The following is a 1,153,433-nucleotide window of genomic DNA, read 5'->3' as shown; positions in this document are numbered from 1 at the left end:
TACCGATGAACATCTGGAAGCTTTCTGTAATCAGTGGACCTTCAAAGTGTTGATGTAACACAGAAATTGCATCGTGATTGAATACAGCAGTCACCATGCTTACTTGCCTCCATGGGAGTAATGTCTCAATCAGTCTACGCTTTGATCGTTCCCTGGAAGAGCAGTAGTAGTTCCCGATGCACATCTGGAGGCATTCTGTAATCTGTAAACTATCAGAGTGTTGTTCAAACACAGAAATTGCATCGGTATTGAATACAACAGTCACCATGCGCTCTTTCCTCCATGGGAGTAATGTCTCAAACAGTTTACGCTTTGATCGTTCCCTGGAAGACCAGTAGTAGTATCCGATGCACATCTGGGGTCATTCTGTAATGTGTGGACTATCAGAGTGTTGATGCAACACCGAAATTGCATCGGGATTGAATACAACAGTCACCATGCGCACTTTCCTCCATGGGAGTAATGTCTCAAACAGTCTACGTTTTGATCGTTCCCTGCAAGACGAGTAGTAGTTCCCGATGCACATCTGGAGGCTTTCTGTAATCTGTGGACCTTCATAGTGTTGATGAAACACAGAAATTGCCTCGGGATTGAATACAACATTCACCATGAGCACTTTACTCCGTGGGAGTAATATCTCAAACAGTCTACGCTTTGATCGTTCCCTGCAAGACCAGTAGTAGTTTCCGATGCACATCTGGAGGAATTCTGTAATCTGTGGACCTTCAAAGTGTGGATGAAACACAGAAATTGCCCCGGGATTGAATACAACAGTCACCATGCGCACTTTCCTCCATGGGAGTAATGTATCAAACAGTCTACACTTTGATCGTTTCCTGGAAGACCAGTAGTAGTTTCCGATGAACATCTGGGGCATTCTGTAATGTGTGGACTATCAGAGTGTTGATGAAACACAGAAATTGCATCGGGATTGAATACTACAGTCACCATGCGCACTTTCCTCCATGGTAGTAATGTCTGAAACAGTCTACGTTTTGATCGTTCCCTGCAAGACCAGTTGTAGTTTCCGCTGCACATCTGGAGGCATTCTGTAATCTGTGGACCCTCAAAGTGTTAATGAAACACAGAAATTGCATCGGGAATGAATACAACAGTCACTATGCGCCCTTTCCTCTATGGGAGTAATGTCTCAAACAGTCTACGCTTTGATCGTTCCCTGCAAGTCCAGTAGTAGTTTCCGATACACATCTGGAGGCATTCTGTAATCTGTGGACCTTCAAAGTGTTGATGAAGCACAGAAATTGCATCGGTATTGAATACAACAGTCACCGTGCGCACTTTCCTCCATGGCAGTAATGTCTCAAACAGTTTACGCTTTGATCGTACCCTGGAAGGCCACTAGTAGTTTCCGATGCACATCTGGAGGCATTCTGTAGTCTGTGGACCTTCAAAGTGTTGATGAAACACAGAAATTGCATCGGTATTGAATACAACAGTCACCATGCGCACTTTCCTCCATGAGTGTAATGTCTCAAACAGTCTACGCTTTGATCATTCCCTGGAAGACCAGTAGTAGTTTCCGATGCACATCTGTTGCCATTCTGTAATCTGTGGACTATAAGAGTGTTGATGTAACACAGAAATTGCATCGAGATTGAATACAACAGTCACCATGCGCACTTCCCTCCATGGGAGTAATGTCTCAAACAGTCTACGCTTTGATCGTTCCCTGCAAGACCAGTAGTAGTTCCCGATGCACATCTGGAGGCTTTCTGTAATCTGTGGACCTTCATAGTGTTGATGAAACACAGAAATTGCCTCGGGATTGAATACAACAGTCACCATGAGCACTTTACTCCGTGGGAGTAATATCTCAAACAGTCTACGCTTTGATCGTTCCCTGCAAGACCAGTTGTAGTTTCCGCTGCACATCTGGAGGCATTCTGTAATCTGTGGACCCTCTAAGTGTTAATGAAACACAGAAATTGCATCGGGATTGAATACAACAGTCACAATGCGCACTTTCCTCCATGGGAGTAATGTCTCAAACAGTCTACGCTTTGATCGTTCCCTGCAAGTCCAGTAGTAGTTTCCGATACACATCTGGAGGCATTCTGTAATCTGTGGACCTTCAAAGTGTTGATGAAGAACGGAAATTGCATCGGTATTGAATACAACAGTCACTGTGCGCACTTTCCTCCATGGCAGTAATGTCTCAAACAGTTTACGCTTTGATCGTACCCTGGAAGGCCACTAGTATTTTCCGATGCACATCTGGAGGCATTCTGTAGTCTGTGGACCTTCAAAGTTTTGATGAAACACAGAAATTGCATCGGTATTGAATACAACAGTCACCATGCGCACTTTCCTCCATGGGAGTAATGTCTCAAACAGTCTACGCTTTGATCGTTCCCTGGAATACCAGTAGTAGTTTCCGATGCACATCTGTTGCCATTCTGTAATCTGTGGACTATAAGAGTGTTGATAAAACAAAGAAATTACATCGAGATTGAATACAACAGTCACCATTCGCACTTACCTCCATGGGAGTAATGTCTCAAACAGTCTACGCTTTGATCGTTCCCTGCAAGACCAGTAGTAGTTTCCGATGCACATCTGGAGGCAATCTGTAATCTGTGGACGGTCAAAGTGTTGATGAAACGCAGAAATTGCCTCGGGATTGAATACAACAGTCAACATGCGCATTTTCCTACATGGGAGTAATGTCTCAATCAGTCTACGACTTGATCGTTCCCTGGAAGACCAGTAGTAGTTTCCGATGCACATCCGGAGGCATTCTGTAATCTGTGGACCTTCAAAGTGTTGATGAAACACAAAAATTGCCTTGGGATTGAATACAACAGTCATCATGCGCATTTTCCTACATGGGAGTAATGTCTCAAACAGTCTAAAATTTGATCGTTCCCTGGAAGACCAGTAGTAGTTTCCGATGCACATCTGGTGTCATTCTTTAATCTGTGGACTATAAGAGTGTTGATGAAACACAGAAATTATTTTGGGATTGAATACAACAGTCACCATGCGCATTTTCCTCCATGGGAGTAATATCTCAAACAGTTTACGATTTGATCGTTCCCTGAAAGACGAATAGTTGTTTTCGATGCACATCTTAGGGCATTCTGTAATGTTCGGACTGTCAGAGTGTTGATGAAACACAGAAATTGCTTCGGGATTGAATACAAGAGTCACCATGCGCCCTTTCCTCCATGGGAGTAATGTCTCAAATAGTCTACGTTTTGATCGTTCTCTGGAAGACCAGTAGTAGTTGCCGATGCACATCTGGAGGCATTCTTTAATCTGTGGCCTTCAAAGTGTTGATGAAACACAGAAAATGCATCGGTATTGAGTACAACAGTCACCATGCGCACTTTCCTATATGGGAGAAATGTCTCAAAGAGTTTACGCTTTGATCGTTACCTGGAAGAGCAGTAGTAGTTTCCGATGCACATCTGGAGGCATTCTGTAATCTGTGAACCCTCAAAGTGTTAATGAAACACAGAAATTGCATCGGGATTGAATACAACAGTCACTATGCGCACTTTCCTCCATGGGAGTAATGTCTCAAACAGTCTACGCATTGATCGTTCCCTGCAAGTCCAGTAGTAGTTTCCGATACACATCTGGAGGCATTCTGTAATCTGTGGACTATAAGAGTGTTGATGAAACACAGAAATTACATCGGGATTGAATACAACAGTCACCATGCGCACTTTCCTCCATGGGAGTAATATCTCAAACAGTTTACGCTTTGATCGTTCCCTGAAAGACCAATAGTTGTTTCCGATGCACATCTGGGGGCATTCTGTAATGTTCGGACTGTCAGAGTGTTGATGAAACACAGAAATTGCTTCGGGATTGAATACAAGAGTCACCATGAGCCCTTTCCTCCATGGGAGTAATGTCTCAAACAGTTTACGCTTTGATCGTTACCTGGAAGAGCAGTAGTAGTTTCCGATGCACATCTGGGGGCATTCTGTAATGTGTGGACTATCAGAGTGTTGATGAAACACAGAAATTGCATCGGGATTGAATGCAACAGACACCATTCGCACTTTCCTCCATGGGAGTAATGTCTCAAACAGTCTACGCTTTGATCGTTCCCTGCAAGACCAGTAGTGGTTTCCGATGCACATCTGGAGGCAATCTGTATTCTGTATACCTTTAAAGTGTTGATGAAACACAGAAATTGCCTCGGGATTGAATACAACAGTCATCATGCGCATTTTCCTACATGGGAGTAATGTATCAAACAGTCTACACTTTGATCGTTTCCTGGAAGACCAGTAGTAGTTTCCGATGATCATCTGTGGCATTCTGTAATGTGTGGACTATCAGAGTGTTGATGAAACAAAGAAATTGCATCGGGATTGAATACTACAGTCACCATGCGCACTTTCGTCCATGGTAGTAATGTCTGAAAGAGTCTACGATTTTATCGTTCCCTGCAAGACCAGTTGTAGTTTCCGCTGCACATCTGGAGGCATTCTATAATCTGTGGACCCTCAAAGTGTTAATGAAACACAGAAATTGCATCGGGATTGAATACAACAGTCACTATGCGCACTTTCTTCCATGGGAGTAATGTCTCAAACAGTCTACGCTTTGATCGTTCCCTGGAAGACCAGTAGTAGTTTCTGATGCACAACTGGAGGCATTCTGTAATCTGTAAACTATCACAGTGTTGTTCAAACACAGACATTGCATCGGGATTGAATACAACAGTCACCATGCGCACTTTCCTCCATGGGAGTAATGTCTCAAACAGTATACGCTTTGATTGTTCCCTGCAAGACCAGTAGTAGCTTCCGATGCACATCTGGAGGCTTTCTGTAATCTGTGGACCTTCCAAGTGTTGATGAAACACAGAAATTGCATCGGGATTGAATACTACAGTCACCATGCGCACTTTCCTCCATGGTAGTAATGTCTGAAACAGACTACGTTTTGATCGTTCCCTGCAAGACCAGTTTTAGTTTCCGCTGCACATCTGGAGGCATTCTGTAATCTGTGGACCCTCAAAGTGTTGATGAAGCACAGAAATTACATCGGTATTGAATACAACAGTCACCGTGCGCACTTTCCTCCATGGCAGTAATGTCTCAAACAGTTTACGCTTTGATCGTACTCTGGAAGGCCACTAGTAGTTTCCGATGCACATCTGGAGGCATTCTGTAGTCTGTGGACCTTCAAAGTGTTGATGAAACACAGAAATTGCATCGGTATTGAATACAACAGTCACCATGCGCACTTTCCTCCATGAGAGTAATGTCTCAAACAGTCTACGCTTTGATCGTTCAATGGAAGACCAGTAGTAGTTTCCGATGCACATCTGGTGTCATTCTGTAATCTGTGGACTATAAGAGTGTTGATGAAACACAGAAATTACATCGGGATTGAATACAACAGTCACCATGCGCACTTTCCTCCGTGGGAGTAATATCTCAAACAGTTTACGCTTTGATCGTTCCCTGAAAGACCAATAGTTGTTTCCGACGCACATCTGGGGGCATTCTGTAATGTTCGGACTGTCAGAGTGTTGATGAAACACAGAAATTGCTTCGGGATTGAATACAAGAGTCACCATGAGCCCTTTCCTCCATGGGAGTAATGTCTCAAATAGTCTACGTTTTGATCGTTCCCTGCAAGACCAGTTGTAGTTTCCGCTGCACATCTTTAGGCATTCTATAATCTGTGGACCCTCTAAGTGTTAATGAAACACAGAAATTGCATCGGGATTGAATACAACAGTCACTATGCGCACTTTCCTCCATGGGAGTAATGTCTCAAACAGTCTACGCTTTGATCGTTCCCTGCAAGTCCAGTAGTAGTTTCAGATACACATCTGGAGGCATTCTGTAATCTGTGGACCTTCAAAGTGTTGATGAAGCACAGATATTGCATCGGAATTGAATACAACAGTCACCGAGCGCACTTTCCTCCATGGCAGTAATGTCTCAAACAGTTTACGCTTTGATCGTACCCTGGAAGGCCACTAGTAGTTTCCGATGCACATCTGGGGGCATTCTATAATCTGTGGACCCTCAAAGTGTTAATGAAACACAGAAATTGCATCGGGATTGAATACAACAGTCACTATGCGCACTTTCCTCCATGGGAGTAATGTCTCAAACAGTCTACGCTTTGATCGTTCCCTGCAAGACCAGTAGTAGTTTCCGATGCACATCAGGAGGCAATCTGTAATCTGTGGACCTTCAAAGTGTTGATGAAACACAGATATTGCCTCGGGATTGAATACAACAGTCATCATGCGCATTTTCCTACATGGGAGTAATGTCTCAAACAGTCTACGCTTTGATCGTTCCCTGGAAGACCAGTAGTAGTTTCTGATGCACAACTGGAGGCATTCTGTAATCTGTAAATTATCACAGTGTTGTTCAAATACAGAAATTGCATCGGGATTGAATACAACAGTCACCATGCGCACTTTCCTCCATGGGAGTAATGTCTCAAACAGTATACGCTTTGATTGTTCCCTGCAAGACCAGTAGTAGCTTCCGATGCACATCTGGAGGCTTTCTGTAATCTGTGGACCTTCAAAGTGTTGATGAAACACAGAAATTGCATCGGGATTGAATACTACAGTCACCATGCGCACTTTCCTCCATGGTAGTAATGTCTGAAACAGACTACGTTTTGATCGTTCCCTGCAAGACCAGTTTTAGTTTCCGCTGCACATCTGGAGGCATTCTGTAATCTGTGGACCCTCAAAGTGTTGATGAAGCACAGAAATTACATCGGTATTGAATACAACAGTCACCGTGCGCACTTTCCTCCATGGCAGTAATGTCTCAAACAGTTTACGCTTTGATCGTACTCTGGAAGGCCACTAGTAGTTTCCGATGCACATCTGGAGGCATTCTGTAGTCTGTGGACCTTCAAAGTGTTGATGAAACACAGAAATTGCATCGGTATTGAATACAACAGTCACCATGCGCACTTTCCTCCATGAGAGTAATGTCTCAAACAGTCTACGCTTTGATCGTTCAATGGAAGACCAGTAGTAGTTTCCGATGCACATCTGGTGTCATTCTGTAATCTGTGGACTATAAGAGTGTTGATGAAACACAGAAATTACATCGGGATTGAATACAACAGTCACCATGCGCACTTTCCTCCGTGGGAGTAATATCTCAAACAGTTTACGCTTTGATCGTTCCCTGAAAGACCAATAGTTGTTTCCGACGCACATCTGGGGGCATTCTGTAATGTTCGGACTGTCAGAGTGTTGATGAAACACAGAAATTGCTTCGGGATTGAATACAAGAGTCACCATGAGCCCTTTCCTCCATGGGAGTAATGTCTCAAATAGTCTACGTTTTGATCGTTCCCTGCAAGACCAGTTGTAGTTTCCGCTGCACATCTGGAGGCATTCTATAATCTGTGGACCCTCAAAGTGTTAATGAAACACAGAAATTGCATCGGGATTGAATACAACAGTCACTATGCGCACTTTCCTCCATGGGAGTAATGTCTCAAACAGTCTACGCTTTGATCGTTCCCTGCAAGTCCAGTAGTAGTTTCAGATACACATCTGGAGGCATTCTGTAATCTGTGGACCTTCAAAGTGTTGATGAAGCACAGAAATTGCATCGGAATTGAATACAACAGTCACCGAGCGCACTTTCCTCCATGGCAGTAATGTCTCAAACAGTTTACGCTTTGATCGTACCCTGGAAGGCCACTAGTAGTTTCCGATGCACATCTGGAGGCATTCTGTAATCTGTGGACCTTCAAAGTGTTGATGAAACGCAGAAATTGCATCGGTATTGAATACAACAGTCACCACGCGCACTTCCCCCCTTGGGAGTAATGTCTCAAACAGTCTACGCTTTGATCGTTCCCTGCAAGACCAGTAGTAGTTTCCGATGCACATCAGGAGGCAATCTGTAATCTGTGGACCTTCAAAGTGTTGATGAAACACAGATATTGCCTCGGGATTGAATACAACAGTCATCATGCGCATTTTCCTACATGGGAGTAATGTCTCAAACAGTCTACGCTTTGATCGTTCCCTGGAAGACCAGTAGTAGTTTCTGATGCACAACTGGAGGCATTCTGTAATCTGTAAATTATCACAGTGTTGTTCAAATACAGAAATTGCATCGGGATTGAATACAACAGTCACCATGCGCACTTTCCTCCATGGGAGCAATGTCTCAAACAGTATACGCTTTGATTGTTCCCTGCAAGACCAGTAGTAGCTTCCGATGCACATCTGGAGGCTTTCTGTAATCTGTGGACCTTCAAAGTGTTGATGAAACACAGAAATTGCATCGGGATTGAATATTACTGTCACCATGCGCACTTTCCTCCATGGTAGTAATGTCTGAAACAGACTACGATTTGATCGTTCCCTGCAAGACAAGTTGTAGTTTCCGCTGCACATCGGGAGGCATTCTGTAATCTGTGGACCCTCAAAGTGTTAATGAAACACAGAAATTGCATCGGGATTGAATACAACAGTCACTATGCGCACTTTCCTCCATGGGAGTAATGTCTCAAACAGTCTACGTTTGATCGTTCCCTGCAAGTCCAGTAGTAGTTTCCGATACACATCTGGAGGCATTCTGTAATCTGTGGACCTTCAAAGTGTTGATGAAGCACAGAAATTGTATCGGTATTGAATACAACAGTCACCGTGCGCACTTTCCTCCATGGCAGTAATGTCTCAAACAGTTTACGCTTTGATCGTACCCTGGAAGGCCACTAGTAGTTTCCGATGCACATCTGGAGGCATTCTGTAGTCTGTGGACCTTCAAAGTGTTGATGAAACACAGAATTTGCATCGGTATTGAATACAACAGTCACCATGCGCACTTTCCTCCATGAGAGTAATGTCTCAAACAGTCTACGCTTTGATCGTTCAATGGAAGACCAGAAGTAGTTTCCCATGCACATCTGGTGTCATTCTGTAATCTGTGGACTATAAGAGTGTTGATGAAACACAGAAATTACATCGGGATTGAATACAACAGTCACCATGCGCACTTTCCTCCATGGGAGTAATATCTCAAACAGTTTACGCTTTGATCGCTCCCTGAAAGACCAATAGTTGTTTCCGACGCACATCTGGGGGCATTCTGTAATGTTCGGACTGTCAGAGTGTTGATGAAACACAGAAAATGCATCGGTATTGAGTACAACAGTCACCATGCGCACTTACCTCCATGGGAGTAATGTCTCAAACAGTCTGCGCTTTGATCGTTCCCTGCAAGACGAGTAGTAGTTCCCGATGCACATCTGGAGGCTTTCTGTAATCTGTGGACCTTTATAGTGTTGATGAAACACAGAAATTGCCTCGGGATTGAATACAACAGTCACCATGAGCACTTTACTCCGTGGGAGTAATATCTCAAAAAGTCTACGCTTTGATCGTTCCCTGCAAGACCAGTAGTGGTTTCCGATGCACATCTGGAGGAATTCTGTAATCTGTGGACCTTCAAAGTGTGGATGAAACACAGAAATTGCCTCGGGATTGAATACAACAGTCACCATGCGCACTTTCGTCCATGGTAGTAATGTCTGAAAGAGTCTACGTTTTGATCGTTCCCTGCAAGACCAGTTGTAGTTTCCGCTGCACATCTGGAGGCATTCTATAATCTGTGGACCCTCAAAGTGTTAATGAAACACAGAAATTGCATCGGGATTGAATACAACAGTCACTATGCGCACTTTCTTCCATGGGAGTAATGTCTCAAACAGTCTACGCTTTGATCGTTCCCTGCAAGTCCAGTAGTAGTTTCAGATACACATCTGGAGGCATTCTGTTTTCTGTGGACCTTCAAAGTGTTGATGAAGCACAGAAATTGCATCGGAATTGAATACAACAGTCACCGTGCGCACTTTCCTCCATGGCAGTAATGTCTCAAACAGTTTACGCTTTGATCGTACCCTGGAAGGCCACTAGTAGTTTCCGATGCACATCTGGAGGCATTCTGTAGTCTGTGGACCTTCAAAGTGTTGATTAAACGCAGAAATTGCCTCGGGATTGAATACAACAGTCATCATGCGCATTTTCCTACATGGGAGTAATGTCTCAAACAGTCTACGCTTTGATCGTTCCCTGGAAGACCAGTAGTAGTTTCTGATGCACAACTGGAGACATTCTGTAAGCTGTAAACTATCACAGTGTTGTTCAAACACAGAAATTGCATCGGGATTGAATACAACAGTCACCATGCGCACTTTCCTCCATGGGAGTAATGTCTCAAACAGTATACGCTTTGATTGTTCCCTGCAAGACCAGTAGTAGCTTCCGATGCACATCTGGAGGCTTTCTGTAATCTGTGGACCTTCAAAGTGTTGATGAAACACAGAAATTGCATCGGGATTGAATACTACAGTCACCATGCGCACTTTTCTCCATGGTAGTAATGTCTGAAACAGACTACGTTTTGATCGTTCCCTGCAAGACCAGTTTTAGTTTCCGCTGCACATCTGGAGGCATTCTGTAATCTGTGGACCCTCAAAGTGTTAATGAAACACAGAAATTGCATCGGGATTGAATACAACAGTCACTATGCGCACTTTCCTCCATGGGAGTAATGTCTCAAACAGTCTACGCTTTGATCGTTCCCTGCAAGTCCAGTAGTAGTTTCAGATACACATCTGGAGGCATTCTGTAATCTGTGGACCTTCAAAGTGTTGATGAAGCACAGAAATTGCATCGGAATTGAATACAACAGTCACCGTGCGCACTTTCCTCCATGGCAGTAATGTCTCAAACAGTTTACGCTTTGATCGTACCCTGGAAGGCCACTAGTAGTTTCCGATGCACATCTGGAGGCATTCTGTAGTCTGTGGACCTTCAAAGTGTTGATGAAACACAGAAATTGCATCGGTATTGAATACAACAGTCACCATGCGCACTTTCCTCCATGAGAGTAATGTCTCAAACAGTCTACGCTTTGATCGTTCAATGGAAGACCAGTAGTAGTTTCCGATGCACATCTGGTGTCATTCTGTAATCTGTGGACTATAAGAGTGTTGATGAAACTCAGAAATTACATCGGGATTGAATACAACAGTCACCATGCGCACTTTCCTCCATGGGAGTAATATCTCAAACAGTTTACGCTTTGATCGTTCCCTGAAAGACCAATAGTTGTTTCCGACGCACATCTGGGGGCATTCTGTAATGTTCGGACTGTCAGAGTGTTGATGAAACACAGAAATTGCTTCGGGATTGAATACAAGAGTCACCATGAGCCCCTCCCTCCATGGGAGTAATGCCTCAAATAGTCTACGTTTTGATCGTTCCCTGCAAGACCAGTTGTAGTTTCCGCTGCACATCTGGAGGCATTCTGTAATCTGTGGACCCTCAAAGTGTTAATGAAACACATAAATTGCATCGGGATTGAATACAACAGTCACTATGCGCACTTTCCTCCATGGGAGTAATGTCTCAAACAGTCTACGCTTTGATCGTTCCCTGCAAGTCCAGTAGTAGTTTCAGATACACATCTGGAGGCATTCTGTAATCTGTGGACCTTCAAAGTGTTGATGAAACACAGAAATTGCATCGGGATTGAATACTACAGTCACCATGCGCACTTTCCTCCATGGTAGTAATGTCTGAAACAGACTACGTTTTGATCGTTCCCTGCAAGACCAGTTTTAGTTTCCGCTGCACATCTGGAGGCATTCTGTAATCTGTGGACCCTCAATGTGTTAATGAAACACAGAAATTGCATCGGGATTGTATACAACAGTCACTATGCGCACTTTCCTCCATGGGAGTAATGTCTCAAACAGTCTACGCTTTGATCGTTCCCTGCAAGACCAGTAGTAGTTTCCGATGCACATCAGGAGGCAATCTGTAATCTGTGGACCTTCAAAGTGTTGATGAAACACAGATATTGCCTCGGGATTGAATACAACAGTCATCATGCGCATTTTCCTACATGGGAGTAATGTCTCAAACAGTCTACGCTTTGATCGTTCCCTGGATGACCAGTAGTAGTTTCTGATGCACAACTGGAGGCATTCTGTAATCTGTAAACTATCACAGTGTTGTTCAAACACAGAAATTGCATCGGGATTCAATACAACAGTCACCATACGCACTTTCCTCCATGGGAGTAATGTCTCAAACAGTATACGCTTTGATTGTTCCCTGCAAGACCAGTAGTAGCTTCCGATGCACATCTGGAGGCTTTCTGTAATCTGTGGACCTTCAAAGTGTTGATGAAACACAGAAATTGCATCGGGATTGAGTACTACAGTCACCATGCGCACTTTCCTCCATGGTAGTAATGTCTGAAACAGACTACGTTTTGATCGTTCCCTGCAAGACCAGTTTTAGTTTCCGCTGCACATCTGGAGGCATTCTGTAATCTGTGGACCCTCAAAGTGTTAATGAAACACAGAAATTGCATCGGGATTGAATACAACAGTCACTATGCGCACTTTCCTCCATGAGAGTAATGTCTCAAACAGTCTACGCTTTGATCGTTCAATGGAAGACCAGTAGTAGTTTCCGATGCACATCTGGTGTCATTCTGTAATCTGTGGACTATAAGAGTGTTGATGAAACACAGAAATTACATCGGGATTGAATACAACAGTCACCATGCGCACTTTCCTCCATGGGAGTAATATCTCAAACAGTTTACGCTTTGATCGTTCCCTGAAAGACCAATAGTTGTTTCCGACGCACATCTGGGGGCATTCTGTAATGTTCGGACTGTCAGAGTGTTGATGAAACACAGAAATTGCTTCGGGATTGAATACAAGAGTCACCATGAGCCCTTTCCTCCATGGGAGTAATGTCTCAAATAGTCTACGCTTTGATCGTTCCCTGCAAGTCCAGTAGTAGTTTCAGATACACATCTGGAGGCATTCTGTAATCTGTGGACCTTCAAAGTGTTGATGAAGCACAGAAATTGCATCGGTATTGAATACAACAGTCACCGTGCGCACTGTCCGCCATGGCAGTAATGTCTCAAACAGTTTACGCTTTGATCGTACCCTGGAAGGCCACTATTAGTTTCCGATGCACATCTGGAGGCATTCTGTAGTCTGTGGACCTTCAAAGTGTTGATGGAACACAGAAATTGCATCGGTATTGAATACAACAGTCACCATGCGCACTTTCCTCCATGAGAGTAATGTCTCAAACAGTCTACGCTTTGATCGTTCAATGGAAGACCAGTAGTAGTTTCCGATGCACATCTGGTGTCATTCTGTAATCTGTGGACTATAAGAGTGTTGATGAAACACAGAAATTACATCGGGATTGAATACAACAGTCACCATGCGCACTTTCCTCCATGGGAGTAATATCTCAAACAGTTTACGCTTTGATCGTTCCCTGAAAGACCAATAGTTGTTTCCGACGCACATCTGGGGGCATTCTGTAATGTTCGGACTGTCAGAGTGTTGATGAAACACAGAAAATGCATCGGTATTGAGTACAACAGTCACCATGCCCACTTTCCTCCATGGGAGTAATGTCTCAAACAGTTTACGCTTTGATCGTTACCTGGAAGAGCAGTAGTAGTTTCCGATGCACATCTGGGGGCATTCTGTAATGTGTGGACTATCAGAGTGTTGATGAAACACAGATATTGCATCGGGATTAAATGCAACAGACACCATGCGCACTTTCCTCCATGGGAGTAATGTCTCAAACAGTCTACGCTTTGATCGTTCCCTGCAAGACCAGTAGTAGTTTCCGATGCACATCTGGAGGCTTTCTGTAATCTGTGGACCTTCAAAGTGTTGATGAAACACAGATATTGCATCCTGATTGAATACAGCAGTCACCATGCTTACTTGCCTCCATGGGAGTAATGTCTCAATCAGTCTACGCTTTGATCGTTCCCTGCAAGACCAGTAGTAGATTCCGATGCACATCTGGAGGCAATCTGTAATCTGTGGACTTTCAAAGTGTTGATGAAACACAGAAATTGCCTCGGGATTGAATACAACAGTCATCATGCGCATTTTCCTACATGGGAGTAATGTCTCAAACAGTCTACGCTTTGATCGTTTCCTGGAAGACCAGTAGTATTTTCCGATGCACATCTGGAGGCATTCTGTAATCTGTAAACTATCAGAGTGTTGTTTAAACACAGAAATTGCATCGGTATTGAATACAACAGTCACTATGCGCTCTTTCCTCCATGGGAGTAATGTCTCAAACAGTTTACGCTTTGATCGTTCCCTGAAAGACCAGTAGTAGTTTTCGATGCACATCTGGGGGCATTCTGTAATGTGTGGACTATCAGAGTGTTGATACAACACCGAAATTGCATCGGGATTGCATACAACAGTCACCATGCGCACTTACCTCCATGGGAGTAATGTCTCAAACAGTCTACGCTTTGATCGTTCCCTGCAAGACGAGTAGTAGTTCCCGATGCACATCTGGAGGCTTTCTGTAATCTGTGGACCTTCATAGTGTTGATGAAACACAGAAATTGCCTCGGGATTGAATACAACAGTCACCATGAGCACTTTACTCCGTGGGAGTAATATCTCAAACAGTCTACGCTTTGATCGTTCCCTGCAAGACCAGTAGTAGTTTCCGATGCACATCTGGAGGAATTCTGTAATCTGTGGACCTTCAAAGTGTGGATGAAACACAGAAATTGCCTCGTGATTGAATACAACAGTCACCATGCGCACTTTCCTCCATGGGAGTAATGTATCAAACAGTCTACACTTTGATCGTATCCTGGAAGACCAGTAGTAGTTTCCGATGAACATCTGTGGCATTCTGTAATGTGTGGACTATCAGAGTGTTGATGAAACACAGAAATTGCATCGGGATTGAATACTACAGTCACCATGCGCACTTTCCTCCATGGTAGTAATGTCTGAAACAGTCTACGTTTTGATCGTTCCCTGCAAGTCCAGTAGTAGTTTCCGATACACATCTGGAGGCATTCTGTAATCAGTGGACCTTCAAAGTGTTGATGAAGCACAGAAATTGCATCGGTATTGAATACAACAGTCACCGTGCGCACTTTCCTCCATGGCAGTAATGTCTCAAACAGTTTACGCTTTGATCGTACCCTGGAAGGCCACTATTAGTTTCCGATGCACATCTGGAGGCATTCTGTAGTCTGTGGACCTTCAAAGTGTTGATGAAACACAGAAATTGCATCGGTATTGAATACAACAGTCACCATGCGCACTTTCCTCCATGAGAGTAATGTCTCAAACAGTCTACGCTTTGATCGTTCAATGGAAGACCAGTAGTAGTTTCCGATGCACATCTGGTGTCATTCTGTAATCTGTGGACTATAAGAGTGTTTATGAAACACAGAAATTACATCGGGATTGAATACAACAGTCACCATGCGCACTTTCCTCCATGGGAGTAATATCTCAAACAGTTTACGCTTTGATCGTTCCCTGAAAGACCAATAGTTGTTTCCGACGCACATCTGGGGGCATTCTGTAATGTTCTGACTGTCAGAGTGTTGATGAAACACAGAAAATGCATCGGTATTGAGTACAACAGTCACCATGCGCACTTTCCTCCATGGGAGTAATGTCTCAAACAGTTTACGCTTTGATCGTTACCTGGAAGAGCAGTAGTAGTTTCCGATGCACATCTGGGGGCATTCTGTAATGTGTGGACTATCAGAGTGTTGATGAAACACAGATATTGCATCGGGATTAAATGCAACAGACACCATGCGCACTTTCCTCCATGGGAGTAATGTCTCAAACAGTCTACGCTTTGATCGTTCCCTGCAAGACCAGTAGTAGTTTCCGATGCACATCTGGAGGCTTTCTGTAATCTGTGGACCTTCAAAGTGTTGATGAAACACAGATATTGCATCCTGATTGAATACAGCAGTCACCATGCTTACTTGCCTCCATGGGAGTAATGTCTCAATCAGTCTACGCTTTGATCGTTCCCTGCAAGACCAGTAGTAGATTCCGATGCACATCTGGAGGCAATCTGTAATCTGTGGACCTTCAAAGTGTTGATGAAACACAGAAATTGCCTCGGGATTGAATACAACAGTCATCATGCGCATTTTCCTACATGGGAGTAATGTCTCAAACAGTCTACGCTTTGATCGTTTCCTGGAAGACCAGTAGTATTTTCCGATGCACATCTGGAGGCATTCTGTAATCTGTAAACTATCAGAGTGTTGTTTAAACACAGAAATTGCATCGGTATTGAATACAACAGTCACTATGCGCTCTTTCCTCCATGGGAGTAATGTCTCAAACAGTTTACGCTTTGATCGTTCCCTGAAAGACCAGTAGTAGATTTCGATGCACATCTGGGGGCATTCTGTAATGTGTGGACTATCAGAGTGTTGATACAACACCGAAATTGCATCGGGATTGAATACAACAGTCACCATGCGCACTTACCTCCATGGGAGTAATGTCTCAAACAGTCTACGCTTTGATCGTTCCCTGCAAGACGAGTAGTAGTTCCCGATGCACATCTGGAGGCTTTCTGTAATCTGTGGACCTTCATAGTGTTGATGAAACACAGAAATTGCCTCGAGATTGAATACAACAGTCACTATGAGCACTTTACTCCGTGGGAGTAATATCTCAAACAGTCTACGCTTTGATCGTTCCCTGCAAGACCAGTAGTAGTTTCCGATGCACATCTGGAGGAATTCTGTAATCTGTGGACCTTCAAAGTGTGGATGAAACACAGAAATTGCCTCGTGATTGAATACAACAGTCACCATGCGCACTTTCCTCCATGGGAGTAATGTATCAAACAGTCTACACTTTGATCGTTTCCTGGAAGACCAGTAGTAGTTTCCGATGAACATCTGTGGCATTCTGTAATGTGTGGACTATCAGAGTGTTGATGAAACACAGAAATTGCATCGGGATTGAATACTACAGTCACCATGCGCACTTTCCTCCATGGTAGTAATGTCTGAAACAGTCTACGTTTTGATCGTTCCCTGCAAGACCAGTTGTAGTTTCCGCTGCACATCCGGAGGCATTCTGTAATCTGTGGACCCTCAAAGTGTTAATGAAACACAGAAATTGCATCGGGATTGAATACAACAGTCACTATGCGCACTTTCCTCCGTGGGAGTAATGTCTCAAACAGTCTACGCTTTGATCGTTCCCTGCAAGTCCAGTAGTAGTTTCCGATACACATCTGGAGGCATTCTGTAATCTGTGGACCTTCAAAGTGTTGATGAAGCACAGAAATTGCATCGGAATTGAATACAACAGTCACCGTGCGCACTTTCCTCCATGGCAGTAATGTCTCAAACAGTTTACGCTTTGATCGTACCCTGGAAGGCCACTAGTAGTTTCCGATGCACATCTGGAGGCATTCTGTAGTCTGTGGACCTTCAAAGTGTTGATGAAACACAGAAATTGCATCGGTATTGAATACAACAGTCACCATACGCACTTTCCTCCATGGGAGTAATGTCTCAAACAGTCTACGCTTTGATCGTTCCCTGAAAGACCAGTAGTAGTTTCCGATGCACATCTGTTGCCATTCTGTAATCTGTGGACTATAAGAGTGTTGATGAAACACAGAAATTGCATCGAGATTGAATACAACAGTCACCATGCGCACTTTCCTCCATGGGAGTAATGTCTCAAACAGTTTACGTTTTGATCGTTCCCTGCAAGACCAGTAGTAGCTTCCGATGCACATCTGGAGGCATTCTGTAATCTGTGGACCTTCAAAGTGTTGATGAAACACAGATATTGAATCGGGATTGAATACAACAGTCACCATGCTTACTTTCCTCCATGGGAGTAATGTCTCAATCAGTCTACGCTTTGATCGTTCCCTGGAAGACCAGTAGTAGTTTCCGATGCACATCTGGAGGCATTCTGTAATCTGTGGACCTTCAAAGTGTTGATGAAACACAGAAATTGCCTTGGGATTGAATACAACAGTCATCATGCGCATTTTCCTACAAGGGAGTAATGTCTCAAGCAGTCTAAAATTTAATCGTTCCCTGGAAGACCAGTAGTAGTTTCCGATGCACATGTGGAGGCATTCTGTAATCTGTGGACTACCAGAGTGTTATGAAACACAGATATTGCATCGGGATTGAATACAACTGTAACCATGCGCACGTTCCTCCATGGGAGTAATGTCTAAATCAGTCTACGCTTTGATCGTTCAATGGAAGACCAGTAGTAGTTTCCGATGCACATCTGGTGTCATTCTGTAGTCTGTGGACTATAAGAGTGTTGATGAAACACAGAAATTACATCGGGATTGAATACAACAGTCACCATGCGCACTTTCCTCCATGGGAGTAATATCTCAAACAGTTTACGCTTTGATCGTTCCCTGAAAGACCAATAGTTGTTTCCGATGCACATCTGGGGGCATTCTGTAATGTTCGGACTGACAGAGTGGTGATGAAACACAGAAATTTCTTCGGGATTGAATACAAGAGTCACCATGCGCCCTTTCCTCCATGGGAGTAATGTCTCAAATAGTCTACGTTTTGATCGTTCCCTGGAAGACCAGTAGTAGTTGCCGATGCACATCTGGGGGCATTCTGAAATGTGTGGACTATCAGAGTGTTGATGAAACACAGAAATTGCATCGGGATTGAATATTACTGTCACCATGCGCACTTTCCTCCATGGTAGTAATGTCTGAAACAGACTACGATTTGATCGTTCCCTGCAAGACAAGTTGTAGTTTCCGCTGCACATCGGGAGGCATTCTGTAATCTGTGGACCCTCAAAGTGTTAATGAAACACAGAAATTGCATCGGGATTGAATACAACAGTCACTATGCGCACTTTCCTCCATGGGAGTAATGTCTCAAACAGTCTACGTTTGATCGTTCCCTGCAAGTCCAGTAGTAGTTTCCGATACACATCTGGAGGCATTCTGTAATCTGTGGACCTTCAAAGTGTTGATGAAGCACAGAAATTGTATCGGTATTGAATACAACAGTCACCGTGCGCACTTTCCTCCATGGCAGTAATGTCTCAAACAGTTTACGCTTTGATCGTACCCTGGAAGGCCACTAGTAGTTTCCGATGCACATCTGGAGGCATTCTGTAGTCTGTGGACCTTCAAAGTGTTGATGAAACACAGAATTTGCATCGGTATTGAATACAACAGTCACCATGCGCACTTTCCTCCATGAGAGTAATGTCTCAAACAGTCTACGCTTTGATCGTTCAATGGAAGACCAGAAGTAGTTTCCCATGCACATCTGGTGTCATTCTGTAATCTGTGGACTATAAGAGTGTTGATGAAACACAGAAATTACATCGGGATTGAATACAACAGTCACCATGCGCACTTTCCTCCATGGGAGTAATATCTCAAACAGTTTACGCTTTGATCGCTCCCTGAAAGACCAATAGTTGTTTCCGACGCACATCTGGGGGCATTCTGTAATGTTCGGACTGTCAGAGTGTTGATGAAACACAGAAAATGCATCGGTATTGAGTACAACAGTCACCATGCGCACTTACCTCCATGGGAGTAATGTCTCAAACAGTCTGCGCTTTGATCGTTCCCTGCAAGACGAGTAGTAGTTCCCGATGCACATCTGGAGGCTTTCTGTAATCTGTGGACCTTTATAGTGTTGATGAAACACAGAAATTGCCTCGGGATTGAATACAACAGTCACCATGAGCACTTTACTCCGTGGGAGTAATATCTCAAAAAGTCTACGCTTTGATCGTTCCCTGCAAGACCAGTAGTGGTTTCCGATGCACATCTGGAGGAATTCTGTAATCTGTGGACCTTCAAAGTGTGGATGAAACACAGAAATTGCCTCGGGATTGAATACAACAGTCACCATGCGCACTTTCGTCCATGGTAGTAATGTCTGAAAGAGTCTACGTTTTGATCGTTCCCTGCAAGACCAGTTGTAGTTTCCGCTGCACATCTGGAGGCATTCTATAATCTGTGGACCCTCAAAGTGTTAATGAAACACAGAAATTGCATCGGGATTGAATACAACAGTCACTATGCGCACTTTCTTCCATGGGAGTAATGTCTCAAACAGTCTACGCTTTGATCGTTCCCTGCAAGTCCAGTAGTAGTTTCAGATACACATCTGGAGGCATTCTGTTTTCTGTGGACCTTCAAAGTGTTGATGAAGCACAGAAATTGCATCGGAATTGAATACAACAGTCACCGTGCGCACTTTCCTCCATGGCAGTAATGTCTCAAACAGTTTACGCTTTGATCGTACCCTGGAAGGCCACTAGTAGTTTCCGATGCACATCTGGAGGCATTCTGTAGTCTGTGGACCTTCAAAGTGTTGATTAAACGCAGAAATTGCCTCGGGATTGAATACAACAGTCATCATGCGCATTTTCCTACATGGGAGTAATGTCTCAAACAGTCTACGCTTTGATCGTTCCCTGGAAGACCAGTAGTAGTTTCTGATGCACAACTGGAGACATTCTGTAAGCTGTAAACTATCACAGTGTTGTTCAAACACAGAAATTGCATCGGGATTGAATACAACAGTCACCATGCGCACTTTCCTCCATGGGAGTAATGTCTCAAACAGTATACGCTTTGATTGTTCCCTGCAAGACCAGTAGTAGCTTCCGATGCACATCTGGAGGCTTTCTGTAATCTGTGGACCTTCAAAGTGTTGATGAAACACAGAAATTGCATCGGGATTGAATACTACAGTCACCATGCGCACTTTTCTCCATGGTAGTAATGTCTGAAACAGACTACGTTTTGATCGTTCCCTGCAAGACCAGTTTTAGTTTCCGCTGCACATCTGGAGGCATTCTGTAATCTGTGGACCCTCAAAGTGTTAATGAAACACAGAAATTGCATCGGGATTGAATACAACAGTCACTATGCGCACTTTCCTCCATGGGAGTAATGTCTCAAACAGTCTACGCTTTGATCGTTCCCTGCAAGTCCAGTAGTAGTTTCAGATACACATCTGGAGGCATTCTGTAATCTGTGGACCTTCAAAGTGTTGATGAAGCACAGAAATTGCATCGGAATTGAATACAACAGTCACCGTGCGCACTTTCCTCCATGGCAGTAATGTCTCAAACAGTTTACGCTTTGATCGTACCCTGGAAGGCCACTAGTAGTTTCCGATGCACATCTGGAGGCATTCTGTAGTCTGTGGACCTTCAAAGTGTTGATGAAACACAGAAATTGCATCGGTATTGAATACAACAGTCACCATGCGCACTTTCCTCCATGAGAGTAATGTCTCAAACAGTCTACGCTTTGATCGTTCAATGGAAGACCAGTAGTAGTTTCCGATGCACATCTGGTGTCATTCTGTAATCTGTGGACTATAAGAGTGTTGATGAAACTCAGAAATTACATCGGGATTGAATACAACAGTCACCATGCGCACTTTCCTCCATGGGAGTAATATCTCAAACAGTTTACGCTTTGATCGTTCCCTGAAAGACCAATAGTTGTTTCCGACGCACATCTGGGGGCATTCTGTAATGTTCGGACTGTCAGAGTGTTGATGAAACACAGAAATTGCTTCGGGATTGAATACAAGAGTCACCATGAGCCCCTCCCTCCATGGGAGTAATGCCTCAAATAGTCTACGTTTTGATCGTTCCCTGCAAGACCAGTTGTAGTTTCCGCTGCACATCTGGAGGCATTCTGTAATCTGTGGACCCTCAAAGTGTTAATGAAACACATAAATTGCATCGGGATTGAATACAACAGTCACTATGCGCACTTTCCTCCATGGGAGTAATGTCTCAAACAGTCTACGCTTTGATCGTTCCCTGCAAGTCCAGTAGTAGTTTCAGATACACATCTGGAGGCATTCTGTAATCTGTGGACCTTCAAAGTGTTGATGAAACACAGAAATTGCATCGGGATTGAATACTACAGTCACCATGCGCACTTTCCTCCATGGTAGTAATGTCTGAAACAGACTACGTTTTGATCGTTCCCTGCAAGACCAGTTTTAGTTTCCGCTGCACATCTGGAGGCATTCTGTAATCTGTGGACCCTCAATGTGTTAATGAAACACAGAAATTGCATCGGGATTGTATACAACAGTCACTATGCGCACTTTCCTCCATGGGAGTAATGTCTCAAACAGTCTACGCTTTGATCGTTCCCTGCAAGACCAGTAGTAGTTTCCGATGCACATCAGGAGGCAATCTGTAATCTGTGGACCTTCAAAGTGTTGATGAAACACAGATATTGCCTCGGGATTGAATACAACAGTCATCATGCGCATTTTCCTACATGGGAGTAATGTCTCAAACAGTCTACGCTTTGATCGTTCCCTGGATGACCAGTAGTAGTTTCTGATGCACAACTGGAGGCATTCTGTAATCTGTAAACTATCACAGTGTTGTTCAAACACAGAAATTGCATCGGGATTCAATACAACAGTCACCATACGCACTTTCCTCCATGGGAGTAATGTCTCAAACAGTATACGCTTTGATTGTTCCCTGCAAGACCAGTAGTAGCTTCCGATGCACATCTGGAGGCTTTCTGTAATCTGTGGACCTTCAAAGTGTTGATGAAACACAGAAATTGCATCGGGATTGAGTACTACAGTCACCATGCGCACTTTCCTCCATGGTAGTAATGTCTGAAACAGACTACGTTTTGATCGTTCCCTGCAAGACCAGTTTTAGTTTCCGCTGCACATCTGGAGGCATTCTGTAATCTGTGGACCCTCAAAGTGTTAATGAAACACAGAAATTGCATCGGGATTGAATACAACAGTCACTATGCGCACTTTCCTCCATGAGAGTAATGTCTCAAACAGTCTACGCTTTGATCGTTCAATGGAAGACCAGTAGTAGTTTCCGATGCACATCTGGTGTCATTCTGTAATCTGTGGACTATAAGAGTGTTGATGAAACACAGAAATTACATCGGGATTGAATACAACAGTCACCATGCGCACTTTCCTCCATGGGAGTAATATCTCAAACAGTTTACGCTTTGATCGTTCCCTGAAAGACCAATAGTTGTTTCCGACGCACATCTGGGGGCATTCTGTAATGTTCGGACTGTCAGAGTGTTGATGAAACACAGAAATTGCTTCGGGATTGAATACAAGAGTCACCATGAGCCCTTTCCTCCATGGGAGTAATGTCTCAAATAGTCTACGCTTTGATCGTTCCCTGCAAGTCCAGTAGTAGTTTCAGATACACATCTGGAGGCATTCTGTAATCTGTGGACCTTCAAAGTGTTGATGAAGCACAGAAATTGCATCGGTATTGAATACAACAGTCACCGTGCGCACTGTCCGCCATGGCAGTAATGTCTCAAACAGTTTACGCTTTGATCGTACCCTGGAAGGCCACTATTAGTTTCCGATGCACATCTGGAGGCATTCTGTAGTCTGTGGACCTTCAAAGTGTTGATGGAACACAGAAATTGCATCGGTATTGAATACAACAGTCACCATGCGCACTTTCCTCCATGAGAGTAATGTCTCAAACAGTCTACGCTTTGATCGTTCAATGGAAGACCAGTAGTAGTTTCCGATGCACATCTGGTGTCATTCTGTAATCTGTGGACTATAAGAGTGTTGATGAAACACAGAAATTACATCGGGATTGAATACAACAGTCACCATGCGCACTTTCCTCCATGGGAGTAATATCTCAAACAGTTTACGCTTTGATCGTTCCCTGAAAGACCAATAGTTGTTTCCGACGCACATCTGGGGGCATTCTGTAATGTTCGGACTGTCAGAGTGTTGATGAAACACAGAAAATGCATCGGTATTGAGTACAACAGTCACCATGCCCACTTTCCTCCATGGGAGTAATGTCTCAAACAGTTTACGCTTTGATCGTTACCTGGAAGAGCAGTAGTAGTTTCCGATGCACATCTGGGGGCATTCTGTAATGTGTGGACTATCAGAGTGTTGATGAAACACAGATATTGCATCGGGATTAAATGCAACAGACACCATGCGCACTTTCCTCCATGGGAGTAATGTCTCAAACAGTCTACGCTTTGATCGTTCCCTGCAAGACCAGTAGTAGTTTCCGATGCACATCTGGAGGCTTTCTGTAATCTGTGGACCTTCAAAGTGTTGATGAAACACAGATATTGCATCCTGATTGAATACAGCAGTCACCATGCTTACTTGCCTCCATGGGAGTAATGTCTCAATCAGTCTACGCTTTGATCGTTCCCTGCAAGACCAGTAGTAGATTCCGATGCACATCTGGAGGCAATCTGTAATCTGTGGACTTTCAAAGTGTTGATGAAACACAGAAATTGCCTCGGGATTGAATACAACAGTCATCATGCGCATTTTCCTACATGGGAGTAATGTCTCAAACAGTCTACGCTTTGATCGTTTCCTGGAAGACCAGTAGTATTTTCCGATGCACATCTGGAGGCATTCTGTAATCTGTAAACTATCAGAGTGTTGTTTAAACACAGAAATTGCATCGGTATTGAATACAACAGTCACTATGCGCTCTTTCCTCCATGGGAGTAATGTCTCAAACAGTTTACGCTTTGATCGTTCCCTGAAAGACCAGTAGTAGTTTTCGATGCACATCTGGGGGCATTCTGTAATGTGTGGACTATCAGAGTGTTGATACAACACCGAAATTGCATCGGGATTGCATACAACAGTCACCATGCGCACTTACCTCCATGGGAGTAATGTCTCAAACAGTCTACGCTTTGATCGTTCCCTGCAAGACGAGTAGTAGTTCCCGATGCACATCTGGAGGCTTTCTGTAATCTGTGGACCTTCATAGTGTTGATGAAACACAGAAATTGCCTCGGGATTGAATACAACAGTCACCATGAGCACTTTACTCCGTGGGAGTAATATCTCAAACAGTCTACGCTTTGATCGTTCCCTGCAAGACCAGTAGTAGTTTCCGATGCACATCTGGAGGAATTCTGTAATCTGTGGACCTTCAAAGTGTGGATGAAACACAGAAATTGCCTCGTGATTGAATACAACAGTCACCATGCGCACTTTCCTCCATGGGAGTAATGTATCAAACAGTCTACACTTTGATCGTATCCTGGAAGACCAGTAGTAGTTTCCGATGAACATCTGTGGCATTCTGTAATGTGTGGACTATCAGAGTGTTGATGAAACACAGAAATTGCATCGGGATTGAATACTACAGTCACCATGCGCACTTTCCTCCATGGTAGTAATGTCTGAAACAGTCTACGTTTTGATCGTTCCCTGCAAGTCCAGTAGTAGTTTCCGATACACATCTGGAGGCATTCTGTAATCAGTGGACCTTCAAAGTGTTGATGAAGCACAGAAATTGCATCGGTATTGAATACAACAGTCACCGTGCGCACTTTCCTCCATGGCAGTAATGTCTCAAACAGTTTACGCTTTGATCGTACCCTGGAAGGCCACTATTAGTTTCCGATGCACATCTGGAGGCATTCTGTAGTCTGTGGACCTTCAAAGTGTTGATGAAACACAGAAATTGCATCGGTATTGAATACAACAGTCACCATGCGCACTTTCCTCCATGAGAGTAATGTCTCAAACAGTCTACGCTTTGATCGTTCAATGGAAGACCAGTAGTAGTTTCCGATGCACATCTGGTGTCATTCTGTAATCTGTGGACTATAAGAGTGTTTATGAAACACAGAAATTACATCGGGATTGAATACAACAGTCACCATGCGCACTTTCCTCCATGGGAGTAATATCTCAAACAGTTTACGCTTTGATCGTTCCCTGAAAGACCAATAGTTGTTTCCGACGCACATCTGGGGGCATTCTGTAATGTTCTGACTGTCAGAGTGTTGATGAAACACAGAAAATGCATCGGTATTGAGTACAACAGTCACCATGCGCACTTTCCTCCATGGGAGTAATGTCTCAAACAGTTTACGCTTTGATCGTTACCTGGAAGAGCAGTAGTAGTTTCCGATGCACATCTGGGGGCATTCTGTAATGTGTGGACTATCAGAGTGTTGATGAAACACAGATATTGCATCGGGATTAAATGCAACAGACACCATGCGCACTTTCCTCCATGGGAGTAATGTCTCAAACAGTCTACGCTTTGATCGTTCCCTGCAAGACCAGTAGTAGTTTCCGATGCACATCTGGAGGCTTTCTGTAATCTGTGGACCTTCAAAGTGTTGATGAAACACAGATATTGCATCCTGATTGAATACAGCAGTCACCATGCTTACTTGCCTCCATGGGAGTAATGTCTCAATCAGTCTACGCTTTGATCGTTCCCTGCAAGACCAGTAGTAGATTCCGATGCACATCTGGAGGCAATCTGTAATCTGTGGACCTTCAAAGTGTTGATGAAACACAGAAATTGCCTCGGGATTGAATACAACAGTCATCATGCGCATTTTCCTACATGGGAGTAATGTCTCAAACAGTCTACGCTTTGATCGTTTCCTGGAAGACCAGTAGTATTTTCCGATGCACATCTGGAGGCATTCTGTAATCTGTAAACTATCAGAGTGTTGTTTAAACACAGAAATTGCATCGGTATTGAATACAACAGTCACTATGCGCTCTTTCCTCCATGGGAGTAATGTCTCAAACAGTTTACGCTTTGATCGTTCCCTGAAAGACCAGTAGTAGATTTCGATGCACATCTGGGGGCATTCTGTAATGTGTGGACTATCAGAGTGTTGATACAACACCGAAATTGCATCGGGATTGAATACAACAGTCACCATGCGCACTTACCTCCATGGGAGTAATGTCTCAAACAGTCTACGCTTTGATCGTTCCCTGCAAGACGAGTAGTAGTTCCCGATGCACATCTGGAGGCTTTCTGTAATCTGTGGACCTTCATAGTGTTGATGAAACACAGAAATTGCCTCGAGATTGAATACAACAGTCACTATGAGCACTTTACTCCGTGGGAGTAATATCTCAAACAGTCTACGCTTTGATCGTTCCCTGCAAGACCAGTAGTAGTTTCCGATGCACATCTGGAGGAATTCTGTAATCTGTGGACCTTCAAAGTGTGGATGAAACACAGAAATTGCCTCGTGATTGAATACAACAGTCACCATGCGCACTTTCCTCCATGGGAGTAATGTATCAAACAGTCTACACTTTGATCGTTTCCTGGAAGACCAGTAGTAGTTTCCGATGAACATCTGTGGCATTCTGTAATGTGTGGACTATCAGAGTGTTGATGAAACACAGAAATTGCATCGGGATTGAATACTACAGTCACCATGCGCACTTTCCTCCATGGTAGTAATGTCTGAAACAGTCTACGTTTTGATCGTTCCCTGCAAGACCAGTTGTAGTTTCCGCTGCACATCCGGAGGCATTCTGTAATCTGTGGACCCTCAAAGTGTTAATGAAACACAGAAATTGCATCGGGATTGAATACAACAGTCACTATGCGCACTTTCCTCCGTGGGAGTAATGTCTCAAACAGTCTACGCTTTGATCGTTCCCTGCAAGTCCAGTAGTAGTTTCCGATACACATCTGGAGGCATTCTGTAATCTGTGGACCTTCAAAGTGTTGATGAAGCACAGAAATTGCATCGGAATTGAATACAACAGTCACCGTGCGCACTTTCCTCCATGGCAGTAATGTCTCAAACAGTTTACGCTTTGATCGTACCCTGGAAGGCCACTAGTAGTTTCCGATGCACATCTGGAGGCATTCTGTAGTCTGTGGACCTTCAAAGTGTTGATGAAACACAGAAATTGCATCGGTATTGAATACAACAGTCACCATACGCACTTTCCTCCATGGGAGTAATGTCTCAAACAGTCTACGCTTTGATCGTTCCCTGAAAGACCAGTAGTAGTTTCCGATGCACATCTGTTGCCATTCTGTAATCTGTGGACTATAAGAGTGTTGATGAAACACAGAAATTGCATCGAGATTGAATACAACAGTCACCATGCGCACTTTCCTCCATGGGAGTAATGTCTCAAACAGTTTACGTTTTGATCGTTCCCTGCAAGACCAGTAGTAGCTTCCGATGCACATCTGGAGGCATTCTGTAATCTGTGGACCTTCAAAGTGTTGATGAAACACAGATATTGAATCGGGATTGAATACAACAGTCACCATGCTTACTTTCCTCCATGGGAGTAATGTCTCAATCAGTCTACGCTTTGATCGTTCCCTGGAAGACCAGTAGTAGTTTCCGATGCACATCTGGAGGCATTCTGTAATCTGTGGACCTTCAAAGTGTTGATGAAACACAGAAATTGCCTTGGGATTGAATACAACAGTCATCATGCGCATTTTCCTACAAGGGAGTAATGTCTCAAGCAGTCTAAAATTTAATCGTTCCCTGGAAGACCAGTAGTAGTTTCCGATGCACATGTGGAGGCATTCTGTAATCTGTGGACTACCAGAGTGTTATGAAACACAGATATTGCATCGGGATTGAATACAACTGTAACCATGCGCACGTTCCTCCATGGGAGTAATGTCTAAATCAGTCTACGCTTTGATCGTTCAATGGAAGACCAGTAGTAGTTTCCGATGCACATCTGGTGTCATTCTGTAGTCTGTGGACTATAAGAGTGTTGATGAAACACAGAAATTACATCGGGATTGAATACAACAGTCACCATGCGCACTTTCCTCCATGGGAGTAATATCTCAAACAGTTTACGCTTTGATCGTTCCCTGAAAGACCAATAGTTGTTTCCGATGCACATCTGGGGGCATTCTGTAATGTTCGGACTGACAGAGTGGTGATGAAACACAGAAATTTCTTCGGGATTGAATACAAGAGTCACCATGCGCCCTTTCCTCCATGGGAGTAATGTCTCAAATAGTCTACGTTTTGATCGTTCCCTGGAAGACCAGTAGTAGTTGCCGATGCACATCTGGGGGCATTCTGAAATGTGTGGACTATCAGAGTGTTGATGAAACACAGAAATTGCATCGGGATTGAATGCAACAGACACCATGCGCACTTTCCTCCATGGGAGTAATGTCTCAAACAGTCTACGCTTTGATCGTTCCCTGCAAGACCAGTTGTAGTTTCCGATGCACATCTGGAGGCTTTCTGTAATCTGTGGACCTTCAAAGTGTTGATGAAACACAGAAATTGCATCGAGATTGAATACAGCAGTCACCATGCTTACTTGCCTCCATAGGAGTAATGTCTCAATCAGTCTACGCTTTGATCGTTCCCTGCAAAACCAGTAGTAGTTTCCGATGCACATCTGGAGACAATCTGTAATCTGTGGACCCTCAAAGTGTTGATGAAACACAGAAATTGCCTCGGGATTGAATACAACAGTCATCATGCGCATTTTCCTACATGGGAGTAATGTCTCAAACAGTCTACGCTTTGATCGTTTCCTGGAAGACCAGTAGTATTTTCCGATGCACATCTGGAGGCATTCTGTAATCTGTAAACTATCAGAGTGTTGTTCAAACACAGAAATTGCATCGTAATTGAATACAACAGTAACCATGCGCAGTTTCCTCCATGGGAGTAATGTCTCAAACAGTTTACGCTTTGATCGTTACCTGGAAGAGCAGTAGTAGCTTCCGATGCGCATCTGGGGGCATTCTGCAATGTGTGGACTATCAGAGTGTTGACGAAACACAGAAATTGGATCAGGATTGAATACAACAGACACCATGCGTACTTTCCTCCATGGGAGTAATGTCTAAAACAGTCTACGCTTTGATCGTTCCCTGCTAGACCAGTAGTAGTTTCCGATGCACATCTGGAGGCTTTCTGTAATCTGTGGACCTTCAAAGTGTTGATGAAACACAGAAATTGCCTCGGGATTGAATACAACAGTCACAATGCGCACTTTCCTCCATGGGAGTAATGTCTCAAACAGTCTACGCTTTGATCGTTCCCTGGAAGAGCAGTAGTAGTTTCCGATGCACATCTGGCGGCATTCTGTAATCTGTAAACTATCAGAGTGTTGTTCAAACACAGAAATTGCATCGGTATTGAATACAACAGTCACCATGCGCACTTTCCTTCATGGCAGTAATGTCTCAAACAGTTTACGCTTTGATCGTACCCTGGAAGGCCACTAGTAGTTTTCGATGCACATCTGGAGGCATTCTGTAGTCTGTGGACCTTCAAAGTGTTGATGAAACACAGAAATTGCATCCGTATTGAATACAACAGTCACCATGCGCACTTTCCACCATGGGAGTAATGTCTTAAACAGTCTACGCTTTGATCGTTCCCTGGAAGACCAGTAGTAGTTTCCGATGCATATCTGTTGTCATTCTGTAATCTGTGGACTATAAGAGTGTTGATGAAACAGAGAAATCGCATCGAGATTGAATACAACAGTCACCATGCGCACTTTCCTCCATGGGAGTAATATCTCAAACAGTTTACGGTTTGATCGTTCCCTGAAAGACCAATAGTTGTTTCCGATGCACATCTGGGGGCATTCTGTAATGTTCGGACTGGCAGAGTGTTGATGAAACACAGAAATTGCTTCGGGATTGAATACAAGAGTCACCATGCGCCCTTCCCTCCATGTGAGTAATGTCTCAAACAGTGTACGCTTTGATCGTTCCCTGGAAGACCAGTAGTAGTTGCCGATGCACATCTGGAGGCATTCTGTAATCTGTGGCCTTCAAAGTGTTGATGAAACACAGAAAATGCATCGGTATTGAGTACAACAGTCACCATGCGCACTTTCCTCCATGGGAGTAATGTCTCAAACAGTTACGCATTGATCGTTACCTGGAAGAGCAGTAGTAGTTTCCGATGCACACCTGGGGGCATTCTGTAATCTGTGGACCTTCAAAGTGTTGATGAAACACAGAAATTGCATCGGGATTGAATGCAACAGACACCATGCGCTCTTTCCTCCATGGGAGTGATGTCTCAAACAGTCTACGCTTTGATCGTTCCCTGCAAGACCAGTAGTAGTTTCCGATGCACATCTGGAGGCTTTCTGTAATCTGTGGACCTTCAAAGTGTTGATGAAACACAGAAATTGCATCGGGATTGAATACAACATCACCATGCTTACTTGCCTCCATGGCAGTAATGTCTCAATCAGTCTACGCTTTGATCGTTCCCTGCAAGACCAGTAGTATTTTCCGATGCACATCTGGAGGCATTCAGTAATCTGTAAACTATCAGAGTGTTGTGAAAACACCGAAACTGCACTGGGATTGAATACAACAGTAACCATGCGCACTTTCCTCCATGGGAGTAATGTCTCAAACAGTTTACGCTTTGATCGTTACCTGGAAGAGCAGTAGTAATTTCCGATGCACATCTGGGGGCATTCTGCAATGTGTGGACTATCAGAGTGTTGACGAAAAACAGAAATAGGATCAGGATTGAATACAACAGACACCTCGCGCACTTTCCTGCATGGGAGTAATGTCTCAATCAGTCTGCGCTTTTGATCGTTCCCTGGAAGAGCAGTAGTAGTTTCCGATGCACTTCTGGAGGCATTCTGTAATCTGTAAACTATCAGAGTGTTGTGAAAACACAGAAATTGCATTGGGATTGAATACAACAGTAACCATGCGCACTTTCCCAAATGGGAGTAATGTCTCAAACAGTCTACGCTTTGATCGTTCCCTGGAAGACCAGTAGTAGTTGCCGATGCACATCTGGAGGCATTCTGTAATCTGTGGACCTTCAAAGTGTTGATGAAACACAGAAATTGAAACGGGATTGAATACAACAGTCACCATGCTTACTTTCCTCCATGGGAGTAATGTCTCAATCAGTCTACGCTTTGATCGTTCCCTGGAAGACCAGTAGTAGTTTCCGATGCACATCTGGAGGCATTCTGTAATCTGTGGACCTTCAAAGTGTTGATGAAACACAGAAATTGCCTTGGGATTGAATACAACAGTCATCATGCGCATTTTGCTACATGGGAGTAATGTCTCAAACAGTCTAAAATTTGATCGTTCCCTGGAAGACCAGTAGTAGTTTCCTATGCACATGTGGAGGCATTCTGTAATCTGTGGACTATCAGAGTGTTATGAAACACAGAAATTGCATCGGGATTGAATACAACAGTAACCATGCGCATGTACCCACATGGGAGTAATGTCTAAAACAGTCTACGCTTTGATCGTTCAATGGAAGACCAGTAGTAGTTTCCGATGCACATCTGGTGTCATTCTGTAATCTGTGGACTATCAGAGTGTTGATGAAACACAGAAATTACATCGGGAATGAAAACAACAGTCCCCATGCGCACTTTCCTCCATGGGAGTAATATCTCAAACAGTTTACGCTTTGATCGTTCCCTGAAAGACCAATAGTTGTTTCCGATGCACATCTGTTGACATTCTGTAATGTTCGGACTGTCAGAGTGTTGATGAAACACAGAAATTGCTTCGGTATTGAGTACAACAGTCACCATGCGCACTTTCCTCCATGGGAGTAATGTCTCAAACAGTTTACGCTTTGATCGTTACCTTGAAGAGCAGTAGTAGTTTCCGATGCACATCTGGGGTCATTCTGTAATGTGTGGACTATCAGAGTGTTGATGAAACACAGAAATTGCATCGGGATTGAATACAACAGTAACCATGCGCACTTTCCTCCATGAGAGTAATGTCTCAAGCAGTTTACGCTTTGATCGTTACCTGGAAACCCAGTAGTAGTTTGCGATGCACATCTGGAGGCATTCTGTAATCTGTGGACCTTCAAAGTGTTGATGAAACACAGAAATTGCCTCGGGAATGAATACAACAGTCACCATGCGCACTTTCCTCCATGGGAGTAACGTCTCAAACAGTCTACGCTTTGATCGGTCCCTGGAAGACCAGTAGTAGTTTCCGATGCACATCTGGAGGCATTCTGTAATGTGTAAACTATCAGAGTGTTGATGAAACACAGAAATTGCATCGGGATTGAATACAACAGATACCATTCGTACTTTCCTCCATGGGAGTAATGTCTCAAAGAGACTACGCTTTAATCGTTCCCTGCAAGTCCAGTAGTAGTTTCCGATGCACATCTCGAGGCATTCTTAGTCTGTGGACTATCAGAGTGTTGATGAAACAGAAATTGCATGGGGATTGAATACAACAGTCGACATGCGCACTTTCCTCCATGGGAGTAATGTCTCAAACAGTCTACGCTTTGATCGTTACCAGCAAGACCTGTAGTAGTTTCCGATGCACATCTGGAGGCATTCTAAAATCTGTGGACTTTCAAAGTGTTGATAAAAAACACAGAAATTGCCTCGGGATTGAATACAACAGTCACCGTGCTTACTTTCCTCCATGGGAGTAATGTCTCAATCATTCTACGCTTTGATCGTTCCCTGGAATACCAGTAGTAGTTTCAGATGCACATCTGGAGGCATTCTGTAATCTGTGGAGCTTCAAAGTGTTGATGAAACACAGAAATTGCCTCGGGATTGAATACAACAGTCATCATGCGCATTTTCCTACATGGGAGTAATGACTCAAACAGTCTACGCTTTGATCATTCCCTGGAAGACTACTAGTAGTTTCCGACGTACATCTGGAGGCATTCTGTAATCTGTGGACCTTCAATGTGTTGATGAAACACAGAAATTGCCTCGGGATTGAATACAACAGTCACCATGCGCACTTTCCTCCATGGGAGTAACGTCTCAAACAGTCTACGCTTTGATCGTTTCCTGCATGACCTGTAGTAGTTTCCGATGCACATCTGGAGGCATTCTGTAATCTGTGGACCTTCAAAGTGTTGATGAAAGACAGAAATTGCCTCGGGATTGAATTCAACAGTCACCATGCGCACTTTCCTCCATGGGAGTAACGTCTCAAACAGTCTACGCTTTGATCGGTCCCTGGAAGACCAGTAGTAGTTTCCGATGCACATCTGGAGGCATTCTGTAATGTGTAAACTATCAGAGTGTTGATGAAACACAGAAATTGCATCGGGATTGAATACGACAGATACCATTCGCACTTTCCTCCATGGGAGTAATGTCTCAAAGAGACTACGCTTTAATCGTTCCCTGCAAGTCCAGTAGTAGTTTCCGATGCACATCTCGAGGCATTCTTAGTCTGTGGACTATCAGAGTGTTGATGAAACAGAAATTGCATGGGTATTGAATACAACAGTCGACATGCGCACTTTCCTCCATGGGAGTAATGTCTCAAACAGTCTACGCTTTGATCGTTTCCAGCATGACCTGTAGTAGTTTACGATGGACATCTGGAGGAATTCTGTATTCTGTGGACCTTCAAAGTGTTGATGAAACACAGAAATTGCCTCGGGATTGAATACAACAGTCACCATGCGCACTTTCCTCCATGGGAGTAACGTCTCAAACAGTCTACGCTTTGATCGGTCCCTGGAACACCAGTTGTAGTTTCCGATGCACATCTGGAGGCATTCTGTAATCTGTAAACTATCACAGTGTTGTGAAAACACAGAAATTGCATCGGGATTGAATACAACAGTCACCATGAGAACTTTCCTCCATGGGAGTAGTGTCTCAAACAGTTTACGCTATGATCGTTCCCTGGAAGACCAGTAGTAGTTTCCGATGCACATCTGGGGGCATTCTGTAATGTGTGGACTATCAGAGTGTTGATGAAACACAGAAATTGCATCTGGATTGCACACAACAGACACCATGCGCACTTTCTCCCATGGGAGTATTGTCTCAAACAGTGTACGCGTTGATCATTCCCTGCAAGACCAGTAGTAGTTTCCGATGCACATCTGGGGGCATTCTGTAATCTCTGGACTGTAAGAGTGTTGATGAAACACAGAAATTGCATCAGGATTGAATACAACAGTCACCATGCGCACTTTCCTCCATGGGAGTAATGTCTCAAACAGTCTACGCTTTGATCGTTCCCTCGAAGACCAGCAGTAGTTTCAGATGCACATCTGGTCTCAATCTGTAATCTGTGGACTATCAGAGTGTTGATGAAACACAGAACTTGCATCGGGATTGAATACAACAGTCACCATGCGCACTTTCCTCCTTGGAGTAATGTCTCAAACATTTTACGCTTTGATCGTTCCCTAGAAGACCGGTAGTAGTTTCCGATGAACATCTGGGGACATTCTGTAATGTGTGGACTATCAGAGTGTTGATGAAACACAGAAATTGCATCGGGATTGAATACAACAGTCACCATGCGCACTTTCCTCCATGGGAGTAATGTCTCATATAGTTTACACTTTGATCGTACCCTGGAAGACCAGTAGTAGTTTCCGATGCACATCTGGAGCCATTCTGTAATCTGCGGACCTTCAAAGTGTTGATGAAACACAGAAATTGCCTCGGCATTGAAAACAACAGTCATCATGCGCTTTTTCCTACATGGGAGTAATGTCTCAAACAGTCTACGCTTTGATCGTTCCCTGGAAGACCAGTAGTAGTTTCCGATGCACATCTGATGTCATTCTGTAATCTGTGGACTATCAGAGTGTTGATGTAACACAGAAATTGCATCGAGATTGAATACAACAGTCACCATGTGCACTTTCCTCCATGGGAGTAATGTCTCAAACAGTTTACGCTTTGGTCGTTCCCTGGAAGACCAGTAGTAGTTTCCGATGCACGTCTGGGGCATTCTGTAATGTGTGGACTCTCAGGGTGTTGATGAAACACAGAAATTGCATCGGAATTAAATACAAGAGTCACCATGCGCACTTTCCTCCATGGGAGTAATGTCTCAAAAAGTCTACGCTTTGATCGTTCCCTGCAAGACCAGTAGTAGTTTCCGATGCACATCTGGAGGCATTCTGTAATCTGTGGACCTTCAAAGTGTTGATGAAACACAGAAATTGCATCGGGATTGAATACAACAGTCACCATGCTTACTTTCCTCCATGGGAGTAATGTCTCAATCAGTCTATGCTTTGATCGTTCCCTGGAAGACCAGTAGTAGTTTCCGATGCACATCTGGAGGCATTCTGTAATCTGTGGACCTTCAAAGTGTTGATGAAACACAGAAATTGCATAGGGATTGAATACATCAGTCACCATGCGCACTTTCCTAAATGGGAGTAATGTCTCAAGCAGTCTACGCTTTGATCGTTCAATGGAAGACCAGTAGTAGTTTCCGATGCACATCTGGTGTCATTCTGTAATCTGTGGACTATCAGAGTGTTGATGAAACAAAGAAATTACATCGGGATTAATTACAACAGTCACCATGCGCACTTTCCTTAATGGGAGTAATGTCTCAAACAGTCTACGCTTTGATCGTTCCCCTGAAGACCAGTAGTAGTTTCCGATGCACATCTGGTGTCATTCTGTAATCCGTGGACTATAAGAGTGTTGATGAAACACAGAAATTGCATCGAGATTGAATACAACAGTCACCAAGCGCACTTTCTTCCATGGGAGTAATGTCTCAAACAGTTTACGCTTTGATCGTTCCCTGGAAGACAAGTAGTAGTTTACGATGCACGTCTGGGGGCATTCTGTAATGTGTGGACTATCAGAGTGTTGATGAAACACAGAAATTGCATCGCGATTGAATACAAGAGTCACCTTGCGCACTTTCCTCCATGGGAGTAATGTCTCAAACAGTCTACGCTTTGATCGTTCCCTGGAAGTCCAGTAGTAGTTTCCGATGCACATCTGGAGGCATTCTGTAATCTGTGGACCTTCAAAGTGTTGATGAAACACAGAAATTGCCTCGGGATTGAATAGAACAGTCTTCTTGCGAATTTTCCTACATGGGAGTAGTGTCTCAAACAGTCTACGCTTTGATCGTTCCCTGGAAGACCAGTAGTAGTGTCCGATGCACATCTGGAGGCATTCTGTAATCTGTAAACTATCAGAGTGTTGTTGAAACACAGAAATTGCATCGGGATTGAATACAACACTCACCATGCGCACTTTCCTCCATGGGAGTAATGTCTCAAACAGTTTACGCTTTGATCGTTACCTGGAAGACCAGTAGTAGTTTCCGATGCACATCTGGGGGCATTCTGTAATGTGTGGACTATCAGAGTGTTGATGAAACACAGAAATAGCATCGGTATTGAATACAACAGACACCATGCGCACATTCCTCCATGGGACTAATGTCTCAAACAGTCTACGCTTTGATCGTTCCCTGCAAGACCAGTAGTAGTTTCCGATGCACATCTGTAGGCATTCTGTAATCTGTGGACCTTCAAAGTGTTGATGAAACACCGAAATTGCCTCGGGATTGAATACACTAATCATCATGCGTATTTTCCTACATTGGAGTAATGTCTCAAACAGTCTAACATTTGATCGTTCCCTGGGAGACCAGTAGTAGTTTCCGATGCACAAATGGAGGCATACTGTAATGTGTGGACTATCAGAGTGTTATGAAACACAGAAATTGCATCGGGATTGAATACAACAGTCACCATGCGCACGTTCATCCATGGGAGTAATATCTCAAACAGTCTACGTTTTGATCGTTCCCTGGAAGACCAGTAGTAGTTTCCGATGCACATCTGGAGGCATTCTGTAATCTATGGACCTTTAAAGTGTCAATGAAACACAGAAATTGCATCGGGATTGAATACTACAGTCACCATGCGCACTTTCCTCCATGGGAGTAATGTCTCAAACAGTCTAGGCTTTGATCGTTCCCTGCAAGACCAGTTGTAGTTTCCGCTGCACATCTGGAGGCATTCTGTAATCTGGTAACTATCAGAGTGTTGTCAAACACAGAAATTGCATCGGGATTGAATACAACAGTCACCATGCGCACTGTCCTCCATGGGAGTAATGTCTCAAACAGTTTAAGCTTTGATCGTTACCTGGAAGACCAGTAGTAGTTTCCGATGCACATCTGGGGGCATTCTGTAATGTGTGGACTATCAGAGAGTTGATGAAACACAGAAATTGCATCGGGATTGAATACAACAGTCACAATTCGCACTTTCCTCCATGGGAGTAATGTCTCAAACAGTCTACGCTTTGTCCTTCCCTGGAAGACCAGTATTAGTTTCCGATGCACAACTGGAGGCATTCTGTAATCTGTATACTATCAGAGTGCTGTTCAAACACATAAATTGCATCGTAATTGAATACAACAGTCACCATGCGCACTTTCCTCCATGGGAGTAATGTCGCAAACAGTTTACGCTTTGATCGTTACCTTGAAGACCAGTAGTAGTTTCCGATGCACATCTCGGGGCATTCTGTAATGTGTGGACTATCAGAGTGTTGATGGAACAAAGAAATAGCATCGGGATTGAATACAACAGTCACCATGCGCACTTTCCTCCATGGGAGTAATGTCTCAAACAGTCTACGCTTTGATCGTTCCCTCGAAGACCAGCAGTAGTTTCAGATGCACATCTGGTGTCAATCTGTAATCTGTGGACTATCAGAGTGTTGATGAAACACAGAACTTGCATCGGGATTGAATACAACAATCACCATGCGCACTTTCCTCCTTGGAGTAATGTCTCAAACAGTTTACGCTTTGATCGTTCCCTAGAAGACCGGTAGTAGTTTCCGATGAACATCTGGGGACATTCTGTAACGTGTGGACTATCAGAGTGTTGATGAAACACAGAAATTGCATCGGGATTGAATACAACAGTCACCATGCGCACTTTCCTCCATGGGAGTAATGTCTCACATAGTTTACACTTTGATCGTACCCTGGAAGACCAGTAGTAGTTTCCGATGCACATCTGGAGCAATTCTGTAATCTGCGGACCTTCAAAGTGTTGTTGAAACACAGAAATTGCCTCGGCATTGAAAACAACAGTCATCATGCGCTTTTTCCTACATGGGAGTAATGTCTCAAACAGTCTACGCTTTCATCGTTCCCCTAAAGACCAGTAGTAGTTTCCGATGCACATCTGGTGTCATTCTGTAATCCGTGGACTATAAGAGTGTTGATGAAACACAGAAATTGCATCGGGATTGAATACTACAGTCACCATGCGCACTTTCCTCCATGGGAGTAATGTCTTAAGCAGTCTACGCTTTGATCGTTCCCTGCAAGACCAGTTGTAGTTTCCGCTGCACATCTGGAGGCATTCTGTAATCTGTAAACCATCAGAGTGTTGTCAAACACAGATATTGCATCGGGATTGATTACAACAGTCACCATGCGCACTGTCCTCCATGTGAGTAATGTCTCAAACAGTTTAGGCTTTGATCAGTACCTGGAAGACCAGTAGTAGTTTCCGATGCACATCTGGGGGCATTCTGTAATGTGTGGACTATCAGAGTGTTGATGAAACACAGAAATTGCATCGGGATTGAATACAACAGTCACAATGCGCATTTCCCTTCTTGGGAGTAATGTCTCAAACAGTCTACGCTTTGATCCTTCCCTGGAAGACCAGTAGTAGTGTCCGATGCACATCTGGAGGCATTCTGTAATCTGTAAACTATCAGAGTGTTGTTCAAACACAGAAATTGCATCGTAATTGAATACAACAGTCACCATGCGCACTTTCCTCCATGGGAGTAATGTCGCAAACAGTTTACGCTTTGATCGTTACCTGGAAGACCAGTAGTAGTTTCCGATGCACATCTGGGGCATTCTGTAATGTGTGGACTATCAGAGTGTTGATGGAACACAGAAATTGCATCGGGATTGAATACAACAGACACCATGCGCACTCTCCTCCATGTGAGTAATGTCTCAAACAGTCTACGCCTTGATCATTCCCTGCAAGACCAGTATTCGTTTCCGATCCACATCTGGAGGCATTCTGGATTCTGTGGACCTTCAAAGTGTTGATGAAACATAGAAAATTCATCGGGATTGAATACAACAGTCACCATGCGCACTTTCCTCCATGGTAGTAATGTCTCAATCAGTCTACGCTTTGATCGTTCCCTGGAAGACCAGTAGTAGTTTCCGATGCACATCTGGTGTCATTCTGTAACCTGTGGACTATCAGAGTGTTGATGAAGCACAGAAATTGCATCGGGATGGAATACTACAGTCACCATGCGCACTTTCCTCCATGGTAGTAATGTCTGAAACAGACTACGTTTTGATCGTTCCCTGCAAGACCAGTTTTAGTTTCCGCTGCACATCTGGAGGCATTCTGTAATCTGTGGACCCTCAATGTGTTAATGAAACACAGAAATTGCATCGGGATTGTATACAACAGTCACTATGCGCACTTTCCTCCATGGGAGTAATGTCTCAAACAGTTTACGCTTTGGTCGTTCATTGGAAGACCAGTAGTAGTTTCCGATGCACGTCTGGGGCATTCTGTAATGTGTGGACTCTCAGGGTGTTGATGAAACACAGAAATTGCATCGGAATTAAATACAAGAGTCACCATACGCACTTTCCTCCATGGGAGTAATGTCTCAAAAAGTCTACGCTTTGATCGTTCCCTGCAAGACCAGTAGTAGTTTAATATGCACATCTGGAGGCATTCTGTAATCTGTGGACCTTCAAAGTGTTGATGAAACACAGAAATTGCATCGGGATTGAATACAATAGTCACCATGCTTACTTTCCTCCATGGGAGTAATGTCTCAATCAGTCTATGCTTTGATCGTTCCCTGGAAGACCAGTAGTAGTTTCCGATGCACATCTGGAGGCATTCTGTAATCTGTGGACCTTCAAAGTGTTGATGAAACACAGAAATTGCATAGGGATTGAATACAACAGTCACCATGCGCACTTTCCTAAATGATAGTAATGTCTCAAACAGTCTACGCTTTGATCGTTCAATGGAAGACCAGTAGTAGTTTCCGATGCACATCTGGTGTCATTCTGTAATCTGTGGACTATCAGAGTGTTGATGAAACAAAGAAATTACATCGGGATTGAATACAACAGTCACCATGCGCACTTTCCTTAATGGGAGTAATGTCTCAAACAGTCTACGCTTTGATCGTTCCCCTGAAGACCAGTAGTAGTTTCCGCGCACATCTGGTGTCATTCTGTAATCCGTGGACTATAAGAGTGTTGATGAAACACAGAAATTGCATCGAGATTGAATACAACAGTCACCAAGCGCACTTTCCTCCATGGGAGTAATGTCTCAAACAGTTTACGCTTTGATCGTTCCCTGGAAGACCAGTAGTAGTTTACGATGCACGTCTGGGGGCATTCTGTAATGTGTGGACTATCAGAGTGTTGATGAAACACAGAAATTGCATCGCGATTGAATACAAGAGTCACCTTGCGCACTTTCCTCCATGGGAGTAATGTCTCAAACAGTCTACGATTTGATCGTTCCCTGGAAGTCCAGTAGTAGTTTCCGATGCACATCTGGAGGCATTCTGTAATCTGTGGACCTTCAAAGTGTTGATGAAACACAGAAATTGCCTCGGGATTGAATAGAACAGTCTTCTTGTGAATTTTCCTACATGGGAGTAATGTCTCAAATAGTCTACGCTTTGATCGTTCCCTGGAAGACCAGTAGTAGTGTCCGATGCACATCTGGAGGCATTCTGTAATCTGTAAACTATCAGAGTGTTGTTCAAACACAGAAATTGCATCGGGATTGAATACAACACTCACCATGCGCACTTTCCTCCATGGGAGTAATGTCTCAAACAGTTTACGCTTTGATCGTTACCTGGAAGACCAGTAGTAGTTTCCGATGCACATCTGGGGGCATTCTGTAATGTGTGGACTATCAGAGTGTTGATGAAACACAGAAATTGCATCGGGATTAAATACAACAGACACCATGCGCACATTCCTCCATGGGACTAATGTCTCAAACAGTCTACGCTTTGATCGTTCCCTGCAAGACCAGTAGTAGTTTCCGATGCACATCTGGAGGCATTCTGTAATCTGTGGACCTTCAAAGTGCTGATGAAACACCGAAATTGCCTCGGGATTGAATACACTAATCATCATGCGCATTTTCCTACATGGGAGTAATGTCTCAAACAGTCTAACATTTGATCGTTCCCTGGAAGACCAGTAGTAGTTTCCGATGCACAAGTGGAGGCATACTGTAATGTGTGGACTATCAGAGTGTTATGAAACACAGAAATTGCATCGGGATTGAATACAACAGTCACCATGCGCACGTTCATCCATGGGAGTAATGTCTCAAACAGTCTAGGCTTTGATCGTTCCCTGGAAGACCAGTTGTAGTTTCCGCTGCACATCTGGAGGCATTCTGTAATCTGTAAACTATCAGAGTGTTGTCAAACACAGAAATTGCATCGGGATTGAATACAACAGTCACCATGCGCACTGTCCTCCATGGGAGTAATGTCTCAAACAGTTTAAGCTTTGATCGTTACCTGGAAGACCAGTAGTAGTTTCCGATGCACATCTGGGGGCATTCTGTAATGTGTGGACTATCAGAGAGTTGATGAAACACAGAAATTGCATCGGGATTGAATACAACAGTCACAATTCGCACTTTCCTCCATGGGAGTAACGTCTCAAACAGTCTACGCTTTGTCCTTCCCTGGAGGACCAGTATTAGTTTCCGATGCACATCTGGAGGCATTCTGTAATCTGTAAACTATCAGAGTGTTGTTCAAACACAGAAATTGCATCGTAATTGAATACAACAGTCACCATGCGCACTTTCCTCCATGGGAGTAATGTCGCAAACAGTTTACGCTTTGATCGTTACCTGGAAGACCAGTAGTAGTTTCCGATGCACATCTGGGGGCATTCTGTAATGTGTGGACTATCAGAGTGTTGATGGAACAAAGAAATAGCATCGGGATTGAATACAACAGTCACCATGCGCACTTTCCTCCATGGGAGTAATGTCTCAAACAGTCTACGCTTTGATCGTTCCCTCGAAGACCAGCAGTAGTTTCAGATGCACATCTGGTGTCAATCTGTAATCTGTGGACTATCAGAGTGTTGATGAAACACAGAACTTGCATCGGGATTGAATACAACAATCACCATGCGCACTTTCCTCCTTGGAGTAATGTCTCAAACAGTTTACGCTTTGATCGTTCCCTAGAAGACCGGTAGTAGTTTCCGATGAACATCTGGGGACATTCTGTAACGTGTGGACTATCAGAGTGTTGATGAAACACAGAAATTGCATCGGGATTGAATACTACAGTCACCATGCGCACTTTCCTCCATGGGAGTAATGTCTCACACAGTTTACACTTTGATCGTACCCTGGAAGACCAGTAGTAGTTTCCGATGCACATCTGGAGCAATTCTGTAATCTGCGGACCTTCAAAGTGTTGTTGAAACACAGAAATTGCCTCGGCATTGAAAACAACAGTCATCATGCGCTTTTTCCTACATGGGAGTAATGTCTCAAACAGTCTACGCTTTCATCGTTCCCCTGAAGACCAGTAGTAGTTTCCGATGCACATCTGGTGTCATTCTGTAATCCGTGGACTATAAGAGTGTTGATGAAACACAGAAATTGCATCGGGATTGAATACTACAGTCACCATGCGCACTTTCCTCCATGGGAGTAATGTCTTAAGCAGTCTAGGCTTTGATCGTTCCCTGCAAGACCAGTTGTAGTTTCCGCTGCACATCTGGAGGCATTCTGTAATCTGTAAACCATCAGAGTGTTGTCAAACACAGAAACTGCATCGGGATTGAATACAACAGTCACCATGCGCACTGTCCTTAATGGGAGTAATGTCTCAAACAGTTTAGGCTTTGATCAGTACCTGGAAGACCAGTAGTAGTTTCCGATGCACATCTGGGGGCATTCTGTAATGTGTGGACTATCAGAGTGTTGATGAAACACAGAAATTGCATCGGGATTGAATACAACAGTCACAATGCGCACTTCCCTTCATGGGAGTAATGTCTCAAACAGTCTACGCTTTGATCCTTCCCTGCAAGACCAGTTGTAGTTTCCGCTGCAGATCTGGAGGCATTCTGTAATCTGTAAACTATCATAGTGTTGTCAAACACAGAAATTGCATCGGGATTGAATACAACAGTCACCATGCGCACTTTCCTCCATGGGAGTAATGTCGCAAACAGTCTACGCTTTGATCCTTCCAAAGAAGACCAGTAGTAGTTTCCGATGCACATCTGTGGGCATTCTGTAATGTGTGGACTATCAGTGTGCTGATGAGACCCAGAAATTGCATCAGGATTGAATACAACAGTCACCATGCGCACTTTCCTCCATGGGAGTAATGTCTCAAACAGTCTACGCTTCGATCGATTCCTGGAAGACCAGTAGTAGTTTCTGATGCACATCTGGAGGCATTCTGTACTCTGTGTACCTTCAAAGTTTTGATGGAACACAGAAATTGCATCGGGAGTGAATACAACAGTCACCATGCGCACGTTCCTCCATGGGAGTAATGTCTCAAACAGTCTACGTTTTGATCGTTCCCTGGAAGACCAGTAGTAGTTTCCGATGCACATCTGGAGGCATTCTGTGATCTGTAAACTATCAGAGTGTTGTTCAAACACAGAAATTGCATCGTAATTGAATACAACAGTCACCATGCGCACTTTCCTCCATGGGAGTAATGTCGCAAACTGTTTAATCTTTGATCGTTACCTGGAAGACCAGTAGTAGTTTCCGATGCACATCTGGGGGCATTCTATAATGTGTGGACTATCAGAGGGTTGATGGAACACAGAAATTGTATCGGGATTGAATACAACAGACACCATGCGCCCTCTCCTCCATGTGAGTAATGTCTCAAACAGTCTACGCTTTGATCATTCCCTGCAAGACCAGTAGTCGTTTCCGAACCACATCTGGAGGCATTGTGTATTCTGTGGACCTTCAAAGTGTTGATGAAACACAGAAATTGCATCGGGATTGAATACAACATTCACCATGCGCACTTTCCTCCATGGTAGTAATGTCTCAATCAGTCTACGCTTTCATCGTTCCCTGGAAGACCAGTAGTAGTTTCCGATGCACATCTGGTGTCATTCTGTAACCTGTGGACTATCAGAGTGTTGTTCAAACACAGAAATTGCATCGGGATTGAATACAACAGTCACCATGCGCACTTTCCTCCATGGGAGTAATGTCTCAAACAGTTTACGCTTTGATCGTTACCTGGAAGACCAGTAGTAGTTTCCGATGCACATCTGGGGGCATTCTGTAATGTGTGGACTATCAGAGTGTTGATGAAACACAGATATTGCATCGGGATTGAATACAACAGACACCATGCGCACATTCCTCCATGGGACTAATGTCTCAAACAGTCTACGCTTTGATCGTTCCCTGCAAGACCAGTAGTAGTTTCCGATGCACATCTGGAGGCATTCTGTAATCTGTGGACCTTCAAAGTGTTGATGAAACACAGAAATTGCCTCGGGATTGAATACAACAGTCACCATGCGCACTGTCCTCCATGTGAGTAGTGTCTCAAACAGTTTAGGCTTTGATCAGTACCTGGAAGACCAGTAGTAGTTTCCGATGCACATCTGGGGGCATTCTGTAATGTGTGGACTATCAGAGTGTTGATGAAACACAGAAATTGCATCGGGATTGAATACAACAGTCACAATGCGCACTTCCCTTCATGGGAGTAATGTCTCAAACAGTCTACGCTTTGATCCTTCCCTGGAAGACCAGTAGTAGTGTCCGATGCACATCTGGAGGCATTCTGTAATCTGTAAACTATCAGAGTGTTGTTCAAACACAGAAATTGCATCGTAATTGAATACAACAGCCACCATGCGCACTTTCCTCCATGGGAGTAATGTCGCAAACAGTTTACGCTTTGATCGTTACCTGGAAGACCAGTAGTAGTTTCCGATGCACATCTGGTGTCATTCTGTAACCTGTGGACTATCAGAGTGTTGATGAAACACAGAAATTGCATCGGGATTGAATACAACAGTCACCATACGCACTTTCCTCCATGGGAGTAATATCTTAAACAGTTTGCGCTTTGATCATTCCCTGGAAGCCCAGTAGTAGTTTCCGATGCACATCTGTGGGCATTCTGTAATGTGTGGACTATCAGAGTGTTGATGAGACCCAGAAATTGTATCAGGATTGAATACAACAGTCACCATGCGCACTTTCCTCCATGGGAGTAATGTCTCAAACAGTCTACGCTTTGATCGATTCCTGGAAGACCAGTAGTAGTTTCTGATGCACATCTGGAGGCATTATGTACTCTGTGTACCTTCAAAGTTTTGATGGAACACAGAAATTGCATCGGGAGTGAATACAACAGTCACCATGCGCACGTTCCTCCATGGGAGTAATGTCTCAAACAGTCTACGTTTTGATCGTTCCCTGGAAGACCAGTAGTAGTTTCCGATGCACATCTGGTGTCATTCTGTAATCTGTGGACTATCAGAGTGTTGATGAAACAAAGAAATTACATCGGGATTGAATACAACAGTCACCATGCGCACTTTCCTCCATGGGAGTAATGTCTCAACCAGTTTACGCTTTGGTCGTTCCCTGGAAGACCAGTAGTAGTTTCCGTTGCACGTCTGGGGCATTCTGTAATGTGTGGACTGTCAGGGTGTTGATGAAACACAGAAATTGCATCGGAATTAAATACAAGAGTCACCATGCGCACTTTCCTCCATGGGAGTAATGTCTCAAAAAGTCTACGCTTTGATCGTTCCCTGCAAGACCAGTAGTAGTTTCCGATGCACATCTGGAGGCATTCTGTAATCTGTGGACCTTCAAAGTGTTGATGAAACACAGAAATTGCATCGGGATTGAATACAATAGTCACCATGCTTACTTTCCTCCATGGGATTAATGTCTCAATCAGTCTATGCTTTCATCGTTCCCTGGAAGACCAGTAGTAGTTTCCGATGCACATCTGGAGGCATTCTGTAATCTGTGGACCTTCAAAGTGTTGATGAAACACAGAAATTGCATAGGGATTGAATACAACAGTCACCATGTGCACTTTCCTAAATGGGAGTAATGTCTCAAACAGTCTACGCTTTGATCGTTCAATGGAAGACCAGTAGTAGTTTCCGATGCACATCTGGTGTCATTCTGTAATCTGTGGACTATCAGAGTGTTGATGAAACAAAGAAATTACATCGGGATTGAATACAACAGTCACCATGCGCACTTTCCTTAATGGGAGTAATGTCTCAAACAGTCTACGCTTTGATCGTTCCCCTGAAGACCAGTAGTAGTTTCCGATGCACATCTGGTGTCATTGTGTAATCCGTGGACTATAAGAGTGTTGATGAAACACAGAAATTGCATCGAGATTGAATACAACAGTCACCAAGCGCACTTTCTTCCATGGGAGTAATGTCTCAAACAGTTTACGCTTTGATCGTTCCCTGGAAGACCAGTAGTAGTTTACGATGCACGTCTGGGGGCATTCTGTAATGTGTGGACTATCAGAGTGTTGATGAAACACAGAAATTGCATCGCGATTGAATACAAGAGTCACCTTGCGCACTTTCCTCCATGGGAGTAATGTCTCAAACAGTCTACGCTTTGATCGTTCCCTGGAAGTCCAGTAGTAGTTTCCGAAGCACATCTGGAGGCATTCTGTAATCTGTGGACCTTCAAAGTGTTGATGAAACACAGAAATTGCCTCGGGGTTGAATAGAACAGTCTTCTTGCGAATTTTCCTACATGGGAGTAATGTCTCAAACAGTCTACGCTTTGATCGTTCCCTGGAAGACCAGTAGTAGTGTCCGATGCACATCTGGAGGCATTCTGTAATCTGTAAACTATCAGAGTGTTGTTCAAACACAGAAATTGCATCGGGATTGAATACAACACTCACCATGCGCACTTTCCTCCATGGGAGTAATGTCTCAAACAGTTTACGCATTGATCGTTACCTGGAAGACCAGTAGTAGTTTCCGATGCACATCTGGGGGCATTCTGTAATGTGTGGACTATCAGAGTGTTGATGAGACACAGAAATTGCATCGGGATTGAATACAACAGACACCATGCGCACATTCCTCCATGGGACTAATGTCTCAAACAGTCTACGCTTTGATCGTTCCCTGCAAGACAAGTAGTAGTTTCCGATGCACATCTGGAGGCATTCTGTAATCTGTGGACCTTCAAAGTGCTGATGAAACACCGAAATTGCCTCGGGATTGAATACACTAATCATCATGCGCATTTTCCTACATGGGAGTAATGTCTCAAACAGTCTAACATTTGATCGTTCCCTGGAAGACCAGTAGTAGTTTCCGATGCACAAGTGGAGTCTTACTGTAATGTGTGGACTATCAGAGTGTTATGAAACACAGAAATTGCATCGGGATTGAATACAACAGTCACCATGCGCACGTTCATCCATGGGAGTAATGTCTCAAACAGTCTAGGCTTTGATCGTTCCCTGCAAGACCAGTTGTAGTTTCCGCTGCACATCTGGAGGCATTCTGTAATCTGTAAACTATCAGAGTGTTGTCAAACACAGAAATTGCATCGGGATTGAATACAACAGTCACCATGCGCACTGTCCTCCATGGGAGTAATGTCTCAAACAGTTTAAGCTGTGATCGTTACCTGGAAGACCAGGAGTAGTTTCCGATGCACATCTGGGGGCATTCTGTAATGTGTGGACTATCAGAGAGTTGATGAAACACAGAAATTGCATCGGGATTGAATACAACAGTCACAATTCGCACTTTCCTCCATGGGAGTAATGTCTCAAACAGTCTACGCTTTGTCCTTCCCTGGAAGACCAGTATTAGTTTCCGATGCACATCTGGAGGCATTCTGTAATCTGTAAACTATCAGAGTGTTGTTCAAACACAGAAATTGCATCGTAATTGAATACAACAGTCACCATGCGCACTTTCCTCCATGGGAGTAATGTCGCAAACAGTTTACGCTTTGAACGTTACCTGGAAGACCAGTAGTAGTTTCCGATGCACATCTGGGGGCATTCTGTAATGTGTGGACTATCAGAGTGTTGATGGAACAAAGAAATAGCATCGGGATTGAATACAACAGTCACCATGCGCACTTTCCTCCATGGGAGTAATGTCTCAAACAGTCTACGCTTTGATCGTTCCCTCGAAGACCAGCAGTAGTTTCAGATGCACATCTGGTGTCAATCTGTAATCTGTGGACTATCAGAGTGTTGATGAAACACAGAACTTGCATCGGGATTGAATACAACAATCACCATGCGCACTTTCCTCCTTGGAGTAATGTCTCAAACAGTTTACGCTTTGATCGTTCCCTAGAAGACCGGTAGTAGTTTCCGATGAACATCTGGGGACATTCTGTAACGTGTGGACTATCAGAGTGTTGATGAAACACAGAAATTGCATCGGGATTGAATACTACAGTCACCATGCGCCCTTTCCTCCATGGGAGTAATGTCTCACACAGTTTACACTTTGATCGTACCCTGGAAGACCAGTAGTAGTTTCCGATGCACATCTGGAGCAATTCTGTAATCTGCGGACCTTCAAAGTGTTGTTGAAACACAGAAATTGCCTCGGCATTGAAAACAACAGTCATCATGCGCTTTTTCCTACATGGGAGTAATGTCTCAAACAGTCTACGCTTTCATCGTTCCCCTGAAGACCAGTAGTAGTTTCCGATGCACATCTGGTGTCATTCTGTAATCCGTGGACTATAAGAGTGTTGATGAAACACAGAAATTGCATCGGGATTGAATACTACAGTCACCATGCGCACTTTCCTCCATGGGAGTAATGTCTTAAGCAGTCTAGGCTTTGATCGTTCCCTGCAAGACCAGTTGAAGTTCCGCTGCACATCTGGAGGCATTCTGTAATCTGTAAACAATCAGAGTGTTGTCAAACACAGAAATTGCATCGGGATTGAATACAACAGTCACCATGCGCACTGTCCTCCATGGGAGTAATGTCTCAAACAGTTTAGGCTTTGATCAGTACCTGGAAGACCAGTAGTAGTTTCCGATGCACATCTGGGGGCATTCTGTAATGTGTGGACTATCAGAGTGTTGATGAGACCCAGAAATTGCATCAGGATTGAATACAACAGTCACCATGCGCACTTTCCTCCATGGGAGTAATGTCTCAAACAGTCTACGCTTCGATCGATTCCTGGAAGACCAGTAGTAGTTTCTGATGCACATCTGGAGGCATTCTGTACTCTGTGTACCTTCAAAGTTTTGATGGACCACAGAAATTGCATCGGGAGTGAATACAACAGTCACCATGCGCACGTTCCTCCATGGGAGTAATGTCTCAAACAGTCTACGTTTTGATCGTTCCCTGGAAGACCAGTAGTAGTTTCCGATGCACATCTGGAGGCATTCTGTGATCTGTAAACTATCAGAGTGTTGTTCAAACACAGAAATTGCATCGTAATTGAATACAACAGTCACCATGCGCACTTTCCTCCATGGGAGTAATGTCGCAAACTGTTTAATCTTTGATCGTTACCTGGAAGACCAGTAGTAGTTTCCTATGCACATCTGGGGGCATTCTGTAATGTGTGGACTATCAGAGGGTTGATGGAACACAGAAATTGTATCGGGATTGAATACAACAGACACCATGCGCCCTCTCCTCCATGTGAGTAATGTCTCAAACAGTCTACGCTTTGATCATTCCCTGCAAGACCAGTAGTCGTTTCCGAACCACATCTGGAGGCATTGTGTATTCTGTGGACCTTCAAAGTGATGATGAAACACAGAAATTGCTTCGGGATTGAATACAACATTCACCATGCGCACTTTCCTCCATGGTAGTAATGTCTCAATCAGTCTACGCTTTCATCGTTCCCTGGAAGACCAGTAGTAGTTTCCGATGCACATCTGGTGTCATTCTGTAACCTGTGGACTATCAGAGTGTTGTTCAAACACAGAAATTGCATCGGGATTGAATACAACAGTCACCATGCGCACTTTCCTCCATGGGAGTAATGTCTCAAACAGTTTACGCTTTGATCGTTACCTGGAAGACCAGTAGTAGTTTCCGATGCACATCTGGGGGCATTCTGTCATGTGTGGACTATCAGAGTGTTGATGAAACACAGAAATTGCATCGGGATTGAATACAACAGACACCATGCGCACATTCCTCCATGGGACTAATGTCTCAAACAGTCTACGCTTTGATCGTTCCCTGCAAGACCAGTAGTAATTTCCGATGCACATCCGGAGGCATTCTGAAATCTGTGGACCTTCAAAGTGTTGATGAAAAACAGAAATTGCCTCGGGATTGAATACAACAATCATCATGCGCATTTTCCTCCATGGGAGTAATGTCTCAAACAGTCTAACAATTGATCGTTCCCTGGAAGACCAGTAGTAGTTTCCGATGCACATCTGGTGTCATTCTGTAATCCGTGGACTATAAGAGTGTTGATGAAACACAGAAATTGCATCGGGATTGAATACTACAGTCACCATGCGCACTTTCCTCCATGGGGGTAATGTCTCAAACAGTCTAGGCTTTGATCGTTCCCTGCTAGACCAGTTGTAGTTTCCGCTGCACATCTGGAGGCATTCTGTAATCTGTAAACCATCAGAGTGTTGTCAAACACAGAAATTGCATCGGGATTGAATACAACAGTCACCATCCGCACTGTCCTCCATGGGAGTAATGTCTCAAACAGTTTAGGCTTTGATCGTTACCTGGAAGACCAGTAGTAGTTTCCGATGCACTTCTGGAGGCATTCTGTAATCTGTAAACTATCAGAGTGTTGTTCAAACACAGAAATTGCATCGTAATTGAATACAACAGTCACCATGCGCACTTTCCTCCATGGGAGTAATGTCGCAAACAGTTTACGCTTTGATCGTTACCTGGAAGACCAGTAGTAGTTTCCGATCCACATCTGGTGTCATTCTGTAACCTGTGGACTATCAGAGTGTTGATGAAACACAGAAATTGCATCGGGATTGAATACAACAGACACCATGCGCACTCTCCTCCATGTGAGTAATGTCTCAAACAGTCTACGCTTTGATCATTCCCTGCAAGACCAGTAGTCGTTTCTGAACCACATCTGGAGGCATTGTGTATTCTGTGGACCTTCAAAGTGTTGATGAAACACAGAAGTTGCATCGGGATTGAATACAACATTCACTATGCGCACTTTCCTCCATGGTAGTAATGTCTCAATCAGTCTACGCTTTCATCGTTCCCTGGAAGACCAGTAGTAGTTTCCGATGCACATCTGGTGTCATTCTGTAACCTGTGGACTATCAGAGTGTTGATGAAACACAGAAATTGCATCGGGATTGAATACAACAGTCACCATACGCACTTTCTTCCATGGGAGTAGTATCTTAAACAGTTTGCGCTTTGATCATTACCTGGAAGCCCAGTAGTAGTTTCCGATGCACATCTGTGGGCATTCTGTAATGTGTGGACTATCAGAGTGTTGATGAGACCCAGAAATTGTATCAGGATTGAATACAACAGTCACCATGCGCACTTTCCTCCATGGGAGTAATGTCTCAAACAGTCTACGCTTTGATCGATCCCTGGAAGACCAGTAGTAGTTTCTGATGCACATCTGGAGGCATTCTGTACTCTGTGTACCTTCAAAGTTTTGATGGAACACAGAAATTGCATCGGGAGTGAATACAACAGTCACCATGCGCACTTTCCTCCATGGGAGTAATGTCTCAAACAGTTTACGCTTTGATCGTTCCCTGGAAGACCAGTAGTACTTTCCGATGCACGTCTGGGGGCATTTTGTAATGTGTGGACTATCAGAGTGTTGATGAAACACAGAAATTGCATCGCGATTGAATACAAGAGTCACCTTGCGCACTTTCCTCCATGGGAGTAATGTTTCAAACAGTCTACGCTTTGATCGTTCCCTGGAAGACCAGTAGTAGTTTCCGATGCACATCTGGAGGCATTCTGTAATCTGTGGACCTTCAAAGTGTTGATGAAACACAGATATTGCCTCGGGATTGAATACAACAGTCTTCTTGCGAATTTTCCTACATGGGAGTAATGTCTCAAACCGTCTACGCTTTGATCGTTCCCTGGAAGACCAGTAGTAGTGTCCAATGCACATCTGGAGGCATTTTGTAATCTGTAAACTATCAGAGTGTTGTTCAAACACAGAAATTGCATCGGGATTGAATACAACAGTCACCATGCCCACCTTCCCCCATGGGAGTAATGTCTCAAACAGTTTACGCTTTGATCGTTACCTGGAAGACCAGTAGTAGTTTCCGATGCACATCTGGGGGCATTGTGCAATTTGTGGACTATCAGAGTGTTGATGAAACACAGAAATTGCATCGGGATTGAATACAACAGACACCATGCGCACATTCCTCCATGGGACTAATGTCTCAAACAGTCTACGCTTTGATCGTTCCCTGCAAGACCAGTAGTAGTTTCCGATGCACATCTGGAGGCATTCTGTAATCTGTGGACCTTCAAAGTGTTGATGAAACACAGAAATTGCCTCGGGATTAAATACAATAATCATCATTCGCATTTTCCTCCATGGGAGTAATGTCTCAAACAGTCTAACATTTGATCGTTCCCTGGAAGACCAGTAGTAGTTTCCGATGCACATCTGGTGTCATTCTGTAATCCGTGGACTATAAGAGTGTTGATGAAACACAGAAATTGCATCGGGATTGAATACTACAGTCACCATGCGCACTTTCCTCCATGGGAGTAATGTCTCAAACAGTGTAGGCTTTGATCGTTCCCTGCTAGACCAGTTGTAGTTTCCGCTGCACATCTGGAGGCATTCTGTAATCTGTAAACCATCAGAGTGTTGTCAAACACAGAAATTGCGTCGGGATTGAATACAACAGTCACCATCCGCACTGTCCTCCATGGGAGTAATGTCTCAAACAGTTTAGGCTTTGATCGTTACCTGGAAGACCAGTAGTAGTTTCCGATGCACATCTGGGGGCATTCTGTAATGTGTGGACTATCAGAGTGTTGATGAAACACAGAAATTGCATCGGGATTGAATACAACAGTCACAATGCGCACTTCCCTTCATGGGAGTAATGTCTCAAACAGTCTACGCTTTGATCCTTCCCTGGAAGACCAGTAGTAGTTTCTGATGCACTTCTGGAGGCATTCTGTAATCTGTAAACTATCAGAGTGTTGTTCAAACACAGACATTGCATCGTAATTGAATACAACAGTCACCATGCGCACTTTCCTCCATGGGAGTAATGTCGCAAACTGTTTACGCTTTGATCGTTACCTGGAAGACCAGTAGTAGTTTCCGATGCACATCTGGGGGCATTCTGTAATGTGTGGACTATCAGAGGGTTGATGGAACACAGACATTGTATCGGGATTGAGTACAACAGACACCATGCGCCCTCTCCTCCATGTGAGTAATGTCTCAAACAGTCTACGCTTTGATCATTCCCTGCAAGACCAGTAGTCGTTTCTGAACCACATCTGGAGGCATTGTGTATTCTGTGGACCTTCAAAGTGTTGATGAAACACAGAAGTTGCATCGGGATTGAATACAACATTCACTATGCGCACTTTCCTCCATGGTAGTAATGTCTCAATCAGTCTACGCTTTCATCGTTCCCTGGAAGACCAGTAGTAGTTTCCGATGCACATCTGGTGTCATTCTGTAACCTGTGGACTATCAGAGTGTTGATGAAACACAGAAATTGCATCGAGATTGAATACAACAGTCACCAAGAGCACTTTCCTCCATGGGAGTAATGTCTCAAACAGTTTACGCTTTGATCGTTCCCTGGAAGACCAGTAGTACTTTCCGATGCACGTCTGGGGGCATTTTGTAATGTGTGGACTATCAGAGTGTTGATGAAACACAGAAATTGCATCGCGATTGAATACAAGAGTCACCTTGCGCACTTTCCTCCATGGGAGTAATGTTTCAAACAGTCTACGCTTTGATCGTTCCCTGGAAGACCAGTAGTAGTTTCCGATGCACATCTGGAGGCATTCTGTAATCTGTGGACCTTCAAAGTGTTGATGAAACACAGATATTGCCTCGGGATTGAATACAACAGTCTTCTTGCGAATTTTCCTACATGGGAGTAATGTCTCAAACCGTCTACGCTTTGATCGTTCCCTGGAAGACCAGTAGTAGTGTCCAATGCACATCTGGAGGCATTTTGTAATCTGTAAACTATCAGAGTGTTGTTCAAACACAGAAATTGCATCGGGATTGAATACAACAGTCACCATGCCCACCTTCCTCCATGGGAGTAATGTCTCAAACAGTTTACGCTTTGATCGTTACCTGGAAGACCAGTAGTAGTTTCCGATGCACATCTGGGGGCATTGTGTAATTTGTGGACTATCAGAGTGTTGATGAAACACAGAAATTGCATCGGGATTGAATACAACAGACACCATGCGCACATTCCTCCATGGGACTAATGTCTCAAACAGTCTACGCTTTGATCGTTCCCTGCAAGACCAGTAGTAGTTTCCGATGCACATCTGGAGGCATTCTGTAATCTGTGGACCTTCAAAGTGTTGATGAAACACAGAAATTGCCTCGGGATTAAATACAATAATCATCATTCGCATTTTCCTCCATGGGAGTAATGTCTCAAACAGTCTAACATTTGATCGTTCCCTGGAAGACCAGTAGTAGTTTCCGATGCACATCTGGTGTCATTCTGTAATCCGTGGACTATAAGAGTGTTGATGAAACACAGAAATTGCATCGGGATTGAATACTACAGTCACCATGCGCACTTTCCTCCATGGGAGTAATGTCTCAAACAGTGTAGGCTTTGATCGTTCCCTGCTAGACCAGTTGTAGTTTCCGCTGCACATCTGGAGGCATTCTGTAATCTGTAAACCATCAGAGTGTTGTCAAACACAGAAATTGCGTCGGGATTGAATACAACAGTCACCATCCGCACTGTCCTCCATGGGAGTAATGTCTCAAACAGTTTAGGCTTTGATCGTTACCTGGAAGACCAGTAGTAGTTTCCGATGCACATCTGTGGGCATTCTGTAATGTGTGGACTATCAGAGTGTTGATGAGACCCAGAAATTGCATCAGGATTGAATACAACAGTCACCATGCGCACAGTCCTCCATGGGAGTAATGTCTCAAACAGTCTACGCTTTGATCGATTCCTGGAAGACCAGTACTAGTTTCTGATGCACATCTGGAGGCATTCTGTGCTCTGTGTACCTTCAAAGTGTTGATGGAACACAGAAATTGCATCGGGAGTGAATACAACAGTCACCATGCGCACGGTACCCCATGGGAGTAATGTCTCAAACAGTCTACGTTTTGATCGTTCCCTGGAAGACCAGTAGTAGTTTCCGATGCACATCTGAAGGCATTCTGTAATCTATGGACTTTAAAGTGTTAATGAAACACAGAAATTGCATCGGGATTGAATAGTACAGTCACCATGCGCACTTTCCTCCATGGGAGTAATGTCTCAAACAGTCTAGGCCTTGATCGTTCGCTGCAAGACCAGTTGTAGTTTCCGCTGCACATCTGGAGGCATTCTGTGATCTGTAAACTATCAGAGTGTTGTCATACACAGAAATTGCATCGGGATTGAATACAACAGTCACCATGCGCACGTTCCTCCATGGGAGTAATGTCTCAAACAGTCTACGTTTTGATCGTTCCCTGGAAGACCAGTAGTATTTTCCGATGCACATCTGGAGGCATTCTGTAATCTATGGACCTCTAAAGTGTTAATGAAACACAGAAATTGCATCGGGATTGAATAGTACAGTCACCATGCGCACTTTCCTCAGTGGGAGTAATGTCTCAAACAGTCTAGGCTTTGATCGTTACCTGGAAGACCAGTACTAGTTTCTGATGCACATCTGGAGGCATTCTGTGCTCTGTGTACCTTCAAAGTGTTGATGGAACACAGAAATTGCATCGGGAGTGAATACAACAGTCACCATGCGCACGGTACCCCATGGGAGTAATGTCTCAAACAGTCTACGTTTTGATCGTTCCCTGGAAGACCAGTAGTAGTTTCCGATGCACATCTGAAGGCATTCTGTAATCTATGGACCTCTAAAGTGTTAATGAAACACAGAAATTGCATCGGGATTGAATAGTACAGTCACCATGCGCACTTTCCTCAGTGGGAGTAATGTCTCAAACAGTCTACGCTTTGATCGATTCCTGGAAGACCAGTACTAGTTTCTGATGCACATCTGGAGGCATTCTGTGCTCTGTGTACCTTCAAAGTGTTGATGGAACACAGAAATTGCATCGGGAGTGAATACAACAGTCACCATGCGCACGGTACCCCATGGGAGTAATGTCTCAAACAGTCTACGTTTTGATCGTTCCCTGGAAGACCAGTAGTAGTTTCCGATGCACATCTGAAGGCATTCTGTAATCTATGGACTTTAAAGTGTTAATGAAACACAGAAATTGCATCGGGATTGAATAGTACAGTCACCATGCGCACTTTCCTCCATGGGAGTAATGTCTCAAACAGTCTAGGCCTTGATCGTTCGCTGCAAGACCAGTTGTAGTTTCCGCTGCACATCTGGAGGCATTCTGTGATCTGTAAACTATCAGAGTGTTGTCATACACAGAAATTGCATCGGGATTGAATACAACAGTCACCATGCGCACTTTCCTCCATGGGAGTAATGTCGCAAACAGTTTACGCTTTGATCGTTACCTGGAAGACCAGTAGTAGTTTCCGATGCACATCTGGGGGCATTCTGTATTGTGTGGACTATCAGAGTGTTGATGGAACACAGAAATTGTATCGGGATTGAATACAACAGACACCATGCGCCCTCTCCTCCATGTGAGTAATGTCTCAAACAGTCTACGCTTTGATCATTCCCTGCAAGACCAGTAGTCGTTTCCGAACCACATCTGGAGGCATTGTGTATTCTGTGGACCTTCAAAGCGTTGATGAAACACAGAAATTGCATCGGGATTGAATACAACATTCACCATGCGCACTTTCCTCCATGGTAGTAATGTCTCAATCAGTCTACGCTTTGATCGTTCCCTGGAAAACCAGTAGTAGTTACCGATGCACATCTGGTGTCATTCTGTAACCTGTGGACTATCAGAGTGTTGATGAAACACAGAAATTGCATTGGGATTGAATACAACAGTCACCATACGCACTTTCCTCCATTGGAGTAATGTCTCAAACAGTCTACGCTTTGATCATTCCCTGCAAGACCAGTAGTCGTTTCCGATCCACATCTGGAGGAATTCTGTATTCTGTGGACCTTCAAAGTGTTGATGGAACACAGAAATTGCATCGGGAGTGAATACAACAGTCACCATGCGCACGGTACCCCATGGGAGTAATGTCTCAAACAGTCTACGTTTTGATCGTTCCCTGGAAGACCAGTAGTAGTTTCCGATGCACATCTGAAGGCATTCTGTAATCTATGGACTTTAAAGTGTTAATGAAACACAGAAATTGCATCGGGATTGATTAGTACAGTCACCATGCGCACTTTCCTCCATGGGAGTAATGTCTCAAACAGTCTAGGCCTTGATCGTTCGCTGCAAGACCAGTTGTAGTTTCCGCTGCACATCTGGAGGCAATCTGTGATCTGTAAACTATCAGTGTGTTGTCAAACACAGAAATTGCATCGGGATTGAATACAACAGTCACCATGCGCACGTTCCTCCATGGGAGTAATGTCTCAAACAGTCTACGTTTTGATCGTTCCCTGGAAGACCAGTAGTATTTTCCGATGCACATCTGGAGGCATTCTGTAATCTATGGACCTCTAAAGTGTTAATGAAACACAGAAATTGCATCGGGATTGAATAGTACAGTCACCATGCGCACTTTCCTCCATGGGAGTAATGTCTCAAACAGTTTACGCTTTGATCGTTCCCTGCAAGACCAGTTGTAGTTTCCGCTGCACATCTGGAGGCATTCTGTAATCTGTAAACTATCAGAGTGTTGTCAAACACAGAAATTGCATCGGGATTGAATACAACAGTCACCATGCGCACTTTCCTCCATGGGAGTAATGTCGCACACAGTTTACGCTTTGATCGTTACCTGGAAGACCAGTAGTAGTTTCCGATGCACATCTGGGGGCATTCTGTATTGTGTGGACTATCAGAGTGTTGATGGAACACAGAAATTGTATCGGGATTGAATACAACAGACACCATGCGCCCTCTCCTCCATGTGAGTAATGTCTCAAACAGTCTACGCTTTGATCATTCCCTGCAAGACCAGTAGTCGTTTCCGAACCACATCTGGAGGCATTGTGTATTCTGTGGACCTTCAAAGCGTTGATGAAACACAGAAATTGCATCAGGATTGAATACAACATTCACCATGCGCACTTTCCTCCATGGTAGTAATGTCTCAATCAGTCTACGCTTTGATCGTTCCCTGGAAAACCAGTAGTAGTTACCGATGCACATCTGGTGTCATTCTGTAACCTGTGGACTATCAGAGTGTTGATGAAACACAGAAATTGCATTGGGATTGAATACAACAGTCACCATACGCACTCTCCTCCATTGGAGTAATGTCTCAAACAGTCTACGCTTTGATCGTTCCCTGGAAGACCAGTAGTAGTTTCCGATGCACATCTGGAGGCATTCTGTAATCTGTGGACCTTCAAAGTGTTGATGAAACACATAGATTGCCTCGGGATTGAATACAACAGTCTTCTTGCGGATTTTCCTACATGGGAGTAATGTCTCAAACAGTCTACGCTTTGATCGTTCCCTGGAAGACCAGTAGTAGTGTCCGATGCACATCTGGAGGCATTCTGTAATCTATGGACCTTTAAAGTGTTAATGAAACACAGATATTGCATCGAGATTGAATACAACAGTCACCAAGCGCACTTTCCTCCATGGGAGTAATGTCTCAAACAGTTTACGCTTTGATCGTTCCCTGGAAGACCAGTAGTAGTTTCCGATGCACGTCTGGGGGCATTCTGTAGTGTGTGGACTCTCAGAGTGTTGATGAAACACAGAAATTGCATCGCGATTGAATACAAGAGTCACCTTGCGCACTTTCCTCCATGGGAGTAATGTCTCAAACAGTCTACGCTTTGATCGTTCCCTGGAAGACCAGTAGTAGTTTCCGATGCACATCTGGAGGCATTCTGTAATCTGTGGACCTTCAAAGTGTTGATGAAACACAGAAATTGCCTCGGGATTGAATACAACAGTCTTCTTGCGAATTTTCCTACATGGGAGTAATGTCTCAAACCGTCTACGCTTTGATCGTTCCCTGGAAGACCAGTAGTAGTGTCCGATGCACATCTGGAGGCATTCTGTAATCTGTAAACTACCAGAGTGTTGTTCAAACACAGAAATTGCATCGGGATTGAATACAACAGTCACCATGCGCACTTTCCTCCATTGGAGTAGTGTCTCAAACAGTCTAGGCTTTGATCGTTCCCTGCCAGACCAGTTGTAGTTTCCGCTGCACATCTGGAGGCATTCTGTAATCTGTAAACCTTCAGACTGTTGTCAAACACAGAAATTGCATCGGGATGGAATACAACAGTCACCATGCGCACTGTCCTCCATGGGAGTAATGTCTCAAACAGTTTAGGCTTTGATCGGTACCTGGAAGACCAGTAGTAGTTTCCGATGCACATCTGGGGGCATTCTGTAATGTGTGGACTATCAGAGTGTTGATGAAACACAGAAATTGCATCGGGATTGAATACAACAGTCACAATGCGCACTTCCCTTCATGGGAGTAATGTCTCAAACAGTCTACGCTTTGATCCTTCCCTGGAAGACCAGTAGTAGTTTCCGATGCACATCTGGAGGCATTCTGTAATCTGTAAACTATCAGAGTGTTGTTCAAACACAGAAATTGCATCGTAATTGAATACAACAGTCACCATGCGCACTTTCCTCCACGGGAGTAATGTCGCAAACAGTTTACGTTTTGATCGTTACCTGGAAGACCAGTAGTAGTTTCCGATGCACATCTGGGGGCATTCTGTAATGTGTGGACTATCAGAGTGTTGATGGAACACAGAAATTGCATCGGGATTGAATACAACAGACACCATGCGCACTCTCCTCCATGTGAGTAATGTCTCAAACAGTCTACGCTTTGATCATCCAATGCAAGACCAGTAGTCGTTTCCGATCCACATCTGGAGGCATTCTGGATTCTGTGGACCTTCAAAGTGTTGATGAAACATAGAAAATTCATCGGGATTGAATACAACAGTCACCATGCGCACTTTCCTCCATGGTAGTAATGTCTCAATCAGTCTACGCTTTGATCGTTCCCTGGAAGACCAGTAGTAGTTTCCGATGCACATCTGGTGTCATTCTGTAACCTGTGGAATATCAGAGTGTTGATGAAACACAGAAATTGCATCGGGATTGAATACAACAGTCACCATACGCACTTTCCTCCATGGGAGTAGTATCTTAAACAGTTTGCGCTTTGATCATTACCTGGAAGCCCAGTAGTAGTTTCCGATGCACATCTGTGGGCATTCTGTAATGTGTGGACTATCAGAGTGTTGATGAGACCCAGAAATTGTATCAGGATTGAATACAACAGTCACCATGCGCACTTTCCTCCATGGGAGTAATGTCTCAAACAGTCTACGCTTTGATCGATTCCTGGAAGACCAGTAGTAGTTTCTGATGCACATCTGGAGGCATTCTGTACTCTGTGTACCTTCAAAGTTTTGATGGAACTCAGAAATAGCATCGGGAGTGAATACAACAGTCACCATGCGCACGTTCCTCCATGGGAGTAATGTCTCAAACAGTCTACGTTTTGATTGTTCCCTGGAAGACCAGTAGTAGTTTCCGATGCACATCTGGAGGCATTCTGTGATCTGTAAACTATCAGAGTGTTGTTCAAACACAGAAATTGCATCGTAATTGAATACAACAGTCACCATGCGCACTTTCCTCCATGGGAGTAATGTCGCAAACTGTTTACGCTTTGATCGTTACCTGGAAGACCAGTAGTAGTTTCCGATGCACATCTGGGGGCATTCTGTAATGTGTGGACTATCAGAGGGTTGATGGAACACAGAAATTGTATCGGGATTGAATACAACAGACACCATGCGCCCTCTCCTCCATGTGAGTAATGTCTCAAACAGTCTACGCTTTGATCGTTCCCTGGAAGACCAGTAGTCGTTTCTGAACCACATCTGGAGGCATTGTGTATTCTGTGGACCTTCAAAGTGTTGATGAAACACAGAAATTGCATCGGGATTGAATACAACATTCACCATGCGCACTTTCCTCCATGGTAGTAATGTCTCAATCAGTCTACGCTTTCATCGTTCCCTGGAAGACCAGTAGTAGTTTCCGATGCACATCTGGTGTCATTCTGTAACCTGTGGACTATCAGAGTGTTGATGAAACACAGAAATTGCATCGAGATTGAATACAACAGTCACCAAGAGCACTTTCCTCCATGGGAGTAATGTCTCAAACAGTTTACGCTTTGATCGTTCCCTGGAAGACCAGTAGTAGTTTCCGATGCACGTCTGGGGGCATTTTGTAATGTGTGGACTATCAGAGTGTTGATGAAACACAGAAATTGCATCGCGATTGAATACAACAGTCTTCTTGCGAATTTTCCTACATGGGAGTAATGTCTCAAACCGTCTACGCTTTGATCGTTCCCTGGAAGACTAGTAGTAGTGTCCGATGCACATCTGGAGGCATTTTGTAATCTGCAAACTATCAGAGTATTGTTCAAACACAGAAATTGCATCGGGATTGAATACAACAGTCACCATGCGCACCTTCCTCCATGGGAGAAATGTCTCAAACAGTTTACGCTTTGATCGTTACCTGGAAGACCAGTAGTAGTTTCCGATGCACATCTGGGGGCATTCTGTAATGTGTGGACTATCAGAGTGTTGATGAAACACAGAAATTGCATCGGGATTGAATACAACAGACACCATGCGCACATTCCTCCATGGGACTAATGTCTCAAACACTCTACGCTATGATCGTTCCCTGCAAGACCAGTAGTAGTTTCCGATGCACATCTGGAGGCATTCTGTAATCTGTGGACCTTCAAAGTGTTGATGAAACACAGAAATTGCCTCGGGATTGAATACAACAATCATCATGCGCATTTTCCTCCATGGGAGTAATGTCTCAAACAGTCTAACATTTGATCGTTCCCTGGAAGACCAGTAGTAGTTTCCGATGCACATCTGGTGTCATTCTGTAATCCGTGGACTATAAGAGTGTTGATGAAACACAGAAATTGCATCGGGATTGAATACTACAGTCACCATGCGCACTTTCCTTCATGGGAGTAATGTCTCAAACTGTGTAGGCTTTGATCGTTCCCTGCTAGACCAGTTGCAGTTTCCGCTGCACATCTGGAGGCATTCTGCAATCTGTAAACCATCAGAGTGTTGTCAAACACAGAAATTGAATCGGGATTGAATACAACAGTCACCATCCGCACTGTCCTCCATGGGAGTAATGTCTCAAACAGTTTAGGCTTTGATCGATTCCTGGAAGACCAGTAGTAGTTTCTGATGCACATCTGGAGGCATTCTGTACTCTGTGTACCTTCAAAGTGTTGATGGAACACAGAAATTGCATCGGGAGTGAATACAACAGTCACCATGCGCACGTTCCTCCATGGGAGTAATGTCTCAAACAGTCTACGATTTGATCGTTCCCTGGAAGACCAGTAGTAGTTTCCGATGCACATCTGAAGGCATTCTGTAATCTATGGACTTTAAAGTGTTAATGAAACATAGAAATTGCATCGGGATTGAATAGTACAGTCACCATGCGCACTTTCCTCCATGGGAGTAATGTCTCAAACAGTCTAGGCTTTGATCGTTCGCTGCAAGACCAGTTGTAGTTTCCGCTGCACATCTGGAGGCATTCTGTGATCTGTAAACTATCAGAGTGTTGTCAAACACAGAAATTGCATCGGGATTGAATACAACAGTCACCATGAGCACGTTCCTCCATGGGAGTAATGTCTCAAACAGTCTACGATTTGATCGTTCCCTGGAAGACCAGTAGTAGTTTCCGATGCACATCTGAAGGCATTCTGTAATCTATGGACTTTAAAGTGTTAATGAAACATAGAAATTGCATCGGGATTGAATAGTACAGTCACCATGCGCACTTTCCTCCATGGGAGTAATGTCTCAAACAGTCTAGGCTTTGATCGTTCGCTGCAAGACCAGTTGTAGTTTCCGCTGCACATCTGGAGGCATTCTGTGATCTGTAAACTATCAGAGTGTTGTCAAACACAGAAATTGCATCGGGATTGAATACAACAGTCACCATGCGCACGTTCCTCCATGGGAGTAATGTCTCAAACAGTCTACGTTTTGATCGTTCCCTGGAAGACCAGTAGTATTTTCCGTTGCACATCTGGAGGCATTCTGTAATCTATGGACCATTAAAGTGTTAATGAAACACAGAAATTGCATCGGGATTGAATAGTACAGTCACCATGCGCACTTTCCTCCATGGGAGTAATGTCTCAAACAGTCTAGGCTTTGATCGTTCGCTGCAAGACCAGTTGTAGTTTCCGCTGCACATCTGGAGGCATTCTGTGATCTGTAAACTATCAGAGTGTTGTCAAACACAGAAATTGCATCGGGATTGAATACAACAGTCACCATGCGCACTTTCCTCCATGGGAGTAATGTCGCAAACAGTCTACGCTTTGATCCTTCCAAAGAAGACCAGTAGTAGTTTCCGATGCACATCTGGAGGCATTCTGTAATCTGTAAACTATCAGAGTGTTGTTCAAACACAGAAATTGCATCTTAATTGAATACAACAGTCACCATGCGCACTTTCCTCCATGGGAGTAATGTCTCAAACAGTTTACGCTTTGATCGTTACCTGGAAGACCAGTAGTAGTTTCCGATGCACATCTGGAGGCATTCTGTAAAGTGTGGTCTATCAGAGTGTTGATGAAACACAGAAAGTGCATCGGGATTGAATACAACAGACACCATGCGCACATTCCTCCATGGGACTAATGTCTCAAACAGTCTACGCTTTGATCGTTCCCTGCAAGACCAGTAGTAGTTTCAGATGCACATCTGGAGGCATTCTGTAATCTGTGGACCTTCAAAGTGTTGATGAAACACAGAAATTGCCTCGGGATTGAATACAACAATCATCATGCGCATTTTCCTCCATGGGAGTAATGTCTCAAACAGTCTAACATTTGATCGTTCCCTGGAAGACCAGTAGTAGTTTCCGATGCACATCTGGTGTCATTCTGTAATCCGTGGACTATAAGAGTGTTGATGAAACACAGAAATTGCATCGGGATTGAATACTACAGTCACCATGCGCACTTTCCTCCATGGGAGTAATGTCGCAAACAGTTTACGCTTTGATCGTTACCTGGAAGACCAGTAGTAGTTTCCGATGCACATCTGGGGGCATTCTGTAATGTGTGGACTATCAGAGTGTTGATGGAACACAGAAATTGCATCGGGATTGAATACTACAGACACCATGCGCACTCTCCTCCATGTGAGTAATGTTTCAAACAGTCTACGCTTTGATCATTAACTGCAAGACCAGAAGTCGTTTCCGATCCACATCTGGAGGCATTCTGTATTCTGTGGACCTTCAAAGTGTTGATGAAACACAGAAAATTCATCGGGATTGAATACAACAGTCACCATGCGCACTTTCCTCCATGGTAGTAATGTCTCAATCAGTCTACGCTTTGATCGTTCCCTGGAAGACCAGTAGTAGTTTCCGATGCACATCTGTGGGCATTCTGTAATGTGTGGACTATCAGAGTGTTGATGAGACCCAGAAATTGCATCAGGATTTAATACAACAGTCACCATGCGCACTTTCCTCCATGGGAGTAATGTCTCAAACAGTCTACGCTTTGATCGATTCCTGGAAGACCAGTAGTAGTTTCTGATGCACATCTGGAGGCATTCTGTACTCTGTGTACCTTCAAAGTGTTGATGGAAAACAGAAATTGCATCGGGAGTGAATACAACAGCCACCATGCGCACGTTCCTCCATGGGAGTAATGTCTCAAACAGTCTACGTTTGATCGTTCCCTGGAAGACCAGTAGTAGTTTCCGATGCACATCTGGAGGCATTCTGTAATCTATGGACTTTAAAGTGTTAATGAAACACAGAAATTGCATCGGGATTGAATAGTACAGTCACCATGCGCACTTACCTCCATGGGAGTAATGTCTCAAACAGTCTAGGCTTTGATCGTTCGCTGCAAGACTAGTTGTAGTTTCCGCTGCACATCTGGAGGCATTCTGTGATCTGTAAACTATCAGAGTGTTGTCAAACACAGAAATTGCATCGGGATTGAATACAACAGTCACCATGCGCACGTTCCTCCATGGGAGTAATGTCTCAAACAGTCTACGTTTTGATCGTTCCCTGGAAGACCAGTAGTATTTTCCGATGAACATCTGGAGGCATTCTGTAATCTATGTACCTTTAAAGTGTTAATGAAACACAGAAATTGCATCGGGATTGAATAGTACAGTCACCATGCGCACTTTCCTCCATGGGAGTAATGTCTCAAACAGTCTAGGCTTTGATCGTTCCCTGCAAGACCAGTTGTAGTTTCGACTGCACATCTGGAGGCATTCTGTAATCTGTAAACAATCAGAGTGTTGTCAAACACAGAAATTGCATCGGGATTGAATACAACAGTCACCATGCGCACTTTCCTCCATGGGAGTAATGTCGCAAACAGTCTACGCTTTGATCCTTCCAAAGAAGACCAGTAGTAGTTTCCGATGCACATCTGGAGGCATTCTGCAATCTGTAAACTATCAGAGTGTTGTTCAAACACAGAAATTGCATCGTAATAGAATACAACAGTCACCATGCGCACTTTCCTCCATGGGAGTAATGTCGCAAACAGTTTACGCTTTGATCGTTACCTGGAAGACCAGTAGTAGTTTCCGATGCACATTTGGGGGCATTCTGTAATGTGTGGGCTATCAGAGTGTTGATGGAACACAGAAATTATATCGGGATTGAATACAACAGACACCATGCGCCCTCTCCTCCATGTGAGTAATGTCTCAAACAGTCTACGCTTTGATCGTTCCCTGGAAGACCAGTAGTAGTTTCCGATGCACATCTGGTGTCATTCTGTAGCCTGTGGACTATCAGAGTGTTGATGAAACACAGAAATTGCATTGGGATTGAATACAACAGTCACCATGCGCACTTTCCTCCATGGTAGTAATGTCTCAATCAGTCTACGCTTTGATCGTTCCCTGGAAGACCAGTAGTAGTTTCCGATGCACATCTGGTGTCATTCTGTAACCTGTGGACTATCAGAGTGTTGATGAAACACAGAAATTGCATCGGGATTGAATTCAACAGTCACCTTGCGCACGTTCCTCCATGGGTGTAATGTCTCAAACAGTCTACGTTTTGATCGTTCCCTGGAAGACCAATAGTAGTTTCCGATGCACATCTGGAGGCATTCTGTAATCTATGGACCTTTAAAGTGTTAATGAAACACAGAAATTGCATCGGGATTGAATACTACAGTCACCATGTGCACTTTCCTCCATGGGAGTAATGTCTCAAACAGTCTAGGCTTTGATCGTTCCCTGCAAGACCAGTTGTAGTTTCCGCTGCACATCTGGAGGCATTCTGTAATCTGTAATTTATCAGAGTGTTGTCAAACACAGAAATTGCATCGGGATTGAATACAACAGTCACCATGCGCACTGTCCTCCATGGGAGTAAGGTCTCACACAGTTTACGCTTTGATCGTTACCTGGAAGACCAGTAGTAGTTTCCGATGCACATCTGGGGGCATTCTGTAATGTGTGGACTATCAGTGTGTTGATGAAACACAGAAATTGCATCGGGATTGAATACAACAGTCACCATGCGCACTTTTCACCATGGGAGTAATGTCTCAAACAGTCTACGCTTTGATCCTTCCCTGGAAGACCAGTAGTAGTTTCCGTTGCACATCTGGAGGCATTCTGTAATCTGTAAACTATCAGAATGTTGTTCAAAAACAGAAATTGCGTCGTAATTGAATACAACAGTCACCATGCGCACTTTCCTCCATGGGAGTAATGTCGCAAACAGTCTACGCTTTGATCCTTCCAAGGAAGACCAGTAGAAGTTTCCGATGCACATCTGGAGGCATTCTGTAATCTGTAAACTATCAGAGTGTTGTTCAAACACAGAAATTGCATCGTAATTGAATACAACAGTCACCATGCGCACTTTCCTCCATGGGAGTAATGTCGCAAACAGTTTACGCTTTGATCGTTACCTGGAAGACCGGTAGTAGTTTCCGATGCACATCTGGGGGCATTCTGTAATGTGTGGACCTTCAAAGTGTTGATGAAACACAGAAATTGCCTCGGGATTGAATACAACAGTCTTCTTGCGAATTTTCCTACATGGGAGTAATGTCTCAAACAGTCTACGCTTTGATCGTTCCCTAGAAGACCAGTAGCAGTTTCCGATGCACATCTGGAGGCATTCTGTAATCTATGGACCTTTAAAGTGTTAATGAAACACAGAAATTGCATCGGGATTGAATACTACAGTCACCATGTGCACTTTCCTCCATGGGAGTAATGTCTCAAACAGTCTACGATTTGATCATTCCCTGCAAGACCAGTAGTCGTTTCCGATCCACATCTGGAGGCATTGTGTATTCTGTGGACCTTCAAAGTGTTGATGAAACAAAGAAATTGCATCGGGATTGAATACAACCGTAACCATGCGCACTTTCCTCCATGGTAGTAATGTCTCAATCAGTCTACGCTTTGATCGTTCCCTGGAAGACCAGTAGTAGTTTCCGATGCCCATCTGGTGTCATTCTGTAACCTGTGGACTATCAGAGTGTTGATGGAACCCAGAAATTGCATCGGGATTGAATACAACAGTCACCATACGCACTTTAATCCATGGGAGTAATGTCTCAAACAGTCTACGCTTTGATCGTTCCCTGAAAGACCAGTAGTAGTTTCCGATGCACATCTGGAGGCATTCTGTAATCTGTGGACCTTCAAAGTGTTGATGAATCACAGAAATTACCTCGGGATTGAATACAACAGTCTTCTTGCGAATTTTCCTACATGGGAGTAATGTCTCAAACAGTCTACGCTTTGATCGTTCCCTGGAAGACCTGTAGTAGTTTCCGATGCACATCTGGAGGCATTCTGTAATCTATGGACCTTTAAAGTGTTAATGAAACACAGAAATTGCATCGGGATTGAATACTACAGTTACCATGTGCACTTTCCTCCATGGGAGTAATGTCTCAAACAGTCTATTCTTTGATCGTTCCCTGCAAGACCAGTTGTAGTTTCCGCTGCACATCTGGAGGCATTCTGTAATCTGTAAACCATCAGAGTGTTGTCAAACACAGAAATTGCATCGGGATTGAATACAACAGTCACCATGCGCACTTTCCTCCATGGGAGTAATGTCGCAAACAGTCTACGCTTTGATCCTTCCAAAGAAGACCTGTAGTAGTTTCCGATGCACATCTGGAGGCATTCTGCAATCTGTAAACTATCAGAGTGTTGTTCAAACACAGAAATTGCATCGTAATTGAATACAACAGTCACCATGCGCACTCTCCTCCATGGGAGTAATGTCGCAAACAGTTTACGCTTTGATCGTTACCTGGAAGACCAGTAGTAGTTTCCGATGCACATCTGGGGGCATTCTGTAATGTGTGGACTATCAGAGTGTTGATGGAACACAGAAATTGTATCGGGATTCAATACAACAGACACCATGCGCCCTCTCCTCCATGTGTGTAATGTCTCAAACAGTCTACGCTTTGATCATTCCCTGCAAGACCAAAAGTCGTTTCCGAACCACATCTGGAGGCATTGTGTATTTTGTGGACCTTCAAAGTGTTGATGAAACACAGAAATTGCATCGGGATTGAATACAACATTCACCATGCGCACTTCCCTCCATGGTAGTAATGTCTCAATCAGTCTACGCTTTGATCGTTCCCTGGAAGACCAGTAGTAGTTTCCGATGCACATCTGGTGTCATTCTGTAGCCTGTGGACTATCAGAGTGTTGATGAAACACAGAAATTGCATTGGGATTGAATAGTACAGTCACCATGCGCACTTTCCTCCATGGGAGTAATGTCTCAAACAGTCTAGGCTTTGATCGATTCCTGGAAGACCAGTAGTAGTTTCTGATGCACATCTGGAGGCATTCTGTACTCTGTGTACCTTCAAAGTGTTGATGGAACACAGAAATTGCATCGGGAGTGAATACAACAGCCACCATGCGCACGTTCCTCTATAGGAGTAATGTCTCAAACAGTCTACGTTTGATCGTTCCCTGGAAGACCAGTAGTAGTTTCCGATGCACATCTGGAGGCATTCTGTAATCTATGGACTTTAAAGTGTTAATGAAACACAGAAATTGCATCGGGATTGAATAGTACAGTCACCATGCGCACTTTCCTCCATGGGAGTAATGTCTCAAACGGTCTAGGCTTTGATCGTTCGCTGCAAGACCAGTTGTAGTTTCCGCTGCACATCTGGAGGCATTCTGTGATCTGTAAACTATCAGAGTGTTGTCAAACACAGAAATTGCATCGGGATTGAATACAGCAGTCACCATGCGCCCTCTCCTCCATGTGTGTAATGTCTCAAACAGTCTACGCTTTGATCATTCCCTGCAAGACCAAAAGTCGTTTCCGAACCACATCTGGAGGCATTGTGTATTTTGTGGACCTTCAAAGTGTTGATGAAACACAGAAATTGCATCGGGATTGAATACAACATTCACCATGCGCACTTTCCTCCATGGTAGTAATGTCTCAATCAGTCTACGCTTTGATCGTTACCTGGAAGACCAGTAGTTGTTTCCGATGCACATCTGGGGGCATTCTGTAATGTGTGGACTATCAGAGTGTTGATGAAACACTGAAATTGCATCGGGATTGAATACAACAGACACCATGCGCACATTCCTCCATGTGAGTAATGTCTCAAACAGTCTACGCTTTGATCATTCCCTGCAAGACCAGTAGTCGTTTCCGATCCACATCTGGCGGCATTGTGTATTCTGTGGACCTTCAAAGTGTTGATGAAACACAGAAATTGCATCGGGATTGAATACAAGAGTCACCATGCGCACTTTCCTCCATGGTAGTAATGTGTCAATCAGTCTACGCTTTGATCGTTCCCTGGAAGACCAGTAGTAGTTTCCGATGCACATCTGGTGTCATTCTGTAACCTGTGGACTATCAGGGTGTTGATGAAACACAGAAATTGCATTGGGATTGAATACAACAGTCACCATACGCACTTTCCTCCATGGGAGTAATGTCTCAAACAGTCTACACTTTGATCGTTCCCTGGAAGACCAGTAGTAGTTTCCGATGCACAAGTGGAGGCATTCTGTAATGTGTAGACTATCAGAGTGTTATGAAACACAGAAATTGCATCGGGATTGAATTCAACAGTCACCTTGCGCACGTTCCTCCATGGGTGTAATGTCTCAAACAGTCTACGTTTTGATCGTTCCCTGGAAGACCAATAGTAGTTTCCGATGCACATCTGGAGGCATTCTGTAATCTATGGACCTTTAAAGTGTTAATGAAACACAGAAATTGCATCGGGATTGAATACTACAGTCACCATGTGCACTTTCCTCCATGGGAGTAATGTCTCAAACAGTCTAGGCTTTGATCGTTCCCTGCAAGACCAGTTGTAGTTTCCGCTGCACATCTGGAGGCATTCTGTAATCTGTAATTTATCAGAGTGTTGTCAAACACAGAAATTGCATCGGGATTGAATACAACAGTCACCATGCGCACTGTCCTCCATGGGAGTAAGGTCTCACACAGTTTACGCTTTGATCGTTACCTGGAAGACCAGTAGTAGTTTCCGATGCACATCTGTGGGCATTCTGTAATGTGTGGACTATCAGTGTGTTGATGAAACACAGAAATTGCATCGGGATTGAATACAACAGTCACCATGCGCACTTTTCTCCATGGGAGTAATGTCTCAAACAGTCTACGCTTTGATCCTTCCCTGGAAGACCAGTAGTAGTTTCCGTTGCACATCTGGAGGCATTCTGTAATCTGTAAACTATCAGAATGTTGTTCAAAAACAGAAATTGCGTCGTAATTGAATACAACAGTCACCATGCGCACTTTCCTCCATGGGAGTAATGTCGCAAACAGTCTACGCTTTGATCCTTCCAAGGAAGACCAGTAGAAGTTTCCGATGCACATCTGGAGGCATTCTGTAATCTGTAAAGTATCAGAGTGTTGTTCAAACACAGAAATTGCATCGTAATTGAATACAACAGTCACCATGCGCACTTTCCTCCATGGGAGTAATGTCGCAAACAGTTTACGCTTTGATCGTTACCTGGAAGACCGGTAGTAGTTTCCGATGCACATCTGGGGGCATTCTGTAATGTGTGGACCTTCAAAGTGTTGATGAAACACAGAAATTGCCTCGGGATTGAAAACAACAGTCCTCTTGCGAATTTTCCTACATGGGAGTAATGTCTCAAACAGTCTACGCTTTGATCGTTCCCTAGAAGACCAGTAGTAGTTTCCGATGCACATCTGGAGGCATTCTGTAATCTATGGACCTTTAAAGTGTTAATGAAACACAGAAATTGCATCGGGATTGAATACTACAGTCACCATGTGCACTTTCCTCCATGGGAGTAATGTCTAAAAACAGTCTACGATTTGATCATTCCCTGCAAGACCAGTAGTCGTTTCCGATCCACATCTGGAGGCATTGTGTATTCTGTGGACCTTCAAAGTGTTGATGAAACACAGAAATTGCATCGGGATTGAATACAACCGTAACCATGCGCACTTTCCTCCATGGTAGTAATGTCTCAATCAGTCTACGCTTTGATCGTTCCCTGGAAGACCAGTAGTAGTTTCCGATGCCCATCTGGTGTCATTCTGTAACCTGTGGACTATCAGAGTGTTGATGAAACCCAGAAATTGCATCGGGATTGAATACAACAGTCACCATACGCACTTTAATCCATGGGAGTAATGTCTCAAACAGTCTACGCTTTGATCGTTCCCTGAAAGACCAGTAGTAGTTTCCGATGCACATCTGGAGGCATTCTGTAATCTGTGGACCTTCAAAGTGTTGATGAATCACAGAAATTGCCTCGGGATTGAATACAACAGTCTTCTTGCGAATTTTCCTACATGGGAGTAATGTCTCAAACAGTCTACGCTTTGATCGTTCCCTGGAAGACCTGTAGTAGTTTCCGATGCACATCTGGAGGCATTCTGTAATCTATGGACCTTTAAAGTGTTAATGAAACACAGAAATTGCATCGGGATTGAATACTACAGTTACCATGTGCACTTTCCTCCATGGGAGTAATGTCTCAAACAGTCTATTCTTTGATCGTTCCCTGCAAGACCAGTTGTAGTTTCCGCTGCACATCTGGAGGCATTCTGTAATCTGTAAACTATCAGAGTGTTGTCAAACACAGAAATTGCATCGGGATTGAATACAACAGTCACCATGCGCACTGTCCTCCATGGGAGTAAGGTCTCACACAGTTTACGCTTTGATCGTTACCTGGAAGACCAGTAGTAGTTTCCGATGCACATCTGGGGGCATTCTGTAATGTGTGGACTATCAGTGTGTTGATGAAACATAGAAATAGCATCGAGATTGAATACAACAGTCACCATGCGCACTTTCCTCCATGGGAGTAATGTCTCAAACAGTCTACGCTTTGATCGTTCCCTGGAAGACCAGTAGTAGTTTCCGATGCCCATCTGGTGTCATTCTGTAACCTGTGGACTATCAGAGTGTTGATGAAACACAGAAATTGCATCGGGATTGAATACAACAGTCACCATGCGCACTTTCCTCCATGGGAGTAATGTCGCAAACAGTCTAGGCTTTGATCGTTCCCTGCAAGACCAGTAGTAGTTTCCGCTGCACATCTGGAGGCATTCTGTATTCTGTAAAATATCAGAGAGTTGTCAAACACAGAAATTGCATCGGGATTGAATACAACAGTCACCATGCGCACTTTCCTCCATGGGAGTAATGTCGCAAACAGTCTACGCTTTGATCCTTCCAAGGAAGACCAGTAGTACTTTCCGATGCACATCTGGAGGCATTCTGTAATCTGTAAACTATCAGAGTGTTGTTCAAACACAGAAATTGCATCGTAATTGAATACAACAGTCACCATGCGCACTTTCCTCCATGGGAGTAATGTCTCAAACAGTCTACTCTTTGATCTTTCCGAGCAAGACCAGTAGTCGTTTCCGATCCACATCTGGAGGCATTGTGTATTCTGTGGACCTTCAAGGTATTGATGAAACACAGAAATTGCATCGGGATTGAATACAACGGTCACCATGCGCACTTTCCTCCATGGTAGTAATGTCTCAATCAGTCTACGCTTTGATCGTTCCCTGGAAGACCAGTAGTAGTTTCCGATGCCCATCTGGTGTCATTCTGTAACCTGTGGACTATCAGAGTGTTGATGAAACACAGAAATTGCATCGGGATTGAATACAACAGTCACCATACGCACTTTCCTCCATGGGAGTAATGTCTCAAACAGTCTACGCTTTGATCTTTCCCTGGAAGACCAGTAGTAGTTTCCGATGCACATCTGGAGGCATTCTGTAATCTGTGCACCTTCAAACTGTTGATGAAACACAGAAATTGCCTCGGGATTGAATACAACAGTCTTCTTGCGAATTTTCGTACATGGGAGTAATGTCTCAAACAGTCTACGCTTTGATCGTTCCCTGGAAAACCAGTAGTAGTGTCCGATGCACATCTGGAGGCATTCTGTAATCTGTAAACTATCAGAGTGTTGTTCAAACACAGAAATTGCATCGGGATTGAATACAACAGTCACCATGCGCACTTTCCTCCATGGGAGTAATGTCTCAAACAGTTTACGCTTTGATCGTTACCTGGAAGACCAGTAGTTGTTTCCGATGCACATCTGGGGGCATTCTGTAATGTGTGGACTATCAGAGTGTTGATGAAACACTGAAATTGCATCGGGATTGAATACAACAGACACCATGCGCACATTCCTCCATGGGAGTTATGTCTCAAACTGTCTACGCTTTGATCGTTCCCTGCAAGACCAGTAGTAGTTTCCGATGCACATCTGGAGGCATTCTGTAATGTGTGGACTATCAGAGTGTTGATGAAACACAGAAATGGCATCGGGATTGAATACAACAGTCACCATGCGCACGTTCCTCCATGGGAGTAATGTCTCAAACTGTCTACGTTTTGATCGTTCCCTCGAAGACCAATAGTAGTTTCCGATGCACATCTGGAGGCATTCTGTAATCTACGGACCTTTAAAGTGTTAATGAAACACAGAAATTGCATCGGGATTGAATACTACAGTCACAATGCGCCCTTTCCTCCATGGCAGTAATGTCTCAAACAGTCTACGCTTTGATCCTTCCCTGGGAGACCAGTAGTAGTTTCCGATGCACATCTGGAGGCATTCTGTAATCTGTAAACTATCAGAGTGTTGTTCAAACACAGAAATTGCATCGTAATTGAATACAACAGTCACCATGCGCACTTTCCTCCATGGGAGTAATGTCGCAAACAGTTTACGCTTTGATCGTTACCTGGAAGACCAGTAGTAGTTTCCGATGCACATCTGGGGGCATTCTGTAATGTGTGTACTATCAGAGTGTTGATGGAACACAGAAATTGCATCGGGATTGAATACAACGGACACCATGCGCACTCTCCTCCATGTGAGTAATGTCTCAAACAGTCTACGCTTTGATCATTCCCTGCAAGACCAGTAGTCGTTTCCAATCCACATCTGGAGGCATTCTGTATTCTGTGGACCTTCAAAGTGTTGATGAAACACAGAAAATTCATCGGGATTGAATACAACAGTCACCATGCGAACTTTCCTCCATGGCAGTAGTGTCTCAATCAGTCTACGCTTTGATCGTTCCCTGGAAGACCAGTAGTAGTTTCCGATGCACATCTGGTGTTATTCTGTAACCTGTGGACTATCAGAGTGTTGATGAAACACAGATATTGCATCGGGATTGAATACAACAGTCACCATACGCACTTTCCTCCATGTGAGTAATATCTTAAACAGTTTGCGCTTTGATCGTTCCCTGGAAGACCAGTAGTAGTTTCCGATGCACATCTGTGGGCATTCTGTAATGTGTGGACTATCAGAGTGTTGATGAGACCCGGAAATTGCATCAGGATTGAATACAACAGTCACCATGCGCACTTTCCTCCATGGGAATAATGTCTCAAACAGTCTACGCTTTGATCGATTCCTGGAAGACCAGTAGTAGTTTCTGATGCACATCAGGAGGCATTCTGTATCTGTGGACCTTCAAAGTGTTGATGAAACACAGAAATTGCATTGGGATTGAATAGTACAGTCAACATGCGCACTTTCCTCCATGGGAGTAATGTCTCAAACAGTCTAGGCTTTGATCGCTCGCTGCAAGACCAGTTGTAGTTTCCGCTGCACATCGGGAGGCATTCTGTGATCTGTAAACTATCAGAGTGTTGTGAAACACAGAAATTGCATCGGGATTGAATACAACAGTCACCATGCGCACTGTCCTCCATGGGAGTAATGTCTCAAACAGTTTACTCTTTGATCGTTACCTGGAAGACCAGTAGAGGTATCCGATGCACATCTGGGGGGATTCTGTAATGTGTGGACTATCAGAGTGTTGATGAAACACAGATGTTGCATCGGGATTGAATACAACAGTCACCATGCGCACTTTCCTCCATAGGAGTAATGTCTCAAACAGTCTACGCTTTGATCCTTCCCTGGGAGACCAGTAGTAGTTTCCGATGCACATCTGGAGGCATCCTGTAATCTGTAAACTATCAGAGTGTTGTTCAAACACAGAAATTGCATCGTAATTGAATACAACAGTCACCATGCGCACTTTCCTCCATGGGAGTAATGTCGCAAACAGTCTACGCTTTGATCCTTCCCTGGAAGACCAGTAGTAGTTTCCGTTGCACATCTGGAGGCATTCTGTAATCTGTAAACTATCAGAATGTTGTTCAAAAACAGAAATTGCGTCGTAATTGAATACAACAGTCACCATGCGCACTTTCCTCCATGGGAGTAATGTCGCAAACAGTCTACGCTTTGATCCTTCCAAGGAAGACCAGTAGAAGTTTCCGATGCACATCTGGAGGCATTCTGTAATCTGTAAACTATCAGAGTGTTGTTCAAACACAGAAATTGCATCGTAATTGAATACAACAGTCACCATGCGCACTTTCCTCCATGGGAGTAATGTCGCAAACAGTTTACGCTTTGATCGTTACCTGGAAGACCGGTAGTAGTTTCCGATGCACATCTGGGGGCATTCTGTAATGTGTGGACCTTCAAAGTGTTGATGAAACACAGAAATTGCCTCGGGATTGAAAACAACAGTCCTCTTGCGAATTTTCCTACATGGGAGTAATGTCTCAAACAGTCTACGCTTTGATCGTTCCCTAGAAGACCAGTAGTAGTTTCCGATGCACATCTGGAGGCATTCTGTAATCTATGGACCTTTAAAGTGTTAATGAAACACAGAAATTGCATCGGGATTGAATACTACAGTCACCATGTGCACTTTCCTCCATGGGAGTAATGTCTAAAAACAGTCTACGATTTGATCATTCCCTGCAAGACCAGTAGTCGTTTCCGATCCACATCTGGAGGCATTGTGTATTCTGTGGACCTTCAAAGTGTTGATGAAACACAGAAATTGCATCGGGATTGAATACAACCGTAACCATGCGCACTTTCCTCCATGGTAGTAATGTCTCAATCAGTCTACGCTTTGATCGTTCCCTGGAAGACCAGTAGTAGTTTCCGATGCCCATCTGGTGTCATTCTGTAACCTGTGGACTATCAGAGTGTTGATGAAACCCAGAAATTGCATCGGGATTGAATACAACAGTCACCATACGCACTTTAATCCATGGGAGTAATGTCTCAAACAGTCTACGCTTTGATCGTTCCCTGAAAGACCAGTAGTAGTTTCCGATGCACATCTGGAGGCATTCTGTAATCTGTGGACCTTCAAAGTGTTGATGAATCACAGAAATTGCCTCGGGATTGAATACAACAGTCTTCTTGCGAATTTTCCTACATGGGAGTAATGTCTCAAACAGTCTACGCTTTGATCGTTCCCTGGAAGACCTGTAGTAGTTTCCGATGCACATCTGGAGGCATTCTGTAATCTATGGACCTTTAAAGTGTTAATGAAACACAGAAATTGCATCGGGATTGAATACTACAGTTACCATGTGCACTTTCCTCCATGGGAGTAATGTCTCAAACAGTCTATTCTTTGATCGTTCCCTGCAAGACCAGTTGTAGTTTCCGCTGCACATCTGGAGGCATTCTGTATTCTGTAAACTATCAGAGTGTTGTCAAACACAGAAATTGCATCGGGATTGAATACAACAGTCACCATGCGCACTGTCCTCCATGGGAGTAAGGTCTCACACAGTTTACGCTTTGATCGTTACCTGGAAGACCAGTAGTAGTTTCCGATGCACATCTGGGGGCATTCTGTAATGTGTGGACTATCAGTGTGTTGATGAAACATAGAAATAGCATCGAGATTGAATACAACAGTCACCATGCGCACTTTCCTCCATGGGAGTAATGTCTCAAACAGTCTACGCTTTGATCGTTCCCTGGAAGACCAGTAGTAGTTTCCGATGCCCATCTGGTGTCATTCTGTAACCTGTGGACTATCAGAGTGTTGATGAAACACAGAAATTGCATCGGGATTGAATACAACAGTCACCATGCGCACTTTCCTCCATGGGAGTAATGTCGCAAACAGTCTAGGCTTTTATCGTTCCCTGCAAGACCAGTAGTAGTTTCCGCTGCACATCTGGAGGCATTCTGTATTCTGTAAAATATCAGAGTGTTGTCAAACACAGAAATTGCATCGGGATTGAATACAACAGTCACCATGCGCACTTTCCTCCATGGGAGTAATGTCGCAAACAGTCTACGCTTTGATCCTTCCAAGGAAGACCAGTAGTACTTTCCGATGCACATCTGGAGGCATTCTGTAATCTGTAAACTATCAGAGTGTTGTTCAAACACAGAAATTGCATCGTAATTGAATACAACAGTCACCATGCGCACTTTCCTCCATGGGAGTAATGTCTCAAACAGTCTACTCTTTGATCTTTCCGAGCAAGACCAGTAGTCGTTTCCGATCCACATCTGGAGGCATTGTGTATTCTGTGGACCTTCAAGGTGTTGATGAAACACAGAAATTGCATCGGGATTGAATACAACGGTCACCATGCGCACTTTCCTCCATGGTAGTAATGTCTCAATCAGTCTACGCTTTGATCGTTCCCTGGAAGACCAGTAGTAGTTTCCGATGCCCATCTGGTGTCATTCTGTAACCTGTGGACTATCAGAGTGTTGATGAAACACAGAAATTGCATCGGGATTGAATACAACAGTCACCATACGCACTTTCCTCCATGGGAGTAATGTCTCAAACAGTCTACGCTTTGATCTTTCCCTGGAAGACCAGTAGTAGTTTCCGATGCACATCTGGAGGCATTCTGTAATCTGTGCACCTTCAAACTGTTGATGAAACACAGAAATTGCCTCGGGATTGAATACAACAGTCTTCTTGCGAATTTTCGTACATGGGAGTAATGTCTCAAACAGTCTACGCTTTGATCGTTCCCTGGAAGACCAGTAGTAGTGTCCGATGCACATCTGGAGGAATTCTGTAATCTGTAAACTATCAGAGTGTTGTTCAAACACAGAAATTGCATCGGGATTGAATACAACAGTCACCATGCGCACTTTCCTCCATGGGAGTAATGTCTCAAACAGTTTACGCTTTGATCGTTACCTGGAAGACCAGTAGTTGTTTCCGATGCACATCTGGGGGCATTCTGTAATGTGTGGACTATCAGAGTGTTGATGAAACACTGAAATTGCATCGGGATTGAATACAACAGACACCATGCGCACATTCCTCCATGGGAGTTATGTCTCAAACTGTCTACGCTTTGATCGTTCCCTGCAAGACCAGTAGTAGTTTCCGATGCACATCTGGAGGCATTCTGTAATGTGTGGACTATCAGAGTGTTTATGAAACACAGAAATGGCATCGGGATTGAATACAACAGTCACCATGCGCACGTTCCTCCATGGGAGTAATGTCTCAAACTGTCTACGTTTTGATCGTTCCCTCGAAGACCAATAGTAGTTTCCGATGCACATCTGGAGGCATTCTGTAATCTACGGACCTTTAAAGTGTTAATGAAACACAGAAATTGCATCGGGATTGAATACTACAGTCACCATGCGCCCTTTCCTCCATGGCAGTAATGTCTCAACAGTCTACGCTTTGATCCTTCCCTGGGAGACCAGTAGTAGTTTCCGATGCACATCTGGAGGCATTCTGTAATCTGTAAACTATCAGAGTGTTGTTCAAACACAGAAATTGCATCGTAATTGAATACAACAGTCACCATGCGCACTTTCCTCCATGGGAGTAATGTCGCAAACAGTTTACGCTTTGATCGTTACCTGGAAGACCAGTAGTAGTTTCCGATGCACATCTGGGGGCATTCTGTAATGTGTGTACTATCAGAGTGTTGATGGAACACAGAAATTGCATCGGGATTGAATACAACGGACACCATGCGCACTCTCCTCCATGTGAGTAATGTCTCAAACAGTCTACGCTTTGATCATTCCCTGCAAGACCAGTAGTCGTTTCCAATCCACATCTGGAGGCATTCTGTATTCTGTGGACCTTCAAAGTGTTGATGAAACACAGAAAATTCATCGGGATTGAATACAACAGTCACCATGCGAACTTTCCTCCATGGCAGTAGTGTCTCAATCAGTCTACGCTTTGATCGTTCCCTGGAAGACCAGTAGTAGTTTCCGATGCACATCTGGTGTTATTCTGTAACCTGTGGACTATCAGAGTGTTGATGAAACACAGATATTGCATCGGGATTGAATACAACAGTCACCATACGCACTTTCCTCCATGTGAGTAATATCTTAAACAGTTTGCGCTTTGATCGTTCCCTGGAAGACCAGTAGTAGTTTCCGATGCACATCTGTGGGCATTCTGTAATGTGTGGACTATCAGAGTGTTGATGAGACCCGGAAATTGCATCAGGATTGAATACAACAGTCACCATGCGCACTTTCCTCCATGGGAATAATGTCTCAAACAGTCTACGCTTTAATCGATTCCTGGAAGACCAGTAGTAGTTTCTGATGCACATCAGGAGGCATTCTGTAATCTGTGGACCTTCAAAGTGTTGATGAAACACAGAAATTGCATTGGGATTGAATAGTACAGTCAACATGCGCACTTTCCTCCATGGGAGTAATGTCTCAAACAGTCTAGGCTTTGATCGCTCGCTGCAAGACCAGTTGTAGTTTCCGCTGCACATCGGGAGGCATTCTGTGATCTGTAAACTATCAGAGTGTTGTGAAACACAGAAATTGCATCGGGATTGAATACAACAGTCACCATGCGCACTGTCCTCCATGGGAGTAATGTCTCAAACAGTTTACTCTTTGATCGTTACCTGGAAGACCAGTAGAGGTATCCGATGCACATCTGGGGGGATTCTGTAATGTGTGGACTATCAGAGTGTTGATGAAACACAGATGTTGCATCGGGATTGAATACAACAGTCACCATGCGCACTTTCCTCCATAGGAGTAATGTCTCAAACAGTCTACGCTTTGATCCTTCCCTGGGAGACCAGTAGTAGCTTCCGATGCACATCTGGAGGCATTCTGTAATCTGTAAACTATCAGAGTGTTGTTCAAACACAGAAATTGCATCGTAATTGAATACAACAGTCACCATGCGCACTTTCCTCCATGGGAGTAATGTCGCAAACAGTTTACGCTTTGATCGTTACCTGGAAGACCAGTAGTAGTTTCCGATGCACATCTGGGGGCATTCTGTAATGTGTGTACTATCAGAGTGTTGATGGAACACAGAAATTGCATCGGGATTGAATACAACGGACACCATGCGCACTCTCCTCCATGTGAGTAATGTCTCAAACAGTCTACGCTTTGATCATTCCCTGCAAGACCAGTAGTCGTTTCCAATCCACATCTGGAGGCATTCTGTATTCTGTGGACCTTCAAAGTGTTGATGAAACACTGAAAATTCATCGGGATTGAATACAACAGTCACCATGCGAACTTTCCTCCATGGCAGTAGTGTCTCAATCAGTCTACGCTTTGATCGTTCCCTGGAAGACCAGTAGTAGTTTCCGATGCACATCTGGTGTTATTCTGTAACCTGTGGACTATCAGAGTGTTGATGAAACACAGATATTGCATCGGGATTGAATACAACAGTCACCATACGCACTTTCCTCCATGTGAGTAATATCTTAAACAGTTTGCGCTTTGATCGTTCCCTGGAAGACCAGTAGTAGTTTCCGATGCACATCTGTGGGCATTCTGTAATGTGTGGACTATCAGAGTGTTGATGAGACCCGGAAATTGCATCAGGATTGAATACAACAGTCACCATGCGCACTTTCCTCCATGGGAATAATGTCTCAAACAGTCTACGCTTTGATCGATTCCTGGAAGACCAGTAGTAGTTTCTGATGCACATCAGGAGGCATTCTGTAATCTGTGGACCTTCAAAGTGTTGATGAAACACAGAAATTGCATCGGGATTGAATAGTACAGTCAACATGCGCACTTTCCTCCATGGGAGTAATGTCTCAAACAGTCTACGCTTTGATCGCTCGCTGCAAGACCAGTTGTAGTTTCCGCTGCACATCTGGAGGCATTCTGTGATCTGTAAACTATCAGAGTGTTGTGAAACACAGAAATTGCATCGGGATTGAATACAACAGTCACCATGCGCACTGTCCTCCATGGGAGTAATGTCTCAAACAGTTTACTCTTTGATCGTTACCTGGAAGACCAGTAGAGGTATCCGATGCACATCTGGGGGGATTCTGTAATGTGTGGACTATCAGAGTGTTGATGAAACACAGATGTTGCATCGGGATTGAATACAACAGTCACCATGCGCACTTTCCTCCATAGGAGTAATGTCTCAAACAGTCTACGCTTTGATCCTTCCCTGGAAGACCAGTAGTAGTTTCCGATGCACATCTGGAGGCATTCTGTAATGTGTGGACTATCAGAGTGTTGATGGAACACAGAAATTGCATCGGGATTGAATACAACAGACACCATGCGCCCTCTCCTCCATGTGAGTAATGTCTCAAACAGTCTACGCTTTGATCTGTCCCTGCAAGACCAGTAGTAGTTTCCGATGCACATCTGGAGGCATTCTTTAATCTGTGGACCTTCAAAGTGTTGATGAAACACAGAAATTGAATCGGGATTGAATACAACAGTCACCATGCGCACTTTCCTCCATGGGAGTAATGTCTCAAACAGTCTACGCTTTGATCCTTCCCTGGGAGACCAGTAGTAGTTTCCGATGCACATCTGGAGGCATTCTGTAATCTGTAAACTATCAGAGTGTTGTTCAAACACAGAAATTGCATCGTAATTGAATACAACAGTCACCATGCGCACTTTCCTGCATGGGAGTAATGTCGCAAACAGTTTACGCTTTGATCATTACCTGGAAGACCAGTAGTAGTTTCCGATGCACATCTGGGGGCATTCTGTAATGTGTGGACTATCAGAGTGTTGATGGAACACAGAAATTGCATCGGGATTGAATACAACAGACATCATGCGCCCTCTCCTCCATGTGAGTAATGTCTCAAACAGTCTACGCTTTGATCTGTCCCTGCAAGACCAGTAGTAGTTTCCGATGCACATCTGGAGGCATTCTTTAATCTGTGGACCTTCAAAGTGTTGATGAAACACAGAAATTGAATCGGGATTGAATACAACAGTCACCATGCGCACTTTCCTCCATGGGAGTAATGTCTCAAACAGTCTACGCTTTGATCCTTCCCTGGGAGACCAGTAGTAGTTTCCGATGCACATCTGGAGGCATTCTGTAATCTGTAAACTATCAGAGTGTTGTTCAAACACAGAAATTGCATCGTAATTGAATACAACAGTCACCATGCGCACTTTCCTCCATGGGAGTAATGTCGCAAACAGTTTACGCTTTGATCGTTCCCTGGAAGACCAGTAGTAGTTTCCGATGCACATCTGGTGTTATTCTGTAACCTGTGGACTATCAGAGTGTTGATGAAACACAGATATTGCATCGGGATTGAATACAACAGTCACCATGCGCACTTTCCTCCATGGGAGTAATATCTTAAACAGTTTGCGCTTTGATCGTTCGCTGGAAGACCAGTAGTAGTTTCCGATGGACATCTGTGGGCATTCTGTAATGTGTGGACTATCAGAGTGTTGATGAGACCCGGAAATTGCATCAGGATTGAAAACAACAGTCACCATGCGCACTTTCCTCCATGGGAATAATGTCTCAAACAGTCTACGCTTTGATCGATTCCTGGAAGACCAGTAGTAGTTTCTGATGCACATCAGGAGGCATTCTGTAATCTGTGGACCTTCAAAGTGTTGATGAAACACAGAAATTGCATCGGGATTGAACAGTACAGTCACCATGCGCACTTTCCTCCATGGGAGTAATGTCTCAAACAGTCTAGGCTTTGATCGCTCGCTGCAAGACCAGTTGTAGTTTCCGCTGCACATCTGGAGGCACTCTGTGATCTGTAAACTATCAGAGTGTTGTCAAACACAGAAATTGCATCGGGATTGAATACAACAGTCACCATGTACACTTTCCTGCATGGGAGTAATGTCGCAAACAGTTTACGCTTTGATCGTTTCCTGGAAGACCAGTAGTAGTTTCCGATGCACATCTGGGGGCATTCTGTAATGTGTGGACTATCAGAGTGTTGATGGAACACAGAAATTGCATCGGGATTGAATACAACAGACACCATGCGCCCTCTCCTCCATGTGAGTAATGTCTCAAACAGTCTACGCTTTGATCACTCCCTGCAAGACCAGTAGTAGTTTCCGATGCACATCTGGAGGCATTCTGTAATCTGTGGACCTTCAAAGTGTTGATGAAACACACAAATTGCATCGGGATTGAATACAACAGTCACCATGCGCACTTTCCTCCATGGTAGTAATGTCTCAATCAGTCTACGTTTTTGATCGATCCCTGGAAGACCAGTAGTAGTTTCCGATGCACATGTGGTGTTATTCTGTAACCTGTGGACTATCAGAGTGTTGATGAAACACAGAAATTGCATCGGGATTGAATACAACAGTCACAATGCGCACTTCCCTTCATGGGAGTAATGTCTCAAACAGTCTACGCTTTGATCCTTCCCTGGAAGACCAGTAGTAGTGTCCGATGCACATCTGGAGGCATTCTGTAATCTGTAAACTATCAGAGTGTTGTTCAAACACAGAAATTGCATCGTAATTGAATACAACAGTCACCATGTACACTTTCCTGCATGGGAGTAATGTCGCAAACAGTTTACGCTTTGATCGTTTCCTGGAAGACCAGTAGTAGTTTCCGATGCACATCTGGGGGCATTCTGTAATGTGTGGACTATCAGAGTGTTGATGAAACACACAAATTGCATCGGGATTGAATACAACAGTCACCATGCGCACTTTCCTCCATGGTAGTAATGTCTCAATCAGTCTACGTTTTTGATCGATCCCTGGAAGACCAGTAGTAGTTTCCGATGCACATGTGGTGTTATTCTGTAACCTGTGGACTATCAGAGTGTTGATGAAACACAGAAATTGCATCGGGATTGAATACAACAGTCACCATACGCACTTTCCTCCATGGGAGTAATATCTTAAACAGTTTGCGCTTTGATCGTTCCCTGGAAGACCAGTAGTAGTTTCCGATGCACAAGTGGAGGCATTCTGTAATGTGTGGACTATCAGGGTGTTATGAAATACAGAAATTGCATCGGGATTGAATACAACAGTCACCATGCGCACTTTCCTCCATGGGAGTAATGTTTCAAACAGTTTACGCTTTGATCGTTACCTGGAAGACCAGTAGTTGTTTCCGATGCACTTCTGGGGGTATTCTGTAATGTGTGGACTATCAGAGTGTTGATGAAACACAGAAATTGCATCGGGATTGAATACAACGGACACCATGCGCAGATTCCTCCATGGGAGTAATGTCTCAAACAGTCTACGCTTTGATCGTTCCCTGCAAGACCAGTAGTAGTTTCCGATGCACATCTGGAGGCATTCTGTAATCTGTGGACCTTTAAAGTGTTCATGAAACACAGAAATTGCCTCGGGATTGAATACAACAATCATCAAGCGCATTTTCCTACATGGGAGTAATGTCTCAAACAGTCTAACATTTGATCGTTCCCTGGAAGACCAGTAGTAGTTTCCGATGCACAAGTGGAGGCATTCTGTAATGTGTGGACTATCAGAGTGTTATGAAACACAGACATTGCCTCGGGATTGAATACAACAGTCACCATGCGATCGTTCCTTCATGGGAGTAATGGCTCAAACAGTCTACGTTTTGATCGTTCCCTCGAAGACCAGTAGTAGTTTCCGATGCACATCAGGAGGCATTCTGTAATCTATGGACCTTTAAAGTGTTAATGAAACACAGAAATTGCATCGGGATTGAATACTACAGTCACCATGCGCACTTTCCTCCATGGGAGTAATGTCTCAAACAGTCTACGTTTGATCATTCAATGCAAGACCAGTAGTACTTTCCGATGCACATCTGGGGGCAATCTGTAATCTGTAAACTATCAGAGTGTTGTTCAAACACAGAAATTGCATCGTAATTGAATACAACAGTCACCATGCGCACTTTCCTCCATGGGAGTAATGTCGCAAATAGTTTACGCTTTGATCGTTACCTGGAAGACCAGTAGTAGTTTCCGATGCACATCTGGGGGCATTCTGTAATGTGTGGACTATCAGAGTGTTGATGGAACACAGAAATTGCATCGGGATTGAATACAACCGTCACCATGCGCACTCTCCTCCATGTGAGTAATGTCTCAAACAGTCTACGCTTTGATCCTTCCCTGCAAGACCAGTAGTCGTTTCCGATGCACATCTGGTGTCATTCTGTAACCTGTGGACTATCAGAGTGTTGATGAAACACAGAAATTGCATCGGGATTGAATACAACAGTCACCATACGCACTTTCCTCCATGGGAGTAACATCTTAAACAGTTTGCGCTTTGATCGTTCCCTGGAAGACCAGTAGTAGTTTCCGATGCACAAGTGGAGGCATTCTGTAATGTGTGGACTATCAGAGTGTTATGAAACACAGAAATTGCATCGGGATTGAATACAACAGTCACCATGCGCACGTTCCTCCATGGGAGTAATGTCACAAATAGTCTACGTTTTGATCGTTCCCTGGAAGACCAGTAGTAGTTTCCGATGCACATCTGGAGGCATTCTGTAATCTGTGGACCTTCAAAGTGTTGATTAAACACACAAATTGCATCGGGATTGAATACAACAGTCACCATGCGCACTTTCCTCCATGGTAGTAATGTCTCAATCAGTCTACGTTTTTGATCGATCCCTGGAAGACCAGTAGTAGTTTCCGATGCACATGTGGTGTTATTCTGTAACCTGTGGACTATCAGAGTGTTGATGAAACACAGAAATTGCATCGGGATTGAATACAACAGTCACCATACGCACTTTCCTCCATGGGAGTAATATCTTAAACAGTTTGCGCTTTGATCGTTCCCTGGAAGACCAGTAGTAGTTTCCGATGCACAAGTGGAGGCATTCTGTAATGTGTGGACTATCAGGGTGTTATGAAATACAGAAATTGCATCGGGATTGAATACAACAGTCACCATGCGCACTTTCCTCCATGGGAGTAATGTTTCAAACAGTTTACGCTTTGATCGTTACCTGGAAGACCAGTAGTTGTTTCCGATGCACTTCTGGGGGTATTCTGTAATGTGTGGACTATCAGAGTGTTGATGAAACACAGAAATTGCATCGGGATTGAATACAACGGACACCATGCGCAGATTCCTCCATGGGAGTAATGTCTCAAACAGTCTACGCTTTGATCGTTCCCTGCAAGACCAGTAGTAGTTTCCGATGCACATCTGGAGGCATTCTGTAATCTGTGGGCCTTTAAAGTGTTCATGAAACACAGAAATTGCATCGGGATTGAATACAACAGTCACCATGTGCACTTTCCTCCATGGGAGTAATGTTTCAAACAGTTTACGCTTTGATCGTTACCTGGAAGACCAGTAGTTGTTTCCGATGCACTTCTGGGGGTATTCTGTAATGTGTGGACTATCAGAGTGTTGATGAAACACAGAAATGGCATCGGGATTGAATACAACAGTCACCATGCGCACGTTCCTCCATGGGAGTAATGTCTCAAACTGTCTACGTTTTGATCGTTCCCTCGAAGACCAATAGTAGTTTCCGATGCACATCTGGAGGCATTCTGTAATCTACGGACCTTTAAAGTGTTAATGAAACACAGAAATTGCATCGGGATTGAATACTACAGTCACCATGCGCCCTTTCCTCCATGGCAGTAATGTCTCAAACAGTCTACGCTTTGATCCTTCCCTGGGAGACCAGTAGTAGTTTCCGATGCACATCTGGAGGCATTCTGTAATCTGTAAACTATCAGAGTGTTGTTCAAACACAGAAATTGCATCGTAATTGAATACAACAGTCACCATGCGCACTTTCCTCCATGGGAGTAATGTCGCAAACAGTTTACGCTTTGATCGTTACCTGGAAGACCAGTAGTAGTTTCCGATGCACATCTGGGGGCATTCTGTAATGTGTGTACTATCAGAGTGTTGATGGAACACAGAAATTGCATCGGGATTGAATACAACGGACACCATGCGCACTCTCCTCCATGTGAGTAATGTCTCAAACTGTCTACGCTTTGATCATTCCCTGCAAGACCAGTAGTCGTTTCCAATCCACATCTGGAGGCATTCTGTATTCTGTGGACCTTCAAAGTGTTGATGAAACACAGAAAATTCATCGGGATTGAATACAACAGTCACCATGCGAACTTTCCTCCATGGCAGTAGTGTCTCAATCAGTCTACGCTTTGATCGTTCCCTGGAAGACCAGTAGTAGTTTCCGATGCACATCTGGTGTTATTCTGTAACCTGTGGACTATCAGAGTGTTGATGAAACACAGATATTGCATCGGGATTGAATACAACAGTCACCATACGCACTTTCCTCCATGTGAGTAATATCTTAAACAGTTTGCGCTTTGATCGTTCCCTGGAAGACCAGTAGTAGTTTCCGATGCACATCTGTGGGCATTCTGTAATGTGTGGACTATCAGAGTGTTGATGAGACCCGGAAATTGCATCAGGATTGAATACAACAGTCACCATGCGCACTTTCCTCCATGGGAATAATGTCTCAAACAGTCTACGCTTTGATCGATTCCTGGAAGACCAGTAGTAGTTTCTGATGCACATCAGGAGGCATTCTGTAATCTGTGGACCTTCAAAGTGTTGATGAAACACAGAAATTGCATTGGGATTGAATAGTACAGTCAACATGCGCACTTTCCTCCATGGGAGTAATGTCTCAAACAGTTTACTCTTTGATCGTTACCTGGAAGACCAGTAGAGGTATCCGATGCACATCTGGGGGGATTCTGTAATGTGTGGACTATCAGAGTGTTGATGAAACACAGATGTTGCATCGGGATTGAATACAACAGTCACCATGCGCACTTTCCTCCATAGGAGTAATGTCTCAAACAGTCTACGCTTTGATCCTTCCCTGGGAGACCAGTAGTAGTTTCCGATGCACATCTGGAGGCATTCTGTAATCTGTAAACTATCAGAGTGTTGTTCAAACACAGAAATTGCATCGTAATTGAATACAACAGTCACCATGCGCACTTTCCTCCATGGGAGTAATGTCGCAAACAGTTTACGCTTTGATCGTTACCGGGAAGACCAGTAGTAGTTTCCGATGCACATCTGGGGGCATTCTGTAATGTGTGGACTATCAGAGTGTTGATGGAACACAGAAATTGCATCGGGATTGAATACCACGGACACCATGCGCACTCTCCTCCATGTGAGTAATGTCTCAAACAGTCTACGCTTTGATCATTCCCTGCAAGACCAGTAGTCGTTTCCGATCCACATCTGGAGGCATTCTGTATTCTGTGGACCTTCAAAGTGTTGAAGAAACACAGAAAATTCATCGGGATTGAATACAACAGTCACCATGCGAAGTTTCCTCCATGGCAGTAATGTCTCAATCAGTCTACGGTTTGATCGTTCCCTGGAAGACCAGTAGTAGTTTCCGATGCACATCTGGTGTTATTCTGTAACCTGTGGACTATCAGAGTGTTGATGAAACACAGAAATTGCATCGGGATTGAATACAACAGTCACCATACGCACTTTCCTCCATGGGAGTAATATCTTAAACAGTTTGCGCTTTGATCGTTCGCTGGAAGACCAGTAGTAGTTTCCGATGGACATCTGTGGGCATTCTGTAATGTGTGGACTATCAGAGTGTTGATGAGACCCGGAAATTGCATCAGGATTGAATACAACAGTCACCATGCCCACTTTCCTCCATGGGAATAATGTCTCAAACAGTCTACGCTTTGATCGATTCCTGGAAGACCAGTAGTAGTTTCTGATGCACATCAGGAGGCATTCTGTAATCTGTGGACCTTCAAAGTGTTGATGAAACACAGAAATTGCATCGGGATTGAACAGTACAGTCACCATGCGCACTTTCCTCCATGGGAGTAATGTTTCAAACAGTCTAGGCTTTGATCGCTCGCTGCAAGACCAGTTGTAGTTTCCGCTGCACATCTGGAGGCACTCTGTGATCTGTAAACTATCAGAGTGTTGTCAAACACAGAAATTGCATCGGGATTGAATACAACAGTCACCATGTACACTTTCCTGCATGGGAGTAATGTCGCAAACAGTTTACGCTTTGATCGTTTCCTGGAAGACCAGTAGTAGTTTCCGATGCACATCTGGGGGCATTCTGTAATGTGTGGACTATCAGAGTGTTGATGGAACACAGAAATTGCATCGGGATTGAATACAACAGACACCATGCGCCCTCTCCTCCATGTGAGTAATGTCTCAAAGAGTCTACGCTTTGATCACTCCCTGCAAGACCAGTAGTAGTTTCCGATGCACATCTGGAGGCATTCTGTAATCTGTGGACCTTCAAAGTGTTGATGAAACACACAAATTGCATCGGGATTGAATACAACAGTCACCATGCGCACTTTCCTCCATGGTAGTAATGTCTCAATCAGTCTACGTTTTTGATCGATCCCTGGAAGACCAGTAGTAGTTTCCGATGCACATGTGGTGTTATTCTGTAACCTGTGGACTATCAGAGTGTTGATGAAACACAGAAATTGCATCGGGATTGAATACAACAGTCACAATGCGCACTTCCCTTCATGGGAGTAATGTCTCAAACAGTCTACGCTTTGATCCTTCCCTGGAAGACCAGTAGTAGTGTCCGATGCACATCTGGAGGCATTCTGTAATCTGTAAACTATCAGAGTGTTGTTCAAACACAGAAATTGCATCGTAATTGAATACAACAGTCACCATGTACACTTTCCTGCATGGGAGTAATGTCGCAAACAGTTTACGCTTTGATCGTTTCCTGGAAGACCAGTAGTAGTTTCCGATGCACATCTGGGGGCATTCTGTAATGTGTGGACTATCAGAGTGTTGATGGAACACAGAAATTGCATCGGGATTGAATACAACAGACACCATGCGCCCTCTCCTCCATGTGAGTAATGTCTCAAACAGTCTACGCTTTGATCACTCCCTGCAAGACCAGTAGTAGTTTCCGATGCACATCTGGAGGCATTCTGTAATCTGTGGACCTTCAAAGTGTTGATGAAACACACAAATTGCATCGGGATTGAATACAACAGTCACCATGCGCACTTTCCTCCATGGTAGTAATGTCTCAATCAGTCTACGTTTTTGATCGATCCCTGGAAGACCAGTAGTAGTTTCCGATGCACATGTGGTGTTATTCTGTAACCTGTGGACTATCAGAGTGTTGATGAAACACAGAAATTGCATCGGGATTGAATACAACAGTCACCATACGCACTTTCCTCCATGGGAGTAATATCTTAAACAGTTTGCGCTTTGATCGTTCCCTGGAAGACCAGTAGTAGTTTCCGATGCACAAGTGGAGGCATTCTGTAATGTGTGGACTATCAGGGTGTTATGAAATACAGAAATTGCATCGGGATTGAATACAACAGTCACCATGCGCACTTTCCTCCATGGGAGTAATGTTTCAAACAGTTTACGCTTTGATCGTTACCTGGAAGACCAGTAGTTGTTTCCGATGCACTTCTGGGGGTATTCTGTAATGTGTGGACTATCAGAGTGTTGATGAAACACAGAAATTGCATCGGGATTGAATACAACGGACACCATGCGCAGATTCCTCCATGGGAGTAATGTCTCAAACAGTCTACGCTTTGATCGTTCCCTGCAAGACCAGTAGTAGTTTCCGATGCACATCTGGAGGCATTCTGTAATCTGTGGACCTTTAAAGTGTTCATGAAACACAGAAATTGCCTCGGGATTGAATACAACAATCATCAAGCGCATTTTCCTACATGGGAGTAATGTCTCAAACAGTCTAACATTTGATCGTTCCCTGGAAGACCAGTAGTAGTTTCCGATGCACAAGTGGAGGCATTCTGTAATGTGTGGACTATCAGAGTGTTATGAAACACAGACATTGCCTCGGGATTGAATACAACAGTCACCATGCGATCGTTCCTCCATGGGAGTAATGGCTCAAACAGTCTACGTTTTGATCGTTCCCTCGAAGACCAGTAGTAGTTTCCGATGCACATCAGGAGGCATTCTGTAATCTATGGACCTTTAAAGTGTTAATGAAACACAGAAATTGCATCGGGATTGAATACTACAGTCACCATGCGCACTTTCCTCCATGGGAGTAATGTCTCAAACAGTCTACGTTTGATCATTCAATGCAAGACCAGTAGTACTTTCCGATGCACATCTGGGGGCAATCTGTAATCTGTAAACTATCAGAGTGTTGTTCAAACACAGAAATTGCATCGTAATTGAATACAACAGTCACCATGCGCACTTTCCTCCATGGGAGTAATGTCGCAAATAGTTTACGCTTTGATCGTTACCTGGAAGACCAGTAGTAGTTTCCGATGCACATCTGGGGGCATTCTGTAATGTGTGGACTATCAGAGTGTTGATGGAACACAGAAATTGCATCGGGATTGAATACAACCGTCACCATGCGCACTCTCCTCCATGTGAGTAATGTCTCAAACAGTCTACGCTTTGATCCTTCCCTGCAAGACCAGTAGTCGTTTCCGATGCACATCTGGTGTCATTCTGTAACCTGTGGACTATCAGAGTGTTGATGAAACACAGAAATTGCATCGGGATTGAATACAACAGTCACCATACGCACTTTCCTCCATGGGAGTAACATCTTAAACAGTTTGCGCTTTGATCGTTCCCTGGAAGACCAGTAGTAGTTTCCGATGCACAAGTGGAGGCATTCTGTAATGTGTGGACTATCAGAGTGTTATGAAACACAGAAATTGCATCGGGATTGAATACAACAGTCACCATGCGCACGTTCCTCCATGGGAGTAATGTCACAAATAGTCTACGTTTTGATCGTTCCCTGGAAGACCAGTAGTAGTTTCCGATGCACATCTGGAGGCATTCTGTAATCTGTGGACCTTCAAAGTGTTGATGAAACACACAAATTGCATCGGGATTGAATACAACAGTCACCATGCGCACTTTCCTCCATGGTAGTAATGTCTCAATCAGTCTACGTTTTTGATCGATCCCTGGAAGACCAGTAGTAGTTTCCGATGCACATGTGGTGTTATTCTGTAACCTGTGGACTATCAGAGTGTTGATGAAACACAGAAATTGCATCGGGATTGAATACAACAGTCACCATACGCACTTTCCTCCATGGGAGTAATATCTTAAACAGTTTGCGCTTTGATCGTTCCCTGGAAGACCAGTAGTAGTTTCCGATGCACAAGTGGAGGCATTCTGTAATGTGTGGACTATCAGGGTGTTATGAAATACAGAAATTGCATCGGGATTGAATACAACAGTCACCATGCGCACTTTCCTCCATGGGAGTAATGTTTCAAACAGTTTACGCTTTGATCGTTACCTGGAAGACCAGTAGTTGTTTCCGATGCACTTCTGGGGGTATTCTGTAATGTGTGGACTATCAGAGTGTTGATGAAACACAGAAATTGCATCGGGATTGAATACAACGGACACCATGCGCAGATTCCTCCATGGGAGTAATGTCTCAAACAGTCTACGCTTTGATCGTTCCCTGCAAGACCAGTAGTAGTTTCCGATGCACATCTGGAGGCATTCTGTAATCTGTGGACCTTTAAAGTGTACATGAAACACAGAAATTGCCTCGGGATTGAATACAACAATCATCAAGCGCATTTTCCTACATGGGAGTAATGTCTCAAACAGTCTAACATTTGATCGTTCCCTGGAAGACCAGTAGTAGTTTCCGATGCACAAGTGGAGGCATTCTGTAATGTGTGGACTATCAGAGTGTTATGAAACACAGACATTGCCTCGGGATTGAATACAACAGTCACCATGCGATCGTTCCTCCATGGGAGTAATGGCTCAAACAGTCTACGTTTTGATCGTTCCCTCGAAGACCAGTAGTAGTTTCCGATGCACATCAGGAGGCATTCTGTAATCTATGGACCTTTAAAGTGTTAATGAAACACAGAAATTGCATCGGGATTGAATACTACAGTCACCATGCGCACTTTCCTCCATGGGAGTAATGTCTCAAACAGTCTACGTTTGATCATTCAATGCAAGACCAGTAGTACTTTCCGATGCACATCTGGGGGCAATCTGTAATCTGTAAACTATCAGAGTGTTGTTCAAACACAGAAATTGCATCGTAATTGAATACAACAGTCACCATGCGCACTTTCCTCCATGGGAGTAATGTCGCAAATAGTTTACGCTTTGATCGTTACCTGGAAGACCAGTAGTAGTTTCCGATGCACATCTGGGGGCATTCTGTAATGTGTGGACTATCAGAGTGTTGATGAAACACAGAAATTGCATCGGGATTGAATACAACCGTCACCATGCGCACTCTCCTCCATGTGAGTAATGTCTCAAACAGTCTACGCTTTGATCCTTCCCTGCAAGACCAGTAGTCGTTTCCGATGCACATCTGGTGTCATTCTGTAACCTGTGGACTATCAGAGTGTTGATGAAACACAGAAATTGCATCGGGATTGAATACAACAGTCACCATACGCACTTTCCTCCATGGGAGTAACATCTTAAACAGTTTGCGCTTTGATCGTTCCCTGGAAGACCAGTAGTAGTTTCCGATGCACAAGTGGAGGCATTCTGTAATGTGTGGACTATCAGAGTGTTATGAAACACAGAAATTGCATCGGGATTGAATACAACAGTCACCATGCGCACGTTCCTCTATGGGAGTAATGTCACAAATAGTCTACGTTTTGATCGTTCCCTGGAAGACCAGTAGTAGTTTCCGATGCACATCTGGAGGCATTCTGTAATCTATGGACCTTTAAAATGTTAATGAAACACAGATATTGCATCTGGATTGAATACTACAGTCACCATGCGCACTTTCCTCCATGGGAGTAATGTCTCAAACAGTCTAGGCTTTGTTCGTTCCCTGCAAGACCAGTTGTAGTTTCTTCTGCACATCTGGAGGCATTCTGTAATCTGTAAACAATCAGAGTGTTGTCAAACACAGAAATTGCATCGGGATTGAATACAACAGTCACCATGCGCACTGTCCTCCATGGGAGTAATGTCTCACACAGTTTACGCTTTGATCGTAACCTGGAAGACCAGTAGTAGTTTCCGATGCTCATCTGGAGGCATTCTGTAATGTGTGGACTATCAGAGTGTTGATGAAACACAGAAATTGCATCGGGATTGAATACAACCGTCACCATGCGCACTTTCCTCCATGGGAGTAATGTCTCAAACAGTCTACGCTTTGATCCTTCCCTGGAAGACCAGTAGTAGTTTCCGATGCACATCTTGAGGCATTCTGTAATCTGTAAACTATCAGAGTGTTGTTCAAACACAGAAATTGCATCGTAATTGAATACAACAGTCACCATGCGCACTTTCCTCCATGGGAGTAATGTCGCAAACAGTTTACGCTTTGATAGTTAACTGGAAGACCAGTAGTAGTTTCCGATGCACATCTGGGGGCATTCTGTAATGTGTGGACTATCAGAGTGTTGATGTAACACAGAAATTGCATCGGGATTGAATACAACAGACACCATGCGCACTCTCCTCCATGTGAGTAATGTCTCAAACAGTCTACCCTTTGATCATTCCCTGCAAGACCAGTAGTCATTTCCGATCCACATCTGGAGGCATTCTGTATTCTGTGGACCTTCAAAGTGTTGATGAAACACAGAAAATTCATCGGGATTGAATACAACAGTCGCCATGCGCACTTCCCTCCATGGTAGTAATGTCTCAATCAGTCTACGCTTTGATCGCTCCCTGGAAGACCAGTAGTAGTTTCCGATGCACATCTGGTGTCATTCTGTAACCTGTGGACTATCAGAGTGTTGATGAAACACAGAAATAGCATCGGGATTGAATACAACAGTCACCATACGCACTTTCCTCCATGGGAGTAATGTCTCAAACAGTCTAGGCTTTGATCGTTCGCTGCAAGACAAGTTGTAGTTTCCGCTGCACATTTGGAGGCATTCTGTGATCTGTAAACAATCAGAGTGTTGTCAAACACAGAAATTGCATCGGGATGGAATACAACAGTCACCATGCGCACTTTCCTCCATGGGAGCAATGTCTCAAACAGTCTACGCTTTGATCGTTTCCTGGAAGACCAGTAGTAGTTTCTGATGCACATCTGGAGGCATTCTGTACTCTGTGTACCTTCAAAGTGTTGCTGAAACACAGAAATTGCATCGGGATGAATACAACAGTCACCATGCGCACATTCCTCCATGTGGGTAATGTCTCAAACAGTCTACTCTTTGATCGTTCCCTGGAAGACCAGTAGTAGTTTCCGATGCACATCTGGTGTCATTTTGTAATCTGTGGACAATCATAGTGTTGATGAAACACCGAAATTGCATCGGGATTGAATACAACAGTTATCATGCACACTTTCCTCCATGGGAGTAATGTCTCAAACTGTCTACGCTTTGATCGTTCCCTGCAAAACCAGTAGTACTTTATGATGCACATCTGGGGCATTTTGTAATGTGTGGACTATCAGAGTGTTATGAAACACAGAAATTGCATCGGGATTGAATACAACAGTAACCATGCGCACGTTCCTCCATGGGAGTAATGTCTCAAACAGTCTATGCTTTGATCGTTTCCTGGAAGAGCAGTAGCAGTTTCCGATGCACATCTGGAGGCATTCTGTAATCTGTGGACCTTCAAAGTGTTGATGAAACACAGAAATTGCATCGGGATTGAATACAACAGTCACCATGCGCACTTTCCTCCATGGGAGTAATGTCTAAAACAGTCTACGCTTTGATCGTTCAATGGAAGACCAGTAGTAGTTTCCGATGCACATCAGTTGTCATTCTGTAAACTGTGGACTATCAGAGTGTTGATGAAACACAGAAATTACATCGGGATTGAATACAACAGTCACCATGCGCACTTTCCTCCATGGGAGTAATATCTCAAACAGTTTACGCTTTGATCGTTCCCTGAAAGACCAATAGTTGTTTCCGATGCACATCTGGGGGCATTCTGTAATTTTCGGACTGTCAGAGTGTTGATGACACTCAGAAATTGCTTCGGTATTGAATACAACAGTCACCATGCGCACTTTCCACCATGGGAGTAATGTCTCAAACAGTTTACGCTTTGATCGTTACCTGGAAGACCAGTAGTAGTTTGCGATGCACATCTGGGGGCATTCTGTAATGTGTGGACTATCAGAGTGTTAATGAAACACAGAAATTGCATCGGGATTGAATACAACAGACACCATGCTTACTTGCCTCCATGGGAGTAATGTCTCAATGAGTCTACGCTTTGATCGTTCCCTGGAAGACCAGTAGTAGTTTCCCATGCTCATCTGGAGGCATTCTGTAATCTGTGGACCTTCAAAGTGTTGATGAAACACAGAAATTGCCTCGGGATTGAATACAACAGTCATCATGCGCATTTTCTTACATGGGAGTAGTGTCTCAAACAGTCTACGCTTTGATCCTTCCCTGGGAGACCAGTAGTAGTTTCCGATGCACATCTGGAGGCATTCTGTAATCTGTAAACTATCAGAGTGTTGTTCAAACACAGAAATTGCATCGTAATTGAATACAACAGTCACCATGCGCACTTTCCTCCATGGGAGTAATGTCGCAAACAGTTTACGCTTTGATCGTTACCGGGAAGACCAGTAGTATTTTCTGATGCACATCTGGGGGCATTCTGTAATGTGTGGACTATCAGAGTGTTGATGGAACACAGAAATTGCATCGGGATTGAATACCACGGACACCATGCGCACTCTCCTCCATGTGAGTAATGTCTCAAACAGTCTACGCTTTGATCATTCCCTGCAAGACCAGTAGTCGTTTCCGATCCACATCTGGAGGCATTCTGTATTCTGTGGACCTTCAAAGTGTTGAAGAAACACAGAAAATTCATCGGGATTGAATACAACAGTCACCATGCGAACTTTCCTCCATGGCAGTAATGTCTCAATCAGTCTACGGTTTGATCGTTCCCTGGAAGACCAGTAGTAGTTTCCGATGCACATCTGGTGTTATTCTGTAACCTGTGGACTATCAGAGTGTTGATGAAACACAGAAATTGCATCGGGATTGAATACAACAGTCACCATACGCACTTTCCTCCATGGGAGTAATATCTTAAACAGTTTGCGCTTTGATCGTTAGCTGGAAGACCAGTAGTAGTTTCCGATGGACATCTGTGGGCATTCTGTAATGTGTGGACTATCAGAGTGTTGATGAGACCCGGAAATTGCATCAGGATTGAATACAACAGTCACCATGCGCACTTTCCTCCATGGGAATAATGTCTCAAACAGTCTACGCTTTGATCGATTCCTGGAAGACCAGCAGTAGTTTCTGATGCACATCAGGAGGCATTCTGTAATCTGTGGACCTTCAAAGTGTTGATGAAACACAGAAATTGCATCGGGATTGAATAGTACAGTCACCATGCGCACTTTCCTCCATGGGAGTAATGTCTCAAACAGTCTAGGCTTTGATCGCTCGCTGCAAGACCAGTTGTAGTTTCCGCTGCACATCTGGATTCACTCTGTGATCTGTAAACTATCAGAGTGTTGTCAAACACAGAAATTGCATCGGGATTGAATACAACAGTCACCATGCGCACTGTCTTGCATGGGAGTAATGTCTCAAACAGTTTACGCTTTGATCCTTCCCTGGAAGACCAGTAGTAGTTTCCGATGCACATCTGGAGGCATTCTGTAATCTGCAAACTATCAGAGTGTTGTTCAAACACAGAAATTGCATCGTAATTGAATACAACAGTCACCATGTACACTTTCCTGCATGGGAGTAATGTCGCAAACAGTTTACGCTTTGATCGTTACCTGGAAGACCAGTAGTAGTTTCCGATGCACATCTGGGGGCATTCTGTAATGTGTGGACTATCAGAGTGTTGATGGAACACAGAAATTGCATCGGGATTGAATACAACAGACACCATGCGCCCTCTCCTCCATTTGAGTAATGTCTCAAACAGTCTACGCTTTGATCACTCCCTGCAAGACCAGTAGTAGTTTCCGATGCACATCTGGAGGCATTCTGTAATCTGTGGACCTTCAAAGTGTTGATGAAACACACAAATTGCATCGGGATTGAATACAACAGTCACCATGCGCACTTTCCTCCATGGTAGTAATGTCTCAATCAGTCTACGCTTTGATCGATCCCTGGAAGACCAGTAGTAGTTTCCGATGCACATGTGGTGTCATTCTGTAACCTGTGGACTATCAGAGTGTTGATGAAACACAGAAATTGCATCGGGATTGAATACAACAGTCACCATGTACACTTTCCTGCATGGGAGTAATGTCGCAAACAGTTTACGCTTTGATCGTTACCTGGAAGACCAGTAGTAGTTTCCGATGCACATCTGGAGGCATTCTGTAATCTATGGACCTTTAAAGTGTTAATCAAACACAGAAATTGCATCGGGATTGAATAGTACAGTCACCATGCGCACTTTCCTCCATGGAAGTAATGTTTCAAACAGTCTAGGCTTTGATCGTTCGCTGCAGGACCAGTTGTAGTTTCCGCTGCACATCTGGAGGCATTCTGTGATCAGTAAACTATCAGAGTGTTCTCAAACACAGAAATTGAATCGGGATTGAATACAACAGTCACCATGCGCACTGTCCTCCATGGGAGTAATGTCTCAAACAGTTTACGCTTTGATCGTCACCTGGAAGACCAGTAGTAGTTTCCGATGCACATCTGGGGGCATTCTGTAATGTGTGGACTATCAGAGTGTTGATGAAACACAGAAATTGCATCGGGATTGAATACAACAGTCACCATGCGCACTTTCCTCCATGGGAGTAATGTCTCAAACAGTCTACGCTTTGATCCTTCCCTGGAAGACCAGTAGTAGTTTCCGATGCACATCTGGAGGTATTCTGTAATCCGTAAACTATCAGAGTGTTGTTCAAACACAGAAATTGCATCGTAATTGAATACAACTGTCACCATGCGCACTTTCCTCCATGGTAGTAATGTCTCAATCAGTCTACGCTTTGATCGTTCCCTGGAAGACTAGTAGTAGTTTCCGATGCACATCTGGTGTCATTCTGTAACCTGTGGACTATCAGAGTGTTGATGAAACACAGAAATTGCATCGGGATTGAATACAACAGTCACCATACGCACTTTCCTCCATGGGAGTAACATCTTAAACAGTTTGCGCTTTGATCGTTCCCTGGAAGACCAGTAGAAGTTACCGATGCACATCTAAGGGCATTCTGTAATGTGTGGACTATCAGAGTGTTGATGAAACACAGAAATTGCATCGGGATTGAATACAACCGTCACCATGCGCACTTTCCTACATGGGAGTAATGTCTCAAACAGTCTACGCTTTGATCCTTCCCTGGAAGACCAGTAGTAGTTTCCGATGCACATCTGGAGGCATTCTGTAATCTGTAAACTATCAGAGTGTTGTTCAAACACAGAAATTGCATCGTAATTCAATACAACATTCACCATGCGCACTTTCCTCCATGGGAGTAATGTCGCAAACAGTTTACGCTTTGATCGTTAACTGGAAAACCAGTAGTAGTTTCCGATGCACATCTGGGGGCATTCTGTAATGTGTGGACTATCAGGGTGTTGATGGAACACAGAAATTGCATCGGGATTGAATACAACAGACACCATGCGCACTCTCCTCCATGAGAGTAATGTCTCAAACAGTCTACTCTTAGATCATTCCCTGCAAGACCAGTAGTCGTTTCCGATCCACATCTGGAGGCATTCTGTATTCTGTGGACCCTCAAAGTGTTGATGAAACACAGAAAATTCATCGGGATTGAATACAACAGTCGCCATGCGCACTTTCCTCCATGGTAGTAATGTCTCAATCAGTCTACGCTTTGATCGTTCCCTGGAAGACCAGTAGTAGTTTCCGATGCACATCTGGTGTCATTCTGTAACCTGTGGACTATCAGAGTGTTGATGAAACACAGAAATTGCATCGGGATTGAATACAAAAGTCACCAAACGCACTTTCCTCCATGGGAGTAACATCTTATCAGTTTGCGCTTTGATCGTTCCCTGGAAGACCTGTAGTAGTTTCCGATGCACAAGTGGAGGCATTCTGTAATGTGTGGACTATCAGAGTGTTATGAAACACAGAAATTGCATCGGGATTGAATACAACAGTCACCATGCGCACGTTCCTTCATGGGAGTAATGTCTCAAATAGTCTACGTTTTGATCGATCCCTGGAAGACCAGTAGTAGTTTCCGATGCACATCTGGAGGCATTCTGTAATATATGGACCTTTAAAGTGTTAATGAAACACAGAAATTGCATCGGGATTGAATACTACAGTCACCATGCGCACTTTCCTCCATGGGAGTAATGTCTCAAACAGTCTAGGCTTTGTTCGTACCCTGCAAGACCAGTTGTAGTTTCTTCTGTACATCTGGAGGCATTCTGTAATCTGTAAACTATCAGAGTGTTGTCAAACACAGAAATTGCATCGGGATTGAATACAACAGTCACCATGCGCACTGTCCTCCATGGGAGTAATGTCTCACACAGTTTACGCTTTGATCGTAACCTGGAAGACCAGTAGTAGTTTCCGATGCTCATCTGGGGGCATTCTGTAATGTGTGGACTATCAGAGTGTTGATGAAACACAGAAATTGCATCGGGATTGAATACAACCGTCACCATGCGCACTTTCCTCCATGGGAGTAATGTCTCAAACAGTCTACGCTTTGATCCTTCCCTGGAAGACCAGTAGTAGTTTCCGATGCACATCTTGAGGCATTCTGTAATCTGTAAACTATCAGAGTGTTGATGAAACACAGAATTTGCATCGGGATTGAATACAACAGTCAGCATGCGCACTTTCCTCCATGGGAGTAATGTCGCAAACAGTTTACGCTTTGATAGTTAACTGGAAGACCAGTAGTAGTTTCCGATGCACATCTGGGGGCATTCTGTAATGTGTGGACTATCAGAGTGTTGATGTAACACAGAAATTGCATCGGGATTGAATACAACAGACACCATGCGCACTCTCCTCCATGTGAGTAATGTCTCAAACAGTCTACCCTTTGATCATTCCCTGCAAGACCAGTAGTCATTTCCGATCCACATCTGGAGGCATTCTGTATTCTGTGGACCTTCGAAGTGTTGATGAAACACAGAAAATTCATCGGGATTGAATACAACAGTCGCCATGCGCACTTCCCTCCATGGTAGTAATGTCTCAATCAGTCTACGCTTTGATCGTTCCCTGGAAGACCAGTAGTAGTTTCCGATGCACATCTGGTGTCATTCTGTAACCTGTGGACTATCAGAGTGTTGATGAAACACAGAAATAGCATCGGGATTGAATACAACAGTCACCATACGCACTTTCCTCCATGGGAGTAAAGTCTCAAACAGTCTAGGCTTTGATCGTTCGCTGCAAGACAAGTTGTAGTTTCCGCTGCACATTTGGAGGCATTCTGTGATCTGTAAACAATCAGAGTGTTGTCAAACACAGAAATTGCATCGGGATGGAATACAACAGTCACCATGCGCACTTTCCTCCATGGGAGTAATGTCTCAAACAGTCTACGCTTTGATCGTTTCCTGGAAGACCAGTAGTAGTTTCTGATGCACATCTGGAGGCATTCTGTACTCTGTGTACCTTCAAAGTGTTGCTGAAACACAGAAATTGCATCGGGATGAATACAACAGTCACCATGCGCACATTCCTCCATGTGAGTAATGTCTCAAACAGTCTACTCTTTGATCGTTCCCTGGAAGACCAGTAGTAGTTTCCGATGCACATCTGGTGTCATTTTGTAATCTGTGGACTATCATAGTGTTGATGAAACACAGAAATTGCATCGGGATTGAATACAACAGTTATCATGCACACTTTCCTCCATGGGAGTAATGTCTCAAACTGTCTACGCTTTGATCGTTCCCTGCAAAACCAGTAGTACTTTATGATGCACATCTGGGGCATTTTGTAATGTGTGGACTATCAGAGTGTTATGAAACACAGAAATTGCATCGGGATTGAATACAACAGTAACCATGCGCACGTTCCTCCATGGGAGTAATGGCTCAAACAGTCTATGCTTTGATCGTTTCCTGGAAGAGCAGTAGCAGTTTCCGATGCACATCTGGAGGCATTCTGTAATCTGTGGACCTTCAAAGTGTTGATGAAACACAGAAATTGCATCGGGATTGAATACAACAGTCACCATGCGCACTTTCCTCCATGGGAGTAATGTCTAAAACAGTCTACGCTTTGATCGTTCAATGGAAGACCAGTAGTAGTTTCCGATGCACATCAGTTGTCATTCTGTAAACTGTGGACTATCAGAGTGTTGATGAAACACAGAAATTACATCGGGATTGAATACAACAGTCACCATGCGCACTTTCCTCCATGGAGTAATATCTGAAACAGTTTACGCTTTGATCGTTCCCTGAAAGACCAATAGTTGTTTCCGATGCACATCTGGGGGCATTCTGTAATTTTCGGACTGTCAGAGTGTTGATGACACTCAGAAATTGCTTCGGTATTGAATACAACAGTCACCATGCGCACTTTCCTCCATGGGAGTAATGTCTCAAACAGTTTACGCTTTGATCGTTACCTGGAAGACCAGTAGTAGTTTGCGATGCACATCTGGGGGCATTCTGTAATGTGTGGACTATCAGAGTGTTAATGAAACACAGAAATTGCATCGGTATTGAATACAACAGACACCATGCTTACTTGCCTCCATGGGAGTAATGTCTCAATGAGTCTACGCTTTGATCGTTCCCTGGAAGACCAGTAGTAGTTTCCCATGCTCATCTGGAGGCATTCTGTAATCTGTGGACCTTCAAAGTGTTGATGAAACACAGAAATTGCCTCGGGATTGAATACAACAGTCATCATGCGCATTTTCTTACATGGGAGTAGTGTCTCAAACAGGCTAACATTTGATCGTTCCCTGGAAGACCAGTAGTAGTTTCCGATGCACATGTGGAGGCATTCTGTAATCTGTGGACTATCAGAGTGTTATGAAACACAGAAATTGCATCGGGATTGAATACAACAGACACCATGCGCACTTTCCTCCATGGGATTAATGTCTAAAAAAGTCTACGCTTTGATCGTTCAATGGAAGACCAGTAGTAGTTTCCGATGCACATCTGGTGTCATTCTGTAATCTGTGGACTATCAGAGTGTTGATGAAGCACAGAAATTACAACGGGATTGAATACAACAGTCACCATGCGCACTTTCCTCCATGGGAGTAATATCACAAACAGTTTACGATTTGATCGTTACCTGAAAGACCAATAGTAGTTTCCGATGCACATCTGGGGGCATTCTGTAATGTGGTGACTGTCAGAGTGTTGGTGAAACAAAGAAATTGCTTCGGATTAAATACAAGAGGCACCATGCGCCCTTCCGTCATGGGAGTAATGTCTCAAACAGTCTACGCTTTCATCGTTCACTGCAAGACCAGTAGTAGTTTCCGATGCACATCTGGATTCATTCTGTAATCTGTGGAACTACAAAGTGTTGATGAAACACAGAAATTGTCTTGGGATTGAATACAACAGTCATCATGCGCATTTTCCTACATGGGAGTAATGTCTGAAACAGTCTACGCTTTGATCGTTCCCTGGAAGACCAGTAGTAGTTTCCGATGCACATCTGCAGTCATTCTGTAATCTGTAAACTATCAGAGTGTTGTCAAACACAGAAATTGCATCGGGATTGAATACAACAGTCACCATGCGCACTTTGCTCCATGGGAGTAATGTCCCAAACAGTTTACGCTTTGATCGTTAGCTGGAAGACCAGTAGTAATTTCGGATGCACATCTGGGGGCATTCTGTAATCTGTGGACTATCAGAGTGTTGATGAAACACAGAAATTGCATCGGGATTGAATACAACAGACACCATGCGGACATTCCTCCATGGGAGTAATGTCTCAAACAGTCTACGCTTTGATCGTTCCCTGGAAGACCCGTAGTAGTTTCCGATGCACATCTGGAGGCATTCCGTAATCTGTAAACTATCAGAGTGTTGTTCAAACACAGAAATTGCATCATAATTGAATACAACAGTCACCATGCGCACTTTCCTCCATGGGAGTAATGTCTCAAACAGTTTACGCTTTGATCGTTACCTGAAAGACCAGTAGTAGTTTCGGATGCACATCTGGGGGCATTCTGTAATGTGTGGACTATCAGAGTGTTGATGAAACACAGAAATTGCATCAGGATTGAATACAACAGTCACCATGCTCACTTTCCTCCATGGGAGTAATGTCTTAATCAGTCTATGCTTTGATCGTTCATTGGAAGACAAGTGGTAGTTTCCGATGCACATCTGGTGTCATTCTGTAAACTGTGGACTATCAGAGTGTTGATGAAACACAGAAATTGCATCGGGATTGAATACAATAGTCACCATACGCACTTTCCTCCATGGGAGTAATGTCGCAAACAGTTTACGCTTTGATCGTTAACTGGAAGACCAGTAGTAGTTTCCGATGCACATCTGGGGGCATTCTGTAATGTGTTGACTATCAGAGTGTTGATGGAACACAGAAATTGCATCGGGATTGATTACAACAGACACCATGCGCACTCTCCTCCATGTGAGTAATGTCTCAAACAGTCTACTCTTTGATCATTCCCTGCAAGACCAGTAGTCGTTTCCGATCCACATCTGGAGGCATTCTGTAATCTGTGGACCTTCAAAGTGTTGATGAAACACAGAAAATTCATCGGGATTGAATACAACAGTCGCCATGCGCACTTTCCTCCATGGTAGTAATGTCTCAATCAGTCTACGCTTTGATCGTTCCCTGGAAGACCAATAGTAGTTTCCGATGCACATCTGGTGTCATTCTGTAACCTGTGGACTATCAGAGTGTTGATGAAACACAGAAATTGCATCGGGATTGAATACAACAGTCACCATACGCACTTTCCTCCATGGGAGTAATATCTTAAACAGTTTGCGCTTTGATCGTTCCCTGGAAGACCAGTAGTAGTTTCTGATGCACATCTGGAGGCATTCTGTACTCTGTGTATCTTCAAAGTGTTGATGAAACACAGAAATTGCATCGGGAGTGAATACAACAGTCACCATGCGCACGTTCCTCCATGGGAGTAATGTCTCAAACAGTCTACGTTTTGATCGTTCGCTGCAAGACATGTTGTAGTTTCCGCTGCACATCTGGAGGCATTCTGTGATCTGTAAACTATCAGAGTGTTGTCAAACACAGAAATTGCATCGGGATTGAATACAACAGTCACCATGCGCACTTTCCTCCATGATAGTAATGTCTCAATCAGTCTACGCTCTGATCGTTCCCTGGAAGACCAGTAGTAGTTTCCGATGCACATCTGCGGGCACTCTGTAATGTGTGCTCTATCAGAGTGTTGATGAGACCCAGAAATTGCATCGGGATTGAATACAACAGTCACCATGCGCACTTTCCTCCATGGGAGTAATGTCTCAAACAGTCTACGCTTTGATCGTTTCCTGGAAGACCAGTAGTAGTTTCTGATGCACATCTGGAGGCATTCTGTACTCTGTGAACCTTCAGAGAGTTGATGAAACACAGAAATTGCATCGGGATGAATACACAGTCACCATGCGCACTTTCTTCCATGTGAGTAATGTCTCAAACAGTCTACGCTTTGATCGTTCCCTGGAAGACCAGTAGTAGTTTCCGATGCACATCTGGTGTCATTTTGTAATCTGTGGACTATCATAGTGTTGATGAAACACAGAAATTGCATCGGGATTGAATACAACAGTTATCATGCACACTTTCCTCCATGGGAGTAATGTCTCAAACTGTCTACGCTTTGATCGTTCCCTGCAAGACCAGTAGTACTTTCTGATGCACATCTGGGGGCATTTTGTAATGTGTGGACTATCAGAGTGTTATGAAACACAGAAATTGCATCGGGATTGAATACAACAGTAACCATGCGCACGTTCCTCCATGGGAGTAATGTCTCAAACAGTCTATGCTTTGATCGTTCCCTGGAAGACCAGTAGCAGTTTCCGATGCACATCTGGAGGCATTCTGTAATCTGTGGACCTTCAAAGTGTTGATGAAACACAGAAATCGCATCGGGATTGAATACAACAGTCACCATGCGCACTTTCCTCCATGGGAGTAATGTCTAAAACAGTCTACGCTTTGATCGTTCAATGGAAGACCAGTAGTAGTTTCCGATGCACATGAGTTGTCATTCTGTAAACTGTGGACTATCAGAGTGTTGATGAAACACAGAAATTGCATCGGGATTGAATACAACAGTCACCATGCGCACTTTCCTCCATGGGAGTAATGTCACAAACAGTCTACGCTTTGATCCTTCCCTGGAAGACCAGTAGTAGTTTCCGATGCACATCTGGAGGTATTCTGTAATCCGTAAACTATCAGAGTGTTGTTCAAACACAGAAATTGCATCGTAATTGAATACAACTGTCACCATGCGCACTTTCCTCCATGGTAGTAATGTCTCAATCAGTCTACGCTTTGATCGTTCCCTGGAAGACTAGTAGTAGTTTCCGATGCACATCTGGTGTCATTCTGTAACCTGTGGACTATCAGAGTGTTGATGAAACACAGAAATTGCATCGGGATTGAATACAACAGTCACCATACGCACTTTCCTCCATGGGAGTAACATCTTAAACAGTTTGCGCTTTGATCGTTCCCTGGAAGACCAGTAGAAGTTACCGATGCACATCTAAGGGCATTCTGTAATGTGTGGACTATCAGAGTGTTGATGAAACACAGAAATTGCATCGGGATTGAATACAACCGTCACCATGCGCACTTTCCTACATGGGAGTAATGTCTCAAACAGTCTACGCTTTGATCCTTCCCTGGAAGACCAGTAGTAGTTTCCGATGCACATCTGGAGGCATTCTGTAATCTGTAAACTATCAGAGTGTTGTTCTAACACAGAAATTGCATCGTAATTGAATACAACAGTCACCATGCGCACTTTCCTCCATGGGAGTAATGTCGCAAACAGTTTACGCTTTGATCGTTAACTGGAAAACCAGTAGTAGTTTCCGATGCACATCTGGGGGCATTTTTTAATGTGTGGACTATCAGAGTGTTGATGGAACACAGAAATTGCATCGGGATTGAATACAACAGACACCATGCGCACTCTCCTCCATGTGAGTAATGTCTCAAACAGTCTACTCTTTGATCATTCCCTGCAAGACCAGTAGTCGTTTCCGATCCACATCTGGAGGCATTCTGTATTCTGTGGACCTTCAAAGTGTTGATGAAACACAGAAAATTCATCGGGATTGAATACAACAGTCGCCATGCGCACTTTCCTCCATGGTAGTAATGTCTCAATCAGTCTACGCTTTGATCGTTCCCTGGAAGACCAGTAGTAGTTTCCGATGCACATCTGGTGTCATTCTGTAACCTGTGGACTATCAGAGTGTTGATGAAACTCACAAATTGCATCGGGATTGAATACAACAGTCACCATACGCACTTTCGTCCATGGGAGTAACATCTTATCAGTTTGCGCTTTGATCGTTCCCTGGAAGACCAGTAGTAGTTTCCGATGCACAAGTGGAGGCATTCTGTAATGTGTGGACTATCAGAGTGTTATGAAACACAGAAATTGCATCGGGATTGAATACAACAGTCACCATGCGCACGTTCCTTCATGGGAGTAATGTCTCAAATAGTCTACGTTTTGATCGATCCCTGGAAGACCAGTAGTAGTTTCCGATGCACATCTGGTGTCATTTTGTAATCTGCGGACTATCATAGTGTTGATGAAACACAGAAATTGCATCGGGATTGAATACTACAGTCACCATGCGCACTTTCCTCCATGGGAGTAATGTCTCAAACAGTCTAGGCTTTGATCGTTCGCTGCAAGACAAGTTGTAGTTTCCGCTGCACATTTGGAGGCATTCTGTGATCTGTAAACAATCAGAGTGTTGTCAAACACAGAAATTGCATCGGGATGGAATACAACAGTCACCATGCGCACTTTCCTCCATGGGAGTAATGTCTCAAACAGTCTACGCTTTGATCGTTTCCTGGAAGACCAGTAGTAGTTTCTGATGCACATCTGGAGGCATTCTGTACTCTGTGTACCTTCAAAGTGTTGCTGAAACACAGAAATTGCATCGGGATGAATACAACAGTCACCATGCGCACATTCCTCCATGTGAGTAATGTCTCAAACAGTCTACTCTTTGATCGTTCCCTGGAAGACCAGTAGTAGTTTCCGATGCACATCTGGTGTCATTTTGTAATCTGCGGACTATCATAGTGTTGATGAAACACAGAAATTGCATCGGGATTGAATACAACAGTTATCATGCACACTTTCCTCCATGGGACTAATGTCTCAAACTGTCTACGCTTTGATCGTTCCCTGCAAAACCAGTAGTACTTTATGATGCACATCTGGGGCATTTTGTAATGTGTGGACTATCAGAGTGTTATGAAACACAGAAATTGCATCGGGATTGAATACAACAGTAACCATGCGCACGTTCCTCCATGGGAGTAATGTCTCAAACAGTCTATGCTTTGATCGTTCCCTGGAAGAGCAGTAGCAGTTTCCGATGCACATCTGGAGGCATTCTGTAATCTGTGGACCTTCAAAGTGTTGATGAAACACAGAAATTGCATCGGGATTGAATACAACAGTCACCATGCGCACTTTCCTCCATGGGAGTAATGTCTAAAACAGTCTACGCTTTGATCGTTCAATGGAAGACCAGTAGTAGTTTCCGATGCACATCAGTTGTCATTCTGTAAACTGTGGACTATCAGAGTGTTGATGAAACACAGAAATTACATCGGGATTGAATACAACAGTCACCATGCGCACTTTCCTCCATGGGAGTAATATCTCAAACAGTTTACGCTTTGATCGTTCCCTGAAAGACCAATAGTTGTTTCCGATGCACATCTGGGGGCATTCTGTAATTTTCGGACTGTCAGAGTGTTGATGACACTCAGAAATTGCTTCGGTATTGAATACAACAGTCACCATGCGCACTTTCCTCCATGGGAGTAATGTCTCAAACAGTTTACGCTTTGATCGTTACCTGGAAGACCAGTAGTAGTTTGCGATGCACATCTGGGGGCATTCTGTAATGTGTGGACTATCAGAGTGTTAATGAAACACAGAAATTGCATCGGGATTGAATACAACAGACACCATTCGCACTTTCCTCCATGGGAGTATTGTCTCAAACAGTCTACGCTTTGATCGTTCCCTGCAAGACCAGTAGTAGTTTCCGATGCACATCTGGAGGCTTTCTGTAATCTGTGGACCTTCAAAGTGTTGATGGAACACAGAAATTGCATCGGGATTGAATACAACAGTCACCATGCTTACTTGCCTCCATGGGAGTAATGTCTCAATGAGTCTACGCTTTGATCGTTACCTGGAAGACCAGTAGTAGTTTCCCATGCTCATCTGGGGGCATTCTGTAATCTGTGGACCTTCAAAGTGTTGATGAAACACAGAAATTGCCTCGGGATTGAATACAACAGTCATCATGCGCATTTTCTTACATGGGAGTACTGTCTCAAACAGTCTAACATTTGATCGTTCCCTGGAAGACCAGTAGTAGTTTCCGATGCACATGTGGAGGCATTCTGTAATCTGTGGACTATCAGAGTGTTATGAAACACAGAAATTGCATCGGGATTGAATACAACAGACACCATTCGCACTTTCCTCCATGGGATTAATGTCTAAAACAGTCTACGCTTTGATCGTTCAATGGAAGACCAGTAGTAGTTTCCGATGCACATCTGGTGTCATTCTGTAATCTGTGGACTATCAGAGTGTTGATGAAACACAGAAATTACAACGGGATTGAATACAACAGTCACCGTGTGCACTTTCCTCCATGGGAGTAATATCACAAACAGTTTACGATTTGATCGTTACCTGAAAGACCAATAGTAGTTTCCGATACACATCTGGGGGCATTCTGTAATGTGGTGACTGTCAGAGTGTTGGTGAAACAAAGAAATTGCTTCGGAATTAAATACAAGTGGCACCATGCGCCCTTCCGTCATGGGAGTAATGTCTCAAACAGTCTACGCTTTCATCGTTCACTGCAAGACCAGTAGTAGTTTCCGATGCACATCTGGATTCATTCTGTAATCTGTGGAACTACAAAGTGTTGATGAAACACAGAAATTGCATCGGGATTGAATACAACAGTCACTATGCGCACTTTGCTCCATGGGAGTAATGTCCCAAACAGTTTACGCTTTGATCGTTAGCTGGAAGACCAGTAGTAGTTTCGGATGCACATCTGGGGGCATTCTGTAATCTGTGGACTATCAGAGTGTTGATGAAACACAGAAATTGCATCGGGATTGAATACAACAGACACCATGCGGACATTCCTCCATGGGAGTAATGTCTCAAACAGTCTACGCTTTGATCGTTCCCTGGAAGACCAGTAGTAGTTTCCGATGCACATCTGGAGGCATTCCGTAATCTGTAAACTATCAGAGTGTTGTTCAAACACAGAAATTGCATCGTAATTGAATACAACAGTCACCATGCGCACTTACCTCCATGGGAGTAATGTCTCAAACAGTTTACGCTTTGATCGTTACTTGAAAGACCAGTAGTAGTTTCGGATGCACATCTGGGGGCATTCTGTACTGTGTGGACTATCAGAGTGTTGATGAAACACAGAAATTGCATCGGGATTGAATACAACAGTCACCTTGCTCACTTTCCTCCATGGGAGTAATGTCTTAATCAGTCTATGCTTTGATCGTTCATTGGAAGACAAGTGGTAGTTTCCGATGCACATCTGGTGTCATTCTGTAAACTGTGGACTATCAGAGTGTTGATGAAACACAGAAATTGCATCGGGATTGAATACAATAGTCACCATACGCACTTTCCTCCATGGGAGTAATGTCGCAAACAGTTTACGCTTTGATCGTTAACTGGAAGACCAGTAGTAGTTTCCGATGCACATCTGGGGGCATTCTGTAATGTGTTGACTATCAGAGTGTTGATGGAACACAGAAATTGCATCGGGATTGATTACAACAGACACCATGCGCACTCTCCTCCATGTGAGTAATGTCTCAAACAGTCTACTCTTTGATCATTCCCTGCAAGACCAGTAGTCGTTTCCGATCCACATCTGGAGGCATTCTGTAATCTGTGGACCTTCAAAGTGTTGATGAAACACAGAAAATTCATCGGGATTGAATACAACAGTCGCCATGCGCACTTTCCTCCATGGTAGTAATGTCTCAATCAGTCTACGCTTTGATCGTTCCCTGGAAGACCAATAGTAGTTTCCGATGCACATCTGGTGTCATTCTGTAACCTGTGGACTATCAGAGAGTTGATGAAACACAGAAATTGCATCGGGATTGAATACAACAGTCACCATACGCACTTTCCTCCATGGGAGTAATGTCTCAAACTGTCTACGCTTTGATCGTTCCCTGCAAGACCAGTAGTACTTTCTGATGCACATCTGGGGGCATTTTGTAATGTGTGGACTATCAGAGTGTTATGAAACACAGAAATTGCATCGGGATTGAATACAACAATAACCATGCGCACGTTCCTCCATGGGAGTAATGTCTCAAACAGTCTATGCTTTGATTGTTCCCTGGAAGACCAGTAGCAGTTTACGATGCACATCTGGAGGCATTCTGTACTCTGTGTATCTTCAAAGTGTTGATGAAACACAGAAATTGCATCGGGAGTGAATACAACAGTCACCATGCGCACGTTATTCCATGGGAGTAATGTCTCAAACAGTCTACGTTTTGATCGTTCGCTGCAAGACAAGTTGTAGTTTCCGCTGCACATCTGGAGGCATTCTGTGATTTGTAAACTATCAGAGTGTTGTCAAACACAGAAATTGCATCGGGATTGAATACAACAGTCACCATGCGCACTTTCCTCCATGGTAGTAATGTCTCAATCAGTCTACGCTCTGATCGTTCCCTGGAAGACCAGTAGTAGTTTCCGATGCACATCTGCGGGCACTCTGTAATGTGTGCTCTATCAGAGTGTTGATGAGACCCAGAAATTGCATCGGGATTGAATACAACAGTCACCATGCGCACTTTCCTCCATGGGAGTAATTTCTCAAACAGTCTACGCTTTGATCGTTTCCTGGAAGACCAGTAGTAGTTTCTTGATGCACATCTGGAGGCATTCTGTACTCTGTGAACCTTCAAAGAGTTGATGAAACACAGAAATTGCATCGGGATGAATACACAGTCACCTTGCGCACTTTCCTCCATGTGAGTAATGTCTCAAACAGTCTACGCTTTGATCGTTCCCTGGAAGACCAGTAGTAGTTTCCGATGCACATCTGGTGTCATTTTGTAATCTGTGGACTATCATAGTGTTGATGAAACACAGAAATTGCATCGGGATTGAATACAACAGTTATCATGCACACTTTCCTCCATGGGAGTAATGTCTCAAACTGTCTACGCTTTGATCGTTCCCTGCAAGACCAGTAGTACTTTCTGATGCACATCTGGGGGCATTTTGTAATGTGTGGACTATCAGAGTGTTATGAAACACAGAAATTGCATCGGGATTGAATACAACAGTAACCATGCGCACGTTCCTCCATGGGAGTAATGTCTCAAACAGTCTATGCTTTGATTGTTCCCTGGAAGACCAGTAGCAGTTTCCGATGCACATCTGGAGGCATTCTGTAATCTGTGGACCTTCAAAGTGTTGATGAAACACAGAAATCGCATCGGGATTGAATACAACAGTCACCATGCGCACTTTCCTCCATGGGAGTAATGTCTAAAACAGTCTACGCTTTGATCGTTCAATGGAAGACCAGTAGTAGTTTCCGATGCACATGAGTTGTCATTCTGTAAACTGTGGACTATCAGAGTGTTGATGAAACACAGAAATTACATCGGGATTGAATACAACGGTCACCATGCGCACTTTCCTCCATGGGAGTAATATCTCAAACAGTTTACGCTTTGATCGTTCCCTGAAAGACCAATAGTTGTTTCCGATGCACATCTGGGGGCATTCTGTAATATTCGGACTGTCAGAGTGTTGATGACACTCAGATATTGCTTCGGGATTGAATACAAGATTCACCATGCGCCCTTTCCTCCATAGGAGTAATGTCTCAAACATTCTACGCTTTGATCGTTCCCTGGAAGACCAGTAGTAGTTGCCGTTGCATATCTGGAGGCATTCTGTCATCTGTGGACTATCAGAGTGTTGATGAAACACAGAAATTGCCTCGGGATTGAATACAACAGTCATCATGCGCATTTTCTTACATGGGAGTAGTGTCTCAATCAGTCTAACATTTGATCGTTCCCTGGAAGACCAGTTGTAGTATCCGATGCACATCTGCAGTCATTCTGTAATCTGTAAACTATCAGAGTGTTGTCAAACACAGAAATTGCATCGGGATTGAATACAACAGTCACCATGCGCACTTTGCTCCATGGGAGTAATGTCTCAAACAGTTTACGCTTTGATCGTTAGCTGGAAGTCCAGTAGTAGTTTCGGATGCACATCTGGGGGCATTCTGTAATGTGTGGTCTATCAGAGTGATGATGAAACACAGAAATTGCATCGGGATTGAATACAACAGACACCATGCGGACTTTCCTCCATGGAAGTAATGTGTCAAACAGTCTACGCTTTGATCGTTCCCTGGAAGACCAGTAGTAGTTTCCGATGCACATCTGCAGTCATTCAGTAATCTGTAAACTATCAGAGTGTTGTCAAACACAGAAATTGCATCGGGATTGAATTCAACTGTCACCATGCGCACTTTGCTCCATGGGAGTAATGTCTCAAACAGTTTACGCTTTGATCGTTAGCTGGAAGACCAGTAGTAGTTTCGGATGCACATCTGGGGGCATTCTGTAATGTGTGGTCTATCAGAGTGTTGATGAAACACAGAAATTGCATCGGGATTGAATACAACAGTCACCATACGCACTTTCCTCCATGGGAGTAATATCTTAAACAGTTTGCGCTTTGATCGTTCCCTGGAAGACCAGTAGTAGTTTCCGATGAACATCTGTGGGCATTCTATAATGTGTGGACTATCAGAGTGTTGATGAGACCCAGAAATTGCATCAGGATTGAATACAACAGTCACCATGCGCACTTTCCTCCATGGGAGTAATGTCTCAAACAGTCTACGCTTTGATCGATTCCTGGAAGACCAGTAGTAGTTTCTGATGCACATTTGGAGGCATTCTGTACTCTGTGTATCTTCAAAGTGTTTATGAAACACAGAAATTGCATCGGGAGTGAATACAACAGTCACCATGCGCACGTTCCTCCATGGGAGTAATGTGTCAAACAGTCTACGTTTTGATCGTTCCCTGGAAGACCAGTAGTAGTTTCCGATGCACATCTGGAGGCATTCTGTAATCTATGGACCTTTAAAGTGTTAATGAAACACAGACATTGCATCGGGATTGAATAGTACAGTCACCATGCGCACTTTCCTCCATGGGAGTAATGTCTCAAACAGTCTAGGCTTTGATCGTTCGCTGCAAGACAAGTTGTAGTTTCCGCTGCACATCTGGAGGCATTCTGTGATCAGTAAACTATCAGAGTGTTGTCAAACACAGAAATTGCATCGGGATTGAATACAACAGTCACCATGCGCACTGTCCTCCATGGGAGTAAAGTCTCAAACAGTTTACGCTTTGATCGTTACCTGGAAGACCAGTAGTAGTTTCCGATGCACATCTGGGGGCATTCTGTAATGTGTGGACTATCAGAGTGTTGATGAAACACAGAAATTGCATCGGGATTGAATACAACAGTCACCATGCGCACTTTCCTCCATGGGAATAATGTCTCAAACGGTTTACGCTTTGATCCTTCCCTGCAAGACCAGTAGTCGTTTCCGATCCACATCTGGAGGCATTGTGGATCCTGTATACCTTCAAAGTGTTGATGAAACACTGAAATTGCATCGGGATTGAATACAACAGTCACCATGCGCACTTTCCTCCATGGTAGTAATGTCTCAATCAGTCTACGCTTTGATCGTTCCCTGGAAGACCAGTAGTAGTTTCCGATGCACATCTGCGGGCACTCTGTAATGTGTGCTCTATCAGAGTGTTGATGAGACCCAGAAATTGCATCGGGATTGAATACAACAGTCACCATGCGCACTTTCCTCCATGGGAGTAATGTCTCAAACAGTCTACGCTTTGATCGTTTCCTGGAAGACCAGTAGTAGTTTCCGATGCACATCTGGTGTCATTTTGTAATCTGTGGACTATCATAGTGTTGATGAAACACAGAAATTGCATCGGGATTGAATACAACAGTTATCATGCACACTTTCCTCCATGGGAGTAATGTCTCAAACTGTCTACGCTTTGATCGTTCCCTGCAAGACCAGTAGTACTTTCTGATGCACATCTCGGGGCATTTTGTAATGTGTGGACTATCAGAGTGTTATGAAACACAGAAATTGCATCGGGATTGAATACAACAGTAACCATGCGCACGTTCCTCCATGGGAGTAATGTCTCAAACAGTCTATGCTTTGATCGTTCCCTGGAAGACCAGTAGCAGTTTCCGATGCACATCTGGAGGCATTCTGTAATCTGTGGACCTTCAAAGTGTTGATGAAACACAGAAATTGCATCGGGATTGGATACAACAGTCACCATGCGCACTTTCCTCCATGGGAGTAATGTCTAAAACAGTCTACGCTTTGACCGTTCAATGGAAGACCAGTAGTAGTTTCCGATGCACATCAGTTGTCATTCTGTAAACTGTGGACTATCAGAGTGTTGATGAAACACAGAAATTGCATCGGGATTGAATACAACAGTTATCATGCACACTTTCCTCCATGGGAGTAATATCTCAAACAGTTTACGCTTTGATCGTTCCCTGAAAGACCAATAGTTGTTTCCGATGCACATCTGGGGGCATTCTGTAATATTCGGACTGTCAGAGTGATGATGACACTCAGAAATTGCTTCGGGATTGAATACAAGTGTCACCATGCGCCCTTTCCTCCATGGGAGTAATGTCTCAAACATTCTAAGCTTTGATCGTTCCCTGGAAGACCAGTAGTAGTTTGCGATGCACATCTGGGGGCATTCTGTAATGTGTGGACTATCAGAGTGTTAATGAAGCACAGAAATTGCCTCGGGATTGAATAAAACAGTCATCATGCGCATTTTCTTACATGGGAGTAGTGTCTCAAACAGTCTAACATTTGATCGTTCCCTGGAAGACCAGTAGTAGTTTCCGATGCACATGTGGAGGCATTCTGTAATCTGTGGACTATCAGAGTGTTATGAAACACAGAAATTGCATCGGGATTGAATACAAGAGACACCATGCGCACTTTCCTCCATGGGATTAATGTCTAAAACAGTCTACGCTTTGATCGTTCAATGGAAGACCAGTAGTAGTTTCCGATGCACATCTGGTGTCATTCTGTAATCTGTGGACTATCGGAGTGTTGATGAAACACAGAAATTACAACGGGATTGAATACAACAGTCACCATGCGCACTTTCCTCCATGGGAGTAATATCACAAACAGTTTACGCTTTGATCGTTACCTGAAAGACCAATAGTAGTTTCCGATGCACATCTGGGGGCATTCTGTAATCTGTGGACTATCAGAGTGTTGATGAAACACAGAAATTACAACGGGATTAAATACAACAGTCACCATGCGCACTTTCCTCCATGGGAGTAATGTCTAAAACAGTCTTCGCTTTAATCGTTCCCTGGAAGACCAGTAGTAGTTTCCGATGCACATCTGGTGACATTTTGTAATCCGTGGACTATCAGAGTGTTGATGAAACACAGAAATTGCATCGGGATTGAATACAACAGTTATCATGCACACATTCCTCCATGGGAGTAATGTCTCAAACTGTCTATGCTTTGATCGTTCCCTGCAAGACCAGTAGAACTTTCTGATGCACATCTGGGGGCATTTTGTAATGTGTGGACTATCAGAGTGTTATGAAACACAGAAATTGCATCGGGATTGAATACAACAGTCACCATGCGCACTTTCCTCCATGTGAGTAATGTCTCAAACAGTCTACGCTTTGATCGTTCCCTGGAAGACAAGTAGTAGTTTCCGATGCACATCTGGTGTCATTCTATAATCTGTGGACTATCAGAGTGTTGATGAAACACAGAAATTGCATCGGGATTGAATACAACAGTAACCAAGCGCACTTTCCTCCATGGGAGTAACGTCTCAAACAGTCTACGCTTTGATCGCTCCGTGCAAGACCAGTAGTAGTTTCCGATGCACATCTGGAGGCATTCTGTACTCTGTAAAATATCAGAGTCTTGTTCAAACACAGAAATTGCATCGGTATTGAATACAACAGTCACCATGCACACTTTCCTCCATGGAAGTAATGAATCAAACTGTTTACGCTTTGATTGTTCCATGGAAGACCAGTAGTAGTTTCCGATGCACGTCTGCGGGCATTCTGTAATGTGTGGACTATCAGAGTGTTGATGAAACACAGAAATTGCATCGGGATTGAATACAACAGTCACCATGCGCACTTTCCTCCATGGTAGTAATGTCTCAATCAGTCTACGCTCTGATCGTTCCCTGGAAGACCAGTAGTAGTTTCCGATGCACATCTGCGTGCACTCTGTAATGTGTGCTCTATCGGAGTGTTGATGAGACCCAGAAATTGCATCGGGATTGAATACAACAGTCACCATGCGCACTTTCCTCCATGGGAGTAATGTCTCAAACAGTCTACGCTTTGATCGTTTCCTGGAAGACCAGTAGTAGTTTCTGATGCACATCTGGAGGCATTCTGTACTCTGTGAACCTTCAAAGAGTTGATGAAACACAGAAATTGCATCGGGATGAATACACAGTCACCTTGCGCACTTTCCTCCATGTGAGTAATGTCTCAAACAGTCTACGCTTTGATCGTTCCCTGGAAGACCAGTAGTAGTTTCCGATGCACATCTGGTGTCATTTTGTAATCTGTGGACTATCATAGTGTTGATGAAACACAGAAATTGCATCGGGATTGAATACAACAGTTATCATGCACACTTTCCTCCATGGGAGTAATGTCTCAAACTGTCTACGCTTTGATCGTTCCCTGCAAGACCAGTAGTACTTTCTGATGCACATCTGGGGGCATTTTGTAATGTGTGGACTATCAGTGTGTTATGAAACACAGAAATTGCATCGGGATTGAATACAACAGTAACCATGCGCACGTTCCTCCATGGGAGTAATGTCTCAAACAGTCTATGCTTTGATTGTTCCCTGGAAGACCAGTAGCAGTTTCCGATGCACATCTGGAGGCATTCTGTAATCTGTGGACCTTCAAAGTGTTAATGAAGCACAGAAATTGCCTCGGGATTGAATAAAACAGTCATCATGCGCATTTTCTTACATGGGAGTAGTGTCTCAAACAGTCTAACATTTGATCGTTCCCTGGAAGACCAGTAGTAGTTTCCGATGCACATGTGGAGGCATTGTGTAATCTGTGGACTATCAGAGTGTTATGAAACACAGAAATTGCATCGGGATTGAATACAAGAGACACCATGCGCACTTTCCTCCATGGGATTAATGTCTAAAACAGTCTACGCTTTGATCGTTCAATGGAAGACCAGTAGTAGTTTCCGATGCACATCTGGTGTCATTCTGTAATCTGTGGACTATCGGAGTGTTGATGAAACACAGAAATTACAACGGGATTGAATACAACAGTCACCATGCGCACTTTCCTCCATGGGAGTAATATCACAAACAGTTTACGCTTTGATCGTTACCTGAAAGACCAATAGTAGTTTCCGATGCACATCTGGGGGCATTCTGTAATGTGGTCACTGTCAGAGTGTTGGTGAAACAAAGAGATTGCTTCGGGATTGAATACAATAGGCACCATGCGCCCTTTCCGTCATGGGAGTAATGTCTCAAACAGTCTACGCTTTGATCGTTCACTGCAAGACCAGTAGTAGTTTCCGATGCACATCTGGAGGCATTCTGTAATCTGTGGAACTACAAAGTGTTGATGAAACACAGAAAATGTCTTGGGATTGAATACAACAGTCATCATGCGCATTTTCCTACATGGGAGTAATGTCTCAAACAGTCTACTCTTTGATCGTTCCCTGGAAGACCAGTAGTAGTTTCCGATGCACATCTGCAGTCATTCTGTTATCTGTAAACTATCAGAGTGTTGTCAAACACAGAAATTGCATCGGGATTGAATACAACAGTCACCATGCGCACTTTGCTCCATGGGAGTAATGTCTCAAACAGTTTACGCTCTGATCGTTAGCTGGAAGACCAGTAGTAGTTTCGGATGCACATCTGGGGGCATTCTGTAATGTGTGGTCTATCAGAGTGTTAATGAAACACAGAAATTGCATCGGGATTGAATACAACAGACACCATGCGGACTTTCCTCCATGGGAGTAATGTCTCAAACAGTCTACACTTTGATCGTTCCCTGGAAGACCAGTAGTAGTTTCCGATGCACATCTGGAGGCATTCCGTAATCTGTGGACTATCAGAGTGTTATGAAACACAGAAATTGCATCGGGATTGAATACAACAGACACCATGCGCACTTTCCTCCATGGGAGTAATGTCTAAAACAGTCTACGCTTTGATCGTTCAATGGAAGACCAGTAGTAGTTTCCGATGCACATCTGGTGTCATTCTGTAATCTGTGGACTATCAGAGTGTTGATGAAACACAGAAATTACAACGGGATTAAATACAACAGTCACCATGCGCACTTTCCTCCATGGGAGTAATGTCTAAAACAGTCTACGCTTTGATCGTTCCCTGGAAGACCAGTAGTAGTTTCCGATGCACATCTGGTGTCATTCTGTAATCTGTGGACTATCAGAGTGTTGATGAAACACAGAAATTACAACGGGATTAAATACAACAGTCACCATGCGCACTTTCCTCCATGGGAGTAATGTCTAAAACAGTCTTCGCTTTAATCGTTCCCTGGAAGACCAGTAGTAGTTTCCGATGCACATCTGGTGACATTTTGTAATCCGTGGACTATCAGAGTGTTGATGAAACACAGAAATTGCATCGGGATTGAATACAACAGTTATCATGCACACATTCCTCCATGTGAGTAATGTCTCAAACTGTCTATGCTTTGATCGTTCCCTGCAAGACCAGTAGAACTTTCTGATGCCCATCTGGGGGCATTTTGTAATGTGTGGACTATCAGAGTGTTATGAAACACAGAAATTGCATCGGGATTGAATACAACAGTCACCATGCGCACTTTCCTCCATGTGAGTAATGTCTCAAACAGTCTACGCTTTGATCGTTCCCTGGAAGACAAGTAGTAGTTTCCGATGCACATCTGGTGTCATTCTATAATCTGTGGACTATCAGAGTGTTGATGAAACACAGAAATTGCATCGGGATTGAATACAACAGTAACCAAGCGCACTTTCCTCCATGGGAGTAACGTCTCAAACAGTCTACGCTTTGATCGCTCCGTGCAAGACCAGTAGTAGTTTCCGATGCACATCTGGAGGCATTCTGTACTCTGTAAAATATCAGAGTCTTGTTCAAACACAGAAATTGCATCGGTATTGAATACAACAGTCACCATGCACACTTTCCTCCATGGAAGTAATGAATCAAACTGTTTGCGCTTTGATTGTTCCATGGAAGACCAGTAGTAGTTTCCGATGCACGTCTGCGGGCATTCTGTAATGTGTGGACTATCAGAGTGTTGATGAAACACAGAAATTGCATCGGGATTGAATACAACAGTCACCATGCGCACTTTCCTCCATGGTAGTAATGTCTCAATCAGTCTACGCTCTGATCGTTCCCTGGAAGACCAGTAGTAGTTTCCGATGCACATCTGCGGGCACTCTGTAATGTGTGCTCTATCAGAGTGTTGATGAGACCCAGAAATTGCATCGGGATTGAATACAACAGTCACCATGCGCACTTTCCTCCATGGGAGTAATGTCTCAAACAGTCTACGCTTTGATCGTTTCCTGGAAGACCAGTAGTAGTTTCTGATGCACATCTGGAGGCATTCTGTACTCTGTGAACCTTCAAAGAGTTGATGAAACACAGAAATTGCATCGGGATGAATACACAGTCACCTTGCGCACTTTCCTCCATGTGAGTAATGTCTCAAACAGTCTACGCTTTGATCGTTCCCTGGAAGACCAGTAGTAGTTCCCGATGCACATCTGGTGTCATTTTGTAATCTGTGGACTATCATAGTGTTGATGAAACACAGAAATTGCATCGGGATTGAATACTACAGTTATCATGCACACTTTCCTCCATGGGAGTAATGTCTCAAACTGTCTACGCTTTGATCGTTCCCTGCAAGACCAGTAGTACTTTCTGATGCACATCTGGGGGCATTTTGTAATGTGTGGACTATCAGTGTGTTATGAAACACAGAAATTGCATCGGGATTGAATACAACAGTAACCATGCGCACGTTCCTCCATGGGAGTAATGTCTCAAACAGTCTATGCTTTGATTGTTCCCTGGAAGACCAGTAGCAGTTTCCGATGCACATCTGGAGGCATTCTGTAATCTGTGGACCTTCAAAGTGTTGATGAAACACAGAAATCGCATCGGGATTGAATACAACAGTCACCATGCGCACTTTCCTCCATGGGAGTAACGTCTAAAACAGTCTACGCTTTGATCGTTCAATGGAAGACCAGTAGTAGTTTCCGATGCACATGAGTTGTCATTCTGTAAACTGTGGACTATCAGAGTGTTGATGAAACACAGAAATTACATCGGGATTGAATACAACGGTCACCATGCGCACTTTCCTCCATGGGAGTAATATCTCAAACAGTTTACGCTTTGATCGTTCCCTGAAAGACCAATAGTTGTTTCCGATGCACATCTGGGGGCATTCTGTAATATTCGGACTGTCAGAGTGTTGATGACACTCAGATATTGCTTCGGGATTGAATACAAGATTCACCATGCGCCCTTTCCTCCATGGGAGTAATGTCTCAAACATTCTACGCTTTGATCGTTCCCTGGAAGACCAGTAGTAGTTGCCGTTGCACATCTGGAGGCATTCTGTCATCTGTGGACTATCAGAGTGTTGATGAAACACAGAAATTGCCTCGGGATTGAATACAACAGTCATCATGCGCATTTTCTTACATGGGAGTAGTGTCTCAATCAGTCTAACATTTGATCGTTCCCTGGAAGACCAGTTGTAGTTTCCGATGCACATCTGCAGTCATTCTGTAATCTGTAAACTATCAGAGTGTTGTCAAACACAGAAATTGCTTCGGGATTGAATACAACAGTCACCATGCGCACTTTGCTCCATGGGAGTAATGTCTCAAACAGTTTACGCTTTGATCGTTAGCTGGAAGACCAGTAGTAGTTTCGGATGCACATCTGGGGGCATTCTGTAATGTGTGGTCTATCAGAGTGTTGATGAAACACAGAAATTGCATCGGGATTGAATACAACAGACACCATGCGGACTTTCCTCCATGGAAGTAATGTGTCAAACAGTCTACGCTTTGATCGTTCCCTGGAAGACCAGTAGTAGTTTCCGATGCACATCTGCAGTCATTCAGTAATCTGTAAACTATCAGAGTGTTGTCAAACACAGAAATTGCATCGGGATTGAATACAACTGTCACCATGCGCACTTTGCTCCATGGGAGTAATGTCTCAAACAGTTTACGCTTTGATCGTTAGCTGGAAGACCAGTAGTAGTTTCGGATGCACATCTGGGGGCATTCTGTAATGTGTGGTCTATCAGAGTGTTGATGAAACACAGAAATTGCATCGGGATTGAATACAACAGTCACCATACGCACTTTCCTCCATGGGAGTAATATCTTAAACAGTTTGCGCTTTGATCGTTCCCTGGAAGACCAGTAGTAGTTTCCGATGAACATCTGTGGGCATTCTATAATGTGTGGACTATCAGAGTGTTGATGAGACCCAGAAATTGCATCAGGATTGAATACAACAGTCACCATGCGCACTTTCCTCCATGGGAGTAATGTCTCAAACAGTCTACGCTTTGATCGATTCCTGGAAGACCAGTAGTAGTTTCTGATGCACATTTGGAGGCATTCTGTACTCTGTGTATCTTCAAAGTGTTGATGAAACACAGAAATTGCATCGGGAGTGAATACAACAGTCACCATGAGCACGTTCCTCCATGGGAGTAATGTGTCAAACAGTCTACGTTTTGATCGTTCCCTGGAAGACCAGTAGTAGTTTCCGATGCACATCTGGAGGCATTCTGTAATCTATGGACCTTTAAAGTGTTAATGAAACACAGAAATTGCATCGGGATTGAATAGTACAGTCACCATGCGCACTTTCCTCCATGGGAGTAATGTCTCAAACAGTCTAGGCTTTGATCGTTCGCTGCAAGACAAGTTGTAGTTTCCGCTGCACATCTGGAGGCATTCTGTGATCAGTAAACTATCAGAGTGTTGTCAAACACAGAAATTGCATCGGGATTGAATACAACAGTCACCATGCGCACTGTCCTCCATGGGAGTAAAGTCTCAAACAGTTTACGCTTTGATCGTTCCCTGCAAGACCAGTTGTAGTTTCCGATGCACATCTGGGGGCATTCTGTAATGTGTGGACTATCAGAGTGTTGATGGAACACAGAAATTGCATCGGGATTGAATACAACAGACACCATGCGCCCTCTCCTCCATGTGAGTAATGTCTCAAACAGTCTACGCTTTGATCATTCCCTGCAAGACCAGTAGTCGTTTCCGATCCACATCTGGAGGCATTGTGGATCCTGTATACCTTCAAAGTGTTGATGAAACACTGAAATTGCATCGGGATTGAATACAACAGTCACCATGCGCACTTTCCTCCATGGTAGTAATGTCTCAATCAGTCTACGCTTTGATCGTTCCCTGGAAGACCAGTAGTAGTTTCCGATGCACATCTGCGGGCACTCTGTAATGTGTGCTCTATCAGAGTGTTGATGAGACCCAGAAATTGCATCGGGATTGAATACAACAGTCACCATGCGCACTTTCCTCCATGGGAGTAATGTCTCAAACAGTCTACGCTTTGATCGTTTCCTGGAAGACCAGTAGTAGTTTCTGATGCACATCTGGAGGCATTCTGTACTCTGTGAACCTTCAAAGTGTTGATGAAACACAGAAATTGCATCGGGATGAATACACAGTCACCATGCGCACTTTCCTCCATGTGAGTAATGTCTCAAACAGTTTACGCTTTGATCGTTCCCTGGAAGACCAGTAGTAGTTTCCGATGCACATCTGGTGTCATTTTGTAATCTGTGGACTATCATAGTGTTGATGAAACACAGAAATTGCATCGGGATTGAATACAACAGTTATCATGCACACTTTCCTCCATGGGAGTAATGTCTCAAACTGTCTACGCTTTGATCGTTCCCTGCAAGACCAGTAGTACTTTCTGATGCACATCTCGGGGCATTTTGTAATGTGTGGACTATCAGAGTGTTATGAAACACAGAAATTGCATCGGGATTGAATACAACAGTAACCATGCGCACGTTCCTCCATGGGAGTAATGTCTCAAACAGTCTATGCTTTGATTGTTCCCTGGAAGACCAGTAGCAGTTTCCGATGCACATCTGGAGGCATTCTGTAATCTGTGGACCTTCAAAGTGTTGATGAAACACAGAAATGGCATCGGGATTGAATACAACAGTCACCATGCGCACTTTCCTCCATGGGAGTAATGTCTAAAACAGTCTACGCTTTGATCGTTCAATGGAAGACCAGTAGTAGTTTCCGATGCACATGAGTTGTCATTCTGTAATGTGTGGACTATCAGAGTGTTGATGAAACACAGAAATTACATCGGGATTGAATACAACGGTCACCATGCGCACTTTCCTCCATGGGAGTAATATCTCAAACAGTTTACGCTTTGATCGTTCCCTGAAAGACCAATAGTTGTTTCCGATGCACATCTGGGGGCATTCTGTAATATTCGGACTGTCAGAGTGTTGATGACACTCAGATATTGCTTCGGGATTGAATACAAGATTCACCATGCGCCCTTTCCTCCATGGGAGTAATGTCTCAAACATTCTACGCTTTGATCGTTCCCTGGAAGACCAGTAGTAGTTGCCGTTGCACATCTGGAGGCATTCTGTCATCTGTGGACTATCAGAGTGTTGATGAAACACAGAAATTGCCTCGGGATTGAATACAACAGTCATCATGCGCATTTTCTTACATGGGAGTAGTGTCTCAATCAGTCTAACATTTGATCGTTCCCTGGAAGACCAGTTGTAGTTTCCGATGCACATCTGCAGTCATTCTGTAATCTGTAAACTATCAGAGTGTTGTCAAACACAGAAATTGCTTCGGGATTGAATACAACAGTCACCATGCGCACTTTGCTCCATGGGAGTAATGTCTCAAACAGTTTACGCTTTGATCGTTAGCTGGAAGACCAGTAGTAGTTTCGGATGCACATCTGGGGGCATTCTGTAATGTGTGGTCTATCAGAGTGTTGATGAAACACAGAAATTGCATCGGGATTGAATACAACAGACACCATGCGGACTTTCCTCCATGGAAGTAATGTGTCAAACAGTCTACGCTTTGATCGTTCCCTGGAAGACCAGTAGTAGTTTCCGATGCACATCTGCAGTCATTCAGTAATCTGTAAACTATCAGAGTGTTGTCAAACACAGAAATTGCATCGGGATTGAATACAACTGTCACCATGCGCACTTTGCTCCATGGGAGTAATGTCTCAAACAGTTTACGCTTTGATCGTTAGCTGGAAGACCAGTAGTAGTTTCGGATGCACATCTGGGGGCATTCTGTAATGTGTGGTCTATCAGAGTGTTGATGAAACACAGAAATTGCATCGGGATTGAATACAACAGTCACCATGCGCACTTTCCTCCATGGGAGTAATGTCTCAAACAGTCTACGCTTTGATCGATTCCTGGAAGACCAGTAGTAGTTTCTGATGCACATTTGGAGGCATTCTGTACTCTGTGTATCTTCAAAGTGTTGATGAAACACAGAAATTGCATCGGGAGTGAATACAACAGTCACCATGCGCACGTTCCTCCATGGGAGTAATGTGTCAAACAGTCTACGTTTTGATCGTTCCCTGGAAGACCAGTAGTAGTTTCCGATGCACATCTGGAGGCATTCTGTAATCTATGTACCTTTAAAGTGTTAATGAAACACAGAAATTGCATCGGGATTGAATAGTACAGTCACCATGCGCACTTTCCTCCATGGGAGTAATGTCTCAAACAGTCTAGGCTTTGATCGTTCGCTGCAAGGCAAGTTGTAGTTTCCGCTGCACATCTGGAGGCATTCTGTGATCAGTAAACTATCAGAGTGTTGTCAAACACAGAAATTGCATCGGGATTGAATACAACAGTCACCATGCGCACTGTCCTCCATGGGAGTAAAGTCTCAAACAGTTTAAGCTTTGATCGTTACCTGGAAGACCAGTAGTAGTTTCCGATGCACATCTGGGGGCATTCTGTAATGTGTGGACTATCAGAGTGTTGATGGAACACAGAAATTGCATCGGGATTGAATACAACAGACACCATGCGCCCTCTCCTCCATGTGAGTAATGTCTCAAACAGTCTACGCTTTGATCATTCCCTGCAAGACCAGTAGTCGTTTCCGATCCACATCTGGAGGCATTGTGGATCCTGTATACCTTCAAAGTGTTGATGAAACACTGAAATTGCATCGGGATTGAATACAACAGTCACCATGCGCACTTTCCTCCATGGTAGTAATGTCTCAATCAGTCTACGCTTTGATCGTTCCCTGGAAGACCAGTAGTAGTTTCCGATGCACATCTGCGGGCACTCTGTAATGTGTGCTCTATCAGAGTGTTGATGAGACCCAGAAATTGCATCGGGATTGAATACAACAGTCACCATGCGCACTTTCCTCCATGGGAGTAATGTCTCAAACAGTCTACGCTTTGATCGTTTCCTGGAAGACCAGTAGTAGTTTCTGATGCACATCTGGAGGCATTCTGTACTCTGTGAACCTTCAAAGTGTTGATGAAACACAGAAATTGCATCGGGATGAATACACAGTCACCATGCGCACTTTCCTCCATGTGAGTAATGTCTCAAACAGTCTACGCTTTGATCGTTCCCTGGAAGACCAGTAGTAGTTTCCGATGCACATCTGGTGTCATTTTGTAATCTGTGGACTATCATAGTGTTGATGAAACACAGAAATTGCATCGGGATTGAATACAACAGTTATCATGCACACTTTCCTCCATGGGAGTAATGTCTCAAACTGTCTACGCTTTGATCGTTCCCTGCAAGACCAGTAGTACTTTCTGATGCACATCTCGGGGCATTTTGTAATGTGTGGACTATCAGAGTGTTATGAAACACAGAAATTGCATCGGGATTGAATACAACAGTAACCATGCGCACGTTCCTCCATGGGAGTAATGTCTCAAACAGTCTATGCTTTGATCGTTCCCTGGAAGACCAGTAGCAGTTTCCGATGCACATCTGGAGGCATTCTGTAATCTGTGGACCTTCAAAGTGTTGATGAAACACAGAAATTGCATCGGGATTGGATACAACAGTCACCATGCGCACTTTCCTCCATGGGAGTAATGTCTAAAACAGTCTACGCTTTGACCGTTCAATGGAAGACCAGTAGTAGTTTCCGATGCACATCAGTTGTCATTCTGTAAACTGTGGACTATCAGAGTGTTGATGAAACACAGAAATTGCATCGGGATTGAATACAACAGTTATCATGCACACTTTCCTCCATGGGAGTAATATCTCAAACAGTTTACGCTTTGATCGCTCCCTGAAAGACCAATAGTTGTTTCCGATGCACATCTGGGGGCATTCTGTAATATTCGGACTGTCAGAGTGTTGATGACACTCAGAAATTGCTTCGGGATTGAATACAAGAGTCACCATGCGCCCTTTCCTCCATGGGAGTAATGTCTCAAACATTCTAAGCTTTGATCGTTCCCTGGAAGACCAGTAGTAGTTTGCGATGCACATCTGGGGGCATTCTGTAATGTGTGGACTATCAGAGTGTTAATGAAGCACAGAAATTGCCTCGGGATTGAATAAAACAGTCATCATGCGCATTTTCTTACATGGGAGTAGTGTCTCAAACAGTCTAACATTTGATCGTTCCCTGGAAGACCAGTAGTAGTTTCCGATGCACATGTGGAGGCATTATGTAATCTGTGGACTATCAGAGTGTTATGAAACACAGAAATTGCATCGGGATTGAATACAAGAGACACCATGCGCACTTTCCTCCATGGGATTAATGTCTAAAACAGTCTACGCTTTGATCGTTCAATGGAAGACCAGTAGTAGTTTCCGATGCACATCTGGTGTCATTCTGTAATCTGTGGACTATCGGAGTGTTGATGAAACACAGAAATTACAACGGGATTGAATACAACAGTCACCATGCGCACTTTCCTCCATGGGAGTAATATCACAAACAGTTTACGCTTTGATCGTTACCTGAAAGACCAATAGTAGTTTCCGATGCACATCTGGGGGCATTCTGTAATGTGGTCACTGTCAGAGTGTTGGTGAAACAAAGAGATTGCTTCGGGATTGAATACAATAGGCACCATGCGCCCTTTCCGTCATGGGAGTAATGTCTCAAACAGTCTACGCTTTGATCGTTCACTGCAAGACCAGTAGTAGTTTCCGATGCACATCTGGAGGCATTCTGTAATCTGTGGAACTACAAAGTGTTGATGAAACACAGAAATTGTCTTGGGATTGAATACAACAGTCATCATGCGCATTTTCCTACATGGGAGTAATGTCTCAAACAGTCTACTCTTTGATCGTTCCCTGGAAGACCAGTAGTAGTTTCCGATGCACATCTGCAGTCATTCTGTTATCTGTAAACTATCAGAGTGTTGTCAAACACAGAAATTGCATCGGGATTGAATACAACAGTCACCATGCGCACTTTGCTCCATGGGAGTAATGTCTCAAACAGTTTACGCTCTGATCGTTAGCTGGAAGACCAGTAGTAGTTTCGGATGCACATCTGGGGGCATTCTGTACTCTGTGTACCTTCAAAGTGTTGATGAAACCCGGAAATTGCATCGGGATTGAATACAACAGTCACCATGCGCACTATCCTCCATGTGAGTAATGTCTCAAACAGTCTACGCTTCGATCGTTCCCTGGAAGACAAGTAGTAGTTTTCGATGAACATCTGGTGTCATTCTGTAATCTGTGGACTATCCGAGTGTTGATGAAACACAGAAATTGCATCCGGATTGAATACAACAGTCGCCATGAGCTCTTTCCTACTTGGGAGTAATGTCCCAAACAGTTTACGCTTTGATCTTTCCCTGGAAGACCAGTAGTAGTTTCCGATGCACATGTGGAGGCATTCTGTAATCTGTGGACTATCAGAGTGTTATGAAACACAGAAATTGCATCGGGATTGAATACAACAGACACCATGCGCACTTTCCTCCATGGGAGTAATGTCTCAAACAGTCTACGCTTTGATCGTTCCCTGCAAGACCTGTGGTCGTTTCCGATGCACATCTGGAGGCATTCTGTAATCTGTGGACCTTCAAAGTGTTGATGAAACACAGAAATTGCATCGGGATTGAATACAACAGTCACCATGCTCACTTTCCTCCATGGGAGTAATGTCTTAATCAGGCTATGCTTTGATCGTTCCCTGGAAGACCAGTAATAGTTTCCGAAGCACATCTGGTGTCATTCTGTAAACTGTGGACTATCAGAGTTTTGATGAAGCACAGATATTGCATCGGGATTAAATACAACAGTCACCATATGCACTTTCTTTCATGGGAGTAATATCTTAAACAGTTTGCGCTTTGATCGTTCCCTGGAAGACCAGTAGTAGTTTCCGATGCACATCTGGGGGCATTCTGTAATGTGTGGACTATCAGAGTGTCGATGAAACACAGAAATTACAACGGGATTGAATACAACAGTCACCATACGCACTTTCCTCCATGGGAGTAATATCACAAACAGATTACGCTTTGATCGTTACCTGAAAGACCAATAGTAGTTTCCGATGCACATCTGGGGGCATTCTGTAATGTGGTGACTGTCAGAGTGTTGGTGAAACAAAGAAATTGCTTCGGGATTGAATACAAGAGGCACCATGCGCCCTTTCCGTCATGGGAGTAATGTCTCAAACAGTCTACGCTTTGACCGTTCACTGCAAGACCAGTAGTAGTTTCCGATGCACATCTGGAGGCTTTCTGTAATCTGTGGAACTACAAAGAGTTGATGAAACACAGAAATTGTCTTGGGATTGAATACAACAGTCATCATGCTCATTTTCCTACATGGGAGTAATGTCTCAAACAGTCTACGCTTTGATCGTTCCCTGGAAGACCAGTAGTAGTTTCCGATGCACATCTGGAGGCATTCCGTAATCTGTAAACTATCAGAGTGTCGTTCAAACACAGAAATTGCATCGTAATTGAATACAACAGCCACCATGCGCACTTTCCTCCATGGGAGTAATGTCTCAAACAGTTTACGCTTTGATCGTTACCTGAAAGACCAGTAGTAGTTTCGGATGCACATCTGGGGGCATTCTGTAATGTGTGGACTATCAGAGTGTTGATGAAACACAGAAATTGCATCGGGATTGAATACAACAGTCACCATGCTCACTTTCCTCCATGGGAGTAATGTCTTAATCAGTCTATGCTTTGATCGTTCATTGGAAGACAAGTGGTAGTTTCCGATGCACATCTGGTGTCATTCTGTAAACTGTGGACCATCAGAGTGTTGATGAAACACAGAAATTGCATCAGGATTGAATACAACAGTCACCATACGCACTTTCCTCCATGGGAGTAATATCTTAAACAGTTTGCACTTTGATCGTTCCCTGGAAGACCAGTAGTAGTTTCAGATGCACATCTGGGGGCATTCTGTAATGTGTGGACTATCAGAGTGTTGATGAGACACAGAAATTGCATCGGGATTGAATACAACAGTCACCATGCGCACTGTCCATCATGGGAGTAATGTCTCACACAGTTTACGCTTTGATCGTTACCTGGAAGACCAGTAGTAGTTTCCGATGCACATCTGGGGGCATTCTGTAATGTGTGGACTATCAGAGTGTTGATGAAATACAGAAATTGCATCGGGATTGAATACAACCGTCACCATGCACACTTTCCTCCATGGGAGTAATGTCTCAAACAGTCTACGCTTTGATCCTTCCCTGGAAGACCAGTAGTAGTTTCCGATGCACATCTGGAGGCATTCTGTAATCTGTAAACTATCAGAGTGTTGTTCAAACACAGAAATTGCATCGTAATTGAATACAACAGTCACCATGCGCACTTTCCTCCATGGGAGTAATGTCGCAATCAGTTTACGCTTTGATCGTTAACTGGAAGACCAGTAGTAGTTTCCGATGCACATCTGGGGGCATTCTGTAATGTGTTGACTATCAAAGTGTTGATGGAACACAGAAATTGCATCGGGATTGAATACAACAGACACCATGCGCACTCTCCTCCATGTGAGTAATGTCTCAAACAGTCTACTCTTTGATCATTCCCTGCAAGACCAGTAGTCGTTTCCGATCCACATCTGGAGGCATTCTGTATTCTGTGGACCTTCAAAGTGTTGATGAAACACAGAAATTGCCTCGGGATTGAATACAACAGTCATCATGCGCATTTTCCTACATGGGAGTAGTGTCTCAAACAGTCTAACATTTGATCGTTCCCTGGAAGACCAGTAGTAGTTTCCGATGCACATGTGGAGGCATTCTGTAATCTGTGGACTATCAGAGTGTTATGAAACACAGAAATTGCATCGGGATTGAATACAACAGACACCATGCGCACTTTCCTCCATGAGATTAGTGTCTAAAACAGTCTACGCTTTGATCGTTCAATGGAAGACCAGTAGTAGTTTCCGATGCACATCTGGTGTCATTCTGTAATCTGTGGACTATCAGAGTGTTGATGAAACACAGAAATTACAACGGGATTGAATACAACAGTCACCATGCGCACTTTCCTCCATGGGAGTAATATCACAAACAGTTTACGCTTTGATCGTTACCTGAAAGACCAATAGTAGTTTCCGATGCACATCTGGGGGCATTCTGTAATGTGGTGACTGTCAGAGTGTTGGTGAAACAAAGAAATTGCTTCGGGATTGAATACAAGAGGCACCATGCGCCCTTTCCGTCATGGGAGTAATGTCTCAAACAGTCTACGCTTTGATCGTTCACTGCAAGACCAGTAGTAGTTTCCGATGCACATCTGGAGGCTTTCTGTAATCTGTGGAACTACAAAGTGTTGATGAAACACAGAAATTGTCTTGGGATTGAATACAACAGTCATCATGCGCATTTTCCTACATGGGAGTAATGTCTCAAACAGTCTACGCTTTGATCGTTCCCTGGAAGACCAGTAGTAGTTTCCGATGCACATCTGCAGTCATTCTGTAATCTGTAAACTATCAGAGTGTTGTCAAACACAGAAATTGCATCGGGATTGAATACAACAGTCACCATGCGTACTTTGCTCCATGGGAGTAATGTCCCAAACAGTTTACGCTTTGATCGTTAGCTGGAAGACCAGTAGTAGTTTCGGATGCACATCTGGGGGCATTCTGTAATGTGTGGACTATCAGAGTGTTGATGAAACACAGAAATTGCATCGGGATTGAATACAACAGACACCATGCGGACTTTCCTCCATGGTAGTAATGTCTCAAACAGTCTACGCTTTGATCTTTCCCTGGAAGACAAGTAGTAGTTTCCGATGCACATCTGGAGGCATTCCGTAATCTGTAAACTATCAGAGTGTCGTTCAAACACAGAAATTGCATCGTAATTGAATACAACAGTCACCATGCGCAATTTCCTCCATGGGAGTAATGTCTCAAACAGTTTACGCTTTGATCGTTACCTGAAAGACCAGTAGTAGTTTCGGATGCACATCTGGGGGCATTCTGTAATGTGTGGACTATCAGAGTGTTGATGAAACACAGAAATTGCATCGGGATTGAATACAACAGTCACCATGCTCACTTTCCTCCATGGGAGTAATGTCTTAATCAGTCTATGCTTTGATCGTTCATTGGAAGACAAGTGGTAGTTTCCGATGCACATCTGGTGTCATTCTGTAAACTGTGGACTATCAGAGTGTTGATGAAACACAGAAATTGTATCGGGATGGAATACAACAGTCACCATACGCACTTTCCTCCATGGGAGTAATATCTTAAACAGTTTGCACTTTGATCGTTCCCTGGAAGAAAAGTAGTAGTTTCAGATGCACATCTGGGGGCATTCTGTAATGTGTGGACTATCAGAGTGTTGATGAGACACAGAAATTGCATCGGGATTGAATACAACAGTCACCATGCGCACTGTCCTACATGGGAGTAATGTCTCACACAGTTTACGCTTTGATCGTTACCTGGAAGACCAGTAGTAGTTTCCGATGCACATCTGGGGGCATTCTGTAATGTGTGGACTATCAGAGTGTTGATGAAACACAGAAATTGCATCGGGATTGAATACAACCGTCACCATGCACACTTTCCTCCATGGGAGTAATGTCTCAAACAGTCTACGCTTTGATCCTTCCCTGGAAGACCAGTAGTAGTTTCAGATGCACATCTGGGGGCATTCTGTAATGTGTGCTCTATCAGAGTGTTGATGAGACCCAGAAATTGCATCAGGATTGAATACAACAGTCTCCATGCGCACTTTCCTGCATGGGAGTAATGTCGCAAACAGTTTACGCTTTGATCGTTACCTGGAAGACCAGTAGTAGTTTCCGATGCACATCTGGGGGCATTCTGTAATGTGTGGACTATCAGAGTGTTGATGGAACACAGAAATTGCATCGGGATTGAATACAACAGACACCATGCGCCCTCTCCTCCATGTGAGTAATGTCTCAAACAGTCTACGCTTTGATCATTCCTGCAAGACCAGTAGTCGTTTCCGAACCAAATCTGGAGGCATTGTGGATCCTGTGGACCTTCAAAGCGTTTATGAAACACAGAAATTGCATCGGGATTGAATACAACAGTCACCATGCGCACTTTCCTCCATGGTAGTAATGTCTCAATCAGTCTACGCTTTGATCGTTCCCTGGAAGACCAGTAGTAGTTTCCGATGCACATCTGCGGGCACTCTGTAATGTGTGCTCTATCAGAGTGTTGATGAGACCCAGAAATTGCATCGGGATTGAATACAACAGTCACCATGCGCACTTTCCTCCATGGGAGTAATGTCTCAAACAGTCTACGCTTTGATCGTTTCCTGGAAGACCAGTAGTAGTTTCTGATGCACATCTGGAGGCATTCTGTACTCTGTGTACCTTCAAAGTGTTGATGAAACACAGAAATTGCATCGGGATGAATACAACAGTCACCATGCGCACTTTCCTCCATGTGAGTAATGTCTCAAACAGTCTACGCTTTGATCGTTCCCTGGAAGACCAGTAGTAGTTTCCGATGCACATCTGGTGTCATTTTGTAATCTGTGGACTATCATAGTGTTGATGAAACACAGAAATTGCATCGGGATTGAATACAACAGTTATCATGCACACTTTCCTCCATTGGAGTAATGTCTCAAACTGTCTACGCTTTGATCGTTCCCTGCAAGACCAGTAGTACTTTCTGATGCACATCTGGGGGCATTTTGTAATGTGTGGACTATCAGAGTGTTATGAAACACAGAAATTGCATCGGGATTGAATACAACAGTAACCATGCGCACGTTCCTCCATGGGAGTAATGTCTCAAACAGTCTAAGATTTGATCGTTCCCTGGAAGACCAGTAGCAGTTTCCGATGCACATCTGGAGGCATTCTGTAATCTGTGGACCTTCAAAGTGTTGATGAAACTCAGAAATTGCATCGGGATTGAATACAACAGTCACCATGCGCACTTTCCTCCATGGGAGTAATGTCTCAAACAGTTTAAACTTTGATCGTTACCTGGAAGACCAGTAGTAGTTTGCGATGCACATCTGGGGGCATTCTGTAATGTGTGGACTATCAGAGTGTCAATGAAACACAGAAATTGCATCGGGATTGAATACAACAGACACCATTCGCACTTTCCTCCATGGGAGTAATGTCTCAAACAGTCTACGCTTTGATCGTTCCCTGCTAGACCAGTAGTAGTTTCCGATGCACATCTGGAGGCTTTCTGTAATCTGTGGACCTTCAAAGTGTTGATGAAACACAGAAATTGCATCGGGATTGAATACAACAGTCACCATGCTTACTTGCCTCCATGGGAGTAATGTCTCAATGAGTCTACGCTTTGATCGTTCCCTGGAAGACCAGTAGTAGTTTCCCATGCTCATCTGGAGGCATTCTGTAATCTGTGGACCTTCAAAGTGTTGATGAAACACAGAAATTGCCTCGGGATTGAATACAACAGTCATCATGCGCATTTTCTTACATGGGAGTAGTGTCTCAAACAGTCTAACATTTGATCGTTCCCTGGAAGACCAGTAGTAGTTTCCGATGCACATGTGGAGGCATTCTGTAATCTGTGGACTATCAGAGTGTGATGAAACACAGAAATTGCATCGGGATTGAATACAAGAGCCACCATGCGCACTTTCCTCCATGGGATTAATGTCTAAAACAGTATACGCTTTGATCGTTCAATGGAAGACCAGTAGTAGTTTCCGATGCACATCTGGTGTCATTCTGTAATCTGTGGACTATCAGAGTGTTGATGAAACACAGAAATTACAACGGGATTGAATACAACAGTCACCATGCGCACCTTCCTCCATGGGAGTAATATCACAAACAGTTAACGCTTTGATCGTTACCTGAAAGACTAATAGTAGTTTCCGATGCACTCTGGGGGCATTCTGTAATGTGGTGACTGTCAGAGTGTTGGTGAAACAAAGAAATTGCTTCTGGATTGAATACAACAGTCATCATGCGCATTTTCCTACATGGGAGTAATGTCTCAAACAGTCTACGCTTTGATCGTTCCCTGGAAGACCAGTAGTAGTTTCCGATGCACATCTGCAGTCATTCTGTAATCTGTAAACTATCAGAGTGTTGTCAAACACAGAAATTGCATCGGGATTGAATACAAGAGTCACCATGCGCACTTTGCTCCATGGGAGTAATATCTCAAACAGTTTACGCTTTGATCGATAGCTGGAAGACCAGTAGTAGTTTCGGATGCACATCTGGGGGCATTCTGTAATGTGTGGTCTATCAGAGTTTTGATGAAACACAGAAATTGCATCGGGATTGAATACAACAGACACCATGCGGACTTTCCTCCATGGGAGTAACGTCTCAAACAGTCTACGCTTTGATCGTTCCCTGGAAGACCAGTAGTAGTTTCCGATGCACATCTGGAGGCATTCCGTAATCTGTAAACTATCAGAGTGTTGTTCAAACACAGAAATTGCATCGTAATTGAATACAACAGTCACCATGCATACTTTCCTCCACAGGAGTAATGTCTCAAACAGTCTAACATTTGATCGTTCCCTGGAAGACCAGTAGTAGTTTCCGATGCACATGTGGAGGCATTCTGTAATCTATGGACTATCAGAGTGTTATGAAACACAGAAAGTGCATCGGGATTGATTACAACAGACACCATGCGCACTTTTCTCCATGGGAGTAATGTCTAAAACAGTCTACGCTTTGATCGTTCAATGGAAGACCAGTAGTAGTTTCCGATGCACATCTGGTGTCATTCTGTAATCTGTGGACTATCAGAGTGTTGATGAAACACAGAAATTACAACGGAATTAAATACAACAGTCACCATGCGCACTTTCCTCCATGGGAGTAATGTCTAAAACAGTCTACGCTTTAATCGTTCCCTGGAAGACCAGTAGTAGTTTCCGATGCACATCTGGTGACATTTTGTAATCTGTGGACTATCAGAGTGTTGATGAAACAGAGAAATTGCATCGGGATTGAATACAACAGTTATCATGCACACATTCCTCCATGGGAGTAATGTCTCAAACTGTCTATGCTTTGATCGATCCCTGCAAGACCAGTAGAACTTTCTGATGCACATCTGGGGGCATTTTGTAATGTGTGGACCATCAGAGTGTTATGAAACACAGAAATTGCATCGGGATTGAATACAACAGTAACCATGCGCACGTTCCTCTATGGGAGTAATGTCTCAAACAGTCTACGCTTTGATCGTTCCCTGGAAGACCAGTAGCAGTTTCCGATGCACATCTGGAGGCATTCTGTAATCTGTGGACCTTCAAAGTGTTGATGAAACACAGAAATTGAATCGGGATTGAATACAACAAACACCATGCGCACTTTCCTCCATGGGAGTAATGTCTAAAACAGTCTACGCTTTGATCGTTCAATGGAAGACCAGTAGTAGTTTCCGATGCACATCTGGTGTCATTCAGTAACCTGTGGACTATCAGAGTGTTAATGAAACACAGAATTTACATCGGGATTGAATACAAAAGTCACCATGCGCACTTTCCTCCATGGGAGTAATATCTCAAACAGATTACGCTCTGATCGTTCCCTGAAAGACCAATAGTTTTTTCCGATGCACATCTGGGGGCATTCTGTAATATTCGGACTGTCAGAGTGTTGATGAAACACAGAAATTGCTTCGGGATTGAATACAACAGTCACCATGCTTACTTGCGTCCATGGGAGTAATTTCTCAATCAGTCTACGCTTTGATCGTTTCCTGGAAGACCAGTAGTAGTTTCTGATGCACATCTGGAGGCATTCTGTACTCTGTGTACCTTCAAAGTGTTGATGAAACCGAGAAATTGCATCGGGATTGAATACAACAGTCACCATGCGCACTTTCCTCCATGTGAGTAATGTATCAAACAGTCTACGCTTTGATCGTTCCCTGGAAGACAAGTAGTAGTTTCCGATGCACATCTGGTGTCATTCTGTAATCTGTGGACTATCAGAGTGTTGATGAAACACAGAAATTGCATCGGGATTGAATACAACATACACCATGCGCACTTTCCTCCATGGGAGTAATGTCTCAAACAGTCTAAGCTTTGATCGTTCCCTGCAAGACCAGTAGTAGTTTCCGATGCACATCTGGAGGCTTTCTGTAATCTGTGGACCTTCAAAGTCTTGATGAAACACAGTAATTGCATCGGGATTGAATACAACAGTCACCATGCTTACTTGCCTCCATGGGAGTAATTCTTCAATCAGTCTACGCTTTGATCGTTCCCTGGAAGAATAGTAGTAGTTTCCGATGCACATCTGGAGGCATTCTGTAATCTGTGGACCTTCAAAGTGTTGATGAAACACAGAAATTGCCTCGGGATTGAATTCAACAGTCATCATGCGCATTTTCCTACATGTGAGTAGTGTCTCAAACAGTCAAACATTTGATCGTTCCCTGGAAGAACAGTGGTAGTTTCCGATGCACATGTGGAGGCATTCTGTAATCTGTGGACTATCAGAGTGTTATGAAACACAGAAATTGCATCGGGATTGAATACAACAGACACCATGCGCACTTTCCTCCATGGGAGTAATGTCTAAAACAGTCTACGCTTTGATCGTTCAATGGAAGACCAGTAGTAGTTTCCGATGCACATCTGGTGTCACTCTGTAATCTGTGGACTATCAGAGTGTCGATGAAACACAGAAATTACAACGGGATTAAATACAACAGTCACCATGCGCACTTTCCTCCATGGGAGTAATGTCTAAAACAGTCTACGCTTTGATCGTTCCCTGGAAGACCAGTAGTAGTTTCCGATGCACATCAGGTGTCATTTTGTAATCTGTGGACTATCAGAGTGTTGATGAAACACAGAAATTGCATCGGGATTGAATACAACAGTTATCATGCACACATTCCTCCATGGGACTAATGTCTCAAACTGTCTATGCTTTGATCGTTCCCTGGAAGACCAGTAGCAGTTTCCGATGCAAATCTGGGGCATTCTGTAATCTGTGGACCTTCAAAGTGTTGATGAAACACAGAAATTGCATCGGGATTAAATACAACAGTCACCATGCTCACTTTCCTCCATGGGAGTAATGTCTTAATCAGTCTATGCTTTGATCGTTCCCTGGAAGACCAGTAATAGTTTCCGAAGCACATCTGGTGTCATTCTGTAAACTGTGGACTATCAGAGTGTTGATGAAACACAGATATTGCATCGGGATTAAATACAACAGTCACCATATGCACTTTCTTTCATGGGAGTAATATCTTAAACAGTTTGCGATTTGATCGTTCCCTGGAAGACCAGTAGTAGTTTCCGATGCACATCTGTGGGCATTCTGTAATGTGTGGACTATCAGAGTGTTGATGAGACACAGAAATTGCATCAGGATTGAATACAACAGTCACCTTGCGCACTTTCCTCCATGGGAGTAATGTCTCAAACAGTCTACGCTTTGATCGTTCCCTGCAAGACCGGTAGTAGTTTCCGATGCACATCTGGAGGCATTCTGTAATCTGTGGACCTTCAAAGTGTTGATGAAACACAGAAATTGCCTCGGGATTGAATACAACAGTCATCATGCGCATTTTCCTACATGGGAGTAGTGTCTCAAACAGTCTAACATTTGATCGTTCCCTGGAAGACCAGTAGTACTTTCTGATGCACATCTGGGGGCATTTTGTAATGTGTGGACTATCAGAGTGTTGATGAAACACAGAAATTGCATCGCGATTGAATACAACTGACACCATGCGCACTTTCCTCAATGTGAGTAATGTCGCAAACAGTCTACGCTTTGATCGTTCCCTGCAAGACCTGTAGTCGTTTCCGATGCACATCTGGAGGCATTTTGTAATCTGTGGACCTTCGAAGTGTTGATGAAACACAGAAATTGCATCCGGATTCAATACAACAGTCATAATGCTGACTTTCCTCCATGGGAGTAATGTCTTAATCAGTCTATGCTTTGATCGTTCCCTGGCAGACCAGTAGTAGTTTCCGAAGCACATTTGGTGTTATTCTGTAAACTGTGGACTATCAGAGTGTTGATGAAACACAGAAATTGCATCGGGATTGAATACAACAGTCACCATACGCACTTTCCTCCATGGGAGTAATATCTTAAACAGTTTGCGCTTTGATCGTTCCCTGGAAGAACAGTAGTAGTTTCCGATGCACATCTGGAGGCATTCTGTAGTGTGTGGACTATCAGAGTGTTGATGAGACACAGAAATTGCATCGAGATTGAATACAACAGTCACCATGCGCACTTACCTCCATGGGAGTAATGTCTCAAACAGTCTACGCTTTGATCGTTTCCTGGAAGACCAGTAGTAGTTTCTGATGCACATCTGGAGGCATTCTGTACTCTGTGTACCTTCAAAGTGTTGATGAAACCCGGAAATTGCATCGGGATTGAATACAACAGTCACCATGCGCACTATCCTCCATGTGAGTAATGTCTCAAACAGTCTACGCTTCGATCGTTCCCTGGAAGACAAGTAGTAGTTTTCGATGAACATCTGGTGTCATTCTGTAATCTGTGGACTATCCGAGTGTTGATGAAACACAGAAATTGCATCCGGATTGAATACAAGAGTCACCATGCGCACTTTCCTCCATGGGAGTAATGTCTCAAAGAGTCTACGCTTTGATCGTTCCCTGCAAGACCAGTAGTAGTTTCCGATGCACATCTGGAGGCATTCTGTAATCTGTGGACCTTCAAAGTGTTGATGAAACACGGAAATTGTCTCGGGATTGAATACAACAGTCACCATGCTTACTTTCCTCCATGGGTGTAATGTCTCAATCATTCTACGCTTTGATCGTTCCCTGGAAGACCAGTAGTAGTTTCAGATGCACATCTGGAGGCATTCTGTAATCTGTGGACCTTCAAAGTGTTGATGAAACGCAGAAATTGACTCGGGATTGAATACAACAGTCATCATGCGCATTTTCCTACATGGGAGTAATGTCTCAAAGAGTCTACGCTATGATCGTTCCCTGGAAGAACAGTAGTAGTTTCCGATTCACATCTGGAGGCATTCTGTAAGCTGTGGACCTTCAAAGTGTTAATAAAACACAGTAATTGAATCGGGATTGAATACAACAGTCACCATGCGCACTTTCCTCCATGGGAGTAATGTCTCAAACAGTCTACGCTTTGATCGTTTCCTGGAAGACCAGTAGTAGTTTCTGATGCACATCTGGAGGCATTCTGTACTCTGTGTACCTTCAAAGTGTTGATGAAACCCGGAAATTGCATCGGGATTGAATACAACAGACACAATTCGCACTTTCCTCCATGGGAGTAATGTCTCAAAGAGACTAAGCTTTAATCGTTCCCTGCAAGTCCAGTAGTAGTTTCCGATACACATCTGGAGGCATTCTTAGTCTGTGGACTATCAGAGTGTTGATGAAACAGAAATTGCATCGGGATTGAATACAACAGTCGACATGCTCACTTTCCACCATGGGAGTAATGTCTCATACAGTCTACGCTTTGATCGTTTCCAGCATGACCTGTAGTAGTTTCCGATGCACATCTGGAGGCATTCTGTAATCTGTGTACCTTCAAAGTTTTGATGAAACACAGAAATTGCCTCGGGATTGAATATAACAGTCACCATGCGCACTTTCCTCCATGGGAGTAATGTCTCAAACAGTTTACGCTATGATCGTTCCCTCGAAGACCAGTAGTAGGTTCCGATGCACATCTGGGGGCATTCTGTAATGTGTTGACTATCAGAGTGTTGATGAAACACAGAAATCGCATCGGGATTGCATACAATAGACACCATGCGCACTTTCTCCCATGGGAGTATTGCCTCAAACAGTCTACGCGTTGATCATTCCCTGCAAGCCAGTAGTACTTACCAATGCACATCTGGAGGCATTCTGTAGTCTGTGGACTATCAGAGTGTTGATGAAACACAGAAATTGCATCGGGATTGAATACTACAGTAACCATGCGCACGTCCCTCCATGGCAGTTATGTCTCAAAAAGTGTACTCTTTGATCGTTCCCTGGAAGACCAGTTTTAGTTTCCAATGCACATCTGGAGGAATTATGTAATCTGTGGACCTTCAAAGTGTTGATGAAACACATAAATTGCATCGGGATTGAATACAACAGTCACCATGCGGACGTTCCTCCATGGGAGTAATGTCTCAAACAGTCTACGCTTTGATCGTTCCGTGGAAGACCAGTAGTAGTATCCGATGCACATCTGGAGGCATTCTGTAATCTGTGGAACATCAGAATGTTGATGAAACACAGAAGTTGCATCTGAATTGAATACAACAGTCACCATGCGCACTTTCCTCCATGGGAGTAGTGTCTCAAACAGTTTACGCTTTGATCGTTCCCTGGAAGACCAGTAGTAGTTTACGATGCACATCTGGGGGCATTCTGTAATGTGTAGAATATCAGAGTGTTGATGAAACACAGAAATTGCATCGGGATTGAATACAGCACTCACCATGCGCACTTTCCTCCATGGGAGTAATGTCTCAAATAGTCTACGTTTTGATCGTTCCCTGCAAGACCAGTAGTAGTTTCCGATGCACATCTTCAGGAATTCTGTAATCTGTGGACCTTCAAAGTGTGGATGAAACACAGAAATCGCCTCGGGATTGAATACAACAGTCATCATGGGCACTTTCCTCCATGGGAGTAATGTATCAAAAAGTCTACGCTTTGATCGTTTCCTGGATGACCAGTAGTAGTTTCCGTTGCACATCTGGAGGCATTCTGTAATCTGTGGACCTTCAAAGTGTTGATGAAACACAGAAATTGCATCGGGATTGAATACAACAGTCACCATGCGCACTTTCCTCCATGGGAGTAATGTCTCATACAGTCTACGCTTTGATCGTTCCCTCGAAGACCAGCAGTAGTTTCCGATGCACATCTGGTGTCAATCTGTAATCTGTGGACTATCAGAGTGTTGATGAAACACAGAAATTGCCTCATCATTGAATACAACAGTCACCATGCGCACTTTCCTCCATGGGAGTAATGTCTCAAACAGTCCACCCTTTCATCGTTCCCTGCTAGACCAGTAGTAGTTTCCGATGCACATCTGGAGGCATTCTGTAATCTGTGGACCTTCAAAGTGTTGATGAAACACAGAAATTGTCTCGGGATTGAATACAACAGTCATCATGCGCATTTTGCTACATGGGAGTAATGTCACAAACAGTCTACGCTTTGATCGTTCCCTGCAAGACCAGTAGTAGTTTCCGATGCACATCTGGATGCATTCTGTAATCTGTGGATCTTCATAGTGTTAATGAAAAACAGAAATTGCATCGGGATTGAATACAGCAGTCACCATGCTTACTTTCCTCCATGGGAGTAATGTCTCAATCATTCTACGCTTTGATCGTTCCCTGGAAGACCAGTAGTACTTTCAGATGCACATCTGGAGGCATTCAGTAATCTGTGGACCTTCAAAGTGTTGATGAAACGCAGAAACTGCCTCGGGTTTGAATACCACAGTCACCATGCGCACTTTCCTCCATGGGAGTAACGTCTCGAACAGTCTACGCTTTGATCGGTCCCTGGAAGACCAGTAGTAGTATCCGATGCACATCTGGGGGCATTCTGTAATGTGTAAACTATCAGAGTGTTGATGAAACACAGAAATTGCATCGGGATTGAATACAACAGACACCATTCGCACTTTCCTCCATGGGAGTAATGTCTCAAAGAGACTACGCTTTAATCGTTCCCTGCAAGTCCAGTAGTAGTTTCCGATGCACATCTGGAGGCATTCTTAGTCTGTGGACTATCAGAGTGTTGATGAAACAGAAATTGCGTCGGGATTGAATACAACAGTCGACATGCTCACTTTCCTCCATGGGAGTAATGTCTCAAACAGTCTACGCTTTGATCGTTTCCTGCAAGACCTGTAGTAGTTTCCGATGCACATCTGGAGGCATTCTGTAATCTGTAAACTATCAGAGTGTTGTGAAAATACAGAAATTGCATCGGGATTGAATACAACAGTCACCATGAGCACTTTCCTCCATGGGAGTAATGTCTCAAACAGTTTACGCTATGATCGCTCCCTGGAAGACCAGTAGTAGTTTCCGATGCACATCTGGATGCATTCTGTAATCTGTAAACTATCAGAGTGTTGTTCAAACACAGAAATTGCATCGGGATTGATACAACAGTCACCATGCGCACTTTCCTCCATGGGAGTAATGTCTCAAATAGTCTACGTTTTGATCGTTCCCTGCAAGACCAGTAGTAGTTTCCGATGCACATCTGGAGGCATTCTGTAATCTGTGGACCTTCAAAGTGTTGATGAAACACAGAAATTGCATCGGGATTGAATACAACAGTCACCATGCGCACTTTCCTCCATGGGAGTAATGTATCAAACAGTCTACGCTTTGATCGTTCCCTCGAAGACCAGCAGTAGTTTCCGATGCACATCTGGTGTCAATCTGTAATCTGTGGACTATCAGAGTGTTGATGAAACACAGAAATTGCCTCTGCATTGAATACAACAGTCACCATGCGCACTTTCCTCCATGGGAGTAATGTCTCAAACAGTCTACGCTTTGATCGTTCCCTCGAAGACCAGTAGTAGTTTCCGATGCACATCTGGATGCATTCTGTAATCTGTAAACTATCAGAGTGTTGTTCAAACACAGAAATTGCATCGGGATTGATACAACAGTCACCATGCGCACTTTCCTCCATGGGAGTAATGTCTCAAACAGTTTACGCTTTGATCGTTACCTGGAAGACCAGTAGTAGTTTCCGATGCACATCTGGGGGCATTCTGTAATGTGTGGACTATCAGAGTGTTGATGAAACACAGAAATTGCCTCGGGATTGAATACAACAGTGACCATGCGCACGTTCCTCCATGGGAGTAATGTCTCAAACAGTCTACGCTTTGATCGTTCCCTGGAAGACCAGTAGTAGTTTCGATGCACATCTGAAGCTTTCTGTAATGTGTGGACTATCAGAGTGTTGATGAAAGAAAGAAATTGCCTCCGGATTGAATATAACAGTTACCATGCGCACTTTCCTACATGGGAGTAACGTCTCAAACAGTTTACGATTTGTTCGTTACCTGGAAGACCAGTAGTAGTTTCCGATGCACATCTGGGGCATTCTGTAATGTGTGGACTATCAGAGTGTTGATGAAACACAGAAATTGCATCGGGATTGAATACAACAGACACCATGCGCTCTTTCCCCCATGGGAGTAATGTCTCAAGCAGTCTACGCTTTGATCGATCCCTGCAAGACCAGTAGTAGTTTCCGATGCACATCTGGATGCATTCTGAAATCTGTGGATCTTCAAAGTGTTAATGAAACACAGAAATTGCATCGGGATTGAATACAACAGTCACCATGCTTACTTTCCCCCATGGGAGTAATTTCTCTATCATTCTACGCTTTGATCGTTCCCTGGAAGACCAGTGGTAGTTTCAGATGCACATCTGGAGGCATTCTGTAATCTGTGGACCTTCAAAGTGTTGATGAAACGCAGAAACTGCGTCGGGATTGAATACAACAGTCATCATGCGCATTTTCCTACATGGGAGTAGTTTCTCAAACAGTCTACGCTTTGATCGTTTCCTGGAGGAACAGTAGTAGTTTCCGATGCACATCTGGAGGCATTCTATAAGCTGTGGACCTTCAAAGTGTTGATAAAACACAGTAATTGCATCGGGATTGAATACAACAGTCACCATGCGCACTTTCCTCCATGGGAGTAATGTCTCAAACAGTCTACGCTTTGATGGTTTCCTGCATGACGTGTAGTAGTTTCCGATGCACATCATGAGGCATTCTAAAATCTGTGGACCTTCAAAGTGTTGATGAAACACAGAAATTGCCTCGGGATTGAATACAACAGTCACCATGCGCACTTTCCTCCATGGGAGTAACGTCTCGAAGGGTCTACGCTTTGATCGGTCCCTGGAAGACCAGTAGTTGTTTCCGATGCACATCCGGAGGCATTCTGTAATGTGTAAACTATCAGAGTGTTGATGAAACACAGAAATTAGATAGGGATTGAATACAACACACACCATTCGCTCTTTCCTCCATGGGGGTAATGTCTCAAAAAGACTAGGCTTTAATCGTTCCCTGCAAGACCAGTTGTAGTTTCCGATGCACATCTGGAGGCATTCTTAGTCTGTGGACTATCAGAGTGTTGATGAAACAGAAATTGCATCGGGATTGAATACAACAGTCGACATGCGCACTTTCCTCCATGGGAGTAATGTCTCAAACAGTCTACGCTTTGATCGTTTCCAGCATGACCTGTAGTAGTTTCCGATGCACATCTGGAGGCATTCTGTTATCTGTGGACCTTCAAAGTTTTGATGAAACACAGAAATTGCCTCGGGATTGAATACAACAGTCACCATGCGCACTTTCCTCCATGGGAGTAACGTGTCAAACAGTCTACGCTTTGATCGGTCCCTGGAAGACCAGTAGTAGTTTCCGATGCACATCTGGAGGCATTCTGTAATGTGTAAACTATCAGAGTGTTGTTGAAACACTGAAATTAGATCGGGATTGAATACAACAGACACCTTTCGCACTTTCCTCCATGGGAGTAATGTCTCAAACAGACAAGGCTTTAATCGTTTCCTGCATGACCTGTAGTAGTTTCCGATGCACATCTGGAGGCATTCTGTAATCTGTAAACTATCAGAGTGTTGTGAAAACACAGAAATTTCATCGGGATTGAATACAACAGTCACCATGAGCACTTTCCTCCATGGGAGTAATGTCTCAAACAGTTTACGCTATGATCGTTCCCTGGAAGACCAGTAGTAGTTTCCGATGCACATCTGGGGGCATTCTGTAATGTGTGGACTATCAGTGTGTTGATGAAACACAGAACTCGCATCGGGATTGCATACAACAGACACGATGCGCACTTTCTCCCATTGGAGTATTGTCTCAAACAGTCTACGCAATGATCATTCCCTGCAAGACCAGTAGTAGCTTCCAATGCACATCTGGAGGCATTCTGTTGTCTGTGGACTATCAGAGTGTTGATGAAACACAGAAATTGCATCGGGATTGAATACAACAGTAACCATGCGCACGTTCCTCCATGGCAGTTATGTCTCAATAAGTCTACTCTTTGATCGTTCCCTGGAAGACCAGTTGTTGTTTCCAATGCACATCTGGAAGAATCATGTAATCTGTGGACCTTCAAAGTGTTGATGAAACACATAAATTGCATCGGGATTGAATACAACAGTCACCATGCGCACGTTCCTCCATGGGAGTAATGTCTCAAACAGTTTACGCTTTGATCTTTCCCTGGAAGACCAGTAGTAGTTTACGATGCACATCTGGGGGCATTCTGTAATGTGTGGAATATCAAAGTGTTGATGAAACACAGAAATTGCATCGGGATTGAATACAGCACTCACCATGCGCACTTAACTCCATGGGAGTAATGTCTCAAATAGTCTACGCTTTGATCGTTCCCTGCAAGACCAGTAGTAGTTTCCGATGCACATCTTCTGGAATTCTGTAATCTGTGGACCTTCAAAGTGTGGATGAAACACAGAAATTGCCTCGGGATTGAATACAACAGTCATCATGCGCACTTTCCTCCATGGGAGTAATGTCTCAAACAGTCTACGCTTTGAACCGTTCCCTCGAAGACCAGCAGTAGTTTCCGATGCACATCTGGTGTCAATCTGTAGTCTGTGGACTATCAGAGTGTTGATAAAACACAGAAATTGCCTCGGCATTGAAAACAACAGTCATCATGCGCTTTTTCCTTTATGGGAGTAATGTTTCAAACAGTCTACGCTTTGATCGTTACCTGGAAGAGCAGTAGTAGTTTCCGATGCACATCTGGTGTCATTCAGTAATCTGTGGACTATCAGAGTGTTGATGAAACACAGAAATTGCATCGAGATTGAATACAACAGTCACCATGCGCACTTTACTCCATGGGAGTAATGTCTCAAACAGTTTACGCTTTGGTCGTTCCCTGGAAGACCAGTAGCAGTTTCCGATGCACGTCTGGGGGCATTCCGTAATGTGTGGACTATCAGAGTGTTGATGAAACACTGAAATTGCATCGGGATTAAATACAAGAGTCACCATGCGCACTTCTCTCCATGGGAGTAATGTCTCAAACAGTTACGCTTTGATCGTTCCCTGCAAGACTAGTAGTAGTTTCCGATGCACATCTGGAGGCATTCTGTAATCTGTGGACCTTCAAAGTGTTGATGAAACACTGAAATTGCCTCGGGATTGAATACAACAGTCATCATGTGCATTTTCCTACATGGGAGTAATGTCTCAAACAGTCTAACATTTGATCGTTCCCTGGAAGACCAATAGTAGTTTCCGATGCACATGTGGAGGCATTCTGTAATGTGTGGACTATCAGAGTGTTGATGAAACACAGAAATTGCATCGGGATTGAATACAACTGACACCATGCGCACTTTCCTCCATGTGAGTAATGTCTCAAACAGTCTACGCTTTGATCGTTCCCTGCAAGACCTGTAGTCGTTTCCGATGCACATCTGGAGGCATTCTGTAATCTGTGGACCTTCGAAGTGTTGATGAAACACAGAAATTGCATCCGGATTCAATACAACAGTCATAATGCTGACTTTCCTCCATGGGAGTAATGTCTTAATCAGTCTATGCTTTGATCGTTCCCTGGCAGACCAGTAGTACTTTCCGAAGCACATTTGGTGTCATTCTGTAAACTGTGGACTATCAGAGTGTTGATGAAACACAGAAATTGCATCGGGATTGAATACAACAGTCACCATGCGCACTATCCTCCATGTGAGTAATGTCTCAAACAGTCTACGATTCGATCGTTCCCTGGAAGACAAGTAGTAGTTTTCGATGAACATCTGGTGTCATTCTGTAATCTGTGGACTATCCGAGTGTTGATGAAACACAGAAATTGCATCCGGATTGAATACAAGAGTCACCATGCGCACTTTCCTCCATGGGAGTAATGTCTCAAACAGTCTACGCTTTGATCGTTCCCTGCAAGACCAGTAGTAGTTTCCGATGCACATCTACAGGCATTCTGTAGTGTATGGACTATCAGAGTGTTGATGAGACACAGAAATTGCATCGGGATTGAATACAACAGTCACCATGCGCACTTTCCTCCATGGGAGTAATGTCTCAAACAGTCTACGCTTTGATCGTTTCCTGGAAGACCAGTAGTAGTTTCTGATGCACATCTGGAGGCATTCTGTACTCTGTGTACCTTCAAAGTGTTGATGAAACCCGGAAATTGCATCGGGATTGAATACAACAGTCACCATGCGCACTATCCTCCATGTGAGTAATGTCTCAAACAGTCTACGCTTCGATCGTTCCCTGGAAGACAAGTAGTAGTTTTCGATGAACATCCGGTGTCATTCTGTAATCTGTGGACTATCCGAGTGTTGATGAAACACAGAAATTGCATCCGGATTGAATACAAGAGTCACAATGCGCACTTTCCTCCATGGGAGTAATGTCTCAAACAGTCTGCGCTTTGATCGTTCCCTGCAAGACCAGTAGTAGTTTCCGATGCACATCTAGAGGCATTCTGTAATCTGTGGACCTTCAAAGTGTTGATGAAACACGGAAATTCTCTGGGGATTGAATACAACAGTCATCATGCGCATTTTCCTACATGGGAGTAATGTCTCAAACAGTCTACGATTTGATCGTTCCCAGGAAGACCAGTAGTAGTTTCCGATGCACATCTGGATGCATTCAGTAATCTGTAAACTATCAGAGTGTTGTTAAAACACAGAAATTGCATCGGGATTGAATACAACAGTAACGATGCGCACTTTCCTCCGTGGGAGTAATGTCTCAAACAGTTTACGCTTTGATCGTTACCTGGAAGACCAGTAGTAGTTTCCGATGCACATCTGGGGGCATTCTGTAATGTGTGGACTATCAGAGTGTTGATGAAACACAGAAATTGCCTCGGGATTGAATACAACAGTTACCATGCGCACTTTCCTGCATGGGAGTAACGTCTCAAACAGTTTACCATTTGTTCGTTACCTGGAAGACCAGTAGTAGTTTCCGATGCACATCTGGGGCATTCTGTAATGTGTGGTCAATCAGAGTGTTGATGAAACACAGAAATAACATCGGGATTGAATACAACAGTCACCTTGCTTACTTTCCTCCATGGGTGTAATGTCTCAATCATTCTACGCTTTGATCGTTCCCTGGAAGACCAGTAGTAGTTTCAGATGCACATCTGGAAGCATTCTGTAATGTGTAAACTATCAGAGTGTTGATGAAACACAGAAATTGCATCGGGATTGAATACAACAGACACAATTCGCACTTTCCTCCATGGGAGTAATGTCTCAAAGAGACTAAGCTTTAATCGTTCCCTGCAAGTCCAGTAGTAGTTTCCGATACACACCTGGAGGCATTCTTAGTCTGTGGACTATCAGAGTGTTGATGAAACAGAAATTGCATCGGGATTGAATACAACAGTCGACATGCTCACTTTCCATTATGGGAGTAATGTCTCAAACAGTCTACGCTTTGATCGTTTCCAGCATGACCAGTAGTAGTTTCCGATGCACATCTGGAGGCATTCTGTAATCTGTGTACCTTCAAAGTTTTGATGAAACACAGAAATTGCCTCGGGATTGAATATAACAGTCACCATGCGCACTTTCCTCCATGGGAGTAATGTCTCAAACAGTTTACGCTATGATCGTTCCCTGGAAGACCAGTAGTAGGTTCCGATGCACATCTGGGGGCATTCTGTAATGTGCAAACTATCAGAGTGTTGATGAAACACAGAAATTGCATCGGGATTGAATACAACAGACACCATTCGCACTTTCCTCCATGGGAGTAATGTTTCAAAGAGACTACGCTTTAATCGTTCCCTGCAAGTCCAGTAGTAGTTTCCGATGCACATCTGGAGGCATTCTTAGTCTGTGGACTATCAGAGTGTTGATGAAACAGAAATTGCGTCGGGATTGAATACAACAGTCGACATGCTCACTTTCCTCCATGGGAGTAATGTCTCAAACAGTCTACGCTTTGATCGTTTCCTGCAAGACCTGTAGTAGTTTCCGATGCACATCTGGAGGCATTCTGTAATCTGTAAACTATCAGAGTGTTGTGAAAACACAGAAATTGCATCGGGATTGAATACAACAGTCACCATGAGCACTTTCCTCCATGGGAGTAATGTCTCAAACAGTTTACGCTATGATCGTTCCCTGGAAGACCAGTAGTAGTTTCCGATGCACATCTGGGGGCATTCTGTAATGTGTGGACTATCAGAGTGTTGATGAAACACAGAAATCGCATCGGGATTGCATACAACAGACACCATGCGCACTTTCTCCCATGGGAGTATTGTCTCAAACAGTCTACGCGTTGATCATTCCCTGCAAGCCCGTAGTAGTTTCCAATGCACATCTGGAGGCATTCTGTAGTCTGTGGACTATCAGAGTGTTGATGAAACACAGAAATTGCATCGGGATTGAATACAACAGTAGTCATGCGCACGTTCCACCATGGCAGTTATGTCTCAAAAGGTCTAATCTTTGATCGTTCGCTGGAAGACCAGTTGTAGTTTCCAATGCACATCTGGAGGAATTATGTATTCTGTGGACCTTCAAATTGTTGATGAAACACATAAATTGCATCGGAATTGAATACAGCACTCACCATGCGCACTTTCCTCCATGGGAGTAATGTCTCAAATAGTCTACGTTTTGATCGTTCCCTGCAAGACCAGTAGTAGTTTCCGATGCACATCTGGAGGCATTCTGTAATCTGTGGACCTTCAAAGTGTTAATGAAACACAGAAATTGCATCGGGATTGAATACAACAGTCACCATGCGCACTTTCCTCCATGGGAGTAATGTATCAAACAGTCTACGCTTTGATCGTTCCCTCGAAGACCAGCAGTAGTTTCCGATGCACATCTGGTGTCAATCTGTAATCTGTGGACTATCAGAGTGTTGATGAAACACAGAAATTGCCTCGGCATTGAATACAACAGTCACCATGCGCACTTTCCTCCATGGGAGTAATGTCTCAAACAGTCTACGCTGTGAACGTTCCCTCGAAGACCAGTAGTAGTTTCCGATGCACATCTGGATGCATTCTGTAATCTGTAAACTATCAGAGTGTTGTTCAAACACAGAAATTGCATCGGGATTGATACAACAGTCACCATGCGCACTTTCCTCCATGGGAGTAATGTCTCAAACAGTTTACGCTTTGATCGTTACCTGGAAGACCAGTAGTAGTTTCCGATGCACATCTGGGGGCATTCTGTAATGTGTGGACTATCAGAGTGTTGATGAAACACAGAAATTGCCTCGGGATTGAATACAACAGTGACCATGCGCACGTTCCTCCATGGGAGTAATGTCTCAAACAGTCTACGCTTTGATCGTTCCCTGGAAGACCAGTAGTAGTTTCGATGCACATCTGAAGCTTTCTGTAATGTGTGGACTATCAGAGTGTTGATGAAAGAAAGAAATTGCCTCCGGATTGAATACAACAGTTACCATACGCACTTTCCTACATGGGAGTAACGTCTCAAACAGTTTACGATTTGTTCGTTACCTGGAAGACCAGTAGTAGTTTCCGATGCACATCTGGGGCATTCTGTAATGTGTGGACTATCAGAGTGTTGATGAAACACAGAAATTGCATCGGGATTGAATACAACAGACACCATGCGCTCTTTCCCCCATGGGAGTAATGTCTCAAGCAGTCTACGCTTTGATCGATCCCTGCTAAACCAGTAGTAGTTTCCGATGCACATCTGGATGCATTCTGAAATCTGTGGATCTTCAAAGTGTTAAAGAAACACAGAAATTGCATCGGGATTGAATACAACAGTCACCATGCTTACTTTCCCCCATGGGAGTAATTTCTCAATCATTCTACGCTTTGATCGTTCCCTGGAAGACCAGTGGTAGTTTCAGATGCACATCTGGAGGCATTCTGTAATCTGTGGACCTTCAAAGTGTTGATGAAACGCAGAAACTGCCTCGGGATTGAATACAACAGTCATCATGCGCATTTTCCTACATGTCAGTAGTTTCTCAAAGAGTCTACGCTTTGATCGTTCCCTGGAGGAACAGTAGTAGTTTCCGATTCACATCTGGAGGCATTCTATAAGCTGTGGACCTTCAAAGTGTTGATAAAACACAGTAATTGCATCGGGATTGAATACAACAGTCACCATGCGCACTTTCCTCCATGGGAGTAATGTCTCAAACAGTCTACGCTTTGATGGTTTCCTGCATGACGTGTAGTAGTTTCCGATGCACATCATGAGGCATTCTGTAATCTGTGGACCTTCAAAGTTTTGATGAAACACAGAAATTGCCTCGGGATTGAATACAACAGTCACCATGCGCACTTTCCTCCATGGGAGTAACGTCTCAAACAGTCTACGCTTTGATCGGTCCCTGGAAGACCAGTAGTAGTTTGCGATGCACATCCGGAGGCATTGTGTAATCTGTAAACTATCAGAGTGTTGATGAAACACAGAAATTAGATCGGGATTGAATACAACAGACACGTTTCGCACTTTCCTCCATGGGAGTAATGTCTCAAAGAGTTAAGGCTTTAATCGTTTCCTGCATGACCTGTAGTAGTTTCCGATGCACATCTGGAGGCATTCTGTAATCTGTAAACTATCAGAGTGTTGTGAAAACACAGAAATTGCATCGGAATTGAATACAACAGTCACCATGAGCACTTTCCTCCATGGGAGTAATGTCTCAAACAGTTTACGCTATGATCGTTCCCTGGAAGACCAGTAGTAGTTTCCGATGCACATCTGGGGGCATTCTGTAATGTGTGGACTATCAGTTTGTTGATGAAACACAGAACTCGCATCGGGATTGCATACAACAGACACGATGCGCACTTTCTCCCATGGGAGTATTGTCTCAAACAGTCTACGCGTTGATCATACCCTGCAAGACCAGTAGTAGCTTCCAATGCACATCTGGAGGCATTCTGTAGTCTGTGGACTATCAGAGTGTTGATGAAACACAGAAATTGCATCGGGATTGAATACAACAGTAGCCATGCGCACGTTCCTCCATGGCAGTTATGTCTCAATAAGTCTACTCTTTGATCGTTCCCTGGAAGACCAGTTGTTGTTTCCAATGCACATCTGGAAGAATTATGTAATCTGTGGACCTTCAAAGTGTTGATGAAACACATAAATTGCATCGGGATTGAATACAACAGTCACCATGCGCACGTTCCTCCATGGGAGTAATGTCTCAATCAGTTTACGCTTTGATCTTTAGCTGGAAGACCAGTAGTAGTTTACGATGCACTTCTGGGGGCATTCTGTAATGTGTGGAATATCAGAGTGTTGATGAAACACAGAAATTGCATCGGGATTGAATACAGCACTCACCATGCGCCCTTAACTCCATGGGAGTAATGTCTCAAATAGTCTACGCTTTGATCGTTCCCTGCAAGACCAGTAGTAGTTTCCGATGCACATCTTCAGGAATTCTGTAATCTGTGGACCTTCAAAGTGTGGATGAAACACAGAAATTGCCTCGGGATTGAATACAACAGTCATCATGCGCACGTTCCTCCATGGGAGTAATGTCTCAAACAGTCTACGCTTTGAACCGTTCCCTCGAAGACCAGCAGTAGTTTCCGATGCACATCTGGTGTCAATCTGTAGTCTGTGGACTATCAGTGTGTTGATGAAACACAGAACTCGCATCGGGATTGCATACAACAGACACGATGCGCACTTTCTCCCATGGGAGTATTGTCTCAAACAGTCTACGCGTTGATCATTCCCTGCAAGACCAGTAGTAGCTTCCAATGCACATCTGGAGGCATTCTGTAGTCTGTGGACTATCAGAGTGTTGATGAAACAGAGAAATTGCATCGAGATTGAATACAACAGTCACCATGCGCACTTTCCTTAATGGGAGTAATGTCTCAAACAGTTTACGCTTTGGTCGTTCCCTGGAAGACCAGTAGCAGTTTCCGATGCACGTCTGGGGGCATTCCGTAATGTGTGGACTATCAGAGTGTTGATGAAACACTGAAATTGCATCGGGATTGAATACAAGAGTCACCATGCGCACTTCTCTCCATGGGAGTAATGTCTCAAATAGTCTACGCTTTGATCGTTCCCTGCAAGACCAGTAGTAGTTTCCGATGCACATCTGGAGGCATTCTGTAATCTGTGGACCTTCAAAGTGTTGATGAAACACAGATATTGCCTCGGGATTGAATAGAACAGTCATCATGTGCATTTTCCTACATGGGAGTAATGTCTCAAACAGTCTAACATTTGATCGTTCCCTGGAAGACCAGTAGTAGTTTCCGATGCTCATGTGGAGGCATTCTTTAATGTGTGGACTATCAGAATGTTATGAAACACAGAAATTACATCGGGATTGAATACAACAGTCACCATGCGCACGTTCCTCCATGGGAGTAATAACTCAAACAGTCTGCGCTTTGATCGTTCCCTGGAAGACCAGTAGTAGTTTCCGATGCACATCTGGAGGCATTCTGTAATCTGTGGACCTTCAAAGTGTTGATGAAACACAGAAATTACATCGGGATTGAATACAACAATCACCATGCGCACTGTCCTACATGGGAGTAATGTCTCAAACAGTCTACGCTTTGATCGTTCGCTGGAAGACCAGTAGTAGTTGCCGATGCACATCTGGATGCATTCTGTAATCTGTAAACTATCAGAGTGTTGCTCAAACACAGAAATTGCATCGGGATTGAATACAACAGTCACCATGCGCACTGTCCTCCATGGGAGTAATGTCTCAAACAGTTTACGCTTTGATCGTTACCTGGAAGACCAGTAGTAGTATCCGATCCACATCTGGGGGCATTCTGTAATGTGTGGACTATCAGAGTGTTGATGAAACACAGAAATTGCATCGGGATTGAATACAACAGTCACCATGCGTACTTTTCTCCATGGGAGTAATGTCTCAAACAGTCTACGCTTTGATCCTTATCTGGAAGACCAGTAGTAGTTTCCGATGCACATCTGGATTCATTCTGTAGTCTGTACACTATCAGAGTGTTGTTCAAATACAGAAAATGCATCGTAATTGAATACAACAGTCACCATGCGCACTTTCCTCCGTGGGAGCAATGTCTCAAACAGTCTACGCTTTGATCTTTCCCTGGAAGACCATTAGTAGTTTACGATGCACGTCTGGAGGCATTCTGTAATCTGTGGACTATCAGAGTGTTGTTGAAACACTGAAATTGCATCGGGATTGAATACAACAGTCACCATGCGCATTTTCCTATATGGGAGTAATGTCTCAAACAGTCTACGCTTTGATCGTTTCCTGGAAGACCAGTAACAGTTTCCGATGCACATCTGGAGGCATTCTGTAATCTGATGACATTCAAAGTGTTGATGAAACACAGAAATTGCATCGGGATTGAATACAACAGTCACCATGCGCACTTTCCTCCATGGGAGTAATGTCTCAAACAGTTTAGGCTTTGATCGTTCCCTGGAAGACCAGTAGTAGTTTCCGATGCACATCTGGGGGCATTCTGTAATCTGTTGACTATCAGAGTATCGATGAAACACGGAAATTGCATCGGGATTGAATACAACAGTCACCATGCGCACTTTCCTCCATGGGAGTAATGTCTCAAACAGTTTACGCTTTGATCGTTACCTGGAAGACCAGTAGTAGTTTCCGATGCACATCTGAGGGCATTCTGTAATGTGTGGACTATCAGAGTGTTGATGAAACACAGAAATTGCATCGGGATTGAATACAACAGACACCATGCGCACTCTCCTCCATGTGAGTAATGTCTCAAACAGTCTACGCTTTGATCAATCCCTGCAAGACCAGTAGTCGTTTCCGATCCAAATCTGGAGGCATTCTGTAATCTGTGGACCTTCAAAGTGTTGATGAAACACAGAAATTGAAACGGGATTGAATACAACAGTCAGCATGCGCACTTTCCTCCATGGTACTATTGTCTCAATCAGTCTACGCTTTTATCGTTCCCTGGAAGACCAGTAGTAGTTTCGATGCACATCTGAAGCTTTCTGTAATGTGTGGACTATCAGAGTGTTGATGAAAGAAAGAAATTGCCTCCGGATTGAATACAACAGTTACCATACGCACTTTCCTACATGGGAGTAACGTCTCAAACAGTTTACGATTTGTTCGTTACCTGGAAGACCAGTAGTAGTTTCCGATGCACATCTGGATGCATTCTGAAATCTGTGGATCTTCAAAGTGTTAAAGAAACACAGAAATTGCATCGGGATTGAATACAACAGTCACCATGCTTACTTTCCCTCATGGGAGTAATTTCTCAATCATTCTACGCTTTGATCGTTCCCTGGAAGACCAGTGGTAGTTTCAGATGCACATCTGGAGGCATTCTGTAATCTGTGGACCTTCAAAGTGTTGATGAAACGCAGAAACTGCCTCGGGATTGAATACAACAGTCATCATGCGCATTTTCCTACATGTCAGTAGTTTCTCAAAGAGTCTACGCTTTGATCGTTCCCTGGAGGAACAGTAGGAGTTTCCGATGCACATCTGGAGGCATTCTATAAGCTGTGGACCTTCAAAGTGTTGATAAAACACAGTAATTGCATCGGGATTGAATACAACAGTCACCATGCGCACTTTCCTCCATGGGAGTAATGTCTCAAACAGTCTACGCTTTGATGGTTTCCTGCATGACGTGTAGTAGTTTCCGATGCACATCATGAGGCATTCTGTAATCTGTGGACCTTCAAAGTTTTGATGAAACACAGAAATTGCCTCGGGATTGAATACAACAGTCACCATGCGCACTTTCCTCCATGGGAGTAACGTCTCAAACAGTCTACGCTTTGATCGGTCCCTGGAAGACCAGTAGTAGTTTGCGATGCACATCCGGAGGCATTGTGTAATCTGTAAACTATCAGAGTGTTGATGAAACACAGAAATTAGATCGGGATTGAATACAACAGGCACCTTTCGCACTTTCCTCCATGGGAGTAATGTCTCAAAGAGACAAGGCTTTAATCGTTTCCTGCATGACCTGTAGTAGTTTCCGATGCACATCTGGAGGCATTCTGTAATCTGTAAACTATCAGAGTGTTGTGAAAACACAGAAATTGCATCGGAATTGAATACAACAGTCACCATGAGCACTTTCCTCCATGGGAGTAATGTCTCAAACAGTTTACGCTATGATCGTTCCCTGGAAGACCAGTAGTAGTTTCCGATGCACATCTGGGGGCATTCTGTAATGTGTGGACTATCAGTGTGTTGATGAAACACAGAACTCGCATCGGGATTGCATACAACAGACACGATGCGCACTTTCTCCCATGGGAGTATTGTCTCAAACAGTCTACGCGTTGATCATACCCTGCAAGACCAGTAGTAGCTTCCAATGCACATCTGGAGGCATTCTGTAGTCTGTGGACTATCAGAGTGTTGATGAAACACAGAAATTGCATCGGGATTGAATACAACAGTAGCCATGCGCACGTTCCTCCATGGCAGTTATGTCTCAATAAGTCTACTCTTTGATCGTTCCCTGGAAGACCAGTTGTTGTTTCCAATGCACATCTGGAAGAATTATGTAATCTGTGGACCTTCAAAGTGTTGATGAAACACATCAATTGCATCGGGATTGAATACAACAGTCACCATGCGCACGTTCCTCCATGGGAGTAATGTCTCAAACAGTTTACGCTTTGATCTTTAGCTGGAAGACCAGTAGTAGTTTACGATGCACTTCTGGGGGCATTCTGTAATGTGTGGAATATCAGAGTGTTGATGAAACACAGAAATTGCATCGGGATTGAATACAGCACTCACCATGCGCCCTTAACTCCATGGGAGTAATGTCTCAAATAGTCTACGCTTTGATCGTTCCCTGCAAGACCAGTAGTAGTTTCCGATGCACATCTTCAGGAATTCTGTAATCTGTGGACCTTCAAAGTGTGGATGAAACACAGAAATTGCCTCGGGATTGAATACAACAGTCATCATGCGCACTTTCCTCCATGGGAGTAATGTCTCAAACAGTCTACGCTTTGAACCGTTCCCTCGAAGACCAGCAGTAGTTTCCGATGCACATCTGGTGTCAATCTGTAGTCTGTGGACTATCAGTGTGTTGATGAAACACAGAACTCGCATCGGGATTGCATACAACAGACACGATGCGCACTTTCTCCCATGGGAGTATTGTCTCAAACAGTCTACGCGTTGATCATTCCCTGCAAGACCAGTAGTAGCTTCCAATGCACATCTGGAGGCATTCTGTAGTCTGTGGACTATCAGAGTGTTGATGAAACACAGAAATTGCATCGAGATTGAATACAACAGTCACCATGCGCACTTTCCTCCATGGGAGTAATGTCTCAAACAGTTTACGCTTTGGTCGTTCCCTGGAAGACCAGTAGCAGTTTCCGATGCACGTCTGGGGGCATTCCGTAATGTGTGGACTATCAGAGTGTTGATGAAACACTGAAATTGCATCGGGATTGAATACAACAGTCACCATTCGCACTTCTCTCCATGGGAGTAATGTCTCAAACAGTCTACGCTTTGATCGTTCGCTGGAAGACCAGTAGTAGTTGCCGATGCACATCTGGAGTCATTTTGTAATCTGTGGACTATCAGAGTGTTGCTCAAACACAGAAATTGCATCGGGATTGAATACAACAGTCACCATGCGCACTGTCCTCCATGGGAGTAATGTCTCAAACAGTTTACGCTTTGATCGTTACCTGGAAGACCAGTAGTAGTATCCGATCCACATCTGGGGGCATTCTGTAATGTGTGGACTATCAGAGTGTTGATGAAACACAGAAATTGCATCGGGATTGAATACAACAGTCACCATGCGTACTTTTCTCCATGGGAGTAATGTCTCAAACAGTCTACGCTTTGATCCTTATCTGGAAGACCAGTAGTAGTTTCCGATGCACATCTGGATTCATTCTGTAGTCTGTACACTATCAGAGTGTTGTTCAAATACAGAAAATGCATCGTAATTGAATACAACAGTCACCATGCGCACTTTCCTCCGTGGGAGCAATGTCTCAAACAGTCTACGCTTTGATCTTTCCCTGGAAGACCATTAGTAGTTTACGATGCACGTCTGGAGGCATTCTGTAATCTGTGGACTATCAGAGTGTTGTTGAAACACTGAAATTGCATCGGGATTGAATACAACAGTCACCATGCGCATTTTCCTATATGGGAGTAATGTCTCAAACAGTCTACGCTTTGATCGTTTCCTGGAAGACCAGTAACAGTTTCCGATGCACATCTGGAGGCATTCTGTAATCTGATGACATTCAAAGTGTTGATGAAACACAGAAATTGCATCGGGATTGAATACAACAGTCACCATGCGCACTTTCCTCCATGGGAGTAATGTCTCAAACAGTTTAGGCTTTGATCGTTCCCTGGAAGACCAGTAGTAGTTTCCGATGCACATCTGGGGGCATTCTGTAATCTGTTGACTATCAGAGTATCGATGAAACACGGAAATTGCATCGGGATTGAATATTACAGTCACCATGCGCACTTTCCTCCATGGGAGTAATGTCTCAAACAGTTTACGCTTTGATCGTTACCTGGAAGACCAGTAGTAGTTTCCGATGCACATCTGAGGGCATTCTGTAATGTGTGGACTATCAGAGTGTTGATGAAACACAGAAATTGCATCGGGATTGAATACAACAGACACCATGCGCACTCTCCTCCATGTGAGTAATGTCTCAAACAGTCTACGCTTTGATCAATCCCTGCAAGACCAGTAGTCGTTTCCGATCCAAATCTGGAGGCATTCTGTAATCTGTGGACCTTCAAAGTGTTGATGAAACACAGAAATTGAAACGGGATTGAATACAACAGTCAGCATGCGCACTTTCCTCCATGGTACTATTGTCTCAATCAGTCTACGCTTTTATCGTTCCCTGGAAGACCAGTAGTCGTTTCCGATGCACATCTGGTGTCATTCTGTAACCTGTGGACTATCAGTGTGTTGATGAAACACAGATATTGCATCGGGATTGAATAAAACAGTCACCATACGCACTTTCCTCCATGGGAGTACTATCTTAAACAGTTTGCGCTTTGATCGTTCCCTGGAAGACCAGTAGTAGTTTCCGATGCCGATCTGGGGGCATTCTGTAATGTGTGGACTATCAGAGTGTTGATGAGACACAGAAATTGCATCGGGATTGAATACAACAGTCGCCATGCGCACTTTCCTCCATGGGAGTAATGTCTCAAACAGTCTACGCTTTGATCGTTTCCTGGAAGACCAGTAGTAGTTTCCGATGCACATCTGAAGGCATTCTGTACTCTGTGTACCTTCAAAGTGTTGATGCAACACAGAAATTGCATCGGGAGTGAATACAACAGTCACCATGCGCACTTTCCTCCATGTGAGTAATGTCTCAAACAGTCTACGCTTTGATCGTTCCCTGGAAGACCAGTAGTAGTTTTCGATGCACATCTGGTGTCATTTTGTAATCTGTGGACTATCAGAGTGTTGATGAAACACAGAAATTGCATTGGGGATTGAATACAACAGTTATCATGCACACTTTCCTCCATGGGAGTAATGTCTCAAACTGTCTAGGATTGGATCGTTCCCTGGAAGACCAGTAATAGTTTCCGATGCACATCTGGTGTCATTCTGTAACCTGTGGACTATCAGAGCGTTGATGAAACACAGAAATTGCATAGGGATTGAATACATCAGTCACCATACGCACTTTCCTCCATGGGAGTAATATCTTAAACAGTTTGCGCTTTGATCGTTCCCTGGAAGACCAGTAGTAGTTTCCGATGCACATCTGGGGGCATTCTGTAATGTGTGGATTATCAGAGTGTTGATGAAACACAGAAATTGCTTCGGGATTGAATACAACAGACACCCCGCGCACTTTTCTGCATGGGAGTAATGTCTCAATCAGTCTGCGCTTTTGATCGTTCCCTGCAAGACCAGTAGTAGTTTCCGATGCACATCTAGAGGAATTCTGTAATCTGTGGACCTTCAAAGTGTTGATGAAACACAGAAATTGCAGCGGGATTGAATGCAAGAGTCACCATGCGCACTTTACACCATGGGAGTAATGTCTCAAACAGTCAACGATTAGATCGTTTCCTGGAAGACCAGTAAAAGTTTCCGATGCACATCTGGAGGCATTCTGTAATCTATTTACCTTCAAAGTGTTGATGAAACACGGAAATTGCATCGGGATTGAATACAACAGTCACCATGCGTACTTTTCTCCATGGGAGTAATGTCTCAAACAGTCTACGCTTTGATCCTTATTTGGAAGACGACCAGTAGTAGTTTCCGATGCACATCTGGATTCATTCTGTAGTCTGTACACTATCAGAGTGTTGTTCAAATACAGAAAATGCATCGTAATTGAATACAACAGTCACCATGCGCACTTTCCTCCATGGGAGCAATGTCTCAAACAGTCTACGCTTTGATCGTTCCCTTGGAAGACCATTAGTAGTTTACGATGCACGTCTGGAGGCATTCTGTAATCTGTGGACTATCAGAGTGTTGTTGAAACACTGAAATTGCATCGGGATTGAATACAACAGTCACCATGCGCATTTTCCTATATGGGAGTAATGTCTCAAACAGTCTACGCTTTGATCGTTTCCTGGAAGACCAGTAACAGTTTCCGATGCACATCTGGAGGCATTCTGTAATCTGATGACATTCAAAGTGTTGATGAAACACAGAAATTGCATCGGGATTGAATACAACAGTCACCATGCGCACTTTCCTCCATGGGAGTAATGTCTCAAACAGTTTAGGCTTTGATCGTTCCCTGGAAGACCAGTAGTAGTTTCCGATGCACATCTGGGGGCATTCTGTAATCTGTTGACTATCAGAGTATCGATGAAACACGGAAATTGCATCGGGATTGAATACAACAGTCACCATGCGCACTTTCCTCCATGGGAGTAATGTCTCAAACAGTTTACGCTTCGATCGTTACCTGGAAGACCAGTAGTAGTTTCCGATGCACATCTGAGGGCATTCTGTAATGTGTGGACTATCAGAGTGTTGATGAAACACAGAAATTGCATCGGGATTGAATACAACAGACACCATGCGCACTCTCCTCCATGTGAGTAATGTCTCAAACAGTCTACGCTTTGATCAATCCCTGCAAGACCAGTAGTCGTTTCCGATCCAAATCTGGAGGCATTCTGTAATCTGTGGACCTTCAAAGTGTTGATGAAACACAGAAATTGAAACGGGATTGAATACAACAGTCATCATGCGCACTTCCCTCCATGGTACTATTGTCTCAATCAGTCTACGCTTTTATCGTTCCCTGGAAGACCAGTAGTCGTTTCCGATGCACATCTGGTGTCATTCTGTAACCTGTGGACTATCAGTGTGTTGATGAAACACAGATATTGCATCGGGATTGAATAAAACAGTCACCATACGCACTTTCCTCCATGGGAGTACTATCTTAAACAGTTTGCGCTTTGATCGTTCCCTGGAAGACCAGTAGTAGTTTCCGATGCCGATCTGGGTGCATTCTGTAATGTGTGGACTATCAGAGTGTTGATGAGACACAGAAATTGCATCGGGATTGAATACAACAGTCGCCATGCGCACTTTCCTCCATGGGAGTAATGTCTCAAACAGTCTACGCTTTGATCGTTTCCTGGAAGACCAGTAGTAGTTTTCGATGCACATCTGGTGTCATTTTGTAATCTGTGGACTATCAGAGTGTTGATGAAACACAGAAATTGCATTGGGGATTGAATACAACAGTTATCATGCACACTTTCCTCCATGGGAGTAATGTCTCAAACTGTCTAGGCTTGGATCGTTCCCTGGAAGACCAGTAATAGTTTCCGATGCACATCTGGTGTCATTCTGTAACCTGTGGACTATCAGAGCGTTGATGAAACACAGAAATTGCATAGGGATTGAATACAACAGTCACCATACGCACTTTCCTCCATGGGAGTAATATCTTAAACAGTTTGCGCTTTGATCGTTCCCTGGAAGACCAGTAGTAGTTTCCGATGCACATCTGGGGGCATTCTGTAATGTGTGGATTATCAGAGTGTTGATGAAACACAGAAATTGCTTCGGGATTGAATACAACAGACACCCCGCGCACTTTTCTGCATGGGAGTAATGTCTCAATCAGTCTGCGCTTTTGATCGTTCCCTGCAAGACCAGTAGTAGTTTCCGATGCACATCTAGAGGAATTCTGTAATCTGTGGACCTTCAAAGTGTTGATGAAACACAGAAATTGCATCGGGATTGAATACAACAGTCACCATGCGCACTTTCCTCCATCGGAGTAGTGTCTCAATCAGTCTACGCTTTGATCGTTCCCTGGAAGACCAGTAGTAGTTTCCGATGCACATCTGGTGTCATTCTGTAACCTGTGGACTATCAGAGTGTTGATGAAACACAGAAATTGCATCGGGATTGAATACAACAGTCACCTTACGCACTTTCCTCCATGGGAGTAATATCTTAAATAGTTTGCGCTTTGATCGTTCCCTGGAAGACAAGTAGTACTTTCCGATGAACATCTGGGGGCATTGTGTAATGTGTGGACTATCAGAGTGTTGATGAAACACAGAAATTGCATCGCGATTGAATACAACAGTTGTCATGCACACTTTTCTCCATGGGAGTAATGTCTCAAACTGTCTACGCGTTGATCGTTCCCTGGAAGACCACTAGTAATTTTACGATGCACACCTGGAGGCATTCTGTAATCTGTGGACCTTCAAAGTGTTGATGAAACACAGAAATTGCAGCGGGATTGAATACAAGAGTCACCATGCGCACTTTACTCCATGGGAGTAATGTCTCAAACCGTCTACGCTTAGATCGTTCCCTGCAAGACCAGTAGTAGTTTCCGAAGCACATCTGGAGGCATCCTGTAATCTGTGGACCTTCAAAGTGTTGATGAAACACAGAAATTCCCTCGGGATTGAATACAACAGTCACCATGCGCACTTTCCTCCATGGGAGTAATGTCTCAAACAGTCAACGATTAGATCGTTTCCTGGAAGACCAGTAAAAGTTTCCGATGCACATCTGGAGGCATTCTGTAATCTGTTTACCTTCAAAGTGTTGATGAAACACGGAAATTGCATCGGGATTGAATACGACAGTCACCATGCGCACTTTCCTCCATGGGAGTAATGTCTCAAACAGTCTACGCTTTGATCGTTCCCTGGAAGACCAGTAGTACTTTCCGATGCACAACTGGGGGCATTCTGCAATGTGTGGACTATGAGAGTGTTGATGAAACACAGAAGTTGCATCGGAATTGAATACAATAGTCACCATGCGCACTTTCCTCCATGTGAGTAATGTCTCAAACAGTTTACGCTTTGATCGTTCCCTGGAAGACCACTAGTAGTTTCCGATGCACATCTGGAGGCATTCTGTAATCTGTGGACCTTCAAAGTGTTGATGAAACACAGAAACTGCACCGGGAGTGAATACAACAGTCACCATGCGCACTTTCCTCCATGGGAGTAATGTCCCAAACAGTCTACACTTTGATCGTTCCCTGGAAGACCAGTAGTAGTTTCCTTTGCACATCTGGTGTCAGACTGTAATCTGTGGACTATCAGAGTGTTGATGAAACACAGAAATTGCATCGAGATTGAATACAACAGTCACCATGCGCACATTCCTCCATGGGAGTAATGTCTCAAACAGACTACGCTTTGATCGTTCCCTGGAAGACCAGTAGTAGTTTCCGATGCACATCTGCAGGCATTCTGTTATCTGTAAACTATCAGAGTGTGGTTCAAACACAGAAATTGCATCGGGATTGAATAAAAGAGTAACCATGCGCACTTTCCTCAATGGGAGTAATGTCTCAAACAGTCTACGCTTTGATCGTTTCCTGGAAGACCAGTAACAGTTTCCGATGCACATCTGGAGGCATTCTGTAATCTGATGACATTCAAAGTGTTGATGAAACACAGAAATTGCATCGGGATTGAATACAACAGTCACCATGCGCACTTTCCTCCATGGGAGTAATGTCTCAAACAGTTTAGGCTTTGATCGTTCCCTGGAAGACCAGTAGTAGTTTCCGATGCACATCTGGGGGCATTCTGTAATCTGTTGACTATCAGAGTATCGATGAAACACGGAAATTGCATCGGGATTGAATACAACAGTCACCATGCGCACTTTCCTCCATGGGAGTAATGTCTCAAACAGTTTACGCTTTGATCGTTACCTGGGAGACCAGTAGTAGTTTCCGATGCACATCTGAGGGCATTCTGTAATGTGTGGACTATCAGAGTGTTGATGAAACACAGAAATTGCATCGGGATTGAATACAACAGACACCATGCGCACTCTCCTCCATGTGAGTAATGTCTCAAACAGTCTAAGCTTTGATCAATCCCTGCAAGACCAGTAGTCGTTTCCGATCCAAATCTGGAGGCATTCTGTAATCTGTGGACCTTCAAAGTGTTGATGAAACACAGAAATTGAAACGGGATTGAATACAACAGTCAGCATGCGCACTTTCCTCCATGGTACTATTGTCTCAATCAGTCTACGCTTTTATCGTTCCCTGGAAGACCAGTAGTCGTTTCCGATGCACATCTGGTGTCATTCTGTAACCTGTGGACTATCAGTGTGTTGATGAAACACAGATATTGCATCGGGATTGAATAAAACAGTCACCATACGCACTTTCCTCCATGGGAGTACTATCTTAAACAGTTTGCGCTTTGATCGTTCCCTGGAAGACCAGTAGTAGTTTCCGATGCCGATCTGGGGGCATTCTGTAATGTGTGGACTATCAGAGTGTTGATGAGACACAGAAATTGCATCGGGATTGAATACAACAGTCGCCATGCGCACTTTCTCCATGGGAGTAATGTCTCAAACAGTCTACGCTTTGATCGTTTCCTGGAAGACCAGTAGTAGTTTCCGATGCACATCTGAAGGCATTCTGTTCTCTGTGTACCTTCAAAGTGTTGATGCAACACAGAAATTGCATCGGGAGTGAATACAACAGTCACCATGCGCACTTTCCTCCATGTGAGTAATGTTTCAAACAGTCTACGCTTTGATCGTTCCCTGGAAGACCAGTAGTAGTTTTCGATGCACATCTGGTGTCATTTTGTAATCTGTGGACTATCAGAGTGTTGATGAAACACAGAAATTGCATTGGGGATTGAATACAACAGTTATCATGCACACTTTCCTCCATGGGAGTAATGTCTCAAACTGTCTAGGCTTGGATCGTTCCCTGGAAGACCAGTAATAGTTTCCGATGCACATCTGGTGTCATTCTGTAACCTGTGGACTATCAGAGCGTTGATGAAACACAGAAATTGCATAGGGATTGAATACAACAGTCACCATACGCACTTTCCTCCATGGGAGTAATATCTTAAACAGTTTGCGCTTTGATCGTTCCCTGGAAGACCAGTAGTAGTTTCCGATGCACATCTGGGGGCATTCTGTAATGTGTGGATTATCAGAGTGTTGATGAAACACAGAAATTGCTTCGGGATTGAATACAACAGACACCCCGCGCACTTTTCTGCATGGGAGTAATGTCTCAATCAGTCTGCGCTTTTGATCGTTCCCTGCAAGACCAGTAGTAGTTTCCGATGCACATCTAGAGGAATTCTGTAATCTGTGGACCTTCAAAGTGTTGATGAAACACAGAAATTGCATCGGGATTGAATACAACAGTCACCATGCGCACTTTCCTCCATCGGAGTAGTGTCTCAATCAGTCTACGCTTTGATCGTTCCCTGGAAGACCAGTAGTAGTTTCCGATGCACATCTGGTGTCATTCTGTAACCTGTGGACTATCAGAGTGTTGATGAAACACAGAAATTGCATCGGGATTGAATACAACAGTCACCATACGCACTTTCCTCCATGGGAGTAATATCTTAAACAGTTTGCGCTTTGATCGTTCCCTGGAAGACAAGTAGTAGTTTCCGATGCACATCTGGGGGCATTGTGTAATGTGTGGACTATCAGAGTGTTGATGAAACACAGAAATTGCATCGCGATTGAATACAACAGTTGTCATGCACACTTTTCTCCATGGGAGTAATGTCTCAAACTGTCTACGCGTTGATCGTTCCCTGGAAGACCACTAGTAATTTTACGATGCACACCTGGAGGCATTCTGTAATCTGTGGACCTTCAAAGTGTTGATGAAACACAGAAATTGCAGCGGGATTGAATACAAGAGTCACCATGCGCACTTTCCTCCATGGGAGTAATGTCTCAAACCGTCTACGCTTTGATCGTTCCCTGCAAGACCAGTAGTAATTTCCGAAGCACATCTGGAGGCATCCTGTAATCTGTGGACCTTCAAAGTGTTGATGAAACACAGAAATTCCCTCGGGATTGAATACAACAGTCACCATACGCACTTTCCTCCATGGGAGTAATGTCTCAAACAGTCAACGATTAGATCGTTTCCTGGAAGACCAGTAAAAGTTTCCGATGCACATCTGGAGGCATTCTGTAATCTGTTTACCTTCAAAGTGTTGATGAAACACGGAAATTGCATCGGGATTGAATACGACAGTCACCATGCGCACTTTCCTCCATGGGAGTAATGTCTCAAACAGTCAACGCTTTGATCGTTCCCTGGAAGACCAGTAGTAGTTTCCGATGCACATCTGGTGTCATTCAGTAATCTGTGGACTATCAGAGTGTTGATGAAACACAGAAATTGCATCGAGATTGAATACAACAGTCACCATGCACAATTTTCCTCCATGGGAGTGATGTCTCAAACAGTCTACGCTTTGATCGTTCCCTGCAAGACCAGTAGTACTTTCCGATGCATAACTGGGGGCATTCTGCAATGTGTGGACTATGAGAGTGTTGATGAAACACAGAAGTTGCATCGGAATTGAATACAATAGTCACCATACGCACTTTCCTCCATGGGAGTAATGTCTCAAACAGTTTACGCTTTGATCGTTCCCTGGAAGACCACTAGTAGTTTCCGATGCACATCTGGAGGCATTCTGTAATCTGTGGACCTTCAAAGTGTTGATGAAACACAGAAACTGCACCGGGAGTGAATACAACAGCCACCATGCGCACTTTCCTCCATGGGAGTAATGTCTCAAACAGTCTACACTTTGATCGTTCCCTGGAAGACCAGTAGTAGTTTCCTTTGCACATCTGGTGTCAGTCTGTAATCTGTGGACTATCAGAGTGTTGATGAAACACAGAAATTGCATCGAGATTGAATACAACAGTCACCATGCGCACATTCCTCCATGGGAGTAATGTCTCAAACAGACTACGCTTTGATCGTTCCCTGGAAGACCAGTAGTAGTTTCCGATGCACATCTGCAGGCATTCTGTTATCTGTAAACTATCAGAGTGTGGTTCAAACACAGAAATTGCATCGGGATTGAATAAAAGAGTAACCATGCGCACTTTCCTCAATGGGAGTAATGTCTCAAACAGTTAACGCTTTAATCGTTACCTGGAAGACCAGTAGTAGTTTCCGATGCACATCTGGAGGCATTCTGTAATGTGTGGACCATCAGAGTGTTGATGAAACACAGAAATTGGATCAGGATTCAATACAACAGACACCATGCGCACTTTCCTCCATGGGAGTAATGTCTCTAACACTCTACGCTTTGATCGTTCCTGGAAGACCAGTAGTAGTTTCCGAAGCACATCTGGGAGCATTCTGTAATGTGTGGACTATCAGAGTGTTGATGAAACACAGAAAATGCATCGGGATTGAATGCAACAGTCACCATGCGCACTTTCCTCCATGGGAATAATGTCTCAATCAGTCTACCCTTTGATCGTTCCCTGGAAGACCAGTAGTAGTTTCCGATGCACATCTGGGGTCATTCTGTAACCTGTGGACTATCAGAGTGTTGATGAAACACAGAAATTGCATCGGGATTGAATACAACAGTCACCATACGCACTTTCCTCCATGGGAGTAATATCTTAAACAGTTTGCGCTTTGATCGTTCCCTGGAAGACCAGTAGTAGTTTCCGATGCACATCTGGGGGCATTCTGTAATGTGTGGACTATCAGAGTGTTGATGAGACACAGAAATTGCATCGGGATTGAATACAACAATCACCATGCGCACTTTCCTCCATGGGAGTAATGTCTCAAACAGTCTACGCTTTCATCGTTTCCTGGAAGACCAGCAGTAGTTTCTGATGCACATCTGGAGGCATTCTGTACTCTGTGTACCTTCAAAGTGTTGATGAAACACAGAAGTTGAATCGGGAGTGAATACAACAGACACCATGCGCACTTTCCTCCATGGGAGTAATGTCTCAAACAGTCTACGCTTTGATGGTTCCCTGTTAGACCAGTAGTAGTTTCCACTGCACATCTGGTGTCATTTTGTAATCTGTGGACTATCAGAGTGTTTGATGAAACACAGTAATTGCATCGCGATTGAATACAACAGTTGTCATGCACACTTTTCTCCATGGGAGTAATGTCTCAAACAGTCTACGCGTTGATCGTTCCCTGGAAGACCACTAGTAATTTTACGATGCACACCTGGAGGCATTCTGTAATCTGTGGACCTTCAAAGTGTTGATGAAACACAGAAATTGCAGCGGGATTGAATACAAGAGTCACCATGCGCACTTTCCTCCATGGCAGTAATGTCTCAAACCGTCTACGCTTTGATCGTTCCCTGCAAGACCAGTAGTAGTTTCCGAAGCCTATCTGGAGGCATCCTGTAATCTGTGGACCTTCAAAGTGTTGATGAAACACAGAAATTCCCTCGGGATTGAATACAACAGTCACCATGCGCACTTTCCTCCATGGGAGTAATGTCTCTAACAGTCAACGATTAGATCGTTTCCTGGAAGACCAGTAAAAGTTTCCGATGCACATCTGGAGGCATTCTGTAATCTGTTTACCTTCAAAGTGTTGATGAAACACGGAAATTGCATCGGGATTGAATACGACAGTCACCATGCGCACTTTCCTCCATGGGAGTAATGTCTCAAACAGTCTACGCTTTGATCGTTCCCTGGAAGACCAGTAGTAGTTTCCGATGCACATCTGGTGTCATTCAGTAATCTGTGGACTATCAGAGTGTTGATGAAACACAGAAATTGCATCGGGATTGAATACAACAGTCACGATGCGCAATTTTCCTCCATGGGAGTAATGTCTCAAACAGTCTACACTTTGATCGTTCCCTGCAAGACTAGTAGTAGTTTCCTTTGCACATCTGGGGTCATTCTGTAACCTGTGGACTATCAGAGTGTTGATGAAACACAGAAATTGCATCGGGATTGAATACAACAGTCACCATACGCACTTTCCTCCATGGGAGTAATATCTTAAACAGTTTGCGCTTTGATCGTTCCCTGGAAGACCAGTAGTAGTTTCCGATGCACATCTGGGGGCATTCTGTGATCTGTTTACCTTCAAAGTGTTGATGAAACACGGAAATTGCATCGGGATTGAATACGACAGTCACCATGCGCACTTTCCTCCATGGGAGTAATGTCTCAAACAGTTTACGCTTTGATCGTTCCCTGGAAGACCACTAGTAGTTTCCGATGCACATCTGGAGGCATTCTGTAATCTGTGGACCTTCAAAGTGTTGATGAAACACAGAAACTCTACCGGGATTGAATACAACAGTCTCCATGCGCACTTTCCTCCATGGGAGTAATGTCTCAAACAGTCTACACTTTGATCGTTCCCTGGAAGACTAGTAGTAGTTTCCTTTGCACATCTGGTGTCAGTCTGTAATCTGTGGACTATCAGAGTGTTGATGAAACACGGAAATTGCATCGAGATTGAATACAACAGTCACCATGCGCACATTCCTCCATGGGAGTAATGGCTCAAACAGTCTACGCTTTGATCGTTCCCTGGAAGACCACTAGTAGTTTCCGAAGAACATGTGGAGGCACTCTGTAATGTGTGGACTATCAGAGTGTTATGAAACACAGAAATTGCATCGGGATTGAATACAACATTCACCATGCGCACGTTCCTCCATGGGAGTAATAACTCAAACAGTCTACGCTTTGATCGTTCCCTGGAAGACCAGTAGTAACTTCCGATGAACATCTGGAGGCATTCTGTAATCTGTGGACCTTCAAAGTGTTGATGAAACACAGAAATTGCATAGGGATTGAATACAATAATCACCATGAGCACTTTCCTCCATGGGAGTAATGTCTCAAACAGTCTACGCTTTGATCGTTCAATGGAAGACCAGTAGTAGTTTCCGATGCACATCTGGTGTCATTCTGTAATGTGTGGACTATCAGAGTGTTGATGAAACACAGAAATTGCATCGGGATTGAACACAACAGACACCATGCGCACATTCCTCCATGGGAGTAATGTCTCAAACAGTCTACGCTTTGATCGTTCCCTGCAAGACCAGTAGTAGTTTCCGATGCACATCTGGAGGCATTCTGTAATCTGTGGACCTTCAAAGTGTTGATGAAACATAGAAATTGCATCGGGATAGAATACAACAGTCACCATGATTACTTTCCTCCATGGGAGTAATGTCTCAATCAGTCTACGCTTGTATCATTCCCTGGAAGACCAGTAGTAGTCTCCGATGCACATCTGGAGGCATTCTGTAATCTGTGGACCTTCAAAGTGTTGATGAAACATAGAAAGTGCCTCGGGATTGAATACAACAGTCATCATGCGCATTTTCCTACATGGGAGTAATGTCTCAAACAGGCTAACATTTGATCGTTCCCTGGAAGACCTGTAGTAGTTTCCGATGCACAAGTGGAGGCATTCAGTAATGTGTGGACTATCAGAGTGTTATGAAACACAGAAATTGCATCGGGATTGAATACAATAGTCACCATGCGCACGTTCATCCATGGGAGTAATGTCTCAAACAGTCTATGTTTTGATCGTTCTCTGGAAAACCAGTAGTAGTTTCCGATGCACATCTGGAGGCATTCTGTAATCTATGGACCTTTAAAGTGTTAATGAAACAAAGAAATTGCATCGGGATTGAATACTACAGTCACCATGCGCACTTTCCTCCATGGGAGTAATGTCTCAAACAGTCTAGGCTTTGATCGTTCCCTGCAAGACCAGTTGTAGTTTCCGCTGCACATCTGGAGGCATTCTGTAATCTGTAAACTATGAAAGTGTTGTCAAACACAGAAATTGCATCGGGATTGAATACAACAGTCACCATGCGCACTGTCCTCCATGGGAGTAATGTCTCCAACAGTTTACGATTTGATCGTTACCTGGAAGACCAGTAGTAGTTTCCGATGCACATCTGGGGGCATTCTGTAATGTGTGGACTATCAGAGTGTTGATGAAACACAGAAATTGCATCGGGATTGAATACAACAGTCACCATGCGCACTTTTCTCCATGGGAGTAATGTCTCAAACAGTCTACGCTTTGATTCTTATCTGAAAGACCTGTAGTAGTTTCCGATGCACATCTGGATTCATTCTGTAATCTGTAAACTATCAGAGTGTTGTTCAAACACAGAAAATGCATCGTAATTGAATACAACAGTCACCATGCGCACTTTCCTCCATGGGAGTAATGTCGCAAACAGTTTACGCTTTGATCGTTACCTGGGAGACCAGTAGTAGTTTCCGATGCACATCTGGAGGCATTCTGTACTCTGTGTACCTTCAAAGTGTTGATGCAACACAGAAATTGCATCGGGAGTGAATACAACAGTTGTCATGCACACTTTTCTCCATGGGAGTAATGTCTCAAACAGTCTACGCGTTGATCGTTCCCTGGAAGACCACTAGTAATTTTACGATGCACACCTGGAGGCATTCTGTAATCTGAGGACCTTCAAAGTGTTGATGAGACACAGAAATTGCATCGGGAGTGAATACAACAGACACCCCGCGCACTTTTCTTCATGGGAGTAATGTCTCAATCAGTCTGCGCTTTTGATCGTTCCCTGCAAGACCAGTAATAGTTTCCGATGCACATCTGGAGGAATATTGTAATCTGTGGACCTTCAAAGTGTTGATGAGACACAGAAATTGCATCGGGAGTGAATACAACAGACACCATGCGCACTTTCCTCCATGGAAGTAATGTCTCAAACAGTTTACGCTTTGATCGTTACCTGGAAGACCAGTAGTAGTTTCCGATGCACATCTGGGGGCATTCTGTAATGTGTGGACTATCAGAGTGTTGATGAACCACAGAAATTGGATCAGGATTCAATACAACAGACAGCATGCGCACTTTCCTCCATGGGAGTAATGTCTCTAACACTCTACGCTTTGATCGTTCCCTGGAAGACCAATAGTAGTTTCCGATGCACATCTGGAGGCATTCTGTAATCTGTGGTCTATCTGAGTGTTTATGAATCACAGAAATTGCATCGGAATTGAATACAACAGTTACCATGCACACTTTCCTCCATGGGAGTAATGTCTCAAACAGTCTACGGTTTGACCGTTCCCTGGAAGACCAGTAGTAGTTTCCGTTGCACATCTGGAAGTATTCTGTAATCTGTGGACATTCAAAGTGTTGATGAAACACAGAAATTGCCTCGGGATTGAATACAACAGTCACCATGCGCACTTTCCTCCATGGGCGTAATGTCTCAAACGGTCTACGCTTTTAACGTTCCCAGGAAGACCAGTAGTAGTTTCCGAAGCACATCTGGGAGCATTCTGTAATGTGTGGACTATCAGAGTGTTGATGAAACACAGAAATTGCATCGGGATTGAATACAACAGTCATCTTGCGCATTTTCCTACATGGGAGTAATGTCTCAAACAGTCTACGCTTTGATCGTTCGCTGGAAAACCAGTAGTAGTTGCCGATAAACGTCTGGAGGCATTCTGTAATCTGTAAACTATCAGAGTGTTGTTCAAACACAGAAATTGCATCGGGATTGAATACAACAGTCACCATGCGCACTTTCCTCCATGGGAGTAATGTCTCAAACAGTTTACGCTTTGATCGTTCCCTGGAAGACCAGTAGTAGTTTCCGATGCACATCTGGGGGCATTCTGTGATGTGTGGACTATCAGAGTGTTGATGAAACACAGAAATTGCATCGGGATTGAATACAACAGACACCATGTGCACATTCCTCCATGGGAGTAATGTCTCAAACAGTCTACGCTTTGATAGTTCCCTGGAAGACCAGTAGTAGTTTCCGATGCACGTCTGGAGGCATTCTGTAATCTGTGGACCTTCAAAGTGTTAATGAAACATAGAAATTGCATCGTTATAGAATACAACAGTCACCATGATTACTTTCCTCCATGGGAGTAATGTCTCAATCAGTCTACGCTTGGATCATTCCCTGGAAGACCAGTAGTAGTTTCCGATGCACATCTGGAGGCATTCTGTAATCTGTGGACCTTCAAAGTGTTGATGAAACACAGAAATTGTCTCGGGATTGAATACAACAGTCATCATGCGCATTTTCCTACATGGGAGTAATGTCTCAAACAGTCTAACATTTGATCGTTCCCTGGAAGACCAGTAGTAGTTTCCGATGCACAAGTGGAGGCATTCTGTAATGTTTGGACTATCAGAGTGTTATGAAACACAGAAATTGTATCGGGATTGAATACAACAGTCACCATGCGCACGTTCATCCATAGGAGTAATGTCTCAAACAGTCTACGTTTTGATCGTTCCCTGGAAAACCAGTAGTAGTTTCCGATGCACATCTGGAGGCATTCTGTAATCTATGGACCTTTAAAGTGTTAATGAAAGAAAGAAATTGCATCGGGATTGAATACTACAGTCACCATGCGCACTTTCCTCCATGGGAGTAATGTCTCAAACACTTTACGCTTTGATCTTTACCTGGAAGACCAGTTGTAGTTTCCGATGCACATCTGGGGGCATTCTGTAATGTGTGGACTATCAGAGTGTTGATGAAACACAGAAATTGCTTCGGGATTGAATACAACAGTCACCATGCGCACTTTTCTCCATGGGAGTAATGTCTCAAACAGTCTACGCTTTGATCATTATCTGAAAGACCAGTAGTAGTTTCCGATGCACATCTGGAGGCATTCTGTAATGTGTGGACTATCAGAGTGTTGATGAAACACAGAAATTGCATCGGGGTTGAATACAACAGACACCATGCGCACTCTCCTCCATGTGAGTAATGTCTCAAACAGTCTACGATCTGATCATTCCCTGCAAGACCAGTTGTCGTTTCCGATCCAAATCTGGAGGCATTCTGTAATCTGTGGACCTTCAAAGTGTTGATGAAACACAGAAATTGCATCGGGATTGAATACAACAGTCATCATGCGCACTTTCCTCCATGGTAGTAATGTCTCAATCAGTCTACGCTTTTATCGTTCCCTGGAAGACCAGTAGTCGTTTCCGATGCACATCTGGTGTCATTCTGTAACCTGTGGACTATCAGTGTGTTGATGAAACACAGATATTGCATCGGGATTGAATACAACAGTCACCATGCGCACTTTCCTCCATGGGAGTAATATCTTAAACAGTTTGCGCTTTGATCGTTCCTTGGAAGACCAGTAGTAGCTTCCGATGCACATCTGGAGGCATTCTGTACTCTGTGTACCTTCAAAGTGTTGATGCAACACAGAAATTGCATCGGGAGTGAATACAACAGTCACCATGCGCACTTTCCTCCATGTGAGTAATGTCTAAAACAGTCTACGCTTTGATCGTTCAATGGAAGACCAGTAGTAGTTTCCGATGCACATCTGGTGACATTCTGTAACCTGTGGACTATCAGAGCGTTGATGAAAAACAGAAATTGCATCGGGATTGAATACAACAGTCACCATACGCACTTTTCTCCATGGGAGTAATATCTTAAACAGTTTGCGCTTTGATCGTTCCCTGGAAGACCAGTAGTAGATTCCGATGCACATCTGGGGGCATTCTGTAATGTGTGGACTATCAGAGTGTTGATGAAACACAGAAATTGCATCGGGATTGAATACAACAGACACCCCGCGCACTTTTCTGCATGGGAGTAATGTCTCAATCAGTCTGCGCTTTTGATCGTTCCCTGCAAGACCAGTAGTCGTTTCCATGCACATCTGGTGTCATTCTGTAACCTGTGGACTATCAGTGTGTTGATGAAACACAGATATTGCATCGGGATTGAATAAAACAGTCACCATACGCACTTTTCTCCATGGGAGTAATATCTTAAACAGTTTGCGCTTTGATCGTTCCCTGGAAGACCAGTAGTAGATTCCGATGCACATCTGGGGGCATTCTGTAATGTGTGGACTATCAGAGTGTTGATGAAACACAGAAATTGCATCGGGATTGAATACAACAGACACCCCGCGCACTTTTCTGCATGGGAGTAATGTCTCAATCAGTCTGCGCTTTTGATCGTTCCCTGCAAGACCAGTAGTAGTTTCCGATGCACACCTAGAGGAATATTGTAATCTGTGGACCTTCAAAGTGTTGATGAGACACAGAAATTGCATCGGGAGTGAATACAACAGACACCATGCGCACTTTCCTCCATGGGAGCAATGTCTCAAACAGGCTACGCTTTGATCGTTCCCTGTTAGACCAGTAGTAGTTTCCGATGCACATCTGGTGTCATTTTGTAATCTGTGGAGTATCAGGGTGTTTGATAAAACACAGAAATTGCATCGCGATTGAATACAACAGTTGTCATGCACACTTTTCTCCATGGGAGTAATGTCTCAAACAGTCTACGCGTTGATCGTTCCCTGGAAGACCACTAGTAATTTCACGATGCACACCTGGAGGCATTCTGTAATCTGCGGACCTTCAAAGTGTTGATGAAACACAGAAATTGCAGCGGGATTGAATACAAGAGTCACCATGCGCACTTTACTCCATGGGAGTAATGTCTCAAACCGTCTACGCTTTGATCGTTCCCTGCAAGACCAGTAGTAGTCTCCGAAGCACATCTGGAGGCATCCTGTAATCTGTGTACCTGCAAAGTGTTGATGAAACACAGAAATTCCCTCGGGATTGAATACAATAGTCACCATGCGCACTTTCCTCCATGGGAGTAATGTCTCAAACAGTCTACGCTTTGATCGTTCCCTGGAAGACCAGTAGTAGTTTCCGATGCACATCTGGAGGCATTCTGTACTCTGTGTACCTTCAAAGTGTTGATGCAACACAGAAATTGCATCGGGAGTGAATACAACAGTCACCATGCGCACTTTCCTCCACGTGAGTAATGTCTAAAACAGTCTACGCTTTGATCGTTCAATGGAAGACCAGTAGTAGTTTCCGATGCACATCTGGTGACATTCTGTAACCTGTGGACTATCAGGGCGTTGATGAAAAACAGAAATCATCGGGATTGAATACAACAGTCACCATACGCACTTTTCTCCATGGGAGTAATATCTTAAACAGTTTGCGCTTTGATCGTTCCCTGGAAGACCAGTAATAGATTCCGATGCACATCTGGGGGCATTCTGTAATGTGTGGACTATCAGAGTGTTGATGAAACACAGAAATTGCATCGGGATTGAATACAACAGACACCCCGCGCACTTTTCTGCATGGGAGTAATGTCTCAAACAGTCTACACTTTGATCGTTTCCTGGAAGACCAGTAGTAGTTTCCTTTGCACATCTGGTGTCAGTCTGTAATCTGTGGACTATCAGAGTGTTGATGAAACACAGAAATTGCATCGAGATTGAATACAACAGTCACCATGCGCACATTCCTCCATGGGAGTAATGTCTCAAGCAGACTACGCTTTGATCGTTCCCTGGAAGACCAGTAGTAGTTTCCGATGCACATCTGCAGGCATTCTGTTATCTGTAAACTATCAGAGTGTGGTTCAAACACAGAAATTGCATCGGGATTGAATAAAAGAGTAACCATGCGCACTTTCCTCAATGGGAGTAATGTCTCAAACAGTTAACGCTTTAATCGTTACCTGGAAGACCTGTAGTAGTTTCCGATGCACATCTGGAGGCATTCTGAAATGTGTGGACCATCAGAGTGTTGATGAAACACAGAAATTGGATCAGGATTCAATACAACAGACACCATGCGCACTTTCCTCCATGGGAGTAATGTCTCTAACACTCTACGCTTTGATCGTTCCTGGAAGACCAGTAGTAGTTTCCGAAGCACATCTGGGAGCATTCTTTAATGTGTGGACTATCAGAGTGTTGATGAAACACAGAAAATGCATCGGGATTGAATGCAACAGTCACCATGCCCACTTTCCTCCATGGGAATAATGTCTCAATCAGTCTACCCTTTGATCGTTCCCTGGAAGACCAGTAGTAGTTTCCGATGCACATCTGGGGTCATTCTGTAACCTGTGGACTATCAGAGTGTTGATGAAACACAGAAATTGCATCGGGATTGAATACAACAGTCACCATACGCACTTTCCTCCATGGGAGTAATATCTTAAACAGTTTGCGCTTTGATCGTTCCCTGGAAGACCAGTAGTAGTTTCCGATGCACATCTGGGGGCATTCTGTAATGTGTGGACTATCAGAGTGTTGATGAGACACAGAAATTGCATCGGGATTGAATACAACAATCACCATGCGCACTTTCCTCCATGGGAGTAATGTCTCAAACAGTCTACGCTTTCATCGTTTCCTGGAAGACCAGCAGTAGTTTCTGATGTACATCTGGAGGCATTCTGTACTCTGTGTACCTTCAAAGTGTTGATGAAACACAGAAGTTGAATCGGGAGTGAATACAACAGACACCATGCGCACTTTCCTCCATGGGAGTAATGTCTCAAACAGTCTACGCTTTGATCGTTCCCTGTTAGACCAGTAGTAGTTTCCACTGCACATCTGGTGTCATTTTGTAATCTGTGGACTATCAGAGTGTTTGATGAAACACAGTAATTGCATCGCGATTGAATACAACAGTTGTCATGCACACTTTTCTCCAAGGGAGTAATGTCTCAAACAGTCTACGCGTTGATCGTTCCCTGGAAGACCACTAGTAATTTTACGATGCACACCTGGAGGCATTCTGTAATCTGTGGACCTTCAAGTGTTGATGAAACACAGAAATTGCAGCGGGATTGAATACAAGAGTCACCATGCGCACTTTACTCCATGGGAGTAATGTCTCAAACCGTCTACGCTTTGATCGTTCCCTGCAAGACCAGTAGTAGTTTCCGAAGCCTATCTGGAGGCATCCTGTAATCTGTGGACCTTCAAAGTGTTGATGAAACACAGAAATTCCCTCGGGATTGAATACAACAGTCACCATGCGCACTTTCCTCCATGGGAGTAATGTCTCTAACAGTCAACGATTAGATCGTTTCCTGGAAGACCAGTAAAAGTTTCCGATGCACATCTGGAGGCATTCTGTAATCTGTTTACCTTCAAAGTGTTGATGAAACACGGAAATTGCATCGGGATTGAATACGACAGTCACCATGCGCACTTTCCTCCATGGGAGTAATGTCTCAAACAGTCTACGCTTTGATCGTTCCCTGGAAGACCAGTAGTAGTTTCCGATGCACATCTGGTGTCATTCAGTAATCTGTGGACTATCAGAGTGTTGATGAAACACAGAAATTGCATCGGGATTGAATACAACAGTCACGATGCGCAATTTTCCTCCATGGGAGTAATGTCTCAAACAGTCTACACTTTGATCGTTCCCTGCAAGACTAGTAGTAGTTTCCTTTGCACATCTGGGGTCATTCTGTAACCTGTGGACTATCAGAGTGTTGATGAAACACAGAAATTGTATCGGGATTGAATACAACAGTCACCATACGCACTTTCCTCCATGGGAGTAATATCTTAAACAGTTTGCGCTTTGATCGTTCCCTGGAAGACCAGTAGTAGTTTCCGATGCACATCTGGGGGCATTCTGTGATCTGTTTACCTTCAAAGTGTTGATGAAACACGGAAATTGCATCGGGATTGAATACGACAGTCACCATGCGCACTTTCCTCCATGGGAGTAATGTCTCAAACAGTTAACGCTTTGATCGTTCCCTGGAAGACCACTAGTAGTTTCCGATGCACATCTGGAGGCATTCTGTAATCTGTGGACCTTCAAAGTGTTGATGAAACACAGAAACTGTACCGGGATTGAATACAACAGTCTCCATGCGCACTTTCCTCCATGGGAGTAATGTCTCAAACAGTCTACACTTTGATCGTTCCCTGGAAGACTAGTAGTAGTTTCCTTTGCACATCTGGTGTCAGTCTGTAATCTGTGGACTATCAGAGTGTTGATGAAACACGGAAATTGCATCGAGATTGAATACAACAGTCACCATGCGCACATTCCTCCATGGGAGTAATGGCTCAAACAGTCTACGCTTTGATCGTTCCCTGGAAGACCACTAGTAGTTTCCGAAGAACATGTGGAGGCACTCTGTAATGTGTGGACTATCAGAGTGTTATGAAACACAGAAATTGCATCGGGATTGAATACAACAGTCACCATGCGCACGTTCCTCCATGGGAGTAATAACTCAAACAGTCTACGCTTTGATCGTTCCCTGGAAGACCAGTAGTAAGTTCCGATGAACATCTGGAGGCATTCTGTAATCTGTGGACCTTCAAAGTGTTGATGAAACACAGAAATTGCATAGGGATTGAATACAATAATCACCATGAGCACTTTCCTCCATGGGAGTAATGTCTCAAACAGTCTACGCTTTGATCGTTCAATGGAAGACCAGTAGTAGTTTCCGATGCACATCTGGTGTCATTCTGTAATGTGTGGACTATCAGAGTGTTGATGAAACACAGAAATTGCATCGGGATTGAACACAACAGACACCATGCGCACATTCCTCCATGGGAGTAATGTCTCAAACAGTCTACGCTTTGATCGTTCCCTGCAAGACCAGTAGTAGTTTCCGATGCACATCTGCAGGCATTCTGTAATCTGTGGACCTTCAAAGTGTTGATGAAACATAGAAATTGCATCGGGATAGAATACAACAGTCACCATGATTACTTTCCTCCATGGGAGTAATGTCTCAATCAGTCTACGCTTGTATCATTCCCTGGAAGACCAGTAGTAGTCTCCGATGCACATCTGGAGGCATTCTGTAATCTGTGGACCTTCAAAGTGTTGATGAAACACAGAGAGTGCCTCGGGATTGAATACAACAGTCATGATGCGCATTTTCCTACATGGGAGTAATGTCTCAAACAGGCTAACATTTGATCGTTCCCTGGAAGACCTGTAGTAGTTTCCGATGCACAAGTGGAGGCATTCTGTAATGTGTGGACTATCAGAGTGTTATGAAACACAGAAATTGCATCGGGATTGAATACAATAGTCACCATGCGCACGTTCATCCATGGGAGTAATGTCTCAAACAGTCTATGTTTTGATCGTTCCCTGGAAAACCAGTAGTAGTTTCCGATGCACATCTGGAGGCATTCTGTAATCTATGGACCTTTAAAGTGTTAATGAAACAAAGAAATTGCATCGGGATTGAATACTACAGTCACCATGCGCACTTTCCTCCATGGGAGTAATGTCTCAAACAGTCTAGGCTTTGATCGTTCCCTGCAAGACCAGTTGTAGTTTCCGCTGCACATCTGGAGGCATTCTGTAATCTGTAAACTATGAAAGTGTTGTCAAACACAGAAATTGCATCGGGATTGAATACAACAGTCTCCATGCGCACTGTCCTCCATGGGAGTAATGTCTCCAACAGTTTACGATTTGATCGTTACCTGGAAGACCAGTAGTAGTTTCCGATGCACATCTGGGGGCATTCTGTAATGTGTGGACTATCAGAGTGTTGATGAAACACAGAAATTGCATCGGGATTGAATACAACAGTCACCATGCGCACTTTTCTCCATGGGAGTAATGTCTCAAACAGTCTACGCTTTGATTCTTATCTGAAAGACCTGTAGTAGTTTCCGATGCACATCTGGATTCATTCTGTAATCTGTAAACTATCAGAGTGTTGTTCAAACACAGAAAATGCATCGTAATTGAATACAACAGTCACCATGCGCACTTTCCTCCATGGGAGTAATGTCGCAAACAGTTTACGCTTTGATCGTTACCTGGGAGACCAGTAGTAGTTTCCGATGCACATCTGGAGGCCTTCTGAACTCTGTGTACCTTCAAAGTGTTGATGCAACACAGAAATTGCATCGGGAGTGAATACAACAGTTGTCATGCACACTTTTCTCCATGGGAGTAATGTCTCAAACAGTCTACGCGTTGATCGTTCCCTGGAAGACCACTAGTAATTTTACGATGCACACCTGGAGGCATTCTGTAATCTGAGGACCTTCAAAGTGTTGATGAGACACAGAAATTGCATCGGGAGTGAATACAACAGACACCCCGCGCACTTTTCTTCATGGGAGTAATGTCTCAATCAGTCTGCGCTTTTGATCGTTCCCTGCAAGACCAGTAGTAGTTTCCGATGCACATCTGGAGGAATATTGTAATCTGTGGACCTTCAAAGTGTTGATGAGACACAGAAATTGCATCGGGAGTGAATACAACAGACACCATGCGCACTTTCCTCCATGGAAGTAATGTCTCAAACAGTTTACGCTTTGATCGTTACCTGGAAGACCAGTAGTTGTTTCCGATGCACATCTGGTGTCAGTTTGTAATCTGTGGACTATCAGAGTGTTGATGTAATACAGAAATTGCATCGAGATTGAATACAACAGTCACCATGCGCACATTCCTCCATGGGAGTAATGTCTCAAACAGTCTACGCTTTGATCGTTCCCTGGAAGACCAGTAGTAGCTTCCGATGCACATCTGCAGGCATTCTGTTATCTGTAAACTATCAGAGTGTGGTTCATCACAGAAATTGCATCGGGATTGAATAAAAGAGTAACCATGCGCACTTTCCTCAATGGGAGTAATGTCTCAAACAGTTAACGCTTTGATCGTTACCTGGAAGACCAGTAGTAGTTTCCGATGCACATCTGGGGGCATTCTGTAATGTGTGGACTATCAGAGTGTTGATGAACCACAGAAATTGGATCAGGATTCAATACAACAGACAGCATGCGCACTTTCCTCCATGGGAGTAATGTCTCTAACACTCTACGCTTTGATCGTTCCCTGGAAGACCAATAGTAGTTTCCGATGCACATCTGGAGGCATTCTGTAATCTATGGTCTATCTGAGTGTTTATGAATCACAGAAATTGCATCGGAATTGAATACAACAGTTACCATGCACACTTTCCTCCATGGGAGTAATGTCTCAAACTGTCTACGGTTTGACCGTTCCCTGGAAGACCAGTAGTAGTTTCCGTTGCACATCTGGAAGTATTCTGTAATCTGTGGACATTCAAAGTGTTGATGAAACACAGAAATTGCCTCGGGATTGAATACAACAGTCACCATGCGCACTTTCCTCCATGGGCGTAATGTCTCAAACGGTCTACGCTTTTAACGTTCCCAGGAAGACCAGTAGTAGTTTCCGAAGCACATCTGGGAGCATTCTTTAATGTGTGGACTATCAGAGTGTTGATGAAACACAGAAATTGCATCGGGATTGAATACAACAGTCATCTTGCGCATTTTCCTACATGGGAGTAATGTCTCAAACAGTCTACGCTTTGATCGTTCGCTGGAAAACCAGTAGTAGTTGCCGATAAACGTCTGGAGGCATTCTGTAATCTGTAAACTATCAGAGTGTTGTTCAAACACAGAAATTGCATCGGGATTGAATACAACAGTCACCATGCGCACTTTCCTCCATGGGAGTAATGTCTCAAACAGTTTACGCTTTGATCGTTCCCTGGAAGACCAGTAGTAGTTTCCGATGCACATCTGGGGGCATTCTGTAATGTGTGGACTATCAGAGTGTTGATGAAACACAGAAATTGCATCGGGATGGAATACAACAGACACCATGTGCACATTCCTCCATGGGAGTAATGTCTCAAACAGTCTATGCTTTGATCGTTCCCTGGAAGACCAGTAGTAGTTTCCGATGCACGTCTGGAGGCATTCTGTAATCTGTGGACCTTCAAAGTGTTAATGAAACATAGAAATTGCATCGTTATAGAATACAACAGTCACCATGATTACTTTCCTCCATGGGAGTAATGTCTCAATCAGTCTACGCTTGGATCATTCCCTGGAAGACCAGTAGTAGTTTCCGATGCACATGTGGAGGCATTCTGTAATCTGTGGACCTTCAAAGTGTTGATGAAACACAGAAATTGTCTCGGGATTGAATACAACAGTCATCATGCGCATTTTCCTACATGGGAGTAATGTCTCAAACAGTCTAACATTTGATCGTTCCCTGGAAGACCAGTAGTAGTTTCCGATGCACAAGTGGAGGCATTCTGTAATGTTTGGACTATCAGAGTGTTATGAAACACAGAAATTGTATCGGGATTGAATACAACAGTCACCATGCGCACGTTCATCCATAGGAGTAATGTCTCAAACAGTCTACGTTTTGATCGTTCCCTGGAAAACCAGTAGTAGTTTCCGATGCACATCTGGAGGCATTCTGTAATCTATGGACCTTTAAAGTGTTAATGAAAGAAAGAAATTGCATCGGGATTGAATACTACAGTCACCATGCGCACTTTCCTCCATGGGAGTAATGTCTCAAACACTTTACGCTTTGATCTTTACCTGGAAGACCAGTTGTAGTTTCCGATGCACATCTGGGGGCATTCTGTAATGTGTGGACTATCAGAGTGTTGATGAAACACAGAAATTGCTTCGGGATTGAATACAACAGTCACCATGCGCACTTTTCTCCATGGGAGTAATGTCTCAAACAGTCTACGCTTTGATCATGATCTGAAAGACCAGTAGTAGTTTCCGATGCACATCTGGATTCATTCTGTAATCTGTAAACTATCAGAGTGTTGTTCAAACACAGAAAATGCATCGGGATTGAATACAACAGTCACCATGCGCACTTTCCTCCATGGGAGTAATGTCTCAAACAGTTTACGCTTTGATCGTTCCCTGGAAGACCAGTAGTAGTTTCCGATGCACATCTGGGGGCATTCTGTAATGTGTGGACTATCAGAGTGTTGATGAAACACAGAAATTGCATCGGGATTGAATACAACAGACACCATGTGCACATTCCTCCATGGGAGTAATGTCTCAAACAGTCTATGCTTTGATCGTTCCCTGGAAGACCAGTAGTAGTTTCCGATGCACGTCTGGAGGCATTCTGTAATCTGTGGACCTTCAAAGTGTTAATGAAACATAGAAATTGCATCGTTATAGAATACAACAGTCACCATGATTACTTTCCTCCATGGGAGTAATGTCTCAATCAGTCTACGCTTGGATCATTCCCTGGAAGACCAGTAGTAGTTTCCGATGCACATGTGGAGGCATTCTGTAATCTGTGGACCTTCAAAGTGTTGATGAAACACAGAAATTGTCTCGGGATTGAATACAACAGTCATCATGCGCATTTTCCTACATGGGAGTAATGTCTCAAACAGTCTAACATTTGATCGTTCCCTGGAAGACCAGTAGTAGTTTCCGATGCACAAGTGGAGGCATTCTGTAATGTTTGGACTATCAGAGTGTTATGAAACACAGAAATTGTATCGGGATTGAATACAACAGTCACCATGCGCACGTTCATCCATAGGAGTAATGTCTCAAACAGTCTACGTTTTGATCGTTCCCTGGAAAACCAGTAGTAGTTTCCGATGCACATCTGGAGGCATTCTGTAATCTATGGACCTTTAAAGTGTTAATGAAAGAAAGAAATTGCATCGGGATTGAATACTACAGTCACCATGCGCACTTTCCTCCATGGGAGTAATGTCTCAAACACTTTACGCTTTGATCTTTACCTGGAAGACCAGTTGTAGTTTCCGATGCACATCTGGGGGCATTCTGTAATGTGTGGACTATCAGAGTGTTATGAAACACAGAAATTGTATCGGGATTGAATACAACAGTCACCATGCGCACTTTCCTATATGGGAGTAATGTCGCAAAAAGTTTACGCTTTGATCGTTACCTGGAAGACCAGTAGTAGTTTCCGATGCACATCTGGATTCATTCTGTAATCTGTAAACTATCAGAGTGTTGTTCAAACACAGAAAATGCATCGGGATTGAATACAACAGTCACCATGCGCACTTTCCTCCATGGGAGTAATGTCTCAAACAGTTTACGCTTTGATCGTTCCCTGGAAGACCAGTAGTAGTTTCCGATGCACATCTGGGGGCATTCTGTAATGTGTGGACTATCAGAGTGTTGATGAAACACAGAAATTGCATCGGGATTGAATACAACAGACACCATGTGCACATTCCTCCATGGGAGTAATGTCTCAAACAGTCTATGCTTTGATCGTTCCCTGGAAGACCAGTAGTAGTTTCCGATGCACGTCTGGAGGCATTCTGTAATCTGTGGACCTTCAAAGTGTTAATGAAACATAGAAATTGCATCGTTATAGAATACAACAGTCACCATGATTACTTTCCTCCATGGGAGTAATGTCTCAATCAGTCTACGCTTGGATCATTCCCTGGAAGACCAGTAGTAGTTTCCGATGCACATGTGGAGGCATTCTGTAATCTGTGGACCTTCAAAGTGTTGATGAAACACAGAAATTGTCTCGGGATTGAATACAACAGTCATCATGCGCATTTTCCTACATGGGAGTAATGTCTCAAACAGTCTAACATTTGATCGTTCCCTGGAAGACCAGTAGTAGTTTCCGATGCACAAGTGGAGGCATTCTGTAATGTTTGGACTATCAGAGTGTTATGAAACACAGAAATTGTATCGGGATTGAATACAACAGTCACCATGCGCACGTTCATCCATAGGAGTAATGTCTCAAACAGTCTACGTTTTGATCGTTCCCTGGAAAACCAGTAGTAGTTTCCGATGCACATCTGGAGGCATTCTGTAATCTATGGACCTTTAAAGTGTTAATGAAAGAAAGAAATTGCATCGGGATTGAATACTACAGTCACCATGCGCACTTTCCTCCATGGGAGTAATGTCTCAAACACTTTACGCTTTGATCTTTACCTGGAAGACCAGTTGTAGTTTCCGATGCACATCTGGGGGCATTCTGTAATGTGTGGACTATCAGAGTGTTATGAAACACAGAAATTGTATCGGGATTGAATACAACAGTCACCATGCGCACTTTCCTATATGGGAGTAATGTCGCAAAAAGTTTACGCTTTGATCGTTACCTGGAAGACCAGTAGTAGTTTCCGATGCAAATCTGGTGGCATTCTGTAATGTGTGGACTATCAGAGTGTTGATGAAACACAGAAATTGCATCGGGGTTGAATACAACAGACACCATGCGCACTCTCCTCCATGTGAGTAATGTCTCAAACAGTCTACGATTTGATCATTCCCTGCAAGACCAGTTGTCGTTTCCGATCCAAATCTGGAGGCATTCTGTAATCTGTGGACCTTCAAAGTGTTGATGAAACACAGAAATTGCATCGGGATTGAATACAACAGTCATCATGCGCACTTTCCTCCATGGTAGTAATGTCTCAATCAGTCTACGCTTTTATCGTTCCCTGGAAGACCAGTAGTCGTTTCCGATGCACATCTGGTGTCATTCTGTAACCTGTGGACTATCAGTGTGTTGATGAAACACAGATATTGCATCGGGATTGAATAAAACAGTCACCATGCGCACTTTCCTCCATGGGAGTAATATCTTAAACAGTTTGCGCTTTGATCGTTCCTTGGAAGACCAGTAGTAGTTTCCGATGCACATCTGGAGGCATTCTGTACTCTGTGTACCTTCAAAGTGTTGATGCAACACAGAAATTGCATCGGGAGTGAATACAACAGTCACCATGCGCACTTTCCTCCATGTGAGTAATGTCTAAAACAGTCTACGCTTTGATCGTTCAATGGAAGACCAGTAGTAGTTTCCGATGCACATCTGGTGACATTCTGTAACCTGTGGACTATCAGAGCGTTGATGAAAAACAGAAATTGCATCGGGATTGAATACAACAGTCACCATACGCACTTTTCTCCATGGGAGTAATATCTTAAACAGTTTGCGCTTTGATCGTTCCCTGGAAGACCAGTAGTAGATTCCGATGCACATCTGGGGGCATTCTGTAATGTGTGGACTATCAGAGTGTTGATGAAACACAGAAATTGCATCGGGATTGAATACAACAGACACCCCGCGCACTTTTCTGCATGGGAGTAATGTCTCAATCAGTCTGCGCTTTTGATCGTTCCCTGCAAGACCAGTAGTCGTTTCCATGCACATCTGGTGTCATTCTGTAACCTGTGGACTATCAGTGTGTTGATGAAACACAGATATTGCATCGGGATTGAATAAAACGGTCACCATACGCACTTTTCTCCATGGGAGTAATATCTTAAACAGTTTGCGCTTTGATCGTTCCCTGGAAGACCAGTAGTAGATTCCGATGCACATCTGGGGGCATTCTGTAATGTGTGGACTATCAGAGTGTTGATGAAACACAGAAATTGCATCGGGATTGAATACAACAGACACCCCGCGCACTTTTCTGCATGGGAGTAATGTCTCAATCAGTCTGCGCTTTTGATCGTTCCCTGCAAGACCAGTAGTAGTTTCCGATGCACACCTAGAGGAATATTGTAATCTGTGGACCTTCAAAGTGTTGATGAGACACAGAAATTGCATCGGGAGTGAATACAACAGACACCATGCGCACTTTCCTCCATGGGAGCAATGTCTCAAACAGGCTACGCTTTGATCGTTCCCTGTTAGACCAGTAGTAGTTTCCGATGCACATCTGGTGTCATTTTGTAATCTGTGGAGTATCAGGGTGTTTGATAAAACACAGAAATTGCATCGCGATTGAATACAACAATTGTCATGCACACTTTTCTCCATGGGAGTAATGTCTCAAACAGTCTACGCGTTGATCGTTCCCTGGAAGACCACTAGTAATTTCACGATGCACACCTGGAGGCATTCTGTAATCTGCGGACCTTCAAAGTGTTGATGAAACACAGAAATTGCAGCGGGATTGAATACAAGAGTCACCATGCGCACTTTACTCCATGGGAGTAATGTCTCAAACCGTCTACGCTTTGATCGTTCCCTGCAAGACCAGTAGTAGTCTCCGAAGCACATCTGGAGGCATCCTGTAATCTGTGTACCTGCAAAGTGTTGATGAAACACAGAAATTCCCTCGGGATTGAATACAATAGTCACCATGCGCACTTTCCTCCATGGGAGTAATGTCTCAAACAGTCTACGCTTTGATCGTTCCCTGGAAGACCAGTAGTAGTTTCCGATGCACATCTGGAGGCATTCTGTACTCTGTGTACCTTCAAAGTGTTGATGCAACACAGAAATTGCATCGGGAGTGAATACAACAGTCACCATGCGCACTTTCCTCCACGTGAGTAATGTCTAAAACAGTCTACGCTTTGATCGTTCAATGGAAGACCAGTAGTAGTTTCCGATGCACATCTGGTGACATTCTGTAACCTGTTGACTATCAGAGCGTTGATGAAAAACAGAAATTGCATCGGGATTGAATACAACAGTCACCATACGCACTTTTCTCCATGGGAGTAATATCTTAAACAGTTTGCGCTTTGATCGTTCCCTGGAAGACCAGTAGTAGATTCCGATGCACATCTGGGGGCATTCTGTAATGTGTGGACTATCAGAGTGTTGATGAAACACAGAAAATGCATCGGGATTGAATACAACAGACACCCCGCGCACTTTTCTGCATGGGAGTAATGTCTCAATCAGTCTGCGCTTTTGATCGTTCCCTGCAAGACCAGTAGTCGTTTCCATGCACATCTGGTGTCATTCTGTAACCTGTGGACTATCAGTGTGTTGATGAAACACAGATATTGCATCGGGATTGAATAAAACAGTCACCATACGCACTTTTCTAAATGGGAGTAATATCTTAAACAGTTTGCGCTTTGATCGTTCCCTGGAAGACCAGTAGTAGATTCCGATGCACATCTGGGGGCACTCTGTAATGTGTGGACTATCAGAGTGTTGATGAAACACAGAAATTGCATCGGGATTGAATACAACAGACACCCCGCGCACTTTTCTGCATGGGAGTAATGTCTCAATCAGTCTGCGCTTTTGATCGTTCCCTGCAAGACCAGTAGTAGTTTCCGATGCACACCTAGAGGAATATTGTAATCTGTGGACCTTCAAAGTGTTGATGAGACACAGAAATTGCATCGGGAGTGAATACAACAGACACCATGCGCACTTTCCTCCATGGGAGCAATGTCTCAAACAGGCTACGCTTTGATCGTTCCCTGTTAGACCAGTAGTAGTTTCCGATGCACATCTGGTGTCATTTTGTAATCTGTGGAGTATCAGGGTGTTTGATAAAACACAGAAATTGCATCGCGATTGAATACAACAGTTGTCATGCACACTTTTCTCCATGGGAGTAATGTCTCAAACAGTCTCCGCGTTGATCGTTCCCTGGAAGACCACTAGTAATTTCACGATGCACACCTGGAGGCATTCTGTAATCTGCGGACCTTCAAAGTGTTGATGAAACACAGAAATTGGAGCGGGATTGAATACAAGAGTCACCATGCGCACTTTACTCCATGGGAGTAATGTCTCAAACCGTCTACGCTTTGATCGTTCCCTGCAAGACCAATAGTAGTCTCCGAAGCACATCTGGAGGCATCCTGTAATCTGTGGACCTTCAAAGTTTTGATGAAACACAGAAATTCCCTCGGGATTGAATACAATAGTCACCATGCGCACTTTCCTCCATGGGAGTAATGTCTCAAACAGTCTACGCTTTGATCGTTCCCTGGAAGACCAGTAGTAGTTTCCGATGCACATCTGGTGTCATTCAGTAATCTGTGGACTATCAGAGTGTTGATGAAACACAGAAATTGCATCGGGATTGAATACAACAGTCACCATGCGCAATTTTACTCCATGGGAGTAATGTCTCTAACAGTCTACGCTTTGATCGTTCCCTGCAAGACCAGTAGTACTTTCCGATGCACATCTGGGGGCATTCTGCCATGTGTGGACTATCAGAGTGTTGATGAAACACAGAAGTTGCATCGGAATTGAATACAATAGTCACCATACGCACTTTCCTCCATGGGAGTAATGTCTCAAACAGTTTACGCTTTGATCGTTTCCCTGGAAGACCACTAGTAGTTTCCGATGCACATCTGGAGGCATTCTGTAATCTGTGGACCTTCAAAGTGTTGATGAAACACAGAAACTGCACCGGGATTGAATACAACAGTCACCATGCGCACTTTCCTCCATGGGAGAAATGTCTCAAACAGTCTACACTTTGATCGTTCCCTGGAAGACCAGTAGTAGTTTCCATTGCACATCTGCTGTCAGTCTGTAGTCTGTGGACTATCAGAGTGTTGATGAAACACAGAAATTGCATCGAGATTGAATACAACAGTCACCATGCGCACATTCCTCCATGGGAGTAATGTCTCAAACAGTCTACGCTTTGATCGTTCCCTGGAAGACCAGTAGTAGTTTCCGATGCACATCTGCAGGCATTCCGTTATCTGTAAACTATCAGAGTGTGGTTCATCACAGAAATTGCATCGGGATTGAATAAAAGAGTAACCATGCGCACTTTCCTCAATGGGAGTAATGTCTCAAACAGTTAACGCTTTGATCGTTCCCTGGAAGACCAGTAGTAGTTTACGATGCACGTCTGGGGGCATTCTGTAATGTGTGGACTATCAGAGTGTTGATGAAACACAGAAGTTGCATCGGAATTGAATACAATAGTCACCATACGCACTTTCCTCCATGGGAGTAATGTCTCAAACAGTTTACGCTTTGATCGTTTCCCTGGAAGACCACTAGTAGTTTCCGATGCACATCTGGAGGCATTCTGTAATCTGTGGACCTTCAAAGTGTTGATGAAACACAGAAACTGCACCGGGATTGAATACAACAGTCACCATGCGCACTTTCCTCCATGGGAGAAATGTCTCAAACAGTCTACACTTTGATCGTTCCCTGGAAGACCAGTAGTAGTTTCCATTGCACATCTGCTGTCAGTCTGTAGTCTGTGGACTATCAGAGTGTTGATGAAACACAGAAATTGCATCGAGATTGAATACAACAGTCACCATGCGCACATTCCTCCATGGGAGTAATGTCTCAAACAGTCTACGCTTTGATCGTTCCCTGGAAGACCAGTAGTAGTTTCCGATGCACATCTGCAGGCATTCCGTTATCTGTAAACTATCAGAGTGTGGTTCATCACAGAAATTGCATCGGGATTGAATAAAAGAGTAACCATGCGCACTTTCCTCAATGGGAGTAATGTCTCAAACAGTTAACGCTTTGATCGTTCCCTGGAAGACCAGTAGTAGTTTCCATTGCACATCTGCTGTCAGTCTGTAGTCTGTGCACTATCAGAGTGTTGTTGAAACACAGAAATTGCATCGGGATTGAATAAAACAGTCACCATGTGCACTTTCCTCCATGGGAGTAATGTCTCAAACAGTCAACGCTTTGATCGTTCCCTGCAAGACCAGTAGTAGTTTCCATTGCACATCTGGTGTCATTCTGTAATTTGTGGACTATCAGAGCGTTGATGAAACACAGAAATTGCCTCGGGATTGAATACAACAGTCACCATGCGCACTTTCCTCCATTGGAGTAATGTCTCAAACAGTCAACGCTTTGTTCGTTTCCTGGAAGACCAGTAAAAGTTTCCGATGCACATCTGGAGGCATTCTGTAACCTGTTTATCTTCAAAGTGTCGATGAAACACGGAAATTGCATCGGGATTGAATACGACAGTAGCCATTCGCACTTTCCTCCATGGGAGTAATGTCTCAAACAGTCTACGCTTTGATCGTTCCCTGGAGGACTTTTCTGCATGGGAGTAAAGTCTCAATCAGTCTGCGCTTTTGATCGTTCCCTGCAAGACCAGTAGTAGTTTCCGATGCACATCTGGAGGAATTCTGTAATCTGCGGACCTTCAAAGTGTTGATGAAACACAGAAATTGCATCGGGAGTGAATACAACAGACACCATGCGCACTTTCCTCAATGGGAGTAATGTCTCAAACAGTCTACGCTTTGATCGTCCCCTGTTAGACCAGTAGTAGTTTCCGATGCACATCTGGTGTCATTTTGTAATCTGTGGACTATCAGAGTGTTTGATGAAACACAGAAATTGCATCGCGATTGAATACAACAGTTGTCATGCACACTTTTCTCCATGGGAGTAATGCCTCAAACAGTCTACGCGTTGATCGTTCCCTGCAAGACCACTAGAAATTTTACGATGCACACCTGGAGGCATTCTGTAATCTGTGGACCTTCAAAGTGTTGATGAAACACAGAAATTGCAGCGGGATTGAATGCAAGAGTCACCATGCGCACTTTACACCAGGGGAGTAATGTCTCAAACAGTCAACGATTAGATCGTTTCCTGGAAGACCAGTAAAAGTTTCCGATGCACATCTGGAGGCATTCTGTAATCTGTTTACCTTCAAAGTGTTGATGAAACACGGAAATTGCATCGGGATTGAATACAACAGTCACCATGCGCACTTTCCTCCATGGGAGTAATGTCTCAAACAGTCTACGATTTGATCGTTCCCTGGAAGACCAGTAGTACTTTCCGATGCACATCTGGGGGCATTTTGCAATGTGTGGACTATCAGAGTGTTGATGAAACACAGAAATTGCATCGAGATTGAATACAACAGTCACCATGCGCAAATTCCTCCATGGGAGTAATGTCTCAAACAGTTAACGCTTTGATCGTTACCTGGAAGACCTGTAGTAGTTTCCGATGCACATCTGGGGGCATTCTGTAATGTGTGGACTATCAGAGTGTTGATGAAACACAGAAATTGGATCAGGATTCAATACAACAGACACCATGCGCACTTTCCTCCATGGGAGTAATGTCTCAAACAGTCTACGGTTTGACCGTCCCCTGGAAGACCAGTAGTAGTTTCCGTTGCGCATCTGGAAGTATTCTGTAATCTGTGGACATTCAAAGTGTTGATGAAACACAGAAATTGCCTCGGGATTGAATACAACAGTCACCATGCGCACTTTCCTCCATGGGAGTAATGTCTCAAACAGCCTACGCTTTTAACGTTCCCAGGAAGACCAGTAGTACTTTCCGATGCACATCTGGGGGCATTTTGCAATGTGTGGACTATCAGAGTGTTGATGAAACACAGAAATTGCATCGAGATTGAATACAACAGTCACCATGCGCAAATTCCTCCATGGGAGTAATGTCTCAAACAGTTAACGCTTTGATCGTTACCTGGAAGACCTGTAGTAGTTTCCGATGCACATCTGGGGGCATTCTGTAATGTGTGGACTATCAGAGTGTTGATGAAACACAGAAATTGGATCAGGATTCAATACAACAGACACCATGCGCACTTTCCTCCATGGGAGTAATGTCTCAAACAGTCAACGCTTTGTTCGTTTCCTGGAAGACCAGTAAAAGTTTCCGATGCACATCTGGAGGCATTCTGCAATCTGTTTATCTTTAAAGTGTCGGTGAAACACGGATATTGCATCGGGATTGTATACGACAGTAGCCATTCGCACTTTCCTCCATGGGAGTAATGTCTCAAACAGTCTACGCTTTGATCGTTCCCTGGAAGACAAGTAGTAGTTTCCGATGCACATCTGGTGTCATTCAGCAATCTGTGGACTATCAGAGTTTTGTCGAAACACAGATATTGCATCGGGATTGAATAAAACAGTCACCATGTGCACTTTCCTCCATGGGAGTAATGTCTCAAACAGTCTACGCTTTGATCGTTCCCTGCAAGACCAGTAGTAGTTTCCAATGCACATCTGGTGTCATTCTGTAATCTGTGGACTATCAGAGCGTTGATGAAACACAGAAATTGCCTCGGGATTGAATACAGCAGTCACCATGCGCACTTTCCTCCATGGGAGTAATGTCTCAAACAGTCAACGCTTTGTTCGTTTCCTGGAAGACCAGTAAAAGTTTCCGATGCACATCTGGAGGCATTCTGTAATCTGTTTATCTTCAAAGTGTCGATGAAACACGGATATTGCATCGGGATTGAATACGACAGTAGCCATTCGCACTTACCTCCATGGGAGTAATGTCTCAAACAGTCTACGCTTTGATCGTTCCCTGGAAGACAAGTAGTAGTTTCCGATGCACATCTGGTGTCATTCAGCAATCTGTGGACTATCAGAGTGTTGACGAAACACAAAAATTGCATCGGGATTGAATAAAACAATCACCATGCTCACTTTCCTCCTAGGGATTAATGTCTCAAAGAGTTTACGCTTTGATCGTTCCCTGGAAGACCAGTAGTAGTGTCCGATGCACTTCTGGGGGCATTCTGTAATGTGTGGACTATCAGAGTGTTGATGAAACACAGAAATTGTATGGGGATTGAATAGATCAGTCACCATGCGCACTTTCCTCGAATGGAGTAAAGTCTCGAACAGTCTACGGTTTGATCGTTCCCTGCAAGGATAGTAGTAGTTTCCGATGCACATCTGGCGGCATTCTGTAATCTGTGGACCTTCAAAGTGTTGATGAAACACAGAAATTGCCTCGGGATTGAATACAATAGTCACCATGCGCGCTTTCGTCAATGGGAGTAATGTCTCAAACAGTCTACGTTTTTATCTTTCCCAGGAAGACCAGTAGCAAATTCTGATGTACATCTGGGGGCATTCTATAATGTTTGGCCTATCAGAGAGTTGATGAAACACAGATATTGCCTCGGGATTGAATACAACAGTCACCATGCACAATTTCCTCCATGGGAGTAATGTCTCAACAGTCTACGCTTTGATCGTTTCCTGGAAGACAAGTAAAAGATTCCGATACACATCTGGAGGCATTGTGTAATCTGTGGACCTTCAAAATGTTGATGAAACACGGAAATTGCCTCGGGATTGAATACAACAGTCACCATGCGCACTTTTCTCCATGGGAATAATGTCTCAAACAGTCAACGATTTGATCGTTTCCTGGAAGACAAGTAAAAGTATCCGATGCACATCTGGATGCAAACTGTAATCTGTGGACTATCAGAGTGTTGTTGAAACACAGAAATTGCATCGGGATTGAGTACAACATCACCATGCCCACTTTCCTCCATGGGAGTCATGTCTCAAACAGTCTACGCTTTGATCGTTCCCTGGAAGACCAGAATTAGTTTCCGATGCACATCTGGAGGGATTGTGTAAACTGTGGACTATCAGAGTGGTATGAAACAATGAAATTGCATCGGGATTGAATACAACAGTCACCATGCACACGTTCCTCCATTTCAGTAATGTCTCAAAATGTCTACGCTTTGATCGTTCCCTAGAAGACCAGTTGTAGTTTCCGATGCACATCTGGAGGCATTCTGGAATCTGTGGACTTTCAAAGTGTTGATGAAACACAGAAATTGCATCGGGATTGAATACAACAGTCACCATGCGCAATTTTCCTCCATGGGAGTAATGTCTCAAACAGTCTACGTTTTAATCGTTCCCTTTAAGACCAGTAGTAGTTTCCGATTCACATCTGGAGGCATTCTGTAATCTGTGCACTATCAGTGTGTTGTTGAAACACAGAAATTGCATCGGGATTGAATACAACAGTCACCATGCGCGCTTTCGTCAATGGGAGTAATGTCTCAAACAGTCTACGCTTTGATCGTTCCCTGGAAGACCTGTAGTAGTTTCCGAAGCACATCTGGGTGCATTCTGTAATGTGTGGACTATCAGAGCGTTGATGAAACACAGATATTGCTTCGGGATTGAATACAAGAGTCACCATGCGCAATTTCCTCCATGGGAGTAATGTCTCAAACAGTCTACGCTTTGATCGTTCCCTGCAAGACCAGTAGTAGTTTCCAATGCACATCTGGTGTCATTCTGTAATCTGTGGACTATCAGAGCGTTGATGAAACACAGAAATTGCCTCGGGATTGAATACAACAGTCACCATGCGCACTTTCCTCCATGGGAGTAATGTCTCAAACAGTCAACGCTTTGTTCGTTTCCTGGAAGACCAGTAAAAGTTTCCGATGCACATCTGGAGGCATTCTGTAATCTGTTTATCTTCAAAGTGTCGATGAAACACGGATATTGCATCGGGATTGAATACGACAGTAGCCATTCGCACTTACCTCCATGGGAGTAATGTCTCAAACAGTCTACGCTTTGATCGTTCCCTGGAAGACAAGTAGTAGTTTTCGATGCACATCTGGTGTCATTCAGCAATCTGTGGACTATCAGAGTGTTGACGAAACACAAAAATTGCATCGGGATTGAATAAAACAATCACCATGCTCACTTTCCTCCTAGGGATTAATGTCTCAAAGATTTTACGCTTTGATCGTTCCCTGGAAGACCAGTAGTAGTGTCCGATGCACTTCTGGGGGCATTCTGTAATGTGTGGACTATCAGAGTGTTGATGAAACACAGAAATTGTATGGGGATTGAATAGATCAGTCACCATGCGCACTTTCCTCGAGGGGTAGTAAAGTCTCGAACAGTCTACGGTTTGATCGTTCCCTGCAAGGCCAGTAGTAGTTTCCGATGCACATCTGGCGGCATTCTGTAATCTGTGGACCTTCAAAGTGTTGATGAAAGACAGAAATTGCCTCGGGATTGAATACAACAGTCACCATGCGCGCTTTCGTCAATGGGAGTAATGTCTCAAACAGTCTACGTTTTTATCTTTCCCAGGAAGACCAATAGCAATTTCCGATGTACATCTGGGGGATTTTCTATAATGTTTGGCCTATCAGAGAGTTGATGAAACACAGATATTGCCTCGGGATTGAATACAACAGTCACCATGCACAATTTCCTCCATGGGAGTAATGTCTCAACAGTCTACGCTTTGATCGTTTCCTGGAAGACAAGTAAAAGTTTCCGATACACATCTGGAGGCATTGTGTAATCTGTGGACCTTCAAAATGTTGATGAAACACGGAAATTGCCTCGGGATTGAATACAACAGTCACCATGCGCACTTTTCTCCATGGGAATAATGTCTCAAACAGTCAACGCTTTGATCGTTTCCTGGAAGACAAGTAAAAGTATCCGATGCACATCTCGATGCAATCTGTAATCTGTGGACTATCAGAGTGTTGTTGAAACACAGAAATTGCATCGGGATTGAGTACAACATCACCATGCCCACTTTCCTCCATGGGAGTCATGTCTCAAACAGTCTACGCTTTGATCGTTCCCTGGAAGACCAGAATTAGTTTCCGATGCACATCTGGAGGGATTGTGTAAACTGTGGACTATCAGAGTGGTATGAAACAATGAAATTGCATCGGGATTGAATACAACAGTCACCATGCACACGTTCCTCCATTTCAGTAATGTCTCAAAATGTCTACGCTTTGATCGTTCCCTAGAAGACCAGTTGTAGTTTCCGATGCACATCTGGAGGCATTCTGGAATCTGTGGACTTTCAAAGTGTTGATGAAACACAGGAATTGCATCGGGATTGAATACAACAGTCACCATGCGCAATTTTACTCCATTCGAGTAATGTCTCAAACAGTCTACGTTTTAATCGTTCCCTTTAAGACCAGTAGTAGTTTCCGATTCACATCTGGAGGCATTCTGTAATCTGTGCACTATCAGTGTGTTGTTGAAACACAGAAATTGCATCGGGATTGAATAAAACAGTCACCATGCGCACATTCCTCCATCGGAGTAATGTCTCAAACAGTCTACGCTTTGATCGTTCCCTGTTAGTACATTAGTAGATTCCGATGCACATCTGGAGGCATTCTGTAATCTGTGGACTATCAGAGTGTTGTTGAAACTCTGAAATTGCATCGGGATTGAATACAACAGTCACCATGCGCGCTTTCGTCAATGGGAGTAATGTCTCAAACAGTCTACGCTTTGATCGTTCCCTGGAAGACCGGTAGTAGTTTCCGAAGCACATCTGGGTGCATTCTGTAATGTGTGGACTATCAGAGCGTTGATGAAACACAGATATTGCTTCGGGATTGAATACAAGAGTCACCATGCGCAATTTCCTCCATGGGAGTAATGTCTTAAACAGTCTATTCTTTGTCGTTCCCTGGAAGACCAGTAGTAGTTTCCGATGCACATCTGGAGGCATTCTGTAATCTGTGGACCTTCAAAGTGTTGACGAAACACAGAAAATGCATCGGGATTGAATACAACAGTCACCATTCCCACTTTCCTCCATGGGAGTCATGTCTCAATCTGTCTACGCTTTGATCGTTCCCTGGAAGACAAGTAGTAGTTTCTGATGCACATCTGAAAGGATTCTGTAATCTGTGGACTATCAGAGTGTTATGAAACACAGAAATTGCATCGGGATTGAATAGAACAGTCACCGTGCACACGTTCCTCCATGGGAGTAATGTCTCAATCAGTCTACGTTTTTATCGTTCCCAGGAAGACCAGTAGTAGTTTCCGATGCACATCTCGGGGCATTCTATAATGTGTGGCCTATTAGAGAGTTGATGAAACACAGATATTGCCTCGGGATTGAATACAACAGTCACCATGCACAATTTCCTCCATGGGAGTAATGTCTCAAACAGACAACGCTTTGATCGTTTCCTGGAAGACAAGTAAAAGTTTCCGATGCACATCTGGAGGCATTCTGTAATCTGTGGATCCTCAAAGTGTTGATGGAACACGGAAATTGCCTCGGGATTGAATACAACAGTCACCATGCACAATTTCCTCCATGGGAGTAATGCCTCAAACAGTCTACGCTTTCATCGTTTCCTGGAAGACAAGTAAAAGTTTCCGATGCACATCTGGAGGCATTCTGTAATCTGTGGACTATCAGAGTGTTGTTGAAACACAGAAATTGCATCGGGATTGAATACAACAGTCACCATGCACACGTACCTCCATGGGAGTAACGTCTCAAAATGTCTATGCTTTGATCGTTCCCTGGAAGACCAGTTGTAGTTTCTGATGCACATCCGGAGTCATTCTGGAAACTGTAGACCTTCAAAGTGTTGATGAAACACAGATATTGCATCGGGATTTAATACAACAGTCACCATTCGCTATTTTCCTCCATGGGAGTAATGTCTTAAACAGTCTACGCTTTGATCGTTCCCTGGAAGACCAGTAGCAGTTTCCGATGCACATCTGGAGGCATTCTGTAATCTGTGGTCCTTCAAAGTGTTGATGAAACACAGAAAATGCATCGGGATTGAATACAAGAGTCACCATGCGCACTTTCCCATATGGGAGTAATGTCTAAAATAGTCTTCGCCTTGATCGTTTCCTGGAAGACCAGTAGTAGTTTCCGATGCACATCTGGTGTCATTCTGTAATCTGTGGACTATCAAAGCGTTGATGAAACACAGAAACTGCATCGGTATTGAATACAACAGTCACCATGCGCACTTTCCTCCATGGGAGTAATGTCTCAAACAGTTTACGCTTTGATCGTTCCCTGGAAGACCAGTAGTAGTTTCCGATGCACATCTGGGGGCATTCTGCAATCTGTAGACTATCAGAGTGTCGATGAAGCACAGAAATTGCATCGGGATTGAATACAACAAACACCATGCGCACTTTCCTCCATGCGAGTAATATCTCAAACAGTCTACGCTTTGATCGATCCCTGCAAGACCAGTAGTAGTTTCCGATGCACATCTCGGGGCATTCTATAATGTGTGGCCTATTAGAGAGTTGATGAAACACAGATATTGCCTCGGGATTGAATACAACAGTCACCATGCACAATATCCTCCATGGGAGTAATGTCACAAACAGTCAACGCTTTGATCGTTTCCTGGAAGACAAGTAAAAGTTTCCGATGCACATCTGGAGGCATTCTGTAATCTGTGGACCTTCAAAGTGTTGATGGAACACGGAAATTGCCTCGGGATTGAATACAACAGTCACCATGCACAATTTCCTCCATGGGAGTAATGTCTCAAACAGTCTACGCTTTCATCGTTTCCTGGAAGACAAGTAAAAGTTTCCGATGCACATCTGGAGGCATTCTGTAATCTGTGGACAATCAGAGTGTTGTTGAAACACAGAAATTGCATCGGGATTGAATATAACAGTCACCATGCCCACTTTCTTTAATGGGAGTCATGTCTCAAACTGTCTACGCTTTGATCGTTCCCTGGAAGACCAGTATTAGTTTCCGATGCACATATGGAGGGATTGTGTAATCTGTGTACTATCAGAGTGGTATGAAACACAGAAATCTGCATCGGGATTGAATACAACAGTCACCATGCACACGTTCCTCCATGGGAGTAATGTCTCAAAAAGTCTACGATTTGATCGTTCCCTGCAAGACCAGTAGTAGTTTCCAATGCACATCTGGTGTCATTCTGTAATCTGTGGACTATCAGAGCGTTGATGAAACACAGATATTGCCTCGGGATTGAATACAACAGGCACCATGCGCACTTTCCTCCATGGGAGTAATGTCTCAAACAGTCAACGCTTTGTTCATTTCCTGGAAGACCAGTAAAAGTTTCCGATGCACATCTGGAGGCATTCTGTAATCTGTTTATCTTCAAAGTGTCGATGAAACACGGATATTGCATCGGGATTGAATACGACAGTAGCCATTCGCACTTACCTCCATGGGAGTAATGTCTCAAACATTCTACGCTTTGATCGTTCCCTGGAAGACAAGTAGTAGTTTCCGATGCACATCTGGTGTCATTCAGCAATCTGTGGACTATCAGAGTGTTGATGAAACGCAGAAATTGCCTCGGGATTGAATACAACAGTCACCATGCGCGCTTTCGTCAATGGGAGTAATGTCTCAAACAGTCTACGCTTTGATCGTTCCCTGGAAGACCAGTAGTAGTTTCCGAAGCACATCTGGGTGCATTCTGTAATGTGTGGACTATCAGAGTGTTGATGAAACACAGATATTGCTTCGGGATTGAATACAACAGTCAATATGCACAATTTCCTCCATGGGAGTAATGTCTTAAACAGTCTACGCTTTGTCGTTCCCTGGAAGACCAGTAGGAGTTTCCGATGCACATCTGGAGGCATTCTGTAATCTGTGGACCTTCAAAGTGTTGATGAAACACAGAAAATGCATCGGGATTGAATACAACAGTCACCATTCCCACTTTCCTCCATGGGAGTCATGTCTCAGACTGTCTACGCTTTGATCGTTCCCTGGAAGACAAGTAGTAGTTTCTGATGCACATCTGAAAGGATTCTGTAATCTGTGGACTATCAGAGTGTTATGAAACACAGAAATTGCATCGGGATTGAATAGAACAGTCACCGTGCACACGTTCCTCCATGGGAGTAATGTCTCCAACAGTCTACGTTTTTATCGTTCCCAGGAAGACCAGTAGTAGTTTCCGATGCACATCTCGGGGCATTCTATAATGTGTGGCCTATTAGAGAGTTGATGAAACACAGATATTGCCTCGGGATTGAATACAACAGTCACCATGCACAATTTCCTCCATGGGAGTCATGTCTCAAACAGTCAACGCTTTGATCGTTTCCTGGAAGACAAGTAAAAGTTTCCGATGCACATCTGGAGGCATTCTGTAATCTGTGGATCCTCAAAGTGTTGATGGAACACGGAAATTGCCTCGGGATTGAATACAACAGTCACCATGCACAATTTCCTCCATGGGAGTAATGTCTCAAACAGTCTACGCTTTCATCGTTTCCTGGAAGACAAGTAAAAGTTTCCGATGCACATCTGGAGGCATTCTGTAATCTGTGGACTATCAGAGTGTTGTTGAAACACAGAAATTGCATCGGGATTGAATACAACAGTCACCATGCACACGTACCTCCATGGGAGTAACGTCTCAAAATGTCTATGCTTTGATCGTTCCCTGGAAGACCAGTTGTAGTTTCTGATGCACATCCGGAGTCATTCTGGAAACTGTGGATCTTCAAAGTGTTGATGAAACACAGAAATTGCATCGGGATTTAATACAACAGTCACCATTCGCTATTTTCCTCCATGGGAGTAATGTCTTAAACAGTCTACGCTTTGATCGTTCCCTGGAAGACCAGTAGCAGTTTCCGATGCACATCTGGAGGTATTCTGTAATCTGTGGTCCTTCAAAGTGTTGATGAAACACAGAAAATGCATCGGGATTGAATACAAGAGTCACCATGCGCACTTTCCTATATGGGAGTAATGTCTAAAATAGTCTTCGCTTTGATCGTTCCCTGGAAGACCAGTAGTAGTTTCCGATGCACATCTGGGGGCATTCTGCAATCTGTAGACTATCAGAGTGTCGATGAAACACAGAAATTGCATCGGGATTGAATACAACAAACACCATGCGCACTTTCCTCCAAGGGAGTAATGTCTCAAACAGTCTACGCTTTGATCGTTCCCTGCAAGACCAGTAGTAGTTTCCGATGCACATCTCGGGGCATTCTATAATGTGTGGCCTATTAGAGAGTTGATGAAACACAGATATTGCCTCGGGATTGAATACAACAGTCACCATGCACAATTTCCTCCATGGGAGTAATGTCACAAACAGTCAACGCTTTGATCGTTTCCTGGAAGACAAGTAAAAGTTCCCGATGCACATCTGGAGGCATTCTGTAATCTGTGGACCTTCAAAGTGTTGATGGAACACGGAAATTGCCTCGGGATTGAATACAACAGTCACCATGCACAATTTCCTCCATGGGAGTAATGTCTCAAACAGTCTACGCTTTCATCGTTTCCTGGAAGACAAGTAAAAGTTTCCGACGCACATCTGGAGGCATTCTGTAATCTGTGGACAATCAGAGTGTTGTTGAAACACAGAAATTGCATCGGGATTGAATATAACAGTCACCATGCCCACTTTCTTTAATGGGAGTCATGTCTCAAACTGTCTACGCTTTGATCGTTCCCTGGAAGACCAGTATTAGTTTCCGATGCACATCTGGAGGGATTGTGTGACCTGTGTACTATCAGAGTGGTATGAAACACAGAAATTTGCATCGGGATTGAATACAACAGTCACCATGCACACGTTCCTCCATGGGAGTAATGTCTCAAAAAGTCTACGCTTTGATCGTTCCCTGCAAGACCAGTAGTAGTTTCCGATGCACATCTGGTGTCATTCTGTGATCTGTGGACTATCAGAGCGTTGATGAAACACAGAAATTGCCTCGGGATTGAATACAACAGTCACCATGCGCACTTTCCTCCATGGGAGTAATGTCTCAAACAGTCAACGATTTGTTCGTTTCCTGGAAGACCAGTAAAAGTTTCCGATGCACATCTGGAGGCATTCTGTAATCTGTTTATCTTCAAAGTGTCGATGAAACACGGATATTGCATCGGGATTGAATACGACAGTAGCCATTCGCACATTCCTCCATGGGAGTAATGTCTCAAACAGTTTACGCTTTGATCGTTCCCTGGAAGACAAGTAGTAGTTTCCGATGCACATCTGGTGTCATTCAGCAATCTGTGGACTATCAGAGTTTTGTCGAAACACAGAAATTGCATCGGGATTGAATAAAACAGTCACCATGTGCACTTTCCTCCATGGGAGTAATGTCTCAAACAGTCTACGATTTGATCGTTCCCTGCAAGACCAGTAGTAGTTTCCAATGCACATCTGGTGTCATTCTGTAATCTGTGGACTATCAGAGCGTTGATGAAACACAGAAATTGCCTCGTGATTGAATACAACAGGCACCATGCGCACTTTCCTCCATGGGAGTAATGTCTCAAACAGTCAACGCTTTGTTCGTTTCCTGGAAGACCAGTAAAAGTTTCCGATGCACATCTGGAGGCATTCTGTAATCTGTTTATCTTCAAAGTGTCGATGAAACACGGAAATTGCCTCGGGATTGAATACAACAGTCACCATGCGCACTTTTCTCCATGGGAATAATGTCTCAAACAGTCTACGCTTTCATCGTTTCCTGGAAGACAAGTAAAAGTTTCCGACGCACATCTGGAGGCATTCTGTAATCTGTGGACAATCAGAGTGTTGTTGAAACACAGAAATTGCATCGGGATTGAATATAACAGTCACCATGCCCACTTTCTTTAATGGGAGTCATGTCTCAAACTGTCTACGCTTTGATCGTTCCCTGGAAGACCAGTATTAGTTTCCGATGCACATCTGGAGGGATTGTGTAACCTGTGTACTATCAGAGTGGTATGAAACACAGAAATTTGCATCGGGATTGAATACAACAGTCACCATGCACACGTTCCTCCATGGGAGTAATGTCTCAAAAAGTCTACGCTTTGATCGTTCCCTGCAAGACTAGTAGTAGTTTCCGATGCACATCTGGTGTCATTCTGTGATCTGTGGACTATCAGAGCGTTGATGAAACACAGAAATTGCCTCGGGATTGAATACAACAGTCACCATGCGCACTTTCCTCCATGGGAGTAATGTCTCAAACAGTCAACGATTTGTTCGTTTCCTGGAAGACCAGTAAAAGTTTCCGATGCACATCTGGAGGCATTCTGTAATCTGTTTATCTTCAAAGTGTCGATGAAACACGGATATTGCATCGGGATTGAATACGACAGTAGCCATTCGCACTTTCCTCCATGGGAGTAATGTCTCAAACAGTCTACGCTTTGATCGTTCCCTGGAAGACACGTAGTAGTTTCCGATGCACATCTGGTGTCATTCAGCAATCTGTGGACTATCAGAGTTTTGTCGAAACACAGAAATTGCATCGGGATTGAATAAAACAGTCACCATGTGCACTTTCCTCCATGGGAGTAATGTCTCAAACAGTCTACGATTTGATCGTTCCCTGCAAGACCAGTAGTAGTTTCCAATGCACATCTGGTGTCATTCTGTAATCTGTGGACTATCAGAGCGTTGATGAAACACAGAAATTGCCTCGTGATTGAATACAACAGGCACCATGCGCACTTTCCTCCATGGGAGTAATGTCTCAAACAGTCAACGCTTTGTTCGTTTCCTGGAAGACCAGTAAAAGTTTCCGATGCACATCTGGAGGCATTCTGTAATCTGTTTATCTTCAAAGTGTCGATGAAACACGGAAATTGCCTCGGGATTGAATACAACAGTCACCATGCGCACTTTTCTCCATGGGAATAATGTCTCAAACAGTCAACGCTTTGATCGTTTCCTGGAAGACAAGTAAAAGTATCCGATGCACATCTGGATGCAATCTCTAATCTGTGGACTATCAGAGTGTTGTTGAAACACAGAAATTGCATCGGGATTGAGTACAACATCACCATGCCCACTTTCCTCCATGGGAGTCATGTCTCAAACAGTCTACGCTTTGATCGTTCCCTGGAAGACCAGTATTAGTTTCCGATGCACATCTGGAGGGATTGTGTAAACTGTGGACTATCAGAGTGGTATGAAACAATGAAATTGCATCGGGATTGAATACAACAGTCACCATGCACACGTTCCTCCATTTCAGTAATGTCTCAAAATGTCTACGCGTTGATCGTTCCCTAGAAGACCAGTTGTAGTTTCCGATGCACATCTGGAGGCATTCTGGAATCTGTGGACTTTCAAAGTGTTGATGAAACACAGAATTTGCATCGGGATTGAATACAACAGTCACCATGCGCAATTTTCCTCCATGGGAGTAATGTCTCAAACAGTCTACGTTTTGATCGTTCCCTTTAAGACCAGTAGTAGTTTCCGATGCACATCTGGAGGCATTCTGTAATCTGTGCACTATCAGTGTGTTGTTGAAACACAGAAACTGCATCGGGATTGAATAAAACAGTCACCATGCGCACTTTCCTCCATCGGAGTAATGTCTCAAACAGTCTACGCTTTGATCGTTCCCTGGTAGTACATTAGTAGATTCCGATGCACATCTGGAGGCATTCTGTAATCTGTGGACTATCAGAGTGTTGTTGAAACTCTGAGATTGCAATTGGATTGAATACAACAGTCACCATGCGCACTTTCCTATATGGGAGTAATGTCTCAAACAGTCTAAGCTTTGATCGTTTCCTGGAAGACCAGTAACAGTTTCCGATGCACATCTGGAGGCATTCTGTAATCTGTGGACCTTCAAAGTGTTGATGAAACGCAAAAATTGCATCGGGATTGAATACAACAGTCACCATGCGCGCTTTCGTCAATGGGAGTAATGTCTCAAACAGTCTACGCTTTGATCGTTCCCTGGAAGACCAGTAGTAGTTTCCGAAGCACATCTGGGTGCATTCTGTAGTGTGTGGACTATCAGAGTGTTGATGAAACACAGATATTGCTTCGGGATTGAATACAACAGTCACCATGCGCAATTTCCTCCATGGGAGTAATGTCTTAAACAGTCTACGCTTTGTCGTTCCCTGGAAGACCAGTAGTAGTTTCCGATGCACATCTGGAGGCATTCTGTAATCTGTGGACCTTCAAAGTGTTGATGAAACACAGAAAATGATTCGGGATTGAATACAACAGTCACCATTCCCACTTTCCTCCATGGGAGTCATTTCTTAAACTGTCTACGCTTTGATCGTTCCCTGGAAGACCAGTAGTAGTTTCTGATGCACATCTGAAATGATTCTGTAATCTGTGGACTATCAGAGTGTTATGAAACACAGAAATTGCATCGGGATTGAATAGAACAGTCACCGTGCACACGTTCCTCCAAGGGAGTAATGTCTCAAACAGTCTACGTTTTTATCGTTCCCAGGAAGACCAGTAGTAGTTTCCGATGCACATCTCGGGGCATTCTATAATGTGTGGCCTATTAGAGAGTTGATGAAACACAGATATTGCCTCGGGATTGAATACAACAGTCACCATGCACAATTTCCTCCATGGGAGTAATGTCTCAAACAGTCAACGCTTTGATCGTTTCCTGGAAGACAAGTAAAAGTTTCCGATGCACATCTGGAGGCATTCTGTAATCTGTGGATCCTCAAAGTGTTGATGGAACACGGAAATTGCCTCGGGATTGAATACAACAGTCACCATGCACAATTTCCTCCATGGGAGTAATGTCTCAAACAGTCTACGCTTTCATCGTTTCCTGGAAGACAAGTAAAAGTTTCCGATGCACATCTGGAGGCATTCTGTAATCTGTGGCCTATCAGAGTGTTGTTGAAACACAGAAATTGCATCGGGATTGAATACGACAGTCACCATGCACACGTACCTCCATGGGAGTAACGTCTCAAAATGTCTATGCTTTGATCGTTCCCTGGAAGACCAGTTGTAGTTTCTGATGCACATCCGGAGTCATTCTGGAAACTGTGGACCTTCAAAGTGTTGATGAAACACAGATATTGCATCGGGATTTAATACAACAGTCACCATTCGCTATTTTCCTCCATGGGAGTAATGTCTTAAACAGTCTACGCTTTGATCGTTCCCTGGAAGACCAGTAGCAGTTTCCGATGCACATCTGGAGGCATTCTGTAATCTGTGGTCCTTCAAAGTGTTGATGAAACACAGAAAATGCTTCGGGATTGAATACAAGAGTCACCATGCGCACTTTCCTATATGGGAGTAATGTCTAAAATAGTCTTCGCTTTGATCGTTTCCTGGAAGACCAGTAGTAGTTTCCGATGCACATCTGGTGTCATTCTGTAATCTGTGGACTATCAAAGCGTTGATGAAACACAGAAATTGCATCGGTATTGAATACAACAGTCACCATGCGCACTTTCCTCCATGGGAGTAATGTCTCAAACAGTTTACGCTTTGATCGTTCCCTGGAAGACCAGTAGTAGTTTCCGATGCACATCTGGGGGCATTCTGCAATCTGTAGACTATCAGAGTGTCGATGAAACACAGAAATTGCATCGGGATTGAATACAACAAACACCATGCGCACTTTCCTCCATGGGAGTAATGTCTCAAACAGTCTACGCTTTGATCGTTCCCTGCAAGACCAGTAGTAGTTTCCGATGCACATCTCGGGGCATTCTATAATGTGTGGCCTATCAGAGTGTCGATGAAACACAGAAATTGCATCGGGATTGAATACAACAAACACCATGCACAATTTCCTCCATGGGAGTAATGTCACAAACAGTCAACGCTTTGATCGTTTTCTGGAAGACAAGTAAAAGTTTCCGATGCACATCTGGAGGCATTCTGTAATCTGTGGACCTTCAAAGTGTTGATGGAACACGGAAATTGCCTCGGGATTGAATACAACAGTCACCATGCACAATTTCCTCCATGGGAGTAATGTCTCAAACAGTCTACGCTTTCATCGTTTCCTGGAAGACAAGTAAAAGTTTCCGACGCACATCTGGAGGCATTCTGTAATCTGTGGACAATCAGAGTGTTGTTGAAACACAGAAATTGCATCGGGATTGAATATAACAGTCACCATGCCCACTTTCTTTAATGGGAGTCATGTCTCAAACTGTCTACGCTTTGATCGTTCCCTGGAAGACCAGTATTAGATTCCGATGCACATCTGGAGGGATTGTGTAATCTGTGTACTATCAGAGTGGTATGAAACACAGAAATTTGCATCGGGATTGAATACAACAGTCACCATGCACACGTTCCTTCATGGGAGTAATGTCTCAAAAAGTCTACGCTTTGATCGTTCCCTGCAAGACCAGTAGTAGTTTCCGATGCACATCTGGTGTCATTCTGTGATATTTGGACTATCAGAGCGTTGATAAAACACAGAAATTGCCTCGGGATTCAATACAACAGTCACCATGCGCACTTTCCTCCATGGGAGTAATGTCTCAAACAGTCAACGCTTTGTTCGTTTCCTGGAAGACCAGTAAAAGTTTCCGATGCACATCTGGAGGCATTCTGTAATCTGTTTATCTTCAAAGTGTCGATGAAACACGGAAATTGCATCGGGATTGAATACGACAGTAGCCATTCGCACTTTCCTCCATGGGAGTAATGTCTCAAACAGTCTACGCTTTGATCGTTCCCTGGAAGACAAGTAGTAGTTTCCGATGCATATCTGGTGTCATTCAGTAATCTGTGGACTATCAGAGTGTTGATGAAACACAAAAATTGCATCGGGATTGAATAAAACAATCACCATGCTCACTTTCCTCCTTGGGATTAATGTCTCAAACAGTTTACGCTTTGATCGTTCCCTGGAAGACCAGTAGTACTTTCCGATGCACTTCTGGGGGCATTCTGTAATGTGTGGACTATCAGAGTGTTGATGAAACACAGAAATTGCATGGGGATTGTATAGAACAGTCACCATGCGCACTTTCCTCCAATGGAGTAAAGTCTCGAACAGTCTACGGTTTGATCGTTCCCTGCAAGACCAGTAGTAGTTTCCGATGCACATCTGGAGGCAATCTGTAATCTGTGGACCTTCAAAGTGTTGATGAAACACAGAAATTGCATCGGGATTGAATACAACAGTCACCATGCACAATTTCCTCCATGGGAGTAATGTCTCAAACAGTCAACGCTTTGATCGTTTCCTGGAAGACAAGTAAAAGTTTCCGATGCACATCTGGAGGCTTTCTGTAATCTGTGGACTATCAGAGTGTTGTTGAAACACAGAAATTGCATCGGGATTGAATACAACAGTCACCATGCACACGTACCTCGATGGGAGTAATGTCTCAAAATGTCTATGCTTTGATCGTTCCCTGGAAGACCAGTTGTAGTTTCCGATGCACATCCGGAGTCATTCTATAAACTGTGGACCTTCAAGGTGTTGATGAAACACCGAAATTGCATCGGGATTGAATACAACAGTCACCATTCGCTATTTTCCTCCATGGGAGTAATGTCTTAAACAGGCTACGCTTTGATCGTTCCCTGGAAGACCAGTAGCAGTTTCCGATGCACATCTGGAGGCATTCTGTAATCAGTGGTCCTTCAAAGTGTTGATGAAACACAGAAAATGCATCGGGATTGAATACAACAGTCACCATGCGCACTTTCCTATATGGGAGTAATGTCTAAAACAGTCTTCGCCTTGATCGTTTCCTGGAAGACCAGTAGTAGTTTCCGATGCACATCTGGTGTCATTCTGTAATCTGTGGACTATCAAAGCGTTGATGAAACACAGAAATTGCATCGGTATTGAATACAACAGTCACCATGCGCGCTTTCCTCCATGGGAGTAATGTCTCAAACAGTTTACGCTTTGATCGTTCCCTGGAAGACCAGTAGTAGTTTCCGATGCACATCTGGGGGCATTCTGCAATCTGTAGACTATCAGAGTGTCGATGAAACACAGAAATTGCATCGGGATTGAATACAACAAACACCATGCGCACTTTCCTCCATGGGAGTAATGTCTCAAACAGTCTACGCTTTGATCGTTCCCTGCAAGACCAGTAGTAGTTTCCGATGCACATCTCGGGGCATTCCATAATGTGTGGCCTATTAGAGAGTTAATGAAACACAGATATTGCCTCGGGATTGAATACAACAGTCACCATGCACAATTTCCTCCATGGGAGTAATGTCACAAACAGTCAACGCTTTGATCGTTTCCTGGAAGACAAGTAAAAGTTTCCGATGCACATCTGGAGGCATTCTGTAATCTGTTTACCTTCAAAGTGTTGATGGAACACGGAAATTGCCTCGGGATTGAATACAACAGTCACCATGCACAATTTCCTCCATGGGAGTAATGTCTCAAACAGTCTACGCTTTCATCGTTTCCTGGAAGACAAGTAAAAGTTTCCGATGCACATCTGGAGGCATTCTGTAATCTGTGGACTATCAGAGTGTTGTTGAAACACAGAAATTGCATCGGGATTGAATATAACAGTCACCATGCCCACTTCCTTTAATGGAAGTCATGTCTCAAACTGTCTACGCTTTGATCGTTCCCTGGAAGACCAGTATTAGTTTCCGATGCACATCTGGAGGGATTGTGTAATCTGTGTACTATCAGAGTGGTATGAAACACAGAAATTTGCATCGGGATTGAATACAACAGTCACCATGCACACGTTCCTCCATGGGAGTAATGTCTCAAAAAGTCTACGCTTTGATCGTTTCCTGCAAGACCAGTAGTAGTTTCCGATGCACATCTGGTGTCATTCTGTGATATTTGGACTATCAGAGCGTTGATGAAACACAGAAATTGCCTCGGGATTGAATACAACAGTCACCATGCGCACTTTCCTCCATGGGAGTAATGTCTCAAACAGTCAACGCTTTGTTCGTTTCCTGGAAAACCAGTAAAAGTTTCCGATGCACATCTGGAGGCTTTCTGTAATCTGTGGACTATCAGAGTGTTGTTGAAACACAGAAATTGCATCGGGATTGAATACAACAGTCACCATGCACACGTACCTCGATGGGAGTAATGTCTCAAAATGTCTATGCTTTGATCGTTCCCTGGAAGACCAGTTGTAGTTTCCGATGCACATCCGGAGTCATTCTGGAAACTGTGGACCTTCAAAGTGTTGATGAAACACAGATATTGCATCGGGATTTAATACAACAGTCACCATTCGCTATTTTCCTCCATGGGAGTAATGTCTTAAACAGTCTACGCTTTGATCGTTCCCTGGAAGACCAGTAGCAGTTTCCGATGCACATCTGGAGGCATTCTGTAACCTGTGGTCCTTCAAAGTGTTGATAAAACACAGAAAATGCATCGGGATTGAATACAACAGTCACCATGCGCACTTTCCTATATGGGAGTAATGTCTAAAACAGTCTTCGCCTTGATCGTTTCCTGGAAGACCAGTAGTAGTTTCCGATGCACATCTGGTGTCATTCTGTAATCTGTGGACTATCAAAGCGTTGATGAAACACAGAAATTGCATCGGTATTGAATACAACAGTCACCATGCGCGCTTTCCTCCATGGGAGTAATGTCTCAAACAGTTTACGCTTTGATCGTTCCCTGGAAGACCAGTAGTAGTTTCCGATGCACATCTGGGGGCATTCTGCAATCTGTAGACTATCAGAGTGTCGATGAAACACAGAAATTGCATCGGGATTGAATACAACAAACACCATGCGCACTTTCCTCCATGGGAGTAATGTCTCAAACAGTCTACGCTTTGATCGTTCCCTGCAAGACCAGTAGTAGTTTCCGATGCACATCTCGGGGCATTCCATAATGTGTGGCCTATTAGAGAGTTGATGAAACACAGATATTGCCTCGGGATTGAATACAACAGTCACCATGCACAATTTCCTCCATGGAAGTAATGTCACAAACAGTCAACGCTTTGATCGTTTCCTGGAAGACAAGTAAAAGTTTCCGATGCACATCTGGAGGCATTCTGTAATCTGTTTACCTTCAAAGTGTTGATGGAACACGGAAATTGCCTCGGGATTGAATACAACAGTCACCATGCACAATTTCCTCCATGGGAGTAATGTCTCAAACAGTCTACGCTTTCATCGTTTCCTGGAAGACAAGTAAAAGTTTCCGATGCACATCTGGAGGCATTCTGTAATCTGTGGACTATCAGAGTGTTGTTGAAACACAGAAATTGCATCGGGATTGAATATAACAGTCACCATGCCCACTTCCTTTAATGGGAGTCATGTCTCAAACTGTCTACGCTTTGATCGTTCCCTGGAAGACCAGTATTAGTTTCCGATGCACATCTGGAGGGATTGTGTAATCTGTGTACTATCAGAGTGGTATGAAACACAGAAATTTGCATCGGGATTGAATACAACAGTCACCATGCACACGTTCCTCCATGGGAGTAATGTCTCAAAAAGTCTACGCTTTGATCGTTTCCTGCAAGACCAGTAGTAGTTTCCGATGCACATCTGGTGTCATTCTGTGATATTTGGACTATCAGAGCGTTGATGAAACACAGAAATTGCCTCGGGATTGAATACAACAGTCACCATGCGCACTTTCCTCCATGGGAGTAATGTCTCAAACAGTCAACGCTTTGTTCGTTTCCTGGAAGACCAGTAAAAGTTTCCGATGCACATCTGGAGGCATTCTGTAATCTGTTTATCTTCAAAGTGTCGATGAAACACGGAAATTGCATCGGGATTGAATACGACAGTAGCCATTCGCACTTTCCTCCATGGGAGTAATGTCTCAAACAGTCTACGCTTTGATCGTTCCCTGGAAGACAAGTAGTAGTTTCCGATGCATATCTGGTGTCATTCAGTAATCTGTGGACTATCAGAGTGTTGATGAAACACAAAAATTGCATCGGGATTGAATAAAACAATCACCATGCTCACTTTCCTCCTTGGGATTAATGTCTCAAACAGTTTACGCTTTGATCGTTCCCTGGAAGACCAGTAGTAGTTTCCGATGCACTTCTGGGGGCATTCTGTAATGTGTGGACTATCAGAGTGTTGATGAAACACAGAAATTGCATGGGGATTGTATAGAACAGTCACCATGCGCACTTTCCTCCAATGGAGTAAAGTCTCGAACAGTCTACGGTTTGATCGTTCCCTGCAAGACCAGTAGTAGTTTCCGATGAACATCTGGAGGCTATCTGTAATCTGTGGACCTTCAAAGTGTTGATGAAACACAGAAATTGCATCGGGATTGAATACAACAGTCACCATGCACAATTTCCTCCATGGGAGTAATGTCTCAAACAGTCAACGCTTTGATCGTTTCCTGGAAGACAAGTAAAAGTTTCCGATGCACATCTGGAGGCTTTCTGTAATCTGTGGACTATCAGAGTGTTGTTGAAACACAGAAATTGCATCGGGATTGGATACAACAGTCACCATGCACACGTACCTCGATGGGAGTAATGTCTCAAAATGTCTATGCTTTGATCGTTCCCTGGAAGACCAGTAGTAGTTTCCGATGCACATCCGGAGTCATTCTATAAACTGTGGACCTTCAAAGTGTTGATGAAACACCGAAATTGCATCGGGATTGAATACAACAGTCACCATTCGCTATTTTCCTCCATGGGAGTAATGTCTTAAACAGTCTACGCTTTGATCGTTCCCTGGAAGACCAGTAGCAGTTTCCGACGCACATCTGGAAGCATTCTGTAATCTGTGGTCCTTCAAAGTGTTGATGAAACACAGAAAATGCATCGGGATTGAATACAACAGTCACCATGCGCACTTTCCTATATGGGAGTAATGTCTAAAACAGTCTTCGCCTTGATCGTTTCCTGGAAGACCAGTAGTAGTTTCCGATGCACATCTGGTGTCATTCTGTAATCTCTGGACTATCAAAGCGTTGATGAAACACAGAAATTGCATCGGTATTGAATACAACAGACACCATGCGCACTTTCCTCCATGGGAGTAATGTCTCAACCAGTTTACGCTTTGATCGTTTCCTGGAAGACCAGTAGTAGTTTCCGATGCACATCTGGGGGCATTCTGCAATCTGTAGACTATCAGAGTGTCGATGAAACACAGAAATTGCATCGGGATTGAATACAACAAACACCATGCGCACTTTCCTCCATGGGAGTAATGTCTCAAACAGTCTACGTTTTGATCGTTCCCTGCAAGACCAGTAGTAGTTTCCGATGCACATCTGGCGGCATTCTGTAATCTGTGGACCTTCAAAGTGTTGATGAAACACAGAAATTGCCTCGGGATTGAATACAACAGTCACCATGCGCGCTTTCGTCAATGGGAGTAATGTCTCAAACAGTCTACGCTTTTATCTTTCCCAGAAAGACCAGTAGTAGTTTCCGATGCACATCTGGGGGCATTCTGTAATCTGTAGACTATCAGAGTGTCGATGAAACACAGAAGTTGCATCGGGATTGAATACAACAGTCACCATGCCCACTTTCCTCCATGGGAGTCATGTCTCAAATAGTCTACGCTTTGATCGTTCCCTGGAAGACCAGTATTAGTTTCCGATGCACATCTGGAGGGATTGTGTAAACTGTGGACTATCAGAGTGGTATGAAACAATGAAATTGCATCGGGATTGAATACAACAGTCACCATGCACATGTTCCTCCATTTGAGTAACGTCTCAAAATGTCTACGCTTTGATCGTCCCCTGGAAGACCAGTTGTATTTTCCGATGCACGTCTGGAGGCATTCTGGAATCTGTGGACCTTCAAAGTGTTGATGAAACACAGAAATGGCATCGGGATTGAATACAACAATCACCATGCGCAATTTTCCTCCATGGGAGTAATGTCTCAAACAGTCTTCGTTTTGATCGTTCCCTTTAAGACCAGTAGTAGTTTCCGATGCACATCTGGAGGCATTCTGTAATCTGTGCACTATCAGAGTGTTGTTGAAACACAGAAATTGCATCGGGATTGAATAAAACAGTCACCATACGCACTTTCCTCCATGGGAGTAATGTCTCAAACAGTCTACGCATTGATCATTCCCTGGTAGTACATTAGTAGATTCCGATGCACATCTGGAGGCATTCTGTAATCTGTGGACTATCAGAGTGTTGTTGAAACACTGAAATTGCATCGGGATTGAATACAACAGTCACCATGCGCACTTTCCTATATGGGAGTAATGTCTCAAACAGTCTACGCTTTGATCGTTTCCTGGAAGACCAGTAACAGTTTCCGATGCACATCTGGAGGCAGTCTGTAATCTGTGGACCTTCAAAGTGTTGATGAAACGCAGAAATTGCATCGGGATTGAATACAACAGTCACCATGCGCGCTTTCGTCAATGGGAGTAATGTCTCAAACAGTCTACGCTTTGATCGTTCCCTGGAAGACCAGTAGTAGTTTCCGAAGCACATCTGGGTGCATTCTGTAATGTGTGGACTATCAGAGTGTTGATGAAACACAGATATTGCTTCGGGATTGAATACAACAGTCACCATGCGCAATTTCCTCCATGGGAGTAATGTCTTAAACAGTCTACGCTTTGTCATTACCTGGAAGACCAGTAGTAGTTTCCGATGCACATCTGGAGGCATTCTGTAATCTGTGGACCTTCAAAGTGTTGATGAAACACAGAAAATGCATCGGGACTGAATACAACAGTCACCATTCCCACTTTCCTACAACGGAGTCATGTCTCAAACTGTCTACGCTTTGATCGTTCCCTTAAAGACAAGTAGTAGTTTCCAATGCACATCTGAAAGGATTCTGTAATCTGTGGACTATCAGAGTGTTATGAAACACAGAAATTGCATCGGGATTGAATAGAACAGTCACCGTGCACACGTTCCTCCATGGGAGTAATGTCTCAAACAGTCTACGCTTTAATCGTTGCCTGGAAGACCAGTAGTAGTTTCCGATGCACATCTGGCGGCATTCTGTAATCTGTGGTCCTTCAAAGTGTTGATGAAACACAGAAATTGCCTCGCGATTGAATACAACAGTCACCATGCGCACTTTCCTCCATAGGAGTAATGTCTCAAACAGTTTACGCTTTTTTCGTTCCCTGGAAGACCAGTAGTAGTTTCCGATGCATATCTGGAGGCATTCTGTAATCTGTAAACTATCAGAGTGTTGTTCAAACACAGAAAATGCATCGGGATTGAATACAACAGTCACCATGCGCACTTTCCTCCATGGGAGTAATGTCTCTAACACTCTACGCTTTGATCGTTCCTTGGAAGACCAATAATAGTTTCCGATGCACATCTAGAAGCATTTTGTAATCTGTGGACTATCTGAGTGTTGATGAATCACAGAAATTGCATCGGAATTGAATACAACAGTCACCTTGTGCACTTTCCTCCATGGGAGTAATGTCTCAAACAGACTACGCTTTGATCGTTCCCTGGAAGACCAGTAGTAGTTTCCGATGCACATCTGGAAGTATTCTGTAATCTGTGGACCTTTAAAGTGTTGATGAAACACAGATATTGCCTCGGGATTGAATAGAACAGTCACCATGCGCAATTTTCCTCCATGGGAGTAATGTCTCTAACAGTGTACGGTTTGATCGTTCCCTGCAAGACCTGTAGTAGTTTCCGAAGCACATCTGGAGGCATCCTGTAATCTGTGGACCTTCAAAGTGTTGATGAAACACAGAAATTGCCTCGGGATGGAATACAACAGTTACCAGGCGCACTTTCCTCCAATGGAGTAAAGTCACAAACAGTCTACGCTTTCATCGTTCCCTGCAAGACCAGTATTAGTTTCCGATGCACATCTGGAGGCATTCTCTAATCTGTGGACCTTGAAAGTGTTGATGAAACACAGAAATTGCCTCGGGATTGTATACAACATTCATCATTCGCATTTTCCTCCATGGGAGTAATGTCTCAAACAGTCTACGCTTTGATCGTTCCCTGGAAGACCAGTAGTAGTTTCCGATGCACATCTGGAGGCATTCTGTAATCTCTAAACTATCGGAGTGTTGTTCAAACACAGAGATTGCTTCGAATTGAATACAAAAGTAACCATGCGAACTTTCCTCCATGGGAGTAATGTCTCAAACAGTCTACGCTTTGATCGTTTCCTGGAAGACCAGTAACAGTTTCCGATGAACATCTGGAGGCATTCTGTAATCTGATGACCTTCAAAGTGTTGATGAAACACAGAAATTGCATCGGGATTGAATACAACAGTCACCATGCGCACTTTCCTCCATGGGAGTAATGTCTCAAACAGTTTACGCTTTGATCGTTCCCTGGAAGACCAGTAGTAGTTTCCGATGCACATCTGGGGGCATTCTGTAATCTGTGGACTATCAGAGTGTCGATGAAACACGGAAATTGCATCGGGATTGAATACAACAGTCACCATGCGCACTTTCCTCCATGGGAGTAATGTCTCAAACAGTCTACGCTTTGATCGCTCCCTGGAAGACCAGTAGTAGTTTCCGAAGCACATCTGGGAGCATTCTGTAATGTGTGGACTATCAGAGTGTTGATGAAACACAGAAATTGCATCGGGATAGAGTAAAGCAGTCACCATGCGCAATTTTCCTCCATGGGAGTAATGTCTCAAACTGTCTACGTTTTGATCGTTCCCTGGAAGACCAGTAGTCGTTTCCGATGCACATTCAGAGGCTTTCTGTGATCTGTGGACCTTCAACGTGTTGATGAAACACAGAAATTGCCTCGGGATTGAATACAACAGTTACCAGGCGCACTTTTCTTAAATGGAGTAAAGTCTCAAACAGTCTACGCTTTCATCGTTCCCTGCAAGACCAGTAGTAGTTTCCGATGCACATCTGGAGGCATTCTGTAATCTGTGCACCTTCAAAGTGTTGATGAAACACAGAAATTTCCTCGGGATTGAATACAATAGTCATCATTCGCATTTTCCTCCATGGGAGTAATGTCTCAAACAGTCTACACTTTGATCGTTCCCTGAAAGACCAGTAGTAGTTTCCGATACACATCTGGAGGCATTCTGTAATCTGTCAACTATCAGAGTGTTGTTCAAACACAGAAATTGCATCGGCATTGAATACAACAGTCACCATGCGTACTTTCCTCCATGGGAGTAATGTCTCTAACACTCTACGCTTTGATCGTTCCCTGGAAGACCATTAGTAGCTTCCGATGCACATCTGGAGGCATTCTGTAATCTGTGGACTATCAGAGTGTTATTGAAACACTGAATTTGCATCGGGATTGAATACAACAGTCACCATGCGCACTTTCCTATATGGGAGTAATGTCTCAAACAGTCAACGCTTTGATCGTATCCTGGAAGACAACTAAAAGTTTCGGATGCACATCTAGAGGCATTCTGTAATCTGTAGACTCTCTGAGTGTTGATGAAACACAGAAATTGCATCGGAATTGAATACAACAGTAACCATGCGCACTTTCCTCCATGGGAGTAATGTCTCAAACAGTCTACGCTTTGATCGTTTCCTGGAAGACCAGTAGTAGTTTCCGAAGCACATCTGGAGGCTTTCTGTAATCTGTGGACTATCAGAGTGTTATGAAACACAGAAATTGCTTCGGGATTGAATACAACAGTCACCCTGCGCACTTTCCTCCATGGGAGTAATGTCTCAAACTGAATACTCTTTGATCGTTCCCTGGAAGACCAGTTTTAGTTTCCGTTGCACATCTGGAAGCATTCTGGAATCTGTGGACCTTCAGAGTGTTGATGAAACACAGAAATTGCATCGGGATTGAATACAACAGTTACCATGCGCAATTTTCCTCCATGGGAGTAATGTCTCAAACAGTCTACGCTTTCATCGTTCCCTGGAAGACCAGTAGTAGTTTCCGATTCACATCTGGAGGGATTCTGTAATCTGTGGACTATCAGAGTGTTATGAAACACAAAAATTGCATCGTGATTGAATACAACAGTCACCATGCACACGTTCCTACATGTTAGTAATGTCTCAAGCTGTCTACGCTTCGATCGTTCCCTGGAAGACCAGTTGTAGATTCCGATGCACATCTGGAGGCATTCTGGAATCTGTGGACCTTCAAAGTGTTGATGAAACACAGAAATTGCATCGGAATTGAATACAACAGTCACAATGCGCAATTTTCCTCCATGGGAGTAATGTCTCAAACAGTCTGCGCTTTGATCGTTCCCTGGAAGCCCATTAGTAGTTTCCGATACACATCTGGAGGCATTCTGTAATCTGTGGACTATCAGAGTGTTGTTGAAACACAGAAATTGCATCGGGACTGTATACAAAAGTCACCATTTGCACTTTCCTATATGGGAGTAATGTCTAAAACAGTCTACGCCTTAATCGTTTCCTGGAAGACCAGTAGTAGTTTCCGATGCACATCTGGTGTTATTCTGCAATCTGTGGAATATCAGAGCGCTGATGAAACACAGAAATTGCATCGGGATTATATACAACAGTCACCATGCGCACTTTCCTCCATGGGAGTAATGTCTCAAACAGTTTACGCTTTGATCGTTCCCTGGAAGACCAGTAGTAGCCTCCGATGCATATCTGGGGCATTCTGTAATCTGTGGACTATCAGAGTGTCGATGAAACACAGACATTGCATCGGGATTGAATACAACAGTCACCCTGCGCACTTTCCTCCATGGGAGTAATGTCTCAAACAGTCTACGCTTTGATCGTTCCCTGCAAGACCAGTAGTAGTTTCCGATGCACATCTGGCGGCATTCTGTAATCTGTGGACCTTCAAAGTGTTGATGGAACACAGAAATTGCCTCGGGATTGAATTCAACAGTCACCATGCGCACTTTCCTCCATGGGAGTAATGTCTCAAATAGTCTACGCTTTGATCGTTCCCTGCAAGACCAGTAGTAGTTTCCGATGCACATCTGGCGGCATTCTGTAATATGTGGACCTTCAAAGTGTTGATGAAACACAGAAATTGCCTCGGGGTTGAATACAACAGTCACCATGCGCACTTTCCTCCATGGGAGTAATGTCTCAAACACTCTAAGCTTTGATCGTTCCCTGGAAGACCAATAGCAGTTTCCGATGCACATCTGGAGGCATTCTGTAATCTGTGGACATTCAAATTGTTGATGAAACACGGAAATTGCATCGGTATTGAATACGACAGTCATGATGCGCACTTCCTCCATGGGAGTAATGTCTCAAACAGTCTACGCTTTGATCGTTCCCTGGAAGACCAGTAGTAGTTTCCGATTCACATCTGGAGGGATTCTGTAATCTGTGGACTATCAGAGTGTTATGAAACACAGAAATTGCATCGGGATTGAATACAACAGTCACCATGCACACGTTCCTCCATGTTAGTAATGTCTCAAACTGTCTACGCTTTGATCGTTCCCTGGAAGACCAGTAGTAGTTTCCGATGCACATCTGGTGTTATTCTGTAATCTGTGGACTATCAAGCGTTGATGAAACACAGAAATTGCATCGGGATTGAATACAACAGTCACCATGCGCACTTTCCTCCATGGGAGTAATGTCTCAAACAGTTTACGCTTTGATCGTTCCCTGGAAGACCAGTAGTAGCTTCCGATGCACATCTGGGGGCATTCTCTAATCTGTGGACTATCAGAGTGTTGTTGAAACACAGAAATTGCCTCGGGATTGAATACAACAGTCACCATGCGCATTTTCCTCCATGGGTGTAATGTCTCAAACAGTCTACGAGTTGATCGTTCCCTGGAAGACCAGTAGTAGTTTCCGATGCACATCTGGAGGCATTCTGTAATCTTTAAACTATCAGTGTGTTGTTCAAACACAGAAATTGCATCGTGATTGAATACAACAGTCACCATGCGCACTTTCCTCCATGGGAGTAATGTCTCTAACACTCTAAGCTTTGATCGTTCCCTGGAAGACCAATAGCAGTTTCCGATGCACATCTGGAGGCATTCTGTAATCTGTGAACTATCTGAGTGTTATGAAACACAGAAATTGCTTCGGGATTGAATACAACAGTAACCATGCGCACTTTTCTCCATGGGAGTAATGTCTCAAACAGTCTACGCTTTGATCGTCCCCTGGAAGACCAGTTGCAGTTTCCGATGCACATGTGGAGGCATTCTGGAATCTGTGCACTATCAGACTGTTGTTGAAACACAGAAATTGCATCGGGATTGAATAAAACAGTCACCATGCGCACTTTCCTCCATGGGAGTAATGTCTCAAACAGTCTACGCTTTGATCGTTCCCTGGAAGACCATTAGTAGTTTACGATGCACATCTGGAGGCATTCTGGAATCTGTGCACTATCAGACTGTTGATGAAACACAGAAATTGCATCGGGATTGAATACAACAGTCACCATGCGCGCTTTCGTCCATGAGAGTAATGTCTCAAACAGTCTACGCTTTGATCGTTTCCTGGAAGACAAGTAAAAGTTTCCGATGCACATCTGGAGGCATTCTGTAATCTGTGGACATTCAAATTGTTGATGAAACACGGAAATTGCATCGGTATTGAATACGACAGTCATGATGCGCACTTCCTCCATGGGAGTAATGTCTCAAACAGTCTACGTTTTGATCGTTCCCTGGAAGACCAGTAGTAGTTTCCGATTCACATCTGGAGGGATTCTGTAATCTGTGGACTATCAGAGTGTTATGAAACACAGAAATTGCATCGGGATTGAATACAACAGTCACCATGCACACGTTCCTCCATGTTAGTAATGTCTCAAACTGTCTACGCTTTGATCGTACCCTGGAAGACCAGTAGTAGTTTCCGATGCACATCTGGTGTTATTCTGTAATCTGTGGACTATCAAGCGTTGATGAAACACAAAAATTGCATCGGGATTGAATACGACAGTCATGATGCGCACTTCCTCCATGGGAGTAATATCTCAAACTGTCTACGCTTTGATCGTTTCCTGGAAGACCAGTAACAGTTTCCGATGCACATCTGGAGGCATTCTGTAATCTGATGACCTTCAAAGTGTTGATGAAACACAGAAATTGCATCGGGATTGAATACAACAGTCACCATGCGCGCTTTCGTCCATGGGAGTAATGTCTCAAACAGTCTACGCTTTGATCGTTTCCTGGAAGACAAGTAAAAGTTTCCGATGCACATCTGGAGGCATTCTGTAGTCTGTGGACATTCAAAGTGTTGATGAAACACGGAAATTGCATCGGTATTGAATACGACAGTCATGATGCGCACTTCCTCCATGGGAGTAATGTCTCAAACAGTCTACGCTTTGATCGTTCCCTGGAAGACCAGTAGTAGTTTCCGATTCACATCTGGAGGGATTCTGTAATCTGTGGACTATCAGAGTGTTATGAAACACAGAAATTGCATCGGGATTGAATACAACAGTCACCATGCACACGTTCCTCCATGTTAGTAATGTCTCAAACTGTCTACGCTTTGATCGTACCCTGGAAGACCAGTAGTAGTTTCCGATGCACATCTGGTGTTATTCTGTAATCTGTGGACTATCAGAGCGTTGATGAAACAATGAATTTGCATCGGGATTGAATACAACAGTCACCATGCGCACTTTCCTCGATGGGAGTAATGTCTCAAACAGTTTACGCTTTGATCGTTCCATGGAAGACCAGTAGTAGCTTCCGATGCACTTCTGGGGGCATTCTCTAATCTGTGGACTATCAGAATGTCGATGAAACACAGAAATTGCATCGGTATTGAGTACAACAGTCACCATGGGCACTTTCCTCCATGGGAGTAATGTCTCAAACAGTCTACGCTTTGATCGTTCCCTGCAAGACCAGTAGTAGTTTCCGATGCACATCTGGCGGCATTCTGTAATCTGAGGACCTTCAAAGTGTTGATGAAACACAGAAATTGCCTCGGGATTGAATACAACAGTCACCATGCGCATTTTCCTCCATGGGAGTAATGTCTCAAACAGTCTACGATTTGATCGTTCCCTGGAAGACCAGTAGTAGATTCCGATGCACATCTGGAGGCATTCTGTAATCTTTAAATTATCAGAGTGTTGTTCAAACACAGAAATTGCATCGTGATTGAATACAACAGTCACCATGCGCACTTTCCTCCATGGGAGTAATGTCTCTAACACGCTAAGTTTTGATCGTTCCCTGGAAGACCAATAGCAGTTTCCGATGCACATCTGGAGGCATTCTGTAATCTGTGAACTATCTGAGTGTTGATGGAACACAGAAATTGCATCGGAATTGAATACAACTGTCACCATGCGCACTTTCCTCCATGGGAGGAATGTCTCAAACAGCCTACGCTTTGATCGTTCCTTAAAAGACCAGTAGTAGTTTCCGATGCACATCTGGAAGTATTCTGTAATCTGTGAACCTTCAAAGTGTTGATGAAACCCAGAAATTGCCTTGGGATTGAATACAACAATCACCATGCGCACTTTCCTCCATGGGAGTAATGTCTCAAACAGTCTAAGCTTTGATCGTTCCCTGGAAGACCAGTAGTAGTTTCCGAAGCAGATCTGGGTTCATTCTGTAATGTGCGGACTATCAGAGTGTTGATGAGACACAGATATTGCATCGGGATTGAATACAACATTCACCATGCGCAATTTCCTCCATGGGGGTAATGTCTTATACAGTCTACGCTTTGATCGTTCCCTGGAAGAGCAGGAGTAGTTTCCGATGCACATCTGGAGGCATTCTGTGGTCTGATGACCTTCAAAGTGTTGATGAAACACAGAAAATGCATCGGGATTGAATACAACAGTCACCATGCGCACTTTCCTCCTTGGGAGTAATGTCTCAAACAGTCTACGCTTTGATCGTCCCCTGGAAGACCAGTAGTAGTTTCCGATTCATATCTGGAGGGATTCTGTAATCTGTGGACTATCAGAGTGTTATGAAACACAAAAATTGCATCGGGATTGAATACAACAGTCACCATGCACACGTTCCTACATGTTAGTAATGTCTCAAGCTGTCTACGCTTCGATCGTTCCCTGGAAGACCAGTTCTAGTTTCCGATGCACATCTGGAGGCATTCTGGAATCTGTGGACCTTCAAAGTGTTGATGAAACACAGAAATTGCAACGGAATTGAATACAACAGTCACCATGCGCAATTTTCCTCCATGTGAGTAATGTCTCAAACAGTCTGCGCTTTGATCGTTCCCTGGAAGAACATTAGTAGTTTCCGATACACATCTGGAGGCATTCTGTAATCTGTAGACTATCAGAGTGCTGTTGAAACACAGAAATTGCATCGGGACTGTATACAACAGTAACCATTCGCACTTTCCTATATGGGAGTAATGTCTAAAACAGTCTACGCCTTAATCGTTTCCTGGAAGACCAGTAGTAGTTTCCGATACACATCTGGTGTTATTCTGCAATCTGTGGACTATCAGAGCGTTGATGAAACACAGAAATTGCATCGGGATTGAATACAACAGTCACCATGCGCTCTTTCCTCCATGGGAGTAATGTCTCAAATAGTCTACGCTTTGATCGTTACCTGGAAGACCAGTAGTAGTTTCCGATGCACACCTGGAGGCATTCTGTAATCTTTAAACTATCAGAGTGTCGTTCAAACACAGAAATTGCATCGTGATTGAATACAACAGTCACCATGCGCACTTTCCTCCATGGGAGTAATGTCTCAAACAGTCTACGCTTTGATCGTTCCCTGGAAGACCATTAGTAGTTTACGATGCACATCTGGAGGCATTCTGTAATCTGTGGACTATCAGAGTGTTGTTGAAACACTGAAATTGCATCGGTATTGAATACGACAGTCATGATGCGCACTTCCTCCATGGGAGTAATGTCTCAAACAGTCTACGCTTTGATCGTTCCCTGGAAGACCAGTAGTAGTTTCCGATTCACATCTGGAGGGATTCTTTAATCTGTGGACTATCAAAGTGTTATGAAACACAGAAATTGCATCGGGATTGAATACAACAGTCACCATGCACACGTTCCTCCATGTTAATAATGTCTCAAACTGTCTACGCTTTGATCGTTCCCTGGAAGACCAGTAGTAGATTCCGATGCACATCTGGTGTTATTCTGTAATCTGTGGACTATCAGAGCGTTGATGAAACACAGAAATTGCATCGGGATTGAATACAACAGTCACCATGCGCACTTTCCTCCATGGGAGTAATGTCTCAAACAGTTTACTCTTTGATCGTTCCCTGGAAGACCAGTGGAAGCTTCCGATGCACATCTGGGGGCATTCTGTAATCTGTGGACTATCAGAGTGTCGATGAAACACAGAAATTGCATCGGTATTGAATACAACAGTCACCATGCGCACTTTCCTCCATGGGAGTAATGTCTCAAACAGTCTACGCTTTGATCGTTCCCTGCAAGACCAGTAGTAGTTTCCGATGCACATCTGGCGGCATTGTGTAATCTGTGGACCTTCAAAGTGTTGATGAAATACAGAAATTGCCTCTGGATTGAATACAACAGTCACCATGCGCACTTTCTCCCATGGGAGTAATGTCTCAAACAGCCTACGTTTTGATCGTTCCTTAAAAGACCAGTAATAGTTTCCGATGCACATCTGGAAGTATTCTGTAATCTGTGGACCTTCAAAGTGTTGATGAAACCCAGAAATTGCCTTGGGATTGAATACAACAATCACCATGCGGACTTTCCTCCATGGGAGTAATGTCTCAAACAGTCTACGCTTTGATCGTTCCCTGGAAGACCAGTACTAGTTTCCGAAGCAGATCTTGGTGCATTCTGTAATGTGCGGACTATCAGAGTGTTGATGAGACGCAGATATTGCATCGGGATTGAATACAACAGTCACCATGCGCGCTTTCGTCCATGGGAGTCATGTCTCAAACAGTCTACGCTTTGATCGTTTCCTGGAAGACAAGTAAAAGTTTCCGATGCACATCTGGAGGCATTCTGTAATCTGTGGACATTCAAAGTGTTGATGAAACACGGAAATTGCATCGGTATTGAATACGGCAGTCATGATACGCACTTCCTCCATGGGAGTAATGTCTCAAACAGTCTACGCTTTGATCGTTCCCTGGAAGACCAGTAGTAGTTTCCGATTCACATCTGGAGGGATTCTGTAATCTGTGGACTATCAGAGTGTTATGAAACACTGAAATTGCATCGGGATTGAATACAACAGTCACCATGCACACGTTCCTCCATGTTAGTAATGTCTCAAACTGTCTACGCTTTGATCGTTCCCTGGAAGACCAATAGTAGTTTCCGATGCACATCTGGTGTTATTCTGTAATCTGTGGACTATCAGAGCGTTGATGAAACACAGAAATTGCATCGGGATTGAATACAACACTCACCATGCACACTTTCCTCCATGGGAGTAATGTCTCAAACAGTTTACGCATTGATCGTTCCCTGGAAGACCAGTAGTAGCTTCCGATGCACATCTGGGGGCATTCTGTAATCTGTGGACTATCAGGGTGTCGATGAAACACAGAAATTGCATCGGTATTGAATACAACAGTCACCATGCGCACTTTCCTCCATGGGAGTAATGTCACAAACAGTCTACGCTTTGATCGTTCCCTGCAAGACCAGTAATAGTTTCCGATGCACATCTGGCGGCATTCTGTAATCTGTGGACCTTCAAAGTGTTGATGAAACACAGAAACTGCCTCGGGATTGAATACAACAGTCACCATGCGCATTTTCCTCCATGGGAGTTATGTCTCAAACAGTCTACGCTTTGATCGTTCCCTGGAAGACCAGTAGTAGTTTCCGAAGCAGATCTGGGTGCATTCTGTAATGTGCGGACTATCAGAGTGTTGATGAGACACAGATATTGCATCGGGATTGAATACAACAGTCACCATGCGCAATTTCCTCCACGGGGGTAATGTCTTAAACAGTCTACGCTTTGATCGTTCCCTGGAAGACCAGTAGTAGTTTCCGATGCACATCTGGCGGCATTCTGTAATCTGTGGACCTTCAAAGTGTTGATGAAACACAGAAACTGCCTCGGGATTGAATACAACAGTCACCATGCGCATTTTCCTCCATGGGAGTTATGTCTCAAACAGTCTACGCTTTGATCGATCCCTGGGAGACCAGTAGTAGTTTCCGAAGCACATCTAGGAGCATTCTGTAATGTGTGGACTATCAGAGTGTTGATGAAACACAGAAATTGCATCGGGATAGAATACAACAGTTACCAGGCGCACTTTTCTCCAATGGAGTAAAGTCTCAAACAGTCTACGTTTTCATCGTTCCCTGCAAGACCAGTAGTAGTTTCCGATGCACATCTGGAGGCATTCTGTAATCTGTGGACCTTCAAAGTGTTGATGAAACACAGAAATTTACTCGGGATTGAATACAATAGTCATCATTTGCATTTACCTCCATGGGAGTAATGTCTCAAACAGTCTACGCTTTGATCGTTCCCTCGAAGACCAGTAGAAGTTTCCGATGCACATCTGGAGGCATTCTGTAATCTGTCAACTATCAGAGTGTTGTTCAAACACAGAAATTGCATCGGGATTGAATACAACAGTCACCATGCGTACTTTCCTCCATGGGAGTAATGTCTCTAACACTCTACGCTTTGATCGTTCCCTGGAAGACCATTAGTAGTTTCCGATGCACATCTGGAGTCATTCTGTAATCTGTGGACTATCAGAGTGTTATTGAAACACTGAAATTGCATCGGGATTGAATACAACAGTCACCATGCGCACTTTCCTATATGGGAGTAATGTCTCAAACAGTCAACGCCTTGATCGTTTCCTGGAAGACAACTAAAAGTTTCCGATGCACATCTGGAGGCATTCTGTAATCTGTGGACTTTCTGAGTGTTGATGAAACACAGAAATTGCATCGGAATTGAATACAACAGTAACCATGCGCACTTTCCTCCATGGGAGTAATGTCTCAAACAGTCTACGCTTTGATCGTTCCTGGAAGACCAGTAGTAGTTTCCGAAGCACATCTGGAGGCCTTCTGTAATCTGTGGACAATCAGACTGTTATGAAACACAGAAATTGCTTCGGGATTGAATACAACAGTCACCATGTGCACTTTCCTCCATGGGAGTATTGTCTCAAACTGTCTACGCTTTGATCGTTCCCTGGAAGACCAGTTGTAGTTTCCGTTGCACATCTGTAAGCATTCTGGAATCTGTGGACCTTCAGAGTGTTGATGAAACACAGAAATTGCATCGGGATTGAATACAACAGTCACCATGCGCACTTCCCTCCATGGGAGTAATGTCTCTAACACTCTAAGCTTTGATCGTTCCCTGGAAGACCAATAGCAGTTTCCGATGCACATCAGGAGGCATTCTGTAATCTGTGAACTATCTGAGTGTTATGAAACACAGAAATTGCTTCGGGATTGAATACAACACTAACCATGCGCACTTTTCTCGATGGGAGTAATGTCTCAAACAGTCTACGCTTTGATCTTTCCCTGGAAGACCAGTAGTAGTTTCCGATGCACATCTGGAGGCATTCTGTAATCTGTGGACTATCAGAGTGTTGTGAAACACAGAAATTCCATCGGGATTGAATACGACAGTCACCATGCGCATTTTCCTCCATGGGAGTAATGTCTGAAACTGTCTACGCTTTGATCGTTCCCTGGAAGACCTGTAGTAGTTTCCGATGCACATCTGGAGGCATTCTGTAATCTGTAAACTATCAGAGTGTTGTTCAAACACAGAAATTGCATCGGAATTGAATACAACAGTCACCATGCGCACTTTCCTCCATGGGAGTAATGTCTCAAACAGTATACGCTTTGATCGTTCCCTGGAAGACCAGTAGTAGTTTCCGATGCACATGTGGAGGCATTCTGTAATCTGTGGACTATCTGAGTGTTGATGAAACACAGAAATTGCATCGGAATTGAAGACAACAGTCACCATGCGAACTTTCCTCCATGGGAGTAATGTCTCAAACAGTCTACACTTCGATCGTTCCCTGAGGGACCAGTAGTAGTTTCCGATGCACATCTGGAGGCGTTCTGTATTCTGTGGACTATCAGAGTGTTATGAAAGACAGAAATTGCATCGGAATTGAATACAACAGTCACCATGCGCACTTTCCTCCATGAGAGTAATGTCTCAAACATTCTACGATTTGATCGTTCCCAGGAAGACCAGTAATAGTTTGCGATGCACATCTGGGAGCATTCTATAATGTGTGGCCTATCAGAGTGTTGATGAAGCACAGATATTGCCTCGGGTTTGAATACAGCAAACACCACGCACAATTTCCTCCATGGGAGTAATGTCTCAAACAGTCTACGCTTTGATCGTTCTCTGGAACACCAGTATTAGTTTCCGATGCACATCTGGAGGCATTCTATAATCTGTAAACTATCAGAGTGTTGTTCAAACACAGAAATTGCATCGGGATTGAATACAACAGTCACCATGCGCACGTTCCTCCACGGGAGTAATGTCTCAAACTGTTTACGCTTTGATCGTTCCCTGGAAGACCAGTAAAAGTTTCCGATGCACATCTGGAGGCAATCTGTAATCTGTGTACCATCAAAGTGTTGACGAAACACGGAAATTGCATCGGGATTGAATACGACAGTCACCATGCGCACATTCCTCTATGGGAGTAATGTCTTAAACAGTCTACGCTTTGATCGTTCCCATTAAGACCAGTAGTAGTTTCCGATGCACATCTGGTGTCATTCAGTAATCTGTGGACTATCAGGGTGTTGATGAAACACAGAAATTGCATCGGGATTGAATACAACAGTCACCATGCGCACTTTCCTCCGATGGAGTAAAGTGTCAAAGAGTCTACGCTTTCATCGTTCAATGCAAGACCAATAGTAGTTTCCGATGCACATCTGGAGGCATTCTGTAATCTGTGGACCTTCAAAGTGTTGATGAAACACAGAAATTGCCTCGGGATTGAATACAACAGTCATCATTCGCATTTTCCTGCATGGGAGTAATGTCTCAAACAGTCTACGCTTTGATCGTTCAATGGAAGACCAGTATTAGTTTCCGATGCACATCTGGAGGCATTCTGTAATCTGTAAACTATCAGAGTGTTGTTCAAACACAGTAATTGCATCGGGATTGAATACGACAGTCACCATGCGCACTTTCCTCCATGGGAAAAATGTCTCTAACATTCTACGCTTTGATCGTACCCTGGAAGACCAGTAGTAGTTTCAGATGAACATCTGGTGGCATTCTGTAATCTGTGGACTATCTGAGTGTTGATGAAACACAGAAATTGCATCGGAATTGAATACAACAGTAACCACTCGCACTTTCCTCCATGGGAGTAATGTCTCAAACAGTCTACGTTTTGATCGTTTTCTGGAAGAGTAGTAGTAGTTTCCGAAGCACATCTGGAGGCATTCTGTATTCTGTGGACTATCAGAGTGTTATGAAAGACAGAAATTGCATCGGGATTGAATACAACAGTCACCATGCGCACTTTCCTCCATGGGAGTAATGTCTCTAGCACTCTCCGCTTTGATCGTTAGCTGGAAGACCAGTAGTAGTTTCCGATGCACATCTGGAGGCTTTTTGTAATCTGTGGGGCATTTTGTAATCTGTGGACCTTCAAAGTGTTGATGAAATACAGAAAATGCCTTGGGATTGAATACAATAGTCACCATACGCACTTTCCTTCATGGGAGTAATGTCTCAAACAGTCAACGCTTTGATCCTTTCCTGGAAGACCAGTAAAAGTTTCCGATGCACATCTGGAGGCATTCTGTAATCTGCTTACCTTCAAAGTGTTGATGAAACACGGAAATTGCATCGGGATTGAATACAACAGTCACCATGCGCACATTCATCCATGGGAGTAATGTCTCAAACATTCTACGCTTTGATCGTTCCCTGGAAGACCAGTAGTAGTTTCCGATGCACATCTGGTGTCATTCTGTAATCTGTGGACTATCAGAGTGTTGATGAAACACAGAAATTGCATCGGGATTGAATAAAACAATCACCATGCGAACTTTCCTCCTTGGGAATAATGTCTCAAAAAGTTTACGCTTTGATCGTTCCCTGGAAGACCAGTTATATTTTCCGATGCAGATCTGGGGCATTCTGTAATGTTTGGACTATCAGAGTGTCGATGAAACACATAAATTGCATCGGGATTTAATGCAACAGTCACCATGCGCACTTTCCTCCAATGGAGTAAAGTCTCAAACAGTCTACGATTTCATCGTTCCCTGGAAGACCAGTAGTAGTTTCCGATGCACATCTGGAGGCATTCTGTAATCTGTGGACCTTCAAAGTGTTGATAAAACACAGAAATTGCCTCGGGATTGAATACAACAGTCATCATTCGCTTTTTCCTCCATGGGAGTAATGTCTCAAACATTCTACTCTTTGACCGTTCCCTGGAAGACCAGTAGTTGTTTCCGATGAACATCTGGAGGCATTCTGTAGTGTGTAAACTATCAGAGTGTTGTTCAAACACAGAAATTGCATCGGGATTGAATACAACAGTCACCATGCGCACTTTCCTCCATGGGAGTAATGTCTCTAGCACTCTACGCTTTGATCGTTCCCTGGAAGACCAGTAGTAGTTTCCGAAGCACATCTGGGTGCATTCTGTAATGTGTGGACTATCAGAGTGTTGATAAAACACAGATACTGCATTGGGATTGAATACAACAGTCACGATGCGCAATTTCCTCCCTGGGAGTGATGTCTCAAACAGTCTACGCTTTGATCGTTCCCTGGAAGACAAGTAGTAGCTTCCGATGCACATCTGGAGGCATTTTGTAATCTGTGAACCTTCAAAGTGTTGATGAAACACAGAAAATGCATCGGGATTGAATACAACAGTCACCATGCGCACTTTCCTCCATGGGAGTAATGTCTCAAACAGTCTACGCTTTGATCGTTCCCTGGAAGATCATTAGTAGTTTCCGATACACATCTGGAGGCATTCTGTAATCTGTGGACTATGAGAGAGTTGTTGAAACTCAGAAATTGCATCGGGATTGAATACAACAGTCACCATGCGCACTTTAATCCATGGGAGTAATGTCTCAAACACTCTACGCTTTTATCGTTCCCTGGAAGACCAATAGTAGTTTCCGATGCACATCTGGAGGCATTCTGTAATCTGTGGACCATCTGAGAGTTGATGAAACACAGAAATTGCATCGGAATTGAATACAACAGTCACCATGCGCACTTTCCTCCATGGGAGTAATGTCTCAAACAGTCTACGCTTTGATTGTTCCCTGGAAGACCAGTAGTAGTTTCCGATGCACATTTGGAAGTATTCTGTAATCTGTGGACATTCAAAGTGTTGATGAAACACAGAAATTGCCTCGGGATTGAATACAACAGTCACCATGCGTACTTTCCTCCATGGGTGTAATGTCTCAAACAGTCTACGCTTTGATCGTTCCCTGGAAGACCAGTAGTAGTTTCCGAAGCACATCTGGGTGCAATCTGTAATGTGTGGACTATCAGAGTGTTGATGAAACACAGAAATTGCATCGGAATTGAAGAAAACAGTCACCATGCGCACTTTCCTCCATGGGAGTAATGTCTCAAACAGTCCACGCTTTGATCGTTCCCTGGAAGATCATTAGTAGTTTCCGATACACATCTGGAGGCAATCTGTAATCTGTGGACTATGAGAGAGTTGTTGAAACACAGAAATTGCATCGGGACTGAATACAACAGTCACCATGCGCACTTTCCTCCATGGGAGTAAGGTCTCAAACAGTCAACGCTTTGATCGTTTCCTGGAAGACCAGTAAAAGTTTCCGATCCACATCTGGAGGCATTCTGTAATATGTTTACCTTTAAAGTGTGTACGAAACACGGAAATTGCATCGGGATTGAATACGACAGTCAACATGCGCACTTTCCTCCATGGGAGTAATGTCTTAAACAGTCTACGCTTTGATCGTTCCCTGGAAGACCAGTAGTAGTTTCCGATGCACATCTGGTGTCATTCAGTAATCTGTGGACTATCAGAGTGTTGATGAAACACAGAAATTGCATCGTGATTGAATAAAACAAACTCCATGCGCACTTTCCTCCTTGGGATTAAAGTCTCAAACAGTTTACGCTTTGATCGTTCCCTGGAAGACTAGTAGTAGTTTCCGATGCACATCTGGGGGCATTCTGTAATGTGTGGACTTTCAGAGTGTCGATGAAACACAGAAATTGCATCGGGATTGAATACAACAGTCACCATGCGCACTTTCCTCCAATGGAGTAAAGTCTCAAACAGTCTACGCTTTCATCGTTCAATGCAAGACCAATAGTAGTTTCCGATGCACATCTGGAGGCATTCTGTAATCTGTGGACCTTCAAAGTGTTGATGAAACACAGAAATTGCCTCGGGATTGAATACAACAGTCATCATTCGCATTTTCCTCCATGGGAGTAATGTCTCAAACAGTCTACGCTTTGATCGTTCAATGGAAGACCAGTATTAGTTTCCGATGCACATCTGGAGGCATTCTGTAATCTGTAAACTATCAGAGTGTTGTTCAAACACAGTAATTGCATCGGGATTGAATACGACAGTCACCATGCGCACTTTCCTCCATGGGAAAAATGTCTCTAACATTCTACGCTTTGATCGTACCCTGGAAGACCAGTAGTAGTTTCCGATGAACATCTGGTGGCATTCTGTAATCTGTGGACTATCTGAGTGTTGATGAAACACAGAAATTGCATCGGAATTGAATACAACAGTAACCACTCGCACTTTCCTCCATGGGAGTAATGTCTGAAACAGTTTACGATTTGATCGTTTCCTGGAAGACCAGTAGTAGTTTCCGATGCACATCTGGAGGCATTCTGTAATCTGTGGACTATCAGTGTGTTATGAAACACAGGAATTGCTTCGGAATTGAATACAACAGTCACCATGCGCACGTTTCTCCATGGGAGTAATGTCTCAAATTTTCTACGCTTTAATCGTTCCCTCGAAGACCAGTTGTAGTTTCCGATGCACATCTGTAAGCATTCTGGAATCTGTGGACTTTCAAAGTGTTGATGAAACACAGAAATTGCATCGGAATTGAATACAACAGTCACCATGCGCACTTTCCTCCATGGGAGTAATGTCTGAAACAGTCTACGCTTTGATTGTTCCCTGGAAGACCAGTAGTAGTTTCCGATGCACATCTGGAAGTATTCTGTAATCTGTGGACATTCAAAGTGTTGATGAAACACAGAAATTGCCTCGGGATTGAATACAACAGTCACCATGCGTACTTTCCTCCATGGGTGTAATGTCTCAAACAGTCTACGCTTTGATCGTTCCCTGGAAGACCAGTAGTAGTTTCCGAAGCACATCTGGGTGCAATCTGTAATGTGTGCACTATCAGAGTGTTGATGAAACACAGAAATTGCATCGGAATTGAAGACAACAGTCACCATGCGCTCTTTCCTCCATGGGAGTAATGTCTCAAACAGTCTACGCTTTGATCGTTCCCTGCAAGACCTGTAGTAGTTTCCGATGCACATCTGGAGGCATTCTGTAATCTGTGGACCTTCAAAGTGTTGACGAAACACAGATATTGCCTCGGGATTGAATACAACAGTCACCATGCGCACTCTCCTCCATGGGAGTAATGTCTCTAACACTCTACGCTTTGATCGTTCCCTGGAAGACCAATAGTTGTTTCCGATGCACATCTGGAGGCATTCTGTAATCTGTGGACTATCTGAGTGTTGATGAAACACAGAAATTGCATCGGGATTGAATACAACAGTCACCATGCGCACTTTCCTCCATGGGAGTAAGGTCTCAAACAGTCAACGCTTTGATCGTTTCCTGGAAGACCAGTAAAAGTTTCCGATCCACATCTGGAGGCATTCTGTAATCTGTTTACCTTTAAAGTGTTGACGAAACACGGAAATTGCATCGGGATTGAATACGACAGTCACCATGCGCACTTTCCTCCATGGGAGTAATCTCTTAAACAGTCTACGCTTTGATCGTTCCCTGGAAGACCAGTAGTAGTTTCCGATGCACATCTGGTGTCATTCAGTAATCTGTGGACTATCAGTGTGTTGATGAAACACAGAAATTGCATCGTGATTGAATAAAACAAACTCCATGCGCACTTTCCTCCAATGGAGTAAAGTCTCAAACAGTCTACGCTTTCATCGTTCAATGCAAGACCAATAGTAGTTTCCGATGCACATCTGGAGGCATTCTGTAATCTGTGGACCTTCAAAGTGTTGATGAAACACAGAAATTGCCTCGGGATTGAATACAACAGTCATCATTCGCATTTTCCTGCATGGGAGTAATGTCTCAAACAGTCTACGCTTTGATCGTTCAATGGAAGACCAGTATTAGTTTCCGATGGACATCTGGAGGCATTCTGTAATCTGTAAACTATCAGAGTGTTGTTCAAACACAGTAATTGCATCGGGATTGAATACGACAGTCACCATGAGCACTTTCCTCCATGGGAAAAATGTCTCTAACATTCTACGCTTTGATCGTACCCTGGAAGACCAGAAGTAGTTTCCGATGAACATCTGGTGGCATTCTGTAATCTGTGGACTATCTGAGTGTTGATGAAACACAGAAATTGCATCGGAATTGAATACAACAGTAACCACTCGCACTTTCCTCCATGGGAGTAATGTCTGAAACAGTTTACGATTTGATCGTTTCCTGGAAGACCAGTAGTAGTTTCCGAAGCACATCTGGAGGTATTCTGTAATCTGTGGACTATCAGTGTGTTATGAAACACAGGAATTGCTTCGGAATTGAATACAACAGTCACCATGCGCACGTTTCTCCATGGGAGTAATGTCTCAAATTTTCTACGCTTTGATCGTTCCCTGGAAGACCAGTTGTAGTTTCCGATGCACATCTGTAAGCATTCTGGAATCTGTGGACTTTCAAAGTGTTGATGAAACACAGAAATTGCATCGGGATTGAATACAACAGTCACCATGCGCAATTTTCCTCCATGGGAGTAATGTCTCAAACAGTCTACGTTTTGATCGTTCCCTTTAAGACCAGTAGTAGTTTCAAATGCACATCTGGAGGCATTCTGTAATCTGTGGACTATCTGACTGTTGATGAAACACAGAAATTGCATCGGAATTGAATACAACAGTCACCATGCGCACTTTCCCCCATGGGAGTTATGTCTCAAACAGTCTACGCTTTGATCGTTCCCTGGAAGACCAGTAGTAGTTTCCGATGCACATCTGGAAGTATTCTGTAATCTGTGGACCTTCAAAGTGTTGATGAAACACAGAAATTGCCTCGGGATTGAATACAACAGTCACCATGCGTACTTTCCTCCATGGGTGTAATGTCTCAAACAGTCTACGCTTTGATCGTTCCCTGGAAGACCAGTAGTAGTTTCCGAAGCACATCTGGGTGCAATCTGTAATGTGTGGACTATCAGAGTGTTGATGAAACACAGAAATTGCATCGGAATTGAAGACAACAGTCACCATGCGCACTTTCCTCCATGGGAGTAATGTCTCAAACAGTCTACGCTTTGATCGTTCGCTGCAAGACCTGTAGTAGTTTCCGATGCACATCTGGAGGCATTCTGTAATCTGTGGACCTTCAAAGTGTTAATGAAACACAGAAATTGCCTCGGAATTGAATACAACAGTCACCATGCGCACTTTCCTCCATTGGAGTAAGGTCTCAAACAGTCAACGCATTGATCGTTTCCTCGAAGACCAGTAAAAGTTTCCGATGCACATCTGGAGGCATTCTGTAATCTGTTCACCTTCAAAGTGTTGACGAAACACGGAAATTGCATTGGGATTGAATACGACAGTCACCATGCGCACTTTCCTCCATGGGAGTAATGTCTTAAACAGTCTACGATTTGATTGTTCCCTGGAAGACAAGTAGTAGTTTCGGATGCACATCTGGTGTCATTCAGTAATCTGTGGACTATCAGATTGTTGATGAAACACAGAAATTGCATCGGGATTGAATAAAACAATCTCCGTGCGCACTTTCCTCCATGGGAGTAATGTCTTAAACAGTCTACGCTTTGATCGTTCCCTGGAAGACCAGTAGTAGTTTCCGATGCAATCTGGGGGCATTCTGTAATGTGTGGACTATCAGAGTGTCGATGAAACACAGAAATTGCATCGGGATTGAATACAACAGTCACCATGCGCACTTTCCTCCAATGGAGCAAAGTCTCAAACAGTCTACGCTTTCATCGGTCAATGCAAGACCAGTAGTAGTTTCCGATGCACATCTGGGGGCATTCTGTAATGTGTGGACTATCAGAGTGTTGATGAAACACAGAAATTGCATCGGGATTGAATAAAACAATCTCCGTGCGCACTTTCCTCCATGGGAGTAATGTCTTAAACAGTCTACGCTTTGATCGTTCCCTGGAAGACCAGTAGTAGTTTCCGATGCAATCTGGGGGCATTCTGTAATGTGTGGACTATCAGAGTGTCGATGAAACACAGAAATTGCATTGGGATTGAATACGACAGTCACCATGCGCACTTTCCTCCATGGGAGTAATGTCTTAAACAGTCTACGATTTGATTGTTCCCTGGAAGACAAGTAGTAGTTTCCGATGCACATCTGGTGTCATTCAGTAATCTGTGGACTATCAGAGTGTTGATGAAACACAGAAATTGCATCGGAATTGAAGACAACAGTCACCATGCGCACTTTCCTCCATGGGAGTAATGTCTCAAACAGTCTACGCTTTGATCGTTCGCTGCAAGACCTGTAGTAGTTTCCGATGCACATCTGGAGGCATTATGTAATCTGTGGACCTTCAAAGTGGTGATGAAACACAGAAATTGCCTCGGGATTGAATACAACAGTCATCATTCGCATTTTAATCCATGGGAGTAATGTCTCAAACAGTCTACGTTTTGATCGTTCCCTGAAAGCCCAGTATTAGTTTCCGATGCACATCTGGAGGCATTCTGTAATCTGTAATCTATCAGAGTGTTGTTCAAACACAGTAATTACATCGAGATTGAATACAACAGACACAATGCGCACTTTCCTTCATGCGAAAAATGTCTCTAACATTCTACGCTTTGATCGTACCCTGGAAGACCAGTAGTAGTTTCCGATGAACATCTGGTGGCATTCTGTAATCTGTGGGCTATCTGAGTGTTGATGAAAAACAGAAATTGCATCGGAATTGAATACAACGGTAACCACTCGCACTTTCCTCCATGGGAGTAATGTCTCAAACAGTCTACGCTTTTACCGTTTCCTGGAAGACCAGTAGTAGTTTCCGATGCACATCTGGAGGCATTATGTAATCTGTGGACCTTCAAAGTGTTGATGAAACACAGAAATTGCATCTGGATTGAATACAACAGTCACCATGCGCAATTTTCCTCCATGGGAGTAATGTCTCAAACAGTCTACGTTTTATCGTTCCCTTTAAGACCAGTAATAGTTTCCGATGCACATCTGGAGGCATTCTGTAATCTGTGCACTACCAGAGTTTTGTTGAAACACAGAAATTGCATCGGGATTGAATACAACAATCACCATGCCCACTTACCTCCATGGGAGTAATGTCTCAAACAGTCTCCGATTTGATCGTGCCCTGGAAGCCCAGTAGAAGTTTCCGACGCACATCTGGAGGGATTCTGTAATCTGTGGCCTATCAGAGTGTTATGAAACACAGAAATTGCATCGTGATTGAATACAACAGTCACCATGCACACGTTCGTCCGTGGGAGTAATGTCTCAAACTGTCTACGCTTTGATCGTTCCCTGGAAGACCAGTTGTAGTTTCCGATGCACATCTGGAGGCATTCTGTAATCTGTGGACTATCAGAGTGATGTTGAAACACAGAAATTGCATCGGGATTGAATACAACAGTCACCATGCTACTTTCCTCCATGTTAGTAATGTCTCAAACAGTTTACGCTTTGATCGTTCCCTGGAAGACCAGTTGTAGTTTCCGATGCACATCTGGAGGCATTCTGTAATCTGTGGACTATCCGAGTGATGTTGAAACACAGAAATTGCATCGGGATTGAATACAACAGTCACCATGCTACTTTCCTCCATGTTAGTAATGTCTCAAACAGTTTACGCTTTGATCGTTCCCTGGAAGACCAGTAGTAGTTTCCGATGCACATCTGGGGGCATTCTGTAATCTGTGGACTATCAGAGTGTCGATGAAACACTGAAATTGCATCGGGGTTGAATACAACGGTCACCATGCGCACTTTCCTCCATGGGAGTAATGTCTCAAACAGTCTACGTTTTGACCGTACCCTGCAAGACCAGTAAGAGTTTCCGATGCACATCTGGAGGCATTCTGTAATCTGTGGACCTTCAAACTGTTGATGAAACACAGAAATTGCCTCGGGATTGAATACAACAGTCATCATGCGCATTTTCCTCCATGGTAGTAATGTCTCAAACAGTGTACGCTCTGATCGTTCCCTGGAAGACCAGTAGTAGTTTCCGAAGCAGATCTGGGTGCATTCTGTAATGTGTGGACTATCAGAGGGTTGATGAAACACAGATATTGCATCGGATTTGAATACAACAGTCACCATGCGCAATTTCCTACATGCGAGTAATGTCTTAAACAGTCTACGCTTTGATCGTTCCCTGGAAGAGCAGTAGTAGTTTCCGATGCACATCTGGAGGGATTCTGTAATCTGTGGCCTATCAGAGTGTTATGAAACACAGAAATTGCATCGTGATTGAATACATCAGTCACCATGCACACGTTCGTCCGTGGGAGTAATGTCTCAAACTGTCTACGCTTTGATCGTTCCCTGGAAGACCAGTTGTAGTTTCCGATGCCCATCTGGAAGCATTCTGTAATCTGTGGACTATCAGAGTGTTGTTGAAACACAGAAATTGCATCGGGATTGAATACAACTGTCACCATGCTACTTTCCTCCATGGGAGTAATGTCTCAAACAGTTTACGCTTTGATCGTTCCCTGGAAATCAAGTAGTAGTTTCCGATGCACATCTGGGGGCATTCTGTAATCTTTAGACTATCAGAGTGTCGATGTAACACTGAAATTGCATCGGGGTTGAATACAACAGTCACCATGCTCACTTTCCTCCATGGGAGTAATGTCTCAAAAGTCTACGTTTTTATCGTTCCCAGGAAGACCAGTAATAGTTTGCGATGCACATCTGGCGGCATTCTGTAATCTGTGGACCTTCAAACTGTTGATGAAACACAGAAATTGCCTCGGGATTGAATACAACAGTCATCATGCGCATTTTCCTCCATGGTAGTAATGTCTCAAACAGTCTACGCTTTGATCGTTCCCTGGAAGACCAGTACTAGTTTCCGATGCACATCTGGAAGTATTCTGTAATCTGTGGACCTTCAAAGTGTTGATGAAACATAGAAATTGCCTCGGGATTGAATACAACAGTCACCATGCGCACTTTCCTCTATGGGAGTAATGTCTCAAACAGTGTACGCTCTGATCGTTCCCTGGAAGACCAGTAGTAGTTTCCGAAGCACATCTGGTGTCATTCTGTAATCTGTGGACTATCAGAGGGTTGATGAAACACACATATTGCATCGGGATTGAATACAACAGTCACCATGCTCAATTTCCTCCATGGGAGTAATGTCTTAAACAGTCTACGCTTTGTTCGTTCCCTGGAAGAGCAGTAGTAGTTTCCGATGCACATCTGGAGGCATTCTGTAATCTGTGGACTATCAGTGAGTTGTTGAAACACCGTAATTGCATCGGGATTGAATACAACAGTCACCATGCGCACTTTCCTTCATGGGAGTAATGTCTCAAAAGTCTACGTTTTTATCGTTCCCAGGAAGACCAGTAATAGTTTGCGATGCACATCTGGGGGCATTCTATAATGTGTGGCCTATCAGAGTGTTGATGAAACACAGATATTGCATCGGGATTGAATAAAACTATCACCATGCGAACTTTCCTCCTTGGGATTAATGTCTCAAACAGTTTACGCTTTGATCGTTCCCTGGAAGACCAGTTGTAGTTTCCGATGCACATCTGTAAGCATTCTGTAATCTGTGGACCTTCAAACTGTTGATGAAACACAGAAATTGCCTCGGGATTGAATACAACAGTCACCATGCGCATTTTCCTCCATGGGAGTAATGTCTCAAACAGTCTACGCATTGATCGTTCCCTGGAAGACCAGTACTAGTTTCTGATGCACATCTGGAGGCATTCTGTAATCTGTGCACTATCAGAGTGTTGTTGAAACACAGAAATTGCATCGGGATTGAATAAAACAGTCACCATGCGCACTTTCCTCCATGGGAGTAATGTCTCAAACAGTCTACGCCTTGATCGTTCCCTGGAAAACCATTAGTAGTTTCCGATTCACATCTGGAGGCCTTCTGTAATCTGTGGGCTATAAGAGTGTTGTTGAAACACTGAAATTGCATCGGGATTGAATACACCAGTCACCATGCGCCGTTTTCTACATGGGAGTAATGTCTCTAACACTCTGTGCTTTGATCGTTCCCTGTAAGACCAACAGTAGCTTCCGATGCACATCTGGAGGCATTCTGTAATCTGTGCACTATCAGAGTGTTGTTGAAACACAGAAATTGCATCGGGATTGAATATAACAGTCACCATGCGCACTTTCCTCCATGGGAGTAATGTCTTATACAGTCTACGCCTTGATCGTTCCCTGGAAGACCATTAGTAGTTTCCGATGCACATCTGGAGGCATTCTGTAATCTGTGGACTATCTGAGTGTTGATGAAACACAGAAATTGCATCGGAATTGAATACAACAGTCACCATGCGCACTTTCCTCCATGGGAGTAATGTCTCAAACAGTCTACGCTTTGATCGTTCCCTGGAAGACCAGTAGTAGCTTCCGATGCACATCTGGAAGTATTCTGTAATCTGTGGACCTTCAAAGTGTTGATGAAACACAGAAATTGCATCGGAATGGAAGACCACAGTCACCATTCGCACTTTCCTCCATGGGAGTAAGGTCTCAAACCGTCAACGTTTTGATCGTTTCCTGGAAGACCAGTAAAAGTTTCCGATGCACATCTGGAGGCATTCTGTAATCTGTTTACCTTCAAAGTGTTGACGAACCACGGAAATTGCATCGGGATTGGATACGATAGTCACCATGCGCACATTCCTCCATGGGAGTAATGTCTTAAACAGTCTACGCTTTGATCGTTCCCTGGAAGACCAGTAGTAGTTTCCGATGCACATCTGGTGTCATTCAGTAATCTGTGGACTATCAGAGTGTTGATGAAACACAGAAATTGCATCGGGATTTAATAAAACAATCTCCATGCGCACTTTCCTCCTTGGGAATAATATCTCAAACAGTTTAAGCTTCGATCGTTCCCTGGAAGACCAGTAGTAGTTTCCGATGCTCATCTGGGGGCATTCTGTAATGTGTGGAGTATCAGAGTGTCGATGAAACACAGAAATTGCATCGGGATTGAATACAACAGTCACCATGCGCACTTTCCTCCAATGGACTAAAGTCTAAAACAGTCTACGCTTTCATCGTTCAATGCAAGACCAGTAGTAGTTTCCGATGCACATCTGGAGGCATTCTGTAATCTGTGGACCTTCAAAGTGTTGATGAAACACAGAAATTGCCTCGGGATTGAATACAACAGTCATCATTCGCATCTTCCTCCATGGGAGTAATGTCTCAAACAGTCTACGTTTTGATCTTTCCCTGGAAGACCAGTATTAGTTTCCGATGCATCTCTGGAGGCATTCTGTATTCTGTAAACTATCAGAGTGTTGTTCAAACACAGTAATTGCATCGCGATTGAATACAACAGTCACCATGCGCACTTTCCTCCATGGGAAAATGTCTCTAACATTCTACGCTTTGATCGTACCCTGGAATACCAGTAGTAGTTTCCGAATGAACATCTGGTGGCATTCTGTAATCTGTTTACTATCTGAGTGTTGATGAAACACAGAAATTGCATCGGAATTGAATACAACAATAACCACTCGCACTTTCCTCCATGGTAGTAATGTCTCAAACAGTCTACGCTTTGATCGTTTCCTGGAAGACCAGTAGTAGTTTCCGAAGCACATCTGGAGGCATTCTGTAATCTGTGGACTATCAGAGTGTTATGTAACACAGAAATTGCTTCGGTACTGAATACAACAGTCACCACGCGCACGTTCCTCCATGGGAGTAGTGTCTCAAACTGTCTACGCTTTGATCGTTCCCTGGAAGACCTGTTGTAGTTTCCGATGCACATCTGTAAGCATTCTGGAATCTGTGGACCTTCAAAGTGTTGATGAAACACAGAAATTGCATCGGGATTGAATACAACAGTCACCATGCACAATTTTCCTCCATGGGAGTAATGTCTCAAACAGTCTACGCTTTGATCGTTCCTTGGAAGACCAGTAGTAGTTTCCGAAGCACATCTGGGTGCATTCTGTATTCTGTGGACTATCAGAGTGTTGATGAAACACAGATATTGCATCGGGATTGAATACAACAGTCACCATGCGCAATTTCCTCCATGGGAGTAATATCTTAAACAGTATACGCTTTGATCGTTCCCTGGAAGAGCTGTAGTAGTTTCCGATGCACATCTGGAGGCATTTTGTAATCTGTGGTCATTCAAAGTGTTGATGAAACACAGAAAATGCATCGGGATTGAATACAACAGTCCCCATGCGCACTTTCCTCCATGGGAGTAATGTCTCAAACAGTCTACGCTTTGATCGTTCCCTGGAAAACCAGTAGCAGTTTCCGATGCTCATCTGGAGGCATTCTGTAATCTGTGGACTATCAGAGTGTTATGAAACACAGAAATTGCTTCGGGATTGAATACAACAGTCACCATGCGCACGTTCCTCCATGGGAGTACTGTCTCAAACTGTCTACGCTTTGATCGTTCTCTGGAAGACCAGTATTAGTTTCCGATGCACATCTGGAGGCATTCTGTAATCTGTGGACTATCAGTGAGTTGTTGAAACACCGTAATTGCATTGGGATTGAATACAACAGTCACCATGCGCACTTTCCTTCATGGGAGTAATGTCTCAAAAGTCTACGTTTTTATCGTTCCCAGGAAGACCAGTAATAGTTTGCGATGCACATCTGGGGTTATTCTATAATGTGTGGCCTATCAGAGTGTTGATGAAACACAGATATTGCATCGGGATTGAATAAAACTATCACCATGCGAACTTTCCTCCTTGGGATTAATGTCTCAAACAGTTTACGCTTTGATCGTTCCCTGGAAGACCAGTTGTAGTTTCCGATGCACATCTGTAAGCATTCTGGAATCTGTGGACCTTCAAACTGTTGATGAAACACAGAAATTGCCTCGGGATTGAATACAACAGTCACCATGCGCATTTCCCTCCAAGGGAGTAATGTCTCAAACAGTCTACGCTTTGATCGTTCCCTGGAAGACCAGTACTAGTTTCTGATGCACATCTGGAGGCATTCTGTAATCTGTGCACTATCAGAGTGTTGTTGAAACACAGAAATTGCATCGGGATTGAATAAAACAGTCACCATGTTCACTTTCCTCCATGGGAGTAATGTCTCAAACAGTCTACGGCTTGATCGTTCCCTGGAAGACCATTAGTAGTTTCCGATGCACATCTGGAGGCCTTCTGTAATCTGTGCACTATCAGAGTGTTGTTGAAACACTGAAATTGCATCGGGATTGAATAAAACAGTCACTATGCGCACTTTCCTCCATGGGAGTAATGTCTCAAACAGTCTACGCCTTGATCGTTCCCTGGAAGACCATTAGTAGTTTCCGATGCACATCTGGAGGCATTCTGTAATCTGTGGACTATCTGAGTGTTGATGAAACACAGAAATTGCATCGGAATTTAATACAACAGTCACCATGCGCACTTTCCTCCATGGGAGTAATGTCTCAAACAGTCTACGCTTTGATCGTTCCCTGGAAGACCAGTAGTAGTTTCCGATGCACATCTGGAAGTATTCTGTAATCTGTGGACCTTCAAAGTGTTGATGAAACACAGAAATTGCATCGGAATGGAAGACCACAGTCACCATTCGCACTTTCCTCCATGGGAGTAAGGTCTCAAACAGTCAACGCTTTGATCGTTTCCTGGAAGACCAGTAAAAGTTTCCGATTCACATCTGGAGGCATTCTGTAATCTGTTTACCTTCAAAGTGTTGACGAACCACGGAAATTGCATCGGGATTGGATACGACAGTCACCATGCGCACATTCCTCCATGGGAGTAATGTCTTAAACAGTCTACGCTTTGATCGTTCCCTGGAAGACCAGTAGTAGTTTCCGATGCACATCTGGTGTCATTCAGTTATCTGTGGACTATCAGAGTGTTGATGAAACACAGAAATTGCATCGGGATTGAGTAAAACAATCTCCATGCGCACTTTCCTCCTTGGGATTAATATCTCAAACAGTTTACAATTCGATCGTTCCCTGGAAGACCAGTAGTAGTTTCTGATGCACATCTGGGGGCATTCTGTAATGTGTGGACTATCAGAGTGTCGATGAAACACAGAAATTGCATCGGGATTAAATACAACAGTCACCATGCGCACTTTCCTCCAATGGAGTAAAGTCTAAAAGAGTCTACGCTTTCATCGTTCAATGCAAGACCACTAGTAGTTTCCGATGCACATCTGGAGGCATTCTGTAATCTGTGGACCTTCAAAGTGTTGATGAAACACAGAAATTGCCTCGGGATTGAATACAACAGTCATCATTCGCATTTTCCTCCATGGGAGTAATGTCTCAAACAGTCTACGTTTTGATCTTTCCCTGCAAGACCGGTATTAGTTTCCGATGCACATCTGGAGGCATTCTGTATTCTTTAAACTATCAGAGTGTTGTTCAAACATAGTAATTGCATCGCGATTGAATACAACAGTCACCATGCGCACTTTAATCCATGGGAAAATGTCTCTAACATTCTACGCTTTGATCGTACCCTGGAATACCAGTAGTAGTTTCCGAATGAACATCTGGTGGCATTCTGTAATCTGTTTACTATCTGAGTGTTGATGAAACACAGAAATTGCATCGGAATTGAATACAACAGTAACCACTCGCACTTTCCTCCATGGTAGTAATGTCTCAAACAGTCTACGCTTTGATCGTTTCCTGGAAGACCAGTAGTAGTTTCCGAAGCACATCTGGAGGCATTCTGTAATCTGTGGACTATCAGAGTGTTATGAAACACAGAAATTGCTTCGGTACTGAATACAACAGTCACCACGCGCACGTTCCTCCATGGGAGTAATGTCTCAAACTGTCTACGCTTTGATCGTTCCCTGGAAGACCAGTTGTAGTTTCCGATGCACATCTGTAAGCATTCTGGAATCTGTGGACCTTCAAAGTGTTGATGAAACACAGAAATTGCATCGGGATTGAATACAACAGTCACCATGCGCAATTTTCCTCCATGGGAGTAATGTCTCAAACAGTCTACGCTTTGATCGTTCCTTGGAAGACCAGTAGTAGTTTCCGAAGCACATCTGGGTGCATTCTGTATTCTGTGGACTATCAGAGTGTTGATGAAACACAGATATTGCATCGGGATTGAATACAACAGTAACCATGCGCAATTTCCTCCATGGGAGTAATGTCTTTAACAGTCTACGCTTTGATCGTTCCCTGGAAGACCAGTAGTAGTTTCCGATGCACATCTGGCGTCATTCTGTAGTCTGTGGACCTTTAAAGTGTTGATGAAACACAGAAAATGCTTAGGGATGGAATACAACAGTCACCATGCGCACTTTCCTCCATGGGTGTAATATCTCAAACTGTCTACGCTCTGATCGTTCCCTGAAAGACCAGTAGTAGCTTCCGAAGCACATCTGGAGGCATTCTGTAATCTGTGGACTATCAGAGTGTTATGAAACACAGAAATTGCATCGGGATTGAATACAACAGTCACCATGCGCACGTTCCTCCATGGGAGTAATGTCTCAAACTGTCTACGCTTTGATCGTTCCCTGGAAGACCAGTTGTGGTTTCCGATGCACATCTGGAAGCATTCTGGTATCTGTGGACCTTCAAAGATTTGATGAAACACAGAAATTGCATAGGGATTGAATACAACAGTCACCATGAGCAATTTTCCTCCATGGGAGTATTGTCTCAAACAGTCTACGTTTTGATCGTTCCCTTATGACCAGTAGTAGTTTCCGATGCACATCTGGAGGCATTCTGTTATCTGTGAACTATCAGAGTGTTGTTGAAACACAGAAATTGCATCGGGATTGAATAAAACAGTCACCATGCGCACTTTCTTCCATGGGAGTAATGTCTCAAACAGTCTACGCTTTGATCGTTCCCTGGAAGACCATTAGTAGTTTCCGATGCACATCTGGAGGCATTCTGTAATCTGTGGACTATCAGAGAGTTGTTGAAACACAGAAATTTCATCGGGATTGAATACAACAGTCACCATGCGCACTTTCCCATATAAGTGTAATGTCTCAAACAGTCTGCGCATTGATCGTTTCCTGCAAGACCAGTAGTAGTTTCCGATGCACATCTGAAGGCATTCTGTAATCTGTAGACCTTCAAAGTGTTGATGAAACACAGAAATAGCCTCGGGATTGAATACAACAGTCACCATGCGCGCTTTCCTCCATGGGAGTAATGTCTCAAAGAGTCAACGCTTTGATCGTTTCCTGGAAGACCAGTAAAAGTTTCCGATGCACATCTGGAGGCATTCTGCAATCTGTGGACCTTCAAAGTGTTGAAGAAACACAGAAATTGCATCGCGTTTGAATACAACAATCACCATGCGCACTTTCCTCCATGGGAGTAATGTCTCAAACAGTCTACGCCTTGATCGTTCCCTGGAAGACCATTAGTAGTTTCCGATGCACATCTGGAGGCATTCTGTAATCTGTGGACTATCTGAGTGTTGATGAAACACAGAAATTGCATCGGAATTGAATACAACAGTCACCATGCGCACTTTCCTCCATGGGAGTAAAGTCTCAAACAGTCTACGCTTTGATCGTTCCCTGGAAGACCAGTAGTAGTTTCCGATGCACATCTGGAAGTATTCTGTAATCTGTGGACCTTCAAAGTGTTGATGAAACACAGAAATTGCATCGGAATGGAAGACCACAGTCACCATTCGCACTTTCCTCCATGGGAGTAAGGTCTCAAACAGTCAACGCTTTGATCGTTTCCTGGAAGACCAGTAAAAGTTTCCTATTCACATCTGGAGGCATTCTGTAATCTGTTTACCTTCAAAGTGTTGACGAACCACGGAAATTGCATCGGGATTGGATACGACAGTCACCATGCGCACATTCCTCCATGGGAGTAATGTCTTAAACAGTCTACGCTTTGATCGTTCCCTGGAAGACCAGTAGTAGTTTCCGATGCACATCTGGTGTCATTCAGTTATCTGTGGACTATCACAGTGTTGATGAAACACAGAAATTGCATCGGGATTGAGTAAAACAATCTCCATGCGCACTTTCCTCCTTGGGATTAATATCTCAAACAGTTTACACTTCGATCGTTCCCTGGATGACCAGTAGTAGCTTCTGATGCACATCTGGGGGCATTCTGTAATGTGTGGACTATCAGAGTGTCGATGAAACACAGAAATTGCATCGGGATTGAATACAACAGTCACCATGCTCACTTTCCTCCAATGGAGTAAAGTCTAAAAGAGTCTACGCTTTCATCGTTCAATGCAAGACCAGTAGTAGTTTCCGATGCACATCTGGAGGCATTCTGTAATCTGTGGACCTTCAAAGTGTTGATGAAACACAGAAATTGCCTCGGGATTGAATACAACAGTCATCATTCGCATTTTCCTCCATGGGAGTAATGTCTCAAACAGTCTACGTTTTGATCTTTCCCTGCAAGACCGGTATTAGTTTCCGATGCACATCTGGAGGCATTCTGTATTCTGTAAACTATCAGAGTGTTGTTCAAACACAGTAATTGCATCGCGATTGAATACAACAGTCACCATGCGCACTTTAATCCATGGGAAAATGTCTCTAACATTCTACGCTTTGATCGAACCCTGGAATACCAGTAGTAGTTTCCGAATGAACATCTGGTGGCATTCTGTAATCTGTTTACTATCTGAGTGTTGATGAAACACAGAAATTGCATCGGAATTGAATACAACAGTAACCACTCGCACTTTCCTCCATGGTAGTAATGTCTCAAACAGTCTACGCTTTGATCGTTTCCTGGAAGACCAGTAGTAGTTTCCGAAGCACATCTGGAAGCATTCTGGTATCTGTGGACCATCAAAGTGTTGATGAAACACAGAAATTGCATCGGGATTGAATACAACAGTCACCATGCGCAATTTTCCTCCATGGGAGTAATGTCTCAAACAGTCTACGCTTTGATCGTTCCCTGTAAGACCATTAGTAGTTTCCGATGCACATCTGGAGGCAATCTGTAATCTGTGGACCTTCAAAGTGTTGATGAAACACAGAAATTGCATCGGGATTGAATACAACAGTCACCATGCGCAATTTTCCTCCATGGGAGTAATGTCTCAAACAGTCCTCGCTTTGATCGTTCCCTGGAAGACCAGTAGTAGTTTCCGAAGCACATCTGGGTGCATTCTGTATTCTGTGGACTATCAGAGTGTTGATGAAACACAGATAGTGCATCGGGATTGAATACAACAGTCACCACGCGCACTTTCCTCCATGGGTGTAATATGTGAAACTGTCTACGCTCTGATCGTTCCCTGAAAGACCAGTAGTAGTTTCCGATGCACATCTGGAGGCATTCTGTAATCTGTGGACTACCAGAGAGTTGTTGAAACACAGAAATTGCATCGGGATTGAATACAACAGTCACCATGCGCACTTTCCTATATGGGAGTAATGTCTCAAACAGTCTGCGCTTTGATCGTTTCCTGCAAGACCAGTAGTAGTTTCCGATGCACATCTGAAGGCATTCTGTAATCTGTAGATCTTCAAAGTGTTGATGAAACACAGAAATTGCCTTGGGATTGAATACAACAATCATCACTCCATGGGAGTAATGTCTCAAACAGTATACGCTTTGATCGTTTCCTGGATGACCATTAGTAGTTTCCGAAGCACATCTGGGTGCATTCTGTATTCTGTGGACTATCAGAGTGTTGATGAAACACAGATATGGCATCGGGATTGAATACAACAGTCACCATGCGCCATTTCCTCCATGGGAGTAATGTCTCAAACAGTCTACGCTTTGATCGTTCCCTGGAAGACCAGTAGTAGTTTACGATGCACATCTGGAGGCATTTTGTAATCTGTGGACCTTCAAAGTGTTGATGAAACACAGAAAATGGATCGGGATTGAATACAACAGACACCATGCGCACTTTCCTCCATGGGAGTAATGTCTCAAACAGTCCTCGCTTTGATCGTTCCCTGGAAGACCAGTAGTAGTTTCCGAAGCACATCAGGGTGCATTCTGTATTCTGTGGACTATCAGAGTGTTGATGAAACACAGATATTGCATCGGGATTGAATACAACAGTCACCATGCGCAATTTCCTCCATGGGAGTAATGTCTTTAACGGTCTACGCTTTGATCGTTCCCTGGAAGACCAGTAGTAGTTTCCGATGCACATCTGGCGTCATTCTGTAATCTGTGGACCTTTAAAGTGTTGATGAAACACAGAAAATGCATAGGGATTGAATACAACAGTCACCACGCGCACTTTCCTCCATGGGTGTAATGTCTCAAACTGTCTACGCTTTGATCGTTCCCTGGAAGACCAGTTGTGGTTTCCGATGCACATCTGGAAGCATTCTGGTATCTGTGGACCATCAAAGTGTTGATGAAACACAGAAATTGCATCGGGATTGAATACAACAGTCACCATGCGCAATTTTCCTCCATGGGAGTAATGTCTCAAACAGTCTACGCTTTGATCGTTCCCTGTAAGACCATTAGTAGTTTCCTATGCACATCTGGAGGCAATCTGTAATCTGTGGACCTTCAAAGTGTTGATGAAACACAGAAATTGCATCGGGATTGAATACAACAGTCACCATGCGCAATTTTCCTCCATGGGAGTAATGTCTCAAACTGTCCTCGCTTTGATCGTTCCCTGGAAGACCAGTAGTAGTTTCCGAAGGACATCTGGGTGCATTCTGTATTCTGTGGACTATCAGAGTGTAGATGAAACACAGATATTGCATCGGGATTGAATACAACAGTCACCACGCGCACTTTCCTCCATGGGTGTAATATGTGAAACTGTCTACGCTCTGATCGTTCCCTGAAAGACCAGTAGTAGTTTCCGATGCACATCTGGAGGCATTCTGTAATCTGTGGACTACCAGAGAGTTGTTGAAACACAGAAATTGCATCGGGATTGAATACAACAGTCACCATTCGCACTTTCCTATATGGGAGTAATGTCTCAAACAGTCTGCGCTTTGATCGTTTCCTGCAAGACCAGTAGTAGTTTCCGATGCACATCTGGCGTCATTCTGTAATCTGTGGACAACAGTCACCATGCGCACTTTCCTCCATGGGTGTAATATCTCAAACTGTCTACGCTCTGATCGTTCCCTGAAAGACAAGTAGTAGTTTCCGATGCACATCTGGAGGCGTTCTGTAATCTGTGGACTATCAGAGTGTTATGAAACACAGAAATTGCATCGGGATTGAATACAACAGTCACCATGCGCACGTTCTTCCATGGGAGTAATGTCTCAAACTGTCTACGCTTTGATCGTTCCCTGGAAGACCAGTTGTGGTTTCCGATGCACATCTGGAAGCATTCTGGTATCTGTGAACCTTCAAAGTGTTGATGAAACACAGAAATTGCATCGGGATTGAATACAATAGTCACCATGTGATATTTTCGTTCATGGGAGTAATGTCTCAAACAGTCTACGTTTTGATCGTTGCCTTTAAGACCAGTAGTAGTTTCCGATCCATATCTGGAGGCATTCTGTTATCTGTGCACTATCAGAGTGTTGTTGAAACACAGAAATTGCATCGGGATTGAAGAAACAGTCACCATGCGCACTTTCTTCCATGGGAGTAATGTCTCAAACAGTCTACGCTTTGATCGTTCCCTGGAAGACTATTAGTAGTTTCCGATGCACATCTGGAGGCATTCTGTAATCTGTGGACTATCAGAGCGTTATGAAACACAGAAATTGCATCGGGATTGAATACAACAGTCACCATGCGCACTTTACTATATGGGAGTAATGTCTCAAACAGTCTGCGCTTTGATCGTTTCCTGCAAGACCAGTAGTAGTTTCCGATGCACATCTGAAGGCATTCTGTAATCTGTGGACCTTCAAACTGTTGATGAAACACAGAAATTGCCTCGGGATTGAATACAACAGTCACCATGCGCACTTTCCTCCATAGGAGTAATGTCTTAAACATGCTACGCTTTGATCGTTCCCTGGAAGAGCAGTAGTAGTTTCCGATGCACATCTGGAGGCATTCTGTAATCTGTGGACTATCAGAGTGTTATGAAACACAGAAATTACTTCGGGATTGAATACAACAGTCACCATGCGCACGTTCCTCCATGGGAGTAATGTCTCAAACTTTCTACGCTTTCATCGTTCAATGGAAGACCAGTTGTTGTTTAAGATGCACATCTGGTGGCATTCTGGAGTCTGTGGACCTTCAAAGTGTTGATGAAACACAGAAATTGCTTTGGGATTGAATACAATAATCACCATGCGCAATTTTCCTCCATGGGAGTAATGTCTCAAACAGTCTACGCTTTGATCGTTCCCTGGAAGACCAGTAGTAGTATCCGATGCACATCTGGTGTCATCCTGTAATCTGTGGACTATCAGAGTGTTGATGAAACACAGAAATGGCATCGGGATTGAATAAAACAATCACCAAGCGAACTTTCCTCCTTGGGATTAATGTCTCAAACAGTTTAAGCTTTGATCGTTCCCTGGAAGACCATTGGTAGTTTCCGATGCACATCTGGGGGCATTGTGTAATGTTTGGACTATCAGAGTCTCGATGAAACACAGTAATTGCATCGGGATTGAATGCAACTGTCACCATGCGCACTTTCCTCCAATGGAGTAAAGTCTCAAACAGTCTACGATTTCATCGTTCCCTGGAAGACCAGTAGTAGCTTCCGATGCACATCTGGAGGCATTCTGTAATCTGTGGACCTTCAAAGTGTTGATGAAACACAGAAATTGCCTCGGGATTGAATACAACAGTCATCATTCGCTTTTTCCTCCATGGGAGTAATGTCTCATACATTCTACACTATGACCGTTCCCTATAAGACCAGTAGTAGTTTCCGATGCACATCTGGAGGCATTCTGTAATGTGTAAACTATCAGAGTGTTGCTCAAACACAGAAATTGCATCGGGATTGAATACAACAGTCACCATGTGCACTTTCCTCCATGGGAGTAATGTCTCAAACAGTCTACGCTTTGATCGTTTCCTGGAAGACCAGTAGTAGTTTCCGAAGCACATCTGGGTGCATTCTGTAATGTGTGGACTATCAGAGTGTTGATGAAACACAGATATTGCATCGGGATTGAATACAACAATCACCATGCGCCATTTCCTCCATGGGAGTAATGTCTCAAACAGTCTACGCTTTGATCGTTCCCTGGAAGACCAGTAGTAGTTTCCGATGCACATCTGGAGGCATTTTGTAATCTGTGGACCTTCAAAGTGTTGATGAAACACAGAAAAAGTATCGGGATTGAATACAACAGTCACCATGCGCACTTTCTTCCATGGGAGTAATGTCTCAAACAGTCCTCGCTTTGATCGTTCCCTGGAAGACCAGTAGTAGTTTCCGATGCACATCTGGAGGCATTCTGTAATCTGTGGACCTTCAAAGTGTTGATGAAACACATAAATTGCATCGGGATTGAATACAACAGTCACCATGGGAGTAATGTCTCAAACAGTCTACGCTTTGATCGTTCCCTGTAACCAACCGTAGTAGTTTCCGAAGCACATCTGGGTGCATTCTGTAATGTGTGGACTACCAACGTGTTGATGAAACACAGAAATTGCATCGGGATTGAATACAACAAACACCATGCGCATTTTCCTCCATGGGAGTAATGTCTCAAACAGTTTACGCTTTAATCGTTCCCTGTAACCACCCGTAGTAGTTTCCGAAGCACATCTGGGTGCATTCTGTAATGTGTGGACTATCAACGTGTTGATGAAACACAGAAATTGCATCGGGAGTGAATACGACAGTCATCATGCGCATTTTCCTCCATGGGAGTAATGTCTCAAACAGTCTACGCTTTGATCGTTCCCTGGAAGACCAGTAGTAGTTTCCAAAGCACATCTGGGTGCATTCTGTAATGTGTGGACTATCAGAGTGTTGATGAAACACAGATACTGTATTGGGATTGAATACAACAGTCACGATGCTCAATTTCCTCCATGGGAGTAATGTCTCAAACAGTCTACGCTTTGATCGTTCCCTGGAAGACCAGTGGTAGTTTCCGATGCAAATCTGGAGGCATTTTGTAATCTGTGGACCTTCAAAGTGTTGATGAAACACAGAAAATGCATCGGGATTGAGTACAACGGTCACCATGCGCACTTTCCTACATGGTAGTAATGTCTCAAACAGTCTACGCTTTGATCGTTCCCTGGAAGACCAGTAGTAGTTTCCGATGCACATCTGGAGGCATTCTGTAATTTGTGGACTATTAGAGTGTTATGAAACACAGAAATTGCATCGGGAATGAATTCAACAGTCACCATGCGCACGTTCCTCCATGGGAGTAATGTCTCAAACTGTCTAGGCTTTGATCGTTCCCTGGAAGACCAGTTGTAGTTTCCGATGCACATCTGGGGGCATTCTGGAATCTGTGGACCTTCAAAGTGTTGATGAAACACAGAAATTGCATCGGGATTGAATACAACAGTCACCATGCGCAATTTTCTTCCATGGGAGTAATGTCTCAAACAGTCTACGTTTTGATCGTTCCCTGGAAGACAAGTAGTAGTTTCCGATGCACATCTGGAAGCATTCTGTAATCCGTGCTCTATTAGAGTGTTGTTGAAACACAGAAATTGCATCGGGATTGAATAAAACAGTCACCATGCGCACTTTCCTCCATGGGAGTAATGTCTCAAACAGTCTACGTTTTGATCGTTCCCTGGAAGACCAGTAGTAGTTTCCGATGCACATCTGGAGGCATTCTATAATGTGTAAACTATCAGAGTGTTGTTCAAACACAGAAATTGCATCGGGATTGAGTACAACAGTCACCATGTGCACTTTGCTCCATGGGAGTAATGTCTCAAACAGTCTACGCTTTGATTGTTTCCTGGAAGACCAGTAGTATTTTCCGAAGCACATCTGGGTGCAGTCTGTAATGTGTGGACTATCAGATTGTTGATGAAACACAGGTATTGCATCGGGATTGAATACAACAATCACCATGCGCCATTACCTCCATGTTATTAATGTCTCAAACAGTCTACGCTTTGATCGTTCCCTGGAAGACCAGTAGTAGTTTCCGATGCACATCTGGAGGCATTTTGTAATCTGTGGACCTTCAAAGTGTTGATGAAACACAGAAATCAAAAACAACAGTCACCATGCGCACTTTCCACCTTGTTAGTAGTGTCTCTAACACTCTACGATTTGATCGTTCCATGGAAGACCAGTAGCAGTTTCCGAAGCACATCTGGGTGCATTCTGTAATGTATGGAATATCAGAGTGTTGATGAAACACAGATACTTCATTGGGATTGAATACAACAGACACAATGAGCAATTTCCTCCACGGGAGTAATGTCTCAAACAGTCTACGTTTTGATCGTTCCTTGGAAGACCAGTGGTAGTCTCCGATGCACATCTTGAGGCATTTTGTAATCCGTGGACCTTCAAAGTGTTGATGAATCACAGAAAATGCATCGGGATTGAATACAACAGTCACAATGCGCACTTTCCTCCATGGGAGTAATGTCTCAAGCAGTCTACGCTTTGATCGTTCCCTGGAAGACCAGTAGTAGTTTCCGATGCACATCTGGAGGCATTCTGTAGTCTGTGGACTATCAGAGTGTTATGAAAAACAGAAATTGCATCGGGATTGAATACAACAGTCACCATGCGCACGTTCCTCCATGGGAGTAATGTCTCAAACTGTCTAGGCTTTGATCGTTCCCTGGCAGTCCAATTGTAGTTTCCGATGCACATCTGGAGGCATTCTGGAATCTGTGGACCTCCAAAGTGTTGATGAAAAACAGAAATTGCATCGGGATTGAATACAACAGTCACCATGCGCAATTTTCTTCCATGGGAGTAATGTCTCAAACAGTCTACGTTTTGATCGTTCCCTGGAAGACCAGTAGTAGTTTCAGATGAACATCTGGAGGCGTTCTGTACATTCTGTAATCTGTGGACTATCTGAGTGTTGATGAAACACAGAAATTGCATCGGAATTGAATACAACTGTCACCATGCGCACTTTCCTCCATGGGAGTAATGTCTCAAACAGTCCACGCTTTGATCGTTTCCTGGAAGACCAGTAGTAGTTTCCGAATCACACCTGGGTGCATTCTGTAATGTGTGGACTATCAGAGAGTTGATGAAACACAGATATTGCATCGGGATTGAATATAAGAGTCACCATGCGCAATTCCTCCATGGGAGTAATTTTTCAACCAGTCTACGCTTTGATCGTTCCCTGGAAGACCAGTAGTAGTATCCGATGCACATCTGGAGGCATTTTGTAATCTGTGGACCTTCAAAGTGTTGACGAAACACAGAAAATGCATCGGGATTGAATACATCAGTCACCGTGGGCACTTTCCTCCATGGGAGTAATGTCTCAAACAGTTTACGCTTTGATCGTTCTCTTGAAGACAAGTAGTAGTTTCCGATGCACATCCGAAAGGGATTCTGTAATCTGTGGAATATCAGAGTGTTATGAAACACAGAAATAGCTTCGGGATTGAATACAACAGTCGCCATGCGCACGTTCCTCCATGGGAGTAATGTCTCAAACTATCTACGCATTGATCGTTCCCTGGAAGATAGGTTGTAGTCTCCGATGCACATCTGGAGGCATTCTGGAATCTGTGGACCTTCAAAGTGTTGATGAAACACAGAAATTGCATCGGGATTGAATACAACAGTCACTATAAGCAATTCTCCTATATGGGAGTAATATCTCAAACAGTCTACGTTTTGATAATTCCCTGCAAGACCAGTAGTAGTTTCCGATGCATATCTGGAGGCATTCTGTAATCTGTGCACTATCAGAGTGTTGTTGAAACACAGAAATTGCTGCGGGATTGATTACAACAGACACCATGCGCACTTTCCTCCATGGGAGTAACGTCTCAAACAGTTACGCTTTGATCGTTCCCTGGAAGACCAGTAGTAGTTTCCGATGCACATCTGGAGGCATTCTGGAATCTGTGGACCTTCAAAGTGTTGATGAAACACAGAAATTGCATCGGGATTGAATACAACAGTCACCATGCGCAATTTTCCTAAATGGGAGTAATGTCTCAAACAGTCTACGTTTTGATCGTTCCCTGGAAGACCAGTAGTAGTTTCCGATGCACATCTGGAGTCATTCTGTAATCCGTGCTCTATCAGAGTGTTGTTGAAACACAGAAATTGCATCGGGATTGGGTAAAACAGTCACCATGGGCACTTTCCTCCATGGGAGTAATGTCTCAAACAGTCTACGCTTTGATCGTTCCCTGGAAGATCATTAGTAGTTTCCGATGCACATCTGGAGAAATTCTGTAATCTGTTGACTATCAGAGAGCTGTTGAAACACAGAAATTGCATCGGGATTGAATACAACAGTCGCCATGCGCACTTTCCTACATGGGAGTAATGTCTAAAACAGTATACGCTTTGATCGTTTCCTGCAAGACCAGTAGTAGTTTCCGATGCACATGTGAAGGCATTCTGTAATCTGTAGACCTTCAAAGTGTTGATGAAACACAGAAATTGCCTCGGGATTGAATACAACAGTCACCATGCGACCTTTCCTCCATGGCAGTAATGTCTCAAACAGACAACGCTTTGATCGTTTACTGGAAGACCAGTAAAAGTTTCCGATGCACATCTGGAGCCATTCTGCAATTTGTGGACCTTCAAAGTGTTGATGAAACACAGAAATTGCAACGGGATTGAATACAACAGTCACCATGCGCACTTTCCTCCATGGGAGTAATGTCTCAAACAGTCTACGCTTTGATCGTTCCCTGGAAGACCAGTAGTAGTTTCCGATGCACATCTGGAGGCATTCTGTAATCTGTAAACTATCAGAGTGTTATTCAAACACAGAAATTGCATCGGGACTGAATACAACAGTCACCATGCGCACTTTCCTCCAAGGGAGTAATGTCTCTAACACTCTACGCTTTGATCGTTCCCTGGAAGACCAATAGTAGTTTCCGATGAACATCTGGAGGCATTCTGTACATTCTGTAATCTGTGGACTATCTGAGTGTTGATGAAACACAGAAATTGCATCGGAATTGAATACAACAGTCAGCATGCGCACTTTCCTCCATGGGAGTAATGTCTCAAACAGTCTACGCTTTGATCGTTTCCTGGAAGACCAGTAGTAGTTTCCGAATCACATCTTGGTGCATTCAGTAATGTGTGGACTATCAGAGTGTTGATGAAACACAGATATGGCATCGGGACTGAATACAACAGTCACCATGCGCAATTTCCTCCATGGGAGTAATTCCTCAAACAGTCTACGCTTTGATCGTTCCCTGGTAGACCAATAGTAGTTTCCGATGAACATCTGGAGGCATTCTGTACATTCTGTAATCTGTGGACTATCTGAGTGTTGATGAAACACAGAAAATGCATCGGAATTGAATACAACAGTCACCATGCGCACTTTCCTATATGGGAGTAATGTCTCAAACAGTCTACGCTTTGATCGTTTCCTGGAAGACCAGTTGTAGTTTCCGATGCACATCTGGACGCATTCTGTAATCTGTGGACCTTCAAAGTGTTGATGAAACCCAGAAATTGCCTCGGGATTGAATACATCAGTCATCTTGCGCATTTTCCTCCATGGGAGTAATGTCTCAAACAGTCTACGCTTTGATCGTTCCTTGGAAGACCAGTAGTAGCTTCCGGTGAACATCTGGGGGCATTCTGTAATCTGTGGACTATCAGAGTGTTGATGAAACACAGAAATTGCATCGGGATTGAATACAACAGACACCATGCGAACTTTCCTACATGGGAGTAATTACTCAAACAGTCTACGTTTTTGATCGTTTCCTGGAAGACCAGTAGTAGTTTCCGATGCACATCTGGAGGCATTCTGTAATCTGTGGACTATCAGAGTGTTGATGAAACACAGAAATTGCCTCGGGATTGAATACAACAGTCACCATGCGCACTTTCCTATATGGGAGTAATGTCTCAAACAGTCTACGCTTTGATCTTTCCCTGAAAGACCAGTAGCAGTTTCCGATGCACATCTGGAGGCATTCTGAAATCTGTAAACTATCATAGTGTTGTTCAAACACAGAAATTACATTGCGATTGAATACAACAGTTACCATGCGCACTTTCCTCCATGGGAGTAATGTCTCTAACACTCTACGCTTTGATCGTTCCCTGGAAGACCGATAGTAGTTTCCGATGAACATCTGGGTGCATTCTGTAATGTGTGGACTATCAGAGTGTTGATGAAACACAGATACTGCATTGGGATTGAATACAACAGACACTATGAGCAATTTCCTCCAAGGGAGTAATGTCTCAAACAGTCTACGCTTTGATCGTTCCTTGGAAGACCAGTGGTAGTCTCCGATGCACATCTGGAGGCATTTTGTAATCTGTGGATCTTCAAAGTGTTGATGAAACACAGAAAATGCATCGGGATTGAATACAACAGTTACCATGCGCACTTTCCTCCATGGGAGTAATGTCTCAAAGAGTCTACGCTTTGATCGTTCCCTGGAAGACCAGTAGTAGTTTCCGATGCACATCTGGAGGCATTCTGTAATCTGTGGACTATCAGAGTGTTATAAAACACAGAAATTGCATCGGGATTGAATACAACAGTCACCATGCGCACGTTCCTCCATGGGAGTAATGTCTCAAACTGTCTAGGCTTTGATCGTACCCTGGAAGACCAATTGTAGTTTCCGATGCACATCTGGAGGCATTCTGGAATCTGTGGAACTCCAAAGTGTTGATGAAAAACAGAAATTGCATCTGGATTGAATACAACAGTCACCATGCGCAATTTTCTTCCATGGGAGTAATGTCTTAAACAGTCTACGTTTTGATCGTTCCCTGGAAGACCAGTAGTAGTTTCCGATGAACATCTGGAGGCGTTCTGTACATTCTGTAATCTGTGGACTATCTGAGTGTTTATGAAACACAGAAATTGCATCGGAATTGAATACAACAGTCACCATGCGCACTTTCCTCAATGGGAGTAATGCCTCAAACAGTCTACGCTTTGATCGTTTCCTGGAAGACCAATAGTAGTTTCCGAATCACACCTGGGTGCATTCTGTAATGTGTGGACTATCAGAGTGTTGATGAAACACAGATATTGCATCGGGATTGAATACAAGAGTCACAATGCGCAATTCCTCCATGGGAGTAATTTCTCAACCAGTCTACGCTTTGATCGTTCCCTGGAAGACCAGTAGTAGTATCCGATGCACATCTGGAGGCATTTTGTAATCTTTGGACCTTCAAAGTGTTGACGAAACACAGAAAATGCATCGGGATTGAATACATCAGTCACCGTGGGCACTTTCCTCCATGGGAGTAATGTCTCAAACAGTTTACGCTTTGATCGTTCCCTTGAAGACAAGGAATAGTTTCCGATGCACATCCGGAAGGGATTCTGTAATCTGTGGAATATCAGAGTGTTATGAAACACAGAAATAGCTTCGGGATTGAATACAACAGTCGCCATGCGCACGTTCCTCCATGGGAGTAATGTCTCAAACTATCTACGCTTTGATCGTTCCCTGGAAGACAGGTTGTAGTCTCCGATGCACGTCTGGAGGCATTCTGGAATCTGTGGACCTTCAAAGTGTTGATGAAACACAGAAATTGCATCGGGAATGAATACAACAGTCACCATACGCAATTCTCCTATACGGGAGTAATGTCTCAAACAGTCTACGTTTTGATCGTTCCCTGCAAGACGAGTAGTAGTTTCCGATGCACATCTGGAGGCATTCTGTAATCTGTGCACTATCAGAGTGTTGTTGAAACACAGAAATTGCATCGGGATTGAATACAACAGTCACCATGCGCACTTTCCTCCATGGGAGTAATGTCTCAACAGTTTACGCTTTGATCGTTCCCTCTAAGACCATTTGTAGTTTGCGACGCACATCTGGAGGCATTCTGTAATCTGTGGTCTATCAGAGTGTTGTTGAAACACAGAAATAGCATCGGGATTGAATACAACAGTCACCATGCGCACTCTCCTATATGTGAGTAATGTCTCAAACAGACTACGCTTTGATCGATGCTTGGAAGACAAGTAGTAGCTTCCGGTGCACATCTGGGTGCACTGTGTAATCTGTGGACTATCAGAGTGTTGATGAAACACAGAAATTGCTGCGGGATTGATTACAACAGACACCATGCGCACTTTCCTCCATGGGAGTAATGTCTCAAACAGTTACGCTTTGATCGTTCCCTGGAAGACCAGTAGTAGTTTCCGATGCAAATCTGGAGGCATTCTGTAGTCTGTGGACCTTCAAAGTGTTGATGAAACACAGAAATTGCCTCGGGATTGAATACAACAGTCACCATGCGCACTTTCCTCCATGGGAGTAACGTCTCAAACAGTCAACGCTTTGATCGTTTCCTGGACGACCAGTAAAAGTATCCGATGCACATCTGGAGGCATTCTGCAATCTGTGGACTATCAGAGTGTTATGAAACACAGAAATTGCATCGGGATTGAATACAACAGTCACCATGCGCACGTTCCTCCATGGGAGTAATGTCTCAAACTGTCTACGCTTTGATCGTTCCCTGGAAGACCAGTTGTAGTTTCCGATGCACATCTGGAGGCATTCTGGAATCTGTGGACCTTCAAAGTGTTGATGAATCACAGAAATTGCATCGGGATTGAATACAACAGTCACCATGCGCAATTTTCCTCCATGGGAGTAATGTCTCAAACAGTCTACGTTTTGATCGTTCCCTGGAAGACCAGCAGTAGTTTCCGATGCACATCTGGAGTCATTCTGTAATCCGTGCTCTGTCAGAGTGTTGTTGAAACACAGAAATTGCATCGGGATTGAGTAAAACAGTCACCATGGGCACTTTCCTCCATGGGAGTAACGTCTCAAACAGTCTACGTTTTGATCGTTCCCTGGAAGACCAGCAGTAGTTTCCGATGCACATCTGGAGAAATTCTGTAATCTGTGGACAATCAGAGAGCTGTTGAAACACAGAAATTGCATCGGGATTGAATACAACAGTCACCATGCGCACTTTGATACATGGCAAAAATGTCTCAAACAGTCAACGCTTTGATCGTTTCCTGGAAGACCAGTAAAAGTTTCCGATGCACATCTGGAGGCATTCTGCAATTTGTGGACCTTCAAAGTGTTGATGAAACACGGAAATTGCATCGGGATTGAATACGACAGTCACCATGCGCACTTTCCTCCATGGGAGTAATGTCTCAAACAGTCTACGCTTTGATCGTTCCCTGGAAGACCAATAGTAGATTCCGATGAACATCTGGAGGCATTCTGTACATTCTGTAATCTGTGGACTATCTGAGTGTTGATGAAACACAGAAATTGCATCAGAATTGAATACAACAGTCACCATGCGCACTTTCCTATATGGGAGTAATGTCTCAAACTGTCTACGCTTTTGATCGTTCCCTGGAAGACCAGTAGTAGTTTCCGATGCACATCTGGAGGCATTCTGTAATCTGTAAACTATCAGAGTGTTGTTCAAACACAGAAATTGCACCGGGACTGAATACAACAGTCACCATGCGTACTTTCCTCCAAGGGAGTAATGTCTCTAACACTCTACGCTTTGATCGTACCCTGGAAGACCAATAGTAGTTTCCGATGAACATCTGGAGGCATTCTGTACATTCTGTAATCTGTGGACTATCTGAGTGTTGATGAAACACAGAAATTGCATCGGGAATGAATACAACAGTCACCATGCGCACTTTCCTCCATGGGAGTAATGTCTCAAACAGTCTAAGCATTAATCGTTCCCTTGAAGACCAGTAGTAGTTTCCGATGCACATCTGGAGGCATTATGTAATCTGTGGAATATCAGAGTGTTATGAAACACAGAAATTGCATCGGGATTGAATACAACAGTCACCATGCGCACGTTCCTCCACGGGAGTAGTGTCTCAAACTGTCTACGCTTTGATCGTACCCTGGAAGACAGGTTGTAGTTTCCGACGCACATCTGTATGCATTCTGGAATCTGTGGACCTTCAAAGTGTTGATGATACACAGAAATTGCATCGGGATTAAATATAACAGTCACCATGCGCACTTTCCTCCATGGGAGTAATGTCTCAACAGTCTACGCTTTGATCGTTCCCTCTAAGACCATTTGTAGTTTCCGATGCACATCTGGAGGCATTCTGTAATCTGTGGACTATCAGAGTGTTGTTGAAACACAGAAATTGCATCGGGATTGAATACGACAGTCACCAAGCGCACTTTCCTATATGGGAGTAATGTCTCAAACTGTCTACGCTTTGATCGTTTCCTGGAAGACCAGTTGTAGCTTCCGATGCACATCTGGAGGCATTATGTAATCTGTGGAACTTCAAAGTGTTCATGAAACACAGAAATTGCTCCGGGATTGAATACAACAGTCGTCATGCGCATTTTCCTCCATGGGAGTAATGTCTCAAACAGTCTACGCTTTGATCGTTCATTGGAAGACCAGTAGTAGCTTCCAGTGAACATCTGGGGGCATTCTGTAATCTGTGGACTATCAGAGTGTTGATGAAACACAGAAGTTGCATTGGGATTGAATAAAACAGTCACCATGCGCACTTTCCTCCATGGGATTAATGTCTCAAACAGTTTACGCTTTGATTGTTCCCTGGAAGACCAGTAATAGTTTCCGATGCACATCTGGGGGCCTTCTGTAATGTGTGGACTATCAGAGTGTCGATGAAACACAGAAATTGCATCGGGATTGAATACAACAGTCACCATGCGCACTTTCCTCCAATGGAGTAAAGTCTCAAACAGTCTACGCTTTCATTGTTCAATGCAAGACCAGTAGTAGTTTCCGATGTACATCTGGGGGCATTCTGTAATATGTGGACTATTAGAGTGTCTATGAAACACTGAAAATGCATCGGGATTCAATACAACAGTCACCATGCGCACTTTCCTCCATGGGAGTAATGTCTCAAACAGTCTACGCTTTTATCGTTCCTTGGAAGACCAGTAGTAGTTTCCGATGCACATCTGGTGTCATTCTGTAATCTGTGGACTATCAGAGTGTTGACGAAGCACAGAAATTGCATCGGGATTGAATACAACAATCACCATGCGCACTTTCCTCCATGGGAGTAATGTCTCAAACACTTTACGCTTTGATCGTTCCCTGCAAGACCAGTAGTAGTTTCCGATTCACATCTGGAGGCATTCTGTAATCTGTGGACCTTCAAAGTGTTAATGAAACACAGAAATTCCTCGGGATTGAACACAACAGTCATCATTCGCATTTTCCTCCATTTGAGTAATGTCTCAAACAGTCTACGATTTGATCGTTCCCTGGAAGACTAGTAGTAGTTTCCGATGCACATCTGGAGGCATTCTGTAATCTGTAAACTATCATAGTGTTGTTCAAGCACAGAAATTATATCGGGATTGAATACAACAGTCACCATGCGCACTTTCCTCCATGGGGGTAATGTCTCTAACACCCTACGCTTTGATCGTTAACTGGAAGACCGATAGTAGTTTCCGATGAACATCTGGAGGCATTCTGTAATCTGTAAACTATCAGAGTGTTGTTAAAACACAGAAATTGCATCGGGATTGAATACAACAGTCACCATGCGCACTTTCCTGCATGGGAGAAATGTCTCAACAGTTTACGCTTAGATCGTTCCCTCTAAGACCATTTGTAGTTTGCGACGCACATCTGGAGGCATTCTGTAATCTGTGGACTATCAGAGTGTTGTTGAAACACAGAAATAGCATCGGGATTGAATACAACAGTCACCATGCGCACTCTCCTATATGTGAGTAATGTCTCAAACAGACTACGCTTTGATCGTTGCTTGGAAGACCAGTAGTAGCTTCCGGTGCACATCTGGGTGCACTCTGTAATCTGTGGACTATCAGAGTGTTGATGAAACACAGAAATTGCTGCGGGATTGATTACAACAGACACCATGCGCACTTTCCTCCATGGGAGTAATGTCTCAAACAGTTACGCTTTGATCGTTCCCTGGAAGACCAGTAGTAGTTTCCGATGCAAATCTGGAGGCATTCTGTAGTCTGTGGACCTTCAAAGTGTTGATGAAACACAGAAATTGCCTCGGGATTGAATACAACAGTCACCATGCGCACTTTCCTCCATGGGAGTAACGTCTCAAACAGTCAACGCTTTGATCGTTTCCTGGACGACCAGGAAAAGTATCCGATGCACATCTGGAGGCATTCTGCAATCTGTGGACTATCAGAGTGTTATGAAACACAGAAATTGCATCGGGATTGTATACAACAGTCACCATGCGCACGTTCCTCCATGGGAGTAATGTCTCAAACTGTCTACGCTTTGATCGTTCCCTGGAAGACCAGTTGTAGTTTCCGATGCACATTTGGAGGCATTCTGGAATCTGTGGACCTTCAAAGTGTTGATGAATCACAGAAATTGCATCGGGATTGAATACAACAGTCACCATGCGCAATTTTCCTCCATGGGAGTAATGTCTCAAACAGTCTACGTTTTGATCGTTCCCTGGAAGAGCAGCAGTAGTTTCCGATGCACATCTGGAGTCATTCTGTAATCCGTGCTCTGTCAGAGTGTTGTTGAAACACAGAAATTGCATCGGGATTGAGTAAAACAGTCACCATGGGCACTTTCCTCCATGGGAGTAATTTCTCAAACAGTCAACGCTTTGATCGTCTCCTGGAAGACCAGTAAAAGTTTCCGATGCACATCTGGAGGCATTCTGCAATTTGTGGACTTTCAAAGTGTTGATGAAACACGGAAATTGCATCGGGATTGAATACGACAGTCACCATGCGCACTTTCCTCCATGGGAGTAATGTCTCAAACAGTCTACGCTTTGATCGTTCCCTGGAAGACCAGTAGTCGTTTCCGATGCACATCTGGAGGCATTCTGTAATCTGTAAACTATCAGTGTGTTGTTCAAACACAGAAATTGCATCTGGACTGAAAACAACAGTCACCATGCGCACTTTCCTCCAAGGGAGTAATGTCTCTAACACTCTACGCTTTGATCGTTCCCTGGAAGACCAATAGTAGTTTCCGATGAACATCTGGAGGCATTCTGTACATTCTGTAATCTGTGGACTATCTGAGTGTTGATGAAACACAGAAATTGCATCGGAATTGAATACAACAGTCATCATGCGCACTTTCCTATATGGGAGTAATGTCTCAAACTGTCTACGCTTTGATCGTTCCTTGGAAGACCAGTAGTAGTTTCCGATGCACATCTGGAGGCATTCTGTAATCTGTAAACTATCAGAGTGTTGTTCAAACACAGAAATTGCACCGGGACTGTATACAACAGTCACCATGCGCACTTTCCTCCAAGGGAGTAATGTCTCTAACACTCTACGCTTTGATCGTACCCTGGAAGACCAATAGTAGTTTCCGATGAACATCTGGAGGCATTCTGTACATTCTGTAATCTGTGGACTATCTGAGTGTTGATGAAACACAGAAATTGCATCGGGATTGAATACAACAGTCACCATGCGCACTTTCCTCCATGGGAGTAATGTCTCAAACAGTCTAAGCTTTAATCGTTCCCTTGAAGACCAGTAGTAGTTTCCGATGCACATCTGGAGGCATTCTGTAACCTGTGGAATATCAGAGTGTTATGAAACACAGAAATTGCATCGGGATTGAATACAACAGTCACCATGCGCACGTTCCTCCACGGGAGTAGTGTCTCAAACTGTCTACGCTTTGACCGTACCCTGGAAGACAGGTTGTAGTTTCCGACGCACATCTGTAGGCATTCTGGAATCTGTGGACCTTCAAAGTGTTGATGAAACACAGAAATTGCATCGGGATTAAATATAACAGTCACCATGCGCACTTTCCTTAATTGGGAGTAATGTCTCAACAGTCTACGCTTTGATCGTTCCCTCTAAGACCATTTGTAGTTTCCGATGCACATCTGGAGGCATTCTGTAATCTGTGGACTATCAGAGTGTTGTTGAAACACAGAAAGTGCATCGGGATTGAATAAGACAGTCACCATGCGCACTTTCCTAAATGGGAGTAATGTCTCAAACAGTCTACGCTTTGATCGTTTCCTGGAAGACCAGTTGTAGCTTCCGATGCACATCTGGAGGCATTATGTAATCTGTGGACCTTCAAAGTGTTCATGAAACACAGAAATTGCCTCGGGATTGAATACAACAGTCGTCATGCGCATTTTCCTCCATGGGAGTAATGTCTCCCATCAATCTACGCTTTGATCGTTCATTGGAAGACCAGTAGTAGCTTCCGGTGAACATCTGGGGGCATTCTGTAATCTGTGGACTATCAGAGTGTTGATGAAACACAGAAATTGCATCGGGATTGAATAAAACAGTCACCATGCGCACTTTCCTCCATGGGATTAATGTCTCAAACAGTTTACGCTTTGATTGTTCCCTGGAAGACCACTAATAGTTTCCGATGCACATCTGGGGGCCTTCTGTAATGTGTGGACTATCAGAGTGTCGATGAAACACAGAAATTGCATCGGGATTGAATACAACAGTCACCATGCGCACTTTCCTCCAATGGAGTAAAGTCTCAAACAGTCTACGCTTTCATCGTTCAATGCAAGACCAGTAGTAGTTTCCGATGTACATCTGGGGGCATTCTGTAATATGTGGACTATTAGAGTGTCTATGAAACACTGAAAATGCATCGGGATTCAATACAACAGTCACCATGCGCACTTTCCTCCATGGGAGTAATGTGTCAAACAGTCTACGCTTTTATCGTTCCCTGGAAGACCAGTAGTAGTTTCCGATGCACATCTGGTGTCATTCTGTAATCTGTGGACTATCAGAGTGTTGATGAAACACAGAAATTGCATCGGGATTGAATAAAACAGTCACCATGCGCACTTTCCTCCATGGGATTAATGTGTCAAACAGTTTACGCTTTGATCGTTCCCTGGAAGACCAGTAGTACTTTCCGATGCACATCTGGAGGCCTTCTGTAATGTGTGGACTATCAGAGTGTAGACGAAGCACAGAAATTGCATCGGGATTGAATACAACAATCACCATGCGCACTTTCCTCCATGGGAGTAATGTCTCAAACACTTTACGCTTTGATCGTTCCCTGCAAGACCAGTAATAGTTTCCGATGCACATCTGGAGGCATTCTGTAATCTGTGGACCTTCAAAGTGTTGATGAAACACAGAAATTCCTCGGGATTGAATACAACAGTCATCATTCGCATTTTCCTCCATTTGAGTAATGTCTCAAACAGTCTACGATTTGATCGTTCCCTGGAAGACTAGTAGTAGTTTCCGATGCACATCTGGAGGCATTCTGTAATCTGTAAACTATTATAGTGTTGTTCAAGCACAGAAATTATATCGGGATTGAATACAACAGTCACCATGCGCACTTTCCTCCATGGGGGTAATGTCTCTAACACCCTACGCTTTGATCGTTAACTGGAAGACCGAAAGTAGTTTCCGATGAACATCTGGAGGCATTCTGTAATCTGTGGACTATCTGAGTCTTGATGAAACACAGAAATTGCATCGGAATTGAATACAACAGTCACCATGCGCACTTTCCTCCATGGGAGTAATGTCTCAATCAGTCTACGCTTTGATCGTTCCCTGGAAGACCAGTAGTAGTTTCCGATGCACATCTGGAGGTATTCTGTAATCTGTGGACAATCAGAGTGTTGACGAAGCACAGAAATTGCATCGGGATTGAATACAACAATCACCATGCGCACTTTCCTGCATGGGAGTAATGTCTCAAACAGTCTACAATTTGATCGTTACCTGCAAGAACAGTAGTAGTTTCTGATGCACATCTGTAGGAATTCTGTAAACTGTGGACCTTCAAAGTGTTGATGAAACACAAAAATTGCCACGGGATTGAATACAACAGTCATCATGCGCACTTTCCTCCATGGGAGTAATGTCTCAAACAGTCAACGCTTTGATCGTTCCCTGCTAGACCAGTAGTAGTTTCCGATGCAGATCTGGAGGCATTCTGCAATCTGTGGACCTTCAAAGTGTTGATGAAACACAGAAATTGCCTCGGGATTGAATACAACAGTCACCATGCGCATGTTCCTCCATGGGAGTAATGTCTCAAACTGTCTACGCTTTGATCGTTCCCTGGAAGACCAGTTGTAGTTTCCAAAGCACATCTGGAGGCATTCTGGAATTTGTGGACCTTCAAACTGTTGATGAAACACAGAAATTGCATCGGGATTGAATACAACAATCACCATGGGCTATTTTCCTCCATGGGAGTAATGTCTCAAACAGTCTACGCTTTGATCGTTCCCTGGAAGACCAGTTGTAGTTTCCGATGCACATTTGGAGGCATTCTGGAATCTGTGGACCTTCAAAGTGTTGATGAATCACAGAAATTGCATCGGGATTGAATACAACAGTCACCATGCGCAATTTTCCTCCATGGGAGTAATGTCTCAAACAGTCTACGTTTTGATCGTTCCCTGGAAGAGCAGCAGTAGTTTCCGATGCACATCTGGAGTCATTCTGTAATCCGTGCTCTGTCAGAGTGTTGTTGAAACACAGAAATTGCATCGGGATTGAGTAAAACAGTCACCATGGGCACTTTCCTCCATGGGAGTAATTTCTCAAACAGTCAACGCTTTGATCGTCTCCTGGAAGACCAGTAAAAGTTTCCGATGCACATCTGGAGGCATTCTGCAATTTGTGGACTTTCAAAGTGTTGAAGAAACACGGAAATTGCATCGGGATTGAATACGACAGTCACCATGCGCACTTTCCTCCATGGGAGTAATGTCTCAAACAGTCTACGCTTTGATCGTTCCCTGGAAGACCAGTAGTCGTTTCCGATGCACATCTGGAGGCATTCTGTAATCTGTAAACTATCAGTGTGTTGTTCAAACACAGAAATTGCATCTGGACTGAAAACAACAGTCACCATGCGCACTTTCCTCCAAGGGAGTAATGTCTCTAACACTCCACGCTTTGATCGTTCCCTGGAAGACCAATAGTAGTTTCCGATGAACATCTGGAGGCATTCTGTACATTCTGTAATCTGTGGACTATCTGAGTGTTGATGAAACACAGAAATTGCATCGGAATTGAATACAACAGTCATCATGCGCACTTTCCTATATGGGAGTAATGTCTTAAACTGTCTACGCTTTGATCGTTCCTTGGAAGACCAGTAGTAGTTTCCGATGCACATCTGGAGGCATTCTGTAATCTGTAAACTATCAGAGTGTTGTTCAAACACAGAAATTGCACCGGGACTGAATACAACAGTCACCATGCGCACTTTCCTCCAAGGGAGTAATGTCTCTAACACTCTACGCTTTGATCGTACCCTGGAAGACCAATAGTAGTTTCCGATGAACATCTGGAGGCATTCTGTACATTCTGTAATCTGTGGACTATCTGAGTGTTGATGAAACACAGAAATTGCATCGGGATTGAATACAACAGTCACCATGCGCACTTTCCTCCATGGGAGTAATGTCTCAAACCGTCTAAGCTTTAATCGTTCCCTTGAAGACCAGTAGTAGTTTCCGATGCACATCTGGAGGCATTCTGTAACCTGTGGAATATCAGAGTGTTATGAAACACAGAAATTGCATCGGGATTGAATACAACAGTCACCATGCGCACGTTCCTCCACGGGAGTAGTGTCTCAAACTGTCTACGCTTTGACCGTACCCTGGAAGACAGGTTGTAGTTTCCGACGCACATCTGTAGGCATTCTGGAATCTGTGGACCTTCAAAGTGTTGATGAAACACAGAAATTGCATCGGGATTAAATATAACAGTCACCATGCGCACTTTCCTTAATTGGGAGTAATGTCTCAACAGTCTACGCTTTGATCGTTCCCTCTAAGACCATTTGTAGTTTCCGATGCACATCTGGAGGCATTCTGTAATCTGTGGACTATCAGAGTGTTGTTGAAACACAGAAATTGCATCGGGATTGAATAAGACAGTCACCATGCGCACTTTCCTAAATGGGAGTAATGTCTCAAACAGTCTACGCTTTGATCGTTTCCTGGAAGACCAGTTGTAGCTTCCGATGCACATCTGGAGGCATTATGTAATCTGTGGACCTTCAAAGTGTTCATGAAACACAGAAATTGCCTCGGGATTGAATACAACAGTCGTCATGCGCATTTTCCTCCATGGGAGTAATGTCTCAAACAATCTACGCTTTGATCGTTCATTGGAAGACCAGTAGTAGCTTCCGGTGAACATCTGGGGGCATTCTGTAATCTGTGGACTATCAGAGTGTTGATGAAACACAGAAATTGCATCGGGATTGAATAAAACAGTCACCATGCGCACTTTCCTCCATGGGATTAATGTCTCAAACAGTTTACGCTTTGATTGTTCCCTGGAAGACCACTAATAGTTTCCGATGCACATCTGGGGGCCTTCTGTAATGTGTGGACTATCAGAGTGTCGATGAAACACAGAAATTGCATCGGGATTGAATACAACAGTCACCATGCGCACTTTCCTCCAATGGAGTAAAGTCTCAAACAGTCTACGCTTTCATCGTTCAATGCAAGACCAGTAGTAGTTTCCGATGTACATCTGGGGGCATTCTGTAATATGTGGACTATTAGAGTGTCTATGAAACACTGAAAATGCATCGGGATTCAATACAACAGTCACCATGCGCACTTTCCTCCATGGGAGTAATGTCTCAAACGGTCTACGCTTTTATCGTTCCCTGGAAGACCAGTAGTAGTTTCCGATGCACATCTGGTGTCATTCTGTAATCTGTGGACTATCAGAGTGTTGATGAAACACAGAAATTGCATCGGGATTGAATAAAACAGTCACCATGCGCACTTTCCTCCATGGGATTAATGTGTCAAACAGTTTACGCTTTGATCGTTCCCTGGAAGACCAGTAGTACTTTCCGATGCACATCTGGAGGCCTTCTGTAATGTGTGGACTATCAGAGTGTAGACGAAGCACAGAAATTGCATCGGGATTGAATACAACAATCACCATGCGCACTTTCCTCCATGGGAGTAATGTCTCAAACACTTTACGCTTTGATCGTTCCCTGCAAGACCAGTAATAGTTTCCGATGCACATCTGGAGGCATTCTGTAATCTGTGGACCTTCAAAGTGTTGATGAAACACAGAAATTCCTCGGGATTGAATACAACAGTCATCATTCGCATTTTCTTCCATTTGAGTAATGTCTCAAACAGTCTACGATTTGATCGTTCCCTGGAAGACTAGTAGTAGTTTCCGATGCACATCTGGAGGCATTCTGTAATCTGTAAACTATTATAGTGTTGTTCAAGCACAGAAATTATATCGGGATTGAATACAACAGTCACCATGCGCACTTTCCTCCATGGGGGTAATGTCTCTAACACCCTACGCTTTGATCGTTAACTGGAAGACCGAAAGTAGTTTCCGATGAACATCTGGAGGCATTCTGTAATCTGTGGACTATCTGAGTCTTGATGAAACACAGAAATTGCATCGGAATTGAATACAACAGTCACCATGCGCACTTTCCTCCATGGGAGTAATGTCTCAATCAGTCTACGCTTTGATCGTTCCCTGGAAGACCAGTAGTAGTTTCCGATGCACATCTGGAGGTATTCTGTAATCTGTGGACAATCAGAGTATTATGAAACACAGAAATTGCATCTGGATTGAATACAACAGTCACCATGCGTACGTTCCTCCATGGGAGAAATGTCTCAAAGTGTCTACGCTTTGATCGTTCCCTGGAAGACCAGTTGTAGTTTCCGATGCACATCTGGAGACATTCTGGAACCTGTGGACCTTCAAAGTGTTGATGAAACACAGTAATTGCATCGGGATTGAATACAACAACCACCATGGGCAATTATCCTCCATGGGAGTAATGTCTCAAACGTTTTGATCGTTCCCTGGAAGACCAGTAGTAGTTTCCGATGCACATCTGGAGGCATTCTGTAATCTGTGGACTATCAGAGTGTTGACGAAGCACAGAAATTGCATCGGGATTGAATACAACAATCACCATGCGCACTTTCCTGCATGGGAGTAATGTCTCAAACAGTCTACAATTTGATCGTTACCTGCAAGAACAGTAGTAGTTTCTGATGCACATCTGTAGGAATTCTGTAAACTGTGGACCTTCAAAGTGTTGATGAAACACAAAAATTGCCACGGGATTGAATACAACAGTCATCATGCGCACTTTCCTCCATGGGAGTAATGTCTCAAACAGTCAACGCTTTGATCGTTCCCTGCTAGACCAGTAGTAGTTTCCGATGCAGATCTGGAGGCATTCTGCAATCTGTGGACCTTCAAAGTGTTGATGAAACACAGAAATTGCCTCGGGATTGAATACAACAGTCACCATGCGCATGTTCCTCCATGGGAGTAATGTCTCAAACTGTCTACGCTTTGATCGTTCCCTGGAAGACCAGTTGTAGTTTCCAAAGCACATCTGGAGGCATTCTGGAATTTGTGGACCTTCAAACTGTTGATGAAACACAGAAATTGCATTGGGATTGAATACAACAATCACCATGGGCTATTTTCCTCCATGGGAGTAATGTCTCAAACAGTCTACGTTTTGATCGGTCCCTGGAAGAGCAGTAGTAGTTTCCGATGCACATCTGGAGGCATTCTGTAATCTGTGCACTATCAGAGTGTTGCTGAAACACCGAAATTGCATCGGGATTGAATACAAAAGTCACTATGGGAACTTTCCTCCATGTCAGAAATGTCTCAAACAGTCTACGCTTTGATAGTTCCCTGGAAGACCGGTAGTTGTTTCCGATGCACATCTGGTGTCATTCTGTAGTCTGTGGACTATCAGAGTGTTAATGAAACACAGAAATTGCATCGGGATTGAATACAACAGTCACCTGCGCACCTTCCACCATGGGAGTAATGTCTCAAACATTTTACGCCTTGATCGTTCCCTGGAAGAAAAGTAGTAGTTTCCGTTGCACATCTGCGGGCATTCTGCAATCTGTGGACTATCAGAGTGTTGATGAAACACAGAAATTGCATCGGTATTGAATACAACAGTCACCATGCGCACTTTCCTCCATGGGAGTAATGTCTCAAACAGTTTACGCTTTGATCGTTCCCTGGAAGGCCAGTAGTAGTTTCCGATGAACATCTGGGGGCATTTTATAATGTGTGCCCTATCAGAGTGTTGATGAAACTCAGAAATTGCATCGGGATTGAATACAACAGTCACCATGCGCACTTTCCTCCATGGGAGTAATGTCTCAAACAGTTTACACTTTGATCGTTCCCTGGAAGACCAGTAGTAGTTTCCGATGCACATCTGGGGGCATTCTGTAATGTGTGGACTATCAGAGTGTTGATGAAACACAGAAATTGCATCGGGATTGAATACAACAGTCACCATGCGCACTTTCCTAAATGGGAGTAATGTCTCAAACGTTTTGATCGTTCCCTGGAAGACCAGTAGTAGTTTCCGATGCACATCTAGAGGCATTCTGTAATCTGTGGACTATCAGAGTGTTGATGAAACACAGAAATTGTATCGGGATTGAATACAACAGTCACCATGCGCACTTTCCTCCATGGGAGTAATATCTCAAACAGTTTACGCTTTGATCTTTCCCTGGAAGACAAGTAGTAGTTTCCGATGCACATCTGGTGTCATTTTGTAATCTGTGGACTATCAGAGTGTTGATGAAACACAGAAATTGCATTGGGATTGAATACAACAGTCACCATGCGCACTTTCCTCCATGGGAGTAATGTCTCAAACAGTCTACGCTTTGATCGATCCCTGCAAGAACAGTAGTAGTTTCCGAAGCACATCTGGAGGCATTCTGTAATCTGTGGACTATCAGAGTGTTGACGAAGCACAGAAATTGCATCGGGATTGAATACAACAATCACCATGCGCACATTCCTGCATGGCAGTAATGTCTCAAACAGTCTACAATTTGATCGTTCCCTGCAAGAACAGTAGTAGTTTCTGATGCACATCTGGAGGAATTCTGTAAACTGTGGACCTTCAAAGTGTTGCTGAAACACAAAAATTGCCATGGGATTGAATACAACAGTCATCATGCCCACTTTCCTCCATGGGAGTAATGTCTCAAACAGTCAACGCTTTGATCGTTCGCTGCTAGACCAGTAGTAGTTTCCGATGCAGATCTGGAGGCATTCTGCAATCTGTGGACCTTCAAAGTGTTGATGAAACACAGAAATTGCCTCGGGATTGAATACAACAGTCACCATGCGCACGTTCCTCCATGGGAGTAATGTCTCAAACAGGTTACGCTTTGATCGTTCCCTGGAAGGCCAGTAGTAGTTTCCGATGAACATCTGGGGGCATTTTATAATGTGTGCCCTATCAGAGTGTTGATGAAACTCAGAAATTGCATCGGGATTGAATACAACAGTCACCATGCGCACTTTCCTCCATGGGAGTAATGTCTCAAACAGTTTACACTTTGATCGTTCTCTGGAAGACCAGTAGTAGTTTCCGATGCACATCTGGGGGCATTCTGCAATCTGTGGACTATCAGAGTGTTGATGAAACACAGAATTGCATCGGGATTGAATACAACAGTCACCATGCGCACTTTCCTAAATGGGAGTAATGTCTCAAACAGTCTACGCTTTGATCGTTCCCTGGAAGACCAGTAGTAGTTTCCGATGCACATCTGGAGGCATTCTGGAATCTGTGGACCTTCAAAGTGTTGATGAAACACAGAAATTGCAACGGGATTGAATACAACAGTCACCATGGGCAATTTTCCTCCATGGGAGTAATGTCTCAAACAGTTTACGCCTTGATCGTTTCCTGGAAGACCAGTTGTAGTTTCCGGTGCACATCTGCAGGCATTCTGCAATCTGTGGACTATCAGAGTGTTGATGAAACACAGAAATTGCATCGGTCTTGAATACAACAGTCACCATGTGCACCTTACTCCGTGGGAGTAATGTTTCAAACAGGTTACGATTTGATCGTTCCCTGAAGGACCAGTAGTAGTAGTTTGCGATGCACATCTAGGGGCATTTTATAATGTGTGGCCTATCGGAGTGTTGATGAAACACAGAAATTGCATCGGGATTGAATACAACAGTAATCATGCGCACGTTCCTCCATGGGAGAAATGTCTCAAAGTGTCTACGCTTTGATCGTTCCCTGGAAGACCAGTTGTAGTTTCCGATGCACATCTGGAGGCATTCTGGAATCTGTAGACCTTCAAAGTGTTGATGAAACACAGTAATTGCATCGGGATTGAATACAACAACCACCATGGGCAATTATCCTCCATGGGAGTAATGTCTCAAACGTTTTGATCGTTCCCTGGAAGACCAGTAGTAGTTTCCGATGCACATCTAGAGGCATTCTGTAATCAGTGCACTATCAGAGTGTTATTGAAACACAGAAATTGCATGGGGATTGAATACAACAGTCACCATGCGCACTTTTCTCCATGGGAGTAATGTCTCAAACAGTCTACGCTTTGATCGGTCGCTGGAGGACCAGTAGTAGTTTCCGATGCACATCAGGAGGCATTCTGTAATGTGTGGACTATCAGAGTGTTGATGAAACACAGACATTGCATCGGGATTGAATACAACAGTCAGCATGCGCACTTTCCTCCATGGGAGTAATGTCTCAAACAGTCTACGCTTTTGATCGTTTCCTGGAAGACCAGTAGTAGTTTCCGATGCACATCTGGAGGCATTCTGTAATCTGTGAACTATCAGAGTGTTGACGAAGCACAGAAATTGCATCGGGATTGAATACAACAATCACCATGCGCACTTTCCTGCATGGCAGTAATGTCTCAAACAGTCTACAATTTGATCGTTCCCTGCAAGAACAGTAGTAGTTTCCGATGCACATCTGGTGTCATTTTGTAATCTGTGGACTATCAGAGTGTTGATGAAACACAGAAATTGCATTGGGATTGAATACAACAGTCACCATGCGCACTTTCCTCCATGGGAGTAATGTCTCAAACAGTCTACGCTTTGATCGTTCGCTGCTAGACCAGTAGTAGTTTCCGATGCAGATCTGGAGGCATTCTGCAATCTGTGGACCTTCAAAGTGTTGATGAAACACAGAAATTGCCTCGGGATTGAATACAACAGTCACCATGCGCACTTTCCTCCATGGGAGTAATGTCTCAAACAGTTTACACTTTGATCGTTCCCTGGAAGACCAGTAGTAGTTTCCGATGCACATCTGGGGGCATTCTGCAATCTGTGGACTATCAGAGTGTTGATGAAACACAGATATTGCATCGGGATTGAATACAACAGTCACCATGCGCACTTTCCTAAATGGGAGTAATGTCTCAAACAGTCTACGCTTTGATCGTTCCCTGGAAGACCAGTAGTAGTTTCCGATGCACATCTGGAGGCATTCTGTAATCTGTGGACTATCAGAGTGTAATGACACACAGAAATTGCATCGGGATTAAATACAACAATCACCATGCGCACGTTCCTCCATGGGAGTAATGTCTCAAACTGTCTACGCTTTGATCGTTCCCTGAAAGACCAGTTGTAGTTTCCGATGCACATCTGGAGGCATTCTGCAATCTGTGGACCTTCAAAGTGTTGATGAAACACAGAAATTGCAACGGGACTGAATACAACAGTCACCATGGGAAATTTTCCTCCATAGGAGTTATGTCTCAAACTGTCTACGCTTCGATCGTTCCCTGGAAGACCAGTTGTACTTTCCGATGCACATCTGGAGGCATTCTGGAATCTGTGGACCTTCAAAGCGTTGATGAAACACAGAAATTGCAACGGGATTGAATACAACATTCACCATGGGCAATTTTCCTCCGTGGGAGTAATGTCTCAAACAGTTTACGCCTTGATCGTTTCCTGGAAGACCAGTTGTAGTTTCCGGTGCACATCTGCAGGCATTCTGCAATCTGTGGACTATCAGAGTGTTGATGAAACACAGAAATTGCATCGGTCTTGAATACAACAGTCACCATGTGCACCTTACTCCATGGGAGTAATGTTTCAAACAGGTTACGATTTGATCGTTCCCTGAAGGACCAGTAGTAGTAGTTTGCGATGCACATCTAGGGGCATTTTATAATGTGTGGCCTATCGGAGTGTTGATGAAACACAGAAATTGCATCGGGATTGAATACAACAGTAATCATGCGCACGTTCCTCCATGGGAGAAATGTCTCAAAGTGTCTACGCTTTGATCGTTCCCTGCAAGACCAGTTGTAGTTTCCGATGCACATCTGGTGTCATTTTGTAATCTGTGGACTATCAGACTGTTGATGAAACACAGAAATTGCATTGGGATTGAATACAACAGTCACCATGCGCACTTTCCTCCATGGGAGTAATGTCTCAAACAGTCTACGCTTTGATCGATCCCTGCAAGAACAGTAGTAGTTTCCGATGCACATCTGGAGGCATTCTGTAATCTGTGGACTATCAGAGTGTTGACGAAGCACAGAAATTGCATCGGGATTGAATACAACAATCACCATGCGCACTTTCATGCATGGCAGTAATGTCTCAAACAGTCTACAATTTGATCGTTCCCTGCAAGAACAGTAGTAGTTTCTGATGCACATCTGGAGGAATTCTGTAAACTGTGGACCTTCAAAGTGTTGCTCAAACACAAAAATTGCCATGGGATTGAATACAACAGTCATCATGCGCACTTTCCTCCATGGGAGTAATGTCTCAAACAGTCAACGCTTTGATCGTTCCCTGCTAGACCAGTAGTAGTTTCCGATGCAGATCTGGAGGCATTCTGCAATCTGTGGACCTTCAAAGTGTTGATGAAACACAGAAATTGCCTCGGGATTGAATACAACAGTCACCATGCGCACGTTCCTCCATGGGAGTAATGTCTCAAACTGTCTACGCTTTGATCGATGCCTGGAAGACCAGTTGTAGTTTCCGATGCACATCTGGAGGCATTCTGGAATTTGTGGACCTTCAAACTGTTGATGAAACACAGAAATTGCATCGGGATTGAATACAACAATCACCATGGGCTATTTTCCTCCATGGGAGTAATGTCTCAAACAGTCTACGTTTTGATCGTTCCCTGGAAGAGCAGTAGTAGTTTCCGATGCACATCTGGAGGCATTCTGTAATCTGTGCACTATCAGAGTGTTGATGAAACACAGAAATTGCATCGGTATTGGATACAACAGTCACCTGCGCACCTTCCACCATGGGAGTAATGTCTCAAACATTTTACGCCTTAATCGTTCCCTGGAAGAAAAGTAGTAGTTTCCGTTGCACATCTGCGGGCATTCTGCAATCTGTGGACTATCAGAGTGTTGATGAAACACAGAAATTGCATCGGTATTGAATACAACAGTCACCATGCGCACTTTCCTCCATGGGAGTAATGTCTCAAACAGGTTACGCTTTGATCGTTCCCTGGAAGGCCAGTAGTAGTTTCCGATGAACATCTGGGGGCATTTTATAATGTGTGCGCTATCAGAGTGTTGATGAAACTCAGAAATTGCATCGGGATTGAATACAACAGTCACCATGCGCACTCTCCTCCATAGGAGTAATGTCTCAAACAGTTTACACTTTGATCGTTCCCTGGAAGACCAGTAGTAGTTTCCGATGCACATCTGGGGGCATTCTGTAATGTGTGGACTATCAGAGTGTTGATGAAACACAGAAATTGCATCGGGATCGAATACAACAGTCACCATGCGCACTTTCCTCCATAAGAGTAATGTCTCAAACAGTCTACGCTTTGATCGTTCCCACGATGACCAGTAGTAGTTTCCGATGCACATCTGGAGGCATTCTGTAATCTGTGGACTATCAGAGTGTAATGACACACAGAAATTGCATCGGGATTAAATACAAAAATCACCATGCGCACGTTCCTCCATGGGAGTAATGTCTCAAACTGTCTACGCTTTGATCGTTCCCTGAAAGACCAGTTGTAGTTTCCGATGCACATCTGGAGGCATTCTATAATCTGTGGACCTTCAAAGTGTTGATGAAACACAGAAATTGCAACGGGATTGAATACAACAGTCACCATGGGCAATTTTCCTCCATAGGAGTAATGTCTCAAACTGTCTACGCTTTGATCGTTCCCTGGAAGACCAGTTGTAGTTTCCGATGCACATCTGGAGGCATTCTGGAATCTGTTGACCTTCAAAGTGTTGATGAAACACAGAAATTGCAACGGGATTGAATACAACAGTCACCATGGGCAATTTTCCTCCATGGGAGTAATGTCTCAAACAGTCTACGCTTTGATCGTTTCCTTGAAGACCAGTAGTAGTTTCCGATGAACATCTGGAGGTATTCTGTAATCTGTGGACGTTCAAAGTGTTGTTGAAACACATAAATTGCATCAGGATTGAATACAAGAGTCACCATGAGCACTTTCCTCCATGGGAGTAATATCTCATACAGTTTACGCTTTGATCGTTCCCCGGATAACCAGTAGTAGTTTCCGATGCACATCTGGTGTCATTCTGAAATCTGTGGACTATCAGTGTGTTGATGAAACACAGATATTGCATCGGGATTGAATACAAAAGTCACCATGGGCACTTTCCTCCATGGGAGAAATGTCTCAAACAGTCTACGCTTTGATCGTTCCCTGGAAGACCAGTAGTAGTTTCCGATGCACATCTGGTGTCATTCTGCAATCTGTGGACTATCAGAGTGTTGATGAAACACAGAAATTGCATCGGGATTGAATACAACAGTCACCATGCGCACTTTCCACCATGGAATTAATGTCTCAAACAGTTTACGCCTTGATCGTTTCCTGGAAGACCAGTTGTAGTTTCCGGTGCACATCTGCAGGCATTCTGCAATCTGTGGACTATCAGAGTGTTGATGAAACACAGAAATTGCATCGGTCTTGAATACAACAGTCACCATGTGCACCTTACTCCATGGGAGTTATGTTTCAAACTGGTTACGATTTGATCGTTCCCTGAAGGACCAGTAGTAGTAGTTTGCGATTGACATCTAGGGGCATTTTATAATGTGTGGCCTATCGGAGTGTTGATGAAACACAGAAATTGCATCGGGATTAAATACAACAATCACCATGCGCACGTTCCTCCATGGGAGTAATGTCTCAAACTGTCTACGCTTTGATCGTTCCCTGAAAGACCAGTTGTAGTTTCCGATGCACATCTGGAGGCATTCTGGAATCTGTGGACCTTCAAAGTGTTGATGAAACACAGAAATTGCAACGGGATTGAATACAACAGTCACCATGAGAACTTTCCTCCCTGGGAGTAATGTCTCAAACAGGCTACGCTTTGATCGTTCCCTGGAAGACCAGTAGTAGTTTCCGATGCACATCTGGTGTCATTCTGTAATCTGTGGACTATCAGAGTGTTGATGAAACACAGAAATTGCATCGGGATTGAATACAACAGTCACAATGCGCACTTTCTTCCATGGGAGTAATGTCTCAAAAAGTTTACGCATTGATCGTTCCCTGGAAGACCAATAGTAGTTTCCGATGCACATCTGGGGGCATTCTGTAGTGTGTGGAGTATCAGAGTGTTGATGAAACACAGAAATTGCATCGGGATTGAATACAACAGTCACCATGCGCACTTTCCTCCATGGGAGTAATGTTTGAAACAGTCTACGCTTTGATCGTTTCCTGGAAGACCAGTAGTAGTTTCCGATGCACATCTGGAAACATTCGTTAATCCGTGGACCTTCAAAGTGTTGATGAAAAACAGAAAATGCATCGGGATTGAATACAACAGTCACCATGCGCACTTTCCTCCATGGGAGTAATGTCTCAAACAGTCTACGCTTTGATCGTTCCCTGGAAGACCAGTAGTAGCTTCCGATGCACATCTGGAGGCATTCTGTAATCTGTGGACCTTCAAAGTGTTGATGAAGCACAGAAATTGCATCGGGATTGTATACAACAGGCACCATGGGCTATTTTCCTCCATGGAAGTAATGTCTCAAACAGTCTACGTTTTGATCGTTCCCTGAAAGAGCAGTAGTAGTTTCCGATGCACATCTGGAGGCATTCTGTAATCTGTGCACTATCAGAGTGTTGATGAAACACATAAATTGCATCGGGATTGAATACAAAAGTCACCATGGGCCCTTTCCTCCATGGGAGAAACGTCTCAAAATGTCTACGCTTTGATAGTTCCCTGGAAGATCGGTAGTAGTTTCCGATGCACATCTGGTGTCATTCTGTAATCTGTGGACTATCAGAGTGTTAATGAAACACAGAAATAGCATCGGGATTGAATACAACAGTCACCATGCGCACTTTCCTCCATGGGAGTTATGTCGCAAAGAGGTTACGCTTTGATCGTTCCCTGGAAGGCCAGTAGTAGTTTCCGATGAACATCTGGGGGCATTTTATAATGTGTGCAATATCAGAGTGTTGATGAAACACAGAAATTGCATCGGGATTGAATACAACAGTCACCATGCGCACTTTCCTCCATGGGAGTAATGTCTCAAACAGTCTACGCTTTGATCGTTCCCTGGAAGACCAGTAGTAGTTTCTGATGCACATCTGGAGGCATTCTGTAATCTGTGGACTATCAGAGTGTTATGACACACAGAAATTGCATCGGGATGAAATACAACAATCACCATGCGCACGTTCCTCCATGGGAGTAATGTCTCAAACTGTCTACGCTTTGATCGTTCCCTGGAAGACCAGTTGTAGTTTCCGATGCACATCTGGAGGCATTCTGGAATCTGTGGACCTTCAAAGTGTTGATGAAACACAGAAATTGCACCGGGATTGGTTACAACAGTCACCATGGGCAATTTTCCTCCATGGGTGTAATGTCTCAAACAGTCTACGTTGTGATCGTTCCCTGGAAGACCAGTAGTAGTTCCCGATGGACAACTGGAGGTATTCTGTAATCTGTGGACCTTCAAAGTGTTGATGAAACACATAAATTGCATCTGGATTGAATACAACAGTCACCATGTGCACTTTCCTCCATGGGAGTATATCTCAAACATTTACGCTTTGATAGTTCCCCGGAAGACCAGTAGTAGTTTCCGATGCACATCTGGTGTCATTCTGTAATCTGTGGACTGTCAGAGTGTTGATGAAACACAGATATTGCATCGGGATTGAATACAAAAGTCACCATGCGCACTTCAGTCCATTTCAGTAATGTCTCAAACAGTCTACGCTTTGATCGTTCCCTGCAAGAACAGTAGTAGTTTCCGATGCACATCTCTAGGCATTCCTTAATCTGTGGACTATCAGAGTGTTGACGAAGGACAGAAATTGCATCGTGATTGAATACAACAGTCACCATGCGTACTTTCCTCCATTTGAGTAATGTCTCAAACAGTCTACGGTTTGTTCGTTCCCTGGAAGACCAGTAGTAGTTTCCGATGCACATCTGGTGTCATTCTGTAATCTGTGGACTATCAGAGTGTTGATGAAACACAGAAATTGCATCGGGATTGAATACAACAGTCACCATGCGCACTTTCCTCCATGGGAGTAATGTCTCAAACAGTCTACGCTTTGATCGTTCCCTGCAAGAACAGTAGTAGTTTCCGATGCACATCTCTAGGCATTCCGTAATCTGCGGACCTTCCAAGTGTTGATGAAACACAGAAATTGGATCGGGATTTAATACAACTGTTACCATGCGCACATTCCTCCATGGGAGTAGTGTCTCAGTTTACGTTTTGATCGTTCCCTGGAAGACCAGTAGTAGTTTCCGATGCACATCTGGTGTCATTCTGTAATCTGTGGACTATCAGAGTGTTGATGAAACACAGAAATTGCATTGGGATTGAATACAACAGTCACCATGCGCACTTTCCTCTATGAGAGTAATGTCTCAAAGAGTTTCCGCTTTGATCGTTCCCTGGAATACGAGTAGTAGATTCCGATGCACATCTGGTGGCATTCTGTAATCTGTGGACCTTCAAAGTGTTGATGAAACACAAAAATTGCATCGGGAATGAATACAAAAGTTACCATGGGCACTTTCCTCCATGGGAGAAATGTCTCAATCATTCTACGCTTTGATCGTTCCCTGGAAGACCAGTAGTGGTTTCCGATGCACATCTGGTGTCATTCTGTAATCTGTGCACTATCAGAGTGTTGATGAAACACAGAAATTGCATCTGGATTGAATACAACAGTCACCACGCGCACTTTCCTCCATGGGAGTAATGTCTCAAACAGTCTACGTTTTGATCGTTCCCTGGAAGACCAGTAGTAGTTTCCGATGCACATCTGGAGGCATACTGTAATCTGTGGACCTTCTAAGTGTTGATGAAACACAGAAAGTGCCTCGGGACTGAATACAACAGTCACCACGCGCACTTTCCTCCATGGGAGTAATGTCTCAAACAGTCTACTCTTTGATCGTTCCCTGGAAGACCAGTAGTAGTTTCCGATGCACATCTGGTGTCATTCTGTAATCTGTGGACCATCAGAGTGTAGATGAAACACACAAATTGCATCGGGATTGAATACAACAGTCACCATGCGCACTTTCCTTCATGGGAGTAATGTCTCAACAGTTTACGCTTTGATTGTTCCCTGGAAGACCAGTAGTGGTTTCCGATGCACATCTGGGGGCATTCCGTAATGTGTGGACTATCAGAGTGTTGATGAAACACAGAAATTGCATCGGGATTGAATACAACAGTCACCATGCGCACTTTCCTCCATGGGAGTAATGTCTCAAACAGTCTACGCTTTGATCGTTCCCTGGAAGACCAGTAGTAGTTTCCGATGCACAACTGGAGGCATTCTGTAATCTGTGGACTATCAGAGTGTAATGACACACAGAAATTGCATCGGGATTAAATACAACAATCACCATGCGCACGTTCCTCCATGGGAGTAATGTCTCAAACAGTCGCCGCTTTGATCGTTCCCTGGATGACCATTACTAGTTTCCGATGCACATCTGTAGGCATTCTGTAATCTGTGGACTATCAGAGTGTTGATGAAACACAGAAATTGCATCGGGATTGAATACAACAGCCACCATGCGCACTTTCCACCATGGGAGTAATGTCTCAAACAGTTTACGCCTTGATCGTTTCCTGGAAGACCAGTTGTAGTTTCCGGTGCACATCTGCAGGCATTCTGCAATCTGTGGACTATCAGAGTGTTGATGAAACACAGAAATTGCATCGGTCTTGAATACAACAGTCACCATGTGCACCTTACTCCATGGGAGTTATGTTTCAAACAGGTTACGATTTGATCGTTCCCTGAAGGACCAGTAGTAGTAGTTTGCGATTCACATCTAGGGGCATTTTATAATGTGTGGCCTATCGGAGTGTTGATGAAACACAGAAATTGCATCGGGATTAAATACAACAATCACCATGCGCACGTTCCTCCATGGGAGTAATGTCTCAAACTGTCTACGCTTTGATCGTTCCCTGAAAGACCAGTTGTAGTTTCCGATGCACATCTGGAGGCATTCTGGAATCTGTGGACCTTCAAAGTGTTGATGAAACACAGAAATTGTAACGGGATTGAATACAACAGTCACCATGAGAACTTTCCTCCCTGGGAGTAATGTCTCAAACAGTCTACGCTTTGATCGTTCCCTGGAAGACCAGTAGTAGTTTCCGATGCACATCTGGTGTCATTCTGTAATCTGTGGACTATCAGAGTGTTGATGAAACACAGAAATTGCATCGGGATTGAATACAACAGTCACAATGCGCACTTTCTTCCATGGGAGTAATGTCTCAAAAAGTTTACGCATTGATCGTTCCCTGGAAGACCATTAGTAGTTTCCGATGCACATCTGGGGGCATTCTGTAGTGTGTGGAGTATCAGAGTGTTGATGAAACACAGAAATTGCATCGGGATTGAATACAACAGTCACCATGCGCACTTTCCACCATGGGAGTAATGTCTCAAACAGTCTACGCTTTGATCGTTCCCTGGAAGACCAGTAGTAGCTTCCGATGCACATCTGGAGGCATTCTGTAATCTGTGGACCTTCAAAGTGTTGATGAAGCACAGAAATTGCATTGAGATTGTATACAACAGGCACCATGGGCTATTTTCGTCCATGGGAGTAATGTCTCAAACAGTCTACGTTTTGATCGTTCCCTGGAAGACCAGTAGTAGTTTCCGATGCACATCTGGAGGCATTCTGTAATCTGTGGACTATCAGAGTGTTATGACACACAGAAATTGCATCGGGATGAAATACAACAATCACCATGCGCACGTTCCTCCATGGGAGTAATGTCTCAAACTGTCTACGCTTTGATCGTTCCCTGGAAGACCAGTTGTAGTTTCCGATGCACATCTGGAGGCATTCTGGAATCTGTGGACCTTCAAAGTGTTGAGGAAACACAGAAATTGCACCGGGATTGGTTACAACAGTCACCATGGGCAATTTTCCTCCATGGGTGTAATGTCTCAAACAGTCTACGTTGTGATCGTTCCCTGGAAGACCAGTAGTAGTTCCCGATGGACAACTGGAGGTATTCTGTAATCTGTGGACCTTCAAAGTGTTGATGAAACACATAAATTGCATCTGGATTGAATACAACAGTCACCATGTGCACTTTCCTCCACGGGAGTATATCTCAAACAGTTTACGCTTTGATAGTTCCCCGGAAGACCAGTAGTAGTTTCCGATGCACATCTGGTGTCATTCTGTAATCTGTGGACTATCAGAGTGTTGATGAAACACAGATATTGCATCGGGATTGAATACAACAGTCACCATGCGCACTTCAGTCCATTTCAGTAATGTCTCAAACAGTCTACGCTTTGATCGTTCCCTGCAAGAACAGTAGTAGTTTCCGATGCACATCTCTAGGCATTCCTTAATCTGTGGACTATCAGAGTGTTGACGAAGGACAGAAATTGCATCGTGATTGAATACAACAGTCACCATGCGTACTTTCCTCCATGGGAGTAATGTCTCAAACAGTCTACGCTTTGGTTGTTCCTGCAAGACCAGTAGTAGTTTCCAATGCACATCTGGAGGCATTCTGTAATCTGTGGACCTTCTAAGTGTTGATGAAACACAGAAAGTGCCTCGGGACTGAATACAACAGTCACCACGCGCACTTTCCTCCATGGGAGTAATGTCTCAAACAGTCTACTCTTTGATCGTTCCCTGGAAGACCAGTAGTAGTTTCCGATGCACATCTGGTGTCATTCTGTAATCTGTGGACCATCAGAGTGTAGATGAAACACACAAATTGCATCGGGATTGAATACAACAGTCACCATGCGCACTTCCCTCCATGGGAGTAATGTCTCAACAGTTTACGCTTTGATTGTTCCCTGGAAGACCAGTAGTAGTTTCCGATGCACATCTGGGGGCATTCTGTAATGTGTGGACTATCAGAGTGTTGATGAAACACAGAAATTGCATCGGGATTGAATACAACAGTCACCATGCGCACTTTCCTCCATGAGAGTAATGTATCAAACAGTATACGCTTTGATCGTTTCCTGGAAGACCAGTAGTAGTATCAGATGCACATCTGGAGGTATTCTTTAATCTGTGGACCTTCAAAGTGTTGATGAAACACTGAAAATGCATCGGGATTGAATACAACAGTAACATGCGCACTTTCCTCCATGGCAGTAATGTGTCAAACAGTCTACGCTTTGATCGTTCCCTGGAAGACCAGTAGTTGTTTCCGATGCACATCTGGAGGCATTCTGTAATCTGTGCACTATCATAGTGTTATTGAAACACAGAAATTGCATCGGGATTGAATACAACAGTCAACATGCGCACTTTCCTCCATGGGAATAATGTCTCAAACAGTCTACGCATTGATCGTTTCCTGCAAGACCAGTAGTAGTTTCCGATGCACATCTGGAGGCATTCTGTAATCTGTGGTCTCTCAGAGTTTTGTTTAAACACTGAAATTGCATCGGGATTGAATACAACAGTCACCATGCGCACTTTCCTCCATGGGAGTAATACCTCAAACAGTTTACGCATTGATCGTTCCCCGGAAGACCTGTAGTAGTTTCCGATGCACATCTGGGGGAATTCTGTAATGTGTGGACCATCAGAGTGTTGATGAAACACAGAATTTGCATCGGGATTGAATACAACAGTCACCATGCGCACTTTAGTCCATGGGAGTAATGTCTCAAACAGTCTACGCTTTGATCGTTCCCTGCAAGAACAGTAGTAGTTTCCGATACACATCTCTAGGCATTCCGTAATCTGTGGACTATCAGAGTGTTGACGAAGGACAGAAATTGCATCGTGATTGAATACAACAGTCACCATGCGTACTTTCATCCATGGGAGTAATGTTTCAAACAGTCTACGCTTTGATTGTTCCTGCAAGACCAGTAGTACTTTCCGATGCACATCTGGAGGCATTCTTTAAACTGTGGACCTTCAAAGTGTTGATGAAACACAGAAATTGCATCGGGATTTAATACAACTGTCACCATGTGCACTTTCCTCCATGGGAGTAGTGTCTCAAACAGTCTACGCTTTGTTCGTTCCCGGGAAGACCAGTAGTAGTTTCCGATGCACATCTGGTGTCATTCTGTAATCTGTGGACTATCAGAGTGTTGATGAAACACAGAAATTGCATCGCGATTGAATACAACAGTCACCATGCGCACTTTCCTCCATGGGAGTAATGTCTCAAACAGTCTACGCTTTGATCGTTCCCTGCAAGAACAGTAGTAGTTTCCGATGCACATCTCTAGGCATTCCGTAATCTGTGGACCTTCCAAGTGTTGATGAAAGACAGAAATTGCATCGGGAATTAATACAACTGTCACCATGCGCACTTTCCTCCATGGGAGTAGTGTCTCAGTCTACGTTTTGATCGTTCCCTGGAAGACCAGTAGTAGTTTCCGATGCACATCTGGTGTCATTCTGTAATCTGTGGACTATCAGAGTGTTGATGAAACACAGAAATTGCATCTGGATTGAATACAACAGTCACCACGCGCACTTTCCTCCATGGGAGTAATGTCTCAAACAGTCTACGTTTTGATCGTTCCCTGGAAGACCAGTAGTAGTTTCCGATGCACATCTGGAGGCATTCTGTAATCTGTGGACCTTCAAAGTGTTGATGAAACACAGAAATTGCCTCGGGACTGCATACAACTGTCACCACGCGCACTTTCCTCCATGGGAGTAATGTCTCAAACAGTCTACTCTTTGATCGTTCCCTGGAAGACCAGTAGTAGTTTCCGATGCACATCTGGGGGCATTCTGTAATGTGTGGACTATCAGAGTGTTGATGAAACACAGAAATTGCCTGGGGACTGATTACAACAGTCACCACGCGCACTTTCCTCCATGGGAGTAATGTCTCAAACAGTCTACTCTTTGATCGTTCCCTGGAAGACAAGTAGTAATTTCCGATGCACATCTGGTGTCATTCTGTAATCTATGGACTATCAGAGTGTTGATGAAACACACAAGTTGCATCGGGATTGAATACAACAGTCACCATGCGCACTTTCCTCCATGGGAGTAATGTCTCAAACAGTTTACGCTTTGATCGTTCCCTGGAAGACCAGTAGTAGTTTCCGATGCACATCTGGGGGAATTCTGTAATGTGTGGACTATCAGAGTGTTGATGAAGCACAGAAATTGCATCGGGATTGACTACAACAGTCACCATGCGCACTTTCCTCCAAGAGAGTAATGTATCAAACAGTCTACGATTTGATCTTTTCCTGGAAGACCAGTAGTAGTTTCCGATGCACATCTGGAGGTATTCTTTAATCTGTGGACCTTCAAAGTGTTGATGAAACACTGAAAATGCATCGGGTTTGAATACAACAGTAACATGCGCACTTTCCTCCATGGCAGTAATGTGTCAAACAGTCAACGCTTTGATTGTTCCCTGGAAGACCAGTATTAGTTTCCGATGCACATCTGGAGGCATTCTGCAATCTGTGCACTATCATAGTGTTATTGAAACACAGAAATTGCATCGGGATTGAATACAACAGTCACCATGCGCACTTTCCTCCATGGGAATAATGTCTCAAACAGTCTACGCTTTGATCGTTCCCTGGAAGACCATTAGTAGTTTCCGCTGGACATCTGGAGGCATTCTGTAATCTGTGGACTATCGGAGTTTTGTTGAAACACAGAAATTGCTTCGGGACAGAAAACAACAGTCACCATGCGCACTTTCCTATATGGGAGTAATGTCTCAAACAGTCTACACTTTGATCGTTTCCTGCAAGACCAGTAGTAGTTTCCGATGCACATCTGGAGGCATTCTGTAATCTGTGGACCTTCAAAGTGTTGATGAAACACAGAAATTGCCTGGGGACTGATTACAACAGTCACCACGCGCACATTCCTCCATGGGAGTAATGTCTCAAACAGTCTACTCTTTGATCGTTCCCTGGAAGACCAGTAGTAGTTTCCGAAGCACATCTGGTGTCATTCTGTAATCTGTGGACTATCAGAGTGTTGATGAAACACACAAATTGCATCGGGATTGAATACAACAGTCACCATGCGCACTTTCTTCCATGGGAGTAATGTCTCAAACAGTTTACGCTTTGTTCGTTCCCTGGAAGACCAGTAGTAGTTTCCGATGCACAACTGGGGGCATTCTGTAATGTGTGGACTATCAAAGTGTTGATGAAACACAGAAATTGCATCGGGATTGAATACAACAGTCACCATGCGCACTTTCCTCCATGGGAGTAATGTCTCAAACAGTTTACGCTTTGATCGTTCCCTGGAAGACCAGTAGTGGTTTCCGTTGCACATCTGCGGGCATTCTGTAATCTGTGGACTATCCGAGTGTTGATGAATCACAGAAATTGCATCGGTATTGAATACAACAGTCACCATGCCCACTTTCCTCCATGGTAGTAATGTCTCAAAGAGTTTACGCTTTGATCGTTCCCTGGAAGACCAGTAGTAGTTTCCGATGCACATCTGGAGGCATTCTGTAATCTGTGGACCTTCAAAGTGTTGATGAAACACAGAAATTGCCTGGGGACTGAATACAACAGTCACCACGCGCACTTTTCTCCATGGGAGATATGTCTCAAACAGTTTACGCTTTGATCGTTCCGTGGAAGACCAGTAGTAGTTTCCGATGCACATCTGGGGGAATTCTGTAATCTGTGGACTATCAGAGTGTTGATGAAACACAGAAATTGCATCGGAACTGAATACAACAGTCACCATGCGCACTTTCCTCCATGGGAGTAATGTCTCAAACAGTTTACGCTTTGATCGTTCCCTGGAAGACCAGTAGTAGTTTCCGATGCACATCTGGGGGCATTCTGTAATGTGTGGACAATCAGAGTGTTGATGAAACACAGAAATTGCATCGGGATTTAATACAACATTCACCATGCGCACTTTCCTCCATGGGAATAATGTCTCAAACAGTCTACGCTTTGATCGTTCCCTGGAAGACCATTAGTAGCTTCCGCTGCACATCTGGAGGCATTCTGTAATCTGTGGACTATCGGAGTTTTGTTGAAACAGAAATTGCTTCGGGATAGATTACAACAGTCACCATGCGCACTTTCCTATATGGGAGTAATGTCTCAAACAGTCTACACTTTGATCGTTTCCTGCAAGACCAGTAGTAGTTTCCGATGCACATCTGGAGGCATTCTGTAATCTGTGGACTATCAGAGTTTTGTTTAAACACAGAAATTGCATCGGGATTGAATACAACAGTCACCATGCGTACTTTCCTCCATGGGAGTAATACCTCAAACAGTTTACGCTTTGATCGTTTCCTGGAAGACCAGTAGTATTTTCCGATGCACATATGGAGGCATTCTGTAATCTGTGGACCTTCAAAGTGTTGATGGAACACAGAAATAGCATCGGGATTGAACACAACAGTCACCATGCGCACTTTCCTCCATGGGAGTAATGTGTCAAACAGTCTACGCTTTGATCGTTCCCTGCAAGAACAGTAGTAGTTTCCGATGCACATCTCTAGGCATTCCGTAATCTGTGGACTATAAGAGTGTTGACGAAGGACAGAAATTGCATCGTGATTGAATACAACAGTCACCATGCGTACTTTCCTCCATGGGAGTAATGTTTCAAACAGTCTACGCTTTGATTGTTCCTGCAAGACCAGTAGTAGTTTCCGATGCACATCTGGAGGCATTCTGTAAACTGTGGACCTTCAAAGTGTTGATGAAACACAGAAATTGCATCGGGATTTAATACAACTGTCACCATGCGCACTTTCCTCCATGGGAGTAGTGTCTCAAACAGTCTACGCTTGGTTCGTTCCCGGGAAGACCAGTAGTAGTTTCCGATGCACATCTGGTGTCATTCTGTAATCTGTGGACTATCAGAGTGTTGATGAAACACAGAAATTGCATCGCGATTGAATACAACAGTCACTATGCGCACTCTCCTCCATGGGAATAATGTCTCAAACAGTCTACGCTTTGATCGTTCCCTGGAAGACCATTAGTAGTTTCCGCTGCACATCTGGAGGCATTCTGTAATCTGTGGACTATCGGAGTTTGGTTGAAACAGAAATTGCTTCGGGATAGAATACAACAGTCACCATGCGCACTTTCCTATATGGGAGTAATGTCTCAAACAGTCTACACTTTGATCGTTTCCTGCAAGACCAGTAGTAGTTTCCGATGCACATCTGGAGGCATTCTGTAATCTGTGGACTATCAGAGTTTTGTTTAAACACAGAAATTGCATCGGATTGAATACAACAGTCACCATGCGCACTTTCCTCCATGGGAGTAATACCTCAAACAGTTTACGCTTTGATCGTTTCCTGGAAGACCAGTAGTAGTTTCCGATGCACATATGGAGGCATTCTGTAATCTGTGGACCTTCAAAGTGTTGATGGAACACAGAAATAGCATCGGGATTGAAAACAACAGTCACCATGCGCACTTTCCTCCATGGGAGTAATGTGTCAAACAGTCTACGCTTTGATCGTTCCCTGCAAGAACAGTAGTAGTTTCCGATGCACATCTCTAGGCATTCCGTAATCTGTGGACTATCAAAGTGTTGACGAAAAACAGAAATTGCATCGTGATTGAATACAACAGTCACCATGCGTACTTTCCTCCATGGGAGTAATGTTTCAAACAGTCTACGCTTTGATTGTTCCTGCAAGACCAGTAGTACTTTCCGATGCACATCTGGAGGCATTCTGTAAACTGTGGACCTTCAAAGTGTTGATGAAACACAGAAATTGCATCGGGATTGAATACAACAGTCACCATGCGCACTTTCCTTCATGGGAGTAATGTCTCAACAGTTTACGCTTTGATTGTTCCCTGGAAGACCAGTAGTGGTTTCCGATGCACATCTGGGGGCATTCCGTAATGTGTGGACTATCAGAGTGTTGATGAAACACAGAAATTGCATCGGGATTGAATACAACAGTCACCATGCGCACTTTCCTCCATGGGAGTAATGTCTCAAACAGTCTACGCTTTGATCGTTCCCTGGAAGACCAGTAGTAGTTTCCGATGCACATCTGGAGGCATTCTGTAATCTGTGGACTATCAGAGTGTAATGACACACAGAAATTGCATCGGGATTAAATACAACAATCACCATGCGCACGTTCCTCCATGGGAGTAATGTCTCAAACAGTCGCCGCTTTGATCGTTCCCTGGATGACCATTACTAGTTTCCGATGCACATCTGTAGGCATTCTGTAATCTGTGGACTATCAGAGTGTTGATGAAACACAGAAATTGCATCGGGATTGAATACAACAGCCACCATGCGCACTTTCCACCATGGGAGTAATGTCTCAAACAGTTTACGCCTTGATCGTTTCCTGGAAGACCAGTTGTAGTTTCCGGTGCACATCTGCAGGCATTCTGCAATCTGTGGACTATCAGAGTGTTGATGAAACACAGAAATTGCATCGGTCTTGAATACAACAGTCACCATGTGCACCTTACTCCATGGGAGTTATGTTTCAAACAGGTTACGATTTGATCGTTCCCTGAAGGACCAGTAGTAGTAGTTTGCGATTCACATCTAGGGGCATTTTATAATGTGTGGCCTATCGGAGTGTTGATGAAACACAGAAATTGCATCGGGATTAAATACAACAATCACCATGCGCACGTTCCTCCATGGGAGTAATGTCTCAAACTGTCTACGCTTTGATCGTTCCCTGAAAGACCAGTTGTAGTTTCCGATGCACATCTGGAGGCATTCTTGAATCTGTGGACCTTCAAAGTGTTGATGAAACACAGAAATTGTAACGGGATTGAATACAACAGTCACCATGAGAACTTTCCTCCCTGGGAGTAATGTCTCAAACAGTCTACGCTTTGATCGTTCCCTGGAAGACCAGTAGTAGTTTCCGATGCACATCTGGTGTCATTCTGTAATCTGTGGACTATCAGAGTGTTGATGAAACACAGAAATTGCATCGGGATTGAATACAACAGTCACAATGCGCACTTTCTTCCATGGGAGTAATGTCTCAAAAAGTTTACGCATTGATCGTTCCCTGGAAGGCCATTAGTAGTTTCCGATGCACATCTGGGGGCATTCTGTAGTGTGTGGAGTATCAGAGTGTTGATGAAACACAGAAATTGCATCGGGATTGAATACAACAGTCACCATGCGCACTTTCCACCATGGGAGTAATGTCTCAAACAGTCTACGCTTTGATCGTTTCCTGGAAGACCAGTAGTAGTTTCCGATGCACATCTGGAAACATTCGTTAATCTGTGGACCTTCAAAGTGTTGATGAAACACAGAAAATGCATCGGGATTGAATACAACAGTCACCATGCGCACTTTCCTCCATGGGAGTAATGTCTCAAACAGTCTACGCTTTGATCGTTCCCTGGAAGACCAGTAGTAGCTTCCGATGCACATCTGGAGGCATTCTGTAATCTGTGGACCTTCAAAGTGTTGATGAAGCACAGAAATTGCATCGAGATTGTATACAACAGGCACCATGGGCTATTTTCGTCCATGGGAGTAATGTCTCAAACAGTCTACGTTTTGATCGTTCCCTGGAAGACCAGTAGTAGTTTCCGATGCACATCTGGAGGCATTCTGTAATCTGTGGACTATCAGAGTGTTATGACACACAGAAATTGCATCGGGATGAAATACAACAATCACCATGCGCACGTTCCTCCATGGGAGTAATGTCTCAAACTGTCTACGCTTTGATCGTTCCCTGGAAGACCAGTTGTAGTTTCCGATGCACATCTGGAGGCATTCTGGAATCTGTGGACCTTCAAAGTGTTGAGGAAACACAGAAATTGCACCGGGATTGGTTACAACAGTCACCATGGGCAATTTTCCTCCATGGGTGTAATGTCTCAAACAGTCTACGTTGTGATCGTTCCCTGGAAGACCAGTAGTAGTTCCCGATGGACAACTGGAGGTATTCTGTAATCTGTGGACCTTCAAAGTGTTGATGAAACACATAAATTGCATCTGGATTGAATACAACAGTCACCATGTGCACTTTCCTCCACGGGAGTATATCTCAAACAGTTTACGCTTTGATAGTTCCCCGGAAGACCAGTAGTAGTTTCCGATGCACATCTGGTGTCATTCTGTAATCTGTGGACTATCAGAGTGTTGATGAAACACAGATATTGCATCGGGATTGAATACAACAGTCACCATGCGCACTTCAGTCCATTTCAGTAATGTCTCAAACAGTCTACGCTTTGATCGTTCCCTGCAAGAACAGTAGTAGTTTCCGATGCACATCTCTAGGCATTCCTTAATCTGTGGACTATCAGAGTGTTGACGAAGGACAGAAATTGCATCGTGATTGAATACAACAGTCACCATGCGTACTTTCCTCCATGGGAGTAATGTCTCAAACAGTCTACGCTTTGGTTGTTCCTGCAAGACCAGTAGTAGTTTCCAATGCACATCTGGAGGCATTCTGTAATCTGTGGACCTTCTAAGTGTTGATGAAACACAGAAAGTGCCTCGGGACTGAATACAACAGTCACCACGCGCACTTTCCTCCATGGGAGTAATGTCTCAAACAGTCTACTCTTTGATCGTTCCCTGGAAGACCAGTAGTAGTTTCCGATGCACATCTGGTGTCATTCTGTAATCTGTGGACCATCAGAGTGTAGATGAAACACACAAATTGCATCGGGATTGAATACAACAGTCACCATTCGCACTTCCCTCCATGGGAGTAATGTCTCAACAGTTTACGCTTTGATTGTTCCCTGGAAGACCAGTAGTAGTTTCCGATGCACATCTGGGGGCATTCTGTAATGTGTGGACTATCAGAGTGTTGATGAAACACAGAAATTGCATCGGGATTGAATACAACAGTCACCATGCGCACTTTCCTCCATGAGAGTAATGTATCAAACAGTCTACGCTTTGATCGTTTCCTGGAAGACCAGTAGTAGTATCAGATGCACATCTGGAGGTATTCTTTAATCTGTGGACCTTCAAAGTGTTGATGAAACACTGAAAATGCATCGGGATTGAATACAACAGTAACATGCGCACTTTCCTCCATGGCAGTAATGTGTCAAACAGTCTACGCTTTGATCGTTCCCTGGAAGACCAGTAGTTGTTTCCGATGCACATCTGGAGGCATTCTGTAATCTGTGCACTATCATAGTGTTATTGAAACACAGAAATTGCATCGGGATTGAATACAACAGTCAACATGCGCACTTTCCTCCATGGGAATAATGTCTCAAACAGTCTACGCATTGATCGTTTCCTGCAAGACCAGTAGTAGTTTCCGATGCACATCTGGAGGCATTCTGTAATCTGTGGTCTCTCAGAGTTTTGTTTAAACACTGAAATTGCATCGGGATTAAATACAACAGTCACCATGCGCACTTTCCTCCATGGGAGTAATACATCAAACAGTTTACGCATTGATCGTTCCCCGGAAGACCTGTAGTAGTTTCCGATGCACATCTGGGGGAATTCTGTAATGTGTGGACCATCAGAGTGTTGATGAAACACAGAAATTGCATCGGGATTGAATACAACAGTCACCATGCGCACTTTAGTCCATGGGAGTAATGTCTCAAACAGTCTACGCTTTGATCGTTCCCTGCAAGAACAGTAGTAGTTTCCGATACACATCTCTAGGCATTCCGTAATCTGTGGACTATCAGAGTGTTGACGAAGGACAGAAATTGCATCGTGATTGAATACAACAGTCACCATGCGTACTTTCATCCATGGGAGTAATGTTTCAAACAGTCTACGCTTTGATTGTTCCTGCAAGACCAGTAGTAGTTTCCGATGCACATCTGGAGGCATTCTTTAAACTGTGGACCTTCAAAGTGTTGATGAAACACAGAAATTGCATCGGGATTTAATACAACTGTCACCATGTGCACTTTCCTCCATGGGAGTAGTGTCTCAAACAGTCTACGCTTTGTTCGTTCCCGGGAAGACCAGTAGTAGTTTCCGATGCACATCTGGTGTCATTCTGTAATCTGTGGACTATCAGAGTGTTGATGAAACACAGAAATTGCATCGCGATTGAATACAACAGTCACCATGCGCACTTTCCTCCATGGGAGTAATGTCTCAAACAGTCTACGCTTTGATCGTTCCCTGCAAGAACAGTAGTAATTTCCGATGCACATCTCTAGGCATTCCGTAATCTGTGGACCTTCCAAGTGTTGATGAAAGACAGAAATTGCATCGGGAATTAATACAACTGTCACCATGCGCACTTTCCTCCATGGGAGTAGTGTCTCAGTCTACGTTTTGATCGTTCCCTGGAAGACCAGTAGTAGTTTCCGATGCACATCTGGTGTCATTCTGTAATCTGTGGACTATCAGAGTGTTGATGAAACACAGAAATTGCATCTGGATTGAATACAACAGTCACCACGCGCACTTTCCTCCATGGGAGTAATGTCTCAAACAGTCTACGTTTTGATCGTTCCCTGGAAGACCAGTAGTAGTTTCCGATGCACATCTGGAGGCATTCTGTAATCTGTGGACCTTCAAAGTGTTGATGAAACACAGAAATTGCCTCGGGACTGCATACAACTGTCACCACGCGCACTTTCCTCCATGGGAGTAATGTCTCAAACAGTCTACTCTTTGATCGTTCCCTGGAAGACCAGTAGTAGTTTCCGATGCACATCTGGGGGCATTCTGTAATGTGTGGACTATCAGAGTGTTGATGAAACACAGAAATTGCCTGGGGACTGATTACAACAGTCACCACGCGCACTTTCCTCCATGGGAGTAATGTCTCAAACAGTCTACTCTTTGATCGTTCCCTGGAAGACAAGTAGTAATTTCCGATGCACATCTGGTGTCATTCTGTAATCTATGGACTATCAGAGTGTTGATGAAACACACAAGTTGCATCGGGATTGAATACAACAGTCACCATGCGCACTTTCCTCCATGGGAGTAATGTCTCAAACAGTTTACGCTTTGATCGTTCCCTGGAAGACCAGTAGTAGTTTCCGATGCACATCTGGGGGAATTCTGTAATGTGTGGACTATCAGAGTGTTGATGAAGCACAGAAATTGCATCGGGATTGACTACAACAGTCACCATGCGCACTTTCCTCCAAGAGAGTAATGTATCAAACAGTCTACGATTTGATCGTTTCCTGGAAGACCAGTAGTAGTTTCCGATGCACATCTGGAGGTATTCTTTAATCTGTGGACCTTCAAAGTGTTGATGAAACACTGAAAATGCATCGGGTTTGAATACAACAGTAACATGCGCACTTTCCTCCATGGCAGTAATGTGTCAAACAGTCAACGCTTTGATTGTTCCCTGGAAGACCAGTATTAGTTTCCGATGCACATCTGGAGGCATTCTGTAATCTGTGCACTATCATAGTGTTATTGAAACACAGAAATTGCATCGGGATTGAATACAACAGTCACCATGCGCACTTTCCTCCATGGGAATAATGTCTCAAACAGTCTACGCTTTGATCGTTCCCTGGAAGACCATTAGTAGTTTCCGCTGGACATCTGGAGGCATTCTGTAATCTGTGGACTATCGGAGTTTTGTTGAAACACAGAAATTGCTTCGGGACAGAAAACAACAGTCACCATGCGCACTTTCCTATATGGGAGTAATGTCTCAAACAGTCTACACTTTGATCGTTTCCTGCAAGACCAGTAGTAGTTTCCGATGCACATCTGGAGGCATTCTGTAATCTGTGGACCTTCAAAGTGTTGATGAAACACAGAAATTGCCTGGGGACTGATTACAACAGTCACCACGCGCACATTCCTCCATGGGAGTAATGTCTCAAACAGTCTACTCTTTGATCGTTCCCTGGAAGACCAGTAGTAGTTTCCGAAGCACATCTGGTGTCATTCTGTAATCTGTGGACTATCAGAGTGTTGATGAAACACACAAATTGCATCGGGATTGAATACAACAGTCACCATGCGCACTTTCTTCCATGGGAGTAATGTCTCAAACAGTTTACGCTTTGTTCGTTCCCTGGAAGACCAGTAGTAGTTTCCGATGCACAACTGGGGGCATTCTGTAATGTGTGGACTATCAAAGTGTTGATGAAACACAGAAATTGCATCGGGATTGAATACAACAGTCACCATGCGCACTTTCCTCCATGGGAGTAATGTCTCAAACAGTTTACGCTTTGATCGTTCCCTGGAAGACCAGTAGTGGTTTCCGTTGCACATCTGCGGGCATTCTGTAATCTGTGGACTATCCGAGTGTTGATGAATCACAGAAATTGCATCGGTATTGAATACAACAGTCACCATGCCCACTTTCCTCCATGGTAGTAATGTCTCAAAGAGTTTACGCTTTGATCGTTCCCTGGAAGACCAGTAGTAGTTTCCGATGCACATCTGGAGGCATTCTGTAATCTGTGGACCTTCAAAGTGTTGATGAAACACAGAAATTGCCTGGGGACTGAATACAACAGTCACCACGCGCACTTTTCTCCATGGGAGATATGTCTCAAACAGTTTACGCTTTGATCGTTCCGTGGAAGACCAGTAGTAGTTTCCGATGCACATCTGGGGGAATTCTGTAATCTGTGGACTATCAGAGTGTTGATGAAACACAGAAATTGCATCGGAACTGAATACAACAGTCACCATGCGCACTTTCCTCCATGGGAGTAATGTCTCAAACAGTTTACGCTTTGATCGTTCCCTGGAAGACCAGTAGTAGTTTCCGATGCACATCTGGGGGCATTCTGTAATGTGTGGACAATCAGAGTGTTGATGAAACACAGAAATTGCATCGGGATTTAATACAACATTCACCATGCGCACTTTCCTCCATGGGAATAATGTCTCAAACAGTCTACGCTTTGATCGTTCCCTGGAAGACCATTAGTAGCTTCCGCTGCACATCTGGAGGCATTCTGTAATCTGTGGACTATCGGAGTTTTGTTGAAACAGAAATTGCTTCGGGATAGATTACAACAGTCACCATGCGCACTTTCCTATATGGGAGTAATGTCTCAAACAGTCTACACTTTGATCGTTTCCTGCAAGACCAGTAGTAGTTTCCGATGCACATCTGGAGGCATTCTGTAATCTGTGGACTATCAGAGTTTTGTTTAAACACAGAAATTGCATCGGGATTGAATACAACAGTCACCATGCGTACTTTCCTCCATGGGAGTAATACCTCAAACAGTTTACGCTTTGATCGTTTCCTGGAAGACCAGTAGTAGTTTCCGATGCACATATGGAGGCATTCTGTAATCTGTGGACCCTCAAAGTGTTGATGGAACACAGAAATAGCATCGGGATTGAACACAACAGTCACCATGCGCACTTTCCTCCATGGGAGTAATGTGTCAAACAGTCTACGCTTTGATCGTTCCCTGCAAGAACAGTAGTAGTTTCCGATGCACATCTCTAGGCATTCCGTAATCTGTGGACTATAAGAGTGTTGACGAAGGACAGAAATTGCATCGTGATTGAATACAACAGTCACCATGCGTACTTTCCTCCATGGGAGTAATGTTTCAAACAGTCTACGCTTTGATTGTTCCTGCAAGACCAGTAGTAGTTTCCGATGCACATCTGGAGGCATTCTGTAAACTGTGGACCTTCAAAGTGTTGATGAAACACAGAAATTGCATCGGGATTTAATACAACTGTCACCATGCGCACTTTCCTCCATGGGAGTAGTGTCTCAAACAGTCTACGCTTGGTTCGTTCCCGGGAAGACCAGTAGTAGTTTCCGATGCACATCTGGTGTCATTCTGTAATCTGTGGACTATCAGAGTGTTGATGAAACACAGAAATTGCATCGCGATTGAATACAACAGTCACTATGCGCACTCTCCTCCATGGGAATAATGTCTCAAACAGTCTACGCTTTGATCGTTCCCTGGAAGACCATTAGTAGTTTCCGCTGCACATCTGGAGGCATTCTGTAATCTGTGGACTATCGGAGTTTGGTTGAAACAGAAATTGCTTCGGGATAGAATACAACAGTCACCATGCGCACTTTCCTATATGGGAGTAATGTCTCAAACAGTCTACACTTTGATCGTTTCCTGCAAGACCAGTAGTAGTTTCCGATGCACATCTGGAGGCATTCTGTAATCTGTGGACTATCAGAGTTTTGTTTAAACACAGAAATTGCATCGGATTGAATACAACAGTCACCATGCGCACTTTCCTCCATGGGAGTAATACCTCAAACAGTTTACGCTTTGATCGTTTCCTGGAAGACCAGTAGTAGTTTCCGATGCACATATGGAGGCATTCTGTAATCTGTGGACCTTCAAAGTGTTGATGGAACACAGAAATAGCATCGGGATTGAAAACAACAGTCACCATGCGCACTTTCCTCCATGGGAGTAATGTGTCAAACAGTCTACGCTTTGATCGTTCCCTGCAAGAACAGTAGTAGTTTCCGATGCACATCTCTAGGCATTCCGTAATCTGTGGACTATCAAAGTGTTGACGAAAAACAGAAATTGCATCGTGATTGAATGCAACAGTCACCATGCGTACTTTCCTCCATGGGAGTAATGTTTCAAACAGTCTACGCTTTGATTGTTCCTGCAAGACCAGTAGTACTTTCCGATGCACATCTGGAGGCATTCTGTAAACTGTGGACCTTCAAAGTGTTGATGAAACACAGAAATTGCATCGGGATTTAATACAACTGTCACCATGCGCACTTTCCTCCATGGGAGTAGTGTCTCAAACAGTCTACGCTTTGTTCGTTCCCGGGAAGACCAGTAGTAGTTTCCGATGCACATCTGGAGGCATTCTGTAATCTGTGGTCTCTCAGAGTTTTGTTTAAACACTGAATTTGCATCGGGATTGAATACAACAGTCACCATGCGCACTTTCCTCCATGGGAGTAATACCTCAAACAGTTTACGCTTTGATCGTTCCCCGGAAGACCAGTAGTAGTTTCCGATGCACATCTGGGTTAATTCTGTAATGTTTGGACCATCAGAGTGTTGATGAAACACAGAAATTGCATCGGGATTGAATACAACAGTCACCATGCGCACTTTAGTCCATGGGAGTAATGTCTCAAACAGTCTACGCTTTGATCGTTCCCTGCAAGAACAGTAGTAGTTTCCGATGCACATCTGGTGTCATTCTGTAATCTGTGGACTATCAGAGTGTTGATGAAACACACAAATTGCATCGGGGTTGAATACAACAGTCACCATGAGCAGTTTCCTCCATGGGAGTAATGTCTCAAACAGTTTACGCTTTGATCGTTCCCTGGAAGACCAGTAGTAGTTTCCGATGCACATGTGAAGGCATTCTGTAATGTGTGGACTATCAGAGTGTTGATGAAACACAGAAGTTGCATCGGGATTGAATACAACAGTCACCATGCGCACTTTCCTCCATGGGAGTAATGTAACAAACAGTCTACGCTTTGACCGTTTCCTGGAAGACTAGTAGTAGTTTCAGATGCACATCTGGAGGTATTCTTTAATCTGTGGACCTTCAAAGTGTTGATGAAACACTGAAAATGCATCGGGATTGAATACAACAGTAACATGCGCACTTTCCTCCATGGCAGTAAAGTGTCAAACAGTCTACGCTTTGATCGTTCCCTGGAAGACCAGTAGTAGTTTCCGATGCACATCTGGAGGCATTCTGTAATCTGTGCACTATCATAGTGTTATTGATACACAGAAATTGCATCGGGATTGAACACAACAGTCACCATGCGAACTTTCCTCCATGAGAATAATGTCTCAAACAGTCTACGCTTTGATCGTTCCCTGGAAGACCATTAGTAATTTCCGCTGCACATCTGGAGGCATTCTGTAATCTGTGGACTATCGGAGTTTTGTTGAAACACAGAAATTGCTTCGGGATAGAATACAACAGTCACCATGCGCACATTCCTATATGGGAGTAATGTCTCAAACAGTCTACAATTTGATCGTTTCCTGCAAGACCAGTAGTAGTTTCCGATGCACATCTGGAGGCATTCTGTAATCTGTGGACTATCAGAGTTTTGTTTAAACACAGAAATTGCATCGGGATTGAATACAACAGTCACCATGCGCACTTTCCTCCATGGGAGTAATACCTCAAACAGTTTACGCTTTGATCGTTTCCTGGAAGACCAGTAGTAGTTTCCGATGCACATATGGAGGCATTCTGTAATCTGTGGACCTTCAACGTGTTGATGAAACACAGAAATAGCATCGGGATTGGACACAACAGTCACCATGCGCACTTTCCTCCATGGGAGTAATGTCTCAAACAGTCTACGCTTTGATCGTTCCCTGGAAGACCAGTAGTAGTTTCCGATGTATATCTGGTGTCATTCTGTAATCTGTGGACTATCAGAGTGTTGATGAAACACAGAAATTGCATTGGGATTGAATACAACAGTCACCATGCGCACTTTTCTCCATGGGAGATATGTCTCAAACAGTTTACGCTTTGATCGTTCCGTGGAAGACCAGTAGTAGTTTCCGATGCACATCTGGGGGAATTCTGTAATCTGTGGACTATCAGAGTGTTGATGAAACACAGAAATTGCATCGGAACTGAATACAACAGTCACCATGCGCACTTCCCTCCATGGGAGTAATGTCTCAAACAGTTTACGCTTTGATTGTTCCTGCAAGACCAGTAGTAGTTTCCGATGCACATCTGGAGGCATTCTGTAAACTGTGGACCTTCAAAGTGTTGATGAAACACAGAAATTGCATCGGGATTTAATACAACTGTCACCATGCGCACTTTCCTCCATGGGAGTAGTGTCTCAAACAGTCTACGCTTTGTTCGTTCCCGGGAAGGCCAGTAGTAGTTTCCGATGCACATCTGGTGTCATTCTGTAATCTGTGGACTATCAGAGTGTTGATGAAACACAGAAATTGCATCGCGATTGAATACAACAGTCACCATGCGCACTCTCCTCCATGGGAATAATGTCTCAAACAGTCTACGTTTTGATCGTTCCCTGGAAGACCATTAGTAGTTTCCGCTGCACATCTGGAGGCATTCTGTAATCTGTGGACTATCGGAGTTTTGTTGAAACAGAAATTGCTTCGGGATAGAATACAACAGTCACCATGCGCACTTTCCTATATGGGAGTAATGTCTCAAACATTCTTCACTTTGATCGTTTCCTGCAAGACCAGTAGTAGTTTCCGATGCACATCTGGAGGCATTCTGTAATCTGTGGACTATCAGAGTTTAGTTTAAACACAGAAATTGCATCGGATTGAATACAACAGTCACCATGCGCACTTTCCTCCATGGGAGTAATACCTCAAATAGTTTACGCTTTGATCGTTTCCTGGAAGACCAGTAGTAGTTTCCGATGCACATATGGAGGCATTCTGTAATCTGTGGACCTTCAAAGTGTTGATGGAACACAGAAATAGCATCGGGATTGAACACAACAGTCACCATGCGCACTTTCCTCCATGGGAGTAATGTGTCAAACAGTCTACGCTTTGATCGTTCCCTGCAAGAACAGTAGTAGTTTCCGATGCACATCTCTAGGCATTACGTAATCTGTGGACTATCAGAGTGTTGACGAAGGACAGAAATTGCATCGTGATTGAATACAACAGTCACCATGCGTACTTTCCTCCATGGGAGTAATGTTTCAAACAGTCTACGCTTTGATTGTTCCTGCAAGACCAGTAGTACTTTCCGATGCACATCTGGAGGCATTCTGTAAACTGTGGACCTTCAAAGTGTTGATGAAACACAGAAATTGCATCGGGATTTAATACAACTGTCACCATGCACACTTTTCTCCATGGGAGTAGTGTCTCAAACAGTCTACGCTTTGTTCGTTCCCAGGAAGACCAGTAGTAGTTTCCGATGCACATCTGGAGGCATTCTGTAATCTGTGGTCTCTCAGAGTTTTGTTTAAACACTGAAATTGCATCGGGATTGAATACAACAGTCACCATGCGCACTTTCCTCCATGGGAGTAATACCTCAAACAGTTTACGCTTTGATCGTTCCCCGGAAGACCAGTAGTAGTTTCCGATGCACATCTGGGGGAATTCTGTAATGTGTGGACCATCAGAGTGTTGATGAAACACAGAAATTGCATCGGGATTGAATACAACAGTCACCATGCGCACTTTAGTAAATGGGAGTAATGTCTCAAACAGTCTACGCTTTGATCGTTCCCTGCAAGAACAGTAGTAGTTTCCGATGCACATCTCTAGGCATTCCGTAATCTGTGGACTATCAGAGTGTTGACGAAGGACAGATAATGCATCGTGATTGAATACAACAGTCACCATGCGTACTTTCCTCCATGGGAGTAATGTTTCAAACAGTCTACGCTTTGATTATTCCTGCAAGACCAGTAGTAGTTTCCGATGCACATCTGGAGGCATTCTGTAAACTGTGGACCTTCAAAGTGTTGATTAAACACAGAAATTGCATCGGGAATTAATACAACTGTCACCATGCGCACTTTCCTCCATGGGAGTAGTGTCTCAAACAGTCTACGCTTTGTTCGTTCCCGGGAAGACCAGTAGTAGTTTCCGATGCATATCTGGTGTCATTCTGTAATCTGTGGACTATCAGAGTGTTGATGAAACACAGAAATTGCATCGCGATTGAATACAACAGGCACCATGCGCACTTTCCTCCATGGGAGTAATGTCTCAAACAGTCTACGCTCTGATCGTTCCCTGCAAGAACAGTAGTAGTTTCCGATGCACATCTCTAGGCATTCCGTAATCTGTGGACCTTCCAAGTGTTGATGAAACACAGAAATTTTATCGGGAGTTAATACAACTGTCACCATGCGCACTTTCCTCCATGGGAGTAGTGTCTCAGTCTACGTTTTGATCGTTCCCTGGAAGACCAGTAGTAGTTTCCGATGCACATCTGGTGTCATTCTGTAATCTGTGGACTATCAGAGTGTTGATGAAACACAGAAATTGCATCTGGATTGAATACAACAGTCACCACGCGCACTTTCCTCCATGGGAGTAATGTCTCAAACAGTCTACTCTTTGATCGTTCCCTGGAAGACCAGTAGTAGTTTCCGATGCACATCTGGGGGCATTCTGTAATGTGTGGACTATCACAGTGTTGATGAAGCACAGAAATTGCATCGGAATTGAATACAACAGTCACCATGCGCACTTTCCTCCATGAGAGTAATGTATCAACAGTCTACGCTTTGATCGTTTCCTGGAAGACCAGTAGCAGTTTCCGATGCACATCTTCAGGTATTCTTTAATCTGTGCTCCTTCAAAGTGTTGATGAAACACTGAACATGCATCGGGATTGAGTACAACAGTAACATGCGCACTTTCCTCCATGGCAGTAATGTGTCAAACAGTCAACGCTTTGATTGTTCCCTGGAAGACCAGTAGTAGTTTCCGATGCACATCTGGGGGCATTCTGTAATCTGTGCACTATCATAGTGTTATTGAAACACAGAAATTGTATCGGGATTGAATACAACAGTCACCATGCGCACTTCCCTCCATGGGAATAATGTCTCAAACAGTCTACGCTTTGATCGTTCCCTGGAAGACCATTAGTAGTTTCCGCTGGACATCTGGAGGCATTCTGTAATCTGTGGACTATCAGAGTGTTGTAGAAACACTGAAATTGCATCGGGATTGAATAAAACAGTCATCATGCGCACTTTGCCTAATGGGAGTAATGTCTCAAACGGTCTAAACTTTGAACGTTCTTTGGAAGACCAGTAGTAGTTTCCGATGCACATCTGGAGGTATTCTGTAATCTGTGGAACTTCAAAGTGTTGATGAAACACAGAATTTGCCTCGGGATTGAATACAACAGTCACCATGCGCACTTTCCTCCATGGGAGTAATGTCTCAAACAGTCTACGCTTTGATCGTTTCCTGGAAGACCAGTAAAAGTTTCCGATGCACATCTGGATTCATTCTGTAATCTGTGGACCTTCAAAGTGTTGATGAAACACATAAATTGCATCGGGATTGAATACAAGAGTCACCATGCGCACTTTCCTCCATAGGAGTAATGTCTCAAACAGTTTACGCTTTGATCGTTCCCTGGAAGGCCAGTAGTAGTTTCCGATGCACATCTGGAGGCATTCTGTAATCTGTGGACCTTCGAAGTGTTCATGAAACACAGAAATTGCCTCGGGATTGAATACAACAGTCTACATGCGCATTTTCCTCCATGGGAGTAATGTCTCAAACAGTCTACGCTTTGATCGTTGACTGGTAGACCAGTAGTAGTTTCCAATGCACATCTGGAGGCGTTCTGTAAGCTGTAAACTATCAGAGTGTTGTTCAAACACAGAAGTTGCATCGGGATTTAATACAACAGTCACCATGCGCACTTTCCTTAATGGGAGTAATGTCTCCAACGGTCTACGCTTTGATCGTTCCCTGCAGGAACAGTAGTAGTTTCCGATGCACATATCTATGCATTCTGTAATCTGTGGTATTCAAAGTGTTGACGAAACACAGAAATTGCCTCGGGATTGAATACAACAGTCCCCATGCGCACTTTCCTCCATGGGAGTAATGTCTCAAACAGTCTAAGCTTTGAACTTTCTTTGGAAGACCAGTAGTAGTTTCCGATGCACATCTGGAGGTATTCTGTAATCTGTGGAACTTCAAAGTGTTGATGAAACACAGAAATTGCCTCGGGATTGAATACAACAGTCACCATGCGCACTTACCTCCATAGGAGTAATGTCTCAAACAGTTTACGCTTTGATCGTTCCCTGGACGACCAGTAGTAGTTTCCGATACACATCTGGGGGCATTCTGTAATGTGTGGACTATAAGAGTGTTGATGATACACAGACTTTGCCTCGGGATTGAATACAACAGTCACCATTCACACTCTCCTCCATGGGAGTAATGTCTCAAACAGTTTACTCTTTAATCGTTCCCTGGAAGACCAGTTAGAGTTTCCGATGCACATCTGGAGGCATTCTGTAATGTGTGGACTATCAGAGTGTTGATGAAACACAGATATTCCATCGGGATTTAATACAACAGTCACCATGCGCACTTTCCTCCATGGAAGTAATGTCTCAAACAGTCTACGCTTTGATCGTTCCCTGGAAGACCAGTAGTAGTTTCCGATGCACATCTGGAGGCATTCTGTAATCTGTAAACTATCAGACTGTTGTTCAAACACAGAAGTTGCATCGGGATTGAATACAACGGTCACCATGCGCACTTTCCTCCATGGGAGTAATGTCTCAAACAGTTTACGCTATGATCGTTCCCTGGAAGGCCAGTAGTAGTTTCCGATGCACATCTGGGGGCATTCTGTAATGTGTGGACTATAAGAGTGTTGATGAAACACAGACATTGCCTCGGGATTGAATACAACAGTCACCATGCGAACTTTCCTCCATGGGAGTAATGTCTCAAACAGCCTATGCTTTGATCATTCCCTGCAAGACCAGTAGTAGTTTCCGATGCACATCTGGTGTCATTCTGTAATCTGTGGACTATCAGAGTGTTGATGAAACACAGAAATTGCATCGGGATTGAATACAACAGTCTCCATGCGCACTTTCCTCCATGGGAGTAATGGCTCAAACAGTTTACGATTTGATCGTTCCCTGGAAGACCAGTAGTAGTTTCCGGTGCACATCTGCGGGCATTTGTAATCTGTGGACTATCAGAGTTTTGTTGAAACACAGAAATTGCATCGGGGTAGAATACAACAGTCACCATGCGCACTTAGGTATATGGGAGTAATGTCTCAAACAGTCTACACTTTGATCGTTTCCTGCAAGACCAGTAGTAGTTTCTGATGCACATCTGGAGGCATTCTGTAATCTGTGGACCTTCAAAGTGTTGATGAAACACAGAAATTGCCTCGGGATTGAATACAACAGTCACCATGCGCACTTCCCTCCATGGGAGTAATGTCTCAAACAGTCTACGCTTTGATCGTTTCCTGGAAGACCAGTAAAAGTTTCCGATGCACATCTGGAGGCATTCTGTAATCTGTGGACCTTCAAAGTGTTGATGAAACACGCAAATTGCGTCGGGATTGAATACGACAGTCACCATGCGCACTTTCCTCCAGGGGAGTAATGTCTCAAACAGTCTACGCTTTGATCGTTCCCTGCAAGGCCAGTAGTAGTTTCCGATGCACATCTGGTGTCATTCTGTAATCTGTGGACCTCAGAGTGTTGATGAAACACAGAAATTGCATCGGGATTGAATACAACAGTCACCATGCGCACTTTCCTCCATGGGAGTAATGTCTCAAACAGTCTACGCTTTGATCGTTTCCTGGAAGACCAGTAAAAGTTTCCGATGCACATCTGGATTCATTCTGTAATCTGTGGACCTTCAAAGTGTTGATGAAACACATAAATTGCATCGGGATTGAATACAAGAGTCACCATGCGCACTTTCCTCCATAGGAGTAATGTCTCAAACAGTTTACGCTTTGATCGTTCCCTGGAAGGCCAGTAGTAGTTTCCGATGCACATCTGGGGGCATTCTGTAATGTGTGGACTATAAGAGTGTTGATGAAACACAGACATTGCCTCGGGATTGAATACAACAATCACCATGCGAACTTTCCTCCATGGGAGTAATGTCTCAAACAGCCTATGCTTTGATCATTCCCTGCAAGACTAGTAGTAGTTTCCGATGCACATCTGGTGTCATTCTGTAATCTGTGGACTATCAGAGTGTTGATGAAACACAGAAATTGCATCGGGATTGAATACAACAGTCTCCATGCGCACTTTCCTCCATGGGGGTAATGGCCCAAACAGTTTACGATTTGATCGTTCCCTGGAAGACCAGTAGTAGTTTCCGGTGCACATCTGAGGGCATTCTGTAATCTGTGGACTATCAGAGTGTTGACGAAACACAGAAATTGCATCGGTATTGAATACAACAGTCACCATGCGCACTTTCCTCCATGGGAGTAATGTGTCAAACAGTTTACGCTTTGATCGTTCCCTGGAAGACCAGTACTAGTTTCCGATGCACATCTGGGGGCATTTTATAATGTGTGGCCTATCAAAGTGTTGATGAAACAAAGAAATTGCATCGGGATTGAATACAACAGTCACCATGCGAACTTTCCTCCCTGGGAGTAATGTCTCAAAGAGTCTACGCTTTGATCGTTCCCTGCAAGACCAGTAGTAGTTTCCGATGCACTTCTGGAGGCATTCTGTAATCTGTGGACCTTCAAAGTGTTGATGAAACACAGAAATTGCATCGGAACTGAATACAACAGTCACCATGCGCACTTCCCTCTATGGGAGTAATGTCTCAAACAGTTTACTCTTTGATCGTTCCCTGGAAGACCAGTAGTAGTTTCCGATGCACATCTGGAGGCATTCTGTAATGTGTGGACTATCAGAGTGTTGATGAAACACAGATATTCCATCGGGATTTAATACAACAGTCACCATGCGCACTTTCCTCCATGGAAGTAATGTCTCAAACAGTCTACGCTTTGATCGTTCCCTGGAAGACCAGTAGTAGTTTCCGATGCACATCTGGAGGCATTCTGTAATCTGTAAACTATCAGACTGTTGTTCAAACACAGAAGTTGCATCGGGATTGAATACAACGGTCACCATGCGCACTTTCCTCCATGATAGTAATGTCTCAAACAGTCTAGGCTTTGATCGTTCCCTGGAAGACCATTAGTAGTTTCTGATGCACATCTGGAGGCATTCTGTAATCTGTGGACCTTCAAAGTGTTGATGAAACACATAAATTGCATCGGGATTGAATACAAGAGTCACCATGCGCACTTTCCTCCATGGGAGTAATGTCTCAAACAGTTTACGCTTTGATCGTTCCCTGGAAGGCCAGTAGTAGTTTCCGATGCACATCTGGGGGCATTCTGTAATGTGTGGACTATAAGAGTGTTGATGAAACACAGACATTGCCTCGGGATTGAATACAACAGTCACCATGCGAACTTTCCTCCATGGGAGTAATGTCTCAAACAGCCTATGATTTGATCATTCCCTGCAAGACCAGTAGTAGTTTCTGATGCACATCTGGAGGCATTCTGTAATCTGTGGACCTTCAAAGTGTTGATGAAACACAGACATTGCCTCGGGATTGAATACAACAGTCACCATGCGCACTTTCCTCCATGGGAGTAATGTCTCAAACAGTCTACGCTTTGATCGTTTCCTGGAAGACCAGTAAAAATTTCCGATGCACATCTGGAGGCATTCTGTAATCTGTGGACCTTCAAAGTGTTGATGAAACACGCAAATTGCGTCGGGATTGAATTCGACAGTCACCATGCGCACTTTCCTCTAGGGGAGTAATGTCTCAAACAGTCTACGCTTTGATCGTTCCCTGCAAGGCCAGTAGTAGTTTCCGATGCACATCTGGTGTCATTCTGTAATCTGTGGACTTCAGAGTGTTGATGAAACACAGAAATTGCATCGGGATTGAATACAACAGTCACCATGCGCACTTTCCTCCATGGGAGTAATGACTCAAACAGTTTACGATTTGATCGTTCCCTGGAACACCAGTAGTAGTTTCCGATGCACATCTGGGGGCATTCTGTAACGTGTGGACTATCAGAGTGTTGTTGAAACACAGAAATTGCAATTCGGATTGAATGCAACAGTCACCATGCGCACTTTCCTCCATGGGAGTAAAGTCTCAAAGAGTCTACGCTTTGATCGTTCCCTGGAAGACCAGTAGTAGTTTCCGATGCACATCTGGAGGCATTCAGTAATCTGTGGACCTTCAAAGTGTTGATGAAACACAGAAATTGCCTCGGTATTGAATACAACAGTCATCATGCGCACTTTCCTCCATGGGAGTAACGTCTCAAACAGTCTACGCTTTAATCGTTGCCTGGAAGACTACAAGTAGTTTCCCAAGCACATATGGAGGCATTCTGTAATCTGTAAACTATCAGAGTGTTGTTCAAACACAGAAATTGCATCGGGATTGAATACAACAGTCACTATGCGCACTTTCCTCCATGGGAGTAATGTCTCAAACAGTCTACGCTTTGATCGTTCCCTGCAAGACCAGTAGTAGTTTCCGATGCAGATCTGGAGCCATTCTGTAATCTGTGGACCTTCAAAGTGTTGATAAAACACAGATATTGCCTCGGGATTGAATACAACAGTCACCATGCGAACTTTCCTCCATGGGAGTAATGTCTCGAACAGTCTACGCTTTCATCGTTCCTTGCAAGACCAGTAGTAGTTTCCATTGCACATCTGTAGGCATTCTGTAATCTGTGGACCATCAAAGAGTTGATGAAACACAGAAATTGCCTCGGGATTGAATACAACTGTCACCATGCACACTTTCCTCCATGGGAGTAATGTCTCAAACAGTTTACGCTTTGATCGTTCCCTGGAAGACCAGTAGTAGTTTCCGATGCACATCTGGGGGCATTATGTAATCTGTGGACTATCATGTTGTTGTTGTTGTCTTCAGTCCTGAGACTGGTTTGATGCAGCTCTCCATGCTACTCTATCCTGTGCTAGCTGCTTCATCTCCCAGTACCTACTGCAACCTACGTCCTTCTGAATCTGGTTAGTGTACTCATCTCTCGGTCTCCCTCTACGATTTTTACCCTCCACGCTGCCCTCCAATGCTAAATTTGTGATCCCTTGATGCCTCAAAACATGTCCTACCAACCGATCCCTTCTTCTAGTCAAGTTGTGCCACAAACTTCTCTTCTCCCCAATCCTATTCAATACCTCCTCATTAGTTACGTGATCTATCCACCTTATCTTCAGTATTCTTCTGTAGCACCACATTTCGAAAGCTTCTATTCTCTTCTTGTCCAAACTATTTATTGTCCATGTTTCACTTCCATACATGGCTACACTCCATACAAATACTTTCAGAAACAACTTGCTGACACTTAAATCAATACTCGATGTTAACAAATTTTTCTTCTTCAGAAACGCTTTCCTTGCCATTGCCAGTCTACATTTCATATCCTCTCTACTTCGACCATCATCAGTTATTTTGCTACCCAAATAGCAAAACTCCTTTACTACTTTAAGTGTCTCATTTCCTAATCTAATTCCCTTAGCATCACCCGATTTAATTTGACTACATTCCATTATCCTCGTTTTGCTTTTGTTAATGTTCATCTTATATCCTCCTTTCAAGACACTGTCCATTCCGTTCAACTGCTCTTCCAAGTCCTTTGCCGTCTCTGACAGAATTACAATGTCATCGGCGAACCTCAAAGTTTTTACTTCGTCTCCATGAATTTTAATACCTACTCCGAATTTTTCTTTTGTTTCCTTTACTGCTTGCTCAATATACAGATTGAATAACATCGGGGAGAGGCTACAACCCTGTCTCACTCCTTTCCCAACCACTGCTTCCCTTTCATGCCCCTCGACTCTTATTACTGCCATCTGGTTTCTGTACAAATTATAAATAGCCTTTCGCTCCCTGTATTTTACCCCTGCCACCTTTAGAATTCGAAAAAGAGTATTCCAGTCAACATTGTCAAAAGCTTTCTCTAAGTCTACAAATGCTAGAAACGTAGGTTTGCCTTTTCTTAATCTTTCTTCTAAGATAAGTCGTAAGGTCAGTATTGCCTCACGTGTTCCAACATTTCGACGGAATCCAAACTGATCCTCCCCGAGGTCTGCATCTACCAGTTTTTCCATTCGTCTGTAAAGAATTCGCGTTAGTATTTTGCAGCCGTGGCTTATTAAACTGATAGTTCGGTAATTTTCACATCTGTCAGCACCTGCTTTCTTTGGGATTGGAATTATTATATTCTTCTTGAAGTCTGAGGGTATTTCGCCTGTCTCATACATCTTGCTCACCAGCTGGTAGAGTTTTGTCATGACTGGCTCTCCCAAGGCCGTCAGTAGTTCTAATGGAATGTTGTCTACTCCGGGGGCCTTGTTTTGACTCAGGTCTTTCAGTGCTCTGTCAAACTCTTCACTATCATAGTGTTGATGAAACACAAAAATTGCATCGGGATTCAATACAACAGTCACCATGCGCACTTTCCTCCATTAGAGTAATGTCTCAAACCGTTTACGCTTTGATCGTTCCCTGGAAGACCTGTAGTAGTTTCCGATGCACATCTGGAGGCATTCTGTAGTCTGTGGACCTTCAAAGTGTTCATGAAACACAGAAATTGCCTTGGGATTGAATACAACAGTCATCATGCGCATTTTCCTCAATGGGAGTAATGTCTCAAACAGTCCACGCTTTGATCGTTCCCTGGAAGACCAGTAGTAGTTTCCAATGCACATCTGGAGGCGTTCTGTAAGCTGTAAACTATCAGAGTGTTGTTCAAACACAGAAGTTGAATCGGGATTGAATACAACAGTCACCATGCGCACTTTCCTCCTTGATAGTATTGTCTCAAACAGTCTAGGCTTTGATCGTTCCCTGGAAGACCATTAGTAGTTTCCGATGCACATCTGGTGGCATTCTGTAATCTGTGGTCTATCAGAGTTTTGTTGAAACACAGAAATTGCATCGGGGTAGAATACAACAGTCACCATGCGCACTTCCCTATATGGGAGTAATGTCTCAAACAGTCTACACTTTGATCGTTTCCTGCAAGACCAGTAGTAGTTTCTGATGCACATCTGGAGGCATTCTGTAATCTGTGGACCTTCAAAGTGTTGATGAAACACAGACATTGCCTCGGGATTGAATACAACAGTCACCATGCGCACTTTCCTCCATGGGAGTAATGTCTCAAACAGTCTACGCTTTGATCGTTTCCTGGAAGACCAGTAAAAGTTTCCGATGCACATCTGGAGGCATTCTGTAATCTGTGGACCTTCAAAGTGTTGATGAAACACGCAAATTGCGTCGGGATTAAATACGACAGTCACCATGCGCACTTTCCTCCAGGGGAGTAATGTCTCAAACAGTCTACGCTTTGATCGTTCCCTGCAAGGCCAGTAGTAGTTTCCGATGCACATCTGGTGTCATTCTGTAATCTGTGGACTTCAGAGTGTTGATGAAACATAGAAATTGCATCGGGATTGAATACAACAGTCACCATGCGCACTTTCCTCCATGGGAGTAATGACTCAAACAGTTTACGATTTGATCGTTCCCTGGAACACCAGTAGTAGTTTCCGATGCACATCTGGAGGCATTCTGTAACGTGTGGACTATCAGAGTGTTGTTGAAACACAGAAATTGCAATTCGGATTGAATGCAACAGTCACCATGCGCACATTCCTCCATGGGAGTAAAGTCTCAAAGAGTCTACGCTTTGATCGTTCCCTGGAAGACCAGTAGTAGTTTCCGATGCACATCTGGAGGCATTCTGTAATCTGTGGACCTTCAAAGTGTTGATGAAACACAGAAATTGCCTCGGTATTGAATACAACAGTCATCATGCGCACTTTCCTCCATGGGAGTAATGTCTCAAACAGTCTACGCTTTAATCGTTGCCTGGAAGACTACAAGTAGTTTCCCAAGCACATATGGAGGCATTCTGTAATCTGTAAACTATCAGAGTGTTGTTCAAACACAGAAATTGCATCGGGATTGAATACAACAGTCACTATGCGCACTTTCCTCCATGGGAGTAATGTCTCAAACAGTCTACGCTTTGATCGTTCCCTGCAAGACCAGTAGTAGTTTCCGATGCAGATCTGGAGCCATTCTGTAATCTGTGGACCTTCAAAGTGTTGATAAAACACAGATATTGCCTCGGGATTGAATACAACAGTCACCATGCGAACTTTCCTCCATGGGAGTAATGTCTCAAACAGTCTACGCTTTCATCGTTCCTTGCAAGACCAGTAGTAGTTTCCATTGCACATCTGTAGGCATTCTGTAATCTGTGGACCATCAAAGAGTTGATGAAACACAGAAATTGCCTCGGGATTGAATACAACTGTCACCATGCACACTTTCCTCCATGGAAGTAATGTCTCAAACAGTTTACGCTTTGATCGTTCCCTGGAAGACCAGTAGTAGTTCCCGATGCACATCTGGTGTCATTCTGTAATATGTGGACTATCAGAGTGTTGATGAAACACAGAAATTGCATCGGGATTGAATACAACAGTCACCATGCTCACTTTCCTCCATAAGGGTAATGTATCAAACAGTTTACGCTTTGATCATTCCTTGGAAGACCAGTAGTAGTTTCCGATGCACATCTGGGTTTATTCTGTTATGTGTGGAGTATCAGAGTGTTGATGAAACACAGAAATTGCATCGGGATTAAATACAACAGTCACCATGCGCACTTACCTCCAACTGAGTAATGTCTCAAACAGTCTACGCTTTGATCGTTCCCTGGAAGACCAGTAGTAGTTTCCGATGCACATCTGGTGTCATTCTGTAATCTGTGGACTATCAGAGTGTTGATGAAACAGAAATTGCATCGGGATTGAATACAACAGTCACCATGCGCACTTTCCTCCATAGGAGTAATGTATCAAACAGTTTACGCTTTGATCGTTCCCTGGAAGACCAGTAGTTCTTTCCGATGCACATCTGTAGGCATTCTGTAATCTGTGGACCATCAAAGTGTTTATGAAACACAGAAATTGCCTCGGGATTGAATACAACAGTCACCATGCGCACTTTCCTCCATAGGAGTAATGTCTCAAACTGTCTACGCTTTGATCGTTGCCTGCACGACCAGTAGTAGTTTTCTATGCACATCTGGAGGCATTCTGTAATCTGTGGACCTTCAAAGTGTTGATGAAACACAGAAATTGCCTCGGAATTGAATACAACAGTCACCATGCGCACTTTCCTCCATGGGAGTAATGTGTCAAACAGTCTACGCTTTGATCGTTTCCTGGAAGACCAGTAGTAGTTTCCGATGCACATCTGGAGGCATTCTGTAATCTGTGGACCTTCAAAGTGTTGATGAAACACGGAAATTGCGTCGGGATTGAATACGACAGTCACCATGCGCACTTTCCTCCAGGGGAGTAATGTCTCAAACAGTCTACGCTTTGATCGTTCCCTGCAAGGCCAGTAGTAGTTTCCGATGCACATCTGGTGTCATTCTGTAATCTGTGGACTTCAGAGTGTTGATGAAACACAGAAATTGCATCGGGATTGAATACAACAGTCACCATGCGCACTTTCCTCCATGGGAGTAATGGCTCAAACAGTTTACGATTTGATCATTCCCTGGAAGACCAGTAGTAGTTTCCGATGCACATCTGGGGGCATTCTGTAATGTGTGGACTATCAGAGTGTTGATGAAACACAGAAATTGCATCGGGATTGAATACAACAGTCACCATGCGCACTTTGATCCATGGGAGTAATGTCTCAAAGAGTCTACGCTTTGATCGTTCTATGCAAGACCAGTAGTAGTTTCCGATGCACATCTGGAGGCATTCAGTAATCTGTGGACCTTCAAAGTGTTGATGAAACACAGAAATTGCCTCGGTATTGAATACAACAGTCATCATGCGCACTTACCTCCATGGGAGTAATGTCTCAAACAGTCTACGCTTTGATCGTTGCCTGGAAGACTACAAGTAGTTTCCCAAGCACATATGGAGGCATTCTGTAATCTGTAAACTATCAGAGTGTTGTTCAAACACAGAAATTGCATCGCGATTGAATACAACAGTCACTATGCGCACTTACCTCCGTGGGAGTAATGTCTCTAACACTCTACGCTTTGATCGTTCCCTGGAAGACCAGTAGTATTTCCGATGCACATCTGGAGGCATTCTGTAATCTGTGGACTATCTGAGTTTTGATGAATCACAGAAATTGCATCGGGATTGAATACAACAGTCACCATGCGCACTTTCCTCCATGGGAGTAATGTATCAAACAGTTTACGCTTTGATCGTTCCCAGGAAGACCAGTAGTAGTTTACCATGCACATCTTGGGTGATTCTGTAATGGGTGGATTATCAGAGTGTTGATGAAACACAGAAATTGCATCGGGATTAAATACGACAGTCACCATGCGCACTTACCTCCAAGGGAGTAATGTCTCAAACAGTCTACGCTTTGATCGTTCCCTGGAAGACCAGTAGTAGTTTCCGATGCACATCTGGTGTCATTCGGTAATCTGTGGACTATCAGGGTGTCGATGAAACACAGAAATTGCATCGGGATTGAATGCAACAGTCACCATGCGCACTTTCCTCCATAGGACTAATGTATCAAACAGTTTACGCTTTGATCGTTCCCTAGAAGACCAGTAGTAGTTTCCGAAGCACATCTGGGGGCATTCTGTAATCTGTGGACTATCAGAGTGTTATCAAACAAATAAATTGCATCGGGATTGAATACAACAGTCACCATCCGCACTTTCCTCCATGGGAGTAATGTCTCGAACAGTCTACGCTTTCATCGTTCCTTGCAAGACCAGTAGTAGTTTCCATTGCACATCTGTAGGCATTCTGTAATCTGTGGACCATCAAAGAGTTGATGAAACACAGAAATTGCCTCGGGATTGAATACAACTGTCACCATGCACACTTTCCTCCATGGGAGTAATGTCTCAAACAGTTTACGCTTTGATCGTTCCCTGGAAGACCAGTAGTAGTTTCCGATGCACATCTGGGGGCATTATGTAATCTGTGGACTATCATGTTGTTGTTGTTGTCTTCAGTCCTGAGACTGGTTTGATGCAGCTCTCCATGCTACTCTATCCTGTGCTAGCTGCTTCATCTCCCAGTACCTACTGCAACCTACGTCCTTCTGAATCTGGTTAGTGTACTCATCTCTCGGTCTCCCTCTACGATTTTTACCCTCCACGCTGCCCTCCAATGCTAAATTTGTGATCCCTTGATGCCTCAAAACATGTCCTACCAACCGATCCCTTCTTCTAGTCAAGTTGTGCCACAAACTTCTCTTCTCCCCAATCCTATTCAATACCTCCTCATTAGTTACGTGATCTATCCACCTTATCTTCAGTATTCTTCTGTAGCACCACATTTCGAAAGCTTCTATTCTCTTCTTGTCCAAACTATTTATTGTCCATGTTTCACTTCCATACATGGCTACACTCCATACAAATACTTTCAGAAACAACTTGCTGACACTTAAATCAATACTCGATGTTAACAAATTTTTCTTCTTCAGAAACGCTTTCCTTGCCATTGCCAGTCTACATTTCATATCCTCTCTACTTCGACCATCATCAGTTATTTTGCTACCCAAATAGCAAAACTCCTTTACTACTTTAAGTGTCTCATTTCCTAATCTAATTCCCTTAGCATCACCCGATTTAATTTGACTACATTCCATTATCCTCGTTTTGCTTTTGTTAATGTTCATCTTATATCCTCCTTTCAAGACACTGTCCATTCCGTTCAACTGCTCTTCCAAGTCCTTTGCCGTCTCTGACAGAATTACAATGTCATCGGCGAACCTCAAAGTTTTTACTTCGTCTCCATGAATTTTAATACCTACTCCGAATTTTTCTTTTGTTTCCTTTACTGCTTGCTCAATATACAGATTGAATAACATCGGGGAGAGGCTACAACCCTGTCTCACTCCTTTCCCAACCACTGCTTCCCTTTCATGCCCCTCGACTCTTATTACTGCCATCTGGTTTCTGTACAAATTATAAATAGCCTTTCGCTCCCTGTATTTTACCCCTGCCACCTTTAGAATTCGAAAAAGAGTATTCCAGTCAACATTGTCAAAAGCTTTCTCTAAGTCTACAAATGCTAGAAACGTAGGTTTGCCTTTTCTTAATCTTTCTTCTAAGATAAGTCGTAAGGTCAGTATTGCCTCACGTGTTCCAACATTTCGACGGAATCCAAACTGATCCTCCCCGAGGTCTGCATCTACCAGTTTTTCCATTCGTCTGTAAAGAATTCGCGTTAGTATTTTGCAGCCGTGGCTTATTAAACTGATAGTTCGGTAATTTTCACATCTGTCAGCACCTGCTTTCTTTGGGATTGGAATTATTATATTCTTCTTGAAGTCTGAGGGTATTTCGCCTGTCTCATACATCTTGCTCACCAGCTGGTAGAGTTTTGTCATGACTGGCTCTCCCAAGGCCGTCAGTAGTTCTAATGGAATGTTGTCTACTCCGGGGGCCTTGTTTTGACTCAGGTCTTTCAGTGCTCTGTCAAACTCTTCACTATCATAGTGTTGATGAAACACAAAAATTGCATCGGGATTCAATACAACAGTCACCATGCGCACTTTCCTCCATTAGAGTAATGTCTCAAACCGTTTACGCTTTGATCGTTCCCTGGAAGACCTGTAGTAGTTTCCAATGCACATCTGGAGGCGTTCTGTAAGCTGTAAACTATCAGAGTGTTGTTCAAACACAGAAGTTGAATCGGGATTGAATACAACAGTCACCATGCGCACTTTCCTCCATGATAGTATTGTCTCAAACAGTCTAGGCTTTGATCGTTCCCTGGAAGACCATTAGTAGTTTCCGATGCACATCTGGTGGCATTCTGTAATCTGTGGTCTATCAGAGTTTTGTTGAAACACAGAAATTGCATCGGGGTAGAATACAACAGTCACCATGCGCACTTCCCTATATGGGAGTAATGTCTCAAACAGTCTACACTTTGATCGTTTCCTGCAAGACCAGTAGTAGTTTCTGATGCACATCTGGAGGCATTCTGTAATCTGTGGACCTTCAAAGTGTTGATGAAACACAGACATTGCCTCGGGATTGAATACAACAGTCACCATGCGCACTTTCCTCCATGGGAGTAATGTCTCAAACAGTCTACGCTTTGATCGTTTCCTGGAAGACAAGTAAAAGTTTCCGATGCACATCTGGAGGCATTCTGTAATCTGTGGACCTTCAAAGTGTTGATGAAACACGCAAATTGCGTCGGGATTGAATACGACAGTCACCATGCGCACTTTCCTCCAGGGGAGTAATGTCTCAAACAGTCTACGCTTTGATCGTTCCCTGCAAGGCCAGTAGTAGTTTCCGATGCACATCTGGTGTCATTCTGTAATCTGTGGACTTCAGAGTGTTGATGAAACACAGAAATTGCATCGGGATTGAATACAACAGTCACCATGCGCACTTTCCTCCATGGGAGTAATGACTCAAACAGTTTACGATTTGATCGTTCCCTGGAACACCAGTAGTAGTTTCCGATGCACATCTGGAGGCATTCTGTAACGTGTGGACTATCAGAGTGTTGTTGAAACACAGAAATTGCAATTCGGATTGAATGCAACAGTCACCATGCGCACTTTCCTCCATGGGAGTAAAGTCTCAAAGAGTCTACGCTTTGATCGTTCCCTGGAAGACCAGTAGTAGTTTCCGATGCACATCTGGAGGCATTCAGTAATCTGTGGACCTTCAAAGTGTTGATGAAACACAGAAATTGCCTCGGTATTGAATACAACAGTCATCATGCGCACTTTCCTCCATGGGAGTAATGTCTCAAACAGTCTACGCTTTAATCGTTGCCTGGAAGACTACAAGTAGTTTCCCAAGCACATATGGAGGCATTCTGTAATCTGTAAACAATCAGAGTGTTGTTCAAACACAGAAATTGCATCGGGATTGAATACAACAGTCACTATGCGCACTTTCCTCCATGGGAGTAATGTCTCAAACAGTCTACGCTTTGATCGTTCCCTGCAAGACCAGTAGTAGTTTCCGATGCAGATCTGGAGCCATTCTGTAATCTGTGGACCTTCAAAGTGTTGATAAACCACAGATATTGCCTCGGGATTGAATACAACAGTCACCATGCGAACTTTCCTCCATGGGAGTAATGTCTCAAACAGTCTACGCTTTCATCGTTCCTTGCAAGACCAGTAGTAGTTTCCATTGCACATCTGTAGGCATTCTGTAATCTGTGGACCATCAAAGAGTTGATGAAACACAGAAATTGCCTCGGGATTGAATACAACTGTCACCATGCACACTTTCCTCCATGGAAGTAATGTCTCAAACAGTTTTCGCTTTGATCGTTCCCTGGAAGACCAGTAGTAGTTCCCGATGCACATCTGGTGTCATTCTGTAATATGTGGACTATCAGAGTGTTGATGAAACACAGAAATTGCATCGGGATTGAATACAACAGTCACCATGCTCACTTTCCTCCATAGGGGTAATGTATCAAACAGTTTACGCTTTGATCATTCCTTGGAAGACCAGTAGTAGTTTCCGATGCACATCTGGGTTTATTCTGTTATGTGTGGAGTATCAGAGTGTTGATGAAACACAGAAATTGCATCGGGATTAAATACAACAGTCACCATGCGCACTTACCTCCAACTGAGTAATGTCTCAAACAGTCTACGCTTTGATCGTTCCCTGGAAGACCAGTAGTAGTTTCCGATGCACATCTGGTGTCATTCTGTAATCTGTGGACTATCAGAGTGTTGATGAAACAGAAATTGCATCGGGATTGAATACAACAGTCACCATGCGCACTTTCCTCCATAGGAGTAATGTATCAAACAGTTTACGCTTTGATCGTTCCCTGGAAGACCAGTAGTTCTTTCCGATGCACATCTGTAGGCATTCTGTAATCTGTGGACCATCAAAGTGTTTATGAAACACAGAAATTGCCTCGGGATTGAATACAACAGTCACCATGCGCACTTTCCTCCATAGGAGTAATGTCTCAAACTGTCTACGCTTTGATCGTTGCCTGCACGACCAGTAGTAGTTTTCTATGCACATCTGGAGGCATTCTGTAATCTGTGGACCTTCAAAGTGTTGATGAAACACAGAAATTGCCTCGGAATTGAATACAACAGTCACCATGCGCACTTTCCTCCATGGGAGTAATGTGTCAAACAGTCTACGCTTTGATCGTTTCCTGGAAGACCAGTAGTAGTTTCCGATGCACATCTGGAGGCATTCTGTAATCTGTGGACCTTCAAAGTGTTGATGAAACACGGAAATTGCGTCGGGATTGAATACGACAGTCACCATGCGCACTTTCCTCCAGGGGAGTAATGTCTCAAACAGTCTACGCTTTGATCGTTCCCTGCAAGGCCAGTAGTAGTTTCCGATGCACATCTGGTGTCATTCTGTAATCTGTGGACTTCAGAGTGTTGATGAAACACAGAAATTGCATCGGGATTGAATACAACAGTCACCATGCGCACTTTCCTCCATGGGAGTAATGGCTCAAACAGTTTACGATTTGATCATTCCCTGGAAGACCAGTAGTAGTTTCCGATACACATCTGGGGGCATTCTGTAATGTGTGGACTATCAGAGTGTTGATGAAACACAGAAATTGCATCGGGATTGAATACAACAGTCACCATGCGCACTTTAATCCATGGGAGTAATGTCTCAAAGAGTCTACGCTTTGATCGTTCTATGCAAGACCAGTAGTAGTTTCCGATGCACATCTGGAGGCATTCAGTAATATGTGGACCTTCTAAGTGTTGATGAAACACAGAAATTGCCTCGGTATTGAATACAACAGTCATCATGCGCACTTACCTCCATGGGAGTAATGTCTCAAACAGTCTACGCTTTGATCGTTGCCTGGAAGACTACAAGTAGTTTCCCAAGCACATATGGAGGCATTCTGTAATCTGTAAACTATCAGAGTGTTGTTCAAACACAGAAATTGCATCGCGATTGAATACAACAGTCACTATGCGCACTTACCTCCGTGGGAGTAATGTCTCTAACACTCTACGCTTTGATCGTTCCCTGGAAGACCAGTAGTATTTCCGATGCACATCTGGAGGCATTCTGTAATCTGTGGACTATCTGAGTTTTGATGAATCACAGAAATTGCATCGGGATTGAATACAACAGTCACCATGCGCACTTTCCTCCATAGGAGTAATGTATCAAACAGTTTACGCTTTGATCGTTCCCAGGAAGACCAGTAGTAGTTTACCATGCACATCTTGGGGGATTCTGTAATGGGTGGATTATCAGAGTGTTGATGAAACACAGAAATTGCATCGGGATTAAATACGACAGTCACCATGCGCACTTACCTCCAAGGGAGTAATGTCTCAAACAGTCTACGCTTTGATCGTTCCCTGGAAGACCAGTAGTAGTTTCCGATGCACATCTGGTGTCATTCGGTAATCTGTGGACTATCAGGGTGTCGATGAAACACAGAAATTGCATCGGGATTGAATACAACAGTCACCATGCGCACTTTCCTCCATAGGACTAATGTATCAAACAGTTTACGCTTTGATCGTTCCCTAGAAGACCAGTAGTAGTTTCCGAAGCACATCTGGGGGCATTCTGTAATCTGTGGACTATCAGAGTGTTATCAAACAAATAAATTGCATCGGGATTGAATACAACAGTCACCATGCGCACTTTCCTCCATGGAAGTAATGTCGCTAAGAGTTTACGCTTTGATCGTTCCCAAGAAGGCCAGTAGTAGTTTCCGATGCACATCTGGGGGCATTCTGTAATCTGTGGACTACCAGTGTGTTATGAAACACAGAAATTGCCTCGGTATTGAATACAACAGTCATCATGCGCACTTACCTCCATGGGAGTAATGTCTCAAACAGTCTACGCTTTGATCGTTGCCTGGAAGACTACAAGTAGTTTCCCAAGCACATATGGAGGCATTCTGTAATCTGTAAACTATCAGAGTGTTGTTCAAACACAGAAATTGCATCGCGATTGAATACAACAGTCACTATGCGCACTTACCTCCGTGGGAGTAATGTCTCTAACACTCTACGCTTTGATCGTTCCCTGGAAGACCAGTAGTATTTCCGATGCACATCTGGAGGCATTCTGTAATCTGTGGACTATCTGAGTTTTGATGAATCACAGAAATTGCATCGGGATTGAATACAACAGTCACCATGCGCACTTTCCTCCATAGGAGTAATGTATCAAACAGTTTACGCTTTGATCGTTCCCAGGAAGACCAGTAGTAGTTTACCATGCACATCTTGGGGGATTCTGTAATGGGTGGATTATCAGAGTGTTGATGAAACACAGAAATTGCATCGGGATTAAATACGACAGTCACCATGCGCACTTACCTCCAAGGGAGTAATGTCTCAAACAGTCTACGCTTTGATCGTTCCCTGGAAGACCAGTAGTAGTTTCCGATGCACATCTGGTGTCATTCGGTAATCTGTGGACTATCAGGGTGTCGATGAAACACAGAAATTGCATCGGGATTGAATACAACAGTCACCATGCGCACTTTCCTCCATAGGACTAATGTATCAAACAGTTTACGCTTTGATCGTTCCCTAGAAGACCAGTAGTAGTTTCCGAAGCACATCTGGGGGCATTCTGTAATCTGTGGACTATCGAGTGTTATCAAACAAATAAATTGCATCGGGATTGAATACAACAGTCACCATCCGCACTTTCCTCCATGGGAGTAATGTCTATAACACTCTACGCTTTGATCGTTCCCTGGAAGACCAGTAGTAGTTTCCGATGCACATCTGGAGGCATTCTGTATTCTGTGGACTATCTGAGTGTTGATGAAACACAGAAATTGCATCGGTATTGAATAAAACAGTCACCATGCGCACTTTCCTCCATGGGAGTAATGTCTCAAACAGTCTACGCTTTGATCGTTCCCTGGAAGACCAGTAGTAGTTTCCGATGCAAATCTGGTGTCATTCAGTAATCTGTCGACTATCACAGTGTTGATGAAACACCGACATTGCATCGGGATTGAATACAACAGTCACCATGCGCACTTTCCTCCATGGAAGTAATGTCGCTAAGAGTTTACGCTTTGATCGTTCCCAAGAAGGCCAGTAGTAGTTTCCGATGCACATCTGGGGGCATTCTGTAATCTGTGGACTACCAGTGTGTTATGAAACACAGAAATTGCATCGGGATTGAATACGACAGTCACCATGCGCACTTTCCTCCAAGGGAGTAACGTCTCTAACACTCTACGCTTTGATCGCTCCCTGGAAGACCACTAGTAGTTTCCGATGCACATCTGGAGGCATTCTGTAATCTGTGGACTATCTGAGTGTTGATGATACACAGAAATTGCATCGGGATTGAATACAACAGTCACCTTGCGAACTTTCCTCCATGGGAGTAATGTCTCAAACAGTCTTCGCTTTCATCGTTCCTTGCAAGACCAGTAGTAGTTTCCGATGCACATCTGTAATCATTCTGTAATCTGAGGACCATCAAAGAGTTGATGAAACACAGATATTGCCTCGGGATTGATTACAACTGTCACCATGCACACTTTCCTCAATGGGAGTAATGTCTCAAACAGTTTACGCTTTGATCGTTCCCTGGAAGACCAGTAGTAGTTTCCGATGCACATCTGGAGGCATTCTGTAGTCTGTGGACCTTCAAAGTGTTCATGAAACACAGAAATTGCCTCGGGATTGAATACAACAGTCATCATGCGCATTTTCCTCAATGGGAGTAATGTCTCAAACAGTCCACGCTTTGATCGTTCCCTGGAAGACCAGTAGTAGTTTCCAATGCACATCTGGAGGCGTTCTGTAAGCTGTAAACTATCAGAGTGTTGTTCAAACACAGAAGTTGCATCGGGATTGAATACAACAGTCACCATGCGCACTTTCCTCCATGATAGTATTGTCTCAAACAGTCTAGGCTTTGATCGTTCCCTGGAAGACCATTAGTAGTTTCCGATGCACATCTGGTGGCATTCTGTAATCTGTGGACTATCAGAGTTTTGTTGAAACACAGAAATTGCATCGGGGTAGAATACAACAGTTACCATGCGCACTTCCCTATATAGGAGTAATGTCTCAAACAGTCTACACTTTGATCGTTTCCTGCAAGACCAGTAGTAGTTTCTGATGCACATCTGGAGGCATTCTGTAATCTGTGGACCTTCAAAGTGTTGATGAAACACAGACATTGCCTCGGGATTGAATACAACAGTCACCATGCGCACTTTCCTCCATGGGAGTAATGTCTCAAACAGTCTACGCTTTGATCGTTTCCTGGAAGACCATTAAAAGTTTCCGATGCACATCTGGAGGCATTCTGTAATCTGTGGACCTTCAAAGTGTTGATGAAACACGCAAATTGCGTCGGGATTGAATACGACAGTCACCATGCGCACTTTCCTCCAGGGGAGTAATGTCTCAAACAGTCTACGCTTTGATCGTTCCCTGCAAGGCCAGTAGTAGTTTCCAATGCACATCTGGTGTCATTCTGTAATCTGTGGACTTCAGAGTGTTGATGAAGCACAGAAATTGCATCGGGATTGAATACAACAGTCACCATGCGCACTTTCCTCCATGGGAGTAATGACTCAAACAGTTTACGATTTGATCGTTCCCTGGAACACCAGTAGTAGTTTCCGATGCACATCTGGGGGCATTCTGTAACGTGTGGACCATCAGAGTGTTGTTGAAACACAGAAATTGCAATTCGGATTGAATGCAACAGTCACCATGCGCACTTTCCTCCATGGGAGTAAAGTCTCAAAGAGTCTACGCTTTGATCGTTCCCTGGAAGACCAGTAGTAGTTTCCGATGCACATCTGGAGGCATTCAGTAATATGTGGACCTTCAAAGTGTTGATGAAACACAGAAATTGCCTCGGTATTGAATACAACAGTCATCATGCGCACTTTCCTCCATGGGAGTAATGTCTCAAACAGTCTACGCTTTAATCGTTGCCTGGAAGACTACAAGTAGTTTCCCAAGCACATATGGAGGCATTCTGTAATCTGTAAACTATCAGAGTGTTGTTCAAACACAGAAATTGCATCGGGATTGAATACAACAGTCACTATGCGCACTTTCCTCCATGGGAGTAATGTCTCAAACAGTCTACGCTTTGATCGTTCCCTGCAAGACCAGTAGTAGTTTCCGATGCAGATCTGGAGCCATTCTGTAATCTGTGGACCTTCAAAGTGTTGATAAAACACAGATATTGCCTCGGGATTGAATACAACAGTCACCATGCGAACTTTCCTCCATGGGAGTAATGTCTCAAACAGTCTACGCTTTCATCGTTCCTTGCAAGACCAGTAGTAGTTTCCATTGCACATCTGTAGGCATTCTGTAATCTGTGGACCATCAAAGAGTTGATGAAACACAGAAAATGCCTCGGGATTGAATACAACTGTCACCATGCACACTTTCCTCCATGGGAGTAATGTCTCAAACAGTTTACGCTTTGATCGTTCCCTGGAAGACCAGTAGTAGTTTCCGATGCACATCTGGGGGCATTATGTAATCTGTGGACTATCATAGTGTTGATGAAACACAAAAATTGCATCGGGATTCAATACAACAGTCACCATGCGCAGTTTCCTCCATGGGAGTAATGTCTAATACAGTCTACGCTTTGATCGTTTCCTGGAAGACCAGTAAAAGTTTCCGACGCACATCTGGACGGATTCTGTAATATGTGGACCTTCAAAGTGTTGATGAAACACGGAAATTGCCTCGGGATTAAATGCGACAGTCACCATGCGCACTTACCTCCAAGGGAGTAATGCCTCAAACAGTCTACGCTTTGATCGTTCCCTGGAAGACCAGTAGTAGTTCCCGATGCACATCTGGTGTCATTCTGTAATATGTGGACTATCAGAGTGTTGATGAAACACAGAAATTGCATCGGGATTGAATACAACAGTCACCATGCTCATTTTCCTCCATAGGGGTAATGTATCAAACAGTTTACGCTTTGATCATTCCCTGGAAGACCAGTAGTAGTTTCCCATGCACATCTGGGTTTATTCTGTTATGTGTGGAGTATCAGAGTGTTGATGAAACACAGAAATTGCATCGGGATTAAATACAACAGTCACCATGCGCACTTACCTCCAACTGAGTAATGTCTCAAACAGTCTACGCTTTGATCGTTCCCTGGAAGACCAGTAGTAGTTTCCGATGCACATCTGGTGTCATTCTGTAATCTGTGGACTATCAGAGTGTTGTTCAAACACAGAAATTGCATCGGGATTGAATACAACAGTCACCATGCGCACTTTCTTCCATAGGAGTAATGTATCAAACAGTTTACGCTTTGATCGTTCCCTGGAAGACCAGTAGTTGTTTCCGATGCACATCTGTAGGCATTCTGTAATCTGTGGACCATCAAAGTGTTTATGAAACACAGAAATTGCCTCGGGATTGAATACAACAGTCACCAAGCGCACTTTCCTCCATGGGAGTAATGTGTCAAACAGTCTACACTTTGTTCGTTTCCTGGAAGACCAGTAATAGTTTCCGATGCACATCTGGAGGCATTCTGTAATCTGTGGACCTTCAAAGTGTTGATGAAACACGGAAATTGCGTCGGGATTGAATACGACAGTCACCATGCGCACTTTCCTCCAGGGGAGTAATGTCTCAAACAGTCTACGTTTTGATCGTTCCCTGCAAGGCCAGTAGTAGTTTCCGATGCACATCTGGTGTCATTCTGTAATCTGTGGACTTCGGAGTGTTGATGAAACACAGAAATTGCATCGGGATTGAATACAACAGTCACCATGCGCACTTTCCTCCATGGGAGTAATGGCTCAAACAGTCTACGCTTTGATCGTTTCCTGGAAGACCAGTAAAAGTTTCCGATGCACATCTGGAGGCATTCTGTAATCTGTGGACCTTCAAAGTGTTGATGAAACACGCAAATTGCGTCGGGATTGAATACGACAGTCACCATGCGCACTTTCCTCCAGGGGAGTAATGTCTCAAACAGTCTACGCTTTGATCGTTCCCTGCAAGGCCAGTAGTAGTTTCCGATGCACATCTGGTGTCATTCTGTAATCTGTGGACTTCAGAGTGTTGATGAAACACAGAAATTGCATCGGGATTGAATACAACAGTCACCATGCGCACTTTCCTCCATGGGAGTAATGACTCAAACAGTTTACGATTTGATCGTTCCCTGGAACACCAGTAGTAGTTTCCGATGCACATCTGGGGGCATTCTGTAACGTGTGGACTATCAGAGTGTTGTTGAAACACAGAAATTGCAATTCGGATTGAATGCAACAGTCACCATGCGCACTTTCCTCCATAAGAGTAAAGTCTCAAAGAGTCTACGCTTTGATCGTTCCCTGGAAGACCAGTAGTAGTTTCCGATGCACATCTGGAGGCATTCAGTAATCTGTGGACCTTCAAAGTGTTGATGAAACACAGAAATTGCCTCGGTATTGAATACAAGAGTCATCATGCGCACTTTCCTCCATGGGAGTAATGTCTCAAACAGTCTACGCTTTAATCGTTGCCTGGAAGACTACAAGTAGTTTCCCAAGCACATATGGAAACATTCTGTAATCTGTAAACTATCAGAGTGTTGTTCAAACACAGAAATTGCATCGGGATTGAATACAACAGTCACTATGCGCACTTTCCTCCATGGGAGTAATGTCTCAAACAGTCTACGCTTTGATCGTTCCCTGCAAGACCAGTAGTAGTTTCCGATGCAGATCTGGAGCCATTCTGTAATCTGTGGACTATCAGAGTGTTGATGAAACAGAAATTGCATCGGGATTGAATACAACAGTCACCATGCGCACTTGCCTCCATAGGAGTAATGTCTCAAACAGTCTACGCTTTGATCGTTCCCTGGAAGACCAGTAGTAGTTTCCGATGCACATCTGGTGTCATTCTGTAATCTGTGGACTATCAGAGTGTTGATGAAACAGAAATTGCATCGGGATTGAATACAACAGTCACCATGCGCACTTTCCTCCATAGGAGTAATGTATCAAACAGTTTATGCTTTGTTCGTTTCCTGGAAGACCAGTAATAGTTTCCGATGCACATCTGGTGTCATTCTGTAATCCGTGGACTTCAGAGTGTTGATGAAACACAGAAATTGCATCGGGATTGAATACAACAGTCACCATGCGCACTTTCCTCCATGGGAGTAATGGCTCAAACAGTTTACGATTTGATCATTCCCTGGAAGACCAGTTGTAGTTTCCGATGCACATCTGGGGGCATTCTGTAATGTGTGGACTATCAGAGTGTTGATGAAACACGGAAATTGCATCGGGATTGAATACAACAGTCACCATGCGCACTTTAATCCATGGGGTAATGTCTCAAAGAGTCTACGCTTTGATCGTTCTATGCAAGACCAGTAGTAGTTTCCGATGCACATCTGGAGGCATTCAGTAATCTGTGGACCTTCAAAGTGTTGATGAAACACAGAAATTGCCTCGGTATTGAATACAACAGTCATCATGCGCACTTACCTCCATGGGAGTAATGTCTCAAACAGTCTACGCTTTGATCGTTGCCTGGAAGACTACAAGTAGTTTCCCAAGCACATATGGAGGCATTCTGTAATCTGTAAACTATCAGAGTGTTGTTCAAACACAGAAATTGCATCGCGATTGAATACAACAGTCACTATGCGCACTTACCTCCGTGGGAGTAATGTCTCAAACACTCTACGCTTTGATCGTTCCCTGGAAGACCAGTAGTATTTCCGATGCACATCTGGAGGCATTCTGTAATCTGTGGACTATCTGAGTTTTGATGAAACACAGAAATTGCATCGGGATTGAATACAACAGTCACCATGCGCACTTTCCTCCATAGGAGTAATGTATCAAACAGTTTACGCTTGATCGTTCCCAGGAAGACCAGTAGTAGTTTCCCATGCACATCTTGGGGGATTCTGTAATGGGTGGATTATCAGAGTGTTGATGAAACACAGAAATTGCATCGGGATTAAATACGACAGTCACCATGCGCACTTACCTCCAAGGGAGTAATGTCTCAAACAGTCTACGCTTTGATCGTTCCCTGGAAGACCAGTAGTAGTTTCCGATGCACATCTGGTGTCATTCGGTAATCTGTGGACTATCAGAGTGTCGATGAAACACAGAAATTGCATCGGGATTGAATACAACAGTCACCATGCGCACTTTCCTCCATAGGACTAATGTATCAAACAGTTTACGCTTTGATCGTTCCCTAGAAGACCAGTAGTAGTTTCCAAAGCACATCTGGGGGCATTCTGTAATGTGTGGACTATCAGAGTGTCGATGAAACACACAAATTGCATCGGGATAGATTACAACAGTCACCATGCGCCCATTCCTCCAAGGGAGTAATGTCTCAAACACTCTACGCATTGATCGTTCCCAGGAAGACCAGTAGCAGTTTCCGATGCACATCTGGAGGCATTCTGTAATCTGTGGACTATCAGAGTGTTAACAAACAAATAAATTGCATCGGGATTGAATACAACAGTCACCATCCGCACTTTCCTCCATGGGAGTAATGTCTCTAACACTCTACGCTTTGATCGTTCCCTGGAAGACCAGTAGTAGTTTCCGATGCACATCTGGAGGCATTCTGTAATCTGTGGACTATCTGAGTGTTGATGAAACACAGAAATTGCATCGGTATTGAATAAAACAGTCACCATGCGCACTTTCCTCCATGGGAGTAATGTCTCAAACAGTCTACGCTTTGATCGTTCCCTGGAAGACCAGTAGTAGTTTCCGATGCAAATCTGCTGTCATTCAGTAATCTGTCGACTATCACAGTGTTGATGAAACACCGACATTGCATCGGGATTGAATACAACAGTCACCATGCGCACTTTCCTCCATGGAAGTAATGTCGCTAAGAGTTTACGCTTTGATCGTTCCCAAGAAGGCCAGTAGTAGTTTCCGATGCACATCTGGGGGCATTCTGTAATCTGTGGACTACCAGTGTGTTATGAAACACAGAAATTGCATCGGGATTGAATACGACAGTCACCATGCGCACTTTCCTCCAAGGGAGTAACGTCTCTAACACTCTACGCTTTGATCGCTCCCTGGAAGACCACTAGTAGTTTTCGATGCACATCTGGAGGCATTCTGTAATCTGTGGACTATCTGAGTGTTGATGAAACACAGAAATTGCATCGGGATTGAATACAACAGTCACCATGCGCACTTCTCTACATGGGAGTAATGTCTCAAACAGTCTACGCTTTGATCGTTCGCTGGAAGACCACTAGTAGTTTCCGATGCACATCTGGAGGCATTCTGTAATCTGTGGACCATCCGAGTGTTGTTGAAACACAAAAATTGCATCGGGACTGAATACAACAGTCACCTTGCGCACTTTTCTCCATGGGAGTAATGTCTCAAGCAGTCTACGCTTTGATCGTTCCCTGGAAGACCAGTAGCAGTTTCCGATGCACATCTGGAGTCATTCTGTAATCTGTGGACTATCTGAGTGTTGATGAAACACAGAAATTGCATCGGGATTGAATACAACAGTAACCATGCGCACTTTCCTCCATGGGAGTAATGTCTCAAACAGTCTACGCTTTGATCGTTCCCTGGAAGACCAGTAGTAGTTCCGATGCACATCTGGGGGCATTCTGTAATCTGTAGACTATCAAAGTGTCGATGAAACACAGAAATTGCATCGGGATTGAATACAACAGTCACCATGCGCAATTTCCTCCATGGGTGTAATGTCTCAAACAGTTTACGCGTTGATCGTTCCCTGCAAGACCAGTAGTAGTTTCCGATGCACATCTGGCGGAATTCTGTAATCTGTGGACCTTCAAAGTGTTGATGAAACACAGAAATTGACTCGGGATTGAATACAACAGTCATCATGCGCATTTCCTCCATAGGAGTAATGCCTCAAACACTGTACGCTTTGATCGTTTCCTGGAAGACCAGTAACAGTTTCCGATGCACATCTGAAGGCATTCTGTAATCTGTGGACCTTCAAAGTGTTGATGAAACGCAGAAATTGAATCGGTATTGAATACAACAGTCACCATGCGCGCTTTCGTCCATGGGAGTAATGTCTCAATCAGTCTACGCTTTGATCGTTCCCTGGAAGTCCAGTAGTAGTTTCCGAAGCACATCTGGGTGCATTCTGTAATGTGTGGACTATCAGAGTGTTGATGAAACGCCGATATTGCATCGGGATTGAATACAACAGTCACCATGCGCAATTTCCTCCATGGGCGTAATGTCTCAAACAGTCTACGCTTTGATCGTTCCCTGGAAGACCAATAGTAGTTTCCGAAGAACATCTGGATGCATTCTGTAATCTGTGGTCCTTCAAAGTGTTGATGAAACACAGAAAATGCATCGGGATTGAATACAACAGTCAGCATGCCCACTTTCCTCCATGGGAGTTATGTCTCAAACTGTCTACGCTTTGATCGTTCCCTGGAAGACCAGTAGTAGTTTCCGATGCACATCTGAAAGGATTCTGTAAGCTGTTAACTATCAGAGTGTTATGATACACAGAAATTGCATCGGGATTGAATAGAACAGACACAGTCCACACGTTCCTCCATGGGAGTAATGTCTCAAACAGTCTACGTTTTTATCTTTCCCAGGAAGACCAGTAGTAGTTTCCGATACAGATCTGGGGGTATTCTATAATGTGTGGCCTATCAGAGAGTTGATGAAACACAGATATTGCCTCGGGATTGAATACAACAGTCACCATGCACAATTTCCTCCATGGGAGTAATGTCTCAAACAGTCTACGCTTTGATCATTTCCTGGAAGACAAGTAAAAGTTTCCGATACACATCTGGAAGCATTCTGTAATCTGTGGACCTTCAAAGTGTCGATGAAACATGGAAATTGCCTCGGGATTGAATACAACAGTCACCATGCACAATTTCCTCCATGGTAGTAATGTCTCAAACAGTCAACGCTTTGATCGTTTCCTGGAAGACAAGTAAAAGTATCCGATGCACATTTGGTTGCATTCTGTAATCTGTGGACTATCAGAGTGTTGTTGAAACACAGAAATTGCATCGGGATTGAGTACAACAGTCACCATGCACACGTTCCTCCATTTGAGTAATGTCTCAAAATGTCTACGCTTTGATCGTTCCCTGGAAGACCAGTTGTAGTTTCCGATGCACATCTGGAGGCATTCTGTAATCTGTGGACTATCAGAGTGCTGTTGAAAAACAGAAATTGCATCGGGATTGAATACAACAGTCACCATGCCCACTTTCCTCCATGGGAGTAATGTCTCAAACAGTCTACGATTTGATCGTTCCCTGGAAGATCAGTATTAGTTTCCGATGCACATCTGGATTGATTGTGTAATCTGTGGACTATCAGAGTGGAATGAAACACAGAAATTGCACCGGGAATGAATACAACAGTCACCATGCACACGTTCCTCCATGGGAGTAATGTCTCAAAATGTCTATGCTTTGATCGTTCTCTGGAAGACCAGTTGTAGTTTCCGATGCACATCTGGAGGCATTCTGGAAACTGTGGACCATCAAAGTGTTGATGAAACACAGATATTGCATCGGGATTGAATACAACAGTCACCATGCGCACATTCCTCCATGGGAGTAGTGTCTCAGTTTACGTTTTGATCGTTCCCTGGAAGACCAGTAATAGTTTCCGATGCACATCTGGAGGCATTCTGTAATCTGTGGACTATCAGAGTGTTGTTGAAACACAGAAATTGCATCGGGATTGAATACAACAGTCACCATTCGAACTTTCCTATATGGGAGTAATGTCTAAAGCAGTCTTCGCCTTGATCGTTTCCTGGAAGACCAGTAGTAGTTTCCGTTGCACATCTGGTGTCATTCTGTAATCTGTGGATTATCAGAGCGTTGATGATACACAGAAGTTGCATCGGTATTGAATACAACAGTCACCATGCGCACTTTCCTCCATGGGAGTAATGTCTCAAACAGTTTACGCTTTGATCGTTCCCTGGAAGACCAGTAGTAGTTTCCGATGCACATCTGGTGTCATTCGGTAATCTGTGGACTATCAGAGTGTCGATGAAACACAGAAATTGTATCGGGATTGAATACAACAGTCACCATGCGCACTTTCCTCCATAGGACTAATGTATCAAACAGTTTACGCTTTGATCGTTCCCTAGAAGACCAGTAGTAGTTTCCGAAGCACATCTGGGGGCATTCTGTAATGTGTGGACTATCAGAGTGTTATTGAAACACACAAATTGCATCGGGATAGATTACAACAGTCACCATGCGCCCATTCCTCCATGGGAGTAATGTCTCAAACACTCTACGCATTGATCGTTCCCAGGAAGACCAGTAGCAGTTTCCGATGCACATCTGGAGGCATTCTGTAATCTGTGGACTATCAGAGAGTTAACAAACAAATAAATTGCATCGGGATTGAATACAACAGTCACCATCCGCACTTTCCTCCATGGGAGTAATGTCTCTAACACTCTACGCTTTGATCGTTCCCTGGAAGACCAGTAGTAGTTTCCGATGCAAATCTGGTGTCATTCAGTAATCTGTCGACTATCACAGTGTTGATGAAACACCGACATTGCATCGGGATTGAATACAACAGTCACCATGCGCACTTTCCTCCATGGAAGTAATGTCGCTAAGAGTTTACGCTTTGATCGTTCCCAAGAAGGCCAGTAGTAGTTTCCGATGCACATCTGGGGGCATTCTGTAATCTGTGGACTACCAGTGTGTTATGAAACACAGAAATTGCATCGGGATTGAATACGACAGTCACCATGCGCACTTTCCTCCAAGGGAGTAACGTCTCTAACACTCTACGCTTTGATCGCTCCCTGGAAGACCACTAGTAGTTTCCGATGCACATCTGGAGGCATTCTGTGATCTGTGGACTATCTGAGTGTTGATGAAACACAGAAATTGCATCGGGATTGAATACAACAGTCACCATGCGCACTTTTCTCCATGGGAGTAATGTCTCAAGCAGTCTACGCTTTCATCGTTCCCTGGAAGACCAGTAGCAGTTTCCGATGCACATCTGGAGTCATTCTGTAATCTGTAAACTAACAGAGTGTTGTTCAAACACAGAAATTTCATCGGGATTGAATACAACAGTCACCATGCGCACTTTCCTCCATGGGAGTAATGTCTCTAACACTCTACGCTTTGATCGTTCCCTGGAAGACCAGTAGTAGTTTCCGATGCACATCTGGTGTCATTCTGTAATCTGTGGACTATCTGAGTGTTGATGAAACACAGAAATTGCATCGGGATTGAATACAACAGTCACCATGCGCACTTTCCTCCATGGGAGTAATGTCTCAAACAGTCTACGCTTTGATCGTTCCCTGGAAGACCAGTAGTAGTTCCGATGCACATCTGGAGGTATTCTGTAATATATGGACCATCAAAGTGTTGATGAAACACAGAAATTGCATCGGGATAGAATACAACAGTCACCATGCGCACTTTCCTCCATGGGAGTAAGGTCTCAAACAGTCTACGCTTTGATCGTTCCCTGGAAGACCAGTAGTTCTTTCCGAAGCACATCTGGAGGCATTCTGTAATCTGTGGACCTTCAAAGTGTTGATGAAACACAGAAATTGCCTCGGGATTGAATTCAACAGTCACCATGCGCACTTTCCTCCATGGGAGTAATGTCTCTAACAGTCTACGCTTTGATCGTTCCCTGGAAGACCAATAGTAGTTTCCGAAGAACATCTGGATGCATTCTGTAATCTGTGGTCCTTCAAAGTGTTGATGAAACACAGAAAATGCATCGGGATTGAATACAACAGTCAGCATGCCCACTTTCCTCCATGGGAGTTATGTCTCAAACTGTCTACGCTTTGATCGTTCCCTGGAAGACCAGTAGTAGTTTCCGATGCACATCTGAAAGGATTCTGTAAGCTGTTAACTATCAGAGTGTTATGATACACAGAAATTGCATCGGGATTGAATAGAACAGACACAGTCCACACGTTCCTCCATGGGAGTAATGTCTCAAACAGTCTACGTTTTTATCTTTCCCAGGAAGACCAGTAGTAGTTTCCGATACAGATCTGGGGGTATTCTATAATGTGTGGCCTATCAGAGAGTTGATGAAACACAGATATTGCCTCGGGATTGAATACAACAGTCACCATGCACAATTTCCTCCATGGGAGTAATGTCTCAAACAGTCTACGCTTTGATCATTTCCTGGAAGACAAGTAAAAGTTTCCGATACACATCTGGAAGCATTCTGTAATCTGTGGACCTTCAAAGTGTCGATGAAACATGGAAATTGCCTCGGGATTGAATACAACAGTCACCATGCACAATTTCCTCCATGGTAGTAATGTCTCAAACAGTCAACGCTTTGATCGTTTCCTGGAAGACAAGTAAAAGTATCCGATGCACATTTGGTTGCATTCTGTAATCTGTGGACTATCAGAGTGTTGTTGAAACACAGAAATTGCATCGGGATTGAGTACAACAGTCACCATGCACACGTTCCTCCATTTGAGTAATGTCTCAAAATGTCTACGCTTTGATCGTTCCCTGGAAGACCAGTTGTAGTTTCCGATGCACATCTGGAGGCATTCTGTAATCTGTGGACTATCAGAGTGCTGTTGAAAAACAGAAATTGCATCGGGATTGAATACAACAGTCACCATGCCCACTTTCCTCCATGGGAGTAATGTCTCAAACAGTCTACGATTTGATCGTTCCCTGGAAGATCAGTATTAGTTTCCGATGCACATCTGGATTGATTGTGTAATCTGTGGACTATCAGAGTGGAATGAAACACAGAAATTGCACCGGGAATGAATACAACAGTCACCATGCACACGTTCCTCCATGGGAGTAATGTCTCAAAATGTCTATGCTTTGATCGTTCTCTGGAAGACCAGTTGTAGTTTCCGATGCACATCTGGAGGCATTCTGGAAACTGTGGACCATCAAAGTGTTGATGAAACACAGATATTGCATCGGGATTGAATACAACAGTCACCATGCGCACATTCCTCCATGGGAGTAGTGTCTCAGTTTACGTTTTGATCGTTCCCTGGAAGACCAGTAATAGTTTCCGATGCACATCTGGAGGCATTCTGTAATCTGTGGACTATCAGAGTGTTGTTGAAACACAGAAATTGCATCGGGATTGAATACAACAGTCACCATTCGAACTTTCCTATATGGGAGTAATGTCTAAAGCAGTCTTCGCCTTGATCGTTTCCTGGAAGACCAGTAGTAGTTTCCGTTGCACATCTGGTGTCATTCTGTAATCTGTGGATTATCAGAGCGTTGATGATACACAGAAGTTGCATCGGTATTGAATACAACAGTCACCATGCGCACTTTCCTCCATGGGAGTAATGTCTCAAACAGTTTACGCTTTGATCGTTCCCTGGAAGACCAGTAGTAGTTTCCGATGCACATCTGGTGTCATTCGGTAATCTGTGGACTATCAGAGTGTCGATGAAACACAGAAATTGTATCGGGATTGAATACAACAGTCACCATGCGCACTTTCCTCCATAGGACTAATGTATCAAACAGTTTACGCTTTGATCGTTCCCTAGAAGACCAGTAGTAGTTTCCGAAGCACATCTGGGGGCATTCTGTAATGTGTGGACTATCAGAGTGTTATTGAAACACACAAATTGCATCGGGATAGATTACAACAGTCACCATGCGCCCATTCCTCCATGGGAGTAATGTCTCAAACACTCTACGCATTGATCGTTCCCAGGAAGACCAGTAGCAGTTTCCGATGCACATCTGGAGGCATTCTGTAATCTGTGGACTATCAGAGAGTTAACAAACAAATAAATTGCATCGGGATTGAATACAACAGTCACCATCCGCACTTTCCTCCATGGGAGTAATGTCTCTAACACTCTACGCTTTGATCGTTCCCTGGAAGACCAGTAGTAGTTTCCGATGCAAATCTGGTGTCATTCAGTAATCTGTCGACTATCACAGTGTTGATGAAACACCGACATTGCATCGGGATTGAATACAACAGTCACCATGCGCACTTTCCTCCATGGAAGTAATGTCGCTAAGAGTTTACGCTTTGATCGTTCCCAAGAAGGCCAGTAGTAGTTTCCGATGCACATCTGGGGGCATTCTGTAATCTGTGGACTACCAGTGTGTTATGAAACACAGAAATTGCATCGGGATTGAATACGACAGTCACCATGCGCACTTTCCTCCAAGGGAGTAACGTCTCTAACACTCTACGCTTTGATCGCTCCCTGGAAGACCACTAGTAGTTTCCGATGCACATCTGGAGGCATTCTGTGATCTGTGGACTATCTGAGTGTTGATGAAACACAGAAATTGCATCGGGATTGAATACAACAGTCACCATGCGCACTTTTCTCCATGGGAGTAATGTCTCAAGCAGTCTACGCTTTCATCGTTCCCTGGAAGACCAGTAGCAGTTTCCGATGCACATCTGGAGTCATTCTGTAATCTGTAAACTAACAGAGTGTTGTTCAAACACAGAAATTTCATCGGGATTGATTACAACAGTCACCATGCGCACTTTCCTCCATGGGAGTAATGTCTCTAACACTCTACGCTTTGATCGTTCCCTGGAAGACCAGTAGTAGTTTCCGATGCACATCTGGTGTCATTCTGTAATCTGTGGACTATCTGAGTGTTGATGAAACACAGAAATTGCATCGGGATTGAATACAACAGTCACCATGCGCACTTTCCTCCATGGGAGTAATGTCTCAAACAGTCTACGCTTTGATCGTTCCCTGGAAGACCAGTAGTAGTTCCGATGCACATCTGGAGGTATTCTGTAATATATGGACCATCAAAGTGTTGATGAAACACAGAAATTGCATCGGGATAGAATACAACAGTCACCATGCGCACTTTCCTCCATGGGAGTAAGGTCTCAAACAGTCTACGCTTTGATCGTTCCCTGGAAGACCAGTAGTTCTTTCCGAAGCACATCTGGAGGCATTCTGTAATCTGTGGACCTTCAAAGTGTTGATGAAACACAGAAATTGCCTCGGGATTGAATTCAACAGTCACCATGCGCACTTTCCTCCATGGGAGTAATGTCTCTAACAGTCTACGCTTTGAACGTTCCCTGGAAGACTAGTAGTAGTTTCCGAAGCACATCTGGAGGCATTTTGGAATCTGTGGAACTTCAAAGTGTTGATGAAACACAGAAATCGCATCGGGATTGAATTCAACAGTCACCATGCACAATTTCCTCCATGGGAGTAATGTATCAAACAGTCATCGCTTTGATCGTTTCCTGGAAGACAAGTAAAAGTTTCCGATGCACATCAGGAGGCATTCTGTAATCTGTGGACTATCAGAGTGTTGTTGAAAAACAGAAATTGCATCGGGATTGAATACAACAGTCACCATTCGAACTTACCTATATGGGAGTAATGTCTAAAGCAGTCTTCGCCTTGATCGTTTCCTGGAAGACCAGTAGTAGTTTCCGTTGCACATCTGGTGTCATTATGTAATCTGTGGATTATCAGAGCGTTGATGATACACAGAAGTTGCATCGGTATTGAATACAACAGTCACCATGCCCACTTTCCTCCATGGGAGTAATGTCTCAAACAGTCTACGCTTTGATCGTTCCCTGGAAGACCAGTATTAGTTTCCGATGCACATCTGGATTGATTGTGTAATCTGTGGACTATCAGTGTGGTATGAAACACAGAAATTGCATCGGGATTGAATACAACAGTCACCATGCACACGTTCCTCCATGGGAGTAATGTCTCAAAATGTCTATGCTTTGATCGTTCTCTGGAAGACCAGTTGTAGTTTCCGATGCACATCTGGAGGCATTCTGGAAACTGTGGACCATCAAAGTGTTGATGAAACACAGATATTGCATCGGGCTTGAATACAACAGTCACCATGCGCACATTCCTCCATGGGAGTAGTGTCTCAGTTTACGTTTTGATCGATCCCTGGAAGACCAGTAATAGTTTCCGATGCACATCTGGAGGCATTCTGTAATCTGTGGACTATCAGAGTGTTGTTGAAACACAGAAATTGCATCGAGATTGAATACAACAGTCACCATTCGAACTTACCTATATGGGAGTAATGTCCGAAGCAGTCTTCGCCTTGATCGTTTCCTGGAAGACCAGTAGTAGTTTCTGTTGCACATCTGGTGTCATTCTGTAATCTGTGGATTATTAGAGCGTTGATGATACACAGAAGTTGCATCGGTATTGAATACAACAGTCACCATGCGCACTTTCCTCCATGGGAGTAATGTCTCAAACAGTTTTCGCTTTGATCGTTCCCTGCAAGGCCAGTAGTAGTTTCCGATGCACATCTGGGGGCATTCTGTAATCTGTAGACTATCAAAGTGTCGATGAAACACAGAAATTGCATCGGGATTGAATACAACAGTCACCATGCGCAATTTCCTCCATGGGTGTAATGTCTCAAACAGTTTACGCGTTGATCGTTCCCTGCAAGACCAGTAGTAGTTTCCGATGCACATCTGGCCGAATTCTGTAATCTGTGGACCTTCAAAGTGTTGATGAAACACAGGAATTGACTCGGGACTGAATACAACAGTCATCATGCGCATTTCCTCCATAGGAGTAATGTCTCAAACACTGTACGCTTTGATCGTTCCCTATAAGACCAATAGTAGTTTCCGATGCACATCTGGATGCATTTTGTAATGTGTGGACTGTCAGAGTGTTGATGAAACACAGAAATTGCATCGGGATTGAATACTATAGACACCATGCGCAATTTTCCTCCATGGGAGTAATGTCTCAAACAGTCTACGATTTGATCGTTCCCTGGAAGACCAGTAGTAGTTTCCGATGCACATCTGGAGGCATTCTGTAATCTGTGCACTATCAGAGTGTTGTTGAATCACAGAAATTGCATCGGGATTGAATAAAACAGTCACCATGCGCACTTTCCTCCATGGGAGTAATGTCTCTAACACTCTACGCTTTGATCGTTCCCTGGAAGACCAGTAGCAGTTTCCGATGCACATCTGGTGTCATTCTGTAATCTGTGGACTATCTGAGTGTTGATGAAACACAGAAATTGCATCGGGATTGAATACAACAGTCACCATGCGCACTTTCCTCCATGGGAGTTATGTCTCAAACAGTCTACGCTTTGATCGTTCCCTGGAAGACCAGTAGTAGTTCCGATGCACATCTGGAGGTATTCTGTAATATATGGACCATCAAAGTGTTGATGAAACACAGAAATTGCATCGGGATAGAATACAACAGTCACCATGCGCACTTTCCTCCATGGGAGTAAGGTCTCAAACAGTCTACGCTTTGATCGTTCCCTGGAAGACCAGTAGTTCTTTCCGAAGCACATCTGGAGGCATTCTGTAATCTGTGGACCTTCAAAGTGTTGATGAAACACAGAAATTGCCTCGGGATCGAATTCAACAGTCACCATGCGCACTTTCCTCCATGGGAGTAATGTCTCTAACAGTCTACGCTTTGAACGTTCCCTGGAAGACTAGTAGTAGTTTCCGAAGCACATCTGGAGGCATTTTGGAATCTGTGGACCTTCAAAGTGTTGATGAAACACAGAAATTGCATCGGGATTGAATACAACAGACACCATGCACAATTTCCTCCATGGGAGTAATGTATCAAACAGTCATCGCTTTGATCGTTTCCTGGAAGACAAGTAAAAGTTTCCGATGCACATCTGGAGTTATTCTGTAATCTGTGGACTATCAGAGTGCTGTTGAAAAACAGAAATTGCATCGGGATTGAATACAACAGTCACCATGCCCACTTTCCTCCATGGGAGTAATGTCTCAAACAGTCTACGCTTTGATCGTTCCCTGGAAGATCAGTATTAGCTTCCGATGCACATCTGGATTGATTGTGTAATCTGTGGACTATCAGAGTGGTATGAAACACAGAAATTGCACCGGGAATGAATACAACAGTCACCATGCACACGTTCCTCCATGGGAGTAATGTCTCAAAATGTCTATGTTTTGATCGTTGTCTGGAAGACCAGTTGTAGTTTCCGATGCACATCTGGAGGCATTCTGGAAACTGTGGACCATCAAAGTGTTGATGAAACACAGATATTGCATCGGGATTGAATACAACAGTCACCATGCGCACATTCCTCCATGGGAGTAGTGTCTCAGTTTACGTTTTGATCGTTCCCTGGAAGACCAGTAATAGTTTCCGATGCACATCTGGAGGCATTCTGTAATCTGTGGACTATCAGAGTGTTGTTGAAACACAGAAATTGCATCGGGATTGAATACAACAGTCACCATTCGAACTTTCCTATATGGGAGTAATGTCTAAAGCAGTCTTCGCCTTGATCGTTTCCTGGAAGACCAGTAGTAGTTTCCGTTGCACATCTGGTGTCATTCTGTAATCTGTGGATTATCAGAGCGTTGATGATACACAGAAGTTGCATCGGTATTGAATACAACAGTCACCATGCGCACTTTCCTCCATGGGAGTAATGTCTCAAACAGTTTACGCTTTGATCGTTCCCTGGAAGACCAGTAGTAGTTTCCGATGCACATCTGGGGGCATTCTGTAATCTGTAGACTATCAAAGTGTCGATGAAACACAGAAATTGCATCGGGATTGAATACAACAGTCACCATGCGCAATTTCCTCCATGGGTGTAATGTCTCAAACAGTTTACGCGTTGATCGTTCCCTGCAAGACCAGTAGTAGTTTCCGATGCACATCTGGCGGAATTCTGTAATCTGTGGACCTTCAATGTGTTGATGAAACACAGAAATTGACTCGGGATTGAATACAACAGTCATCATGCGCATTTCCTCCATAGGAGTAATGCCTCAAACACTGTACGCTTTGATCGTTTCCTGGAAGACCAGTAACAGTTTCCGATGCACATCTGAAGGCATTCTGTAATCTGTGGAGCTTCAAAGTGTTGATGAAACGCAGAAATTGAATCGGTATTGAATACAACAGTCACCATGCGCGCTTTCGTCCATGGGAGTAATGTCTCAATCAGTCTACGCTTTGATCGTTCCCTGGAAGTCCAGTAGTAGTTTCCGAAGCACATCTGGGTGCATTCTGTAATGTGTGGACTATCAGAGTGTTGATGAAACGCCGATATTGCATCGGGATTGAATACAACAGTCACCATGCGCAATTTCCTCCATGGGCGTAATGTCTCAAACAGTCTACGCTTCGATCGTTCCCTGGAAGACCAATAGTAGTTTCCGAAGAACATCTGGATGCATTCTGTAATCTGTGGTCCTTCAAAGTGTTGATGAAACACAGAAAATGCATCGGGATTGAATACAACAGTCAGCATGCCCACTTTCCTCCATGGGAGTCATGTCTCAAACTGTCTACCCTTTGATCGTTCCCTGGAAGACCAGTAGTAGTTTCCGATGCACATCTGAAAGGATTCTGTAAGCTGTTTACTATCAGAGTGTTATGATACACAGAAATTGCATCGGGATTGAATAGAACAGACACAGTCCACACGTTCCTCCATGGGAGTAATGTCTCAAACAGTCTACGTTTTTATCTTTCCCAGGAAGACCAGTAGTACTTTCCGATGCAGATCTGGGGGTATTCTATAATGTGTGGCCTATCAGAGAGTTGATGAAACACAGATATTGCCTCGGGATTGAATACAACAGTCACCATGCACAATTTCCTCCATGGGAGTAATGTCTCAAACAGTCTACGCTTTGATCATTTCCTGGAAGACAAGTAAAAGTTTCCGATACACATCTGGAAGCATTCTGTAATCTGTGGACCTTCAAAGTGTCGATGAAACATGGAAATTGCCTCGGGATTGAATACAACAGTCACCATGCACAATTTCCTCCATGGTAGTAATGTCTCAAACAGTCAACGCTTTGATCGTTTCCTGGAAGACAAGTAAAAGTATCCGATGCACATTTGGTTGCATTCTGTAATCTGTGGACTATCAGAGTGTTGTTGAAACACAGAAATTGCATCGGGATTGAGTACAACAGTCACCATGCACACGTTCCTCCATTTGAGTAATGTCTCAAAATGTCTACGCTTTGATCGTTCCCTGGAAGACCAGTTGTAGTTTCCGATGCACATCTGGAGGCATTCTGTAATCTGTGCACTATCAGAGTGTTGTTGAAACACAGAAATTGCATCGGGATTGAATAAAACAGTCACCATGCGCACTTTCCTCCATGGGAGTAATGTCTCAAACAGTCTACGCTTTGATCGTTCCCTGGTAGTACATTAGTAGATTCCGATGCACATCTGGAGGCATTCTGTAATCTGTGGACTATCAGAGTGTTGTTGAAACACTGAAATTGCATCGGGATTGAATACAATAGACACCATGCGCAATTTTCCTCCATGGGAGTAATGTCTCAAACAGTCTACGATTTGATCGTTCCCTGGAAGACCAGTAGTAGTTTCCGATGCACATCTGGAGGCATTCTGTAATCTGTGCACTATCAGAGTGTTGTTGAATCACAGAAATTGCATCGGGATTGAATAAAACAGTCACCATGCGCACTTTCCTCCATGGGAGTAATGTCTCTAACACTCTACGCTTTGATCGTTCCCTGGAAGACCAGTAGTAGTTTCCGATGCACATCTGGTGTCATTCTGTAATCTGTGGACTATCTGAGTGTTGATGAAACACAGAAATTGCATCGGGATTGAATACAACAGTCACCATGCCCACTTTCCTCCATGGGAGTAATGTCTCAAACAGTCTACGCTTTGATCGTTCCCTGGAAGACCAGTAGTAGTTCCGATGCACATCTGGAGGTATTCTGTAATATATGGACCATCAAAGTGTTGATGAAACACAGAAATTGCATCGGGATAGAATACAACAGTCACCATGCGCACTTTCCTCCATGGGAGTAAGGTCTCAAACAGTCTACGCTTTGATCGTTCCCTGGAAGACCAGTAGTTCTTTCCGAAGCACATCTGGAGGCATTCTGTAATCTGTGGACCTTCAAAGTGTTGATGAAACACAGAAATTGCCTCGGGATTGAATTCAACAGTCACCATGCGCACTTTCCTCCATGGGAGTAATGTCTCTAACAGTCTACGCTTTGAACGTTCCCTGGAAGACTAGTAGTCGTTTCCGAAGCACATCTGGAGGCATTTTGGAATCTGTGGACCTTCAAAGTGTTGATGAAACACAGAAATTGCATCGGGATTGAATACAACAGACACCATGCACAATTTCCTCCATGGGAGTAATGTATCAAACAGTCATCGCTTTGATCGTTTCCTGGAAGACAAGTAAAAGTTTCCGATGCACATCTGGAGTTATTCTGTAATCTGTGGACTATCAGAGTGTTGTTGAAAAACAGAAATTGCATCGGGATTAAATACAACAGTCACGATGCCCACTTTCCTCCATGGGAGTAATGTCTCAAACAGTCTACGCTTTGATCGTTCCCTGGAAGATCAGTATTAGTTTCCGATGCACATCTGGATTGATTGTCTAATCTGTGGACTATCAGAGTGGTATGAAACACAGAAATTGCACCGGGAATGAATACAACAGTCACCATGCACACGTTCCTCCATGGGAGTAATGTCTCAAAATGTCTATGCTTTGATCGTTCTCTGGAAGACCAGTTGTAGTTTCCGATGCACATCTGGAGGCATTCTGGAAACTGTGGACCATCAAAGTGTTGATGAAACACAGATATTGCATCGGGATTGAATACAACAGTCACCATGCGCACATTCCTCCATGGGAGTAGTGTCTCAGTTTACGTTTTGATCGTTCCCTGGAAGACCAGTAATAGTTTCCGATGCACATCTGGAGGCATTCTGTTTTCTGTGGACTATCAGAGTGTTGTTGAAACACAGAAATTGCATCGGGATTGAATACAACAGTCACCATTCGAACTTTCCTATATGGGAGTAATGTCTAGAGCAGTCTTCGCCTTGATCGTTTCCTGGAAGACCAGTAGTAGTTTCCGTTGCACATCTGGTGTCATTCTGTAATCTGTGGATTATCAGAGCGTTGATGATACACAGAAGTTGCATCGGTATTGAATACAACAGTCACCATGCGCACTTTCCTCCATGGGAGTAATGTCTCAAACAGTTTACGCTTTGATCGTTCCCTGGAAGACCAGTAGTAGTTTCCGATGCACATCTGGGGGCATTCTGTAATCTGTAGACTATCAAAGTGTCGATGAAACACAGAAATTGCATCGGGATTGAATACAACAGTCACCATGCGCAATTTCCTCCATGGGTGTAATGTCTCAAACAGTTTACGCGTTGATCGTTCCCTGCAAGACCAGTAGTAGTTTACGATGCACATCTGGCGGAATTCTGTAATCTGTGGACCTTCAAAGTGTTGATGAAACACAGAAATTGACTCGGGATTGAATACAACAGTCATCATGCGCATTTCCTCCATAGGAGTAATGCCTCAAACACTGTACGCTTTGATCGTTTCCTGGAAGACCAGTAACAGTTTCCGATGCGCATCTGAAGGCATTCTGTAATCTGTGGACCTTCAAAGTGTTGATGAAACGCAGAAATTGAATCGGCATTGAATACAACAGTCACCATGCGCGCTTTCGTCCATGGGAGTAATGTCTCAAACAGTCTACGTTTTGATCGTTCCCTGGAAGTCCAGTAGTAGTTTCCGAAGCACATCTGGGTGCATTCTGTAATGTGTGGACTATCAGAGTGTTGATGAAACGCCGATATTGCATCGGGATTGAATACAACAGTCACCATGCGCAATTTCCTCCATGGGCGTAATGTCTCAAACAGTCTACGCTTTGATCGTTCCCTGGAAGACCAATAGTAGTTTCCGAAGAACATCTGGATGCATTCTGTAATCTGTGGTCCTTCAAAGTGTTGATGAAACACAGAAAATGCATCGGGATTGAATACAACAGTCAGCATGCCCACTTTCCTCCATGGGAGTCATGTCTCAAACTGTCTACGCTTTGATCGTTCCCTGGAAGACCAGTAGTAGTTTCCGATGCACATCTGAAAGGATTCTGTAAGCTGTTTACTATCAGAGTGTTATGATACACAGAAATTGCATCGGGATTGAATAGAACAGACACAGTCCACACGTTCCTCCATGGGAGTAATGTCTCAAACAGTCTACGTTTTTATCTTTCCCAGGAAGACCAGTAGTAGTTTCCGATGCAGATCTGGGGGCATTCTATAATGTGTGGCCTATCAGAGAGTTGATGAAACACAGATATTGCCTCGGGATTGAATACAACAGTCACCATGCACAATTTCCTCCATGGGAGTATGTCTCAAAAAGTCTACGCTTTGATCATTTCCTGGAAGACAAGTAAAAGTTTCCGATACACATCTGGAAGCATTCTGTAATCTGTGGACCTTCAAAGTGTCGATGAAACATGGAAATTGCCTCGGGATTGAATACAACAGTCACCATGCACAATTTCCTCCATGGTAGTAATGTCTCAAATAGTCAACGCTTTGATCGTTTCCTGGAAGACAAGTAAAAGTATCCGATGCACATTTGGTTGCATTCTGTAATCTGTGGACTATCAGAGTGTTGTTGAAACACAGAAATTGCATCGGGATTGAGTACAACAGTCACCATGCACACGTTCCTCCATTTGAGTAATGTCTCAAAATGTCTACGCTTTGATCGTTCCCTGGAAGACCAGTTGTAGTTTCCGATGCACATCTGGAGGCATTCTGTAATCTGTGCACTATCAGAGTGTTGTTGAAACACAGAAATTGCATCGGGATTGAATAAAACAGTCACCATGCGCACTTTCCTCCATGGGAGTAATGTCTCAAACAGTCTACGCTTTGATCGTTCCCTGGTAGTACATTAGTAGATTCCGATGCACATCTGGAGGCATTCTGTAATCTGTGGACTATCAGAGTGTTGTTGAAACACTGAAATTGCATCGGGATTGAATACAACAGTCACCATTCCCACTTTCCTCCATGGGAGTCATGTCTCAAACTGTCTACGCTTTGATCGCTCCCTGGAAGACCAGTAGTAGTTTCCGATGCACATCTGAAAGGATTCTGTAATCTGTGGACTATCAGAGTGTTATGAAACACAGAAATTGCATCGGGATTGAATAGAACAGTCACCGTGCACACCTTCCTCCATGGGAGTAATGTCTCAAACAGTCTACGTTTTTATCGTTCCCAGGAAGACCAGTAGTAGTTTCCAATGCACATCTCGGGGCATTCTATAATGTGTGGCCTATCCGAGAGTTGATGAAACACAGATATTGCCTCGGGATTGAATACAACAGTCACCATGCACAATTTCCTCCGTGGGAGTAATGTCTCAAACAGTCAACGCTTTGATCGTGTCCTGGAAGAGAAGTAACAGTTTCCGATGCACATCTGGAGGCATTCTGTAATCTGTGGACCTTCAAAGTGTTGATGAAACACGGAAATTGCCTCAGGATTGAATACAACAGTCACCATGCACAATTTCCTCCATGGGAGTAATGTCTAAAACAGTCAACGCTTTGATCGTTTCCTGGAAGACAAGTAAAAGTTTCCGATGCACATCTGGAGGCATTCTGTAATCTGTGGACTATCAGAGTGTTGTAGAAACACAGAAATTGTATCGGGAGTGAATACAACAGTCACCATGCCCCATTTCTTCCATGGGAGTCATGACTCAAACTGTCTACGCTTTGATCGTTCCCTGGAAGACCAGTATTAGTTTCCGATGCACATCTGGAGGGATTGTGTAATCTGTGGACTATCAGAGTGGTATGAAACACAGAAATTTGCATCGGGATTGAATACAACAGTCACCATGCACACGTTCCTCCATGGGAGTAATGTCTCAAAATGTCTACGCTTTGATCGTTCCCTGGAAGACCATTAGTAGTTTCCGATGCACATCTGGAGGCATTCTGGAATCTGTGGACCTTCAAAGTGTTGATGAAACACAGAAAATGCATCGGGATTGAATACAACAGTCAGCATGCCCACTTTCCTCCATGGGAGTCATGTCTCAAACTGTCTACGCTTTGATCGTTCCCTGGAAGACCAGTAGTAGTTTCCGATGCACATCTGAAAGGATTCTGTAAGCTGTTTACTATCAGAGTGTTATGATACACAGAAATTGCATCGGGATTGAATAGAACAGACACAGTCCACACGTTCCTCCATGGGAGTAATGTCTCAAACAGTCTACGTTTTTATCTTTCCCAGGAAGACCAGTAGTAGTTTCCGATGCAGATCTGGGGGCATTCTATAATGTGTGGCCTATCAGAGAGTTGATGAAACACAGATATTGCCTCGGGATTGAATACAACAGTCACCATGCACAATTTCCCCCATGGGAGTATGTCTCAAAAAGTCTACGCTTTGATCATTTCCTGGAAGACAAGTAAAAGTTTCCGATACACATCTGGAAGCATCCTGTAATCTGTGCACTATCAGAGTGATGTTGAAACACAGAAATTGCTTCGGGATGGAAAACAACAGTCACCATGCGCACTTTCCTCCAAGGGAGTAATGTCTCAAACAGTTTACGCTTTGATCGTTCCCTGGAAGACATGTAGTAGTTTCCAATGCACATCTGGAGGCATTGTGTAATCTGCGCACTATCAGAGTGTTGTTGAAACACAGAAATTGCATCGGGATTGAATAAAACAGTCACCTTGCGCACTTTCCCCCATGGGAGTAATGTCTCAAACAGTCTACGCTTTGATCGTTCCCTGCAAGACCTGTAGTAGTTTCCGAAGCACATCTGGAGGCATCCTGTAATCTGTGGACCTTCAAAGTGTTGATGAAACACAAAAATTGCCTCGGGATTGATTACAACAGTTACCAGTCGCACATTCCTCCAATGGAGTAAAGTCTCAAAGAGTCTACGCTTTAATCATTCCCTGCAAGACCAGTAGTAGTTTCCGATGCACATCTGGAGGCATTCTGTAATCTGTGGACTAACAGAGTGTTGTTGAAACACAGAAATTGCATCGGGATTGAATACAACAGTCACCATGCGCACTTTCCTATATGGGAGTAATGTCTCAAACAGTGAACGCTTTGATCGTTTCCCGGATGACAAGTAAAAGTTTCCGATGCACATCTGGAGGCATTCTGTAATCTGTGGACTATCTGAGTGTTGATGAAACACAAAAATTGCTTCGGAATTAAATACAACAGTAACCATGCGCACTTTCCTCCATGGGAGTAATGTCTCAAACAGTCTACGCTTTGATCGTTTCCTGGAAGACCAGTAGTAGTTTCCGAAGCACATCTGAAGGCTTTCTGTAATCTGTGGACTATCAGTGTGTTATGAAACACAGAAATTGCTTCAGGATGAATACAACAGACACCATGCGCACTTTCCTCCATGCGAGTAATGTCTCAAACTGTCTACGCTTTGATCGTTCCCTGGAAGACCAGTTGTAGTTTCCGATGCACATCTGTAAGCATTCTGGAATCTGTGGACCTTCCAAGTGTTGATGAAACACAGAAATTGCATCGGGATTGAATACAACAGTCACCATGCGCACTTTCCTCCATGGGAATAATGTCTCAAACAGTCTACGCTTTGATCGTTGCCTGGAAGACCAGTAGTAGTTTCCGATGCACTTCTGGCGGCATTCTGTAATCTGTATACCTTCAAAGTGTTGATGAAACACAGAAATTGCCTCGGGATTGAATACAACAGTCACCATGCGCACTTTCCTCCATACGAGTAATGTCTCAAACAGTCTACGCTTTATTCGTTCCCTGGAAGACCAGTAGTAGTTTCCGATGCACATCTGGAGGCATTCTGTAATCTGTAAACTATCAGAGTGTTGTTCAAACACAGAAAATGCATCGGGATTGAATACAAAAGTCACCATGCGCACTTTCCTCCATGGGAGTAATGTCTCTAACACTCTACGCTTTGATCGTTGCCTGGAAGACCAATAGTAGTTTCCGATGCACATCTAGAGGCATTCTGTAATCTGTGGACTATCTGAGTGTTGTTGAAACACTGAAATTGCATCGGGATAGAATAAAACAGTCACCATGCGTAATTTTCCCCCATGGGAGTAATGTCTCAAACAGTCTACGTTTTGATCGTTCCCTGGAAGACCAGTAGTAGTTTCCGATGCACATCTGGAGGCATTGTGTAATCTGCGCACTATCAGAGTGTTGTTGAAAAACAGAAATTGTATCGGGATTGAATAAAACAGTCACCATGCGCACTTTCCCCCATGGGAGTAATGTCTCAAACAGTCTACGCTTTGATCGTTCCCTGCAAGACCTGTAGTAGTTTCCGAAGCACATCTGGAGGCATCCTGTAATCTGTGGACCTTCAAAGTGTTGATGAAACACAAAAATTGCCTCGGGATTGAATACAACAGTCACCATGCGCACTTTCCTCCATACGAGTAATGTCTCAAACAGTCTACGCTTTATTCGTTCCCTGGAAGACCAGTAGTAGTTTCCCATGCACATCTGGAGGCATTCTGTAATCTGTAAACTATCAGAGTGTTGTTCAAACACAGAAAATGCATCGGGAATGAATACAAAAGTCACCATGCGCACTTTCCTCCATGGGAGTAATGTCTCTAACACTCTACGCTTTGATCGTTCCCTGCAAGACCAGTAGTAGTTTCCGATGAACATCTGGAGGCATTCTGTAATCTGTGGACTAACAGAGTGTTGTTGAAACACAGAAATTGCATCGGGATTGAATACAACAGTCACCATGCTTACTTTCCTCCATGGGAGTAATGTCTCTAACACTCTACGCTTTCATCGTTCCCTGGAAGACCATTAGTAGTTTGCGATGCACATCTGGAGGCATTCTGTAATCTGTGGACTATCAGAGAGTTGTTGAAACACTGAAATTGCATCGGGAGTGAATACAACAGTCACCATGCGCACTTTCCTATATGGGAGTAATGTCTCAAACAGTGAACGCTTTGATCGTTTCCCGGAAGACAAGTAAAAGTTTCCGATGCACATCTGGAGGCATTCTCTAATCTGTGGACTATCTGGGTGTTGATGAAACACAGAAATTGCTTCGAAATTAAATACAACAGTAACCAGGCGCACTTTCCTCCATGGGAATAATGTCTCAAACAGTCTACGCTTTGATCGTTTCCTGGAAGACCAGTAGTAGTTTCCGAAGCACATCTGGAGGCTTTCTGTAATCTGTGGACTATCAGTGTGTTATGAAACACAGAAATTGCTTCGGGATGAATACAACAGTCACCATGCGCACTTTCCTCCATGCGAGTAATGTCTCAAACTGTCTACGCTTTGATCGTTCCCTGGAAGACCAGTTGTAGTTTCCGATGCACATCTGTAAGCATTCTGGAATCTGTGGACCATCCAAGTGTTGATGAAACACAGAAATTGCATCGGGATTGAATACAACAGTCACCATGCGCAATTTTCCTCCATGGGAGTAATGTCTCAAACAGTCTACGTTTTGATCCTTCCCTTTAAGACCAGTAGTAGTTTCCGATGCACATGTGGGGGCCCTCTATAATGTGTGGCCTATCAGAGAGTTGATGAAACACCGATATTGCCTCGGGATTGAATAAAACAGGCACCATGCACAATTTCCACCATGGGAGTAATGTCTCAAACAGTAAACACTTTGATCGTTTCCTGGTAGACAAGTAAAAGTTTCCGATGCACATCTGGAGGCATTCTGTAATCTGTGGACCTTCAAAGTGCTGATGAAACACGGAAATTGCATCAGGATTGAATACAACAGACACCATGCGCACTTTCCTCCATGGGAGTAATGTCTCACACAGTCTACGCTTTGTTCGTTCCCTGGAAGACCAGTTGTAGTTTCCGATGCACATCTGGGGCATTCTGTAATCTGTGGACTATCAGAGTGTCGATGAAACACAGAAATTGCATCGGGATTGAATACAACAGTCACCATGCGCACTTTCCTCCATGGGAGTAATGTCTCAAAGAGTCTACGATTTTATCGTTCACTGCAAGACCAGTAGTAGTTTCCGATGCACATCTGGCGGCATTCTGTAATCTGTGGACCTTCAAAAGGTTGATGAAACACAGAAATTGCTTCGGGATTGAATAAAACAGTCACCATGCGCACTTTCCTCCATGGGAGTAATGTCTCAAACAGTCTACGCTTTGATCGTTCCCTGCAAGACCTGTAGTAGTTTCCGAAGCACATCTGGAGGCATCCTGTAATCTGTGGACCTTCAAAGTGTTGATGAAACACAGAAATTGCCTCGGGATTGAATACAACAGTTACCAGGCGCACTTTCCTCCAATGGAGTAAAGTCTCAAACAGTCTACGCTTTCATCGTTCCCTGCAAGACCAGTAGTAGTTTCCGATGCACATCTGGAGGCATTCTGTAATCTGTGGACCTTCAAAGTGTTGATGAAACACAGAAATTGCCTGGGGACTGAATACAACAGTCATCATTCGCATTTCCCTCCATGGAAGTAATGTCTCAAACAATCTACGCTTTGATCGTTCCCTGGAAGACCAGTAGTAGTTTCCGATGCACATCTGGAGGCATTCTGTAATCTGTAAACTATCAGAGTGTTGTTCAAACACAGAAATTGCATCAGGATTGAATACAACAGTCACCATGCGTAATTTCCTCCATGGGAGTAATGTCTCTAACACTCTACGCTTTGATCGTTCCCTGGAAGACCATTAGTAGTTTCCGATGCACATCTGGGGGCATTCTATAATGTGTGGCCTATCTGAGAGTTGATGAAACACAGATATTGCCACGGGATTGAATAAAACAGTCACCATGCACAATTTCCTCCATCTGAGTAATGTCTCAAACAGTCTACGCTTTTATCGTTCCATGCAAGACCAGTAGTAGTTTCCGATGCACATCTGGCGGCATTCTGTAATCTGTGGACCTTCAGAGTGTTGATGAATCACAGAAATTGCCTCGGGATTGAATACAACAGTCACCATGCGAATTTCCTCCATGGGAGTAATGTCTCAAACAGTCTACGTTTTGATCGATCCCTGGAAGACCAGTAGTAGTTTCCGATGCACATCTGGAGGCATTCTGTAATCTGTGCACTATCAGAGTGTTGTTGAAACACAGAAATTTCATCGGGATTGAATAAAACAGTCACCATGCGCACTTTCCTCCATGGGAGTAATGTCTCAAACAGTCTACGCTTTGATCGTTCCCTGCAAGACCTGTAGTAGTTTCCGAAGCACATCTGGAGGCAACCTGTAATCTGTGGACCTTAAAAGTGTTGATGTAACTCAGAAATTGCCTCGGGATTGAATACAACAGTTACCAGGCGAACTTTCCTCCAATGGAGTAAAGTCTCAAACAGTCTACGCTTTCATCGATCCCTGCAAGACCAGTAGTAGTTTCCGATGCACATCTGGAGGCATTCTGTAATCTGTGGACCTTCAAAGTGTTGATGAAACACAGAAATTGCCTCGGGATTGAATACAACAGTCATCATCCGCATTTTCCTCCATGGGAGTAATGTCTCAAACAGTTTACGCTTTGATCGTTTCCTGGAAGACCAGTAGTAGTTTCCGATGCACATATGGAGGCATTCTGTAATCTGAGGACCTTCAAAGTGTTGATGAAACACAGAAATTGCATCGGGATTGAATACAACAGTCACCATGCGTACTTTCCTCCATGGGAGTAATGTCTCTAACACTCTACGCTTTGATCGTTCCCTGGAAGACCATTAGTCGTTTCCGATGCACATCTGGAGGCATTCTGTAATCTGTGGACTATCAGAGTGTTGTTGAAACACTGAAATTTCATCGGGATGGAATACAACAGTCACCATGCGCACTTTCCTATATGGGAGTAACGTCTCAAACAGTCAACGCTTTGATCGTTTCCTGGAAGAGAAGTAAAAGTTTCCGAAGCACATCTGGAGGCATTCTGTAATCTGTGGACTATCTGAGTGTTGATGAAACACAGAAATTGCTTCGGGATTGAATACAACAGTCACCATGAGCGCTTTCGTCCATGGGAGTAATGTCTCTAACACTCTACGCTTTGATCGTTCCCTGGAAGATCAGTAGTAGTTTCTGAAGCACATCTGGGTGCATTCTGTAATGTGTGGACTATCAGAGTGTTGATGAAACACAGATATTGCATCGGGATTGAATACAACAGTCACCATGCACAATTTCCTCCATGGGAGTAATGTCTCAAACAGTCTACGCTTTGATCGTTTCCTGGAAGACAAGTAAAAGTTTCCGATGCACATCTGGAGGCATTCTGTAATCTGTGGACCTTCAAAGTGTTGATGAAACACGGAAATTACATCGGGATTGAATACGACAGTCATGATGCGCACTTCCTCCATGGGAGTAATGTCTCAAACAGTCAACGCTTTGAACGTTCTCTGGAAGACCAGTAGTAGTTTCCGATGCACATCTGGAGGGATTCTGTAATCTGTGGACTATCAGAGTGTTATGAAACACAGAAATTGCATCGGGATTGAATACAACAGTCACCATGCACACGTTCCTCCATGTTAGTAATGTCTCAAACTGTCTACGTTTTGATCGTTCCCTGGAAGACCAGTTGCAGTTTCCGATGCACATCTGGAGGCATTCTGGAATCTGTGGACCTTCAAAGTGTTGATGAAACACAGAAATTGCATCGGGATTGAATACAACAGTCACCATGCGCATTTTTCCTCCATATGAGTAGTGTCTCAAACAGTCTGCGCTTTGATCGTTCCCTGGAAGACCATTAGTAGTTTCCGATACACATCTGGAGGCATTCTGTAATCTGTGGACTATCAGAGTGTTGTTGAAACACAGAAATTGCATCGGGATTGAATATAACAGTCACCATGCGCACTTTCCTATATGGGAGTAATGTCTAAAACAGTCTACGCCTTAATCGTTTCCTGGAAGACCAGTAGCAATTTCCGATGCACATCTGGTGTTATTCTGTAATCTGTGGACATTCAAAGTGTTGATGAAACACAGAAATAGCCTCGGGATTGAATACAACAGTCACCATGCGCATTTTCCTCCATGGGAGTAGTATCTCAAACAGTCAACAGTTTGATCGTTTCCTGGAAGACTAGTAGTAGTTTCAGAGGCACATCTGGAGGCATTCTGTAATCTGTTTACCTTCAAAGTGTCGATGAAACACGGAAATTGCATCGGGATTGAATACGACAGTCACCATGCGCACTTTCCTCCTTGGGATTAATGTCTCAAACAGTTTACAGTTTGATCGTTCCCTGGAAGACCAGTATTAGTCTCCGATGCACATCTGGAGGCATTCTGTAATCTGTGGACTATCTGAGTGATGATGAAACACAGAAATTGCTTCGGAATTAAATACAACAGTAACCATGCGCACTTTCCTCCATGGGAATAATGTCTCAAACAGTCTACGCTTTGATCGTTTCCTGGAAGACCAGTAGTAGTTTCCGAAGCACATCTGGAGGCTTTCTGTGATCTGTGGACTATCAGAGTGTTATGAAACACAGAAATTGCATCGGGATTGAATACAACAGTCACCATGCGCATTATCCTATATGGGAGTAATGTCTCTAACAGTCTACGCTTTGATCGTTTCCTGGAAGACCAGTAACAGTTTCCGATGTACATCTGGAGGCATTCTGTAATCTGATGACCTTCAAAGTGTTGATAAAAGATAGAAATTGCATCGGGATTGAATACAACAGTCACCATGCGCGCTTTCTTCCATGGGAGTAATGTCTCAAACAGTCTACACTTCGATCGTTCCCTGGAAGACCAGTAGTAGTTTCTGAAGCACATGTGGGTGCATTCTGTAATGTGTGGACTATCAGAGTGTTGATGAAACACAGATATTGCATAGGGATTGAATTCAGCAGTCACCATGCGCAATTTCCTCCATGGGAGTAATGTCTTAAACAGTCTACGCTTTGATCGTTCCCTGGAAGACCAGTAGTAGTTTCCGATGCACATCTGGGGGCATTCTATAATGTGTGGCCTATCAGAGAGTTGATGAAACACAGATATTGCCTCGGGATTGAATAAAACAGTCACCATGCACAATTTCCTCCATGGGAGTAATGTCTCAAACAGTAAACACTTTGATCGTTTCCTGGTAGACAAGTAAAAGTTTCCGATGCACATCTGGAGGCATTCTGTAATCTGTGGACCTTCAAAGTGTTGATGAAACACGGAAATTGCATCGGGATTGAATACAACAGTCACCATGCGCACTTTCCTATATGGGAGTAATGTCTAAAACAGTCTACGCCTTGATCGTTTCCTGGAAGACCAGCAGTAGCTTCCGATGCACATCTGGAGGCATCCTGTAATCTGTGGACTATCAGAGCGTTGATGAAACACAGAAATTGCATCGGGATTGAATACAACAGTCACCATGCGCACTTTCCTCCATGGGAGTAATGTCTCACACAGTCTACGCTTTGTTCGTTCCCTGGAAGACCAGTTGTAGTTTCCGATGCACATCTGGGGCATTCTGTAATCTGTGGACTATCAGAGTGTCGATGAAACACAGAAATTGCATCGGGATTGAATACAACAGTCACCATGCGCACTTTCCTCCATGGGAGTAATGTCTCAAACAGTCTACGCTTTTATCGTTCCCTGCAAGACCAGTAGTAGTTTCCGATGCACATCTGGCGGCATTCTGTAATCTGTGGACCTTCAAAATGTTGTTGAAACACAGAAATTGCCTCGGGATTGAATAAAACAGTCACCATGCGCACTTTCCTCCATGGGAGTAATGTCTCAAACAGTCTACGCTTTGATCGTTCCCTGCAAGACCTGTAGTAGTTTCCGAAGCACATCTGGAGGCATCCTGTAATCTGTGGACCTTCAAAGTGTTGATGAAACACGGAAATTGCATCGGGATTGAATACGACAGTCATGATGCGCACTTCCTCCATGGGAGTAATGTCTCAAACAGTCAACGCTTTGAACGTTCTCTGGAAGACCAGTAGTAGTTTCCGATGCACATCTGGAGGGATTCTGTAATCCGTGGACTATCAGAGTGTAATGAAACACAGAAATTGCATCGGGATTGAATACAACAGTCACCATGCACACGTTCCTCCATGTTAGTAATGTCTCAAACTGTCTACGTTTTGATCGTTCCCTGGAAGACCAGTTGCAGTTTCCGATGCACATCTGAAGGCATTCTGGAATCTGTGGACCTTCAAAGTGTTGATGAAACACAGATATTGCATCGGGATTGAATACAACAGTCACCATGCGCATATTTCCTCCATATGAGTAATGTCTCAAACAGTCTGCGCTTTGATCGTTCCCTGGAAGACCATTAGTAGTTTCCGATACACATCTGGAGGCATTCTGTAATCTGTGGACTATCAGAGTGTTGTTGAAACACAGAAATTGCATCGGGATTGAATATAACAGTCACCATGCGCACTTTCCTATATGGGAGTAATGTCTAAAACAGTCTACGCCTTAATCGTTTCCTGGAAGACCAGTAGCAGTTTCCGATGCACATCTGGTGTTATTCTGTAATCTGTGGACATTCAAAGTGTTGATGAAACACAGAAATTGCCTCGGGATTGAATACAACAGTCACCATGCGCATTTTCCTCCATGGGAGTAGTATCTCAAACAGTCTACGAGTTGATCGTTCCCTGGAAGACCAGTAGTAGTTTCCGATGCACATCTCGAGGCATTCTGTAATCTTTAAACTATCAGAGTGTTGTTCAAACACAGAAATTACATCGTGATTGAATACAACAGTCACCATGCGCACTTTCCTCCATGGGAGTAATGTCTCAAACAGTCAACGCTTTGATCGTTTCCTGGAAGACCAGTAAAAGTTTCCGATGCACATCTGGAGGCATTCTGTAATCTGTTTACCTTCAAAGTGTTGATGAAACACGGAAATAGCATCGGGATTGAATACGACAGTCACCATGCGCACTTTCCTCCTTGGGATTAATGTCTCAAACAGTTTACAGTTTGATCGTTCCCTGGAAGACCAGTATTAGTTTCAGATGCACATCTGGAGGCATTCTGTAATCTGTAAACTATCAGAGTGTTGTTCAAACACAGAAATTGCATCGCGATTGAATACAACAGTCACCATGCGCACTTTCCTCCATGGGAAAAATGTCTCTAACATTCTACGCATTGATCGTTCCCTGGAAGACCAGTAGTAGTTTCCGATGAACATCTGGTGGCATTCTGTAATCTGTGGAATATCTGAGTGTTCATGAAACACAGAAATTGCATCGGAATTGAATACAACCGTAACCACTCGCACATTCCTCCATGGGAGTAATGTCTCAAACAGTCTACGCTTTGATCGTTTACTGGAAGACCAGTAGTAGTTTCCGAAGCACATCTGGAGGCATTCTGTAATCTGTGGACTATCAGAGTGTTATGAAACACAGAAATTGCTACGGTATTGAATAAAACAGTCACCATGCGCACTTTCCTCCATGGGAGTAATGTCTCAAACAGTCTAGGCTTTGATCGTTCCCTGGAAGTCCTTTAGCAGTTTCCGATGCACATCTGGTGGCCTTCTGTAATCTGTGGACTATCAGAGTGTTGTTGAAACACTGAAATTGCATCGGGATTGAATACAACAGTCACCATGCGCACTTTCCTATTTGGGAGTAATGTCTCAAACAGTCTACGATTTGACCGTTTCCTGGAAGACCAGTAACAGTTTCCGATGCACATATGGAGGAATTCTGTATTCTGTGGACTTTCAAAGTGTTGATGAAACACAGAAATTGCATCGGGATTGAATACAACAGTCACCATGCGCACTTTCCTCCATGGGAGTAATGTCTCAAACTGTCTACGCTTTGATCGTTCCCTGGAAGACCAGTAGTAGTTTCCGATGCATATCTGGAGGCATTCTGTAATCTGTGGACTATCAGAGTGTTATGAAACACAGAAATTGCATCGGGATTGAATACAACAGTCACCATGCGCACGTTCCTCCATGGGAGTAATGTCTCAAACTTTCTACGCTTTGATCGTTCCCTGGAAGACCAGTTATTGTTTCCGATGCACATCTGGAGCATTATGCAATCTGTGGACCTTCAAAGTGTTGATGAATCACAGAAATTGCATCGGGATTGAATACAACAGTCACCATGCGCAATTTTCCGCCATGGGAGTAATGTCTCAAACAGTCTACGTTTTGATCATTCACTTTAAGATGAGTAGTAGTTTCCGATGCACATCTGGAGGCATTCTGTTATCTGTGCACTATCAGAGTGTTGTTGAAACACAGAAATTGCATCGGGATTGAATAAAACAGTCACCATGCGCACTTTATTCCATGATAGTAATGTCTCAAACAGTCTACGCTTTGATCGTTCCCTGGAAGACCATTAGTAGTTTCCGATGCACATCTGGAGACATTCTGTAATCTGTGGACTATCAGCGAGTTGTTGAAACACAGAAATTGCATCGGGATTGAATACAACAGTCACCAAGCACACTTTCCTATATGGGAGTAATGTCTCAAACAGTCTGCGCTTTGATCGTTTAATGGAAGACCAGTAAATGTTTCTGATGCACATCTGGGTGCGTTCTGTTATCTGTGCACAATCAGAGTGTTGTTGAAACACAGAAATTGCATCGGGATTGAATAAAACAGTCACCATGCGCACTTTCTTCCATGGGAGTAATGTCTCAAACAGTCTACGCTTTGATCGTTCCCTGGAAGACCAGTAGTAGTTTCCGATGCACATCTGGAGGGATTCTGTAATCTGTGGACTATCAGAGTGTTATGAAACACAGAAATTGCATCGGGATTGAATAAAACAGTCACCATGCGCACTTTCTTCCATGGGAGTAATGTCTCAAACAGTCTACGCTTTGATCGTTCCCTGGAAGACCAGTAGTAGTTTCCGATGCACATCTGGAGGGATTCTGTAATCTGTGGACTATCAGCGAGTTGTTGAAACACAGAAATTGCATCGGGATTGAATACAACAGTCACCAAGCACACTTTCCTATATGGGAGTAATGTCTCAAACAGTCTGCGCTTTGATCGTTTAATGGAAGACCAGTAAATGTTTCTGATGCACATCTGGGTGCGTTCTGTTATCTGTGCACAATCAGAGTGTTGTTGAAACACAGAAAATTGCATCGCGATTGAATAAAACAGTCACCATGCGCACTTTCTTCCATGGGAGTAATGTCTCAAACAGTCTACGCTTTGATCGTTCCCTGGAAGACCAGTAGTAGTTTCCGATGCACATCTGGAGGGATTCTGTAATCTGTGGACTATCAGAGTGTTATGAAACACAGAAATTGCTTTGGGATTGAATACAACAGTCACCATGCACACGTTCCTCCATGGGAGTAATGTCTCAAACAGTCTACGTTTTTATCCTTCACAGGAAGACCAGTAATAGTTTGCGATGCACATCTGGGAGCATTCTATAATGTGTGACCTATCAGAGTGTTGATGAAACACAGATATTGCCTCGGGTTTGAATACAGCAAACACCATGCACAATTTCCTCCATGGGAGTAATGTCTCAAAGAGTCAACGCTTTGATCGTTTCCTGGAAGACAAGTAAAAGTTTCCGATACACATCTGGAGGCACTCTGTAATCTGTGGACCTTCAAAGTGTTGATGAAAAACGGAAATTGCATCGGGATTGAATACGACAGTCACCATGCGCACTTCCTCCATGGGAGTAATGTCTCAAACAGTCTACGTTTTGATCGTTCTCTGGAACACCAGTATTAGTTTCCGATGCACATCTGGAGGCATTCTGTAATCTGTGGACTATCAGAGTGGTGTTGAAACACAGAAATTGCATCGGGATTGAATACAACAGTCACCATGCGCAATTTTCCTCCATGGGAGTAATGTACCAAACAGTCTACGTTTTGATCGTTCCCTGGAAGACCAGTAGTAGTTTCCGATGCACATCTGGAGGCATTCTGTAATCTGTGCACTATCAGAGTGTTGTTGAAACACAGAAATTGCATCGGGATTGAACAAAACAGTCACCATGCGCACTTTCCGCCATGGGAGTAATGTCTCAAACTGTCTACGGTTTGATCGTTCCCTGCAAGACCAGTAGTAGTTTCCAATGAACATCTGGAGGCATTCTGTAATCTGCGCACTATCAGAGGGTCGTTGAAACACAGAAAATGCATCGGGATTGAATACAACAGTCCCCATGCGCACTTTCCTCCGTGGGAGTAATGTCTCAAACTGTTTACGCTTTGATCGTTCCCTGGAAGACCAGTTGTAGTTTCCGATGCACATCTGGTGTCATTCAGTAATCTGTAGACCTTCAAGGTGTTGATGAAACACAGATATTGCCTTGGGATTGAATACAAAAGTCACCATACGCACTTTCCTCCATGGGAGTAATGTCTCAAACAGTCAACGCTTTGATCATTCCCTGGAAGACCAGTAGTAGTTTCCGATGCACATCTGGAGGCATTCTATAATGTGTGGCCTATCAGGGTGTTGATGAAACACAGAAATTGCATCGGGATTGAATAAAACAGTCACCATGCGATCTTTCCTCCATGGGAGTAATGTCTCAAACAGTCTACGCTTTGATCGTTTCCTGCAAGACAAGTAAAAGTTTCCGATACACATCTGGAGGCACTCTGTAATCTGTGGACCTTCAAAGTGTTGATGAAAAACGGAAATTGCATCGGGATTGAATACGACAGTCACCATGCGCACTTCCTCCATGGGAGTAATGTCTCAAACAGTCTACGTTTTGATCGTTCTCTGGAACACCAGTATTAGTTTCCGATGCACATCTGGAGGCATTCTGTAATCTGTGGACTATCAGAGTGGTGTTGAAATACAGAAATTGCATCGGGATTGAATACAACAGTCACCATGCGCAATTTTCCTCCATGGGAGTAATGTACCAAACAGTCTACGTTTTGATCGTTCTCTGGAACACCAGTATTAGTTTCCGATGCACATCTGGAGGCATTCTGTAATCTGTGGACTATCAGAGTGGTGTTGAAACACAGAAATTGCATCGGGATTGAATAAAACAGTCACCATGCACAATTTCCTCCATGGGAGTAATGTCTCAAAGAGTCAACGCTTTGATCGTTTCCTGGAAGACAAGTAAAAGTTTCCGATACACATCTGGAGGCACTCTGTAATCTGTGGACCTTCAAAGTGTTGATGAAAAACGGAAATTGCATCGGGATTGAATACGACAGTCACCATGCGCACTTCCTCCATGGGAGTAATGTCTCAAACAGTCTACGTTTTGATCGTTCTCTGGAACACCAGTATTAGTTTCCGATGCACATCTGGAGGCATTCTGTAATCTGTGGACTATCAGAGTGGTGTTGAAACACAGAAATTGCATCGGGATTGAATACAACAGTCACCATGCGCAATTTTCCTCCATGGGAGTAATGTACCAAACAGTCTACGTTTTGATCGTTCCCTGGAAGACCAGTAGTAGTTTCCGATGCACATCTGGAGGCATTCTGTAATCTGTGCACTATCAGAGTGTTGTTGAAACACAGAAATTGCATCGGGATTGAACAAAACAGTCACCATGCGCACTTTCCGCCATGGGAGTAATGTCTCAAACTGTCTACGGTTTGATCGTTCCCTGCAAGACCAGTAGTAGTTTCCAATGAACATCTGGAGGCATTCTGTAATCTGCGCACTATCAGAGGGTCGTTGAAACACAGAAAATGCATCGGGATTGAATACAACAGTCCCCATGCGCACTTTCCTCCGTGGGAGTAATGTCTCAAACTGTTTACGCTTTGATCGTTCCCTGGAAGACCAGTTGTAGTTTCCGATGCACATCTGGTGTCATTCAGTAATCTGTAGACCTTCAAGGTGTTGATGAAACACAGATATTGCCTTGGGATTGAATACAAAAGTCACCATACGCACTTTCCTCCATGGGAGTAATGTCTCAAACAGTCAACGCTTTGATCATTCCCTGGAAGACCAGTAGTAGTTTCCGATGCACATCTGGAGGCATTCTATAATGTGTGGCCTATCAGGGTGTTGATGAAACACAGAAATTGCATCGGGATTGAATAAAACAGTCACCATGCGATCTTTCCTCCATGGGAGTAATGTCTCAAACAGTCTACGCTTTGATCGTTTCCTGGAAGACAAGTAAAAGTTTCCGATGCACATCTGGAGGCATTCTGTAATCTGTGGACCTTCAAAGTGTTGATGAAACACGGAAATTGCATCGGGATTGAATACGACAGTCACCATGCGCAATTTTCCTCCATGGGAGTAATGTCTCAAACAGTCAACGCTTTGAACGTTCTCTGGAAGACCAGTAGTAGTTTCCGATGCACATCTGGAGGGATTCTGTAATCCGTGGACTGTCAGAGTGTTATGAAACACAGAAATTGCATCGGGATTGAATACAACAATCACCATGCACACGTTCCTCCATGTTAGTAATGTCTCAAACTGTCTACGTTTTGATCGTTCCCTGGAAGACCAGTTGCAGTTTCCGATGCACATCTGAAGGCATTCTGGAATCTGTGGACCTTCAAAGTGTTGATGAAACACAGAAATTGCATCGGGATTGAATACAACAGTCACCATGCGCATATTTCCTCCGTATGAGTAATGTCTCAAAGAGTCTGCGCTTTGATCGTTCCCTGGAAGACCATTAGTAGTTTCCGATACACATCTGGAGGCATTCTGTAATCTGTGGACTATCAGAGTGTTGTTGAAACACAGAAATTGCATCGGGATTGAATATAACAGTCACCATGCGCACTTTCCTATATGGGAGTAATGTCTAAAACAGTCTACGACTTAATCGTTTCCTGGAAGACCAGTAGCAGTTTCCGATGCACATCTGGTGTTATTCTGTAATCTGTGGACATTCAAAGTGTTGATGAAACACAGAAATTGCCTCGGGATTGAATACAACAGTCACCATGCGCATTTTCCTCCATGGGAGTAGTATCTCAAACAGTCTACGAGTTGATCGTTCCCTGGAAGACCAGTAGTAGTTTCCGATGCACATCTGGAGGCATTCTGTAATCTTTAAACTATCAGAGTGTTGTTCAAACACAGAAATTACATCGTGATTGAATACAACAGTCACCATGCGCACTTTCCTCCATGGGAGTAATGTCTCAAACAGTCAACGCTTTGATCGTTTCCTGGAAGACCAGTAAAAGTTTCCGATGCACATCTGGAGGCATTCTGTAATCTGTTTACCTTCAAAGTGTTGATGAAACACGGAAATAGCATCGGGATTGAATACGACAGTCACCATGCGCACTTTCCTCCTTGGGATTAATGTCTCAAACAGTTTACAGTTTGATCGTTCCCTGGAAGACCAGTATTAGTTTCAGATGCACATCTGGAGGCATTCTGTAATCTGTAAACTATCAGAGTGTTGTTCAAACACAGAAATTGCATCGGGATTGAATACAACAGTCACCATGCGCACTTTCCTCCATGGGAAAAATGTCTCTAACATTCTACGCTTTGATCGTTCCCTGGAAGACCAGTAGTAGTTTCCGATGAACATCTGGTGGCATTCTGTAATCTGTGGAATATCTGAGTGTTCATGAAACACAGAAATTGCATCGGAATTGAATACAACCGTAACCACTCGCACATTCCTCCATGGGAGTAATGTCTCAAACAGTCTACGCTTTGATCGTTTACTGGAAGACCAGTAGTAGTTTCCGATGCATTCTGTAATCTGTGGACTATCAGAGTGTTATGAAACACAGAAATTGCTACGGTATTGAATAAAACAGTCACCATGCGCACTTTCCTCCATGGGAGTAATGTCTCAAACAGTCTAGGCTTTGATCGTTCCCTGGAAGTCCTTTAGCAGTTTCCGATGCACATCTGGAGGCCTTCTGTAATCTGTGGACTATCAGAGTGTTGTTGAAACACTGAAATTGCATCGGGATTGAATACAACAGTCACCATGCGCACTTTCCTATTTGGGAGTAATGTCTCAAACAGTCTACGATTTGACCGTTTCCTGGAAGACCAGTAACAGTTTCCGATGCACAAATCGAGGAATTCTGTATTCTGTGGACCTTCAAAGTGTTGATGAAACACAGAAATTGCATCGGGATTGAATACAACAGTCACCATGCGCACTTTCCTCCATGGGAGTAATGTCTCAAACTGTCTACGCTTTGATCGTTCCCTGGAAGACCAGTAGTAGTTTCCGATGCATATCTGGAGGCATTCTGTAATCTGTGGACTATCAGAGTGTTATGAAACACAGAAATTGCATCGGGATTGAATACAACAGTCACCATGCGCACGTTCCTCCATGGGAGTAATGTCTCAAACTTTCTACGCTTTGATCGTTCCCTGGAAGACCAGTTGTTGTTTCCGATGCACATCTGGAGCATTCTGCAATCTGTGGACCTTCAAAGTGTTGATGAATCACAGAAATTACATCGGGATTGAATACAACAGTCACCATGCGCAATTTACCTCCATGGGAGTAATGTCTCAAACAGTCTACGTTTTGATCATTCACTTTAAGATGAGTAGTAGTTTCCGATGCACATCTGGAGGCATTCTGTTATCTGTGCACTATCAGAGTGTTGTTGAAACACAGAAATTGCATCGGGATTGAATAAAACAGTCACCATGCGCACTTTATTCCATGATAGTAATGTCTCAAACTGTCTACGCTTTGATCGTTCCCTGGAAGACCATTAGTAGTTTCCGATGCACATCTGGAGACATTCTGTAATCTGTGGACTATCAGCGAGTTGTTGAAACACAGAAATTGCATCGGGATTGAATACAACAGTCACCATGCACACTTTCCTATATGGGAGTAATGTCTCAGACAGTCTGCGCTTTGATCGTTTAATGGAAGACCAGTAAATGTTTCTGATTCACATCTGGGTGCGTTCTGTTATCTGTGCACTATCAGAGTGTTGTTGAAACACAGAAATTGCATCGGGATTGAATAAAACAGTCACCATGCGCACTTTCTTCCATGGGAGTAATGTCTCAAACAGTCTACGCTTTGATCGTTCCCTGGAAGACCAGTAGTAGTTTCCGATGCACATCTGGAGGGATTCTGTAATCTGTGGACTATCTGAGTGTTATGAAACACAGGAATTGCTTCGGGATTGAATACAACAGTCACCATGCACACGTTCCTACATGGGAGTAATGTCTCAAACAGTCTACGTTTTTATCCTTCACAGGAAGACCAGTAATAGTTTGCGATGCACATCTGGGAGCATTCTATAATGTGTGGCCTATCAGAGTGTTGATGAAACACAGATATTGCCTCGGGTTTGAATACAGCAAACACCATGCACAATTTCCTCCATGGGAGTAATGTCTCAAACAGTCAACGCTTTGATCGTTTCCTGGAAGACAAGTAAAAGTTTCCGATACACATCTGGAGGCACTCTGTAATCTGTGGACCTTCAAAGTGTTGATGAAAAACGGAAATTGCATCGGGATTGAATACGACAGTCACCATGCGCACTTCCTCCATGGGAGTAATGTCTCAAACAGTCTACGTTTTGATCGTTCTCTGGAACACCAGTATTAGTTTCCGATGCACATCTGGAGGCATTCTGTAATCTGTGGACTATCAGAGTAGTGTTGAAACACAGAAATTGCATCGGGATTGAATACAACAGTCACCATGCGCAATTTTCCTCCATGGGAGTAATGTCTCAAACAGTCAGCGCTTTGATCGTTCCCTGGAAGACCATTAGTAGTTTCCGATACACATCTGGAGGCATTCTGTAATCAGTGGACAATCAGAGTGTCGATGAAACACATAAATTGCATCGGGATTGAATACAACAGTCACGATGCGCACTTTCCTCCATGGGAGTAATGTCTCAAACAGTCTACGCTTCCATCGTTCCCTGGAAGACCAGTAGTAGTTTCCGATGCACATCTGGAGGCATTCTATAATGTGTGGCCTATCAGGGTGTTGATGAAACACAGAAATTGCATCGGGATTGAATAAAACAGTCACCATGCGATCTTTCCTCCATGGGAGTAATGTCTCAAACAGTCTACGCTTTGATCGTTTCCTGGAAGACAAGTAAAAGTTTCCGATGCACATCTGGAGGCATTCTGTAATCTGTGGACCTTCAAAGTGTTGATGAAACACGGAAATTGCATCGGGATTGAATACGACAGTCATGATGCGCACTTCCTCCATGGGAGTAATGTCTCAAACAGTCAACGCTTTGAACGTTCTCTGGAAGACCAGTAGTAGTTTCCGATGCACATCTGGAGGGATTCTGTAATCCGTGGACTATCAGAGTGTTATGAAACACAGAAATTGCATCGGGATTGAATACAACAGTCACCATGCACACGTTCCTCCATGTTAGTAATGTCTCAAACTGTCTACGTTTTGATCGTTCCCTGGAAGACCAGTTGCAGTTTCCGATGCACATCTGAAGGCATTCTGGAATCTGTGGACCTTCAAAGTGTTGATGAAACACAGAAATTGCATCGGGATTGAATACAACAGTCACCATGCGCATATTTCCTCCATATGAGTAATGTCTCAAACAGTCTGCGCTTTGATCGTTCCCTGGAAGACCATTAGTAGTTTCCGATACACATCTGGAGGCATTCTGTAATCTGTGGACTATCAGAGTGTTGTTGAAACACAGAAATTGCATCGGGATTGAATATAACAGTCACCATGCGCACTTTCCTATATGGGAGTAATGTCTAAAACAGTCTACGCCTTAATCGTTTCCTGGAAGACCAGTAGCAGTTTCCGATGCACATCTGGTGTTATTCTGTAATCTGTGGACATTCAAAGTGTTGATGAAACACAGAAATTGCCTCGGGATTGAATACAACAGTCACCATGCGTATTTTCCCCCATGGGAGTAGTATCTCAAACAGTCTACGAGTTGATCGTTCGCTGGAAGACCAGTAGTAGTTTCCGATGCACATCTGGAGGCATTCTGTAATCTTTAAACTATCAGAGTGTTGTTCAAACTCAGAAATTACATCGTGATTGAATACAACAGTCACCATGCGCACTTTCCTCCATGGGAGTAATGTCTCAAACAGTCAACGCTTTGATCGTTTCCTGGAAGACCAGTAAAAGTTTCCGATGCACATCTGGAGGCATTCTGTAATCTGTTTACCTTCAAAGTGTTGATGAAACACGGAAATAGCATCGGGATTGAATACGACAGTCACCATGCGCACTTTCCTCCTTGGGATTAATGTCTCAAACAGTTTACAGTTTGATCGTTCCCTGGAAGACCAGTATTAGTTTCAGATGCACATCTGGAGGAATTCTGTAATCTGTAAACTATCAGTGTGTTGTTCAAACACAGAAATTGCATCGGGATTGAATACAACAGTCACCATGCGCACTTTCCTCCATGGGAAAAATGTCTCTAACATTCTACGCTTTGATCGTTCCCTGGAAGACCAGTAGTAGTTTCCGATGAACATCTGGTGGCATTCTGTAATCTGTGGAATATCTGAGTGTTCATGAAACACAGAAATTGCATCGGAATTGAATACAACCGTAACCACTCGCACATTCCTCCATGGGAGTAATGTCTCAAACAGTCTACGCTTTGATCGTTTACTGGAAGACCAGTAGTAGTTTCCGAAGCACATCTGGAGGCATTCTGTAATCTGTGGACTATCAGAGTGTTATGAAACACAGAAATTGCTACGGTATTGAATAAAACAGTCACCATGCGTACTTTCCTCCATGGGAGTAATGTCTCAAACAGTCTAGGCTTTGATCGTTCCCTGGAAGTCCTTTAGCAGTTTCCGATGCACATCTGGAGGCCTTCTGTAATCTGTGGACTATCAGAGTGTTGTTGAAACACTGAAATTGCATCGGGATTGAATACAACAGTCACCATGCGCACTTTCCTATTTGGGAGTAATGTCTCAAACAGTCTACGATTTGACCGTTTCCTGGAAGACCAGTAACAGTTTCCGATGCACATATGGAGGAATTCTGTATTCTGTGGACCTTCAAAGTGTTGATGAAACACAGAAATTGCATCGGGATTGAATACAACAGTCACCATGCGCACTTTCCTCCATGGGAGTAATGTCTCAAACTGTCTACGCTTTGATCGTTCCCTGGAAGACCAGTAGTAGTTTCCGATGCATATCTGGAGGCATTCTGTAATCTGTGGACTATCAGAGTGTTATGAAACACAGAAGATGGCATCGGGATTGAATACAACAGTCACCATGCGCACGTTCCTCCATGGGAGTAATGTCTCAAACTTTCTACGCTTTGATCGTTCCCTGGAAGACCAGTTGTTGTTTCCGATGCACATCTGGAGCATTCTGCAATCTGTGGACCTTCAAAGTGTTGATGAATCACAGAAATTACATCGGGATTGAATACAACAGTCACCATGCGCAATTTTCCTCCATGGGAGTAATGTCTCAAACAGTCTACGTTTTGATCATTCACTTTAAGATGAGTAGTAGTTTCCGATGCACATCTGGAGGCATTCTGTTATCTGTGCACTATCAGAGTGTTGTTGAAACACAGAAATTGCATCGGGATTGAATAAAACAGTCACCATGCGCACTTTATTCCATGATAGTAATGTCTCAAACTGTCTACGCTTTGATCGTTCCCTGGAAGACCATTAGTAGTTTCCGATGCACATCGGGAGACATTCTGTAATCTGTGGACTATCAGCGAGTTGTTGAAACACAGAAATTGCATCGGGATTGAATACAACAGTCACCATGCACACTTTCCTATATGGGAGTAATGTCTCAGACAGTCTGCGCTTTGATCGTTTAATGGAAGACCAGTAAATGTTTCTGATTCACATCTGGGTGCGTTCTGTTATCTGTGCACTATCAGAGTGTTGTTGAAACACAGAAATTGCATCGGGATTGAATAAAACAGTCACCATGCGCACTTTCTTCCATGGGAGTAATGTCTCAAACAGTCTACGCTTTGATCGTTCCCTGGAAGACCAGTAGTAGTTTCCGATGCACATCTGGAGGGATTCTGTAATCTGTGGACTATCAGAGTGTTATGAAACACAGGAATTGCTTCGGGATTGAATACAACAGTCACCATGCACACGTTCCTACATGGGAGTAATGTCTCAAACAGTCTACGTTTTTATCCTTCACAGGAAGACCAGTAATAGTTTGCGATGCACATCTGGGAGCATTCTATAATGTGTGGCCTATCAGAGTGTTGATGAAACACAGATATTGCCTCGGGTTTGAATACAGCAAACACCATGCACAATTTCCTCCATGGGAGTAATGTCTCAAACAGTCAACGCTTTGATCGTTTCCTGGAAGACAAGTAAAAGTTTCCGATACACATCTGGAGGCACTCTGTAATCTGTGGACCTTCAAAGTGTTGATGAAAAACGGAAATTGCATCGGGATTGAATACGACAGTCACCATGCGCACTTCCTCCATGGGAGTAATGTCTCAAACAGTCTACGTTTTGATCGTTCTCTGGAACACCAGTATTAGTTTCCGATGCACATCTGGAGGCATTCTGTAATCTGTGGACTATCAGAGTGGTGTTGAAACACAGAAATTGCATCGGGATTGAATACAACAGTCACCATGCGCAATTTTCCTCCATGGGAGTAATGTCTCAAACAGTCAGCGCTTTGATCGTTCCCTGGAAGACCATTAGTAGTTTCCGATACACATCTGGAGGCATTCTGTAATCAGTGGACAATCAGAGTGTCGATGAAACACATAAATTGCATCGGGATTGAATACAACAGTCACGATGCGCACTTTCCTCCATGGGAGTAATGTCTCAAACAGTCTACGCTTCCATCGTTCCCTGGAAGACCAGTAGTAGTTTCCGATGCACATCTGGAGGCATTCTATAATGTGTGGCCTATCAGGGTGTTGATGAAACACAGAAATTGCATCGGGATTGAATAAAACAGTCACCATGCGATCTTTCCTCCATGGGAGTAATGTCTCAAACAGTCTACGCTTTGATCGTTTCCTGGAAGACAAGTAAAAGTTTCCGATGCACATCTGGAGGCATTCTGTAATCTGTGGACCTTCAAAGTGTTGATGAAACACGGAAATTGCATCGGGATTGAATACGACAGTCATGATGCGCACTTCCTCCATGGGAGTAATGTCTCAAACAGTCAACGCTTTGAACGTTCTCTGGAAGACCAGTAGTAGTTTCCGATGCACATCTGGAGGGATTCTGTAATCCGTGGACTATCAGAGTGTTATGAAACACAGAAATTGCATCGGGATTGAATACAACAGTCACCATGCACACGTTCCTCCATGTTAGTAATGTCTCAAACTGTCTACGTTTTGATCGTTCCCTGGAAGACCAGTTGCAGTTTCCGATGCACATCTGAAGGCATTCTGGAATCTGTGGACCTTCAAAGTGTTGATGAAACACAGAAATTGCATCGGGATTGAATACAACAGTCACCATGCGCATATTTCCTCCATATGAGTAATGTCTCAAACAGTCTGCGCTTTGATCGTTCCCTGGAAGACCATTAGTAGTTTCCGATACACATCTGGAGGCATTCTGTAATCTGTGGACTATCAGAGTGTTGTTGAAACACAGAAATTGCATCGGGATTGAATATAACAGTCACCATGCGCACTTTCCTATATGGGAGTAATGTCTAAAACAGTCTACGCCTTAATCGTTTCCTGGAAGACCAGTAGCAGTTTCCGATGCACATCTGGTGTTATTCTGTAATCTGTGGACATTCAAAGTGTTGATGAAACACAGAAATTGCCTCGGGATTGAATACAACAGTCACCATGCGTATTTTCCTCCATGGGAGTAGTATCTCAAACAGTCTATGAGTTGATCGTTCGCTGGAAGACCAGTAGTAGTTTCCGATGCACATCTGGAGGCATTCTGTAATCTGTAAACTATCAGTGTGTTGTTCAAACACAGAAATTGCATCGGGATTGAATACAACAGTCACCATGCGCACTTTCCTCCATGGGAAAAATGTCTCTAACATTCTACGCTTTGATCGTTCCCTGGAAGACCAGTAGTAGTTTCCGATGAACATCTGGTGGCATTCTGTAATCTGTGGAATATCTGAGTGTTCATGAAACACAGAAATTGCATCGGAATTGAATACAACCGTAACCACTCGCACATTCCTCCATGGGAGTAATGTCTCAAACAGTCTACGCTTTGATCGTTTACTGGAAGACCAGTAGTAGTTTCCGAAGCACATCTGGAGGCATTCTGTAATCTGTGGACTATCAGAGTGTTATGAAACACAGAAATTGCTACGGTATTGAATAAAACAGTCACCATGCGCACTTTCCTCCATGGGAGTAATGTCTCAAACAGTCTAGGCTTTGATCGTTCCCTGGAAGTCCTTTAGAAGTTTCCGATGCACATCTGGAGGCCTTCTGTAATCTGTGGACTATCAGAGTGTTGTTGAAACACTGAAATTGCATCGGGATTGAATACAACAGTCACCATGCGCACTTTCCTATTTGGGAGTAATGTCTCAAACAGTCTACGATTTGACCGTTTCCTGGAAGACCAGTAACAGTTTCCGATGCACATATGGAGGAATTCTGTATTCTGTGGACCTTCAAAGTGTTGATGAAACACAGAAATTGCATCGGGATTGAATACAACAGTCACCATGCGCACTTTCCTCCATGGGAGTAATGTCTCAAACTGTCTACGCTTTGATCGTTCCCTGGAAGACCAGTAGTAGTTTCCGATGCATATCTGGAGGCATTCTGTAATCTGTGGACTATCAGAGTGTTATGAAACACAGAAGATGGCATCGGGATTGAATACAACAGTCACCATGCGCACGTTCCTCCATGGGAGTAATGTCTCAAACTTTCTACGCTTTGATCGTTCCCTGGAAGACCAGTTGTTGTTTCCGATGCACATCTGGAGCATTCTGCAATCCGTGGACCTTCAAAGTGTTGATGAATCACAGAAATTGCATCGGGATTGAATACAACAGTCACCATGCGCAATTTTCCTCCATGGGAGTAATGTCTCAAACAGTCTACGTTTTGATCATTCACTTTAAGATGAGTAGTAGTTTCCGATGCACATCTGGAGGCATTCTGTTATCTGTGCCCTATCAGAGTGTTGTTGAAACACAGAAATTGCATCGGGATTGAATAAAACAGTCACCATGCGCACTTTATTCCATGATAGTAATGTCTCAAACTGTCTACGCTTTGATCGTTCCCTGGAAGACCATTAGTAGTTTCCGATGCACATCTGGAGACATTCTGTAATATGTGGACTATCAGCGAGTTGTTGAAACACAGAAATTGCATCGGGATTGAATACAACAGTCACCATGCACACTTTCCTATATGGGAGTAATGTCTCAAACAGTCTGCGCTTTGATCGTTTAATGGAAGACCAGTAAATGTTTCCGATACAAATCTGGAGGCACTCTGTAATCTGTGGACCTTGAAAGTGTTGATGAAAAACGGAAATTGCATCGGGATTGAATACGACAGTCACCATGCGCACTTCCTCCATGGGAGTAATGTCTCAAACAGTCTACGTTTTGATCGTTCTCTGGAAAACCAGTATTAGTTTCCGATGCACATCTGGAGGCATTCTGTAATCTGTGGACTATCAGAGTGGTGTTGAAACACAGAAATTGCATCGGGATTGAATACAACAGTCACCATGCGCAATTTTCCTCCATGGGAGTAATGTCTCAAACAGTCAGCGCTTTGATCGTTCCCTGGAAGACCATTAGTAGTTTCCGATACACATCTGGAGGCATTCTGTAATCAGTGGACAATCAGAGTGTCGATGAAACACATAAATTGCATCGGGATTGAATACAACAGTCACGATGCGCACTTTCCTCCATGGGAGTAATGTCTCAAACAGTCTACGCTTCCATCGTTCCCTGGAAGACCAGTAGTAGTTTCCGATGCACATCTGGCAGCATTCTGTAATCTGTGGACCTTGAAACTGTTGATGAAACACAGAAATTGCCTCGGGATTGAATACAACAGTTATCATGCGCATTTTCCTCCATGGTAGTAAAGTCTCAAACAGTCTACGATTTGATCGTTCCCTAGAAGACCAGTACTAGTTTCCGATGCACATCTGGAGGTATTTTGTAATCTGTAAACTATCAGAGTGTTCTTCAAACACAGAAATTGCATCGGGATTTAATACAACAGTCACCATGCGCACTTTCTTCCATGGGAGTAATGTCTCTAACACTCTACGCTTTGATCGTCCCTTGGAAGACCAGTAGTAGTTTCCGGTGCACATCTGGAAGTATTCTGTAATCTGTGGACCTTCAAAGTGTTGATGAAACAAAGAAATTGCCTCGGGATTGAATACAACAGTCACCATGCGCACTTCCCTCCATGGGAGTAATGTCTCAAACAGTCTACGTTCTGATCGTTCCCTGGAAGACCAGTAGTAGTTTCCGAAGCAGATCTGGGTGCATTCAGTAATGTGTGGACTATCAGAGTGTTGATGAAACACAGATATTGCATCGGGATTGAATACAACAGTCAAATGCGCACGTTCCTCCATGGGAGTAATGTCTCAAACTGTTTACGCTTTGATCGTTCCCTGGAAGACCAGTTGTAGTTTCCGATGCACATCTGGAGTCATTCTGGAATCTGTGGACCTTCAAAGTGTTGATGAAACACTGAAAATGCATCGGGATTCAATACAACAGTCACCATGCGCACTTTCCTCCATGGGAGTAATGTCTCAAACAGTCTACGCTTTGATCGTTCCCTGGAAGACCAGTAGTAGTTTCCGATGCACATCTGGTGTCATTCTGTAATCTGTGGACTATCAGAGTGTTGATGAAACACAGAAATTGCATCGGGATTGAATAAAACAGTCACCATGCGCACTTTCCTCCATGGGATTAATGTGTCAAACAGTTTACGCTTTGATCGTTCCCTGGAAGATCAGTAGTACTTTCCGATGCACATCTGGAGGCCTTCTGTAATGTGTGGACTATCAGAGTGTTGACGAAGCACAGAAATTGCATCGGGATTGAATACAACAATCACCATGCGCACTTTCCTCCATGGGAGTAATATCTCAAACACTTTACGCTTTGATCGTTCCCTGCAAGACCAGTACAAGTTTCCGATGCACATCTGGAGACATTCTGTAATCTGTGGACCTTCAAAGTGTTAATGAAACACAGAAATTCCTCGGGATTGAATACAACAGTCATCATTCGCATTTTCCTCCATTTGAGTAATGTCTCAAACAGTCTACGATTTGATCGTTCCCTGGAAGACTAGTAGTAGTTTCCGATGCACATCTGGAGGCATTCTGTAATCTGTAAACTATCATAGTGTTGTTCAAGCACAGAAATTATATCGGGATTGAATACAACAGTCACCATGCGCACTTTCCTCCATGGGGGTAATGTCTCTAACACCCTACGCTTTGATCGTTAACTGGAAGACCGAAAGTAGTTTCTGATGAACATCTGGAGGCATTCTGTAATCTGTGGACAATCTGAGTCTTGATGAAACACAGAAATTGCATCGGAATTGAATACAACAGTCACCATGCGCACTTTCCTCCATGGGAGTAATGTCTCAAACAGTCTACGCTTTGATCGTTCCCTGGAAGACCAGTAGTAGTTTCCGATGCACATCTGGAGGTAATCTGTAATCTGTGGACAATCAGAGTATTATGAAACACAGAAATTGCATCGGGATTGAATACAACAGTAATCATGCGCAAGTTCCTCCATGGGAGAAATGTCTCAAAGTGTCTGCGCTTTGATCGTTCCCTGGAAGACCAGTTGTAGTTTCCGATGCACATCTGGAGGCATTCTCTAATCTGTGGACCTTCAAAGTGTTGATGAAACACAGTAATTGCATCGGGATTGAATACAACAACCACCATGGGCAATTATCCTCCATGGGAGTAATGTCTCAAACGTTTTGATCGTTCCCTGGAAGACCAGTAGTAGTTTCCGATGCACATCTAGAGGCATTCTGTAATCTGTGCACTATCAGAGTGTTATTGAAACACAGAAATTGCATGGGGATTGAATACAACAGTCACCATGCGCACTTTTCTCCATGGGAGTAATGTCTCAAACAGTCTACGTTTTTGATCGTTTCCTGGAAGACCAGTAGTAGTTTCCGATGCACATCTGGAGGCATTCTGTAATCTGTGGACTATCAGAGTGTTGATGAAACACAGAAATTGTATCGGGATTGAATACAACAGTCACCATGCGCACTTTCCTCCATGGGAGTAATATCTCAAACAGTTTACGCTTTGATCTTTCCCTGGAAGACAAGTAGTAGTTTCCGATGCACATCTGGTGTCGTTTTGTAATCTGTGGACTATCAGAGTGTTGATGAAACACAGAAATTGCATTGGGATTGAATTCAACAGTCACCATGCGCACTTTCCTCCATGGGAGTAATGTCTCAAACAGTCTACGCTTTGATCGATCCCTGCAAGAACAGTAGTAGTTTCCGATGCACATCTGGAGGCATTCTGTAATCTGTGGACTATCAGAGTGTTGACGAAGCACAGAAATTGCATTGGGATTGAATACAACAATCACCATGCGCACTTTCCTGCATGGGAGTAATGTCTCAAACAGTCTACAACTTGATCGTTCCCTGCTAGACCAGTAGTAGTTTCCGATGCAGATCTGGAGGCATTCTGCAATCTGTGGACCTTCAAAGTGTTGATGAAACACAGAAATTGCCTCGGGATTGAATACAACAGTCACCATGCGCACGTTCCTCCATGGGAGTAATGTCTCAAACTGTCTACGCTTTGATCGTTCCCTGGAAGACCAGTTGTAGTTTCCGATGCACATCTGGAGGCATTCTGGAATTTGTGGACCTTCAAACTGTTGATGAAACACAGAAATTGCATCGGGATTGAATACAACAATCGCCATGGGCTATTTTCCTCCATGGGAGTAATGTCTCAGACAGTCTACGTTTTGATCGTTCCCTGGAAGAGCAGTAGTAGTTTCCGATGCACATCTGGAGGCATTCTGTAATCTGTGCACTATCAGAGTGTTGATGAAACACAGAAATTGCATCGGGATTGAATACAAAAGTCACTATGGGAACATTCCTCCATGGGAGAAATGTCTCAAACTGTCTACGCTTTGATCGTTCCCTGGAAGACCAGTTGTAGTTTCCGATGCACATCTGGAGGCATTCTGGAATCTGTGGACCTTCAAAGTGTTGATGAAACACAGAAATTGCAACGGGATTGAATACAACAGTCACCATGGGCATTATTCCTCCATGGGAGTAATATCTTATACAGTTTACGCTTTGATCGTTCCCCGGAAGACCAGTAGTAGTTTCCGATGCACATCTGGTGTCATTCTGTAATCTGTGGACTATCAGAGTGTTGATGAAACACAGATATTGCATCGGGATTGAATACAAAAGTCACCATGGGCACTTTCCACCATGGGAGAAATGTCTCAAACAGTCTACGCTTTGATCGTTCCCTGGAAGACCAGTAGTAGTTTCCGATGCACATCTGGTGTCATTCTACAATCTGTGGATTATCAGAGTATTGATGAAACACAGAAATTGCATCGGTCTTGAATACAACAGTCACCATATGCACCTTACTCCATGGGAGTAATGTTTCAAACAGGTTACGATTTGATCGTTCTCTGAAGGAGCAGTAGTAGTAGTTTGCGATGCACATCTAGGGGCATTTTATAATGTGTGGCCTATCGGAGTGTTGATGAAACACAGAAATTGCATCGGGATTGAATACAACAGTTATTATGCGCACGTTCCTCCATTGGAGAAATGTCTCAAAGTGTCTACGCTTTGATCGGTCCCTGGAGGACCAGTAGTAGTTTCCGATGCACATCAGGAGGCATTCTGTAATGTGTGGACTATCAGAGTGTTGATGAAACACAGACATTGCATCGAGATTGAATACAACAGTCACCATGCGCACTTTCCTCCATGGGAGTAATGTCTCAAACAGTCTACGTTTTTGATCGTTTCCTGGAAGACCAGTAGTAGTTTCCGATGCACATCTGGAGGCATTCTGTAATCTGTGGACTATCAGAGTGTTGATGAAACACAGAAATTGTATCGGGATTGAATACAACAGTCACCATGCGCACTTTCCTCCATGGGAGTAATATCTCAAACAGTTTACGCTTTGATCTTTCCCTGGAAGACAAGTATTAGTTTCCGATGCACATCTGGTGTCATTTTGTAATCTGTGGACTATCAGAGTGTTGATGAAACACAGACATTGCATCGAGATTGAATACAACAGTCACCAGGCGCACTTTCCTCCATGGGAGTAATGTCTCAAACAGTCTACGTTTTTGATCGTTTCCTGGAAGACCAGTAGTAGTTTCCGATGCACATCTGGAGGCATTCTGTAATCTGTGGACTATCAGAGTGTTGACGAAGCACAGAAATTGCATCGGTATTGAATACAACAGTCACCATGCGCACTTTCCTCCATGGGAGTAATGTCTCAAACAGGTTACGCTTTGATCGTTCCCTGGAAGGCCAGTAGTAGTTTCCGATGAACATCTGGGGGCATTTTATAATGTGTGCCCTATCAGAGTGTTGATGAAACTCAGAAATTGCATCGGGATTGAATACAACAGTCACCATTCGCACTTTCCTCCATGGGAGTAATGTCTCAAACAGTTTACACTTTGATCGTTCCCTGGAAGACCAGTAGTAGTTTCCGATGCACATCTGGAGGCATTCTGTAATCTGTGGACCTTCAAACTGTTGATGAAACACAGAAATTGCATCGGGATTGAATACAAAAGTCACTATGGGAACATTCCTCCATGGGAGAATCGTCTCAAACATTCTACGCTTTGATAGTTCCCTGGAAGACCGGTAGTTGTTTCCGATGCACATCTGGTGTCATTCTGTAATCTGTGGACTATCAGAGTGTTAATGAAACACAGAAATTGCTTCGGGATTGAATACAACAGTCACTTGCGCACCTTCCACCATGGGAGTAATGTCTCAAACATTTTACGCCTTGATCGTTCCCTGGAAGAAAAGTAGTAGTTTCCGTTGCACATCTGCGGGCATTCTGCAATCTGTGGACTATCAGAGTGTTGATGAAACACAGAAATTGCATCGGTATTGAATACAACAGTCACCATGCGCACTTTCCTCCATGGGAGTAATGTCTCAAACAGGTTACGCTTTGATCGTTCCCTGGAAGGCCAGTAGTAGTTTCCGATGAACATCTGGGGGCATTTTATAATGTGTGCCCTATCAGAGTGTTGATGAAACTCATAAATTGCATCGGGATTGAATACAACAGTCACCATTCGCACTTTCCTCCATGGGAGTAATGTCTCAAACAGTTTACACTTTGATCGTTCCCTGGAAGACCAGTAGTAGTTTCCGATGCACATCTGGGGGCATTCTGTAATGTGTGGACTATCAGAGTGTTGATGAAACACAGAAATTGCATTGGGGTTGAATACAACAGTCACCATGCGCACGTTCCTCCATGGGAGTAATGTCTCAAACTGTCTACGCTTTGATCGTTCCCTGGAAGACCAGTTGTAGTTTCCGATGCACATCTGGAGGCATTCTGGAATTTGTGGACCTTCAAACTGTTGATGAAACACAGAAATTGCATCGGGATTGAATACAACAATCACCATGGGCTATTTTCCTCCATGGGAGTAATGTCTCAAACAGTCTACGTTTTGATCGTTCCCTGGAAGAGCAGTAATAGTTTCCGATGCACATCTGGAGGCATTCTGTAATCTGTGCACTATCAGAGTGTTGATGAAACACAGAAATTGCATCTGGATTGAATACAAAAGTCACTATGGGAACATACCTCCATGGGAGAAATGTCTCAAACAGTCTACGCTTTGATAGTTCCCTGGAAAACCGGTAGTTGTTTCCGATGCACATCTGGTGTCATTCTGTAATCTGTGGACTATCAGAGTGTTAATGAAACACAGAAATTGCATCGGGATTGAATACAACAGTCACCTGCGCACCTTCCACCATGGGAGTAATGTCTCAAACATTTTACGCCTTGATCGTTCCCTGGAAGAAAAGTAGTAGTTTCCGTTGCACATCTGCGGGCATTCTGCAATCTGTGGACTATCAGAGTGTTGATGAAACACAGAAATTGCATCGGTATTGAATACAACAGTCACCATGCGCACTTTCCTCCATGGGAGTAATGTCTCAAACAGGTTACGCTTTGATCGTTCCCTGGAAGGCCAGTAGTAGTTTCCGATGAACATCTGGGGGCATTTTATAATGTGTGCCCTATCAGAGTGTTGATGAAACTCAGAAATTGCATCATGATTGAATACAACAGTCACCATTCGCACTTTCCTCCATGGGAGTAATGTCTCAAACAGTTTACACTTTGATCGTTCCCTGGAAGACCAGTAGTAGTTTCCGATGCACATCTGGAGGCATTCTGTAATCTGTGGACCTTCAAAGTGTTGATGAAGCACAGAAATTGCATCGGGATTGTATACAAAAGGCACCATGGGCTATTTTCCTCCATGGGAGTAATGTCTCAAACAGTCTACGTTTTGATCGTTCCCTGAAAGAGCAGTAGTAGTTTCCGATGCACATCTGGAGGCATTCTGTAATCTGTGCACTATCAGAGTGTTGATGAAACACAGAAATTGCATCGGGATTAAATACAACAATCACCATGCGCACGTTCCTCCATGGGAGTAATGTCTCAAACTGTCTACGCTTTGATCGTTCCCTGAAATACCAGTTGTAGTTTCCGATGCACATCTGGAGGCATTCTGGAATCTGTGGACCTTCAAAGTGTTGATGAAACACAGAAATTGCAACGGGATTGAATACAACAGTCACCATGAGAACTTTCCTCCCTGGGAGTAATGTCTCAAACAGTCTACGCTTTGATCGTTCCCTGGAAGACCAGTAGTAGTTTCCGATGCACATCTGGTGTCATTCTGTAATCTGTGGACTATCAGAGTGTTGATGAAACACAGAAATTGCATCGGGATTGAATACAACAGTCACAATGCGCACTTTCTTCCATGGGAGTAATGTCTCAAAAAGTTTACGCATTGATCGTTCCCTGGAGGACCATTAGTAGTTTCCGATGCACATCTGGGGGCATTCTGTAGTGTGTGGAGTATCAGAGTGTTGATGAAACACAGAAATTGCATCGGGATTGAATACAACAGTCACCATGCGCACTTTCCTCCATGGGAGTAATGTCTCAAACAGTCTAAGCTTTGATCGTTTCCTGGAAGACCGGTAGTAGTTTCCGATGCACATCTGGAAACATTCGTTAATCTGTGGACCTTCAAAGTGTTGATGAAACACAGAAAATGCATCGGGATTGAATACAACAGTCACCATGCGCACTTTCCTCCATGGGAGTAATGTCTCAAACAGTCTACGTTTTTGATCGTTCCCTGGAAGACCAGTAGTAGCTTCCGATGCACATCTGGAGGCATTCTGTAATCTGTGGACCTTCAAAGTGTTGATGAAGCACAGAAATTGCATCGGGATTGTATACAACAGGCACCATGGGCTATTTTCCTCCATGGGAGTAATGTCTCAAACAGTCTACGTTTTGATCGTTCCCTGGAAGACTAGTAGTAGTTTCCGATGCACATCTGGAGGCATTCTGTAATCTGTAAACTATCATAGTGTTGTTCAAGCACAGAAATTATATCGGGATTGAATACAACAGTCACCATGCGCACTTTCCTCCATGGGGGTAATGTCTCTAACACCCTACGCTTTGATCGTTAACTGGAAGACCGAAAGTAGTTTCTGATGAACATCTGGAGGCATTCTGTAATCTGTGGACAATCTGAGTCTTGATGAAACACAGAAATTGCATCGGAATTGAATACAACAGTCACCATGCGCACTTTCCTCCATGGGAGTAATGTCTCAAACAGTCTACGCTTTGATCGTTCCCTGGAAGACCAGTAGTAGTTTCCGATGCACATCTGGAGGTAATCTGTAATCTGTGGACAATCAGAGTATTATGAAACACAGAAATTGCATCGGGATTGAATACAACAGTAATCATGCGCAAGTTCCTCCATGGGAGAAATGTCTCAAAGTGTCTGCGCTTTGATCGTTCCCTGGAAGACCAGTTGTAGTTTCCGATGCACATCTGGAGGCATTCTCTAATCTGTGGACCTTCAAAGTGTTGATGAAACACAGTAATTGCATCGGGATTGAATACAACAACCACCATGGGCAATTATCCTCCATGGGAGTAATGTCTCAAACGTTTTGATCGTTCCCTGGAAGACCAGTAGTAGTTTCCGATGCACATCTAGAGGCATTCTGTAATCTGTGCACTATCAGAGTGTTATTGAAACACAGAAATTGCATGGGGATTGAATACAACAGTCACCATGCGCACTTTTCTCCATGGGAGTAATGTCTCAAACAGTCTACGTTTTTGATCGTTTCCTGGAAGACCAGTAGTAGTTTCCGATGCACATCTGGAGGCATTCTGTAATCTGTGGACTATCAGAGTGTTGATGAAACACAGAAATTGTATCGGGATTGAATACAACAGTCACCATGCGCACTTTCCTCCATGGGAGTAATATCTCAAACAGTTTACGCTTTGATCTTTCCCTGGAAGACAAGTAGTAGTTTCCGATGCACATCTGGTGTCGTTTTGTAATCTGTGGACTATCAGAGTGTTGATGAAACACAGAAATTGCATTGGGATTGAATTCAACAGTCACCATGCGCACTTTCCTCCATGGGAGTAATGTCTCAAACAGTCTACGCTTTGATCGATCCCTGCAAGAACAGTAGTAGTTTCCGATGCACATCTGGAGGCATTCTGTAATCTGTGGACTATCAGAGTGTTGACGAAGCACAGAAATTGCATTGGGATTGAATACAACAATCACCATGCGCACTTTCCTGCATGGGAGTAATGTCTCAAACAGTCTACAACTTGATCGTTCCCTGCTAGACCAGTAGTAGTTTCCGATGCAGATCTGGAGGCATTCTGCAATCTGTGGACCTTCAAAGTGTTGATGAAACACAGAAATTGCCTCGGGATTGAATACAACAGTCACCATGCGCACGTTCCTCCATGGGAGTAATGTCTCAAACTGTCTACGCTTTGATCGTTCCCTGGAAGACCAGTTGTAGTTTCCGATGCACATCTGGAGGCATTCTGGAATTTGTGGACCTTCAAACTGTTGATGAAACACAGAAATTGCATCGGGATTGAATACAACAATCGCCATGGGCTATTTTCCTCCATGGGAGTAATGTCTCAGACAGTCTACGTTTTGATCGTTCCCTGGAAGAGCAGTAGTAGTTTCCGATGCACATCTGGAGGCATTCTGTAATCTGTGCACTATCAGAGTGTTGATGAAACACAGAAATTGCATCGGGATTGAATACAAAAGTCACTATGGGAACATTCCTCCATGGGAGAAATGTCTCAAACTGTCTACGCTTTGATCGTTCCCTGGAAGACCAGTTGTAGTTTCCGATGCACATCTGGAGGCATTCTGGAATCTGTGGACCTTCAAAGTGTTGATGAAACACAGAAATTGCAACGGGATTGAATACAACAGTCACCATGGGCATTATTCCTCCATGGGAGTAATATCTTATACAGTTTACGCTTTGATCGTTCCCCGGAAGACCAGTAGTAGTTTCCGATGCACATCTGGTGTCATTCTGTAATCTGTGGACTATCAGAGTGTTGATGAAACACAGATATTGCATCGGGATTGAATACAAAAGTCACCATGGGCACTTTCCACCATGGGAGAAATGTCTCAAACAGTCTACGCTTTGATCGTTCCCTGGAAGACCAGTAGTAGTTTCCGATGCACATCTGGTGTCATTCTACAATCTGTGGATTATCAGAGTATTGATGAAACACAGAAATTGCATCGGTCTTGAATACAACAGTCACCATATGCACCTTACTCCATGGGAGTAATGTTTCAAACAGGTTACGATTTGATCGTTCTCTGAAGGAGCAGTAGTAGTAGTTTGCGATGCACATCTAGGGGCATTTTATAATGTGTGGCCTATCGGAGTGTTGATGAAACACAGAAATTGCATCGGGATTGAATACAACAGTTATTATGCGCACGTTCCTCCATTGGAGAAATGTCTCAAAGTGTCTACGCTTTGATCGGTCCCTGGAGGACCAGTAGTAGTTTCCGATGCACATCAGGAGGCATTCTGTAATGTGTGGACTATCAGAGTGTTGATGAAACACAGACATTGCATCGAGATTGAATACAACAGTCACCATGCGCACTTTCCTCCATGGGAGTAATGTCTCAAACAGTCTACGTTTTTGATCGTTTCCTGGAAGACCAGTAGTAGTTTCCGATGCACATCTGGAGGCATTCTGTAATCTGTGGACTATCAGAGTGTTGATGAAACACAGAAATTGTATCGGGATTGAATACAACAGTCACCATGCGCACTTTCCTCCATGGGAGTAATATCTCAAACAGTTTACGCTTTGATCTTTCCCTGGAAGACAAGTATTAGTTTCCGATGCACATCTGGTGTCATTTTGTAATCTGTGGACTATCAGAGTGTTGATGAAACACAGACATTGCATCGAGATTGAATACAACAGTCACCAGGCGCACTTTCCTCCATGGGAGTAATGTCTCAAACAGTCTACGTTTTTGATCGTTTCCTGGAAGACCAGTAGTAGTTTCCGATGCACATCTGGAGGCATTCTGTAATCTGTGGACTATCAGAGTGTTGACGAAGCACAGAAATTGCATCGGTATTGAATACAACAGTCACCATGCGCACTTTCCTCCATGGGAGTAATGTCTCAAACAGGTTACGCTTTGATCGTTCCCTGGAAGGCCAGTAGTAGTTTCCGATGAACATCTGGGGGCATTTTATAATGTGTGCCCTATCAGAGTGTTGATGAAACTCAGAAATTGCATCGGGATTGAATACAACAGTCACCATTCGCACTTTCCTCCATGGGAGTAATGTCTCAAACAGTTTACACTTTGATCGTTCCCTGGAAGACCAGTAGTAGTTTCCGATGCACATCTGGAGGCATTCTGTAATCTGTGGACCTTCAAACTGTTGATGAAACACAGAAATTGCATCGGGATTGAATACAAAAGTCACTATGGGAACATTCCTCCATGGGAGAATCGTCTCAAACATTCTACGCTTTGATAGTTCCCTGGAAGACCGGTAGTTGTTTCCGATGCACATCTGGTGTCATTCTGTAATCTGTGGACTATCAGAGTGTTAATGAAACACAGAAATTGCTTCGGGATTGAATACAACAGTCACTTGCGCACCTTCCACCATGGGAGTAATGTCTCAAACATTTTACGCCTTGATCGTTCCCTGGAAGAAAAGTAGTAGTTTCCGTTGCACATCTGCGGGCATTCTGCAATCTGTGGACTATCAGAGTGTTGATGAAACACAGAAATTGCATCGGTATTGAATACAACAGTCACCATGCGCACTTTCCTCCATGGGAGTAATGTCTCAAACAGGTTACGCTTTGATCGTTCCCTGGAAGGCCAGTAGTAGTTTCCGATGAACATCTGGGGGCATTTTATAATGTGTGCCCTATCAGAGTGTTGATGAAACTCATAAATTGCATCGGGATTGAATACAACAGTCACCATTCGCACTTTCCTCCATGGGAGTAATGTCTCAAACAGTTTACACTTTGATCGTTCCCTGGAAGACCAGTAGTAGTTTCCGATGCACATCTGGGGGCATTCTGTAATGTGTGGACTATCAGAGTGTTGATGAAACACAGAAATTGCATTGGGGTTGAATACAACAGTCACCATGCGCACGTTCCTCCATGGGAGTAATGTCTCAAACTGTCTACGCTTTGATCGTTCCCTGGAAGACCAGTTGTAGTTTCCGATGCACATCTGGAGGCATTCTGGAATTTGTGGACCTTCAAACTGTTGATGAAACACAGAAATTGCATCGGGATTGAATACAACAATCACCATGGGCTATTTTCCTCCATGGGAGTAATGTCTCAAACAGTCTACGTTTTGATCGTTCCCTGGAAGAGCAGTAATAGTTTCCGATGCACATCTGGAGGCATTCTGTAATCTGTGCACTATCAGAGTGTTGATGAAACACAGAAATTGCATCTGGATTGAATACAAAAGTCACTATGGGAACATACCTCCATGGGAGAAATGTCTCAAACAGTCTACGCTTTGATAGTTCCCTGGAAAACCGGTAGTTGTTTCCGATGCACATCTGGTGTCATTCTGTAATCTGTGGACTATCAGAGTGTTAATGAAACACAGAAATTGCATCGGGATTGAATACAACAGTCACCTGCGCACCTTCCACCATGGGAGTAATGTCTCAAACATTTTACGCCTTGATCGTTCCCTGGAAGAAAAGTAGTAGTTTCCGTTGCACATCTGCGGGCATTCTGCAATCTGTGGACTATCAGAGTGTTGATGAAACACAGAAATTGCATCGGTATTGAATACAACAGTCACCATGCGCACTTTCCTCCATGGGAGTAATGTCTCAAACAGGTTACGCTTTGATCGTTCCCTGGAAGGCCAGTAGTAGTTTCCGATGAACATCTGGGGGCATTTTATAATGTGTGCCCTATCAGAGTGTTGATGAAACTCAGAAATTGCATCATGATTGAATACAACAGTCACCATTCGCACTTTCCTCCATGGGAGTAATGTCTCAAACAGTTTACACTTTGATCGTTCCCTGGAAGACCAGTAGTAGTTTCCGATGCACATCTGGAGGCATTCTGTAATCTGTGGACCTTCAAAGTGTTGATGAAGCACAGAAATTGCATCGGGATTGTATACAAAAGGCACCATGGGCTATTTTCCTCCATGGGAGTAATGTCTCAAACAGTCTACGTTTTGATCGTTCCCTGAAAGAGCAGTAGTAGTTTCCGATGCACATCTGGAGGCATTCTGTAATCTGTGCACTATCAGAGTGTTGATGAAACACAGAAATTGCATCGGGATTAAATACAACAATCACCATGCGCACGTTCCTCCATGGGAGTAATGTCTCAAACTGTCTACGCTTTGATCGTTCCCTGAAAGACCAGTTGTAGTTTCCGATGCACATCTGGAGGCATTCTGGAATCTGTGGACCTTCAAAGTGTTGATGAAACACAGAAATTGCAACGGGATTGAATACAACAGTCACCATGAGAACTTTCCTCCCTGGGAGTAATGTCTCAAACAGTCTACGCTTTGATCGTTCCCTGGAAGACCAGTAGTAGTTTCCGATGCACATCTGGTGTCATTCTGTAATCTGTGGACTATCAGAGTGTTGATGAAACACAGAAATTGCATCGGGATTGAATACAACAGTCACAATGCGCACTTTCTTCCATGGGAGTAATGTCTCAAAAAGTTTACGCATTGATCGTTCCCTGGAGGACCATTAGTAGTTTCCGATGCACATCTGGGGGCATTCTGTAGTGTGTGGAGTATCAGAGTGTTGATGAAACACAGAAATTGCATCGGGATTGAATACAACAGTCACCATGCGCACTTTCCTCCATGGGAGTAATGTCTCAAACAGTCTAAGCTTTGATCGTTTCCTGGAAGACCGGTAGTAGTTTCCGATGCACATCTGGAAACATTCGTTAATCTGTGGACCTTCAAAGTGTTGATGAAACACAGAAAATGCATCGGGATTGAATACAACAGTCACCATGCGCACTTTCCTCCATGGGAGTAATGTCTCAAACAGTCTACGTTTTTGATCGTTCCCTGGAAGACCAGTAGTAGCTTCCGATGCACATCTGGAGGCATTCTGTAATCTGTGGACCTTCAAAGTGTTGATGAAGCACAGAAATTGCATCGGGATTGTATACAACAGGCACCATGGGCTATTTTCCTCCATGGGAGTAATGTCTCAAACAGTCTACGTTTTGATCGTTCCCTGAAAGACCAGTAGTAGTTTCCGACGCACATCTGGAGGCATTCTGTAATCTGTGCACTATCAGAGTGTTGATGAAACACATAAATTGCATCGGGATTGAATACAACAGTCACCATGTGCACTTTCCTCCATGGGAGTATATCTCAAACAGTTTACGCTTTGATAGTTCCCCGGAAGACCAGTAGTAGTTTCCGATGCACATCTGGTGTCATTCTGTAATCTGTGGACTATCAGAGTGTTGATGAAACACAGATATTGCATCGGTATTGAATACAACAGTCACCATGCGCACTTCAGTCCATGGGAGTAATGTCTCAAACAGTCTACGCTTTGATCGTTCCCTGCAAGAACAGTAGTAGTTTCCTATGCACATCTCTAGGCATTCCTTAATCTGTGGACTATCAGAGTGTTGACGAAGGACAGAAATTGCATCGTGATTGAGTACAACAGTCACCATGCGTACTTTCCTCCATGGGAGTAATGTCTCAAACAGTCTACGCTTTGATTGTTCCTGCAAGACCAGTAGTAGTTTCCAATGCACATCTGGAGGCATTCTGTAAACTGTGGACCTTCAAAGTGTTGATGAAACACAGAAATTGCATCGGGATTTATTACAACTGTCACCATGCGCACTTTACTCCATGGGAGTAGTGTCTCAAACAGTCTACGCTTTGTTCTTTCCCTGGAAGACCAGTAGTAGTCTCCGATGCACATCTGGTGTCATTCTGTAATCTGTGGACTATCAGAGTGTTGATGAAACACAGAAATTGAATCGGGATTGAATACAACAGTCACCATGCGCACTTTCCTCCATGGGAGTAATGTCTCAAACAGTCTACGCTTTGATCGTTCCCTGCAAGAACAGTAGTAGTTTCCGATGCACATCTCTAGGCATTCCGTGATCTGTGGACCTTCCAAGTGTTGATGAAACACAGAAATTGCATCGGGATTTAATACAACTGTTACCATGCGCACATTCCTCCATGGGAGTAGTGTCTCAGTTTACGTTTTGATCGTTCCCTGGAAGACCAGTGGTAGTTTCCGATGCACATCTGGTGTCATTCTGTAATCTGTGGACTATCAGAGTGTTGATGAAACACAGAAATTGCATTGGGATTGAATACAACAGTCACCATGCGCACTTTCCTCTATGAGAGTAATGTCTCAAACAGTTTCCGCTTTGATCGTTCCCTGGAATACGAGTAGTAGATTCCGATGCACATCTGGAAACATTCTGTAATCTGTGGACCTTCAAAGTGTTGATGAAACACAGAAAGTGCATCGGGACTGAATACAACAGTCACCACGCGCACTTTCCTCCATGGGAGTAATGTCTCAAACAGTCTACTTTTTGATCGTTCCCTGGAAGACAAGTAGTAGTTTCCGATGCACATCTGGTGTCATTCTGTAATCTGTGGACCATCAGAGTGTAGATGAAACACACAAATTGCATCGGGATTGAGTACAACAGTCACCATGCGCACTTTCCTCCATCGGAGTAATGTCTCAAACAGTTTACGCTTTGATTGTTCCCTGGAAACCTGTAGTAGTTTCCGATGCACATCTGGGGGCATTCTGTAATGTGTGGACTATCAGAGTGTTGATGAAACACAGAAATTGCATCGGGATTGAATACAACAGTCACCATGCGCACTTTCCTCCATGAGAGTAATGTATCAAACAGTCTACTCTTTGATCGTTTCCTGGAAGACCAGTAGTAGTTTCAGATGCACATCTGGAGGTATTCTTTAATCTGTGGACCTTCAAAGTGTTGATGAAACACTGAAAATGCATCGGGATTGAATACAACAGTAACATGCGCACTTTCCTCCATGGCAGTAATGTGTCAAACAGTCGACGCTTTGATCGTTCCCTGGAAGACCAGTAGTTGTTTCCGATGCACATCTGGAGGCTTTCTGTAATCTGTGCACTATCATAGTGTTATTGAAACACAGAAATTGCATCGGGATTGAATACAACAGTCACCATGCGCACTTTCCTCCATGGGAATAATGTCTCAAACAGTCTACGCATTGATCGTTTCCTGCAAGACCAGTAGTAGTTTCCGATGCACATCTGGAGGCATTCTGTAATCTGTGGTCTCTCAGAGTTTTGTTTAAACACTGAAATTGCATCGGGATTGAATACAACAATCACCATGCGCACTTTCCTCCATGGGAGTATTACCTCAAACAGTTTACGCATTGATCGTTCCCCGGAAGACCTGTAGTAGTTTCCGATGCACATCTGGGGGAATTCTGTAATGTGTGGACCATCAGAGTGTTGATGAAACACAGAAATTGCATCGGGATTGAATACAACAGTCACCATGCGCACTTTAGTCCATGGGAGTAATGTCTCAAACAGTCTACGCTTTGATCGTTCCCTGCAAGAACAGTAGTAGTTTCCGATGCACATCTCTAGGCATTCCGTAATCTGTGGACTATCAGAGTGTTGACGAAGGACAGAAATTGCATCGTTAATGAATACAACAATCACCATGCGTACTTTCATCCATGGGAGTAATGTTTCAAACAGTCGACGCTTTGAATGTTCCTGAAAGACCAGTAGTCGTTTCCGATGCACATCTGGGGGCATTCTGTAAACTGTGGACCTTCAAAGTGTTGATGAAACACAGAAATTGCATCGGGATTTAATACAACTGTCACCATGCGCACTTTCCTCCATGGGAGTAGTGACTCAAACAGTCTACGCTTTGTTCGTTCCCGGGAAGACCAGTAGTAGTTTCCGATGCACATCTGGTGTCATTCTGTAATCTGTGGACTATCAGAGTGTTGATGAAACACAGAAATTGCATCTGGATTGAATACAACAGTCACCACGCGCACTTTCCTCCATGGGAGTAATGTCTCAAACAGTCTACGTTTTGATCGTTCCCTGGAGGACCAGTAGTAGTTTCCGATGCACATCTGGAGGCATTCTGTAATCTGTGGACCTTGAAAGTGTTGATGAAACACAGAAATTGCCTCGGGACTGCATACAACAGTCACCACGCGCACTTTCCTCCATGGGAGTAATGTCTCAAACAGTCTACTCTTTGATCGTTCCCTGGAAGACCAGTAGTAGTTTCCGATGCACATCTGGGGCATTCTGTAATGTGTGGACTATCAGAGTGTTGATGAAACACAGAAATTGCATCGGGATTGAATACAACAGTCACCATGCGCACTTTCCTCCATGAAAGTAATGTATCAAACAGTCTACGCTTTGATCGTTTCCTGGAAGACCAGTAGTAGTTTCCGATGCATATCTGGAGGTATTCTTTAATCTGTGCTCCTTCAAAGTGTTGATGAAACACTGAAAATGCATCGGGATTGAATACAACAGTAACATGCGCACTTTCCTCCATGGCAGTAATGTGTCAAACAGTCAACGCTTTGTTTGTTCCCTGGAAGACCAGTATTAGTTTCCGATGCACACCTGGAGGCATTCTGTAATCTGTGCACTATGATAGTGTTATTGAAACACAGAAATTGCCTCGGGACTGCATACAACAGTCACCACGCGCACTTTCCTCCATGGGAGTAATGTCTCAAACAGTCTACTCTTTGATCGTTCCCTGGAAGACCAGTAGTAGTTTCCGATGCACATCTGGGGCATTCTGTAATCTGTGGACTATCAGAGTGTTGATGAAACACAGAAATTGCATCTGGATTGAATACAACAGTCACCACGCGCACTTTCCTCCATGGGAGTAATGTCTCAAACAGTCTACGCTTTGATCGTTTCCTGCAAGACCTGTAGTAGTTTCCGATGCACATCTGGAGGCATTCTGTAATCTGTAAACTATCAGAGTGTTGTGAAAACACAGAAATTGCATCGTAATTGAATACAACAGTCACCATGCGCACTTTCCTCCATGGGAGTAATGTCTCAAACAGTTTACGCCTTGATCGTTAACTGGAAGACCAGTAGTGGTTTCCGTTGCACATCTGCGGGCATTCTGTAATGTGTGGACTATCAGAGTGTTGATGAAGCACAGAAATTGCATCGGGATTGACTACAACTGTCACCATGCGCACTTTCCTCCATGAGAGTAATGTATCAAACAGTCTACGCTTTGATTGTTTCCTGGAAGACCAGTAGTAGTTTCCGATGCACATCTGGAGGTATTCTTTAATCTGTGGACCTTCAAAGTGTTGATGAAACACTGAAAATGCATCGGGTTTGAATACAACAGTAACATGCGCACTTTCCTCCATGGCAGTAATGTGTCAAACAGTCAACGCTTTGTTTGTTCCCTGGAAGACCAGTATTAGTTTCCGATGCACACCTGGAGGCATTCTGTAATCTGTGCACTATCATAGTGTTATTGAAACACAGAAATTGCATCGGGATTGAATACAACAGTCACCATGCGCACTTTCCTCCATGGGAATAATGTCTCAAACAGTCTACGCTTTGATCGTTCCCTGGAAGACCATTAGTAGTTTCCGCTGGACATCTGGAGGCATTCTGTAATCTGTGGACTATCGGAGTTTTGTTGAAACACAGAAATTGCTTCGGGATAGAATACAACAGTCACCATGCGCACTTTCCTATATGGGAGTAATGTCTCAAACAGTCTACACTTTGATCGTTTCCTGCAAGACCAGTAGTAGTTTCCGATGCACATCTGGAGGCATTCTGTAATCTGTGGACCTTCAAAGTGTTGATGAAACACAGAAATTGCCTGGGGACTGATTACAACAGTCACCACGCGCACTTTCCCCAATGGGAGTAATGTCTCAAACAGTCTACTCTTTGATCGTTCCCTGGAAGACCAGTAGTAGTTTCCGATGCACAACTGGGGGCATTCTGTAATGTGTGGACTATCAGAGTGTTGATGAAACACAGAAATTGCATCGGGATTGAATACAACAGTCACCATGCGCACTTTCCTCCATGCGAGTAATGTCTCAAACAGTTTACGCTTTGATCGTTCCCTGGAAGACCAGTAGTGGTTTCCGTTGCACATCTGCGGGCATTCTGTAATCTGTGGACTATCCGAGTGTTGATGAAACACAGAAATTGCATCGGTATTGAATACAACAGTCACCATGCCCACTTTCCTCCATGGTAGTAATGTCTCAAAGAGTTTACGCTTTGATCGTTCCCTGGAAGACCAGTAGTAGTTTCCGATGCGCATCTGGAGGCATTCTGTAATCTGTGGACCTTCAAAGTGTTGATGAAACAAAGAAATTGCCTGGGGACTGAATACAACAGTCACCACGCGCACTTTCCTCCATGGGAGTAATGTCTCAAACAGTCTACTCTTTGATCGTTCCCTGGAAAACCAGTAGTAGTTTCCGATGCACATCTGGTGTCATTCTGTAATCTGTGGACTATCAGAGTGTTGATGAAACACACAAATTGCATCGGGATTGAATACAACAGTCACCATGCGCACTTTCTTCCATGGGAGTAATGTCTCAAACAGTTTACGTTTTGATCGTTCCCTGGAAGACCAGTAGTAGTTTCCGATGCACAACTGGGGGCATTCTGTAATGTGTGGACTATCAGAGTGTTGATGAAACACAGAAATTGCATCGGGATTGAATACAACAGTCACCATGCGCACTTTCCTCCATGCGAGTAATGTCTCAAACAGTTTACGCTTTGATCGTTCCCTGGAAGACCAGTAGTGGTTTCCGTTGCACATCTGCGGGCATTCTGTAATCTGTGGACTATCCGAGTGTTGATGAAACACAGAAATTGCATCGGTATTGAATACAACAGTCACCATGCCCACTTTCCTCCATGGTAGTAATGTCTCAAAGAGTTTACGCTTTGATCGTTCCCTGGAAGACCAGTAGTAGTTTCCGATGCGCATCTGGAGGCATTCTGTAATCTGTGGACCTTCAAAGTGTTGATGAAACAAAGAAATTGCCTGGGGACTGAATACAACAGTCACCACGCGCACTTTCCTCCATGGGAGTAATGTCTCAAACAGTCTACTCTTTGATCGTTCCCTGGAAAACCAGTAGTAGTTTCCGATGCACATCTGGTGTCATTCTGTAATCTGTGGACTATCAGAGTGTTGATGAAACACACAAATTGCATCGGGATTGAATACAACAGTCACCATGCGCACTTTCCTCCATGGGATTAATGTCTCAAACAGTTTACGCTTTGATCGTTCCCTGGAAGACCAGTAGTAGTTTCCGATGCACATCTGAAGGCATTCTGTAATGTGTGGACTATCAGAGTGTTGATGAAACACAGAAATTGCATCGGGATTGAATACAACAGTCAGCATAAGCACTTTCCTCCATGAGAGTAATGTATCAAACAGTCTACGCTTTGACCGTTTCCTGGAAGACCAGTAGTAGTTTCAGATGCACATCTGGAGGTATTCTTTAATCTCTGGACCTTCAAAGTGTTGATGAAACACTGAAAATGCATCGGGATTGAATACAACAGTAACATGCGCACTTTCCTCCATGGCGGTAATGTGTCAAACAGTCTACGCTTTGATCGTTCCCTGGAAGACCAGTAGTAGTTTCCGATGCACATCTGGAGGCATTCTGTAATCTGTGCACTATCATAGTGTTATTGAAACACAGAAATTGCATCGGGATTGAATACAACAGTCACCATGCGCACTTTCCTCCATGAGAATAATGTCTCAAACAGTCTACGCTTTGATCGTTCCCTGGAAGACCATTAGTAGTTTCCGCTGCACATCTGGAGGCATTCTGTAATCTGTGGACTATCGGAGTTTTGTTGAAAAACAGAAATTGCTTCGGGATAGAATACAACAGTCACCATGCGCACTTTCCTATATGGGAGTAATGTCTCAAACAGTCTACACTTTCATCGTTTCCTGCAAGACCAGTAGTAGTTTCCGATGCACATCTGGAGGCATTCTGTAATCTGTGGACTAGCAGAGTTTTGTTTAAACACAGAAATTGCATCGGTATTGAATACAACAGTCACCATGCGCACTTTCCTCCATGGGAGTAATACCTCAAACAGTTTACGCTTTGATCGTTTCCTGGAAGACCAGTAGTAGTTTCCGATGCACATATGGAGGCATTCTGTAATCTGTGGACCTTCAAAGTGTTGATGAAACACAGAAATAGCATCGGGATTAAACACAACAGTCACCATGCGCACTTTCCTCCATGGGAGTAATGTCTCAAACAGTCTACGCTTTGATCGTTCCCTGGAAGACCAGTAGTAGTTTCCGATGTATATCTGGTGTCATTCTGTAATGTGTGGACTATCACAGTGTTGATGAAACACAGATATTGCATTGGGATTGTATACAACAGTCACCATGCGCACTTTTCTCCATGGGAGATATGTCTCAAACAGTTTACGCTTTGATCGTTCCGTGGAAGACCAGTAGTAGTTTCCGATGCACATCTGGGGAAATTCTGTAATCTGTGGACTATCAGAGTGTTGATGAAACACAGAAATTGCATCGGAACTGAATACAACAGTCACCATGCGCACTTTCCTCCATGCCAGTAATGTCTCAAACAGTTTACGCTTTGATCGTTCCCTGGAAGACCAGTAGTAGTTTGCGATGCACATCTGGGGGCATTCTGTAATGTGTGGACTATCAGAGTGTTGATGAAACACAGAAATTGCATCGGGATTTAATACAACATTCACCATGCGCACTTTCCTCCATGGGAATAATGTCTCAAACAGTCTACGCTTTGATCGTTCCCTGGAAGATCATTAGTAGCTTCCGCTGCACATCTGGATGCATTCTGTAATCTGTGGACTATCGGAGTTTTGTTGAAACAGAAATTGCTTCGGGATAGATTACAACAGTCACCATGCGCACTTTCCTATATGGGAGTAATGTCTCAAAAAGTCTACACTTTGATCGTTTCCTGCAAGACCAGTAGTAGTTTCCGATGCACATCTGGAGGCATTCTGTAATCTGTGGACTATCAGAGTTTTGTTTAAACACAGAAATTGCATCGGGATTGAATACAACAGTCACCATGCGCACTTTCCTCCATGGGAGTAATACCTCAAACAGTTTACGCTTTGATCGTTTCCTGGAAGACCAGTAGTAGTTTCCGATGCACATATGGAGGCATTCTGTAATCTGTGGACCTTCAAAGTGTTGATGGAACACAGAAATAGCATCGGGATTGAACACAACAGTCACCATGCGCACTTTCCTCCATGGGAGTAATGTGTCAAACAGTCTACGCTTTGATCGTTCCCTGCAAGAACAGTAGTAGTTTCCGATGCACATCTCTAGGCATTCCGTAATCTGTGGACTATCAGAGTGTTGACGAAGGACAGAAATTGCATCGTGATTGAATACAACAGTCACAATGCGTACTTTCCTCCATGGGAGTAATGTTTCAAACAGTCTACGCTTTGATTGTTCCTGCAAGACCAGTAGTAGTTTCCGATGCACATCTGGAGGCATTCTGTAAACTGTGGACCTTCAAAGTGTTGATGAAACACAGAAATTGCATCGGGATTTAATTCCAACTGTCACCATGCGCACTTTCCTCCATGGGAGTAGTGTCTCAAACAGTCTACGCTTTGTTCGTTCCCGGGAAGACCAGTAGTAGTTTCCGATGCACATCTGGTGTCATTCTGTAATCTGTGGACTATCAGAGTGTTGATGAAACGCAGAAATTGCATCGCGATTGAATACAACAGTCACCATGCGCACTCTCCTCCATGGGAATAATGTCTCAAACAGTCTACGGTTTGATCGGTCCCTGGAGGACCATTAGTAGTTTCCGCTGCACATCTGGAGGCATTCTGTAATCTGTGGACTATCGGAGTTTTGTTGAAACAGAAATTGCTTCGGGATAGAATACAACAGTCACCATGCGCACTTTCCTATATGGGAGTAATGTCTCAAACAGTCTACACTTTGATCGTTTCCTGCAAGACCAGTAGTAGTTTCCGATGCACATCTGGAGGCATTCTGTAATCTGTGGACTATCAGAGTTTTGTTTAAACACAGAAATTGCATCGGATTGAATACGACAGTCACCATGCGCACTTTCCTCAATGGGAGTAATACCTCAAACAGTTTACGCTTTGATCGTTTCCTGGAAGACCAGTAGTAGTTTCCGATGCACATATGGAGGCATTCTGTAATCTGTGGACCTTCAAAGTGTTGATGGAACACAGAAATAGCATCGAGATTGAACACAACAGTCACCATGCGCACTTTCCTCCATGGGAGTAATGTGTCAAACAGTCTACGCTTTGATCGTTCCCTGCAAGAACAGTAGTAGTTTCCGATGATAATCTCTAGGCATTCCGTAATCTGTGGACTATCAGAGTGTTGACGAAGGACAAAAATTGCATCGTGATTGAATACAACAGTCACCATGCGTACTTTCCTCCATGGGAGTAATGTTTCAAACAGTCTACGCTTTGATTGTTCCTGCAAGACCAGTAGTAGTTTCCGATGCACATCTGGGGGCATTCTGTAATGTGTGGACTATCACAGTGTTGATGAAACACAGAAATTGCATCGGGATTGAACACAACAGTCACCATGCGCACTTTCCTCCATGGGAGTAATGTCTCAAACAGTTTACGCTTTGATCGTTCCCTGGAAGACCAGTAGTGGTTTCCGTTGCACATCTGCGGGCATTCTGTAATCTGTGGACTATCCGAGTGTTGATGAAACACAGAAATTGCATCGGGATTGAATACAACAGTCACCATGCGCACTTTCCTCCATGAGAGTAATGTATCAAACAGTCTACGCTTTGATCGTTTCCTGGAAGACCAGTAGTAGTTTCAGATGCACATCTGGAGGTATTCTTTAATCTGTGGACCTTCATAGTGTTGATGAAACACTGAAAATGCATCGGGATTGAATACAACAGTATCATGCGCACTTTCCTCCATGGCAGTAATGTGTCAAACAGTCTACGCTTTGATCGTTCCCTGGAAGACCAGTAGTAGTTTCCGATGCACATCTGGAGGCATTCTGTGATCTGTGCACTATCATAGTGTTATTGAAACACAGAAATTGTATCGGGATTGAATACAACAGTCACCATGCGCACTTTCCTCCATGGGAATAATGTCTCAAACAGTCTACGCTTTGATCGTTCCCTGGAAGACCATTAGTAGTTTCCGCTGCACATCTGGAGGCATTCTGTAATCTGTGGACTATCGGAGTTTTGTTGAAACACAGAAATTGCTTCAGAATAGAATACAACAATCACCATGCGCACTTTCCAATATGGGAGTAATGTCTCAAACAGTCTACATTTTGATCGTTTCCTGCAAGACCAGTAGTAGTTTCCGGTGCACATCTGGAGGCATTCTGTAATCTGTGGACTATCAGAGTTTTGTTTAAACACAGAAATTGCATCGGGATTGAATACAACAGTCACCATGCGCACTTTTCTCCATGGGAGATATGTCTCAAACATTTTACGCTTTGATCGTTCCGTGGAAGACCAGTAGTAGTTTCCGATGCACATCTGGTGTCATTCTGTAATCTGTGGACTATCAGAGAGTTGATGAAACACAGAAATTGCATTGGGATTGAATACAACAGTCACCATGCGCACTTTTCTCCATGAGAGATATGTCTCAAACAGTTTACACTTTGATCGTTCCGTGGAAGACCAGTGGTAGTTTCCGATGCACATCTGGGGGAATTCTGTAATGTGTGGACTATCAGAGTGTTGGTGAAACACACAAATTGCATCGTAATTGAATACAACAGACACCAAGCGCACTTTCCACCATGGGAGTAATGTCTCAAACAGTTTACGCCTTGATCGTTAACTGGAAGACCAGTAGTGGTTTCCGTTGCACATCTGCGGGCATTCTGTAATCTGTGGACTATCCGAGTGTTGATGAAACACAGAAATTGCATCGGTATTGAATACAACAGTCACCATGCCCACTTTCCTCCATGGAAGTAATGTCTCAAATAGTTTACGCTTTGATCGTTCCCTGGAAGACCAGTAGTAGCTTCCGATGCACATCTGGAGGCATTCTGTAATCTGTGGACCTTCAAAGTGTTGATGAAACACAGAAATTGCCTGGGGACTGAATACAACAGTCACCACGCGCACTTTCCTCCATGGGAGTAATGTCTCAAACAGTCTACTCTTTGATCGTTCCCTTTAAGACCAGTAGTAGTTTCCGATGCACACCTGGTGTCATTCTGTAATCTGTGGACTATCAGAGTGTTGATGAAACACACAAATTGCATCGGGATTGAATACAACAGTCACCATGCGCACTTTCCTCCATGGGAGTAATGTCTCAAACAGTTTACGCTTTGATCGTTCCCTGGAAGACCAGTAGTGGTTTCCGTTGCACATCTGCGGGCATTCTGTAATCTGTGGACTATCCGAGTGTTGATGAAACACAGAAATTGCATCGGGATTGAATACAACAGTCACCATGCGCACTTTCCTCCATGAGAGTAATGTATCAAACAGTCTACGCTTTGATCGTTTCCTGGAAGACCAGTAGTAGTTACAGATGCACATCTGGAGGTTTTCTTTAATCTGTGGACCTTCAAAGTGTTGATGAAACACTGAAAATGCATCGGGATTGAATACAACAGTAACATGCGCACTTTCCTCCATGGCAGTAATGTGTCAAACAGTCTACGCTTTGATCGTTCGATGGAAGACCAGTAGTAGTTTCCGATGCACATCTGGAGGCATTCTGTGATCTGTGCACTATCATAGTGTTATTGAAACACAGAAATTGTATCGGGATTGAATACAACAGTCACCATGCGCACTTTCCTCCATGGGAATAATGTCTCAAACAGTCTACGCTTTGATCGTTCCCTGGAAGACCATTAGTAGTTTCCGCTGCACATCTGGAGGCATTCTGTAATCTGTGCACTATCAGAGTGTTGATGAAACACATAAATTGCATCGGGATTGAATACAACAGTCACCATGCGCACTTTCCTCCATGGGAGTAATGTCTCAAACAGTCTAGCTTTGATTGTTCCTGCAAGACCAGTAGTAGTTTCCGATGCATATCTGGTGTCATTCTGTAATCTGTGGACTATCAGAGTGTTGATGAAACACAGAAATTGCATTGAGATTGAATACAACAGTCACCATGCGCACTTTTCTCCATGGGAGATATGTCTCAAACATTTTACGCTTTGATCGTTCCGTGGAAGACCAGTAGTAGTTTCCGATGCACATCTGGTGTCATTCTGTAATCTGTGGACTATCAGAGTGTTGATGAAACACAGAAATTGCATTGGGATTGAATACAACAGTCACCATGCGCACTTTTCTCCATGGGAGATATGTCTCAAACAGTTTACACTTTGATCGTTCCGTGGAAGACCAGTAGTAGTTTCCGATGCACATCTGGGGGAATTCTGTAATGTGTGGACTATCAGAGTGTTGATGAAACACACAAATTGCATCGTAATTGAATACATCAGACACCAAGCGCACTTTCCACCATGGGAGTAATGTCTCAAACAGTTTACGCCTTGATCGTTAACTGGAAGACCAGTAGTGGTTTCCTTTGCACATCTGCGGGCATTCTGTAATCTGTGGACTATCCGAGTGTTGATGAAACACAGAAATTGCATCGGTATTGAATACAACAGTCACCATGCACACTTTCCTCCATGGAAGTAATGTCTCAAATTGTTTACGCTTTGATCGTTCCCTGGAAGACCAGTAGTAGTTTCCGATGCACATCTGGAGGCATTCTGTAATCTGTGGACCTTCAAAGTGTTGATGAAACACAGAAATTGCCTGGGGACTGAATACAACAGTCACCACGCGCACTTTCCTCCATGTGAGTAATGTCTCAAACAGTCTACTCTTTGATCGTTCCCTGGAAGACCAGTAATAGTTTCCGATGCACACCTGGTGTCATTCTGTAATCTGTGGACTATCAGAGTGTTGATGAAACACACAAATTGCATCGGGATTGAATACAACAGTCACCATGCGCACTTTCCTCCATGGGAGTAATGTCTCAAACAGTTTACGCTTTGATCGTTCCCTGGAAGACCAGTAGTGGTTTCCGTTGCACATCTGCGGGCATTCTGTAATCTGTGGACTATCCGAGTGTTGATGAAACACAGAAATTGCATCGGGATTGAATACAACAGTCACCATGCGCACTTTCCTCCATGAGAGTAATGTATCAAACAGTCTACGCTTTGATCGTTTCCTGGAAGACCAGTAGTAGTTTCAGATGCACATCTGGAGGTTTTCTTTAATCTGTGGACCTTCAAAGTGTTGATGAAACACTGAAAATGCATCGGGATTGAATACAACAAGAACATGCGCACTTTCCTCCATGGCAGTAATGTGTCAAACAGTCTACGCTTTGATCGTTCGATGGAAGACCAGTAGTAGTTTCCGATGCACATCTGGAGGCATTCTGTGATCTGTGCACTATCATAGTGTTATTGAAACACAGAAATTGTATCGGGATTGAATACAACAGTCACCATGCGCACTTTCCTCCATGGGAATAATGTCTCAAACAGTCTACGCTTTGATCGTTCCCTGGAAGACCATTAGTAGTTTCCGCTGCACATCTGGAGGCATTCTGTAATCTGTGCACTATCAGAGTGTTGATGAAACACATAAATTGCATCGGGATTGAATACAACAGTCACCATGCGCACTTTCCTCCATGGGAGTAATGTCTCAAACAGTCTAGCTTTGATTGTTCCTGCAAGACCAGTAGTAGTTTCCGATGCATATCTGGTGTCATTCTGTAATCTGTGGACTATCAGAGTGTTGATGAAACACAGAAATTGCATTGAGATTGAATACAACAGTCACCATGCGCACTTTTCTCCATGGGAGATATGTCTCAAACATTTTACGCTTTGATCGTTCCGTGGAAGACCAGTAGTAGTTTCCGATGCACATCTGGTGTCATTCTGTAATCTGTGGACTATCAGAGTGTTGATGAAACACAGAAATTGCATTGGGATTGAATACAACAGTCACCATGCGCACTTTTCTCCATGGGAGATATGTCTCAAACAGTTTACACTTTGATCGTTCCGTGGAAGACCAGTAGTAGTTTCCGATGCACATCTGGGGGAATTCTGTAATGTGTGGACTATCAGAGTGTTGATGAAACACACAAATTGCATCGTAATTGAATACATCAGACACCAAGCGCACTTTCCACCATGGGAGTAATGTCTCAAACAGTTTACGCCTTGATCGTTAACTGGAAGACCAGTAGTGGTTTCCTTTGCACATCTGCGGGCATTCTGTAATCTGTGGACTATCCGAGTGTTGATGAAACACAGAAATTGCATCGGTATTGAATACAACAGTCACCATGCACACTTTCCTCCATGGAAGTAATGTCTCAAATTGTTTACGCTTTGATCGTTCCCTGGAAGACCAGTAGTAGTTTCCGATGCACATCTGGAGGCATTCTGTAATCTGTGGACCTTCAAAGTGTTGATGAAACACAGAAATTGCCTGGGGACTGAATACAACAGTCACCACGCGCACTTTCCTCCATGTGAGTAATGTCTCAAACAGTCTACTCTTTGATCGTTCCCTGGAAGACCAGTAATAGTTTCCGATGCACACCTGGTGTCATTCTGTAATCTGTGGACTATCAGAGTGTTGATGAAACACACAAATTGCATCGGGATTGAATACAACAGTCACCATGCGCACTTTCCTCCATGGGAGTAATGTCTCAAACAGTTTACGCTTTGATCGTTCCCTGGAAGACCAGTAGTGGTTTCCGTTGCACATCTGCGGGCATTCTGTAATCTGTGGACTATCCGAGTGTTGATGAAACACAGAAATTGCATCGGGATTGAATACAACAGTCACCATGCGCACTTTCCTCCATGAGAGTAATGTATCAAACAGTCTACGCTTTGATCGTTTCCTGGAAGACCAGTAGTAGTTTCAGATGCACATCTGGAGGTTTTCTTTAATCTGTGGACCTTCAAAGTGTTGATGAAACACTGAAAATGCATCGGGATTGAATACAACAAGAACATGCGCACTTTCCTCCATGGCAGTAATGTGTCAAACAATCTACGCTTTGATCGTTCCCTGGAAGACCAGTAGTAGTTTCCGATGCACATCTGGAGGCATTCTGTGATCTGTGCACTATCATAGTGTTATTGAAACACAGAAATTGTATCGGGATTGAATACAACAGTCACCATGCGCACTTTCCTCCATGGGAATAATGTCTCAAACAGTCTACGCTTTGATCGTTCCCTGGAAGACCATTAGTAGTTTCTGCTGCACATATGGAGGCATTCTGTAATCTGTGGACTATCGGAGTTTTGTTGAAACACAGAAATTGCTTAGGGATAGAATACAACAATCACCATGCGCACTTTCCTCCATGGGAGTAATGTCTCAAACAGTCTACGCTTTGATCGTTCCCTGGAAGACCGGTAGTAGTTTCCGATGCATATCTGGTGTCATTCTGTAATCTGTGGACTATCAGAGTGTTGATGAAACACAGAAATTGCATTGGGATTGAATACAACAGTCACCATGCGCACTTTTCTCCATGGGAGATATGTCTCAAACATTTTACGCTTTGATCGTTCCGTGGAAGACCAGTAGTAGTTTCCGATGCACATCTGGGGGAATTCTGTAATCTGTGGACTATCAGAGTGTTGATGAAACACAGAAATTGCATCGGATCTGAATACAACAGTCACCATGCGCACTTTCCTCCATGGGAGTAATGTCTCAACAGTCTACGCTTTGATCGTTCCCTGGAAGACCAGTAGTAGTTTCCGATGCACATCTGGTGTCATTCTGTAATCTGTGGACTATCAGAGTGTTGATGAAACACAGAAATTGCATTGGGATTGAATACAACAGTCACCATGCGCACTTTTCTCCATGGGAGATATGTCTCAAACAGTTTACACTTTGATCGTTCCGTGGAAGACCAGTAGTAGTTTCCGATGCACATCTGGGGGAATTCTGTAATGTGTGGACTATCAGAGTGTTGATGAAACACACAAATTGCATCGTAATTGAATACAACAGACACCAAGCGCACTTTCCACCATGGGAGTAATGTCTCAAACAGTTTACACTTTGATCGTTCCGTGGAAGACCAGTAGTAGTTTCCGATGCACATCTGGGGGAATTCTGTAATGTGTGGACTATCAGAGTGTTGATGAAACACACAAATTGCATCGTAATTGAATACAACAGACACCAAGCGCACTTTCCACCATGGGAGTAATGTCTCAAACAGTTTACGCCTTGATCGTTAACTGGAAGACCAGTAGTGGTTTCCATTGCACATCTGCGGGCATTCTGTAATCTGTGGACTATCCGAGTGTTGATGAAACACAGAAATTGCATCGGTATTGAATACAACAGTCACCATGCCCACTTTCCTCCATGGAAGTAATGTCTCAAATAGTTTACGCTTTGATCGTTCCCTGGAAGACCAGTAGTAGTTTCAGATGCACATCTGGAGGTTTTCTTTAATCTGTGGACCTTCAAAGTGTTGATGAAACACTGAAAATGCATCGGGATTGAATACAACAGTAACATGCGCACTTTCCTCCATGGCAGTAATGTGTCAAACAGTCTACGCTTTGATCGTTCCCTGGAAGACCAGTAGTAGTTTCCGATGCACATCTGGAGGCATTCTGTGATCTGTGCACTATCATAGTGTTATTGAAACACAGAAATTGTATCGGGATTGAATACAACAGTCACCATGTGCACTTTCCTCCATGGGAATAATGTCTCAAACAGTCTACGCTTTGATCGTTCCCTGGAAGACCATTAGTAGTTTCCGCTGCACATCTGGAGGCATTCTGTAATCTGTGGACTATCGGAGTTTTGTTGAAACACAGAAATTGCTTCGGGATAGAATACAACATTCACCATGCGCACTTTCCTATATGGGAGTAATGTCTCAAAAAGTCTACACTTTGATCGTTTCCTGCAAGACCAGTAGTAGTTTCCGATGGACATCTGGAGGCATTCTGTAATCTGTGGACTATCAGAGTTTTGTTTAAACACAGAAATTGCATCGGGATTGAATACAACAGTCATCATGCGCACTTTCCTCCATGTGAGTGATACCTCAAACAGTTTACGCTTTGATCGTTTCCTGGAAGACCAGTAGTAGTTTCCGATGCACATCTGGTGTCATTCTGTAATCTGTGGACTATCAGAGTGTTGATGAAACACAGAAATTGCATTGGGATTGAATACAACAGTCACCATGCGCACTTTTCTCCATGGAAGATATGTCTCAAACAGTTTACACTTTGATCGTTCCGTGGAAGACCAGTAGTAGTTTCCGATGCACATCTGGGGGAATTCAGTAATGTGTGGACTATCAGAGTGTTGATGAAACACACAAATTGCATCGTAATTGAATACAACAGACACCAAGCGCACTTTCCAACATGGGAGTAAAGTCTCAAACAGTTTACGACTTTATCGTTAACTTTAAGACCAGTAGTGGTTTCCGTTGCACATCTGCGGGCATTCTGTAATCTGTGGACTATCCGAGTGTTGATGAAACACAGAAATTGCATCGGTATTGAATACAACAGTCACCATGCCCACTTTCCACCATGGAAGTAATGTCTCAAAGAGTTTACGCTTTGATCGTTCCCTGGAAGACCAGTAGTAGTTTCCGATGCACATCTGGAGGCATTCTGTAATCTGTGGACCTTCATAGTGTTGATGAAACACAGAAATTGCCTGGGGACTGAATACAACAGTCACCATGCGCACTTTCCTCCATGGGAGTAATGTCTCAAACAGTCTACTCTTTGATCGTTCCCTGGAAGAAGAGGAGTAGTTTCCGATGCACATCTGGTGTCATTCTGTAATCTGTGGACTATCAGAGTGTTGATGAAACACACAAATTGCATCGGGATTGAATACAACAGTCACCATGCGCACTTTCCTCCATGGGAGTAATGTCTCAAACAGTTTACGTTTTGATCGTTCCCTGGAAGACCAGTAGTGGTTTCCGTTGCACATCTGCGGGCATTCTGTAATCTGTGGACTATCCGAGTGTTGATGAAACACAGAAATTGCATCGGTATTGAATACAACAGTCACCATGCCCACTTTCCTCCATGGTAGTAATGTCTCAAAGAGTTTACGCTTTCATCGTTCCCTGGAAGACCAGTAGTAGTTTCCGATGCACATCTGGAGGCATTCTGTAATCTGTGGACCTTCAAAGTGTTGATGAAACACATAAATTGCCTGGGGACTGAATACAACAGTCACCACGCGCACTTTCCTCCATGGGAGTAATGTCTCAAACAGTCTACTCTTTGATCGTTCCCTGGAAAACCAGTGGTAGTTTCGGATGCACATCTGGTGTCATTCTGTAATCTGTGGACTATCAGAATGTTGATGAAACACACAGATTGCATCGGGATTGAATACAACAGTCACCATGCGCACTTTCCTCCATGGGGGTTATGTCTCAAACAGTTTACGCTTTGATCGTTCCCTGGAAGACCAGTAGTAGTTTCCGATGCACATCTGGGGGCATTCTGTAATGTGTGGACTATCAGAGTGTTGATGAAGCACAGAAATTGCATCGGGATTGAATACAACAGTCACCATGCGCACTTTCCTCCATGAGAGTAATGTATCAAACAGTCTACGCTTTGATCGTTTCCTGGAAGACCAGTAGTAGTTTCAGATGCACATCTGGAGGTATTCTTTAATCTGTGGACCTTCAAAGTGTTGATGAAACACTGAAAATGCATCGGGATTGAATACAACAGTAACATGCGCACTTTCCTCCATGGCAGTAATGTGTCAAACAGTCTACGCTTTGATCGTTCCCTGGAAGACCAGTAGTAGTTTCCGATGCACATCTGGAGGCATTCTGTAATCTGTGCACTATCATAGTGTTATTGAAACACAGAAATTGCATCGGGATTGAATACAACAGTCACCATGCGCACTTTGGTCCATGGGAATAATGTCTCAAACAGTCTACGCTTTGATCGTTCCCTGGAAGACCATTAGTAGTTTCCGCTGCACATCTGGAGGCATTCTGTAATCTGTGGACTATCGGAGTTTTGTTGAAACACAGAAATTGCTTCGGGATAGAATACAAAAGTCACCATGCGCACTTTCCTATATGGGAGTAATGTCTCAAACAGTCTACACTTTGATCGTTTCCTGCAAGACCAGTAGTAGTTTCCGATGCACATCTGGAGCCATTCTGTAATCTGTGGACTATCAGAGTTTTGTTTAAACACAGAAATTGCTTCGGGATTGAATACAACAGTCACCATGGGCACTTTCCTCCATGGGAGTAATACCTCAAACAGTTTACGCTTTGATCGTTTCCTGGAAGACCAGTAGTAGTTTCCGATGCACATATGGAGGCATTCTGTAATCTGTGGACTTTCAAAGTGTTGATGAAACACAGAAATAGCATCGGGATTGAACACAACAGTCACCATGCGCACTTTCCTCCATGGGAGTAATGTCTCAAACAGTCTACGCTTTGATCGTTCCCTGGAAGACCGGTAGTAGTTTCCGATGCATATCGGGTGTCATTCTGTAATCTGTGGACTATCAGAGTGTTGATGAAACACAGAAATTGCATTGGGATTGAATACAACAGTCACCATGCGCACTTTTCTTCATGGGAGATATGTCTCAAACATCTTACGCTTTGATCGTTCCGTGGAAGACCAGTAGTAGTTTCCGATGCACATCTGAGGGAATTCTGTAATCTGTGGACTATCAGAGTGTTGATGAAACACAGAAATTGCATCGGAACTGAATACAACAGTCACCATGCGCACTTTCCTCCATGGGAGTAATGTCTCAACAGTCTACGCTTTGATCGTTCCCTGGAAGACCAGTAGTAGTTTCCGATGCACATCTGGTGTCATTCTGTAATCTGTGGACTATCAGAGTGTTGATGAAACACAGAAATTGCATTGGGATTGAATACAACAGTCACCATGCACACTTTTCTCCATGGGTGATATGTCTCAAACAGTTTACACTTTGATCGTTCCGTGGAAGACCAGTAGTAGTTTCCGATGCACATCTGGGGGAATTCTGTAATGTGTGGACTATCAGAGTGTTGATGAAACACACAAATTGCATCGTAATTGAATACAACAGACACCAAGCGCACTTTCCACCATGGGAGTAATGTCTCAAACAGTTTACGCCTTGATCGTTAACTGGAAGACCAGTAGTGGTTTCCGTTGCACATCTGCGGGCATTCTGTAATCTGTGGACTATCCGAGTGTTGATGAAACACAGAAATTGCATCGGTATTGAATACAACAGTCACCATGCCCACTTTCCTCCATGGTAGTAATGTCTCAAAGAGTTTACGCTTTGATCGTTTCCTGGAAGACCAGTAGTAGTTTCCGATGCACATCTGGAGGCATTCTGTAATCTGTGGACCTTCAAAGTGTTGATGAAACACGGAAATTGCCTGGGGACTGAATACAACAGTCACCACGCGCACTTTCCTCCATGGGAGTAATGTCTCAAAGAGTCTACTCTTTGATCGTTCCCTGGAAGACCAGTAGTAGTTTCCGATGCACATCTGGTGTCATTCTGTAATCTGTGGAATATCAGAGAGTTGATGAAACACACAAATTGCATCGGGATTGAATACAACAGTCACCATGCCCACTTTCCTCCATGGGAGTAATGTATCAAACAGTCTACGCTTTGATCGTTTCCTGGAAGACCAGTAGTAGTTTCAGATGCACATCTGGAGGTATTCTTTAATCTGTGGACCTTTAAAGTGTTGATGAAACACTGAAAATGCATTGGGATTGAATACAACAGTAACATGCGCACTTTCCTCCATGGCAGTAATGTGTCAAACAGTCTACGCTTTGATCGTTCCCTGGAAGACCAGTAGTAGTTTCCGATTCACATCTGGAGGCATTCTGTAATCTGTGCACTATCATAGTGTTATTGAAACACAGAAATTGCATCGGGATTGAATACAACAGTCACCATGCGCACTTTCCTCCATGGGAATAATGTCTCAAACAGTCTACGCTTTGATCGTTCCCTGGAAGACCATTAGTAGTTTCCGCTGCACATCTGGAGGCATTCTGTAATCTGTGGACTATCGGAGTTTTGTTGAAACACAGAAGTTGCTTCGGGATAGAATACAACAGTCACCATGCGCACTTGCCTATATGGGAGTAATGTCTCAAACAGTCTACACTTTGATCGTTTCCTGCAAGACCAGTAGTAGTTTCAGATGCACATCTGGAGGCATTCTTTAATCTGTGGACTATCAGAGTTTTGTTTAAACACAGAAATTGCATCGGGATTGAATACAACAGTCACCATGCGCACTTTCCTCCATGGGAGTAATTCCTCAAACAGTTTACGCTTTGATCGTTTCCTGGAAGACCAGTAGTAGTTTCCGATGCACATATGGACGCATTCTGTAATCTGTGGACCTTCAAAGTGTTGATGAAACACAGAAATAACATCGGGATTGAACACAACAGTCACCATGCGCACTTTCCTCCATGGGAGTAATGTCTCAAACTGTCTACGCTTTGATCGTTCCCTGGAAGACCAGTAGTAGTTTCCGATGCATATCTGGTGTCATTCTGTAATCTGTGGACTATCAGAGTGTTGATGAAACACAGAAATTGCATTGGGATTGAATACAACAGTCACCATGCGCACTTTTCTCCATGGGAGATATGTCTCAAACAGTTTACGCTTTGATCGTTCCCTGGAAGACCAGTAGTAGTTTCCGATGCACATCTGGGTTGATTCTGTTATGTGTGGAGTATCAGAGTGTTGATGAAACACAGAAATTGCATCGGGATTAAATACAACAGTCACCATGCGCACTTACCTCCAACTGAGTAATGTCTCAAACAGTCTACGCTTTGATCGTTCCCTGGAAGACCAGTAGTAGTTTCCGATGCACATCTGGGGGAATTCTGTAATGTGTGGACCATCAGAGTGTTGATGAAACACAGAAATTGCATCATAATTGAATACAACAGACACCAAGCGCACTTTCCTCCATGGGAGTAATGTCTCAAGCAGTTTACGACTTGATCGTTAACTGGAAGACCAGTAGTGGTTTCCGTTGCACATCTGCGGGCATTCTGTAGTCTGTGGACTATCCGAGTGTTGATGAAACACAGAAATTGCATCGGTATTGAATACAACAGTCACCATGCCCACTTTCCTCCATGGTAGTAATGTCTCAAAGAGTTTACGCTTTGATCGTTCCCTGGAAGACCAGTAGTAGTTTCCGATGCACATCTGGAGGCATTCTGTAATCTGTGGACCTTCAAAATGTTGATGAAAAACAGAAATTGCATCGGGATTGAATACAAAAGTCACCATGGGCACTTTCCTCCATGGGACAAATGTCTCAAACATTCTACGCTTTCATCGTTCCCTGGAAGACCAGTAGTAGTTTCCGATGCACATCTGGTGTCATTCTGTAATCTGTGTACTATCAGAGTGTCGATGAAAGACAGAAATTGCATCGTAATTGAATACAACAGTCACCATGCGCACTTTCCTCCATTTGAGTAATGTCTCAAACAGTTTACGCCTTGATCGTTAACTGGAAGACCTGTAGTGGTTTCCGATGCACATCTGGGGGCATTCTGTAATGTGTGGACTATCAGAGTGTTGATGAAACACAGAAATTGCATCGGGATTTAATACAACAGTCACCATGCGCACTTTCCTCCATGGGAGTAATGTCTCAAACAGTCTACGCTTTGATCGTTCCCTTGAAGACCAGTAGTAGTTTCCGATGCACATCTGGAGGCATTCTGTAATCTGTGGACCTTCAAAGTGTTCATGAAACACAAGAATTGCCTCGGGATTGAATACAACAGTCATCATGCCCATTTTCCTCCATGGGAGTAATGTCTCAAACAGTCTACGCTTTGATCGTTCCCTGGAAGACCAGTAGTAGTTTCCAATGCACATCTGGAGGCGTTCTGTAAGCTGTAAACTATCAGAGTGTTGTTCAAACACAGACGTTGCATCGGGATTGAATACAACAGTCACCATGCGCACTTTCCTCGATGATAGTAATGTCTTAAACAGTCTAGGGTTTGATCGTTCCCTGGAAGACCATTAGTAGTTTCCGATGCACATCTGGAGGCATTCTGTAATCTGTGGACTACCAGAGTTTTGTTGAATCACAGAAATTGCATCGGGATAGAATACAACAGTCACCATGAGCACTTCCCTATATGGGAGTAATGTCTCAAACAGTCTACACTTTGATCGTTTCTGCAAGACCAGTTGTAGTTTCTGATGCACATCTGGAGGCATTCTGTAATCTGTGGACCTTCAAAGTGTTGATGAAACACATAAATTGCATCGGGATTGAATACAACGGTGAAAATGCGCACTTCCCTCCATGGGAGTAATGCCTCAAACAGTTTACGCTTTGATCGGTCCCTGGAAGACCAGTAGTAGTTTCCGATGCACATCTGGTGTCATTTTGTAATCTGTGGACTATCAGAGTGTTGATGAAACACAGAAATTGCATCTTGATTGAATACAACAGTCACCATGCGCACTTTCCTTAATGGGAGTAATGTCTCCAACGGTCTACGCTTTGATCGTTCCCTGCAAGAACAGTAGTAGTTTCCGATGCACATATCTATGCATTCTGTAATCTGCGGCCTTCAAAGTGTTGACGAAATACAGAAATTGCCTCGGGATTGAATACAACAGTCCCCATGCGCACTTTCCTCCATGGGAGTAATGTCTCAAACAGTCTAAGCTTTGAACTTTCTTTGGAAGACCAGTTGTAGTTTCCGATGCACATCTGGAGGTATTCTGTAATCTGTGGAACTTCAAAGTGTTGATGAAACACAGAAATTGCCTCGGGATTGAATACAACAGTCACCATTCGCACTCTCCTCCATGGGAGTAATGTCTCAAACAGTTTACTCTTTAATCGTTCCATGGAAGACCAGTTAGAGTTTCCGATGCACATCTTGGGGCATTCTAAAATGTGTGGCCTATCAGAGTGTTGATGAAACTCAGAAATTGCACCGGGATTGAATACAACTGTCACCATGCGCACTTTCCTCCATGGGAGTAATGTCTCAAAAAGTCTACGTTTTTGATCGTTTCCTGGAAGACCAGTAGTAGTTTCCAATGCACATATGGAGGCATTCTGTAATCTGTGAACCTTCAAAGTGTTGATGAAACACAGATATAGCATCGCGATTGAACACAACAGTCACCATGCGCAATTTCCTCCATGGGAGTAATGTCTCAAACAGTCTACGCTTTGATCGTTCCCTGGAAGACCAGTAGTAGTTTCCGATGCACATCTGGAGGCATTCTGTAATCTGTGGACCTTCAAAGTGTTGATGAAACACAGAAATTGCATCGGGATTGAATACAAAATTCACCATGGGCACTTTCCTCCATGGGACAAATGTCTCAAACATTCTACGCTTTGCTCGTTCCCTGGAAGACCAGTAGTACTTTCCGATGCACATCTGGTGTCATTCTGTAATCTCAAACATTCTACGCTTTGCTCGTTCCCTGGAAGACCAGTAGTACTTTCCGATGCACATCTGGTGTCATTCTGTAATCTGTGGACTATCAGAGTGTTGCCGAAACACAGAAATTGCATCGGTATTGAATACAACAGTCACCATGCGCACTTTCCTCCATGGGAGTAATGTGTCAAACAGTTTACGCTTGATCGTTCCCTGGAAGACCAGTAGTAGTTTCCGATGCACATCTGGGGGCATTTTATAATGTGTGGCCTATCAGAGTGTTGATGAAACTCAGAAATTGCATCGGGATTGAATACAACAGTCACCATGCGCACTTTCCTCCATGGGAGTAATGTCTCAAAAAGTCTACGTTTTTGATCGTTCCCTGGAAGACCAGTAGTAGTTTCCGATGCACATCTGGAGGCATTCTGTAATCTGTAGACTATCAGAGTTTAGTTGAAACACAGAAATTGCATCGGGATAGAATACAACAGTCACCATGCGGACTTCCCTATATGGGAGTAATGTCTCAAACAGTCTACACTTTGATCGTTTCCTGCAAGACCAGTAGTAGTTTCCGATGCACATCCGGAGGCATTCTGTAATCTGTGGACCTTAAAGTGTTGATGAAACACATAAATAGCATCGGGATTGAATACAACGGTCACCATGCGCACTTTCCTCCATGGGAGTAATACCTCAAACAGTTTATGCTTTGATCGTTCCCTGGAAGACCAGTAGTAGTTTCCTATGGAAATCTGGTGTCATTGTGTAATCTGTGGACTATCAGTGTGTTGTAGAAACACTGAAATTGCATCGGGATTGAATAAAACAGTCATCATGCGCACTTTCCCTAATGGGAGTAATGTCTCAAACGGTCTACGCTTCGATCGTTCCCTGCAGGAACAGTAGTAGTTTCCGATGCACATATCTAGGCATTCTGTAATCTGTGGACCATCAAAGTGTTGATGAAACACAGAAATTGCCTCGGGATTGAATACAACAGTCCCCATGCGCACTTTCCTCCATGGGAGTAATGTCTCAAACAGTCTAAACTTTGAACGTTCTTTGGAAGACCAGTAGTAGTTTCCGATGCACATCTGGAGGTATTCTGTAATCTGTGGAACTTCAAAGTGTTGATGAAACACAGAATTTGCCTCGGGATTGAATACAACAGTCACCATGCGCACTTTCCTCCATGGGAGTAATGTCTCAAACAGTCTACGCTTTGATCGTTTCCTGGAAGACCAGTAAAAGTTTCCGATGCACATCTGGATTCATTCTGTAATCTGTGGACCTTCAAAGTGTTGATGAAACACATAAATTGCATCGGTATTGAATACAACAGTCACCATGCGCACTTTCCTCCATGGGAGTAATGTGTCAAACAGTTTACGCTTTGATCGTTCCCTGAAAGCCAGTAGTAGTTTCCGATGCACATCTGGGGGCATTCTGTAATGTGTGGACTATAAGAGTGTTGATGAAACACAGACATTGCCTCGGGATTGAATACAACAGTCACCATGCGAACTTTCCTCCATGGGAGTAATGTCTCAAACAGCCTATGCTTTGATCATTCCCTGCAAGACCAGTAGTAGTTTCCGATGCACTTCTGGTGTCATTCTGTAATCTGTGGACTATCAGAGTGTTGATGAAACACAGAAATTGCATCGGGATTGAATACAACAGTCTCCATGCGCACTTTCCTCCATGGGAGTAATGGCTCAAACAGTTTACGATTTGATCGTTCCCTGGAAGACCAGTAGTAGTTTCCGGTGCACATCTGCGGGCATTCTGTAATCTGTGGACTATCAGAGTGTTGACGAAACACAGAAATTGCATCGGTATTGAATACAACAGTCACCATGCGCACTTTCCTCCATGGGAGTAATGTGTCAAACAGTTTACGCTTTGATTGTTCCCTGGAAGACCAGTACTAGTTTCCGATGCACATCTGGGGGCATTTTATAGTGTGTGGCCTATCAAAGTGTTGATGAAACAAAGAAATTGCATCGGGATTGAATACAACAGTCACCATGCGAACTTTCCTCCCCGGGAGTAATGTCTCAAAGAGTCTACGCTTTGATCGTTCCCTGCAAGACCAGTAGTAGTTTCCGATGCACATCTGGAGGCATTCTGTAATCTGTGGACCTTCAAAGTGTTGATGAAACACAGAAATTGCATCGGAACTGAATACAACAGTCACCATGCGCACTTCCCTCTATGGGAGTAATGTCTCAAACAGTTTACTCTTTGATCGTTCCCTGGAAGACCAGTAGTAGTTTCCGATGCACATCTGGAGGCATTCTGTAATTTGTGGACTATCAGAGTGTTGATGAAACACAGAAATTGCATCGGGATTTAATACAACAGTCACCATGCGCCCTTTCCTCCATGGAAGTAATGTCTCAAACAGTCTACGCTTTGATCGTTCCCTGGAAGACCAGTAGTAGTTTCCGATGCACATCTGGAGGCATTCTGTAATCTGTGGACCTTCAAAGTGTTCATGAAACACAGAAATTGCCTCGGGATTGAATACAACAGTCATCATGCGCATTTTCCTCCATGGGAGTAATGTCTCAAACAGTCTACGCTTTGATCGTTCCCTGGAAGACCAGTAGTAGTTTCAATGCACATCTGGAGGCGTTCTGTAAGCTATAAACTATCAGACTCTTGTTCAAACACAGAAGTTGCATCGGGAATGAATACAACAGTCACCATGCGCACTTTCCTCCATGATAGTAATGTCTCAAACAGTCTATGCTTTGATCGTTCCCTGGAAGACCATTAGTAGTTTCCGATGCACATCTGGAGGCATTCTGTAATCTATGGACTATCAGAGTTTTGTTGAAACACAGAAATTGCATCGGGGTAGAATACAACAGTCACCATGCGCACTTCCCTATATGGGAGTAATGTCTCAAACAGTCTACACTTTGAGCGTTTCCTGCAAGACCAGTAGTAGTTTCTGATGCACATCTGGAGGCATTCTGTAATCTGTGGACCTTCAAAGTGTTGATGAAACACAGAAATTGCCTCGGGATTGAATACAACAGTCACCATGCGCACTTTCCTCCATGGGAGTAATGTCTCAAACAGTCTACGCTTTGATCGTTTCCTGGAAGACCAGTAAAAGTTTCCGATGCACATCTGGAGGCATTCTGTAATCTGTGGACCTTCAAAGTGTTGATGAAACACGCAAATTGCGTCGGGATTGAATACGACAGTCACCATGCGCACTTTCCCCCAGGGGAGTAATGTCTCAAACAGTCTACGCTTTGATCGTTCCCTGCAAGGCCAGTAGTAGGTTCCGATGCACATCTGGTGTCATTCTGTAATCTGTGGACTTCAGAGTGTTGATGAAACACAGAAATTGCATCGGGATTGAATACAACAGTCACACTGCGCACTTTCCTCCATGGGAGTAATGGCTCAAACAGTTTACGATTTGATCGTTCCCTGGAAGACCAGTAGTAGTTTCCGATGCACAACTGGGGGCATTCTGTAACGTGTGGACAATCAAAGTGTTGATGAAACACAGAAATTGCATTGGGATTGAATGCAACAGTCACCATGCGCACTTTCCTCCATGGGAGTAATGTCTCAAAAAGTCTACGTTTTTGATCGTTTCCTGGAAGACCAGTAGTAGTTTCCGATGCAGATATGGAGGCATTCTGTAATCTGTGAACCTTCAAAGTGTTGATGAAACACAGAAATAGCATCGCGATTGAACACAACAGTCACCATGCTCAATTTCCTCCATGGGAGTAATGTCTCAAACAGTCTACGCTTTGATCGTTCCCTGGAAGACCAGTAGTAGTTTCCGATGCACATCTGGAGGCATTCTGTAATCTGTGGACCTTCAAAGTGTTGATGAAACACAGAAATTGCATCGGGATTGAATACAAAATTCACCATGGGCACTTTCCTCCATGGGACAAATGTCTCAAACATTCTACGCTTTGCTCGTTCCCTGGAAGACCAGTAGTACTTTCCGATGCACATCTGGTGTCATTCTGTAATCTCAAACATTCTACGCTTTGCTCGTTCCCTGGAAGACCAGTAGTACTTTCCGATGCACATCTGGTGTCATTCTGTAATCTGTGGACTATCAGAGTGTTGCCGAAACAAAGAAATTGCATCGGTATTGAATACAACAGTCACCATGCGCACTTTCCTCCATGGGAGTAATGTGTCAAACAGTTTACGCTTGATCGTTCCCTGGAAGACCAGTAGTAGTTTCCGATGCACATCTGGGGGCATTTTATAATGTGTGGCCTATCAGAGTGTTGATGAAACTCAGAAATTGCATCGGGATTGAATACAACAGTCACCATGCGCACTTTCCTCCATGGGAGTAATGTCTCAAAAAGTCTACGTTTTTGATCGTTCCCTGGAAGACCAGTAGTAGTTTCCGATGCACATCTGGAGGCATTCTGTAATCTGTAGACTATCAGAGTTTAGTTGAAACACAGAAATTGCATCGGGATAGAATACAACAGTCACCATGCGGACTTCCCTATATGGGAGTAATGTCTCAAACAGTCTACACTTTGATCGTTTCCTGCAAGACCAGTAGTAGTTTCCGATGCACATCCGGAGGCATTCTGTAATCTGTGGACCTTAAAGTGTTGATGAAACACATAAATAGCATCGGGATTGAATACAACGGTCACCATGCGCACTTTCCTCCATGGGAGTAATACCTCAAACAGTTTATGCTTTGATCGTTCCCTGGAAGACCAGTAGTAGTTTCCGATGGAAATCTGGTGTCATTTTGTAATCTGTGGACTATCAGAGTGTTGTAGAAACACTGAAATTGCATCGGGATTGAATAAAACAGTCATCATGCGCACTTTCCCTAATGGGAGTAATGTCTCAAACGGTCTACGCTTCGATCGTTCCCTGCAGGAACAGTAGTAGTTTCCGATGCACATATCTAGGCATTCTGTAATCTGTGGACCATCAAAGTGTTGATGAAACACAGAAATTGCCTCGGGATTGAATACAACAGTCTCCATGCGCACTTTCCTCCATGGGAGTAATGTCTCAAACAGTCTAAACTTTGAACGTTCTTTGGAAGACCAGTAGTAGTTTCCGATGCACATCTGGAGGTATTCTGTAATCTGTGGAACTTCAAAGTGTTGATGAAACACAGAATTTGCCTCGGGATTGAATACAACAGTCACCATGCGCACTTTCCTGCATGGGAGTAATGTCTCAAACAGTCTACGCTTTGATCGTTTCCTGGAAGACCAGTAAAAGTTTCCGATGCACATCTGGATTCATTCTGTAATCTGTGGACCTTCAAAGTGTTGATGAAACACATAAATTGCATCGGGATTGAATACAAGAGTCACCATGCGCACTTCCCTCAATAGGAGTAATGTCTCAAACAGTTTACGCTTTGATCGTTCCCTGAAAGCCAGTAGTAGTTTCCGATGCACATCTGGGGGCATTCTGTAATGTGTGGACTATAAGAGTGTTGATGAAACACAGACATTGCCTCGGGATTGAATACAACAGTCACCATGCGAACTTTCCTCCATGGGAGTAATGTCTCAAACAGCCTATGCTTTGATCATTCCCTGCAAGACCAGTAGTAGTTTCCGATGCACATCTGGTGTCATTCTGTAATCTGTGGACTATCAGAGTGTTGATGAAACACAGAAATTGCATCGGGATTGAATACAACAGTCTCCATGCGCACTTTCCTCCATGGGAGTAATGGCTCAAACAGTTTACGATTTGATCGTTCCCTGGAAGACCAGTAGTAGTTTTCGGTGCACATCTGCGGGCATTCTGTAATCTGTGGACTATCAGAGTGTTGACGAAACACAGAAATTGCATCGGTATTGAATACAACAGTCACCATGCGCACTTTCCTCCATGGGAGTAATGTGTCAAACAGTTTACGCTTTGATCAGTCCCTGGAAGACCAATACTAGTTTCCGATGCACATCTGGGGGCATTTTATAATGTGTGGCCTATCAAAGTGTTGATGAAACAAAGAAATTGCATCGGGATTGAATACAACAGTCACCATGCGAACTTTCCTCCCCGGGAGTAATGTCTCAAAGAGTCTACGCTTTGATCGTTCCCTGGAAGACCAGTAGTAGTTTCCGATGCACATCTGGAGGCATTCTGTAATGTGTGGACTATCAGAGTGTTGATGAAACACAGAAATTGCATCGGGATTTAATACAACAGTCACCATGCGCCCTTTCCTCCATGGAAGTAATGTCTCAAACAGTCTACGCTTTGATCGTTCCCTGGAAGACCAGTAGTAGTTTCCGATGCACATCTGGAGGCATTCTGTAATCTGTGGACCTTCAAAGTGTTCATGAAACACAGAAATTGCCTCGGGATTGAATACAACAGTCATCATGCGCATTTTCCTCCATGGGAGTAATGTCTCAAACAGTCTACGCTTTGATCGTTCCCTGGAAGACCAGTAGTAGTTTCAATGCACATCTGGAGGCGTTCTGTAAGCTATAAACTATCAGACTCTTGTTCAAACACAGAAGTTGCATCGGGATTGAATACAACAGTCACCATGCGCACTTTCCTCCATGATAGTAATGTCTCAAACAGTCTATGCTTTGATCGTTCCCTGGAAGACCATTAGTAGTTTCCGATGCACATCTGGAGGCATTCTGTAATCTATGGACTATCAGAGTTTTGTTGAAACACAGAAATTGCATCGGGGTAGAATACAACAGTCACCATGCGCACTTCCCTATATGGGAGTAATGTCTCAAACAGTCTACACTTTGAGCGTTTCCTGCAAGACCAGTAGTAGTTTCTGATGCACATCTGGAGGCATTCTGTAATCTGTGGACCTTCAAAGTGTTGATGAAACACAGAAATTGCCTCGGGATTGAATACAACAGTCACCATGCGCACTTTCCTCCATGGGAGTAATGTCTCAAACAGTCTACGCTTTGATCGTTTCCTGGAAGACCAGTAAAAGTTTCCGATGCACATCTGGAGGCATTCTGTAACGTGTGGACAATCAAAGTGTTGATGAAACACAGAAATTGCATTGGGATTGAATGCAACAGTCACCATGCGCACTTTCCTCCATGGGAGTAATGTCTCAAAGAGTCTACGCTTTGATCGTTCCCTTGAAGACCAGTAGTAGTTTGCGATGCACGTCTGGAGGCATTCAGTAATCTGTGGACCTTCAAAGTGTTGATGAAACACAGAAATTGCCTCGGTATTGAATACAACAGTCATCATGCGCACTTTCCTCCATGGGAGTAATGTCTCAAACAGTCTACGATTTGATCGTTGCCTGGAAGACTACAAGTAGTTTCCCAAGCACATATGGAGGCATTCTGTAATCTGTAAACTATCAGAGTGTTGTTCAAACACAGAAATTGCATCGGGATAGAATACAACAGTCACTATGCGCACTTACGTACATGGGAGTAGTGTCTCTAACACTCTACGCTTTGATCGTACGCTGGAAGACAAGTAGTAGTTTCCGATGCACATCTGGAGGCATTCTGTAATTTGTGGACTAATTGAGTGTTGATGAAACACAGAAATTGCATCGGGATTAAATACAACAGTGACCATGCTCACTTTCCTCCATGGGTGTAACGTCTCAAACAGTCTACGCTTTGATCGTTCCCTGCAAGACCAGCCGTAGTTTCCGATGCACATCTGGAGGTATTCTGTAATCTGTGGATCTTCAAAGTGTTGATGAAACACAGAAATTGCCTCGGGATTGAATACAACAGTCACCATGCGTACTTTCCTTCATGGGAGTAATGTCTCAACCAGTTTACGCTTTGATCGATCCCTGGAAGACCAGTAGTAGTTTCCGATGCACATCTTGGTGCATTCTGTAATGTGTGGACTATCAGAGTGTTGATGAAACACAGGAATTGCATCGGGATTGATCCCAACAGATACCATGCGAACTTTCCTCCATGGGGGTAATGTCTCAAACAGTCTACGCTTTGATCGTTCCCTGGAAGACCAGTAGTAGTTTCCGATGCAGATCTGGAGCCATTCTGTAATCTGTGGACCTTCAAAGTGTTGATGAAACACAGAAATTGCCTCGGGATTGAATACAACAGTCACCATGCGAACTTTCCTCCATGGGAGTAATGTCTCAAACAGTCTACGCTTTCATCGTTCCTTGCAAGTCCAGTAGTAGTTTCCGATGCACATCTGTAATCATTCTGTAATCTGAGGACCATCAAAGAGTTGATGAAACACAGAAATTGCCTCGGGATTGATTACAACTGTCACCATGCGCACTTTCCTCCATTAGAGTAATGTCTCAAACCGTTTACGCTTTGATCGTTCCCTGGAAGACCAGTAGTAGTTTCCGAAGCACATCTGGAGGCATCATGTAGTCTGTGGACCTTCAAAGTGTTCATGAAACACAGAAATTGCCTCGGGATTGAATACAACAGTCATCATGCGCATTTTTCTCAATGGGAGTAATATCTCAAACAGTCCACGCTTTGATCATTCCCTGGAAGACCAGTAGTAGTTTCCAATGCACATCTGGAGGCGTTCTGTAAGTTGTAAGCTATCAGAGTGTTGTTCAAACACAGAAGTTGCATCGGGATTGAATACAACAGTCACCATGCGCACTTTCCTCCATGATAGTATTGTCTCAAACAGTCTAGGCTTTTATCGTTCCCTGGAAGACCAATAGTAGTTTCCGATGCACATCTGGTGGCATTCTGTAATCTGTGGACTATCAGAGTTTTGTTGAAACACAGAAATTGCATCGGGGTAGAATACAACAGTCACCATGCGCACTTCCCTATATGGGAGTAATGTCTCAAACAGTCTACACTTTGATCGTTTCCTGCAAGACCAGTAGTAGTTTCTGATGCACATCTGGAGGCATTCTGTAATCTGTGGACCTTCAAAGTGTTGATGAAACACAGACATTGCCTCGGGATTTAATACAACAGTCACCATGCGCACTTTCCTCCATGGGAGTAATGTCTCAAACAGTCTACGCTTTGATCGTTTCCTGGAAGACCAGTAAAAGTTTGCGATGCACATCTGGAGGCATTCTGTAATCTGTGGACCTTCAAAGTGTTGATGAAACACGCAAATTGCGTCGGGATTGAATACGACAGTCACCATGCGCACTTTCCTCCAGGGGAGTAATGTCTCAAACAGTCTACGCTTTGATCGTTCCCTGCAAGGCCAGTAGTAGTTTCCGATGCACATCTGGTGTTATTCTGTAATCTGTGGACTTCAGAGTGTTGATGAAACACAGAAATTGCATCGGGATTGAATACAACAGTCACCATGCGCACTTTCCTCCATGGGAGTAATGACTCAAACAGTTTACGATTTGATCGTTCCCTGGAACACCAGTAGTAGCTTCCGATGCACATCTGGGGGCATTCTGTAACGTGTGGACTATCAGAGTGTTGTTGAAACACAGAAATTGCAATTCTGATTGAATGCAACAGTCACCATGCGCACATTTCTCCATGGGAGTAAAGTCTCAAAGAGTCTACGCTTTGATCGTTAACTGGAAGACCAGTAGTAGTTTCCGATGCACATCTGGAGGCATTCAGTAATCTGTGGACCTTCAAAGTGTTGATGAAACACAGAAATTGCCTCGGTATTGAATACAACAGTCATCATGCGCACTTTCCTCGATGGGAGTAATGTCTCAAACAGTCTACGCTTTAATCATTGCCTGGAAGACTACAAGTAGTTTCCCAAGCATATATGGAGGCATTCTGTAATCTGTAAACTACCAGAGTGTTGTTCAAACACAGAAATTGCATCGGGATTGAATACAACAGTCACTATGCGCACTTTCCTCCATGGGAGTAATGTCTCAAACAGTCTACGCTTTGATCGTTCCCTGCAAGACCAGTAGTAGTTTCCTATGCAGATCTGGAGCCATTCTGTAATCTGTGGACCTTCAAAGTGTTGATAGAACACAGATATTGCCTCGGGATTGAATACAACAGTCACCATGCGAACTTTCCTCCATGGGAGTAATGTCTCAAACAGTCTACGCTTTCATCGTTCCTTGCAAGACCAGTAGTAGTTTCCGATGCACATCTGTAGGCATTCTGTAATCTGTGGACCATCAAACAGTTGATGAAACACAGAAATTGCCTCGGGATTGAATGCAACTGTCACCATGCACACTTTCCTCCATGGGAGTAATGTCTCAAACAGTTTACGCTTTGATCGTTCCCTGGAAGACCAGTAGTAGTTTCCGATGCACATCTGGGGGCATTCTGTAATCTGTGGACTATCATAGTGTTGATAAAACACAAAAATTGCATCGGGATTCAATACAACAGTCATCATGCGCACTTTCCTCCATGGGAGTAATGTCTCATACAGTCTACGCTTTGATCGTTTCCTGGAAGACCAGTAAAAGTTTCCGACGCACATCTGGACGGATTCTGTAATATGTGGACCTTCAAAGTGTTGATGAAACACGGAAATTGCGTCGGGATTAAATGTGACAGTCACCATGCGCACTTACCTCCAAGGGAGTAATGCCTCAAACAGTCTACGCTTTGATCGTTCCCTGGAAGACCAGTAGTAGTTCCCGATGCACATCTGGTGTCATTCTGTAATATGTGGACTATCAGAGTGTTGATGAAACACAGAAATTGCATCGGGATTGAATACAACAGTCACCATGCTCACTTTCCTCCATAGGGGTAATGTATCAAACAGTTTACGCTTTGATCGTTCCCTGGAAGACCAGTAGTAGTTTCCGATGCACATCTGGGTTGATTCTGTTATGTGTGGAGTATCAGAGTGTTGATGAAACACAGAAATTGCATCGGGATTAAATACAACAGTCACCATGCGCACTTACCTCCAACTGAGTAATGTCTCAAACAGTCTACGCTTTGATCGTTCCCTGGAAGACCAGTAGTAGTTTCCGATGCACATCTGGTGTCATTCTGTAATCTGTGGACTATCAGAGTGTTGATGGAACAGAAATTGCATCGGGATTGAATACAACAGTCACCATGCGCACTTTCCTCCATAGGAGTAATGTATCAAACAGTTTACGCTTTGATCGTTCCCTGGAAGACCAGTAGTTGTTTCCGATGCACATCTGTAGGCATTCTGTAATCGGTGGACCATCAAAGTGTTGATGAAACACAGAAATTGCCTCGGGATTGAATAAAACAGTCACCATGCGCACTTTCCTCCATAGGAGTAATGTCTCAAACTGTCTACGCTTTGATCGTTGCCTGCACGACCAGTAGTAGTTTTCTATGCAGATCTGGAGGCATTCTGTAAACTGTGGACCTTCAAAGTGTTGATGAAACACAGAAATTGCCTCGGGATTGAATACAACAGTCACCATGCGCACTTTCCTCCATGGGAGTAATGTGTCAAACAGTCTACGCTTTGATCGTTTCCTGGAAGACCAGTAATAGTTTCCGATGCACATCTGGAGGCATTCTGTAATCTGTGGACCTTCAAAGTGTTGATGAAACACGGAAATTGCGTCGGGATTGAATACGACAGTCACCATGCGCACTTTCCTCCAGGGGAGTAATGTCTCAAAGAGTCTATGCTTTGATCGTTCCCTGCAGGGCCAGTAGTAGTTTCCGATGCACATCCGGTGTCATTCTGTAATCTGTGGACTTCAGAGTGTTGATGAAACACAGAAATTGCATCGGGATTGAATACAACAGTCACCATGCGCACTTTCCTCCATGGCAGTAATGGCTCAAACAGTTTACGATTTGATCATTCCCTGGAAGACCAGTAGTAGTTTCCGATGCACATCTGGGGGCACTCTGTAATGTGTGGACTATCAGAGTGTTGATGAAACACACAAATTGCATCGGGATTGAATACAACAGTCACCATGCGCACTTTAATCCATGGGAGTAATGTCTCAAAGAGTCTACGCCTTGATCGTTCTATGCAAGACCAGTAGTAGTTTCCGATGCACATCTGGAGGCATTCAGTAATCTGTGGACCTTCAAAGTGTTGATGAAACACAGAAATTGCCTCGGTATTGAATACAACAGTCATCATGCGCACTTACCTCCACGGGAGTAATGTCTCAAACAGTCTACGCTTTGATCGTTGCCTGGAAGACTACAATTAGTTTCATAAGCACATATGGAGGCATTCTGTAATCTGTAAACTATCAGAGTGTTGTTCAAACACAGAAACTGCATCGCGATTGAATACAACAGTCACTATACGCACTTACCTCCGTGGGAGTAATGTCTCTAACACTCTACGCTTTGATCGTTCCCTGGAAGACCAGTAGTATTTCCGATGCACATCTGGAGGCATTCTGTAATCTGTGGACTATCTGAGTTTTGATGAAACACAGAAATTGCATCGGGATTGAATACAACAGTCACCATGCGCACTTTCCTCCATAGGAGTAATGTATCAAACAGTTTACGCTTTGATCGTTCCCAGGAAGACCAGTAGTAGTTTCCCAGGCACATCTTGGGGGATTCTGTAATGGGTGGATTATCAGAGTGTTGATGAAACACAGAAATTGCATCGGGATTAAATACGACAGTCACCATGCGCACTTACCTCCAAGGGAGTAATGTCTCAAACAGTCTACGCTTTGATCGTTCCCTGGAAGACCAGTAGTAGTTTCCGATGCCCATCTGGTGTCATTCGGCAATCTGTGGACTATCAGAGTGTCGATGAAACACAGAAATTGCATCGGGATTGAATACAACAGTCACCATGCGCACTTTCCTCCATAGGACTAATGTATCAAACAGTTTACGCTTTGATCGTTCCCTAGAAGACCAGTAGTAGTTTCCGAAGCACATCTGGGGGCATTCTGTAATGTGTGGACTATCAGAGTGTTATTGAAACACAGAAATTGCATCGGGATAGATTACAACAGTCTCCATGCACCCATTCCTCCATGGGAGTAATGTCTCAAACACTCTACGCTTTGATCGTTCCCAGGAAGACCAGTAGCAGTTTCCGATGCACATCTGGAGGCATTCTGTAATCTGTGGACTATCAGAGTGTTATCAAACAAAGAAATTGCATCGGGATTGAATATAACAGTCACCATCCGTACTTTCCTCCATGGGAGTAATGTCTCTAACACTCTACGCTTTGATCGTTCCCTGGAAGACCAGTAGTAGTTTCCGATGCACATCTAAAGGCATTCTGTAATCTGTGGACTATCTGAGTGTTGATGAAACACAGAAATTGCATCGGTATTGAATAAAACAGTCACCATGCGCACTTTCCTCCATGGGAGTAATGTCTCAAACAGTCTACGCTTTGATCGTTCCCTGGAAGACCAGTAGTAGTTTCCGATGCAAATCTGGTGTCATTCAGTAATCTGTCGACTATCAGAGTGTTGATGAAACACCGACATTGCATCGGGATTGAATACAACAGTCACCATGCGCTCTTTCCTCCATGGAAGTAATGTCGCTAAGAGTTTACGCTTTGATCGTTCCCAAGAAGGCCAGTAGTAGTTTCCGATGCACATCTGGGGGCATTCTGTAATCTGTGGACTACCAGTGTGTTATGTAACACAGAAATTGCATCGGGATTGAATACGACAGTCAGCATGCGCACTTTCCTCCAAGGGAGTAATGTCTCAAACAGTCTACGCTTTGATCGTTCCCTGGAAGACCAGTAGTAGTTTCCGATGCACATCTGGTGTCATTCGGCAATCTGTGGACTATCAGAGTGTCGATGAAACACAGAAATTGCATCGGGATTGAATACAACAGTCACCATGCGCACTTTCCTCCATAGGACTAATGTATCAAACAGTTTACGCTTTGATCGTTCCCTAGAAGACCACTAGTAGTTTCCGATGCACATCTGGAGGCATTCTGTAATCTGTGGACTATCTGAGTGTTGATGAAACACAGAAATTGCGTCGGGATTGAATACAACAGTCACCATGCGCACTTCTCTACATGGGAGTAATGTCTCAAACAGTCTACGCTTTGATCGTTCGCTGGAAGACCACTAGTAGTTTCCAATGCACATCTGGAGGCATTCTGTAATCTGTGGCCTATCCGAGTGTTATTCAAACTCAGAAATTGCATCGGGACTGAATACAACAGTCACCATGCGCACTTTCCTCCATGGGAGTAATGTCTCTAACACTCTACGCTTTGATCGTTCCCTGGAAGACCAGTAGTAGTTTCCGATGCACATCTGGTGTCATTCTGTAATCTGTGGACTATCTGAGTGATGATGAAACACAGAAATTGCATCGGGATTGAATACAACAGTCACCATGCGCACTTTCCTCCATGGGAGTAATGTCTCAAACAGTCTACGCTTTGATCGTTCCCTGGAAGACCAGTAGTAGTTCCGATGCACATCTGGAGGTATTCTGTAATATATGGACCATCAAAGTGTTGATGAAACACAGAAATTGCATCGGGATTGAATACAACAGTCACCATTCGAACTTTCCTATATGGGAGTAATGTCTAAAGCAGTCTTCGCCTTGATTGTTTCCTGGAAGACCAGTAGTAGTTTCCGTTGCACATCTGGTGTCATTCTGTAATCTGTGGATTATCAGAGCGTTGATGATACACAGAAGTTGCATCGGTATTGAATACAACAGTCACCATGCGCACTTTCCTCCATGGGAGTAATGTCTCAAACAGTTTACGCTTTGATCGTTCCCTGGAAGACCAGTAGTAGTTTCCGATGCACATCTGGGGGCATTCTGTAATCTGAAGACTATCAAAGTGTCGATGAAACACAGAAATTGCATCGGGATTGAATACAACAGTCACCATGCGCAATTTCCTCCATGGGTGTAATGTCTCAAACAGTTTACGCGTTGATCGTTCCCTGCAAGACCAGTAGTAGTTTCCGATGCACATCCGGCGGAATTCTGTAATCTGTGGACCTTCAAAGTGTTGATGAAACACAGAAATTGACTCGGGATTGAATCCAACAGTCATCATGCGCATTTCCTCCATAGGAGTAATGTCTCAAACACTGTACGCTTTGATCGTTCCCTGGAAGACCAATAGTAGTTTCCGATGCACATCTGGAGGCATTCTGTAATCTGTGCACTATCAGAGTGTTGTTGAATCACAGAAATTGCATCGGGATTAAATAAAACAGTCACCATGCGCACTATCCTCCATGGGAGTAATGTCTCAAACAGTCTACGCTTTGATCGTTCCCTGCAAGACCTGTAGTAGTTTCCGAAGCACATCTGGAGGCATCCTGTAATCTGTGGACCTTCAAAGTGTTGATGAAACACAGAAATTCCCTCGGGATTTAATACAACAGTTACCATGCGCACTTTCCTATATGGGAGTAATGTCTCAAACAGTCTACGCTTTGATCGTTTCCTGGAAGTCCAGTAACAGTTTCCGATGCACATCTGAAGGCATTCTGTAATCTGTGGACCTTCAAAGTGTTGATGAAACGCAGAAATTGAATCGGCATTGAATACAACAGTCACCATGCGAGCTCTCTCGTCCATGGGAGTAATGTCTCAAACAGTCTACGCTTTGATCGTTCCCTGGAAGTCCAGTAGTAGTTTCCGAAGCACATCTGGGTGCATTCTGTATTGTGTGGACTATCAGAGTGTTGATGAAACGCCGATATTGCATCGGGATTGAATACAACAGTCACCATGCGCAATTTCCTCCATGGGAGTAATGTCTCAAACAGTCTACGCTTTGATCGTTCCCTGGAAGACCAATAGTAGTTTCCGAAGAACATCTGGATGCATTCTGTAATCTGTGGTCCTTCAAAGTGTTGATGAAACACAGAAAATGCACCGGGATTGAATACAACAGTCAGCATGCCCACTTTCCTCCATGGGAGTCATGTCTCAAACTGTCTACGCTTTGATCGTTCCCTGGAAGACCAGTAGTAGTTTCCGATGCACATCTGAAAGGATTCTGTAAGCTGTTTACTATCAGAGTGTTATGATACACAGAAATTGCATCGGGATTGAATAGAACAGTCACCGTCCACACGTTCCTCCATGGGAGTAATGTCTCAAACAGTCTACGTTTTTATCTTGCCCAGGAAGACCAGTAGTAGTATCCGATGCAGATCTGGGGGCATTCTATAATGTGTGGCCTATCAGAGAGTTGATGAAACACAGATATTGCCTCGGGATTGAATACAACAGTCACCATGCAGAATTTCCTCCATGGGAGTAATGTCTCAAACAGTCTACGCTTTGATCGTTTCCTGGAAGACAAGTAAAAGTTTCCGATACACATCTGGAAGCATTCTGTAATCTGTGGACCTTCAAAGTGTTGATGAAACACGGAAATTGCCTCGGGATTGAATACAACAGTCACCATGCGCACTTTCCTCCATGGGAGTAATGTCTCAAACAGTCTACGCTTTGATCGTTCCCAGGAAGACCAGTAGTAGTTTCCGATGCACATCTGGTGTCATTCTGTAATCTGTGGACTATCAGAGTGTTGATGAAACGCAGAAATTGCATCGGGATGGAATACAACAGTAACCATGCGCACATTCCTCCATGGGAGTAATGTCTCTAACACTCTACGCTTTGATCGTTAACTGGAAGGCCAGTAGTAGTTTGCTATGCACATCTAAAGGCATTCTGTAATCTGTGGACTATCTGAGTGTTGATGAAACGCAGAAATTGCATCGCGATTGAATACAACAGTCACCATGCGCACTTTCCTCCATGGGTGTAATGTCTCAAACACTCTACGCTTTGATCGTTCCCTGGAAGACCAGTTGTAGTATCCGATGCACATCTGGAGGCATTCTGTAATCTGTGGACTTTCAAAGTGTTGATGAAACACAGAAATTGCATCGGGATTGAGTACAACAGTCACCATGCACACGTTCCTCCATTTGAGTAATGTCTCAAAATGTCTACGCTTTGATCGTTCCCTGGAAGACCAGTTGTAGTTTCCGATGCACATCTGGAGGCATTCTGTAATCTGTGCACTATCAGAGTGTTGTTGAAACACAGAAATTGCATCGGGATTGAATAAAACAGTCACCATGCGCACTTTCCTCCATGGGAGTAATGTCTCAAACAGTCTACGCTTTGATCGTTCCCTGGTAGTACATTAGTAGATTCCGATGCACATCTGGAGGCATTCTGTAATTTGTGGACTATCAGAGTGTTGTTGAAACACTGAAATTGCATCGGGATTGAATACAACAGTCACCATGCGCACTTTCCTATATGGGAGTAATGTCTCAAACAGTCTACGCTTTGATCGTTTCCTGGAAGACCAGTAACAGTTTCCGATGCACATCTGGAGGCATTCTGTAATCTGTGGACCTTCAAAGTGTTGATGAAACGCAGAAATTGCATCGGGATTGAATACAACAGTCACCATGCGCGCTTTCGTCCATGGGAGTAATGTCTCAAACTGTCTACGCTTTGATCGTTCCCTGGAAGACCAGTAGTAGTTTCCGATGCACATCTGAAAGGATTCTGTAATCTGTGGACTATCAGAGTGTTATGAAACACAGAAATTGCATCGGGATTTAATAGAACAGTCACCGTGCACACGTTCCTCCATGGGAGTAATGACTCAAACAGTCTACGTTTTTATCGTTCCCAGGAAGACCAGTAGTAGTTTCCAATGCACATCTCGGGGCATTCTATAATGTGTGGCCTATCAGAGAGTTGATGAAACACAGATATTGCCTCGGGATTGAATACAACAGTCACCATGCACAATTTCCTCCATGGGAGTAATGTCTCAAACAGGCAACGCTTTGATCGTTTCCTGGAAGACAAGTAACAGTTTCCGATGCACATCTGGAGGCATTCTGTAATCTGTGGACCTTCAAAGTGTTGATGAAACACGGAAATTGCCTCAGGATTGAATACAACAGTCACCATGCACAATTTCCTCCATGGGAGTAATGCCTAAAACAGTCAACGCTTTGATCGTTTCCTGGAAGACAAGTAAAAGTTTCCGATGCACATCTGGAGGCATTCTGTAATCTGTGGACTATCAGAGTGTTGTAGAAACACAGAAATTGCATCGGGAGTGAATACAACAGTCACCATGCCCCATTCCTTCCATGGGAGTCATGACTCAAACTGTCTACGCTTTGATCGTTCCCTGGAAGACCAGTATTAGTTTCCGATGCACATCTGGAGGGATTGTGTAATCTGTGGACTATCAGAGTGGTATGAAACACAGAAATTTGCATCGGGATTGAATACAACAGTCACCATGCACATGTTCCTCCATGGGAGTAATGTCTCAAAATGTCTACGCTTTGATCGTTCCCTGGAAGACCATTAGTAGTTTCCGATGCACATCTGGAGGCATTCTGGAATCTGTGGACCTTCAAAGTGTTGATGAAACACAGAAATTGCATCGGGATTGAATACAACAGTCACCATGCGCACTTTCCTCCAAGGGAGTAATGTCTCAAACAGTCTACGCTTTGATCGTTGCCTGGAAGACCAGTAGTAGTTTCCGATGCACATCTGGCGGCATTCTGTAATCTGTAGACTATCTGAGGGTCGATGAAACACAGAAATTGCATCGGGATTGAATGCAACAGTCACTATGCGCACTTTCCTCCATGGGAGTAATGTCTCAAACAGTCTACGCTTTGATCGTTGCCTGGAAGACCAGTAGTAGTTTCCGATGCACATCTGGCGGCATTCTGTAATCCGTATACCTTCAAAGTGTTCATGAAACACAGAAATTGCCTCGGGATTGAATACAAAAGTCACCATGCGCACTATCCTCCATACGAGTTTTGTCTCAAACAGTCTACGCTTTGTTCGTTCCCTGGAAGACCAGTAGTAGTTTCCGATGCACATCTGGAGGCATTCTGTAATCTGTAAACTATCAGAGTGTTGTTCAAACACAGAAAATGCATCGGGATTGAATACAAAAGTCACCATGCGCACTTTCCTCCATGGGAGTAATGTCTCTAACACTCCACGCTTTGATCGTTCCCTGGAAGACCAATAGTAGTTTCCGATGCACATCTAGAGGCATTCTGTAATCTGTGGACTATCTGAGTGTTGATGAAACACAGAAATTGCATCGGAATTGAATACAACAGTCACCATGCGCACTTTCCTCCATGGGAGTAATGTCTCAAAGAGTCTACGCTTTGATCGTTCCCTGGAAGACCAGTAGTAGTTTCCGATGCACATCTGGCGGCATTCTGTAATCTGTATACCTTCAAAGTGTTGATGAAACACAGAAATTGCCTCGGGATTGAATACAACAGTCACCATGCGCACTATCCTCCATACGAGTAATGTCTCAAACAGTCTACGCTTTGTTCGTTCCCTGGAAGACCAGTAGTAGTTTCCGATGCACATCTGGAGGCATTCTGTAATCTGTAAACTATCAGAGTGTTGTTCAAACACAGAAAATACATCGTGATTGTATACAACAGTCACCATGCCCACTTTCCTCCATGGGAGTCATGTCTCAAACTGTCTACGCTTTGATCGTTTCCTGGAAGACCAGTAACAGTTTCCGATGCACATCTGAAGGCATTCTGTAATCTGTGGACCTTCAAAGTGTTGATGAAACGCAGAAATTGAATCGGCATTGAATACAACAGTCACCATGCGCGCTTTCGTCCATGGGAGAAATGTCTCAAACAGTCTACGCTTTGATGGTTCCCTGGAAGTCCAGTAGTAGTTTCCGAAGAACATCTGGGTGCATTCTGTATTGTGTGGACTATCAGAGTGTTGATGAAACGCCGATATTGCATCGGGATTGAATACAACAGTCACCATGCGCAATTTCCTCCATGGGAGTAATGTCTCAAACAGTCTACGTTTTGATCGTTCCCTGGAAGACCAATAGTAGTTTCCAAACAACATCTGGATGCATTCTGTAATCTGTGGTCCTTCCAAGTGTTGATGAAACACAGAAAATGCATCGGGATTGAATACAACAGTCAGCATGCGCAATTTCCTCCATGGGTGTAATGTCTCAAACAGTTTACGCTTTGATCGTTCCCTGCAAGACCAGTAGTAGTTTCCGATGCACATCTGGAGGCATTCTGTAATCTGTGGACATTCAAAGTGTTGATGAAACACAGAAATTGCCTCGGGATTCAATAGAACAGTCAACATGCGCACTTTCCTCCATGGGAGTAATGTCTCAAACAGTCTACGCTTTTATCGTTCCCTCTAAGACGAGTAGTAGTTTCCGAAGCACATCTGGAGGCAATCTGTAATGTGTGGACTGTCAGAGTGTTGATGAAACACAGAAATTGCATCGGGATTGAATACAATAGACACCATGCGCAATTTTCCTCCATGGGAGTAATGTCTCAAACAGTCTACGATTTGATCGTTCCCTGGAAGACCAGTAGTAGTTTCCGATGCACATCTGGAGGCATTCTGTAATCTGTGCACTATCAGAGTGTTGTTGAATCACAGAAATTGCTTCGGGATTGAATAAAACAGTCACCATGCGCACTATCCTCCATGGGAGTAATGTTTCAAACAGTCTACGCTTTGATCGTTCCCTGCAAGACCTGTAGTAGTTTCCAAAGCACATCTGGAGGCATCCTGTAATCTGTGGACCTTCAAAGTGTTGATGAAACACAGAAATTCCCTCGGGATTTAATACAACAGTAACCATGCGCACTTTCCTATATGGGAGTTATGTCTCAAACAGTCTACGCTTTGATCGTTTCCTGGAAGACCAGTAACAGTTTCCGATGCACATCTGAAGGCATTCTGTAATCTGTGGACATTCAAAGTGTTGATGAAACGCAGAAATTGAATCGGCATTGAATACAACAGTCACCATGCGCGCTTTCGTCCATGGGAGTAATGTCTCAAACTGTCTACGCTTTGATGGTTCCCTGGAAGTCCAGTAGTAGTTTCCGAAGCACATCTGGGTGCATTCTGTAATGTGTGGACTATCAGAGTGTTGATGAAACGCCGATATTGCATCGGGATTGAATACAACAGTCACCATGCGCAATTTCCTCCATGGGAGTAATGTCTCAAACAGTCTACGTTTTGATCGTTCCCTGGAAGACCAATAGTAGTTTCCGAAGAACATCTGGATGCATTCTGTAATCTGTGGTCCTTCAAAGTGTTGATGAAACACAGAAAATGCATCGGGATTGAATACAACAGTCACCATGCCCACTTTCCTCCATGGGAGTCATGTCTCAAACTGTCTACGCTTTGATCGTTCCCTGGAAGACCAGTAGTAGTTTCCGATGCACATCTGAAAGGATTCTGTAAGCTGTTTACTATCAGAGTGTTATGATACACAGAAATTGCATGGGGATTGAATAGAACAGTCACCGTCCACACGTTCCTCCATGGGAGTAATGTCTCAAACAGTCTACGCTTTGATCGTTTCCTGGAAGGCAAGTAAAAGTTTCCGATACACATCTGGAAGCATTCTGTAATCTGTGGACTATCAGAGTGTTGTTGAAACACTGAAATTGCATCGGGATTGAATAAAACAGTCACCATGCGCACATTCCCCCATGGGAGTAATGTCTCAAACAGTCTACGTTTTGATCGTTCCCTGCAAGACCTGTAGTAGTTTCCGAAGCACATCTGGAGGCATCCTGTAATCTGTGGACCTTCAAAGTGTTGATGAAATACAAAAATTGCCTGGGGAGTGATTACAACAGTTACCAGTCGCACATTCCTCCAACGGAGTAAAGTCTCAAAGAGTCTACGCTTTAATCATTCCCTGCAAGACCAGTAGTAGTTTCCGATGCACATCTGGAGGCATTCTGTAATCTGTGGACTAACAGAGTGTTGTTGAAACACAGAAATTGCATCGGGATTGAATAGAACAGCCACCATGCGCACTTTCCTATATGGGAGTAATGTCTCAAACAGTCTACGCTTTGATCGTTCCCTGGAAGACCAGTAGTAGTTTCCGATGCACATCTGGAGGCATTCTCTAATCTGCAAACTATCAGAGTGTTGTTCAAACACAGAAATTGCATCGGGATTGAATACAACAGTCACCATGCGTACTTTCCTCCATGGGAGTAATGTCTCTAACACTCTACACTTTGATCGTTCCCTGGAAGACCATTAGTAGTTTGCGATGCACATCTGGAGGCATTCTGTAATCTGTGGACTATCAGAGTGTTGTTGAAACACTGAAATTGCATCGGGATTGAATACAACAGTCACCATGCGCACCTTCCTATATGGGAGTAATGTCTCAAACAGTGAACGCTTTGATCGTTTCCCGGAAGACAAGTAAAAGTTTCCGATGCACATCTGGAGGCATTCTGTAATCTGTGGACTATCTGAGTGTTGATGAAACACAAAAATTGCTTCGGAATTAAATACAACAGTAGCCATGCGCACTTTCCTCCATGGGAGTAATGTCTCAAACAGTCTACGCTTTGATCGTTTCCTGGAAGACCAGTAGTAGTTTCCGAAGCACATCTGGAGGCTTTCTGTAATCTGTGGACTATCAGTGTGTTATGAAACACAGAAATTGCTTCGGGATGAATACAACAGTCGCCATGCGCACTTTCCTCCATGCGAGTAATGTCTCAAACTGTCTACGCTTTGATCGTTCCCTGGAAGACCAGTAGTAGTTTCCGATGCACATCTGGAGGCATTCTGTAATCTGTAAACTATCAGAGTGTTGTTCAAACACAGAAAATGCATCGGGATTGAATACAAAAGTCACCATGCGCACTTTCCTCCATGCTAGTAATGTCTCTAACACTCTACGCTTTGATCGTTCCCTGGAAGACCAATAGTAGTTTCCGATGCACATCTAGAGGCATTCTGTAATCTGTGGACTATCAGAGTGTTGATGAAACACAGATATTGCATCGGGATAGAATAAAACAGTCACCATGCGTAATTTTCCCCCATGGGAGTAATATCTCAAACAGTCTACGTTTTGATCGTTCCCTGGAAGACCAGTAGTGGTTTCCGATGCACATCTGGAGGCATTGTGTAATCTGCGCACTATCAGAGTGTTGTTGAAAAACAGAAATTGTATCGGGATTGAATAAAACAGTCACCATGCGCACTTTCCCCCATGGCAGTAATGTCTCAAACAGTCTACGCTTTGATCGTTCCCTGCAAGACCTGTAGTAGTTTCCGAAGCACATCTGGAGGCATCCTGTAGTCTGTGGACCTTCAAAGTGTTGATGAAACACAAAAATTGCCTCGGGATTGATTACAACAGTTACCAGGCGCACATTCCTCCAATGGAGTAGAGTCTCAAACAGTCTACGCTTTAATCATTCCCTGCAAGACCAGTAGTAGTTTCCGATGAACATCTGGAGGCATTCTGTAATCTGTGGACTAACAGAGTGTTGTTGAAACACAGAAATTGCATCGGGATTGAATACAACAGTCACCATGCGCACTTTCCTATATGGGAGTAATGTCTCAAACAGTCTACGCTTTGATCGTTCCCTGGAAGACCAGTAGTAGTTTCCGATGCACATCTGGAGGCATTCTGTAATCTGTAAACTATCAGAGTGTTGTTCAAACACAGAAATTGCATTGGGATTGAATACAACAGTCACCATGCGTACTTTCCTCCATGGGAGTAATGTCTCTAACACTCTACGCTTTGATCGTTCCCTGGAAGACCATTAGTAGTTTGCGATGCACATCTGGAGGCATTCTGTAATCTGTGGACTATCAGAGTGTTGTTGAAACACTGAAATTGCATCGGGATTGAATACAACAGTCACCATGCGCACTTTCCTATATGGGAGTAATGTCTCAAACAGTGAACGCTTTGATCGTTTCCCGGAAGACAAGTAAAAGTTTCCGATGCACATCTGGAGGCATTCTGTAATCTGTGGACTATCTGAGTGTTGATGAAACACAGAAATTGCTTCGGAATTAAATACAACAGTAACCATGCGCACTTTCCTCCATGGGACTAATGTCTCAAACAGTCTACGCTTTGATCGTTTCCTGGAAGACCAGTAGTAGTTTCCGAAGCACATCTGTCGGCTTTCTGTAATCTGTGGACTATCAGTGTGTTATGAAACACAGAAATTGCTTCTGGATGAATACAACAGTCACCATGCGCACTTACCTCCATGCGAGTGATGTCTCAAACTGTCTACGCTTTGATCGTTCCCTGGAAGACCAGTTGTAGTTTCCGATGCACATCTGTAAGCATTCTGGAATCTGTGGACCATCCAAGTGTTGATGAAACACAGAAATTGCATCGGGATTGAATACAACAGTCACCATGCGCAATTTTCCTCCATGGGAGTAATGTCTCAAACAGTCTACGTTTTGATCCTTCCCTTTAAGACCAGTAGTAGTTTCCGATGCACATCTGGAGGCATTCTGTAATCTGCGCACTATCAGAGTGTTGTTGAAACACTGAAATTGCATCGGGATTGAATAAAACAGTCACCATGCGCACTTTCCTCCATGGGAGTAACGTCTCAAACAGTCTACGCTTTGATCGTTCCCTGGAAGACCATTAGTAGTTTACGATTCACATCTGGAGGCATTCTGTAATCTGTGGACTATCAGAGTGTTGTTGAAACACTGAAATTGCATCGGGATTGAATACAACAGTCACCATGCGCATTATCCTATATGGGAGTAATGTCTCAAACAGTCTACGCTTTGATCGTTTCCTGGAAGACCAGTAACAGTTTCCGATGCACATCTGGAGGCATTCTGTAATCTGATGACCTTCAAAGTGTTGATAAAAGATAGAAATTGCATCGGGATTGAATACAACAGTCACCATGCGCGCTTTCTTCCATGGGAGTAATGTCTCAAACAGTCTACACTTCGATCGTTCCCTGGAAGACCAGTTGTAGTTTCTGAAGCACATCTGGGTGCATTCTGTAATGTGTGGACTATCAGAGTGTTGATGAAACACAGATATTGCATCGGGATTGAATTCAACAGTCACCATGCGCAATTTCCTCCATGGGAGTAATGTCTTAAACAGTCTACGCTTTGATCGTTCCCTGGAAGACCAGTAGTAGTTTCCGATGCACATCTGGGGGCATTCTATAATGTGTGGCCTATCAGAGAGTTGATGAAACACAGATATTGCCTCGGGATTGAATAAAACAGTCACCATGCACAATTTCCACCATGGGAGTAATGTCTCAAACAGTAAACACTTTGGTCGTTTCCTGGTAGACAAGTAAAAGTTTCCGATGCACATCTGGAGGCATCCTGTAATCTGTGGACTATCAGAGCGTTGATGAAACACAGAAATTGCATCGGGATTGAATACAACAGTCACCATGCACAATTTCCTCCATCTGAGTAATGTCTCAAACAGTCTACGCTTTTATCGTTCCCTGCAAGACCAGTAGTAGTTTCCGATGCACATCTGGCGGCATTCTGTAATCTGTGGACCTTCAAAGTGTTGATGAAACACAGAAATTGCCCCGGGATTGAATACAACAGTCACCATGCGAATTTCCTCCATGGGAGTAATGTCTCAAACAGTCTACGTTTTGATCGATCCCTGGAAGACCAGTAGTAGTTTCCGAAGCAAATCTGGGAGCATTCTGTAATGTGTGGACTATCAGAGTGTTGATGAAACACAGGAATTGCATCGGTATAGAATAAAACAGTCACCATGCGCAATTTTCCTCCATGGGAGTAATGTCTCAAACAGTCTACGTTTTGATCGTTCCCTGGAAGACCAGTAGTAGTTTCCGATGCACATCTGGATTCATTCTGTAATCTGTGCACTATCAGAGTGTTGTTGAAACACAGAAATTTCATCGGGACTGAATACAACAGTCATCATTCGCATTTCCCTCCATGGGAGTAATGACTCAAACAGTCTACGCTTTGATCGTTCCCTGGAAGACCAGTAGTAGTTTCCGATGCACATCTGGAGGCATTCTGTAATCTGTAAACTATCAGAGTGTTGTTCAAACACAGAAATTGCATCGGGATTGAATACAACAGTCACCATGCTTAATTTCCTCCATGGGAGTAATGTCTCTAACACTCTACGCTTTGATCGTTCCCTGGAAGATCATTAGTAGTTTCCGATGCACATCTGGGGGCATTCTATAATGTGTGGCCTATCAGAGAGTTGATGAAACACAGATATTGCCACGGGATTGAATAAAACAGTCACCATGCACAATTTCCTCCATCTGAGTAATGTCTCAAACAGTCTACGCTTTTATCGTTCCCTGCAAGACCAGTAGTAGTTTCCGATGCACATCTGGCGGCATTCTGTAATCTGTGGACCTTCAAAGTGTTGATGAAACACAGAAATTGCCTCGGGATTGAATACAACAGTCACCATGCGAATTTCCTCCATGGGAGTAATGTCTCAAACAGTCTACGTTTTGATCGATCCCTGGAAGAGCAGTAGTAGTTTCCGAAGCAAATCTGGGAGCATTCTGTAATGTGTGGACTATCAGAGTGTTGATGAAACACAGAAATTGCATCGGTATAGAATAAAACAGTCACCATGCGCAATTTTCCTCCATGGGAGTAATGTCTCAAACAGTCTACGTTTTGATCGTTCCCTGGAAGACCAGTAGTATTTTCCGATGCACATCTGGAGGCATTCTGTAATCTGTGCACTATCAGAGTGTTGTTGAAACACAGAAATTTCATCGGGATTGAATAAAACAGTCACCATGCGCACTTTCCTCCATGGGAGTAATGTCTCAAACAGTCTACGCTTTGATCGTTCCCTGCAAGACCTGTAGTAGTTTCCGAAGCACATCTGGAGGCAACCTGTAATCTGTGGACCTTCAAAGTGTTGATGAAACACAGAAATTGCCTCGGGATTGAATACAACAGTCACCATGCGTACTTTCCTCCATGGGAGTAATGTCTCTAACACTCTACGCTTTGATCGTTCCCTGGAAGACCATTAGTCGTTTCCGATGCACATCTGGAGGCATTCTGTAATCTGTGGACTATCAGAGTGTTGTTGAAACACTGAAATTTTATCGGGATTGAATACAACAGTCACCATGCGCACTTTCCTATATGGGAGTAATGTCTCAAACCGTCAACGCTTTGATCGTTTCCTGGAAGACAAGTAAAAGTTTCCGATGCACATCTGGAGGCATTCTGTAATGTGTGGACTATCAGAGTGTTGATGAAACACAGATATTGCATGGAGATTGAATACAACAGTCACCATGCACAATTTCCTCCATGGGAGTAATGTCTCAAACAGTCTACGCTTTGATCGTTTCCTGGAAGACAAGTAAAAGTTTCCGATGCACACCTGGAGGCATTCTGTAATCTGTGGACCTTCAAGGTGTTGATGAAACACGGAAATTGCATCGGGATTGAATACGACAGTCATGATGCGCACTTCCTCCATGGGAGTAATGTCTCAAACAGTCAACGCTTTGAACGTTCTCTGGAAGACCAGTAGTAGTTTCCGATGCACATCTGGAGGGATTCTGTAATCTGTGGACTATCAGAGTGTTATGAAACACAGAAATTGCATCGGGATTGAATACAACAGTCACCATGCACACGTTCCTCCATGTTAGTAATGTCTCAAACTGTCTACGTTTTGATCGTTCCCTGGAAGACCAGTTGCAGTTTCCGATGCACATCTGGAGGCATTCTGGAATCTGTGGACCTTCAAAGTGTTGATAAAACACAGAAATTGCATCGGGATTGAATACAACAGTCACCATGCGCATTTTTCCTCCATATGAGTAATGTCTCAAACAGTCTGCGCTTTGATCGTTCCCTGGAAGACCATTAGTAGTTTCCGATACACATCTGGAGGTATTCTGTAATCTGTGGACTATCAGAGTGTTGTTGAAACACAGAATTTGGATCGGGATTGAATATAACAGTCACCATGCGCACTTTCCTATATGGGAGTAATGTCTAAAACAGTCTACGCCTTAATCGTTTCCTGGGAGACCAGTAGCAGTTTCCGATTCACATCTGGTGTTATTCTGTAATCTGTGGACATTCAAAGTGTTGATGAAACACTGAAATTGCCTCGGGATTGAATACAACAGTCACCATGCGCATTTTCCTCCATTGGAGTAGTATCTCAAACAGTCTACGAGTTGATCATTCCCTGGAAGACCAGTAGTAGTTTCCGATGCACATCTGGAGGCATTCTGTAAGCTTTAAACTATCAGAGTGTTGTTCAAACACAGAAATTACATCGTGATTGAATACAACAGTCACCATGCGCACTTTCCTCCATGGGAGTAATGTCTCAAACAGTCAACGCTTTGATCGTTTCCTGGAAGACCAGTAAAAGTTTCCGATGCACATCTGGAGGCATTCTGTAATCTGTTTACCTTCAAAGTGTTGATGAAACACGGAAATTGCATCGGGATTGAATACGACAGTCACCATGCGCACTTTCCTCCTTGGGATTAATGTCTCAAACAGTTTACTGTTTGATCGTTCCCTGGAAGACCAGTATTAGTTTCAGATAAACATCTGGAGGAATTCTGTATTCTGTAAACTATCGGAGTGTTGTTCAAACACAGAAATTGCATCGGGATTGAATACAACAGTCACCATGCGCACTTTCCTCCATGGGAAAAATGTCTCTAACATTCTACGCTTTGATCGTTCCCTGGAAGACCAGTAGTAGTTTCCGATGAACATCTGGTGGCATTCTGTAATCTGTGGAATATCTGAGTGTTCATGAAACACAGAAATTGCATCGGAATTGAATACAACCGTAACCACTCGCACATTCCTCCATGGGAGTAATGTCTCAAACAGTCTACGCTTTGATCGTTTACTGGAAGACCAGTAGTAGTTTCCGAAGCACATCTGGAGGCATTCTGTAATCTGTGGACTATCAGAGTGTTATGAAACACAGAAATTGCTACGGTATTGAATAAAACAGTCACCATGCGCACTTTCCTCCATGGGTGTAATGTCTCAAACAGTCTAGGCTTTTATCGTTCCCTGGAAGTCCTTTAGCAGTTTCCGATGCACATCTGGAGGCCTTCTGTAATCTGTGGACTATCAGAGTGTTGTTGAAACACTGAAATTGCATCGGGATTGAATACAACAGTCACCATGCGCACTTTCCTATATGGGAGTAATGTCTCAAACAGCCTACGATTTGAACGTTTCCTGGAAGACCAGTAACAGTTTCCGATGCACATATGGAGGAATTCTGTATTCTGTGGACCTTCAAAGTGTTGATGAAACACAGAAATTGCATCTGGATTGAATACAACAGTCACCATGCGCACTTTCCTCCATGGGAGTAATGTCTCAAACTGTCTACGCTTTGATCGTTCCCTGGAAGACCAGTAGTAGTTTCCGATGCACATCTGGCGGAATTCTGTAATCTGTGGACCTTCAAAGTGTTGATGAAACACAGAAATTGACTCGGGATTGAATACAACAGTCATCATGCGCATTTCCTCCATAGGAGTAATGTCTCAAACACTGTACGCTTTGATCGTTCCCTGGAAGACCAGTTGTTGTTTCCGATGCACATCTGGAAGCATTCTGCAATCTGTGGACCTTCAAAGTGTTGATGAATCACAGAAAGTGCATCGGGATTGAATACAACAGTCACCATGCGCAGTTTTCCTCCATGGGAGTAATGTCTCAAACAGTCTACGTTTTAATCATTCACTTTAAGATGAGTAGTAGTTTCCGATGCACATCTGGAGGCATTCTGTTATCTGTGCACTATCAGAGTGTTGTTGAAACACAGAAATTGCATCGGGATTGAATAAAACAGTCACCATGCGCACTTTATTCCATGATAGTAATGTCCCAAACAGTCTACGCTTTGATCGTTCCCTGGAAGACCATTAGTAGTTTCCGATGCACATCTGGAGGCATTCTGTAATCTGTGGACTATCAGCGAGTTGTTGAAACACAGAAATTGCATCGGGATTGAATACAACAGTCACCATTCACACTTTCCTATATGGGAGTAATGTCTCAAACAGTCTGCGCTTTGATGGTATAATGGAAGACCAGTAAATGTTTCTGATGCACATCTGGGTGCGTTCTGTTATCTGTGCACTATCAGAGTGTTGTTGAAACACAGAAATTGCATCGGGATTGAATAAAACAGTCACTATGCGCACTTTCTTCCATGGGAGTAATGTCTCAAACAGTCTACGCTTTTATCGTTCCCTGGAAGACCAGTAGTAGTTTCCGATGCACATCTGGAGGGATTCTGTAATCTGTGGACTATCAGAGTGTTATGAAACACAGGAATTGCTTCGGGATTGAATACAACAGTCACCATGCACACGTTCCTCCATGGGAGTAATGTCTCAAACAGTCTACGTTTTTATCCTTCACAGGAAGACCAGTAATAGTTTGCGATGCACATCTGGGAGCATTCTATAATGTGTGGCCTATCAGAGTGTTGATGAAACACAGATATTGCCTCGGGTTTGAATACAGAAAACACCATGCACAATTTCCTCCATGGGAGTAATGTCTCAAACAGTCAACGCTTTGATCGTTTCCTGGAATACAAGTAAAAGTTTCCGATACACATCTGGAGGCATTCTGTAATCTGTGGACCTTCAAAGTGTTGATGAAAAACGGAAATTGCATCGGGATTGAATACGACAGTCACCATGCGCACTTCCTCCATGGGAGTAATGTCTCAAACAGTCTGCGCTTTGATCGTTCCCTGATATACCATTAGTAGTTTCCGATACACATCTGGAGGCATTCTGTAATCAGTGGACAATCAGAGTGTCGATGAAACACATAAATTGCATCGGGATTGAATACAACAGTCACGATGCGCACTTTCCTCCATGGGAGTAATGTCTCAAAGAGTCTACGTTTCGATCGTTCCCTGGAAGACCAGTAGTAGTTTCCGATGCACATCTGGCAGCATTCTGTAATCTGTGGACCTTGAAACTGTTGATGAAACACAGAAATTGCCTCGGGATTGAATACAACAGTTATCATGCGCATTTTCCTCCATGGTAGTAAAGTCTCAAACAGTCTACGATTTGATCGTTCCCTGGAAGACCAGTACTAGTTTCCGATGCACATCTGGAGGTATTTTGTAATCTGTAAACTATCAGAGTGTTCTTCAAACACAGAAATTGCATCCGGATTTAATACAACAGTCACTATGCGCACTTTCTTCCATGGGAGTAATGTCTCTAACACTCTACGCTTTGATCGTCCCTTGGAAGACCAGTAGTAGTTTCCGGTGCACATCTGGAAGTATTCTGTAATCTGTGGACCTTCAAAGTGTTGATGAAACAAAGAAAATGCCTCGGGATTGAATACAACAGTCACCATGCGCACTTCCCTCCATGTTAGTAATGTCTCAAACAGTCTACGTTCTGATCGTTCCCTGGAAGACCAGTAGTAGTTTCCGAAGCAGATCTGGGTGCATTCTGTAATGTGTGGACTATCAGAGTGTTGATGAAACACAGATATTGCATCGGGATTGAATACAACAGTCACCATGCGCACGTTCCTCCATGGGAGTAATGTCTCAAACTGTTTACGCTTTGATTGTTCCCCGGAAGACCAGTTGTAGTTTCCGATGCACATCTGGAGTCATTCTGGAATCTGTGGACCTTCAAAGTGTTGATGAAACACTGAAATTGCATCGGGATTGAATACAACAGTCACCATGCGCAATTTTCCTCCATGGGAGTAATGTACCAAACAGTTTACGTTTTGATCGTTCCCTGGAAGACCAGTAGTAGTTTCCGATGCACATCTGGAGGCATTCTGTAATCTGTGCACTATCAGAGTGTTGTTGAAACACAGAAATTGCATCGGGATTGAATAAAACAGTCACCATGCGCCTTTTCCGCCATGGGAGTAATGTCTCAAACAGTCTACGGTTTGATCTTTCCCTGCAAGACCAGTAGTAGTTTCCGATGAACATCTGGAGGCATTCTGTAATCTGTGCACTATCAGAGGGTCGTTGAAACACAGAAAATGCATCGGGATTGAATACAACAGTCCCCATGCGCACTTTCCTCCGTGGGAGTAATGTCTCAAACTGTTTACGCTTTGATCGTTCCCTGGAAGACCAGTTGTAGTTTCCGATGCACATCTGGTGTCATTCAGTAATCTGTAGACCTTCAAGGTGTTGATGAAACACAGATATTGCCTTGGGATTGAATACAAAAGTCACCATACGCACTTTCCTCCATGGGAGTAATGTCTCAAACAGTCAACGCTTTGATCGTTTCCTGGAAGACCAGTAAAAGTTTCCGATGCACATCTGGAGGCATTCTGTAATCTGCTTACCTTCAAAGTGTTGATGAAACACGGAAATTGCCTCGGGATTGAATACAACAGTCACCATGCACACTTTCCTATATAGGAGTAATGTCTCAAACAGTCAACGCTTTGATCATTCCCTGGAAGACCAGTAGTAGTTTCCGATGCACATCTGGAGGCATTCTATAATGTGTGGCCTATCAGGGTGTTGATGAAACACAGAAATTGCATCGGGATTGAATAAAACAGTCACCATGCGATCTTTCGTCCATGGGAGTAATGTCTCAAACAGTCTACGCTTTGATCGTTCCCTGCAAGACCATTAGTAGTTTCCGATGAACATCTGAAGGCATTCTGTAATCTGTAGACCTTCAAAGTGTTGATGACACACTGAAATTGCCTCGGGATTGAATACAACAGTCACCATGCACACTTTCCTATATAGGAGTAATGTCTCAAACAGTCAACGCTTTGATCGCTTCCTGGAAGACCAGTAAAAGTTTACGATGCACATCTGGAGGCATTCTTTAATCTGTGGACCTTCAAAGTGTTGATGAAACACGGAAATTGCATCGGGATTGAATACGACAGTCACCATGCGCACTTTCCTCCATGGGAGTAATGTCTCAAACAGTCTACGCTTTGATCGTTCCCTTGAAGACCAGTAGTAATTTCCGATGCACATCTGGAGGCATTCTGTAATCTGTGGACTATCAGAGTGTTATGAAACACAGAAATTGCATCGGGATTGAATACAACAGTCACCATGCGCATTTTCCTCCATGGGAGTACTGTCTCAAACTGTCTACGCTTTGATCGTTCCCTGGAAGACCTGTAGTAGTTTCTGATGCACATCTGGTGGCATTCTGTAATCTGTAAACTATCAGAGTGTTGTTCAAACACAGAAATTGCATCGGGATTGAATACAACAGTCACCATGCACACTTTCCTCCATGGGAGTAATGTCTCTAACACTCTACGCTTTGATCGTTCCCTGGAAGACCAATTGTAGTTTCCGATGCACATCTGGAGGCATTCTGTAATCTGTGCACTATCTGAGTGTTGATGAAACACAGAAGTTGCATCGGAATTGAATGCAACAGTCACCATTCGCACTTTCCTCCATGGGAGTAATGTCTCAAACAGTCTACGCTTTGATCGTTCCCTGGAAGACCAGCAGTAGTTTCCGATGCACATCTGGTAGTATTCTGTAATCTGTGGACCTTCAAAGTGTTGATGAAACACAGAAATTGCCTCGGGATTGAATACAACAGTCACCATGCGTACTTTCCTCCATGGGTGTAATGTCGCAAACAGTCTACGCTTTGATAATTCCCTGGAAGACCAGTAGTAGTTTCCGAAGCACATCTGGGTGCAATATGTAATGTGTGGACTATCAGAGTGTTGATGAAACAAAGAAATTGCATCGTAATTGAAGACAACAGTCACCATGCGAACTTTCCTCCATGGGAGTAATGTCTCAAACAGTCTACACTTTGATCGTCCCCTGCAAGACCAGTAGTAGTTTCCGATGCACATCTGGAGGCATTCTGTAATCTGTGGACCTAAAAAGTGTTCATGAAACACAGAAATTGCTTCGGGATTGAATACAACAGTCACCATGCGCAGTTTCCTCCATGGGAGTAAGATATCAAACAGTCAACGCTTTGATCGTTTTCTGGAAGACCAGTAAAAGTTTCCGATGCACATCTGGAGGCATTCTGTAACCTGTTTACCTTCAAAGTGTTGACGAAACACGGAAATTGCATCGGGATTGAATACGACAGTCACCATGAGCACTTCCCTCCAAGGGAAAAATGTCTCTAACATTCTACGATTTGATCGTACCCTGGAAGACCAGTAGTAGCTTCCGATGAACATCTGGTGGCATTCTGTAATCTGTGGACTATCTGAGTGTTGATGAAACACAGACATTGCATCGGAATTGAATACAACAGTAACCACTCGCACTTTCCTCCATGGGAGTAATGTCTTACACAGTCTACGTTTTGATCGTTTCCTGGAAGACCAGTAGTAATTTCCGAAGCACATCTGGATTCATTCTGTAATCTGTGGACTATCAGAGTGTTAGGAAACACAGAAATTGCATCGGGATTGAATACAACAGTCACCATGCGCACTTTCCTCCATGGGAGTAATGTCTCTAGCACTCTACGCTTTGATCGTTCCCTGGAAGACCAGTAGTAGTTTCCGAAGAACATCTAGGTGCATTCTGTAATGTGTGGACTATCAGAGTGTTGATGAAACACAGATACTGCATTGGGATTGAATACAACAGGCACGATGCGCAATTTCCTCCATGGGAGTGATGTCTCAAACAGTCTACGCTTTGATCGTTCCCTGGAAGACCAGTAGTAGTTTCCGATGCACATCTGGAGGCATTTTGTAATTTGTGGACCTTCAAAGTGTTGATGAAACACAGAAAATGCATCGGGATTGAATACAACAGTCACCATGCGCACTTTCCTCCTCCATGTGTGTAATGTCTCAAACAGTCTACGCTTTGATCGTTCCCTTTAAGACCAGTATTAGTTTCCGATGCACATCTGGAGGCATTCTGTAATCTGTAAACTATTAGAGTGTTGTTCAAACACAGAAATTGCATCGGGATTGAATACAACAGTCACCATGCGCACTTTCCTCCATGGGAAAAATGTATCTACATTCTACGCTTTAATCGTACCCTGGAAGACCAGTAGTAGCTTCCGATGCACATCTGGAGGCATTCTGTAATCTGTGGACTATGAGAGAGTTGTTGAAACACAGAAAATGCATCGGGATTGAATACAACAGTCACCATGCGCACTTTCCTCCATGGGAGTAATGTCTCTAACACTCTACGCTTTGATCGTTCTCTGGAAGGCCAATAGTAGTTTCCGTTGCACATCTGGAGCCATTCTGTAATCTGTGGACTATCTGAGTGTTGATGAAACACAGAAATTGCATCGGAATTGAATACAACAGTCACCATGCGCACTTTCCTCCATGGGAGTAATGTCTCAAACAGTCTACGCTTTGATCGTTCCCTGGAAGACCAGTAGTAGTTTCCGATGCACATCTGGAAGTATTCTGTAATCTGTGGACCTTCAAAGTGTTGACGAAACACAGACATTGCCTCGGGATTGAATACAACAGTCACCATGCGTACTTTCCTCCATGGGTGTAATGTCTCAAGCAGTCTACGCTTTGATCGTTCCCTGGAAGGCCAGTAGTAGTTTCCAAAGCACATCTGGGTGCAATCTGTAATGTGTGGACTATCAGAGTGTTGATGAAACACAGAAATTGCATCGGAATTGAAGACAACAGTCACCATGCGCACTTTCCTATATAGGAGTAATGTCTAAAACAGTCAACGCTTTGATCGCTTCCTGGAAGACCAGTAAAAGTTTACGATGTACATCTATAGGCATTCTTTAATCTGTGGACCTTCAAAGTGTTGATGAAACACGGAAATTGCATCGGGATTAAATACGACAGTCACCATGCGCACTTTCCTCCATGGGAGTAATGTCTCAAAGAGTCTACGCTTTGATCGTTCCCTTGAAGACCAGTAGTAATTTCCGATGCACAACTGGAGGCATTCTGTAATCTGTGGACCTACAAAGTGTTGATGAAGCACAGAAATGGCCTCGGGATTGAATACAACAGTCATCGTTCGCATTTTCCTCCATGGGAGTAATGTCTCAAATAGTCTACGCTTTGATCGTTCCCTGGAAGACCAGTAGTAGTTTCCGATGCACATCTGGAGGCATTCTGTAATCTGTGGACTATCAGAGTGTTATGAAACACAGAAATTGCATCGGGATTGAATACAACAGTCACCATGCGCATTTTCCTCCATGGGAGTAATGTCTCAAACTGTCTACGCTTTGATCGTTCCCTGGAAGACCTGTAGTAGTTTCTGATGCACATCTGGAGGCATTCTGTAATCTGTAAACTATCAGAGTGTTGTTCAAACACAGAAATTGCATCGGGATTGAATACAACAGTCACCATGCGCACTTTCCTCCATGGGAGTAATGTCTCTAACACTCTACGCTTTGATCGTTCCCTGGAAGACCAATAGTAGTTTCCGATGCACATCTGGAGGCATTCTCTAATCTGTGCACTATCTGAGTGTTGATGAAACACAGAAATTGCATCGGAATTGAATACAACAGTCACCATTCGCACTTTCCTCCATGGGAGTAATGTCTCAAACAGTCTACGCTTTGATCGTTCCCTGGAAGACCAGCAGTAGTTTCCGATGCACATCTGGTAGTATTCTGTAATCTGTGGACCTTCAAAGTGTTGATGAAAAACGGAAATTGCATCGGGATTGAATCCGACAGTCACCATGCGCACTTCCTCCATGGGAGTAATGTCTCAAACAGTCTGCGCTTTGATCGTTCCCTGATATACCATTAGTAGTTTCCGATACACATCTGGAGGCATTCTGTAATCAGTGGACAATCAGAGTGTCGATGAAACACATAAATTGCATCGGGATTGAATACAACAGTCACGATGCGCACTTTCCTCCATGGGAGTAATGTCTCAAAGAGTCTACGTTTCGATCGTTCCCTGGAAGACCAGTAGTAGTTTCCGATGCACATCTGGCAGCATTCTGTAATCTGTGGACCTTGAAACTGTTGATGAAACACAGAAATTGCCTCGGGATTGAATACAACAGTTATCATGCGCATTTTCCTCCATGGTAGTAAAGTCTCAAACAGTCTACGATTTGATCGTTCCCTGGAAGACCAGTACTAGTTTCCGATGCACATCTGGAGGTATTTTGTAATCTGTAAACTATCAGAGTGTTCTTCAAACACAGAAATTGCATCCGGATTTAATACATCAGTCACTATGCGCACTTTCTTCCATGGGAGTAATGTCTCTAACACTCTACGCTTTGATCGTCCCTTGGAAGACCAGTAGTAGTTTCCGGTGCACATCTGGAAGTATTCTGTAATCTGTGGACCTTCAAAGTGTTGATGAAACAAAGAAAATGCCTCGGGATTGAATACAACAGTCACCATGCGCACTTCCCTCCATGTTAGTAATGTCTCAAACAGTCTACGTTCTGATCGTTCCCTGGAAGACCAGTAGTAGTTTCCGAAGCAGATCTGGGTGCATTCTGTAATGTGTGGACTATCAGAGTGTTGATGAAACACAGATATTGCATCGGGATTGAATACAACAGTCACCATGCGCACGTTCCTCCATGGGAGTAATGTCTCAAACTGTTTACGCTTTGATTGTTCCCCGGAAGACCAGTTGTAGTTTCCGATGCACATCTGGAGTCATTCTGGAATCTGTGGACCTTCAAAGTGTTGATGAAACACTGAAATTGCATCGGGATTGAATACAACAGTCACCATGCGCAATTTTCCTCCATGGGAGTAATGTACCAAACAGTCTACGTTTTGATCGTTCCCTGGAAGACCAGTAGTAGTTTCCGATGCACATCTGGAGGCATTCTGTAATCTGTGCACTATCAGAGTGTTGTTGAAACACAGAAATTGCATCGGGATTGAATAAAACAGTCACCATGCGCCTTTTCCGCCATGGGAGTAATGTCTCAAACAGTCTACGGTTTGATCTTTCCCTGCAAGACCAGTAGTAGTTTCCGATGAACATCTGGAGGCATTCTGTAATCTGTGCACTATCAGAGGGTCGTTGAAACACAGAAAATGCATCGGGATTGAATACAACAGTCCCCATGCGCACTTTCCTCCGTGGGAGTAATGTCTCAAACTGTTTACGCTTTGATCGTTCCCTGGAAGACCAGTTGTAGTTTCCGATGCACATCTGGTGTCATTCAGTAATCTGTAGACCTTCAAGGTGTTGATGAAACACAGATATTGCCTTGGGATTGAATACAAAAGTCACCATACGCACTTTCCTCCATGGGAGTAATGTCTCAAACAGTCAACGCTTTGATCGTTTCCTGGAAGACCAGTAAAAGTTTCCGATGCACATCTGGAGGCATTCTGTAATCTGCTTACCTTCAAAGTGTTGATGAAACACGGAAATTGCCTCGGGATTGAATACAACAGTCACCATGCACACTTTCCTATATAGGAGTAATGTCTCAAACAGTCAACGCTTTGATCATTCCCTGGAAGACCAGTAGTAGTTTCCGATGCACATCTGGAGGCATTCTATAATGTGTGGCCTATCAGGGTGTTGATGAAACACAGAAATTGCATCGGGATTGAATAAAACAGTCACCATGCGATCTTTCGTCCATGGGAGTAATGTCTCAAACAGTCTACGCTTTGATCGTTCCCTGCAAGACCATTAGTAGTTTCCGATGAACATCTGAAGGCATTCTGTAATCTGTAGACCTTCAAAGTGTTGATGAGACACAGAAATTGCCTCGGGATTGAATACAACAGTCACCATGCACACTTTCCTATATAGGAGTAATGTCTCAAACAGTCAACGCTTTGATCGCTTCCTGGAAGACCAGTAAAAGTTTACGATGCACATCTGGAGGCATTCTTTAATCTGTGGACCTTCAAAGTGTTGATGAAACACGGAAATTGCATCGGGATTGAATACGACAGTCACCATGCGCACTTTCCTCCATGGGAGTAATGTCTCAAACAGTCTACGCTTTGATCGTTCCCTTGAAGACCAGTAGTAATTTCCGATGCACATCTGGAGGCATTCTGTAATCTGTGGACTATCAGAGTGTTATGAAACACAGAAATTGCATCGGGATTGAATACAACAGTCACCATGCGCATTTTCCTCCATGGGAGTACTGTCTCAAACTGTCTACGCTTTGATCGTTCCCTGGAAGACCTGTAGTAGTTTCTGATGCACATCTGGTGGCATTCTGTAATCTGTAAACTATCAGAGTGTTGTTCAAACACAGAAATTGCATCGGGATTGAATACAACAGTCACCATGCACACTTTCCTCCATGGGAGTAATGTCTCTAACACTCTACGCTTTGATCGTTCCCTGGAAGACCAATTGTAGTTTCCGATGCACATCTGGAGGCATTCTGTAATCTGTGCACTATCTGAGTGTTGATGAAACACAGAAGTTGCATCGGAATTGAATGCAACAGTCACCATTCGCACTTTCCTCCATGGGAGTAATGTCTCAAACAGTCTACGCTTTGATCGTTCCCTGGAAGACCAGCAGTAGTTTCCGATGCACATCTGGTAGTATTCTGTAATCTGTGGACCTTCAAAGTGTTGATGAAACACAGAAATTGCCTCGGGATTGAATACAACAGTCACCATGCGTACTTTCCTCCATGGGTGTAATGTCGCAAACAGTCTACGCTTTGATAATTCCCTGGAAGACCAGTAGTAGTTTCCGAAGCACATCTGGGTGCAATATGTAATGTGTGGACTATCAGAGTGTTGATGAAACAAAGAAATTGCATCGTAATTGAAGACAACAGTCACCATGCGAACTTTCCTCCATGGGAGTAATGTCTCAAACAGTCTACACTTTGATCGTCCCCTGCAAGACCAGTAGTAGTTTCCGATGCACATCTGGAGGCATTCTGTAATCTGTGGACCTAAAAAGTGTTCATGAAACACAGAAATTGCTTCGGGATTGAATACAACAGTCACCATGCGCAGTTTCCTCCATGGGAGTAAGATATCAAACAGTCAACGCTTTGATCGTTTTCTGGAAGACCAGTAAAAGTTTCCGATGCACATCTGGAGGCATTCTGTAACCTGTTTACCTTCAAAGTGTTGACGAAACACGGAAATTGCATCGGGATTGAATACGACAGTCACCATGAGCACTTCCCTCCAAGGGAAAAATGTCTCTAACATTCTACGATTTGATCGTACCCTGGAAGACCAGTAGTAGCTTCCGATGAACATCTGGTGGCATTCTGTAATCTGTGGACTATCTGAGTGTTGATGAAACACAGACATTGCATCGGAATTGAATACAACAGTAACCACTCGCACTTTCCTCCATGGGAGTAATGTCTTACACAGTCTACGTTTTGATCGTTTCCTGGAAGACCAGTAGTAATTTCCGAAGCACATCTGGATTCATTCTGTAATCTGTGGACTATCAGAGTGTTAGGAAACACAGAAATTGCATCGGGATTGAATACAACAGTCACCATGCGCACTTTCCTCCATGGGAGTAATGTCTCTAGCACTCTACGCTTTGATCGTTCCCTGGAAGACCAGTAGTAGTTTCCGAAGAACATCTAGGTGCATTCTGTAATGTGTGGACTATCAGAGTGTTGATGAAACACAGATACTGCATTGGGATTGAATACAACAGGCACGATGCGCCATTTCCTCCATGGGAGTGATGTCTCAAACAGTCTACGCTTTGATCGTTCCCTGGAAGACCAGTAGTAGTTTCCGATGCACATCTGGAGGCATTTTGTAATTTGTGGACCTTCAAAGTGTTGATGAAACACAGAAAATGCATCGGGATTGAATACAACAGTCACCATGCGCACTTTCCTCCTCCATGTGTGTAATGTCTCAAACAGTCTACGCTTTGATCGTTCCCTTTAAGACCAGTATTAGTTTCCGATGCACATCTGGAGGCATTCTGTAATCTGTAAACTATTAGAGTGTTGTTCAAACACAGAAATTGCATCGGGATTGAATACAACAGTCACCATGCGCACTTTCCTCCATGGGAAAAATGTATCTACATTCTACGCTTTAATCGTACCCTGGAAGACCAGTAGTAGCTTCCGATGCACATCTGGAGGCATTCTGTAATCTGTGGACTATGAGAGAGTTGTTGAAACACAGAAAATGCATCGGGATTGAATACAACAGTCACCATGCGCACTTTCCTCCATGGGAGTAATGTCTCTAACACTCTACGCTTTGATCGTTCTCTGGAAGGCCAATAGTAGTTTCCGTTGCACATCTGGAGCCATTCTGTAATCTGTGGACTATCTGAGTGTTGATGAAACACAGAAATTGCATCGGAATTGAATACAACAGTCACCATGCGCACTTTCCTCCATGGGAGTAATGTCTCAAACAGTCTACGCTTTGATCGTTCCCTGGAAGACCAGTAGTAGTTTCCGATGCACATCTGGAAGTATTCTGTAATCTGTGGACCTTCAAAGTGTTGACGAAACACAGACATTGCCTCGGGATTGAATACAACAGTCACCATGCGTACTTTCCTCCATGGGTGTAATGTCTCAAGCAGTCTACGCTTTGATCGTTCCCTGGAAGGCCAGTAGTAGTTTCCGAAGCACATCTGGGTGCAATCTGTAATGTGTGGACTATCAGAGTGTTGATGAAACACAGAAATTGCATCGGAATTGAAGACAACAGTCACCATGCGCACTTTCCTATATAGGAGTAATGTCTAAAACAGTCAACGCTTTGATCGCTTCCTGGAAGACCAGTAAAAGTTTACGATGTACATCTATAGGCATTCTTTAATCTGTGGACCTTCAAAGTGTTGATGAAACACGGAAATTGCATCGGGATTAAATACGACAGTCACCATGCGCACTTTCCTCCATGGGAGTAATGTCTCAAAGAGTCTACGCTTTGATCGTTCCCTTGAAGACCAGTAGTAATTTCCGATGCACAACTGGAGGCATTCTGTAATCTGTGGACCTACAAAGTGTTGATGAAGCACAGAAATGGCCTCGGGATTGAATACAACAGTCATCGTTCGCATTTTCCTCCATGGGAGTAATGTCTCAAATAGTCTACGCTTTGATCGTTCCCTGGAAGACCAGTAGTAGTTTCCGATGCACATCTGGAGGCATTCTGTAATCTGTGGACTATCAGAGTGTTATGAAACACAGAAATTGCATCGGGATTGAATACAACAGTCACCATGCGCATTTTCCTCCATGGGAGTAATGTCTCAAACTGTCTACGCTTTGATCGTTCCCTGGAAGACCTGTAGTAGTTTCTGATGCACATCTGGAGGCATTCTGTAATCTGTAAACTATCAGAGTGTTGTTCAAACACAGAAATTGCATCGGGATTGAATACAACAGTCACCATGCGCACTTTCCTCCATGGGAGTAATGTCTCTAACACTCTACGCTTTGATCGTTCCCTGGAAGACCAATAGTAGTTTCCGATGCACATCTGGAGGCATTCTCTAATCTGTGCACTATCTGAGTGTTGATGAAACACAGAAATTGCATCGGAATTGAATACAACAGTCACCATTCGCACTTTCCTCCATGGGAGTAATGTCTCAAACAGTCTACGCTTTGATCGTTCCCTGGAAGACCAGCAGTAGTTTCCGATGCACATCTGGTAGTATTCTGTAATCTGTGGACCTTCAAAGTGTTGATGAAACACAGAAATTGCCTCGGGATTGAATACAACAGTCACCATGCGTACTTTCCTCCATGGGTGTAATGTCGCAAACAGTCTACGCTTTGATAATTCCCTGGAAGACCAGTAGTAGTTTCCGAAGCACATCTGGGTGCAATATGTAATGTGTGGACTATCAGAGTGTTGATGAAACACAGAAATTGCATCGTAATTGAAGACAACAGTCACCATGCGAACTTTCCTCCTTGGGAGTAATGTCTCAAACAGTCTACACTTTGATCGTCCCCTGCAAGACCAGTAGTAGTTTCCGATGCACATCTGGAGGCATTCTGTAATCTGTGGACCTTCAAAGTGTTGATGAAACACAGAAATTGCTTCGGGATTGAATACAACAGTCACCATGCGCAGTTTCCTCCATGGGAGTAAGATATCAAACAGTCAACGCTTTGATCGTTTCCTGGAAGACCAGTAAAAGTTTCCGATGCACATCTGGAGGCATTCTGTAACCTGTTTACCTTCAAAGTGTTGACGAAACACGGAAATTGCATCGGGATTGAATACTACAGTCACCATGAGCACTTCCCTCCAAGGGAAAAATGTCTCTAACATTCTACGATTTGATCGTACCCTGGAAGACCAGTAGTAGCTTCCGATGAACATCTGGTGGCATTCTGTAATCTGTGGACTATCTGAGTGTTGATGAAACACAGACATTGCATCGGAATTGAATACAACTGTAACCACTCGCACTTTCCTCCATGGGAGTAATGTCTTACACAGTCTACGTTTTGATCGTTTCCTGGAAGACCAGTAGTAATTTCCGAAGCACATCTGGATTCATTCTGTATTCTGTGGACTATCAGAGTGTTATGAAACACAGAAATTGCATCGGGATTGAATACAACAGTCACCATGCGCACTTTCCTCCATGGGAGTAATGTCTCCAGCACTCTACGCTTTGATCGTTCCCTGGAAGACCAGTAGTAGTTTCCGAAGAACATCTGGGTGCATTCTGTAATGTGTGGACTATCAGAGTGTTGATGAAACACAGATACTGCATTGGGATTGAATACAACAGGCACGATGCGCAATTTCCTCCATGGGAGTGATGTCTCAAACAGTCTACGCTTTGATCGTTCCCTGGAAGACCAGTAGTAGTTTCCGATGCACATCTGGAGGCATTTTGTAATCTGTGGACCTTCAAAGTGTTGATGAAACACAGAAAATGCATCGGGAATGAATACAACAGTCACCATGCGCACTTTCCTCCTCCATGTGTGTAATGTCTCAAACAGTCTACGCTTTGATCGTTCCCTGGAAGACCAGTATTAGTTTCCGATGCACATCTGGAGGCATTCTGTAATCTGTGGACTATCTGAGTGTTGATGAAACACAGAAATTTAATCGGATTTGAATACAACAGTCACCATGCGCACTTTCCTCCATGGGAGTAATGTCTCAAACAGTCTACGCTTTGATCGTTCCCTGGAAGACCAGTAGTAGTTTCCGATGCACATCTGGAAGTAATCTGTAATCTGTGGACCTTCAAAGTGTTGACGAAACACAGAAAGTGCCTCGGGATTGACTACAACAGTCACCATGCGTACTTTCCTCCATGGGTATAATGTCTCAAACAGTCTACGCTTTGATCGTTCCCTGGAAGGCCAGTAGCAGTTTCCGAAGCACATCTGGGTGCAATCTGTAATGTGTGGACTATCAGAGTGTTGATGAAACACAGAAATTGCATCGGAATTGAAGACAACAGTCACCATGCGCACTTTCCTCCATGGGAGTAATGTCTCAATCAGTCCACGCTTTGATCGTTCCCTGCAAGACCAGTAGTAGTTTCCGATGCACATCTGGAGGCATTCTGTAATCTGTGGACCTTCAAAGTGTTGATGAAACACAGAAATTGCCTCGGGATTGAATACAACAGTCACCATGCGCACTTTCCTCCATGGGAGTAAGATCTCAAACAGTCAACGCTTTGATCGTTTCCTGGAAGACCAGCAAAAGTTTCCGATGCACTTCTGGAGGCATTCTGTAATATGTTTACCTTCAAAGTGTTGACGAAACACGGAAATTGCATCGGGATTGAATACGACAGTCACCATGCGCACTTTCCTCCATGGGAGTAATGTCTTAAACAGTCTACGCTTTGATCGTTCCCTGGAAGACCAGTAGTAGTTTCCGATGCACATCTGGTGTCATTCAGTAATCTGTGGACTATGAGAGAGTTGTTGAAACACAGAAAATGCATCGGGATTGAATACAACAGTCACCATGCGCACTTTCCTCCTCCATGTGTGTAATGTCTCAAACAGTCTACGCTTTGATCGTTCCCTGGAAGACCAGTATTAGTTTCCGATGCACATCTGGAGGCATTCTGTAATCTGTGGACTATCTGAGTGTTGATGAAACACAGAAATTGCATCGGGATTGAATACAACAGTCACCATGCGCACTTTCCTCCATGGGAGTAATGTCTCTAACACTCTACGCTTTGATCGTTCCCTGGAAGACCAATAGTAGTTTCCGATGCACATCTGGAGGCATTCTGTAATCTGTGGACTATCAGAGTGTTATGAAACACAGAAATTGCATCGGGATTGAATACAACAGTCACCATGCGCATTTTCCTCCATGGGAGTAATGTCTCAAACTGTCTACGCTTTGATCGTTCCCTGGAAGGCCTGTAGTAGTTTCTGATGCACATCTGGTGGCATTCTGTAATCTTTACACTATCAGAGTGTTGTTCAAACACAGAAATTGCATCGGGATTGAATACAACAGTCACCATGCACACTTTCCTCCATGGGAGTAATGTCTCTAACACTCTACGCTTTGATCGTTCCCTGGAAGACCAATTGTAGTTTCCGATGCACATCTGGAGGCATTCTGTAATCTGTGCACTATCTGAGTGTTGATGAAACACAGAAATTGCATCGGAATTGAATGCAACAGTCACCATTCGCACTTTCCTCCATGGGAGTAATGTCTCAAACAGTCTACGCTTTGATCGTTCCCTGGAAGACCAGCAGTAGTTTCCGATGCACATCTGGTAGTATTCTGTAATCTGTGGACCTTCAAAGTGTTGATGAAACACAGAAATTGCCTCGGGATTCAATACAACAGTCACCATGCGTACTTTCCTCCATGGGTGTAATGTCGCAAACAGTCTACGCTTTGATAATTCCCTGGAAGACCAGTAGTAGTTTCCGAAGCACATCTGGGTGCAATATGAAATGTGTGGACTATCAGAGTGTTGATGAAACAAAGAAATTGCATCGTAATTGAAGACAACAGTCACCATGCGAACTTTCCTCCATGGGAGTAATGTCTCAAACAGTCTACACTTTGATCGTCCCCTGCAAGACCAGTAGTAGTTTCCGATGCACATCTGGAGGCATTCTGTAATCTGTGGACCTACAAAGTGTTCATGAAACACAGAAATTGCTTCGGGATTGAATACAACAGTCACCATGCGCAGTTTCCTCCATGGGAGTAAGATATCAAACAGTCAACGCTTTGATCGTTTTCTGGAAGACCAGTAAAAGTTTCCGATGCACATCTGGAGGCATTCTGTAACCTGTTTACCTTCAAAGTGTTGACGAAACACGGAAATTGCATCGGGATTGAATACGACAGTCACCATGAGCACTTCCCTCCAAGGGAAAAATGTCTCTAACATTCTACGATTTGATCGTACCCTGGAAGACCAGTAGTAGCTTCCGATGAACATCTGGTGTCATTCTGTAATCTGTGGACTATCTGAGTGTTGATGAAACACAGACATTGCATCGGAATTGAATACAACAGTAACCACTCGCACTTTCCTCCATGGGAGTAATGTCTTACACAGTCTACGTTTTGATCGTTTCCTGGAAGACCAGTAGTAATTTCGGAAGCACATCTGGATTCATTCTGTAATCTGTGGACTATCAGAGTGTTATGAAACACAGAAATTGCATCGGGATTGAATACAACAGTCACCATGCGCACTTTCCTCCATGGGAGTAATGTCTCTAGCACTCTACGCTTTGATCGTTCCCTGGAAGACCAGTAGTAGTTTCCGAAGAACATCTATGTGCATTCTGTAGTGTGTGGACTATCAGAGTGTTGATGAAACACAGATACTGCATTGGGATTGAATACAACAGGCACGATGCGCAATTTCCTCCATGGGAGTGATGTCTCAAACAGTCTACGCTTTGATCGTTCCCTGGAAGACCAGTAGTAGTTTCCGATGCACATCTGGAGGCATTTTGTAATTTGTGGACCTTCAAAGTGTTGATGAAACACAGAAAATGCATCGGGATTGAATACAACAGTCACCATGCGCACTTTCCTCCTCCATGTGTGTAATGTCTCAAACAGTCTACGCTTTGATCGTTCCCTTTAAGACCAGTAGTAGCTTCCGATGCACATCTGGAGGCATTCTGTAATCTGTGGACTATGAGAGAGTTGTTGAAACACAGAAAATGCATCGGGATTGAATACAACAGTCACCATGCGTACTTTCCTCCATGGGTGTAATGTCGCAAACAGTCTACGCTTTGATAATTCCCTGGAAGACCAGTAGTAGTTTCCGAAGCACATCTGGGTGCAATATGTAATGTGTGGACTATCAGAGTGTTGATGAAACACAGAAATTGCATCGTAATTGAAGACAACAGTCACCATGCGAACTTTCCTCCTTGGGAGTAATGTCTCAAACAGTCTACACTTTGATCGTCCCCTGCAAGACCAGTAGTAGTTTCCGATGCACATCTGGAGGCATTCTGTAATCTGTGGACCTTCAAAGTGTTGATGAAACACAGAAATTGCTTCGGGATTGAATACAACAGTCACCATGCGCAGTTTCCTCCATGGGAGTAAGATATCAAACAGTCAACGCTTTGATCGTTTCCTGGAAGACCAGTAAAAGTTTCCGATGCACATCTGGAGGCATTCTGTAACCTGTTTACCTTCAAAGTGTTGACGAAACACGGAAATTGCATCGGGATTGAATACGACAGTCACCATGAGCACTTCCCTCCAAGGGAAAAATGTCTCTAACATTCTACGATTTGATCGTACCCTGGAAGACCAGTAGTAGCTTCCGATGAACATCTGGTGGCATTCTGTAATCTGTGGACTATCTGAGTGTTGATGAAACACAGACATTGCATCGGAATTGAATACAACAGTAACCACTCGCACTTTCCTCCATGGGAGTAATGTCTTACACAGTCTACGTTTTGATCGTTTCCTGGAAGACCAGTAGTAATTTCCGAAGCACATCTGGATTCATTCTGTATTCTGTGGACTATCAGAGTGTTATGAAACACAGAAATTGCATCGGGATTGAATACAACAGTCACCATGCGCACTTTCCTCCATGGGAGTAATGTCTCCAGCACTCTACGCTTTGATCGTTCCCTGGAAGACCAGTAGTAGTTTCCGAAGAACATCTGGGTGCATTCTGTAATGTGTGGACTATCAGAGTGTTGATGAAACACAGATACTGCATTGGGATTGAATACAACAGGCACGATGCGCAATTTCCTCCATGGGAGTGATGTCTCAAACAGTCTACGCTTTGATCGTTCCCTGGAAGACCAGTAGTAGTTTCCGATGCACATCTGGAGGCATTTTGTAATCTGTGGACCTTCAAAGTGTTGATGAAACACAGAAAATGCATCGGGAATGAATACAACAGTCACCATGCGCACTTTCCTCCTCCATGTGTGTAATGAGGCATTCTGTAATCTGTGGACTATCTGAGTGTTGATGAAACACAGAAATTGCATCGGAATTGAATACAACAGTCACCATGCGCACTTTCCTCCATGGGAGTAATGTCTCAAACAGTCTACGCTTTGATCGTTCCCTGGAAGACCAGTAGTAGTTTCCGATGCACATCTGGAAGTAATCTGTAATCTGTGGACCTTCAAAGTGTTGAAGAAACACAGAAATTGCCTCGGGATTGAATACAACAGTCACCATGCGTACTTTCCTCCATGGGTGTAATGTCTCAAACAGTCTACGCTTTGATCGTTCCCTGGAAGGCCAGTAGCAGTTTCCGAAGCACATCTGGGTGCAATCTGTAATGTGTGGACTATCAGAGTGTTGATGAAACACAGAAATTGCATCGGAATTGAAGACAACAGTCACCATGCGCACTTTCCTCCATGGGAGTAATGTCTCAATCAGTCCACGCTTTGATCGTTCCCTGCAAGACCAGTAGTAGTTTCCGATGCACATCTGGAGGCATTCTGTAATCTGTGGACCTTCAAAGTGTTGATGAAACACAGAAATTGCCTCGGGATTGAATACAACAGTCACCATGCGCACTTTCCTCCATGGGAGTAAGATCTCAAACAGTCAACGCTTTGATCGTTTCCTGGAAGACCAGCAAAAGTTTCCGATGCACTTCTGGAGGCATTCTGTAATATGTTTACCTTCAAAGTGTTGACGAAACACGGAAATTGCATCGGGATTGAATACGACAGTCACCATGCGCACTTTCCTCCATGGGAGTAATGTCTTAAACAGTCTACGCTTTGATCGTTCCCTGGAAGACCAGTAGTAGTTTCCGATGCACATCTGGTGTCATTCAGTAATCTGTGGACTATCAGAGTGTTGATGAAACACAGAAATTGCATCGGGATTGAATAAAACAGTCACCATGCGATCTTTCCTCCATGGGAGTAATGTCTTAAACAGTCTACGCTTTGATCGTTCCCTGCAAGACCATTAGTAGTTTCCGATGAACATCTGAAGGCATTCTGTAATCTGTAGACCTTCAAAGTGTTGATGAAACACAGAAATTGCCTCGGGATTGAATACAACAGTCACCATGCACACTTTCCTATATAGGAGTAATGTCTAAAACAGTCAACGCTTTGATCGCTTCCTGGAAGACCAGTAAAAGTTTACGATGCACATCTAGAGGCATTCTTTAATCTGTGGACCTTCAAAGTGTTGATGAAACACGGAAATTGCATCGGGATTGAATACGACAGTCACCATGCGCACTTTCCTCCATGGGAGTAATGTCTCAAAGAGTCTACGCTTTGATCGTTCCCTTGAAGACCAGTAGTAATTTCCGATGCACATCTGGAGGCATTCTGTAATCTGTGGACCTTCAAAGTGTTGATGAAGCACAGAAATGGCCTCGGGATTGAATACAACAGTCATCGTTCGCATTTTCCTCCATGGGAGTAATGTCTCAAATAGTCTACGCTTTGATCGTTCCCTGGAAGACCAGTAGTAGTTTCCGATGCACATCTGGAGGCATTCTGTAATCTGTGGACTATCAGAGTGTTATGAAACACAGAAATTGCATCGGGATTGAATACAACAGTCACCATGCGCATTTTCCTCCATGGGAGTAATGTCTCAAACTGTCTACGCTTTGATCGTTCCCTGGAAGACGTGTAGTAGTTTCTGATGCACATCTGGAGGCATTCTGTAATCTGTAAACTATCAGAGTGTTGTTCAAACACAGAAATTGCATCGGGATTGAATACAACAGTCACCATGCGCACTTTCCTCCATGGGAGTAATGTCTCTAACACTCTACGCTTTGATCGTTCCCTGGAAGACCAATAGTAGTTTCCGATGCACATCTGGAGGCATTCTCTAATCTGTGCACTATCTGAGTGTTGATGAAACACAGAAATTGCATCGGAATTGAATACAACAGTCACCATTCGCACTTTCCTCCATGGGAGTAATGTCTCAAACAGTCTACGCTTTGATCGTTCCCTGGAAGACCAGCAGTAGTTTCCGATGCACATCTGGTAGTATTCTGTAACCTGTGGACCTTCAAAGTGTTGATGAAACACAGAAATTGCCTCGGGATTGAATACAACAGTCACCATGCGTACTTTCCTCCATGGGTGTAATGTCGCAAACAGTCTACGCTTTGATAATTCCCTGGAAGACCAGTAGTAGTTTCCGAAGCACATCTGGGTGCAATATGTAATGTGTGGACTATCAGAGTGTTGATGAAACACAGAAATTGCATCGTAATTGAAGACAACAGTCACCATGCGAACTTTCCTCCTTGGGAGTAATGTCTCAAACTAGTCTACACTTTGATCGTCCCCTGCAAGACCAGTAGTAGTTTCCGATGCACATCTGGAGGCATTCTGTAACCTGTGGACCTTCAAAGTGTTGATGAAACACAGAAATTGCTTCGGGATTGAATACAACAGTCACCATGCGCAGTTTCCTCCATGGGAGTAAGATATCAAACAGTCAACGCTTTGATCGTTTCCTGGAAGACCAGTAAAAGTTTCCGATGCACATCTGGAGGCATTCTGTAACCTGTTAACCTTCAAAGTGTTGACGAAACACGGAAATTGCATCGGGATTGAATACGACAGTCACCATGAGCACTTCCCTCCAAGGGAAAAATGTCTCTAACATTCTACGATTTGATCGTACCCTGGAAGACCAGTAGTAGCTTCCGATGCACATCTGGTGGCATTCTGTAATCTGTGGACTATCTGAGTGTTGATGAAACACAGAAATTGCATCGGAAATGAATACAACAGTAACCACTCGCACTTTCCTCCATGGGAGTAATGTCTTACACAGTCTACGTTTTGATCGTTTCCTGGAAGACCAGTAGTAATTTCCGAAGCACATCTGGATACATTCTGTAATCTGTGGACTATCAGAGTGTTATGAAACACAGAAATTGCATCGGGATTGAATACAACAGTCACCATGCGCACTTTCCCCCATGGGAGTAATGTCTCCAGCACTCTACGCTTTGATCGTTCCCTGGAAGACCAGTAGTAGTTTCCGAAGAACATCTGGGTGCATTCTGTAATGTGTGGACTATCAGAGTGTTGATGAAACACAGATACTGCATTGGGATTGAATACAACAGGCACGATGCGCAATTTCCTCCATGGGAGTGATGTCTCAAACAGTCTACGCTTTGATCGTTCCCTGGAAGACCAGTAGTAGTTTCCGATGCACATCTGGAGGCATTTTGTAATCTGTGGACCTTCAAAGTGTTGATGAAACACAGAAAATGCATCGGGATTGAATACAACAGTCACCATGCGCACTTTCCTCCTCCATGTGTGTAATGTCTCAAACAGTCTACGCTTTGATCGTTCCCTGGAAGACCAGTATTAGTTTCCGATGCACATCTGGAGGCATTCTGTAATCTGTAAACTATCAGAGTGTTGTTCAAACACAGAAATTGCATCGGGATTGAATACAACAGTCACCATGCGCATTTTCCTCCATGGGAGTAATGTCTCAAACTGTCTACGCTTTGATCGTTCCCTGGAAGACCTGTAGTAGTTTCTGATGCACATCTGGAGGCATTCTGTAATCTGTAAACTATCAGAGTGTTGTTAAAGCACAGAAATTGCATCGGGATTGAATACAACAGTCACCATGCGCACTTTCCTCCATGGGAGTAATGTCTCTAACACTCTACGCTTTGACGGTCTCTGGAAGGCCAATAGTAGTTTCCGATGCACATCTGGAGGCATTCTGTAATCTGTGGACTATCTGAGTGTTGATGAAACACAGAAATTGCATCGGAATTGAATACAACAGTCACCATGCGCACTTTCCTCCATGGGAGTAATGTCTCGAACAGTCTACGCTTTGATCGTTCCCTGGAAGACCAGTAGTAGTTTCCGATGCACATCTGGAAGTATTCTGTAATCTGTGGACCTTCAAAGTGTTGACGAAACACAGAAATTGCCTCGGGATTGAATACAACAGTCACCATGCGTACTTTCCTCCATGGGTGTAATGTCTCAAACAGTCTACGCTTTGATCGTTCCCTGGAAGGCCAGTAGTAGTTTCCGAAGCACATCTGGGTGCAATCTGTAATGTGTGGACTATCAGAGTGTTGATGAAACACAGAAATTGCATCGGAATTGAAGACAACAGTCACCATGCGCACTTTCCTCCATTGGAGTAATGTCTCAATCAGTATACGCTTTGAACGTTCCCTGCAAGGCCAGTAGTAGTTTCCGAAGCACATCTGGGTGCAATCTGTAATGTGTGGACTATCAGAGTGTTGATGAAACACAGAAATTGCATCGGAATTGAAGACAACAGTCACCATGCGCACTTTCCTCCATGGGAGTAATGTCTCAATCAGTATACGCTTTGATCGTTTCCTGGAAGACCAGTAAAAGTTTCCGATGCACATCTGGAGGCATTCTGTAATATGTTTACCTTCAAAGTGTTGACGAAACACGGAAATTGCATCGGGATTGAATACGACAGTCACCATGCGCACTTTCCTCCATGGGAGTAATGTCTTAAACAGTCTACGCTTTGATCGTTCCCTGGAAGACCAGTAGTAGTTTCCGATGCACATCTGGTGTCATTCAGTAATCTGTGGACTATCAGAGGCATTCTGTAATCTGTGGACCTTCAAAGTGTTGATGAAGCACAGAAATGGCCTCGGGATTGAATACAACAGTCATCGTTCGCATTTTCCTCCATGGGAGTAATGTCTCAAATAGTCTACGCTTTGATCGTTCCCTGGAAGACCAGTAGTAGTTTCCGATGCACATCTGGAGGCATTCTGTAATCTGTGGACTATCAGAGTGTTATGAAACACAGAAATTGCATCGGGATTGAATACAACAGTCACCATGCGCATTTTCCTCCATGGGAGTAATGTCTCAAACTGTCTACGCTTTGATCGTTCCCTGGAAGACCTGTAGTAGTTTCTGATGCACATCTGGAGGCATTCTGTAATCTGTAAACTATCAGAGTGTTGTTAAAACACAGAAATTGCATCGGGATTGAATACAACAGTCACCATGCGCACTTTCCTCCATGGGAGTAATGTCTCTAACACTCTACGCTTTGATCGTTCCCTGGAAGACCAATAGTAGTTTCCGATGCACATCTGGAGGCATTCTCTAATCTGTGCACTATCTGAGTGTTGATGAAACACAGAAATTGCATCGGAATTGAATACAACAGTCACCATTCGCACTTTCCTCCATGGGAGTAATGTCTCAAACAGTCTACGCTTTGATCGTTCCCTGGAAGACCAGCAGTAGTTTCCGATGCATATCTGGTAGTATTCTGTAATCTGTGGACCTTCAAAGTGTTGATGAAACACAGAAATTGCTTCGGGATTGAATACGACAGTCACCATGCGCAGTTTCCTCCATGGGAGTAATGTCTCAAACAGTCAACGTTTTGATCGTTTCCTGGATGACCAGTAAATGTTTCCGATGCACATCTGGAGGCATTCTGTAACCTGTTTACCTTCAAAGTGTTGACGAAACACGGAAATTGCATCGGGATTGAATACGACAGTCACCATGCGCACATTCCTCCATGGGAGTAATGTCTTAAACAGTCTACGCTTTGATCGTTCCCTGGAAGACCAGTAGTAGTTTCCGTTGCACATCTGGTGTCATTCAGTAATCTGTGGACTATCAAAGTGTTGATGAAACACAGAAATTGCATCGGGATTGAATAAAGCAATCTCCATGCGCAGTTTCCTCCTTGGGATTAATGTCTCTAACAGTTTACGCTTTGATCATTCCCTGGAATACCAGTAGTAGTTTCCGATGCACATCTGGGTTCATTCTGTAATGTGTGGACTATCAGAGTGTCGATGAAACACAGAAATTGCATCGGGATTGAATACAAAAGTCACCATGCGCACTTTCCTCCAATGGAGGAAAGTCTCAAACAGTCTACGCTTTCATTGTTCAATGCAAGACCAGTAGTAGTTTCCGATGCACATCTGGAGGCATTCTGTAATCTGTGCACTATCTGAGTGTTGATGAAACACAGAAATTGCATCGGAATTGAATACAACAGTCACCATTCGCACTTTCCTCCATGGGAGTAATGTCTCAAACAGTCTACGCTTTGATCGTTCCCTGGAAGACCAGCAGTAGTTTCCGATGCACATCTGGTAGTATTCTGTAACCTGTGGACCTTCAAAGTGTTGATGAAACACAGAAATTGCCTCGGGATTGAATACAACAGTCACCATGCGTACTTTCCTCCATGGGTGTAATGTCGCAAACAGTCTACGCTTTGATAATTCCCTGGAAGACCAGTAGTAGTTTCCGAAGCACATCTGGGTGCAATATGTAATGTGTGGACTATCAGAGTGTTGATGAAACACAGAAATTGCATCGTAATTGAAGACAACAGTCACCATGCGAACTTTCCTCCTTGGGAGTAATGTCTCAAACTAGTCTACACTTTGATCGTCCCCTGCAAGACCAGTAGTAGTTTCCGATGCACATCTGGAGGCATTCTGTAACCTGTGGACCTTCAAAGTGTTGATGAAACACAGAAATTGCTTCGGGATTGAATACAACAGTCACCATGCGCAGTTTCCTCCATGGGAGTAAGATATCAAACAGTCAACGCTTTGATCGTTTCCTGGAAGACCAGTAAAAGTTTCCGATGCACATCTGGAGGCATTCTGTAACCTGTTAACCTTCAAAGTGTTGACGAAACACGGAAATTGCATCGGGATTGAATACGACAGTCACCATGAGCACTTCCCTCCAAGGGAAAAATGTCTCTAACATTCTACGATTTGATCGTACCCTGGAAGACCAGTAGTAGCTTCCGATGCACATCTGGTGGCATTCTGTAATCTGTGGACTATCTGAGTGTTGATGAAACACAGAAATTGCATCGGAAATGAATACAACAGTAACCACTCGCACTTTCCTCCATGGGAGTAATGTCTTACACAGTCTACGTTTTGATCGTTTCCTGGAAGACCAGTAGTAATTTCCGAAGCACATCTGGATACATTCTGTAATCTGTGGACTATCAGAGTGTTATGAAACACAGAAATTGCATCGGGATTGAATACAACAGTCACCATGCGCACTTTCCCCCATGGGAGTAATGTCTCCAGCACTCTACGCTTTGATCGTTCCCTGGAAGACCAGTAGTAGTTTCCGAAGAACATCTGGGTGCATTCTGTAATGTGTGGACTATCAGAGTGTTGATGAAACACAGATACTGCATTGGGATTGAATACAACAGGCACGATGCGCAATTTCCTCCATGGGAGTGATGTCTCAAACAGTCTACGCTTTGATCGTTCCCTGGAAGACCAGTAGTAGTTTCCGATGCACATCTGGAGGCATTTTGTAATCTGTGGACCTTCAAAGTGTTGATGAAACACAGAAAATGCATCGGGATTGAATACAACAGTCACCATGCGCACTTTCCTCCTCCATGTGTGTAATGTCTCAAACAGTCTACGCTTTGATCGTTCCCTGGAAGACCAGTATTAGTTTCCGATGCACATCTGGAGGCATTCTGTAATCTGTAAACTATCAGAGTGTTGTTCAAACACAGAAATTGCATCGGGATTGAATACAACAGTCACCATGCGCATTTTCCTCCATGGGAGTAATGTCTCAAACTGTCTACGCTTTGATCGTTCCCTGGAAGACCTGTAGTAGTTTCTGATGCACATCTGGAGGCATTCTGTAATCTGTAAACTATCAGAGTGTTGTTAAAGCACAGAAATTGCATCGGGATTGAATACAACAGTCACCATGCGCACTTTCCTCCATGGGAGTAATGTCTCTAACACTCTACGCTTTGACGGTCTCTGGAAGGCCAATAGTAGTTTCCGATGCACATCTGGAGGCATTCTGTAATCTGTGGACTATCTGAGTGTTGATGAAACACAGAAATTGCATCGGAATTGAATACAACAGTCACCATGCGCACTTTCCTCCATGGGAGTAATGTCTCGAACAGTCTACGCTTTGATCGTTCCCTGGAAGACCAGTAGTAGTTTCCGATGCACATCTGGAAGTATTCTGTAATCTGTGGACCTTCAAAGTGTTGACGAAACACAGAAATTGCCTCGGGATTGAATACAACAGTCACCATGCGTACTTTCCTCCATGGGTGTAATGTCTCAAACAGTCTACGCTTTGATCGTTCCCTGGAAGGCCAGTAGTAGTTTCCGAAGCACATCTGGGTGCAATCTGTAATGTGTGGACTATCAGAGTGTTGATGAAACACAGAAATTGCATCGGAATTGAAGACAACAGTCACCATGCGCACTTTCCTCCATTGGAGTAATGTCTCAATCAGTATACGCTTTGAACGTTCCCTGCAAGGCCAGTAGTAGTTTCCGAAGCACATCTGGGTGCAATCTGTAATGTGTGGACTATCAGAGTGTTGATGAAACACAGAAATTGCATCGGAATTGAAGACAACAGTCACCATGCGCACTTTCCTCCATGGGAGTAATGTCTCAATCAGTATACGCTTTGATCGTTTCCTGGAAGACCAGTAAAAGTTTCCGATGCACATCTGGAGGCATTCTGTAATATGTTTACCTTCAAAGTGTTGACGAAACACGGAAATTGCATCGGGATTGAATACGACAGTCACCATGCGCACTTTCCTCCATGGGAGTAATGTCTTAAACAGTCTACGCTTTGATCGTTCCCTGGAAGACCAGTAGTAGTTTCCGATGCACATCTGGTGTCATTCAGTAATCTGTGGACTATCAGAGGCATTCTGTAATCTGTGGACCTTCAAAGTGTTGATGAAGCACAGAAATGGCCTCGGGATTGAATACAACAGTCATCGTTCGCATTTTCCTCCATGGGAGTAATGTCTCAAATAGTCTACGCTTTGATCGTTCCCTGGAAGACCAGTAGTAGTTTCCGATGCACATCTGGAGGCATTCTGTAATCTGTGGACTATCAGAGTGTTATGAAACACAGAAATTGCATCGGGATTGAATACAACAGTCACCATGCGCATTTTCCTCCATGGGAGTAATGTCTCAAACTGTCTACGCTTTGATCGTTCCCTGGAAGACCTGTAGTAGTTTCTGATGCACATCTGGAGGCATTCTGTAATCTGTAAACTATCAGAGTGTTGTTAAAACACAGAAATTGCATCGGGATTGAATACAACAGTCACCATGCGCACTTTCCTCCATGGGAGTAATGTCTCTAACACTCTACGCTTTGATCGTTCCCTGGAAGACCAATAGTAGTTTCCGATGCACATCTGGAGGCATTCTCTAATCTGTGCACTATCTGAGTGTTGATGAAACACAGAAATTGCATCGGAATTGAATACAACAGTCACCATTCGCACTTTCCTCCATGGGAGTAATGTCTCAAACAGTCTACGCTTTGATCGTTCCCTGGAAGACCAGCAGTAGTTTCCGATGCATATCTGGTAGTATTCTGTAATCTGTGGACCTTCAAAGTGTTGATGAAACACAGAAATTGCTTCGGGATTGAATACGACAGTCACCATGCGCAGTTTCCTCCATGGGAGTAATGTCTCAAACAGTCAACGTTTTGATCGTTTCCTGGATGACCAGTAAATGTTTCCGATGCACATCTGGAGGCATTCTGTAACCTGTTTACCTTCAAAGTGTTGACGAAACACGGAAATTGCATCGGGATTGAATACGACAGTCACCATGCGCACATTCCTCCATGGGAGTAATGTCTTAAACAGTCTACGCTTTGATCGTTCCCTGGAAGACCAGTAGTAGTTTCCGTTGCACATCTGGTGTCATTCAGTAATCTGTGGACTATCAAAGTGTTGATGAAACACAGAAATTGCATCGGGATTGAATAAAGCAATCTCCATGCGCAGTTTCCTCCTTGGGATTAATGTCTCTAACAGTTTACGCTTTGATCATTCCCTGGAATACCAGTAGTAGTTTCCGATGCACATCTGGGTTCATTCTGTAATGTGTGGACTATCAGAGTGTCGATGAAACACAGAAATTGCATCGGGATTGAATACAAAAGTCACCATGCGCACTTTCCTCCAATGGAGGAAAGTCTCAAACAGTCTACGCTTTCATTGTTCAATGCAAGACCAGTAGTAGTTTCCGATGCACATCTGGAGGCATTCTGTAATCTGTGGACATTCAAAGTGTTGATGAAACACAGAAATTGCCTCGGGATTGAATACAACAGTCACCATTCGCATTTTCCCCCATGGGAGTAATGTCTCAAACAGTCTACGTTTTGATCGTTCCCTGGAAGACCAGTATTAGTTTCCGATGCACATCTGGAGCATTCTGTAATCTGTAAACTATCAGAGTGTTGTTCAAACACAGAAATTGCATTGGGATTGAATACAACAGTCACGATGCGCAATTTCCTCCATGGGAGTGATGTCTCAAACAGTCTACGCTTTGATCGTTCCCTGGAAGACCAGTAGTAGTTTCCAATGCACATCTGGAGGCATTTTGTAATCTGTGGACCTTCAAAGTGTTGATGAAACACGGAAAATGCATCGGGATTGAATACAACAGTCACAATGCGCACTTTCCTCCATGTGTGTAATGTGTCAAACAGTCTACGCTTTGATCGTTCCCTGAAAGACCAGTATTAGTTTCCGATGCACATCTGGAGGCATTCTGTAATCTGTAAACTATCAGAGTGTTGTTCAAACACAGAAATTGCATCGGGATTGAATACAACAGTCACCATGCGCACTTTCCTAAATGGGAAAAATGTCTCTAACATTCTACGCTTTGATCGTACCCTGGAAGACCAGTAGTAGCTTCCGATGCACATCTGGAGGCATTCTGTAATCTGTGGACTATGAGGGAGTTGTTGAAACACAGAAATTGCATCGGGATTGAATACAACAAACACCATGCGCACTTTCCTCCATGGGAGTAATGTCTCTAACACTCTACGCTTTGATCGTTCTCTGGAAGACCAATAGTAGTTTCCGATGCACATCTGGAGGCATTCTGTAATCTGTGGACTATCTGAGTGTTGATGAAACACAGAAATTGCATCGGAATTGAATACAACAGTCACCATGCGCACTTTCCTCCATGGGAGTAATGTCTCAAACAGTCTACGCCTTGATCGTTCCCTGGAAGACCAGTAGTAGTTTCCGAAGCACATCTAGGTGCAATCTGTAATGTGTGGACTATCAGAGTGTTGATGAAACACAGAAATTGCATCGGAATTGAAGACAATAGTCACCATGCACACGTTTCTCCATGGGAGTAATGTCTCAAATTGTCTACGCTTTGATCGCTCCCTGGAAGACCAGTTGTAGTTTCCGATGCACATCTGGAGGCATTCTGTAATCTGTGGACCTTCAAAGTGTTGATGAAACACAGAAATTGCCTCGGGATTGAATACAACAGTCATCATTCGCATTTTCCTCCATGGGAGTAATGTCTCAAACAGTCTACGTTTTGATCGTTCCCTGGAAGACCAGTATTAGTTTCCGATGCACATCTGGAGGCATTCTGTAATCTGTAAACTATCAGAGTGTTGTTCAAACACAGTAATTGCATCGGGATTGAATACAACAGTCACCATGCGCACGTTTCTCCATGGGAGTAATGTCTCAAATTGACTACGCATTGATCGTTCCCTGGAAGACCAGTTGTAGTTTCCGATGCACATCTGGAGGCATTCTGTAATCTGTGGACCTTCAAAGTGTTGATGAAACACAGAAATTGCCTCGGGATTGAATACAACAGTCATCATTCGTATTTTCCTCCATGGGAGTAATGTCTTAAACAGTCTACGCTTTGATCGTTCCCTGGAAGACCAGTAGTAGTTTCCGATGCACATCTGGTGTCATTCAGTAATCTGTGGACTATCAGAGTGTTGATGAAACACAGAAATTGCATCGGGATTGAATAAAACAGTCACCATGCGATCTTTCCTCCATGGGAGTAATGTCTTAGACAGTCTACGCTTTGATCGTTCCCTGCAAGACCATTAGTAGTTTCCGATGAACATCTGAAGGCATTCTGTAATCTGTAGACCTTCAAAGTGTTGATGAAACACAGAAATTGCCTCGGGATTGAATACAACATTCACCATGCACACTTTCCTATATAGGAGTAATGTCTAATACAGTCAACGCTTTGATCGCTTCCTGGAAGACCGGTAAAAGTTTACGATGCACATCTAGAGGCATTCTTTAATCTGTGGACCTTCAAAGTGTTGATGAAACACGGAAATTGCATCGGGATTGAATACGACAGTCACCATGCGCACTTTCCTCCATGGGAGTAATGTGTCAAAGAGTCTACGCTTTGATCGTTCCCTTGAAGACCAGTAGTAATTTCCGATGCACATCTGGAGGCATTCTGTAATCTGTGGACCTTCAAAGTGTTGATGAAGCACAGAAATGGCCTCGGGATTGAATACAACAGTCATCGTTCGCATTTTCCTCCATGGGAGTAATGTCTCAAATAGTCTACGCTTTGATCGTTCCCTGGAAGACCAGTAGTAGTTTCCGATGCACATCTGGAGGCATTCTGTAATCTGTGGACTATCAGAGTGTTATGAAACACAGAAATTGCATCGGGATTGAATACAACAGTCACCATGCGCATTTTCCTCCATGGGAGTAATGTCTCAAACTGTCTACGCTTTGATCGTTCCCTGGAAGACCTGTAGTAGTTTCTGATGCACATCTGGAGGCATTCTGTAATCTGTAAACTATCAGAGTGTTGTTCAAACACAGAAATTGCATCGGGATTGAATACAACAGTCACCATGCGCACTTTCCTCCATGGGAGTAATGTCTCTAACACTCTACGCTTTGATCGTTCCCTGGAAGACCAATAGTAGTTTCCGATGCACATCTGGAGGCATTCTCTAATCTGTGCACTATCTGAGTGTTGATGAAACACAGAAATTGCATCGGAATTGAATACAACAGTCACCATTCGCACTTTCCTCCATGGGAGTAATGTCTCAAACAGTCTACGCTTTGATCGTTCCCTGGAAGACCAGCAGTAGTTTCCGATGCACATCTGGTAGTATTCTGTAATCTGTGGACCTTCAAAGTGTTGATGAAACACAGAAATTGCCTCGGGATTGAATACAACAGTCACCATGCGTACTTTCCTCCATGGGTGTAATGTCGCAAACAGTCTACGCTTTGATAATTCCCTGGAAGACCAGTAGTAGTTTCCGAAGCACATCTGGGTGCAATATGTAATGTGTGGACTATCAGAGTGTTGATGAAACACAGAAATTGCATCGTAATTGAAGACAACAGTCACCATGCGAACTTTCCTCCATGCGAGTAATGTCTCAAACAGTCTACACTTTGATCGTCCCCTGCAAGACCAGTAGTAGTTTCCGATGCACATCTGGAGGCAATCTGTAATCTGTGGACCTTCAAAGTGTTGATGAAACACAGAAATTGCTTCGGGATTGAATACAACAGTCACCATGCGCAGTTTCCTCCATGGGAGTAAGATATCAAACAGTCAACGCTTTGATCGTTTCCTGGAAGAGCAGTAAAAGTTTCCGATGCACATCTGGAGGCATTCTGTAACCTGTTTACCTTCAAAGTGTTGACGAAACACGGAAATTGCATCGGGATTGAATACGACAGTCACCATGCGCACGTTTCTCCATGGGAGTAAAGTCTCAAATTGACTACGCTTTGATCGTTCCCTGGAAGACCAGTTGTAGTTTCCGATGCACATCTGTAAGCATTCTGGAATCTGTGGACCTTCAAATTGTTGATGAAACACAGAAATTGCATCGGGATTGAATACAACAGTCACCATGCGCAATTTTCCTCCATGGGAGTAATGTCTCAAACAGTCTACGCTTTGATCGTTCTCTGGAAGACCAATAGTAGTTTCCGATGCACATCTGGAGGCATTCTCTAATCTGTGGACTATCTGAGTGTTGATGAAACACAGAAATTGCATCGGAATTGAATACAACAGTCACCATGCGCACTTTCCCCCATGGGAGTAATGTCTCAAACAGTCTACGCTTTGATCGTTCCCTGGAAGACCAGTAGTAGTTTCCGATGCACATCTGGAAGTATTCTGTAATCTGTGGACCTTCAAAGTGTTGACGAAACACAGATATTGCCTCATGATTGAATACAACAGTCACCATGCGTACTTTCCTCCATGGGTGTAATGTCTCAAACAGTCTACGCTTTGATCGTTCCCTGGAAGACCAGTAGTAGTTTCCGAAGCACATCTAGGTGCAATCTGTAATGTGTGGACTATCAGAGTGTTGATGAAACACAGAAATTGCATCGGAATTGAAGACAATAGTCACCATGCGCACGTTTCTCCATGGGAGTAATGTCTCAAATTGTCTACGCTTTGATCGTTCCCTGGAAGACCAGTTGTAGTTTCCGATGCACATCTGGAGGCATTCTGTAATCTGTGGACCTTCAAAGTGTTGATGAAACACAGAAATTGCCTCGGGATTGAATACAACAGTCATCATTCGCATTTTTCTCCATGGGAGTAATGTCTCAAACAGTCTACGTTTTGATCGTTCCCTGGAAGACCATCAGTAGTTTCCGATGCACATCTGGAGGCCTTCTGTAATCTGTGGACTATCAGAGTGTTGTTGAAACACTGAAATTGCATTAAATTGAATACAACAATCACCGTGCGCACTTTCCTCCATGGGAGTAATGTCTCTAACACTCTATGCTTTGATCGTTCCCTGGAAGACCAATAGTAGTTTCCGATGCACATCTGGAGGCATTCTGTAATCTGTGGACTATCTGAGTGTTGATGAAACACAGACATTGCATCGCAATTGAATACAACAGTAACCACTCGCACTTCCCTCCATGGGAGTAATGTCTTACACAGTCTACGTTTTGATCGTTTCCTGGAAGACCAGTAGTAATTTCCGAAGCACATCTGGATTCATTCTGTAAACTGTGGACTCTCAGAGTGTTATGAAACACAGAAATTGCATCGGGATTGAATACAACAGTCACCATGCGCACTTTCCTCCATGGGAGTAATGTCTCTAGCACTCTACGCTTTTATCGTTCCCTGGAAGACCAGAAGTAGTTTCCGAAGAACATATGGGTGCATTCTGTAATGTGTGGACTATCAGAGTGTTGATGAAACACAGATACTGCATTGGGATTGAATACAACAGTCACGATGCGAATTTTTTTCCATGGGAGTGATGTCTCAAAGAGTCTACGCTTTGATCGTTCCCTCTAAGACCAGTAGTAGTTTCCGATGCACATCTGGAGGCATTCTGTAATCTGTGGACTATCTGAGTGTTGATGAAACACAGAAATTGCATCGGAATTGAATACAACAGTCACCATGCGCACTTTCCTCCATGGGAGTAATGTCTAAAACAGTCTACGCTTTGATCGTTCCCTGGAAGACCAGTAGTAGTTTCCGATGCACATCTGGAAGTATTCTGTAATCTGTGGACCTTCAAAGTGTTGACGAAACACAGAAATTGCCTCATGATTGAATACAACAGTCACCATGCGTACTTTCCTCCATGGGTGTAATGTCTCAAACAGTCTACGCTTTGATCGTTCCCTGGAAGACCAGTAGTAGCTTCCGAAGCACATCTAGGTGCAATCTGTAATGTGTGGACTATCAGAGTGTTGATGAAACACAGAAATTGCATCGGAATTGAAGACAATAGTCACCATGCGCACGTTTCTCCATGGGAGTAATGTCTCAAATTGTCTACGCTTTGATCGTTCCCTGGAAGACCAGTTGTAGTTTCCGATGCACATCTGGAGGCATTCTGTAATCTGTGGACCTTCAAAGTGTTGATGAAACACAGAAATTGCCTCGGGATTGAATACAACAGTCATCATTCGCATTTTCCTCCATGGGAGTAATGTCTCAAACAGTCTACGTTTTGATCGTTCCCTGGAAGACCATCAGTAGTTTCCGATGCACATCTGGAGGCCTTCTGTAATCTGTGGACTATCAGAGTGTTGTTGAAACACTGAAATTGCATCGGGATTGAATACAACAATCACCGTGCGCACTTTCCTCCATGGGAGTAATGTCTCTAACACTCTATGCTTTGATCGTTCCCTGGAAGACCAATAGTAGTTTCCGATGCACATCTGGAGGCATTCTGTAATCTGTGGACTATCTGAGTGTTGATGAAACACAGACATTGCATCGCAATTGAATACAACAGTAACCACTCGCACTTTCCTCCATGGGAGTAATGTCTTACACAGTCTACGTTTTGATCGTTTCCTGGAAGACCAGTAGTAATTTCCGAAGCACATCTGGATTCATTCTGTAATCTGTGGACTCTCAGAGTGTTATGAAACACAGAAATTGCATCGGGATTGAATACAACAGTCACCATGCGCACTTTCCTCCATGGGAGTAATGTCTCTAGCACTCTACGCTTTTATCGTTCCCTGGAAGACCAGAAGTAGTTTCCGAAGAACATATGGGTGCATTCTGTAATGTGTGGACTATCAGAGTGTTGATGAAACACAGATACTGCATTGGGATTGAATACAACAGTCACGATGCGAATTTTTTTCCATGGGAGTGATGTCTCAAACAGTCTACGCTTTGATCGTTCCCTGGAAGACCAGTAGTAGTTTCCGATGCACATCTGGAGGCATTCTGTAATCTGTGGACTATCTGAGTGTTGATGAAACACAGAAATTGCATCGGAATTGAATACAACAGGCACCATGCGCACTTTCCTCCATGGGAGTAATGTCTCAAACAGTCTACGCTTTGATCGTTCCCTGGAAGACCAGTAGTAGTTTCCGATGCACATCTGGAAGTATTCTGTAATCTGTGGACCTTCAAAGTGTTGACGAAACACAGAAATTGCCTCATGATTGAATACAACGGTCACCATGCGTACTTTCCTCCATGGGTGTAATGTCTCAAACAGTCTACGCTTTGATCGTTCCCTGGAAGACCAGTTGTAGTTTCCGATGCACATCTGGAGGCGTTCTGTAATCTGTGGACCTTCAAAGTGTTGATGAAACACAGAAATTGCCTCGGGATTGAATATAACAGTCATCATTCGCATTTTCCTCCATGGGAGTAATGTCTCAAACAGTCTACGTTTTGATCGTTCCCTTTAAGACCAGTAGTAGTTTCCGATGCACATCTGGAGGCATTCTGTAATCTGTGCACTATCAGAGTGTTGTTGAAACACAGAAATTGCATCGGGATTGAATAAAACAGTCACCATGCGCACTTTCCTCCATGGGAGTAATGTCACAAACAGTCTACGCCTTGATCGTTCCCTGGAAGACCATCAGTAGTTTCCGATGCACATCTGGAGGCCTTCTGTAATCTGTGGACTATCAGAGTGTTGTTGAAACACTGAAATTGCATCGGGATTGAATACAACAGTCACCGTGCGCACTTTCCTCCATGGGAGTAATGTCTCTAACACTCTATGCTTTGATCGTTCCCTGGAAGACCAATAGTAGTTTCCGATGCACATCTGGTTCCATTCTGTAATCTGTGGACTATCTGAGTGTTAATGAAACACAGAAATTGCATCGGAATTGAATACAACAGTCACCATGCGCACTTTCCTCCATGGGAGTAATGTCTCAAACAGTCTACGCTTTGATCGTTTCCCGGAAGACCAGTAAAAGTTTCCGATGCACATCTGGAGGCATTCTGTAATCTGTTTACCTTCAACGTGTTGACGAAACACGGAAATTGCATCGGGATTGAATACGACAGTCACCATGCGCACTTTCCTCCATGGGAGTAAAGTCTTAAACATTCTACGCTTTGATCGTTCCCTGGAAGACCAGTAGAAGTTTCCGATGCACATCTGGTGTCATTCAGCAATCTGAGGACTATCAGAGTGTTGATGAAACACAGAAATTGCATCGGGATTGAATAAAACAATCTCCATGCGCACTTTCCTCCTTGGTATTAATGTCTCAAACAGTTTACGCTTTGATCGTTCCCTGGAAGACCAGTAGTAGTTTCCGATGCACATCTGGGGGCATTCTGTAATGTGTGGACTATCAAAGTGTCGATGAAATACAGAAATTGCATCGGGATTGAATACAACAGTCACCATGCGCACTTTCCTCCAATTGAGTAAAGTCTCAAACAGTCTACGCTTTCATCGTTCAATGCAAGACCAGTAGTAGTTTCCGATGCACATCTGGAGGCATTCTGTAATCTGTGGACCTTCAAAGTGTTGATGAAACACAGAAATTGCCTCGTGATTGAATACAACAGTCATCATTCGCATTTTCCTCCATGGGAGTAATGTCTCAGACAGTCTACGTTTTGATCGTTCCCTGGAAGACCAGTATTAGTTTCCGATGCACATCTGGAGGCATTCTGTAATCTGTAAACTATCAGAGTGTTGTTCAAACACAGTAATTGCATCGGGATTGAATACAACAGTCACCATGCGCACTTTCCTCCATGGGAAAAATGTCCCTAACATTCTACTCTTTGATCGTACCCTGGAAGACCAGTAGTAGTTTCCGATGAACATTTGGTGGCATTCTGCAATCTGTGGACTATCTGAGTGTTGATGAAACACAGAAATTGCATCGGAATTGAATACAACAGTAACCACTCGCACTTTCCTCCATGGGAGTAATGTCTCAAACAGTCTACGCTTTGATCGTTTCCTGGAAGACCAGTAGTAGTTTCCGAAGCACATCTGGAGGCGCTCTGTAATCTGTGGACTATCAGAGTGTTATGAAACACAGAAATTGCTTCGGTATTGAATACAACAGTCACCACGCGCACGTTCCTCCATGGGAGTAATGTCTCAAACTGTCTACGCTTTGATCGTTCCCTGGAAGACCAGTTGTAGTTTCCGATGCACATCTGTAAGAATTCTGGAATCTGTGGACCTTCAAAGTGTTGATGAAACACAGAAATTGCTTCGGGATTGAATACAACAGTCACCATGCGCACTTTCGTCCATGGGAGTAATGTCTCAAACAGTCTACGCTTTGATCGTTCCCTGGAAGACCAGTAGTAGTTTCCGAAGCACATCTGGGTGCATTCTGTATTCTGTGGACTATCAGAGTGTTGATGATACACAGATATTGCATCGGGATTGAATGCAACAGTCACCATGCGCAATATCCTCCATGGTAGTAATGTCTTTAACACTCTATGTTTTGATCGTTTCCTGGAAGACCAGTAGTAGTTTCCGATGCACATCTGGCGTCATTCTGTAGTCTGTGGACCTTTAAAGTGCTGATGAAACACAGAAAATGCAAAGGGATTGAATTCAACAGTCAACATGCGCACTTTCCTCCATGGGTGTAATATCTCAAACTGTCTACGCTCTGATCGTTCCCTGGAAGACCAGTAGTAGTTTCCGATGCACATCTGGAGGCATTCTGTAATCTGGGGACTATCAGAGTGTTGTTGAAACATAGAAATTGCATCCGGATTGAATAAAACAGTCACCATGCGCACTTCCTTCCATGGGAGTAATGTCTCAAACAGTCTACGCTTTGATCGTTCCCTGGAAGACCAGTAGTAGTTTCCGATGCACATCTGGGGGCATTCTGTAATGTGAGGACTGTCAGAGTGTTGATGAAACACAGAAATTTCATCAGGATTGAATACAACAGTCACCATGCGCACTTTCCTCCATGGGAGTAATGTTTCAAACAGTTTACGCTTTGATCGTTCCCTGAAAGACCAGTAGTAGTTTCCGATGCACATCTGGAGGCATTCTGTTATCTGTGCACTATCAGAGTGTTGTTGAAACACAGAAATTGCATCCGGATTGAATAAAACAGTCACCATGCGCACTTCCTTCCATGGGAGTAATGTCTCAAACAGTCTACGCTTTAATCGTTCCCTGGAAGACCATTAGTAGTTTCCGATGCACATCTGGTGGCATTCTGTAATCTGTGGACTATCAAAGAGTTGTTTAAACACAGAAATTGCATCGGGATTGAATACAACAGCCACCATGCGCACTTTCCTATATGGGAATAATGTCTGAAACAGTCTGCGCTTTGATCGTTTCTCTCAAGACCAGTAGTAGTTTCCGATGCACATCTGAAGGCATTCTGTAATATGTAGACCTTCAAAGTGTTGATGAAACACAGAAATAGCCTCGGGATTGAATACAACAGTCACCATGCGCTCTTTCCTCCACGGGAGTAATGTCTCAAACAGTCAACGTTTTGATCGTTTCCTGGAAGACCATTAAAAGTTTCCGATGCACATCTGGAGGCATTCTGAAATCTGTGGACCTTCAAAGTGTTGATGAAACACAGAAACTGCATCGCGATTGAATACAACAGTCACCATGCGCACTTTCCTCCATGGGAGTAATGTCTCAAACAGTCTACGTTTTTATCGTTCCCAGGAAGACTAGTAATAGTTTGCGATGCACATCTGGGGGCATTCTATAATGTGTGGCCTATCAGAGTGTTGATGAAACACAGATATTGCCTCGTGATTGAATACAACAGTCACCATGCACAATTTCCTCCATGGGAGTAATGTCTCAAACAGTCAACGCTTTGATCGTCTCCTGGAAGACAAGTAAAAGTTTCCGATGCACATCTGGAGGCATTCTGTAATCTGTGGACCTTCAAAGTGTTGATGAAAAACGGAAATTGCATCGGGATTGAATACGACAGTCACCATGCGCACTTCCTCCATGGGAGTAATGTCTCAAACAGTCTACGTTTCGATCGTTCTCCGAAGACCAGTATTTGTTTCCGATGCTCATCTGGAGGCATTCTGTAATCTGTGGACTATCAGAGTGTTGTTGAAACACAGAAATTGCATCGGAATTGAATACAACAATCACCATGCCCACTTTCCTCCATGGGAGGCATGTCTCAAACAGTCTACGCTTTGATCGTTCCCTGGAAGACCAGTAGTAGTTTCCGATTCACATCTGGAGGGATTCTGTAATCTGTGGACTATCAGAGTGTTGTGAAACACAGAAATTGCATCGTGATTGAATACAACAGTCACCATGCACACGTTCGTCCATGGGAGTAATGTCTCAAACTGTCTACGCTTTGATCGTTCCCTGGAAGACCAGTAGTAGTTTCCGATGCACATCTGGGGGCATTCTGTAATCTGTGGACTATCAGAGTGTCGATGAAACACTGAAATTGCATCGGGGTTGAATACAACAGTCACCATGCGCAATTTTCCTCCATGGGAGTAATGTCTCAAACAGTTTACGCTTTGATCGTTCCCTGGAAGACCAGTTGTAGTTTCCGATGCACATCTATAAGCATTCTGGAATCTGTGGACCTTCAAAGTGTTGATGAAACACAGGAATTGCATCGGGGTTGAATACAACAGTCACCATGCGCAATTTTCCTCCATGGGAGTAATGTCTCAAAGAGTTTACGCTTTGATCGTTCCCTGGAAGACCAGTTGGAGTTTCCGATGCACATCTGTAAGCATTCTGGAATCTGTGGACCTTCAAAGTGTTGATGAAACACAGGAATTGCATCGGGATTGAATACAACAGTCCCCATGCGCACTTTCATCCATGAGAGTAATGTCTCAAACATTCTACGCTTTGATCGTTCCCTGGAAGACCAGTAGCAGTTTCCGATGGTCATCTGGAGGCATTCTGTAATCTGTGGACTATCTGAGTGTTGATGAAACACAGAAATTGCATAGGGATCGAATAAAACAATCACCATGCGAACTTCCTTCCATGGGAGTAATGTCTCAAACAGTCTACCCTTTGATCGTTCCCTGGAAGACCAGTAGTAGTTTCCGATGCACATCTGGGGGCATTCTGTAATGTGTGGACTGTCAGAGTGTTGATGAAACACAGAAATTTCATCAGGATTGAATACAACAGTCACCATGCGCACTTTCCTCCATGGGAGTAATGTTTCAAACAGTTTACGCTTTGGTCGTTCCCTGAAAGACCAGTAGTAGTTTCCGATGCACATCTGGAGGCATTCTGTTATCTGTGCACTATCAGAGTGTTGTTGAAACACAGAAATTGCATCCGGATTGAATAAAACAGTCACCATGCGCACTTCCTTCCATGGGAGTAATGTCTCAAACAGTCTACGCTTTGATCGTTCCCTGGAAGACCATTAGTAGTTTCCGATGCACATCTGGTGGCATTCTGTAATCTGTGGACTATCAGAGAGTTGTTTAAACACAGAAATTGCATCGGGATTGAATACAACAGCCACCATGCGCACTTTCCTATATGGGAATAATGTCTGAAACAGTCTGCGCTTTGATCGTTTCCCTCAAGACCAGTAGTAGTTTCCGATGCACATCTGAAGGCATTCTGTAATCTGTAGACCTTCAAAGTGTTGATGAAACACAGAAATAGCCTCGGGATTGAATACAACAGTCACCATGCGCTCTTTCCTCCACGGGAGTAATATCTCAAATAGTCAACGTTTTGATCGTTTCCTGGAAGACCAGTAAAAGTTTCCGATGCACATCTGGAGGCATTCTGAAATCTGTGGACCTTCAAAGTGTTGTTGAAACACAGAAATTGCATCGCGATTGAATACAACAGTCACCATGCGCACTTTCCTCCATGGGAGTAATGTCTCAAACAGTCTACGTTTTTATCGTTCCCAGGAAGACTAGTAATAGTTTGCGATGCACATCTGGGGGCATTCTATAATGTGTGGCCTATCAGAGTGTTGATGAAACACAGATATTGCCTCGGGATTGAATACAACAGTCACCATGCACAATTTCCACCATGGGAGTAATGTCTCAAACAGTCAACGCTTTGATCGTCTCCTGGAAGACAAGTAAAAGTTTCCGATGCACATCTGGAGGCATTCTGTAATCTGTGGACCTTCAAAGTGTTGATGAAAAACGGAAATTGCATCGGGATTGAATACGACAGTCACCATGCGCACTTCCTCCATGGGAGTAATGTCTCAAACAGTCTACGTTTCGATCGTTCTCATAAGACCAGTATTAGTTTCCGATGCTCATCTGGAGGCATTCTGTAATCTGTGGACTATCAGAGTGTTGTTGAAACACAGAAATTGCATCGGAATTGAATACAACAATCACCATCCCCACTTTCCTCCATGGGAGACATGTCTCAAACAGTCTACGCTTTGATCGTTCCCTGGAAGACCAGTAGTAGTTTCCGATTCACATCTGGAGGGATTCTGTAATCTGTGGACTATCAGAGTGTTGTGAAACACAGAAATTGCATCGTGATTGAATACAACAGTCACCATGCACACGTTCGTCCATGGGAGTAATGTCTCAAACTGTCTACGCTTTGATCGTTCACTGGAAGAGCAGTAGTAATTTCCGATGCACATCTGGGGGCATTCTGTAATCTGTGGACTATCAGAGTGTCGATGAAACACTGAAATTGCATCGGGGTTGAATACAACAGTCACCATGCGCAATTTTCCTCCATGGGAGTAATGTCTCAAACAGTTTACGCTTTGATCGTTCCCTGGAAGACCAGTTGTAGTTTCCGATGCACATCTATAAGCATTCTGGAATCTGTGGACCTTCAAAGTGTTGATGAAACACAGGAATTGCATCGGGGTTGAATACAACAGTCACCATGCGCAATTTTCCTCCATGGGAGTAATGTCTCAAACAGTTTACGCTTTGATCGTTCCCTGGAAGACCAGTTGTAGTTTCCGATGCACATCTGTAAGCATTCTGGAATCTGTGGACCTTCAAAGTGTTGATGAAACACAGGAATTGCATCGGGATTGAATACAACAGTCCCCATGCGCACTTTCATCCATGAGAGTAATGTCTCAAACATTCTACGCTTTGATCGTTCCCTGGAAGAACAGTAGCAGTTTCCGATGGTCATCTGGAGGCATTCTGTAATCTGTGGACTATCTGAGTGTTGATGAAACACAGAAATTGCATCGGGATCGAATAAAACAATCACCATGCCAACTTTCCTCCTTGGGATTAATGTCTCAAACAGTCTACGCTTTGATCGTTCCTTGGAAGACCAGTTGTAGTTTCTGATGCACATCTGGTGGCACTCTGGAATCTGTGGACCTTCAAAGTGTTGATGAAACACAGAAATTGCATCGGGATTGAATATAAAAGTCACCATGCGCAATTTTCCTCCATGGGAGTAATGTCTCAAACAGTCTACGCTTTGATCGTTCCCTGGAAGACCAGTAGTAGTTTCCGATGCACTTCTGGTGTCATCCTGTAATCTGTGGACTATCAGAGTGCTGATGAAACACAGAAATTGCATCGGGATCGAAAAAAACAATCACCATGCGAACTTTCCTCCTTGGGATTAATGTCTCAAACAGTTTACGCTTTGATCGTTCCCTGGAAGACCAGTAGTAGTTTCCGATGCACATCAGGCGTCATCCTGTAATCTGTGCACTAACAGAGTGTTGTTGAAACACAGAAATTGCATCGGGATTGAATAAAACAGTCACCATGCGCACTTTCCTCCATGGGTGTAATGCCTCAAACAGTCTACGCCTTGATCCTTCACTGGAAGACCATTAGTAGTTTCCGATGCACATCTGGACGCCTTCTGTAATCTGTGGACTATCAGAGTGTTGTTCAAACACTGAAATTGCATCGGGATTGAATACAACAGTCACCATGCGCACTTTCCTCCATGATAGTAATGTCTCTAACACTCTATGCTTTGATCGTTCCCTGGAAGACCAATAGTAGTTTCCGATGCACATCTGGAGGCATTCTGTAATCTCTGGACTATCTGAGTGGTGATGAAACACAGAAATTGCATCGGGATTGAATACATCAGTCACTATGCGCACTTTCCTCCATGGGAGTAATGTCTCAAACAGTCTACGCTTTGATCGTTCCCTTAAAGACGAGTAGTAGTTTCCGATGCACATCTGGAAGTATTCTGTAATCTGTGGACCTTCAAAGTGTTGATGAAACACAGAAATTGCCTCGGGATTGAATACAACTTTCACCATGCGTACTTTCCTCCATGGGTGTAAAGTCTCAAACAGTCTACGCATTGATCGGTCCCTGGAAGACCAGTAGTAGTTTCCGAAGCTCATCTGGGTGCAATCTGTAATGTGTGGACCATCAGAGTGTTGATGAAACACAGAAATTGCATAGGAATTGAAGACAACAGTCACCATGCGCACTTTCCTCCATGGGAGTAATGTCTCAAACAGTCTACGCTTTGATCGTTCCCTGCAAGACCTGTAGTAGTTTCCGATGCACATCTGGAGGCATTCTGTAATCTGTGGACATTCAAAGTGTTGATGAAACACAGAAATTGCCTGGGGACTGAATACAACAGTCACCACGCGCACTTTCCTCCATGTGAGTAATGTCTCAAACAGTCTACTCTTTGATCGTTCCCTGGAAGACCAGTAGTAGTTTCCGATGCACATCTGGTGTCATTCAGTAATTTTTGGACTATCAGAGTGTTGATGAAACACAGAAATTGCTTCGGGATTGAATACAACAGTCACCATGCGCACTTTCCTCCATGGGAGTAAGGTCTCAAACAGTCAACGCTTTGATCGTTTCCTGGAAGACCAGTAAAAGTTTCCGATGCACATCTGGAGGCATTCTGTAATCTGTTTACCTTCAAAGTGTTGACGAAACACGGAAATTGCATCGGGATTGAATACGACAGTCACCATGCGCACTTTCCTCCACGGGAGTAGAGTCTCAAACAGTCTACGCTTTGATCGTTCCCTAGAACACCAGTAGCAGTTTCCGATGGTCATCTGGAGGCATTCTGTAATCTGTTGACTATCAGAGTGTTGATGAAACACACAAATTGCATCGGTATTGAATACAACAGTCACCATGCGCCACTTTCCTCCATGGGAGTAATGTGTCAAACAGTTTACGCTTTGATCGTTCCCTGGAAGACCAGTAGTAGTTTCCGATGCACACCTGGGGGCATTTTATAATGTGTGGCCTATCAGAGTGTTGATGAAACACAGTAATTGCATCGGGATTGAATACAACAGTCTCCATGCGAACTTTCCTCCTTGGGATTAATGTCTCAAACAGTCTACGCTTTGATCGTTCCCTGGAAGACCAGTAGTAGTTTCCGATGCACATCTGGTGTCATTCAGTAATCTTTGGACTATCAGAGTGTTGATGAAACACAGAAATTGCTTCGGGATTGAATACAACAGTCACCATGCGCACGCTCCACCATGGAGGTACTGTCTCGAACTGTCTACGCTTTGATCGTTCCTTGGAAGACCAGTTGTAGTTTCTGATGCACATCTGGTGGCATTCTGGAATCTATGGACCTTCAAAGTGTTGATGAAACACAGAAATTGCGTCGGGATTGAATACAAAAGTCACCATGCGCACTTTCCTCCATGGGAGTAATGCCTCAAACAGTCTACGCCTTGATCCTTCACTGGAAGACCATTAGTAGTTTCCGATGCACATCTGGACGCCTTCTGTAATCTGTGGACTATCAGAGTGTTGTTCAAACACTGAAATTGCATCGGGATTGAATACAACAGTCACCATGCGCACTTTCCTCCATGATAGTAATGTCTCTAACACTGTATGCTTTGATCGTTCCCTGGAAGACCAATAGTAGTTTCCGATGCACATCTGGAGGCATTCTGTAATCTGTGGACTATCTGAGTGTTGATGAAACACAGAAATTGCATCGGGATTGAATACATCAGTCACCATGCGCACTTTCCTCCATGGGAGTAATGTCTCAAACAGTCTACGATTTGATCGTTCCCTGGAAGACCAGTAGCAGTTTCCGATGCACATCTGGAAGTATTCTGTAATCTGTGGACCTTCAAAGTGTTGATGAAACACAGAAATTGCCTCGGGATTGAATACAACTTTCACCATGCGTACTTTCCTCCATGGGTGTAAAGTCTCAAACAGTCTACTCATTGATCGTTCCCTGGAAGACCAGTAGTAGTTTCCGAAGCACATCTGGGTGCAATCTGTAATGTGTGGACTATCAGAGTGTTGATGAAACACAGAAATTGCATAGGAATTGAAGACAACAGTCACCATGCGCACTTTCCTCCATGGGAGTAATGTCTCAAACAGTCTACGCTTTGATCGTTCCCTGCAAGACCTGTAGTAGTTTCCGATGCACATCTGGAGGCATTCTGTAATCTGTGGACCTTCAAATTGTTGATGAAACACAGAAATTGCCTCGGGATTGAATACAACAGTCACCATGCGCACTTTCCTCCATGGGAGTAAGGTCTCAAACAGTCAACGGTTTGATCGTTTCCTGGAAGACCAGTAAAAGTTTCCGATGCGCATCTGGAGGCATTCTGTAATCTGTTTACCTTCAAAGTGTTGACGAAACACGGAAATTGCATCGGGATTGAATACGACAGTCACCATGCGCACTTTCCTCCATGGGAGTAATGTCTCAAACAGTCTACGATTTGATCGTTCCCTAGAGCACCAGTAGCAGTTTCCGATGGTCATCTGGAGGCATTCTGTAATCTGCGGACTATCAGAGTGTTATGAAACACAGAAATTACTTCGGGATTGAATACAACTATCACCATGCTCACGTTCCTCCATGGGAGTACTGTCTCAAACTGTCTACGCTTTGATCGTTCCCTGGAAGACCAGTTGTAGTTTCCGATGCACATCTGGTGGCATTCTGGAATCTTGGACCTTCAAAGTGTTGATGAAACATAGAAATTGCCTCGGGATTGAATACAACAGTCAACATGCGCACTTTCCTCCATGGGAGTAATGTCTCAAACAGTCTAAGCTCTGATCGTTCCCTGGAAGACCAGTAGTAGTTTCCGAAGCAGATCTGGGTGCATTCTGTAATGTGTGGACTATCAGAGTGTTGATGAAACACAGATATTGCATCGGGATTGAGTACAATAGTCACCATGCGCAATTTTCCTCCATGGGAGTAATGTCTCAAACAGTCTACGTTTTGATCGTTCTCTGGAACACCAGTATTAGTTTCCGATGCACATCTGGAGGCATTCTGTAATCTGTGGACTATCAGAGTGTTGTTGAAACACAGAAATTGCATCGGGATTCAATACAACAGACACCATGCGCAATTTTCCTCCATGGGAGTAATGTCTCAAACAGTCTGCGCTTTGATCGTTCCCTGGAAGACCATTAGTAGTTTCCGATACACATCTGGAGGCATTCTGTAATCTGTTTACCTTCAAAGTGTTGACGAAACACGGAAATTGCATCGGGATTGAATACGACAGTCACCATGCGCACTTTCCTCCATGGGAGTAATGTCTCAAACAGTCTACGCTTTGATCGTTCCCTAGAGCACCAGTAGCAGTTTCCGATGGTCATCTGGAGGCATTCTGTAATCTGCGGACTATCAGAGTGTTATGAAACACAGAAATTACTTCGGGATTGAATACAACTATCACCATGCTCACGTTCCTCCATGGGAGTACTGTCTCAAACTGTCTACGCTTTGATCGTTCCCTGGAAGACCAGTTGTAGTTTCCGATGCACATCTGGTGGCATTCTGGAATCTTGGACCTTCAATGTGTTGATGAAACATAGAAATTGCCTCGGGATTGAATACAACAGTCAACATGCGCACTTTCCTCCATGGGAGTAATGTCTCAAACAGTCTAAGCTCTGATCGTTCCCTGGAAGACCAGTAGTAGTTTCCGAAGCAGATCTGGGTGCATTCTGTAATGTGTGGACTATCAGAGTGTTGATGAAACACAGATATTGCATCGGGATTGAATACAACAGTCACCATGCGCAATTTCCTCCATGGGAGTAATGTCTTAAACAGTCTACGCATTGATTGTTCCCTGGAAGAGCGGTAGTAGTTTCCGATGCACATCTGGAGGCATTCTGTAATCTGTGGTCATTCAAAGTGTTGATGAAACACAGAAAATGCATCGGGATTGAATACAACAGTCCCAATGCGCACTTTCCTCCATGGGAGTAATGTCTCAAACAGTCTACGCTTTGATCGTTCCCTGGAAGACCATTAGTAGTTTCCGATACACATCTGGAGGCATTCTGTAATCTGTGGACAATCAGAGTGTCGATGAAACACATAAATTGCATCGGGATTGAATACAACAGTCACCATGCGCACTTCCCTCCATGGGAGTAATGTCTCAAACAGTCTACGTTCTGATCGTTCCCTGGAAGACCAGTAGTAGTTTCCGAAGCAGATCTGGGTGCATTCTGTAATGTGTGGACTATCAGAGTGTTGATGAAACACAGATATTGCATCGGGATTGAATACAACAGTCACCATGCGCACGTTCCTCCATGGGAGTAATGTCTCAAACTGTTTACGCTTTGATCGTTCCCTGGAAGACCAGTTGTAGTTTCCGATGCACATCTGGAGTCATTCTGGAATCTGTGGACCTTCAAAGTGTTGATGAAACACTGAAATTGCATCGGGATTGAATAAAACAGTCACCATGCGCAATTTTCCTCCATGGGAGTAATGTACCAAACAGTCTACGTTTTGATCGTTCCCTGGAAGACCAGAAGTAGTTTCCGATGCACATCTGGAGGCATTCTGTAATCTGTGCACTATCAGAGTGTTGTTGAAACACAGACATTGCATCGGGATTGAATAAAACAGTCACCATGCGTACTTTCCGCCATGGGAGTAATGTCTCAAACAGTCTACGGTTTGATCGTTCTCTGCAAGACCAGTAGTAGTTTCCGATGAACATCTCGAGGCATTCTGTAATCTGTGCACTATCAGAGTGTCGTTGAAACACAGAAAATGCATCGGGATTGAATACAACAGTCCCCATGCGCACTTTCCTCCGTGGGAGTAATGTCTCAAACTGTTTACGCTTTGATCGTTCCCTGGAAGACCAGTTGTAGTTTCCGATGCACATCTGGTGTCATTCAGTAATCTGTAGACCTTCAAGGTGTTGATGAAACACAGATATTGCCTTGTGATTGAATACAAAAGTCACCATACGCACTTTCCTCCATGGGAGTAATGTCTCAAACAGTCAACGCTTTGATCGTTTCCTGGAAGACCAGTAAAAGTTTCCGATGCACATCTGGAGGCATTCTGTAATCTGCTTACCTTCAAAGTGTTGATGAAACACGGAAATTGCCTCGGGATTGAATACAACAGTCACCATGCACACTTTCCTATATGGGAGTAATGTCTCAAACAGTCAACGCTTTGATCGTTCCCTGGAAGACCAGTAGTAGTTTCCGATGCACATCTGGAGGCATTCTATAATGTGTGGCCTATCAGGGTGTTGATGAAACACAGAAATTGCACCGGGATTGAATAAAACAGTCACCATGCGAACTTTCCTCCTTGGGATTAATGTCTCAAACAGTTTACGCTTTGATCGTTCCCTGGAAGACCAGTAGTAGTTTCCGATGCACATCAGGCGTCATCCTGTAATCTGTGCACTAACAGAGTGTTGTTGAAACACAGCAATTGCATCGAGATTGAATAAAACAGTCACCATGCGCACTTTCCTCCATGGGTGTAATGCCTCAAACAGTCTACGCCTTGATCCTTCACTGGAAGACCATTAGTAGTTTCCGATGCACATCTGGAAGTATTCTGTAATCTGTGGACCTTCAAAGTGTTGATGAAACACAGAAATTGCCTCGGGATTGAATACAACAGTCACCATGCGCACTTTCCTCCATGGGAGTAAGGTCTCAAACAGCCAACGCTTTGATCGTTTCCTGGAAGACCAGTAGTAGTATCCCATGCACATCTGGAGGCATTCTGTAATCTGTGGACCTTCAAAGTGTTGATGAAACACAGAAATTGCCTCGGGATTGATAACAACTTTCACCATGCGTACTTTCCTCCATGGGTGTAAAGTCTCAAACAGTCTACGCATTGATCGTTCCCTGGAAGACCAGTAGTAGTTTCCGAAGCACATCTGGAGGCATTCTGTAATCTGGACCTTCAAATTGTTGATGAAACACAGAAATTGCCTCGGGATTGAGTACAACAGTCACCATGCGCACTTTCCTCCATGGGAGTAATGTCTCAAACAGTCTACGCTTTGATCGTTCCCTGGAAGACCTGTAGTAGTTTCCGATGCACATCTGGAGGCATTCTGTAATCTGGACCTTCAAATTGTTGATGAAACACAGAAATTGCCTCGGGATTGAATACAACAGTCACCATGCGCACTTTCCTCCATGGGAGTAAGGTCTCAAACAGTCAACGGTTTGATCGTTTCCTGGAAGACCAGTAAAAGTTTCCGATGCACATCTGGAGGCATTCTGTAATCTGTTTACCTTCAAAGTGTTGACGAAACACGGAAATTGCATCGGGATTGAATACGACAGTCACCATGCGCACTTCCCTCCACGGGAGTAATGTTTCAAACAGTCTACGCTTTGATCGTTCCCTAGAACACCAGTAGCAGTTTCCGATGGTCATCTGGAGGCACTCTGTAATCTGCGGACTATCAGAGTGTTATGAAACACAGAAATTACTTCGGGATTGAATACAACTATCACCATGCTCACGTTCCTAGATGGGAGTACTGTCTCAAACTGTCTACGCTTTGATCGTTCCCTGGAAGACCAGTTGTAGTTTCCGATGCACATCTGGTGGCATTCTGGAATCTGTGGACCTTCAAAGTCTTGATGAAACATAGAAATTGCCTCGGGATTGAATACAACAGTTAACATGCGCACTTTCCTCCATGGGAGTAATGTCTAAAACAGTCTACGCTTTGATCGTTCCCTGGAAGACCAGTAGCAGCTTCCGATGCTCATCTGGAGGCATTCTGTAATCTGTGGACTATCAGAGTATTATGAAACACAGAAATTGCTTCGGGATTGAATACAACAGTCACAATGGGCACGTTCCTCCATGGGAGTACTGTCTCAAACTGTCTACGCTTTGATCGTTCCTTGGAAGTCCAGTTGTAGTTTCTGATGCACATCTGGTGGCATTCTGGAATCTTTGGACCTTCAAAGTGTTGATGAAACACAGAAGTTGCATCGGGATTGAATACAATAGTCACCATGCGCAATTTTCCTCCATGGGAGTAATGTCTCAAACAGTCTACGCTTTGATCGTTCCCTGGAAGACCAGTAGTAGTTTCCGATGCACATCTGGTGTCATCCTGTAATGTGTGGACTATCAGAGTGCTGATGAAACACAGAAATTGCATCGGGATCGAATAAAACAATCACCATGCGAACTTTCCTACTTGGGATTAATGTCTCAAACAGTTTACGCTTTGATTGTTCCCTGGAAGACCAGTTGTAGTTTCCGATGCACATCTCTAAGGATTCTGGAATCTGTGGACCTTCAAAGTGTTGATGAAACACAGAAATTGCATCGGGTTTGAATACAGCAAACACCATGCACAATTTCCTCCATGGGAGTAATGTCTCAAACAGTCAACACTTTGATCGTTTCCTGGAAGACAAGTAAAAGTTTCCGATACACATCTGGAGGCATTCTGTAATCTGTGGACCTTCAAAGAGTTGATGAAACACGGAAATTGCATCGGGATTGAATACGACAGACACCATGCGCACTTCCTCCATGGGAGTAATCTCTCAAACAGTCTACGTTTTGATCGATCTCTGGAACACCTGTATTAGTTTCCGATGCACATCTGGAGGCATTCTGTAATCTGTGGACTATCAGAGTGTTCTTCAAACACAGAAATTGCATCGGGATTTAATACAACAGTCACCATGCGCACTTTCCTCCATGGGAGTAATGTCTCTAACACTCTACGCTTTGATCGTCCCTTGGAAGACCAGTAGTAGTTTCCGGTGCACATCTGGAAGTATTCTGTAATCTGTGGACCTTCAAAGTGTTGATGAAACAAAGAAATTGCCTCGGGATTGAATACAACAATCACCATGCGCACTTCCCTCCATGGGAGTAATGTCTCAAACAGTCTACGTTCTGATCGTTCCCTGGAAGACCAGTAGTAGTTTCCGAAGCAGATCTGGGTGCATTCTGTAATGTGTGGACTATCAGAGTGTTGATGAAACACAGATATTGCATCGGGATTGAATACAACAGTCACCATGCGCACGTTCCTCCATGGGAGTAATGTCTCAAACTGTTTACGCTTTGATCGTTCCCTGGAAGACCAGTTGTAGTTTCCGATGCACATCTGGAGTCATTCTGGAATCTGTGGACCCTCAAAGTGTTGATGAAACACTGAAATTGCATCGGGATTGAATACAACAGTCGCCATGCGCAATTTTCCTCCATGGGAGTAATGTACCAAACAGTCTACGTTTTGACCGTTCCCTGGAAGACCAGTAGTAGTTTCCGATGCACATCTGGAGGCATTCTGTAATCTGTGCACTATCAGAGTGTTGTTGAAACACAGAAATTGCCTCGGGATTGAATACAACAGTCACCATGCACACTTTCCTATATAGGAGTAATGTCTCAAACAGTCAGCGCTTTGATCGCTTCCTGGAAGACCAGTAAAAGTTTACGATGCACATCTGGAGGCATTCTTTAATCTGTGGACCTTCAAAGTGTTGATGAAACACGGAAATTGCATCGGGATTGAATACGACAGTCACCATGCGCACTTTCCTCCATGGGAGTAATGTCTCAAACAGTCTACGCTTTGATCGTTCCCTTGAAGGCCAGTAGTAATTTCCGATGCACATCTGGAGGCATTCTGTAATCTGTGGACCTTCAGAGGCATTCTGTAATCTGTGGACCTTCAAAGTGTTGATGAAGCTCAGAAATGGCCTCGGGATTGAATACAACAGTCATCATTCGCATTTTCCTCCATGGGAGTAATGTCTCAAATAGTCTACGCTTTGATCGTTCCCTGGAAGACCAGTAGTAGTTTCCGATGCACATTTGGAGGCATTCTGTAATCTGTGGACTATCAGAGTGTTATGAAACACAGAAATTGCATCGGTATTGAATACAACAGTCACCATGCGCATTTTCCTCCAAGGGAGTAATGTCTCAAACTGTCTACGCTTTGATCGTTCCCTGGAAGACCTGTAGTAGTTTCTGATGCACATCTGGTGGCATTCTGTAATCTGTAAACTATCAGAGTGTTGTTCAAACACAGAAATTGCATCGGGATTGAATACAACAGTCACCATGCGCACTTTCCTCCATGGGAGTAATGTCTCTAACACTCTACGCTTTGATCGTTCCCTGGAAGACCAATAGTAGTTTCCGATGCACATTTGGAGGCATTCTGTAATCTGTGCACTATCAGAGTGTTGATGAAACACAGAAATTGCTTCGGGATTGAATACAACAGTCACCATGCGCACGCTCCTCCATGGGAGTACTGTCTCGAACTGTCTACGCTTTGATCGTTCCTTGGAAGACCAGTTGTAGTTTCTGATGCACATCTGGTGGCATTCTGGAATCTGTGGACCTTCAAAGTGTTGATGAAACACAGAAATGGCATCGGGATCGAATAAAACAATCACCATGCGAACTTTCCTCCTTGGGATTAATGTCTCAAACAGTTTACGCTTTGATCGTTCCCTGGAAGACCAGTAGTAGTTTCCGATGCACATCTGGAAGTATTCTGTAATCTGTGGACCTTCAAAGTGTTGATGAAACACAGAAATTGCCTCGGGATTGAATACAACTTTCACCATGCGTACTTTCCTCCATGGGTGTAAAGTCTCAAACAGTCTACGCATTGATCGTTCCCTGGAAGACCAGTAGTAGTTTCCGAAGCACATCTGGGTGCAATCTGTAATGTGTGGACTATCAGAGTGTTGATGAAACACAGAAATTGCATAGGAATTGAAGACAACAGTCACCATGCGCACTTTCCTCCATGGGAGTAATGTCTCAAACAGTCTACGCTTTGATCGTTCCCTGCAAGACCTGTAGTAGTTTCCGATGCACATCTGGAGGCATTCTGTAATCTGTGGACCTTCAAATTGTTGATGAAACACAGAAATTGCCTCGGGATTGAATACAACAGTCACCATGCGCACTTTCCTCCATGGGAGTGAGGTCTCAAACAGTCAACGCTTTGAGCGTTTCCTGGAAGACCAGTAAAAGTTTCCGATGCACATCTGGAGGCATTCTGTAATCTGTTTACCTTCAAAGTGTAGACGAAACACGGAAATTGCATCGGGATTGAATACGACAGTCACCATGCGCACTTTCCTCCACGGGAGTAATGTCTCAAACAGTATACGCTTTGATCGTTCCCTAGAACACCAGTAGCAGTTTCCGATGGTCATCTGGAGGCATTCTGTAATCTGCGGACTATCAGAGTGTTATGAAACACAGAAATTGCTTCGGGATTGAATACAACAGTCACAATGGGCACGTTCCTCCATGGGAGTACTGTCTCAAACTGTCTACGCTTTGATCGTTCCTTGGAAGTCCAGTTGTAGTTTCTGATGCACATCTGGTGGCATTCTGGAATCTTTGGACCTTCAAAGTGTTGATGAAACACAGAAATTGCATCGGGATTGAATACAATAGACACCATGCGCAATTTTCCTCCATGGGAGTAATGTCTCAAACAGTCTACGCTTTGATCGTTCCCTGGAAGACCAGTAGTAGTTTCCGATGCACATCTGGTGTCATCCTGTAATGTGTGGACTATCAGAGTGCTGATGAAACACAGAAATTGCATCGGGTTCGAATAAAACAATCACCATGCGAACTTTCCTACTTATGATTAATGTCTCAAACAGTTTACGCTTTGATCGTTCCCTGGAAGACCAGTTGTAGTTTCCGATGCACATCTCTAAGGATTCTGGAATCTGTGGACCTTCAAAGTGTTGATGAAACACAGAAATTGCATCGGGTTTGAATACAGCAAACACCATGCACAATTTCCTCCATGGGAGTAATGTCTCAAACAGTCAACGCTTTGATCGTTTCCTGGAAGACAAGTAAAAGTTTCCGATACACATCTGGAGGCATTCTGTAATCTGTGGACCTTCAAAGTGTTGATGAAACACGGAAATTGCATCGGGATTGAATACGACAGTCACCATGCCCACTTCCTCCATGGGAGTAATCTCTCAAACAGTCTACGTTTTGATCGTTCTCTGGAACACCAGTATTAGTTTCCGATGCACATCTGGAGGCATTCTGTAATCTGTGGACTATCAGAGTGTTGTTGAAACACAGAAATTGCATCGGGATTGAATACAACAGTCACCATGCGTAATTTTCCTCCATGGGAGTAATGTCTCAAACAGCCTGCGCTTTGATCGTTCCCTGGAAGACCATTAGTTGTTTCCGATACACATCTGGAGGCATTCTGTAATCTGTGGACAATCAGAGTGTTGATGAAACACATAAATTGCATCGGGATTGAATACAACAGTCACGATGCGCACTTTCCTCCATGGGAGTAATGTCTCAAACAGCCTACGTTTCGATCGTTCCCTGGAAGACCAGTAGTAGTTTCCGATGCACATCTGGCAGCATTCTGTAATCTGTGGACCTTGAAACTGTTGATGAAACACAGAAATTGCCTCGGGATTGAATACAACAGTTATCATGCGCATTTTCCTCCATGGTAGTAAAGTCTCAAACAGTCTACGATTTGATCGTTCCCTGGAAGACCAGTACTAGTTTCCGATGCACATCTGGAGGTATTTTGTAATCTGTAAACTATCAGAGTGTTCTTCAAACACAGAAATTGCATCGGGATTTAATACAACAGTCACCATGCGCACTTTCCTCCATGGGAGTAATGTCTCTAACACTCTACGCTTTGATCGTCCCTTGGAAGACCAGTAGTAGTTTCCGGTGCACATCTGGAAGTATTCTGTAATCTGTGGACCTTCAAAGTGTTGATGAAACAAAGAAATTGCCTCGGGATTGAATACAACAGTCACCATGCGCACATCCCTCCATGGGAGTAATGTCTCAAACAGTCTACGTTCTGATCGTTCCCTGAAAGACCAGTAGTAGTTTCCGAAGCAGATCTGGGTGCATTCTGTAATGTGTGGACTATCAGAGTGTTGATGAAACACAGATATTGCATCGGGATTGAATACAACAGTCACCATGCGCACGTTCATCCATGGGAGTAAAGTCTCAAACTGTTTACGCTTTGATCGTTCCCTGGAAGACCAGTTGTAGTTTCCGATGCACATCTGGAGTCATTCTGGTATCTGTGGACCTTCAAAGTGTTGATGAAACACTGAAATTGCATCGGGATTGAATACAACAGTCACCATGCGCAATTTTCCTCCATGGGAGTAATGTACCAAACAGTCTACGTTCTGATCGTTCCCTGGAAGACCAGTAGTAGTTTCCGATGCACATCTGGAGGCATTCTGAAATCTGTGCACTATCAGAGTGTTGTTGAAACAAAGAAATTGCATCGGGATTGAATAAAACAGTCACCATGCGTACTTTCCGCCATGGGAGTAATGTCTCATACAGTCTACAGTTTGAGCGTTCCCTGCAAGACCAGTAGTAGTTTCCGATGAACATCTGGAGGCATTCTGTAATCTGTGCACTATCAGAGTGTCGTTGAAACACAGAAAATGCATCGGGATTGAATACAACAGTCCCCATGCGCACTTTCCTCCGTGGGAGTAATGTTTCAAACTGTTTACGCTTTGATCGTTCCCTGGAAGACCAGTTGTAGTTTCCGATGCACATCTGGTGTCATTCAGTAATCTGTAGACCTTCAAGGTGTTGATGAAACTCAGATGTTGCCTTGGGATTGAATACAAAAGTCACCATACGCACTTTCCTCCGTGGGAGTAATGTCTCAAACAGTCAACGCTTTGATCGTTTCCTGGAAGACCAGTAAAAGTTTCCGATGGACATCTGGAGGCATTCTGTAATCTGCTTACCTTCAAAGTGTTGATGAAACACGGAAATTGCCTCGGGATTGAATACAACAGTCACCATGCACACTTTCCTATATAGGAGTAATGTCTCAAACAGTCAACGCTTTGATCGTTCCCTGGAAGACCAGTAGTAGTTTCCGATGCACATCTGGAGGCATTCTATAATGTGTGGCCTATCAGGTGTTGATGAAACACAGAAATTGCATCGGGATTGAATAAAACAGTCACCATGCGATCTTTCCTCCATGGGAGTAATGTCTCAAACAGTCTACGCTTTGATCGTTCCCTGCAAGACCATTAGTAGTTTCCGATGAACATCTGACGGCATTCTGTAATCTGTAGACCTTCAAAGTGTTGATGAAACACAGAAATTGCCTCGGGATTGAATACAACAGTCACCATGCACACTTTCCTATATAGGAGTAATGTCTCAAACAGTCAACGCTTTGATCGCTTCCTGGAAGACCAGTAAAAGTTTACGATGCACATCTGGAGGCATTCTTTAATCTGTGGACCTTCAAAGTGTTGATGAAACACGGAAATTGCATCGGGATTGAATACGACAGTCACCGTGCGCACTTTCCTCCATGGGAGTAATGTCTCAAACAGTCTACGCTTTGATCGTTCCCTGGAAGACCAGTAGTAGTTTCCGATGCACATTTGGAGGCATTCTGTAATCTGTGGACTATCAGAGTGTTATGAAACACAGAAATTGCATCGGTATTGAATACAGCATTCACCATGCGCATTTTCCTCCATGGGAGTAATGTCTCAAACTGTCTACGCTTTGATCGTTCCCTGGAAGACCAGCAGTAGTTTCCGATGCACATCTGGTAGTATTCTGTAATCTGTGGACCCTCAAAGTGTTGATGAAACACAGAAATTGCCTCGGGATTGAATACAACAGTCACCATGCGTACTTTCCTCCATGGGTGTAATGTCGCAAACAGTCTACGCTTTGATAATTCCCTGGAAGACCAGTAGTAGTTTCCGAAGCACATCTGGGTGCAATATGTAATGTGTGGACTATCAGGGTGTTGATGAAACACAGATATTGCATCGTAATTGAAGACAACAGTCACCATGCGAACTTTCCTCCATGGGAGTAATGTCTCAAACAGTCTACACTTTGATCGTCCCCTGCAAGACCAGTAGTAGTTTCCGATGGACATCTGGAGGCATTCTGTAATCTGTGGACCTTCAAAGTGTTGATGAAACACAGAAATTGCTTCGGGATTGAATACAACAGTCACCATGCGCAGTTTCCTCCATGGGAGTAAGATATAAACAGTCAACGCTTTGATCGTTTCCTGGAAGACCAGTAAAAGTTTCCGATGCACATCTGGAGGCATTCTGTGACCTGTTTACCTTCAAAGTGTTGACGAAACACGGAAATTGCATCGGGATTGAATACGACAGTCACCATGCGCACATTCCTCCATGGGAGTAATGCCTCAAACAGTCTACGCCTTCATCCTTCACTGGAAGACCATTAGTAGTTTCCGATGCACATCTGGACGCCTTCTGTAATCTGTGGACTATCAGAGTGTTGTTCAAACACTGAAATTGCATCGGGATTGAATACAACAGTCACCATGCGCACTTTCCTCCATGATAGTAATGTCTCTAACACTCTATGCTTTGATCGTTCCCTGGAAGACCAATAGTAGTTTCCGATGCACATCTGGAGGCATTCTGTAATCTGTGCACTATCTGAGTGTTGATGAAACACAGAAATTGCATCGGAATTGAATACAACAGTCACCATTCGAACTTTCCTCCATGGGAGTAATGTCTCAAACAGTCTACGCTTTGATCGTTCCCTGGAAGACCAGTAGTAGTTTCCGATGCACATCTGGTGTCATTCAGTAATCTTTGGACTATCAGAGTGTTGATGAAACACAGTAATTGCTTCGGGATTGAATACAACAGTCACCATGCGCACGCTCCTCCATGGGAGTACTGTCTCGAACTGTCTACGCTTTGATCGTTCCTTGGAAGACCAGTTGTAGTTTCTGATGCACATCTGGTTGCATTCTGGAATCTGTGGACCTTCAAAGTGTTGATGAAACACAGAAATTGCATCGGGATTGAATACAAAAGTCACCATGCGCACTTTCCTCCATGGGAGTAATGCCTCAAACAGTCTACGCCTTGATCCTTCACTGGAAGACCATTAGTAGTTTCCGATGCACATCTGGACGCCTTCTGTAATCTGCGGACTATCAGAGTGTTGTTCAAACACTGAAATTGCATCGGGATTGAATACAACAGTCACCATGCGCACTTTCCTCCATGATAGTAATGTCTCTAACACTATATGCTTTGATCGTTCCCTGGAAGACCAATAGTAGTTTCCGATGCACATCTGGAGGCATTCTGTAATCTGTGGACTATCTGAGTGTTGATGAAACACAGAAATTGCATCGGGATTGAATACATCAGTCACCATGCGCACTTTCCTCCATGGGAGTAATGTCTCAAACAGTCTACGCTTTGATCGTTCCCTGGAAGACCAGTAGCAGTTTCCGATGCACATCTGGAAGTATTCTGTAATCTGTGGACCTTCAAAGTGTTGATGAAACACAGAAATTGCCTCGGGATTGAATACAACTTTCACCATGCGTACTTTCCTCCATGGGTGTAAAGTCTCAAACAGTCTACTCATTGATCGTTCCCTGGAAGACCAGTAGTAGTTTCCGAAGCACATCTGGTTGCGATCTGTAATGTGTGGACTATCAGAGTGTTGATGAAACACAGAAATTGCATAGGAATTGAAGACAACAGTCACCATTCGCACTTTCCTCCATGGGAGTAATGTCTCAAACAGTCTACGCTTTGATCGTTCCCTGCAAGACCTGTAGTAGTTTCCGATGCACATCTGGAGGCATTCTGTAATGTGTGGACTATCAGAGTGTTGATGAAACACAGATATTGCATCGGGATTGAATACAACAGTCACCATGCGCAATTTCCTCCATGGGAGTAATGTCTTAAACAGTCTACGCATTGATTGTTCCCTGGAAGAGCGGTAGTAGTTTCCGATGCACATCTGGAGGCATTCTGTAATCTGTGGTCATTCAAAGTGTTGATGAAACACAGAAAATGCATCGGGATTGAATACAACAGTCCCAATGCGCCTTTTCCTCCATGGGAGTAATGTCTCAAACAGTCTACGCTTGGATCGTTCCCTGGAAGACCAGTAGCAGTTTCCGATGCTCATCTGGAGGCATTCTGTAATCTGTGGACTATCAGAGTATTATGAAACACAGAAATTGCTTCGGGATTGAATACAACAGTCACAATGGGCACGTTCCTCCATGGGAGTACTGTCTCAAACTGTCTACGCTTTGATCGTTCCTTGGAAGTCCAGTTGTAGTTTCTGATGCACATTTGGTGGCATTCTGGAATCTTTGGACCTTCAAAGTGTTGATGAAACACAGAAATTGCATCGGGATTGAGTACAATAGTCACCATGCGCAATTTTCCTCAATGGGAGTAATGTCTCAAACAGTCTACGTTTTGATCGTTCTCTGGAACACCAGTATTAGTTTCCGATGCACATCTGGAGGCATTCTGTAATCTGTGGACTATCAGAGTGTTGTTGAAACACAGAAATTGCATCGGGATTGAATACAACAGTCACCATGCGCAATTTTCCTCCATGGGAGTAATGTCTCAAACAGTCTGCGCTTTGATCGTTCCCTGGAAGTCCATTAGTAGTTTCCGATACACATCTGGAGGCATTCTGTAATCTGTGGACAATCAGAGTGTCGATGAAACACATAAATTGCATCGGGATTGAATACAACAGTCACGATGCGCACTTTCCTCCATGGGAGTAATGTCTCAAACAGTCTACGTTTCGATCGTTCCCTGGAAGACCAGTAGTAGTTTCCGATGCACATCTGGAAGTATTCTGTAATCTGTGGACCTTCAAAGTGTTGATGAAACAAAGAAATTGCCTCGGGATTGAATACAACAGTCACCATGCGCACTTCCCTCCATGGGAGTAATGTCTCAAACAGTCTACGTTCTGATCGTTCCCTGGAAGACCAGTAGTAGTTTCCGAAGCAGATCTGGGTGCATTCTGTAATGTGTGGACTATCAGAGTGTTGATGAAACACAGATATTGCATCGGGATTGAATACAACAGTCACCATGCGCACGTTCCTCCATGGGAGTAATGTCTCAAACTGTTTACGCTTTGATCGTTCCCTGGAAGACCAGTTGTAGTTTCCGATGCACATCTGGAGTCATTCTGGAATCTGTGGACCTTCAAAGTGTTGATGAAACACTGAAATTGCATCGGGATTGAATAAAACAGTCACCATGCGCAATTTTCCTCCATGGGAGTAATGTACCAAACAGTCTACGTTTTGATCGTTCCCTGGAAGACCAGAAGTAGTTTCCGATGCACATCTGGAGGCATTCTGTAATCTGTGCACTATCAGAGTGTTGTTGAAACACAGACATTGCAACGGGATTGAATAAAACAGTCACCATGCGTACTTTCCGCCATGGGAGTAATGTCTCAAACAGTCTACGGTTTGATCGTTCCCTGCAAGACCAGTAGTAGTTTCCGATGAACATCTCGAGGCATTCTGTAATCTGTGCACTATCAGAGTGTCGTTGAAACACAGAAAATGCATCGGGATTGAATACAACAGTCCCCATGCGCACTTTCCTCCGTGGGAGTAATGTCTCAAACTGTTTACGCTTTGATCGTTCCCTGGAAGACCAGTTGTAGTTTTCGATGCACATCTGGTGTCATTCAGTAATCTGTAGACCTTCAAGGTGTTGATGAAACACAGATATTGCCTTGGGATTGAATACAAAAGTCACCATACGCACTTTCCTCCATGGGAGTAATGTCTCAAACAGTCAACGCTTTGATCGTTTCCTGGAAGACCAGTAAAAGTTTCCGATGCACATCTGGAGGCATTCTGTAATCTGCTTACCTTCAAAGTGTTGATGAAACACGGAAATTGCCTCGGGATTGAATACAACAGTCACCATGCACACTTTCCTATATGGGAGTAATGTCTCAAACAGTCAACGCTTTGATCGTTCCCTGGAAGACCAGTAGTAGTTTCCGATGCACATCTGGAGGCATTCTATAATGTGTGGCCTATCAGGGTGTTGATGAAACACAGAAATTGCACCGGGATTGAATAAAACAGTCACCATGCGAACTTTCCTCCTTGGGATTAATGTCTCAAACAGTTTACGCTTTGATCGTTCCCTGGAAGAGCAGTAGTAGTTTCCGATGCACATCAGGCGTCATCCTGTAATCTGTGCACTAACAGAGTGTTGTTGAAACACAGCAATTGCATCGAGATTGAATAAAACAGTCACCATGCGCACTTTCCTCCATGGGTGTAATGCCTCAAACAGTCTACGCCTTGATCCTTCACTGGAAGACCATTAGTAGTTTCCGATGCACATCTGGACGCCTTCTGTAATCTGTGGACTATCAGAGTGTTGTTCAAACACTGAAATTGCATCGGGATTGAATACAACAGTCACCATGCGCACTTTCCTCCATGATAGTAATGTCTCTAACACTCTATGCTTTGATCGTTCCCTGGAAGACCAATAGTAGTTTCCGATGCACATCTGGAGGCATTCTGTAATCTGTGGACTATCTGAGTGTTGATGAAACACAGAAATTGCATCGGGATTGAATACATCAGTCACCATGCGCACTTTCCTCCATGGGAGTAATGTCTCAAACAGTCTACGCTTTGATCGTTCCCTGGAAGACCAGTAGTAGTTTCCGATGCACATCTGGAAGTATTCTGTAATCTGTGGACCTTCAAAGTGTTGATGAAACACAGAAATTGCCTCGGGATTGAATACAACAGTCACCATGCGCACTTTCCTCCATGGGAGTAAGGTCTCAAACAGTTAACGCTTTGATCGTTTCCTGGAAGACCAGTAGTGGTATCCCATGCACATCTGGAGGCATTCTGTAATCTGTGGACCTTCAAAGTGTTGATGAAACACAGAAATTGCATCGGGATTGAATACAAAAGTCACCATAGGCACTTTCCTCCATGGGACAAATGTCTCAAACATTCTACGCTTTGATAGTTCCCTGGAAGACCAGTAGTAGTTTCCGATGTACATCTGGTGTCATTCTGTAATCTGTTGACTATCAGAGTGTTGATGAAACACACAAATTGCATCGGTATTGAATACAACAGTCACCATGCGCCACTTTCCTCCATGGGAGTAATGTGTCAAACAGTTTACGCTTTGATCGTTCCTTGGAAGACCAGTTGTAGTTTCTGATGCACATCTGGTGGCATTCTGGAATCTGTGGACCTTCAAAGTGTTGATGAAACACAGAAATTGCATCGGGATTGAATACAAAAGTCACCATGCGCAATTTTCCTCCATGGGAGTAATGTCTCAAACAGTCTAAGCTTTGATCATTCCCTGGAAGACCAGTAGTATTTTCCGATGCATATCTGGTGTCATCCTGTAATCTGTTTACTATCAGAGTGCTGATGAAACACAGAAATTGCATCGGGATCGAATAAAACAATCACCATGCGAACTTTCCTCCTTGGGATTAAGTCTCAAACAGTTTACGCTTTGATCGTTCCCTGGAAGACCAGTTGTAGTTTCCGATGCACATCAGGCGTCTTCCTGTAATCTGTGCACTAACAGAGTGTTGTTGAAACACAGAAATTGCATCGGGATTGAATAAAACAGTCACCATGCGCACTTTCCTCCATGGGAGTAATGCCTCAAACAGTCTACGCATTGATCGTTCCCTGGAAGACCAGTAGTAGTTTCCGAAGCACATCTGGAGGCATTCTGTAATCTGGACCTTCAAATTGTTGATGAAACACAGAAATTGCCTCGGGATTGAATACAACAGTCACCATGCGCACTTTCCTCCATGGGAGTAATGTCTCAAACAGTCTACGCCTTGATCCTTCACTGGAAGACCATTAGTAGTTTCCGATGCACATCTGGACGCCTTCTGTAATCTGTGGACTATCAGAGTGTTGTTCAAACACAGAAATTGCCTCGGGATTGATAACAACTTTCACCATGCGTACTTTCCTCCATGGGTGTAAAGTCTCAAACAGTCTACGCATTGATCGTTCCCTGGAAGACCAGTAGTAGTTTCCGAAGCACATCTGGAGGCATTCTGTAATCTGGACCTTCAAATTGTTGATGAAACACAGAAATTGCCTCGGGATTGAATACAACAGTCACCATGCGCACTTTCCTCCATGGGAGTAATGTCTCAAACAGTCTACGCTTTGATCGTTCCCTGGAAGACCTGTAGTAGTTTCCGATGCACATCTGGAGGCATTCTGTAATCTGGACCTTCAAATTGTTGATGAAACACAGAAATTGCCTCGGGATTGAATACAACAGTCACCATGCGCACTTTCCTCCATGGGAGTAAGGTCTCAAACAGTCAACGCTTTGATCGTTTCCTGGAAGACCAGTAAAAGTTTCCGATGCACATCTGGAGGCATTCTGTAATCTGTATACCTTCAAAGTGTTGACGAAACACGGAAATTGCATCGGGATTGAATACGACAGTCACCATGCGCACTTCCCTCCACGGGAGTAATGTCTCAAACAGTCTACGCTTTGATCGTTCCCTAGAACACCAGTAGCAGTTTCCGATGGTCATCTGGAGGCATTCTGTAATCTGCGGACTATCAGAGTGTTATGAAACACAGAAATTACTTCGGGATTGAATACAACTATCACCATGCTCACGTTCCTCCATGGGAGTACTGTCTCAAACTGTCTACGCTTTGATCGTTCCCTGGAAGACCAGTTGTAGTTTCCGATGCACATCTGGTGGCATTCTGGAATCTGTGGACCTTCAAAGTCTTGATGAAACATAGAAATTGCCTCGGGATTGAATACAACAGTCAACATGCGCACTTTCCTCCATGGGAGTAATGTCTAAAACAGTCTACGCTTTGATCGTTCCCTGGAAGACCAGTAGCAGCTTCCGATGCTCATCTGGAGGCATTCTGTAATCTGTGGACTATCAGAGTATTATGAAACACAGAAATTGCTTCGGGATTGAATACAACAGTCACAATGGGCACGTTCCTCCATGGGAGTACTGTCTCAAACTGTCTACGCTTTGATCGTTCCTTGGAAGTCCAGTTGTAGTTTCTGATGCACATCTGGTGGCATTCTGGAATCTTTGGACCTTCAAAGTGTTGATGAAACACAGAAGTTGCATCGGGATTGAATACAATAGTCACCATGCGCAATTTTCCTCCATGGGAGTAATGTCTCAAACAGTCTACGCTTTGATCGTTCCCTGGAAGACCAGTAGTAGTTTCCGATGCACATCTGGTGTCATCCTGTAATGTGTGGACTATCAGAGTGCTGATGAAACACAGAAATTGCATCGGGATCGAATAAAACAATCACCATGCGAACTTTCCTACTTGGGATTAATGTCTCAAACAGTTTACGCTTTGATTGTTAACTGGAAGACCAGTTGTAGTTTCCGATGCACATCTCTAAGGATTCTGGAATCTGTGGACCTTCAAAGTGTTGATGAAACACAGAAATTGCATCGGGTTTGAATACAGCAAACACCATGCACAATTTCCTCCATGGGAGTAATGTCTCAAACAGTCAACACTTTGATCGTTTCCTGGAAGACAAGTAAAAGTTTCCGATACACATCTGGAGGCATTCTGTAATCTGTGGACCTTCAAAGAGTTGATGAAACACGGAAATTGCATCGGGATTGAATACGACAGTCACCATGCGCACTTCCTCCATGGGAGTAATCTCTCAAACAGTCTACGTTTTGATCGTTCTCTGGAACACCTGTATTAGTTTCCGATGCACATCTGGAGGCATTCTGTAATCTGTGGACTATCAGAGTGTTCTTCAAACACAGAAATTGCATCGGGATTTAATACAACAGTCACCATGCGCACTTTCCTCCATGGGAGTGATGTCTCTAACACTCTACGTTTTGATCGTCCCTTGGAAGACCAGTAGTAGTTTCCGGTGCACATCTGGAAGTATTCTGTAATCTGTGGACCTTCAAAGTGTTGATGAAACAAAGAAATTGCCTCGGGATTGAATACAACAATCACCATGCGCACTTCCCTCCATGGGAGTAATGTCTCAAACAGTCTACGTTCTGATCGTTCCCTGGAAGACCAGTAGTAGTTTCCGAAGCAGATCTGGGTGCATTCTGTAATGTGTGGACTATCAGAGTGTTGATGAAACACAGATATTGCATCGGGATTGAATACAACAGTCACCATGCGCACGTTCCTCCATGGGAGTAATGTCTCAAACTGTTTACGCTTTGATCGTTCCCTGGAAGACCAGTTGTAGTTTCCGATGCACATCTGGTGTCATTCAGTAATCTGTAGACCATCAAGGTGTTGATGAAACACAGATATTGCCTTGGGATTGAATACAAAAGTCACCATACGCACTTTCCTCCATGGGAGTAATGTCTCAAACAGTCAACGCTTTGATCGTTTCCTGGAAGACCAGTAAAAGTTTCCGATGCACATCTGGAGGCATTCTGTAATCTGCTTACCTTCAAAGTGTTGATGAAACATGGAAATTGCCTCGGGATTGAATACAACAGTCACCATGCACACTTTCCTATATAGGAGTAATGTCTCAAAGAGTCAACGCTTTGATCGTTCCCTGGAAGACCAGTAGTAGTTTCCGATGCACATCTGGAGGCATTCTATAATGTGTGGCCTATCAGGGTGTTGATGAAACACAGAAATTGCATCGGGATTGAATAAAACAGTCACCATGCGATCTTTCCTCCATGGGAGTAATGTCTCAAACAGTCTACGCTTTGATCGTTCCCTGCAAGACCATTAGTAGTTTCCGATGAACATCTGACGGCATTCTGTAATCTGTAGACCTTCAAAGTGTTGATGAAACACAGAAATTGCCTCGGGATTGAATACAACAGTCACCATGCACACTTTCCTATATAGGAGTAATGTCTCAAACAGTCAGCGCTTTGATCGCTTCCTGGAAGACCAGTAAAAGTTTACGATGCACATCTGGAGGCATTCTTTAATCTGTGGACCTTCAAAGTGTTGATGAAACACGGAAATTGCATCGGGATTGAATACGACAGTCACCATGCGCACTTTCCTCCATGGGAGTAATGTCTCAAACAGTCTACGCTTTGATCGTTCCCTTGAAGACCAGTAGTAATTTCCGATGCACATCTGGAGGCATTCTGTAATCTGTGGACCTTCAGAGGCATTCTGTAATCTGTGGACCTTCAAAGTGTTGATGAAGCTCAGAAATGGCCTCGGGATTGAATACAACAGTCATCATTCGCATTTTCCTCCATGGGAGTAATGTCTCAAATAGTCTACGCTTTGATCGTTCCCTGGAAGACCAGTAGTAGTTTCCGATGCACATTTGGAGGCATTCTGTAATCTGTGGACTATCAGAGTGTTATGAAACACAGAAATTGCATCGGTATTGAATACAACAGTCACCATGCGCATTTTCCTCCATGGGAGTAATGTCTCAAACTGTCTACGCTTTGATCGTTCCCTGGAAGACCTGTAGTAGTTTCTGATGCACATCTGGTGGCATTCTGTAATCTGTAAACTATCAGAGTGTTGTTCAAACACAGAAATTGCATCGGGATTGAATACAACAGTCACCATGCGCACTTTCCTCCATGGGAGTAATGTCTCTAACACTCTACGCTTTGATCGTTCCCTGGAAGACCAATAGTAGTTTCCGATGCACATCTGGAGGCATTCTGTAATCTGTGCACTATCAGAGTGTTGATGAAACACAGAAATTGCTTCGGGATTGAATACAACAGTCACCATGCGCACACTCCTCCATGGGAGTACTGTCTCGAACTGTCTACGCTTTGATCGTTCCTTGGAAGACCAGTTGTAGTTTCTGATGCACATCTGGTGGCATTCTGGAATCTGTGGACCTTCAAAGTGTTGATGAAACACAGAAATTGCATCGGGATTGAATACAAAAGTCACCATGCGCAATTTTCCTCCATGGGAGTAATGTCTCAAACAGTCTACGCTTTGATCATTCCCTGGAAGACCAGTAGTAGTTTCCGATGCACATCAGGTGTCATCCTGTAATCTGTGGACTATCAGAGTGCTGATGAATCACAGAAATGGCATCGGGATCGAATAAAACAATCACCATGCGAACTTTCCTCCTTGGGATTAATGTCTCAAACAGTTTACGCTTTGATCGTTCCCTGGAAGACCAGTAGTAGTTTCCGATGCACATCTGGAAGTATTCTGTAATCTGTGGACCTTCAAAGTGTTAATGAAACACAGAAATTGCCTCGGGATTGAATACAACTTTCACCATGCGTACTTTCCTCCATGGGTGTAAAGTCTCAAACAGTCTACGCATTGATCGTTCCCTGGAAGACCAGTAGTAGTTTCCGAAGCACATCTGGGTGCAATCTGTAATGTGTGGACTATCAGAGTGTTGATGAAACACAGAAATTGCATAGGAATTGAAGACAACAGTCACCATGCGCACTTTCCTCCATGGGAGTAATGTCTCAAACAGTCTACGCTTTGATCGTTCCCTGCAAGACCTGTAGTAGTTTCCGATGCACATCTGGAGGCATTCTGTAATCTGTGGACCTTCAAATTGTTGATGAAACACAGAAATTGCCTCGGGATTGAATACAACAGTCACCATGCGCACTTTCCTCCATGGGAGTAAGGTCTCAAACAGTCAACGCTTTGAGCGTTTCCTGGAAGACCAGTAAAAGTTTCCGATGCACATCTGGAGGCATTCTGTAATCTGTTTACCTTCAAAGTGTTGACGAAACACGGAAATTGCATCGGGATTGAATACGACAGTCACCATGCGCACTTTCCTCCATGGGAGTAATGTCTCAAACAGTCTACGCTTTGATCGTTCCCTATAACACCAGTAGCAGTTTCCGATGGTCATCTGGAGGCATTCTGTAATCTGCGGACTATCAGAGTGTTATGAAACACAGAAATTGCTTCGGGATTGAATACAACTATCACCATGCTCACGTTCCTCCATGGGAGTACTGTCTCAAACTGTCTACGCTTTGATCGTTCCCTGGAAGACCAGTTGTAGTTTCCGATGCACATCTGGTGGCATTCTGGAATCTGTGGACCTTCAAAGTGTTGATGAAACATAGAAATTGCCTCGGGATTGAATACAACAGTCAACATGCGCACTTTCCTCCATGGGAGTAATGTCTCAAACAGTCTACGCTCTGATCGTTCCCTGGAAGACCAGTAGTAGTTTCCGAAGCAGATCTGGGTGCATTCTGTAATGTGTGGACTATCAGAGTGTTGATGAAACACAGATATTGCATCGGGATTGAATACAACAGTCACCATGCGCAATTTCCTCCATGGGAGTAATGTCTTAAACAGTCTACGCTTTGATTGTTCCCTGGAAGAGCGGTAGTAGTTTCCGATGCACATCTGGAGGCATTCTGTAATCTGTGGTCATTCAAAGTGTTGATGAAACACAGAAAATGCATCGGGATTGAATACAACAGTCCCAATGCGCACTTTCCTCCATGGGAGTAATGTCTCAAACAGTCTACGCTTTGATCGTTCCCTGGAAGACCAGTAGCAGTTTCCGATGCTCATCTGGAGGCATTCTGTAATCTGTGGACTATCAGAGTATTATGAAACACAGAAATTGCTTCGGGATTGAATACAACAGTCACAATGGGCACGTTCCTCCATGGGAGTACTGTCTCAAACTGTCTACGCTTTGATCGTTCCTTGGAAGTCCAGTTGTAGTTTCTGATGCACATATGGTGGCATTCTGGAATCTTTGGACCTTCAAAGTGTTGATGAAACACAGAAATTGCATCGGGATTGAATACAATAGTCACCATGCGCAATTTTCCTCCATGGGAGTAATGTCTCAAACAGTCTACGCTTTGATCGTTCCCTGGAAGACCAGTAGTAGTTTCCGATGCACATCTGGTGTCATCCTGTAATGTGTGGACTATCAGATTGCTGATGAAACACAGAAATTGCATCGGGATCGAATAAAACAATCACCATGCGAACTTTCCTACTTGGGATTAATGTCTCAAACAGTTTACGCTTTGATCGTTCCCTGGAAGACCAGTTGTAGTTTCCGATGCACATCTCTAAGGATTCTGGAATCTGTGGACCTTCAAAGTGTTGATGAAACACAGAAATTGCATCGGGTTTGAATACAGCAAACACCATATACAATTTCCTCCATGGGAGTAATGTCTCAAACAGTCAACGCTTTGATCGTTTCCTGGAAGACAAGTAAAAGTTTCCGATACACATCTGGAGGCATTCTGTAATCTGTGGACCTTCAAAGTGTTGATGAAACACGGAAATTGCATCGGGATTGAATACGACAGTCACCATGCGCACTTCCTCCATGGGAGTAATCTCTCAAACAGTCTACGTTTTGATCGTTCTCTGGAACACCAGTATTAGTTTCCGATGCACATCTGGAGGCATTCTGTAATCTGTGGACTATCAGAGTGTTGTTGAAACACAGAAATTGCATCGGGATTGAATACAACAGTCACCATGCGTAATTTTCCTCCATAGGAGTAATGTCTCAAACAGCCTGCGCTTTGATCGTTCCCTGGAAGACCATTAGTTGTTTCCGATACACATCTGGAGGCATTCTGTAATCTGTGGACAATCAGAGTGTCGATGAAACACATAAATTGCATCGGGATTGAATACAACAGTCACGATGCGCACTTTCCTCCATGGGAGTAATGTCTCAAACAGCCTACGTTTCGATCGTTCCCTGGAAGACCAGTAGTAGTTTCCGATGCACATCTGGAGGTATTTTGTAATCTGTAAACTATCAGAGTGTTCTTCAAACACAGAAATTGCATCGGGATTTAATACAACAGTCACCATGCGCACTTTCCTCCATGGGAGTAATGTCTCTAACACTCTACGCTTTGATCGTCCCTTGGAAGACCAGTAGTAGTTTCCGGTGCACATCTGGAAGTATTCTGTAATTTGTGGACATTCAAAGTGTTGATGAAACAAAGATATTGCCTCGGGATTGAATACAACAGTCACCATGCGCACTTCCCTCCATGGGAGTAATGTCTCAAACAGTCTACGTTCTGATCGTTCCCTGAAAGACCAGTAGTAGTTTCCGAAGCAGATCTGGGTGCATTCTGTAATGTGTGGACTATCAGAGTGTTGATGAAACACAGATATTGCATCGGGATTGAATACAACAGTCACCATGCGCACGTTCATCCATGGGAGTAAAGTCTCAAACTGTTTACGCTTTGATCGTTCCCTGGAAGACCAGTTGTAGTTTCCGATGCACATCTGGAGTCATTCTGGAATCTGTGGACCTTCAAAGTGTTGATGAAACACTGAAATTGCATCGGGATTGAATACAACAGTCACCATGCGCAATTTTCCTCCATGGGAGTAATGTACCAAACAGTCTACGTTCTGATCGTTCCCTGGAAAACCAGTAGTAGTTTCCGATGCACATCTGGAGGCATTCTGTAATCTGTGCACTATCAGAGTGTTGTTGAAACACAGAAATTGCATCGGGATTGAATAAAACAGTCACCATGCGTACTTTCCGCCATGGGAGTAATGTCTCATACAGTCTACAGTTTGATCGTTCCCTGCAAGACCAGTAGTAGTTTCCGATGAACATCTGGAGGCATTCTGTAATCTGTGCACTATCAGAGTGTCGTTGAAACACAGAAAATGCATCGGGATTGAATACAACAGTCCCCATGCGCACTTTCCTCCGTGGGAGTAATGTTTCAAACTGTTTACGCTTTGATCGTTCCCTGGAAGACCAGTTGTAGTTTCCGATGCACATCTGGTGTCATTCAGTAATCTGTAGACCTTCAAGGTGTTGATGAAACAGAGATATTGCCTTGGGATTGAATACAAAAGTCACCATACGCACTTTCCTCCATGGGAGTAATGTCTCAAACAGTCAACGCTTTGATCGTTTCCTGGAAGACCAGTAAAAGTTTCCGATGGACTTCTGGAGGCATTCTGTAATCTGTAGACCTTCAAAGTGTTGATGAAACACAGAAATTGCCTCGGGATTGAATACAACAGTCACCATGCACACTTTCCTATATAGGAGTAATGTCTCAAACAGTCAACGCTTTGATCGCTTCCTGGAAGACCAGTAAAAGTTTACGATGCACATCTGGAGGCATTCTTTAATCTGTGGACCTTCAAAGTGTTGATGAAACACGGAAATTGCATCGGGATTGAATACGACAGTCACCGTGCGCACTTTCCTCCATGGGAGTAATGTCTCAAACAGTCTACGCTTTGATCGTTCCCTTGAAGACCAGTAGTAATTTCCGATGCACATCTGGAGGCATTCTGTAATCTGTGGACCTTCAGAGGCATTCTGTAATCTGTGGACCTTCAAAGTGTTGATGAAGCACAGAAATGGCCTCGGGATTGAATACAACAGTCATCATTCGCATTTTCCTCCATGGGAGTAATGTCTCAAATACTCTACGCTTTGATCGTTCCCTGGAAGACCAGTAGTAGTTTCCGATGCACATTTGGAGGCATTCTGTAATCTGTGGACTATCAGAGTGTTATGAAACACAGAAATTGCATCGGTATTGAATACAGCAGTCACCATGCGCATTTTCCTCCATGGGAGTAATGTCTCAAACTGTCTACGCTTTGATCGTTCCCTGGAAGACCTGTAGTAGTTTCTGATGCACATCTGGTGGCATTCTGTAATCTGTAAACTATCAGAGTGTTGTTCAAACACAGAAATTGCATCGGGATTGAATACAACAGTCACCATGCGCACTTTCCTCCATGGGAGTAATTTCTCTAACACTCTACGCTTTGATCGTTCCCTGGAAGACCAATAGTAGTTTCCGATGCACATCTGGAGGCATTCTGTAATCTGTGCACTATCTGAGTGTTGATGAAACACAGAAATTGCATCGGAATTGAATACAACAGTCACCATTCGCACTTTCCTCCATGGGAGTAATGTCTCAAACAGTCTACGCTTTGATCGTTCCCTGGAAGACCAGCAGTAGTTTCCGATGCACATCTGGTAGTATTCTGTAATCTGTGGACCTTCAAAGTGTTGATGAAACACAGAAATTGCCTCGGGATTGAATACAACAGTCACCATGCGTACTTTCCTCCATGGGTGTAATGTCGCAAACAGTCTACGCTTTGATAATTCCCTGGAAGACCAGTAGTAGTTTCCGAAGCACATCTGGGTGCAATATGTAATGTGTGGACTATCAGGGTGTTGATGAAACACAGAAATTGCATCGTAATTGAAGACAACAGTCACCATGCGAACTTTCCTCCATGGGAGTAATGTCTCAAACAGTCTACACTTTGATCGTCCCCTGCAAGACCAGTAGTAGTTTCCGATGCACATCTGGAGGCATTCTGTAATCTGTGGACCTTCAAAGTGTTGATGAAACACAGAAATTGCTTCGGGATTGAATACAACAGTCACCATGCGCAGTTTCCTCCATGGGAGTAAGATATAAACAGTCAACGCTTTGATCGTTTCCTGGAAGACCAGTAAAAGTTTCCGATGCACATCTGGAGGCATTCTGTAACCTGTTTACCTTCAAAGTGTTGACGAAACACGGAAATTGCATCGGGATTGAATACGACAGTCACCATGCGCACATTCCTCCATGGGAGTAATGTCTTAAACAGTCTACGCTTTGATCGTTCCCTGGAAGACCAGTAGTAGTTTCCGTTGCACATCTGGTGTCATTCAGTAATCTGTGGACTATCAGAGTGTTGATGAAACACAGAAATTGCATCGGGATTGAATAAAACAATCTCCATGCGCACTTTCCTCCTTGGGATTAATGTCTCAAACAGTTTACGCTTTGATCATTCCATGGAATACCAGTAGTAGTTTCCGATGCACATCTGGGTTCATTCTGTAATGTGTGCACTATCAGAGTGTCGATGAAACACAGAAATTGCATCGGGATTGAATACAAAAGTCACCATGCGCACTTTCCTCCAATGGAGTAAAGTCTCAAACAGTCTACGCTTCCATCGTTCAATGCAAGACCAGTAGTAGTTTCCGATGCACATCTGGAGGCATTCTGTAATCTGTGGACATTCAAAGTGTTGATGAAACACAGAAATTGCCTCGGGATTGAATACAACAGTCATCATTCGCATTTTCCTCCATGGGAGTAATGTCTCTAGCACTCTACGCTTTGATCGTTCCCTGGAAGACCAGTAGTAGTTTCCGAAGAACATCTGGGTGCATTCTGTAATGTGTGGACTACATCTACATCTGCATCTACATCTACATCCGTACTCCGCAAGCCACCTGACGGTGTGTGGCGGAGGGTACCCTGAGTACCTCTATCGGTTCTCCCTTCTATTCCAGTCTCGTATTGTACGTGGAAAGAAGGATTGTCGGTATGCTTCTGTGTGGGCTCTAATCTCTCTGATTTTATCCTCATGGTCTCTTCGCGAGATATACGTAGGAGGGAGCAATATACTGCTTGACTCTTCGGTGAAGGTATGTTCTAGAAACTTCAACAAAAGCCCGTACCGAGCTACTGAGCGTCTCTCCTGCAGAGTCTTCCACTGGAGTTTATCTATCATCTCCGTAACGCTTTCGCAATTACTAAATGATCCTGTAACGAAGCGCGCTGCTCTCCGTTGGATCTTCTCTATCTCTTCTATCAACCCTACCTGGTGCGGATCCCACACTGCTGAGCAGTATTCAAGCATTGGGCGAACAAGCGTACTGTAACCTACTTCCTTTGTTGTCGGATTGCATTTCCTTAGGATTCTTCCAATGAATCTCAGTCTGGCATCTGCTTTACCGACGATCAACTTTGTATGATCATTCCATTTTAAATCACTCCTAATGGTACTCCCAGATAATTTATGGAATTAACTGCTTCCAGTTGCTGACCTGCTATTTTGTAGCTAAATGATAAGGGACCTATCTTTCTATGTATTCGCATCACATTACACTTCGCTAACATTGAGATTCAATTGCCATTCCGTGCACCATGCGTCAATTCGCTGCAGATCCTCCTGCATTTCAGTACAATTTTCCATTGTTGCAACCTCTCGATACACCACAGCATCATCCGCAAAAAGCCTCAGTGAACTTCCGATGTCATCCACCAGGTCATTTATGTATATTGTGAATAGCAACGGTCCTATGACACTCCCCTGCGGCACACCTGAAATCACTCTTACTTCGGAAGACTTCTCTCCATTGAGAATGACGTGCTGCGTTCTGTTATCTAGGAACTCCTCAATCCAATCACACAATTGATCTGATAGTCCGTATGCTCTTACTTTGTTCATTAAACGACTATGGGGAACTGTGTCAAACGCCTTGCGGAAGTCAAGAAACACGGCATCTACCTGTGAACCCGTGTCTAAGGCCCTCTGAGTCTCGTGGACGAATAGCGCGAGCTGGGTTTCACACGATCGTCTTTTTCGAAACCCATGCTGATTCCTACAGAGTAGATTTCTAGTCTCCAGAAAAGACATTATACTCGAACATAATACGTGTTCCAAAATTCTACAACTGATCGACGTTAGAGATATAGGTCTATAGTTCTGCACATCTGTTCGACGTCCCTTCTTGAGAACGGGGATGACCTGTGCCCTTTTCCAATCCTTTGGAACGCTTCGCTCTTCTAGAGACCTACGGTACACCGCTGCAAGAAGGGGGGCACGTTCCTTCGCGTACTCTGTGTAAAATCGAACTGGTATCCCATCAGGACCAGCGGCCTTTCCTCTTTTGAGCGATTTTAATTGTTTCTCTATCCCTCTGTCGTCTACTTCGATATCTACCATTTTGTCAACTGTGCGACAATCTAGAGAAGGAAGCACAGTGCAGTCTTCCTCTGTGAAACAGCTTTGGAAGAAGACATTTAGTAATTCGGCCTTTAGTCTGTCATCCTCTGTTTCAGTACCATTTTGGTCACAGAGTGTCTGGACATTTTGTTTTGATCCACCTACCGCTTTGACATAGGACCAAAATTTCTTAGGATTTTCTGCCAAGTCAGTACATAGAACGTTACTTTCGAATTCATTGAAAGCCTCTCGCATAGCCCTCCTCACACTACATTTCGCTTCGCGTAATTTTTGTTTGTCTGCAAGGCTTTGGCTATGTTTATGTTTGCTGTGAAGTTCCCTTTGCTTCCGCAGCAGTTTTCTAACTCGGTTGTTGTACCACGGTGGCTCTTTTCCATCTCTTACGATCTTGCTTGGCACATACTCATCTAACGCATATTGTACCATGGTTTTGAACTTTGTCCACTGATCCTCAACACTATCTGCACTTGAGACAAAACTTTTGTGTTGAGCCGTCAGGTACTCTGTAATCTGCTTTTTGTCACTTTTGCTAAACAGAAAAATCTTCCTACCTTTTTAAATATTTCTATTTACGGCTGAAATCATCGACGCAGTAACCGCTTTATGATCGCTGATTCCCTGTTCTGCATTAACTGATTCAAATAGTTCGGGTCTGTTTGTCACCAGAAGGTCTAATATATTATCGCCACGAGTCGGTTTTCTGTTTAACTGCTCAAGGTAGTTTTCAGATAAAGCACTTAAAAATATTTCACTGGATTCTTTGTCCCTGCCACCCGTTATGAACGTTTGAGTCTCCCAGTCTATATCCGGCAAATTAAAATCTCCACCCAGAACTATAACATGGTGGGGAAATCTACTCGAAATATTTTCCAAATTATTCTTCAGGTGCTGAGCCACAACAGCTGCTGAGCCCGGGGGCCTATAGAGACATCCAATTACCATGTCTGAGCCTGCTTTAACCGTGACCTTCACCCAAATCATTTAACAATTCGAATCTCCGTCAATTTCCTTCGATACTATTGCACTTCTTATCGCTATAAACACGCCTCCCCCTTCACTGTCCAGCCTATCTCTGCGGTATACATTCCAATCAGAGTTTAGGATTTCATTACTGTTTACGTCTGGTTTCAGCCAACTTTCTGTTCCTAGTACTATATGGGCGTTGTGACCGTTTATTAATGAGAGCAGTTCTGGGACCTTTCTATAGACGCTTCTGCAGTTTACTATTAGCACATTAATATTGTTATTCCTTGTTGCATTTTGCCTACTCCTGCCTTGCCGCGTCTCAGGAGGCGTCTTGTCGGGCCTAGGGAGGGAATTCTCTAACCTAAAAAAACCCCATGTGCACTCCACACGTACTCCGCTACCCTCGTAGCCGCTTCCGGCGTGTAGTGCACGCCTGACCTATTCAGGGGGACCCTACATTTCTCCACCCGATAGCGGAGGTCGAGAAATTTGCACCCCAGCTCTCCGCAGAATCGTCTGAGCCTCTGGTTTAAGCCTTCCACTCGGCTCCAAACCAGAGGACCGCGATCGGTTCTCGGAACGATAATACAAATAGTTAGCTCTGATTCCACCCCGCGAGCGAGGCTTTCCACCTTCACCAACTCCGCCAACCGCCTGTACGAACTGAGGATGACCTCTGAACCCAGACGGCAAGAGTCATTGGTGCCGACATGAGCAACAATTTGCAGTCGGGTGCATCCAGTGCTCTCTATCGCCGCCGGTAGGGCCTCCTCCACATCTCGGATGAGACCCCCCGGCAAGCAGACAGAGTGAACACTGGCCTTCTTCCCCGACCTTTCCGCTATTTCCCTAAGGGGCTCCATCACCCGCCTAACGTTGGAGCTCCCAATAACTAATAAACCCCTCCCCCCGTGTGCCTGCTCGGACCTTGCTGAAGGAGCAGCCACATGTCCACTCACAGGCAGAGCGGGCGATGCCACACGGCCAGCCTCCACATTGACCCTCCGCCTCGTGCGCCGCGAACGCCGCTGAACCCGCCACTCCCCTTGGGGAGAGGGTGGCCCAACCGCGCCCGGTACCCGCGAAGATGTCTCGACAGCAGGGACAGTGGGTGAAGCATCTAACACCTGGGGTGCACCATGCGACGCACCAGACTCCCCACTGCCGCTACACTCCGAGGCAGCAGCCTGAAGACGGCTGACCGCGGCCATCAACACGCTCAGCTGTTCGCGAAGAGTGGCCAGCTCCTCCTGCGTCCGTACACAGCAGCCACACATCCTAGCCATCCTAAGAAATCAATTTACTATAGAGTGTTAATCAGCTTTTAACTAGACTGCTAATTCACTAAAGGCGGTTGATTATTGACTAAACTGTGATTGCTAACCACTTCTTGTAGAAACAAGGAAAATAGCACTACCTGTCTCTGGACGGTATTGAAAACAAACACTAGCACTACGAGCACTATGGCTGACTAAAGGGACTCTCTGACTGTATTCGAAACACACACGAGATCTATGGAACACTTAATAGCACTCTACTATTAGAGCTTCCTAAAAGCAAAAACACGCAGAAGAAGAAGTGACAAGTAAGAAAAATACAGATAATACTTAAATTAAGGTAGCTCGCTGCACAGCAGACGTGAAGCAGACGGCGGTTAGGGCGACACTGACACTACTGGCACTATGGCTGACTAAAGGGACTCTCTCTGACTGTATTCAAAACAAACACGAGATCTATGGAACACTTAATAGCACTCTACTATTAAAGCTTCCTAAAAGCAAAAACACGAAGAAGAAGAAGTGACAAGTAAGAAAAATACAGATAATACTTAAATTAAGGTAGCTCGCTGCACACCAGACGTGAAGCAGACGGCGGTTAGGGCGACACTATCAGAGTGTTGATGAAACACAGATACTGCATTGGGATTGAATACAACAGTCACGATGCGCAATTTCCTCCATGGGAGTGATGTCTCAAACAGTCTACGCTTTGATCGTTCCCTGGAAGACCAGTAGTAGTTTCCGATGCACATCTGGAGGCATTTTGTAATCTGTGGACCTTCAAAGTGTTGATGAAACACAGAATATGCATCGGGATTGAATACAACAGTAACCATGCCCACTTTCCTCATCCATGTGTGTAATGTCTCAAACAGTCTACGCTTTGATCGTTCCCTGGAAGACCAGTATTAGTTTCCGATGCACATCTGGAGGCATTCTGTAATCTGTAAACTATCAGAGTGTTGTTCAAACACAGAAATTGCATCGGGATTGAATACAACAGTCACCATGCGCACTTTCCTCCATGGGAAAAATGTCTCTACATTCTACGCTTTAATCGTACCCTGGAAGACCAGTAGTAGCTTCCGATGCACATCTGGAGGCATTCTGTAATCTGTGGACTATGAGAGAGTTGTTGAAACACAGAAATTGCATCGGGATTGAATACAACAGTCACCATGCGCACTTTCCTCCATGGGAGTAATGTCTCTAACACTCTACGCTTTGATCGTTCTCTGGAAGGCCAATAGTAGTTTCCGATGCACATCTAGAGGCAATCTGTAATCTGTGGACTATCTGAGTGTTGATGAAACACAGAAATTGCATCGGAATTGAATACAACAGTCACCATGCGCACTTTCCTCCATGGGAGTAATGTCTCAAACAGTCTACGCTTTGATCATTCCCTGGAAGACCAGTAGTAGTTTCCGATGCACATCTGGAAGTATTCTGTAATCTGTGGACCTTCAAAGTGTTGACGAAACACAGAAATTGCCTCGGGATTGAATACAACAGTCACCATGCGTACTTTCCTCCATGGGTGTAATGTCTCAATCAGTCTACGCTTTGATCGTTCCCTGGAAGACCAGTAGTAGTTTCCGAAGCACATCTGGGTGCAATCTGTAATGTGTGGACTATCAGAGTGTTGATGAAACACAGAAATTGCATCGGAATTGAAGACAACAGTCTCCATGCGCACTTTCCTCCATGGGAGTAATGTCTCAATCAGTCCACGCTTTGATCGTTCCCTGCAAGAGCAGTAGTAGTTTCCGATGCACATCTGGAGGCATTCTGTAAGCTGTGGACTCTCAGAGTGTTGATGAAACACAGAAATTGCTTCGGGATTGAATACAACAGTCACCATGCGCAGTTTCCTCCATGGGAGTAAGATATCAAACAGTCAACGCTTTGATCGTTTCCTGGAAGACCAGTAAATGTTTCCGGTGCACATCTGGAGGCACTCTGTAACCTGTTTACCTTCAAAGTGTTGACGAAACACGGAAATTGCATCGGGATTGAATACGACAGTCACCATGCGCACATTCCTCCATGGGAGTAATGTCTTAAACAGTCTACGCTTTGATCGTTCCCTGGAAGACCAGTAGTAGTTTCCGTTGCACATCTGGTGTCATTCAGTAATCTGTGGACTATCAAAGTGTTGATGAAACACAGAAATTGCATCGGGATTGAATACGACAGTCACCATGCGCACTTTCCTCCATGGGAGTAATGTCTTACACAGTCTACGTTTTGATGGTTTCCTGGAAGACCAGTAGTAATTTCCGAAGCACATCTGGATTCATTCTGTAATCTGTGGACTCTCAGAGTGTTATGAAACACAGAAATTGCATCGGGATTGAATACAACAGTCACCATGCGCACTTTCCTCCATGGGAGTAATGTCTCTAGCACTCTACGCTTTGATCGTTCCCTGGAAGACCAGTAGTAGTTTCCGAAGAACATCTGGGTGCATTCTGTAATGTGTGGACTATCAGAGTGTTGATGAAACACAGATACTGCATTGGGATTGAATACAACAGTCACGATGCGCAATTTCCTCCATGGGAGTGATGTCTCAAACAGTCTACGCTTTGATCGTTCCCTGGAAGACCAGTAGTAGTTTCCGATGCACATCTGGAGGCATTTTGTAATCTGTGGACCTTCAAAGTGTTGATGAAACACAGAAAATGCATCGGGATTGAATACAACATCACCATGCGCACTTTCCTCCATGTGTGTAATGTCTCAAACAGTCTACGCTTTGATCGTTCCCTGGAAGACCAGTTGTAGTTTCCGATGCACATCTGGAGGCATTCTGTAATCTGTGGACCTTCAAAGTGTTGATGAAACACAGAAATTGCCTCGGGATTGAATACAACAGTCATCATTCGCATTTTCCTCCATGGGAGTAATGTCTCAAACAGTCTACGCCTTGATCGTTCCCTGGAAGACCATCAGTAGTTTCCGATGCACATCTGGAGGCCTTCTGTAATCTGTGGACTATCAGAGTGTTGTTGAAACACTGAAATTGCATCGGGATTGAATACAACAGTCACCGTGCGCACTTTCCTCCATGGGAGTAATGTCTCTAACACTCTATGCTTTGATCGTTCCCTGGAAGACCAATAGTAGTTTCCGATGCACATCTGGAGGCATTCTGTAATCTGTGGACTATCTGAGTGTTGATGAAACACAGAAATTGCATCGGAATTGAATACAACAGTCACCATGCGCACTTTCCTCCATGGGAGTAATGTCTATAACAGTCTACGCTTTGATCGTTTCCCGGAAGACCAGTAAAAGTTTCCGATGCACATCTGGAGGCATTCTGTAATCTGTTTACCTTCAAAGTGTTGACGAAACACGGAAATTGCATCGGGATTGAATACGGCTGTCACCATGCGCACTTTCCTCCATGGGAGTAAAGTCTTAAACATTCTACGCTTTGATCGTTCCCTGGAAGACCAGTAGTAGTTTCCGATGCACATCTGGTGTCAGTCAGCAATCTGTGGACTATCAGAGTGTTGACGAAACACAGAAATTGCATCGGGATTGAATAAAACAATCTCCATGCGCACTTTCCTCCTTGGTATTAATGTCTCAAACAGTTTACGCTTTGATCGTTCCCTGGAAGACCAGTAGTAGTTTCCGATGCACATCTGGGGGCCTTCTGTAATGTGTGGACTATCAAAGTGTCGATGAAATACAGAAATTGCATCGGGATTGAATACAACAATCACCATGCGTACTTTCCTCCAATGGAGTAAAGTCTCAAACAGTCTACGCTTTCATCGTTCAATGCAAGGCCAGTAGTAGTTTCCGATGCACATCTGGAGGCATTCTGTAATCTGTGGACCTTCAAAGTGTTGATGAAACACAGAAATTGCCTCGGGATTGAATACAACAGTCATCATTCGCATTTTCCTCCATGGGAGTAATGTCTCAAACAGTCTACGTTTTGATCGTTCCCTGGAAGACCAGTATTAGTTTCCGATGCACATCTGGAGGCATTCTGTAATCTGTAAACTATCAGAGTGTTGTTCAAACACAGTAATTGCATCGGGATTGAATACATCAGTCACCATGCGCACTTTCCTCCATGGGAAAAATGTCCCTAACATTCTACTCTTTGATCGTACCCTGGAAGACCAGTAGTAGTTTCCGATGAACATTTGGTGGCATTCTGTAATCTGTGGACTATCTGAGTGTTGATGAAACACAGAAATTGCATCGGAATTGAATACAACAGTAACCACTCGCACTTTCCTCCATGGGAGTAATGTCTCAAACAGTCTACGCTTTGATCGTTTCGTGGAAGACCAGTAGTAGTTTCCGATGCACATCTGGAGGCATTCTGTAATCTGTGGACATTCAAAGTGATGATGAAACACAGAAATTGCCTCGGGATTGAATACAACAGTCATCATTCGCATTTTCCTCCATGGGAGTAATGTCTCAAACAGTCTACGTTTTGATCGTTCCCTGGAAGACCAGTATTAGTTTCCGATGCACATCTGGAGGCATTCTGTAATCTGTAATCTATCAGAGTGTTGTTCAAACACAGAAATTGCTTCGGGATTGAATACAACAGTCACCATGCGCACTTTCCTCCATGGGAAAAATGTCTCTAACATTCTACGATTTGATCGTACCCTGGAAGACCAGTAGTAGCTTCCGATGAACATCTGGTGGCATTCTGTAATCTGTGGACTATCTGAGTGTTGATGAAACACAGACATTGCATCGCAATTGAATACAACAGTAACCACTCGCACTTTCCTCCATGGGAGTAATGTCTTACACAGTCTACGTTTTGATCGTTTCCTGGAAGACCAGTAGTAATTTCTGAAGCACATCTGGATTCATTCTGTAATCTGTTGACTCTCAGAGTGTTATGAAACACAGAAATTGCATCGGGATTGAATACAACAGTCACCATGCGCACTTTCCTCCATGGGAGTAATGTCTCTACCACTCTACGCTTTGATCGTTCCCTGGAAGACCAGTAGTAGTTTCCGAAGAACATCTGGGTGCATTCTGTAATGTGTGGACTATCAGAGTGTTCATGAAACACAGATACTGCATTGGGATTGAATACAACAGTCACGATGCGCAATTTCCTCCATGTGAGTGATGTCTCAAACAGTCTACGCTTTGATCGTTCCCTGGAAGACCAGTAGTAGTTTCCGATGCACATCTGGAGGCATTTTGTAATCTGTGGACCTTCAAAGTGTTGATGAAACACAGAAAATGCATCGGGATTGAATACAACAGTCACCATGCGAACTTTCCTCCATGTGAGTAATGTCTCAAACAGTCTACGCTTTGATCGTTCCCTGGAAGACCAGTATTAGTTTCCGATGCACATCTGGAGGCATTCTGTAATCTGTAAACTATCAGAGTGTTGTTCAAACACAGAAATTGCATCGGGATTGAATACAACAGTCACCATGCGCACTTTCCTCCATGGGAAAAATGTCTCTAACATTCTACGCTTTGATCGTACCCTGGAAGACCAGTAGTAGCTTCCGATGCACATCTGGAGACATTCTGTAATCTGTGGACTATGAGAGAGTTGTTGAAACACAGAAATTGCATCGGAATTGAATACAACAGTCACCATGCGCACTTTCCTCCATGGGAGTAATGTCTCTAACACTCTACGCTTTGATCGTTCTCTGGAAGACCAATAGTAGTTTCCGATGCACATCTGGAGGCATTCTGTAATCTGTGGACTATCTGAGTGTTGATGAAACACAGAAATTGCATCGGAATTGAATACAACAGTCACCATGCGCACTTTCCTCCATGGGAGTAATGTCTCAAACAGTCTACGCTTTGATCGTTCCCTGGAAGACCAGTAGTAGTTTCCGAAGCACATCTAAGTGCAATCTGTAATGTGTGGACTATCAGAGTGTTGATGAAACACAGAAATTGCATCGGAATTGAAGACAATAGTCACCATGCGCACGTTTCTCCATGGGAGTAATGTCTCAAATTGTCTACGCTTTGATCGTTCCCTGGAAGACCAATTGTAGTTTCCGATGCACATCTGGAGGCATTCTGTAATCTGTGGACCTTCAAAGTGTTGATGAAACACAGAAATTGCCTCGGGATTGAATACAACAGTCATCATTCGCATTTTCCTCCATGGGAGTAATGTCTCAAACAGTCTACGCACTGATCGTTCCCTGGAAGACCATCAGTAGTTTCCGATGCACATCTGGAGGCCTTCTGTAATTTGTGGACTATCAGAGTGTTGTTGAAACACTGAAATTGCATCGGGATTGAATACAACAGTCACCGTGCGCACTTTCCTAAATGGGAGTAATGTCTCTAACACTCTATGCTTTGATCGTTCCCTGGAAGACCAATAGTAGTTTCCGATGCACATCTGGAGGCATTCTGTAATCTGTGGACTATCTGAGTGTTGATGAAACACAGAAATTGCATCGGAATTGAATACAACAGTCACCATGCGCACTTCCTCCATGGGAGTAATGTCTCTAACACTCTACGCTTTGATCGTTCTCTGGAAGACCAATAGTAGTTTCCGATGCACATCTGGAAGTATTCTGTAATCTGTGGACCTTCAAAGTGTTGACGAAACACAGAAATTGCCTCATGATTGAATACAACAGTCACCATTCGTACTTTCCTCCATGGGTGTAATGTCTCAAACAGTCTACGCTTTGATCGTTCCCTGGAAGACCAGTAGTAGTTTCCGAAGCACATCTAGGTGCAATCTGTAATGTGTGGACTATCAGAGTGTTGATGAAACACAGAAATTGCATCGGAATTGAAGACAATAGTCACCATGCGCACGATTCTCCATGGGAGGTATGTCTCAAATTTTCTACGCTTTGATCGTTCCCTGGAAGACCAGTTGTAGTTTCCGATGCACATCTGGAGGCATTCTGTAATCTGTGGACCTTCAAAGTGTTGATGAAACACAGAAATTGCCTCGGGATTGAATACAACAGTCATCATTCGCATTTTCCTCCATGGGAGTAATGTCTCAAACAGTCTACGCCTTGATCGTTCCCTGGAAGACCATCAGTAGTTTCCGATGCACATCTGGAGGCCTTCTGTAATCTGTGGACTATCAGAGTGTTGTTGAAACACTGAAATTGCATCGGGATTGAATACAACAGTCACCGTGCGCACTTTCCTCCATGGGAGTAATGTCTCTAACACTCTATGCTTTGATCGTTCCCTGGAAGACCAATAGTAGTTTCCGATGCACATATGGTGTCATTCAGCAATCTGTGGACTATCAGAGTGTTGATGAAACACAGAAATTGCATCGGGATTGAATAAAACAATCTCCATGCGCAGTTTCCTACTTGGTATTAATGTCTCAAACAGTTTACGCTTTGATCGTTCCCTGGAAGACCAGTAGTAGTTTCCGATGCACATCTGGGGGCATTCTGTAATGTGTGGACTATCAAAGTGTCGATGAAATACAGAAATTGCATCGGGATTGAATACAACAATCACCATGCGCTCTTTCCTCCAATGGAGTAAAGTCTCAAACAGTCTACGCTTTCATCGTTCAATGCAAGATCAGTAGTAGTTTCCGATGCACATCTGGAGGCATTCTGTAATCTGTGGACCTTCAAAGTGTTGATGAAACACAGAAATTGCCTCGCGATTGAATTCAACAGTCATCATTCGCATTTTCCTCCATGGGAGTAATGTCTCAAACAGTCTACGTTTTGATCGTTCCCTTTAAGACCAGTAGTAGTTTCCGATGCACATCTGGAGGCATTCTGTTATCTGTGCACTATCAGAGTGTTATTGAAACACAGAAATTGCATCCGGATTGAATAAAACAGTCACGATGCACACTTCCTTCCATGGGAGCAATGTCTCAAACAGTCTACGCTTTGATCGTTCCCTGGAAGACCATTAGTAGTTTCCGATGCACATCTGGAGGCATTCTGTAAGCTGTGGACTATCAGAGAGTTGTTTAAACACAGAAATTGCATCGGGATTGAATACAACAGCCACCATGCGCACTTTCCTATATGGGAATAATGTCTGAAACAGTCTGCGCTTTGATCGTTTCCCTCAAGACCAGTAGTAGTTTCCGATGCACATCTGAAGGCATTCTGTAATCTGTAGACCTTCAAACTGTTGATGAAACACAGAAATAGCCTCGGGATTGAATACAACAGTCACCATGCGCACTTTCCTCCACGGGAGTAATGTCTCAAACAGTCAACGTTTTGATCGTTTCCTGGAAGACCAGTAAAAGTTTCCGATGCACATCTGGAGGCATTCTGAAATCTGTGGACCTTCAAAGTGTTGATGAAACACAGAAATTGCATCGCGATTGAATACAACAGTCACCATGCGCACTTTCCTCCATGGGAGTAATGTCTCAAACAGTCTACGATTTTATCGTTCCCAGGAAGACCAGTAATAGTTTGCGATGCACATCTGGGGGCATTCTATAATGTGTGGCCTATCAGAGTGTTGATGAAACACAGATATTGCCTCGGGATTGAATACAACAGTCACCATGCACAATTTCCTCCATGGGAGTAATGTCTCAAACAGTCAACGCTTTGATCGTCTCCTGGAAGACAAGTAAAAGTTTCCGATGCACATCTGGAGGCATTCAGTAATCTGTGGACCTTCAAAGTGTTGATGAAAAACGGAAATTGCATCGGGATTGAATACGACAGTCACCATGCGCACTTTCTCCATGTGAGTAATGTCTCAAACAGTCTACGTTTTGATCGTTCTCCGAAGACCAGTATTAGTTTCCGATGCTCATCTGGAGGCATTCTGTAATCTGTGGACTATCAGAGTGTTGTTGAAACACAGAAATTGCATCGGGATTGAATACAACAATCACCATGCCAACTTACCTCCATGGGAGACATGTCTCAAACAGTCTACGCTTTGATCGTTCCCTGGAAGACCAGTAGTAGTTTCCGATTCACATCTGGAGGGATTCTGTAATCTGTGGACTATCAGAGTGTTATGAAACACAGAAATTGCATCGTGATTGAATACAACAGTCACCATGCACACGTTCGTCCATGGGAGTAATGTCTCAAACTGTCTACGCTTTGATCGTTCCCTGGAAGACCAGTAGTAGTTTCCGATGCACATCTGGGGGCATTCTGTAATCTGTGGACTATCAGAGTGTCGATGAAACACTGAAATTGCGTCGGGGTTGAATACAACAGTCACCATGCGCAATTTTCCTCCATGGGAGTAATGTCTCAAACAGTTTACGCTTTGATCGTTCCCTGGAAGACCAGTTGTAGTTTCCGATTTACATCTGTAAGCATTCTGGAATCTGTGGACCTTCAAAGTGATGATGAAACACAGGAATTGCATCGGGATTGTATACAACAGTCCCCATGCGCACTTTCCTCCGTGGGAGTAATGTCTCAAACAGTCTACGCTTTGATCGTTCCCTGGAAGACCAGTAGCAGTTTCCGATGGTCATCTGGAGGCATTCTGTAATCTGTGGACTATCTGAGTGTTGATGAAACACAGAAATTGCATCGGGATCGAATAAAACAATCACCATGCGAACTTTCCTCCTTGGGATTAATGTCTCAAACAGTCTACGCTTTGATCGTTCCCTGGAAGACCAGTAGTAGTTTCCGATGCACATCTGGTGTCATTCAGTAATCTTTGGACTATCAGAGTGTTGATGAAACACAGAAATTGCTTCGGGATTTAATACAACAGTCACCATGCGCACGCTCCTCCATGGGAGTACTGTCTCGAACTGTCTACGCTTTGATCGTTCCTTGGAAGACCAGTTGTAGTTTCTGATGCAAACCTGGTGGCATTCTGGAATCTGTGGACCTTCAAAGTGTTGATGAAACACAGAAATTGCATCGGGATTGTATACAAAAGTTACCATGCGCAATTTTCCTCCATGGGAGTAATGTCTCAAACAGTCTACGCTTTGATCGTTCTCTGGAAGACCAGTAGTAGTTTCCGATGCACATCTGGTGTCATCCTGTAATCTGTGGACTATCAGAGTGCTGATGAAACACAGAAATTGCATCGGGATCGAATAAAACAATCACCATGCGAACTTTCCTCCTTGGGATTAATGTCTCAAACAGTTTACGCTTTGATCGTTCCCTGGAAGACCAGTAGTAGTTTCCGATGCACATCAGGCGTCATCCTGTAATCTGTGCACTATCAGAGTGTTGTTGAAACACAGAAATTGCATCGGGATTGAATAAAACAGTCACCATGCGCACTTTCCTCCATGGGAGTAATTCCTCAAACAGTCTACGCCCTGATCGTTCACTGGAAGACCATTAGTAGTTTCCGATGCACATCTGGACGCCTTCTGTAATCTGTGGACTATCAGAGTGTTGTTCAAACACTGAAATTGCATCGGGATTGAATACAACAGTCACCATGCGCACTTTCCTCCATGATAGTAATGTCTCTAACACTCTATGCTTTGATCGTTCCCTGGAAGACCAATAGTAGTTTCCGATGCACATCTGGAGGCATTCTGTAATCTGTGGACTATCTGAGTGTTGATGAAACACAGAAATTGCATCGGGATCGAATAAAACAATCACCATGCGAACTTTCCTCCTTGGGATTAATGTCTCAAACAGTCTACGCTTTGATCGTTCCCTGGAAGACCAGTTGTAGTTTCCGATGCACATCTGGTGTCATTCAGTAATCTTTGGACTATCAGAGTGTTGATGAAACACAGAAATTGCTTCGGGATTTAATACAACAGTCACCATGCGCACGCTCCTCCATGGGAGTACAGTCTCGAACTGTCTACGCTTTGATCGTTCCTTGGAAGACCAGTTGTAGTTTCTGATGCAAACCTGGTGGCATTCTGGAATCTGTGGACCTTCAAAGTGTTGATGAAACACAGAAATTGCATCGGGATTGTATACAAAAGTTACCATGCGCAATTTTCCTCCATGGGAGTAATGTCTCAAACAGTCTACGCTTTGATCGTTCTCTGGAAGACCAGTAGTAGTTTCCGATGCACATCTGGTGTCATCCTGTAATCTGTGGACTATCAGAGTGCTGATGAAACACAGAAATTGCATCGGGATCGAATAAAACAATCACCATGCGAACTTTCCTCCTTGGGATTAATGTCTCAAACAGTTTACGCTTTGATCGTTCCCTGGAAGACCAGTAGTAGTTTCCGATGCACATCAGGCGTCATCCTGTAATCTGTGCACTATCAGAGTGTTGTTGAAACACAGAAATTGCATCGGGATTGAATAAAACAGTCACCATGCGCACTTTCCTCCATTGGAGTAATGCCTCAAACAGTCTACGCCCTGATCGTTCACTGGAAGACCATTAGTAGTTTCCGATGCACATCTGGACGCCTTCTGTAATCTGTGGACTATCAGAGTGTTGTTCAAACACTGAAATTGCATCGGGATTGAATACAACAGTCACCATGCGCACTTTCCTCCATGATAGTAATGTCTCTAACACTCTATGCTTTGATCGTTCCCTGGAAGACCAGTTGTAGTTTCCGATGCACATCTGGAGGCATTCTGTAATCTGTGGACTATCTGAGTGTTGATGAAACACAGAAATTGCATCGGGATTGAATACATCAGTCACCATGCGCACTTTCCTCCATGGGAGTAATGTCTCAAAGAGTCTACGCTTTGATCGTTCCCTGGAAGACCAGTAGTAGTTTCCGAGGCACATCAGGAAGTATTCTGTAATCTGTGGACCTTCAAAGAGTTGATGAAACACAGAAATTGCCTCGGGATTGAATACAACTTTCACCATGCTTACTTTCCTCCATGGTGTAAAGTCTCAAACAGTCTACGCATTGATCGTTCCCTGGCAGACCAGTAGTAGTTTCCGAAGCACATCTGGGTGCAATCTGTAATGTGTGGACTATCAGAGTGTTGATGAAACACAGAAATTGCATAGGAATTGAAGACAACAGTCACCATGCGCACTTTCCTCCACGGGAGTAATGTCTCAAACAGTCTACGCTTTGATCGTTCCCTAGAACACCAGTAGCAGTTTCCGATGGTCATCTGGAGGCATTCTGTAATCAGTGGACTATCAGAGTGTTATGAAACACAGAAATTACTTCGGGATTGAATACAACTATCACCATCCTCACGTTCCTCCATGGGAGTACTGTCTCAAACTGTCTATGCTTTGATCGTTCCCAGGAAGACCAATAGTAGTTTCCGATGCACATCTGGGTGCAATCTGTAATGTGTGGACTATCAGAGTGTTGATGAAACACAGAAATTGCATCGGAATTGAAGACAACAGTCACCATGCGCACTTTTCTCCATGGGAGTAATGTCTCAAACAGTCTACGCTTTGATCGTTCCCTGCAAGACCTGTAGTAGTTTTCGATGCACATCTGGAGGCATTCTGTAATCTGTGGACATTCAAATTGTTGATGAGACACAGAAATTGCCTCGGGATTGAATACGACAGTCACCATGCGCACTTTCCTCCATGGGAGTAATGTCTTAAACAGTCTACGCTTTGATCGTTCCCTGGAAGACCAGTAGTAGTTTCCGATGCACATCTGGTGTCATTCAGTAATCTGTGGACTATCAGAGTGTTGATGAAACACAGAAATTGCATCGGGATTGAATAAAACAATCACCATGCGCACTTTCCTCCTTGGGATTAATGTCTCAAACAGTTTACGCTTTGATCGTTCCCTGGAAGACCAGTAGTAGTTTTCGATGCACATCTGGGGGCATTCTGTAATGTGTGGAGTATCAGAGTGTTGATGAAACACATAAATTGCATCGGGACTGAATACAACAGTCACCATGCGCACTTTCCTCCAATGGAGTAAAGTCTCAAACAGTCTACGATTTCATCGTTCAATGCAAGACCAGTAGTAGTTTCCGATGCACATCTGGAGGTATCCTGAAATCTGTGGACCTTCAAAGTGTTGATGATACTCAGAAATTGCCTCGGGATTGAATACAACAGTCATCATTCGCATTTTCCTCCATGGGAGTAATGTCTCAAACAGTCTACGTTTCGATCGTTCCCTGGAAGACCAGTAATAGTTTCCGATGCACATCTGGAGGCATTCTGTAATCTGTAAACTATCAGAGTGTTGTTCAAACACAGTAATTGCTTCGGGATTGAATACAACAGTCACTATGCGCACTTTCCTCCATGGGAAAAATGTCTCTAACATTCTACGCTTTGATCGTACCCTCGAAGACCAGTAGTAGTTTCCGATGAACATCTGGTGGCATTCTGTAATAGTGGACTATCTGAGTGTTGATGAAACACAGAAATTGCATCGGAATTGAATACAACAGTAACCACTCGCACTTTCCTCCATGGGAGTAATGTCTCAAACAGTCTACGCTTTGATCTTTTCCTGGAAGACCAGTAGTAGTTTCCGAAGCACATCAGGAGGCATTCTGTAACCTGTGGACTATCAGAGTGTTATGAAACACAGAAATTGCTTCGGTATTGAATACAACAGTCACCACGCGCACGTTCCTCCATGGGAGTAATGTCTCAAACTGTCTACGCTTTGATCGTTCCCTGGAAGACCAGTTGTAGTTTCCGATGCACATCTGTAAGCATTCTGGAATCTGTGGACCTTCAGAGTGTTGTTGAAACACAGAAATTGCATCGGGATCGAATAAAACAGTCACCATGCGCACTTTCCTCCATGGGAGTAATGTCTCAAACAGTCTACGCTTTGATCGTTCCCTGGAAGACCAGTAGTAGTTTCCGATGCACATCTGGAAGTATTCTGTAATCTGTGGACCTTCCAAGTGTTGATGAAACACAGAAATTGCCTCGGGATTGAATACAACTTTCACCATGCTTACTTTCCTCCATGGTGTAAAGTCTCAAACAGTCTACGCATTGATCGTTCCCTGGAAGACCAGTAGTAGTTTCCGAAGCACATCTGGGTGCAATCTGTAATGTGTGGACTATCAGAGTGTTGATGAAACACAGAAATTGCATAGGAATTGAAGACAACAGTCACCATGCGCACTTTCCTCCATGGGAGTAATGTCTCAAACAGTCTACGCTTTGATCGTTCCCTGCAAGACCTGTAGTAGTTTTCGATGCACATCTGGAGGCATTCTGTAATCTGTGGACATTCAAATTGTTGATGAGACACAGAAATTGCCTCGGGATTGAATACGACAGTCACCATGCGCAATTTCCTCCATGGGAGTAAGGTCTCAAACAGTCAACGCTTTGATCGTTTCCTGGAAGACCAGTAAAAGTTTCCGATGCACATCTGGAGGCATTCTGTAATCTGTTTACCTTCAAAGTGTTGACGAAACACGGAAATTGCATCGGGATTGAATACGACAGTCACCATGCGCACTTTCCTCCACGGGAGTAATGTCTCAAACAGTCTACGCATTGATCGTTCCCTAGAACACCAGTAGCAGTTTCCGATGGTCATCTGGAGGCATTCTGTAATCTGCGGACTATCAGTGTGTTATGAAACACAGAAATTACTTCGGGATTGAATACAACTATCACCATGCTCACGTTCCTCCATGGGAGTACTGTCTCAAACTGTCTACGCTTTGATCGTTCCCTGCAAGACCTGTAGTAGTTTCCGATGCACATCTGGAGGCATTCTTTAATCTGTGGACCTTCAAATTGTTGATGAAACACAGAAATTGCCTCGGGATTGAATACAACAGTCAACATGCGCACTTTCCTCCATAGGAGTAATGTCTCTAACACTCTATGCTTTGATCGTTCCCTGGAAGACCAATAGTAGTTTCCGATGCACATCTGGGTGCAATCTGTAATCTGTGGACTATCAGAGTGTTGATGAAACACAGAAATTGCATCGGGATTTAATAAAACAATCACCATGCGCACTTTCCTCCTTGGGATTAATGTCTCAAACAGTTTACGCTTTGATCGTTCCCTGGAAGACCAGTAGTAGTTTTCGATGCACATCTGGGGGCATTCTGTAATGTGTGGAGTATCAGAGTGTTGATGAAACACATAAATTGCATCGGGACTGAATACAACAGTCACCATGCGCACTTTCCTCCAATGGAGTAAAGTCTCAAACAGTCAACGATTTCATCGTTCAATGCAAGACCAGTAGTAGTTTCCGATGCACATCTGGAGGTATCCTGATATCTGTGGACCTTCAAAGTGTTGATGATACACAGAAATTGCCTCGGGATTGAATACAACAGTCATCATTCGCATTTTCCTCCATGGGAGTAATGTCTCAAACCGTCTACGTTTTGATCGTTCCCTGGAAGACCAGTAATAGTTTCCGATGCACATCTGGAGGCATTCTGTAATCTGTAAACTATCAGAGTGTTGTTCAAACACAGTAATTGCTTCGGGATTGAATACAACAGTCACCATGCGCACTTTCCTCCATGGGAAAAATGTCTCTAACATTCTACGCTTTGATCGTACCCTCGAAGACCAGTAGTAGTTTCCGATGAACATCTGGTGGCATTCTGTAATAGTGGACTATCTGAGTGTTGATGAAACACAGAAATTGCATCGGAATTGAATACAACAGTAACCACTCGCACTTTCCTCCATGGGAGTAATGTCTCAAACAGTCTACGCTTTGATCTTTTCCTGGAAGACCAGTAGTAGTTTCCGAAGCACATCAGGAGGCATTCTGTAATCTGTGGACTATCAGAGTGTTATGAAACACAGATATTGCTTCGGTATTGAATACAACAGTCACCACGCGCACGTTCCTCGACGGGAGTAATGTCTCAAACTGTCTACGCTTTGATCGTTCCCTGGAAGACCAGTTGTAGTTTCCGATGCACATCTGTAAGCATTCTGGAATCTGTGGACCTTCAGAGTGTTGTTGAAACACAGAAATTGCATCAGGATTGAATACAACAGTCACCATGCGCACTTTCCTCCATGGGAGTAATGTCTCAAACAGTCTACGCCTTGATCGTTCCCTGGAAGACCATTAGTAGTTTCCGATGCACATCTGGAGGCCTTCTGTAATCTGTAGACCTTCAAAATGTTGATGAAACACAGAAATAGCCTCGGGATTGAATACAACAGTCACCATGCGCACTTTCCTCCATGGGAGTAATGTCTCAAACAGTCAACGCGTTGATCGTTTCCTGGAAGACAAGTAAAACTTTCCGATGCACATCTGGAGGCATTCTGTAATCTGTGGACCTTCAAAGTGTTGATGAAAAACGGAAATGGCATCGGGATTGAATACGACAGTCACCATGCGCACTTCCTCCATGGGAGTAATGTCTCAAACAGTCTACGTTTTGATCGTTCTCGGGAAGTCCAGTATTAGTTTCCGATGCTCATCTGGAGGCATTCTGTAATCTGTGGATTATCAGAGTGTTATGAAACACAGAAATTGCATCGGGATTAAATACAACAATCACCATGCCCACTTTCCTCCATGGGAGACATGTCTCAAACAGTCTACGCTTTGATCGTTCCCTGGAAGGCCAGTAGTAGTTTCCGATTCACATCTGGAAGGATTCTGCAATCTGTGGACTATCAGAGTGTTATGAAACACAGAAATTGCATCGTGATTGAATACAACAGTCACCATGCACACGTTCGTCCATGGGAGTAATGTCTCAAACTGTCTACGCTTTGATCGTTCCCAGGAAGACCAGTTGTAGTTTCCGATGCACATCTGGAGGCATTCTGTATTCTGTGGACTATCAGAGTGTTGTTGAAACACAGAAATTGCATCAGGATTGAATACAACAGTCACCATGCCACTTTCCTCCATGGGAGTAATGTCTCAAACAGTTTACGCTTTGACCGTTCCCTGGAAGGCCAGTAGTAGTTTCCGATGCACATCTGGGGGCATTCTGTAATCTGTGGACTATCAGAGTGTCGATGAAACACTGAAATTGCATCGGGGTTGAATACAACAGTCACCATGCGCAATTTCCCTCCATGGGAGTAATGTCTCAAACAGTTTACGCTTTGATCGTTCCCTGGAAGACCAGTTGTAGTTTCCGATGCACATCTGTAAGCATTCTGGAATTTGTGGACCTTCAAAGTGTTGATGAAACACAGATTTTGCATCGGGATTGAATACAACAGTCATCATGCGCAATTTCCTCCATGGGAGTAATGTCTTAAACAGTCTACGCTTTGATTGTTCCCTGGAAGAGCAGTAGTAGTTTCCGATACACATCTGGAGGCATTCTGTAATCTGTGGTCATTCAAAGTGTTGATGAAACACAGAAATTGCATCGGGATTGAATGCAACAGTCCCAATGCGCACTTTCCTCCATGGGAGTAATGTCTCAAACAGTCTACGCTTTGATCGTTCCCTGGAAGACCAGTAGCAGTTTCCGATGCTCATCTGGAGGCATTCTGCAATCTGTGGACTATCAGAGTGTAATGAAACACAGAAATTGATTCGGAATTGAATACAACAGTCACCATGCGCATGTTCCTCCTTGGGACTACTGTCTCAAACAGTCTACGCTTTGATCGTTCCCTGGAAGACCAGTAGTAGTTTCAGATTCACATCTGGAAGGATTCTGTAATCTGTGGACTATCAGAGTGTTATGAAACACAGAAATTGCATCGTGATTGAATACAACAGTCACCATGCACACGTTCGAACATGGGAGTAATGTCTCGAACTGTCTACGCTTTGATCGTTCCCTGGAAGACCAGTTGTAGTTTCCGATGCACATCTGGAAGGATTCTGTAATCTGTGGACTATCAGAGTGTTATGAAACACAGAAATTGCATCGTGATTGAATACAACAGTCACCATGCACACGTTCGTCCATGGGAGTAATGTCTCAAACTGTCTACGCCTTGATCATTCCCAGGAAGACCAAATGTAGTTTCCGATGCATATCTGGAGGCATTCTGTAATCTGTGGACTATCAGAGTGTTATGAAACACAGAAATTACTTCGGGATTGAATACAACAGTCACCATGCGCACGTTCCTCCATGGGAGTACTGTCTCAAACTGTCTACGCTCTGATCGTTCCCTGGAAGACCAGTAGTAGTTTCCGAAGCAGATCTGGGTGCATTCTGTAATGTGCGGACTATCAGAGTGTTGATGAAACACAGATTTTGCATCGGGATTGAATACAACAGTCATCATGCGCAATTTCCTCCATGGGAGTAATGTCTTAAACAGTCTACGCTTTGATTGTTCCCTGGAATAGCAGTAGTAGTTTCCGATGCACATCTGGAGGCATTCTGTAATCTGTGGTCATTCAAAGTGTTGATGAAACACAGAAATTGCATCGGGATTGAATGCAACAGTCCCAATGCGCACTTTCCTCCATGGGAGTAATGTCTCAAACAGTCTACGCTTTGATCGTTCCCTGGAAGACCAGTAGTAGTTTCCGATGCACATCTGGTGTCATCCTGTAATCTGTGGACTATCAGAGTGCTGATGAAACACAGAAATTGCATCGGAATCGAATAAAACAATCACCATGCGAACTTTCCTCCTTGGGAGTAATGTCTCAAACAGTTTACGCTTTGATCGTTCCCTGGAAGACCAGTTGTAGTTTCCGATGCACATCTGAAAGCATTCTGGAATCTGTGGACCTTCAAAGTGTTGATGAAATACAGAAATTGCATCTTGATTGAATACAACAGTCACCATGCTTAATTTTCCCCCATGGGAGTAATGTCCCAAACAGTCTACGTTTTGATCGTTCCCTTTAAGACCAGTAGTAGTTTCCGATGCACATCTGGAGGCATTCTGTAATCTGTGCACTATCAGAGTGTTGTTGAAACACAGAAATTGCATTGGGATTGAATAAAACAGTCACCATGCGCTCTTTCCTCCATGGGAGTAATGCCTCAAACAGTCTACGCCTTGATCGTTCCCTGGAAGACCATTAGTAGTTTCCGATGCACATCTGGAGGCCTTCTGCAATCTGTGGACTATCAGAGTGTTGTTCAAACACTGAAATTGCATCGGGATTGAATTCAACAGTCACCATGCGCACTTTCCTCCATGGGAGTAATGTCTCTAACACTCTATGCTTTGATCGTTCCCTGGAAGACCAATAGTAGTTTCCGATGCACATCTGGTGGCATTCTGTAATCTGTGGACTATCTGAGTGTTGATGAAACACAGAAATTGCATCGGAATTGAATACATCAGTCACCATGCGCACTTTCCTCCATGGGAGTAATGTCTCAAACAGTCTACGCTTTGATCGTTCCCTGGAAGACCAGTAGTAGTTTCCGATGCACATCTTTAAGTATTCTGTAATCTGTGGACCTTCAAAGTGTTGATGAAACACAGAAATTGCCTCGGGATTGAATACAACAGTCACCATGCGTACTTTCCTCCATGGGTGTAAAGTCTAAAACAGTCTACGATTTGATCGTTCCCTGGAAGACCAGTAGTAGTTTCCGAAGCACATCTGGATGCAATCTGTAATGTGTGGACTATCAGAGTGTTGATGAAACACAGAAATTGCATCGGAATAGAAGACAACAGTCACCATGGGCACTTTCCTCCATGGGAGTAATGTCTCAAACAGTCTACGCTTTGATCGTAACCTGCAAGACCTGTAGTAGTTTCCGATGCACATCTGGAGGCATTCTGTAATCTGTGGACCTTCAAAGTGTTGATGAAACACAGAAATTGCATAGGGATTGAATACAACAGTCACCATGCGCACTTTCCTCCATTAGAGTAAGGTCTCAAACAGTCAACGCTTTGATCGTTTCCTGGTAGACCAGTAAAAGTTACCGATGCACATCTGGAGGCATTCTGTAATCTGTTTACCTTCAAAGTGTTGACGAAACACGGAAATTGCATCGGGATTGAATACGACAGTCACCATGCGCACTTTCCTCCTTGGGATTAATGTCTCAAACAGTTTACGCTTTGATCGTTCCCTGGAAGACCAGTAGTAGTTTCCGATGCACATCTGGGGGCATTCTGTAATGTCTGGACTATCAGAATGTCGATGAAACACAGAAATTGCATCGGGATTGAATACAACAGTCACCATGCGCAATTTTCCTCAATTGGAGTAATGTCTCAAACAGTCTACGTTTTGATCGTTCCCTTTAAGACCAGTAGAAGTTTCCGATGCACATCTGGTGGCATTCTGTAATCTGTGCACTATGAGAGTGTTGTTGAAACACATAAATTGCATCGGGATTGAATAAAACAGTCACCATGCGCACTTTCCTCCATGGGAGTAATGTCTCAAACAGTCTACGCCTTGATCGTTCCCTGGAAGACCATTAGTAGTTTCCGATGCACATCTGGAGGCCTTCTGTAATCTGTAGACCTTCAAAGTGTTGATGAAACACAGAAATAGCCTCGGGATTGAATACAACAGTCACCATGCGCACTTTCCTCCATGGGAGTAATGTCTCAAACAGTCAACGCTTTGATCGTTTCCTGGAAGACCAGTAAAAGTTTCCGATGCACACCTGGAGGCATTCTGAAATCTGTGGACCTTCAAAGTGTTGATGAAACACAGAAATTGCATCGCGATTGAATACAACAGTCACCATGCGCACTTTCCTCCATGGGAGTAATGTCTCAAACAGTCTACATTTTTATCGTTCCCAGGAAGACCAGTAATAGTTTGCGATGCACATCTGGGGGCATTCTATAATGTGTGGCCTATCAGAGTGTTGATGAAACACAGATATTGCCTCGGGATTGAATACAACAGTCACCATGCACAATTTCCTCCATGGGAGTAATGTCTCAAACAGTCAACGCTTTGATCGTTTCCTGGAAGACAAGTAAAACTTTCCGATGCACATCTGGAGGCATTCTGTAATCTGTGGACCTTCAAAGTGTTGATGAAAAACGGAAATTGCATCGGGATTGAATACGACAGTTACCATGCGCACTTCCTCCATGGGAGTAATGTCTCAAACAGTCTACGCTTTGATCGTTCCCTGGAAGACCAGTAGTAGTTTCAGATTCACATCTGGAAGGATTCTGTAATCTGTGGACTATCAGAGTGTTATGAAACACAGAAATTGCATCGTGATTGAATACAACAGTCACCATGCACACGTTCGAACATGGGAGTAATGTCTCGAACTGTCTACGCTTTGATCGTTCCCTGGGAGACCAGTTGTAGTTTCCGATGCACATCTGGAAGGATTCTGTAATCTGTGGACTATCAGAGTGTTATGAAACACAGAAATTGCATCGTGATTGAATACAACAGTCACCATGCACACGTTCGTCCATGGGAGTAATGTCTCAAATTGTCTACGCTTTGATCGTTCCCTGGAAGACCAGTTGTAGTTTCCGATGCACATCTGGAAGCATTCTGTAATCTGTGGACTATCAGAGTGTCGATGAAACACTGAAATTGCATCGGGGTTGAATACTACAGTCACCATGCGCAATTTTCCTCCATGGGAGTAATGTCTCAAACAGTTTACGCTTTGTTCGTTCCCTGGAAGACCAGTTGTAGTTTCCGATGCACATCTGTAAGCATTCTGGAATCTGTGGACCTTCAAAGTGTTGATGAAACACAGACATTGCATCGGGATTGAATACAACAGTCCCCATGCGCACTTTCCTCCATGGGAGTAATGTCTCAAACAGTCTACGCCTTGATCGTTCCCTGGAAGACCATTAGTAGTTTCCGATGCACATCTGGAGGCCTTCTGTAATCTGTAGACCTTCAAAGTGTTGATGAAACACAGAAATAGCCTCGGGATTGAATACAACAGTCACCATGCGCACTTTCCTCCATGGGAGTAATGTCTCAAACAGTCAACGCTTTGATCGTTTCCTGGAAGACCAGTAAAAGTTTCCGATGCACATCTGGAGGAATTCTGAAATCTGTGGACCTTCAAAGTGTTGATGAAACACAGAAATTGCATCGCGATTGAATACAACAGTCACCATGCGCACTTTCCTCCATGGGAGTAATGTCTCAAACAGTCTACATTTTTATCGTTCCCAGGAAGACCAGTAATAGTTTGCGATGCACATCTGGGGGCATTCTATAATGTGTGGCCTATCAGAGTGTTGATGAAACACAGATATTGCCTCGGGATTGAATACAACAGTCACCATGCACAATTTCCTCCATGGGAGTAATGTCTCAAACAGTCAACGCTTTGATCGTTTCCTGGAAGACAAGTAAAACTTTCCGATGCACATCTGGAGGCATTCTGTAATCTGTGGACCTTCAAAGTGTTGATGAAAAACGGAAATTGCATCGGGATTGAATACGACAGTTACCATGCGCACTTCCTCCATGGGAGTAATGTCTCAAACAGTCTACGCTTTGATCGTTCCCTGGAAGACCAGTAGTAGTTTCAGATTCACATCTGGAAGGATTCTGTAATCTGTGGACTATCAGAGTGTTATGAAACACAGAAATTGCATCGTGATTGAATACAACAGTCACCATGCACACGTTCGAACATGGGACTAATGTCTCGAACTGTCTACGCTTTGATCGTTCCCTGGAAGACCAGTTGTAGTTCCCGATGCACATCTGGAAGGATTCTGTAATCTGTGGACTATCAGAGTGTTATGAAACACAGAAATTGCATCGTGATTGAATACAACAGTCACCATGCACACGTTCGTCCATGGGAGTAATGTCTCAAACTGTCTACGCTTTGATCGTTCCCTGGAAGACCAGTTGTAGTTTCCGATGCACATCTGGAAGCATTCTGTAATCTGTGGACTATCAGTGTGTCGATGAAACACTGAAATTGCATCGGGGTTGAATACTACAGTCACCATGCGCAATTTTCCTCCATGGGAGTAATGTCTCAAACAGTTTACGCTTTGTTCGTTCCCTGGAAGACCAGTTGTAGTTTCCGTTGCACATATGTAAGCATTCGGGAATCTGTGGACCTTCAAAGTGTTGATGAAACACAGAAATTGCATCGGGATTGAATACAAAAGTCACCATGCGCAATTTTCCTCCATGGGAGTAATGTCTCAAACAGTCTACGCTTTGATCGTTCCCTGGAAGACCAGTAGTAGTTTCCGATGCACATCTGGTGTCATCCTGTAATCTGTGGACTATCAGAGTGCTGATGAAACACAGAAATTGCATCGGAATCGAATAAAACAATCACCATGCGAACTTTCCTCCTTGGGATTAATGTCTCAAACAGTTTACCCTTTGATCGTTCCCTGGAAGACTAGTTGTAGTTTCCGATGCACATCTGAAAGCATTCTGGAATCTGTGGACCTTCAAAGTGTTGATGAAAAACAGAAATTGCATCGGGATTGAATACAACAGTCACCATGCTTAATTTTCCCCCATGGGAGTAATTTCTCAAACAGTCTATGTTTTGATCGTTCCCTTTAAGACCAGTAGTAGTTTCCGATGCACATCTGGAGGCATTCTGTAATCTGTGCACTATCAGAGTGTTGTTGAAACACAGAAATTGCATCGGGATTGAATAAAACAGTCTCCATGCGCCCTTTCCTCCATGAGAGTAATGCCTCAAACAGTCTACGCCTTGATCGTTCCCTGGAAGACCATTAGTAGTTTCCGATACACATCTGGAGGCCTTCTGCAATCTGTGGACTATCAGAGTGTTGTTCAAACACTGAAATTGCATCGGGATTGAATTCAACAGTCACCATGCGCACTTTCCTCCATGGGAGTAATGTCCCTAACACTCTATGCTTTGATCGTTCCCTGGAAGACCAATAGTAGTTTCCGATGCACATCTGGTGGCATTCTGTAATCTGTGGACTATCTGAGTGTTGATGAAACACAGAAATAGCATCGGAATCGAATAAAACAATCACCATGCGAACATCCCGCCTTGGGATTAATGTCTCAAACAGTTTACGCTTTGATCGTTCCCTGGAAGACCAGTAGTAGTTTCCGATGCACATCTGGGGGCATTCTGTAATGTCTGGACTATCAGAATGTCGATGAAACAGAGAAATTGCATCGGGATTGAATACATCAGTCACCATGTGCACTTTCCCACAATGGAGTAAACTCTCAAACAGTCTACGATTTCATCGTTCAATGCAAGACCAGTAGTAGTTTCCGATGCACATCTGGAGGTATCCTGTAATCTGTGGACCTTCAAAGTGTTGATGAAACACAGAAATTGCCTCGGGATTGATTACAACAGTCATCACTCACATTTTCCTCCATGGGAGTAATGTCTCAAACAGTCTACGTTTTGATCGTTCCCTGGAAGACCAGTATTAGTTTCCGATGCACATCCGGAGGCATTCTGTAATCTGTAAGCTATCAGAGTGTTTTTCAAACACAGTAATTGCATCGGGATTGAATACAACAGTCACCATGCGCACTTTCCTCCATGCGATAAATGTCTCTAACATTCTACTCTTTGATCGTACCCTGGAAGACCAGTAGTAGTTTCCGATGAACATCTGGTGGCATTCTGTAATCTGTGGACTATCTGAGTGTTGATGAAACACAGAAATTGCATCGGAATTGAATACAACAGTAACCACTCGCACTTTCCTCCATGGGAGTAATGTCTCAAACAGTCTACGCTTTGATCGTTTCCTGGAAGACCAGTAGTAGTTTCCGAAGCACATCAGGAGGCATTCTGTAATCTTTGGACTATCAGAGTGTTATGAAACACAGAAATTGCTTCGGTATTGAATACAACAGGCACCACGCGGCACGTTCCTCCATGGGAGTAATATCTCAAACTGTCTACGCTTTGATCGTTCCCTGGAAGACCATTTGTAGTTTCCGATGCATATCTGTAAGCATTCTGGAATCTGTGGACCTTCAAAGTGTTGTTGAAACACAGATATTGCATCGGGATTGAATAAAACAGTCACCATGCGCACTTTCCTCCATGGGAGTAATGTCTGAAACAGTCTACGCCTTGATCGTTCCCTGGAAGACCATTAGTAGTTTCCGATGCACATCTGGAGGCCTTCTGTAATCTGTGGACTATCAGACTGTTGTAGAAACACTGCAATTGCATCGGGATTGAATACAACAGTCACCATGCGCACTTTCTTATATGGGAGTATTGTCTCAAACAGTCTACGCTTTGATCGTTTCCTGGAAGACCAGTAACAGTTTCGGATGCACATCTGGAGAAATTCTGTATTCTGTGGAACTTCAAAGTGTTGATGAAACACAGAAATAGAATCGGGATTGAACACAACAGTCACCATGCGCACTTTCGTCCATGGGAGTAATGTCTCAAACAGTCTACGCTTTGATCGTTCCCTGGAAGACCAGTAGTAGTTTCCGAAGCACATCTGGGTGCATTCTGTATTCTGTGGACTATCAGAGTGTTGATGAAACACAGATATTGCATCGGGGTTGAATACAACAGTCACGATGCGCAATTTCCTCCATGGGAGTAATGTCTTTAACAGTCTACGCTTTGATCGTTCCCTGGAAGACCAGTAGTAGTTTCCGATGCACATCTGGCGTCATTCTGTAATCTATGGGCCTTTAAAGTGTTGATGAAACACAGAAAATGCATAGGGATTGAATACAACAGTCACCATGCGCACTTTCCTCCATGGGTGTAATATCTCAAACTGTCTACGCTCTGATCGTTCCCTGGAAGACCAGTAGCAGTTTCCGATGCACATCTGGAGGCATTCTGAAATCTGTGGACTATCAGAGTGTTATGAAACACAGAAATTGCATCGGGATTGAATACAACAGTCACCATGCGCACGTTACTCCTTGGGAGTAATGTCTCAAACTGTCTACGCTTTGATCGTTCCCAGGAAGACCAGTTGTGGTTTCCGATGCACATCTGGAAGCATTCTGGTATCTGTGGACCTTAAAAGTGTTGATGAAACACAGAAATTGCATCGAGATTGAATACAACAGTCACCATGCGCAATTTTCCTCCATGGGAGTAATGTCTCAAACAGTCTACGTTTTGATCGTTCCCTGTATGACCAGTAGTAGTTTCCGATGCACATCTGGAGGCATTCTGTTATCTGTGCACTATCAGAGTGTTGTTGAAACACAGAAATTGCATCGGGATTGAATAAAACAGTCACCATGCGCACTTTCTTCCATGGGAGTAATGTCTCGAACAGTCTACGCTTTGATCGTTCCCTGGAAGACCATTAGTAGTTTCCGATGCACATCTGGAGGCATTCTGTAATCTGTGGACTATCAGAGAGTTGTTGAAACACGGAAATTGCATCGGGATTGAATACAACAGTCACCATGCACACGTTCGTCCATGGGAGTAATGTCTCAAACTGTCTACGCTTCGAATGTTCCCTGGAAGACCAGTTGTAGTTTCCGATGCACATCTGGAGGCATTCTGTAATCTGTGGACTATCAGAGTGTCGATGAATAACTGAGATTGCATCGGGGTTGAATACTACAGTCACCATGCGCAATTTTCCTCCATGGGAGTAATGTCTCAAACAGTTTACGCTTTGATCGTTCCCTGGAAGACCAGTTGTAGTTTTTGATGCACATCTGTAAGCATTCTGGAATCTGTGGACCTTCAAAGTGTTGATGAAACACAGAAATTGCATCGGGATTGAATACAAGAGTCCCCATGCGCACTTTACTCCATGGGATTAATGTCTCAAACAGTCTACGCTTTGATCGTTCCCTGGAAGACCAGTAGCAGTTTCCGATGGTCATCTGGAGGCATTCTGTAATCTGTGGACTATCAGAGTGTTATGAAACACAGAAATTACTTCGGGATTGAATACAACAGTCACCATGCGCACGTTCCTCCATGGGAGTACTGTCTCAAACTGTCTACGCTTTGATCGTTCCCTGGAAGACCAGTTGTAGTTTCCGATGCACATCTGGTGGCATTCTGGAATCTGTGGACCTTCAAAGTGTTGATGAAACATAGAAATTGCCTCGGGATCGAATACAACAGTCAACATGCGCACTTTCCTCCATGGGAGTAATGTCTCAAACAGTTTACGCTTTGATCGTTCCCTGGAAGACCAGTTGTAGTTTCCGATGCACATCTGTAAGCATTCTGGAATCTGTGGACCTTCAAAGTGTTGATGAAACACAGAAATTGCATCGGGATTGAATACAACAGTCCCCATGCGCACTTTCCTCCACGGGAGTAATGTCTCAAACAGTCTACGCTTTGATCGTTCCCTGGAAGACCAGTAGTTGTTTCCGATGCTCATCTGGAGGCATTCTGTAATCTGTGGACTATCAGAGTGTAATGAAACACAGAAATTGCTTCGGGATTGAATACAAAAGTCACCATGCGCAATTTTCCTCCATAGGAGTAATGTCTCAAACAGTCTACGCTTTGATCGTTCCCTGGAAGACCAGTAGTAGTTTCCGATGCACATCTGGTGTCATCCTGTAATCTGTGGACTATCAGAGTGTTGATGAAACACAGAAATTGCATCGGAATCGAATAAAACAATCACCATGCGAACTTTCCTCCTTGGGTTTAATGTCTCAAACAGTTTACGCTTTGATCGTTCCCTGGAAGACTAGTTGTAGTTTCCGATGCACATCTGAAAGCATTCTGGAATCTATGGACCTTCAAAGTGTTGATGAAACACAGAAATTGCATCGGGATTGAATACAACAGTCACCATGATTAATTTTCCCCCATGGGAGTAATGTCTCAAACAGTCTATGTTTTGATCGTTCCCTTTAAGACCAGTAGTAGTTTCCGATGCACATCTGGAGGCATTCTGTAATCTGTGCACTATCAGAGTGTTGTTGAAACACAGAAATTGCATCGGGATTGAATAAAACAGTCACCATGCGCTCTTTCCTCCATGGGAGTAATGCCTCAAACAGTCTACGCCTTGATCGTTCCCTGGAAGACCATTAGTAGTTTCCGATACACATCTGGAGGCCTTCTGCAATCTGTGGACTATCAGAGTGTTGTTCAAACACTGAAATTGCATCGGGAATGAATTCAACAGTCACCATGCGCACTTTCCTCCATGGGAGTAATGTCTCTAACACTCTATGCTTTGATCGTTCCCTGGAAGACCAATAGTAGTTTCCGATGCACATCTGATGGCATTCTGTAATCTGTGGACTATCTGAGTGTTGATGAAACACAGAAATTGCATCGGAATCGAATAAAACAATCACCATGCGAACTTTCCGCCTTGGGATTAATGTATCAAACAGTTTACGCTTTGATCGTTCCCTGGAAGACTAGTTGTAGTTTCCGATGCACATCGAAAGCATTCTGTAATCTGTGGACCTTTAAAGTGTTGATGAAACACAGAAATTGCCTCGGGATTGAATACAACAGTCACCATTCGTACTTTCCTCCATGGGTGTAAAGTCTCAAACAGTCTACGCTTTGATCGTTCCCTGGAAGACCAGTAGTAGTTTCCGATGCACATCTGGAGGCGTTCTGTAATCTGTGGACCTTCAAAGTGTTGATGAAACACAGAAATTGCCTCGGGATTGAATACAACAGTCACCATGCGCACTTTCCTCCATGGGAGTAAGGTCTCAAACAGTCAACGCTTTGATCGTTTCCTGGTAGACCAGTAAAAGTTTCCGATGCACATCTGGAGGCATTCTGTAATCTGTTTACCTTCAAAGTGTTGACGAAACACGGAAATTGCATCGGGATTGAATACGACAGTCACCATGCGCACTGTCCTCCATGGGAGTAATGTCTTAAAAAGTCTACGCTTTGATCGTTCCCTGGAAGACCAGTAGTAGTTTCCGATGCACATCTGGTGTCATTCAGTAATCTGTGGACTATCAGAGTGTTGATGAAACACAGAAATTGCATCGGGATTGAATAAAACAATCTCAATGCGCACTTTCCTCCTTGGGATTAATGTCTCAAACAGTTTACGATTTGATCGTTCCCTGGAAGACCAGTAGTAGTTTCCGATGCACATCTGGGGGCATTCTGTAATGTCTGGACTATCAGAATGTCGATGAAACACAGAAATTGCATCGGGATTGAATACATCAGTCACGATGCGCACGTTCCTCCATGGGAGTAATATCTCAAACTGTCTACGCTTTGATCGTTCCCTGGAAGTCCAGTAGTAGTTTCCGATGCACATCTGGTGGCATTCTGTAATCTGTGCACTATGAGAGTGTTGTTGAAACACAGATATTGCATCGGGATTGAATAAAACAGTCACCATGCGCACTTTCCTCCATGGGAGTAATGTCTGGAACAGTCTACGCCTTGATCGTTCCCTGGAAGACCATTAGTAGTTTCCGATGCACATCTGGAGGCCTTCTGTAATCTGTGGACTATCAGACTGTTGTAGAAACACTGAAATTGCATCGGGATTGAATACAACAGTCACCATGCGCACTTTCCTATATGGGAGTATTGTCTCAAACAGTCTACGCTTTGATCGTTTCCTGGAAGACCAGTAACAGTTTCGGATGCACATCTGGAGAAATTCTGTATTCTGTGGAACTTCAAAGTGTTGATGAAACACAGAAATAGAATCGGGATTGAACACAACAGTCACCATGCGCACTTTCGTCCATGGGAGTAATGTCTCTAACAGTCTACGCTTTGATCGTTCCCTGGAAGACCAGTAGTAGTTTCCGATGCACATCTGGCGTCATTCTGTAATCTGTGGACCTTTAAAGTGTTGATGAAACACAGAAAATGCATAGGGATTGAATACAACAGTCACCAAGCGCACTTTCCTCCATGGGTGTAATATCTCAAACTGTCTACGCTCTGATCGTTCCCTGGAAGACCAGTAGCAGTTTCCGATGCACATCTGGAGGCATTCTGTAATCTGTGGACTATCAGAGTGTTATGAAACACAGAAATTGCATCGGGATTGAATACAACAGTCACCATGCGCACGTTACTCCTTGGGAGTAATGTCTCAAACTGTCTACGCTTTGATCGTTCCCTGGAAGACCAGTTGTGGTTTCCGATGCACATCTGGAAGCATTCTGGTATCTGTGGACCTTCAAAGTGTTGATGAAACACAGAAATTGCATCGGGATTGAATACAACAGTCACCATGCGCAATTTTCCTCCATGGGAGTAATGTCTCAAACAGTCTACGTTTTGATCGTTCCCTGTATGACCAGTAGTAGTTTCCGATGCACATCTGGAGGCATTCTGTTATCTGTGCACTATCAGAGTGTTGTTGAAACACAGAAATTGCATCGGGATTGAATACAACAGTAACCATGCGCCCTTTCCTCCATGGGAGTAATGTCTCAAACAGTCTACGTTTTTGTCGTTCCCAGGAAGACCAGTAATAGTTTGCGATGCACATCTGGCGGCATTCTATAATGTGTGGCCTATCAGAGTGTTGATGAAACACAGATATTGCCTCGGGATAGAACACAACAGTCACCATGCACAATTTCCTCCATGGGAGTAATGTCTCAAACAGTCAACGCTTTGATCGTTTCCTGGAAGACAAGTAAAAGTTTCCGATGCACATTTGGAGGCATTCTCTAATCTGTGGACCTTCAAAGTGTTGATGAAAAACGGAAATTGCATCGGGATTGAATACGACAGTCACCATGCGCACTTCCTCCATGGGAGTAATGTCTCAAACAATCTACGTTTTGATCGTTCTCTGGAAGAACAGTTTTAGTTTCCGATGCACATCTGGAGGCATTCTGTAATCTGTGGACTATCAGAATGTTGTTGAAACACAGAAATTGCATCGGGATTGAATACAACAATCACCATGCCCACTTTCCTCCATGGGAGACATGTCTCAATCAGTCTACGCTTTGATCGTTTCCTGGAAGACCAGTAAAAGTTTCCGATGCACATCTGGAGGCATTCAGCAATCTGTGGACCTTCAAAGTGTTGATGAAACACATAAATTGCATCGCGATTGAATACAACAGTCTCCATGCGCCCTTTCCTCCATGGGAGTAATGTCTCAAACAGTCTACGTTTTTGTCGTTCCCAGGAAGACCAGTAATAGTTTGCGATGCACATCTGGGGGCATTCTATAATGTGTGGCCTATCAGAGTGTTGATGAAACACAGATATTGCCTCGGGATAGAACACAACAGTCACCATGCACAATTTCCTCCATGGGAGTAATGTCTCAAACAGTCAACGCTTTGATCGTTTCCTGGAAGACAAGTAAAAGTTTCCGATGCACATTTGGAGGCATTCTGTAATCTGTGGACCTTCAAAGTGTTGATGAAAAACGGAAATTGCATCGGGATTGAATACGACAGTCACCATGCGCACTTCCTCCATGGGAGTAATGTCTCAAACAATCTACGTTTTGATCGTTCTCTGGAAGACCAGTTTTAGTTTCCGATGCACATCTGGAGGCATTCTGTAATCTGTGGACTATCAGAATGTTGTTGAAACACAGAAATTGCATCGGGATTGAATACACCAATCACCATGCCCACTTTCCTCCATGGGAGACATGTCTCAAACAGTCTACGCTTTGATCGTTCCCTGGAAGGCCAGTAGTAGTTTCCGATGCACATCTGGAGGGATTGTGTAATCTGTGGACTATCAGAGTGTTATGAAACACAGAAATTGCATCGTGATTGAATACAACAGTCACCATGCACACGTTCGTACATGGGAGTAATGTCTCAAACTGTCTACGCTTTGATCGTTCCCTGGAAGACCAGTTGTAGTTTCCAATGCACATCTGGAGGCATTCTGTAATCTGTGGACTATCAGAGTGTTGTTGAAACACAGAAATTGCATCGGGATTGAATACAACAGTCACCATGCCACTTTCCTCCATGGGAGTAATGTCTCAAACAGTTTACGCTTTGATCGTTTCCTTGGAAGACCAGTAGTAGTTTCCGATGCACATCTGGCGTCATTCTGTAATCTGTGGACCTTTAAAGTGTTGATGAAACACAGAAAATGCATAGGGATTGAATACAACAGTCACCATGCGCACTTTCCTCCATGGGTGTAATATCACAAACTGTCTACGCTCTGATCGTTCCCTGGAAGACCAGTAGCAGTTTCCGATGCACATCTGGAGGCATTCTGTAATCTGTGGACTATCAGAGTTTTATGAAACACAGAAATTGCATCGGGATTGAATACAACAGTCACCATGCGCACGTTACTCCTTGGGAGTAATGTCTCAAACTGTCTACGCTTTGATCGTTCCCTGGAAGACCAGTTGTGGTTTCCGATGCACATCTGGAAGCATTCTGGTATCTGTGGACCTTCAAAGTGTTGATGAAACACAGAAATTGCATCGGGATTGAATACAACGGTCACCATGCGCAATTTTCCTCCATGGGAGTAATGTCTCAAACAGTCTACGTTTTGATCGTTCCCTGTATGACCAGTAGTAGTTTCCGATGCACATCTGGAGGCATTCTGTTATCTGTGCACTATCAGAGTGTTGTTGAAACACAGAAATTGCATCGGGATTGAATAAAACAGTCACCATGCGCACTTTCTTCCATGGGAGTAATGTCTCGAACAGTGTACGCTTTACTCGTTCCCTGGAAGACCATTAGTAGTTTCCGATGCACATCTGGAGGCATTCTGTAATCTGTGGACTATCAGAGAGTTGTTGAAACACGGAAATTGCATCGGGATTGAATACAACAGTAACCATGCGCACTTTCCTATGTGGGAGTAATGTCTCAAACAGTCCGCGCTTTGATCGTTTCCTGCAAGAACAGTAGTAGTTTCCGATGCACATCTGAAGGCATTCTGTAATCTGTAGACCTTCAAAGTGTTGATGAAACAGAGAAATAGATTCGGGATTGAATACAACAGTCACCATTCGCACTTTCCTCCATGGGAGTAATGTCTCAAACAGTCTACGTTTTTGTCGTTCCCAGGAAGACCAGTAATAGTTTGCGATGCACATCTGGGGGCATTCTATAATGTGTGGCCTACCAGAGTGTTGATGAAACACAGAAATTGCATCGGGATTGAATACAACAGTCACCATGCCACTTTCCTCCATGGGAGTAATGTCTCAAACAGTTTACGCTTTGATCGTTCCCTGGAAGACCAGTAGTAGTTTCCGATGCACATCTGGGGGCATTCTGTAATCTGTGGACTATCAGAGTGTCGATGAAACACTGAAATTGCTTCGGGGTTGAATACAACAGTCACCATGCGCACTTTCCTCCATGGGAGTAATGTCTCAAACAGTTTACGCTTTGATCGTTCCCTGGAAGACCAGTTGTAGTTTCCGATGCACATCTGTAAGCATTCTGGAATCTGTGGACCTTCAAAGTGTTGATGAAACACAGAAATTGCATCGGGATTGAATACAACAGTCCCCATGCGCACTTTCCTCCACGGGAGTAATGTCTCAAACAGTCTACGCTTTGATCGTTCCCTGGAAGACCAGTAGCAGTTTCCGATGGTCATCTGGAGGCATTCTGTAATCTGTGGACTATCAGAGTGTTATGAAACACAGAAATTACTTCGGGATTGAATACAACAGTCACCATGCGCACGTTCCTCCATGGGAGTACTGTCTCAAACTGTCTACGCTTTGATCGATCATTGGAAGACCAGTTGTAGTTGCCGATGCACATCTGGTGGCATTCTGGAATCTGTGGACCTTCAAAGTGTTGATGAAACACAGAAATTGCATCGGGATTGAATACAACAGTCCCCATGCGCACTTTCCTCCACGGGAGTAATGTCTCAAACAGTCTACGCTTTGATCGTTCCCTGGAAGACCAGTTGCAGTTTCCGATGGTCATCTGGAGGCATTCTGTAATCTGTGGACTATCAGAGTGTTGATGAAACACAGATTTTGCATCGGGATTGAATACAACAGTCACCATGCGCAATTTCCTCCATGGGAGTAATGTCTTAAACAGTCTACGCTTTGATTGTTCCCTGGAAGAGCAGTAGTAGTTTCCGATGCACATCTGGAGGCATTCCGTAATCTGTGGACTATCAGAGTGTAATGAAACACAGAAATTGCTTCGGGATTGAATACAACGGTCACCATGCGCAATTTCCTCCACGGGAGTAATGTCTCAAACTGTCTACGCTTTGATCGTTCCTTGGAAGACCAGTTGTAGTTTCTGATGCACATCTGGTGGCATTCTGGAATCTGTGGACCTTCAAAGTGTTGATGAAACACAGAAATTGCATCGGGATTGAATACAAAAGTCACCATGCGCAATTTTCCTCCATGGGAGTAATGTCTCAAACAGTCTAGGCTTTGATCGTTCCCTGGAAGACCAGTAGTAGTTTCCTATGCACATCTGGAGGCATTCTGTAATCTGTGCACTATCAGAGTGTTGTTGAAACAAAGAAATTGCATCGGGATTGAATAAAACAGTCACCATGCGCTCTTTCCTCCATGGGTGTAATGCCTCAAACAGTCTACGCCTTGATCGTTCCCTGGAAGACCAGTAAAAGTTTCCGGTGCACATCTGGAGGCATTCTGTAATCTGTTTACCTTCAAAGTGTTGACGAAACACGGAAATTGCATCGGGATTGAATACGACAGTCACCATGCGCACTTTCCTCCATGGGAGTAATGTCTTAAACAGTCTACGCTTTAATCGTTTCCTGGAAGACCAGTAGTAGTTTCCGATGCACATCTCGAAGTATTCTGTAATCTGTGGACCTTCAAAGTGTTGATGAAACACAGAAATTGCCTCGGGATTGAATACAACAGTCACCATGCGTACTTTCCTCCATGGGTGTAAAGTCTCAAACAGTCTACGCTTTGATCGTTCCCTGTAAGACCAGTAGTAGTTTCCGACGCACATCTGGGTGCAATCTGTAATGTGTGGACAATCAGAGTGTTGATGAAACACAGGAATTGCATCGGAATTGAAGACAACAGTCACCAAGCGCACTTTCCTTCATGGGAGTAATGTCTCAAACAGTCTACGCTTTGATCGTTCCCTGCAAGACCTGTAGTAGTTTCCGATGCACATCTGGAATCATTCTGTAATCTGTGGACCTTCAAAGTGTTGATGAAACACAGAAATTGCCTCGGGATTGAATACAACAGTCACCATGCGCACTTTCCTCCATGGGAGTAAGGTCTCAAACAGTCAACGCTTTGATGGTTTCCTGGAAGACCAGTAAAAGTTTCCGGTGCACATCTGGAGGCATTCTGTAATCTGTTTACCTTCAAAGTGTTGACGAAACACGGAAATTGCATCGGGATTGAATACGACAGTCACCATGCGCAATTTTCCTCCATGGGAGTAATGTCTCAAACAGTCTGCGTTTTGATCGTTCCCTTTAAGACCAGTAGTAGTTTCCGATGCACATGTGGAGGCATTCTGTTATCTGTGCACTATCAGAGTGTTGTTGAAACACAGATATTGCATCGGGATTGAATAAAACAATCTCCATGCCCACTTTCCCCCTTGGGATTAATGTCTCAAACAGTTTACGCTTTGATCGTTCCCTGGAAGACCAGTAGTAGTTTCCGATGCACATCTGGGGGCATGCTGTAATGTCTGGACTATCAGAATGTCGATGAAACACAGAAATTGCATCGGGATTGAATACAACAGTCACCATGCGCACTTTCCTCCGATGGAGTAAAGTCTCAAACAGTCTACGATTTCATCGTTCAATGCAAGACCAGTAGTAGTTTCCGATGCACATCTGGAGGTATCCTGTAATCTGTGGACCTTCAAAGTGTTGATGAAACACAGAAATTGCCTCGGGATTGAATACAACAGTCATCATTTGTATTTTCCTCCATGGGAGTAATGTCTCAAACAGTCTACGTTTTGATCGTTCCCTGGAAGACCAGTATTAGTTTCCGATGCACATCTGGAGGCATTCTGTAATCTGTAAACTATCAGAGTGTTTTTCAAACACAGAAATTGCATCGGGATTGAATAAAACAGTCACCATGCGCACTTTCCTCCATGGGAGTAATGTCTGAAACAGTCTACGCCTTGATCGTTCCCTGGAAGACCATTAGTAGTTTCCGATGCACATCTGGAGGCATTCTGTAATCTGTGGACCTTCAAAGTGTTGATGAAACACAGAAATTGCATCGGGATTGAATACAACAGTCACCATGCGCAATTTTCCTCCATGGGAGTAATGTCTCAAACAGTCTGCGTTTTGATCGTTCCCTTTAAGACCAGTAGTAGTTTCCGATGCACATGTGGAGGCATTCTGTTATCTGTGCACTATCAGAGTGTTGTTGAAACACAGATATTGCATCGGGATTGAATAAAACAGTCACCATGCGCACTTTCCTCCATGGTAGTAATGCCTCAAACAGTCTACGCCTTGATCGTTCCCTGGAAGACCATTAGTAGTTTCCGATGCACATCTGGAGGCCTTCTGCAATCTGTGGACTATCAGAGTGTTGTGCAAACACTGAAATTGCATCGGGATTGATTACAACAGTCACCATGCGCACTTTCCTCCATGGGAGTAATGTCTCTAACACTCTATGCTTTGATCGTTCCCTGGAAGACCAATAGTAGTTTCCGATGCACATCTGGTGGCTTTCTTTAATCGGTGGACTATCTGAGTGTTGATGAAACACAGAAATTGCATCGGGATTGAATACATCAATCACCATGCCCACTTTCCTCCATGGGAGACATGTCTCAAACAGTCTACGCTTTGATCGTTCCCTGGAAGGCCAGTTGTAGTTTCCGATGCACATCTGGAGGGATTCTGTAATCTGTGGACTATCAGAGTGTTATGAAACACAGAAATTGCATCGTGATTGAATACAACAGTCACCATGCACACGTTCGTCCATGGGAGTAATGTCTCAAACTGTCTACGCTTTGATCGTTCCCTGGAAGACCAGTTGTAGTTTCCGATGCATATCTGGAGGCATTCTGTAATCTGTGGGCTATCAGAGTGTTGTTGAAACACAGAAATTGCATCGGGATTGAACACAACAGTCACCATGCCACATTCCTCCATGGGAGTAATGTCTCAAACAGTTTACGCTTTGATCGTTCTTTGGAAGACCAGTAGTAGTTTCCGATGCACATCTGGGGGCATTCTGTAAACTGTGGACTATCAGAGTGTCGATGAAACACTGAAATTGCATCGGGGTTGAATACAACAGTCACCATGCGCACTTTCCTCCATGGGAGTAATGTCTCAAACAGTCTACATTTTGATCGTACCCTGCAAGACCAGTAGTAGTTTGCGATGCACATCTGGCGGCATTCTGTAAACTTTGGACCTTCAAACTGTTGATGAAACACAGAAATTGCCTCGGGATTGAATACAACAGTCATCATGCGCATTTTCCTCCATGGTAGTAATGTCTCAAACAGTCCACGCTTTGATCGTTCCCTCGAAGACCAGTACTAGTTTCCGATGCACATCTGGAGGCATTCTGTAATCTGTAAACTATCAGAGTGTTGTTCAAACACAGAAATTGCATCGTGATTGAATACAACAGTCACCATGCGCACTTTCCTCCATGGGAGTAATGTCTCTAACACTCTACGCTTTGATCGTTCCTTGGAAGACCAGTAGCAGTTTCCGAAGCAGATCTGGGTGCATTCTGTAATGTGTGGACTATCAGAGTGTTGATGAAACACAGATATTGCATCGGGATTAAATACAACAGTCACCATGCGCAATTTCCTCCATGGGAGTAATGTCTTAAACAGTCTACGCTTTGATCGTTCCCTGGAAGAGCAGTAGTAGTTTCCGATGCACATCTGGAGGCATTCTGTAATCTGTGGACATTCAAAGTGTTGATGAAACACAGAAAATGCATCGGGATTGAATACAACAGTCCCCATGCGCACTTTCCTCCATGGGAGTAATGTCTCAAACAGTCTACGCTTTGATCGTTCCCTGCAAGACCAGTAGCAGTTTCCGATGCTCATCTGGAGGCATTCTGTAATCTGTGGACTATCAGAGTGTTATGAAACACAGAAATTGCTTCGGGATTGAATACAACAGTCACCATGCGCACGTTCCTCCATGGGAGTAATGTCTCAAGCTTTCTACGATTTGATCGATCAATGGAAGACCAGTTGTAGTTTCCGATGCACATCTGGTGGCATTCTGGAATCTGTGGACCTTCAAAGTGTTGATGAAACACAGAAATTGCATCGGGATTGAATACAACAGTCACCATGCGCAATTTTCCTCAAGGGAGTAATGTCTCAAACAGTCTACGCTTTGATCGTTCCCTGGAAGACCAGTGGTAGTTTCCGATGCACATCTGGTGTCATCATGTAATCTGTGGACTATGAGAGTGTTGATGAAACACAGGAATTGCATCGGGATTGAATAAAACAATCACCATGCGAACTTTCCTCCTTGGGATTAATGTCTCAAACAGTTTACGCTTTGATCGTTCCCTGGAAGACCATTAGTAGTTTCCGATGCACATCTGGGGGCATTCTGTAATGTTTGGACTATCAGAGTGTCGATGAAACACAGTAATTGCATCGGGATTGAATGCAACAGTCACCATGCTCACTTTCCTCCAATGGAGTAAAGTCTCAAACAGTCTACGATTTCATCGTTCCCTGGAAGACCAGTAGTAGCTTCCGATGCACATATGGAGGCATTCTGTAATCTGTGGACCTTTAAAGTGTTGATGAAACACAGAAATTGCCTCGGGATTGAATACAACAGTCATCATTCGCTTTTTCCTCCATGGGAGTAATGTCTCATACATCCTACACTTTGACCGTTCCCTGGAAGACCAGTAGTAGTTCCCGAAGCACATCTGGAGGCATTCTGTAATCTGTGGACCTTCAAAGTGTTGATGAAACACATATATTGCATCGGGTTTGAATACAACAGTCACCATGCGCACTTTCCTCCATGGGAGTAATGTCTCAAACAGTCTACGCTTTGATCGTTCCCTGTAACCACCCGTAGTAGTTTCCGAAGCACATCTGGGTCCATTCTGTAATGTGTGGACTATCAACGTGTTGATGAAACACAGAAATTGCATCGGGATTGAATACAAAAAACACCATGCGCATTTTAGTCCATGGGAGTAATGTCTCAAACAGTTTACGCTTTGATCGTTCCCTGTAACCACCCATAGTAGTTTCCGAAGCACATCTGGGTGCATCTTGAATGTGTCGACTATCAACGTGTTGATGAAACACAGAAATTGCATCGGGATTGAATGCAACAAACACCATGCACATATTCCTCCATGGGAGTAATGTCTCAAACAGTTTACGCTTTGATCGTTCCCTGGAAGACCATTAGTAGTTTCCGATGCACATCTGGGGTCATTCTGTAATGTTTGGACTATCAGAGTGTCGATGAAACACAGTAATTGCATCTGGATTGAATGCAACAGTCACCATGCGCACTTTCCTCCAATGGAGTAAAGTCTCAAACAGTCTACGATTTCATCGTTCCCTGGAAGACCAGTAGTAGTTTCCGATGCACATCTGGAGGCATTCTGTAATCTGTAGACTATCAGTGTTTTGTAGAAACACTGAAATTGCATCGGGATTGAAAACAACAGTCACCATGCGCACTTTCCTATATGGGAGTAATGTCTCAAACAGTCTACGCTTTGATCGTTTCCTGGAAGACCAGTAACAGTTTCGGATGCACATACGGAGAAATTCTATATTCTGTGGAACTTCAAAGTGTTGATGAAACACAGAAATTGCATCGGGATTGAATACTACAGTCACCATGCGCACTTTCGTCCATGGGAGTAATGTCTCAAACAGTCTACGCTTTGATCGTTCCCTGGAAGACCAGTAGTAGTTTCCGAAGCACATCTGGGTGCATTCTGTATTCTGTGGACTATCAGAGAGTTGTTGAAACACAGAAATTGCATCGGGATTGAATAAAACAGTCACCATGCGCACTTTCTTCCATGGGAGTAATGTCTCAAACAATCTACGCTTTGATCGTTCCCTGGAAGACCATTAGTAGTTTCCGATGCTCATCTGGAGGCACTCTGTAATCTGTGGACTATCAGAGAGTTGTTGAAACACTGAAATTGCATCGGGATTGAATACAACAGTCACCATGCGCACTTTCCTATATGGGAGTAATGTCTCAAACAGTCTGCGATTTGATCGTTTCCTGCAAGACCAGTAGTAGTTTCCGATGCACATCTGAAGGCATTCTGTAATCTGTAGACCTTCAAAGTGTTTATGAAACACAGAAATAGCCTCGGGATTGAATACAACAGTCACCATTCGCAGTTTCCTTCATGGGAGTAATGTCTCAAACAGTCAACGCTTTGATCGTTTCCTGGAAGACCAGTAAAAGTTTCCGATGCACATCTGGAGGCATTCTGCAATCTGTGGACCTTCAAAGTGTTGATGAAACACAGAAATTGCATCGCGATTGAATACAACAGTCACCATGCGCACTTTCATCCATGGGAGTAATGTCTCAAACAGCCTACGTTTTTATCGTTCCCAGGAAGACCAGTAATAGTTTGCGATGCACATCTGGGGGCATTCTATAATGTGTGGCCTATCTGAGTGTTGATGAAACAGAGATATTGCCTCGGGATTGAATACAACAGTCACCAATCACAATATCCTCCATGGGAGTAATGTCTCAAACAGTCAACGATTTGATCGTTTCCTGGAAGACAAGTAAAAGTTTCCAATGCACATCTGGAGCCATTCTGTAATCTGTGTACCTTCAAAGTGTTGATGAAAAACGGAAATTGCTTCGGGATGGAATACGACAGTCACCATGCGCACTTCCTCCATGGGAGTAATGTCTCAAACAGTCTACGTTTTGATCGTTCTCTGGAAGACCAGTTTTAGTTTCCGATGCACATCTGGAGGCATTCTGTAATCTGTGGACTATCAGAGTGTTGTTGAAACACAGAAATTGCATCGGGATTGAATACAACAATCACCATGCCCACTTTCCTCCATGGGAGACATGTCTCAAACAGTCTACGCTTTGATCGTTCCCTGGAAGACCATTAGTAGTTTCCGATGCACATCTGGAGGGATTCTGTAATCTGTGGGCTATCAGAGTGTTATGAAACACAGAAATTGCATCGTGATTGAATACAACAGTCATCATGAACACCTTCGTCCATGGGAGTAATGTCTCAAACTGTCTACGCTTTGATCGTTCCCTGGAAGACCAGTTGTAGTTTCCGATGCACATCTGGAGGAATTCTGTAATCTGTGGACTATCAGAGTGGTTTGAAACACAGAAATTGCATCGGGATTGAATACAACAGTCACCATGCCACTTTCCTCCATGGGAGTAATGTCTCTAACACTCTACGCTTGGATCGCTCCTTGGAAGACCAGTAGTAGTTTCCGATGCACATCTGGAAGAATTCTGTAATCTGTGGACCTTCAAAGTGTTGATGAAACACAGAAATTGCCTCGGGATTGAATACAACATTCACCATGCGCACTTTCCTCCATGGGAGTAATGTCTCAAACAGTCTACCCTTCGATCGTTCCCTGGAAGACCAGTAGCAGTTTCCGATGCTCATCTGGAGGCATTCTGTAATCTGTGGACTATCAGAGTGTTATGAAACACAGAAATTGCTTCGGGATTGTATAAAACGGTCACCATGCGCACGTTCCTACATGGGAGTAATGTCTCAAACTGTCTACGCTTTGATCGTTCCCTGGAAGACCAGTTGTAGTTTCCGATGCAAATCTGGTGTCATTCTGGAATCTGTGGACCTTCAAAGTGTTAATGAAACACAGAAAATGGATCGGATTGAATACAACAGTCACCATGCGCACTTTCCTCCATGGGAGTAATGTCTCAAACTGTCCTCGCTTTGATCGTTTCCTGGAAGACCAGTAGTAGTTTCCAATGCACATCTGGAGGCATTCTGTATTCTGTGGACCTTCAAAGTGTTGATGAAACTCAGAAATTGCATCGGGATTAAATACAACAGACACCAATCGCACTTTCCTCCATGGGAGTAATGTCTCAAACAGTCTACGCTTTGATCGTTCCCTGTAACAACCCGTAGTAGTTTCTGAAGCACATCTGGGTGCATTCTGTAATGTGTGGACTATCAGAGTGTTGATGAAACACAGATATAGCATCGGGATTGAATACAACAATCACCATGCGCACTTTCCTCCATGGAAGCAGTCTACGCTTTGATCGTTCCCTGGAAGACCAGTAGTAGATTCCGATGCACATCTGGTGTCATTCTGTAGTCTGTAGACTATCAGAGTGTTGATGAAACACAGAAATTGCATCGGGATTGAATAAAACAGTCACGATGCGCACTTTCCTCCTTCGGATTAATGTCTCAAACAGTTTACGCTTTGATCGTTCCCTGGAAGACCACTAGTAGTTTCCGATGCACATCTGGAGGCATTCTGTAATCTGTGGACTATCAGAGTGTTGTGAAACACAGAAATTGCATCGGGATTGAATACAACAGTCACCATGCGCACTTTCCTCCATGGGAGTAGTGTCTCTAACACTATACGCTTTGATCGTTCCCTGGAAGACCAGTAGTAGTTTCCGAAGCACATCTGGGTGCATTCTGTAATGTGTGGACTATCAGAGTGTTGATGAAACACAGATACTGCATTGGGACTGAATACAACAGTCACGATGCGCAATTTCCTCCATGGGAGTAATGTCTCAAACAGTGTACGCTTTGATCGTTCCCTGGAAGACCAGTAGTAGTTTCCGATGCACATCTGGAGGCATTCTGTAATCTGTGGACCTTCAAAGTGTTGATGAAACACAGAAATTGCGTCGGGATTGAATACAACAGTCACCATGCGCACTTTCCTCCATGGGAGTAATGTCTCAAACAGTCTACGCTTTGATCGTTCCCTGTAACCACCCGTTGTAGTTTTCGAAGCACATCTGGGTGCATTCTGTAATGTGTGGACTATCAACGTGTTGATGAAACACAGAAATTGCATCGGGATTGAATACAACAAACACCATGCGCATTTTCCTCCATGGGAGTAATGTCTCAAACAGTTTACGCTTTGATCGTTCCCTGTAACCACCCGTAGTAGTTTCCGAAGCACATCTGGGTGCATTCTGTAATGTGTGGACGATCAACGTGTTGATGAAACACAGAAATTGCATCGGGATTGAATACAACAAACACCATGCACATTTTCCTCCATGGGAGTAATGTCTCAAACAGTTTACGCTTTGATCGTTCCCTGGAAGACCAGTAGTAGTTTCCGATGCACATCTGGAGGCATTCTTTAATCTGTGGACCTTCAAAGTGTTGACGAAACACGGAAATTGCATCGGGATTGAATACGACAGTCACCATGCGCACTCTCCTTCATGGGATTAATGTCTCAAACAGTCTACGCTTTGATCGTTCCCTGGAAGACCAGTAGTAGTTTCCGATGCACATCTGGTGTCATCCTGTAATCTGTGGACTATCAGAGTGTTGATGAAACACAGAAATTGCATCTGGATTGAATAAAACAATCACCATGCGAACTTTCCTCCTTGGGATTAATGTCTCAAACAGTTTACGCTTTGATCGTTCCCTGGAAGACCATTAGTAGGTTCCGATGCACATCTGGGGGCATACTGTAGTGTTTGGACTATCAGAAAGTCGATGAAACACAGTAATTGCAACGGGATTGAATGCAACAGTCACCATGCGCACTTTCCTCCAATGGAGTAAAGTCTCACACAGTCTACGATTTCATCGTTCCCTGGAAGACCAGTAGTAGCTTCCGATGCACATCTGGAGGCATTCTGTAATCTGTGGACCTTCAAAGTGTTGATTAAACACAGAGATTGCCTCGGGATTGAATACAACAGTCATCATTCGCTTTTTCCTCCATAGGAGTAATGTCTCATACATTCTACACTTTGACCGTTCCCTGGAAGACCAGTAGTAGTTTCCGAAGCACATCTGGGTGCATTCTGTACTGTGGACTATCAGAGTGTTGATGAAACACAGATATTGCATCGGGATTGAATACAACAATCACCATGCGCACCTTCCTCCATGGGAGTAATGTCTCAAACAGTCTACGCTTTGATCGTTCCCTGGAAGACCAGTAGTAGATTCCGATGCACATCTGGTGTCATTCTGTAGTCTGTAGACTATCAGAGTGTTGATGAAACACAGAAATTGCATCGGGATTGAATAAAACAGTCACGATGCGCACTTTCCTCCTTCGGATTAATGTCTCAAACAGTTTACGCTTTATTCGTTCCCTGGAAGACCACTAGTAGTTTCCGATGCACATCTGGAGGCATTCTGTAATCTGTGGACTATCAGAGTGTTATGAAACACAGAAATTGCATCGGGATTGAATACAACAGTCGCCATGCGCACTTTCCACCATGGGAGTAGTGTCTCTAACACTATTCGCTTTGATCGTTCTCTGGAAGACCAGTAGTAGTTTCCGAAGCACATCTGGGTGCATTCTGTAATGTGTGGACTATCAGAGTGTTGATGAAACACAGATACTGCATTGGGATTGAATACAACAGTCACGATGCGCAATTTCCTCCATGGGAGTAATGTCTCAAACAGTGTACGCTTTGATCGTTCCCTGGAAGACCAGTAGTAGTTTCCGATGCACATCTGGAGGCATTCTGTAATCTGTGGACCTTCAAAGTGTTGATGAAACACAGAAATTGCGTTGGGATTGAATACAACAGTCACCATGCGCACTTTCCTCCATGGGAGTAATGTCTCAAACAGTCTACGCTTTGATCGTTCCCTGTAACCACCCGTAGTAGTTTTCGAAGCACATCTGGGTGCATTCTGTAATGTGTGGACTATCAACGTGTTGATGAAACACAGAAATTGCATCGGGATTGAATACAACGAACACCATGCGCATTTTCCTCCATGGGAGTAATGTCTCAAACAGTTTACGCTTTGATCGTTCCCTGTAACCACCCGTAGTAGTTTCCGAAGCACATCTGGGTGCATTCTGTAATGTGTGGACTATCAACGTGTTGATGAAACACAGAAATTGCATCGGGATTGAATACAACAAACACCATTCACATTTTCCTCCATGGGAGTAATGTCTCAAACAGCCTACGCTTTGATCGTTCCCTGCAAGACCAGTAGTAGTTTACGATGCACATCTGGAGGTATTCTGTAATCTGTGGACCTTCAAAGTGTTGATGAAACACAGAAATTGCCTCGGGATTGAATACAACAGTCACCATGCGCACTTTCCTCCATGATAGTAATGTCTCAAACAGTCTAGGCTTTGATCTTTCCATGGTAGGCCATTAGTAGTTTCCGATGCACATCTGGAGGCATTCTGTAATCTGTGGACTATCAGAGTTTTGTTGAAACACAGAAATTGCATCGGGATTGAATACAACAGTCACCATGCGCACTTTCCTCCATGGGAGTAATGTCTCAAACAGTCTACGCTTTGATCGTTCCCTGGAAGACCACTAGTAGATTCCGATGCACATCTGGTGTCATTCTGTAATCTGTGGACTATCAGAGTGTTGATGAAACACAGAAATTGCATCGGGATTGAATAAAACAGTCGCCATGCGCACTTTCCTCCTTGGGATTAATGTCTCAAACAGTTTACGCTTTGATCGTACACTGGAAGACCAAGTAGTAGTTTCCGATGCACATCTGGAGGCATTCTGTAATCTGTGGACTATCAGAGTGTTATGAAACACAGATATTGCATCGGGATTGAATACAACAGCCACCATGCGCACTTTCCTCCATGGGAGTAGTGTCTCTAACACTATACGCTTTGATCGTTCCCTGGAAGACCAGTAGTAGTTTCCGAAGCACATCCGGGTGCATTCTGTTATGTGTAAACTATCAGAGTGTTGATGAAACACAGATACTGCATTGGGATTGAATACAACAGTCACGATGCGCAATTTCCTCCATGGGAGTAATGTCTTAAACAGTCTACGCTTTGATCGTTCCGTGGAAGAGCAGTAGTAGTTTCCGATGCACATCTGGAGGCATTCTGTAATCTGTGGACATTCAAAGTGTTGATGAAAAACAGAAAATGCATCGGGATTGAATACAACAGTCCCCATGCGCACTTTCCTCCATGGGAGTAATGTCTCAAACAGTCTACGCTTTGATCGTTCCCTGGAAGACCGGTAGCAGTTTCCGATGCTCATCTGGAGGCATTCTGTAATCTGTGGAATATCAGAGTGTTATGAAACACACAAATTGCTTCGGGATTGAATACAACAGTCACCATGCGCACGTTCCTCCATGGGAGTAATGTCTCAAACTGTCTACGCTTTGATCGTTCCTGGAAGACCAGTTGTAGTTTCCGATGCACATCTGGTGGCATTCTGGAATCATTGGACCTTCAAAGTGTTGATGAAACACAGAAATTGCATCGGGATTGAATACAACAGTCACCATGCGCAATTTTCCTCCATGGGAGTAATGTCTCAAACAGTCTACGATTTGATCGTCTCCTGGAAGACCAGTAGTAGTTTCCGAAGCACATCTGGGTGCATTCTGTAATGTGTGGACTATCAGAGTGTTGATGAAACACAGATATGGCATCGGGATTGAATACAACAGTCACCATGCGCCATTTCCTCCATGGGAGTAATCTCTCAAACAGTCCTCGCTTTGATCGTTCCCTGGAAGACCAGTAGTAGCTTCCGATGCACATCTGGAGGCATTCTGTAATCTGTGGTCCTTCAAAGTGTTGATGAAACACAGAAATTGCATCGGGATTGAATACAACAGTCACCATGCGCACATTCCTCCATGGGAGTAATGTCTCAAACAGTCTTCGCTTTGATCGTTCCCTGTAACCATCCGTAGTAGTTTCCGAAGCACATCTGGGTGCATTCTGTAATGTGTGGACTATCAACGTGTTGATGAAACATAGATATTGCATCGGGATTGAATACAACAAACACCATGCGCATTTTCCTCCATGGGAGTAATGTCGCAAACAGTTTTCTATTTGATCGTTCCCTGTAATCACCCGTAGTAGTTTCCGAAGCACATCTGGGTGCATTCTGTAATGTGTGGACTCTCAACGTGTTGATGAAACACAGACATTGCATCGGGATTGAATACAACAAACACCATGCGCATTTTCCTCCATGGGAGTAATGTCTCAAACAGTTTACGCTTTGATCGTTCCCTGGAAGACCAGTAGTAGTTTCCAATGTACATCTGGAGGCATTCTTTAATCTGTGGACCTTCGAAGTGTTGATGAAACACGGAAATTGCATCGGGATTGAATACGACAGTCACAATGCGCACTTTCCTCCATGGGAGTAATGTCTCAAACAGTCTACGGTTTGATCGTTCCCTGGAAGAGCAGTAGTACTTTCAGATGCACATCTGGAGGCATTCTGTAATGTGTAAACTATCAGAGTGTTGTTCAAACACAGAAATTGCATCGGGATTGAATACAACAGTCACTATGTGCACTTTCCTCCATGGGAGTAATGTCTCAAACAGTCTACGCTTTGATCGTTTCCTGGAAGACCAGTAGTAGTTTCCGAAGCACATCTGGGTGCATTCTGTAATGTGTGGACTATCAGAGGGTTGATGAAACACAGATATTGCATCGGGATTGAATACAACAATCACCATGCACCATTTCCTCCATGGGGGTAATGTCTCAAACAGTCTACGCTTTGATCGTTCCCTGGAAGACAAGTAGTAGTTTCCGATGCACATCTGGAGGCCTTTTGTAATCTGTGGACCTTCAAAGTGTTGATGAAACACAGAAAATGGATCGGGATTGAATACAACAGTCACCATGCGCACTTTCCTCCATGGGAGTAATGTCTCAAACAGTCTACGCTTTGATCGTTCCCTGTAACCACCCGTAGTAGTTTCCGAAGCACATCTGGGTGCATTCTGTAATGTGTGGACTATGAACGTGTTGATGAAACACAGAAATTGCATCGGGATTGAATACAACAAACACCATGCGCACTTTCCTCCATGGGAGTAGTGTCTCTAACACTCTACGCTTTGATCGTTCCCTGGAAGACCAGTAGTAGTTTCCGAAGCACATCTGGGTGCATTCTGTAATGTGTGGACTATCAGAGTGTTGATGAAACACAGATACTGCATTGGGATTGAATACAACAGTCACGATGCGCAATTTCCTCCATGGGAGTAATGTCTCAAACAGTCTACGCTTTGATCGTTCCATGGAAGACCAGTAGTGGTTTCCGACGCACATCTGGAGGCATTCTGTAATCTGTGGACTATCAGAGTGTTATGAAACACAGAACATGCATCGGGATTGAATAAAACAGTCACCATGCGCACGTTCCTCCATGGGAGTAATGTCTCAAACTGTCTAGGTTTTGACCGTTCCCTGGAAGACCAATTGTAGTTTCCGATGCACATCTGGAGGCATTCTGGAATCTGTGGACCTCCAAAGTGTTGATGAAACACAGAAATTGCATCGGGATTGAATACAACAGTCACCATGCGCAATTTTCTTCCATTGGAGTAATGTCTCAAACAGTCTACGTTTTCATCGTTCCCTGGAAGACCAGTAGTAGTTTCCGATGCACATCTGAGGGCATTCTGTAATCCGTGCTCTATCAGAGTGTTGTAGAAACACAGATATTGCATCGGGATTTAATAAAACAGTCACCATGCGCACTTTCCTCCATGGGAGTAATGTCTAAACAGTCTACGCTTTGATCGATTCCTGCAATAACAGTAGTAGTTTCCGATGCACTTCTGAAGGCATTCTGTAATCTGTAGACCTTCAAAGTGTTGATGAAACACAGAAATTGCCTCGGGATTGAATACAACAGTCACCATTCGCACTTTCCTCCATGGGAGTAATGTCTCAAACAGTCAACGCTTTGATCGTTTCCTGGAAGACCAGTAAAAGTTTCCGATGCACATCTGGAGGCATTCTGCAATCTGTGGACCTTCAAAGTGTTGATGAAACACGGAAATTGCATCGGGATTGAATACGACAGTCACCATGCGCACTTCGCTCCATGGGAGTAATGTCTCAAACAGTCTACGCTTTGATCGTTCCATGGAGACCAGTAGTAGTTTCCGATGCACATCTGGAGGCATTCTGTAATCTGTAAACTATCAGAGTGTTGTTCAAACACAGAAATTGCATCGGGACTGAATACAACAGTCACCATTCGCACTTTCCTTCATGGAGTAATGTCTCTAACACTCTACTCTTTGATCGTTCCCTGGAAGACCAATAGTAGTTTCCGATGAACATCTGGAGGCATTCTGCACATTCTGTAATCTGTGGACTATCTGAGTGTTGATGAAACACAGAAATTGCATCGGAATTGAATACAACAGTCACCATGCGCACTTTCCTCCATGGGAGTAATGTCCCAAACAGTCTACGCTATGATCGTTTCCTGGAAGACCAGTAGTAGTTTCCGAATCACATCTGGGTGCATTCTGTAATGTGTGGACTATCAGAGTGATGATGGAACACAGATATTGCATCGGGATTGAATACAACAGTCATCATGCGCATTTTCCTAAATGGGAGTAATGTCTCAAACAGTCTACGCCTTGATCGTTCCTTGGAAGACCAGTAGTAGTTTCCGATGCACATCTGAGGGCATTCTGTAATCTGTAGACCCTCAAAGTGTTGATGAAACACAGAAATTGCCTCGGGATTGAATACAACAGTCACCATGCACACTTTCCTCCATGGCAGTAATGTCTCAAACAGTCAACGCTTTGATCGTTTCCTGGAAGACCAGTAAAAGTTTCCGATGCACATCTGGAGGCATTCTGCAATTTGTGGACCTTCTAAGTGTTGATGAAACACGGAAATTGCATCGGGATTGAATACGACAGTCACCATGCGCACTTTCCTCCATGGGAGTAATGTCTCAAACAGTCTACGCTTTGATCGTTCCCTGGAAGACCAGTAGTAGTTTCCGATGCACATCTGGAGGCATTCTGTAATCTGTAAACTATCAGAGTGTTGTTCAAACACAGAATTTGCATCGGGACTGAATACAACAGTCACCATTCGCACTTTCCTCCAAGGGAGTAATGTCTCTAACACTCTACTCTTTGATCGTTCCCTGGAAGACCAATAGTAGTTTCCGATGAACATCTGGAGGCATTCTGTACATTCTGTAATCTGTGGACTATCTGAGTGTTGTTGAAACACAGAAATTGCATCGGAATTGAATACAACAGTCACCATGCGCACTTTCCTCCATGGGAGTAATGTCTCAAACAGTCTACGCTATGATCGTTTCCTGGAAGACCAGTAGTAGTTTCCGAATCACATCTGGGTGCATTCTGTAATGTGTGGACTATCAGAGTGATGATGGAACACAGATATTGCATCGGGATTGAATACAACAGTCACCATGCGCAATTTCCTCCATGGGAGTAATTTCTCAACCAGTCTACGCTTTGATCGTTCCCTGGAAGACCAGTAGTAGTTTCCGATGCACATCTGGAGGCATTTTGTAATCTGTGGATCTTCAAAGTGTTGATGATACACAGAAAATGCATCGGGATTGAATACAACAGTCACCATACGCAATTCTCCTATATGGGGGTAATGTCTCAAACAGTCTACGTTTTGATCGTTCCCTGCAAGACCAGTAGTAGTTTCCGATGCACATCTGGAGGCATTCTTTAATCTGTGCACTATCAGAGTGCTGTTGAAACACAGAAATTGCATCGGGATTGAATACAATAGTCACCATGCGCACTTTCCTCCATGGGAGTAATGTCTCAACAGTCTACGCTTTGATCGTTCCCTCTAAGACCATTTGTAGTTTCCGACGCTCATCTGGAGGCATTCTGTACTCTGTGGACTATCAAAGTGTTGATGAAACACAGAAATTGCTGCGGGATTGAATACAACAGGCACCATGCGCACTTTCCTCCTTGGGAGTAATGTCTCAAACAGTCTACGCTTTGATCGTTTCCTGCAAGACCAGTAGTAGTTTCCGATGCACATCTGAGGGCATTCTGTAATCTGTAGACCTTCAAAGTGTTCATGAAACACAGAAATAGCCTCGGGATTGAATACAACAGTCACCATACGCACTTTCCTCCATGGCAGTAATGTCTCAAACAGTCAACGCTTTGATCGTTTCCTGGAAGACCAGTAAAAGTTTCCGATGCACATCTGGAGGCATTCTGCAATTTGTGGACCTTCAAAGTGTTGATGAAACACGGAAATTGCATCGGGATTGAATACGACAGTCACCATGCGCACTTTCCTCCATGGGAGAAATGTCTCAAACAGTCTACGCTTTGATCGTTCCCTGGAAGACCAGTAGTAGTTTCCGATGCACATCTGGAGGCATTCTGTAATCTGTAAACTATCAGAGTGTTGTTCAAAGACAGAATTTGCATCGGGACTGAATACAACAGTCACCATGCGCACTTTTCTCCAAGGGAGTAATGTCTCTAACACTCTACGCTTTGATCGTTCCCTGGAAGACCAATAGTAGTTTCCGATGAACATCTGGAGGCATTCTGTACATTCTGTAATCTGTGGACTATCTGAGTGTTGATGAAACACAGAAATTGCATCGGAATTGATTACACCAGTCACCATGCGCACTTTCCTCCGTGGGAGTAATGTCTCGAACAGTCTACGCTTTGATCGTTTCCTGGAAGACCAGTAGTAGTTTCCGAATCACATCTGGGTGCATTCTGTAATGTGTGGACTATCAGAGTGTTGATGAAACCCAGATATAGCATCGGGATTGAATACAACAGTCACCATGCGCAATTTCCTTCATGGAGTAATGTCTCTAACACTCTACCCATTGATCGTTCCCTGGAAGACCAATAGTAGTTTCCGATGAACATCTGGAGGCATTCTGTACATTCTGTAATCTGTGGACTATCTGAGTGTTGATGAAACACAGAAATTGCATCGGAATTGAATACAACAGTCACCATGCGCACCTTCCTCCATGGGAGTAATTTCTCAACCAGTCTACGCTTTGATCGTTCCCTGGAAGACCAGTAAAAGTTTCCGATGCACATCTGGAGGCATTTTGTAATCTGTGGATCTTCAAAGTGTTGATGATACACAGAAAATGCATCGGGATTGAATACAACAGTCACCATGCGCACTTTCCTCCATGGCAGTAATGTCTCAAACAGTCAACGCTTTGATCGTTCCCTGGAATACCAGTAGTAGTTTCCGATGCACATCTGGAGGCATTTTGTAATCTGTGGATCTTCAAAGTGTTGATGATACACAGAAAATGCATCGGGATTGAATACAACAGTCACCATACGCAATTCTCCTATATGGGAGTAATGTCTCAAACAGTCAACGTTTTGATCGTTCCCTGCAAGACCAGTAGTAGTTTCCGATGCACATCTGGAGCCATTCTGTAATCTGTGCACTATCAGAGTGCTGTTGAAACACAGAAATTGCATCGGGATTAAATACAACAGTCACCAAGCGCACTTTCCTCCATGGGAGTAATGTCTCAACAGTCTACGCTTTGATCGTTCCCTCTAAGACCATTTGTAGTTTCCGACGCTCATCTGGAGGCATTCTGTAATCTGTGGACTATCAAAGTGTTGATGAAACACAGAAATTGCCTCGGGATTGAATACAACAGTCATCATGCGCATTTTCCTAAATGGGAGTAATGTCTCAAACAGTCTACGCTTTGATCGTTCCTTGGAAGACCAGTAGTAGTTTCCGATGCACATCTGAGGGCATTCTGTAATCTGTAGACCCTCAAAGTGTTGATGAAACACAGAAATTGCCTCGGGATTGAATACAACAGTCACCATGCACACTTTCCTCCATGGCAGTAATGTCTCAAACAGTCAACGCTTTGATCGTTTCCTGGAAGACCAGTAAAAGTTTCCGATGCACATCTGGAGGCATTCTGCAATTTGTGGACCTTCAAAGTGTTGATGAAACACGGAAATTGCATCGGGATTGAATACGACAGTCACCATGCGCACTTTCCTCCATGGGAGTAATGTCTCAAACAGTCTACGCTTTGATCGTTCCCTGGAAGACCAGTAGTAGTTTCCGATGCACATCTGGAGGCATTCTGTAATCTGTAAACTATCAGAGTGTTGTTCAAACACAGAATTTGCATCGGGACTGAATACAACAGTCACCATTCGCACTTTCCTCCAAGGGAGTAATGTCTCTAACACTCTACTCTTTGATCGTTCCCTGGAAGACCAATCGTAGTTTCCGATGAACATCTGGAGGCATTCTGTACATTCTGTAATCTGTGGACTATCTGAGTGTTGTTGAAACACAGAAATTGCATCGGAATTGAATACAACAGTCACCATGCGCACTTTCCTCCATGGGAGTAATGTCTCAAACAGTCTACGCTTTGATCGTTCCCTCTAAGACCATTTGTAGTTTCCGACGCTCATCTGGAGGCATTCTGTAATCTGTGGACTATCAAAGTGTTGATGAAACACAGAAATTGCTGCGGGATTGAATACAACAGGCACCATGCGCACTTTCCTCCTTGGGAGTAATGTCTCAAACAGTCTACGCTTTGATCGTTTCCTGCAAGACCAGTAGTAGTTTCCGATGCACATCTGAGGGCATTCTGTAATCTGTAGACCTTCAAAGTGTTCATGAAACACAGAAATTGCCTCGGGATTGAATACAACAGTCACCATACGCACTTTCCTCCTTGGCAGAAATGTCTCAAACAGTCAACGCTTTGATCGTTTCCTGGAAGACCAGTAAAAGTTTCCGATGCACATCTGGAGGCATTCTGCAATTTGTGGACCTTCAAAGTGTTGATGAAACACGGAAATTGCATCGGGATTGAATACGACAGTCACCATGCGCACTTTCCTCCATGGGAGTAATGTCTCAAACAGTCTACGCTTTGATCGTTCCCTGGAAGACCAGTAGTAGTTTCCGATGCACATCTGGAGGCATTCTGTAATCTATAAACTATCAGAGTGTTGTTCAAAGACAGAATTTGCATCGGGACTGAATACAACAGTCACCATGCGCACTTTTCTCCAAGGGAGTAATGTCTCTAACACTCTACGCTTTGATCGTTCCCTGGAAGACCAATAGTAGTTTCCGATGAACATCTGGAGGCATTCTGTACATTCTGTAATCTGTGGACTATCTGAGTGTTGATGAAACACAGAAATTGCATCGGAATTGATTACACCAGTCACCATGCGCACTTTCCTCCGTGGGAGTAATGTCTCGAACAGTCTACGCTTTGATCGTTTCCTGGAAGACCAGTAGTAGTTTCCGAATCACATCTGGGTGCATTCTGTAATGTGTGGTCTATCAGAGTGTTGATGAAACACAGATATTGCATCGGGATTGAATACAACAGTCACCATGCGCAATTTCCTTCATGGAGTAATGTCTCTAACACTCTACCCTTTGATCGTTCCCTGGAAGACCAATAGTAGTTTCCGACGAACATCTGGAGGCATTCTGTACATTCTGTAATCTGTGGACTATCTGAGTGTTGATGAAACACAGAAATTGCATCGGAATTGAATACAACAGTCACCATGCGCACCTTCCTCCATGGGAGTAATGTCTCAAACAGTCTACGCTTTGATCGTTTCCTGGAAGACAAGTAGTAGTTTCCGAATGACATCTGGTTGCATTCTGTAATGTGTGGACTATCAGAGTGTTGATGGAACACAGATATTGCATCGGGATTGAATACAACAGTCACCATGCGCAATTTCCTCCATGGGAGTAATTTCTCAACCAGTCTACGCTTTGATCGTTCCCTGGAAGACCAGTAGTAGTTTCCGATGCACATCTGGAGGCAATTTGTAATCTGTGGATCTTCAAAGTGTTGATGATACACAGAAAATGCATCGTGATTGAATACAACAGTCACCATGCGCACTTTCCTCCATGGCAGTAATGTCTCAAACAGTCAAAGCTTTGATCGTTCCCTGGAATACCAGTAGTAGTTTCCGATGCACATCTGGAGGCATTTTGTAATCTGTGGATCTTCAAAGTGTTGATGATACACAGAAAATGCATCGGGATTGAATACAACAGTCACCATACGCAATTCTCCTATATGGGAGTAATGTCTCAAACAGTCTACGTTTTGATCGTTCCCTGCAAGACCAGTAGTAGTTTCCGATGCACATCTGGAGCCATTCTGTAATCTGTGCACTATCAGAGTGCTGTTGAAACACAGAAATTGCATCGGGATTGAATACAACAGTCACCATGCGCACTTTCCTCCATGGGAGTAATGTCTCAACAGTCTACGCTTTGATCGTTCCCTCTAAGACCATTTGTAGTTTCCGACGCTCATCTGGAGGCATTCTGTAATCTGTGGACTATCAAAGTGTTGATGAAACACAGAAATTGCCTCGGGATTGAATACAACAATCATCATGCGCATTTTCCTAAATGGGAGTAATGTCTCAAACAGTCTACGCTTTGATCGTTCCTTGGAAGACCAGTAGTAGTTTCCGATACACATCTGAGTGCATTCTGTAATCTGTAGACCCACAAAGTGTTGATGAAACACAGAAATTGCCTCGGGATTGAATACAACAGTCACCATGCACACTTTCCTCCATTGCAGTAATGTCTCAAACAGTCAACGCTTTGATCGTTTCCTGGAAGACCAGTAAAAGTTTCCGATGCACATCTGGAGGCATTCTGCAATTTGTGGACCTTCAAAGTGTTGATGAAACACGGAAATTGCATCGGGATTGAATACGACAGTCACCATGCGCACTTTCCTCCATGGGAGTAATGTCTCAAACAGTCTACGCTTTGATCGTTCCCTGGAAGACCAGTAGTAGTTTCCGATGCACATCTGGAGGCATTCTGTAATCTGTAAACTATCAGAGTGTTGTTCAAACACAGAATTTGCATCGGGACTGAATACAACAGTCACCATTCGCACTTTCCTCCAAGGGAGTAATGTCTCTAACACTCTACTCTTTGATCGTTCCCTGGAAGACCAATAGTAGTTTCCGATGAACATCTGGAGGCATTCTGTACATTCTGTAATCTGTGGACTATCTGAGTGTTGTTGAAACACAGAAATTGCATCGGAATTGAATACAACAGTCACCATGCGCACTTTCCTCCATGGGAGTAATGTCTCAAACAGTCTACGCTATGATCGTTTCCTGGAAGACCAGTAGTAGTTTTCGAATCACATCTGGGTGCATTCTGTAATGTGTGGACTATCAGAGTGATGATGGAACACAGATATTGCATCGGGATTGAATACAACAGTCACCATGCGCAATTTCCTCCATGGGAGTAATTTCTCAACCAGTCTACGCTTTGATCGTTCCCTGGAAGACCAGTAGTAGTTTCCGATGCACATCTGGAGGCATTTTGTAATCTGTGGATCTTCAAAGTGTTGATGATACACAGAAAATGCATCGGGATTGAATACAACAGTCACCATACGCAATTCTCCTATATGGGGGTAATGTCTCAAACAGTCTACGTTTTGATCGTTCCCTGCAAGACCAGTAGTAGTTTCCGATGCACATCTGGAGGCATTCTTTAATCTGTGCACTATCAGAGTGCTGTTGAAACACAGAAATTGCATCGGGATTGAATACAATAGTCACCATGCGCACTTTCCTCCATGGGAGTAATGTCTCAACAGTCTACGCTTTGATCGTTCCCTCTAAGACCATTTGTAGTTTCCGACGCTCATCTGGAGGCATTCTGTAATCTGTGGACTATCAAAGTGTTGATGAAACACAGAAATTGCTGCGGGATTGAATACAACAGGCACCATGCGCACTTTCCTCCTTGGGAGTAATGTCTCAAACAGTCTACGCTTTGATCGTTTCCTGCAAGACCAGTAGTAGTTTCCGATGCACATCTGAGGGCATTCTGTAATCTGTAGACCTTCAAAGTGTTCATGAAACACAGAAATTGCCTCGGGATTGAATACAACAGTCACCATACGCACTTTCCTCCATGGCAGTAATGTCTCAAACAGTCAACGCTTTGATCGTTTCCTGGAAGACCAGTAAAAGTTTCCGATGCACATCTGGAGGCATTCTGCAATTTGTGGACCTTCAAAGTGTTGAAGAAACACGGAAATTGCATCGGGATTGAATACGACAGTCACCATGCGCAATTTCCTCCATGGGAGTAATGTCTCAAACAGTCTACGCTTTGATCGTTCCCTGGAAGACCAGTAGTAGTTTCCGATGCACATCTGGAGGCATTCTGTAATCTGTAAACTATCAGAGTGTTGTTCAAAGACAGAATTTGCATCGGGACTGAATACAACAGTCACCATGCGCACTTTTCTCCAAGGGAGTAATGTCTCTAACACTCTACGCTTTGATCGTTCCCTGGAAGACCAATAGTAGTTTCCGATGTACATCTGGAGGCATTCTGTACATTCTGTAATCTGTGGACTATCTGAGTGTTGATGAAACACAGAAATTGCATCGGAATTGATTACACCAGTCACCATGCGCACTTTCCTCCGTGGGAGTAATGTCTCGAACAGTCTACGCTTTGATCGTTTCCTGGAAGACCAGTAGTAGTTTCCGAATCACATCTGGGTGCATTCTGTAATGTGTGGACTATCAGAGTGTTGATGAAACACAGATATTGCATCGGGATTGAATACAACAGTCACCATGCGCAATTTCCTTCATGGAGTAATGTCTCTAACACTCTACCCTTTGATCGTTCCCTGGAAGACCAATAGTAGTTTCCGATGAACATCTGGAGGCATTCTGTACATTCTGTAATCTGTGGACTATCTGAGTGTTGATGAAACACAGAAATTGCATCGGAATTGAATACAACAGTCACCATGCGCACCTTCCTCCATGGGAGTAAAGTCTCAAACAGTCTACGCTTTGATCGTTTCCTGGAAGACAAGTAGTAGTTTCCGAATGACATCTGGTTGCATTCTGTAATGTGTGGACTATTAGAGTGTTGATGGAACACAGATATTGCATCGGGATTGAATACAACAGTCACCATGCGCAATTTCCTCCATGGGAGTAATTTCTCAACCAGTCTACGCTTTGATCGTTCCCTGGAAGACCAGTAGTAGTTTCCGATGCACATCTGGAGGCATTTTGTAATCTGTGGACCTTCAAAGTGTTGATAAAACACAGAAAATGCATCGGGATTGAAAACAACAGTCACCATGCGCATTTTCCTCCATGGGAGTAATGTCTCAAACAGTCTACGCTTTGATCGTTCCCTTGAAGACCAGTAGTAGTTTCCGATGCACATCTGGAGGCATTCTGTAATCTGTGGATTATCAGAGTGTTATGAAACACAGAAATACCTTCGGGATTGAATACAACAGTCGCCATGCGCACGTTCCTCCATGGGAGTAATGTCTCACATTATCTACGCTTTGATCGTTCCCTGGAAGACAGGTTGTAGTCTCCGATGCACATCTGGAGGCATTCTGGAATCTGTGGACCTTCAAAGTGTTGATGAAACACAGAAATTGCATCGGGATTGAATACAACAGTCACCATACGCAATTCTCCTATATGGGAGTAATGTCTCAAACAGTCTACGTTTTGATCGTTCCCTGCAAGACCAGTAGTAGTTTCCGATGCACATCTGGAGGCACTCTGTAATCTGTGCACTATCAGAGTGCTGTTGAAACACAGAAATTGCATCGGGATTGAATACAACAGTCACCATGCGCACTTTCCTCCATGGGAGTAATGTCTCAACAGTCTACGCTTTGATCGTTCCCTCTAAGACCATTGGTAGTTTCAGACGCACATCTGGAGGCATTCTGTAATCTGTGGACTATCAGAGTGTTGTTGAAACACAGAAATTGCATCGGGATTGAACACAACAGTCACCATGCGCACTTTCCTCCATGGGAGTAATGTCTCAAACAGTCTACGCTTTGATCGTTTCCTGCAAGACCAGTAGTAGTTTCCGATGCACATCTGAGGGCATTCTGTAATCTGTAGACCTTCAAAGTGTTCATGAAACACAGAAATTGCCTCGGGATTGAATACAACAGTCACCATGCGCACTTTCCTCCATGGCAGTAATGTCTCAAACAGTCAACGCTTTGATCGTTTCCTGGAAGACCAGTAAAAGTTTCCGATGCACATCTGGAGGCATTCTGCAATTTGTGGACATTCAAAGTGTTGATGAAACACGGAAATTGCATCGGGATTGAATACGACAGTCACCATGCGCACTTTCCTCCATGGGAGTAATGTCTCAAACAGTCTACGCTTTGATCGTTCCCTGGAAGACCAGTAGTAGTTTCCGATGCACATCTGGAGGCATTCTGTAATCTGTAAACTATCAGAGTGTTGTTCAAACACAGAATTTGCATCGGGACTGAATACAACAGTCACCATGCGCACTTTCCTCCAAGGGAGTAATGTCTCTAACACTCTACGCTTTGATCGTTCCCTGGAAGACCAATAGTAGTTTCCGATGAACATCTGGAGGCATTCTGTACATTCTGTAATCTGTGGACTATCTGAGTGTTGATGAAACACAGAAATTGCATCGGAATTGATTACACCAGTCACCATGCGCACTTTCCTCCGTGGGAGTAATGTCTCGAACAGTCTACGCTTTGATCGTTTCCTGGAAGACCAGTAGTAGTTTCCGAATCACATCTGGGTGCTTCTGTAATGTGTGGACTATCAGAGTGTTGATGAAACACAGATATTGCATCGGGATTGAATACAACAGTCACCATGCGCAATTTTCTTCATGGAGTAATGTCTCTAACACTCTACTCTTTGATCGTTCCCTGGAAGACCAATAGTAGTTTCCGATGAACATCTGGAGGCATTTTGTACATTCTGTAATCTGTGGACTATCTGAGTGTTGATGAAACACAGAAATTGCATGGGAATTGAATACAACAGTCACCATGCGCACCTTCCTCCATGGGAGTAATGTCTCAAACAGTCTACGCTTTGATCGTTTCCTGGAAGACAAGTAGTAGTTTCCGAATGACATCTGGTTGCATTCTGTAATGTGTGGACTATCAGAGTGTTGATGGAACACAGATATTGCATCGGGATTGAATACAACAGTCACCATGCGCAATTTCCTCCATGGGAGTAATTTCTCAACCAGTCTACGCTTTGATCGTTCCCTGGAAGACCAGTAGTAGTTTCCGATGCACATCTGGAGGCATTTTGTAATCTGTGGACCTTCAAAGTGTTGATGAAACACAGAAAATGCATCGGGATTGAAAACAACAGTCACCATGCGCATTTTCCTCCATGGGAGTAATGTCTCAAACAGTCTACGCTTTGATCGTTCCCTTGAAGACCAGTAGTAGTTTCCGATGCACATCTGGAGGCATTCTGTAATCTGTGGATTATCAGAGTGTTATGAAACACAGAAATACCTTCGGGATTGAATACAACAGTCGCCATGCGCACGTTCCTCCATGGGAGTAATGTCTCACATTATCTACGCTTTGATCGTTCCCTGGAAGACAGGTTGTAGTCTCCGATGCACATCTGGAGGCATTCTGGAATCTGTGGACCTTCAAAGTGTTGATGAAACACAGAAATTGCATCGGGATTGAATACAACAGTCACCATACGCAATTCTCCTATATGGGAGTAATGTCTCAAACAGTCTACGTTTTAATCGTTCCCTGCAAGACCAGTAGTAGTTTCCGATGAACATCTGGAGGCATTCTGTACATTCTGTAATCTGTGGACTATCTGAGTGTTGTTGAAACACAGAAATTGCATCGGAATTGAATACAACAGTCACCATGCGCACTTTCCTCCATGGGAGTAATGTCTCAAACAGTCTACGCTATGATCGTTTCCTGGAAGACCAGTAGTAGTTTCCGAATCACATCTGGGTGCATTCTGTAATGTGTGGACTATCAGAGTGATGATGGAACACAGATATTGCATCGGGATTGAATACAACAGTCACCATGCGCAATTTCCTCCATGGGAGTAATTTCTCAACCAGTCTACGCTTTGATCGTTCCCTGGAAGACCAGTAGTAGTTTCCGATGCACATCTGGAGGCATTTTGTAATCTGTGGATCTTCAAAGTGTTGATGATACACAGAAAATGCATCGGGATTGAATACAACAGTCACCATACGCAATTCTCCTATATGGGGGTAATGTCTCAAACAGTCTACGTTTTGATCGTTCCCTGCAAGACCAGTAGTAGTTTCCGATGCACATCTGGAGGCATTCTTTAATCTGTGCACAATCAGAGTGCTGTTGAAACACAGAACTTGCATCGGGATTGAATACAATAGTCACCATGCGCACTTTCCTCCATGGGAGTAATGTCTCAACAGTCTACGCTTTGATCGTTCCCTCTAAGACCATTTGTAGTTTCCGACGCTCATCTGGAGGCATTCTGTAATCTGTGGACTATCAAAGTGTTGATGAAACACTGAAATTGCTGCGGGATTGAATACAACAGGCACCATGCGCACTTTCCTCCTTAGGAGTAATGTCTCAAACAGTCTACGCTTTGATCGTTTCCTGCAAGACCAGTAGTAGTTTCCGATGCACATCTGAGGGCATTCTGTAATCTGTAGACCTTCAAAGTGTTCATGAAACACAGAAATTGCCTCGGGATTGAATACAACAGTCACCATACGCACTTTCCTCCATGGCAGTAATGTCTCAAACAGTCAACGCTTTGATCGTTTCCTGGAAGACCAGTAAAAGTTTCCGATGCACATCTGGAGGCATTCTGCAATTTGTGGACCTTCAAAGTGTTGATGAAACACGGAAATTGCATCGGGATTGAATACGACAGTCACCATGCGCACTTTCCTCCATGGGAGTAATGTCTCAAACAGTCTACGCTTTGATCGTTCCCTGGAAGACCAGTAGTAGTTTCCGATGCACATCTGGAGGCATTCTGTAATCTGTAAACTATCAGAGTGTTGTTCAAAGACAGAATTTGCATCGGGACTGAATACAACAGTCACCATGCGCACTTTTCTCCAAGGGAGTAATGTCTCTAACACTCTACGCTTTGATCGTTCCCTGGAAGACCAATAGTAGTTTCCGATGAACATCTGGAGGCATTCTGTACATTCTGTAATCTGTGGACTATCTGAGTGTTGATGAAACACAGAAATTGCATCGGAATTGATTACACCAGTCACCATGCGCACTTTCCTCCGTGGGAGTAATGTCTCGAACAGTCTACGCTTTGATCGTTTCCTGGAAGACCAGTAGTAGTTTCCGAATCACATCTGGGTGCATTCTGTAATGTGTGGACTATCAGAGTGTTGATGAAACACAGATATTGCATCGGGATTGAATACAACAGTCACCATGCGCAATTTCCTTCATGGAGTAATGTCTCTAACACTCTACCCTTTGATCGTTCCCTGGAAGAACAATAGTAGTTTCCGATGAACGTCTGGAGGCATTCTGTACATTCTGTAACCTGTGGACTATCTGAGTGTTGATGAAACACAGAAATTGCATCGGAATTGAATACAACAGTCACCATGCGCACCTTCCTCCATGGGAGTAATGTCTCAAACAGTCTACGCTTTGATCGTTTCCTGGAAGACAAGTAGTAGTTTCCGAATGACATCTGGTTGCATTCTGTAATGTGTGGACTATCAGAGTGTTGATGGAACACAGATATTGCATCGGGATTGAATACAACAGTCACCATGCGCAATTTCCTCCATGGGAGTAATTTCTCAACCAGTCTACGCTTTGATCGTTCCCTGGAAGACCAGTAGTAGTTTCCGATGCACATCTGGAGGCATTTTGTAATCTGTGGACCTTCAAAGTGTTGATAAAACACAGAAAATGCATCGGGATTGAAAACAACAGTCACCATGCGCATTTTCCTCCATGGGAGTAATGTCTCAAACAGTCTACGCTTTGATCGTTCCCTTGAAGACCAGTAGTAGTTTCCGATGCACATCTGGAGGCATTCTGTAATCTGTGGATTATCAGAGTGTTATGAAACACAGAAATACCTTCGGGATTGAATACAACAGTCGCCATGCGCACGTTCCTCCATGGGAGTAATGTCTCACATTATCTACGCTTTGATCGTTCCCTGGAAGACAGGTTGTAGTCTCCGATGCACATCTGGAGGCATTCTGGAATCTGTGGACCTTCAAAGTGTTGATGAAACACAGAAATTGCATCGGGATTGAATACAACAGTCACCATACGCAATTCTCCTATATGGGAGTAATGTCTCAAACAGTCTACGTTTTGATCGTTCCCTGCAAGACCAGTAGTAGTTTCCGATGCACATCTGGAGGCACTCTGTAATCTGTGCACTATCAGAGTGCTGTTGAAACACAGAAATTGCATCGGGATTGAATACAACAGTCACCATGCGCACTTTCCTCCATGGGAGTAATGTCTCAACAGTCTACGCTTTGATCGTTCCCTCTAAGACCATTGGTAGTTTCAGACGCACATCTGGAGGCATTCTGTAATCTGTGGACTATCAGAGTGTTGTTGAAACACAGAAATTGCATCGGGATTGAACACAACAGTCACCATGCGCACTTTCCTCCATGGGAGTAATGTCTCAAACAGTCTACGCTTTGATCGTTTCCTGCAAGACCAGTAGTAGTTTCCGATGCACATCTGAGGGCATTCTGTAATCTGTAGACCTTCAAAGTGTTCATGAAACACAGAAATTGCCTCGGGATTGAATACAACAGTCACCATGCGCACTTTCCTCCATGGCAGTAATGTCTCAAACAGTCAACGCTTTGATCGTTTCCTGGAAGACCAGTAAAAGTTTCCGATGCACATCTGGAGGCAATCTGCAATTTGTGGACCTTCAAAGTGTTGATGAAACACGGAAATTGCTTCGGGATTGAATACGACAGTCACCATGCGCACTTTCCTCCATGGGAGTAATGTCTCAAACAGTCTACGCTTTGATCGTTCCCTGGAAGACCAGTAGTAGTTTCCGATGCACATCTGGAGGCATTCTGTAATCTGTAAACTATCAGAGTGTTGTTCAAACACAGAATTTGCATCGGGACTGAATACAACAGTCACCATGCGCACTTTCCTCCAAGGGAGTAATGTCTCTAACACTCTACGCTTTGATCGTTCCCTGGAAGACCAATAGTAGTTTCCGATGAACATCTGGAGGCATTCTGTACATTCTGTAATCTGTGGACTATCTGAGTGTTGATGAAACACAGAAATTGCATCGGAATTGATTACACCAGTCACCATGCGCACTTTCCTTCGTGGGAGTAATGTCTCGAACAGTCTACGCTTTGATCGTTTCCTGGAAGACCAGTAGTAGTTTCCGAATCACATCTGGGTGCATTCTGTAATGTGTGGACTATCAGAGTGTTGATGAAACACAGATATTGCATCGGGATTGAATACAACAGTCACCATGCGCAATTTTCTTCATGGAGTAATGTCTCTAACACTCTACTCTTTGATCGTTCCCTGGAAGACCAATAGTAGTTTCCGATGAACATCTGGAGGCATTCTGTACATTCTGTAATCTGTGGACTATCTGAGTGTTGATGAAACACAGAAATTGCATCGGAATTGAATACAACAGTCACCATGCGCACCTTCCTCCATGGGAGTAATGTCTCAAACAGTCTACGCTTTGATCGTTTCCTGGAAGACAAGTAGTAGTTTCCGAATGACATCTGGTTGCATTCTGTAATGTGTGGACTATCAGAGTGTTGATGGAACACAGATATTGCATCGGGATTGAATACAACAGTCACCATGCGCAATTTCCTCCATGGGAGTAATTTCTCAACCAGTCTACGCTTTGATCGTTCCCTGGAAGACCAGTAGTAGTTTCCGATGCACATCTGGAGGCATTTTGTAATCTGTGGACCTTCAAAGTGTTGATGAAACACAGAAAATGCATCGGGATTGAAAACAACAGTCACCATGCGCATTTTCCTCCATGGGAGTAATGTCTCAAACAGTCTACGCTTTGATCGTTCCCTTGAAGACCAGTAGTAGTTTCCGATGCACATCTGGAGGCATTCTGTAATCTGTGGATTATCAGAGTGTTATGAAACACAGAAATACCTTCGGGATTGAATACAACAGTCGCCATGCGCACGTTCCTCCATGGGAGTAATGTCTCACATTATCTACGCTTTGATCGTTCCCTGGAAGACAGGTTGTAGTCTCCGATGCACATCTGGAGGCAATCTGGAATCTGTGGACCTTCAAAGTGTTGATGAAACACAGAAATTGCATCGGGATTGAATACAACAGTCACCATACGCAATTCTCCTATATGGGAGTAATGTCTCAAACAGTCTACGTTTTAATCGTTCCCTGCAAGACCAGTAGTAGTTTCAGACGCACATCTGGAGGCATTCTGTAATCTGTGGACTATCAGAGTGTTGTTGAAACACAGAAATTGCATCGGGATTGAAAACAACAGTCACCATGCGCAATTTCCTGCATGGGAGTAATTTCTCAACCAGTCTACGCTTTGATCGTTCCTTGGAAGACCAGTAGTAGTTTCCGATGCACATCTGGAGGCATTTTGTAATCTGTGGATCTTCAAAGTGTTGATGATACACAGAAAATGCATCGGGATTGAATACAACAGTCACCATGCGCACTTTCCTATATGGGAGTAATGTCTTAAACATTCTACGCTTTGATCGTTTCCTGGAAGACCAGTTGTGGTTTCCGATGAACATCTGGAGGCATTCGGTAATCTGTGGACCTTCAAAGTGTTGATGAAACACAGAAATTGTCTCGGGATTGAATACAACAGTCATCATGCGCATTTTCCTAAATGGGAGTAATGTCTCAAACAGTCTACGCTTTGATCGTTCCTTGGAAGACCAGTAGTAGCTTCCGGTGCACATCTGGGGGCATTCTGTAATCTGTGGACTATCAGAGTGTTGATGAAACACAGAAATTGCTGCAGGATTGAATACAACAGACACCATGCGCACTTTCCTCCTTGGGAGTATTGTCTCAAACAGTCTACGCTTTGATCGTTTCCTGCAAGACCAGTAGTAGTTCCCGATGCACATCTGAGGGCATTCTGTAATCTGTAGACCTTCAAAGTGTTGATGAAACACAGAAATTGCCTCGGGATTGAATACAACAGTCACCATGCGCACTTTCCTCCATGGCAGTAATGTCTCAAACAGTCAACGCTTTGATCGTTTCCTGGAAGACCAGTAAAAGTTTCCGATGCACATCTGGAGGCATTCTGCAATTTGTGGACCTTCAAAGTGTTGAAGAAACACGGAAATTGCATCGGGATTGAATACGACAGTCACCATGCGCACTTTCCTCCATGGGAGTAATGTCTCAAACAGTCTACGCTTTGATCGTTCCCTGGAAGACCAGTAGTAGTTTCCGATGCACATCTGGATGCATTCTTTAATCTGTAAACTATCAGAGTGTTGTTCAAACACAGAATTTGCATCGGGACTGAATACAACAGTCACCATGCGCACTTTTCTCCAAGGGAGTAATGTCTCTAACACTCTACGCTTTGATCGTTCCCTGGAAGACCAGTAGTAGTTTCCGATGAACATCTGGAGGCATTCTGTACATTCTGTAAACTGTGGACTATCTGAGTGTTGATGAAACACAGAAATTGCATCGGAATTGAATACACCAGTCAAGATGCGCACTTTCCTCCGTGGGAGTAATGTCTCAAACAGTCTACGCTTTGATCGTTTCCTGGAAGACCAGTAGTAGTTTACGATGCACATCTGAGGGCATTCTGTAATCTGTAGACCTTCAAACTGTTGATGAAACACAGAAATTGCATCGGGACTGAATACAACATTCACCATGCGCACTTTCCTCCAAGGGAGTAATGTCTCTAACACTATACGCTCTGATCGTTCCCTGGAAGACCAATAGTAGTTTCTGATGAATATCTGGAGGCATTCTGTACATTCTGTAATCTGTGGACTATCTGAGTGTTGATGAAACACAGAAATTGCATCGGAATTGAATACAACAGTCACCATGCGCACTTTGCTCCATGGGAGTAATGTCTCAAACAGTCTACGCTTTGATCGTTTCCTGGAAGACCAGTAGTAGTTTCCGAATCACATCTGGGTGCATTCTGTAATGTGTGGACTATCAGAGAGTTGATGAAGCACAGATATTGCATCGGGATTGAATACAACAGTCACCATGCGCAATTTCCTCCATGGGAGTAATTCCTCAAAGAGTCTACGCTTTGATCGTTCCCTGGGAGACCAGTAGTAGTTTCCGATGCACATCTGGAGGCATTTTGTAATCTTTGGACCTGCAAAGTGTTGAAGAAACACAGAAAATGCATCGGGATTGAATACAACAGTCACCATGCGCACTTTCCTCCATGGGAGTAATGTCTCAAATAGTCTACGCTTTGATCGTTCCTTGGAAGACCAGAAGTAGTTTCCGATGTACATCTGGGGGCATTATGTAATGTGTGGACTATCAGAGTGTCGATGAAACACAGAAATTGCATCGGGATTGAATACAACAGTCACCATGCGCACTTTCCTCCATGGGAGTAATGTCTCAAACAGTTTACGCTTTGATCGATCCCTGCAAGACCAGAAGTAGTTTCCGATTCACATCTGGAGGCATTCTGTAATCTGTGGACCTCCAAAGTGTTGATGAAACACAGGAATTGCATCGGGATTGAATACGACAATCACCATGCGCACTTTCCTATATGGGAGTAATGTCTCAAACAGTCTACGCTTTGATCGTTCCCTTGAAGACCAGTAGTAGTTTCCGAAGCACATCTGGAGGCATTCTGTAATCTGTGCACTATCAGAGTGTCGTTGAAACACAGAAATTGCATCGCTATTGAATACGACAGTCACCATGCGCACTTTCCTATATGGGAGTAATGTCCCAAACAGTCTACGCTTTGATCGTTCCCTGGAAGACCAGTAGTAGTTTCCGATGCACATCTGGAGGCATTCTTTAATCTGTGCACTATCAGAGTGCTGTTGAAACACAGAAATTGCATCGGGATTGAATACAATAGTCACCATGCGCACTTTCCTCCATGGGAGTAATGTCTCAACAGTCTACGCTTTGATCGTTCCCTCTAAGACCATTTGTAGTTTCCGACGCTCATCTGGAGGCATTCTGTAATCTGTGGACTATCAAAGTGTTGATGAAACACAGAAATTGCTGCGGGATTGAATACAACAGGCACCATGCGCACTTTCCTCCTTGGGAGTAATGTCTCAAACAGTCTACGCTTTGATCGTTTCCTGCAAGACCAGTAGTAGTTTCCGATGCACATCTGAGGGCATTCTGTAATCTGTAGACCTTCAAAGTGTTCATGAAACACAGAAATTGCCTCGGGATTGAATACAACAGTCACCATACGCACTTTCCTCCATGGCAGCAATGTCTCAAACAGTCAACGCTTTGATCGTTTCCTGGAAGACCAGTAAAAGTTTCCGATGCACATCTGGAGGCATTCTGCAATTTGTGGACCTTCAAAGTGTTGATGAAACACGGAAATTGCATCGGGATTGAATACGACAGTCACCATGCGCACTTTCCTCCATGGGAGTAATGTCTCACACAGTCTACGCTTTGATCGTTCCCTGGAAGACCAATAGTAGTTTCCGATGAACATCTGGAGGCATTCTGTACATTCCGTAATCTGTGGACTATCTGAGTGTTGATGAAACACAGAAATTGCATCGGAATTGATTACACCAGTCACCATGCGCACTTTCCTCCGTGGGAGTAATGTCTCGAACAGTCTACGCTTTGATCGTTTCCTGGAAGACCAGTAGTAGTTTCCGAATCACATCTGGGTGCATTCTGTAATGTGTGGACTATCAGAGTGTTGATGAAACACAGATATTGCATCGGGATTGAATACAACAGTCACCATGCGCAATTTCCTTCATGGAGTAATGTCTCTAACACTCTACCCTTTGATCGTTCCCTGGAAGAACAATAGTAGTTTCCGATGAACATCTGGAGGCATTCTGTACTTTCTGTAATCTGTGGACTATCTGAGTGTTGATGAAACACAGAAATTGCATCGGAATTGAATACAACAGTCACCATGCGCACCTTCCTCCATGGGAGTAATGTCTCAAACAGTCTACGCTTTGATCGTTTCCTGGAAGACAAGTGGTAGTTTCCGAATGACATCTGGTTGCATTCTGTAATGTGTGGACTATCAGAGTGTTGATGGAACACAGATATTGCATCGGGATTGAATACAACAGTCACCATGCGCAATTTCCTCCATGGGAGTAATTTCTCAACCAGTCTACGCTTTGATCGTTCCCTGGAAGACCAGTAGTAGTTTCCGATTCACATCTGGAGGCATTTTGTAATCTGTGGACCTTCAAAGTGTTGATAAAACACAGAAAATGCATCGGGATTGAAAACAACAGTCACCATGCGCATTTTCCTCCATGGGAGTAATGTCTCAAACAGTCTACGCTTTGATCGTTCCCTTGAAGACCAGTAGTAGTTTCCGATGCACATCTGGAGGCATTCTGTAATCTGTGGATTATCAGAGTGTTATGAAACACAGAAATACCTTCGGGATTGAATACAACAGTCGCCATGCGCACGTTCCTCCATGGGAGTAATGTCTCACATTATCTACGCTTTGATCGTTCCCTGGAAGACAGGTTGTAGTCTCCGATGCACATCTGGAGGAATTCTGGAATCTGTGGACCTTCAAAGTGTTGATGAAACACAGAAATTGCATCGGGATTGAATACAACAGTCACCATACGCAATTCTCCTATATGGGAGTAATGTCTCAAACAGTCTACGTTTTGATCGTTCCCTGCAAGACCAGTAGTAGTTTCCGATGCACATCTGGAGGCACTCTGTAATCTGTGCACTATCAGAGTGCTGTTGAAACACAGAAATTGCATCGGGATTGAATACAACAGTCACCATGCGCACTTTCCTCCATGGGAGTAATGTCTCAACAGTCTACGCTTTGATCGTTCCCTCTAAGACCATTGGTAGTTTCAGACGCACATCTGGAGGCATTCTGTAATCTGTAGACTATCAGAGTGTTGTTGAAACACAGAAATTGCATCGGGATTGAACACAACAGTCACCATGCGCACTTTCCTCCATGGGAGTAATGTCTCAAACAGTCTACGCCTTGATCGTTTCCTGCAAGACCAGTAGTAGTTTCCGATGCACATCTGAGGGCATTCTGTAATCTGTAGACCTTCAAAGTGTTCATGAAACACAGAAATTGCCTCGGGATTGAATACAACAGTCACCATGCGCACTTTCCTCCATGGCAGTAATGTCTCAAACAGTCAACGCTTTGATCGTTTCCTGGAAGACCAGTAAAAGTTTCCGATGCACATCTGGAGGCATTCTGCAATTTGTGGACCTTCAAAGTGTTGATGAAACACGGAAATTGCTTCGGGATTGAATACGACAGTCACCATGCGCACTTTCCTCCATGGGAGTAATGTCTCAAACAGTCTACGCTTTGATCGTTCCCTGGAAGACCAGTAGTAGTTTCCGATGCACATCTGGAGGCATTCTGTAATCTGTAAACTATCAGAGTGTTGTTCAAACACAGAATTTGCATCGGGACTGAATACAACAGTCACCATGCGCACTTTCCTCCAAGGGAGTAATGTCTCTAACACTCTACGCTTTGATCGTTCCCTGGAAGACCAATAGTAGTTTCCGATGAACATCTGGAGGCATTCTGTACATTCTGTAATCTGTGGACTATCTGAGTGTTGATGAAACACAGAAATTGCATCGGAATTGATTACACCAGTCACCATGCGCACTTTCCTCCGTGGGAGTAATGTCTCGAACAGTCTACGCTTTGATCGTTTCCTGGAAGACCAGTAGTAGTTTCCGAATCACATCTGGGTGCATTCTGTAATGTGTTGACTATCAGAGTGTTGATGAAACACAGATATTGCATCGGGATTGAATACAACAGTCACCATGCGCAATTTTCTTCATGGAGTAATGTCTCTAACACTCTACTCTTTGATCGTTCCCTGGAAGACCAATAGTAGTTTCCGATGAACATCTGGAGGCATTCTGTACATTCTGTAATCTGTGGACTATCTGAGTGTTGATGAAACACAGAAATTGCATCGGAATTGAATACAACAGTCACCATGCGCACCTTCCTCCATGGGAGTAATGTCTCAAACAGTCTACGCTTTGATCGTTTCCTGGAAGACAAGTAGTAGTTTCCGAATGACATCTGGTTGCATTCTGTAATGTGTGGACTATCAGAGTGTTGATGGAACACAGATATTGCATCGGGATTGAATACAACAGTCACCATGCGCAATTTCCTCCATGGGAGTAATTTCTCAACCAGTCTACGCTTTGATCGTTCCCTGGAAGACCAGTAGTAGTTTCCGATGCACATCTGGAGGCATTTTGTAATCTGTGGACCTTCAAAGTGTTGATGAAACACAGAAAATGCATCGGGATTGAAAACGACAGTCACCATGCGCATTTTCCTAAATGGGAGTAATGTCTCAAACAGTCTACGCTTTGATCGTTCCCTTGAAGACCAGTAGTAGTTTCCGATGCACATCTGGAGGCATTCTGTAATCTGTGGATTATCAGAGTGTTATGAAACACAGAAATACCTTCGGGATTGAATACAACAGTCGCAATGCGCACGTTCCTCCATGGGAGTAATGTCTCACATTATCTACGCTTTGATCGTTCCCTGGAAGACAGGTTGTAGTCTCCGATGCACATCTGGAGGCATTCTGGAATCTGTGGACCTTCAAAGTGTTGATGAAACACAGAAATTGCATCGGGATTGAATACAACAGTCACCATACGCAATTCTCCTATATGGGAGTAATGTCTCAAACAGTCTACGTTTTAATCGTTCCCTGCAAGACCAGTAGTAGTTTCCGATGCACATCTGGAGGCACTCTGTAATCTGTGCACTATCAGAGTGCTGTTGAAACACAGAAATTGCATCATGATTGAATACAACAGTCACCATGCGCACTTTCCTCCATGGGAGTAATGTCTCAATAGTCTACGCTTTGATCGTTCCCTCTAAGACCATTGGTAGTTTCAGACGCACATCTGGAGGCATTCTGTAATCTGTGGACTATCAGAGTGTTGTTGAAACACAGAAATTGCATCGGGATTGAAAACAACAGTCACCATGCGCACTTTCCTCCATGGGAGTAATGTCTCAAACAGTCTACGCTATGATCGTTTCCTGGAAGACCAGTAGTAGTTTCCGAATCACATCTGGGTGCATTCTGTAATGTGTGGACTATCAGAGTGTTGATGAAACACAGATATTGCATCGGGATTGAATACAACAGTCACCATGCGCAATTTTCTTCATGGAGTAATGTCTCTAACACTCTACTCTTTGATCGTTCCCTGGAAGACCAATAGTAGTTTCCGATGAACATCTGGAGGCATTCTGTACATTCTGTAATCTGTGGACTATCTGAGTGTTGATGAAACACAGAAATTGCATCGGAATTGAATACAACAGTCACCATGCGCACCTTCCTCCATGGGAGTAATGTCTCAAACAGTCTACGCTTTGATCGTTTCCTGGAAGACAAGTAGTAGTTTCCGAATGACATCTGGTTGCATTCTGTAATGTGTGGACTATCAGAGTGTTGATGGAACACAGATATTGCATCGGGATTGAATACAACAGTCACCATGCGCAATTTCCTGCATGGGAGTAATTTCTCAACCAGTCTACGCTTTGATCGTTCCTTGGAAGACCAGTAGTAGTTTCCGAGGCACATCTGGAGGCATTTTGTAATCTGTGGATCTTCAAAGTGTTGATGATACACAGAAAATGCATCGGGATTGAATACAACAGTCACCATGCGCACTTTCCTCCTTGGGAGTATTGTCTCAAACAGTCTACGCTTTGATCGTTTCCTGCAAGACCAGTAGTAGTTCCCGATGCACATCTGAGGTCATTCTGTAATCTGTAGACCTTCAAAGTGTTGATGAAACACAGAAATTGCCTGGGGATTGAATACAACAGTCACCATGCGCACTTTCCTCCATGGCAGTAATGTCTCAAACAGTCAACGCTTTGATCGTTTCCTGGAAGACCAGTAAAAGTTTCCGATGCACATCTGGAGGCATTCTGCAATTTGTGGACCTTCAAAGTGTTGAAGAAACACGGAAATTGCATCGGGATTGAATACGACAGTCACCATGCGCACTTTCCTCCATGGGAGTAATGTCTCAAACAGTCTACGCTTTGATCGTTCCCTGGAAGACCAGTAGTAGTTTCCGATGCACATCTGGAGGCATTCTGTAATCTGTAAACTATCAGAGTGTTGTTCAAACACAGAATTTGCATCGGGACTGATTACAACAGTCACCATGCGCACTTTTCTCCAAGGGAGTAATGTCTCTAACACTCTACGCTTTGATCGTTCCCTGGAAGACCAGTAGTAGTTTCCGATGAACATCTGGAGGCATTCTGTACAATCTGTAAACTGTGGACTATCTGAGTGTTGATGAAACACAGAAATTGCATCGGAATTGAATACACCAGTCAAGATGCGCACTTTCTTCCGTGGGAGTAATGTCTCAAACAGTCTACGCTTTGATCGTTTCCTGGAAGACCAGTAGTAGTTTACGATGCACATCTGAGGGCATTCTGTAATCTGTAGACCTTCAAACTGTTGATGAAACACAGAAATTGCATCGGGACTGAATACAACATTCACCATGCGCACTTTCCTCCAAGGGAGTAATGTCTCTAACACTATACGCTTTGATCGTTCCCTGGAAGACCAATAGTAGTTTCCGATGAATATCTGGAGGCATTCTGTACATTCTGTAATCTGTGGACTATCTGAGTGTTGATGAAACACAGAAATTGCATCGGAATTGAATACAACAGTCACCATGCGCACTTTCCTCCATGGGAGTAATGTCTCAAACAGTCTACGCTTTGATCGTTTCCTGGAAGACCAGTAGTAGTTTCCGAATCACATCTGGGTGCATTCTGTAATGTGTGGACTATCAGAGAGTTGATGAAACACAGATATTGCATCGGGATTGAATACAACAGTCACCATGCGCAATTTCCTCCATGGGAGTAATTCCTCAAAGAGTCTACGCTTTGATCGTTCCCTGGGAGACCAGTAGTAGTTTCCGATGCACATCTGGAGGCATTTTGTAATCTTTGGACCTGCAAAGTGTTGAAGAAACACAGAAAATGCATCGGGATTGAATACAACAGTCACCATGCGCACTTTCCTCCATGGGAGTAATGTCTCAAACAGTCTACGCTTTGATCGTTCCTTGGAAGACCAGAAGTAGTTTCCGATGTACATCTGGGGGCATTATGTAATGTGTGGACTATCAGAGTGTCGATGAAACACAGAAATTGCATCGGGATTGAATACAACAGTCACCATGCGCACTTTCCTCCATGGGAGTAATGTCTCAAACAGTTTACGCTTTGATCGTTCCCTGCAAGACCAGTAAAAGTTTCCGATGCACATCTGGAGGCATTCTGTAATCTGTGGACCTCCAAAGTGTTGATGAAACACAGGAATTGCATCGGGATTGAATACGACAGTCACCATGCGCACTTTCCTATATGGGAGTAATGTCTCAAACAGTCTACGCTTTGATCGTTCCCTTGAAGACCAGTAGTAGTTTCCGAAGCACATCTGGAGGCATTCTGTAATCTGTGCACTATCAGAGTGTCGTTGAAACACAGAAATTGCATCGCTATTGAATACGACAACCACCATGCGCACTTTCCTATATGGGAGTAATGTCCCAAACAGTCTACGCTTTGATCGTTCCCTGGAAGACCAGTAGTATTTTCCGATGCACATCTGGAGGCATTCTGTAATCTGTAAACTATCAGAGTGTTGTTCAAACACAGAATTTGCATCGGGACTGAATACAACAGTCACCATGCGCACTTTTCTCCAAGGGAGTAATGTCTCTAACACTCTACGCTTTGATCGTTCCCTGGAAGACCAATAGTAGTTTCCGATGAACATCTGGAGGCATTCTGTACATTCTGTAATCTGTGGACTATCTGAGTGTTGATGAAACACAGAAATTGCATCGGAATTGATTACACCAGTCACCATGCGCACTTTCCTCCGTGGGAGTAATGTCTCGAACAGTCTACGCTTTGATCGTTTCCTGGAAGACCAGTAGTAGTTTTCGAATCACATCTGGGTGCATTCTGTAATGTGTGGACTATCAGAGTGTTGATGAAACACAGATATTGCATCGGGATTGAATACAACAGTCACCATGCGCAATTTTCTTCATGCAGTAATGTCTCTAACACTCTACTCTTTGATCGTTCCCTGGAAGACCAATAGTAGTTTCCGATGAACATCTGGAGGCATTCTGTACATTCTGTAATCTGTGGACTATCTGAGTGTTGATGAAACACAGAAATTGCATCGGAATTGAATACAACAGTCACCATGCGCACCTTCCTCCATGGGAGTAATGTCTCAAACAGTCTACGCTTTGATCGTTTCCTGGAAGACAAGTAGTAGTTTCCGAATGACATCTGGTTGCATTCTGTAATGTGTGGACTATCAGAGTGTTGATGGAACACAGATATTGCATCGGGATTGAATACAACAGTCACCATGCGCAATTTCCTCCATGGGAGTAATTTCTCAACCAGTCTACGCTTTGATCGTTCCCTGGAAGACCAGTAGTAGTTTCCGATGCACATCTGGAGGCATTTTGTAATCTGTGGACCTTCAAAGTGTTGATAAAACACAGAAAATGCATCGGGATTGAAAACAACAGTCACCATGCGCATTTTCCTCCATGGGAGTAATGTCTCAAACAGTCTACGCTTTGATCGTTCCCTTGAAGACCAGTAGTAGTTTCCGATGCACATCTGGAGGCATTCTGTAATCTGTGGATTATCAGAGTGTTATGAAACACAGAAATACCTTCGGGATTGAATACAACAGTCGCCATGCGCACGTTCCTCCATGGGAGTAATGTCTCACATTATCTACGCTTTGATCGTTCCCTGGAAGACAGGTTGTAGTCTCCGATGCACATCTGGAGGCATTCTGGAATCTGTGGACCTTCAAAGTGTTGATGAAACACAGAAATTGCATCGGGATTGAATACAACAGTCACCATACGCAATTCTCCTATATGGGAGTAATGTCTCAAACAGTCTACGTTTTGATCGTTCCCTGCGAGACCAGTAGTAGTTTCCGATGCACATCTGGAGGCACTCTGTAATCTGTGCACTATCAGAGTGCTGTTGAAACACAGAAATTGCATCGGGATTGAATACAACAGTCACCCTGCGCACTTTCCTCCATGGGAGTAATATCTCAACAGTCTACGCTTTGATCGTTCCCTATAAGACCATTGGTAGTTTCAGACGCACATCTGGAGGCATTCTGTAATCTGTGGACTATCAGAGTGTTGTTGAAACACAGAAATTGCATCGGGATTGAAAACAACAGTCACCATGCGCACTTTCCTCCATGGGAGTAATGTCTCAAACAGTCTACGCTATGATCGTTTCCTGGAAGACCAGTAGTAGTTTCCGAATCACATCTGGGTGCATTCTGTAATGTGTGGACTATCAGAGTGATGATGGAACACAGATATTGCATCGGTATTGAATACAACAGTCACCATGCGCAATTTCCTCCATGGGAGTAATTTCTCAACCAGTCTACGCTTTGATCGTTCCTTGGAAGAGCAGTAGTAGTTTCCGATGCACATCTGGAGGCATTTTGTAATCTGTGGATCTTCAAAGTGTTGATGATACACAGAAAATGCATCGGGATTGAATACAACAGTCACCATGCGCACTTTCCTATATGGGAGTAATGTCTTAAACAGTCTACGCTTTGATCGTTTCCTGGAAGACCAGTTGTGGTTTCCGATGAACATCTGGAGGCATTCGGTAATCTGTGGACCTTCAAAGTGTTGATGAAACACAGAAATTGCCTCGGGATTGAATACAACAGTCATCATGCGCATTTTCCTAAATGGGAGTAATGTCTCAAACAGTCTACGCTTTGATCGTTCCTTGGAAGACCAGTAGTAGCTTCCGGTGCACATCTGGGGGCATTCTGTAATCTGTGGACTATCAGAGTGTTGATGAAACACAGAAATTGCTGCAGGATTGAATACAACAGACACCATGCGCACTTTCCTCCTTGGGAGTATTGTCTCAAACAGTCTACGCTTTGATCGTTTCCTGCAAGACCAGTAGTAGTTTCCGATGCACATCTGAGGGCATTCTGTAATCTGTAGACCTTCAAAGTGTTGATGAAACACAGAAATTGCCTCGGGATTGAATACAACAGTCACCATGCGCACTTTTCTCCAAGGGAGTAACGTCTCTAACACTCTACGCTTTGATCGTTCCCTGGAAGACCAGTAGTAGTTTCCGATGAACATCTGGAGGCATTCTGTACATTCTGTAAACTGTGGGCTATCTGAGTGTTGATGAAACACAGATATTGCATCGGAATTGAATACACCAGTCAAGATGCGCACTTTCCTCCGTGGGAGTAATGTCTCAAACAGTCTACGCTTTGATCGTTTCCTGGAAGACCAGTAGTAGTTTACGATGCACATCTGAGGGCATTCTGTAATCTGTAGACCTTCAAACTTTTGATGAAACACAAAAATTGCATCGGGACTGAATACAACATTCACCATGCGCACTTTCCTCCAAGGGAGTAATGTCTCTAACACTATACGCTTTGATCGTTCCCTGGAAGACCAATAGTAGTTTCCGATGAATATCTGGAGGCATTCTGTACATTCTGTAATCTGTGGACTATCTGAGTGTTGATATCACAGAAATTGCATCGGAATTGAATACAACAGTCACCATGCGCACTTTCCTCCATGGGAGTAATGTCTCAAACAGTCTACGCTTTGATCGTTTCCTGGAAGACCAGTAGTAGTTTCCGAATCACATCTGGGTGCATTCTGTAATGTGTGGACTATCAGAGAGTTGATGAAACACAGATATTGCATCGGGATTGAATACAACAGTCACCATGCGCAATTTCCTCCATGGGAGTAATTCCTCAAAGAGTCTACGCTTTGATCGTTCCCTGGGAGACCAGTAGTAGTTTCCGATGCACATCTGGAGGCATTTTGTAATCTTTGGACCTGCAAAGTGTTGATGAAACACAGAAAATGCATCGGGATTGAATACAACAGTCACCATGCGCACTTTCCTCCATGGGAGTAATGTCTCAAACAGTCTACGCTTTGATCGTTCCTTGGAAGACCAGAAGTAGTTTCCGATGTACATCTGGGGGCATTATGTAATGTGTGGACTATCAGAGTGTCGATGAAACACAGAAATTGCATCGGGATTGAATACAACAGTCACCATGCGCACTTTCCTCCATGGGAGTAATGTCTCAAACAGTTTACGCTTTGATCGTTCCCTGCAAGACCAGTAGTAGTTTCCGATGCACATCTGGAGGCATTCTGTAATCTGTGGACCTCCAAAGTGTTGATGAAACACAGGAATTGCATCGGGATTGAATACGACAGTCACCATGCGCACTTTCCTATATGGGAGTAATGTCTCAAACAGTCTACGTTTTGATCGTTCCCTTGAAGACCAGTAGTAGTTTCCGAAGCACATCTCGAAGCATTCTGTAATCTGTGGACCTTCAAAGTGTTGATGAAACACAAAAATTGCATAGGAATTGAATACAACAGTCACCATGCGCACTTTCCTCCATGGGAGTAATGTGTCAAACAGTCAACGCTTTGATCATTTCCTCGAAGACCAGTAAAAGTATCCGATGCACATCTGGAGGCATTCTGCAATCTGTGGACCTTCAAAGTGTTGACGAAACACGGAAATTGCATCGGGATTGAATACGACAGCAACCATGCGCACTTTCCTCCATGGGAGTAATGTCTCAAACTGTCTACGCTTTGATCGTTCCATGGAAGACCAGTTGTAGTTTCCGATGCACATCTGGAGGCATTCTGTAATCTGTGGACTATCAGAGTGTTATGAAACACAGAAATTGCATCGGGATTGAATACAACAGTCACCATGCGCACGTTCCTCCATGTGAGTAATGTCTCAGACTGTCTACGCTTTGATCGTCCCCTGGAAGACCAGTTGTACTTCCCGATGCACATCTGGAGGCATTCTGGAATCTGTGGACCTTCAAAGTGTTGATGAAACACAGAAATTGCATCGGCATTGAATACGACACTCACCATGCGCACTTTAGTAAATGGGAGTAATGTCTCAAACAGTCTACGCTTTGATCGTTCCCTGGAAGACCGATAGTAGTTTCCGATGCACATCTGGAGGCATTCTGTAATCTGTGGACTATCAGACTGTTATGAAACACAGAGAATGCATCGGGATTCAATACAACAGTCACCATGCGCACTTTCCTCCTTCGGAGTAATGTCTCAAACAGTCTACGCTTTGATCGTTTCCTGCAAGACCAGTAGTAGTTTCCGATGCACATCTGGAGGCATTCTGTAATCTGTGGACCTTCAAAGTGTTGATGAAACACAGAACTTGCCTCGGGATTGAATACAACAGTCACCATGCGCACTTTCCTCCATGGGAGTAATGTCTCAAACAGTCTACGCTTTGATCGTTTCCTGGAAGACCAGTAGTAGTTTCCGATGCACATCTGGGGGCATTCTGTAATGTGTGGACTATCAGAGTGTCGATGAAACACAGAAATTGCATCGGGATTCAATACAACAGTCACCATGCGCACTTTCCTCCTTGGGAGTAATGTCTCAAACAGTCTACGCTTTGATCGTTTCCTGCAAGACCAGTAGTAGTTTCCGATGCACATCTGAGGGCATTCTGTAATCTGTAGACCTTCAAAGTGTTGATGAAACACAGAAATTGCCTCGGGATTGAATACAACAGTCACCATGCGCACTTTCCTCCATGGGAGTAATGTCTCAAACAGTCTACGCTTTGATCGTTTCCTGGAAGACCAGTGGTAGTTTCCGAATCACATCTGGGTGCATTCTGTAATGTGTGGACTATCAGAGTGTTGATGAAACACAGATATTGCATCGGGATTGAATACAACAGTCACCATGCGCAATTTCCTCCATGGGAGTAATTCCTCAAAGAGTCTACGCTTTGATCGTTCCCTGGAAGACCAGTAGTAGTTTCCGATTCACATCTGGAGGTATTTTGTAATCTTTGGACCTGCAAAGTGTTGATGAAACACAGAAAATGCATCGGGATTGAATACAGCAGTCACTATGCGCACTTTCCTCCATGGGAGTAAGGTCTCAAACAGTCTACGCTTTGATCGTTCCCTTGAAGACCAGTAGTAGTTTACGAAGCACATCTGGAGGCATTCTGTAATCTGTGCACTATTAGAGTGTCGTTGAAACACAGAAATTGCATCGGGATTGAATACGACAGTCACCATGCGCACTTTCCTATATGGGAGTAATGTCTCAAACAGTCTACGCTTTGATCCTTTCCTGGAAGACCAGTTGTAGTTTCCGATGCACATCTGGAGGCATTCTGTAATCTGTGGACCTTCAAAGTGTTGATGAAACACAGAACTTGCCTCGGGATTGAATACAACAGTCATCAGGCGCATTTTCCTCCATGGGAGTAATGTCTGAAACAGTCTACGCTTTGATCGTTCCTTGGAAGGCCAGTAGTAGTTTCCGATGTACATCTGGAGGCATTATGTAATGTGTGGACTATCAGAGTGTCGATGAAACACAGAAATTGCATCGGGATTGTATACAACAGTCACCATGCGCAATTTCCTGCATGGGAGTAATGTCTCAAACAGTCTACTCTTTGATTTTTCCCTGGAAGACCAGTAGTAGCTTCCGATGCACATCTGGAGGCATTTTGTAATCTGTGGACCTTCAGAGTGTTGATGAAACACAGGAAATGCATCGGGATTGAGTACAACAGTCACCATGCGCACTTTCCTCCATGGGAGTAATGTCTCAAACAGTCTACGCTTTGATCGTTCCCTGGAAGACCAGTAGTAGTTTCCGATGCACATCTGGAGGCATTCTGTAATCTGTGGAATATAACAGTGTTATGAAACACAGAAATTGCATCGGGATTGAATACAACAGTCACCATGCGCACTTTCCTCCATGGGAGTAATATCTCAAACAATCTACGCTTTGATCGTTCCCTGTAAGACCAGTAGTAGTTTCCGATGCACATCTGGAGGCATTCCGTAATCTAGGGACCTTCAAAGTGTTGATGAAACACAGAAATTGCCACGGGATTGAATACTACAGTCACCATGCGCACTTTCCTCCATGGGAGTAATGTCTCAAACAGTCTACGCTTTGATCGTTCCCTGGAAGACCAGTAGTAGTTTCCGATGCACATCTGGAGGCATTCTGTAATCTGTGGACCTCCAAAGTGTTGATGAAACACAGAAATTGCCTCGGGATTGAATACAACAGTCATCATTCGCATTTTCCTCCATGGGAGTAATGTCTCAAACAGTCTACGCTTTGATCGTTCCCTTTAAGACCAGTAGTAGTTTCCGATGCACATCTGGAGGCATTCTGAAATCTGTAAACTATCATAGTGTTGTTCAAACACAGAAATTACATTGGGATTGAATACAACAGTCACCACGCGCACTTTCCTCCATGGGAGTAATGTCTCTAACACTCAACGCTTTGATCGTTCCCTGGAAGACCGATAGTAGTTTCCGATGCACATCTGGAGGCATTCTGTAATCTGTGGACTATCAGAGGGTTATGAAACACAGAAAATGCATCGGGATTGAATAAAACAGTCACCATGCGCACTTTCCTCCATGGGAGTAATGTCTAAACAGTCTATGCTTTGATCGTTTCCTGCAATGCCAGTAGTAGTTTCCGATGCACATCTGGAGGTATTCTGTAATCCGTGCTCTATCAGAGTGTTGTTGGAACACAGAAATTGCTGCGGGATTGAATACAACAGACACCATGCGCACTTTCCTCCATGGGAGTAATGTCTCAAACAGTTTACGCTTTGATCGTTCCCTGGAAGACCAGTAGTAGTTTCCGATGCACAACTGGGGGCATTCTGTAATGTGTGGACTATCAGAGTGTCGATGAAACACAGAAATTGCATCGGGATTCAATACAACAGTCACCATGCGCACTTTCCTCCTTGGGAGTAATGTCTCAAACAGTCTACGCTTTGATCGTTTCCTGCAAGACCAGTAGTAGTTTCCGATGCACATCTGAGGGCATTCTGTAATCTGTAGACCTTCAAAGTGTTGATGAAACACAGAAATTGCCTCGGGATTGAATACAACAGTCACCATGCGCACTTTCCTCCATGGGAGTAATGTCTCAAACAGTCTACGCTTTGATCGTTTCCTGGAAGACCAGTAGTAGTTTCCGAATCACATCTGGGTGCATTCTGTAATGTGTGGACTATCAGAGTGTTGATGAAACACAGATATTGCATCGGGATTGAATACAACAGTCACCATGCGCAATTTCCTCCATGGGAGTAATTCCTCAAAGACTCTACGCTTTGATCGTTCCCTGGAAGACCAGTAGTAGTTTCCGATTCACATCTGGAGGCATTTTGTAATCTTTGGACCTGCAAAGTGTTGATGAAACACAGAAAATGCATCGGGATTGAATACAACAGTCACTATGCGCACTTTCCTCCATGGGAGTAATGTCTCAAACAGTCTACGCTTTGATCGTTCCCTTGAAGACCAGTAGTAGTTTACGAAGCACATCTGGAGGCATTCTGTAATCTGTGCACTATCAGAGTGTCGTTGAAACACAGAAATTGCATCGGGATTGAATACGACAGTCACCATGCGCACTTTCCTATATGGGAGTAATGTCTCAAACAGTCTACGCTTTGATCCTTTCCTGGAAGACCAGTTGTAGTTTCCGATGCACATCTGGAGGCATTCTGTAATCTGTGGAGCTTCAAAGTGTTGATGAAACACAGAACTTGCCTCGGGATTGAATACAACAGTCATCATGTGCATTTTCCTCCATGGGAGTAATGTCTGAAACAGTCTACGCTTTGATCGTTCCTTGGAAGGCCAGTAGTAGTTTCCGATGTACATCTGGGGGCATTATGTAATGTGTGGACTATCAGAGTGTCGATGAAACACAGAAATTGCATCGGGATTGAATACAACAGTCACCATGCGCACTTTCCTCCATGGGAGTAATGTATCAAACAGTTTACGCTTTGATCGTTCCCTGCAAGACCAGTAGTAGTTTCCGATGCACATCTGGAGGCATTCTGTAATCTGTGGACCTCCAAAGTGTTGATGAAACACAGAAATTGCATCGGGATTGAATACGACAGTCACCATGCGCACTTACCTATATGGGAGTAATGTCTCAAACAGTCTACGCTTTGATCGTTTCCTGGAAGACCAGTTGTAGTTTCCGATGCACATCTGGAGGCATTCTGTAATCTGTGGACCTTCAAAGTGTTGATGGAACACAGAACTTGCCTCGGGATTGAATACAACCGTCATCATGCGCATTTTCCTCCATGGGAGTAATGTCTCAAAACGTCTACGCTTTATCGTTCCCTTGAAGACCAGTAGTAGTTTCCGAAGCACATCTGGAGGCACTCTGTAATCTGTGCACTATCAGAGTGTCGTTGAAACACAGAAATTGCATCGCTATTGAATACGACAGTCACCATGCGCACTTTCCTATATGGCAGTAATGTCCCAAACAGTCTACGCTTTGATCGTTTCCTGGAAGACCAGTTGTAGTTTCCGATGCACATCTGGAGGCATTCTGTAATCTGTGGACCTTCAAAGTGTTGATGAAACACAAAAATTGCATAGGAATTGAATACAACAGTCACCATGCGCACTTTCCTCCATGGGAGTAATGTCTCAAACAGTCTACGCTTTGATCGTTCCTTGGAAGACCAGTAGTAGTTTCCGATGTTCATCTGGGGGCATTCTGTTATGTGTGGACAATCAGAGTGTCGATGAAACACAGAAATTGCATCGGGATTGAATACAACAGTCACCATGCGCACTTTCCTCCAAAGGAGTAATGTCTCTAACACTATACGCTTTGATCGTTTCCTGGAATACCAGTAGTAGTTTCCGAATCACATCTGGGTGCTTTCTGTAATGTGTGGACTATCAGAGTGTTGATGAAACACAGATATTGCATCGGGATTGAATACAACAGTCACCATGCGCAATTTCCTCCATGGGAGTAATTCCTCAAAGAGTCTACGCTTTTTTCGTTCCCTTGAAGACCAGTAGTAGTTTACGAAGCTCATCTGGAGGCATTCTGTAATCTGTGCACTATCAGAGTGTCGTTGAAACACAGAAATTGCATCGGGATTGAATACGACAGTCACCATGCGCACTAACCTATATGGGAGTAATGTCTCAAACAGTCTACGCTTTGATCGTTTCCTGGAAGACCAGTTGTAGTTTCCGATGCACATCTGGAGGCATTCTGTAATCTGTGGACCTTCAAAGTGTTGATGAAACACAGAACTTGCCTCGGGATTGAATACAACAGTCATCATACGCATTTTCCTTTATGGGAGTAATGTCTCAAACAGTCTACGCTTTGATCGTTCCTTGGAAGGCCAGTAGTAGTTTCCGATGTACATCTGGGGGCATTATGTAATGTGTGGACTATCAGAGTGTCGATGAATCACAGAAATTGCATCGGGATTGAATACAACAGTCACCATGCGCACTTTCCTCCATGGGAGTAATGTCTCAAACTGTTTACGCTTTGATCGTTCCCTGCAAGACCAGTAGTAGTTTCCGATGCACATCTGGAGGCATTCTGTAATCTGTGGACCTCCAAAGTGTTGATGAGACACAGAAATTGCATCGGGATTGAATACGACAGTCACCATGCGCACTCTCCTATATGGGAGTAATGTCTCAAACAGTCTACGCTTTGATCGTTTCCTGGAAGACCAGTTGTAGTTTCCGATGCACATCTGAGGGCATTCTGTAATCTGTGGACCTTCAAAGTGTTGATGGAACTCAGAACTTGCCTCGGGATTTAATACAACCGTCATCATGCGCATTTTCCTCCATGGGAGTAATGTCTCAAACAGTCTACGCTCTGATCGTTCCTTGGAAGACCAGTAGTAGTTTCCGATGCACATCTGGAGACATTCTGTAATCTGTGGACCTCCAAAGTGTTGATGAGACACAGAAATTGCATCGGGATTGAATACGACAGTCACCATGCGCACTCTCCTATATGGGAGTAATGTCTCAAACAGTCTACGTTTTGATCGTTCCCTTGAAGACCAGTAGTAGTTTCCGAAGCACATCTGGAGGCACTCTGTAATCTGTGCACTATCAGAGTGTTGTTGAAACACAGATATTGCATCGCTATTGAATACGACAGTTACCATGCGCACTTTCCTATATGGGAGTAATGTCCCAAACAGTCTTCGCTTTGATCGTTTCCTGGAAGACCAGTTGTAGTTTCCGATGCACATCTGGAGTCATTCTGTAATCTGTGGACCTTCAAAGTGTTGATGAAACACAAAAATTGCATAGGAATTGAATGCAACAGTCACCATGCGCACTTTCCTCCATGGGAGTAATGTCTCAAACAGTCTACGCTCTGATCGTTCCTTGGAAGACCAGTAGTAGTTTCCGATGTACATCTGGGGGCATTCTGTAATGTGTGGACTATCAGAGTGTCGATGAAACACAGAAATTGCATCGGGATTGAATACAACAGTCACCATGCGCACTTTCCTCCATGGGAGTAATGTCTCAAACAGTCTACGCTTTGATCGTTCCTTGGAAGACCAGTAGTAGTTTCCGATGTACATCTGGGGGCATTCTGTAATGTGTGGACTATCAGAGTGTCGATGAAACACAGAAATTGCATCGGGATTGAATACAACAGTCACCATGCGCACTTTCCTCCATGGGAGTAATATCTCAAATAATCTACGCTTTGATCGTTCCCTGTAAGACCAGTAGTAGTTTCCGATGCACATCTGGAGGCATTCTGTAAGCTAGGGACCTTCAAAGTGTTGATGAAACACAGAAATTGCTACGGGATTGAATACTACAGTCACCATGCGCACTTTCCTCCATGGGAGTAATGTCTCAAACAGTCAACGCTTTGATCGTTTCCTGGAAGACCAGTAAAAGTATCCGATGCACTGCTGGAGGCATTCTGCAATCTGTGGACCTTCAAAGTGTTGATGAAACACGGAAATTGCATCGGGATTGAATACGACAGTCACCGTGCGCACTTTCCTCCATGGGAGTAATGTCTCAAACTGTCTACGCTTTGATCGTTCCATGGAAGACCAGTTGTAGTTTCCGATGCACATCTGGAGGCATTCTGTAATCTGTGGACTATCAGAGTGTTATGAAACACAGAAATTGCACCGGGATTGAATACAACAGTCACCATGCGCACGTTCCTCCATGTGAGTAATGTCTCAAACTGTCTACGCTTTGATCGTCCCCTGGAAGACTAGTTGTAGTTCCCGATGCACATCTGGAGGCATTCTGGAATCTGTGGACCTTCAAAGTGTTGATGAAACACAGAAATTGCATCGGGATTGAATACAACAGTCACCATGCGCAATTTTCCTCCATGGGAGTTATGTCTCAAACAGTCTACGTTTTGATCGTTCCCTGGAAGAACAATAGTAGATTCGGATGCACATCTGGAGGCATTTTGTAATCTGTGGACCTTCAAAGTGTTGATGAAACACAGAAAATGCATCGGGATTGAGTACAACAGTCACCATGCGCACTTTCCTCCATGGGAGTAATGTCTCAAACAGTCTACGCTTTGATCGTTCCCTGGAAGACCAGTAGTAGTTTCCGACGCACATCTGGAGGCATTCTGTAATCTGTGGAATATAAGAGTGTTATGAAACACAGAAATTGCATCGGGATTGAATACAACAGTCACCATGCGCACTTTCCTCCATGGGAGTAATATCTCAAACAATCTACGCTTTGATCGTTCCCTGTAAGACCAGTAGTAGTTTCCGATGCACATCTGGAGGCATTCTGTAAGCTAGGGACCTTCTAAGTGTTGATGAAACACAGAAATTGCATCGGGATTGAATACGACAGTCACCGTGCGCACTTTCCTCCATGGGAGTAATGTCTCAAACAGTCAACGCTTTGATCGTTTCCTGGAAGACCAGTAAAAGTATCCGATGCACTGCTGGAGGCATTCTGCAATCTGTGGACCTTCAAAGTGTTGATGAAACACGGAAATTGCATCGGGATTGAATACGACAGTCACCGTGCGCACTTTCCTCCATGGGAGTAATGTCTCAAACTGTCTACGCTTTGATCGTTCCATGGAAGACCAGTTGTAGTTTCCGATGCACATCTGGAGGCATTCTGTAATCTGTGGACTATCAGAGTGTTATGAAACACAGAAATTGCACCGGGATTGAATACAACAGTCACCATGCGCACGTTCCTCCATGTGAGTAATGTCTCAAACTGTCTACGCTTTGATCGTCCCCTGGAAGACTAGTTGTAGTTCCCGATGCACATCTGGAGGCATTCTGGAATCTGTGGACCTTCAAAGTGTTGATGAAACACAGAAATTGCATCGGGATTGAATACAACAGTCACCATGCGCAATTTTCCTCCATGGGAGTTATGTCTCAAACAGTCTACGTTTTGATCGTTCCCTGGAAGAACAATAGTAGATTCGGATGCACATCTGGAGGCATTCTGATATCCGTCCACTATCAGAGTGTTGTTGAAACACAGAAATTGCATCGGGATTGAGAGAAACAGTCACCATGGGGACTTTCCTCCATGGGAGTAATGTCTCAAACAGTCTACGCTTTGATCGTTTCCTGCAAGACCAGTAGTAGTTTCCGATGCACATCTGAAGGCATTCTGTAATCTATAGACCTTCAGAGTGTTGATGATACACAGAAATTGCCTCGGGATTGAATACAACAGTCACCATGCGACCTTTCCTCCATGGGAGTAATGTCTCAAACAGTCAACGCTTCGATCGTTTCCTGGAAGACCAGTAAATGTTTCCGATGCACATCTGGATTCATTCTGCGATTTGTGGACTATCTAAGTGGTGATGAAACACGGAAATTATATCGGGATTGAATACGACAGTCACCATGCGCACTTACCTCCATGGGAGTAATGTCTCAAACAGTCTACGCTTTGATCGTTCCTGGAAGACCAGTAGTAGTTTCCGATGCACATCTGGAGGCATTCTGTAATCTGTAAACTATCAGAGTGTTGTTCAAACACAGAAATTGCATCGGGACTCAATACAACAGTCACCATGCGCACTTTCCTCCAGGGAGTAATGTCTCTAACACTCTAGGCTTTGATCGTTCCCTGGAAGACCAATAGTAGTTTGCGATGAACATCTGGAGGCATTCTGTACATTCTGTAATCTGTGGACTATCTGAGTGTTGATGAAACACAGAAATTGCATCGGAATTGAATACAACAGTCACCATGCGCACTTTCAACCATGCGAGTAATGTCTCAAACAGTCTACGCTTTGATCGTTTCCTGGAAGACCAGTAGTAGTTTCCGAATCACATCTGGGTGCATCCTGTAATGCGTGGACTATCAGAGTGTTGATGAAACACAGATATTGCATCGGGATTGCATACAACAGTCACCATGCGCACTTTCCTCCATGGGAGTAATGTCTCAAACAGTCTACGCTTTGATCGTTCCTTTGAAGACCAGTAGTAGTTTCCGATGCACATCTGGAGGCATTCTGTAATCTGTGGAATATCAGAGTGTTATGAAACACAGAAATTGCATCGGGATTGAATACAACAGTCACCATGCGCACGTTCCTCCACGGGAGTGAAGTCTCAAACTGTCTACGCTTTGATCGTTCCCTGGAAGACAGGTTGTAGTTTCCGATGCACATCTGTAGTCATTCTGGAATCTGTGGACCTTCAAAGTGTTGATGAAACACAGAAATTGCATCGGGATTGAATAGAACAGTCACCATGCGAAATTTTCCTCCATGGGAGTAAAGTCTCAAACAGTCTACGTTTTGATCGTTCCCAGCAAGACCAGTAGTAGTTTCCGATACACATCTGGAGGCATTCTGTAATCTGTGGACAATCAGTGTGTTGATGAAACACAGAAATTGCATCGGGATTGAATACGACAGTCACCATGCGCACTTTCCTATATGGGAGTAATGTCTCAAACAGTCTACGCTTTGATCGTTTCCTGGAAGACCAGTTGCAGTTTCCGATGCACATCTGGAGGCATTCTGTAATCTGTGGACCTTCAAAGTGTTGATGAAACACAGAAATTGCCTCGGGATTGAATACAACAGTCGTCATGAGCATTTTCCTCCATGGGAGTAATGTCTCAAACAGTCTACGCTTTGATCGTTCATTGGAAGACCAGTTGTAGCTTCCGGTGAACATCTGGGGGCATTCTGTAATCTGTGGACTATCAGAGTGTTGATGAAACACGGAAATTGCATCGGGATTGAATACAACAGACACCATGCGCACTTTCCTAAACGGGAGTAATGTCTCAAACAGTTTACGCTTTGATCGTTCCTTGGAAGACCAGTAGTAGTTTCCGATGCACATCTGGGGGCACTCTGTAATATGTGGACTATTAGTGTGTCTATGAAACACCGAAAATGCATCGGGATTCAATACAAGAGTCATCATGCGCACTTTCCCCCATGGGTGTAATGTCTCAAACAGTCAACGCTTTGATCGTTTCCTGGAAAACCAGTAAAAGTTTCCGATGCACATCTGGATCCATTCTGTAATCTGTGGACCTTCAAAGTATTGATGAAGCACGGAAATTGCATCGGGATTGAATACGACAGTTACCATGCGCACTTTCCTCCATGGGAGTAATGTCTCAAACAGTCTACGCTTTGATCGTTCCCTGGAAGACCTGTAGTAGCTTCCGATGCACATCTGGTGTCATTCTGTAATCTGTGGACTATCAGAGTGTTGATGAAACACAGAAATTGCATCGGGATTGAATACAACAGTCACCATGCGCACTTTCCTCCATGGGATTAATGTCTCAAACAGTATACGCTTTGATCGTTCCCTGGAAGACCAGTAGTAGTTTCCGATGCACATCTGGGGGCATTCTGTAATGTGTGGACTATCAGAGTGTCGATGAAACACAGAAATTGCATCGGGATTGAATACAACAGTCACCATGCGCAATTTTCCTCCATGGGAGTTATGTCTCAAACAGTCTACGGTTTGATCGTTCCCTGGAAGAACAGTAGTAGTTTCCGATGCACATCTGGAGGCATTCTGTAATCCGTGCTCTATCAGAGTGTTGTTGAAACACAGAAATTGCATCGGGATTGAGTGAAACAGTCACCATGCGCACTTTCCTCCATGGGAGTAATGTCTCAAACAGTCTACGCTTTGATCGTTCCCTTGAAGACCAGTAGTAGTTTCCGATGCACATCTGGAGGCATTCTGTAATCTGTGGAATATCAGAGTGTTATGAAACACAGAAATTGCATCGGGATTGAATACAACAGTCACCATGCGCACGTTCCTACACGGGAGTGATGTCTCAAACTGTCTACGCTTTGATCGTTCCAAGGAAGACAGGTTGTAGTTTCCGATGCACATCTGTAGGCATTCTGGAATCTGTGGACCTTCAAAGTGTTGATGAAACACAGAAATTGCATCGGGATTGAATACAACAGTCACCATGCGCAATTCTCCTCCATGGGAGTAATGTCTCAAACAGTCTACGCTTTGATCATTACCTGGAAGACCAGTAGTAGTTTCCGATGCACATCAGGTGGCGTTCTGTAATCTGTGGACTATCAGAGTGTTGATGAAACACAGAAATTGCATCGGGATTGAATACAACAGTCACCATGCGCTCTTTCCTCCATGGGAGTGATGTCTCAAACTGTCTACGCTTTGATCGTTCCAAGGAAGACAGGTTGTAGTTTCCGATGCACATCTGTAGGCATTCTGTAATCTGTGGACCTTAAAAGTGTTGATGAAACACAAAAATTGCATCGGGATTGAATACAACAGTCAGCATGCGAAATTTTCCTCCATGGGAGTAAAGTCTCAAACAGTCTACGTTTTGATCGTTCCCAGCAAGACCAGTAGTAGTTTCCGATACACATCTGGAGGCATTCTGTAATCTGTGGACAATCAGTGTGTTGATAAAACACAGAAATTGCATCGGGATTGAATACGACAGTCACCATGCGCACTTTCCTATATGGGAGTAATGTCTCAAACAGTCTACGCTTTGATCGTTTCCTGGAAGATCAGTTGCAGTTTCCGATGCACATCTGGAGGCATTCTGTAATCTGTGGACCTTCAAAGTGTTGATGAATCACAGAAATTGCCTCGGGATTGAATAAAACAGTCGTCATGCGCATTTTCCTCCATGGGAGTAATGTCTCAAACAGTCTACGCTTTGATCGTTCATTGGAAGACCAGTAGTAGCTTCCGGTGAACATCTGGGGGCATTCTGTAATCTGTGGACTATCAGAGTGTTGATGAAACACAGAAATTGCATCGGGATTGAATACAACAGACACCATGCGCACTTTCCTCCACGGGAGTAATGTCTCAAACAGTTTACGCTTTGATCGTTCCTTGGAAGACCAGTAGTAGTTTCCGATGCACATCTGGGGGTATTCTGTAATATGTGGACTATTAGTGTGTCTATGAAACACTGAAAATGCATCGGGATTCAATACAACAGTCATCATGCGCACTTTCCTCCATGGGTGTAATGTCTCAAACAGTCAACGCTTTGATCGTTTCCTGGAAGACCAGTAAAAGTTTCCGATGCACATCTGGATACATTCTGTAATCTGTGGACCTTCAAAGTATTGATGAAGCACGGAAATTGCATCGGGATTGAATACGACAGTCACCATGCGCACTTTCCTCCATGGGAGTAATGTCTCAAACAGTCTACGCTTTGATCGTTCCCTGGAAGACCAGTAGTAGTTTCCGAATCACATCTGGGGGCATTCTGTAATGTGTGGACCATCAGAGTGTCGATGAAACCCAGAAATTGCATCGGGATTGAGTGAAACAGTCACCATGGGGACTTTCCTACATGGGAGTAATGTCTCAAACAGTCTACGCTTTGATCGTTCCCTGGAAGACCAGTAGTAGTTTCCGATGCACATCTGGGGGCATTCTGTAATGTGTGGACTATCAGAGTGTCGATGAAACACAGAAATTGCATCGGGATTGAGTGAAACAGTCACCATGGGGACTTTCCTCCATGGGAGTAATGTCTCAAACAGTCTACGCTTTGATCGTTCCCTGGAAGACCAGTAGTAGTTTCCGATGCACATCTGGAGGCATTCTGTAATCTGTAAACTATCAGAGTGTTGTTCAAACACAGAAATTGCATCGGGACTGAATACAACAGTCACCATGCGCACTTTCCTCCAAGGGAGTAATGTCTCTAACACTCTACGCTTTGATCGTTTCCTGGAAGACCAATAGAAGTTTCCGATGAACATCTGGAGGCATTCTGTACATTCTGTAATCTGTGGACTATCTGAGTGTTGATGAAACACAGAAATTGCATCGGAATTGAATACAACAGTCAGCATGCGCACTTTCAACCATGCGAATAATGTCTCAAACAGTCTACGCTTTGATCGTTTCCTGGAAGACCAGTAGTAGTTTCCGAATCACATCTGGGTGCATTCTGTAATGTGTGGACTATCAGAGTGTTGATGAAACACAGATATTGCATCGGGATTGAATACAACAGTCACCATGCGCACTTTCCTCCATGGGAGTAATGTCTCAAACAGTCTACGCTTTGATCGTTCCCTTGAAGACCAGTAGTAGTTTCCGATGCACATCTGGAGGCATTCTGTAATCTGTGGAATATCAGACTGTTATGAAACACAGAAATTGCATCGGGATTGAATACAACAGTCACCATGCGCACGTTCCTCCACGGGAGTGATGTCTCAAACTGTCTACGCTTTGATCGTTCCAAGGAAGACAGGTTGTAGTTTCCGATGCACATCTGTAGGCATTCTGGAATCTGTGGACCTTCAAAGTGTTGATGAAACACAGAAATTGCATCGGGATTGAATACAACAGTCACCATGCGCAATTCTCCTCCATGGGAGTAAAGTCTCAAACAGTCTACGTTTTGATCGTTCCCAGCAAGACCAGTAGTAGTTTCCGATGCACATCTGGAGGCATTCTGTAATCTGTAAACTATCAGAGTGTTGTTCAAACACAGAAATTGCATCGGGATTGAATACAACAGTCACCATGCGCACGTTCCTCCACGGGAGTGATGTCTTAAACTGTCTAGGCTTTGATCGTTTCCTGGAAGACCAGTTGCAGTTTCCGATGCACATCTGGAGGCATTCTGTAATCTGTGTACCTCCAAAGTGTTGATGAAACACAGAAATTGCCTCGGGATTGAATACAACAGTCGTCATGCGCATTTTCCTCCATGGGAGTAATGTCTCAAACAGTCTACGCTTTGATCGTTCATTGGAAGACCAGTAGTAGCTTCCGTTGAACATCTGGGGGCATTCTGTAATCTGTGGACTATCAGAGTGTTGATGAAAAACAGAAATTGCATCGGGATTGAATACAACAGACACCATGCGCACTTCCCTCCATGGGAGAATGTCTCAAACAGTTTACGCTTTGATCGTTCCCTGGAAGACCAGTAGTAGTTTCCGATGCACATCTGGGGGCATTCTGTAATATGTGGACTATTAGTGTGTCTATGAAACACTGAAAATGCATCGGGATTCAATACAACAGTCATCATGTGCACTTTCCTCCATGGGTGTAATGTCTCAAACAGTCAACGCTTTGATCGTTTCCTGGAAGACCAGTAAAAGTTTCCGATGCACATCTCGAGGCATTCTGTAATCTGTGGACCTTCAAAGTATTGTCGAAGCACGGAAATTGCATCGGGATTGAATACGACTGTCACCATTCGCACTTTCCTCCATGGGAGTAATGTCTCAAACAGTCTACGCTTTGATCGTTCCCTGGAAGACCAGTAGTAGTTTCCTGATGCACATCTGGAGGCATTCTGTAATCTGTAAACTATCAGAGTGTTGTTCAAACACAGAAATTGCATCGGAAGTGAATACAACAGTCACCATGCGCACTTTCCTCTAAGGGAGTAATGTCTCTAACACTCTACGCTTTGATCGTTCACCGGAAGACCAATAGTAGTTTCCGTTGAACATCTGGAGGCATTCTGTGCATTCTGTAATCTGTGGACTATCTGAGTGTTGATGAAACACAGAAATTGCATCGGAATTGAATACAACAGTCACCATGCGCACTTTCAACCATGCGAGTAATGTCTCAAACAGTCTACGCTTTGATCGTTTCCTGGAAGACCAGTAGTAGTTTCCGAATCACATCTGGGTGCATTCTGTAATGTGTGGACTATCAGAGTGTTGATGAAACACAGATATTGCATCGGGATTGAATACAACAGTCACCATGCGCACTTTCCTCCATGGGAGTGATGTCTCAAACAGTCTACGCTTTGATCGTTTCCTGGAAGACCAGTAGTAGTCTCCGATGCACATCTGGGGGCATTCTGTAATATGTGGACTATTAGTGTGTCTATGAAACACTGAAAATGCATCGGGATTGAATACGACAGTCACCATGCGCACTTTCCTCCATGGGAGTAATGTCTCAAACAGTCTACGCTTTGATCGTTCCCTGGAAGACCAGTAGTAGTTTCCGATGCACATCTGGAGGCATTCTGTAATCTGTGGACCTTCAAATTGTTGATGAAACACAGAAATTGCATCGGGATTGAATACAACAGTCACCATGCGCAATTCTCCTCCATGGGAGTAAAGTCTCAAACAGTCTACGCTTTGATCGTTCCCTGGAAGACCAGTAGTAGTTTCCTGATGCACATCTGGAGGCATTCTGTAATCTGTAAACTATCAGAGTGTTGTTCAAACACAGAAATTGCATCGGAAGTGAATACAACAGTCACCATGCGCACTTTCCTCTAAGGGAGTAATGTCTCTAACACTCTACGCTTTGATCGTTCACCGGAAGACCAATAGTAGTTTCCGTTGAACATCTGGAGGCATTCTGTGCATTCTGTAATCTGTGGACTATCTGAGTGTTGATGAAACACAGAAATTGCATCGGAATTGAATACAACAGTCACCATGCGCACTTTCAACCATGCGAGTAATGTCTCAAACAGTCTACGCTTTGATCGTTTCCTGGAAGACCAGTAGTAGTTTCCGAATCACATCTGGGTGCATTCTGTAATGTGTGGACTATCAGAGTGTTGATGAAACACAGATATTGCATCGGGATTGAATACAACAGTCATCATGCGCACTTTCCTCCATGGGTGTAATGTCTCAAACAGTCAACGCTTTGATCGTTTCCTGGAAGACCTGTAAAAGTTTCTGATGCACATCTGGATACATTCTGTAATCTGTGGACCTTCAAAGTATTGATGAAGCACGGAAATTGCATCGGGATTGAATACGACAGTCACCATGCGCACTTTCCTCCATGGGAGTAATGTCTCAAACAGTCTACGCTTTGATCGTTCCCTGGAAGACCAGTAGTAGTTTCCGATGCACATCTGGGGGCATTCTGTAATGTCTGGACTATCAGAGTGTCGATGAAACACAGAAATTGCATCGGGATTGAGTGAAACAGTCACCATGGGGACTTTCCTCCATGGGAGTAATGTCTCAAACAGTCTACGCTTTGATCGTTCCCTGGAAGACCAGTAGTAGTTTCCGATGCACATCTGGAGGCATTATGTAATCTGTAAACTATCAGAGTGTTGTTCAAACACAGAAATTGCATCGGGACTGAATACAACAGTCACCATGCGCACTTTCCTCCAAGGGAGTAATGTCTCTAACACTCTACGCTTTGATCGTTTCCTGGAAGACCAATAGTAGTTTCCGATGAACATCTGGAGGCATTCTGTTCATTCTGTAATCTGTGGACTATCTGAGTGTTGATGAAACACAGAAATTGCATCGGAATTGAATACAACAGTCAGCATGCGCACTTTCAACCATGCGAGTAATGTCTCAAACAGTCTACGCTTTGATCGTTTCCTGGAAGACCAGTAGTAGTTTCCGAATCACATCTGGGTGCATTCTGTAATGTGTGGACTATCAGAGTGTTGATGAAACACAGATATTGCATCGGGATTGAATACAACAGTCACCATGCGCACTTTCCTCCTTGGGAGTAATGTCTCAAACAGTCTACGCTTTGATCGTTCCCTTGAAGACCAGTAGTAGTTTCCGATGCACATCTGGAGGCATTCTGTAATCTGTGGACCTTCAAATTGTTGATGAAACACAGAAATTGCATCGGGATTGAATACAACAGTCACCATGCGCAATTCTCCTCCATGGGAGTAAAGTCTCAAACAGTCTACGTTTTGATCGTTCCCAGCAAGACCAGTAGTAGTTTCCGATGCACATCTGGAGGCATTCTGTAATCTGTAAACTATCAGAGTGTTGTTCAAACACAGAAATTGCATCGGGATTGAATACAACAGTCACCATGCGCAATTCTCCTCCATGGGAGTAAAGTCTCAAACAGTCCACGTTTTGATCGTTCCCAGCAAGACCAGTAGTAGCTTCCGTTGAACATCTGGGGGCATTCTGTAATCTGTGGACTATCAGAGTGTTGATGAAAAACAGAAATTGCATCGGGATTGAATACAACAGACACCATGCGCACTTCCCTCCATGGGAGTAATGTCTCAAACAGTTTACGCTTTGATCGTTCCCTGGAAGACCAGTAGTAGTTTCCGATGCACATCTGGGGGCATTCTGTAATATGTGGACTATTAGTGTGTCTATGAAACACTGAAAATGCATCGGGATTCAATACAACAGTCATCATGTGCACTTTCCTCCATGGGTGTAATGTCTCAAACAGTCAACGCTTTGATCGTTTCCTGGAAGACCAGTAAAAGTTTCCGATGCACATCTCGAGGCATTCTGTAATCTGTGGACCTTCAAAGTATTGTCGAAGCACGGAAATTGCATCGGGATTGAATACGACTGTCACCATTCGCACTTTCCTCCATGGGAGTAATGTCTCAAACAGTCTACGCTTTGATCGTTCCCTGGAAGACCAGTAGTAGTTTCCTGATGCACATCTGGAGGCATTCTGTAATCTGTAAACTATCAGAGTGTTGTTCAAACACAGAAATTGCATCGGAAGTGAATACAACAGTCACCATGCGCACTTTCCTCTAAGGGAGTAATGTCTCTAACACTCTACGCTTTGATCGTTCACCGGAAGACCAATAGTAGTTTCCGTTGAACATCTGGAGGCATTCTGTGCATTCTGTAATCTGTGGACTATCTGAGTGTTGATGAAACACAGAAATTGCATCGGAATTGAATACAACAGTCACCATGCGCACTTTCAACCATGCGAGTAATGTCTCAAACAGTCTACGCTTTGATCGTTTCCTGGAAGACCAGTAGTAGTTTCCGAATCACATCTGGGTGCATTCTGTAATGTGTGGACTATCAGAGTGTTGATGAAACACAGATATTGCATCGGGATTGAATACAACAGTCACCATGCGCACTTTCCTCCATGGGAGTGATGTCTCAAACAGTCTACGCTTTGATCGTTTCCTGGAAGACCAGTAGTAGTCTCCGATGCACATCTGGGGGCATTCTGTAATATGTGGACTATTAGTGTGTCTATGAAACACTGAAAATGCATCGGGATTCAATACAACAGTCATCATGCGCACTTTCCTCCATGGGTGTAATGTCTCAAACAGTCAACGCTTTGATCGTTTCCTGGAAGACCTGTAAAAGTTTCCGATGCACATCTGGATACATTCTGTAATCTGTGGACCTTCAAAGTATTGATGAAGCACGGAAATTGCATCGGGATTGAATACGACAGTCACCATGCGCACTTTCCTCCATGGGAGTAATGTCTCAAACAGTCTACGCTTTGATCGTTCCCTGGAAGACCAGTAGTAGTTTCCGATGCACATCTGGGGGCATTCTGTAATGTCTGGACTATCAGAGTGTCGATGAAACACAGAAATTGCATCGGGATTGAGTGAAACAGTCACCATGGGGACTTTCCTCCATGGGAGTAATGTCTCAAACAGTCTACGCTTTGATCGTTTCCTGGAAGACCAGTAGTAGTTTCCGATGCACATCTGGAGGCATTCTGTAATCTGTAAACTATCAGAGTGTTGTTCAAACACAGAAATTGCATCGGGATTGATTACAACAGTCACCATGCGCACGTTCCTCCATGGGAGTGATGTCTCAAACTGTCTACGCTTTGATCGTTTCCTGGAAGACCAGTAGTAGTTTCCGATGCACATCTGGGGGCATTCTGTAATATGTGGACTATTAGTGTGTCTATGAAACACTGAAAATGCATCGGGATTCAATACAACAGTCATCATGTGCACTTTCCTCCATGGGTGTAATGTCTCAAACAGTCAACGCTTTGATCGTTTCCTGGAAGACCAGTAAAAGTTTCCGATGCACATCTCGAGGCATTCTGTAATCTGTGGACCTTCAAAGTATTGTCGAAGCACGGAAATTGCATCGGGATTGAATACGACTGTCACCATTCGCACTTTCCTCCATGGGAGTAATGTCTCAAACAGTCTACGCTTTGATCGTTCCCTGGAAGACCAGTAGTAGTTTCCTGATGCACATCTGGAGGCATTCTGTAATCTGTAAACTATCAGAGTGTTGTTCAAACACAGAAATTGCATCGGAAGTGAATACAACAGTCACCATGCGCACTTTCCTCTAAGGGAGTAATGTCTCTAACACTCTACGCTTTGATCGTTCACCGGAAGACCAATAGTAGTTTCCGTTGAACATCTGGAGGCATTCTGTGCATTCTGTAATCTGTGGACTATCTGAGTGTTGATGAAACACAGAAATTGCATCGGAATTGAATACAACAGTCACCATGCGCACTTTCAACCATGCGAGTAATGTCTCAAACAGTCTACGCTTTGATCGTTTCCTGGAAGACCAGTAGTACTTTCCGAATCACATCTGGGTGCATTCTGTAATGTGTGGACTATCAGAGTGTTGATGAAACACAGATATTGCATCGGGATTGAATACAACAGTCACCATGCGCACTTTCCTCCATGGGAGTGATGTCTCAAACTGTCTACGCTTTGATCGTTCCAAGGAAGACAGGTTGTAGTTTCCGATGCACATCTGTAGGCATTCTGGAATCTGTGGACCTTCAAAGTGTTGATGAAACACAAAAATTGCATCGGGATTGAATACAACAGTCAGCATGCGAAATTTTCCTCCATGGGAGTAAAGTCTCAAACAGTCTACGTTTTGATCGTTCCCAGCAAGACCAGTAGTAGTTTCCGATACACATCTGGAGGCATTCTGTCATCTGTGGACAATCAGTGTGTTGATGAAACACAGAAATTGCATCGGGATTGAATACGACAGTCACCATGCGCACTTTCCTATATGGGAGTAATGTCTCAAACAGTCTACGCTTTGATCGTTTCCTGGAAGACCAGTTGCAGTTTCCGATGCACATCTGGAGGCATTTTGTAATCTGTGGACCTTCAAAGTGTTGATGAATCACAGAAATTGCCTCGGGATTGAATATGACAGTCACCATGCGCACTTTCCTATATGGGAGTAATGTCTCAAACAGTCTACGCTTTGATCGTTTCCTGGAAGACCAGTAGTAGTTTCCGATGCACATCTGGGGGCATTCTGTAATATGTGGACTATTAGTGTGTCTATGAAACACTGAAAATGCATCGGGATTCTATACAACAGTCATCATGCGCACTTTCCTCCATGGGTGTAATGTCTCAAACAGTCAACGCTTTGATCGTTTCCTGGAAGACCAGTTGCAGTTTCCGATGCACATCTGGAGGCATTTTGTAATCTGTGGACCTTCAAAGTGTTGATGAATCACAGAAATTGCCTCGGGATTGAATACGACAGTCACCATGCGCACTTTCCTATATGGGAGTAATGTCTCAGACACTCTACGCTTTGATCGTTTCCTGGAAGACCAATAGTAGTTTCCGATGAACATCTGGAGGCATTCTGTACATTCTGTAATCTGTGGACTATCTGAGTGTTGATGAAACACAGAAATTGCATCGGAATTGAATACAACAGTCAGCATGCGCACTTTCAACCATGCGAGTAATGTCTCAAACAGTCTACGCTTTGATCGTTTCCTGGAAGACCAGTAGTAGTTTCCGAATCACATCTGGGTGCATTCTGTAATGAGTGGACTATCAGAGTGTTGATGAAACACAGATATTGCATCGGGATTGAATACAACAGTCACCATGCGCACTTTCCTCCATGGGAGTAATGTCTCAAACAGTCTACGCTTTGATCGTTCCCTTGAAGACCAGTACTAGTTTCCGATGCACAACTGGAGGCATTCTGTAATCTGTGGAATATCAGAGTGTTATGAAACACAGAAATTGCATCGGGATTGAATACAACAGTCACCATGCGCACGTTCCTCCACGGGAGTGATGTCTCAAACTGTCTACGCTTTGATCGTTCCAAGGAAGACAGGTTGTAGTTTCCGATGCACATCTGTAGGCATTCTGGAATCTGTGGACCTTCAAAGTGTTGATGAGACACAGAAATTGCATCGGGATTGAATACAACAGTCACCATGCGCAATTCTCCTCCATGGGAGTAAAGTCTCAAACAGTCTACGTTTTGATCGTTCCCAGCAAGACCAGTAGTAGTTTCCGATGCACATCTGGAGGCATTCTGTAATCTGTAAACTATTAGAGTGTTGTTCAAACACAGAAATTGCATCGGGATTGAATACAACAGTCACCATGCGCACGTTCCTCCACGGGAGTGATGTCTCAAACTGTCTACGCTTTGATCGTTTCCTGGAAGACCAGTTGCAGTTTCCGATACACATCTGGAGGCATTCTGTAATCTGTGTACCTCCAAAGTGTTGATGAAACACAGAAATTGCCTCGGGATTGAATACAACAGTCGTCATGCGCATTTTCCTCCATGGGAGTAATGTCTCAAACAGTCTACGCTTTGATCGTTCATTGGAAGACCAGCAGTAGCTTCCGTTGAACATCTGGGGGCATTCTGTAATCTGTGGACTATCAGAGTGTTGATGAAAAACAGAAATTGCATCGGGATTGAATACAACAGACACCATGCGCACTTTCCCCCATGGGAGTAATGTCTCAAACTGTTTACGCTTTGATCGTTCCCTTTAAGACCAGTAGTAGTTTCCGATGCACACCTGGGGGCATTCTGTAATATGTGGACTATTAGTGTGTCTATGAAACACTGAAAATGCATCGGGATTCAATACAACAGTCATCATGTGCACTTTCCTCCATGGGTGTAATGTCTCAAACAGTCAACGCTTTGATCGTTTCCTGGAAGACCAGTAAAAGTTTCCGATGCACATCTCGAGGCATTCTGTAATCTGTGGAACTTCAAAGTATTGTCGAAGCACGGAAATTGCATCGGGATTGAATACGACTGTCACCATTCGCACTTTCCTCCATGGGAGTAATGTCTCAAACAGTCTACGCTTTGATCGTTCCCTGGAAGACCAGTAGTAGTTTCCTGATGCACATCTGGAGGCATTCTGTAATCTGTAAACTATCAGAGTGTTGTTCAAACACAGAAATTGCATCGGAAGTGAATACAACAGTCACCATGCGCACTTTCCTCTAAGGGAGTAATGTCTCTAGCACTCTACGCTTTGATCGTTCACTGGAAGACCAATAGTAGTTTCCGTTGAACATCTGGAGGCATTCTGTGCATTCTGTAATCTGTGGACTATCTGAGTGTTGATGAAACACAGAAATTGCATCGGAATTGAATACAACAGTCACCATGCGCACTTTCAACCATGCGAGTAATGTCTCAAACAGTCTACGCTTTGATCGTTTCCTGGAAGACCAGTAGTAGTTTCCGAATCACATCTGGGTGCATTCTGTAATGTGTGGACTATCAGAGTGTTGATGAAACACAGATATTGCATCGGGATTGAATACAACAGTCACCATGCCCACTTTCCTCCATGGGATTGATGTCTCAAACTGTCTACGCTTTGATCGTTCCAAGGAAGACAGGTTGTAGTTTCCGATGCACATCTGTAGGCATTCTGGAATCTGTGGACCTTCAAAGTGTTGATGAAACACAAAAATTGCATCGGGATTGAATACAACAGTCAGCATGCGAAATTTTCCTCCATGGGAGTAAAGTCTCAAACAGTCTACGTTTTGATCGTTCCCAGCAAGACCAGTAGTAGTTTCCGATACACATCTGGAGGCATTCTGTAATCTGTGGACAATCAGTGTGTTGATGAAACACAGAAATTGCATCGGGATTGAATACGACAGTCACCATGCGCACTTTCCTATATGGGAGTAATGTCTCAAACAGTCTACGCTTTGATCGTTTCCTGGAAGACCAGTTGCAGTTTCCGATGCACATCTGGAGGCATTTTGTAATCTGTGGACCTTCAAAGTGTTGATGAATCACAGAAATTGCCTCGGGATTGAATACGACAGTCACCATGCGCACTTTCCTATATGGGAGTAATGTCTCAAACAGTCTACGCTTTGATCGTTTCCTGGAAGACCAGTAGTAGTTTCCGATGCACATCTGGGGGCATTCTGTAATATGTGGACTATTAGTGTGTCTATGAAACACTGAAAATGCATCGGGATTCAATACAACAGTCATCATGCGCACTTTCCTCCATGGGTGTAATGTCTCAAACAGTCAACGCTTTGATCGTTTCCTGGAAGACCAGTAAAAGTTTCCGATGCACATCTGGATACATTCTGTAATCTGTGGACCTTCAAAGTATTGATGAAGCACGGAAATTGCATCGGGATTGAATACGACAGTCACCATGCGCACTTTCCTCCATGGGAGTAATGTCTCAAACAGTCTACGCTTTGATCGTTCCCTGGAAGACCAGTAGTAGTTTCCGATGCACATCTGGGGGCATTCTGTAATGTGTGGACTATCAGAGTGTCGATGAAACACAGAAATTGCATCGGGATTGAGTGAAACAGTCACCATGGGGACTTTCCTCCATGGGAGTAATGTCTCAAACAGTCTACGCTTTGATCGTTCCCTGGAAGACCAGTAGTAGTTTCCGATGCACATCTGGAGGCATTATGTAATCTGTAAACTATCAGAGTGTTGTTCAAACACAGAAATTGCATCGGGACTGAACACAACAGTCACCATGCGCACTTTCCTCCAAGGGAGTAATGTCTCTAACACTCTACGCTTTGATCGTTTCCTGGAAGACCAATAGTAGTTTCCGATGAACATCTGGAGGCATTCTGTACATTCTGTAATCTGTGGACTATCTGAGTGTTGATGAAACACAGAAATTGCATCGGAATTGAATACAACAGTCAGCATGCGCACTTTCAACCATGCGAGTAATGTCTCAAACAGTCTACGCTTTGATCGTTTCCTGGAAGACCAGTAGTAGTTTCCGAATCACATCTGGGTGCATTCTGTAATGAGTGGACTATCAGAGTGTTGATGAAACACAGATATTGCATCGGGATTGAATACAACAGTCACCATGCGCACTTTCCTCCATGGGAGTAATGTCTCAAACAGTCTACGCTTTGATCGTTCCCTTGAAGACCAGTACTAGTTTCCGATGCACAACTGGAGGCATTCTGTAATCTGTGGAATATCAGAGTGTTATGAAACACAGAAATTGCATCGGGATTGAATACAACAGTCACCATGCGCACGTTCCTCCACGGGAGTGATGTCTCAAACTGTCTACGCTTTGATCGTTCCAAGGAAGACAGGTTGTAGTTTCCGATGCACATCTGTAGGCATTCTGGAATCTGTGGACCTTCAAAGTGTTGATGAAACACAGAAATTGCATCGGGATTGAATACAACAGTCACCATGCGCAATTCTCCTCCATGGGAGTAAAGTCTCAAACGGTCTACGTTTTGATCGTTCCCAGCAAGACCAGTAGTAGTTTCCGATGCACATCTGGAGGCATTCTGTAATCTGTAAACTATTAGAGTGTTGTTCAAACACAGAAATTGCATCGGGATTGAATACAACAGTCACCATGCGCACGTTCCTCCACGGGAGTGATGTCTCAAACTGTCTACGCTTTGATCGTTTCCTGGAAGACCAGTTGCAGTTTCCGATACACATCTGGAGGCATTTTGTAATCTGTGGACCTTCAAAGTGTTGATGAATCACAGAAATTGCCTCGGGATTGAATACGACAGTCACCATGCGCACTTTCCTATATGGGAGTAATGTCTCAAACAGTCTACGCTTTGATCGTTTCCTGGAAGACCAGTAGTAGTTTCCGATGCACATCTGGGGGCATTCTGTAATATGTGGACTATTAGTGTGTCTATGAAACACTGTAAATGCATCGCGATTCAATACAACAGTCATCATGCGCACTTTCCTCCATGGGTGTAATGTCTCAAACAGTCAACGCTTTGATCGTTTCCTGGAAGACCAGTAAAAGTTTCCGATGCACATCTGGATACATTCTGTAATCTGTGGACCTTCAAAGTATTGATGAAGCACGGAAATTGCATCGGGATTGAATACGACAGTCACCATGCGCACTTTCCTCCATGGGAGTAATGTCTCAAACAGTCTACGCTTTGATCGTTCCCTGGAAGACCAGTAGTAGTTTCCGATGCACATCTGGGGGCATTCTGTAATGTGTGGACTATCAGAGTGTCGATGAAACACAGAAATTGCATCGGGATTGAGTGAAACAGTCACCATGGGGACTTTCCTACATGGGAGTAATGTCTCAAACAGTCTACGATTTGATCGTTCCCTGGAAGACCAGTAGTAGTTTCCGATGCACATCTGGGGGCATTCTGTAATGTGTGGACTATCAGAGTGTCGATGAAACACAGAAATTGCATCGGGATTGAGTGAAACAGTCACCATGGGGACTTTCCTCCATGGGAGTAATGTCTCAAACAGTCTACGCTTTGATCGTTGCCTGGAAGGCCAGTAGTAGTTTCCGATGCACATCAGGAGGCATTCTGTAATGTGTGGAATATCAGAGTGTTGATGAAACACAGAAATTGCCTCGGGATTGAATACAACAGTCACCATGCGCACTTTCCTTCATGGGAGTAATTACTCAAACAGTCAACGTTTTTGATCGTTTCCTGGAAGACCAGTAGTAGTTTCCGATGCACATCTGGAGACATTCTGTAATCTGTGGACTATCAGTGTGTTGATGAAACACAGAAATTGCCTCGGGATTGAATACAACAGTTACCATGCGCACTTTCCTCCATGGGAGTAATATCTCAAACAGTTTACGCTTTGATCGTTCCCTGGAAGACCAGTAGTAGTTCCCCCTGCACATCTGGTGTCATTTTGTAATCTGTGGTCTATCAGAGTGTTGATGAAACACAGAAATTGCATCGGGATTGAATACAACAGTCACCATGCGCACTTTCCTCCATGGGAGAAATGTCTCAAACAGTCTACGCTTTGATAGTTCCCTGCAAGAAGAGTAGTAGTTCCCGATGCACATCTGGAGGCATTCTGTAATCTGTGGACTATCAGAGTGTTGACGAAGCACAGAAATTGCATCGGGATTGAATACAACAAGCACCATGCGCACCTTCCACCATGGGAGTAATGTCTCAAACAGTTTACGCTTTGATCGTTCCCTGCAAGACCAGTAGTAGTTTCCAAAGCACATCTGGAGGCATTGTGTAATCTGTGGACCTTCAAAGTGTTGATGAAACACAGTAATTGCCTCGGGATTGAATACAACAGTCATCATTCGCATTTTCCTCCATGGTAGTAATTTCTCAAACTGTCTACGCTTTGATCGTTCCCTGCAAGACCAGTAGTAGTTTCCGATGCACATCTGGAGGCATTCTGTAATCTGTAAACTATCATAGTGTTGTTCAAGCACAGAAATTACATCGGAATTTAATACAACAGTCACCATGCGCACTTTCCCAAATGGCGGTAATGTCTCTAACACTCTACGCTTTGATCGTTCCCTGGAAGACCGCTAGTAGTTTCCGATGAACATCTGGAGGCATTCTGTAATCTGTGGACCTTCAAAGTGTTGATGAAACACAGAAATTGCATCGGAACTGAATACAACAGTCACCATGCGCACTTTCCTCCATGGGAGTAATGTCTCAAACAGTCTACGCTTTGATCGTGCCCTTTAAGACCAGTAGTAGTTTCCGATGCACATCTGGAGGCATTCTGTAACCTGTGGACAATCAGAGTATTATGAAACACAGAAATTGCATCGGGATTGAATACAACAGCCATCATGCGCACGTTCCTCCGTGGGAGAAATGTCTCAAAGTGTCTACGTTTTGATCGTTCCCTGGAAGACCAGTAGTAGTTTCCGATGCACATCTGGAGGCATTCTGTAATCTGTAAACTATCAGAGTGTTGTTCAAACACAGAAATTGCATCGGAACTGAATACAACAGTCACCATGCGCACTTTCCTCTAAGGGAGTAATGTCTCTAACACTCTACGCTTTGATCGTTCACTGGAATACCAATAGTAGTTTCCGATGCACATCTGGAGGCATTCTGTAATCTGTGCACTATCAGAGTGTTATTGAAACATAGAAATTGCATGGTGATTGAATACAACAGTCACCATGCGCAGTTTCCTCCATGGGAGTAATGTCTCAAACAGTCTACACTTTGATCGTTCCCTGGAAGACCAGTAGTAGTTTCCGATGCACATCAGGAGGCATTCTGTAATGTGTGGACTATCAGAGTGTTGATGAAACACAGAAATTGCCTCGGGATTGAATACAACAGTCACCAAGCGCACTATCCTCCATGGGAGTAATGTCTCAAACATTCTACGTTTTTGATCGTTTCCTGGAAGACCAGTCGTAGTTTCCAATGCACATCTGGAGGCATTCGGTAATCTGTGGACTATCAGAGTGTTGATGAAACACAGAAATTGCATCGGAATTGAGTAAACAGTCACCATGCCCACTTTCCTCCATGGGAGTAATATCTCAAACAGTTTACTCTTTGATCGTTCCCTGGAAGACCAGTAGTAGTTTCCGATGCACATCTGGTGTCATTTTGTAATCTGTGGACTATGAGAGTGTTGATGAAACACAGAAATTGCATCGGGATTGAATACAACAGTCACCATGCGCACTTTCCTCCATGGGAGTAATGTCTCAAACAGTCTACGCTTTGATCGTTCCCTGGAAGACTAGTAGTAGTTTCCGATGCACATCTGGTGTCATTCTGTAATCTGTGGACTATCAGAGTGTTGATGAAACACAGAAATTGCATCGGGATTGAATAAAACAGTCACCATGCGCACTTTCCTCCATGGGATTAATGTCTCAAACAGTTTACGCTTTGATCGTTCCCTGGAAGACCAGTAGTAGTTTCCGATGCACATCTGGCGGCATTCTGTAATGTGTGGACTGTCAGAATGTCGATGAAACACAGAAATTGCATCGGGATTGAATACAACAGTCACCATGCGAACTTTCCTCCATGGGAGTAATGTCTCAAACAGTTTACGTTTTGATCGTTCCCTGCAAGACCAGTAGTAGTTTCCAATGCACATCTGGAGGCATTCTGTAATCTGTGGACCTTCAAAGTGTTGATGGAACACAGAAATTGCCTCGGGATTGAATACAACAGTCATCATTCGCATTTTCCTCCATGGGAGTAATGTCTCAAACAGTCTACGCTTTGATCGTTCCCTGGAAGACCAGTAGAAGTTTCCGATGCACATCTGGAGGCATTCTGTAATTTGTGGACTATCAGAGTGTTGTTGAAACACAGAAATTGCATCGGGATTGAATACGACAGTCACCATGCGCACTTTCCTATATGGGAGTAATGTCTCAAACAGTCTACGCTTTGATCGTTCCCTGGAAGACCAGTTGTAGTTTTCGATGCACACCTGGAGGCATTCTGTAATCTGTAGACCTTCAAAGTGTTGATGAAACGCAGAAATTGCCTCGGGATTGAATACAACAGTCATCATGCGCATTTTCCTCCATAGGAGTAATATCATAAACAGTCTACGCTTTGATCTTTCTTTGGAAGACAAGTAGTAGCTTCCGGTGAACATCTGGGGGCATTCTGTAATCTGTGGACTATTAGAGTGTCAATGCAACACTGAAAATGCATCGGGATTCAATACACCAGTCACCAAGCGCACTTTCCTCCATGGGTGTAATGTCTCAAACAGTCAACGCTTTGATCGTTTCCTTGAAGACCAGTGGTAGTTTCCGATGCACATCTGGTGTCATTCTGTAATCTGTGGACTATCAGAGTGTTGATGAAACACACAAATTGCATCGGGATTGAATAAAACAGTCACCATGCGCACTTTCCTCCATGGGATTAATGTCTCAAGCAGTTTACGCTTTGATCGTTCCCTGGAAGACCAGTAGTAGTTTCCGATGCACACCTGGGGGCATTCTGTAATGTGTACTATCAGAGTGTCGATGAAACACAGATATTGCATCGAGATTGAATACAACAGTCACCATGCGCACTTTCCTCCATGGGAGTAATGTGTCAAACAGTTTACGCTTTGATCGTTCCCTGCAAGACCAGTAGTAGCTTCCGATGCACATCTGGAGGCATTCTGTAATCTGTGGACCTTCAAAGTGTTGATGAAACACAGAAATTGCCTCGGGATTGAATACAACAGTCATCATTCGCATTTTCCTCCATGGGAGTAATGTCTCAAACAGTCTACGCTTTGATCGTTCCCTGGAAGACCAGTAGTAGTTTCCGATGCACATCTGGAGGCATTCTGTAATCTGTGGACAATCAGAGTGTTATGAAACACAGAAATTGCATCGGGATTGAATACAACTGCCATCATGCGCACGTTCCTCCATGAGAGTAATGTCTCAAAGTGTCTACGCTTTGATCGTTCCCTGGAAGACCGGTTGTAGTTTCCGATGCACATCTGGAGGCATTATGGAATCTGTGGACCTTCAAAGTGTTGATGAAACACAGTAATTGCATCGGGATTGAATACAACAATCACCATGGGCAATTATCCTCCATGGGAGTAATGTCTCAAACTGTCTACGATTTGATCGTTCCCTGGAAGAGTAGTAGTAGTTTCCGATGCACATCTGGAGGCATTCTGTAATCTGTGCACTATCAGAGTGTTATTGAAACACAGAAATTGCCTCGGGATTGAATACAACAGTCACCATGCGCACTTTCCTCCATGGGAGTAATTATTCAAACAGTCTACGTTTTTGATCGTTTCCTGGAAGACCAGTAGCAGTTTCCGATGCACATCTGGAGGCATTCTGTAATCTGTGGACTATCAGAGTGTTGATGAAACACAGAAATTGCCTCGGGATTGAATACAACAGTTACCATGCGCACTTTCCTCCATGGGAGTAGTATCTCAAACAGTTTACGCTTTGATCGTTCCCTGGAAGACCAGTAGTAGTTCCCGCTGCACATCTGGTGTCATTTTGTAATCTGTGGACTATCAGAGTGTTGATGAAACACAGAAATTGCATCGGGATTGAATACAACAGTCACCATGCGCACTTTCCTCCAAGGGAGTAATGTCTCAAACAGTCTACGCTTTGATCGTTCCCTGCAAGAACAGTAGTAGTTTCCGATGCACATCTGGAGGCATTCTGTAATCTGTGGACTATCAGAGTGTTGACGAAGCACAGAAATTGCATCGGGATTGAATACAACAATCACCATGCGCACTTTCCTCCATGGGAGTAATGTCTCAAACAGTTTACGCTTTGATCGTTCCCTGCAAGACCAGTAGTAGTTTCCGATGCACATCTGGAGGCATTGTGTAATCTGTGGACCTTCAAAGTGTTGATGAAACACAGAGATTGCCTCGGGATTGAATACAACAGTCATCATTCGCATTTTCCTCCATGGTAGTAATTTCTCAAACAGTCTACGCTTCGATCGTTCCCTGCAAGACCAGTAGTAGCTTCCGATGCACATCTGGAGGCATTCTGTAATCTGTAAACTATCATAGTGTTGTTCAAGCACAGAAATTACATCGGGATTGAATACAACAGTCACCATGCGCACTTTCCCAAATGGCGGTAATGTCTCTAACACTCTACGCTTTGATCGTTCCCTGGAAGACCGCTAGTAGTTTCCGATGAACATCTGGAGGCATTCTGTAATCTGTGGACTATCTGAGTGTTGATGAAACACAGAAATTGCATCGGAACTGAATACAACAGTCACCATGCGCACTTTCCTCCATGGGAGTAATGTCCCAAACAGTCTACGCTTTGATCGTGCCCTGGAAGACCAGTAGTAGTTTCCGATGAACATCTGGAGGCATTCTGTAATCTGTGGACAATCAGAGTATTATGAAACACAGAAATTGCATCGGGATTGAATACAACAGCCATCATGCGCACGTTCCTCCATGGGAGAAATGTCTCAAAGTGTCTACGTTTTGATCGTTCCCTGGAAGACCAGTAGTAGTTTCCGATGCACATCTGGAGGCATTCTGTAACCTGTAAACTATCAGAGTGTTGTTCAAACACAGAAATTGCATCGGAACTGAATACAACAGTCACCATGCGCACTTTCCTCTGAGGGAGTAATGTCTCTAACACTCTACGCTTTGATCGTTCCCTGGAAGACCAATAGTAGTTTCCGATGCACATCTGGAGGCATTCTGTAATCTGTGCACTATCAGAGTGTTATTGAAACATAGAAATTGCATGGTGATTGAATACAACAGTCACCATGCGCACTTTCCTCCATGGGAGTAATGTCTCAAACAGTCTACACTTTGATCGTTCCCTGGAAGACCAGTAGTAGTTTCCGATGCACATCAGGAGGCATTCTGTAATGTGTGGACTAACAGAGTGTTGATGAAATACAGAAATTGCCTCGGGATTGAATACAACAGTCACCATGCGCACTATCCTCCATGGGAGTAATGTCTCAAACAGTCTACGTTTTTGATTGTTTCCTGGAAGACCAGTCGTAGTTTCCAATGCACATCTGGAGACATTCTGTAATCTGTGGACTATCAGAGTGTTGATGAGACACAGAAATTGCATCGGAATTGTGTAAACAGTCACCATGCGCACTTTCCTCCATGGAAGTAATATCTCAAACAGTTTACGCTTTGATCGTTCCCTGGAAGACCAGTAGTAGTTTCCGATGCACATCTGGTGTCATTTTGTAATCTGTGGACTATCAGAGTGTTGATGAAACACAGAAATTGCATCGGGATTGAATACAACAGTCACCATGCGCACTTTCCTCCATGGGAGTAATTATCCAAACAGTCTACGTTTTTGATCGTTCCCTGGAAGACCAGTAGTAGTTTCCGATGCACATCAGGGGCCATTCTGTAATGTGTGGACTATCAGAGTGTTGATGAAACACAGAAATTGCCTCGTGATTGAATACAACAGTCACCATGCGCACTTTCCTCCATGGGAGTAATGTCTCAAACAGTCTACGTCTTTGATCGTTTCCTGGAAGACCAGTAGTAGTTTCCGATGCACATCTGGAGGCATTCTGTAATCTGTGGACTATCAGAGTGTTGATGAAACACAGAAATTTCATCGGGATTGAATACAACAGTCACCATGCGCACTTTCCTCCATGGGAGTAATGTCTCAAACTGTCTACGCTTTGATCGTTCCCTGCAAGAACAGTAGTAGTTTCCGATGCACATCTGGAGGCATTCTGTAATCTGTGGACTATCAGAGTGTTGACGAAGCACAGAAATTGCATCGGGATTGAATACAACAATCACCATGCGCACTTTCCTCCATGGGAGTAATGTCTCAAACAGTTTAGGCTTTGATCGTTCCCTGCAAGACCAGTAGTAGTTTCCGATGCACATCTGGAGGCATTCTGTAATCTGTGGACCTTCAAAGTGTTGATGAAACACAGAAATTGCCTCGGGATTGAATACAACAGTCATCATTCGCATTTTCCTCCATGGGAGTAATGTCTCAAACAGTCTACGCTTTGATCGTTCCCTGGAAGACCAGTAGTAGTCTCCGATGCACATCTGGAGGCATTCTGTAATCTGTAAACTATCATAGTGTTGTTCAAGCACAGAAATTACATCGGAATTGAATAAAACAGTCACCATGCGCACTTTCCTCCATGGGGGTAATGTCTCTAACACTCTACGCTTTGATCGCTCCCTGGAAGACCGATAGTAGTTTCCGATGAACATCTATAGGCATTCTGTAATCTGTGGACTATCTGAGTGTTGATGAAACACAGAAATTGCATCGGAATTGAATACAACAGTCACCATGCGCACTTTCCTCCACGGGAGTAATGTCTCAAACAGTCTACGCTTTGATCGTTCCCTGGAAGACCAGTAGTAGTTTCCGATGCACATCTGGAGGCATTCTGTAATCTGTGGACAATCAGAGTATTATGAAACACAGAAATTGCATCGGGATTGAATACAACAGTCATCATGCGCACGTTCCTCCATGGGAGAAATGTCTCAAAGTATCTACGCTTTGATCGTTCCCTGGAAGACCAGTTGTAGTTTCCGATGCACATCTGGAGGCATTCTGGAATCTGTGGACCTTCAAAGTGTTGATGAAACACAGTAATTGCATCGGGATTGAACACAACAATCACCATAGGCAATTATCCTCCATGGGAGTAATGTCTCAAACTGTCTACCTTTTGATCGTTCCCTGGAAGACCAGTAGTAGTTTCCGATGCACATCTGGAGGCATTCTGTAATCTGTGCACCATCAGAGTGTTATTGAAACACAGAAATTGCCTCGGGATTGAATACAACAGTCACCATGCGGACTTTCCTCCATGGGAGTAATTATTCAAACAGTCTACGTTTTTGATCGTTTCCTGGAAGACCAGTAGTAGTTTCCGATGCACATCTGGAGGCATTCTGTAATCTGTGGACTATCAGAGTGTTGATGAAACACAGAAATTGCCTCGGGATTGAATACAACAGTTACCATGCGCACTTTCCTCCATGGGAGTACTATCTCAAACAGTTTACGCTCTGATCGTTCCCTGGAAGACCAGTAGTAGTTCCCGCTGCACATCTGGTGTCATTTTGTAATCTGTGGACTATCAGAGTGTTGATGAAACACAGAAATTGCATCGGGATTGAATACAACAGTCACCATGCGCACTTTCCTCCAAGGGAGTAATGTCTCAAACAGTCTACGCTTTGATCGTTCCCTGCAAGAACAGTAGTAGTTTCCGATGCACATCTGGTTGCATTCTTTAATCTGTGGACTATCAGAGTGTTGACGAAGCACAGAAATTGCATCGGGATTGAATACAACAGTCACCATGCGCACTTTCCTCCATGGGAGTAATGTCTCAAACAGTTTACGCTTTGATCGTTCCCTACAAGACCAGTAGTAGTTTCCGATGCACATCTGGAGGCATTGTGTAATCTGTGGACCTTCAAAGTGTTGATGAAACACAGAAATTGCCTCGGGATTGAATACAACAGTCATCATTCGCATTTTCCTCCATGGTAGTAATTTCTCAAACAGTCTACGCTTTGATCGTTCCCTGCAGGACCAGTAGTAGTTTCCGATGCACATCTGGAGGCATTCTGTAATCTGTAAACTATCATAGTGTTGTTCAAGCCCAGAAATTACATCGGGATTGAATACAACAGTCACCATGCGCACTTTCCCAAATGGCGGTAATGTCTCTAACACTCTACGTTTTGATCGTTCCCTGGAAGACCGCTAGTAGTTTCCGATGAACATCTGGAGGCATTCTGTAATCTGTGGACTATCTGAGTGTTGATGAAACACAGAAATTGCATCGGAACTGAATACAACAGTCACCATTCGCACTTTCCTCCATGGGAGTAATGTCTCAACAGTCTACGCTTTGATCGTGCCCTGGAAGACCAGTAGTAGTTTCCGATGAACATCTGGAGGCATTCTGTAATCTGTGGACAATCAGAGTATTATGAAACACAGAAATTGCATCGGGATTGAATACAACAGCCATCATGCGCACGTTCCTCCATGGGAGAAATGTCTCAAAGTGTCTACGTTTTGATCGTTCCCTGGAAGACCAGTAGTAGTTTCCGATGCACATCTGGAGGCATTCTGTAACCTGTAAACTATCAGAGTGTTGTTCAAACACAGAAATTGCATCGGAACTGAATACAACAGTCACCATGCGCACTTTCCTCTAAGGGAGTAATGTCTCTAACACTCTACGCTTTGATCGTTCCCTGGAAGACCAATAGTAGTTTCCGATGCACATCTGGAGGCATTCTGTAATCTGTGCACTATCAGAGTGTTATTGAAACATAGAAATTGCATGGTGATTGAATACAACAGTCACCATGCGCACTTTCCTCCATGGGAGTAATGTCTCAAACAGTCTACACTTTGATCGTTCCCTGGAAGACCAGTAGTAGTTTCCGATGCACATCAGGAGGCATTCTGTAATGTGTGGACTATCAGAGTGTTGATGAAATACAGAAATTGCCTCGGGATTGAATACAACAGTCACCATGCGCACTATCCTCCATGGGAGTAATGTCTCAAACAGTCTACGTTTTTGATTGTTTCCTGGAAGACCAGTCGTAGTTTCCAATGCACATCTGGAGACATTCTGTAATCTGTGGACTATCAGAGTGTTGATGAGACACAGAAATTGCATCGGAATTGTGTAAACAGTCACCATGCGCACTTTCCTCCATGGAAGTAATATCTCAAACAGTTTACGCTTTGATCGTTCCCTGGAAGACCAGTAGTAGTTTCCGATGCACATCTGGTGTCATTTTGTAATCTGTGGACTATCAGAGTGTTGATGAAACACAGAAATTGCATCGGGATTGAATACAACAGTCACCATGCGCACTTTCCTCCATGGGAGTAATTATCCAAACAGTCTACGTTTTTGATCGTTCCCTGGAAGACCAGTAGTAGTTTCCGATGCACATCAGGGGCCATTCTGTAATGTGTGGACTATCAGAGTGTTGATGAAACACAGAAATTGCCTCGTGATTGAATACAACAGTCACCATGCGCACTTTCCTCCATGGGAGTAATGTCTCAAACAGTCTACGTCTTTGATCGTTTCCTGGAAGACCAGTAGTAGTTTCCGATGCACATCTGGAGGCATTCTGTAATCTGTGGACTATCAGAGTGTTGATGAAACACAGAAATTTCATCGGGATTGAATACAACATTCACCATGCGCACTTTCCTCCATGGGAGTAATGTCTCAAACTGTCTACGCTTTGATCGTTCCCTGCAAGAACAGTAGTAGTTTCCGATGCACATCTGGAGGCATTCTGTAATCTGTGGACTATCAGAGTGTTGACGAAGCACAGAAATTGCATCGGGATTGAATACAACAATCACCATGCGCACTTTCCTCCATGGGAGTAATGTCTCAAACAGTTTAGGCTTTGATCGTTCCCTGCAAGACCAGTAGTAGTTTCCGATGCACATCTGGAGGCATTCTGTAATCTGTGGACCTTCAAAGTGTTGATGAAACACAGAAATTGCCTCGGGATTGAATACAACAGTCATCATTCGCATTTTCCTCCATGGGAGTAATGTCTCAAACAGTCTACGCTTTGATCGTTCCCTGGAAGACCAGTAGTAGTCTCCGATGCACATCTGGAGGCATTCTGTAATCTGTAAACTATCATAGTGTTGTTCAAGCACAGAAATTACATCGGAATTGAATAAAACAGTCACCATGCGCACTTTCCTCCATGGGGGTAATGTCTCTAACACTCTACGCTTTGATCGCTCCCTGGAAGACCGATAGTAGTTTCCGATGAACATCTATAGGCATTCTGTAATCTGTGGACTATCTGAGTGTTGATGAAACACAGAAATTGCATCGGAATTGAATACAACAGTCACCATGCGCACTTTCCTCCACGGGAGTAATGTCTCAAACAGTCTACGCTTTGATCGTTCCCTGGAAGACCAGTAGTAGTTTCCGATGCACATCTGGAGGCATTCTGTAATCTGTGGACAATCAGAGTATTATGAAACACAGAAATTGCATCGGGATTGAATACAACAGTCATCATGCGCACGTTCCTCCATGGGAGAAATGTCTCAAAGTATCTACGCTTTGATCGTTCCCTGGAAGACCAGTTGTAGTTTCCGATGCACATCTGGAGGCATTCTGGAATCTGTGGACCTTCAAAGTGTTGATGAAACACAGTAATTGCATCGGGATTGAACACAACAATCACCATAGGCAATTATCCTCCATGGGAGTAATGTCTCAAACTGTCTACCTTTTGATCGTTCCCTGGAAGACCAGTAGTAGTTTCCGATGCACATCTGGAGGCATTCTGTAATCTGTGCACCATCAGAGTGTTATTGAAACACAGAAATTGCCTCGGGATTGAATACAACAGTCACCATGCGGACTTTCCTCCATGGGAGTAATTATTCAAACAGTCTACGTTTTTGATCGTTTCCTGGAAGACCAGTAGTAGTTTCCGATGCACATCTGGAGGCATTCTGTAATCTGTGGACTATCAGAGTGTTGATGAAACACAGAAATTGCCTCGGGATTGAATACAACAGTTACCATGCGCACTTTCCTCCATGGGAGTACTATCTCAAACAGTTTACGCTCTGATCGTTCCCTGGAAGACCAGTAGTAGTTCCCGCTGCACATCTGGTGTCATTTTGTAATCTGTGGACTATCAGAGTGTTGATGAAACACAGAAATTGCATCGGGATTGAATACAACAGTCACCATGCGCACTTTCCTCCAAGGGAGTAATGTCTCAAACAGTCTACGCTTTGATCGTTCCCTGCAAGAACAGTAGTAGTTTCCGATGCACATCTGGTTGCATTCTTTAATCTGTGGACTATCAGAGTGTTGACGAAGCACAGAAATTGCATCGGGATTGAATACAACAATCACCATGCGCACTTTCCTCCATGGGAGTAATGTCTCAAACAGTTTACGCTTTGATCGTTCCCTACAAGACCAGTAGTAGTTTCCGATGCACATCTGGAGGCATTGTGTAATCTGTGGACCTTCAAAGTGTTGATGAAACACAGAAATTGCCTCGGGATTGAATACAACAGTCATCATTCGCATTTTCCTCCATGGTAGTAATTTCTCAAACAGTCTACGCTTTGATCGTTCCCTGCAGGACCAGTAGTAGTTTCCGATGCACATCTGGAGGCATTCTGTAATCTGTAAACTATCATAGTGTTGTTCAAGCCCAGAAATTACATCGGGATTGAATACAACAGTCACCATGCGCACTTTCCCAAATGGCGGTAATGTCTCTAACACTCTACGTTTTGATCGTTCCCTGGAAGACCGCTAGTAGTTTCCGATGAACATCTGGAGGCATTCTGTAATCTGTGGACTATCTGAGTGTTGATGAAACACAGAAATTGCATCGGAACTGAATACAACAGTCACCATTCGCACTTTCCTCCATGGGAGTAATGTCTCAACAGTCTACGCTTTGATCGTGCCCTGGAAGACCAGTAGTAGTTTCCGATGAACATCTGGAGGCATTCTGTAATCTGTGGACAATCAGAGTATTATGAAACACAGAAATTGCATCGGGATTGAATACAACAGCCATCATGCGCACGTTCCTCCATGGGAGAAATGTCTCAAAGTGTCTACGTTTTGATCGTTCCCTGGAAGATCAGTAGTAGTTTCCGATGCACATCTGGAGGCATTCTGTAACCTGTAAACTATCAGTGTGTTGTTCAAACACAGAAATTGCATCGGCACTGAATACAACAGTCACCATGCGCACTTTCCTCTAAGGGAGTAATGTCTCTAACACTCTACGCTTTGATCGTTCCCTGGAAGACCAATAGTAGTTTCCGATGCACATCTGCAGGCATTCTGTAATCTGTGCACTATCAGAGTGTTATTGAAACATAGAAATTGCATGGTGATTGAATACAACAGTCACCATGCGCACATTCCTCCATGGGAGTAATGTCTCAAACAGTCTACACTTTGATCGTTCCCTGGAAGACCAGTAGTAGTTTCCGATGCACATCAGGAGGCATTCTGTAATGTGTGGACTATCAGAGTGTTGATGAAACACAGAAATTGCCTCGGGATTGAATACAACAGTCACCATGCGCACTATCCTCCATGGGAGTAGTGTCTCAAACAGTCCACGTTTTTGATCGTTTCCTGGAAGGCCAGTCGTAGTTTCCAATGCACATCTGGAGACATTCTGTAATCTGTGGACTATCAGAGTGTTGATGAAACACAGAAATTGCATCGGAATTGAGTAAACAGTCACCATGCGCACTTTCCTCCATGGAAGTAATATCTCAAACAGTTTACGCTTTGATCGTTCCCTGGAAGACCAGTAGTAGTTTCCGATGCACATCTGGTGTCATTTTGTAATCTGTGGACTATCAGAGTGTTGATGAAACACAGAAATTGCATCGGGATTGAATACAACAGTCACCATGCGCACTTTCCTCCATGGGAGTAATGTCTCAAAGAGTCTACGCTTTGATCGTTCCCTGGAAGACCAGTAGTAGTTTCCGATGCACATCTGGAGGCATTCTGTAATCTGTGGACAATCAGAGTATTATGAAACACAGAAATTGCATCGGGATTGAATACAACAGCCATCATGCGCACGTTCCTCCATGGGAGAAATGTCTCAAAGTGTCTACGCTTTCATCGTTCCCTGGAAGACCAGTTGTAGTTTCCGATGCACATCTGGAGGCATTCTGGAATCTGTGGACCTTCAAAGTGTTGATGAAACACAGTAATTGCATCGGGATTGAACACAACAATCACCATAGGCAATTATCCTCCATGGGAGTAATGTCTCAAACTGTCTACCTTTTGATCGTTCCCTGGAAGAAAAGTAGTAGTTTCCGATGCACATCTGGAGGCATTCTGTAATCTGTGCACCATCAGAGTGTTATTGAAACACAGAAATTGCATGGGGATTGAATACAACAGTCACCATGCGCACTTTCCTCCATGGGAGTAATGTCTGAAACAGTCTACGCTTTTATTGATCCCTGGAAGACCAGTAGTAGTTTCCGATGCACATCAGGAGGCATTCTGTAATCTGTCGACTATCAGAGTGTTGACGAAGCACAGATATTGCATCGGGATAGAATACAACAATCACCATGCGCACTTTCCTCCATGGGAATAATGTCCCAAATAGTCTACGATTTGATCGATCCCTGCAAGACCAGTAGTAGTTTAGGATGCACATCTTGAGGAATTCTGTAAACTGTGGACCATCAAAGTGTTGATGAAACACAAAAATTGCCACGGGATTGAATACAACAGTCACCATGCGCACTTTCCTCCATGGGAGTAATGTCTCAAACAGTCAGCGCTTTGATCGTTCCCTGCTAGACCAGTAGTAGTTTCCGATGCAGATCTGGAGTCATTCTGCAATCTGTGGACCTTCAAAGTGTTGATGAAACACAGTAATTGCATCGGGATTGAACACAACAATCACCATAGGCAATTAACCTCCATGGGAGTAATGTCTCAAACAGTCTACGCTTTGATCGTTTCCTGGAAGACCAGTAGTAGTTTCCGATGCACATGTAGAGGCATTCTGTAATCTGTGGACCTTCAAAGTGTTGATAAAACACAGATATTGCATCGGGATTGAATACAAACGTCACCATGGGCACTTTCCTCCATAGGAGAAATGTCTCAAGCAGTCTACGCTTTGATCGTTCCCTGGAAGACCAGTAGTAGTAGTTTCCGATGCACATCTGGGGGCATTTTATAATGTGTGGCCTATCAGAATGTTGATGAAACACAAAAATTACATCGGGATTGAATACATAGCCACATTGCGCACTTTCATCCATGGGAGTAATGTCTCAAACAGTTTACGCATTGATCGTTCCCTGGAAGACCATTAGTAGTTTCCGATGCACATCTGGGGGCATTCTGTAGAATGTGGAGTATCAGAGTGTTGATGAAACACAGAAATTGCGTCGGGATTGAATACAGCAGTCACCATGCGCACTTTCCTCCATGGGAGTAATGTCTCAAACAGTCTACGCTTTGATCGTTCCCTGGAAGACCAGTAGTAGTTTCCGATGCACATCTGGAGGCATTCTGTAATCTGTGGAGTATCAGAGTGTTACGACACACAGAAATTGCATCGGGGTTGAATACAACAGTCACCATGCGCACGTTCCTCCATGGGAGTAATGTCTCAAACTGTCTACGCTTTGATCGTTCCCTGGAGGACCAGTTGTAGTTTCCGATGCACATCTGGAGGCATTCTGGAATTTGTGGACCTTCAAAGTGGTGATGAAACACAGAAATTGCATCGGGATTGAATACAACAGTCACCATGGGCTATTTTCCTCCATGGGAGCAATGTCTCAAACGGTCTACGCTTAGATCGTTCCCTGGAAGAGCAGTAGTAGTTTCCGATGCACATCTGGAGGCATTCTGCAATCTGTGCACTATCAGAGTGTTGATGAAACACAGAAATTGCGTCGGGATTGAATACAAAAGTCACCATGGGCACTTTCCTCCATGGGAGAAATGTCTCAAACAGTCTACGCTTTGATAGTTCCCTGGAAGACCGGTAGTTGTTTCCGATGCACATCTGGTGTCATTCTGTAATCTGTGGACTATCAGAGTGTTAATGAAACACAGAAATTGCCACGGGATTGAATACAACAGTCACCATGCGCCACTTTCCTCCATGGAAGTAATGTGTCAAACAGTTTACGCTTTGATCGTTCCCTGGAAGACCAGTAGTAGTTTCCGATGCACACCTGGGGGCATTTTATAATGTGTGGCCCATCAGAGTGTTGATGAAACACAGAAATTGCATCGGGATTGAATACAACAGTCTCCATGCGAACTTTCCTCCCCGGGAGTAATGTCTCAAAGGGTCAACGCTTTGATCGTACCCTGCAAGACCAGTAGTAGTTTCCGATGCACATCTGGAGGCATTCTGTAATCTGTGGACCTTCAAAGTGTTGATGAAACACAGAAATAGCCTCGGGATTGAATAATACAGTCACCACGCGGACATTCCTCCATGGGAGTAATGTCTCAACTGTCTACGCTTTGATCGTTCCCTGGAGGAACAGTAGTAGTTTCCGATGCACATCTGGTTTCATTCTGTAATCTGTGGACTATCAGAGTGTTGATGAAACACGGAAATTGCATCGGAACTGAATACAACAGTCACCATGCGCACTTTCCTTAATGGGAGTAATGTCTCAAACGGTCTACTCTTTGATCGTTCCCTGGAAGACCAGTAGTAGTTTCCGATGCACATATCTAGGCATTCTGTAATCTGTGGACATTCAAAGTGTTGATGAAACACAGATATTGCATCGGGATTGAATACAACAGTCCCCATGCGCACTTTCCTCCATGGGAGTAATGTCTCAAACAGTTTACGCTTTAATCGTTCCCTGGAGGACCAGTAAGAGTTTCCGATGCACATCTTGGGGCATTCTATAATGTGTGGCATATCAGAGTGTTGATGAAACACGGAAATTGCATCGAGATTGAATACAACAGTCACCATGCGAACTTTCCTCCATGGGAGTAATGTCTCAAACAGCCTATGCTTTGATCGTTCCCTGCAAGACCAGTAGTAGTTTCCGATGCACATCTGGAGGCATTCTGTAATCTGTGGACCTTCAAAGTGTTGATGAAACACAGAAATTGCCGCGGGATTGAATAATACAGTCACCACGCGCACTTTCCTCCATGGGAGTAATGTCTCAACTGTCTACGCTTTGATCGTTCCCTGGAGGAACAGTAGTAGTTTCCGATGCACATCTGGTTTCATTCTGTAATCTGTGGACTATCAGAGTGTTGATGAAACACGGAAATTGCATCGGAACTGAATACAACAGTCACCATGCGCACTTTCCTTAATGGGAGTAATGTCTCAAACGGTCTACTCTTTGATCGTTCCCTGGAAAACCAGTAGTAGTTTCCGATGCACATATCTAGGCATTCTGTAATCTGTGGACATTCAAAGTGTTGATGAAAAACAGATATTGCATCGGGATTGAATACAACAGTCCCCATGCGCACTTTCCTCCATGGGAGTAATGTCTCAAACAGTTTACGCTTTAATCGTTCCCTGGAGGACCAGTAAGAGTTTCCGATGCACATCTTGGGGCATTCTATAATGTGTGGCATATCAGAGTGTTGATGAAACACGGAAATTGCATCGGGATTGAATACAACAGTCACCATGCGAACTTTCCTCCATGGGAGTAATGTCTCAAACAGCCTATGCTTTGATCGTTCCCTGCAAGACCAGTAGTAGTTTCCGATGCACATCTGGAGGCAATCTGTAATCTGTGGACGTTCAAAGTGTTGATGAAACACAGAAATTGCCTCGGGATTGAATACAACAGTCACCATGGGCACTTTCCTCCATGGGAGTAATGTCTCAAGCAGTCTACGCTTTGATCGTTTCCTGGAAGACCAGTAAAAGTTTCCGATGCACATCTGGAGGCATTCTGTAATCTGTGGACCTTCGAAGTGTTGATGAAACACGGAAATTGCGTCGGGATTGAATACGACATTCACCATGCGCACTTTCCTCCAGGGGAGTAATGTCTCAAACAGTCTACGCTTTGATCCTTCCCTGCAAGACCAGTAGCAGTTTCCGATGCACATCTGGTGTCATTCTGTAATCTGTGGACTATCAGAGTGTTGGTGAAACACAGAAATTGCATCGGGATTGAATACAACAGTCACCATGCGCACTTTCCTCCATGGGAGCAATGGCTCAAACAGTTTACGATTTGATCGTTCCCTGGAAGACCAGTAGTAGTTTCCGGTGCACATCTGCGGGCATTCTGTAATCTGTGGACTATCAGAGTGTTGACGTAACACAGAAATTGCATCGGTATTGAATACAACAGTCACAGTGCGCACTTTCCTCCATCCGAGTAATGTGTCAAACAGTTTACGCTTTGATCGTTCCCTGGAAGAACAGTAGTAGTTTCCGATGCACATCTGGGGGCATTTTATAATGTGTGGCCTATCAGAGTGTTGATGAAACACAGAAATTGCATCGGGATTGAATACAACAGTCACCATGCGAACTTTCCTCCCCGGGAGTAATGTCTCAAAGAGTCTACGCTTTGATCGTTCCCTGCAAGACCAGTAGTAGTTTCCGATGCACATCTGGAGGCATTCTGTAATCTGTGGACCTTCAAAGTGTTGATGAAACACAGAAATTGCCTCGGGACTGAATAATACAGTCACTACGCGCACTTTCCTCCATGGGAGCAATGTCTCAACTGTCTACGCTTTGATCGTTCCCTGGAAGACCAGTAGTAGTTTCCGATGCACATCTGGAGGCATTCTGTAATGTGTGGACTATCAGAGTGTTGATGAAACACAAAAATTGCATCGGGATTTAATACAACAGTCACCATGCGCACTTTCCTAAATGGGAGTAATGTCTCAAACAGTCTACGCTTTGATCGTTAACTGGAAGACTAGTAGTAGTTTCCGATGCACATCTAGATGCATTCTGTAAACTGTGGACATTCAAAGTGTTGATGAAACACAGAAATTGCATCGGGATTGAATACAACAGTCACCATGCGCACTTTCCTCCATGGGAGTAATATCTCAAAAAGTCTACGTTTTTGATCGTTTCCTGGAAGACCAGTAGTAGTTTCCGATGCACATATGGAGGCATTCTGTAATCTGTGGTCCTTCAAAGTGATGATGAAACATAAAAATAGCATCGGGATTGAATACAACAGTCACCATGCGCACTTTCCTCCATGGGAGTAATTTCTCAAACAGTCTACGCTTTGAACGTTCTTTGGAAGACCATTAGTAGTTTCCGATGCACATCAGGAGGTATTCGGTAATCTGTGGAACTTCAAGTTGTTGATGAAACACAGAAATTGCCTCGGGATTGAATACAACAGTCCCCATGCGAACTTTCCTCCATGGGAGTAATGTCTCAAACAGTCTACGCTATGAACGTTCTTTGGAAGACCAGTAGTTGTTTCCGATGCACATCTGGAGGTATTCTGTAACCTGTGCAACTTCAAAGTGTAGATGAAACACAGAAATTGCCTCGCGATTGAATACAACAGTCACCATCCGCACTTTCCTCCATAGGAGTAATGTCTCAAACAGTTTATGCTTTGATCGTTCCTTGGAAGACCAGTAGTAGTTTCCGATGCACATCTGGGGGCATTCTGTAATGTGTGGACTATAATAGTGTTGATGAAACACAGAAATTGCCTCGGGATTGAATACAACAGTCACCATTCGCACTTTCCTCCATGGGAGTAAAGTATCAAACATTATTACGATTTAATCGTTCCCTGGAAGACCAGTAGTAGTTTCCGATGCACATCTTGGGGCATTCTATAATGTGTGGCCTATCAGAGTGTTGATGAAACACAGAAATTGCATCGGGATTGAATACAACAGTCACCATGCGAACTTCCTCCATGGGAGTAATGTCTCAAACAGCCTACGCTTTGATCGTTCCTGCAAGACCAGTAGTAGTTTACGATGCACATCTGGAGGCATTCTGTAATCTGTGGACCTTCCAAGTGTTATTAAACACAGAAATTTCCTCGGGATTGAATACAACAGTCACCATGCGCACTTTCCTCCATGGGAGTAATGTCTCAAACAGTCTACGCTTTGATCGTTAACTGGAAGACCAGTAGTAGTTTCCGATGCACATCAGGAGGCATTCTGTAATCTGTGGACCTTCAAAGTGTTCATGAAACACAGGAATTACCTCGGTATTGAATACAACAGTCACCATGCGCACTTTTCTCCATGGGAGTTATGTCTCAAACAGTTTACGCTTTGATCGTTCCGTGGAAGACCAGTAGTAGTTTCCGATGCACATCTGGGGGAATTCTGTAATGTGTGGACCATCAGAGTGTTGATGAAACACAGAAATTGCATCGGGATTGAATACAACAGTCACCATGCGCACTTTCCACCATGTGTGTAATGTCTCTAACAGTTTACGCTTTGATCGTTCCCTGAAGACCAGTAGTAGTGTCCGATGCACATCTGGGGGCATTTTATAATGTGTGGCCTATCAGAGTGTTGATGAAACACAGAAATTGCATCGTAATTGAATACAACAGACACCAAACGCACTTTCCTCCATGGGAGTAATGTCTCAAACAGTCTACGCTTTGATCGTTCCCTGGAAGACCAGTAGTATTTTCCAATGCACATCTGGAGGCGTTCTGTAAGCTGTAAACTATCAGAGTGATGTTCAAACACAGGAGTTGCATCGGGATTGAATACAACAATCACCATGCGCACTTTCCTCCATGGGAGTAATGTCTCAAACAGTCTAGGCTTTGATCTTTCCATGGAAGACCATTAGTGGTTTCCGATGCACATGTGGAGGCATTCTGTAATCTGTGGACTATCAGAGTTTTGTTGAAACACAGAAATTGCATCGGGATAGAATACAACAGTCACCATGCGCACTTCCCTATATGGGAGTAATGTCTCAAACAGTCTACGCTTTGATCGTTTCCTGGAAGACCAGTAGTAGTTTCCGATGCACATATCTAGGCATTCTGTAATCTGTGGACATTCAAAGTGTTGATGAAACACAGAAATTGCCTCGGGATTGAATACAAAAGTCCCCATGCGCACTTTCCTCCATGGGAGTAATTTCTCAAACAGTCTACGCTTTGAACGTTCTTTGGAAGACCAGTAGTAGTTTCCGATGCACATCAGGAGGTATTCTGTAATCTGTGGAACTTCAAGTTGTTGATGAAACACAGAAATTGCCTCGGGATTGAATACAACAGTCCCCATGCGAACTTTCCTCCATGATAGTAATGTCTCAAACAGTCTACGCTTTGAACGTTCTTTGGAAGACCAGTAGTAGTTTCCGATGCACATCTGGAGGTATTCTGTTACCTGTGCAACTTCAAAGTGTAGATGAAACACAGAAATTGCCTAACGATTGAATACAACAGTCACCATGCGCACTTTCCTCCATAGGAGTAATGTCTCAAACAGTTTACGCTTTGATCGTTCCTTGGAAGACCAGTAGTAGTTTCCGATGCACATCTGGGGGCATTCTGTAATGTGTGGACTATAAGAGTGTTGATGAAACACAGAAATTGCCTCGGGATTGAATACAACAGTCACCATTCGCACTTTCCTCCATGGGAGTAATGTCTCAAACAGTTTACGATTTAATCGTTCCCTGGAAGACCAGTAGTAGTTTCCGATGCACATCTTGGGGCATTCTATAATGTGTGGCCTATCAGAGTGTTGATGAAACACAGAAATTGCATCGGGATTGAATACAACAGTCACCATGTGAACTTTACTCCATGGGAGTAATGTCTCAAACAGCCTACGCTTTGATCGTTCCCTGCAAGACCAGTAGTAGTTTACGATGCACATCTGGAGGTATTCTGTAATCTGTGGACCTTCAAAGTGTTGATGAAACACAGAAATTGCCTCGGGATTGAATACAACAGTCACCATGCGCACTTTCCTCCATGATAGTAATGTCTCAAACAGTCTAGGCTTTGATCTTTCCATGGTAGGCCATTAGTAGTTTCCGATGCACATCTGGAGGCATTCTGTAATCTGTGGACTATCAGAGTTTTGTTGAAACACAGAAATTGCATCGGGATAGAATACAACAGTCACCATGCGCACTTCCCTATATGGGAGTAATGTCTCAAACAGTCTACGCTTTGATCGTTTCCTGGAAGACCAGTAGTAGTTTCCGATGCACATATCTAGGCATTCTGTAATCTGTGGACATTCAAAGTGTTGATGAAACACAGAAATTGCCTCGGGATTGAATATAACAGTCACCATGCGCACTTTCCTCCATGGGAGTAATTTCTCAAACAGTCTACGCTTTGAACGTTCTTTGGAAGACCAGTAGTAGTTTCCAATGCACATCAGGAGGTATTCTGTAATCTGTGGAACTTCCAGTTGTTGATGAAACACAGAAATTGCCTCGGGATTGAATACAACAGTCCCCATGCGAACTTTCCTCCATGGGAGTAATGTCCAAACAGTCTACGCTTTGAACGTTCTTTGGAAGACCAGTAGTAGTTTCCGATGCACATCAGGAGGTATTCTGTAATCTGTGGAACTTCCAGTTGTTGATGAAACACAGAAATTGCCTCGGGATTGAATACAACAGTCACCATGCGCACTTTCCTCCATAGGAGTAATGTCTCAAACAGTTTACGCTTTGATCGTTCCTTGGAAGACCAGTAGTAGTTTCCGATGCACATCTGGGGGCATTCTGTAATGTGTGGACTATAAGAGTGTTGATGAAACACAGAAATTGCCTCGGGATTGAATACAACAGTCACCATTCGCACTTTCCTCCATGGGAGTAATGTCTCAAACAGTTTACGATTTCATCGTTCCCTGGAAGACCAGTAGTAGTTTCCGATGAACATCTTGGGGCATTCTATAATGTGTGGCCTATCAGAGTGTTGATGAAACACAGAAATTGCATCGGGATTGAATACAACAGTCACCATGCGAACTTTCCTCCATGGGAGTAATGTCTCAAACAGCCTACGCTTTGATCGTTCCCTGCAAGACCAGTAGTAGTTTACGATGCACATCTGGAGGCATTCAGTAATCTGTGGACCTTCAAAGTGTTGATGAAACACAGAAATTGCCTCGGGACTGAATAATACAGTCACTACGCGCACTTTCCTCCATGGGAGTAATGTCTCAACTGTCTACGCTTTGATCGTTCCCTGGAAGACCAGTAGTAGTTTCCGATGCACATCTGGAGGCATTCTGTAATGTGTGGACTATCAGAGTGTTGATGAAACACAAAAATTGCATCGGGATTTAATACAACAGTCACCATGCGCACTTTCCTAAATGGGAGTAATGTCTCAAACAGTCTACGCTTTGATCGTTAACTGGAAGACTAGTAGTAGTTTCCGATGCACATCTAGAGGCATTCTGTAAACTGTGGACATTCAAAGTGTTGATGAAACACAGAAATTGCATCGGGATTGAATACAACAGTCACCATGCGCACTTTCCTCCATGGGAGTAATATCTCAAAAAGTCTACGTTTTTGATCGTTTCCTGGAAGACCAGTAGTAGTTTCCGATGCACATATGGAGGCATTCTGTAATCTGTGGACCTTCAAAGTGATGATGAAACATAAAAATAGCATCGGGATTGAATACAACAGTCACCATGCGCACTTTCCTCCATGGGAGTAATTTCTCAAACAGTCTACGCTTTGAACGTTCTTTGGAAGACCATTAGTAGTTTCCGATGCACATCAGGAGGTATTCGGTAATCTGTGGAACTTCAAGTTGTTGATGAAACACAGAAATTGCCTCGGGATTGAATACAACAGTCCCCATGCGAACTTTCCTCCATGGGAGTAATGTCTCAAACAGTCTACGCTTTGAACGTTCTTTGGAAGACCAGTAGTTGTTTCCGATGCACATCTGGAGGTATTGTGTAACCTGTGCAACTTCAAAGTGTAGATGAAACACAGAAATTGCCTCGCGATTGAATACAACAGTCACCATGCGCACTTTCCTCCATAGGAGTAATGTCTCAAACAGTTTACGCTTTGATCGTTCCTTGGAAGACCAGTAGTAGTTTCCGATGCACATCTGGGGGCATTCTGTAATGTGTGGACTATAAGAGTGTTGATGAAACACAGAAATTGCCTCGGGATTGAATACAACAGTCACCATTCGCACTTTCCTCCATGGGAGTAAAGTCTCAAACATTTTTACGATTTAATCGTTCCCTGGAAGACCAGTAGTAGTTTCCGATGCACATCTGGGGGAATTCTGTAATGTGTGGACCATCAGAGTGTTGATGAAACACAGAAATTGCATCGGGATTGAATACAACAGTCACCATGCGCACTTTCCACCATGTGTGTAATGTCTCTAACAGTTTACGCTTTGATCGTTCCCTGAAGACCAGTAGTAGGGTCCGATGCACATCTGGAGGCATTCTATAATGTGTGGCCTATCAGAGTGTTGATGAAACACAGAAATTGCATCGGGATTGAATACAACAGTCACCATGCGAACTTTCCTCCATGGGAGTAATGTCTCAAACAGCCTACGCTTTGATCGTTCCTGCAAGACCAGTAGTAGTTTACGATGCACATCTGGAGGCATTCTGTAATCTGTGGACCTTCAAAGTGTTCATGAAACACAGGAATTACCTCGGTACTGAATACAACACTCACCATGCGCACTTTCCTCCATGGTAGTAATGTCTCAAACAGTTTACGCTTTGATCATTCCCTGCAAGACCAGTAGTAGTTTCCGATGCACATCTGGAGGCATTCTGTAATCTGTGGACCTTCAAAGTGTTGATGAAACACAGAAATTGCCTCGGGATTGAATAATACAGTCACCACGCGCACTTTCCTCCATGGGAGTAATGTCTCAACAGTCTACGATTTGATCGTTCCCTGGAAGACCAGTGGTAGTTTCCGATGCACATCTGGTGTCATTCTGTAATCTGTGGACTATCAGAGTGTTGATGAAACACAGAAATTGCATCGGAACTGAATACAACAGTCACCATGCACACTTTCCTCCATGGGAGTAATGTCTCAAACAGTCTACGCTTTGATCGTTCCCTGGAAGACCAGTAGTATTTTCCAATGCACATCTGGAGGCGTTCTGTAAGCTGTAAACTATCAGAGTGATGTTCAAACACAGGAGTTGCATCGGGATTGAATACAACAATCACCATGCGCACTTTCCTCCATGGGAGTAATGTCTCAAACAGTCTAGGCTTTGATCTTTCCATGGAAGACCATTAGTGGTTTCCGATGCACATGTGGAGGCATTCTGTAATCTGTGGACTATCAGAGTTTTGTTGAAACACAGAAATTGCATCGGGATAGAATACAACAGTCACCATGCGCACTTCCCTATATGGGAGTAATGTCTCAAACAGTCTACGCTTTGATCGTTTCCTGGAAGACCAGTAGTAGTTTCCGATGCACATATCTAGGCATTCTGTAATCTGTGGACATTCAAAGTGTTGATGAAACACAGAAATTGCCTCGGGAATGAATACAACAGTCCCCATGCGCACTTTCCTCCATGGGAGTAATTTCTCAAACAGTCTACGCTTTGAACGTTCTTTGGAAGACCAGTAGTAGTTTCCGATGCACATCAGGAGGTATTCTGTAATCTGTGGAACTTCAAGTTGTTGATGAAACACAGAAATTGCCTCGGGATTGAATACAACAGTCACCATTCGCACTTTCCTCCATGGGAGTAATGTCTCAAACAGTTTACGATTTAATCGTTCCCTGGAAGACCAGTAGTAGTTTCCGATGCACATCTTGGGGCATTCTATAATGTGTGGCCTATCAGAGTGTTGATGAAACACAGAAATTGCATCGGGATTGAATACAACAGTCACCATGTGAACTTTCCTCCATGGGAGTAATGTCTCAAACAGCCTACGCTTTGATCGTTCCCTGCAAGACCAGTAGTAGTTTACGATGCACATCTGGAGGTATTCTGTAATCTGTGGACCTTCAAAGTGTTGATGAAACACAGAAATTGCCTCGGGATTGAATACAACAGTCACCATGCGCACTTTCCTCCATGATAGTAATGTCTCAAACAGTCTAGGCTTTGATCTTTCCATGGTAGGCCATTAGTAGTTTCCGATGCACATCTGGAGGCATTCTGTAATCTGTGGACTATCAGAGTTTTGTTGAAACACAGAAATTGCATCGGGATAGAATACAACAGTCACCATGCGCACTTCCCTATATGGGAGTAATGTCTCAAACAGTCTACGCTTTGATCGTTTCCTGGAAGACCAGTAGTAGTTTCCGATGCACATATCTAGGCATTCTGTAATCTGTGGACATTCAAAGTGTTGATGAAACACAGAAATTGCCTCGGGATTGAATATAACAGTCACCATGCGCACTTTCCTCCATGGGAGTAATTTCTCAAACAGTCTACGCTTTGAACGTTCTTTGGAAGACCAGTAGTAGTTTCCGATGCACATCAGGAGGTATTCTGTAATCTGTGGAACTTCCAGTTGTTGATGAAACACAGAAATTTCCTCGGGATTGAATACAACAGTCCCCATGCGAACTTTCCTCCATGGGAGTAATGTCTCAAACAGTCTACGCTTTGAACGTTCTTTGGAAGACCAGTAGTAGTTTCCGATGCACATCAGGAGGTATTCTGTAATCTGTGGAACTTCCAGTTGTTGATGAAACACAGAAATTGCCTCGGGATTGAATACAACAGTCACCATGCGCACTTTCCTCCATAGGAGTAATGTCTCAAACAGTTTACGCTTTGATCGTTCCTTGGAAGACCAGTAGTAGTTTCCGATGCACATATGGGGGCATTCTGTAATGTGTGGACTATAAGAGTGTTGATGAAACACAGAAATTGCCTCGGGATTGAATACAACAGTCACCATTCGCACTTTCCTCCATGGGAGTAATGTCTCAAACAGTTTACGATTTCATCGTTCCCTGGAAGACCAGTAGTAGTTTCCGATGCACATCTTGGGGCATTCTATAATGTGTGGCCTATCAGAGTGTTGATGAAACACAGAAATTGCATCGGGATTGAATACAACAGTCACCATGCGAACTTTCCTCCATGGGAGTAATGTCTCAAACAGCCTACGCTTTGATCGTTCCCTGCAAGACCAGTAGTAGTTTACGATGCACATCTGGAGGCATTCAGTAATCTGTGGACCTTCAAAGTGTTGATGAAACACAGAAATTGCCTCGGGATTGAATACAACAGTCACCATGCGCAATTTCCTCCATGGGAGTAATGTCTCAAACAGTCTACGCTTTGATCGTTCCCTGCAACCCAGTAGTAGTTTCCGATGCACATCTGGTGTCATTCTGTAATCTGTGGACTTCAGAGTGTTGATGAAACACAGAAATTGCATCGGGATTGAATACAACAGTCACCATGCGCACTTTACTCCATGGGAGTAATGTCTCAAACAGTCTACGCTTTGATCGTTTACTGGAAGACCAGTAGTAGTTTCCGATGCACATCTGGAGGCATTCTGTAATCTGTGGACCTCCCAAGTGTTATGAAACACAGAAATTTCCTCGGGATTGAATACAACAGTCACCATGCGCACTTTCCTCCATGGGAGTAATGTCTCAAACAGTCTACGCTTTGATCGTTAACTGGAAGACCAGTAGTAGTTTCCGATGCACATCTGGAGGCATTCTGTAATCTGTGGACCTTCAAAGTGTTCATGAAACACAGGAATTACCTCGGTATTGAATACAACAGTCACCATGCGCACTTTTCTCCATGGGAGTTATGTCTCAAACAGTTTACGCTTTGATCGTTCCGTGGAAGACCAGTAGTAGTTTCCGATGCACATCTGGGGGAATTCTGTAATGTGTGGACCATCAGAGTGTTGATGAAACACAGAAATTGCATGGGGATTGAATACAACAGTCACCATGCGCACTTTCCACCATGTGTGTAATGTCTCTAACAGTTTACGCTTTGATCGTTCCCTGAAGACCAGTAGTAGTGTCCGATGCACATCTGGGGGCATTTTATAATGTGTGGCCTATCAGAGTGTTGATGAAACACAGAAATTGCATCGTAATTGAATACAACAGACACCAAACGCACTTTCCTCCATGGGAGTAATGTCTCAAACAGTTTACGCCTTGATCGTTAACTGGAATACCAGTAGTGGTTTCCGTTACACATCTGCGGGCATTCTGTAATCTGTTAACCATCCGAGTGTTGTTGAAACACAGAAATTGCATCGGTACAGAATACAACACTCACCATGCGCACTTTCCTCCATGGTAGTAATGTCTCAAACAGTTTACGCTTTGATCATTCCCTGCAAGACCAGTAGTAGTTTCCGATGCACATCTGGAGGCATTCTGTAATCTGTGGACCTTCAAAGTGTTGATGAAACACAGAAATTGCCTCGGGATTGAATAATACAGTCACCACGCGCACTTTCCTCCATGGGAGTAATGTCTCAACAGTCTACGCTTTGATCGTTCCCTGGAAGACCAGTGGTAGTTTCCGATGCACATCTGGTGTCATTCTGTAATCTGTGGACTATCAGAGTGTTGATGAAACACAGAAATTGCATCGGAACTGAATACAACAGTCACCATGCACACTTTCCTCCATGGGAGTAATGTCTCAAACAGTCTACGCTTTGATCGTTCCCTGGAAGACCAGTAGTATTTTCCAATGCACATCTGGAGGCGTTCTGTAAGCTGTAAACTATCAGAGTGATGTTCAAACACAGGAGTTGCATCGGGATTGAATACAACAATCACCATGCGCACTTTCCTCCATGGGAGTAATGTCTCAAACAGTCTAGGATTTGATCTTTCCATGGAAGACCATTAGTGGTTTCCGATGCACATGTGGAGGCATTCTGTAATCTGTGGACTATCAGAGTTTTGTTGAAACACAGAAATTGCATCGGGATAGAATACAACAGTCACCATGCGCACTTCCCTATATGGGAGTAATGTCTCAAACAGTCTACGCTTTGATCGTTTCCTGGAAGACCAGTAGTAGTTTCCGATGCACATATCTAGGCATTCTGTAATCTGTGGACATTCAAAGTGTTGATGAAACACAGAAATTGCCTCGGGATTGAATACAACAGTCCCCATGCGCACTTTCCTCCATGGGAGTAATTTCTCAAACAGTCTACGCTTTGAACGTTCTTTGGAAGACCAGTAGTAGTTTCCGATGCACATATCTAGGCATTCTGTAATCTGTGGACATTCAAAGTGTTGATGAAACACAGAAATTGCCTCGGGATTGAATATAACAGTCACCATGCGCACTTTCCTCCATGGGAGTAATTTCTCAAACAGTCTACGCTTTGAACGTTCTTTGGAAGACCAGTAGTAGTTTCCGATGCACATCAGGAGGTATTCTGTAATCTGTGGAACTTCCAGTTGTTGATGAAACACAGAAATTGCCTCGGGATTGAATACAACAGTCCCCATGCGAACTTTCCTCCATGGGAGTAATGTCTCAAACAGTCTACGCTTTGAACGTTCTTTGGAAGACCAGTAGTAGTTTCCGATGCACATCAGGAGGTATTCTGTAATCTGTGGAACTTCCAGTTGTTGATGAAACACAGAAATTGCCTCGGGATTGAATACAACAGTCACCATGCGCACTTTCCTCCATAGGAGTAATGTCTCAAACAGTTTACGCTTTGATCGTTCCTTGGAAGACCAGTAGTAGTTTCCGATGCACATCTGGGGGCATTCTGTAATGTGTGGACTATAAGAGTGTTGATGAAACACAGAAATTGCCTCGGGATTGAATACAACAGTCACCATTCGCACTTTCCTCCATGGGAGTAATGTCTCAAACAGTTTACGATTTCATCGTTCCCTGGAAGACCAGTAGTAGTTTCCGATGCACATCTTGGGGCATTCTATAATGTGTGGCCTATCAGAGTGTTGATGAAACACAGAAATTGCATCGGGATTGAATACAACAGTCACCATGCGAACTTTCCTCCATGGGAGTAATGTCTCAAACAGCCTACGCTTTGATCGTTCCCTGCAAGACCAGTAGTAGTTTACGATGCACATCTGGAGGCATTCAGTAATCTGTGGACCTTCAAAGTGTTGATGAAACACAGAAATTGCCTCGGGATTGAATACAACAGTCACCATGCGCACTTTCCTCCATGGGAGTAATGTCTCAAACAGTCTACGCTTTGATCGTTCCCTGCAACCCAGTAGTAGTTTCCGATGCACATCTGGTGTCATTCTGTAATCTGTGGACTTCAGAGTGTTGATGAAACACAGAAATTGCATCGGGATTGAATACAACAGTTACCATGCGCACTTTACTCCATGGGAGTAATGTCTCAAACAGTCTACGCTTTGATCGTTTACAGGAAGACCAGTAAAAGTTTCCAATGCACATCTGGAGGCATTCTGTAATCTGTGGACCTTCAAAGTGTTTATGAAACCCGGAAATTGCGTCGGGATTGAATACGACAGTCACCATGCGCACTTTCCTCCAGGGGTGTAATGTCTCAAACAGTCTACGCTTTGATCGTTCCCCGCAAGACCAGTAGTAGTTTCAGATGCACATCTGGTGTCATTTTGTAATCTGTGGACTATCAGAGTGTTGATGAAACACAGAAATTGCATCGGAACTGAATACAACAGTCACCATGCGCACTTTCCTCCATGGGAGTAATGTCTCAAACAGTTTACGCTTTAATCGTTCCCTGGATGACCAGTAGTAGTTTCCGATGCACATCTGGAGGCATTCTGTAATGTGTGGACTATCAGAGTGTTGATGAAACACAGAACTGAATACAACAGTCACCATGCACACTTTCCTCCATGGGAGTAATGTCTCAAACAGTCTACGCTTTGATCGTTCCCTGGAAGACCAGTAGTAGTTTCCAATGCACACCTGGAGGCGTTCTGTAAGCTGTAAACTATCAGAGTGATGTTCAAACACAGAAATTGCATCGGGATTGAATACAACAATCACCATGCGCACTTTCCTCCATGGGAGTAATTTCTCAAACAGTCTACGCTTTGAACGTTCTTTGGAAGACCAGTAGTAGTTTCCGATGCACATCAGGAGGTATTCTGTAATCTGTGGAACTTCCAGTTGTTGATGAAACACAGAAATTGCCTCGGGATTGAATACAACAGTCCCCATGCGAACTTTCCTCCATGATAGTAATGTCTCAAACAGTCTACGCTTTGAACGTTCTTTGGAAGACCAGTAGTAGTTTCCGATGCACATCTGGAGGTATTCTGTTACCTGTGCAACTTCAAAGTGTAGATGAAACACAGAAATTGCCTAACGATTGAATACAACAGTCACCATGCGCACTTTCCTCCATAGGAGTAATGTCTCAAACAGTTTACGCTTTGATCGTTCCTTGGAAGACCAGTAGTAGTTTCCGATGCACATCTGGGGGCATTCTGTAATGTGTGGACTATAAGAGTGTTGATGAAACACAGAAATTGCCTCGGGATTGAATACAACAGTCACCATTCGCACTTTCCTCCATGGGAGTAATGTCTCAAACAGTTTACGATTTAATCGTTCCCTGGAAGACCAGTAGTAGTTTCCGATGCACATCTTGGGGCATTCTATAATGTGTGGCCTATCAGAGTGTTGATGAAACACAGAAATTGCATCGGGATTGAATACAACAGTCACCATGTGAACTTTCCTCCATGGGAGTAATGTCTCAAACAGCCTACGGTTTGATCGTTCCCTGCAAGACCAGTAGTAGTTTACGATGCACATCTGGAGGTATTCTGTAATCTGTGGACCTTCAAAGTGTTGATGAAACACAGAAATTGCCTCGGGATTGAATACAACAGTCACCATGCGCACTTTCCTCCATGATAGTAATGTCTCAAACAGTCTAGGCTTTGATCTTTCCATGGAAGGCCATTAGTAGTTTCCGATGCACATCTGGAGGCATTCTGTAATCTGTGGACTATCAGAGTTTTGTTGAAACACAGAAATTGCATCGGGATAGAATACAACAGTCACCATGCGCACTTCCCTATATGGGAGTAATGTCTCAAACAGTCTACGCTTTGATCGTTTCCTGGAAGACCAGTAGTAGTTTCCGATGCACATATCTAGGCATTCTGTAATCTGTGGACATTCAAAGTGTTGATGAAACACAGAAATTGCCTCGGGATTGAATACAACAGTCACCATGCGCACTTTCCTCCATGGAAGTAATTTCTCAAACAGTCTACGCTTTGAACGTTCTTTGGAAGACCAGTAGTAGTTTCCGATGCACATCAGGAGGTATTCTGTAATCTGTGGAACTTCCAGTTGTTGATGAAACACAGAAATTGCCTCGGGATTGAATACAACAGTCCCCATGCGAACTTTCCTCCATGGGAGTAATGTCTCAAACAGTCTACGCTTTGAACGTTCTTTGGAAGACCAGTAGTAGTTTCCGATGCACATCTGGAGGTATTCTGAAACCTGTGCAACTTCAAAGTGTAGATGAAACACAGAAATTGCCTCGGGATTGAATACAACAGTCACCATGCGCACTTTCCTCCATAGGAGTAATGTCTCAAACAGTTTACGCTTTGATCGTTCCTTGGAAGACCAGTAGTAGTTTCCGATGCACATCTGGGGGCATTCTGTAATGTGTGGACTATAAGAGTGTTGATGAAACACAGAAATTGCCTCGGGATTGAATACAACAGTCACCATTCGCACTTTCCTCCATGGGAGTAATGTCTCAAACAGTTTACGATTTCATCGTTCCCTGGAAGACCAGTAGTAGTTTCCGATGCACATCTTGGGGCATTCTATAATGTGTGGCCTATCAGAGTGTTGATGAAACACAGAAATTGCATCGGGATTGAATACAACAGTCACCATGCGCACTTTACTCCATGGGAGTAATGTCTCAAACAGTCTACGCTTTGATCGTTTACTGGAAGACCAGTAAAAGTTTCCGATGCACATCTGGAGGCATTCTGTAATCTGTGGACCTTCAAAGTGTTGATGAAAACCGGAAATTGCGTCGGGATTGAATACGACAGTCACCATGCGCACTTTCCTCCAGGGGTGTAATGTCTCAAACAGTCTACGCTTTGATCGTTCCCCGCAAGACCAGTAGTAGTTTCAGATGCACATCTGGTGTCATTTTGTAATCTGTGGACTATCAGAGTGTTGATGAAACACAGAAATTGCATCGGAACTGAATACAACAGTCACCATGCGCACTTTCCTCCATGGGAGTAATGTCTCAAACAGTTTACGCTTTAATCGTTCCCTGGATGACCAGTAGTAGTTTCCGATGCACATCTGGAGGCATTCTGTAATGTGTGGACTATCAGAGTGTTGATGAAACACAGAAATTGCATCGGGATTTAATACAACAGTAACCATGCGCACTTTCCTCCATGGGAGTAATGTCTCAAACAGTCTACGCTTTGATCGTTTCCTGGAAGACCAGTAGTAGTTTCCGATGCACATATCTAGGCATTCTGTAATCTGTGGACATTGAAAGTGTTGATGAAACACAGAAATTGCCTTGGGATTGAATACAACAGTCACCATGCGCACTTTCCTCCATGGGAGTAATTTCTCAAACAGTCTACGCTTTGAACGTTCTTTGGAAGACCAGTAGTAGTTTCCGATGCACATCAGGAGGTATTCTGTAATCTGTGGAACTTCCAGTTGTTGATGAAACACAGAAATTGCCTCGGGATTGAATACAACAGTCCTCATGCGAACTTTCCTCCATGGGAGTAATGTCTCAAACAGTCTACGCTTTGAACGTTCTTTGGAAGACCAGTAGTAGTTTCCGATGCACATCTAGGGGCATTCTGTAATGTGTGGACTATAAGAGTGTTGATGAAACACAGAAATTGCCTCGGGATTGAATACAACAGTCACCATTCGCACTTTCCTCCATGGGAGTAATGTCTCAAACAGTTTACGATTTCATCGTTCCCTGGAAGACCAGTAGTAGTTTCCGATGCACATCTTGGGGCATTCTATAATGTGTGGCCTATCAGAGTGTTGATGAAACACAGAAATTGCATCGGGATTGAATACAACAGTCACCATGCGAACTTTCCTCCATGGGAGTAATGTCTCAAACAGCCTACGCTTTGATCGTTCCCTGCAAGACCAGTAGTAGTTTACGATGCACATCTGGAGGCATTCAGTAATCTGTGGACCTTCAAAGTGTTGATGAAACACAGAAATTGCCTCGGGATTGAATACAACAGTCACCATGCGCACTTTCCTCCATGGGAGTAATGTCTCAAACAGTCTACGCTTTGATCGTTCCCTGCAACCCAGTAGTAGTTTCCGATGCACATCTGGTGTCATTCTGTAATCTGTGGACTTCAGAGTGTTGATGAAACACAGAAATTGCATCGGGATTGAATACAACAGTCACCATGCGCACTTTACTCCATGGGGTAATGTCTCAAACAGTCTACGCTTTGATCGTTTACTGGAAGACCAGTAAAAGTTTCCGATGCACATCTGGAGGCATTCTGTAATCTGTGGACCTTCAAAGTGTTGATGAAACCCGGAAATTGCGTCGGGATTGAATACGACAGTCACCATGCGCACTTTCCTCCAGGGGTGTAATGTCTCAAACAGTCTACGCTTTGTTCGTTCCCCGCAAGACCAGTAGTAGTTTCAGATGCACATCTGGTGTCATTTTGTAATCTGTGGACTATCAGAGTGTTGATGAAACACAGAAATTGCCTCGGGATTGAATACAACAGTCACCATGCGCACTTTCCTCCATGGGAGTAATGTCTCAAACAGTCTACGCTTTGATCGTTCCCTGCAACCCAGTAGTAGTTTCCGATGCACATCTGGTGTCATTCTGTAATCTGTGGACTTCAGAGTGTTGATGAAACACAGAAATTGCCTCGGGATTGAATACAACAGTCACCAAGCGCACTTTCCTCCATGGGAGTAATGTCTCAAACAGTCTACGCTTTAATCGTTCCCTGCAAGGCCAGTAGTAGTTTCCGATGCACATCTGGGGGCATTCTGTAATGTGTGGACTATCAGAGTGTTGATGAAACACAGAAATTGCATCGGGATTGAATACAACAGTCACCATGCGCACTTTAATCCATGGGAGTAATGTCTCAAAGAGTCTACGCTTTGATCGTTCCCTGCAAGACCAGTAGTAGTTTCCGATGCACATCTGGAGACATTCAGTAATCTGTGGACCTTCAAAGTGTTGATGAAACACAGAAATTGCCTCGGTATTGAATACAACAGTCATCATGCGCACTTTCCTCCATGGGAGTAATGTCTCAAACAGACTACGCTTTGATCGTTCCCTGGAAGACTACAAGTAGCTTCCCAAGCACATATGGAGGCATTCTGTAATCTGTAAACTACCAGAGTGTTGTTCAAACACAGAAATTGCATCGGGATTGAATACAACAGTCACTATGCGCGCTTACCTCCATCGGAGTAATGCCTCTAACACTCTACGCTTTGATCGTTCCCTGGAAGACCAGTAGTAGTTTCCGATGCACATCTGGAAGCATTCTGTAATCTGTGGACTATCTGAGTGTTGATGAAACACAGAAATTGCATCGGGATTGAATACAACAGTCACCATGCGCACTTTCCTCCATGGGAGTAACGTCTCAAACAGTCTACGCTTTGATCGTTACCTGCAAGACCAGCCGTAGTTTCCGATGCACATCTGGAGTTATTCTGTAATCTGTGGATCTTCAAAGTGTTGATGAAACACAGAAATTGCCTCGGGATTGAATACAACAGTCACCATGCGTATTTTCCTTCATGGGAGTAATATCTCAAACAGTTTACGCTTTTATCGATCCCTGGAAGACCAATAGTAGTTTCCGATGCACATCTGGGGGCATTCTGTAATGTGTGGACTATCAGAGTGTTGTTGAAACACAGAAATTGCATCAGGATTGAATACAACAGTACCATGCGCACTTCTCTCCATGGGAGTAATGTCTCAAACAGTCTACGCTTTGATCGTTCGCTGGAAGACCACTAGTAGTATCCGATGCACATCTGGAGACTTTCTGAAATCTGTGGACCTTCAAAGTGTTGATGGAACACATAAATTGCATCGGGATAGAATACACCAGTCACCATGCGCCCATTCCTCCATGGGAGTAATGTCTCAAACACTCTACGCTTTGATCGTTCCCTGGAAGACCAGTCGTACTTTCCGATGCAAATCTGATGTCATTCTGTAATCTGTGGACTATCAGAGTGTTGATGAAACACCGACATTGCATCGGGATTGAATACAACAGTCACCATGCGCACTTTCCTCCATGGGAGTAATTTCTCAAACAGTCTACGCTTTGAACGTTCTTTGGAAGACCAGTAGTAGTTTCCGATGCACATCAGGAGGTATTCTGTAATCTGTGGAACTTCAAGTTGTTGATGAAACACAGAAATTGCCTCGGGATTGAATACAACAGTCCCCATGCGAACTTTCCTCCATGATAGTAATGTCTCAAACAGTCTACGCTTTGAACGTTCTTTGGAAGACCAGTAGTAGTTTCCGATGCACATCTGGAGGTATTCTGTAACCTGTGCAACTTCAAAGTGTAGATGAAACACAGTAATTGCCTAACGATTGAATACAACAGTCACCATGCGCACTTTCCTCCATAGGAGTAATGTCTCAAACAGTTTACGCTTTGATCGTTCCTTGGAAGACCAGTAGTAGTTTCCGATGCACATCTGGGGGCATTCTGTAATGTGTGGACAATAAGAGTGTTGATGAAACACAGAAATTGCCTCGGGATTGAATACAACAGTCACCATTCGCACTTTCCTCCATGGGAGTAATGTCTCAAACAGTTTACGATTTAATCGTTCCCTGGAAGACCAGTAGTAGTTTCCGATGCACATCTTGGGGCATTCTATAATGTGTGGCCTATCAGAGTGTTGATGAAACACAGAAATTGCCTCGGGTTGAATACAACAGTCATCATGTGCATTTTCCTCCATGGGAGTAATGTCTCAAACAGTCCATGCTTTGATCGTTTCCTGGTAGACCAGTAGTAGTTTCCAATGCACATCTGGAGGCGTTCTGTAAGCTGTAATCTATCAGAGTGTTGTACAAACACAGAAGTTGCATCGGGATTAAATACAACAGTCACCATACGCACTTTCCTCCATGATAGTAATGTCTCAAAGAGTCTACGCTTTGATCGTTCCCTGCAAGACCAGTAGTAGTTTCCGATGCACATCTGTAGGCATTCTGTAATCTGTTTACCTTCAAAGTGTTGATGAAACACATAAATTGCATCGGGATTGAATACAACGGTCACCATGCGCACTTTCCTCCATGCTAGTAAAACCTCAAACAGTTTACGCTTTGATCTTTCCTTGGAAGACCAGTAGTAGTTTCCGATGCACATCTGGGGGCATTCTGTAATGTGTGGACTATAAGAGTGTTGATGAAACACAGAAATTGCCTCGGGATTGAATAAAACAGTCACCATTGGCACTTTCCTCCATGGGAGTAATGTCTCAAACAGTTTACGATTTAATCGTTCCCTGGAAGACCAGTAGTAGTTTCCGATGCACTTCTTGGGGCATTCTATAATGTGTGGCCTATCAGAGTGTTGATGAAACACAGAAATTGCATCGGGATTGAATACAACTGTCACCATGCGAACTTTCCTCCATGGGAGTAATGTCTCAAACAGACTACGCTTTGATCGTTCCCTGGAAGACTACAAGTAGCTTCCCAAGCACATATGGAGGCATTCTGTAATCTGTAAACTACCAGAGTGTTGTTCAAACACAGAAATTGCATCGGGATTGAATACAACAGTCACTATGCGCGCTTACCTCCATCGGAGTAATGTCTCTAACACTCTACGCTTTGATCGTTCCCTGGAAGACCAGTAGTAGTTTCCGATGCACATCTGGAAGCATTCTGTAATCTGTGGACTATCTGAGTGTTGATGAAACACAGAAATTGCATCGGGATTGAATACAACAGTCACCATGCGCACTTTCCTCCATGGGAGTAACGTCTCAAACAGTCTACGCTTTGATCGTTACCTGCAAGACCAGCCGTAGTTTCCGATGCACATCTGGAGTTATTCTGTAATCTGTGGATCTTCAAAGTGTTGATGAAACACAGAAATTGCCTCGGGATTGAATACAACAGTCACCATGCGTATTTTCCTTCATGGGAGTAATATCTCAAACAGTTTACGGTTTTATCGATCCCTGGAAGACCAATAGTAGTTTCCGATGCACGTCTGGGGGCATTCTGTAATGTGTGGACTATCAGAGTGTTGTTGAAACACAGAAATTGCATCAGGATTGAATACAACAGTACCATGCGCACTTCTCTCCATGGGAGTAATGTCTCAAACAGTCTACGCTTTGATCGTTCGCTGGAAGACCACTAGTAGTATCCGATGCACATCTGGAGACTTTCTGAAATCTGTGGACCTTCAAAGTGTTGATGGAACACATAAATTGCATCGGGATAGAATACACCAGTCACCATGCGCCCATTCCTCCATGGGAGTAATGTCTCAAACACTCTACGCTTTGATCGTTCCCTGGAAGACCAGTAGTACTTTCCGATGCAAATCTGATGTCATTCTGTAATCTGTGGACTATCAGAGTGTTGATGAAACACCGACATTGCATCGGGATTGAATACAACAGTCACCATGCGCACTTTCCTCCATGGGAGTAATTTCTCAAACAGTCTACGCTTTGAACGTTCTTTGGAAGACCAGTAGTAGTTTCCGATGCACATCAGGAGGTATTCTGTAATCTGTGGAACTTCAAGTTGTTGATGAAACACAGAAATTGCCTCGGGATTGAATACAACAGTCCCCATGCGAACTTTCCTCCATGATAGTAATGTCTCAAACAGTCTACGCTTTGAACGTTCTTTGGAAGACCAGTAGTAGTTTCCGATGCACATCTGGAGGTATTCTGTAACCTGTGCAACTTCAAAGTGTAGATGAAACACAGTAATTGCCTAACGATTGAATACAACAGTCACCATGCGCACTTTCCTCCATAGGAGTAATGTCTCAAACAGTTTACGCTTTGATCGTTCCTTGGAAGACCAGTAGTAGTTTCCGATGCACATCTGGGGGCATTCTGTAATGTGTGGACAATAAGAGTGTTGATGAAACACAGAAATTGCCTCGGGATTGAATACAACAGTCACCATTCGCACTTTCCTCCATGGGAGTAATGTCTCAAACAGTTTACGATTTAATCGTTCCCTGGAAGACCAGTAGTAGTTTCCGATGCACATCTTGGGGCATTCTATAATGTGTGGCCTATCAGAGTGTTGATGAAACACAGAAATTGCCTCGGGTTGAATACAACAGTCATCATGTGCATTTTCCTCCATGGGAGTAATGTCTCAAACAGTCCATGCTTTGATCGTTTCCTGGTAGACCAGTAGTAGTTTCCAATGCACATCTGGAGGCGTTCTGTAAGCTGTAATCTATCAGAGTGTTGTACAAACACAGAAGTTGCATCGGGATTAAATACAACAGTCACCATACGCACTTTCCTCCATGATAGTAATGTCTCAAAGAGTCTACGCTTTGATCGTTCCCTGCAAGACCAGTAGTAGTTTCCGATGCACATCTGTAGGCATTCTGTAATCTGTTTACCTTCAAAGTGTTGATGAAACACATAAATTGCATCGGGATTGAGTACAACGGTCACCATGCGCACTTTCCTCCATGCTAGTAAAACCTCAAACAGTTTACGCTTTGATCGTTCCTTGGAAGACCAGTAGTAGTTTCCGATGCACATCTGGGGGCATTCTGTAATGTGTGGACTATAAGAGTGTTGATGAAACACAGAAATTGCCTCGGGATTGAATAAAACAGTCACCATTGGCACTTTCCTCCATGGGAGTAATGTCTCAAACAGTTTACGATTTAATCGTTCCCTGGAAGACCAGTAGTAGTTTCCGATGCACATCTTGGGGCATTCTATAATGTGTGGCCTATCAGAGTGTTGATGAAACACAGAAATTGCATCGGGATTGAATACAACTGTCACCATGCGAACTTTCCTCCATGGGAGTAATGTCTCAAACAGCCTACGCTTTGATCGTTCCCTGCAAGACCAGTAGTAGTTTACGATGCACATCTGGAGGCATTCTGTAATCTGTGGACTTTCAAAGTGTTGAGGAAACACAGAAATTATCTCGGGATTGAATACAACAGTCACCAAGCGCACTTTCCTCCATGGGGGTAATGTCTCAAACAGTCTACGCTTTAATCGTTCCCTGCAAGGCCAGTAGTAGTTTCCGATGCACATCTGGTGTCATTCTGTAATCTGTGGACTTCAGAGTGTTGATGAAACACAGACATTGCATCGGGATTGAATACAACAGTCTTCTTCGCACTTTCCTCCATGGGAGTAATAGCTCAAACAGTTTACGATTTGATCGTTCCCTGGAAGGCCAGTAGTAGTTTCCGATGCACATCTGGGGGCATTCTGTAATGTGTGGACTATCAGAGTGTTGATGAAACACAGAAATTGCATCGGGATTGAATACAACAGTCACCATGCGCACTTTAATCCATGGGAGTAATGTCTCAAAGAGTCTACGCTTTGATCGTTCCCTGCAAGACCAGTAGTAGTTTTCGATGCACATCTGGAGACATTCAGTAATCTGTGGACCTTCAAAGTGTTGATGAAACACAGAAATTGCCTCGGTATTGAATACAACAGTCATCATGCGCACTTTCCTCCATGGGAGTAATGTCTCAAACAGACTACGCTTTGATCGTTCCCTGGAAGACTACAAGTAGTTTCCCAAGCACATATGGAGGCATTCTGTAATCTGTAAACTACCAGAGTGTTGTTCAAACACAGAAATTGCATCGGGATTGAATACAACAGTCACTATGCGCGCTTACCTCCATCGGAGTAATGTCTCTAACACTCTACGCTTTGATCGTTCCCTGGAAGACCAGTAGTAGTTTCCGATGAACATCTGGAAGCATTCTGTAATCTGTGGACTATCTGAGTGTTGATGAAACACAGAAATTGCATCGGGATTGAATACAACAGTCACCATGCGCACTTTCCTCCATGGGAGTAACGTCTCAAACAGTCTACGCTTTGATCGTTACCTGCAAGACCAGCCGTAGTTTCCGATGCACATCTGGAGTTATTCTGTAATCTGTGGATCTTCAAAGTGTTGATGAAACACAGAAATTGCCTCGGGATTGAATACAACAGTCACCATGCGTATTTTCCTTCATGGGAGTAATATCTCAAACAGTTTACGCTTTTATCGATCCCTGGAAGACCAATAGTAGTTTCCGATGCACATCTGGGGGCATTCTGTAATGTGTGGACTATCAGAGTGTTGTTGAAACACAGAAATTGCATCAGGATTGAATACAACAGTACCATGCGCACTTCTCTCCATGGGAGTAATGTCTCAAACAGTCTACGCTTTGATCGTTCGCTGGAAGACCACTAGTAGTATCCGATGCACATCTGGAGACTTTCTGAAATCTGTGGACCTTCAAAGTGTTGATGGAACACATAAATTGCATCGGGATAGAATACACCAGTCACCATGCGCCCATTCCTCCATGGGAGTAATGTCTCAAACACTCTACGCTTTGATCGTTCCCTGGAAGACCAGTAGTAGTTTCCGATGCACATCTGGAGTCATTCTGTAATCTGTGGACTATCTGAGTGTTAATGAAACACAGAAATTTCATCGGTATTGAATACAACAGTCACCATGCGCACTTGCCTCCATGGGAGTAATGTCTCAAACAGTCTAAGCTTTGATCGTTCCCTGGAAGACCAGTAGTAGTTTCCGATGCAAATCTGATGTCATTCTGTAATCTGTGGACTATCAGAGTGTTGATGAAACACCGACATTGCATCGGGATTGAATACAACAGTCACCATGCGCACTTTCCTCCATGGGAGTAATTTCTCAAACAGTCTACGCTTTGAACGTTCTTTGGAAGACCAGTAGTAGTTTCCGATGCACATCAGGAGGTATTCTGTAATCTGTGGAACTTCAAGTTGTTGATGAAACACAGAAATTGCCTCGGGATTGAATACAACAGTCCCCATGCGAACTTTCCTCCATGATAGTAATGTCTCAAACAGTCTACGCTTTGAACGTTCTTTGGAAGACCAGTAGTAGTTTCCGATGCACATCTGGAGGTATTCTGTAACCTGTGCAACTTCAAAGTGTAGATGAAACACAGTAATTGCCTAACGATTGAATACAACAGTCACCATGCGCACTTTCCTCCATAGGAGTAATGTCTCAAACAGTTTACGCTTTGATCGTTCCTTGGAAGACCAGTAGTAGTTTCCGATGCACATCTGGGGGCATTCTGTAATGTGTGGACTATAAGAGTGTTGATGAAACACAGAAATTGCCTCGGGATTGAATACAACAGTCACCATTCGCACTTTCCTCCATGGGAGTAATGTCTCAAACAGTTTACGATTTAATCGTTCCCTGGAAGACCAGTAGTAGTTTCCGATGCACATCTTGGGGCATTCTATAATGTGTGGCCTATCAGAGTGTTGATGAAACACAGAAATTGCATCGGGATTGAATACAACAGTCACCATGTGAACTTTCCTCCATGGGAGTAATGTCTCAAACAGCCTACGCTTTGATCGTTCCCTGCAAGACCAGTAGTAGTTTACGATGCACATCTGGAGGCATTCTGTAATCTGTGGACCTTCAAAGTGTTGATGAAACACAGAAATTGCCTCGGGATTGAATACAACAGTCACCATGCGCACTTTCCTCCATGATAGTAATGTCTCAAACAGTCTAGGCTTTGATCTTTCCATGGAAGGCCATTAGTAGTTTCCGATGCACATCTGGAGGCATTCTGTAATCTGTGGACTATCAGAGTTTTGTTGAAACACAGAAATTGCATCGGGATAGAATACAACAGTCACCATGCGCACTTCCCTATATGGGAGTAATGTCTCAAACAGTCTACGCTTTGATCGTTTCCTGGAAGACCAGTAGTAGTTTCCGATGCACATATCTAGGCATTCTGTAATCTGTGGACATTCAAAGTGTTGATGAAACACAGAAATTGCCTCGGGATTGAATACAACAGTCACCATGCGCACTTTCCTCCATGGGAGTAATTTCTCAAACTGTCTACGCTTTGAACGTTCTTTGGAAGACCAGTAGTAGTTTCCGATGCACATCAGGAGGTATTCTGTAATCTGTGGAACTTCAAAGTGTAGATGAAACACAGAAATTGCCTCGCGATTGAATACAACAGTCACCATGCGCACTTTCCTCCATAGGAGTAATGTCTCAAACAGTTTACGCTTTGATCGTTCCTTGGAAGACCAGTAGTAGTTTCCGATGCACATCTGGGGGCATTCTGTAATGTGTGGACTATAAGAGTGTTGATGAAACACAGAAATTGCCTCGGGATTGAATACAACAGTGACCATTCGCACTTTCCTCCATGGGAGTAATGTCTCAAACAGTTTACGATTTCATCGTTCCCTGGAAGTCCAGTAGTAGTTTCCGATGCACATCTTGGGGCATTCTATAATGTGTGGCCTATCAGAGTGTTGATGAAACACAGAAATTGCATCGGGATTGAATACAACAGTCACCATGCGAACTTTCCTCCATGGGAGTAATGTCTCAAACAGCCTACGCTTTGATCGTTCCCTGCAAGACCAGTAGTAGTTTACGATGCACATCTGGAGCCATTCAGTAATATGTGGACCTTCAAAGTGTTGATGAAACACAGAAATTGATTCGGGATTGAATACAACAGTCACCATGCGCACTTTCCTCCATGGGAGTAATGTCTCAAACAGTCTACGCTTTGATCGTTCCCTGCAACCCAGTAGTAGTTTCCGATGCACATCTGGTGTCATTCTGTAATCTGTGGACTTCAGAGTGTTGATGAAACACAGAAATTGCATCGGGATTGAATACAACAGTCACCATGCGCACTTTACTCCATGGGAGTAATGTCTCAAACAGTCTACGCTTTGATCGTTTACTGGAAGACCAGTAAAAGTTTCCGATGCACATCTGGAGGCATTCTGTAATCTGTGGACCTTCAAAGTGTTGATGAAACCCGGAAATTGCGTCGGGATTGAATACGACAGTCACCATGCGCACTTTCCTCCAGGGGTGTAATGTCTCAAACAGTCTACGCTTTGATCGTTCCCTTCAAGACCAGTAGTAGTTTCAGATGCACATCTGGTGTCATTTTGTAATCTGTGGACTATCAGAGTGTTGATGAAACACAGAAATTGCATCGGAACTGAATACAACAGTCACCATGCGCACTTTCCTCCATGGGAGTAATGTCTCAAACAGTTTACGCTTTAATCGTTCCCTGGATGACCAGTAGTAGTTTCCGATGCACATCTGGAGGCATTCTGTAATGTGTGGACTATCAGAGTGTTGATGAAACACAGAAATTGCATCGGGATTTAATACAACAGTCACCATGCGCACTTTCCTCCATGGGAGTAATGTCTCAAACAGTCTACGCTTTGATCGTTTCCTGGAAGACCAGTAGTAGTTTCCGATGCACATATCTAGGCATTCTGTAATCTGTGGACATTCAAAGTGTTGATGAAACACAGAAATTGCCTCGGGATTGAATACAACAGTCACCATGCGCACTTTCCTCCATGGGAGTAATTTCTCAAACAGTCTACGCTTTGAACGTTCTTTGGAAGACCAGTAGTAGTTTCCGATGCACATCAGGAGGTATTCTGTAATCTGTGGAACTTCCAGTTGTTGATGAAACACAGAAATTGCCTCGGGATTGAATACAACAGTCCCCATGCGAACTTTCCTCCATGGGAGTAATGTTTCAAACAGTCTACGCTTTGAACGTTCTTTGGAAGACCAGTAGTAGTTTCCGATGCACATCTGGAGGTATTCTGTAACCTGTGCAACTTCAAAGTGTAGATGAAACACAGAAATTGCCTCGCGATTGAATACAACAGTCACCATGCGCACTTTCCTCCATAGGAGTAATGTCTCAAACAGTTTACGCTTTGATCGTTCCTTGGAAGACCAGTAGTAGTTTCCGATGCACATCTGGGGGCATTCTGTAATGTGTGGACTATAAGAGTGTTGATGAAACACAGAAATTGCCTCGGGATTGAATACAACAGTCACCATTCGCACTTTCCTCCATGGGGGTAATGTCTCAAACAGTTTACGATTTCATCGTTCCCTGGAAGACCAGTAGTAGTTTCCGATGCACATCTTGGGGCATTCTATAATGTGTGGCCTATCAGAGTGTTGATGAAACACAGAAATTGCATCGGGATTGAATACAACAGTCACCATGCGAACTTTCCTCCATGGGAGTAATGTCTCAAACAGCCTACGCTTTGATCGTTCCCTGCAAGACCAGTAGTAGTTTACGATGCGCATCTGGAGGCATTCAGTAATCTGTGGACCTTCAAAGTGTTGATGAAACACAGAAATTGCCTCGGGATTGAATACAACAGTCACCATGCGCACTTTCCTCCATGGGAGTAATGTCTCAAACAGTCTACGCTTTGATCGTTCCCTGCAACCCAGTAGTAGTTTCCGATGCACATCTGGTGTCATTCTGTAATCTGTGGACTTCAGAGAGTTGATGAAACACAGAAATTGCATCGGGATTGAATACAACAGTCACCATGCGCACTTTACTCCATGGGAGTAATGTCTCAAACAGTCTACGCTTTGATCGTTTACTGGAAGACCAGTAAAAGTTTCCGATGCACATCTGGAGGCATTCTGTAATCTGTGGACCTTCAAAGTGTTGATGAAACCCGGAAATTGCGTCGGGATTGAATACGACAGTCACCATGCGCACTTTCCTCCAGGGGTGAAATGTCTCAAACAGTCTACGCTTTGATCGTTCCCCGCAAGACCAGTAGTAGTTTCAGATGCACATCTGGTGTCATTTTGTAATCTGTGGACTATCAGAGTGTTGATGAAACACAGAAATTGCATCGGAACTGAATACAACAGTCACCATGCGCACTTTCCTCCATGGGAGTAATGTCTCAAACAGTTTACGCTTTAATCGTTCCCTGGATGACCAGTAGTAGTTTCCGATGCACATCTGGAGGCATTCTGTAATGTGTGGACTATCAGAGTGTTGATGAAACACAGAAATTGCATCGGGATTTAATACAACAGTCACCATGCGCACTTTCCTCCATGGGAGTAATGTCTCAAACAGTCTACGCTTTGATCGCTCCCTAGAAGACCAGTAGTAGTTTCCGATGCACATCTGGAGGCATTCTGTAATCTGTGGACCTTCAAAGTGTTCATGAAACACAGAAATTGCCTCGGGTTGAATACAACAGTCATCATGCGCATTTTCCTCCATGGGAGTAATGTCTCAAACAGTCCACGCTTTGAACGTTCTTTGGAAGACCAGTAGTAGTTTCCGATGCACATCTTGGGGCATTCTATAATGTGTGGCCTATCAGAGTGTTGATGAAACACAGAAATTGCATCGGGATTGAATACAACTGTCACCATGCGAACTTTCCTCCATGGGAGTAATGTCTCAAACAGCCTACGCTTTGATCGTTCCCTGCAAGACCAGTAGTAGTTTACGATGCACATCTGGAGGCATTCTGTAATCTGTGGACCTTCAAAGTGTTGATGAAACACAGAAATTGCCTCGGGATTGAATACAACAGTCACCAAGAGCACTTTCCTCCATGGGAGTAATGTCTCAAACAGTCTACGCTTTAATCGTTCCCTGCAAGGCCAGTAGTAGTTTCCGATGCACATCTGGTGTCATTCTGTAATCTGTGGACTTCAGAGTGTTGATGAAACACAGAAATTGCATCGGGATTGAATACAACAGTCTTCTTCGCACTTTCCTCCATGGGAGTAATAGCTCAAACAGTTTACGATTTGATCGTTCCCTGCAAGGCCAGTAGTAGTTTCCGATGCACATCTGGGGGCATTCTGTAATGTGTGGACTATCAGAGTGTTGATGAGACACAGAAATTGCATCGGGATTGAATACAACAGTCACCATGCGCACTTTAATCCATGGGAGTAATGTCTCAAAGAGTCTACGCTTTGATCGTTCCCTGCAAGACCAGTAGTAGTTTCCGATGCACATCTGGAGACATTCAGTAATCTGTGGACCTTCAAAGTGTTGATGAAACACAGAAATTGCCTCGGTATTGAATACAACAGTCATCATGCGCACTTTCCTCCATGGGAGTAATGTCTCAAACAGACTACGCTTTGATCGTTCCCTGGAAGACTACAAGTAGTTTCCCAAGCACATATGGAGGCATTCTGTAATCTGTAAACTACCAGAGTGTTGTTCAAACACAGAAATTGCATCGGGATTGAATACAACAGTCACTATGCGCGCTTACCTCCATCGGAGTAATGTCTCTAACACTCTACGCTTTGATCGTTCCCTGGAAGACCAGTAGTAGTTTCCGATGCACATCTGGAAGCATTCTGTAATCTGTGGACTATCTGAGTGTTGATGAAACACAGAAATTGCATCGGGATTGAATACAACAGTCACCATGCGCACTTTCCTCCATGGGAGTAACGTCTCAAACAGTCTACGCTTTGATCGTTACCTGCAAGACCAGCCGTAGTTTCCGATGCACATCTGGAGTTATTCTGTAATCTGTGGATCTTCAAAGTGTTGATGAAACACAGAAATTGCCTCGGGATTGAATACAAGAGTCACCATGCGTATTTTCCTTCATGGGAGTAATATCTCAAACAGTTTACGCTTTTATCGATCCCTGGAAGACCAATAGTAGTTTCCGATGCACATCTGGGGGCATTCTGTAATGTGTGGACTATCAGAGTGTTGTTGAAACACAGAAATTGCATCAGGATTGAATACAACAGTACCATGCGCACTTCTCTCCATGGGAGTAATGTCTCAAACAGTCTACGCTTTGAACGTTCGCTGGAAGACCACTAGTAGTATCCGATGCACATCTGGAGACTTTCTGAAATCTGTGGACCTTCAAAGTGTTGATGGAACACATAAATTGCATCGGGATAGAATACACCAGTCACCATGCGCCCATTCCTCCATGGGAGTAATGTCTCAAACACTCTACGCTTTGATCGTTCCCTGGAAGACCAGTAGTAGTTTCCGATGCACATATGGAGGCATTCTGTAATCTGTGGACCTTCAAAGTGATGATGAAACATAAAAATAGCATCGGGATTGAATACAACAGTCACCATGCGCACTTTCCTCCATGGGAGTAATTTCTCAAACAGTCTACGCTTTGAACGTTCTTTGGAAGACCAGTAGTAGTTTCCGATGCACATCAGGAGGTATTCTGTAATCTGTGGAACTTCAAGTTGTTGATGAAACACAGAAATTGCCTCGGGATTGAATACAACAGTCCCCATGCGAACTTTCCTCCATGATAGTAATGTCTCAAACAGTCTACGCTTTGAACGTTCTTTGGAAGACCAGTAGTAGTTTCCGATGCACATCTGGAGGTATTCTGTAACCTGTGCAACTTCAAAGTGTAGATGAAACACAGTAATTGCCTAACGATTGAATACAACAGTCACCATGCGCACTTTCCTCCATAGGAGTAATGTCTCAAACAGTTTACGCTTTGATCGTTCCTTGGAAGACCAGTAGTAGTTTCCGATGCACATCTGGGGGCATTCTGTAATGTGTGGACTATAAGAGTGTTGATGAAACACAGAAATTGCCTCGGGATTGAATACAACAGTCACCATTCGCACTTTCCTCCATGGGAGTAATGTCTCAAACAGTTTACGATTTAATCGTTCCCTGGAAGACCAGTAGTAGTTTCCGATGCACATCTTGGGGCATTCTATAATGTGTGGCCTATCAGAGTGTTGATGAAACACAGAAATTGCATCGGGATTGAATACAACAGTCACCATGTGAACTTTCCTCCATGGGAGTAATGTCTCAAACAGCCTACGCTTTGATCGTTCCCTGCAAGACCAGTAGTAGTTTACGATGCACATCTGGAGGCATTCTGTAATCTGTGGACCTTCAAAGTGTTGATGAAACACAGAAATTGCCTCGGGATTGAATACAACAGTCACCATGCACACTTTCCTCCATGATAGTAATGTCTCAAACAGTCTAGGCTTTGATCTTTCCATGGAAGGCCATTAGTAGTTTCCGATGCACATCTGGAGGCATTCTGTAATCTGTGGACTATCAGAGTTTTGTTGAAACACAGAAATTGCATCGGGATAGAATACAACAGTCACCATGCGCACTTCCCTATATGGGAGTAATGTCTCAAACAGTCTACGATTTGATCGTTTCCTGGAAGACCAGTAGTAGTTTCCGATGCACATATCTAGGCATTCTGTAATCTGTGGACATTCAAAGTGTTGATGAAACACAGAAATTGCCTCGGGATTGAATACAACAGTCACCATGCGCACTTTCCTCCATGGGAGTAATTTCTCAAATTGTCTACGCTTTGAACGTTCTTTGGAAGACCAGTAGTAGTTTCCGATGCACATCAGGAGGTATTCTGTAATCTGTGGAACTTCCAGTTGTTGATGAAACACAGAAATTGCCTCGGGATTGAATACAACAGTCCCCATGCGAACTTTCCTCCATGGGAGTAATGTCTCAAACAGTCTACGCTTTGAACGTTCTTTGGAAGACCAGTAGTAGTTTCCGATGCACATCTGGAGGTATTCTGTAACCTGTGCAACTTCAAAGTGTAGATGAAACACAGAAATTGCCTCGCGATTGAATACAACAGTCACCATGCGCACTTTGCTCCATGGGAGTAATGTCTCAAACAGTCTACGCTTTGAACGTTCTTTGGAAGACCAGTAGTAGTTTCCGATGCACATCTGGAGGCATTCTGTAATGTGTGGACTATCAGAGTGTTGATGAAACACAGAAATTGCATCGGGATTGAATACAACAGTCACCATGCGAACTTTCCTCCATGGGAGTAATGTCTCAAACAGCCTACGCTTTGATCGTTCCCTGCAAGACCAGTAGTAGTTTACGATGCACATCTGGAGGCATTCAGTAATATGTGGACCTTCAAAGTGTTGATGAAACACAGAAATTGATTCGGGATTGAATACAACAGTCACCATGCGCACTTTCCTCCATGGGAGTAATGTCTCAAACAGTCTACGCTTTGATCGTTCCCTGCAACCCAGTAGTAGTTTCCGATGCACATCTGGTGTCATTCTGTAATCTGTGGACTTCAGAGTGTTGATGAAACACAGAAATTGCATCGGGATTGAATACAACAGTCACCATGCGCACTTTACTCCATGGGAGTAATGTCTCAAACAGTCTACGCTTTGATCGTTTACTGGAAGACCAGTAAAAGTTTCCGATGCACATCTGGAGGCATTCTGTAATCTGTGGACCTTCAAAGTGTTGATGAAACCCGGAAATTGCGTCGGGATTGAATACGACAGTCACCATGCGCACTTCCCTCCAGGGGTGTAATGTCTCAAACAGTCTACGCTTTGATCGTTCCCTTCAAGACCAGTAGTAGTTTCAGATGCACATCTGGTGTCATTTTGTAATCTGTGGACTATCAGAGTGTTGATGAAACACAGAAATTGCATCGGAACTGAATACAACAGTCACCATGCGCACTTTCCTCCATGGGAGTAATGTCTCAAACAGTTTACGCTTTAATCGTTCCCTGGATGACCAGTAGTAGTTTCCGATGCACATCTGGAGGCATTCTGTAATGTGTGGACTATCAGAGTGTTGATGAAACACAGAAATTGCATCGGGATTTAATACAACAGTCACCATGCGCACTTTCCTCCATGGGAGTAATGTCTCAAACAGTCTACGCTTTGATCGTTTCCTGGAAGACCAGTAGTAGTTTCCGATGCACATATCTAGGCATTCTGTAATCTGTGGACATTCAAAGTGTTGATGAAACACAGAAATTGCCTCGGGATTGAATACAACAGTCACCATGCGCACTTTCCTCCATGGGAGTAATTTCTCAAACAGTCTACGCTTTGAACGTTCTTTGGAAGACCAGTAGTAGTTTCCGATGCACATCAGGAGGTATTCTGTAATCTGTGGAACTTCCAGTTGTTGATGAAACACAGAAATTGCCTCGGGATTGAATACAACAGTCCCCATGCGAACTTTCCTCCATGGGAGTAATGTCTCAAACAGTCTACGCTTTGAACGTTCTTTGGAAGACCAGTAGTAGTTTCCGATGCACATCTGGAGGTATTCTGTAACCTGTGCAACTTCAAAGTGTAGATGAAACACAGAAATTGCCTCGCGATTGAATACAACAGTCACCATGCGCACTTTCCTCCATAGGAGTAATGTCTCAAACAGTTTACGCTTTGATCGTTCCTTGGAAGACCAGTAGTAGTTTCCGATGCACATCTGGGGGCATTCTGTAATGTGTGGACTATAAGAGTGTTGATGAAACACAGAAATTGCCTCGGGATTGAATACAACAGTCACCATTCGCACTTTCCTCCATGGGAGTAATGTCTCAAACAGATTACGATTTCATCGTTCCCTGGAAGACCAGTAGTAGTTTCCGATGCACATCTTGGGGCATTCTATAATGTGTGGCCTATCAGAGTGTTGATGAAACACAGAAATTGCATCGGGAATGAATACAACAGTCACCATGCGAACTTTCCTCCATGGGAGTAATGTCTCAAACAGCCTACGCTTTGATCGTTCCCTGCAAGACCAGTAGTAGTTTACGATGCACATCTGGAGGCATTCAGTAATCTGTGGACCTTCAAAGTGTTGATGAAACACAGAAATTGCCTCGGGATTGAATACAACAGTCACCATGCGCACTTTCCTCCATGGGAGTAATGTCTCAAACAGTCTACGCTTTGATCGTTCCCTGCAACCCAGTAGTAGTTTCCGATGCACATCTGGTGTCATTCTGTAATCTGTGGACTTCAGAGAGTTGATGAAACACAGAAATTGCATCGGGATTGAATACAACAGTCACCATGCGCACTTTACTCCATGGGAGTAATGTCTCAAACAGTCTACGCTTTGATCGTTTACTGGAAGACCAGTAAAAGTTTCCGATGCACATCTGGAGGCATTCTGTAATCTGTGGACATTCAAAGTGTTGATGAAACCCGGAAATTGCGTCGGGATTGAATACGACAGTCACCATGCGCACTTTCCTCCAGGGGTGTCATGTCTCAAACAGTCTACGCTTTGATCGTTCCCCGCAAGACCAGTAGTAGTTTCAGATGCACATCTGGTGTCATTTTGTAATCTGTGGACTATCAGAGCGTTGATGAAACACAGAAATTGCATCGGAACTGAATACAACAGTCACCATGCGCACTTTCCTCCATGGGAGTAATGTCTCAAACAGTTTACGCTTTAATCGTTCCCTGGATGACCAGTAGTAGTTTCCGATGCACATCTGGAGGCATTCTGTAATGTGTGGACTATCAGAGTGTTGATGAAACACAGAAATTGCATCGGGATTTAATACAACAGTCACCATGCGCACTTTCCTCCATGGGAGTAATGTCTCAAACAGTCTACGATTTGATCGCTCCCTAGAAGACCAGTAGTAGTTTCCGATGCACATCTGGAGGCATTCTGTAATCTGTGGACCTTCAAAGTGTTCATGAAACACAGAAATTGCCTCGGGTTGAATACAACAGTCATCATGCGCTTTTTCCTCCATGGGAGTAATGTCTCAAACAGTCCACGCTTTGATCGTTCCCTGGTACACCAGTAGTAGTTTCCAATGCACATCTGGAGGCGTTCTGTAAGCTGTAATCTATCAGAGTGTTGTACAAACACAGAAGTTGCATCGGGATTGAATACAACAGTCACCATGCGCACTTTCCTCCATGATAGTAATGTCTCAAAGAGTCTACGCTTTGATCGTTCCCTGCAAGACCAGTAGTAGTTTCCGATGCACATCTGTAGGCATTCTGTAATCTGTTTACCTTCAAAGTGTTGATGAAACACATAAATTGCATCGGGATTGAATACAACGGTCACCATGCGCACTTTCCTCCATGCTAGTAATACCTCAAACAGTTTACGCTTTGATCTTTCCTTGGAAGACCAGTAGTAGTTTCCGATGCACATCTGGGGGCATTCTGTAATGTGTGGACTATAAGAGTGTTGATGAAACACAGAAATTGCCTCGGGATTGAATAAAACAGTCACCATTCGCACTTTCCTCCATGGGAGTAATGTCTCAAACAGTTTACGATTTAATCGTTCCCTGGTAGACCAGTAGTAGATTCCGATGCACATCTTGGGGCATTCTATAATGTGTGGCCTATCAGAGTGTTGATGAAACACAGAAATTGCATCGGGATTGAATACAACTGTCACCATGCGAACTTTCCTCCATGGGAGTAATGTCTCAAACAGCCTACGCTTTGATCGTTCCCTGCAAGACCAGTAGTAGTTTACGATGCACATCTGGAGGCATTCTGTAATCTGTGGACCTTCAAAGTGTTGATGAAACACAGAAATTGCCTCGGGATTGAATACAACAGTCACCATGCGCACTTTCCTCCATGGGAGTAATGTCTCAAACAGTCTACGCTTTAATCGTTCCCTGCAAGGCCAGTAGTAGTTTCCGATGCACATCTGGTGTCATTCTGTAATCTGTGGACTTCAGAGTGTTGATGAAACACAGAAATTGCATCGGGATTGAATACAACAGTCTTCTTCGCACTTTCCTCCAGGGGAGTAATAGCTCAAACAGTTTACTATTTGATCGTTCCCTGGAAGGCCAGTAGTAGTTTCCGATGCACATCTGGGGGCATTCTGTAATGTGTGGACTATCAGAGTGTTGATGAAACTCAGAAATTGCATCGGGATTGAATACAACAGTCACCATGCGCACTTTAATCCATGGGAGTAATGTCTCAAAGAGTCTACGCTTTGATCGTTCCCTGCAAGACCAGTAGTAGTTTCCGATGCACATCTGGAGACATTCAGTAATCTGTGGACCTTCAAAGTGTTGATGAAACACAGAAATTGCCTCGGTATTGAATACAACAGTCATCATGCGCACTTACCTCCATGGGAGTAATGTCTCAAACAGACTACGCTTTGATCGTTCCCTGGAAGACTACAAGTAGTTTCCCAAGCACATATGGAGGCATTCTGTAATCTGTAAACTACCAGAGTGTTGTTCAAACACAGAAATTGCATCGGGATTGAATACAACAGTCACTATGCGCGCTTACCTCCATCGGAGTAATGTCTCTAACACTCTACGCTTTGATCGTTCCCTGGAAGACCAGTAGTAGTTTCCGATGCACATCTGGAAGAATTCTGTAATCTGTGGACTATCTGAGTGTTGATGAAACACAGAAATTGCATCGGGATTGAATACAACAGTCACCATGCGCACTTTCCTCCATGGGAGTAACGTCTCAAACAGTCTACGTTTTGATCGTTACCTGCAAGACCAGCCGTAGTTTCCGAGGCACATCTGGAGTTATTCTGTAATCTGTGGATCTTCAAAGTGTTGATGAAACACAGAAATTGCCTCGGGATTGAATACAACAGTCACCATGCGCCCATTCCTCCATGGGAGTAATGTCTCAAACACTCTACGCTTTGATCGTTCCCTGGAAGACCAGTAGTAGTTTCCGATGCACATCTGGAGTCATTCTGTAATCTGTGGACTATCTGAGTGTTAATGAAACACAGAAATTTCATCGGTATTGAATACAACAGTCACCATGCGCACTTTCCTCCATGGGAGTAATGTCTCAAACAGTCTAAGCTTTGATCGTTCCCTGGAAGACCAGTAGTAGTTTCCGATGCAAATCTGATGTCATTCTGTAATCTGTGGACTATCAGAGTGTTGATGAAACACCGACATTGCATCGGGATTGAATACAACAGTCACAATGCGCACTTTCCTCCATGGGAGTAACGTCTCTAACACTCTACGCTTTGATCGTTCCCTGGAAGACCAGTAGTAGTTTCCGATGCACATCTGGAGGCATTCTGTAATCTGTTGACTATCTGAGTATTGATGAAACACAGAAATTGCATCGGGATGGAATACAACAGTCACCAAGCGCACTTTCCTCCATGGGAGTAATGTCTCAAACAGTCTAAGCTTTGATCGTTCCCTGGAAGACCAGTAGTAGTTTCCGATGCAAATCTGGTGTCATTCTGTAATCTGTGGACTATCAGAGTGTTGATGAAACACCGACATTGCATCGGGATTGAATACAACAGTCACCATGCGCACTTCTCTCCATGGGAGTAATGTCGCAAACAGTCTACGCTTTGATCGTTCGCTGGAAGACCACTAGTAGTTTCCGATGCACATCTGGAGTCATTCTGTAATCTGTGGACCTTCATAGTATTGATGAAACACAGAAATTGCATCGGGATAGAATACAACAGTCACCATGCGAACATTCCTCCATGGGAGTAATGTCTCAAACAGTCTACGTTTTTATCGTTCCCTGGAAGACCAGTAGTAGTTTCCGATGCACATCTGGAGGCATTCTGTAATCTGTGGACTATCAGAGTGTTGATGAAACACAGAAATTGCATCGGGATTGAATACAACAGTCACCATGCGAACTTTCCTCCATGGGAGTAATGTCTCCAACAGTCTACGTTTTGATCGTTCCCTGGAAGAACATCTGGAGGGATTCTGTAATCTGTGGACTATCGGAGTGTTGTTGAAACACAGAAATGGCATCGGGATTGAATACAACAGTCACCATGCGCACTTTTCTCCATGGGAGTAATGTCTCAGACAGTCTACGCTTTGATCGTTCGCTTTAAGACCACTAGTAGTTTCCGATGCACATCTGGAGTCATTCTGTAATCTGTGGACCTTCAAAGTGTTGATGTGACACAGAAATTGCATCGGGATCGAATACAACAGTCACCATGCGCACTTTCCTCAATGGGAGTAATGTCTCAAACAGTCTACGTTTTGATCGTTCCCTGGAAGAACATCTGGAGGCATTCTGTAATCTGTAAACTAACAGAGTGTAGTTCAGACACAGAAATTGCATCGGGATTGAATACAACAATCACCATGCGCACTTTCCTCCATGGGAGTAATGTCTCTGACACTCTACGCTTTGATCGTTCCCTGGAAGACCTGTAGTAGTTTCCGATGCACATCTGGAGGCATTCTGTAATCTGTGGACTATCTGAGTGTTCATGAAACACAGAAATTGCATCGGGATTGAATACAACAGTCACCATGCGCACTTTCCTCCATGGGAGTAATGTCTCAAACAGTCTACGCTTTGATCGTTTCCTGGAAGACCAGTAGTAGTTTCGATGCACATCTGGAGATATTCTATAATCTGTGTACCATCAAAGTGTTGATGAAACACAGAAATTGCATCGGGATAGAATACAACAGTCACCATGCGCACTTTCCTCCATGGGAGTAATGTCTCAAACAGTTTACGCTTTGATCGTTCCCTGCAACCCAGTAGTAGTTTCCGATGCACATCTGGTGTCATTCTGTAATCTGTGGACTTCAGAGTGTTAATGAAACACAGAAATTGCATCGGGATTGAATACAACAGTCACCATGCGCACTTTACTCCATGGGAGTAATGTCTCAAACAGTCTACGCTTTGATCGTTTACTGGAAGACCAGTAAAAGTTTCCGATGCACATCTGGAGGCATTCTGTAATCTGTGGACCTTCAAAGTGTTGATGAAACCCGGAAATTGCGTCGGGATTGAATACGACAGTCACCATGCGCACTTTCCTCCAGGGGAGTAATGTCTCAAACAGTCTACGCTTTGATCGTTCCCCGCAAGACCAGTAGTAGTTTCAGATGCACATCTGGTGTCATTTTGTAATCTGTGGACTATCAGAGTGTTGATGAAACACAGAAATTGCATCGGAACTGAATACAACAGTCACCATGCGCACTTTCCTCCATGGGAGTAATGTCTCAAACAGTTTACGCTTTAATCGTTCCCTGGATGACCAGTAGTAGTTTCCGATGCACATCTGGAGGCATTCTGTAATGTGTGGACTATCAGAGTGTTGATGAAACACAGAAATTGCATCGGGATTTAATACAACAGTCACCATGCGCACTTTCCTCCATGGGAGTAATGTCTCAAACAGTCTACGCTTTGATCGTTTCCTGGAAGACCAGTAGTAGTTTCCGATGCACATATCTAGGCATTCTGTAATCTGTGGACATTCAAAGTGTTGATGAAACACAGAAATTGCCTCGGGATTGAATACAACAGTCACCATGCGCACTTTCCTCCATGGGAGTAATTTCTCAAACAGTCTACGCTTTGAACGTTCTTTGGAAGACCAGTAGTAGTTTCCGATGCACATCAGGAGGTATTCTGTAATCTGAGGAACTTCCAGTTGTTGATGAAACACAGAAATTGCCTCGGGATTGAATACAACAGTCCCCATGCGAACTTTCCTCCATGGGAGTAATGTCTCAAACAGTCTACGCTTTGAACGTTCTTTGGAAGACCAGTAGTAGTTTCCGATGCACATCTGGAGGTATTCTGTAACCTGTGCAACTTCAAAGTGCAGATGAAACACAGAAATTGCCTCGCGATTGAATACAACAGTCACCATGCGCACTTTCCTCCATAGAAGTAATGTCTCAAACAGTTTACGCTTTGATCGTTCCTTGGAAGACCAGTAGTAGTTTCCGATGCACATCTGGGGGCATTCTGTAATGTGTGGACTATAAGAGTGTTGATGAAACACAGAAATTGCCTCGGGATTGAATACAACAGTCACCATTCGCACTTTCCTCCATGGGAGTAATGTCTCAAACAGTTTACGATTTCATCGTTCCCTGGAAGACCAGTAGTAGTTTCCGATGCACATCTTGGGGCATTCTATAATGTGTGGCCTATCAGAGTGTTGATGAAACACAGAAATTGCATCGGGATTGAATACAACAGTCACCATGCGAACTTTCCTCCATGGGAGTAATGTCTCAAACAGCCTACGCTTCGATCGTTCCCTGCAAGACCAGTAGTAGTTTACGATGCACATCTGGTGTCATTCTGTAATCTGTGGACTTCAGAGAGTTGATGAAACACAGAAAGTGCATCGGGATTGAATACAACTGTCACCATGCGCACTTTACTCCATGGGAGTAATGTCTCAAACAGTCTACGCTTTGATCGTTTACTGGAAGACCAGTAAAAGTTTCCGATGCACATCTGGAGGCATTCTGTAATCTGTGGACCTTCAAAGTGTTGATGAAACCCGGAAATTGCGTCGGGATTGAATACGACAGTCACCATGCGCACTTTCCTCCAGGGGTGTAATGTCTCAAACAGTCTACGCTTTGATCGTTCCCCGCAAGACCAGTAGTAGTTTCAGATGCACATCTGGTGTCATTTTGTAATCTGTGGACTATCAGAGTGTTGATGAAACACAGAAATTGCATCGGAACTGAATACAACAGTCACCATGCGCACTTTCCTCCATGGGAGTAATGTCTCAAACAGTTTACGCTTTAATCGTTCCCTGGATGACCAGTAGTAGTTTCCGATGCACATCTGGAGGCATTCTGTAATGTGTGGACTATCAGAGTGTTGATGAAACACAGAAATTGCATCGGGATTTAATACAACAGTCACCATGCGCACTTTCCTCCATGGGAGTAATGTCTCAAACAGTCTACGCTTTGATCGCTCCCTAGAAGACCAGTAGTAGTTTCCGATGCACATCTGGAGGCATTCTGTAATCTGTGGACCTTCAAAGTGTTCATGAAACACAGAAATTGCCTCGGGTTGAATACAACAGTCATCATGCGCATTTTCCTCCATGGGAGTAATGTCTCAAACAGTCCACGCTTTGATCGTTCCCTGGTAGACCAGTAGTAGTTTCCAATGCACATCTGGAGGCATTCTGTAATCTGTGGACCTTCAAAGTGTTGATGAAACACAGAAATTGCCTCGGGATTGAATACAACAGTCACCATGCGCACTTTCCTCCATGGGAGTAATGTCTCAAACAGTCTACGCTTTAATCGTTCCCTGCAAGGCCAGTAGTAGTTTCCGATGCACATCTGGTGTCATTCTGTAATCTGTGGACTTCAGAGTGTTGATGAAACACAGAAATTGCATCGGGATTGAATACAACAGTCTTCTTCGCACTTTCCTCCATGGGAGTAATAGCTCAAACAGTTTACGATTTGATCGTTCCCTGGAAGGCCAGTAGTAGTTTCCGATGCACATCTGGGGGCATTCTGTAATGTGTGGACTATCAGAGTGTTGATGAAACTCAGAAATTGCATCGGGATTGAATACAACAGTCACCATGCGCACTTTAATCCATGGGAGTAATGTCTCAAAGAGTCTACGCTTTGATCGTTCCCTGCAAGACCAGTAGTAGTTTCCGATGCACATCTGGAGACATTCAGTAATCTGTGGACCTTCAAAGTGTTGATGAAACACAGAAATTGCCTCGGTATTGAATACAACAGTCATCATGCGCACTTACCTCCATGGGAGTAATGTCTCAAACACTCTACGCTTTGATCGTTCCCTGGAAGACCAGTAGTAGTTTCCGATGCACATCTGGAAGAATTCTGTAATCTGTGGACTATCTGAGTGTTGATGAAACACAGAAATTGCATCGGGATTGAATACAACAGTCACCATGCGCACTTTCCTCCATGGGAGTAACGTCTCAAACAGTCTACGCTTTGATCGTTACCTGCAAGACCAGCCGTAGTTTCCGAGGCACATCTGGAGTTATTCTGTAATCTGTGGATCTTCAAAGTGTTGATGAAACACAGAAATTGCCTCGGGATTGAATACAACAGTCACCATGCGTACTTTCCTTCATGGGAGTAATATCTCAACCAGTTTACGCTTTTATCGATCCCTGGAAGACCTTTAGTAGTTTCCGATGCACATCTGGGGGCATTCTGTAATGTGTGGACTATCAGAGTGTTGTTGAAACACAGAAATTGCATCAGGATTGAATACAACAGTACCATGCGCACTTCTCTCCATGGGAGTAATGTCTCAAACAGTCTACGCTTTGATCGTTCGCTGGAAGACCACTAGTAGTATCCGATGCACATCTGGAGACTTTCTGAAATCTGTGGACCTTTAAAGTGTTGATGGAACACATAAATTGCATCGGGATAGAATACACCAGTCACCATGCGCCCATTCCTCCATGGGAGTAATGTCTCAAACACTCTACGCTTTGATCGTTCCCTGGAAGACCAGTAGTAGTTTCCGATGCACATCTGGAGTCATTCTGTAATCTGCGGACTATCTGAGTGTTAATGAAACACAGAAATTTCATCGGTATTGAATACAACAGTCACCATGCGCACTTTCCTCCATGGGAGTAATGTCTCAAACAGTCTAAGCTTTGATCGTTCCCTGGAAGACCAGTAGTAGTTTCCGATGCAAATCTGATGTCATTCTGTAATCTGTGGACTATCAGAGTGTTGATGAAACACCGACATTGCATCGGGATTGAATACAACAGTCACAATGCTCACTTTCCTCCATGGGAGTAACGTCTCTAACACTCTACGCTTTGATCGTTCCCTGGAAGACCAGTAGTAGTTTCCGATGCACATCTGGAGGCATTCTGTAATCTGTTGACTATCTGAGTATTGATGAAACACAGAAATTGCATCGGGATGGAATACAACAGTCACCAAGCGCACTTTCCTCCATGGGAGTAATGTCTCAAACAGTCTAAGCTTTGATCGTTCCCTGGAAGACCAGTAGTAGTTTCCGATGCAAATCTGGTGTCATTCTGTAATCTGTGGACTATCAGAGTGTTGATGAAACACCGACATTGCATCGGGATTGAATACAACAGTCACCATGCGCACTTCTCTCCATGGGAGTAATGTCGCAAACAGTCTACGCTTTGATCGTTCGCTGGAAGACCACTAGTAGTTTCCGATGCACATCTGGAGTCATTCTGTAATCTGTGGACCTTCATAGTATTGATGAAACACAGAAATTGCATCGGGATAGAATACAACAGTCACCATGCGAACATTCCTCCATGGGAGTAATGTCTCAAACAGTCTACGCTTTGATCGTTCCCTGGAAGACCAGTAGTAGTTTCCGATGCACATCTGGAGGCATTCTGTAATCTGTGGACTATCAGAGTGTTGATGAAACACAGAAATTGCATCGGGATTGAATACAACAGTCACCATGCGAACTTTCCTCCATGGGAGTAATGTCTCCAACAGTCTACGTTTTGATCGTTCCCTGGAAGAACATCTGGAGGGATTCTGTAATCTGTGGACTATCGGAGTGTTGTTGAAACACAGAAATGGCATCGGGATTGAATACAACAGTCACCATGCGCACTTTTCTCCATGGGAGTAATGTCTCAGACAGTCTACGCTTTGATCGTTCGCTTTAAGACCACTAGTAGTTTCCGATGCACATCTGGAGTCATTCTGTAATCTGTGGACCTTCAAAGTGTTGATGAGACACAGAAATTGCATCGGGATCGAATACAACAGTCACCATGCGCACTTTCCTCAATGAGAGTAATGTCTCAAACAGTCTACGTTTTGATCGTTCCCTGGAAGAACATCTGGAGGCATTCTGTAATCTGTAAACTAACAGAGTGTAGTTCAGACACAGAAATTGCATCGGGATTGTATACAACAATCACCATGCGCACTTTCCTCCATGGGAGTAATGTCTCTGACACTCTACGCTTTGATCGTTCCCTGGAAGACCTGTAGTAGTTTCCGATGCACATCTGGAGGCATTCTGTAATCTGTGGACTATCTGAGTGTTCATGAAACACAGAAATTGCATCGGGATTGAATACAACAGTCACCATGCGCACTTTCCTCCATGGGAGTAATGTCTCAAACAGTCTACGCTTTGATCGTTTCCTCGAAGACCAGTAGTAGTTTCGATGCACATCTGGAGATATTCTATAATCTGTGTACCATCAAAGTGTTGATGAAACACAGAAATTGCATCGGGATAGAATACAACAGTCACCATGCGCACTTTCCTCCATGGGAGTAATGTCTCAAACAGTCTACGCTTTGATCGTTCCCTGGAAGACCAGTAGTTCTTTCCGAAGCACATCTGGAGGCATTCTGTAATCTGTGGACCTTCAAAGTGTTGATGAAACACAGAAATTGCCTCGGGATTGAATTCAACAGTCACCATGCGCACTTTCCTCCATGGGAGTAATGTCTCTAACAGTCTACGCTTTGATCGTTCCCTGGAAGACTAGTAGTAGTTTGCGAAGCACATCTGGAGCCATTCTGTAATCTGTGCACTATCAGAGTGTTATTGACACACAGAAATTGCATCGGGATTGAATGCAACAGTCACCATGCGCACTTTCCTCCATGGAACTAACGTCTCTAACAGTCTACGCTTTGATCGTTCTCTGGAAGACCACTAGCAGTTTCCGATGCACATCTGTAGTCATTCTGTAATCTGTGGACTATCTGAGTGTTCATGAAACACAGAAATTGCATCGGGATTGAATACAACAGTCACCATGCGCAATTTCCTCCATGGGAGGAATGTCTCAAACAGTCTACGCTTTTAACGTTCCCTGGAAGACCAATAGTAGTTTCCGAAGCACATCTGGAGGCATTCTGTAATCTGTGGACCTTCAAAGTGTTGATGAAACATAGAAATTGCCTCAGGATTGAATTCAACAGTCACCATGCGCACTTTCCTCCATGGGATTTATGTCTCATACAGTCTACGATTTGATCGTTTCCTGGAAGACCAGTAAAAGTTTCCGATGCACATCTGGAGGCATTGCGTAATCTGTGGACTATCAGAGTGTTGTTGGAACACAGAAATTGCATCGGGATTGAATACAACAGTCACCATGCGCACTTTTCTCCATGGGTGTAATGTCTCAAACAGTCTACGCTTTGATCGTTCTCTGGAAGACCACTAGCAGTTTCCGATGCACATCTGTAGTCATTCTGTAATCTGTGGACCTTCAAAGTGTTGATGAAACACAGAAATTGCATCGGGATTGAATACAACAGTCACCATGCGCACTTTCCTCCATGGGAGTAATGTCTCTAACACTCTCCGCTTTGATCGTTCCCTGGAAGACCAGTAGCAGTTTCCGATGCACTTCTGGAGACATTCTGTAATCTGTGGACTATCTGAGTGTTGATGAAACACAAAAATTGCATCGGGATTGAATACAACAGTCACCATGCGCACTTTTCTCCATGGGAGTAATGTCTCAAACAGTCTACGCTTTGATCGTTCCCTGGAAGACCAGTAGTAGTTCCGATGCACATCTGGAGGTGTTCTGTAATCTGTGGACCATCAAAGTGTTGATGAAACACAGAAATTGCCTCGGGATAGAATACAACAGTCACCATGCGCACTTTCCTCCATGGGAGTAAGGTCTCAAACAGTCTACGCTTTGATCGTTCCCTGGAAGACCAGTATTTCTTTCCGAAGCACATCTGGAGGCATTCTGTAATCTGTGGACCTTCAAAGTGTTGATGAAACACAGAAATTGCCTCGGGATTGAATTCGACAGTCACCATGCGCACATTCCTCCATTGGAGTAATGTCTCAAACAGTCTACGCTTTGATCTTTCCCTGCAAGAACAGTAGTAGTTTCCGATGCACATCTGGAGGCATTCTGTAATCTGTGGACTATCAGAGTGTTATGAAACACAAAAATTGCATCGGGATTGAATACAACAGTCACCATGCGCAATTTTCCTCCACGGGAGTAATGTCTCAAACGGTCTACGTTTTGATCGTTCCCTGGAAGACCAGTAGTATTTTCCGATGCACATCTGGAGGCATTCTGTAATCTCTGCACTATCAGAGTGTTGTTGACACACAGAAATTGCATCGGGATTGAATGCAACAGTCACCATGCGCACTTTCCTCCATGGGAATAATGTCTCTAACAGTCTACGCTTTGATCGCTCCCTGCAAGAACAGTGGTAGTTTCCGATGCACATCTGGAGGCATTCTGTTCTCTGTGGATTATCAGAGTGTTATGAAACACAAAAATTGCTTCGGCATTGAATACAACAGTCACCATGCGCAATTTTCCTCCATGGGAGTAATGTCTCAAACGGTCTACGTCTTGATCGTTCCCTGGAAGACCAGTAGTATTTTTCGATGCACAACTGGAGGCATTCTGTAATCTGTGCACTATCAGAGTGTTGTTGAAACACAGAAATTGCATCGGGATTGAATGATACAGTCACCATGCGCACTTTCCTCCATGGGAGTAATGTCTCAAACAGTCTACGATTTGATCGTTCCCTGGAAGACCAGTAGTAGTTTCCGATGCACATCTGGAGGCATTCTGTAATCTGTGGGCTATCACAGTGTTATGAAACACAGAAAGTGCCTAGGGATTGAATACAACAGTCACCATGCGCACTTTCCTCCATGGGAGTAATGTCTCAAACAGTCTACGCTTTGATCGTTCCCTGGAAGACCAGTAGTAATTTTTCGAAGCACATCTGGGTGCATTCTGTAATGTGTGGACTATCAGAGTGTTGATGAAACACAGAAATTGCATCGGGATTGAATACAACAGTCACCATGCGCACGTTCCTCCATGGGAGTAATGTCTCTAACACTCTACGCTTTGATCGTTCCCTTGAAGACCAGTAGTTGTTTCCGATGCACATCTGGAGGCATTCTGTAATATGTGGACTATCTGAGTGTTGATGAAACACAGAAATTGCATCGGGATTAAATACAACAGTCACCATGCGCACTTTCCTCCATGGGAGTAATGTCTCAAACAGTCTACGATTTGGTCGTTCCCTGGAAGACCAGTAGTAGTTTCCGATGCACATCTGGAGGTATTCTGTAATCTGTGGACCTTCTAAGTGTTGATGAAACACAGAAATTGAATCGGGATTGAATACAACAGTCACCATGCGCACTTTCCTCCATGGGAGTAATGTCTCAAACAGTCTACGCTTTGATCGCTCCCTGCAAGACCAGTAGTAGTTTCCGAAGCACAACTGGGGGCATTCTTTAATGTGTGGACTATAAGAGTGTTGATGAAACACAGAAATTGCATCGGGATTGAATACAACAGTCACCATGCGCACTTTCCTCCATGGGAGTAATGTCTCAAACAGTCTACGAATTGATCGTTCGCTGGACGACCACTAGTAGTTTCAGATGCACATCTGGCGGCATTATGTGATCTGTGGACCTTCAAAGTGTTGATGAAACACAGAAATTGCATCGGGATTGAATACAACAGTCACCATGCGCACTTTCCTCCATGGGAGTAATGTCTGAAACAGTCTACGTTTTGACGTTCATTGGAAGACCAGTAGTAGTTTCCGATGCACATCTGGAGGCATTCTGTAATCTGTGCACTATCAGAGTGTTGATGAAACACAGAAATTTCATCGGGATTGAATACAACAGTCACCATGCGCACTTTCCTCCATGGGAGTAATGTCTCAAACAGTCTACGCTTTGATCGTTCCCTGGAAGACCAGTAGTAGTTTCCGATGCACATCTGGAGGCATTCTGCAATCTGTGCACTATTAGAGTGCTGTTGAAACACACAAATTTCATCGGGATTGAATACAACAGTCACCATGCGCACTTTCCTCCATGGGAGTAATTTGTCTAACACTCTACGCTTTGAACGTTCCCTGGAAGGCCAGTAGTAGTTTCCGACGCACATCTGGAGGCATTCTATAATCTGTGGACTATCAGAGTGTTATGAAACACAGAAATTGCATCGGGATTGAATACAACAGTCACCATGCGCAATTTTCTTCCATGGGAGTAATGTCTCAAACAGTCTACGTTTTGATCGTTCCCTGGAAGACCAGTAGTAGTTTCCGATGCACATCTGGTGTCATTCTGTAATCTTTGCACTATCAGCGTGTTGCTGAAACACAGAAATAGCATCGGGATTGAATACAACAGTCACCATGCGCACTTTCCTCCATGGGAGTAATGTCTCAAACAGTCTACGTTTAATCGTTCACTTGAAGACCACTTGTAGTTTCCGATGCACATCTGGAGGCATTCTGTAATCTGTGGACCTTCAAAGAGTTGATGAAACACAGAAATTGCATCGGGATTGAATACAACAGTCACCATGCGCACTTTCCTTCATGGGAGTAATGTCTCAATCAGTCAACGCTTTGATCGTTCCCTGGAGGACCAGTTGTAGTTTCCGATGCACATCTGGAGGTATTCTGTAATCTGTGGACCTTCTAAGTGTTGATGAAACACAGAAATTGCCTCGGTATTGAATACAACAGTCACCATGCGCAATTTTCCTCCATGGGAGTAATGTCTCAAACTGCCTACGATTTGTTCGTTCCCTGGAAGATCAGTGGTAGTTTCCGATGCACATCTGGAGGCATTCTGTAATCTGTGGACTATCAGAGTGTTATGAAACACAGAAATTGCATCGGGATTGAATACAACAGTCACCATGAGCACTTTCCTCCATGGGAGTAATGTCTCAAACAGTCTACGCTTTGATCGTTCCCTGCAAGACCAGTCGTAGTTTTCGAAGCACATCTGAAGGCATTCTGTAATCTGTAGACCTTCAAAGTGTTGATGAAACACAGAAATTGCATCGGGATTGAATACAACAGTCACCATGCGCAATTTCCTCCATGGGAGTAATGTCTGAAACAGTCTACGTTTTGACGTTCATTGGAAGACCAGTAGTAGTTTCCGACGCACATCTGGAGGCATTCTGTAATCTGTGCACTATCAGAGTGTTGATGAAACACAGAAATTGCATCGGGATTGAATACAACAGTCACCATGCGCACTTTCCTCCATGGGAGTAATGTCTCAAACAGTCTACGCTTTGATCGCTCCCTGCAAGACCAGTAGTAGTTTCCGAAGCACATCTGGGGGCATTCTTTAATGTGTGGACTATAAGAGTGTTGATGAAACACAGAAATTGCATCGGGATTGAATACAACAGTCACCATGCGCACTTTCCTCCATGGGAGTAATGTCTCAAACAGTCTACGTTTGATCGTTCACTTGAAGACCACTTGTAGTTTCCGATGCACATCTGGAGGCATTCTGTAATCTGTGGACCTTCAAAGAGTTGATGAAACACAGAAATTGCATCGGGATTGAATACAACAGTCACAATGCGCACTTTCTTCCATGGGAGTAATGTCTGCAACAGTTTACGCTTTGAACGTTCCCTTGAATACCACTAGTAGTTTCCGAAGCACATCGGGGGGCATTCTTTAATGTGTGGACTATAAGAGTGTTGATAAAACACAGAAATTGCATCGGGATTAAATACAACAGCCACCATGCGCAATTTCCTCCATGGGAGTAATGTATCTAACAGTCTACGCTTTGATCGTTCCGTGGAAGACCTGTAGTTGTTTACGATGCACATCTGGAGGCATTCTGTAATCTGTGGACCTTCAAAGTGTTGATGAAACACAGAAATAGCATCGGGATTGAATACAACAGTCACCATGCGCACTTTCCTCCATGGGAGTAATGTCTCAAACAGTCTACGTTTGATCGTTCACTTGAAGACCACTTGTAGTTTCCGATGCACATCTGGAGGCATTCTGTAATCTGTGGACATTCAAAGAGTTGATGAAACACAGAAATTGCATCGGGATTGAATACAACAGTCACCATGCGCACTTTCCTCCATGGGAGTAATGTCTCAATCAGTCAACGCTTTGATCGTTCCCTGGAAGACCAGTTGTAGTTTCCGATGCACATCTGGAGGTATTCTGTAATCTGTGGACCTTCTAAGTGTTGATGAAACACAGAAATTGCCTCGGTATTGAATACAACAGTCACCATGCGCAATTTTCCTCCATGGGAGTAATGTCTCAAACTGTCTACGATTTGTTCGTTCCCTGGAAGATCAGTGGTAGTTTCCGATGCACATCTGGAGGCATTCTGTAATCTGTGGACTATCAGAGTGTTATGAAACACAGAAATTGCATCGGGATTGAATACAACAGTCACCATGAGCACTTTCCTCCATGGGAGTAATGTCTCAAACAGTCTACGCTTTGATCGTTCCCTGCAAGACCAGTCGTAGTTTTCGAAGCACATCTGAAGGCATTCTGTAGTCTGTAGACCTTCAAAGTGTTGATGAAACACAGAAATTGCATCGGGATTGAATAAAACAGTCACCATGCGCAATTTCCTCCATGGGAGTAATGTCTGAAACAGTCTATGTTTTGACGTTCATTGGAAGACCAGTATTAGTTTCCGATGCACATCTGGAGGCATTCTGTAATCTGTGCACTATCAGAGTGTTGATGAAACACAGAAATTGCATCGGGATTGAATACAACAGTCACCATGAGCACTTTCCTCCATGGGAGCATTGTCTCAAACAGTCTAAGCTTTGATAGTTCGCTGGAAGAACACTAGTAGTTTCCGATGCACATCTGGAGGCATTCTGAAATCTGTGGACCTTCAAAGTGTTGATGAAAAACAGAAATTGCATCGGGATTGAATACAACAGTCACCATGCGCACTTTCCTCCATGGGAGTAATGTCTCAAACAGTCTACGCTTTGATCGCTCCCTGCAAGACCAGTAGTAGTTTTCGAAGCACATCTGGGGGCATTCTTTAATGTGTGGACTATAAGAGTGTTGATGAAACACAGAAATTGCATCGGGATTGAATACAACAGTCACCATGCGCACTTTCCTCCATGGGAGTAATGTCTCAAACAGTCTACGAATTGATCGTTCGCTGGACGACCACTAGTAGTTTCAGATGCACATCTGGAGGCACTATGTGATCTGTGGACCTTCAAAGTGTTGATGAAACACAGAAATAGCATCGGAATTGAATACAACAGTCACCATGCGCACTTCCTCCATGGGAGTAATGTCTCAAACAGTCTACGTTTGATCGTTCACTTGAAGACCACTTGTAGTTTCCGATGCACATCTGGAGGCATTCTGTAATCTGTAGACCTTCAAAGAGTTGATGAAACACAGAAATTGCATCGGGATTGAATACAACAGTCACGATGCGCACTTTCTTCCATGGGAGTAATGTCTGCAACAGTTTACGCTTTGATCGTTCACTTGAATACCAGTAGTAGTTTCCGAAGCACATCGGGGGGCATTCTTTAATGTGTGGACTATAAGAGTGTTGATAAAACACAGAAATTGCATCGGGATTACATACAACAGCCACCATGCGCAATTTCCTCCATGGGAGTAATGTATCTAACAGTCTACGCTTTAATCGTACCCTGGAAGACCTGTAGTTGTTTACGATGCACATCTGGAGGCATTCTGTAATCTGTGGACCTTCAAAGTGTTGATGAAACACAGAAATAGCATCGGGATTGAATACAACAGTCACGATGCGCACTTTCCTCCATGGGAGTAATGTCTCAAACAGTCTACGTTTGATCGTTCACATGAAGACCACTTGTAGTTTCCGATGCACATCTGGAGGCATTCTGAAATCTGTGGACCTTCAAAGAGTTGATGAAACACAGAAATTGCATCGGGATTGAATACAACAGTCACCATGCTCACTTTCCTCCATGGGAGTAATGTCTCAATCAGTCAACGCTTTGATCGTTCCCTGGAAGACCAGTTGTAGTTGCCGATGCACATCTGGAGGTATTCTGTAATCTGTGGACCTTCTAAGTGTTGATGAAACACAGAAATTGCCTCGGTATTGAAAACAACAGTCACCATGCGCAATTTTCCTCCATGGGAGTAATGTCTCAAACTGTCTACGATTTGTTCGTTCCCTGGAAGACCAGTAGTAGTTTCCGATGCACAACTGGAGGCATTCTGTAATCTGTGCACTATCAGAGTGTTGTTGAAACACAGAAATTGCATCGGGATTGAATGATACAGTCACCATGCGCACTTTCCTCCATGGGAGTAATGTCTCTAACACTCTCCGCTTTGATCGTTCCCTGGAAGACCAGTAGCAGTTTCCGATGCACTTCTGGAGACATTCTGTAATCTGTGGACTATCTGAGTGTTGATGAAACACAAAAATTGCATCGGGATTGAATACAACAGTCACCATGCGCACTTTTCTCCATGGGAGTAATGTCTCAAACAGTCTACGCTTTGATCGTTCCCTGGAAGACCAGTAGTAGTTCCGATGCACATCTGGAGGTGTTCTGTAATCTGTGGACCATCAAAGTGTTGATGAAACACAGAAATTGCCTCGGGATAGAATACAACAGTCACCATGCGCACTTTCCTCCATGGGAGTAAGGTCTCAAACAGTCTACGCTTTGATCGTTCCCTGGAAGACCAGTATTTCTTTCCGAAGCACATCTGGAGGCATTCTGTAATCTGTGGACTATCAGAGTGTTATGAAACACAAAAATTGCATCGGGATTGAATACAACAGTCACCATGCGCAATTTTCCTCCACGGGAGTAATGTCTCAAACGGTCTACGTTTTGATCGTTCCCTGGAAGACCAGTAGTATTTTCCGATGCACATCTGGAGGCATTCTGTAATCTGTGCACTATCAGAGTGTTGTTGACACACAGAAATTGCATCGGGATTGAATGCAACAGTCACCATGCGAACTTTCCTCCATGGGAATAATGTCTCTAACAGTCTACGCTTTGATCGCTCCCTGCAAGAACAGTGGTAGTTTCCGATGCACATCTGGAGGCATTCTGTTCTCTGTGGATTATCAGAGTGTTATGAAACACAAAAATTGCTTCGGCATTGAATACAACAGTCACCATGCGCAATTTTCCTCCATGGGAGTAATGTCTCAAACGGTCTACGTCTTGATCGTTCCCTGGAAGACCAGTAGTATTTTTCGATGCACAACTGGAGGCATTCTGTAATCTGTGCACTATCAGAGTGTTGTTGAAACACAGAAATTGCATCGGGATTGAATGATACAGTCACCATGCGCACTTTCCTCCATGGGAGTAATGTCTCAAACAGTCTACGATTTGATCGTTCCCTGGAAGACCAGTAGTTGTTTCCGATGCACATCTGGAGGCATTCTGTAATATGTGGACTATCTGAGTGTTGATGAAACACAGAAATTGCATCGGGATTGAATACAACAGTCACCATGCGCACTTTCCTCCATGGGAGTAATGTCTCAAACAGTTTACGATTTGGTCGTTCCCTGGAAGACCAGTAGTAGTTTCCGATGCACATCTGGAGGTATTCTGTAATCTGTGGACCTTCTAAGTGTTGATGAAACACAGAAATTGCCTCGGGATTGAATACAACAGTCACCATGCGTACTTCCCTCCATGGGAGTAATGTCTCAAACAGTCTACGCTTTGATCGTTCCCTGGAACACCAGTAGTAGTTTCCGAAGACATCTGGGGGCATTCTGTAATGTGTGGACTATCAGAGTGTCGATGAAACAAAGACATTGCATCGGGATCGAATACAACAGTCACCATGCGCAATTGCCGCCATGTGAGTAATGTCTCAAAGAGTCTACGCTTTGATCGTTCCCTGGAAGACTACTAGTAGTTTTCGATGCACATCTGGAGGCATTCTGTAATCTGTAGACCTTCAAAGTGTTGATGAAACACAGAAATTGCATCGGGATTGAATAAAACAGTCACCATGCGCAATTTCCTCCATGGGAAAAATGTCTTAAACAGTCTACGTTTTGACGTTCATTGGAAGACCAGTAGTAGTTTCCGATGCACATCTGGAGGCATTCTGTAATCTGTGCACTATCAGAGTGTTGATGAAACACAGAAATTGCATCGGGATTGAATACAACAGTCACCATGAGCATTTTCCTCCATGTGAGCAATGTCTCAAACAGTCTAAGCTTTGATAGTTCGCTGGAAGAACACTAATAGTTTCCGATGCACATCTGGAGGCATTCTGAAATCTGTGGACCTTCAAAGTGTTGATGAAACACAGAAATTGCATCGGGATTGAATACAACAGTCACCATGCGCACTTTCCTCCATGGGAGTAATGTCTCAAACAGTCTACGCTTTGATCGCTCCCTGCAAGACCAGTAGTAGTTTCCGAAGCACAACTGGGGGCATTCTTTAATGTGTGGACTATAAGAGTGTTGATGAAACACAGAAATTGCATCGGGATTGAATACAACAGTCACCATGCGCACTTTCCTCCATGGGAGTAATGTCTCAAACAGTCTACGTTTGATCGTTCACATGAAGACCACTTGTAGTTTCCGATGCACATCTGGAGGCATTCTGAAATCTGTGGACCTTCAAAGAGTTGATGAAACACAGAAATTGCATCGGGATTGAATACAACAGTCACCATGCTCACTTTCCTCCATGGGAGTAATGTCTCAATCAGTCAACGCTTTGATCGTTCCCTGGAAGACCAGTTGTAGTTGCCGATGCACATCTGGAGGTATTCTGTAATCTGTGGACCTTCTAAGTGTTGATGAAACACAGAAATTGCCTCGGTATTGAATACAACAGTCACCATGCGCAATTTTCCTCCATGGGAGTAATGTCTCAAACTGTCTACGATTTGTTCGTTCCCTGGAAGACCAGTAGTAGTTTCCGATGCACAACTGGAGGCATTCTGTAATCTGTGCACTATCAGAGTGTTGTTGAAACACAGAAATTGCATCGGGATTGAATGATACAGTCACCATGCGCACTTTCCTCCATGGGAGTAATGTCTCTAACACTCTCCGCTTTGATCGTTCCCTGGAAGACCAGTAGCAGTTTCCGATGCACTTCTGGAGACATTCTGTAATCTGTGGACTATCTGAGTGTTGATGAAACACAAAAATTGCATCGGGATTGAATACAACAGTCACCATGCGCACTTTTCTCCATGGGAGTAATGTCTCAAACAGTCTACGCTTTGATCGTTCCCTGGAAGACCAGTAGTAGTTCCGATGCACATCTGGAGGTGTTCTGTAATCTGTGGACCATCAAAGTGTTGATGAAACACAGAAATTGCCTCGGGATAGAATACAACAGTCACCATGCGCACTTTCCTCCATGGGAGTAAGGTCTCAAACAGTCTACGCTTTGATCGTTCCCTGGAAGACCAGTATTTCTTTCCGAAGCACATCTGGAGGCATTCTGTAATCTGTGGACTATCAGAGTGTTATGAAACACAAAAATTGCATCGGGATTGAATACAACAGTCACCATGCGCAATTTTCCTCCACGGGAGTAATGTCTCAAACGGTCTACGTTTTGATCGTTCCCTGGAAGACCAGTAGTATTTTCCGATGCACATCTGGAGGCATTCTGTAATCTGTGCACTATCAGAGTGTTGTTGACACACAGAAATTGCATCGGGATTGAATGCAACAGTCACCATGCGCACTTTCCTCCATGGGAATAATGTCTCTAACAGTCTACGCTTTGATCGCTCCCTGCAAGAACAGTGGTAGTTTCCGATGCACATCTGGAGGCATTCTGTTCTCTGTGGATTATCAGAGTGTTATGAAACACAAAAATTGCTTCGGCATTGAATACAACAGTCACCATGCGCAATTTTCCTCCATGGGAGTAATGTCTCAAACGGTCTACGTCTTGATCGTTCCCTGGAAGACCAGTAGTATTTTTCGATGCACAACTGGAGGCATTCTGTAATCTGTGCACTATCAGAGTGTTGTTGAAACACAGAAATTGCATCGGGATTGAATGATACAGTCACCATGCGCACTTTCCTCCATGGGAGTAATGTCTCAAACAGTCTACGATTTGATCGTTCCCTGGAAGACCAGTAGTTGTTTCCGATGCACATCTGGTGGCATTCTGTAATATGTGGACTATCTGAGTGTTGATGAAACACAGAAATTGCATCGGGATTGAATACAACAGTCACCATGCGCACTTTCCTCCATGGGAGTAATGTCTCAAACAGTTTACGATTTGGTCGTTCCCTGGAAGACCAGTAGTAGTTTCCGATGCACATCTGGAGGTATTCTGTAATCTGTGGACCTTCTAAGTGTTGATGAAACACAGAAATTGCCTCGGGATTGAATACAACAGTCACCATGCGTACTTCCCTCCATGGGAGTAATGTCTCAAACAGTCTACGCTTTGATCGTTCCCTGGAACACCAGTAGTAGTTTCCGAAGACATCTGGGTGCATTCTGTAATGTGTGGACTATCAGAGTGTCGATGAAACAAAGACATTGCATCGGGAACGAATACAACAGTCACCATGCGCAATTGCCGCCATGTGAGTAATGTCTCAAAGAGTCTACGCTTTGATCGTTCCCTGGAAGACTACTAGTAGTTTTCGATGCACATCTGGAGGCATTCTGTAATCTGTAGACCTTCAAAGTGTTGATGAAACACAGAAATTGCATCGGGATTGAATAAAACAGTCACCATGCGCAATTTCCTCCATGGGAAAAATGTCTGAAACAGTCTACGTTTTGACGTTCATTGGAAGACCAGTAGTAGTTTCCGATGCACATCTGGAGGCATTCTGTAATCTGTGCTTTATCAGAGTGTTGATGAAACACAGAAATTGCATCGGGATTGAATACAACAGTCACCATGAGCATTTTCCTCCATGTGAGCAATGTCTCAAACAGTCTAAGCTTTGATAGTTCGCTGGAAGAACACTAATAGTTTCCGATGCACATCTGGAGGCATTCTGAAATCTGTGGACCTTCAAAGTGTTGATGAAACACAGAAATTGCATCGGGATTGAATACAACAGTCACCATGCGCACTTTCCTCCATGGGAGTAATGTCTCAAACAGTCTACGCTTTGATCGCTCCCTGCAAGACCAGTAGTAGTTTCCGAAGCACAACTGGGGGCATTCTTTAATGTGTGGACTATAAGAGTGTTGATGAAACACAGAAATTGCATCGGGATTGAATACAACAGTCACCATGCGCACTTTCCTCCATGGGAGTAATGTCTCAAACAGTCTACGAATTGATCGTTCGCTGGACGACCACTAGTAGTTTCAGATGCACATCTGGAGGCATTATGTGATCTGTGGACCTTCAAAGTGTTGATGAAACACAGAAATTGCATCGGGATTGAATACAACAGTCACCATGCGCAATTTCCTCCATGGGAGTAATGTCTGAAACAGTCTACGTTTTGACGTTCATTGGAAGACCAGTAGTAGTTTCCGATGCACATCTGGAGGCATTCTGTAATCTGTGCACTATCAGAGTGTTGATGAAACACAGAAATTTCATCGGGATTGAATACAACAGTCACCATGCGCACTTTCCTCCATGGGAGTAATGTCTCAAACAGTCTACGCTTTGATCGTTCCCTGGAAGACCAGTAGTAGTTTCCGATGCACATCTGGAGGAATTCTGCAATCTGTGCACTATTAGAGTGCTGTTGAAACACACAAATTTCATCGGGATTGAATACAACAGTCACCATGCGCACTTTCCTCCATGGGAGTAATTTGTCTAACACTCTACGCTTTGAACGTTCCCTGGAAGGCCAGTAGTAGTTTCCGAAGCACATCTGGAGGCATTCTATAATCTGTGGACTATCAGAGTGTTATGAAACACAGAAATTGCATCGGGATTGAATACAACAGTCACCATGCGCAATTTTCTTCCATGGGAGTAATGTCTCAAACAGTCTACGTTTTGATCGTTCCCTGGAAGACCAGTAGTAGTTTCCGATGCACATCTGGTGTCATTCTGTAATCTTTGCACTATCAGCGTGTTGCTGAAACACAGAAATAGCATCGGGATTGAATACAACAGTCACCATGCGCACTTTCCTCCATGGGAGTAATGTCTCAAACAGTCTACGTTTAATCGTTCACTTGAAGACCACTTGTAGTTTGCGATGCACATCTGGAGGCATTCTGTAATCTGTGGACCTTCAAAGAGTTGATGAAACTCAGAAATTGCATCGGGATTGAATACAACAGTCACCATGCGCACTTTCCTTCATGGGAGTAATGTCTGCAACAGTTTACGCTTTGAACGTTCCCTTGAATACCACTAGTAGTTTCCGAAGCACATCGGGGGGCATTCTTTAATGTGTGGACTATATGAGTGTTGATAAAACACAGAAATTGCATCGGGATTAAATACAACAGCCACCATGCGCAATTTCCTCCATGGGAGTAATGTATCTAACAGTCTACGCTTTGATCGTTCCCTGGAAGACCTGTAGTTGTTTACGATGCACATCTGGAGGCATTCTGTAATCTGTGGACCTTCAAAGTGTTGATGAAACACAGAAATAGCATCGGGATTGAATACAACAGTCACCATGCGCACTTTCCTCCATGGGAGTAATGTCTCAAACAGTCTACGTTTGATCGTTCACTTGAAGACCACTTGTAGTTTCCGATGCACATCTGGAGGCATTCTGTAATCTGTGGACATTCAAAGAGTTGATGAAACACAGAAATTGCATCGGGATTGAATACAACAGTCACCATGCGCACTTTCCTCCATGGGAGTAATGTCTCAATCAGTCAACGCTTTGATCGTTCCCTGGAAGACCAGTTGTAGTTTCCGATGCACATCTGGAGGTATTCTGTAATCTGTGGACCTTCTAAGTGTTGATGAAACACAGAAATTGCCTCGGTATTGAATACAACAGTCACCATGCGCAATTTTCCTCCATGGGAGTAATGTCTCAAACTGTCTACGATTTGTTCGTTCCCTGGAAGATCAGTGGTAGTTTCCGATGCACATCTGGAGGCATTCTGTAATCTGTGGACTATCAGAGTGTTATGAAACACAGAAATTGCATCAGGATTGAATACAACAGTCACCATGAGCACTTTCCTCCATGGGAGTAATGTCTCAAACAGTCTACGCTTTGATCGTTCCCTGCAAGACCAGTCGTAGTTTTCGAAGCACATCTGAAGGCATTCTGTAGTCTGTAGACCTTCAAAGTGTTGATGAAACACAGAAATTGCATCGGGATTGAATACAACAGTCACCATGCGCAATTTCCTCCATGGGAGTAATGTCTGAAACAGTCTACGTTTTGACGTTCATTGGAAGACCAGTAGTAGTTTCCGATTCACATCTGGAGGCATTCTGTAATCTGTGCACTATCAGAGTGCTGATGAAACACAGAAATTGCATCGGGATTGAATACAACAGTCACCATGAGCACTTTCCTCCATGGGAGCAATGTCTCAAACAGTCTAAGCTTTGATAGTTCGCTGGAAGAACACTAGTAGTTTCCGATGCACATCTGGAGGCATTCTGAAATCTGTGGACCTTCAAAGTGTTGATGAAAAACAGAAATTGCATCGGGATTGAATACAACAGTCACCATGCGCACTTTCCTCCATGGGAGTAATGTCTCAAACAGTCTACGCTTTGATCGCTCCCTGCAAGACCAGTAGTAGTTTTCGAAGCACATCTGGGGGCATTCTTTAATGTGTGGACTATAAGAGTGTTGATGAAACACAGAAATTGCATCGGGATTGAATACAACAGTCACCATGCGCACTTTCCTCCATGGGAGTAATGTCTCAAACAGTCTACGAATTGATCGTTCGCTGGACGACCACTAGTAGTTTCAGATGCACATCTGGAGGCACTATGTGATCTGTGGACCTTCAAAGTGTTGATGAAACACAGAAATAGCATCGGGATTGAATACAACAGTCACCATGCGCACTTCCTCCATGGGAGTAATGTCTCAAACAGTCTACGTTTGATCGTTCACTTGAAGACCACTTGTAGTTTCCGATGCACATCTGGAGGCATTCTGTAATCTGTAGACCTTCAAAGAGTTGATGAAACACAGAAATTGCATCGGGATTGAATACAACAGTCACGATGCGCACTTTCTTCCATGGGAGTAATGTCTGCAACAGTTTACGCTTTGATCGTTCACTTGAATACCAGTAGTAGTTTCCGAAGCACATCGGGGGGCATTCTTTAATGTGTGGACTATAAGAGTGTTGATAAAACACAGAAATTGCATCGGGATTACATACAACAGCCACCATGCGCAATGTCCTCCATGGGAGTAATGTATCTAACAGTCTACGCTTTAATCGTTCCCTGGAAGACCTGTAGTTGTTTACGATGCACATCTGGAGGCATTCTGTAATCTGTGGACCTTCAAAGTGTTGATGAAACACAGAAATAGCATCGGGATTGAATACAACAGTCACGATGCGCACTTTCCTCCATGGGAGTAATGTCTCAAACAGTCTACGTTTGATCGTTCACATGAAGACCACTTGTAGTTTCCGATGCACATCTGGAGGTATTCTGTAATCTGTGGACCTTCTAAGTGTTGATGAAACACAGAAATTGCCTCGGTATTGAATACAACAGTCACCATGCGCAATTTTCCTCCATGGGAGTAATGTCTCAAACTGTCTACGATTTGTTCGTTCCCTGGAAGACCAGTAGTAGTTTCCGATGTACATCTGGAGGTATTCTGTAATCTGTGGACCTTCTAAGTGTTGATGAAACACAGAAATTGCCTCGGGATTGAATACAACAGTCACCATGCGCACTTTCCTCCATGGGAGTAATGTCTCAAACAGTCTACGCTTTGATCGTTCCCTGGAACTCCAGTAGTAGTTTCCGAAGCTCATCTGGGGGCATTCTGTTATGTGTGACTATCAGAGTGTTGATGAAACAAAGAAATTGCATCGGGATTGAATACAACAGTCACCATGCGCAATTGCCACCATGGGAATAATGTCTCAAACAGTCTACGCTTTGATCGTTCCCTGGAAGACCACTAGTAGTTTCCGATGCACATCTGCAGGCATTCTGTAATCTGTGCACCTTCAAAGTGTTGATGGAACACAGAAATTGCATCGGGATTGAATACAACGGTCACCATGCGCACTTTCCTCCATGGGAGTAATGTCTCAAAGAGTCTACGCTTTGATTGTTCCCTGGAATACCAGTAGTAGTTTCCGATGCACATCTGGAGGCATTCTGTAATCTGTGGACTATCAGAGTGTTATGAAACACAGTAATTGCATCGGGATTGAATACGACAGTCACCATGCACAATTTCCTCCATGGGAGTAATGTCTGAAACAGTCTAAGTTTGGATCGTGCATTGGAAAACCAGTAGTAGTTTCCGATGCACATCTGGAGGCATTCTGTAATCTGTGCACTATCAGAGTGCTGTTGAAACACAGAAATTTTATCGGGATTGAATACAACAGTCACCATGCGCACTTTCCTCCATGGGAGTAATGTTTCTAACACTCTACGCTTTGAACGATCAATGGAAGACCAGTAGAAGTTTCCGATGCACATCTGGATGCATTCTGTAATCTGTGGACTATCAGAGTGTTGCTGAAACACAGAAATAGCATCGGGATTGAATACAACAGTCACCATGCGGACTTTCCTCCATTGGAGTAATGTCTCAAACAGTGTACGATTTGATCGTTCGCTTGAAGACCACTAGTAGTTTCCGATGCACATCTGGAGGCATTCTGTAATCTGTGGACCTTCAAAGAGTTGATGAAACACAGATATTGCATCGGGATTGAATACAACAGTCACGATGCGCACTTTCCTCCATGGGAGTAATGTCTGAAACAGTTTACGCTTTGATCGTTCCCTGGAATACCAGTAGTATATTCCGAAGCACATCTGGGGGCATTCTTTAATGTGTGGACTATAAGAGTGTTGATGAATCACAGAAATTGCATCGGGATTAAATACAACAGTCACCATGCGCACTTTCCTAGATGGGAGTAATGTCTCAAACAGTCAACGCTTTGATCGTTCCCTGGAAGACCAGTAGTAGTTTCCGATGCACATCAGGAGGCATTCTGTAATCTGGGGACTATCAGAGTGTTATAAAACACAGAAATTGCATCGGGATTGAATACAACAGTCACCATGCGCACGTTCCTCCATGGGAGTAATGTCTCAAACAGTCTACGCTTTGATCATTCCCTGGAAGACCAGTTGTAGATTCCGATGCACATCTGGAGGCATTCTGTAATCTGTGGACCTTCAAAGTGTTGATGAAACACAGAAATTGCCTCGCGATTGAATACAACAGTCACCATGCGCACTTTCCTCCATGGGAGTAATGTCTCATACAGTCTACGTTTTGATCGCTCCCTGCAAGACCAGTAGTAGTTTCCGAAGCACATCTGGGGGCATTCTTTAATGTGTGGACTATAAGAGTGTTGATGAAACACAGAAATAGCATCGGGATTGAATACAACAATCACCATGCGCACTTTCCTCCATGGGAGTAACGTCTGAAACAGTATACGCTTTGATCGTTCCCTGGAAGACCAGTAGTAAATTCCGATGCACATCTGGAGGTATTCTGTAATCTGTGGAACTTCAAAGTGTTGATCAAACACAGAAATTTCATCGGGATTGAATACAACAGTCACCATGCACACTTTCCTCCATGGGAGTAATGTCTCAAACAGTCTACGCTTTGATCGTTCCCTGGAAGACCAGTAGTAGTTTCCGATGCACATCTTGAGGCATTCTGCAATCTGTGCACTATTAGAGTGCTGTTGAAACACACAAATTTCATCGGGATTGAATACAACAGTCACCATGCGCACTTTCCTCCATGGGAGTAATGTGTCTAACACTCTACGCTTTGAAGTTCAGTAGTAGTTTCCGACGCACATCTGGAGGCATTCTGTAATCTGTGGACTATCAGAGTGTTATGAAACACAGAAATTGCATCGGGATTGAATACAACAGCCACCATGCGCAATTTCCTCCATGGGAGTAATGTATCTAACAGTCTACGCTTTGATCGTTCCCTGGAAGACCTGTAGTAGTTTCCGATGTACATCTGGAGGTATTCTGTAATCTGTGGACTTTCTAAGTGTTGATGAAACACAGAAATTGCCTCGGGATTGAATACAACAGTCACCATGCGCACTTTCCTCCATGGGAGTAATGTGTCTAACACTCTACGCTTTGAACGATCAATGGAAGACCTGTAGTAGTTTCCGATGCACATCTGGATGCATTCTGTAATCTGTGGACTATCAGAGTGTTGATGAAACACAGAAATTGCATCGGGATTGAATACAACCGTCACCATGCGCACTTTCCTCCATGGGAGTAATGTCTCAAACAGTCTACGCTTTGATGGTTCCCTGGAAGAACAGTAGTTGTTTCCGATGCACATCTGGAGGCATTCTGTAATCTGTGGACTATCAAAGTGTTATGAAACACAGAAATTGCATCGGGATTGAATACAACAGTCACCATGCGCAATTTTCCTCCATGGGAGTAAGGTCTCAAACAGTCTACGTTTTGATCGTTCCCTCGAAGACCAGTAGTAGTTTCCGATGCACATCTGGTGTCATTCTGTCATCTTTGCACTATCAGAGTGTTGTTGAAACACAGAAATAGCATCGGGATTGAATACAACAGTCACCATGCGCACTTTCCTCCATGGGAGTAATGTCTCAAACAGTCTACGCTTTGATCGTTCGCTTGAAGACCACTAGTGGTTTCCGATGCACATCTGGATTCATTCTGTAATCTGTGGACCTCCAAAGAGTTGATGAAACACAGAAATTGTATCGGGATTTAATACAACAGTGACGATGCGCACTTTCCTCCATGGGATTAATGTCTGAAACAGTTTACGCTTTGATTGTTCCCTGGAATACCAGTAGTAAATTCCGAAGCACATCTGGGGGCATTCTTTAATGTGTGGACAATAAGAGTGTTGATGAATCACAGAAATTGCATCGGGATTGAATACAACAGCCACCATGCGCAATTTCCTCCATGGGAGTAATGTATCAAACAGTCTACGCTTTGGTCGTTCCCTGGAAGACGTGTAGTTGTTTACGATGCACATCTCGAAGCATTCTGTAATCTGTGGACCTTCAAAGTGTTGATGAAACACAGAAATAGCATCGGGATTGAATACAACAGTCACCATGCGCACTTTCCTAGATGGGAGTAATGTCTCAAACAGTCAACGCTTTGATCGTTCCCTGGAAGACCAGTAGTAGTTTCCGATGCACATCTGGAGGCATTCTGTAATCTGTGGACTATCAGAGTGTTATAAAACACAGAAATTGCATCGGGATTGAATACAACAGTCACCATGCGCACGTTCCTCCATGGGAGTAATGTCTCAAAGAGTCTACGCTTTGATCATTCCCTGGAAGACCAGTTGTAGATTCCGATGCACATCTGGAGGCATTCTGTAATCTGTGGACCTTCAAAGTGTTGATGAAACACAGAAATTGCTTCGGGATTGAATACAACAGTCACCATGCGCACTTTCCTCCATGGGAGTAATGTCTCAAACAGTCTACGTTTTGACCGTTCCCTGGAACACGAGTAGTAGTTTCCGAAGCACATCTGGGGGCATTATGTAATGTGTGGACTATCAGAGTGTTGATGAAACAAAGAAATTACATCGGGATTGAATACGACAGTCACCATGCACAATTTCCTCCATGGGAGTAAATTGTCTAACACTCTACGCTTTGAACGTTCCCTGGAAGACCAGTTGAACATTCCGATGCACATCTGGAGGCATTCTGTAATCTGTGGACCATCAAAGTGTTGATGAAACACAGAAATTGCATCGGGATTGACTACAACAGTCACCATGCGCAATTTTCCTCCATGGGAGTAACGTCTCAAATTGTCTACGATTTGTTCGTTCCCTGGAAGACCAGTAGTAGTTTCCGATGCACATCTGGAGGCATTCTGTAATCTGTGGACTATCAGAGTGTTATAAAACACAGAAATTGCATCGGGATTGAATACAACAGTCACCATGCGCACGTTCCTCCATGGGAGTAATGTCTCAAACAGTCCACGCTTTGATCATTCCCTGGAAGACCAGCTTTAGATTCCGATGCACATCTGGAGGCATTCTGTAATCTGTGGACCATCAAAGTGTTGATGAAACACAGAAATTGCATCGGGATTGACTACAACAGTCACCATGCGCAATTTTCCTCCATGGGAGTAATGTCTCAAACTGTCTACGATTTTTTCGTTCCCTGGAAGACCAGTAGTAGTTTTCGATGCACATCTGGAGGCATTCTGTAATCTGTGGACCTTCTAAGTGTTGATGAAACACAGAAATTGACTCGGGATTGAATACAACAGTCACCATGCGCACTTTCCTCCATGGGAGTAATGTCTCAAACAGTCTACGTTTTGATCGTTCCCTGGAACACCAGTAGTAGCTTCCGAAGCACATCTGGGGGCATTCTGTAATGTGTGGACTATCAGAGTGTTGATGAAACAAAGAAATTGCATCGGGATTGAATACAACAGTCACCATGCGCAATTGCCGCCATGGGAGTAATGTCTCAAACAGTCTACGCTTTGATCGTTCCCTGGAAGACCACTAGTAGCTTCCGATGCACATCTGGAGGCATTCTGTAATCTGTGTACCTTCAAAGTGTTGATGAAACACTGAAAGTGCATCGGGATTGAATACAACAGTCACCATGCGCAATTTTCCGCCATGGGAGTAAGGTCTCAAACAGTCTTCGATTTGATCGTTCCCTGGAAGACCTGTAGTTGTTTACGATGCACATCTGGAAGCATTCTGTAATCTGTGTACCTTCAAAGTGTTGATGAAACACAGAAATAGCATCGGGATTGAATACAACAGTCACAATGCGCACTTTCCTCCATGGGAATAATGTCTCAAACAGTCAACGCTTTGATCGTTCCCTGAAAGACCAGTAGTAGTTTCCGATGCACATCTGGAGGCATTCTGTAATCTGTGGACTATCAGAGTGTTATAAAACACAGAAAATGCATCGGGATTGAATACAACAGTCACCATGCGCACGTTCCTCCATGGGAGTAATGTCTCAAACAGTCTACGCTTTGATCATTCCCTGGAAGACCAGTTGTAGATTCCGATGCACATCTGGAGGCATTCTGTAATCTGTGGACCATCAAAGTGATGATGAAACACAGAAATTGCATCGGGATTGACTACAACAGTCACCATGCGCAATTTTCCTCCATGGGAGTAATGTCTCAAACTGTCTACGATTTTTTTCGTTCCCTGGAAGACCAGTAGTAGTTTCCGATGCACATCTGGAGGCATTCTGTAATCTGTGGACCTTCTAAGTGTTGATGAAACACAGAAATTGCCTCGGGATTTAATACAACAGTCACGATGCGCACTTTCCTCCATGGGAGTAATGTCTGAAACAGTTTACGCTTTGATCGTTCCCTGGAATACCAGTTGTAGTTTCTGAAGCACATCTGGGGGCATTCTTTAATGTGTGGACTATAAGAGTGTTGATGAATCACAGAAATTGCATCGGGATTGAATACAACAGCCACCATGCGCAATTTCCTCCATGGCAGTAATGTATCAAATAGTCTACGCTTTGATCGTTCCCTGGAAGACCTGTAGTTGTTTACGATGCACACCTGGAAGCATTCTGTAATCTGTGTACCTTCAAAGTGTTGATGAAACACAGAAATAGCATCGGGATTGAATACAACAGTCACCATGCGCACTTTCCTCCATGGGAATAATGTCTCAAACAGTCAACGCTTTGATCGTTCCCTGGAAGACCAGTAGTAGTTTCCGATGCACATCTGGAGGCATTCTGTAATCTGTGGACTATCAGAGTGTTATAAAACACAGAAATTGCATCGGGATTTAATACAACAGTCACCATGCGCACGTTCCTCCATGGGAGTAATGTCTCAAACAGTCTACGCTTTGATCATTCCCACAAAGACCAGTTGTAGATTCCAATGCACATCTGGAGGCATTCTGTAATCTGTGGACCTTCTAAGTGTTGATGAAACACAGAAATTGCCTCGGGATTGAAGACAACAGTCACCATGCGCACTTTCCTCCATGGGAGTAATGTCTCAAACAGTCTACGTTTTGATCGTTCCCTGGAACACCAGTAGTAGTTTCCGAAGCACATCTGGGGGCAATCTGTAATGTGTGGACTATCAGAGTGTTGATGAAACAAAGAAATTGCATCGGGATTGAATACAACAGTCACCATGCGCAATTTTCCTTCATGGGAGTAATGTCTCAAACAGTCTACGTTTTGATCGTTCCCTGGAAGACCAGTAGTAGTTTCCGATGCACATCTGGAGGCATTCTGTAATCTGTGCACTATCAGAGTGCTGTTGAAACACAGAAATTTTATCGGGATTGAATACAACAGTCACCATGCACACTTTCCTCCATGGGAGTAAATTGTCTAACACTCTACGCTTTGAACGTTCCCTGGAAGACCAGTTGAACATTCCGATGCACATCTGGAGGCATTCTGTAATCTGTGGACCATCAAAGTGTTGATGAAACACAGAAATTGCATCGGGATTGACTACAACAGTCACCATGCGCAATTTTCCTCCATGGGAGTAATGTCTGAAACTGTCTACGATTTGTTCGTTCCCTGGAAGACCAGTAGTAGTTTCCGAAGCACATCTGGAGGCATTCTGTAATCTGTGGACTATCAGTGTGTTATAAAACACAGAAATTGCATCGGGATTGAATACAACAGTCACCATGCGCACGTTCCTCCATGGGAGTAATGTCTCAACCAGTCCACGCTTTGATCATTCCCTGGAAGACCAGCTGTAGATTCCGATGCACATCTGGAGGCATTCTGTAATCTGTGGACCATCAAAGTGTTGATGAAACACAGAAATTGCATCGGGATTGACTACAACAGTCACCATGCGCAATTTTCCTCCATGGGAGTAATGTCTCAAACTGTCTACGATTTGTTCGTTCCCTGGAAGACCAGTAGTAGTTTTCGATGCACATCTGGAGGCATTCTGTAATCTGTGGACCTTCTAAGTGTTGATGAAACACAGAAATTGCCTCGGGATTGAATACAACAGTCACCATGCGCACTTTCCTCCATGGGAGTAATGTCTCAAACAGTCTACGTTTTGATCGTTCCCTGGAACACCAGTAGTAGTTTCCGAAGCACATCTGGGGGCATTCTGTAATGTGTGGACTATCAGAGTGTTGATGAAACAAAGAAATTGCATCGGGATTGAATACAACAGTCACCATGCGCAATTGCCGCCATGGGAGTAATGTCTCAAACAGTCTACGCTTTGATCGTTCCCTGGAAGACCACTAGTAGCTTCCGATGCACATCTGGAGGCATTCTGTAATCTGTGTACCTTCAAAGTGTTGATGAAACACTGAAAGTGCATCGGGATTGAATACAACAGTCACCATGCGCAATTTTCCGCCATGGGAGTAATGTCTCAAACAGTCTTCGATTTGATCGTTCCCTGGAAGACCTGTAGTTGTTTACGATGCTCATCTGGAGGCATTCTGTAATCTGTGGACCTTCAAAGTGTTGATGAAACACAGAAATTGCATCGGGATTGAATACAACAGTCACCATGCGCACTTTCCTCCATGGGAGTAATGTCTCAAACAGTCTACGATTTGATCGTTCCCTGGAAGACCAGTAGTAGTTTCCGATGCACATCTTGAGGCATTCTGTAATCTGTGCACTATCAGAGTGTTGTTGAAACACAGAAATTGCATCGGGATTGAATACAACAGTCACCATGCGCACTTTCCTCCATGGGTGTATTGTCTCAAACAGTCTACGATTTGATCGTTCGCTGGACGACCACTAGTAGTTTCCGATGCACATCTGGAATCATTCTGTGATCTGTGGACCTTCAAAGTGTTGATGAAACACAGAAATTGAATCGGGATTGAATACGACAGTCACCATGCACAATTTCCTCCATGGGAGTAATGTCTGAAACAGTCTACGTTTTGATCGTTCAATGGAAGACCAGTAGTAGTTTCCCATGCACATCTGGTGGCATTCTGTAATCTGTAAACTAACAGAGTGTTGTTCAAACACAGAAATTGTATCGGGATTGAATACAACAGACACCATGCGCACTTTCCTCCATGGGAGTAATGTCTCAAACAGTCTACGATTTGATCGTTCCCTGGAAGACCAGTAGTAGTTTCCGATGCACATCTTGAGGCATTCTGTAATCTGTGCACTATCAGAGTGTTGTTGAAACACAGAAATTGCATCGGGATTGAATACAACAGTCACCATGCGCACTTTCCTCCATGGGAGTAATGTCTGAAACAGTTTACGCTTTGATCGTTCCCTGGAATACCAGTTGTAGTTTCCGAAGCACATCTGGGGGCATTCTTTAATGTGTGGACTATAAGAGTGTTGATGAATCACAGAAATTGCATCGGGATTGAATACAACAGCCACCATGCGCAATTTCCTCCATGGGAGTAATGTATCAAACAGTCTACGCTTTGATCGTCCTTTGGAAGACCTGTAGTTGTTTACGATGCACATCTGGAAGCATTCTGTAATCTGTGTACATTCAAAGTGTTGATGAAACACAGAAATAGCATCGGGATTGAATACAACAGTCACAATGCGCACTTTCCTCCATGGGAATAATGTCTCAAACAGTCAACGCTTTGATCGTTCCCTGAAAGACCAGTAGTAGTTTCCGATGCACATCTGGAGGCATTCTGTAATCTGTGGACTATCAGAGTGTTATAAAACACAGAAATTGCATCGGGATTGAATACAACAGTCACCATGCGCACGTTCCTCCATGGGAGTAATGTCTCAAACAGTCTACGCTTTGATCATTCCCTGGAAGACCAGTTGTAGATTCCGATGCACATCTGGAGGCATTCTGTAATCTGTGGACCATCAAAGTGATGATGAAACACAGAAATTGCATCGGGATTGACTACAACAGTCACCATGCGCAATTTTCCTCCATGGGAGTAATGTCTCAAACTGTCTACGATTTTATTCGTTCCCTGGAAGACCAGTAGTAGTTTCCGATGCACATCTGGAGGCATTCTGTAATCTGTGGACCTTCTAAGTGTTGATGAAACTCAGAAATTGCCTCGGGATTGAATACAACAGTCACCATGCGCACTTTCCTCCATGGGAGTAATGTCTCAAACAGTCTACGTTTTGATCGTTCCCTGGAACACCAGTAGTAGTTTCCGAAGCACATCTTGAGGCATTCTGTAATCTGTGCACTATCAGAGTGTTGTTGAAACACAGAAATTGCATCGGGATTGAATACAACAGTCACCATGCGCACTTTCCTCCATGGGAGTAATGTCTCAAACTGTCTACGATTTGTTCGTTCCCTGGAAGACCAGTAGTAGTTTCCGATGCACATCTGGAGGCATTCTGTAATCTGTGGACCTTCAAAGTGTTGATGAAACACAGAAATTGCATCGGGATGAATACAACAGTAAAAATGCGCACTTTCCTCCATGGGAGTAATGTCTCAAACAGTCTACGCTTTGATCTTTCGCATGAAGACCACTAGTAGTTTCCGATGCACATCTGGGGCATTCTGTAATCTGTGGACCTTCAAAGAGTTGATGAAACACAGAAATTGCATCGGGATTTAATACAACAGTCACGATGCGCACTTTCCTCCATGGGAGTAATGTCTGAAACAGTTTACCCTTTGATCGTTCCCTGGAATACCAGTTGTAGTTTCTGAAGCACATCTGGGGGCATTCTTTAATGTGTGGACTATATGAGTGTTGATGAATCACAGAAATTGCATCGGGATTGAATACAACAGCCACCATGCGCAATTTCCTCCATGGGAGCAATGTATCAAACAGTCTACGCTTTGATCGTTCCCTGGAAGACCTGTAGTTGTTTACGATGCACACCTGGAAGCATTCTGTAATCTGTGGACCTTCAAAGTGTTGATGAAACACAGAAATAGCATCGGGATTGAATACAACAGTCACCATGCGCACTTTCCTCCATGGGAATAATGTCTCAAACAGTCAACGCTTTGATCGTTCCCTGGAAGATTAGTAGTAGTTTCCGATGCACATCTGGAGGCATTCTGTAATCTGTGGACTATCAGAGTGTTATAAAACACAGAAATTGCATCGGGATTGAATACAACAGTCACCATGCGCACGTTCCTCCATGGGAGTAATGTCTCAAACAGTCTACGCTTTGATCATTCCCTGGAAGACCAGTTGTAGATTCCAATGCACATCTGGAGGCATTCTGTAATCTGTGGACCCTCAAAGTGTTGATGAAACACAGAAATTGCATCGGGATTGACTACAACAGTCACCATGCGCAATTTTCCTCCATGGGAGTAATGTCTCAAACTGTCTACGATTTGTTCGTTCCCTGGAAGACCAGTAGTAGTTTCCGATGCACATCTGGAGGCATTCTGTAATCTGTGGACCTTCTAAGTGTTGATGAAACACAGAAATTGCCTCGGGAGTGAATACAACAGTCACCATGCGCACTTTCCTCCATGGGAGTAATGTCTCAAACAGTCTACGTTTTGATCGTTCCCTGGAACACCAGTAGTAGTTTCCGAAGCACATCTGGGGGCATTCTGTAATGTGTGCACTATCAGAGTGTTGATGAAACAAAGAAATTGCATCGGGATTGAATACAACAGTCACCATGCGCAATTGCCGCCATGGGAGTAATGTCTCAAACAGTCTACGCTTTGATCGTTCCCTGGAAGACCACTAGTAGTTTCCGGTGCACATCTGGAATCATTCTGTGATCTGTGGACCTTCAAAGTGTTGATGAAACACAGAAATTGCATCGGGATTGAATACGACAGTCACCATGCACAATTGCCTCCATGGGAGTAATGTCCGAAACAGTCTACGTTTTGATCGTTCATTGGAAGACCAGTAGTAGTTTCCCATGCACATCTGGTGGCATTCTGTAATCTGTAAACTAACAGAGTGTTGTTCAAACACAGAAATTGTATCGGGATTGAATACAACAGACACCATGCGCACTTTCCTCCATGGGAGTAATGTCTCAAACAGTCTACGATTTGATCGTTCCCTGGAAGACCAGTAGTAGTTTCCGATGCACATCTTGAGGCATTCTGTAATCTGTGCACTATCAGAGTGTTGTTGAAACACAGAAATTGCATCGGGATTGAATACAACAGTCACCATGCGCACTTTCCTCCATGGGAGTAATGTCTGAAACTGTTTACGCTTTGATCGTTCCCTGGAATACCAGTTGTAGTTTCCGAAGCACATCTGGGGGCATTTTGTAATGTGTGCACTATCAGAGTGTTGATGAAACAAAGAAATTGCATCGGGATTGAATACAACAGCCACCATGCGCAATTTCCTCCATGGGAGTAATGTATCAAACAGTCTACGCTTTGATCGTTCCTTGGAAGACCTGTAGTTGTTTACGATGCACATCTGGAAGCATTCTGTAATCTGTGTACCTTCAAAGTGTTGATGAAACACAGAAATAGCATCGGGATTGAATACAACAGTCACAATGCGCACTTTCCTCCATGGGAATAATGTCTCAAACAGTCAACGCTTTGATCGTTCCCCGGAAGACCAGTAGTAGTTTCCGATGCACATCTGGAGGCATTCTGTAATCTGTGGACTATCAGAGTGTTATAAAACACAGAAATTGCATCGGGATTGAATACAACAGTCACCATCCGCACGTTCCTCCATGGGAGTAATGTCTCAAACAGTCTACGCTTTGATCATTCCCTGGAAGACCAGTTGTAGATTCCGATGCACATCCGGAGGCATTCTGTAATCTGTGGACCATCAAAGTGTTGATGAAACACAGAAATTGCATCGGGATTGACTACAACAGTCACCATAGGCAATTTTCCTCCATGGGTGTAATGTCTCAAACTGTCTACGATTTTATTCGTTCCCTGGAAGACCAGTAGTAGTTTCCGATGCACATCTGGAGGCATTCTGTAATCTGTGGACCTTCTAAGTGTTGATGAAACACAGAAATTGCCTCGGGATTGAATACAACAGTCACCATGCGCACTTTCCTCCATGGGAGTAATGTCTCAAACAGTCTACGTTTTGATCGTTCCCTGGAACACCAGTAGTAGTTTCCGAAGCACATCTTGAGGCATTCTGTAATCTGTGCACTATCAGAGTGTTGTTGAAACACAGAAATTGCATCGGGATTGAATACAACAGTCACCATGCGCACTTTCCTCCATGGGAGTAATGTCTCAAACTGTCTACGATTTGTTTGTTCCCTGGAAGACCAGTAGTAGTTTCCGATGCACATCTGGAGGCATTCTGTAATCTGAGGACCTTCAAAGTGTTGATGAAACACAGAAATTGCATCGGGATTGAATACAACAGTAAAAATGCGCACTTTCCTCCATGGGAGTAATGTCTCAAACAGTCTACGCTTTGATCGTTCGCATGAAGACCACTAGTAGTTTCCGATGCACATCTGGGGCATTCTGTAATCTGTGGACCTTCAAAGAGTTGATGAAACACAGATATTGCATCGGGATTTAATACAACAGTCACGATGCGCACTTTCCTCCATGGGAGTAATGTCTGAAACAGTTTACGCTTTGATCGTTCCCTGGAATACCAGTTGTAGTTTCTGAAGCACATCTGGGGGCATTCTTTAATGTGTGGACTATAAGGGTGTTGATGAATCACAGAAATTGCATCGGGATTGAATACAACAGCCACCATGCGCAATTTCCTCCATGGGAGTAATGTATCAAACAGTCTACGCTTTGATCGTTCCCTGGAAGACCTGTAGTTGTTTACGATGCACACCTGGAAGCATTTTGTAATCTGTGGACCTTCAAAGTGTTGATGAAACACAGAAATAGCATCGGGATTGAATACAGCAGTCACCATGCCCACTTTCCTCCATGGGAATAATGTCTCAAACAGTCAACGCTTTGCTCGTTCCCTGGAAGACCAGTAGTAGTTTCCGATGCACATCTGGTGGCATTCTGTAATCTGTGGACTATCAGAGTGTTATAAAACACAGAAATTGCATCGGGATTGAATACAACAGTCACCATGCGCACGTTCCTCCATGGGAGTAATGTCTCAAACAGTCTACGCTTTGATCATTCCCTGGAAGACCAGTTGTAGATTCCAATGCACATCTGGAGGCATTCTGTAATCTGTGGACCATCAAAGTGTTGATGAAACACAGAAATTGCATCGGGATTGACTACAACAGTCACCATGCGCAATTTTCCTCCATGGGAGTAGTGTCTCAAACTGTCTCCGATTTGTTCGTTCCCTGGAAGACCAGTAGTAGTTTCCGATGCACATCTGGAGTCATTCTGTAATCTGCGGACCTTCTAAGTGTTGATGAAACACAGAAATTGCCTCGGGATTGAATACAACAGTCACCATGCGCACTTTCCTCCATGGGAGTAATGTCTCAAACAATCTACGCTTTGATCGTTCCCTGGAAGACCAGTAGTAGGTTCCGATGCACATCTGTAGGTATTCTGTAATCTGTGGACCTTCAAAATGTTGATGAAACACAGACATTGCCTAGGGATTGAATACAATAGTCACCATGCGCAATTTCCTCCATGGGAGTAATGTCTCAAACAGTCTACGCTTTGATTGTTCCCTGGAAGACCAGTAGTAGTTTCCGAAGCACATCTGGGTGCATTCTGTAATGTGTGGACTATCAGAGTGTTGAGGAAACACAGAAATTGCATCGGGATTGAATACAACTGTCACCATGCGCACTTTCCCCTATGGGAGTAACGTCTCGAACAGTCTACGCTTTGATCGGTCCCTGGAAGACCAGTAGTAGTTTCCGATGCACATCCGGAGGCATTATGTAATGTGTAACCTATCAGAGTGGTGATGAAACACAGAAATTAGATCGGGATTGAATACAACAGACACCATTCGCACTTCCTCCATGGGAGTAATGTCTCAAAGAGACTAGGCTTTAATCGTTCCCTGGAAGACCAGTAGTAGTTTCCGATGCACATCTGGAGGCATTCTGTAATCTGTGGACTATCAGAGTGTTGATGATACACTGAAATTGCATCGAGATTGAATACAACAGTCACCATGCGCACTTTCCTCCATGGGAGTAATGTCTCAAACAGTCTACGCTTTGATCGTTCGTTGGAAGACCACTAGTAGTTTCCGATGCACATCTGGAGGCATTCTGTAATCTGTGGACCTTCAAAGTGTTGATGAAACAAAGAAATTGCATCGGGATTGAATACAACAGTCACGATGCGCACTTTCCTCCATGGGAGTAATGACTGAAACTGTTTACGCTTTGATCGTTCCCTGGAATACGACTAGTAGTTTCCGAAGCACATCTGGGGGCATTCTTTAATGTGTGGACTATAAGAGTGTTGATGAAACACAGAAATTGCATCGGGATCGAATACAACAGCCACCATGAGCAATTTCCTCCATGGGAGTAATGTATCAAACAGTCTAAGCTTCGATCGTTCCTTGGAAGACCAGTAGTAGTTTCCGATGCACATCTGGAGGCATTCTGTAATCAGTGCACTATCAGAGTGTTCTTGAAACACAGAAATTGCATCGGGATTGAATACACCATGCGCACTTTTCTCCATGGGAGCAATGTCTCAAACAGTCTACGCTTTGATCGTTCGCTGGAAGACCACTATTAGCTTCCGATGCACATCTGGAGGCATTCTGTAATCTGTGGACCTTCAAAGTGTTGATGAAACACAGAAATTGCATCGGGATTGAATACAATAATCACCATGCGCACTTTCCTCCATGGGAGTAATGTCTCTAACAGTCTACGCTTTGATCGATCCATGGAAGATCAGTAGTAGTTTCCGAAGCACATCTGGGGGCTTTCTTTAACGTGTGGACTGTAAGAGTGTTGATGATACACAGAAATTTCATCGCAATTGAAAACAACAGCCACCATGCACAATTTCCTCCATGGGAGTAATGTGTCAAACAGTGTACGCTTTAAACGTTCCCTGGAAGACCAATAGTAGTTTCCGATGCTCATCTGGAGGTATTCTGTAATCTGTGGACCTTCAAAACGTTGATGAAACACAGAAATTGCCTAGGGATTGAATACAACAGTCACCATGCTCACTTTCCTACATGGGAGTAATGTCTCAAACAGTCTACGCTTTGATCGTTCCCTGGAAGACCAGTAGTAGTTTCCGATGCACATCTGCGTGCATTCTGTAATGTGTGGACTATCAGAGTGTTGATGGAACACAGAAATTGCATCGGGATTGAATACAACAGTCACCATGCGCAATTTCCGCCACGGGAGTAATGTCTCAAACAGTCTACGATTTGATCGTTCCCTGGAAGACCAGTAGTAGTTTCCGATGCACATCTGGAGGCATTCTGTAATCTGTGGACCTTCAAAGTGTTGATGAAACACAGAAATTCCATCGGGATTGAATACAACAGTCACCATGGGCTTTTTCCTTCATGGGAGTAATGTGTCTAACACTTTACGCTTTGATCGTTCCCCGGAAGACCAGTAGTAGTTTCCGATGCACATCTGGAGGTATTCTGTAACCTGTGGACTATCAGTGTGTTATGAAACACAGAAATTGCATCGGGATTGAATACAACAGTCACCATGCGCATATTTTCCTTCATGGGAGTAATGTCTCAAACAGTCTACGCTTTGATCATTCCCTGGAACACCAGTTGTAGTTTCCGATGCACATCTGGAGGCATTCTGCAATCTGTGGACCTTCAAAGTGTTGATGAAACACAGAAATTGCATCAGGATTGAATACAACAGTCACCATGCGCAATTTTCCTCCATGGGAGTAACGTCTGAAACTGTCTACGTTTTGATCGTTCACTGGAAGACCAGTATTAGTTTCCGATGCACATCTGGAGGCATTCTGTAATCAGTGCATTATCAGAGTGCTGTTGAAACACAGAAATTACATCGGGATTGAATACAACAGTCACCATGCGCACTTTCCTCCATGGGAGTAATGTCTCAAACAGTCTACGCTTTGATCGTTCGCTGGAAGACCACTAGTAGTTTCAGATGCACATCTGGAGGCATTCCGTAATCTGTGGACTATCAGAGTGTAATGAAACACAGAAATTGCTTCGGGATTGAATACAACAGTCACCATGCGCATGTTCCTCCATGGGAGTAATGTCTCAAACAGTCTACGCTTTGATCGTTCCCTGGAAGATCAGTAGTAGTTTCCGAAGCACATCTGGGGGCATTCTTTAATGTGTGGACTGTAAGAGTGTTGATGAAACACAGAAATTGCATCGGGATCGAATACAACAGCCACCATGAGCAATTTCCTCCATGGGAGTAATGTATCAAACAGTCTAAGCTTCGATCGTTCCCTGGAAGACCAGTAGTAGTTTCCGATGCACATCTGGAGGCATTCTGTAATCAGTGCACTATCTGAGTGTTCTTGAAACACAGAAATTGCATCGGGATTGAATACACCATGCGCACTTTTCTCCATGGGAGTAATGTCTCAAACAGTCTACGCTTTGATCGTTCGCTGGAAGACCACTAGTAGCTTCCGATGCACATCTGGAGGCATTCTGTAATCTGTGGACCTTCAAAGTGTTGATGAAACACAGAAATTGCATCGGGATTGAATACAATAATCACCATGCGCACTTTCCTCCTTGGGAGTAATGTCTCTAACAGTCTACGCTTTGATCGTTCCATGGAAGATCAGTAGTAGTTTCCGAAGCACATCTGGGGGCTTTCTTTAACGTGTGGACTGTTAGAGTGTTGATGATTCACAGAAATTTCATCGCGATTGAAAACAACAGCCACCATGCTCAATTTCCTCCATGGGAGTAATGTGTCAAACAGTGTACGCTTTAAACGTTCCCTGGAAGACCAATAGTAGTTTCCGATGCTCATCTGGAGGTATTCTGTAATCTGTGGAAATTCAAAATGTTGATGAAACACAGAAATTGCCTAGGGATTGAATAGAACAGTCACCATGCTCACTTTCCTCCATGGGAGTAATGTCTCAAACAATCTACGCTTTGATCGTTCCCTGGAAGACCAGTAGTAGTTTCCGATGCACATCTGGAGGCATTCTGTAATCTGTGCACTATCAGAGTTTTGTTGAAACACAGAAATTGCATCGGGATTGAATACAACAGTCACCATGCGCACTTTCCTCCATGAGAGTCATGTCTCAAACAGTCTACGCATTAATCGTTCCCTGGAAGACCAGTAGTAGTTTCCGATGCACATCTGGAGGCATTCTGTAATCTGTGCACTATCAGAGTGTTGTTGAAACACAGAAATTGCATCGGGATTGAATACAACAGTCACCATGAGCACTTTCCTCCATGAGAGTCATGTCTCAAAGAGTCTACGCTTTAATCGTTCCCTGGAAGACCAGTAGTAGTTTCCGAAGCACATCTGGAGGCATTCTGTAATCTGTAAACTATCATAATGTAGTTCAAACACAGAAATTTCATCGGGATTGAATACAACAGTCACCATGCGCTTTTTCCTTCATTTGAGTAATGTGTCTAACACTCTACGCTTTGATCGTTCCCTGGAAGATCAGTAGTAGTTTCCGAAGCACATCTGGAGGTATTCTGTAATCTGTGGACTATCAGTGTGTTATGAAACACAGAAAATGCATCGGGATTGAATACAACAGTCACCATGCGCACGTTCCTCCATGGGAGTAATGTCTCAATCAGTCTACGCTTTGATCATTCCCTGGAACACCAGTTGTAGTTTCCGATGCACATCTGGAGGCATTCTGCAATATGTGGACCTTCAAAGTGTTGATGAAACACAGAAATTGCATCAGGATTGAATACAACAGTCACCATGCGCAATTTTCCTCCATGGGAGTAATGTCTGAAACTGTCTACGTTTTGATCGTTCACTGGAAGACCAGTAGTAGTTTCCGATGCACATCTGGAGGCATTCTGTAATCAGTGCACTATCAGTGTGTTGTTGAAACACAGAAATTGCATCGGGATTGAATACAACAGTCACCATGCGCACTTTCCTCCATGGGAGTAATGTCTCAAACAGTCTACGCTTTGATCGTTCCCTGGAAGACGTGTAGTAGTTTACGATGCACATCTGGAGGCACTCTGTAATCTGTGGACCTTCAAAGTGTTGATGAAACAGAGAAATAGCTTCGGGATTGAATACAACAGTCACCATACGCACTTTCCACCATGGGAGTAAAGTCTCAAACTGTCTACGCTTTGATCCTTCCCTGGAAGACCAGTAGTAGTTTCCGATGCACATCTGCAGGCATTCTGTAATCTGTGGACTATCAGAGTGTTATGAAACACAGAAATTGCATCGGGATTGAATACAACAGTCACCATGCGCACGTTCCTCCATGGGAGAAATGTCTCAACCAGTCTACGCTTTGATCGTTCCCTGGAAGACCAGTAGTAGTTTCCGATGCACATCTGGAGGCAATCTGTAATCAGTGCACTATCAGAGTGTTGTTGAAACACAGAAATTGTATCGGGATTGAATACACCATGCACACATTCCGCCATGGAAGTAATGTCTCAAACAGTCTACGCTTTGATCGTTCGCTGGAGGACCACTAGTAGTTTCCGATGCACATCTGGAGGCATTCTGTAATCTGTGGACCTTCAAAGTGTTTATGAAACACAGAAATTGCATCGGGATTGAATACAATAATCACCATGCGCACTTTCCTCCATGGGAGTAATGTCTCTAACAGTCTACGCTTTGATCGATCCCTGGAAGATCAGTAGTAGTTTCCTAAGCACATCTGGGGGCATTCTTTAATGTGTGGACTGTAAGAGTGTTGATGAAACACAGAAATTGCATCGGGATTGAATACAACAGCCACCATGCTCAATTTCCTCCATGGGAGTAATGTGTCAAACAGTCTACGCTTTGAACGTTCCCTGGAAGACAAATAGTAGTTTCCGATGCTCATCTGGAGGTATTCTGTAATCTGTGGACCTTCAAAATGTTGATGAAACACAGAAATTGCCTAGGGATTGAATACAACAGTCACCATGCGCAATTTTCCTCCATGGGAGTAATGTCTGAAACTGTCTACGTTTTGATCGTTCACTGGAAGACCAGTAGTAGTTTCCGATGCACATCTGGAGGCATTCTGTAATCAGTGCACTATCAGAGTGTTGTTGAAACACAAAAATTGCATCGGGATTGAATACAACAGTCACCATGCGCACTTTCCTCCATGGGAGTAATGTCTCAAACAGTCTCCGCTTTGATCAATCCCTGGAAGACGTGTAGTAGTTTACGATGCACATCTGGAGGCATTCTGTAATCTGTGGACCTTCAAAGTGTTGATGAAACAGAGAAATAGCTTCGGGATTGAATACAACAGTCACCATACGCACTTTCCACCATGGGAGTAAAGTCTCAAACAGTCTACGCTTTGATCGTTCCCTGGAAGACCAGTAGTAGTTTCCGATGCACATCTGGAGGCATTCTGAAATCTGTGGACTATCAGAGTGTTATGAAACACAGAAATTGCATCGGGATTGAATACAACAGTCACCATGCCCACGTTCCTCCATGGGAGAAATGTCTCAACCAGTCTACGCTTTGATCGTTCCCTGGAAGACCAGTAGTAGTTTCCGATGCACATCTGGAGGCATTCTGTAATCAGTGCACTATCAGAGTGTTGTTGAAACACAGAAATTGTATCGGGATTGAATACACCATGCGCACATTCCTCCATGGAAGTAATGTCTCAAACAGTCTACGCTTTGATCGTTCGCTGGAGGACCACTAGTAGTTTCCGATGCACATCTGGAGGCATTCTGTAATCTGTGGACCTTCAAAGTGTTGATGAAACACAGAAATTGCCTAGGGATTGAATACAACAGTCACCATGCTCACTTTCCTCCATGGGAGTAATGTCTCAAACAGTCTACGCTTTGATCGTTCCCTGGAAGACTAGTAGTAGTTTCCGATGCACATCTGGAGGCATTCAGTAATCAGTGCACAATCAGAGTGTTGTTGAAACACAGAAATTGCATCGGGATTGAATACACTATGCGCACTTTCCTCCATGTGAGTAATGTCTCAAACAGTCTACGCTTTGATCATTCGCTGGAAGACCACTAGTAGTTCCCGATGCACATCTGGAGGCATTCTGTAATCTGTGGACCTTCAAAGTGTTGATGAAACACAGAAATTGCATCGGGATTGAATACAATAGTCACCGTGCGCACTTTCCTCCATAGGAGTAATGTCTCTAACAGTCTACGCTTTGATCGTTCCCTGGAAGATCAGTAGTAGTTTCCGAAGCACATCTGGGGCCATTCTTTAATGTGTGGACTGTAAGAGTGTTGATGAAACACAGAAATTGCCTAGGGATTGAATACAACAGCCACCATGCTCAATTTCCTCCATGGGAGTAATGAGTCAAACAGTCTACGCTTTGATCGTTCCCAGGAAGACCAATAGTAGTTTCCGATGCTCATCTGGAGGTATTCTGTAATCTGTGGACCTTCAAAATGTTGATGAAACACAGAAATTGCCTAGGGATTGAATACAACAGTCACCATGCTCACTTTCCTCCATGGGAGTAATGTCTCAAACAGTCTACGCTTTGATCGTTCCCTGGAAGACCAGTAGTAGTTTCCGATGCACATCTGGGTGCATTCTGTAATGTGTTGCCTATCAGAGTGTTGATGAAACACAGAAATTGAATCGGGATTGAATACAACAGCCACCATGCGCAATTACCTCCATGGGAGTAATGTCTCAAACAGTCTACGCTTTGATCGTTCCCTGGAAGACCAGTAGTAGATTCCGATGCACATCTGGGTGCATTCTGTAATGTGTGGATTATCAGAGTGTTGATGAAACACAGAAATTGCATCGGGATTGAATAAACAGTCACCATGCGCAATTTCCTCCATGGGAATAATGTCTCAAACAGTCTACGCTTTGATCGTTCCCTGGAAGACCAGTAGTAGTTTCCGATGCACATCAGGAGGCATACTGTAATCTGTGGACCTTCAATGTGTTGATGAAACAAAGAAATTGCTTCAGGATTAACTACAACAGTCACCATGCGCAATTTTCCTCCATGGGAGTAATGTCTCAAACAGTCTACGCTTTGATCATTCACTGGAAGACCACTAGTAGTTTCCGATGCACATCTGGAGGCATTCTGTAATCTGTGGACCATCAAAGTGTTGATGAAACACAGAAATTGCATCGGGATTGAATACAACAGTCACCATGTGCACTTTCCTCCATGGGAGTAATGTATCAAACAGTCTACGCTTTGATCATTCCCTAGAAGACCTGTAGTTGTTTACGATGCACATCTGGAGGCATTCTGTAACCTGTGGACCTTCAAAGTGTTGATGAAACACTCCGCCACACACCGTCAGGTGGCTTGCGGGGTACGGATGTAGATGTAGATGTAGAAATATCATCGGGATTGAATACAACAGTCACCATGCGCATTTTCCTCCATGGGAGTAATGTCTCAAACAGTCTACGCTTTCATCGTTCCCTGGAAGACCAGTAGTAGTTTCCGATGCACATCTGGAGGCATTCTGTAATCTGTGGACTATCAGAGTGTTATGAAACACAGAAATTGCATCGGGATTGAATACAACAGTCACCATAAGCACGCTCCTCCATGGGAGTAATGTCTCAAAAAGTCTACGCTTTGATCATTCCCTGGAAGACCAGTTGTAGTTTCCGATGCACATCTGGAGGCATTCTGTAATCTGTGGACCTTCAAAGTGTTGATGAAACACAGAAATTGCATCGGGATTGACTACAACAGTCACCATGCGCAATTATCTTCCATGGGAGTAATGTCTCAAACTGTCTACGTTTTGATCGTTCACTGGAAGACCACTAGTAGTTTCCGATGCACATCTGGAGGCATTCTGTAATCAGTGCACAATCAGAGTGTTGTTGAAACACAGAAATTGCATCGGGATTGAATACACTATGCGCACTTTCCTCCATGGGAGTAATGTCTCAAACAGTCTACTCTTTGATCGTTCGAAGGAAGACCAGTAGTAGTTTCCGATGCACATCTGGGTGCATTCTGTAATCTGTAGACTATCAGAGTGTTGATGAAACACAGAAATTGCATCGGGATTGAGTACAACAGTCACCATGCCCAATTTCCTCCATGGGAGTAATGTCTCAAACAGTCTACGCTTTGATCGTTCCCTGGAAGACCAGTAGTAGTTTCCGATGCACATCTGGAGGCATTCTGTAATCTGTGGACCTTCAAAGTGTTGATGAAACACAGAAATTGCATCGGGATTGAATACAACTTTCACCATGCGCACATTCCTCCATGGGGGTAATGTCTCAAACAGTCTACGCTTTGATCGTTCCCTGGAAGACCAGTAGTAGTTTCCGATGCACATCTGGAGGCATTCTGTAATCAGTGCACAATCAGAGTGTTGTTGAAACACAGAAATTGCATCGGGATTGAATACACTATGCGCACTTTCCTCCATGTGAGTAAAGTCTCAAACAGTCTACGCTTTGATCATTCGCTGGAAGACCACTAGTAGTTCCCGATGCACATCTGGAGGCATTCTGTAATCTGTGGACCTTCAAAGTGTTGATGAAACACAGAAATTGCATCGGGAATGAATACAATAGTCACCATGAGCACTTTCTTCCATGGGAGTAATGTCTCTAACAGTCTACGCTTTGATCGTTCCCTGGTAGATCAGTAGTAGTTTCCGAAGTACATCTGGGGGCATTCTTTAATGTGTGGACCGTAAGAGTGTTGATGAAACACAGAAATTGCATCTGGATTGAATACAACAGCCACCATGCTCAATTTCCTCCATGGGAGTAATGAGTCAAACAGTCTACGCTTTGATCGTTATCTGGAAGACCAATAGTAGTTTCCGATGCTCATCTGGAGGTATTCCGTAATCTGTGGACCTTCAAAATGTTGATGAAACACAGAAATTGCCTATGGATTGAATACAACAGTCACCATGCTCACTTTCCTCCATGGGAGTAATGTCTCAAACAGTCTACGCTTTGATCGTTCCCTGGAAGACCAGTAGTAGTTTCCGATGCACATCTGGGTGCATTCTGTAATGTGTGGACTATCAGAGTGTTGATGAAACACAGAAATTGAATCGGGATTGAATACAACAGTCACCATGCGCAATTTCCTCCATGTGAGTAATGTCTCAAACAGTCTACGCTTTGATCGTTCTCTGGAAGACCAGTAGTAGATTCCGATGCGCATCTGGAATCATTCGGTAATCTGTGCACTATCAGAGTGTTGTTGAAACACAGAGATTGCATCGTCACTGAATACAACAGTCACCATGCGCACTTTCCTCCATGAGAGTCATGTCTTAAGCAGTGTACGCTTTAATCGTTCTCTGGAAGACCAGTAGTAGTTTCCGATGCACATCTGGAGGCATTCTGTAATCTGTATACAATCAGAGTGTAGTTCAAACACAGAAATTTCATCGGGATTGAATACAACAGTCACCATGCACACTTTCCTCCATGGGAGTAATGTTTCTAACACTCTACGCTTTGATCGTTCCCTGGAAGACCAGTAGTAGTTTCCGATGCACATCTGTAAGCATTCTGTAATCTGTGGACTATCAGAGTGTTATGAAACACAGAAATTGCATCGGGATTGAATACAACAGTCACCATGCGCACGTTCCTCCATGGGAGTAATGTCTCAAAGAGTCTACGCTTTGATCGTTCGCTGGAAGGCCACTAGTAGTTTCAGATGCACATATGGAGGCATTCTGTAATCAGTGCACAATCAGAGTGTTGTTGAAACACAGAAATTGCATCGGGATTGAATACACTATGCGCACTTTCCTCCATGGGAGTAATGTCTCAAACAGTCTACTCTTTGACCGTTCGAAGGAAGACCAGTAGTAGTTTCCGATGCACATCTGGGTGCATTCTGTAATGTGTGGACTATCAGAGTGTTGATGAAACACAGAAATTGCATGGGGATAGAGTACAACAGTCACCATGCGCAATTTCCTCCATGGGAGTAATGTCTCAAACAGTCTACGCTTTGATCGTTCCCAGGAAGACCAGTAGTAGTTTCCGATGCACATCTGGAGGCATTCTGTAATCTGTGTACCTTCAAAGTGTTGATGAAACACAGAAATTGCATCGGGATTGAATACAACTTTCACCATGCGCACATTCCTCCATGGGAGTAATGTCTCAAACAGTCTACGCTTTGATCGTTCCCTGGAAGACCAGTAGTAGTTTCCGATACACATCTGGAGGCATTCTGTAATCAGTGCACAATCAGAGTGTTGCTGAAACACAGATATTGCATCGGGATTGAATACACTATGCGCACTTTCCTCCATGTGAGTATTGTCTCAAACAGTCTACGCTTTGATCATTCGCTGGAAGACCACTAGTAGTTCCCGATGCACATCTGGAGGCATTCTGTAATCTGTGGACCTTCAAAGTGTTGATGAAACACACAAATTGCATCGGGATTGAATACAATAGTCACCATGCGCACTTTCCTCCATGGGAGTAATGTCTCTAACAGTCTACGCTTTGATCGTTCCCTGGAAGATCAGTAGTAGTTGTCGAAGTACATCTAGGGGCATTCTTTAATGTGTGGACTGTAAGAGTGTTGATGAAACACAGAAATTGCATCTGGATTGAATACAACAGCCACCATGCTCAATTTCCTCCATGGGAGTAATGAGTCAAACAGTCTACGCTTTGATCGTTCCCTGGAAGACCAATAGTAGTTTCCGATGCTCATCTGGAGGTATTCTGTAATCTGTGGACCTTCAAAATGTTGATGAAGCACAGAAATTGCCTAGGGATTGAATACAACAGTCACCATGCTCACTTTCCTCCATGGGAGTAATGTCTCAAACCGTCTACGCTTTGATCGTTCCCTGGAAGACCAGTAGTAGTTTCCGATGCACATCTGGGTGCATTCTGTAATGTGTGGACTATCAGAGTGTTGATGAAACACAGAAATTGAATCGGGATTGACTACAACAGTCACCATGCGCAAATTCCTCCATGGGAGTAATGTCTCAAACAGTCTACGCTTTGATCGTTCCCTGGAAGACCAGTAGTAGATTCCGATGCACATCTGGGTGCATTCTGTAATGTGTGGACTATCAGAGTGTTGATGAAACACAGAAATTGCATCGGGATTGAATACAACAGTCACCATGCGCAATTTCCTCCATGGGAGTAATGTATCAAACAGTCTACGCTTTGATCATTCCCTAGAGGACCTGTAGTTCTTTACGATGCACATCTGGAGGCATTCTGTAACCTGTGGACCTTCAAAGTGTTGATGAAACACTCCGCCACACACCGTCAGGTGGCTTGCGGAGTACGGATGTAGATGTAGATGTAGAAATAGCATCGGGATTGAATACAACAGTCACCATGCGCATTTTCCTCCATGGGAGTAATGTCTCAAACAGTCTACGCTTTGATCGTTCCCTGGAAGACCATTAGTAGTTTCCGATGCACATCTGGAGGCATTCTGTAATCTGTGGACTATCAGAGTGTTATGAAACACAGAAATTGCATCGGGATTGAATACAACAGTCACCATGCGCACGCTCCTCCATGGGAGTAATGTCTCAAACAGTCTACGCTTTGATCATTCCCTTGAAGACCAGTTGTAGTTTCCGATGCACATCTGGAGGCATTCTGTAATCAGTGCACAATCAGAGTGTTGTTGAAACACAGAAATTGCATCGGGATTGAATACACTATGCGCACTTACCTCCATGGGAGTAATGTCTCAAACAGTCTACTCTTTGATCGTTCGAAGGAAGACCAGTAGTAGTTTCCGATGCACATCTGGGTGCATTCTGTAATGTGTGGACTATCAGAGTGTTGATGAAACACAGAAATTGCATCGGGATTGAGTACAACAGTCACCATGCGCAATTTCCTCCATGGGAGTAATGTCTCAAACAGTCTACGCTTTGATCGTTCCCTGGAAGACCAGTAGTAGGTTCCGATGCACATCTGGAGGCATTCTGTAATCTGTGGACCTTCAAAGTGTTGATGAAACACAGAAATTGCATCGGGATTGAATACAACTTTAACCATGCGCACATTCCTCCATGGGAGTAATGTCTCAAACAGTCTACGCTTTGATCGTTCCCTGGAAGACCAGCAGTAGTTTCCGATGGACATCTGGAGGCATTCTGTAATCTTTATACAATCAGAGTGTAGTTCAAACACAGAAATTTCATCGGGATTGAATACAACAGTCACCATGCGCACTTTCCTCCATGGGAGTAATGTTTCTAACACTCTACGCTTTGATCGTTCCCTGGAAGACCAGTAGTAGTTTCCGATGCACATCTGGAGGCATTCTGTAATCTGTGGACTATCAGAGTGTTATGAAACACAGAAATTGCATCGGGATTGAATACAACAGTCACCATGCGCACGTTCCTCCATGGGAGTAATGTCTCAAACAGTCTACGCTTTGATCGTTCCCTGGAAGGTCAGTAGTAGTTTCCGAAGCACATCTGGGGGCATTCTTTAATGTGTGGACTGTAAGAGTGTTGATGAAACACAGAATTGCATCGGGATTGAATACAACAGCAACCATGCGCAATTTCCTCCATGGGAGTAATGACTTAAACAGTCTACGCTTTGAACATTCCCTGTAAGACCAATAGTAGATTCCGATGCTCATCTGGAGGTATTCTGTAATCTGTGGACCTTCAAAATGTTGATGGAACACAGAAATTGCCTAAGGATTGAATACAACAGTCACCATGCTCACTTTCCTCCATGGGAGTAATGTCTCAAAGAGTCCACGCTTTGATCGTTCCCTGGAAGACCAGTAGTAGTTTCCGATGCACATGTGGAGGCATACTGTAATCTGCGGAACATCAGAGTGTTGATGAAACACAGAAATTGCATCGGGATGGAATACAACAGTCACCATACGGACTTTCCTCCATGCGAGTAATGTCTCAAAAAGTCTACGCTTTGATCGTTCCCTGCAAAACCAGTAGTAGTTTCCGATGCACATCCGGAATCGTTCTGTAATCTGTGCACTATCAGAGTGTTGTTGAAACGCAGAAATAGCATCGGGATTGAATACAACAGTCACCATGCGCACTTTCCTCCATGGGAGTAGTGTCTCAAACAGTCTACGCTTTGATCAGTCGCTTGAAGACCACTAGTAGTTTCCGTTGCACATCTGGAGGCATTGTGTAATCTGTGGACCTTCAAAGTTTTGATGAAACAAAGAAATTGCATCGGGATTGAATATAACAATCACGATGCGCACTTTCCTCCATGGGAGTAATGTCTGAAACAGTTTACGCTTTGATCGTTCCCTGGAATACGACTAGTAGTTTCCGAAGCACAGCTGGGGGCATTCTTTAATGTGTGGATTATAAGAGTGTTGATGAAACATAGAAATTGCATCGGGATCGAATACAACCGCCACCATGCGCAATTTCCTCCATGGGAGTAATGACTGAAACAGTTTACTCTTTGATCGTTCCCTGGAATACGACTAGTAGCTTCCGAAGCACATCTGGGGACATTCTTTAATGTGTGGACTATAAGAGTGTTGATGAACAACAGAAATTGCATCATGATCGAATACAACAGCCACCATGCGCAATTTCCTCCATGGGAGTAATGTATCTAACAGTCTACGCTTTGATCGTTCCTTGGAAGATCAGTAGTAGTTTCCGAAGCACATCTGGGGGCATTCTTTAATGAGTGGACTGTAAGAGTGTTGATGAAACACAGAAATTGCATCGGGATTGAATACAACTTTCACCATGCGCACATTCCTCCATGGGAGTAATGTCTCGAAAGGTCTACGCTTTGATCGTTCCCTGGAAGACCAGTAGTAGTTTCCGATGCACATCTGGAATCATTTGGTAATCTGTGCACTATCAGAGTGTTGTTGAAACACAGAAATTGCATCGTCATTGAATACAACAGTCACCATGCGCACTTTCCTCCATGAGAGTCATGTCTCAAGCAGTCTAAGCTTTAATCGTTCCCTGGAAGACCAGTAGTAGTTTCCGATGCACATCTGGAGGCATTCTGTAATCTTTATACTATCAGAGTGTAGTTCAAACACAGAAATTTCATCGGGATTGAATACAACAGTCACCATGCGCACGTTTTTCCATGGGAGTAATGTCTCAAACAGTCTACGCTTTGATCGTTCGATGGAAGACCACTAGTAGTTTCCGATGCACATCTTTAGGCATTCTGTAATCTGTGGACCTTCAAAGTGTTGATGAAACACAGAAATTGCATCGGGATTGACTACAACAGACACAATGCGCAATTTTCCTCCATGGGAGTAATGTCTCAAACTGTCTACGTTTTGATCGTTCACTGGAAGACCAGTAGTAGTTTCCGATGCACATCTGGAGGCATTCTGTAATCAGTGCACAATCAGAGTGTTGTTGAAACACAGAAATTGCATCGGGATTGAATACAACAGTCACCATGCGCACTTTCCTCCATGGGAGTAATGTCTCAAACAGTCTACGCTTTGATCGTTCGCTGGAAGACCACTAGTAGTTTCCGATGCATATCTGGAGGAATTCTGTAATCTGTAGCCCATCAAAGTGTTGATGAAACACAGAAATTGCATCGCGATTGAATACAACAGTCACACTTCGCACATTCCTCCATGGGAGTAATGTCTCAAACACTCTAAGCTTTGGTCGTTCCCTGGAAGATCCGTAGTAGTTTCCGAAGCACATCTGGGGTCATTCATTAATGTGTGGACTGAAGAGTGTTGATGAAACACAGAAATTGCATCGGGATTGAATACAACAGCCACCATGCGCAATTTCCTCCATGGGAGGAATGTCTCAAACAGTCTACGCTTTTAACGTTCCCTGGAAGACCAATAGTAGTTTCCGATGCTCATCTGGAGGTATTCTGTAATCTGTGGACCTTCAAAATGTTGATGGAACACAGAAATTGCCTAGGGGTTGAATACAACAGTCACCATGCGCACTTTCCTCCATGGGAGTATTGTCTCGAACAGTCTACGCTTTCATCGTTCGCTTGAGACCACTAGTAGTTTCCGTTGCACATCTGGAGGCATTCTGTAATCTGTGGACCTTCAAAGTGTTGATGAAACAAAGAAATTGCATCGGGATTGAATACAAAAGTCACGATGCGCACTTTCGTCCATGGGAGTAATGTCTGAAACAGTTTACGCTTTGATCGTTCCCTGGAATACGACTAGTAGTTTCCGAAGCACATCTGGGGGCATTCTTTAATGTGTGGACTATAAGAGTGTTGATGAACAACAGAAATTGCATCATGATCGAATACAACAGCCACCATGCGCAATTTCCTCCATGGGAGTAATGTATCTAACAGTCTACGCTTTGATCGTTCCTTGGAAGACCTGTAGTTGTTTACGATGCACATCTGGAGGCATTCGGTAACCTGTGGACCTTCGAAGTGTTGATGAAACACTCCGCCACACACCGTCAGGTGGCTTGCGGAGTACGGATGTAGATGTAGATGTAGAAATAGCATCGGGATTGAATACAACAGTCACCATGCGCACTTTCCTCCATGGGAGTAATGTCTCAAACAGTCTACGCTTTGATCGTTCCCTGGAAGACCAGTAGTAGTTTCCGATGCACATCTGGAGGGATTCTGTAATCTGTGGACTATCAGAGTGTTATGAAACACAGAAATTGCATCGGGATTGAATACAACAGTCACCATGCGCACGTTCCTCCATGGGAGTAATGTCTCAAACAGTCTACGCTTTGATCATTCCCTGGAAGACAAGTTGTAGTTTCCGATGCACATCTGGAGGCATTCTGTAATCTGTGGACCTTCAAAGTGTTGTTGAAACACAGAAATTTCATCGTCATTGAATACAACAATCACCATGCGCACTTTCCTCCATGAGAGTCATGTCTCAAGCTGTCTACGCTTTAGTCGTTCCCTGGAAGACCAGTAGTAGTTTCCGATGCACATCTGGAGGCATTCTGTAATCTGTAAACTATCAGAGTGTAGTTCAAACACAGAAATTTCATCGGGATTGAATACAACAGTCACCATGCGCACCTTCCTCCATGGGAGTAATGTGTCTAACACTCTAGGCTTTGATCGTTCCCTGGAAGACCAGTAGTAGTTTCCGATGCACATCTGGAGGCATTCTGTAATCTGTGGACTATCAGAGTGTTATGAAACACAGAAATTGCATCGGGATTGAATACAACAGTCACCATGCGCACGTTCCTCCATGGGAGTAATGTCTCAAACAGTCTACGCTTTGCACATTCCCTGGAAGACCAGTTGCAGTTTCCGATGCACATCTGGAGGCATTCTGCAATCTGTGGACCTTCAAAGTGTTGATGAAACACAGAAATTGCATCGGGATTGAATACAACAGTCACCATGCGCAATATTCCTCCATGGGGGTAATGTCTCAAACTGTTTACGTTTTGATCGTTCACTGGAAGACCAGTAGTAGTTTCCGATGCACATCTGGAGGCGTTCTGTATTCAGTGCACTATCAGAGTGTTGTTGAAACACAGAAATTGCATCGGGATTGAATACAACAGTCACCATGCGCACTTTCCTCCATGGGAGTAATGTGTCTAACACTCTACGCTTTGATCCTTCCCTGGAAGACCAGTAGTAGTTTCCGATGCACATCTGGAGGCATTCTGTAATCTGTGGACTATCAGAGTGTTATGAAACACAGAAATTGCATCGGGATTGAATACAACAGTCACCATGTGCACGTTCCTCCATGGGAGTAATGTCTCAAACAGTATACGCTTTGATCGTTCCCTGGAAGACCTGTAGTAGTTTCCGATGCACATCTGGAGGCATTCTGTAATCTGTGGACTATCAGAGTGTTATGAAACAAAGAAATTGCATCGGGATTGAATACAACAGTCACCATGCGCACGTTCCTCCATGGGAGTAATGTCTCAAACAGTCTACGCTTTGCTCATTCCCTGGAAGACCAGTTGCAGTTTCCGATGCACATCTGGAGGCATTCTGCAATCTGTGGACCTTCAAAGTGTTGATGAAACACAGAAATTGCATCGGGATTGAATACAACAGTCACCATGCGCAATATTCCTCCATGGGGGTAATGTCTCAAACTGTTTACGTTTTGATCGTTCACTGGAAGACCAGTAGTAGTTTCCGATGCACATCTGGAGGCGTTCTGTATTCAGTGCACTATCAGAGTGTTGTTGAAACACAGAAATTGCATCGGGATTGAATACAACAGTCACCATGCGCACTTTCCTCCATGGGAGTAATGTGTCTAACACTCTACGCTTTAATCGTTCCCTGGAAGACCAGTAGTAGTTTCCGATGCACATCTGGAGCCATTCTGTAATCTGTGCACAATTAAGGTGTTGTTGAAACACTGAAATTGCATCGGGATTGAATACAACAGTCACCATGCGCAATTTCCTCCATGGGAGTAATGTATCAAACAGTCTACGCTTTGATCGTTCAATGGCAGACCAGTAGTAGTTTCAGATGCACATCTGGATTCTTTCTGTAATCTGTTCACCTTCGAAGTGTTGATGAAACAAAGAAATTGCATCGGGATTGACTACAACAGTCACCATGCGCAATTTTCCTCCATGGGAGTAATGTCTCAAACTGTCTACGATTTGTTCGTTCCCTGGAAGACCAGTAGTAGTTTTCGATGCACATCTGGAGGCATTCTGTAATCTGTGGACCTTCTAAGTGTTGATGAAACACAGAAATTGCCTCGGGATTGAATACAACAGTCACCATGCGCACTTTCCTCCATGGGTGTAATGTCTCAAACAGTCTACGTTTTGATCGTTCCCTGGAACACCAGTAGTAGTTTCCGAAGCACATCTGGGGGCATTCTGTAATGTGTGGACTATCAGAGTGTTGATGAAACAAAGAAATTGCATCGGGATTGAATACAACAGTCACCATGCGCAATTGCCGCCATGGGAGTAATGTCTCAAACAGTCTACGCTTTGATCGTTCCCTGGAAGACCAGTAGTAGTTTCCGAAGCACATCTGGGTGCATTCTGTAATGTGTACACTATCAGAGTGTTGATGAAACACAAAAATTGCATCGGGATTGAATACAACAGTCACCATGCGCAATTTCCTCTATGGGAGTAATGTCTCAAACAGTCTACGCTTTGATCGTTCCCTGGAAGACCAGTAGTAGTTTCTGATGCACATCTGGAGGAATTCTGTTATCTGTGGACTATCAGAGTGTTATGAAACACAGAAATTGCATCGGGATTGAATACAACAGTCATCATGCGCAATTTTCCTCCATGGGAGTAATGTCTCAAACAGTATACGTTTTGATCGTTCCCTAAAAGACCAGTAGTAGTTTCCGATGCACATTTGGAGCCATTCTGTAATCTGTGCACAATTAGAGTGTTGTTGAAACACAGAAATTGCATCGGGATTGCATACAACAGTCACCATGCGTAATTTCCTCCATGGGAGTAATGTATCAAACAGTCTACGCTTTGATCGCTCAATGGAAGACCAGTAGTAGTTTCAGATGCACATGTGGATTCTTTCTGTAATCTGTTCACCTTCGAAGTGTTGATGAAACGCAGAAATTGCATCGGGATGGAATACAACAGTCACCATGCGGACTTTCCTCCATGCGAGTAATGTTTCAAAAAGTCTACGCTTTGATCGTTCCCTGCAAAACCAGTAGTAGTTTCCGATGCACATCCGGAATCGTTCTGTAATCTGTGCACTATCAGAGTGTTGTTGAAACAAAGAAATTCCATCGGTATTGAATACAACAGTCACCATGCGCACTTTCCTCCATGGGAGTAGTGTCTCAAACAGTCTACGCTTTGATCGTTTCCTGGAAGACCAGTAGTAGTTTCCGATGCACATCTGGAGGTATTCTGTAATCTGCGGACTATCAGAGTGTCATGAAACACAGAAATTGCATCGGATTGAATACAACAGTCACCATGCTCAATTTTCCTCCATGGGAGTAATGTCTCAAACAGTCTACGCTTTGATCGTTCCCTGGAAGACCAGTAGTAGTTTCCGATGCACATCTGGAGGCATTCTGTAATCTGTGGACCTTCAAAGTGTTGATGAAACACAGAAATTGCCTAGGGATTGAATACAACAGTCACCATGCTCACTTTTCTCCATGGGAGTAATGTCTAAAACAGTCTACGCTTTGATCGTTCCCTGGAAGACCAGTAGTAGTTTCCGAAGCACATCTGGGTGCATTCTGCAATCTGTGGACCTTTAAAGTGTTGATGAAACACAGAAATTGCATAGGGATTGAATACAACTTTCACCATGCGCACATTCCTCCATGGGAGTAATGTCTCAAACAGTCTACGCTTTGATCATTCCCTGGAAAACCAGTAGTAGTTTCCGATGCACATCTGGAGGCATTCTATAATCTGTGGACTATCAGAGTGTTATGAAACACAGAAATTGCATCGGGATTGAATACAACAGTCACCATGTGCAATTTTCCTTCATGGGAATAATGTCTCAAACAGTCTACGTTTTGATCGTTCCCTGGAAGACCAGTGGTAGTTTCCGATGCACATCTGGTGGCATTCTGTAATCTGTGCACTATCAGAGTGTTGTTGAAACACATAAATTGCATCGGGATTGAATACAACAGTCACCATGCGCACTTTCCCCCATGGGAGTAATGTCTCAAACAGTCTACACTTTGATCATTCCCTGGAAAACCAGTAGTAGTTTCCGATGCACATCTGGAGGCATTCTGTAATCTGTGGACTATCAGAGTGTTACGAAACACAGAAATTGCATCGGGATTGAATACAACAGTCACCATGCGCAATTTTCCTTCATGGGAGTAATGTCTCAAACAGTGTACGTTTTGATCGTTCCCTGGAATACCAGAAGTTGTTTCCGATGCACATCTGGAGGCATTCTGTAATCTGTGCACTATCAGAGTGTTGTTGAAACACAGATATTGCATCGGTATTGAATACAACAGTCACCATGCGCACTTTCCTATATGGGAGTAGTGTCTCAAACATTCTACGCTTTGATCGTTCCCTGGAAGACCAGTAGTAGTTACCGATGCACATCCGGAGGCATTCTGTAATCTGCGGACTATCAGAGTGTTATGAAACACAGAAATTGCATCGGATTGAATACAACATTCACCATGCGCAATTTTCATCCATGGGAGTAATGTCTCAAACAGTCTACGCTTTGATCGTTCCCTGGAAGACCAGTAGTAGTTTCCGATGCACATCTGGAGGCATTCTGTAATCTGTGGACCTTCAAAGTGTTGATGAAACACAGAAATTGCACCGGGATTGAATACAACATCCACCATGCTCAATTTCCTCCAGATTAGTAATGTATCAAACAGTCTACGCTTTGAACGTTACCTGGAAGACAAATAGTAGTTTCCGATGCTCATCTGGAGGTATTTTGTAATCTGTGGACCTTCAAAATGTTGAAGAAACACAGAAATTGCCTAGGGATTGAATACAACAGTCACCATGCTCACTTTCCTCCATGGGACTAATGTCTAAAGCAGTCTACGCTTTGATCGTTCCCTGGAAGACCAGTAGTAGTTTCCGAAGCACATCTGGGTGCATTCTGTAATGTGTGGACTATCAGAGTGTTGATGAAACACAGAAATAGCACCGGGATTGAATACAACAGTCACCATGTGCAATTTCCTCTATGGGAGTAATGTCTCTAACATTCTACGCTTTGATCGTTCCCTGGAAGACCAGTAGTAGTTTCCGATGCACATCTGGAGGCATTCTTTAATCTGTGGACCTTCAAAGTGTTGATGAAACACAGAAATTGCATCGGGATTGAATACAACTTTCACCATGCGCACATTCCTCCATGTGAGTAATGTCTCAAACAGTCTACGCTTTGATCGTTCCCTGGAAGACCAGTAGTAGTTTCCGATGCACATCTGGAGGCATTATGTAATCTGTGGACCATCAGAGTGTTATGAAACACAGAAATTGCATCGGGATTGAATACAACAGTCACCATGCGCACTTTCCTCCAATGGAGTAATGTCTCAAACAGTCTACGCTTTGATCGTTCGCTGAAAGACCACTAGTAGCTTCCGATGCACATCTGGAGGCATTCTGTAATCTGTGGACCTTCAAAGTGTTGATGAAACACAGAAATTGCATCGGGATTAAATACAACAGTCACCATGCGCACTTTCCTCCATGGGAGTAATGTCTCAAACAGTCTACGCTTTGATCGTTCTCTGGAAGATCAGTAGTAGGTTCCGAAGCACGTCTGGGGGCATTCTTTAATGTGTGGACTGTAAGAGTGTTGATGAAACACAGAAATTGCATCGGGATTGAATACAACATCCACCATGCGCAATTTCCTCCATGGGAGTAATGTCTCAAACAGTCTACGCTTTGAACGTTCCGTGGAAGACCAATGGTAGTTTCCGATTCTCATCTGGAGGTATTCTGTAATATGTGGACCTTCAAAATGTTGATGGAACACGGAAATCGCCTAGGGATTGAATACAACAGTCACCATGCTCACTTTCCTCCATGGGAGTAATGTCTCAAACAGTCTACGATTTGATCGTTCCCTGGAAGACCAGTAGTAGTTTCCGAAGCACATCTGGAGGCATTCTGTAATGTGTGGACTATCAGAGTGTTGATGAAACACAGAAATTGCATCGGGAATGAATACAACAGTCACCATGCGCAATTTCCTCCATGGGAGTAACGTCTTAAACAGTCTACGTTTTGATCGTTCCCTGGAAGACCAGTAGTAGTTTCCGATGCACATCTTGAGGCATTCTGTAATCTGTAAACTATCAGAGTGTTGTTCAAACACAGAAATTTCATCGGGATTGAATACAACAGTCACCATGCGCACTTTCCTCCATGGGAGTAATGTGTCTAACACTCTACGCTTTGATCGTTCCCTGGAAGACCAGTAGTAGTTCCCGATGCACATCTGGAGGCATTCTGTAATCTGCGGACCTTCAAAGTGTCGATGAAACACAGAAATTGACTCGGTATTGAATACAAATGACACCATGCGCACTTTCCTCCATGGTAGTAATGTCTCAAACTGTCTACGCTTTGATCGTTCCCTGGAAGACCAGTAGTAGTTTCCGAAGCACATCTGTTGGCATTCTGTAATGTGTGGACTATCAGAGTGTTGATGAACACAGAAATTGCATCGGGATTGAATACAACAGTCACCATGCGCACTTTCCTCCATGGGAGTAATGTGTCTAACACTCTACGCTTTGATCGTTCCCTGGAAGACCAGTAGTAGTTCCCGATGCACATCTGGAGGCATTCTGTAATCTGTGGACCTTCAAAGTGTCGATGAAACACCGAAATTGCCTCGGTATTGAATACAACAGTCACCATGCGCAATTGCCTCCATGGGAGTAATGTATCAAACAGTATACGCTTTGATCGTTCCCTGGAAGACCAGTAGTAGTTTCCGATGCACATCTGGATTCATTCTGTAATCTGTGGACCTTCAAAGTGTTGATGGAACGCAGAAGTTGCATCGGGATTGAATACAACAGTCACCATGCGCACTTTCCTCCATGGAAGTAATGTCTCAAACAGTCTACGTTTGATCGTTCCCTGGAAGTCCAGTAGTAGTTTCCGATGCACATCTGGAGGCATTCTGTAATCTGTGGACCTTCAAAGTGTTGATAAAACACAGAAATTGCATCGGGATTGAATACGAGAGTCATCATGCGCAATTTTCCTCCATGGGAGTAATGTCTCAAACAGTCTACGATTTGATCGATCCCTGGAATACCAGTAGTAGTTTCCGAAGCACATCTGGAGCTATTCTGAAATCTGTGCACTATCAGAGTTGTTGTTGAAACACAGAAATTGCATCGGGATTGAATATAACAACCACCATGCGCAATTTCGTCCATGGGAGTGATGTATCAAACAGTCTACGCTTTGATCGCTCCCTGGAAGACCTGTAGTTGTTTACGGTGCACATCTGGAGGCAATCTGTAATCTGTGGACCATCAAAGTGTTGATGAAATAGAGAAATTGCATCGGGATTGAATACAACAGTCACCATGCGCACGTTACTCCATGGGAGTAATGTCTCAAACAGTCTACGCTTTAATCGTTCCCTGGAAGACCAGTAGTAGTTTCCGATGCACATATGGAGGCATTCTGTAATCTGTGGACTATCAGAGTGTTATGAAACACAGAAATTGCATCGGGATTGAATACAACAGTCACTATGCGCACGTTCCTCCAAGGGAGTAATGTCTCATACAGTCTACGCTTTGATCGTTGGATGGAATTTCAGTAGTAGTTTCCGATGCACATCTGGAGGCATTCTGTAATCTGTGGACCTTCAAATTGTTGATAAAAAACAGAAATTGCCTAGGGATTGATTACAACAGTAACCATGCTCACTTTCCTCCATGGGAGTAATATCTCAAACAGTCTACGCTTTGATCGTTCCGTGGAAGACCAGTAGTAGTTTCCGAAGCACATCTGGGAGAATTCTGTAATATGTGGACTGTCAGAGTGTTGATGAAACATAGAAATTGCATCGGGATTGAATACAACAGTCACCATGCGCAATTTCCTCCATGGGAGTAATGTCTCAAACAGTCAACGCTTTGATCGTTCCCTGGAAGACCAGTAGTAGTTTCCGATGCACATCTGGAGGCATTCTGTAATATGTGCACTATCAGAGTGCTGTTGAAACACAGAAATTGCATCTGGATTGAATACAACAGTTACCATGCGCACTTTCCTCCATGGGAGAAATGTCTCAAACAGTGTACGCTTTGATCGTTCGCTGGAAGACTACTAGTAGTTTCCGATGCACATCTGGAGGCATTATGTAATCTGTGGACCTTCAAAGTGTTGATGGAACACAGAAATTGCATCGGGATTGAATACAACAGTCACCATGCGCACATTCCTCCATGGGAGTAATGTCTCAAACAGTATACGCTTTGATCGTTCCCTGGAAGACCAGTAGTAGTTTCCGGTGCACATCTGGAGGCATTCTGTAATCTGTGGACTATCAGAGTGTTATGAAACAAAGAAATTGCATCGGGATTGAATACAACATTCACCATGCGCACGTTCCTCCATGGGAGTAATGTCTCAAACAGTCTACGTTTTGATCGTTCCCTGGAAGACCGGTAGTAGTTTCCGATGCACATCTGGAGCCATTTTGTAATCTGTGCACTATGAGAGTGTTGTTGAAACACAGAAATTGCATCGGGATTGAATATAACAGCCACCATGCGCAATTTCCTCCATGGGAGTGATGTATCAAACAGTCTACGCTTTGATCGTTCCCTGGAAGACCTGTAGTTGTTTACGATGCACATCTGGAGGCATTCTGTAATCTGTGGACCTTCAAAGTGTTGATGAAACACAGAAATTGCATCGGGATTGAATACAACAGTCACCATGCGCATATTCCTCCATGGGAGTAATGTCACAAACAGTATACGCTTTGATAGTTCCCTGGAAGACCAGTAGTAGTTTCCGATGCACATCTGGAGGCATTCTGTAATCTGTGGACTATCAGAGTGTTATGAAACAAAGAAATTGCATCGGGATTGAATACAACAGTCACCATGCGCACGTTCCTCCATGGGAGTAATGTCTCAAACAGTCTACGATTTGATCGTTCCCTGGAAGACCAGTTGTAGTTTCCGATGCACATCTGGAGGCATTCTGTAATCTGTGGACTATGAAAGTGTTGATGAAACACAGTAATTGCATCGGGATTGAATACAACAGTCACCATGCGAAATTTTCCTTCATGGGAGTAATGTCTCAAACTGTCTACGTTTTGATCGTTCACTGGAAGACCAGTAGTAGTTTTCGATTCACATATGGAGGCATTCTGTAATCTGTGGACTATCAGAGTGTTATGAAACACAGAAATTTCATCGGGATTGAATACAACAGTCACCATGCGCACTTTCCTCCATGGGAGTAATGTGTCTAACACTCTACGCTTTGATCGTTCCCTGGAAGACCAGTAGTAGTTCCCGATGCACATCTGGAGGAATTCTGTAATCTGTGGACCTTCAAAGTGTCGATGAAACACAGAAATTGACTCGGTATTGAATACAAAAGACACCATGCGCACTTTCCTCCATGGTAGTAATGTCTCAAACAGTCTACGCTTTGATCGTTCCCTGGAAGACCAGTAGTAGTTTCCGAAGCACATCTGTTGGCATTCTGTAATGTGTGGACTATCAGAGTGTTGATGAACACAGAAATTGCATCGGGATTGAATACAACAGTCACCATGCGCACTTTCCTCCATGGGAGTAATGTGTCTAACACTCTACGCTTTGATCGTTCCCTGGAAGACCAGTAGTAGTTCCCGATGCACATCTGGAGGCATTCTGTAATCTGTGGACCTTCAAAGTGTTGATGAAACACAGAAATTGCACCGGGATTGAATACAACATCCACCATGCTCAATTTCCTCCATATTAGTAATGTATCAAACAGTCTACGCTTTGAACGTTACCTGGAAGACAAATAGTAGTTTCCGATGCTCATCTGGAGGTATTTTGTAATCTGTGGACCTTCAAAATGTTGAAGAAACACAGAAATTGCCTAGGGATTGAATACAACAGTCACCATGCTCACTTTCCTCCATGGGACTAATGTCTAAAGCAGTCTACGCTTTGATCGTTCCCTGGAAGACCAGTAGTAGTTTCCGAAGCACATCTGGGTGCATTCTGTAATGTGTGGACTATCAGAGTGTTGATGAAACACAGAAATAGCACCGGGATTGAATACAACAGTCACCATGTGCAATTTCCTCTATGGGAGTAATGTCTCTAACATTCTACGCTTTGATCGTTCCCTGGAAGACCAGTAGTAGTTTCCGATGCACATCTGGAGGCATTCTTTAATCTGTGGACCTTCAAAGTGTTGATGAAACACAGAAATTGCATCGGGATTGAATACAACTTTCACCATGCGCACATTCCTCCATGTGAGTAATGTCTCAAACAGTCTACGCTTTGATCGTTCCCTGGAAGACCAGTAGTAGTTTCCGATGCACATCTGGAGGCATTCTGTAATCTGTGGACCATCAGAGTGTTATGAAACACAGAAATTGCATCGGGATTGAATACAACAGTCACCATGCGCACTTTCCTCCAATGGAGTAATAACTCAAACAGTCTACGCTATGATCGTTCGCTGAAAGACCACTAGTAGCTTCCGATGCACATCTGGAGGCATTCTGTAATCTGTGGACCTTCAAAGTGTTGATGAAACACAGAAATTGCATCGGGATTAAATGCAACAGTCACCATGCGCACTTTCCTCCATGGGAGTAATGTCTCAAACAGTCTACGCTTTGATCGTTCCCTGGAAGATCAGTAGTAGGTTCCGAAGCACGTCTGGGGGCATTCTTTAATGTGTGGACTGTAAGAGTGTTGATGAAACACAGAAATTGCATCGGGATTGAATACAACATCCACCATGCGCAATTTCCTCCATGGGAGTAATGTCTCAAACAGTCTACGCTTTGAACGTTCCGTGGAAGACCAATGGTAGTTTCCGATTCTCATCTGGAGGTATTCTGTAATATGTGGACCTTCAAAATGTTGATGGAACACGGAAATCGCCTAGGGATTGAATACAACAGTCACCATGCTCACTTTCCTCCATGGGAGTAATGTCTCAAACAGTCTACGATTTGATCGTTCCCTGGAAGACAAGTAGTAGTTTCCGAAGCACATCTGGAGGCATTCTGTAATGTGTGGACTATCAGAGTGTTGATGAAACACAGAAATTGCATCGGGATTGAATACAACAGTCACCATGCGCAATTTCCTCCATGGGAGTAACGTCTTAAACAGTCTACGTTTTGATCGTTCCCTGGAAGACCAGTAGTAGTTTCCGATGCACATCTTGAGGCATTCTGTAATCTGTAAACTATCAGAGTGTTGTTCAAACACAGAAATTTCATCGGGATTGAATACAACAGTCACCATGCGCACATTCCTCCATGGGAGTAATGTGTCTAACACTCTACGCTTTGATCGTTCCCTGGAAGACCAGTAGTAGTTCCCGATGCACATCTGGAGGCATTCTGTAATCTGCGGACCTTCAAAGTGTCGATGAAACACAGAAATTGACTCGGTATTGAATACAAATGACACCATGCGCACTTTCCTCCATGGTAGTAATGTCTCAAACTGTCTACGCTTTGATCGTTCCCTGGAAGACCAGTAGTAGTTTCCGAAGCACATCTGTTGGCATTCTGTAATGTGTGGACTATCAGAGTGTTGATGAACACAGAAATTGCATCGGGATTGAATACAACAGTCACCATGCGCACTTTCCTCCATGGGAGTAATGTGTCTAACACTCTACGCTTTGATCGTTCCCTGGAAGACCAGTAGTAGTTTCCGATGCACATCTGGAGGCATTCTGTAATCTGTGGACCTTCAAAGTGTTGATGAAACACAGAAATTGCACCGGGATTGAATACAACATCCACCATGCTCAATTTCCTCCATATTAGTAATGTATCAAACAGTCTACGCTTTGAACGTTACCTGGAAGACAAATAGTAGTTTCCGATGCTCATCTGGAGGTATTTTGTAATCTGTGGACCTTCAAAATGTTGAAGAAACACAGAAATTGCCTAGGGATTGAATACAACAGTCACCATGCTCACTTTCCTCCATGGGACTAATGTCTAAAGCAGTCTACGCTTTGATCGTTCCCTGGAAGACCAGTAGTAGTTTCCGAAGCACATCTGGGTGCATTCTGTAATGTGTGGACTATCAGAGTGTTGATGAAACACAGAAATAGCACCGGGATTGAATACAACAGTCACCATGTGCAATTTCCTCTATGGGAGTAATGTCTCTAACATTCTACGCTTTGATCGTTCCCTGGAAGACCAGTAGTAGTTTCCGATGCACATCTGGAGGCATTCTTTAATCTGTGGACCTTCAAAGTGTTGATGAAACACAGAAATTGCATCGGGATTGAATACGAGAGTCATCATGCGCAATTTTCCTCCATGGGAGTAATGTCTCAAACAGTCTACGATTTGATCGATCCCTGGAATACCAGTAGTAGTTTCCGAAGCACATCTGGAGCTATTCTGAAATCTGTGCACTATCAGAGTTGTTGTTGAAACACAGAAATTGCATCGGGATTGAATATAACAACCACCATGCGCAATTTCGTCCATGGGAGTGATGTATCAAACAGTCTACGCTTTGATCGCTCCCTGGAAGACCTGTAGTTGTTTACGGTGCACATCTGGAGGCAATCTGTAATCTGTGGACCATCAAAGTGTTGATGAAATAGAGAAATTGCATCGGGATTGAATACAACAGTCACCATGCGCACGTTACTCCGTGGGAGTAATGTCTCAAACAGTCTACGCTTTAATCGTTCCCTGGAAGACCAGTAGTAGTTTCCGATGCACATATGGAGGCATTCTGTAATCTGTGGACTATCAGAGTGTTATGAAACACAGAAATTGCATCGGGATTGAATACAACAGTCACTATGCGCACGTTCCTCCATGGGAGTAATGTCTCATACAGTCTACGCTTTGATCGTTGGATGGAATTTCAGTAGTAGTTTCCGATGCACATCTGGAGGCATTCTGTAATCTGTGGACCTTCAAATTGTTGATAAAAAACAGAAATTGCCTAGGGATTGATTACAACAGTCACCATGCTCACTTTCCTCCATGGGAGTAATATCTCAAACAGTCTACGCTTTGATCGTTCCCTGGAAGACCAGTAGTAGTTTCCGAAGCACATCTGGGAGCATTCTGTAATATGTGGACTGTCAGAGTGTTGATGAAACATAGAAATTGCATCGGGATTGAATACAACAGTCACCATGCGCAATTTCCTCCATGGGAGTAATGTCTCAAACAGTCAACGCTTTGATCGTTCCCTGGAAGACCAGTAGTAGTTTCCGATGCACATCTGGAGGCATTCTGTAATATGTGCACTATCAGAGTGCTGTTGAAACACAGAAATTGCATCTGGATTGAATACAACAGTTAACATGCGCACTTTCCTCCATGGGAGAAATGTCTCAAACAGTCTACGCTTTGATCGTTCGCTGGAAGACTACTAGTAGTTTCCGATGCACATCTGGAGGCATTCTGTAATCTGTGGACCTTCAAAGTGTTGATGGAACACAGAAATTGCATCGGGATTGAATACAACAGTCACCATGCGCACATTCCTCCATGGGAGTAATGTCTCAAACAGTATACGCTTTGATCGTTCCCTGGAAGACCAGTAGTAGTTTCCGATGCACATCTGGAGGCATTCTGTAATCTGTGGACTATCAGAGTGTTATGAAACAAAGAAATTGCATCGGGATTGAATACAACATTCACCATGCGCACGTTCCTCCATGGGAGTAATGTCTCAAACAGTCTACGTTTTGATCGTTCCCTGGAAGACCGGTAGTAGTTTCCGATGCACATCTGGAGCCATTTTGTAATCTGTGCACTATGAGAGTGTTGTTGAAACACAGAAATTGCATCGGGATTGAATATAACAGCCACCATGCGCAATTTCCTCCATGGGAGTGATGTATCAAACAGTCTACGCTTTGATCGTTCCCTGGAAGACCTGTAGTTGTTTACGATGCACATCTGGAGGCATTCTGTAATCTGTGGACCTTCAAAGTGTTGATGAAACACAGAAATTGCATCGGGATTGAATACAACAGTCACCATGCGCATATTCCTCCATGGGAGTAATGTCACAAACAGTATACGCTTTGATAGTTCCCTGGAAGACCAGTAGTAGTTTCCGATGCACATCTGGAGGCATTCTGTAATCTGTGGACTATCAGAGTGTTATGAAACAAAGAAATTGCATCGGGATTGAATACAACAGTCACCATGCGCACGTTCCTCCATGGGAGTAATGTCTCAAACAGTCTACGATTTGATCGTTCCCTGGAAGACCAGTTGTAGTTTCCGATGCACATCTGGAGGCATTCTGTAATCTGTGGACTATGAAAGTGTTGATGAAACACAGTAATTGCATCGGGATTGAATACAACAGTCACCATGCGAAATTTTCCTTCATGGGAGTAATGTCTCAAACTGTCTACGTTTTGATCGTTCACTGGAAGACCAGTAGTAGTTTTCGATTCACATATGGAGGCATTCTGTAATCTGTGGACTATCAGAGTGTTATGAAACACAGAAATTTCATCGGGATTGAATACAACAGTCACCATGCGCACTTTCCTCCATGGGAGTAATGTCACAAACAGTATACGCTTTGATAGTTCCCTGGAAGACCAGTAGTAGTTTCCGATGCACATCTGGAGGCATTCTGTAATCTGTGGACTATCAGAGTGTTATGAAACAAAGAAATTGCATCGGGATTGAATACAACAGTCACCATGCGCACGTTCCTCCATGGGAGTAATGTCTCAAACAGTCTACGATTTGATCGTTCCCTGGAAGACCAGTTGTAGTTTCCGATGCACATCTGGAGGCATTCTGTAATCTGTGGACTATGAAAGTGTTGATGAAACACAGTAATTGCATCGGGATTGAATACAACAGTCACCATGCGAAATTTTCCTTCATGGGAGTAATGTCTCAAACTGTCTACGTTTTGATCGTTCACTGGAAGACCAGTAGTAGTTTTCGATTCACATATGGAGGCATTCTGTAATCTGTGGACTATCAGAGTGTTATGAAACACAGAAATTTCATCGGGATTGAATACAACAGTCACCATGCGCACTTTCCTCCATGGGAGTAATGTGTCTAACACTCTACGCTTTGATCGTTCCCTGGAAGACCAGTAGTAGTTCCCGATGCACATCTGGAGGCATTCTGTAATCTGTGGACCTTCAAAGTGTCGATGAAACACAGAAATTGACTCGGTATTGAATACAAAAGACACCATGCGCACTTTCCTCCATGGTAGTAATGTCTCAAACAGTCTACGCTTTGATCGTTCCCTGGAAGACCAGTAGTAGTTTCCGAAGCACATCTGTTGGCATTCTGTAATGTGTGGACTATCAGAGTGTTGATGAACACAGAAATTGCATCGGGATTGAATACAACAGTCACCATGCGCACTTTCCTCCATGGGAGTAATGTGTCTAACACTCTACGCTTTGATCGTTCCCTGGAAGACCAGTAGTAGTTCCCGATGCACATCTGGAGGCATTCTGTAATCTGTGGACCTTCAAAGTGTCGATGAAACACCGAAATTGCCTCGGTATTGAATACAACAGTCACCATGCGCAATTGCCTCCATGGGAGTAATGTCTCAAACAGTCTACGCTTTGATCGCTCCCTGGAAGACCAGTAGTAGTGTCCGACGCACATCCGGAGGCGTTCTGTAATCTGTGCACTATCAGAGAGTTGTTGAAACACAGAGATTGCATCGGATTGAATACAACAGTCACCATGCGCACTTTCCTCCATGGTAGTAATGTCTCAAACAGTCTACGCTTTGATCGTTCCTTGGAAGTCCAGTAGTAGTTTCCGATGCACATCTGGAGGCATTCTGTAATCTGTGGACCTTCAAAGTGTTGTTGAAACACAGAAATTGCATCGGGATTGAATACAACAGTCACCATGCGCACTTTCCTCCATGGGAGTAATATCTCAAACAGTCTACGCTTTGATCGTTCCCAGGAAGACCAGTAGTAGTTTCCGAGGCACATCTGGGTGCATTCTGTAATGTGTGAACTGTCAGAGTGTTGATGAAACACAGAAATTGCATCGGGATTGAATACAACAGTCACCATGCGCAATTTCCTCCATAGGAGTAATGTCTCAAACAGTCTACGCTTTGATCGTTCCCTGGAATACCAGTAGTAGTTTCTGATGCACATCTGGAGGCATTCTGTAATCTGTGCACTATCAGAGTGTTATTGAAACACAGAAATTGCATCGGCATTGAATACAACAGTGACCATGCTCACTTTCCTCCATGGGAGTAATGTCTCAAACAGTCTACGATTTGATCGTTCGCTGGAAGACCACAAGTAGTTTCCGATGCACATCTGGAAGCATTCTGTAATCTGTGGACCTTCAAAGTGTTGATGGAACGCAGAAGTTGCATCGGGATTGAATACAACAGTCACCATGCGCACTTTCCTCCATGGGAGTATTGTCTCAAACAGTCTACGCTTTGATCGTTCCCTGGAAGACCAGTAGTAGTTTCCGATGCACATGTGGAGGCATACTGTAATCTGTGGAATATCAGAGTGTTGATGAAACACAGAAATGGCATCGGGATGGAATACAACAGTCACCATGCGCACTTTCCTCCATGCGAGTAATGTCTCAAACAGTCTACGCTTTAATCGTTCCCTGGAAGACCAGTAGTAGTTTCCGAAGCACATCTGGGTGCATTCTGCAATCTGTGGACCTTTAAAGTGTTGATGAAACACAGAAATTACATAGGGATTGAATACAACTTTCACCATGCGCAATTTCGTCCATGGGAGTAATGTCTCAAACAGTCTACGATTTGATCGATCCCGGGAATACCAGTAGTCCTTTCCGAAGCACATCTGGAGCTATTCTGTAATCTGTGCACTATCAGAGTTGTCTTTGAAACACAGAAATTGCATCGGGATCGAATATAACAACCACCATGCGCAATTTCGTCCATGGGAGTGATGTATCAAACAGTCTACGCTTTGATCGCTCCCTGGAAGACCTGTAGTTGTTTACGGTGCACATCTGGAGGCAATCTGTAATCTGTGGACCTTCAAAGTGTTGATGAAATAGAGAAATTGCATCGGGATTGAATACAACAGTCACCATGCTCACTTTCCTCCATGGGAGTAATATCTCAAACAGTCTACGCTTTGATCGTTCCCTGGAAGACCAGTAGTAGTTTCCGAAGCACATCTGGAGGCATTCTGTAATCTGTGGACTATCAGAGTGTTATGAAACACAGAAATTGCATCGGGATTGAATAGGATAGTCATCATGCGCAATTTTCCTCCATGGGAGTAATGTTTCAAACAGTCTACGTTTTGATCGTTCCCTGGAAGACCGGTAGTAGTTTCCGATGCACATCTGGAGCCATTTTGTAATCTGTGCACTATCAGAGTGTTGTTGAAACACAGAAATTGCATCGGGATTGAATATAACAGCCACCATGCGCAATTTCCTCCATGGGAGTGATGTATCAAACAGTCTACGCTTTGATCGTTCCCTGGAAGACCTGTAGTTGTTTACGATGCACATCTGGAGGCATTCTGTAATCTGTGGACCTTCAAAGTGTTGATGAAACACAGAAATTGCATCGGGATTGAATACAACAGTCACCATGCGCATATTCCTCCATGGGAGTAATGTCTCAAACAGTATACGCTTTGATAGTTCCCTGGAAGACCAGTAGTAGTTTCCGATGCACATCTGGAGGCATTCTGTAATCTGTGGACTATCAGAGTGTTATGAAACAAAGAAATTGCATCGGGATTGAATACAACAGTCACCATGCGCACGTTCCTCCATGGGAGTAATGTCTCAAACAGTCTACGATTTGATCGTTCCCTGGAAGACCAGTTGTAGTTTCCGATGCACATCTGGAGGCATTCTGTAATCTGTGGACTATGAAAGTGTTGATGAAACACAGTAATTGCATCGGGATTGAATATAACAGTCACCATGCGAAATTTTCCTTCATGGGAGTAATGTCTCAAACTGTCTACGTTTTGATCGTTCACTGGAAGACCAGTAGTAGTTTTCGATGCACATCTGGAAGATTTCTGTAATCTGTGGACTTTCAAAGTGTTGATGAAACACAGAAATTGCCTCGGGATTGAGTACAACAGTCACCATACGCACTTTCCTCCATTGGAGTAATGTCTCAAACAGTCTACGCTTTAATCGTTCCCTGGAAGACCAGTAGTAGTTTCCGATGCACATCTGGAGGCATTCTGTAATCTGTGGACTATCAGAGTGTTATGAAACAAAGAAATTGCATCGGGATTGAATACGACAGTCATCATGCGCAATTTTCCTCCATGGGAGTAATGTCTCAAACAGTCTACGTTTTGATCGTTCCCTGGAAGACCAGTAGTAGTTTCCGATGCACATCTGGAGCCATTTTGTAATCTGTGCACTATCAGAGTGTTGTTGAAACACAGAAATTGCATCCGGATTGAATATAACAGCCACCATGCGCAATTTCCTCCATGGGAGTGATGTATCAAACAGTCTACGCTTTGATCGTTCCCTGGAAGTCCTGTAGTTGTTTACAATGCACATCTGTAGGCATTCTGTAATCTGTGGACCTTCAAAGTGTTGATGAAACACAGAAATTGCATCGGGATTGAATACAACAGTCACCATGCGCACATTCCTCCATGGGAGTAATGTCTCAAACAGTATACGCTTTGATCGTTCCCTGGAAGACCAGTAGTAGTTTCCGATGCACATCTGGAGGCATTCAGTAATCTGTGGACTATCAGAGTGTTATGAAACAAAGAAATTGTATCGGGATTGAATACAACAGTCACCATGCGCACGTTCCTCCATGGGAGTAATGTCTCAAACAGTCTACGCTTTGATCGTTCCCTGGAAGACCAGTTGTAGTTTCCGATGCACATCTGGAGGCATTCTGTAATCTGTGGACTTTGAAAGTGTTGATGAAACACAGTAATTGCATCGGGATTGAATACAACAGTCACCATGCGAAATTTTCCTTCATGGGAGTAATGTCTCAAACTGTCTACGTTTTGATCGTTCACTGGAAGACCAGTAGTAGTTTCCGATGCACATATGGAGGCATTCTTTTATCTGTGGACTATCAGAGTGTTATGAAACACAGAAATTGCATCGGGATTGAATACAACAGTCACCATGCGCATTTTTTCTTCATAGGAGTAATGTCTCATACAGTCTACGCTTTGATCGTTCCCTGGAAGACCAGTAGTAGTTTCCGATGCACATCTGGATTCATTATGTAATCTGTGGACCTTCCAAGTGTTGATGAAATACAGAAATTGCATTGGGATTGAATACAACAGTCACCATGCGCACTTTCCTCCATTGGAGTAATGTCTCAAACAGTCTACGCTTTAATCGTTTCCTGGAAGACCAGTAGTAGTTTCCGATGCACATCTGGAGGCATTCTGTAATCTGTGGACTATCAGAGTGTTATGAAACACAGAAATTGCATCGGGATTGAATACGACAGTCATCATGCGCAATTTTCCTACATGGGAGTAATGTCTCAAACAGTCTACGTTTTCATCGTTCCCTGGAAGACCAGTAGTAGTTTCCGATGCACATCTGGAGCCATTTTGTAATCTGTGCACTATCAGAGTGTTGTTGATACACAGAAATTGCATCGGGATTGAATATAACAGCCACCATGCGCAATTTCCTCCATGGGAGTGATGTATCAAACAGTCTACGCTTTGATCGTTCCCTGGAAGACCTGTAGTTGTTTACGATGCACATCTGGAGGCATTCTGTAATCTGTGGACCTTCAAAGTGTTGATGAAACACAGAAATTGCATCGGGATTGATTACAACAGTCACCACGCGCACATTCCTCCATGGGAGTAATGTCCCAAACAGTATACGCTTTGATCGTTCCCTGGAAGACCAGTAGTAGTTTCCGATGCACATCTGGAGGCATTCTGTAATCTGTGGACTATCAGAGTGTTATGAAACAAAGAAATTGCATCGGGATTGAATACAACAGTCACCATGCGCACGTTCCTCCATGGGAGTAATGTCTCAAACAGTCTACGCTTTGATCGTTCCCTGGAAGACCAGTTGTAGTTTCCGATGCACATCTGGAGGCATTCTGTAATCTGTGGACTTTGAAAGTGTTGATGAAACACAGTAATTGCATCGGGATTGAATACAACAGTCACCATGCGAAATTTTCCTTCATGGGAGTAATGTCTCAAACTGTCTACGATTTGATCGATCACTGGAAGACCAGTAGTAGTTTCCGATGCACATATGGAGGCATTCTGTTATCTGTGGACTATCAGAGTGTTATGAAACACAGAAATTGCATCGGGATTGAATACAACAGTCACCATGCGCATTTTTTCTTCATGGGAGTAATGTCTCATACAGTCTACGATTTAATCGTTCCCTGGAAGACCAGTTGTAGTTTCCGATGCACATCTGGATTCATTCTGTGACCTGTGGACCTTCGAAGTGTTGATGAAACACAGAAATTGCATCGGGATTAAATACAACAGTCACCATGCGCACTTTCCTCCATGGGAGTAGTGTCTCAAACAGTCTACGCTTTGATCGTTTACTGGAAGACCAGTAGTAGTTTCCGATGCACATGTGGAGGCATACTGTAATCTGTGGATCATGAAAGTGTTGATCAAACACAGAAATTGCATCGGGATGGAATACAACAGTCACCATGCGGACTTTCCTCCATGCGAGTAATGTCTCAAACAGTCTACGCTTTGATCGTTCCCTTGAAGTCCAGTAGTAGTTACCGATGCACATCTGGAGGCATTCTGTAATCTGTGGACCTTCAAAGTGTTGATGAAACACAGAAATTGCATCGGGATTGAATACAACAGTCACCATGCGCACTTTCCTCCATTGGAGTAATGTCTCAAACAGTCTACGCTTTAATCGTTCCCTGGAAGACCAGTAGTAGTTTCCGATGCACATCTGGAGGCATTCTGTAATCTGTGGACTATCAGAGTGTTATGAATCACAGAAATTGAATACGACAGGCATCATGCGCAATTTTCCTCCATGGGAGTAATGTCTCAAACAGTCTACGTTTTGATCGTTCCCTGGAAGACCAGTAGTAGTTTCCGATGCACATCTGGAGCCATTCTGTAATCTGTGCACTATCAGAGTGTTGTTGAAACACAGAAATTGCATCGGGATTGAATATAACAGCCACCATGCGCACATTCCTCCATGGGAGTAATGTCTCAAACAGTATACGCTTTGATCGTTCCCTGGAAGACAATTGGTAGTTTCCGATGCACATCTGGAGGCATTCTGTAATCTGTTGATTATCAGAGTATTATGAAACAAAGAAATTGCATCGGGATTGAAAACAAACAGTCACCATGCGCACGTTCCTCCATGGGAGTAGTGTCTCACACAGTCTACGCTTTGATCATTCCCTGGAAGACCAGTTGTAGTTTCCGATGCACATCTGGAGGCATTCTGTAATCTGTGGACCTTCAAAGCGTTGATGTAACACAGATATTGCATCGGGAGTGAATACAACAGTCACCATTCGCAATTTTCCTCCATGGGAGTAATGTCTCAAAGTGTCTGCGTTTTGATCGTTCACTGGAAGACCAGTAGTAGTTTCCGATGCACATCTGGAGGCATTCTGTAATCTGTGCACTATCAGAGTGTTGTTGAAACACGATAATTGCATCGGTATTGAATACAACAGTCACCATGAGCACTTTCCTCCATGGAAGTAATGTCTCAAACAGTCTACACTTTGATCGTTCCCAGGAAGACCAGTAGTAGTTTCCGATGCACATCTGGAGGCATTCTGTAATCTGCGGACTATCAGAGTGTTATGGAACACAGAAATTGCATCGGATTCAATACAACAGTCACCAAGCGCAATTTTCCTCAATGGGAGTAATGTCTCAAACAGTCTACGATTTGATCGTTCCCTGGAAGTCCAGTAGTAGTTTCCGATGCACATCTGGAGGCATTCTGTAACCTGTGGACCTTCAAAGTGTTGATGAAATACAGAAATTGCATCGGGATTGAATACAACAGTCACCATGCGCACTTTCCTCCATTGGAGTAATGTCTCAAACAGTCTACGCTTTAATTGTTCCCTGGAAGACCAGTAGTAGTTTCCGATGCACATCTGGACGCATTCTGTAATCTGTGGACTATCAGAGTGTTATGAAACACAGAAATTGCATCGGGATTGAATACGACAGTCATCATGCGCTATTTTCCTCCATGGGAGTAATGTCTCAAACAGTCTACGCTGTGATCGTTCCCTGGAAGACCAGTAGTAGTTTCCGATGCACATCTGGAGCCATTTTGTAATCTGTGCACTATCAGAGTGTTGTTGAAACACAGAAATTGCATCGGGATTGAATACAACAATCACCATGCGCACTTTCCTCCATGGGAGTAATGTATCAAACAGTCTACGCTTTGATATTTCCCTGGAAGTCCAGTAGTAGTTACCGATGCACATCTGGAGGCATTCTGTAATCTGTGGACTATCAGAGTGTTATGAAACACAGAAATTGAATACGACAGTCATCATGCGCAATTTTCCTCCATGGGAGTAATGTCTCAAACAGTCTACGTTTTGATCGTTCCCTGGAACACCAGCACATCTGGAGCCATTCTGTAATCTGTGCACTATCAGAGTGTTGTTGAAACACAGAAATTTCATCGGGATTGAATACAACAGTCACCATGCGCAATTTCCTCCATGGGAGGAATGTATCAAACAGTCTACGCTTTGATCGTTCCCTGGAAGACCAGTAGTAGTTTCCGATGCACATATGGAGGCATACTGTAATCTGTGGAACATGAGAGTGTTGATGAAACACAGAAATTGCATCGGGATGGAATACAACAGTCACCATGAGCACTTTCCTCCATGGAAGTAATGTCTCAAACAGTCTACGCTTTGATCGTTCCCTGGAAGACCAGTAGTAGTTTCCGATGCACATCTGGAGGCATTCTGTAATCTGCGGACTATCAGAGTGTTATGAAACACAGAAATTGCATCGGATTCAATACAACAGTCACCATGCGCAATTTTCCTCAATGGGAGTAATGTCTCAAACAGTCTACGCTTTGATCGTTCCCTGGAAGTCCAATAGTAGTTTCCGATGCACATCTGGAGGCATTCTGTAATCTGTGGACCTTTAAAGTGTTGATGAAATACAGAAATTGCATCGGGATTGAATATAACAGCCACCATGCGCACATTCCTCCATGGGAGTAATGTCTCAAACAGTATACGCATTGATCGTTCCCTTGAAGACAATTGGTAGTTTCCGATGCACAACTGGAGGCATTCTGTAATCCGTTGATTATCAGAGTGTTATGAAACAAAGAAATTGCATCGGGGTTGAAAACAAACAGTCACCATGCGCACGTTCCTTTATGGGAGTTATGTCTCAAACAGTCTACGCTTTGATCATTCCCTGGAAGACCAGTTGTTGTTTCCGATGCACATCTGGAGGCATTCTGTAATCTGTGGACCTTCAAAGCGTTGATGTAACACAGATATTGCATCGGGAGTGAATACAACAGTCACCATTCGCAATTTTCCTCCATGGGAGTAATGTCTCAAAGTGTCTACGTTTTGATCGTTCACTGGAAGACCAGTAGTAGTTTTCGATGCACATCTGGAGGCATTCTGTAATCTGTGCACTATCAGAGTGTTGTTGAAACACAAAAATTGCATCGGTATTGAATACAACAGTCACCATGAGCACTTTCCTCCATGGAAGTAATGTCTCAAACAGTCTACGCTTTGATCGTTCCCAGGAAGACCAGTAGTAGTTTCCGATGCACATCTGGAGGCATTCTGTAATCTGCGGACTATCAGAGTGTTATGAAACACAGAAATTGCATCGGATTCAATACAACAGTCACCATGCGCAATTTTCCTCAATGGGAGTAATGTCTCAAACAGGCTACGCTTTGATCGTTCCCTGGAAGACCAGTAGCAGTTTCCGATGCACATCTGGACGCATTCCGTAATCTGTGGACTATCAGAGTGTTATGAAACACAGAAATTGCATCGGGATTCAATACGACAGTCATCATGCGCTATTTTCCTCCATGGGAGTAATGTCTCAAACAGTCTACGCTTTGATCGTTCCCTGGAAGACCAGTAGTAGTTTCCGATGCACATCTGGAGCCATTTTGTAATCTGTGCACTATCAGAGTGTTGTTGAAACACAGAAATTGCATCGGGATTGAATACAACAATCACCATGCGCACTTTCCTCCATGGGAGTTATGTCTCAAACAGTCTACGCTTTGATCGTTCCCTGGAAGTCCAGTAGTAGTTACCGATGCACATCTGGAGGCATTCTGTAATCTGTGGACTATCAGAGTGTTATGAAACACAGAAATTGAATACGACAGTCATCATGCGCAATTTTCCTCCATGGGAGTAATGTCTCAAACAGTCTACGTTTTGATCGTTCCCTGGAACACCAGCACATCTGGAGCCATTCTGTAATCTGTGCACTATCAGAGTGTTGTTGAAACACAGAAATTTCATCGGGATTGAATACAACAGTCACCATGCGCAATTTCCTCCATGGGAGGAATGTATCAAACAGTCTACGCTTTGATCGTTCCCTGGAAGACCAGTAGTAGTTTCCGATGCACATGTGGAGGCATACTGTAATCTGTGGAACATGAGAGTGTTGATGAAACACAGAAATTGCATCGGGATGGAATACAACAGTCACCATGAGCACTTTCCTCCATGGAAGTAATGTCTCAAACAGTCTACGCTTTGATCGTTCCCTGGAAGACCAGTAGTAGTTTCCGATGCACATCTGGAGGCATTCTGTAATCTGCGGACTATCAGAGTGTTATGAAACACAGAAATTGCATCGGATTCAATACAACAGTCACCATGCGCAATTTTCCTCAATGGGAGTAATGTCTCAAAGAGTCTACGCTTTGATCGTTCCCTGGAAGTCCAATAGTAGTTTCCGATGCACATCTGGAGGCATTCTGTAATCTGTGGACCTTTAAAGTGTTGATGAAATACAGAAATTGCATCGGGATTGAATATAACAGCCACCATGCGCACATTCCTCCATGGGAGTAATGTCTCAAACAGTATACGCATTGATCGTTCCCTTGAAGACAATTGGTAGTTTCCGATGCACAACTGGAGGCATTCTGTAATCCGTTGATTATCAGAGTGTTTTGAAACAAAGAAATTGCATCGGGATTGAAAACAAACATTCACCATGCGCACGTTCCTTAATGGGAGTTATGTCTCAAACAGTCTACGCTTTGATCATTCCCTGGAAGACCAGTTGTAGTTTCCGATGCACATCTGGAGGCATTCTGTAATCTGTGGACCTTCAAAGCGTTGATGTAACACAGATATTGCATCGGGAGTGAATACAACAGTCACCATTCGCAATTTTCCTCCATGGGAGTAATGTCTCAAAGTGTCTACGTTTTGATCGTTCACTGGAAGACCAGTAGTAGTTTTCGATGCACATCTGGAGGCATTCTGTAATCTGTGCACTATCAGAGTGTTGTTGAAACACAAAAATTGCATCGGTATTGAATACAACAGTCACCATGAGCACTTTCCTCCATGGAAGTAATGTCTCAAACAGTCTACGCTTTGATCGTTCCCAGGAAGACCAGTAGTAGTTTCCGATGCACATCTGGAGGCATTCTGTAATCTGCGGACTATCAGAGTGTTATGAAACACAGAAATTGCATCGGATTCAATACAACAGTCACCATGCGCAATTTTCCTCAATGGGAGTAATGTCTCAAACAGGCTACGCTTTGATCGTTCCCTGGAAGACCAGTAGTAGTTTCCAATGCACATCTGGACGCATTCTGTAATCTGTGGACTATCAGAGTGTTATGAAACACAGAAATTGCATCGGGATTGAATACGACAGTCATCATGCGCAATTTTCCTCCATGGGAGTAATGTCTCAAACAGTCTACGTTTTCATCGTTCCCTGGAAGACCAGTAGTAGTTTCCGATGCACATCTGGAGCCATTTTGTAATCTGTGCACTATCAGAGTGTTGTTGATACACAGAAATTGCATCGGGATTGAATATAACAGCCACCATGCGCAATTTCCTCCATGGGAGTGATGTATCAAACAGTCTACGCTTTGATCGTTCCCTGGAAGACCTGTAGTTGTTTACGATGCACATCTGTAGGCATTCTGTAATCTGTGGACCTTCAAAGTGTTGATGAAACACAGAAATTGCATCGGGATTGAATACAACAGTCACCACGCGCACATTCCTCCATGGGAGTAATGTCTCAAACAGTATACGCTTTGATCGTTCCCTGGAAGACCAGTAGTAGTTTCCGATGCACATCTGGAGGCATTCTGTAATCTGTGGACTATCAGAGTGTTATGAAACAAAGAAATTGCATCGGGATTGAATACAACAGTCACCATGCGCACGTTCCTCCATGGGAGTAATGTCTCAAACAGTCTACGCTTTGATCGTTCCCTGGAAGACCAGTTGTAGTTTCCGATGCACATCTGGAGGCATTCTGTAATCTGTGGACTTTGAAAGTGTTGATGAAACACAGTAATTGCATCGGGATTGAATACAACAGTCACCATGCGAAATTTTCCTTCATGGGAGTAATGTCTCAAACTGTCTACGTTTTGATCGATCACTGGAAGACCAGTAGTAGTTTCCGATGCACATATGGAGGCATTCTGTTATCTGTGGACTATCAGAGTGTTATGAAACACAGAAATTGCATCGGGATTGAATACAACAGTCACCATGCGCATTTTTTCTTCATGGGAGTAATGTCTCATACAGTCTACGATTTAATCGTTCCCTGGAAGACCAGTTGTAGTTTTCGATGCACATCTGGATTCATTCTGTGATCTGTGGACCTTCGAAGTGTTGATGAAACACAGAAATTGCATCGGGATTAAATACAACAGTCACCATGCGCACTTTCCTCCATGGGAGTAGTGTCTCAAACAGTCTACGCTTTGATCGTTTACTGGAAGACCAGTAGTAGTTTCCGATGCACATGTGGAGGCATACTGTAATCTGTGGATCATGAAAGTGTTGATCAAACACAGAAATTGCATCGGGATGGAATACAACAGTCACCATGCGGACTTTCCTCCATGCGAGTGATGTCTCAAACAGTCTACGCTTTGATCGTTCCCTTGAAGTCCAGTAGTAGTTACCGATGCACATCTGGAGGCATTCTGTAATCTGTGGACCTTCAAAGTGTTGATGAAACACAGAAATTGCATCGGGATTGAATACAACAGTCACCATGCGCACTTTCCTCCATTGGAGTAATGTCTCAAACAGTCTACGCTTTAATCGTTCCCTGGAAGACCAGTAGTAGTTTCCGATGCACATCTGGAGCCATTCTGTAATCTGTGCACTATCAGAGTGTTGTTGAAACACAGAAATTGCATCGGGATTGAATATAACAGCCACCATGCGCACATTCCTCCATGGGAGTAATGTCTCAAACAGTATACGCATTGATCGTTCCCTTAAAGACAATTGGTAGTTTCCGATGCACAACTGGAGGCATTCTGTAATCAATTGATTATCAGAGTGTTATGAAACAAAGAAATTGCATCGGGATTGAAAACAAACAGTCACCATGCGCACGTTCCTTTATGGGAGTTATGTCTCAAACAGTCTACGCTTTGATCATTCCCTGGAAGACCAGTTGTAGTTTCCGATGCACATCTGGAGGCATTCTGTAATCTGTGGACCTTCAAAGCGTTGATGTAACACAGATATTGCATCGGGAGTGAATACAACAGTCACCATTCGCAATTTTCCTCCATGGGAGTAATGTCTCAAAGTGTCTACGTTTTGATCGTTCACTGGAAGACCAGTAGTAGTTTTCGATGCACATCTGGAGGCATTCTGTAATCTGTGCACTATCAGAGTGTTGTTGAAACACAAAAATTGCATCGGGATTGAATACAACAGTCACCATGAGCACTTTCCTCCATGGAAGTAATGTCTCAAACAGTCTACGCTTTGATCGTTCCCAGGAAGACCAGTAGTAGTTTCCGATGCACATCTGGAGGCATTCTGTAATCTGCGGACTATCAGAGTGTTATGAAACACAGAAATTGCATCGGATTCAATACAACAGTCACCATGCGCAATTTTCCTCAATGGGAGTAATGTCTCAAACAGGCTACGCTTTGATCGTTCCCTGGAAGACCAGTAGTAGTTTCCAATGCACATCTGGACGCATTCTGTAATCTGTGGACTATCAGAGTGTTATGAAACACAGAAATTGCATCGGGATTGAATATGACAGTCATCATGCGCAATTTTCCTCCATGGGAGTAATGTCTCAAACAGTCTACGTTTTCATCGTTCCCTGGAAGACCAGTAGTAGTTTCCGATGCACATCTGGAGCCATTTTGTAATCTGTGCACTATCAGAGTGTTGTTGATACACAGAAATTGCATCGGGATTGAATATAACAGCCACCATGCGCAATTTCCTCCATGGGAGTGATGTATCAAACAGTCTACGCTTTGATCGTTCCCTGGAAGACCTGTAGTTGTTTACGATGCACATCTGGAGGCATTCTGTAATCTGTGGACCTTCAAAGTGTTGATGAAACACAGAAATTGCATCGGGATTGAATACAACAGTCACCACGCGCACATTCCTCCATGGGAGTAATGTCTCAAACAGTATACGCTTTGATCGTTCCCTGGAAGACCAGTAGTAGTTTCCGATGCACATCTGGAGGCATTCTGTAATCTGTGGACTATCAGAGTGTTATGAAACAAAGAAATTGCATCGGGATTGAATACAACAGTCACCATGCGCACGTTCCTCCATGGGAGTAATGTCTCAAACAGTCTACGCTTTGATCGCTCCCTGGAAGACCAGTTGTAGTTTCCGATGCACATCTGGAGGCATTCTGTAATCTGTGGACTTTGAAAGTGTTGATGAAACACAGTAATTGCATCGGGATTGAATACAACAGTCACCATGCGAAATTTTCCTTCATGGGAGTAATGTCTCAAACTGTCTACGTTTTGATCGATCACTGGAAGACCAGTAGTAGTTTCCGATGCACATCTGGAGGCAATCTGTAATCTGTGCACTATCAGAGTGTTGTTGAAACACGATAATTGCATCGGTATTGAATACAACAGTCACCATGAGCACTTTCCTCCATGGAAGTAATGTCTCAAACAGTCTACACTTTGATCGTTCCCAGGAAGACCAGTAGTAGTTTCCGATGCACATCTGGAGGCATTCTGTAATCTGCGGACTATCAGAGTGTTATGGAACACAGAAATTGCATCGGATTCAATACAACAGTCACCAAGCGCAATTTTCCTCAATGGGAGTAATGTCTCAAACAGTCTACGATTTGATCGTTCCCTGGAAGTCCAGTAGTAGTTTCCGATGCACATCTGGAGGCATTCTGTAACCTGTGGACCTTCAAAGTGTTGATGAAATACAGAAATTGCATCGTGATTGAATACAACAGTCACCATGCGCACTTTCCTCCATTGGAGTAATGTCTCAAACAGTCTACGCTTTAATTGTTCCCTGGAAGACCAGTAGTAGTTTCCGATGCACATCTGGACGCATTCTGTAATCTGTGGACTATCAGAGTGTTATGAAACACAGAAATTGCATCGGGATTGAATACGACAGTCATCATGCGCTATTTTCCTCCATGGGAGTAATGTCTCAAACAGTCTACGCTGTGATCGTTCCCTGGAAGACCAGTAGTAGTTTCCGATGCACATCTGGAGCCATTTTGTAATCTGTGCACTATCAGAGTGTTGTTGAAACACAGAAATTGCATCGGGATTGAATACAACAATCACCATGCGCACTTTCCTCCATGGGAGTAATGTCTCAAACAGTCTACGCTTTGATCGTTCCCTGGAAGTCCAGTAGTAGTTACCGATGCACATCTGGAGGCATTCTGTAATCTGTGGACCTTCAAAGCGTTGATGTAACACAGATATTGCATCGGGAGTGAATACAACAGTCACCATTCGCAATTTTCCTCCATGGGAGTAATGTCTCAAAGTGTCTACGTTTTGATCGTTCACTGGAAGACCAGTAGTAGTTTTCGATGCACATCTGGAGGCATTCTGTAATCTGTGCACTATCAGAGTGTTGTTGAAACACAAAAATTGCATCGGTATTGAATACAACAGTCACCATGAGCACTTTCCTCCATGGAAGTAATGTCTCAAACAGTCTACGCTTTGATCGTTCCCAGGAAGACCAGTAGTAGTTTCCGATGCACATCTGGAGGCATTCTGTAATCTGCGGACTATCAGAGTGTTATGAAACACAGAAATTGCATCGGATTCAATACAACAGTCACCATGCGCAATTTTCCTCAATGGGAGTAATGTCTCAAACAGGCTACGCTTTGATCGTTCCCTGGAAGACCAGTAGTAGTTTCCGATGCACATCTGGACGCATTCTGTAATCTGTGGACTATCAGAGTGTTATGAAACACAGAAATTGCATCGGGATTGAATACGACAGTCATCATGCGCTATTTTCCTCCATGGGAGTAATGTCTCAAACAGTCTACGCTTTGATCGTTCCCTGGAAGACCAGTAGTAGTTTCCGATGCACATCTGGAGCCATTTTGTAATCTGTGCACTATCAGAGTGTTGTTGAAACACAGAAATTGCATCGGGATTGAATACAACAATCACCATGCGCACTTTCCTCCATGGGAGTAATGTCTCAAACAGTCTACGCTTTGATCGTTCCCTGGAAGTCCAGTAGTAGTTACCGATGCACATCTGGAGGCATTCTGTAATCTGTGGACTATCAGAGTGTTATGAAACACAGAAATTGAATACGACAGTCATCATGCGCAATTTTCCTCCATGGGAGTAATGTCTCAAACAGTCTACGTTTTGATCGTTCCCTGGAACACCAGCACATCTGGAGCCATTCTGTAATCTGTGCACTATCAGAGTGTTGTTGAAACACAGAAGATTCATCGGGATTGAATACAACAGTCACCATGCGCAATTTCCTCCATGGGAGGAATGTATCAAACAGTCTACGCTTTGATCGTTCCCTGGAAGACCAGTAGTAGTTTCCGATGCACATGTGGAGGCATACTGTAATCTGTGGAACATGAGAGTGTTGATGAAACACAGAAATTGCATCGGGATGGAATACAACAGTCACCATGAGCACTTTCCTCCATGGAAGTAATGTCTCAAACAGTCTACGCTTTGATCGTTCCCTGGAAGACCAGTAGTAGTTTCCGATGCACATCTGGAGGCATTCTGTAATCTGCGGACTATCAGAGTGTTATGAAACACAGAAATTGCATCGGATTCAATACAACAGTCACCATGCGCAATTTTCCTCAATGGGAGTAATGTCTCAAACAGTCTACGCTTTGATCGTTCCCTGGAAGTCCAATAGTAGTTTCCGATGCACATCTGGAGGCATTCTGTAATCTGTGGACCTTTAAAGTGTTGATGAAATACAGAAATTGCATCGGGATTGAATATAACAGCCACCATGCGCACATTCCTCCATGGGAGTAATGTCTCAAACAGTATACGCATTGATCGTTCCCTTGAAGACAATTGGTAGTTTCCGATGCACAACTGGAGGCATTCTGTAATCCGTTGATTATCAGAGTGTTATGAAACAAAGAAATTGCATCGGGATTGAAAACAAACAGTCACCATGCGCACGTTCCTTTATGGGAGTTATGTCTCAAACAGTCTACGCTTTGATCATTCCCTGGAAGACCAGTTGTAGTTTCCGATGCACATCTGGAGGCATTCTGTAATCTGTGGACCTTCAAAGCGTTGATGTAACACAGATATTGCATCGGGAGTGAATACAACAGTCACCATTCGCAATTTTCCTCCATGGGAGTAATGTCTCAAAGTGTCTACGTTTTGATCGTTCACTGGAAGACCAGTAGTAGTTTTCGATGCACATCTGGAGGCATTCTGTAATCTGTGCACTATCAGAGTGTTGTTGAAACACAAAAATTGCATCGGTATTGAATACAACAGTCACCATGAGCACTTTCCTCCATGGAAGTAATGTCTCAAACAGTCTACGCTTTGATCGTTCAAAGGAAGACCAGTAGTAGTTTCCGATGCACATCTGGAGGCATTCCGTAATCTGCGGACTATCAGAGTGTTATGAAACACAGAAATTGCATCGGATTCAATACAACAGTCACCATGCGCAATTTTCCTCAATGGGAGTAATGTCTCAAACAGGCTACGCTTTGATCGTTCCCTGGAAGACCAGTAGTAGTTTCCAATGCACATCTGGACGCATTCTGTAATCTGTGGACTATCAGAGTGTTATGAAACACAGAAATTGCATCGGGATTGAATACGACAGTCATCATGCGCTATTTTCCTCCATGGGAGTAATGTCTCAAACAGTCTACGCTTTGATCGTTCCCTGGAAGACCAGTAGTAGTTTCCGATGCACATCTGGAGCCATTTTGTAATCAGTGCACTATCAGAGTGTTGTTGAAACACAGAAATTTCATCGGGATTGAATACAACAGTCACCATGCGCAATTTCCTCCATGGGAGGAATGTATCAAACAGTCTACGCTTTGATCGTTCCCTGGAAGACCAGTAGTAGTTTCCGATGCACATGTGGAGGCATACTGTAATCTGTGGAACATGAGAGTGTTGATGAAACACAGAAATTGCATCGGGATGGAATACAACAGTCACCATGAGCACTTTCCTCCATGGAAGTAATGTCTCAAACAGTCTACGCTTTGATCGTTCCCTGGAAGACCAGTAGTAGTTTCCGATGCACATCTGGAGGCATTCTGTAATCTGCGGACTATCAGAGTGTTATGAAACACAGAAATTGCATCGGATTCAATACAACAGTCACCATGCGCAATTTTCCTCAATGGGAGTAATGTCTCAAACAGTCTACGCTTTGATCGTTCCCTGGAAGTCCAATAGTAGTTTCCGATGCACATCTGGAGGCATTCTGTAATCTGTGGACCTTTAAAGTGTTGATGAAATACAGAAATTGCATCGGGATTGAATATAACAGCCACCATGCGCACATTCCTCCATGGGAGTAATGTCTCAAACAGTATACGCATTGATCGTTCCCTTGAAGACAATTGGTAGTTTCCGATGCACAACTGGAGGCATTCTGTAATCCGTTGATTATCAGAGTGTTATGAAACAAAGAAATTGCATCGGGGTTGAAAACAAACAGTCACCATGCGCACGTTCCTTTATGGGAGTTATGTCTCAAACAGTCTACGCTTTGATCATTCCTTGGAAGACCAGTTGTAGTTTCCGATGCACATCTGGAGGCATTCTGTAATCTGTGGACCTTCAAAGCGTTGATGTAACACAGATATTGCATCGGGAGTGAATACAACAGTCACCATTCGCAATTTTCCTCCATGGGAGTAATGTCTCAAAGTGTCTACGTTTTGATCGTTCACTGGAAGACCAGTAGTAGTTTTCGATGCACATCTGGAGGCATTCTGTAATCTGTGCACTATCAGAGTGTTGTTGAAACACAAAAATTGCATCGGTATTGAATACAACAGTCACCATGAGCACTTTCCTCCATGGAAGTAATGTCTCAAACAGTCTACGCTTTGATCGTTCCCAGGAAGACCAGTAGTAGTTTCCGATGCACATCTGGAGGCATTCCGTAATCTGCGGACTATCAGAGTGTTATGAAACACAGAAATTGCATCGGATTCAATACAACAGTCACCATGCGCAATTTTCCTCAATGGGAGTAATGTCTCAAACAGGCTACGCTTTGATCGTTCCCTGGAAGACCAGTAGTAGTTTCCAATGCACATCTGGACGCATTCTGTAATCTGTGGACTATCAGAGTGTTATGAAACACAGAAATTGCATCGGGATTGAATACGACAGTCATCATGCGCTATTTTCCTCCATGGGAGTAATGTCTCAAACAGTCTACGCTTTGATCGTTCCCTGGAAGACCAGTAGTAGTTTCCGATGCACATCTGGATTCATTCTGTAATCTGTCTACCTTCGAAGTGTTGATGAAACACAGAAATTGCATCGAGATTAAATACAACAGTCACCATGCGCACTTTCCTCCATGGGAGTAGTGTCTGAAACAGTCTACGCTTTGATCGTTCCCTGGAAGACCAGTAGTAGTTTCCGATGCACATGTGGAGGCATACTGTAATCTGCGGAACATGAGAGTGTTGATGAAACACAGAAATTGCATCGGGATGGATACAACAGTCACCATGAGCACTTTCCTCCATGGAAGTAATGTCTCAAACAGTCTACGCTTTGATCGTTCCCTTAAAGACCAGTAGTAGTTTCCGATGCACATCTGGAGGCATTCTGTAATCTGCGGACTATCAGAGTGTTATGAAACACAGAAATTGCATCGGATTCAATACAACAGTCACCATGCGCAATTTTCCTCAATGGGAGTAATGTCTCAAACAGTCTACGCTTTGATCGTTCCCTGGAAGTCCAATAGTAGTTTCCGATGCACATCTGGAGGCATTCTGTAATCTGTGGACCTTCAAAGTGTTGATGAAATACAGAAATTGCATCGGGATTGAATACAACAGTCACCATGCTCACTTTCCTCCATTGGAGTAATGTCTCAAACAGTCTACGCTTTAATCGTTCCCTGGAAGAACAGTAGTAGTTTCCGATGCACATCTGGAGGCATTCTGTAATCTGTGGACTATCAGAGTGTTATGAAACTCAGAAATTGCATCGGGATTGAATACGACAGTCATCATGCGCAATTTTCCTCCATGGGAGTAATGTCTCAAACAGTCTACGTTTTGATCGTTCCCTGGAAGACCAGTAGTAGTTTCCGATGCACATCTGGAGCCATTTTGTAATCTGTGCACTATCAGAGTGTTGTTGAAACACAGAAATTGCATCGGGATTGAATATAACAGCCACCATGCGCAATTTCCTCCATGGGAGTGATGTATCAAACAGTCTACGCTTTGATCGTTCCCTGGAAGACCAGTAGTAGTTTCCGATGCACACCTGGATTCATTCTGTAATCTGTGGACCTTCGAAGTGTTGATGAAACACAGATATTGCATCGGGATTAAATACAACAGTCACCATGCGCACTTTCCTCCATGGGAGTAGTGTCTCAAACAGTCTACGCTTTGATCGTTCCCTGGAAGACCAGTAGTAGTTTCCGATGCACATGTGGAGGCATACTGTAATCTGTGGATCATGAGAGTGTTGATCAAACACAGAAATTGCATCGGGATGGAATATAACAGTCACCATGCGGACTTTCCTCCATGCGAGTAATGTTTCAAACAGTCTACGCTTTGATCGTTCCCTGCAAAACCAGTAGTAGCTTTCGATGCACATCCGGAGGTGTTCTGTAATCTGTGCACTATCAGAGTGTTGTTGAAACACAGAAATTGCATCGGTATTGAATACAACAGTCACCATGAGCACTTTACTCCATGGAAGTAATGTCTGAAACAGTCTACGCTTTGATCTTTCCCTGGAAGACCAGTAGTAGTTTCCGATGCACATCTGGAGGCATTCTGTAATCTGCGGACTATCAGAGTGTTATGAAACACAGAAATTGCATCAGATTGAATACAACAGTCACCATGCGCAATTTTCCTCCATGGGAGTAATGTCTCAAACGGTCTACGCTTTAATCGTTCCCTGGAAGACCAGTAGTAGTTTCCGATGCACATCTGGAGGCATTCTGTAATCTGTGGACTATCAGAGTGTTATGAAACACAGAAATTGAATACGACAGTCATCATGCGCAATTTTTCTCCATGGGAGTAATGTCTCAAACAGTCTACGGTTTGATCGTTCCCTGGAAGACCAGTAGTAGTTTCCGATGCACATCTGGAGCCATTCTGTAATCTGTGCACTATCAGAGTGTTGTTGAAACAATGAAATTGCATCGGGATTGAATATAACAGCCACCATGCGCACATTCCTCCTTGGGAGTAATGTCTCAAACAGTATAAGCTTTGATCGTTCCCTGGAAGACAATTGGTAGTTTCCGATGCACATCTGGAGGCATTCTGTAATCTGTTGATTATCAGAGTGTTATGAAACAAAGAAATTGCATCGGGATTGAAAACAAACAGTCACCATGCGCACGTTCCTTTATGGGAGTAATGTCTCAAACAGTCTACGCTTTGATCATTTCCTGGAAGACCAGTTATAGTTTAAGATGCACATCTGGAGGCATTCTGTAATCTGTGGACCTTCAAAGCGTTGATGTAACACAGATATTGCATCGGGAGTAAATACAACAGTCACCATTCGCCATTTTCCTCCATGGGAGTAATGTCTCAAAGTGTCTACGTTTTGATCGTTCACTGGAAGACCAGTAGTAGTTTCCGATGCACATCTGGAGGCATTCTGTAATCTGTGCACTATCAGAGTGTTGTTGAAACACAAAAATTGCATCGGTATTGAATACAACAGTCACCATGAGCACTTTCCTCCATGGAAGTAATGTCTCAAACAGTCTACGCTTTGATCGTTCAGTGGAAGACCAGTAGTAGTTTCCGATGCACATCTGGAGGCATTCTGTAATCTGCGGACTATCAGAGTGTTATGAAACACAGAAATTGCATCGGATTCAATACAACAGTCACCATGCGCAATTTTCCTCAATGGGAGTAATGTCTCAAACAGTCTATTCTTTGATCGTTCCCTGGAAGTCCAGTAGTAGTTCCCGATGCACATCTGGAAGCATTCTGTAATCTGTGGACCTTCAAAGTGTTGATGAAATACAGAAATTGTTTCGGGATTGAATACAACAGTCACCATGCGCACTTTCCTCTATTGGAGTAATGTCTCAATCAGTCTACGCTTTCATCGTTCCCTGGAAGACCAGTAGTAGTTTCAGATGCACATCTGGACGCATTCTGTAATCTATGGACTATCAGAGTATTATGAAACACAGAAATTGCATCGGGATTGAATACGACAGTCATCATGCGCTATTTTCCTCCATGGGAGTAATGTCTCAAACAGTCTACGTTTTGATCGTTCCCTGGAAGACCAGTAGTAGTTTCCGATGCACATCTGGAGCCATTTTGTAATCTGTGCACTATCAGAGTGTTGTTGAAACACAGAAATTGAATCGGGATTGAATATAACAGCCACCATGCGCAATTTCCTCCATGGGAGTGATGTCTCAAACAGTCTACGCTTTGATCGTTCCCTGGAAGACCTGTAGTTGTTTACGATGCACATCTGGAGGCATTCTGTAATCTGTGGACCTTCAAAGTGTTGATGAAACACAGAAATTGCATCGGGATTGAATACAACAGTCACCATGCGCACATTCCTCCATGGGAGTAATGTCTCAAACAGTATACGCTTTGATCGTTCCCTGGAAGACCAGTAGTAGTTTCCGATGCACATTTGGAGGCATTCTGTAATCTGTGGACTATCAGAGTGTTATGAAACAAAGAAATTGCATCGGGATTGAATACAACAGTCACCATGCGCACGTTCCTCCGTGGGAGTAATGTCTCAAACAGTCTACGATTTGATCTTTCCCTGGAAGACCAGTTGTAGTTTCCGATGCACATCTGGAGGCATTCTGTAATCTGTGGACTTTGAAAGTGTTGATGAAACACAGTAATTGCATCGGGATTATATACAACAGTCACCATGCGCACTTACCTCCATGGGAGTAGTGTCTCAAACAGTCTACGCTTTGATCGTTCCCTGGAAGACCAGTAGTAGTTTCCGATGCACATGTGGAGGCATACTGTAATCTGTGGATCATGAGAGTGTTGATCAAACACAGAAATTGCATCCGGATGGAATACAACAGTCACCATGCGGACTTTCCTCCATGCGAGTAATGTCTCAAACAGTCTACGCTTTGATCGTTCCCTGCAAAACCAGTAGTAGCTTTCGATGCACATCCGGAGGTGTTCTGTAATCTGTGCACTATCAGAGTGTTGTTGAAACACAGAAATTGCATCGGTATGTAATACAACAGTCTCCATGAGCACTTTACTCCATGGAAGTAATGTCTGACATAGTCTACGCTTTGATCGTTCCCTGGAAGACCAGTAGTAGTTTCCGATGCACATCTGGAGGCATTCTGTAATCTGCGGACTATCAGAGTGTTATGAAACACAGAAATTGCATCGGGATTGAATACGGCAGTCATCTTGCGCTATTTTCCTCCATGGGAGTAATGTCTCAAACAGTCTACGTTTTGATCGTTCCCTGGAAGACCAGTAGTAGTTTCCGATGCACATCTGGAGCCATTTTGTAATCTGTGCACTATCAGAGTGTTGTTGAAACACAGAAATTGCATCGGGATTGAATATAACAGCCACCATGCGCAATTTCCTCCATGGGAGTGATGTATCAAACAGTCTACGCTTTGATCGTTCCCTGGAAGACCTGTAGTTGTTTACGATGCACATCTGGAGGCATTCTGTAATCTGTGGACGTTCAAAGTGTTGATGAAACACAGAAATTGCAACGGGATTTAATACAACAGTCACCATGCGCATATTCCTCCATGGGAGTAATGTCTCAAACAGTATACGCTTTGATCGTTCCCTGGAAGACAATTGGTAATTTCCGATGCACATCTGGAGGCATTCTGTAATCTGTTGATTATCAGAGTGTTATGAAACAAAGAAATTGCATCGGGATTGAAAACAAACAGTCCCAATGCGCACGTTCCTTTATGGGAGTAATGTCTCAAACAGTCTATGCTTTGATCATTCCCTGGAAGACCAGTTGTGGTTTCCGATGCACATCTGGAGGCATTCTGTAATCTGTGGACCTTCAAAGCGTTGATGAAACACAGATATTGCATCGGGAGTGAATACAACAGTCACCATTCGCAATTTTCCTCCATGGGAGTAATGTCTCAAAGTGTCTACGTTTTGATCGTTCACTGGAAGACCAGTAGTAGTTTCCGATGCACATCTGGAGGCATTCTGTAATCTGTGCACTATCAGAGTGTTGTTGAAACACAGAAATTGCATCGGTATTGAATACAACAGTCACCATGCGCACTTTCCTAGATGGGAGTAATGTCTCAAACAGTCTACGCTTTGATCGCGCCCTGGAAGACCATTAGTAGTTTCCGATGGACATCTGGAGGCATTTAGTATTCTGTGGACTGTCAGAGTGTTGTTGAAACACAGAAATTGCATCGGGATTGGATACAACAGTCACCATGCGCACTTTCCTATATGGGAGTAATGTCCCAAACAGTCTACGCTTTGATCGTTCCCTGGAAGACCTGTAGTTGTTTACGATAAACATCTGGAGGCATTCTGTAATCTGTGGACCTTCAAAGTGTTGATGAAACACAGAAATTGCATCGGGATTGAATGCAACAGTCACCAAGCGCTATTTCCTCCATGGGAGTAATGTCTCAAACAGTCTACGCTTTGATCGTTCACTGGAAGACCAGTAGTAGTTTCCGATGCATATATAAAGGCATTCTGTAATCCGTGGACTATCAGTGTGTTATAAATCAAGGAAATTGCATCGGGATTGAATACAACAGTCACCATGCGCATTTTTTCTTCATGGGAGTAATGTCTCATACAGTCTACGCTTTGATCGTTCCCTGGAAGTGCAGTAGTAGTTTCCGATGCACATGTGGAGGCAGTCTGTAATCTGTGGACTATCAGAGTGTTATGAAACACAGAAATTGCATCGGTACTGAATGAAACAGTCACCATGCACACTTTCCTCCATGGGAGTAATGTCTCAAACAGTCTACGCTTTGATCGTTCCCTGGAAGACCATTAGTAGTTTCCGATGCACATATGGAGGCATTCTGTAATCTGTGGACTATCAGAGTGTTATGAAACACAGAAATTGCATCGGGATTGAATACAACAGTCACCATGCTCACTTTCCTTCATGGGAGTAATATCTCAAACAGTCTACGCTTTGATCGTTCCCTGGAAGACCAGTAGTAGTTTCCGAAGCACATCTGTGTGCATTCTGTAATGTGTGGACTATCAGAGTTTTGATGAAACACAGAAATTGCATCGGGATTGAATGCAACAGTCACCAAGCGCAATTTCCTCCATGGGAGTAATGTCTCAAACAGTCTACGCTTTGATCGTTCCCTGGAATACAATTGGTAGTTTCCTATGCACATCTGGAGGCATTCTGTAATCTGTTGATTATCAGAGTGTTATGAAACAAAGAAATTGCATCGGGATTGAAATCAAACAGTCACCATGCGCACGTTCCTTTAAGGGAGTAATGTCTCAAACAGTCTACGCTTTGATCATTCCCTGGAAGACCCGTTGTAGTTTCCGATGCACATCTGGAGGCATTATGTAATCTGTGGACCTTCAAAGCGTTGATGAAACACAGATATTGCATCGGGAGTGAATACAACAGTCACCATTCGCAATTTTCCTCCATGGGAGTAATGTCTCAAAGTGTCTACGTTTCGATCGTTCACTGGAAGACCAGTAGTAGTTTCCGATGCACATCTGGAGGCATTCTGTAATCTGTGCACTATCAGGGTGTTGTTGAAACACAGAAATTGCATCGGGATTGAATACAACAGTCACCATGCGCACTTTCCTCCATGGGTGTAATGTCTCAAACAGTCTACGCTTTGATCGTGCCCTGGAAGACCATTAGTAGTTTCCGATGGACATCTGGGGGCATTTAGTAATCTGTGGACTATCAGAGTGTTGTTGAAACACAGAAATTGCATCGGGATTGAATACAACAGCCACCATGCGCACTTTCCTATATGGGAGTAATGTCCCAAACAGTCTACACTTTGATCGTTTCCTTGAAAACCAGTAGTAGATTCGCGTGCACATCTGGAGGCATTCTGTAATCTGTGGACCTTCAAAGTGTTGTTGAAACACAGAAATTGCATCGGTATTGAATACAACAGTCACCATGCGCACTTTCCTCCATGGGAGTAATGTCTCAAACAGTCTACGCTTTGATCGTTCCCTGGAAGACCTGTAGTTGTTTATGATGCACATCTGGAGGCATTGTGTAATCTGTGGACCTTCAAAGCGTTGATGAAACACAGAAATTGCACCGGGATTGAATACAACAGTCACCATGCGCACATTCCTCCATGGGAGTAATGTCTCAAACAGTATACGCTTTGATCGTTCCCTGAAAGACCAGTAGTAGTTTCCGATGCACATCTGGAGGCATTCTGTAATCTGTGGACTATCAGAGTGTTACGAAACAAAGAAATTGCATCGGGGTTCTATACAACAGTCACCATGCGCACGTTCCTCCATGGGAGTAATGTCTCAAACAGTCTACGCTTTGATCGTTCCCTGGAAGACCAGTTGTAGTTTGCGATGCACATCTGGAGGCATTCTGTAATCTGTGGACTTTGGAAGTGTTGATGACACACAGTAATTGCATGGGGATTGAATACAACAGTCACCATGCGAAATTTTCCTTCATGGGAGTAATGTCTCAAACTGTCTACGTTTTGATCGTTCACAGGAAGACCAGTAGTAGTTTCCGATGCATATATAAAGGCATTCTGTAGTCTGTGGACTATCAGAGTGTTATAAATCACAGAAATTGCATTGGGATTGAATACAACAGTCACCATGCGCATTTTTTCTTCATGGTAGTAATGTCTCATACAGTCTACGCTTTGATCGTTCCCTGGAAGAGCAGTAGTAGTTTCCGATGCACATGTGGAGGCAGTCTGTAATCTGTGGACTATCAGAGTGTTATGAAACACAGAAATTGCATCGGTACTGAATGAAACAGTCACCATGCACACTTTCCTCCATGGGAGTAATGTCTCAAACAGTCTACGCTTTGATCGTTCCCTGGAAGACCATTAGTAGTTTCCGATGCACATATGGAGGCATTCTGTAATCTGTGGACTACCAGAGTGTTATGAAACACAGAAATTGCATCGGGATTGAATACAACAGTCACCACGCGAAAATTTTCTTCATGGGAGTAATGTCTCATACAGTCTACGCTTTGATCGTTCCCTGGAAGACCAGTAGTAGTTTCCGATGCACATCTGGACGCATTCTGTAATCTGTGGACTATCAGAGTGTTATGAAACACAGAAATTGCATCGGGATTGAATACGACAGTCAACATGCGCTATTTCCCTCCATAGGAGTAATGTCTCAAACAGTCTACGTCTACAGATTACAGAATGGCTCCAGATGTGCATCGGAAACTACAACTGGTCTTCCAGGGAACGATCAAAGCGTAGACTGTTTGAGACATTACTCCCATGGAGGAACGTGCGCATAGTGACTGTTGTATTCAATCCTGATGCAATTTCTTTGTTTCATAACACTCTGATAGTGCATCGGGATTGAATACAACAATCACCATGCGCACTTTTCTCAATGGGAGTAATGTCTCAAACAGTCTACGCTTTGATCGTTCCCTGGAAGTCCAGTAGCAGTTACCGATGCACATCTGGAGGCATTCTGTAATCTGCGGACTATCAGAGTGTTATGAAACACAGAAATTGCATCGGATTCAATACAACAGTCAACATGCGCAATTTTCCTCAATGGGAGTAATGTCTCAAACAGTCTACGCTTTGATCGTTCCCTGGAAGACCAGTTGTAGTTTCCGATGCACATCTGGAGGCATTCTGTAATCTGTGGACTTTGAAAGTGTTGATGAAACACAGTAATTGCATCGGGATTGAATACAACACTCACATTGCGAAATTTTCTTCATGGGAGTAATGACTCAAACTGTGTACGTTTTGATCGTTCACTGGAAGACCAGTAGTAGTTTCCGATGCACATATGGAGGCATTCTGTAATCTGTGGACTATCAGTGTGTTATAAATCACTGAAATTGCATCGGGATTGAATACAACAGTCACCATGCGCATTTTTACTTCATGGGAGTAATGTCTCATACAGTCTACGCTTTGATCGTTCCCTGGAAGTGCAGTAGTAGTTTCCGATGCACATGTGGAGGCAGTCTGTAATCTGTGGACTATCAGAGTGTTATGAAACACAGAAATTGCATCGGTACTGAATGAAACAGTCACCATGCACACTTTCCTCCATGGGAGTAATGTCTCAAACAGTCTACGCTTTGATCGTTCCCAGGAAGACCATTAGTAGTTTCCGATGCACATATGGAGGCATTCTGTAATCTGTGGACTATCAGAGTGTTATGAAACACAGAAATTGCATCGGGATTGAATACAACAGTCACCATGCTCACTTTCCTCCATGGGAGTAATATCTCAAACAGTCTACGCTTTGATCGTTCCCTGGAAGACCAGTAGTAGTTTCCGAAGCACATCTGTGTGCATTCTGTAATGTGTGGACTATCAGAGTTTTGATGAAACACAGAAATTGCATCGGGATTGAATGCAACAGTCACCAAGCGCAATTTCCTCCATGGGAGTAATGTCTCAAACAGTCTACGCTTTGATCGTTCCCTGGAAGACAATTGGTAGTTTCCTATGCACATCTGGAGGCATTCTGTAATCTGTTGATTATCAGAGTGTTATGAAACAAAGAAATTGCATCGGGATTGAAATCAAACAGTCACCATGCGCACGTTCCTTCATGGGAGTAATGTCTCAAACTGTCTACGTTTTGATCGTTCACTGGAAGACCAGTAGTAGTTTCCGATGCATATATAAATGCATTCTGTAGTCTGTGGACTATCAGAGTGTTATAAATCACAGAAATTGCATTGGGATTGAATACAACAGTCACCATGCGCATTTTTTCTTCATGGTAGTAATGTCTCATACAGTCTACGCTTTGATCGTTCCCTGGAAGACCAGTAGTAGTTTCCAATGCACATCTGGAGGCATTCTGTAATCTGTGGACTATCAGAGTGTTATGAAACAAAGAAATTGCATCGGGATTGAATACAACAGTCACCATGCGCACGTTCCTCCATGGGAGTAATGTCTCAAACAGTCTACGCTTTGATCGTTCCCTGGAAGACCAGTTGTAGTTTCCGATGCACATCTGGAGCCGTTCTGTAATCTGTGGACTTTGAATGTGTTGATGAAACACAATAATTGCATCGGGATTGAATACAACAGTCACCATGCGAAATTTTCCTTCATGGGAGTAATGTCTCAAACTGTCTTTGTTTTGATCTTTCACTGGAAGACTAGTAGTAGTTTCCGATGCACATCTGGAGGCATTCTGTAATCTGTGCACTATCAGAGTGTTGTTAAAACACAAAAATTGCATCGGTATTGAATACAATAGTCACCATTAGCACTTTCCTCCATTGGAGTAATGTCTCAAACAGTCTACGCTTTAATCGTTCACTGGAAGACCAGTAGTAGTTTCCGATGCACATCTGGACGCATTCTGTAATCTGTGGACTATCAGAGTGTTATGAAACACAGAAATTGCATCGGGATTGAATACGACAGTCAACACGCGCTATTTTCCTCCATAGGAGTAATGTCTCAAACAGTCTACGTCTACAGATTACAGAATGGCTCCAGATGTGCATCGGAAACTACAACTGGTCTTCCAGGGAACGATCAAAGCGTAGACTGTTTGAGACATTACTCCCATGGAGGAACGTGCGCATAGTGACTGTTGTATTCAATCCTGATGCAATTACTTTGTTTCATAACACTCTGATAGTGCATCGGGACTGAATACAACAATCACCATGCGCACTTTCCTCAATGGGAGTAATGTCTCAAACAGTCTACGCTTTGATCGTTTCCTGGAAGTCCAGTGGTAGTTACCGATGCACATCTGGAGGCATTCTGTAATCTGTGGACTATCAGAGTGTTATGAAACACAGGAATTGAATACGACAGTCATCATGCGCAATTTTCCTCCATGGGAGTAATGTCTCAAACAGTCTACGTTTTGATCGTTCCCTGGAACACCAGCACATCTGGAGCCATTCTGTAATCTGTGCACTATCAGAGTGTTGTTGAAACACAGAAATTTCATCGGGATTGAATACAACAGTCACCATGCGCAATTTCCTCCATGGGAGTAATGTATCAAAGAGTCTACGCTTTGATCGTTCCCTGGAAGACCAGTAGTAGTTTCCGATGCACATCTGGATTCATTCTGTAATCTGTGGACCTTCGAAGTGTTGATGAAACACAGAAATTGCATCGGGATTAAATACAACAGTCACCATGCGCACTTTCCTCCATGGGAGTAGTGTCTCAAACAGTCTACGCTTTGATCGTTCCCTGGAAGACCAGTGGTAGTTTCCGATGCACATGTGGAGGCATACTGTAATCTGTGGAACATGAGAGTGTTGATGAAATACAGAAATTGCATCGGGATGGAATACAACAGTCACCATGAGCACTTTCCTCCATGGAAGTAATGTCTCAAACAGTCTACGCTTTGAATGTTCCCTGGAAGACCAGTAGTAGTTTCCGATGCACATCTGGAGGCATTCTGTAATCTGCGGACTATCAGAGTGTTATGAAACACAGAAATTGCATCGGATTCAATACAACAGTCAACATGCGCAATTTTCCTCAATGGGAGTAATGTCTCAAACAGTCTACGCTTTGATCGTTCCCTGGAAGTCCAATAGTAGTTTCCGATGCACATCTGGAGGCATTCTGTAAACTGTGGACCTTCAAAGTGTTGATGAAATACAGAAATTGCATCGGGATTGAATACAACAGTCACCATGCGCACTTTCCTCCATTGGAGTAATGTCTCAAACAGTCTACGTTTTAATCGTTCCCTGGAAGACCTGTAGTTGTTTACGATGCACACCTGGAGGCATTCTGTAATCTGTGGACCTTCAAAGTGTTGATGAAACACAGAAATTGCATCGGGATTGAATACAACAGTCACCATGCGCACATTCCTCCATGGGAGTAATGTCTCAAACAGTATATGCTTTGATCGTTCCCTGGAAGACCAGTAGTAGTTTCCGATGCACATCTTGAGGCATTCTGTAATCTGTGGACTATCAGAGTGTTATGAAACAAAGAAATTGCATCGGGATTGAATACAACAGTCAGCATGCGCACGTTCCTCCATGAGAGTAATGTCTCAAACAGTCTACGATTTGATCGTTCCCTGGAAGACCAGTTGTAGTTTCCGATGCACATCTGGAGGCATTCTGAAATCTGTGGACTTTGAAAGTGTTGATGAAACACAGTAATTGCATCGGGATTGAATACAACAGTCACCACGCGAAATTTTCCTTCATGGGAGTAATGTCTCAAACTGTGTACGTTTTGATCGTTCACTGGAAGACCAGTAGTAGTTTCCGATGCACATATGCAGGCATTCTGTAATCTGTGGACTATCAGAGTGTTATGAAACACAGAAATTGCATCGGGATTGAATACAACAGTCACCATGCGCAATTTTTCTTCATGGGAGTAATGTCTCATACAGTGTACGCTTTGATCGTTCCCTGGAAGACCAGTAGTAGTTTCCGATGCACATCTGGATTCATTCTGTAATCTGTGGACCTTCGAAGTGTTGATGAAACACAGATATTGCATCGGGATTATATACAACAGTCACCATGCGCACTTACCTCCATGGGAGTAGTGTCTCAAACAGTCTACGCTTTGATCGTTCCCTGGAAGACCAGTAGTAGTTTCCGATGCACATGTGGAGGCATACTGTAATCTGTGGATCATGAGAGTGTTGATCAAACACAGAAATTGCATCGGGATGGAATACAACAGTCACTATGCGGACTTTCCTCCATGCGAGTAATGTCTCAAACAGTCTACGCTTTGATCGTTCCCTGCAAAACCAGTAGTAGTTTCCGATGCACATATGCAGGCATTCTGTAATCTGTGGACTATCAGAGTGTTGTTGAAACACAGAAATTGAATACGACAGTCTTCATGCGCAATTTTGCTCCATGGGAGTAATGTCTCAAAATGTCTACGTTTTGATCGTTCCCTGGAAGACCAGTAGTAGTTTCCGATGCACATCTGGAGCCATTCTGTAATCTGTGCACTATCAGAGTGTTGTTGAAACACAGAAATTGCATCGCGATTGAATATAACAGCCACCATCGCACATTCCTCCATGGGAGTAATGTCTCAAACAGTATACGCTTTGATCGTTCCCGGGAAGACAATTGGTAGTTTCCGATGCACATCTGGAGGCATTCTGTAATCTGTTGATTATCAGAGTGTTATGAAACAAAGAAATTGCATCGGGATTGAAAACAAACAGTCACCATGCGCACGTTCCTTTATGGGAGTAATGTCTCAAACAGTCTACGCTTTGATCACTCCCTGGAAGACCAGTTGTAGTTTCCGATGCACATCTGGAGGCATTCTGTAATCTGTGGACCTTCAAAGCGTTGATGAAACACAGATATTGCATCGGGAGTGAATACAACAGTCACCATTCGCAATTTTCCTCCATGGGAGTAATGTCTCAAAGTGTCTACGTTTTGATCGTTCACTGGAAGACCAGTAGTAGTTTCCGATGCACATCTGGAGGCATTCTGTAATCTGTGCACTATCAGAGTGTTGTTGAAACACAGAAATTGCATCGGTATTGAATACAACAGTCACCATGCGCACTTTCCTCCATGGGAGTAATGTCTCAAACAGTCTCCGCTTTGATCGCGCCCTGGAAGACCATTAGTAGTTTCCGATGGACATCTGGAGGCATTTAGTAATCTGTGGACTATCAGAGTGTTGTTGAAACACAGAAATTGCATCGGGATTGGATACAACAGTCACCATGCGCACTTTCCTATATGGGAGTAATGTCCCAAACAGTCTACGCTTTGATCGTTTCCTGGAAGACCAGTAGTAGATTCGCGTGCACATCTGGAGGCATTCTGTAATCTGAGGACCTTCAAAGTGTTGTTGAAACACAGAAATTGCATCGGTATTGAATACAACAGTCACCATGCGCACTTTCCTCCATGGGAGTAATGTCTCAAACAGTCTACGCTTTGATCGTACCCTGGAAGACCTGTAGTTGTTTACGATGCACATCTGGAGGCATTCTGTAATCTGTGGACCTTCAAAGTGTTGATGAAACACAGAAATTGCATCGGGATTGAATGCAACAGTCACCAAGCGCAATTTCCTCCATGGGAGTAATGTCTCAAACAGTCTACGCTTTGATCGTTCGCTGGAAGACCAGTTGTAGTTTCCGATGCACATCTGGAGCCATTCTGTAATCTGAGGACTTTGAAAGTGTTGATGAAACACAGTAATTGCATCGGGATTGAATACAACAGTCACCATGCGAAATTTTCCTTCATGGGAGTAATGTCTCAAACTGTCTTTGTTTTGATCGTTCACTGGAAGACCAGTAGTAGTTTCCGATGCATATATAAAGGCATTCTGTAATCTGTGGACTATCAGTGTGTTATAAATCACAGAAATTGCATCGGGATTGAATACAACAGTCACCATGCGCATTTTTTCTTCATGGGAGTAATGTCTCATACAGTCTACGCTTTGATCGTTCCCTGGAAGTGCAGTAGTAGTTTCCGATGCACATGTGGAGGCAGTCTGTAATCTGTGGACTATCAGAGTGTTATGAAACACAGAAATTGCATCGGTACTGAATGAAACAGTCACCATGCACACTTTCCTCCATGGGAGTAATGTCTCAAACAGTCTACGCTTTGATCGTTCACTGGAAGACCAGTAGTAGTTTCCGATGCACATCTGGAGGTATTCTGTAATCTGTGGACCTTCAAAGTGTCGATGAAACACAGAAATTGCCTCGGGATTGAATACAACAGTCACCATGCGCACTTTCCTCCATGGTAGTAATGTCTCAAACAGTCTACGCTTTGATCGTTCCCTGGAAGACCAGTAGTAGTTTCCGATGCACATCTGGAGGCATTATGTAATCTATGGACTATCAGAGTGTTATGAAACACAGAAATTGCATCGGGATTGAATACAACAGTCATCATGCGGAATTTTCCTCCATGGGAGTAATGTCTCAAACAGTCTACGCTTTGATCGTTCCCTGGAAGACAATTGGTAGTTTCCTATGCACATCTGGAGGCATTCTGTAATCTGTTGATTATCAGAGTGTTATGAAACAAAGAAATTGCATCGGGATTGAAAACAAACAGTCACCATGCGCACGTTCCTTTAAGGGAGTAATGTCTCAAACAGTCTACGCTTTGATCATTCCCTGGAAGACCAGTTGTAGTTTCCGATGCACATCTGGAGGCATTCTGTAATCTGTGGACCTTCAAAGCGTTGATGAAACACAGATATTGCATCGGGAGTGAATACAACAGTCACCATTCGCAATTTTTTCCATGGGAGTAATGTCTCAAAGTGTCTACGTTTTGATCGTCACTGGAAGACCAGTAGTAGTTTCCGATGCACATCTGGAGGCATTCTGTAATCTGTGCACTATCAGAGTGTTGTTGAAACACAGAAATTGCATCGGTATTGAATACAACAGTCACCATGCGCACTTTCCACCATGGGTGTAATGTCTCAAACAGTCTACGCTTTGATCGTGCCCTGGAAGACCATTAGTAGTTTCCGATGGACATCTGGGGGCATTTAGTAATCTGTGGACTATCAGAGTGTTGTTGAAACACAGAAATTGCATCGGGATTGAATACAACAGCCATCATGCGCACTTTCCTATATGGGAGTAATGTCCCAAACAGTCTACGCTTTGATCGTTCCCTGGAAGACCAGTTGTAGTATCCGAAGCACATCTGGAGCCATTCTGTAATCTGTGGACTTTGAAAGTGTTGATGAAACACAATAATTGCATCGGGATTGAATACAACAGTCACCATGCGAAATTTTCCTTCATGGGAGTAATGTCTCAAATTGTCTTTGTTTTAATCTTTCACTGGAAGACCAGTAGTAGTTTCCGATTCACATCTGGAGGCATTCTGTAATCTGTGCACTATCAGAGTGTTGTTGAAACACAAAAATTGCATCGGTATTGAATACAACAGTCACCATTAGCACTTTCCTCCATGGAAGTAATGTCTCAAACAGTCTACGCTTTGATCGTGCCCTGGAAGACCATTAGTAGTTTCCGATGGACATCTGGGTGCATTTAGTAATCTGTGGACTATCAGAGTGTTATGAAACAAAGAAATTGCATCGGGGTTCTATACAACAGTCAACATGCGCGCGTTCCTCCATGGGAGTAATGTCTCAAACAGTCTACGCTTTGATCGTTCCCTGGAAGACAAGTTGTAGTTTGCGATGCACATCTGGAGGCATTCTGTAATCTGTGGACTTTGAAAGTGTTGATGAAACACAGTAATTGCATCGGGATTGAATACAACAGTCACCATGCGAAATTTTCTTTCATGGGAGTAATGTCTCAAACTGTCTACGTTTTGATCGTTCACTGGAAGACCAGTAGTAGTTTCCGGTGCATATATAAAGGCATTCTTTAGTCTGTGGACTATCAGAGTGTTATAAATCACAGAAATTGCATTGGGATTGAATACAACAGTCACCATGCGCATTTTTTCTTCATGGTAGTAATGTCTCATACGGTCTACGCTTTGATCGTTCCCTGGAAGAGCAGTAGTAGTTTCCGATGCACATGTGGAGGCAGTCTGCAATCTGTGGACTATCAGAGTGTTATGAAACACAGAAATTGCATCGGTACTGAATGAAACAGTCACCATGCACACTTTCCTCCATGGGAGTAATGTCTCAAACAGTCTACGCTTTGATCGTTCCCTGGAAGACCATTAGTAGTTTCCGATGCACATATGGAGGCATTCTGTAATCTGTGGACTACCAGAGTGTTATGAAACACAGAAATTGCATCGGGATTGAATACAACAGTCACCATGCGCAAATTTTCTTCATGGGAGTAATGTCTCATACAGTCTACGCTTTGATCATTCCCTGGAAGACCAGTAGTAGTTTCCGATGCACATCTGGAGGCATTCTGTAATCTGTGGACTATCAGAGTGTTGTGAAACAAAGAAATTGCATCGGGATTGAATACAACAGTCACCATGCGCACGTTCCTCCATGGGAGTAATGTCTCAAACAGTCTACGCTTTGATCGTTCCCTGGAAGACCAGTTGTAGTATCCGAAGCACATCTGGAGCCATTCTGTAATCTGTGGACTTTGATAGTGTTGATGAAACACAATAATTGCATCGGGATTGAATACAACAGTCACCATGCGAAATTTTCCTTCATGGGAGTAATGTCTCAAATTGTCTTTGTTTTAATCTTTCACTGGAAGACCAGTAGTAGTTTCCGATGCACATCTGGAGGCATTCTGTAATCTGTGCACTATCAGAGTGTTGTTGAAACACAAAAATTGCATCGGTATTGAATACAACAGTCACCATTAGCACTTTCCTCCATGGAAGTAATGTCTCAAACAGTCTACGCTTTGATCGTTCCCTGAAAGACCAGTAGTAGTTTCCGATGCACATCTGGAGGCATTCTGTAATCTGCGGACTATCAGAGTGTTATGGAACACAGAAATTGCATCGGATTCAATACAACAGTAACCATGCGCAACTTTCCTCAATGGGAGTAATGTCTCAAACAGTCACGCTTTGATCGTTCCCTGGAAGTCCAGTAGTAGTTTCCGATGCACATCTGGAGGCATTCTGTAATCTGCGGACCTTCATAGTCTTGATGAAATACAGAAATTGTATCAGGATTGAATACAACAGTCACCATGCGCACTTTCCTCCATTGGAGTAATGTCTCAAACAGTCTACGCTTTGATCGTTCCCTGGAAGACCAGTAGTAGTTTCCGATGCACATCTGGAGGCATTCTGTAATCTGCGGACTATCAGAGTGTTATGAAACACAGAAATTGCATCGGATTCAATACAACAGTCAACATGCGCAATTTTCCTCAATGGGAGTAATGTCTCAAACAGTCTACGCTTTGATCGTTCCCTGGAAGTCCAATAGTAGTTTCCGATGCACATCTGGAGGCATTCTGTAATCTGTGGACCTTCAAAGTGTTGATGAAATACAGAAATTGCATCGGGATTGAATACAACAGTCACCATGCGCACTTTCCTCCATTGGAGTAATGTCTCAAACTGTCTACGTTTTAATCGTTCCCTGGAAGACCTGTAGTTGTTTACGACGCACATCTGGAGGCATTCTGTAATCTGTGGACCTTCAAAGTGTTGATGAAACACAGAAATTGCATCGGGATTGAATACAACAGTCACCATGCGCACATTCCTCCATGGGAGTAATGTCTCAAACAGTATATGCTTTGATCGTTCCCTGGAAGACCAGTAGTAGTTTCCGATGCACATCTTGAGGCATTCTGTAATCTGTGGACTATCAGAGTGATATGAAACAAAGAAATTGCATCGGGATTGAATACAACAGTCAGCATGCGCACGTTCCTCCATGAGAGTAATGTCTCAAACAGTCTACGATTTGATCGTTCCCTGGAAGACCAGTTGTAGTTTCCGATGCACATCTGGAGGCATTCTGAAATCTGTGGACTTTGAAAGTGTTGATGAAACACAGTAATTGCATCGGGATTGAATACAACAGTCACCACGCGAAATTTTCCTTCATGGGAGTAATGTCTCAAACTGTGTACGTTTTGATCGTTCACTGGAAGACCAGTAGTAGTTTCCGATGCACATATGCAGGCATTCTGTAATCTGTGGACTATCAGAGTGTTATGAAACACAGAAATTGCATCGGGATTGAATACAACAGTCACCATGCGCACTTACCTCCATGGGAGTAGTGTCTCAAACAGTCTACGCTTTGATCGTTCCCTGGAAGACCAGTAGTAGTTTCCGATGCACATGTGGAGGCATACTGTAATCTGTGGATCATGAGAGTGTTGATCAAACACAGAAATTGCTTCGGGATGGAATACAACAGTCACCATGCGGACTTTCCTCCATGCGAGTAATGTCTCAAACAGTCTACGCTTTGATCGTTCCCTGCAAAACCAGTAGTAGCTTTCGATGCACATCCGGAGGTGTTCTGTAATCTGTGCACTATCAGAGTGTTGTTGAAACACAGAAATTGCATCGGTATTAAATACAACTGTCACCATGAGCACTTACTCCATGGAAGTAATGTCTGACACAGTCTACGCTTTGATCGTTCCCTGGAAGACCAGTAGTAGTTTCCGATGCACATCTGGAGGCATTCTGTAATCTGCGGACTATCAGAGTGTTATGAAACACAGAAATTGCATCGGATTGAATACAACAGTCACCATGCGCAATTTTCCTCCATGGGAGTAATGTCTCAAACAGTCTACGCTTTGATCGTTCCCTGGAAGTCCAGTAGTAGTTACCGATGCACATCTGGAGGCATTCTGTAATCTGTGGACCTTCAAAGTGTTGATGAAACATAGAAATTGCATCGGGATTGAATACAACAGTCACCATGCGCACTTTCCTCCATTGGAGTAATGTCTCAAACAGTCTACGCTTTAATCGTTCCCTGGAAGACCAGTAGTAGTTTCCGATGCACATCTGGAGGCATTCTGTAATCTGTGGACTATCAGAGTGTTATGAAACACAGAAATTGAATACGACAGTCTTCATGCGCAATTTTGCTCCATGGGAGTAATGTCTCAAAATGTCTACGTTTTGATCGTTCCCTGGAAGACCAGTAGTAGTTTCCGATGCACATCTGGAGCCATTCTGTAATCTGTGCACTATCAGAGTGTTGTTAAAACACAGAAATTGCATCGCGATTGAATATAACAGCCACCATGCGCACATTCCTCCATGGGAGTAATGTCTCAAACAGTATACGCTTTGATCGTTCCCTGGAAGACAATTGGTAGTTTCCGATGCACATCTGGAGGCATTCTGTAATCTGTTGATTATCAGAGTGTTATGAAACAAAGAAATTGCATCGGGATTGAAAACAAACAGTCACCATGCGCACGTTCCTTTATGGGAGTAATGTCTCAAACAGTCTACGCTTTGATCACTCCCTGGAAGACCAGTTGTAGTTTCCGATGCACATCTGGAGGCATTCTGTAATCTGTGGACCTTCAAAGCGTTGATGAAACACAGATATTGCATCGGGAGTGAATACAACAGTCACCATTCGCAATTTTCCTCCATGGGAGTAATGTCTCAAAGTGTCTACGTTTTGATCGTTCACTGGAAGACCAGTAGTAGTTTCCGATGCACATCTGGAGGCATTCTGTAATCTGTGCACTATCAGAGTGTTGTTGAAACACAGAAATTGCATCGGTATTGAATACAACAGTCACCATGCGCACTTTCCTCCATGGGAGTAATGTCTCAAACAGTCTCCGCTTTGATCGCGCCCTGGAAGACCATTAGTAGTTTCCGATGGACATCTGGAGGCATTTAGTAATCTGTGGACTATCAGAGTGTTGTTGAAACACAGAAATTGCATCGGGATTGGATACAACAGTCACCATGCGCACTTTCCTATATGGGAGTAATGTCCCAAACAGTCTACGCTTTGATCGTTTCCTGGAAGACCAGTAGTAGATTCGCGTGCACATCTGGAGGCATTCTGTAATCTGAGGACCTTCAAAGTGTTGTTGAAACACAGAAATTGCATCGGTATTGAATACAACAGTCACCATGCGCACTTTCCTCCATGGGAGTAATGTCTCAAACAGTCTACGCTTTGATCGTACCCTGGAAGACCTGTAGTTGTTTACGATGCACATCTGGAGGCATTCTGTAATCTGTGGACCTTCAAAGTGTTGATGAAACACAGAAATTGCATCGGGATTGAATGCAACAGTCACCAAACGCAATTTCCTCCATGGGAGTAATGTCTCAAACAGTCTACGCTTTGATCGTTCGCTGGAAGACCAGTTGTAGTTTCCGATGCACATCTGGAGCCATTCTGTAATCTGAGGACTTTGAAAGTGTTGATGAAACACAGTAATTGCATCGGGATTGAATACAACAGTCACCATGCGAAATTTTCCTTCATGGGAGTAATGTCTCAAACTGTCTTTGTTTTGATCGTTCACTGGAAGACCAGTAGTAGTTTCCGATGCATATATAAAGGCATTCTGTAATCTGTGGAATATCAGTGTGTTATAAATCACAGAAATTGCATCGGGATTGAATACAACAGTCACCATGCGCATTTTTTCTTCATGGGAGTAATGTCTCATACAGTCTACGCTTTGATCGTTCCCTGGAAGTGCAGTAGAGGTTTCCGATGCACATGTGGAGGCAGTCTGTAATCTGTGGACTATCAGAGTGTTATGAAACACAGAAATTGCATCGGTACTGAATGAAACAGTCACCATGCACACTTTCCTCCATGGGAGTAATGTCTCAAACAGTCTACGCTTTGATCGTTCACTGGAAGACCAGTAGTAGTTTCCGATGCACATCTGGAGGTATTCTGTAATCTGTGGACCTTCAAAGTGTCGATGAAATACAGAAATTGCCTCGGGATTGAATACAACAGTCACCATGCGCACTTTCCTCCATGGTAGTAATGTCTCAAACAGTCTACGCTTTGATCGTTCCCTGGAAGACCAGTAGTAGTTTCCGATGCACATCTGGAGGCATTATGTAATCTGTGGACTATCAGAGTGTTATGAAAAACAGAAATTGCATCGGGATTGAATACAACAGTCATCATGCGCAATTTTCCTCCATGGGAGTAATGTCTCAAACAGTCTACGCTTTGATCGTTCCCTGGAAGACAATTGGTAGTTTCCTATGCACATCTGGAGGCATTCTGTAATCTGTTGATTATCAGAGTGTTATGAAACAAAGAAATTGCATCGGGATTGAAAACAAACAGTCACCATGCGCACGTTCCTTTAAGGGAGTAATGTCTCAAACAGTCTACGCTTTGATCATTCCCTGGAAGACCAGTTGTAGTTTCCGATGCACATCTGGAGGCATTCTGTAATCTGTGGACCTTCAAAGCGTTGATGAAACACAGATATTGCATCGGGAGTGAATACAACAGTCACCATTCGCAATTTTCCTCCATGGGAGTAATGTCTCAAAGTGTCTACGTTTTGATCGTTCACTGGAAGACCAGTAGTAGTTTCCGATGCACATCTGGAGGCATTCTGTAATCTGTGCACTATCAGAGTGTTGTTGAAACACAGAAATTGCATCGGTATTGAATACAACAGTCACCATGCGCACTTTCCTCCATGGGTGTAATGTCTCAAACAGTCTACGCTTTGATCATTCCCTGGAAGACCAGTAGTAGTTTCCGATGCACATCTGGAGGCATTCTGTAATCTGTGGACTATCAGAGTGTTGTGAAACAAAGAAATTGCATCGGGATTGAATACAACAGTCACCATGCGCACGTTCCTCCATGGGAGTAATGTCTCAAACAGTCTACGCTTTGATCGTTCCCTGGAAGACCAGTTGTAGTATCCGAAGCACATCTGGAGCCATTCTGTAATCTGTGGACTTTGAAAGTGTTGATGAAACACAATAATTGCATCGGGATTGAATACAACAGTCACCATGCGAAATTTTCCTTCATGGGAGTAATGTCTCAAATTGTCTTTGTTTTGATCTTTCACTGGAAGACCAGTAGTAGTTTCCGATGCACATCTGGAGGCATTCTGTAATCTGTGCACTATCAGAGTGTTGTTGAAACACAAAAATTGCATCGGTATTGAATACAACAGTCACCATTAGCACTTTCCTCCATGGAAGTAATGTCTCAAACAGTCTACGCTTTGATCGTTCCCTGAAAGACCAGTAGTAGTTTCCGATGCACATCTGGAGGCATTCTGTAATCTGCGGACTATCAGAGTGTTATGGAACACAGAAATTGCATCGGATTCAATACAACAGTAACCATGCGCAACTTTCCTCAATGGGAGTAATGTCTCAAACAGTCACGCTTTGATCGTTCCCTGGAAGTCCAGTAGTAGTTTCCGATGCACATCTGGAGGCATTCTGTAATCTGTGGACCTTCAAAGTCTTGATGAAATACAGAAATTGCATCAGGATTGAATACAACAGTCACCATGCGCACTTTCCTCCATTGGAGTAATGTCTCAAACAGTCTACACTTTAATCGTTCCCTGGAAGACCAGTAGTAGTTTCCGATGCACATCTGGACGCATTCTGTAATCTGTGGACTATCAGAGTGTTATGAAACACAGAAATTGCATCGGGATTGAATACGACAGTTAACATGCGCTATTTTCCTCCATGGGAGTAATGTCTCAAACAGTCTACGTCTACAGATTACAGAATGGCTCCAGATGTGCATCGGAAACTACAACTGGTCTTCAAGGGAACGATCGAAGCGTAGACTGTTTGAGACATTACTCCCATGGAGGAACTTGCGCATGGTGACTGTTGTATTCAATCGCGATGCAATTTCTTTGTTTCATAACACTCTGATAGTGCATCGGGATTGAATACAACAATCACCATGCGCACTTTCCTCAATGGGAGTAATGTCTCAAACAGTCTACGCTTTTATCGTTCCCTGGAAGTCCAGTAGTAGTTACCGATGCACATCTGGAGGCATTCTGTAATCTGTGGACTATCAGAGTGTTATTAAACACAGGAATTGAATACGACAGTCATCATGCGCAATTTTCCTCCATGGGAGTAATGTCTCAAACAGTCTACGTTTTGATCGTTCCCTGGAACACCAGCACATCTGGAGCCATTCTGTAATCTGTGCACTATCAGAGTGTTGTTGAAACACAGAAATTTCATCGGGATTGAATACAACAGTCACCATGCGCAATTTCCTCCATTGGAGTAATGTATCAAACAGTCTACGCTTTGATCGTTCCCTGGAAGACCAGTAGTAGTTTCCGATGCACATCTGGATTCATTCTGTAATCTGTGGACCTTCGAAGTGTTGATGAAACACAGAAATTGCATCGGGATTAAATACAACAGTCACCATGCGCACTTTCCTCCATGGGAGTAGTGTCTCAAACAGTCTACGCTTTGATCGTTCCCTGGAAGACCAGTAGTAGTTTCCGATGCACATGTGGAGGCATACTGTAATCTGTGGAACATGAGAGTGTTGATGAAACACAGAAATTGCATCGGGATGGAATACAACAGTCACCATGAGCACTTTCCTCCGTGGAAGTAATGTCTCAAACAGTCTACGCTTTCATCGTTCCCTGGAAGACCAGTAGTAGTTTCCGATGCACATCTGGAGGCATTCTGTAATCTGCGGACTATCAGAGTGTTATGAAACACAGAAATTGCATCGGATTCAATACAACAGTCAACATGCGCAATTTTCCTCAATGGGAGTAATGTCTCAAACAGTCTACGCTTTGATCGTTCCCTGGAAGTCCAATAGTAGTTTCCGATGCACATCTGGAGGCATTCTGTAATCTGTGGACCTTCAAAGTGTTGATGAAATACAGAAATTGCATCGGGATTGAATACAACAGTCACCATGCGCACTTTCCTCCATTGGAGTAATGTCTCAAACAGTCTACGCTTTAATCGTTCCCTGGAAGACAAGTAGTAGTTTCCGATGCACATCTGGAGGCATTCCGTAATCTGTGGACTATCAGAGTGTTATGAAACACAGAAATTGCATCGGGATTGAATACGACAGTCATCATGCGCAATTTTCCTCCATGGGAGTAATGTCTCAAACAGTCTACGTTTTGATCGTTCCCTGGAAGACCAGCAGTAGTTTCCGATGCACATCTGGAGCCATTTTGTAATCTGTGCACTATCAGACTGTTGTTGAAACACAGAAATTGCATGGGGATTGAATATAACAGCCACCATGCGCAATTTCCTCCATATGAGTGATGTATCAAACAGTCTACTCTTTGATCGTTCCCTGGAAGACCTATAGTTGTTTACGATGCACATCTGGAGGCATTCTGTAATCTGTGGACCTTCAAAGTGTTGATGAAACACAGAAATTGCATCGGGATTGAATACAACAGTCACCATGCGCACATTCCTCCATGGGAGTAATGTCCCAAACAGTATACGCTTTGATCGTTCCCTGGAAGACCAGTAGTAGTTTCCGATGCACATCTGGAGGCATTCTGTAATCTGTGGACTATCAGAGTGTTATGAAACAAAGAAATTGCATCGGGATTGAATACAACAGTCACCATGCGCACGTTCCTCCATGGGAGTAATGTCTCAAACAGTCTACGCTTTGATCGTTCCCTGGAAGACCAGTTGTAGTTTCCGATGCACATCTGGAGGCATTCTGTAATCTGTGGACTTTGAAAGTGTTGATGAAACACAGTAATAGCATCGGGATTGAATACAACAGTCACCATGCGCACATTCCTCCATGGGAGTAATGTCTCAAACAGTATACGCTTTGATCGTTCCCTGGAAGACCAGTAGTAGTTTCGGATGCACATCTGGAGGCATTCTGCAATCTGTGGACTATCAGAGTGTTATGAAACAAAGAAATTGCATCGGGATTGAATACAACAGTAACCATGCGCAACTTTCCTCAATGGGAGTAATGTCTCAAACAGTCACGCTTTGATCGTTCCCTGGAAGTCCAGTAGTAGTTTCCGATGCACATCTGGAGGCATTCTGTAATCTGTGGACTTCCAAGTCTTGATGAAATACAGAAATTGCATCAGGATTGAATACAACAGTCACCATGCGCACTTTCCTCCATTGGAGTAATGTCTCAAACAGTCTACACTTTAATCGTTCCCTGGAAGACCAGTAGTAGTTTCCGATGCACATCTGGACGCATTCTGTAATCTGTGGACTATCAGAGTGTTATGAAACACAGAAATTGCATCGGGATTGAATACGACAGTTAACATGCGCTATTTTCCTCCATGGGAGTAATGTCTCAAACAGTCTACGTCTACAGATTACAGAATGGCTCCAGATGTGCATCGGAAACTACAACTGGTCTTCAAGGGAACGATCGAAGCGTAGACTGTTTGAGACATTACTCCCATGGAGGAACTTGCGCATGGTGACTGTTGTATTCAATCGCGATGCAATTTCTTTGTTTCATAACACTCTGATAGTGCATCGGGATTGAATACAACAATCACCATGCGCACTTTCCTCAATGGGAGTAATGTCTCAAACAGTCTACGCTTTTATCGTTCCCTGGAAGTCCAGTAGTAGTTACCGATGCACATCTGGAGGCATTCTGTAATCTGTGGACTATCAGAGTGTTATGAAACACAGGAATTGAATACGACAGTCATCATGCGCAATTTTCCTCCATGGGAGTAATGTCTCAAACAGTCTACGTTTTGATCGTTCCCTGGAACACCAGCACATCTGGAGCCATTCTGTAATCTGTGCACTATCAGAGTGTTGTTGAAACACAGAAATTTCATCGGGATTGAATACAACAGTCACCATGCGCAATTTCCTCCATGGGAGTAATGTATCAAACAGTCTACGCTTTGATCGTTCCCTGGAAGACCAGTAGTAGTTTCCGATGCACATCTGGATTCATTCTGTAATCTGTGGACCTTCGAAGTGTTGATGAAACACAGAAATTGCATCGGGATTAAATACAACAGTCACCATGCGCACTTTCCTCCATGGGAGTAGTGTCTCAAACAGTCTACGCTTTGATCGTTCCCTGGAAGACCAGTAGTAGTTTCCGATGCACATGTGGAGGCATACTGTAATCTGTGGAACATGAGAGTGTTGATGAAACACAGAAATTGCATCGGGATGGAATACAACAGTCACCATGAGCACTTTCCTCCGTGGAAGTAATGTCTCAAACAGTCTACGCTTTCATCGTTCCCTGGAAGACCAGTAGTAGTTTCCGATGCACATCTGGAGGCATTCTGTAATCTGCGGACTATCAGAGTGTTATGAAACACAGAAATTGCATCGGATTCAATACAACAGTCAACATGCGCAATTTTCCTCAATGGGAGTAATGTCTCAAACAGTCTACGCTTTGATCGTTCCCTGGAAGTCCAATAGTAGTTTCCGATGCACATCTGGAGGCATTCTGTAATCTGTGGACCTTCAAAGTGTTGATGAAATACAGAAATTGCATCGGGATTGAATACAACAGTCACCATGCGCACTTTCCTCCATTGGAGTAATGTCTCAAACAGTCTACGCTTTAATCGTTCCCTGGAAGACAAGTAGTAGTTTCCGATGCACATCTGGAGGCATTCCGTAATCTGTGGACTATCAGAGTGTTATGAAACACAGAAATTGCATCGGGATTGAATACGACAGTCATCATGCGCAATTTTCCTCCATGGGAGTAATGTCTCAAACAGTCTACGTTTTGATCGTTCCCTGGAAGACCAGCAGTAGTTTCCGATGCACATCTGGAGCCATTTTGTAATCTGTGCACTATCAGACTGTTGTTGAAACACAGAAATTGCATGGGGATTGAATATAACAGCCACCATGCGCAATTTCCTCCATATGAGTGATGTATCAAACAGTCTACTCTTTGATCGTTCCCTGGAAGACCTATAGTTGTTTACGATGCACATCTGGAGGCATTCTGTAATCTGTGGACCTTCAAAGTGTTGATGAAACACAGAAATTGCATCGGGATTGAATACAACAGTCACCATGCGCACATTCCTCCATGGGAGTAATGTCCCAAACAGTATACGCTTTGATCGTTCCCTGGAAGACCAGTAGTAGTTTCCGATGCACATCTGGAGGCATTCTGTAATCTGTGGACTATCAGAGTGTTATGAAACAAAGAAATTGCATCGGGATTGAATACAACAGTCACCATGCGCACGTTCCTCCATGGGAGTAATGTCTCAAACAGTCTACGCTTTGATCGTTCCCTGGAAGACCAGTTGTAGTTTCCGATGCACATCTGGAGGCATTCTGTAATCTGTGGACTTTGAAAGTGTTGATGAAACACAGTAATAGCATCGGGATTGAATACAACAGTCACCATGCGCACATTCCTCCATGGGAGTAATGTCTCAAACAGTATACGCTTTGATCGTTCCCTGGAAGACCAGTAGTAGTTTCGGATGCACATCTGGAGGCATTCTGCAATCTGTGGACTATCAGAGTGTTATGAAACAAAGAAATTGCATCGGGATTGAATACAACAGTAACCATGCGCAACTTTCCTCAATGGGAGTAATGTCTCAAACAGTCACGCTTTGATCGTTCCCTGGAAGTCCAGTAGTAGTTTCCGATGCACATCTGGAGGCATTCTGTAATCTGTGGACTTCCAAGTCTTGATGAAATACAGAAATTGCATCAGGATTGAATACAACAGTCACCATGCGCACTTTCCTCCATTGGAGTAATGTCTCAAACAGTCTACACTTTAATCGTTCCCTGGAAGACCAGTAGTAGTTTCCGATGCACATCTGGACGCATTCTGTAATCTGTGGACTATCAGAGTGTTATGAAACACAGAAATTGCATCGGGATTGAATACGACAGTTAACATGCGCTATTTTCCTCCATGGGAGTAATGTCTCAAACAGTCTACGTCTACAGATTACAGAATGGCTCCAGATGTGCATCGGAAACTACAACTGGTCTTCAAGGGAACGATCGAAGCGTAGACTGTTTGAGACATTACTCCCATGGAGGAACTTGCGCATGGTGACTGTTGTATTCAATCGCGATGCAATTTCTTTGTTTCATAACACTCTGATAGTGCATCGGGATTGAATACAACAATCACCATGCGCACTTTCCTCAATGGGAGTAATGTCTCAAACAGTCTACGCTTTTATCGTTCCCTGGAAGTCCAGTAGTAGTTACCGATGCACATCTGGAGGCATTCTGTAATCTGTGGACTATCAGAGTGTTATGAAACACAGGAATTGAATACGACAGTCATCATGCGCAATTTTCCTCCATGGGAGTAATGTCTCAAACAGTCTACGTTTTGATCGTTCCCTGGAACACCAGCACATCTGGAGCCATTCTGTAATCTGTGCACTATCAGAGTGTTGTTGAAACACAGAAATTTCATCGGGATTGAATACAACAGTCACCATGCGCAATTTCCTCCATGGGAGTAATGTATCAAACAGTCTACGCTTTGATCGTTCCCTGGAAGACCAGTAGTAGTTTCCGATGCACATCTGGATTCATTCTGTAATCTGTGGACCTTCGAAGTGTTGATGAAACACAGAAATTGCATCGGGATTAAATACAACAGTCACCATGCGCACTTTCCTCCATGGGAGTAGTGTCTCAAACAGTCTACGCTTTGATCGTTCCCTGGAAGACCAGTAGTAGTTTCCGATGCACATGTGGAGGCATACTGTAATCTGTGGAACATGAGAGTGTTGATGAAACACAGAAATTGCATCGGGATGGAATACAACAGTCACCATGAGCACTTTCCTCCATGGAAGTAATGTCTCAAACAGTCTACGCTTTCATCGTTCCCTGGAAGACCAGTAGTAGTTTCCGATGCACATCTGGAGGCATTCTGTAATCTGCGGACTATCAGAGTGTTATGAAACACAGAAATTGCATCGGATTCAATACAACAGTCAACATGCGCAATTTTCCTCAATGGGAGTAATGTCTCAAACAGTCTACGCTTTGATCGTTCCCTGGAAGTCCAATAGTTGTTTCCGATGCACATCTGGAGGCATTCTGTAATCTGTGGACCTTCAAAGTGTTGATGAAATACAGAAATTGCATCGGGATTGAATACAACAGTCACCATGCGCACTTTCCTCCATTGGAGTAATGTCTCAAACAGTCTACGCTTTAATCGTTCCCTGGAAGACAAGTAGTAGTTTCCGATGCACATCTGGAGGCATTCCGTAATCTGTGGACTATCAGAGTGTTATGAAACACAGAAATTGCATCGGGATTGAATACGACAGTCATCATGCGCAATTTTCCTCCATGGGAGTAATGTCTCAAACAGTCTACGTTTTGATCGTTCCCTGGAAGACCAGCAGTAGTTTCCGATGCACATCTGGAGCCATTTTGTAATCTGTGCACTATCAGACTGTTGTTGAAACACAGAAATTGCATGGGGATTGAATATAACAGCCACCATGCGCAATTTCCTCCATATGAGTGATGTATCAAACAGTCTACGATTTGATCGTTCCCTGGAAGACCTGTAGTTGTTTACGATGCACATCTGGAGGCATTCTGTAATCTGTGGACCTTCAAAGTGTTGATGAAACACAGAAATTGCATCGGGATTGAATACAACAGTCACCATGCGCACATTCCTCCATGGGAGTAATGTCCCAAACAGTATACGCTTTGATCGTTCCCTGGAAGACCAGTAGTAGTTTCCGATGCACATCTGGAGGCATTCTGTAATCTGTGGACTATCAGAGTGTTATGAAACAAAGAAATTGCATCGGGATTGAATACAACAGTCACCATGCGCACGTTCCTCCATGGGAGTAATGTCTCAAACAGTCTACGCTTTGATCGTTCACTGGAAGACCAGTTGTAGTTTCCGATGCACATCAGGAGGCATTCTGTAATCTGTGGACTTTGAAAGTGTTGATGAAACACAGTAATTGCATCGGGATTGAATACAACAGTCACCATGCGCACATTCCTCCATGGGAGTAATGTCTCAAACAGTATACGCTTTGATCGTTCCCTGGAAGACCAGTAGTAGTTTCGGATGCACAACTGGAGGCATTCTGCAATCTGTGGACTATCAGAGTGTTATGAAACAAAGAAATTGCATCGGGATTGAATACAACAGTCACCATGCGCACGTTCCTCCATGGGAGTAATGTCTAAAACAGTCTACGAGTTGATCGTTCCCTGGAAGACCAGTTGTAGTTTCCGACGCACATGTGGAGGCATTCTGTAATCTGTGGATCATGAGAGTGTTGATCAAACACAGAAATTGCATCGGGATGGAATACAACAGTCACCATGCGGACTTTCCTCCATGCGAGTAATGTCTCAAACAGTCTACGCTTTGATCGTTCATTGCAAAACCAGTAGTAGCTTTCGATGCACATCCGGAGGTGTTCTGTAATCTGTGCACTATCACAGTGTTGTTGAAACACAGAAATTGCATCGGTATTGAATACAGCAGTCACCATGAGCACTTTACTCCATGGAAGTAATGTCTGAAACAGTCTACGCTTTGATCTTTCCCTGGAAGACCAGTAGTAGTTTCCGATGCACATCTGGAGGCATTCTGTAATCTGCGGACTATCAGAGTGTTATGAAACACAGAAATTTCATCGGATTGAATACAACAGTCACCATGCGCAATTTTCCTCCATGGGAGTAATGTCTCTAACAGTCTACGCTTTGATAGTTCCCTGGAAGTCCAGTAGTAGTTACCGATGCACATCTGAAGGCATTCTGTAATCTGTGGACCTTCAAAGTGTTGATGAAACACAGAAATTGCATCGGGATTGAATACAACAGTCACCATGCGCACTTTCCTCCATTGGAGTAATGTCTCAAACAGTCTACGATTTAATCGTTCCCTGGAAGACAAGTAGTAGTTTCCGATGCACATCTGGAGGCATTCCGTAATCTGTGGACTATCAGAGTGTTATGAAACACAGAAATTGCGTCGGGATTGAATACGACAGTCATCATGCGCAATTTTCCTCCATGGGAGTAATGTCTCAAACAGTCTACGTTTTGATCGTTCCCTGGAAGACCAGTAGTAGTTTGGGATGCACATCTGGAGCCATTTTGTAATCTGTGCACTATCAGAGTGTTGTTGAAACGCAGAAATTGCATCGGGATTGAATATAACAGCCACCATGCGCAATTTCCTCCATGGGAGTGATGTATCAAACAGTCTACGCTTTGATCGTTCCCTGGAAAAACCTGTAGTTGTTTACGATGCACATCTGGAGGCATTCTGTAATCTGTGGACCTTCAAAGTGTTGATGAAACACAGAAATTGCATCGGGATTGAATACAACAGTCACCATGCGCACATTCCTCCATGGGAGTAATGTCTCAAACAGTATACGCTTTGATCGTTCCCTGGAAGACCAGTAGTAGTTTCCGATGCACATCTGGAGGCATTCTGTAATCTGTGGACTATCAGAGTGTTATGAAACAAAGAAATTGCATCGGGATTGAATACAACAGTCACCATGCGAACGTTCCTCCATGGGAGTAATGTCTCAAACAGTCTACGCTTTGATCGTTCCCTGGAAGACCAGTTGTAGATTCCGATGCACATCTGGAGGCATTCTGTAATCTGTGGACTTTGAAAGTGTTGATGAAACACACTAATTGCATCGGGATTGAATACAACAGTCACCATGCGAAATTTTCCTTCATGGGAGTAATGTCTCAAACTGTGTACGTTTTGATCGTTCACTGGAAGACCAGTAGTAGTTTCCGATGCACATATGGCGGCATTCTGTAATCTGTGGACTATCAGGGTGTTATGAAACACAGAAATTGCATCGGGATTGAATACAACAGTCACCATGCGCAATTTTTCTTCATGGGAGTAATGTCTCATACAGTGTACGCTTTGATCGTTCCCTGGAAGTCCAGTAGTAGTTTCCGATGCACATCTGGATTCATTCTGTAATCTGTGGACCTTCGAAGTGTTGATGAAACACAGATATTGCATCGGGATTATATACAACAGTCACCATGCGCACTTTCCTCCATGGGAGTAGTGTCTCAAACAGTCTACGATTTGATCGTTCCCTGGAAGACTAGTAGTAGTTTCCGATGCACATTTGGAGGCATACTGTAATCTGTGGATCATGAGAGTGTTGATCAAACACAGAAATTGCATCGGAATGGAATACAACTGTCACCATGCTGACTTTCCTCCATGCGAGTAATGTCTCAAACAGTCTACGCTTTGATCGATCCCTGGAAGACCAGTAGTAGTTTCCGATGCACATCTGGAGGCATTCTGTAATCTGTGGACTATCAGAGTGTTATGAAACACAGAAATTGCATCGGATTGAATACAACAGTTACCATGCGCAATTTTCCTCCATGGGAGTAATGTCTCAAACAGTCTACGCTTTGATCGTTTCCTGGAAGTCCAGTAGTAGTTACCGATGCACATCTGGAGGCATTCTGTAATCTGTGGACTATCAGAGTGTTATGAAACACAGAAATTGAATACGACAGTCATCATGCGCAATTTTGCTCCATGGGAGTAATGTCTCAAAATGTCTACGTTTTGATCGTTCCCTGGAAGACCAGTAGTAGTTTCCGATGCACATCTGGAGCCATTCTGTAATCTGTGCACTATCAGAGTGTTGTTGAAACACAGAAATTGCATCGGGATTGAATATAACAGCCACCATGCGTACATTCCTCCATGGGAGTAATGTCTCAAACAGTATACGCTTTGATCGTTCCCTGGAAGTCAATTGGTAGTTTCCGATGCACATCTGGAGGCATTCTGTAATCTGTTGATTATCAGAGTGTTATGAAACAAAGAAATTGCATCGGGATTGAAAACAAACAGTCACCATGCGCACGTTCCTTTATGGGAGTAATGTCTCAAACAGTCTACGCTTTGATCATTCCCTGGAAGACCAGTTGTAGTTTCCGATGCACATCTGGAGGCATTCTGTAATCTGTGCACTATCAGACTGTTGTTGAAACACATAAATTGCATCGGTATTGAATACAACAGTCACCATGCGCACTTTCCTCCATGGGAGTAATGACTCAAACAGTCTACGCTTTGATCGTGCCCTGGAAGACCATTAGTAGTTTCCGATGGACATCTGGAGGCATTTAGTAATCTGTGGACTATCAGAGTGTTGTTGAAACACAGAAATTTCATCGGGATTGGATACAACAGTCACCATGCGCACTTTCCTATATGGGAGTAATGTCCCAAACAGTCTACGCTTTGATCGTTTCCTGGAAGACCAGTAGTAGATTCGCGTGCACATCTGGAGGCATTCTGTAATCTGAGGACCTTCAAAGTGTTGTTGAAACACAGAAATTGCATCGGTATTGAATACAACAGTCACCATGCGCACTTTCCTCCATGGGAGTAATGTCTCAAACAGTCTACGCTTTGATCGTTTCCTGGAAGACCTGTAGTTGTTTACGATGCACATCTGGAGGCATTCTGTAATCTGTGGACCTTCAAAGTGTTGATGAAACACAGAAATTGCATCGTGATTGAATACAACAGTCACCATGCGCACATTCCTCCATGGTAGTAATATCTCAAACGGTATACGCTTTGATCGTTCCCTGGAAGACCAGTAGTAGTTTCCGATGCACATCTGGAGGCATTCTGTAATCTGTGGACTATCAGAGTGTTATGAAACAAAGGAATTGCATCGGGATTGAATACAACAGTCACCATGCGCACGTTCCTCCATGGGAGTAATGTCTCAAACAGTCTACGCTTTGATCGTTCAATGGAAGACCAGTTGTAGTTTCCGATGCACATCTGGAGCCATTCTGTAATCTGTGGACTTTGAAAGTGTTGATGAAACACAGTAATTGCATCGGGATTGAATACAACAGTCACCATGCGAAATTTTCCTTCATGGGAGTAATGTCTCAAACTGTCTTTGTTTTGATCGTTCACTGGAAGACCAGTAGTAGTTTCCGATGCATATATAAAGGCATTCTGTAATCTGTGGACTATCAGAGTGTTATGAAACACAGAAATTGCATCGGGATTGAATACAACAGTCACCATGCTCACTTTCCTCCATGGGAGTAATATCTCAAACAGTCTACGCTTTGATCGTTCCCTGGAAGACCAGTAGTAGTTTCCGAAGCACATCTGTGTGCATTCTGTAATGTGTGGACTATCAGAGTTTTGATGAAACACAGAAATTGCATCGGGATTGAATGCAACAGTCACCAAGCGCAATTTCCTCCATGGGAGTAACGTCTCAAACAGTCTACGCTTTGATCGTTCCCTGGAAGACCAGTAGTAGTTTCCGATGCACATCTGGAGGCATTCTGTTATCTGCGGACTATCCGAGTGTTATGAAACACAGAAATTGCATCGGATTCAATACAACAGTCACCATGCGCACTTTCCTCCATTGGAGTAATGTCTCACACAGTCTACGCTTTAATCGTTCCCTGGAAGACCAGTAGTAGTTTCCGATGCACATCTGGACGCATTCTGTAATCTGTGGACTATCACAGTGTGATGAAACACAGAAATTGTATCGGGATTGAATACGACAGTCATCATGCGCTATTTTCCTCCATGGGAGTAATGTCTCAAACAGTCTACGTTTTGATCGTTCCCTGGAAGACCAGTAGTAGTTTCCGATGCACATCTGGAGCCATTTTGAAATCTGTGCACTATCAGAGTGTTGTTGAAACGCAGAAATTGCATCGGAATTGAATATAACAGCCACCATGGGCAATTTCCTCCATGGGAGTGATGTATCAAACAGTCTACGCTTTGATCGTTCCCTGGAAAAACCTGTAGTTGTTTACGATGCACATCTGGAGGCATTCTGTAATCTGTAAACCTTCAAAGTGTTGATGAAACACAGAAATTGCATGGGGATTGAAAACAACAGACACCATGCGCACGTTCCTCCATGGGAGTAATGTCTAAAACAGTCTACGCTTTGATCGTTCCCTCGAAGACCAGTTGTAGTTTCCGATGCACATCTGGAGGAATTCTGTAATCTGTGGACCTTCAAAGTGTTGATGAAACACAGAAATTGCATCGGGATTGAATACAACAGTCACCATGCGCACTTTCCTCCATGGAAGTAATGTCACAAGGGGTCTATGCTTTGATCGTTCCCTGGAAGACCAGTTGTAGTTTCCGATGCACATCTGGAGGCATTCTGTAATCTGTGGACTTTCAAAGCGTTGGTGAAACTCCGAAATTGCCTCGGGATTGAATACAACAGTCACCATGCGCACCTTCCTCCATGGGAGTAATGTCTCAAATAGTCTACGCTTTGATCGTTCCCTGGAAGACCAGTAGTAGTATCGGGTGCACATCTGGAAGCATTCATTAATCTGTAAACTATCAGAGTGTTGTTCAAGCACAGAAATTGCGTCGGGATTGAATACAACAGGCACCATGCGCACTTTCCTCCACCGGAGTAATGTCTCAAACTGTTTACGCTATCAACGTTCCCTGGAAGACCAGTAGTAGTTTCAGATGCACATCTGGGGACATTCTGTAATGTGTGGACAATCAGAGTGTAGATGAAACACAGGAATTGCATCGGAATTGAATACAACAGTCACCAGGCGCACTTTCCTCCATGGGAGTAATGTCTCAAACAGTCTATGCTTTGATCGATCCCTGCAAGACCAGTAGTAGTTTCCGATGCACATCTGGAGGCATTCCGTATTCTGTGGACTATCAGAGTGTTGATGAAACACAGAAACTGCATCGGGATTGAATACAACAGTCACCATGCACACGTTCCTCCATGGGAGTAATGTCTCAAATAGTCTACACTTTGATCGTTCCCTGGAAGACCAGTAGTAGTATCGGATGCACATCTGGAAGCATTCCTTAATCTGTAAACTATCAGAGTATTGTTCTAGCACAGAAATTGCGTCGGGATTGAATACAACAGTCACCATGCGCACTTTCCTCCATGGGAGTGATGTCTCTAAGAGTTTACGCTTTGATCGTTCCTTGGAAGACCAGTAGTAGTTTCCGAAGCACATGTGGGGGGCATTCTGTAATGTGTGGACTATCAGAGTGTTGATGATACCCAGAAATTGCATCGGAATTGAATACAACAGTCACCTGGCGCACTTTCCTCCATGGGAGTAATGTCTCAAAGAGTTTACGCTTTGATCGTTCCTTGGAAGACCAGTAGTAGTGTCCGAAGCACATGTGGGGGGCATTCTGTAATGTGTGGACTATCAGAGTGTTGATGATACCCAGAAAGTGCATCGGAATTGAATACAACAGTCACCAGGCGCACTTTCCTCCATGGGAGTAATGTCTCAAAGAGTCTACACTTTGATCGTTCAATGCAAGACCGGTAGTAGTTTCCGATGCACATCTGGAGGCATTCTGTAATCTGTGGACCTTCAAAGTGTTGATGAAACACAGAAATTGCCTCGGGATTCAATAAAACAGTCACCATGCGCACTTCCCTCCATGGGAGAAATGTCTCAAATAGTCTACGCTTTGATCGTTCCCTGCAAGACCTGTAGTAGTTTCCGATGCACATCTGGAAGAATTCTGTAATCTGTGGACCTTCAAAGTGTTGATGAAATACACAAATTGCCTCGGGATAGAATACAACAGTCACCATGCGCACTTTCCTCAATGGGAGTAATGTCTTAAACAGTCTACGCTTTGATCGTTCAATGGAAGTCTAGTAGTAGTTTCCGATGCACATCTGGAGGCATTCTGTAATCTGTGGACTATCAGAGTGTTGATGAAACACAGAAATTGCATCGGGATTGAATACAACAGTCACCATGCTTACTTTCCTCCATGGGAGTAATGTCTCAAACTGTCTACGCTTTGATCGTTCCCTGCAAGACCTGTAGTAGCTTCCGATGCACATCTGGAAGATTTCTGTAATCTGTGGACCTTCAAAGTGTTGATGAAATACACAAATTGCCTCGGGATTGAATACAACAGTCACCATGCGCACTTTCCTCCATGGGAGTAATGTCTTAAACAGTCTACGCTTTGATCGTTCCCTTTAAGACCTGTAGTAGTTTCCGATGCACATCTGGAGGCATTCTGTAATCTGTGGACTATCAGAGTGTTGTTGAAACACAGAAATTGCATCGGGATTGAATACAACAGTCACCATGCTTACTTTCCTCCATGGGAGTAATTGTCTCAAACAGTCTACGCTTTGATCGTTTCCTGGAAGACCGGTAGTAGTTGCCGATGCACATCTGGAGGCATTCAGTAGTTTGTGGACTATCAGAGTGTTGATGATACACAGAAACTGCATCGGGATTGAATACAACAGTCACCAGGCGCACGTTCCTCCATGGGAGTAATGTCTCAAATATTCTACAATTTGATCCTTTCCTGCAAGACCAGTAGTAGTTTCCGATGCACATCTGGAGGCATTCTGTAATCTGTGGACCTTCAAAGTGTTGATGAAACACAGAAATTACCTCGGGATTGAATACAACAGTCACCATGCGCACTTTCCTCCATGGGAGTAATGTCTCAAATAGTCTACGCCTTGATCGTTCCCTGGAAGACCAGTAGTAGTTTCCGATGCACATCTGGGGGCATTCTGTAATGTGTGGACAATCAGAGTGTTGATGAAACACAGGAATTGCATCGGAATTGAATACAACAGTCACCAGGCGCACTTTCCTCCATGGGAGTAATGTCTCAAACAGTCTACGCTTTGATCGTTCCCTGCATGACCAGTAGTAGTTTCCAATGCAGATCTGGGGGCATTCTGTAATGTGTGGACTATCAGAGTGTTGATGAAACGCAGAAATTGCATCGGGATTGAATGCAACAGACACCATGCGCACGTTCCTCCATGGCAGTAATGTCTCAAACATTCTACGCTTTGATCGTTCCCTGGAAGACCAGTTGTAGTTTCCGATGCACATCTTTAGGAATTCTGTAATCTGTGGACCTTCAAAGTGTTGATGAAACACAGAAATTGCCTCGGGATTGAATACAACAGTCACCATGCGCACTTTCCTCCATGGGAGTAATGTCTTAAACAGTCTACGCTTTGATCGTTCAATGGAAGACCAGTAGTAGTTTCCGATGCACATCTGGAGGCATTCTGTAATCTTTGGACTATCAGAGTGTTGTTGAAACACAGAAATTGCATTGGGATTGAATACAACAGTCACCATGCTTACTTTCCTCCATGGGAGTAATGTCTCAAACAGTCTACGCTTTGATCGTTTCCTGGAAGACCAGTAGTAGTTTCCGATGCACATCTGAAGGCATTCTGTAATCTGTGGACCTTCAAAGTGTTGATGAAACACAAAAATTTCATGGGATTGAATACAACTATCACCATGCGCACTTTCCTCCATGGGAGTAATGTCTCAAACAGTCTACGCTTTGATCGTTTCCTGGAAGACCAGTAGTAGTTGCCAATGCACATCTGGAGGCATTCTGTAATCTGTGGACTATCAAAATGTTGATGATACACAGAAACTGCATCGGGATTGAATACAACAGTCACCATGCGCACGTTCCTCCATGGGAGTAATGTCTCAAACAGTTTACGCTTTCATCGTTCCCTGGAAGACCAGTAGTAGTTTCCGATGCACATCTGGGGGCATTCTGTAATGTGTGGACTATCAGAGTGTTGATGAAACGCAGAAATTGCATCGGGATTGAATGCAACAGACACCATGCGCACGTTCCTACATGGGAGTAATGTCTCAAACATTCTACGCTTTGATCGTTCCCTGGAAGACCAGTTGTAGTTTCCGATGCACATCTTTAGGAATTCTGTAATCTGTGGACCTTCAAAGTGTTGATGTAACATAGAAATTGCGTCGGGATTGAATACAACAGTCACCATGCGCACTATCCTCCATGGGAGTAATGTCTTAAACAGTCTACGCTTTGATCGTTAAATGGAAGACCAGTAGTAGTTTCCGATGCACATCTGCAGGTATTCTGTAATCTGTGGACTATGAGAGTGTTGTTGAAACACAGAAATTGCATCGGGATTGAATACAACAGTCACCATGCTTACTTTCCTCCATGGGAGTAATGTCTCAAACAGTCTACGCTTTGATCGTTTCCTGGAAGACCAGTATTAGTTTCCGATTCACATCTGGAGGCATTCTGTAGTCTGTGGACCTTCAAAGTGTCGATGAAACCCAGAAATTGCCTCAGGATTGTATACAACAGTCACCATGCGCACTTTCCTCCATGGGAGTAATGTCTCAAACAGTCTACGCTTTGAACGTTCCCTGCAAGACCTGTAGTAGTTTCCGATGCACATCTTTAGGAATTCTGTAATCTGTGGACCTTCAAAGTGTTGATGAAACACAGAAATTGCATCGGGATGGAATACAACAGTCACCATGCGCACTTTCCTCCTTGGGAGTAATGTCTTAAATAGTCTACGCTTTGACCGTTCAATGGAAGACCAGTAGTATTTTCCGATGCACATCTGGAGGCATTCTGTAATCTGTGGAACATCAGAATGTTGATGAAACACAGAAATTGCATCGGGATTGAATACAACAGACACCATGCGCACTTTCCTCCATGGGAGAAATGTCTCAAACAGTTTACGCTTTGATCGTTCCCTGCAAGACCAGTAGTAGTTTCCGATGCACATCTGGAGGCATTCTGTAATCTGTGGACCTTCAAAGTGTTGATGAAACACAGAAATTGCCTCGGGATTGAATACAACAGTCACCATGCGCAATTTCCTCCATGGGAGTAATGTCTCAAACATTCTACGCTTTGATCGTTGCCTGGAAGACCAGTTGTAGTTTCCGATGCACATCTTTAGGAATTCTGTAATCTGTGGACCTTCAAAGTGTTGATGAAACACAGAAATTGCCTCGGGATCGAATACAACAGGCACCATGCGCACTTTCCTCCATGGGAGTAATATCTTAAACAGTCTACGGTTTGATCGTTCAATGGAAGACCAGTAGTAGTTTCCGATGCACATCTGGAGGCATTCTGTAATCTGTGGACTATCAGAGTGTTGTTGAAACACAGAAATTGCATCGGGATTGAATACAACAGTCACCATGCTTACTTTCCTCCATGGGAGTAATGTCTCAAACTGTCTACGCTTTGATCGTTTCCTGGAACACCAGTAGTAGTTTCCGATTCACATCTGGAGGCATTCTGTAATCTGTGGAACTTCAAAGTGTTGATGAAACACAGAAATTGCCTCGGGATCGAATACAACAGGCACCATGCGCACTTTCCTCCATGGGAGTAATATCTTAAACAGTCTACGGTTTGATCGTTCAATGGAAGACCAGTAGTAGTTTCCGATGCACATCTGGAGGCATTCTGTAATCTGTGGACTATCAGAGTGTTGTTAAAACACAGAAATTGCATCGGGATTGAATACAACAGTCACCATGCTTACTTTCCTCCATGGGAGTAATGTCTCAAACTGTCTACGCTTTGATCGTTTCCTGGAACACCAGTAGTAGTTTCCGATTCACATCTGGAGGCATTCTGTAATCTGTGGAACTTCAAAGTGTTGATGAAACACAGAAATTGCCTCGGGATTGAATACAACAGTCACCATGCGCACTTTCCTCCATGGGAGTAATGTCTCAAACAATCTACGCTTTGATCGTTCCCTGCAAGACCTGTAGTAGTTTCCGATGCACATCTGGAATATTTCTGTAATCTGTGGACCTTCAAAGTGTTGAAGAAACACAGAAATTGCCTCGAGATTGAATACAACAGTCACCATGCGTACTTTCCTCCATGGGAGTAATGTCTTAAACAGTCTACGCTTTGATCGTTTCCTGGAAGACCAGTAGTAGATGCCGATGCACATCTGAAGGCATTCTGTATTCTGTGGACTATGAGAGGGTTGATGAAACACAGAAACTGCATTGGGATTGAATACAACAGTCACCATGCGCACTTTCCTCCATGGGAGTAATGTCTTAAACAGTCTACGCTAGCATCGTTCCCTGGAAGACCTGTAGTAGTTTCCGATGCACATCTGGAGGCATTCAGTAATCTGTGGACTATCAGAGTGTTGTTGAATTACAGAAATTGCATCGGGATTGAATACAACAGTCACCATGCTTTCTTTCCTCCATGGGAGTAATGTCTCAAACAGTCTAGGCTTTGATCGTTTCCTGGAAGACCAGTAGTAGTTTCCGATGCACACCTGGAGGCATTCTGTAATCTGTGGACCTTCAAAGTGTTGATGAAACACAGAAATTGCATGGGGATTGAATACAACAATCACCATGCGCACTTTCCTCCATGGGAGTAATGTCTCAAGCAGTCTACGCTTTGATCGTTTCCTGGAAGACCAGTAGTAGTTGCCGATGCACATCTGGAGGCATTCTGTAGTCTGTGGACTATCAGAGTGTTGATGAAACACAGAAACTGCATCGGGATTGAATACAACAGACATCATGCGCACGTTCCTCCATGGGAGTAATGTCTAAAATTGTCTACAATTTGATCGTTCCCTGCAAGACTAGTAGTAGTTTCCGATGCACATCTGGAGGCATTCTGTAATCTGTGGACCTTCAAAGTGTTGATGAAACACAGATATTGCCTCGGGATTGAATACAACAGTCACCATGCGCACTTTCCTCCATGGGAGTAATGTCTCAAATAGTCTACGCCTTGATCGTTCCCTGGAACACCAGTAGTAGTTTCCGATACACATCTGGGGGCATTCTGTAATGTTCGGACTATCAGAGTGTTGATGAAACGCAGAAATTGCATCGGCATTGAATGCAACAGACACCATACGCACGTTCCTCCATGGGAGTAATGTCTCAAACTTTCTACGCTTTGATCGTTCCCTGGAACACCAGTTGTAGTTTCAGATGCACATCTTTAGATATTCTGTAATCTGTGGACTATCAGAGTGTTGTTGAAAAACAGAAATTGCATCGGGATTGAATACAACAGTCACCATGCTTACTTTCCTCCATGGGAGTAATATCTCAAACAGTCTACGCTTTGATTGTTTCTTGGAAGACCAGTAGCAGTTTCCGATTCACATCTGGAGGCATTCTGTAATCTGTGGAACTTCAAAGTGTTGATGAAACACAGAAATTGACTCGGGATTGAATACAACAGTCACCATGCGCACTTTCCTCCATGGGAGTAATGTCTCAAACAGTCTACGCTTTGATCGTTCCCTGCAAGACCTGTAGTAGTTTCCGATGCACATCTGGAAGATTTCTGTAATCTGTGGACCTTCAAAGTGTTGATGAAACACAGAAATTGCCTCGGGATTGAATACAACAGTCACCATGGGCACTTTCCTCCATGGGAGTAATGTCTTAAACAGTCTACGCTTTGATCGTTCCCTGGAAGTCCTGTAGTAGTTTCCGATGCACATCTGGAGGCATTATGTAATCTGTGGACTATCAGAGTGTTGTTGAAACACAGAAATTGCATCGGGATTGAATACAACAGTCACCATGCTTACTTTCCTCCATGGGAGAATGTCTCAAACAGTCTACGCTTTGATCGTTTCCTGGAAGACCAGTAGTAGTTTCCGATGCACACCTGGAGGCATTCTGTAATCTGTGGACCTTCAAAGTGTTGATGAAACACAGAAATTGCATGGGGATTGAATACAACAATCACCATGCGCACTTTCCTCCATGGGAGTAATGTCTCAAGCAGTCTACGCTTTGATCGTTTCCTGGAAGACCAGTAGTAGTTGCCGATGCACATCTGGAGGCATTCTGTAGTCTGTGGACTATCAGAGTGTTGATGAAACACAGAAACTGCATCGGGATTGAATACAACAGACACCATGCGCACGTTCCTCCATGGGAGTAATGTCTAAAATTGTCTACAATTTGATCGTTCCCTGCAAGACTAGTAGTAGTTTCCGATGCACATCTGGAGGCATTCTGTAATCTGTGGACCTTCAAAGTGTTGATGAAACACAGATATTGCCTCGGGATTGAATACAACAGTCACCATGCGCACTTTCCTCCATGGGAGTAATGTCTCAAATAGTCTACGCTTTGATCGTTCCCTGGAACACCAGTAGTAGTTTCCGATACACATCTGGGGGCATTCTGTAATGTTCGGACTATCAGAGTGTTGATGAAACGCAGAAATTGCATCGGCATTGAATGCAACAGACACCATACGCACGTTCCTCCATGGGAGTAATGTCTCAAACTTTCTACGCTTTGATCGTTCCCTGGAACACCAGTTGTAGTTTCAGATGCACATCTTTAGATATTCTGTAATCTGTGGACTATCAGAGTGTTGTTGAAACACAGAAATTGCATCGGGATTGAATACAACAGTCACCATGCTTACTTTCCTCCATGGGAGTAATATCTCAAACAGTCTACGCTTTGATTGTTTCTTGGAAGACCAGTAGTAGTTTCCGATTCACATCTGGAGGCATTCTGTAATCTGTGGAACTTCAAAGTGTTGATGAAACACAGAAATTGACTCGGGATTGAATACAACAGTCACCATGCGCACTTTCCTCCATGGGAGTAATGTCTCAAACAGTCTACGCTTTGATCGTTCCCTGCAAGACCTGTAGTAGTTTCCGATGCACATCTGGAAGATTTCTGTAATCTGTGGACCTTCAAAGTGTTGATGAAACACAGAAATTGCCTCGGGATTGAATACAACAGTCACCATGGGCACTTTCCTCCATGGGAGTAATGTCTTAAACAGTCTACGCTTTGATCGTTCCCTGGAAGTCCTGTAGTAGTTTCCGATGCACATCTGGAGGCATTATGTAATCTGTGGACTATCAGAGTGTTGTTGAAACACAGAAATTGCATCGGGATTGAATACAACAGTCACCATGCTTACTTTCCTCCATGGGAGAATGTCTCAAACAGTCTACGCTTTGATCGTTTCCTGGAAGACCAGTAGTAGTTTCCGATGCACATCTGGAGGCATTCAGTAATCTGTGGACCTTCAAAGTGTTGATGAAACACAGAAATTGCATGGGATTGAATACAACAATCACCATGCGCACTTTCCTCCATGGGAGTAATGTCTCAAACAGTCTACGCTTTGATCATTTCCTGTAAGACCAGTAGTAGTTGCCGATGCATATCTGGAGGCATTCTGTAGTCTGTGGACTATCAGAGTGTTGATGAAACACAGAAACTGCAACGGGATTGAATACAACAGTCACCAGGCGCACTTTCCTCCATGGGAGTAATGTCTCAAACAGTCTACGCTTTGATCGTTCCCTGCATGACCAGTAGTAGTTTCCGATGCACATCTGGAGGCATTCCGTAGTCTGTGGACTATCAGAGTGTTGATGAAACACGGAAACTGCACCGGGATTGAATACAACAGTCACCATGCACAAGTTCCTCCATGGGAGTAATGTCTCAAATAGTCTACACTTTGATCGTTCCCTGGAAGACCAGTAGTAGTATCGGATGCACATCTGGAAGCATTCCTTAATCTGTAAACTATCAGAGTGTTGTTCAAGCACAGAAAATGCATCGGGATTGAATACAACAGTCACCCTGTGCACTTTCCTCCATGGGAGTAATGTCCCAAACAGTTTACGCTTTGATCGTTCCTTGGAAGACCAGTAGTAGTTTCCGATGCACATGTGGGGGGCATTCTGTAATGTGTGGACTATCAGAGTGTTCATGAAACACAGAAATTGCATCGGGATTGAATGCAACAGGCACCATGCGCACGTTCCTTAATGCGAGTAATGTCTCAGACATTCTACGCTTTGATCGTTCCCTGGAAGACCAGTTGTAGTTTCCGATGCACATCTTTAGGAATTCTGTAATCTGTGGACCTTGAAAGTGTTGATGAAACACAGATATTGCATTGGGATTGAATACAACAGTCACCATGCACAAGTTCCTCCATGGGAGTAATGTCTCAAACAGTCTACGTTTTGATCGTTCCTTGGAAGACCAGTAGTAATTTCCGATGCACATCTGGTACCATTCTGTAATCTGTGCACTATCAGAGTGTTCTTGAAACACAGAACTTGCATCGGGATTGAATACAACAGTCACACTGTGCACTTTCCTCCATGGGAGTAATGTCTCAAACAGTCTACGCTTTGATCGTTGCCTGCAAGACCGGTAGTAGATTCCGATTCACATCTGGATGCATTCTGTAATCTGTGGACATTCAAAGTGTTGATGAAACACAGAAATTGCCTCGGGATTGAATACAACAGTCATTATGCGCACTTTCCTCCATGGGAGTAATGTCTTAAACAGTCTACGGTTTGGTCGTTCCCTGGAAGACCAGTAGTAGTTTCCGATGCACATCTGGAAGCATTCTGTAATCTGTAAACGATCAGAGAGTTGTTCAAGCAAACAAATTGCATCGGAATTGAATACAACAGTCACCATGCTTACTTTCCTCCATGGGAGTAATGTCTCAAACAGTCTACGCTTTGATCGTTCCCTGGAAGACCAGTTGTAGTTTCCGATGCACATCTTTAGGAATTCTGTAATCTGTGGACCTTCAAAGTGTTGCTGAAACACAGAAATTGCCTCGGGATTGAATACAACAGTCACAATGCGCACTTTCCTCCATGGGAGTAATGTCTTAAACAGTCTACGCTTTGATCGTTCCCTACAAGACCTGTAGTAGTTTCCGATGCACATCTGGAAGAGTTCTGTAATCTGTGGACCTTCAAAGTGTTGATGAAACACAGAAACTGCCTCGGGATTGAATACAACAGTCACCATGCGCACTTTCCTCCATGGGAGTAATGTCTTAAACAGTCTACGCTTTGATCGCTCCCTGGAAGTCCTGTAGTAGTTTCCGATGCACATCTGGAGGCATTATGTAATCTGTGGACTATCAGAGTGTTGTTGAAACACAGAAATTGCATCGGGATTGAATACAACAGTCACCATGCTTACTTTCCTCCATGGGAGAATGTCTCAAACAGTCTACGCTTTGATCGTTTCCTGGAAGACCAGTAGTAGTTTCCGATGCACATCTGGAGGCATTCTGTAATCTGTGGACCTTCAAAGTGTTGATGAAACACAGAAATTGCATGGGATTGAATACAACAATCACCATGCGCACTTTCCTCCATGGGAGTAATGTCTCAAACAGTCTACGCTTTGGTCGTTTCCTGGAAGACCAGTAGTAGTTGCCGATGCATATCTGGAGGCATTCAGTAGTCTGTGGACTATCAGAGTGTTGATGAAACACAGAAACTGCAACGGGATTGGATACAACAGTCACCATGCGCACTTTCCTCCATGGGAGAAATGTCTCAAACAGTCTACACTTTGATCGTTCCCTGCAATACCGGTAGTAGTTTCCGATGCACATCTGGAGGCATTCTGTAATCTGTCGACCTTCAAAGCGTTGATGAAACACAGAAATTGCCTCGGGATTGAATACAACAGTCACCATGCGCACTTTCCTCCATGGAAGTAATGTCTCAAGTAGTCTAAGCTTTGATCGTTCCCTGGGAACCATTAGTAGTATCGGACGCAGATCTGGAAGCATTCCTTAATCTGTAAACTATCTGAGTGTTGTTCAAGCACCAAAATTGCATCGGGATTTAATACAACAGTCACCATGTGCACTTTCCTCCACGGGAGTAATGTCTCAAACAGTTTACGCTTTCATCGTTCCCTGGAAGACCAGTAGTAGTTTCCGATGCACATCTGGGGGCATTCTGTAATGTGTGGACAATCAGAGTGTAGATGGAACACAGGAATTGCATCGGAATTGCATACAACAGTCACCAGGCGCACTTTCCTCCATGGGAGTAATGTCTCAAACAGTCTACGCTTTGATCGTTCCCTGCATGACCAGTAGTAGTTTCCGATGCACATCTGGAGGCATTCCGTAGTCTGTGGACTATCAGAGTGTTGATGAAACACGGAAACTGCATCGGGATTGAATACAACAGTCACCATGCTCACTTTCCTCCATGGGAGTAGTGTCTCAAACAGTCTACGCTTTGATCGTTCCCTGCAAGACCGGTAGTAGATTCCGATTCACATCTGGAGGCTTTCAGTAATCTGTGGACCTTCAAAGTGTTGATGAAACACAGAAATTGCCTCGGGATTGAATACAACAGTCATTATGCGCACTTTCCTCCATGGGAGTAATGTCTTAAACAGTCTACGGTTTGGTCGTTCCCTGGAAGACCAGTAGTAGTTTCCGATGCACATCTGGAAGCATTCTGTAATCTGTAAACAATCAGAGAGTTGTTCAAGCAAAGAAATTGCATCGGAATTGAATACAACAGTCACCATGCTTACTTTCCTCCATGGGAGTAATGTCTCAAACAGTCTACGCTTTGATCGTTCCCTGGAAGACCAGTTGTAGTTTCCAATGCACATCTTTAGGAATTCTGTAATCTGTGGACCTTCAAAGTGTTGCTGAAACACAGAAATTGCCTCGGGATTGAATACAACAGTCACAATGCGCACTTTCCTCCATGGGAGTAATGTCTTAAACAGTCTACGCTTTGATCGTTCAATGGAAGACCAGTAGTAGTTTCCGATGCACATCTGGAGGCATTCTGTAATCTGTGGACCATCAGAGTGTTGTTGAAACACAGAAATTGCATCGGGATTGAATACAACAGTCACCATGCATACTTTCCTCCATAGGAGTAATGTCTCAAACAGTCTACGCTTTGATCGATTCCTGGAAGACCAGTAGTAGTTTCCGATTCACATCTGGAGGCATTCTGTAATCTGTGGAACTTCAAAGTGTTGATGAAACACAGAAATTGACTCGGGATTGAATACAACAGTCACCATGCGCACTTTCCTCCATGGGAGTAATGTCTCAAACAGTCTACGCTTTGATCGTTCCCTGCAAGACCTGTAGTAGTTTCCGATGCACATCTGGAAGATTTCTGTAATCTGTGGACGTTCAAAGTGTTGATGAAACACAGAAATTGCCTCGGGATTGAGTACAACAGTCACCATACGCACTTCCCTCAATGGGAGTAATGTCTTAAACAGTCTACGCTTTGATCGTTCCCTGGAAGACCTGTAGTAGTTTCCGATGCACATCTGGAGGCATTATGTAATCTGTGGACTATCAGAGTGTTGTTGAAACACAGAAATTGCATCGGGATTGAATACAACAGTCACCATGCTTACTTTCCTCCATGGGAGAATGTCTCAAACAGACTACACTTTGATCGTTTCCTGGAAGACCAGTAGTAGTTTCCGATGCACATCTGGAGGCATTCTGTAATCTGTGGACCTTCAAAGTGTTGATGAAACACAGAAATTGCATGGGATTGAATACAACAATCACCATGCGCACTTCCCTCCATGGGAGTAATGTCTCAAAGAGTCTACGCTTTGATCGTTTCCTGGAAGACCAGTAGTAGTTGCCGATGCATATCCGGAGGCATTCTGTAGTCTGTGGACTATCAGAGTGTTGATGAAACACAGAAACTGCAACGGGATTGAATACAACAGTCACCATGCGCACTATCCTCCATGGGAGAAATGTCTCAAACAGTTTACACTTTGATCGTTCCCTGCAATACCGGTAGTAGTTTCCGATGCACATCTGGAGGCATTCTGTAATCTGTCGACTTTCAAAGCGTTGATGAAACACAGAAATAGCCTCTGGAATGAATACAACAGTCACCATGCGCACTTTCCTCCATGGGAGTAATGTCTCAAGTAGTGTACGCTTTGATCGTTCCCTGGAAGACCAGTAGTAGTATCGGATGCAGATCTGGAAGTATTCCTTAATCTGTAAACTATCTGAGTGTTGTTCAAGCACCAAAATTGCATCGGGATTTAATACAACAGTCACCATGTGCACTTTCCTCCATGGGAGTAATGTCTCAAACAGTTTACGCTTTCATCGTTCCCTGGAAGACCAGTAGTAGTTTCCGATGCACATCTGGGGGCATTCTGTAATGTGTGGACAATCAGAGTGTAGATGAAACACAGGAATTGCATCGGAATTGAATACAACAGTCACCAGGCGCACTTTCCTCCATGGGCGTAATGTCTCAAACAGTCTACGCTTTGATCGTTCCCTGCATGACCAGTAGTAGTTTCCGATGCACATCTGGAGGCATTCCGTAGTCTGTGGACTATCAGAGTGTTGATGAAACACGGAAACTGCATCGGGATTGAATACAACAGTCACCATGCACAAGTTCCTCCATGGGAGTAATGTCTCAAATAGTCTACACTTTGATCGTTAACTGGAAGACCAGTAGTACTATCGGATGCACATCTGGAAGCATTCCTTAATCTGTAAACTATCAGAGTGTTGTTCAAGCACAGAAATTGCATCGTGATTGAATACAACATTCACCCTGTGCACTTTCCTCCATGGGAGTAATGTCTCAAACAGTTTATGCTTTGATCGTTCCTTGGGAGACCAGTAGTAGTTTCCGATGCACATATGGGGGGCATTCTGTAATGTGCGGACTATCAGAGTGTTGATGAAACACAGAAATTGCATCGGGATTGAATGCAACAGACACCATGCGCACGTTCCTTAATGGGAGTAATGTCTCAAACCTTCTACGCTTTGATCGTTCCCTGGAAGACCAGTTGTAGTTTCCGATGCACATCTGGAAGCATTCTGTAATCTGTAAACGATCAGAGAGTTGTTCAAGCAAACAAATTGCATCGGAATTGAATACAACAGTCACCATGCTTACTTTCCTCCATGGGAGTAATGTCTCAAACAGTCTACGCTTTGATCGTTCCCTGGAAGACCAGTTGTAGTTTCCGATGCACATCTTTAGGAATTCTGTAATCTGTGGACCTTCAAGGTGTTGCTGAAACACAGAAATTGCCTCGGGATTGAATACAACAGTCACAATGCGCACTTTCCTCCATGGGAGTAATGTCTTAAACAGTCTACGCTTTGATCGTTCAATGGAAGACCAGTAGTAGTTTCCGATGCACATCTGGAGGCATTCTGTAATCTGTGGACCATCAGAGTGTTGTTGAAACACAGAAATTGCATCGGAATTGAATACAACAGTCACCATGCATACTTTCCTCCATAGGAGTAATGTCTCAAACAGTCTACGCTTTGATCGTTTCCTGGAAGACCAGTAGTAGTTTCCGATTCACATCTGGAGGCATTCTGTAATCTGTGGAACTTCAAAGTGTTGATGAAACACAGAAATTGACTCGGGATTGAATACAACAGTCACCATGCGCACTTTCCTCCATGGGAGTAATGTCTCAAACAGTCTACGCTTTGATCGTTCCCTGCAAGACCTGTAGTAGTTTCCGATGCACATCTGGAAGATTTCTGTAATCTGTGGACCTTCAAAGTGTTGATGAAACACAGAAATTGCCTCGGGATTGAATACAACAGTCACCATACGCACTTTCCTCCATGGGAGTAATGTCTTAAACAGTCTACGCTTTGATCGTTCCCTGGAAGACCTGTAGTAGTTTCCGATGCACATCTGGAGGCATTATGTAATCTGTGGACTATCAGAGTGTTGTTGAAACACAGAAACTGCAACGGGATTGAATACAACAGTCACCATGCGCACTATCCTCCATGGGAGAAATGTCTCAAACACTTTACACTTTGATCGTTCCCTGCAATACCGGTAGTAGTTTCCGATGCACATCTGGAGGCATTCTGTAATCTGTCGACCTTCAAAGCGTTGATGAAACACAGAAATTGCCTCTGGATTGAATACAACAGTCACCATGCGCACATTCCTCCATGGGAGTAATGTCTCAAGTAGTGTACGCTTTGATCGTTCCCTGGAAGACCAGTAGTAGTATCGGATGCAGATCTGGAAGCATTCCTTAATCTGTAAACTATCTGAGTGTTGTTCAAGCACCAAAATTGCATCGGGACTTAATACAACAGTCACCATGTGCACTTTCCTCCATGGGAGTAATGACTCAAACAGTCTACGCTTTGATCGTTCCCTGCATGACCAGTAGTAGTTTCCGATGCACATGTGGGGGGCATTCTGTAATGTGTGGACTATCAGAGTGTTGATGAAACACAGGAATTGCATCGGAATTGAATACATCAGTCACCAGGCGCACTTTCCTCCATGGGAGTAATGTCTCAAACAGTCTACGCTTTGATCGTTTCCTGCAAGACCTGTAGTAGTTTCCGATGCACATCTGGAGAATTTCTGTAATCTGTGGACCTTCAAATTGTTGATGAAACAAAGAAATTGCCTCGGGATTGAATACAACAGTCACCATGCGCACTTTCCTCCATGGGAGTAATGTCTTAAACAGTCTACGCTTTGATCGTTCCCTGGAAGACCAGTAGTAGTTTTCGATGCACATCTGGAGGCATTCTGTAATCTGTGGACTATCAGAGTGTTGTTGAAACACAGAAATTGCATCGGGATTGAATACAACAGTCACCATGCTTACGTTCCTCCATGGGAGTTATGTCTCAAACAGTCTACGCTGTGATCGTTTCCTGGAAGACCAGTAGTAGTTTCCGATGCACATCTGGAGGCATTCTGTAATCTGTGGACCTTCAAAGTAATGATGAAACACAGAAATTGCATGGGGATTGAATACAACAATCACCATGCGCACTTTCCTCAATGGGAGTAATGTCTCAAACAGTCTACGCTTTGATCGTTTCCCGGAAGATCAGTAGTAGTTTCCGATGCACATCTGGAGGCATTCTGTAATCTGTGGACCTTTAAAGTGTTGATGAAACACAGAAATTGCCTCGGGATTGAATACAACAGTCCCATGCGCACTTTCCCTCATGGCAGTAATGTCTCAAACAGTCTACTCTTTGATCGTTCTCCTGAAGACCAGTAGTAGTTTCCGATGCACATCTGGAGGCATTTTGTAATCTATGGACTATCAGAGTGTTGTTGAAACACACATATTGCATCGGAATTGAATACAACACTCACCACTCTTACTTTCCTCCATGGGAGTAATGTCTCAAACAGTCTACGCATTGATCGTTTCCTGGAAGACCAGTAGTAGTTTCCGATGCACATCTGGAGGCATTCTGTAATCTGTAGACCTTCAAAGTGTTGATGAAACACAGAAATTGCATCGGGATTGAATACAACAGTCACCATGCGCACTTTCCTCCGTGGGAGTAATGTGTCAAACAGTCTACACTTTGATCGATCATTGCAAGACCGGTAGTAGTTTCCGATGCACATCTGGAGGCATTCTGCAATCTGTGGACCTTCAAAGTGTTGATGGAACACAGAAATTGCATCGTTATTGAATACAATAGTCACCATGCTTACTTTCCTCCATGGGAGTAATGTCTCAAACAGTCTACCATTTGATCGTTTCCTGGAAGACCAGTAGTAGTTTCCGATGCACATCTGGAGGCATTCTGTAATCTGTGGACTATCAGAGTGTTGTTGAAACACAGAAATTGCATCGTTATTGAATACAACAGTCACCATGCTTACTTTCCTCCATTGGAGTAATGTCTCAAACAGTCTACCCTTTGATCGTTTCCTGGAAGACCAGTAGTAGCTTCCGATGCACATCTGGGGGCATTCTGTAATGTGTGGACTATCAGAGTGTTGATGATACACAGAAATTGCATCGGGATTGAAAACAACAGACACCATGCGCACGTTCCTCCATGGGAGTAATCTCTGAAACAGTCTACGCTTTGATCGTTTCCTGGAAGACCGGTAGTAGTTTCCGATGCACATCTGGAAGCATTCTGTAGTCTGTGGACTATCAGAGTGTTGATGAAACACAGATATTGCATCGGGATTGAATACAACAGTCACCATGCGTAATTTCCTCCATTGGAGTAATGTCTCAAACAGTCTACCCTTTGATCGTTCTCCTGAAGGCCAGTAGTAGTTTCCGAAGCACATCTGGATGCATTCTGTAATCTGTGGACTATCAGAGTGTTTTTGAAACACAGATATTGCATCGGGATTGAATACAACAGTCACCATGCTTACTTTCCTCCATGGGAGTAATGTCTCAAACAGTCTACGCATTGATCGTTTCCTGGAAGACCAGTAGTAGTTTCCGATGCACATCTGGAGGAATTCTGTAATCTGTAGACCTTCAAAGTGTTGATGAAAGACAGAAATTGCATCGGGATTGAATACAACAGTCACCATGCTTACTTTCCTCCATAGGAGTAATGTCTCAAACAGTCTACGCTTTGATCGTTTCCTGGAAGACCAGTTGAAGTTTCCGATGCACATCTGGAGGCATTCTGTAATCTGTGGACCTTCAAAGTGTTGATGAAACACAGAAATTGCATCGGAATTGAAAACAACAGTCACCATGCGCACTTTCCTCCATGGGAGTAATGTCTCAAACAGTCTACACTTTGATCGTTCATTGCAAGACCGGTAGTTTCCGATGCACATCTGGAGGCATTCTGCTATCTGTGGACCTTCAAAGTGTTGATGAAAGACAGAAATTGCATCGGGATTGAATACAACAGTCACCATGTCCACTTTCCTCCATGGGAGTAATGTCTCAAATACTCTACGCTTTGATCGTTCATTGGAAGACCAGTAGTAGTTTCCGATGCACATCTGGAAGCATTCTGTAATCTGTAAACTATCAGAGAGTGGGTGAAGCACAGAAATTGCATCGGGATCAAATACAAAAGTCACCATGCGCACTTCCCTCCATGGGGGTGATGTCTCAAACAGTTTACGCTTTCATCGTTCCCTGGAAGACCAGTAGTAGTTTCAGATGCACATCTGGGGGCATTCTGTAATGTGTGGACTATCAGAGTGTTGATGAAACATAGGAATTGCATCGGAATTGTATACAACAGTCACCAGGCGCACTTTCCTCCATGGGAGTAATGTCTCAAACAGTCTACGATTTGATCGTTCCCTGCAAGACCAGTAGTAGTTTCCGATGCACATCTGGAGGCATTCTGTAATCTGTGGACCTTCAAAGTGTTGATGAAACACAGAAATTGCCTCGGGATTGAATACAACAGTCACCTTGCGCACTTTCCTCCATGGGAGTAATGTCTTAAACAGTCTACGCTTTGATCGTTCCCTGGAAGACCAGTAGTAGTTTCCGATGCACATCTGGAGGCATTCTGTAATCTGTGGACTATCAGAGTGTTGTTGAAACACAGAAATTGCATCGTTATTGAATACAACAGTCACCATGCTTACTTTCCTCCATGGGAGTAATGTTTCAAACAGTCTACCCTTTGATCGTTTCCTGGAAGACCAGTAGTAGCTTCCGATGCACATCTGGGGGCATTCTGTAATGTGTGGACTATCAGAGTGTTGATGATACACAGAAATTGCATCGGGATTGAAAACAACAGACACCATGCGCACGTTCCTCCATGGGAGTAATCTCTGAAACAGTCTACGCTTTCATCGTTTCCTGGAAGACCGGTAGTAGTTTCCGATGCACATCTGGAGGCATTCTGTAGTCTGTGGACTATCAGAGTTTTGATGAAACACAGATATTGCATCGGGATTGAATACAACAGTCACCATGCCCACTTTCCTCCATGGGAGTAATGTCTCAAATACTCTACGCTTTGATCGTTCCCAGGAAGACCAGTAGTAGTTTCCGATGCACATCTGGAAGCATTCTGTAATCTGTAAACTATGAGAGAGTGGGTCAAGCACAGATATTGCATCGGGATCAAATACAAAAGTCTCCATGCGCACTTTCCTCCATGGGAGTAATGTCTCAAATAGTCTACGCTTTGATCGTTTCCTGGAAGACCAGTAGTAGATTCCGATGCACATCTGGAAGCATTCTGTAATCTGTATACTATCAGAGAGTTGTTCAAGCACATAAATTGCATCGGGATTGAATACAAAAGTCACCAAGCGCACTTCCTTCCATGGGAGTGATGTCTCAAACAGTTTACGCTTTCATCGTTCCCTGGAAGACCAGTAGCAGTTTCCGATACACATCTGGGGGCATTCTGTAATCTGTGGACTATCAGAGTGTTGTTGAAACACAGAAATTGCATCGTTATTGAATACAACAGTCACCATGCTTACTTTCCTCCATGGGAGTAATGTTTCAAACAGTCTACCCTTTGATCGTTTCCTGGAAGACCAGTAATAGCTTCCGATGCACATCTGGGGGCATTCTGTAATGTGTGGACTATCAGAGTGTTGATGATACACAGAAATTGCATCGGGATTGAAAACAACAGACACCATGCGCACGTTCCTCCATGGGAGTAATCTCTGAAACAGTCTACGCTTTCATCATTTCCTGGAAGACCGGTAGTAGTTTCCGATGCACATCTGGAGGCATTCTGTAGTCTGTGGACTATCAGAGTGTTGATGAAACACAGATATTGCATCGGGATTGAATACAACAGTCACCATGCGTAATTTCCTCCATGGGAGTAATGTCTCAAACAGTCTACCCTTTGATCGTTCTCCTGAAGGGCAGTAGTAGTTTCCGAAGCACATCTGGATGCATTCTGTAATCTGTGGACTATCAGAGTGTTTTTGAAACACAGATATTGCATCGGGATTGAATACAACAGTCACCATGCTTACTTTCCTCCATGGGAGTAATGTCTCAAACAGTCTACGCATTGATCGTTTCCTGGAAGACCAGTAGTAGTTTCCGATGCACATCTGGAGGAATTCTGTAACCTGTAGACCTTCAAAGTGTTGATGAAAGACAGAAATTGCATCGGGATTGAATACAACAGTCATCATGCTTACTTTCCTCCATAGGAGTAATGTCTCAAACAGTCTACGCTTTGATCGTTTCCTGGAAGACCAGTTGAAGTTTCCGATGCACATCTGGAGGCATTCTGTAATCTGTGGACCTTCAAAGTGTTGATGAAACACAGAAATTGCATCGGAATTGAAAACAACAGTCACCATGCGCACTTTCCTCCATGGGAGTAATGTCTCAAACAGTCTACACTTTGATCGTTCATTGCAAGACCGGTAGTTTCCGATGCACATCTGGAGGCATTCTGCTATCTGTGGACCTTCAAAGTGTTGATGAAACACAGAAATTGCCTCGGGATTGAATACAACAGTCACCATGCCCACTTTCCTCCATGGGAGTAATGTCTCAAATACTCTACGCTTTGATCGTTCCCTGGAGGACCAGTAGTAGTTTCCGATGCACATCTGAGGCTTTCTGTAATCTGTGGACCTTCAAAGTGTTGATGAAACACAGAAATTGCCTCGGGATTGAATACAACAGTCAGCATGCACACTTTCCTCCATGGGAGTAATGTCTCAAACAGTCTACGCTTTGATCGTTCTCCTGAAGACCAGTAGTAGTTTCTGATGCACATCTGGAGGCATTCTGTAATTTGTGGACTATCAGAGTGTTGTTGAAACACAGATATTGCATCGGGATTGAATACGACAGTCACCATGCTTACTTTCCTCCAGGGGAGTAATGTCTCAAACAGTTTACGCTTTGATCGTTCCCTGGAAGACTAGTAGTAGTATAAGATACACATCTGGAAGCATTCTGTAATCTGTAAACTATCAGAGTGTTGTCCAAACACAGAAATTGCTTCGGGATTGAATACAACAGTCACCATGCCCACTTTCCTCCATGGGAGTAATGTCTCACTTACTCTACGCTTTGATCGTTCCCTGGAAGACCAGTAGTAGTTTCCGATGCACATCTGGGGGCATTCTGTAATGTGTGGACTATCAGAGTGTTGATGATACACAGAAATTGCATCGGGATTGAAAACAACAGACACCATGCGCACGTTCCTCCATGGGAGTAATGTCTCAAACAGTCTACGCTTTGATCGGTCCCTGGAAGACCAGTTGTAGATTCCGATGCACATCTGGAGGAATTCTGTAATCTGTGGACCTTCAAAGTGTTGATGAAACACAGAAATTGCATTGGGATGGTATACAACAGTCACCATGCGTACTTTTCTCCATGGGAGTAATGTCACAAACAGTCTACGCTTTGATCGTCCCCTGCAAGACCAGTAGTAGTTTCCGATGCACATCTGGAGGCATTCTGCTATCTGTGGACCTTCAAAGTGTTGATGAAACACAGAAATTGCATCGGAATTGAAAACAACAGTCACCATGCGCACTTTCCTCCATGGGAGTAATGTGTCAAACAGTCTACACTTTGATCGATCATTGCAAGACCGGTAGTAGTTTCCGATGCACATCAGGAGGCATTCTGCAATCTGTGGACCTTCAAAGTGTTGATGAAACACAGAAATTGCCTCGGGATTAAATACAACAGTCACCATGCCCACTTTCCTCCATGGGAGTAATGTCTCAAATACTCTACGCTTTGATCGTTCCCAGGAAGACCAGTAGTAGTTTCCGATGCACATCTGGAAGCATTCTGTAATCTGTAAACTATGAGAGAGTGGGTCAAGCACAGATATTGCATCGGGATCAAATACAAAAGTCTCCATGCGCACTTTCCTCCATGGGAGTAATGTCTCAAATAGTCTACGCTTTGATCGTTTCCTGGAAGACCAGTAGTAGATTCCGATGCACATCTGGAAGCATTCTGTAATCTGTATACTATCAGAGAGTTGTTCAAGCACATAAATTGCATCGGGATTGAATACAAAAGTCACCAAGCGCACTTCCTTCCATGGGAGTGATGTCTCAAACAGTTTACGCTTTCATCGTTCCCTGGAAGACCAGTAGTAGTTTCCGATGCACATCTGGGGGCATTCTGTAATGTGTGGACTATCAGAGTGTGGATGAAACACAGGAATTGCATCGGAATTGTATACAACAGTCACCAGGCGCACTTTCATCCATGGGAGTAATGTCTCAAACAGTCTACGCTTTGATCGTTCCCTGCAAGACCAGTAGTAGTTTCCGATGCACATGTGGAGGCATTCTGTAATCTGTGGACCTTCAAAGTGTTGATGAAACACAGAAATTGCCTCGGGATTGAATACAACAGTCACCATGCGCACTTTCCTCCATGGGAGTAATGTCTTAAACAGTCTACGCTTTGATCGTTCCCTGGAAGACCAGTAGTAGTTTCCGATGCACATCTGGAGGCATTCTGTAATCTGTGGACCATCAGAGTGTTGTTGAAACACAGAAATTGCATCGGTATTGAATAAAACAGTCACCATGCTTACTTTCCTCCATGGGAGTAATGTCTCAAACAGTCTACGCTTTGATCGTTTCCTGGAAGACCAGTGGTAGTTTCCGATGCATATCTGGAGGCATTCTGTAATCTGTGGACCTTAACAGTGTTGATGAGACACAGAAATTGCCTCGGCAATGAATACAACAGTCACAATGCGCACTTTCCTCCATGGGAGTAATGTCTCAAACAGTCTACGCTTTGATCGTTCTCCTGAAGTCCAGTAGTAGTTTCTGATGCACATCTGGAGGCATTCTGTAATCTGTGGACTATCAGAGTGTTGTTGAAACACAGATATTGCATCGGGATTGAATACAACAGTCACCACGCGCACTTCCCTCCATGGGAGTGATGTCTCAAACAGTTTACGCTTTGATCGTTCCCTGGAAGACCAGTAGTAGTTTCCGATGCACATCTGGGGGCATTCTGTAATGTGTGGACTATCAGAGTGTTGATGAAACACAGGAATTGCATCGGAATTGTATACAACAGTCACCAGGCGCACTTTCATCCATGGGAGTAATGTCTCAAACAGTCTACGATTTGATCGTTCCCTGCAAGACCAGTAGTAGTTTCCGATGCACATCTGGGGGCGTTCTGTAATGTGTGGACTATCAGGGTGTTGATGAAACACAGGAATTGCATCGGAATTGTATACAACAGTCACCAGGCGCACTTTCATCCATGGGAGTAATGTCTCAAACAGTCTACGATTTGATCGTTCCCTGCAAGACCAGTAGTAGTTTCCGATGCACATCTGGAGGCATTCTGTAATCTGTGGACCTTCAAAGTGTTGATGAAACACAGAAATTGCCTCGGGATAGAATACAACAGTCACCATGCGCACTTTCCTCCATGGGAGTAATGTCTTAAACAGTCTACGCTTTAATCGTTCCCTGGAAGACCAGTAGTAGTTTCCGATGCACATCTGGAGGCATTCTGTAATCTGTGGACTATCAGTGTGTTGTTGAAACACAGAAATTGCTTCGGTATTGAATACAACAGTCACCATGCTTACTTTCCTCCATGGGAGTAATGTCTCAAACAGTCTACGCTTTGATCGTTTCCTGGAAGACCAGTAGTAGTTTCCGATGCATATCTGGAGGCATTCCGTAATCTGTGGACCTTAAAAGTGTTGATGAAACACAGAAATTGCCTCGGGATTGAATACAACAGTCACAATGCGCACTTTCCTCCATGGGAGTAATGTCTCAAATAGTCTACACTTTGATCGTTCCCTGGAAGACCAGTAGTAGTATCGGATGCATATCTGGAAGCATTCCTTAATCTGTAAACTATCAGAGTATTGTTCTAGCACAGAAATTGCGTTGGGATTGAATACAACAGTCACCATGCGCGCTTTCCTTCATGGGAGTAATGTCTCAAAGAGTTTACGCTTTGATCGTTCCTTGGAAGACCAGAAGTAGTTTCCGAAGCACATGTGGGGGGCATTCTGTAATGTGTGGACTATCAGAGTGTTGATGATACCCAGAAATTGCATCGGAATTGAATACAACAGTCACCTGGCGCACTTTCCTCCATGGGAGTAATGTCTCAAAGAGTTTACGATTTGATCGTTCCTTGGAAGACCAGTAGTAGTTTCCGAAGCACATGTGGGGGGCATTCTGTAATGTGTGGACTATTAGAGTGTTGATGATACCCAGAAATTGCATCGGAATTGAATACAACAGTCACCATTCGCACTTTCCTCCATGGGAGTAATGTCTCAAACAGTCTACACTTTGATCGTTCAATGCAAGACCGGTAGTAGTTTCCGATGCACATCTGGAGGCATTCTGTAATCTGTGGACCTTCAAAGTGTTGATGAAACACAGAAATTGCCTCGGGATTCAATAAAACAGTCACCATAGGCACTTCCCTCCATGGGAGTAATGTCTCAAATAGTCTACGCTTTGATCGTTCCCTGCAAGACCTGTAGTAGTTTCCGATGCACACCTGGAAGATTTCTGTAATCTGTGGACCTTCAAAGTGTTGATGAAATACACAAATTGCCTCGGGATAGAATACTACAGTCACCATGCGCACTTTCCTCAATGGGAGTAATGTCTTAAACAGTCTACGCTTTGATCGTTCAATGGAAGTCTAGTCGTAGTTTCCGATGCACATCTGGAGGCATTCTGTAATCTGTGGACTATCAGAGTGTTGTTGAAACACAGAAATTGCATCGGGATTGAATACAACAGTCACCATGCTTACTTTCCTCCATGGGAGTAATGTCTCAAACAGTCTAGGCTTTGATCGTTTCCTGGAAGACCAGTAGTAGTTTCCGATTCACATCTGGAGGCATTCTGTAGTCTGTGGAACTTCAAAGTGTTGATGAAACACAGAAATTGCCTCGGGATTGAATACAACAGTCACCATGCGCACTTTCCTCCATGGGAGTAATGTCTCAAACTGTCTACGCTTTGATCGTTCCCTGCAAGACCTGTAGTAGTTTCCGATGCACATCTGGAAGATTTCTGTAATCTGTGGACCTTCAAAGTGTTGATGAAATACACAAATTGCCTCGGGATTGAATACAACAGTCACCATGCGCACTTTCCTTCATGGGAGTAATGTCTTAAACAGTCTACGCTTTGATCGTTCCCTTTAAGACCTGTAGTAGTTTCCGATGCACATCTGGAGGCATTCTGTAATCTGTGGACTATCAGAGTGTTGTTGAAACACAGAAATTGCATCGGGATTGAATACAACAGTCACCATGCTTACTTTCCTCCATGGGAGTAATGTCTCAAACAGTCTACGCTTTGATCGTTTCCTGGAAGACCAGTAGTAGTTGCCGATGCACATCTGGAGGCATTCTGTAGTTTGTGGACTATCAGAGTGTTGATGATACACAGAAACTGCATCGGGATTGAATACAACAGTCACCAGGCGCACGTTCCTCCATGGGAGTAATGTCTCAAATATTCTACAATTTGATCCTTCCCTGCAAGACCAGTAGTAGTTTCCGATGCACATCTGGAGGCATTCTGTAATCTGTGGACCTTCAAAGTGTTGATGAAACACAGAAATTGCCTCGGGATTGAATACAACAGTCACCATGCGCACTTTCCTCCATGGGAGTAATGTCTCAAATAGTCTACGCCTTGATCGTTCCCTGGAAGACCAGTAGTAGTTTCCGATGCACATCTGGAAGCATTCTGTAATCTGTAAACTATCAGAGAGTTGTTCAAGCACATAAATTGCATCGGGAATGAATACAAAAGTCAACATGCGCACTTTTCTCCATGGGAGTAATGTCTCAAACAGTTTACGCTTTCATCGTTCCCTGGAAGACCAGTAGTAGTTTCCGATGCACATCTGGAGGCATTCCGTATTCTGTGTACTATCAGAGTGTTGATGAAACACAGAAACTGCATCGGGATTGAATACAACAGTCACCATGCACACGTTCCTCCATGGGAGTAATGTCTCAAACATTCTACGCTTTGATCGTTCCCTGGAAGACCAGTTGTAGTTTCCGATGGACATCTTTAAGAATTCTGTAATCTGTGGACCTTCAAAGTGTTGATGAAACTCAGAAATTGCCTCGGGATTGAATACAACAGTCATTATGCGCACTTTCCTCCATGGGAGTAATGTCTTAAACAGTCTACGGTTTGATCGTTCAATGGAAGACCAGTAGTAGTTTCGCGTTGCACATCTGGAAGCATTCTGTAATCTGTAAACTATCAGAGAGTTGTTCAAGCAAAGAAATTGCATATGAATTGAATACAACAGTCACCAGGCGCACTTTTCTCCATGGGAGTAATGTCTCAAACAGTCTACATTTTGATCGTTCAATGCAAGACCGGTAGTAGATTCCGATGCACATCTGGAGGCATTCCGTAATCTGTGGACCTTCAAAATGTTGATGAAACACAGATATTGCCTCGGGATTGAATACAACCGTCACCATGCGCACTTCCCTCCATGGGAGTAATGTCTCAAATAGTCTACGCTTTGATCGTTCCCTGGAAGACCAGTAGTAGTTCCCGATGCACATCTGGAAGCATTCTGTAATCTGTAAACTATCAGAGAGTTGTTCAAGCACATAAATTGCATCGGGATTGAATACAACAGTCACCATGCGCACTTTCCTCCATGGGAGTAATGTCTTAAACAGTCTACGCTTTGATCGTTCAATGGAAGACCAGTAGTAGTTTCCGATGCACATCTGGAGGCATTCTGTAATCTTTGGACTATCAGAGTGTTGTTGAAACACAGAAATTGCATCGGGATTGAATACAACAGTCACCATGCTTACTTTCCTCCATGGGAGTAATGTCTCAAACAGTCTACGCTTTGATCGTTTCCTGGAAGACCAGTAGTAGTTTCCGATTCACATCTGGAGGCATTCTGTAATCTGTGGAACTTCAAAGTGTTGATGAAACACAGAAATTGCCTCGGGATTGAATACAACAGTCACCATGCGCACTTTCCTCCATGGGAGTAATGTCTCAAACAGTCTACGCTTTGATCGTTCCCTGCAAGACCTGTAGTAGTTTCCGATGCACATCTGGAAGATTTCTGTAATCTGTGGACCTTCAAAGTGTTGATGAAACACAGAAATTGCCTCGGGATTGAATACAACAGTCACAATGCGCACTTTCCTCCATGGGAGTAATGTCTTAAACAGTCTACGCTTTGATCGCTCCCTGGGAGACCTGTAGTAGTTTCCGATGCACATCTGGAGGCATTCTGTAATCTGTGGACTATCAGAGTGTTGTTGAAACACAGAAATTGCATCGGGATTGAATACAACAGTCACCATGCTTACTTTCCTCCATGGGAGTAATGTCTCAAACAGTCTACGCTTTGATCGTTTCCTGGAAGACCAGTAGTAGTTTCCGATGCACATCTGAAGGAATTCTGTAATCTGTGGACCTTCAAAGTGTTGATGAAACACAAAAATTTCATGGGATTGAATACAACTATCACCATGCGCACTTTCCTCCATGGGAGTAATGTCTCAAACAGTCTACGCTTTGATCGTTTCCTGGAAGACCAGTAGTAGTTGCCAATGCACATCTGGAGTCATTCTGTAGTCTGTGGACTATCAAAGTGTTGATGATACACAGAAACTGCATCGGGATTGAATACAACAGTCACCATGCGCAGGTTCCTCCATTGGAGTAATGTCTCAAACATTTTACGCTTTCATCGTTCCCTGGAAGACCAGTGGTAGTTTCCGATGCACATCTGGGGGCATTCTGTAATGTGTGGACTATCAGAGTGTTGATGAAACGCAGAAATTGCATCGGGATTGAATGCAACAGACACCATGCGCACGTTCCTACATGGGAGTAATGTCTCAAACATTCTACGCTTTGATCGTTCCCTGGAAGACCAGTTGTAGTTTCCGATGCACATCTTTAGGAATTCTGTAATCTGTGGACCTTCAAAGTGTTGATGAAACACAGAAATTGCATCGGGATGGAATACAACAGTCACCATGCGCACTTCCCTCCTTGGGAGTAATGTCTTAAATAGTCTACGCTTTGACCGTTCAATGGAAGACCAGTAGTATTTTCCGATGCACATCTGGAGGCATTCTGTAATCTGTGGAACATCAGAATGTTGATGAAACACAGAAATTGCATCGGGATTGAATACAACAGACACCATGCGCACTTTCCTCCATGGGAGAAATGTCTCAAACAGTTTACGCTTTCATCGTTCCCTGCGAGACCAGTAGTAGTTTCCGATGCACATCTGGAGGCATTCTGTAATCTGTGGACCTTCAAAGTGTTGATGAAACACAGAAATTGCCTCGGGATTGAATACAACAGTCACCATGCGCAATTTCCTCCATGGGAGTAATGTCTCAAACAGTCTACGCTTTGATCGTTGCCTGGAAGACCAGTTGTAGTTTCCGATGCACATCTTTAGGAATTCTGTAATCTGTGGACCTTCAAAGTGTTGATGAAACACAGAAATTGCCTCGGGATTGAATACAACAGGCACCATGCGCACTTTCCTCCATGGGAGTAATATCTTAAACAGTCTACGGTTTGATCGTTCAATGGAAGACCAGTAGCAGTTTCCGATGCACATCTGGAGGCATTCTGTAATCTGTGGACTATCAGAGTGTTGTTGAAACACAGAAATTGCATCGGGATTGAATACAACAGTCACCATGCTTACTTTCCTCCATGGGAGTAATGTCTCAAACAGTCTACGCTTTGATCGTTTCCTGGAACACCAGTAGTAGTTTCCGATTCACATCTGGAGGCATTCTGTAATCTGTGGAACTTCAAAGTGTTGATGAAACACAGAAATTGCCTCGGGATTGAATACAACAGTCACCATGCGCACTTTCCTCCATGGGAGTAATGTCTCAAACAGTCTACGCTTTGATCGTTCCCTGCAAGACCTGTAGTAGTTTCCGATGCACATCTGGAAGATTTCTGTAATCTGTGGACCTTCAAAGTGTTGATGAAACACAGAAATTGCCTCGGGATTGAATACAACAGTAACCATGCGTACTTTCCTCCATGGGAGTAATGTCTTAAACAGTCTACGCTTTGATCGTTTCCTGGAAGACCAGTAGTAGATGCCGATGCACATCTGAAGGCATTCTGTAGTCTGTGGACTATGAGAGTGTTAATGAAACACAGAAACTGCATTGGGATTGAATACAACAGTCACCATGCGCACTTTCCTCCATGGGAGTAATGTCTTAAACAGTCTACGCTTGCATCGTTCCCTGGAAGACCTGTAGTAGTTTCCGATGCACATCTTGAGGCATTCAGTAATCTGTGGACTATCAGACTGTTGTTGAAACACAGAAATTGCATCGGGAGTGAATACAACAGTCACCATGCTTTCTTTCCTCCATGGGAGTAATGTCTCAAACAGTCTAGGCTTTGATCGTTTCCTGGAAGACCAGTAGTAGTTTCCGATACACATCTGGGGGCATTCTGTAATGTGTGGACTATCAGAGTGTTGATGAAACGCAGAAATTGTATCGGGATTGAATGCAACAGACACCATGCGCACGTTCCTCCATGGGAGTAATGTCTCAAAATTTCTACGCTTTGATCGTTCCCTGGAACACCAGTTGTAGTTTCAGATGCAGATCTGGAGGCATTATGTAATCTGTGGACTATCAGAGTGATGTTGAAACACAGAAATTGCATCGGGATTGAATACAACAGTCACCATGCTTACTTTCCTCCATGGGAGAATGTCTCAAACAGTCTACGCTTTGATCGTTTCCTGGAAGACCAGTAGTAGTTTCCGATGCACATCTGGAGGCATTCTGTAATCTGTGGACCTTCAAAGTGTTGATGAAACACAGAAATTGCATGGGATTGAATACAACAATCACCATGCGCACTTTCCTGCATTGGAGTAATGTCTCAAACAGTCTACGCTTAGATCATTTCCTGGAAGACCAGTAGTAGTTGCCGATGCATATTTGGAGGCATTCTGTAGTCTGTGGACTATCAGAGTGTTGATGAAACACAGAAACTGCAACGGGATTGAATACAACAGTCACCATGCGCACTTTCCTCCATGGGAGAAATGTCTCAAACAGTCTACACTTTGATCGTTCCCTGCAATACCGGTAGTAGTTTCCGATGCACATCTGGAGGCATTCTGTAATCTGTCGACCTTCAAAGCGTTGATGAAACACAGAAATTGCCTCGGGATTGAATACAACAGTCACCATGCGCACTTTCCTCCATGGGAGTAATGTCTCAAGTAGTCTACGCTTTGATCGTTCCCTGGAAGACCAGTAGTAGTATCGGATGCAGATCTGGAAGCATTCCTTAATCTGTAAACTATCTGAGTGTTGTTCAAGCACCAAAATTGCATCGGGATTTAATACAACAGTCACCATGTGCACTTTCCTCCATGGGAGTAATGTCTCAAACAGTTTACGCTTTCATCGTTCCCTGGAAGACCAGTAGTAGTTTCCGATGCACATCTGGGGGCATTCTGTAATGTGTGGACAATCAGAGTGTAGATGAAACACAGGAATTGCATCGGAATTGAATACAATAGTCACCAGGCGCACTTTCCTCCATGGGAGTAATGTCTCAAACAGTCTACGCTTTGATCGTTCCCTGCATGACCAGTAGTAGTTTCCGATGCACATCTGGAGGCATTCCGTAGTCATTTGACTATCAGAGTGTTGATGAAACACGGAAACTGCATCGGGATTGAATACAACACTCACCATGCACAAGTTCCTCCATGGGTGTAATGTCTCAAATAGTCTACACTTTGATCGTTCCCTGGAAGACCAGTAGTAGTATCGGATGCACATCTGGAAGCATTCCTTAATCTGTAAACTATCAGAGTGTTGTTCAAGCACAGAAATTGCATCGGGATTGAATACAACAGTCACCCTGTGCACTTTCCTCCATGGGAGTAATGTCTCAAACAGTTTACGCTTTGATCGTTCCTTGGAAAACCAGTAGTAGTTTCCGATGCACATGTGGGGGGCATTCTGTAATGTGTGGACTATCAGAGTGTTGATGAAACACAGAAATTGCATCGGGATTGAATGCAAAAGGCACCATGCGCACGTTCCTTAATGGGAGTAATGTCTCAAACATTCTACGCTTTGATCGTTCCCTGGAAGATCAGTTGTAGTTTCCGATGCACATCTTTAGGAATTCTGTAATCTGTGGACCTTCAAAGTGTTGATGAAACACAGATATTGCATTGGGATTGAATACAACAGTCACCATGCACAAGTTCCTCCATGGGAGTAATGTCTCAAACAGTCTACGTTTTGATCGTTCCTTGGAAGACCAGTAGTAATTTCCGATGCACATCTGGTACCATTCTGTAATCTGTGCACTATCAGAGTGTTCTTGAAACACAGAACTTGCATAGGGATTGAATACAACAGTCACCCTGTGCACTTTCCTCCATGGGAGTAATGTCTCAAACAGTCTACGCTTTGATCGTTCCCTGCAAGACCGGTAGTAGATTCCGATTCACATCTGGAGGCATTCTGTAATCTGTGGACCTTCAAAGTGTTGAAGAAACACAGAAATTGCCTCGGGATTGAATACAACAGTCACCATGCGCACTTCCCTCCATGGGAGTAATGTCTTAAACAGTATACGATTTGATCGTTCCCTGGAAGTCCTGTAGTAGTTTCCGATGCACATCTGGAGGCATTATGTAATCTGTGGACTATCAGAGTGTTGTTGAAACACAGAAATTGCATCGGGATTGAATACAACAGTCACCATGCTTACTTTCCTCCATGGGAGAATGTCTCAAACAGTCTACGCTTTGATCGTTTCCTGGAAGACCAGTAGTAGTTTCCGATGCACATCTGGAGGCATTCTGTAATCTGTGGACTATCAGAGTGTTGTTGAAACACAGAAATTGCCTCGGGATTGAATACAACAGTCACCATGCGCACTTTCCTCCATGGGAGTAATGTCTCAAACAGTCTACGCTTTTATCGTTCCCTGCAAGACCTGTAGTAGTTTCCGATGCACATCTGGAAGATTTCTGTAATCTGTGGACCTTCAAAGTGTTGATGAAACACAGAAAATGCCTCGGGATTGAATACAACAGTCACAATGCGCACTTTCCTCCATGGGAGTAATGTCTTAAACAGTCTACGCTTTGATCGCTCCCTGGGAGACCTGTAGTAGTTTCCGATGCACATCTGGAGGCATTCTGTAATCTGTGGACTATCAGAGTGTTGTTGAAACACAGAAATTTCATCGGGATTGAATACAACAGTCACCATGCTTACTTTCCTCCATGGGAGTAATGTCTCAAACAGTCTACGCTTTGATCGTTTCCTGGAAGACCAGTAGTAGTTTCCGATGCACATCTGAAGGAATTCTGTAATCTGTGGACCTTCAATGTGTTGATGAAACACAAAAATTTCATGGGATTGAATACAACTATCACCATGCGCACTTTCCTCCATGGGAGTAATGTCTCAAACAGTCTACGCTTTGATCGTTTCCTGGAAGACCAGTAGTAGTTGCCAATGCACATCTGGAGTCATTCTGTAGTCTGTGGACTATCAAAGTGTTGATGATACACAGAAACTGCATCGGGATTGAATACAACAGTCACCATGCGCAGGTTCCTCCATTGGAGTAATGTCTCAAACAGTTTACGCTTTCATCGTTCCCTGGAAGACCAGTAGTAGTTTCCGATGCACATCTGGGGGCATTCTGTAATGTGTGGACTATCAGAGTGTTGATGAAACGCAGAAATTGCATCGGGATTGAATGCAACAGACACCATGCGCACGTTCCTACATGGGAGTAATGTCTCAAACATTCTACGCTTTGATCGTTCCCTGGAAGACCAGTTGTAGTTTCCGATGCACATCTTTAGGAATTCTGTAATCTGTGGACCTTCAAAGTGTTGATGAAACACAGAAATTGCATCGGGATGGAATACAACAGTCACCATGCGCACTTCCCTCCTTGGGAGTAATGTCTTAAATAGTCTACGCTTTGACCGTTCAATGGAAGACCAGTAGTATTTTCCGATGCACATCTGGAGGCATTCTGTAATCTGTGGAACATCAGAATGTTGATGAAACACAGAAATTGCATCGGGATTGAATACAACAGACACCATGCGCACTTTCCTCCATGGGAGAAATGTCTCAAACAGTTTACGCTTTCATCGTTCCCTGCAAGACCAGTAGTAGTTTCCGATGCACATCTGGAGGCATTCTGTAATCTGTGGACCTTCAAAGTGTTGATGAAACACAGAAATTGCCTCGGGATTGAATACAACAGTCACCATGCGCAATTTCCTCCATGGGAGTAATGTCTCAAACAGTCTACGCTTTGATCGTTGCCTGGAAGACCAGTTGTAGTTTCCGATGCACATCTTTAGGAATTCTGTAATCTGTGGACCTTCAAAGTGTTGATGAAACACAGAAATTGCCTCGGGATTGAATACAACAGGCACCATGCGCACTTTCCTCCATGGGAGTAATATCTTAAACAGTCTACGGTTTATCGTTCAATGGAAGACCAGTAGCAGTTTCCGATGCACATCTGGAGGCATTCTGTAATCTGTGGACTATCAGAGTGTTGTTGAAACACAGAAATTGCATCGGGATTGAATACAACAGTCACCATGCTTACTTTCCTCCATGGGAGTAATGTCTCAAACAGTCTACGCTTTGATCGTTTCCTGGAACACCAGTAGTAGTTTCCGATTCACATCTGGAGGCATTCTGTAATCTGTGGAACTTCAAAGTGTTGATGAAACACAGAAATTGCCTCGGGATTGAATACAACAGTCACCATGCGCACTTTCCTCCATGGGAGTAATGTCTCAAACAGTCTACGCTTTGATCGTTCCCTGCAAGACCTGTAGTAGTTTCCGATGCACATCTGGAAGATTTCTGTAATCTGTGGACCTTCAAAGTGTTGATGAAACACAGAAATTGCCTCGGGATTGAATACAACAGTCACCATGCGTACTTTCCTCCATGGGAGTAATGTCTTAAACAGTCTACGCTTTGATCGTTTCCTGGAAGACCAGTAGTAGATGCCGATGCACATCTGAAGGCATTCTGTAGTCTGTGGACTATGAGAGTGTTAATGAAACACAGAAACTGCATTGGGATTGAATACAACAGTCACCATGCGCACTTTCCTCCATGGGAGTAATGTCTTAAACAGTCTACGCTTGCATCGTTCCCTGGAAGACCTGTAGTAGTTTCCGATGCACATCTTGAGGCATTCAGTAATCTGTGGACTATCAGACTGTTGTTGAAACACAGAAATTGCATCGGGAGTGAATACAACAGTCACCATGCTTTCTTTCCTCCATGGGAGTAATGTCTCAAACAGTCTAAGCTTTGATCGTTTCCTGGAAGACCAGTAGTAGTTTCCGATGCACATCTGGAGGCATTCTGTAATCTGTGGACCTTCAAAGTGTTGATGAAACACAGATATTGCCTCGGGATTGAATACAACAGTCACAATGCGCACTTTCCTCCATGGGAGTAATGTCTCAAATAGTCTACGCTTTGATCGTTCCCTGGAACACCAGTAGTAGTTTCCGATACACATCTGGGGGCATTCTGTAATGTGTGGACTATCAGAGTGTTGATGAAACGCAGAAATTGCATCGGGATTGAATGCAACAGACACCATGCGCACGTTCCTCCATGGGAGTAATGTCTCAAAATTTCTACGCTTTGATCGTTCCCTGGAACACCAGTTGTAGTTTCAGATGCACATCTTTAGAAATTCTGTAATCTGTGGACTATCAGAGTGTTGTTAAAACACAGAAATTGCATCGGGATTGAATACAACAGTCACCATGCTTACTTTGCTCCATGGGAGTAATATCTCAAACAGTCTACGCTTTGATTGTTTCTTGGAAGACCAGTAGTAGTTTCCGATTCACATCTGGAGGCAATCTGTAGTCTGTGGAACTTCAAAGTGTTGATGAAACACAGAAATTGCCTCAGGATTGAATACAACAGTCACCATGCGCACTTTCCTCCATGGGAGTAATGTCTCAAACAGTCTACGCTTTGATCGTTCCCTGCAAGACCTGTAATAGTTTCCGATACACATCTGGAAGATTTCTGTAATCTGTGGACCTTCAAAGTGTTGATGAAACACAGAAATTGCCTCGGGAATGAATACAACAGTCACCATGCGCACTTTCCTCCATGGGAGTAATGTATTAAACAGTCTACGCTTTGATCGTTCCCTGGAAGACCTGTGGTAGTTTCCGATGCACATCTGGAGGCAATCTGTAATCTGTGGACTATCAGAGTGTTGTTGAAACACAGAAATTGCATCGGGATTGAATACAACACTCACCATGCTTACTTTCATCCATGGGAGTAATGTCTCAAACAGTCTACGCTTTGATCTTTTCCCGGAAGACCAGTAGTAGTTTCCGATTCACATCTGGAGGCATTCTGTAATCTGTGGAACTTCAAAGTGTTGATGAAACACAGAAATTGACTCGGGATTTAATACAACAGTCACCATGCGCACTTTCCTCCATGGGAGTAATGTCTCAAACAGTCTACGCTTTAATCGTTCCCTGCAAGACCTGTAGTAGTTTCCGATGCACATCTGGAAGATTTCTGTAATCTGTGGACCTTCAAAGTGTTGATGAAACACAGAAATTGCCTCGGGATTGAATACAACAGTCACCATGCGCACTTTCCTCCATGGGAGTAATGTCTTAAACAGTCTACGCTTTGATCGTTCCCTGGAAGTCCTGTAGTAGTTTCCGATGCACATCTGGAGGCATTATGTAATCTGTGGACTATCAGAGTGTTGTTGAAACACAGAAATTGCATCGGGATTGAATACAACAGTCACCATGCTTACTTTCCTCCATGGGAGAATGTCTCAAACAGTCTACGCTTTGATCGTTTCCTGGAAGACCAGTAGTAGTTTCCGATGCACATCTGGAGGCATTCTGTAATCTGTGGACCTTCAAAGTGTTGATGAAACACAGAAATTGCATGGGATTGAATACAACAATCACCATGCGCACTTTCCTCCATGGGAGTAATGTCTCAAACAGTCTACGCTTTGATCATTTCCTGGAAGACCAGTAGTAGTTGCCGATGCATATTTGGAGGCATTCTGTAGTCTGTGGACTATCAGAGTGTTGATGAAACACAGAAACTGCAACGGGATTCAATACAACAGTCACCATGCGCACTTTCCTCTATGGGAGAAATGTCTCAAACAGTCTACACTTTGATCGTTCCCTGCAATACCGGTAGTAGTTTCCGATGCACATCTGGAGGCATTCTGTAATCTGTCGACCTTCAAAGCGTTGATGAAACACAGAAATTGCCTCGGGATTGAATACAACAGTCACCATGCACACTTTCCTCCATGGGAGTAATGTCTCAAGTAGTCTACGCTTTGATCGTTCCCTGGAAGACCAGTAGTAGTATCGGATGCAGATCTGGAAGCATTCCTTAATCTGTAAACTATCTGAGTGTTGTTCTAGTACCAAAATTGCATCGGGATTTAATACAACAGTCACCATGTGCACTTTCCTCCATGGGAGTAATGTCTCAAACAGTTTACGCTTTCATCGTTCCCTGGAAGACCAGTAGTAGTTTCCGATGCACATCTGGGGGCATTCTGTAATGTGTGGACAATCAGAGTGTAGATGAAACACAGGAATTGCATCGGAATTGAATACAATAGTCACCAGGCGCACTTTCCTCCATGGGAGTAATGTCTCAAACAGTCTACGCTTTGATCGTTCCCTGCATGACCAGTAGTAGTTTCCGATGCACATCTGGAGGCATTCCGTAGTCATTTGACTATCAGAGTGTTGATGAAACACGGAAACTGCATCGGGATTGAATACAACAGTCACCATGCACAAGTTCCTCCATGGGAGTAATGTCTCAAATAGTCTACACTTTGATCGTTCCCTGGAAGACCAGTAGTAGTATCGGATGCACATCTGGAAGCATTCCTTAATCTGTAAACTATCAGAGTGTTGTTCAAGCACAGAAATTGCATCGGGATTGAATACAACAGTCACCCTGTGCACTTTCCTCCATGGGAGTAATGTCTCAAACAGTTTACGCTTTGATCGTTCCTTGGAAAACCAGTAGTAGTTTCCGATGCACATGTGGGGGGCATTCTGTAATGTGTGGACTATCAGAGTGTTGATGAAACACAGAAATTGCATCGGGATTGAATGCAAAAGGCACCATGCGCACGTTCCTTAATGGGAGTAATGTCTCAAACATTCTACGCTTTGATCGTTCCCTGGAAGATCAGTTGTAGTTTCCGATGCACATCTTTAGGAATTCTGTAATCTGTGGACCTTCAAAGTGTTGATGAAACACAGATATTGCATTGGGATTGAATACAACAGTCACCATGCACAAGTTCCTCCATGGGAGTAATGTCTCAAACCGTCTACGTTTTGATCGTTCCTTGGAAGACCAGTAGTAATTTCCGATGCACATCTGGTACCATTCTGTAATCTGTGCACTATCAGAGTGTTCTTGAAACACAGAACTTGCATAGGGATTAAATACAACAGTCACCCTGTGCACTTTCCTCCATGGGAGTAATGTCTCAAACAGTCTACGCTTTGATCGTTCCCTGCAAGACCGGTAGTAGATTCCGATTCACATCTGGAGGCATTCTGTAATCTGTGGACCTTCAAAGTGTTGATGAAACACAGAAATTGCCTCGGGATTGAATACAACAGTCACCATGCGCACTTTCCTCCATGGGAGTAATGTCTTAAACAGTCTACGCTTTGATCGTTCCCTGGAAGTCCTGTAGTAGTTTCCGATGCACATCTGGAGGCATTATGTAATCTGTGGACTATCAGAGTGTTGTTGAAACACAGAAATTGCATCGGGATTGAATACAACAGTCACCATGCTTACTTTCCTCCATGGGAGAATGTCTCAAACAGTCTACGCTTTGATCGTTTCCTGGAAGACCAGTAGTAGTTTCCGATGCACATCTGGAGGCATTCTGTAATCTGTGGACCTTCAAAGTGTTGATGAAACACAGAAATTGCATGGGATTGAATACAACAATCACCATGCGCACTTTCCTCCATGGGAGTAATGTCTCAAACAGTCTACGCTTTGATCGTTTCCTGGAAGACCAGTAGTAGTTGCCGATGCATATCTGGAGGCATTCTGTAGTCTGTGGACTATCAGAGTGTTGATGAAACACAGAAACTGCAACGGGATTGAATACAACAGTCACCATGCGCACTTTCCTCCATGGGAGAAATGTCTCAAACAGTCTACACTTTGATCGTTCCCTGCAATACCGGTAGTAGTTTCCGATGCACATCTGGAGGCATTCTGTAATCTGTCGACCTTCAAAGCGTTGATGAAACACAGAAATTGCATCGGGATTGAATACAACAGTCACCATGCGCACTTTCCTCAATGGGAGTAATGTCTCAAGTAGTGTACGCTTTGATCGTTCCCTGGAAGACCAGTAGTAGTATCGGATGCAGATCTGGAAGCATTCCTTAATCTGTAAACTATCTGAGTGTTGTTCAAGCACCAAAATTGCATCGGGATTTAATACAACAGTCACCATGTGCACTTTCCTCCATGGGAGTAATGTCTCAAACAGTTTACGCTTTCATCGTTCCCTGGAAGACCAGTAGTAGTTTCCGATGCACATCTGGGGGCATTCTGTAATGTGTGGACCATCAGAGTGTAGATGAAACACAGGAATTGCATCGGAATTGAATACAACAGTCACCAGGCGCACTTTCCTCCATGGGAGTAATGTCTCAAACAGTCTACGCTTTGATCGTTCCCTGCATGACCAGTAGTAGTTTCCGATGCACATCTGGAGGCATTCCGTAGTCTGTGGACTATCAGAGTGTTGATGAAACACGGAAACTGCATCGGGATTGAATACAACAGTCACCATGCACAAGTTCCTCCATGGGAGTAATGTCTCAAATAGTCTACACTTTGATCGTTAACTGGAAGACCAGTAGTACTATCGGATGCACATCTGGAAGCATTCCTTAATCTGTAAACTATCAGAGTGTTGTTCAAGCACAGAAATTGCATCGTGATTGAATACAACATTCACCCTGTGCACTTTCCTCCATGGGAGTAATGTCTCAAACAGTTTATGCTTTGATCGTTCCTTGGAAGACCAGTGGTAGTTTCCGATGCACATGTGGGGGGCATTCTGTAATGTGTGGACTATCAGAGTGTCGATGAAACACAGAAATTGCATCGGGATTGAATGCAACAGACACCATGCGCACTTTCCTTAATGGAAGTAATGTCTCAAACATTCTACGCTTTGATCGTTCCCTGGAAGACCAGTTGTAGTTTCCGATGCACATCTGGAAGCATTCTGTAATCTGTAAACGATCAGAGAGTTGTTCAAGCAAAGAAATTGCATCGGAATTGAATACAACAGTCACCATGCTTACTTTCCTCCATGGGAGTAATGTCTCAAACAGTCTACGCTTTGATCGTTCCCTGGAAGACCAGTTGTAGTTTCCGATGCACATCTTTAGGAATTCTGTAATCTGTGGACCTTCAAAGTGTTGCTGAAACACAGAAATTGCCTCGGGATTGAATACAACAGTCACAATGCGCACTTTCCTCCATGGGAGTAATGTCTTAAACAGTCTACGCTTTGATCGTTCAATGGAAGACCAGTAGTAGTTTCCGATGCACATCTGGAGGCATTCTGTAATCTGTGGACCATCAGAGTGTTGTTGAAACACAGAAATTGCATCGGGATTGAATACAACAGTCACCATGCATACTTTCCTCCATAGGAGTAATGTCTCAAACAGTCTACGCTTTGATCGTTTCCTGGAAGACCAGTAATAGTTTCCGATTCACATCTGGAGGCATTCTGTAATCTGTGGAACTTCAAAGTGTTGAAGAAACACAGAAATTGACTCGGGATTGAATACAACAATCACCATGCGCACTTTCCTCCATGGGAGTAATGTCTCAAACAGTCTACGCTTTGATCGTTCCCTGCAAGACCTGTAGTAGTTTCCGATGCACATCTGGAAGATTTCTGTAATCTGTGGAGCTTCAAAGTGTTGATGAAACACAGAAATTGCCTCGGGATTGAGTACAACAGTCACCATACGCACTTTCCTCCATGGGAGTAATGTCTTAAACAGTCTACGATTTGATCGTTCCCTGGAAGACCTGTAGTAGTTTCCGATGCACATCTGGAGGCATTATGTAATCTGTGGACTATCAGAGTGTTGTTGAAACACAGAAATTGCATCGGGATTGAATACAACAGTCTCCATGCTTACTTTCCTCCATGGGAGAATGTCTCAAACAGTCTACGCTTTGATCGTTTCCTGGAAGGCCAGTAGTAGTTTCCGATGCACATCTGGAGGCATTCTGTAATCTGTGGACCTTCAAAGTGTTGATGAAACACAGAAATTGCATGGGATTGAATACAACAATCACCATGCGCACTTCCCTCCATGGGAGTAATGTCTCAAAGAGTCTACGCTTTGATCGTTTCCTGGAAGACCAGTAGAAGTTGCCGATGCATATCTGGAGGCATTCTGTAGTCTGTGGACTATCAGAGTGTTGATGAAACACAGAAACTGCAACGAGATTGAATACAACAGTCACCATGCGCACTATCCTCCATGGGAGAAATGTCTCAAACAGTTTACACTTTGATCGTTCCCTGCAATACCGGTAGTAGTTTCCGATGCACATCTGGAGGCATTCTGTAATCTGTCGACCTTCAAAGCGTTGATGAAACACAGAAATTGCCTCTGGATTGAATACAACAGTCACCATGCGCACTTTCCTCCATGGGAGTAATGTCTCAAGTAGTGTACGCTTTGATCGTTCCCTGGAAGACCAGTAGTAGTATCGGATGCAGATCTGGAAGCATTCCTTAATCTGTAAACTATCTGAGTGTTGTTCAAGCACCAAAATTGCATCGGGATTTAATACAACAGTCACCATGTGCACTTTCCTCCATGGGAGTAATGTCTCAAACAGTTTACGCTTTCATCGTTCCCTGGAAGACCAGTAGTAGTTTCCGATGCACATCTGGGGGCATTCTGTAATGTGTGGACAATCAGAGTGTAGATGAAACACAGGAATTGCATCGGAATTGAATACAACAGTCACCAGGCGCACTTTCCTCCATGGGAGTAATGTCTCAAACAGTCTACGCTTTGACCGTTCCCTGCATGACCAGTAGTAGTTTCCGATGCACATCTGGAGGCATTCCGTAGTCTGTGGACTATCAGAGTGTTGATGAAACACGGAAACTGCATCGGGATTGAATACAACAGTCACCATGCACAAGTTCCTCCATGGGAGTAATGTCTCAAGTAGTCTACACTTTGATCGTTAACTGGAAGACCAGTAGTACTATCGGATGCACATCTGGAAGCATTCCTTAATCTGTAAACTATCAGAGTGTTGTTCAAGCACCGAAATTGCATCGTGATTGAATACAACATTCACCCTGTGCACTTTCCTCCATGGGAGTAATGTCTCAAACAGTTTATGCTTTGATCGTTCCTTGGAAGACCAGTAGTAGTTTCCGATGCACATGTGGGGGGCATTCTGTAATGTGTGGACTATCAGAGTGTTGATGAAACACAGAAATTGCATCGGGATTGAATGCAACAGACACCATGCGCACGTTCCTTAATGGGAGTAATGTCTCAAACATTCTACGCTTTGATCGTTCCCTGGAAGACCAGTTGTAGTTTCCGATGCACATCTTTAGGAATTCTGTAATCTCTGGACCTTCAAAGTGTTGATGAAACACAGATATTGCATTGGGATTGAATACAACAGTCACCATGCTCACTTTCCTCCATGGGAGTAATGTCTCAAACAGTCTACGCTTTGATCGTTCCCTGCAAGACCGGTAGTAGATTCCGATTCACATCTGGAGGCATTCTGTAATCTGTGGACCTTCAAAGTGTTGATGAAACACAGACATTGCCTCGGGATTGAATACAACTGTCATTATGCGCACTTTCCTCCATGGGAGTAATGTCTTAAACAGTCTACGGTTTGGTCGTTCCCTCGAAGACCAGTAGTAGTTTCCGATGCACATCTGGAAGCATTCTGTAATCTGTAAACGATCAGAGAGTTGTTCAAGCAAAGAAATTGCATCGGAATTGAATACAACAGTCACCATGCGCACTTTCCTCCATGGGAGTAAAGTCTCAAACAGTCTACACTTTGATCGTTCAATGCAAGACCGGTAGTAGTTTCCGATGCACATCTGGAGGCATTCTGTAATCTGTGGAACTTCAAAGTGTTGATGAAACACAGAAATTGCCTCGGGATTGAATACAACATTCACCATGCGCACTTTCCTCCATGGGAGTAATGTCTCAAACAGTCTACGCTTTGATCGTTCCCTGCAAGTCCTGTAGTAGTTTCCGATGCACATCTGGAGGATTTCTGTAATCTGTGGACCTTCAAAGTGTTGATGAAACACAGTAATTGCCTCGGGATTGAATACAACAGTCACCATGCGCACTTTCCTCCATGGGAGTAATGTCTTAAACAGTCTACGCTTTGATCGTTCAATGGAAGACCAGTAGTAGCTTCCGATGCACATCTGGAGGCATTCTGTAATCTGTGGACTATCAGAGTGTTGTTGAAACACAGAAATTTGCATCGGGATTGAATACAACAGTCACCATGCTTACTTTCCTCCATGGGAGTAATGTCTCAAACAGTATACGCTTTCATCGTTTCCTGGAAGACTAGTAGTAGTTTCCGATGCACATCTGGAGGCATTGTGTAATCTGTGGACCTTCAAAGTGTTGATGAAACACAGAAGTTGCATGGGATTGAATACAACAATCACCATGCGCACTTTCCTCCATGGGAGTAATGTCTCAAACAGTCTACGCTTTGATCGTTTCCTGGAAGACCAGTAGTAGTTTCCGATGCACATCTGGAGGTATTATGTAGTCTGTGGACTATCAGAGTGTTGATGAAACACAGAAACTGCATCGGGATTGAATACAACAGTCACCATGCGCACGTTCCTCCATGGGAGTAATGTCTCAAATAGTCTACAATTATTGTTCCCTGCAAGACCAGTAGTAGTTTCCGATGCACATCTAGAAGCATTCTGTAATCTGTAAACTATCAGAGAGTTGTTCAAGCACATAAATTGCATCGGGATTGAATACAAAAGTCACCATGCTTACTTCCCTCCATGGGAGTGATGTCTCAAACAGTTTACGCTTTCACCGTTCCCTGGAAGACCAGTAGTAGTTTCCGATGCACATCTGGGGGCATTCTGTAATGTGTGGACAATCAGAGTGTTGATGAAACACAGGAATTGCATCGGAATTGAATACATCATTCACCAGGCGCACTTTCCTCCATGGGAGTAATGTCTCAAACAGTCTACGCTTTGATCGTTCCCTGCAAGACCTGTGGTAGTTTCCGATGCACATCTGGAGAATTTCTGTAATCTGTGGACCTTCAAAGTGTTGATGAAACAAAGAAATTGCCTCGGGATTGAATACAACAGTCACCATGCGCACTTTCCTCCATGGGAGTAATGTCTTAAACAGTCTACGCTTTGATCGTTCATTGGAAGACCAGTAGTAGTTTTCGATGCACATCTGGAGGCATTCTGTAATCTGTGGACTATCAGAGTGTTGTTGAAACACAGAAATTGCATCGGGATTGAATACAACAGTCACCATGCTTACGTTCCTCCATGGGAGTAATGTCTCAAACAGTCTACGCTTTGATCGTTTCCTGGAAGACCAGTAGTAGTTTCCGATGCACATCTGGAGGCATTCTGTAATCTGTGGACCTTCAAAGTGTTGATGAAACACAGAAATTGCATGGGGATTGAATACAACAATCACCATGCGCACTTTCCTCAATGGGAGTAATGTCTCAAACAGTCTACGCTTTGATCGTTTCCCGGAAGACCAGTAGTAGTTTCCGATGCACATCTGGAGGCATTCCGTAGTCTGTGGACCATCAGAGTGTTGTTGAAACACAGAAATTGCATCGGGATTGAATACAACAGTCACCATGCATACTTTCCTCCATAGGAGTAATGTCTCAAACAGTCTACGCTTTGATCGTTTCCTGGAAGACCAGTAGTAGTTTCCGATTCACATCTGGAGGCATTCTGTAATCTGTGGAACTTCAAAGTGTTGATGAAACACAGAAATTGACTCGGGATTGAATACAACAGTCACCATGCGCACTTTCCTCCATGGGAGTAATGTCTCAAACAGTCTACACTTTGATCGTTTCCCGGAAGACCAGTAGTAGCTTCCGATGCACATCTGGAGGCATTCTGTAATCTGTGGACCATCAGAGTGTTGTTGAAACACAGAAATTGCATCGGGATTGAATACAACAGTCACCATGCATACTTTCCTCCATAGGAGTAATGTCTCAAACAGTCTACGCTTTGATCGTTTCCTGGAAGACCAGTAGTAGTTTCCGATTCACATCTGGAGGCATTCTGTAATCTGTGGAACTTCAAAGTGTTGATGAAACACAGAAATTGACTCGGGATTGAATACAACAGTCACCATGCGCACTTTCCTCCATGGGAGTAATGTCTCAAACAGTCTACGCTTTGATCGTTCCCTGCAAGACCTGTAGTAGTTTCCGATGCACATCTGGAAGATTTCTGTAATCTGTGGACCTTCAAAGTGTTGATGAAACACAGAAATTGCCTCGGGATTGAGTACAACAGTCACCATACGCACTTTCCTCCATGGGAGTAATGTCTTAAACAGTCTACGCTTTGATCGTTCCCTGGAAGACCTGTAGTAGTTTCCGATGCACATCTGGAGGCATTATGTAATCTGTGGACTATCAGAGTGTTGTTGAAACACAGAAATTGCATCGGGATTGAATACAACAGTCTCCATGCTTACTTTCCTCCATGGGAGAATGTCTCAAACAGTCTACGATTTGATCGTTTCCTGGAAGGCCAGTAGTAGTTTCCGATGCACATCTGGAGGCATTCTGTAATCTGTGGACCTTCAAAGTGTTGATGAAACACAGAAATTGCATGGGATTGAATACAACAATCACCATGCGCACTTCCCTCCATGGGAGTAATGTCTCAAAGAGTCTACGCTTTGATCGTTTCCTGGAAGACCAGTAGTAGTTGCCGATGCATATCTGGAGGCATTCTGTAGTCTGTGGACTATCAGAGTGTTGATGAAACACAGAAACTGCTACTGGATTGAATACAACAGTCACCATTCGCACTATCCTCCATGGGAGAAATGTCTCAAACAGTTTACACTTTGATCGTTCCCTGCAATACCGGTAGTAGTTTCAGATGCACATCTGGAGGCATTCTGTAATCTGTCGACCTTCAAAGCGTTGATGAAACACAGAAATTGCCTCTGGATTGAATACAACAGTCACCATGCGCACTTTCCTCCATGGGAGTAATGTCTCAAGTAGTGTACGCTTTGATCGTTCCCTGGAAGACCAGTAGTAGTATCGGATGCAGATCTGGAAGCATTCCTTAATCTGTAAACTATCTGAGTGTTGTTCAAGCACCAAAATTGCATCGGGATTTAATACAACAGTCACCATGTGCACTTTCCTCCATGGGAGTAATGTCTCAAACAGTTTACGCTTTCATCGTTCCCTGGAAGACCAGTAGTAGTTTCCGATGCACATCTGGGGGCATTCTGTAATGTGTGGACAATCAGAGTGTAGATGAAACACAGGAATTGCATCGGAATTGAATACAACAGTCACCAGGCGCACTTTCCTCCATGGGAGTAATGTCTCAAACAGTTTATGCTTTGATCGTTCCTTGGAAGACCAGTAGTAGTTTCCGATGCACATGTGGGGGGCATTCTGTAATGTGTGGACTATCAGAGTGTTGATGAAACACAGAAATTGCATCGGGATTGAATGCAACAGACACCATGCGCACGTTCCTTAATGGGAGTAATGTCTCAAACATTCTACGCTTTGATCGTTCCCTGGAAGACCAGTTGTAGTTTCCGATGCACATCTTTAGGAATTCTGTAATCTCTGGACCTTCAAAGTGTTGATGAAACACAGATATTGCATTGGGATTGAATACAACAGTCACCATGCTCACTTTCCTCCATGGGAGTAATGTCTCAAACAGTCTACGCTTTGATCGTTCCCTACAAGACCGGTAGTAGATTCCGATTCACATCTGGAGGCATTCTGTAATCTGTGGACCTTCAAAGTGTTGATGAAACACAGAAATTGCCTCGGGATTGAATACAACATTCACCATGCGCACTTTCCTCCATGGGAGTAATGTCTCAAACAGTCTACGCTTTGATCGTTCCCTGCAAGACCTGTAGTAGTTTCCGATGCACATCTGGAGGATTTCTGTAATCTGTGGACCTTCAAAGTGTTGATGAAACACAGTAATTGCCTCGGGATTGAATACAACAGTCACCATGCGCACTTTCCTCCATGGGAGTAATGTCTTAAACAGTCTATGCTTTGATCGTTCAATGGAAGACCAGTAGTAGTTTCCGATTCACATCTGGAGGCATTCTGTAATCTGTTGAACTTCAAAGTGTTGATGAAACACAGAAATTGACTCGGAATTGAATACAACAGTCACCATGCGCACTTTCCTCCATGGGAGTAATGTCTCAAACAGTCTACGCTTTGATCGTTTCCCGGAAGACCAGTAGTAGTTTCCGATGCACATCTGGAGGCATTCTGTAATCTGTGGACCATCAGAGTGTTGTTGAAACACAGAAATTGCATTGGGATTGAATACAACAGTCACCATGCATACTTTCCTCCATAGGAGTAATGTCTCAAACAGTCTACGCTTTGATCGTTTCCTGGAAGACCAGTAGTAGTTTCCGATTCACATCTGGAGGCATTCTGTAATCTGTGGAACTTCAAAGTGTTGTTGAAACACAGAAATTGCATCGGTATTGAATACAACAGTCACCATGCGCACTTTCCTCCATGGGAGTAATGTCTCAAACAGTCTACGCTTTGATCTTTCCCTGCAAGACCTGTAGTAGTTTCCGATGCACATCTGGAAGATTTCTGTAATCTGTGGACCTTCAAAGTGTTGATGAAACACAGAAATTGCCTCGGGATTGAGTACAACAGTCACCATACGCACTTTCCTCCATGGGAGTAATGTCTTAAACAGTCTACGCTTTGATCGTTCCCTGGAAGACCTGTAGTAGTTTCCGATGCACATCTGGAGGCATTATGTAATCTGTGGACTATCAGAGTGTTGTTGAAACACAGAAATTGCATCGGGATTGAATACAACAGTCACCATGCTTACTTTCCTCCATGGAAGAATGTCTCAAACAGTCTACGCTTTGATCGTTTCCTGGAAGACCAGTAGTAGTTTCCGATGCACATCTGGAGGCATTCTGTAATCTGTGGACCTTCAAAGTGTTGATGAAACACAGAAATTGCATGGGATTGAATACAACAATCACCATGCGCACTTCCCTCCATGGGAGTAATGTCTCAAAGAGTCTACGCTTTGATCGTTTCCTGGAAGAGCAGTAGTAGTTGCCGATGCATATCTGGAGGCATTCTGTAGTCTGTGGACTATCAGAGTGTTGATGAAACACAGAAACTGCAACGGGATTGAATACAACAGTCACCATGCGCACTATCCTCCATGGGAGAAATGTCACAAACAGTTTACACTTTGATCGTTCCCTGCAATACCGGTAGTAGTTTCCGATGCACATCTGGAGGCATTCTGTAATCTGTCGACCTTCAAAGCGTTGATGAAACACAGAAATTGCCTCTGGATTGAATACAACAGTCACCATGCGCACTTTCCTCCATGGGAGTAATGTCTCAAGTAGTGTACGCTTTGATCTTTCCCTGGAAGACCAGTAGTAGTATCGGATGCAGATCTGGAAGCATTCCTTAATCTGTAAACTATCTGAGTGTTGTTCAAGCACCAAAATTGCATCGGGATTTAATACAACAGTCACCATGTGCACTTTCCTCCATGGGAGTTATGTGTCAAACAGTTTACGCTTTCATCGTTCCCTGGAAGACCAGTAGTAGTTTCCGATGCACATCTGGGGGCATTCTGTAATGTGTGGACAATCAGAGTGTAGATGAAACACAGGAATTGCATCGGAATTGAATACAACAGTCACCAGGCGCACTTTCCTCCATTGGAGTAATGTCTCAAACAGTCTACGCTTTGATCGTTCCCTGCATGACCAGTAGTAGTTTCCGATGCACATCTGGAGGCATTCCGTAGTCTGTGGACTATCAGAGTGTTGATGAAACACGGAAACTGCATCGGGATTGAATACAACAGTCACCATGCACAAGTTCCTCCATGGGAGTAATGTCTCAAATAGTCTACACTTTGATCGTTAACTGGAAGACCAGTAGTACTATCGGATGCACATCTGGAAGCATTCCTTAATCTGTAAACTATCAGAGTGTTGTTCAAGCACAGAAATTGCATCGTGATTGAATACAACATTCACCCTGTGCACTTTCCTCCATTGGAGTAATGTCTCAAACAGTTTATGCTTTGATCGTTCCTTGGAAGGCCAGTAGTAGTTTCCGATGCACATGTGGGGGGCATTCTGTAATGTGTGGACTATCAGAGTGTTGATGAAACACAGAAATTGCATCGGGATTGAATGCAACAGACACCATGCGCACGTTCCTTAATGGGAGTAATGTCTCAAACATTCTACGCTTTGATCGTTCCCTGGAAGACCAGTTGTAGTTTCTGATGCACATCTTTAGGAATTCTGTAATCTCTGGACCTTCAAAGTGTTGATGAAACACAGATATTGCATTGGGATTGAATACAACAGTCACCATGCTCACTTTCCTCCATGGGAGTAATGTCTCAAACAGTCTACGCTTTGATCGTTCCCTGCAAGACCGGTAGTAGATTCCGATTCACATCTGGAGGCATTCTGTAATCTGTGGACCTTCAAAGTGTTGATGAAACACAGAAATTGCCTCGGGATTGAATACAACATTCACCATGCGCACTTTCCTCCATGGGAGTAATGTCTCAAACAGCCTACGCTTTGATCGTTCCCTGCAAGACCTGTAGTAGTTTCCGATGCACATCTGGAGGCATTCTGTAATCTGTGGACCTTCAAAGTGTTGATGAAACACAGAAATTGCCTCGGGATTGAATACAACAGTCACCATGCTCACTTTCCTCCATGGGAGTAATGTCTTAAACAGTCTACGCTTTGATCGTTCAATGGAAGACCAGTAGTAGTTTCCGATGCACACCTGGAGGCATTCTGTAATCTGTGGACTATCAGAGTGTTGTTGAAACACAGAAATTTGCATCGGGATTGAATACAACAGTCACCATGCTTACTTTCCTCCATGGGAGTAATGTCTCAAACAGTGTACGCTTTCATCGTTTCCTGGAAGACTAGTAGTAGTTTCCGATGCACATCTGGAGGCATTCTGTAATCTGTGGACCTTCAAAGTGTTGATGAAACACAGAAGTTGCATGGGATTGAATACAACAATCACCATGCGCACTTTCCTCCATGGGAGCAATGTCTCAAACAGTCTACGCTTTGATCGTTTCCTGGAAGACCAGTAGTAGTTTCCGATGCACATCTGGAGGTATTATGTAGTCTGTGGACTATCAGAGTGTTGATGAAACACAGAAACTGCTACTGGATTGAATACAACAGTCACCATTCGCACTATCCTCCATGGGAGAAATGTCTCAAACAGTTTACACTTTGATCGTTCCCTGCAATACCGGTAGTAGTTTCAGATGCACATCTGGAGGCATTCTGTAATCTGTCGACCTTCAAAGCGTTGATGAAACACAGAAATTGCCTCTGGATTGAATACAACAGTCACCATGCGCACTTTCCTCCATGGGAGTAATGTCTCAAGTAGTGTACGCTTTGATCGTTCCCTGGAAGACCAGTAGTAGTATCGGATGCAGATCTGGAAGCATTCCTTAATCTGTAAACTATCTGAGTGTTGTTCAAGCACCAAAATTGCATCGGGATTTAATACAACAGTCACCATGTGCACTTTCCTCCATGGGAGTAATGTCTCAAACAGTTTACGCTTTCATCGTTCCCTGGAAGACCAGTAGTAGTTTCCGATGCACATCTGGGGGCATTCTGTAATGTGTGGACAATCAGAGTGTAGATGAAACACAGGAATTGCATCGGAATTGAATACAACAGTCACCAGGCGCACTTTCCTCCATGGGAGTAATGTCTCAAACAGTTTATGCTTTGATCGTTCCTTGGAAGACCAGTAGTAGTTTCCGATGCACATGTGGGGGGCATTCTGTAATGTGTGGACTATCAGAGTGTTGATGAAACACAGAAATTGCATCGGGATTGAATGCAACAGACACCATGCGCACGTTCCTTAATGGGAGTAATGTCTCAAACATTCTACGCTTTGATCGTTCCCTGGAAGACCAGTTGTAGTTTCCGATGCACATCTTTAGGAATTCTGTAATCTCTGGACCTTCAAAGTGTTGATGAAACACAGATATTGCATTGGGATTGAATACAACAGTCACCATGCTCACTTTCCTCCATGGGAGTAATGTCTCAAACAGTCTACGCTTTGATCGTTCCCTACAAGACCGGTAGTAGATTCCGATTCACATCTGGAGGCATTCTGTAATCTGTGGACCTTCAAAGTGTTGATGAAACACAGAAATTGCCTCGGGATTGAATACAACATTCACCATGCGCACTTTCCTCCATGGGAGTAATGTCTCAAACAGTCTACGCTTTGATCGTTCCCTGCAAGACCTGTAGTAGTTTCCGATGCACATCTGGAGGATTTCTGTAATCTGTGGACCTTCAAAGTGTTGATGAAACACAGTAATTGCCTCGGGATTGAATACAACAGTCACCATGCGCACTTTCCTCCATGGGAGTAATGACTTAAACAGTCTATGCTTTGATCGTTCAATGGAAGACCAGTAGTAGTTTCCGATTCACATCTGGAGGCATTCTGTAATCTGTTGAACTTCAAAGTGTTGATGAAACACAGAAATTGCCTCGGGATTGAATACAAAAGTCACCATGCGCACTTCCCTCCATGGGAGTGATGTCTCGAACAGTTTACGCTTTCATCGTTCCCTGGAAGACCAGTAGTAGTTTCCGATGCACATCTGGGGGCATTCTGTAATGTGTGGACTATCAGAGTGTTGATGAAACACAGGAATTGCATCGGAATTGAATACATCAGTCGCCAGGCGCACTTTCCTCCATGGGAGTAATGTCTCAAACAGTCTACGCTTTGATCGTTCCCTGCAAGACCTGTAGTAGTTTCCGATGCACATCTGGAGAATTTCTGTAATCTGTGGACCTTCAAAGTGTTGATGAAACAAAGAAATTGCTTCGGGATTGAATACAACAGTCACCATGCGCACTTTCCTACATGGGAGTAATGTCTTAAACAGTCTACGCTTTGATCGTTCCCTCGAAGACCAGTAGTAGTTTTCGATGCACATCTGGAGGCATTCTGTAATCTGTGGACCATCAGAGTGTTGTTGAAACACAGAAATTGCATCGGGATTGAATACAACAGTCACCATGCTTACGTTCCTCCATGGGAGTAATGTCTCAAACAGTCTACGCTTTGATCGTTTCCTGGAAGACCAGTAGTAGTTTCCGATGCACATCTGGAGGCATTCTGTAATCTGTGGACCTTCAAAGTGTTGATGAAACACAGAAATTGGATGGGGATTGAATACAACAATCACCATGCGCACTTTCCTCAATGGGAGTAATGTCTCAAACAGTCTTCGCTTTGATCGTTTCCCGGAAGACCAGTAGTAGTTTCCGATGCATATCTGGAGGCATTCTGTAATCTGTGGACCTTTAAAGTGTTGATGAAACACAGAAATTGCCTCGGGATTGAATACAACAGTCAACATGCGCACTTTCCCTCATGGCAGTAATGTCTCAAACAGTCTACTCTTTGATCGTTCTCCTGAAGACCAGTAGTAGTTTCCGATGCACATCTGGAGGCATTTTGTAATCTGTGGACTATCAGAGTGTTGTTGAAACACAGTTATTGCATCGGAATTGAATACAACAGTCACCACTCTTACTTTCCTCCATGGGAGTAATGTCTCAAACAGTCTACGCATTGATCGTTTCCTGGAAGACGAGTAGTAGTTTCCGATGCACATCTGGAGGCATTCTGTAATCTGTAGACCTTCAAAGTGTTGATGAAACACAGAAATTGCATCGGGATTGAGTACAACAGTCACCATGCTTACTTTCCTCCATGGGAGTAATGTCTCAAACAGTCTACGTTTTGATCGTTTCCTGGAAGACCAGTTGTAGTTTCCGATGCACATCTGGAGGCATTCTGTAATCTGTGGACCTTCAAAGTGTTGATGAAACACAGAAATTGCATCGGAATTGAAAACTACAGTCACCATGCGCACTTTCCTCCATGGGAGTGATGTGTCAAACAGTCTACACTTTCATCGATCATTGCAAGACCGGTAGTAGTTTCCGATGCACATCTGGAGGCATTCTGCAATCTGTGGACCTTCAAAGTGTTGATGAAACACAGAAATTGCCTCGGGATTGAATACAACAGTCACCATGCTCCCTTTCCTCCATGGGAGTAATGTCTCAAATAGTCTACGCTTTGATCGTTCATTGGAAGACCAGTAGTAGTTTCCGATGCACATCTGGAAGCACTCTGTAATCTGTAAACTATCAGAGAGTGGGTCAAGCACAGAAATTGCATCGGGATCAAATACAAAAGTCACCATGCGCACTTTCCTCCATGGGAGTAATGTCTCAAATAGTCTACGTTTTGATCGTTTCCTGGAAGACCAGTAGTAGTTTCCGATGCACATCTGGAAGCATTCTGTAATCTATAAACTATCAGAGAGTTGTTCAAGCACTTAAATTGCATCGGGATTGAATACAAAAGTCACCATGCGCACTTCCCTCCATGGGGGTGATGTCTCAAACAGTTTACGCTTTCATCGTTCCCTGGAAGACCAGTAGTAGTTTCGGATGCACATCTGGGGGCATTCTGTAATGTGTGGACTATCAGAGTGTTGATGAAACATAGGAAATGCATCGGAATTGTATACAACAGTCACCAGGCGCACTTTCCTCCATGGGAGTAATGTCTCAAACAGTCTACGATTTGATCGTTCCCTGCAAGACCAGTAGTAGTTTCCGATGCACATCTGGAGGCATTCTGTAATCTGTGGACCTTCAAAGTGTTGATGAAACACAGAAATTGCCTCGGGATTGAATACAACAGTCACCTTGCGCACTTGCCTCCATGGGAGTAATGTCTTAAACAGTCTACGCTTTGATCGTTCCCTGGAAGACCAGTAGTAGTTTCCGATGCACATCTGGAGGCATTCTGTAATCTGTGGACTATCAGAGTGTTGTTGAAACACAGAAATTGCATCGGTATTGAATACAACAGTCACCATGCTTACTTTCCTCCATGGGAGTAATGTCTCAAACAGTCTACGCTTTGATCGTTTCCTGGAAGACCAGTAGTAGTTTCCGATGCATATCTGGAGGAATTCTGTAATCTGTGGACCTTCAAAGTGTTGATGAAACACAGAAATTGCCTCGGGATTGAATACAACAGTCACAATGCGCACTTTCCTCCATGGGAGTAATGTCTCAAACAGTCTACGCTCTGAACGTTCTCCTGAAGCCCAGTAGTATTTTCTGATGCACATCTGGAGGCATTCTGTAATCTGTGGACTATCAGAGTGTTGTTGAAACACAGATATTGCATCGGGATTGAATACAACAGTCACCATGCTTACTTTCCTCCAGGGGAGTAATGTCTCAAACAGTTTACGCTTTGATTGTTCCCTGGAAGACCAGTAGTAGTATACGATGCACATCTGGAAGCATTCTGTAATCTGTAAACTATCAGAGTGTTGTCCAAACACAGAAATTGCTTCGGGATTGAATACAACAGTCACCACGCGCACTTTCCTCCATGGGAGTAATGTCTCAAACAGTTTACGCTTTGATCGTTCCTTGGAAGACCAGTAGTAGCTTCCGATGCACATCTGGGGGCATTCTGTAATGTGTGGACTATCAGAGTGTTGATGATACACAGAAATTGCATCGGGATTGAAAACAACAGACACCATGCGCACGTTCCTCCATGGGAGTAATGTCTGAAACAGTCTACGCTTTGATCGTTTCCTGGAAGACCGGTAGTAGTTTCCGATGCACATCTGGAGGCATTCTGTAGTCTGTGGACTATCAGAGTGTTGATGAAACACAGATATTGCATCGGGATTGAATACAACAGTCACCATGCTTAATTTCCTCCATGGGAGTAATGTCTCAGACAGTCTACCCTTTGATCGTTCTCCTGAAGGCCAGTAGTAGTTTCTGATGCACATCTGGAGGCATTCTGTAATCTGTAGACCTTCAATGTGTTGATGAAACACAGAAATTGCATCGGGATTGAGTACAACAGTCACCATGCTTACTTTCCTCCATGGGAGTAATGTCTCAAACAGTCTACGTTTTGATCGTTTCCTGGAAGACCAGTTGTAGTTTCCAATGCACTTCTGGAGGCATTCTGTAATCTGTGGACCTTCAAAGTGTTGATGAAACACAGAAATTGCATCGGAATTGAAAACAACAGTCACCATGCGCACTTTCCTCCATGGGAGTAATGTGTCAAACAGTCTACACTTTGATAGATCATTGCAAGACCGGTAGTAGTTTCCGATGCACATCTGGAGGCATTCTGCAATCTGTGGACCTTCAAAGTGTTGATGTAACACAGAAATTGCCACGGGATTAAATACAACAGTCACCATGTCCACTTTCCTCCATGGGAGTAATGTCTCAAATACTCTACGCTTTGATCGTTCATTGGAAGACCAGTAGTAGTTTCCGATGCACATCTGGAAGCATTCTGTAATCTGTAAACTATCAGAGAGTGGGTCAAGCACAGAAATTGCATCGGGATCAAATACAAAAGTCACCATGCGCGCTTTCCTCCATGGGAGTAACGTCTCAAATAGTCTACGTTTTGATCGTTTCCTGGAAGACCAGTAGTAGTTTCCGATGCATATCTGGAGGAATTCTGTAATCTGTGGACCTTCAAAGTGTTGATGAAACACAGAAATTGCCTCGGGATTGAATACAACAGTCACAATGCGCACTTTCCTCCATGGGAGTAATGTCTCAAACAGTCTACGCTTTGAACGTTCTCCTGAAGTCCAGTAGTATTTTCTGATGCACATCTGGAGGCATTCTGTAATCTGTGGACTATCAGAGTGTTGTTGAAACACAGATATTGCATCGGGATTGAATACAACAGTCACCATGCTTACTTTCCTCCAGGGGAGTAATGTCTCAAACAGTTTACGCTTTGATCGTTCCCTGGAAGACCAGTAGTAGTATACGATGCACATCTGGAAGCATTCTGTAATCTGTAAACTATCAGAGTGTTGTCCAAACACAGAAATTGCTTCGGGATTGAATACAACAGTCACCATGCTCCCTTTCCTCCATGGGAGTAATGTCTCAAATAGTCTACGCTTTGATCGTTCATTGGAAGACCAGTAGTAGTTTCCGATGCACATCTGGAAGCATTCTGTAATCTGTAAACTATCAGAGAGTGGGTCAAGCACAGAAATTGCATCGGGATCAAATACAAAAGTCACCATGCGCACTTTCCTCCATGGGAGTAATGTCTCAAATAGTCTACGTTTTGATCGTTTCCTGGAAGACCAGTAGTAGTTTCCGATGCACATCTGGAAGCATTCTGTAATCTGTAAACTATCAGAGAGTTGTTCAAGCACATAAATTGCATCGGGATTGAATACAAAAGTCACCATGCGCACTTCCCTCCATGGGGGTGATGTCTCAAACAGTTTACGCTTTCATCGTTCCCTGGAAGACCAGTAGTAGTTTCGGATGCACATCTGGGGGCATTCTGTAATGTGTGGACTATCAGAGTGTTGATGAAACATAGGAAATGCATTGGAATTGTATACAACAGTCACCAGGCGCACTTTCCTCCATGGGAGTAATGTCTCAAACAGTCTACGATTTGATCGTTCCCTGCAAGACCAGTAGTAGATTCCGATGCACATCTGGAGGCATTCTGTAATCTGTGGACCTTCAAAGTGTTGATGAAACACAGAAATTGCCTCGGGATTGAATACAACAGTCACCTTGCGCACTTGCCTCCATGGGAGTAATGTCTTAAACAGTCTACGCTTTGATCGTTCCCTGGAAGACCAGTAGTAGTTTTCGATGCACATCTGGAGGCATTCTGTAATCTGTGGACTATCAGAGTGTTGTTGAAACACAGAAATTGCATCGGTATTGAATACAACAGTCACCATGCTTACTTTCCTCCATGGGAGTAATGTCTCAAACAGTCTACGCTTTGATCGTTTCCTGGAAGACCAGTAGTAGTTTCCGATGCATATCTGGAGGAATTCTGTAATCTGTGGACCTTCAAAGTGTTGATGAAACACAGAAATTGCCTCGGGATTGAATACAACAGTCACAATGCGCACTTTTCTCCATGGGAGTAAGGTCTCAAACAGTCTACGCTTTGAACGTTCTCCTGAAGCCCAGTAGTATTTTCTGATGCACATCTGGAGGCATTCTGTAATCTGTGGACTATCAGAGTGTTGTTGAAACACAGATATTGCATCGGGATTGAATACAACAGTCACCATGCTTACTTTCCTCCAGGGGAGTAATGTCTCAAACAGTTTACGCTTTGATTGTTCCCTGGAAGACCAGTAATAGTATACGATGCACATCTGGAAGCATTCTGTAATCTGTAAACTATCAGAGTGTTGTCCAAACACAGAAATTGCTTCGGGATTGAATACAACAGTCACCACGCACACTTTCCTCCATGGGAGTAATGTCTCAAACAGTTTACGCTTTGATCGTTCCTTGGAAGACCAGTAGTAGCTTCCGATGCACATCTGGGGGCATTCTGTAATGTGTGGACTATCAGAGTGTTGATGATACACAGAAATTGCATCGGGATTGAAAACAACAGACACCATGCGCACGTTCCTCCATGGGAGTAATGTCTGAAACAGTCTACGCTTTGATCGTTTCCTGGAAGACCGGTAGTAGTTTCCGATGCACATCTGGAGGCATTCTGTAGTCTGTGGACTATCAGAGTGTTGATGAAACACAGATATTGCATCGGGATTGAATACAACAGTCAGCATGCTTAATTTCCTCCATGGGAGTAATGTCTCAGACAGTCTACCCTTTGATCGTTCTCCTGAAGGCCAGTAGTAGTTTCCGATGCACATCTGGAGGCATTCTGTAATCTGTAGACCTTCAATGTGTTGATGAAACACAGAAATTGCATCGGGATTGAGTACAACAGTCACCATGCTTACTTTCCTCCATGGGAGTAATGTCTCAAACAGTCTACGTTTTGATCGTTTCCTGGAAGACCAGTTGTAGTTTCCAATGCACATCTGGAGGCATTCTGTAATCTGTGGACCTTCAAAGTGTTGATGAAACACAGAAATTGCATCGGAATTGAAAACAACAGTCACCATGCGTACTTTCCTCCATGGGAGTAATGTGTCAAACAGTCTACACTTTGATCGATCATTGCAAGACCGGTAGTAGTTTCCGATGCACATGTGGAGGCATTCTGCAATCTGTGGACCTTCAAAGTGTTGATGTAACACAGAAATTGCCACGGGATTAAATACAACAGTCACCATGTCCACTTTCCTCCATGGGAGTAATGTCTCAAATACTCTACGCTTTGATCGTTCATTGGAAGACCAGTAGTAGTTTCCGATGCACATCTGGAAGCATTCTGTAATCTGTAAACTATCAGAGAGTGGGTCAAGCACAGAAATTGCATCGGGATCAAATACAAAAGTCACCATGCGCACTTTCCTCCATGGGAGTAACGTCTCAAATAGTCTACGTTTTGATCGTTTCCTGGAAGACCAGTAGTAGTTTCCGATGCATATCTGGAGGAATTCTGTAATCTGTGGACCTTCAAAGTGTTGATGAAACACAGAAATTGCCTCGGGATTGAATACAACAGTCACAATGCGCACTTTCCTCCATGGGAGTAATGTCTCAAACAGTCTACGCTTTGAACGTTCTCCTGAAGTCCAGTAGTATTTTCTGATGCACATCTGGAGGCATTCTGTAATCTGTGGACTATCAGAGTGTTGTTGAAACACAGATATTGCATCGGGATTGAATACAACAGTCACCATGCTTACTTTCCTCCAGGGGAGTAATGTCTCAAACAGTTTACGCTTTGATCGTTCCCTGGAAGACCAGTAGTAGTATACGATGCACATCTGGAAGCATTCTGTAATCTGTAAACTATCAGAGTGTTGTCCAAACACAGAAATTGCTTCGGGATTGAATACAACAGTCACCACGCGCACTTTCCTCCATGGGAGTAATGTCTCAAACAGTTTACGCTTTGATCGTTCCTTGGAAGACCTGTAGTAGTTTCCGATGCACATCTGGAGGATTTCTGTAATCTGTGGACCTTCAAAGTGTTGATGAAACACAGAAATTGCATCGGAATTGAAAACAACAGTCACCATGCGCACTTTCCTCCATGGGAGTAATGTCTCAAACAGTCTACCCTTTGATCGTTCTCCTGAAGGCCAGTAGTAGTTTCCGATGCACATCTGGAGGCATTCTGTAATCTGTGGACTATTAGAGTGTTGATGAAACACAGATATTGCATCGGGATTGAATACAACAGTCACCATGCTTAATTTCCTCCATGGGAGTAATGTCTCAAACAGTCTACCCTTTGATCGTTCTCCTGAAGGCCAGTAGTAGTTTCCGATGCACATCTGGAGGCATTCTGTAATCTGTGGACTATCAGAGTGTTTTTGAAACACAGATATTGCATCGGGATTGAATACAACAGTCACCATGCTTACTTTCCTCCATGGGAGTAATGTCTCAAACAGTCTACGCATTGATCGTTTCCTGGAAGACCAGTAGTAGTTTCCGATGCACATCTGGAGGAATTCTGTAATCTGTAGACCTTTAAAGTGTTGATGAAAGACAGAAATTGCATCGGGATTGAATACAACAGTCACCATGCTTACCTTCCTCCATAGGAGTTATGTCTCAAACAGTCTACGCTTTGATCGTTTCCTGGAAGACCAGTTGTAGTTTCCGATGCACATCTGGAGGCATTCTGTAATCTGTGGACCTTCAAAGTGTTGATGAAACACAGAAATTGCATCGGAATTGAAAACAACAGTCACCATGCGCACTTTCCTCCATGGGAGTAATGTCTCTAACAGTCTACACTTTGATCGTTCATTGCAAGACCGGTAGTTTCCGATGCACATCTGGAGGCATTCTGCTATCTGTGGACCTTCACAGTGTTGATGAAACACAGAAATTGCCTCGGGATTGAATACAACAGTCACCATGCCCACTTTCCTCCATGGGAGTATTGTCTCAAATACTCTACGCTTTGATCGTTCCCTGGAAGACCAGTAGTACTTTCCGATGCACATCTGGAGGCATTCTGTAATGTGTGGACTATCAGAGTGTTGATGATACACAGAAATTGCATCAGAGTGTTGTTGAAACACAGTATTGCATCGGGATTGAATACGACAGTCACCATGCTTACTTTCCTCCATGGGAGTAATGTCCCAAACAGACTACGCTTTGATCGTTTCCTGGAAGGCCAGTAGTAGTTCCCGATGCACATCTTGAGGCATTCTGTAATCTGTGGACATTCAAAGTGTTGTTGAAACACAGATATTGCATCGGGATTGAATACAACAGTCACCATGCTTACTTTCCTTCAGGGGAGTAATGTCTCAAACAGTTTACGCTTTGATCGTTCCCTGGAAGACTAGTAGTAGTATACGATACACATCTGGAAGCATTTTGTAATCTGTAAACTATCAGAGTGTTGTCCAAACACAGAAATTGCTTCGGGATTGAATACAACAGTCACCATGCCCACTTTCCTCCATGGAATTAATGTCTCAAATACTCTACGCTTTGATCGTTCCCTGGAAGACCAGTAGTAGTTTCCGATGCACATCGGGGGGCATTCTGTAATGTGTGGACTATCAGAGTGTTGATGATACACAGAAATTGCATCGGGATTGAAAACAACAGACACCATGCGCACGTTCCTCCATGGGAGTAATGTCTCAAACAGTCTACGCTTTGATCGTTCCCTGGAAGACCAGTTGTAGTTTCCGATGCACATCTGGAGGAATTCTGTAATCTGTGGACCTTCAAAGTGTTGATGAAACACAGAAATTGCATTGGGATGGTATACAACAGTCACCATGCTTAATTTCCCCCATGGGAGTAATGTCTCAAACAGTCTACCCTTTGATCGTTCTCCTGAAGACCAGTAGTAGTTTCCGATGCACATCTGGAGGCATTCTGTAATCTGTGGACTATCAGAGTGTTTTTGAAACACAGATATTGCATCGGGATTGAATACAACAGTCACCATGCTTACTTTCCTCCATGGGAGTAATGTCTCAAACAGTCTACGCATTGATCGTTTCCTGGAAGACCAGTAGTAGTTTCCGATGCACATCTGGAGGAATTCTGTAATCTGTAGACCTTCAAAGTGTTGATGATAGACAGAAATTGCATCGGGATTGAATACAACAATCACCATGCTTACTTTCCTCCATAGGAGTAATGTCTCAAACAGTCTACGCTTTGATCGTTTCCTGGAAGACCAGTTATAGTTTCCGATGCACATCTGGAGGCATTCTGTAATCTGTGGACCTTCAAAGTGTTAATGAAACACAGAAATTGCATCGGAATTGAAAACAACAGACACCATGCGCACTTTCCTCCATGGGAGTAATGTCTCAAACAGTCTACACTTTGATCGTTCATTGCAAGACCGGTAGTTTCCGATGCACATCTGGAGGCATTCTGCTATCTGTGGACCTTCAAAGTGTTGATGAAACACAGAAATTGCCTCGGGATTGAATACAACAGTCACCATGCCCACTTTCCTCCATGGGAGTAATGTCTCAAATACTCTACGCTTTGATCGTTCCCTGGAAGACCAGTAGTAGTTTCCGATGCACATCTGAGGCATTCTGTAATCTGTGGACCTTCAAAGTGTTGATGAAACACAGAAATTGCCTCGGGATTGAATACAACAGTCACCATGCACACTTTCCTCCATGGGAGTAATGTCTCAAACAGTCTACGCTTTCATCGTTCTCCTGAAGACCAGTAGTAGTTTCTGATGCACATCTGGAGGCATTCTGTAATTTGTGGACTATCAGAGTGTTGTTGAAACACAGATATTGCATCGGGATTGAATACGACAGTCACCATGCTTACTTTCCTCCATGGGAGTAATGTCCCAAACAGACTACGCTTTGATCGTTTCCTGGAAGGCCAGTAGTAGTTCCCGATGCACATCTGGAGACATTCTGTAATCTGTGGACATTCAAAGTGTTGTTGAAACTCAGATATTGCATCGGGATTGAATACAACAGTCACCATGCTTACTTTCCTCCAGGGGAGTAATGTCCCAAACAGTTTACGCTTTGATCGTTCCCTGGAAGACTAGTAGTAGTATACGATACACATCTGGAAGCATTCTGTAATCTGTAAACTATCAGAGTGTTGTCCAAACACAGAAATTGCTTCGGGATTGAATACAACAGTCACCACGCGCAGTTTCCTCCATGGGAGTAATGTCTCAAACAGTTTACGCTTTGATCGTTCCCTGGAAGACCAGTAGTAGTTTCCGATGCACATCTGGGGGCATTCTGTAATGTGTGGACTATCAGAGTGTTGATGATACACAGAAATTGCATCGGGATTGAAAACAACAGACACCATGCGCACGTTCCTCCATGGGAGTAATGTCTCAAACAGCCTACGCTTTGATCGTTCCCTGGAAGACGAGTAGTAGTTTCCGATGCATATCTAGAGGCATTCTGTAATCTGTGGACCTTAAAAGTGTTGATGAGACACAGAAATTGCCTCGGGATTGAATACAACAGTCACAATGCGCACTTTCCTCCATGGGAGTAATGTCTCAAACAGTCTACGCTTTGATCGTTTCCTGGAAGACCAGTGGTAGTTTCCGATGCATATCTAGAGGCATTCTGTAATCTGTGGACCTTAAAAGTGTTGATGAGACACAGAAATTGCCTCGGGATTGAATACAACAGTCACAATGCGCACTTTCCTCCATGGGAGTAATGTCTCAAACAGTCTACGCTTTGATCGTTCTCCTGAAGTCCAGTAGTAGTTTCTGATACACATCTGGAGGCATTCTGTAATCTGTGGACTATCAGAGTGTTGTTGAAACACAGATATTGCATCGGGATTGAATACAACAGTCACCATGCTTACTTTCCTCCAGGGGAGTAATGTCTCAAACAGTTTACGCTTTGATCGTTCCCTGGAAGAACAGTAGTAGTATACGATGCACATCTGGAAACATTCTGTAATCTGTAAACTATCAGAGTGCACAGAAATTGCTTCGGGATTGAATACAACAGTCACCACGCGCACTTTCCTCCATGGGAGTAATGTCTCAAACAGTTTACGCTTTGATTGTTCCTTGGAAGACCAGTAGTAGTTTCCGATGCACATCAGGGGGCATTCTGTAATGTGTGGACTATCAGAGTGTTGATGATACACAGAAATTGCATCGGGATTGAAAACAACAGACACCATGCGCACGTTCCTCCATGGGGGTAATGTTTCAAACAGTCTACGCTTTGATCGTTTCCTGGAAGACCGGTAGTAGTTTCCGATCCACATCTGGAGGCATTCTGTAGTCTGTGGACTATCAGAGTGTTGATGAAACACAGAAACTGCATCGGGATTGAATACAACAGTCACCATGCGCACGTTCCTCCATGGGAGTAATGTCTCAATTAGTCTACAATTTGATCGTTCCCTGAAAGACCTGTAGTAGTTTCCGATGCACATCTGGAAGCATTCTGTAATCTGTAAACTATCAGAGAGTTGTTCAAGCACATAAATTGCATCGGGATTGAATACAAAAGTCACCATGCGCACTTCCCTCCATGGGAGTGATGTCTCAAACAGTTTACGTTTTGATCGTTCCCTGGAAGACCAGTAGTAGTTTCCGATGCACATCTGGGGGCATTCTGTAATGTGTGGACTATCAGAGTGTTGATGAAACACAGGAATTGCATCGGAATTGTATACAACAGTCACCAGGCGCACTTTCATCCATGGGAGTAATGTCTCAAACAGTCTACGCTTTGATCGTTCCCTGCAAGACCAGTAGTAGTTTCCGATGCACATCTGGAGGCATTCTGTAATCTGTGGACCTTCAAAGTGTTGATGAAACACAGAAATTGCCTCGGGATAGAATACAACAGTCACCATGCGCACTTTCCTCCATGGGAGTAATGTCTTAAACAGTCTACGCTTTGATCGTTCCCTGGAAGACCAGTAGTAGTTTCCGATGCACATCTGGAGGCATTCTGTAATCTGAGGACTATCAGTGTGTTGTTGAAACACAGAAATTGCATCGGTATTGAATACAACAGTCACCATGCTTACTTTTCTCCATGGGAGTAATGTCTCAAACAGTCTACGCTTTGATCGTTTCCTGGAAGACCAGTAGTAGTTTCCGATGCATATCTGGAGGCATTCTGTAATCTGTGGACCTTAAAAGTGTTGATGAAACACAGAAATTGCCTCGGGATTGAATACAACAGTCACAATGCGCACTTTCCTCCATGGGAGTAATGTCTCAAACAGTCTACGCTTTGATCGTTCTCCTGAAGTCCAGTAGTAGTTTCTGATGCACATCTGGAGGCATTCTGTAATCTGTGAACTATCAGAGTGTTGTTGAAACACAGATATTGCACCGGGATTGAATACAACAGTCACCAAGCTTACTTTCCTCCAGTGGAGTAATGTCTCAAACAGTTTACGCTTTGATCGTTCCCTGGAAGTACAGTAAAAGTATACGATGCACATCTGGAAGCATTCTGTAATCTGTAAACTATCAGAGTGCACAGAAATTGCTTCGGGATTGAATACAACAGTCACCACGCGCACTTTCCTCCATGGGAGTAATGTCTCAAACAGTTTACGCTTTGATCGTTCCTTGGAAGACCAGTAGTAGTTTCCGATGCACATCTGGGGGCATTCTGTAATGTGTGGACTATCAGAGTGTTGATGATACACAGAAATTGCATCGGGATTGAAAACAACAGACACCATGCGCACGTTCCTCCATGGGAGTAATGTCTCAAACAGTCTACGCTTTGATCGTTTCCTGGAAGACCGTTAGTAGTTTCCGATCCACATCTGGAGGCATTCTGTAGTCTGTGGACTATCAGAGTGTTGATGAAACACAGAAACTGCATCGGGATTGAAAACAACAGTCACCATGCGCACGTTCCTCCATGGGAGTAATGTCTCAAATAGTCTACAATTTGATCGGTCCCTGAAAGACCTGTAGTAGTTTCCGATGCACATCTGGAGGCATTCTGTAATCTGTTTACCTTCAAAGTGTTGATGAAACACAGAAATTGCCTCGGGATTGAATACAACAGTCACCATGCGCAGTTTCCTCCATGGGAGTAATGTCTCAAACAGTCTACGCTTTGATCGTTCTCCTGAAGACCAGTAGTAGTTTCTGATGCACATCTGGAGGCATTCTGTAATCTGTAGACCTTCAAAGTGTTGATGAAACACAGAAATTGCCTCGGGATTGAATACAACAGTCACCATGCTTACTTTCCTCCATGGGAGTATTGTCTCAAACAGTCTACGCTTTGATCGTTTCCTGGAAGACCAGTTGTAGTTTCCGATGCACATCTGGAGGCATTCTGTAATCTGTGGACCTTCAAAGTGTTGATGAAACACAGAAATTGCATCAGAATTGAAAACAACAGTCACCATGCGCACTTTCCTCCCTGGGAGTAATGTCTCAAACAGTCTACACTTTGATCGTTCATTGCAAGACCGGTAGTTTCCGATGCACATCTGGAGGCATTCTGCTATCTGTGGACCTTCAAAGTGTTGATGAAACACAGAAATTGCCTCGAGATTGAATACAACAGTCACCATGCCCACTTTCCTCCATGGGAGTAATGTCTCAAATACTCTACGCTTTGATCGTTCCCTGGAAGACCAGTAGTAGTTTCCGATGCACATCTGAGGCATTCTGTAATCTGTGGACCTTCAAAGTGTTGTTGAAACACAGATATTGCATCGGGATTGAATACAACAGTCACCATGCTTACTTTCCTCCAGGGGAGTAATGTCTCAAACAGTTTACGCTTTGATCGTTCCCTGGAAGACTAGTAGTAGTATGCGATACACATCTGGAAGCATTCTGTAATCTGTAAACAATCAGAGTGTTGTCCAAACACAGAAATTGCTTCGGGATTGAATACAACAGTCACCACGCGCAGTTTCCTCCATGGGAGTAATGTCTCAAACAGTTTACGCTTTGATCGTTCCCTGGAAGACCAGAAGTAGTTTCCGATGCACATTTGGGGCATTCTGTAATGTGTGGACTATCAGAGTGTTGATGATACACAGAAATTGCATCGGGATTCAAAACAACAGACACCATGCGCACGTTCCTCCATGGGAGTAATGTCTCAAACAGTCTACGCTTTGATCGTTCCCTGGAAGACCAGTTTTAGTTTCCGATGCACATCTGGAGGAATTCTGTAATCTGTGGACCTTCAAAGTGTTGATGAAACAGAGAAATTGCATTGGGATGGTATACAACAGTCACCATGCGCACTTTCCTCCATGGGAGTAATGTCACGAACAGTCTACGCTTTGATCGTCCCCTGCAAGACCAGTAGTAGTTTCCGATGCACATCTGGAGGCATTCTGTAATCTGCTGACCTTCAAAGTGTTGATGAAACACAGAAATTGCCTCGGGATTGAATACAACAGTCCCCATGCGCACTTTCCTCCATGGGAGTAATGTCTCAAATAGTCTACAATTTGATCGTTCCCTGCAAGACCAGTAGTAGTTTCCGATGCACATCTGGAGGCATTCTGTAATCTGTGGACCTTCAAAGTGTTGATGAAGCACAGAAATTGCCTCGGGATAGAATACAACAGTCACCATGCCCACTTTCCTCCATGGGAGTAATGTCTCAAATACTCTACGCTTTAATCGTTCCCTGGCAGACCAGTAGTAGTTTCCGATGCACATCTGGGGGCATTCTGTAATGTGTGGACAATCAGAGTGTAGATGAAACACAGGAATTGCATCGGAATTGAATACAACAGTCACCAGGCGCACTTTCCTCCATGGGAGTAATGTCTCAAACAGTCTACGCTTTGATCGTTCCCTGCATGACCAGTAGAAGTTTCCGATGCACATCTGGAGGCATTCCGCAGTCTGTGGACTATCAGAGTGTTGATGAAACACAGAAACTGCATCGGGATTGAATACAACAGTCACCATGCACACGTTCCTCCATGGGAGTAATGTCACAAATAGTCTACACTTTGATCGTTCCCTGGAAGACCAGTAGTAGTATCGGATGCAAATCTGGAAGAATTCCTTAATCTGTAAACTATCAGAGTGTTGATCAAGCACAGAAATTGCATCGGGATTGAATACAACAGTCACCATGCGCACTTTCCTCCATGGGAGTAATGTCTCAAACAGTTTACGCTTTGATCGTTCCTTGGAAGACCAGTAGTAGTTTCCGATGCACATGTGGCGGGCATTCTGTAATGTGTGGACTATCAGAGTGTTGATGAAACACAGAAATTGCATAGGGATTGAATGCAACAGACACCATGCGCACGTCCCTCCATGGGAGCAATGTCTCAAACATTCTACGCTTTGATAGTTCCCTGGAAGACCAGTTGTAGTTTCCGATGCACATCTTTAGGAATTCTGTAATCTGTGGACCTTCAAAGTATTGATGAAACACAGAAATTGCATCGGGATTGAATACAACAGTCACCATGCACACTTTCCTCCATGGGAGTAATGTCTCAAACAGTCTACGCTTTGATCGTTCCCTGCAAGACCAGTAGTAGTTTCCGATGCACATCTGGAGGCATTCTGTAATCTGTGGACCTTCAAAGTGTTGATGAAACACAGAAATTGCTTCGGGATTGAATACAACAGTCATTATGCGCACTTTCCTCCATGGGAGTAATGTTTTAAACAGTCTACGGTTTCAACGTTCCCTGGAAGACCAGTAGTAGTTTCCGATGCACATCTGGAGGTATTCTGTGGTCTGTGGACTATCAGAGTGTTGATGAAACACAGAAACAGCATCGGGATTGAATACAACAGTCACCATGCGCACGTTCCTCCATGGGAGTAATGTCTCAAATAGTCTACAATTTGATCGTTCCCTGCAACACCAGTAGTAGTTTCCGATGCACATCTGGAGGCATTCTGTAATCTGTGGACCTTCAAAGTGTTGATGAAGCACACAAATTGCCTCGGGATTGAATACAACAGTCACCATGCCCACTTTCCTCCATGGGAGTAATGTCTCAAATACTCTACGCTTTGATCGTTCCCTGGAAGACCAGTAGTAGTTTCCGATGCACATCTGGGGGCATTCTGTAATGTGTGGACAATCAGAGTGTAGATGAAACACAGGAATTGCATCGGAATTGAATACAACAGTCACCAGGCGCACTTACTTCCATGGGAGTAATGTCTCAAACAGTCTACGCTTTGATCGTTCCCTGCATGACCAGTAGTAGTTTCCGATGCACATCTGGAGGCATTCCGCAGTCTGTGGACTATCAGAGTGTTGATGAAACACAGAAACTGCATCGGGATTGAATACAACAGTCACCATGCACACGTTCCTCCATGGGAGTAATGTCACAAAAAGTCTACACTTTGATCGTTCCCTGGAAGACCAGAAGTAGTATCGGATGCAAATCTGGAAGAATTCCTTAATCTGTAAACTATCAGAGTGTTGATCAAGCACAGAAATTGCCTCGGGATTGAATACAACAGTCACCATGCGCACTTTCCTCCATGGGAGTAATGTCTCATACAGTTTACGCTTTGATCGTTCCTTGGAAGACCAGTAGTAGTTTCCGATGCACATGTGGGGCGCATTCTGTAATGTGTGGACTATCAGAGTGTTGATGAAACACAGAAATTGCATAGGGATTGATTGCAACAGACACCATGCGCACGTTCCTCCATGGTAGCAATGTCTCAAACATTCTACGCTTTGATAGTTCCCTGGAAGACCAGTTGTAGTTTCCGATGCACATCTTTAGGAATTCTGTAATCTGTGGACCTTCAAAGTATTGATGAAACACAGAAATTGCATCGGGATTGAATACAACAGTCACCATGCACACTTTCTTCCATGGGAGTAATGTCTCAAACAGTCTACGCTTTGATCGTTAACTGCAAGACCAGTAGTAGTTTCCGATGCACATCTGGAGGCATTCTGTAATCTGTGGACCTTCAAAGTGTTGATGAAACACAGAAATTGCTTCGGGATTGAATACAACAGTCATTATGCGCCCTTTCCTCCATGGGAGTAATGTTTTTAACAGTCTACGGTTTCATCGTTCCCTGGAAGACCAGTAGTAGTTTCCGTTGCACACCTGGAGGCATTCTGTAATCTGTGGACTATCAGAGTGTTGTTGAAACACAGAAATTGCATCGGGATTGAATACAACAGTCACCATGCTTACTTTCACCCATGGGAGTAATGTCTCTCACAGTCTACGCTTTGATCATTCCCTTGAAGATCAGTAGTAGTTTCCGATGCACATCTGGAAGCATTCTGTAATCTGTAAACTATCAGAGAGTTGTTCAAGCACAGAAATTGCATTGGAATTGAATACAACAGTCACCAGGCGCACTTTCCTCCATGGAAGTAATGTCTCAAGCAGTCTACACTTTGATCGTTCAATGCAAGACCGGTAGTAGTTTCCGATGCACATCTGGAGGCATTCTGTAATCTGCGGACCTTCAAAGTGTTGATGAAACACAGAAATTGCCTCGGGATTGAATACAACCGTCACCATGCGCACTTTCCTCCATGGGAGTAATGTCTCAAATAGTCTACACTTTGATCGTTCCCTGGAAGACCAGTAGTAGTATCGGATGCAAATCTGGAAGAATTCCTTAATCTGTAAACTATCAGAGTGTTGATCAAGCACAGAAATTGCATCGGGATTGAATACAACAGTCACCATGCGCACTTCCCTCCATGGGAGTAATGTCTCAAACAGTTTACGCTTTGATCGTTCCTTGGAAGACCAGTAGTAGTTTCCGATGCACATGTGGCGGGCATTCTGTAATGTGTGGACTATCAGAGTGTTGATGAAACACAGAAATTGCATAGGGATTGAATGCAACAGACACCATGCGCACGTCCCTCCATGGGAGCAATGTCTCAAACATTCTACGCTTTGATAGTTCCCTGGAAGACCAGTTGTAGTTTCCGATGCACATCTTTAGGAATTCTGTAATCTGTGGACCTTCAAAGTATTGATGAAACACAGAAATTGCATCGGGATTGAATACAACAGTCACCATGCACACTTTCCTCCATGGGAGTAATGTCTCAAACAGTCTACGCTTTGATCGTTCCCTGCAAGACCAGTAGTAGTTTCCGATGCACATCTGGAGGCATTCTGTAATCTGTGGACCTTCAAAGTGTTGATGAAACACAGAAATTGCTTCGGGATTGAATACAACAGTCATTATGCGCACTTTCCTCCATGGGAGTAATGTTTTAAACAGTCTACGGTTTCAACGTTCCCTGGAAGACCAGTAGTAGTTTCCGATGCACATCTGGAGGTATTCTGTGGTCTGTGGACTATCAGAGTGTTGATGAAACACAGAAACTGCATCGGGATTGAATACAACAGTCACCATGCGCACGTTCCTCCATGGGAGTAATGTCTCAAATAGTCTACAATTTGATCGTTCCCTGCAACACCAGTAGTAGTTTCCGATGCACATCTGGAGGCATTCTGTAATCTGTGGACCTTCAAAGTGTTGATGAAGCACACAAATTGCCTCGGGATTGAATACAACAGTCACCATGCCCACTTTCCTCCATGGGAGTAATGTCTCAAATACTCTACGCTTTGATCGTTCCCTGGAAGACCAGTAGTAGTTTCCGATGCACATCTGGGGGCATTCTGTAATGTGTGGACAATCAGAGTGTAGATGAAACACAGGAATTGCATCGGAATTGAATACAACAGTCACCAGGCGCACTTTCTTCCATGGGAGTAATGTCTCAAACAGTCTACGCTTTGATCGTTCCCTGCATGACCAGTAGTAGTTTCCGATGCACATCTGGAGGCATTCCGCAGTCTGTGGACTATCAGAGTGTTGATGAAACACAGAAACTGCATCGGGATTGAATACAACAGTCACCATGCACACGTTCCTCCATGGGAGTAATGTCACAAAAAGTCTACACTTTGATCGTTCCCTGGAAGACCAGAAGTAGTATCGGATGCAAATCTGGAAGAATTCCTTAATCTGTAAACTATCAGAGTGTTGATCAAGCACAGAAATTGCCTCGGGATTGAATACAACAGTCACCATGCGCACTTTCCTCCATGGGAGTAATGTCTCATACAGTTTACGCTTTGATCGTTCCTTGGAAGACCAGTAGTAGTTTCCGATGCACATGTGGGGCGCATTCTGTAATGTGTGGACTATCAGAGTGTTGATGAAACACAGAAATTGCATAGGGATTGATTGCAACAGACACCATGCGCACGTTCCTCCATGGTAGCAATGTCTCAAACATTCTACGCTTTGATAGTTCCCTGGAAGACCAGTTGTAGTTTCCGATGCACATCTTTAGGAATTCTGTAATCTGTGGACCTTCAAAGTATTGATGAAACACAGAAATTGCATCGGGATTGAATACAACAGTCACCATGCACACTTTCTTCCATGGGAGTAATGTCTCAAACAGTCTACGCTTTGATCGTTAACTGCAAGACCAGTAGTAGTTTCCGATGCACATCTGGAGGCATTCTGTAATCTGTGGACCTTCAAAGTGTTGATGAAACACAGAAATTGCTTCGGGATTGAATACAACAGTCATTATGCGCCCTTTCCTCCATGGGAGTAATGTTTTTAACAGTCTACGGTTTCATCGTTCCCTGGAAGACCAGTAGTAGTTTCCGTTGCACATCTGGAGGCATTCTGTAATCTGTGGACTATCAGAGTGTTGTTGAAACACAGAAATTGCATCGGGATTGAATACAACAGTCACCATGCTTACTTTCACCCATGGGAGTAATGTCTCTCACAGTCTACGCTTTGATCATTCCCTTGAAGATCAGTAGTAGTTTCCGATGCACATCTGGAAGCATTCTGTATTCTGTAAACTATCAGAGAGTTGTTCAAGCACAGAAATTGCATTGGAATTGAATACAACAGTCACCAGGCGCACTTTCTTCCATGGAAGTAATGTCTCAAGCAGTCTACACTTTGATCGTTCAATGCAAGACCGGTAGTAGTTTCCGATGCACATCTGGAGGCATTCTGTAATCTGCGGACCTTCAAAGTGTTGATGAAACACAGAAATTGCCTCGGGATTGAATACAACCGTCACCATGCGCACTTTCCTCCATGGGAGTAATGTCTCAAATAGTCTACGCTTTGATCGTTTCCTGGAAGACCAGTAGTAGTTTCCGATGCACATCTGGAGGCATTCTGTAATCTGTGGACCTTCAAAGTGTTGATGAAACACAGAAATTGCCTCGGGATTGAATACAACAGTCATCATGCGTATTTTCCTACATGGGAGTAATGTCTCAAACAGTCTACGCTTTGATCGTTCCCTGGAAGACCAGTAGTAGTTTCCGATGCACATCTGGAGGCATTCTGTAATCTGTAAACGATCAGAGTGTTGATGAAACACAGAAATTGCTTCGGGAATGAATACAAGAGTCACCATGCGCACTTTCCTCCATGGGAGTAATGTCTCAAACAGTCTACGCTTTGATCGTTCCCTGGAAGACCAGTAGTAGTTTCCGATGCACATCTGGAGGCATTCTGTAATCTGTGGACCTTCAAAGTGTTGATGAAACACAGAAATTGCTTCGGGATTGAATACAACAGTCATTATGCGCCCTTTCCTCCATGGGAGTAATGTTTTTAACAGTCTACGGTTTCATCGTTCCCTGGAAGACCAGTAGTAGTTTCCGATGCACATCTGGAGGCATTCTGTAATCTGTGGACTATCAGAGTGTTGTTGAAACACAGAAATTGCATCGGGATTGAATACAACAGTCACCATGCTTACTTTCACCCATGGGAGTAATGTCTCTCACAGTCTACGCTTTGATCGTTCCCTTGAAGATCAGTAGTAGTTTCCGATGCACATCTGGAAGCATTCTGTAATCTGTAAACTATCAGAGAGTTGTTCAAGCACAGAAATTGCATCGGAATTGAATACAACAGTCACCAGGCGCACTTTCCTCCATGGAAGTAATGTCTCAAGCAGTCTACACTTTGATCGTTCAATGCAAGACCGGTAGTAGTTTCCGATGCACACCTGGAGGCATTCTGTAATCTGCGGACCTTCAAAGTGTTGATGAAACACAGAAATTGGCTCGGGATTGAATACAACAGTCACCATGCGCACTTTCCTCCATGGGAGTAATGTCTTAAAGAGTCTACGCTTTGATCGTTCCCTGGAAGACCAGTAGTAGATTTCGATGCACATCTGGAGGCATTCTGTCATCTGTGGACTATCAGAGTGTTCTTGAAACACAGAAATTGCATAGGGATTGAATACAACAGTCACCATGCTTACTTACCTCCATGGGAGTAATGTCTCTAACAGTCTACCCTTTGATCGTTTCCTGGAAGACCAGTAGTAGTTTCCGATGCACATCTGGAGGAATTCTGTAATCTGTGGACCTTCAAAGTGTTGATGAAACACAGAAAATGCGTGGGGATTGAATACAACAGTCACCATGCGCACGTTCCTCCATGGGAGTAATGTCTCAAACAGTCTACGCTTTGATCGTTTCCTGGAAGACCAGTAGTAGTTTCCGATGCACATCTGGAGGTATTCTGTAGTCTGTGGACTATCAGAGTGTTGATGAAACACAGAAACTGCATCGGGATTGAATACAACAGTCACCATGCGCATGTTCCTCCATGGGAGTAATGTCTCAAATAGTCTACAATTTGATCGTTCCCTGCAAGACCAGTAGTAGTTTCCGATGCACATCTGGAGGCATTCTGTAATCTGTGGACCTTCAAAGTGTTGATGAAGCACAGAAATTGCCTCGGGATTGAATATAACAGTCACCATGCCCACTTTCCTCCATGGGAGTAATGTCTCAAATACTCTACGCTTTGATCGTTCCCTGGAAGACCAGTAGTAGTTTCCGATGCACATCTGGGGGCATTCTGTAATGTGTGGACAATCAGAGTGCAGATGAAACACAGGAATTGCATCGAAATTGAATACAACAGTCACCAGGCGCACTTTCCTCCATGGGAGTAATGTCTCAAACAGTCTACGCTTTGATCGTTCCCTGCATGACCAGTAGTAGTTTCCGATGCACATCTGGAGGCATTCCGCAGTCTGTGGACTATCAGAGTGTTGATGAAACACAGAAACTGCATCGGGATTGAATACAACAGTCACCATGCACACGTTCCTCCATGGGAGTAATGTCACAAATAGTCTACACTGTGATCGTTCCCTGGAAGACCAGTAGTAGTATCGGATGCAAATCTGGAAGAATTCCTTAATCTGTAAACTATCAGAGTGTTGATCAAGCACAGAAATTCCATCGGGATTGAATAAAACAGTCACCATGCGCACTTTCCTGCATGGGAGTAATGTCTCAAACAGTTTACGCTTTGATCGTTCCTTGGGAGACCAGTAGTAGTTTCCGATGCACATGTGGCGGGCATTCTGTAATGTGTGGACTATCAGAGTGTTGATGAAACACAGAAATTGCATAGGGATTGAATGCAACAGACACCATGCGCACGTTCCTCCATGGGAGCAATGTCTCAAACATTCTACGCTTTGATAGTTCCCAGGAAGACCAGTTGTAGTTTCCGATGCACATCTTTAGGAATTCTGTAATCTGTGGACCTTCAAAGTATTGATGAAACACAGAAATTGCATCGGGATTGAATACAACAGTCACCATGCACACTTTCCTCCATGGGAGTAATGTCTCAAACAGTCTACGCTTTGATCGTTCCCTGCAAGACCAGTAGTAGTTTCCGATGCACATCTGGAGGCATTCTGTAATCTGTGGACCTTCAAAGTGTTGATGAAACACAGAAATTGCTTCGGGATTGAATACAACAGTCATTATGCGCACTTTCCTCCATGGGAGTAATGTTTTAAACAGTCTACGGTTTCAACGTTCCCTGGAAGACCAGTAGTAGTTTCCGATGCACATCTGGAGGTATTCTGTAGTCTGTGGACTATCAGAGTGTTGATGAAACACAGAAATTGCATCGGGATTGAATACAACAGTCACCATGCGCACGTTCCTCCATGGGAGTAATGTCTCAAATAGTCTACAATTTGATCGTTCCCTGCAAGACCAGTAGTAGTTTCCGATGCACATCTGGAGGCATTCTGTAATCTGTTGACCTTCAAAGTGTTTATGAAGCACAGAAATTGCCTCGGGATTGAATACAACAGTCACCATGCCCACTTTCCTCCATGGGAGTAATGTCTCAAAAACTCTACGCTTTGATCGTTCCCTGGAATACCAGTAGTAGTTTCCGATGCACATCTGGGGGCATTCTGTAATGTGTGGACAATCAGAGTGTAGATGAAACACAGGAATTGCATCGGAATTGAATACAACAGTCACCAGGCGCACTTTCCTCCATGGGAGTAATGTCTCAAACAGTCTACGCTTTGATCGTTCCCTGCATGACCAGTAGTAGTTTCCGATGCACATCTGGAGGCATTCCGCAGTCTGTGGACTATCAGAGTGTTGATGAAACACAGAAACTGCATCGGGATTGAATACAACAGTCACCATGCACACGTTCCTCGATGGGAGTAATGTCACAAATAGTCTACACTTTGATCGTTCCCTGGAAGACCAGAAGTAGTATCGGATGCAAATCTGGAAGAATTCCTTAATCTGTAAACTATCAGAGTGTTGATCAAGCACAGAAATTGCATCGGGATTGAATGCAACAGTCACCATGCGCACTTTCCTCCATGGGAGTAATGTCTCATACAGTTTACGCTTTGATCGTTCCTTGGAAGACCAGTAGTAGTTTCCGATGCACATGTGGGGCGCATTCTGTAATGTGTGGACTATCAGAGTGTTGATGAAACACAGAAATTGCATAGGGATTGATTGCAACAGACACCATGCGCACGTTCCTCCATGGTAGCAATGTCTCAAACATTCTACGCTTTGATAGTTCCCTGGAAGACCAGTTGTAGTTTCCGATGCACATCTTTAGGAATTCTGTAATCTGTGGACCTTCAAAGTATTGATGAAACACAGAAATTGCATCGGGATTGAATACAACAGTCACCATGCACACTTTCTTCCATGGGAGTAATGTCTCAAACAGTCTACGCTTTGATCGTTCCCTGCAAGACCAGTAGTAGTTTCCGATGCACATCTGGAGGCATTCTGTAATCTGTGGACCTTCAAAGTGTTGATGAAACACAGAAATTGCTTCGGGATTGAATACAACAGTCATTATGCGCCCTTTCCTCCATGGGAGTAATGTTTTTAACAGTCTACGGTTTCATCGTTCCCTGGAAGACCAGTAGTAGTTTCCGATGCACATCTGGAGGCATTCTGTAATCTGTGGACTATCAGAGTGTTGTTGAAACACAGAAATTGCATCGGGATTGAATACAACAGTCACCATGCTTACTTTCACCCATGGGAGTAATGTCTCTCACAGTCTACGCTTTGATCGTTCCCTTGAAGATCAGTAGTAGTTTCCGATGCACATCTGGAAGCATTCTGTAATCTGTAAACTATCAGAGAGTTGTTCAAGCACAGAAATTGCATCGGAATTGAATACAACAGTCACCAGGCGCACTTTCCTCCATGGAAGTAATGTCTCAAGCAGTCTACACTTTGATCGTTCAATGCAAGACCGGTAGTAGTTTCCGATGCACATCTGGAGGCATTCTGTAATCTGCGGACCTTCAAAGTGTTGATGAAACACAGAAATTGCCTCGGGATTGAATACAACCGTCACCATGCGCACTTTCCTCCATGGGAGTAATGTCTCAAATAGTCTACGCTTTGATCGTTTCCTGGAAGACCAGTAGTAGTTTCCGATGCACATCTGGAGGCATTCTGTAATCTGTGGACCTTCAAAGTGTTGATGAAACACAGAAATTGCCTCGGGATTGAATACAACAGTCATCATGCTTATTTTCCTACATGGGAGTAATGTCTCAAACAGTCTACGCTTTGATCGTTCCCTGGAAGACCAGTAGTAGTTTCCGATGCACATCTGGAGGCATTCTGTAATCTGTAAACGATCAGAGTGTTGATGAAACACAGAAATTGCTTCGGGAATGAATACAAGAGTCACCATGCGCACTTTCCTCCATGGGAGTAATGTCTCAAACAGTCTACGCTTTGATCGTTCCCTGGAAGTCCAGTAGTAGTTTCCGATGCACATCTGGAGGCATTCTGTAATCTGTGGACCTTCAAAGTGTTGATGAAACACAGAAATTGCTTCGGGATTGAATACAACAGTCATTATGCGCCCTTTCCTCCATGGGAGTAATGTTTTTAACAGTCTACGGTTTCATCGTTCCCTGGAAGACCAGTAGTAGTTTCCGATGCACATCTGGAGGAATTCTGTAATCTGTGGACCTTCAAAGTGTTGATGAAACACAGAAAATGCGTGGGGATTGAATACAACAGTCACCATGCGCACGTTCCTCCATGGGAGTAATGTCTCAAACAGTCTACGCTTTGATCGTTTCCTGGAAGACCAGTAGTAGTTTCCGATGCACATCTGGAGGTATTCTGTAGTCTGTGGACTATCAGAGTGTTGATGAAACACAGAAACTGCATCGGGATTGAATACAACAGTCACCATGCGCATGTTCCTCCATGGGAGTAATGTCTCAAATAGTCTACAATTTGATCGTTCCCTGCAAGACCAGTAGTAGTTTCCGATGCACATCTGGAGGCATTCTGTAATCTGTGGACCTTCAAAGTGTTGATGAAGCACAGAAATTGCCTCGGGATTGAATATAACAGTCACCATGCCCACTTTCCTCCATGGGAGTAATGTCTCAAATACTCTACGCTTTGATCGTTCCCTGGAAGACCAGTAGTAGTTTCCGATGCACATCTGGGGGCATTCTGTAATGTGTGGACAATCAGAGTGCAGATAAAACACAGAAATTGCATCGAAATTGAATACAACAGTCACCAGGCGCACTTTCCTCCATGGGAGTAATGTCTCAAACAGTCTACGCTTTGATCGTTCCCTGCATGACCAGTAGTAGTTTCCGATGCACATCTGGAGGCATTCCGCAGTCTGTGGACTATCAGAGTGTTGATGAAACACAGAAACTGCATCCGGATTGAATACAACAGTCACCATGCACACGTTCCTCCATGGGAGTAATGTCACAAATAGTCTACACTGTGATCGTTCCCTGGAAGACCAGTAGTAGTATCGGATGCAAATCTGGAAGAATTCCTTAATCTGTAAACTATCAGAGTGTTGATCAAGCACAGAAATTCCATCGGGATTGAATACAACAGTCACCATGCGCACTTTCCTGCATGGGAGTAATGTCTCAAACAGTTTACGCTTTGATCGTTCCTTGGAAGACCAGTAGTAGTTTCCGATGCACATGTGGCGGGCATTCTGTAATGTGTGGACTATCAGAGTGTTGATGAAACACAGAAATTGCATAGGGATTGAAATCAACAGACACCATGCGCACGTTCCTCCATGGGAGCAATGTCTCAAACATTCTACGCTTTGATAGTTCCCAGGAAGACCAGTTGTAGTTTCCGATGCACATCTTTAGGAATTCTGTGATCTGTGGACCTTCAAAGTATTGATGAAACACAGAAATTGCATCGGGATTGAATACAACAGTCACCATGCACACTTTCCTCCATGGGAGTAATGTCTCAAACAGTCTACGCTTTGATCGTTCCCTGCAAGACCAGTAGTAGTTTCCGATGCACATCTGGAGGCATTCTGTAATCTGTGGACCTTCAAAGTGTTGATGAAACACAGAAATTGCTTCGGGATTGAATACAACAGTCATTATGCGCACTTTCCTCCATGGGAGTAATGTTTTAAACAGTCTACGGTTTCAACGTTCCCTGGAAGACCAGTAGTAGTTTCCGATGCACATCTGGAGGTATTCTGTAGTCTGTGGACTATCAGAGTGTTGATGAAACACAGAAATTGCATCGGGATTGAATACAACAGTCACCATGCGCACGTTCCTCCATGGGAGTAATGTCTCAAATAGTCTACAATTTGATCGTTCCCTGCAAGACCAGTAGTAGTTTCCGATGCACATCTGGAGGCATTCTGTAATCTGTTGACCTTCAAAGTGTTTATGAAGCACAGAAATTGCCTCGGGATTGAATACAACAGTCACCATGCCCACTTTCCTCCATGGGAGTAATGTCTCAAAAACTCTACGCTTTGATCGTTCCCTGGAATACCAGTACTAGTTTCCGATGCACAACTGGGGGCATTCTGTAATGTGTGGACAATCAGAGTGTAGATGAAACACAGGAATTGCATCGGAATTGAATACAACAGTCACCAGGCGCACTTTCCTCCATGGGAGTAATGTCTCAAACGGTCTACGCTTTGATCGTTCCCTGCATGACCAGTAGTAGTTTCCGATGCACATCTGGAGGCATTCCGCAGTCTGTGGACTATCAGAGTGTTGATGAAACACAGAAACTGCATCGGGATTGAATACAACAGTCACCATGCACACGTTCCTCGATGGGAGTAATGTCACAAATAGTCTACACTTTGATCGTTCCCTGGAAGACCAGAAGTAGTATCGGATGCAAATCTGGAAGAATTCCTTAATCTGTAAACTATCAGAGTGTTGATCAAGCACAGAAATTGCATCGGGATTGAATACAACAGTCACCATGCGCACTTTCCTCCATGGGAGTAATGTCTCATACAGTTTACGCTTTGATCGTTCCTTGGTAGACCAGTAGTAGTTTCCGATGCACATGTGGGGCGCATTCTGTAATGTGTGGACTATCAGAGTGTTGATGAAACACAGAAATTGCATAGGGATTGATTGCAACAGACACCATGCGCACGTTCCTCCATGGTAGCAATGTCTCAAACATTCTACGCTTTGATAGTTCCCTGGAAGACCAGTTGTAGTTTCCGATGCACATCTTTACGAATTCTGTAATCTGTGGACCTTCAAAGTATTGATGAAACACAGAAATTGCATCGGGATTGAATACAACAGTCACCATGCACACTTTCTTCCATGGGAGTAATGTCTCAAACAGTCTACGCTTTGATCGTTCCCTGCAAGACCAGTAGTAGTTTCCGATGCACATCTGGAGGCATTCTGTAATCTGTGGACCTTCAAAGTGTTGATGAAACACAGAAATTGCTTCGGGATTGAATACAACAGTCATTATGCGCCCTTTCCTCCATGGGAGTAATGTTTTTAACAGTCTACGGTTTCATCGTTCCCTGGAAGACCAGTAGTAGTTTCCGATGCACATCTGGAGGCATTCTGTAATCTGTGGACTATCAGAGTGTTGTTGAAACACAGAAATTGCATCGGGATTGAATACAACAGTCACCATGCTTACTTTCACCCATGGGAGTAATGTCTCTCACAGTCTACGCTTTGATCGTTCCCTTGAAGATCAGTAGTAGTTTCCGATGCACATCTGGAAGCATTCTGTAATCTGTAAACTATCAGAGAGTTGTTCAAGCACAGAAATTGCATCGGAATTGAATACAACAGTCACCAGGCGCACTTTCCTCCATGGAAGTAATGTCTCAAGCAGTCTACACTTTGATCGTTCAATGCAAGACCGGTAGTAGTTTCCGATGCACAACTGGAGGCATTCTGTAATCTGCGGACCTTCAAAGTGTTGATGAAACACAGAAATTGCCTCGGGATTGAATACAACCGTCACCATGCGCACTTTCCTCCATGGGAGTAATGTCTCAAATAGTCTACGCTTTGATCGTTTCCTGGAAGACCAGTAGTAGTTTCCGATGCACATCTGGAGGCATTCTGTAATCTGTGGACCTTCAAAGTGTTGATGAAACACAGAAATTGCCTCGGGATTGAATACAACAGTCATCATGCGTATTTTCCTACATGGGAGTAATGTCTCAAACAGTCTACGCTTTGATCGTTCCCTGGAAGACCAGTAGTAGTTTCCGATGCACATCTGGAGGCATTCTGTAATCTGTAAACGATCAGAGTGTTGATGAAACACAGAAATTGCTTCGGGAATGAATACAAGAGTCACCATGCGCACTTTCCTCCATGGGAGTAATGTCTCAAACAGTCTACGCTTTGATCGTTCCCTGGAAGACCAGTAGTAGTTTCCGATGCACATCTGGAGGCATTCTGTAATCTGTGGACCTTCAAAGTGTTGATGAAACACAGAAATTGCTTCGGGATTGAATACAACAGTCATTATGCGCCCTTTCCTCCATGGGAGTAATGTTTTTAACAGTCTACGGTTTCATCGTTCCCTGGAAGACCAGTAGTAGTTTCCGATGCACATCTGGAGGCATTCTGTAATCTGTGGACTATCAGAGTGTTGTTGAAACACAGAAATTGCATCGGGATTGAATACAACAGTCACCATGCTTACTTTCACCCATGGGAGTAATGTCTCTCACAGTCTACGCTTTGATCGTTCCCTTGAAGATCAGTAGTAGTTTCCGATGCACATCTGGAAGCATTCTGTAAACTGTAAACTATCAGAGAGTTGTTCAAGCACAGAAATTGCATCGGAATTGAATACAACAGTCACCAGGCGCACTTTCCTCCATGGAAGTAATGTCTCAAGCAGTCTACACTTTGATCGTTCAATGCAAGACCGGTAGTAGTTTCCGATGCACACCTGGAGGCATTCTGTAATCTGCGGACCTTCAAAGTGTTGATGAAACACAGAAATTGGCTCGGGATTGAATACAACAGTCACCATGCGCACTTTCCTCCATGGGAGTAATGTCTTAAAGAGTCTACGCTTTGATCGTTCCCTGGAAGACCAGTAGTAGTTTTCGATGCACATCTGGAGGCATTCTGTCATCTGTGGACTATCAGAGTGTTCTTGAAACACAGAAATTGCATCGGGATTGAATACAACAGTCACCATGCTTACTTAACTCCATGGGAGTAATGTCTCTAACAGTCTACCCTTTGATCGTTTCCTGGAAGACCAGTAGTAGTTTCCGATGCACATCTGGAGGAATTCTGTAATCTGTGGACCTTCAAAGTGTTGATGAAACACAGAAAATGCGTGGGGATTGAATACAACAGTCACCATGCGCACGTTCCTCCATGGGAGTAATGTCTCAAACAGTCTACGCTTTGATCGTTTCCTGGAAGACCAGTAGTAGTTTCCGATGCACATCTGGAGGTATTCTGTAGTCTGTGGACTATCAGAGTGTTGATGAAACACAGAAACTGCATCGGGATTGAATACAACAGTCACCATGCGCATGTTCCTCCATGGGAGTAATGTCTCAAATAGTCTACAATTTGATCGTTCCCTGCAAGACCAGTAGTAGTTTCCGATGCACATCTGGAGGCATTCTGTAATCTGTGGACCTTCAAAGTGTTGATGAAGCACAGAAATTGCCTCGGGATTGAATATAACAGTCACCATGCCCACTCTCCTCCATGGGAGTAATGTCTCAAATACTCTACGCTTTGATCGTTCCCTGGAAGACCAGTAGTAGTTTCCGATGCACATCTGGGGGAATTCCGTAATGTGTGGACAATCAGAGTGTAGATGAAACACAGGAACTGCATCGAAATTGAATACAACAGTCACCAGGCGCACTTTCCTCCATGGGAGCAATGTCTCAAACATTCTACGCTTTGATAGTTCCCAGGAAGACCAGTTGTAGTTTCCGATGCACATCTTTAGGAATTCTGTAATCTGTGGACCTTCAAAGTATTGATGAAACACAGAAATTGCATCGGGATTGAATACAACAGTCACCATGCACACGTTCCTCCATGGGAGTAATGTCACAAATAGTCTACACTTTGATCGTTCCCTGGAAGACCAGTAGTAGTATCGGATGCAAATCTGGAAGAATTCCTTAATCTGTAAACTATCAGAGTGTTGATCAAGCACAGAAATTCCATCGGGATTTAATACAACAGTCACCATGCGCACTTTCCTGCATGGGAGTAATGTCTCAAACAGTTTACGCTTTGATCGTTCCTTGGAAGACCAGTAGTAGTTTCCGATGCACATGTGGCGGGCATTCTGTAATGTGTGGACTATCAGAGTGTTGATGAAACACAGAAATTGCATAGGGATTGAATGCAACAGACACCATGCGCACGTTCCTCCATGGGAGCAATGTCTCAAACATTCTACGCTTTGATAGTTCCCAGGAAGACCAGTTGTAGTTTCCGATGCACATCTTTAGGAATTCTGTAATCTGTGGACCTTCAAAGTATTGATGAAACACAGAAATTGCATCGGGATTGAATACAACAGTCACCATGCACACTTTCCTCCATGGGAGTAATGTCTCAAACAGTCTACGCTTTGATCGTTCCCTGCAAGACCAGTAGTAGTTTCCGATGCACATCTGGAGGCATTCTGTAATCTGTGGACCTTCAAAGTGTTGATGAAACACAGAAATTGCTTCGGGATTGAATACAACAGTCATTATGCGCACTTTCCTCCATGGGAGTAATGTTTTAAACAGTCTACGGTTTCAACGTTCCCTGGAAGACCAGTAGTAGTTTCCGATGCACATCTGGAGGTATTCTGTAGTCTGTGGACTATCAGAGTGTTGATGAAACACAGAAACTGCATCGGGATTGAATACAACAGTCACCATGCGCACGTTCCTCCATGGGAGTAATGTCTCAAATAGTCTACAATTTGATCGTTCCCTGCAAGACCAGTAGTAGTTTCCGATGCACATCTGGAGGCATTCTGTAATCTGTTGACCTTCAAAGTGTTGATGAAGCACAGAAATTGCCTCGGGATTGAATACAACAGTCACCATGCCCACTTTCCTCCATGGGAGTAATGTCTCAAATACTCTACGCTTTGATCGTTCCCTGGAATACCAGTAGTAGTTTCCGATGCACATCTGGGGGCATTCTGTAATGTGTGGACAATCAGAGTGTAGATGAAACACAGGAATTGCATCGGAATTGAATACAACAGTCACCAGGCGCACTTTCCTCCATGGGAGTAATGTCTCAAACAGTCTACGCTTTGATCGTTCCCTGCATGACCAGTAGTAGTTTCCGATGCTCATCTGGAGGCATTCTGTAATCTGCGGACCTTCAAAGTGTTGATGAAACACAGAAATTGCCTCGGGATTGAATACAACCGTCACCATGCGCACTTTCCTCCATGGGAGTAATGTCTCAAATAGTCTACGCTTTGATCGTTTCCTGGAAGACCAGTAGTAGTTTCCGATGCACATCTAGAAGCATTCTGTAATCTGTAAACTATCAGTGAGTTGTTCAAGCACATAAATTGCATCGGTATTGAATACAAAAGTCACCATGCGCACTTCCCTCCATGTGAGTAATGTCTCAAACAGTCTACGCTTTGATCGTTCCCTGCAAGACCTGTAGTAGTTTCCGATGAACATCTGGAGGATTTCTGTAATCTGTGGACCTTCAAAGTGTTGATGAAACACAGAAATTGCCTCTTGATTGAATACAACAGTCACCATGCGCACTTTCCTCCATGGGAGCAATGTCTTAAAGAGTCTACGCTTTGATCGTTCCCTGGAAGACCAGTAGTAGTTTCCGATGCACATCTGGAGGCATTCAGTAATCTGTGGACCTTCAAAGTGTTGATGAAACACAGCAGTTGCATGGGATTGAATACAACAATCACCATGCGCACTTTCCTCCATTGGAGTAATGTCTCAAACAGTCTACGCTTTGATCGTTTCCTGGAAGACCAGTAGTAGTTTCCGATGCACATCTGGAGGTATTCTGTAGTCTGTGGACTATCAGAGTGTTGATGAAACACAGAAACTGCATCGGGATTGAATACAACAGTCACCATGCGCACGTTCCTCCATGGGAGTAATGTCTCAAATAGTCTACAATTTGATCGTTCCCTGCAAGACCAGTAGTAGTTTCCGATGCACATCTGGAGGCATTCTGTAATCTGTGGACCTTCAAAGTGTTGATGAAGCACAGAAATTGCCTCGGGATTGAATAGTACAGTCACCATGCCCACTTTCCTCCATGGGAGTAATGTCTCAAAACTCTACGCTTTGATCGTTCCCTGGAAGACCAGTAGTAGTTTCCGATGCACATCTGGGGGCATTCTGTAATGTGTGGACAATCAGAGTGTAGATGAAACACAGGAATTGCATCGGAATTGAATACAACAGTCACCAGGCGCACTTTCCTCCATGGGAGTAATGTCTCAAACAGTCTACGCTTTGATCGTTCCCTGCATGACCAGTAGTAGTTTCCGATGCACATCTGGAGGCATTCCGCAGTCTGTGGACTATCAGAGTGTTGATGAAACACAGAAACTGCATCGGGATTGAATACAACAGTCACCATGCACACGTTCCTCCATGGGAGTAATGTCACTAATAGTCTACACTTTGATCGTTCCCTGGAAGACCAGTAGTAGTATCGGATGCGAATCTGGAAGAATTCCTTAATCTGTAAACTATCAGAGTGTTGATCAAGCACAGAAATTGCATCGGGATTGAATACAACAGTCACCATGCGCACTTTCCTCCATGGGAGTAATGTCTCAAACAGTTTACGCTTTGATCGTTCCTTGGAAGACCAGTAGTAGTTTCCGATGCACATGTGGGGCGCATTCTGTAACGTGTGGACTATCAGAGTGTTGATGAAACACAGAAATTGCATAGGGATTGATTGCAACAGACACCATGCGCACGTTCCTCCATGGTAGCAATGTCTCAAACATTCTACGCTTTGATAGTTCCCTGGAAGACCAGTTGTAGTTTCCGATGCACATCTTTTGGAATTCTGTAATCTGTGGACCTTCAAAGTATTGATGAAACACAGAAATTGCATCGGGATTGAATACAACAGTCACCAGGCGCACTTTACTCCATGGGAGTAATGTCTCAAACAGTCTACACTTTGATCGTTCAATGCAAGACCGGTAGTAGTTTCCGATGCACATCTGGAGGCATTCTGTAATCTGCGGACCTTCAAAGTGTTGATGAAACACAGAAATTGCCTCGGGATTGAATACAACCGTCACCATGCGCACTTTCCTCCATGGGAGTAATGTCTCAAATAGTCTACGCTTTGATCGTTTCCTGGATGACCAGTAGTAGTTTCCGATGCACATCTGGAGGCATTCTGTAATCTGTGGACCTTCAAAGTGTTGATGAAACACAGAAATTGCCTCTTGATTGAATACAACAGTCACCATGCGCACTTTCCTCCATGGGAGTAATGTCTTAAAGAGTCTACGCTTTGATCGTTCCCTGGAAGACCAGTAGTAGTTTTCGATGCACATCTGGAGGCATTCTGTAATCTGTGGACTATCAGAGTGTTCTTGAAACACAGAAATTGCATCGGGATTGAATACAACAGTCACCATGCTTACTTACCTCCATGGGAGTAATGTCTCAAACAGTCTACGCTTTGATCGTTTCCTGAAAGACCAGTAGTAGTTTCCGATGCACATCTGGAGGAATTCTGTAATCTGTGGACCTTCAAAGTGTTGATGAAACACAGAAAATGCATGGGGATTGAATACAACAATCACCATGCGCACTTTCTTCAATGGGAGTAATGTCTCAAACAGTCTACGCTTTGATCGTTTCCTGGAAGACCAGTAGTAGTTTCCGATGCACATCTGGAGGCATTCTGTAATCTGTGGACCTTTAAAGTGTTGATGAAACACAGAAATTGCCTCGGGATTGACTACAACAGTCACCATGCGCACTTTCCTCCATGGCTGTAATGTCTCAAACAGTCTACACTTTGATCGATCATTGCAAGACCGGTAGTAGTTTCCGATGCACATCTGGAGGCATTGTGCAATCTGTGGACCTTCAAAGCGTTGATGAAACACAGAAATTGCCTCGGGATTAAATACAACAGTCACCATGCCCACTTTCCTCCATGGGAGTAATGTCTCAAACAGTCTACGTTTTGATCGTTTCCTGGAAGACCAGTAGTAGTTTCCGATGCACATCTGGAAGCATTCTGTAATCTGTAAACTATCAGAGAGTGGGTCAAGCACAGAAATTGCATCGGGATCAAATACAAAAGTCACCATGCGCACTTTCCTCAATGGGAGTAATGTTTCAAATAGTCTACGCTTTGATCGTTTCCTGGAAGACCAGTAGTAGTTTCCGATGCACATCTGGAAGCATTCTGTAATCTGTAAACTATCAGAGAGTTGTTCAAGCACATAAATTGCATCGGGATTGAATACAAATGTCACCATGCGCACTTCCCTTTATGGGAGTGATGTCTCAAACAGTTTACGCTTTCATCGTTCCCTGGAAGACCAGTAGTAGTTTCCGATGCATATCTGGAGGCATTCTGTAATCTGTGGACGTTCAAAGTGTTGATGAAACACAGAAATTGCATCGGGATTGAATACAACAGTCATCAGGCGCACTTTTCTCCATGGGAGTAATGTCCCAAACAGTCTACGCTTTGATCGTTCCCTTTAAGGCCAGTAGTATTTTCCGATGCACATCTGGAGGCATTCTGTAATCTGTGGATTATCAGAGTGTTGTTGAAACACAGATATTGCATCGGGATTGAATACAACAGTATCAATGCGCACTTTCCTCCATGGGAGTAATGTCTCAAACAGTCTACGCTTTGATCGTTCTCCTGAAGTCCAGTAGTAGTTTCTGATGCACATCTGGAGGCATTCTGTAATCTGTGGTCTATCAGAGTGTTGTTGAAACACAGATATTGCATCGGGATTGAATACAACAGTCACCATGTTTACTTTCCTCCATGGGAGTAATGTCTCAAAGAGACTACGCTTTGATCGTTTCCTGGAACGCCAGTAGTAGTTTCCGATGCACATCTTGAAGCATTCTGTAATCTGTGGACGTTCAAAGTGTTGATGAAACACAGAAATTGCATCGGGATTGAATACAACAGTCATCAGGCGCACTTTTCTCCATGGGAGTAATTTCCCAAACAGTCTACGGTTTCATCGTTCCCTGGAAGACCAGTAGTAGTTTCCGATGCACATCTGGAGGCATTCTGTAATCTGTGGACTAACAGAGTGTTGTTGAAACACAGAAATTGCATCGGGATTGAATACAACAGTCACCATGATTACTTTCCTCCATGGGAGTAATGTCTCTCACAGTCTACGATTTGATCGTTCCCTTGAAGATCAGTAGTAGTTTCCGATGCACATCTGGAAGCATTCTGTAATCTGTAAACTATCAGTGAGTTGTTCAAGCACAGAAATTGCATCGGAATTGAATACAACAGTCACCATGCGCACTTTCCTCCATGGGAGTAATGTCTTAAAGAGGCTACGCTTTGATCGTTCCCTGGAAGACCAGTAGTAGTTTTCGATGCACATCTGGAGGCATTCTGTCATCTGTGGACTATCAGAGTGTTCTTGAAACACAGAAATTGCATCGGGATTGAATACAACAGTCACCATGCTTACTTACCTCCATGGGAGTAATGTCTCAAACAGTCTACGCTTTGATCGTTTCCTGGAAGACCAGTAGTAGTTTCCGATGCACATCTGGAGGAATTCTGTAATCTGTGGACCTTCAAAGTGTTGATGAAACACAGAAAATGCATGGGGATTGAATACAACAGTCACCATGCGCACGTTCCTCCATGGGAGTAATGTCTCAAACAGTCTACGCTTTGATCGTTTCCTGGAAGACAGGTAGTAGTTTCCGATGCACATCTGGAGGCATTCTGTAATCTGCGGACCTTCAAAGTGTTGATGAATCACAGAAATTGCCTCGGGATTGAATATAACAGTCACCATGCATACTTTCCTCCATGGGAGTAGTGTCTCAAATACTCTACGCTTTGATCGTTCCCTGGAAGACCAGTAGTAGTTTCCGATGCACATCTGGTGGCATTCTGTAATGTGTGGACAATCAGAGTGTAGATGAAACACAGGAATTGCATCGAAATTGAATACAACAGTCACCAGGCGCACTTTCCTCCATGGGAGCAATGTCTCAAACATTCTACGCTTTGATAGTTCCCAGGAAGACCAGTTGTAGTTTCCGATGCACATCTTTAGGAATTCTGTAATCTGTTTACCTTCAAAGTATTGATGAAACACAGAAATTGCATCGGGATTGAATACAACAGTCACCATGCACACTTTCCTCCATGGGAGAAATGTCTCAAACAGTCTACGCTTTGATCGTTCCCTGCAAGACCAGTAGTAGTTTCCGATGCACATCTGGAGGCATTCTGTAATCTGTGGACCTTCAAAGTGTTGTTGAAACACAGAAATTGCTTCGGGATTGAATACAACAGTCATTATGCGCACTTTCCTCCATGGGAGTAATGTTTTAAACAGTCTACGGTTTCAACGTTCCCTGGAAGACCAGTAGTAGTTTCCGATGCACATCTGGAGGTATTCTGTAGTCTGTGGACTATCAGAGTGTTGATGAAACACAGAAACTGCATCGGGATTGAATACATCAGTCACCATGCGCATGTTCCTCCATGGGAGTAATGTCTCAAATAGTCTACAATTTGATCGTTCCCTGCAAGACCAGTAGTAGTTTCCGATGCACATCTGGAGGCATTCTGTAATCTGTGGACCTTCAAAGTGTTGATGAAGCACAGAAATTGCCTCGGGATTGAATACAACAGTCACCATGCCCACTTTCCTCCATGGGAGTAATGTCTCAAATACTCTACGCTTTGATCGTTCCCTGGAAGACCAGTAGTAGTTTCCGATGCACATCTGGGGGCATTCTGTAATGTGTGGACAATCAGAGTGTAGATGAAACACAGGAATTGCATCGGAATTGAATACAACAGTCACCAGGCGCACTTTCCTCCATGGGAGTAATGTCTCAAACAGTCTACGCTTTGATCGTTCCCTGCATGACCAGTAGTAGTTTCCGATGCACATCTGGAGGCATTCCGCAGTCTGTGGACTATCAGAGTGTTGATGAAACACAGAAACTGCATCGGGATTGAATACAACCGTCACCATGCACACGTTCCTCCATGGGAGTAATGTCACAAATAGTCTACACTTTGATCGTTCCCTGGAAGACCAGTAGTAGTATCGGATGCAAATCTGGAAGAATCCCTAATCTGTAAAGTATCAGAGTGTTGATCAAGCACAGAAATTGCATCGGGATTGAATACAACAGACACCATGCTTACTTTCCTCCATGGGAGTAATGTCTCTCACAGTCTACGCTTTGATCGTTCCCTTGAAGATCAGTAGTAGTTTCCGATGCACATCTGGAAGCATTCTGTAGTCTGTGAAGTATCAGAGAGTTGTTCAAGCACAGAAATTGCATCGGAATTGAATACAACAGTCACCAGGCGCACTTTCCTCCATGGGAGTAATGTCTCAAACAGTCTACACTTTGATCGTTCAATGCAAGACCGGTAGTAGTTTCCGATGCTCATCTGGAGGCATTCTGTAATCTGCGGACCTTCAAAGTGTTGATGAAACACAGAAATTGCCTCGGGATTGAATACAACCGTCACCATGCGCACTTTCCTCCATGGGAGTAATGTCTCAAATAGTCTACGCTTTGATCGTTTCCTGGAAGACCAGTAGTAGTTTCCGATGCACATCTAGAAGCATTCTGTAATCTGTAAACTATCAGTGAGTTGTTCAAGCACATAAATTGCATCGGTATTGAATACAAAAGTCACCATGCGCACTTCCCTCCATGTGAGTAATGTCTCAAACAGTCTACGCTTTGATCGTTCCCTGCAAGACCTGTAGTAGTTTCCGATGAACATCTGGAGGATTTCTGTAATCTGTGGACCTTCAAAGTGTTGATGAAACACAGAAATTGCCTCTTGATTGAATACAACAGTCACCATGCGCACTTTCCTCCATGGGAGTAATGTCTTAAAGAGTCTACGCTTTGATCGTTCCCTGGAAGACCAGTAGTAGTTTCCGATGCACATCTGGAGGCATTCAGTAATCTGTGGACCTTCAAAGTGTTGATGAAACACAGAAGTTGCATGGGATTGAATACAACAATCACCATGCGCACTTTCCTCCATTGGAGTAATGTCTCAAACAGTCTACGCTTTGATCGTTTCCTGGAAGACCAGTAGTAGTTTCCGATGCACATCTGGAGGTATTCTGTAGTCTGTGGACTATCAGAGTGTTGATGAAACACAGAAACTGCATCGGGATTGAATACAACAGTCACCATGCGCACGTTCCTCCATGGGAGTAATGTCTCAAATAGTCTACAATTTGATCATTCCCTGCAAGACCAGTAGTAGTTTCCGATGCACATCTGGAGGCATTCTGTAATCTGTGGACTTTCAAAGTGTTGATGAAGCACAGAAATTGCCTCGGGATTGAATACTACAGTCACCATGCCCACTTTCCTCCATGGGAGTAATGTCTCAAAACTCTACGCTTTGATCGTTCCCTGGAAGACCAGTAGTAGTTTCCGATGCACATCTGGGGGCATTCTGTAATGTGTGGACAATCAGAGTGTAGATGAAACACAGGAATTGCATCGGAATTGAATACAACAGTCACCAGGCGCACTTTCCTCCATGGGAGTAATGTCTCAAACAGTCTACGCTTTGATCGTTCCCTGCATGACCAGTAGTAGTTTCCGATGCACATCTGGAGGCATTCCGCAGTCTGTGGACTATCAGAGTGTTGATGAAACACAGAAACTGCATCGGGATTGAATACAACAGTCACCATGCACACTTTCCTCCATGGGAGTAATGTCACAAATAGTCTACACTTTGATCGTTCCCTGGAAGACCAGTAGTAGTATCGGATGCAAATCTGGAAGAATTCATTAATCTGTAAACTATCAGAGTGTTGATCAAGCACAGAAATTACATCGGGATTGAATACAACAGTCACCATGCGCACTTTCCTCCATGGGAGTAATGTCTCAAACAGTTTACGCTTTGATCGTTCCTTGGAAGACCAGTAGTAGTTTCCGATGCACATGTGGGGCGCATTCTGTAATGTGTGGACTATCAGAGTGTTGATGAAACACAGAAATTGCATCGGGATTGAATACAACAGTCTCCATGCACACTTTCCTCCATGGGTTTAATGTCTCAAACAGTCTACGCTTTGATCGTTCCCTGCAAGACCAGTAGTAGTTTCCGATGCACATCTGGAGGCATTCTGTAATCTGTGGACCTTCAAAGTGTTGATGAAACACAGAAATTGCTTCGGGATTGAATACAACAGTCATTATGCGCACTTTCCTCCATGGGAGTAATGTTTTAAACAGTCTACGGTTTCATCGTTCCCTGGAAGACCAGTAGTAGTTTCCGATGCACATCTGGAGGCATTCTGTAATCTGTGGACTATCAGGGTGTTGTTGAAACACAGAACTTGCATCAGGATTGAATACAACAGTCACCATGCTCACTTTCACCCATGGGAGTAATGTCTCTCACAGTCTACGCTTTGATCGTTCCCTTGAAGATCAGTAGTAGTTTCCGATGCACATCTGGAAGCATTCTGTAATCTGTAAACTAACAGGGAGTTGTTCAAGCACAAAAATTGCATCGGAATTGAATACAACAGTCACCAGGCGCACTTTACTCCATGGGAGTAATGTCTCAAACAGTCTACACTTTGATCGTTCAATGCAAGACCGGTAGTAGCTTCCGATGCACATCTGGAGGCATTCTGTAATCTGCGGACCTTCAAAGTGTTGATGAAACACAGAAATTGCCTCGGGATTGAATACAACCGTCACCATGCGCACTTACCTCCATGGGAGTAATGTCTCAAATAGTCTACGCTTTGATCGTTTCCTGGAAGACCAGTAGTAGTTTCCGATGCACATATGGAGGCATTCTGTAATCTGTGGACCTTCAAAGTGTTGATGAAACACAGAAATTGCCTCTTGATTGAATACAACAGTCACCATGCGCACTTTCCTCCATGGGAGTAATGTCTTAAAGAGTCTACGCTTTGATCGTTCCCTGGAAGACCAGTAGTAGTTTTCGATGCACATCTGGAGGCATTCTGTAATCTGTGGACTATCAGAGTGTTCTTGAAACACAGAAATTGCATCGGGATTGAATACAACAGTCACCATGCGCACTTTCCTCAATGGGAGTAATGTCTCAAACAGTCTACGCTTTGATCGTTTCCTGGAAGACCAGTAGTAGTTTCCGATGCACATCTGGAGGCATTCTGTAATCTGTGGACCTTTAAAGTGTTGATGAAACACAGAAATTGCCTCGGGATTGACTACAACAGTCACCATGCGCACTTTCCTCCATGGCTGTAATGTCTCAAACAGTCTACGCTTTGATCGTTCTCCTGAAGACCAGTAGTAGTTTCCGATGCACATCTGGAGGCATTTTGTAATCTGTGGACTATCAGAGTGTTGTTGAAACACAGATATTGCATCGGAATTGAATACAACAGTCACCACGCTTACTTTCCTCCATGGGAGTAATGTCTCAAACAGTCTACGCATTGATCGTTTCCTGGAAGACCAGTAGTAGTTTCCGATGCACATCTGGAGTCATTCTGTAATCTGTAGACCTTCAAAGTGTTGATGAAACACAGAAATTGCATCGGGATTGAATACAACAGTCACCATGCTTACTTTCCTCCATGGAAGTAATGTCTCAAACAGTCTACGCTTTGATCGTTTCCTGGAAGACCAGTTGTAGTTGCCGATGCACATCTGGAGGCATTCTGTAATCTGTGGACCTTCAAAGTGTTGATGAAACACAGAAATTGCATCGGAATTGAAAACAACAGTCACCATGCGCACTTTCCTCCATGGGAGTAATGTGTCAAACAGTCTACACTTTGATCGATCATTGCAAGACCGGTAGTAGTTTCCGATGCACATCTGGAGGCATTCTGCAATCTGTGGACCTTCAAAGCGTTGATGAAACACAGAAATTGCCTCGGGATTAAATACAACAGTCACCATGCCCACTTTCCTCCATGGGAGTAATGTCTCAAACAGTCTACGTTTTGATCGTTTCCTGGAAGACCAGTAGTAGTTTCCGATGCACATCTGGAAGCATTCTGTAATCTGTAAACTATCAGAGAGTGGGTCAAGCACAGAAATTGCATCGGGATCAAATACAAAAGTCACCATGCGCACTTTCCTCAATGGGAGTAATGTTTCAAATTGTCTACGCTTTGATCGTTTCCTGGAAGACCAGTAGTAGTTTCCGATGCACATCTGGAAGCATTCTGTAATCTGTAAACTATCAGAGAGTTGTTCAAGCACATAAATTGCATCGGGATTGAATACAAATGTCACCATGCGCACTTCCCTTTATGGGAGTGATGTCTCAAACAGTTTACGCTTTCATCGTTCACTGGAAGACCAGTAGTAGTTTCCGATGCATATCTGGAGGCATTCTGTAATCTGTGGACGTTCAAAGTGTTGATGAAACACAGAAATTGCATCGGGATTGAATACAACAGTCATCAGGCGCACTTTTCTCCATGGGAGTAATGTCCCAAACAGTCTACGCTTTGATCGTTCCCTTTAAGGCCAGTAGTATTTTCCGATGCACATCTGGAGGCATTCTGTAATCTGTGGATTATCAGAGTGTTGTTGAAACACAGATATTGCATCGGGATTGAATACAACAGTATCAATGCGCACTTTCCTCCATGGGAGTAATGTCTCAAACAGTCTACGCTTTGATCGTTCTCCTGAAGTCCAGTAGTAGTTTCTGATGCACATCTGGAGGCATTCTGTAATCTGTGGACTATCAGAGTGTTGTTGAAACACAGATATTGCATCGGGATTGAATACAACAGTCACCATGTTTACTTTCCTCCATGGGAGTAATGTCTCAAACAGTCTACGCATTGATCGTTTCCTGGAAGAACAGTAGTAGTTTCCGATGCACATCTAGAAGCATTCTGTAATCTGTAAACTATCAGTGAGTTGTTCAAGCACATAAATTGCATCGGGATTGAATACAAAAGTCACCATGCGCACTTCCCTCCATGGGAGTAATGTCTCAAACAGTCTACGCTTTGATCGTTCCCTGCAAGACCTGTAGTAGTTTCCGATGCACATCTGGAGGATTTCTGTAATCTGTGGACCTTCAAAGTGTTGATGAAACGCAGAAATTGTCTCTTGATTGAATACAACAGTCACCATGCGCACTTTCCTCCATGGGAGTAATGTCTTAAAGAGTCTACGCTTTGATCGTTCCCTGGAAGACCAGTAGTAGTTTTCGATGCACATCTGGAGGCATTCTGTAATCTGTGGACTATCAGAGTGTTGTTGAAACACAGAAATTGCATCGGGATTGAATACAACAGTCACCATGCTTACTTTCCTCCATGGGAGTTATGTCTCAAACAGTCTACGCTTTGATCGTTTCCTGGAAGACCAGTAGTAGTTTCCGATGCACATCTGGAGGAATTCAGTAATCTGTGGACCTTCAAAGTGTTGATGAAACACAGAAATTGCATGGGGATTGAATACAACAATCACCATGCGCACTTTCCTCAATGGGAGTATGTCTCAAACAGTCTACGCTTTCATCGTTTCCTGGAAGACCAGTAGTAGTTTCCGATGCACATCTGGAGGCATTCTGTAATCTGTGGACCTTCAAAGTGTTGATGAAACACAGAAATTGCCTCGGGATTGACTACAACAGTCATCATGCGCACTTTCCTCCATGGCAGTAATGTCTCATACAGTCTACGCTTTGATCGTTCTCCTGAAGACCAGTTGTAGATTCCGATGCACATCTGGAGGCATTTTGTAATCTGTGGACTATCAGAGTGTTGTTGAAACACAGATATTGCATCGGAATTGAATACAACAGTCACCACGCTTACTTTCCTCCATGGGAGTAATGTCTCAAACAGTCTACGCATTGATCGTTTCCTGGAAGACCAGTAGTAGTTTCCGATGCACATCTGGAGGCATTCTGTAATCTGTAGACCTTCAAAGTGTTGATGAAACACAGAAATTGCCTGGGGATTGAATACAACAGTCACCATGCGCACTTTCCTCCATGGCAGTAATGTCTCAAACAGTCTACGCTTTGATCGTTCTCCTGAAGACCAGTAGTAGTTTCCGATGCACATCTGGAGGCATTCTGTAATCTGTGGACTATCAGAGTGATTTTCAAACACAGATATTGAATCGGGATTGAATATAACAGTCACCATGCTCACTTTCCTCCATGGGAGTAATGTCTCAAACAGTCTACGCATTGATCGTTTCCTGGAAGACCAGCAGTAGTTTCCGATGCACATCTGGAGGCATTCTGTAATCTGTAGACCTTCAAAGTGTTGATGAAACCCAGAAATTGCATCGGGATTGAATACAACAGTCACCATGCTTACTATCCTCCATGGGAGTAATGTCTCAAACAGTCTACGATTTGATCGTTTCCTGGAAGACCAGTTGTAGTTTCCGATGCACATCTGGAGGCATTCTGTAATCTGTGAACCTTCAAAGTGTTGATGAAACACAGAAATTGCATCGGAATTGAAAACAACAGTCACCATGCGCACTTTCCTCCATGGGAGTAATGTCTCAAACAGTCTACACTTTGATCGTTCATTGCAGAACCGGTAGTTTCCGATGCATATCTGGAGGCATTCTGTAATCTGTGGACCTTCAAAGTGTTGATGAAACACAGAAATTGCCTCGGGATTGAATACAACAGTCACAATGCGCACTTTCCTCCATGGGAGTAATGTCTCAAACAGTCTACGCTTTGATCGTTCTCCTGAAGTCCAGTAGTAGTTTCTGATGCACATCTGGAGGCATTCTGTAATCTGTGGACTATCAGAGTGTTGTTGAAACACAGATATTGCATCGGGATTGAATACAACAGTCACCATGCTTACTTTCCTCCAGGGGAGTAATGTCTCAAACAGTCTACGCTTTGATCGTTCCCTGGATGACCAGTTGTAGTTTCCGATGCACATCTGGAGGCATTTTGTAATCTGTGGACCTTCAAAGTGTTGATGAAACACAGAAATTGCCTCGGGATTGAATACAACAGTCACCATGTGCACTTTCCTCCATGGGAGTAATGTCTCAAAGAGTCTCGCTTTGATCGTTCCCTGGAAGAACAGTAGTATTTTCCGATGCACATCTGGAGGCATTCTGTAATCTGTGGACCTTCAAAGTGTTGATGAAACACAGAAATTGCATCGGGATTGAATACAACAGTCACCATGCTTACTATCCTCCATGGGAGTAATGTCTCAAACAGTCAACGCTTTGATCGTTCCCTGGAAGAATACTAGTAGTATACGATACACATCTGGAAGCATTCTGTAATCTGTAAACTATCAGAGTGTTGTCCAAACACAGAAATTGCTTCGGGATTGAATACAACAGTCACCACGCGCAGTTTCATCCATGGGAGTAATGTCTCAAACAGTTTACGCTTTGATCGTTCCTTGGAAGACCAGTAGTAGTTTCCGATGCACATCTGGGGAAATTCTGTAATGTGTAACTATCAGGGTGTTGATGATACACAGAAATTGCATCGGGATTGAAAACAACAGACACCATGCGCACGTTCCTCCATGGGAGTAATGTCTCAAACAGTCTACGCTTTGATCGTTCCCTGGAAGACCAGTTGTAGTTTCCGATGCTCATCTGGAGGAATTCTGTAATCTGTGGACCTTTAAAGTGTTGATGAAACACAGAAATTGCATTGGGATGGTATACAACAGTCACCATGCGCACTTTCCTCCATGGGAGAAATGTCACATACAGTCTACGCTTTGACCGTCCCCTGCAAGACCAGTAGTAGTTTCCGATGCACATCTGGAGGCATTCTGTAATCTGTGGACCTTCAAAGTGTTGATGAAACACAGAAATTGCCTCGGGATTGAATACAACAGTCACCATGTGCACTTTCCTCCATGGGAGTAATGTCTCAAAGAGTCTCGCTTTGATCGTTCCCTGGAAGACCAGTAGTAGTTTTCGATGCACATCTGGAGGCATTCTGTAATCTGTGGACTATCAGACTGTTCTTGAAACACAGAAATTGCATCGGGATTGAATACAACAGTCACCATGCGCACTTTCCTCAATGGGAGTAATGTCTCAAACAGTCTACGCTTTGATCGTTTCCTGGAAGACCAGTAGTAGTTTCCGATGCACATCTGGAGGCATTCTGTAATCTGTGGACCTTTAAAGTGTTGATGAAACACAGAAATTGCCTCGGGATTGACTACAACAGTCACCATGCGCACTTTCCTCCATGGCTGTAATGTCTCAAACAGTCTACGCTTTGATCGTTCTCCTGAAGACCAGTAGTAGTTTCCGATGCACATCTGGAGGCATTTTGTAATCTGTGGACTATCAGAGTGTTGTTGAAACACAGATATTGCATCGGAATTGAATACAACAGTCACCACGCTTACTTTCCTCCATGGGAGTAATGTCTCAAACAGTCTACGCATTGATCGTTTCCTGGAAGACCAGTAGTAGTTTCCGATGCACATCTGGAGTCATTCTGTAATCTGTAGACCTTCAAAGTGTTGATGAAACACAGAAATTGCATCGGGATTGAATACAACAGTCACCATGCTTACTTTCCTCCATGGAAGTAATGTCTCAAACAGTCTACGCTTTGATCGTTTCCTGGAAGACCAGTTGTAGTTGCCGATGCACATCTGGAGGCATTCTGTAATCTGTGGACCTTCAAAGTGTTGATGAAACACAGAAATTGCATCGGAATTGAAAACAACAGTCACCATGCGCACTTTCCTCCATGGGAGTAATGTGTCAAACAGTCTACACTTTGATCGATCATTGCAAGACCGGTAGTAGTTTCCGATGCACATCTGGAGGCATTCTGCAATCTGTGGACCTTCAAAGCGTTGATGAAACACAGAAATTGCCTCGGGATTAAATACAACAGTCACCATGCCCACTTTCCTCCATGGGAGTAATGTCTCAAACAGTCTACGTTTTGATCGTTTCCTGGAAGACCAGTAGTAGTTTCCGATGCACATCTGGAAGCATTCTGTAATCTGTAAACTATCAGAGAGTGGGTCAGGCACAGAAATTGCATCGGGATCAAATACAAAAGTCACCATGCGCACTTTCCTCAATGGGAGTAATGTTTCAAATTGTCTACGCTTTGATCGTTTCCTGGAAGACCAGTAGTAGTTTCCGATGCACATCTGGAAGCATTCTGTAATCTGTAAACTATCAGAGAGTTGTTCAAGCACATAAATTGCATCGGGATTGAATACAAATGTCACCATGCGCACTTCCCTTTATGGGAGTGATGTCTCAAACAGTTTACGCTTTCATCGTTCACTGGAAGACCAGTAGTAGTTTCCGATGCATATCTGGAGGCATTCTGTAATCTGTGGACGTTCAAAGTGTTGATGAAACACAGAAATTGCATCGGGATTGAATACAACAGTCATCAGGCGCACTTTTCTCCATGGGAGTAATGTCCCAAACAGTCTACGCTTTGATCGTTCCCTTTAAGGCCAGTAGTATTTTCCGATGCACATCTGGAGGCATTCTGTAATCTGTGGATTATCAGAGTGTTGTTGAAACACAGATATTGCATCGGGATTGAATACAACAGTATCAATGCGCACTTTCCTCCATGGGAGTAATGTCTCAAACAGTCTACGCTTTGATCGTTCTCCTGAAGTCCAGTAGTAGTTTCTGATGCACATCTGGAGGCATTCTGTAATCTGTGGACTATCAGAGTGTTGTTGAAACACAGATATTGCATCGGGATTGAATACAACAGTCACCATGTTTACTTTCCTCCATGGGAGTAATGTCTCAAACAGTCTACGCATTGATCGTTTCCTGGAAGAACAGTAGTAGTTTCCGATGCACATCTAGAAGCATTCTGTAATCTGTAAACTATCAGTGAGTTGTTCAAGCACATAAATTGCATCGGGATTGAATACAAAAGTCACCATGCGCACTTCCCTCCATGGGAGTAATGTCTCAAACAGTCTACGCTTTGATCGTTCCCTGCAAGACCTGTAGTAGTTTCCGATGCACATCTGGAGGATTTCTGTAATCTGTGGACCTTCAAAGTGTTGATGAAACGCAGAAATTGTCTCTTGATTGAATACAACAGTCACCATGCGCACTTTCCTCCATGGGAGTAATGTCTTAAAGAGTCTACGCTTTGATCGTTCCCTGGAAGACCAGTAGTAGTTTTCGATGCACATCTGGAGGCATTCTGTAATCTGTGGACTATCAGAGTGTTGTTGAAACACAGAAATTGCATCGGGATTGAATACAACAGTCACCATGCTTACTTTCCTCCATGGGAGTTATGTCTCAAACAGTCTACGCTTTGATCGTTTCCTGGAAGACCAGTAGTAGTTTCCGATGCACATCTGGAGGAATTCTGTAATCTGTGGACCTTCAAAGTGTTGATGAAACACAGAAATTGCATGGGGGATTGAATACAACAATCACCATGCGCACTTTCCTCAATGGGAGTATGTCTCAAACAGTCTACGCTTTCATCGTTTCCTGGAAGACCAGTAGTAGTTTCCGATGCACATCTGGAGGCATTCTGTAATCTGTGGACCTTCAAAGTGTTGATGAAACACAGAAATTGCCTCGGGATTGACTACAACAGTCATCATGCGCACTTTCCTCCATGGCAGTAATGTCTCATACAGTCTACGCTTTGATCGTTCTCCTGAAGACCAGTTGTAGATTCCGATGCACATCTGGAGGCATTTTGTAATCTGTGGACTATCAGAGTGTTGTTGAAACACAGATATTGCATCGGAATTGAATACAACAGTCACCACGCTTACTTTCCTCCATGGGAGTAATGTCTCAAACAGTCTACGCATTGATCGTTTCCTGGAAGACCAGTAGTAGTTTCCGATGCACATCTGGAGGCATTCTGTAATCTGTAGACCTTCAAAGTGTTGATGAAACACAGAAATTGCCTGGGGATTGAATACAACAGTCACCATGCGCACTTTCCTCCATGGCAGTAATGTCTCAAACAGTCTACGCTTTGATCGTTCTCCTGAAGACCAGTAGTAGTTTCCGATGCACATCTGGAGGCATTCTGTAATCTGTGGACTATCAGAGTGATTTTCAAACACAGATATTGAATCGGGATTGAATATAACAGTCACCATGCTCACTTTCCTCCATGGGAGTAATGTCTCAAACAGTCTACGCATTGATCGTTTCCTGGAAGACCAGCAGTAGTTTCCGATGCACATCTGGAGGCATTCTGTAATCTGTAGACCTTCAAAGTGTTGATGAAACCCAGAAATTGCATCGGGATTGAATACAACAGTCACCATGCTTACTATCCTCCATGGGAGTAATGTCTCAAACAGTCTACGATTTGATCGTTTCCTGCAAGACCAGTTGTAGTTTCCGATGCACATCTGGAGGCATTCTGTAATCTGTGAACCTTCAAAGTGTTGATGAAACACAGAAATTGCATCGGAATTGAAAACAACAGTCACCATGCGCACTTTCCTCCATGGGAGTAATGTCTCAAACAGTCTACACTTTGATCGTTCATTGCAGAACCGGTAGTTTCCGATGCATATCTGGAGGCATTCTGTAATCTGTGGACCTTCAAAGTGTTGATGAAACACAGAAATTGCCTCGGGATTGAATACAACAGTCACAATGCGCACTTTCCTCCATGGGAGTAATGTCTCAAACAGTCTACGCTTTGATCGTTCTCCTGAAGTCCAGTAGTAGTTTCTGATGCACATCTGGAGGCATTCTGTAATCTGTGGACTATCAGAGTGTTGTTGAAACACAGATATTGCATCGGGATTGAATACAACAGTCACCATGCTTACTTTCCTCCAGGGGAGTAATGTCTCAAACAGTCTACGCTTTGATCGTTCCCTGGATGACCAGTTGTAGTTTCCGATGCACATCTGGAGGCATTTTGTAATCTGTGGACCTTCAAAGTGTTGATGAAACACAGAAATTGCCTCGGGATTGAATACAACAGTCACCATCTGCACTTTCCTCCATGGGAGTAATGTCTCAAAGAGTCTCGCTTTGATCGTTCCCTGGAAGAACAGTAGTATTTTCCGATGCACATCTGGAGGCATTCTGTAATCTGTGGACCTTCAAAGTGTTGATGAAACACAGAAATTGCATCGGGATTGAATACAACAGTCACCATGCTTACTATCCTCCATGGGAGTAATGTCTCAAACAGTCAACGCTTTGATCGTTCCCTGGAAGAATACTAGTAGTATACGATACACATCTGGAAGCATTCTGTAATCTGTAAACTATCAGAGTGTTGTCCAAACACAGAAATTGCTTCGGGATTGAATACAACAGTCACCACGCGCAGTTTCATCCATGGGAGTAATGTCTCAAACAGTTTACGCTTTGATCGTTCCTTGGAAGACCAGTAGTAGTTTCCGATGCACATCTGGGGAAATTCTGTAATGTGTAACTATCAGGGTGTTGATGATACACAGAAATTGCATCGGGATTGAAAACAACAGACACCATGCGCACGTTCCTCCATGGGAGTAATGTCTCAAACAGTCTACGCTTTGATCGTTCCCTGGAAGACCAGTTGTAGTTTCCGATGCTCATCTGGAGGAATTCTGTAATCTGTGGACCTTTAAAGTGTTGATGAAACACAGAAATTGCATTGGGATGGTATACAACAGTCACCATGCGCACTTTCCTCCATGGGAGAAATGTCACATACAGTCTACGCTTTGACCGTCCCCTGCAAGACCAGTAGTAGTTTCCGATGCACATCTGGAGGCATTCTGTAATCTGTGGACCTTCAAAGTGTTGATGAAACACAGAAATTGCCTCGGGATTGAATACAACAGTCACCATGTGCACTTTCCTCCATGGGAGTAATGTCTCAAAGAGTCTCGCTTTGATCGTTCCCTGGAAGAACAGTAGTATTTTCCGATGCACATCTGGAGGCATTCTGTAATCTGTGGACCTTCAAAGTGTTGATGAAACACTGAAATTGCATCGGGATTTAATACAACAGTCACCATGCGCACTTTCCTCCATGGGAGTAACGTCTCAAACAGTCTACACTTTGATCGTTCCCTGCAATACCGGTAGTAGTTTCCGATGCACATCTGGAGGCATTCTGTAATCTGTGGACCTTCAAAGCGTTGATGAAACACAGAAATTGCCTCGGGATTGAATACAACAGTTACCATGCGCACTTCCCTCCATGGGAGTAATGTCTCAAATAGTCTACGCTTTGATCGTTCCCTGGAAGACCAGTAGTAGTATCGGATGCACATCTGGAAGCATTCCTTAATCTGTAAACTATCAGAGTGTTCTTCAAGCACAGAAATAGCATCGGGATTGAATACAACAGTCACCATGCGCACTTTCCTCAATGGGAGTAATATCTCAAACAGTTTACGCGTTCATCGTTCCCTGGAAGACCAGTAGTATTTTCCGATGCACATCTGGAGGCATTCTGTAATCTGTGGAACGTCAGAATGTTGATGAAACACAGAAATTGCATCGGGATTGAATACAAAAGTCACCATGCGCACTTTCCTCCATGCGAGTAATGTCTCAAACAGTTTACGCTTTGATCGTTCCTTGGAAGACCAGTAGTAGTTTCCGATGCACATGTGGGGGGCATTCTGTAATGTGTGGACTATCAGAGTGTTGATGAAACATAGAAATTGCATCGGGATTTAATGCAACAGACACCACGCGCACGTTCCTCCATGGGAGTAATGTCTTAAAGAGTCTACGCTTTGATCGTTCCCTGGAAGACCAGTAGTATTTTCCGATGCACATCTGGAGGCATTCTGTAATCTGTGGAGCATCAGAATGTTGATGAAACACAGAAATTGCATCGGGATTGTATACAACAGTCACCATGCGCACTTTCCTCCATGGGAGTAATGTCTCAATTAGTCTACGATTTGATCGTTCCCTGCAAGACCAGCAGTAGTATCCGATGCACATCTTTAGGATTTCTGTGATCTGTGGACCTTCAAAGTGTTGATGAAACACAGATATTGCCTCGGGATTGAATACAACAGTCACCATGCGCACTTTCCTCCATGGGAGTAATGTCTCAAACAGTCTACGCTTTGATCGTTCCCTGGACGACCAGTAGTAGTTTCCGATGCACATCTGGAGGCATTCTGTAGTCTGTGGACTATCAGAGTGTTGATGAAAGACAGAAACTGCATCGGGATTGAATACAACAGTCACCATGCGCACGTTCCTCCATGGGAGTAATGTCTCAAATAGTCTACAATTTGATCGTTCCCTGCAAGACCAGTAGTAGTTTCCGATGCACATCTGGAGGCATTCTGTAATCTGTTTACCTTCAAAGTGTTGATGAAACACAGAAATTGCCTCGCGATTGAATACAACAGTCACCATGCGCACTTTCCTCCATGGCAGTAATGTCTCAAACAGTCTACGCATTGATCGTTTCCTGGAAGACCAGTAGTAGTTTCCGCTGCACATCTGGTGGCATTCTGTAATCTGTAGACCTTCAAAGTGTTGATGAAACACAGAAATTGCCTCTTGATTGAATACAACAGTCACCATGCGCACTTTCCTCCATGGGAGTAATGTCTTAAAGAGTCTACGCTTTGATCGTTCCCTGGAAGACCAGTAGTAGTTTTCGATGCACATCTGGAGGCATTCTGTAATCTGTGGACTATCAGAGTGTTGTTGAAACACAGAAATTGCATCGGGATTGAATACAACAGTCACCATGCTTACTTTCCTCCATGGGAGTAATGTCTCAAACAGTCTACGCTTTGATCGTTTCCTGGAAGACCAGTAGTAGTTTCCGATGCACATCTGGAGGAATTCTGTAATCTGTGGACCTTCAAAGTGTTGATGAAACACAGAAATTGCATGGGGATTGAATACAACAATCACCATGCGCACTTTCCTCAATGGGAGTATGTCTCAAACAGACTACGCTTTCATCGTTTCCTGGAAGACCAGTAGTAGTTTCCGATGCACATCTGGAGGCATTCTGTAATCTGTGGACCTTCAAAGTGTTGATGAAACACAGAGATTGCCTCGGGATTGACTACAACAGTCACCATGCGCACTTTCCTCCATGGCAGTAATGTCTCAAACAGTCTACGCTTTGATCGTTCTCCTGAAGACCAGTAGTAGATTCCGTTGCACATCTGGAGGCATTTTGTAATCTGTGGACTATCAGAGTGTTGTTGAAACACAGATATTGCATCGGAATTGAATACAACAGTCACCACGCTTACTTTCCTCCATGGGAGTAATGTCTCAAACAGTCTACGCATTGATCGTTTCCTGGAAGACCAGTAGTAGTTTCCGATGCACATCTGGAGGCATTCTGTAATCTGTAGACCTTCAAAGTGTTGATGAAACCCAGAAATTGCCTGGGGATTGAATACAACAGTCACCATGCGCACTTTCCTCCATGGCAGTAATGTCTCAAACAGTCTACGCTTTGATCGTTCTCCTGAAGACCAGTAGTAGTTTCCGATGCACATCTGGAGGCATTCTGTAATCTGTGGACTATCAGAGTGATTTTCAAACACAGATATTGAATCGGGATTGAATATAACAGTCACCATGCTCACTTTCCTCCATGGGAGTAATGTCTCAAACAGTCTACGCATTGATCGTTTCCTGGAAGACCAGCAGTAGTTTCCGATGCACATCTGGAGGCATTCTGTAATCTGTAGACCTTCAAAGTGTTGATGAAACACAGAAATTGCATCGGGATTGAATACAACAGTCACCATGCTCACTATCCTCCATGGGAGTAATGTCTCAAACAGTCTACGCTTTGATCGTTTCCTGGAAGACCAGTTGTAGTTTCCGATGCACATCTGGAGGCATTCTGTAATCTGTGAACCTTCAAAGTGTTGATGAAACACAGAAATTGCATCGGAATTGAAAACAACAGTCACCATGCGCACTTTCCTCCATGGGAGTAATGTCTCAAACAGTCTACACTTTGATCGTTCATTGCAGGACCGGTAGTTTCCGATGCATATCTGGAGGCATTCTGTAATCTGTGGACCTTCAAAGTGTTGATGAAACACAGAAATTGCCTCGGGATTGAATACAACAGTCACAATGCGCACTTTCCTCCATGGGAGTAATGTCTCAAAGAGTCTCGCTTTGATCGTTCCCTGGAAGAACAGTAGTATTTTCCGTTGCACATCTGGAGGCATTCTGTAATCTGTGGACCTTCAAAGTGTTGATGAAACACAGAAATTGCATCGGGATTGAATACAACAGTCACCATGCTTACTATCCTCCATGGGAGTAATGTCTCAAACAGTCTACGCTTTCATCGTTCCCTGGAAGAATACTAGTAGTATACGATACACATCTGGAAGCATTCTGTAATCTGTAAACTATCAGAGTGTTGTCCAAACACAGAAATTGCTTCGGGATTGAATACAACAGTCACCACGCGCAGTTTCCTCCATAGGAGTAATGTCTCAAACAGTTTACGCTTTGATCGTTCCTTGGAAGACCAGTAGTAGTTTCCGATGCACATCTGGGGAAATTCTGTAATGTGTAACTATCAGGGTGTTGATGATACACAGAAATTGCATCGGGATTGAAAACAACAGACACCATGCGCACGTTCCTCCATGGGAGTAATGTCTCAAACAGTCTACGCTTTGATCGTTCCCTGGAAGACCAGTAGTATTTTCCGATGCACATCTGGAGGCATTCTGTAATCTGTGGAACGTCAGAATGTTGATGAAACACAGAAATTGCATCGGGATTGAATACAAAAGTCACCATGAGCACTTTCCTCCATGGGAGTAATGTCTCAAACAGTTTACGCTTTGATCGTTCCTTGGAAGACCAGTAGTAGTTTCCGATGCACATGTGGGGGGCATTCTGTAATGTGTGGACTATCAGAGTGTTGATGAAACATAGAAATTGCATCGGGATTTAATGCAACAGACACCATGCGCACGTTCCTCCATGGGAGTAATGTGTTAAAGTGTCTACGCTTTGATCGTTCCCTGGAAGACCAGTAGTATTTTCCGATGCACATCTGGAGGCATTCTGTAATCTGTGGAGCATCAGAATGTTGATGAAACACAGAAATTGCATCGGGATTGTATACAACAGTCACCATGCGCACTTTCCTCCATGGGAGTAATGTCTCAATTAGTCTACGATTTGATCGTTCCCTGCAAGACCAGCAGTAGTATCCGATGCACATCTTTAGGCATTCTGTGATCTATGGACCTTCAAAGTGTTGATGAAACACAGATATTGCCTCGGGATTGAATACAACAGTCACCATGCGCACTTTCCTCCATGGGAGTAATGTCTCAAACAGTCTACGCTTTGATCGTTCCCTGGACGACCAGTAGTAGTTTCCGATGCACATCTGGAGGCATTCTGTAGTCTGTGGACTATCAGAGTGTTGATGAAAGACAGAAACTGCATCGGGATTGAATACAACAGTCACCATGCGCACGTTCCTCCATGGGAGTAATGTCTCAAATAGTCTACAATTTGATCGTTCCCTCCAAGACCAGTAGTAGTTTCCGATGCACATCTGGAGGCATTCTGTAATCTGTTTACCTTCAAAGTGTTGATGAAACACAGAAATTGCCTCGCGATTGAATACAACAGTCAACATGCGCACTTTCCTCCATGGCAGTAATGTCTCAAACAGTCTACGCATTGATCGTTTCCTGGAAGACCAGTAGTAGTTTCCGCTGCACATCTGGTGGCATTCTGTAATCTGTAGACCTTCAAAGTGTTGATGAAACACAGAAATTGCATCGGGATTGAATACAACAGTCACCATGCTTACCTTCCTCCATGGGAGTAATGTCTCAAACAGTCTACGCTTTGATCGTTTCCTGGAAGACCAGTTGTAGTTTCCGATGCACATCTGGAGGCATTCTGTAATCTGTGGACCTTCAAAGTGTTGATGAAACACAGAAACTGCATCGGAATTGAAAACAACAGTCACCATGCGCACTTTCCTCCATGGGAGTAATGTCTCAAACAGTCTACACTTTGAACGTTCATTGCAAGACCGGTAGTAGTTTCCGATGCACATCTGGTGGCATTCTGCTATCTGTGGACCTTCAAAGTGTTGATGAAACACAGAAATTGCCTCGGGATTGAATACAACAGTCACCATGCGCACTTCCCTCCATGGGAGTAATGTCTTAAACAGTCTACGGTTTCATCGTTCCCTGCAAGACCGGTAGTAGTTTCCGATGCACATCTGGAGGCATTCTGTAATCTGCGGACCTTCAAAGTGTTGATGAAACGCAGAAATTGCTTCGGGATTGAATACAACAGTCATTATGCGCACTTTCCTCCATGGGAGTAATGTCTTAAACAGTCTACGGTTTCATCGTTCCCTGCAAGACCGGTAGTAGTTTCCGATGCACATCTGGAGGCATTCTGTAATCTGCGGACCTTCAAAGTGTTGATGAAACACAGAAATTGCCTCGGGATTGTATACAACCGTCACCATGCGCACTTTCCTCCATGGGAGTAATGTCTCAAATAGTCTACGCTTTCATCGTTCCCTGGAAGACCAGTAGCAGTTTCCGATGCACATCTGGGGGCATTCTGTAATGTGTGGACTATCAGAGTGTTCATGAAACACAGTAATTGCATCGGAATTGAATACAACAGTCACCAGGCGCACTTTGCTCCATGGGAGTAATGTCTCAAACAGTCTACGCTTTGATCGTTTCCTGGAAGACCAGTAGTAGTTTCCGATGCACATCTGGAGGCATTCTGTAATCTTTGGACCTTCAAAGTGTTGATGAAACACAGAAATTGCATCGGGATTGAATACAAAATTCACCATGCGCACTTTCCTCAATGGGAGTAATGTCTCAAACAGTCTACGCTTTGATCGTTTTCTGGAAGACCAGTAGTAGTTTCCGATGCACATCTGGAGGCATTCTGTAATCTGTGGACCTTCAAAGTGTTGATGAAACACAGAAATTGCCTCGGGATTGACTACAACAGTCACCTTGCGCACTTTCCTCCATGGCAGTAATGTCTCAAACAGTCTACCCTTTGATCGTTCTCCTGAAGACCAGTAGTAGTTTCCGATACACATCTGGAGGCATTTTGTAATCTGTGGACTATCAGAGTGTTGTTGAAACACAGATATTGCATCGGAATTGAATACAACAGTCACCACGCTTACTTTCCTCCATGGGAGTAAAGTCTCAAACTGTCTACGCATTGATCGTTCCTGGAAGACCAGTACTAGTTTCCGATGCACATCTGGAGGCATTCTGTAATCTGTAGACCTTCAAAGTGTTGATGAAGCACAGAAATTGCATCGGGATTGAATACCACAGTCACCATGCTTACTATCCTCCATGGAAGTAATGTCTCAAACAGTCTACGCTTTGATCGTTTCCTGGAAGACCAGTTGTTGTTTCCGATGCACATCTGGAGGCATTCTGTAATCTGTGGACCTTCAAAGTGTTGATGAAACACAGAAATTGCATCGGAATTGAAAACAACAGGCACCATGCGCACTTTCCTCCATGGGAGTAATGTGTCAAACAGTCTACACTTTGATCGATCATTGCAAGACCGGTAGTAGTTTCCGATGCACATCTGGAGGCATTCTGCAATCTGTGGACTTTCAAAGTGTTGATGAAACACAGAAATTGCCTCGGGATTAAATACAACAGTCACCATGCCCACTTTCCTCCATGGGAGTAATGTCTCAAATAGTCTACGCTTTGATCGTTTCCTGGAAGACCAGTAGTAGTTTCCGATGCACATCTGGAAGCATTCTGTAATCTGTAAACTATCAGAGAGTTGTTCAAGCACATAAATTGCATCGGGATTGAATACAACAGTCACCATGCGCACTTTCCTCCATGGGAGTAATGTCTTAAACAGTCTACGCTTTGATCGTTCCCTGGAAGACCAGTAGTAGTTTCCGATGCACATCTGGAGGCATTCTGTAATCTGTGGACTATCAGAGTGTTGTTGAAACACAGAAATTGCATCGGTATTGAATACAACAGTCACCATGCTTACTTTCCTCAATGGGAGTAATGTCTCAAACAGTCTACGCTTTGATCGTTTCCTGGAAGACCAGTAGTAGTTTCCGATGCATATCTGGAGGCATTCTGTAATCTGTGGACCTTCAAAGTGTTGATGAAACACAGAAATTGCCTCGGGATTGAATACAACAGTCACAATGCGCACTTTGCTCCATGGTAGTAATGTCTCAAACAGTCTACGCTTTGATCGTTCTCCTGAAGTCCAGTAGTAGTTTCTGATGCACATCTGTAGGCATTCTGTAATCTGTGCACTATCAGAGTGTTGTTGAAACACAGATATTGCGTCGGGATTGAATACAACAGTCACCATGTTTACTTTCCTCCATGGGAGTAATGTCTCAAAGAGACTACGCTTTGATCGTTTCCTGGAACGCCAGTAGTAGTTTCCGATGCACATCTTGAGGCATTCTGTAATCTGTGGACGTTCAAAGTGTTGATGAAACACAGAAATTGCATCGGGATTGAATACAACAGTCATCAGGCGCACTTTTCTCCATGGGAGTAATGTCCCAAACAGTCTACGCTTTGATCGTTCCCTTTAAGGCCAGTAGTATTTTCCGATACACATCTGGAGGCATTCTGTAATCTGTGGACTATCAGAGTGTTGTTGAAACACAGATATTGCATTGGGATTGAATACAAGAGTCACCATGCTTACTTTCCTCAAGGGGAGTAATGTCTCAAACTGTTTACGCTTTGATCGTTCCCTGGAAGACCAGTAGCAGTATACTATGCACATCTGGAAGCATTCTGTAATCTGTAAACTATCAGAGTGTTGTCCAAACACAGAAATTGCTTCGGGATTGAATACAACAGTCACCACGCGCACTTTCCTCCATGGGAGTAATGTCTCAAACAGTTTACGCTTTGATCGTTCCTTGGAAGACCAGTAGTAGTTTCCGATGCACATCTGGGGGCATTCTGTGATGTGTGGACTATCAGTGTGTTGATGATACACAGAAATTGCATCGGGATTGAAAACAACAGACACCATGCGCACGTTCCTCCATGGGAGTAATGTCTCATACAGTCTACGCTTTGTTCTTTTCCTGGAAGTCTGGTAGTAGTTTCCGATGCACATCTGGAGGCTTTCTGTAGTCTGTGGACTATCAGAGTGTTGATGAAACACAGAAACTGCATGGGGGTTGAGTACAACAGTCACCACGCGCACGTTCCTCCATGGGAGTAATGTCTCAAATAGTCTACAGTTTGATCGTTCCCTGCAAGACCTGTAGTAGTTTCCGATGCACATCTGGAGGCATTCTGTAATCTGTTTACCTTCAAAGTGTTGATGAAACACAGAAATTGCCTCGGGATTGAATACAACAGTCACCATGCGCACTTTCCTCCATGGCAGTAATGTCTCAAACAGTCTACGCTTTGATCGTTCTCCTGAAGACCAGTAGTAGTTTCCGATGCACATCTGGAGGCATTCTGTAATCTGTGGACTATCAGAGTGTTTTTGAAACACAGATATTGCATCGGGGTTGAATATAACAGTCACCATGCTTACTTTCCTCCATGGGAGTAATGTCTCAAACAGTCTACGCATTGATCGTTTCCTGGAAGACCAGTAGTAGTTTCCGATGTACATCTGGAGGCATTCTGTAATCTGTGGACCTTCGAAGTGTTGATGAAACACAGAAATTGCATCGGAATTGAAAACAACAGTCACCATGCGCACTTTCCTCCATGGGAGTAATGTCCCAAACAGTCTACACTTTGATCGTTCATTGCAAGACCGGTAGTTTCCGATGCACATCTGGAGGCATTCTGCTAATTGTGGACCTTCAAAGTGTTGATGAAGCACAGAAATTGCCTCGGGATTGAATACAACAGTCACCATGCCCACTTTCCTCCATGGGAGTAATGTCTTAAATACTCTACGCTTTGATCGTTCCCTGGAAGACCAGTAGAGGTTTCCGATGCACATCTGAGGCATTGTGTAATCTGTGGACCTTCAAAGTGTTGATGAAACACAGAAATTGCCTCGGGATTGAATATAACAGTCACCATGCGCACTTTCCTCCAGGGGAGTAATGTCTCAAACAGTTTACGCTTTGATCGTTCCCTGGAAGACTACTAGTAGTATACGATACACATCTGGAAGCATTCTGTAATCTGTAAACTATCAGAGTGTTGTCCAAACACAGAAATTGCTTCGGGATTGAATACAACAGTCACCACGCGCAGTTTCCTCCATGGGAGTAATGTCTCAAACAGTTTACGCTTTGATCGTTCCTTGGAAGACCAGTAGTAGTTTCCGATGCACATCTGGAGGCATTCTGCAATGTGTGGACTATCAGAGTGTTGATGATACACAGAAATTGCATCGGGATTGAAAACAACTGACACCATGCGCACGTTCCTCCATGGGAGTAATGTCTCAAACAGTCTACGCTTTGGTCGTTCCCTGGAAGACCAGTTGTAATTTCCGATGCACATCTGGAGGAATTCCGTAATCTGTGGACCTTCAAAGTGTTGATGAAACACAGAAATTGCATTGGGATGGTATACAACAGTCACCATGCGCACTTTCCTCCATGGGAGTAATGTCACAAACTGTCTACACTTTGATCGTTCATTGCAAGACCGGTTTTTTCCGATGCACATCTGGAGGCATTCTGCTATCTGTGGACCTTCAAAGTGTTGATGAAGCACAGAAATTGCCTCGGGATTGAATACAACAGTCACCATGCCCACTTTCCTCCATGGGAGTAATATCTTAAATACTCTACGCTTTGATCGTTCCCTGGAAGACCAGTAGTAGTTTCCGATGCACATCTGAGGCATTCTGTAATCTGTGGACCTTCAAAGTGTTGATGAAACACAGAAATTGCCTCGGGATTGAATACAACAGTCACCATGCGCACTTACCTCCATGGGAGTAATGTCTCAAACAGTCTACGCTTTGATCGTTCTCCTGAAGACCAGTAGTAGTTTCTGATGCACATCAGGAGGCATTCTGTAATCTGTGGACTATCAGAGTGTTGTTGAAACACAGATATTGCATCGGAATTGAATACGACAGTCACCATGCTTACTTTCCTCCATGGGAGTAATGTATCAAACAGACTACGCTTTGATCGTTTCCTGGAAGGCCAGTAGCAGTTTCCGATGCACATCTTGAGGCATTCTGTAATCTGTGGACCTTCAAAGTATTGTTGAAACACAGATATTGCATCGGGATTGAATACAACAGTCACCATGCTTACTTTCCTCCAGGGTAGTAATGTCTCAAACAGTTTACGCTTTGATCGTTCCCTGGAAGACTACTAGTAGTATACGATACACATCTGGAAGCATTCTGTAATCTGTAAACTATCAGAGTGTTGTCCAAACACAGAAATTGCTTCGGGATTGAATAAAAGAGTCACCACGCGCAGTTTCCTCCATGGGAGTAATGTCTCAAACAGTTTACGCTTTGATCGTTCCTTGGAAGACCAGTAGTAGTTTCCGATGCACATTTGGGGGCATTCTGTAATGTGTGGACTATCAGAGTGTTGATGATACACAGAAATTGCATCGGGATTGTAAACAACAGTCACCATGCCCACTTTCCTCCATGGGAGTAATGTCTCAAATAGTCTACGCTTTGATCGTTTCCTGGAAGACCAGTAGTAGTTTCCGATGCACATCTGGAAGCATTCTGTAATCTGTAAACTATCAGAGAGTTGTTCAAGCACATAAATTGCATCGGGATTGAATACAACAGTCACCATGCGCACTTTCCTCCATGGGAGTAATTTCTTAAACAGTCTACGCTTTGATCGTTCCCTGGAAGACCAGTAGTAGTTTCCGATGCACATCTGGAGGCATTCTGTAATCTGTGGACTATCAGAGTGTTGTTGAAACACAGAAATTGCATCGGTATTGAATACAACAGTCACCATGCTTACTTTCCTCAATGGGAGTAATGTCTCAAACAGTCTACGCTTTGATCGTTTCCTGGAAGACCAGTAGTAGTTTCCGATGCATATCTGGAGGCATTCTGTAATCTGTGGACCTTCAAAGTGTTGATGAAACACAGAAATTGCCTCGGGATTGAATACAACAGTCACAATGCGCACTTTGCTCCATGGTAGTAATGTCTCAAACAGTCTACGCTTTGATCGTTCTCCTGAAGTCCAGTAGTAGTTTCTGATGCACATCTGTAGGCATTCTGTAATCTGTGAACTATCAGAGTGTTGTTGAAACACAGATATTGCGTCGGGATTGAATACAACAGTCACCATGTTTACTTTCCTCCATGGGAGTAATGTCTCAAAGAGACTACGCTTTGATCGTTTCCTGGAACGCCAGTAGTAGTTTCCGATGCACATCTTGAGGCATTCTGTAATCTGTGGACGTTCAAAGTGTTGATGAAACACAGAAATTGCATCGGGATTGAATACAACAGTCATCAGGCGCACTTTTCTCCATGGGAGTAATGTCCCAAACAGTCTACGCTTTGATCGTTCCCTTTAAGGCCAGTAGTATTTTCCGATACACATCTGGAGGCATTCTGTAATCTGTGGACTATCAGAGTGTTGTTGAAACACAGATATTGCATTGGGATTGAATACAAGAGTCACCATGCTTACTTTCCTCAAGGGGAGTAATGTCTCAAACTGTTTACGCTTTGATCGTTCCCTGGAAGACCAGTAGCAGTATACTATGCACATCTGGAAGCATTCTGTAATCTGTAAACTATCAGAGTGTTGTCCAAACACAGAAATTGCTTCGGGATTGAATACAACAGTCACCACGCGCACTTTCCTCCATGGGAGTAATGTCTCAAACAGTTTACGCTTTGATCGTTCCTTGGAAGACCAGTAGTAGTTTCCGATGCACATCTGGGGGCATTCTGTGATGTGTGGACTATCAGTGTGTTGATGATACACAGAAATTGCATCGGGATTGAAAACAACAGACACCATGCGCACGTTCCTCCATGGGAGTAATGTCTCATACAGTCTACGCTTTGTTCTTTTCCTGGAAGTCTGGTAGTAGTTTCCGATGCACATCTGGAGGCTTTCTGTAGTCTGTGGACTATCAGAGTGTTGATGAAACACAGAAACTGCATGGGGGTTGAGTACAACAGTCACCACGCGCACGTTCCTCCATGGGAGTAATGTCTCAAATAGTCTACAGTTTGATCGTTCCCTGCAAGACCTGTAGTAGTTTCCGATGCACATCTGGAGGCATTCTGTAATCTGTTTACCTTCAAAGTGTTGATGAAACACAGAAATTGCCTCGGGATTGAATACAACAGTCACCATGCGCACTTTCCTCCATGGCAGTAATGTCTCAAACAGTCTACGCTTTGATCGTTCTCCTGAAGACCAGTAGTAGTTTCCGATGCACATCTGGAGGCATTCTGTAATCTGTGGACTATCAGAGTGTTTTTGAAACACAGATATTGCATCGGGGTTGAATATAACAGTCACCATGCTTACTTTCCTCCATGGGAGTAATGTCTCAAACAGTCTACGCATTGATCGTTTCCTGGAAGACCAGTAGTAGTTTCCGATGTACATCTGGAGGCATTCTGTAATCTGTGGACCTTCAAAGTGTTGATGAAACACAGAAATTGCATCGGAATTGAAAACAACAGTCACCATGCGCACTTTCCTCCATGGGAGTAATGTCCCAAACAGTCTACACTTTGATCGTTCATTGCAAGACCGGTAGTTTCCGATGCACATCTGGAGGCATTCTGCTAATTGTGGACCTTCAAAGTGTTGATGAAGCACAGAAATTGCCTCGGGATTGAATACAACAGTCACCATGCCCACTTTCCTCCATGGGAGTAATGTCTTAAATACTCTACGCTTTGATCGTTCCCTGGAAGACCAGTAGAGGTTTCCGATGCACATCTGAGGCATTGTGTAATCTGTGGACCTTCAAAGTGTTGATGAAACACAGAAATTGCCTCGGGATTGAATATAACAGTCACCAAGCGCACTTTCCTCCAGGGGAGTAATGTCTCAAACAGTTTACGCTTTGATCGTTCCCTGGAAGACTACTAGTAGTATACGATACACATCTGGAAGCATTCTGTAATCTGTAAACTATCAGAGTGTTGTCCAAACACAGAAATTGCTTCGGGATTGAATACAACAGTCACCACGCGCAGTTTCCTCCATGGGAGTAATGTCTCAAACAGTTTACGCTTTGATCGTTCCTTGGAAGACCAGTAGTAGTTTCCGATGCACATCTGGAGGGATTCTGCAATGTGTGGACTATCAGAGTGTTGATGATACACAGAAATTGCATCGGGATTGAAAACAACTGACACCATGCGCACGTTCCTCCATGGGAGTAATGTCTCAAACAGTCTACGCTTTGGTCGTTCCCTGGAAGACCAGTTGTAATTTCCGATGCACATCTGGAGGAATTCCGTAATCTGTGGACCTTCAAAGTGTTGATGAAACACAGAAATTGCATTGGGATGGTATACAACAGTCACCATGCGCACTTTCCTCCATGGGAGTAATGTCACAAACTGTCTACACTTTGATCGTTCATTGCAAGACCGGTTTTTTCCGATGCACATCTGGAGGCATTCTGCTATCTGTGGACCTTCAAAGTGTTGATGAAGCACAGAAATTGCCTCGGGATTGAATACAACAGTCACCATGCCCACTTTCCTCCATGGGAGTAATATCTTAAATACTCTACGCTTTGATCGTTCCCTGGAAGACCAGTAGTAGTTTCCGATGCACATCTGAGGCATTCTGTAATCTGTGGACCTTCAAAGTGTTGATGAAACACAGAAATTGCCTCGGGATTGAATACAACAGTCACCATGCGCACTTACCTCCATGGGAGTAATGTCTCAAACAGTCTACGCTTTGATCGTTCTCCTGAAGACCAGTAGTAGTTTCTGATGCACATCAGGAGGCATTCTGTAATCTGTGGACTATCAGAGTGTTGTTGAAACACAGATATTGCATCGGAATTGAATACGACAGTCACCATGCTTACTTTCCTCCATGGGAGTAATGTATCAAACAGACTACGCTTTGATCGTTTCCTGGAAGGCCAGTAGCAGTTTCCGATGCACATCTTGAGGCATTCTGTAATCTGTGGACCTTCAAAGTATTGTTGAAACACAGATATTGCATCGGGATTGAATACAACAGTCACCATGCTTACTTTCCTCCAGGGTAGTAATGTCTCAAACAGTTTACGCTTTGATCGTTCCCTGGAAGACTACTAGTAGTATACGATACACATCTGGAAGCATTCTGTAATCTGTAAACTATCAGAGTGTTGTCCAAACACAGAAATTGCTTCGGGATTGAATAAAAGAGTCACCACGCGCAGTTTCCTCCATGGGAGTAATGTCTCAAACAGTTTACGCTTTGATCGTTCCTTGGAAGACCAGTAGTAGTTTCCGATGCACATTTGGGGGCATTCTGTAATGTGTGGACTATCAGAGTGTTGATGATACACAGAAATTGCATCGGGATTGTAAACAACAGACACCATGCGCACCTTCCTCCATGGGAGTAATGTCTCAAACAGTCTACGCTTTGATCGTTCCCTGGAAGACCAGTTGTAGTTTCCGATGCACATCTGGAGGAATTCCGTAATCTGTGGACCTTCAAAGTGTTGATGAAACACAGAAATTGCATTGGGATGGTATACAACAGTCACCATGCGCACTTTCCTCCATGGGAGTAATGTCACAAACAGTCTACGCTTTGATCGTCCCCTGCAAGACCAGTAGTAGTTTCCGATGCACATCTGGAGGCATTCTGTAATCTGTGGACCTTCAAAGTGTTGATGAAACACAGAAATTGCCTCGGGATTGAATACAACAGTCACCATGCGCACTTTCCTCCATGGGAGTAATGTCTCAAAGAGTCTCGCTTTAAACGTTCCCTGGAAGAACAGTAGTATTTTCCGATGCACATCTGGAGGCATTCTGTAATCTGCGGACCTTCAAAGTGTTGATGAAACACAGAAATTGTATCGGGATTGAATACAACAGTCACCATGCGCACTTTCCTCCATGGGAGTAATGTCTCAAACAGTGTACATTTTGATCGTTCCCTGCAATACCGGTAGTAGTTTCCGATGCACATCTGGAGGCATTCTGTAATCTGTGGACCTTCAAAGCGTTGATGAAACACAGAAATTGCCTCGGGATTGAATACAACAGTCACCATGCGCACTTCCCTCCATGGGAGTAATGTCTCAAATAGTCTACGCTTTGATCATTCCCTGGAAGACCAGTAGTAGTATCGGATGCACATCCGGAAGCATTCCTTAATCTGTAAACTATCAGAGTGTTGTTCAAGCACAGAAATAGCATCGGGATTGAATACAACAGTCACCATGCGCACTTTCCTCCATGGGAGTAATATCTCAAACAGTTTACGCTTTCATCGTTCGCTGGAAGACCAGTAGTATTTTCCGATGCACATCTGGAGGCATTCTGTAATCTGTGGAACGTCAGAATGTTGATGAAACACAGAAATTGCATCGGGATTGAATACAAAAGTCACCATGCGCACTTTCCTCCATGGGAGTAATGTCTCAAAGAGTTTACGCTTTGATCGTTCCTTGGAAGACCAGTAGTAGTTTCCGATGCACATGTGGGGGGCATTCTGTAATGTGTGGACTATCAGAGTGTTGATGAAACACAGAAATTGCATCGGGATTTAATGCAACAGACACCATGCGCACGTTCCTCCATGGGAGTAATGTCTTAAAGAGTCTACGATTTGATCGTTCCCTGGAAGACCAGTAGTATTTTCCGATGCACATCTGGAGGCATTCTGTAATCTGTGGAACATCAGAATGTTGATGAAACACAGAAATTGCATCGGTATTGAATACAACAGTCACCATGCTTACTTTCCTCCATGGGAGTAATGTCTCAAACAGTCTACGCTTTGATCGTTTCCTGGAAGACTAGTAGTAGTTTCCGATGCACATCTGGAGGCATTCTGTAATCTGTGGACCTTCAAAGCGTTGATGAAACACAGAAATTGCCTCGGGATTGAATACAACAGTCACCATGCGCACTTTCCTCCATATGAGTAATGTCTCAAATAGTCTACGATTTGATCGTTCCCTGCAAGACCAGCAGTAGTATCCGATGCACATCTTTAGGCATTCTTTAATCTGTGGACCTTCAAAGTGTTGATGAAACACAGATATTGCCTCGGGATTGAATACAACAGTCACCATGCGCACTTTCCTCCATGGGAGTAATGTCTCAAACAGTCTACGCTTTGATCGTTCCCTGGAAGACCAGTAGTAGTTTCCGATGCACATCTGGAGGCATTCTGTAGTCTGTGGACTATCAGAGTGTTGATGAAAGACAGAAACTGCATCGGGATTGAATACAACAGTCACCATGCGCACGTTCCTCCATGGGAGTAATGTCTCAAATAGTCTACAATTTGATCGTTCCCTGCAAGAACAGTTGTAGTTTCCGATGCACATCTGGTGTCATTCAGTAATCTGTAGACCTTCAAGGTGTTGATGAAACACAGATATTGCCTTGGGATTGAATACAAAAGTCACCATACGCACTTTCCTCCATGGGAGTAATGTCTCAAACAGTTTACGCTTTGATCGTTTCCTGGAAGACCAGTAAAAGTTTCCGATGCACATCTGGAGGCATTCTGTTATCTGCTTACCTTCAAAGTGTTGATGAAACACGGAAATTGCCTCGGGATTGAATACAACAGTCACCATGCACACTTTCCTATATAGGAGTAATGTCTCAAACAGTCAACGCTTTGATCGTTTCCTGGAAGACCAGTAGTAGTTTCCGCTGCACATCTGGTGGCATTATGTAATCTGTAGACCTTCAAAGTGTTGATGAAACACAGAAATTACATCGGGATTGAATACAACAGTCACCATGCTTACTTTCCTCCATTGGAGTAATGTCTCAAACAGTCTACGCTTTGATCGTTTCCTGGAAGACCAGTAGTAGTTTCCGATGCACATCTGAGGCATTCTGTAATCTGTGGACCTCCATAGTGTTGATGAAACACAGAAATTGCCTCGGGATTGAATACAACAGTCACCATGCGCACTTTCCTCCATGGGAGTAATGTCTCAAACAGTCTACGCTTTGATCGTTCTCCTGAAGACCAGTAGTAGTTTCTGATGCACATCTGGAGGCATTTTGTATTCTGTGGACTATCAGAGTGTTGTTGAAACACAGATATTGCATCGGGATTGAATACGACAGTCACCATGCTTACTTTCCTCCATGGGAGTAATGTCTCAAACAGACTACGCTTTGATCGTTAACTGGAAGACTAGTAGTAGTATGCGATACACATCTGGAAGCATTCTGTAATCTGTAAACTATCAGAGTGTTGTCCAAACACAGAAATTGCTTCGGGATTGAATACAACAGTCACCACGCGCAGTTTCCTCCATGGGAGTAATGTCTCAAACAGTTTACGCTTTGATCGTTCCTTGGAAGACCAGTAGTAGTTTCCGATGCACATCTGGAGGCATTCTGTAATGTGTGGACTATCAGAGTGTTGATGATACACAGAAATTGCATCGGGATTGAAAACAACTGACACCATGCGCACGTTCCTCCATGGGAGTAATGTCTCAAACAGTCTACGCTTTGGTCGTTCCCTGGAAGACCAGTTGTAATTTCCGATGCACATCTGGAGGAATTCCGTAATCTGTGGACCTTCAAAGTGTTGATGAAACACAGAAATTGCATTGGGATGGTATACAACAGTCACCATGCGCACTTTCCTCCATGGGAGTAATGTCACAAACTGTCTACACTTTGATCGTTCATTGCAAGACCGGTTTTTTCCGATGCACATCTGGAGGCATTCTGCTATCTGTGGACCTTCAAAGTGTTGATGAAGCACAGAAATTGCCTCGGGATTGAATACAACAGTCACCATGCCCACTTTCCTCCATGGGAGTAATATCTTAAATACTCTACGCTTTGATCGTTCCCTGGAAGACCAGTAGTAGTTTCCGATGCACATCTGAGGCATTCTGTAATCTGTGGACCTTCAAAGTGTTGATGAAACACAGAAATTGCCTCGGGATTGAATACAACAGTCACCATGCGCACTTTCCTCCATGGGAGTAATGTCTCAAACAGTCTACGCTTTGATCGTTCTCCTGAAGACCAGTAGTAGTTTCTGATGCACATCAGGAGGCATTCTGTAATCTGTGGACTATCAGAGTGTTGTTGAAACACAGATATTGCATCGGAATTGAATACGACAGTCACCATGCTTACTTTCCTCCATGGGAGTAATGTATCAAACAGACTACGCTTTGATCGTTTCCTGGAAGGCCAGTAGCAGTTTCCGATGCACATCTTGAGGCATTCTGTAATCTGTGGACCTTCAAAGTATTGTTGAAACACAGATATTGCATCGGGATTGAATACAACAGTCACCATGCTTACTTTCCTCCAGGGTAGTAATGTCTCAAACAGTTTACGCTTTGATCGTTCCCTGGAAGACTACTAGTAGTATACGATACACATCTGGAAGCATTCTGTAATCTGTAAACTATCAGAGTGTTGTCCAAACACAGAAATTGCTTCGGGATTGAATAAAAGAGTCACCACGCGCAGTTTCCTCCATGGGAGTAATGTCTCAAACAGTTTACGCTTTGATCGTTCCTTGGAAGACCAGTAGTAGTTTCCGATGCACATTTGGGGGCATTCTGTAATGTGTGGACTATCAGAGTGTTGATGATACACAGAAATTGCATCGGGATTGTAAACAACAGACACCATGCGCACGTTCCTCCATGGGAGTAATGTCTCAAACAGTCTACGCTTTGATCGTTCCCTGGAAGACCAGTTGTAGTTTCCGATGCACATCTGGAGGAATTCCGTAATCTGTGGACCTTCAAAGTGTTGATGAAACACAGAAATTGCATTGGGATGGTATACAACAGTCACCATGCGCACTTTCCTCCATGGGAGTAATGTCACAAACAGTCTACGCTTTGATCGTCCCCTGCAAGACCAGTAGTAGTTTCCGATGCACATCTGGAGGCATTCTGTAATCTGTGGACCTTCAAAGTGTTGATGAAACACAGAAATTGCCTCGGGATTGAATACAACAGTCACCATGCGCACTTTCCTCCATGGGAGTAATGTCTCAAAGAGTCTCGCTTTGAACGTTCCCTGGAAGAACAGTAGTATTTTCCGATGCACATCTGGAGGCATTCTGTAATCTGCGGACCTTCAAAGTGTTGATGAAACACAGAAATTGTATCGGGATTGAATACAACAGTCACCATGCGCACTTTCCTCCATGGGAGTAATGTCTCAAACAGTGTACATTTTGATCGTTCCCTGCAATACCGGTAGTAGTTTCCGATGCACATCTGGAGGCATTCTGTAATCTGTGGACCTTCAAAGCGTTGATGAAACACAGAAATTGCCTCGGGATTGAATACAACAGTCACCATGCGCACTTCCCTCCATGGGAGTAATGTCTCAAATAGTCTACGCTTTGATCATTCCCTGGAAGACCAGTAGTAGTATCGGATGCACATCCGGAAGCATTCCTTAATCTGTAAACTATCAGAGTGTTGTTCAAGCACAGAAATAGCATCGGGATTGAATACAACAGTCACCCTTCGCACTTTCCTCCATGGGAGTAATATCTCAAACAGTTTACGCTTTCATCGTTCCCTGGAAGACCAGTAGTATTTTCCGATGCACATCTGGAGGCATTCTGTAATCTGTGGAACGTCAGAATGTTGATGAAACACAGAAATTGCATCGGGATTGAATACAAAAGTCACCATGCGCACTTTCCTCCATGGGAGTAATGTCTCAAACAGTTTACGCTTTGATCGTTCCTTGGAAGACCAGTAGTAGTTTCCGATGCACATGTGGGGGGCATTCTGTAATGTGTGGACTATCAGAGTGTTGATGAAACACAGAAATTGCATCGGTATTGAATACAACAGTCACCATGCTTACTTTCCTCCATGGGAGTAATGTCTCAAACAGTCTACGCTTTGATCGTTTCCTGGAAGACTAGTAGTAGTTTCCGATGCACATCTGGAGGCATTCTGTAATCTGTGGACCTTCAAAGCGTTGATGAAACACAGAAATTGCCTCGGGATTGAATACAACAGTCACCATGCGCACTTTCCTCCATATGAGTAATGTCTCAAATAGTCTACGATTTGATCGTTCCCTGCAAGACCAGCAGTAGTATCCGATGCACATCTTTAGGCATTCTGTAATCTGTGGACCTTCAAAGTGTTGATGAAACACAGATATTGCCTCGGGATTGAATACAACAGTCACCATGCGCACTTTCCTCCATGGGAGTAATGTCTCAAACAGTCTACGCTTTGATCGTTCCCTGGAAGACCAGTAGTAGTTTCCGATGCACATCTGGAGGCATTCTGTAGTCTGTGGACTATCAGAGTGTTGATGAAAGACAGAAACTGCATCGGGATTGAATACAACAGTCACCATGCGCACGTTCCTCCATGGGAGTAATGTCTCAAATAGTCTACAATTTGATCGTTCCCTGCAAGAACAGTTGTAGTTTCCGATGCACATCTGGTGTCATTCAGTAATCTGTAGACCTTCAAGGTGTTGATGAAACACAGATATTGCCTTGGGATTGAATACAAAAGTCACCATACGCACTTTCCTCCATGGGAGTAATGTCTCAAACAGTTTACGCTTTGATCGTTTCCTGGAAGACCAGTAAAAGTTTCCGATGCACATCTGGAGGCATTCTGTTATCTGCTTACCTTCAAAGTGTTGATGAAACACGGAAATTGCCTCGGGATTGAATACAACAGTCACCATGCACACTTTCCTATATAGGAGTAATGTCTCAAACAGTCAACGCTTTGATCGTTTCCTGGAAGACCAGTAGTAGTTTCCGCTGCACATCTGGTGGCATTATGTAATCTGTAGACCTTCAAAGTGTTGATGAAACACAGAAATTGCATCGGGATTGAAAACAACAGACACCATGCGCACGTTCCTCCATGGGAGTAATGTCCCAAACAGTCTACGCTTTGATCGTTCCCTGGAAGACCAGTTGTAGTTTCCGATGCACATCTGGAGGAATTCTGTAATCTGTGGACCTTCAAAGTGTTGATGTAACACAGAAATTGCATTGGGATTGTATACAACAGTCACCATGCGCACTTTCCTCCATGGGAGTAATGTCACAAACAGTCTACGCTTTGATCGTCCCCTGCAAGACCAGTAGTAGTTTCCGATGCACATCTGGATGAATTCTGTAATCTGTGGACCTTCAAAGTGTTGATGAAACACAGAAATTTCCTCGGGATTGAATACAAAAGTCACCATGCGCACTTTCCTCAATGGGAGTAATGTCTCAAAGAGTCTCGCTTTGATCGTTCCCTGGTAAGAACAGTAGTATTTTCCGATGCACATCTGGAGGCATTCTGTAATCTGTGGAACATCAGAATGTTGATGAAACACAGAAATTGCATGGGGATTGAAAACAATAGACACCAAGCGCACGTTCCTCCATGGGAGTAATGTCTCAAACAGTCTACGCTTTGATCGTTCCCTGCAATACCGGTAGTAGTTTCCGATGCACATCTGGAGGCATTCTGCAATCTGTGGACCTTCAAAGCGTTGATGAAACACAGAAAATGCCTCGGGATTGAATACAACTGTCACCATGCGCACTTTCCTCCACGGGAGTATTGTCTCAAACAGTCTACGCTATGATCGTTCCCTGGAAGAATAGTAGTAGTTTCCGATGCACGTCTGGTGGCATTCTGTAATCTGTGGACTATCAGAGTGTAGATGAAACACAGAAATTGCCTATGGTTTGAATACAACAGTCACCATGCGCACTTTCCTCCATGGGAGTAATGTCTCAAACATTCTACGCTTTGATCGTTCACCTGAAGACCAGTAGTAGTTTCCGATGCACATCTGGAATCATTCTGTAACCTGTGGACTATCAGAGTGTTGTTGAAACACAGATTTTGCGTCGGGATTGAATACAACAGTCACCATGCTTACTTTCCTCCATGGGAGTAATGTCTCAAACAGTCTACGCTTTGATCGTTTCCTGGAAGACGAGTAGTAATTTCCGATGCACATCTGGAGGCATTCTGTAATCTGTGGACCTTCAAAGTGTTGATGAAACACAGAAATTGCCTCGGGATTGAATACAACACTCACCATGCGCACTTTCCTCCATGGGAGTAATGTCTCAAACAGTCTACGCTTTGATCGTTCACTGGAAGACCAGTAGTATTTTCCGATGCACATCTGGAGGCATTCTGTAATCTGTGGAACATCAGAATGTTGATGAAACACAGAAATTGCATCGGGATTGAATACAACAGTCACCATGCTTACTTTCCTCCATGGGAGTAATGTCTCAAACAGTCTACTCTTTGATCGTTTCCTTGAAGACTAGTAGTAGTTTCCGATGCACATCTGGAGGCATTCTGTAATCTGTGGACCTTCAAAGCGTTGATGAAACACAGAAATTGCCTCGGGATTGAATACAACAGTCACCATGCGCACTTTCCTCCATGGGAGTAATGTCTCAAATAGTCTACACTTTGATCGTTCCCTGCAAGACCAGTAGTAGTTTCCGATGCACATCTGGAGGCAATCTGTAATCTGTGGACCTTCAAAGTGATGATGAAACACAGAAATTGCCTCGGGATTGAATACAACAGTAACCATGCGCACTTTCCTCCATAGGAGTAATGTCTCAAACAGTCTACGCTTGGATCGTTCTCCTGGAGACCAGTAGTAGTTTCCGATGCACATCTGGAATCATTCTGTAATCTGTGGACTGTCAGAGTGTTGTTGAAACACAGATATTGCGTCGGGATTGAATACAACAGTCACCATGCGCACTTTCCTCCATGGGAGTAATGTCTCAAACAGTCTACGCTTTGATCGTTCCCTGGAAGACCAGTAGTATTTCCCGATGCACATCTGGAGGCATTCTGTAATCTGTGGAACGTCAGAATGTTGATGACACACAGAAATTTCATCGGGATTGAATACAACAGTCACCATGCGCACTTTCCTCCATGTGAGTAATGTCTCAAACAGTTTACGCTTTGATCGATCCTTGGAAGACCAGTAGTAGTTTCCGATGCACATGTGGGGGGCATTCTCTAATGTGTGGACTATCAGAGTATTGATGAAACACAGAAATTGCCTCGGGATTGAATGCAACAGACACCATGCGCACGTTCCTCCATGGGAGTAATGTCTCAAACATTCTACGCTTTGATCGTTCTCTGGAAGACCAGTTGTAGTTTCCGATGCACATCTTTAGAAATTCTGTAATCTGTGGGCCTTCAAAGTGTTGATGAAACACAGAAATTGCATCGGGATTGAATACAACAGTCACCATGCGCACTTTCCTCCATGGGAGTAATGTTTCAAACAGTTTACGATTTTGATCGTTCCCTGAAAGACCAGTAGTAGTTTCCCATGCACATCTGGAGACATTCTGTAATCTGTGGACTATCAGAGTTTTGTTGAAACACAGAAATTGCCTCGGAATTGAATACAACAGTCACCATGCACACGTTCCTCCATGGGAGTAACGTCTCAAATAGTCCACACATTGATCGTTCCCTGCAAGACCAGTAGTAGTTTCCGATGCACATCTGGTGGCATTCTGTATTCTATGGACCTTCAAAGTGTTGATGAAACACAGAAATTGCATCGGGATTGAATACAACACTCACCATGCGCACTTTCCTCCATGGGAGTAATGTCTCAAACAGTCTACGCTTTGATCGTTCCCTGGAAGACCAGTAGTATATCCCGATGCACATCTGGAGGCATTCTGTAATCTGTGGAACGTCAGAATGTTGATGAAACACAGAAATTGCATCGGGATTGAATACAACAGTCACCATGCGCACTTTCCTCCATGTAAGTAATGTCTCAAGCAGTTTACTCTTTCATCGTTCCCTGGAAGACCAGTAGTAGATTCCGATGCACATCTGGGGGCATTCTGTAATGTGTGGACAATCAGAGTGTAGATGAAACACAGGAATTGCATCGGAATTGAATACAACAGTCACCAGGCGCACTTTCCTCCATGGGAGTAATGTCTCAAACAGTCTACGCTTTGATCCGTCCCTGGATGACCAGTAGTAGTTTCTGATGCACATCTGGAGGCATTCCGTAGTCTGTGGACTATCAGAGTGTTGATGAAACACAGAAACTGCATCGGAATTGAATACAACAGTCACCATGCACACGTTCCTCCATGGGAGTAATGTCTCAAACAGTCTACGCTTTGATCGTTCCCTGGAAGACCAGTAGTATTTTCCGATGCACATCTGGAGGCATTCTGTAATCTGTGAAACGTCAGAATGTTTATGAAACACAGAAATTGCATCGGGATTGAATGCAACAGACACCATGCGCACGTTCCTCCATAGGAGTAATGTCTCAAACATTCTACGCTTTGATCGTTCCCTGGAAGACCAGTTGTAGTTTTCGATGCACATGTGGGGGGCATTCTGTAATGTGTGGACTATCAGAGTTGATGAAACACAGAAATTGCATCGGGATTGAATACAACAGTCACCATGTGCACATTCCTCCATGGGAGTAATGTCTCAAACAGTCTACGCTTTGATCGTTCCCTGGAAGACCAGTTGTAGTTTCCGATGCACATCTGGAGGCATTCTGTAAACTGTCGACCTTCAAAGTGTTGATGAAATACAGAAATTGCCTCGGGATTGAATACAACAGTCACCATGCGCTTTTTCCTCCATGGGAGTAATGTCTCAAATAGTCTACGTTTTGATCGTTCCCTGGAAGACCAGTAGTAGTATCGGATGCACATCTGAAAGCATTCTTTAACCTGTAAACTATCAGAGTGTTGTTCAAGCACAGAAATTGCATCGGGATTGAATACAACAGTCACCATGCGCACTTTCCTCCATGGGAGTAATGTCTCAAACAGTTTACGCTTTCATCGTTCCCTGGAAGACCAGTAGTAGTTTCCGATGCACATCTGGGGGCATTCTGTAATGAGTGGACAATCAGAGTGTAGATGAAACACAGGAATTGCATCGCAATTGAATACAACAGTCACCAGGCGCACTTTCCTCCATGGGAGTAATGTCTCAAACAGTCTACGCTTTGATCGTTCCCTGCATGACCAGTAGTAGTTTCTGATGCACATCTGGAGGCATTCCGTAGTCTGTGGCCTATCAGAGTGTTGATGAAACACAGAAACTGCATCGGGATTGAATACAACCGTCACCATGCGCACTTTCCTCCATGGGAGTAATGTCTCAAACAGTTTACGCTTTCATCGTTCCCTGGAAGACCAGTAGTAGTTTCCGATGCACATCTGGGGGCATTCTGTAATGTGTGGACAATCAGAGTGTAGATGAAACACAGGAATTGCATCGGAATTGAATACAACAGTCACCAGGCGCACTTTCCTTCATGGGAGTAATGTCTCAAATAGTCCACACTTTGATCGTTCCCTGCAAGACCAGTAGTAGTTTCCGATGCACATCTGGAGGCATTCTGTAATCTGTGGACCTTCAAAGCGAAGATGAAAAACCGAAATTGCCTCGGGATTGAATACAACAGTCACCATGCGCACTTTTCTCCATGGGAGTAATGTCTCAAATAGTCTACGCTTTGATCGTTCCCTGGACGACCCGTAGTAGTATCGGATGCACATCTGGAAGCATTCCTTAATCTCTAAACTATCAGAGTGTTGTTCAAGCACCGAAATTGCTTCGGGATTGAATACAACAGTCACCATGCGCACTTTCCTCCATGGGAGTAATGTCTCAAACAGTTTACGCTTTCATCGTTCCCTGGAAGACCTGTAGTAGTTTCCGATGCACATCTGGGGGCTTTCTGTAATGTGTGGACAATCAGAGTGTAGATGAAACACAGGAATTGCATCGGAATTGAATACAACAGTCACCAGGCGCACTTTCCCCCATGGGAGTAATGTCTCAAACAGTCTACGCTTTGATCGTTCCCTGCAATACCGGTAGTAGTTTCCGATGCACATCTGGAGTCATTCTGTAATCTGTTGGCTATCAGAGTGTTGTTGAAACACAGATATTGCGTCGGGATTGAATACAACAGTCACCATGCTTACTTTCCTCCATGGGAGTGATGTCTAAACAGTCTACGCTTTGATCGTTTCCTGGAAGACCAGTAGTAGTTTCCGATGCACATCTGGAGTCATTCTGTAATCTGTGGACCTTCAAAGTGTTGATGAAACACAGAAATTGCATCGGGATTGAATACAACACTCACCATGCGCACTTTCCTCCATGGGAGTAATGTCTCAAACAGTCTACGCTTTGATCGTTCCCTGGAAGACCAGTAGTATTTTCCGATGCACATCTGGAGGCATTCTGTAATCTGTGAAACGTCAGAATGTTTATGAAACACAGAAATTGCATCGGGATTGAATGCAACAGACACCATGCGCACGTTCCTCTATAGGAGTAATGTCTCAAACATTCTACGCTTTGATCGTTCCCTGGAAGACCAGTTGTAGTTTTCGATGCACATGTGGGGGGCATTCTGTAATGTGTGGACTATCAGAGTTGATGAAACACAGAAATTGCATCGGGATTGAATACAACAGTCACCATGTGCACATTCCTCCATGGGAGTAATGTCTCAAACAGTCTACGCTTTGATCGTTCCCTGGAAGACCAGTAGTAGTTTCCGATGCACATCTGGGGGCATTCTGTAATGTGTGGACAATCAGAGTGTAGATGAAACACAGGAATTGCATCGGAATTGAATACAACAGTCAGCAGGCGCACTTTCCTTCATGGGAGTAATGTCTCAAATAGTCCACACTTTGATCGTTCCCTGCAAGACCAGTAGTAGTTTCCGATGCACATCTGGAGGCATTCTGTAATCTGTGGACCTTCAACGTGTTGATGTAACACAGATATTGCCTCGGAATTGAATACAACAGTCACCATGCGCACTTTCCTCCATGGGAGTAATGTCTCAAACAGTCTACGCTTTGATCGTTTCCTGGAAGACCAGTAGTAGTTTCCGATGCACATCTGGAGGCATTCTGTAGTCTGTGGACTATCAGAGTGTTGATGAAACACAGAAACTGCATCGGGATTGAATACAACAGTCACCATGGGCATGTTCCTCCATGGGAGTAATGTCTCAAACAGTCTACGCTTTGAAAGTTTCTTGGAAGACCAGAAGTAGTTTCCGATGCACATCTGGGGGGCATTCTGTAATGTGTGGACTATCAGAGTGTTGATGAAACAAAGAAATTGCATCAGGATTGAATGCAACAGATACCATGCGCACGTTCCTCCATGGGAGTAATGTCTCAAACATTCTACGCTTTGATCGTTCCCTGGAAGACCAGTTGTAGTTTCCGATGCACATCTGGAGGAATTCTGTAATCTGTAAACTATCAGGGTGTAGTTCAAACACAGAAATTGAATCGGGATTGTATACAACAGTCACCATGCGGACTTTCCCCCATCGGAGTAATGTCTCAAATAGTCTACGCTTTGATCGTTCCCTGGAAGACCAGTAGTAGTATCCGATGCACATCAGGAAGCATTCCTTAATCTGTAAACTATCAGAGTGTTGTTCAAGCACAGAAATTGCATCGGGATTGAATACAACAGTCACCATGCGCACTTTCCTCCATGGGAGTAATGTCTCAAACAGTTTACGCTTTCATCGTTCCCTGGAAGACCAGTAGTAGTTTCCGATGCACATCTGGGGGCATTCCGCAACGTGTGGACTATCAGTGTTGATGAAACACAGAAATTGCATCGGGATTGAATACAACAGTCACCATGCGCACAATCCTATATGGGAGAAATCTCTTAAACAGTCTACGCTTTGATCGTTCCCTGGAAGACCAGTAGTATTTTGCGTTGCATATCTGGAGGCATTCTGTAATCTGTGGAACATCAGAATGTTGATGAAAGACAGAAATTGTATCGGGATTGAATACAACAGTCACCATGCGCACTTTCCTCCATGGGAGTAATGTCTCAAACAGTCTACGCTTTGATCGTTCCCTGGAAGACCAGTAGTATTTTCCGATGCACATCTGGAGGCATTCTGTAATCTGTGGAACATCATAATGTTGATGAAACACAGAAATTGCATCGGGATTGAATACATCAGTCACCATGCGCACTTTCCTCCATGGGAGTAATGTCTCAAACAGTTTACGCTTTGATCGTTCCTTGGAAGACCAGTAGTAGTTTCCGATGCACATGTGGGGGGCATTCAGTAATGTGTGGACTATCAGAGTGTTGATGAAACACAGAAATTGCATCGGGATTGAATGCAACAGACACCATGCGCACGTTCCTCCATGGGAGTAACGTCTCAAACATTCTACGCTTAGATCGTTCCCTGGAAGACCAGTTGTAGTTTCCGTTGCACATCTTTAGGAATTCTGTAATCTGTGGACCTTCAAAGTGTTGATGAAACACAGAAATTGCATCGGGATTGAATACAACAGTCACCATGCGCACATTCCTCCATGGGAGTTATGTCTCAAACAGTCTACGCTTTGATCGTTCCCTGCAAGACCAGTAGTAGTTTCCGATGCACATCTGGAGAAATTCTCTAATCTGTGGACCTTCAAAGCGTTGATGAAACACAGAAATTGCCTCGGGATTGAATACAACAGTCACCATGCACACTTTCCTAAATGGGAGTAATGTCCCAAATTGTCTACGCTTTGATCGTTCCCTGGAAGGCCAGTAGCAGTATCGGATGCACATCTGGAAGCATTCCTTAATCTGTAAACTATCAGAGTGTTGTTCAAGCACAGAAATTGCATCGGGATTGAATACAACAGTCACCATGCGCACTTTCCTCCATGGGAGTAATGTCTCAAACAGTTTACGCTTACATCGTTCCCTGGAAGACCAGTAGTAGTTTCCGATTCACATCTGGAAGCATTCTGTAATCTGTGGACCTTCATAGTGATGATGAAACACAGAAATTGCCTCGGTATTGAATACAACAGTCACCATGCGCACTTTCCTCCATGGGAGTAATGTCATAAACAGTCTACGGTTTGATCGTTCTCCTGAAGACCAGTAGTAGTTTCTGATGCACATCTGGAATCATTCTGTAATCTGTGGACTATCAGAGTGTTGTTGAAACACAGATATTGCGTCGGGATTGAATACAACAGTCACCATGCTTACTTTCCTCCATGGGAGTAATGTCTCAACTAGTCTACGCTTTGATCATTCATTGCAAGGCCAGTAGTAGTTTCCGATGCACATCTGGAGGCATTCAGTAATCTGTGTACCTTCAAAGTGTTGATGAAACGCAGAAATTGCATCGGGATTGAATGCAACAGTCACCATGCGCACTTTCCTCCATGGGAGTAATGTCTCAAACAGTCTACGCTTTGATCGTTCCCTGGAAGACCAGTAGTATTTTCCGATGCACATCTGGAGGCATTCCGTAATCTGTGGAACGGCAGAATGTTGATGAAACACAGAAATTGCATCGGGATTTAAAGCAACAGACACCATGCGCACGTTCCGCCATGGGAGTAATGTCTTAAAGAGTCTACGCTTTGATCGTTCCCTGGAAGACCAGTAGTATTTTCCGATGCACATCTGGAGGCATTCTGTAATCTGTGGAACATCAGAATGTTGATGAAACACAGAAATTGCATCGGGATTGAATACAAGAGTCACCATGCTTACTTTCCTCCATGGGAGTAGTGTCTCAAACAGTCTATGCTTTGATCGTTCCCTTGAAGACCAGTTGTAGTTTCCGATGCACATCTTTAGGAATTCTGTAATCTGTGGACCTTCAAAGTGTTGATGAAACACAGAAATTGCATCGGGATTGAATACAACAGTCACCATGCGCACTTTCCTCCATGGGAGTAATGTCTCAAACAGTCTACGCTTTGTTCGTTCCCTGCAAGACCAGTAGTAGTTTCCGATGCACATCTGGAGGCATTCTGTAGTCTGTGGAGCTTCAAAGTATTGATGAAACGCAGAAATTTCCTCTGGATTGAATACAACAGTCATTATGCGCACTTTCCTCCATGGGAGTAATGTCTTAAACAGTCTACGGTTTGATCGTTCCCTGGAAGACCAGTAGTAGTTTCCGATGCACATCTGGAGGCATTCTGTAATCTGTGGAATATCAGAGTGTTGTTGAAACACAGAAATTGCATCGGGATTGAATACAACAGTCACCATGCTTACTTTCCTCCATGGGAGTAATGTCTCAAACAGTCTACGCTTTGATCGTTTCCTGGAAGACCAGTAGTAGTTTTCGATGCACATCTGGAGACATTCTGTAATCTGTGGACCTTCAAAGTGTTGATGAAACACAGAAATTGCATCGGGATTGAATACAACAGTCACCATGCGCACTTTTCTCCATGGGAGTAATGTCTCAAATAGTCTACGCTTTGATCGTTCCCTGGACGACCCGTAGTAGTATCGGATGCACATCTCGAAGCATTCCTTAATCTCTAAACTATCAGAGTGTTGTTCAAGCACCGAAATTGCTTCGGGATTGAATACAACAGTCACCATGCGCACTTTCCTCCATGGGAGTAATGTCTCAAACAGTTTACGCTTTCATCGTTCCCTGGAAGACCTGTAGTAGTTTCCGATGCACATCTGGGGGCTTTCTGTAATGTGTGGACAATCAGAGTGTAGATGAAACACAGGAATTGCATCGGAATTGAATACAACTGTCACCAGGCGCACTTTCCTCCATGGGAGTAATGTCTCAAACAGTCTACGCTTTGATCCGTCCCTGGATGACCAGTAGTAGTTTCTGATGCACATCTGGAGGCATTCCGTAGTCTGTGGACTATCAGAGTGTTGATGAAACACAGAAACTGCATCGGAATTGAATACAACAGTCACCATGCACACGTTCCTCCATGGCAGTAATGTCTCAAACAGTCTACACTTTGATCGTTCCCTGCAATACCGGTAGTAGTTTCCGATGCACATCTGGAGTCATTCTGTAATCTGTTGACTATCAGAGTGTTGTTGAAACACAGATATTGCGTCGGGATTGAATACAACAGTCACCATGCTTACTTTCCTCCATGGGAGTGATGTCTAAACAGTCTACGCTTTGATCGTTTCCTGGAAGACCAGTAGTAGTTTCCGATGCACATCTGGAGTCATTCTGTAATCTGTGGACCTTCAAAGTGTTGATGAAACACAGAAATTGCATCGGGATTGAATACAACACTCACCATGCGCACTTTCCTCCATGGGAGTAATGTCTCAAACAGTCTACGCTTTGATCGTTCCCTGGAAGACCAGTAGTATTTTCCGATGCACATCTGGAGGCATTCTGTAATCTGTGAAACGTCAGAATGTTTATGAAACACAGAAATTGCATCGGGATTGAATGCAACAGACACCATGCGCACGTTCCTCCATAGGAGTAATGTCTCAAACATTCTACGCTTTGATCGTTCCCTGGAAGACCAGTTGTAGTTTTCGATGCACATGTGGGGGGCATTCTGTAATGTGTGGACTATCAAAGTTGATGAAACACAGAAATTGCATCGGGATTGAATACAACAGTCACCATGTGCACATTCCTCCATGGGAGTAATGTCTCAAACAGTCTACGCTTTGATCGTTCCCTGGAAGACCAGTTGTAGTTTCCGATGCACATCTGGAGGCATTCTGTAAACTGTCGACCTTCAAAGTGTTGATGAAATACAGAAATTGCCTCGGGATTGAATACAACAGTCACCATGCACTTTTTCCTCCATGGGAGTAATGTCTCAAATAGTCTACGTTTTGATCGTTCCCTGGAAGACCAGTAGTAGTATCGGATGCACATCTGAAAGCATTCTTTAACCTGTAAACTATCAGAGTGTTGTTCAAGCACAGAAATTGCATCGGGATTGAATACAACAGTCACCATGCGCACTTTCCTCCATGGGAGTAATGTCTCAAACAGTTTACGCTTTCATCGTTCCCTGGAAGACCAGTAGTAGTTTCCGATGCACATCTGGGGCATTCTGTAATGTGTGGACAATCAGAGTGTAGATGAAACACAGGAATTGCATCGCAATTGAATACAACAGTCACCAGGCGCACTTTCCTCCATAGGAGTAATGTCTCAAACAGTCTACGCTTTGATCGTTCCCTGCATGACCAGTAGTAGTTTCTGATGCACATCTGGAGGCATTCCGTAGTCTGTGGCCTATCAGAGTGTTGATGAAACACAGAAACTGCATCGGGATTGAATACAACCGTCACCATGCGCACTTTCCTCCATGGGAGTAATGTCTCAAACAGTTTACGCTTTCATCGTTCCCTGGAAGACCAGTAGTAGTATCCGATGCACATCTGGGGGCATTCTGTAATGTGTGGACAATCAGAGTGTAGATGAAACACAGGAATTGCATCGGAATTGAATACAACAGTCACCAGGCGCACTTTCCTTCATGGGAGTAATGTCTCAAATAGTCCACACTTTGATCGTTCCCTGCAAGACCAGTAGTAGTTTCCGATGCACATCTGGAGGCATTCTGTAATCTGTGGACCTTCAACGTGTTGATGTAACACAGATATTGCCTCGGAATTGAATACAACAGTCACCATGCGCACTTTCCTCCATGGGAGTAATGTCTCAAACAGTCTACGCTTTGATCGTTTCCTGGAAGACCAGTAGTAGTTTCCGATGCACATCTGGAGGCATTCTGTAGTCTGTGGACTATCAGAGTGTTGATGAAACACAGAAACTGCATCGGGATTGAATACAACAGTCACCATGGGCATGTTCCTCCATGGGAGTAATGTCTCAAACAGTCTACGCTTTGAAAGTTTCTTGGAAGACCAGAAGTAGTTTCCGATGCACATCTGGGGGGCATTCTGTAATGTGTGGACTATCAGAGTGTTGATGAAACAAAGAAATTGCATCAGGATTGAATGCAACAGATACCATGCGCACGTTCCTCCATGGGAGTAATGTCTCAAACATTCTACGCTTTGATCGTTCCCTGGAAGACCAGTTGTAGTTTCCGATGCACATCTGGAGGAATTCTGTAATCTGTAAACTATCAGGGTGTAGTTCAAACACAGAAATTGAATCGGGATTGTATACAACAGTCACCATGCGGACTTTCCCCCATCGGAGTAATGTCTCAAATAGTCTACGCTTTGATCGTTCCCTGGAAGACCAGTAGTAGTATCCGATGCACATCAGGAAGCATTCCTTAATCTGTAAACTATCAGAGTGTTGTTCAAGCACAGAAATTGCATCGGGATTGAATACAACAGTCACCATGCGCACTTTCCTCCATGGGAGTAATGTCTCAAACAGTTTACGCTTTCATCGTTCCCTGGAAGACCAGTAGTAGTTTCCGATGCACATCTGGGGGCATTCCGCAACGTGTGGACTATCAGTGTTGATGAAACACAGAAATTGCATCGGGATTGAATACAACAGTCACCATGCGCACAGTCCTATATGGGAGTAATCTCTTAAACAGTCTACGCTTTGATCGTTCCCTGGAAGACCAGTTGTAGTTTCCTTTGCACATCTTTAGGAATTCTGTAATCTGTGGACCTTCAAAGTGTTGATGAAACACAGAAATTGCATCGGGATTGAATACAACAGTCATCATGCGCACATTCCTCCATGGGAGTTATGTCTCAAACAGTCTACGCTTTGATCGTTCCCTGCAAGACCAGTAGTAGTTTCCGATGCACATCTGGAGAAATTCTCTAATCTGTGGACCTTCAAAGCGTTGATGAAACACAGAAATTGCCTCGGGATTGAATACAACAGTCACCATGCACACTTTCCTAAATGGGAGTAATGTCCCAAATTGTCTACGCTTTGATCGTTCCCTGGAAGGCCAGTAGCAGTATCGGATGCACATCTGAAAGCATTCCTTAATCTGTAAACTATCAGAGTGTTGTTCAAGCACAGAAATTGCATCGGGATTGAATACAACAGTCACCATGCGCACTTTCCTCCATGGGAGTAATGTCTCAAACAGTTTACGCTTACATCGTTCCCTGGAAGACCAGTAGTAGTTTCCGATTCACATCTGGAAGCATTCTGTAATCTGTGGACCTTCATAGTGATGATGAAACACAGAAATTGCCTCGGTATTGAATACAACAGTCACCATGCGCACTTTCCTCCATGGGAGTAATGTCATAAACAGTCTACGGTTTGATCGTTCTCCTGAAGACCAGTAGTAGTTTCTGATGCACATCTGGAATCATTCTGTAATCTGTGGACTATCAGAGTGTTGTTGAAACACAGATATTGCGTCGGGATTGAATACAACAGTCACCATGCTTACTTTCCTCCATGGGAGTAATGTCTCAACTAGTCTACGCTTTGATCATTCATTGCAAGACCAGTAGTAGTTTCCGATGCACATCTGGAGGCATTCAGTAATCTGTGTACCTTCAAAGTGTTGATGAAACGCAGAAATTGCATCGGGATTGAATGCAACAGTCACCATGCGCACTTTCCTCCATGGGAGTAATGTCTCAAACAGTCTACGCTTTGATCGTTCCCTGGAAGACCAGTAGTATTTTCCGATGCACATCTGGAGGCATTCCGTAATCTGTGGAACGGCAGAATGTTGATGAAACACAGAAATTGCATTGGGATTTAATGCAACAGACACCATGCGCACGTTCCGCCATGGGAGTAATGTCTTAAAGAGTCTACGCTTTGATCGTTCCCTGGAAGACCAGTAGTATTTTCCGATGCACATCTGGAGGCATTCTGTAATCTGTGGAACATCAGAATGTTGATGAAACACAGAAATTGCATCGGGATTGAATACAAGAGTCACCATGCTCACTTTCCTCCATGGGAGTAGTGTCTCAAACAGTCTACGCTTTGATCGTTCCCTTGAAGACCAGTTGTAGTTTCCGATGCACATCTTTAGGAATTCTGTAATCTGTGGACCTTCAAAGTGTTGATGAAACACAGAAATTGCATCGGGATTGAATACAACAGTCACCATGCGCACTTTCCTCCATGGGAGTAATGTCTCAAACAGTCTACGCTTTGTTCGTTCCCTGCAAGACCAGTAGTAGTTTCCGATGCACATCTGGAGGCATTCTGTAATCTGTGGAGCTTCAAAGTATTGATGCAACGCAGAAATTTCCTCTGGATTGAATACAACAGTCATTATGCGCACTTTCCTCCATGGGAGTAATGTCTTAAACAGTCTACGGTTTGATCGTTCCCTGGAAGACCAGTAGTAGTTTCCGATGCACATCTGGAGGCATTCTGTAATCTGTGGAATATCAGAGTGTTGTTGAAACACAGAAATTGCATCGGGATTGAATACAACAGTCACCATGCTTACTTTCCTCCATGGGAGTAATGTCTCAAACAGGCTACGCTTTGATCGTTTCCTGGAAGACCAGTAGTAGTTTTCGATGCACATCTGGAGACATTCTGTAATCTGTGGACCTTCAAAGTGTTGATGAAAGACAGAAATTGCATCGGGATTGAATACAACAATCACCATGCGCACTTTCCTCCATGGGACTAATGACTCAAACAGTCTACGCTTTGATCGTTTCCTGGAAGACCAGTAGTAGTTTCCGATGCACATCTGGAGGCATTCTGTAGTCTGTGGACTATCAGAGTGTTGATGAAACACAGAAACTGCATCGGGATTGAATACAACAGTCACCATGCGCACTTTCCTCCATGGGAGTAATGTCTCAAGCAGTCTACGCTTTGATCATTCATTGCAAGACCAGTAGTAGTTTTCGATGCACATCTGGAGGCATTCTGTGATCTGTGGACCTTCAAAGTGTTGATGAAACACAGAAATTGCATCGGGATTCAATACAACAGTCACCATGCGCACTTTCCTCCATGGGACTAATGTTTCAAACAGTCTACGCTTTGATTGTTCCCTGAAGACCATTAGTAGTTTCCGATGCACATCTGGAGTAATTTTGTAATCTGTAAACTATCAGGGTGTTGTTCAAACACAAAAATTGAATCGGGATTGTATACAACAGACACCATGCGCACTTTCCTCCATCGGAGTAATGTCTCAAATAGTCTACGCTTTGATCGTTCCCTGGAAGACCAGTAGTAGTATCCGATGCACATCTGGAAGCATTCCTTAATCTGTAAACTATGAGAGTGTTGTTCAAGCGCAGAAATTGCATCGGGATTGAATACAACAGTCACCATGCGCACTTTCCTCCATGGGAGTAATGTCTCAAACAGTTTACGCTTAGATCGTTCCCTGGAATACCAGTAGTAGTTTCCGATGCACATCTGGGGGCATTCTGTAATCTGTGGACCTTCAAAGTGTTGATGAAACACAGAAATTGCATCGGGATTCAATACAACAGTCACCATGCGACGTTCCTCGATGGGAGTAATGTCATAAACAGTCTACGCTTTGATCGTTCTCCTGAAGACCAGTAGTAGTTTCCGATGCACATATGGAATCATTCTGTAATCTGTGGACTATCAGATTGTTGTTGAAACACAGATATTGCGTCGGGATTGAATACAACAGTCACCATGCTTACTTTCGTCCACGGAAGTAATGTCTCAAACAGTCTACGCTTTGATCGTTTCCTGGAAGACCAGTAGTTTTTTCCAATGCACATCTGGAGGCATTCTGTAATTTGTGGACCTTCAAAGTGTTGATGAAACACAGAAATTGCATCGGGATTGAATACAACAATCACCATGCGCACTTTCCTCCATGGGAGTAATGTCTCAAACAGTTTACGCTTTGATCGTTCCCTGGAAGACCAGTAGTATTTTCCGATGCACATCTGGAGGCATTCTGTAATCTGTGGAACGTCAGAATGTTGATGAAACACAGAAATTGAATCGGGATTGAATACAACAGCCACCATGCGCACTTTCCTCCATGGGAGTAATGTCTCAAACAGTTTACACTTTGATCGTTCCTTGGAAGACCAGTAGTAGTTTCCGATCCACATGTGGGGGGCATTTTGTAATGTGTGGACTATCAGAGTGTTGATGAAACACAGAAATTGCATCGGGATTGAATGCAACAGTCACCATGCGCACATTCCTCCATGGGAGTAATGTCTCAAACATTCTACGCTTTGATCGTTCCCTGGAAGGCCAGTTGTAGTTTCCGATGCACATCTTTAGGAATTCTGTAATCTGTGGACCTTCAAAGTGTTGATGAAACACAGAAATTGCATCGGGATTGAATACAACAGTCACCATGCGCACATTCCTCCATGGGAGTAATGTCTCAAATAGTCTACGCTTTGATCGTTCCCTGGAAGACCAGTAGTAGTATCGGATGCACATCTGGAAGCATTCCTTAATCTGTAAACTATCAGAGTTTTGTTCAAGCACAGAAACTGCATCGGGATTGAATACAACAGTCACCATGCGCACTTTCCTCCATGGGAGTAATGTCTCAAACAGTTTACGCTTACATCGTTCCCTGGAAGACCAGTAGTAGTTTCTGATGCACATCTGGGGGCATTCTGTAATGTGTGGACAATCAGAGTGTAGATGAAACACAGGAATTGCATCGGAATTGATTACAACAGTCACCAGGTGCACTTTCCTCCATGGGAGTAATGTCTCAAATAGTCCACACTTTGATCGTTCCCTGCCAGACCAGTAGTAGTTTCCGATGCACATCTGGAGGCATTCTGTAATCTGTGGACCTTCAAAGTGTTGACGAAACACAGATATTGCCTCGGGATTTAATACAACAGTCACCATGCGCACTTTCCTCCATGGGAGTAATGTCTCAAACAGTCTACGCTTTGATCGTTTCCTGGAAGACCAGTAGTAGTTTCCGATGCACATCTGGAGGCATTCTGTAGTCTGTGGACTATCAGAGTGTTGACGAAACACAGAAACTGCATCGGGATTGAATACAACAGTCACCATGCGCACGTTCCTCCATGGGAGTAATGTCTCAAATAGTCTACACTTTGATCGTTCCCTGGAAGAACAGTAGTAGTTTCCGATGCACATCTGGAGGCATTCTGTAATCTGTGGAATATCAGAGTGTTGTTGAAACACAGAGATTGCTTCGGGATTGAATACAGCAGTCACCATGCTTACTTTCCTCCATGGGAGTAATGTCTCAAACAGTCTACGCTTGGATCATTTCCTGGTAGACCAGTAGTAGTTTTCAATGCACATCTCGAGACATTCTGTAATCTGTGGACCTTCAAAGTGTCGATGAAAGACAGAAATTGAATCGGGATTGAATACAACAATCACAATGCGCACTTTCCTCCATGGGACTAATGTCTCAAACAGTCTACGCTTTGATCGTTTCCTGGAAGACCAGTAGTAGTTTCCGATGCACATCTGGAGGCATTCTGTAGTCTGTGGACTATCAGAGTGTTGATGAAACACAGAAACTGCATCGGGATTGAATACAACAGTCACCATGCGCCCTTTCCGCCATGGGAGTAATGTCTCAAACAGTCTACGCTTTGATCATTCATTGCAAGACCAGTAGTAGTTTCCGATGCACATCTGGAGGCATTCTGTAATCTGTGGACCTTCAAAGTGTTGATGAAACACAGTAATTGCCTCGGGATTGAATACAACAGTCACCATGCGCACTTTCCTCCATGGGACTAATGTCTCTAACAGTCTACGCTTTGATTGTTCCCTGAAGACCATTAGTAGCTTCCGATGCACATCTGGAGGAATTTTGTAATCTGTAAACTATCAGGGAGTTGTTCAAACACAGAAATTGAATCGGGATTGTATACAACAGTCACCATGCGCACTTTCCTCCATCGGAGTAATGTCTCAAATAGTCTACGCATTGATCGTTCCCTGGAAGACCAGTAGTAGTATCCGATGCACATCTGGAGGCATTCCTTAATCTGTAAACTATCAGAGTGTTGTTCAAGCACAGAAATTGCATCGGGATTGAATACAGCAGTCACCATGCGCACTTTCCTCCATGGGAGTAATGTCTCAAACAGTTTACGCTTTCATCGTTCCCTGGAATACCAGTAGTAGTTTCCGATGCACATCTGGGGGCATTCCGCAATGTGTGGACAATCAGAGTGTAGATGAAAGACAGGATTTGCATCGGAATTGAATACAACAGTCACTAGGCGCACTTTCCTCCATGGGAGTAATGTCTCAAACAGTCTACGCTTTGATCGTTTCCTGGAAGACCAGTAGTAGTTTCCGATGCACATCTGGAGGCATTCTGTAATCTGTGGACCTTCAAAGTGTTGATGGAACACAGAAATTGCATCGGGATTGAATACAACACTCACCATCCGCACTTTCCTCCATGGGAGTAATGTCTCAAACAGTCTACGCTTTGATCGTTCCCTGGAAGACCAGTAGTATTTTCCGATGCACATCTAAAGGCATTCTGTAATCTGTGGAACGTCAGAATGTTGATGAAACACAGAAATTGCATCGGGATTGAATACAACAGTCACCATGTGCACTTTCCTCCATGGGAGTAATGTCTGAAACAGTTTACGCTTCGATCGTTCCTTGGAAGACCTGTAGTAGTTTCCGATGCACATGTGGGGGGCATTCTGTAATGTGTGGACTATCAATGTTGATGAAACACAGAAATTGCATCGGGATTGAATGCAACAGACACCATGCGCACGTTCCTCCATGGGAGTAATGTCTCAAACATTCTACGCATTGATCGTTCCCTGGAAGATCAGTTGTAGTTTCCGAAGCACATCTTTAGGAATTCTGTAATCTGTGGACCTTCAAAGTGTTGATGAAACACAGAAATTGCATCGGGATTGAGTACAACAGTCACCATGCGCACAATCCTCCATTTGAGTAATGTCTCAAACAGTCTACGCTTTGATCGTTCTCCTGAAGACCAGTAGTAGTTTCCGATGCACATCTGGAAGCATTCTGTAATCTGTGGACAATCAGAGTGTTGTTGAAACACAGATATTGCATCGGGATTGAATACAACAGTCACCATGCTTACTTTCGTCCACGGGAGTAATGTTTCAAACAGTCTACGCTTTGACCGTTTCCTGGAAGACCAGTAGTAGTTTCCGATGCACATCTGGAGGCATTCTGAAATCTGTGGAACGTCAGAATGTTGATGAAACACAGATATTGAATCGGGATTGAATACAACAGCCACCATGCGCACTTTCCTCCATGGGAGTAATGTCTCAAACAGTTTACGCTTTGATCGTTCCTTGGAAGACCAGTAGTAGTTTCCGATGCACATGTGGGGGCCATTCTGTAATGTGTGGACTATTAGAGTGTTGATGAAACACAGAAATTGCATCGGGATTGAATGCAACAGACACCATGCGCACGTTCCTCTATGGGAGTAATGTCTCACACATTCTACGCTTTGATCGTTCCCTGGAAGACCAGTTGTAGTTTCCGATGCACATCTTTAGGAATTCTGTAATCTGTGGACCTTCAAAGTGTTGATGAAACACAGAAATTGCATCGGGATTGAATACAACAGTCACCATGCGCACATTCCTCCATGGGAGTTATGTCTCAAACAGTCTACGCTTTGATCGTTCCCTGCAAGACCAGTAGTAGTTTCCGATGCACATCTGGAGAAATTCTCAAATCTGTGGACTTTCAAAGCGTTGATGAAACACAGAAATTGCCTCGGGATTGAATACAACAGTCACCATGCGCACTTTCCTCCATGGGAGTAATGTCTCAAATGGTCTACGCTTTGATCGTTCCCTGGAAGACCAGTAGTAGTATCGGATGCACATCTGGAAGAATTCCTTAATCTGTAAACTATCAGAGTGATGTTCAAGCACAGAATTTGCATCGGGATTGAATACAACAGTCACCATGCGCACTTTCCTCCATGGGAGTAATGTCTCAAACAGTTTACGCTTACATCGTTCCCTGGAAGACCAGTAGTAGTTTCCGATGCACATCTGGGGGCATTCTGTAATGTGTGGACAATCAGAGTGTAGATGAAACACAGGAATTACATCGGAATTGAATACAACAGTCACCAGGCGCACTTTCCTCCATGGGAGTAATGTCTCAAACAGTCTACGATTTGATCGTTCCCTGCATGACCAGTAGTAGTTTCTGATGCACATCTGGAAGCATTCCGTAGTCTGTGGACTATCAGAGTGTTGATGAAACACAGAAACTGCATCGGGATTGAATACAAGAGTCACCATGCACACGTTCCTCTGTGGGAGTAATGTCTCAAATAGTCCACACTTAGATCATTCCCTGCAAGACCAGTAGTAGTTTCCGATGCACATCTGGAGGCATTCTGTAGTCTGTGGACTATCAGAGTGTTGACGAAACACAGAAACTGCATCGGGATTGAATACAACAGTCACCATGCGCACTTTCCTCCATGGGAGTAATGTCTCAAATAGTCTACACTTTGATCGTTCCCTGCAGGACCAGTAGTAGTTTCCGATGCACATCTGGAAGCATTCTGTAATCTGTGGACCTTCATAATGATGATGAAACACAGAAATTGCCTCGGGATTGAATACAACAGTCACCATGCGCACTTTCCTCGATGGGAGTAATGTCACAAACAGTCTACGCTTTGATCGTTCTCCTGAAGACCAGTAGTAGTTTCCGATGCACATCTGGAATCATTCTGTAATCTGTGGACTATCAGAGTGTTGTTGAAACACAGATATTGCGTCGGGATTGAATACAACAGTCACCATGCTTACTTTCCTCCATGGGAGTAATGTCTCAACTAGTCTACGCTTTGATCATTCATTGCAAGACCAGTAGTAGTTTCCCATGCACATCTGGAGGCATTCTGTAATCTGTGTCCCTTCAAAGTGTTAATGAAACACAGAAATTGCATCGTGATTGAATGCAACAGTCACCATGCACACTTTCCTCCATGGGAGTAATGTCTCAAACAGTCTACGCTTTGATCGTTCCCTGGAAGACCAGTCGTATTTTCCGATGCACATCTGGAGGCATTCTGTAATCTGTGGAACGTCAGAATGTTGATGAAACACAGAAATTGCATCGGGATTGAATACGACAGTCACCATGCGCACTTTCCTCCATGGGAGTAATGTCTCAAACACTTTACGCTTTGATAGTTTCTTGGAAGACCAGTAGTAGTTTCCGATGCACATCTGGGGGGCATTCTGTAATGTGTGGACTATCAGAGTGTTGATGAAACACAGAAATTGCATCGGGATTGAATGCAACAGACACCATGCGCACGTTCCTCCATGGGAGTAATGTCTCAAACATTCTACGCTTTGATCGTTCCCTGGAAATCAGTTGTAGTTTCCGATGCACATCTTTAGGAATTCTGTAACCTGTGGACCTTCAAAGTGTTGATGAAACACAGAAATAGCATCGGGATTGAATACACAGTCACCTTGCGCACTTTCCTCCATGGGAGTAATGTCTCAAACAGTCTACGCTTTGATCGTTTCCAGGAAGACCAGTAGTAGTTTTCGATGCACATCTGGAGACATTCTGTAATCTGTGGACCTTCAAAGTGTTGATGAAAGACAGAAATTGCATCGGGATTGAATACAACAATCACCATGCGCACTTTCCTCCATGGGACTAATGTCTCAAACAGTCTGCGCTTTGATCGTTTCCTGGAAGACCAGTTGTAGTTTCCGATGCACATCTTTAGGAATTCTGTAATCTGTGGACCTTCAAAGTGTTGATGAAACACAGAAATTGCATCGGGATTGAATACAACAGTCACCATGCGCACATTCCTCCATGGGAGTTATGTCTCAAACAGTCTACGCTTTGATCGTTCCCTGCAAGACCAGTAGTAGTTTCCGATGCACATCTGGAGAAATTCTGTAATCTGTGGACCTTCAAAGCGTTGATGAAACACAGAAATTGCCTCGGGATTGAATACAACAGTCACCATGCGCACTTTCCTCCATGGGAGTAATGTCTCAAACAGTCTACGCTTTGATTGTTCCCTGAAGACCATTAATAGTTTCCGATGCACATCTGGAGGAATTCTGTAATCAGTAAACTATCAGGGTGTTGTTCAAACACAGAAATTGAATCGGGATTGTATACAACAGTCACCATGCGCACTTTCCTCCATGGGAGTAATGTCTCAAATAGTCTACGCTGTGATCGTTTCCTGGAAGACCAGTAGTAGTATCCGATGCACATCTGGAAGCATTCCTTAATTTGTAAACTATCAGAGTGTTGTTGAAGCACAGAAATTGCATCGGGATTGAATACAACAGTCACCATGCGCACTTTCCTCCATGGGAGTAATGTCTCAAACAGTTTACGATTTCATCGTTCCCTGGAAGACCAGTAGTAGTTTCCGATGCACATCTGGGGGCATTCCGCAATGTGTGGTCAATCAGAGTGTAGATGAAACACAGGATTTGCATCGGAATTGAATACAACAGTCACCAGGCGCACTTTCCTCCATGGGAGTAATGTCTCAAACAGTCTACGCTTTGATCGTTTCCTGGAAGACCAGTAGTAGTTTCCGATGCACATCTGGAGGCATTCTGTAATCTGTGGAACGTCAGAATGTTGATGAAACACAGAAATTGAATCGGGATTGAATACAATAGCCACCATGCGCACTTTCCTCCATGGGAGTAATGTCTCAAACAGTTTACGCTTTGATCGTTCCCTGGAAGACCAGTAGTATTTTCCGAAGCACATCTGGAGGCATTCTGTAATCTGTGGAACGTCAGAATGTTGATGAAACACAGAAATTGAATCGGGATTGAATACAACAGCCAACTTGCGCACTTTCCTCCATGGGAGTAATGTCTCAAACAGTTTACGCTTTGATCGTTCCTTGGAAGACCAGTAGTAGTTTCCGATGCACATGTGGGGGGCATTCTGTAATGTGTGGACTATCAGAGTGTTGATGAAACACAGAAATTGCATCGGGATTGAATGCAACAGACACCATGCGCACGTTCTTCCATGGGAGTAATGTCTCAAACTTTCTACGCTTTGATCGTTCCCTGGAAGACCAGTTGTAGTTTCCGATGCACATCTTTAGGAATTCTGTAATCTGTGGACCTTCAAAATGTTGATGAAACACAGAAATTGCATCGGGATTGAATACAACAGTCACCATGAGCACATTCCTCCATGGGAGTTATGTCTCAAACAGTCTACGCTTTGATCGTTCCCAGCAAGACCAGTAGTAGTTTCCGATGCACATCTGGAGGCATTCTGTAATCTGTGGACCTTCAAAGCGTTGATGAAACACTGAAATTGACTCGGGATTGAATACACAGTCACCTTGCGCACTTTCCTCCATGGGAGTAATGTCTCAAACAGTTTACGCTTTGATCGTTCCCTTCATGACCAGTAGTAGTTTCTGATGCACATCTGGAAGCATTCCGTAGTCTGTGGACTATCAGAGTGTTGATGAAACACAGAAACTGCATCGGGATTGAATACAACAGTCACCATGCACACGTTCCTCCGTGGTAGTATTGTCTCAAATAGTCCACACTTTGATCATTCCCTGCAAGACCAGTAGTAGTTTCCGATGCACATCTGGAGGCATTCTGTAATCTGTGGACCTTCAAAGTGTTGATGAAACACAGATATTACCTCGGGATTTAATACAACAGTCACCATGCGCACTTTCCTCCATGGGAGTAATGTCTCAAACAGTCTACGCTTTGATCGTTTCCTGGAAGACCAGTAGTAGTTTCCGATGCACATCTGGAGGCATTCTGTAGTCTGTGGACTATCAGAGTGTTGACGAAACACAGAAACTGCATCGGGATTGAATACAACAGTCACCATGCGCACGTTCCTCCATGGGAGTAATGTCTCAAATAGTCTACACTTTGATCGTTCCCTGCAAGACCAGTAGTAGTTTCCGATGCACATCTGGAAGCATTCTGTAATCTGTGGACCTTCATAATGATGATGAAACACAGAAATTTGCCTCGGGATTGAATACAACAGTCACCATGCGCACTTTCCTCGATGGGAGTAATGTCACAAACAGTCTACGCTTTGATCGTTCTCCTGAAGACCAGTAGTAGTTTCCGATGCACATCTGGAATCATTCTGTAATGTGTGGACTATCAGAGTGTTGTTGAAACACAGATATTGCGTCGGGATTGAATACAACAGTCACCATGCTTACTTTCCTCTATGGGAGTAATGTCTCAACTAGTCTACGCTTTGATCATTCATTGCAAGACCAGTAGTAGATTCCCATGCGCATCTGGAGGCATTCTGTAATCTGTGTACCTTCAATGTGTTGATGAAACACAGAAATTGCATCGGGATTGAATGCAACAGTCACCATGCACACTTTCCTCCATGGGAGTAATGTCTCAAACAGTCTACGCTTTGATCGTTCCCTGGAATACCAGTAGTATTTTCCGATGCACATCTGGAGGCATTCTGTAATCTGTGGAACGTAAGAATGTTGATGAAACACAGAAATTGCATCGGGATTGAATACGACAGTCACCATGCGCACTTTCCTCCATGGGAGTAATGTCTCAAACAGTTTACGCTTTGATAGTTTCTTGGAAGACCAGTAGTAGTTTCAGATGCACATCTGGGGGGCATTCTGTAATGTGTGGACTATCAGAGTGTTGATGAAACACAGAAATTGCATCGGGATTGAATGCAACAGACACCATGCGCACGTTCCTCCATGGGAGTAATGTCTCAAACATTCTACGCTTTGATCGTTCCCTGGAAGACCAGTTGTAGTTTCGGATGCACATCTTTAGGAATTCTGTAATCTGTGGACCTTCAAAGTGTTGATGAAACACAGAAATTGCATCGGGATTGAATACAACAGTCACCTAGCGCACTTTCCTCCATGGGAGTAAAGTCTCAAACAGTCTACGCTATGTTCGTTCCCTGGAAGACCAGTAGTAGATTCCGATGCACATCTGGGGGCATTCTGTAATGTGTGGACAATCAGAGTGTAGATGAAACACAGGAATTGCATCGGAATTGAATACAACAGTCACCAGGCGCACTTTCCTCCATGGGAGTAATGTCTCAAACAGTCTACGCTTTGATCGTTTCCTGCATGACCAGTAGTAGTTTCTGATGCACATCTGGAGGCATTCCGTAGTCTGTGGACTATCAGAGTGTTGATGAAACACAGAAACTGCATCGGGATTGAATACAACAGTCACCATACACACGTTCCTCCATGGGAGTAATGTCTCAAATAGTCCACACTTTGATCGTTCCCTGCAAGACCAGTAGTAGTTTCCGATGCACATCTGGAGGCATTCTGTAATCTGTGGACCTTCAAAGTGTTGATGAAACACAGATATTACCTCGGGATTTAAAACAACAGTCACCATGCGCACTTTCCTCCATGGGAGTAATGTCTCAAACAATCTACGCTTTGATCGTTTCCTGGAAGACCAGTAGTAGTTTCCGATGCACATCTGGAGGCATTCTGTAGTCTGTGGACTATCAGAGTGTTGACGAAACACAGAAACTGCATCGGGATTGAATACAACAGTCACCATGCGCACGTTCCTCCATGGGAGTAATGTCTCAAATAGTCTACACTTTGATCGTTCCCTGCAAGACCAGTAGTAGTTTCCGATGCACATCTGGAAGCATTCTGTAATCTGTGGACCTTCATAATGATGATGAAACACAGAAATTGCCTCGGGATTGAATACAACAGTCACCATGCGCACTTTCCTCGATGGGAGTAATGTCACAAACAGTCTACGCTTTGATCGTTCTCCTGAAGACCAGTAGTAGTTTCCGATGCACATCTGGAATCATTCTGTAATGTGTGGACTATCAGAGTGTTGTTGAAACACAGATATTGCGTCGGGATTGAATACAACAGTCACCATGCTTACTTTCCTCCATGGGAGTAATGTCTCAACTAGTCTACGCTTTGATCATTCATTGCAAGACCAGTAGTAGATTCCCATGCGCATCTGGAGGCATTCTGTAATCTGTGTACCTTCAATGTGTTGATGAAACACAGAAATTGCATCGGGATTGAATGCAACAGTCACCATGCACACTTTCCTCCATGGGAGTAATGTCTCAAACAGTCTACGCTTTGATCGTTCCCTGGAATACCAGTAGTATTTTCCGATGCACATCTGGAGGCATTCTGTAATCTGTGGAACGTCAGAATGTTGATGAAACACAGAAATTGCATCGGGATTGAATACGACAGTCACCATGCGCACTTTCCTCCATGGGAGTAATGTCTCAAACAGTTTACGCTTTGATAGTTTCTTGGAAGACCAGTAGTAGTTTCAGATGCACATCTGGGGGGCATTCTGTAATGTGTGGACTATCAGAGTGTTGATGAAACACAGAAATTGCATCGGGATTGAATGCAACAGACACCATGCGCACGTTCCTCCATGGGAGTAATGTCTCAAACATTCTACGCTTTGATCGTTCCCTGGAAGACCAGTTGTAGTTTCGGATGCACATCTTTAGGAATTCTGTAATCTGTGGACCTTCAAAGTGTTGATGAAACACAGAAATTGCATCGGGATTGAATACAACAGTCACCTAGCGCACTTTCCTCCATGGGAGTAAAGTCTCAAACAGTCTACGCTATGTTCGTTCCCTGGAAGACCAGTAGTAGATTCCGATGCACATCTGGGGGCATTCTGTAATGTGTGGACAATCAGAGTGTAGATGAAACACAGGAATTGCGTCGGAATTGAATACAACAGTCACCAGGCGCACTTTCCTCCATGGGAGTAATGTCTCAAACAGTCTACGCTTTGATCGTTTCCTGCATGACCAGTAGTAGTTTCTGATGCACATCTGGAGGCATTCCGTAGTCTGTGGACTATCAGAGTGTTGATGAAACACAGAAACTGCATCGGGATTGAATACAACAGTCACCATACACACGTTCCTCCATGGGAGTAATGTCTCAAATAGTCCACACTTTGATCGTTCCCTGCAAGACCAGTAGTAGTTTCCGATGCACATCTGGAGGCATTCTGTAATCTGTGGACCTTCAAAGTGTTGATGAAACACAGATATTACCTCGGGATTTAAAACAACAGTCACCATGCGCACTTTCCTCCATGGGAGTAATGTCTCAAACAATCTACGCTTTGATCGTTTCCTGGAAGACCAGTAGTAGTTTCCGATGCACATCTGGAGGCATTCTGTAGTCTGTGGACTATCAGAGTGTTGACGAAACACAGAAACTGCATCGGGATTGAATACAACAGTCACCATGCGCACGTTCCTCCATGGGAGTAATGTCTCAAATAGTCTACACTTTGATCGTTCCCTGCAAGACCAGTAGTAGTTTCCGATGCACATCTGGAAGCATTCTGTAATCTGTGGACCTTCATAATGATGATGAAACACAGAAATTGCCTCGGGATTGAATACAACAGTCACCATGCGCACTTTCCTCGATGGGAGTAATGTCACAAACAGTCTACGCTTTGATCGTTCTCCTGAAGACCAGTAGTAGTTTCCGATGCACATCTGGAATCATTCTGTAATGTGTGGACTATCAGAGTGTTGTTGAAACACAGATATTGCGTCGGGATTGAATACAACAGTCACCATGCTTACTTTCCTCCATGGGAGTAATGTCTCAACTAGTCTACGCTTTGATCATTCATTGCAAGACCAGTAGTAGATTCCCATGCGCATCTGGAGGCATTCTGTAATCTGTGTACCTTCAATGTGTTGATGAAACACAGAAATTGCATCGGGATTGAATGCAACAGTCACCATGCACACTTTCCTCCATGGGAGTAATGTCTCAAACAGTCTACGCTTTGATCGTTCCCTGGAAGACCAGTAGTATTTTCCGATGCACATCTGGAGGCATTCTGTAATCTGTGGAACGTCAGAATGTTGATGAAACACAGAAATTGCATCGGGATTGAATACGACAGTCACCATGCGCACTTCCTCCATGGGAGTAATGTCTCAAACAGTTTACGCTTTGATAGTTTCTTGGAAGACCAGTAGTAGTTTCCGATGCACATCTGGGGGGCATTCTGTAATGTGTGGACTATCAGAGTGTTGATGAAACACAAAAATTGCATCGGGATTGAATGCAACAGACACCATGCGCACGTTCCTCCATGGGAGTAATGTCTCAAACATTCTACGCTTTGATCGTTCCCTGGAAGACCAGTTGTAGTTTCGGATGCACATCTTTAGGAATTCTGTAATCTGTGGACCTTCAAAGTGTTGATGAAACACAGAATTTGCATCGGGATTGAATACAACAGTCACCTAGCGCACTTTCCTCCATGGGAGTAAAGTCTCAAACAGTCTACGCTATGTTCGTTCCCTGGAAGACCAGTAGTAGATTCCGATGCACATCTGGGGCATTCTGTAATGTGTGGACAATCAGAGTGTAGATGAAACACAGGAATTGCATCGGAATTGAATACAACAGTCACCAGGCGCACTTTCCTCCATGGGAGTAATGTCTCAAACAGTCTACGCTTTGATCGTTCCCTGCATGACCAGTAGTAGTTTCTGATGCACATCTGGAGGCATTCCGTAGTCTGTGGACTATCAGAGTGTTGATGAAACACAGAAACTGCATCGGGATTGAATACAACAGTCACCATACACACGTTCCTCCATGGGAGTAATGTCTCAAATAGTCCACACTTTGATCGTTCCCTGCAAGACCAGTAGTAGTTTCCGATGCACATCTGGAGGCATTCTGTAATCTGTGGACCTTCAAAGTGTTGATGAAACACAGATATTGCCTCGGGATTTAATACAACAGTCACCATGCGCACTTTCCTCCATGGGAGTAATGTCTCGAACAGTCTACGATTTGATCGTTTCCTGGAAGACCAGTAGTAGTTTCCGATGCACATCTGGAGGCATTCTGTAGTCTGTGGACTATCAGAGTGTTGACGAAACACAGAAACTGCATCGGGATTGAATACAACAGTCACCATGCGCACGTTCCTCCATGGGAGTAATGTCTCAAATAGTCTACACTTTGATCGTTCCCTGCAAGACCAGTTGTAGTTTCCGATGCACATCTGGAAGCATTCTGTAATCTGTGGACCTTCAAAGTGTTGATGAAACACAGATATTGCCTCGGGATTTAATACAACAGTCACCATGCGCACTTTCCTCCATGGGAGTAATGTCTCGAACAGTCTACGATTTGATCGTTTCCTGGAAGACCAGTACTAGTTTCCGATGCACATCTGGAGGTATTCTGTAGTCTGTGGACTATCAGAGTGTTGACGAAACACAGAAACTGCATCGGGATTGAATACAACAGTCACCATGCTTACTTTCCTCCATGGGACTAATGTCTCAACTAGTCTACGCTTTGATCATTCATTGCAAGACCAGTAGTAGTTTCCCATGCACATCTAGAGGCATTCTGTAATCTGTGTACCTTCAAAGTGTTGATGAAACACAGAAATTGCATCGGGATTGAATGCAACAGTCACCATGCACACTTTCCTCCATGGGAGTAATGTCTCAAACAGTCTACGCATTGATCGTTACCTGGAAGACCAGTCGTATTTTCCGAGGCACATCTGGAGGTATTCTGTAATCTGTGGAACGTCAGAATGTTGATGAAACACAGAAATTGCATCGGGATTGAATACGACAGTCACCATGCGCACTTTCCTCCATGGGAGTAATGTCTCAAACAGTTTACGCTTTGATAGTTTCTGGAAGACCAGTAGTAGTTTCCGATGCACATCTGGGGGGCATTCTGTAATGTGTGGACTATCAGAGTGTTGATGAAACACAGAAATTGCATCGGGATTGAATGCAACAGACACCATGCGCACGTTCCTCCATGGGAGTAATGTCTCAAACATTCTACGCTTTGATCGTTTCCTGGAAGACCAGTAGTAGTTTCCGATGCACATCTGGAGGCATTCTGTAGTCTTTGGACTATCAGGGTGTTGATGAAACACAGAAACTGCTTCGGGATTGAATACAACAGTCACCATGCGCACTTTCCTCCATGGGAGTAATGTCTCAAACAGTCTACGCTTTGATCATTCGTTGCAAGACCAGTAGTAGTTTCCGATGCACATCTGGAGGCATTCTGTATTCTGTGGACCTTCAAAGTGTTGATGAAACACAGAAATTGCCTCGGGATTGAATACAACAGTCACCATGCGCACTTTCCCCCATGGGACTAATGTCTCAAACATTCTACGCTTCGATTGTTCCCTGAAGACCATTAGTAGTTTCCGATGCACATCTGGAGGAATTCTGTAATCTGTAAACTATCAGGGTGTTGTTCAAACACAGAAATTGAATCGGGATTGTATACAACAGTCACCATGCGCACTTTCCTCCATGGGAGTAATGTCTCAAATAGTCTACGCTGTGATCGTTCCCTGGAAGACCAGTAGTAGTATCCGATGCACATCTGGAAGCATTCCTTAATTTGTAAACTATCAGAGTGTTGTTCAAGCACAGAAATTGCATCGGGATTGAATACAACAGTCACCATGCGCACTTTCCTCCATGGGAGTAATGTCTCAAACAGTTTCCGATTTCATCGTTCCCTGGAAGACCAGTAGTAGTTTCCGATGCACATCTGGGGGCATTCCGCAATGTGTGGACAATCAGAGTGTAGATGAAACACAGGATTTGCATCGGAATTGAATACAACAGTCACCAGGCGCACTTTCCTCCATGGGAGTAATGTCTCAAACAGTCTACGCTTTGATCGTTTCCTGGAAGACCAGTAGTAGTTTCCGATGCACATCTGGAGGCATTCTGTAATCTGTGGAACGTCAGAAAGTTGATGAAACACAGAAATTGAATCGGAATTGAATACAACAGCCACCATGCGCACTTTCCTCCATGGGAGTAATGTCTCAAACAGTTTACGCTTTGATCGTTCCCTGGAAGACCAGTAGTATTTTCCGATGCACATCTGGAGGCATTCTGTAATCTGTGGAACGTCAGAATTTTGATGAATCACAGAAATTGAATCGGGATTGAATACAACAGCCAGCATGCGCACTTTCCTCCATGGGAGTAATGTCTCAAACAGTTTACGCTTACATCGTTCCCTGGAAGACCAGTAGTAGATTCCGATGCACATCTGGGGGCATTCTGTAATGTGTGGACAATCAGAGTGTAGATGTAACACAGAATTGCATCGGAATTGAATACAACAGTCACCAGGCGCACTTTCCTCCATGGGAGTAATGTCTCAAACAGTCTACGCTTTGATCGTTCCCTGCATGACCAGTAGTAGTTTCTGATGCACATCTGGAGGCATTCCGTAGTCTGTGGACTATCAGAGTGTTGATGAAACACAGAAACTGCATCGGGATTGAATACAACAGTCACCATACACACGTTCCTACATGGGAGTAATGTCTCAAATAGTCCACACTTTGATCGTTCCCTGCAAGACCAGTAGTAGTTTCCGATGCACATCTGGAGGCATTCTGTAATCTGTGGACCTTCAAAGTGTTGATGAAACACAGATATTGCCTCGGGATTTAATACAACAGTCACCATGCGCACTTTCCTCCATGGGAGTAATGTCTCGAACAGTCTACGATTTGATCGTTTCCTGGAAGACCAGTAGTAGTTTCCGATGCACATCTGGAGGCATTCTGTAGTCTGTGGACTATCAGAGTGTTGACGAAACACAGAAACTGCATCGGGATTGAATACAACAGTCACCATGCGCACGTTCCTCCATGGGAGTAATGTCTCAAATAGTCTACACTTTGATCGTTCCCTGCAAGACCAGTAGTAGTTTCCGATGCATATCTGGAAGCATTCTGTAATCTGTGGACCTTCAAAGTGTTGATGAAACACTGATATTGCCTCGGGATTTAATACAACAGTCACAATGCGCACTTTCCTCCATGGGAGTAATGTCTCGAACAGTCTACGATTTGATCGTTTCCTGGAAGACCAGTAGTAGTTTCCGATGCACATCTGGAGGAATTCTGTAGTCTGTGTACTATCAGAGTGTTGACGAAACACAGAAACTGCATCGGGATTGAATACAACAGTCACCATGCTTACTTTCCTCCATGGGAGTAATGTCTCAACTAGTCTACGCTTTGATCATTCATTGCAAGACCAGTAGTAGTTTCCCATGCACATCTGGAGGCATTCTGTAATCTGTGTACCTTCAAAGTGTTGATGAAACACAGAAATTGCATCGGGATTGAGTGCAACAGTCACCATGCACACTTTCCTCCATGGGAGTAATGTCTCAAACAGTCTACGCTTTGATCGTTCCCTGGAAGACCAGTCGTATTTTCCGATGCACATCTGGAGGCATTCTGTAATCTGTGGAACGTCAGAATATTGATGAAACACAGAAATTGCAACGGGATTGAATACGACAGTCACCATGCGCACTTTCCTCCATGGGAGTAATGTCTCAAACAGTTTACGCTTTGATAGTTTCTTGGAAGACCAGTAGTAGTTTCCGATGCACATCTGGGGGGCATTCTGTAATGTGTGGACTATCAGAGTGCTGATGAAACACAGAAATTGCATCGGGATTGAATGCAACAGACACCATGCGCACGTTCCTCCATGGGAGTAATGTCTCAAATATTTTACGCTTTGATCGTTCCCTGGAAGACCAGTTGTAGTTTCCGATGCACATCTTTAGGAATTCTGTAATCTGTGGACCTTAAAAGTGTTGATGAAACACAGAAATTGCATCGGGATTGAATACAACAGTCACCTAGCGCACTTTCCTCCATGGGAGTAATGTCTCAAACAGTCTACGCTTTGTTCGTTCCCTGCAAGACCAGTAGTAGTTTCCGATGCACATCTGGAGGCATTCTGTAATCTGTGGAGCTTCAAAGTGTTGATGAAACACAGAAATTGCCTCGGGATTGAATACAACAGTCATTATGCGCACTTTCCTCCATGGGAGTAATGTCTCAAACAGTCTACGGTTTGATCGTTCCCTGGAAGACCAGTAGTAGTTTCCGATGCACATCTGGAGGCATTATGTAATCTGTGGAATATCAGAGTGTTGTTGAAACACAGAAATTGCTTCGGTATTGAATACAGCAGTCACCATGCTTACTTTCCTCCATGGGAGTAATGTCTCAAACAGTCTACGCTTTGATCGTTTCCTGGAAGACCAGTAGTAGTTTTCGATGCACATCTGGAGACATTCTGTAATCTGTGGACCTTCAAAGTGTTGATGAAACACAGATATTGCCTCGGGATTTAATACAACAGTCACCATGCGCATTTTCCTCCATGGGAGTAATGTCTCGAACAGTCTACGATTTGATCGTTTCCTGGAAGACCAGTTGTAGTTTCCGATGCACATCTTTAGGAATTCTGTAATCTGTGGACCTTAAAAGTGTTGATGAAAGACAGAAATTGCATCGGGATTGAATACGACAATCACCATGCGCACTTTCCTCAATGGGACTAATGTCTCAAACAGTCTGCACTTTGATCGTTTCCTGGAAGACCAGTAGTAGTTTCCGATGCACATCTGGAGGCATTCAGTAGTCTTTGGACAATCAGAGTGTTGATGAAACACAGAAACTGCATCGGGATTGAATACAACAGTCACCATGCGCACTTTCCTCCATGGGAGTAATGTCTCAAACAGTCTACGCTTTGATCATTCGTTGCAAGACCAGTAGTAGTTTCCGATGCACATCTGGAGGCGTTCTGTATTCTGTGGACCTTCAAAGTGTTGATGAAACACAGAAATTGCCTCGGGATTGAATACAACAGTCACAATGTGCACTTTCCTCCATGGGACTAATGTCTCAAACAGTCTACGCTTTGATTGTTCCCTGAAGACCATTAGTAGTTTCCGATGCACATCTGGAGGAACTCTGTAATCTGTAAACTATCAGGGTGTTGTTCAAACACAGAAATTGAATCGGGATTGTATACAACAGCCACCATGCGCACTTTCCTCCATGGGAGCAATGTCTCAAATAGTCTACGCTTTGATCGTTCCCTGGAAGACCAGTAGTAGTTTCCGATGCACATCTGGAGGCATTCCGCAATGTGTGGACAATCAGAGTGTAGATGAAACACAGGATTTGCATCGGAATTGAATACAACAGTCACCAGGCGCACTTTCCTCCATGGGAGTAATGTCTCAAACAGTCTACGCTTTGATCGTTTCCTGGAAGACCAGTAGTAGTTTCCGATGCACATCTGGAGGCATTCCTTAATTTGTAAACTATCAGAGTGTTGTTCAAGCACAGAAATTGCATCGGGATTGAATACAACAGTCACCATGCGCACTTTCCTCCATGGGAGTAATGTCTCAAATAGTCTAGGCTTTAATCGTTCCCTGGAAGACCAGTAGTAGTTTCCGATGCACATCTGGGGGCATTCCGCAATGTGTGGACAATCAGAGTGTAGATGAAACACAGGAATTGCATCGGAATTGATTACAACAGTCACCAGGCGCACTTTCCTCCATGGGAGTAATGTCTCAAACAGTCTACGCTTTGATCGTTTCCTGGAAGACCAGTAGTAGTATCCGATGCACATCTGGAAGCATTCCTTAATTTGTAAACTATCAGAGTGTTGTTCAAGCACAGAAATTGCATCGGGATTGAATACAACAGTCACAATGCGCACTTTCCTCCATGGGAGTAATGTCTCAAACAGTTTACGATTTCATCGTTCCCTGGAAGACCAGTAGTAGTTTCCGATGCACATCTGGGGGCATTCCGCAATGTGTGGACAATCAGAGTGTAGATGAAACACAGGATTTGCATCGGAATTGAATACAACAGTCACCAGGCGCACTTTCCTCCATGGGAGTAATGTCTCAAACAGTCTACGCTTTGATCGTTTCCTGGAAGACCAGTAGTAGTTTCCGATGCACATCTGGAGGCATTCTGTAATCTGTGGACCTTCAAAGTGTTGATGAAACACAGAAATTGCATCGGGACTGAATACAACACTCACCATGCGCACTTTCCTCCATGGGAGTAATGTCTCAAACAGTCTACGATTTGATCGTTTCCTGGAAGACCAGTAGTAGTTTCCGATGCATTTCTGGAGGCATTCTGTAATCTGTGGAACATCAGAATGTTGATGAAACACAGAAATTGCATCGGGATTGAATACAACAGTCACCATGCGCACTTCCCTCCATGGGAGTAATGTCTCAAACAGTTTACGCTTTGATCGTTCCTAGGAAGACCAGTAGTAGTTTCTGATGCACATCTGGAGGCATTCCGTAGTCTGTGGACTATCAGAGTGTTGATGAAACACAGAAACTCCATCGGGATTGAATACAACAGTCACCATGCACACTTTCCTCCATGGGAGTAATGTCTCAAATAGTCCACACTTTGATCGTTCCCTGCAAGACCAGTAGTAGTTTCCGATGCACATCTTGAGGCATTCTGTAAACCGTGGACCTTCAAAGTGTTGATGAAACACAGAACTGCATCGGGATTGAATACAACAGTCACCATGCGCACGTTCATTCATGGGAGTAATGTCTCAAATAGTCTACACTTTGATCGTTCCCTGCAAGACCAGTAGTAGTTCCGATGCACATCTGGAGGCATTCTGTAATCTGTGGACCTTCATAGTGATGATGAAACACAGAAATTGCCTCGGGATTGAATACAACAGTCACCAGGCGCACTTTCCTCGATGGGAGTAATGTCTCAAACAGTCTACGGTTTGATCGTTCTCCTGAAGACCAGTAGTAGTTTCCGATGCACATCTGGAATCATTCTGTAATCTGTGGACTATCAGAGTGTTGTTGAAACACAGATATTGCTTCGGGATTGAATACAACAGTCATTATGCGCACTTTCCTCCATGGGAGTAATGTCTTAAACAGTCTACGGTTTGATCGTTCCCTGGAAGACCAGTAGTAGTTTCCGATGCACATCTGGAGGCATTCTGTAATCTGTGGAATATCAGAGTGTTGTTGAAACACAGAAATTGCATCGGGATTGAATACAATAGTCACCATGCGCACTTTCCTCCATGGGAGTAATGTCTCAAACAGTTTTCGCTTTGATCGTTTCTTGGAAGACCAGTAGTATTTTCCGATGCACATCTGGGGGGCATTCTGTAATGTGTGGACTATCAGAGTGTCGATGAAACACAGAAATTGCATCGGGATTGAATGCAACAGATACCATGCGCACGTTCCTCCATGGGAGTAATGTCTCAAACATTCTACGCTTTGATCGTTCCCTGGAAACCAGTTGTAGTTTCCGATGCACATCTTTAGGAATTCTGTAATCTGTGGACCTTCAAAGTGTTGATGAAACACAGAAATTGCATCGGGATTGAATACAACAGTCACCATGCGCACTTTCCTCCATGGGAGTAATGTCTCAAAGAGTCTACGCTTTGTTCGTTCCCTGCAGGACCAGTAGTAGTTTCCGATGCACATTTGGAGGCATTCTGTAATCTGTGGAGCTTCAAAGTGTTGATGAAACACAGAAATTGCCTCGGGATTGAATACAACAGTAATTATGCGCACTTTCCTCCATGGGAGTAATGTCTTAAACAGTCTACGGTTTGATCGTTCCCTGGAAGACCAGTAGCAGTTTCCGATGCACATCTGGAGGCATTCTGTAATCTGTGGATTATCAGAGTGTTGTTGAAACACAGAAATTGCATTAGGATTGAATACAACAGTCACCATGCTTACTTTCCTCCATGGGAGTAATATATCAAACAGTCTACGCTTTGATCGTTTCCTGGAAGACCAGTAGTAGTTTTCGATGCACATCTGGAGACATTCTGTAATCTGTGGACCTTCAAAGTGTTGATGAAACACTGAAATTGCAATGGGATTGAATACAACAATCACCATGCGCACTTTCCTCCATGGGACTAATGTCTCAAACAGTCTACGCTTTGATTGTTTCCTGGAAGACCAGTAGTAGTTTCCGATACACATCTGGAGTCATTCTGTAGTCTGTGGACTATCAGAGTGTTGATGAAACACAGAAACTGCATCGGGATTGAATACAATAGTCACCATGCGCACTTTCCTCCATGGGAGTAATGTCTCAAACAGTCTACGCATTGATAATTCATTGCAAGACCAGTAGTAGTTTCCGATGCACACCTGGAGGCATTCTGTAATCTGTGGACCTTCAAAGTGTTGATGAAACACAGAAATTGCCTCGGGATTGATTACAACCGTCACTATGCGCACTTTCCTCCATGGGACTAATGTCTCACAGAGTCTACGCTTTGATTGTTCGCTGAAGACCAGTAGTAGTTTCCAATGCACATCTGGAGGAATTCTGTAATCTGTATACTATCAGAGTGTTGTTCAAACACAGAAATTGAATCGGGATTGTATACAACAGTCACCATGCCCACTTTCCTCCATGGGAGTAATGTCTCAAAGAGTCTACGATTTGATCGTTCCCTGGAAGACCAGTAGTATTTTCCGATGCACATCTCGAGGCATTCTGTAATCTGTGGAACTTCCGAATGTTGATGAAACACAGAAATTGCATCGGGATTGAATACAACTGTCACCAGGTGCACTTCCCGCCATGGGAGTATTGTCTCAAACAGTCTACACTTTGATCGTTCATTCCAATACCGGTAGTAGTTTCCGATGCACATCTGGATTCATTCTGTAATCTGTGGACCTTCAAAGCGTTGATGAAACACAGAAATTGCCTCGGGATTGAATACAACAGTCACCATGCGCACTTTCCTCCATGGGAGTAATGTCTCAAATAGTCTACGCTTTGATCGTTCCCTGGAAGACCAGTAGTAGTATACGATGCACATCTGGAAGCATTCCTTAATCTGTAGACTATCAGAGTGTTGATCAAGCACAGAAATTGCATCGGGATTGAATACAACACTCACCATACGCACTTTCCTCCTTGGGAGTAATGTCTCAAACAGTTTACGATTTCATCGTTCCCTGGAAGACCAGTAGTAGTTTCCGATGCACATCTGGAGGAATTCTGTAGTCTTTGGACCTTCAAAGTGTTGATGAAACAAAGAAATTTCATCGGGATTGAATACAACAGTCACCATGCGCGCTTTCGTCCATGGGAGTAATGTCTCAAACAGTTTACGATTTCATCGTTCCCTGGAAGACCAGTAGTAGTTTCCGATGCACATCTGGGGGCATTCCGCAATGTGTGGACAATCAGAGTGTAGATGAAACACAGGATTTGCATCGGAATTGAATACAACAGTCACCAGGCGCACTTTCCTCCATGGGAGTAATGTCTCAAACAGTCTACGCTTTGATCGTTTCCTGGAAGACCAGTAGTAGTTTCCGATGCACATCTGGAGGCATTCTGTAATCTGTGGACCTTCAAATTGTTGATGAAACACAGAAATTGCATCGGGACTGAATACAACACTCACCATGCGCACTTTCCTCCATGGGAGTAATGTCTCAAACAGTCTACGATTTGATCGTTTCCTGGAAGACCAGTAGTAGTTTCCGATGCATTTCTGGAGGCATTCTGTAATCTGTGGAACATCAGAATGTTGATGAAACACAGAAATTGCATCGGGATTGAATACAACAGTCACCATGCGCACTTCCCTCCATGGGAGTAATGTCTCAAACAGTTTACGCTTTGATCGTTCCTAGGAAGACCAGTAGTAGTTTCTGATGCACATCTGGAGGCATTCCGTAGTCTGTGGACTATCAGAGTGTTGATGAAACACAGAAACTCCATCGGGATTGAATACAACAGTCACCATGCACACTTTCCTCCATGGGAGTAATGTCTCAAATAGTCCACACTTTGATCGTTCCCTGCAAGACCAGTAGTAGTTTCCGATGCACATCTTGAGGCATTCTGTAAACCGTGGACCTTCAAAGTGTTGATGAAACACAGATATTGCCTCGGGATTGAATACAACAGTCACCATGCGCACTTTCCTCCATGGGAGTAATGTCTCAAACAGTCTACACTTTGATCGTTTCCTGGAAGACCAGTAGTAGTTTCCGATGCACATCTGGAGGCATTCTGTAGTCTGTGGACTATCAGAGTGTTGATGAAACACAGAACTGCATCGGGATTGAATACAACAGTCACCATGCGCACGTTCATTCATGGGAGTAATGTCTCAAATAGCCTACACTTTGATCGTTCCCTGCAAGACCAGTAGTAGTTCCGATGCACATCTGGAGGCATTCTGTAATCTGTGGACCTTCATAGTGATGATGAAACACAGAAATTGCCTCGGGATTGAATACAACAGTCACCAGGCGCACTTTCCTCGATGGGAGTAATGTCTCAAACAGTCTACGGTTTGATCGTTCTCCTGAAGACCAGTAGTAGTTTCCGATGCACATCTGGAATCATTCTGTAATCTGTGGACTATCAGAGTGTTGTTGAAACACAGATATTGCGTCGGGATTGAATACAACAGTCATTATGCGCACTTTCCTCCATGGGAGTAATGTCTTAAACAGTCTACGGTTTGATCGTTCCCTGGAAGACCAGTAGTAGTTTCCGATGCACATCTGGAGGCATTCTGTAATCTGTGGAATATCAGAGTGTTGTTGAAACACAGAAATTGCATCGGGATTGAATACAATAGTCACCATGCGCACTTTCCTCCATGGGAGTAATGTCTCAAACAGTTTACGCTTTGATCGTTTCTTGGAAGACCAGTAGTATTTTCCGATGCACATCTGGGGGGCATTCTGTAATGTGTGGACTATCAGAGTGTCGATGAAACACAGAAATTGCATCGGGATTGAATGCAACAGATACCATGCGCACGTTCCTCCATGGGAGTAATGTCTCAAACATTCTACGCTTTGATCGTTCCCTGGAAACCAGTTGTAGTTTCCGATGCACATCTTTAGGAATTCTGTAATCTGTGGACCTTCAAAGTGTTGATGAAACACAGAAATTGCATCGGGATTGAGTACAACAGTCACCATGCGCACTTTCCTCCATGGGAGTAATGTCTCAAAGAGTCTACGCTTTGTTCGTTCCCTGCAGGACCAGTAGTAGTTTCCGATGCACATTTGGAGGCATTCTGTAATCTGTGGAGCTTCAAAGTGTTGATGAAACACAGAAATTGCCTCGGGATTGAATACAACAGTCATTATGCGCACTTTCCTCCATGGGAGTAATGTCTTAAACAGTCTACGGTTTGATCGTTCCCTGGAAGACCAGTTGTAGTTTCCGATGCACATCTGGAGGCATTCTGTAATCTGTGGATTATCAGAGTGTTGTTGAAACACAGAAATTGCATTAGGATTGAATACAACAGTCACCATGCTTACTTTCCTCCATGGGAGTAATATATCAAACAGTCTACGCTTTGATCGTTTCCTGGAAGACCAGTAGTAGTTTTCGATGCACATCTGGAGACATTCTGTAATCTGTGGACCTTCAAAGTGTTGATGAAACACTGAAATTGCAATGGGATTGAATACAACAATCACCATGCGCACTTTCCTCCATGGGACTAATGTCTCAAACAGTCTACGCTTTGATTGTTTCCTGGAAGACCAGTAGTAGTTTCCGATACACATCTGGAGTCATTCTGTAGTCTGTGGACTATCAGAGTGTTGATGAAACACAGAAACTGCATCGGGATTGAATACAATAGTCACCATGCGCACTTTCCTCCATGGGAGTAATGTCTCAAACAGTCTACGCATTGATAATTCATTGCAAGACCAGTAGTAGTTTCCGATGCACACCTGGAGGCATTCTGTAATCTGTGGACCTTCAAAGTGTTGATGAAACACAGAAATTGCCTCGGGATTGAATACAACCGTCACTATGCGCACTTTCCTCCATGGGACTAATGTCTCACAGAGTCTACGCTTTGATTGTTCGCTGAAGACCAGTAGTAGTTTCCAATGCACATCTGGAGGAATTCTGTAATCTGTATACTATCAGAGTGTTGTTCAAACACAGAAATTGAATCGGGATTGTATACAACAGTCACCATGCCCTCTTTCCTCCATGGGAGTAATGTCTCAAAGAGTCTACGATTTGATCGTTCCCTGGAAGACCAGTAGTATTTTCCGATGCACATCTCGAGGCATTCTGTAATCTGTGGAACATCCGAATGTTGATGAAACACAGAAATTGCATCGGGATTGAATACAACAGTCAACAGGTGCACTTCCCGCCATGGGAGTATTGTCTCAAACAGTCTACACTTTGATCGTTCATTGCAATACCGGTAGTAGTTTCCGATGCACATCTGGATTCATTCTGTAATCTGTGGACCTTCAAAGCGTTGATGAAACACAGAAATTGCCTCGGGATTGAATACAACAGTCACCATGCGCACTTTCCTACATGGGAGTAATGTCTCAAATAGTCTACGCTTTGATCGTTCCCTGGAAGACCAGTAGTAGTATACGATGCACATCTGGAAGCATTCCTTAATCTGTAGACTATCAGAGTGTTGATCAAGCACAGAAATTGCATCGGGATTGAATACAACACTCACCATACGCACTTTCCTCCTTGGGAGTAATGTCTCAAACAGTTTACGATTTCATCGTTCCCTGGAAGACCAGTAGTAGTTTCCGATGCACATCTGGAGGAATTCTGTAGTCTTTGGACCTTCAAAGTGTTGATGAAACACAGAAATTTCATCGGGATTGAATACAACAGTCACCATGCGCGCTTTCGTCTATGGGAGTAATGTCTCAAACAGTCTACGCTTTGATCGTTCCCTGCAAGACCAGTAGTAGTTTCCGATGCACATCTGGAGGCATTCTGCAATCTGTGGACCTTCAAAGTGATGATGAAACACAGAAATTGCCTCGGGATTGAATACAACAGTCACCATGCGCACTTTCCTCCATGGGAGTAATGTCTCAAACAGTCTACGCTTTGATCGTTCTCCTGAAGAAAGTAGTAGTTTACGATGCACATCTGGAATCATTCTCTAATCTGTGGACTACCAGAGTGTTCTTGAAACACAGATATTGCGTCGGGATTGAATACAACAGTCACCATGCTTACTTTCCTCCATGGGAGTAATGTCTCAAACAGTCTACGTTTTGATCGTTTCCTGGAAGACCAGTAGTAGTTTCCGATGCACATCTGAAGGCTTCTGTAATCTGTGGACTATCAGAGTGTTGTTGAAACACAGAAATTGCATCGGGATTGAATACAACAGTCACCATGATTACTTTCCTCCATGGGAGTAATGTCTCAAACAGTCTACGCTTTGATCGTTTCCTGGAAGACCAGTAGTAGTTTCCGATGCACATCTGGAGACATGCTGTAATCTGTGGACCTTCAAAGTGTTGATGAAACACAGAAATTGCATCGGGATTGAATACAACAATCACCATGCGCACTTTCCTCCATGGGACTAATGTCTCAAACAGTCTACGCTTTGATCGTTTCCTGGAACACCAGTAGTAGTTTCCGATGCACATCTGGAGGCATTCTGTAGTCTGTGGACTATCAGAGTGTTGATGAAACACAGAAACTGCATCGGGATTGAAAACAACAGTTACCGTGCGCACTTTCCTCCATGGGTTGTAATGTCTCAAACAGTCTACGCTTTGATCTTGCCCTGGAAGACCAGTAGTAGTTTCTGATGCACATCTGGAGGAATTCTGTAGTCTGTGGACTATCAGAGTGTTGATGAAACACAGAAACTGCATCGGGATTGAATACAGGAGTCACCATGCGCACTTTCCTCCAGGTGAGTAATGTCTCAAACAGACTACGTTTTGATCGTGCCCTGGAAGACCAGTAGTAGTTTCCGATGCACATCTTGAGTCATTCTGTAATCTGTGGACCTTCAAAGTGTTGCTGAAACACAGAAATTGCATCGGGATTGAATACAACAGTCACCATTCTTACTTTCCTCCATGGGAGTAATGTCTCAAACAGTCTACGCTTTGATCGTTTCCTGGAAGACCAGTAGTAGTTTCCGATGCACATCTGGAGGCATTCTGTAGTCTGTGGACTATCAGAGTGTTGATGAAACACAGAAACTGCATCGGGATTGAATACAGGAGTCACCATGCACACTTTCCTCCAGGTGAGTAATGTCTCAAACAGACTACGTTTTGATCGTGCCCTGGAAGACCAGTAGTAGTTTCCGATGCACATCTTGAGTCATTCTGTAATCTGTGGACCATCAGAGTGTTGATGAAACACATAAATTGCATCGGGATTGAATATAACAGTCACCATGCTTACTTTCCTCCATGGGAGTAATGTCTCAACTAGTCTACAATTTGATCATTCATTGCAAGACCAGTAGTAATTTCCTATGCACATCTGGAGGGATTCAGTAGTCTTTGGACCTTCAAAGTGTTGATGAAACACAGTAATTGCATCGGGATTGAATACAACAGTCACCAGGCGCACTTTCCTCCATGGGAGTAATGTCTCAAATAGTCTACGCTTTGATCGTTCCCTGGAAGACCAGTAGTAGTATACGATGCACATCTGGAAGCATTCCTTAATCTGTATACTATCAGAGTGTTGATCAAGCACAGAAATTGCATCGGGATTGAATACAACAGTCACCATGCGCACTTTCCTCCGAGGGAGTAATGTCTCAAACAGTTTACGCTTTCATCGTTCCCTGGAAGACCAGTAGTAGTTTCCGATGCACATCTGGGGGCATTCTGTAATCTGTGGAATGTCAGAATGTTGATGAAACACAGAAATTGCATCGGGATTGAATACAACAGTCACCATGCGCACTTTCCTCCATGGGAGTAATGTCTAAACAGTTTACGCTTTGATCGTTTCTTGGAAGACCGGTAGTATTTTCCGATGCACATCTGGGGGGCATTCTGTAATGTGTGGACTATCAGAGTGTTGATGAAACACAGAAATTGCATCGGGATTGAATGCAACAGATACCATGCGCACGTTCCTCCATGGGAGTAATGTCTCAAACAATCTACGCTTTGATCGTTCCCTGGAAGACCAGTTGTAGTTTCCGATGCACATCTTTATGAATTCTGTAATCTGTGGACCTTAAAAGTGTTGATGAAACACAGAAATTGCATCGGGATTGAATACAACAGTCACTATGCGCACTTTCCTCCATGGGAGTAATGTCTCAAAGAGTCTACGCTTTGTTCGTTCCCTGTAAGACCAGTAGTAGTTTCCGATGCACATTTGGTGGCATTCTGTAATCTGTGGAGCTTCAAAGTGTTGATGAAACACAGAAATTGCCTCGGGATTGAATACAACAGTCATTATGCGCACTTTCCTCCATGGGAGTAATGTCTTAAACAGTCTACGGTTTGATCGTTCCCTGGAAGACCAGTAGTAGTTTCCGATGCACATCTCCAGGCATTCTGTAATCTGTGGATTATCATAGTGTTGTTGAAACACAGAGATTGCATTGGGATTGAATACAACAGTCACCATGCTTACTTTCCTCCATGGCAGTAATGTATCAAACAGTCTACGCTTTGATCGTCTCCTGGAAGACCAGTAGTAGTTTTCGATGCACATCTGGAGACATTCTGTAATCTGTGGACCTTCAAAGTGTTGATGAAACACAGAAATTGCATCTGGATTGAATACAACAATCACCATGCGCACTTTCCTCCATGGGACTAATGTCTCAAACAGTCTACGCTTTGATCGTTTCCTGGAAGACCAGTAGTAGTTTCCGATGCACATCTGGAGGCATTCTGTAGTCTGTAGACTATCAGAGTGTTGATGAAACACAGAATCTGCATCGGGATTGAATACAATAGTCACCATGCGCACTTTCCTCCATGGGAGTAATGTCTGAAACAGTCTACGCATTGATCATTCATTGCAAGACCAGTAGTAGTTTCCGATGCACACCTGGAGGCATTCTGTAATCTGTGGACCTTCAAAGTGTTGATGAAACACAGAAATTGCCTCGGGATTGAATACAACAGTCACCATGCGCACTTTCATCCATGGGACTAATGTCTCACACAGTCTACGCTTTGATTGTTCCCTGAAGACCAGTAGTAGTTTCCGATGCACATCTGGAGGAATTCTGTAATCTGTAAACTATCAGAGTGTTGTTCGAACACAGAAATTGAATCGGGATTGTATAAAGCAGACACCATGCGCACTTTCCTCCATGGGAGTAATGTCTCAAAGAGTCTACGCTTTGATCGTTCCCTGGAAGACCAGTAGTATTTTCCGATGCACATCTTGAGTCATTCTGTAATCTGTGGACCTTCAAAGTGTTGATGAAACACAGAAATTTCATCGGGATTGAATACAACAGTCACCATGCGCACTTTCGTCCATGGGTGTAATGTCTCAAACAGTCTACGCTTTGATCGTTCACTGCAAGACCAGTAGTAGTTTCCGATGCACATCTGGAGGCATTCTCTAATCTGTGGACCTTCAAAGTGATGATGAAACACAGAAATTGCCTCGGGATTGAATACAACAGTCACCATGCGCACTTTCCTCCATGGGAGTAATGTCTCAAACAGTCTACGCTTTGATCGTTCTCCTGAAGACCAGTAGTAGTTTCCATTGCACATCTGGAATCATTCTCTAATCTGTGGACTATCAGAGTGTTGTTGAAACACAGATATTGCGTCGGGATTGAATACAACAGACACCATGCGCACTTTCCTCCATATGAGTAATGTCTCAAACAGTCTACGCTTTAATCGTTCCAGCAAGACCAGTAGTAGTTTCCGATGCACATCTGGAGGCATTCTGTAGGCTGTGGACTATCAGAGTGTTGATGAAACACAGAAACTGCATCGGGATTGAATACAACAGTCACCATGCGTACGTTCCTCCATGGGAGTAATGTCTCAAACATTCTACGCTTTGATCGTTCCCTGGAAGACCAGTTGTAGTTTCCGATGCACATCTGGAGGAATTCTGTAATCTTTGGACCTTCAAAGTGTTGCTGAAACACAGAAATTGCATCGGGATTGAATACAACAGTCACCATTCTTACTTTCCTCCATGGGAGTAATGTCTCAAACAGTCTACGCTTTGATCGTTTCCTGGAAGACCAGTAGTAGTTTCCGATGCACATCTGGAGGCATTCTGTAGTCTGTGGACTATCACAGTGTTGTTGAAACACAGAAACTGCATCGGGATTGAATACAGGAGTCACCATGCACACTTTCCTCCAGGTGAGTAATGTCTCAAACAGACTACGTTTTGATCGTGCCCTGGAAGACCAGTAGTAGTTTCCGATGCACATCTTGAGTCATTCTGTAATCTGTGGACCATCAGAGTGTTGATGAAACACATAAATTGCATCGGGATTGAATATAACAGTCACCATGCTTACTTTCCTCCATGGGAGTAATGTCTCAACTAGTCTACACTTTGATCATTCATTGCAAGACCAGTAGTAATTTCCTATGCACATCTGGAGGGATTCAGTAGTCTTTGGACCTTCAAAGTGTTGATGAAACACAGTAATTGCATCGGGATTGAATACAACAGTCACCAGGCGCACTTTCCTCCATGGGAGTAATGTCTCAAATAGTCTACGCTTTGATCGTTCCCTGGAAGACCAGTAGTAGTATACGATGCACATCTGGAAGCATTCCTTAATCTGTTTACTATCAGAGTGTTGATCAAGCACAGAAATTGCATCGGGATTGAATACAACAGTCACCATGCGCACTTTCCTCCGAGGGAGTAATGTCTCAAACAGTTTACGCTTTCATCGTTCCCTGGAAGACCAGTAGTAGTTTCCGATGCACATCTGGGGGCATTCTGTAATCTGTGGAATGTCAGAATGTTGATGAAACACAGAAATTGCATCGGGATTGAATACAACAGTCACCATGCGCACTTTCCTCCATGGGAGTAATGTCTCAAACAGTTTACGCTTTGATCGTTTCTTGGAAGACCAGTAGTATTTTCCGATGCACATCTGGGGGGCATTCTGTAATGTGTGGACTATCAGAGTGTTGATGAAACACAGAAATTGCATCGGGATTGAATGCAACAGATACCATGCGCACGTTCCTCCATGGGAGTAATGTCTCAAACAATCTACGCTTTGATCGTTCCCTGGAAGACCAGTTGTAGTTTCCGATGCACATCTTTATGAATTCTGTAATCTGTGGACCTTAAAAGTGTTGATGAAACACAGAAATTGCATCGGGATTGAATACAACAGTCACTATGCGCACTTTCCTCCATGGGAGTAATGTCTCAAAGAGTCTACGCTTTGTTCGTTCCCTGTAAGACCAGTAGTAGTTTCCGATGCACATTTGGTGGCATTCTGTAATCTGTGGAGCTTCAAAGTGTTGATGAAACACAGAAATTGCCTCGGGATTGAATACAACAGTCATTATGCGCACTTTCCTCCATGGGAGTAATGTCTTAAACAGTCTACGGTTTGATCGTTCCCTGGAAGACCAGTAGTAGTTTCCGATGCACATCTCCAGGCATTCTGTAATCTGTGGATTATCATAGTGTTGTTGAAACACAGAAATTGCATTGGGTTTGAATACAACAGTCACCATGCTTACTTTCCTCCATGGGAGTAATGTATCAAACAGTCTACGCTTTGATCGTCTCCTGGAAGACCAGCAGTAGTTTTCGATGCACATCTGGAGACATTCTGTAATCTGTGGACCTTCAAAGTGTTGATGAAACACAGAAATTGCATCTGGATTGAATACAACAATCACCATGCGCACTTTCCTCCATGGGACTAATGTCTCAAACAGTCTACGCTTTGATCGTTTCCTGGAAGACCAGTAGTAGTTTCCGATGCACATCTGGAGGCATTCTGTAGTCTGTAGACTATCAGAGTGTTGATGAAACACAGAAGCTGCATCGGGATTGAATACAATAGTCACCATGCGCACTTTCCTCCATGGGAGTAATGTCTCAAACAGTCTACGCATTGATCATTCATTGCAAGACCAGTAGTAGTTTCCGATGCACACCTGGAGGCATTCTGTAATCTGTGGACCTTCAAAGTGTTGATGAAACACAGAAATTGCCTCGGGATTGAATACAACAGTCACCATGCGCACTTTCATCCATGGGACTAATGTCTCACACAGTCTACGCTTTGACTGTTCCCTGAAGACCAGTAGTAGTTTCCGATGCACACCTGGAGGCATTCTGTAATCTGTGGACCTTCAAAGTGTTGATGAAACACAGAAATTGCATCGGGATTGAATACAACAGTCCCCAGGCGCACTTTCCCCCATGGGAGAATGTCTCAAACAGTCTACGCTTTGATCGTTCCCTGGAAGACCAGTAGTAGTTTCCGATGCACATCTGGGGGCATTCTGTTATGTGTGGACAATCAGAGTGTAGATGAATGACAGGAATTGCATCGGAATTGAATACAACAGTCACCAGGCGTACTTTCCTCCATGGGAGTAATGTCTCAAACAGTCTACGCTTTGATCGTTCCCTGCATGACCAGTAGTAGTTTCCGATGCACATCTGGAGCCATTCTGTAGTCTGTGGACTATCAGAGTGTTGATGAAACACAGAAACTGCATCGGGATTGAATACAACAGTCACCATGCACACGTTCCTCCATGGGAGTAATGTCTCAAACAGTCTACGCTTTGATCGTTCCCTGGAAGACCAGTAGTAGTTTCCGATGAACATCTGGAGGAATTCTGTAGTCTTTGGACCTTCAAAGTGTTGATGAAACACAGAAATTTCATCGGGACTGGATACAACAGTCACCATGCGCACTTTCGTCCATGGGAGTAATGTCTCAAACAGTCTACGCTTTGATCTTTCCCTGCAAGACCAGTAGTAGTTTCCGATGCACAGCTGGGGGCATTCTGTAATCTGTGGCCCTTCAAAGTGATGATGAAACACAGAAATTGCCTCGGGATTGAATACAACAGTCACCATGCGCACTTTCCTCCATGGGAGTAATGTCTCAACAGTCTACGCTTTGATCGTTCTCCTGAAGACCAGTAGTAGTTTCCGATGCACATCTGGAATCATTCTGTAATCTGTGGACTATCAGAGTGTTGTTGAAACACAGATATTGCGTCGGGATTGAATACAACAGTCACCATGCTCACTTTCCTCCATGGGAGTAATGTCTCAAACAGTCTACGCTTTAATCGTTTCCTGGAAGACCAGTAGTAGTTTCCGATGCACATCTGGAGGCATTCTGTAATCTGTGGACTATCAGAGTGTTGATGAAACACAGAAATTGCATCGGTATTGAATACAACAATCACCATGCCCACTTTCCTCCGTGGGAGTAATGTCTCAAACATTCTACTTTTTGATCGTTCCCTGGAAGACCAGTTGTAGTTTCCGATGCACATCTTTAGGAATTCTGTAATCTGTGGACCATCAAAGTGTTGATGAAACACAGAAATTGCATATTGATTGAATACAACAGTCACCATGCGCACTTTACTCCATGGGAGTAATGTCTCAAACAGTTTACGCTTTGATCGTGCTCTGGAAGACAATTAGTAGTTTACGATGCACATCTGGAAGCATTCTGTAATCTGTAAACTATCAGAGTGTTGTTCAAACACAGTAATTGCATCGGGATTGAATACAACAGTCAATATGCGCACTTTCCTCCATGGGAGTAATGTCTCAAACAGTCTACGCTTTGATCCTTCCCTGGAAGACCAGTAGTAGTTTCCGATGCACAGCTGGAGGCATTCTGTAATCTGTGGACCTTCAAAGTGTTGATGAAACACAGAAATTGCATCGGAATTGAATACAACAGTCACCATGCACACTTTCCTCCATGGGAGTAATGTCTCTAACAGTCTACGCTTTGATCGTTCCTTGGAAGACCAGTAGTAGTTTCGGATGCACATCTGGGGGCATTCTGTAATGTGTGGACTATCAGAGTGTTGATGAAACACAGAAATTACATCGGGATTGAATACAACAGACACCATGCGCACGTTCCTCCATGGGAGTAATGTCTCAAACATTCTACGCTTTGATCATTCCCTGGAAGACCAGTTGTAGTTTCCGATGCACATCTGGAGGAATTCTGTAATCTGTGGAACTTCAAAGTGTTGATGAAACACAGAAATTGCATCGGGATTGAATACAACAGTCACCATTCGCACTTTCCTCCATGTGAGTAATGTCTCAAACAGTCTACGCTTTGATCGTTCCCTGCAAGACCAGTACTAGTTTCCGATGCACATCTGGAGGCATTCTGTAATCTGTGGACCTTCAAAGTGTTGATGAAACACAGAAATTGCATCGGGATTGAATACAACATTCACCATGCGCACTTTACTCCATGGGAGTAATGTCTCAAACAGTTTACGCTTTGATCGTGCTCTGGAAGACAATTAGTAGTTTACGATGCACATCTGGAAGCATTCTGTAATCTGTAAACTATCAGAGTGTTGTTCAAACACAGTAATTGCATCGGGATTGAATACAACAGTCAATATGCGCACTTTCCTCCATGGGAGTAATGTCTCAAACAGTCTACGCTTTGATCCTTCCCTGGAAGACCAGTAGTAGTTTCCGATACATAGCTGGAGGCATTCTGTAATCTGTGGACCTTCAAAGTGTTGATGAAACACAGATATTGCATCGGAATTGAATACAACAGTCACCATGCACACTTCCCTATATGGGAGTAATGTCTCTAACAGTCTACGCTTTGATCGTTCCTTGGAAGACCAGTAGTAGTTTCGGATGCACATCTGGGGGCATTCTGTAATGTGTGGACTATCAGAGTGTTGATGAAACACAGAAATTGCATCGGGATTGAATGCAACAGACACCATGCGCACATTCCTCCATGAGAGTAATGTCTCAAAGAGTCTACGCTTTGATCGTTCACTGCAAGAACAGTAGTAGTTTCCGATGCACATCTGGAGGCATTCTGTAATCTGTGGACCTTCAAAGTGTTGATGAAACACAGAAATTGCATCGGGATTGAATACAACAGTCACCATGCGCACTTCCCTCCAAGGGAGTAATGTCTCAAGCAGCCCACGCTTTGATCGTTCTCTGGAAGACCAGTAATAGTTTCCGATGCACATCTGGAGGCATTCTGTAATCTGTGGACTATCAGAGTGTTGTTGAAACACAGCAATTGCATCGGGATTGAATACAACAGTCACCATGCTTACTTTCTTCCAATGGAGTAATGTCTCAAACAGTCTACGCTTTGATCGTGCCCTGCAAGACCAGTAGTAGTTTCGGATGCACATCTGGAGGCATTCTGTAATCTGTGGACCTTCAAAGTGTTGATGAAACACAGAAATTGCATCGGGATTGAATACAACAGTCACCATGCGCACTTTCCTCCATGGGAGTAATGTCTCAAACAGTCCACGCTTTGATCGTTCTCTGGAAGACCAGTAATAGTTTCCGATGCACATCTGGAGGCATTCTGTAATCTGTAGACTATCAGAGTGTTGTTGAAACACAGAAATTGCATCGGGATTGAATACAACAGTCACCATGCTTACTTTCTTCCATGGGAGTAATGTCTCAAACAGTCTACGCTTTGATCGTTCTCTGGAAGACCAGTAATAGTTTCCGATGCACATCTGGAGGCATTCTGTAATCTGTGGAACAACAGAATGTTGATGAAACACAGAAATTGCATCGGGATAGAATACAACAGTCACCATGCGCACTTTCCTCCATGGGAGTAATGCCTAAAACACTTTACGCTTTGATCGTTCCCTGGAAGACCACTAGTAGTTTACGATGCACATCTGGAAGCATTCTGTAATCTGTAAACTATCAGAGTGTTGTTCAAACACAAAAATTGCATCGGGATTGAATACAACAGTCACCATGCGCACTTTCCTCCATGGGAGTAATGTCTCCTAATAGTCTACGCTTTGATCGTTCCCTGGAAGACCAGTAGTAGATTCCGATGCACATCATGAGGCATTCTGTAATCTGTAAACTATCAGAGTGTTGTTCAAACACAGAAATTGCATCGGGATTGAATACAACAGTCACCATGCGCACTTTCCTCCATGGGAGTAATGTCTCAAACAGTCTACGCTTTGATCGTTTCCTGGAAGACCAGTAGTAGTTTCCGAAGCACTTCTGGAGGCATTCCGTAATCTGTGGACCTTCAAAGTGTTGATGAAACACAGAAATTGCATCGGTAATGAATACAACAGTCTCCACGCGCACATTCCTCCATGGGAGTAATGTCTCAAAGAGTTTACGCTTTGGTCGTTCCCTGGAAGACCAGTAGTAGTTTCCGATGCACATCTGGAGGCATTCTGTAATCTGTGGAACATCACAGTGTTGGTGAAACACATAAATTGCCTCGGGAGTGAATACAACAGTCAACATGCGCACTTTCCTCCACGGGAGTAATGTCTCAACTAGTCTACGCGTTGATCATTAATTGCAAGACCAGTAGTAGTTTCCGATGCACATCTGGAGGCATTCTGTAATCTGTGGAACATCAGAATGTTGATGAAACACAGAAATTGCATCGGGATTGAATGCAACAGTCTCCACGCGCACATTCCTCCATGGGAGTAATGTCTCAAACAGTTTACGCTTTGGTCGTTCCCTGGAAGACCAGTAGTAGTTTCCGATGCACATCTGGAGGCATTCTGTAATCTGTGGAACATCACAGTGTTGGTGAAACACAAAAATTGCCTCGAGAGTGAATACAACAGTCAATATGCGCACTTTCCTCCACGGGAGTAATGTCTCAACTAGTCTACGCGTTGATCATTAATTGCAAGACCAGTAGTGGTTTCCGATGCACATCTGGAGGCATTCTGTAATCTGTTGACCTTCAAAGTGTTGATGAAACATAGAAATTGCCTCGGGATTGAATACGACAGTCATCATGCGCTATTTTCCTCCATGGGAGTAATGTCTCAAACAGTCTACGCTTTGATCGTTCCCTGGAAGACCAGTAGTAGTTTCCGATGCACATCTGGAGCCATTTTGTAATCTGTGCACTATCAGAGTGTTGTTGAAACACAGAAATTTCATCGGGATTGAATACAACAGTCACCATGCGCAATTTCCTCCATGGGAGGAATGTATCAAACAGTCTACGCTTTGATCGTTCCCTGGAAGACCAGTAGTAGTTTCCGATGCACATGTGGAGGCATACTGTAATCTGTGGAACATGAGAGTGTTGATGAAACACAGAAATTGCATCGGGATGGAATACAACAGTCACCATGAGCACTTTCCTCCATGGAAGTAATGTCTCAAACAGTCTACGCTTTGATCGTTCCCTGGAAGACCAGTAGTAGTTTCCGATGCATATCTGGGGGCATTCTGTAATGTGTGGACTGTCGGAGTGTTGTTGAAACACAGTTATTGCATCGGGATTGAATACAACAGACACCATGCGCACATTCCTCCATGGGAGTAATGTCACAAACTGTCTACGGTTTAATCGTTCCCTGCAAGACCAGGAGTAGTTTCTGATGCACATCTGGAGGCATTCTGTAGTCTGTGGACTATCAGAGTGTTGATGAAACACAGAAATTGCATCGGGATTGAATACAACAGTCACCATGTGCACATTCCTCCATGGGAGTAATGTCTCAAACAGTCTACGCTTTGATCGTTCCCTGGAAGACCAGTTGTAGTTTCCGATGCACATCTGGAGGCATTCTGTTATCTGTGGAACATCAGAATGTTGATGAAACACAGAAATTGCATCGGGATTGAATACAACAGCCACCATGCGCACTTTCCTCCATGGGAGTAATGTCTCAAACAGTCTACGCTTTGATCGTTCCCTGGAAGACCAGTAGTAGTTCCCGATGCACATCTGGGGGAATTCTGTAATCTGTAAACTATCAGAGTGTTGTTCAAACACAGAAATTGAATCGGGATTGTATACAACAGTCACCATGCGCACTTTCCTCCATGGGAGTAATGTCTCAAAGAGTCTACGCTTTGATCGTTCCCTGGATGATTAGTAGTATTTTCCGATGCACATCTGGAGGAATTCTGTAATCTGTAGACCTTCAAAGTGTTGATGAAACACAGAAATTGCGACCGGATTGACTACAACAGTCACCATGCGCATCTTCCCAAATGGGAGTAATGTCTCAAACAGTCTACGCTTTGATCGATCCCTGGAAGACCAGTAGTAGTTTCCGATGCACATCTGGGGGCATTATGTAATTTGTGGACCTTCAAAGTTTTGATGAAACACAGAAATTGCATCGGGATTGAATACCACAGTCAACATGCGCACTTCCCTCCATGGGACTAATGTCTCAAACAGTCTACGCTTTGATTGTTCCCTGAAGACCAGTAGTAGTTTCCGATGCACATCTGGAGGCATTCTGTTATCTGAACTCTATCAGAGTGTTGTTCAAACACAGAAATTGAATCGGGATTGTATACAACAGTCACCATGCGCACATTCCTCCATGGGAGTAATGTCTCAAACAGTCTACGGTTTAATCGTTCCCTGCAAGACCAGTAGTAGTTTCCGATGCACATCTGGAGGCATTCTGTGATCCTCGGACCTTCAAAGTGTTGATGAAACACAGAAATTGCATCGGGATTGAATACAACAGTCACCATGCGCACTTTCCTCCATGGGAGTAATGTCTCAAACAGTCTACACTTTGATCGTTCCCTGCAAGACCGGTAGTAGTTTCCGATGCACATCTGGAGGCATTCTGTAACCTCTGGACCTTCAAAGTGTAGATGAAACACAGAAATTGCCTCGGGATTGAAACTACTACTGGTCTTCCAGGGATCGATCAAAGCGTAGACTTTGAAGCTCCACAGATTGCAGAATGCCTCCAGATGTGCATCGGAAACTACTACTGGTCTTGCAGGAAACGATCAAATCGTAGACTGTTTGAGACATTACTCACAACGGGGAAGGTGCGCATGGTGACTGTTGTAGTCAATCCCGTCGCAATTTCTGTGTTTCATCAACACTTTGAAGGTCCACAGATTACAGAATTCCTCCAGATTTGCATCGGAAACTACTACTGGTCTTGCAGGGGATTGAATACAACAGACACCATGCGCACTTTCCTCCATGGGAGTAATGTCTCAAACAGTCTACGCTTTGATCGTTCTCTGGAAGACCAGTAATAGTTTCCGATGCACATCTGGAGGCATTCTGTAATCTGTGGAACATCAGAATGTTGATGAAACACAGAAATTGCATCGGGATAGAATACAACAGTCACCATGCGCACTTACCTCCATGGGAGTAATGCCTAAAACACTTTACGCTTTGATCGTTCCCTGGAAGACCACTAGTAGTTTACGATGCACATCTGGAAGCATTCTGTAATCTGTAAACTATCAGAGTGTTGTTCAAACACAAAAATTGCATCGGGATTGAATACAACAGTCACCATGCGCACTTTCCTCCATGGGACTAATGTCTCAAACAGTCTACGCTTTGATTGTTCCCTGAAGACCAGTAGTATTTTCCGATGCACATCTGGAGGCAATCTGTAATCTGTAAACTATCAGAGTGTTGTTCAAACACAGAAATTGAATCGGGATTGTATACAACAGTCACCATGCGCACTTTCCTCCATGGGAGTAATGTCTCAAAGAGTCTACAATTTGATCGTTCCCTGGATGACCAGTAGTATTTTCCGATGCACATCTGGAGGAATTCTGTAATCTGTAGACCTTCAAAGTGTTGATGAAACACAGAAATTGCGACGGGATTGACTACAACAGTCACCATGCGCACCTTCCCAAATGGGAGTAATGTCTCAAACAGTCTACGCTTTGATCGATCCCTGGAAGACCAGTAGTAGTTTCCGATGCACATCTGGGGGCATTATGTAATTTGTGGACCTTCAAAGTTTTGATGATACACAGAAATTGCATCGGGATTGAATACCACAGTCAACATGCGCACTTCCCTCCATGGGACTAATGTCTCAAACAGTCTACGCTTTGATTGTTCCCTGAAGACCAGTAGTAGTTTCCGATGCACATCTATAGGCATTCTGTTATCTGAACTCTATCAGAGTGTTGTTCAAACACAGAAATTGAATCGGGATTGTATACAACAGTCACCATGCGCACATTCCTCCATGGGAGTAATGTCTCAAACAGTCTACGGTTTAATCGTTCCCTGCAAGACCAGTAGTAGCTTCCGATGCACATCTGGAGGCATTCTGTGATCTTCGGACCTTCAAAGTGTTGATGAAACACAGAAATTGCATCGGGATTGAATACAACAGTCACCATGCGCACTTTCCTCCATGGGAGTAATGTCTCAAACAGTCTACACTTTGATCGTTCCCTGCAAGACCGGTAGTAGTTTCCGATGCACATCTGGAGGCATTCTGTAACCTCTGGACCTTCAAAGTGTAGATGAAACACAGAAATTGCCTCGGGATTGAAACTACTACTGGTCTTCCAGGGATCGATCAAAGCGTAGACTTTGAAGCTCCACAGATTGCAGAATGCCTCCAGATGTGCATCGGAAACTACTACTGGTCTTGCAGGAAACGATCAAATCGTAGACTGTTTGAGACATTACTCACAACGGGGAAGGTGCGCATGGTGACTGTTGTAGTCAATCCCGTCGCAATTTCTGTGTTTCATCAACACTTTGAAGGTCCACAGATTACAGAATTCCTCCAGATTTGCATCGGAAACTACTACTGGTCTTGCAGGGGATTGAATACAACAGGCACCATGCGCACTTTCCTCCATGGGAGTAATGTCTCAAACAGTCTACGCTTTGATCGTTCTCTGGAAGACCAGTAATAGTTTCCGATGCACATCTGGAGGCATTCTGTAATCTGTGGAACATCAGAATGTTGATGAAACACAGAAATTGCATCGGGATAGAATACAACAGTCACCATGCGCACTTTCCTCCATGGGAGTAATGCCTAAAACACTTTACGCTTTGATCGTTCCCTGGAAGACCACTAGTAGTTTACGATGCACATCTGGAAGCATTCTGTAATCTGTAAACTATCAGAGTGTTGTTCAAACACAAAAATTGCATCGGGATTGAATACAACAGTCACCATGCGCACTTTCCTCCATGGGACTAATGTCTCAAACAGTCTACGCTTTGATTGTTCCCTGAAGACCAGTAGTATTTTCCGATGCACATCTGGAGGCAATCTGTAATCTGTAAACTATCAGAGTGTTGTTCAAACACAGAAATTGAATCGGGATTGTATACAACAGTCACCATGCGCACATTCCTCCATGGGAGTAATGTCTCAAACAGTCTACGCTTTGATCGTTCCCTGGAAGACCAGTACTATCTTCCGATGCCCATCTGGAGGCATTCTGTAATCTGTGGAACATGAGAATGTTGATGAAACACAGAAATTGCATCGGGATTGAATACAACAGCCACAATGCGCACTTTCCTCCATGGGAGTAATGTCTCAAACAGTCTACGCTTTGATTGTTCCCTGGAAGACCAGTAGTAGTTCCCGATGCACATCTGGGGGCATTCTGTAATCTGTAAACTATCAGAGTGTTGTTCAAACACAGAAATTGAATCGGGATTGTATACAACAGTCACCATGCGCACTTTCCTCCATGGGAGTAATGTCTCAAAGAGTCTACGCTTTGATCGTTCCCTGGAAGACCAGTAGTAGTTTCCGATGCACATCTGAGGGCATTCTGTAATTTGTGGACCTTCAAAGTTTTGATGAAACACAGAAATTGCATCGGGATTGAATACCACAGTCAACATGCGCACTTCCCTACATGGGACTAATGTCTCAAACAGTCTACGCTTTGATTGTTCCCTGAAGACCAGTAGTAGTTTCCGATGCACATCTGGAGGCATTCTGTTATCTGTAAACTATCAGAGTGTTGTTGAAACACAGAAATTGAATCGGGATTGTATACAACAGTCACCATGCGCACATTCCCCCATGGGAGTAATGTCTCAAACAGTCTACGGTTTAATCGTTCCCTGCAAGACCAGTAGTAGTTTCCGATGCACATCTGGAGGCATTCTGTAGTCTGTGGACTATCAGTGTGTTGATGAAACACAGAAATTGCATCGGGATTGAAGACAACAGACACCATGCGCACGTTCCTCCATGGGAGTAATGTCTCAAACAGTCTACGCTTTGATCGTTCCCTGGAAGACCAGTACTATCTTCCGATTCCCATCTGGAGGCATTCTGTAATCTGTGGAACATGAGAATGTTGATGAAACACAGAAATTGCATAGGGATTGAATACAACAGTCACCATGCGCACTTTCCTCCATGGGAGTAATGTCTCAAACAGTTTACGCTTTGATCGTTCCCTGGAAGTCCAGTAGTAGTTTACGATGCACATCTGGAAGCATTCTGTAACCTGTAAACTATCAGAGTGTTGTTCAAACACAGAAATTGCATCGGGATTGAATACAACATTCACCATGCTCACTTTCCTCCATGGGAGTAATGTCTCAAACAGTCTACGCTTTGATCGTTCCCTGAAAGACCAGTAGTAGTTTCCGATTCAAATCGGGAGGCATTCTGTAGTCTGTGGACTATCAGAGTGTTGATGAAACACAGAAACTGCATCGGGATTGAATACAACAGTCACCATGCGCACGTTCCTCCATGGGTGTAATGTCTCAAACAGTCTACGCTTTGATCGTTCCCTGGAAGACCAGTAGTAGTTTCCGATGCACATTTGGAGGCATTCTGTAATCTGTAAACCACCAGAGTGTTGTTCAAACACAGAAAATGCATCGGGATTGAATGCAACAGCCACCATACGCACTTTCCTCCATGGGAGTAATGTCTCAAACAGTCTACGCTTTGATCGTTTCCTGGAAGACCAGTAGTAGTTTCCGATGCACATCTGGGTCATTCTGTAATGTGTGGACTATCAGTGTGTTGATGAAACACAGAAATTGCATCGGGATTGAAGACTACAGAAACCATGTGCACGATCCTCCATGGGAGTAATGTCTCAAACAGTCTACGCTTTGATCGTTCCCTGGAAGACTAGTACTATCTTCCGATGCCCATCTGGAGGCATTCTGTAATCTGTGGAAGATGAGAATGTTGATGAAACACAGAAATTGCATAGGGATTGAATACAACAGTCACCATGCGCACTTTCCTCCATGGGAGTAATGTCTCAAACAGTTTACGCTTTGATCGTTCCATGGAAGTCCAGTAGTAGTTCACGATGCACATCTGGAAGCATTCTGTAACCTGTAAACTATCAGAGTGTTGTTCAAACACAGAAATTGCATCGGGATTGAATACAACATTCACCATGCGCACTTTCCTCCATGGGAGTAATGTCTCAAACAGTTCACGCTTTGATCGTTCCCTGGAAGACCAGTAGTAGTTTCCGATGCACATCTGGGGACATTCTGTAATGTGTGGACTATCAGAGTGTTGATGAAACACAGAAAATGCATCCGGATTGAATACAACAGACACCACGCGCACTTTCCTCCATGGGAGTAATGTCTCAAACAGTCTACGCTTTGATCGTTCCCTGCAAGACCAGTAGTAGTTTCCGATGCAAATCGGGAGGCATTCTGTAGTCTGTGGACTATCAGAGTGTTGATGAAACACAGAAACTGCATCGGGATTGAATACAACAATCACCATGCGCACGTTCCTCCATGGGTGTAATGTCTCAAACAGTCTATGCTTTGATCGTTCCCTGGAAGACCAGTAGTAGTTTCCGATGCACATTTGGAGGCATTCTGTAATCTGTAAACTACCTGAGTGTTGTTCAAAAACAGAAATTGCATCGGGATTGAATGCAACAGCCACCATACGCACTTTCCACCATGGGAGTAATGTCTCAAACAGGCTACGCTTTGATCGTTCCCCGGAAGACCAGTAGTAGTTTCCGTGTGCACATCTGGTGTCATTCTGTAATCTGTGGATTGTCAGAGTGTTGATGAAACACAGTAATTGCATCGGGATTGAATACAACAGTCACCATGCGCACTTTACGCCTCGGGAGTAATGTCTCAAACAGTCTACGCTTTGATCGACCCTGGAAGACCAGTAGTAGTTTCCGATGCCCATCTGGGGGCATTCTGTAATTTTTGGACTATCAGAGTGTTGATGAAACACAGTAATTGCTTTGATCGATACCTGGTAAAAACCAGTAGTAGTTTCCGATGCACATCTGGGGGCATTCTTTAATTTGTGGACTATCAGAGTGTTGATGAAACACAGAAATTGCATCGGGATTGAATACAACAGTCATCATGCGCACTTTCCTCCATGGGAGTAATGTCTCAAACAGTCTACGCTTTAATCGTTCCCTGGAAGACCATTAGTAGTTTGCGATGCACATCTGGAGGCATTCTGTGGTCTGTGGAATATTAGAGTGTTGATGAAACACATATGCTTCATCAGGATTGAATACAACAGTCACCATGCGCACTTTCCTCCATGGGAGTAATGTCTCAAACAGTTCACGCTTTGATCGTTCCCTGGAAGACCAGTAGTAGTTTCCGAAGCACATCTGGGGGCATTCTGTAATGTGTGGACTATCAGAGTGTTGATGAAACACAGAAATTGCATCCGGATTGAATACAACAGACACCACATGCACTTTCCTCCATGGGAGTAATGTCTCAAACAGTCTACGCTTTGATCGTTCCCTGCAAGACCAGTAGTAGTTTCCGATGCAAATCGGGAGGCATTCTGTAGTCTGTGGACTATCAGAGTGTTGATGAAACACAGAAACTGCATCGGGATTGAATACAACAGTCACCATGCGCACGTTCCTCCATGGGTGTAATGTCTCAAACAGTCTACGCTTTGATCGTTCCCTGGAAGACCAGTAGTAGTTTCCGATGCACATTTGGAGGCATTCTGTAATCTGTAAACTACCAGAGTGTTGTTCAAACACAGAAATTGCATCGGGATTGAATGCAACAGCCACCATACGCACTTTCCTCCATGGGAGTAATGTCTCAAACAGGCTACGCTTTGATCGTTTCCTGGAAGACCAGTAGTAGTTTCCGATGCACATCTGGAGGCATTCTGTTATCTGTGGAACATCAGAATGTTGATGAAACACAGTAATTGCATCGGGATTGAATACAACAGCCACCATGCGCACTTTCCTCCATGGGAGTAATGTCTCAAACAGTCTACGCTTTGATCTTTCCCTGGAAGACCAGTTGCAGTTCTCGATGCACATCTGGGGGCATTCTGTAATGTGTGGACTATCAGAGTCATGATGAAACACAGAAATGGCTTCGAGGATGAATATAACAGTCACCATGCGCACTTTCCTCCATGGGAGTAATGTCTCAAATAGTCTACGATTTGATCGATCCCTGCAAGACCAGTAGTAGTTTCCGATGCACATCTGGAGGAATTCTGTAATCTGTGGACCTTCAAAGTGTTCATGAAACACAGAAATTGCATCGGGATTGAATACAACAGTCACCATGCGCACTTTACCCCTCGGGAGTAATGTCTCAAACAGTCTACGCTTTGATCGATCCCTGGAAGACCAGTAGTACTTTCCGATGCCCATCTGGGGGCATTCTGTAATTTGTGGACTATCAGAGTGTTGATGAAACACAGAAATTGCATCGGGATTGAATACAACAGACACCATGCGCACTTTTCTCCATGGGAGTAATGTCTCAAACAGTCTACGCTTTAATCGTTCCCTGATAGACCAGTAGTAGTTTGCGATGCACATCTGGAGGCATTCTGTGTTCTGTGGACTATCAGAGTGTTGATGTAACACAGATATTGCATCAGGATTGAATACAACAGTCACCATGCGCACTTTCCTCCATGGGAGTAATGTCTCAAACAGTCTACGCTTTGATTGTTCCCTGGAAAACCAGTAGTAGTTTCCGATGCACATCTTTAGGCATTCTGTAATCTGTGGACCTTCAAAGTTTTGATGAAACACAGAAATTGCATCGGGATTGAATACCACAGTCAACATGCGCACTTCCCTCCATGGGAGTAATGTCTCAAACAGTCTACGCTTTGATCGTTCCCTTAGAGACCAGTAGTAGTTTCCGATGCACATCTGGTGTCATTCTGTAATCTGTGGACTATCAGAGTGTTGATAAAACACAGAAATTGCATCGGGATTGAATACAACAGTCACCATGCGCAATTTCCTCCATGGGAGTAATGTCTCAAACAGTTTACGCTTTGATCGTTCCCTGGAAGACCAGTAGTAGTTTCCGATGCAAATCTGGAGGACTACTACTGGTCTTGCAGGGAACGATTAAACCGTAGACTGTTTGAGACATTAGTCCCATGGAGGGAAGTGCGCATGTTGACTGTGGTATTCAATCCCGATGCAATTTCTGTGTTTCATCAAAACTTTGAAGGTCCACAAATTACAGAATGCCCCCAGATGTGCATCGGAAACTGCTACTGGTCTTCCAGGGAACGATCAAAGCGTAGACTCTTTGAGACATTACTCCCATGGAGGAAAGTGCGCATGGTGACTGTTGTATACAATCCCGATTCAATTTCTGTGTTTGAACAACACTCTGATAGTTTACAGATTACAGAATGCCCCCAGATGTGCATCGGGAACTACTACTGGTCTTCCAGGGAACAATCAAAGCGTAGACTGTTTGAGACATTACTCCCATGGAGGAAAGTGCGCATGGTGTCTGTTGTATTCAATCCCGATGCAATTTCTGTGTTTCATCAACATTCTCATGTTCCACAGATTACAGAATGCCTCCAGATGGGCATCGGAAGATAGTACTGGTCTTCCAGGGAACGATCAAAGCGTAGACTGTTTGAGACATTACTCCCATGGAGGAATGTGCGCATGGTGACTGTTGTATACAATCCCGATTCAATTTCTGTGTTTGAACAACACTCTGATAGTTTACAGATTACAGATTGCCTCCAGATGTGCATCGGAAAATACTACTGGTCTTCAGGGAACAATCAAAGCGTAGACTGTTTGAGACATTAGTCCCATGGAGGAAAGTGCGCATGGTGACTGTTGTATTCAATCCCGATGCAATTTTTGTGTTTGAACAACACTCTGATAGTTTACAGATTACAGAATGCTTCCAGATGTGCATCGTAAACTACTAGTGGTCTTCCAGGGAACGATCAAAACGTAAAGTGTTTTAGGCATTACTCCCATGGAGGAAAGTGCGCATGGTGACTGTTGTATTCTATCCCGATGCAATTTCTGTGTTTCATCAACATTCTGATGTTCCACAGATTACAGAATGCCTCCAGATATGCATCGGAAACTATTACTGGTCTTCCAGAGAACGATCAAAGCGTAGACTGTTTGAGACATTACTCCCATGGAGGAAAGTGCGCATGGTGTCTGTTGTATTCAATCCCCTGTAAGACCAGTAGTAGTTTCCGATGCAAATCTGGAGGAATTCTGTAATCTGTGGACCTTCAAAGTGTTGATGAAACACAGACATTGCGACGGGATTGACTACAACAGTCACCATGCGCACCTTCCCCGTTGTGAGTAATGTCTCAAACAGTCTACGATTTGATCGTTCCCTGGAAGACCATTAGTAGTTTGCGATGCACATCTGGAGGCATTCTGTGGTCAGTGGAATATCAGAGTGTTGATGAAACACATATGTTTCATCAGGATTGAATACAACAGTCACCATGCGCACTTTCCTCCATGGGAGTAATGTCTCAAACAGTTCACGCTTTGATCGTTCCCTGGAAGACCAGTAGTAGTTTCCGAAGCACATCTGGGGACATTCTGTAATGTGTGGACTATCAGAGTGTTGATGAAACACAGAAATTGCATCCGGATTGAATACAACAGACACCACGCGCACTTTCCTCCATGGGAATAATGTCTCAAACAGTCTACGCTTTGATCGTTCCCTGCAAGACCAGTAGTAGTTTCCGATGCAAATCGGGAGGCATTCTGTAGTCTGTGGACTATCAGAGTGTTGATGAAACACAGAAACTGCATCGGGATTGAATACAACAGTCACCATGCGCACGTTCCTCCATGGGTGTAATGTCTCAAACAGGCTACGCTTCGATCGTTTCCTGGAAGACCAGTAGTAGTTTCCGATGCACATCTGGAGGCATTCTGTTATCTGTGAAACATCAGAATGTTGATGAAACACAGTAATTGCATCGGGATTGAATACAACAGCCACCATGCGCACTTTCCTCCATGGGAGTAATGTCTCAAACAGTCTACGCTTTGATCTTTTCCTGGAAGACCAGTTGTAGTTCTCGATGCACATCTGGGGGCATTCTGTAATGTGTGGACTATCAGAGTCATGATGAAACACAGAAATGGCTTCGAGGATGAATATAACAGTCACCATGCGCACTTTCCTCCATGGGAGTAATGTCTCAAATAGTCTACGATTTGATCGATCCCTGCAAGACCAGTAGTAGTTTCCGATGCACATCTGGAGGAATTCTGTAATCTGTGGACCTTCAAAGTGTTGATGAAACACAGAAATTGCATCGGGATTGAATACAACAGTCACCATGCGCACATTCCTCCATGGGAGTAATGTCGCAAACTGTCTACGCTTTGATCGTTCCCCGGAAGACCAGTAGTAGTTTCCGTGTGCACATCTGGTGTCATTCTGTAATCTGTGGATTATCAGAGTGTTGATGAAACACAGTAATTGCATCGGGATTGAATACAACAGTCACCATGCGCACTTTACCCCTCGGGAGTAATGTCTCAAACAGTCTACGCTTTGATCGATCCCTGGAAGACCAGTAGTACTTTCCGATGCCCATCTGGGGGGATTCTGTAATTTGTGGACTATCAGAGTGTTGATGAAACACAGAAATTGCATCGGGATTGAATACAACAGACACCATGCGCACTTTCCTCCATGGGAGTAATGTCTCAAACAGTCTACGCTTTAATCGTTCCCTGATAGACCAGTAGTAGTTTGCGATGCACATCTGGGGGCATTCTGTGTTCTGTGGACTATCAGAGTGTTGATGTAACACAGATATTGCATCAGGATTGAATACAACAGTCACCATGCGCACTTTCCTCCATGGGAGTAATGTCTCAAACAGTCTACGCTTTGATTGTTCCCTGGAAAACCAGTAGTAGTTTCCGATGCACATCTGGAGGCATTCTGTAATCTGTGGACCTTCAAAGTTTTGATGAAACACAGAAATTGCATCGGGATTGAATACCACAGTCAACATGCGCACTTCCCTCCATGGGAGTAATGTCTCAAACAGTCTACGCTTTGATCGTTCCCTTAGAGACCAGTAGTAGTTTCCGATGCACATCTGGTGTCATTCTGTAATCTGTGGACTATCAGAGTGTTGATAAAACACAGAAATTGCATCGGGATTGAATACAACAGTCACCATGCGCACTTTCCTCCATGGGAGTAATGTCTCAAACAGTTTACGCTTTGATCGTTCCCTGGAAGACCAGTAGTAGTTTCCGATGCACATCGGGAGGCATTCTGTAATGTGTGGACTATCAAAGTGTTGATGAAACACAGAAATTGCATCGGGATTGAATGCAACAGTCACCATGCGCACTTTCCGCCATGGGAGTAATGTCTCAAACAGTTTACGCTTTGATCGTTCCCTAGAAGACCAGTAGTAGTTTCCGATGCACATCTTGAGGCAGTCTGTAATCTGTAAACTATCAGAGTGTTGTTCAAACACTGAAATTGCATCGGGATTGAATACAACAGTCACCATGCGCACTTTCCTCCATGGGAGTAATGTCTCAAACAGTCTACGCTTTGATCGTTTCCTGGAAGACCAGTAGTAGTTTCCGATGCACTTCTGGAGGCATTCTGTAATCTGTGGACCTTCAAAGTGTTGATGAAACACAGAAATTGCATCGGGAATGAATACATCAGTCTCCACGCGCACATACCTCCATGGGAGTAATGTCTTAAACAGTTTACGCTTTGATCGTTCCCTGGAAGACCAGTAGTAGTTTCCGATGCACATCTGGAGGCATTCTGTAATCTGTGGAACATCAGTGTGTTGATGAAACACAGAAATTGCATCGGGATTGAATACAACAGTCACCATGCGCACTTTCCTCCATGGGAGTAATGTCGCAAACAGTCTACGCTTTGATCGTTCCCCGGAAGACCAGTAGCAGTTTCCGTGTGCACATCTGGTGTCATTCTGTAATCTGTGGACTATCAGAGTGTTTATGAAACACAGTAATTGCATCGGGATTGAATACAACAGTCAACATGCGCACTTTACCCCATGGGAGTAATGTCTCAAACAGTCTACGCTTTGATCGATGCCTGGAAGACCGGTAGTAGTTTCCGATGCACATCTGGGGCATTCTGTAATTTGTGGACTATCAGAGTGTTGATGAAACACAGAAATTGCATCGGGATTGAATACAACAGTCATCATGCGCACTTTCCTCCATGGGAGTAATGTCTCAAACAGTCTACGCTTTAATCGTTCCCTGGAAGACCAGTAGTAGTTTTCGATGCACATCTGGAGGCATTCTGTGGTCTGTGGAATATCAGAGTGTTGATGAAACACAGATGTTGCATCAGGATTGAATACAACAGTCACCATGCGCACTTTCCTCCATGGGAGTAATGTCTCAAACAGTCTACGCTTTGATCGTTCCTTGGAAAACCAGTAGTATTTTCCGATGCACATTTGGAGGCATTCTGTAAACTGTGGACCTTCAAAGTTTTGATGAAACACAGAAATTGCATCTTGGTTGAATACAACAGTCAACATGCGCACTTCCCTCCATGGGAGTAATGTCTCTAACAGTCTACGCTTTGATCGTCCCCTGGAAGACCAGTAGTAGTTTCCGACGCACATCTGGAGGCATTCTGTAACCTGTGGAACATCAGTGTGTTGATGAAACACAGAAATTGCATCGGGATTGAATACAACAGTCACCATGCGCACTTTCCTCGATGGGAGTAATGTCTCAAACAGTCTACGCTTTGACCGTTCACTGGAGGACCAGTAGTAGTTTCCGATGCACATTTGGAGGCATTCTGTAAACTGTGGACCTTCAAAGTTTTGATGAAACACAGAAATTGCATCAGGGTTGAATACAACAGTCAACATGCGCACTTCCCTCCATGGGAGTAATGTCTCTAACAGTCTACGCTTTGATCGTCCCCTGGAAGACCAGTAGTAGTTTCCGACGCACATCTGGAGGCATTCTGTAACCTGTGGAACATCAGTGTGTTGATGAAACACAGAAATTGCATCGGGATTGAATACAACAGTCACCATGCGCACTTTCCTCGATGGGAGTAATGTCTCAAACAGTCTACGCTTTGACCGTTCCCTGGAGGACCAGTAGTAGTTTCCGATGCACATCTGGAGGCATTCTGTAATCTGTGGAACATCAGAGTTTTGACGAAACACAGAAATTGCATCGGGATTGAATACAACTGTCACCATGCGCACTTTCCTCCATGGGAGTAATGTCTCAAACAGTTTACGCTTTGATCGTTCCCTGGAAGACCAGTAGTAGTTTCCGATGCACATCGGGAGGCATCCTGTAACGTGTGGACTATCAATGTGTTGATGAAACACAGAAATTGCATCGGGATTGAATCCAACAGTCACCATGCGCACTTTCCTCCATGGGAGTAATGTCTCAAACAGTTTACGCTTTGATCGTTCCCTAGAAGACCAGTAGTAGTTTCCGATGCACATCTTGAGGCATTCTGTTATCTGTAAACTATCAGAGTGTTGTTCAAACACTTAAATTGCATCGGGATTGAATACAATAGACACCATGCGCACTTTCCTCCATGGGTGTAATGTCTCAATCAGTCTACGCTTTAATCGTTCCCTGGAAGACCAGTAGTAGTTTCCGATGCACATCGGGAGGCATTCTGTAATGTGTGGACTATCAGAGTGTTGATGAAACACAGATATTGCATCGGGATTGAATACAACAGTCACCATGCGCACTTTCCTCCATGGGAGTAATGTCTCAAACAGTTTACGCTTTGATCGTTCCCTGGAAGACCAGTAGTAGTTTCCGATGCACATCTGGAGGCATTCTGTAATCTGTGGAACATCACAGTGTTGATGAAAAACAGAAATTGCATCGGGATTGAATACAACAGGCACCATGCGCACGTTCTTCCATGGGAGTAATGTCTCAAACAGTCTACGCTTTGATCATTCAATGGAAGACCTGTAGTATTTTCCGATGCACATCTGGAGGCATTCTGTAATCTGTGGAACATCAGAATGTTGATGAAACACAGAAATTGCATCGGGATGGAATGCAACAGTCACCATGCGCACTTTCCTCCCTGGGAGTAATGTCTCAAACAGTCTACGCTTTGACCGTTCCCTGGAGGACCAGTAGTAGTTTCCGATGCACATCTGGAGGCATTCTGTAATCTGTGGATCATCAGAGTTTTGATGAAACACAGAAATTGCATCGGGATTGAATACAACTGTCACCATGCGCACTTTCCTCCATGGGAGTAATGTCTCAAACAGTTTACGATTTGATCGTTCCCTGGAAGACCAGTAGTAGTTTCCGATGCACATCTGGAGGCATTCTGTAATCTGTGGGCCTTCAAAGTGTTGATGAATCACATAAATTGCCTCAGGAGTGAATACAACAGTCACCATTCGCGCTTTCCTCCATAAGAGTAATGTCTCAAACAGTCTACGCTTTGATCGTTCCCTGGAAGACGAGTAGTAGTTTCAGATGCACATCTTGAGGCATTCTGTAATCTGTAAACTATCTGAGAGTTGCTCAAACACAGAAATTGCATCGGGATTGAATACAACAGTCACCATGCGCACTTTCCTCCATGTGAGTATTGTCTTAAACAGTCTACGCTTTGATCCTTTCCTGGAAGACCGGTAGTAGTTTCCGATGCACATCTGGAGGCATTCTGTATCTGTTAACCTACAAAGTGTTGATGAAACACAGCAATTGCGTCGGGATTGAATACAACAGTCTCCACGCTCACATTCCTCAGAGGGAGTAATGTCTCAAACAGTTTACGCTTTGATCGTTCCCTGGAAGACCAGTAGTAGTGTCCGATGCTCATCTGGAGGTATTCAGTAATCTGTGGAACATCACAGTGTTGATGAAACACAGAAATTGCATCGGGATTGAATACAACAGTCACCATGCGCACGTTCCTCCATGGGAGTAATGTCTCAAACAGTCTACGTTTTGATCATTCAATGGAAGACCTGTAGTATTTTCCGATGCACATCTGGAGGCATTCTGTAATCTGTGGAACATCAGAATGTTGATGAAACACAGAAATTGCATCGGGATGGAATGCAACAGTCACCATGCTCACTTTCCTCCATGGGACTAATGTCTCAAACAGTCTACGCTTTGATTGTGCCCTGAAGACCAGTAGTAGTTTCCGATGCACATCTGGAGGCATTCTGTAATCTGTAAACTATCAGAGTGTTGTTCAAACACAGAAATTGAATCGGGATTGTATACAACAGTCACCATGCGCACTTTCCTCCATGGGAATAATGTCTCAAACAGTTTACCCTTTGATCGTTCCTTGGAAGACCAGTTGTAGTTTCCGATGCACGTCTGGAGGCATTCTGTAATGTGTGGACTATCAGAGTGTTGATGAAACACAGAAATTGCATCGGGATTGAATGCAACAGTCACCATGCGCACTTTCCTCCATGGTAGTAATGTCTCAAACAGTCTACGCTTTGATCGTTCCCTGCAAGAACAGTAGTTGTTTCCGATCCACATCTAGAGGCATTCTGTAGTCTGTAGACTATCAGAGTGTTGATGAAACACAGAAACTGCATCGGGATTGAATACAACAGTCACCATGCGCACGTTCCTCCATGGGAGTAATGTCTCAAAGATTCTACGCTTTGATCGTTCCCTGGAAGACCAGTTGTAGTTTCCGATGCACATCTGGAGGAATTCTGTAATCTGTGGACCTTCAAAGTGTTGATGAAACACAGAAATTGAATCGGGATTGAATACAACAGTCACCATGCGCACTTTCCTCCATGGGAATAATGTCTCATACAGTTTACGCTTTGATCGGTCCCTGGAAGACCAGTAGTAGTTACGATGCACATCTGGAAGCATTCTGTAATCTGTAAACTATCAGAGTGTTGTTCAAACACAGAAATTGCATCGGGATTGAATACAACAGGCACCATGCGCACTTTCCTCCATGGGAGTACTGTCTCAAACAGTTTACCCTTTGATCGTTCCTTGGAAGACCAGTAGTAGTTTCCGATGAACATCTGGGTCATTCTGTAATGTGTGGACTATCAGTGTGTTGATGAAACACAGAAATTGCATCGGGATTGAATACAACAGACACCATGCGCACGTTCCTCCATGGGAGTAATGTCTCAAACAGTCTACGCTTTGATCGTTCCCTGGAAGACCAGTAGTATTTTCCGATACCCATCTGGAGGCATTCTGTAATCTGTGGAACATGAGAATGTTGATGAAACACAGAAATTGCATAGGGATTGAATACAACAGTCACCATGCGCACTTTCCTCCATGGGAGTAATGTCTCAAAAAGTTTACGCTTTGATCGTTCTCTGAAAGTCCAGTAGTACTTTCCGATGCACATCTGGAGGCATTCTGTAAACTGTGGACCTTCAAAGTGTAGATGAAACACAGAAATTGCCTCGGGATTGAATACAACTGTCACCATGCGCACTTTCCTCCATGGGAGTAATGTCTCAAACAGTTCACGCTTTGATCGTTCCCTGGAAGACCAGTTGTAGTTTCCGATGCACATCTGGGGGCATTCTGTAATGTGTGGACTGTCGGAGTGTTGTTGAAACACAGAAATTGCATCGGGATTGAATACAACTGACACCATGCGCAATTTCCTCTATGGGAGTAATGTCTCAAACAGTCTACGGTTAAATCGTTCCCTGCAAACCAGTAGTAGTTTCCGATGCACATCTGGAGGCATTCTGTAGTCTGTGGAATTTCAGAGTGTTGATGAAACACAGAAATTGCATCGGGATTGAATACAACAGTCACCATGTGCACATTTCTCCATGGGAGTAATGTCTCAAACAGTCTACGCTTTGATCGTTCCCTGGAAGACCAGTTGTAGTTTCCGATGCACATCTGGAGGCATTCTGTAATGTGTGGACTATCAAAGTGTTGATGAAACACAGAAATTGCATCGGGATTGAATACAACAGTCACCATGTGCACTTTCCTCCATGGAAGTAATGTCTCAAACAGTCTACACTTTGATCGTTCCCTGCTAGACCGGTAGTACTTTCCGATGCACATCTGGAGGCATTCTGCAAACTGTGGACCTTCAAAGTGTAGATGAAACACAGAAATTGCCTCGGGATTGAATATAACTGTTACCATGCGCACATTCCTCCATGGGAGTAATGTCTCAAACAGTCTACGCTTTGATCATTCAATGGAAGACCAGTAGTATTTTCCGATGCACATCTGGAGGCATTCTGTAATCTGTGGAACATCAGAATGTTGATGAAACACAGAAATTGCATCGGGATTGAATGCAACAGTCACCATGCGCACTATCCTCCATGGGAGTAATGTCTCAAACAGTCTACGCTTTGATCGTTCCCTGGAAGACCAGTAGTAGTTTCCGATGCAAATCTGGAGGCATTCTGTAATCTGTGGAACATCAGAGTGTTGCTGAAACACAGAAATTGCATCGGGATTGAATACAACAGTCACCATCCCCACTTTCCTCAATAGGAGTAATGTCTCAACTAGTCTACGCTTCGATCATTAATTGCAAGACCAGTAGTAGTTTCCGATGCACATCTGGAGGCAGTCTGTAATCTGTGGACCTTCAAAGTGTTGATGAAACACAGAAATTGCATGGGGATTGAATACAACAGTCACCATGAGCACTTTCCTCCATGGGACTAATGTCTCAAACAGTCTACGCTTTGATTGTACCCTGAAGACCAGTAGTAGTTTCCGATGCACATCTGGAGGCATTCTGTAATCTGTAAACTATCAGAGTGTTGTTCAAACACAGAAATTGAATCGGGATTGTATACAACAGTCACCATGCGCACTTTCCTCCATGGGAGTAATGTCTCAAACAGTTTACGCTTTGATCGTTCCCTGGAACACCAGTAGTAGTTTCCGATGCATATCTGGGGGCATTCTGTAATGTGTGGACTGTCGGAGTGTTGTTGAAACACAGAAATTGCATCGGGATTGAATACAACAGACACCATGCGCACTTTCCTCCATGGGAGTAATGTCTTAAACAGTCTACGGTTTAATCGTTCCCTGCAAGACCAGTAGTAGTTTCCGATGCACATCTGGGGGCATTCTGTAGTCTGTGGTATTTCAGAGTGTTGATGAAACACAGAAATTGCATCGGGATTGAATACAACAGTCACCATGTGCACATTCCTCCATGGGAGTAATGTCTCAAACAGTCTACGCTTTGATCTTTCCCTGGAAGACCAGTTGTAGTTTCCGATGCACATCTGGAGGCATTCTGTAATCTGTGGACCTTCAAAGTGCTGATGAAACACAGAAATTGCATCGGGATTGAATACAACAGTCACCATACGCACTTTCCTCCATGGGAGTAATGTCTCAAACAGTCTACACTTTGATCGTTCCCTTCAAGACCGGTAGTAGTTCCCGATGCACATCTGGAGGCATTCTGTAAACTGTGGACCTTCAAAGTGTAGATGAAACACAGAAATTGCCTCGGGATTGAAGAAAAAGTCACCATGCGCACTTTCCTCCATGGGAGTAATGTCTCAAATATTCTACGCTTTGATCGTTCCCTGGAAGACCAGTAGTAGTTTCCGATGCACATCTGGAAGCATTCTGTAATCTGTAAACTATCGCAGTGATTATCAAGCACAGAAATTGCATCGGGATTGAATACAACAGTCACGATGCGCACTTTCCTCCATGGGAGTAATGTCTCAAACAGTTTACGCTTTGATCGTTCCCTGGAACACCAGTAGTAGTTTCCGATGCATATCTGGGTGCATTCTGTAATGTGTGGACTGTCGGAGTGTTGTTGAAACACAGAAATTGCATCGGGATTGAATACAACAGACACTATGCGCACTTTCCTCCATGGGAGTAATGTCTTAAACAGTCTACGGTTTAATCGTTCCCTGCAAGACCAGTAGTAGTTTCCGATGCACATCTGGAGGCATTCTGTAGTCTGTGGTATTTCAGAGTGTTGATGAAACACAGAAATTGCATCGGGATTGAATACAACAGTCACCATGTGCACATTCCTCCATGGGAGTAATGTCTCAAACAGTCTACGCTTTGATCTTTCCCTGGAAGACCAGTTGTAGTTTCCGATGCATATCTGGAGACATTCTGTAATCTGTGGACCTTCAAAGTGTTGATGAAACACAGAAATTGCATCGGGATTGAATACAACAGTCACCATACGCACTTTCCTCCATGGGAGTAATGTCTCAAACAGTCTACGCTTTGATCGTTCCCTGCAAGAACAGTAGTTGTTTCCGATCCACATCTGGAGGCATTCTGTAATCTGTAGACTATCAGAGCGTTGATGAAACACAGAAACTTCATCGGGATTGAATACAACAGTCACCATGCGCACGTTCCTCCATGGGAGTAATGTCTCAAACATTCTACGCTTTGATCGTTCCCTGGAAGACCAGTTGTAGTTTCCCATGCACATCTGGAGGAATTCTGTAATCTGTGGGCCTTCAAAGTGTTGATGAAACACAGAAATTGCGACGGCATTGACTACAACAGTCACCATGCGCACCTTCCTCCATGGGAGTAATGTCTCAAACAGTCTACGATTTGATCGTTTCCTCCAAGACCAGTACTAGTTTCCGATGCACATCTTGAGGCATTCTGTAATCTGTGGACCTTCAAAGCGTTGGTGAAACACAGAAATTGAATCGGGATTGAATACAACAGTCACCATGCGCACTTTCCTCCATGGGAGTAATGTCGCAAACACTCTACGCTTTGATTGTTCCCCGGAAGACCAGTAGTAGTTTCCGTGTGCACATCTGGGGGCATTCTGTAATTTGTGGACTATCAGAGTGTTGATGAAACACAGAAATTGCATCGGGATTGAATACAACAGACACCATGCGCACTTTCCTCCATGGGAGTAATGTCTCAAACAGTCTACGCTTTAATCGTTCCCTATAAGACCAGTAGTAGTTTGCGATGCACATCTGGAGGCATTCTGTGGTCTGTGGACTATCCGAGTGTTGATGAAACACAGATATTGCATCAGGATTGAATACAACAGTCACCATGCGCACTTTCCACCATGGGAGTAATGTCTCAAATAGTCTACGCTTTGATCGTTCCCTGGAAAACGAGTAGTAGTTTCCGATCCTCTTCTGGAGGCATTCTGTAATCTGTGGACCTTCAAAGTTTTGATGAAACACAGAAATTGCATCGGGATTGAATACAACAGTGAACATGCGCACTTCCCTCCATGGGAGTAATGTCTCAACCAGTCTACGCTTTGATAGTTCCCTGGAAGACCAGTAGTAGTTTCCGATGCACATCTGGTGTCATTCTGTAATCTGTGGACTATCAGAGTGTTGATAAAACACAGAAATTGCATTGGGATTGAATACAACTGTCTCAATGCGCACTTTCCTCCATGGGAGTAATGTCTCAAACAGTTTACGCTTTGATCATTCCCTGGAAGACCAGTAGTAGTTTCCGATGCACATCAGGAGGCATTCTGTAATGTGTGGACTATCAGAGTGTTGATAAAACACAGAAATTGCATCGGGATTGAATACAACAGTCACCATGCGCACTTTACTCCATGGGAGTAATGTCTCAAACAGTTTACGATTTGTTCGTTCCCTGGAAGACCAATAGTAGATTCCGATGCACATCTGGAGGAATTCTGCAATCTGTGGACCTTCAAAGTGTTGATGAAACACAGAAATTGCATGGGGATTGAATACAACAGTCACCATGCGCACGTTCCTCCATGGGAGTAATGTCTCAAACAGTCTACGCTTTCATCGTTCCCTGGAAGACCAGTAGTAGTTTCCGATGCACATCTGGAGCATTCTGTTATCTGTGGAACATCAGAATGTTGATGAAACACAGAAATTGCATCGGGATTGAATACAACTGTCACCATGCGCACTTTACTCTATGGGAGGATGTCTCAGACATTTTACGCATTGATCGTTCCCTGGAAGACCAGCAGTAGTTTACGATGCACATCTGTTGGCATTCTGTAATGTGTGGACTATCAGAGTGATGATGAAACACAGATATTGCTTCGAGATTGAATACAACAGCCACCATGCGAACTTTCCTCCATGGCAGTAATATCTCAAATAGTCCACGATTTCATCGTTCCCTGCAAGACCAGTAGTAGTTTCCGACGCACAACTGGAGGCATTCTGTAATGTGTGGACTATCAGAGTGTTGATGAAGCACAGAAATTGCATTGGGATTGAATACAACAGACACCATGCGCACTTTACTCCATGTGAGTAATGTCTCAAACAGTCTACGGTTTAATCGTTCCCTGCAAGACCAGTAGTAGTTTCCGATTCACATCTGGAGGCATTGTGTAGTCTGTGGAATTTCAGAGTGCTGATGAAACACAGAAATTGCATCGGGATTGAATACAACAGTCACCATGTGCACATTCCTCCATGGGAGTAATGTCTCAAACAGTCTACGCTTTGATCGTTCCCTGGAAGACCAGTTGTAGTTTCCGATGCACATCTAGAGGCATTCTGTAATGTGTGGACTATCAGAGTGTTGATGAAACACAGAAATTGCATCGGGATTGAATACAACTGTCACCATGCGCACTTTCCTCCATGGGAGTAATGTCTCAAACAGTTTACGCTTTGATCGTTCCCTGGAAGACCAGTAGTAGTTTCCGATGCACATCTGGAGGCATTCTGTAATCTGTGGACCTTCAAAGTGTTGATGAAACACATACATTGCCTCGGGAGTGAATACAACAGTCACCATGCGCACTTTCCTCCATGGGAGTAATGTCTCAACTAGTCTACGCTTTGATCATTAATTGCAAGACCAGTAGTAGTTTCCGATGCACATCTGGAGGCATTCTGTAATCTGTGGACCTTCAAAGTGTTGATGAAACACAGAAATTGCATGGGGATTGAATACAACAGTCACCATGCTCACTTTCCTCCATGGGACTAATGTCTCAAACAGTCTACGCTTTGATTGTTCCCTGAAGACCAGTAGTAGTTTCCGATGCACATCTGGAGGCATTCTGTAATCTGTAAACTATCAGAGTGTTGTTCAAACACAGAAATTGAATCGGGATTGTATACAACAGTCACCATGCGCCCTTTCCTCCGTGGGAGTAATGTCTCAAACAGTTTACGCTTTGATCGTTCCCTGGAAGACCAGTAGTAGTTTCCGATGCATATCTGGTTGCATTCTGTAATGTGTGGACTGTCGGAGTGTTATTGAAACACAGAAATTGCATCGGGATTGAATACAACAGACACCATGCACACTTTCCTCCATGTGAGTAATGTCTCAAACAGTCTACGGTTTAATCGTTCCCTGCAAGACCAGTAGTAGTTTCTGATTCACATCTGGAGGCATTGTGTAGTCTGTGGAATTTCAGAGTGTTGATGAAACACAGAAATTGCATCGGGATTGAATACAACAGTCACCATGTACACATTCCTCCATGGGAGTAATGTCTCAAATAGTCTACGCTTTGACCGTTCCCTGGAGGACCAGTAGTAGTTTCCGATGCACATCTGGAGGCATTCTGTAATCTGTGGAACATCAGAGTTTTGATGAAACACAGAAATTGCATCGGGATTGAATACAACAGTCACCATGTGCACATTCCTCCAAGGGAGTAATGTCTCAAACAGTCTACACTTTGATCGTTCGATGCAAGACCGGTAGTAGTTTCCGATGCACATCTGGAGGCATTCTGTAAACTGTGGACCTTCAAAGTGTAGATGAAACACAGAAATTGCCTCGGGATTGAAATAAAAGTCACCATGCGCACTTTCCTCCATGGTAGTAATGTCTCAAACAGTCTACGCTTTGATCGTTCCCTGCAAGAACAGTAGTTGTTTCCGATCCACATCTAGAGGCATTCTGTAGTCTGTAGACTATCAGAGTGTTGATGAAACACAGAAACTGCATCGGGATTGAATACAACAGTCACCATGCGCACGTTCCTCCATGGGAGTAATGTCTCAAAGATTCTACGCTTTGATCGTTCCCTGGAAGACCAGTTGTAGTTTCCGATGCACATCTGGAGGAATTCTGTAATCTGTGGACCTTCAAAGTGTTGATGAAACACAGAAATTGAATCGGGATTGAATACAACAGTCACCATGCGCACTTTCCTCTATGGGAATAATGTCTCATACAGTTTACGCTTTGATCGGTCCCTGGAAGACCAGTAGTAGTTACGATGCACATCTGGAAGCATTCTGTAATCTGTAAACTATCAGAGTGTTGTCCAAACACAGAAATTGCATCGGGATTGAATACAACAGGCACCATGCGCACTTTCCTCCATGGGAGTACTGTCTCAAACAGTTTACCCTTTGATCGTTCCTTGGAAGACCAGTAGTAGTTTCCGATGAACATCTGGGTCATTCTGTAATGTGTGGACTATCAGTGTGTTGATGAAACACAGAAATTGCATCGGGATTGAATACAACAGACACCATGCGCACGTTCCTCCATGGGAGTAATGTCTCAAACAGTCTACGCTTTGATCGTTCCCTGGAAGACCAGTAGTATTTTCCGATACCCATCTGGAGGCATTCTGTAATCTGTGGAACATGAGAATGTTGATGAAACACAGAAATTGCATAGGGATTGAATACAACAGTCACCATGCGCAGTTTCCTCCATGGAAGTAATGTCTCAAACAGTCTACACTTTGATCGTTCCCTGCTAGACCGGTAGTACTTTCCGATGCACATCTGGAGGCATTCTGTAAACTGTGGACCTTCAAAGTGTAGATGAAACACAGAAATTGCCTCGGGATTGAATATAACTGTTACCATGCGCACTTTCCTCCATGGGAGTAATGTCTCAAACAGTCTACGCTTTGATCATTCAATGGAAGACCAGTAGTATTTTCCGATGCACATCTGGAGGCATTCTGTAATCTGTGGAACATCAGAATGTTGATGAAACACAGAAATTGCATCGGGATTGAATGCAACAGTCACCATGCGCACTTTCCTCCATGGGAGTAATGTCTCAAACAGTCTACGCTTTGATCGTTCCCTGGAAGACCAGTAGTAGTTTCCGATGCAAATCTGGAGGCATTCTGTAATCTGTGGAACATCAGAGTGTTGATGAAACACAGAAATTGCATCGGGATTGAATACAACAGTCACCATCCCCACTTTCCTCAATGGGAGTAATGTCTCAACTAGTCTACGCTTCGATCATTAATTGCAAGACCAGTAGTAGTTTCCGATGCACATCTGGAGGCAGTCTGTAATCTGTGGACCTTCAAAGTGTTGATGAAACACAGAAATTGCATGGGGATTGAATACAACAGTCACCATGCGCACTTTCCTCCATGGGACTAATATCTCAAACAGTCTACGCTTTGATAGTTCCCTGAAGACCAGTAGTAGTTTCCGATGCACATCTGGAGGCATTCTGTAGTCTGTGGTATTTCAGAGTGTTGATGAAACACAGAAATTGCATCGGGATTGAATACAACAGTCACCATGTGCACATTCCTCCATGGGAGTAATGTCTCAAACGGTCTACGCTTTGATCTTTCCCTGGAAGACCAGTTGTAGTTTCCGATGCACATCTGGAGGCATTCTGTAATCTGTGGACCTTCAAAGTGTTGATGAAACACAGAAATTGCATCGGGATTGAATACAACAGTCACCATACGCACTTCCCTCCATGGGAATAATGTCTCAAACAGTCTACATTTTGATCGTTCCCTGCAAGACCGGTAGTAGTTCCCGATGCACATCTGGAGGCATTCTGTAAACTGTGGACCTTCAAAGTGTAGATGAAACACAGAAATTGCCTCGGGATTGAAGCAAAAGTCACCATGCGCACTTTCCTCTATGGGAGTAATGTCTCAAATATTCTACGCTTTGATCGTTCCCTGGAAGACCAGTAGTAGTTTAAGATGCACATCTCGGGGCATTCTGTGATGTGTGGACTATCAGAGTGATGATGAAACACAGAAATTGCTTTGAGATTGAATACAACAGTCACCATGCGAACTTTCCTCTATGGCAGTAATGTCTCAAAGAGTCTACGATTTGATCGTTCCCTGCAAGACCACTAGTAGTTTCCGATGCACATCTGGAGGAATTCTGTAATCTGTGGACCTTAAAAGTGTTGATGAAACACAGAAATTGCGACGGGATTGACGACAACAGTCACCATGCGCACTTTACTCCATGGGAGTAATGTCTCAAACAGTCTACGATTTGATCGTTTAAAGCAAGACCAGTAGTAGTTTCCGATGCACGTCTGGGGGCATTCTGTAATGTAGGGACTATCAGAATGTTAATGAAACACAGAAATTGCATCGGGATTGAATGCAACTGTCACCATGCGCACTTTCCTCCATGGGAGTAACGTCTCAAACCGTTTACACTTTGATTGTTTCCTGGAAGACCAGATGTAGTTTCCGATGCACATCTGGGGGCATTTTGTAATTTGTGGACTATCGGAGTGTTGATGAAACACAGAAATTGGATCGGGATTGAATACAACAGACACCATGCGCACTTTCCTCCATGGGAGTAATGTCTCAAACAGTCTACGCTATGATCGTTCCCTGGAAGACCAGTAGTATTTTCCGATGCACATCTGGAGGCATTCTGTGGTCTGCGGACTATCAGAGTGTTGATAAAACACAGATTTTGCATCAGGATTGTATACAACAGTTACCATGCGCACTTTCCTCCATGGGAGTAACGTCTCAAACCGTTTACACTTTGATCGTTCCCTGGAAGACCAGTAGTAGTTTCCGATGCACATCTGGGGGCATTCTGTAATTTGTGGACTATCGGAGTGTTGATGAAACACCGAAATTGCATCGGGATTGAATACAACAGACACCATGCGCACTTTCCTCCATGGGAGTAATGTCTCAAACAGTCCACGCTTTGATCGTTCCCTGGAAGACCAGTAGCAGTTTCCGATGCATATCTGGTGTCATTCTGTAATCTGTGGACTATCAGAGTGTTGATAAAACAAAGAAATTGCATCAGGATTGAATACAACAGTCACCATGCGCACTTTCCTCCATGGGAGTAATGTCTCAAACAGTCTACGCTTTGATCGTTCCCTGGAAGACCAGTAGTAGTTTCCGATGCACATCTGGAGGCATTCTGTGGTCTGTGGACTATCAGAGTGTTGATAAAACACAGATTTTGCATCAGGATTGAATACGACAGTTAACATGCGCACTTCCCTCCATGGGAGTAATGTCTCAAACAGTCTACGCTTTGATCTTTCCCTGGAAGACCAGTAGCAGTTTCCGATGCATATCTGGTGTCATTCTGTAATCTGTGGACTATCAGAGTGTTGATAAAACAAAGAAATTGCATCAGGATTGAATACAACAGACACCATGCGCAATTTCCTCTATGGGAGTAATGTCTCAAACAGTCTACGCTTTGATCGTTCCCTGGAAGCCCAGTAGTAGTTTCAGATGCACTTCGGGAGGCATTCTGTAATGTGTGGACTATCAGAGTGTTGATGAAACACAGTAATTGCATCGGGATTGAATACAACAGACACCATGCGCACTTTCCTCCATGGGAGTAATGTCTCAAACAGTCTACGCTTTGATCGTTCCCTGGAAGACCAGTAGTAGTTTCCGATGCACATCTGGAGGCATTCTGTGGTCTGTGGACTATCAGAGTGTTGATAAAACACAGATTTTGCATCAGGATTGAATACAACAGTTAACATGCGCACTTCCCTCCATGGGAGTAATGTCTCAAACAGTCTACGCTTTGATCGTTCCCTGGAAGACCAGTAGTAGTTTCCGATGCACATCTGGAGGCATCCTGTGGTCTGTGGACTATCAGAGTGTTGATAAAACACAGATTTTGCATCAGGATTGAATACAACGGTTAACATGCGCACATCCCTCCATGGGAGTAATGTCTCAAACAGTCTACGCTTTGATCGTTCCCTGGAAGACCAGTAGTAGTTTCCGATGCACATCAGGTGTCATTCTGTAATCTGTGGACTATCAGAGTGTTGATAAAACAAAGAAATTGCATCAGGATTGAATACAACAGACACCATGCGCAATTTCCTCTATGGGAGTAACGTCTCAAACAGTCTACGCTTTGATCGTTCCCTGGAAGACCAGTAGTAGTTTCAGATGCACATCGGGAGGCATTCTGTAATGTGTGGACTATCAGAGTGTTGATGAAACACAGTAATTGCATCGGGATTGAATACAACAGTCACCATGCGCACTTTCCCCCATGGGAGTAATGTCTGAAACAGTTTACGATTTGTTCGTTTCCTGCATGACCAGTAGTAGTTTCCGATGCACATCTGGAGGCATTATGTAATCTGTGGACCTTCAAAGTGTTGATGAAACACAGATATTGCATCGGGATTGAATACAACAGTCACCATGCGCACTTTCCTCCATGGGAGTAATGTCTCAAACAGTCTACGCTTTGATCGTTCCCTGGAGGACCCGTAGTAGTTTCCGATGCACATCTGGAGCATTCTGTTATCTGTGGAACATCAGAATGTTGATGAAACACAGAAATTGCATCGGGATTGAATACAACAGTCACCATGCGCACTTTACTCTATGGGAGCATGTCTCAGACAGTTTACGCATTGATCGTTCCCTGGAAGACCAGCAGTAGTTTACGATGCACATCTGTTGGCATTCTGTAATGTGTGGACTATCAGAGTGATGATGAAACACAGAAATTGCTTCGAGATTGAATACAACAGTCAACATGCGCACTTCCCTCCATGGGAGTAATGTCTCAAACAGTCTACGCTTTGATCGTTCCCTGGAAGACCAGTAGTAGTTTCCGATGCACATCTGGTGTCATTCTGTAATCTGTGGACTACCAGAGTGTTGATAAAACACAGAAATTGCATCGGGATTGAATACAATAGTCACCATGCGCACTTAGCTCCATGGGAGTAATGTCTCAAACAGTTTACGTTTTGATCGTTCCCTGGAAGACCAGTAGTAGTTTCCGATGCACATCTGGAGGCATTCTGTAATCTGTAATCTATCAGAGTGTTGTTCAAACACAGAAATTGCATAGGAAGTGAATACAACAGTCACCAAGCGCACTTTCCTCCATGGGGGTAATGTCTCCAACAGTTTACGCTTTGATCGTTCCCTGGAAGACCAGTAGTAGTTTCCGATGCAGATCTGGAGACATTATGTAATCTTTGACTTTCAAAGTGTTGATGAAACACAGAAATTGCCTCGGGATTGAATAAAACAGTCAATATGATCACTTTCCTCCAAGGGAGTAATGTTTCAAACAGTCTACGCTTTGATCGTTAACATTAAGACGAGTAGTAGTTTTCGATGCACATCTGAAGGCCTTCTGTAATCTGTGGACTATCAGAGTGTTGATGAAACACACAAACTGCATCGGGTTTGAATATAACAGTCACCATGCTTCCTTTAATCCATGGGAGTAATGTCTCAAACAGTCAACGCTTTGATCGTTTCCCGGAAGACCAGTAGTAGTTTCTTATGCACATGTGAAGGCATTCTGTAATCTGTGGACCTTCAAAGTGTTCATCAAACACAGAAATTGCATGGGGATTGAATACAAAAGTCACCATGCGCACGTTCCTCCATGGGAGTAATGTCTCAAACAGTCTACGCTTTGACCGTTCCCTGGAAGACCAGTAGTAGTTTCCGATGTACATCTGGAGGCATTCTGTTATCTGTGGAACTTCAGAATTTTGATGAAACACAGAAATTGCATCGGGGTTTAACACAACAGTCACCATGCGCACTTTCCTCCATGGGAGCATGTCTCAAACAGTTTACGCATTGATCGTTCCCTGGAAGACCAGTAATAGTTTAAGATGAACATCTCGGGGCATTCTGTAATGTGTGGACTATCAGAGTGACGATCAAACACAGAAATTGCTTTGAGATTGAATACAACAGACACCATGCGCACTTTCCTCCATGGGAGTAATGTCTCAAACAGTCTACGCTTTGATCGTTCTCTGGAAGACCAGTAATAGTTTCCGATGCACATCTGGAGGCATTCTGTAATCTGTGGAACATCAGAATGTTGATGAAACACAGAAATTGCATCGGGATAGAATACAACAGTCACCATGCGCACTTTCCTCCATGGGAGTAATGCCTAAAACACTTTACGCTTTGATCGTTCCCTGGAAGACCACTAGTAGTTTACGATGCACATCTGGAAGCATTCTGTAATCTGTAAACTATCAGAGTGTTGTTCAAACACAAAAATTGCATCGGGATTGAATACAACAGTCACCATGCGCACTTTCCTCCATGGGACTAATGTCTCAAACAGTCTACGCTTTGATTGTTCCCTGAAGACCAGTAGTATTTTCCGATGCACATCTGGAGGCAATCTGTAATCTGTAAACTATCAGAGTGTTGTTCAAACACAGAAATTGAATCGGGATTGTATACAACAGTCACCATGCGCACATTCCTCCATGGGAGTAATGTCTCAAACAGTTTACGTTTTGATCGTTCCCTGGAAGACCAGTAGTAGTTTCCGATGCATATCTGGGGGCATTCTGTAATGTGTGGACTGTCGGAGTGTTGTTGAAACACAGATATTGCATCGGGATTGAATACAACAGACACCATGCGCACTTTCCTCCATGGGAGTAATGTCACAAACTGTCTACGGTTTAATCGTTCCCTGCAAGACCAGTAGTAGTTTCTGATGCACATCTGGAGGCATTCTGTAGTCTGTGGACTATCAGAGTGTTGATGAAACACAGAAATTGCATCGGGATTGAATACAACAGTCACCATGTGCACATTCCTCCATGGGAGTAATGTCTCAAACAGTCTACGCTTTGATCGTTCCCTGGAAAACCAGTTGTAGTTTCCGATGCACATCTGGAGGCATTCTGTTATCTGTGGAACATCAGAATGTTGATGAAACACAGAAATTGCATCGGGATTGAATACAACAGCCACAATGCGCACTTTCCTCCATGGGAGTAATGTCTCAAACAGTCTACGCTTTGATTGTTCCCTGGAAGACCAGTAGTAGTTCCCGATGCACATCTGGGGGCATTCTGTAATCTGTAAACTATCAGAGTGTTGTTCAAACACAGAAATTGAATCGGGATTGTATACAACAGTCACCATGCGCACTTTCCTCCATGGGAGTAATGTCTCAAAGAGTCTACGCTTTGATCGTTCCCTGGAAGACCAGTAGTAGTTTCCGATGCACATCTGGGGGCATTCTGTAATTTGTGGACGTTCAAAGTTTTGATGAAACACAGAAATTGCATCGGGATTGAATACCACACTCAACATGCGCACTTCCCTCCATGGGACTAATGTCTCAAAGAGTCTACACTTTGATCGTTCCCTGCAAGACCGGTAGTAGTTTCCAATGCACATCTGGAGGCATTCTGTAACCTGTGGACCTTCAAAGTGTAGATGAAACACAGAAACTGCCTCGGGATTGAAACTACTACTGGTCTTCCAGGGATCGATCAAAGCGTAGACTTTGAAGCTCCACAGATTGCAGAATGCCTCCAGATGTGCATCGGAAACTACTACTGGTGTTGCAGGAAACGATCAAATCGTAGACTGTTTGAGACATTACTCACATGGGGGAAGGTGCGCATGGTGACTGTTGTAGTCAATCCCGTCGCAATTTCTGTGTTTCATCAACACTTTGAAGGTCCACAGATTACAGAATTCCTATAGATTTGCATCGGAAACTACTACTGGTCTTGCAGGGGATTGAATACAACAGACACCATGCGCACTTTCCGCCATGGGAGTAATGTCTCAAACAGTCTACGCTTTGATCGTTCCCTGGAAAACCAGTAGTAGTTTCCGATGCACATCTGGGTCATTCTGTAATGTGTGGACTATCAGTGTGTTGATGAAACTCAGAAATTGCATCGGGATTGAAGACAACAGACACCATGCGCACGTTCCTCCATGGGAGTAATGTCTCAAACAGTCTACGCTTTGATCGTTCCCTGGAAGACCAGTACTATCTTCCGATGCCCATCTGGAGGCATTCTGTAATCTGTGGAACATGAGAATGTTGATGAAACACAGAAATTGCATAGGGATTGAATACAACAGTCACCATGCGCACTTTCCTCCATGGGAGTAATGTCTCAAACAGTTTACGCTTTGATCGTTCCCTGGAAGTCCAGTAGTAGTTTACGATGCACTTCTGGAAGCATTCTGTAACCTGTAAACTATCAGAGTGTTGTTCAAATACAGAAATTGCATCGGGATTGAATACAACATTCACCATGCTCACTTTCCTCCATGGGAGTAATGTCTCAAACAGTCTACGCTTTGATCGTTCCCTGAAAGACCAGTAGTAGCTTCCGATTCAAATCGGGAGGCATTCTGTAGTCTGTGGACTATCAGAGTGTTGTAGAAACCCAGAAACTGCATCGGGATTGAATACAACAGTCACCATGCGCACGTTCCTCCATGGGTGTAATGTCTCAAACAGTCTACGCTTTGATCATTCCCTGGAAGACCAGTAGTAGTTTCCGATGCACATTTGGAGGCATTCTGTAATCTGTAAACTACCAGAGTGTTGTTCAAACACAGAAAATGCATCGGGATTGAATGCAACAGCCACCATACGCACTTTCCTCCATGGGAGTAATGTCTCAAACAGTCTACGCTTTGATCGTTTCCTGGAAGACCAGTAGTAGTTTCCGATGCACATCTGGGTCATTCTGTAATGTGTGGACTATCAGTGTGTTGATGAAACACAGAAATTGCATCGGGATTGAAGACTACAGACACCATGTGCACGTTCCTCCATGGGAGTAATGTCTTAAACAGTCTACGCTTTGATCGTTCCCTGGAAGACCAGTACTATCTTCCGATGCCCATCTGGAGGCATTCTGTAATCTGTGGAAGATGAGAATGTTGATGAAACACAGAAATTGCATAGGGATTGAATACAATTGTCACCATGCACACTTTCCTCTATGGGAGTAATGTCTCAAACAGTTTACGCTTTGATCGATCCCTGGAAGTGCAGTAGTAGTTTACGATGCACATCTGGAAGCATTCTGTAACCTGTAAACTATCAGAGTGTTGTTCAAACACAGAAATTGCATCGGGATTGAATACAACATTCACCATGCGCACTTTCCTCAATGGGAGTAATGTCTCAAACAGTTCACGCTTGATCGTTCCCTGGAAGACCAGTAGTAGTTTCCGATGCACATCTGGGGGCATTATGTAATTTGTGGACCTTCAAAGTTTTGATGAAACACAGAAATTGCATCGGGATTGAATACAACAGACACCACGCGCACTTTCCTCCATTGGAGTAATGTCTCAAACAGTCTACGCTTTGATCGTTCCCTGCAAGACCAGTAGTAGTTTCCGATGCAAATCGGGAGGCATTCTGTAGTCTGTGGACTATCAGAGTGTTGATGAAACACAGAAATTGCATCGGGATTGAATACAACAGTCACCATGCGCACGTTCCTCCATGGGTGTAATGTCTCAAACAGTCTACGCTTTGATCGTTCCCTGGAAGACCAGTAGTAGTTTCCGATGCACATTTGGAGGCATTCTGTAATCTGTAAACTACCTGAGTGTTGTTCAAACACAGAAATTGCATCGGGATTGAATGCAACAGCCACCATACGCACTTTCCTCCATGGGAGTAATGTCTCAAACAGGCTACGATTTGATCGTTTCCTGGAAGACCAGTAGTAGTTTCCGATGCACATCTGGAGGCATTCTGTTATCTGTGGAACATCAGAATGTTGATGAAACACAGTAATTGCATCGGGATTGAATACAACAGCCACCATGCGCACTTTCCTCCATGGGAGTAATGTCTCAAACAGTCTACGCTTTGATCTTTCCCTGGAAGACCAGTAGTAGTTCTCGATGCACATCTGGGGGCATTCTGTAATGTGTGGACTATCAGAGTCATGATGAAACACAGAAATTGCTTCGAGGATGAATACAACAGTCACCGTGCGCACTTTTCTCCATGGGAGTAATGTCTCAAATAGTCTACGATTTCATCGTTCCCTGCAAGACCAGTAGTAGTTTCCGATGCACATCTGGAGGAATTCTGTAATCTGTGGACCTTCAAAGTGTTGATGAAAAACAGAAATTGCGACGGGAAGACTACAACAGTCACCCTGCGCACCTTCCCCCATGGGAGTAATGTCTCAAACAGTCTACGATTTGATCGTTTCCTGCAAGACCAGTAGTAGTTTCCGATGCACATCTGGAGGCATTCTGTAATCTGTGGACCTTCAAAGTGTTGATGAAACACAGAAATTGCATCGGGATTGAATACAACAGTCACCATGCGCACATTCCTCCATGGGAGTAATGTCGCAAACAGTCTACGCTTTGATCGTTCCCCGGAAGACCAGTAGTAGTTTCCGTGTGCACATCTGGTGTCATTCTGTAATCTGTGGATTGTCAGAGTGTTGATGAAACACAGTAATTGCATCGGGATTGAATACAACAGTCACCATGCGCACTTTACGCCTCGGGAGTAATGTCTCAAACAGTCTACGCTTTGATCGATCCCTGGAAGACCAGTAGTAGTTTCCGATGCCCATCTGGGGGCATTCTGTAATTTTTGGACTATCAGAGTGTTGATGAAACACAGAAATTGCATCGGGATTGAATACAACAGACACCATGCGCACTTTCCTCCATGGGAGTAATGTCTCAAACAGTCTACGCTTTAATCGTTCCCTGATAGACCAGTAGTAGTTTGCGATGGACATCTGGAGGCATTCTGTGGTCTGTGGACTATCAGAGTGTTGATGTAACACAGATATTGCATCAGGATTGAATACAACAGTCACCATGCGCACTTTCCTCCATGGGAGTAATGTCTCAAACAGTCTACGCTTTGATTGTTCCCTGGAAAACCAGTAGTAGTTTCCGATGCACATCTGGAGGCATTCTGTAATCTGTGGACCTTCAAAGTTTTGATGAAACACATAAATTGCATCGGGAATGAATACCACAGTCAACATGCGCACTTCCCTCCATGGGAGTAATGTCTCAAACAGTCTACGCTTTGATCGTTCCCTTAGAGACCAGTAGTAGTTTCCGATGCACATCGAGAGGCATTCTGTAATGTGTGGACTATCAAAGTGTTGATGAAACACAGAAATTGCATCGGGAATGAATACAACAGTCTCCACGCGCACATTCCTCCATGGGAGTAATGTCTCCTAATAGTCTACGCTTTGATCGTTCCCTGGAAGACCAGTAGTAGTTTCCGATGCACATCTTGAGGCATTCTGCAATCTGTAAACAATCAGAGTGTTGTTCAAACACTGAAATTGCATCGGGATTGAATACAACAGTCACCATGCGCACTTTCCTCCATGGGAGTAATGTCTCAAACAGTCTACGCTTTGATCGTTTCCTGGAAGACCAGTAGTAGTTTCCGATGCACTTCTGGAGGCATTCTGTAATCTGTGGACCTTCACAGTGTTGATGAAACACAGAAATTGCATCGGGAATGAATACAACAGTCTCCACGCGCACATTCCTCCATGGGAGTAATGTCTTAAACAGTTTACGCTTTGATCGTTCCCTGGAAGACCAGTAGTAGTTTCCGATGCACATCTGGAGGCAGTCTGTAATCTGTGGAACATCAGTGTGTTGATGAAACACAGAAATTGCATCGGGATTGAATACAACAGTCACCATGCGCACTTTCTTCCATGGGAGTAATGTCGCAAACGGTCTACGCTTTGATCGTTCACCGGAAGACCAGTAGCAGTTTCCGTGTGCACATCTGGTGTCATTCTGCAATCTGTGGACTATCAGAGTGTTGATGAAACACAGTAATTGCATCGGGATTGAATACAACAGTCAACATGCGCACTTTACCCCATGGGAGTAATGTCTCAAACAGTCTACGCTTTGATCGATACCTGGTAAAAACCAGTAGTAGTTTCCGATGCACATCTGGGGGCATTCTGTAATTTGTGGACTATCAGAGTGTTGATGAAACACAGAAATTGCATCGGGATTGAATACAACAGTCATCATGCGCACTTTCCTCCATGGGAGTAATGTCTCAAACAGTCTACGCTTTAATGGTTCCCTGGAAGACCAGTAGTAGTTTGCGATGCACATCTGGAGGCATTCTGTGGTCTGTGGAATATCAGAGTGTTGATGAAACACATATGTTTCATCAGGATTGAATACAACAGTCACCATGCGCACTTTCCTCCATGGGAGTAATGTCTCAAACAGTTCACGCTTTGATCGTTCATTGGAAGACCAGTAGTAGTTTCCGAAGCACATCTGGGGGCATTCTGTAATGTGTGGACTATCAGAGTGTTGATGAAACACAGAAATTGCATCCGGATTGAATAGAACAGACACCACGCGCACTTTCCTCCATGGGAGTAATGTCTCAAACAGTCTACGCTTTGATCGTTCCCTGCAAGACCAGTAGTAGTTTCCGATGCAAATCGGGAGGCATTCTGTAGTCTGTGGACTATCAGAGTGTTGATGAAACACAGAAACTGCATCGGGATTGAATACAACAGTCACCATGCGCACGTTCCTCCATGGGTGTAATGTCTCAACAGTCTACGCTTTGATCGTTCCCTGGAAGACCAGTAGTAGTTTCCGATGCGCATTTGGAGGCATTCTGTAATCTGTAAACTACCAGAGTGTTGTTCAAACACAGAAATTGCATCGGGATTGAATGCAACAGCCACCATACGCACTTTCCTCCATGGGAGTAATGTCTCAAACAGGCTACGCTTTGATCGTTTCCTGGAAGACCAGTAGTAGTTTCCGATGCACATCTGGAGGCATTCTGTTATCTGTGGAACATCAGAATGTTGATGAAACACAGTAATTGCATCGGGATTGAATACAACAGCCACCATGCGCACTTTCCTCCATGGGAGTAATGTCTCAAACAGTCTACGCTTTGATCTTTCATTGGAAGACCAGTAGTAGTTCTCGATGCACATCTGGGGGCATTCTGTAATGTTTGGATTATCAGAGTCATGATGAAACACAGAAATTGCTTCGAGGATGAATACAACTGTCACCATGCGCACTTTCCTCCATGGGAGTAATGTCTCAAATAGTCTACGATTTGATCGTTCCCTGCAAGCCCAGTAGTAGTTTACGATGCACATCTGGAGGAATTGTGTAATCTGTGGACCTTCAAAGTGTTGATGAAACACAGAAATTGCATCGGGATTGAATACAACAGTCACCATGCGCACATTCCTCCATGGGAGTAATGTCGCAAACAGTCTACGCTTTGATCGTTCCCCGGAAGACCAGTAGTAGTTTCCGTGTGCACATCTGGTGTCATTCTGTAATCTGTGGATTATCAGAGTGTTGATGAAACACAATAATTGCATCGGGATTGAATACAACAGTCACCATGCGCACTTTACCCCTCGGGAGTAATGTCTCAATCAGTCTACGCTTTGATCGATCCCTGGAAGACCAGTAGTAGTTTCCGATGCCCATCTGGGGGCATTCTGTAATTTGTGGACTATCAGAGTGTTGATGAAACACAGAAATTGCATCGGGATTGAATACAACAGACACCATGCGCACTTTCCTCTATGGGAGTAATGTCTCAAACAGTCTACGCTTTAATCGTTCCCTGATAGACCAGTAGTAGTTTGCGATGCACATCTGGAGGCATTCTGTGGTCTGTGGACTATCAGAGTGTTGATGTAACACAGATATTGCATCAGGATTGAATACAACAGTCACCATGCGCACTTTCCTCCATGGGAGTAATGTCTCAAACAGTCTACGATTTGATTGTTCCCTGGAAAACCAGTAGTAGTTTCCGATGCACATCTGGAGGCATTCTGTAATCTGTGGACCTTCAAAGTTTTGATGAAACACAGAAATTGCATCGGGATTGAATACCACAGTCAACATGCGCACTTCCCTCCATGGGAGTAATGTCTCAAACAGTCTACGCTTTGATCGTTCCCTTAGAGACCAGTAGTAGTTTCCGATGCACATCTGGTGTCATTCTGTAATCTGTGGACTATCAGAGTGTTGATAAAACACAGAAATTGCATCGGGATTGAATACAACAGTCACCATGCGCACTTTCCTCCATGGGAGTAATGTCTCAAACAGTTTACGCTTTGATCGTTCTCTGGAAGACCAGTAGTAGTTTCCGATGCACATCGGGAGGCATTCTGTAATGTGTGGACTATCAAAGTGTTGATGAAACGCAGAAATTGCATCGGGAATGAATACAACAGTCTCCACGTGCACATTCCTCCATGGGAGTAATGTCTCCTAATAGTCTACGCTTTGATCGTTCCCTGGAAGACCAGTAGTAGTTTCCGATGCACATCTTGAGGCATTCTGCAATCTGTAAACTATCAGAGTGTTGTTCAACCACTGAAATTGCATCGGGATTGAATACAACAGTCACCATGCGCACTTTCCTCCATGGGAGTAATGTCTCAAACAGTCTACGCTTTGATCGTTTCCTGGAAGACCAGTAGTAGTTTCCGATGCACTTCTGGAGGCATTCTGTAATCTGTGGACCTTCAAAGTGTTGATGAAACACAGAAATTGCATCGGGATTGAATACAACAGACACCATGCGCACTTTCCTCCATGGGAGTAATGTCTCAAACAGTCTACGCTTTAATCGTTCCCTGATAGACCAGTAGTAGTTTGCGATGCACATCTGGAGGCATTCTGTGGTCTGTGGACTATCAGAGTGTTGATGTAACACAGATATTGCATCAGGATTGAATACAACAGTCACCATGCGCACTTTCCTCCATGGGAGTAATGTCTCAAACAGTCTACGCTTTGATTGTTCCCTGGAAAACCAGTAGTAGTTTCCGATGCACATCTGGAGGCATTCTGTAATCTGTGGACCTTCAAAGTTTTGATGAAACACAGAAATTGCATCGGGATTGAATACAACAGTCACCATGCGCACTTTCCTCCATGGGAGTAATGTCGCAAACAGTCTACGCTTTGATCGTTCACCGGAAGACCAGTAGCAGTTTCCGTGTGCACATCTGGTGTCATTCTGTAATCTGTGGACTATCAGAGTGTTGATGAAACACAGTAATTGCATCGGGATTGAATACAACAGTCAACATGCGCACTTTACCCCATGGGAGTAATGTCTCAAACAGTCTACGCTTTGATCGTTCCCTGAAAAACCAGTAGTAGTTTCCGATGCACATTTGGAGGCATTCTGTAATCTGTGGACCTTCAAAGTTTTGATGAATCACAGAAATTGCATCAGGATTGAATACAACAGTCAACATGCGCATTTCCCTCCATGGGAGAAATGTCTCAAACAGTCTACGCTTTGATCGTCCCCTGGAAGACCAGTAGTAGTATCCGATGCACATCTGGTGTCATTCTGTAATCTGTGTACTATCAGAATGTTGATAAAACACAGAAATTGCATCGGGATTGTATACAACAGTCACCATGCGCACTTTCCTCCATGGGAGTAATGTGTCAAACAGTTTACGCTTTGATCGTTCCCTGGAAGACCAGTAGTAGTTTCCGATGCACATCGGGAGGCATTCTGTAATGTGTGGACTATCAGAGTGTTGATGAAACACAGAAATTGCATCGGGATTGAATACAACAGTCACCATGCGCACTTTCCTCCATGGGGGTAATGTCTCAAACAGTCTACGGTTTGATCGTTTCCTGGAAGACCAGTAGTAGTTTCCGATGCACTTCTGGAGGCATTCTGTAATCTGTGGACTTTCTAAGTGTTGATGAAACACAGAAATTGCATCGGGAATGAATACAACAGTCTCCACGCGCACATTCCTCCATGGGAGTTATGTATTAAACAGTTTACGCTTTGATCGTTCCCTGGAAGACCAGTAGTAGTTTCCGATGCACATCTGGAGGCATTCTGTAATCTGTGGAACATCAGTGTGTTGATGAAACACAGAAATTGCATCGGGATTGAATACAACAGTCACCATGCGCACATTCCTCCATGGGAGTAATGTCGCAAACAGTCTACGCTTTGATCATTCCCCGGAAGACCAGTAGCAGTTTCCGTGTGCACATCTGGTGTCATTCTGTAATTTGTGGACTATCAGAGTATTGACGAAACACAGAAATTGCATCGGGATTGAATACAACAGACACCATGCGCACTTTCCTCCATGGGAGTAATGTCTCAAACAGTCTACGCTTTAATCGTTCCCTGATAGACCAGTAGTAGTTTGCGATGCACATCTGGAGCTATTCTGTGGTCTGTGGACTATCAGAGTGTTGAGGAAACACAGATATTGTATCAGGATTGAATACAACAGTCACCATGCGCACTTTCCTCCATGGGAGTAGTGTCTCAAACAGTCTACGCTTTGATCGTTCCCTGGAAAACCAGTAGTAGTTTCCGATGCCCATCTGGGGGCATTCTGTAATTTGTGGACTATCAGAGTGTTGATGAAACACAGAAATTGCTTCGAGGATGAATACAACAGTCCCCATGCGCACTTTCCTCCATGGGAGTAATGTCTCAAATAGTCTACGATTTGATCGTTCCCTGCAAGACCAGTAGTAGTTTCCGATGCACATCTGGAGGAATTCTGTAATCTGTGGACCTTCAAAGTGTTGATGAAACACAGAAATTGCATCGGGATTGAATACAACAGTCACCATGCGCACATTCCTCCATGGGAGTAATGTCGCAAACAGTCTACGCTTTGATCGTTCCCCGGAAGACCAGTAGTAGTTTCCGTGTGCACATCTTGTGTCATTCTGTAATCTGTGGATTATCAGAGTGTTGATGAAACACAGTAATTGCATCGGGATTGAATACAACAGTCACCATGCGCACTTTACCCCTTGGGAGTAATGTCTCAAACAGTCTACGCTTTGATCGATCCCTGGAAGACCAGTAGTAGTTTCCGATGCCCATCTGGGGGCATTCTGTAATTTGTGGACTATCAGAGTGTTGATGAAACACAGAAATTGCATCGGGATTGAATACAACAGACACCATGCGCACTTTCCTCCATGGGAGTAATGTCTCAAACAGTCTACGCTTTAATTGTTCCCTGATAGACCAGTAGTAGTTTGCGATGCACATCTGGAGGCATTCTGTGGTCTGTGGACTATCAGAGTGTTGATGTAACACAGATATTGCATCAGGATTGAATACAACAGTCACCATGCGCACTTTCCTCCATGGGAGTAATGTCTCAAACAGTCTACGCTTTGATTGTTCCCTGGAAAACCAGTAGTAGTTTCCGATGCACAACTGGAGGCATTCTGTAATCTGTGGACCTTCAAAGTTTTGATGAAACACAGAAATTGCATCGGGATTGAATACCACAGTCAACATGCGCACTTCCCTCCATGGGAGTAATGTCTCAAACAGTCTACGCTTTGATCGTTCCCTTAGAGACGAGTAGTAGTTTCCGATGCACATCTGGTGTCATTCTGTAATCTGTGGACTATCAGAGTGTTGATAAAACACAGAAATTGCATCGGGATTGAATACAACAGTCACCATGCGCACTTTCCTCCATGGGAGTAATGTCTCAAACAGTTTACGCTTTGATCGTTCTCTGGAAGACCAGTAGTAGTTTCCGATGCACATCGGGAGGCATTCTGTAATGTGTGGACTATCAAAGTGTTGATGAAACACAGAAATTGCATCGGGATTGAATGCAACAGTCACCATGCGCACTTTCCTCCATGGGAGTAATGTCTCAAACACTTTACGCTTTGATCGTTCCCTAGAAGACCAGTAGTAGTTTCGGATGCACATCTAGAGGCAGTCTGTAATCTGTAAACTATCAGAGTGTTGTTCAAACACTAAAATTGCATCGGGATTGAATACAACAGTCACCATGCGCACTTTCCTCCATGGGAGTAATGTCTCAAACAGTCTACGCTTTGATCGTTTCCTGGAAGACCAGTAGTAGTTTCCGATGCACTTCTGGAGGCATTCTGTAATCTGTGGACCTTCAAAGTGTTGATAAAACACAGAAATTGCATCGGGAATGAATACAACAGTCTCCACGCGCACATTCCTCCATGGGAGTAATGTCTCCTAATAGTCTACGCTTTGATCGTTCCCTGGAAGACCAGTAGTAGTTTCCGATGCACATCTTGAGGCATTCTGCAATCTGTAAACTATCAGAGTGTTGTTCAAACACTGAAATTGCATCGGGATTGAATACAACAGTCACCATGCGCACTTTCCTCCATGGGAGTAATGTCTCAAACAGTCTACGCTTTGATCGTTTCCTGGAAGACCAGTAGTAGTTTCCGATGCACTTCTGGAGGCATTTTGTAATCTGTGGATCTTCAAAGTGTTGATGAAACACAGGAATTGCATCGGGAATGAATACAACAGTCTCCACGCGCACATTCCTCCATGGGAGTAATGTCTTAAACAGTTTACGCTTTGATCGTTCCCTGGAAGACCAGTAGTAGTTTCCGACGCACATCTGGAGGCAGTCTGTAATCTGTGGAACATCAGTGTGTTGATGAAACACAGAAATTGCATCGGGATTGAATACAACAGTCACCATGCGCACTTTCCTCCATGGGAGTAATGTCGCAAACAGTCTACGCTTTGATCGTTCACCGGAAGACCAGTAGCAGTTTCCGTGTGCACATCTGGTGTCATTCTGTAATCTGTGGACTATCAGAGTGTTGATGAAACACAGTAATTGCATCGGGATTGAATACAACAGTCAACATGCGCACTTTACCCCATGGGAGTAATGTCTCAAACAGTCTACGCTTTGATCGATACCTGGTAAAAACCAGTAGTAGTTTCCGATGCCCCCAGCATTCTGTAAAATGTGGACTATCAGAGTGTTGATGAAACACAGAAATTGCATCTGGATTGAATACAACAGTCATCATGCGCACTTTCCTCTATGGGAGTAATGTCTCAAACAGTCTACGCTTTAATCGTTCCCTGGAAGACCAGTAGTGGTTTGCGATGCACATCTTAAGGCATTCTGTGGTCTGTGGAATATCAGAGTGTTGATGAAACACATATGTTTCATCAGGATTGAATACAACAGTCACCATGCGCACTTTCCTCCATGGGAGTAATGTCTCAAACAGTCTACGCTTTGATCGTTCCCTGAAAAACCAGTAGTAGTTTCCGATGCACATTTGGAGGCATTCTGTAATCTGTGGACCTTCAAAGTTTTGATGAATCACAGAAATTGCATCAGGATTGAATACAACAGTCAACATGCGCACTTCCCTCCATGGGAGAATTGTCTCAAACAGTCTACGCTTTGATCGTCCCCTGCAAGACCAGTAGTAGTATCCGATGCACATCTGGTGTCATTCTGTAATCTGTGTACTATCAGAATGTTGATAAAACACAGAAATTGCATCGGGATTGTATACAACAGTCACCATGCGCACTTTCCTCCATGGGAGTAATGTGTCAAACAGTTTACGCTTTGATCGTTCCCTGGAAGACCAGTAGTAGTTTCCGATGCACATCGGGAGGCATTCTGTAATGTGTGGACTATCAGAGTGTTGATGAAACACAGAAATTGCATCGGGATTGAATACAACAGTCACCATGCGCACTTTCCTCCATGGGAGTAATGTCTCAAACAGTCTACGCTTTGATCGTTTACTGGAAGACCAGTAGTAGTTTCCGATGCACTTCTGGAGGCATTCTGTAATCTGTGGGCCTTCAAAGTGTTGATGAAACACAGAAATTGCATCGGGAATGAATACAACAGTCTCCACGCGCACATTCCTCCATGGGAGTAATGTCTTAAACAGTTTACGCTTTGATCGTTCCCTGGAAGACCAGTAGTAGTTTCCGATGCACATCTGGAGGCATTCTGTAATCTGTGGAACATCAGTGTGTTGATGAAACACAGAAATTGCATCGGGATTGAATACAACAGTCACCATGCGCACTTTCCTCCATGGGAGTAATGTCGCAAACAGTCTACGCTTTGATCGTTCCCCGGAAGACCAGTAGCAGTTTCCGTGTGCACATCTGGTGTCATTCTGTAATTTGTGGACTATCAGAGTATTGACGAAACACAGAAATTGCATCGGGATTGAATACAACAGACACCATGCGCACTTTCCTCCATGGGAGTAATGTCCCAAACAGTCTACGCTTTAATCGTTCCCTGATAGACCAGTAGTAGTTTGCGATGCACATCTGGAGCTATTCTGTGGTCTGTGGACTATCAGAGTGTTGATGAAACACAGATATTGTATCAGGATTGAATACAACAGTCACCATGCGCACTTTCCTCCATGGGAGTAGTGTCTCAAACAGTCTACGCTTTGATCGTTCCCTGGAAAACCAGTAGTAGTTTCCGATGCACATCTGGAGGCATTCTGTAATCTGTGGACCTTCAAAGTTTTGATGAAACACAGAAATTGCATCGGGATTGAATACCACTGTCAACTTGCGCACTTCCCTCCATGGGAGTAATGTCTCAAACAGTTTACGCTTTGATCGTTCCCTGGAAGACCAGTAGTAGTTTCCGATGCACATCGGGAGGCATCCTGTAACGTGTGGACTATCAATGTGTTGATGAAACACAGAAATTGCATCGGGATTGAATCCAACAGTCACCATGCGCACTTTCCTCCATGGGAGTAATGTCTCAAACAGTTTACGCTTTGATCGTTCCCTAGAAGACCAGTAGTAGTTTCCGATGCACATCTTGAGGCATTCTGTAATCTGTAAACTATCAGAGTGTTGTTGAAACACTGAAATTGCATCGGGATTCAATACAACAGTCACCATGCGCACTTTCCTCCATGGGAGTAATTACTCAAACAGTCTACGCTTTGATCGTTTCCTGGAAGACCAGTAGTAGTTTCCGATGCACTTCTGGAGGCATTCAGTAATCTGTGGACCTTCAAAGTGTTGATGAAACACAGCAATTGCATCGGGAATGAATACACCAGTCTCCACGCGCACATTCCTCCATGGGAGTAATGTCTCCTAATAGTCTACGCTTTGATCGTTCCCTGGAAGACCAGTAGTAGTTTCCGATGCACATCTTGAGGCATTCTGTAATCTGTAAACTATCAGAGTGTTGTTCAAACACTGAAATTGCATCGGGATTGATTACAACAGTCACCATGCGCACTTTCCTCCATGGGAGTAATGTCTCAAACAGTCTACGCTTTGATCGTTTCCTGGAAGACCAGTAGTAGTTTCCGATGCACTTCTGGAGGCATTCTGTAATCTGTGGACCTTCAAAGTGTTGATGAAACACAGAAATTGCATCGGGAATGAATACAACAGTCTCCACGCGCACATTCCTCCATGGGAGTAATGTCTTGAACAGTTTACGCTTTGATCGTTCCCTGGAAGACCAGTAGTAGTTTCCGATGCACAACTGGAGGCATTCTGTAATCTGTGGAACATCAGTGTGTTGATGAAACACAGAAATTGCATCGGGATTGAATACAACAGTCACCATGCGCACTTTCCTCCATGGGAGTAATGTCGCAAACAGTCTACGCTTTGATCGTTCCCCGGAAGACCAGTAGCAGTTTCCGTGTGCACATCTAGTGTCATTCTGTAATCTGTGGACTATCAGAGTGTTGATGAAACACAGAAATTGCATCGGGATTGAATACAACAGTCATCATGCGCACTTTCCTCCATGGGAGTAATGTCTCAAACAGTCTACGCTTTAATCGTTCCCTGGAAGACCAGTAGTAGTTTTCGATGCACATCTGGAGGCATTCTGTGGTCTGTGGATTATCAGAGTGTTGATGAAACACAGATGTTGCATCAGGATTGAATACAACAGTCACCATGCGCAGTTTCCTCCATGGGAGTAATGTCTCAAACAGTCTACGCTTTGATCGTTCCTTGGAAAACCAGTAATAGTTTCCGATGCACATTTGGAGGCATTCTGTAAACTGTGGACTTTCAAAGTTTTGATGAAACACAGAAATTGCATCAGGGTTGAATACAACAGTCAACATGCGCACTTCCCTCCATGGGAGTAATGTCTCTAACAGTCTACGCTTTGATCGTCCCCTGGAAGACCAGTAGTAATTTCCGATGCACATCTGGTGTCATTCTGTAATCTTTGCACTATCAGAATGTTGATATAACTCAGAAATAGCTTCGGGATTGTATACAACAGTCACCATGCGCACTTTCCTCCATGGGAGTAATGTGTCAAACAGTTTACGCTTTGATCGTTCCCTGGAAGACCAGTAGTAGTTTCCGATGCACATCGGGAGGCATTCTGTAATGTGTGGACTATCAGAGTGTTGATGAAACACAGAAATTGCATCGGGATTGAATACAACAGTCACCATGCGCACTTTCCTACATGGGAGTAATGTCTCAAACAGTTTACGTTTTGATCGTTACCTAGAAGACCAGTGGTAGTTTCCGATGCACATCTTGAGGCATTCTGTAATCTGTAAACTATCAGAGTGTTGTTCAAGCACAGAAATTGCATCGGGATTGAATACAACAGTCACCATGCGCACTTTCCTCCATGTGAGTAATGTCTCAAACAGTGTACGCTTTGATCGTTTCCTGGAAGACCAGTAGTAGTTTCCGATGCACATCTGGAGGCATTGTGTAATCTGTTAACCTTCAAAGTGTTGATGAAACACAGAAATTGCATCGGGATTGAATACAACAGTCACCATGCGCACATTCCTCCATTGGAGTAATGTCTAAAACAGTCTACGTTTTGATCGTTCCCTGGAAGACCAGCTGTAGTTTCCGATGCACATCTGGATGCATTCTGTAAACTGTCGACCTTCAAAGTGTTGATGAAATACAGAAATTGCCTCGGGATTGAATACAACAGTCACCATGCGCACTTTCCTCCATGGGAGTAATGTCTCCTAATAGTCTACGCTTTGATCGTCCCCTGGAAGACCAGTAGTAGTTTCCGATGCACATCTTGAGGCATTCAGTAATTTGTAAACTATCAGGGTGTTGTTCAAACACTAAAATTGCATCGGGATTGAATACAACAGTCACCATGGGCACTTTCCTCCATGGGAGTAATGTCTCAAACAGTCTACGCTTTGATCGTTTCCTGGAAGACCAGTAGTAGTTTCCGATGCACTTCTGGAGGCATTCTGTAATCTGTGGACCTTCAAAGTGTTGATGAAACAGAGAAATAGCATCGTGAATGAATACAACAGCCTCCACGCGCACATTTCTCCATGGGAGTAATGTCTCAAACAGTTTACGCTTTGATCGTTCCCTGGAAGACCAGTAGTAGTTTCCGATGCACATCTGGAGGCATTCTGTAACCTGTGGAAGATCAGTGTGTTGATGAAACACAGAAATTGCATCGGGATTGAATACAACAGTCACCATGCGCACATTCCTCGATGGGAGTAATGTCGCAAACAGTCTACGCTTTGATCGTTCCCCGGAAGACCAGTAGCAGTTTCTGTGTGCACATCTGGTGTCATTCTGTAATCTGTGGACTATCAGAGTGTTGATGAAACACAGTAATTGCATCGGGATTGAATACAACAGTCACCATGCGAACTTTACCCCATGGGAGTAATGTCTCAAACAGTCTACGCTTTGATCGATCCCTGGAAGACCAGTAGTAGTTTCCGATGCACATGTGGGGGAATTCTGTAATTTGTGGACTATCAGAGTGTTGATGAAACACAGAAATTGCATCGGGATTGAATACAATAGACACCATGCGCACTTTCCTCCATGGGTGTAATGTCTCAATCAGTCTACGCTTTAATCGTTCCCTGGAAGACCAGTAGTAGTTTCCGATGCACATCGGGAGGCATTCTGTAATGTGTGGACTATCAGAGTGTTGATGAAACACAGATAATGCATCGGGATTGAATACAACAGTCACCATGCGCACTTTCCTCCATGGGAGTAATGTCTCAAACAGTTTACGCTTTGATCGTTCCCTGGAAGACGAGTAGTAGTTTCAGATGCACATCTTGAGGCATTCTGTAATCTGTAAACTATCTGAGAGTTGCTCAAACACAGAAATTGCATCGGGATTGAATACAACAGTCACCATGCGCACTTTCCTCCATGTGAGTAATGTCTCAAACAGTCTACGCTTTGATCGTTTCCTGGAAGACCAGTAGTAGTTTCCGATGCACATCTGGAGGCATTCTGTATCTGTTAACCTACAATGTGTTGATGAAACACAGCAATTGCATCGGGATTGAATACAACAGTCTCCACGCTCACATTCCTCAGAGGGAGTAATGTCTCAAACAGTTTACGCTTTGATCGTTCCCTGGAAGACCAGTAGTAGTTTCCGATGCACATCTGGAGGCATTCTGTAATCTGTGGAACATCACAGTGTTGATGAAACACAGAAATTGCATCGGGATTGAATACAACAGTCACCATGCGCACGTTCTTCCATTGGAGTAATGTCTCAAACAGTCTACGCTTTGATCATTCAATGGAAGACCTGTAGTTTTTTCCGATGCACATCTGGAGGCATTCTGTGATCTGTGGAACATCAGAATGTTGATGAAACACAGAAATTGCATCGGGATGGAATGCAACAGTCGCCATGCGCACTTTCCTCCCTGGGAGTAATGTCTCAAACAGTCTACGCTTTGACCGTTCCCTGGAGGACCAGTAGTAGTTTCCGATGCACATCTGGAGGCATTCTGTAATCTGTGGAACATCAGAGTTTTGATGAAACGCAGAAATTGCATCGGGATTGAATACAGCTGTCACCATGCGCACTTTCCTCCATGGGAGTAATGTCTCAAACAGTCTACGCTTTGATCGTTCCCTGGAAGACGAGTAGTAGTTTCAGATGCACATCTTGAGGCATTCTGTAATCTGTAAACTATCTGAGAGTTGCTCAAACACAGAAATTGCATCGGTATTGAATACAACAGTCACCATGCGCACTTTCCTCCATGTGAGTAATGTCTTAAACAGTCTACGCTTTGATCGTTTCCTGGAAGACCGGTAGTAGTTTCCGATGCACATCTGGAGGCATTCTGTATCTGTTAACCTACAAAGTGTTGATGAAACACAGCAATTGCATCGGGATTGAATACAACAGTCTCAACGCTCACATTCCTCAGAGGGAGTAAAGTCTCAAACAGTTTACGCTTTGATCGTTCCCTGGAAGACCAGTAGTAGTTTCCGATGCTCATCTGGAGGCATTCTGTAATCTGTGGAACATCACAGTGTTGATGAAACACAGAAATTGCATCGGGATTGAATACAACAGTCACCATGCGCACGTTCCTCCATGGGAGTAATGTCTCAAAAAGTCTACGCTTTGATCATTCAATGGAAGACCTGTAGTATTTTCCGATGCACATCTGGAGGCATTTTGTAATCTGTGGAACATCAGAATGTTGATGAAACACAGAAATTGCATCGGGATGGAATGCAACAGTCACCATGCGCACTTTCCTCCCTGGGAGTAATGTCTCAAACAGTCTACGCTTTGACCGTTCCCTGGAGGACCAGTAGTAGTTTCCGATGCACATCTGGAGGCATTCTGTAATCTGTGGAACATCAGAGTTTTGATGAAACACAGAAATTGCATCGGGATTGAAAACAACTGTCACCATGCGCACTTTCCTCCATGGGAGTAATGTCTCAAACAGTTTACGCTTTGATCGTTCCCTGGAAGACCAGTAGTAGTTTCCGATGCACATCTCGAGGCATTCTGTAATCTGTGGGCCTTCAAAGTGTTGATGAATCACATAAATTGCCTCAGGAGTGAATACAACAGTCACCATGCGCACTTTCCTCCATGGGAGTAATGTCTCAACTAGTCTACGCTTTGATCATTAATTGCAAGACCAGTAGTAGTTTCCGATGCACATCTGGAGGCATTCTGTAATCTGTAAACTATCAGAGTGTTGTTCAAACACAGAAATTGAATCGGGATTGTATACAACAGTCACCATGCGTACTTTCCTCCATGGGAGTAATGTCTCAAACAGTTTACGCTTTGATCGTTCCCTGGAAGACCAGTAGTAGTTTCCGATGCATATCTGGTTGCATTCTGTAATGTGTGGACTGTCGGAGTGTTATTGAAACACAGAAATTGCATCGGGATTGAATACAACTGACACCATGCACACTTTCCTCCATGTGAGTAATGTCTCAAACAGTCTACGGTTTAATCGTTCCCTGCAAGACCAGTAGTAGTTTCCGATTCACATCTGGAGGCATTGTGTAGTCTGTGGAATTTCAGAGTGTTGATGAAACACAGAAATTGCATCGGGATTGAATACAACAGTCACCATGTGCACATTCCTCCATGGGAGTAATGTCTCAAACAGTCTACGCTTTGACCGTTCCCTGGAGGACCAGTAGTAGTTTCCGATGCACATCTGGAGGCATTCTGTAATCTGTGGAACATCAGAGTTTTGATGAAACACAGAAATTGCATCGGGATTGAATACAACAGTCACCATGTGCACATTCCTCCAAGGGAGTATTGTCTCAAACAGTCTACACTTTGATCGTTCGATGCAAGACCGGTAGTAGTTTCCGATGCACATCTGGAGGCATTCTGTAAACTGTGGACCTTCAAAGTGTAGATGAAACACAGAAATTGCCTCGGGATTGAAATAAAAGTCACCATGCGCACTTTCCTCCATGGTAGTAATGTCTCAAACAGTCTACGCTTTGATCGTTCCCTGCAAGAACAGTAGTTGTTTCCGATCCACATCTAGAGGCATTCTGTAGTCTGTAGACTATCAGAGTGTTGATGAAACACAGAAACTGCATCGGGATTGAATACAATTGTCACCACGCGCACGTTCCTCCATGGGAGTAATGTCTCAAAGATTCTACGCTTTGATCGTTCCCTGGAAGACCAGTTGTAGTTTCCGATGCACATCTGGAGGACTTCTGTAATCTGTGGACCTTCAAAGTGTTGATGAAACACAGAAATTGAATCGGGATTGAATACAACAGTCACCATGCGCACTTTCCTCCATGGGAATAATGTCTCATACAGTTTCGCTTTGATCGGTCCCTGGAAGACCAGTAGTAGTTACGATGCACATCTGGAAGCATTCTGTAATCTGTAAACTATCAGAGTGTTGTTCAAACACAGAAATTGCATCGGGATTGAATACAACAGGCACCATGCGCACTTTCCTCCATGGGAGTACTGTCTCAAACAGTTTACCCTTTGATCGTTCCTTGGAAGACCAGTAGTAGTTTCCGATGAACATCTGGGTCATTCTGTAAGGTGTGGACTATCAGTGTGTTGATGAAACACAGATATTGCATCGGGATTGAATACAACAGACACCATGCGCACGTTCCTCCATGGGAGTAATGTCTCAAACAGTCTACGCTTTGATCGTTCCCTGGAAGACCAGCTGTAGTTTCCGATGCACATCTGGATGCATTCTGTAAACTGTCGACCTTCAAAGTGTTGATGAAATACAGAAATTGCCTCGGGATTGAATACAACAGTCACCATGCGCACTTTCCTCCATGGGAGTAATGTCTCCTAATAGTCTACGCTTTGATCGTCCCCTGGAAGACCAGTAGTAGTTTCCGATGCACATCTTGAGGCATTCAGTAATTTGTAAACTATCAGGGTGTTGTTCAAACACTGAAATTGCATCGGGATTGAATACAACAGTCACCATGGGCACTTTCCTCCATGGGAGTAATGTCTCAAACAGTCTACGCTTTGATCGTTTCCTGGAAGACCAGTAGTAGTTTCCGATGCACTTCTGGATGCATTCTGTAATCTGTGGACCTTCAAAGTGTTGATGAAACAGAGAAATAGCATCGTGAATGAATACAACAGCCTCCACGCGCACATTTCTCCATGGGAGTAATGTCTCAAACAGTTTACGCTTTGATCGTTCCCTGGAAGACCAGTAGTAGTTTCCGATGCACATCTGGAGGCATTCTGTAACCTGTGGAAGATCAGTGTGTTGATGAAACACAGAGATTGCATCGGGATTGAATACAACAGTCACCATGCGCACTTTCCTCGATGGGAGTAATGTCGCAAACAGTCTACGCTTTGATCGTTCCCCGGAAGACCAGTAGCAGTTTCTGTGTGCACATCTGGTGTCATTCTGTAATCTGTGGACTATCAGAGTGTTGATGAAACACAGTAATTGCATCGGGATTGAATACAACAGTCACCATGCGAACTTTACCCCATGGGAGCAATGTCTCAAACAGTCTACGCTTTGATCGATCCCTGGAAGACCAGTAGTAGTTTCCGATGCACATGTGGGGGAATTCTGTAATTTGTGGACTATCAGAGTGTTGATGAAACACAGAAATTGCATCGGGATTGAATACAATAGACACCATGCGCACTTTCCTCCATGGGTGTAATGTCTCAATCAGTCTACGCTTTAATCGTTCCCTGGAAGACCAGTAGTAGTTTCCGATGCACATCGGGAGGCATTCTGTAATGTGTGGACTATCAGAGTGTTGATGAAACACAGATATTGCATCGGGATTGAATACAACAGTCACCATGCGCACTTTCCTCCATGGGAGTAATGTCTCAAACAGTTTACGCTTTGATCGTTCCCTGGAAGACGAGTAGTAGTTTCAGATGCACATCTTGAGGCATTCTGTAATCTGTAAACTATCTGAGAGTTGCTCAAACACAGAAATTGCATCGGGATTGAATACAACAGTCACCATGCGCACTTTCCTCCATGTGAGTAATGTCTCAAACAGTGTACGCTTTGATCGTTTCCTGGAAGACCAGTAGTAGTTTCCGATGCACATCTGGAGGCATTCTGTATCTGTTAACCTACAATGTGTTGATGAAACACAGCAATTGCATCGGGATTGAATACAACAGTCTCCACGCTCACATTCCTCAGAGGGAGTAATGTCTCAAACAGTTTACGCTTTGATCGTTCCCTGGAAGACCAGTAGTAGTTTCCGATGCACATCTGGAGGCATTCTGTAATCTGTGGAACATCACAGTGTTGATGAAACACAGAAATTGCATCGGGATTGAATACAACAGTCACCATGCGCACGTTCTTCCATGGGAGTAATGTCTCAAACAGTCTACGCTTTGATCGTTCCCTGGAAGACGAGTAGTAGTTTCAGATGCACATCTTGAGGCATTCTGTAATCTGTAAACTATCTGAGAGTTGCTCAAACACAGAAATTGCATCGGGATTGAATACAACAGTCACCATGCGCACTTTCCTCCATGTGAGTAATGTCTTAAACAGTCTACGCTTTGATCGTTTCCTGGAAGACCGGTAGTAGTTTCCGATGCACATCTGGAGGCATTCTGTATCTGATAACCTACAAAGTGTTGATGAAACACAGCAATTGCATCGGGATTGAATACAACAGTCTCAACGCTCACATTCCTCAGAGGGAGTAAAGTCTCAAACAGTTTACGCTTTGATCGTTCCCTGGAAGACCAGTAGTAGTTTCCGATGCTCGCCTGGAGGCATTCTGTAATCTGTGGAACATCACAGTGTTGATGAAACACAGAAATTGCATCGGGATTGAATACAACAGTCACCATGCGCACGTTCCTCCATGGGAGTAATGTCTCAAAAAGTCTACGCTTTGATCATTCAATGGAAGACCTGTAGTATTTTCCGATGCACATCTGGAGGCATTTTGTAATCTGTGGAACATCAGAATGTTGATGAAACACAGAAATTGCATCGGGATGGAATGCAACAGTCACCATGCGCACTTTCCTCCCTGGGAGTAATGTCTCAAACAGTCTACGCTTTGACCGTTCCCTGGAGGACCAGTAGTAGTTTCCGATGCACATCTGGAGGCATTCTGTAATCTGTGGAACATCAGAGTTTTGATGAAACACAGAAATTGCATCGGGATTGAAAACAACTGTCACCATGCGCACTTTCCTCCATGGGAGTAATGTCTCAAACAGTTTACGCTTTGATCGTTCCCTGGAAGACCAGTAGTAGTTTCCGATGCACATCTCGAGGCATTCTGTAATCTGTGGGCCTTCAAAGTGTTGATGAATCACATAAATTGCCTCGGGAGTGAATACAACAGTCACCATGCGCACTTTCCTCCATGGGAGTAATGTCTCAACTAGTCTACGCTTTGATCATTAATTGCAAGACCAGTAGTAGTTTCCGATGCACATCTGGAGGCATTCTGTAATCTGTGGACCTTCAAAGTGTTGATGAAACACAGAAATTGCATGGGGATTGAATACAACAGTCACCATGCTCACTTTCCTCCATGGGACTAATGTCTCAAACAGTCTACGCCTTGATTGTTCCCTGAAGACCAGTAGTAGTTTCCGATGCACATCTGGAGGCATTCTGTAATCTGTAAACTATCAGAGTGTTGTTCAAACACAGAAATTGAATCGGGATTGTATACAACAGTCACCATGCGCACTTTCCTCCATGGGAGTAATGTCTCAAACAGTTTACGCTTTGATCGTTCCCTGGAAGACCAGTAGTAGTTTCCGATGCATATCTGGTTGCATTCTGTAATGTGTGGACTGTCGGAGTGTTATTGAAACACAGAAATTGCATCGGGATTGAATACAACTGACACCATGCACACTTTCCTCCATGTGAGTAATGTCTCAAACAGTCTACGGTTTAATCGTTCCCTGCAAGACCAGTAGTAGTTTCCGATTCACATCTGGAGGCATTGTGTAGTCTGTGGAATTTCAGAGTGTTGATGAAACACAGAAATTGCATCGGGATTGAATACAACAGTCACCATGTGCACATTCCTCCATGGGAGTAATGTCTCAAACAGTCTACGCTTTGACCGTTCCCTGGAGGACCAGTAGTAGTTTCCGATGCACATCTGGAGGCATTCTGTAATCTGTGGAACATCAGAGTTTTGATGAAACACAGAAATTGCATCGGGATTGAATACAACAGTCACCATGTGCACATTCCTCCAAGGGAGTAATGTCTCAAACAGTCTACACTTTGATCGTTCGATGCAAGACCGGTAGTAGTTTCCGATGCACATCTGGAGGCATTCTGTAAACTGTGGACCTTCAAAGTGTAGATGAAACACAGAAATTGCCTCGGGATTGAAATAAAAGTCACCATGCGCACTTTCCTCCATGGTAGTAATGTCTCAAACAGTCTACGCTTTGATCGTTCCCTGCAAGAACAGTAGTTGTTTCCGATCCACATCTAGAGGCATTCTGTAGTCTGTAGACTATCAGAGTGTTGATGAAACACAGAAATTGAATCGGGATTGAATACAACAGTCACCATGCGCACTTTCCTCCATGGGAATAATGTCTCATACAGTTTCGCTTTGATCGGTCCCTGGAAGACCAGTAGTAGTTACGATGCACATCTGGAAGCATTCTGTAATCTGTAAACTATCAGAGTGTTGTTCAAACACAGAAATTGCATCGGGATTGAATACAACAGGCACCATGCGCACTTTCATCCATGGGAGTACTGTCTCAAACAGTTTACCCTTTGATCGTTCCTTGGAAGACCAGTAGTAGTTTCCGATGAACATCTGGGTCATTCTGTAATGTGTGGACTATCAGTGTGTTGATGAAACACAGATATTGCATCGGGATTGAATACAACAGACACCATGCGCACGTTGCTCCATGGGAGTAATGTCTCAAACAGTCTACGCTTTGATCGTTCCCTGGAAGACCAGTAGTATTTTCCGATACCCATCTGGAGGCATTCTGTAATCTGTGGAACATGAGAATGTTGATGAAACACAGAAATTGCATAGGGATTGAATACAACAGTCACCATGCGCACTTTCCTCCATAAGAGTAATGTCTCAAAAAGTTTACGCTTTGATCGTTCTCTTTAAGTCCAGTAGTACTTTCCGATGCACATCTGGAGGCATTCTGTAAACTGTGGACCTTCAAAGTGTAGATGAAACACAGAAATTGCCTCGGGATTGAATACAACTGTCACCATGCGCACTTTCCTCCATGGGAGTAATGTCTCAAACAGTTCACGCTTTGATCGTTCCCTGGAAGACCAGTAGTAGTTTCCGATGCACATTTGGGGGCATTCTGTAATGTGTGGACTGTCGGAGTGTTGTTGAAACACAGAAATTGCATCGGGATTGAATACAACTGACACCATGCGCAATTTCCTCCATGGGAGTAATGTCTCAAACAGTCTACGGTTAAATCGTTCCCTGCAAACCAGTTGTAGTTTCCGATGCACATCTGGAGGCATTCTGTAGTCTGTGGAATTTCAGAGTGTTGATGAAACACAGAAATTGCATCGGGATTGAATACAACAGTCACCATGTGCACACTCCTCCATGGGAGTAATGTCTCAAACAGTCTACGCTTTGATCGTTAGCTGGAAGACCAGTTGTAGTTTCCGATGCACATCTGGAGGCATTCTGTAATGTGTGGACTATCAAAGTGTTGATGAAACACAGAAATTGCATTGGGATTGAATACAACAGACACCATGCGCACGTTCCTCCATGGGAGTAATGTCTCAAACAGTCTACGCTTTGATCGTTCCCTGGAAGACCAGTAGTATTTTCCGATACCCATCTGGAGGCATTCTGTAATCTGTGGAACATGAGAATGTTGATGAAACACAGAAATTGCATAGGGATTGAATACAACAGTCACCATGCGCACTTTCCTCCATGGGAGTAATGTCTCAAAAAGTTTACGCTTTGATCGTTCTCTTTAAGTCCAGTAGTACTTTCCGATGCACATCTGGAGGCATTCTGTAAACTGTGGACCTTCAAAGTGTAGATGAAACACAGAAATTGCCTCGGGATTGAATGCAACAGTCACCATGGGCACTTTCCTCCATGGGAGTAATGTCTTAAACAGTCTACGCTTTGATCGTTCCCTGGAAGACCAGTAGTAGTTTCCGATGTACATCTGGAGGCAGTCTGTAATCTGTGGACCTTCAAAGTGTTGATGAAACACAGAAATTGCATGGGGATTGAATACAACAGTCACCATGCGCACTTTCCTCCATGGGACTAATGTCTCAAACAGTCTACGCTTTGATTGTTCCCTGAAGACCAGTAGTAGTTTCCGATGCACATCTGGAGGCATTCTGTAATCTGTAAACTATCAGAGTGTTGTTCAAACACAGAAATTGAATCGGGATTGTATACAACAGTCAAAATGCGCACTTTCCTCCATGGGAGTAATGTCTCAAACAGTTTACGCTTTGATCGTTCCCTGGAACACCAGTAGTAGTTTCCGATGCATATCTGGGGGCATTCTGTAATGTGTGGACTGTCGGAGTGTTGTTGAAACACAGAAATTGCATCGGGATTGAATATAACAGGCACCATGCGCACTTTCCTCCATGGGAGTAATGTCTTAAACAGTCTACGGTTTAATCGTTCCCTGCAAGACCAGTAGGAGTTTCCGATGCACATCTGGAGGCATTCTGTAGTCTGTGGTATTTCAGAGTGTTGATGAAACACAGAAATTGCATCGGGATTGAATACAACAGTCACCATGTGCACATTCCTCCATGGGAGTAATGTCTCAAACAGTCTACGCTTTGATCTTTCCCTGGAAGACCAGTTGTAGTTTCCGATGCACATCTGGAGGCATTCTGTAATCTGTGGACCTTCAAAGTGTTGATGAAACACAGAAATTGCATCGGGATTGAATACAACAGTCACCATACGCACTTTCCTCCATGGGAGTAATGTCTCAAACAGTCTACACTTTGATCGTTCCCTGCAAGACCGGTAGTAGTTCCCGACGCACATCTGGAGGCATTCTGTAAACTGTGGACCTTCAAAGTGTAGATGAAACACAGAAATTGCCTCGGGATTGAAGCAAAAGTCACCATGCGCACTTTCCTCCATGGGAGTAATGTCTCAAATATTCTTCGCTTTGATCGTTCCCTGGAAGACCAGTAGTAGTTTCCGATGCACATCTGGAGGTATTCTGTAATCTGTAAACTATCGCAGTGATTATCAAGCACAGAAATTGCATCGGGATTGAATACAACATTCACGATGCGCACTTTCCTCCATGGGAGTAATGTCTCAAACAGTTTACGCTTTCATCGTTCCCTGGAAGACCAGTAGTAGTTTCCGATGCACATCTGGGCTCATTCTGTAATGTGTGGACTATCAGAGTGTTGAGGAAACACAGGAATTGCATCGGAATTGAATACAACAGTCACCAGGCGCACTTTCCTCCATGGGAGTAATGTCTCAAACAGTCTACGCTTTGATCGTTCCCTGCAGGAACAGTAGTTGTTTCCGATCCACATCTGGAGGCATTCAGTAGTCTGTAGACTATCAGAGCGTTGATGAAACACAGAAACTGCATCGGGATTGAATACAACAGTCACCATGCGCACGTTCCTCCATGGGAGTAATGTCTCAAACATTCTACGCTTTGATCGTTCCCTGGAAGACCAGTTGTAGTTTCCCATGCACATCTGGAGGAATTCTGTAATCTGTGGGCCTTCAAAGTGTTGATGAAACACAGAAATTGCGACGGGATTGACTACAACAGTCACCATGCGCACGTTCCTCCATGGGAGTAATGTCGGAAACACTCTACGCTTTGATAGTTCCCCGGAAGACCAGTAGTAGTTTCCGTGTGCACATCTGGGGGCATTCTGTAATTTGTGGACTATCAGAGTGTTGATGAAACACAGAAATTGCATCGGGATTGAATACAACAGACACCATGCGCACTTTCCTCCATGGGAGTAATGTCTCAAACAGTCTACGCTTTAATCGTTCCCTGGAAGACCAGTAGTAGTTTGCGATGCACATCTGGAGGCATTCTGTGGTCTGTGGACTATCAGAGTGTTGATGAAACACAGATATTGCATCAGGATTGAATACAACAGTCACCATGCGCACTTTCCACCAAGGGAGTAATGTCTCAAACAGTCTACGCTTTGATCGTTCCCTGGAAAACGAGTAGTAGATTCCGATCCTCTTCTGGAGGCCTTCTGTAATCTGTGGACCTTCAAAGTTTTGATGAAACACAGAAATTGCATCGGGATTGAATACAACAGTGAACATGCGCACTTCCCTCCATGGGAGTAATGTCTCAACCAGTCTACCCTTTGATAGTTCCCTGGAAGACCAGTAGTAGTTTCCGATGCACATCTGGTGTCATTCTGTAATCTGTGGACTATCAGAGTGTTGATAAAACACAGAAATTGCATTGGGATTGAATACAACAGTCACCATGCGCACTTTCCTCCATGGGAGTAATGTCTCAAACAGTTTACGATTTGATCCTTCCCTGGAAGACCAGTAGTAGATTCCGATGCACATCTGGAGGAATTCTGCAATCTGTGGACCTTCAAAGTGTTGATGAAACACAGAAATTGCATGGGGATTGAATACAACAGTCACCATGCGCACGTTCCTCCATGGGAGTAATGTCTCAAACAGTCTACGCTTTCATCGTTCCCTGGAAGACCAGTAGTAGTTTCCGATGCACATCTGGAGCATTCTGTTATCTGTGGAACATAAGAATGTTGATGAAACACAGAAATTGCATCGGGATTGAATACGACTGTCACCATGCGCACTTTACTCTATGGGAGCATGTCTCAGACATTTTACGCATTGATCGTTCCCTGGAAGACCAGCAGTAGTTTACGATGCACATCTGTTGGCATTCTGTAATGTGTGGACTATCAGAGTGATGATGAAACACAGAAATTGCTTCGAGATTGAATACAACAGCCACCATGCGAACTTTCCTCCATGGCAGTAATATCTCAAATAGTCTACGATTTGATCGATCCCTGCAAGACCAGTAGTAGTTTCCGACGCACATCTGGAGGCATTCTGTAATGTGTGGACTATCAGAGTGTTGATGAAGCACAGAAATTGCATTGGGATTGAATACAACAGACACCATATGCACTTTCCTCCATGGGAGAAATGTCTCAAAGAGTCTACGCTTTGATCGTTTCCTGGTAGACCAGTAGTAGTTTCCGATGCATATCTGGAGGCATTCTGTTATCTGTGGAACATCAGAATGTTGATGAAACACAGAAATTGCATTGGGGTTTAACACAACAGTCACCATGCGCACTTTCCTCAATGGGAGCATGTCTCAAACAGTTTACGCTTTGATCGTTCCCTGGAAGACCAGTAGTAGTTTCCGATGCTCATCTGGAGGCATTCTGTAATCTGTGGAACATCACAGTGTTGATGAATCACAGAAATTGCATCGGGATTGAATACAACAGTCACCATGCGCACGTTCCTCCATGGGAGTAATGTCTCAAAAAGTCTACGCTTTGATCATTCAATGGAAGACCTGTAGTATTTTCCGATGCACATCTGGAGGCATTTTGTAATCTGTGGAACATCAGAATGTTGATGAAACACAGAAATTGCATCGGGATGGAATGCAACAGTCACCATGCGCACTTTCCTCCCTGGGAGTAATGTCTCAAACAGTCTACGCTTTGACCGTTCCCTGGAGGACCAGTAGTAGTTTCCGATGCACATCTGGAGGCATTCTGTAATCTGTGGAACATCAGAGTTTTGATGAAACACAGAAATTGCATCGGGATTGAAAACAACTGTCACCATGCGCACTTTCCTCCATGGGAGTAATGTCTCAAACAGTTTACGCTTTGATCGTTCCCTGGAAGACCAGTAGTAGTTTCCGATGCACATCTCGAGGCATTCTGTAATCTGTGGGCCTTCAAAGTGTTGATGAATCACATAAATTGCCTCGGGAGTGAATACAACAGTCACCATGCGCACTTTCCTCCATGGGAGTAATGTCTCAACTAGTCTACGCTTTGATCATTAATTGCAAGACCAGTAGTAGTTTCCGATGCACATCTGGAGGCATTCTGTAATCTGTGGACCTTCAAAGTGTTGATGAAACACAGAAATTGCATGGGGATTGAATACAACAGTCACCATGCTCACTTTCCTCCATGGACTAATGTCTCAAACAGTCTACGCCTTGATTGTTCCCTGAAGACCAGTAGTAGTTTCCGATGCACATCTGGAGGCATTCTGTAATCTGTAAACTATCAGACTGTTGTTCAAACACAGAAATTGAATCGGGATTGTATACAACAGTCACCATGCGCACTTTCCTCCATGGGAGTAATGTCTCAAACAGTTTACGCTTTGATCGTTCCCTGGAAGACCAGTAGTAGTTTCCGATGCATATCTGGTTGCATTCTGTAATGTGTGGACTGTCGGAGTGTTATTGAAACACAGAAATTGCATCGGGATTGAATACAACTGACACCATGCACACTTTCCTCCATGTGAGTAATGTCTCAAACAGTCTACGGTTTAATCGTTCCCTGCAAGACCAGTAGTAGTTTCCGATTCACATCTGGAGGCATTGTGTAGTCTGTGGAATTTCAGAGTGTTGATGAAACACAGAAATTGCATCGGGATTGAATACAACAGTCACCATGTGCACATTCCTCCATGGGAGTAATGTCTCAAACAGTCTACGCTTTGACCGTTCCCTGGAGGACCAGTAGTAGTTTCCGATGCACATCTGGAGGCATTCTGTAATCTGTGGAACATCAGAGTTTTGATGAAACACAGAAATTGCATCGGGATTGAATACAACAGTCACCATGTGCACATTCCTCCAAGGGAGTAATGTCTCAAACAGTCTACACTTTGATCGTTCGATGCAAGACCGGTAGTAGTTTCCGATGCACATCTGGAGGCATTCTGTAAACTGTGGACCTTCAAAGTGTAGATGAAACACAGAAATTGCCTCGGGATTGAAATAAAAGTCACCATGCGCACTTTCCTCCATGGTAGTAATGTCTCAAACAGTCTACGCTTTGATCGTTCCCTGCAAGACCAGTAGTTGTTTCCGATCCACATCTAGAGGCATTCTGTAGTCTGTAGACTATCAGAGTGTTGATGAAACACAGAAACTGCATCGGGATTGAATACAATTGTCACCATGCGCACGTTCCTCCATGGGAGTAATGTCTCAAAGATTCTACGCTTTGATCGTTCCCTGGAAGACCAGTTGTAGTTTCCGATGCACATCTGGAGGAATTCTGTAATCTGTGGACCTTCAAAGTGTTGATGAAACACAGAAATTGAATCGGGATTGAATACAACAGTCACCATGCGCACTTTCCTCCATGGGAATAATGTCTCATACAGTTTCGCTTTGATCGGTCCCTGGAAGACCAGTAGTAGTTACGATGCACATCTGGAAGCATTCTGTAATCTGTAAACTATCAGAGTGTTGTTCAAACACAGAAATTGCATCGGGATTGAATACAACAGGCACCATGCGCACTTTCCTCCATGGGAGTACTGTCTCAAACAGTTTACCCTTTGATCGTTCCTTGGAAGACCAGTAGTAGTTTCCGATGAACATCTGGGTCATTCTGTAATGTGTGGACTATCAGTGTGTTGATGAAACACAGATATTGCGTCGGGATTGAATACAACAGACACCATGCGCACGTTCCTCCATGGGAGTAATGTCTCAAACAGTCTACGCTTTGATCGTTCCCTGGAAGACCAGTAGTATTTTCCGATACCCATCTGGAGGCATTCTGTAATCTGTGGAACATGAGAATGTTGATGAAACACAGAAATTGCATAGGGATTGAATACAACAGTCACCATGCGCACTTTCCTCCATGGGAGTAATGTCTCAAAAAGTTTACGCTTTGATCGTTCTCTTTAAGTCCAGTAGTACTTTCCGATGCACATCTGGAGGCATTCTGTAAACTGTGGACCTTCAAAGTGTAGATGAAACACAGAAATTGCCTCGGGATTGAATACAACTGTCACCATGCGCACTTTCCTCCGTGGGAGTAATGTCTCAAACAGTTCACGCTTTGATCGTTCCCTGGAAGACCAGTAGTAGTTTCCGATGCACATCTGGGGGCATTCTGTAATGTGTGGACTGTCGGAGTGTTGTTGAAACACAGAAATTGCATCGGGATTGAATACAACTGACACCATGCGCAATTTCCTCCATGGGAGTAATGTCTCAAACAGTCTACGGTTAAATCGTTCCCTGCAAACCAGTAGTAGTTTCCGATGCACATCTGGAGGCATTCTGTAGTCTGTGGAATTTCAGAGTGTTGATGAAACACAGAAATTGCATCGGGATTGAATACAACAGTCACCATGTGCACACTCCTCCATGGGAGTAATGTCTCAAACAGTCTACGCTTTGATTGTTCCCTGGAAGACCAGTTGTAGTTTCCCATGCACATCTGGAGGCATTCTGTAATGTGTGGACTATCAAAGTGTTGATGAAACACAGAAATTGCATCGGGATTGAATACAACAGACACCATGCGCACGTTCCTCCATGGGAGTAATGTCTCAAACAGTCTACGCTTTGATCGTTCCCTGGAAGACCAGTAGTATTTTCCGATACCCATCTGGAGGCATTCTGTAATCTGTGGAACATGAGAATGTTGATGAAACACAGAAATTGCATAGGGATTGAATACAACAGTCACCATGCGCACTTTCCTCCATGGGAGTAATGTCTCAAAAAGTTTACGCTTTGATCGTTCTCTTTAAGTCCAGTAGTACTTTCCGATGCACATCTGGAGGCATTCTGTAAACTGTGGACCTTCAAAGTGTAGATGAAACACAGAAATTGCCTCGGGATTGAATGCAACAGTCACCATGGGCACTTTCCTCCATGGGAGTAATGTCTTAAACAGTCTACGCTTTGATCGTTCCCTGGAAGACCAGTAGTAGTTTCCGATGTACATCTGGAGGCAGTCTGTAATCTGTGGACCTTCAAAGTGTTGATGAAACACAGAAATTGCATGGGGATTGAATACAACAGTCACCATGCGCACTTTCCTCCATGGGAGTAATGTCTCAAACAGTCTACGCTTTGATTGTTCCCTGAAGACCAGTAGTAGTTTCCGATGCACATCTGGAGGCATTCTGTAATCTGTAAACTATCAGAGTGTTGTTCAAACACAGAAATTGAATCGGGATTGTATACAACAGTCACCATGCGCACTTTCCTCCATGGGAGTAATGTCTCAAACAGTTTACGCTTTGATCGTTCCCTGGAACACCAGTAGTAGTTTCCGATGCATATCTGGGGGCATTCTGTAATGTGTGGACTGTCGGAGTGTTGTTGAAACACAGAAATTGCATCGGGATTGAATACAACAGGCACCATGCGCACTTTCCTCCATGGGAGTAATGTCTTAAACAGTCTACGGTTTAATCGTTCCCTGCAAGACCAGTAGGAGTTTCCGATGCACATCTGGAGGCATTCTGTAGTCTGTGGTATTTCAGAGTGTTGATGAAACACAGAAATTGCATCGGGATTGAATACAACAGTCACCATGTGCACATTCCTCCATGGGAGTAATGTCTCAAACAGTCTACGCTTTGATCTTTCCCTGGAAGACCAGTTGTAGTTTCCGATGCACATCTGGAGGCATTCTGTAATCTGTGGACCTTCAAAGTGTTGATGAAACACAGAAATTGCATCGGGATTGAATACAACAGTCACCATACGCACTTTCCTCCATGGGAGTAATGTCTCAAACAGTCTACACTTTGATCGTTCCCTGCAAGACCGGTAGTAGTTCCCGACGCACATCTGGAGGCATTCTGTAAACTGTGGACCTTCAAAGTGTAGATGAAACACAGAAATTGCCTCGGGATTGAAGCAAAAGTCACCATGCGCACTTTCCTCCATGGGAGTAATGTCTCAAATATTCTTCGCTTTGATCGTTCCCTGGAAGACCAGTAGTAGTTTCCGATGCACATCTGGAAGCATTCTGTAATCTGTAAACTATCGCAGTGATTATCAAGCACAGAAATTGCATCGGGATTGAATACAACAGTCACGATGCGCACTTTCCTCCATGGGAGTAATGTCTCAAACAGTTTACGCTTTCATCGTTCCCTGGAAGACCAGTAGTAGTTTCCGATGCACATCTGGGCTCATTCTGTAATGTGTGGACTATCAGAGAGTTGATGAAACACAGGAATTGCATCGGAATTGAATACAACAGTCACCAGGCGCACTTTCCTCCATGGGAGTAATGTCTCAAACAGTCTACGCTTTGATCGTTCCCTGCAAGAACAGTAGTTGTTTCCGATCCACATCTGGAGGCATTCAGTAGTCTGTAGACTATCAGAGCGTTGATGAAACACAGAAACTGCATCGGGATTGAATACAACAGTCACCATGCGCACGTTCCTCCATGGGAGTAATGTCTCAAACATTCTACGCTTTGATCGTTCCCTGGAAGACCAGTTGTAGTTTCCCATGCACATCTGGAGGAATTCTGTAATCTGTGGGCCTTCAAAGTGTTGATGAAACACAGAAATTGCGACGGGATTGACTACAACAGTCACCATGCGCACCTTCCTCCATGGGAGTAATGTCTCAAACAGTCTACGATTTGATAGTTTCCTGCAAGACCAGTACTAGTTTCCGATGCACATCTGGAGGCATTCTGTAATCTGTGGACCTTCAAAGCGTTGGTGAAACACAGAAATTGAATCGGGATTGAATACAACAGTCACCATGCGCACGTTCCTCCATGGGAGTAATGTCGGAAACACTCTACGCTTTGATAGTTCCCCGGAAGACCAGTAGTAGTTTCCGTGTGCACATCTGGGGGCATTCTGTAATTTGTGGACTATCAGAGTGTTGATGAAACACAGAAATTGCGTCGGGATTGAATACAACAGACACCATGCGCACTTTCCTCCATGGGAGTAATGTCTCAAACAGTCTACGCTTTAATCGTTCCCTGGAAGACCAGTAGTAGTTTGCGATGCACATCTGGAGGCATTCTGTGGTCTGTGGACTATCAGAGTGTTGATGAAACACAGATATTGCATCAGGATTGAATACAACAGTCACCATGCGCACTTTCCACCAAGGGAGTAATGTCTCAAACAGTCTACGCTTTGATCGTTCCCTGGAAAACGAGTAGTAGATTCCGATCCTCTTCTGGAGGCCTTCTGTAATCTGTGGACCTTCAAAGTTTTGATGAAACACAGAAATTGCATCGGGATTGAATACAACAGTGAACATGCGCACTTCCCTCCATGGGAGTAATGTCTCAACCAGTCTACCCTTTGATAGTTCCCTGGAAGACCAGTAGTAGTTTCCGATGCACATCTGGTGTCATTCTGTAATCTGTGGACTATCAGAGTGTTGATAAAACACAGAAATTGCATTGGGATTGAATACAACAGTCACCATGCGCACTGTCCTCCATGGGAGTAATGTCTCAAACAGTTTACGCTTTGATCATTCCCTGGAAGACCAGTAGTAGTTTCCGATGCACATCGGGAGGCATTCTGTAATGTGTGGACTATCAGAGTGTTGATAAAACACAGAAATTGCATCGGGATTGAATACAACAGTCACCATGCGCACTTTACTCCATGGGAGTAATGTCTCAAACAGTTTACGATTTGATCCTTCCCTGGAAGACCAGTAGTAGATTCCGATGCACATCTGGAGGAATTCTGCAATCTGTGGACCTTCAAAGTGTTGATGAAACACAGAAATTGCATGGGGATTGAATACAACAGTCACAATGCGCACGTTCCTCCATGGGAGTAATGTCTCAAACAGTCTACGCTTTCATCGTTCCCTGGAAGACCAGTAGTAGTTTCCGATGCACATCTGGAGCATTCTGTTATCTGTGGAACATAAGAATGTTGATGAAACACAGAAATTGCATCGGGATTGAATACGACTGTCACCATGCGCACTTTACTCTATGGGAGCATGTCTCAGACATTTTACGCATTGATCGTTCCCTGGAAGACCAGCAGTAGTTTACGATGCACATCTGTTGGCATTCTGTAATGTGTGGACTATCAGAGTGATGATGAAACACAGAAATTTCTTCGAGATTGAATACAACAGCCACCATGCGAACTTTCCTCCATGGCAGTAATATCTCAAATAGTCTACGATTTGATCGATCCCTGCAAGACCAGTAGTAGTTTCCGACGCACATCTGGAGGCATTCTGTAATGTGTGGACTATCAGAGTGTTGATGAAGCACAGAAATTGCATTGGGATTGAATACAACAGACACCATATGCACTTTCCTCCATGGGAGAAATGTCTCAAAGAGTCTACGCTTTGATCGTTTCCTGGTAGACCAGTAGTAGTTTCCGATGCATATCTGGAGGCATTCTGTTATCTGTGGAACATCAGAATGTTGATGAAACACAGAAATTGCATTGGGGTTTAACACAACAGTCACCATGCGCACTTTCCTCAATGGGAGCATGTCTCAAACAGTTTACGCATTGATCGTTCCCTGGAAGACCAGTAGTAGTTTACGATGCACATCTGTGGGCATTCTGTAATGTGTGGACTATCAGAGTGATGATGAGACACAGAAATTGCTTCGAGATTGAATACAACAGTCAACATGCGCACTTCCCTCCATGGGAGTAATGTCTCAAACAGTCTACGCTTTGATCGTTCCCTGGAAGACCAGTAGTAGTTTCCGATGCACATCTGGTGTCATTCTGTAATCTGTGGACTACCAGAGTGTTGATAAAACACAGAAATTGCATCGGGATTGAATACAATAGTCACCATGCGCACTTTCCTCCATGGGAGTAATGTCTCAAACAGTTTACGTTTTGATCGTTCCCTGGAAGACCAGTAGTAGTTTCCGATGCACATCTGGAGGCATTCTGTAATCTGTAATCTATCATAGTGTTGTTCAAACACAGAAATTGCATAGGAAGTGAATACAACAGTCACCAAGCGCACTTTCCTCCATGGGAGTAATGTCTAAAAACAATTTACGCTTTTATCCTTCCCTGGAAGACCAGTAGTAGTTTCCGATGCACATCTGGAGACATTCTGTAATCTGTGGACTTTCAAAGTGTTGATGAAACACAGAAATTGCCTCGGAATTGAATACAACAGTCAATATGCGCACTTTCCTCCAAGGGAGTAATGTTTCAAACAGTCTACGCTTTGATCGTTAACTTTAAGACCAGTAGTAGTTTCCGATGCACATCTGGAGGCCTTTTGTAATCTGTGGTCTATCAGAGTGTTGATGAAACACACAAACTGCATCGGGATTGAATATAACAGTCACCATGCTTCCTTTCCTCCATGGGAGTAATGTCTCAAACAGTCAACGCTTTGATCGTTTCCCGGAAGACCAGTAGTAGTTTCTTATGCACAGTTGAAGGCATTCTGTAATCTGTGGACCTTCAAAGTGTTGATGAAACACAGAAATTGCATCGGGATTTAATACAACAGTCTCCATGCGTACTTTCCTCCATGGGAGTAACGTCTCAAACAGTCTACGCTTTGATCATTCCCTGGAAGACCAGTAGTAGTTTCCGAAGTACATTTGGAGGCATTCTGTTATCTGTAAACTATCAGAGTGTTGTTCAAACACAGAAATTGCATCGGGATTGAATACAACAGTCACCATGCGCACTTTCCTCCATGGGAGTAATGTCTCAAACAGCTTCCGCTTTGATCGTTCCCTGCAAGACCAGTAGTAGTTTCCGATGTACATCTGGAGGCATTCTGTTATCTGTGGAACATCAGAATGTTGATGAAACACAGAAATTGGATCGGGGTTTAACACAACAGTCACCATGCGCACTTTCCTCCATGGGAGCATGTCTCAAACAGTTTACGCATTGATCGTTCCCTGGAAGACCAGTAGTAGTTTAAGATGCACATCTCGGGGCATTCTGTGATGTGTGGACTATCAGAGTGATGATGAAACACAGAAATTGCTTTGAGATTGAATACAACAGTCACCATGCGAACTTTCCTCTATGGCAGTAATGTCTCAAATAGTCTACGATTTGATCGTTCCCTGCAAGACCACTAGTAGTTTCCGATGCACATCTGGAGGCATTCTGTAATGTGTGGACTATCAGAATGTTGATGAAACACAGAAATTGCATCGGGATTGAATGCAACAGTCACCATGCGCACTTCCCTCCATGGGAGTAACGTCTCAAACCGTTTACACTTTGATTGTTTCCTGGAAGACCAGATGTAGTTTCCGATGCACATCTGGGGGCATTCTGTAATTTGTGGACTATCGGAGTGTTGATGAAACACAGAAATTGGATCGGGATTGAATACAACAGACACCATGCGCACTTTCCTCCATGGGAGTAATGTCTCAAACAGTCTACGCTATGATCGTTCCCTGGAAGACCAGTAGTATTTTCCGATGCACATATGGAGGCATTCTGTGGTCTGTGGACTATCAGAGTGTTGATAAAACACAGATATTGCATCAGGATTGTATACAACAGTTACCATGCGCACTTTCCTCCATGGGAGTAACGTCTCAAACCGTTTACAATTTGATCGTTTCCTGGAAGACCAGTAGTAGTTTCCGATGCACATCTGGGGGCATTCTGTAATTTGTGGACAATCGGAGTGTTGATGAAACACCGAAATTGCATCGGGATTGAATACAACAGACACCATGCGCACTTTCCTCCATGGGAGTAATGTCTCAAACAGTCTACGCTTTGATCGTTCCCTGGAAGACCAGTAGTAGTTTCCGATGCACATCTGGAGGCATTCCGTGGTCTGTGGACTATCAGAGTGTTGATAAAACACAGATTTTGCATCAGGATTGAATACAACAGTTAACATGCGCACTTCCCTCCATGGGAGTAATGTCTCAAACAGTCTACGCTTTGATCTTTCCCTGGAAGACCAGTAGTAGTTTCCGATGCACATCTTGTGTCATTCTGTAATCTGTGGACTATCAGAGTGTTGATAAAACAAAGAAATTGCATCAGGATTGAATACAACAGTCACCATGCGCACTTTCCTCCATGGGAGTAATGTCTCAAACAGTCTACGCTTTGATCGTTCCCTGGAAGACCAGTAGTAGTATCCGATGCACATCTGGAGGCATTCTGTGGTCTGTGGACTATCAGAGTGTTGATAAAACACATATTTTGCATCAGGATTGAATACAACGGTTAACATGCGCACTTCCCTCCATGGGAGTAATGTCTCAAACAGTCTACGCTTTGATCGTTCCCTGGAAGACCAGTAGTAGTTTCCGATGCACATCTGGTGTCATTCTGTAATCTGTGGACTATCAGAGTGTTGATAAAACACAGATATTGCATCGGGATTGAATACAACAGTCACCATGCGCACTTTCCTCCATGGGAGTAATGTCTCAAACAGTCTACGCTTTGATCGTTCCCTGGAGGACCTGTAGTAGTTTCCGATGCACGTCTGGGGGCATTCTGTAATGTGTGGACTATCAGAATGTTGATGAAACACAGAAATTGCATCGGGATTGAATACAACAGTCACCATGCGCACTTCCCTCCATGGGAGTAATGTCTCAAACAGTCTACGCTTTGATCGTTCCCTGGGAAACGAGTAGTAGTTTCCGATCCTCTTCTGGAGGCATTCTGTAATCTGTGGACCTTCAAAGTTTTGATGAAACACAGAAATTGCATCGGGATTGAATACAACAGTGAACATGCGCACTTCCCTCCATGGGAGTAATGTCTCAACCAGTCTACGCTTTGATAGTTCCCTGGAAGACCAGTAGTAGTTTCCGATGCACATCTGGTGTCATTCTGTAATCTGTGGACTATCAGAGTGTTGATAAAACACAGATATTGCATTGGGATTGAATACAACAGTCACCATGCGCACTTTCCTCCATGGGAGTAATGTCTCAAACAGTTTACGCTTTGATCATTCCCTGGAAGACCAGTAGTAGTTTCCAATGCACATCGGGAGGCATTCTGTAATGTGTGGACTATCAGAGTGTTGATAAAACACAGAAATTGCATCGGGATTGAATACAACAGTCACCATGCGCACTTTACTCCATGGGAGTAATGTCTCAAACAGTTTACGATTTGATCGTTCCCTGGAAGACCAGTAGTAGATTCCGATGCACATCTGGAGGAATTCTGCAATCTGTGGACCTTCAAAGTGTTGATGAAACACAGAAATTGCATGGGGATTGAATACAACAGTCACCATGCGCACGTTCCTCCATGGGAGTAATGTCTCAAACAGTCCACGCTTTCATCGTTCCCTGGAAGACCAGTAGTAGTTTCCGATGCACATCTGGAGCATTCTGTTATCTGTGGAACATCAGAATGTTGATGAAACACAGAAATCGCATCGGGATTGAATACAACAGTCACCATGCGCACTTTACTCTATGGGAGCATGTCTCAGACAGTTTACGCATTGATCGTTCCCTGGAAGACCAGCAGTAGTTTACGATGCACATCTGTTGGCATTCTGTAATGTGTGGACTATCAGAGTGATGATGAAACACAGAAATTGTTTCGAGATTGAATACAACAGCCACCATGCGAACTTTCCTCCATGGCAGTAATGTCTCAAATAGTCTACGATTTCATCGTTCCCTGCAAGACCAGTAGTAGTTTCCGATGCACATCTGGAGGCATTCTGTAATGTGTGGACTATCAGAGTGTTGATGAAGCACAGAAATTGCATTGGGATTGAATACAACAGACACCATATGCACTTTCCTCCATGGGAGAAATGTCTCAAAGAGTCTACGCTTTGATCGTTTCCTGGAAGACCAGTAGTAGTTTCCGTTGCATATCTGGAGGCATTCTGTTATCTGTGGAACATCAGAATGTTGATGAAACACAGAAATTGCATTGGGGTCTAACACAACAGTCACCATGCGCACTTTCCTCAATGGGAGCATGTCTCAAACAGTTTACGCATTGATCGTTTCCTGGAAGACCAGTAGTAGTTTACGATGCACATCTGGGGGCATTCTGTAATGTGTGGACTATCAGAGTGATGATGAGACACAGAAATTGCTTCGAGATTGAATACAACAGTCAACATGCGCACTTCCCTCCATGGGAGTAATGTCTCAAACAGTCTACGCTTTGACCGTTCCCTGGAAGACCAGTAGTAGTTTCCGATGCACATCTGGTGTCATTCTGTAATCTGTGGACTACCAGAGTGTTGATAAAACACAGAAATTGCATCGGGATTGAATACAATAGTCACCATGCGCACTTTCCTCCATGGGAGTAATGTCTCAAACAGTTTACGTTTTGATCGTTCCCTGGAAGACCAGTAGTAGTTTCCGATGCACATCTGGAGGCATTCTGTAATCTGTAATCTATCAGAGTGTTGTTCAAACACAGAAATTGCATAGGAAGTGAATACAACAGTCACCAAGCGCACTTTCCTCCATGGGAGTAATGTCTCCAACAGTTTACGCTTTGATCGTTCCCTGGAAGACCAGTAGTAGTTTCCGATGCAGATCTGGAGACTTTCTGTAATCTGTGACTTTCAAAGTGTTGATGAAACACAGAAATTGCCTCGGGATTGAATACAACAGTCAATATGCGCACTTTCCTCCAAGGGAGTAATGTTTCAAACAGTCTACGCTTTGATCGTTAACTTTAAGACGAGTAGTAGTTTCCGATGCACATCTGGAGGCCTTCTGTAATCTGTGGACTATCAGAGTGTTGATGAAACACACAAACTGCATCGGGATTGAATATAACAGTCACCATGCTTCCTTTCCTCCATGGGAGTAATGTCTCAAATAGTCAACGCTTTGATCGTTTCCCGGAAGACCAGTAGTAGTTTCTTATGCACATGTGAAGGCATTCTGTAATCTGTGGACCTTCAAAGTGTTGATGAAACACAGAAATTGCATCGGGATTTAATGCAACAGTCTCCATGCGTACTTTCCTCCATGGGAGTAACGTCTCAAACAGTCTACGCTTTGATCGTTCCCTGGAAGACCAGTAGTAGTTTCCGATGCACATTTGGAGGCATTCTGTTATCTGTAAACTATCAGAGTGTTGTTCAAACCCAGAAATTGCATCGGGATTGAATACAACAGTCACCATGCGCACTTTCCTCCATGGGAGTAATGTCTCAAACAGCTTTCGATTTGATCGTTCCCTGGAAGACCAGTAGTAGTGTCCGATGCACATCTGGAGGCATTCTGTAATGTGTGGACTATCAGAGTGTTGATGAAGCACAGAAATTGCATCGGGATTGAATACAACAGACACGATATGCAATTTCCGCCATGGGAGTAATGTCTCAAACAGTCTACGCTTTGATCGTTCCCTGGAAGACCAGTAGTAGTTTCTAATGCACATGTGAAGGCATTCTGTAATCTGTGGACCTTCAAAGTGTTCATGAAACACAGAAATTGCATGGGGATTGAGTACAAAAGTCACCATGCGCACGTTCCTCCATGGGAGTAATGTCTCAAACAGTCTACGCTTTTATCGTTCCCTGGAAGACCAGTAGTAGTTTCCGATGTACATCTGGAGGCATTCTGTTATCTGTGGAACATCAGAATTTTGATGAAACACAGAAATTGCATCGGGGTTTAACACAACAGTCACCATGCGCACTTTCCTCCATGGGAGCATGTCCCAAACAGTTTACGCATTGATCGTTCCCTGGAAGACCAGTAGTAGTTTAAGATGAACATCTCGGGGCATTCTGTAATGTGTGGACTATCAGAGTGATGATCAAACACAGAAATTGCTTTGAGATTGAATACAACAGTCACCATGCGAACTTTCCTCCATGGCAGTAATGTCTCAAACAGTCTACGATTTGATCGTTCCCTGCAAGACCACTAGTAGTTTCCGATGCACATCTGGAGGAATTCTGTAATCTGTGGACCTTAAAAGTGTTGATGAAACACAGAAATTGCGACGGGATTGACTACAACAGTCACCATGCGCACTTTACTCCTTGGGAGTAATGTCTCAAACAGTCTACGATTTGATCGTTTAATGCAAGACCAGTAGTAGTTTCCGATGCACGTCTGGGGGCATTCTGTAATGTGTGGACTATCAGAATGTTGATGAAACACAGAAATTGCATCGGGATTGAATACAACAGTCACCATGCGCACTTTACTCTATGGGAGCATGTCTCAGACAGTTTACGCATTGATCGTTCCCTGGAAGACCAGCAGTAGTTTACGATGCACATCTGTTGGCATTCTGTAATGTGTGGACTATCAGAGTGATGATGAAACACAGAAATTGCTTCGAGATTGAATACAACAGCCACCATGCGAACTTTCCTCCATGGCAGTAATGTCTCAAATAGTCTACGATTTCATCGTTCCCTGCAAGACCAGTAGTAGTTTCCGATGCACATCTGGAGGCATTCTGTAATGTGTGGACTATCAGAGTGATGATGAGACACAGAAATTGCTTCGAGATAGAATACAACAGTCAACATGCGCACTTCCCTCCATGGGAGTAATGTCTCAAACAGTCTACGCTTTGATCGTTCCCTGGAAGACCAGTAGTAGTTTCCGATGCACATCTGGGGTCATTCTGTAATCTGTGGACTACCAGAGTGTTTATAAAACACAGAAATTGCATCGGGATTGAATACAATAGTCACCATGCGCACTTTCCTCCATGGGAGTAATGTCTCAAACAGTTTACGTTTTGATCGTTCCCTGGAAGACCAGTAGTAGTATCCGATGGACATCTGGAAGCATTCTGTAATCTGTAAACTATCAGAGTGTTGTTCAAACACAGAAATTGCATCGGAATTGAATACAGCAGTCACCATGCGCACTTTCCTCCATGGGAGTAATGACTCCAACAGTTTACGCTTTGATCGTTCCCTGGAAGACCAGTTGTAGTTTCCGATGCACATCTGGAGGCATTCTGTAATCTGTGGACATTCAAAGTGTTGATGAAACACAGAAATTGCATCGGAATTGTATACGACAGTCTGCATGCGCACTTTTCTCCATGGGAGTAATGTCTCACATAGCATACGATTTGATCGTTACCTGGAAGACCAGTTGTAATTTCCGATGCACATCTGGATGCATTCTGTAATCTGTGGACCATCAAAGTGTTGATGAAACACAGAAATTGCATCGGGATTGAATACAGCATTCACCATGCGCACTTTTGTCCATTTGGTAATGTCTCAAACAATCTACGCTTTGATCGTTCCCTGCTATACCGGTAGTAGTTTAAAATGCACATCTGGAAGCATTCTGTATTCTGTGGACCTTCAAAGTTTTGATGAAACACAGAAATTGCCTCGGGATTGAATACAACAGTCACCATGCGTACTTTCCTCCATGGGGGTAAAGTCTCAAACAGTCTACGCTTTGATCGTTTCCCGGAAGACCAGTAGTAGTTTCTTATGCACATGTGAAGGCATTCTGTAATCTGTGGACCTTCAAAGTGTTGATGAAACACAGAAATTGCATCGGGATTGAATACAACCGTTCCCATGCGTACTTTCCTCCATGGACGCAATGTCTCAAACAGTTTACGATTTGATCGTTCCCTGGAAGACCAGTAGTAGTTTCCGATGCACATCTGGAGGCATTCTGTAATGTGTGGACTATCAGAGTGTTGATGAAGCACAGAAATTGCATTGGGATTGAATACAACAGACACCATATGCACTTTCCTCCATGGGAGTAATGTCTCAAACAGTCTACGCTTTGATCGTTTCCTGGAAGACCAGTAGTAGTTTCCGATGCATATCTGGAGGCATTCTGTTATCTGTGGAACATCAGAATGTTGATGAAACACAGAAATTGCATCGGGGTTTAACACAACAGTCACCATGCGCACTTTCCTCAATGGAGCATGTCTCAAACAGTTTACGCATTGATCGTTCCCTGGAAGACCAGTAGTAGTTTACGATAAACATCTGGGGGCAGTCTGTAATGTGTGGACTATCAGAGTGATGATGAGACACAGAAATTGCTTCGAGATTGAATACAACAGTCAACATGCGCACTTCCCTCCATGGGAGTAATGTCTCAAACAGTTTACGCTTTGATCGTTCCCTTTAAGACCAGTTGTAGTTTCCGATGCACATCTGGAGGCATTCTGTAATCTGTGGACTTTCAAAGTGTTGATGAAACACAGAAATTGCCTCGGGATTGAATACAACAGTCAATATGCGCACTTTCCTCCATGGGAGTAATGTTTCAAACAGTCTACGCTTTGATCGTTCCCTGGAAGACCAGTAGTAGTTTCCGATGCACATCTGGAGGCCTTCTGTGGTCTGTGGACTATCAGAGTGTTGATAAAACACAGATTTTGCATCAGGATTGAATACAACAGTTACCATGCGCACTTTCCTCCATGGGAGTAACGTCTCAAACCGTTTACACTTTGATCTTTTCCTGGAAGACCAGTAGTAATTTCCGATGCACATCTGGGGCATTCTGTAATTTGTGGACTATCGGAGTGTTGATGAAACACAGAATTTGCATCGGGATTGAATACAACAGACACCATGCGCACTTTCCTCCATGGGAGTAATGTCTCAAACAGTCTACGCTTTCATCGTTCCCTGGAAGACCAGTAGTAGTTTCCGATGCACATCTGGAGGCCTTCTGTGGTCTGTGGACTATCAGAGTGTTGATAAAACACAGATTTTGCATCGGGATTGAATACAACAGTTAACATGCGTACTTCCCTCCATGGGAGTAATGTCTCAAACAGTCTACGCTTTGATCGTTTCCTGGAAGACCAGTAGTAGTTTCCGATGCACATCTGGTGTCATTCTGTAATCTGTGGACTATCAGAGTGTTGATAAAACACAGAAATTGCATCGGGATTGAATACAACAGTCACCATGCGCACTTTCCTCCATGGGAGTAATGTCTCAAACTGTTTACGCTTTGATCGTTCCCTGGAAGACCAGTAGTAGTTTCCGATGCACATCGGGAAGCATTCCGTAATGTGTGGACTATCAGAGTGTTGATGAAACACAGAAATTGCATTGGGATTGAATACAACAGACACCATATGCACTTTCCTCCATGGGAGAAATGTCTCAAAGAGTCTACGCTTTGATCGTTTCCTGGAAGACCAGTAGTAGTTTCCGTTGCATATCTGGAGGCATTCTGTTATCTGTGGAACATCAGAATGTTGATGAAACACAGAAATTGCATTGGGGTCTAACACAACAGTCACCATGCGCACTTTCCTCAATGGGAGCATGTCTCAAACAGTTTACGCATTGATCGTTCCCTGGAAGACCAGTAGTAGTTTACGATGCACATCTGGGGGCATTCTGTAATGTGTGGACTATCAGAGTGATGATGAGACACAGAAATTGCTTCGAGATTGAATACAACAGTCAACATGCGCACTTCCCTCCATGGGAGTAATGTCTCAAACAGTCTACGCTTTGACCGTTCCCTGGAAGACCAGTAGTAGTTTCCGATGCACATCTGGTGTCATTCTGTAATCTGTGGACTACCAGAGTGTTGATAAAACACAGAAATTGCATCGGGATTGAATACAATAGTCACCATGCGCACTTTCCTCCATGGGAGTAATGTCTCAAACAGTTTACGTTTTGATCGTTCCCTGGAAGACCAGTAGTAGTTTCCGATGCACATCTGGAGGCATTCTGTAATCTGTAATCTATCAGAGTGTTGTTCAAACACAGAAATTGCATAGGAAGTGAATACAACAATCACCAAGCGCACTTTCCTCCATGGGAGTAATGTCTCCAACAGTTTACGCTTTGATCGTTCCCTGGAACACCAGTAGTAGTTTCCGATGCAGATCTGGAGACTTTCTGTAATCTGTGACTTTCAAAGTGTTGATGAAACACAGAAATTGCCTCGGGATTGAATACAACAGTCAATATGCGCACTTTCCTCCAAGGGAGTAATGTTTCAAACAGTCTACGCTTTGATCGTTAACTTTAAGACGAGTAGTAGTTTCCGATGCACATCTGGAGGCCTTCTGTAATCTGTGGACTATCAGAGTGTTGATGAAACACACAAACTGCATCGGGATTGAATATAACAGTCACCATGCTTCCTTTCCTCCATGGGAGTAATGTCTCAAATAGTCAACGCTTTGATCGTTTCCCGGAAGACCAGTAGTAGTTTCTTATGCACATGTGAAGGCATTCTGTAATCTGTGGACCTTCAAAGTGTTGATGAAACACAGAAATTGCATCGGGATTTAATGCAACAGTCTCCATGCGTACTTTCCTCCATGGGAGTAACGTCTCAAACAGTCTACGCTTTGATCGTTCCCTGGAAGACCAGTAGTAGTTTCCGATGCACATTTGGAGGCATTCTGTTATCTGTAAACTATCAGAGTGTTGTTCAAACCCAGAAATTGCATCGGGATTGAATAAAACAGTCACCATGCGCACATTCCTCCATGGGAGTAATGTCTCAAACAGCTTCCGATTTGATCGTTCCCTGGAAGACCAGTAGTAGTGTCCGATGCACATCTGGAGGCATTCTGTAATGTGTGGACTATCAGAGTGTTGATGAAGCACAGAAATTGCATCGGGATTGAATACAACAGACACGATATGCAATTTCCGCCATGGGAGTAATGTCTCAAACAGTCTACGCTTTGATCGTTCCCTGGAAGACCAGTAGTAGTTTCTAATGCACATGTGAAGGCATTCTGTAATCTGTGGACCTTCAAAGTGTTCATGAAACACAGAAATTGCATGGGGATTGAGTACAAAAGTCACCATGCGCACGTTCCTCCATGGGAGTAATGTCTCAAACAGTCTACGCTTTGATCGTTCCCTGGAAGACCAGTAGTAGTTTCCGATGTACATCTGGAGGCATTCTGTTATCTGTGGAACATCAGAATTTTGATGAAACACAGAAATTGCATCGGGGTTTAACACAACAGTCACCATGCGCACTTTCCTCCATGGGAGCATGTCTCAAACAGTTTACGCATTGATCGTTCCCTGGAAGACCAGTAGTAGTTTAAGATGAACATCTCGGGGCATTCTGTAATGTGTGGACTATCAGAGTGATGATCAAACACAGAAATTGCTTTGAGATTGAATACAACAGTCACCATGCGAACTTTCCTCCATGGCAGTAATGTCTCAAACAGTCTACGATTTGATCGTTCCCTGCAAGACCACTAGTAGTTTCCGATGCACATCTGGAGGAATTCTGTAATCTGTGGACCTTAAAAGTGTTGATGAAACACAGAAATTGCGACGGGATTGACTACAACAGTCACCATGCGCACTTTACTCCTTGGGAGTAATGTCTCAAACAGTCTACGATTTGATCGTTTAATGCAAGACCAGTAGTAGTTTCCGATGCACGTCTGGGGGCATTCTGTAATGTGTGGACTATCAGAATGTTGATGAAACACAGAAATTGCATCGGGATTGAATACAACAGTCACCATGCGCACTTTACTCTATGGGAGCATGTCTCAGACAGTTTACGCATTGATCGTTCCCTGGAAGACCAGCAGTAGTTTACGATGCACATCTGTTGGCATTCTGTAATGTGTGGACTATCAGAGCGATGATGAAACACAGAAATTGCTTCGAGATTGAATACAACAGCCACCATGCGAACTTTCCTCCATGGCAGTAATGTCTCAAATAGTCTACGATTTCATCGTTCCCTGCAAGACCAGTAGTAGTTTCCGATGCACATCTGGAGGCATTCTGTAATGTGTGGACTATCAGAGTGATGATGAGACACAGAAATTGCTTCGAGATAGAATACAACAGTCAACATGCGCACTTCCCTCCATGGGAGTAATGTCTCAAACAGTCTACGCTTTGATCGTTCCCTGGAAGACCAGTAGTAGTTTCCGATGCACATCTGGGGTCATTCTGTAATCTGTGGACTACCAGAGTGTTTATAAAACACAGAAATTGCATCGGGATTGAATACAATAGTCACCATGCGCACTTTCCTCCATGGGAGTAATGTCTCAAACAGTTTACGTTTTGATCGTTCCCTGGAAGACCAGTAGTAGTATCCGATGGACATCTGGAAGCATTCTGTAATCTGTAAACTATCAGAGTGTTGTTCAAACACAGAAATTGCATCGGAATTGAATACAGCAGTCACCATGCGCACTTTCCTCCATGGGAGTAATGACTCCAACAGTTTACGCTTTGATCGTTCCCTGGAAGACCAGTTGTAGTTTCCGATGCACATCTGGAGGCATTCTGTAATCTGTGGACCTTCAAAGTGTTGATGAAACACAGAAATTGCATCGGAATTGTATACGACAGTCTGCATGCGCACTTTTCTCCATGGGAGTAATGTCTCACATAGCATACGATTTGATCGTTACCTGGAAGACCAGTTGTAGTTTCCGATGCACATCTGGATGCATTCTGTAATCTGTGGACCATCAAAGTGTTGATGAAACACAGAAATTGCATCGGGATTGAATACAGCATTCACCATGCGCACTTTTGTCCATTTGGTAATGTCTCAAACAATCTACGCTTTGATCGTTCCCTGCTATACCGGTAGTAGTTTAAAATGCACATCTGGAAGCATTCTGTATTCTGTGGACCTTCAAAGTGTTGATGAAACACAGAAAATGCCTCGGGATTGAATACAACAGTCACCATGCGTACTTTCCTCCATGGGGGTAAAGTCTCAAACAGTCTACGCTTTGATCGTTTCCCGGAAGACCAGTAGTAGTTTCTTATGCACATGTGAAGGCATTCTGTAATCTGTGGACCTTCAAAGTGTTGATGAAACACAGAAATTGCATCGGGATTGAATACAACCGTCCCCATGCGTACTTTCCTCCATGGACGCAATGTCTCAAACAGTTTACGATTTGATCGTTCCCTGGAAGACCAGTAGTAGTTTCCGATGCACATCTGGAGGCATTCTGTAATGTGTGGACTATCAGAGTGTTGATGAAGCACAGAAATTGCATTGGGATTGAATACAACAGACACCATATGCACTTTCCTCCATGGGAGTAATGTCTCAAAGAGTCTACGCTTTGATCGTTTCCTGGAAGACCAGTAGTAGTTTCCGATGCATATCTGGAGGCATTCTGTTATCTGTGGAACATCAGAATGTTGATGAAACACAGAAATTGCATCGGGGTTTAACACAACAGTCACCATGCGCACTTTCCTCAATGGAGCATGTCTCAAACAGTTTACGCATTGATCGTTCCCTGGAAGACCAGTAGTAGTTTACGATAAACATCTGGGGGCAGTCTGTAATGTGTGGACTATCAGAGTGATGATGAGACACAGAAATTGCTTCGAGATTGAATACAACAGTCAACATGCGCACTTCCCTCCATGGGAGTAATGTCTCAAACAGTTTACGCTTTGATCGTTCCCTTTAAGACCAGTTGTAGTTTCCGATGCACATCTGGAGGCATTCTGTAATCTGTGGACTTTCAAAGTGTTGATGAAACACAGAAATGGCCTCGGGATTGAATACAACAGTCAATATGCGCACTTTCCTCCATGGGAGTAATGTTTCAAACAGTCTACGCTTTGATCGTTCCCTGGAAGACCAGTAGTAGTTTCCGATGCACATCTGGAGGCCTTCTGTGGTCTGTGGACTATCAGAGTGTTGATAAAACACAGATTTTGCATCAGGATTGAATACAACAGTTACCATGCGCACTTTCCTCCATGGGAGTAACGTCTCAAACCGTTTACACTTTGATCTTTTCCTGGAAGACCAGTAGTAATTTCCGATGCACATCTGGGGGCATTCTGTAATGTGTGGACTATCGGAGTGTTGATGAAACACAGAATTTGCATCGGGATTGAATACAACAGACACCATGCGCACTTTCCTCCATGGGAGTAATGTCTCAAACAGTCTACGCTTTCATCGTTCCCTGGAAGACCAGTAGTAGTTTCCGATGCACATCTGGAGGCATTCTGTGGTCTGTGGACTATCAGAGTGTTGATAAAACACAGATTTTGCATCAGGATTGAATACAACAGTTAACATTTGTACTTCCCTCCATGGGAGTAATGTCTCAAACAGTCTACGCTTTGATCGTTCCCTGGAAGACCAGTAGTAGTTTCCGATGCACATCTGGTGTCATTCTGTAATCTGTGGACTATCAGAGTGTTGATAAAACACAGAAATTGCATCGGGATTGAATACAACAGTCACCATGCGCACTTTCCTCCATGGGAGTAATGTCTCAAACTGTTTACGCTTTGATCGTTCCCTGGAAGACCAGTAGTAGTTTCCGATGCACATCGGGAAGCATTCCGTAATGTGTGGACTATCAGAGTGTTGATGAAACACAGAAATTGCATCGGGATTGAATACAACAGTCACATTGCGCACTTTCCCCCATGGGAGTAATGTCTCAAACAGTCTACGCTTTGATCGTTTCCTGGAAGACCAGTAGTAGTTTCCGATGCACGTCAGGGGGTATTCTGTAATGTGTGGACTATCAGAATGTTGATAAAACACAAAAATTGCATCGGGATTGAATACAACTGTCACAATGCGCACTTTCCTCCATTGGAGTAATGTCTCAAAGAGTCTACGCTTTGATCGTTCCCTGGAAGACCAGTAGTAGTTTCCGATGGACATCTGGAGGCATTCTGTAATCTGTAAACTATCAGAGTGTTGTTCAAACACAGAAATTGCATCGGAATTGAATACAACACACCATGCGCACTTTCCTCCATGCGAGTAATGACTCCAACAGTTTACGCTTTGATCGTTCCCTGGAAGACCAGTTGTAGTTTCCGATACACATCTGGAGGCATTCTGTAATCTGTGGACCTTCAAAGTGTTGATGAAACACACAAATTGCATCGGAATTGTATACGACAGTCTGCATGCGCACTTTTCTCCATGGGAGTAATGTCTCAAACAGCATACGCTTTGATCGTTCCCTGGAAGACCAGTAGTAGTTTACGATGCACATCTGGTGTCATTCTGTAATCTGTAAACTATTAGAGTGTTGTTCAAACACAGAAATTGCATCGGAATTGAATACAACACACCATGCGCACTTTCCTCCATGCGAGTAATGACTCCAACAGTTTACGCTTTGATCGTTCCCTGGAAGACCAGTTGTAGTTTCCGATACACATCTGGAGGCATTCTGTAATCTGTGGACCTTCAAAGTGTTGATGAAACACACAAATTGCATCGGAATTGTATACGACAGTCTGCATGCGCCCTTTTCTCCATGGGAGTAATGTCTCAAACAGCATACGCTTTGATCGTTCCCTGGAAGACCAGTAGTAGTTTCCGATGCACATCTGGTGTCATTCTGTAATCTGTGGACTATCAGAGTGTTGATAAAACACAGAAATTGCATCGGGATTGAATACAACAGTCACCATGCGCACTTTCCTCCATGGGAGTAATGTCTCAAACAGTTTACGCTTTGATCGTTCCCTGGAAGACCGGTAGTAGTTTCCGATGCACATCGGGAAGCATTCTGTAATGTGTGGACTATCAGAGTGTTGATGAAACACAGAAATTGCATCGGGATTGAATACAACAGTCACCATGCGCACTTTCCCCCATGGGAGTAATGTCTCAAAGAGTCTACGCTTTGATCGTTTCCTGGAAGACCAGTAGTAGTTTCCGATGCACGTCAGGGGGCATTCTGTAGTGTGTGGACTATCAGAATGTTGATGAAACACAAAAATTGCATCGGGATTGAATACAACTGTCACAATGCGCGCATTCCTCCATTGGAGTAATGTCTCAAAGAGTCTACGCTTTGATCGTTCCCTGGAAGACCAGTAGTAGTTTCCGATGGACATCTGGAGGCATTCTGTAATCTTTAAACTATCAGAGTGTTGTTCAAACACAGAAATTGCATCGGAATTGAATACAACACACCATGCGCACTTTCCTCCATGCGAGTAATGACTCCAACAGTTTACGCTTTGATCGTTCCCTGGAAGACCAGTTGTAGTTTCCGATACACATCTGGAGGCATTCTGTAATCTGTGGACCTTCAAAGTGTTGATGAAACACACAAATTGCATCGGAATTGTATACGACAGTCTGCATGCGCACTTTTCTCCATGGGAGTAATGTCTCAAACAGCATACGCTTTGATCGTTCCCTGGAAGACTAGTCGTAGTTTACGATGCACATCTGGTGTCATTCTGTAATCTGTTGACTATCAGAGTGTTGATGAAACACAGAAATTGCATCGTGATTGAATACAACAGACACCATGCGCAATTTCCTCCATGGGGGTAATGTCGCAAACAGTCTACGCTTTGATCGTTCCATGGAAGACCAGTAGTAGTTTCCGATGCACATCTGGAGGCATTCTGTGGTCTGTGGACTATCAGAGAGTTGATAAAACACAGATTTTTCATCAGGATTGAGTACAACGGTTAACATGGGCACTTCCCTCCATGGGAGTAATGTCTCAAACAGTCTACGCTTTGATCGTTCCCTGGAAGACCAGTAGTAGTTTCCGATGCACATCGGGAGGCATACTGTAATGTGTGGACTATCAGAGTGTTGATGAAACACAGAAATTGCATCAGGATTGAATACAACAGTCACCATACGCACTTTCCCCCATGGGAGTAATGTCTCAAACAGTCTACGCTTTGATCGTTCCCTGGAAGACCAGTAGTAGTTTCCGATGCACATCTGGAGGCATTCTGTTATCTGTGGAACATCAGAATGTTGATGAAACACAGAAATTGCATCGGGGTTTAACACAACAGTCACCATTCGCACTTTCCTCCATGGGAGCATGTCTCAAACAGTTTACGCATTGATCATTCCCTGGAAGACCAGTAGTTGTTTAAGATGCACATCTGGGGGCATTCTGTAATGTGTGGACTATCAGAGTGATGATGAAACACAGAAATTGCGACGGGATTGACTACAACAGTCACCATGCGCACTTTCCTCCATGAGAGTAATGTCTGAAACAGTCTACGATTTGTTCGTTTCCTGCAAGACCAGTAGTAGTTTCCGATGCACATCTGGAGGCATTATGTAATCTGTGGACCTTCAAAGTGTTGATGAAACACAGAAATTGCATCGGGACTGAATACAGCAGTCACCATGCGCACTTTCCTCCATGGGAGTAATGTCTCAAACAGTCTACGCTTTGATCGTTCCCTGGAAGACCAGTAGTAGTTTCCGATGCACGTCAGGGGGCATTCTGTAGTGTGTGGACTATCAGAATGTTGATGAAACACAAAAATTGCATCGGGATTGAATACAACTGTCACAATGCGCGCATTCCTCCATTGGAGTAATGTCTCAAAGAGTCTACGCTTTGATCGTTCCCTGGAAGACCAGTAGTAGTTTCCGATGGACATCTGGAGGCATTCTGTAATCTGTAAACTATCAGAGTGTTGTTCAAACACAGAAATTGCATCGGAATTGAATACAACACACCATGCGCACTTTCCTCCATGCGAGTAATGACTCCAACAGTTTACGCTTTGATCGTTCCCTGGAAGACCAGTTGTAGTTTCCGATACACATCTGGAGGCATTCTGTAATCTGTGGACCTTCAAAGTGTTGATGAAACACACAAATTGCATCGGAATTGTATACGACAGTCTGCATGCGCACTTTTCTCCATGGGAGTAATGTCTCAAACAGCATACGCTTTGATCGTTCCCTGGAAGACTAGTCGTAGTTTACGATGCACATCTGGTGTCATTCTGTAATCTGTTGACTATCAGAGTGTTGATGAAACACAGAAATTGCATCGTGATTGAATACAACAGACACCATGCGCAATTTCCTCCATGGGGGTAATGTCGCAAACAGTCTACGCTTTGATCGTTCCCTGGAAGACCAGTAGTAGTTTCCGATGCACATCTGGAGGCATTCTGTGGTCTGTGGACTATCAGAGAGTTGATAAAACACAGATTTTTCATCAGGATTGAGTACAACGGTTAACATGGGCACTTCCCTCCATGGGAGTAATGTCTCAAACAGTCTACGCTTTGATCGTTCCCTGGAAGACCAGTAGTAGTTTCCGATGCACATCGGGAGGCATACTGTAATGTGTGGACTATCAGAGTGTTGATGAAACACAGAAATTGCATCAGGATTGAATACAACAGTCACCATACGCACTTTCCCCCATGGGAGTAATGTCTCAAACAGTCTACGCTTTGATCGTTCCCTGGAAGACCAGTAGTAGTTTCCGATGCACATCTGGAGGCATTCTGTTATCTGTGGAACATCAGAATGTTGATGAAACACAGAAATTGCATCGGGGTTTAACACAACAGTCACCATTCGCACTTTCCTCCATGGGAGCATGTCTCAAACAGTTTACGCATTGATCATTCCCTGGAAGACCAGTAGTTGTTTAAGATGCACATCTGGGGGCATTCTGTAATGTGTGGACTATCAGAGTGATGATGAAACACAGAAATTGCGACGGGATTGACTACAACAGTCACCATGCGCACTTTCCTCCATGAGAGTAATGTCTGAAACAGTCTACGATTTGTTCGTTTCCTGCAAGACCAGTAGTAGTTTCCGATGCACATCTGGAGGCATTATGTAATCTGTGGACCTTCAAAGTGTTGATGAAACACAGAAATTGCATCGGGACTGAATACAGCAGTCACCATGCGCACTTTCCTCCATGGGAGTAATGTCTCAAACAGTCTACGCTTTGATCGTTCCCTGGAAGACCAGTAGTAGTTTCCGATGCACATCGGGAGGCATACTGTAATGTGTGGACTATCAGAGTGTTGATGAAACACAGTAATTGCATCAGGATTGAATACAACAGTCACCATACGCACTTTCCCCCATGGGAGTAATGTCTCAAACAGTCTACGCTTTGATCGTTCCCTGGAAGACCAGTAGTAGTTTCCGATGCACATCTGGAGGCATTCTGTTATCTGTGGAACATCAGAATGTTGATGAAACACAGAAATTGCATCGGGGTTTAACACAACAGTCACCATTCGCACTTTCCTCCATGGGAGCATGTCTCAAACAGTTTACGCATTGATCATTCCCTGGAAGACCAGTAGTTTAAGATGCACATCTGGGGGCATTCTGTAATGTGTGGACTATCAGAGTGATGATGAAACACAGAAATTGCGACGGGATTGACTACAACAGTCACCATGCGCACTTTCCTCCATGAGAGTAATGTCTGAAACAGTCTACGATTTGTTCGTTTCCTGCAAGACCAGTAGTAGTTTCCGATGCACATCTGGAGGCAATATGTAATCTGTGGACCTTCAAAGTGTTGATGAAACAGAGAAATTGCATCGGGATTGAATACAGCAGTCACCATGCGCACTTTCCTCCATGGGAGTAATGTCTCAAACAGTCTACGCTTTGATCGTTCCCTGGAAGACCAGTAGTAGTTTCCGATGCACATCTGGAAGCATTCTGTAATCTGTAAACTATCAGAGTGTTGTTCAAACACAGAAATTGCATCGGAATTGAATACAACAGTTACCATGCGCACTTTCCTCCATGGGAGTAATGACTCCAACAGTTTACGCTTTGATCGTTCCCTGGAAGACCGGTAGTAGTTTCCGATGCACATCGGGAAGCATTCTGTAATGTGTGGACTATCAGAGTGTTGATGAAACACAGAAATTGCATCGGGATTGAATACAACAGAAACCATGCGCACTTTTCCCAATGGGAGTAATGTCTCAAACAGTCTACGCTTTGATCGTTCCCTGGAAGACCTGTAGTAGTTTCCGATGCACGTCTGGGGGCATTCTGTAATGTGTGGACTATCAGAATGTTGATGAAACACAGAAATTGCATCGGGATTGAATATCACTGTCACAACGCGCACTTTCCTCCATTGGAGTAATGTCTCAAAGAGTCTACGCTTTGATCGTTCCCTGGAAGACCAGTAGTAGTTTCCGATGCACATCTGGAAGCATTCTGTAATCTGTAAACTATCAGAGTGTTGTTCAAACACAGAAATTGCATCGGAATTGAATACAACAGTTACCATGTGCACTTTCCTCCATGGGAGTAATGACTCCAACAGTTTACGCTTTGATCGTTCCCTGGAAGACCAGTTGTAGTTTCCGATGCACATCTGGAGGCATTCTGTAATCTGTGGACCTTCAAAGTGTTGATGAAACACAGAAATTGCATCGGAATTGTATACGACAGTCTCCATGCGCACTTTTCTCCATGGGAGTAATGTCTCAAATAGCATACTCTTTGATCGTTCCCTGGAAGACCAGTAGTAGTTTCCGATGCACATCTGGTGTCATTCTGTAATCTGTTGACTATCAGAGTGTTGATGAAACTCAGAAATTGCATCGGGATTGAATACAACAGTCACCATGCGCACTTTCTTCCATGGGAGTAATGTCTCAAACAGTTTACGCATTGATCGATCCCTGGAAGACCAGTAGTAGTTTCCGATGCACATCTGGGGCATTCTGTAATATGTGGACTGTCAGAGTGTTGATGAAACACAGAAATTGTATGGGGATTGAATACAACGGGCACCATGCGCACTTTCCTCCATGGGAGTAATGTCTCAAACAGTCTACGATTTGATCGTTCCCTGGAAGACCAGTTGTAGTTTCCGATGCACATCTGGATGCATTCTGTAATCTGTGGACCATCAAAGTGTTGATGAAACACAGAAATTGCTTCGGGATTGAATACAGCAGTCACCATGCGCACTTTTGTCCATTTGGTAATGTCTCAACCAATCTACGCTTTGATCGTTCCCCGCTAGACCGGTAGTAGTTTCCAATGCACATCTGGAAGCTTTCTGTATTCTGTGGACCTTCAAAGTTTTGATGAAACACAGAAATTGCCTCGGGATTGAATACAACAGTCACCATGCGTACTTACCTCCATGGGGGTAACGTCTCAAACAGTCTACGCTTTGATGGTTTCCCGGAAGACCAGTAGTAGTTTCTTATGCACATGTGAAGGCATTCTGTAATCTGTGGACCTTCAAAGTGTTGATGAAACACAGAAATTGCATCGGGATTGAATACAACGGTCCCCATGCGTACTTTCCTCCATGGGAGCAATGTCTCAAACAGTTTACGATTTGATCGTTTCCTGGAAGACCAGTAGTAGTTTCCGATACACATCTGGATGCATTCTGTAATCTGTGGACTATCAGAGTGTTGATGAAACACAAAAACTGCATCGGGATTGAATACAACAGTCTCCACGCGCACATTCCTCCATGGGAGTAATGTCTTAAACAGTTTACGCTTTGATCGTTCCCTGGAAGACCAGTAGTAGTTTCCGACGCACATCTGGAGGCAGTCTGTAATCTGTGGAACATCAGTGTGTTGATGAAACACAGAAATTGCATCGGGATTGAATACAACAGTCACCATGCGCACTTTCCTCCATGGGAGTAATGTCGCAAACAGTCTACGCTTTGATCGTTCACCGGAAGACCAGTAGCAGTTTCCGTGTGCACATCTGGTGTCATTCTGTAATCTGTGGACTATCAGAGTGTTGATGAAACACAGTAATTGCATCGGGATTGAATACAACAGTCACCATGCGCACTTTCTTCCATGGGAGTAATGTCTCAAACAGTTTACGCTTTGATCGTTCCCTTGAAGACCAGTAGTAGTTTCCGATGCACATCTGGGGCATTCTGTAATATGTGGACTGTCAGAGTGTTGATGAAACACAGAAATTGCATCGGGATTGAATATAACAGTCGCCATGCTCACTTTAATCCATGGGAGTAATGTCTCAAATAGTCTACGCTGTAATCGTTCCCTGGAAGACCAGTAGAAGTTTCCGATGCACGTCTGGGGGCATTCTGTAATGTGTGGACTATCAGAATGTTGATGAAACACAGAAATTGCATCGGGATTGAATACAACTGTCACAAATCGCACTTTCCTCCATTGGAGTAATGTCTCAAACAGTCTACGCTTTGATCGTTCCCTGGAAGACCAGTAGTAGTTTCCGATGGACATCTGGAGGCATTCTGTCATCTGTAAACTATCAGAGTGTTGTTCAAACACAGAAATTGCATCGGAATTTAATACAACAGTCACCATGCGCACTTTCCTCCATGGGAGCAATGTCTCCAACAGTTTACGCTTTGATCGTTCCCTGGAAGAACAGTTGTAGTTTCCGATGCACATCTGGAGGCATTCTGTAATCTGTGGACCTTCAAAGTGTTGATGAAACACAGAAATTGCATCGGAATTGTATACGACAGTCTCCATGCGCACTTTTCTCCATGGGAGTAATGTCTCAAACAGCATACGCTTTGATCGTTCCCTGGAAGACCAGTAGTAGTTTACGATGCACATCTGGTGTCATTCTGTAATCTGTTGACTATCAGAGTGTTGATGAAACACAGAAATTGCATCGGTATTGAATACAACAGTCACCATGCGCACTTTCTTCCATGGGAGTAATGTCTCAAACAGTTTACGCTTTGATCGTTCCCTGGAAGACCAGTAGTAGTTTCCGATGCAGATCTGGTGCATTCTGTAATATGTGGACTGTCAGAGTGTTGATGAAACACAGAAATTGCATCGGGATTGAATACAACAGTCGCCATGCGCACTTTCCTCCATGGGAGTAATGTCTCAAATAGTATACGCTTTAATCGCTCCCTGGAAGACCAGTAGTAGTTTCCGATGCATATCTGGAGGCATTCTGTAAAGTGTAAAATATCAGAGTGCTGTTCAAACACAGAAATTGCATCGGGATTGAATACAACAGTCACCATGCGCACGTTCCTCCATGGGAGTAATGTCTCAAACAGTCTACGATTTGATCGTTCCCTGGAAGACCAGTAGTAGTTTCCGATGCACATCTGGAAGCATTCTGTAATCTGTAAACTATCAGAGTGTTGTTCAAACACAGAAATTGCATCGGAATTGAATACAACAGTTACCATGCGCACTTTCCTCCATGGGAGTAATGACTCCAACAGTTTACGCTTTGATCGTTCCCTGGAAGACCGGTAGTAGTTTCCAATGCACATCGGGAAGCATTCTGTAATGTGTGGACTATCAGAGTGTTGATGAAACACAGAAATTGCATCGGGATTGAATACAACAGAAACCATGCGCACTTTTCCCAATGGGAGTAATGTCTCAAACAGTCTACGCTTTGATCGTTCCCTGGAAGACCTGTAGTAGTTTCCGATGCACGTCTGGGGGCATTCTGTAATGTGTGGACTATCAGAATGTTGATGAAACACAGAAATTGCATCGGGATTGAATATCACTGTCACAACGCGCACTTTCCTCCATTGGAGTAATGTCTCAAAGAGTCTACGCTTTGATCGTTCCCTGGAAGACCAGTAGTAGTTTCCGATGCACATCTGGAAGCATTCTGTAATCTGTAAACTATCAGAGTGTTGTTCAAACACAGAAATTGCATCGGAATTGAATACAACAGTTACCATGCGCACTTTCCTCCATGGGAGTAATGACTCCAACAGTTTACGCTTTGATCGTTCCCTGGAAGACCAGTTGTAGTTTCCGATGCACATCTGGAGGCATTCTGTAATCTGTGGACCTTCAAAGTGTTGATGAAACACAGAAATTGCATCGGAATTGTATACGACAGTCTCCATGCGCACTTTTCTCCATGGGAGTAATGTCTCAAATAGCATACTCTTTGATCGTTCCCTGGAAGACCAGTAGTAGTTTCCGATGCACATCTGGTGTCATTCTGTAATCTGTTGACTATCAGAGTGTTGATGAAACTCAGAAATTGCATCGGGATTGAATACAACAGTCACCATGCGCACTTTCTTCCATGGGAGTAATGTCTCAAACAGTTTACGCATTGATCGATCCCTGGAAGACCAGTAGTAGTTTCCGATGCACATCTGGGGCATTCTGTAATATGTGGACTGTCAGAGTGTTGATGAAACACAGAAATTGTATGGGGATTGAATACAACGGGCACCATGCGCACTTTCCTCCATGGGAGTAATGTCTCAAACAGTCTACGATTTGATCGTTCCCTGGAAGACCAGTTGTAGTTTCCGATGCACATCTGGATGCATTCTGTAATCTGTGGACCATCAAAGTGTTGATGAAACACAGAAATTGCATCGGAATTGAATACAGCAGTCACCATGCGCACTTTTGTCCATTTGGTAATGTCTCAACCAATCTACGCTTTGATCGTTCCCTGCTAGACCGGTAGTAGTTTCCAATGCACATCTGGAAGCTTTCTGTATTCTGTGGACCTTCAAAGTTTTGATGAAACACAGAAATTGCCTCGGGATTGAATACAACAGTCACTATGCGTACTTACCTCCATGGGGGTAACGTCTCAAACAGTCTACGCTTTGATCGTTTCCCGGAAGACCAGTAGTAGTTTCTTATGCACATGTGAAGGCATTCTGTAATCTGTAGACCTTCAAAGTGTTGATGAAACACAGAAATTGCATCGGGATTGAATACAACGGTCCCCATGCGTACTTTCCTCCATGGGAGCAATGTCTCAAACAGTTTACGATTTGATTGTTCCCTGGAAGACCAGTAGTAGTTTCCGATGCACATCCGGAGGCATTCTGTAATGTGTGGACTATCAGAGTGTTGATGAAGTACAGATATTGCATTGGGATTGAATACAACAGACACCATATGCACTTTCCTCCATGGGAGTAATGTCTCAAACAGTCTACGCTTTGATCGTTTCCTGGAAGACCAGTAGTAGTTTCCGATGCATATCTGGAGGCATTCTGTTATCTGTGGAACATCAGAATGTTGATGAAACACAGAAATTGCATCGGGGTTTAACACAACAGTCACCATGCGCACTTTCCTCAATGGGAGCATGTCTCAAACAGTTTACGCATTGATCGTTCCCTGGAAGACCAGTAGTAGTTTACGATAAACATCTGGGGGCATTCTGTAATGTGTGGACTATCAGAGTGATGATGAGACACAGAAATTGCTTCGAGATTGAATACAACAGTCAACATGCGCACTTCCCTCCATGGGAGTAATGTCTCAAACAGTCTACGCTTTGATCGTTCCCTGGAAGACCAGTAGTAGTTTCCGATGCACATCTGGTGTCATTCTGTAATCTGTGGACTATCAGAGTGTTGATCAAAAACAGAAATTGCATCGGAATTGAATACAATACTCACCATGCGCACTTTCCTCCATGGGAGTAATGTCTCGAACAGTTTACGCTTTGATCGTTCCCTTTAAGACCAGTTGTAGTTTCCGATGCACATCTGGAGGCATTCTGTAATCTGTGGACTTTCAAAGTGTTGATGAAACACAGAAATTGCCTCGGGATTGAATACAACTGTCAATATGCGCACTTTCCTCCATGGGAGTAATGTTTCAAACAGTCTACGCTTTGATCGTTCCCTGGAAGACCAGTAGTAGTTTCCGATACACATCTGGATGCATTCTGTAATCTGTGGACTATCAGAGTGTTGATGAAACACAAAAACTGCATCGGGATTGAATATAACAGTCACCATGCTTACTTTCCTCCATGGGTGTAATGTCTCAAACAGTCAACGCTTTGATCGTTTCCCGGAAAACCAGTAGTGGTTTCTTATGCACATGTGAAGGCATTCTGTAATCTGTGGATCTTCAAAGTGTTGATGAAACACAGAAATTGCATCGGGATTAAATACAACAGTCTCCATGCGTACTTTCCTCCATGGGTGTAATGTCTCAAACAGTCTACGCTTTGATCGTTCCCTGCAAGACCAGTAGTAGTTTCCGATGCACATCTGGAGGAATTCTGTAATCTGTGGATCTTCAAGGTGTTGATGAAACACAGAAATATCGACGGGATTGACTACAACAGTCACCATGCGCACTTTCCTCCATGGGAGTAATGTCTGAAACAGTCTACGATTTGATCGTTTCCTGCAAGACCAGTAGTAGTTTCCGATGCACATCTGGAGGCATTATGTAATCTGTGGACCTTCAAAGTGTTGATTAAACACAGAAATTGCATCGGGATTGAATACAACAGTAACCATGCGCACTTTCCTCCATGGGAGTAATGTCTCAAACAGTCTACGCTTTGATCGTTCCCCGGAAGACCAGTAGTAGTTTCCAATGCACATCTGGTGTCATTCTGTAATCTGTGGACTATCAGAGTGTTGATGAAACACAGATTTTGCATCAGGATTGAATACAACAGTTAACATGCGCACTTCCCTCCATGGGAGTAATGTCTCAAACAGTCTACGCTTTGATCGTTTCCTGGAAGACCAGTAGTAGTTTCCGATGCACTTCTGGAGGCATTCTGTAATCTGTGGACCTTCAAAGTGTTGATGAAACACAGAAATTGCATCTGGAATGAATACAACAGTCTCCACGCGCACATTCCTCCATGGGAGTAATGTCTTAAACAGTTTACGCTTTGATCGTTCCCTGGAAGACCAGTAGTAGTTTCCGACGCACATCTGGAGGCAGTCTGTAATCTGTGGAACATCAGTGTGTTGATGAAACACAGAAATTGCATCGGGATTGAATACAACAGTCACCATGCGCACTTTCCTCCATGGGAGTAATGTCGCAAACAGTCTACGCTTTGATCGTTCACCGGAAGACCAGTAGCAGTTTCCGTGTGCACATCTGGTGTCATTCTGTAATCTGTGGACTATCAGAGTGTTGATGAAACACAGTAATTGCATCGGGATTGAATACAACAGTCACCATGCGCACTTTCTTCCATGGGAGTAATGTCTCAAACAGTTTACGCTTTGATCGTTCCCTTGAAGACCAGTAGTAGTTTCCGATGCACATCTGGGGCATTCTGTAATATGTGGACTGTCAGAGTGTTGATGAAACACAGAAATTGCATCGGGATTGAATATAACAGTCGCCATGCTCACTTTAATCCATGGGAGTAATGTCTCAAATAGTCTACGCTGTAATCGTTCCCTGGAAGACCAGTAGAAGTTTCCGATGCACGTCTGGGGGCATTCTGTAATGTGTGGACTATCAGAATGTTGATGAAACACAGAAATTGCATCGGGATTGAATACAACTGTCACAAATCGCACTTTCCTCCATTGGAGTAATGTCTCAAACAGTCTACGCTTTGATCGTTCCCTGGAAGACCAGTAGTAGTTTCCGATGGACATCTGGAGGCATTCTGTCATCTGTAAACTATCAGAGTGTTGTTCAAACACAGAAATTGCATCGGAATTTAATACAACAGTCACCATGCGCACTTTCCTCCATGGGAGCAATGTCTCCAACAGTTTACGCTTTGATCGTTCCCTGGAAGAACAGTTGTAGTTTCCGATGCACATCTGGAGGCATTCTGTAATCTGTGGACCTTCAAAGTGTTGATGAAACACAGAAATTGCATCGGAATTGTATACGACAGTCTCCATGCGCACTTTTCTCCATGGGAGTGATGTCTCAAACAGCATACGCTTTGATCGTTCCCTGGAAGACCAGTAGTAGTTTACGATGCACATCTGGTGTCATTCTGTAATCTGTTGACTATCAGAGTGTTGATGAAACACAGAAATTGCATCGGTATTGAATACAACAGTCACCATGCGCACTTTCTTCCATGGGAGTAATGTCTCAAACAGTTTACGCTTTGATCGTTCCCTGGAAGACCAGTAGTAGTTTCCGATGCAGATCTGGTGCATTCTGTAATATGTGGACTGTCAGAGTGTTGATGAAACACAGAAATTGCATCGGGATTGAATACAACAGTCGCCATGCGCACTTTCCTCCATGGGAGTAATGTCTCAAATAGTATACGCTTTAATCGTTCCCTGGAAGACCAGTAGTAGTTTCCGATGCATATCTGGAGGCATTCTGTAAAGTGTAAAATATCAGAGTGCTGTTCAAACACAGAAATTGCATCGGGATTGAATACAACAGTCACCATGCGCACGTTCCTCCATGGGAGTAATGTCTCAAACAGTCTACGATTTGATCGTTCCCTGGAAGACCAGTTGTAGTTTCCGATGCACATCTGGATGCATTCTGTAATCTGTGGACCATCAAAGTGTTGATGAAACACAGAAATTGCATCGGGATTGAATACAACATTCACCATGCGCACTTTTGTCCATTTGGTAATGTCTCAAACTATCTACGCTTTGATCGTTCCCTGCTAGACCGGTAGTAGTTTCCAATGCACATCTGGAAGCATTCTGTATTCTGTGGACCTTCAAAGTTTTGATGAAACACAGAAATTTCCTCGGGATTGAATACAACAGTCACCATGCGTACTTTCCTCCATGGGGGTAACGTCTCAAACAGTCTACGCTTTGATCGTTTCCCGGAAGACCAGTAGTAGTTTCTTATGCATATGTGAAGGCATTCTGTAATCTGTGGACCTTCAAAGAGTTGATGAAACACAGAAATTGCATCGGGATTGATAACAACAGTCCCCATGCGTACTTTCCCCCATGGGAGCAATGTCTCAAACAGTTTACGATTTGATCGTTCCCTGGAAGACCAGTAGTAGTTTCCGATGCACATCTGGAGGCATTCTGTAATGTGTGGGCCATCAGAGTGTTGATGAAGCACAGAAATGGCATTGGGATTGAATACAACAGACACCATATGCACTTTCCTCCATGGGAGTAATGTCTCAAACAGTCTACGCTTTGATCGTTTCCTGGAAGACCAGTAGTAGTTTCCGATGCATATCTTTAGGCATTCTGTTATCTGTGGAACATCAGAATGTTGATGAAACACAGAAATTGCATCGGGGTTTAACACAACAGTCACCATGCGCACTTTCCTCCATGGGAGCATGTCTCAAACAGTTTACGCATTGATCGTTCCCTGGAAGACCAGTAGTAGTTTAAGATGCACATCTGGGGGCATTCTGTAATGTGTGGACTATCAGAGTGATGATGAGACACAGAAATTGCTTCGAGATTGAATACAACAGTCAACATGCGCACTTCCCTCCATGGGAGTAATGTCTCAAACAGTCTACGCTTTGATCGTTCCCTGGAAGACCAGTAGTAGTTTCCGATGCACATCTGGTGTCATTCTGTAATCTGTGGACTATCAGAGTGTTGATCAAAAACAGAAATTGCATCGGAATTGAATACAATACTCACCATGCGCACTTTCCTCCATGGGAGTAATGTCTCGAACAGTTTACGCTTTGATCGTTCCCTTTAAGACCAGTTGTAGTTTTCGATGCACATATGGAGGCATTCTGTAATCTGTGGACTTTCAAAGTGTTGATGAAACACAGAAATTGCCTCGGGATTGAATACAACAGTCAATATGCGCACTTTCCTCCATGGGAGTAATGTTTCAAACAGTCTACGCTTTGATCGTTCCCTGGAAGACCAGTAGTAGTTTAAGATGCACATCAGGATGCATTCTGTAATCTGTGGACTATCAGAGTGTTGATGAAACACAAAAACTGCATCGGGATTGAATATAACAGTCACAATGCTTACTTTCCTCCATAGGTGTAATGTCTCAAACAGTCAACGCTTTGATCGTTTCCCGGAAGACCAGTAGTAGTTTCTTATGCACATGTGAAAGCATTCTGTAATCTGTGGATCTTCAAAGTGTTGATGAAACACAGAAATTGCATCGGGATTTAATACGACAGTCTCCATGCGTACTTTCCTCCATGGGTGTAATGTCTCAAACAGTGTACGCTTTGATTGTTCCCTGCAAGACCAGTAGTAGTTTCCGATGCACATCTGGAGGCATTCTGTAATCTGTGGATCTTCAAGGTGTTGATGAAACACAGAAATTGCGACGGGATTGACTACAACAGTCACCATGCGCACTTTCTTCCATGGGAGTAATGTCTGAAACAGTCTACGATTTGATCGTTTCCTGCAAGACCAGTAGTAGTTTCCGATGCACATCTGGAGGCATTATGTAATCTGTGGACCTTCAAAGTGTTGATGAAACACAGAAATTGCATCGGGATTGAATACAACAGTCGCCATGCGCACTTTCCTCCATGGGAGTAATGTCTCAAATAGTCTACGCTTTAATCGTTCCCTGGTAGACCAGTAGTAGTTTCCGATGCATATCTGGAGGCATTCTGTAAAGTGTAAACTATCAGAGTGCTGTTCAAACACAGAAATTGGATCGGGATTGAATACAACAGTCACCATGCGCACGTTCCTCCATGGGAGTAACGTCTCAAACAGCCCAGGATTTGATCGTTCCCTGGAAGAACAGTAGTAGTTTCCGAAGCACATTTGGAGGCATTCTCTTATCTGTAAACTATCAGAGTGTTGTTCAAACACAGAAATTGCATCGGGATTGAATACAACAGTCACCATGCGCACTTTCCTCCATGGGAGTAATGTCTCAAACAGCTTACGCTTTGATCGTTCCCTGGAAGACCAGTAGTAGTTTCCGATGCACATTTAATGTGTGGACCATCAGAGTGTTGATGAAGCACAGAAATTGCATCGGGATTGAATGCAACAGACACCATATGCACTTTCCTCCATGGGAGTTATGTCTCAAACAGTCTACTCTTTGATCGTTCCCTGGAAGACCAGGTTGTAGTGTCCGATGCACATCTGGAGGAATTCTGCAATCTGTGGACTTTCAAAGTGTTGATGAAACACAGAAATTGCATTTGGATTGAATGCAACAGTCACCATGCGCACTTTCCTCCATAGGAGTAATGGCTCAAACAGTCTACGATTTGATCGTTCCCTGGAAGACCAGTAGTAGTTTCCGATGCACATCTGGAGGCATTCTGTTATCTGTGGAACATCAGAATGTTGATGAAACACAGAAATTGCATCGGGGTTTAACACAACAGTCACCATGCGCACTTTCCTCCATGGGAGCATGTCTCAAACAGTTTACGCATTGATCGTTCCCTGGAAGACCAGTAGTAGTTTAAGATGCACATCTGGGGGTATTCTGTAATATGTGGACTATCAGTGTGATGATAAAACACAGATATTGCTTCGAGATTGAATACAACAGTCACCATGCGAACTTTCCTCTGTGGCAGTAATGTCTTAAACAGTCTACGCTTTGATCGTTCCCCAGAAGACCTGTAGTAGTTTCCAATGCACATCTGGTGTCATTCTGTAATCTGTGGACTATCAGAGTGTTGATGAAACACAGTAATTGCATCGTAATTGAATACAACAGCCACCATGCGCACTTTCCCCCATGTGAGTAATGTCTCAAACAGTCTACGCTTTGAATGTTCCCTGGAAGACCAGTAGTAGTTTCCGATGCACGTCTGGGGGCATTTTGTAATGTGTGGACTATCAGAATGTTGATGAAACACAGAAATTGCATCGGGATTGAATACAACAGTCACCATGCACACTTTCCTCCATGGGGGTAACGTCTCAAACCGTTTACACTTTGATCGTTTCCAGGAAGACCAGTAGTAGTTTCCGATGCACATCTGGGGGCATTCTGTAATTTGTGGACTATCGGAGTGTTGATGAAACACAGAAATTGCATCGGGATTGAATACAACAGACACCATGCGCACTTTCCTCCATGGGAGTAATGTCTCATACAGTCTACACTTTGATCGTTCCCTGGAAGACCAGTAGGAGTTTCCGATGCACATCTGGAGGCATTCTGTGGTCTGTGGACTATCAGAGTGTTGATAAAAAACAGATTTTGCATCAGGATTGAATACAACAGTTAACATGCGCACTTCCCTCCATGGGAGTAATGTCTCAAACAGTCTACGCTTTGATCGCTCCCTGGAAGACCAGTAGTAGTTTCCGATGCTCATCTGGTGTCATTCTGTAATCTGTGGACTATCACAGTGTTGATAAAACACAGAAATTGCATCAGTATTGAATACAACAGTCACCATGCGCACTTTCCTCCATGGGAGTAATGTCTCAAACAGTTTACGCTTTGATCGTTCCCTGGAAGACCAGTAGTAGTTTCCGATGCACATCGGGAGGCATTCTGTAATGTGTGGACTATCAGAGTGTTGATGAAACACAGTAATTGCATCGGGATTGAATACAACAGTCACCATGCGCACTTTCCCCCATGGGAGTAATGTCTCAAACAGTCTACGCTTTGATCGTTCCCTGGAAGACCAGTAGTAGTTTCCGATGCACGTCTGGGGGCATTCTGTAATGTGTGGACTATCAGAAAGTTGATGACACACAGAAATTGCATCGGGATTGAATACAACTGTCACAATGCGCTCTTTCCTCCATTGGAGTAATGTCTCAAACAGTCTACGCTTTGATCGTTTCCTGGAAGACCAGTAGTAGTTTCCGATGCATATCTGGAGGCATTCTGTTATCTGTGGAACATCAGAATGTTGATGAAACACAAAAATTGCATCGGGGTTTAACACAACAGTCACCATGCGCACATTCCTCAATGGGAGCATGTCTCAAACAGTTTACGCATTGGTCGTTCCCTGGAAGACCAGTAGTAGTTTCCGATGCACATCTGGTGTCATTCTGTAATCTGTGGACTATCAGTGTGTTGATAAAACACAGAAATTGCATCGGGATTGAATACAACAGTCACCATGAGCACTTTCCTCCATGGGAGTAATGCCTCAAACATTTTACGCTTTGATCGTTCCCTGGAAGGCCAGTAGTAGATTCCGATGCACATCTGGGGCATTCTATAATCTGTGGACAATCAGAGTGTTGATGAAACACAGAAATTGCATCGGTATTGAATACAACTGTCACAATGCGCAGTTTCCTCCATTGGAGTAATGTCTCAATCAGTTTACGTTTTGATCGTTCCCTGGAAGACCAGTAGTAGTTTCCGATGCACATCTGGAGGCATTCTGTAATCTGTAAACTATCAGAGTGTTGTTCAAACACAGAAATTGCATCGGAAGTGAATACAACAGTCACCAAGCGCACTTTCCTCCATGCGAGTAATTTCTCCAACAGTTTACGCTTTGATCGTTCCCTGGAAGACCAGTTGTAGTTTCCGATGCATATCTGGAGGCATTCTGAAATCTGTGGACTTTCAAAGTGTTGATGAAACACAGAAATTGCCTCGGGATTGAATACAACAGTCAATATGCGCACTTTCCTCCAAATGAGTAATGTTTCAAACAGTCTACGTTTTGATCGTTCCCTGGAAGACCAGTAGTAGTTTCCGATGCACATCTGGAGGCATTCTGTAATTTGTGGACTATCGGAGTGTTTATGTAACACAGAAATTGCATCGGGATTGAATACAACAGACACCATGCGCACTTTCCTACATGGGAGTAATGTCTCAAACAGTCTACGCTTTGATCGTTCCCTGGAAGACCAGTAGTAGTTTCCGATGGACATCTGGTGTCATTCTGTAATCTGTGGACTATCAGAGTGTTGATGAAACACACAAACTTCATCGGGATTGAATATAACAGTCACCATGCTTACTTTCCTCCATGGGAGTAATGTCTCAAACAGTCAACGCTTTGATAGTTTCCCGGAAGACCAGTAGTAGTTTCTTATGCACATGTGAAGGCATTCTGTAATCTGTGGACCTTCAAAGTGTTGATGAAACACAGAAATTGCATCGGGATTTAATACAACAGGCTCCATGCGTACTTTCCTCCATGGGAGTAACGTCTCAAACAGTCTACGCTTTGATCGTTCCCTGGAAGACCAGTAGTAGTTTCCGATGCACGTCTGGGGGCATTCTGTAATGTGTGGACTATCAGAATATTGATGAAACACAGAAATTGCAACGGGATTGAATACAACTGTCACAATGCGCACTTTCCTCCATGGGAGTAATGTCTCCAACAGTTTACGCTTTGATCGTTCCCTGGAAGACCAGTTGTAGTTTCCGATGCACATCTGGAGGCATTCTGTAATCTGTGGACCTTCAAAGTGTTGATGAAACACAGACATTGCATCGGAATTGTATACGACAGTCACCATGCGCACTTTTCTCCATGGGAGTAATGTCTCAAACAGCATACGCCTTGATCGTTCCCTGGAAGACCAGTAGTAGTTTACGATGCACATCTGGTGTCATTCTGTAATCTGATGACTATCACAGTGTTGATGAAACACAGAAATTGCATCGGAATTGAATACAACAGTCACCATGCGCACTTTATTCCATGGGAGTAATGTCTCAAACAGTTTACGCTTTGATCGTTCCCTGGAAGACCAGTAGTAGTTTCCGATGCACATCTGGAGCCATTCTGTAATCTGTGGACTGTCAGAGTGTTGATGAAACACAGAAATTGCATCGGGATTGAATACAACAGTCACCATGCGCACTTTCCTCCATGGGAGTAATGTCTCAAATAGTCTACGCTTTAATCGTTCCCTGGAAGACCAGTAGTAGTTTCTGATGCATATCTGGAGGCATTCTGTAATCTGTAAAATATCAGAGTTCTGTTCAAACACAGAAATTGCATCGGGATTGAATACAACAGTCACCATGCGCACGTTCCTCCATGGGAGTAATGTCTCAAACAGTCTACGATTTGATCGTTCCCTGGAAGACCAGTTGTAGTTTCCGATGCACATCTGGATGCATTCTGTAATCTGTGGACCATCAAACTGTTGATGAAACACAGAAATTGCATCGGGATTGAATACAACATTTACCATGCGCACTTTTGTCCATTTAGTAATGTCTCAAACAGTCTACGCTTTGATCGTTCCCTGCTAGACCGGTAGTAGTTTCCAATGCACATCTGGAAGTATTCTGTATTCTGTGGACTTTCAAAGTTTTGATGAAACACAGAAATTGCCTCGGGATTGAGTACAACAGTCACCATGCGTACTTTCCTCGATGGGAGTAACGTCTCAAAGAGTCCACGCTTTGATCGTTCCCTGGAAGACCAGTAGCAGTTTCCGATGCACATCAGGAGGCATTCATAATGTGTGGACTATGAGATTGTTGATGAAACACAGTAATTGCATCGGGATTGAATACAACAGTCACCATGCGCACTTTCCCCCATGGGAGTAATGTCTCAAACAGTCTACGCTTTGATCGTTCCCTGGAAGACCAGTAGTAGTTTCCGATGCACGTCGGGGGGCATTCTGTATTGTGTGGACTATCAGAATGTTGATGAAACACAGAAATTGCATCGGGATTGAATACAACAGTCACCATGCGCACTTTCCTCCATGGGAGTAACGTCTCAAACCATTTACACTTTGATCGTTCCCTGGAAGACCAGTATTAGTTTCCGATGCACATCTGGGGGCATTCTGTAATTTGTGGACTATCAGAGTGTTGATGAAACACAGGAATTCCATCGGGATTGAATACAACAGACACCATGCGCACTTTCCTCCATGGGTGTAATGTCTCAAACAGTCTACGCTTTGATCGTTCCCTGGAAGACCAGTAGTAGTTTCCGATGCACTTCTATAGGCATTCTGTGGTCTGTGGACTATCAGAGTGTTGATGAAACACAGAAATTGCCTCAGGATTGAATACAACAGTCACCATGCGCACTTACCTCCATGGGTGTAATGTCTCAAACAGTCTACGCTTTGATCGTTCCCTGGAAGACCAGTAGTAGTTTCCGGTGCACATCTCTTGGCATTCTGTAATCTGTGGACCTTCAAAGTGTTGATGAAACACAGATATTGCATCGGGATTGAATACGACAGTCTCCATGCGCACTTTCCTCCATGGGTGTAATGTCTCAAACTGCCTACGCTTTGATCGTTCCCTGCAAGACCAGTAGTAGTTTCCGATGCACATCTGGTGTCATTCTGTAATCTGTGGACTATCAGAGTGTTGATGAAACACAGAAATTGCATCGGGATTGAATACAACAGTCACAATGCGCACTTTCCTCCATGGCAGTAATGTCTCAAACAGTTTACCCTTTGATCGTTCCTTGGAAGATCAGTAGTAGTTTCCGATGCACATCTGGCAGCATTCTGTAATGTGTGGACTGTCAGAGTGTTGATGAAACACTGAAATTGCATCGGGATTGAATACAACAGTCACCTTGCTCACTTTCCTAAATGGGAGTAATGTCTCAAACGGTCTACATTTTCATCGCTCCCTGGAAGACCAGTAATTGTTTCCGATGCACATCTGGAGGCATTATGTAATCTGTGGAACATCAGAATGTTGATGAAACACAGAAATTGCATCGGGATTGAATACAACAGTCACCATGCGCACTTTCCTCCATGGGAGTAATGTCTCCAACAGTTTACGCTTTGATCGTTCCCTGGAAGACCAGTTGTAGTTTCCGATGCACATCTGGAGGCATTCTGTAATCTGTGGACCTTCAAAGTGTTGATGAAACACAGACATTGCATCGGAATTGTATACGACAGTCACCATGCGCACTTTTCTCCATGGGAGTAATGTCTCAAACAGCATACGCCTTGATCGTTCCCTGGAAGACCAGTAGTAGTTTACGATGCACATCTGGTGTCATTCTGTAATCTGATGACTATCACAGTGTTGATGAAACACAGAAATTGCATCGGAATTGAATACAACAGTCACCATGCGCACTTTATTCCATGGGAGTAATGTCTCAAACAGTTTACGCTTTGATCGTTCCCTGGAAGACCAGTAGTAGTTTCCGATGCACATCTGGAGCCATTCTGTAATCTGTGGACTGTCAGAGTGTTGATGAAACACAGAAATTGCATCGGGATTGAATACAACAGTCACCATGCGCACTTTCCTCCATGGGAGTAATGTCTCAAATAGTCTACGCTTTAATCGTTCCCTGGAAGACCAGTAGTAGTTTCTGATGCATATCTGGAGGCATTCTGTAATCTGTAAAATATCAGAGTTCTGTTCAAACACAGAAATTGCATCGGGATTGAATACAACAGTCACCATGCGCACGTTCCTCCATGGGAGTAATGTCTCAAACAGTCTACGATTTGATCGTTCCCTGGAAGACCAGTTGTAGTTTCCGATGCACATCTGGATGCATTCTGTAATCTGTGGACCATCAAACTGTTGATGAAACACAGAAATTGCATCGGGATTGAATACAACATTTACCATGCGCACTTTTGTCCATTTAGTAATGTCTCAAACAGTCTACGCTTTGATCGTTCCCTGCTAGACCGGTAGTAGTTTCCAATGCACATCTGGAAGTATTCTGTATTCTGTGGACTTTCAAAGTTTTGATGAAACACAGAAATTGCCTCGGGATTGAGTACAACAGTCACCATGCGTACTTTCCTCGATGGGAGTAACGTCTCAAAGAGTCCACGCTTTGATCGTTCCCTGGAAGACCAGTAGCAGTTTCCGATGCACATCAGGAGGCATTCATAATGTGTGGACTATGAGATTGTTGATGAAACACAGTAATTGCATCGGGATTGAATACAACAGTCACCATGCGCACTTTCCCCCATGGGAGTAATGTCTCAAACAGTCTACGCTTTGATCGTTCCCTGGAAGACCAGTAGTAGTTTCCGATGCACGTCGGGGGGCATTCTGTATTGTGTGGACTATCAGAATGTTGATGAAACACAGAAATTGCATCGGGATTGAATACAACAGTCACCATGCGCACTTTCCTCCATGGGAGTAACGTCTCAAACCATTTACACTTTGATCGTTCCCTGGAAGACCAGTATTAGTTTCCGATGCACATCTGGGGGCATTCTGTAATTTGTGGACTATCAGAGTGTTGATGAAACACAGGAATTCCATCGGGATTGAATACAACAGACACCATGCGCACTTTCCTCCATGGGTGTAATGTCTCAAACAGTCTACGCTTTGATCGTTCCCTGGAAGACCAGTAGTAGTTTCCGATGCACTTCTATAGGCATTCTGTGGTCTGTGGACTATCAGAGTGTTGATGAAACACAGAAATTGCCTCAGGATTGAATACAACAGTCACCATGCGCACTTACCTCCATGGGTGTAATGTCTCAAACAGTCTACGCTTTGATCGTTCCCTGGAAGACCAGTAGTAGTTTCCGGTGCACATCTCTTGGCATTCTGTAATCTGTGGACCTTCAAAGTGTTGATGAAACACAGATATTGCATCGGGATTGAATACGACAGTCTCCATGCGCACTTTCCTCCATGGGTGTAATGTCTCAAACTGCCTACGCTTTGATCGTTCCCTGCAAGACCAGTAGTAGTTTCCGATGCACATCTGGTGTCATTCTGTAATCTGTGGACTATCAGAGTGTTGATGAAACACAGAAATTGCATCGGGATTGAATACAACAGTCACAATGCGCACTTTCCTCCATGGCAGTAATGTCTCAAACAGTTTACCCTTTGATCGTTCCTTGGAAGATCAGTAGTAGTTTCCGATGCACATCTGGCAGCATTCTGTAATGTGTGGACTGTCAGAGTGTTGATGAAACACTGAAATTGCATCGGGATTGAATACAACAGTCACCTTGCTCACTTTCCTAAATGGGAGTAATGTCTCAAACGGTCTACATTTTCATCGCTCCCTGGAAGACCAGTAATTGTTTCCGATGCACATCTGGAGGCATTATGTAATCTGTGGAACATCAGAATGTTGATGAAACACAGAAATTGCATCGGGATTGAATACAACAGTCACCATGCGCACTTTCCTCCATGGGAGTAATGTCTCAAACAGTTTACGCTTTGATTGTTCCCTGGAAGACCAGCAGTAGTTTCCGATGCACATCTGGAGGCATCCTGTAATCTGTGGACTATCAGAGTGTTGATGAAACAAAGAAATTGAATCGGGATTGAATACAACAGTCACCATGCGCACTTCCCTCCATGGGAGTAATGTCTCAAACAGTCTACGCTTTGATCGTTCCCTGGAAGACCAGTAGTAGTTTCCGATGCACATCTGGAGGCATTCCGTAATCTGTGGACTATCAGAGTGTTGATGAAACACAGAAATTGCATCGGGATTGAATACAACAGTCACCATGCGCACTTCCCTCCAAGGGAGTAATGTCTCAAACAGTTTACGCTTTGATCGTTCCATGGAAGACCAGTAGTAGTTTCCGATGCACATCTGGAGGCATTCTGTAATTTGTAAACTATCAGAGTGTTGTTCAAACACAGAAATTGCATCGAGATTGAATACAACAGTCACCATGCGCACTTTCCTCCATGGGAGTAACGTCTCAAACCGTTTACACTCTGATCGTTCTCTGGAAGACCAGTAGTAGTTTCCGATGCACATCTGGGGGCATTCTGTAATTTGTGGACTATCAGAGTGTTGATGAAACACAGGAATTGCATCGGGATTGAATACAACAGACACAATGCGCACTTTCCTCCATGGGAGTAATGTCTCAAACAGTCTACGCTTTGATCGTTCCCTGAAAGACCAGTAGTAGTTTCCGATGCACATCTGGAGGCATACTGTGATCTGTGGACTATCAGAGTGTTGATGAAACACAGATATTGCATCACGTTTGAATACAACAGTCACCATGCGCACTTACCTCCATGGGAGTAATGTCTCAAACAGTCTACGCTTTGATCGTTCCCTGCAAGACCAGTAGTAGTTTCCGATGCACATCTGGAGGCATTCTGTAATCTGTCGACCTTCAAAGTGTTGATGAAACACAGAAATTGCATCGGGATTGAATACGACAGTCTCCATGCGCACTTTCCTCCATGGAGTAATGTCTCAAACTGCCTACGCTTTGATCGTTCCCTGGAAGACCAGTAGTAGTTTCCGATGCACATCTGGTGTCATTCTGTAATCTGTGGACTATCAGAGTGTTGATGAAACACAGAAATTGCATCGGGATTGAATACAACAGTCACCATGCGCACTTTCCTCCATGGGAGTAATGTCTCAAACAGTTTACGCTTTGATCGTTCCTTGGAAGACCAGTAGTAGTTTCCGATGCACATCTGGCAGCATTCTGTAATGTGTGGACTGTCAGAGTGTTGATGAAACACAGAAATTGCATCGGGATTGAATACAACAGTCACCTTGCCCACTTTCCTCCATGGGAGTAATGTCTCAAACAGTTTACGCTTTGATCGTTCCCTATAAGACCAGTAGTAGTTTACGATGCACATCTGGGGACATTCCGTAATGTGTGGACTATGAGAGTGTTGATGAAACAGAGAAATTGCATCGGGATTGAATACAACAGTCAGTATGTGGACTGTCCTCCATGGGAGTAATGTCTCAAACAGTTTACTTTTTTGATCGTTCCCTGGAAGACCAGTAGTAGTTTCCGATGCACATATGGAGGCATTCTGTAATCTGTGGACATTCAAAGTGTTGATGAAACACAAAAATTGCATCGGGATTGAATACGACAGTCACCATGCGCACTTTCCTCCATGGGAGTAATGTCTCAAACAATGTACGCTTTGATCGTTCCCTGGAAGACCAGTAGTAGTTTCCGATGCACATCAGGAGGCATTCTGTAATGTGTGGACTATCAGAGTGTTGATGAAACACAGGAATTGCATCGGTATTGAATACAACAGACACCATATGCACTTTCCTCCATGGGAGTAATGTCTCAAACAGTCTACGCTTTGATCGTTTCATTTAAGACCAGAAGTAGTTTCCGATGCACATCTGGATGCATTCTGTAGTCTGTTTACTATCAAAGTGTTGATGAAACACAGAAATTGCATCGGGATTGAATACAACAGTCACCATGCGCACGTTCCTCCATAGGAGTTATGTCTCAAACAGTCAACGCTTTGATCGTTCCCTGGAAGACCAGTTGTAGTGTCCGATGCACATCTGGATTAATTCTGTAATCTGTGGACCTTCAAAGTGTTGATGAAATACAAAAATTGCACGGGGATTGAATACAACAGTCACCATGCGCACGTTCCTCCATTTGAGTAATGTCTCAAACAGTCTACGCTTTGATCGTTCCCCGGAAGACCAGTAGTAGTTTCCGATGCACGTCGGGGGGCATTCTGTAATGTGTGGACTATCAGAATGTTGATGAAACACAGAAACTGCATCGGGATTGAATACAACAGCCACCATGCGCACTTTCCTCAATGGGAGTAACGTCTCAAACCATTTACACTTTGATCGTTCCCTGGAAGACCAGTATTAGTTTCCGATGCACATCTGGGGGCATTCTGTAATTTGTGGACTATCAGAGTGTTGATGAAACACAGGAATTCCGTCGGGATTGAATACAACAGTCACAATGCGCACTTTCCTCCATGGGAGTAATGTCTCAAACAGTTTACGCTTTGATCGTTCCTTGGAAGACCAGTAGTAGTTTCCGAAGCACATCTGGCAGCATTCTGTAATGTGTGGACTGTCAGAGTGTTGATGAAACACAGAAATTGCATCGGGATTGAATACAACAGTCACCTTGCTCACTTTCCTAAATGGGAGTAATGTCTCAAACGGTCTACATTTTCATCGTTCCCTGGAAGACCAGTAATTGTTTCCGATGCACATCTGGAGGCATTATGTAATCTGTGGAACATCAGAATGTTGATGAAACACAGAAATTGCATCGGGATTGAATACAACAGTCACCATGCGCACTTTCCTCCATGGGAGTAATGTCTCAAACTGTTTACGCTTTGATTGTTCCCTGGAAGACCAGCAGTAGTTTCCGATGCATATCTGGAGGCATCCTGTAATCTGTGGACTATCAGAGTGGTGATGAAACAAAGAAATTGAATCGGGATTGAATACAACAGTCACCATGCGCACTTTCCTCCATGGGAGTAACGTCTGAAACCGTTTACACTTTGATCGTTCTCTGGAAGACCAGTAGTAGTTTGCGATGCACATCTGGGGGCATTCTGTAATTTGTGGACTATCAGAGTGTTGATGAAACACAGGAATTGCATCGGGATTGAATACAACAGACACCATGCGCACTTTCCTCCATGGGAGTAATGTCTCAAACAGTCTACGCTTTGATCGTTCCCTGAAAGACCAGTAGCAGTTTCCGATGCACATCTGGAGGCATTCTGTGGTCTGTGGACTATCAGAGTGTTGATGAAACACAGATATTGCATCACGTTTGAATACAACAGTCACCATGCGCACTTACCTCCATGGGAGTAATGTCTCAAACAGTCTACGCTTTGATCGTTCCCTGGAAGACCAGTAGTAGTTTCCGATGCACATCTGGAGGCATTCTGTAATCTGTCGACCTTCAAAGTGTTGATGAAACACAGAATTTGCATCGGGATAGAATACGACAGTCTCCATGCGCACTTTCCTCCATGGGAGTAATGTCTCAAACTGCCTACGCTTTGATCGTTCCCTGGAAGACCAGTAGTAGTGGCCGATGCACATCTGGTGTCATTCTGTAATCTGTGGACTATCAGAGTGTTGATGAAACACAGAAATTGCATCGGGATTGAATACAACAGTCACCATGCGCACTTTCCTCCATGGGAGTAATGTCTCAAACAGTTTACGCTTTGATCGTTCCTTGGAAGACCAGTAGTAGTTTCCGATGCACATCTGGCAGCAGTCTGTAATGTGTGGACTGTGAGAGTGTTGATGAAACACAGAAATTGCATCGGGATTGAATACAACAGTCACCTTGCTCACTTTCCTCCATGGGAGTAATGTCTCAAACAGTCTACGCTTTGATCGTTCCCTGGAAGACCAGTAATAGTATCCGATGCACATCTGGAGGCATTATGTAATCTGTGGAACATCAGAATGTTGATGAAACACAGAAATTGCATCGGGATTGAATACAACAGTCACCATGCGCACTTTCCTCCATGGGAGTAATGTCTCAAACAGTTTACGCTTTGATCGTTCCCTATAAGACCAGTAGTAGTTTACGATGCACATCTGGGGGCATTCTGTAATGTGTGGACTATGAGAGTGTTGATGAAACAGAGAAATTGCATCGGGATTGAATACAACAGTCACCATGTGGACTTTCCTCCATGGGAGTAATGTCTCAAACAGTTTACTTTTTTGATCGTTCCCTGGAAGACCAGCAGTAGTTTCCGATGCACATATGGAGGCATCCTGTAATCTGTGGACATTCAAAGTGTTTATGAAACACAGAAATTGCATCGGGATTGAATACGACAGTCACCATGCGCACTTTTCTCCATGGGAGTAATGTCTCAAACAGTGTACGCTTTGATCGTTCCCTGGAAGACCAGTAGTAGTTTCCGATGCACATCAGGAGTCATTCTGTAATGTGTGGACTATCAGAGTGTTGATGAAACACAGAAATTGCATCGGGATTGAATACAACAGTCACCATGTGCACTTTCCTCCATGGGAGTAATGTCTCAAACAGTCTACGCTTTGATCGTTTCATTTAAGACCAGAAGTAGTTTCCGATACACATCTGGAGGCATTCTGTAGTCTGTTTACTATCAGAGTGTTGATGAAACACAGAAATTGCATCGGGATTGAATACAACAGTCACCATGCGCACGTTCCTCCATTTGAGTAATGTCTCAAACAGTCTACGCTTTGATCGTTCCCTGGAAGACCAGTAGTAGTTTCCGATGCATATCTGGAGGCATTCTGTTATCTGTGGAACATCAGAATCTTGATGAAACACAGAAATTGTATCGGGGTTATCACAACAGTCACCATGCGCACTTTCCCCCATGGGAGCATGTCTCAAACAGTTTACGCATTGATCGTTCCCTGGAAAACCAGTAGTAATTTACGTTGCACATCTGGGGGCATTCTGTAATGTGTGGACTATCAGAGTGATGATGAAACACAGAAATTGCATCGAGATTGAATACAACAGTCACCAAGCGCACTTTCCTCTATGGCAGTAATGTCTCAAATGGTCTACGATTTGATCGTTCCCTGCAAGACCAGTAGTAGTTTCCGTTGCACATCTGGAGGAATTCTGTAATCTGTGGACCTTCAATGTGTTGATGAAACAGAGAAATTGCGACGGGATTGACTACAAAAGTCACCATGCGCTCTTTCCTCCATGGGAGTAATGTCTCGAACAGTCTAAGCTTTGATCGTTTCCGGCAAGACCAGTAGTAGTTTCATATTGCACATCTGGAGGCATTCTGTAATCTGTGGACCTTGAAAGTGTTGATGAAATACAGAAATTGCATCGGGATTGAATACAACAGTCACCATGCGCACTTTCCTCCATGGGAGTAACGTCTCAAACCATTTACACTTTGATCGTTCCATGGAAGACCAGTATTAGTTTCCGATGGACATCTGGGGGCATTCTGTAATTTGTGGACTATCAGAGTGTTGATGAAACACAGGAATTCCATCGGGATTGAATACAACAGACACCATGCGCACTTTCCTCCATGGGTGTAATGTCTCAAACAGACTACGCTTCGATCGTTCCCTGGAAGACCAGTAGTAGTTTCCGATGCACTTCTGGAGGCATTCTGTAGTCTGTTTACTATCAGAGTGTTGATGTAACACAGAAATTGCATCGGGATTGAATACAACAGTCACCATGCGCACGTTCCTCCATAGGAGTTATGTCTCAAACAGTCAACGCTTTTATCGTTCCCTGGAAGACCAGTTGTAGTGTCCGATGCACATCTGGAGGAATTCTGTAATCTGTGGACCTTCAAAGTGTTGATGAAATACAAAAATTGCATGGGGATTGAATACAACAGTCACCATGCGCACGTTCCTCCATTTGAGTAATGTCTCAAACAGTCTACGCTTTGATTGTTCCCTGGAAGACCAGTAGTAGCTTCCGATGCATATCTGGAGGCCTTCTGTTATATGTGGAACATCAGAATGTTGATGAAACACAGAAATTGTATCGGGGTTATCACAACAGTCACCATGCGCACTTTCCTCCATGGGAGCATGTCTAAACAGTTTACGCATTGATCGTTCCCTGGAAGACCAGTAGTAATTTACGTTGCACATCTGGGGGCATTCTGTAATGTGTGGACTATCAGAGTGATGATGAAACACAGAAATTGCATCGAGATTGAATACAACAGTCACCAAGCGCACTTTCCTCCATGGCAGTAATGTCTCAAATGGTCTATGATTTGATCGTTCCCTGCAAGACCAGTAGTAGATTCCGTTTAACATCTGGAGGAATTCTGTAATCTGTGGACCTTCAAAGTGTTGATGAAACACAGAAATTGCGACGGGATTGACTACAAAAGTCACCATGCGCACTTTCCTCCATGGGAGTAATGTCTCAAACAGTCTACGCTTTGATCGTTTCCGGCAAGACCAGTAGTAGTTTCATATTGCACATCTGGAGGCATTCTGTAATCTGTGGACGTTGAAAGTGTTGATGAAATACATAAATTGCATCGGGATTGAATACAACAGTCACCATGCGCACATTCCTCCATAGGAGTAATGTCTCAACAGTCTACGCTTTGATCGTTCCCCGGAAGACCAGTAGTAGTTTCCGATGCACGTCGGGGGGCATTCTGTAATGTGTGGACTATCAGAATGTTGATGAAACACAGAAATTGCATCGGGATTGAATACAACAGTCACCATGCGCACTTTCCTCCATGGGAGTAACGTCTCAAACCATTTACACTTTGATCGTTCCCCAGAAGACCAGTATTAGTTTCCGATTCACATCTGGGGGCATTCTGTAATTTGTGGACTATCAGAGTGTTGATGAAACACAGGAATTCCATCGGGATTGAATACAACAGACACCATGCGCACTTTCCTCCATGGGAGTAATGTCTCAAACAGTCTACGCTTTGATCGTTCCCTGGAAGACCAGTAGTAGTTTCCGATGCACATCTGGAGGCATTCTGTGGTCTGTGGACTATCAGAGTGTTGATGAAACACAGATATTGCATCAGGATTGAATACAACAGTCACCATGCGCACTTACCTAAATGGGAGTAATGTCTCAAACAGTCTACGCTTTGATCGTTCCCTGGAAGACCAGTAGTAGTTTCCGGTGCACATCTGGAGGCATTCTGTAATCTGTGGTCCTTCAAAGTGTTGATGAAACACAGAAATTGCATCGGGATTGATTACGACGGTCTCCATGCGCACTTTCCTCCATGGGTGTAATGTCTCAAACTGCCTACGCTTTGATCGTTCCCTGCAAGACCAGTAGTAGTTTCCGATGCACATCTGGTGTCATTCTGTAATCTGTGGACTATCAGAGTGTTGATGAAACACAGAAATTGCATCGGGATTGAATGCAACAGTCACCATGCGCACTTTCCTCCATGGGAGTAATGTCTCAAACAGTTTACGCATTGATCGTTCCTTGGAAGACCAGTAGTAGTTTCCGATGCACATCTGGCAGCATTCTGTAATGTGTGGACTGTCAGAGTGTTGATGAAACACAGAAATTGCATCGGGATTGAATACAACAGTCACCATGCGCACTTTCCTCCATGGGAGTAATGTCTCAAACAGTTTACTTTTTTGATCGTTCCCTGGATGACCAGTAGTAGTTTCCGATGCACATATGGAGGCATTCTGTAATCTGTGGACATCCAAAGTGTTGATGAAACACAGAAATTGCATCGGGATTGAATACGACAGTCACCATGCGCACTTTCCTCCATGGGAGTAATGTCTGTAACAGTGTACGCTTTGATCGTTCCCTGGAAGACCAGTAGTAGTTTCCGATGCACATCAGGAGGCATTCTGTAATGTGTGGACTATCAGAGTGTTGATGAAACACAGTAATTGCATCGGGATTGAATACAACAGACACCATATGCACTTTCCTCCATGGGAGTAATTTCTCAAACAGTCTACGCTTTGATCGTTTCATTTAAGACCAGAAGTAGTTTCCGATGCACATCTGGAGGCATTCTGAAGTCTGTTTACTATCAGAGTGTTGATGAAACACAGAAATTGCATCGGGATTGAATACAACCGTCACCATGCGCACGTTCCTCCATAGGAGTTATGTCTCAAACAGTCAACGCTTTGATCGTTCCCTGGAAGACCAGTTGTAGTGTCCGATGCACATCTGGAGGAATTCTGTAATCTGTGGACCTTCAAAGTGTTGATGAGATAAAAAAATTACATGGGGATTGAATACAACAGTCACCATGCGCACGTTCCTCCATTTGAGTAATGTCTCAAACAGTCTACGCTTTGATCGTTCCCTGGAAGACCAGTAGTAGTTTCCGATGCATATCTGGAGGCATTCTGTTATCTGTGGAACATCAGAATCTTGATGAAACACAGAAATTGTATCGGGGTTATCACAACAGTCACCATGCGCACTTTCCTCCATGGGAGCATGTCTCAAACAGTTTACGCATTGATCGTTCCCTGGAAAACCAGTAGTAATTTACGTTGCACATCTGGGGGCATTCTGTAATGTGTGGACTATCAGAGTGATGATGAAACACAGAAATTGCATCGAGATTGAATACAACAGTCACCAAACGCACTTTCCTCCATGGCAGTAATGTCTCAAATGGTCTACGATTTGATCGTTCCCTGCAAGACCAGTAGTAGTTTCCGTTGCACATCTGGAGGAATTCTGTAATCTGTGGACCTTCAAAGTGTTGATGAAACAGAGAAATTGCGACGGGATTGACTACAAAAGTCACCATGCGCTCTTTCCTCCATGGGAGTAATGTCTCGAACAGTCTACGCTTTGATCGTTTCCGGCAAGACCAGTAGTAGTTTCATATTGCACATCTGGAGGCATTCTGTAATCTGTGGACCTTGAAAGTGTTGATGAAATACAGAAATTGCATCGGGATTGAATACAACAGTCACCATGCGCACTTTCCTCCATAGGAGTAATGCCTCAACAGTCTACGCTTTGATCGTTACCCGGAAGACCAGTAGTAGTTTCCGATGCACGTCGGGGGGCATTCTGTAATGTGTGGACTATCAGAATGTTGATGAAACACAGAAATTGCATCAGGATTGAATACAACAGCCACCATGCGCACTTTCCTCCATGGGAGTAACGTCTCAAACCATTTACACTTTGATCGTTCCATTGAAGACCAGTATTAGTTTCCGATGGACATCTGGGGGCATTCTGTAATTTGTGGACTATCAGAGTGTTGATGAAACACAGGAATTCCATCGGGATTGAATACAACAGACACCATGCGCACTTTCCTCCATGGGTGTAATGTCTCAAACAGACTACGCTTCGATCGTTCCCTGGAAGACCAGTAGTAGTTTCCGATGCACTTCTGGAGGCATTCTGTGGTCTGTGGACTATCAGAGTGTTGATGAAACACAGATATTGCATCAGGATTGAATACTACAGTCACCATGCGCACTTACCTCCATGGGAGTAATGTCTCAAACAGTCTACGCTTTGATCGTTCCCTGCAAGACCAGTAGTAGTTTCCGGTGCACATCTGGAGGCATTCTGTAACCTGTGGACCTTCAAAGTGTTGATGAAACACAGAAATTGCATCGGGATTGAATACGACAGTCTCCATGCGCACTTTCCTCCATGGGTGTAATGTCTCAAACTGCCTACGCTTTGATCGTTCCCTGCAAGACCAGTAGTAGTTTCCGATGCACATCTGGTGTCATTCTGTAATCTGTGGACTATCAGAGTGTTGATGAAACACAGAAATTGCATCGGGATTGAATACAATAGTCACCATGCGCACTTTCCTCCATGGGAGTAATGTCTCAAACAGTTTACGCTTTGATCGTTCCTTGGAAGACCAGTAGTAGTTTCCGATGCACATCTGGCAGCATTCTGTAATGTGTGGACTGTCAGAGTGTTGATGAAACACAGAAATGGCATCGGGATTGAATACAACAGTCACCTTGCTCACTTTCCTAAATGGGAGTAATGTCTCAAACGGTCTACATTTTCATCGTTCCCTGGAAGACCAGTAATTGTTTCCGATGCACATCTGGAGGCATTATGTAATCTGTGGAACATCAGAATGTTGATGAAACACAGAAATTGCATCGGGATTGAATACAACAGTCATCATGCGCACTTTCCTCCATGGGAGTAATGTCTCAAACAGTTTACGCTTTGATTGTTCCCTGGAAGACCAGCAGTAGTTTCCGATGCACACCTGGAGGCATCCTGTAATCTGTGGACTATCAGAGTGTTGATGAAACAAAGAAATTGAATCGGGATTGAATACAACAGTCACCATGCGCACTTCCCTCCATGGGAGTAATGTCACAAACAGTCTACGCTTTGATCGTTCCCTGGAAGACCAGTAGTAGTTTCCGATGCACATCTGGAGGCATTCCGTAATCTGTGGACTATCAGAGTGTTGATGAAACACAGAAATTGCATCGGGATTGAATACAACAGTCACCATGTGGACTTTCCTCCATGTGAGTAATATCTCAAACAGTTTACTTTTTTGATCGTTCCCTCGAAGGCCAGTAGTAGTTTCCGATGCACATATGGAGGCATTCTGTAATCTGTGGACATTCAAAGTGTTGATGAAACACAGAAATTGCATCGGGATTGAATACGACAGTCACCATGCGCACTTTCCTCCATGGGAGTAATGCCCCATCAGTGTACGCTTTGATCGTTCCCTGGAAGACCAGTAGTAGTTTCCGTTGCACATCTGGAGGAATTCTGTAATCTGTGGACCTTCAAAGTGTTGATGAAACAGAGAAATTGCGACGGGATTGACTACAAAAGTCACCATGCGCTCTTTCCTCCATGGGAGTAATGTCTCGAACAGTCTACGCTTTGATCGTTTCCGGCAAGACCAGTAGTAGTTTCATATTGCACATCTGGAGGCATTCTGTAATCTGTGGACCTTGAAAGTGTTGATGAAATACAGAAATTGCATCGGGATTGAATACAACAGTCACCATGCGCACTTTCCTCCATAGGAGTAATGCCTCAACAGTCTACGCTTTGATCGTTACCCGGAAGACCAGTAGTAGTTTCCGATGCACGTCGGGGGGCATTCTGTAATGTGTGGACTATCAGAATGTTGATGAAACACAGAAATTGCATCAGGATTGAATACAACAGCCACCATGCGCACTTTCCTCCATGGGAGTAACGTCTCAAACCATTTACACTTTGATCGTTCCATTGAAGACCAGTATTAGTTTCCGATGGACATCTGGGGGCATTCTGTAATTTGTGGACTATCAGAGTGTTGATGAAACACAGGAATTCCATCGGGATTGAATACAACAGACACCATGCGCACTTTCCTCCATGGGTGTAATGTCTCAAACAGACTACGCTTCGATCGTTCCCTGGAAGACCAGTAGTAGTTTCCGATGCACTTCTGGAGGCATTCTGTGGTCTGTGGACTATCAGAGTGTTGATGAAACACAGATATTGCATCAGGATTGAATACTACAGTCACCATGCGCACTTACCTCCATGGGAGTAATGTCTCAAACAGTCTACGCTTTGATCGTTCCCTGCAAGACCAGTAGTAGTTTCCGGTGCACATCTGGAGGCATTCTGTAACCTGTGGACCTTCAAAGTGTTGATGAAACACAGAAATTGCATCGGGATTGAATACGACAGTCTCCATGCGCACTTTCCTCCATGGGTGTAATGTCTCAAACTGCCTACGCTTTGATCGTTCCCTGCAAGACCAGTAGTAGTTTCCGATGCACATCTGGTGTCATTCTGTAATCTGTGGACTATCAGAGTGTTGATGAAACACAGAAATTGCATCGGGATTGAATACAATAGTCACCATGCGCACTTTCCTCCATGGGAGTAATGTCTCAAACAGTTTACGCTTTGATCGTTCCTTGGAAGACCAGTAGTAGTTTCCGATGCACATCTGGCAGCATTCTGTAATGTGTGGACTGTCAGAGTGTTGATGAAACACAGAAATGGCATCGGGATTGAATACAACAGTCACCTTGCTCACTTTCCTAAATGGGAGTAATGTCTCAAACGGTCTACATTTTCATCGTTCCCTGGAAGACCAGTAATTGTTTCCGATGCACATCTGGAGGCATTATGTAATCTGTGGAACATCAGAATGTTGATGAAACACAGAAATTGCATCGGGATTGAATACAACAGTCATCATGCGCACTTTCCTCCATGGGAGTAATGTCTCAAACAGTTTACGCTTTGATTGTTCCCTGGAAGACCAGCAGTAGTTTCCGATGCACACCTGGAGGCATCCTGTAATCTGTGGACTATCAGAGTGTTGATGAAACAAAGAAATTGAATCGGGATTGAATACAACAGTCACCATGCGCACTTCCCTCCATGGGAGTAATGTCACAAACAGTCTACGCTTTGATCGTTCCCTGGAAGACCAGTAGTAGTTTCCGATGCACATCTGGAGGCATTCCGTAATCTGTGGACTATCAGAGTGTTGATGAAACACAGAAATTGCATCGGGATTGAATACAACAGTCACCATGTGGACTTTCCTCCATGTGAGTAATATCTCAAACAGTTTACTTTTTTGATCGTTCCCTCGAAGGCCAGTAGTAGTTTCCGATGCACATATGGAGGCATTCTGTAATCTGTGGACATTCAAAGTGTTGATGAAACACAGAAATTGCATCGGGATTGAATACGACAGTCACCATGCGCACTTTCCTCCATGGGAGTAATGCCCCATCAGTGTACGCTTTGATCGTTCCCTGGAAGACCAGTAGTAGTTTCCGATGCACATCAGGAGGCATTCTGTAATGTGTGGACTATCAGAGTGTTGATGAAACACAGTAATTGCATCGGTATTGAATACAACAGACACCATATGCACTTTCCTCCATGGGAGTAATGTCTCAAACAGTCTACGCTTTGATCGTTTCATTTAAGACCAGAAGTAGTTTCCGATGCACATCTGGAGGCATTCTGTAGTCTGTTTACTATCAGAGTGTTGATGTAACACAGAAATTGCATCGGGATTGAATACAACTGTCACCATGCGCACGTTCCTCCATAGGAGTTATGTCTCAAACAGTCAACGCTTTTATCGTTCCCTGGAAGACCAGTTGTAGTGTCCGATGCACATCTGGAGGAATTCTGTAATCTGTGGACCTTCAAAGTGTTGATGAAATACAAAAATTGCATGGGGATTGAATACAACAGTCACCATGCGTACGTTCCTCCATTTGAGTAATGTCTCAAACAGTCTACGCTTTGATTGTTCCCTGGAAGACCAGTAGTAGTTTCCGATGCATATCTGGAGGCATTCTGTTATATGTGGAACATCAGAATGTTGATGAAACACAGAAATTGTATCGGGGTTATCACAACAGTCACCATGCGCACTTTCCTCCATGGGAGCATGTCTCAAACAGTTTACGCATTGATCGTTCCCTGGAAAACCAGTAGTAATTTACGTTGCACATCTGGGGGCATTCTGTAATGTGTGCACTATCAGAGTGATGATGAAACACAGAAATTGCATCGAGATTGAATACAACAGTCACCAAACGCACTTTCCTCCATGGCAGTAATGTCTCAAATGGTCTTCGATTTGATCGTTCCCTGCAAGACCAGTAGTAGTTTCCGTTGCACATCTGGAGGAATTCTGTAATCTGTGGACCTTCAAAGTGTTGATGAAACAGAGAAATTGCGACGGGATTGACTACAAAAGTTACCATGCGCTCTTTCCTCCATGGGAGTAATGTCTCGAACAGTCTACGCTTTGATCGTTTCCGGCAAGACCAGTAGTAGTTTCATATTGCACATCTGGAGGCATTCTGTAATCTGTGGACGTTGAAAGTGTTGATGAAATACAGAAATTGCATCGGGATTGAATACAACAGTCACCATGCGCACTTTCCTCCATAGGAGTAATGCCTCAACAGTCTACGCTTTGATCGTTACCCGGAAGACCAGTAGTAGTTTCCGATGCACGTCGGGGGGCATTCTGTAATGTGTGGACTATCAGAATGTTGATGAAACACAGAAATTGCATCAGGATTGAATACAACAGCCACCATGCGCACTTTCCTCCATGGGAGTAACGTCTCAAACCATTTACACTTTGATCGTTCCATTGAAGACCAGTATTAGTTTCCGATGGACATCTGGGGGCATTCTGTAATTTGTGGACTATCAGAGTGTTGATGAAACACAGGAATTCCATCGGGATTGAATACAACAGACACCATGCGCACTTTCCTCCATGGGTGTAATGTCTCAAACAGACTACGCTTCGATCGTTCCCTGGAAGACCAGTAGTAGTTTCCGATGCACTTCTGGAGGCATTCTGTGGTCTGTGGACTATCAGAGTGTTGATGAAACACAGATATTGCATCAGGATTGAATACTACAGTCACCATGCGCACTTACCTCCATGGGAGTAATGTCTCAAACAGTCTACGCTTTGATCGTTCCCTGCAAGACCAGTAGTATTTTCCGGTGCACATCTGGAGGCATTCTGTAACCTGTGGACCTTCAAAGTGTTGATGAAACACAGAAATTGCATCGGGATTGAATACGACAGTCTCCATGCGCACTTTCCTCCATGGGTGTAATGTCTCAAACTGCCTACGCTTTGATCGTTCCCTGCAAGACCAGTAGTAGTTTCCGATGCACATCTGGTGTCATTCTGTAATCTGTGGACTATCAGAGTGTTGATGAAACACAGAAATTGCATCGGGATTGAATACAATAGTCACCATGCGCACTTTCCTCCATGGGAGTAATGTCTCAAACAGTTTACGCTTTGATCGTTCCTTGGAAGACCAGTAGTAGTTTCCGATGCACATCTGGCAGCATTCTGTAATGTGTGGACTGTCAGAGTGTTGATGAAACACAGAAATGGCATCGGGATTGAATACAACAGTCACCTTGCTCACTTTCCTAAATGGGAGTAATGTCTCAAACGGTCTACATTTTCATCGTTCCCTGGAAGACCAGTAATTGTTTCCGATGCACATCTGGAGGCATTATGTAATCTGTGGAACATCAGAATGTTGATGAAACACAGAAATTGCATCGGGATTGAATACAACAGTCATCATGCGCACTTTCCTCCATGGGAGTAATGTCTCAAACAGTTTACGCTTTGATTGTTCCCTGGAAGACCAGCAGTAGTTTCCGATGCACACCTGGAGGCATCCTGTAATCTGTGGACTATCAGAGTGTTGATGAAACAAAGAAATTGAATCGGGATTGAATACAACAGTCACCATGCGCACTTCCCTCCATGGGAGTAATGTCACAAACAGTCTACGCTTTGATCGTTCCCTGGAAGACCAGTAGTAGTTTCCGATGCACATCTGGAGGCATTCCGTAATCTGTGGACTATCAGAGTGTTGATGAAACACAGAAATTGCATCGGGATTGAATACAACAGTCACCATGTGGACTTTCCTCCATGTGAGTAATATCTCAAACAGTTTACTTTTTTGATCGTTCCCTCGAAGGCCAGTAGTAGTTTCCGATGCACATATGGAGGCATTCTGTAATCTGTGGACATTCAAAGTGTTGATGAAACACAGAAATTGCATCGGGATTGAATACGACAGTCACCATGCGCACTTTCCTCCATGGGAGTAATGCCCCATCAGTGTACGCTTTGATCGTTCCCTGGAAGACCAGTAGTAGTTTCCGTTGCACATCTGGAGGAATTCTGTAATCTGTGGACCTTCAAAGTGTTGATGAAACAGAGAAATTGCGACGGGATTGACTACAAAAGTCACCATGCGCTCTTTCCTCCATGGGAGTAATGTCTCGAACAGTCTACGCTTTGATCGTTTCCGGCAAGACCAGTAGTAGTTTCATATTGCACATCTGGAGGCATTCTGTAATCTGTGGACCTTGAAAGTGTTGATGAAATACAGAAATTGCATCGGGATTGAATACAACAGTCACCATGCGCACTTTCCTCCATAGGAGTAATGCCTCAACAGTCTACGCTTTGATCGTTACCCGGAAGACCAGTAGTAGTTTCCGATGCACGTCGGGGGGCATTCTGTAATGTGTGGACTATCAGAATGTTGATGAAACACAGAAATTGCATCAGGATTGAATACAACAGCCACCATGCGCACTTTCCTCCATGGGAGTAACGTCTCAAACCATTTACACTTTGATCGTTCCATTGAAGACCAGTATTAGTTTCCGATGGACATCTGGGGGCATTCTGTAATTTGTGGACTATCAGAGTGTTGATGAAACACAGGAATTCCATCGGGATTGAATACAACAGACACCATGCGCACTTTCCTCCATGGGTGTAATGTCTCAAACAGACTACGCTTCGATCGTTCCCTGGAAGACCAGTAGTAGTTTCCGATGCACTTCTGGAGGCATTCTGTGGTCTGTGGACTATCAGAGTGTTGATGAAACACAGATATTGCATCAGGATTGAATACTACAGTCACCATGCGCACTTACCTCCATGGGAGTAATGTCTCAAACAGTCTACGCTTTGATCGTTCCCTGCAAGACCAGTAGTAGTTTCCGGTGCACATCTGGAGGCATTCTGTAACCTGTGGACCTTCAAAGTGTTGATGAAACACAGAAATTGCATCGGGATTGAATACGACAGTCTCCATGCGCACTTTCCTCCATGGGTGTAATGTCTCAAACTGCCTACGCTTTGATCGTTCCCTGCAAGACCAGTAGTAGTTTCCGATGCACATCTGGTGTCATTCTGTAATCTGTGGACTATCAGAGTGTTGATGAAACACAGAAATTGCATCGGGATTGAATACAATAGTCACCATGCGCACTTTCCTCCATGGGAGTAATGTCTCAAACAGTTTACGCTTTGATCGTTCCTTGGAAGACCAGTAGTAGTTTCCGATGCACATCTGGCAGCATTCTGTAATGTGTGGACTGTCAGAGTGTTGATGAAACACAGAAATGGCATCGGGATTGAATACAACAGTCACCTTGCTCACTTTCCTAAATGGGAGTAATGTCTCAAACGGTCTACATTTTCATCGTTCCCTGGAAGACCAGTAATTGTTTCCGATGCACATCTGGAGGCATTATGTAATCTGTGGAACATCAGAATGTTGATGAAACACAGAAATTGCATCGGGATTGAATACAACAGTCATCATGCGCACTTTCCTCCATGGGAGTAATGTCTCAAACAGTTTACGCTTTGATTGTTCCCTGGAAGACCAGCAGTAGTTTCCGATGCACACCTGGAGGCATCCTGTAATCTGTGGACTATCAGAGTGTTGATGAAACAAAGAAATTGAATCGGGATTGAATACAACAGTCACCATGCGCACTTCCCTCCATGGGAGTAATGTCACAAACAGTCTACGCTTTGATCGTTCCCTGGAAGACCAGTAGTAGTTTCCGATGCACATCTGGAGGCATTCCGTAATCTGTGGACTATCAGAGTGTTGATGAAACACAGAAATTGCATCGGGATTGAATACAACAGTCACCATGTGGACTTTCCTCCATGTGAGTAATATCTCAAACAGTTTACTTTTTTGATCGTTCCCTCGAAGGCCAGTAGTAGTTTCCGATGCACATATGGAGGCATTCTGTAATCTGTGGACATTCAAAGTGTTGATGAAACACAGAAATTGCATCGGGATTGAATACGACAGTCACCATGCGCACTTTCCTCCATGGGAGTAATGCCCCATCAGTGTACGCTTTGATCGTTCCCTGGAAGACCAGTAGTAGTTTCCGATGCACATCAGGAGGCATTCTGTAATGTGTGGACTATCAGAGTGTTGATGAAACACAGTAATTGCATCGGTATTGAATACAACAGACACCATATGCACTTTCCTCCATGGGAGTAATGTCTCAAACAGTCTACGCTTTGATCGTTTCATTTAAGACCAGAAGTAGTTTCCGATGCACATCTGGAGGCATTCTGTAGTCTGTTTACTATCAGAGTGTTGATGTAACACAGAAATTGCATCGGGATTGAATACAACTGTCACCATGCGCACGTTCCTCCATAGGAGTTATGTCTCAAACAGTCAACGCTTTTATCGTTCCCTGGAAGACCAGTTGTAGTGTCCGATGCACATCTGGAGGAATTCTGTAATCTGTGGACCTTCAAAGTGTTGATGAAATACAAAAATTGCATGGGGATTGAATACAACAGTCACCATGCGTACGTTCCTCCATTTGAGTAATGTCTCAAACAGTCTACGCTTTGATTGTTCCCTGGAAGACCAGTAGTAGTTTCCGATGCATATCTGGAGGCATTCTGTTATATGTGGAACATCAGAATGTTGATGAAACACAGAAATTGTATCGGGGTTATCACAACAGTCACCATGCGCACTTTCCTCCATGGGAGCATGTCTCAAACAGTTTACGCATTGATCGTTCCCTGGAAAACCAGTAGTAATTTACGTTGCACATCTGGGGGCATTCTGTAATGTGTGCACTATCAGAGTGATGATGAAACACAGAAATTGCATCGAGATTGAATACAACAGTCACCAAACGCACTTTCCTCCATGGCAGTAATGTCTCAAATGGTCTTCGATTTGATCGTTCCCTGCAAGACCAGTAGTAGTTTCCGTTGCACATCTGGAGGAATTCTGTAATCTGTGGACCTTCAAAGTGTTGATGAAACAGAGAAATTGCGACGGGATTGACTACAAAAGTTACCATGCGCTCTTTCCTCCATGGGAGTAATGTCTCGAACAGTCTACGCTTTGATCGTTTCCGGCAAGACCAGTAGTAGTTTCATATTGCACATCTGGAGGCATTCTGTAATCTGTGGACGTTGAAAGTGTTGATGAAATACAGAAATTGCATCGGGATTGAATACAACAGTCACCATGCGCACATTCCTCCATAGGAGTAATGTCTCAACAGTCTACGCTTTGATCGTTCCCCGGAAGACCAGTAGTAGTTTCCGATGCACGTCGGGGGGCATTCTGTAATGTGTGGACTATCAGAATGTTGATGAAACACAGAAATTGCATCGGGATTGAATACAACAGTCACCATGCGCACTTTCCTCCATGGGAGTAACGTCTCAAACCATTTACACTTTGATCGTTCCCCAGAAGACCAGTATTAGTTTCCGATTCACATCTGGGGGCATTCTGTAATTTGTGGACTATCAGAGTGTTGATGAAACACAGGAATTCCATCGGGATTGAATACAACAGACACCATGCGCACTTTCCTCCATGGGAGTAATGTCTCAAACAGTCTACGCTTTGATCGTTCCCTGGAAGACCAGTAGTAGTTTCCGATGCACATCTGGAGGCATTCTGTGGTCTGTGGACTATCAGAGTGTTGATGAAACAAAGATATTGCATCAAGATTGAATACAACAGTCACCATGCGCACTTACCTAAATGGGAGTAATGTCTCAAACAGTCTACGCTTTGATCGTTCCCTGGAAGACCAGTAGTAGTTTCCGGTGCACATCTGGAGGCATTCTGTAATCTGTGGTCCTTCAAAGTGTTGATGAAACACAGAAATTGCATCGGGATTGATTACGACGGTCTCCATGCGCACTTTCCTCCATGGGTGTAATGTCTCAAACTGCCTACGCTTTGATCGTTCCCTGCAAGACCAGTAGTAGTTTCCGATGCACATCTGGTGTCATTCTGTAATCTGTGGACTATCAGAGTGTTGATGAAACACAGAAATTGCATCGGGATTGAATGCAACAGTCACCATGCGCACTTTCCTCCATGGGAGTAATGTCTCAAACAGTTTACGCATTGATCGTTCCTTGGAAGACCAGTAGTAGTTTCCGATGCACATCTGGCAGCATTCTGTAATGTGTGGACTGTCAGAGTGTTGATGAAACACAGAAATTGCATCGGGATTGAATACAACAGTCACCATGCGCACTTTCCTCCATGGGAATAATGTCTCAAACAGTTTACTTTTTTGATCGTTCCCTGGATGACCAGTAGTAGTTTCCGATGCACATATGGAGGCATTCTGTAATCTGTGGACATCCAAAGTGTTGATGAAACACAGAAATTGCATCGGGATTGAATACGACAGTCACCATGCGCACTTTCCTCCATGGGAGTAATGTCTGTAACAGTGTACGCTTTGATCGTTCCCTGGAAGACCAGTAGTAGTTTCCGATGCACATCAGGAGGCATTCTGTAATGTGTGGACTATCAGAGTGTTGATGAAACACAGTAATTGCATCGGGATTGAATACAACAGACACCATATGCACTTTCCTCCATGGGAGTAATTTCTCAAACAGTCTACGCTTTGATCGTTTCATTTAAGACCAGAAGTAGTTTCCGATGCACATCTGGAGGCATTCTGAAGTCTGTTTACTATCAGAGTGTTGATGAAACACAGAAATTGCATCGGGATTGAATACAACCGTCACCATGCGCACGTTCCTCCATAGGAGTTATGTCTCAAACAGTCAACGCTTTGATCGTTCCCTGGAAGACCAGTTGTAGTGTCCGATGCACATCTGGAGGAATTCTGTAATCTGTGGACCTTCAAAGTGTTGATGAGATAAAAAAATTACATGGGGATTGAATACAACAGTCACCATGCGCACGTTCCTCCATTTGAGTAATGTCTCAAACAGTCTACGCTTTGATCGTTCCCTGGAAGACCAGTAGTAGTTTCCGATGCATATCTGGAGGCATTCTGTTATCTGTGGAACATCAGAATCTTGATGAAACACAGAAATTGTATCGGGGTTATCACAACAGTCACCATGCGCACTTTCCTCCATGGGAGCATGTCTCAAACAGTTTACGCATTGATCGTTCCCTGGAAAACCAGTAGTAATTTACGTTGCACATCTGGGGGCATTCTGTAATGTGTGGACTATCAGAGTGATGATGAAACACAGAAATTGCATCGAGATTGAATACAACAGTCACCAAACGCACTTTCCTCCATGGCAGTAATGTCTCAAATGGTCTACGATTTGATCGTTCCCTGCAAGACCAGTAGTAGTTTCCGTTGCACATCTGGAGGAATTCTGTAATCTGTGGACCTTCAAAGTGTTGATGAAACAGAGAAATTGCGACGGGATTGACTACAAAAGTCACCATGCGCTCTTTCCTCCATGGGAGTAATGTCTCGAACAGTCTACGCTTTGATCGTTACCGGCAAGACCAGTAGTAGTTTCATATTGCACATCTGGAGGCATTCTGTAATCTGTGGACCTTGAAAGTGTTGATGAAATACAGAAATTGCATCGGGATTGAATACAACAGTCACCATGCGCACTTTCCTCCATAGGAGTAATGCCTCAACAGTCTACGCTTTGATCGTTACCCGGAAGACCAGTAGTAGTTTCCGATGCACGTCGGGGGGCATTCTGTAATGTGTGGACTATCAGAATGTTGATGAAACACAGAAATTGCATCAGGATTGAATACAACAGCCACCATGCGCACTTTTCTCCATGGGAGTAACGTCTCAAACCATTTACACTTTGATCGTTCCATTGAAGACCAGTATTAGTTTCCGATGGACATCTGGGGGCATTCTGTAATTTGTGGACTATCAGAGTGTTGATGAAACACAGGAATTCCATCGGGATTGAATACAACAGACACCATGCGCACTTTCCTCCATGGGTGTAATGTCTCAAACAGACTACGCTTCGATCGTTCCCTGGAAGACCAGTAGTAGTTTCCGATGCACTTCTGGAGGCATTCTGTGGTCTGTGGACTATCAGAGTGTTGATGAAACACAGATATTGCATCAGGATTGAATACTACAGTCACCATGCGCACTTACCTCCATGGGAGTAATGTCTCAAACAGTCTACGCTTTGATCGTTCCCTGCAAGACCAGTAGTAGTTTCCGGTGCACATCTGGAGGCATTCTGTAACCTGTGGACCTTCAAAGTGTTGATGAAACACAGAAATTGCATCGGGATTGAATACGACAGTCTCCATGCGCACTTTCCTCCATGGGTGTAATGTCTCAAACTGCCTACGCTTTGATCGTTCCCTGCAAGACCAGTAGTAGTTTCCGATGCACATCTGGTGTCATTCTGTAATCTGTGGACTATCAGAGTGTTGATGAAACACAGAAATTGCATCGGGATTGAATACAATAGTCACCATGCGCACTTTCCTCCATGGGAGTAATGTCTCAAACAGTTTACGCTTTGATCGTTCCTTGGAAGACCAGTAGTAGTTTCCGATGCACATCTGGCAGCATTCTGTAATGTGTGGACTGTCAGAGTGTTGATGAAACACAGAAATGGCATCGGGATTGAATACAACAGTCACCTTGCTCACTTTCCTAAATTCGAGTAATGTCTCAAACGGTCTACATTTTCATCGTTCCCTGGAAGACCAGTAATTGTTTCCGATGCACATCTGGAGGCATTATGTAATCTGTGGAACATCAGAATGTTGATGAAACACAGAAATTGCATCGGGATTGAATACAACAGTCATCATGCGCACTTTCCTCCATGGGAGTAATGTCTCAAACAGTTTACGCTTTGATTGTTCCCTGGAAGACCAGCAGTAGTTTCCGATGCACACCTGGAGGCATCCTGTAATCTGTGGACTATCAGAGTGTTGATGAAACAAAGAAATTGAATCGGGATTGAATACAACAGTCACCATGCGCACTTCCCTCCATGGGAGTAATGTCACAAACAGTCTACGCTTTGATCGTTCCCTGGAAGACCAGTAGTAGTTTCCGATGCACATCTGGAGGCATTCCGTAATCTGTGGACTATCAGAGTGTTGATGAAACACAGAAATTGCATCGGGATTGAATACAACAGTCACCATGTGGACTTTCCTCCATGTGAGTAATATCTCAAACAGTTTACTTTTTTGATCGTTCCCTCGAAGGCCAGTAGTAGTTTCCGATGCACATATGGAGGCATTCTGTAATCTGTGGACATTCAAAGTGTTGATGAAACACAGAAATTGCATCGGGATTGAATACGACAGTCACCATGCGCACTTTCCTCCATGGGAGTAATGCCCCATCAGTGTACGCTTTGATCGTTCCCTGGAAGACCAGTAGTAGTTTCCGATGCACATCAGGAGGCATTCTGTAATGTGTGGACTATCAGAGTGTTGATGAAACACAGTAATTGCATCGGTATTGAATACAACAGACACCATATGCACTTTCCTCCATGGGAGTAATGTCTCAAACAGTCTACGCTTTGATCGTTTCATTTAAGACCAGAAGTAGTTTCCGATGCACATCTGGAGGCATTCTGTAGTCTGTTTACTATCAGAGTGTTGATGTAACACAGAAATTGCATCGGGATTGAATACAACAGTCACCATGCGCACGTTCCTCCATAGGAGTTATGTCTCAAACAGTCAACGCTTTTATCGTTCCCTGGAAGACCAGTTGTAGTGTCCGATGCACATCTGGAGGAATTCTGTAATCTGTGGACCTTCAAAGTGTTGATGAAATACAAAAATTGCATGGGGATTGAATACAACAGTCACCATGCGTACGTTCCTCCATTTGAGTAATGTCTCAAACAGTCTACGCTTTGATTGTTCCCTGGAAGACCAGTAGTAGTTTCCGATGCATATCTGGAGGCATTCTGTTATATGTGGAACATCAGAATGTTGATGAAACACAGAAATTGTATCGGGGTTATCACAACAGTCACCATGCGCACTTTCCTCCATGGGAGCATGTCTCAAACAGTTTACGCATTGATCGTTCCCTGGAAAACCAGTAGTAATTTACGTTGCACATCTGGGGGCATTCTGTAATGTGTGCACTATCAGAGTGATGATGAAACACAGAAATTGCATCGAGATTGAATACAACAGTCACCAAACGCACTTTCCTCCATGGCAGTAATGTCTCAAATGGTCTACGATTTGATCGTTCCCTGCAAGACCAGTAGTAGTTTCCGTTGCACATCTGGAGGAATTCTGTAATCTGTGGACCTTCAAAGTGTTGATGAAACAGAGAAATTGCGACGGGATTGACTACAAAAGTTACCATGCGCTCTTTCCTCCATGGGAGTAATGTCTCGAACAGTCTACGCTTTGATCGTTTCCGGCAAGACCAGTAGTAGTTTCATATTGCACATCTGGAGGCATTCTGTAATCTGTGGACCTTGAAAGTGTTGATGAAATACAGAAATTGCATCGGGATTGAATACAACAGTCACCATGCGCACTTTCCTCCATAGGAGTAATGCCTCAACAGTCTACGCTTTGATCGTTCCCTGCAAGACCAGTAGTAGTTTCCGATGCACATCTGGTGTCATTCTGTAATCTGTGGACTATCAGAGTGTTGATGAAACACAGAAATTGCATCGGGATTGAATACAATAGTCACCATGCGCACTTTCCTCCATGGGAGTAATGTCTCAAACAGTTTACGCTTTGATTGTTCCCTGGAAGACCAGCAGTAGTTTCCGATGCACATCTGGAGGCATCCTGTAATCTGTGGACTATCAGAGTGTTGATGAAACAAAGAAATTGAATCGGGATTGAATACAACAGTCACCATGCGCACTTCCCTCCATGGGAGTAATGTCACAAACAGTCTACGCTTTGATCGTTCCCTGGAAGACCAGTAGTAGTTTCCGATGCACATCTGGAGGCATTCCGTAATCTGTGGACTATCAGAGTGTTGATGAAACACAGAAATTGCATCGGGATTGAATACAACAGTCACCATGCGCACTTTCCTCCATGGGAGTAATGTCTCAAACAGTTTACGCTTTGATCGTTCCTTATAAGACCAGTAGTAGTTTACGATGCACATCTGGGGGCATTCTGTAATGTGTGGACTATGAGAGTGTTGATGAAACAGAGAAATTGCATCGGGATTGAATACAACAGTCACCATGTGGACTTTCCTCCATGGGAGTAATATCTCAAACAGTTTACTTTTTTGATCGTTCCCTGGAAGGCCAGTAGTAGTTTCCGATGCACATATGGAGGCATTCTGTAATCTGTGGACATTCAAAGTGTTGATGAAACACAGAGATTGCATCGGGATTGAATACGACAGTCACCATGCGCACTTTCCTCCATGGGAGTAATGTCCCATCAGTGTACGCTTTGATCGTTCCCTGGAAGACCAGTAGTAGTTTCCGATGCACATCAGGAGGCATTCTGTAATGTGTGGACTATCAGAGTGTTGATGAAACACAGTAATTGCATCGGTATTGAATACAACAGACACCATATGCACTTTCCTCCATGGGAGTAATGTCTCAAACAGTCTACGCTTTGATCGTTTCATTTAAGACCAGAAGTAGTTTCCGATGCACATCTGGAGGCATTCTGTAGTCTGTTTACTATCAGAGTGTTGATGTAACACAGAAATTGCATCGGGATTGAATACAACAGTCACCATGCGCACGTTCCTCCATAGGAGTTATGTCTCAAACAGTCAACGCTTTTATCGTTCCCTGGAAGACCAGTTGTAGTGTCCGATGCACATCTGGAGGAATTCTGTAATCTGTGGACCTTCAAAGTGTTGATGAAATACAAAAATTGCATGGGGATTGAATACAACAGTCACCATGCGCACGTTCCTCTATTTGAGTAATGTCTCAAACAGTCTACGCTTTGATTGATCCCTGGAAGACCAGTAGTAGTTTCCGATGCATATCTGGAGGCATTCTGTTATATGTGGAACATCAGAATGTTGATGAAACACAGAAATTGTATCGGGGTTATCACAACAGTCACCATGCGCACTTTCCTCCATGGGAGCATGTCTAAACAGTTTACGCATTGATCGTTCCCTGGAAGACCAGTAGTAATTTACGTTGCACATCTGGGGGCATTCTGTAATGTGTGGACTATCAGAGTGATGATGAAACACAGAAATTGATTCGAGATTGAATACAACAGTTACCAAGCGCACTTTCCTCCATGGCAGTAATGTCTCAAATGGTCTACGATTTGATCGTTCCCTGCAAGACCAGTAGTAGATTCCGTTTAACATCTGGAGGAATTCTGTAATCTGTTGACCTTCAAAGTGTTGATGAAACACAGAAATTGCGACGGGATTGACTACAAGAGTCACCATGCGCACTTTCCTCCATGGGAGTAATGTCTCAAACAGTCTACGCTTTGATCGTTTCCGGCAAGACCAGTAGTAGTTTCATATTGCACATCTGGAGGCATTCTGTAATCTGTGGACGTTGAAAGTGTTGATGAAATACAGAAATTGCATCGGGATTGAATACAACAGTCACCATGCGCACTTTCCTCCATAGGTGTAATGTCTCAACAGTCTACGCTTTGATCGTTCCCCGGAAGACCAGTAGTAGTTTCCGATGCACGTCGGGGGGCATTCTGTAATGTGTGGACTATCAGAATGTTGATGAAACACAGAAATTGCATCGGGATTGAATACAACAGTCACCATGCGCACTTTCCTCCATGGGAGTAACGTCTCAAACCATTTACACTTTGATCGTTCCCCGGAAGACCAGTATTAGTTTCCGATGCACATCTGGGGGCATTCTGTAATTTGTGGACTATCAGAGTGTTGATGAAACACAGGAATTCCATCGGGATTGAATACAACAGACACCATGCGCACTTTCCTCCATGGGAGTAATGTCTCAAACAGTCTACGCTTTGATCGTTCCCTGGAAGACCAGTAGTAGTTTCCGATGCACATCTGGAGGCATTCTGTGGTCTGTGGACTATCAGAGTGTTGATGAAACACAGATATTGCATCAGGATTGAATACAACACTCACCATGCGCACTTACCTCCATGGGAGTAATGTCTCAAACAGTCTACGCTTTGATCGTTCCCTGGAAGACCAGTAGTAGTTTCCGGTGCACATCTGGAGGCATTCTGTAATCTGTGGTCCTTCAATGTGTTGATGAAACACAGAAATTGCATCGGGATTGATTACGACAGTCTCCATGCGCACTTTCCTCCATGGGTGTAATGTCTCAAACTGCCTACGCTTTGATCGTTCCCTGCAAGACCAGTAGTAGTTTCCGATGCACATCTGGTGTCATTCTGTAATCTGTGGACTATCAGAGTGTTGATGAAACACAGAAATTGCATCGGGATTGAATACAACAGTCACCATGCGCACTTTCCTCCATGGGAGTAATGTCTCAAACAGTTTACGCTTTGATCGTTCCTTGGAAGACCAGTAGTAGTTTCCGATGCACATCTGGCAGCATTCTGTAATGTGTGGACTGTCAGAGTGTTGATGGAACACAGAAATTGCATCGGGATTGAATACTACAGTCACCCTGCTCACTTTCCTAAATGGGAGTAATGTCTCAAACGGTCTACATTTTCATCGTTCCCTGGAAGACCAGTAATTGTTTCCGATGCACATCTGGAGGCATTATGTAATCTGTGGAACATCGGAATGTTGATGAAACACAGAAATTGCATCGGGATTGAATACAACAGTCACCATGCGCACTTTCCTCCATGGGAGTAATGTCTCAAACAGTTTACTTTTTTGATCGTTCCCTGGAAGACCAGTAGTAGTTTCCGATGCACATATGGAGGCATTCTGTAATCTGTGGACATTCAAAGTGTTGATGAAACACAGAAATTGCATCGGGATTGAATACGACAGTCACCATGCGCACTTTCCTCCATGGGAGTAATGTCTGTAACAGTGTTCGTTTTGATCGTTCCCTGGAAGACCAGTAGTAGTTTCCGATGCACATCAGGAGGCATTCTGTAATGTGTGGACTATCGGAGTGTTGATGAAACACAGTAATTGCATCGGGATTGAATACAACAGACACCATATGCACTTTCCTCCATGGGAGTAATTTCTCAAACAGTCTACGCTTTGATCGTTTCATTTAAGACCAGAAGTAGTTTCCGATGCACATCTGGAGGCATTCTGAAGTCTGTTTACTATCAGAGTGTTGATGAAACACAGAAATTGCATCGGGATTGAATACAACCGTCACCATGCGCACGTTCCTCCATAGGAGTTATGTCTCAAACAGTCAACGCTTTGATCGTTCCCTGGAAGACCAGTTGTAGTGTCCGGTGCACATCTGGAGGAATTCTGTAATCTGTGGACCTTCAAAGTGTTGATGAAATACAAAAATTACATGGGGATTGAATACAACAGTCACCATGCGCACGTTCCTCCATTTGAGTAATGTCTCAAACAGTCTACGCTTTGATCGTTCCCTGGAAGACCAGTAGTAGTTTCCGATGCATATCTGGAGGCATTCTGTTATCTGTGGAACATCAGAATGTTGATGAAGCACAGAAATTGTATCGGGGTTATCACAACAGTCACCATGCGCACTTTCCTCCATGGGAGCATGTCTCAAACAGTTTACGCATTGATCGTTCACTGGAAGACCAGTAGTAATTTACGTTGCACATCTGGGGGCATTCTGTAATGTGTGGACTATCAGAGTGGTGACGAAACACAGAAATTGCATCGAGATTGAATACAACAGTCACCAAGCGCACTTTCCTCCATGGCAGTAATGACTCAAATGGTCTACGATTTGATCGTTCCCTGCAAGACCAGTAGTAGTTTCCGTTGCACATCTTGAGGAATTCTGTAATCTGTGGACCTTCAAAGTGTTGATGAAACAGAGAAATTGCGACGGGATTGACTACAAAAGTCACCATGCGCTCTTTCCTCCATGGGAGTAATGTCTCGAACAGTCTACGCTTTGATCGTTTCCGGCAAGACCAGTAGTAGTTTCATATTGCACATCTGGAGGCATTCTGTAATCTGTGGACCTTGAAAGTGTTGATGAAATACAGAAATTGCATCAGGATTGAATACAACAGCCACCATGCGCACTTTCCTCCATGGGAGTAACGTCTCAAACCATTTACACTTTGATCGTTCCATGGAAGACCAGTATTAGTTTCCGATGGATATCTGGGGGCATTCTGTAATTTGTGGACTATCAGAGTGTTGATGAAACACAGGAATTCCATCGGGATTGAATACAACAGACACCATGCGCACTTTCCTCCATGGGTGTAATGTCTCAAACAGACTACGCTTCGATCGTTCCCTGGAAGACCAGTAGTAGTTTCCGATGCATTTCTGGAGGCATTCTGTGGTCTGTGGACTATCAGAGTGTTGATGAAACACAGATATTGCATCAGGATTGAATACTACAGTCACCATGCGCACTTACCTCCATGGGAGTAATGTCTCAAACAGTCTACGCTTTGATCGTTCCCTGCAAGACCAGTAGTAGTTTCCGGTGCACATCTGGAGGCATTCTGTAACCTGTGGACCTTCAAAGTGTTGATGAAACACAGAAATTGCATCGGGATTGAATACGACAGTCTCCATGCGCACTTTCCTCCATGGGTGTAATGTCTCAAACTGCCTACGCTTTGATCGTTCCCTGCAAGACCAGTAGTAGTTTCCGATGCACATCTGGTGTCATTCTGTAATCTGTGGACTATCAGAGTGTTGATGAAACACAGAAATTGCATCGGGATTGAATACAATAGTCACCATGCGCACTTTCCTCCATGGGAGTAATGTCTCAAACAGTTTACGCTTTGATCGTTCCTTGGAAGACCAGTAGTAGTTTCCGATGCACATCTGGCAGCATTCTGTAATGTGTGGACTGTCAGAGTGTTGATGAAACACAGAAATGGCATCGGGATTGAATACAACAGTCACCTTGCTCACTTTCCTAAATGGGAGTAATGTCTCAAACGGTCTACATTTTCATCGTTCCCTGGAAGACCAGTAATTGTTTCCGATGCACATCTGGAGGCATTATGTCATCTGTGGAACATCAGAATGTTGATGAAACACAGAAATTGCATCGGGATTGAATACAACAGTCATCATGCGCACTTTCCTCCATGGGAGTAATGTCTCAAACAGTTTACGCTTTGATTGTTCCCTGGAAGACCAGCAGTAGTTTCCGATGCACATCTGGAGGCATCCTGTAATCTGTGGACTATCAGAGTGTTGATGAAACAAAGAAATTGAATCGGGATTGAATACAACAGTCACCATGCGCACTTCCCTCCATGGGAGTAATGTCACAAACAGTCTACGCTTTGATCGTTCCCTGGAAGACCAGTAGTAGTTTCCGATGCACATCTGGAGGCATTCCGTAATCTGTGGACTATCAGAGTGTTGATGAAACACAGAAATTGCATCGGGATTGAATACAACAGTCACCATGCGCACTTTCCTCCATGGGAGTAATGTCTCAAACAGTTTACGCTTTGATCGTTCCTTATAAGACCAGTAGTAGTTTACGATGCACATCTGGGGGCATTCTGTAATGTGTGGACTATGAGAGTGTTGATGAAACAGAGAAATTGCATCGGGATTGAATACAACAGTCACCATGTGGACTTTCCTCCATGGGAGTAATATCTCAAACAGTTTACTTTTTTGATCGTTCCCTGGAAGGCCAGTAGTAGTTTCCGATGCACATATGGAGGCATTCTGTAATCTGTGGACATTCAAAGTGTTGATGAAACACAGAAATTGCATCGGGATTGAATACGACAGTCACCATGCGCACTTTCCTCCAGGGAGTAATGCCCCATCAGTGTACGCTTTGATCGTTCCCTGGAAGACCAGTAGTAGTTTCCGATGCACATCAGGAGGCATTCTGTAATGTGTGGACTATCAGAGTGTTGATGAAACACAGTAATTGCATCGGTATTGAATACAACAGACACCATATGCACTTTCCTCCATGGGAGTAATGTCTCAAACAGTCTACGCTTTGATCGTTTCATTTAAGACCAGAAGTAGTTTCCGATGCACATCTGGAGGCATTCTGTAGTCTGTTTACTATCAGAGTGTTGATGTAACACAGAAATTGCATCGGGATTGAATACAACAGTCACCATGCGCACGTTCCTCCATAGGAGTTATGTCTCAAACAGTCAACGCTTTTATCGTTCCCTGGAAGACCAGTTGTAGTGTCCGATGCACATCTGGAGGAATTCTGTAATCTGTGGACCTTCAAAGTGTTGATGAAATACAAAAATTGCATGGGGATTGAATACAACAGTCACCATGCGCACGTTCCTCCATTTGAGTAATGTCTCAAACAGTCTACGCTTTGATTGTTCCCTGGAAGACCAGTAGTAGTTTCCGATGCATATCTGGAGGCATTCTGTTATATGTGGAACATCAGAATGTTGATGAAACACAGAAATTGTATCGGGGTTATCACAACAGTCACCATGCGCACTTTCCTCCATGGGAGCATGTCTAAACAGTTTACGCATTGATCGTTCCCTGGAAGACCAGTAGTAATTTACGTTGCACATCTGGGGGCATTCTGTAATGTGTGGACTATCAGAGTGATGATGAAACACAGAAATTGCTTCGAGATTGAATACAACAGTTACCAAGCGCACTTTCCTCCATGGCAGTAATGTCTCAAATGGTCTACGATTTGATCGTTCCCTGCAAGACCAGTAGTAGATTCCGTTTAACATCTGGAGGAATTCTGTAATCTGTTGACCTTCAAAGTGTTGATGAAACACAGAAATTGCGACGGGATTGACTACAAGAGTCACCATGCGCACTTTCCTCCATGGGAGTAATGTGTCAAACAGTCTACGCTTTGATCGTTTCCGGCAAGACCAGTAGTAGTTTCATATTGCACATCTGGAGGCATTCTGTAATCTGTGGACGTTGAAAGTGTTGATGAAATACAGAAATTGCATCGGGATTGAATACAACAGTCACCATGCGCACTTTCCTCCATAGGAGTAATGTCTCAACAGTCTACGCTTTGATCGTTCCCCGGAAGACCAGTAGTAGTTTCCGATGCACGTCGGGGGGCATTCTGTAATGTGTGGACTATCAGAATGTTGATGAAACACAGAAATTGCATCGGGATTGAATACAACAGTCACCATGCGCACTTTCCTCCATGGGAGTAACGTCTCAAACCATTTACACTTTGATCGTTCCCCGGAAGACCAGTATTAGTTTCCGATGCACATCTGGGGGCATTCTGTAATTTGTGGACTATCAGAGTGTTGATGAAACACAGGAATTCCATCGGGATTGAATACAACAGACACCATGCGCACTTTCCTCCATGGGAGTAATGTCTCAAACAGTCTACGCTTTGATCGTTCCCTGGAAGACCAGTAGTAGTTTCCGATGCACATCTGGAGGCATTCTGTGGTCTGTGGACTATCAGAGTGTTGATGAAACACAGATATTGCATCAGGATTGAATACAACACTCACCATGCGCACTTACCTCCATGGGAGTAATGTCTCAAACAGTCTACGCTTTGATCGTTCCCTGGAAGACCAGTAGTAGTTTCCGGTGCACATCTGGAGGCATTCTGTAATCTGTGGTCCTTCAAAGTGTTGATGAAACACAGAAATTGCATCGGGATTGATTACGACAGTCTCCATGCGCACTTTCCTCCATGGGTGTAATGTCTCAAACTGCCTACGCTTTGATCGTTCCCTGCAAGACCAGTAGTAGTTTCCGATGCACATCTGGTGTCATTCTGTAATCTGTGGACTATCAGAGTGTTGATGAAACACAGAAATTGCATCGGGATTGAATACAACAGTCACCATGCGCACTTTCCTCCATGGGAGTAATGTCTCAAACAGTTTACGCTTTGATCGTTCCTTGGAAGACCAGTAGTAGTTTCCGATGCACATCTGGCAGCATTCTGTAATGTGTGGACTGTCAGAGTGTTGATGAAACACAGAAATTGCATCGGGATTGAATACTACAGTCACCCTGCTCACTTTCCTAAATGGGAGTAATGTCTCAAACGGTCTACATTTTCATCGTTCCCTGGAAGACCAGTAATTGTTTCCGATGCACATCTGGAGGCATTATGTAATCTGTGGAACATCGGAATGTTGATGAAACACAGAAATTGCATCGGGATTGAATACAACAGTCACCATGCGCACTTTCCTCCATGGGAGTAATGTCTCAAACAGTTTACTTTTTTGATCGTTCCCTGGAAGACCAGTAGTAGTTTCCGATGCACATATGGAGGCATTCTGTAATCTGTGGACATTCAAAGTGTTGATGAAACACAGAAATTGCATCGGGATTGAATACGACAGTCACCATGCGCACTTTCCTCCATGGGAGTAATGTCTGTAACAGTGTTCGTTTTGATCGTTCCCTGGAAGACCAGTAGTAGTTTCCGATGCACATCAGGAGGCATTCTGTAATGTGTGGACTATCAGAGTGTTGATGAAACACAGTAATTGCATCGGGATTGAATACAACAGACACCATATGCACTTTCCTCCATGGGAGTAATTTCTCAAACAGTCTACGCTTTGATCGTTTCATTTAAGACCAGAAGTAGTTTCCGATGCACATCTGGAGGCATTCTGAAGTCTGTTTACTATCAGAGTGTTGATGAAACACAGAAATTGCATCGGGATTGAATACAACCGTCACCATGCGCACGTTCCTCCATAGGAGTTATGTCTCAAACAGTCAACGCTTTGATCGTTCCCTGGAAGACCAGTTGTAGTGTCCGATGCACATCTGGAGGAATTCTGTAATCTGTGGACCTTCAAAGTGTTGATGAAATACAAAAATTACATGGGGATTGAATACAACAGTCACCATGCGCACGTTCCTCCATTTGAGTAATGTCTCAAACAGTCTACGCTTTGATCGTTCCCTGGAAGACCAGTAGTAGTTTCCGATGCATATCTGGAGGCATTCTGTTATCTGTGGAACATCAGAATGTTGATGAAGCACAGAAATTGTATCGGGGTTATCACAACAGTCACCATGCGCACTTTCCTCCATGGGAGCATGTCTCAAACAGTTTACGCATTGATCGTTCACTGGAAGACCAGTAGTAATTTACGTTGCACATCTGGGGGCATTCTGTAATGTGTGGACTATCAGAGTGATGACGAAACACAGAAATTGCATCGAGATTGAATACAACAGTCACCAAGCGCACTTTCCTCCATGGCAGTAATGACTCAAATGGTCTACGATTTGATCGTTCCCTGCAAGACCAGTAGTAGTTTCCGTTGCACATCTGGAGAAATTCTGTAATCTGTGGACCTTCAAAGTGTTGATGAAACACAGAAATTGCGACGGGATTGACTACAAAAGTCACCATGCGCACTTTCCTCCATGGGATTAATGTCTCGAACAGTCTACGCTTTGTTCGTTTCCGGCAAGACCAGTAGAAGTTTCAAATTGCACATCTGGAGGCATTCTGTAATCTGTGGACCTTGAAAGTGTTGATGAAATACAGAAATTGCATCGGGATTGAATACAACAGACACCATGCGCACTTTCCTCCATGGGTGTAATGTCTCAAACAGTCTACGCTTTGATCGTTCCCTGGAAGACCAGTAGTAGTTTCCGATGCACTTCTGGAGGCATTCTGTGGTCTGTGGACTATCAGAGTGTTGATGAAACACAGATATTGCATCAGGATTGAATACAACAGTCACCATGCGCACTTACCTCCATGGGAGTAATGTCTCAAACAGTCTACGCTTTGATCGTTCCCTGCAAGACCTGTAGTAGTTTCCGGTGCACATCTGGAGGCATTCTGTAATCTGTGGACCTTCAAAGTGTTGATGAAACACAGAAATTGCATCGGGATTGAATACGACAGTCTCCATGCGCACTTTCCTCCATGGGTGTAATGTCTCAAACTGCCTACGCTTTGATCGTTCCCTGCAAGACCAGTAGTAGTTTCCGATGCACATCTGGTGTCATTCTGTAATCTGTGGACTATCAGAGTGTTGATGAAACACAGAAATTGCATCGGGATTGAATACAACAGTCACCATGCGCACTTTCCTCCATGGGAGTAATGTCTCAAACAGTTTACGCTTTGATCGTTCCTTGGAAGACCAGTAGTAGTTTCCGATGCACATCTGGCAGCATTCTGTAATGTGTGGACTGTCAGAGTGTTGATGAAACACAGAAATTGCATCGGGATTGAATACAACAGTCACCTTGCTCACTTTCCTAAATGGGAGTAATGTCTCAAACGGTCTACATTTTCATCGTTCCCTGGAAGACCAGTAATTGTTTCCGATGCACATCTGGAGGCATTATGTAATCTGTGGAACATCAGAATGTTGATGAAACAAAGAAATTGAATCGGGATTGAATACAACATTCACCATGCGCCCTTCCCTCCATGGGAGTAATGTCTCAAACAGTCTACGCTTTGATCGTTCCCTGGAAGACCAGTAGTAGTTTCCGATGCACATCTGGAGTCATTCCGTAATCTGTGGACTATCAGAGTGTTGATGAAACACAGAAATTGCATCGGGATTGAATACAACAGTCACCATGCGCACTTTCCTCCATGGGAGTAATGTCTCCAACAGTTTACGCTTTGATCGTTCCTTATAAGACCAGTAGTAGTTTACGATGCACATCTGGGGGCATTCTGTAATGTGTGGACTATGAGAGTGTTGATCAAACAGAGAAATTGCATCGGTATTGAATACAACAGTCACCATGTGGACTTTCCTCCATGGGAGTAATGTTTCAAACAGTTTACTTTTTTGATCGTTCCCTGGAAGACCAGTAGTAGTTTCCGATGCACATATGGAGGCATTCTGTAATCTGTGGACATTCAAAGTGTTGATGAAACACAGAAATTGCATCGGGATTGAATACGACAGTCACCATGCGCACTTTCCTCCATGGGAGTAATGCCCCATCAGTGTACGCTTTGATCGTTCCCTGGAAGACCAGTAGTAGTTTCCGATGCACATCAGAAGGCATTCTGTAATGTGTGGACTATCAGAGTGTTGATGAAACACAGTAATTGCATCGGTATTGAATACAACAGACACCATATGCACTTTCCTCCATGGGAGTAATGTCTCAAACAGTCTACGCTTTGATCGTTTCATTTAAGACCAGAAGTAGTTTCCGATGCACATCTGGAGGCATTCTGTAGTCTGTTTACTATCAGAGTATTGATGAAACACAGAAATTGCATCGGGATTGAATACAACAGTCACCATGCGCACGTTCCACCATAGGAGTTATGTCTCAAACAGTCAACGCTTTTATCGTTCCTTGGAAGACCAGTTGTAGTGTCCGATGCACATCTGGAGGAATTCTTTAATCTGTGGACCTTCAAAGTGTTGATGAAATACAAAAATTGCATGGGGATTGAATACAACAGTCACCATGCGCACGTTCCTCCATTTGAGTAATGTCTCAAACAGTCTACGCTTTGATCGTTCCCTGGAAGACCAGTAGTAGTTTCCGATGCATATCTGGAGGCATTCTGTTATCTGTGGAACATCAGAATGTTGATGAAACACAGAAATTGTATCGTGGTTATCACAACAGTCACCATGCGCACTTTCCTCCATGGGAGCATGTCTAAACAGTTTACGCATTGATCGTTCCCTGGAAGACCAGTAGTAATTTACGTTGCACATCTGGGGGCATTCTGTAATGTGTGGACTATCAGAGTGATGATGAAACACAGAAATTGCATCGAGATTGAATACAACAGTCACCAAGCGCACTTTCCTCCATGGCAGTAATGTCTCAAATGGTCTACGATTTGATCGTTCCCTGCAAGACCAGTAGTAGATTCCGTTGCACATCTGGAGGAATTCTGTAATCTGTGGACCTTCAAAGTGTTGATGAAACAGAGAAATTGCGACGGGATTGACTACAAAATTCACCATGCGCACTTTCCTCCATGGGAGTAATGTCTCAAACAGTCTACGCTTTGATCGTTTCCGGCAAGACCAGTAGTAGTTTCATATTGCACATCTGGAGGCATTCTGTAATCTGTGGACGTTGAAAGTGTTGATGAAATACAGAAATTGCATCGGGATTGAATACAACAGTCACCATGTGCACTTTCCTCCATAGGAGTAATGTCTCAACAGTCTACGCTTTGATCGTTCCCCGGAAGACCAGTAAGAGTTTCCGATGCACATCTATTGTCATTCTGTAATCTGTGGAATATAAGAGTGTTGATGAAACACAGGAATTCCATCGGGATTGAATACAACAGACACCATGCGCACTTCCCTCCATGGGAGTAATGTCTCAAACAGTCTACGCTTTGATCGTTCCCTGGAAGACCAGTAGTAGTTTCCGATGCACATCTGGAGGCATTCTGTGGTCTGTGGACTATCAGAGTGTTGATGAAACACAGATATTGCATCAGGATTGAATACAACAATCACCATGCGCACTTACCTCCATGGGAGTAATGTCTCAAACAGTCTACGCTTTGATCGTTCCCTGGAAGACCAGTAGTAGTTTCCGGTGCACATCTGGAGGCATTCTGTAATCTGTGGTCCTTCAAAGTGTTGATGAAACACAGAAATTGCATCGGGATTGATTACGACAGTCTCCATGCGCACTTTCCTCCATGGGTGTAATGTCTCCAACTGCCTACGCTTTGATCGTTCCCTGCAAGACCAGTAGTAGTTTCCGATGCACATCTGGTGTCATTCTGTAATCTGTGGACTATCAGAGTGTTGATGAAACACAGAAATTGCATCGGGATTGAATACAACAGTCACCATGCGCACTTTCCTCCATGGGAGTAATGTCTCAAACAGTTTACGCTTTGATCGTTCCTTGGAAGACCAGTAGTAGTTTCCGATGCACATCTGGCAGCAATCTGTAATGTGTGGACTGTCAGAGTGTTGATGAAACACAGAAATTGCATCGGGATTGAATACAACAATCACCCTGCTCACTTTCCTAAATGGGGGTAATGTCTCAAACGGTCTACATTTTCATCGTTCCCTGGAAGACCAGTAATTGTTTCCGATGCACATCTGGAGGCATTATGTAATCTGTGGAACATCAGAATGTTGATGAAACACAGAAATTGCATCGGGATTGAATACAACAGTCACCATGCGCACTTTCCTCCATGGGAGTAATGTCTCAAACAGTTTACTTTTTTGATCGTTCCCTGGAAGACCAGTAGTAGTTTCCGATGCACATATGGAGGCATTCTATAATCTGTGGACATTCAAAGTGTTGATGAAACACAGAAATTGCATCGGGATTGAATATGACAGTCACCATGCGCACTTTCTTCCATAGGAGTAATGTCTGAATCAGTGTACGCTTTGATCGTTCCCTGGAAGACCAGTAGTAGTTTCCGATGCACATCAGGAGGCATTCTGTAATGTGTGGACTATCAGAGTGTTGATGAAACACAGTAATTGCATCGGGATTGAATACAACAGACACCATATGCACTTTCCTCCATGGGAGTAATTTCTCAAACAGTCTACGCTTTGATCGTTTCATTTAAGACCAGAAGTAGTTTCCGATGCACATCTGGAGGCATTCTGAAGTCTGTTTACTATCAGAGTGTTGATGAAACACAGAAATTGCATCGGGATTGAATACAACAATCACCATGCGCACGTTCCTCCATAGGAGTTATGTCTTAAACAGTCAACGCTTTGATCGTTCCCTGGAAGACCAGTTGTAGTGTCCGATGCACATCTGGAGGAATTCTGTAATCTGTGGACCTTCAAAGTGTTGATGAAATACAAAAATAGCATGGGGATTGAATACAACAGTCACCATGCGCACGTTCCTCCATTTGAGTAATGTCTCAAACAGTCTACGCCTTCATCGTTCCCTGGAAGACCAGTAGTAGTTTCCGATGCATATCTGGAGTCATTCTGTTATCTGTGGAACATCAGAATGTTGATGAAACACAGAAATTGTATCGGGGTTATCACAACAGTCACCATGCGCACTTTCCTCCATGGGAGCATGTCTCAAACAGTTTACGCATTGATCGTTCCCTGGAAGACCAGTAGTAATTTACGTTGCACATCTGGGGGCATTCTGTAATGTGTGGACTATCAGAGTGATGATGAAACACAGAAATTGCATCGAGATTGAATACAACAGTCACCAAGCGCACTTTCCTCCATGGCAGTAATGTCTCAAATGGTCTACGATTTGATCGTTCCCTCCAAGACCAGTAGTAGTTTCCGTTGCACATCTGGAGTAATTCTGTAATCTGTGGACCTTCAAAGTGTTGATGAAACACAGAAATTGCGACGGGATTGACTACAAAAGTCACCATGCGCACTTTCCTCCATAGGAGTAATGTCTCAACAGTCTACGCTTTGATCGTTCCCCGGAAGACCAGTAGTAGTTTCCGATGCACATCTATTGTCATTCTGTAATCTGTGGAATATAAGAGTCTTGATGAAACACGGTAATTGCATCGGGATTGAATACAACAGTCACCATGCGCACTTTCCCCCATGAGAGTAATGTCTCAAACAGTCTACGCTTTGATCGTTCCCTGAAAGACCAGTAGTAGTTTCCGATGCACGTCGGGGGGCATTCTGTAATGTGTGGACTATCAGAATGTTGATGACACACAGAAATTGCATCGGGATTGAATACAACAGTCACCATGTGCACTTTCCTCCATGGGAGTAACGTCTCAAACCATTTACACTTTGATCGTTCCCTGGAAGACCAGTATTTAGTTTCCGATGCACATCTGGGGGCATTCTGTAATTTGTGGACTATCAGAGTGTTGATGAAACACAGGAATTCCATCGGGATTGAATACAACAGACACCTTCCCCTCTTTCCTCCATGGGAGTAATGTCTCAAACAGTCTACGCTTTGATCGTTCCCTGGAAGACCAGTAGTAGTTTCCGGTGCACATCTGGAGGCATTCTGTAATCTGTGGTCCTTCAAAGTGTTGATGAAACACAGAAATTGCATCGGGATTGATTACGACAGTCTCCATGCGCACTTTCCTCCATGGGTGTAATGTCTCAAACTGCCTACGCTTTGATCGTTCCCTGCAAGACCAGTAGTAGTTTCCGATGCACATCTGGTGTCATTCTGTAATCTGTGGACTATCAGAGTGTTGATGAAACACAGGAATTTCATCGGGATTGAATACAACAGTCACCAAGCGCACTTTCCTCCATGGGAGTAATGTCTCAAACAGTTTACGCTTTGATCGTTCCTTGGAAGACCAGTAGTAGTTTCCGATGCACATCTGGCAGCATTCTGTAATGTGTGGACTGTCAGAGTGTTGATGAAACACAGAAATTGCATCGGGATTGAATACAACAGTCACCTTTCTCACTTTCCTAAATGGTAGTAATGTCTCAAACGGTCTACACTTTCATCGTTCCCTGGAAGACCAGTAATTGTTTCCGATGCACATCTGGAGGCATTATGTAATCTGTGGAACATCAGAATGTTGATGAAACACAGAAATTGCTTTGGGATTGAATACAACAGTCACCATGCGCACTTTCCTCCATGGGAGTAATGTCTGAAACAGTTTACGTTTTGATTGTTCCCTGGAAGACCAGTAGTAGTTTACGATGCACATCTGGGGGCATTCTGTAATGTGTGGACTATGAGAGAGTTGATGAAACACAGAAATTGCATCGGGATTGAATACAACAGTCACCATTTGCACTTTCCTCCATGGGAGTAATGTCTCAAACAGTTTACGCTTTTATCGTTCCATGGAAGACCAGTAGTAGTTTCCGATGCACATCTGGAGGCATTCTGTAATTTGTAAACCATCAGAGTGTTGTTCAAACACAGAAATTGCATCGAGATTGTATACAACAGTCACCATGCGCACTTTCCTCATGGGAGTAACGTCTCAAACCGTTTACACTTTGATCGTTCTCTGGAAGACCAGTAGTAGTTTGCGATGCACATCTGGGGGCATTCTGTAATTTGTGGACTATCAGAGTGTTGATGAAACACAGGAATTGCATCGGGATTGAATACAACAGACACCATGCGCACTTTCCTCCATGGGAGTAATGTCTCAAACAGTTTACGCTTTGATCTTTCCCTATAAGACCAGTAGTAGTTTACGATGCACATCTGGGGGCATTCTGTAATGTGTGGACTATGAGAGTGTTGATGAAACAGAGAAATTGCATCGGGAATGAATACAACAGTCACCATGTGGACTTTCCTCCATGGGAGTAATGTCTCAAACAGTTTACTCTTTGATCGTTCCCTGGAAGACCAGTAGTATTTTCCGATGCACATATGGAGGCATTCTGTAATCTGTGGACATTCAAAGTGTTGATGAAACACAGAAATTGCATCGGGATTGAATACGACAGTCACCATGCTCACTTTCCTCCATGGGAGTAATGTCTCAAACAGTGTACGCTTTGATAGTTCCCTGGAAGACCAATAGTAGTTTACGATGCACATCTGGTGTCATTCTGTAATCTGTGGACTATCAGAGTGTTGATGAAACACAGAAATTGCATCGGGATTGAATACAGCAGTCACCATGCCCACTTTCCTCCATGGGAGTAATCTCTCAAACAGTTTACTCTTTGATCTTTCCCTGGAAGACCAGTAGTATTTTCCGATGCACATCTGGAAGCATTCTGTATTCTGTAAACTATCAGAGTGTTGTTCAAACACAGAAATCGCATCGGGATTGAATACAACAGACACCATGCGCACTTTCCTCCATGGGTGTAATGTCTCAAAGAGTCTACGCTTTTATCGTTCCCTGGAAGACCAGTAGTAGTTTCCGATGCACATCTGGAGACATTCTGCAATCTGTGTATCTTCAAAGTGTTGATGAAACGCAGAAATTGCTTCGGGATTGAATGCAACAGTCATCATGCGCATTTTCCTACATGGGAGTAATGTCTCAAACAGTCTATACTTTGATCGTTCCCTGGAAGACCCGTAGTAGTTTCCGAGGCACTTCTGGTGTCATTCTGTAATATGTGGACTATCAGAGTGTTGATGAAACACAGAAATTGCATCGGGGTTGAATACAACAGTCACCATGCCCACTTCCCTCCATGGGAGTAATGTCACATACAGTTTACGCTTTAATCGTCCCCTGGAAGACCAGTAGTAGTTTCCGATGCACATCTGGAGGCATTATGTAACCTGTGGAACATCAGAATGTTGATGAAACACCGAAATTGCATCGGGATTGAATACAACAGTCACCATGCACACTTTCCTCCATGATAGTAATGTCTCAAACAGTTTACGCTTTGATCGTTCCCTGGATGACCAGTAGTAGTTTACGATGCACATCTGGGGGCATTCTGTAATGTGTGGACAATAAAGTGTTGATGAAACACAGAAATTGCATCGGGATTGAATACAACAGTCACCATTTGCATTTTCCTCCATGGGAGTAATGTCTCAAGTAGTCTACGCTTTGATCGTTCCCTGCAAGACCAGTAGTAGTTTCCGATGCACATGTGGAGGAATTCTGTAATCTGTGGACCTTCAAAGTGTTGATGAAACACAGAAATTCCTCGGGACTGAATACAACAGTCACAATGCGCACTTTCCTTCATGGGAGTAATGTCTCAAACAGTCTACGCTTTGATCGTTCCATGGAAGACTAGTAGTAGATTACGATGTACATCTGGTGACATTCTGTAATCTGTGGACTATCAGAGTGTTGATGAAACACAGAAATTGCATCGGGATTGAATACAGCAGTCACCATGCGCACTGTCCTCCATGGGAGTAGACTCTCAAACAGTTTACGCTTTGATCTTTCCCTGGAAGACCAGTAGTATTTTCCGATGCACATCTGGAAGCATTCTGTATTCTGTAAACTATCAGAGTGTTGTTCAAACACAGAAATCGCATCGGGATTGAATAATACAGACACCATGCGCACTTTCCTCCATGGGTGTAATATCTCAAAGAGTCTACGCTTTTATCGTTCACTGGAAGACCAGTAGTAGTTTACGATGCACATCTGGAGACTTTCTGCAATCTGTGTATCTTCAAAGTGTTGATGAAACGCAGAAATTGCCTCGGGATTTAATGCAACAGTCATCATGCGCATTTTCCTACATGGGAGTAATGTCTCAAACAGTCTACACTTTGATCGCTCCCTGGAAGACCCGTAGTAGTTTCCGAGGCACTTCTGGTGTCATTCTGTAATCTGTGGACTATCAGAGTGTTGATGAAACACAGATATTGCATCAGGATTGAATACAACAGTCACCATGCGCACTTTCCTCCATGGGAGTAATGTCACATACAGTTTACGCTTTGATCGTTCCCTGGAAGACCAGTAGTAGTTTCCGATGCACATCTGGCAGCATTCTGTATTGTGTGCACTGTCAGAGTGTTGATGAAACACAGAAATTGCATCGGGATTGAATACAACAGTCTCTTTGCGCACTTTCCTCCATGGGAGTAATGTCTCAAACAGTCTACGCTTTGATCGTTCCCTGGAAGACCAGTAGTAGTTTCCGATGCACATCTGGAGGAATTATGTAACCTGTGGAACATCAGAATGTTGATGAAACACAGAAATTGAATCGGGATTGAATACAACAGTCACCATGCGCACTTTCCTCCATGATAGTAATGCCTCAAACAGTTTACGCTTTGATCGTTCCCTGGATGACCAGTAGTAGTTTACGATGCACATCTGGGGGCATTCTGTAATGTGTGGACAATGAGAGTGTTGATGAAACACAGAAATTGCATCGGGATTGAATACAACAGTCACCATTTGCACTTTCCTCCATGGAAGTAATGTCTCAAATAGTCTACGCTTTGATCGTTCCCCGCAAGACCAGTAGTAGTTTCCGATGCACATGTGGAGGAATTCTGTAATCTGTGGACCTTCAAAGTGTTGATGAAACACAGAAATTGCCTCGGGACTGAATACAACAGTCACAATGCGCACTTCCCTCCATGGGAGTAATGTCTCAAACAGTCTACGCTTTGATCGTTCCCTGGAAGACCAATAGTAGTTTCCGATGCACATCTGGAGGCATTCTGTAATCTGTGGACCTTCAAAGTGATGATGAAACACAGAAATTGGATCGGGATTGAATACAACAGTCACCATGCGCACTTTCCTCTATGGGAGTAATGTCTCAAAGAGTCTACGCTTTGATCGTTCCTTGGAAGACCAGTAGTAGTTTCCGATGCACATCTTGTGTCATTCTGTAATCTGTGGACTATCAGAGTGTTGATGAAACACAGATATTGCATCGGGATTGAATACAACAGTCACCATGCGCCCTTTCCTCCATGGGAGTAATGTCACATACAGTTTACGCTTCGATCGTTCCCTGGAAGACCAGTAGTAGTTTCCGATGCCCATCTGGAGGAATTCTGTAATCTGTGGACCTTCAAAGTGTTGATGAAACACAGAAATTGCCTCGGGACTGAATACAACAGTCACAATGCGCACTTTCCTCCATGGGAGTAATATCTCAAACAGTCTACGCTTTGATCGTTCCCTGGAAGACCAATAGTAGTTTCAAATGCACATCTGGAGGCATTCTATAATCTGTGGACCTTCAAAGTGTTGATGAAACACAGAAATTGCATCGGGATTGAATACGACATTCACCATGCGCACTTTCCTCCATGGGAGTAATGTCTGAAACAGTGTACGCTTTGATCGTTCCCTGGAAGACCAATAGTAGTTTCCGATGCACATCTGGTGTCATTCTGTAATCTGTGGACTATCAGAGTGTTGTTCAAACACAGAAATTGCATCGGGATTGAATACTAGAGTCACCATGCGCACTTTCCTCCATGGGAGTAATGTCTCAAACAGTCTACGCTTTGATCGTTCCCTGGAATACCAGTAGTAGTTTCCGATGCACATCTGGAGGCATTCCGTGGTCTGTGGACTATCAGAGTGTTGATGAAACACAGATATTGCATCAGGATTGAATACAACTGTTACCATGCGCACTTTCCTCCATGGGAGTAATGTCTCAAGCAGTCTACGCTTTGATCGTTCCCTGGAAGACCAGTAGTAGTTTCCGATGCACATCTGGAGGCATTCTGTAATCTGTGGACCTTCAAAGTGTTGATGAAACACAGAAATTGCATCGGGATTGAATATGACAGTCTCCATGCGCACTTTCCTCCATGGGAGTAATGTCCCAAACAGCCTACGCTTTGATCGTTCCCTGGAAGACGAGTAGTAGTTTCCGATGCACATCTGGTGTCATTCTGTAATCTGTGGACTATCAGAGTGTTGATGAAACACAGAAATTGCATCGGGATTGAATACAACAGTCACCAACCGCACTTTCCTCCATGATAGTAATGTCTCAAACAGTTTACGCTTTGATCGTTCCCTGGAAGACCAGTAGTGGTTTACGATGCACATCTGGGGGCATTCTGTAATGTGTGGACTATGAGAGTGTTGATGAAACACAGATATTGCATCAGGACTGAATACAACAGCCACCATGTGCACTTTCCTCCATGGGAGTAATGTCTCAAACATTCTACGCTTTGATCGTTCCCTGGAAGACCCGTAGTAGTTTCCGACGCACATCTGGTGTCATTCTGTAATCTGTGGACTATCAGAGTGGTGATGAAACACAGAAATTGCATCGGGATTGAATATGACAGTCTCCATGCGCACTTTCCTCCATGGGAGTAATGTCCCAAACAGCCTACGCTTTGATCGTTCCCTGGAAGACGAGTAGTAGTTTCCGATGCACATCTGGTGTCATTCTGTAATCTGTGGACTATCTGAGTGTTGATGAAACACAGAAATTGCATCGGGATTGAATACACAAGTCACTATGTTCACTTTCCTCCATGGGAGTTATGTCTCAAACAGTTTACGCTTTGATCGTTCCCTGGAAGACCAGTAGTATTTTCCGATGCCCATCTGGAGGCATTCTGTAATCAGTGGACCTTCAAATTGTTGATGAAAAACAGAAATTGCATCGGGATTGAATACGACAGTCTCCATGCGCACTTTCCTCAGTGGGAGTAATGTCTCAAGCAGCCTACGCTTTGATCGTTCCCTGGAAGACGAGTAGCAGTTTCCGATGCACATCTGGAGGCATTCTGTAATCTGTGGACCTTCAAAGTGTTGATGAAACACAGAAATTGCATCGGGATTGAGTACAACAGTCACCATGCGCACTTTCCTCCATGGGAGTAATGTCTCAAACAGTTTACGCTTTGATCTTTCCCTGGAAGACCAGTAGTAGTTTCCGATGCACATCTGGAGGCATTCTGTAATCTGTGGAACATCAGAATGTTGATGAAACACAGAAATTGCATCGGGATTGAATACAACAGTCACCATGCGCACTTTCCTCCATGATAGTAATGTCTCAAACAGTTTACGCTTTGATCGTTCCCTGGAAGACCAGTAGTGGTTTACGATGCACATCTGGTGTCATTCTGTAATCTGTGGACTATCAGAGTGTTGATGAAACACAGAAATTGCATCGGGATTGAATACAACAGTCACCATGCGCACTTTCCTCCATGGGAATAATGTCTCAAGCAGTCTATGCTTTGATCGTTCCCTGGAAGACCAGTAGCAGTTTCCGATGCACATCTGGAGGCATTCCGTGGTCTGTGGACTATCAGAGTGTTGATGAAACACAGATGTTGCATCAGGATTGAATACAACAGTCACCATGCGCACTTTCCTCCATGGGAGTAATGTCTCAAACAGTCTACGCTTTGATCGTTCCCTGGAAGACCAGTAGCAGTTTCCGATGCACATCTGGAGGCATTCTGTAATCTGTGGACCTTCAAAGTGTTGATGAAACACAGAAATTGCATCGGGATTGAATACGACAGTCTCCATGCGCACTTCCCTCCATGGGAGTAATGTCTCAAACAGTTTACGCTTTGATCTTTCCCTGGAAGACCAGTAGTAGTTTCCGATGCACATCTGGAGGCATTCTGTAATCTGTGGAACATCAGAATGATGATGAAACACAGAAATTGCATCGGGATTGAATACAACAGTCACCATGCGCACTTTCCTCCATGATAGTAATGTCTCAAACTGTTTACGCTTTGATCGTTCCCTGGAAGACCAGTAGTGGTTTACGATGCACATCTGGGGGCATTCTGTAATGTGTATACTATGAGAGTGTTGATGAAACACAGAAATTGCATCGGGATTGAATACAACAGTCATCATGTTCACTTTATTCCATGGGAGTAATGTCTCAAACAGTTTACGCTTTGATCGTTCCCTGGAAGACCAGTAGTAGTTGCCGATGCCCCTCTGGAGGCATTCTGTAATCTGTGGACCTTAAAAGTGTTGATGAAAAACAGAAATTGCATTGGGATTGAATACAACAGTCACCATGCGCACTTTCCTCCATGATAGTAATGTCTCAAACTGTTTACGCTTTGAACGTTCCCTGGAAGACGAGTAGTAGTTTCCGATTCACATCTGGTGTCATTCTGTAATCTGTGGACTATCAGAGTGTTGATGAAACACAGAAATTGCATCGGGATTGAATACAACAGTCACCATGCGCACTTTCCTCCATGGGAATAATGTCTCAAGCAGTCTATGCTTTGATCGTTCCCTGGAAGACCAGTAGCAGTTTCCGATGCACATCTGGAGGCATTCCGTGGTCTGTGGACTATCAGAGTGTTGATGAAACACAGATGTTGCATCAGGATTGAATACAACAGTCACCATGCGCACTTTCCTCCATGGGAGTAATGTCTCAAACAGTCTACGCTTTGATCGTTCCCTGGAAGACCAGTAGCAGCTTCCGATGCACATCTGGAGGCATTCTGTAATCTGTGGACCTACAAAGTGTTGATGAAACACAGAAATTGCATCGGGATTGAGTACAACAGTCACCATGCGCACTTTCCTCCATGGGAGTAATGTCTCAAACAGTTTACGCTTTGATCTTTCCCTGGAAGACCAGTAGTAGTTTCCGATGCACATCTGGAGGCATTCTGTAATCTGTGGAACATCAGAATGATGATGAAACACAGAAATTGCATCGGGATTGAATACAACAGTCACCATGCGCACTTTCCTCCATGATAGTAATGTCTCAAACTGTTTACGCTTTGATCGTTCCCTGGAAGACCAGTAGTGGTTTACGATGCACATCTGGGGGCATTCTGTAATGTGTATACTATGAGAGTGTTGATGAAACACAGAAATTGCATCGGGATTGAATACAACAGTCACCATGTTCACTTTATTCCATGGGAGTAATGTCTCAAACAGTTTACGCTTTGATCGTTCCCTGGAAGACCAGTAGTAGTTTCCGATGCCCCTCTGGAGCCATTCTGTAATCTGTGGACCTTCAAAGTGTTGATGAAACACAGAAATTGCATCGGGATTGAATACAACAGTCACCATGCGCACTTTCCTCCATGGGAGTAATGTCTCAAAGAGTTTACGCTTTGAACTTTCCCTGGAAGACCAGTAGTAGTTTCCGATTCACATCTGGAGGCATTCTGTAATCTGTAAACTATCAGAGTGTTGTTCAAACACAGAAATTGCATCGGGATTGTATACAACAGACACCATGCGCACTTTCCTCCATGGGTGTAATGTCACAAACAGTCTACGCTTTTATCGTTCCCTGGAAGACCAGTAGTAATTTCCGATGCACATCTGGAGGCATTCTGTAATCTGTGGATCTTCAAAGTGTTGATGAAACACAGAAATTGCCTCGGGATTGAATGCAACAGTCATCATGCGCATTTTCCTACATGGGAGTAATGTCTCAAACAGTCTACGCTTTGATCGTTCCCTGGAAGACCCGTAGTAGTTTCCGATGCACATCTGGTGTCGTTCTGTAATCTGTGGACTATCAGAGTGTTGATGAAACACAGAAATTGCATCGGGATTGAATACAACAGTTACCATGCGCACTTTCCTCCATGGGAGTAATGTCTCACACAGATACGCTTTGATCGTTTCCTGGAAGACGACTAGTAGTTTCCGATGCAATTCTGGGGGCATTCTGTAATGTGTGGACTGTCAGAGCGTTGATGAAACACAGAAATTGCATCGGGATTGATTACAACAGCACCTTGCGCACTTTCCTCCATGGGAGTAATGTCTCAAACAGTTTACGCTTTGATCGTTCCCTGCAAGACCAGTATTCGTTTCCGATGAACATCTGGGGGCATTCTGAAATGTGTGGACTATCAGAGTGTGGATGAAACACAGAAATTGCATCGGGATTGAATACAACAGTTACCATGCGCCCTTTCTTCCATGGGAGTAATACCTCAAAGAGTCTACGTTTTGATCGTTCCCTGGAAGACCAGTAGTAGTTTCCGATGCACATCTGGAGGCATTCTGTAATCTGTGGATCTTCAAACAGTTGATGAAACACAGAAATTGCCTCGGGATTGAATGCAACAGTCGTTATGCGCATTTTCCTACATTTGAGTAATGTCTCAAACAGTCTACGCTTTGATCGTTCCCTGGAAGACCCGTAGTAGTTTCCGATGCACATCTGGTGTCGTTCTGTAATCTGTGGACTATCAGAGAGTTGATGAAACACAGAAATTGCATCGGGATTAAATACAACAGTCACCATGCGCACTTTCCTCCATGGGAGCATGTCTCAAACAGATACGCTTTGATCGTTTCCTGGATGACCAGTAGTAGTTTCCGATTCACTTCTGGGGGCATTCTGTAATGTGTGGACTATGAGAGTGTTGATGAAACCCAGAAATTGCATCGGGATTGAATACAACAGTCACTATGTTCACTTTCCTCCATGGGAGTTATGTCTCAAACAGTTTACGCTTTGATCGTTCCCTGGAAGACCAGTGGTAGTTTCCGTTGCACATCTGGAGGCATTCTGTAATCAGTTGACCTTCAAATTGTTGATGAAAAACATAAATTGCATCGGGATTGTATACAACAGTCACCATGCGCACTTTCCTCCATGGGAGTAATGTCTCAAACAGTTTACGTTTTGATCGTTCCATGGAAGACCAGTAGTAGTTTCCGATGCACATCTGGAGGCATTCTGTAATCTGTAAACCATCAGAGTGTTGTTCAAACACAGAAATTGCATCGAGATTGAATACAACGGTAACCATGCGCACTTTCCTCCATAAGAGTAATGTCTCAAACAGTTTACTCTTTGATCGGTCCCTGGAAGACCAGTAGTAGTTTCCGATGCACATCTGGAGGCTTTCTGTAATCTGTGGAACTACAAAGTGTTGATGAAACACAGAAATTGCATCGGGAATGAATACGACAGTCACCATGCGCACTTTCCTCCATTAGAGTAATGTCTCAAACAGTGTACGCTTTGATCGTTCCCTGAAAGACCAATAGTAGTTTCCGATGCACATCTGGTGTCATTCTGTAATCTGTGTACTATCTGAGTGTTGATGAAACACTGAAATTGCATCGCGATTGAATACAACAGTCACAATGTGCACTTTCCTCCATGGGAGTAATGTCTCAAACAGTTTACGCTTTGATCTTTCCCTGGAAGACCAGTAGTAGTTTCCGATGCACATCTGGAGGCATTCTGTAATCTGTGGACCTTCAAAGTGTTGATGAAAAACAGAAATTGCATCGGGATTGAATACAACAGTCACCATGCGCACTTTCCTCAATGGGAGTAATGTCTCAAACAGTTTACGTTTTGATCGTTCCATGGAAGACCAGTAGTGGTTTACGATGCACATCTGGGGGCATTCTGTAATGTGTGGCCTATGAGAGTGTTGATGTAACACAGAAATCGCATCGGGATTGAATACAACAGTCACCATGTTCACTTTATTCCATGGGAGTAATGTCTCAAACAGTTTACGCTTTGATCGTTCCCTGGAAGACCAGTAGTAGTTTCCGATGCCCCTCTGGAGGCATTCTGTAATCTGTGGACCTTCAAAGTGTTGATGAAAAACAGAAATTGCATCGGGATTGAATACAACAGTCACCATGCGCACTTTCCTCAATGGGAGTAATGTCTCAAACAGTTTACGTTTTGATCGTTCCATGGAAGACCAGTAGTAGTTTCCGATGCACATCTGGAGGCATTCTGTAATCTGTAAACTATCAGAGTGTTGTTCAAACACAGAAATTGCATCGAGATTGAATACAACAGCCACCATGCGCACTTTCCTCCATAAGAGTAATGTCTCAAACAGTTTACGCTTTGATCTTTCCCTGGAAGACCAGTAGTAGTTTCCGATGCACATCTGGAGGCATTCTGTAATCTGTGGAACATCAGAATGATGATGAAACACAGAAATTGCATCGGGATTGAATACAACAGTCACCATGCGCACTTTCCTCCATGATAGTAATGTCTCAAACTGTTTACGCTTTGATCGTTCCCTGGAAGACCAGTAGTGGTTTACGATGCACATCTGGGGGCATTCTGTAATGTGTATACTATGAGAGTGTTGATGAAACACAGAAATTGCATCGGGATTGAATACAACAGTCATCATGTTCACTTTATTCCATGGGAGTAATGTCTCAAACAGTTTACGCTTTGATCGTTCCCTGGAAGACCAGTAGTAGTTGCCGATGCCCCTCTGGAGGCATTCTGTAATCTGTGGACCTTAAAAGTGTTGATGAAAAACAGAAATTGCATTGGGATTGAATACAACAGTCACCATGCGCACTTTCCTCCATGATAGTAATGTCTCAAACTGTTTACGCTTTGAACGTTCCCTGGAAGACGAGTAGTAGTTTCCGATTCACATCTGGTGTCATTCTGTAATCTGTGGACTATCAGAGTGTTGATGAAACACAGAAATTGCATCGGGATTGAATACAACAGTCACCATGCGCACTTTCCTCCATGGGAGTAATGTCTCAAACAGTCTACGCTTTGATCGTTCCCTGGAAGACCAGTAGCAGCTTCCGATGCACATCTGGAGGCATTCTGTAATCTGTGGACCTTCAAAGTGTTGATGAAACACAGAAATTGCATCGGGATTGAATACGACAGTCTCCATGCGCACTTCCCTCCATGGGAGTAATGTCTCAAGCAGCCTACGATTTGATCGTTCCCTGGAAGACGAGTAGTAGTTTCCGATGCACATCTGGAGGCATTCTGTAATCTGTGGACCTACAAAGTGTTGATGAAACACAGAAATTGCATCGGGATTGAGTACAACAGTCACCATGCGCACTTTCCTCCATGGGAGTAATGTCTCAAACAGTTTACGCTTTGATCTTTCCCTGGAAGACCAGTAGTAGTTTCCGATGCACATCTGGAGGCATTCTGTAATCTGTGGAACATCAGAATGATGATGAAACACAGAAATTGCATCGGGATTGAATACAACAGTCACCATGCGCACTTTCCTCCATGATAGTAATGTCTCAAACTGTTTACGCTTTGATCGTTCCCTGGAAGACCAGTAGTGGTTTACGATGCACATCTGGGGGCATTCTGTAATGTGTATACTATGAGAGTGTTGATGAAACACAGAAATTGCATCGGGATTGAATACAACAGTCACCATGTTCACTTTATTCCATGGGAGTAATGTCTCAAACAGTTTACGCTTTGATCGTTCCCTGGAAGACCAGTAGTAGTTTCCGATGCCCCTCTGGAGCCATTCTGTAATCTGTGGACCTTCAAAGTGTTGATGAAACACAGAAATTGCATCGGGATTGAATACAACAGTCACCATGCGCACTTTCCTCCATGGGAGTAATGTCTCAAAGAGTTTACGCTTTGAACTTTCCCTGGAAGACCAGTAGTAGTTTCCGATTCACATCTGGAGGCATTCTGTAATCTGTAAACTATCAGAGTGTTGTTCAAACACAGAAATTGCATCGGGATTGTATACAACAGACACCATGCGCACTTTCCTCCATGGGTGTAATGTCACAAACAGTCTACGCTTTTATCGTTCCCTGGAAGACCAGTAGTAATTTCCGATGCACATCTGGAGGCATTCTGTAATCTGTGGATCTTCAAAGTGTTGATGAAACACAGAAATTGCCTCGGGATTGAATGCAACAGTCATCATGCGCATTTTCCTACATGGGAGTAATGTCTCAAACAGTCTACGCTTTGATCGTTCCCTGGAAGACCCGTAGTAGTTTCCGATGCACATCTGGTGTCGTTCTGTAATCTGTGGACTATCAGAGTGTTGATGAAACACAGAAATTGCATCGGGATTGAATACAACAGTTACCATGCGCACTTTCCTCCATGGGAGTAATGACTCACACAGATACGCTTTGATCGTTTCCTGGAAGACGACTAGTAGTTTCCGATGCAATTCTGGGGGCATTCTGTAATGTGTGGACTGTCAGAGCGTTGATGAAACACAGAAATTGCATCGGGATTGATTACAACAGCACCTTGCGCACTTTCCTCCATGGGAGTAATGTCTCAAACAGTTTACGCTTTGATCGTTCCCTGCAAGACCAGTATTCGTTTCCGATGAACATCTGGGGGCATTCTGAAATGTGTGGACTATCAGAGTGTGGATGAAACACAGAAATTGCATCGGGATTGAATACAACAGTTACCATGCGCCCTTTCTTCCATGGGAGTAATACCTCAAAGAGTCTACGTTTTGATCGTTCCCTGGAAGACCAGTAGTAGTTTCCGATGCACATCTGGAGGCATTCTGTAATCTGTGGATCTTCAAACAGTTGATGAAACACAGAAATTGCCTCGGGATTGAATGCAACAGTCGTTATGCGCATTTTCCTACATTTGAGTAATGTCTCAAACAGTCTACGCTTTGATCGTTCCCTGGAAGACCCGTAGTAGTTTCCGATGCACATCTGGTGTCGTTCTGTAATCTGTGGACTATCAGAGAGTTGATGAAACACAGAAATTGCATCGGGATTAAATACAACAGTCACCATGCGCACTTTCCTCCATGGGAGCATGTCTCAAACAGATACGCTTTGATCGTTTCCTGGATGACCAGTAGTAGTTTCCGATTCACTTCTGGGGGCATTCTGTAATGTGTGGACTATGAGAGTGTTGATGAAACCCAGAAATTGCATCGGGATTGAATACAACAGTCACTATGTTCACTTTCCTCCATGGGAGTTATGTCTCAAACAGTTTACGCTTTGATCGTTCCCTGGAAGACCAGTGGTAGTTTCCGTTGCACATCTGGAGGCATTCTGTAATCAGTTGACCTTCAAATTGTTGATGAAAAACATAAATTGCATCGGGATTGTATACAACAGTCACCATGCGCACTTTCCTCCATGGGAGTAATGTCTCAAACAGTTTACGTTTTGATCGTTCCATGGAAGACCAGTAGTAGTTTCCGATGCACATCTGGAGGCATTCTGTAATCTGTAAACCATCAGAGTGTTGTTCAAACACAGAAATTGCATCGAGATTGAATACAACGGTAACCATGCGCACTTTCCTCCATAAGAGTAATGTCTCAAACAGTTTACTCTTTGATCGGTCCCTGGAAGACCAGTAGTAGTTTCCGATGCACATCTGGAGGCTTTCTGTAATCTGTGGAACTACAAAGTGTTGATGAAACACAGAAATTGCATCGGGAATGAATACGACAGTCACCATGCGCACTTTCCTCCATTAGAGTAATGTCTCAAACAGTGTACGCTTCGATCGTTCCCTGAAAGACCAATAGTAGTTTCCGATGCACATCTGGTGTCATTCTGTAATCTGTGTACTATCTGAGTGTTGATGAAACACTGAAATTGCATCGCGATTGAATACAACAGTCACAATGTGCACTTTCCTCCATGGGAGTAATGTCTCAAACAGTTTACGCTTTGATCTTTCCCTGGAAGACCAGTAGTAGTTTCCGATGCACATCTGGAGGCATTCTGTAATCTGTGGACCTTCAAAGTGTTGATGAAAAACAGAAATTGCATCGGGATTGAATACAACAGTCACCATGCGCACTTTCCTCAATGGGAGTAATGTCTCAAACAGTTTACGTTTTGATCGTTCCATGGAAGACCAGTAGTGGTTTACGATGCACATCTGGGGGCATTCTGTAATGTGTGGCCTATGAGAGTGTTGATGTAACACAGAAATCGCATCGGGATTGAATACAACAGTCACCATGTTCACTTTATTCCATGGGAGTAATGTCTCAAACAGTTTACGCTTTGATCGTTCCCTGGAAGACCAGTAGTAGTTTCCGATGCCCCTCTGGAGGCATTCTGTAATCTGTGGACCTTCAAAGTGTTGATGAAAAACAGAAATTGCATCGGGATTGAATACAACAGTCACCATGCGCACTTTCCTCAATGGGAGTAATGTCTCAAACAGTTTACGTTTTGATCGTTCCATGGAAGACCAGTAGTAGTTTCCGATGCACATCTGGAGGCATTCTGTAATCTGTAAACTATCAGAGTGTTGTTCAAACACAGAAATTGCATCGAGATTGAATACAACAGCCACCATGCGCACTTTCCTCCATAAGAGTAATGTCTCAAACAGTTTACTCTTTGATCGTTCCCTGGAAGACCAGTAGTAGTTTCCGATGCACATCTGGAGGCATTCTGTAATCTGTGGACCTTCAAAGTGTTGTGAAACACAGAAATTGCATCGGGATTGAATACGACAGTCTCCATGCGCACTTTCCTCCATGGGAGTAATGTCTCAAGCAGCCTACGCTTTGAACGTTCCCTGGAAGACGAGTAGTAGTTTCCGATTCACATCTGGTGTCATTCTGTAATCTGTGGACTGTCAGAGTGTTGATTAAACACAGAAAATGCATCGGGATTGAATACAACAGTCACCATGCGCACTTTCCTCCATGGGAATAATGTCTCAAACAGTCTATGCTTTGATCGTTCCCTGGAAGACCAGTAGCAGTTTCCGATGCACATCTGGAGGCATTCCGTGGTCTATGGACTATCAGAGTGTTGATGAAACACAGATGTTGCATCAGGATTGAATACAACAGTCACCATGCGCACTTTCCTCCATGGGAGTAATGTCTCAAACAGTCTACGCTTTGATCGTTCCCTGGAAGACCAGTAGCAGTTTCCGATGCACATCTGGAGGCATTCTGTAATCTGTGGAACATCAGAATGTTGATGAAACACAGAAATTGCATCGGGATTGAATACAACAGTCACCATGCGCATTTTCCTCCATGATAGTAATGTCTCAAACAGTTTACGCTTTGATCGTTCCCTGGAAGACCAGTAGTGGTTTACGATGCACATCTGGGGGCATTCTGTAATGTGTGGACTATGAGAGTGTTGATGAAACACAGAAATTGCATCGGGATTGAATACAACAGTCACCATGTTCACTTTATTCCATGGGAGTAATGTCTCAAACAGTTTACGCTTTGATCGTTCCCTGGAAGACCAGTAGTAGTTGCCGATGCCCCTCTGGAGGCATTCTGTAATCTGTGGACCTTCAAAGTGTTGATGAAAAACAGAAATTGCATCGGGATTGAATACGACAGTCACCATGCGCACTTTCCTCCATGGGAATAATGTCTCAAGCAGTCTATGCTTTGATCGTTCCCTGGAAGACCAGTAGCAGTTTCCGATGCACATCTGGAGGCATTCCGTGGTCTGTGGACTATCAGAGTGTTGATGAAACACAGATGTTGCATCAGGATTGAATACAACAGTCACCATGCGCACTTTCCTCCATGGGAGTAATGTCTCAAACAGTCTACGCTTTGATCGTTCCCTGGAAGACCAGTAGCAGCTTCCGATGCACATCTGGAGGCATTCTGTAATCTGTTGACCTTCAATGTGTTGATGAAACACAGAAATTGCATCGGGATTGAATACGACAGTCTCCATGCGCACTTCCCTCCATGGGAGTAATGTCTCAAGCAGCCTACGATTTGATCGTTCCCTGGAAGACGAGTAGTAGTTTCCGATGCACATCTGGAGGCATTCTGTAATCTGTGGACCTTCAAAGTGTTGATGAAACACAGAAATTGCATCGGGATTGAATACGACAGTCTCCATGCGCACTTCCCTCCATGGGAGTAATGTCTCAAGCAGCCTACGATTTGATCGTTCCCTGGAAGACCAGTAGCAGCTTCCGATGCACATCTGGAGGCATTCTGTAATCTGTTGACCTTCAATGTGTTGATGAAACACAGAAATTGCATCGGGATTGAATACGACAGTCTCCATGCGCACTTCCCTCCATGGGAGTAATGTCTCAAGCAGCCTACGATTTGATCGTTCCCTGGAAGACGAGTAGTAGTTTCCGATGCACATCTGGAGGCATTCTGTAATCTGTGGACCTTCAAAGTGTTGATGAAACACAGAAATTGCATCGGGATTGAGTACAACAGTCACCATGCGCACTTTCCTCCATGGGAGTAATGTCTCAAACAGTTTACGCTTTGATCTTTCCCTGGAAGACCAGTAGTAGTTTCCGATGCACATCTGGAGGCATTCTGTAATCTGTGGAACATCAGAATGATGATGAAACACAGAAATTACATCGGGATTGAATACAACAGTCACCATGCGCACTTTCCTCCATGATAGTAATGTCTCAAACTGTTTACGCTTTGATCGTTCCCTGGAAGACCAGTAGTGGTTTACGATGCACATCTGGGGGCATTCTGTAATGTGTATACTATGAGAGTGTTGATGAAACACAGAAATTGCATCGGGATTGAATACAACAGTCACCATGTTCACTTTATTCCATGGGAGTAATGTATCAAACAGTTTACGCTTTGATCGTTCCCTGGAAGACCAGTAGTAGTTTCCGATGCCCCTCTGGAGCAATTCTGTAATCTGTGGACCTTCAAAGTGTTGATGAAACACAGAAATTGCATCGGGATTGAATACAACAGTCACCATGCGCACTTTACTCCATGGGAGTAATGTCTCAAAGAGTTTACGCTTTGATCTTTCCCTGGAAGACCAGTAGTAGTTTCCGATGCACATCTGGAGGCATTCTGTAATCTGTAAACTATCAGAGTGTTGTTCAAACACAGATATTGCATCGGGATTGTATACAACAGACACCATGCGCACTTTCCTCCATGGGTGTAATGTCACAAACAGTCTACGCTTTTATCGTTCCCTGGAAGACCAGTAGTAATTTCCGAGGCACATCTGGAGGCATTCTGTAATCTGTGGACCTTCAAAGTGTTGTGAAACACAGAAATTGCATCGGGATTGAATACGACAGTCTCCATGCCCACTTTCCTCCATGGGAGTAGTGTCTCAAGCAGCCTACGCTTTGAACGTTCCCTGGAAGACGAGTAGTAGTTTCCGATTCACATCTGGTGTCATTCTGTAATCTGTGGACTGTCAGAGTGTTGATGAAACACAGAAATTGCATCGGGATTGAATACAACAGTCACCATGCGCACTTTCCTCCATGGGAATAATGTCTCAAACAGTCTATGCTTTGATCGTTCCCTGGAAGACCAGTAGCAGTTTCCGATGCACATCTGGAGGCATTCCGTGGTCTGTGGACTATCAGAGTGTTGATGAAACACAGATGTTGCATCAGGATTGAATACAACAGTCACCATGCGCACTTTCCTCCATGGGAGTAATGTCTCAAACAGTCTACGCTTTGATCGTTCCCTGGAAGACCAGTAGCAGTTTCCGATGCACATCTGGAGGCATTCTGTAATCTGTGGACCTTCAAAGTGTTGATGGAACACAGAAATTGCATCGGGATTGAGTACAACAGTCACCATGCGCACTTTCCTCCATGGGAGTAATGTCTCAAACAGTTTACGCTTTGATCTTTCCCTGGGAGGCCAGTAGTAGTTTCCGATGCCATCTGGAGGCATTCTGTAATCTGTGGAACATCAGAATGATGATGAAACACAGAAATTGCATCGGGATTGAATACAACAGTCACCATGCGCACTTTCCTCCATGATAGTAATGTATCAAATTGTTTACGCTTTGATCGTTCCCTGGAAGACCAGTAGTGGTTTACGATGCACATCTGGGGGCATTCTGTAATGTGTGGACTATGAGAGTGTTGATGAAACACAGAAATTGCATCGGGATTGAATACAACAGTCACCATGTTCACTTTATTCCATGGGAGTAATGTCTCAAACAGTTTACGCTTTGATCGTTCCCTGGAAGACCAGTAGTAATTTCCGATGCACATCTGGAGGCATTCTGTAATCTGTGGATCTTCAAACAGTTGATGAAACACAGAAATTACCTCGGGATTGAATGCAACAGTCGTCATGCGCATTTTCCTACATGGGAGTAATGTCTCAAACAGTCTACGCTTTGATCGTTCCCTGGAAGACCCGTAGTAGTTTCCGATGCACATCTGGTGTCATTCTGTAATCTGTGGACTATCAGAGTGTTGATGAAACACAGAAATTGCATCGGGGTTGAATACAACAGTCACCATGCGCACTTTCCTCCATGGGAGTAATGTCTCAAACAGATACGCTTTGATCGTTTCCTGGAAGACCACTAGTAGTTTCCGATGCAATTCTGGGGGCATTCTGTAATGTGTGGACTGTCAGAGAGTTGATGAAACACAGAAATTGCATCGGGATTGATTACAACAGCACCTTGCGCACTTTCCTCCATGTGAGTAATGTCTCAAACAGTTTACGCTTTGATCGTTCCCTGCAAGACCAGTATTCGTTTCCGATGAACATCTGGGGGCATTCTGAAATGTGTGGACTATCAGAGTGTGGATGAAACACAGAAATTGCATCGGGATTGAATACAACAGTTACCATGCGCACCTTCCTCCATGGGAGTAATACCTCAAAGAGTCTACGTTTTGATCGTTCCCTGGAAGACCGGTAGTAGTTTCCGATGCACATCTGGAGGCATTCTGTAATCTATGGATCTTCAAACAGTTGATGAAACACAGAAATTACCTCGGGATTGAATGCAACAGTCGTCATGCGCATTTTCCTACATTTGAGTAATGTCTCAAACAGTCTACGCTTTGATCGTTCCCTGGAAGACCCGTAGTAGTTTCCGATGCACACCTGGTGTCATTCTGTAATCTGTGGACTATCAGAGTGTTGATGAAACACAGAAATTGCATAAGGATTAACTACAACAGTCACCATGCGCACTTTCCTCCATGGGAGCATGTCTCAAACAGATACGCTTTGATCGTTTCCTGGATGACCAGTAGTAGTTTCCGATTCACTTCTCCGTCATTCTGTAATGTGTGGACTATGAGAGTGTTGATGAAACACAGAAATTGCATCGGGATTGAATACAACAGTCACTATGTTCACTTTCCTCCATGGGAGTTATGTCTCAAACAGTTTACGCTTTGATCTTTCCCTGGAAGACCAGTAGTAGTTTCCGATGCACATCTGGAGGCATTCTGTAATCTGTGGAACATCAGAATGTTGATGAAACACAGAAATTGCATCGGGATTGAATACAACAGTCACCATGCGCACTTTCCTCCATGATAGTAATGTCTCAAACAGTTTACGCTTTGATCGTTCCCTGGAAGACCAGTAGTGGTTTACGATGCACATCTGGGGGCATTCTGTAATGTGTGGACTATGAGAGTGTTGATGAAACACAGAAATTGCATCGGGATTGAATACAACAGTCACCATGTTCACTTTCCTCCATGGGAGTAATGTCTCAAACAGTTTACGCTTTGATCGTTCCCTGGAAGACCAGTAGTAGTTGCCGATGCCCCTCTGGAGGCATTCTGTAATCTGTGGACCTTCAAAGTGTTGATGAAAAACAGAAATTGCATCGGGATTGAATACAACAGTCACCATGCGCACTTTCCTCCATGGGAGTAGTGTCTCAAGCAGCCTACGCTTTGAACGTTCCCTGGAAGACGAGTAGTAGTTTCCGATTCACATCTGGTGTCATTCTGTAATCTGTGGACTATCAGAGTGTTGATGAAACACAGAAATTGCATCGGGATTGAATACAACAGTCACCATGCGCACTTTCCTCCATGGGAATAATGTCTCAAGCAGTCTATGCTTTGATCGTTCCCTGGAAGACCAGTAGCAGTTTCCGATGCACATCTGGAGGCATTCCGTGGTCTGTGGACTATCAGAGTGTTGATGAAACACAGATGTTGCATCAGGATTGAATACAACAGTCACCATGCGCACTTTCCTCCATGGGTGTAATGTCACAAACAGTCTACGCTTTTATCGTTCCCTGGAAGACCAGTAGTAATTTCCGATGCACATCTGGAGGCATTCTGTAATCTGTGGACTATCAGAGTGTTGATGAAACACAGAAATTGCATCGGGATTGAATACAACAGTCACCATGCGCACTTTCCTCCATGGGAGTAATGTCTCAAACAGATACGCTTTGATCGTTTCCTGGAAGACGACTAGTAGTTTCCGATGCAATTCTGGGGGCATTCTGTAATGTGTGGACTGTCAGAGCGTTGATGAAACACAGAAATTGCATCGGGATTGATTACAACAGCACCTTGCGCACTTTCCTCCATGGGAGTAATGTCTCAAACAGTTTACGCTTTGATCGTTCCCTGCAAGACCAGTATTCGTTTCCGATGAACATCTGGGGGCATTCTGAAATGTGTGGACTATCAGAGTGTGGATGAAACACAGAAATTGCATCGGGATTGAATACAACAGTTATCATGCGCCCTTTCTTCCATGGGAGTAATACCTCAAAGAGTCTACGTTTTGATCGTTCCCTGGAAGACCAGTAGTAGTTTCCGATGCACATCTGGAGGCATTCTGTAATCTGTGGATCTTCAAACAGTTGATGAAACACAGAAATTGCCTCGGGATTGAATGCAACAGTCGTTATGCGCATTTTCCTACATTTGAGTAATGTCTCAAACAGTCTACGCTTTGATCGTTCCCTGGAAGACCCGTAGTAGTTTCCGATGCACATCTGGTGTCGTTCTGTAATCTCTGGACTATCAGAGAGTTGATGAAACACAGAAATTGCATCGGGATTAAATACAACAGTCACCATGCGCACTTTCCTCCATGGGAGCATGTCTCAAACAGATACGCTTTGATCGTTTCCTGGATGACCAGTAGTAGTTTCCGATTCACTTCTGGGGGCATTCTGTAATGTGTGGACTATGAGAGTGTTGATGAAACACAGAAATTGCATCGGGATTGAATACAACAGTCACTATGTTCACTTTCCTCCATGGGAGTTATGTCTCAAACAGTTTACGCTTTGATCGTTCCCTGGAAGACCAGTAGTAGTTTCCGATGCCCATCTGGAGGCATTCTGTAATCAGTGGTCCTTCAAATTGTTGATGAAAAACATAAATTGCATCGGGATTGTATACAACAGTCACCATGCGCACTTTCCTCCATGGGAGTAATGTCTCAAACAGTTTACGTTTTGATCGTTCCATGGAAGACCAGTAGTAGTTTCCGATGCACATCTGGATGCATTCTGTAATCTGTAAACTATCAGAGTGTTGTTCAAACACAGAAATTGCATCGAGATTGAATACAACGGTCACCATGCGCACTTTCCTCCATAAGAGTAATGTCTCAAACAGTTTACTCTTTGATCGGTCCCTGGAAGACCAGTAGTAGTTTCCGATGCACATCTGGAGGCTTTCTGTAATCTGTGGAACTTCAAAGTGTTGATGAAACACAGAAATTGCATCGGGAATGAATACGACAGTCACCATGCGCACTTTCCTCCATTAGAGTAATGTCTCAAACAGTGTACACTTTGATCGTTCCCTGAAAGACCAATAGTAGTTTCCGATGCACATCTGGTGTCATTCTGTAATCTGTGTACTATCTGAGTGTTGATGAAACACAGAAATTGCATCGCGATTGAATACAACAGTCACAATGTGCACTTTCCTCCATGGGAGTAACGTCTCAAACAGTTTACGCTTTGATCTTTCCCTGGAAGACCAGTAGTAGTTTCCGATGCACATCTGGAGGCATTCTGTAATCTGTGGACCTTCAAAGTGTTGATGAAACACAGAAATTGCATTGGGTTTGAGTACAACAGTCACCATGCGCACTTTCCTCCTTGGGAG

Source organism: Schistocerca gregaria, chromosome 3 (assembly GCF_023897955.1).
Source record: "Schistocerca gregaria isolate iqSchGreg1 chromosome 3, iqSchGreg1.2, whole genome shotgun sequence".
Lineage (NCBI taxonomy): Eukaryota > Metazoa > Arthropoda > Insecta > Orthoptera > Acrididae > Schistocerca > Schistocerca gregaria.
The sequence above is the reverse complement of the archived record's forward strand: the minus strand, read 5'-3'. Positions refer to the sequence as shown.